This window comes from Mobula hypostoma, chromosome 10 (assembly GCF_963921235.1).
Source record: "Mobula hypostoma chromosome 10, sMobHyp1.1, whole genome shotgun sequence".
In the NCBI taxonomy this organism is placed as follows: domain Eukaryota; kingdom Metazoa; phylum Chordata; class Chondrichthyes; order Myliobatiformes; family Myliobatidae; genus Mobula; species Mobula hypostoma.
The window spans coordinates 66,069,692-67,223,124 of NC_086106.1; the positions used below are offsets into that span (position 1 = coordinate 66,069,692).

The 1,153,433-nt window shown below is 40.5% G+C and overlaps 1 protein-coding gene across 4 annotated transcripts; it reads right to left on the bottom strand.

The window, feature by feature from the left end:
- Positions 1 to 264,902: 264,902 nt before the first annotated feature.
- Positions 264,903 to 903,027, bottom strand: diaph2 (diaphanous-related formin 2). Of its 4 annotated transcripts, XM_063060625.1 has the most exons (29): positions 902,610 to 903,027; positions 855,472 to 855,504; positions 853,393 to 853,569; positions 827,302 to 827,406; positions 820,941 to 820,961; positions 737,010 to 737,149; positions 712,418 to 712,492; positions 711,006 to 711,075; positions 709,558 to 709,694; positions 705,976 to 706,084; positions 674,804 to 674,914; positions 673,803 to 673,921; positions 671,803 to 671,919; positions 669,779 to 669,897; positions 668,011 to 668,075; positions 663,239 to 663,343; positions 647,266 to 647,595; positions 629,600 to 629,714; positions 551,512 to 551,613; positions 550,526 to 550,620; positions 548,521 to 548,622; positions 529,388 to 529,627; positions 509,828 to 509,957; positions 468,813 to 468,937; positions 424,031 to 424,195; positions 396,030 to 396,165; positions 365,248 to 365,343; positions 364,012 to 364,059; positions 264,903 to 266,095 (listed from the first exon to the last, which is right to left on the bottom strand). In XM_063060625.1, exons 1-29 carry the CDS (start codon positions 902,718 to 902,720, stop codon positions 266,031 to 266,033), a joined length of 3,363 nt encoding a protein of 1,120 aa, XP_062916695.1. In that variant the 5' UTR covers positions 902,721 to 903,027; the 3' UTR covers positions 264,903 to 266,030. The 4 variants fall into 4 exon arrangements, with proteins under 4 accessions (XP_062916695.1, XP_062916697.1, XP_062916696.1 ...); XM_063060627.1 differs by lacking the exon at positions 855,472 to 855,504; XM_063060626.1 differs by lacking the exon at positions 820,941 to 820,961.
- Positions 903,028 to 1,153,433: the final 250,406 nt, after the last annotated feature.

The following is a 1,153,433-nucleotide window of genomic DNA, read 5'->3' on the forward strand; positions in this document are numbered from 1 at the left end:
GAAATGGTTTGGCATGGACGAGATGGATCAAAGGGCCTGTTTCTGTGCTGTACTTTCCCATGACTCTGTGAATTGCCACTACCAAGAGCAGGAGCTATGAATGGGAAACTCCATTAATTCTACCCATTTTTCAAAGAGTCTCTCTTTCAATTTACCAAATGAAACATATTATTTTTAGTTTAGGATTCAAAATTAAGTGTCTCAATTAGTTAGTTCTGCATAATGGATTGCCACATAGCAGCCTCCATTTTCAAATCCAATAATGTTGAGCATTTGCTAGTGCCAGGAGACATAGAGTCAATGTTTCTAAAAGAAAATACTGATGTGCTACCTCTCATTATTATTATTCAAGTTTATCTATCACATGTATATTGCAGCATACAGTGAAATATGTTATTTGTATTAATAACCCATACACCCAAAGGTGTACTTGGGGCAGCCTGCAAGTGTTGCTTACAGATTCCAGCTGTAACATTACATGCCCACGATGATTGGTAGAACAACATAGAACACACAAGCAACAAAAGAACAATGGCAATACAAGCCCCGATTTTCCTTCTACCCACAAACATACACAGTCCTCTAACCACAAGACAGGTTATCTTCTTTAGCCTCCAGCAGACTCCAATTCAGGCACACACACATCGGGCGTTCGACTACGCTAGCAGACTCGCAGAAATTCACAGATTCAGGGCTTCAGACATATGTGCTGTTTTGCAGAAGACACAAATTCTGGTATTGTTATTGAATGTGGAAAATCTGATTACAATTGTGTGATGGGATGGATCATTATCTTATAGGTGTAATATGTATAAACGTAGTTTTGTGCAATACTGCTTATTGAATTTAGGGCATGAAATAAATTGCACCATAGTGACCTTGTACAAGTCTTCAGTCACACCTCATCTAGAATTTGTGTCTGGTTCTAATTCACGCACATGGGGAGGGGTGGGCGGAAGTATAAAATAGTATCATTTCATTAAATACTTACTTATCATGTTTGTCTTGACATGCTGAATCATTTTTTATGTGAAAGTTCAAGTAATTTAATTGATGCTTTTATTCCAGAATGGGAACTCAGTTTTCCCATAGATTAATTATTTTAAATTGATAGCTTAGGGAGAACAAATATACAGAAAAAAATGGTGAAATCCTCGAAAAGGAACTGGACAAAATTGTGGAGAAAACTGATGAAAGAAGGTTTTATAGTATGTATTGAGGCACCTCTTAGAATAAACCCTGACGGATAAGATTAATTGAAGAATTTGGTGGTACTGAAAGCCGAAGAAAAACAGAATGTGATTATCTACACCCCAGAGTTTTGAAAGAGGTAGCTATAAGATTGTCATCTTTCAAAATCTTCTAGATTCTAGAAAAAAAATGAAGCACATCAAATAAGACTCCACTACTTCAGAAACCAAAGAGTAAAGAGAAAGATATTGGTCTATTGATATTGAGTCATTACTGATATATACAAGGGAAGTAATTTTCAATGAGTTTATTGGAGTTCTTTGAGCTTGTGACTAGTAGAGTAGCCAAGGGGAAACAAGTGGATGTGGTATATTTAGATTTTCAGGTAAGTTCCCCTTAGATCAACAAAGTTAGAACACATGAAACTGGGGATGATATATTGACATGAAATGAGAATTAGATAAACAAAGAGTGGGAATAAGCAGATCTTTCATGAGTTTACAGGCAATGAGGTGAGAAATTGATGCTACTACTCCAGCTGAGGAGACCATATGTAATTTTACTGATGACACAAAACCAGTTGAAATTCTGAATTGATGGAAGTATAGAAAGACGATTATAGGGGATATAGACAAGCAGAGTAAGAGGCCAAATACATGGAAGATGGAATATAATGTGCAAACATGTCAAAATGACTATATCAGTGCACAAAACAGAAAAGATGAGTAATTTTAAATAGTGAAAGGTTGGCAAGTGTTATGTTCAAAGAAACCCAATTGCCCTATTACAGAAGTGAATGAAGTTGACATGTACACAAGCAGGCACTTAGGAAGACAAAGGTGTTCACAATGCTCCTAGTGCAGTCTCATTATGGCTCTCTATTTGCAATAGGAGATAAAGTTAAGTATGCCTTTATGTCTTGTTCAAAAATACAGAGCCATGGTGAGTCTACAACAGGAGTAGTATGAACACTTTTGGTATCCCTGCTTAGAAAAGGGATATATTTGCCATTGAGGTAATGCAATGTAGATTCACCAGATTGGTTCATGTGATGTTAGGTTCTCACTCAGATTATACCATTCACCTACACACGAAACACAGTCAATGAACCAACTAACCTATGCATGTATGACACATAGGAAGAAACTGCGGCACCCAGAGAAACCCCACACTGTCACAGGGAGAAAATGCAAATTCCACACAGACAGCACCAAAGATTAGGATTGAACCCATTCACTTCAAAAACATGTACGACCACAGCTTTACTAGCTGTGCCACGTCACGTGTGAGGAAATGTTGACATGGATGTTCTATATTATATGTATTTGAGTTTTTATCACTAAAATATATTTTGGAATTCCCTTTATGATGGCAAGTCTCATATTGAACTTTGACAAAGAGACTGCATAGGATGAATGGTGCAAGCTGGAAGAAAAACTATTAAATTTATAACTGCACTCAGTGTAAATTCATTTCTATGTTCTGAAATTTCCTGCTTAAAACTTCCTGCTGCTCCTTCCATCAGGTAGCCCCTTGACACTCCTTAACATGTTTTGTCACATTAAACTTTCTGTTGAAGGTTAATTAACTCATTACATATATTTTTAACTGTTAGTGTGTAATGATTATTGTTTCATTGGTATTTATTTGCATATAAATTTCTGGTCCAGAACTAAAGTAATTTGCCAGTGTAATGATTGTTCTTAATATGTAACAGTTATTTATGCTCAGCAACCAAAGGTCAAGAGCCACTTCTGGATTGAAAGATCAAAGTTAATTTACAGGAGTTTCTGCTAGACATTTGAGAGAATATGATTTGAAAAATTCCAGGGCTGTTAACTCTCATAAATGAAATACTTTTTTACATCTGACATATCTGTGTGCATCCATCTTGGCCTGTGTGCTTCTCCATAAGTAAACCCACCACAGACATTCAATCTCTTCAAAATAAATATCAAGTATTTCACCACCCTCTTCAACCTCCTCCCTGACAAAAGTGAATTCCAGCCATCCACACAGCTATGCCTTTCCACTTTAATTTCTCTCTCTTGCAAGAGGAGAGGTAAAAAGGGAGATGCAGAGAGCCAGGCCTTCTACCCATTGGCCTAATAGCAACTGTATTGATATTCACTGTTCACTGCCAGGGGATCTTCCCTTTTACCAAGCTCAGCTTTCTAAAATAGCAGCTGAAACTTCTAGAGATCAAAGGTTGTTCTTGAGTAAGATAAAATTTCAACTAATATTCATTGTTTAGCTTCTTGTTGTAAACAGGAGCCAGTCTTCAATTCTTAATGGAAATGACAAACAATGATCGGATTGAAGTTAAAAGGTCAGATTTACAAACAAATACACTGTCTATACAACACAGGATTCTGGCCCACAGCATATGAGCTGGTTTCTCAAGGGGTGCAGTGTAAGACAATGGGGTTATTTAATTGGGTTTATTTCAAACCAGTCAACATGGCTAAGTTATTTAGTTCAAGGAAGCTTGCAGACCAGATTGATACTATCACTTACCACATCAAATACCTGATCTGTTAATAGTTGGAAAGTTTGTTTGCTCATAGAGTCAGCTTCACAGCATTAATCATAAATATCTGATAACCCTGTCTCTAGAAGCTTTTCGACCATTTGAAATAGTGTACCTGATAAAAAATAACATATACGTGTGAATTGCCCGAGAGGCAGAAAAACAGGATAATTGTAGAAAGCTAACTATAATCAGGCTAATAAGAATGGTCTAGGAACATCAACAAGAATGGTAAAAATATGGGGTGAACTAGAATTCATTGCCCTGCCTTCAGTTTCAATGGTGGACTGCAATTCATTAATATTGTCATGGTCCGGTCCGTGAGGTCCACATTCCGGTTCATGGTCCGGTCCATCGACCCTTGCTCCAAGTTTTCCTGTCTACCCTGTTGCTGTTCCCGCGGAGCACTAATTGAGGCAGCTGATTCTCGTTGGGGCTGGCTGCATAAATACCTCCAGAGACCAGGGCGTGGCTGCTGGATTGTTATTGTCCTTACTCCTTGTATCCCTTCCCCTGCCTTCTGTTTCCTCGCCTGAAGCCCTGCCTTGTCTTGCCGGTAACTCTCGCCTCGCCTGAAGTTCTCGTCTTGCCTTGCATTACCGGAAGCCTTGCCTTGTCTTGCCGGTAACTCTCGCCTCACCTCACTTGTAGTCTTGTCTTGGAGCCATCCTGTATCTATGTCCCTTCCTGTCCCTTGTCTCCGTCAGGTAAGTCAGGCCAGATTGCCGTTACCCTGTGGTTGGTTCTGTCCCTTCCTGTCCCTTGCCTCGGTTGGGTAAGCCAGGCCAGATTGCTGTTACCCTGCGGTGGGTTCTGTCCCTTTCTGTCTGTTGCTTCCATCGGGTGGAGATCCGCGCCCTGCCCAGGAGTACCACGCCCTGCCCAAGAGGAGCTTCAAGACCCCAAGCCTCGCTTCAAGTCTCTGGCCTCAGTCCTCGCCTCAAGTTTCTGGTCTCCTGCCTCGCCTCAAGTCTCAAGCCTGAAGACTCCAGCCTCATCCTGCCTGCCAGCCAAGTCACATCCTTGCCTTGTTCTGGGGTCCGAGCCAGAGGCAAAACCCAGGTTCTGGGTCCTTGCCCAGTCTCTGGCTCGGAGTCCAAGCCCTGGCTCCTCGCTCTCTTGTCCAGTCCTGTTCCTGGTTCCCGGTTTTCGTGTCCATGTCTTAGCCCTCACCCTGTATCCTAGTCCTGTCCGTAGTGCTTCAGTGTCTGTGTCTAGCACTTGGGTTCGTTCCCAGCCACCACAACATGGCAAATATATTGTCTTTTTAACTTATAAGAATTGTATCCGTGTTTTGGAAATCCTTTGTGTTTTAGAAATTGTCAGTAATTTGGAAATCTTTATTAAGATCGAAAACCTCTGTGAGTTTTAAATGTGTTTTAAGAATTTTGTCTGGATTTAAATGTGTATCACTAAAAGTAAATGAACTGTCTAAACTACTTTGTTAGCTGGAAATATCTCCTCCTTGGATGGGGTGGGGGGGTGGGAGACCCATCACTCAAATAGTGGGCATTAGTAGCTAAACCCGCCATGGAAGAGAAACAGGGAAGTGAAGTCGTCTTTAAGGAGTAGGAACTTACAGTGTAACTTCCCTTTAGTGAGGGTGCCTGTAGCTGTCTATACTCCCTTTCATCTGAGTTTAGAACTTTGCAGTTAGTAAACCCAATATCGTCACAGTTGGCACCTATCATGGTAACATTATACCAAAAGTATTATTTTAGAAAGATTTATTAGTTAGCAATGGTCCAATTCAGAGATCTCTTGACAAGTGCTACAACACCCCACCTAGTACTATAAAATGGCCAACACCCTGGTTAAAATAGTTGCACAGGCAAATGATCGTGTTAATGATAGAGCAGAGATATGGGATAATAACTCAGCTGCTCCGCAAATTTAACATAATTGATATTTCACTCTTCAAGTCAGAGACTAGAGTGATGAAGGGATAGAACATAGAGTAGGATGTAGATTAGACAGACCAAACAACCTGCTGGACTCAGACCATCACAATCTGGACCAGATCCCCACAACGTAGCAATAATTCATGCCTGGAGAAAACAAATTGGCCCTTTTTTAGATAGAATCCAAGCACCTGGGTTGGGACCACATGCATATGTGATAGACCTGTTGACCCATATCTTAATTCTGATGCATGGGGATATTGTGTTTTCCTTCCAGGCACACACGAGATAGTGTCCACACCAGCAAGCCCTAGAGTTACTAATGAAGCCTGGAGAACAGATACTTGGGAACATGCACTAGAATTACCAATGAGATTGACAATAGCCATTAAAAGAAGAATACAAGGACAGCTTCCTTTACAGGGAGCCACTTCAGCTTCCCCAGTACAAACTCCCTCTCACATATTTGGACCTGTGACTACTCAGAGTTTGCAGACAGTATGCTCCACACCTCCAGCTGATGCTGAAGGAATTCTGTAGTAGCTACTTCAGAACCCCAGGAATTTACAGGCCTTCTGGGCTAGTCACACTCCCCAACATATTCCGCAATTCTTATTAATTTTATTTCCCATAGCCTTGGTATCATCTTCACACAAGTATGGTAACCCATATCAGATGTATGTGTGAATTTTTAAACAGTGAATGGTGGAGATGTCTGTATAGGATTTAGTACTGTATTGAGTAAAATAGTCAAAAGCCAGGGCTTACAAACAGTTTACATGATCAGAGAACAAACAGCAAGGGCAGACTGGGACCTAGTTCATTCTATGAAGTTACTCCTAAATCCTGGTGACAACCTCCGCACCATGTGTGGAATTGGAATGGCCCTTAATCAGCACCTGATACATGAATGATTTCAGGTTGTTGGAAGGATCCTTCACTCCCGTATGGTGTTAGCAGGATTACTGCTCAATCCCACACAACGGCACTGAGCTGCTGGCACAGGATCCTACCCTTTTTCCTCGAAAGGGAATGTAAGGTTAGTAATAAAGTCATCAATCCAGCTTCGTCCCTCAGGTCAATCACATTCACAACATTCTTCTACGCCAGCCAACCAGCATGGAAAGATGTAATCATCAACCAAACAAGTTCCCTAGAGACCTCCTGTCTCAGGCAGAGATACTCATCCACAACCTAGACCGTTAGACACCAGGTATAGGTCACAACCTTTAGCTCCAGTCCTTTCTCTGCAGAAGAAAGTTTTAGACCAAGATGCTCCTTCTGGGACAGGTGAAACATTCAGGAACCCCACTGATATTATGGGGAACAGTATAAAACTGAACACATGGTGTAAGGCTTGTCTCATTGTTAACCCTCTGAACATACAAAGGACAGGACGCATCCCAGATGTCCAGTCCCCCCCCCCACCCCCGCAGCTCTGGGAAAACAAAATGTAAAGAAGGGGAAGGCCAATGTTAATGTAATAGAAACTATGCAGGAGGATTTCAGCAATATCTCAAATCTCAATGCTCCACCTGACAAGTAGGACGGAAGAATACCTAGTCTTGGCTTTCCATATGTCAAGGCTCATATTTTTTGGCAAACTTCGACCCTGCCATTTCAATAGAGGTGCAGATATTTCAATGCTAAACTCTGATATTGTTCAACGCAATAAACTAGGCGAGCTGACAGGGAAAATTAAAATTGTAGGCATAAAAGGAAATAAGGTGGAGTGCCCAACGTCACAAATAATCAGTTGAACAGCACATCCCATGGAAAGATGAGTCAACAAACATTTTTCACCCACCTATTTGGGTGCTATATATTTACTTTCTAACATGGGTTACATTTTATATAATATAGCTCTTAAGACTTTATATAATATAATTTGTTCATGATGGCATTATACTACCACGGTTTACACCATTGACTTTTATATTCAAACCATCTGTCTTACTATACCTTGTGCATTATGCTACACAATGGTAAAAGACCTACCAGGAGGAGAAAGATGGCTACTCTTGGGGAATGCTTTACTCCTGATAACTTTTTATCTATTCTGTTGTGATTTCTTCAGAAATTACTGTGAAATCCTAGGGGTTCCAAAGTCTACAAAGTTGCATATTGTCACAAAATAAATCTATCTGAATGTGTTTCACTTACTATTTGGGTATAGACATACAGTATATTGCAAATGTGGTATTCCGACAATGCAACAAGTAGGACAGCTAAGCCTACCAATACTGCCATTTGTGTTATACTTAATGCTACCAGAATAATCTGTATATTCAGTTAACAAAATTGCATGGTCTGACAGAACATGCTCAGTTAAAGTTTGCTGGGAAAACACTAAAGTTGGGAAGATGTGCCAATTCTCCTCAGTCAGGCCTAATCCTTAAACAAAGTAAAGTGGGATGACCCATCTTTACATCACCAGCAATAAACTCATGGCGCCAAAGACAGTGATCCAAATTTGCACCAAGAAAATGGTGAGAGCTGTTAGTGAAGATGAAAATCTTAAAGATGGACTCATATGGACATCAATGCATTGTTGTGCATCTATGGAAAAATTATAATGGTAACAATCATTTGAGGTTTCAGGAGTGTGTGCAGCTGAGATTAAGGAAGTGAACACTCTAATGAGAAAATCACAGAGAAGCCCTTACCTTGGGAATGAGCTCTTTGAGCATCAGATCAAAGAGAGCTCTTCTAGCACTGGTAAACTACCGGAACAGTTGATGGAGAGATAGTATTCTCCCAAGAGGGCACTTGATAGGAGTCTGATCTTGAAACTGACTTCTGTAAGGAGAAACTGGGTTAAAAATCCTCACCTAGCAAGAGGAGGGCCATTCACTGTCCAGAGTCGGTGGGGGGGGGGGCGCTTTCTTTTTGCCAAGCTTTGCTTTCTAACATAGTAACTGAACTTCTAGAGATCAAAGGGTTGTTTTTTGAGCAAGATAAATTTCCAACCAATATCCTTTGTTCTGTTCCTAGTCATGAATAGGAGCCAATCTTCATTCCTTATCGTAAATGGCAAGCAATAATCAGTTTGAAGTTTAAAGGACTGTTTTGCAAACAGATGCACTGTCTGTAGAACACAGGGTTCTTGCGTACAGCATCTGGGCTGATTCCTCAAGAGGTGCAGTGTAAGATGATGTGGTTATTTAAATGGGTTTATTTCAAATCAGAAAACGTGGTTAAGTTATTTAGTTCAAGGAAGCTTGCAGACCAGATTGATACTATCACTTAGCACATCAAATAGCTGATCTGTTAATAGTTGGAAGGTTTAAGTTCTTAGAGAGTCAACTTCACAGTATTAATTGTAGGAATCTGGGAACTGTGGCTTCAAACAATTTTAAACCATTTTTATAAAATTTATCTGAAAAACAAATATATATATGTGTGTAAACAACAGGAATTCTGCAGATGGTGGAAATTCAAGCAACATACATCAAAGTTGCTGGTGAACGCAGCAGGCCAAGCCAAGTCCTGACGAAGGGTCTCGGCCTGAAACGTCGACTGCGCCTCTTCCTATAGATGCTGATTGGCCTGCTGCGTTCACCAGCAACTTTGACATACATATATGTGTAGTCACCCAAGTGGCAGAAAAACAGGATAAATATAAAGAGCCATCAGGCTTATTAGGAATGGTCCAGGAACATCAAGAAGAATGATAGAAAGACTTCGGTCTAGGATCCATTTCTCAGCCTTAGATTACTATGACAGATGATTCATCTGTATGCAACTCATTGGTATGACTTTTTAACTCATAGGAATTGTCTCTGAGTTTTGGAAATCTTTTGTTGCTTAGAAGTGGTTTGTGATTTGGAAATCTTTTTTATGATAAATATCTTCTGTGAGTTTTAAATGTGTTATCAGAACTTTGCCTGGATTTAAATGTGTCTCACTAAAAATAAATTAACAGTATTTAAACCACTTTTATAGCTGTAGATATTTCCTCCTTGGTAGGAAAGGGGGGGACCCATCTCCCAAACAGTGGGTATTGGCTGCTAAAGTCGCCATGAAAAATAAACAGGGAAGTGATCTAGCCTTTGAAGAGTAGGTAGTTACAGTATAAACTCCCTCTAGTGAGAGCACATAGCTATCTATATCAGATAGGGCTTAAGATTTCCCTTTGAGTTTAGAACTTTACGTTCAGCAAAACCAACACCATCACAATTGAAAAATTGAAAGCAACCCTGCAAATAATATAATGAATTTCATAATAACTGCTCTATAGACCAGGTAGACAGGCTGGACAGTCAGCTAGTGACAATTTTCTATCCCATTCAGACCACTTGAATCCTTTATTCATTGGATAGAATATCATCAGTTGGTTAAAATCCATGGATATGTAGTTAAAACTTTAAATATCATTATCTTGAGAGATCAAGTTCAAGTTTTCAATCTTCCACAAAACCTTCTGTTGCCTGGAAAAACAAGCCATGGAGGATACGTCAACACCAGTCCCACAGACAGCATCACTCCATTGAAGATTCACAAGACTCATATCTTCCATCCAACAGCTCAGTTTTCATCTTTCAGAGGCGCTGTAAAGAGAATTTGTGATATGCATGACATTTCACACATCACAGCTGAGAAACAGATGGTGTGGACAGAGATAGAGCTAAAAAGTTAAAAGGAACTAAAAGCCCATACTTATGTCCCAGCACACTGCAAATTCCTGCAGAGGGACTGGAGATCATAAGCAGGCCTGATGTCACAGGGCTCTTCAGGAATGTCTATGAAAAGCATGACAACAAAGAGCACTGGGCACCACGGTAGCATTGTGGTTAGCGCAGCGCCATTATAGCTCAAAGCAACCGAGTTTGGTGTTCACTTCCAGCATCATCTGTAAGGAGCCTGTACATCCTCCCCATGGTTTCCCTGGGTGCTGCAGTTCCCTTTCATTAGGTTAATTGGTCATTGTAAATTGTCCTGTGATTAGGTTAGGGTTAAGTTGGGATTGTCAGGGGTTGAGGGGAGGTGCAGCTTGAAGGTCCAGAAGGGCCCACTCCGCAATGTCTCTTTAGATAAAATAATCAGAAATAACTTGGGGTAGCACGGTAGCACAGCAGTTAGCGTGATGCCATTACTCCTTGACCATTGGATTTTGAAATTGAATCCCGACGCTTTCTGGAAGGAGTTTGTACATCCTCCATACGGAATGTGTGGATTTCCTCCGGGTGCTACGTTTCCACCCCATTGTCTATCGGCGAACCAGCTTCTAGGTTAATTGGTCATTGTAAATTGCCCCAGGGATTGCTGGTGGTGCAGGGGTCGAAGGGCCAGAAGGGCCTATTCTGCTCTTTATCTCTAAAACCATCAAACTAACAGGCAGGAAGAATATTCCTCAACCAATTGCTGACCCGGAAGTGTAGGTGGCCCCTGAAAGAGCCATTTATAAAAGAAGCCACGGATGTGGGTGCTCTAATCAAGATATTCTCCTCCTTACCCACTGCCCAACATCTCAGTGGGAATCCTCAAACTCCACTGCAGATGCATCTTGGAGCTGTTTATGAAATCCTAACAAAAGCTACATTGGAATCAGAAGCCTGCTCTGTTCTGCAGTTGTTCATTAGCATTTTTGATTGTCCTGTCCTAACTTGGTGAAGTTTTTTGTTATATGCACAAGTACAGCGAGGTACAAACTCCCTTGCAGCAGCACTGCAGGCACCTCTGAGTGGTACCATATTTCTCATGAAAACCGATAAGTTTTGATACTAACAAGAGAAAATCTGCAGCTGCTGGAAATCCAAGCAACACACACAAAATGCTGGAGGAACTCAGTAGGCCAGGTAGCAACTATGGAAAAGAGTACAGTCGACCTTTCAGGACAAGACACTTCATGAGTCCTGATGAAGGGTCTTGGCCCAAAACGTTGACTGTACTCTTTCTATAGATGCCGTCTGGTTTGCTGAGTTCCTCCAGCAGTTTGTGAATCTTTAAATACTTGTGCAGTAAGCTCAAAGGCAAATCCCAAAGCTTAAATACTGAACAAAACACGTTTGATTTGATCCACTCACCTTTCTCCAGAATTTGCTAGTAAAGATCTAATACAATCTCACGGAATATCTTTAGTGTTTATGAGACTATGCTGTCAGTTCATACATCCAGTACTGGACTATGTTTATCAAAAACAAAAAAGATTCTGCAGATGTTAAAAATCCAGAGTAACACACACAAAAAGCTGAAGGAACTCAGCAGGTCAGACAGTATCTATGGAGAAAAATAAACAGGAGTGGAAAGAAAGCGGGAAGAAGCCAGAATAAGAAGGTAGGACAGGGAAAGGAGTACAATCTGGCAAAATGTAGATGAAACCGGGTGAGCGGAAGGTGGGTAGGTGAGGGAGAGCAGACGAAGTGAGATGCTGAGAGGTGATAGGTGGAGGAGGTAAAGGGTTGAAAAAGAAAGAATCTGATAAGAGAGGACAGTGGACCATGGGAGAAAGCAAAGGAGGAAAGACATCAGAGGCTGGTGATGAGCAGATGAGGAGAAGACAGGGGGTAAGAGGGGAACCGAATTGGGAAATGGAAAATGAGAGAATGGTGAGGTGAAGAAATTAATGGAAGTTTGAAAAATCAGGGTGGACGTAACTGTTCATTCTATTAGGTTGGAGGCTATTTAGATGGAATATGAGGTGTTGTTGATTGTGGCCTCATCATAGCAGTAGAAGAGACCATGGACTGACATGTCGGAATGGGAAGTCACACTGAAATGGCTGACCACCAGAAAAACCCGCCTTTTTTGTAAACGGAGTGAAGGTTCTTTTACCAAAGTTTTACTAACAAGTTACCAAAAAAAAGAACACTTTGGATTAAATTTGAAGGCTGTAGCTAAATTAGTTTGTGATAAGCAGTTAGCCTAGTTACCAAACCTCCCTTCACAATGGCTGCTTGATTCACACAGCTAAATCCAGAAATCATTGATTAGTATTAATCCCTTTCCCACAGCAAAGGACACCATCACATGGGGATTAAAATCTAGAAATGTACCCTCCCTACTATTGTTTTTATGTGAAGTATCCTCAAGTCACCATATTTGTACCTTTTCTGAATATTCTAGCTTCTGAAGTGCTCCATCTGCTCCATCAACTCCAACATTTCCTCTGTTCTGAGCTGCTCTTCTGCATTACCTTTAGGTTCCTGCTCTTATAGTCCCCTCAGACAAATTGCAGATGGAGAAAAATGGCATATCCCATCCATCTGGTAGGACTGTACTCAGATTCTGTGGGAGAAAGGGTAATGTTTTAAAACTGTGCATGTGTAGTCTTCTGCAAAGATGTGTTAAGCCTTACACCAAGAGAAAGAATTCAGTCCATAAGAAAATATACATTGGATATTCTTTAAGGTCTGCTGTATCTGGACTTGTTGTGTAAAAACAATGCCCTCTATTATGGTTCTACTGACAAAGGAATTGGAATATATTTATCTCTGAGATGGAGTGCAGCTGACATAAGAGATGCCTTGCAGTCTAAACTGTTGGATGAGCAGACTCTTTGAATGTCATCCATTCTGTTGTCAACCAGGCTGATGAAAATCTGGATGCTTTATGAAATCCTATAGTGTCTGATTGGAATCTATTAGACAAGATAAGTGCCCTTTGGTCAAAACTGTGCCCATGGTGTTTCAAATCCAACCAATACATCTTTCGAAGTGACAACAAAAGTCATTTTGTTTGCTGGTGACTTGGCAGAAATGCTTACTGTCTCCAAATCCCAGATATCCATGAGAATCAATGTTCCACCCTTCAAGTCAATTAAACATTTCTCAAAAGAGATGTACATGTATTTCTTTCAGCAGTAACTTGACTCAGGGGTAGCAAAACTGTCCAGCAAATGGAGCTGAAGCCACAAAAATGTGCTTGCAAGACTCACACCATTTTGTTAATTATTATACTCTGCATCTTTATGTTTCTTTTATTAATATTAATTTAAGGTAGGAAATGCAAATAATTAAATTTTTGGCATCCCTAAGTATCTTGCACTTGACAAAGACTTTTAATCTGACATTAAGGGTTTGAGATGACCCAAATTACAAGACAATGTTAATACCATAAGACCATGAAAGAAAGGAGGAGACATAGGAGAAGAATTAGGCCATTTGGCCCATTGAGTCTGCTCCACTGTTCAATCATGGCTGATTTATTTTCCCTCTCAACCCTATACTCCTGCCTTCCTCCTGTGATCTTTGACACCCTTCCTACTTAGAACCTATCAACCTCCACTTTAAATATACCTAATGACTTGGCCACCTCAGCCGTCTGTGGCAATGAATTCCATAGATTCATTACCCTCTAGCTAAAGAGATTCCTACAATCATCTAGTGTACACAAAACTGTTATAATGACAAGATCGATCCTAATGTTCAGGACTGGTGGAAGCATTGTATTTTCAGCCTCTCTCTCCTATCTTCCATACCCCTGCACACCACCTTTTTCTCCATATCTATTTTTATAATTCAATGGCCTAATTATGCATTTTAATGTCAGGAACATTAACTAGCCAATTACTAAGCACTTCTATATTCTTCTTTCTCAATAAGTAATTAATATTTTTTTGTCCTCGTTGTTATAATTTCCACACTTCTTTGAACATCAAGTCTATGCTTCTGTACTGAACTGCTGTGCTTAACCCTGCAAGACCCTTCTGCCGATCGGTTGCTTAAAGTTTAAATGTTGAATTAACTCATCAGCTTACAATCTTTCTTACAGCAGATGTGGCTGTGACTAGATTACTAGATTCATAGTCTCAGAGCACAAAGCAAGGTCTTCAGCCTACAAAATCCATGCTTGACATCTGCTCTAATCCCATTTACTGGCACTCAGTCCATTCCTTCTATGCCTAGTGAATAAGTATTTGTCTAGATACTTCTTAAATATAGTTAAGAGCACCCACCTCCACGATCTAGTGTGTTCCATATTCCAACCAGTACTGCGCTGAAAATTTTCCACCTATCCTACTCTAACTCTGTTTCTCATACTTCTATTCAGTCCTTACTTCATCAACCCCACTCCAAAGAAGCTATCCCAGCCAATTCAATTCTGCCTCATATCTAAAACGTTCCATCCTTGACATCTTCTTGGTTAATCTCCTTTGCACCGTCTCCACTGAGGTCATGTCCCAGTATTTCTCCGAATTCAGCTGCTTTCTGAATCCTAGACAGAGTCTACGTCAGGGGTGTAAACCCATAGACCTTCAACCTCCACATAATTAGTTTTCTTCTCTGCATTCGATTCTTCAAGATCTTCAATCCCACAGAAATATGTCCATCACTGTATTCTCGGAAAGTCAGCCCTTCAAATAATTTTTGGACTTTACTCACCTACTAAGTATTGCTGAGCTTTGACAACAGATTCAGAAACAGGGTGCAGAAACAGTACCCAGTGTTTTAGCCCACTACAACACCTTTGAATCCAAGTTTGAATTCCTTCCAACATTATTCTCTTTCTTCATATTCAGGTTTTGATGCAGCATTCCCACACAAAATGTCGACAACTCCTTTCCTCTTACTTATGCTGCTTGAACCGCTGAGTTCATCCAGCAGATTGTTTGTTGCAGAAGTTGAATGAAGTTTTCCTTCTATTTTGAGAATTAACCTTTACTCCGATATATACAGCTGTGTTTGAATAAATGATCTAATAATATATGGTAGTAATTAAACATATAAGAAATAATGGCACTGCAAAAGCAATTCAGAATGAAATTACAGCTGAACATTTGTGAAAAAGAGCAACTCTCAGTAGGATCCTACACCTATCCTCCACTGAGAGATCCATTCAAATTTTTGAGTAGCATATACTGAGGTTCTCCTCTATATGAAAAGGGTGACTATAGTTTCATACAACAGAGAAACAGGCTCTTAAATCCGTGATCCTTTGATGTCCATCATATGCAGATGAGGAGACCCATACTTCTAAAAAGGTGTCCAAGAGGGAATAAAAACAGAACGTTGAAAGCAAAAGTTGTATAACATTTACATTCACATAATTCCATATTTCTTGAGATTAAAAAAAATTAGCCAATGTAAAGAAAACATATAACAATGCTTAATGATTTTGAAAGTAACAAACACTTCACAGTAAAAAGTTAGCAACTCTATCATAGAAGATGTGGAGCAAATCAGTAGTGACAAGAGCGTTTGTTACCTTGATCCCAACCTTTCCACTTACAAAGGCAGTACAACAATCAAGGCAGAGCACAGCCAACAAAATCAATTGACTGCAGTCACAATCTGTAACAAAGTAGGAAAGTAAATATAGATTGATTGAAGACACAAACTAAAAACAGACAGCAATATACTTTCTGAAGCAAAGCCTGAAATGAAGAGAATCTTTCAACACTTCTGATTGTTCATCATCGCTTTATATGATTTTTGATGCCATTCTCATAACATTGGGTGCCGTATTTGTTGGAAGATGAAGCTTGTCTACATGCATGCTGGCGTTTGTGAGTTATTGACATTACTCAAGAGCAAGAAAGATATACAGTCCTTGGTGAGATAAGAGAAGAATACTACATAAAACTTGTAGAAAATAAGATTGTTTCTTTCTAATATCATAAATGATTTCCCAAATGAGAAGCAAATATCAAAATTATTGATCAATCCCAATATAAGTTGCAGTCAGAAGTTGAACAATGTTGCGAACTGTTCTAAATACCATATGAATCAAAAAATAAATTGCCCAGAGCATAATTCCATAAGTGTGCCTGATGAAATATTAGAGTAAACGCATTGTCCTTGTTATTAGGCTACTCAGCAATTCAAATCCTTAAACTAGCAACTGCAGATATGAGGAAAGACAAATGTCCACACCAAGTGGAATTTCATCTTCCAGCAGACACAACTTTGGTCAATATCAGCTGATGCTAACTATACACAGTTATAAACCATGATTCTGCATTCTGAAATTATGATTTCTCAAAGGCTCAAATTCCATTTATCTTCTGCACTGGGTCAATTTGCATATTTTCATCATATCTCCTTTTTACCACCACTAGAAGTTTAATTGTGTCAATTGAAGGCTAAGATAATGTATGCCAATCAACCTCCATTATACCTCTCAGGTCTGGCCTTGCCTCAGTTCATTGCTACTGAAATCCCAATCCATGCCTTTGGCACTTCTGGGTTCTAGTCTCTTGTAATTCCATTTTCTCTGAACTGGAGATCGGCTACCCTCACACCAAGTTCATCGATATATTCTGTGGCTGACCTTGAACTATCCACTAATGGGAAAAGTTACTCTACATTCCCGCCACTTAATCAATCCTGATTTCGTGCATGGGGATCATCTCTGAGCTTAGCTAAAGATGGCCCTTTGTCTTTCCTTGCAGCAGATCTTTGTCCTCCTAGTACAGGCCTGTTCTTGGGGACCCAATGTCCCTGTCATTTTTGCAGAACATATCAAATATATCAACCCTGCAAAATTGCAGCAGTGGCATCAGTTGACATCAATTCTGAATTCAGTGGATTTGTATGCAAGGACATCTCTCTCTCTGGCTCTCATACACACACACACACACACAATCAACACGATAGAAGTTACTGCAGATAGGTAGATCGATTTCAAAGGTTTTACCATGTAAGATCCCCGTACTACATAAATAACATGCCTCAGTTCAATTAAAATAATCACAATGTATATTTTCATTCATTAATACTGAAGATCACCTTGGCATATTTTAAATACCTTTCCACTGCACCCTTGTTCACAGATATCCACGCCTTTAGATGATATCTAAAATATCAGTTGTGCTTCATTACTCAATATCCCACCTCTTACCACATTCATTTCTAAGGCAGAATTTTTATTAACCATGTTGACTATTTCATTGAGGAAATCATTGCTCCTACATCCTCATCACAAAAGTTTACAGGCAGAGTATCACTGATCACGTTTTCCTACTGTGACACAAGAGGTTCTTCAGTAAATTAACCGCAGATTGTGCTGTGTTCAGACTGGGAATAAAATGCAAATCTGTTCCAACACAGATGTGTTCTACTTTTCTCAGTTGCATTGCTTCTGCTGATTTCCAACAATAATATTTTTTTTCTTCTTCAAGGATTTAAAGAAGTTTAGGTCTGTTTAGGTCTGCCTTCTTAAATGATCTGTATCTTTACTAAATCTTTCAGCATCCTTCTCATCAAATCATCTCCTGAATGTTGTTCTACACACATTGGCCACTTTATTAAGTACCTCCTGTACCTAAGAAAATGGCCATTGAGTGTATGCTTGTGGTCGTATGCTGCTGTAGCCCATCCACCTCAAGGTTCAAAATGCTGTGCATTCAGAGATGCACTTCAGAACTCCACTGTTGTAATGAATTGTTATTTGAATTACTGTTGCCTTCCTGTCAGCTTGAACCAGTCTGACCTCACCCATTAACAAGGCATCTTTATCCACAGAACTGCCACTCACTGGATTTTTTAAAAACTATTCTTTATGAACTCTAGAGACTGGTATGCATGAAAATCTCAGGAGATCAGCAGCTTCTAAGATTTGCAAACCACCCCATCTGGCACCAATAAATCATTTCATGATCAAAGTTGCTTAGATCATTTTTAATCCCCAGTCTGATATTTGTCTGAACAACTGAACCTCTTGAACATGTCTGCATAATTTAATGCATATGCCCGTAAGCTGCCAGGCCAGACAGCACCCCAGGCTGAATGCTCAGGGAGTGTGCATACCGAATCACTGAAGTCTTCATGAACATCTTCAACACATCACTCATCCAGGCTGCTGTCCCCACATGCCTCAAATCAGCCATCACCATCTCTAACCCAAAGAACTCTAATCTTCAAAACTAAAAGACTACTGCCCGGTGACACTGCCACAAATCATCATGAAGTGCTTTGAATAGTTGATAATGGAACATATCAAAAACTTATTCCTGTCACATTGGACACTCACCAATATGCTTACTGACAGAACCGCTATATGACAGATGCCACCTGTCAAACACCTGGCCCTGACACACCTAGAAAACAAGGACACTTTGCCAGAATGCTGTTTCTGGATTTCATTTTGGCATTCAACAGTATTGTCCCAAAGACCTTGGTTAACAAACTCCAGAAACAGTTTAAATGCTGTTCAGTCTTTACTCTTCAGTCTAAATAAACCACTGTGCAACTGGGTGGTGACAGGAAAAGACCTCTGACAGGCAGGATGCACAAAGGCTCCTCCCTCCCCATCATCCTCAACATGAGTCCCTCTCCAGGGCTGTGTACTGAGCCCATTGCTGTACACTCTGTTCACACATATCTGTATGGCAAAACACCCAGACAATCACATCATTAACTTTGCTAATAATGCAGCAGTGGTCTTGCTCATCACTAACAAAAATGAGATGGACTACAGAGGGTAGGTGGAGGAGCTCAAGGCCTGGTGGCAGGCACATAACATTTTCATTAATGTCAACAAGACAAAGGAGATGGTTGTTGACTTCAGGGGAACTCACAGCACTCACACCTCCCTTCCCCCCGACCTTTACATCGACAACACAGCAGTGGAAGCTGCAAGCAGTTTCAAATTCTAGAGAGTGCAGATGATTGGCTGATTAGATATTTGAATAATGACCAGGGGTATCACTGAGTGTAAATAGCTACGCAGCACCTAACAATCTTTCGGTCCATCTCATAAATGCTAGCTATCAAGTACCCATCTACACTATCTGTTTTTCCCTTTTCCCTTCACAATGAATTGCCCTCACTTCCCGTGACTGTCCTGCTACACACCTGCAGCCCAGATGCAACCTACCATTACCAACACATGCACCAGCCAACACATCTTTGGGATCTGGGTGGAAAGAAGAACACTCAGGGGAAACTAGCATAGTCACATAGAAAACATACAAATTCCACACAGGCATGCCAGATTGAACTCATATCCCTGGACTTGTAGTTCAGCTGTTGAAACCACCAGATCTTGTTTTTCTATCAATGATGACGTGGCCATTTCACACAGGATACTGTGAACATCTTTTCTGTTGTGAGCTTCATATCAGTGGGAACCGCTGTTTATGTCTTTTTATGGAAAGAAGTGAGCGGCATTTGTTTAAAAACAAACATGATCAATATCAGAAGAATTACAAAGGCTGAAAAGATGACACAACACTGATCCTTGAAAGTATTTATTGGAAAGAGAAGGCTATGGGACTCCTCAGTTGAAATGCTGCTACTCTGGGAAACTGTGATAATCCGCAGCCAAAACTACGTTTACCTGTAGCTCCAAGTAACACATAGCTGGATTGACATCTAGCTTGGCATCAAAGTGTCTGCTTAAATTAGTGCTGGAATCTGTAACTGCTGAGGCAAGATAAGTGCCAGTTGCATTACTTGTGATCAGACACCCTGGAGACACAGCTAATAATAGAAACACAATAGCTGAGCCAATACATGAGCCAAGAGCCCAGCTTTGCTCCTCCCATTGTGTATAGATGCACAGCATAGCTTGATCAGTACAGTGATGTTATAAATACATATAATTAATTCTATGAAATACCAGAATACAGGTTGAGTGGGCATTGACAACTTATGAGTGTTCTCAGGAATTCCTTTTGACAATCTAATATCTAGGATCTTTGTCCAAAGGGTAATTCAGTCAACTCAGTCTCTTGTGTTGAATCAAAAGATAAGTTTGATTCTTCAAAAGATGATATGGTAAATGAAAGTAGAAAAGGCAGCTGTCACAAGCCTACAAGTCTTACAGCTGAAAGGAACAAGGATTCAGTGACAGTTCTATAACGTGGTTGGTCATTCGAAATTAGGCTTCACTCAGCAAGTACTCAAAACATTACAGCAGAAGATCCGGCCAGGCTGTTCAGGCAAAATAAGCATTGGTCGTAAAAGGTATGAGAAACCAATTGAATGAAATACCAAATTCGACTTGAAGAGTTATAGCCTTTATTGAGGAAAGGCGATATGAACATCAGGACAGAGGATGACAAGATTTACAAAAAAGATGGCTAATGGCATGGAAGAAGTATTCTTAATAACTGATGAAATCACTTAATGACAAAGGAATAAGAGATAGTGAGCAATGAAGGCAGTGTGGTAGAATTAAGAAATTGCAATAGATATACAGGAGAATGTAAGATCCGAGTGAAAGTTAGTCCAGGTCCAGATGACAGTCGTGAAGTGGCAGAATGTGCAATAAAATGCAAAGAAAAGACAGTTTCCACTCCGTGGTTTGTGATGAAGAAGCAGTTTACTTTTTTTATTGACATACAAGGCGGAATAGACACTTCTGGCCTTTCGAGACACGCTGCCCAGCAATCACCCAATTTAATCCAATCCTAATCTCAGGACAATTTACGATGTCCAATTAACCTACCAACCAGTGTGTCTTTGATCTGTGGGGGTAAACTGGAGCACCCAGAGGAAACCCACACTGTCACAGGGAGAACGTACAAACTCCTTACAGGCAGTGAACCCAGGTCACCTGTGCTGTAAATCGTGGTGCTAACCACTACACTACTGTGCCAATGTTTATGACTCAAAAGAGCCAAGTTTTACTTGCCAAAATATAGAACTCTGGAAAATTACAAAGGTAAGAAACAATATAAAATTGAAAGAACTGATGAAAAGAATACACAGATATTATTTTTGGAGCATGCAACTAATTGCAAAAGATATCAGAACAAGATGTAAAAACTACAAACGGAGACATGAAAAGGAATTTACATGTTCTATAGCATAATTAGGAAAAGAAGTGAGGTCAGAAGTAATGTGGGCTCCTCAATATTGATAATGGAACAATGGGAGAAAAAGGATTAGTTTCGAGAGGGATGACAAATGAGGTGGGCTGAAAGAGACCATTTCTGTGCTGTATGCTGCTGTGATTCTATGATAATCATTGCATTGAAAAGCACAAAATTGTCAGTATGCTGTATCAGTATGGTGTACTTAGCACCAGGATTTATATAAAAAAGAGGATAGAATATCAGACATATTGAGGGAAGTAACACTGAATCAGGGACAAACGCTTGCCAAAATTAACACAAATAAAAAGATTTGCCAAACCATATTTGATCCATTCTAGCTCTCCACTCAACACCTGCATTAGTCCCAGCGGTCACACTTACCTTGTGTGCAGCTGCTAGTGATCTCGGGGCCTCAGTTCATAACTGTCTCACAAGCACAGCAAGCTATGGCTGGCAAAGAGGCTTTAATCTGCACATCCTGAGCCCCACCTTCAGGGCCATCTACAACTCCTGCTGTCACAGAACTGTTTATTGCTCCTAAGTGTGTGTAATATTCAGAGATATTTAACTGGTCTTGAATTGCAAGCTTGAAAATGGTTTCAAAACCAAAAATAAATAAATTTATTCATAAGAAGCTGAACTGGCAATTAATTAAAACATAAAAATCCAGAAAAGTAAACAAAATACTTGGTTAAATTTGACTTTATACTTTATTGTCGTCAAACAATAGATACAAGAACGTACAATCATCACAGCGATATTTGATTCTGCGCTTCCCGCTCCCTGGATTACAAATCAATAGTAATTATTAAAAATTTAAATAATAAATCACAAATAGAAAATAGAAAAATGGAAAGTAAGGTAGTGCAAAAAAACCGAGAGGCAGGTCTGGATATTTGGAGGGTATGGCACAGATCCGAGTCAGGATCCGTTCAGCAGTCTTATTACAAATGGAAAGAAGCTGTTCCCAAATCTGGCTGTACGAGTCTTCAAGCTCCTGACTTTTTAATTAATGCCAGAAATCCAACTCTACTGAATAAGGTCATGCAGGATGAACCATTAGTGGTTGGTGTAAAGCTAAGGGGCCAATATGAAGTTTATGTTGCCCTCAGATCGGGATATTATTGAATGCCCTCAGACTCAATAAGTCTAGAGATGGAGTGAAGGATCAGACATATAGCCACACAAGTCAAGAACAAGATATCCATACAGCAGCTTTCTAATATCTCCCTCATTATAGCCAGTTGTCATTCAAACACCAGTGGTATTGCAGTTAAGAATAGCAATGAAGAATGACAAATGCCCAGGGCATCCCAGGCTGTCATCCCAGGATTTGGTCAGAATAAGATAAATGCCCTCAGTGATATGCTAATGTTCTCCCACTGAAGGAATTGTTCCCTTGTACTGAAAATTGCATGCCAGTCCACTTCTTCAGAAAAGTGAGAGAAGAAATTCAGGGAATTATAAGCAGTTGACCTAATATCAGAAATTACTCAAGATCTTAAGTAAGGCTAGATTAAGTAAGAGGGTTGAAAATGTTCAGTTAATCACAGACAGGCAAAATAGATTTGTAAAGTGCAGGTCATTCTTGAAAACCTTGATAGAATTTTTTTGAGGCGGCGACTAAAGTAGTGGACAAGGAGAATGCCTGTTGATGTTATTTGCATGGATTTCCAAAGGGTACTTTTCTCACATGAGGCTGTTAGTTTAAGGATGAACTAATAGGATTTAAAACAAATTATTGACCTGGCTGGAAACTTTCTCAAATTGGCTAGATTGTGATAGGTAGTGACTTGGAAAGATCAATATCGAGCGACAATGATTTAAAGTACTTACAAATAAAGAGAAAAAAGTCACAAATCCAAGTTTACCTACAGTACACAATTAAATCATACATGAGGAATTCTGCAGATGCTGGAAATTCAAGCAACACACATCAAAGTTGCTGGTGAACGCAGCAGGCCAGGCAGCATCTCTAGGAAGAGGTACAGTCGACGTTTCGGGCCGAGACCCTTTGTCGGGACTAACTGAAGGAAGAGCTAGTAAGAGATTTGAAAGGGGGAGGGGGAGGGGGAGGGGGAGTTACAAAATGATAGGAGAAGACAGGAGGGGGAGGGATGGAGCCAAGAGCTGGACAGATGATTAGCAAAAGGGATATGAGAGGATCATGGGACAGGAAGCCTGGGGCCTCCCTTACCACCATTCAGGGCCCCAGATAGTCCTTCCAGGTGAGGCGACACTTCACCTGTAAGTCGGCTGGGGTGATATACTGCGTCCGGTGCTCCCGATGTGGCCTTCTATATATTGGCGAGACCTGACACAGACTGGGAGATCGTTTTGCTGAACACCTACGCTCTGTCCGCCAGAGAAAGCAGGATCTCCCAGTGGCCACACATTTTATTTCCACATTCCATTCCCATTCTGACATGTCTATCCACGGCCTCCTCTGCCATAAAGATGAAGCCACACTCAGGTTGGAGGAACAAAACCTTATATTCCATCTGGGTAGCCTCCAACCTGATGGCATGAACATTGACTTCTCTAACTTCCGCTAATGCCCCACCTCCCCCTCGTACCCCATCCGTTATTTATTTATATACACACATTCCTTCTCTCTCTCTCTCCTTTTTCTCCCTCTGTCCCTCTGACTATAACCCTTGCCCATCCTCTGGGTTCCCCCCCACCTTTTCCTTCTCCCTGGGCCTCCTGTCCCATGATCCTCTCGTATCCCTTTTGCCAATCACCTGTCCAGCTCTTGGCTCCATCCCTCCCCCTCCTGTCTTCTCCTATCATTTTGGATCTCCCCCTCCCCCTCCCACTTTCAAATCTCTTACTAGCTCTTTCTTCAGTTAGTCCTGACGAAGGGTTTCGGCCCGAAACGTCGACTGTACCTCTTCCTAGAGATGCTGCCTGGGCCTGCTGCGTTTACCAGCAATTTTGACAATTAATTCATGTTGTGTGTGGAAGCATTGGATAGGAAGGGATATTACTGGATTGATCAAACAAACAAAACCTTTGCTAATGAACTTTATTGTTTTGAAACAGCATTGAAAAGAGTGTTTCTGGAAAATGAAAGCAACAGAAGTTCAGAGATAAGTTCATTATAATGTCATGGATAGATGCAGAAAATATTCAGAAAAGCTAATGGAGTGTTAATCTTCACATCTGGAGCAATCAATTAAAGAAGCACTGCCTTAACTTTGTGAGTTGAATTTGAAGAATTATTACCCCAAATGGGGTGGTATTCCCAGGAGATTAGAAGATTGTAGGGTAATTTAATCAAAGATGTCAAAATATTAAGGGAACTGAAAGAGAAAATGATTCTGCTGGTTGGAGAACTAGCACTGGGGGCCAACTTCTCATAATTTCAACCGGGCCTTGTGAGAATGAAGTCCAAAAATATTTCTGCAGGCCGAGAGTGGTAGAAATTTGAAACTCTCTTCCAAATATGGCATTAATGTGGTCTAATTGTTAACTCTAACTCTAAGATGAATAGGCTTTTAATGACCCAAATATTCAGTCTGAAGGATTAAATGGCATTGGGACAGGATACCAACCTTCAGACTGAAATACTAACTCTGCTTCTCTTCCCACAGATTATGTCTGACTTGTTGAGTGCTTCCAGCACTTTCATATTGTATATTTTAGACATGGGTTTTTGTTTTACTTTTATTTTTCTTTATTCCCTTAATATCCAAAAATCTGTTTATCTGTCTTGAATATACTTATTGGCCAAGCTTCCACAACCCTCAAGAAGACTGTTCCAAAGATCTATTTCCCACAGGATGAAGAACTCTTTGCTTGTTGCGATCTAGACTGGCACATCTGGAATAGAACTCAAGAGGTAAAAGCCAATAAAAAATGTTCTACACAAATCCATGAAGTTAAATTAACCTGTAAATTAAAAAAGAAATATAAGTTATTTATTGAAAACAGTGTGATTGCCCAGATGATTCCTTCATCTGGTTTTGTTGATCATTGAGCCAACTGGTCTTCATTGTGCAATCTCAATATTCTAATACATAAAAAGCTTTATTCATAAATTAATTGGTTGAGATCTTACAGAATTCCCTGGATTCTGGAAATTTATTTATTTATCTATTGGGATACAGCACGGGATAGGCTCTTCCGGCCCTTTGAGCTATGCCACCCAGCAAACCCCTAACTTAGTCCTAGCAGAATCAAAGGACAACCTACAATGACTAATTAAGCTACCAACCGATACACCTTTGGACTGTGGGAAGAAACTGGAGCACCCGGAGGGAACGCACATTCACGAGAAGAACATACAAACTCTTTACAGGCTGTGGCGGGAATTGAACCCGAGTCACTGCTACTGTAAAGTGTTGTGCTAACTGCTACAAATGTCCTAGTGGATTACAAAACAATAAGTGTAATGCCCTTATTCAAAACTAAGCCTATCAAAGCTCAGTGCTATGGTCTAGTTATCATGAATCTGTCATTGGAAAATAGCTGGAAGTTAATAAGGAAGCAATGGCAGGATACTTAAAACAAGAACAAAGGGAAATATATTGACCTTAACTTTAGGGATGCTTGAGGATATGACGAACGAGCATTAAAGGACCACAAGCAGATGTGGTGTATTCGGATTTCACAAAGTCATTAGTAAATTGTCACATACGGTAAATGGTAGTCACAGAACAATAGCTCACAATATTGGGAGCATTGGGAGCTCTGTATAGGCATGAACGGAAAGCAGAGGATCGGAAAAATAGGTTATTTTCTGGTTGGCAAGTCAGAAATCACCATTTACACTTATCCTGCATTAGCCCATAGTCTATTTCTCCAAATTCTCAATAACTTTACCAATATCCTACCATTCACCTACACATTCATTTACAGCAGCTGATTAACTCACCAGCCCACATGTTTCAGGATGTGAGAGGGAACTGGAGCATCAGAGAGAACCATACAAAGGGAGAACCTGCATAGTCCACACAGGCGGCACTCAAGGTCACAACTAAACTCCAGTGTCTAGTGCTATGAGGTAGTGACTCTACTAGTTATAACATTTGACGCACTACAGGGATCCATGCTGGAGTTATATTCATGACTTTGCTGATGATATAAGTGGAAATCGACATTCTGAGGTGATTGCAATGTATCTGCAAGGAGATATGAATAGTTCAAGGAACAGACAAAAATGTGACATGTCAAATATAATGTGGGAAAATGTGAGGTTGTGCACTGGTAGGAATAATTAAAAGCAGAATAGCATTTTGGTGGAACAAGACTGCAGAATGCTATAGTTCTGAGAAATAGGAGCTTCCTTATACATAGAACACAAAATGAGCAAGGAGTTATGACAGTCATTAGGTAACTAAATGGAATGTTGGTCTTTATGTCAAAGAGAGTGAAATATAATCGCACTTCTGCAAAACTACACAAGGCATTGGAGAATGTGTACAGTTTAAGTCTCATTATTTAAGGAGGGATAAAATTGTATTGGGGAAGTTCAGTGAATATTCCTAAGAGAAAAAAAATTGACTTAAGAGTAACGATTGCAAAGATTGAGCGGGTATTAACACAATTTGCAAACTAAAAGGTGATCATGCCAAATGATTCTGAGCAAGGTTGATGTACTTGCAGGGGAATCAAGAACAAAGGAATAATTTCTGAATAAGGGATCCTTACTTAAGAGGAGCAATTCCTTCACTCAGAGGGCTGTAAATCTTTGGAATACTCTACCCCAGAGATATGAGATTAGCTGACTCATTGAATAAATTCAAAGGAGATTAGAAAGATTTGTGGTCTACTGGAAAGTAAAAAAATTATTCTGAACAGCCAAAAATGTGGTACAGAGGCCAAAATCAAATTAGCCATTATTGTATTGAATGATGGAGGAGACTCAAGAGTCCACATGGCTTATTCGAGCTCCCATTTCATATGTTGCATTTTTCCCTTATTAGGGAGAGAGAGAGAGCCTGTGCGATGTCGAATTACTGGGTGAACAAGAAGTCTTTGGGGTACTGCGTTTGTGTCTTTATTGATGCTTCGCTGCGCGCTTGAGTGCTCGGTGGGGTGCTGATGCTTTTTTTGCCGGTGGGGGAGGGGGGATTGTTACTTGTTGCCACTCACGCATGGGAGAGAGGGGAGCTGGGGGGGGGACGTTTGGGTTCTAATACTTAACTCTCATTCATTCTTTGGGGGCACTCCTCTGTTTTCATGGATGTTTGTAAAGAAAAAGAATTTCAGGACGTATATTGTATACATTTCTCTAACATTAAATGTACCTATTGAAACCTATTGAAAATCATAACTCTGAACAACTTAGTATTATTTCAAAAAATCTGAGAAAGCCATTACACCTATTTCCTAAATTGAGAGTCTGGCTCTTGTTGTAAGTACTGACGAGACTTTTATCCATAAATTAGAACAAAATTATCATGATAAAATAATTATAATTTACTGAATTGCACTGAAAATTTTGAAAATCAGAATTGACCAAATCATGAGTTTATTATGTGCATGGATTACATCTGCCCTGTCATTCTTTCTGCTCAATCCATTGAATGGAAAATCCTCCAAAAGTTAGTGGATTCAGCCCAGTAGATCACAGGTAAAGCCATCCCAAGCATTGAGCACAACTACAAAAAACAGTGTCACAGAAAAGCAGTATCCATCATCAGAGATCCTCTCCACCCAGGCCATGACCACCTAACACCTACGAAAACTTCCTGTACATTCCCAAACCAAAAGCCATGGATGAAACAGGAGGTTCGAAATCTGCTAACGACTAGATCTGTGGCATTTAAGTCTGGTGACCTAGGTCTGCACAAGAAAAGCAGGTATGACTTGCGGAGGGTTATTTAAGGTGTAACGAAACAATTCCAAGTGAAGTTGGAGGCAACATAGAATGCATATCAACTCTGGCGGGGTTTGCAGGACATTACTTCCAACAAAGCGAAATCCAATAGCATGAATGGCAGCCATGCTTCACTACCAGATGAGCTCAATGCCTTCTATGCCTTCTTTGAAAGGGAGAATATAACTACAGCTGTGAAGATCCCTGTTGCACCCGATGACCCTGTAATCCCTGTCTCAGAGACTAATATCAGCTTGTCCTTCAGGAAGGTGAAGGTGGCAGACCCCGGTGGAGTACCTGGTAAGACTCCTAAAACTTGTGCCAGCCAACTGGTGGGAGTATTCAAGTACATTTTCAACTTCAACCTCTCACAGCTATGGGTGGAAGTTCCCACCTGCTTCTAAAGGGCAGCCATTATACCAGTGCCCAAGAGGAGTAATGTGAGCTGCCTTAATGACTATCTTCTAGGAGCAGTTTCTTTTATGATGATGACATGCTTTTAGAGGTTGGTCATGGCTAGAATCAAATCCTGCATCAGCAAGGACCTGGACCCACTTGCCTATTGCCACAATAGGTCAACAGCAGATGCAATCTCAATGGCTCTTCATATGGCTTTAGATCACCCGGACAAAACAAACACCTATGTCGGGATGTGGTTCATTGACTATAGTTCAGGATTTAATGCCATCATTCCCACAGTCAAGATCGATAAGCTACAGAACCTGTATCTCTGTACCTCCCTCTGAAATTAGATCCTCAACTTCCTAACTGGAAGACCACAATCTGTGTGAATTGGTAATAATATCTCCTTCTCGCTGACGATCAACACTGGCGCACCTCAGGGATGTGTACTTAGCCCACTGCTCTACTTTGTCTATACCCATGACTGTGTGGCTAGGTATAGCTCAAATGCCATCTATAAATTTTCTGATGATAAACCATTATTGGCAAAATCTCAGATGGAGACAAGAGGGCATACAGGAATGAGATATACCAGCTAGTTGAATGGTGCTGCAGCAACAACCTTGCACTCAACATCAGTAAGACCAAAGAACTGATTGTGGAACTCAGGAAGGGTAAGATGAGGGAAAACTAGCCATTCCTCAAAGAGGAATCAGAAGTGGAGAGAGTGAGCTATTTCAAGTTCATGAGTGTCAAGACCATGGAGAACATTTTAACAGGTTGGTGGGGGGGGGGCTACCGCAAAGTATCATAAGAAGCTAGAGAAAGTTGTAAAATTAGTCAACTCCATCTTAGATACTCACCTCCATAGTATCCAAGACATCTTCAAGAACAAGTGCCTCAGAAATGCGGCATCCATTATTAAGGACCCACATCACCCAGAAGATGCCCTCTTCTCATTGTTACCATCAGGAAGGAGGTACAGAAGCCTAAAGACACAAATTCAGCAATTCAAAAAAAACTTGTTCTCCTCTGCCATCTGATTCCTTAATGACATTGAACCCATGAACACCGCTTCTTTAATATTATTTCTGTTTTTGCACTACTTTTAATTTAACTATTTAATATATGTCTATATACTTACTGTAATTGATCGACATTTATTTTTTTTTATATTATCATGTATTGTACTGCTGCCACTCTTAACAAATTTCACGACATATGCAGGTGATTTTAAACCTGATTCTGATTCTGATCCTGATACTCTTCTCTCACTGTTGCCATCAGGTAGAAGGTAAAAGAGCCCAGGACTGACACCACCAGGTTCAAGAACAGTTACTACCCCACAACCATCAAGCGCTCACTTGCCCATCCATTGAGATGTTCCCACAACTAAAGATTTCACTTAAAGGGCTCTTTATCTCATTATTTCATATTCTCATTATTTAGTGCTATTTAGTTATATTTACATTTGCACAGTTTTGTTGTCTTCTGCACTCTTTCATTGATCCTGTTATAGTTACTATTCTATAGATTTACTGAGTATGCCCGCAGGAAAATTAATCTCAAGGTTGTATATGTGACATATACTGCATGTACTTTGATATAGACGGGGCAAAATCTGATGCTGGAAATCCGAGCAACAAGCACACAATGCTGGAGGAACTCAGCAGGCCAGGCAACATCTTTGCCTGAAACGTCGACTGTACTTTTTTTCCATAAATGCTGCCTGGCTTGTTGAGTTCCTCCAGCATTTTGTATGTGGTACTTTGATATAAATTTACTTTGAACTTTGATCTTCAGCAATGATGATACTTGAACTTGTTACTCTGGTCTTTAACTCCTAGACAGTATGAAAGTTTTATGAAATGTCCCTTTTTTGAAAGCATCACCTAAGGCCTCTGATTTTATGTAACCTATAGAAGATACCTTCTTTAGAATGTCTTTTAATGGTCTATGAAATTATCATGTTCCTCATATCGTTAATTCTAAATATATGTAGTTATCTTTAAAACAGAACTTGCGCTCCTGCTTCTAAATATTATACCATTTTTGAGCTTTACATTTTATATAGGCAAAAAGAAACAATAAGCAAAAAAATTGTGGATGCCTAAATGACATTTGGTATTATTTCAACTTTACTCCAGCACAAACTTGCAAAGTTAAAATGTTTGCTTGAATCCATATTTTCCCTTTAACACAGTATTCTAAAATTAGCATCCATTCTTTCAAGCATCAAGTCTCCTTGTACATCCTTTGTCAGCTTTGTTCGCTTTATAACTAAGTTGTACAATACAGAAGTACCTCATGCTTACTTCTATTGTCAGAATTTTGTAATGAGCATATTATACAGTCATGCATTGTGAAAGCTCTATTCAGGTTCACTGCAGTGAACTACAGAAAAAAACATATTTGGATTATTGTGCATGTTGACAGCAACCTGTATTTAAGACTGAGAGAACACAACTATGATTAGTTCTGCACACCATGTTTTATGGCATTGAAATTACATGAGCCAGTATTTAAGCAAAAGAAACTTATAGCTGTGGAGGAATAAATATACTTGAAAGCTGAATTACCTTTGAATTCTCTTATATGTTTTTTTTTACTATGTGCTTAGCCCCCCGCTTGGCTTGCTTTACACTTATGACAGTGAGGCTAAGCGCAGCTCCAATGTCATATTTAAGTTTGCTGATGATACCATTGCCAATGGCCGAATTAATATATAGGAGGGAGATTGAAAATCTGGCTGACTGGTGCCGTAAAACAACCTCTCACTCAATGTCAACAAGACCAAGGACTGATTATTAACTTCAGGAGGAGAAGACCAGAGGTCTATGAGCCAGGCCATTTTGGAGGATCAGATGTGGAGCGCATTAGCAACTTTAAGTTCCTCAGCATTATCATTTCAGAGGATCTGTCCTGGGTCTAGCATGTAGGTGCCATTATGAAAAAAGCACAGCTGGACCTCTATTTTCTTAGAATTTTGGGAAGATTCGGCATATCATTGAAAACTTTAAGAAACGTCTATAGATGTGTGGTGGACAGTATGTTGACTGGTTACAATATAGTCTGGTATGGAAGCACCAATGCCCTTGAATGGAAAAGGCTACAAAAAAAGTAGTGAATATGGCCCAAACAGCATGGGTAAAGCCCTCCCCACCACTGAGCACATCTATGTGGAATGCTGTCGCAGGAAAGCTGCATCCATCATCAAGGACCCTGGCAATCCAGGCAATGCTCTCTTCTCACTGTTGCCAGCAAGAAGAAGATACTGAAGCCTCACGACCCACACCACCAGGTTCAGGAATAGTTATTATCGCTCAACCATTAGGCTCTTGAACCAGACAGGTTAACTTCACTTAACTTCGCTTGCCTCATCAATGAATTGATCCCATAATCTATAGACTCACTTTCAAGGAATCGTCATCTCATGTTTTCAATACTTATTGCTTAGTTATGTATTATTGTTACTATGTTTCCTTTGCTGTCTTTTTGCACATTGATTGTATTCTGTCCTGTTGGGCTGTAGTGTGCAATGTTTCCTTGAATCTATTGTGTTTCTTGTATTTGCTGTGAATGTCCACAAGAAAATGAATTACAGGTGACATATACTCTATGTACTTTGAAAATAAATTTACTTTGAACAGACAATATCAGCACCAAAGCTGGTAACTTGAAGTATTATACCATGTTAAATCTTGTTTTCATCTTCATATCCCTCTTGCTATTCCACCATGTCTTGGCCAATTTGAAATTCTGCCTATCTAAATGCATAAGAGTAGGGGAAGAGAAGAGATTCCTGTTAACAACACTTATGGGACATAAACCAGGATATTATGGGATGGGGAAGGTGGAAAGAAGGATATGAGAATAAAGATTAGGTGTGGGGATACTGTCTTCTTCCCTGTTTTCTGCTCTGTCATTGGCCACAGACTCAATAATAGCCAACAAAGGCACTTCTGCTCCCTGCTAGTTATTGCTACCAGCAACAAATTTGCCAAACTCGGTTTTACAATGGTCAAAAGGTGAGATGTTATCTATTATTTGATTAAAATTACACCATACTATCTGAATACTATGACTTAGCTGTGTGGCCTGCAGTAATGCCAAAGAATAATAGTTTGGTACTCGAAATACTGCATGTTTGGTACAGGTGCGAAATAATAGACAATGCTGATGGATGAATAGCCAGTGTATTTTGCACTATGATTTATTTGAGTCTAAGGTTCAATGTTCAAGTAGATTTTATTATCAAAATACATATATCTCAAAATATACTACCTTGAGATTCTTGCTACCTTGCTAGCGAGGGCAAGAGTAGTCGGATCAGGCAGATGAATGCGTGGCTGAGAGACTGGTGTAGGGGGCAGGGCTTCAGATTCTTGGATAATTGGGATCTCTTCTGGGGAAAGTATGACCTGTTCAAAAAGGACAGGTTACACCTGAACCCGAAGGGGACCAATATCCTGGTGGGAAAGTTTAATAGAGCTGTTAGGGAGGGTTTAAACTAACTTGGCAGGGGGATGGGAACCGGAATGATAGAGCGGAGGAAGGGGAAAGCAGAAATAAATCTAAGATACGGAGCAGTAAAGATGTCAGGAAAGACAGGCAGGTGATGGGGCAAATTTGTAGCCATTGGGATGAGTTGCAGTGCAATAAAGTTGCAGTGAAATCAAAGCAAAAAGTATCAAATACTGGTCTTAAGGTGTTGTACTTAAATGCACGCAGCATAAGGAATAAGGTGGATGATCTTGTTGTACAGCTACAGATTGGCAGGTATGATATTGTGGCCATCACTGAGACGTGGCTAAAGGATGCATGTCTCTGGGAGCTGAACGTCCAAGGATACACAGTGTATCGGAAGGATAGGAAGGTAGGCAAAGGGGGAGGCGTGGCTTTATTGGTAAGAAATGATATTAAATCATTAGAAAAAGGTGATATAGGATCGGAAGGTGCAGAATCTTTATGGGTTGAGCTAAGAAATAGCAGGGGTAAAAGGACCCTGATGGCAGTTATTTATAGGCCTCCAAACAGCTGCAGGGATGTGGACTACAAATTACAACAGGAAATAGAAAAGGCTTGTCAGAAGGGCAGTGTTATGATAATTGTGGGGGATTTTAACATGCGAATGGATTGGGAAAATCAGGTCGGCACTGGATCTCAGGAGAGAGAATTTGTAGAATGTCTGCGAGATGGCTTTTTAGAACAGCTTGTTGTTTAGCCCACTAGGGGATCGGCTGTACTGGATTGGGTATTGTGTAATGAACCAGAGGTGATTGGAGAGATTGAGGTGAAGGAACCCTTAGGAAGCAGTGATCATAACATGATTGAGTTCACTGTGAAATTAGAAAAAGAGAAGCCGAAATCTGATGTGTCGGTATTTCAGTGGAGTAAAGGAAATTACAGTGGCATGCGAGAGGAACTGGCCAAAGTTGACTGGAAAGAGACACTGGCGGGAAAGACAGCAGAGCAGCAGTGGCTGGAGTTTATGCGAGAAATGAGGAATGTGCAAGACCGGTATATTCCAAAAAAGAAGAAATTTTTGAGTGGAAAAATGATGCAACCGTGGTTGACAAGAAAAGTCAAAGCCAAAGTTAAAGCAAAAGAGAGGGCATGCAAGGAAGCGAAAATTAGTGGGAAGAGAGAGGATTGGGAAGTTTTTAAAACCTTACAAAAGGAAACCAAGAAGGTCGTTAAGAGAGAAAAGATTAACTATGAAAGGAAGCTAGCAAATAATATCCAAGAGGATACTAAAAGCTTTTTCAAGTATATAAAGAGTAAAAGACAGGTGAGAGTAGATATAGGACCGATAGAAAATGATGCTGGAGAAATTGTAATGGGAGATGAGGAGATGGCAGAGGAACTGAACAAGTATTTTGCATCAATCTTCACTGAGGAAGACATCAGCAGTATACCGGACACTCAAGGGTGGCAGGGAAGAGAAGTGTGCGCAGTCACAATTACGACAGAGAAAGTACTCAGGAAGCTGAATAGGCTAAAGGTAGATAAATCTCCTGGACCAGATGGAATGCACCCTCGTGTTCTGAAGGAAGTAGCTGTGGAGATTGCAGAGGCATTAGCGATGATCTTTCAAAAGTCAATAGATTCTGGCATGGTTCCGGAGGACTGGAAGATTGCAAATGTCACTCCGCTATTTAAGAAGGGGACAAGGAAGCAAAAAGGAAATTATAGACCCGTTAGCTTGACATCAGTGGTTGGGAAGTTGTTGGAGTCGATTGTCAAGGATGAGGTTACAGAGTACCTGGAGGCATATGACAAGATAGGCAGAACTCAACATGGATTCCTTAAAGGAAAATCCTGCCTGACAAACCTATTACAATTTTTTGAGGAAATTACTAGTAGGCTAGACAAGGGAGATGCAGTGGATGTTGTATATTTGGATTTTCAGAAGGCCTTTGACAAGGTGCCACACATGAGGCTACTTAACAAGATAAGAGCTCATGGAATTACGGGAAAGTTACATACGTGGATAGAGCATTGGCTGATTGGCAGGAAACAGAGAGTGGGAATAAAGGGATTCTATTCTGGTTGGCTGCTGGTTACCAGTGGTGTTCCGCAGGGATCAGTGTTGGGGCCGCTTCTTTTTACATTGTACATCAACGATTTGGATTATGGAATAGATGGCTTTGTGGCTAAGTTTGCTGACGATACAAAGATAGGTGGAAGGGCCGGTAGTGCTGAGGAAACGGAGCGTCTGCAGAGAGACTTTGATAGATTGGAAGAATGGGCAGAGAAGTGGCAAATGAAGTACAATGTTGGAAAGTATATGGTTATGCACTTTGGCAGAAAAAATAAACGTGCAGACTATTATTTAAATGGGGAAAGAATTCAAAGTTCTGAGATGCAATGGGACTTGGGAGTCCTCGTACAGGATACCCTTAAAGTTAACCTCCAGGTTGAGTCAGTAGTGAAGAAGGCGAATGCAATGTTGGCATTCATTTCTAGAGGAATAGAGTGTAGGAGCAGGGATGTGACGTTGAGGCTCTATAAGGTGCTGGTGAGATCTCACTTGGAGTACTGTGGGCAGTTTTGGTCTCCTTATTTAAGAAAGGATGTGCTGACGTTGGAGAGGGTACAGAGAAGATTCACTAGAATGATTCCGGGAATGAGAAGGTTAACATATGAGGAATGTTTGTCCGCTCTTGGACTGTATTCCTTGAAGTTTAGAAGAATGAGGGGAGACCTCATAGAAACATTTCAAATGTTAAAAGGCATGGACAGAGTGGATGTGGCAAAGTTGTTTCCCATGATGGGGGAGTCTAGTACGAGAGGGCATGACTTAAGGATTGAAGGGCGCCCTTTCAGAACAGAAATGCGAAGAAATTTTTTTAGTCAGAGGGTGGTGAATCTATGGAGTTTGTTGCCATGGGCAGCAGTGGAGGCCAAGTCATTGGGTGTATTTAAGGCAGAGATTGATAGGTATCTGAGTAGCCAGGGCATCAAAGGTTATGGTGAGAAGGCAGGGGAGTGGGACTAAATAGGAGAAAATGGATCAGCTCATGATAAAATGGTGGAGCAGACTCGATGGGCCGAATGGCCTACTTCTGCTCCTTTGTCTTATGGTCTTATGGTCTTATGGAGATTCATTTCTTGTGGGCATAACTCAGCAAATCTATAGAATAGTAATGACAACAGGATCAACGAAAGATCAACAAGAGTGCAAAAGACAACAAATAACTGCAGATATTTAGAATTAATGATATGGGGAACATGGTAATTTCCAAGACCATTAAAAGGCATTCTAAAGAAGGTATCTTGCACAGCTTACATGAAAACAGAGGCCTTATGTGATGCTTTAAAAAAAGGGAGATTTCATAAAACTTTCATACTGTCAAGGAGTTAGAGTCCAGAGTAGCAAGTTCTTCAACCCATCATGTCCATGTCCCATCAAGTCCTATCATTGCTGAAGATCAAAGTTCAAAGTAAACGTATATCAAAGTACAAACGTACATGCAGTATATGTCACCATATACAAACCTGAGATTCATTTTCTTGTGGGCATACTCAGTAAATCTATAGAATAGTAATTATAACAGGATCAACAAAAGATCAACCATAGTGCAGAAGACAACAAACTGTGCAAATGAAAATATAAATAAATAGCAATAAATAACAAGAACATAAGATAATGAGATAAAGAGTGCTTGAAGTGAGATCATTGGTTGAGGGAGTATTTCAAAGTTGGGCATGTGAAGTTGAGTGTAGTTATCCTCTTTTATTCTAAAAATGCATCTGATGACATGTCAGAATCAGAATCAGGTATTATTATCTCAGATATATGCCATTAAATTTATTGTACAGTACAGTAAAAAAACTGGAAATTATAATAAGAATCATATAAAAATAAATAAATTGTGGAGAAGGAGAGCAAGGTCATGAGGTGGTGTTCATAGGTTTATAGTCCATTCAGAAATCTGATGGCTGAGGGGGAGATGTTGTTCCTGAGCATCTTCAGGCTCCTGTACCTCCTCCCAGAGGAGAGTGTTAATACGAAGAGAGCATATCCTAGATGTTGAGGGTCCTTAATTATGGATGCCATCTTCTTGAAGCACCACCTTTTGGAGATGTCCTCAGTGGTAGGAGGCTAGTGCTCTTGAGGGAGTTGGTTGAGTCTACAACCTTCTGTAGCTTTTTTCAATCTGGTGCATTGAAGGCTCCATACCAGATGGAGGGGCAACCAGTCAGGATGTATGGTACATATGTATAAATATGGTGTTTTAAAGAGATTCTGTAAACTCAATCATGCATATGAGATATATGGAAATATTGCAATATCGTGCACAGGTTCTTGGCAATTAAATGCTAATCACCATGGTTTTTTCTCTCCACCACTGTTGTGCATGCATCAGAAGGAGCCCTAGGGATTCCTGCAGAAATAAGATATCTCTCCTCTTTTGCATCTTCTTCAACAAGACCTTCTGGACAGAGTATGAAACGAGAATATTTTTGAATGTCTTATAGGTTGGAAGGTTGGAATGTTACAATATATTAGGTTAGATCGTGCTCCAAAATATCTTGGACTACCTGCTTTAGGTAACTAGAAATTCATTTCCTCTTAAAACAGCAGATTGGTTATTGGTAGTGCAGGATAACTTTAAGTGGTGTAAGCCTCATATAAACTTGGGTCACAATGAGATGAGAAGCAAATTCGCAGCATGGTAGCCCTGGCCATACACCCCTGTCTAAGTAGATTGGCAGACAAACTCCATGTGCTCCTTCCATCAAAAGCTGTAGTGGCAGGTCAATAGTGCATTCCAACTCCTTTGCCTGTTCTTTAGAGTGTATCCAATTAACATTTCTAAGTTTCTGAAACACTAAAAGTTGATATTTGATCTGTTTTTAAGGCTGCTTATCTGAAAAACTTGGAAAAGTTAACATGAATTGGTGGATATTACATGAACTGTTCTGAAGGAACAATAAGAGTCTAACAACAAGATTATGTTAAAAGCTATACATGATGAAGGAATGATGTTTTGTGGTCGAGTAAACACCTTTTCAAATTCTGCTGTGAATTTCTACAAACGTTTGTAATATTTTCCATTCCCCCATTTGAAAAGAGTTTAAAAAATCATTAAAAAATCATCAGCTCATTTTAATTTCAAACCCATGTTGAATTTCAGTTAACCAAGAAAAAAATCCATCGCTAAGAAAACTGAAAAGGGAATGAAATCACTTGTGATTCAAGTAAGACCGTGCTTTACCAGGAAAGTTACAAAAAATCTATTTATTATGACTTCTATTTGCAGAACTTCTCTTGTTGGACAACAAAGCTAATTCATTTTTGTGAAAGTGTCAGTGGTATATAATTCAGAATTTACAGTACTGTTAATGTGCAACAACAATTCACTTTCAACGGTGCTGTTTCCAAGAAATGTACATCATGAATGATTACATGAGTTAAACGCTGGTAAACAAAGTAAATAGTGAAAATTGCCCCTCATCAATTTCACTTTGAAACTCATTTAGGAGAAGCTCCTTGAGATTACAACATTCTGAAATACTTAAATGGGAAAAAAAGATTGCAGAAAGGGCAAGTGGATAGCTAACCAAGAGCCTGACAAGAAGAAAAATAACAGGGCACAAATCAATGTCAAACAAAGAATGGCTTCAGAAAATCTTTGGCTTTATTCTTGTCTCAAGCCACAGCAATTGAGATGAAAATAGGTTTACACATGCATACAATTCACAATCTCCTTTTAGAGGGGAATCTAAGATGTTATTGATATGAAGATAAATTTGCAAGTTTCGGCTTGAAACTTTCAATGGGAAAAAAGGATGGGTGGTAAACATAATGCCCAGAAACTGATGTTCAACACTATTGAGAAACATCGATGTGGTTCAACTTCACCTGTTCAGATCTTGAGAATTAGTTTTCAATTTTCTACTGTAGAGTCTCAGACCAAACACTGGACAGGTGTCACACAGTAAATGATTCCACAAAACAACAGTCAAAACTTTCAAGACTGCCCCTAAAAGTCGAAAACCATTAAATAGGTACAGTAGTTTCAGAAACAATAATTTCAGGATGTATATTGTATACCCATTAAATATACCTATTGACCTATTGACCAATTGAATGTTTCTCTACACAAGCAGTGGAAAATACAAATTAACATAATTTAGTAGGATGTTTATGTTATGAGAGGGAAAACATGATATATTCATGCAAAGCTCAACTTTTGTACTTTTATATGGATTTGTGACATATGATCATGTTTTTCAAACATGGGTGACAGATAAGTTCCTTCTTAAAATAAATTTTCTTTAGTTTTAAGAATAATATTTAAAGAATAAATTAATATGTCGAAATTCATGATTACCAGTGAGTTCATTGCGTGGTCAGTCAATGCCTATTTTAATTATGGGCTGACTGAGGAGTCAGGGGGCAAACCAATGAGAGAGCATAATGATGAAGTTGGAGGATGGGGTAGAACAGGAGTGGATGAGGACATTTATGAGTGCAGGAAGGTTTGAGACATAACAAAGAGGAAGGTTCCAATTGATTTGGAAATAAGTAATGTGTTCCCAGCCCAAGTCATAGTCATAGTCATAGTCATACTTTATTGATCCCGAGGGAAATTGGTTTTCGTTACAGTTGCACCATAAATAATTAAATAGTAATAAAACCATAAATAATTAAATAGTAATATGTAAATTATGGCAGGAAATAAGTCCAGGACCAGCCTATTGGCTCAGGGTGTATGACCCTTCAAGGGAGGAGTTGTAAAGTTTGATGGCCACAGGCAGGAATGACTTCCTGTGACGCTCTGTGTTGCATCTCGGTGGAATGAGTCTCTGGCTGAATGTACTCCTGTGCCCAACCAGTCCATTATGTAGTGGATGGGAGACATTGTCCAAGATGGCATGCAACTTGGACAGCATCCTCTTTTCAGACACCACTGTCAAAGAGTCCAGTTCCATCCCTACAACATCACTGGCCTTACGAATGAGTTTGTTGATTCTGCTGGTGTCTGCTACCCTCAGCCTGCTGCCCCAGCACACAACAGCAAACATGATAGCAGTGGCCACCACAGACTCGTAGAACATCCTCAGCATCGTCTGGCAGATGTTAAAGGACCTCATTCTCCTCAGGAAATAGAGATGGCTCTGACCCTTCTTGTAGAAGCCTCAGTGTTCTTTGACCAGCCAAGTTTATTGTCAATTCGTATCCCCAGGTATCCCCATGTCCACACTGACTCCCTGGATGGAAACAGGGGTTACTGGTACCTTAGCTCTCCTCAGGTCTACCACCAGCTCTTCAGTCTTTTTCACATTAAGCTGCAAATAATTCTGCTCACACCATGTGACAAAGTTTCCTACCGTAGCCCTGTACTCAGCCTCATCTCCCTTGCTGATGCATCCAACTATGGCAGAGTCATCCGAAAACTTCTGAAGATGACAAGACTCTGTGCAGTTGTTGAAGTCCGAGGTGTAAATGGTGAAGAGAAAGGGAGACAAGACAAGAAGGTTGAGGCTTCTCAGGTAGCAGTGCTATTAAAAGGTGAATGTTTTTGGTGTGCCCAATAATGAATGACCTTATGAAGTCTGTACCTTAGTTTCCCTTTCAACAGGGTATTGCATCATTTTGTGTATAACTGCCTTGATGATGATGTCACTGGTTCAAGCAGAACTGAAGCTGCCAATCAAATTTCTGGAATGGTGCAATCTGATCCAGAGTTGTCCACCCATCAAATACATTAAGTCTTTCTAATTGCTGACTTACTCCCTATAGATCTGCGCTTCCATAGTTTGGAACCAAAGTCAGGTTATGGTTCAGAATGTGGCTGGAGCTGGAATTCAGTGTGTATAGAGATTTAGGGTTAGGATCAGAAACATCAAGGGTTAGGAACAAAGGCAGGTTTCCAGTAGAGCTGGGGTCCTGATTGTGGACTGAGTATATTGGTGATGGGGTTGATCACTGTGTGTCCTTGCAGCAACAGTGTCATTCCCAGTGGTCTTAGAAATAGCTGCATTCTTTTGTTAATGGCAAGAAGTCCATTGTCTCCATCCCTCACAGATAACCATGATTTAGGGTAAGTGATTTCCTATCAGCTCACACACAGTGTTGAACGAATCAGAATCTGATTTATTACCTCTGTGTTACACAATGTGAAATTTGGTGTTGTTGTGAAGCAGTACAGAGCAAAGACATAAAATACTATAAATTATAAACTAAATAAATACTTCAAAAAAAGAAATAATGAGGCAGTGTCAATGGATTCATGGACCATTTAAAAATCTGATGGCGGAGGGGAGGAAGCTGTTTCTAAATTGCTGAGTGTGGGTCTTCAGACTCCTATACCTTCTCCTTGATGGTACCTATGAGTGGAGAGCATGTCCCAGATGCTGAGGGTCCTTAATGATTGATGCTACCTTCTTGAGGATGTCCTCCAGGGTGGAAAGGGTTATGACCATAAAGGAGCTGACTGAACCTACAGCCCTCTGCAGCCTCTTGTGATCCTGTGCATTAGAGCCCCCGTACTAGGTGGTGATGCCACTCGACAGAATATTTTCCATTGTCCACTGCGGCACGTCAAGGTTCTAGACAATTGCATGTTTAGTCATGAGGTTGACAGGACAATGAAGGTGATATTTTTAACTGTTCTCCATCACTTACTCTAACCAATCTCATATTTTGAGTTTGCAATGCATTTTATGCATTATGTGGACTTTTTGGCCATTCATTCAGAAGGGTGGAGATTATTATGGCCATTGTATTGTCATGAGCTCTGTGGCTTTCTGTAGAGTGTTGAACTTCTAAAGTTCTTGAGCACCTGTATTTACTAACCTCTATCTTAAATAGAGCCGTTAAGCCCTTGTGCTTTTAGTTTAATCTTGTCAAGTTAATTGTGACTGGCACGTGTTTCCTGTATTCAATGATTATTTAAAGAGGACTCTCGTTTAGCATCTCAGTAGAATCATTATGTTGGAGAAAATGAATTGTCTTGTGGTGACATTCAGTTGTACCTCCGAGGCTCTGTTGGTATTTCTATGTCTAACTTCTTGATTCTGTCTCTTCATAGGAACTCTGTCATCCCTCCACTTCTGGGTTGAGTTGTGAGCCTGCCGTCAGCAGCTTCTGGGTTGATTCAGTGCCCGTGACAGAGAAAGCCTGCCGTTCCTCCACACTTGGGTCCAGTCCTCCAAGAGCACACCATGACATATATACCTTCAAATTTACATAGCATACTAACAGTATCATATCACCATGGAAGTATGTGTGAGAATCAATGAGACATTGCGGTATTTTCAACCCTGCCAATTAACCAGTGAAAATGTATTCCCACACTACTCTCATCAATCGTCTGAAAATTCACAAAGCAGAGTAGAAACAGATCATGCTCGCTTTGAAATGACTACCTGAGAAAAAGTAAGAATTGTACAGATGACATTAATTATGAACAGTGATTGAGAATGCCTTCTAGTAATCTTTATACATTGCTGTGGTGTTTATCTACATTTGTCTTCAGCAAAATCTTCCCTAACCATTTGTGAGTGTCCATCGCAGCTCAGAGTGCTGACAATGTTATCCCACTGCTTCAAATTAAAACCTACAGATACAAATGACTGATGTCAATCCTCCAAATATCTCTGATTACACGTGGCAATAACTTATATTGATTTATAAATGTGAGCTGTTTTGATACATGTTACTCTAAATAAACACATTAGCTCCTAGATGACTCACTGAATGTTTTACTGAACTATATAAGAGAGCAGAAGCTCACCTTTGATTCCTGCTTTCTGTTCAGTTTAGATAAAGTGCAGGCAGAACAATTCCTTAGACTGAGGCAAGAAATGCAAAAATGGTTACCATAGTTCCATTCCTGAAAATCTTACTGGAAATCAGAAGAAGGGATAAAAGTTAAGGATTAGTTTTAGTTCACTTTTGATGCCAAAGTATTCCCCAGTCATGTAATCTTCCAGTGTTCACAGCTTCACCTAACTCAGGAACATCGACCACATGGTGGAGAGAGTGGAGAAGATGGCAGACTCTTGAAAACTTTCTCAGTCTTAAGTGGATGAAATGGGGTTGAGAAGGCAATTAGAGCTAATTACAGAAGGAAATCAGAACTTCCTTTTTCCTCTGAGAACAAAGAGCATAACTTCTGCTTTAATAAAGGATACACTTCTTGTAGGACAAAATTTACTCTTGCATGACTACAAGAGATTTTGAAGGCAGGTGGGTGTTCATGAGGAAGGGAGGGGTGGTCACCATCTTACCATCAGCTAACAAAATTCAGGGCCCTGCAGAAAGGAGCTTAAGGTTTCTGCAGCTTGGAATATGACATTCTGCTTCATAAAACTAGTCTCAGCTATTAATCAGGGAACATTTGAATCTTTGAAAATTGGAACTGGATCTGCCTATTTTAAATGCCAAGGGCAGGCTCAGTGTTGACATCATGAATAGTCCAAGGAGTTACTGTTCATAAATGTCTTGCGGAATCCTGGGTGGAAACAATGACAAATATACTCAGGTTATTTGTGTTTTACCTCAATATGATGGTGTAGATGAGCATCCTTGATGTAGTTTTAGCTGATTACTGTAGAAAATCTGTTTCAAATTCATGGATGATATAGTACATAAAAAATAGAAACAGAACTATTCCATCCCTTGCAGTTGATCCACCATTCAACAACAACAAGGTTATTGGAATTGGAATTGGAATTGGAATCAGTTTATTATAAACATATGAGATCCTGTAGGTGCAGGAGATCCAGAACAATGCACACAAAATGCTAGAGAAACTCAGCAGATCAGGCAGCATTCATGGAAATGAATAAACAGTCGACGTTTTGGGCTGAGACCCTTCAACAGGACTGGAAAGGAAAAGGGAAGATGCAAGAATAAGAAGGTGGAGGAGGGGGAGGATGACAAGACAGAAGATGATAGTTGAAGCCAGATGGATGGGGAGGGGGATGAAGTAAAAAATTGGAGGTGATACGTGGAAAAGGCAAAGGGCTAAATGAGAAGGAACTAATAGGAGAGGAAAGAGGATCATGGGAGAAAAAGAAGAAGGGGGAGGTGATAGCAGGTGAGGAGAAGAGGTAAAGGGCCAGAGTGGGGAAACGAAGAAGAGGGAAAAGAAAAAACAAATTGCTGTTAGTTGGAGGAATTGATGTTTATGCCATCAGGTTGGAGGCTACCTAGTTGAAGCATCAAGTGTTGCTCCTCCAACCTGAGAGTGCCCTCATTGTGGCAGAAGATGAACAGGAATAGGGATAGGGATTGAAATGGTTGGCCACTAGAAAATTTTGTTCTTTGCAGATGGAGCTGAGGTGCTCAACAAAGCAGTCCCTTAGTCTACATTGGGTCTCACCAATATAGAGGTGGCCGCATTGGGAGCACCAGCTACAATAGATAACCCAAGCAGTTTCCCAGATGACATGTTGCCTCACCTGGAAGCACTTTTGGGACCCTGTATGAAGGTAATCAGTTTATCATTGTCATATGTACCAAGATACAGTGAAAAGCTGGTCTTAAATACTGCTCATACAGATTAAATCATTACGTAGTGCATTGAGATAGAACAATAACTTTACAGAATAAAAAGCAACAAATACAAAGAAAATACAGTGCAAGGAAACAATAAGCTGCAAGGTCATAACAAGGTAGATTATGAAGTCAAGAGTACATCTTATCATCCTCAGGAACTATTCAGTAGTTATATAACTGGTGGTACATACTATCAGGCTTTCGTATCTTCTGCCAGGTGGACGGGGAAGAAGAGAGAATATCTGAGGTGGGTCAGATATTTGATTCTACTGGCTGACTTATTGAGTATAGACAGAGGGGAGATATGTTCCCATGAGATGCTGAGCGATAAGCAAAACTCTACAGTTTCTTGTGGTTACAGGCAGAATGGTTACCATACCAACCTATGATGCATCTAAATAGAATCAAGAGAAAATCTGCAGATGCTGGAAATCCAAGCAACACACACAAAACCCTGGAGGAATTCAGCAGGGCAGGCGGCAGCTATGGAAAAGAGAACAGTTGACGTTTCGGGCTGAGACCCTTCATCGGGACTAGAGAAAAAAAGATGAGAGGTCAGAGTTAGTGGTGAGGGGAGGAAAGGAAGAGCCACACGGTGTTTGGTGAAACCAGGAGGAGGGGGGGGAGTGAAATAAAGAGCTGGGAACTTGATTTGAAAAAGAGATACAGAACTGGCGAAGGGAGAATCTAATAGGAGAGGACAGAAGGCCTGGAAGCAAACATCACATCGTCTGTAAAAAAGCTCAGGAAGAAAAGAGGATGGCTTCTACAACAGGATAATGATCACACACCTCAAAATTCACAATGGACTACCTCAAGAGGCGCAAACTGAAGGTTTTGCCATGGCCCTCACAGTCCCCCGCCTAAACATCATTGAAAATCTGTGGATAGACCTCAAAAGAGCAGTGCATGCAAGACAGCCCAAGAATCTCACAGAACTAGAAGCCTTTTGCAAGGAAGCATGGGAATGGTTGTTTGCGATTCAGCATTGGGCAGTGAGAAAAAGTTAAGTAATGACTTTATAGTTAAGGAAGAGTGACTATAATGTCATAGAATATTGAATTAAGATTGTAAGTAATTTAGTTCAATTAAAAATAAAGTAAATTTATGTAAAGCAACCAATGTATTTTGCATATACTAAATTGAGGAATTGCCTTAAACAGAATCAGAAGAAATAGCTAATGTTTTTAAGATCAATAATAGTTTACAACAAACCACTGTCTTTTTATGACATAAAACACAACAGAAAATTGGTTCAATTGTGGCTAACAGGAGAAGATAAAGATAGCATAAGATCAAAGTAAAAGGCTAATAATGTTTCCCAAAGGAAAAATTCAGAACTCAGCAGAGGACTAAAAGATTGGGAAGGAAAGAGGTAACAGATTGGTTTCCGTAGATTAGAAGGAAGCAGTTGTAAATCTGACGTCCAAGGAAAGAGGGAGAGAGAAAACGGGGAACTACAAGCAAGTTGGTCTGAGATTAGTAGTGGAGAAAATGCTCAAGTCTCTTACTAAACTTCAAAGTAAAATTATTATCAAGGTATGTACCTGTCACCAGATACATACCTTGAGATCTATTTTCTTGCAGGTATTCATAGTGGAAAGAGGAATACAATAGAATCAAAGAAAACTACACAGAAACAAAGACTGACAATCAATAAATGCGCAAAAGAAAGATTATAGATTCAAGATTGCTTACTGTCATTCTTCAGTACGTGTGTGTAATGGAAAACAAAATGATTGTTACTCTGCATCCAATGCAGCATAACAACATAATAAAGAAAGCAAAAAAAAACAAACATAAAAGAAACCCTATAAAATATAAAGTACAAGTAATTGTTATATACATGGACTAATTCTATGTCCATAAAATTACAAACTATGCAAATAAAAGTATAAATAAGTAATAAATAATACTGAGAACATGAGTCCTTGAAAGTTAGTCCATAGGTTGTGCAAGCAGTAATTGGCCACTGAGCAAATATAATAAGACTATGTCAAGAGTGCTTGGTTTTTAGAAGTAGAAATCAGGCCTGATAAATCTGTTTTTTTTTTATCATGTAACTAACAGGATGGATATTCGGAACTAATGGATATGTTTTCCTTGGACTTTCAGAAGGTCTTCACAAAGTGCCACAGAAAAACTTCTTTAAAAACTGGAGTAGATGGATTTTGGATCAATATACTGCAATGGAATGAAGACTGATTAATGGTCAGAAAACAGAGTGCAAGAATAAATGGTTTGGGATGATGTGTGAACTGTGGGTTCTACTGTGACTGCTGCAAGAGTTGTAGCTAATCGTGATCTATAACGATGGTTTGGATGAGGGGAGCAAGTATTCAAGTTTACTGATGATACAAACACCGGGTGAAAGTGTGTGTGGTGTAGAGATTGCTTTAAGGGATTTGAATAAGCTAAATGAATGGGCATATACCTGTCAAATGGATTGTAATGTAGAAAATGTGAGGTTAAAAAAGACAGAATATTTTTAAATAGTGAGAGGTTAAGTGTTAATGTTCAGAGTAACCTTGGTGTCCAAGTACATCAAATACTAAAAGTTAACAAGCAGCTATGGGAAAGAAATTAGGAAGTCAAATGTTAAATTGACCTTTATTGCAAGAGGATTTATTCCCAAGGCTATAAGCAATACTGCTTTGTGGTCTTTCCTCTAGCATTGTGCCCTAGGTAATTTCTTTTGTTCTTTCCAACTCAGACTGGCTCAGTCCAGTTCAACGAGGTCAGCCAAACACTGGGCCTAGACGGCCAGATCGCAGGCTGTTCCTTCTACAAGCCTGCAATTTTACAATCTAAAGAGCTTCTTATCTGAAAATTATCTCAAGATTAGCAGATCATCAACTGAAAACTCACTGTGGCCATGTTCTGTTCCTCTGATTCACAGACATCCCACCCTGCAAAAACTCATTTCAGGGAGATAGCACCATCAATTTGCAGGAGACTTCCGGGAGGGTTGGGATGTCTGCAATAGAGTAGCTCCTTAGCAGCTGGCCAGCTAGTTTAAATAACGTTAGCTATGCTAGTGAATGAATGACACCTGTTAAGCTCACCTCAACATGTCTTTTACAGTCTTAACCCACCATGGGCAATAGAAAAGTTATTGTTGCAAACAATGCAGCGAGCAACACTGTTATTATTTTGACCCCTATTAGGCAGGGGTACACTTTAGTGTAGTCTGGGGTGACGTACGTTTTATATTTTTTTGGAACACTCTGCCATGGCGCGCTCTCGCTCGCACTCTCTCTCTGTCTCGTGGTCGCTCGCACGCTCTCAAGCGTTCTCGCTTGCTTTCTCTCTCTCCCTCTCTCGCCCACGCGCTCGCTTGCTTTCACTCTCGCTCTCTCTCTCTCTCTTGCGCACGCTCTCTCTCGTGGTCGCTCTCGCATTCTCTCTTGCTTTTCTTTCGCTCGCTGTCAAAGAAATTGATTTCTGTGATATTGTATATAATTTGCGGGCATCAGGGAGCCACTATTAATATGCAGGAGACTGCCAGAACTTCCAGGAGAGGTGGGATGTCTGGATTCAGTTACTTCCAAGCAAGTACAAATTCACCAAACTGGTCACAAAATGGCAGCTGCAGGAGCAGTCTCAAAATGGCAGCCTCCATTCCTGTGACCACAATGCAAGAAAAAAATTTCATTTTCTTTGTATGTTTCTACTGCCCTTGCCTCATTTCTGTTCACTGATTTGTAGATTTTAGTCCTTTCTGGCCAACGTCTCCCTCCTCTTGATCCAATATACATTTATCTTATGATCATTATCCTCCTCTCATTCTGTTGATTGCCCATAGGACTGCCAATAAGTGTGCTACATTAACATTATATAGAAGTAAAAGTTACATTTACTTACTGAATTCACACACTTACACTGACAATTGACTCTTTTGTTTTAGAAGAACATTACCTTCCAAGTTCCACATCATGTCAGTCTTCCACTTTCTAAGTTGATATATATTGGGCATTACAATGTACATAAAGCAAATATTACAACAGGATGCAATACTATCCTCACCCACAGATGTAGTTTAGATCCACAATTCCAAGACTTATTCTGAGTTATGCAATATCTCATTTGCTCCCTCACGACCTTTCAGGGCCTTAAACAATCCTTCCAGATAAGGTGACACTTCACCTGTCCGGTGTGGCCTCCTGTATATTGGTGAGACCCAACTTAGATTGGGAGACCACTTATCCAGCTCCAACTGCCAGAAAAAGCAGGATGTCCCAGCGGCCACCCATTTTAATTACATTTCCCATTCTCATTCCAATATGTCCATCCATGGCCTCCTCCGCTGTCGTGATGAGGAACAACACTTTATTTTGCATTTGGGTAGCCTCCAACCTGATGGCATGAACATTAATTTCTCAAACTAACGGTAATGTCCCCCACCCCCCTCTTGTGTGTGTTGCTCGGATTTCCAGCATCTACAGATTTTCTCTTGTTTGTGATCTCATTTGCTTTATCAGTATTTGTTTTTATTCGTTAGTGCATTTAGTCCATTGATGGACATCTTCCTTGCCTCGTCCATAACACAGTCTGCCATCAAGTGAGGAATTGATTGCAACTCAGTAGCAATGTGGCCCCTCAAATATCAATCTATATCAGTGCATCAAATCATGAGGTTTTCCTTCATTACAAAGTCTACTGCTGATTGAGGCAAGGTCAATAGCCAGATCTAAAGTCAGGTTTCCAATGACAATATTGTGACCTTCCAAAAGGGATTGTTTTCACCTCTTGGTATAGCTTGTGGCTGATTTTGCTATATACCAGTGCCATTTGCACGGAAGACTGATTATTCACAGTCAAAATAGACAATGAACAATTTTCATTAGTATTGAAACCACAAGTACTTTCATGATACTTGCCCGCATTGTGAACCCTTTCACTCTGCTTTCTCCCTGTACAATGTCCTCCAATCTCTGGAAAATATTTGGATGTAATCACCCCAAAAGATAAGCGGCTTGTGTGAATCACTGCCCCTCTCAATATTCACATGACCGTGATCCCACAGAACTCTAATCTTACTATGGCCATCAATACCTGAAGGCTACTCAAAAATTGGACATAAAAACTGACTAATTATTATACCCTCTAGGATACTTGATATTGCCACCTCCGGAATTTTATATAAGAACAGCAACTTTGTAACCTCCAGGATACCTAAGGTTTTCTTTACTCACACCCTGGCTGTCTATGTGATATGTAAGCCTGGGCAGTGCGATATGGAGAGCAAGCTGTTGCCCATGCAGCAGGCTCCAACTCTCCATGCAGCTGATGGATCTGAAGGAGTGGCAGAGACCAATGAAGTTTGGCATCAGTGGCATTGCTGGAGTTGCCAGTCAGTGTTAAACTCAACATAGGACTGCCCTGGGGACTCTATCTCTACATTTTTATTTGGGGGTTTACTCCCGAAGCTTTACCCATGAGTGGGTATGGCTGCAACAGAGGTTTGAGATCAGAGTTTTCCTTCTCCTAGATGAGCCGTCAACCACTGCTGACAAGCCCCATCTGCCTGAAGTGACTGGTTTTAAGGCTCCAGTAACCCACCTTTGCCCCTTCTCCTGTCAGTAGAACTGGTTCTGCCAGGCTTAGGAGCGAAGCCACATGCGAAGGCAAGGAGCTGGACTTGGTTGTCAGAGGCTGTTTGAAATGCACACCATTGGCAGCATTTAATAGGTAGTGAGAGCTTATCCCCACTACTCCCTTGGCTATGACAAATTTTAGGAACCGGAACCATTTGCAAAATACAGATTTTTCTTTTATGCTCGTCTCTTTGTTCTTGGCTATTGCTTTATCTGGTCTCCATCCATCTCTCCCTTTATTGTTTTGACAGAAGTATTCCCTTGGGGTCATTTGTCATCATATCCTGACACCTATGTGGTTTTCCAGTACAATAAAGATTATCTGTGAGGAAGGTAGGAACTTTAGTACCCTTTACAACCACATGTCAAATCCGCATATCAGGGCAGATTGACCAAATCATCTTAATTCGTCCCTCCAACAGCAGCTGGATAAATATGTACTTTAAGATGGTGAGGGAATTAATGCTGAACTGTTGTTTGGACTAGCCCATATTTAAATTGGACTTACATTTGTAAATTACATGACAAACACTATGATTGCATCAGAACAAATTTCCAATGAAACTCAAACTTAAAATCAATATGTCAAGAGTCTTGAGCAACATCTTTTATGTCTGTTGAAAGAAAGCAGTTTTGTTTGCAAAAAAACAACTTTTAGGATTGCGCCCCAAATCTTCCAATCTTCCAAAATATCAATTACAAACTGAATAACTGTGTGGTCATCCACTAGGTTTCCCCGATCCTCCACGAATGGACAATAGACAATAGACAATAGGTGCATGACTAGGCCATTCGGCCCTTCGAGCCAGCACCGCCATTCACTGTAATCATGACTAATCATCCACAATCAGTATCCAGTTCCTGCCTTATCCCCATATCCCTTGACTCCACTATCTTTAAGAGCTCTATCCATCTCTTTCTTGAAAGCATCCAGAGGCTTGGCCTCCACTGCCTTCTAGGGCAGAGCATTCCACATATCCACCACTCTCTGGGTGAAAAAGTTTTTCCTCAACTCCATTCTAAATGGCCTACCCCTCATTCTTAAGCTGTGGCCTCTGGTTCTGGACTCACCCATCAGCAGGAACATGCTTCCTGCTTCCAGCATGTCCAATCCCTGAATAATCTTATATGTTTCAATCAGATCCCCTCTCATCCTTCTAAATTCCAGTGTATACAAGCCCAGTCGCTCCAATCTTTCGACATATGACAGTCCCGCCATCTCGGGAATTAACCTTGTGAACCTACGCTACACTCCCTCAATAGCAAGACTGTCCTTCCTCAAATTTGGAGACCAAAACTGCAGACTATACTCCAGGTGTGGTCTCACCAGGGCCCTGTACAGCTACAGAAGGACCTCTTTGCTCCTATACTCAATTCCTCTTGTTACGAAGGCCAGCATGCCATTAGCTTTCTTCACTGCCTGCTGTACCTGCATGCTTACTTTCAGTAACTGTATTTACAAGAACACCTAGATCTCGCTGTAGTTCCCCTTTTCCTAACGACTCCATTTAGATGATAATCTGCCTTCCCGTTCTTACCACCAAAGTGGATAACCTCACATTTATCCACATTAAACTGCATCTGCCATGCATCCGCCCACTCACCCAGCCTGTCCAAGTCACCCTGCATTCTCATAACATCCTCCTCACATTTCACACTGTCACCCAGCTTTGTATCATCTGCATATTTGCTAACGTTACTTTTAATCCCTTCATCTAAATCATTAATGTATATTGTAAACAGCTGCAGTCCCAGCACTGAACACTGTGGTACCCCACTGGTCACCGCCTGCCATTCCGAAAGGGACCCCTTAGTCGCTACTCTTTGTTTCCTATCAGCCAGCCAATTTTCAATCCATGTCAGTACTCTGCATCCAATACCATGTGCCCTAATTTTGCCCATTAATCTCCTATGTGGGACTTTATCAAAGGCTTTCTGAAAGTCCAGGTACACTACATCCACTGGCTGTCCCTTGTCCATTTTCATAGTTACATCCTCAAAAAATTCCAGATTAGTCAAGCACGATTTCCCCTTCGTAAATCCATGTTGACTCGGACCTTTTCTGTTACTGCTATCCAAATGTGCCATAATTTCATCTTTTATAATTGACTCCAGCATCTTTCCCACCACTGACATCAGGCTAACCGGTCTATAATTCCCTGTCTTCTCTCTCCCTCCTTTCTTGAAAGGTGGGACAACATACTTAGGAAAAGGAGCCTATGCTGGCCAGGTGTCCTTCTTGATCCTGATGTGGGCTCCACTTTTCCAATGTGAGGTCATCCACATCTGCAATGTTGGTCTCCACAGAGTTGTCACTGCCTATGCTCCCAAAACCCTCTATTCTTATTCTTTTCCTCATCAGATCAGCCTGTGATGTTTCAATATCGTTGGCTCAAGCTCATTGGACCAACCTGTATCATCTCATTAGACGAAGCTCAAGGCTACAAGCAGTATTGCTTTATGGCCCTCTCCTCCAGATTTTGGCCCAATGTAATTAATTTTGTTCTTTCCAATTCAGACTAGTTCAAACCAGTTCAACAAAGTCAGCCAAACACTGGGCCCAGATGACCAGATCACAGGCTGCTCCTCCTATGAGCCTGTGATTTTACAAAATAAAGAGCTTCTTATTGGAAAATAGTTTCAGGTTTAGCAGATCATCAGCTGAAAACTCAATGTGGCCAAGTTCTGTTGCTCTAATTAATTTATCCCTGAGCAAAAACCAGTTCATCAAACAGTTCACAAAATGTCGGCTGCAAAACAGTCTCACAAATTGGCAGCCTCCATTCCTGCAATCACATGGCAAGAAAAAAAGACATTTTATTAATCTGTTTCTACTACCTTGCCCCATTCTAATTTGCTGATTTGTAGATTTTAGTGCTTTCTGCCAACAACTTCCTGAGGCCAAAGAAATGTGGTATGTCCCCTCTGACCTTCACCAATTTTTATTGATGTATCATAGAAAGCATCCTATTTACATGCATCACACACAAAATGCTGGAGGAACTCAGCAGGCCAGGCAGAACTGTCCTGATGAAGGGTCTCAGCCTGAAACGTCAACCATACTTTTTTCACCTGTGGTAGTGCAACCTCCTGTATATCAATGAGAACCAACATAGATTGGGAGACTGCTTCATCAAGCACCTACACTCCATACACCAGAAAAAGTGGGATCTCCCTATGGCCACCCATTTTATTTTCAATTCCTATTCCCATTCCGACATGTCAGCCTAAGGCCTCCATTACTGACATGATGAGGCCACATTCAGGTTGGAGGAGCAACACCTTATATTCCATCTGGTTAGCTTCCAATCAAATGGGATTAATATCGATTTCTTGAATTTTGGGTAATGTCCCCCCCTTCACCATTCCCCATTCCCATTTTCCCTTCTCACCTTAATTTCCTTACCTGCCCATCACCTCCATCTGGTGCTTCTCCTCCTTTTCTTTCTTGCTTCCGAAATGCATCTGGGAAACAAGTCCTGTGGACTGATGAAGTTAAAATAGAACTTTTTGGCCGCAATGAGCAAAGGTATGTTTGGAGAGAAAAGGGTGCAGAATTTCATGAAAAGCACACCCCTCCAACTGTTAAGCACAGTGGGGGGGGGGCACGGGGTGGATCGATCATGCTTTGGGCTTGTGTTGCAGCCAGTGGCACGGGGAACATTTCACTGGTAGAGGGAAGAATGAATTCAATTAAATACCAGCAAATTCTGGAAGGAAACATCACACCATCTGCAGAAAAGCTAAAGATGTAAAGAGGATGGCTTCTAGAACAGGATAATGAAGCTAAACACACCTCAAAATCCACAATGGACTACCTCAAGAGGCGCAAGCTGAAGGTTTTGCCATGGTCCTCACAGTCCCCTGACCTAAACATTATCGAGAATCTGTGGACAGACCTCAAAAGACCAGTACATGCAAGACAGCCCAGGAATCTTACAGAATTAGAAGCCTTTTGCAAGTAAGAATGGGCAAAAATCCCCCAAACAAGAATTGAAAGACTCTCAGCTGGCTACAGAAAGCGTTTACAAGCTGTGATACTTGCCAAGGGGGGGTGTTACTAAATACTGACCATGCAGGGTGCCCAAACTTTTGCTTTGGGCCCTTTTCCTTTTTTGTTATTTTGAAGCTGTAAAAGGTGGAAATAAAAAAGTAATCTTGCTAAAAATATTAAAGAAATGTGTCATCTTTAACTTTATGCCTTTTGGAAATCAGGTCATCTTTTACTTGCTTAGCTATTCACAGTAACAGAAATTTTGACTGGGGTGCCCAAACGTTTGCATGTCACTGTACTTCTTAGAGGTGGATATTAACAGTTTTTCTTGGCTTCCACATGCTACTTCTGCAACATATCCCATATCCTCCTGTGGTTGGACTCATTTACTATTAAATAAGTAATTACATAATCAGTTGGATGTTTATACATCCTGATTAACATTCAATCTGGTTACTAATCTAGTTTCCAAATACCAGTTTTAGTTAAGTATAAACAGTGGGTTATAATTTAGAATAAACTCTGAGATTGTATCAAACTCATCTTCAAATTAATGCATTTAACCAAAAATAAACAAGGTAGATTTAATCAAATTGTGCTTTTTTAAGACAAACCTGCATCTTCGTTCTTGCCTCACGTGAAATTTCTGACTCATCAGACTCCATATTCCATTGACAACAGTTCACTGAAAGATTGATTTTTGTATTGCAGGAGGTAACAAAATTTTGCAAAACTATGGGAAAGACAAATTATCAGACAGGTAGTACATAAATTCTAGCAGTATATTTATGACTGTAGAATGGGCCGAAATATTAGATGATTGCATGACATCCATTGTGTAACACTGTTGATATTGAAAACTTCTATCATGAGATGTAACTAGTGTTTCATCTAACATGAAATGAAAACATTCAGTGATCACATGCCCCATGTTATTATGAGATGTGCTCTATGTACAATCAAAACTGGGACAAATTTCTAGGAGATTTATGATTACATGACAGGCTTACTACCAACAGGAGAATTATAAAATCTGTAACGAACATAAAATCTGTAACGAACATAAAATCTGCGTGACCTTTGGGGGAACATAGGTTTTTTTGTGAAGAAACTATACAAATGGATTCCAAATCATATATTTTCTAGAATATTTTAAAGACAATTGCATCTTCGGGTTTGGAATAAGGGAGTTAAACCAATCTCAACATTTTATATATTATGAGGATAAAAAAGTGGTTATAAATAATAATTGATGTCATTATTGACTATTTCAACTAAAATAACTCTGCATTTCTGCATCAAATGACCAAGGTTTAACTTTGGCTTTAAAAAGTTATATTGCTCAGTAAATGCAAGTTTGATTTACAAAGGTTCTTTTCTCCCCCCCCCCACCCACCCCCATGTAACTTGAGTAGGAATAAAATATCTCTTCAATGATTGCTATATTTCCTGAATTCTGTAACCTGATCAAATTAGTGATTAGAGTTTTCAGTCAGATCTGTCAATTTCTTTGTTGAATTTCCCATAATCACACCAGCCTGAGTAGCAGAATATAAGCCTCGGGCTGAATTTGTCGGAAGATACAGCTGGATGTGATTAAGATCAGCTGCTGCTCTTCCTTCTACTGTGGCAAGCATATTATTTGTGCAACCAACACTGACTGTATTGGAGCAGAATATCAATGGATGGAAATGAATTCTGTCACTCCTAGTGACTTCAAATCTTCAGTTTGCATTTTATTTTCAAATTTAACCTGCACTGACAATATATGCATTGTTCCATTACAATTCAATTTTTCATTTTGGGTAAGTGGGAATATCTCAAAAATTGATAGCCAATCATTTAACTGGTGAATTTGATCTGCAGTTCTGCAATCAAATTCTGCAATTCAGATCAAGAAGGCTGCAAGTGAATGGTTGTTTTCCAGAGCGAAGGCAGTTTTTTACTACTCAGGGTAAAAGAGAGGTGAGACTGCGCAGGCACGTGACGTCAGCCAGTAGAGCGTGAAAGGTTTAAAAAGGCAAGGAATTTTCAATGGTTTTTGATTCGGAGCAAGAAGGCTGCGAGTGAACGGCTGTTTTCCGGACCGAAGGCAGTTTTTTCTTCTTGGGGTAAAAGAGAGGCGACACTTCGGAGGTGCGTGACATCAGCCAGTAGAGTGGGCAGCGTTCAGAGCGGGCAGCAGAGTGATAGGGCTTTGGCTCAATGGGCTTAGGCGAGGTAGGTTTACCCGTGTTATTTCCGGAAAAGAGGAAGTATGTGTATGAGAACAACAGGAATTCTGCAGATGCTGGAAATTCAAGCAACATACATCAAAGTTGCTGGTGAACGCAGCAGGCCAAGCAGCATCTATAGGAAGAGGCGCAGTCGACGTTTCAGGCCGAGACCCTTCGTCAGGACAGTCCTGACGAAGGGTCTCGGCCTGAAACGTCGACTGCGCCTCTTCCTATAGATGCTGCTTGGCCTGCTGCGTTCACCAGCAACTTTGATGTATGTTGTTAGTATGTGTATGAGGCCAGTTTTCTGCTTTCAGTGTCAGATGTGGGAGATCCTGGAGTCTCCCAGCCTCCTGGCCGGCCATATCTGCACCAGGTGTGTTGAGCTGCAGCTCCTAAGGGACCGAGTTAGGGAACTGGAGATGCAGCTCAATAACCTTCGCCTAGTCAGGGAGAGCGATGAGGTGATAGAAAGGAGTTATAGGCAGGTGGTCACACCAGGGCCACGGGAGACAGACAAGTGGGTCACAGTCAGGAGAGGGAAGGGGAAGAGTCAGGTACTAGGGAGCACCCCTGTGGCTGTATCCTTTCACAATAAGTACTCCTGTTTGAGTACTGTTGGGTGGGGGACAGCACACCTGGGAGAAGCAACAGTGGCCGTGCCTCTGGCACAGAGTCTGGCCCTGTGGCTCAGAAGGGAAGGGAAAGGAAGAGGATCGCAGCAGTGATGGGGACTCTAGAGTTAGGGGGTCAGACAGGCGATTCTGTGGATGCAGGAAAGGAAATCGTATGGTAGTTTGCCTCCCAGGTGCCAGGGTCTGGGATGTTTCAGATTGTGTCCAAGATATCCTGAAGTGGGAGGAAGAACAGCCAAAGGTCGTGGTACATATTGGTACCAATGACGTAGGTAGGAAAAGGGAAGAGGTCCTGGAAAAAGACTACAGGGAGTTAAGAAGGAAGTTGAGAAGCAGGACCGCAAAGGTAGTAATTTTGGGATTGCTGCCTGTGCCACGCAACAGTGAGAACAGGAATAGAATGAGGTGGAGGATAAATGCGTGGCTGAAGGATTGGAGCAGGGGGCAGGGATTCAGTTTTCTGAATCCCAATGATTGGGACCTCTTTTGGGGCAGGTGTGACTTGTATAAAAATGACAGGTTGCACTTAAATCCCAGCGGGACCAATATCCTGGTGGGGAGGTTTGCTAAGGCTACTGGGCAGAGTTTAAACTAGAATTGTTGGGGGGTGGGAACCAAACTGCAGAGACTGGGGAAGAGGAGGTTGACTCACAAATAGAGAAAGTTTGTAGACAGTGCAAGAGGGGAGGATTAGGCAGGTGATAGAGAAGGGACGCGCTCAGACTGAAGGTTTGAGATGTGTCTATTTTAACGCAATATGTTGTGAACAAAGCGGATGAGCTTAGAGCGTGGATCAGTACTTGGAGATATGATGTGGTGGCCATTATAGAGACTTGGATGGCTCAGAGACAGGAATGGTTACTTGAAGTGTCTGGTTTTAGATGTTTCAGAAAGGACAGGGAGGGAGGCAAAAGAGGTGGGGGCATAGCATTGTTGATCAGAGATAGTGTCACAGCTGCAGAAAAGGTGGACACCATGGAGGGATTGTCTATGGAGTCTCTGTGGGTGGAGGTTAGGAACAGGAAGGGGTCAATAAATTTACTGTGTGTTTTTTATAGGCTGCCCAATAGTAACAGGGATATCGAGGAGCAGATAGGGAAACAGATCCTGGAAAGCTGTAATAATAACAGAGTTGTCGTGATGGGAGATTTTAATTTCCCAAATATCGATTCGCATCTCCCTAGAGCAAGGGGTTCAGATGGGGTGGAGTTTGTTAGGAATGCTCAGGAAGGTTCCTTGACACAATATATACCTAAGCCTACAAGAGGAGAGACTGTACTTGATTTGGTATTGAGAAACGAACCTGGTCAGGTGTCAGATCTCACAGTGGGAGAGCATTTTGGAGATAGTGATCATAATTCTATCTCCTTTACAATAGCATTGGAGAAAGATAGGAACAGACAAATTAGAGAAATATTTATTTGGAGTTAGGGGAATTATGAGGCTATCAGGTAGGAAACGGGACGCTTAAATTGGAAACAGACATTCTCAGGGAAAAGTACAGAAGAAATGTGGCAAATGTTCAGGGGATATTTGAGTGGAGTTCTGCACAGGTACGTTCCAATGAGACAGGGAAGTTATGGTAGGGTACAGGAACCGTGGTGTACAAAGGCTGTAACAAATCTAGTCAAGAAGAAAAGAAAGCTTACAAAAGGTTCAGAGAGCTAGGTAATGTTAGAGATCTAGAAGATTATAAGGCTAATAGGAAGGAGCTTAAGAAGGAAAGTAGGAGAGCCAGAAGGGGCCATGAGAAGGCCTTGGTGAGCAGGATTAAAGAAAATCCCAAGGCATTCTACAAGTATGTGAAGAGCAAGAGGATAAGACATGAAATAATAGGACCTATCAAGTGTGACAGTGGGAAAGTGTGTATGGAACCGAAGGAAATAACAGAGGTACTTAATGAATACTTTACTTCAGTATTCACTGTGGAAAAGGATCTTCAGGATTGTAGTGATGACTGGCAGCAGACTGAAAAGTTTGAGCATGTAGATATTAAGAAAGAGGATGTGTTGGAGATTTCAGAAAGCATCAAGTTGGATAAGTTGCTGGGACTGGATGAGATGTACCCCAGGCTACTGTGGGAGGCCAGGGAGGAGACTCCTGAGCCTCTGGTGATGATCCTTGCATCATTAATGTGGACGGGAGAGGTTCCGCAGGATTGGAGGGTTGCGGAAGTTGTTCCTTTATTCAGGAAAGGGAGTAGAGATAGCCCAAGAAATTATAGACCAGTGAGTCTTACCTCAGTGGTTGGTAATTTGATGGAGAAGAACATGAGAAGCAGGATTTACAAACATTTTGAGAGGTATAATATGATTAGGAGTAGTCAGCATGGCTTTGTCAAGGGCAGGTCGTGCCTTATGAGCCTGATTGAATTTTTTGAGGATGTGACTCAACGCATTGATAAAGGTAGAGCAGTAGATGTAGTGTATATGGATTTCAGCAAGGCATTTGATAAGGTACCCCATGCAAGGCTTATTGAGAAAGTAAGGAGGCATGGGATCCAAGGAGGCATTGCTTTGTGCATCTAAAACTGGCTTGCCCACAGAAGGCAAAGAGTAGTTGTAGATGGGTCATATTCTGCATGGAGGTCGGTCACCAGTGGAGTGCCTCAGGGATCTGTTCTGGGACCCTTACTCTTCGTGATTTTTATAAATGTCCTGGACGAGGAAGTGGAGGGATGGGTTAGTAAGTCTGCTGACGCCACAAAGGTTGGAGGTGTTGTGGATAGTGTGGAGGGCTGTCAGAAGTTACAGTGGGACATTGATTGGTTGCAAAACTGGGCTGAGAAGTGGCAGATGAAGTTCAACCCAGATAAGTGTGAAGTGGTTCATTTTGGTAGGTCAAATATGATGGCAGAATAGAGTATTAGTGGTAAGACTCTTGGCAGCATGGAGGATCAGAGGGATCTTGGGGTCTGAGTCCATAGGATGCTCAAAGCAGCTGCACAGGTTGACTGTGGTTAAGAAGACATATGGTGTATCAGCCTTCATCAATGGTGAAATTGAATTTAGGAGCCGAGAGGTAATGTTGCAGGGAGGAGGGAGGGGAAGGTGGTGATGTGACGCGACGCGACGCGACACGACGCAACGTGTGCGGCCCCTCCGATGAAATGATATTGTATTTGTTAAATAGGGGCCGTGCGCAATTCTGATTTGATGGAGACAGATGTGAGAGGAACATCTGGAAAAACTTCTGAAATGCCAAGTTCGCTGCCGCTGCTACTGTGCAATCGAGAATCTCTGGAGGGAAGGCCCCAAATCCTCGGCCTTTCCTGTTGCTGGCAGCCGGGGCTGGGGTTGAAGCGCTAAGCAGAGATGGTGCTCGGTGTCAGAGGGCTGGTCGGAGGCTCGAAGTTTTTGGACGACTCAGAGTCGGATTGTGGTCCAGTGCTTCCAGGATGCTGCATTGGCAAGTTTGCGGCGCTGGTAGCTCATGGCAGGAAGAGAGTTTTCTTCCTTCTCCCATCTGCATGAGATGATGGGACTTTCAAGAGAGTTTAAACTTTTTTTTTACCATGCCCATGGCCTGTTCGTCATCAAGTTACGGTATTGCTTGCACTGTTGTAACTATATGTTATAATTACGTGGTTTTTTTCAGTTTTTCAGTCTTTGTCAGTTTTTGTCAGGTCTGTCTTGTGTTTCTGTGATATCACACCGGAGGAACATTGTTTCATTTCTTAATGCATGCATTACTATATGACAATGAAAGAGGACTGCATGTCCTCATAATCTAAACCTAAAAAAAAATATAGGACCCTGGTCAGACCCCACTTGGAGTACTGTGCTCAGTTCTGGTCACTTCACTACAGGAAGGATGTGGAAGCCATAGAAAAGGTGCAGAGGAGATTTACAAGGATGTTGCCTGGATTGGGGAGCATGCCTTATGATAATAGATTGAGTGAACTCAGCCTTTTCTCCTTGGAGCGACGGAGGATGAGAGATGTCCTGATAGATGTGAATAATAGGGGTCGCCAACCCGTCGATTGCGATTGACTGGTCGATCTTTTAGACTTTCCCAGTAGATCCCGAAGAAAAATCAATAATAAATACACAAATACTGTTGTAATGTGAGCATATAAAAGTAAGTAATACTAATTAGGATAATGGTAATATAGCAATATTTTCACTAAAAAACTGTTTGTAAAGAGAGATTGTTTCAGGGTTGCGGGGGTTTAGTTCTGTTCTTTCTGCCCAGTGCACATGTGTGTAGTTCCCCCTCCATGCACTGCGCTTTCAGCGTAGCCTGTGCTGCATCAAAGTGACCAATTAGATTAGGTAACAGTACAGACTGCCGCAAACATCAATATACGACAGTGTCCCCAGCCTCCGGGCCGCGAAGCATGCAGGGGTGCAGCGGTAGTCGGGATGCACACAGCACATCTTTAAGAAAAAAAGCCGAAATAAACAAGCTAATTAATTAGGTGAATATCGGCTCAGATCAGAGGTGACGCAATCGGCACTCACTTGTGATATCCTGATAGCACGGCGGAGGCTCCACGAAAGAAGGCGAAAACTTACAAATTCCATCCAGAATGGGAAGAGGAATTTCTATTTACCTTGGTGAAAGTCTAGTGTGTATGTATGTTGTGCCACCAAACACAAGCACTGACTAAAAGAGGGAATCTGGAGCGGCACCACAACACCAACCACCAGAAACCTAAAGACACCTACCCCCCAAAGCTCGCAATTCGTGCTGGAAAGTTGAGGAGCTGAAATCGGGGTTGAAGGCCCAGCAATCATTTTTCACAAAACATGCTGCTCAAAATAAGGCTGCTATTGAAACATCATTTCATGTAAGTCACTTTTTGGCTAAACACAAGAAGCCTTTTACAGATGGCAATTTATTCAAGGAAGCAATGGTCATTACCACAGAGACTGTTTTTAATGACTTTAAAAACAAAAATGGCATCACAACCGCAATACATAGTATACCGCTTGGCCCTGCAATAGTGACAAGGAGGGTAGAGTCACCGTCAGAAGACGTGAATATTTTTCACTACAGTTTGATGAATCCTTGGATGTAATGCAAACAGCTCAGCTTGTTGTATTTGTCGGAATGGCTTTCCAGGATTTTACAACAAAGGAGGACTTCCTCACTCTTTTGCAATTAAAGGAAAGAACGAGAGGTGAGTATATTTACAATGAGTTTAAAAAATATGTCCGTGAAAATGACATCCCCATTCATAAACTGGTGGCAATTACTACTGATGGGGCCAAGCAATGCGCAGTGTGTGCGTTAGTTTTATAGCACTGAAAGTCAGTGCCTACTTCGGGTCAACTTATCTATGTGAAATTGCATTTTCCCAGGTGAAAATTATTAAATCTAAGTACAGGAGCTGATTTACTGACAGACACCTCACTAGGTTTACCAACTTTCTCACCCCCAAATAAGGGACAAAAGTAGCAGTCAAATTTCGGGACCTTTGTGTTTACCCCAAAAAGACCATGAAGCCTTGGGCAGGGACCTGTGTGCGCATGCGCGTACGTGCCAATTTTTTTACTCCACAAATCGGTTTTGGCTTAATTTTCATTATTTCTACTTTATACAGGCTCTGTATTTATGCTATCATTCCTGCTTTTACTATATGTTAGTGTTATTTTAGGTTTTATGTGTTATTTGGTATGATTTGGAAGGTTATTTTTTTGGGTCTGGGAACGCTTAAAATTTTTTCCATATAAATTAATGGTAATTGCTTCTTTGGCGTAAAGCATTTCGGCACAAAAGGTTTCATAGGAACGTTCTACCTTAGCAGGGGAAATACGGGACAGTTGGCAACCCTACACCTCACAGACTGTCTCAGACTGGCTGTCTGTAGTTATGAGCCAAATTTCAGGGAACTAGCAGAAAGTATTCAGCCCCAGTCATCACACTGAGTGCAACAGTCAATTGTTATTCATTTATTTTTCGTGCTGAAATAAAACTAAATACTGAAACTTCGAATTAAAGTTGTGAAGTATTGTAATATTCTTAAAGAAAGACAGCTACGGCCTGTTTGATATGCTAGTTACAGTGTTTTCTTGTTTGAATGAATTTGAAAGTTTGACAGAAGTATTTAGTGTAATTCAAATACAATTCGCCCAAATAAAAGGCCTCAAATTGGAAGTACAATCTGAGTTGTTTTTCTCTAAACGATTTAGTAAGTAGATCTTGCCTTTCACTGAGGTCGAGGTAGGGGATCTTGGGCTTAAAAAGGTGGGTGACCACTAGTGTATAAGATGATGAGAGGCATTGATCGTGTGGATAGTCAGAGGCTTTTTCCCAGGGCTGAAATGGTTGCCACAAGAGGACACAGATTTAAGCTGCTTGGGAGTAGGTACAGAGATGTCAGGGGTAAACTTTTTACTCAGAGAGTGGTGAGTGCGTGGAATGGGCTGCCGGTAACGGTGGTGGAGGTGGATAAGATAGGGTCTTTTAAAAGACTTTTGGATAGGTACATGGAGCTTAGAAAATAGAGGGCTATAGGTAAGCCTAGTAATTTCTAAGGTAGGGACATGTTCGGCACAACTTTGTGGGGCGAAGGGCCTATATTGTGCTGTAAGTTTTCTTTGTATCTATGTTTCTATGTTTCTGTGAGATGAACTCTGAAGACTGTTTTCATAGAATGCTGCCTCTCCTTCTGTGCTTCCCCTTAATGTACTGTAGCTTGCACTGATTCACTCCAGCAGCTCCCCTTATCAAAGACTCAAAGGTTCATTTTATTATCAATGTGTGTATGCAGAATACAACGCTGATTCATCTTCTCCAGATAGCCATAAAATACAGAAAACCATAGTAGTTGAAAGAAAGACATCAATCCCCCCACAAGAAAAGAAAATGAAACAAAAACTCGCAAACCCCAAAACCCCCCAACCCCTCCCTCACACAAAAACACCCAAATCACAGATCCCCAAAACCCTCAGCCGCCAATCAGCAACAAGAAAGAATGGGTGAGAACATGAAAAAAACATAGAACTGAGAAAGGCCAATAGGAACTTCAGTCCAATCCATCAATCTCAGGATTTGATAACATCTCCGTGATGATATCTGTTTGACACCTGCTTTAGTGAAGGTGAGTGTGTTAAGACATCAAACAAATCTGTAGCACATTCTGTGAAAGCATCAGTTTTCAGATAGGCAAAAAGAGTCGCTACTTCAATATTTCCTTAACAATGCATCTTCGCACGATCAAACAAAAATATTTCCAGGCCCTACAGGTGTAAGTTTTCAATTTCCCATGCCCTACTTGCAGTGTGAGGCTGTTAACTTAAACCATTTACAGCCATGTTGAGGCTTAGGTAGTTTCTGCAGTGATCGCCAGTCTACTGCACCTTCCAATTGTTTTTATCAAGAAACCTAATCACTGGGAAACCAAAACAGGTATTTGATCAATTCATATGGTCCATGTTCAAATCCAGGACAAAGTGGTGGAAGAAAGTGTGCCAATCATGCACAATGCTAATCATTGTACCATCCAAACTGCTGTGCTGTTCAGCAAGCACAAAGGATGGAAGAAATTAGGATAAAAATAACAACCTATTTGACTTTCTTGGGACAATTCACTTGTCTCACAGTTGACAGCCGCTATAAATTTATCATGATAACTTAATGAAGAGTTAAGAATTGTTTCTGCCCTGGTTTCAGGATGCAAAGGACTTGGTGCTTTTTTGAAAATGTTCCCCATCCCTGTTAGCTGGTGATGCTAAACCATTGTCTTGAACTGCAACAATCCTAGAGTTGAAGATGCTCTCACAGTGCTTGAGACAGGCCAATTCATGATTCCAACCAGCAATGATGAAGGGAAATTTGAATTTGGTAGTACTTCCATGTGGTGTGGGTCACAAGTTTAGGAGGTGCTAACAATGGTTCCTTGGCAAATTGCTTCTTTACTTCTTCTTCTTGGGTTGTCCCTTAGGATTAAGGATGATTTGCTTCTTCTCCCAGTTTGTGAATTCTGTGGTAGCTGAAGAAACCAATGTGGAAATTACACACTCTTTCATAATGGGGCAGGAGGTATTTGATAGGTCAGGTGGGTGGTTAGGTAGTGAAGAGGTTCACTCTTTCCAGCACTTATGCAGTGTTTCTCTGTGATGCATGGACACAAGGCACTTAATACAATCCTGAATATTTATTTTTCACTTTGACGAGTCATGGGTCAGAGAGTCCCAGAAGCATTCCAACTGTTTATCAGGAGGTTCTGAATACATCCTTGTATCTTTTCCTCTGAGCACAAGTTAATTTCTTCTTATAACAGAGTTTGCAATAAAGTGTTTGCTTCATGAGAATGCTATTTGGCAGGCAAGATAGACAGAAGCTAAATAATTATGACAGGCGTGTCACAGATGCGGTCATTGGCCTGGATGTTGACATGCTCCCAGAGAATTCAGAGAACTTTGCAGAGACAGCATTGGAAATGTCTTTCCAATGCCTTGAAATACCTGCTATAAGTTCTCAAGGTCTGTGAAGCGCAGAAGAACAGGGATCACCGTTGCCCAGTGACTATGGGAATCGTGTCAGGCCTGAGGTCTTGATCTTCAAATATTCTTCTCCTTAATGAACCTAAGGTTATGTAATTTTTCGAGCACTGATAAAGCACAAACTTATAATGCTGTGCTCAAAAGCAAACTTCATCTTAAATCTATTTCAGATATCACTCTGGGCTTGTAATCTGTCCTTAATATTCCTTAATATGAAAATTAGAGTGACAATTGTGCTAATTAGATTGCCTCAATAATTATATATTGCATTTTCTTTGAAAGCGATTATATTGGGAATCATATTCAGCAACATCATACAAAAATAAAGATTGGCCGGTTACACCAACAACAGATTTTGCCTTCATTTTCCATTGATAGTATTATTGCTTCCATTGGGATTTTATAAGTTGATTTCTACATACTTGAAATCACCAGATATATTTCTTATAATAGCAGAAGACATCTTCAGCTGCACACTTCTTTCTTCTCGTTAAGGAAAACATAAGTACTCAGCACATGTATCTCCATGAAATTATACTTTACTTTTTGGAACCTGTGACCTTTACTTCTTTTACCATTGGGAATGTACCAGCACAGTGATGTACTGTGTATCATAATATATGCTTGCTGTGGAAAAGTAGATACTTAGTGCTCATTGGCCATGATTTATTTGATGCTAAAGTAATTGCACCATTCTCTGTGAAAAATCAGAGTGCAATTTCTTTAAGCAACCATTGACATTGAGAAAAAGTGAATCCAGCATTTAACAAGATAATCAGTAACACCTATAATCTAATGAAAGGCATGGGCAGAAACTAGAATTGTAATAGGATATTGGTCAGCAGTAGCTTTAAGTGTTACTTGTTCTTCAGTTGTAAGAACATTGATTTTATTTAAAATCTTAACACATTAGGATGCTCAAATAAGATTAGAGACAGAAATGTAGAGCATCAATATGACCTCCATGAAAATGGAAGTAAATGAATGCAGAACACATATCTTAAGTGAATTTAGCAAATGGAAAGAGGCATAAATATATTTATAGATTATAATTAAAGAGAAGCAACTGCAAAATACTCACATAAATAAACTGGCTGTCAGAGAATAGGTTGAATCTTCTTGCATATGAAAAAGAAAAACATTCCTTAATGTGATTTGACAGGAATATTAAACCTAATGATAAGACTTGAAAAGCAACTCCTACAATGGCTAGGTTTTGCTGATGAATTATCACTTTATAATGATATATTGTATGAATTCAACAGCCTAACATTGAAATATCACGATGATACAATCAACAAATATTTTCTCTTGAAAATTAAGTGCTTGCAATGAGCAGACCATACCCTTAAAGTTCGTAAAATATCAGAAGGAACAATTACAGCTATACCCTAAACCTAGACAAAAAATCTAAATGCTATTGCATTGTTGGCAGCAGAATTGGTTAGGCAAAACATGACAATTGCGTGATTTGACCTTTTAGCAAGCCAACGGCTGAAAGAGACAAACTTTAATGGCCATATGTTTGGACACTGATGGAGGTTTATATTACAGTATTAATTATTATTGCTTGTATTAGCATTTATCTGTTGTCATATATTGAAATTAGAGTTCTTTGTCTTTTTAATGTCACTTTGAAACATTAGTGTGAAATAGTGAATGGAAATTTGACAACCGCACAGAATAGATTACTTTCTCCATTATTTTATGTATTCGGTACTGGGTGAGAAATTACATTGCCTTCACTTGCCACTGACATGAGAAAGAATTCTGAACTTCCCTTTGCCATTCCACACAGTGGGAATGCACAAGGGAAAGCCAGATCAAGACCATGTTGAGCGTGGGATCCACAGGCTCAAAAATAAGATCCAACCACAAAAAAAGGTAATTGATTTATTATTATCACATGTATCAAGGTACATCAAAAAGCTTTGCTTGTGTGCCATCCAGACAGATCATTCCATAAACAAGTACACTGATGTAGTACTAAAGGTGGAAAAAAAAACAATAGAATGCAGTATATAAGGCTACAGTTACAGAGTGAGTCCAGTGTAATTAGACTGATAAAGTGCAGGGTCATGGCATGTTAATTGAGTTATCAAGAATTCATCCTTGTCATACAAGAGATCCATTCACGAGTGTTATCAAAGTACAGGCTGTTATTTAGCAAGGTGATAGAACATTGACAGCTTACCAAACCACATCACCTCACCTAGCCAGAACTGTCAAAGCTAGATAGGTGAATGTTCAAATGATTTAAACATACAAAATTATTACAAAATTAAAACTTCAAAAAATTTTGGAAATTGACTAACAAAATTAAAAATACAGTAATTTACGAATACATAAAAACATACAAGAACATTTAAATTATTAAAGAAATATAAAATAATTTATTGTCAGGCCCACAGAGCCAGGCACCTACCAATCTCCACCCAGCTAATAGTAGTCACCTGCCACTCGTTTCCAACTCATCACCTGCAACCTATTTAAACCCAGATGTCATCCACAGTCCTAGTTCACCCATTGATGCAGCCAATCTCTACAAAGTTGCTCCTAGCATACAGTTACTTTGTTGCCCGTTGTGTTTCGTATCTGTTCTATTTTGATTTATGACCCCTCATAGTTTCTTAATTTGTAGTTTATTAGTAAAGTATCATTTACTGCTAAATTGTCTCTGCTGCCCTGCTTTTGAGTCAGGCCTCCTCTACATTTCCTGCCAGGATGGGTGAACCAGCAATTGACCCAGTAGTGTTTGTTTGTCTAAAGGAAGATGTCCATTGACATGAGCACACAATCCAGAAAAAGCAGGAAATCACTGACCACCTGCTCACCACTATCAACCAGCTTTTCCTCCTGATACAGCAACTCTGCATCACTCAACCCTCTCCCTCGGAACCCTGGATTCCAGAGCACAAATGTTTCGATGCATCTCCAACCTGATGCTGCAACTTACTGTCCCAGTGCATTTTACCCCTCAGGCTGCAGCCTTCTCCATATTTTACGAACCGCACCAAGATTGCTTTTTTCATCTTTCTCTTGACAGAGCAAGCTCTGACCTGGGACGCCACTAGCTGGGACAATAAGCCCTTATTTGCAACAGGTACGTGGATTTCACCGCTGAGGTGCGCCAGGTTTTTGTCCAACCAGGAAGTGGAGTGAAGCAGCCGAGCAGTTACTTTGCCTGCAGCAAAGGCTCATGCTCTGTGCTGGATAACACTGTGAAATTCAGGACCCTCGTTGTGCAGTGCGGCTGGAATGTGGCAGCACTGCTGGCCCACCACAATCACGAACTCTTGGAGTTTCAGAACGATGAGTTGTCCTCCTGGGAGGTCCCCACCAACCTCTAAAGCCTCAAAATTTTAGCTGACAGTATTGACAAGTGTTTTATGGAGCAACCCGACAGATCGTCAGCCAGAACCCCAGTTCCATTCCCAGAACCATTTTTGGGTGCAAGACCCTCATCATCAACTCCTCCTGATTCCCTGTAACTAGGGAGAGGTCTCATAATTCTCCCCAACCCCAACCCCCAAGAATATGAGCATTGGTGGATAAACAACTCATGCACTTATTGTGGAGCAGACAATCATACGTATCAAGTAACTAATACGTCCAGGAAACAGCACCACAAGATAGAGATGGGGGACTCCTATCTGGTTAGCTCGCTCCCCTCGGCCTTTAATTTTATCACCACACCCAATTTACTCTCTCTGTCCTCCTCCAAACTTGATGGTTCGATGCACACAGAAGGTTCTGGTGAATTCCGGAACAGCGGGTAACTTTCTGGACCTGACTCTGTGGATGCAGCTTGTATTCCCTAACAAGCCTATCCCTCACCTCTTCTGCATCACAGCCATTGACAGATGTCACTTGGGATTAGAGAAGGCCATAGCATGCACATGAGCATTGGAGAACGCAGTAAATCCATTCAATTCTTACTGAAAGACTCACCAAACACTCGTCTCATCTTGGGTTACCCCTAGCTCTCCACTCATGACCCCCACTTTGCCTGGTCAACCAGCTCACTGTTGAGTTGTGGATCCATCTGACAGACCTCCAGCCTGCAACCTCAGTTGACGTCACCTCTTAAATTCGTGGAGATGATGAAAACACTCGATCTCACCGAACTCCCACAAGAATGCCACGATTTAGCCATTACCTTCAGTAAGTGGGAGGTAGCATCCTGTTGCATCACAATCCACACAACTATGCAACCCACTTCTTCCCAGTACCACCCCTCACAGAGGTCGGCTGTTCTCCCTCTTCCCTCCTGAGACCCAGTCTATGAATGACTACATCCCTGAAATGCTAGAGCATGGCTTCATTTGACAGTCCCAGTCCTAGTTAGTGTAAGATACTTCTTTGTCAAAAAAAAATGATGGGGGTCCCCATCATTTAATTGATTACTACGAGCTCAACAAAATCACCATTAAGAGCCTCTACCCTCTCTCCTTGATGGATAAAGAATTCAAAACATTCCATGGGGCCCAGATGTTCACCAAACTGGATCTATGGAATGTATGCAAACCAATCTGCATTCTCCAGCAGATGAGTGGAAGAAGGCATTCAAAACATCCACCAGCCACTACAAATACTTGGTGATGCCTTTTCGACTTTCCAACAGTCCAGCAATTTTCCTTAACAAGATACTCGAAGACATGCTACACAGGTATGTGTTCACCTACCTCGAGGACATCCTCAACTTCTCCAAGGACCCCAAGGACCACATCTGTCATGTCCATTCAGTCCTTCTGCATCTCCTCAAAAACCAACTGTAGTGCAAAGTAGAGAAATGCCAGTTCCACAACTCAATTATTTCCTTCCTGGGTAACATCCTTTCAATCCAAGGCAAAACCATCAAATAGCTCCAGCATTTCTGGGCTTCTATCGTCATTTCATCCAAAACTACAGCCACTTCTCTCACCTCCCTCACCAAGTCACATACCTTGCGGGAATAATCTGGTTTGCTCCTGCAGACCACGCATTCAAGGAGCTTAAAAGATGCTTCACCATTGCTCTCATTTTCCACTATCGAACCCCTCCGAATCTTTTGTGGTAGATGTAGACGCATTGGATGTGGGCTATCCTCTCCCAGCGATGATCTGCTGGGAAGGCACACCTTTGTGCCTTCTTCTCACACATGATGGGCATAAAGGCTTTCATCTCCTAACGTTACTAGTAAATTACAAATAAGATTAGAGACCATGTGATGCAGAGATACCATGTGGTGGCATAGTTGTGTAGTAGTTAGCACAATGCTATCACGGGTCACAACCAGTTTCAATTCCACTGCTGTCTGTAAGACTCCATGATTGGGTAGGTTTCCTCTGGGTGCTCCAGTTTATTCCCACATTCCAAATTCGTACAAGTTAGTAGGCTAACTTGTCACATGGCTGTAATTGGGTGGCGCAGGTTAGTTGGGCCGGAAGTGCCTATTACTCTGCTGGAGCACTAAAATAAATAAATATATAACTCTAATTTAGAAACTGTTTTATATCATTCAAATTTCTTCTTAGATTTTCTCAGTAGTGAAGTCATGAGCAAAGTCCACATGTCTTGGAGCATTTACTCCCCTGACACTGAACATTTGTGTGGAAGTACCCACAGGTCTTAGAGAATCCAGTAAGTAATAAACAAGTCAATTGGGCGTTAGAGGATACTGATGGAAACAAATGTTTCGACCCATCAAACCTGTACTGACCATCAACCACCGATTGACACTCAACCTACATTAAGCCTGGGGTGTATGGGGTGTCAGGGAGGGGTAGCACCACTGGTGAGGGAACATGTCACGTCCTTTTCAGGGCAGTTAGTCCACCTTTGGTCCCCACCTGGCACTCAGCTCTCACCTGTGGCTCCCCGCAGCTGTTTGCACGCGACAGTGGCCACACCCCGGGCAATGGCTTCAACAGGCTGGCTAAACCAGGTGAGGGTAGCTGACGGGTCTCAAACCCTCGGTGAGATAGGGAGTTGTCTATCCCAGCATGTGAAGACAGACTCCGGCAGATTGAGCAGATGAGACCAATGAAAGGTCCAACGGTCAAGAAGGCAGTCTCTGCAAGCGTCGTGGAAGGTGTAGAGCAGGACAAGACACAGAAGATGTCCTGGTCATCCACTGTGCCTAGTCCCATCTCCAGCCGTCTCGACTCTGTCTTGCCACTGGACCCAGATGGGAATTGGGAAGAGAGAGTGAGGCTGACGCTGTGCAACTCTCCCTCACTTAAATCCAAATCACGCGCTAGTCTCGACACCATCATAATGGTGTCGAGGTCCTCATAGACGTTACACATAACATTAATCCTGACTTTTATTCGTGACAGATTTTTGTTAGCTCCCCTGTAATCTATTGCTCACTGCATATTAGGGACAAATTACAGTGGCCAAATAACCTACAACCTGCTCATCCTTTGCATATGAGAGCAAACTGAAGGATCTAGAGGAAGCTCACATTGTCTGTCATAAGAGAGTATTTAAACTCCATACAGACACTAACTGTACTTTAACTAATATTTCAATAATATTTGAGAAACATTGTAAAAATATTGTTAAATTAGGTGTATATATACACACAGTGCTGAAGTGTTTCGAGAGGCTGGTGTTGAAGCATATCAGCTCCTGTCAGAATGTTAACTTGGATCAGCTTCAATTCACCTAGCAAAACAACAGGTCTACAGCAGATGTTAACCTTGTTGGCTCTTCACACAGTGCTGGAACATCTGGACAGCAAAGATGCATACATCAGGATGTACATTCTCAATTACAGCTCTGCATTAAAATCATCATTCCCTCAAAACTAATCAGTAAACTTCAAGACCTGGGCTTCAATAACCCCCTTGTGCAATTGGATCCTGGATTTCCTCACCCATAAACCCCAGTCAGTTCAGGTTGGCAAAAACATCTCTACAATCTCCATCAGCACAGGAGTACCACAGGATGCGTACTTAGCCCCCTGCTCTACTTGCTTTACACCTATGGCCATATGGCTAAGTACTGCTCCAACACCTTTTACAAGTTTTCTGATGACACCACTGTTTTGGGCTGTATCAAAGGTGGGCGAGGGGTGGAGTGAATCAGCTTACAGGAGGAAGCTTGAAAACTTGGCTGAGTGGTGTAATAACAACAACTTCTCAATGTCAATCAGAGCAAGGAGCTGATTGTAGACTTCAGGAGAGGGAAACTAGAGGTCCATAAGCCAGTAATCATCAGAGGAGCAGAGGTGGAGAGGGTCAGTAACTATATATACCTGGATGTCACTATCTCAAAGGACGTGGACTGGACCAATTATATAAATATTATTGCGAAGAAAGCACGACAGCACCTCTACTTCCTCAGGAGTCTGTGGAGGGTAGGCATGTTCTGCAAACTTCTCTAGATATGTGGTGGAAGGTTTACTGACTGGCCGCATTACGGCCTGGTATGGGAACACCAATGCCTTTGAGCAGAAAATCCTATAAAAGTTAGAGAATTCAGCCCAGTACATCTCGGGTAAAACCCTCCCACATACTAAGCATATCTATATGGAATATTGCCACAGAAAAGCAGTCTCTATCATCAAAGATCCTCACCACCCAGGCCATGCTGTTTTCTCGCTTCTGCCATCAGGTAGAAGTACAAGTGCCTCAGGACTAGCACCAGCAGGTTCAAGACCAGTTACTACACCTCAACCATCAGGCTCTTGAACAAAGGAGGATAACTACACTCACTTAAAGAACCTATTATATTGTTATTTCATGGTCATTATTTATTACTATTTATTTATATCTGCATTTGTACAGTTTAACAGTCCTTACTGTTACAGTATACAGTTAGTGTTCTATAGATTTGCTAAGTTTGGCCACAGAAAGTGAATCTCAGGGTTGTATGTGGTAACATATATGCACTCCGATAATAAATTTAACTTTGAACTTTGATATATATGGATAGATAACACAGATATATATGTGTGTGTGTGTGTGTGTGTGTGTGTCTCACTAAAAATAAATTAAAACTAAGTAGACAAGTATCCAGGCTCCTGTGTTTCTATTTCAATTAGTTTTTGGAGTTACAATACATAACAGTGGTGACAAGGAAGTTTTAAAATGAACCAGAATGACTACCTACCTGTTGAAGTGTAGTATGTTTTTCTGCAGAAGGGGAGAGTGACGTTCGAGTTTAAAAAATTAGGCAGAAAAGGAATTAAATTAACAAGCAACGAGTATGGGCTTGCATTCATAAACAGTGAGTATGAGTGATAACAATAAATAATTTTAAGAAGTCACAAATGGCTGGCTACATTGGAAAGTTAGATGTATTCGATTGCACAACAGGTCCTAACTGAAGCACAACCTGACATTGAAAAGAGCAGTTGAAATCACGGTATCAATGGAAACAGCAGACAGACATGCAAATAAGTTGTAGTCAGGAATCAAAGTGAGCATAAGCAAAATGTCAGCATCTAAACAGAAACCTGCCTGGCTGAACACTTTATCATACATTTCCCAACATTGTATTCCATCTGCCACTTTTTTGCCCATTCTTCCAATTTATCTAAGTCCTGTTGCAATCACGTTGCTTCCTCAGCACTACCTACCCTTCTGCCTATCTTCATATCATCCACAAATTTTGCCACAAAGCCATCAACTCATTATCCAAATCATTGACAAACAATCTGAAAAGTAGTGGTCCCAATACTGACCCCTGAGGAACACCACTAGTCCAGGCAGCCAACCAGAAAAGGCCTACTTTATTCCAAATTGCTGCGTCCTGCCTGACAGCCATTCCTCTATCCATCCCAGTATCCTCCCTGTAACACCACAGGATTTTATCTTGTTAAGCAGCTTCGTGTGTGGCACTTTATCAAATGCCTTCTGAAAATCCAGGTAAATGACATTCACTGCCTGCCCTTTGACTACCCTGCTTGTTACTTCCTCGAAGAACTCTAACAGATTTGTCAGGCAAGATTTCCCTTGATAGAAACCATGCTGACTTTACTTATTTTATCATTCGTCTCCAAGTACCTCAAAACCTCATCTTTAATATTAGACTCCAACACTTTTCCAGCCACTGAGGTTAGGTGAACTGGCCTACAATTTCATTTCTTTTGCTTCCTCCCTTCTTAAGGAGTGGACTGACATTTGCAAACTTCCAGTCCTCCAGGACTATGCCAGAATCAAGTGATCTTTGAAAGATTATGACTAATGCATCTGTTATCTCTTCAGCAACCTCTCTCAGGATTCTGGGATATAGTCCATCTGGTCCAGGTGACTTATCCACCTTAAGACCTTTCACTTTGCCTAGCATTTTTTTTCCTTTATAGTAGCAATAACATTCACTCCTGCTCCCTGACACTCACAGACCTCTGGCACACTGCTAGTGTCTTCCACAGTGAAGAAAGATGTAAAGTACACATTAAGTTCATTTGCCATATCTTTGTCCCACATTACTACCTCACCAGCATCATTTTCCAATACTCCAATATCAACTCTCACCTCCCTCTTACTCTTTATATAACTGAAAAAACTTCTAGTATCCAGCTTTATATTATTTGTACACTTGCCCTCATATTTAATCTTTTTCCTTCATATAGGTTTTTTAGTTGCCTTTCGTTGGATTTTAAAAGCTTCCCATTCATCCATCTTCTCACTCAGTTTTACTACCTTATATGCCCTTTCCTTAGTCTTTATGCAGTCTTTAACTTCACTTGTCAGCCACATTTGCCTATCCCTGCCATTTAAGAACTTCGTTTTCTGTAGGACATATCTATCCTGCGCTTTGCAAACTATTCCTTGAAACTTCAACCATCTCTGTTCTGCCATCAACCCCACTAGTATCCTTCTCCAATCCACCTGGGCAAGGTCCTCTCTTATGCCTCTGTAATTCCCTTTATTCCATTGTGATACTGATACATGTGAATTATGCTTCTCCCTCTCAATTTGCAGTATGAATTAAATAATATGATTACTGCCTCCCAAGGGATCTTTGCATTAAGCTCCCTTATTAGATCTGGGTTATAGAAACATAGAAACATAGAAAATAGGTGCAGGAGTAGGCCATTCGGCCCTTCGAGCCTGCACCACCATTTATTATGATCATGGCTGATCATCCAACTCAGAACCCAGCCTTCCCTCCATACCCCCTGACCCCTGTAGCCACAAGGGCCATATCTAACTTCCTTTTAAACATAGCTAATGAACTGGCCTCAACAGTTTGCTGTGGCAGAGAATTCCACAGATTCACCACTCTCTGTGTGAAGAAGTTTTTCCTAACCTCGGTCCTAAAAGGCTTCCCCTCTATCCTCAAACTGTGACCCCTCGTTCTAGACCTCCCCAACATCGGGAACAATCTTCCCGCATCTAGCCTGTCCAATCCCTTTAGGATCTTATACGTTTCAATCAGATCCCCCCTCAATCTTCTAAATTCCAACGAGTACAAGCCCAGTTCATCCAGTCTTTCTTCATATGAAAGACCTGCCATCCCAGGAATCAATCTGGTGAACCTTCTTTGTACTCCCTCTATGGCAAAGATGTCTTTCCTCAGATTAGGGGACCAAAACTGCACACAATACTCCAGGTGTGGTCTCACCAAGGCCTTGTACAACTGGTAGTACCTCCCTGCTCCTGTACTCGAATCCTCTCGCTATAAATGCCAGCATACCGTTCGCCTTTTTCACCGCCTGCTGTACCTGCATGCCCACTTTCAATGACTGGTGTATAATGACACCCAGGTCTCGTTGCACCTCCCCTTTTCCTAATCGGCCACCATTCAGATAATAATCTGTTTTCCTATTTTTGCCACCAAAGTGGATAACTTCACATTTATCCACATTAAATTGCATCTGCCATGAGTTTGCCCACTCACCCAACCTATCCAAGTCACCCTGCATCCTCTTAGCATCCTCCTCACTGCTAACACTGCCACCCAGCTTTGTGTCATCCGCAAACTTGGAGATGCTGCATTTAATTCCCTCATCCAAGTCATTAATATATATTGTAAACAACTGGAGTCCCAGCACTGAGCCTTGCGGTACCCCACTAGTCACCGCCTGCCATTCTGAAAAGGTCCCGTTTATTCCCACTCTTTGCTTCCTGTCTGCTAACCAATTCTCCACCCACACCAATACCTTACCCCCAATACCGTGTGCTTTAAGTTTGCACACTAATCTCCTATGTGGGACCTTGTCAAAAGCCTTTTGAAAATCCAAATATACCACATCCACTGGTTCTCCCCTATCCACTCTACTAGTTACATCCTCAAAAAATTCTATGAGATTCGTCAGACATGATTTTCCTTTCACAAATCCATGCTGACTTTGTCCGATCATTTCACCGCTTTCCAAATGTGCTGTTATCACATCCTTGATAACTGACTCCAGCAGTTTCCCCACCACCGACGTTAGGCTAAGCGGCCTATAATTCCCCGGTTTCTCTCTCCCTCCTTTTTTAAAAAGTGGGGTTACATTAGCCACCCTCCAATCCTCAGGAACCAGTCCAGAATCTAACGAGTTTTGAAAAATTATCACCAATGCATCCACTATTTCTTGGGCCACTTCCTTAAGCACTCTGGGATGCAGACCATCTGGCCCTGGGGATTTATCTGCCTTCAATCCCTTCAATTTACCTAACACCACTTCCCTACTAACATGTATTTCGCTCAGTTCCTCCATCTCACTGGACCCTCTGTCCCTTACTATTTCTGGAAGATTATTTATGTCCTCCTTAGTGAAGACAGAACCAAAGTAATTATTCAATTGGTCTGCCATGTCCTTGCTCCCCATAATCAATTCACCTGTTTCTGTTTGCAGGGGACCTACATTTGTCTTTATCAGTCTTTTCCTTTTTACATATCTATAAAAGCTTTTACAGTCCGTTTTTATGTTCTCTGCCAGTTTTCTCTCATAATCTTTTTTCCCCTTCCTAATTAAGCCCTTTGTCCTCCTCTGCTGAACTCTGAATTTCTCCCAGTCCTCAGGTGAGCCACTTTCTCTGGCTAATTTGTATGCTACTTCTTTGGAATTGATACTATCCCTAATTTCTCTTGTCAGCCACGGGTGCACTACCTTCCTTGATTTATTCTTTTGCCAAACTGGGATGAACAATTGTTGTAGTTCATCCATGCAACCTTTAAATGCCTGCCATTGCATATCCACCGTCAATCCTTGAAGTGTCATTTGCCAGTCTATCTTAGCTAATTCATGTCTCATACCTTCAAAGTTACCCCTCTTTAAGTTCAGAACCTTTGTTTCTGAATTAACTACGTCACTCTCCATGTTAATGAAGAATTCCACCATATTATGGTCACTCTTCCCCAAGGGGCCTCTCACGACAAGATCGCTAATTAACCCTTCCTCATTGCTCAAAACCCAGTCCAGAATAGCCTGCTCTCTAGTCGGTTCCTCGACATGTTGGTTCAAAAAACCATCCCGCATACATTCCAAGAAATCCTCTTCCTCAGCACCTTTACCAATTTGGTTCACCCAGTCTACATGTAGATTGAAGTCACCCATTATAACTGCTGTTCCTTTATTGCACACATTTCTAATTTCCTGTTTAATACCATCTCCGACCTCACTACTACTGTTAGGTGGCCTGTACACAACTCCCACCAGCGTCTTCTGCCCCTTAGTGTTATGCAGCTCTACCCATATCGATTCCACATCTTCCCGGCTTATGTCCTTCCTTTCTATTGCGTTAATCTCTTTTTTAACCAGCAACGCCACCCCACCTCCCCTTCCTTCGTGTCTATCCCTCCTGAATATTGAATATCCCTGAACGTTGAGCTCCCATCCCTGGTCACCCTGGAGCCATGTCTCTGTGATCCCAACTATATCATAATCATTAATAACAATCTGCACTTTCAATTCATCCACCTTATTACGAATGCTCCTTGCATTGACACATAAAGCCTTCAGGCGCTCTTTTACAACTCTCTTAGCCCTTTTTAATGCTTGCCCTGGATTTGTCGGCCTGCCACTTTTACTTTTCCCCTTTGTACTTTTTGCTTCTACGCTCACTTTACACCCCTCTGTCTCTCTGCACTGGTTCCCATCCCTCTGTTGTGAACTAACCTCCTCACACCTAGCCGCTTTAATTTGATTCCCACCCCCCAACCATTCTAGTTTAAAGTCACCTCAGTAGCCCCCGCTAATCTCCCTGCCAAGATATTGGTCCCCCTAGGATTTAAGTGTAACCCGTCCTTTTTGTACAGGTCACACCTGCGCCAAAAGAGGTCCCAATGATCCAAAAACTTGAATCCCTGCCCCCTGCTCCAATCCCTCAGCCACGCATTTATCCTCCACCTCATCGCATTCCTACTCTCACTGTCGCGTGGCACAGGCAGTAATCCCGAGATTACTACCTTTGCGGTCCTTTTTCTCAACTCCCTTCCTAGCTCCCTATATTCTTCTTTCAGGACCTCATCCCTTTTCCTACCTATGTCATTGGTACCTATATGTACCAGGACCTCTGGCTCTTCACCCTCCCACTTCAGGATATCTTGGACACGATCAGAAATATCCCGGACCCTGGCACCAGGGAGGCAAACTACCATCCGAGTCTCTGGACTGCGTCCACAGAATCGCCTATCTGACCCCCTTACTATCGAGTCCCCTATCACAACTGCCCTCCTCTTCCTTGCCCTACCCTTCTGAGCTACAGGGCCAGACTCTGTGCCGGAGGCAGGGCCACTGTCGCTTCCCCCGGGTAAGCTGTCCCCCCCAACAGTACTCAAACAGGAGAACCTGTTGTTAAGGGGCACAGCCGCCGGGGTACTCCCCATCACCTTCCTTTTCCCCTTCCCCCTCCTAACCGTGACCCACTTGTCTGCCTCCCGTGGCCCCGGCGTGACCACCTGCCTTCCACTCCTCTCTATCACCTCCTCGCTCTCCCTGACCAGACGAAGGTCATCGAGCTGCAGCTCCAGTTCCGTAACGCGGTCCCTTAGGAGTGTTATAACACAACACTCAATTTAAGATAGCCTTTCCCTGAGTAGGCTCAAGAACAAGCTGCTCTAAAAGGCATTCAACAAATTCCCTCTTTTGCGATCCGAAAACAACCTGATTTTCCCAATCCCCTTGCATATTGAAGACCCCATTACCATTGTGACATTATCCTTATTACGTGCCTTTTCCAACTCCCATTGGAATCTCAACCCCACATCTTGGTTACTACTTGGAGGCCTATATGTGATTCCCAGAATGATTTTAGTAGCATCTGCGCCTGCATTTGGGCAGAAAACCATTGACCAGGTGCTGCAAGGCTGCCCATGCACTCAGTGTTGTCTACATGACATCATTTTTACCTGTGAAAATGACAAAGAACATCTGAAGACAATGCTAGAAAGATTAGATTATGGGCTTAGAGCATGACACAAGTGTGAATTCTTTAAACCAAACATCGCTTACTGTGGTTATCATTGATGCACAAGAATTACACAAGTGTGCTGATAAAATTCAAGCAGTGGTGGATGCCCCAAAGCCAAAGGATATGTCACAATTGCAGTCTTTTTTAGGATTTGTCAATTACTATAACAGGTTCCTGCCAAACCTGGCTACTGTGTTCCACCCCTTGAACTCATTACTACAGATTGGGAAGAAATGGCAATGGAAATGGAAATAGCAGTGTGAAGTGATTTTCCAAAAGGCAAATGAAATGGTGACATCAGACATTGTGATCCACATCGCCCGGTGAAACTCGCCTCACCTTATATTATAGGTGCAGTCATTTCACCTGTTATGAGTGATGAAAGTAAATGCCCCATATCTTCAAAGAGGCCCTAAAAACCTTTCAGGCAGTACCTGTATGAGAGAGATTTTACCTCATTACTAATCATCAGCCACTGGTGTCCCTTTTCAATCCACGGAAGGTTGTTCCACTAATAGCAGCAGCATGAATTCAGCGGTGGGCTCCATTTCTTGCAGGACACAATTACAAGATCAAATTCAAGAGGACAACTGATCATGGAAATGCTGATGGATTGTCCTATTTCCCCTTGGAACAGGAAACCCACGAAAAATTTATGAAAGAGGACACTCCTCTTTACATATTCTCTCCAATGCAAATTGCATATTAGAGTAGAGATGATCTAACAGGAAACCAGAAAAGACCCCACACTCTCTCAGGTCTACATGGTAATCCAAAATGGCTGGAATGTGCAGCAGAAATTCCAGTTAACTCATTTTACCAGCAATGGCTTACTGGCATTGCCTCAAAGTTTCGTCTGGTGGACTGAGATAGATCAGCAGATTGAGCAGCTTGCTATGCACTGTTCCGGATGCCAACACAACCAGAAGATGCCAAGAGCAGTGCCTCTCCATCCCTGGGAATAGTCTGTATCGCACTGGCAGAGAATTCATCCTGATTTTACTGGACCATTCGTAGGCTCAAGTTTCTTAGTAGTAGTGGATGCAGCTACAAAATGACCAAAAGTGTTCCCAATAGCCTCCACTACAGCCTCGCACACTGTTGATGTGTTGAGAAGCCTCTTATCAAGGACTGATGTTCCAGAACACTCAGTGACAATAGACCACAGTTTGTTGTGCAACAGTTTGTCATTCTGAAAATGAATGGAATAAGACATATTACATCACCCCACCACCCAGCTACAAGTGGCTTGGAGGAATAGTTTGTCCAGAGTCTAAGGAATGCACTGCCAGCAATGTCAGTAGAAGACACTACACTGAATCAGGAGCTTTCAATTTCCTCCTTGCATATCGCAATGCAGTACACTCCACAACCAACTTTCCTGGGTCATCCCTTGCACTCACACTTGCATCTCCTCACACCCTATCTCAGAAGGAGTTTGCAGGACAAATAACTGAGACCAGCTGACGGCTTCTCAAACAAGAAAGTTCGATGTTTCACTCCTAGACAAGCGGTCCTGTCAAGGTGATCAAAAGTGGGTGCTCGGAAAGATTAAGGTCAAAACGGGACCACTCTCCAACATGGTGGAGATTGCATCTGATATCGTCTGGAGATGACAGATAGGTCAAACACATCACAATATATATATAACACCCTGGTTAAGATTTTTACTGCTATGCTGTAGGTATTTCATTTTAGCAGTTCTGTACGATCAGTCTGTTCTGCGTTCAGCCTGTTTGAGTTTGAGCTGAGATAAGGGGCTTCGTTGTTCAATTTAGGAATGTGGTGTCAGCCAATCAGGATAGTGGAATTGGGAGAAGGTTCTCGAGAATGCTGGGTGGAGATTTTTTTCTGTGAGGTACATTGGTGTGGGTCGAGATCGTTTTTTGACGGGAGATGGGAGAGGACAGGAGGGAAGATGACTGAGGATGCCATCCCTGTTGCACAAGGTGCTTTGTGCGGTTGAATGGCTTCAAGGAGGAAGGTCCAATACTCCCGTGGAAGTGCCTGTATGTTCTAGATGGAATCTAAGCGACATTCAGAAGGTGCAGTGTGTACATCGAAAACGACAGTTTCTGGAAGATTTGAGCTCTACTGTGCACATGTGACTGTTTAATTATAATGGACCTTTTGTTTTGATTTCTTCCTTTAATAACTGGTTGCTTAAATTAATGTTCTTAAAAATAATTCTTTATAATTTTCTGCAGTGTGCAATCTGTTATTTCTTGCTAATGGGCAATTGCCTGGGCCAGTAAATCACACATGGATATATAGATTTCAGCAAGGCATTTGATAAGGTACCCCATGCAAGGCTTATTGAGAAAGTAAGGAGGCTTGGGATCCAAGGGGGCCTTGCTTTGTGGATCCAGAATTGACTTGCCCACAGAAGGCAAAGAATGGTTGTAGACGGGTCATATTGTGCATGGAGGTCGGTCACCAGTGGTGTGACTCAGGGATCTGTTCTGGGACCTCTTTTCTTCATGATTTTTATAAATGACCTGGATGAGGAAGTGGAGGGATGGGTTAGTAAATTTGCTGATGACACAAAAGCTGGAGGTGTGGATAATGTGGAGGGCTGTCAGGGGTTACAGTGGGACATTGATAGGTTGCAAAACTGGGCTGAGAAGTGGTAGACGAGTTCAATCCAGAAGGTGTGAGGAGGCTCATTTTGGTAGGTCAAATATGATGACAGAATATAGTATTAATGATAATTGGTAGTGTTCAGGATCAGAGGGACCATAGGACACTCAAAGCTGCTGCACAGGTTGACTGTGTGGTTAAGAAGGCATACGGAGTATTGGTCTTCATCAACAGTGGGATTGAGTTCGAGAGCCGAGAAATAATGTTACAGCTACATAGGACCCTAGTCAGACCCCACTTGGAGTACTGTGCTCAGTTCTGGTCACCTCACTACAGGAAGGATGTGCAAAGTATAGAAAGTGTGCAGAGGAGACTTACAAGGATTTTGCCTAGATTGGGGAGCATGCCTTATGAGAATAAGTTGAATGAACCCAGCCTTTCCTCCTTGGAGCGGCGGAAGGTGAGAGATGACCTGATAGAGGTGTATAAGATGATGAGAGGCATTGTTCGTGTGGATAGCCAGAGACTTTTTCCCAGGGCTGAAATGACGAACACAAAAGGGCACAGTTTTAAGGTGCTTGGAAGAAGGTACAGAGGAGATGTCAGGGGTAAGTTTTTTATGCAGAGAGTGGTGAGTGTGTAGAATGGGCTGCCGGCAATGGTCGTGGAGGCAGATACAATAGGGTCTCTTAAGAGACTTTTGGATAGGTACATGGAGCTTAGAAAAATAGAGGGATATGGGTAACCCTAGGTAATTTCTAATGCACAGCATTGTGGGCTGAAGGGCCTGCATTGTGCTGTAGGTTTTCTATTTTTCTATGTTTCTACACAACATTCACACAAGCTAGGTTCGGGTGGGAAAGACATCCCAACCTCACGGATTTGAGGGGACCAAAGTTGTATAAACCCTAGACAATCAACAACTAAGAATGACACCATTTGCTTCCCTTAAACTACTTACATATTATTTGCTGATAACTACCTTCACAGTTAATGTGAAGATTGTTAATAGGTGTTGATGGAGAAGACCACTGAGAAAAGACGATGAATTTATGACATTTTCAGGGATTAATTTTGTTTGAATATGGAGGAATTTATCTTCTATGATGGGCTTCCCTTCTTTATATCCTTTATAGGCAAGGCAATTTAGATGGTCTACTTCAAAACATGTTGAATTGAAGAATGAACAAAAGACCTTCTATTTATTTAGTGACTTTTGTAATCTCAGTTATCCAGAAACACCTTACTGGAGAAATAATTTTCAAGTGCATTTACGTTTGTAAAGTTGAAATCTTCACAACATGGCAAGCTCCATATCAGGCAATGTAACAACAACCTGATAATTCATTTTTAACAAAAAAGAAACAGTTCTGTTGAATGATATAAATTTATTAAGAACAATGAGAACTTACTTGATCAACAAAAAATATATAATCTTCTATATCCACCTGAAAAGATATATGGGAACTTACTGTCTCAAACAAAAAACAAGTTAAAAAGAATCTGATCTCCACTGAATTTCAACAGAAATTGATATGGACGCATATGAACTGAAATCCTGGAACACACATCAAAGTTGCTGGTGAACGCAGCAAGCCAGGCAGCATCTCTTGGAAGAGGTACAGTGGACATTTTGGGCCGAGACCCTTCGTCAAGATGAAATATCCTGGATATTTTTTTCAGGTAATAAATCCAGAGCTGAAAAATATATTTGAATAACTGATTTGTTACATATAATGTAATGATAAAATAACAACATTAAACTAATTCAGGTCCATACTCCCACAGCTTGCTTGGAAGGCTTGTTGGTGAGTAACCACTCATAAACAGAATCAGATTATAAGCTCCTTCAAAGTTCAAAAGTTCAAAGTAAATGTATATTAAAGTACATATACAATCCTGACATTCATTTTCTTGTGGGCATACTCAAGAAATCTATAAAATAATAACCATAACAGAATCAATGAAAGACTGCCCAATGGGGTGTTCAACCAGAGTGCAGAAGACAACTGTACAAATATAAAAAGAAACAAATAATAATAATAATAAATACATAAACACTAAATATTGAGAACATGTCCTTGAAAGTGAGTGCATTGGTTGCAGGTACATTTCAGTGATGGGGCAAATGAAGCTGAGTGAAGCAATCCTCTTTGGTTTAAGACCATGATGGTTGAGGGGTAGGGACTGATCCTCAACCTGGTGGTGTGAGTCCTGAGGTTCCTGTACCTTTTTCCTGATAGCATCAGCAAGAAGAGAGCATGTCCTGGGTGGTGAGGTGTAAATTACTTAACACTTTTAAGGTAAAGCTATTTGTACATAATTTGTTGAATATCTAATTAACAAGATCCTCTTAGAATTCTTCTAGTTTCTTGTACTAACATGAAGATGTGGAATGGTAATATTCCAGTAACAATATTCCTTTCACGCATAGCTGCAGTTACCATGGCAATTATTTTAACATACAAATGTAATCTTCAAAACAGTTTTCTTTCAACCTACTTCGCATAGTGAAACAATTCTCCAGTGAAGCAGATATCTTGCAAGAATAGTCTCACTTCTCCAGATTTACAAATGTGCAACTTTCTAATTGACACCAATGCCTGAGGAAGGGAAGTAACCTTGGTAAGAGCATATTTTTAAAATTATTTTATTTTGGTTGCATTCACTGAGGTGAAAATCAGGACAGCATTTTCGCATTTTTTTTTAATTTTCACATTGTTTATTCTGAACTTTCTCACTCAACCCACACCCTCCACATACACCACTCTCAAAACCCTTCCCACAATCAGACATATTCTACCCACTCCACACCCACAGAAAGCCTCCAGTCTTTAGATAATGAATAGGTGGTTTAATTATTTACATCTCCTCTACATAGGCCAAAATAGTACAGTATAGGAGACGGCCACCAGAACAGAAAGGAAACCATTTTAAATTCAATGCTTCACCAGGCTGGAGAAGACAATTCTCCTCCCCACTGGCAAAGATAACACCAAAACACAAACAACCTCTCAAACAAAATCTGGTGGATATACTCACTAACAACTTTGGAACAACACTCTCTTTGAATTAAGCTATGGTAGATATCTTCATTGTCAAATGTATTGCTATGAAAGTACTTTGTGCCACAGTCGATGTGTACGACTCTGTTTTTGCTTTGCAGGTATGAGGTAAGGTCCCATGTTAACCCCTTCACCAGCAAGCCAGAATATAGTGCAGAAGAACAAGAGGAGATGGAGAAAATGCAGCAAATAGCAGAGCATGAGGGAAAAGTGGAGAAAGAGGAAAAAGAGGGAAAACATTCAAAATGAGTGAAAATAACCACCAGATATTAATGTGCCTGAAACCCCACATCACTACCTCAGAGAATGGCAGAACGAAGAATGACCTAAGACCTAACATATATGCTTTGGGTAGAGTCAGGGAACACCAGCTTCCTTAAAGTGGACACAAGGTATTGGGAACCTTTTCCTACCTACCTGGCTTTACTTATCACCTTCTAGTGATTCTCCTACTTCTTCCCGCTCCCAACACTTTTTCTTTTATTCTGGTGCCTTCCCCCTTCCTTTCCAGTCCTGAAGAAGCGTCTTGGCCTGAAAAGTCAGCGGTTTATTCATCTCCAAAGATGCTGCCTGACCTGCTGAGCTTCTCATGTTTTTGAGCAATTTTCAGGATTGGAATGGTTTATAACCCTATATTGTCCCAGAGGATTCCGGTGAGGAATCTGAAAAGCTGTTACAACAAGATTCATGTGAAGGCACAGTGAAATGATTCCCACATTGGCAAGTCTGTGGGAGAAGACAAAGACCATTCTCTCATAGCAACAGGAGACCATGGCATCCACTCCAGAGAGCTCACATTCTTTACAAGGGCTTGGCACCTATTGGATCAACAACTGCAGATGAGGCTCGGACAGAGATTGTAGGATATTTTTCTGCTTCTAGACCCTCTCACCCTGTACAAGCACAGCTTCTGTACCATGCTACAAGTGAGCAGCTTGATATGCTTGTGAGTGGGGAGGTGCCAGTTATGAACAGATCAATGTGTGAGTTGAGCGACGACATGTGAGCAGATCAATATCCTGCTCATAGGGCAATATAACAGGGATGAAAATATCTGTCATCTCTGAGATATGACACTCCTACTCACACACCTCTGTATCAGTATCACAGATCTGGCAGAGAGCTGATCAAATATCCTTGACTCCAGTCTGTCAGGTCCGCAGATTGAACTGATACAAGCACAGTCTGGATGGCAGGCATCAGCTCACCATTATTCGCTCCCCCCCACCTTAGAGCTTTCCTGGTGTACAAGCTTAAGACATTGATATCTCCTCTTCTGCACAGTTCCACACATCCTCAATTCCCCAGTCTTTCAAATGCTTACTATCTCTATTTTAGATTCCTCAACCTTGCAGAGAAGAGAATTCCCGATATTCACCATCCACTGCAAGAAGATATTCCAAATCTCATAAAAACTTCATAAAAAGAAATTCCTCATTCAACACTTGCCTGCCAGTGGAAACATCTCAACAGCATCCTGTCAAGTCATTTAAGATGTTAGAGGTTTTAGTTGGATCACTCTATATTCTTCTAAACTCCAACAGATACAGATGTAGGTTTTTAGTCAATCGGGATAGGACAAGCTTCCCATATCGGGAAATAGTCTGGTGAATCTCTTCTGGACTGCTTCCAATGTCATCTGTACTGCCTTTCCTAAAAACCTAAAAAAAATGGAATGTTGTCAGCTGTATCACAGTTGAAGGACCCACTGAAATTGTTTGTTAGTTAATTGCTGCAAAAGCACTCTCCAGCTTAGTAGCACACTCTTTGGTGGTGTTGAGTAATCTGTGTTCAGGCTGAAGCTGCCCTCTGAAGTCTCCCACAATTAGTAGAGAGTCCCTAATGATAGATGCTGCTCTCCTGAGACAACACTTTGTGTAGCTGTGCTTAATAGTGGGAAGTGCTTTACCCGTGATGGCTGGGCTGTATCTATGACTTTTTGTATGAATGCAGCCTGCCTAAGTCAGCCAGTGGTGTAGTGGCATCCGCACCAGACTTCAAGGCAAGAGGTTCTGGGTTCGAATCTGGCTGGCTCCTTGCTGGGTTGAGCACTGAGCCAGCTACTCAATCTCGTAAATAAACAGACAAAATATAAAACAAACAGCAAGGTTGTTGACTGATGCACCGCAAAGCATGTAAAGGAATCACAATCAGAATCAGAATCATTTTTTTTTATCACCGGCATGTTTCTTAAAATTTGTTAACTCAGCAGCAGCAATTCAAAGCAATACATAATGGTTACTTAGAGTGCCAGGCTCTAGACGTTTCAAAAAGGACAAGGAGGGAGTCAAAAGAGGTGGGGGCGTGGCACTGCGGATCAGAGATAGTGTCATGGCTGCAGAAAAAGAGGAAGTCATGGACGGATTGTCTACTGAGTCTCTGTGGGTGGAAGTAAGACACAAGAAGGGATCAATAAATCTACTGGGTGCTTTTTATAGAGCAGCCAATAATAACAGGGATATCGAGGAGCAGATACAGAGACAGATTCTGGAAAGGTGTAATAATAACAGGGTTGACGTGGTGGGAGATTTTAATTTCCCAAATATCAATTGGCATCTCCCTAGGGCAAGGGGTTTTGATGGCGTGGAGTTTCTTAGGTGTGTTCAGGAAGGTTTCCTGTCACAACATGTAGATACAAGAGGAGAGACTGTACTTGATCTGGTATTGGGAAATACACCTGCTCAGGTGTCAGGTCTCTCAGTGGGACCTGCTCAGGTGTCAGGTCTCTCAGCGTTTTGGAGATAGTGATCACAATTCTATCTCCTTTACCATAGCATTGGAGAGGGATAGGAACAGACAAGTTAGGAAAGCGTCTAATTTGAGTAAGGGGAAATACGAAGCTATCAGGCAGGAACTTGGAAGCATAAATTACTCCCGGTGAGGAAGATAAAGAATGGTAGGGTGAAGGAACCATGGGTGACAAGTGAGGTGGAAAATCTAGTCAGGTGGAAGAAGGCAGTATACATGAGGTTTAGGAAGCAAGGATCAGATGGGTCTATTGAGGAATATAGGGTAACAGGAAAGGAGCTTAAGAAGGGGCTGAGAAGAGCAAGAAGGGGGCATAAGAAGGCTTTGGCAAGTGGGGTAATGGAAAACCCCAAGGCGTTCATCAATTATGTGAAGAGCAAAAGGATGACAGGAGTGAAGGTAGGACTGATTAGAGATAAAGATGGGAAGATGTGCTTGGAGGCTGTGGAAGTGAGCGAGGTCCTCAATGAATACTTCTCTTCGGTATTCACCAATGAGAGGGAACTTGATGATGGTGAGGACAATATGAGTGAGGTTGATGTTCTGGAGCATGTTGATATTAAGGGAGGGGAAGTGTTGGAGTTGTTAAAATACAGTAGGATGGATAAGTCCCCGGGGCCTGATGGAACATTCCCCAGGCTGCTCCACGAGGTGAGGGAAGAGATTGCTGAGCCTCTGGCTAGGATCTTTATGTCCTTGTTGTCCACGGGAATGATACCGGAGGATTGGAGGGAGGTGAATGTTGTCCCCTTGTTCAAAAAAGGTAGTTGGGATAGTCCGGGTAATTATAGACCAGTGAGCCTTACATCTGTGGTGGGAAAGCTGTTGGAAAAGATTCTTAGAGATAGGATCTATAGGCATTTAGAGAATCAGAGTCTGATCAGGGATAGTCAGCATGGCTTTGTGAAGGGCAGATCGTGTCTATCAAGCCTGATAGAGTTCTTTGAGGAGGTGACCAGGCATATAGATGAGGGTAGTGCAGTGGATGTGATCTACATGGATTTTAGTAAGGCATTTGACAAGGTTCCACTCGGTAAGCTTACTCAGAAAGCCAGAAGGCATGGGATCCAGGGAAGTTTGGCCAGGTGGATTCAGAATTGGCTTGCCTGCAGAAGGCAGAGGGTTGTGGTGGAGGGAGTACATTCAAATTGGAGGGTTGTGACTAGTGGTGTCCCACAAGGATCTGTTCTGGGACTTCTACTTTTCATGATTTTTATTAACGACCTGGATGTGTGGGTAGAAGGGGGGGGAGCGGTTGGCAAGTTTGCAGACGACACAAAGGTTGGTGGTGTTGCAGATAGTGTAGAGGATTGTCAATGATTGCAGAGAGACATTGATAGGATGCAGAAGTGGGCTGAGAAGTGGCAGATGGAGTTCAATCCGGAGAAGTGTGAGATGGTACACTTTGGAAGGACAAACTCCAAGGCAGAGTACAAAGTAAATGGCAGGATATTTGGTAGTGTGGAAGAGCAGAGGGATCTAGGGGTACATGTCCACAGATCCCTGAAAGTTGCCTCAGAGGTAGATAGGGTAGTTAAGAAAGCTTATGGGGTGTTAGCTTTCATAAGTGGAGGGATAGAGTTTAAGAGTCGCGAGGTAATGATGCAGCTCTATAAAACTCTGGTTAGGCCACACTTGGAGTACTGTGTCCAGTTCTGGTTGCCTCACTAAAGAAGAATGTGGAAGCATTGGAAAGGATACAGATGTCACAAAGGTGGGGCATTGGGAGCAAGGGAGGACCCAAATGCAAGACACATCTTGTGAGGTTACTTAGATTTAGTTTATTGTTGATACCAGGAGAGCAAGGCAGGAGCAGGAGAAGCGAACTGGACAAGGACTCAGGACTATGACTAGGCTGGGACCAAGGGTCTGGGCTACGACTCGGAATCGGCTCCCAGAACTAGAGGAGACATGAAGAGGCTAGGGTATGGACTCCGAGCCAGAGACTGGGCAAGGACCCAGTACCTGGGTCTTGCCTCGGGCTCGGACCCCAGAACCAGGCATGGACATGACATGGGCTAGGGAGAGGAGGAACATGGGAACACAGAGCCTCGGTCTCGGGGAGCAGGTACATGGAACCATGGACACATACACAGAACACAGAGTCGGGACCCCTCCTTGGGTACAGGACATAGGGCCGGGTCTTGCACACAGAACAGAGAGCCGGGACCCCTCCTTGGGTACAGGACATAGGGCCGGGACTCATGACCCTCTGCGGGGCTATAGCAAGACGGCCTGACACCCCATGGAGGCGAGGACAAGACAAGACAGAACATGACCCCCCCCATGGGGCAATGGCAAGACGGCCTGACCTACCCCATGGAGGCGAGGACAAGACAAGACAAGACATGACTCCCCACGGGGCAACGGCAAGACGGCCTGACTTACCCCACAGAGGCGAGGACAAGACAAGACAGAACATGAACCCCTGTGGGGCAATGGCAAGACACCCTGACTTACCCCACGGAGGCGAGGACGAAACAAGACAAGACCAACACGAATGAACACCAGACAGTACCTATCTAGCTCCGGCGATGGAACTAGACCGAAGTGCATGCGGGGCTGCAGACGAGGGCTAGAGGTGAGAGGGGCAGAGAAGGGATTCAGACAAGGGGGTAGGACAGGAATCACAGACCGCCAGGGCCAGGACCTGACTCAGAACTGGGAAGCCACCAGGGCCAGGACTTGACTTGTGCTTGAATGCCACCAGGGCCAGGACTTGACTTCGTGCTTGAATGCTGCCAGGGCCAGGACTTGACTTGGTGCTAGAATGCCACCAGGGCCAGGACTTGACTTGGTGCTAGAATGCCGCCAGGGCCAGGACTTGACTTGGAACTTGAATGCCGCCGGAGTCAGGACTTGACTTGGAGCCTTCGGGTAGTGGCGAGCTCTCAACTTGACCCGGGAGCAGTAGACAGCGGTTCTTGATTCCTTCCGGCGGGTTAACTGACGGACCCACCTTGATAAGGAAACTTTGCAGGCTCGCTTCGGCGAGGTAACTGGACAGGGTTGCTCCGATGAAGAAGGGCGAATTACCGGCACTCGCTTTGGCAGAGACTAGGCTTGCTCCAGCCAGATGACCTTGGCCTGCCGTGACTTTGCAGACTTTGCAGACGATCCCGCGCCGAACGGCTGAAAACCGGAGACAATAAACTATCGGTTCAGCCGAGCGTTAATTGCCTCTAATCACCAAAGTCGAGGGACACGGGAAAACAGGGAATCAACGGTCCGGATCGTAACATACAGAAGGTAAATTTAAAGGGACCCTGATTCGGACCTTGACAACAGAGGAGATTTACCAGGATGCTGCCCGGTTTAGATAGTATGAATAATGATCAGAGATTAAGGGAGCTAGGGCTTTACTCTTTGGAGAGAAGGAGGATGAGAGGAGACATGATAGAGGTGTACAAGATATCAAGAGGAATAGGTAGAGTGGATAGCCAGCGCCTCTTCCCCAGGGCACCACTGCTCAATACAAGAGGACGTGTAAGGGGTGGGAAGTTCAAGGGGATATTAGAGGAAAGTTTTTTACTCAGAGAGCGGAATGCACTGCCTGAGTCAGTGGTGGAGGCAGATACACTAGTGAAGTTTAAGAGATTACTAGACAGGTATATGGAGGAATTTAAGGTGGGGGGGTTATATGGGAGGCAGGGTTTGAGGGTCGGCACAACATTGTGGGCCGAAGGGCCTGTAATCTGCTGTACTATTCTATGTTCTATGTCTATAAATTGGGAACAGATGTTCTCAGGGAAATATATGGCAGAAATGAGGCAGATGCTCTGGGGATATTTGCGTGGCATTCTGCATAGGTACGTTCCAATAAGACATGGAAAGGATGGTAGGGTACAGGAACCGTGGTGTACAAGGGTTGTTGAAAATCTAGTCAAGAAGAAAAGAAAAGATTACGAAAAGTTCAAAAAACTAGGTAATGATAGAAATCTAGAAGATTATAAGGCTAGCAGGAAGGAGCTTACAAATGAAATTAGGAGAGCCAGAAGGGGCCATGAGAAGGCCTTTGCGAGCAAGATTAAGGAAAAACCCAAGGCATTCTACAAGTATGTGAAGAGCAAGAAGATAAGACGGGAGAGAATAGGACCAATAAAGTGTGACAGTGGAAAAGCGTGTATAGAACCGGAGGAGATAGGAGAGATACTTAATGAATACTTTGCTTCAGTATTCACTATGAGAAAAGATCTTGGCAATTGTAGGGATGACTTATAGTGGATTGAAAAGCTCGAGCATATAGACATTAAGAAAGTGGATGTACTAGAGCATTTGGAAAGCATCAAGTTGGATAAGTCTCCAAGACCATATGAGATGTACCCCAGACTACTTTGGAAGGCGAGGGAGGAGATTGCGGAGCCTTTGGCAATGATCTTTGCATCATCAATGGGGACAGGAGAAGTTCTGGAGGATTGGAGAGTTGCAGATGTTGTTCCTTTATTCAAGAAAGGGAGTAGAGATAGCCCAGGAAATTATAGACCCTTGAGTCTTACCTCAGTGGTTGGTAAGTTGATGGAAAAGATCCTGAGAGGCAGGATTTATGAACATTTGGAGAGGCTTAATATGATTGGGAATAGTCAGCATGGCTTTGTTAAAGGCAGGTCGTGCCTTACGAACCTGATTGAATTTTCTGAGGATGTGACTAAACACATTAATGAAGATAGAGCAGTAGATGTAGTGTATATGGATTTCAGCAAGGAATTTGACAAAGTACTCCATGCAAGGCTTATCGAGAAAGTAAGGAGGCATGGGATCCAAGAGGACATTGCTTTGTGGATCCAGAATTGGCTTGCCCACAGAAGGCAAAGAGTGGTTGTAGACGGGTCATATTCTGCATGGACCAGTAGTGTGCTTCAGGGATCTGTTCTGGGGTCCCTTCCCTTTGTGATTTTTATAAATGACCTGGATGAGGAAGTGGAGGGATGGGTTAGTAAACTTGCTGATGACACAAAGGTTGCGGGTGTTCTGGATAGTGTGGAGGGCTGTCAGAGTTTACGTGGGACCTCTGGATGCAAAACCGGACTGAGAAGTGACAGATGGAGTTCAACCCAGGTAAGTGTGAGGTAGTTCATTTTGTTAGGTCAAATATGATGACAGAATATAGTATTAATGGTAAGACTCTTGGTAGTGTGGAGGAACAGAGGGATCTTGGGGTCTGAGCCAATAGGACACTCAAAGCCGCTGCGCAGGTCGATTCTGTGGTTAAGAACGCATACGGTGCATTGGCCTTCATCAACCATGGGATTGAATTCAAGAGCCGAGAAGTAATGTTACAGCTATATAGAACCCTGGTCAGAACCCACTTGGAGAACTGTGCTCAGTTCTGGTCAACTCACTGCAGGAAGGTTGTGGAAACTATAGAAAGGGTGCAAATGAGACTTACAAGGATGTTGCCTGGATTGGGGGAGCATCCCTTATGAGAATAGGTTAAGTGAACTTGGCCTTTTCTCTTTGGAGCAGCGAAGGATGAGAGGTGACCTGATAGAGCTGTATAAGATGATGAGAGGCATTGATCATGTGAATAGTCAGAGGCTTTTTCTCAGGGCTGAAATGGCTAACACAAGAGGGCACAGTTTTAAAGTGTTCGGAAGAGGGTACGGAGGCAATGTCAGGGGTAAGTTTTTTACGCAACGAGTGGTGACTGCGTGGAATGGGCTGCCAGCAACAGTGGTGGAGGTAAATACCATAGGGTCCTTAAGAGACTCCTGGATAGGTACTTGGAGCTTAGAAAAATAGACGGCTGTGGGTAAGCCTGGGAATTTCAAAGTAAGTACATGTTTGGCACAGCATTTTGGGCCAAGAGACCTGTATTGTGCTGTAGGATTTCTACGTTTCTATGTCAGAATCAGAATCAGAATCAGGTTTATCATCACTGGCATGTGACGTGAAACTTGTTAGCTTAGCAGCAGCAGTTCAATACAATGTATAACCTAACAGAGAGAGAAAAAAAATAAATTAAATAAAAATAATAATAATAAAGAAGTACATCAATTACAGTATACACACAATGATTAGATTTTTTTTAATGTGCAGAAACAGAAATAATGTATATTAAAAAAAAAGTGAGGTAGTCTCCAAAGATTCAATGTCCGTTTAGGAATAGGATGGCAGAGGGGAAGAAGCTATTCCTGAATCGCTGAGTGTGTGTCTTCAGGCTTCTGTACCTCCTACCTGATGGTAACAGTGAGAAAAGGGCATGCCCTGGGTGGTGGAGGTATTTAATAATGGATGCTGCCTTTCTGAGACACCGCTCCCTGAAGATGTTCTGGGTACTTTGTAGGCTAGTACCCAAGATGGAGCTGATTAGATTTACAACCTTCTGCAGCTTCTTTCGGTCCAGTGCAGTAGCCCCTCCATTCTAGACAGTGACGCAGCCTGTTAGAAACTCTCCTCAGTACAACTATAGATGTTTTTGAGTGTACTTGTTGACATGCCAAATCTCTTCAAACTCCTAATAAAGGTTAATCATTGTCATGCCATCTTTATAACTACATCGATACGTTGGGACCAGGTTAGATCCTCTGAGATCTTGACAACCAGGAACTTGAAACTGCTCACTCTCTCCACTTCTGATCCCTCTATAAGGACTGGGATGTGTTCCTTCGTCTTATCCTTCCTGAAGTCCACAATCAGCTCTTTCATTTTACTGATGTTGAGTGCCAGGTTGTTGCTGTGGCACCATTCCACTGGTTGGCACATCTCACTCCTGTACGCCCTCTCGTCACCAGCTGAGATTCTACCAACAAAGGTTGTATCATTAGCAAATTTATAGATGGTATTTGAGCTATGCCTAGCCACACAGTTCTGTGTTTATAGAGAGTAGAGCAGTGGACTACACGCACACCCCTGAGATACGCCGGTGTTGATCGTCAGCGAGGAGGATATGTTGTCACCAATCCACACAGATGGTGGTCTTCCAGTTAGGAAGTCAAGGATCCAATTGTAGAGGGAGGTACAGAGGCCCAGGTTCTGCAACTTCTCAATCAGGATTGTGGGAATGATGGTATTAAATGCTGAGCTATAGTTGATGAACAGCGCCCTGGCTTAGGTGTTTGTGTTTTCTAGGTGGTCTAAAACCATGTGGAGAGCCATTGAGATTGTGTCTCCCATTGACCTATTATGTAATAGGCAAACTGCAAAGGGTCCAGGTCCTTGCTAAGGCAGGAGTTCAGTCTAGTCATGACCAACCTCTCAAAGCATTTCATCACTGTTGATGTGAGTGCTACCGGGTCAAAAAGGCAACAATTATACCATGTCTAAGAAGGATATGTGGGCTGCTTTCACTTTGTAGGAAGTAATGTCTTGCAGATCCTGTCAGAGTTGCCATGCATCCGATGTCACCCCCAACCTTGTTTGAAATTGTCTCTTCACCCTTGCAATAGCCCCCTGCAAATCATACCTTGTTTGCTGATGCAGGTCAGGATCCCCAGACTTGAATGCCACAGATCTAGCCTTCAGCAGACAACGAATCTCCTGGTTCATCCATGGCTTATGTTTCTATAATATAGAAGAAAAAAACAAAAAATAATAATAATAATAATAATAAATGAATAAATTACAGTGTACATATATTGAATAGATTAAAAATAGAGCAAAAAAACAGAAATAATATATATTTAAAAATTGAAATAGTGTCCAAGGGTTCAATTTCTATTTTGGATTTGGATGACAGAGGGGAAGAAGCTGTTCCTGAATCGCTGAGTGTGTGCCTTCAAGCTTCTGTACCTCCTGCCTGATGGTAACAGCGAGAAAAGGGCATGCCCTGGGTGCAGGAGGTCCTTAATAACGGATGCTGCCTTTCTGAGATGCCGCTCCTTGAAGGTGTACTGGGTACTTAGTAGACAATTTCACCCAGAAATGATGGATAATACATTTTACTCTGGGTAAGATCAATTTTGGGTCATATAACACTATGCAGTCCAATATATAGACACTAACATTTAAATTAAACTTGTAAGAAGCATTCATTATTTTTCTATTTTGACTTAAAACATTGAGAGTAAGGATTACACTAAATAAAGTTTATTTTCTTTCCAGCATATTTCCATAAACTGGCCAAAATAAAGGCAATACCTTTAAAAAAAGCATCCAAGGGAATGCAGCAGATAAACCTCATGGAAATGAAAGTGCTTAGTCTGTAAAGGTCTCTGTTCCCCAAACAGTGAAATGCAATTAACTACACCCAAGAAAATCTCTGTTGCAAATCAAGTGCATGCAACTCAATGTGCTTGCAGAACAATGTCGAAATTATGATACCATGCATAAACGCATTTCAGAAGCAATATTTACACTGACGTACTTTAATAAGAAAAAAGTCAAGCATAAATCTTTAATTTAAAACTATCAAAGATCATTTTGGTTGAGCAAATAAGTGATCTTCTGAAATAATAATGGAAAGTATACAGTGTATCAAATAGTTGTTTCAAGCATCATGTGCACTTCAAAAGATCTTGGATTCGAATGGAAGGCTAAAGAGAGCACTAATCATATTTATATTACAATCTCATATTCTAAAACAAAACTTGCAAACTAATCATCAGAACTTTATTGATCAATTTTATCTGTTTTAAAATGGAGACACAGCAACTTGTTTATAGAAACATTCATTTGTACCATAACTAAATGAACCCATACAAATTAATGGGATCTACTGGACACATAATACACATTGGTTATTTGAAAACCCTACCTTTGTAATAGGTGTCTTTCAAGAAGAACCATGAAACTAGCAAAGTTTCTAGAAAATGATTGCTGTTTCAATACCCTTAAAATAGCAGTCAGTTAGGAATAATTATCTTATAAATGATAGACTCAATTTTATTGAACCTTCCTATCACTCAGGAAGAGTGATGTCAAAACTGATTGTCAAGACACACATTCTAAATTAGGACATTAGATCGCTTAACATTCTTTCTTCCATGATGCAGTTATTTCCTAAACTGCCCTGTGTAACAAGGAAAATTTAAAATGTGCCACTCTTATTATCCTTCGTCTGTGCAAGGAGTGGTGCCCCACACAGCCTTTCGAACTGCGCCTTGTAAGGCATGAAAATGCCCTTCGTTGGCCTCTCAGGTCTGAGTCGACGTCGTCATCATCATCCTATTATCCTGCAGGAGCATGAAATTAGACTTCCTATTTGACCTGGTCAATACTCAACAAAAACTCAGTCACAAGGACATTATTTTAAATAAAACAAGTAATCTCTAAGATTAATGATCCTGCTAGCTGTAAACCTTGTTTCTCTTTACAGAATTGCTGACTGATCTGCTGAATGTCTCCAACATTTCTAGATTTTATTTGCAACACCACCGTCATTGCATTAACTTTGAAAAATTGGTTGTTTTAGAGCCACACACATAAAAGTTGCTGGTGAACGCAGCAGGCCAGGCAGCATTTCTAGGAAGAGGTACAGTTGACGTTTCAGGTCGAGACCCTTCATCAGGACTAACTGAAGGAAGAGCTAGTGAGAGATTTGAAAGTGGGAGGGGAGGGGGAGATCCAAAATGATAGGAGAAGACAGGAGGGGGAGGGATGGAGCCAAGAGCTGGACAGGTGATTGGCAAAAGGGATATGAGAGGATCATGAGACAGGAGGCCTAGGGAGAAAGAAAAGGGGGAGGGGGGAAGGCCAGAGGATGGGCAAGGGGTTTAGTGAGGGGGACAGGGAGAGAAAAAGAATGTGTGTATGTAAATAAATAATGGATGGGGTACGAGGGGGAGGTGGGGCATTAGCAGAAGATGGAGAAGTCAATGTTCATGCCATCAGGTTGGAGGCTACCCCTCATACCCCATCCATTATTTATTTATATACACACATTCTTTGTCTCTCTCTCCTTTTTCTCCCTCTGTCCCCCTCACTATACCCCTTGCCCATCCTCTGGGCTTTCCCCCCCTCCCCCTTTTCTTTTTCCCTAGGCCTCCTGTCCCATGATCCTCTCATATCCCTTTTGCCAATCACCTGTCCAGCTCTTGGCTCCATCCCTCCACCTCCTGTCTTCTCCTATCATTTTGGATCTCCCCCTTCCCCTCCCACTTTCAAATCTCTTACTAACTCTTCCTTCAGTTAGTCCTGACAAAGGGTCTCGGCCCAAAATGTCAACTGTACCTGTTCCTAGAGATGCTGCCTGGCCTGCTGCATTCACCAGCAATTTTTATGTGTGTTGCTTGAATTTCCAGCATCTGCAGATTTCCTCGTGTTTGCGTTGTTTTAGAGCCAAATGGTTTGAGGCTTCAGACTTCATTTGCACATAATCCTTTGGATGTTCTTAAAAATTGCATTTATAAAAAGACAGTTTATTCATGTAATAATCACTTCTTGAGCAAATTTGTAAACTCATCGGATTAAACAATTTTCCAAATTTTTGCTTGTGCAAAATCAGCACTCATAAAAAGCTGTTAACACCAAAGATTCCTGCTTTATTATTGAAAATTTGAAGCTAAATTGCAAATTATTTAGAAGCTGCTTGCATCTAAGATTGATATATAAGATAAAGAATTTCATTTTAAGTTATAGCTTGAGTGAATGAACCATTGTTTAATAAGTCTATAGCACAGATGGGTCTCTCATTCATCATGAGTACTGGCAGGGAAGCAAAACCAGATGCTACATCTACCAGATGTGGCATCAATTTTAATGCCACCTGTGAACTCATTCAGCATTTATCAAGAACAGGTCATATAAGTCAATTGCTCAAAAATTGGAACACAGAGTAGCAATGACAAAGCAAATTATTTAAACAATTTAGCAAGTAAATGGCTTCCCCTTTTCACACTGTTCTGTAAATGATTTTGTACAGTAACAGTCACCTAACAAAGAAGGAGGAAATCACATGCATTAGATAGGATAAGTAAAACACTTGTAAATCTACAAGAAATCCTTCTAAAAATAGTTTATGACAGCGCAATATAATTGTAAATGCTTCTCTGAGGAGCACTTCATCCTCTGGGACTGAGAGTAGACTAGAGCAAAACCTTTTAGGTTTACTACTAGTTTATTACACTTTATTTGACTACAAGGAGAAAGTGACAATAAAATAGTGTCACTAAATTTCCTAAAATCCTTTCAAAATATACTGAACCTGAACTGAATTAAATCGAGTATAATGATATTACTAGCAGCATATATATCTACAGTACATCCAAAATGTATACAGTATACTGTCATTAAAACAATTTTTAATAAATATTGGCTAAAACTGTTCAAACACATGCAGCATCCACAATATATATTTTGCAGTTTCTAGAAAAAGATCCTTTAAAAAGAAACAGAATCTCATTACCATTAGTCATAGTAAATTGCTGGTTATGCCTGTTCATAAGACAAAAATAAATCCCTTACCTTTAATGGGACTGATTCTGTGGATACTGTCATATTCCGGGGTAATCATCTTAATTTAATATAGTATTTGCAACCACATAGCTCCCTTACTCCTGCTGACATCTCTGGGGTGATTGTTCTTTGTGACAAAGGTGTCAGAAAGCAGCAATGAGATATCAGGCAGTGGAAACTTAAGCCCTGTTCATGGATAACCACGTCTTCCAAGAACTCATTTTCTGTGGAGCAAAACAATAATTTATATGATTCTGTAGTTAGAATGAGTGGGAATATATTTTCTCACCTGCTATAGAGGAGAGAGAGACGGGCTTGAGGTTGTGGTCCACACACTGTTTTTTCTATTATACAAAATATGGCATTTTATATACATTCTGGAGATGAGATACATTTCACCTACTTACAAGGGTTAGTTTTCACTTCTTAACCAATCCAAAGTAAGAGGGGCATTATTGGCTATTCTTGATCTCTCCTTCCCTTACTAGATGTCTTATAGAGGACTGTGCTCCTCGTTGGAGTTATGTAGTTGTACACCAAAGGTACTTCTAGTTTAATTAAGATCTTGGTAACCATGGTGATAGCACCAGGAGCGGAGAGTTTCTTTCAATCACTGTGGTCCTACAGAGACCTTCTGCTTCTTGTCTCTTATTACGTGAGTGCACTATCCTCATTGCCTCCCCATGTGCTGTTTATTTTACCTACGTCAATGGGTCTGTCTTAACTCAGGCCCTTGGTTACCATGGAGACGGTCAATTCTGGAACTATTCTCACTCACATAGATATGATCCTTGATCTAACTCCATTATCTGTCAGTACTTGCACACAAGGATTGCCCTGGCCTTTCAGTCTCCAAGGGTCATCTCTAAAAGAGCCTTCCAGTGAGTTGCTTGCTTCTGAGCTTATTAGTATAGTTTCACCAACCAGTGCTGGCAGGTCTGATGAAGCAGTGATATAGTTAATATGCATGTTAGCATAACAGGCTATGTCCCTTTGCATGAGTATGTCCAGCTTCAAGCTGCTTCTGACTCTCTCTGTTGATTAGATGCCTTCAGTAATATTTGGAAAATAAATATTATAAAATGTTTTATCATACAAAACTTTCAAAATATATTTTTCTACAACACTTTAACTGATAAATAGTAATCAAAATATTCATATCAATTACTGTGAATTAAAAGTAAAATTTTCATCTACTTTCTTAATGAAATGGCTGGCATAGAGCTGAGAGACTACGTATGAAATGCATCATATCCTTCAACATAATCTCTAAACTCAATGGTAAGTCTACATTTAGAGCAAGTGGTCAGAGGCTACAGTGCATGGATGCAGCAGCCCAGAGCATGCCAATACATGCATTACAACAACCAGGCGCTTGCTATTGGACCACCGACTAGTCATTAATGCAACTGGATATGTTGCCTAATTCAAAAGCCGAGGCAATAGGAAGCTAAAATACCTGAGCCATCTGGTGATCAGAGCTTGAAACTTAGCCTCTCTCTCAGGAAATAACAAGAACAGGAAATCCATTGCTTATGAATGACTTAAAATTCAACAAAGCAATTTCACCAATACATTACTAATGAATTTTTCAAACTACCAATAATAATAAAATTGTTCATGTTAACTGGATACAGTACATATTACATTAATTTAATTACAACTAGTTTTAGAGTGATTAGACAATCGAAGTATTATACATATAATTGCACATTGACATGATATGGGTTACTTTAGAAAACTGACATTTCTGGCTTTAGAAGAAATTGGTTTATGTACAGGCCTCATGACAGAACCTTTATGTAACTTGGAGACTGTCTGTGGTTTGAAGGACCATCAAAATAACTCATTCAATCAAAACTACTTTCTCATCTTAGCAACTCTGCCTTTACCTCTGGCTCCAAATAACTTGATTCTGTCAGTGTCGCTCCCCATTAATAATTTTAGATCTAGGACCAAGTCCCATGACCATCCTCCATCTCCCCAGCTTCCTTCTGAACCACGCCTCATCCAACATGTATGCATAAGCCATCTCCTGTTTTAATAAATTTGCCAAAAAAACTATGCAATCAGCACAAAGTGAAAGCAAACTATATATTACAAAATAACATCTTATAAATTGTGTGCTTATTGGTATCAATATTGATTTATTATTGTCACACATACCAAGATACAGTGAAGAGCTTGTCTTGCATACTGTTTATACAAATCAAATCATTACACAGTGCATTGAGGTAGAACAACATAAAACAATTTCAATGCAGAATAAATGTAAAAACTATTGAAAATCACAACAAAACAGATTGTAAGGCCAGGAGTCCATCTTATTGCTCAAGAGGTCAGTTCGGGAGTCCGATAACAGTGGAATATAAGCTGCCCTTGACTCCAGTGGTACATCCTTCCAGGCCTTTGTATCTTCTGCCCAATGGAAGAGAGAATGTCCAGGATGTGGACACTTTGATAATGTTAGCTGTTTTACTGAGGCAGTGAGGAGTACAGAGTCCATAGAGGGGAGGCTGGTTCCTGTGATGTACTGAGCTGCATCCACAACTCTGCCTTTCTTCTGGTCGATGTGCAGAGCAGTTGCCACTCCAAGCAGTTATGCTTTCTAAGGTGCAGCGACAAAATTGGTAAGAGTTGACGGGCACCTACCAAGTTTCTTTAGTGTCCTGAGGAAGTAGATGCATTGGTGAGATTTCTTGGCCATGACATCAATATAGTTGAACCAGGACAAGCTATTGGTGATTTTAACACCTAGGATCATGAAGCTCTCAACCTCTCAACTTCAACGTCGTTTTTGTAGACAGGAACATGTACATCACCACCCCCAACACGTACTGAAGTCAATGACCAGCTCTTCTGTTTTATGGCACTGAGGGAAGGCTGTTTTTATGATACCATGTCTCTAAGCTCTCTATCATGTTCCTTCATTACTCAACCAGTGTTCAGCATTACAAATCTCAGGCAAATATGTACTTAAACATAGTGACAATAAATGAAGGATGACAACCAAAGGCAAACTTTTCTGATGCATTCAAAAATATGGAAAGGTAACCTAAGCATTATAAACAGTAGTAGGGACCTTTTCCTTCAGATCTGCTTCACCATTCATAAAGAACATGGCAGATCTTCTTCCTCAGCTTTATTTGGATAAAAAAAAAGAACAGAGGTGAGCCATCTGGCCTTTGAGCCTGTTACACCATTCATCATGATCATTGCTGATCTTCTATCTCAACACCATTTTCCTGCACTATCCCCATTTCCCTCAAATCCCTTAAAATTCAGACATAATTTGTTCTCTGTTTACAAGAAACATTGACCTTCCACAGTTCTCTAAAGATTTATTGTCCTCTGCAAGAATAAATCCTCCTTATCTTAGATCTAAGTGGTCCACCCTCCTTCCGAAACTATGCTGTTGCTATGCTCACACTTGAGCGCTTGGTAGCGGGTGCCGATGGTTTTTTTTGCCAGTGAGGGAGGGAGGATTGTTGTTTACTCTCGCTTACACATGGGAGTAAGGGTGCTGGGTGGGGGGGGGACGTTGGTGTTCTAATATTCAACTGTCATTCATTCTCTGGGGGCACTCCTCTGTTTTTGTGGATGTTTGTGAAGAAAAAGCATTTCAGAAAGTATATTGTATACATTTCTCTGACAGTAAATGTACCTTTGAAACCTTTGAAACTATGAACCCTGGTTCTATACTCCTAGCCAGAGGAATCATCCACTCTGCATCAATGTGTCAAGCCTCAGAAGAATGTTGCAGATTTCTTTTCATTCTTCTAAGGTCTGGTGTATATAAATCAAGTTCACCAAAACGACTGTAGATATTCAATATGGTGGCTCAGCTCCACCTTCTCAAGGATTTGCCAGCAGTGCCCAGATCCAGTGACCTATCTAGGTCACTTATGTGATCAACTTTACTTCAGCATGCACATTTTATAAGATGCACTATTTCTGCATCAAAGCTGCACCTCCTCCCTACTGGGGATTCCACACATATTTGCATCATCAGGAAACTTGGAAATTTGACATTATGTATTATCAGCCAAATTGTTGGTATGGATTGTGAACTGCTGGAATTCAAATTATCTCTGTCATGGACAACCAATCACAGCCTGCAAATCTAAGAAAGATACATTTACTCCTAATCCTTGCTTTCTATTAGAATCAGTGATTGATTCTCCAAACTTGTGAGTGCATTATGTCTAATTCCATGTGATCCAACCTTGTGTATAGTATTATTAAAAGTTTCCTGAAATTCACAATATATCACATCTATTCTAAGAGCCACTTCTTTTTTTCATAAGTCCAGTCTGACTATGCTTAATTATTATTTTCAATCCTACTATTTCATCTTTCACTATAGATTTCTGCAACTTACCCACAGCTAACATTAGGCTAAACAGGGGGTGATTCAATTTCCGCTCTCCCTCTCTCCTGGGGCCTTATTTTCTACCCTCCAATCTATGAGAACAATTCAAGAATTTATTGAATTTTGTCAGATGATAAAAAAGCATTCATTATCTGTATCCACACCTCTCAATGCTCTAGAATCCAGATCACTTGCACCTTGGGATTTATTGGCAAAGAATTTCACTGACATCTCCAGTATTATTTTTACATGTTTCCTCTATCTTGCTGGCCCTTTGATTCCCTGATATTTTTGGATTTTGATATTTTCTTTCCCATTAGAAATATGTGTTTAGTAGTTTTCTTCTTTCGATTGTTCTTTCTTTCCTCTCCTTTCTGTAAGTGTATACCTCAGATATTATGTGGAGATTTGTGACAAATATGATTATATGATATATATGTACAGTATCTGAAATACATCTTATGGAAATGTTTGTTTGATGATGAAATTCAATAAAAAATAAATTACAAAAAAAGAAATACGTGTTTAGTTCATCTGCCACTCCTTATTCTCTATTATAAATTCTTTGTTTCTGTCTTATCAGGTAATCCATGTTTGCCTTCTGTAGTTTTTTTCCTTTTTACCTACATAAAGAAGCTCTTATTTTTTTATGCTTCTTCCAAGTTTACTCTCATATTCTATCTTCCCTTTCATTATAAGATTATTTGTCCTCTCTCTGAGTTCTAAAATGCCTCTAATCTTCAGGCTACTTCTGGCTGCATCGTGAGCCGCTTCTTTCTTATAAAATCTCCTGTCAGCTCGGTAGAAATCACTTTCCAGTTGGGTTTTGTGTTTGAATGAATATATTTTGTCTTTGCAAATCACGTATTATGTCTTTAAATGCTTGCCAATGCCTATCAACCATTATATCTTCCAGAGCAGTTAGTTCCCTTAGCAATCCATCCAAATGATATCTCATAACTTTCTAGTTTCTTTTCTTTGGATTTAAGACTCTGATTCAGAATGAATTACATCACTTTCAAACACAATGTAAAATCACATCATATCATGGTCACTCTTCCTCAAAGGTTCCTTTACAGTAAGATTATTGATTAAGCCTTTCTCATTGCACAATACTAGAACTAAAATAACATTTTCTCTAGTTCAAAATATTGATTTAGTAAACCATTCTGTGAAATTAACCACCAACTTATTACCACTAATTTAATTTGTCCTGTTTATAAGTAGATTAGTCTCTCATGCTATATTACCGCACTTGCTTGCAGCTCTAACTTCTTGAACACAAGAGTTTCTGCAGATGCTGAAAATCCAGAGCAACACACAAAATACTGGGAAAACTCAGCAGGTCAAGCAGCACCCATGCAACTAAATAAAGAGTTGATGTTTTAGGCCATGACCCTTCATCCAGGCTGGGAATGATGGGAAAAGATGCCAGAATAAAATGTTGGGGGAGGGAAAGAAAGGACAAGCAAGAAGATGATAGGTGAAGCCAGGTGGGTGGGTAAGTAAAGGGCTGGAGAAGGAATCTGATAGGGTAGGGGAGTGAACCATGGGAGAAATGGAAGAAAGAGCGGCACAAAGGGGAGGTGGTAAACAAGTGATGAGAAGATGTAAGAGACTGGAATGGGGAAAGGAGGGAGAGGGAATGAGAAGGGGAAAACAGAAACTATCTGATGGCTGACAAATAAATCCCAACAAAGGTTTCTGACCTTTGCTATTCCTTAGCTGCAAACAGATTGATTCTAATTCTGTATAAAGATCTCCCAATCCCAGTACTTTCCTCAACATGACATGAGTATTGTCTTTTGTTATTATGGTTACTTCTACGCCTTCCTTAGTGGAACTTGTAATGTATGGATCTATTTCTTTTAGAGCAACGGCATCCCCCGCCACCCCCCCCCCAGCACCACGTATTGATCTGTTGTCTGTGCATGCATTGTAATCTACCATACACCTTGCTCTCTCTCTCTCTCTCTCTCTCTCTTTCTCTCTCTCTCACTGCAATGTGAATACACCAGTTAAAGCTATGTCACATGCGTGTGCTTTTATTTAATTTATATATAGTTGTGCACAGACAAAACAAATTGGTAACAAGTACGAACCTGAATGTCAGAGAATATCACCAACTGCACTGAGACAAAACAAAACAACAAGAGTTAAAGAGCACGAGAAGTTCATCACAGACGCTAGCAAAGGAACGAGTGAGTAACAGTGAAAGATGTGCTGAATTTCAAGTGAAAATAACGTGGCGATGGCGTCAGTTAGGAAAGTTGATGAATTAGAAAGTGCAAATGAAGGCTGGGAGTTGTGTATTGAGAGGGTTGAACTGTATTATATACAATCAACGTGGTGGAGCAAATGAAAGACCCTACATTTCTTAGGTTAATGGGTACAAGGAGGTAGGGTGTCTTATACAATTTAGTAACCCCTCAAAGCCAGCAAGAAAACTGTTCAATGAAATTGATGAAATTTTACAAAATCACTTGAGCCCTAAACCGCTGGTAATAGTGGAGAGATTTAGATCTTACAAAAGGAACCAGTCAAAAGATGAAAGCAACACACAAACAATGCTGGAGGAACTCAACAGACCAGGCAGCCTTTATGGAAAAAGAGTATAGTTAACATTTCAGGCCAAGACCCTTCATCAGGATTGGAGAAAAAAAGATGAGGTGTCAGAGTTAGAAGGTAGGGAGAGGGAAGGAAGAACCACAAGGTGATAAATGAAACTGGGAGGGGGGAGGGATGAAGTACAGAGCTGGGAAATTGATTGGTGAAAGAGATACAGAGGTGGAGAAGGGGGAATCTGATAGGAGAGGACAGAAGGCCATGGAAGAAAGGAAAGGGGAAGGAGTACCAGAGTGAGGTGATAGGCAGGTAGAGGAGATAAAGTGAGAGAGAGAAAGAGGAATTGGGAATGGTGGCGGGGGGGGGGGGATTACCGGAAGTTTGAGAAATTGATGTTCATGCCATCAGTTTGAAGGCTAACCAGGTGGAATGTAAGGTGTTTCTCCCCCAACCTGAATGTGACCTCATCGCGACAGTTGTGGAGACCATGGACTGTCATGAAGAAATGGGAATGGGAAGTGGAATTAAAATGGGTGGCCACTGGGAGATCCTACTTTTACTGGCAGGCGGAGCGTAGGTGCTTGACAAAGCAGTTTCCCAATCTACATTAGGTCACATCAATATACAGGAGACCATAGCGGGAGCACTAGATACAATACAGCTAACCCCAACAGACTCACAGGTGAAGTTTTCCTCACCTGGACGGTCTGTTTGGGCCCCTGAATAGCAGTGAGGGAGGAGGTGTAACATGTGTTCCACTTGCAAGGAAAGGTGCCAGGAGGGAGATCAGTGAGGAAGGACAAATGGACTAGGTAGTCGCGTAGTGAGCAATCACTATGGAAGGCAGTATGTGGGGTGGAGGGAAAGATATGCTTGGTGGTAGGATCCCATTGGAGATGGCGGAAGTTGTGGAGAATTGGTGAACCAGCTGCCGGTAATAAATTCCAAAATACAAAAGGAAGCAAGGAATGACCCGACATTGTCAAAAGTCAATGAAATCACCATGCGAAGATGGCAAGCTCATGGTACCCCTATATTTCCAGATTTCTCAGCGAGACGAGACCAACTGTTGGTATGTCAAAGAACGCTGAAGTGTGAATCTCCTGACATGGTTCCCTCTAAACTGTGCCAGACAGTTAGAAAATCTGCATGAAGAACACCTGGCACCTGGATACAGTCAAGAGGAAGGCTCACCTGGAGCTACGTGTGGTGGTCGGGAATAGATAAACAGACCAAAGACCTGGCAAAAAGCTGTTCAGGATGCCAAAAATTTCAAAATGCAACCTCATAAGCCCTGTTACACTTGTGGGAGCGGCTGTCATCACCATGGTAAAGAGTACATATTGATGTTGCTGGGCCATTCATGGACTTCATGTTCCTGATTGCTGTGAATGCTCACTTGAAGTGGCCAGAGGTCAACCATCTCAGCAAAGACCATCTCTGCTTTGAGAACTATCTTCGCCAGAAATGGCTTACCAGAATAAATTGTGAGTGACAGTTGATGAAGAAAATGGCATCAGACATTTCAAGTCACCTCTTCACCACCCAGCAGTGAATGGGCTAGCTGAAAAGTTTATCCAAACATTCAAGAAGCCCATTAAAGTGATGGACAAGGAGGATATTTCTCTGCAGAAGGTAGATAATTTCCTTTTTGTGTATCGGAAGTCTGTTCGTGCGACGACACATCAAACACTTACAATGCTGCTCATGAACAGGAATCTGAGATCTTGCATAGACCTCCTGTAAACAGACCTCTGGAGGAAGGTACAGAATAAAAAGTTCAGCCAGATGCAAGAGAAGCAGCAAGGAGCTTTGAGATTGGACAGGAATTCCTAGCACATGACTACCAAGAAGACAAGTGGACACTCTATAGGATAGTAACAAGAACAGGCCCACTGATGTACACAGTGGATATTGGAGATCAGACATTAAGACATCCCATGGACTGGATACTGGATGCTTAACCAAAGAAAACACCTGAGTCAACTGCATTCAACAAGATGGACATATTGCAGTCAATGGACTTACCGCTCCGTGATGATGTCACTGACAGCAACGTGACACCGGAAACTGAGAAAGTTGTCTTAGACAGGACTCCTGCCAAACTTGATGCCACACCACAGGTCCAGAGGCGCTATCCTGGAAGAAACAGAATGCCACCCAAAAGACTGAATCTTTAGAACTGTGAAGTTAGTTATGGACGGTTATTGTGAAAGCAAGTTTATTTGGAATATGGGTTTATGAAAGGGAAATTAAATGTTTTGCACATATACGGTTTTATGATGCATGAATCTAAAGGGGGAGGAAGTGTAATGTAATGATCTATTTCTTTTAGAGCAATGACTCCCACTTAGCGCTATGTATGGATCTGTTCTCTACACATGCATATTGTTTTCTCTCTCTCTCTCTCTCTCTCACTCACACACACAAACTGCAATGTGAATAAACTAGTTGCAGTCATCTCCCACGTGTGTGCTTTTATTTAATTGATATGTAGTTGGTCACAGATACAGCAGAACTCATTTCCAGAGAGGGCAGTGGAGGCAAAGTCACTGGGTGTATTTAAGACAGGGATCGATAGGCTCTTGATTGGTAAAGGGGTTAATGGTTACACAAAGCAGGTCAGAGAATGGTTTTGAAAAAAATAATTGAACAGTGGAGGAGCAGACAATGAAACAAATGGCCAAATTCTGCTCCTATAGTTTATGGAAATTGGTACACTTAGTTCCCAGCTCTGGACTCTTAATAGCTATAAAGCCACAGCAATAATTAGATCAGACTCATTTACTTCTATTTGCATTGTTAAACCATGAAATTCATTAATGCTTGCATTTATTCGAGACTACCAGACAACCCCGACGCATTGCGTTTTGTCTACTGTTGAAACAGGTCTACACCAGATGCCATCTCCTTAGATCTGTACTCTTCTCTGGAGCATCTGGTCAGTAAAGCCAACTACATCAGACTATTGTCTATTGACTATACCTCCAACTTGAATACTATACTTGAAAGAAAACTCATCACCAATCTCTAGACCCCGGAATCAATGCCTCCTTCTGGAACTGGATCCTTGACTGCAAGACCAACATACAACAATCTGTAACACATCCGCCATGATTATTCTAATCACAGGTGCTCCGCAAGATCGCATCACCAGCCCCCTTTCCTACTTCCTGTGCACTCAGGATTGCAAGGCCAGATTCTGTTCTAATTCTATCTGGAAGTTTGTAGATGATACCACCATAGCAGGACATACACTCAGGGGCCCACTTTATTAAGTACCATCTGTAGCCCATGAACTTCAAGGTTCAACATATTGTGTATTCAGAGATTAACTTCTGCCCACCATTGTTGTGACACATGCAACAGTATTAGAGGAGACTTAGTATGTCAACAAAGACACTTGCAAATTTCTACAGATGTACCATGGAGAGCATTCTAACTGGTTGCATCACTGTCAGATATGAAAGGACCTTTACAGAGGATTGGAAAAAGCTGCAGAAAGTTGCAAACTCAGCTAACTCCATTATGGATACGAGCCTCCCCCAGCATCGAAGACACCTTTGAAAGGTGATGCCTCAAAAAGACAACATCCATCATTAAGGGTCCCCATCACCCAGGACATGACTTTATCTCATTGCTACCATCAAGGAGGAGGTCCGGTAGGCTGAAGACACACAGTCAATGTTTCAGGAACAGCTTCTTCCCCTCCACTATCAAATTTCTAAGTGGACAGTGAACCTATGAACACTACCTCACTATTTACTTTCCTTTTTTTTTGCTTTTTTTTGCCCTACTAATTTAAATACACTTTTAATATATTTTTCTTTATTATAATTTATAGTTTTTTAAAATTATTATGCCTTGCATTTTACCGCTACCGCAAAGCAACAAATTTCATGACTTATACCAGTGATATTAAACTTGATTCTAATTTGGGTGGTTATGAAACTAAATGTACCGACCTAAATCTACAGACCTCAGATTCTATAGATAAGACTATCTTGGCCCCACAATCTACCTCATTATGATCTTGCTTACCTTCACTGCACTTTCTCTGTTTCTGTTGCACCTTATTCTACATTGTTCTTGTTTTTTGTTCTACCTCAAAGCACCATAATAATTAGATCTGCATGAACAGTATGCAAGACAAGCTGTTCACTGTATCTCTGTACGTATGATAATAATAATTCCAATGGGTTATACTTTCAGATAGAGAGTCATAAGTCATCGAGTTACACAGCTCAGAAACAGGCCCTTCAGGCCACCGACCATACCAATAATCAAAATAACTGTTTACACAAATCCTACACTTTCTTATTCTCCCCATATTCTTATCAACTATGCCAAACCATAAACACACGGGGAAACCTCAAGGAATCAAAGCTCTACATTTCTTTCCGGGAAGGCCACAAGGCTCTCCGTATCTTTCCCAACACCAGACTCAACCAGTTCCCCTCCACCCAACTCTCCTCCATTTGGCGGACCTTGACCTAACTCTCAATCATTTCTCCTTTAGCTCCTCCCATTTCCTTCAAACAAAAGGTGTAGCCATGGGCACTTGCATGGGTCCCTACCATGCCTGCCTTTTTGTCGACTACGTAGGACCGTCTATGCTCCAAGGCTACACTGGTATCACTCCCCAACTTTTCCTATGCTACATCGACGACTGCATTGGTGCTGCTTTCTGCACCATGCAGAGCTCATCGACTTCATCAAATTTGCCTCCAACTTCCACCCTGCCCTCAAATTTACCTGGTCCATTTCTGATACCTCACTCCCCTTTCTCAATCTCTCTGTCTCTATCTCTGGGGACAGTTTATCTGCTGATGTCTATTACAAATCCACTGACTCTCACAGCTACCTGGACTATACCTCTTCCCACCCTGTTACTTGCAAAAATACCATCCCCTTCTCTCAATTCCTCTGCCTCCACCACATCCGCTCTCAGGATGGAGCTTTTCATTACAGAACTAAGGAGGTGTCATCCTTCTTCAAAGAAAGGGGCTTCCCTTTCTCCACCATCATCACTGCCCTCAACCCCGTCTCTTCTATTTTGCATACTTCTGCCCTCATTCCATCCTCCTGCCATCCCACCAGGGATAGGGTTCCCCTCGACCTCACCTACCACTTCACCAGTTTCTGTGTCCAGTACAAAATTGTCCATAACTTCCCCCAATTCCAGTGAGATCCCACCACCAAGCACATCTTTCTATCCCCCCACTTTCTGCTTTATGCAGGGGTTTCTCCCTATGTGACTCCCTCATCCATTCATCACTTACCACTGATCTCACTCCTGGCACTTATCCTTGCAAGCAGAACAAGTGCTACACCTGCCCCTACACTTCCTCCCTCACTAACATTCAGGACTCCAAACAGTAGTTCCAAGTGAATGTTTATCGGTGAGACCCAACGTAGATTGGGAGACTGCTTCATCAAGCACCTATGCTCCTTAAGCCAGAAAAAGCGGGATCTCCCTGTGGCCATCCATTTTAATTCCAATTCCCATTCCCATTCCGACATGTAAGTCCATGGTCTCCACGAATGACGTGATGAGGCCACACTCAAGTTGGAGGAGCAACAACTAATATTCTATCTGGGTAGCCTCCGATCAGATGGCATGAACATCGATTTCTCGAACTTCAAGTAATGCCCCCTCTTCGCCATTCCCATTTCCCCTTCTCACCTTAATCTCCTAACCTACCCATCACCTCCATCCGGTGCTCCTGGCCTAGTACGGAAACACCAATGCTCAAGTGCGGAAAAGCTACAAGGAGTGGCTGATACAGCCCAGCTCATCACAGAAGAAGCCCTCCTCACCATTGAGCACAACTCCAAAGAGCACTGCCACAAGAAAGCAGTATTCATCCACAAGGACCCCCACCATTCAAGCCATGCTCTCTCCTTGCTGTTACCATCGGAAATGAGGTACAGGAGCCTTACGTCCCATACCACCAGATTCAGGAACAGGTATTACTCTTCAACCATCAGGTTCTTGAACCAGCGCAGACAACTTCACTCAATTACACTGAACTGATCACTGAACACAATCTATGGACTTGGCATCAAGAATTCTACAACTCATGCTCTCAGTATTATTTTATTTTTTTGTATTTGCAAAGTTTGTCTTTCTGCTCCTTGATTGTTTGTCAGTCTACATGTGTAGTTTTTCATTGATTCTATTATATTTCTTTGTTCTACTGTGAATGCCTGCAAGAAAATGAATCTCAGAATCAGGTTTATCATGTGATGTGAAATTTGTTAACTTAGCAGCAGCAGTTCAATGCAGTACATAATCTAGCAGAGAGAGAAAAAAATAATTAATAAAATTTAAAAATAGTAATAAACATGTAAATCAATTATGTATATTGAATAGATTATTACAAAATGTGCAAATACAGAATACTGTATATTACAAAGAGTGAGGTAGTGTCCAAAGCTTCAAAATCCATTCAGGAATTGGATGGCAGAAGGGAAGAAGCTGTTCCTGAATCACTGAGTGTGTGGCTTCAGTCTTCTGTATCTCGTACCTGATGGTAACAGTGAGAAAAGGGCATGCCCTGGGTGCTGGAGATCTTTGATAATGGTCGCTGCCTTTCTGAAACAACACTCCCTAAAGATGTCCTGGGTCTTTTGTAGGCTAATACCCAAGATGGAGCTGACTAAATTTACAACCTTTTGCAGCTTCTTTCAGTCCTGTGCAGTAGCCCCTCCATACCAGACAATGATGCAGCCTGTCAGAATGCTCTCCACGGTACAACTACAGACATTTTTGAGTGTATTTGTTGATATACCAAATCTCTTCAAACTCGTAATAAAGTCTAGAGGCTGTCTTGCCTTCTTTATGACTACATCGATATGTTGGGACCAGGTTAGATCCTCAGAGATCTTGACACCCAGGAACTTGAAGCAGCTCACTCTCTCCACTTCTGATCCCTCTATGAGGATTGGTATGTGCTCCTTCGTCTTATCCTTTCTGAAGTCTACAATCAGCTCTTTCTCCTAATTGACATTGAGTACCAGGTTGTTGCTGCGGCACCACTCCACTGGTTGGCATATCTCACTCCTGTTCGTCCTGTTGTCACTATCTACAAACAATGGTTGTATCGTCTGCAAACTTGTAGATGGTATTTGAGCTATGCCTAGCCACACAGTCATGTGTATACAGAGAGTAGAGCAGTGGGCTAGGCACACACTCCTGAGGTGCACCAGTGTTGATCATCAGCGAAGAGGATATGTTATCACCAATCCACACAGACTTCTCAATCAGGATTGTGGGAATGATGGTATTAAATGCTGAGCTATAGTCAATGAACAACATCCTAACGAAGGTGTATGTGTTGTCTAGGTGGTCTAAAACCGTGTGGAGAGCCATTGAGATTGCGTCTGCCGTTGACCTATTGTGATGATAGGCAAATTGCAATGGGTCCAGGTCCTTGTTGAGACAGGAGTTCAGTCTAGTTATAACCTCTCAAAGCATTTCATCACTGTCAATGTGAGTGCTACCGGGCAATAGTCGTTAAGGCAGCCCACAGTAATATTCTTTGGCACTGGTATAATTGTTGCCATTTTAAAGCAAGTGGGAACTTCTGCCCGTAGCAGTGAAAGGTTGAAAAATGTCCTTGAATACTCCCACAAGTTGGTTGGCAAAGGTTTTCAGAGCCGTACCAGCTACTCCATTGGGACCTTCCGCCTCGTGAGGGTTTACTCTCTTTAAAGACAGTCTAACATCGGCTTCTGAGACAGAGAACACAGGGTCATAAGGTGCAACAGGGATTTTCACAGCTGTAGTTGTGTTCCCCCTTTCAAAGTGTGCATGGAAGGCATTGAGTTCATCTGGTAGTGAAGCATCACTGCCATTCGCTTTGTAATGTCTTGCAGTGCCTGTCAGAGTTGCCATGTATCTGATATCGCCTCCAACCTCGTTTGAAATTGTCTCCTCACCCTTGAAATAGCCCTTTGCAAATCATACCTGGTTTTCTGGTACAGGCCTGGGTTTCTACATGTCCAACCTACCATTGAAATCAGTGCATTGACAAGAATCTAAAACCCTCTGTCATGCACCATCCCTATTACCACATATTCATTCTGTTTTATCCTCCCATTGCTGTACTTATTATGATGTGGCACTGGGAAAATGACTGAGATTATTGCCTTTGAGGTCCTGCTTTTTAATCTTTTTACGAGCTTGCTTAAATCATTCTTTGTCATATCTCTCCTCTTCACACCAATGTGACTACAACATCTGGTTGCTCATTTCCTTTTAGGGTGCCCTGCAGTTGTTCAGTGACATCATTAACTCTAGCAACAAGGAGGCAAAATTCATTCACAAACATAGTACCTATCAATCAATAAATCAATGTGTTTGGTCACACCTATAGCCTCAGAAACACCAGTATACCCCTCAATATTAACCCCCCCTCCATTATTATCATTCTATTCAATGTTATTGTTATCAGTCTATTCAATCAAGTTTTCAATTGCAGATAACTTCAATCACCACTACTGCGAATTGATTCGACAATCTATTGATTCACTTTCAAGGACTTTTTACCACTCACATTTTCAGTTTTTTTCTCTGCTAGCGCAGTTTGACTTCTGTTACAAATTGGTAGTTTATTAGTCTTGGTCTGTTTATGCATAGCTTTTCATTAGTTCTGTTGTATTTCATTTTTTTCCTGTAAATGCCTGGAAGAAAATGAATCTCAGGGCAGTATATGGTAACATATACATACTTTGATAATAAATATACTTTGAACTTTTAAGTTTTCGCAGTACTGGCGCATGATTTAACAGGTTCGTTGTGTGCAGAGCTTGTTATGCATCTCTCGTTTCACCCGCCTAGGTGATGGCATGGAATGAAGTTCACATCACTTCCCACATTATGATCCATCTGGTGGTATCAATCCAAGTACAAACTTTGGTTTGGGGTTTACGTTCAGCAAAAAGGGTTCACTACTAATCACAGAATCAATGCCATTATTCCATAAGAGTTTAATAACGGTCTTGAATAATGAGAGACATTTGAACTGAATAATGTCTCCACATATGGTGTTTTCTTCATCGTAGAAGAAAGATGTCACTTTCTTCTGTCATAATTGCTTAAGGGAATGCAAGGTGCTCCAGTGCCACAAATAGTCTGGATATCTTCACTGAGCACTTCTTTGTAAACTATGTCTATCTTCTTCAACTCTTATCTACGCTACAGCTGGAAAATCTGTTAAATGCTACTGCCTAGAAACTCTCAGTAATGGCAACTAAATCATTTAGTACAGAAACCTGTGCACCCAGGGGCATGCAATATTAAAAAGTATTGCCACCGGCTTTCATTGAAGTGAAAATATCCATGTATTTGATCCTTACTTTTCCCAAATAGGGGTCAAAAACATCATACATTTGGTAAGTGTGGCACTAGAACATTTTTAGTGTCTGGGTTTCAATGCCAGAAACAAGAAACATGGTTCTGATTTCAAATTTCAGATAGACAAGATACACAAAAACCACTGCTGCCGGAAAGTGCTCTAATGATATAGTACTAAATTATTTCCAGTTTAGTGTCACATTAACTGAGTGTGGGTAGAAAAAAGGAAAATCCTTCCCCTGTGTTGTTTTGTGTATATGAACTCATATTTTCAAGAGAACTTACCATTGTATTATTAAGGTCTTTCCATCACCCAAACTATCCATATATTCTTAACCATGTATTCTGAATGAAAACATGACAGTGAACATTGGTTATGCATGATTTTAGGGCTAGTTGTTCTGCACACCACTGACTATTCAATATTGGGTTTGGGTAGCAAGGTGCCGGTTCAAAGCAAAATGGTGGATAGGGAGCCAACATTGATCTTAGCTTACACATCTGAAGTGAGATGAAGTATTATTGCTCACCTAGTTTGTCCGATGGCTTTTCTGTCATAATAACATCACACTTAATCAACTCTGATTTTGATTTACTGAAAATACAAATGAAAGATCATCAATAAAGGACTGGACAGTTTCTAGCAAAGATTTATGTAAAACTCATGATATAATGTGTTGCCTTTGAAGAAAATCCAAGGATGTTGCTTTTTGCTTTGGAATTTGCAAGACAGTGACTGTTCCCAGATTCTTGAAAAGATGATTCACACCATATCTGTGCTTTTCCTTCCAAAGAATTAGATTCATGAAAGAAGCCGAGTTTAGAGAAAAGCTTATCATGTTGATTCATTTGGATGATGAACTAGCACTCCTGGACAGACATGCCAAAAGACTCCTTTTCAAATGAAACACAAGAGACCCGTTGCAGATGGCACAAAAGTTGGTGGTGTTCTGGATAGCATAGAAGGTTATGTAGATTACAGCAGGACATTGATAGGCTGGAAAGTGGCAGATGAGGTGTGAAGTGATACACTTTCAAAGGTTGAACTTTAAGGCAAAATACAATGTTAATGACAGGATTATTAGCAGTGTGGAGGAACAGAGAGTTCTTGGGGTCCACGTCCATAGACCCCGCAAACTTGACCAACAGGTTGATAGGATAGTTAAGAAGGTATAAGATACATTGGCCTTCATTATTTGGGGGATTAGGTTCAAAACCATGAAGAAATGTTACAGCTCTATAACATTCCAGGTAAACCACACTTGGAGTATTCTGTTCCGTTCTGGTCACCTCATTATAGGAATGATGCAGAGGCTTTAGAGAGGATGTAGTGGAAATTTAACAGAATGTTACCTGGAGAGCAAGAATACAAGAGTACAAAATGTTCCTGGCAACTCACAGCAATGTTTTGCGGGCTACTCACAAAACTTCTAGATATACCTCTTCTGAACTACTATCATAGCAAACTGCAGGCTGTATTTGTCCTTTAAGTAATGTATTTTTAAACCATCTTCAAAAAACTACTGATTTTACAATATGCTAAAGGTCTCAACAGACTCAAATCTCAGAAATGCAGGTACAGCATCATTAAGTGGATGAATGTACATCACCATAGCTGGCAGAGAGGGAGGAGAGAAAGAATCCAAGCCAGACTAAAACAGTGGGGTGTAAAGCTTCCTCTATCCAGTATCTTGTTAGCAAAGGTACAGTCTCTGGAAAACAAGGTACAGGACTTAAGGGCAAGATTGCTGTATCGAGGGAAATAAGGAATTACTGCATTTCCTCTTTCACTGAAACATGGCTCACCTCAGCCACATTGGGTACTTCGATCAGACCTGAGGGCATCATACATCTCAATACTCGGGTGGGCAGGACTGCTGATTTGAAGAGAGAAAAAGGTTGGACAGTCTGTGTTTCATGATAAACTCTTCACGGTGTTCAGGCGCAGCGGTCCTGCTGTATTCTTTTTTAAGTGCCATCCGTTCTTACTTACCAAGCGAGTTCTTCTTTGTCTGTGACCCTGACCACAGTTTACATTCTGTCAAAGGCCAATATTAAGCAAGCACTTGAGGTATTGAGTGCCGCAATGAGCAAACATGAAATAGTCTATCCCAATGCCTTTTGAATCATTGCTCGCGATTTCAGTCAGACTTGCTTGAAGAAATCTCTAATAATTATTATCACCATATCACCTGCAGCACCAGGGGTCCCAACACACTCAACCACTGCTTTACAACCTCAAGGAATGCCTGCCTTTCCATCCCTATACTGCATTGCAGGAAATCTGGTCATCTGGTTCTCCTGTTACCTGCATGCAAGTAGAGGCTAAAGAGCAAGGCTCCAGAAGTAAGGACAACAAAGAGGTGGTTGCAGGAGGCAGGGGAGCAGCTTCAGAACTGCTTTGAGTCAGTGGACTGAGCAATGTTCAAGGACTCTTCAGAAGCCCTGAATGAAATGTCACTGTCGTCATGGACGTTCTGAAGTCAGTTGTAAATGTCCCCACAAAATCGTTTAGAGTCTTCCACATCCAAATGTCCTGGATGAACCGAGGAATATGTAATTTGCTGAGGGCCAAGTCAGTTGTGTTCAGGTCTGGCCATCAAGTAAAATGCAAGAGTTTCAGGCATGACCACCAGAAACCTATCACACATGCGAATTGAGAATTCAAAACCAAGCTGGAGTCATTGAAGAATGCTCGACAGCTGTACAGGGTTCCTACAAAGTAAAACCAAGCAACATATGTGACAACAAGGTTTTGCTCCTAAATGAGCTCAATGCCTTTTATGGTTACTTTGACCTACAAAACATGGAGGCACTGGATTAGCCTCCCACAGCTACTGATGACCCAGTGGTTTCAGTCTCTGAGGCCAATGTAAGAGCATCCATCGGGGGGTGAACCAAGGAAATCATCTGGCCTAGATGGAAAGTTCACTGATATCTTTAACCTCTTCCTTCAGCAGTCTAAGGTACCCACCAGCTTCAAACAGGCTTTGATTATACTGGTGCCCAAAAAGAACCTGGTAACTTGCCTCAATGACTCATGTCCAGTAGCACTTACGGTACATTCATTATGATAACACATCAAAGTTGCTGGTGAACACAGCAGGCCAGGCAGCATCTCTAGGAAGAGGTACAGTCGACGTTTCGGGCCGAGACCCTTCATCAGGACCCTTTGTTAGTCCTGACGAAGGGTCTCGTCCTGAAACATCGACTGTACCTCTTCCTAGAGATGCTGCCTGGCCTGCTGCGTTCACCAGCAACTTTGATGTGTGTTGCTTGAATTTCCAGCATCTGCAGAATTCCTCGTGTTTATGTTCATTGTGATGAAGTGCTTTGAGAGGTTGGTGATGAAATGTATCATCACTTGGCTGAGTAGGACTTGAATTCACTTCAATTTGCCTACTGTCTCAACAGATCAACAGCAGATGTCATTTCATTGGCTCTTCATTCAACCCTGGAACATGTAGACAGTGAAGATACACACATCAGGATGCTCGTTATTGACTAGAACTCGGCCTGCAATACTATCATCCCCTCAAAACTAATCAATAAGCTCCAAGACCTTGGCCTGAACACCTTCTTGTGCAATTAGATCCTCAATTTCCTCATTTGCAGACCCCAGTCAGTCCAGATTGGGAACAATATCTCCTCCACAATCTCCATCGGCACAGGAGCATGACAAAGCTACGTGTTTAGCCCCCTACTCTATTTGCTTTATACTTATGACTGAGGCTAAGCACAGCTCCAATGGTATATTTAAGTTTGCAGATGATACCACTGTCATTCACCTGAACAAAGATCATGATAAATCAGCAAAAAGGAGGGAGATTGAAAATCTGGCTGAGTGGTACCACAGCTTCAGCCTCTCATTCAATGTCAGCAAGACCAAGGTGCTGATTATTGACTTTAGGAGGAGGAATCTTCAGAGGATCAGAGGTGGAGGGGATCAGCAATGTTAAATACCTCAGAACACGCACAAATTGCTGGGGGAGCTCAGCAGGCAAGGTAGTGTCTAGGGAAAAGAGTACAGTTGATATTTCACCCAAGACCCTTGGGACTTGTGTGTGTGTTGATTGGATTTCCAACAGGTTTTCTCTTGTTTTAAATTTCTTGGCAATATCATTTTCGAGGAACTGTCCTAGCTCCAGCATGTAAGTGCCATTACAAAGAAAGTACAGCCTTGTGAAGGTTCGGCATATCATCTAAAACTTCTATAGATGTGCAGTGCAGAGAATACTGACTAGTTAGCCACAAAAAGTCATGGTTATGGTCCAGTCAATAATAGGTCAAGTCCTCCCCCCATTGAGCACATCTACAAGGAGCAATGTCACTGGAAAGCAATATCCATCATCAAGGACCTCCACCATCCAGGCCATGCTCTCTTCTCACTGCTGCCATCAGGAAGAATCTACAGGAGCCTCAGGACCCACACCATCAGGTTCTGGAACAGTTTTTACCCCTCAAGCATCAGGTTCTTGAACCGGAGGGGATTACTTCACTCACACCAACACTAAACTATTCTCACAACCTGAGGACTCATTTTCAAGAACTCTTCATTTCATGTTCTCAATATTTATTGCTTATTTAAGTATTATTATCATTATTATTGTTTCCTTTCTTTTTGTATTTGCACAATTTGTTTTCTTTTTGCATATTGACCATGGTCCTGAAAAACGTTGTCTCGTTTTTACCGTGTACTGTACCAGCAGTTATGGTCGAAATGACAATAAAAAGTGACTTGACTTGGTTTGTCCATCCTAATGGGTCTGGCTTTTCATTGATTCTATTGAGTTTCTTTGTATTTACTGTGAATGCCCACAAGAAAATGTATCACAGGATTGTATATGATGATATATATAAGTACTTTGATAATAAATTTACTCTAAGCTCTGAGCATGCCTTTTGAGGAAAGATTGCATGAGCAAGGACTTTTCACTTTGGAGTGAAGGAGAATGAGAGGTGACTTGCTACAGGTGAATAAGACACCAAGATGATAAGAGGCACAGATAGAGTGGACAACCAGAGTCTTTTTCCTAGTGTGGCAATAACAACTATGAGAGGGCCTAACTTTAAGGAGATTGAAGGAAATTATAGGAGTGATGTCAGAGGTAGATTTTTTACACAGTGAGTGGTAAATGCATAGTGCACACCATCAGAGGTGGTGGTAGATACATTAGAGACACTTTAGAGACTCTTAAATAAGCACTTGGAGGGTTATGTGGGAGTGAAGTGTTCGATTGATCTTCAGGTAGGTTAAAAGGTCAGCAAAATATCGTGGGCCAAAGGGCCTGTATTGTGCTATACTGCTATACGTTCGATGTACTGTACTTGACTCAAGGTGTGAAGTTTGTTGAAAAATAATAAAAACAATGCACAATTCTTTTAGTTATTGAGGAGATAAATTATATCATGATGGGAATGATATTGGCAGTTCAGTTGATGGAGTTATGCACAGACCAATAGTAACATGCAGGTGCTCCCGAAGTTTGACAGAGTTCCATCGCTGTGAAATGTTCATAATCCGAAGAACCCACAAGTCGGAAATGTGGCCGTGATCTGAATTCCCAGGAGGCAGCAAATCGATTTCACTGGTCTCCCAAGCACCATATGTATGGGGTGTACATAATTTGGGCATTCATTAGTTAGGGAGGACCTGTGGAAACAAATTTATTGTACTTATGGATTCTAATACTATATTTCATTGAAAAGTTAGACTTGTAGGTGTCTGTGTGATTAATTTTGTATCAGCTGGCTGTGGTTGTTAATGAATAATTGGTAAAATTACTAATTAATGCATTCCATCTGTCAAATTAATTACCAGTACAAACAAGAATTCTACTAAATATCATTCTCAATAGAAACTGTCAAATTTCATTCATAAAATGTTAGCAATTATTCTTGGATATGCCCGATTTTTGTAACATATTTTCAGTGAGCAGATTATAATGTGCATATCTGATTTTGTACATTTTGACTTGTGTTTTAAAAATGCATCAAGGCTTTATCTGGTCAAAATGGGAGCATGACTGTTCCTGCACTTTGATATTAATAATCATTTAGCCGACTCAGTGAACTAGATGTCGATTTGGTTCAATATTCCCTTTAATGTAATATGAAGAGTCTGGACTCTGTGGAATTTTGTGAGCATATTTGTGTTCATATTATTAGCCCTGCTTTCAGGAAAGTACATAGATATTATTTTTTCAGATCGTGGTTCATGATTACAGAACCAACATTGACTCTCATGAGCTGAATGAAAGTAAAATATGTCCATTATCTGGGGAAAATGTTTTCATAATAAAAATAATTTTCTGCAATATCAAGCATATACAAATCAATCATGGGCCATTCAAAGTGAACCTGGTAATATATATTCTTGCACTCTTTAAATAATTCTCACAGGGCATAAACTGAACCATCTGTGTTAATAAGTTTGAATGAAATGCTGGATGCATTGAATGAAATACATTCATGAAGCAGGCCATTGTGATGTTGGAAGTAATCTCAAAAGTATATATAATTAAGGAAACTCTTGCATATTCTACTTTGCACACAACTGAACAAAGCACCTCAAGTAATTATTTCTGCTCCTAAACAGTAACATCACAATCTGCCAGCAGTCAATGTAAATGGGCACCACTGAACCAAATGTTAACCCATATTCTCAACCGATAGTGTTTCATCCAGCTGAAAAGATGGGAAGAAAAACATATTAAATCAAAGAAACAATGTCCAATTTGGTCTTAAGGGTAAAGAAGGTTTTTTTCAAATTCCACTCTCAGGAATATAATTGTGCTATATTGCATTAGAAATGAGGACAGCTTCCTTCACTAGAATATTTAAATGCTGTTAAATCGAGCAGGCCTAAATGATGCAACATTATGCAGTTGAAAATATGTTTAACCTGAAGCAGTGCAAAATTATTTCCAATCCTTTGAATGCCTCACGTAAAATTCGATCCATCGTTTTCCAGCAATATTTTGGTTAGCACTTGAAATGTAGTTCCAGCATAAAATTACATCAATAATGCTACAAAAGCTATTTTTAGCCTTCCTGTGTTTTCAATGTTACCGTTCTGAAAACAACAGTTATTGCTTATTCGTATAACAAACAACTTTTACTTGCACTACTTCCCTAGACCCCGACGTGTTAATGCAGCAGAGTATACTCTACTTTCTCTAGAGACTGCAAACACTTTACGTTCGATTTCTTTACACCTACAACTATTTTAAAAACTACATCAAATGATTATTTGTCTGCTCTTAATAATCCTATTGTTGGATTATATAGAAATCAAAAACTGTTATCAGATGGGTAGCCAAGTGAACCATCTGGAAGAAAGCAAATGAGGACTCAACACCGAAAATTGGAGTTCAGACTTCAGTCCCAGTATATCCTCCCCATGGAATGTGTTGGTTTTCTCCAGGTCTTCTGGTTTCCACCCACAGTTCAAAGATATTCGGTGTAGCTTAATGGGTCACTGTAAACTGTCCCATGATTAGGTTAGGTTTAATTCGAGGTCATCGGGGGGTGCTTGGCGGTGCAGCTGGAAGGGTCAGAAGATCCTATTCCACACTGTATCTCTACATAAAATAAATAATATTTCCACCCCGGGCTTGCAGTGAATATGTCTCAAATCGAAATGTTTCTAAGGACTGAAGCTACACTTCACCAAGGCAGTCTTCATTGATACTCATATCCTCTTACAACATGAAATGCATATTTGCACATTTCTGCAACCTTCAACCATCACCTTTGAAAATAGAATAAAAACAAAAATATGCTTACTCAGTAGCTCAGTCATAGAGTCTTAGAGAGTCATTTTGTCATTCAGTACAAAACAGTTTTTTCAGCCCAACACATCCATGCCAACCAAGTTCCCTAAATGAGTAATCCTATTTGCCCACATTTGGCCCACATCCCTGCAAACCTTTCTAATCCATGTAACTGTCTGAATGCCTAATGGTTGTAATTAAACCCACTTCTCCCACATCCTCAGGCAGCTTGCTTCGTATACACACCGCCCTATGTGTGAAATGTTACTCTTCAGATCCCCTTTAAACTTTCCCCTCTCTCTTTAAACCTATGCCTTCTTGCTTTAAACTCCCCTACACTGGGGAAAAGACTTTGCCATTCACCTGTCTCTGGCTTTCATGACTTTATGGGACTCTATAAAGTCAGCCTCCTACCCTGCAAGGCAATAAATCCCAGCCTATCTAACTTCTCCTTATGACCCAAGCCCTTGAGTCCCAATAACATCTTCATAGATCTTTTTTGCGCCTTCTCCATGTAACAGGGTAACTGTATAGAATTCCCTAGATGTGGCCCTACTACATAGCCAAGATTTCAGGCTGAAAAGCCTTCATCAGAATGAGACAACAGAAGCTTGCTAAGCAGCATGAAAGGTGGTGAAGCCTTGGTGTCTAAAATAGGGCAAAGCTGAGGTAAGAACAGGGGTCACCTGAGTGGGAGCATTTCGGGAGCGAGAGCATAGACAAAAGAATGCAGAAGTTGCAAAGCAAAGAGCAGGAAGACATGACGCCAGGGCAAGTTAGTTATGTCTACTTCAAGAAGAAAAGAATTACATCTTTTTTGCTTTAAGGTGATAACCCCTCCCCAAAAAATGTATAATCAACTGACTTTAGCAAATTGGCACAATTAATAGAAGTAAATGTAGGTTGACTACCCCCTTATCCAAAATACTTGGGGTAGGTAGGGTTTCGGTTTTCAGATTTTGGAATATTTAATGAGGTAGCTTGGAGTCGCCAACATTCTGATTCTGAACTTATGTGATACCAGTAAGCAGTCTTTGCCTTACACATGTTCATCACACATATGTATTGATGCAGCCGTTCAGCGGGTTAGATTTTCGCCACTAACTCATCAATTAATTTCTCTGCTGCTTCATGATCAACAGATGTTCTATCACCACCATAAATCAGTAAAAAAAATAACACTATGCTTTTTCTTGCTGTACCTGCTGAATATTAACAATTACTTTCAATTTTCAATTTGTTGTGAGCAATCTTCGCTTGGGCATACTGTTAAGTGGTATATGTTCACTCCATTGCTGACGAATCCACTTTTTCAATACGCAATCAAGATGTTAATTCTTTGCTTTATGTGGTGTTGTTTCTATTTTTTAGTAACTGTGTTTCATTATGTATGTGAGGTCAATACTCAGATCTGTCACCTGGGGACCTCAGACCATAAGACCATAAGACATATGAGCAGAATTAGGCCATTCAGCCCATCAAGTCTGCTCCATCATTCCATCAAGGCTGATCCCGGATCCCACTCAAACCCCATACAATTGCCTTCTCACCCTATCTTCTGATGCCCTGACCAATCAGGAAACTATCAATTTCCACTTCAAATATATCCATAAGTTTGTCCTCCACCACAGCCTGTGGCAGAGCATTCCACAGATTCACTGCTCTCTGTCTAAAAAAAAATGGTTCTTACCTCTGTTCTAAAAGGCCGACCCTCAATTTTGAGGCTACGTCCTCCAGTTCTGGATGCTCTCACCATAGGAAATATCTTTTCCACGTCCACGTTATCTAGTCCCTTCAACATTTGGTAGGTTTCAATGAGACTCCCCGCATTCTTCTAAATTCCGGTGAGTACAGGCCCAAAGCTGCCAAATGCTCCTCATATCTTAACTCCTTCATTCCCAGAATCATCCTTGAAAACCTCCTCTGGATTCTCTCCAATGACAGCACATCCTTTCTGTGATATGGGACCCAAATCTGTTGACAATACTCCAGATGTGGCCTAACTAGTATCTTATAAAGGCTGAGCATTATCTCCTTGCTTTTGTAAAGGCAAGTCAAAAGGGCAATGTTATGATGGTCATGGGAGAGTTTAACATGCAAGTCAATTCGGAAAATTAGGTTGGTAATGGATCTCAAGAGAGTGAGTTTGTTGAATGCCTAAGAGATCGTTTTTAGAGCAGTTTGTTGTTGAGCCTACTAGGGGATCAGCTACACTGGATTGGGTGTTATGTAATGAACCGGGGCGATTAGGGAGCTTAAGATAAAAGAACCTTTAGGAACCAGTAATCATAATATGATTGTGTTCAACTTGAAATTTGATAGGGAGAAGGTAAAGTCTGATGTAGCAGTATTTCTGTGGAGTAAGAGAAATTACAGTGGTATGAGAGAGGAGTTAGCCAAAGTAAATTGGAAGGAGCTGTGGGTAGGGATTTCAACACAGCAGCATTAGCCTGCATTTCTGGGGAAAATGAGGAAGGTGCAGGACACGTGTATTCCAAAAATGAAGAAGTACTCAAATGGTAAAATACTACAACAGTGGCTGACAAGGGAAATCAAAGCTATTGTAAAAGCAAAAGAAAGGACATACAACAAAGCAAAAATTAGTGGAAAGATAGAGGATTTAGAAGTTTTTAAAAACATAAAGAGAGCAACTAAAAAATCATTAGAAGGGAGATGATGAACTATGAAAGCAAGCTAACAAATAATATCAAAGTGGATCGTAAAAGTTTTTTCAAGTATGTTAAAAATGAAAGAGAAATGAGAGTGGATATAGGACTGCTAGAAAATGAGGTAGGAGAAGTCATAACGGGGGACAAGGAGATAGCTGATGAACTAACTGAGTACTTTGCGTCAGTCTTCTCTGTGGAAGACATAGTAGTATGCTTAATGTTGCAGTGTGTGAAGGAAGAAAAGTGGATGCAGTTACTGTTACAAAAGAGAAGGTACTCAAAAAGCTGAAAGATCTAAAGGTACATAAGTCACCCAGACTAGAGGAACTGTGCCCTAGGGTTCTGAAAGAGGTAGTGTTAGAGATTGTGGTGGCATTAGAAATGATCTTTCAAAAATCATTGGACTCTGCATGGTGCCAGAGGACTAGAAAATTGCAGATATTACTCCACTCTTTAAGAAAGAAGGCATCAGAAAGGAAATTATAGACCAGTTAGCCTGACCTCAGTGGTTGGGAAGATGTTGGAGTCTGTGGTAAAGGATGAGGTGACTGAGTACTTGGTGACATAGGACAAGATAGTACAAAGTCAACATGGTTTCCTTCAGCGAGCATCCTGCCTGACGAACCTGTTAGAATTCTTTGAGGAGATTACAAGTAGGATAGATAAAGGGGATACAGTGGATGTTGTATATTTGGACTTTCAGAAGGCCTTTGACAAGTGCCACACATGAGGCTGCTTACCAAATTAAGAGCCCATGGTATTACAAGGAAGTTACTAACATGGTTAGAGCATTGGCTGATTGGTAGGAGGCAGCAAGTGGGAATAAAAGGATCCTTTTCTGGTTGGCTGCCAGTGACTAGTGGTGTTCTGCAGGGGTCGGTTTTGGGACCACTTCTTTTTATGCTGTACATAAATGATTTAGATGACGGATTAGATGGCTTTGTTGCCTAGTTTGCAGATGATACAAAGATTGGTGGAGGGGCAGGTAATGTTGAGGAAACAGATATGATGCAGAAGGACTTAGATTAAGAAAATGGGCAAGAAAGTAGCAAATGAAATACAATGTTGGAAAATGCATGGTCATGCACTTTGGTAGTAGAAATAAATGTATGGACAATTTTCTAAACAGAGAAAAAATCCAGGAATTTGAGATGCAGAGGGACCTGGGTGTCCTTGTGCAGAACACCCTGATGCCATGTTAGCATTCATTTCAAGAGTCAAGAATACAAGAACAAGGATGTATTGCTGAGGCTTTATAAGGCACTGGTGAGGCCTCACCTTGAGTATTGTGAACAGTTTTGGGCTCATCATTTTAGAAAAGATGTGCTGGCATTGGAGAGGGTCCAGAGGAGTTTCACAAGGATGATTCCAGGAATGAAAGGGTTATCATACGAGGAACGTTTGATGGCTCTGGGTCTGTACTCACTGGAATTCAGAGGAAGAGGGGGGATCTCATTGAAACCTTTCTAACGTTGAGAGGGCATAGCCTCAGGATAGAGGGCTGCCCTTTCAAAACAAAGATGCGGAGAAATTTCTTTAGCCAAAAGGTGGTGAATTTGTGGAAGTTGTTGCCACATGCAGCTGTGGAGGCCAGGTCATTGGGTGTATTTAAGGCAGAGATTGATAGGTTCTTGATTAGACATGGCATCAAAGGTTGCCGGGAGAAGGCCGGGAAATGGGGTTGAGGAGGAGACAGAAAAAAGGGATCAGTCATGATTGAATGGCAGAGCGGACTCGATGGGCCAGATGGCCTCATTCTGCTCCTATGTCTCATGGTCTTATGGTATTCTATTCTCCTTTAAATAAATTCCAACATTGCATTTGTCTTCTTTACCACAGACTCAACTTGTAAGTTAACCTTCATGGAGTCTTTTACAAGGACTCCTAATTCCCTTCCCAGCACCTTGTGAAATTTTCCTTTTATGACGACATGTCAGCACTCAAAAATATTTCAGAATTTCAAATAAGGGGTACTCCTCTTCTGCAATGTCATCATGATGCAGTTTTGATATATTGTAGAGAAATTCACAGAAACCCAGTAATCAGGTACAAATTGTGCATTTGATATTTGAAACATAGAACAACATAGATCATATACGAGATAAGGTAACACATACACAAAATGCTGTTTATTCATTTCCATTGATGCTGCCTGACTTACTGAGTTCCTCCAACATTTTGTGTGTGTTGCTCTGGAGTTCAAACATCTGCAGAATCTCTTGTGTTTGGGAACTAAGGTAATTAGTTTTCCAAAGCTCAACTGGAGCACTGATGGCAAAATTTAATCTTATTTTTACCTCAGGAAAAAAGTAGAGCAATCACAGAGATCTAGGTTTTCATAGTTGTTGTACTTCTTAATTGGTTACTAGATCCAAACTCAAATCTTTGTTTTGTTCTCCGCTCATTCCCCTCACACATTTTTCATGTTCTTTCCACCTTGGTAAACACATACGGATAACCTCTTGCAACTATGAAATGCAATGCTGGGGGAAAAGGATAATGGAAAAATTATTGGAGCAAAAAAATGCAAATGCTGGAAATGCAGAACAGAAGCAGAAAATGTTGAAAACACACAGCAGGTCAAGCAGCATCAGTGGAAAAAGAAATAAAATTGATCTTTTGGATCAAGGACCCTGCATCAGAACTGAAACATGAGATAATAATCATGTTTTATTATGGGGAAGAGTAGTATAGAGACAACAGATGGAGTATCTGTAATAGGACGGAGACAAAAGTTGTCAACAAACAATTACTTCAGTTGTCTATCATTGACAGAAAATGAAAATAGAAACAAACTGAAATTTACAGTCGTGTCTGTGAAGCAAAAAAAAGAGATCATTATATTCAAAGATTTGTTCCAAGGTTGCAAGCTTCCCAGAGAGAAGTTGAAGTGCATCATTTGAGCTTAGGTTGGGTATTGTTGATGTGTCGGAGGCCAGTGGTGGAGAAATGTGAATTTAACTATCTGGCAGCTAGAAGCTCATGGTCACCCTTGTGAACAGAGATGTCTGGCACTGCACTCACTCTTTGTGTGGTTTCTTCAATGCAGAGGAGACAATGTTGTGAGCTCTGACTGCAATAAACCAAATCTGAATATGAATCACTGCTTCACCGTGAGAACAGTTTGAAAGGAAAGGAAAAGGTAAAAATACAGGTATTGCATCTCATGTGGTCATACAAAAAATGTATTGAAAAGTGAAGTGGTTGGTGGACATGGAAGAGTGGGCCTAGATGTCATGAAGGGATAAATTTCTTTGGAATATTGAAAGGGAAGCAAAGGGTAAGATGTATCTGGTGGACAAAATCCGTTGTAGGAGGCAGAAATTATGGAGGATCATCCATTCAGTGTGGAGGCTGGTGGGGGTAGAAGGTGAGGATAAGGGGAAGTCTGTCCTTATTTTTTTTCTGGAACAAGAGCAGAAATGTGGGAAATAACAGATATGTTGTTGAGACACCTGTTAACTATGGTTGGAGGTGGTAACAGAGAAGCAAAAAGATAAAAGGCACCACTGTGCAAGTCTCATCACCAGAACATATACAATGGAGGCATAGAGACTGGGAAAATTAAATAATGGGGTCCCTTGCAGATGGAAGGAGGTGAGGTCAAGATAACCTAGGAGTAAGTGGGCTTATACTAGATAATGATATCTAAGCTGTCATCTCAGATGAAAATGGAAGTATCAAGAAGGGAAAGGGAAGGATCAGATAGGGAGCGTGTGAAAGTAAGGGCAAGGTGGAAATTGGGAGCAAAAATCATGAAATTGTCAACTTTTGTAAGAGAACAGATGAATACTTTTGGGGTCATGTAGAATCCTCGATGACGATAAGATTAAACATAAAAAACATAGAAACATAGAAAATAGGTGCAGGAGTAGGCCATTCAGCCCTTCGAGCCTGCACCGCCATTCAGTGCGATCATGGCTGATCATCCAACTCAGAACCCTGTACCTGCCTTCTCTCCATACCCCCTGATCCCTTTAGCCACAAGGGCCTTATCTAACTCCCTCTTAAATATAGCCAATAAACTGGTCTCAACTGTTTCCTGTGGCAGAGAATTCCACAGATTCAGAATACGTTCAAGTGAGAGCTCAGGAGTGCAGAGAGACTGCATGATATGAGATGACGCAGAATCAGATTCAGTATCAGGTTTAATATCACTGGCATATGTTGTGAAATATGTTGTTTTGTGGCAGTAGTACAGTGCAATACAGAATTAGAAACTATAGATTATAATAAGAAATATGTAACTAAATTAAATAAGCAGTGCAAGAGAGAAAAAAAAGGGGAAAAAATAGTTAAATAGTGTATGTGGGTTCATTGTCCATTCAGAAATCTGATGGTGGTGGGAAAGGAGCTGTTCCTGAAATATTGAGTGTGTGTCTTCAGGCTCCTGTACCTTCTCCTTGATGATAGCAATGAGAAGAGGGCATGTCCTGGGTGATGAGAGTCCTTAATGATGGATATCGCCTTTTTGAGGCATCATCTTTTGAAGGTGTCCTCAATGCAGTGGATGTTAGACCTCATGGAGCTGGCTAAGTTTCCAACTTCCTGCAACTTTTTCCAATTCTGTGCAGTGGTCCCTTCATAATAGTTGCTGATGCAACCAGTTAGAATGTTTTCCACAGTATTTCTGTAGAAAGTTGTGAGAGACAAACCAAGGCTCCTCAAATTCCAAATGAAATACAGCCACTATAGTCCCTTCTTTGCAACTGCATCAATATTTCTGGCCCAGGATTAATCTTCAGAAATGTTCACACCCAGGAACTTGAAACTGCTCACTATTTTCGTTGAAGATCCCTCAATGAGGACTGGTGTGTGTTCCCTCAACTTCTCCTTCTGAAGTTCACAATCAATTCCTTGATCTTACTGATGCTGAGTGCAAGATTGCTGTTACAACACCACTCAACCAGCTGATCTATCTCACTCCTATATGCCTCTTCCTCACCATCTAAAGTTCTGCCAGCAATAGTTGTGCTGTCGGAAAATTTACAGATGGTGCTTGAGCTGTGCCTAGTCACACAGTTAAGGGTGTAGAAAGAGCAGAGCAGGGGGCTAAGCATGCATCCTTGCCATGACTGTGGTCTCCTGCTGAGGAAGTCAAAGATCGAGTTTCAGAAGGAGGTACAGAGACCCAGGTTTTGGAGCTTGTTGATTAGTACTGACAGTATGATGGTGGCGAAGGCCAACAAAATAATAGTAAGGTTAACGAAAATCCCAAGTGGTTCTATAGCTATACTAAAAGTAAAGTTGGGGGAGAGGCCAGGGGCAGTGAGGGAGACAGTATGTCCCCTTAGAAATCAGCAGGCTATTTAGGTCTTGAGCCATGGGAAATGGGTAGGATTTTTAACAAATATTTCTCTTACTGGGGAGAAAATCTTGGTTGCTTAAGAGAAAAGGGAAAGAAGAGGAGATGTTTTGAAGGCTAGTCATATTCAATGGAAATTGTATTTGCTGTTCTGCAGTAAATTACAGTGGATAAATCCCCAGGGCTGAACTGAATTACTCCTTGTACTTAATGGGAAGATAAAGAGGACATTGCAGAAGACTTTGCAGATATTTGAACTTCATCATTAGCCATTGATGAAATTCAGATGAAGACTGGAAGGTGGCTAATCTTGTTCCACTGTTTAATAAAGGTAACAAGGACAGGCCAGAGAGCTATAGGCCAGTCAGCCTGTCATCAGTAATGGAGAAGTTAATAGAGGGATGGGGGTCTACCAACATTTGGATAGTTAGAGTCTGATTAGGAGGAGTCAGTAAGGCAGTGTGGATGGGAAGTCAAGCTTGATGAACCTTCTAGAGTTTTTTCAAGAAGTTACAAAAAAGGTAGATGAGGGTAGGGTGGTGGATATTGTCTACTTGGACTTTAGCAAGGTCTTCTACAAGATCCCAGGTGGCAGGCTGGTCTAGAAGGTGTTGCTGATAGTGGAAAGGTTATCTAGGTTACAGGGGGATCTTGATCAGTTAAAGAACTGGGCTGAGGCTGGCAAGTGAATTTCAATACAGATAATTGTGAGGTAATGCATTTTGGAACATAAAATCAGCGTAGGACTTAATGAATGGTAAGGCACTAGGGGATGTAATGGAACAGAGGGATCTAGTAGTATAAATTAGTTGAAAACAGCATCACAAGTAGGCAGGGCAGTGAGCACACTGGTCTTCAAAAGTCAGCGCATTGAGTATAATAGTTCAGATGTTATCTTGCAGAAGTAAAAGTTGTTGGTGAAGCTGCACTTTGTGTACTGTGAACAGTTTTGGTCAACCTGTTATAGAAAAGATAAAGTTAAACTAGAAAGAGTGCAGAAGTGATTTATGAGGATCTTGCCTGGACTAGAGAGCTAGAGGGAAAGGTTGGCCAGGCTATATCCTTATTCCTTGGAATGTAGGAGGATGAGGGGTGGCCTTAGAGAAAGTTCTAAAATTATGAGAGGCATAAGTAACAGTCTTTCCCCCCAGGGGAGTCCACAACTATGGGTCATAGATTTAGAATGAGAGGGGAAGATTTTTAAAGAGACCAGAGGGACAAATTCTTCATGCAGCTGATGGTTAGTATATGGAATGAGCTTCAAGAAGTAGCGATGGAAGCAGTTACAATAGTATCATTTAAGAAGTATTTGCATAGGAACATGTAGGGGCAGGATTGGAGGGACATGGGCCAAACACAGGAAATTTGGCTTACATGTATCATGGTTGGCATGAGATAATTGGGCCAAAGGATTTGTATCCATGCCATATTGCTCTCTGACTCTGAGTGCAGGAAATAGTGCTAAAACAGCCATCAATATAATGGAAAGAAATGAGGAAGTGGATCTGGATGGGCTTGAAATATGGACTGTTTCATGTCCCCTACTAAGAGATTGGTATACTTTGTCCATCCAGGGTCCCACAGCTACTCCTTTGATTTTGAAGAAGTGAGTGGATTGAAAGAGAAGTTAATCTCAGCTGGGTAATAGAGAGTGTTTGTGAGGAAGTCAGGTTGCATTCTGCACAAGGAAGAAGTGAAGGGCCCTCAGATCATCCTGGGATGAGATGGAGGTGCAGAGGAAATGGATATCCATGGCACAGGTAAGTTGGTAGGGAGAAGGAAACTGGAACCTGTCAAAGTGGCAGAAGGCATCAAAGGCATCATAAATATGATTGAGAATGCACTCGACAAGGGGAGAAAGAGAAGGGTCATGGGTGAAACAATCACTCTACAAGAAGGAACCTGTTTATGCTTCTTGTTAAGGACGAAGTAGTTTATAGTGCAGGACTGAAAAACTGAAGGGAACAGCTCCCACTAAATAAATTCAGTGACTCTATGTGAAGAAGTGACCTGTTATTCTATTTTTATATATAAAAATATATAACAATATGTTTGAGGGAATGGATCATTGTCCAGTTGACAAAATGAAGAGGTGACTAAGAACTGGCATTCAGATTCTGTGAGGTAAAGATCAATCACCAAACCACAATGGCACAGCCCTTCTCAGCAGATCTGATGACTATATTAAATCGATCCTTAGTGAGTACAGTGCTGCAGGCCCAAAGCGAGCACGAAGATATTAGAAACATTATATACAGCGGCAATTATATAGGGTCTTGGCAATACCATCCCTGAGAGTGTGCTGTTTTTGTCACCTTCTCTGAAGGTGAATGGTCCTGCTATAGAGGGAGGGCAACTAAGTTCAGCAGGCTGATTCCTTATGTGGCAGGACCAAAATATGAAAGGCATTGGCTTATATTCCAGAGGATTTGGAACAATTAAAGGGGATCTCTAATAGAACTGCACAGACAGGATGGAGGAAGGATGATCTTGATGGAAGGGAATCCAATGATCAGGATTCACAGGAGGAGCTAGATAGAGTTCCCGGAGCTAAAAGGATCAAGGGATACCGGGTGAGAGCAAGGGTATTGAATTGGAATGATGAGCAAACAGAGTGAGTGGGCAAGCGGGCTGAATGGCCCATTCTTGATACTAATTTCCATTTTAGAAGGAAGGAAAGGAAATTGCCTTTTAAACTCTCAAGAGAGCATAGGACATCAACTTTTTGCTGTTGATGTTTCTGCAGCAGGCAATTTCTTTTTTACGAGGTCGAGTTGCTAGCTTGACGCTTAGAAGAGAGAGAGCAAAAAACAGCAGATGCTAGAAATCCAAGTTCAAGTTCAAGTTTTTTGTCATTTCAACCATACACATGTGGCAATATATACATGCATACCACCAAACAATTCTCCTCCAGACTAAGGTGCACAACACAGTACATATGACTCACACACACAACACATAAAGTAACATTACCACAAATAAATGAAGAAATAATAAGGTGCATTTAATACACAAGTTAAAAAGTAAACAGTATAATGCTACAGATACTTCATACGTGGTGCGACCTGAGTGGTGAGAGGGAGTTCAGGAGTCTCACAGCCTGGGGGTAGGGGGAGGGAGAAGAAGCTATTGACCATCCTGACAATCCTGGTCCTAATATAACAGTACCTCCTGCCTGATACCAGGGGGTTAAAGATTTAAAGAGATGGATGGATGGATGGATGGGAGAGATCACTGACAATGCTAAGGGTCCTATGTAAGCAGCACTCTTGGTAAATATCATGGATGGGTGGAAGAGAGACCCCAAAGATCCTCTCAGTATTCTTTGCAATCCTTTGTCGGGCCTTGCCGTCAGATACTTCACAATTCCTGCACCAGATGGTGATGCAGCCAATCGGGACACTCTCAATGGTCCTCCTGTAAAAACTTGTTAGAATGCTGGGGGCGGGGGTGGGGATGACCTCGCTTGTCTCATTCTCCACAGGAAGTGGTGATGCTGCTGTGCTTTCTTGACTAAAGAAATGGTGCTGACAGACTAGGTGAGATCATCCATTATGTGCACTCCCAGAAACATAGTGCTCCTACTTCTCCCCGTGGAGGGATCATTTATGAGGAGTGAGGAGTGGTCAGCCTGCACCTTCCTGAAGTCCACAATCATCTCTTTAATCTTTCCCATGTTGAGACTGAAGTTGCTGTGCTTGTACCATTTTACCAGCTGCTCTACTTCCTCTCTGTACACCATTTCATCACTGTTACTAATGAGGCCAACCACTGTTGTGTTAACAGCGAACTTGATGATTTGGGGTTAGCAGTGCAAACAGCAGCCAGCTGAGCACGCAGTCCTGGGGATGGGGGGTGCTGATGCTCAGCGTAAGGGAGTTAGAGATGTTGTTGCCAACACAGACTGACAGTGTTCTTTGGGTCAAAAAGTCCAAGATTTTGTTCCAGAGAGAGGAAATAAGACCCAACAAGGACAGTTTACACACCATGTTCTAAAGGATGATTGAATTTAATGCTGAGCTGAAGTCAATAAGCAGCATCCTGGCATATGAGGCACCATTTTCCAGGTGGGACAGGATGGAGTGGAGGGCAGAGGCTATGACATCATCAGTGGACCGATTTAGGTGGTAAGCAAAGTGGAAAGAGTCCACTGAAGCAGGAAGATGGGATGTAATGCGATCCATAACCAGCCACTCAAAGCACTTCAAAAACAACCCAAAACAAAAACAGGGAATGCTGGAAGCACTCAGCAAGCCAGGCAACGTCAATGGGAAGGGGAGGGCATTCAATACTCTACATCACAGACGGAAAAGTGATGTAACAGGTCTGCTTTTCCTCTTTCTACAAAGTTCCTCCCGCATATTATTTGGCTCAGCGGGCGGCAACCTTCCCATTTCTTTAGCGTTTGTCTGTTTTTTGGAGGTCAAGTTGCTAGTTAGATGGAATCCAGCTCAATCCAGCTCAGATGGAAATCATGGAAGGAGCCACCGGATTCAAACCTGGGAGGGACCTCTCATTCCAAAGTCCAGGTGTGGATACCAGTACACCACTGTCACAAACAAGTCAGTGGTCAGACTTCTCTATATATATAAATGTCGCTGTATTTCTCTGTTAAAATTTGTTTATTTGCTTTTCTGTCAGTAAATACCAATTCTTAATGACATTAATACCCGAGAAGTTTTGGTCTGCACGTGATCAGACACAATCCCACAGTTCATTGTACCCACTAACCACCTCCCCCTGCACCCCCACTGCTCAAACTCTGCTTGTTTTTCTCACTCTCCTGAAAAAACAAATGAGCTTCCACTCATATACTGACAAAGCTCAGCTCTTGTTCGCCAGAACACATTGATTATAAGAAAGACATTACCTTCAGTCTGAGCATGAGCTCCATTTCAGAGGCCAGTAACCCCATCTCTTTCTCTGACAAATATACGAAGTTGAACGTAATTATTCACAACAGAATCAGCTTCAGTGACATGTTTATATATAAGTAAGTCAATCATTCACATGTGCTGGTGATGTAATGATATCATCATATGTATGACATAGACAACTTAGATATTAGATATTTTTTGTTAGTTTTCAGTGAAGAATTGTCTACTGTAGCATATTTATTGCAGCACACTCTGGTTCTACAATGATTGTACACAGATCACTTTTCAATACACTTCAACCAGTGACAAGAATAGTCAAGCAAAAGTAGCAATGTGTATCAGGGCCAGGATGTACAAAGAGAAGCACTTTCAAGAAGCTCTTTGTAGAGACTGTTGACGATCAATGACTGACAGCACTGAACATAGTAGACAAGAGAGTACAACTGGGAACTCGCAAATCAGAGGGCAATGAAAAGAGAACCAAGCAAACTTAATGCTCTGCATTTGGTGCAGAGAAGATGACTAGAACGTGGAAATTTTCAGCAGCTGTTAGTACACTACAGATCAGTTCACCAGAGTCAAGCAGCAAGCAGCAACTATCAAAAGATAGCAGTAGTCAGTCGTTGTGAGAAACAGAGAGACACCAAAACTAGAGAAAGCATGGGAGAATTAATGACAGGAAAATTGAATGCAGTGCAAAGAAACCTTGAATGCAGCAGTGTCACTGTTAAAACTGAAAAGAGAATAAACATGGACAGTATACTTACGCATCGTTACGTTGTACAATCAAACATGCAAATCCTTTGCAATATATATGGAGAAAATGGAAATATTCTCCACTACAATTACTTTTGGAAGTAAAGGATCATAATGAAAATGTGAGAACACCAAACACTGTCATAAGAGTATGAAAGGATTATAATAGACTACGGGGCAGTTTCTTTTCACAGGCCATTAGACTTCTGAATTCACATGTCTGTGTATTGCAACAGAGTCATAACACAAAGATTTTTACTCCCTCACATTGTGGGATGGATGTAAGATTTAAATAAATTCTAAAATTCCCTTGACAGAGCTTGGTCTGAGACCTATCACAGGTCAGTCGTCCACACAGAGCCAGGTATTTCATCCATTGAAATGGGAGGATTATTGCAATCCACAGGCATTTAAAATAGATTGACATGAGGAATCAAAGAACCGTCAGTGAATATAATATCATAATAAAGGATTTTTTGAAATGCAGCTCAGGTGATTCTTTAACTGTGCTCTGCAGAATAGATTTGTGTCGGCCTTAAACAAAAGGTGGATTCAGTAAAATTGTTCAGCACACAAAATCTTACATTTAAATTGACTTCCACAATTATAACCTTGATGGAAATGGCTTTAAAGGACGCAAATGCAGATTATAAATAGAAGGCATAACTGAACATTGAATTCTCAAAATGTCATCAGTAGTACAAATATTTGCTGCTTCTGTGATGACAATCAGTGCAAGCCTACTCCTAAAAGGGTGCAAAATCAGAAGAAGGGGCATATGGCCATTGTATATAAATGCAATCCCAAAACAGGAACTCAGGGCAGTGGCAGCATTGTCACACCTCAACAAAAAATAAATTTATCCAATAGGGAGAGGGAAATTCCAAAGCGAAGTTAATTAAAATCGGTCGAGAAGATTAAGTCACACGCGATCCACAGTGAGTTGGTAAGTTGATTCAAAATGGGCTTGATTATAGAAAACCATGAGTAGTGGGGTGGAGGGGTGTTTCTGTGACTGGTAGTTGTGACACTGGTGTTCAAAGGTTCTCTTATTATCAAAGTATGTATGCCATGTACAGCTTTGAGATTTGTCTTCTCCAGATAGCCATGAAACAAAGAAAACCATGGAACGCGTTCACAGAAGAACATCCACCCTCCTGCACCAATGGTAACAAGAGCATCAACACCCTTCCCATGCAGATAAACAAATTGGCGAACTGTGAGAACTTCAAACCTCAAACCTCCCCCACCCACAATTAAATCACTCAGACAGCAACAAGAACAAGAAAGAACAGGCAAAAACACAGAATATAAAAGGCATAAAACTAAAAAAGAGTCCAGTCCAGTCCAGTCCAAGACCACTCGAATGTGGTCAGACACAGACATCTTATCCAGCAGCATCAAGTGATAGGCAGTCGCGAACAGACACCTCATCTGGCACCGGTGAGCAATAGACCATCACCCACAGATACCTTATCTGACAGAAATCCAACCCAGCATGACAAGAAGGAGGTAGACAGCACTGAAGCCTCTCTCACCCTTGGAAATGGTGTAGCCTAGATACTGTACAGTATTCTTTCCTATCGGAGCCTTGTGTGGACTGACTTTAAGCCCTTCATCTTTCAGTATCTCTAAAGCACATGGCTATCAAACCTAAATGAATTGCTTCATCTTCTGAAGCGATTTATAGATCTGCATATCGTAAGATAGTCGGCCGGTAGGACGTTAGATTGAATTTTTCTGAAGTTTGCACCATGATCTAATGAAAAATGGCTGGGCTACTGTGGAGTCCCTGGGGGAGTCTTGTCCACGTATACTGCTGCCTACCCAGGGTGAAGGCAAATTGATCATGGGACTCAGGTGCTGAAGGGAGCCCCCAAAATCCATTAGTGATATCCAGGACCAAGAAAATTTTATGGTCTGGAGACAGGCCATCCAGGTGGGATGCGATCTCAGCATGGTCCTATTAAAGGCGGTACAGTCTATTGTTAACTGATATGATCCAGCTGGCTTCCTTACTGGCCATATAGACAAGGTAGGGGTTGACACAATCCCTCTTCATATCCCTTGGTGGTTTAGTTTCTTCACTATACACTGAAAGGCTATCAGGGCAATTACTTTTATAGGATACTGCTGATGGGGTTCATGCAGGTCCCCCTCTATCTTAACTGAGTTTATCTTCACTTGACCACAATCTTGCTTGTGCCTAGCCCACGTTGAAATCCACAGACACTATCTTGGCCCCAGTCCCTGATGACTGGAGTGACTGCAGCTATGTTGGCTACGTTGAGTAACTCTAGCAGTTGTACATGTTTGCTGCCCTGACTTGTCTGTATTACTTCTCCCTTTCTAGAATCAATAATGGACCTTGCCTCCCTTAGGACGTCTATTCCAAGGATCGTGCTTTCATTATTTGGACAGACCCAGAAGTCTACAGGAAGGTGCACCCCTCAATCTCTAGTACCTGGGACTGACTTCTCTCTGCCCTCATGGTTTCACCTCCTGCACTGGTAATGTAAATCACTTCTCCGGTCATGGGTAAGAGTAGACCAGTTATCAATATTGACGACCCCATGTCCACTAACATGTGACATTGTTGGCCCTCGAGTAAACCTTTTGTGTACATGCTCGGATGACCACTACTAACAATAGAGGTTGCCGTCAGTTGTTTGAGATCACCAGCTCTATAATCTGGTCAGCAGTCAGATCAGGAAGAGAGGGCGCTGCTGTGGATTCTGTCTGCACTGGTGAGTGTTTTTCACACTTTTCTCTCTTTTCAGGACACTGCCTTTACCCATGGTCTGAGAAGTCACAGCTGTAACATATTATCTTCTTCATCCTCCCACATCTGTTCCAGCAGCTCCTTGCCAGATACCCTTGGTTGCTGGCACACAAAGCAAGCCCTCTGTGACGTCACAGCAACTACTCTACGACTTCTCTTTCCCTTCCTTTGGTCTATCTCACTGGCCCATGATACTATTGTGGGATAGGTCAGTCCCACCACTCTTCCCAAGACTAAAACTTCCTGGTGGGCTGAGCTCAGGCTATCTATCTATCTGTATTTACATTCTGCATAATCTACCACTGGCTCATCAGTTCTCTGAATCACTGACATTCCCCAGTTACTCTCACCTCCCCGCAGTCACGGCCTCACATCCCCTTTAAAGAAGCGACATCTCTCTTCATTGCTGACATTCCTGTAGTTGCCCATGTACCGTTCTCCACACCCTAGGCCATACTGTCCGACATATTCCTCAGGCACTCTGCTTTTACCAGTACATGTATATCTTTGGAGTGTATGTGGAGAATTTTAACTACTTCCTTGTGTTTGCGCCAGAATTCTGAATTCCCACATGCCACTTTGAATGAGGGCAGCTCTGCTTCTCCCTGGTGGTGAAGGGTTTATGGGTGGTAGTAATCAAGGTCAAGGGCTGGCTCGGGTTGTCAGGGTTCTTGACCTGATGTTGCCTAGCCTCAATAGGCACCATCCCTACAGATACAGTGCCTATAAAAAGTATTCACCCCCCCCCGAAAGTTTTCATGTTTGATTGTATTTTAACATTGAACCAAAGGGGAGGGGGAGGGGGAGGAGAAAGAGAAGGAGAAGGAGAAGGACAGAGAGGTAGGAGGAAGGAGAGGAGGAGGGAGAGGGGAAGGGAGAGGGGAGGGAGTGGATAAGGGAGAGGGGAAGGGAGAGTGGGGGAAGGAGAGGGAGAGGGACAGCGGCAGGGACAGAGACAGGGAGAGGGAGAGACAGGGAGAAGGAGGGAGAGGGAGAGACAGGGAGAGGGAGAGAGAGGGAAAGGGGTGAGAGAGGGGGAGAGAAACTACAAAATTATGAGGTGCACAGATAGGGTAGATAGTCAGAGTCCAAACCAACTCTGATGCCTATCTACACTAATTCCATTTGCCTATAATTGGCCCATATCCTTCAAATCACACCCTGTCCATGTATCTATCCAAATGCCTATGATATATTGTAATTGCTACACTCAGATCTCCTTGAAATTTTGCCCTCTCACCCTAAACCTGTGCCTCTCTTTTGAGACTCTGCTACCCTGGAAAAATGATCTAACTATTCTATCAAAGCACTTCATGATTTTATAAACCTTTGTAACATAACTCCTCAGCCTCAGTGAAAGCAGTTGCAGACTGTCTATTCCTTCCTCGTAACTAAGGCCGTCCATTCCAGGCAAAATCCTGATGGGTTTCTTCTACACTCTTACTCATGCTATCACATCTCCCCTGTAGTGTGTTGTCCTGAACTGTTCTCAAAACTCCAAATGCAGCCTCACCAACCATTTGCAATACATTCCAACTCATAATAAAATGCCATAGCCTATAAAAGAAAGCATGTCAAATTTCCTATCCATGACTGTCCTACCTATCTCCATTAGACCATAAGATATGGTCTTCTCCGCCATTTCAATTTCCTGCCTTTTCCCCATATCCTTTCATGCCCTGACCAATCAAGAATCTATCAACCTCTGCCATAAATATATATAAAGACTCAGCCTCCACAGCTGCCTGTGGCAAACAATTCCACAGACTCACCACTCTCTGGCTAAATAAATTCCTTATCTTTGTTCTAAAAGAATACCCCTCTATTCTGAGGCTGTGTCCTCCGATCTGAGACTCTCCCACCATAGGAAACATCTTCTCCGCATCCACTCTATCAAGGCCTTTCATCACTCAATAAGTTTTCAATGAGGTTACCCCTCATTCTTCTGAATTCTAATGAATACAGGTCCAGAGCCATCAAGCGTTCTTCATATGACAAACCTGGAATCATTTTTCTGAACCTTCTTTCGTGAATCTCTGTCACCATTTTGAGGAACTATAATTAAAGCCCTTAATGTCTCTGCAATTCCATAATTCATCACCTCACACTTGTCTGGATTAATCTCCATCTCTACCACTTCATCCAATTTTCCAGATGACATATGTCCCTTTGTATCCTTAGACAACCATTTTTGATCTTAACATAACCATTTTTTGGTGAATTCAACAAACTTAATAATCAGACCACTTATATTCTCATCCAAGTATTAATGCCAAACCATAAAATTCACAGTCCTATCCCTGTGCTACACCACTGCTTACAGACTTCTATTCAGTAAAGTTACCCTCAGCTTTCTATGGTTTGACATTACATCATATTTCTGTCAGGCTTAGCAATGCTTACTCCACTGTAACAGCAGACTTATCAAGAATGAAGACATTAAATTGAAAGAGAATCAATACAGAGATATGACATTAACAAATAGAGCTTAGTAATGATTCCCTATCAAATATTCTGAGATTCTTTGAACATTAAACCTCACATGTGATGTCTCAGACTATGGTTACAACATGTATGTAGACCAAGAGTTGCTGACAGTGTTTGAGCTATCAGTTTTTAAATTATAATGGATAGAATTACTAAAAGAAAGGAAAATAAATACTAGGCATCATTTTTTGGAATGAAGACATTTGACCAGTTTCTATTAAATCTATTATTCTAGTCTCAGATCATAAACAACTAATAGCCACTCCTGGTCCAAATTTAGTGACTCCAAGAGTGTCAGCTTCCAGAAAGTGCTTCTGTTTTCACAACATGACTACTCACTGAATATTGTTCTTTCAATGCAATGCAAGGATGGCTGCTTTCTACAGACTACTACAGAAAGATTCTGATGGAGATAGAGAGAACACAATCTTCACTCCACAACTAGATAATGATTTTCCAGTCACACTACACGTATCACTGAGACAAGTCAATTTTATTTCTGAAACAGGTCTATTTGTGTACTCTCAGACATTCAGATAAAGATCCAAATGTGAATTATGTCACCTTTTACAACAGATGGTTTTGAAGTAATTATAATATTAATTGTCCTCTGCTCAGGTAGGTCTGCAATGAAGATGCAGAATAGTCATCCCCAATGTCCTGAGAAGATAAAGCTTAAATCAGTTATACACAGGAAACTTGGCATTATAAATAAGACTATAGCCAGAATTTTAATGCACAGGCCAGATGCTGATAAATCTGGAAGAATTAGTGTCAGCATGTACAGTTCACCCAGAATGCAGTGAAGTTTCAAAAGACCTGGAAGTGACTATCGTGACAACTTCAGAGAATCCATGTCAGAAAGGAAATTATAATTTTTTAAGTCTTTTGTTGGCATGCAGTCCAAATGGACTGAAGAACAAAGCCTGGGGCTGAATGCTAAACAGAATATCCAGTCGAGAAGGTAAGATCAATTTTAACAACTCATGGTAAACATGCAGATCTGGTGTCTACAAGGACTACATGTATTCTCAAATAAGCCTTAAAGAGACAAGCATTCAAAGTTGTTGTGCCTAATTATGAATGGCGTTTAACTAATTTCTTATTTATCGCCAACTCCACTGCATGAACTGTTGATGCATTACAGATTTCAAACAAACACACATGAGTTTACTTCAGCCTGACCTGGGAAAGAGACAGAGTGGCAGCAACTAAGCAGAAACAAAAACATGCTTCAGATTCAAATTGTTCATTGAAAAGAGAACACAAGAAGCTATTTGAGCAAAGGATAAAAGAGGGAGTTCTAAGACTGATAATAGTATCAGTCTTGCGATATTAGTATGTGCACAGAGGTGAAACATTGATGTGATAATATGGAGTACTGAACAATACATTGGTAGAATTGGAAGGAAAGTCAGAAGTGTTCATAAATGCAACAAGCGATGTAGCAAAACATACAGGAGGAATATGAAGAATGTAGAACATAGAATATGACAACACAGTACAGGCCCTTCAGCCCGCAATATTGTGCCGACCTTTTAACCTACTCTAAGATTAATCTAACCCTTCCCTCCTACATAACCCCCTGTCCATGTGCCTATCTAAGAGTTTCTTAAATGTCACTAATGTATCTGTCTCTCTCACTACCCCGGCTCCCCTGTGAGTTCCATACACACGCCACCCTCCATGTAAAGACCTTACCTTTGACATCCTCCCTATATCTTAAAATTATGCCCCCAGTCATTTCTGTCTTGGAAAAAAGTCTCTGGCTATCCACTCCATCGCTGCCTCTTATCATTTTGTACACCTCTATCAAGTCATCTCTCATCCTCATTCACTCCAAGGAGAAATGCCCTAGCTTGCTCAACCTATCTTCACAAGGCATTCCATCTAATCCAGGCAGCAACCTGGTAAATCTCTTCTGCATCCTCTCTAAAGCTTCCACAACCTTCCAATAATAAGGCAACCAGAACTGAACACAGTATTCCAAGTGTGGTCTATCCAGATTTTATAGAGCTACAACGTTACCATGTGGCACTTGAACTCAATCCCATGACTATTGAAGGTCAACGCATAATATGTCTTCTTAACAACCCTATCAACCTGTGTGGCAACTTTAAGGAATTTCTGGGCATGGACCCCAAGATCCGTATGTTCTTTCACTTTGCCAAGTATCCTGCCATTAACTTTGTATTCTGCCTTCAAACTTGACCTTCTGAAATGAATCACTTCTCACTTTTCCAGGTTCAACTCCTTCTGCCCAGCTCTGCATCCTGTCAATGTCCTGTTGCAACCCATAACAACCCTCCAAGTTATCCACAACTCCACCAAACTTTGTGGCACATGCAAACTTACTAACCGATCCTTCCACTTTGTCAACCAAGTCTTTTATGAAAATTACAGAGAGCAGAAGTCCCAGAACAAATCCCTGTGGAACACCACTGGTCACTGAACTGCAAGCAGAATTCCCTCCATCAATTACCACCCTTTGCTTTCTATGGGCAAGTCAATTCTATATCCACACAGCCAAGTTTCCCTGGATCCCATGTTTCCTGACTTTCTGAATGAGCCTACTACGGGGAACCTTATGAAGCTTCTTACTAAAATCCATATACACTGCATCCACTGCTCTGCCTTCATCGATGAGCGCTGTGATATCCTCAAAGAATTCAATCAGGCTCGTGAGTCATGACCTGATCCTCTCAAAGCCAAACTGACCATCCCTAATCAGACTATGCTTCCCTCAATACTCATAAATCCTGCCTCAAAGTATCCTTTTGAATGATCTCCCGATTCACTGGTCTATAATTCCCAAGGGTTATCCCTACTCCCTTTCTTGAACAAAGGAATAATATTTGCCATCTGCCAATCATCTGGTTCTACTCCTGTGGCCAGTGAAGATGTAAAGACCACCACCAAAGGTGCAGCAAACTCTTCGCTCATGTCCCATAGTAACCTAAGGTACATTCCATCTGGCATCGGGAACTTAACTATTCTAATATTTTTTCAAAAATTCTAGCACATCCTCTTTCTTAATGTCAAAATGTTTTAGCAAATCAGCCTGTTTTTGCTGTCCTCACAATTGTCAAGGACCCTCTCACTGGTGAATACTGAAGCAAAATATTCATTAAGGACCTCCCCAACCTCCTCCAATCTGACTCCTGACCTGGTTCATCACCTAGAGTCATATTCTGAGGCCTCTGTCCGTCAGAGTCGACCACAGATATTGTGTTCTCGCTGTCTAGATACACAAGTCTGGGCAGTACAATATGGAGGGCAAACTGTTGCCCATGTAGCAAGCTCCCTCTCTCCATGCATCTGATGAACCCAAAGGAACAGCTGAGACCGATATAGATCCAATGCAGTTTGGAAGCAACAGTGTTGCAGGAGTGGCTGGACAGCATTGGACACAATGTAAGACTGCTTTAGGGACTCCAGCTCCAGAGTTTTCCCTTGGGGTTTACTCTCGAAGCTTTCCCCATGAATGGGTATAGCCACAAGGCAGCGAAGGATGGAATTCTGACTTTTCCTTCTCCTAGATGAGCCCCCAACCACGGCTGACAAGCCCCATCTGCCCAAAGCATCTGATTTTAAGGTGCCAGTAACCCGCCTTTGACCCTTTTCCTGTCAGTAGAAACGGATCCACCGGAATTAGTAGCTAAGCCACACCTGAAGGCCAGCAGCAGGATTTGGTTGTCAGAGGCTATTTGTGGCACACGCCATTGGGAGCATTTAATGCAAAGTGGGAGCTTGTCCCTATTACCACCCCCAGATATAATAACCTTAAAGAATCAAATCCAATAAAGCCTCTCCTCTCATTGGTCGCTATATACACTGAGTCGGGATTCCTTCCTGAACATACCCAACAAATTCTACCCAATTCAAAAATTTTGCACTGAGGATGTGCTAATCAATATCAGGGAAGTCTCACCCTAACAACAACCTTGTTATTTTTGCATCTGCCCAAAATCTGCCCCCCAATTTGTTCTTCAGTGCCTCTTTTGCTGTCGGGGGGTGGGGGTCAATAGAATATTCCCAATAGAGTGTTTGCTCCCTTCCTGTTTCTGACTTCCACGCACACTGACCAAGAAGACACTCCCGACATGACATCCTCCCTTTCTGCAGCTGTGATACTATCCCTGATTAGCAATGCCACTCCTCCACCTCTTTTTTATGTATAACGAATTTATTCCAGAACTAAATACAAAAGCAACCATTGAATTAGAGGATTAAAGCAACAGTGAGTTGCATCAGGACTTCACAAATTCTATTGTTCAAGAATTAATGATAACTGCAGAGATCCAAACACAGTGAAGATCCAAGCAACACATACAAAATGCTGGAGGAACTCAGCAGGCCAGCCAGCATCTATAAAAAAGAATACAGTTGATGTTTCGGCCCGAAATGTTGACTGCACTCTTTTCCATAGATGCTGCCTGGCCTGCTGACTTCCTCCAGCATTTTGTGTGTATTACTTGGATTTCCAACATCTGCAGATTTTCCATTGTTTGTGACAGACATCATAGAGTTTTCTGAGAAAGTCAATCCATTGACTCAAGCTATAATTACCTTACACAAATGAAACATCTTAAAAGAGCAAAAGCATTGTATATGAAAATATGCATGTCATATGTCACATTAGATGCTCCTTATCTACATTGACAATATTTTAATCACTTTATTTAGATTATTGTTACAGTTTGTTTAATAATACCACTGTAAGTTTATACGTTTATATGTAAAATTCCAAGTCTTTTTAAATATAAAAATTACTTTGGTTAGTAAACGTAGAAAAGCTAGAAAATAATTATTAGATTTCCATTTTAACAAAAACATAACTTCTTTCAGCTCATGCTTCCTGCCTGGTGCTGCACATCTTTCAATCCAATGTAATTTATAACTATTTTTGCAACACACAGATTTTTTCAATACACAGCGATAACTTGGTGATTTATCCTTTCAAGTACAAATAGGTATCCAATAAATTTTGTGCACATTGAGATAAAAATCCTTTGATTTCTAAATTCCAATGGGTCATGCTGAGATCATACCCAACATTTCTCTTTGAAGAATGAAGAGTGTAGAGACTATGCCCCACTTGACTCCCGTTCGTCTAGGGTAAACTGGCGTTGACCCCGCCAACTCTGTAATCGCGTTGGTGTGAATACTGTGTGATTGCTCCCCAGTACAAGCCCACGACATAAAATATCAGACGGCACACAATCGAAAAGTAAATTATTACACTTCATAATTATTTCTCAGTGATGGGTTAGTAGAAACAAATAAAATAAAGGTGCCAAATCAGTAAATTTATCAGTTCTGAGCACAAATAGTTCGCTGGAGCTCTCGGAATTCGGTATCCTTCCCTCCCCTCGATCTCCTCCGAACTCCATCGACCCTCAACTGGGATCACTCCCGGTGATCTACCAGAGCGCTCCACTCACATCCCACCTCTTCTCTTCTGCTCCACCAAAAGTCCGTGCTTCTCCTCCGGTTCCCCCACGTACAGATAGAATAACATGACTTCCATTGGCTAGCAAATGAATACAAGTCCCATTATCACTAATTATAACCCAAACATGCTGCTACAGTGAACCCCTTACTCAGCAGTTAACAGAACAGAGAAGCCATTTTGTCAGCCTTAACAATTAACATTACGATGGATATTACTGAAAACCCTACATTCTCCCCCCACCAAATTTAGTCATGCCTTCATGATGTTCAAATAATCTGCCATCCCTTCCTGAAACACACAGAGCCCAATCCAAGTGCAGAAAGCAGTGACATAGCTCCCCAGAACAGTGGAGACCACACCCTGTTCCCCAGGTGCTACATAGGCCAACCTCTCTGGGGGGTCCCTACTCCTCTGAGACCTCTGTACTCCCTCTTCTAACTCTTCCACCTCAGACACTACAGGGGACACTTTGGAGCAACATGGCAAACCCTCCCACGAGCGGTCACTCAAACCCCTCTGCACCCCGGAACCATCTGTCTCTCGTTCAGGCCCCACACCCTCTCCTTCAGCACCCTGTGGTACCACCGACTGCTCATTACTAAACCCTCTTACCCCGTCAGACCCAGTGGGGGAATGGCCAGGAGTCTCTTCCTCCATCACGGGGGCATCAGTGAATGGCAACGGGTACCAATCGTCCAAATTATCATCCTCCGAATCACTTTCCCCCGCAAGGGTGGGCCCAGGCCCGTCTCTTCCAGGGTGGGCTTTTCCATCATCCCGCAGGTACGCAGAGTCCTTGTACTAGGTGCAGCCACCGCGTCAGGCTCCCGCTCTACCTGTACATCTTGCCCCAGGGGCAACAGGTGATTCCGAAGGAGAATCTTGACAGGTCCCTTTCCATCCTTGGGCCGCACCCGAAGAACTGGTAAATTTGGCATCTGACTCTCCACCACATAGGGCGTGGCTGCCCAGTGATCAGCCAATTTGTGCTTTCCAGGTAATCCCAGAGTCCTGATGAGGACTCGGTCTCCTGGAAGGAGTTGAGAGAATTTTACTTTCTGGTCGTACCTCCTCTTATTTCCCCGATTCTCCCAGATCAACTCATAAGCTCTTTTCAGTTCCTCCGTCATATCAGACACATACTTCAAGTAAGGCTTTGGCCATAACTCACCCGTGTCAGTCCGAAACAGAGGTCAATGGGCAACCCTGCCTCATACCCAAACATACTGAATGGCAGTGCAGGCTCAAAGGGCCGAATGGCCTACTCCTGCACCTGTTTTCTATGTTTCTATGTTTCTATAAAATAATAGGGTGAGTAACCAGTAGCTTTGTTGCGTATACAGTTATAACAGTGAACCAGATACCCAATATGTCAACTCCATCTGTTCTTTTTGCTGATCTTCAGGGTCCCGGGCACGTCTAGCAGTATCCGATTAAACCTCTCCAGCTGGGGATCGCCCTGCGGATGATAGGGCGTGGTCCTCGATTTCTCAACTCTCAGCATGCCCAGTAATTCATAGATGAGCTTACTCTCAAAGTCCCGTCCCTGGTCACTATGTATCTACCGAGGAAGGCCATAATGCACAAAATACTTCTTCCATAGCACTTTTGCCACTGTAGTCGCCCTTTGATCCTTGGTAGGAAAAGCTTGAGCATAGCTGGAGTAGTGGTCCATGATGACTAAGCCATTCGCCGTGTTGCTGGCATCAGGTTCTATGGCCAGGAAATCCACGCACACCAGGTCCAAAGGCCCCGCACTCTGCAAGTGTGACAAAGGAGCAGCCTGCCCAGGCACCGTCTTCTGCCATATGCAACAAATGCAGGACTTTCAGTACTCTTCGACCTCCGACCTCATTTGGGGCCAGTAAAACCAGTCTTGGAGCAATCCATAGGTCTTTTCCATCCCCAAATGTCCACAGCCATCATGGAGTGACTTCAACACAACCTTCCGATACTTCTCCGGCAGGACTAGCTGCTAACGCTGAGGTCGGTCTGGGGGTGACGTTACCCGGTATAACTTTCGGTTCCTCAACCCCAACCGAAGGCATTCTCTCAGTAACAGAGACACTGAAACGTGTTTTGCCTTCTCCGCCCGTGTCACATCCCCTCTTCAACTGTGTGCCAGACAGGGCTAATGTCCGAGTCATCTCGCTGCGCAGCGGCCACTTCCCCAGGGCTTAACTCCGGCAGCTGCGTGGTCTTCAGAGCAGTCAGGTCACAGTAAACTAGGGGTAGGGCATCATCGGACGTCCCCAATGGGTCCACTGTGCGATCTGGCCTCTCCTTTTCCTTGGCCTGCACGGTGATAGCAAATTGACACATGGTGTTCACCCTGGATGCAGGAACACTCTCCCACTCCTCGTCCCTCTCCAGTTCCTCATGCCTCCTTGGGACAGAGCATCCGCATCGACATTCCGGCTCCCCAGCCGGTACTTCAGGCTGAAATCATATACAGACAAGGCTACCAGCCACCAATGGCCTGTGGCATCCAGTTTCGCCGAGGTCAGGATGTAGGTGAGCGGGTTGTTGAACGTCCTCACCTCAAACTTGGCCCCGTAGAGATAGTCACTCAGCTTATCCACTACCGCCCATTTCAGTGCCAGGAATTCAAACTTGTGGGTGGGATAGTTTCTCTCAGAGGGTGACAAACTCCAGCTGACAAATGCTACGGGCCTCTGCCCAGAGCCCTGATCCTGATACAGGATGGCTCCTAAATCCTCTCAGCAGGCATCGGTGTGCAGCACATAGGGCAACTGGGGTCTGCAAAAGCGAGCATTGGAGCCTGAGTCAGCATCTCTTTCAGCGACCGAAAAGCCTGCTCACATTTGTCATCCCACCTCGGTCCGAAGGGCTCTGACAGGTTCAACTATACTCCAACCTCCCATCCTCTCCTCCCTTTCCCTTTCTTTCCCAGGGAAGGGTAGCCACGCAGAAGCTGGTTCAAGGGGTGGCTCACCTTGGCATAGCCCTTCACGAATCTCCGGTAATATCTAGAGAACCCCAAGAATGAGCGCAGAGAACTCACAGTCTGGGGCCTTGGCCAAGTTGTCACTGCTTCTATCTTAGCCGGGTCAGTAGCTACTCCAATCCACGAGATTATGTGTCCAACATAGCAAACAGACGTCTGGCAGAACTGACATTTGTCCAAGGAAACCCTCAGTTGGTTCAGCACCTTCATTAACCTCGCTTCATGTTCTTCCAAGGTGGATCCAAATACTATCAGCTCATCCAAATATATCAGCACTTCAAGCAAGTTCATATCCCCACCATCTTCTCCATGACCCTCTGAAAGGTGGCAGGGGCTTCTGATATGCCCTGGGGCATCCTTTCGAACTGAAAAAATCCTAGAGGGCATATGAATGCCGCCTTCTCTTTATCGGCCTCACTCATCGGAATCTGGTAATATCCACTCCTCAAGTCCAGTACGCTAACCCACTTGACCCCACTTAGACAGGCCAGTGTGTCTTCGACCCTTGGGACCGTATACTGGTCAGGGACGGTGTGCCTGTTCAGAGTCCACACACATACGAATCTTCTCATTTTTCTTCCAGGCCACTACTATTGGGGACGCATAAGGGCTTCGGGACTCCACAATGATCCCGGCTTCCTCCAACTTACATAAATGCTGACACATGTCTTCCATGTCACCGCGATTTCTCTTGAAACGGGGTGTCCTCAATCACCCGGATGGTGTGGCGAGTGCTCCTGGAACAACCTACATCAAACTCATCAAGGGAGAAAACATCTTTTAGCATCAACATCTTCTCCACCACCCTCCGCTTCCAACGCTCCAGCACAGGTGAGGCCCCAAAGTTAAAAGCCTCAGCTGTCAACTTATCCCTGTTTAACAATAGCTCTCTACCCTAGCGAGCCTCATGGGGGCACCATGCATCACCATCACCGGGAACAAACGTGCCAAGGGCATCCCTCGCTTAAAGGAGACCTCCCTTTCCGTAGTCTTCCTGATGATCACCACCATCCTGCGTGCCTGTACCACCAAGGGTTTCTGCAACTTGGGTCTCACCTGCACCCCAGCCGGAAATCTCGATTCCCCCGCGAGATCTTCTGGGGCGTCCACCAAAAGGACCTCACCCTTAGGCACCCCGGGGAATCTGGGGGTCCCCATCACTCCCGTTACTTCCCCAATCGTACCACCCTGGGCTTCGACTGGGCACACCACACCATTTCTCTTTTAAATTCCGTGTCCAGCTCAGTGCGGCCATGCACTTCGTTAAAAGCAGCTTGAAACACTGGGTGCACTGACACGGTCTCCAAAAAGTCCTCACCTGCCTGCTCCTTGCAGGCCCCCAGGAGCCTCCATACAGTAGGGTGTTGGTTCCCACCAGAATGGACAAACTCCCAGTCTCAACAGGGTATGGGCAAACCCGCACCGCGGCCTCAGGAGCTGCAGACACTCCCACCTCGGCCTCCAAGGACTCCAGCTTCACTGACAAATAACCATCGTATGGGTAATCACCAGAGCTGATACCCCAAATTTCCAGTGCATTGAAGGGTCTCGAGGGTAAATGCTGCAAATACTGATCGTAGAATGAACAATACAGTAACATGACCTGCGATCCAGTGTTGAGTATGGCTTTTGCATCTATCCCCTCTATCTGAATCGACACACTGGATCGGGGTCCCACCAATCCTTCTGGGATAGGGTCTTTTCCTCCCAGGGCTCCCGTGGCACATTGCTAGGAATGTGTTTTCCCAGAGACTCCAGGCCGTTCCCTCATTGGGTCTCCTCTAAGTTTCCCGACCCCTCTCCCTGCTGGGATACCCGTGGATTCGCGCTCCAAGGGGCTCCCTGCTGGACACATTCCCAACTGAAGTGCCCCTTTTCCCCACATTTGTAACATACGTTTCATCTTGTGGGACCCTGCCCTCCCACAAGTCAGTGTGCAGTCTATCCCATCGGGGGGGGGGGCCTCTCTGCTAGTCCCTTCAAGCGGAGGAACCCTTCCTGCCGCGATCCCCTTTACTATCTCCCAAGTGGAGCTGGCCCCAGTCACTTCACCACAAGGGGCTACTACTGGGAACTGCACCGTACTCACAGAGCCCTCTTCCAACTCCCATGTGTCCTCCTCCTCCCTCACCTCTCTGAGCAACCGAACGAAGGACGGGGGTGGGGGGAGAGCGCGTTCTATGGAACTGCCGGAGACCCATAGCAATCATGTCATGCCTCTGTGCACCCCTGGCTACCTGGTCTATCCTTATCTGATCCACCTCAGTCCCCGAAATGACCCCTCGGCGCCTCAAACAATTTAGCCGTCGCTCTATCTGGAAAAGATACTCAGAAAGCTTTTCCCCTTTCTCTTGACGTAGGTTCCGAAGCCCCCCTAAAAGCTCCACTGTGCTTCCCATCAGACCAAAAGCCTCCTCTAATGCTTTTAGATACTCAGTCAGAGAAGCATAAGGCTGATTAACTTTCACCCCTCTTACTTCTTCAGTCGCCACCCCGCTCAAACATTCAACCAATGGCCGTCTCTTTTCTTCCTCAGAACACTGCCACTCACCTAGCAGCTGAGATACATGCTCTATCCATGTCTCATAATCATCCTCCCCTTCAGGGGTGGGAGTCCTCCCTGAGAAATCTCTCAACTTCTGACAAGGACCTGCCACTTTGTTCACCAGGCAGTTAATGGGTGAGGCCAACTCGAACCCCTCACCCTTCCGTGGGGTATGGGGACTCATTAAATCTTCCAAATCTGGCCACTCCCTTCCTTCATCCCTCAGAAACAATTGGACCTGATCTCTAAAATCTCTGCCCCCAGCGTCAGGCAACTTCTCTGGTGTCCCATCAATCCGCCATTTTACCAAACTTTTTGGCTACGATTTCAACCTTACCTACAGCTTTTACCGTACTCAACCATCGAATTAACACTTCCTCTGAGGTACGCATATCCACCCCACTTAATACACAGGCATGATTAACCGGTACTTCCTCCATCTCACACTAGCGTTCAGTCTTACCCAGGTCCACCTACATTAATTTAAACTGGGCAAATTACACGGTATCTGTCAAAATTCAAATCCGGGACGAGCAACCCACAATGTAGTGACTATGCCCCACTTGACTGCCGTTCGTCTAGGGTAAACTGGTGTTGACCCCGCCAACTCTGTAATCGCATTGGTGTGGATACTGTGTGATTGCTCCCCGGTACAAGCCCACGACATAAAATATCAGACGGTACACGATAGGCAAGCAAATGATTACACTTTATAATTATTTCTCGGTGACAGGTTAGTAGAAACAAATAAAATAAAGGCACCAAATCAGTAAATTTATCAGTTCTGCACACAAATAGTTTGCTGGAGTTCACGAAATTCGGTATCCTTCCCTCCCCTCAATCTCCTCCGAACTCCGTCGACCCTTGGCTGGGATCACTCCTGGTGATCTACCAGAGTGCTCAACTCACGTCCGACCTCTTCTCTTCTGCTCCACCAAAAGCCCGTGCTTCTCCTCCGGTTCCCGCACATATAGATAGAATAATATGACTTCCATTGGCTAGCAAATGAGTACAAGTCCTGTCATCACTAATTATAACCCAAACATGCTGCTACAGAGAACCCCTTACTCAGCAGTTAACAGTACAGAGAAGCCATTTTGTCAGCCTTAACAATTAACATTACAATGAGTATTACCGAAAACCCTACAAGAGCATGGAGGTAATAGGACGATGGCTATTTGGCAATTAGCTGACATATTCCTTATGAATATCTGCCTTGTGTGCCCAGCAACATTAGCTTCAGTTCATTCTGGCAAGGGTTCAACACGCTAGTCTGTCCTTAAAAGACAAAGTCAAGGTCGAGTTCATTGTCATATGCACAAGTATATGTATGCCCAGTTGCAATGAAAAACTAACTCTCAACTGCTTCATAATCACATAGCATTTTATAAGCATTATTCAGAAGAAAACCATAAATTAAACAAATTGTACACATTTTTTTACAAGAAGCAATACAATTACAGCAAAAGAAAACTGTTAAATTTAATCCAAAGTGATAGGTGATTATATGTTGCTAAACCATAGTGATTAGTGTTATGCCTGTTAAGTTAGGAACACCTGGTTGAAGGAAAGTAACTATTCTTGACTACTTGCTGTTAACCTTATTGATATTCCAACTTTTTCTTTTCTCTCGTAGATAGGCATTATATAGTTCTCAGAAGCAAGCACATCCAAAAGCAAGAATTTCACACACTGTGCCTTCAACTGCGACCTGCGATGTACTGTCCAGGGAATGGAGAAGATGACCATACAAAGCAGAGGACAAATGAGGCTGCGATAGTTTGCCACTGTGCTGGGAGGAGGTTGGTTGGGTAGTTGATTGGTTGCCTGTCTACTGTGCAAATATATGCTATGAACCAATGAAGCACTCGTGGGTTTACATGGACTCGGCTTTAGATGGCTTAAATCAAAGTTACATTTCAAAAAGCTGTACCATATTACCGCGGCAATCTTTAGAAACATTGCAAAAGGCAATTCATGTTCTTGTACTAACAATCTGGAGCATATTCTCACACTTCTCAGACAAACTCCTACTGCAATCATCGAAATGAGGTAAGGCATTCAGAATGACTCTGCAGTGTGGGTCAAAGAGGTATGTATTTCCAAAATGCCTGAAGTGTGGATTGAAGTAGATTTAAATTAATCTCTTTGATTTGTTTTACAATTATCTTGTAACATGAAGTCATTATTTAGTGTTAAACTTGCGCAGCACAATACACCACTGGGAACATGTTGTAGGAAAATAAACATCTAAAATAGCCTAGAATAAATGACATCCCTTCGCTTATTTTGAATCAGTTATTTTTCTTCCTATAGTACAAGATCAAGATGTGAGAAAAGCTTCAACGTCTCAGTTGGTAGGTGATAAAATTGTGCCTGACTTTCAGGAATCACCTGCATTTCAGCAGGATATCTCTCCAATTAGAATAGTGTCAATACTTGATACCATGCTAATCAAACTTTAGACACTTTTGATACCAGCCAGTACATTCAACTTGGCTTCATTATATTTCAGAAGGAAAGCTAACACTAATTCAGCTGCGTTCTGCATTTGTGGGTGACTGACAAGATAAGGACAAAGTTACCTGAAAACTGACAGTTGTTTATGTGAATAATGTGCTTTAAAATGCAGACAGCATACTAATGGCCATAAGAATGCAAATAGCTTTGTGATGTACTGCCAATTGCCTGCAATTCTTTTTCTTGATAGATGACTTGATTTTTGCCACAATGCAAATATCAAATGGTCCTTCCTTTGATCCTAAAGATGGTGAACAAGGAAGATACAATTCAAAAGTTGCCATTAATGTATGAATGAATTAGCAGGACAAGGTACAATGACCAAAATCTAAACAACAAAACACAAAATTTAGCTAGGTGACTGGATATTGCTGATAAATGTTGATGGTTCTAAATGACAGTTGGTTATTTACATGGAAACAAGTCTGGATGTCTGTGCCATTGCTACAAATGTAAGAAGTCTGCAATGCTAAACCTGGTGTATTTGGCCTTCATCAATCGGATGGAATTGAATTTAGGAACCGAGAGGTAATGTTGCAGTTATATAGGACCTGGTCAGACCACACTTGGAGTACTGTGCTCAGTTCTGGTCGCCTCACTACAGGAAGGATGTGGAAGCCATAGAAAGGGTGCAGAGGAGATTTACAAGGATGTTGCCTGGATTGGGGAGCATGCCTTGTGAGAATAGGTTGAGTGAACTCAGCCTTTTCTCCTTGGAGCAAAGGAGGATGAGCGGTGACCTGATAGAGGTGTATAAGATGATGAGAGGCATTGATCGTGTGGATAGTCAGAGGCTTTTTCCCAGGGCTGAAATCGTTGCCAAAAGAGAACACAGGTTTAAGGTGCTGGGGAGTAGGTGCAGAGAAGAAGTCAGGGGTAAGTTTTTTACTCAGAGAGTGGTGAGTGCGTGGAATGGGCTGCCGGCGGTGGTGGTGGAAGCAGATACGACAGGGTCTTTTCAGAGGCTTTTAGATAGGTACATGGAGCTTAGTAAAATAGAGGGCTATGGGTAAGCCTAGTAATTTCTAAGGTGGGGATATGTTCGGCACAATTTTGTGGGCCGAAGGGCCTGTATTGTGCTGTAGGTTTTCTATGTTTCTGTATGTTCTGTGTTGTCTGAATATATGCCTGTGATGTTGTTGCAAGCAAATTTTCATTCTATCTATAGCTCACTGTATTTGCGCATTTGACAATAAACTTGATCTGACTTAAATTTTTTACCAATTTCCTGAACGTAATTTTTAGATAGGTTTAACACATATTATATCCATATGTTAAAAAAGGAGTCTCATACAATAAGTGTTTAAGATGCTAAAGCATTGTCTTTGATATTGCTTGACATTACCTCCCCACAAACTGTGCATAAGTAGTAATGTTTTTGTTTAGATCAGTAAACAACAGCACATACATTTTGTTAGTGACTGGGCCCATGTGCTTAATAGGATATCTGACAGACCTTCACTTTCAGTTGGGAAATAGTAAAAGATGAAACCCAAATGGGGTAAAAATAGATAACGTAGCAGCTGTATTTTGCATGATACAAGATCCTTAAAATTTTCACAGTGGTATCCAAGACCGATGTGCAGAACTCTGAGGGGAGAAGCTGCCAGAAAGCACACCACTATACGAGTTGGACTGCAATCCTCTGTCTGCAGAAACAACAGGAAGATGATGAAATCAATCAAGGTGCAACATTGATCTTACTCATTTGGGAGATCTGTGCCTCCGCATAAATTGCTACCTGCCTTCCACAACTGAATATGCGTTGCACAGCATCAAGATCTATGATGCTAGACATAGAACAGTGAAGAGGACAGCACACGAACAGGCCCTTTGGCCCACGAAATCAGCATTAGACATGATGCCAGATTAAGCTAAACCTCTTCTGTCTGAAATTGATCCGTATCCCTCCATTTCCTTCTTATAAATATTACAAGTTTCCTAGGGAAAGAAAGACACCAATTAGCATACTACCCTCTATTGCTATGCCATAGTGTTTGCAATTGTAATACTGCCAAGATGGAGGAAGACTCATCTTTAGTTTGTAAGTCGGTCAAAGTCAGTCTATACAATAGCTCACCAAGAAATCAAAGAATGCAACAAGGTGCACACTAACAGAAGTAAGAACGAACTACAGGCGTTAGAATAATCCAAATTAGTGTCAACAAAGTCAGCATTCTATGTCAACTTCAAACGTAATCTCCTTAGAGCAATAATTTGTTATTGAGAAACAGTGTGTTCATTGTTTCTAGGAGAACAAGAATGTACGATGAATCTTTTAGGATTCATCTGCTTGAATGGGATACTGATTGCTGTGTGAATATTGGATAGGCTCCGTTGGGGTAGTATGTGGTAGATGGATGCCTGAGTGACTGAAAATGCCAGACTTGGATGTCTTTAATTAGATAGTGCATCACTATCCTGCATTTTAGAAGATAAATTTGTGGATTAATTGCCTGTTATGTGTGAGCATTGTGATTATTGTCAGAATGACTTAGATTGTTTCCCATGGCATTATGACTCTATAAAGCCACATCAGTGTCTCAATATTGAGGCATACAGCTTAATAAATAAGCAGAATCAATGAAAGGAGAAATTATACTCAAAGATGCTTTGGATCTGATTGATCACTAAGGCAGAGAGCTCCACCAACCAACTGGACTACAAGTGAGATGCTAAAAGAGGTACTCAAAACCTTTTGGAATTACTGCAATCATCCACTAAATGAAAGGGTGGATAGATTCAAGTTTTTCAGAGTATCAGGTGAATAGGGAAACATTTGACAAAAACTTGACTGAAGTTGCTGTCTGCAAATTCTAACTTCGGATACCTGAGGGACTCATTGATCCATGACAGGATTGTATGTGAAATTCAAGATTTAGCAAGCGTGTGTTAGGGGAAATGGACTCGAACTTGGTGAAATGCATTCAATCCTAGTGGGCCTGAGAGCTGTCCAAAGCCGGAACTGATGAGCCGGATAATGGGCAACACAATTCCGTCCATTCAGTCAAACTGATGCACAGCAGGGAAAAACAGAAGTATTGTGGCAAACAACATAAATAGCAGGAGGGGAAATGGGGAGTTATACAACCAATATAAACAGATGAATCATATTTCATCCTCTGCTTCATCCAAGCAGTGTGGTACAGGAGTTAGGCCTCCAGCAACCTCAGGTGCTGTGTCAATGTGCGTGTTCTCCCAGTGACCACATGGTTTCCTCCATGATCTCCCACATCCCAGAAAGCATGAAGACTAGTTGATTATTTGGCTGCTACAAGTTAAAGCTAAGCAGGTGGGTAGATGAAATGGAAGCAGTTTGATGCACATTTGAAAGAGAAAGAATTACAGCCAAATGACAGGGCAGCAATGTTGCTGCTTTACCAAAGTCAGCCTAGACCCCATGGGCTGATTCATCTTCTATGTCAAAAGAAAATATGAAAAAATATATTAAAATATAAGAAAGAGAACTAGTAGGAAGCAGGTGTATACCAACAAAGGAATAAGTTCACTTCACAGTGTCAGACAATCTCACTGCAGACCACGTGTGATATTCAAGAGAGAATATGAAATTAAAATCATGGCCTTGAGAACAGGCAAAGAGGAAATGTACAAGCAAGCAAAAGGAGAAGCAAAGTCCAACACAAATATTTGCTACTATGGTAATAAAGTTAGACAGTGGAACAATACATAATGTCATGTATAAAATATTAAGAGAAGTAATAAAGTTTGAAGAAATAAAATACATGTTGAGAACGAAAGTTATACAAGTAATAGCTGAAAAGTAAAATCCAGAGAAAGAAATGAAATTTGTTTTACTTAAAGAACAAGGCAGCTGTGCAGAACAATAAATGAAACTGTTAACAATCCAGATAAAGAACCTGAAGAGACCCTAGTCTACTACAGATACCAGATCAAGATCTAAAGGAAACCGATGTTGGTACTTGAGGATTTATGTGATGAACTGGAAGGGAATAAACATCTAGAACAGGGGTTCCCAACTTTTTTAATACCATGGACCAATACAATTAAGCAAGGGTTCCATGGACCCCAGATTGGGAACCCCTGATCTAGAGTGAGTTGAGAGTAAATAGCCAGAAGTAAATTCTTCAAAACTTGTTCCAATCACAGAAGGAGAAAAATTGAAAGGTGAGCTTACAAGACAGCTGGAGGCAAATATTACCACACAGGTAAATAACCCCACCTCTTGGGAGGTAAGCTATATGTATAAGTCAAACAAGCTAAGGATCTGTTTGAACGGATCTCATGGAATAATCAAAACCAACTGATGTGGGCATGATCCTAGGATATGTATTTTCTTAATCAAATTCCTTCACTGTTTGAGAAAGGTGAGAAACTGCAGAGAAATGAAAAGGATGGACATTAGTTCATCACTGAGTTCAGTGACTCAGTCGAGCTATTTCATTGATGCTACAAGCAGATGCTTCGAAAGGGAAAAGGGGTCTTGGGTCAACTAAGGTCCAAAACTGTTGGTCTCCAGCACATACAAGCAGATCTCTAACAATTGTTGAGACTGACTATGCTCAAATTGGAATGAAATTGACAGTGATACTTGAGTGCGAGAGGTTCCATCAGCACAGAAGTGGGAGATATATCCATGTGCTGTCTGATCACACAGCTCTTGAAGTGTTTCTGAAGCAGAGAATACATCCAGCCCCAAAAAGACTACAACTATTCTATGCTTATAGAAGTACAATGTGCAGGTTGTCTACATTCAGAAATTAGAATCAGAATCAGGTTTAATATCATCGGCATATGTCATGAAATTTGTTAACTTTGTGCCAGTGGTACAATGCAATGCATGATAATATAGAAAAACACCGTGAATTACAGAATATATATATATATACACACACACATACATACACACACACACACACACACACACACACACACACACACACACACATATATATATATATATATATATATATATATATATATATATATATATATTTAGTCGCACTAAAGCAATGTTACTAACTATACAGACCTTAGATATTGTATTGGTTCTCAGCTGTAGCAATGGGATAATTTGATGGTATCCATCAGAGCTGCTGGCAGGAGTCGCCTTTTCAATGGCGCCTTGGAAGTAGAATATACATCACAGACACATTGAGCCATCCAGCTGAAAAGACAGAGATGATAAAGTGAAATTGCTGATGGATTTGTCCATGTTAAAGCCATTGATGAAGCTAAACCAAATCATATCATTTGATTCAAGTATCGCAAACAGTTGCTAAGAGAGGACGAACAGAGAAGCTGTCAGAGCTTCTGAACTGTTGTGTCCCATACTTCCATGTTTAAGGTGAGCTCTGCATTTATGAAGGTTTGCCCTTCAGAAGTGGCGGAGTAATGGCACTGAAATCTGTGAAGAGAGTGCATGCTCACCTCACATGCTGTGTGTGAGAGAAAAATATTTTGAAGGGAACTGGTGAATCACAAAACAGACCAGGAATGAATACAAAAACAAATATTTGACATGCAGATCGAGAGAGGCAAGGCAGCAGAAGGAGCATATTTTTAAATTTGAGATGTTGGAGAGACCTTGAGAAATTATAGTAGATCATTTTTACAAATGATGACATAAACTACCTGGTGATAGTCAATAATTTTTCCAAATTCCTGGAAATAGATGGTCTTAATTGAACCATAGCTTCAGTTGTCATTCACAAGCTGTGGGCTCAGCATTCTAACTACAAATAAAGTTGTAAGAGAAAATGACCCATGATTTAATGTGGATAAATAGAGAATGTAGCACAGTACAGCACAGGAATAGATTCTTCATCTCACAATGCCTGTGCCAACTATGACGCCAAATTAAACTAAACCTACTTAAATGCACATTATCCATTTTCCTGCCCTCCCTGCGTGTTCATGTACCAGCCTAAATGCCTCTTAGATCCTAGTATTGTGTCTGCTTCCACTACCTCCACATGTTCCAAACAACTGCTAAAAGAACTTACCCCACACATCCCCTCTAATCTTTCCCCTTCTCACCTTGAATCTCTGCACTCTAGTATTTGACATTTCTACCCTAAGGAAAAGACCCTGCCTAAAAATACTAACTACGCCTCTCATAATTTCGTAAACTCCTGTCTGGTCCTCCCACAGCATTCAAAGCACCAAATCAAGGTTTGTTTGCAAATTTTTTAGGAGCTCATTCACAAAACTCTGATTATCTAACTATTCCCAATCCAAGGGAAAGATGGAGAATGCTGCAAAATAGACAGGCCAATGCTGAGAAATGTAAAAAAAAAGTATCCACAAATGTATTCCTGCCTCTGGGCATACAGCAATATTCCAACCCCACTCGGGTATATTTCTATCCCAAATCAGAGACTGAATTGCAACATTGGAATCATGAGAGCAAAATCTGTGTGAGAGCAGGAATCATTAAAATTAATTTCACTTGAGCCAGTAAACAGAAGTGACGTTTAAGGCAGCAGCACACATCAAAGTTGCTGGTGAACACAGCAGGCCAGGCAGCATCCCTAGGAAGAGGTGCAGTCGACATTTCAGGCCGAGACCCTTCGTCAGGACTAACTGAAGGAAGAGTGAGGAAGGGATTTGAAAGCTGGAGGGGGAGGGGGAGATCCAAAATGATAGGAGAAGACAGGAGGGGGAGGGATGGAGCCAAGAGCTGGACAGGTGATTGGCAAAGGGGATACGAGAGGATCATGGGACAGGAGGTCTGGGAAGAAAGACAACGGTGGGGGGACCCAGAGGATGGGCAAAAGGTATATTCAGCGGGACAGAGGGAGAAAAAGGAGAGTGAGAGAAAGAATGTGTGTATAAAAATAAGTAACAGATGGGGTACGAGGGGGAGGTGGGGCCTTAGCGGAAGTTAGAGAAGTCGATGTTCATGCCATCAGGTTGGAGGCTACCCAGACGGAATATAAGGTGATGTTCCTCCAACCTGAGTGTGGCTTCATCTTTACAGTAGAGGAGGCCGTGGATAGACATGTCAGAATGGGAATGGGATGTGGAATTAAAATGTGTGGCCACTGGGAGATCCTGCTTTCTCTGGCGGACAGAGCGTAGATGTTCAGCAAAGCGGTCTCCCAGTCTGCGTCGGGTCTCGCCAATATATAAAAGGCCACATCGGGAGCACCAGACGCAGTATATCACCCTAGTCGACTCACAGGTGAAGTGTTGCCTCACCTGGAAGGACTGTTTGGGGCCCTGAATGGTGGTAAGGGAGGAAGTGTAAGGGCATGTGTAGCACTTGTTCCGCTTACACGGATAAGTGCCAGGAGGGAGATCAGTGGGGAGGGATGGGGGGGACGAATGGACAAGGGAGTTGTGTAGGGAGCGATCCCTGCGGAATGCAGAGGGGGGGGGAGGGAAAGTTGTGCTTAGTGGTGGGATCCCGTTGGAGGTGGCGGAAGTTATGGAGAATAATATGTTGGACCTGGAGGCTGGTGGGGTGGTAGGTGAGGACCAGGGGAACCCTATTCCTAGTGGGGTGGCGGGAGGATGGAGTGAGAGCAGATGTACGTGAAATGGGGGAGATGCGTTTAAGAGCAGAGTTGATAGTGGAGGAAGGGAAGCCCCTTTCTTTAAAAAAGGAAGACATCTCCCTCGTCCTAGAATGAAAAGCCTCATCCTGAGAGCAGATGCCTTGGGGGAGTTTATGGTTCAGCAAACCACTCAGAGGAGGGAGGAGAAGAGAAATGCAACTGTAATTGGGAATCGTACAGTCAGGGGAATAGACACAATCCTATTGCAAGGAACAAGAACACAGAAGGCTATGTAGTCTTCTTGGTGCCTGAGTTCAGGACATCTCAACTGATCTGCAGGCATCAGGAATTTGGAGAGGGAGAGGAAAGATCCTGTTGCTGTGGTCCATGTGACATAGGAAGAACAAGGAAGGAAGTTCTGCTGAGGGATTTTGAGCAGCTAGGAAGTAAATTAAAACACAGAACCAAGAAGGGAATAATCCATGAATTTTTACCTTAGCCACATGCAAAATGGCCCGGGGTTAATAAAATCAGAGAACTGAATGTGTGGCTCAAAGTTTGGTATGGGAGTAGTAGGGTTAAAATCATGGGACAGTGGCACCATTATTGGGAAGGGAGGGAGCTGCTTGGACGGGACAAACTTATGAACCATGCTGGTACCAGGCCCTAGTGAATCACATAACTAGGGTTGTGAATATGGCTTTAAGCTAAATAGCAGGGGAGTGTTCTCAACAGTTTGGAAAAGTGAGGATCAAGTAAAAGGGAAAGAGTGCGCAGGAGGGGTTTGTGAAGTCTCCAGAGGAAAAAAGGACAATAAGTTTAAAAAAGGATAAGAATTTAACTTCAGGCAACGTGGAGGCAAAGTTGAAAAATGTGATAAATATGGGAGTGAATGTTTTATATTTGAATGCACACAATATACAAAGTAAGGTAGATGATTGTGTAGTGCAGTTATAAGTTGACAAATATGACATTGTGGGTAGCGTTAAGTCACAGTTGGAAGGTTAATATCCAAGGATATACATTGCATTAAAAGGACAGGCAGGTGGACGGAGGGAGTGGGATTGGTCTGTTAGTAAAAGCTGAAATCAAATTCTTCGAAAAAAAAGATAATTACGGAAGATGTAGAATCCTTGTATGTAGAGTTAAGAAACTGCAAGGGTAAAAAGACCCTGATGGAAGTTATATACAAATCTCCAAACTGTAGCCAGGATATAGAAACATAGAAACATAGAAAATAGGTGCAGGAGTAGGCCATTTGGCCCTTGGAGCCTGCACTGCCATTTAGCACGATCATGGCTGATCATCCAACTCAGAACCCTGTACCTGCCTTCTCTCCATACCCACTGATCCCTTTAGCCACAAGGGCCTTATCTAACTCCCTCTTAAATATAGCCAATAAACTGGCCTCAACTGTTTCCTGTGGCAGAGATTTCCACAGATTCACCACTCTCTGTGTGAAGAAGTTTTTCCTCATCTCGGTCCTAAAAGGCTTCCCCTTTATCTTCAAACTGTGACCCCTCGTTCTGGACTTTCCCAACATCGGGAACAATCTTCCTGCATCTAGCCTGTCCAGTCCCTTTAGAATTTTATATGTTTCAATCAGATCCCCCCTCAATCTTCTAAATTCCAGACAGTATAAGCCTAGTCGATCCAGTCTTTCATCATATGAAAGTCCTACCATCCCAGGAATCAATCTGGTGAACCTTCTTTGTACTCCCTCTATGGCAAGAATGTCTTTCCTCAGATTAGGGGACCAAAACTGCACACAATACTCATTAAGAATGAAGGGTGGCAAAAGGCAGGAAGTTATAGGCCGGTTAACCTGACTTCAGTGACCGGCAAGATGTTAGAGGCCATTATTTAAGGAGGAGGTTTCAGTGCACTTGGAGGCATATGATAAAATAGGCCAAAGTCAGCATGGTTTCCTTAAGAGAGGATCTTGCCTGACAAATCTGTTGGAATTCTTTGAGGAAGTAACAAGCAGGACAGAGAAAGGAGATTCAGTGATGCTGTTTGCTTGGATTTTCAGAAGGCCTTTGACAAGGTGCTGCCCATAAAGCTTCTAAAATTGATTTGAGCCCATGGTATTATAGAAAGATACTAGCATGGACAGATGATTGGTTGACCAGCAGAAGACAATGAGTGGGAATAAAGGAAGCCTTTTCTGGTTGGCTGCCAGTCACTTGTGGTGTTCCACAGGGGTCAATATTAGGACCACTTTGTTTCATGGTATATGTCAGTGATCTAGGTGACAGAATTGATGACTTTGTGGCCAAGGCTGCAAATAATAATATAAAGATAGGTGAAAGGTCAGGAAGTATTGAGGAAGCAGGAGACTGCAGAAGGACTGGAACAGAGTAGGAGAATGGGCAAAGAAGTGGCAGATTGAATGAGGTTTTGGGAAAAAGTTCAAAAGTTCAAAGTAAAATTTATTATCAGAGTACTTACATGCCACTATATAAAACTTGAGATTATTTTTCCTGTGAACATACTCAGAAAATCTGTAGAATAGAACTTTAAACGGGATTCATGAAAGAGCAAGAGCATAGAAGACAATAAACTGTTGAAATACAACTATAAATAAATAACAATGAATATCGAGAGCATGAAATAACAAGGTAAAGAGTCCTTAAAGTGAGATCATTGGTCGTGGAAACATCTCAATAGATGAGTGTAATTATCCTTTTTTGTTCCAGTACCTGATGGTTACGGGTAGTAACTGCTCTTGAACCTGGTGGTGCTAGTCCTGAGGCACTTGTACCTTCTGCCTGATGGCAGCAGCGAGAAAAGAGCATGGCCTGGTGGTGAGGATCTTTCATGATAGATGCTGCATCCTTACAACAGTGTTTCATGTAGATGTGCTCATTGGTTGGGAGGGCTTTACCCATTATGTACCGGGCTGAATCCAGTACCTTTTCTAAGATTTTCTGTTCAAAGGTATCGATGTTCCCATACACTTCACACTACACTTCCATAGTGTAGGGAAGTTATGGTCTTGTACTTTGGTAGACAGAATAAAGGCATAGACTGTTTTCTAAATGGGAAGTAAATTCAGAAATCGGAGGTGCAAAGGGAGTTGGGAGTCCTCATGCAGGACTCCCTGAAGGTTAACTTGCAGGTTGAGTCAGTAGTGGGAAAAGCAAATGCAACATTAGCATTAATTTCAAGAAGAATGTAATAAGACATTAGTCAGACTGCATTTAGAGTATTGTGAGCAGTTTTGGGCTCCTTATCCAGAAAGGATGCCCTGGCATTGGAGATGGAACAGGGGGGTTCATGAGAATGGTTCTGGGAATGAAAGAGTTAATACATGAGGAGTGTTTGATAGCTCTGTATCTGCATTTGCTGGAGTTTAGAAGATCTCATTGAAACCTATAGAATATTGAAAGGCCTAGAAGATTGAAGGTGCAGAGGATATTTTCAATAGCAGGAGAGTCGAGGACCACCTCAAAATACAAGGACGTCCCTTTAGAACAGAGATGAGGAGGAATTTCTTTAGCCAGCGAGTGATGAGTCAGTGGAATTCATTGCCATAGATGGTTGTTGAAAGCAGAACTTGATAGGATCATGATTAGTAAGGGTGTCAAAGGTTACTGGGAGAAGGCAGGAGAGGGTCCAAAAAAATCATTAATGATTGAATGATGGAGCAGACTCGATAGGCTGAATGGCCTAATTCTGCTCTAGAGTAGGTTGCATGGTCGGCACAACATTGTGGGCTGAAGGGCCTGTAATGTACTGTAAATTTATATGTTCTATGTATATCTTATGGCCTTATGGTCTACCATTGTTCATGGAAATTTGTGCCGTTAGTATTAGAGGTCCAGGGGCCTGGGATTGACCCCGGACCTCAACTGTCTTTGTGGAGTTTGCATCTTCTCTTTGTGCCACAAGATTTCAGCAACTGTTCCAATTACCTTCCATATCCTAAAAACATGCAGGTGAATCAACTGACTACTGTCATTTATTGTAGTCTTACCCCTTTGTGTAGGTAAATGGTAAAAGTTTGGTGGGCATGTAAAAGAAACAAAAAACTGTGGGGCTACAGGGAAATAAGGAGAAGGAAATCAATCTTATGGAATTGCTCATTGACCTGATGGACTGAGAGCAGTGTATTAAGTAAAATGCTGAACCAGAATAATACTAGCAACAGCTGCATTGTTGCTGATATCTGAAGTCTGAATAAGGAGGTAGAGGAAGAGAGAGAAGGAAAAGCAATCTTCTTACTCCAACAGGATAGATAAGATTATTATTAACTCTAAAGTTCAACATATGATCACATGCTCTTTCTGCAAATGGCAGAACTAGTTTCCTCTCTTCCCATTTTAATAATTATTCTTTCTTACCTGTCTTATATTCTTTTGAGTCCAACAATTACAGTACTGTGGAGGAATAGTTACAGTATTGTGTTTTTGTGTATTTTCTGACATATGGATAAAATTGACTTAAGTGTATATGTAAAAACACAACCTTTTCATTACCTGGGGACAACCTGTACCTTAATGTCACTTTTAGATCTATTCTAATGCTTTATTCATCTTGTGTAAAAACTTCCTTTAAATCTCAAATTACAGTCATTCATTTGAGAATTTGTTCTTATCCTCTGTGCACAATCTACATCCGCAGACAACAGATTGGTATGCAGCATCTAAATGCCTTGTGAAGATGTTTGATGTACCAAAGAAAAAAGCCTTAAGTGAAGATGGAGTTCCACAAGTCTGAACAATACCTTTAATTTTTAAACACAGCCATATTGCTTCTGATGTCTGCATGAGCACTTTAATCCCCAAATCAGAGATTATGCTGTCAAATTACACCCCGGAGACCTAAGCCGAGAATCCATGTTGACAATCTCATGCTGAAAGTTTGCCATTGCTGAATGTGCACATCTTTAGCTAAATAATAAGTGAGACAAGGTCTACACTCTCAGTTAGGTGTAAAAACATCTCAGCATTTCAGGCAGTATCCGTGGAAAAGAACAGTCAACGTTTTGGGCCGAGACCCTTCGTCAGGACTGAAGAGGGAGAGGGCAGGGGCCCTATAAAGAAGGTGGGGGGAGGGTGGGGAGGAGATGGCTGGAGTATGCCAGGTGAAAAACCAGTAAGGGGAAAGATTGGTGGGGAGAAGGGGAAGCAGGGAGGGGATAGGCAGGACAGGTGAGATCCACATTCCCATTCTGATATGTCCATACATGGCCTCCTCTACTGCCACGATAAGGCCAAACACAGGTTGGAGGAGCAAAACCTCATATACCATCTGGGTAGTCTCCAGCCCCTTGGCATGAATATTGAATTCTCCAATTTCCTGTAATTCCTTCCCCCTCCCTTCCCCCATCCCAGTTTCACCCTGCCCCCTCCTCCAGCTGCCTATCACCTCATTCTACTACCCTATTCCTTCTTCACCTTTCCTGCCTATCCCCTCCCTGCTTCCCCTCCCCCACCCCTTGATCTTTCCCCTTACTGGTTTTTCACCTGGCACCTACCAGCTTTCTCCTTCCCACCCTCCCCCCACCTTCTTTATAGGGCCCCTGCCCCTTCCCCCTACCTCTTCAGTCCTGACGAAGGGTCTCAGCCCAAAACGTTGACTGTTCATTTCCATGGATGCTGCCCAACCTGCTGAGTTCCTCCAACGTTTTTGCGTGTTGCTTTGACCCCAGCATCTGCAGAGTATTTTGTGTTAACATCTCAATATTACTACTTTAAAGGATAACAGTGTAGCTCTCTTCAATACTCTGGCCAATATTTATTCCTTAACGAGTTTCACTGAAAAAAGTGTCATTAACACACTTCTTTATAGGATTTTTCTTTGCATGCATTGGCTGCTATATTTGCTAGATTACCTAAATCCCAATATTGTAATTGTGCTTTATTGGTTTGAACATGCTCTTGGATATCCTGAAAGTTTTTATTTTAACAAAAGTCTTTATTTTCCTTCATACAAGAGAAACCAGTCCTCCAGATGCCCATCAGCAAGGTGCTCAGAACCATCGTACCCATGCATATAAAATGTCAAAAGATCATTTTATGTTTCCTCAGATCCTGCATCACAGTTAATCAAGAGTGGAGATAAATAAACCTGAGTTTATAGTTAGGAAGTTGTTGACTCTGACTAAGGTAACACCTTTGAAAATGTTTCTTCTTCCTACTTATCTAGGAGGAAACACTTGGCCTTTTTTTCAAATTTTACTACAGTCACACTAAGAGACTCATTATATGGAGGATCACAGCACAAACCCCTAGGCTATCAGTCAGTGGTACAGTGAAGTTTCAAGGAATAGTTATTACTCAGCATAGAGGAGTGTTATAAATAATTAATGCTTTTATTTTCTTATCTGCAGAAACAAATATCAAAGCAAGCACAGTCAGAGAAAAAAGTTTGTAGAAACAGAATCAGATTCAGTTAGGAGTGACAGTAGACTAACATTCTATTCCTATTTGATACAGCAATTTGCATTTCTAAAACACCTCTAATATAGTATTGTCGTAAGGCTCTTTTTGAAGGCAAAATGCATGCCAACCAGTAGCTGGAAGAGAGTGTGGGTATATGAATAAAGACATGGATAAGAAACAGTTTGGATTATGCGTTTGAAGGTGAGGAATAAGATAATGAGGTAGAGGGATTTCATGGAGAAAATTCAAAGCGTAGAATCCATACAGTAGAAGACTGACAGACTTGCTGAATAGTGGGATAATTGCAATGAAGATTAGACAAGTGGATGGTGACGATGAACTTTAAGTACAGAAGGATTTAGAAGTGAGATGAAGTGAGGTCATTGACAGACCAATAATTCAAGATGGAGATTTTAAATGAATGCATTCAGGAAACAAAAGCAATGGGGCTTGGTGAAGATAATAGCGTATCAGAGGAACAAAACATATTATGGCAGAGGGGATGAATCCCAGAGCTCACACTCAATAGAAACATGAAATATGAGTAAATGAATGTTTGATGTCCAGAGCTCAAGAGGACATAGATGAGGACTTGTGCAAGTGTGACTAAGATTCATATTATGGCGGAGAATGGAATCTTGATTATGGATCGTACAAAGGATTTAAACTCCACACAGTCAAGCAGCACCCAAAGTTTGTCACAGATCTCATTATATCAGATCTCCCCTCCACTGCTTCCAACCTGATGGTGCCCAGCCCTACACTTCATGCGTCTATCTCTTACCTAGGATCCACAAAGAGGACTGTCCCAATAGGCCATTATTTCTGCCTGCTCTTGTACTACTTAATGAATTTCTTCATACCTGGAATCCACCCTGTCTCCCTATGCCCAGACCTTTCCTTCTAATATTTGGAGCACCTCATATTCTCTCCATCAATTTAACAAGCTATGATTCACTGGTTCCCCAGCGCCCCATCTTAGCCTATCGTGTTATTTAGAGATAACACACAGTAATAGGCCCTTCCAGCCCAACAAGCCCACGGTCCAAAATTACATCCATGTTACCAATTAACCAACAAACCCTTGGCCTTTGGACTGTGGGAGGAAACTGGAAAATGCAGATGAAACCCATGTGGTCACATAGAGAATGTACAAGCACCTTACAGACAGCTGCAGAATTGAACACAGATCACTGGTGCCCTAATACACCATTGTAACGTGCATTACGCCTTCACGACAAATGGCATCTCTTTATACACTTCTACAACACCTACCCCAACGGAAAGCTCTTAAAGCCCTTTATTTCCTTCTGTAGCAAATATCTAACCAGTACTATTTGTCCATAACTCCCTGATCCATTCATTTCTCCCCATCCATCCATCCCTGTATCGAGGCATTTTCTGTGCAACTTTTGCTCCTACCATTCCTCCTCCCTCACCAACAATTAGTGAAAAATAATGTAAAAGGAAGTGGTCCCAACACACACCCCTGTGGAACACCACTAGTCAGCGGCAGCCAACCAATAAAGGCTCCCTTTATTCCCACTCTTTGCCTCCTGCTGAACAGTCAATGCTCTATCCATGCTTATATCTTTCCTGTAATACCATGGGCTCTTAACTTGTTAAGCAGCCTTATGTGTGGCACCTTGTCAAATGGATGGTGATGATAATGTTTAAGTACAGAAGGTTTTAGAAATGAGATGAAATGAGGTCACTTCTTCTGCGCCCTGACACCCATGAACTTCCAAAAGACCGTAAGGTATAGCAGCAGAATTAAATCATTTGTCCCATTGCGTCTGCTCTGCCATTTCATCATGGCTGATCTATTTCCCACTCAGCCCCAATTTCCTGTCTTCTCCCCATATTCTTTCATGCCCTGACCAATCAAGAATTTATCGACCTCTACCTTAAACATAAATAAAGACTTGGCCTTCAGAGCTGCTTGTGGCAAAGAATTCCACAGATTCACCACTCTCTGGCTAAAGAAATTCCTCTTCATCAATGTTCTAAAAGGACACCCCTCTATTTTGAGCCTGTGTCCTCTGGTCTTAGACCCTCCCAAAACAGGAAACATCCTCTCCACATCCACTCCATCAAGGCCTTTCATGTTTGATAGCTTTCAATGAGGTCATCACAGCTTCTTCTGAATTCCTGTGAATACAGGCCCAGGGCCAACAAACGCTCTTCATATGATGAGCCATTGAATCCAGGAAAAATTGTCGTGAAACTTCTTTGAACCCACTCCAGTTTCAGCACATTCTTTTGAAGAAAAGGGGCCCAAACCTGTTCACAATATTCCAAATGAGGCCTCACCAGTGCTTTATAAAGTTCAACATTACCTACTTGCTTTTATATTCTAGTCCTCTTGAAATGATCACTAACATTGCATTTGCCTTCCTCACCACAGACTCAACCTGCAAACCAACTTTAAGGAATCCTGAACAAGGACTCCCAAGTCCCTTTGCACCTCAGTTCTTTTGTACTTTCTCCCCATTTAGAAAATAGCCAAACCTTTCATTTGTTCGAACAAAGTGCATGACCATACATTTCCCAACACTGTATTCCATTTGCCATTTATTTGCCTATTCTACTAATCTGTCTAAATCCTTCTGTAGGCCTCTCTACTTCCTCAGAACTAGCTGCCCCTCCACCTATCTTCATATCATTTGCAAATTTTGCAACAAAGCCATCAACTCCATCATCCCAATCACTGACATATAACGTAAAAAGAATTAGTCCCAACAATGACCCCTGCGGAACACCAGTAGTCACCGGCAGCCAACCAGAAAAGGCTCTCTTCATTCCCAGTCTTTGCCTTCTGTCTATCAGCCACTGCTTTATCCCTACTCGTGTCATTCCTATAATACAATGGGCTCTTAGCTTGTTAAGCAGCCTCATGTGTTGCATCTTTTCAAAAGCCTTCTGAAAATCCAGGTGCACAATATCAAGAGATTCTCCTTTTTCTGTTCTGCTTGTTATTTCTTCAAAAAATTCCAACAGATTTGTCAGGTAAGATTTTCTCTTAAGGAAACCATGCTAACTTCTACCTATTTTATCATGTGGGTCCAAGTACGCTGAGACATCCTTAATAATTGACTCCAACATCTTTCCAACCACTGAGATCAGACTAGCTGGCCTTTCTTCTGCCTCTCTCCCTTCTTGAAGAGTGAAGTGACATTTGCAATTTTCTAGTCTTCCAGAACCTTTCCAGAGTCTAGCAATTCTTGAAAAATCATTACTAATGCCTCCACAGACCCTTCAGCCACCTCTTTCAGAACCCTGAGGTGTACACTATCTGGTGCAAGCGACTTATCTACCTTCAGACCTTTCAGATTTCCAAGAAACTTTTCCCTTGTAATGGCAATTTCACACACTTCTAACCCCTGATATCCTGAAGCTTCCAGCATACTGCTAATGTCTTCCACAGTGAAGTCTGATGCAAAATACTTATTTCCTTATCCCCCATTTCTATTCTCCAGTGTCGTTTGCCAGCATCCAATATCCAACCTTGACTCTCTTTTATGTCTCTATAGAAACTTTTAGTATCCTCTTCAATATTATTGACTAGCTTACCTTTGTATTCCAGCTTTTTCTTCTTTATGACATTTTTAGTTGCCTTATGCTGGTTTTTAAAAGCTTCCCTATCCTCTAACTTTCAACTATTTTTGCTCTGTTATACGCTCTCTCTTTGGCTTTTATGTTGACTTTGCTTCTTGTCAGCCACAATTGCATTATTCTTCCTTGGAATGTATCTATCCTGCACCTTCTGAATTGCTCCTAGAAACTCCAGCCCTTGCTGCATTGTCACGATAACTGCCAGTGTTCTTTTCCAATCAATTCTGGCCAGTTCCTCTCTCATTCCTCTGTAATTTCCTTTACTCCACTGCAATACTGATACATCTGACTTTGGCTTCCCCTTCTCAAATTGCAGGGTGAATCCTCTCACGTCATGACCACTGACTCCTCAGTGTTCCTTTACCTTAAGCTCTCTAGTCAATTCCAGTTCATTGCACAACACCCAATCCAGAATAGCTGATCCCCAAGTGGGATCAACCACAGGCTGTTCTAAAAATTCATTTTGTAAGCATTCTACAAATTCCCCCTCTTGGGAACCAACACCAGCCTGATTTTCCCAATCTACCAGCATATTGAAATCCCCCATGACTATCATTAACATTGCCCGTTTGACATGCATTTTCTATCTCTCATTGTAATTTATAGACCACATCTTTGCTACTGTGTGGAAGTCTGTCTATAATTCCCATCAGGGTCTTTTTATCCTTGCAGTTTCTTCGCTCTACCCACCACACGTCTACACCTTTGACCATATGTCACCTCTTTCTAATGACTTGATTTCATTTTTTAACAAAAGAGCAACACCATCCCCTCTGCCTCCCTGCTTGTCCTTTCAATTCAATGTGAATCCTTAGATGTTAAGCTCCCAGCTATAATCTTCTTTCTGCCATGACTCAATGATGCACACAATGTCCTACATGCCAATCTGTAACTGTGATGGAAGTTATCTACCTTATTTCGTATGCTGTGTGCATTCAAATATAAAATCTTCAGTCTTGTATTCATCACCCTTTTACATTGCAAATCATCCCGTTGAGTGCAATTTTGCCCTATTATCAGCCTCTCCTTGCTAACAGTCTCACTATACACAGCTTCCATTTGTAAACCAACTACCTCATCCACAGCACCATCACTCTAGCTCCCGTACCCCTGCTGAATTAGTTTAACTCTCATGAACTGTTCTGGCAAATCTATCCACAAGGATATCGGTTCCCCCTCGGGTTCAGGTGCTGTACCTTCCCCAAAAGAGATCCCAATGATCCAGAAACTTGAACCCCTGCCCCTGGCATCAGTTCCTCAGCCACGCATTTATCCTTACCTCACTGGCACATGGCACAGATAGCAATCCAAAGATTACTACCCTGGTGGCCCTGCTTTTCAGCGTTCTACCTTGCTCCCTACAATCTCTTTTCAGGATCTCCTCGCCTTTCCTGTCTATGGTCACTGGGGACAATATGTACCAAGTTCTGGCTGCTCACCCTTCCCCTTTAGAATGCTGTGGACCCAGTCTGAGACATCTCTGACCAGGCACTTGGGAGGCAACATACCATCCAGTGTTTCTATCGTGCCCACAGAATCTCGTCTCTTTCCTCTAACTACAGAATATCCTTTCGTTATTGCAGTCCTCTTCACCTCTCTTCTTTTCCGACCCACTTACCACACTCAGTGCCAGAGACCCAGTCACTGCAGCTCCCCCCAGCAGGTCGTCCCCCTCAACAGTATCTGAAGTGGCATACTTATTACTGAAGGGAACAGCCACAGGGGTACTCTGAACTGGCTGTTCATTTCACTTATTTCTCCTGACAGTCACCAGTTACCTGCCTCCTGCGACCTCGGGGTGACTGCCTTACTGTAGCTCCTATCTATTATTTCCTCAGCCTCCCATATGAGCCAAGGGTCATCAAGCTGCACCTCTAGTTCCTTATCACATTCTCTGAGGAGTTTCAGCTTGGTGCACTTGGTACAGATGTGGTTATCCGGGAGGCTGGAGGTCTCCCAGAATTCAAATCCCACACACAGAACAAAACACAGCTCCTGGAACCTCTCACTGCCCTAACTCTGCCCTAACTGATAAGAAATGAAGAATAGGGAAGAAATAAAGAAAGAAAGAAAGAGAGAAACTTACCAGATACTTACCACACCCAAGCCTGATCTCGCCTAAGCCTGATGAGCCAAAACCACTCCAACACTGGCCCACTCACACAATGGCTGCTCCAATGATGGGTCCTCTGTTTCACCCTGCCTTACTTTTATTTGCCCTTTCTAATGAATCCCATTCACTGATTGGGCACCGGCCACCTCCTAAAATTGCTGTTCCTTTACATTTTCAGCCACGCCAGCTAAGTGAAATTGTTGCTTCTTCTCGTGCTCCTGCTCACTGATTGGGCACAGTCCAATTCCCAATCTCATCTAACGCATTTGGTGGTCCCATTGTTGCCTTCTCTACGTCAGCAAAACCAAGAACAAACAAAATATTTGTTTTGTAGAGCACCTCACTCTGTCCACAATGGCCATCCTGAGTTTCCTGATTCATGCCATTTCGTCTCCCTCCTATTCTGACATAGACCTTACTGCCCCTGACCTTCTCCATGGCCAGGCTGAGGCCAAATGCATACTGGAAGAACACCCCTTTATATTCTCTCTGAGCAACCTGGAAACCAATGGAATAACATAGAATTTTCCAAATTCAGGTAACCCTTAGTTCCTACATTCTCCTCTTCTTTCTGATTGACCACCCTTTTCTGTTCCCTTTCGCATACCCTGCCTCCTCTACAGCCAACTCAATGCTCATTTTTAATCCCCTCCGCCCTCCTGGTTCTATCCATCAAATGCCTTCACACCACACGTCTGTTCTTTATCGCCGCGTTAATGTTTTCCATTATAACCCTCCTTATTTATCAGATTCTAGTCAAAACCCTCCAGCAGCTAGCTCCAACTTTCCACTTCCCTCCCTGAACCTGGTTCCATCTAACTCTTTTGTTCTCACTTGTCTGCTTCTATTACCCAGCAGTCTCTGTCTCCCAGCTTCAACACTTTCCTTCCTCACTTAGCTGTATCTGTCCATCATCTTTCATCCCTCCTCAGTCTATTTATCACCTAACAGCCTGTCTTACAATCCCACCACTCCCCTTGAAACTGGTTACCTTCCCTCCCTACTCGCAGTCCTAATGCAGGGTCTCAACACAAAATATTGACAACTCCACCCCCCAACCCCCACATTTGCAGCTTGACCTGCTATGCTTTCAGCAGGTCATTTTCAACTCCCCTTAGGATTTATTGGTTTATTTCAGAGTTCCCAAATTCACTTGATCAGAGAGAGGATGGTATTGGAATCTAAAGGTTGGCATCTTGTTCTTTGTCTTGCTTATGTTAATTTGGGGATGGTTCCAGATTACTAATGGTTTGATGTAAAACAAAACATTCAAGCCGTACAGTTGTATGAAGAGGTAATCCTATATTCGAATAATCCTAATCATTTAAATTTTATACACCATTCCTGAAAAAATTCATGCTAAAATGGGACCTGAATATAATACTTTTAACTATCTGAAAAAATTACAATCTGTTTATTTTTATTATTGTAGAAAACACACATTGCAAATGAAACCAGCCTGTATCGCAGCAGTCAGTCTCTCATCCTCTGCAGTGACAGCATGTAGGATACAACAAGAACAGCAGACTACCACAATGCCTCCAATTATATTACAGACATCAAATATGCTGGGGATTTCTAGCGCAATTAGTGAAAATGATAGCTGATTAGTTCAAAAAGCAGAATGTTCAGAATGAAGACCATCTGAAAGCAGTATTAGCTTCATTATAATGACTACACTATATCATGTGTCTTCTTACAAATATTGTTCCTACTCCAACACACAGGGTAAGAGCAAACATTTTTGTTTTTCATTGTTAATGATCTATATTGCACAAACCTTTTGACAAAAAAGGTTGGGTACGTATGTGCACCCCAAAATGCAAAAATCAACACTAACTTGACAAACAATTTCTAATGGCATTTTTGAAATTGGGGAAAGTCATTATCTTTAGAGAATTTACCAGCAGATATTAATAAAATCAGCTTACGTTTCACAAGATGGTTTGTTGTACTGAAAAAGCAAAAATGTCAATTGATCTGTGCCTTCACTGTTATAAGTTCAATCTCTAGCAGTCTGCTCAAACCATAAAGTTCACCCGTGTTAATTGGTAAAATATGAGCTCTGGCATATAAGTAAATTAATTCTCTGAAGTTCATGTGTCACAGATGCACCTCACAGTGTCTGATAAGGTTGTTACAAGCACGATTTTTTTGGTTATGGATACCTCATGCATGCCTTTTTCTGGTGGAACATGAAATTGAATACAGCAGCACATTAACATGAAATGAAGACAAAAGCACAAGGAAGAATAAATCTTTTTCAATAAGTTAATAACAATGCAGCTGGAGCATTCAGTGTTCTGCCTCAAATAAAATCTTTTGCCTGCATTGTAGATCAACTGTCCATTATAATAGATAAAAATTTATCAGATCAAAGACTTCTATGTTCTTGATTAAATATTGTTCACTGGTCCTGCTGTTTCTCTTTTCTCCTTAAATGTGTACAAAACATTCCTTTTCTTTTGAAATTGTCTTCGAAAATTGGCCCTACTCTAATTTTCTTTCCATTGCTCCTAACTGCAACAGACAAAATATTCAATGTTGTCTCTTTTGCTTCCAAGGTTGTAGAATTTTCCCTTTAGAATTATAAGCAAACAATACAAAGGCAAACTGATTGAAAAGGTTGATGACGGCAAAAAAAAAGCAAAACATATGTAATGGGAAAACTACCAACATACTTTGCCAAGTTCCCAGAAACCAGCCACATATACTGTACTATTTGGCAACAGTCACACAAACTGCTGGAGGAACTCAAGTCAGGCAGCATCCGTGGGACAGAACAGTCGACCTTTCGGCCCAAGACTCCTCTTCAGGACTGGAAAGGAAGGGAGAAGACAGCGGAATAAAAAGGTAGGGGCAGGGGAAGAAGGATAGCTGGCAGGTTATAGGTAAAGCCAGGTGGATGGGAAAGGTAAAGGGCCTGGGGTGGAAGGAATTCCATAGAACAGGAGAGTGAACTATAGGAGAAAGGGAAGGGGGAGAGGCAACAGGAGGAGGTGATAGGCAGCTGAGAAGAGGTAAGAGGCCCAAGTGGGGAATAGAAGAAGAGGGGAGCACGAGGATTTTTTTTACTAGAAGAAGAAATTGATATTTATGCCATCAGGTTGGAGTCTACCTAGAAGAATACAAGGTGTTGCTCCTCCACCCTGAGGGTGGTTTTATCTTGGCACAAGAGGATGCCATGGACTGACATGTCGGAATGGAAATGGGAATCAGAATTAAAATGTTTGGTCACAACGAATTTCCACTTTAGGCGGACAGAGTGGTGGGCTCTGGCTACATAGACTCCAACCTGATGTCATGAATATCGATTTCTCCTTCCAGTAATAAATATCCTCATGCTCCCCTCTTCTTCTATTCCCCATTCAGGCCTCTTAGCTCTTCTCACTTGCCTATCACCTATTTATGATGGCTCTCACCAATGGGGAGGAGGTCGCATTGGGAGCCCTGGATACAATAGACGACCCCAGCAGATTCCAGGTGTTGCCTCACCTGGAAGAGCTGTTTGGGGCCTTGAATGGAAGTGAGGGAGGAGTTGAATGGCCAGGTGTGGCACTTTGTCTGCTTGCAGGAATAAGTGCAGGAAGGAAGATTAGTGAGAAGGGATGAATGGACAAAGGAATCACAGAGGGAGTGATCACTGTGGAAAACAGAGAGAGGAAAGGAGTTGAAGATATGTTTGCTGGTAGGATCCTTTTGCAGATGGCAGAAGTGGTAGAGATTGTTGTGTTGGATGTGGAGGGCCTTAGGGAGAAAGGTGAGAACAAGAAGAAATCTTTCACTGTGTCAATAGGATGGTGGGGTGTGCACAGATGTCCAGGATATGGAGGAAATATTGGTGAGGACATCATCAGTGGTGGAGGAAGAGAAACTGTAATGTTCTGGAATAGAAAGCCTTATTCTGGGAGTGTATGGAGTGGTGACTAAGGAACTGAGAAAAAGGAATAGCATTTTTACAGGAGACAGGGTGGAAAGAGATGTAGTGAAGATAGCCATGGAAAATGGTTCTACATATTTTTTTTAATGTTGGATTGTATAACTTGTGATTTAACCAGAGGACGAAGCAGAAGAAGTAAGGAGATATAAAATAAAATTCGAGGAAGTGTAAGGAACTGCTTCCCCACTTGGGGTCTTATTTTCTTGCAAGCTATTTGTTGATACATCCACCCACCACATAATGAAATGTGCTGCATTATGTCACCTAACCATAGCTTTCAACCTACGTGAATTATGAGCAGTGAGATTTCATAAGCAGAAGTGTGAGACAGATTGCAAAGTCACTAAAAAATGTGAACCTTGAGTCGTTTTCAAGGAGCGTGACATACAAAATAAGTTTTATTTATTGTGTAAAGTGACTGAATCTCAAGACAAGCCGCAGAACTTTCATAAAGTGATACTGCTAATATACTACAATATAAGATCAAGTTTAAGTTCAAGTTTGTCATTCAATCATACACATGAATACACCCAAACCCGGGGCCAAGGTGCAAAACACAAAACCAACAGGCACACACTGCACATATAATTACGATAGCAGAAAAAAAGTGACAAAAAATATATATTAAAAATGTAATAATATAGCCCAAGTCCTAGAATGTCATGGGCTGTAGATTGATGGTGCGTGGATGTTGACTGGAACCACGTTTCTGCAAAAACAAACCCGCAGCAGTTCCTCATATCATGCACTGCAGCCGCAGACTAACATAATCCAGCTTGTCTTCCACCGAGCGAACACTGGAGGGCAGCACTGATGAGCAGGTCCAGCCCCCAACCCAGTACTAAATCCAGTGGGACACAGCCAGCTCTGGTGCTTCTTTCCCCAGTGTCTGCACCAGGCAACCCCGGACATGAGGGCCTAGACCGCACCACTATCAAGGCCACACAGCTCCCCCACAGTTGGTCTCGCCATTGAACTAGTGAATTGAACTTATGGTATTCTACATCACCAATGTGCAACAAGGTCTTGCGATCGCAATATAAAGATCCATGCCAATCAATTCCGCTATTTGTTGGATCGCACACCACCTGTGCCAACCGCCTCTGATGCCATCTTCTCTGGGTCGCTGAAGCAATCTTCAAAACAGTGTGTGGCAAGGCCAGCTCCACTGTTATCGAGCAACTTGCTAGTGGGATAAACCTGCATTAGTTGACATTCTTGATAACCAGCAGTGCCTTCCGATTGTAAAGGACAAACAATTGCATCTTTGGTTGGACACTTAATAGTGCATTTTATTGAAAACCTGGAAAGGGAATACATTTGAAATATCCTAAGCTCTTTCTGTTGTGTAATGCATGCATTGAATTAAATAGGTCTTAGACCATAAGACATAAGAGCAGAATTAGGCTATTCAGCCCATCGAGTTTAATGTGCCATTCCGTCATTTATTATCCTTCTTAACCCCATTATGGATCTTTGTTCCATAATCACCAGACAAGCTGAATGATGCAGGCCACCACAAGAAAAATGTTGAGCTTAACTTGGATGGGAGCTTGTTCCAGACAGTGATGAAAGGAAATGGTAAATTGGGCAAATGGCAACAACATTTAGTATTGGCACTATTCATACAGTAAAGCATAAAGGCTTTTCTTGAGCTTGATGGTATGTGCGTTCAGGTTTTTGTATCTTCTATCCGATGGGATGGGGAAGAAGAGACCAATGCCAAGAATGGGCGAGGACTGTTTTACCGAGGCAGCAAGAAGTGTTGACAAAGTTCGTGGAAGGGAGGCTGCTTTCTGTGAAGTGCTAAGTTGTGTCCACAACTCTCTGCAGCTTCTCACGATCATGGGCAGAGTAGTTGCCATATCAAGCCGTGATGTATCTGAAGATGGTGTTTTTTGTGGTGCATCGATAAAAATTGGTGAGGATCGAAGAGGACAGGAGGCATTTTTTTAGCCTCCTGAGGAAGCAGAGACACTGGTGAGCTTTCTTTCATTGGCTAGACCAGCACAGGCTCTTGGTAATGTTCATTTCTCGGAACCAGAAACTCTCAACTCTCTCAACTTCAGCAATGTTGATACAACCAGGAGCATGTGCATTGCCACCACCACCCCTTCGAAATTAAGGACCAGTTGTTTTGTATTGCTGACATTGAAGGAATGGTTGTTGTCTTGACACCAAGCCATTAGCTCCTCTATCACCATTCTCTACTCCAACTCGTCACTCTTTGAGATTTGGCCCACCACGGTGGTATCATTCTGCAAACTGGTAAATGGATTCACAGCAGAATCTGGTCACACAGCTCTGAGCGTATAGGGAGAAGAGTAGTGAGCTGAGGTCACAGCCTTGTGAGGCACCAGTGTAGAGGATAATCGTGGCAGAGGTGTGGTTACTATCCTTCCTGATTGTGGTCTGTTGGTCAGTAAGTCAAGGATCCAGTTGCAAAGGGTGGTGTTAGGTCCCAGGTCTAGAAGGTTGAAGATGTTTGCTTGGAATTACAGTATTAGAGTCAGAGCTATGGCCAATAAACAATAGCCTAATGTAGGTAGGTGTCTTTATTGTCTAGCTGCTTCAAAGGTGAGTGCAGAGCCAAAGAGATGGTGTCGTCCTTCAACCCGTTTTGGCAGTAGGTGAATTGCAGTGGGTTGAGTTACCTGAGAGTCAGGAGTTAATGTGTTCCAGGACCAATTTCTCGAAGCACTTCAAGATGGTGGATGTTAAAGCCATGGGGTGTAGTCATTAAGGCATAATACCTTGTTTTTTTTAGACACCTGGACGATAATGGTCTTTTTAAAGTAGGTGTGAAGCAGAGAGTGGATAAATTGTCTCTAAATTATGCCTCCTCCTCCCCCCCACCCCACAGTTAATCTCCACAGGATCCAGGCCAGGGATCCACCTGGTGGGCCATTTGCTCTCTATGGATTCACTCTCCAGAAGACAATGTCCGTTCTTTTCAGAACAAGGAAGTATCAGCTGCATAGTTACTAAAGAGTAGGTAATTTATAATCAACTCACATCCAAATCAAGGAAGGCCATAATTAAGCATCACCTTCTGTTATAACTGGTACAATTTTGGGTTGTTGAAAGATGGAACGTTCACTTCTCTCCCACCTTCACACTTATCCTGCTCATCACTCCTTTCTTTTGTCGAGCTTCTGATTTCCCTTGCTCAATGTTTTGCTCAGTACTATTGCAGCAGTTCTTTTTTCTGATTCTCACCATGTGTAACAGCGCTGGTGATGAGAAACAATCATGCAACTGATAACTTAGATAAATCAACATGCAGCAGCATAAAATTTCCCCAAAAGTCTTTGAAATCCCTGAAGTTTCTCAGACTGCACCCTCCTTCAAATTTCAAACAACACACATCAAAGTTGCTGGTGAACGCAGCAGGCCAGGCAGCATCTCTAGGAAGAGGTACAGTCAACGTTTCAGGCCGAGACCCTTCGTCAGGACTAACTGAAGGAAGAGTTTTCAAACCTCTTACTAACTCTTCCTTCAGTTAGTCCTGACGAAGGGTCTCGGCCTGAAACGTCGACTGTACCTCTTCCTAGAGATGCTGCCTGGCCTGCTGCGTTCACCAGCAACTTTGATGTGTGTTGCTTGAATTTCCAGCATCTGCAGAATTCCTGTTGTTTGCGTTTTTCAAATTTCAAACCCAGCTTTTTTAGTCTTACTAGCTCTTTGTCCCATCAACATGCTCACCACACAATCCCTATGTCCATTCTGTTTGCTTCTAACATGCTTACTCAAGTTTCTGTGCTGCTGCACCTTCTTGCCTATGAACACATGGGCATAAGTAAACGTTGGGCGTTGAATGTTGATTTAGCTCTATTCCTAGCTGTTGGATTCTTTCTCATTACCGGTGTTCTCTACATCCTTCTCGGTTAGTGGCTCACACCTGTCTCAATTGTCATCATAGGAACTTGCTCGGTAATTGACCCCCCAGAAATCATAGTTTTGCAATATCCATCAGACTGCATCTCCTTCACTGATTTGGTTTTGGCTCAATCTGGCTTCAGTCACTTCTTGTAATCAACTAGCCCATGAACAAAACTTCTTTTATGTATTTATTAATCACGAGCATATCAAACATACAGTGAAATGCATTGTTTACGTTAACAACTGACACAATCTGAGCACTTGATGGAAGCAGCCTGTAGTGTTACCATACATTCAGGTGCCAATGTAGTGTGCCCACAATGTTCAGCAGACCAACATGCAACCAACATGCAACAAAACCTCAATTCTCATGTTTTCAGCACTAGTTGTTCCCTCCCACCTTTCCTGATCACGGACTTCAGCTTTCTATTATGATATAACTCTGCCTCCTCCACTGATTCCATTTCTACAAAGACCAGAATGTCAACGTCAATGATCTTTACTCCACTGAGACCTTCCTGTGCAGCTTCTAGTCTTCAATGAAATTCTTCTCGTGTTCTCTCGATTCCAAACAGCAAATATTGATTTATGTGTTAAGAATGTTTAAATATGAACACTGCTCATTGAGTTCTTCTCATCTGTTGCAAACAACTTCTAGCAGCTTCATAGGGTCATGGTTCCACTGAACATCTCCACTAAGATCTCTTGGGTCTAAGAAAATGTTTAACTGTTGGTTGATTTCTTCACGAAACACAGACTGAATTTACAGGATTAACAGGGGTTCAATATATACATCAGCACAGTCAAGTATCAGCACCATGATCTACAGTGCAGCTGGAAAATCGATCACTGCAGTCTGTAAGGACTCTGTACGTTCTCTCCATGACCATGTGGGATTCCTCTGGGTGCTCTGGTTTCCTTCCATGTTCCAAAAAGACATGCAGGTTTGGGTTAGTAAGTCTTGAGCAGGCTGTGATACCACCTGAAGCATGGCAGCCTTTGAGGGCTATCCGCAGCTGTGTTGGTCATTGACACAAATGATGCATTTTTCTGCATGCTTTGATGTTTCAATATACATGTGACAAATAAAGGTGATCTTTAATCTTTGTGATCATTAAGTAGATCTCTCATCTCTATCCTAGTCAGTCTCTCCAACTCAGTTTCAACTTTCTCCTGGAAAGTCATAGAGGATCAACTATCTGATTTTAATCACACAACTCACTGTTTCTCAGCACATATCCAACAGGGAAGAACTGTGACCATATTCAAGATCCACAGCATCTAAATTCCATCAAATTGGAAGCCTTTTGCAAGGAAGAATGGGCGAAAATCCCCCAAACAAGAATTGGAAGACTCTTAGCTGGCTACAAAAAGCATTTACAAGCTCTGATGCTTACCATTCTGAAAGGGACCCATTATTCCCTACTCTTTGTTTCCTGTCTGCCAACTAATTTTCTATCCATGTCAGTACCCTACCCCCAAAACCATGTGCTCTAATTTTGCCCACTAATCTCCTATGTGGAACCTTATCAAAGGCTTTCTGAAAGCCCAGGTACACTACATCCACTGGCTCTCCCTTGTCTATTTTCATAGTTACATCCTCAAAAAATTCCAGAAGATTAGTCAAGCGTGATTTCCCTTTCGTAAATCCATGCTGACTCGGACCGACCTTGTTACTGCTATCCAGATGTGCCGCTATTTCATCTTTTATAATTGACTCCAGCATCTTCCCCACCACTGATGTCAGGCTAACTAACCTATAATTAATTCCACATCCCATTCCCATTCTAATGTGTCTATCCACGGGCTCCTTTTCTGTCAAGATGAAGCCGCACTCAGGTTGGAGGAACAACACCTTATATTCTGTCTGGGTAGCCTCCAACCTGATGGCATGAACATTGACTTCTCTAACTTCCGTTAATGCCCCACCTCCCCTTCATACCTCATCCCTTATTTATTTATTTATTCCCCCCGCCCTTTTTCCTCTTTTTTTCTCCCTCTGTCCCTCTCACTATAACTCCTTGCCCATCCTCTGGGTTCTTTCTCCCTAGGCCTCCCGTCCCATGGTCCTCTCATATCCCTTTTGCCAATCAACTTTCCAGCTCTTAGCACCTTCCCTCCCCCTCCTGTCTTCTCCTATCATTTTGGATCTCCCCCTCCCCGCCACTTCCAAATCTCTTACTAGCTCTTCTTTCAGTTAGTCCTGACGAAGGGTCTCGGCCCAAAACGTCGACTGTACCTCTTCCTATAGATGCTGCCTGGCCTGCTGCGTTCACCAGCATTTTGTGTGTGTGTGTTGCTTGGTCTATAATTCCCTGTTTTCTCTCTCCCTCCTTCCTTAAAAAGTGGGATAACATTAGCTACCCTCCAATCCGCAGGAACTGATCCTGAATCTATAGAACACTGGAAAATGATACCAATGAGTCCATGATTTCCAGAGCCACCTCCTTAAGTACCCTGGGATGCAGACCATCAGGCCCTGGGGATTTATCAGCTTTCAGTCCCATCAGTCTACCCAACACCATTTCTGCCTAATGTGAATTTCCTTCAGTTCCTCCGTTGCCCTAGGTCCTCTGGTCACTATTATGTATGGGAGATTGTTTGTGTCTTCCCTAGTAAAGACAGATCTAAAGTACCTGTTCAACTCGTCTGCTATTTCCTTGTTCCCCATAATAATTTCACCGGTTTCTGTCTTCAAGGGCCCATCTTCGGTTTTAACTAATTTTTTCCTCTTCACGTACCTAAAGAAGCTTTTACTATCCCCCTTTATATTCTTGGCTAGCTTACCTTTGTACCTCATCTTTTCTCCCCATATTGACTTTTTAGTTATCTTCTGTTGCTTTTTTCTTGCTTAAGATATTAAAGAAATGTGTAATCTTTAACTTTATACCTTTTCTGTTCATCTTTTACTTGCTTAGCTATTCACAGTAACAGAAATTTTGACGGGGGTGCCCAAACTTTTGCATACCACTGTATATTAAACAACTTTACTATGCATTGACTGTAGAATTTGTGTATTCATTTGCCTTCTTATGATTATAATAGACTGCCAAAAGAATTAACACTAGCTGTGAAGATGTCTTTGCGAGACATATTTAAAAAATATCCAAAAATTAATCCCTTATGTGTGGTGAATTATAAATACCAATCAAATGAGGCTTGACTTGCAGTGACTGACCAGGTTACATTTCTTGACTTCAGTAGCCTTCCAGGAAGAGTGACTAAGTGCTGCTAGATTATTATGATTGGGCAGGCAGCTGTACAAGAGGTAGTTAAACAAAGTTAATACGTTCAAGAACATAAATAAGTCATATTTGAAAAAAAAAGAGCTGTGCTGAGCATCTCTTCCCCTCCAAGTCTCACCTATTACCTGATGTTTCTCTCTCCCCTCCCGCCACCATTCGCATCTACTCCTCAGCTGTTTTTCTCCAGTCCTGCCAAAGGGTTTCCACCCGAAACGTCGACTGTACTTTTTTCCCCATAGATGCTGCCTGGCCTGCTGAGTTCCTCCAGCATTTTGTGCGTGTTGGTTGGATTTCCAGCAACTGCAGATTTTCTCATGTTTATGAGCTGTGTTGAATTATTTGATGTGAGGGAGGATGTTAAAGAAGGTTGCCCTAAACAAGGCATGTGGAACAACATTGAAATGTGGGCATGTTGAACAATGTTTCTGTGAATGAGTGATGCGTTGATGGATAGTGATATGAGTGAGGTATGGTTGCAATCTGGTGATAGGTGAGCATTGCTAGAATCATAGGCTCTTTGGCCCAACTCATCAATGGAGCCCACCAAGCTAGTTACATTCGGCTGACATCCCTCTCAACTCCTGCTATCCATGTGCTTACCAAAATGTCTTTTATGTGAAGCTTTTTTTTAGTAGCTGAGGCAAGAACAATAACAAGAGAGGTACAATAACGACAAATGGTGATCTGAATGAGGTTGATTAAATATTGCTGATATGAGGGCAATGGTAAGCAATGTTGATATAATTGAATTATGTTGAACAATGTTGATCTGACTAAGGCTAATGGAATATTGTTGACATGCGTGAGGCATGTTGAACATTAAGGAATGCTAAGCAAATTTGATATTATCAAAAAACTTCGAATGATGCTGCAGCACAAAGTGTCAGGTGGATAACATACAGTCATATCACTCAAACTTACTTTAAAATATTGAATCCTATTACAGGTGTCAAGGCGAATATGAAATCTGAGCAGAAAGAATAGCAGTGAACTCTGGTGGAAGCTGGGTTGCTAGATAAGGTACTGCGGCATTGTTGCCTTGGATAATTGTAATGATGCACAAAGAAATGCATGAGTTTAAACAAAGGCTGAAATGGAAATTATCTTACATTTGGAAAATAACTGCTAGATTTAAGATTAGACCATCTGTGGGAAAACATTAGATTGTTTAACTAGGCAATTTTTCAGATAATGTGTAGATATTGTCATCTTTCCAACTTCTGGTGGATTTCAAGAACGTTCAAATGAAATGTGAATGTTTGCCTTTCTACTCCATTGTCTTTAATCTGTTTTGATTGACAGCCCTGTATCTCGGGGTCTCTAGAGTTGAAAGGAATATAAAAATTTCTACAATTTTATTGTTCACTTAGACCAACATATTGACAGGTCCTGCAGTGTGTTTGAACTTGTAACAATAAAAACATTTTAAAAAACTGATGTAAAGAACTCTGAAAAAAGCTCAATAGACTAGAACTGAAAATTTTAAAAAAAAGAGTTGATAGAAATATGAAATAAAAGCAGAAAAATCTTGAAAATTTTCAGATCAGGAAGCAATATGGAAAGAGAAGTAATTAATGCTTCAGATCTGCAACTCTTCATCATTAGAACACATCATCTCACACACTGCATATTTCAACTTATGCATTAAACACTAAATTATATCTGTTTTTTCTATGAAAATAAATTCACCAAAAAGTTTAAAGACATCCTTAACTATTTGGAACATTTCACTATTGTTCTGCTTCTACATTGTTTTGATTCAAACACAGAAAAAGTAATTTCCTGTGTTAGAATCAGTAATAAGATAAATTGTAATAAAGAATTCCAGGCATAAAACGTTAACTTTTTTTCCACAGATGCTGCCTGACCTAATGTGTTCTACCAGCATTTTCTGTTCTTATTATCATTGAATCACACAATGATTTCTTTTGCTGGAATTAGGAACAAGCTAAATGTAATGCAGTAATGAAGTGAGTTCATAAACTAATGATATCTTAAACAACTAATTTAACATTTTTTGTTATGTCATGGTACAGTACAGAACCAGGCCCATTGTCCTACTTTGCCCTGTTGACATCAATCTTGTCTGTTGACATCAATCTTGTCTGTTGACATCAATCTTATCTGATCGCATTAAAACCATATCCTTCTCTGCCCTGACAATTCAAGTGCCTGTCTAAGATACAGCAATCAAATCTGATTGCACCACCCTCCACTGCAATGGGCTCTAGATATCAAACTCCCTCTGTGTAAAAAACTTTCCTGTCAAATCCCCTTTAATAGGGGACAAACTCCTTTAAACTTCTGGGGCGGTAATGACATCATCACTGGACTTCAAGGCGGATGATCCCGAGTTTGAATCTGGCTGGGTCCCAATCTGGGCAACACCAGTATTTGCGCAGAAGGCAGGCCTGGCAATCTACTTCCGTATCTCACCATGAAAACGCTATGAACAACTATACTATTCATAGGGCCGCCATGAGTCGACGATGACTTGACGGCACTCAACAACAACGACAATGATCATAAGACATAGGAGCAGAATGAGGCCGTTCAGCCCATCGAGTCGCTCCACCATTCAAGCATGGCTATTCCTTTTTTCTCCTCCTCAACCCCAGTTCCTGGCCTTCTCCCAATGTCCAATCAAGACCTATCAATCTCTGCCTTAAATACACCAAATGACCTGGCCTCCACAGCTGCATGTGGCAACAAATTCCACAAATTTGGCTAAAGAAATTTCTCCGCATCTCTGTTTTGAAAGGCCACCCCTCTATCCTGAGGCTGTGCCCTCTTGTCCTAGACTCTCTCACCCTGAGAAACATCCTTTCCACATCTACTCTGTCTAGGCCTTGCAACATTCGAAAGGCTTCACTGAGATCCCCCCCATCCTTCTGAATTTCAGTGAGTACAGACCCAGAACCATCAAACATTCCTCATATGATAACCCTTTCATTCCTGGAATTATCCTTGTGAAACTCCTCTGCACCCTTTCCAATGCCAGCACATCTTTTCTAAGATGAGGGGCTCAAAACTGTTCACAATACTCAAGGTGAGGCCTCACCAGTGCCTTATAAAGCCTCAGCATCACATCCTTGCTCTTGTATTCTAGATCTCTTGAAATGAATGATAACATGGCATTTGCCTTCCTCACCACTGACTCGACCTGCAAGTTAACCTTTAGGGTGTTCTGCACAAGGACTCCCAAGTCCCCTGCATCTCAGATTCCTGGATTTTCTCACCGTTTAGAAAACAGTCCGTACATTTATTTCTACTACCAAAGTGCATGACCAAGCATTTTCCAACATTGTATTTCATTTACCACTTTCTTGCCCATTCTACTAATCTGTTTAAGTCCTTCTGCATCCGACCTGTTTCCTCAACATGACCTGACCCTCCACCAATCTTCGTATCATCTGCAAACTAGGCAACAAAGCTATCTATTCCATCATCTAAATCATTCATGTACAGCATAAAAAGAAGTGGTCCCATCACCACCCCCTGCAGAACACCACAAGTCACTGGCAGCCAACCAGAAAAGGATCCATTTATCTCCACTCTCTGCCTCCTACCAATCAGCCAATGCTCTAACCATTTTAGTAACTTTCCTGTAATACCATGGGCTCTTAGCTGGGTAAGCAGCCTCATGTGTGGCACCTTGTCAAAGGCCCTCTGAAAGTCCAAATATACAACATCCACTATATCCCCTTTATCTATCTTACTTGTAATCTCCTCAAAGAATTCCAATAGGTTTGTCAGGCAGGATTTTCTCCGAAGGAAACCATGCTGACTTTGTACTATATTGTCCTGTGTTACCAAGTACTCCATCACCTCATCCTTAACAATTGACTCTAACATCTTCCCAACCACTGAGGTCCGGCTAACTGGTCTATAATTTTCTTTCTGCTGCCTTCCTCCTCCTTTCTTAAAGGCTGGAGGAAGGCAGCATCATTTCATAATGATGAGCAAACAATTTTGTCCTATTTATGCCTTTTGGTATTTTATATACTTCCACCAAGTTATCCTCAGCTACCTTCATACCAGACAGAACAAGCCCAGCCTATCCATTCCCTCTCCACAGCTAAAGTCCTCCATCCCAGGCAACACCTTGGTGAGATTTCTCTCTACTTTTTCCAGTATAACTACATCCTTCCAGAACTGCATACAATAGTCCAGGTGCAATCTACCCAGTATTTTGTAAAATTGGAATCTAAGGTCTCAACTTTTTTATATATATATATATATATATATATATATGCATCCGTTAGTCTCATCAGACCATGGATTTGTGCCTTGGAAGGCTTCCAGGGCGCAGGCCTGGGCAAGTTTGTATGGAAGACCGGTAGTTGCCCATACTGCAAGTCTCCCCTCTCCACGCCACCGATGTTGTCCAAGGGAAGGGACTAGGGCCGATACAGCTTGGCACCGGTGTCATCACAGAGCAATGTGTGGTTAAGTGCCTTGCTCAAGGACACAACATGCTGCCTCAGCTGAGGCTCGAACTAGCGACCTTCAGATCACTAGACCGACGCCTTAACCAATTGGCCACGCGCCAACAGTATATTCTATATTCTACCCCACATTCTGTAAAGGGAAGTATTTCCTATACCTTATTCACTACTCCGTCTACACATGCTCCCACTTTCAGGCAACTATAGACTTGAACCCAGGACTTCTTTGTTCGAAAACATATGTAACCTCTCTTCCATTTACTCTTCTTCTCAAACAATTTGTAGCTTAACGTTTAATGCAATGGCTTTAGATACTCAAAGCATGTGCCTTAATGCTTCTACGCTTTAGATCACAGATACAGGCCTGTTTATCCATGGTGTGATTTTCACAGAGTGTAACTAGTGTTGGAGAGAAGATCAATCAATATTATCCATAGAGTGTTAGAATGCAGTTTTATAGCTGTCAACTGGATGTCAGGTTTGTTAGATGAGAAGAACAAAGCATCTTTCCATAGGCAAGTGATTCCTTGCATTCAGGTTTGATAAGACCAGAAAATTTGGTTTCATGATGCACCTTTGAGCATTCTAGATGTACAGCTCCAAATGCATTCTGATTGGTTACTAGTTCTGCTGACTTCTTCCAAAATCTATAACTGAAAAGTTTTTTTTCATGTCTCAGCAGGGTACATGACTGATTGTTTACACCACGACATGCAAGCATAAATATGAACATGGTTGTTATAGTGACCACCACCAGTGGATGTGAGTTCTATTGACAGATCTAGCAATTATATAAAACAGGGTATAGATACCTTAGGTGGTGCTCTTACCTTCTGAAGCCAAGGTAATATTCAGTAAATCAAAGGAACACTGTGTCCTTGTTTGGTCAGCTGGAGCCCAAGCAATTTTTTGTCAACTTTGATGTGAATCCTTACCAGGCAGTAGACAAGAAGCATTCTCTTTGGATTAGTCAGGCCACTGTCCCTTCACATTCATTGCTGATCAAGTATCAGATTAAGAAACATAGAAAATAGAAGCATAATTGGATCGTTTATCATTTATTGGGAAACACTTGTGATAAACAGGAAATATAGAAGGGTGTATGGTACCGGAGGTTTTATTATTTTCTGCAGCCAACTTCACCATAAAAAGTATTCCAGTTTAATCAGCACTTGTTAGGTGTCTCACTCAAGCCATTTACAAATGTTACAACTTGTGGGTATCATACACTTCTGACTGCAAATGAGTTTGCTTGAGGTATGTGCTAAATGGAATCTGACTGTGAGAAAAGATTAATTAGATTAAGCAACTGCATTTAAATTACTGACTGGATTTTCTAATCAAAGTAATTTCTTGAAAGTAAATTTTGAAGTGCAAGGTTATTTTATCCATTTGCAAGATTTAGAAACACACTTAAACTACACAGCAGTAATCTTGAGAATCTTCTCAATTACCTATAATTGAAGGTAACATCAAACGATTTTGAAAGTCACAGATCAGAAATTCTACCCGAGTTCCATGACACTCCCTTGATGCCTAAAAACCATTGTATGAGCAAAACACAAGTAAAGAGCTTGACTCTTCAAAAGCTATGGTGACTGACCAGAGATTATTAGTAGGTGGAAATAGTTTTGAGTATTGTTCCCTGCTACAGAGTTAAAAATAAACTTTGCCCCATTCCTCCATGAAGGTGTTAATCTGAGGAAATGTGTTTCCATGGGCACCACACATCTAGTTAAGCCCATTTTTTGATGTGGCAGCTTTTACAGCCAGGCCAAGTCTCAAACCTGCTGGCATGAATCTATTTCGATTTCAAGGGCACAGGCATCTTTACCGTGAAGACTGGCAAGATAAGGAGCGTAATTGGGTGGTCCATTGTTTGCCACGACCAATAGCAGGTGGCCACAGACCAAGGTTGTTGGCAGAAAACGGGGTGCAGAGATGGAAATGAGAAGCTACGACCGGTTGCAGCTGTTCTTTATTATTCTTGCGTTGCTTGAACTCAAGTCATTTTAATATTTATCTTTTGAGGTTTCCCAATGCACAGATATTTTATTGAACAGACATTCAATGCCAGGCGCTCAATCCAGCAAGCCATTAAAACTGTAATCATACAGTACATGTGGTAACAATTGATAAAATTTCCATTTAACAAGTTTGAACACTTCTCCTCTGCCAGTGATTGTCACATTGGTGTGGTGGAGAGGCCTGTGTATTCTTGAGATCCTGGGGGTGCTACCGTCTGCAGTTTAGCCATCTAGTGTTTAGCTCCTGGTAGGATCTCTCATGGTAATAAGGTCAAAGGGGAGGCTCCTGACAAAGAATGATCCAGCCTAGGCCTCAAACTGGCAGAAGACGATGAAGCATCACAACAGCAGTGATGGTGTAAGAATTCAATTGACTTTATTTCTTACATCCTTCACATACATGAGGTGTAAAAATCTTTACGTTACGTCTCCATCTAAATGTGCAATGTGCAATCATAGTAATTTATAATAATTTATAATAAATGGAACAATCAATATCACCTAGAAATACACTCAAATCAGCGTGAGTTAATCAGTCTGATGGCCTGGTGGAAGAAGCTGCCCTGGCTTTTATGCTGCGGTACCATTTCCCAGATGGTAGCAGCCGGAATAGGGTGGTTGGGGTGACTCAGGTCCCCAATGATCCTTCGGCCCTTTTTCCACACCTGTCTTTGTAAGTGTCCTGAAACATGGGACGTTCGCAACTACAGATGCGCTGGCCTGTCCACCACTCTCTGTAGAACCCTGCAATGAAGGGAGGTACAGTTCCCATACCAGGTAGTAAAGGATGCAGCAGAGAAGGATCCCTAGGCGTCTTGCATTCCCTGACCCTGATCTGTCAAGGACCATTTGGTGGTTGTCCATGCATCTGCCTCCCCATGTTAAACAAAGTCACACACAAATGTCCTCCATTAAGGGAATCCACCCATTCTCCATACCAGTGATAGACGTCATGAAATAATGGCAGTGAAGAAACAACATAGCACCTTTATTTCAAATCTAATCTGACAGAGGGAAGTAGGGGATTTAAATCACCCCTTATACAACAACAGTCTACTTAAGTATAGGGGCACAAAGGTCTCAGTAAACGTGTACTCACCTACGTATAATCCAGCAGGTTTCACTGTCAAGTGAACAAGTGTGGGTAAATTCAACAAAATACTGCAAGTACTCAACTTTTCAGGCAGTTTCTATGGAAGAATGATCCTGCTACATAGCAGCAAATTTCACAGCACAGTGATATTAAACCTCATTCTGAAGAATGAAAAACACGGTTTTGTATTTGTGCCCATTAGGTTTTGTTTTGATTCATCTTTTATGAAATGACTGAACACGTGCTATCAGGCAAACTTTGCCACTAGGCGAAAGGAACTTGTATATTTGGCCAGATGACCCTGATGCCTGGTCAAATGATTTGGCTTTGGGCTGTCAGAGAAAGGTGGAAATCTGCAAGGAGAGATTTTCTGACCTTCTTACCTTGACAACGGAAGCTATGGTTGCCTATAATGCAAAAGCTAGAGGCTCTGAGTCAAGCTTTATCATTATTCCACCACAATGCCCCAGATCAACAAACCTGATGCAAAATGGGCCTTGAGCCAAGGACCTCATGGCTTTATGAACCATTTATACCCTGTTTGTTGTATCTCACAATGTCATCGTATAATTAAGCCTCAGGCATTTACATCAGTTTAGCAAAATCCCCAGAACAATTTGCAACAAAAGATAAAAAATAACTATCATGAAGGTTTGCAGAAAGTATTGTTGCAATAAACAGGTTAAGAAAATAAATAAGAATTGTAATTTGAAGTTGATTTTCTTTTTTAAAATGATCAAGACGAGTAGAGAAATGATAGTTAAAGATTGACCATTTTTGATGAGAGTATAAATTTGAAATGTTTGAAATACTCAGCAGGCCGGGCTGGAGAGGGAAATATTAATATATTGATTCCAATATTTTGTGGGATTTTTCTGATTTTCATCATTGGTCCTTTACTTGCGTTTCTTATTTTGGCAGCAAACCCTTGGAAAATAGTGAGTGACCACAAAAAGTTCTGATTACGCTTGTAAAAAAAAATTGATAGAGCAATTGCCTGTAAATTTCCTTGGTAAAAGATATTCAATTGATCCCTTTGTCCTTATCTTTCCCCACAATTCCTCTTATCATATAAAAACATTGTTTTTCTTCTTCAAGTATGATTTTAAATTTCTTTCGAATATTGCAAGTGAGTTTGTTTTCAACACCCTTTCAGGCGGTGCAACCAAAATCAGTTATTCATTGTGTAAAACTGGTTTTCCTCTTGTTATCTCTGATTATTTTACCAATTACACAAAATCTATGCCACCTGGTTATACTGAATACATTTCAGTGAAGCTTCACCAGACTCATACCTGGAACAGCAGCCTGTTTTGAAACGTTGAACTGCACCTGCTGGAGTACAGCAAACTGAAAACTGACTTGATGGAAACATGCAAGATCCCAAGCATTGGTGGGGTAGACTGGAGAGGATGTGTTCACTCATGGGAGAATGTCGAACATGAGGTAATTTATAAAAGTAAGGACTGACCCATTTAAGTCAGAAATAAGGTGACTATTTTACTCTCCAATGCTCGGCATTTCTTGGAACTGATCTCACAATGGCAATGCAAGGACCATCATTAGCTAAGATGTCTTCAAAGGGTGACTTCTTTGAGCGCATCTGTGAAACAGCTTAAATTCTTCTCTTAAGTGTCTCTTTTTGCCTTTACAAGGCAAATGGGGTCCTGTGGGAATCTGTGATCTACAGCGGCACTCAAATTGCGGTTCTATACGGTGGTGAGTTCCCACTGCCTAGCATTTTAGATATCTCCAGGAGTTGCCTGGAAGTCATGCAACTTTGGGACCTTCATGGTGCAGCCTTGTGTGGCCCTGCGGACAACTTGATTCCTCACTGGTGTCACCAACTGGAACGTTGTGGAAATCGGAACATCGAGTCAGTGCATGTGGCTGTCGGAGGCCTCTGCGCACTCGGGTGATCATTCTCTCTCACTTTCTCTCCCTCTCTCTCTCTCTCTCTCTCTCTGAGGGGAGAGTCTGCTGCTTCTCGAGTCGGATGAGTATGACTAAGTATCGCTTAGATTGTAGCACGGAATCAACGATCTGTTGGCCTCTCCCTCTTGCTGTGGAAAGGGTTGCACCTCTCTGTCCCTTGGTAGTGAGGGAGAAATGTTGAAGTGCTGGGTTATGGACTGCAGTTTTGTTGAACTGCGAATCATAGGCTTTTTGGAGATTTTGCTTTTGCTTGCTTGGTGAGTGGTAGGTGCTGACGTTTCCTACAGAAACAGTGGGGATCAGGGGAGGATTGATGCTTTGCTGCTGCTGGTGCGTGGGAAGAGGGTGGGGGGACTTTGGGGTTCTAATGTTTTTTCTGCCTTTCATTCCTTGGGGTTTTCTTCTGTTTCATGGATGTCTGTGAAGAGTACGAATTTCAGGTTGTATACTGCGTACATTCTCTGATATTGAATGGGACCACTGAATCTTTATAATTACGTAAGAGTAAGCTGGACAGGACAGAAGGGAAGCAACAAAGGAAGTCAGTTGCAACAATACAAGGGCATTTACATGTTAACAAAATCTGACATTATGACATTCAGCACTATAAGCTATCCAGAAAAATAGTGTGTATGGTTCTAACAGAAACACCCCATGTTGCCAGGAGTTGAGTCATTATAACAAATGAGCAAAAAGCAATGTGAAACTTCCAGTCACACAGGAAATGTTCACCAGGTTTTTCATTCTCACTACATTTACAATTGCTTTTAATCAAGCAATCAAATAACAAAATTAAATAGCTATAATTAATCTTACAAAGTTTTTAAACTCAGCTAATCTAGGTTTTATTTGTACATAATTGTGGAACTTACAGCATCCATCTTTATCATGCTTGTTTTATTTTTGATGCTCTTGTCATTATGCAACAGCATATAAGCAGTCATACCAATTTTCCTCACCAAATTACTGCTGATGTATCAGTAGGAAGTAGATTTGAGCTGACGTTCAATATTGACATGGTTGGACAGAAGGGCAAAGTCTTGTGGCTTGAAGCTTGGACACTGACCAGCCACCAGTCCAAAGATTCAAAGTACATTTATTATCAAAGTATGTATGCAATTTATAACCCTGAGATTCATCCTCCATAGATAGTCACAAAACAAAGAATATCATGGAATCTATTCAAAGAAAAGCATCAAATCTCACCAGTGTGCAAAAAAATCTCACAAACATCAAAAAAAATTATACACATAATATAAAACGCCAACCCACAAAGTCATCAAAGAAGTCTAGGTATATTCGGTTCAGTTCAATCTGGTGCTGTTTTGTTCATTATCTGCAGGTTACCCTGATCAAAATTGCACAAAATAACAACAACAAAAGGAGCAACCAGAAACCAGGAAGACAACATAACGTGAACCACAGAGTCCAATCCACAAACCGCAATGATTAAACCTTCCCCAAGACCCAGGACTCCAGCACCATCTTCTGACAGCATCAAGGGAGAGAGAGGCCATTCGAACACAGGGATCTTCCTTGGAGGCCAGTGAGTGAGAGGGAAAGGGGGACCATCACACACAGACATGAGCCAGAGGCTTGTAGATGGCACTGAACACTTGCTCACCTCAATGCCTCGATGATGTCAATCTTCCTTGATGCTTTAATCAGCAAGACCAGCAAGAAATGGTGTCGATCACGGGCTTCGCTTGAAGCCTCACTGAACACCCTCGGAGACTGCAAAGCGCCAGATTGCTCAGTCAGCCTGAAAACACATGACCAAAATATAGATCACAGGCTCCAACAGTAGCAGAACCACATTTGAAAGAAAAGAAGTGAAAGTCTCATGATCCGTCTGAAGGACGTTGCCTTTGGTGGTGTTGTTTGCTGGTACCATCTTCATCCGTTTCAGTAAGCTGATGAAGGATATGGACTTGGGCTGTGACAGAAGTGGACAGGGTCAAACTCAAGTGAGGAGTGGACAGCTTATGTTAGGCAGGATGTTCAGACAGTGGCTTGTGTGGTGGTCAGGAGGCAGCACTGTGTCTGACAGGCTGCTGAAGCTCACTGCATTTGTTCAGACTATATTAAGAGGGAAAATAGATTTATTCTCTTTAGATGGTACTGTTGTAGTGTGGATGAAATCACTGGAGAGACAGAGTCACTGGTAGTTACGAAGCAGCTTTGCAAAAGAATGGTAGGGTGAAGGAAGCATAGGTGACAAGTGAGGTGGAAAATCTAGTCAGGAAGAAGAAGGCAGCATACATGAGGTTTAGGAAGCAAGGATCAGATGGGTCTATTGAGGAATATAGGGAAGCAAGAAAGGAGCTTAAGAAGGGGCTGAGAAGAGCAAGAAGGGGGCATGAGGAGGCCTTGGCGAGTAGGGTAAAGGAAAACCCCAAGGCATTCTTCAATTATGTGAAGAAAAAAAGGATGACAGGAGTGAAGGTAGGACCGATTAGAGATAAAGGTGGGAAGATGTGCCTGGAGGCTGTGGAAGTGAGCGAGGTCCTCAATGAATACTTCTCTTCGGTATTCACCAATGAGAGGGAACTTGATGATGGTGAGGACAATATGAGTGAGGTTGACGTTCTGGAGCATGCTGATACTAAGGGAGAGGAGGTATTGGAGTTGTTAAAATACATTAGGACAGATAAGTCCCCGGGGCCTGACGGAATATTCCCCAGGCTGCTCCACGAGGCGAGAGAAGAGATTGCTGAGCCTCTGGCTAGGATCTTTATGTCCTCGTTGTCCACGGGAATGGTACCGGAGGAATGGAGGGAGGCGAATGTTGTTCCCTTGTTCAAAAAAGGTAGTAGGGATAGTCCGGGTAATTATAGACCAGTGAGCCTTATGTCTGTGGTGGGAAAGTTGTTGGAAAAGATTCTTAGAGATAGGATCTATATACATTTAGAGAATCATGGTCTGATCAGGGACAGTCAGCATGGCTTTGTGAAGGGCAGATCGTGTCTAACAAGCCTGATAGAGTTCTTTGAGGAGGTGACCAGGCATATAGATGAGGGTAGTGCAGTGGATGTGATCTATATGGATTTTAGTAAGGCATTTGACAAGGTTCCACAAGGTAGGCTTATTAAGAAAGTTAGAAGGCATGGGATCCAGGGAAGTTTGGCCAGGTGGATTCAGAATTGGCTTGCCTGCAGAAGGCAGAGGGTGGTGGTGGAGGGAGTACATTCAGATTGGAGGATGGTGACTAGTGGTGTCCCACAAAGATCTGTTCTGGGACCTCTACTTTTCGTGATTTTTATTAACGACCTGGATGTAGGGGTAGAAGGGTGGGTTGGCAAGTTTGCAGATGACACAAAGGTTGGTGGTGTTGTAGATAGTGTAGAGGATTGTCGAAGATTGCAGAGAGGCATTGATAGGATGCAGAAGTGGGCTGAGAAGTGGCAGATGGAGTCCAACCCGGAGGAGTGTGACGTGGTACACTTTGGAAGGAGAAATCCAAGCAGAGTACAAAGTAAATGGCATGATACTTGGTAGTGTGGAGGAGCAGAGGGATGTCAGGGTACATGTCCGCAGATCCCTGAAAGTTGCCTCACAGGTGGATAGGGCAGTTAAGAAAGCTTATGGGGTGTTAGCTTTCATAAGTCGAGGGATAGAGTTTAAGAGTCACGATGTAATGATGCAGCTCTATAAAACTCTGGTTAGGCCACACTTGGAGTATTGTGTCCAGTTCTGGTCACCTCACTATAGGAAGGATGTGGAAGCATTGGAAAGGGTACAGAGGAGATTTACCAGGATGCTGCCTGGTTTAGAAAGTATGCATTATGATCAGAGATTAAGGGAGCTAGGACTTTACTCTTTGGAGAGAAGGAGGATGAGAGGAGACATGATAGAGGTGTACAAGATAATAAGAGGAATAGATAGAGTGGATAGCCAGCGCCTCTTCCCCAGGGCACCACTGCTCAATACAAGAGGACATCGCTTTAAGGTAAGGGGTGGGAAGTTCAAGGAGGATATTAGAGGAAGGTTTTTTACTCAGAGAGTGGTTGGTGCATGGAATGCACTGCCTGAGTCAGTGGTGGAGGCAGATACACTCGTGAAGTTTAAGAGACTACTAGACAGGTATATGGAGGAATCTAAGGTGGGGGCTTATATGGGAGGCAGGTTTTGAGGGTCAGCACAACATTGTGGGCCGAAGGGCCTGTACTGTCCTGTACTATTCTATAAGAAGGTAGAGCAGGCATCTATGGACGGAGACACTTCGGTAGAAAGGTCTGCTGGCCCAATGTGGGCTCAATATTTATATGCAACACTCATTTATATGCTAAACACAAAGGCAATCGCTATTTAAAAAGTTATAGACAATGCTTCCTTTTGAAGCTACGTACAAAACAACACACCTCCTAACTTCATCCTTTCCTTCTGACGCCAACATGCCTGGGTTGGTATCCACAGCCTTTAGGAATGCAAGTTAAATCCACAATACATTTATTTGGCATTTTACGTGCTAACATAGAAGACAATTAATATTTATGAAGTACAGATAATACCGTCTTCGAAACTACAGCATCTGGTCAAACTACGGCGGCAGAAGCATCTGGTATTCACACCTTTTTAGGAAGCGCATTGTTGTGGACTCAATCCACAGTCAAATAGAAGTCTGGAGGCCAAAGTCATTTAAGTGTAAACGAATCATCTACTCAAAAAACTCATTCTAACAGTACACTCGGGGCATTTTGGAATGGGGAGGGAACTTGGAGCATGGGTGAGCTGTGCGGGCAGGATACACAGTGGAATGTTTTGGGTGAACTCATAGCCTTCAGGATTGGTACTGACAGGTTATTTAAGGTGGGATGCTTGGTCATTGACAGCAGTAATGGTCTAAGAGTTGGATATAAGGACCTAAACACTGTTGTGTGACCAAGGCTGCAGTGGTTCTAGTGAGGGAACTCTTCTGTGTTTTGTAAGGCAGTTGTAAGTGAAGTAAGTAGAAAAACCTGGTGATCCTTTCCTGTGTGATGGAAGTTTCACATTGCTTGAGTTATGATTGACATGGAATCTTTCAGGAAGTCCCAGTGTAGCATTAAACATGGACTTGGGCTGTGTCAGGGTAGTACTTGTACCTCATCTGCATTGGTAGTGAGTGGACAAAGAGTGCTCGAGGGCCATGGATTTTGCAGTGCCAGGTGTTGCACCTGAGAGAGATTTCAAATTGACTCCCCGCTGCGTACTTCATTTCTGCTGCACTGAAAATATTGCTCACAATATTTGTGTCCTACCTTAACGGTGAATCAGCACAGAGTAAATTACCAAGGGCAGCACACACAAAAAGCTGGAGGTTCTCAGAGAATCAGGCAGCATCTATGGAGGGGAATAAACAGTCAGTAGTTACCAAAGGCATCAGCATCAAACCTCCAGCTTGTCTTTGACTTCTGAAATACCAATGTACAGTTACAGAAGTCAGGAATGGCTTTGAATGTTGGAAATATTTTAAAACTCTTAACATTTGTTGACTTTGACAGAAGCAAAACTCTGTCCTTAGCCTTGCCTTTCATCAAAGCCTACTGGGGGACTCCAGTAGTGGGGGTTCAACACTTCATCAGCAACAGCCTAATCCCAGTGGAAACCTTGCCACCCAGCTGAGGGGTATGGCGGGCCATTAAGTATTTATGCCCAAACCAGAAGTGTGTAGGCATATGAGATCATGTACGGTGACTTTATACAGCAGGCCAGGACCATCTAGATCCAGCCCAAGTACCTGGCACCACCACTTGGCTGCTTACTTGACATCAACCCCTCTCCTCTCAAACCACCACTATGCTCTCCTTTGTCTGTTGTAATTCTTTTCCCAGAAAATTGTGGTGAGAAATAATACAGAAAATGCTGAAAGTACTCAGGAAAATCAGAAAACACCAGTAGACAGAGAAATGGAGTTAACATTTCAAGCAGATGACCTTTCAGTAAGTCTTGGAATGAACCGTTCTCCGAGTTCAACTTCCAAATTTCAGCATAGGTATTGCAATTGCAGCAAATTCCAGTGAAGTTCGTGCAGGCAAGCTCTTTAAAAAAATGAAACTCCATTCCAAACATGAATTTGCTTTACGATGCATATGGATAGCTTTGTAACAAACAGAATGCATGTTATTTTGTGGTTGATGATTAGTATATAGATTTCAGAAAAATTCAATAGTATTGATGCTCGAAATAAACATTCAGCTTTTCTGTTTTTTCCCCACTTGACAGCAGATTGTGGTGTAGTACATATTTTGTGCAATGACAGCATTGTTTTCCTTTGTATAATTGACACAATCTTTTACAAGTAACCACAAGGACCTCCTGAGAGTATTTCAATATTCACAGTGAGTGTCCACAGAGAAGTATGTGAAACCACTTACATATAACCAAGTATTGAATGAAGTTTATTGGAGATCAGTGCTGGATATTTTAAAGGAAACATGCCTTCATGGTTGAAAAGGCATCAAAGTAATAAGGCAAAGATTGAGGAATAGCACAATTTTACACAAAATATTTACAACAATCCTTTCTGTAATGAAGCAAATCTCTACTTTGCAAAGGGCAGTGTCAGGCAGTAAGTGTATTTAGAACAGCTTTGAGCATCTTAACCACAAAATTAAAGTTGATGTACTATATATTAGCCGTTGGTCCCACTACTCTCCACCCATTGCTTTGGTCATTGTAGCAAGACAGCTGTTGGATAGGATAACACAATGGTCTAATTCATTGTGTTTGTCACTAATATTTCAACTGCGGTAAGTTCAAAACTAATGGAGCACTGGGACAACTTAAGTGCCAATGTAAATATTCTTATATTATACGACAGCATAAGAATTGATAGGAAAAAGAATTACACAGCAAATGATACATCAGAGATCTGATTTTAGGAAGGACTTTTCCACTGAATGAAAGGACAGAGTGGCTGGGATTTTTTAAAAAACTGAAGAAAATTGAACTTCATTTATACAGAACATTTTTTAGATCAAGTCTGGAGTGTTGTGCTTAGTTCCAGACACCAAACCTAAGAATGTCTATGTAGCACTAGAAAAGGCACACAGTGCAGATTTACCAGAAGCCCAGCAGCTTTAAATTATGAGCATTTTCACAAAAGCTTAGCTTGCCTTCTCTTTTAGTTTGTAAGGCTGAAGTGTGATTAAATCAAAGGCTCTAAAATTATAAACACAAGAGATTCTGCAGATGCTAGAAATCCAGAATAACATATTCAAAATTGGGAGGTACACAGCAGTTCAGGCAGCATCTATGAAAAGTTCTCAGCCTGAAACATCAACTGTTTATTCTTTTCTATGGATGCTGTTCTTCGAGCATTTTGTATGTGCTTCTCTAAAATCATAAAAGGAATACCTAATGTGAATACAAGTAAACAATTAACTTTGGCGAAGGGATCCAGAGAAAGGAACATGCCTTTTGAATGAGATCATCAAAAGGATCACATTTTCATCTCTTCTCCAAAGTCTTGGGGGAGATGTAATAAACAGATAAAATATTCAAGAACATGTAGGAGGAATGATCAATGAGTTTGTAGATGGCAGATAGAATTTAATACTAAGAATGTGACGTGATGCATTGAAATCACATTTGGACATACACAGACAATGGTATGTCACAAAGGAATGCAGATGACCTTGGGTTTCAGGTCCAAGGAGGAGAAGATGGCGGCCTGACGCAGCACGCGCGTCCTCTCCGGTGAATGATATCTGTAATCTGTCAAGCAGGGGACCGTGCACAATTTTGATTTGATGGAGACAGACGTGAGACTACAGAGGAACATCTGGAGAAACTTCTGAAATGCCCGCTTCGCTGCCGCTGCTACTGTGTGCTAACCGGAATCTCCGGAGCAGAATCCTCAGCTTTGCTTGTTTCGGTGGCCGGGGCTAGGTCGAAGGCGCTCGGTAGAGGATGACGCTTAGGAGGGGCTGGTCGGAGGCTCGAAGTTTTCGGACAGACGGACTCAGTGTCGGCTGGGATCAGCTGCTTGCAAGGCATTGACAGTTGGCGGTGCCTGGAGGTTTATGGCAGGGAGTTTCTTCCTTTTGCCGCCTGCTATCGGGGACTCGGGAGTTGATCGGGACTTGAGACTTTTTTTTTATCAAATTATGGTATTGCTTTTCACTGCTGTAACTATATGTTATAATTATGTGGTTCTGTCAGTGTTAAGTCTTTGGTTTGTCCTGTTTTCTGTGATATCACTCAAGAGGAACATTGTATCATTTCATAATGCATGCATTTCTAAATGACAATAAAAGAGGACTGAGTGTTCCCATAATCTAATCTAATCTAATACTTCCTTGAAGGTGGAAAAACAGGTCAGTAGGGTGGTGAAGAAAGCATATGGCATGCTTGACTTCAAAAGGTGGGACAAAGAATATTAAAAACAGGACTTTGTGTTTCGACATAGCAAAACTATGGTGACCAAGAGAAAACGTGCAGATGCTGAAAACCCATGCAACACACACAAAATGCTGAAGGAACTCAGTAGGCCAGGCAACATCTATGGAAGAAGAGTACACGCGACATTTCGAGCTGAGATCTTTCATCAGGACTAAAAAAAAGATGAGGATTCAGAATTAGAAGTTGGGGGGAGGGGAGGAAGAAACACAAGGTGGTAGGTGAAACTGGGAGGGGGAGGGATGAAGTAAAGAGCTGGGAAATTAATTGGTGAAAGAGATACAGGGCTGAAGAAGGGGGAATCTGATAGGAGAGGGACAAAAGGCCATGGAAGAAAGGGAAAGGGGAGGAGCACCAGAGGGTGTTGTTTGACAAAGCTTATTGAATTTTTTGATGAGGTTACTAAGAAATTTGACCAGTGTAAAGTGGTGGATGTTGTCTATATGGACTTCAGTAAGGCCTTTGACAAGGTTCCACATGGAAGGTTAGTTAGGAAGGTTCAATCGTTAGGTATTAATATGGAAGTAGTAAAATGGATCCAGCAGTGGCTAGATGGGAGACGCCAGAGAGTAGTGGTGGATAACTGTTTGTCAGATTGGAGGATGGTATGTAGCGGTGTGCCTCAGGGATCTGTACTGGGTCCAATGTTGTTTGTCATATATAGTAATAATCTGGATGATGGGGTGGTAAATTGGATTAGTAAGTATGCAGATGATACTAAGATAGGTGGCGTTGTGGATGATGAGGTAGGTTTTCAAAGCTTGCAGAGAGATTTAGGACAGTTAGAAGAGTGGGCTGAAAGATGGCAGATGGAGTTTAATGCTGAAAAATGTGAGGTGCTACATTTTGGTAGGACTAATCAAAATAGGACATACATGGTAAATGGTAGGGCACTGAAGAATGCTGTAGAACAGAGGGATCCAGGAATAATGCTGCATAGTTCCCTGAAGGTGGAATCTCATGTGGATAGGGTGGTGAAGAAAGCTTTTGGTATGCTGGCCTTTATTAATCAGAGCATTGAGGATAGGAATTGGTGTCATGGTTCCGTCTGGCAATCCCCGCTTTGCCATTTGCCTCAAAATTTGGGCCTCGATCACCTCATTTGGATTCCAATCATTCCCAGGTATCACTAACTACACACACCTGCTTCCCATCAAATGGCAGGATAAAAACCCTGTGACCACAGCAAGAAGCTGCTAGTTCATTGGTCGACTCTTGTGAAAGTAAACCTTGTTTCCTATTCCTGAGAACTGTTAGTTCCAAGCTTTGCATCGTCTCCTGGATATCGGCTCCCCGTTCGCGAAGGTGCTACATCTAACGACTCTGCCTCAGCATCTGTGTCCTGCACTTGGGTTCGTCCCCAGCCACGTCTTTGCAACAGAACGAACTGGCCAACGTGAACCCAGCGGACACGAATCCTCTGCAACAAGCCCTCGCCAGCCCTATTGGGCTTGCATGATCGGCTGCTCCGGGAAGTCATGGAAAACCTCCGTTCCCAGTCAGTAGACGTAAGTAAGGTCAGCGAACAGGTCGACCGAGTATCCACCCATCTTACCCCGTCGACTCCGGGAACTCCGTCTGACCAGCCCAGACAGTCTGTGGTGGCGATGCCCGAGGCGTCAACAACACGTCCGCTAAGAGAGCCGCGCGTCACTGAACCAGAACCCTACGCCGGAGATCTGGGGAAGTGCCGGGCTTTTCTGCTACAATGCTCCCTGGTGTTCGAGCAGCAGCCATCCACTTACGCCACGGACAGATCTAAAATAGCTTACATTATGGGGTTGTTACGAGGAAATGCTTAGCATGGGCCACCGCGATTTGGGGTAATCAGCCAGAGACCTGCTCTTCCTTCCCCACCTTCATCTCAAAAATAAGGAAGATTTTTGACCATCCCGTCCGTGGTAAAGATGCCACTAAGCGGCTACTCACCCTCCATCAAGGCTCACGTAGTGTTGCAGAATACTCCGTGGAGTTCCGGGCGCTAGCGGCCGACTCGGGCTGGAATGATGAGGCACTCCAGGAGGTATTCCGGCAAGGCCTCTGTGACAAGGTAAAGGACGAGTTGGCGGCTAGGGATGACACCAACAGCCTGGATTTATTGATCTCCCTAGCCACCAGGCTGGACAACCAACTCCGAGAACAACAGAGGGAGAGAACCAGTCGTCCTTTGGCCACCCCACGGCACATTTTACCATCTACTCCCAGTCCTAACCTCTCTCCTCCTCCCACTCCTAGAATGGCATCCGGCCCGGCTGTTTCCACCACCACGGGAGAGGAACCAATGTAGCTGGGACGGAGCCGTCTTTCTCCCTCAAAGCGACTCCGGAGATTAAGAGCAGGGGATTGTTTCTATTGCGGTCAGTCTGGCCATTTTCGTGACACCTGTCCCTTCGGCCAGAACGGGAGGGCTCACCAGTAGAAAGGGGGACCCTGGTGAGTCAGACCACATTCCCTTCTGTCCCCCAATCCCGGATGCAAGTCCAAGCCACTGTAAGCTACAACCAACAGTCCCTGTCCTTGTCTGCCTTGATAGACTCCGGTGCTGAGGGGAATCTGTTGGATGAAGATATAGCAACCCAGACCGGAATTCCTCGAGAGCCGTTGACTACCCCTCTGGAAGCCCAGGCACTGAACGGAAGACTTCTGGCCCGAATCACTCACTGTACACCACCACTGTCTTTGATTCTCTCGAGGAACCATCGGAAACGGGTACAATTTAACTTGATCTCCTCCCCTCAAGCCCCAATCGTTCTTGGGTACCCATGGTTGAGCCACCAGAACCCTTGCATTGATTGATCCACCGGGAGGATAGCCAGCTGGAGTCCGTTTTGTCACGCCACCTGTCTGCAGTTGGCCCTTTCCCCCGTGAAAACCATCTCGACCTCACCTGCAGTTGAACCCCCTGACTTGTCCAGGGTTCCAGCGGAGTACCGCAACCTGGGACAACACACCCTTTCCCTGCCTCCACACCAACCGTACAATTGTGCTATCGACCTTCTCCCCAAAGCTCCTCTGCCCACCAGTCGGCTGTATAACTTGTCCCGGCCAGAGAGGGAAGCAATGGAGGGTTACATCAGTGAATCTCTCGCGGCGGGCATCATCCGACCCTCATCCTCCCCGGTGGGCGCAGGGTTCTTCTTCGTGGGGAAGAAGGATGGTTCTCTACGTCCCTGCATCGACTACCAAGGCCTAAATCATATAACCATAAAGAACAAGTACCCACTGCCTCTGATAAGTTCTGTGTTCGAACCACTTCACGGAGCCACCATCTTCTCGAAGTTGGACCTACAAAGCGCCTACGGTCTGGTCCGAATAAGGGAGAGGGACGAGTGGAAGATGGCATTCAATACCCCTTTAGGCCACTTTGAGTACTTGGTCATGCCTTTTGGCCTCACCAATGCTCCTGCAGTCTTTCAAGCCTTGATTCACAATGTACTAAGAGACTTTATTAACCGTTTTGTGTTTGTCTATCTGGATGACATCCTAATCTTTTCCAGCAGTCCCCAGCAACACCTTCTTCATGTCTGTCAAGTCCTGCAGAGACTGGGGGAGAATAAATCATTCGTAAAGGTGGAGAAGTGCGAATTCCACGTCCTCTCGGTCAGCTTCCTAGGTTACATCATCGAGAGCGGACAGGTGAGAGCTGATCCCGAGAAGATCCGAGAAGAGGGCGGTGACGGAGGGGCCCAAACCCACGGACCGCAAGCAACTCTAACGGTTCCTGGGGTTTGTGAACTTCTATCGCCGGTTCATCAGAAACTACAGTCAGGTGGCGGCTCCTCTGACCCGACTTACCTCACCTGCCACACCTTTCCTTTGGAACTCCGAGGCGGACTCAGCATTCGCGGAACTAAAGAGGCGCTTCACGTCTGCTCCCGTTCTGATTCAACCGGACCCCTCCTGTCAATTCATTGTAGAGGTTGACGCCTCCGACTCCGGGGTAGGAGCGGTATTGTCCCAACGTTCGGGCCCAGATCAGAAACTACATCCCTGTGCCTTCTTCTCTCACCGACTGTCTCCCACTGAACGAAATTACGACGTGGGGAACTGGGAGCTACTGGCGGTCAAACTGGCGTTGGAAGAATGGAGACACTGGTTGGAGGGGGCGGAACACCCGTTCATCACTTGGACAGACCATAAGAACCTTGAATATATCCAGACCGCCAAATGCCTGAATTCTCGCCAGGCCCGTTGGACATTATTCTTTGGCCGGTTCAGGTTTACCCTCACGTACCGTCCAGGATCCAAGAATGGGAAGCCGGACGCCCTGTCCCGCCAGCGTGACTCCAAGGATGACACCTCCAGTCCCGAGACTATCCTCCCACCTTCCTGCGTGGTTGCCACCCTCACTTGGGAGATCGAGGCTAAGGTAAAGGAAGCCCAGCGGGACGACTCCGACCCGGGCAATGGACCCGGCGATCGCCTGTATGTGCCCGCCTCCGTCAGGTCCCAGGTTCTCCAATGGGGGCACACATCCTGTTCACCTGCCATCCCGGGAGTGATCGGACCCTGGCTCTCCTGAGGAAGCACTTTTGGTGGCCGTCTGTGGAGGGGGACACCCGTTCTTATGTCTCAGCTTGTTCCATCTGTGCCCAGGGAAAAGTCTCTCATCGACACCTGCGGGGCTACTTCGTCCTCTACCTGTCCCTGGTCGCCCCTGGTCACACGTCGCCTTAGACTTCGTCACCGGTCTACCCCCTTCCCACAGAAACACCACAGTCCTCACCATGGTAGACTGATTCTCTAAGGCGGTGCACTTTGTGGCCCTCCCTGAACCTCCTTCCTCTCAGGAAACCGCAGATCTTCTCGTCCGCCACGTCTTCCGCCTCCACGGAATCCCCGCGGACATCGTCTCCGATCAAGGTCCCCAGTTTGTCTCACAAGTATGGAAGGCGTTCTGCCAAGCCTTGGGCGCATCGGTCAGCCTGTCATCCAGCTTCCACCCCCAGACGAACGGGCAGACGGAACGGGCAAACCAAGACCTGGAGGTGACGCTATGTTGTGTAACGGCAAACAACCCATCGACCTGGAGCAACCACCTCCCGTGGGTTGAGTACACCCACAACTCTCTGGTGAGCTCTGCCATTGGGAGGTCTCCATTCGAGTGCTCCCTTGGGTACCAACCCCCGCTGTTCCCCGCGCAAGAAGAAGAGATTGCAGTACTGTCGGTTCAGGACCATATTAATCGGTGCCTTAAGATTTGGGAGGAGATGCGCACGGCCCTACTCAAATCAATAAATCAAAATAAGAAGACAGCCGACCGACATCACATCCCGGCGCCGGAGTACCAGCCTGGGCAGATGGTATGGCTGGCCTCCAAGGACATCCCGCTCAAGAACAAACATAGAAAACTCGCCCCTCGCTTCCTGGGACCATTCAAGGTTGAAAGGGTAATCAATCCCACAGTGGTCCACCTAAAGCTGCCTAGATCTGTGCGCATCCACCCAACCTTCCATGTGTCTCAGTTAAAGCCAGTTTCCATCAGCCCGCTGTGTCCCTCAGCTGAGACTCCCCCACCTGCCCGTATCATCGACAACCATCCGGCATACACCATCCGACGACTACTAAATGTGCGCCGTCGGGGTAGGGGTCTCCAATATCTGGTAGACTGGGAAGAGTACGGTCCAGAAGAGCGTTCCTGGGTCCCTCGCTCCTTCATCCTAGACCCTTCCCTCATCCAGGATTTTCATCGGGACCATCCAGACAGGCCGGGAAGATCGCCTGGAGGCTCCCATTGGGGGGTGGGGGGGGCGGTACTGTCATGGTCCCGTCTGGCAATCCCCCACCTTGTCATTTGTCTCAAGATTTGGGCCTCGATCTCCTCATTTAGATTCCAATCATTCCCAGGTATCACTAACTACATGCACCTGCTTCCCATCAAACGGCAGGATAAAAACCCGGTGACCACAGCAAGAAGCCGCCAGTTCGTTGGTCGACTCTTGTGAGAGTAAACCGTGTTTCCTATTCCTGAGAACTGTTAGTTCTAAGCTTCGCATTTTTTCCTGGATATCGGCTGCCCGTTTGCGGAGGTGCTACGCCTAACGGCTCTGCCTCAGCATCTGTGTCCTGCACTTGGGTTCGTACCCAGCCACGTCCTTGTAACAGTTGGGATGTAATGTTGAAATTGTATAGGGCATTGGTAAGGTCAAATTTGCAGTATTGTGTACAGTTCTGGTCACCGAATTATAGGAAAGATGTCAATAAAATTGAGAGAGAGCAGAGGAGGTTTACTAAAATGTTGCCTGGGTTTCATCTCCTAAATTACAGAGAAAGGTTGAACAAATTAGATCTTTATTCTTTGGAGCGTAGAAGGTTGAGGAGGGACTTGATAGAGGTGTTTAAAATTAAGAGGGGGATTGATAGAGTTGACGTGGATAGGCTTTTTCCATTGAGAGTGGGGAAGATTCAAACAAGAGGACATGAGTTGAGAGTTAAAGGACAAGAGTTTAGGGGTAACATGAGGGGGAACTTCTTTACTCAGAGAGTGGTAGCTGTGTGGAACGAGCTTCTAGCAGAAGTGGTTGAGGGAGGTTCGATGTTGTTGTTTAAAGTTAAATTGGATAGCTATATGTATAGGAAAGGAATGGAGGGTTATGGGCTGAGTGCAGGTTGGTGGGACTAGGTGAGAGTAAGAGTTCGGCACGGACTAGAAGGGCTGAGATGGCCTGTTTCCGTGCTGTAATTGTTATATGGAGGTGATGGGCAGGTAAGGAGGTAAAGTGAGGTGGGGAAATGGGAATGTGGAATGGTGCAGGACAAGTGGGGGTGGTAATTACCAGAAGTTCAAGAAATCAATGTTCATACCATTAGGTTGGAGGCTACCCAGACGGACATATAATGTTGTTCTTCCAACCTGAGTGTGGCCTCATCACAACAGTTGAAGAGGTCATGATCTGACATGTCAGAATAGGAATGGGAAGTGGAATTAAAATGTGAGACTACTGGGAGATAACACTTTTACAGGTGGGTGGAGCATAAGTGCTCAGCAAAGCAGTCTCCCAATCTACGGCGGGTCTCACCGATACACAGGAGGCCACATCGGGAACACCGGATATGGTATGTGACCCCAATGGACTCGCAGGTGAAGTGTCACATTGCCTGGAAGGACTGTTTAGGGCCTTGAATGGTAGTGAGGGAGGAGGTGTAGGGAGGTGCTACTAGCGTAGCATTTGTTTCGCTTACAAGGATAAGCGCCAGGAGATTGATCAGTGGGGAGGGACGATGGGACAAGGGAGTCACGTAGGGAGTGATTCCTATGGAAAACAAAAAGAGGGGTGGAGAGAAAGATGTGCTTAGTGATGGGATCCTGTTGGAGATGGCGGAAGTTACAGAGAATTAAGTGCTGGACGCAGAGGCTGGTGTGGTGGTAGGTGAAGACAAGAGGAACCCCTTCCTTGGTGGGGTGGTGGGAGGATGGGGTGAGGGCAGATGTGCATGAAATGGAAGCAATGCAATTGAGGGCAGCATTAATGGTGGAGGAAAGGAAGCACCTCTCTTTGAAGGAGGACATCTCCTTTGTTCTGGAATGAAAAGCTTCATCTTGAGAGCAGATGTGGCAGAGATAGAGAAATTGAGAGAAGGGGATGGCATTTTTACAAGTAGCAGGGTAGGAAAAAGTATTGTCCAGGTGGCTGTGAGAGTCTGTGAGCTTATTCATCAGTGGATAAGCTGTCCAGAGACAGAGAGATCAAGAAAGGGGAGGGAGGTGTCGAAAAATAACCAAGGAAATTTGAGGGAAACAATGGTGAGACAACGTATGGAATATTGTATGCAATTCTGGTTGACAGACTTTAAGATATAGTTTGCTGAAGAGAATTGAGTAGAGATTTGGCAGGAGGTTGTCTTAAATGCAATACTTTAGTTATGGAAGTAGATTGGATAAGCTGATTTGCTTTTCCTACAGCACCAGAGACTGAAGGTTGATCCAACATAGAAAAAGAAAATCCCAAGAAGCACAGGTAGGGTGGATTGTCAGAATCTTATTCCCATGGTTAGGATATTGAAAACAAAGTGAGAGTAAGGTGAATTGAGGGGATATATATTTTCACAGAGAGAATGATTGATGTCTGGAACTTGCTGCCAGAAGAGATGGTGGTATCAGATACCATCTCTTGAAAAGGCAAGCCATAGAAGAATACAGACCTAATGTGGGCAAATGGAACTCATGTAGATAAACAAAAACGGTCAGTGGGGAAAATGAGGTGGGCGGGGGGGGAAGGAGGTTGGTGGCCAGCCTCTGTGCTGAGTGTCTCTCTGACTCTAATTCTGTGACACTGTGATAGACTGATTTTTATTGAGTGAGTGTATGGAACAAAGGTGGATATATGGAGTCGAGATGCTAACCAATCATGTTTCAGTGGGAGTGCAAGGCAGGCTTGACTGTACGTTCTACTTTTTGCCTAATACAGAGGTAGCTTCCTAGCTAGCATCTGGACTGAAATAGATGTCACAGCTTATAGGAAATCATTTTTAATTCTTCTAATCAGCTTTTTTTTAAAATAGGATTTTGAAAATATTTAATGGAAGAAAATTCAGCTCTTATATCAAAATACGCAAGCCATTTTTCACAATGTCAAAAGATTTCTAATGGGAATACCCAGCTGTTTCAAACCATTTTGCCAGGCAGATACAGTTTGGTGATGTTGCACAGGAGCAAATGATTTGAAGGGTCCAGTTATTAACATTTCTGTTGCCACTGGGATTTCTGGAATATTGTATTGCACAAGGAAATTACTAAAATGCAAGCAGAGAATGCTGTGTTTGATATAGACCCCAGCACCACTTACCATATCACCCGAGCATCACTGCATAGTCCTGTCAAGGGAATTGAGTGACTGAAGAATGACAAGGCCCAGGTTTGTTTCAAGCACCAAAGGATTATTATACTACTTTAATGAGATCCCCCAGCATTTTGTGCGTGTTGCTTGGATTTCCAGCATCTGCAGATTTTCCCTTGTTTGTGGAAGGAGCAAAGCAGGCTTAGTCTTCCTAAAGTTCATCATCATCTCCTTTGTCTTACTGATGTTAAGCTACAGATGATACAGCTTGCACCATCCGACAAAGTCCTCCACCAGGATCTTATATTCATCCTCTGGTCCTCCCTTCATACACTTAACTATTGCGGAGTCATCAGGGAATTTGAGCAGATGAGATGACTCAGTGTTGTATCTAAAGGCTGAGATATACAGAATAGACAGGAAGGGAGCCAATACAGTCCCCTGTGGGGTAGTGCTGCTTATAGCAACACTCACAACATGCTGGAGGAACTCAGCAGGTCGGGCAGCATCTGTGGAAATGATCAGTCAACGTTTCGGGCCGGAACCCTTCGTCAGGACTGAAGAGGGAAGGGGCAGGGGACCTATAAAGAAGGTGGGGGGAGGGTGGGAAGGAGAAGGCTGGTAGGTTCCAGGTGAAAAACCAGTAAGGGGAAAGATAAAGGGGTGGGGGAGGGGAAGCAGGGAGATGATAGGCAGGAAAGGTGAAGAAGGAATAGGGGAAAATGGGTAGTAGAAGGAGGTGGAACCATGAGGGAGGTGGTAGGCAGCTAGGGGAGGGGGCAGAGTGACATAGGGATAGGGGAAGGGAAGGGGAGGGAATTACCGGAAGTTGGAGAATTGTATGTTCATCCCAAGGGGCTGGAGACTACCTAGACGGTATATGAGGTGTTGCTCCTCCAACCTGAGTTTAGCCTCATCATGGCAGTAGAGGAGGCCATATATGGACATATCTGAATGGGAGTGGGAAGCAGAGTTGAATTGGGTGGCTACTGGGAGATCCTGTCTGTTGTGGCAGATGGAGCGGAGGTGCTTGACAAAGCGGTCCCCCAATCTGCGTCGGGTTTCACCGAAGTAGAGGAGGCCGCACCGGGAGCACCGGATGCTATACATGACCCCAACAGACTCACAAGTGAAGTATTGCCTCACTTGGAAGGACTGTTTGGGGCCCTGAATGGTGGCAAGAGAGGAGGTGTAGGGACAGGTGTAGCACTTATACTTACAGGGATACACAGCTGACACACAGCTCTGAAGCCGCACAAAACTGTGGTCTGCCAGTCAGGTAGTCTAGTATCCAGGATACAATAGAAATGCCAACCTGCATTGAATGGAGCTTTCCCCCAGCAATCAGGGCTGTATGGTATTGAAGGCACTTGAGAAATCAAAAAACATGATCTTCACAGTACAGCCCTGCTTATCCAAATGGGGGTAGGCTCTGCATGGGATAGCTCTGAAAGCCAGCATATACTTAATAATGGCCTCCTCTATAGTAAGAAAATATAAAATATTGCTGAGAAAATTTGATAAAAAGTTTGCTGTGTTCAGTGACTGTTGTACCGACCTTTTTATTTAAGTTGTTTCAGTCTGAGTTTCTTGCAGCTATTAATGAAGAGTGAAAGAGAGTAAATGTATTCATCAGCTGAGGTTCAACAACCTATGTGTTGCAAGTGATGATGAGTAAAAGTTGCTTAGATAGTTTGTTTTATTTCCATTTGTGCCTGTTTGGCATTTTGTCACTTGTGTGGCTTGCCATTCTTACTGGTGGAGATGAGAGCGATGCTGAGGAGTTTGCACTTTGAACATCTGAATAATTGCCACAATTTGTTTTGAGAGGATTGTTAGAGGTGGCCAAGGTGAAAGCAGCGTCACAGAATTAGACCAGTAGAAATGAATAAATAGACATATTTGAGATGGAGAATATTCACACAGTTCATTAGCAAATGGAGAACTAACTAAGTATTGTGGGTCTTGCCAATATTCCATTTCTGAGATCTCAAAGACAGAACTAATCAGTTGGACCTCCCTATCAAAACTGGGTCAACTTGAGCTGGTTAGACAAGTCATAGGGTACATGGACCTTGTTCAGAGATAGTGAACATGGAGTCAAGTAATCATCATGGGATGGGACGGAGATGTCTATCATCTGTCCAAAAACCATCCCCTTAAATCTTTTTAGACATCTGGTTGGGTGTTCATGTGATGCATGTAATCAGTTGTTATTGTGAATGGGCTATAGCCAGCAGGGTACGAACTGGGTGAAGGGTAGAAGAGATGTTTTCCTGTGTACTGTGCAGAAGTCACCTGGAACATATAACAGATCTGCCAAAGGGTCTCAGCCTAAAACTCTGACTGTACTCTTCTCTATCGATGCTGCCAGGCCTGTTGAGTCCCCCAGTACTTTGTGTGTTTGCTTACACTGCTTCCTGTTACTATTGATGGGAGGATATGGATGTGGCGAGGACTTACAAGTACCTGGGGGTGCACCTGGAGGACAGATTTGAGTGGAGCATCAACACAGAGGCCGTGTACAAGAAGAGCCAAAGTCACCTCTACTTCCTGAGGAGACTGAGGTCCTTTTTAAGTATGCGGCTCTCTCCTTCACATGTTCCACCAGTCTGTTGTCGCCAGTACAGTCTTCTATGCTGTGGTGTGCTGGAGCAATGGCATCAATGTGGGTGATGCCAATAAGCCCAATAAACCGATTAGAAAGGCTGGCTGTGTTATAGGAGTCAGACTGGACACACTGGAGGCTGCAATAGAACAAAATACCAAACAGAAAATCCTGGCAATTCTGGACAATGTTTCTCACCCTCTGCATGCCACCTTGGGTGAACAGAGGAGCACTTTTCGTAATAGACTAAGACAACTGTGCTGCTCCAAAGAGCGCTACGTGAGGCCATTCTTACCCTCAGCCAGTAGGCTCTATAATGAGTCAACCTAGAGCTGGGGAAGTGATGACCCCCTTCTGTTAGACTGATTGAGGTAACTTATAACTTACTCATTCTTACTTCTCTTCTAATATTTGCATATTTGTATATCTGTGCACTTGTAATGCTACTGTGACACTGTAATTTCCTTTGGGATCAATAAAGTATCTTCTATCTCTCTAAATCTCATTCCCTCACAGATTTTCCTGTAACTATTGACTCATCAACTCCCTTTCCTCTCCTTCAACCAACTTGCCCTGAGGTAACTTATAATAAGCATTTAGCTTACCACCACGGCACCAGAGCTCCTACAAATCCTTGAGTGGAGCAAATCACACACTCAGTGATTCAGGAACAGCTTCTTCCCCTCTGCCATCCAATTCCTAGACGAACATTGAATCCTTGGACAATACCTCACTTTTTTAACATACAGTATTTCTTTTCATTGCACGTTTTTAATCTATTCAATATACGTATACTGTAATTGATTTACTTGTTTATTTATTATTTTTTCTCTCTTCTAAATTATGCAATGCATTGAACTGCTGCTGCTAAGTTAACAAATTTCATGTCACATGCCGGTGAAAATAAATCTGATTCAGAAGAAATGGCATTTGTTCAATCTGTGACGACCACATTTCAGAACTAATATTACTCAAACTTCAAATTTCTCCAAACCACCATCAGCTCATTCAGTGAAGTATACATGCAGTGGGCCACCCACATGATGAAAATCTCTCACCAACCTGCCTCTGTTGTGTGATGTTGCCCTCCCACAATAAAGGTTCAAATTATATACAACATAATATAGACTGTCTCTTAAGTCTCAGAAGCTACCTCTTAGCAGAGGTAAACATTGATAATGAAATTCACCATCAGATTCAATAGGCCAGTATTGCCCTTTGTCAAATGAGGAAGTGGATTGTCTGAAGATCAAGACCTCTGATCTGCCACAAGTCTTGTTCTTTCTGGCTGCACTGACTTCTGCCCTTCTTTATAAAGAGGTGGCATACCCAGAGCATGCACAAAAATTTTCTTGGCACATAGCATGCATTGACGCCCCTTGTTTCTTTAAGAAGAAATATAACAATTATCTTTACTGCCAAATGAAGCAGTGAATGATATTTTACAACCCAAGAGCAGTGAGATGTTTTCGCAGGAAACATCTCACGCCAGCTTGGCACAGCTGGGTATTTGTGAGATGTTGGATGATATGTTTTGAATTGCTCACAGACCTGGTGTACACAGTAGTATACGGCTAGTAAACAGTTGGGCCAGTTTGCATTGGCCTCGCTCTATTTATTTAGGTTCTTTAGTCGTTTGTGAGTGAACACTAGCTAGTCAGTGATAATGAAGGTAAATACTGAATATAGTATAGTGCCTCCATGCTTTTATTTTTGCAATAAACCTTTAATTTATATTAGTAAAACAATGTTATTTAAGTTTATCAGTAAGATCGTTTTAAAGTTTGTTTACCCTTTCAGCTTGTTTAGAATACTGTATTCCAAAGTCCAATAACAATACTATTTAGAAATGGTGTTATTTTTCAATTGACTTTTTAAAAGATTAATATTAATCATTTTGGATCTAGTTTGCAAAAATGCTTTATTGATTTCAATCTGTCTCTGCTACACTTTTATTACTAGTGAAACAATAAATTAGCAAACAGGGCTCTGTTAGGGTGTTTTTGGGTGTCTTCTCCATTTGTGCTGCATTGTTAACATTTAGTGTTTGCTTCTGTGACTTCAAAATAAGGCACTAGACTTCAGCAAGTCAATTGTGAAATTACAGTGAAGCTCAGATCCGTTTGGAAGAATAACTGTGAAACTTCAGTACAAACTCTCAGAGTACATTATTGAATTCTAAAGACAACTAAAACTTCTATGCACTCCTGGGACTTAATAACTGCAGGGATCTAACTATGAATCATTTAGTACACACAGCATGCCGATGACATGGTGAGACAAAATAAAACACGTTTTGTGAATAAATGCCAAGATGCCTTTCAATGATAAGAAATCCTCAAATTTCATTTGTAACATTCACATAACTTCATTAACCCTTCCAGTTCTATAGCTTTCTAGGTATTAAAAATTGAAAGGGAAAGAAAGTTTTCAAAACCAGAACAATGAGTGTATCTATGTTCATGAAAGAAGCTTTGAATTTCACAATTTAGACTTCCTTTCTTTAAAACGAAACAGAATTGAGGTCAAATTATGGATTTCATGGTCAGCATGAAAGCAAATGCCTCCTGGAGTAATTGCAGAGCTAGCTAACATGGTATCAAATCCTGCAAAAGAAGCACTCAAACAGTGATTACAAGAGGTCATAAGAGTGAAACTGAGATGAAAACTAAGATTTAATGGCCTGAGAAGAATGCAATTCAGACATAAGAACCATATACATGAAAGATTCAATCACAGTGTCAGTGGGCACATCATCAGATGGTCGAAGAGCACTGCTTCGTCAGCTACCAGCTAATAAGCACCAATATATATGGATCAAAAACCTTCAGTCCGATAGAGATAACCACATAACCTTCAGTATGATACAGTGAGTAATATAAAGAAAGAAGTACCTCGTGGTGTTTTATTAATATCATTGCATATGATAAATGACTTGAGACAGATCAATGTGATCTATCTAGTCAGACCTACCTTCTTGATTGAAATATGATCACTATATGAAATGTGTTAGCCAATCAATGAGTGAAAAGGAAAAGGTGAAGGGTAAACAGCAATTGTAAAAAGGAATGAAAAAAACAGGACTACCGGAACAATTTACTCACCTGTTCATAATGAATAACTTAAAATAAAAAATACAGGTTGTACTGATTGTGAACAGTATACGAATTGAATACAGTATTGATACGAATCTTTTTATTCGTTTTTTGTGAAACAGACAGGATAGGCAAGGCCATCTTTTTCACCCCGTGTATGTTGAGGTTTGATGGTTAGACACTTTCGTGTTGGTGTTGGTTATTGCCTGGCACTGAGAGCAAGTCTTGCCACTCATCAGCTCATTGCATGATGTTGTCTAGACCTTGCTGCATGCAGATATAGGCTGCTTCGTTTATATACTTAAGAGCTGAGAATGGAATTGAACGATCATCAGTGAGCATCTCCACCTCTGACATTAAGACGGAAGAAGGTCATTGATGAAGCAACTGATGGTCAGTCATACAAATGGCCCTGAGAAGACCCTCAAAGTTGTCTTAAGACTTGAATTATTGCTATTCAATACTCTATAACCACCTCTAAAGTACATATTATAACTCTGATAACTATGATTTTCGCCCTCCCCCGCATATCCAGTAACTTCAGAATCAGAATCAGGTTTAATATAACCAACATATGTCATGGAATTTGTTGTTTTGTGGCAGCAATACAGTTCAATTTTACCAGGGTGCCATGATGTCAACCTCAGCCGAATATTGCCCTGATATCAGATACAGGCATTCTTACATCACTCCTGGAATTCAGATCTTTGAAACCCAAGCTGGGATTAGTAAGTAGGTCAATATAAAGCTTGGTAACTATATTAGCTCTTTGCTCGTGACTGTGAGTAAGCTACGAGGGATGACTGATAAGTTCGTGGTCTAAGGTAGAAGGAGTCAATTTTAGAAAACCTAGCACATTTATTTTTCCCACATGTACACACTTAGTCCAGTGGTTGTGGAGCATACAGATCCCTTCTTTGTAGAAATCGGCGTCTTGGACCTCCAGACATGGTCCATAGCAGGGGTGATTGATAAGTTTGTGGCCTAGGGTAGAAGGAGATGAGTTATACAGTTCTCGTTACATGCACGTACAGTTCAACTCTTTGAGTGAAAATGCAGAAAGTTTGAAGTTAATAACTCATCTCCTTCTACCTTAGGCCATCAACTTATCAATCACCCCTCATAATTGGGCAGCTGTCAATTGAATTGAATTTATCCTGTTTTTTCCAAGCAGAACAATCCTGGCCCATTTTGCACAATATTGGTTAGATGCTTGTGATATTGTAAAGGAACAGCTTGTCTAGAGGCTCGGGTCTTCAGTGCTGTAGCCAGGATATTGTCTGGAATACCTCTGTCTCAGGATACTGACGGAATTTTACCACTGTACCATTGAGGACATACTCACCAACTGCATCTCAGTGTGGTATGGCAATTGTCCCGTACCGGACCGCAAAGCACTCCAGCCTGTGATGAAAACTGCCCAGCGGATTATCAGCACCCAATTGCCCACCATTGAGAACATCTACCATAAGCGCTGCCTGGGCAGGGCAAAAAGCATTATCAAGGATGCATCTCACCCTAACCATGGACGTTATACTCTCCTCCCATCCAGTAGGCGCTACAGGAGCCTCCGCTCCCACACCAGCAGGCTCAGGAAGAGCTTCTTCCCTGACCTGCTGAAGCTCACATCACAACACTAAGCAATATTGCACCCATATTGCACTGTCTCAGTACTTTTATATTTGTGTGCTGTAGCACTTACTTTTTATTCACAGTTATTTTGTAAATAACACTATTCTTTGCATTTCTGGTTAGATGCTAAGTGCATTTCATTGGCTTTGTATCTGTACTCGGCACAATGACAATAACAATAAAATTGAATCTAATCTAATCTAATATAAACTGTGCTGTATTCCATGGTCTCAGCAGCTTCTATATATTATAGGAAATGAATTGAAATTGCTGAAGAATGGTTTCTGTAATGGTGGAGGTCTCAGGAGGAAGTTCAAATGGATCATTTAGTTAGTGCTATAGGCTAAATACAGTTGTGAATGCTTCAGGCTGCCTTTCCTGAGGACCTTTCTATCTGATAGTTGCTTGCTTGTTCACCACCATTTACAGCTAGTTATGGTAAGATTGCAGAGCATTGATCTCACCCACTGTTTGTGGGATCACTTAAGGCCTTGTTGTATGCTGTTCTTGTCATTTTAAGAGTACAACCTGTCATCTGCATAAAGCAGGCAAAACTAGACACAGTTAAAAGTCAGGAAGAAAATGTAAGAGATCTTGATGTATTTGTCACCCAGTTCTGATATGCCCCAAGTGAGGAGTGACAGACACTGTAGTGGGTCGATAGTTCACAGACTTCAATGTGAACAGTGTTGAAGGGAAAAGAAAACAATAAACGCTCAGACAAACAGGGCCACTAACTAAAACTCTCAAATGGAAAACGAAGCCTACATGGCAGCTGAAAAGAACATCTAAATATAAGCTGAATGCCACTAGTCCCAATCAGTTGGCTAACAGTCCAATTTCTCAGGCAAGGCCGAATGCAAACAGGCAGCAAAGTGTTGCTGTGCTGTGTGCAAGTCTCAACAAGCACTACAATGAAAAGAATGGAATTAAATACTCTCACAATGAAATAATAATTAGCTGGGTGGATCTTCAGTGATGCTGGTAGACGTAATCTATATGACACCTTGTTGACAGCAGTTTCCACTACAAACGGTCCCATGCAGTGCGGTGCCAATTTTCGGCTCTCAACTTTCAGGGGAAGATCCCTTGATGCCAACCAGACCTCCTCTCCTGGCTTGAATGGTCTTACCTGTCGACAGAGCCAATCAGCCTGTCGGGAATGTTGTTTCTGGGCACAGGGCAGAGAAGCCCTGGCTCGTCTCCAGGTGCACTTGTAGCACTGGATCAGCTGTTCAGCAGCAGGAACTTCTACATCAATCTCCTGATCAGGGAAGAGCAGGGGCTGAAATCCCTTCTGGCATTCAAAGGGAGACATACCAGTGGAGGACGACTGGAGGTTATTGTGGGCCATCTCTGCCCAACCTATTGGGAGCTCCAGAATATTGGGTTGGAAAAGGCAAGGCAGCTCAGGGCTGCCTCTAAATCCTGGTTCACTCTTTCAGTCTGGCCATTAGATTGGGGGTGGAAGCCAGACGAGAGGCTGGCTGTGGCTCCTACAACAGAGCAGAAAGCCTTCCAAATGTGGGAAGTGAACTGTAGTCCACGATCAGACATTGTGTCTTGAGGAAAGTCAGGGAGACTGAACACATGTTGAACCATGAGTGTGGCAGCCTCACGAGCTGACAGAAACCTAGGGAGGGCAATGAAGTGGGCAGCCTTGGAAAATCAATCCACAATGACCAAAATGGTGGTGTTTCCATTAGACGGGGACAGACTAGTGATGAAATTTACTGAGAGGTGGGACCAGGGGCAGTGGGGCACAGGCAGTGGACATAACAGACCCCCAGGATGCTGTCATGATGTCTTGTTTCAAGCGCAGGTGGGACAGTCAGATACAAAGTCATGGACATCCTAGGACATAGATGGCCACCAAAATAGTCTCTTTATAAACTCCTGAGTCCGTTGAATTCCCGTATGTCCAGCCAGACAGGAGGAGTGACCCCATTGCAACACTCTGGAACACACCATAACAGGGACAAACAGCCGGTTGGGAGGTCCCCCATCCAGGCCTGGATCTGATTGTTGGGCAGCCCTTACCTCTGCCTTTATTCCCCAGATCACCAGAGCAGCGATACACGAGCGAGGAAGAATGGGCTCTGGATTGGCATTGTCTTCAGATCTGTCGAACTGCCCGGAGAGAGCGTCAGCCTTTGTATTCTTGCTGCCGGGACAATAAGTGAGGATGAAATTGAACCGTGTGAAGAAGAGAGCCCACTGGGCTTGATGAAAGTTGAGTCTCTTTGCATCCTGAATGTAAGAGAGGTTGTTGTGATCCGTTCAAACCAAGAATAGATGCTCTGCCCCTTCCAGCCAGTGTCGCCATTCCTCCAGGGCCTCCTTGACAGCCAGAAGTTCCGATTCCCAACATCATAATTCCTCTCGGCCGGAGTGAAACAACGGGAAAGAAAGGCACAAGGGTGCAGCCGGCTATCCGCATACGCACGCTGAGACAGGACAGTTCCAACGCCTACATCGGATGCATCCATCTCGACAATGAATGGCTGAGATGGGTCTGGGTGTTGCAGCAGCGAGGCAGTGGTGAAACGTCGCTTTAGCTCGAAAAATGCTTGGTCGGCATCGCCATCCAATGGAATCCTGCTGAGGTCTCCTTGGTGAGTGCATTCATTGGAGCCGCAATAAAGCCAAAATTCCAGATGAAGCAGCGATAAAAGTTCGCAAACCCCATGAAGCGCCATACCTGTTTGACTGTAGATAGTTTGGGCCATTCTGCAACTGCCTGAACTTTACTAGGGTCCATCTGAACATGGGATGGGGTAAGTATAGAGCCCAAAAACAACACCTGGTCTTTATGGAATTCAAATTTTTGGGGCTTGATGTACGGGTTATTTTCAAGAAAACATCTGAGAATTCTCCAGACATGCTGGACATGCTCCTTATAAGAGCGGGAATAGATAAGGATGTCATCTAAATACACAAACTGGTTCAATTTGTCCCTGAGCCCATTGTTAACCTAGGCCAGAAATACAGCGGGGGTGTTGGCCAAACCAAAAGGCATCACCAGGTATTCATAGTGGCTGTTAGAGGTGTTGAATGCCATTTTCCACTCATCCCCTTCTCTTATGCGAATCAGATTGTAATCATTGCACAGATCAATTTTGGAAAATAAGTTTGCTTCCTGGAGATGTTCAAACGCAGACACCAGCAGAGGAAGAGGGTAGCGGTTCTTCACAGTGATGTTATTCAGGGGCCGATAATCGATGCAGGGATGGAGCTTGCCATCTTTCTTGCTCACAAAAAAGAAGCCCGCTCCTGCCAGCGAGGTTGACGGACGGATAAACCCCATGGCCAACTCCTCCTTTATGTATTCCTCCATGACCACCGTTTCAGGACGAGAAAGGGAAAAAAAGCGGCCCCAAAAAGGACTAGTGCCAGTTAGATCTATGGCACAGTCATATGGCCGGTGTGGGGGCAGGGTGGTGGTCTTTCTTTTACTGAAAACCTCAAGGAGATCAGCATATTCAGCCGGAATCCCAGACAGGTCCACATCCTTAGCTGACACAGGAGGGGATTCATGGAACGGAGCTTGAGCTGGACCCAGACAGGTAGACAGGCATGCCAGTCCCCACTCTTGGAGTACCTTCAGAGACCAAACGATCCATGGGTTATGTCAGGATAACTAGGGGAGACCAAGTACCAGTGGCAGTTCATGTGAATTAACCAGATAGATATTTTTTCATGATGGTCGCCTTCAAGCCCAGTTGAAGAGGTTGGGTGGAAAGGTGAATCTCGCCGGTTCCCAGAGGTCGACCATCCAGTGCCTTGACGTTAATCTTTTCTCTTAATTCCCGAGTTGGAACTCCCCATCTTTGAGCGAGAGAGATGTCCATAAGATTCCCTGCTGCACCATAGACGATAAACACCTTAAGTTCATAGGTCTGAGACCTCCACGACAAGGAAGCTGTGAGCATTACAGAATTAGGAGAAGCTAACTGAAGAGAGAACTGACCCGTCAGGGTTCCCCTCCCTGCTGACGGGTATTCTCTTTTAGTGGACGCTCGGAACATGCCACCTTGAAGTGCCTTGGATCACCACAGTAGAAGGCAGGAACCTGTTCTCCGGCACCGCGCTCGTTCCCCTGAGACAGGCGCATGTGCCCCAATTGCATAGACTCCTCTGTGGGCTGGGTGGTGAGGGAAGGGAAGGGGAGAGGGCAAGGAGAGACGGTGATCAGGTGGCACGTAGGAAGTTTGAAACATTCTTTACCTGCACTTCGTCAGGACTAACTGTTAGTCCTGACGAAGGGTCTCGGCCTGAAACGTCGACTGCGCCTCTTCCTATAGATGCTGCTTGGCCTGCTGCGTTCACCAGCAACTTTGATGTGTGTTGCTTGAATTTCCAGCATCTGCAGAATTCCTGTTGTTTACCTGCACTTCTCGGTCATCCGGTCGTTAACTCAATAAAGCTAGATTAATCAGGTCATCCAGACTATCCTGCTCATTCCAGACAGCAATCTCATGCAGAACCCTTGTGTTCAGTCCACACTGGAAAGCAGTGATGAGAGATCTCTCATTCCAACCCGTCTCTACTGCAAGGGTACGGAATTTAACCGCATAGGCTCTCACCCTTCCTCTGCCTTGGCGCAGGTCCGAATGTTCGCGGGTAGCCTCTTGACCCTGTACTGGAAGATCAAAAGCCCTCCTTGACTCTGCCACAAAATATCAGAACCACTGGGCTGCGGGGTTTCCTTGCCCCCGTAAAGTGTTGAATAGGCTGAGTGGAGATCTGACAAGTAGATAGACCATGTATTCCAATTTTCGCATATCATCACCAAAATGACTAGGCTGGGCTTGGAATGTCAGCTCGCATTGGCTAATAAAATTCCTGCAACCATCGGGATTACCAGAATATCTACCTGGTGGTGGAATACTTGATTCCGTACGGACATGGGAGTTAGCTCTGGTCAGGGCACGGGAGCGGAAACATTAATAGCAGAGATTGTTGAGGCATCAGACAAGGAGGACCTGCGAGCTATGTTCCCTCTAAACTGTGCACATGTGCGCACGCACACGATTTTCAACCAGAGCACAAAGGAAATTAATGTACGCACAAAAGGTAAGTTACCTAAAATAATGTAGTAATTAATAATTATACTTACTGAAAATAATCTTTTAGCTAAATGTTTCTGTTAACTAGTTAGTTGGTTTTTCAAATACCACAATGCACATCACTAATTTACGTTACCTCACTTTTCCTGTTCCGGTTTGTAAAGCTGCATCACGGCGGCAGCCATTTTTGGCGGACAGTGTTCATATCGTAAAGTTTACAAAGATCTGTTTCAAATCCTGTGGATAGCTTACTAAGTTTTTATTGAAAAAAATATTGATTCACTATGTCGAATTCAAAAGAAGCGAAGGGCATGAAGCGCAAAAGAACTGCAAATTTGTTTAAAGTTGTATGGCTTAACAAAATAGTAGAAACTGCTACACCAAAAGCTCATGAGAAATATTTATGTATGATTTGGAAACTGGAGTTATCTGCTTGTATTGTCGTGATGCGAAAGTTGCTGGAGAATTTGCTAGTGGAAAGAAGTGGGATGATATTTGGAAACTTGACTTTTTGAAGCGTCATTTGGCAAGTAAATCATATTTGGACGGTGTACAAAAGCTCAAGCAACAGAACCCGTCATTACCCGTTACAGGAGCGCTATGCATGTTACGGTTGAGTGCAGATGGGCAAGAGCGAAAACGATCAAATCCAGAGGAGATCAAAGTTCTTATGGACAGTGTGTTGTTAGCTGTTAAAATGAATAACTCTTTACATTCAGTTCAACACATTAATAAACATATGGAAAAGTATGTTCAACTCCCAGACAGCTGGCAAAGCAAAAATGATGCGTTCGAATTTCTGGAGACTATCAACTATATTGTTCAGAAAGACATGTTTGAAGAAATGAAGTCAGATGGTTATCTAGACACTTCGCATTGCAGGCAATAATAAAAAATTATGAGGCACTGATCACATACTTTGAAGTAGATCAGTCAAATTACCCTGTGGCTAAATACTGTCACAAGAAATTGATAAACATCACATACAAAGTAGCTTTACAGGTTTTAAGTGATGTCTTTGATGAACTGGCTGCATTGTGCAAGATTCTGCAAAAGAGTGGCCTGACACTGATTGATTCATTTCATTTTGCGCAAGGCAAATTAACAAGATAAGAAAGCAGTATCTGGGAGACAATGTTTCATGGAGTGACAAAGTTAAAGTTTTGCTAAGCCAGCAACGTGAAGAAAATATCACAGTAGATACAAGTTCGCTGTTGACTTTTATAGTCTTTGTGTTCATTTATAAAAAAAGGTTGCCTGAAGATGAGGTACAAGAATGGTCAGCTTTTGATTTCTCCGCAATTTCAGATTGTGACTTCACAATTGGCGAAGAACAAGTTAAAGCCTTATGTCTAAATTATCATGATTGTCTAGCTGAAATTACTGTAATAGTTAGACAGTTTAATGATTTCAAACTTTCTGTGCAAGAAAAAATTAAATCCAAACTGATTTCAAACTTTGCTCAAATGGTGGTATCTGTACTTCAAAATGAACAGTTTTGCGACCTTGCACAGTTGATGGACATTGGGGGAACCTTTCTTGCGTCTAGTATGGACTGTGAGCGAGGTTTTGGCCTCATGAATCAACTCAAAATCAAGCTGAGAAACCGTTTAGGTGAATGTCATTCGGATATGTTAATGAGAATCAAAAGCTATTAATTGAATGGAAGTTCTATTAGTCTAGATAGAGTTTACAAAGAATGGGTAAATGCCCAAAGACAGTAGAGAGAAAAAATAACTGAGTGACTCAAATATGTATGTATGTGTGCACTCAATGCAGACATACTTTTGTCACGGGAGAAAAATTTGACCAACATAAGATTTTTGCGCACACTGACTACTAAGAATTAGAGGGAACATTGCCTGCGAGATGCTGGGAGTGGGACTAAGGCGACCTGATGCTGCTGAATTGCATTGGCGAGAATGTTAATGGCTGTCAGCTGATGCTGTTTGTTCACAGTAAGTTTGTGGATAGCGGCCGTGAAGTGGGGAGATCACAGACATCTGAGTCCGATTGTCTACGGTGATCTGTTCAACTGTTGCAGCTAGGGATGATACCTGTTCCTCCAGATGAGACTGGTCTTGTCAGCACGAGATTATCTGCCTCATTGCCTTCGTAACTTAACTGAGAACAGATTCCATTGCCTGTAGCCTGTCCTACCTGACCAGTGAATCTTAGGGCTATGGCCAGCTGCTCTCTCTGCAGTCGAGACTTGCTGTCACCCGGTTCGGATATAGCCTAAGTGCCGAGTGAGAGACGCTGAAGCGGGTCCATAGTTCACACATTTTAATACGGACAGTATCAAAGGGGAAAGAAAACAATAAATGCTAGGCCAAACAGGGCCGTTAACAAAAACTCTCAAATGGAAAACGAAGCCTACACTGCGGCTGAAAAGAACCACTAAATATAAAAGGAATACCGCTAGTCCACAGAGTCAGTTAACTCAACAGTCCAATTTCTCAGTCAAGGCCGAATGCAAGCAGGTAGCAAAGTGTTGCTGTGCTGTGTCCAAGGCATGACGTGCACTACGACGAAAAGGATGGAGTTAATTACTATCACAATGAATTGATAATTAGCTGACAAGTGCATATTCACGAGCACAATTGCCGTATCTGCTGCACTGCTGAATCCATGGTTGTGACAATATTGGCTGCATCAATATTTCTGAAAATAAAAATATACATCCTGTACACAACCAAGAGGAAGAAAATATTAAGTTTAGTTTAGAAAAATTATACAATAAGGGAATCTTGTATTTATACAGTGCTTCTTGCAAACTCATGATATTTCAAGATACTCACAACTAATGAATCAGTTCTGAATCATAACCACAAATGTATGCAATCAAATTACAAAATCAAACTCATCATGTTAACAGTGGCCACTGGAACTCTATAGAGTACAGTAATTTGCAATGTTGTTGATTATGGCAACAGAACAAAGTGATTGGCTTGTTACTACAGTATTTATTATCAAAATCCAGCAAAGGTTTTCTTCTACATCATAATTTTAATTTCAAATTTAAAATTATAGTTTAATTACATGGATTTAGAACATAAGAACATAAGAAATAGGGGCAGGAGTAGGCCGTCTGGCCGTAAGTTCATCTCCACCTACCTGCCTTTTCCCCATAACCCTTAATTCCCCTACTATGCAAAAATCCGAATCCGAATCAGAATCAGGTTTATTATCGTCAACATGTGACGTGAAATTTGTTTACTTAGCAGCAGCAGTTCAATGCAATACATAATAAATATAGAAGAAAAAAGCAAAATAAAATAATAATAATTAATTAATAATCAATTGCCCTATACTTACATTGCATAGATTAAAAATCATGCAAAAAACAGAAATAATATATATTTAAAAAGTGAGGTAGTGTCCAAGGGTTCAATTTCTACTTAGGAATCAGATGGCAGAGGGGAAGAAGTTGTTCCTGAATTGCTGAGTGTGTGTCTTCAGGCTTCTGTATCTCCTACCTGATGAGAAAAGTGAGAAAAGGGCATGCCCTGGGTGCTGGAGGTCTTTAATAATGGACGCTGCCTTTCTGAGACACCACTCCTTGAAGATGTCCTGGGTACTTTGTAGGCTTCTACCCAAGATGGAGCTGACTAGATTTACAACCCTCTGCAGCTTCTTTCGGTCCTGTGCAGTAGTCCTTCCATACCAGACAGTGATGCAGCCTGTCAGAATGCTCTCCACAGTACAACTATAGAAGTTTTTGAGTGTATTTGTTGACATACCAAATCTCTTCAAACTCCTAATGAAGTATAGCCACTGTCTTGCCTTCTTTATAACTGCATCAATATGTTGGAACCAGTTTAGGTCCTCAGAGAACTTGACACCCAGGAACTTGAAACTGCTCAGTCTCTCCACTTCTGATCCCTCTATGAGGATTGGTATGTGCTCCTTCGTACTACCCTTCCAGAAGTCCACAATCAGCTCTTTCGTCTTACTGATGTTGTGTGCCAGGTTGTTGCTGCGGCACTACTCCACTAGTTGGCATATCTCACTCCTGTATGCCCTTTCGTCACCTGCTGAGATCCTACCATCAATCAGAAAATTTATAGATGGTATTTGAGCTATGCCTAGCCACACAGTCATAGGTATATAGGGAGTAGAGCAGTGGGATAAGCACACACACCTGAGGTGCACCAGTGTTGATTGTTATCGAAGAGGAGATGTTATCAGCAATCCACAAAGATTGTGGTCTTCTGGTTAGGAAGTTGAGGATCCAATTGCAGAGGGAGGTACAGAGGCCCAGGTTCTGCAGCTTCTCAATCAGGATTATGGGAATGATGGTATTAAATGCTGAGCTATAGTCGATGAACAGCATCCTGACATAAGTGCTTGTGTTGTCCAGGTGGTCTAAAGCCGTGTGGTGAGCCGTGTGAGGCAGCATCTACCGTTGACCTATTGTGGCGATAGGCAAATTGCATTGGGTCCAGGTCCTTGCTGAGGCAGGAGTTCGGTCTAGTCACGACCAACCTCTCAAAGCATTTCATCACTGTCAATGTGAGTGTTGCCGGGCGATAGTCATTAAGGCAGCCCACATTATTCTTCTTAGGCACTGATATAATTGTTGCCTTATGGTAAGATAAGCACAGTCTATCCAAATGGTAAAAATCTATCCAACCTTGTTTTAAATATATTTACTGAGGTAGTCTCTACTGCTTCATTGGGCAGAGAAATGTACAGAGAAAATGGAAAACGTCTTTTAAAAATAATCTGTGGAAAGGAACTAGTGGGAACAGGGAAATAATCACAAATAATCATGAGGAGAAGAGGTAAGTGGCCAGAATGGGAAATAGAAGCAGGGAAGAGGAAAGGGAAAATATTACCAGAAGGAGAAATCACTGTTCATGCCATCAGGTCAGAGGATACCTTGTCGAATGTGAGGCATTGCTCCTCCACCCTGAGAGTGGCCTCATCGTGGCAAAAGAGGCCATATGTCAACATGTTTGAATGGGAATGTCGATAGGAATTAAAGTGGTTGCCCATCAAGAAATTCTGCTTGTTGCAAATGGAGCGGAGGTGTTCAACAAACAGTCCTCCAATTCACATTGAGCCTTAGTTTCATTCACTTGCAAGTTCAACGCACAAGCAGAATATCCAATGGGGAATTTAGGGCTATCTTGTGACCTTAAGTGAAGCAAGGCATTGCCCAATCTGGTATTCCATTTTATTTTAAGAAAGCACTCCAATGGTTTTGGATTTCATCCTAAAATATATCATAAGTTTTGTAAAACTTGTAATAATATGTAACATACTAATTAACACCAGTTTAGAACTGCAATTACCACTCTGAGTGGCTTCAAAGATGTCATAATATGATTAAGTATTATGTAAGCAGTAAAGCACAATTTTCTTCAATCTGTAACAAACTGAATACATCCTTTCTTAGGTGTGCTAAACATGCTCTGCAAGGTTAACCACTCTGCGTGTTTGTGCAAGTGCAGCTGAGACAAAGAAATCAGTTACAGCCTTGTTCAAAAGGGTATTTGCTGTTTAAGTGTCAACACTTCTTTTAGCTTGTTACTGCATGGTTAATGAAATATCCTGCACTACGGACCCACTTGTGCTAATTGGCATGAGTGTTGCAGCCATGAAGAGTGCTGCTCAGTGTGTCCGTAGAGTCTTCAATGGAAGTAGATGCAAGGGTAATTATTCAACATGGGGAAGAGCAGAACATTTCTTCAGCACAAACTCCTGGACGTGGGTAGTTAAAAGTTTGTTTGTTATGCGTGAGTGTCAGTCGCTACTCCAGAACAGAAGCTAAATGTAGGTAAGAGGAGGTGACCATAGAGATCACCGGCAGGAATGAATTTCCCTTGACCTGAGAACTATGGGGAAAGAAGTGGCAACATCTCATTCGATTTCTCCAGCTGAATGCTCTGACCTCTCTAAATCTAATTAGCAAATGCAATTTTGGAATAGAAGCATGCTGCAGCACAGGATTCAGACACCAAACATTCAACACATAAGTAAGAATACTGTCTCTCACACACACACACACACAACATACCACTCACATCCAGACACAAGTACACGCAGCCTTCCCTCTATTGTAGCCACAATAATGGCTTCCAAAATACATCCATTATTCGCTCAGCACTTATTCAAAACTCACACAGCTTAAACACAGCTGCAGTAAATGGAGCACAAAGAATACCTTGTTCCTGGTGATTGCCCCATGATGATTCAAAGCAGGAAAGGTGACCCATTTCAGCTGCTAATGCGACAAATATATCGTGCATGTCCTGGCTGCCAAACGACTCATGTGCATCAGTGCATTCTGCAACCTGCACATTATGTCGATGTTTCTGCCGTTCACAGATGGAAGTTAAATTGCAAAGTGAATTGAAATTCCATGCAACACTTAGAGAGGGTGCAGAGAAGATTTTCCTGGATACTGCCTGGATTAGAGAGCGTGTCTTAGGAGGATAGGTTGATTGAGCTAGAGCTTTTCTCTTTGAAGTAAAGGCAACTTGATAGAGGTATATAAGGTGATAAGAAAGATAGATCGAGTGGATAGCCAGAGACTATTTCACAGGGTAGAAATAGATAATATGAGGGTTTATAATTTTAAGGTAATTGGAGGAAAATATAGGGGCATGTCAGAGGGAGGTTATTTTTACAGGGAGTGGTGAGTGTGTGGAATGCCCTGATGCAGGAGGTGGTAGAGGAAGGTACACTAGGAACATGTAAGAAATTCTTATATAGGCATATAGACGATCAAAAACTGTAGGGCAACGTAGGAGGGAAGGGTTAGTTTAATTTTTGAGCAGGTTAAAAGGTTGGCATAACATCATGGGCCAAAGGGCCTGTAGTATTCTTTGTTCTATTAATGAGGATCAGGACCGATGCTTTTCAAAATTGGTGGTGGACTCCAAGTCTGAGTTTTATCTTTTGAGACAAATTATTCTTTAAAAAAATTGTGCAGAAAGGACTGAGTTGCGAACAAGCAAGTAAAAGATGGCCTGCATAAAGCACAAGAAGAGTACAGTATTGCATCCATTGGCAGTGCAGTGGCACTTTATCAGAGCCTATCTATTGAGTCACAGCCTAAGACTAATAATGAATTAATAATGAAATTTAAATCCAGTTCCAATGAAACAGAAAATCTATTGCAGAGAAATGACTTGGACAGCAATGGTTGGCTGTGCAATTTGAAACTGTACTGATCAGCATTATGGCATTTAGAGATTGCAGTTCACTGGAAGGTTTTGCAATAAGAGTAGTGTTTCCAACAAGTTCTTGTTTTGTGGCAATTATTGCTGTAAGTGATTTTCAAAGTTTAAAGATGAAAGTCATAATTATTATCAAAATCTATATCTGTCACCATATACAACACTGAGAATCATTTTCTTAGTCCCTAAGTCCAGAAAGTGTGAGAGCAGAATTAGACCATTTGGCCCATCGAGTCTGTTCTGCTATTTCATCATGGCTGTTACATTAGCCCTCTCAGCCCCAGTCTCCTGCCTTCTCACCATATCCCTTCATGCCCTGACCAATCAAGAATCTATCAACTTCTGCCTTAAATATACTCAATGACTTGGCCTCCACAGTTGCCTGTGGCATCAAATTCCACAGATTCATGACTCTCTGGCTAAAGAAATACTTCCTCATCTCCATCCTAAAAGGACACCCCTCTATTCTGAGGCAGTGTCCTCTAGTCTTAGACTCCCCACCACAGGAAACATCCCCTTCACATACACTCTATCAAGACCTTTCACTATTCGATAGGTTTCAAAGAGGTCACTCCTCATTCTTCTGAATTCCAGTGAGTAGAAGCCCAAGGCCATCAAATGCTCCTCATATAACAGGCCTTTCAATCCTGGAATCATTTTCGTGAAACTCCTTTGAACCATCTCCAACTTCAGCACATCCTTTCTTAGTTAAGTGGCCCAAAACTGCTCACAATACTCCAAGCGATGCCTCACTGATGCTTCATAAATTCTCTATTCTAGTCCTCTCAAAATGAATGCTAACATCCCATTTGCCTTCATTACCACAGACTCAACCTGCAAATTTACATTTATGGAATCCTGCTCAAAGACTCCAAAGTGCCTTTGCACCTCAGATTTTTGAATTTTCTCTCCATTTTGAAAATAGTCTATGCTTTTATTCCTTCCAATAAAGTGCATGACCACCCACTTCCCGACGCTGTATTCCATCTGCCACTTCTTTGCTCATTCTCCAAATCTCCAGTTCTTCTGTAGCTTCTCTACTTCCTCAAAACTACCTGTCTTCGTATCATCTGCAAACTTGGCCACAAATCACTGACATATAACGTAAACAGGCCTTCTGAAAATCCAATTACACAACATCCATTGACTCTCCTTTGTCTATCCTACTTGCTATTTCCGCAAAGAATTCCAACAAATTAGTCATGCAAGATTTTCCCTTAAGAAAACTATGCAAACTACGGCCTACATATCTCGTGCCTTGAAGTAACCTGAAACCATAACCTTAGCAAACAACTTGAAAGTCTTCCCAACTACTGAGGTCAGATTATTTCTTTTCTTCTGTCTCTCTCCCTTCATGAAGATTGGAGTGACATTTGCAATTTTCCATTCCTCTGGAACCATGTCAGAATCAATTGATTCTTGAAAGATCATTACTAGCTCCTCTACAATCTCTTTAGCCACCTCTTTCAGAATGCTGGTGTGTACACTATCTGGTCCAGGTGACTTATCTACCTTCAGACTTTTCAGTTTCCCAAGCACCTTCTGCCTAATAATGGCAACTTCACTCATTTCTGTCCCCTGAGACTCTTGAACTTCAGGCGTACTGCTAGAGTCCTCCACAGTGAAGACTGAGGCAAAATATTTACTCAGTTCATCTGCCATTTTCTTCTCCCCCATTGCTACCTTTCCAACTTCATTTTCCAACAATTCTATATCTACACCCATTTCTTTTTCGTACTTTACATATCTGAGGAAGCTTTGGGTATCATCTTTAATATTATTGGCTTGCTTACTTTTGTATTCCATCTTTTTCTTTTTTGTGACTTTTTTATTTGCCTTCTGTTATTATGAGTGTTTAATAAAGAACTTCATTTCCCAGTGTGCATTGCAGGCGGTTCACAGGGAACTGGAAGTGACGTTGATGAACTGGGAGCCCGCACTAAAGTGTGGAGCAAGAAGCCATGATTGCTAATAAATGTGCTGGCATTTGAACACCCATGCAAAGCTTGTCTTTTACCAAGAACAAACATAACATGGTGTCAGAAGTCGGCGTAAGGTCTAAATACGAAACATAACTGAATATCGTGAGCATCTAAGAAAGAGACACTAGATCTTGATAGAAAGAAGCAGCTGGCCAGAAAGCACGCTGTCTCAAAAGTTCATCAAGAAATTGAGATAAGAACCTAAAAATCTCCTCAATGGATAAGCTAACTCCTCCAGCACCTATGCAGTTTACCAGCAACCCAAATGATAACTGGAAATGCTTCAAACAGTGATTCACTATATACTTTTCAGTGAGCAGAGCCAGAGGTGTGGACGAAAAATTGAAAGCGTCTATCTTTCCACATGTAATTGGCAAAGATGCTTTGGACATCTACAACAGCATTCAATTTGATGAGAGAGACCTTAAATTGGACACTCTGACGACAAAATTTGAGGAGTATTTTGTCTCAATAAAAAGCATCACATTTGGGAGATGCAAGTTCTCCTGTGAGCAGAAACGGAGTGTCAGCTTTGACCAATACTTAGCTGAGCTTCACATACTGAGTAAGTCCCCTAAGTTTGGAGATGTTACAGACTCACTAGTCAGAGACAAAATAGTTTGTGGAATCCCAGTTAATGGGTTCAGAGAACGACTGCTCCATGAAAAAGATGAGATGCTAGAAAGGCTGTGAATATGTGTAAGTCAGCAGAGACCACACAACCACAAGTCCTGGAGCTGCAAAGAACAGAAACAACATGCGGTGAAAACAGAGGGGCAGAGCACAAGGCGTTTCCCAAAGCAACAGCATGGCAAAGAGGTAGGCTCAAATAGTAAAAGCAGCAAATGTGGAGGTAGGCACATGCCAAAGACATGCCCTGCTTATACAAAGTCCTGCAATAATCGTGGGAGGAGTCATTTTGCAATGGGCTGCAAAGCTGGAACTACCAAGAAAAAGGTGCACACAATTACTGAGGAAATGGAGGAAGTCTTTGTAGATTCTTTGCAGACTGCTGGTGCTTGTAAAACAGAATGGATCATACCAGTGGACGTGAAACAGACAGTAAGTCCATTGAAGTTTGACTGCGGATCCCAGGTAAATCTGTTATCCATGGCAGATTGCAAGACTCTCAAAGTAAAGAGCAAGATTTACCCAGTGAATTTAAAAATGACAGGCTATAATGGAGGGAACATTCCAATAAAAGGAGTCTGTATAGCGACCTTCAAGCACAAGGGACAACCCCTATAGGCACAGTTACTGTTTGTTGAAAAGCGAGTACAGCCAATATTAGGTCTGACTGCATGCAGAAGTCTCAACCTGGTGAAAAGAGTTTTTGTTGTGGCTTCTCAAACCAAAGGTGACCAGGCAACACTCAATAAAGTACAGAAACCTTTGAAGGCCTTGGATGCTTACCTGATGTAACTTGAGCAACTTGTAACAGCATCCATGAGAGATCCAGAGAGGTTATGCAAGAGAAGCACAAGGACTCCATCTTCCATATGCATCTAGACCAGCTACACCAGCATGACAGTCAGGACGCCAGAGCTGATCAGAGTGATCATGATGAAGAGGTGGCCAGTCTTGCTTCCACATCATGCAGCTTTAGTTCAAAATCTGTCTCTCATCAAGTTCCAGTTAAAGACTGGAAATCAAAAATATCTCTAAGATCCTCTCCGGTGTTGCAACAGAAAAATAAAAAGGAAGGTGGGGAGACCACGCAGTCCCCAAGCTTAGAAAGGCAGCACCAGTTCAACACAAGCTAACAGGAGGAGCTGCTATCTATGATACACAGCCAACAGAAGGAGCTCTGTGAACTGAGACAGAAGCAGCTGGAACTTGTGCAGACTCATTGATCACATGGATTTAGACCAGGGCTCCATTATGAGGTACATGGAGTGAATTACGGTCACACAGCAGGAACAAGAACAGAGATGAACAGATCGGATCTTGGCAGAAGGATGCGAAAGAAATGAACACGTACATCAGATTTCTCAAAAGGACACTGATATTAACGCAGCAAGTGAAAGCAAGACCCAGTTCTGATGAAAGATCTCAGCCTGAAATGTTGACTGTTGACTCTTTTCCATAGCTGCTGCCTGGCCTGCTGAGTTCCTCCTGCATCTTGTGTATGTTGCTGAAGTGAAAGTAAGACATCTGTGCAAACAAGTAGCAATCCAAAAGGGACTGATTGAGAGTTGCAAGGTGAACAAGGGACTGTATTTGTTCATTACAATTGAAGTTAATGTGAAGTTAATGTAATGTCTTTGTTGGAAAGCATTATTGCATCTTGCAGGTTTAGGGAGATATGGTACTGTGATTGTATTTTTTTTTAAAGGGAACAGTATGTTATTATGTATGTACATAATAAAGAACATCAGTTCCCAGTGTGCAATGTAGGTGGTTCATGTGGAACCGGAAGTGACAATGGCGAATTGGGAAGCCATGATTGTTAATAAAGGATCCAATTGCCCAAAAAGGTATTGAGGATAAGGTCTTGAAGCTTATTTATTAGTTCTGAGGGGATGATAGTATTGAATGCCAAGCTGGATTCGCTAAAGAGTGTCCTGATGTATGCATCTTTGCTGTTCCATGGTTGAGTGAAGAGCTAATAATAACCTTTGGGTTTACAATTATGAACATTTAGTTTCATGAGCAAACTGGCATAAGGGGACGTTGGGAGCGGACCCAAATGCAAGACACAGACACTGCAGTTCCAGGAACAGGACTAGGTTTGGCAAGAAAGCAAGGGGAGTCAGGAAGAAATGATGCTGGACATAGACACAGGCCCTGGATGACACAAGGGCACAGGGACTAAGATGAAGAAAGCGGGACCAGAACAAGGAAATTGGAACTAGGAGCCTGGGCTAGGACTCCGAGCCAGAGACTGAACAGGGACCCTGAACCTGGGTCTTGACTCAGGCTCGGACCCCGGATCTAGGCAAGGACAAGATGTGGCTACAGAATTGGATGTGGCTAGGCTACAGGACTGGACGTGGAACTCCTGTACAGGATGATGCACATGGACAGAATGAGAACACAAAGCCTTGACTTGGACAGGACGAGGTTCTTGGACTTGGCTTGGACTAGACAAGGGAACTCCAGCACAGGAAAAGGGAACTCCAGCACCGGGCTGGGCGAGGTACTCCTGAGCTGGGCGAGACACATGGACAGGACGAGAACACAAAGCCTTAACTTGGTCTTGGGAGACAGGAACCACGGAGCCTTGGAGTCGTAACTCAGGAACATGGAACACAGAGCCGGGACCCCTCCTTGGGAGCAGGACGTAGGGCCAGGACTCGTACACAGCACACAGAACCATGACCCCCTCCTTGAGAACAGGACCAAGGGCCGGGGCTCTTTCTATACACAGTACACTGAACATGAAGAGACAGTTCTCCACTCAGGGTAATGGCAAACAGCTGGACCTGCCCAGCGGAGGCGAGGTCACAGAGAAGGTTCTCAACTCAAGGTAGTGGCAAACGGCCAGACCTACCTAGCAAAGGTGAGGACACAAAGAGACAACTCCAAACAACAACAAACTGTTCCTCATCTTGACACAGCAAGGCCAAGGTCTTGCTCTGGCGGTTGAACCTGACGGCATTACAGGTGAGGATGCAGGCGAAGGTCACAGGCGAGGCTTCAGAAGGAAGGGGAAGGGAAGGGAACAGTCCAGCAAACAACCCCTCGTTTGCAGAGGTATTTATGTGCCAGACTGAAATGAGAATCAGGTGCCTCAATTAAAGCACCCAACAGAACAAGGGAGAAAACAGGAAAACTCGGAACAAGGATCGATGGACCAGACTGTGAACTGGAATGCGGACTTCACGGACCGGACCATGACAGTACACCCCCTCTATGGGAGCCTCCTGGCGACCAAGAAGGCTTTCATAGCCTATGGACAACAAGGGTGGGTGGACAGGTATTCAACAGGAGGGAGCTCAAGATGGCGAGAGTTAAACGACAGTGTCTGTGTCACTGGGTCCATATTTGGCCGGACTGTTCTGTCATAAGGGGACGTTGGGAGTGGACCAAAATGCAAAACACAGACACTGCAGTTCTAGGAACAGGATCAGGTTTGGCAAGAAAGCAAGGGGAGTCAGGAAGAAATGATGCTGGACATAGACACAGGCCCTAAATGAGACAAGGACACTGTGCCTGGGCTAGGACTAAGACGAAGAAAGCGGAACCAGGACAAGGAACTTAGAACTGGGAGCCTGAGCTAGGACTCCAAGCCAGAGACTGGACAGGGACCCAGAACCTGGGCCTTGACTTGGGCTCGGACCACAGATCTAGGCAAGGACAAGACATGGCTACAGGACTGGACGTGACTAGGCTACAGGACTGGACGTGGCTAGGCTACAGGACTGGGCGTGGCTAGGCTACAGGACTGGGCATGGAACTCCTGCGCAGGGTGAGGTACAGGGACAGGACGAGAACACAAAGCCTTGACTTGGACAGGACGAGGTTCTTGGACTCAGCTTGAACTAGACGAGGGAACTCCAGCACAGGATGAGGGAACTCCAGCAGCTGGCTGGGCGAGACATATGGACAGGATGAGAATACAAAGCCTTGACTCGGTCTTGGGAAACAGGAACCTTGAAGCCTTGGACTTGGAACTCAGGAACATGGAAAACAGAGCCGGGACCCCTCCTTGGGAGTAGGACACAGGGCCGGGACTTGTACACAGCACACAGAGCCAGGACCCCCTCCTTGGGAACAGGACCAAGGGCCGGGGCTCTTTCTGTACACAGTACACTGACCACGAAGAGACAGTTCTCCACTCAGGGTAGCAGCAAACGTCCGGACCTACCTAGCAAAGGCAAGAATACTAAGACAGTTCCCAACTCAAGGTAGCGGCAAACGGCCGGACCTACCTAGCAAAGGCGAGGACACAGACAGACAATTCCAAACAATGACAAACTGTTCCTTATTTTCACACAGCAAGGCCAAGGTCTTGATCTGGCGGTTGAACCTGATGGCGTTACAGGCGAGGACGCAGGCAAGGCTTCAGGCGAAGTTTGCAGGTGAGCCTTCAGGCAAGGCTTCAGAAGGAAGGGGAAGGGAAGGGAAAGGAAGGGAACAGTCGAGCAAACAATCCCTGGTTTTCAGAGGTGTTTGTGTGCCAGACCAAAATGAGAATCAGGTGCCTCAATTAAAGCACATATATGTAGTACTTCAGTCTGAGCTTCATTTTGAAAATCTTTTCTATCCTTACACAGAAAGCAAAAGACACATACATGATTTTAAAAAATCTCCTGTCCACTGTATCATCAAGAACGTTTAGAAATTTGAAGATTCTTCAGTTTCCTTTTTATATTATCAATCTTGTGGATAATCCCAACAAAGTGTATTTACTCCTCATCCTTGAATGTCAGAGTTGAATTGTTAGTTCAAAGGAAACCAACTCTGTATTTTGTAAATCTCAGTTTTGCTGCCTTTAATTTCATTTCCTCTGACAGGTACAAGTGTGCATAACGCTAATCGAATTCTGTCTTTAAGCATCTAATTTCCCCATAGATCAATGATCCATTACTTAAGTAAAAACTCCTTTCCTTATCCTCCACAGACACTCTGACCAAGTAATTTCAGATATCGGAGACCTCTTCTTTAGTGCGGCTTCCTCATTTGTTTCATTGTGTGAGTTTACATCAGTCATAATTAACATAACTTCAGTTGACATTGAAAAATCCTGTCACATTTTTTGAATCATGAGCAGTAACTATGATTTATGGACACAAGGATCATGGACGTATGATTCATGACAGTAAATGAACTGTTCTGTATCCGAGACGACTATGGACACAGCACATGACAGGGCCAGCACACAGCAAGGGCCACATCTTTCACCTACTCATTTTCAAAGGTCATAACGCTTTTGAGGCTGTGGTAACTGATGTTGCTCTTTCAGATTATTTTTGTGTTTTCTTTAAAACTACTATGCTTCTATTCACTAGCACTCACTGAAAACACCAAGTATTATTCACACAGGCCTTTTCTCCCACACATGCCTTCTCTCCGGCCTCTTTTAATGATCATCTCAATTCTAAAATTCTAGATGTCAATAATACAATCACCCTACAAAAATATAAATTAGTTTCTGGGAAGAAAAGAGCAGTATTGAGAAATACCTCACTGATTAAAGTCCAAAAAGAGAATGACGAAAAACTGAACGCAGCTGGTGGAAAACAAAACTCCAGATCCATTACGACATTTATATAGAAGCTCTTTGCATCTATATGAACCCCCACTTTATTGGTCGTCTCTGGAAATGCAGTCGGTAGCTCCTTGCTAATGGCCACAGCATTCTGCTGTGAGAAACCCACCTTTCTCAGGCTTCGTATGTCTAGGGTGTATATGATTTTGGTCCCCCCCAAATCTGTGGGGTTGGGATGTCTCACCCATCCAAACCCCAGTTTGTGTGAATGCTGTGTGATTTACTGCCCTGCAATAGTTCATTGGCACAAAATAACAGATCGCACTGTCTTCAGAGGATTGACTTTAAAATATTACTATTGGTTTATAAAGCACTGAATGGTCTCGGGCCAAAATACATTTCCAATCTCTTGCTGCATTATGAACCTTCCCCGAGCTCTCAGGTCATCTCGGGCAGGTCTACCTACAGTCCCCAGGGTCAAAGCTAAACATGGTGAAGCTACTTTTAGTTACTATGCTCCACTTATCCGGAATAACCTTCCAGAGGACCTGGAGTCTGCCCCCACTTTAAGCTCTTCTAAATCAAAGCTTAAAACTTTTCTTTTTACTGTAGCTTTTAATTAGAATGTCCTACTCTGTAACTTCTATTTACCGTATCTATTTTTCATGTGATTTTATTCTCTTATATATTGTCTGAAACTTAATGTTTGATTTTTTTATCTGCTTCCCTGTAAAGCACTTTGAACTGTATTGTGCTTGAAACATGCCACACAAATAAACTTACTTGATAACAAGAACTCAGGGGCTGATAGAACTATCAAATGTTCTTCATTGTTCAGTATTGTCAATGACAACCATCTCAAAGTAAAAGCTGTCAATGAACTCTTTTTTCCTGCCTTAACGTTTACCAGAAAATGTGTTAATAGTATCTAGCTACCTTTTAAGGAATTTCACACAGTTGATTTATGCTTCTAGTGGATGCACTCACATTTTAAAGGTTAGCTTTATGTGTCACGTGCACAAAGAAAAGTTGAAACATCCAGTACAATGCTTCATTTACATCAACAACTAACACAGTCTGAGGACGTGCTGGGGGCAGTCTGCAAGTGTTGGCATACTTCCAGTGCTAACAAAGCATGCCCACAATTTACTCACCCTAACCAATATTTCTTTGGAATGTTTGAGGGAACCAGAGCGCCCAGAAGGAACCCAAATGGGGAACATACTTACAGCTAGTGGCAGGAATTAAACCCTGATCGCTGTCACGTAAAGCACTGCACTAGCCACTATGCTACCATGCCGCCTATTTTCTCAACTCTTCAGAAATAATTCCAATTCAGTTAACTCTTGTTAGATAAAATTCAGTTTCCTTGTGTAATTTTCCTATTTTTATCACATTCTTAAATATTTCATCTCATTCAAATTCAAGTTTAACCATCATTTAACCATACATAAATATAGCCAATAAAAAAGTGTTCCTCGAAGGCTAAGGTGCAAAACATACTACCAACAGCAACAGCACATGTAGTTACGATTTCAGAAAAACATACAATCACAAAAAAAATAGCCTGAGTGGCATGACTGTAGATTGATGATAAGTCCAGCTTGTTCTTCCACCGAGCAAACACTGGAGGGCAGCACTGAGCAAACGCTGGAGGGCAGCACCAAGTGAACACCGGAGCACAGCAGCAAGCAAACACCAGAAAGCAGCAACAAATGAACAGAGCAGAGCAGCATAGAAAGGAGGGGCCAGCCCCCAACTCATACAAGATTCCATACTGCCTCAGTGTCTTCTCCAACTCCCCCCCCCCCCCAGGCGACTGAAACAGGCAACCCTGTGGCCTAGTCCTCGCCACAACCAAGGCAACACAGATCCCCTGCGATTGGTTTTGCAAATGAACCGGTGAACCATAATTACAGTATTCTACATTACCAATGTGCCACAGGGTCTTGCAATCACAATAAAAATATCCAAGGCAATCCCTCGCACCTTTTTTGGACCGTGCATCATCCAATGGTACACAATTCCAAATGACAACACCACAACGTTATGCAATAAGTCCAGATCTGTTGCTATCGAGCAACTTGTTGATGGGATAGTCCTGCAGTAATTGATGTTCTTAGTTTCGAGCACTGACTTGTTACTGTGACAAAGATATACAAGACAAACAAATACATCTTTGACTGGACCCTGAATGGACACCATCTTACTGGAAGCCTAATTTTGCCCAATAATTAGTATTTCATCTCATTCATGATCCTGGAGAACTACATTATTTAAAATACGGTCAGAATTTCTTCAAAATGTAGACCAAAAGGCAAACATTACTGAGCTATTAACGAATTCTGTTTCTTTTTTTTTATTTACTTGAACTTCTATTTAGACCTTTCGGTTTCACTATAGAAACCAATTATTCTATGCCTGTGTTAATTATACAATTTTAAAATGATGCTGAATTCAAACAACAGCACTGTTGGACTAGCAGTACTCACCAACAGTCTATTTTGTTGTTCTCGATTTTCTTTCTTAAAGGACAGAAATCCCGATTCTGATTCTGATTTTAAGTATTGTGTGCAGTTCTGATCACTGCATTACAGGAAAGTTGTGGAGGAATTGGAGTGGGTACAGTGGAGGTTGCCAGTATTCTAGCTATAAGGAGCTTGAACCAATTTGGATAATTTTTTCTGGAGTATTAGAGACAGAAATATATAAAATTACAAGAGGCATAAATAGGGTAGCTACCCAGGGTGGAAATGTCAAATACAAGAGAAAAACTCTGAGGTGAGAGGGTGAAAGTTTAAGAGAGATTTATGTTTTTTTTTCTCCACAGAGAACGATAGGTGCCTGGAAAAAGATGGCCAGAGGAATGGTGGAAGCAAGTACAATATCAATGTTTAACGGGTATTTTGACAGGCACATGATCTAGCAGAAAACAAAGATGCCAACAACTTGTGCAAGCAGGTGGGATCAGTTTGGATTGGCTTCATGGTCGGAACTGACATTGTGGGCTGAAGGGCCTGCGCATGTGCTGTACTGTTCTATGATCAGTTTACAGTATTTGCAATCTCATGGGTGATAGTAGAGCTTGACACTGTTCATATTTATCCCATATCTCTGAGAAGTCAATGGGCTGAGCCATGGTGACGGTGGCTAGCTGTCCCAAAGAGAAGCAGTGGTATTCTGCTATTCCAATGGAAGTGAAGACACAAGATTACCCTGACCTGCTGTGAGATGGGACCAAGTATCAGGTGATCTATCATCAATCACAGTGATCCACTGACTCCACTTGCAGCTGAATGATAGAGCTCAGTCAGAATTTGAAACCCTATTCATTTTAATGGTTTTTCTTTGGGCGTGTAAAAGAAATTGTAAGTTGTCTTTTTAACAATTTTAATTTAGATTAATGGTTTTAATTATGTGCTTCTCATTTACCTCATTAAAATATTTGTAAATAGCTTGTACATAGTGACTGGTATCTGGAGTGCACTGCCTGCAGATGTGCTGGAGGCAAAATCCCCTGTGGCCCCCAAAATCCCCTGTGGCCCCCCAAAATCCCCTGTGGCCCCCAAAAACGAAATGGATAAATACATTGTGTGGAAAATTTTACAAGGCTACAGAGAAAGGGCCATGAGTTGGAACTATTGAGTAGAAAGCAAGCATGGATATAATTGATGGGAATCAAATGCTGTGACTTAGACAGATTTTTAAACTCATAGGGATGGGTTTGGGGACAGTAAAGAGTGCTAAGTGCCAAGTTATGGTTTAGGAACATGGACATGGAGGAGTTCAAGGTCAGATTAGGGTTTGGGGGCAGGTTTGTGGAGGAGTTTGAGGTCAGTCCTCCACTTCACACTCTACATTACAAGTCCAGCAATGTGGATGTGGGACAAAAGACATCTGGAGCCCAGTCATCTACCTCGTACTTGAAGGAAAGCAATGTGGTCATGGGGACAAAGGACATCTGGAGTCCAAACCTCTGCTCAATGCTGAAAAGACCAGGAATGTGAACATGGGGACGAAGGACATCCGGAGTCCAGACCTCTGCTCCACTCTGAAAAGACCAGGGATGTAAATATTCAGAGTCCAGACCTCTTCTCCATGCTGAAAAGGCCAGAGATGTGAACATGGGGATGAAGGACATCCAGAGTGTAGACCTCTGCTCCACGCTGGAAGACCAGTGATGGTGAAATGGGATGAACGATATCTGTAGACCAATGATGTGGACATGAGGACATCTGAATTTGCATAACAATATACCCGTGAAACTCTTTCAAAAAGAATCCACTGTGGCTCTTGAGAGCTCATTGGGTTACATTTTCAACTTGTTAACTCCTTTGCAATTTTATAAAGAGGATATTGCAAGACACATCCACAGTTGCACAAAACTTATAAACAAGCACTGTCAAAAGAAATGCAATCAAAGTCAATTCTCTCCTCACACTACATGGAGTAGACAATGCTGGCTCTCCACTGGCAATGCACTAAAACAAATCTGTAACTTACCCAGGAACTGAAAATCGTCAAGTTTTACAGTAACACACATAAAATTGCTGGAGGAATTCAGAAGGTCAGAGTGTGTAATGTTTGCACTTTGAGCAGAAGATGTGAACTGCTGGCTTTTAAAAAAAAGTCATTGTTCTAAATGTCTGGAATGTCCCCTTTGGACCTGAATGTACACTTTGAGAAGTGCAGTGATTTTTAAAAAGATGGCGAGTTACTGAATGTGTGGTAGGTATTGTCTGCTTTCTACTTTCTTTTCTTTTATTTTAAACATCATACACTTTTAGAAGCAACACACAAGGTGCTGGAAGAATTCTGTGGGTCAGGCATCATCTACAAAGGGAAATAAACAGCTGACGTTTCAGAATCTCCGGGATGAAGTGTCTCAGCCATTTCCCTCCTTAGATGCTGCCTGACTGCTGGGTCATTATTATCAGTGTTGCTCCAGATTCCAGAATTGCAATCTTTTGTGCCTCTATACATTTGTAGGAGATAGCTTAGTCCTTTGGCCCTATAGTTCTTCTGGAATCTTTGATTTTGCCAAACCCTTGTATCTCTTTTTGTTGCACAGAACATTGGGAACCATACTTCCAAAACAGGATTCTGACTGGTGAGGAACGATGGAACACAAAACTTTCCTGCCAAAAACAGCCAACCATAACACTCAAAAATGTTTTGACAATTTAGCCATTTGCTCAGCATGTCACTAACATTCACCGGCATTCAAAACTGATGATAAACTATTTAAAATAAACATGTCATTGAAAAGGTAGAAAACATTGAAAATTTTAAAAACAATGCTTTTGAATAAGAAAATACTATGAAAAGATCTTATAGAAAAGAAATCGTATACATATACACTAAATCACTTAATTTTAAAAAAAGGAACATAAGCTACCTCAAGCAGGTTCCTTGGAGCTTTGTAATCTCTATTAGTATCAATGGAGTTCTAGACCAGGCCTTGTCAGGACTTAGGGACTTTCCCAACTGGATTGTCAATATATCCCTTCCCACACACAAAAAAATGTCTTTGTGGCGCTAGTTTCAGAGAAGTCCAAACCACTCAATTTAATAACTCATCATTTGATCAGCATTATTCAATTACAAGACAAGATTCTTTATTTTCTGAGTGAAAAACTTCCCTGACTAGAACCAATCAAAAAATCCATGCAAGGTGCCAGTTCATTACAATACAACCATGATGGTTAAATAATCAGAAATAACCTAATATGACCCATAATTTTCCATTTCATATCATTAAATATTTAACAAATTCAGAAGCGTCATGCGTTCAGACTTAGAGACTGACATATAATTTACAATGGCCAGAATTCGTTACGGCCACAATGAAAGCCGAGTTTTTCAATTTGACAGACCAGTTAACCTCAAGAAATCAAGTTTAATAGAGGAATATTTTATTTATTAAGCACAATACAGAACAGATAAAATTATCAAAAGATCACAGGGTTACAAACCTCAATAAATTACATCACCATTCTTTTCTTTCTTTCTTTCTTCAGGCATTTTCATCAAGTTACTGCACAGATATCAAACTTTTGCTGAAGAAGAACAAACTACAGCATAACTAAATCTGTGTAATATTCTCACACAATAAAAACTTAAGCAAGCAGTGGTAGAGAAATAGGCTTATTAAAGATAGTGTTTTGGAAACTAAGACCTGTGCAGGCGGGCAGGAGCAGTCTTCCCTTTCTGTTTTTTTAGTCCATTTTAAATGCCAATTTCTGATCAAAAATTGAAAAACTGAAACGAAGGGAAAAAATGCTAGAAACACTCAGCAGATCAGGCAGCATCTGTGGATGGAGGAACAGAGTTGTGATTTCAGGATCAATGTCAATTCTGTTTCCCTTTCCACTGCTGCCTAACTTGCAGTATGTTTCCAGCAATTTCAGCTGTTATTCCAATTTCTGATGATTGCTGCCAACCTCATTTTGAAAAAGGAGTCAATTCTGAGCAAGGTGCAGTGGGCTACCACTTGAAACAAGTCAATGTACAAATTTCTCTCATCATTCTGGTATCCAAGAGAAGCAAGTTCCCAATGGAGTGCATCGTCTTAGATGACTGTAGTACAACTCAATGACTATGACAGAACATAAGCTATGCTATTTGCTTCTGTAGACACTCACTTTCAAAATCTATCTGGGTATTGAACCTTTCTTCCTGAACCTGATGCAAGATCGACAATGAAAAGATCCAGAGGAAAGGTTCCATGATTCCAACACCTCTAGGGGAATCTCAAACCTTTTGACTGGCTGAGCAGTGTGGCTTCTATTGGTCCATGAATTGATTTTAGAAGCAGTACCCAAAAAAACAACACTTTGAAATGCTGAAATTGATTCATGCAGCTTTAATTTAAACCACATTTCAGTTGAAATCAAGTTGATCCATCATTTGATTCCACAGCATTTTCGAGAGATGTCTACAAGGCTGAATCTTGCTTTTGTTTAAAAGATCAAAGTTCTGCTGCTTCTCATTGCTCACTCAACAAAACAAATCCTCACTTGTGTCACTAACTTAAAATGTAAACAATAAAGATATCCACAGTTCTAATCACAAAATCAATATTCTCAAGAATTCTATTTATTAGATTATTAGATTATGAGGACACTCAGTCCTCGTTTATTGTCATTTAGAAACACATGCATTAAGAAATGATAAAATGTTCCTCCAGAGTGATATCACAAAAAGAACTGGACAAATCAAAGACAAATACTGACAAGGCCACATAATTATAACATATAGTTACAGCAGTGCAAAGCAATATCATAACTTGATAAAGAGCAGACCATGGGCACGGTAAAAAAAAGTCCCAAATTTCCAATCGACTCCCGAAGTCCCTGATAGCAGGCGGCAAAAGGGAGAAACTCTCCCTGCCATAAACCTCCAGGCGCTGACAACTGCCGATGCAGCACCTTGGAAGCACCCGACCACAGCTGACTCTGAGTCCGTCCGAAAACTTCAAGCCTTCGACCAACCCTCCGACACCGAGCACCGAGCACTGAGCACTATCTCTGCCGAGCGCCTCGACCCCACCCCAGCCGCCGAGCAACAAGCAAAGCTGAGGAGTTGGGGTCTTCTCCTCCGGAGACTCTGGATCACACAGTAGAAGTGGCAGTTTAAAAGGCATTTCAGAAGTTTCTCCAGATGTTCCTCCATTCTCTCACATCTGTCTCCATCAAATCAGGATTGTGCAAGGCACCCTACTTGACAGATTACAGATATCATTCACCGGAGTGGCTGGTGCACGCTGTGTCGCGTTGCCATCTTCTCCTCCGTGAAGTGTAAAAATATTGATCTTTTCAATGTGTTATAGTGAAAACATCAAATATCCATAATATTCTCTGATCACAATCTAGGGGACTATTCATAGATCAGTTCAGATCTACAAATATGACCCAAAGCATCTCAGAATGGTATATATTTATACATAACTAGATCAAATCAAAGGCAAGTCTACATAGCATTGAACTGCTTATAATTGTTAACCATGCAATGACTAGTAAACTTGTCCACCTTCACTTTCATTAAATACAGGGGCACTCTTGGACTGTAAGACAACGTTTTATCACTGTTCACCACAGTGTATGCCTTTAACATACATATGCGGATTTCCACCACTGACTGGGAGCTTGGCATGTTGTCAGTAATGGCTGGATCAGGTCTCTGATTGTACCTCGGTTGTGTATATGCCAGCTAACAACATTGGCTGTTTCTCGAGCATTCATTGTGATTTTCTGTTAGCACATTGTTATGATACACAGCTTAACTTATGTATCGTAAGTGAGTATAAAATTTTATTTCGCTTTGTGCTTTACTTCAGATTCTGTATTTTCCTGAGCAGTGTGTATGGTTTGTCAGGTCTTCAACATTATGCTGGCTTCCTTGTTTGAGTACCTCCCTGAGGGCACTGGTTGCATTTTTCACCTTTTGTTTCAATCCCTTAAAACACCCTGCAATTTTGCTCAACTTTACATGCTCCTAATCTTTAGGGCTTGCCTGTCTCCTCTACTTAAATTGTCATACTTCTATTGTTGATCCAACTAGGTCTGAAACGTTTTGAAACAATCGCCACCTGCTGCTAATTATTTCTTTGACTTTATGACCTGGTGATCATCCAGAGTACAACATTAGCATTTCAATTTTGTTTTTGTTAAGACTTTGATTATTCTTTTAAATAACTTCCTTAATCTGTCATTGTAAACTCAGCTAAAAATTGCAAGTGTGTACAGTATATTTTAACTTGCTGCACATATGGAAAGGAAGTACAGTCGATTAACAGTGATCAAGCCTTCTAATTATACAAATCATTTGAAAGATGTCAATCATAATGTTGAAGGAAGAAGTCAATCTTCTTCCTTTGATACCATCCAGTCCAACATAGGAAACGCCCTTCCCCATTCACCTATGAGGAACGCTGCCACAAGAAAGCAGCAATTATCATCAAGGAACCCTACCACCTAGGCCATGCTTTCTTGTGCTGCTGCCATTGGTAAGGAGGTACAAGAGCCTTAGGATCCACACCACCAGGTTCAGGAACACTTATCAATCAACAGTTCAATCATCAAGCTCCTGAACCAGCATGGATAACTTCACTCAACTCTGAAATGATGACACAACCTGGGGACTCACTTTCAGGATTTCTATTACTCATCTTCTGAGTATTATCTATTTTTTTAAAAAATTATTTTCTTTTTTTTGTATTTACACACTTTGTCTTTTGCACATTGATTATTGGTCAGTCTCTGTGTGTTGTTTTTCATTGATTTTGTTCATTTCTTCATTCTGCTGTGAATGCCTGCAATAAAATGGATCTCAGGGTAGTATATGGAGACATATATGAACTTCTATAAAAATATTTGCTTTGAACTTTGAACCAATGCAACTTTATTTTTCCCCTGGAGTGCAAGAGCCTGGGGTGAATGGGTGCCAATTAAAATCATGAAGGGTATAGATAGGGAGAGTGACCACCATCTTTTTCCCAGGGTAGGGGAGTTTAAAATTAGAGGGCATAGGTTTAAGGTGAGAGAGGAATGATTTAAAAGGTACCTAAGATACATAATTTTAGGTATTTTTGTGCCTGTCTATGTTTCCAATACAGTTCATCAAAGACATGGAAAAACTGCCCATCAGATCTAGTGAGGAGTCATAGGTCTAGGAGGTAGTGATATCTGTATCACCTCTCAAAGCCAGCTCATCTTATATTTTTAAAAAACACAGGCTTACAGTTGTACCATTTAAAAAACATAACTGGTAGAACAAAATAATTTCAAAGCACATACAAGGAAATTTTCTAAATTTATATAACAGTCTTCAAATAAAAATGAAAAGTACATCAGTTAGTAAACCTTTACTAACCAAGCAAATCATACTAGTCTCCTGAGGGCAGATTCACATTCAAACTAATCTTACATGGTGAAATGCATTTTATTAGTGTATTATCTATAGAGAGCACAAATCCATCATCTGAATTCATCTAAATGAATAAGTGACTTCACTGTATGTTTCCAAGAGATTTGCAACATTACTTCCAATCTTTGCAAATAAATAAATGTTGATGAAAGTTGCAATGAATGTATTAAAGATCATATCTCTTTAATGTTCTGCATGTTAAATTTAACATTTTAAATGATAACCATGTCAGAAATGCCATCACTGCCTTTAAAACTACACATTAGTCAAAATCTTTAGGTTACACCCAGTGCCCCTTTAACTGTTGATAAATGTAACCTTGGAAAATATAGGTCTATTTAAAAACTATAAAGTGATACAAGCAGCTCATAAGCAGTCCAGGCTATTAACATATGAAGCTTCCAGGCAGGCATTTGCAACATTAAAAGTCCGATCACATAACTTGGATTTGGAACAAATCTAAAAGAGCCTTTCAGGTGAAATTCAGCTTGCTTTTAAAAATTTGCAAATAATTTTGTTTTAATAAGACTGAACCTTAGGACTATCAAGTGGCTCAGGTTTGAGCTTCAATACCTGCTAAAACTGAAGAGGCAATTGGTTAAGCATGTGAGTGAGAAAGGGAAAAAAAGGAATGATAATGAATCCTGCCTATCACCTCCCTCGCTGCTCCTTCCATTCCTCCCATAATCCAACTCTCCTTTCCCATCAGATTCCTTCTTCAGCACTCTACCTGTTCCACCTACAGTATCTTCTCTCAGCTTCTCACTTCATCACTCCTCCCCAACCCACCTACCTACCCCCTCACTTGGCTTCACCTATCATCTTCTAGTCGATACTCCTCCGCCTTCTTATTTTGGCTTCTTCACCTTCCTTTCCAGTCGTCATGGATGGTCTTGCTGCGGAACATCAACTCTTCATTCCTTTCCATAGATGCTGCCTGACCTGTTGAGTCCCTCCTGCAGTTTGTGTGTATTGCTCTGAATTTCCAGCACCTGCAAAATCTATAAGCTATATGCAATAAAAATCAAATGAACTCCGACAACATGTCATCACAGCAACTTGAAAGTAACTTTCGATTCCAGATACCAGGCTGAAGCTCTTGGCAGCAACAAATAAATCCAAGGCTCACCAGCCATCCTCTGATTGATGTGTCACGTTGTCTTGGCATGGCAGAGAAATTCCTGCAACTTTACCATTCACCCTCCTTTCCTAACAGTGGAAGTCCTGGTCACTTATCACGCGACATAACTCCATGCATTCACTCTTACTAGATTCTTTCTTTTGCCTTCACCAATGTCAAGTCTCATGAGATTCCAGCTACTTGTTCCCTACCACACGAGAAATATTTCTCTATAGATCTAGGCATCTGATCTCTGAGCATCACTAGAGTTTTCGAGTGCCCTAATCAGAGATTTGCTTTATATTACTTTGGCGGGGACTGCCGTTCTGCCAACTAGGACCAGGCTGGAGTTCTGCGGTGGCAGAAAGCCAGTACCATTAGAAAGCAGACTTCCGATCAGAAACAGTTGATTGTTGGATTTGCTACCTGGAGGCACTGACTGCGGGTGTATGACCTGTGGCACGGCAGATACAAAGTGAGGTGTGTGTTCAACCCGGACCTGGTGAGTTACATTCAAGGCAGGAGGGCTGCTGTCTTCCAGAATCTTACCATCATGCCTCTCACACTATTTCTTGGATGAAGCACAGGCAGCTTCTTAATTATATTTACTTCAATCGACAAAAGTCATCTATTGTCCAGTCAAATGAAAGGAAGCAGTCTTCCATCAATCTGGCCACAGCTACTATGCTAGTATCCATCAAAGTAATTCAGTCAATAAGTTAAAGAAAGATCACAGAGAAGAAACACAAGGGGGATTAGTTATTATCAATGGGGGGGTGTTTAGCAGATTTTTCCCCCTTCTGCCTTCTTCCATTCCCTACTCAGACTTATCCCTTCTCCTCACCTGCCTATCAGCTCCCCAAAGTGCGCCTCCTCCTTCCCTTTCTCCTAAGATCCACTCTCTTCTCCTATCAGATTCCTTTTCTCCAGCCCTTCCCTCTCCCACCCACCTGGCTTCATTTATCACCTTCTTGCTAGTCCTCCTTCCCATTCCCTCACCGTTTTATTCTGGCATCTTCCCCCTTCCTTTCCGGTGCCAATGAAGGGTCATGGCCCAAAAAAAATCAACTGTTCATTCACTTCCATTGATGCTGCCTGGCCTACTGAGTTCCACCAGCATCTTGTGTGCATTGCTCTTGATTTTCAGCATCTGCAGAATCTCTTGTGTTTATGTTAGTAGTAAAAGTTGTATTGATTCAAATATAATGTCTAAATTATTCTGGCATCAAGATTTACTTTGAATGTAAAGACAGAGAACTTCAAAGGCTTCTGAAAGATGCTGCAACAAGGTTGATCTCATATTATCAATGGCAGATTCATAAGAAGCATGTGTTATACACTTTCCCCTAGCATTGATACAGTTGTCAGTCTTTTCTAGAGAGTCTCATGCAGAAAATAATAATGTATTGAAATTGAGAGATGAAAGTATTCTGAAGACGAGATAAAGCAACCATAACTCTAAGAGAGTATATCTCCAAGTATTTGTTTATATTGGCCTGTGTTGTGCTGAGCATAATTCTTAACATGCCCTGACCTGTTAAAGGCCAACTATCAGTTGGCTGGAGGTGTAGTGGCATCTACACTGGTCTTCGAGACAAGTTGTCCCTGGGTTTGAATCCAGCCAGCTCCTTGCACGCTTTCCATCCGTGCAGGGTTCAGCACCGAGCTAGTAACTTGGCCTCGCAAAACACTCAAAAACGCTAAAGAAGTGACGCCTGATGTGCCACAAGGTGCGGAAAGAAACAACAACAATTCATATTATTGCCATTTCTCTTCTAGAGGAAGACACAATTCACTGGGAAGGTAATTTTATTCATTGTTTACCTCTGGGTCATTAGATCCGTCACATATTGAGACAGAACACATTAGGACACTGCATTTGGGAAGTAATCTGCAATTTAGAGGAGTGCATCCAATGGTATGCCGTGCTCTGTATTGCCAATGCTACCACTACCCACAGTTTGTGTCATGGTGCTCAATATGGCATCAAATATTTTCCAAAGATCCATAAGTAGCACAAAGCTTCACACCTCGCTAGTCTTGAATAAAACGTTCTTTTCAGCTCAGCGCTGACCCGATAACCATAATTGGACATAAGCCCTTATGCTCCTCAAGATGAGACTGTAACATCTACATCCACTTCAGGCTACCATCGTTCCAACTTCATCATCTACCTCTCTCACAATCTCATATTGGAAGCATACTATCTCAGGATGAGTACTGGAGAATTGCTGCAATTTACCACTTTTCTGATGGACTCCAGGAGGCCAAATAATTGAGCGCAATCAGAAAAGACTTGTAGAAATCAGCCAGCAATTCAATACTTCCACATAAGCACTTGGTAGCATTTAGCATGAGAAAATGCCATCAGATACCGTGGAATTGTCCAAAATTCCTGGTAAAATCTGGCACATCACTTTTTGTAGGCAAGACAAAAGACTCCCACTGAAAACTACCTTCTGTAACAAAGTTAAAGATCACCACACACAAATCCACACACATTTCAGCAGCTGGTACCTGCGATATCTCTAAAATCAATAACAAATAAAATGATAAAATCATTAAACAATTTAATATCTATGTAATGGATACATAGAGTCAAAGAGTTATAAAAAGTACAGCACAGAAACAGGCCCTTCATGCCGAAACCACTCAAACTGCCTACTCCCATCAACCTGCACCGGGACCATATTGCTCCATACCCCTACCATCCATGTACCTGTTCAAACCTCTCTTATGTGTTAAAATTGAGCTTGCATGCACTACATGCACTGGCACACTCTTACTACCCTCTGAGTGAAAAAGTGTCCCTTCATGTTCCCCTTAAATTTTTCATCATTCACCCCTAACCCATGACCTCTAGTTGTAGTCCACCCAACCTCAGTGGAAAATGCCTGCTGCATTTACCCTATCTATACCCCTCATAACTTTGTATACCTCTATAAAATCTCCCCTCGAACTTCTATGTTCCAGGGAATAAAGTCCTAAGCTATTCAATCTTTCCTTATAACTGAGGTCCTCCAGTCCCGGCAATATCCTTGTAAATTTTCTCTGTACTCTTTCAATCTTATTTACATCTTTTCTGTAGGTTGGTGACCAGAACTGCTCACAATACACCAAATTACGCCTCATTAATGTCACCACCCTCAATAAAAAATGGACCTGTATTCCCAGATCCCTTTGTTCTACTGCACTCCTCAGTGCCTTACTGTTCACTGTGTAAGACCTACCCTGGTGGGTCTTACTGAAGTGCGACACTTTGCACTCATCTGAATTAAATTCCATCTGCCATTTTTCCAGCTGGTCCAGATCCCGCTGCAATCTCTGATAGTCTTCCATGCTGTTGACCACACCCCCAATCTTGGTGTATTCCACAAATTTGCTGATCCAGTTGTTATCCAGATCATCCAGGTCATTGGTATAGATGACAAACAACAACAGACCCAGTGCTGATCCCTGTGGCACTCCAGTAGTCAAAGGCTTCCAGTCAGAGAAGCAAACATTTACTACAATTCTTGAGCTTCTCCCATAAAGCCAATGTCTAATCCAATTTGCTACCTCATCTTGAATGCCAAGTGACTGAATCATTTTGCCTCAACCTCCCATGTGAGACCTTGTCCAATTCCTTGCTGAAATCCATGTACACAACATTCACCGCCTTGCCTTCATCAGCTATCGTGGTAACTTCCTGAAAAACTAAATAAGATTGGTTAGACATGATCTACTATGCACAAATCCATGTTGAATATCGCTAATCAATCCACGTCTACCCAAATACTCATATATCCGCTATCTGAGAATATCTTCCAATAACTTTTGCACTACTATCAGGCTCACCAGCCTATAATTTCTGGTTTATTTTTAGTGCCTTTCTTAAACAGCAGAACAGCATTAGCTATCCTCTAATCCTCTGGTACCTCACCTGTTGTTAATCATGATTTAAATATTTCTGCTAGAGCCCCTGCAGTTTCGGCAATTGCCTCTTGCAGGGTCCAAGTGAACACCTTGTCAAGTCCTGGAGATTTACCCACCCTGATTCGCTCCAAGACAGCAAGCACCTCCTCCTCCGTAAACTGTATACGGTCCATGAAGTTGATGCCATTTAGCCTTACTTCTATAGACTTTGTGTCCATCTATTGAGTAAACATTGATGCAAAAAATCTACTTAAGATCTCCCCCATCTCTTTTGGCTCCATGCATAGATTGCCGTTTTGATCTTCCAGAGGACCGATTTTGTCACTTGCTGTTCTTTTGTTCTTAACATATCTGTAGAATCTCTTAGGAATCTCCTTTACCTTGTCTGCTAGGGCAACCTTATGCCTTCTTTTAGTCCTCCTGATTTCTTTCTTAAGTGTTCTCTTGCATTCCTTACACACCATAAGTGCCTCATTTGTTCCTACCCACCTACACCTGCTATGCACCCCCATTTTTCTTCACCATAACCTCAATATCTTTTGAAAATCAAGATTCCCTAAACTTATTATCTTTACCTTATACTGTGACTCTTCTCCATGGATTGTCACCTTGTCGTGGTGGAGAAGCTTGTGTGGTCCTGTGATCCCGAGAGCAATGCTGTCTGGAGCTATGCTCCTGGTAGGGTCACCCATGGCGGTAAGGTCGAAGGTGAGGTCCCTGACAAAGAATAATCCAACCAAGACCTCAACGGTGGAACAGGCGGATGAAGTTACTTCGAACTCAACGGCTGTGAAGGCGGATGAAGGCTGCAACAAATCCATCAGCTCCAATCATCGTGGTTTCCATGCCATTGGAATCAGTTGGTTGATTTGCGAAGTATCGTGTGCTTCTTGGAGTGGAACATCAAGTACACATTAAACAAATACACGCATAGGCGTCTTCACTCTGTGGGCCACTTCTTCAGAACGAAGACCATCATCCTCAACCTCGAGGGATAGCCACGATGACGATGATATTCTGACAGGCACATACAAGCTTTGCACTCTCAAAATTTCACTTTTCAGGTCCTCCCATTTACCAAGCCTGTCTCAATCCACACTTGTCAGATCCTTTCTGATATCATCAAAATTGGCCTTTCTCCAATTCAGAATCTCAACCTGTGGAGATTCCAGGTTAGAAAATAGTTTGAAACTACTAGCATTATGATCACTAGATGCAAAGTATTCCCCTACACAAACTTCTGTCACCTGCCCTGACTCATTCCCTGATAGCAGATCAAGTATCGCACACAGTCTCTTTGGAATTTCTATGTACTGATTAAGGACACTTCCCTGAACATATCTTATAAACTCTATGCCATCTAGTCCTTTTACAATATGGGAGTCCCAATCAATATTTGGAAAGTTAAAATCACCTACCACAACAACCTTATGTTTCTTGTAATAGTCTGTGATCTCTAGAAATTTCTTCCTTTAAATTCCACAGACTGTTGGGTGATCTATAATATAGCCTCATTAATGTGGTCATACCTTTCTTATTCCTCAGTTGCACCCATAAAGCTGAGTTCTCCAGTCTGTCCTGACTGAGCACTGTCATGACATTTCCCCTGACCACCTGTCCCCCTTTAAACTCTCCCACTCTGCCGGGTCTAAAACAACAGAACCCCGGAATACTGAGCTGCCAGTCCTGCTCCTCCTGCAACAAAGTCTCACTAATGCTGAAGTATTATAATTCCATGCCCTGAGCTCATTTGCCTTTCCTACAATACGTCTTGCATTGAAATAATGCGCAGCTCAGAACATTAGTTGCACCATGCTCAACCTTTTGATTGGGCAGACTTGTCCCAGAAATAGAAATGACCTGCTGTTTTGTTTAAGTGCTCACATTTGAGAATGACAATGACAAACACTAGTGATTTTATAGCCCTGGCAGTTCCAAGCACAAACCTGGCTTGCAAAGGGGGGGAAAAAAACAAGGCAATAAAACCACTCCATTAATCCTTCAGAATATCCTGAAGTTGTTAAAAGTACCTCAAACCTTTTTTCTTCCATTAAATTAAAACAATCCAATATGTTGTACTACACTAATTAGTCAGTATGTAGCTATGCTAAAATCAACTGGCGTGCAACAGAAGTAAAACTTGCAAAGCGAAGAACATTCAAAAATGAAACCACTTCGATCTGTCATTCAGCTGGCAGTTTATTCCTGAATTGATGGCAAAGCAAAAGGTTTAAGGTGAGCCTATTGATTGCAGAATTGTTTTAAAAATTTGCACAACAAATGGATAAAGTTCAGAAAATAAAAGTCACATTCCTTTATGAGGTGCTTGTGTTTTTCAGGGTAAAAGTTTCTCCACATTACTTCCCCAGGCTTTTTGGTGCAATACATTTTAGGGATGTTTGCTAACCCCGAACATTTGCCTTTCCGGAAGAATATGTAGGTTTTATTCCCAAGGACTTGAGGGCTTGAAGAAGATGGTGCCAGTGAACAACACAACCAAGGGCAACGGCCGTCAGATAGTTGACAAAACTACTTTATTTGCTTCTTCTTCTTCTTTCAGATATGATTCTGCTACTATCAGCACCTATGACGGTGTGTTTTTGGGCTGATTGAGTGATCTGGTGCTTTTTTGTCTCTGAGGGAGTTTGGTGAGGTTGAGTGGAGTGTGGCTGTCTGTGGGAAGATGAATCGCAGGGTTGTATACTGCATACATACTTTGAATTAAATGTGCTTTGAGCTATAAGGAGGGACAAGTTAAATGGGGATTGTTTTCCTTGGAATGTAGGCTGCTGAGGGTTGACCTTATAGGGCAATAAAAAAATGTGAGGGGCATGGTTAAGCTGAATGGTCAGTTTTTTTCCCAGGACAGGGGAGTCTTAAATGAGATGACATAGTCTTAAGTTTGGAGGGAAAAGATCTAAAGGGAATATGAAGGGCAATTTCTTTCCAAGGGGTGGTGGGTATATGGAATGAGCTGCCAGAGGAAGTGGCAGCTGTGGATACAACCACATCATTTAAAAAAAACTTTGGGAAAGGTCCAGATAGCAAAGGTTTAGAGGAATATGAGCCCCACACAAGCAAATGATTCTAGCTTAGACTGACATCACGGTCAGCTCCTTCGTATTGAGCCTGTTCTGTGCTGTAACAGCCTTTGTCTGAATTTCAACCTCATCTGACAGAATTTCACATCTTAGTAATGGAATAAATCAGAAGTACAATGGTTGCAAAGGACAGTCTACTGGAAGCGGAAGAAAGGTGGAGGAGTTGGGCTTTCAATAGGAGGACATAGTAGCCACAAGTGCTCCGAGGGGAATTGTCATACTGAACCTCAGCAGGGTCAATCTGCAAGAAACCCACGCTTCAGTCCGCAAGACCTGCTACCTGATCCAATCATCACAGCCACTTCAGTGGATTGTATGGGCCATCTGCAAACATGACCATGGATAGAGAAATTCTACGTAACATGATGGTGGTACTCAGCAGACCAAGCAGCATCAGCCCAGGAGGAAACAGGAAGGAAGTTTTCAGGTTGATCGCCCCAATCTCCGAGAAGTCACTGGCCTTATGAAAGATCATGGAATTAGCCATTTTGTTTCATTGATAATAGATGAAGTATGGCCAATTAGGAATTAAATCTAGTTTGAATAGTTTGATTAACAGCTCTGGTCAATTGCCTGAATGAGTGAAAATAAGAATAAGAAATAGTCTAGTATAACAAAGAAAGGGTTGTAATTACTACAGTTATTTAATTAAGTCTATCATTAAGGACCCCAACACCTAGGACATGCCTTCTGCTCATTACTACCATCATGAAGGAGGTACGGAAGCCTGAAGGCACACTCTCAAAGCTTCAGGAACAGCTTCTTCCCTTCCACCATCAGATTTCTGAGCAATCCATGAACCCATGAACACTACCCCGCTATCTTACCCCTTTTTGCACAGTTTGTTTATTTTTTATATTTCTTCTTGACGGTGTGTTTTTGCTTCCTATAGCAATTTTTATGAATTGCACTTCATTGCTACCACACAGCATACTTCACATGTTAGTGATAATAAATCTAATTCTGATTCTATTTAGTGCACAAAGACAGCATTAAAGCAGAAATACAAAAACTGAAGATGCTGCAAATCTGGTTTAAAAACAGAAAATGCAGGGAACACTCAACACAGTTCTTATTAAAAGCCTCAGACTTTTCATCAGAACTGTGTACAGCTGTTTTTCCTTCCACAGTTACTGTCTGAACTCCTGAGTATTCAAGTGGAAGTGAGAGGAATGATGGGAAGTGAATGGCTATGTCTGTATGTTAGAATACTGACATAAGAACTTCAGGTTTTGATTACAAATTTATTATGACACATTGCCTCCAATAAGATGTAGGATTTACGTCCATGTTATAAAATAATGAAGCATGCATCCACAGTATCTCCCTCCTTAACAAGAGAAAATCTGCAGACACTGGAAATCCAGGCCAAAACACACAAAGTGCTGGAGGAACTCAGCAGGTCAGGCAGCATCTATGGAAATGAATAAACAGCTGACATTTCGGGCTGAGACCCTTCAAAAGGTCATTTACAAAGACAGGTGTGTAAAATGGGTCTGAAGCATCATTGGAGAACCGAGTCACCCCAACCACAAACTGTTCCAGCTGCTACCATCTGGGAAACGGTACCGCATTGTAAAAGCCAGGACCAACAGGCTCCGGGACAGCTTCATCCACTGGACCATCAGACTGATTAATTTATGCCGACACTACTGTATTCCTATGTTATATTGACTATCATGTTGTACATGATATTTATTATAAATGACTAAAATTGCACAATTGAATGGAGATGTAACACAAAGATTTTTACTCTTCATGTATTTGAAAGATGTAAGTAATAGTTAATTCAATTCAAGGCCTGCCGAGTTCCTCCAGCATTTTGTGTGTTTTACCTTGTATCTCCCTCCTTAACAACATTGGCAAATTCTTTCTTGTCTTCAGTAGACTCGACATCCTTTGAGTTTACTGTACATCACAGTGGATCTTTTGAACAGAGTGGTTGTGATCTTCACCAAGACGCAACTGCAGTGGAAATACAGTCACTGAATATTGCCTCTATAGTCCTCTCTATGGCTTATGAGATGTACATGCACAGAGAGGGCAACCTATAATAAATAAAATAGAGGGATATATGCCCAAAATATCTATAATCACAGCACAACAGAATTAGGTATTTACAGGTGGTTGAAGGAAAATATAATTCAAATGGGGCCGTCACTCTTTACTCCTCACATATGGACTATGAACTATTATCTATGTGTCATTGCATAAGGGAGATTACCAAAATTTGCTATTCCTTTTTTTTATTCTTATTTGCCAGAAAGCATCAATAGTTCGAGCATGTTCTATCTGAAGTTCAGTGTCTTCTTCATAGTGCAGAGAAATTGAATGCATGCCTGTCACCTCAACCTCAACTCTCCTGCAACTGATCAACTCCCAATGGCCAACTACACTTTGATCATAGGCATCAGGTAGGTAAATACACTGAATCCTGACAGCAATTTTGAGCTGTGCAGATAACTACTATGCCTTCTGTATTTGAACAAGGATTGTACACCAAAGAGTGACAATTGCATTACGTGTGGAGAGTGGTGGTCTAGTGGAGATGAGGTGAGACCAGTCAACATACTTTTAAGAAGGGTTTCACTGCAGCTAATGATACAGCAAGTCATGGTGCAGTAGTGTAATGATGCTTTCTCTGCCTGAACTGTCCTGCAGTAGCCTCTACCATTTGATAGAGTAGGTGTCAACTTCCATAGGAATCCCTGTTTGCTAAACAGTGTACCATTGTGAGCCCTTGGCACCAGCAACAATGGGAATCAATGTGGAACAGGATTTGGAGATAAACAGGGAGATATAAGTACATAACACTCCAGGTGCAGTCTCAATGTTACCTTGCAAAGTTGCATAAAAAATTCTTACCTTTATTTTCCAATCCTCTTCCTTCAGAGCTGGATAACATTATATCTTCCCACATTATATTCCACCTGCTGCCTTCTTAACCACTCATTTAATCTATTTCTATCTCTTTGCAGATACTTGGTCTCATGTATCATTCATTTCAATGTTTTTTGGAAGTCCAATTGTTCCTTTTGTTTGCCCTGCCTGTTAATCCTCAATGAACTCTAGCAAGTTTGCCAAACTTGATTTTACTTACTTAAAAATCACCCACTGATGCCGTTTCATGACCAAATGATTTTCAGAATGTCTTACCATATTAATGGATACCAGCTCACCGCCAATGACAGATACAAAACTAATTGGCCCACCTTCTTCTCACAAACACGAGGAAATCTGCAGATGCTGGAAATTCAAGCAACACACATAAAAAATGCTGGTGAACGCAGCAGGCCAGGCAGCATCTATAGGAAGAGGTACAGTCGACGTTTCGGGCCGAGACCCTTCATCAGGACTAACTGAAAGAATAGATAGTAAGAGATTTGAAAGTGGGAGGGGGAGATCTGAAATGATGGGAGAAGACAGGAGGGGGAGGGATGGAGCTAAGAGCTGGAAAGTTGATCGGCAAAAGGGATACGAGGCTGGAGAAGGGAGAGGATTATGGGATGGGAGGCCTAGGGAGAAAGAAAGGGGGAGGGGGAGGGAAGCCCAGAGGATGGGCAAGGAATATAGTGAGAAGGACAGAGGGAGAAAAAAGAGAGAAAAATTATATAATAAAAGATAATGGATGGGGTACGAAGGAGAGGTGGGGCATTAACAGAAGTTAGAGAAGTCAATGTTAAACAAATTCCACAGATTTACCACCTACTGACTAAAGTAATCTCTTTGCATCTCAGTTCTAAAAGGACGTCCTTCAATCCTGAAGTCGTACCCTCTTGTCTTAGAATCCCCTACCATGTTCCAATATTTAACATTGACTTCTCTAACTTCCATTAATGCCCCGCCTCCCCTTCGTACCCCATCCGTTATTTATTTATTTAACAAAATGTTAAAAGGCCTGAACAGATTAGATATTGCAAAGTTATTTCCCATGGTAGGGGATTCTAGGACAAGACCGCATGACTTCAGGATTGAAGGACGTCCTTTTAGAACTGAGATGCGGAGAAATTACTTTAGTCAGTAGGTGGTAAATCTGTGGAATTTTTTGCCACAAGCAGCTGTGGAGGCCAAGTCATTGGGTGCACTAAAGGCAGCGATAGATAGTTTCTTGATTAGCCAGGGCATTAAAGGGTATGGGATGAAAGCAGGGGATTGGGAATGACTGGACGAATCGGATCAGTCTATGATTGAATGGTGGAGCAGACTCGACGGGCCGAATGGCCTGCTTCTGCTCCTATATCTTATGGTCTTACATTTTAGAACATATTCCATTTCTCCATTTCAGTAGTTTCCCTAGTCTCATCCTTTAAGTGATCAATATCAGCTTTTCTCTTCTTCTTACTGTCTGTTTATATGTTTACTATTAGCTAACTCTATGCCTCTTTCCCTTTACAGGTTGTTTAGTGAACTTTAGCTCGTTTCCAAATCTTTCTCAATCCTCCTGTCTACCACTAATCTAACTATGTAGTGTGCCTTCACTTTCAATATGAAACCATTCTATATTTCTTGAGCAAACTGGGATAACACCCACAAGCTTCCTCACTGGAGTATATCCTTGCTGAATTTTTTAAAATTTCTTTTTATTTGGGAAGTCCTTTATTATGTGAACAAGCATTCAAAACTCTTAAACTGTCACAGAATGCAGCAGTGGGAAATTCAATCCACCAGCTACTTTATGTTTCTACCAAAAGAACGATCAGTGAGATGGTTAAAATGGCAAAAAGTTGCCTTAAGATTCGTAATACTAAGCAAGAGCTCCTGAAATTTAAGGTCACAATCTTGGTCCAGATCTAAATCTTCAAATATTGTAACAAATCTCACTCAATACATTTTAATTGAAATGTAGCATCACACTACTTTTTTCACTCCATTTTCAATTTGGTATTACCGAATAATTCAGTGATATAAAATTCTAGGTCTTAACCATCCAGATTTAATTGCCATACGTCCCTCTCTCCCAACAAACCTGCACTGTGTTGTATATTTCTTCCTTTCTTATTAAAGTTACAGAAGAATATAATATCATCTTCCAGTATCAAGACTTCTCTGCAACCTTTGTCTTCGGCTAATTTTTTGGCAGATTTGCGGGGTAATTCCAGCTGAACTTTTGTTACAGGCAAGTTTTGTTTCAGTAAGTGGACAAACAATTATACATTCTCTCACTATCATTTGTTCAGCTGTCACCAAGGTTGTAATTCTAGAAGAGCATATTTTCCTTTTAGCCTTTTGGAACCACATTGCACACATTTTTCTTGATGGTGCGTATAAAGTGAAGAACACACATGATGTAGCCACTGGACAAAGGACTCTGGGGGCAAACAGCTGCAGCAGGCTGCTGGAAAGTCATATTGCTCTTGTAATTTTGAGATGATTAGCCGAAGGGAAAACTAAATACAACTATCGATGCTTCTTTAAAAAGTGGAGAACACTTCAGCAAGTGGCTAAAACAAAAGGGCTCAAGACTGTGAATCACCATTATGGTTGTTTGTCCTAGGGAATAGTATTGTCAGAAAGTTAAACATCATTCTAAACAACACACAGACAACATCTGTGGTAGGAAGTAGACCAGTCTCAGGCATAATTAGAATATGAATTGAGTATTTCCAGGAACAAAGGGGCATGTCTAGCCTAGTGGACTGCAAACAAAAAAAGCGACAAGGTCAATCAGAAACAATGGGGACACTCAGGATGAAGATTTGTTCTGATAGTCTGAGACAACTTTCTTCACACTACCAAACTGTCTTGTAATTTTTAAAAAAGAAATTTGAATTAGAAAGCAGGTGCTGTATGTGTACTATTAATGACAACAATTCCAATAACATTGATTTTATTTTAAACAGTAAAGACACTGTGCTGATATACACTCTATAAGTAACTCTTTTATATAAGTAACTCTGTGTTAAGTATTTGCAAATTCATTTACAACACACCCCTGGTTTTACTATATAGTTTGATGGATTTCGACGCTACGTACTATCTATAATTGTCATGTTCCACTGAAGGTAATTGCTGATTGCAGAGGTTTAAATGAGTATTTTGTTGATCTGATCATTTAAATACATTGTTGAGATGTGTAAATAACTGCTGAAATATGTCTAAAATACCTTTTTAAAAATGCTTGAATAGAATACATTTTAAGAACTAATTTTCAAAAGTGTAATTACTATAAAACAAGCATGGGTATTACAGTTTTGTTATTGCACAATGTCAATATTAACAAGCTCCCAATACAGGGGAACTAACTGTGCAATAACTACATGATTCTAAAACCACTTTGAAATGAATGAACATATTCTGCATGTGACTTAAGAAATGCAGTCTTATTGCTTTGTAACAGGCAGTGACAAAATAAGAAAGCTGCATTTGTTTATTTTCCTGGCAATATGCATATAAAGTACAAACAAGTGCATAATTATAAAATATTTTTGCTCAAGAAAAATACTCCTTCTGGGACAGAGGTGAAACCAAAAATAATCCATCCAAAAGAGAGAAAACAAAGCACAATTTTGCCGTTGTTGATAAGATTGATGAGTCAACCTTGGTTGTTTCAAAGCCTCAGAGTAGTTATTTTAAGTTTGAGTAACACACAAATTCTAAATTAAAATCAGAAAACTAAAGTGATTCATGAAAGTAAATCGCCAGATTGGGACCCCAAACTTTTGCTTTCTTTCTCTCTTTTTTTATTGGCAATACAAATACAAAATGAATTTTGCAACATCAGGGATGAAGTTCATCTTCTTCCAATTGTAGGTCAGTTAACAGGTATACAAAAGTTAAGAACTTATTATGGGCCAGCAGAGAGCACTCCGTAATATCTCACAGCATTTTCACAATTCCTTTTCTGGCCCTTGCAGTTTATCGTCTGCAGTACCATTAAGAGGTTTCTGATATCCAAGGACTGTTGGAAAATAATCTTCAAACCCCAGTTCTTTGGCACACTGGGATCACGCAAGTATCATATTTCCATTGTGACGGGAACGTGACCTCTCCAAAGCAACACGTCTATTTTCTGTGACAAGGCAAATAAAAGATTTTTAATTATTTGAGTAAATCTTTCAAAGTTGTAAAATACAAAAGTAAAAAATATGAAATACAAAATTAATATTTGAACAGAAACATAAAATTAGCATATACAGATCATGCTGATACTGAAATACACTTGAAGATCTATAATAAATTGCTTTTTAGATCATATGAGAAAAGTGATAAAAGCATTAAAAGAAAACAGACACATTCCCATGGACAGTTATGAAGCAGAAATTCTAACTGAAATTGTCTCCGCACAAGAATCTATCTAGGTGAACATGAAGTGCACTTCAGATGCCTTTGGGGATCGAATCATAGAGTGTTAAAAATGCACAGTGACTGTTAAAAGCAGGAGAAGCAGAGCTACAAAGATTGAGATGGTAAAAACTCAAGGCAAGGTCTGTCACTTCTCTTTCATGTAGAATGTCCGTGACAGACAACATTGTGCCATCAGTGACCTGTTAACAGTAACTGTTTCACATTCAGCCTTTCAGGCGATTTAATATTATGCAGTGGTTTCTAGTGAGAACATTTTTGTAGGCTGCAAAAGTAACTCATATCATCTTGAAATCTCCAAATCTGAGAAGTAAAAAAAATATTGCAGCAAATATCTTATCAATAACCTTAAGAAAAATAGCTTAGACCGAATTCTCAAAGTCTCATTTCTATTGAGGCTACACTGAGTTATAGTCATGTATCATTGGGCTGTGATTCATACATTGAAAAAGACCTTATTGAATTAGCAAAATGAAATTGAATAACACGGCCATTTCCAGCAATTATACATTAGGATCAATGTAACTTGCAGAGCAGACTTGATGGGCTGATTGGCCTAATTCTGCTCCTATGCCTTATGGTCTTATTACAGTATAGCAAAGAACTGATAGAAAACCTGTAGAATATAAATATAGGAGGAACTTAGGAGGAGACAGTGGCGCCTAACGGTGACTCATTTGCTTGCATCTTTGGAAACAGCTCTTTTTCAATCTTTAATATCTCTATTTTTCCCTTTCAGGGTTTGTTTGAAGACCCTGACCTGGACCTACACACTGACTTTGGTTCTTTGCAGGAATGGGACTTGCTCTCGGTGTTTCATGACTGGCCATTATTTGATATGCCAAGAGATTAGCTCGCCTTTGGAGTTCCAGGATCTTGTGGCTCTGGGGACGGGCGGACCGATGGTCGGTGTCCTGGCAGGAAATCGGTGTGTCGTGGGAGATGGAAGATCTGGGGCTGTGCGCCCAGAGACCCGAGATCTTTGGGCACAGACTTCGGAAAAAGTGATGCAACGGACTTTTAACAGCATAAATCAGCAAGTTGTTTGTTATGTCTCCACTCTCGCTGTGAAACGAAGACACCTCTTTCTCCCTTATTAGGGAGACAGAGAGAGAGCCTGTGGTATGTTGAATACCAGGTGAACGAGTAGTCTTTGGGGTACTGCAAGTCTGTGTGTTTGCCGTTGCTTTGCTACATGCTTCAGTGCTCGGTGCCAATACTTTTTTTTGCTGGTGGGGGAGGAGGATTGTTGCTTTGCTGCTGCTTACGCGTGGGGAGTGGGAGCTGGGGGGACTTTGGGGTTCTAACATTTAATTGTCATTTATTCTTTGGAGGCACTCCTCTGTTTTTGTGGATGGTTGCAAAGAAAAAGCACTTTCAGGATGTATATTGTATACATTTCTCTGGCATTAAATGTACCATTGAAACCTTTAATATAGTAAATTCATAAACTATATCAAAGCACTTAAGTAACTTTAATTTCAAAACAACTGTGAATAAACATTGAAAAAAAATTAAAACTAATGTGATGCACTGCTAAGTATGAAATTAAATATGTTTTTTTTAGCTTAAGTTTTACCTCCAGGACTTCTGCTTTGATAATGGGAAGGTAGCAAAGGATTGGAAAATAGCAGACGTTGTACCCTTGTTCAAGACTGTTCCTGGTAGTGAGGGGCAGTCTGTTTAACATCAGCTATGGCTATGGGTTTTCGGAACAATAATCAGCTAAAAGAAAACTGACAGACACTTGGACAACTTTGAGTTAATTAAGAGTCAACGTGGATTTGGAAAGGGAAGGTTTTGTTTGACTAACAATTGAATGTTTTGATGAACTAACAGGGAAGGTTGATGAAGTGAATCGTGTCAATATCAGTTCATTTCTAAAGTGGAGAGAATCACTCCCGGGGAACGCTCACAGCGTGTCATGAAGGGTTAAATCATATTCAAGCAATTTAGGAAGATAATTCACAAAAATAAAGAAAAGACAAGCTGCACGCTTGCTATATATTTATGGGTATATATGAAAAGCCTCTATTTCTTAAAAGGAACAGTCCATGAAATTTTCAGAGCTTCACTGTGGGTGTGATATGCTATATAGAGTAGGGATATGTTGAGCTGTGGGAAAAATTTGGAAATCACGGGGTTGCGTGGAAAAGTGTTAATAGTGGTATTGAATACAAAATTAGGAGAGTTATGCTTAGGTATAAAAGTCTGGCCAGACCACATTGTGTTCTTCAGTAAAGATGTGAACATCCTTGAGTAAATACAGAGATGATTTACCAGAATGCTTCATAAAGTGAGATATTTTAACGGGACAAGGAGTCCTTTTTCTGTGTTATATGTGCTTTGTAATATGTGGAACAGAAGAGTTAGAGGGGATATGTATGTTAAATTAAATAAGTAGTGTTAAAAGAGTGGTGAGGTAGTGTTTACGGTTTCAAATGTCCATTCAGAAATCTGATAGCAGAGGGCAAGAAGCTGTTCCTGAATCATTGTGTGCCTCAACGATGTTATACCATTTTTCCATGCTGTAAGTTTACTGGACAGTATCTCATTTACAATAACAATATGTCTTACAAAAACCTGGTTGTATCTGTTAGTAGAAAGGATTAATTTTTTTCACCCTATGTGATGATCTGTAGGAGGACACTCCCACACACAGCTGAAATGCTGAATAAAATCCATAAAGGATAGACTGAGCAAAAATCAAAGACTGAATGATATGCTTACTAGGAATTTGATAATGACAGCTGATTTTCAGTTAATCAGATTTGCAATGTAACCAGTAAGATGAAAACCACATTGGTTTTATTAAACTGATACTAAAATTTTTATTAAGCTGATGTTAAACCAAGAATGCTAGGGACATAGATCATGAATCAGAGATTATTCAAACTGGTCATGCGTGGTTGTATTAAAATTATGGCAAACTTTCTCACATATCCAATTCATACTCAGAAATTCTGTTTTTTTCTCACTAAACAAGTAATAAAGAATAATTTACTAGACAATTATTGTTGATGTCATAATAATCATCTTAACACCCATTTTAAATTTACATTTTTGCTAATGTGCAGGTTCCAAACAACCCTTCACCCACCTCCCCATTGCCATCTCCTCCCCACCGCATGTCTTCAATGTATTAGCATGGTGTTGGAAAGGTTTTGTTGTGAAAATTATTATTGCTCTGTGTTTCCCTTTGCTCTGCAAATGTTAGGAGCACAGAGACTGGGTAGCTGAAAGCAGCTGAGATTCTTCATCCTTCAACGTTTTGGGAGGCAAGCAGTAAATACATGATATGGAGACAGTGGTCATTTTAATCTCTTTCCAAAATACAGTTCCATGGTTAATACAAGTACAGATTGGAAGCACAGTAAAGTGTACATTTGTTCTTATAATACAAGCAGCTCAGGATGCTTGTAAATCATAGAGTTCACTCCACATGACTAAACAGCAATTCAGAATGTACAGAGTTAAACTAAAAGTCTATGTGCCACCAGATATTAAGGGGTCACACTTACTCCTATACTATTAAATGTATATTATTTCTTAAGAAAAAGTACTCATATAAACCTGCAGGATATATGAAACGAAGGAAAAAGTCTATTCATTCCATGCTTCACCCTCTGGCATCTCAATCTTTTTTTAGTTAGTCTTTCTACCGCAATCAGAATCAGGTTTATTATCACTGGCATGTGACATGAAATTTATTAACTTAGCGGCAGCAGTTCAATGCAATACATAATCTAGCAGAGAGAAAAAATAAATAAATAAAATAAAGCATAATAATAAATAATCAAGTAAATCAATTACGTATATGGAATAGATTTTTTTTAATGTGCAAAAATGATTGGTTGATTAAAAAAAAAGTGAGGTAGTGTCCAAAGCTCGATGTCCATTTAAGAATTGGGTGGCAGAAGGGAAGAAGCTGTTCCTGAATCACTGAGCGTGTGCCTTCAGGCTTCTGTATCTCCTACCTGATGGTAACAGTGAGAAAAGGGCATGCCCTGGGTGCTGGACATCCCTGATAATGGATGCTGCCTTTCTGAGACCATTCTTTAACTTGTAGCAAGTTGTCAAAGTTAACATTCACAGCATTGGCTCAGTACTTACTTCTTAAATTGATAGCTAAAACTTTTAAGTATTATACCTTTTGCTGAACTCAGCTATTGTGGCTAAAAGCCCTATTTACAAACCTTTCTATGTAAATAGCAGCTTTTGCAAATAAATCCCACTAGTAACACCAAATGAAAAGCAGAGAAAAAATATTTATTTATTAATTGAGGCCCTTCTGGCCCTTCGAGCCATGCCACCAAGCAATCTCCTAATTTAATCCTAGCCGAACATGGGACAATTTACAATTACTAATTAACTTACCAAACTGTATGTCTTTGGACTGTGCAAGGAAACCAGAGCACCTGGAGCAGACCCATGACTTTACGGAGAGCAGGTACAAACTCCTTACAGACAGCAGCTGGAATTGAACTCAGGTTGCCTGTACTGTAGAGCGTTGTGCTAACCACTACACTACCATGCCACCTATTACTCAAGTTCTATCCCTATATACCTGCTATAAAAATTGAACTTGCCCTGAATCTGATGGACTCTAACCTCTTATACCAGTCTCCTGTGGGATCCTGTCAAAGGTTTTACTGAAATCCATGTACATTACATCAATCACACTGTCCTCATTAATACCTTTTGCATGCTCTTGGTATTTTATTCAGCTGGTTCAATTTGTGTGTTCAGTGTTCAAAAGCAGAAGTTATAGACCAAAGCATCAAATAAGTTTCTTTCTCCATATCCACTGTATCTCTTACTTGGTATTTCAAGCACTTTCTGTTTGGGTACTCAAGCAAAATTATCATGGCTTCATCAAGTGGAAGCCAGACAAAATTATTTGAACTTTTTGAGCAAGTATAGACTTAGTGGACACTTTATTAGGTACAGGAGTGGAAGCTGGTGTAATTATCCACTTCAAGGTTCCATGCGTTGTGCATTCAGAGATACTTTTCTGCACATCACTGTTGTAATGCGTGGTTATCTGAGTTACTGTCGCTTCTTGTCAACTTGAACCAGTCTGGCCATTCTCCGCTGACCTCTCTCATTAACAAGGCATTTATACCCACAGACCTGCCACTCACAAGATGTTTTTTTGTTTATCACACTATTCTCTGTAAATTCTTAAGACTGTTGAGTGCAAACATCCCAGGAGATCAGTAGGTTCTGAGATACTCAAACCACCCCGTCTGGCACTAACAATCATTCTACGGTCAAAGTCACTCAGATCCCACTTGTTCCCCATTCTGATATTTGGTCTGAAGAACAACTGAACTCTTGAGCATGTCTGCATGCTTTTATGACTGGCTGATTATATATTTGTATTAATGAACCACCGTACCTAATAAAATGGCCACTGAGCATATAAACAGAGGATAAAACAGATATTATATTTTTTGAATTTTCAGAAGGCTTTTAACAATGTGCCTGGCAAAATGTTACTTAAAAAGGAGGATTTGGTATCTTGGTGGGTTTAAAGGTAGGTAAAATGAGGTATGTACTGTATATACCAGGGTGCTATGGAAAGTCATTCAGTAATTTTTAAACTTTTACAGGCCATTTGGTGAGGTAGCTGATGACTGGAAGACAGCAAACGTGATATTAAACAAGGTCAGCAAGGATAAGACTTTGATTCTCACATCTGCGGTAAATAAATTAGGAATTGGAAATATTTCTGAGGTTCAGGATTAATCTACACTTGTAAAGACAATCATTAATTAAGTATATTCAGTATGTTTCCTTAGGGGCAGATCCTGTCTGACCAAATTGATTTAATTTTTCAAAGAGGAAACAATTATGTATTGATGAGGGCAGTCCAATTGAAATTCTTTACAATCTTCAACAAGGTCCCAATGGAATCATCATCGTTATGTGCCATGTCATATGATGTGGGCGATTATGGTCTTCTATCTGTCTTTAATCTGAGAAGTTATGAAGATGCTGTCCAAGTTGCAGGCCATCTTGGACAATGTCTCCCATCCACTACATAATGTACTGGTTGGGCACAGGAGTACATTCAGCCAGAGACTCATTCCACCGAGATGCAACACAGAGCGTCATAGGAAGTCATTCCTGCATGTGGCCATCAAACTTTACAACTCCTCCCTTGGAGGGTCAGACACCCTGAGCCAATAGGCTGGTCCTGGACTTACTTCTTGGCATAATTTACATTTACTATTTAACTATTTATGGTTTTATTACTATTTATTATCTATGGTGCAACTGTAACAAAAACCAATTTACCCCGGGATCAATAAAGTATGACTACGACTATGATAATAATCTCTTCAAAACTTTTGCCTGTCCATCCCTTGATGTAAATCATGAATGTTATGTGCTGTGGACTGCAGCTTTTTCTTCCATCAGATTTTCCCATCACTGCAAGATGTTTGAACTTCTCTTTCCTCAGTACATGTCCCAGAAATTCCATCTGTTATTTCCTGATCGATGATATCAGCTTTCTTTCTTATTCCGGCTTTTCACAGCACTTTCCATGATATTTTTATCATTCTTCTCAAAAGCCACATTTCTGCAGCTTCGAGGCTTCCGTCATCTTTGTATTGTCCAACATTTGGTTCCATATGTTATTGTGTGGAATGAATGTAGCACCACAACACTCTGAGTGTCTTACCCACAGAAATTATGCTTTTCTTTAGTATCTTGCTCAAATGATTTGAGAGCATGCCACAGAGCTCCAGAAAAACCTATACCTATGGTTTATTGATTATACCAAAGCCTCTGATAAGGTCAGACATGAAGAGCTTATAAAAATCCTTCAGCACTTGGACACTGATGGGAAAGGTATGTGAATCATCAGAAATTTGTCTTGGGAACAAAAAGCAGGAATGACATTTGAAAATGAGACTAAATTTTGTCCAGATTAAGAGGGGCGCCAAACAGGGTTGTGCTCTCTTATCCAACCTATTCAATCTTTAATAGCCAGCTGATTCCAAGATAAATTAGTAGTATTCCAGGCATGATAATTGGTGGGTACAATTTGAACAACCTACAAGACGCAGAGGACAAAGTGCCGATAGCTACTTCTAAAGAGATGCTCCAAGAAATACTAGCAAGGAAAGTGCAAAGACAGGATTGATCATCAATTGCAAAAAGACCAAATGCATAGTTGTCACAAAAAAGAAATACAGAAATGCAAACTGAAAGTGGATGATGAAACAATTAAGTAAACATTGAAGTTCAACTACTTTGAGAACATGATAACATCTGACAGTAGGGCGGATGTTGAAATTAGAAGGATTGGCATTGCCTCAGAAGGTAGTGGAAGCAACCACTCTTATGATATTTAAGAAGCATTCAGACAAGCACCTGAAATGCCAAGTGCATAGGTTATGAAGTAAGTGTAAGTAAATGGGATTAGTGGGTAACATGGATGAGGTGGGCGGCAGGGCCAGGCTCTGTGCGGGAACTGATGTAACATTCACGTCATTGGAACACTATATCTTCATAGTATCCATCGTTTAAAGTTATTATATAATCTTACCAGATAGTTACTGAAATTCACAATAACTTTCATTTTGAAGTCTTTCTTTAGTAGTGAAGTTTTATGAATGCACAAATGATACCTTTATAACTATCCCAAGCCACATTTGTTTTAAAAAGAATAAAACCCTGATTTTTTTTAACCACTTTGCACTGAAAAGCTTTGAATACTGAGCTAATTACTTCCTTTTAACAAGACCAAGATAAGAATTTTGTAAGGTCAGCATGAACAAATCACTAACATTCTTACTGTTTAAAGAGAACCCAAAATAAAACTCCTGACTGAGGATGCCGTGGAGATGTTCATTTTAAATTATTTCATCTGCAAATGTTCAGCAAATAACATTTGGTGCTTAAACTACTTTCATTTTCTTGTTCAACTAACATAAGGGTTTAGCTTTTATTATGATTCTGTTTATTGTGATTGAAACATGTTAAGTCAGGGCAGCTGCTTATAAGTCCAGACGTTAATCCGCAGAAAAATGGATGTAGCTTCAGGGATAAGAATTTTGGGAGGTAGTTATATCACACAATACCTTCCCAAATATAATACAAACTAATAGCAACTTTTCTGGTAAGGAAGCGATTGTTCAAATTCATCTGGTTTATTCAGTTCTGAGTTGGATCAGACTGTGAGGAAGGCACCAAGGGAATGAGGGATATATTAAAATGGAAGGTGGAGAATTAGAAGAATGATGAGATGTACAGCAGCAGAGGTAGTTTGGAATAGAAAGCTCTAAAATAACTCTACTATTTCTTGGTATATCAACTGAACGAAATTCAATGACTGAAATAATGTGATGATACAATTTAGAATATGTACAACAATTGCAAAAGGGTCTCAAAAATAACTTATTTATTATCTCCAAGTTATGAAGTTTAAGGCTTTTGATTGTGATGTTTTTTCAGGAGGCTAAGATTATCAATAATAAAACTGGTAAAATGAGATAAGCCCGTATTCATTAACACAGAGTCCAATTTTTTGCATCTTGGGTGAATACGTTTCCAATAATTAACTATCCGTTGCAAACTACCACAATTAGTTGCTTTAACAGCGCATAATCAATTACTATATTCTGTAATTTTTACCAGTTATGCATTTAATGTTGCTTCAGAACAAAACTGAGATTACAGCTTTATTCTAATAAATTATTCATACCCTTTTAGAAGCATCATTATAAATTTGACTAAATTTAAATACTTCCCAACTGAAAGCCATGAATGTAGATCTTAGGGCCAGATAGACAAGGCTTTAGATGGTCAGAGAAAAGTCTGAGATATCGGTAATCCCTGGAGAAAAAAGGTCACCAGTACCACAGAGAAGCAATACAACATCACTGACAATTGAATGTTAAAATTCACACCTTCAAAGATTAGAATGGAATTAGTTTCTTTTTGTGCAATTTCTGCATGAAAATGCTCATCTAAATTGAAAGGTGTTCATTGTAGAGGTGTGAGCTGTCAGAAGCTCGCAAAGAGCATAGGGATTCTGAGAATCTAGGTGAATAAGGCAGATGCGATAAAATGTGGAATTATCTTAGGTTGAAAATACAGAAAAGCAGAGTATTTTTCACCATAATCACGATTATTATCAGTGTCTTATATTGTGTGGAATTTGTTATTTTGCAGCAGTACAGTACATAAAAATATTATACATTACAACAGGGGTCCCCAACCTTTTTTTGCACCGTGGACCTGTTTAATATTGACAATATTCTTGCAGACCGGCCGACCCCGGGGGTGGGGGGGAGATGTTCAAGTAGGGTTAAATTCACCTCACCTCAACATGTCTTTTACAGTTAGGGTTGCCAACTTTCTCACTCCCAAATAAGGGACAAAAGTAGCAGTCAAATCCCGGAACACTTTACCCCAGAAAGACTACCATGACCATAAAGCCTTGCGCAGACACCTATGTGCACATGCGCCTACCTGCCGATTTTTCCCCTACAAATCGGTTTTGTCTTCCTCTTCCCAACTATACTATACATTAATTCTATTTTATATAGGCCGTGTAGTTATCATATCATTCCTGCTTTTACTATATGTTAGTGTTATTTACTTTCGGTTTTATGTGTTATTTAGTATGATTTGTAAGGTTATTTTTTGGGTCTGTGAACGCTCTAAAATTTTTCCCATATAAATTAATGGTAGTTGCTTCTTCACTTCACGCCATTTCAGCACGAAAGGTTTCATAGGAATGCTCTACTTTAGCAGGGGAAATACGGGACAAACCAATTTAGCCCAATATACGGGATGTCCCGGCAAATACGGGACAGTTGGCAACCCTATGTTCAAGTTCAACAGTGCGTGACAGGGAATGAGGAAAGGTGCAGCTGACTCATATTGTCTCCTCACAGCCCGGTAGCATATGCTTTGTGGCCCGGTGGTTGGGGGACCGCTGCATTACAAAATAAATAAATAGTACAAAAGGAGGAACAATAAGACAGAATTCACAGACTGTTCAGAAATTTGATGGTTGAGGAGAACAAGCTGCTTCTCAATCAAGCTCCTTCCTGATGGTAATAAAAAATAAAAGGGCAGATCTCAGTTAATGACGGTGCTTAGTGGTGGAGGTTGCCTTCTTGAGGCACAGCATTTTGAAGATGTCCTCAATGGTGGGGAGCTGCCCATGACAGAGCTTGCTTGGTCGGCAACACTCTGGAGCCTCTTTCAATCTTGTGCATTGGAGACTCCATACCAGTCAGAATGCTTTTCACTGTACATCTCAGAAATCTGCAGCATACCAAGTCTCAAATTCCTAATATAGTAGAGATACTGGCATGCCTCCTTTGTGATTGCAACAATGTGCTGGATCCAGGCCAGATTCCTCGAAATGTTGACACCAAGGAACTTGAAGCTACTCACTCTTTCCGCTGCTGACCTCTCAATGAGGCCAGTGCATGTTCTGTCAAGTTCCCCTTCCTGAAGTCCACAATAAATTCCTGGTATTACTGATGTTGAGTGTGCGGTTGTTATTGTGACACCACTTAAACAAATGTTCTATCTCACTCCTGTACACCTTCTCATTATATCAGAGGTTTTATAAACATTCAGAGTTGCTGACATTCTGAAGGACTTGGATATCCTTGCTTGTAAATTGCATGCACATGTACATACAATTGGCCTTTATTGCAATAGAGTTAGAATCTAATGCAGTATAGATTGTACTACACTTTTACAAGACCCTGGTGAGACCACAGCTACATTACTTCTTGCCTTCTGAACTAGAAGGAGATATTTACAATAGACGGAGAGGAAGAATGGAGAAGGAAGATGGCAGGTATAAAGAGGAGGGGTGGTATTGAGACGGGGCCAGTAGGCAATTAGTGGAGTAAAGACGGATGAAGGATAATGGACTGATGAAGCCAAGTGGGGGTTGTGGGGATGAAGAATAAGTGAAGGAGGACACAGTTACTGAAGGGTGATGGGTAGGAACACAAAGGCTACCAGTGCTGGAATATGATAAGGAGGTGATAACAGGAACCATTGGGAGAGAGGTAAGCAAATGAAACTAGATAGATGAGGGTGGATCTGGTGGGTAACAAAGTGGGTAGAAGGTGGACAGAACCAGGAGGATGTAAGGGGGTCAAAAGAGGGGTGATTGGGTGGGTCAGGGGTCTTGGCTGGACAGTAGGTATGGAAAGGAGACAAGAATGGAAGCACCAGAGGTGGATTGGAAGGGCAGGGGGTATCACATCAATCACCTGTTTTTGTACTCTTCTCATTCCTCTCTTCAAGGGCTAGAATCATGCCAACTTGCTTTTGGAGAATCAGAAAGCTCTTTTGTCAGTGGAGTCATCAAAGTGAGTTCAAAACTGATCCTTTTCATAAAATCATGTTTTAACATATCCGGAAAACTACTTTAATGGCTGATGCTAAAAATACTGAAAACCAATAGTCCAAAAGACTGAATAATGTTATGCAGGAATTTCAATAAGCATATGTAGAAAAACATCGTAGAAAACAACAGTGTTGAAGCAGTTACTATACTGTATAAAGTGTATTAACTGACAATGGTGAGAATGAGTTGGAAGGAAAGTGGGCCAAGGAATGGCAGATGGATTTTAACTTGGGTAGGTGCGAAATGTTGCATTTTGGAATGTTAAACCAGAGTTACACAGTAAATGATTGGAAGAACAGAGAGACCCAAGGATACAAATACTTAGTTTTCTGAAAGTGGAGATACAGATACACAGAGTGCCGAAGAAGGTGTTTGGCATGTTTGATTTCATCAGTTGGCATTGAGCGCAAAAGTAGGGATATCATGTTATATAGCTGCACAAGGCATTGATGAGACTGCACTTGGAGTATTGTATGCAGTTCTGGTTTTTCCGCTATCTATTTTTAAGCTGGAAGAGGTTCAGAAGAGATCTTCCAGGATGTTGCTAGAACTGGAGGGATTGAGTTATAAGGAGAGATTGGATAGGCTGGGGCTGTACTCACTGTAGGAGGATGAGGGGTGATTTTACAGAGGTATATAAAATCATAATGAGCATAGATATGGTGAATAGACACAGTCTGTTTTTTGGAGATTTAAAGTCCACCTGAAAGGCAAGATTTTTCCCCCACACAGAAGATGGTAAGTACATATATGAAAAAACTGCCAGAGAAAGCTGTAGAGGCAAGTACAGTTACAACTTTCAAAGGATGTTTAGAGATGCATATGGATAGGAAGGATTTAGAAGGAGATGGGCCAAATACAGGCAGACTAGCTCATGCAGTTGGCAAGAACAAATTAGGCTGAGGGTCCTGTTTCCATTTTGGATAACTCTATGATTCTAAAGGAGAATGCAACATGCATACAAAATACACGGGATGAAAAAAATGAGAGAAGCAAAAAAGTGATTCAGAGAGATCAGTAAAAAGTTTTGACAAAATGTCAAGAAGGCTACAAGGGGATATAGGTAGGTTAAGTGAGTAAGATCTCTAAATTCAGGATATTTGGTAAAATGTGAAACTGTCCACAATAATAAAAATACATCATATAAATGGTGAGAAACTGCAAAGCCCTGAGATACCAGGAGACACGGGTGTCATGTAGACAACTAGGATGCAGGTACAGCAAGTAATGAGGAAAGCTGAGAAACTGTTCCACTTCACAACAATCTTCCATGCCTTGTTCCATCTCCACAAATTCATTACTTCACCCTGTTCTGGATTGAATTCCACATTTCTGTCCACATGACCAAAACCACCAGAACCACCAGTATCTTCCTGCATTCTAAAACTTTTCCCCTCACTAAGTCAATTTTTCTATCACTGTCAAACTTAGCGTGCTCCTTCCATTTTAATCTTGATTATTCATATAAACTAAAAACACAAGAGGCTGAGTACCAACCCCTGTGGAATCACAGTGATAGCAGTCTTCCTGTCACAAAGACACCCAGCTGCTGAAATGAGTTTGGATCCAATTTGCCATCATCCCATGGATTCCATGGTTTTCTTGATGAACATACCATATGGGACCTTTTCACAGGCTTGCTAAAATCCCAAACCCTCCTTGTTATCTCTTCAAAAAATTCCAACTAGGCCTGACCTTTCTTTTATGAACTCTCCCCAAAGTGTCAGCACTTCTCTTCATGAGTTCAACTAACTAATCTGAAATAATCGTTTATTTCTTCCTCTCCTTTTAAGTAATGATGCAACTTTAATAGTATTAAAGTCTGTTCCACAAGCTGTGAGCAGAGAGGATTGAAAAAACCCCTTATTCCTTTCAGCATTCTGGGATATACTTTTTCTAGGCCTGGTAATTTATCCATTACTTCCCTGGGAAATTGCAATACTTTGGTTTCAATAATTTAATCACAAAATCAGAAGTCTTAAGTTCAAAAAAGTAAGAGAAAACTATGAATGGGGCATTTGGTTTACAAATTGTCTAAAATAAGTCACTGGGCCCAATCATGCCAAGCCCATCTTACCATCTGAACTCACTGCCACCTCCCTCAGTCAGATGCAGTTGGGCAGCCTCACTCTTGGAAGTCAGACAGTGGGATTTTTTTAAAAATACTTTATTTTCAAAATTTTCAAAAAAAAGTGAAATCAACAAAAATGTACCAGCTCAGACATGTATAAAAATGAAATAAGTAAAAAAAAAAGACATAACATTAGAGGGATGCCTATTGCACAAAGTGCTCAAAAATACTAAACATTAAATCTCAAATGAGGGCCATGAGAAATCAGCTGGGGAGAAATTGCTCATCTGCCCCCGGCCTCGTCTAGGTAGGCAAGAAATGGATCCCAGATGGCCAAAATTTTTTTAATTGAATTGGTTCTCACAAACCTAAGTTTCTCTATCTGTATGACTGAGATCATATCAGCCATCCATCTCCGAAAGGAAGGGGGAGAAGGTGATTTCCATTCCCTCAAGATAAGTCTTTTGGTAACAATCATCCCCAGCATCGGAGACTGTTGTATGGCTGCAAGGAAACAAATAGTAGATTGCGAGCAGCCAAATATAGCGAGATCAGCTTCCAAGGTGAAGGATCTTATATAGGCCTTTGAGTTTTGGACCAAAATCTAGTCAGTAATGGCCAAAACTAAAAGGTGCGTGACAATGTGGCTTCCGTCCCTTGGTATCTATCACACATTGGCGAGACAGAAGGGTAAATCTTGTGCAATCTAAGTTTAGAGTAATAGAGATGGTGGACAACTTTAAACTGGATCAGTTGGTGCCTGCTGTTAACAGAGCAAGACTATATCATAAACAAACACTTATACCAGGCAGCTTCAGACAATTCAATGCCCAACTCCTCTCTCCAGGCAACTCTAATCTTCACAGTAAACACTACAGTGCAATTATCAAACAAACATACAAACTTAGAAACGAGAAGCCTGGAGTCAGGAAGGTTCTTTAATATATCAAAAAACATATGTTTCCTTGGAAGGACAGTGGGATTAAGTACACTCGGAGCATTTACCCCTGGAAAGCCCTCACCGCCTTCGACAAGAGGCAAAGGTGAAGTGGTTTTTACCTGAGAGGCTTACTTTTAAAATTTGTAAATGTCTCTAATTAAAGCACTTTCATTAGAACTCTTGAAAATCAACAGAAACATTAAAATAATGTGAAAGTAATTATGCCAATCCATTGGGGAATGCTGGGGAATTCTAGGAAAATGGTTTAGTAGGAATAGCAGAATGTTAGGAGTTCTCAGTATAACTTGGCTTCTTTTAAGGAGGTGGTCAGAAGAGGAAAAAAAATATGAAAGGGGAACAACCAGAATTTTTTACTGTACAACAAAGGTAGTTCTTTGATTCCATGTTATCTAGAGAAGGTTGGACTCTCAAAAACCAGTCAGACAAAAAAAAACAACTGAAGACTCCATGACCTGAAACTTCAATTGTCTATTTCCCTCTATAGGTGTTGCTTGATAGATTGAATTTCTACAACTCTTTTGTGTGTTGCTGTTGAATATTCCAGTACAAATGACCCAAGGGAATGGAACAAAGTCCTTACAGCAGGTGGGGTGGGATGAAGAGTAGAGGAAATAACTTGGTAAATTGGAAATTTTAAACCCTAAGGCATAGGAGCAGAAATATGTCTTATGGGTCCTCTAACTCCCTTGATGAAATTATTTTGTATTGCTGCCTCCAATATATCTTTCTTCCATTGTGACCATGGCTTCCTCTCTACCATTGTTGGAAACACCCCCTGACTACATCTCATCCATTTCTTGAACCTCTATTCCCACTTCCTGTACTTCAGGTTTGAACAAGGCAAGAGCTCTCCGTCCAACAGTCTCTGCATTTCATAAATCATTCTCCAAAACTGCTACCGCCTTCAAAGGAGACTCTACCAGCACCTTATCCCCTTCTCCTCTTGCTTCAGTATTTCACTGGGATAGTCCTCTTCATGACTCCATGGTCCACTCTCTCATTCCCTCCAACAAACTCCATTTTAAAGTACTTTCTGTGGCAACACAAAGTCTTTTAAGGTGAGGCAGTAACTCATTTGTACTTCTTCCAGACTAGAATCCTGCATTTGGTGTTCACAATGTAGTCTCTTCTATACCGGAGAAATCAAAAACAGATTGAGTGATCACTCTACAGAGCATCTGTGTTAAGTTTGCGAGGGCCATCCCAAGCTCCTCATTGTTTGCAACTCTGAGTCTTTATCCCACTACAACTCTGATCAATTGGTCTGTGACCTCCTGTACCATTACAAAGAGGTCATTACAAGCTTGAGGAACAGCACCTGATCTTCTGTCTTGGCATGTTGCAGCCTTCCTGATTTAATATTAAATTCTATAACATCCAGTAACTTCAGGTCTGAATCAATCACACATCTGTGATATTAGCTCAGCTTGTTTTATTTTTGTTTCTTTCTTTTCCCTTTTTTTCCACCCCCCCCCATCTCTTTGAGTGGAGGACAACTCAGGCAAGTCATCCTGCTCTGCATTTTGCAACTCCTACATTCTTTTGTTTAATGTTCCCATTCTCTAACTGCTCTCATTCATTCACTGACCAGATAATCTTATTGATAGCTTATCTCCATAGTCACCCTGGTCTGAGACATCCCATAAATCCTGAGGAAGGACCTTAGCCTGAAACGTCAATTCTTTATGCAGACCTGCAGAGTTCCTCCAGCACTTTGGGTGTGTTACTGTGGATTTCCAGCATCTGCAGTCTTCTTCTCAATTCTGACAGTTTTTTTTACATGAAACCTAGCATTAATCTGCCTCTCTTTCCATAGGCACAGCCAGAGCGGTTTATTATTTCCAACATGTTCTATTTTTATTTGAGATTTCCAGCATCTATAGGCAGTTTAACTTTCAGCTACAGACTCTACAGGCCTCCAGTCAGCATTGAATATTTAATTCACTTTTGGAGAGAAAAAAATCACACTCAGGTAGACTAGAGTACTGTAAATCATTAAATAATTGTAGAGCAGCAGCATCTAAAAACATTGCCCTCACTGTGAGGGTACAATTGAGAACATACAGCTCAGTATGCAAACTGTGCTACATTTTTGTTTTCAGTAAAACAGATACTTAGTAAAGCACATTGTTTTCACTAGATTATGAATGAGTTATTCTCTGTGCTCACAGGCAGGATGAAATTTGAAATTTTCGTGCTGTGCAATTATTCTCTTGGTCTAAAATATTCTGTTAATTTCTACTGTGTTTATGGAAATCTTTCTAATATTGACTTTGAAATCTAGGCTACCACAGGTAAAATAAAACAAACAATGACTCAGATTTTCGAATTGCAGCAGGGTGTAGGAATTGGACTTGGAAGTGTTCAGAGAGTGAAATTTTAAGTTCTAGCACTGTAAGACTCCCTTGTGTCAAGAGTTTACCAAAATCCTTTGCACAATCAACATTTAAATATCAATACACAATAAATTAAGCTCTGTAGGCCATTAAGCTTTTAACGTTTATTTCAAGCTTGGTTCTTCATTGCTGTAACCCATCAAGTTCTTAAAAATTCTCAATGCCTTTCATGTCCATTAGTTGATGTTGATAATATTTTTTTGGTGAAAGATAACCCAAATTCCATTCCCTTTATAGATAGAACAATCATTTGCGAACAAATTTACAGCTTTTTAGTAATGGTAATAATATTAATCTGAAAAAGATTTTATGTTTTACAAATCTAAATTTCAACTAATGTCGAACTACATCAGAGGTCTACATATTTGACTTAAAAAGAAAAGGTTTACGGGGACAGGGTTGGAGAGTGATGCTGAGGACAAGACTGGATTATCTGTGATCTTACTGAATAGTAGGGCATAAGAACTGGGAAGCTCCAGGCACTCAGCATTAAAAGTCAGGAATGAACCTGGGTCACTGGAACAATGAGGCAGCAGTTCTCCGTTAGTTATTTTAGGTCTACAGTCTATTGACCTAAATACTATATGACTTTAGCATTTTAGGATATACATAACAGTGGCAGAAACTGAGTGCTTAATTTGCTACTGGTTGAGATTAATCCTTTGCTCCAAGTTTCTTAAAAAATTCATCATTTTAAGTGTGGTGCCAGAAGTAGAGGTGAACGGAGATCCTGGATGTTTGTTTGGCCGGAGATGGTACCACAGACCAGAAAATGGGAAGTGGAATGAAATTTTAGCAGGCTTAAAAAATTCAAGGGTGAGAATCTTGAAGTCCATCCATTACTTAAGTCAGAGTTAGCATGGGTTAAATAGGTTTCTATGATATGAATAGGTTTGCAGTCTGATAAAGAGGAGGTTTGCGAGGATGTAAATGAGTTGTTGAGGGCATATATGCCTGTTATACTCCTTTCCTGAAGGGAAGTAAGCTGTAGGAATTCACACAGAAGGTGATGAGCATATGGAACGAGCTGCCAGAGGAGGTGGGTATAATTAAATTTTCAAGACACTTGAAAAACTATGGATAAGAAACACTTCGAGAAAAATGAGCCAAAGGTACTTTGGTTGACATGGGCCAGTTGGACCAAAGGGCATGTTTCCATGCTGTATACCTAAATGACTGTGAAATTACTTGGAGGGTTTCTTACTCTGTCCAAACAGAATATCCAATGTGAATAAATAAAAATGTAACACTTGGTGAAAGGTGTTCAAGTACATTTAACGTATTAACAAGAAGAAGCTGTTCTACCGTGAACCAGCAAGACGATCTACTAGATTAAGGGAAATACATTTTACTTCTGAGTTAATACTGGTTTTACTGTAGTTGACAAATGGTTTAATGATATTAATAAATTCTAAATTTAAATTCCTTCTATGTGGTATAAGAACAGATATTCCCTACATAAATTCATGGATTAGTAATTTATTTGGAATTGTAAATTTTGACATTTTCTTTTCCTAAACTATACAAATAACATTGTCAAGAAATTTCATATTCTTGATTTTTTTTTCCTTTCTAAATTTCAGTTTGAATTCCTTAACACACAGCTCAAACTGCAATGATAAATCACAAACTAACAAAAAAGAATTCTAAACAGAATAACAAATTAAAAACATCTATCAAAAATTTGAATATTGAAGAAATACAAGTTTTCTTAGATTATGGATGGGCAGCTGAGACCTTCCTGTGACAAGTGGGATCTTCAAGACATTTTATGTGAATTATGGAATCACGTAATTACAAGTGCAGCTGAATATTCAAGCTCAAGCTTAATGTACCTGATCTAGAAGGAGAGTGGGAAACACTACAGCATTGTGTCCCCAGGATTGTACATCCCATGATGTGCTTTATTATACTAGCACTTCATCAGCATAGTGAGTTCTGGGTGATGTGCGGATAGCCATTCAGAAGGAAAGGGAGAGAAGGGTGAAGTACAGGAATTTTCAGATAATATGCTGCCCACACACAGGAACTCGGCATTAGAGACATGGGCTTGGTGATTCCTTGTGGGATTGGAGTGAAAGAACGAGGCACCATGAGGAAAAAGAAGTTCAAAAGGAAAGAACAACAAAAGTAGGAGCCCAGTGGTCAAAAAGGCTAGGCAACCATTTTTGCAATCGTCAACACAAGTCTCATATGGGGTTTGTGACTGCTGTCATGCCATGCTGAAATACACCAGGGAGAGGGTGTACACATTATTTTGGGGGCAGAGTACATATCAGAAACTATGGCACACACCAGAATCAACAGTAGTAAGAGTTCAGTGCCTACATTCAAATATGCAGGAAAAAAACAACAAAGTTTAAAACTAGATTTTCAAAATTAAAATTCTGCATCACTTCTGGTGCCACATACAAGCAGGATATAAAACAGGTAGATAAGACAGATTAGTGTATGGCAAGAAACACAGTGCAGAAAATGATTTCAGATTATTTGGATATTGGATCAGAGAAGGTACAAGAAAAATCTGTTCAAAATGGAGAGGTTGCAACTCAACAGGATGTTGACAAAGTGTTTGTGAGAAGGTTCGCTAGTGTGATAGCAAAGTATAGTTGAACCTCCTCAGTACGTTGCAATTTGCTGCTGTTGATCCTTGTAAATGAGATGAGGAGATAGTCCTACAGTAGGAAATATCAATACGTTAGATAAGAACACGAAAAAAAACGATAAAAAATAAAGGCAAGTTTAGAATACCTGAATGGAAATGCATAAAATATGTTGATGAGCCATTCAACAAAGTTGTGTAGTAATATGATAAAGCAGCATCAACTGAAATATATTTTGAAAAATAAAATAGCCAAGACTGGTCACTTAATAATCCAGGACATAAGGTGTACAGAAACGATGAGGAACCAGAAATCGGTAGAGTGGCAGAGTGCAGGAAGTTACTGATATTCTTCAGAGGATGCCCTTGAGTGTCTATGAAACATTCCATTTGGATAGAGTTAAACAGCAAGAAGCCAGCCATCAAATTACTGGTACTCTAAGTAGCGTGTAGTGAGGGGGAGATCTGCAGGAAAATTATAGAGAAATTCTCAAATAACAGTGTTTATCTACGTGCTATTCAATTGCCTTCACATTAGGAAAGAAAGAGGAGGAATATTTGAAACCAATTCAATACTAAGCTTTTAGTGTAATGAAGAAGGAACTATTGCTACATCTGATTCTATGGAATGAAGAGAATGACTGAACTAAATGTCAGTTGGAGAATACTTGAGGGTGCATAGATCTTTGTATCATGAAGCGTAGACTAGAATGAATAAGGGAAAGAAGGAATCCTGAAGTACAAATGTTAAGAGTGGTGTAAGGTTAACATTAATTGGCTGAGAGGAGTTCTGAGCAGGTAGTAGTAAAACTGCAAGTGATCTTTAATGCAATGTTAATGGTGCAGGTTGGATAAGTAGAAGAACCAAAGCTGAACTCCCCAGCTGATAAGGATAGAGAATGAGATGAAACTGATATCAAGTTAATAATTCCATGGGAACAAAATTAATTATAGTAAATAAAGGAAGGGAGCAAACTGAGGGAAGATAACTTGGTGAGTTGCAGGGGAAGATATAAGGAATGGTAACGGCCTGATGGTTACACGGTAGCGTAACACTATTACAGTGCCATTGACCTGGAGTTAATCCCACCATTGTCTATAAGGAGTCTGTATGTTCTCCCCATGACTGTATGGGTTTTCTCCAGTGTTCTCTGGTTCCCCCCACATTCCAAAGATGTGCGGGTTGTTAGATTAATTGGTCACATGCGTGTAAGCCAGTTACCATGTTGCATCTCTGAATAAGTATATAAATTCTGAGATTTGTCAAGTTTTGTTTCAGTACAAGAAATCAATGCCACAACTGTTCTTAGAAGTTCCAAGATATTAGCCTCATGATATCCTCTTACTTGGGAAAAATGCTATAACAAATACTGCTTTCACAAGACAATCTCCTCAAATTAGTAAAGTTAGAAATTAGATTTTAAACACTTACTTCACAGTTCTGTGAAGCTGGAAGGATGTCCCTGTCATATGGTATTTATTGGATTAGTTTTTGAAGGATCTTTATTGTAGCAACAATGCAGGCAGTAAAAAATTAAAATACTGCAAATTAGCTTTTTCATTTTCGTATGTTGGTAATTCGTATCAGTATGAAATTCTGAAATAACTTGACAATGCACCTGTTTGTAAATTATTACATGAGCAAATGATACTAATCAGAGCTATGAAACTAATTGTGATAATGATATTCTGCAAGGAGCATGGGGATGTTAAATATTTGAAGGAAAGCAAAATTATCAAGATTTTTTTTTCCTAAGGAAAGAAGCTGATGTTGCAGAAGTCCCCTTGCCCCATGCATCTTTTCGGTAATGATATATAACGGCTGTGAGTTCACAATAAGCATGTATGTGTCCAGTCAGATTCTCATCATTCTGCAAAACTGGACTGAGTTCCTAAAAAACAGTCACAGGAGACCAGAACCTGCTGAGCCTTGAAGGCATTTTTTGACATCAGCTTTCACTTTGCACTTAAAATGAAAATACTGGATTTGACACAACATACACCAAGTCATACGAGAAACATTTTCACTCTCCTATCAAAAAAGAAATCTCTGACAGGAGTCAATACCAATCCTGAGATGCAGGCACAGAATCATCAAAACCTTGAAAAGAAAGTCTGAAGAATTTGCTTTTTAGAAATTCCTTAAAATATTTTATTAATCATGGAGCATGCATTCAAAACAGGAAGCTTAATTTCTGTACCTGTCACATATCATTTAAATAGCTGGGAGAATTTTAAAAGCAATCTATCTGCAGCACACAATGGAAAAACCATTATAATGAGAAGGGGTTTGAATTTACTAATTCAAGGAATAAGTTCACCTTCGTGCTATTAGAAGTGTTGTACCTAAGCATTTCTCAGATTTGTTCCCTTGTTTTAAAACTAACCAACCAGCAAAGCACCAACTCAAGAAATAAAAGTTAAATTTCACAGGTAAACTAAATAGTTGGCTCACAGAAAAAGATATTATTAGAACCACTGCTTCTGTTCTGTACATCCCACTAGTACAGATGATTCAAAAACCAAAAAACTGATTTGAATCTTGCATGAACTGAGACTGCTGGATCCCAAGGAATTTTTTGTTTTTTAATGAGGTCATATCAATGCCAACAGAGATAAGCAAAAATAATAATGTGCCACTAGTTCAATGCAATAAAAGTTGCTGGAGAAGTCAAAGAGTAGTTGAGGACTACAAATAGAATCAAGGTCATTGGTGTAATGGGTAGCATTCCAGCAGAAGCTAGTAATGCAGGAAACAGTTCTTTAGGTTTATATTTGAGATTTCATTATGAATCTGAATATTATTTTTTTATATCTTATTATCGATTTATTATCAATGTAATGATATTGATGGAGAACAGGCAATCCATGCAAATTGATATACAACTAAACTGACATATTTCAGTATACTGACAATACAAAGCCTACTGGCAAAGAAAGCAGTGAGAAGGCAATTGTATGGAAATGCTTATAAGCAGGTTAAGTAGCTGAGCAAGAATTTGACAGGAGAACAGTGTGGGGAAGTATTAAATTATTCATATTTGAATGTAGAACAGAAAAGCAGAATTTGTTAAAAGACAATGGAGCACTAAATGTTGGTATACACAGAAAGATATATATTTTGTATACAAATCATAGAAAGCTAACATATAAGCCAAACGGGCCATTAGGAAAGCAAATCATCCATTAACATTTAGTGCAAGGGGTATGAAGTGTCAAGGGTATGAAATATGAGTATGAAAGACTTGCTGCAAAATCTTTAATGAGAAGCACCTGGATTAATGTTTACAGCATTGCTATTGTCCTTACAAGAGAACATAATATTCTTAGTAAGGAAATGATGAAAAATCACTATATTAATTTCTGCTCTGATAATGAGATTAAAGTCCGTCACGAGCCTTTGTGGTCCATCAGGCCGGTGCTTATGCTGGTTTCCGTGGTGTTAAGTGACTGAGAGTACGAGACTCCCCCCCGGATAGGACGCCAGTCTATCGCGAAGTTAACCCCCAGCATTTTTGCCGGTACCCATTCTCAGCTGGGTAGACTGGAGCATTGTGTGGTTAAGTGCCTTGCTCAAGGACACACACGCTGCCTCGGCCAAGGCTTGAACCCACGACCTTCAGATCACTAGTCCAATACCCTAACCACTTGGTCATGTGCCACACCTGATAATGAAAGATATAGAGAAATTAATTGGATTAACAAAAGAGGTTGGCTTAACTTGTCATATTTATATCCAAATGTGTTGCTTATGTTAAATCAAATCACTGAAGATTGTACTGGGCAGCCTGCTAGCATCGCTATGTCTCTGGTGCCAGTACAGCATGCCCACAATTCACTAACCCTAACCCATGTCTTTGGAATGTGGGAGGACCATAACTCTTCTGAACATGCACAGCACAGACATTTTAAAAACAAAAGTGATGGAGGATGAGAGCTGACCTGATAGAGGCGCATGGGATGATGAGAGGCATTGATCGCGTGGATAGTCAAGAGGCTTTTTCCCAGGCTGAATTGGCTAACACGAGAGGGCACAGTTTTAAGATGCTTGGAAGTAGGTACAGAGGAGATGTCAGAGTAAGTTTTTTTTACACAGAGTGGTGAGAGCATGGAATGGGATGTTGGCAACGGTGGTGGAGGTGGAAACAATAGGGTCTTTTAAAGAGACTCCTGGATAGCTACATGGAGCTTAGAAAAGTAGAGGGCTATGGGTAAGCCTAGGTCGTTCTAAGGTAAGGACATGTTTGGCACAGATTTGTAGGCCGAAGGACCTGTATCGTGCTGTACGTTTTCTATGTTTCTATGAAACTGGAGCACCCGGAGGAAACCCACACTGTCACAGTACAAACTCTGTATGGACAGCGGTGGGTATTGAACCCCAATCTTACAGCTGGCATACTGTAAATCATTGGACTAACTGTGACTTTACTGTGCTGCCTAAAATTGGACCTGTACTGAGTTTGAAGAATGAGCAGTAATTTCTTTGAAGAACATACTATTTCAAGGGCTAGTTTAGAGAGATAATGAGAATCTGCTTTCTTTGGTTGAAGTCTAGATGTTGGGGATCATACTTCCAGTATTCAGACCACAGAAATCTTTTCACACCATTCAGCCTATTCCATCTATGACAATGGAAAAAGAATACACAACTGAACTGGATTTTGCAGCACATTGTCTCTGGCTCTGTGGGGCAATCTCTCTTCACGTACACAGCCAAGTACTGTTTAAATGTGATGAAAGTCTCTGCTTTTTCCACTATTTCAGGCAGTGAGTTCCAAACTTCTACCACCCTCTGAGTGAAGAACTATCTCCTCATTTTCCCTCTTATTCTTCTACCAATTATGTTCAATCTACTATCTCTAGTTTTGCCTCTCCAGCTAAAGGAAAGACGTCCTTTACATTTACTCTATCTCAGCCCACCCCCATCATTTTGTACATCGCAGCTATTCTTATCTTGGCATCCTGTTGTAAAGAAAATTGTTCAAGTCTATTTAATCAAACCTTGTTGTTGCAATTTTCCAGTCTTGACAACAAGGCAAGACAGCGGCTATACTTTATTAGGAGTTTGAAGCAATTGGCATGTCAACAAATACGCTCAAAAACTTCTATAGTTGTATCGTGGAGAGCATTCTGATAGGCTGCATCACTGTCTGGTACGGAAGGGCTACTGAACAGGACCAAAAGAAGCTGCAGAAGGTTGTAAATCTAGTCAGCTCCATTGTGGGCACTAGCCTACAAAGTACCCAGGACATCTTTAGGAAGCAGTGTCTCAGAAAGGCAGCGTCCATTATTAAAGACTTGCAGCATCCAGGGCATGCACTTCTCTCACTGTTACCATCAGGTAGGAGATACAGAAGCCTGAAGGCACACACTCAGTGATTCAGGAACAGCTTCTTCCCCTCTGCCATCTGATTCCTAAATGGACTTTGAAGCTTTGGACACTACTTCACTTTTTTAATATACAGTATTTCTGTTTTTGCATATTTTGTAATAATCTATTCAATATACGTAATTGATTTACTTGTTTATTTATTATAGTTTATTTTATTTATTATTATTTATTTATCTCTCTGCTAGATTATGTATTGCATTGAACTGCTGCTGCTAAGTTAACCAATTTCACGTCACATGCCGGTGATAATAAACCTGATTCTGATTCTAAAATCGCCACTGTGCTCTCTCCAGAGCATTCACAATTTCTATGCATCATGGTGAGCAAAACTGTGCACATCTCTAACTGTAGCTTACCTGTGTTGTGCATAGTTCCAGAATAATCTCCATACTCCTTTATTCTATGCTAATAAAGCAACCTGATCATTTTAGTCACCTTAATGATAACAAGTTGCCTTGAAAAATCTAAATTCAAAACCTCTCTGTTCACACCACTGATATCGACCCCTTCTTTAAATATATCCCTTTGATTTGTTGGCAATTTTATCAATGAATTACTTCACATTTCCTTGAGTTAAATTCCATTTGCCACTTTTCTGCCCACTAACTACATCAATTCTCCTGTCAATCACACAGTCAATTTGTGTATCTGCAAACTTCTCTTTCACTTGCCCCTAAGCTTGTGCCTAAATCATTAATATATACTTCAAAAGATAAAGATCTAGTTACAAGGATGAATAGAAATTACTTTGCTCACTGTGTTCTGAGTAGATGATATCATCAATCTGAGTAGTAAGTATGCTCATTCATTATATTTAAGACAGAGATAAATAAATTTTGGGAGCTTATTATCTCTGTAAATAACCAATTAGCTTTGGTCAATGGTGTGGCTTTCTCCTACACCTATTTTATTTTGAATATCTTTGGGTACCATTTTCTGATATTAACTAACCACCATTCAAGTCAACAATTTGTATTACTGGTATTAAAGATTGCACAATGAAATTTAAAGAAAATATTTCAGATAACACTTACAGAGTTGAAATAATTACCAAAGAGAAGCTATTAATCAACTCTTAAAAGACAGGACATTTTTCCCTAGAGATGAATAGATAATCACATTAATGCATAGGAAAATGCATATTTTACCTCCCTCAATGAGCAATTTTGCTAACTTTTTTCATAATGTGCATTACACATTTTTTTTTCTTCAGCTACTTCACAATCCCCAGTGCATTACATTTAGCTTATTAAGTATCATTATATATTCCTGGCTTCGCCAGCCCCATTTTTCTGCCTCATACACTTGTCTCTATACACTGCCTTTAATTTTTGATTACCTTATGAGAGTTCATTGCTCTCATAACAGTTCATTACAGTTAACTCCAAGATAGGACAGCAGTAGAGGTATGATGTCGGCTTTAGTATCATCAATTTCATTGAATAGTACAAAATTATGGAGTTGACTCTTACAGCTTGGGAGTGTAAGAATCAGGCATCACATTTACAAAATTAGGGGTTGATTATTCAGGACTGAGATGAGGAAAAAAAATTTTCTTCACCCAGAAATTCCTTAAAAGTGGTGTCACAGGTAGATTGGTTGTAAAGAGACCTTTTGGCACATTGGCCTTCATAAATCAAAGTACTGAATATAGGAGTTGGTATGTTATGTTGAAGTTGTATAAGACATTGGTGTGGCCAGATTTGGAGTATTTGGAGTGCAGTTCTGGTCACCTACCTAAAGGAAAGGTACCAATAACAGTATAGAGAAAATTTACAGGGATGTTGCCAGGATTTAAAGACCTGAGTGAAAGGGAAAGATTGAATAAGTTAGGACTTCATTCCCTGGAGTTGAGCAGATTTGAAAGAGGTATACAACGTTATTGGAGATGTAGAGAGGGTAAATATGCAAGCAGAGCTTTTTCTCATTGTGGTTGGGTGAGACTTCAACTAGAGGTCATAGTGTAAGGGTGAAAGTTACAGTATTTAAGGGGAACCTGATGGGGAACTTCTTCATTCAGAAGACAGTATGATTGTGGAAATAGCTGCCAGCGGAAGAGGTGAATGAGGGTTCAATTGCAACATTTAAGAGAAATTCAGATAAGTATATGGATGGGAAGGGTATGGCAGGCTGTGTTTCACGTGTGGACAAATGGGACTTGGCAAATAGCAGTTTGGTATGGACTAGATGGACTGAAGGGTCCGGTTGCATGCTGTGGAGCTCTATGACTCGCTATAGAGGTAAAAAGTTTGAAGGGAGCAGAAGTAAATTATTGTCAAGTGACTGGAAGAAGATTTTCTCTTTCTTTTGATACTGAAATGTTTAATTTTTTCTCTTTATGCTCTTCACTTCCACCATTCTCCATTACAGTATTTCACTGTGATAGCAAGTGGCCACCATCCACGCATTATAGAATTTCACTTTCACATGGAGCTATTTTAATGAGACGAATAAATGCAACAAAGGTTGGGCATCTGCTTATGGTCATTTAAAAATGAACAGAGTTTCAATTCAGAGACTTCCGGTAGCGCTCATGGAGTGAAGTCGCGTTCTTGACTCGCTCCATTACCTCTGAGTTTTTTCTCTCTATGGTCAGCTATACTTTAATTAACTATTAAGGCATCAATTTTTACAATACTTTGAATTAAACTGAATTCTCTGACAATTGGATGATACTGAGATCGGCTATGTCTAAGAACGGGAAAGACGGCAAGGATGGTAAACCTCCGGTTAAACCGAAAGCTACGGATCTCCCTCCGACTGAATCACCGGTGACTTTGAAAGCGATATCGGAGTTAATTCAGAGGGAAATTTCAACCTCTGTTAGGGAGATGATTCGTACAGAAATTATGGGCTTTGTTAAAGACCTGATTCATACGGAAATCTCAACTAAGTTCCAGAAAATTGCCGATTTAATTGATAAGATGCAAACATGTATTGCGGAACATCAGTCGGCTATATCTGATCTTCAAAAATCCGCGCAACAAAGTGAGCTTAAGATGGGGAAAGTCGAAGAAACAATTAATGTAATGAAGAAGAAACTTGACTTTTTGACTTTTAAAAACTCTGACTTGGAATCTAGAATGCGACGGCAGAATTTACGAATGATTGGCGTCAGGGAAGCCGTGGAAGCTAACAACCCTATGAAATATTTCTCCCAACTTTTAAAAGATGCATTCCCTACTGTATTTCCTGACCAACCACCGCTACTGGATCGTGTTCACAGAATCCCATCATACTCGTCTAGGTCAGATAGACCGAGGCATGTTATCTTACGTTTTCATTACTTTCAAGACAAGGAGAGACTGTTTCGATTCGCTCGATCTAAAGGTTTCATTGATTTTTCGGATCTTAAGTTCAGAGTTTCAATTCAACAAATCTAAAGCCACAAAATCAAGGCAATTAATCCAGATAAAAGATCAAAACAGAAAACACTCACTCAACTAAACAACAGAGCTTGAAATTATTTCACAATCAGAAGATGAAAGTGATCAAGTATTTTACAGAAAACGATGTTTCTGTACTAGTTTTTGAATTTTAGCAAATGAACTAAGCTACTATTCAAGATTGTTTAATGTTATTTCCATTACACAAATATAAAGAACAACAAAATTATTACTCCAGATCTGATGCAGCACAAAAAGAAACATAATAAGATAAATAACAATAATTAAAAAACAACAAATATAAATACGAGATGGCTTATATGCACAGACTGATTATATGTCCGTAAAGTGACTCTAGGCATAGGTGCACCTGTATATGATGTGACTCTGACAGGAAATGATAAAGTATTGACAGTGGGGTGTGTGGAGGGTGGAGGTGTTGATCAGCCTTATGCTTGGAGAAAATAACTGCTTTTGAGCCTGGTAATCCTGACATGGAAGCTATGTTGCCTCTTCCCTAATGGGAAAGGGACAAACAGTCCATTGGCAGGGTGGGTGGGATCCTACATGATTTTACTGCCCTTTCTGCATATATGTCTATGTTACTAAGGCTCCATTTTATTAGCAAAATAGAATAAATGCTACAGAATTACTTACTGTACAGAATGAATGCCCACTCTAATCACTCTCGCATTTATTTATTGTTTCAAATAACTGATACATCATGTTTCACTGGTGGCCTCTGCCTCAAAATGCAAATATGTAGGGTCACCAGAATCACAGTTCATGAATGAAAATAAAATCTTGATTGAACACCCGTTGAAAATAGTTACAACTTCTTGAGTAGGGTATATTTTTTTCCTGGAAGGTTCTTGGAGAAAAGGCTGATAGAGAAACATATACATGAAAATACTCAATGCAGATTCTAAGACTTAAATTTATTAATTTGAAGGACATTCTTAAATTTATATTTATTTCATGACTAGAGTAGAAAAAGGTTATATATTATTGTATTTTGTTAAGTATCAGGAAGCTTCAGGGGATGACAGTTATTCAATTATTAAATAAAAATTTAATTTTCCCTACACATTCCTATGGAGCACATAAAAATTTTGGCATCCAATTTGAAAGCTGCATTTAATAGTAGATTACAATGTCCTTTTGAAACTTAAATCCATTTAGAATGGTAGATTAATAATTTCTTTTGACAGAAAATCAACATTTAATGAACAACTGCCACCCTTAAGCAATAACTAGTTATATATAGTATCATTTCCCTGAAATTCTGAAAGCTCCCCGCCAGATAACTACTGGAAGAATAAAGGAGACATCGAGCCTACCCACCAATGGTGCAACATTTCACTGATAGAAAACAAATAGTTTGTCAGCTTGTTTAAATATGTATATATATTTTAAACAGATTAAAATTTGATAACTTGCAACATGATGCTCTCATGTGTTTCATTGGTACACCACTTGAAGGTCAAATTCAGACTGAAAATACATTTTTCCTTGTTTCCCATATAAATTATCTATAATCAATAATATAGATCATTTACAATATTTTAAAGGCTTTATCAACCTGTATGCATTGAGGATGCAGTTATCCTGTAACTTCAGCAGTGGTGTGAAGTGTCTTACTTTTGTATTGAATTTAAGCTTGTGCAAAGTAAATCTGGCTCAGGTACAGGATGGAGCAAGTGAGCTCATCTCTCATTGCTCTGATATCAAAGCTGACTATTCCTCTGGATATATAACGGTTAACAACTGTTGTCTAACTGGACCAAAAATATGAGTAATTTGAAAATTTTAAACAGTGCTTTAATTTTAAAAGGAAATGGAACAAAAATCACCAAAAAAATCAATATAAAATACTCAGTGTGCCATAATATATTTCTGTCAACACTAATATTTCCATTCTACTTTGGCTGCCATCTGGATGACCTTACCTGTTCAAATGAGGCTCAAGAAAGCACAGCTCATCTTCAGATCAGGTGCATTCCAGCCTTGAAGATGTGACAGTGTTAGACAATTTCAGAAGTGGATTCTGCTACTACCATTTACACCTCTTCCAGACCCATCTGCCATTTCTTTCCTTGTCCAGTTATCAGTCCCTTGTGCATTGCACTACCATACCTTTTAGCATTGCTCCTGTCTACACCACATCATAAACTTCTCCTTTTGACAGTTTTGCCCTTATTCTGTACATTCAAGTTTGTTTTATTTCTAACTTCTCTCAAGTTAGATCACTGATCTGAGTCTACCATTGCTTCACTCTGCACCAACATTGCCTGACCCACTATTTACAGCATTCAATGTTTTGAACTTGAGCAAACTTATAAAATAATTATCTTGGAGAAACTGTTCAATTATAAGATCACATATATTTGCTTATCAACAACCACCAAAAGAGTCCATTCTATTCAGTCAGCCTGTGCTGCCTTTTTGCACAAGCCATCAAATTAGTCTCATTCTTCCGCTGCTTCCTCAAATCCCTGCACATTTCTCCCAACAAATTCCCTTGTTAAAAAATATTAATGAATCCCCTTCCCATAATCCAGACCATAATAATGGTGTGTTATGTTTTCTCCCTCGTCTTCTTTTTCTTATGTCCATTACCTCAAATCTACACCTTTCCATTATTCCACCATCCAACTGGCATTTAGCTTTGTTGCTATTCTTCAACAGCAGTGTAACCATCCATAATCCTCCCACCAATTCTTTCTTTGTTTAACCTGATCCTATTCATATAACTTTACACTGTAATATCAAAACATAATTATTCCTTAATTGATTACATTATCAGTGAATTATTATATGTAACCAGGTGACCGTTGAATATCATTTTTTATTGTTAAAGTGCACTTATGTATTCATCTTGGTAATGCTAAAATAGCTGCCTGTGCCTTTAAGAGAAAATGGTGATGTCATTTTGCATGGGTGGAGTAGAATGAAGAGTTGCCATGTTCTAGAAAGGACAATGTTCAAATGCTTTTCCCAGGTTTGGTGAGGAAAGATGAATAATATTTGATAATATCCATGTAAATTAATTTATATTTGTTTGTAAATCTAGAGTATCAGTAACTTGATGTGTTTCGCATGTGGATGCATTAGATTTTTGTGAGTAAATTGATCAGCACTGGATACCCTGAATGAGAAGTTCCATAATTGGCCTACTAGGTTAGTCTTCTTAGTAATTCAACTACAAGACAATATATTGGAAAAGTTTGCCTTTTTTTATTGTTTCATGAAGGAATGTAACAGAGTAATGTGAATGTGTTGATCTCTGTTCACGTTGTTTGAGCAAGGCGAACTCATTTCAAGGTCTCGCCTACATGTGTTTGCAAGCTAAGCACGTGTGTGCCAAATGTGACTATATCTCTTAGTTAAGATGAGATATTTTATTTATTCATATTTTTGACGTTGTGTATCAGGTACAGGGTTGGTGGGATTCTAATGTTGTTTGTATTTTTTTAGAATTACCACTATCGTATTGGTTTTGTACATTTTGTTTTAGTTATTTTCATGCTGCATATGTAACAAAGGTGTGGTCTGAAGTTAAACTAAGATTATAATGGCAGGAACTGTTTTTTAAATTTATTTTGTCATTTTTATTTCAATACCCTCTTTTTGCAATAAAACATTTAAAACAGGTAAAAGAATTTAAGACCCGAAAAAGTATTTGCTGTCTTGCATGTGTATTGTTCCCCAGGCTACAAAATATAGATACCAAAACTGGATATTAATCTTTCAAAAGAAATATGAAGCGCTTGATCTGAACATTTAATATGATCATCAGATACCACTTTATTTGGTCAAAACACCTCAAACTTATCATTTTAAGTCCTCTGAAGGTGTAATGGTTCAACACTCCTTCATTTTGCAGTGATTATTAAATAACCAAGAGTTTTAATTAACATTAAAGTGTTGCAGAATGAGACTCCATTGAAGGCCTCTTGTGTGACTACTTCAGGCAGCTGAAGCAATGTTAGATTTACACTATACAAGCTAAGTGACAATATAAAAACAAAACTTGAAACTAATAACTATATCCTAGATGTGTTAATGGTCTATGAAATTGTTGTACTGATAACAGAGCAATTTCAGTGATTTTTCCTCGTTATTTCAGTTTTGGTTCATCTTTCGCTAGTACAGTAACATTTTATCAATATAGCAGTGACATTTGAAGATATAAATTGTATTTTTCCTACTTTGGCTTGATCTTCTGATTCAGAAAAAATAACCTTTTGTCATCTTCAAATTGATGGCACCAGGACATGCTAGTTGCCAGTGTACTGACAATTACCATTTTTAACTGCATTCTGGGCTAAGCTTGATATTGTTTGCTGAAAACAGTGGCTCCATGGCTTTTCATGCTTAAGATCCAAGTCTCAGCACTGCACATAATTTCCCTGCAGGCATCAGTTACACTTTTTATCAGGTAAAATCGTAGCTTGGTTCCCTGCAGTTCTGCTGAGAGCAAATAAAAATAGTAAATTTTATTGATGAAGCAATGAAATTGTGCAGAACGAGCGCTAAAAACCAAGTGGTATTTATCTTTCCTCCTCAGCTCCAAAGGTATATTAATACTAGTGTTTCCTTAAGCAGATGAAGCTCTCCTCTGACTGAAGCTAAAACCTCATCAATCTCTGAACACCCTGACATATTTTTAACTTCTTATCAGAGTAGTTATCACAGGATAATTGGTCCACCATAATGAAAAGAGAATTTTCAGACTGCCAATCAATTTTTGAACCACCTAATCTTCATATGCTTAGAGCCACTGAGCTATGCTTTGTTGTCTATTTCTGTTAGGCATCTGGACAATATAATGTCAGTGAGAGCTGGTTATTACAATAGTCAGGACTCCAGCAACCCACTCAACCCTTTGCACCTCCTGCCAGCTAACCCAATTTCTAGTGCAGTAGGACACCTTATATCACATGGCCTCACCCAGTAGTTAATACTACCCCTTTAGAGAATAGCTCAAATAGTTTGTTGGTTTTGTTTTTGAGATGCAGGCTTTGCTGAGAAGGACAGCATTTGTTAGCCTTAGAAAGGCAGTTCTGAGCCTGAGATTTGGCAATACTGTACTGAATTGGGGGTCCTACAGTTTGAGTGATTTGGTGGTATGACAAGCGCGGATGTAGCGTCCAGGGCACTTCATGGTCTGTTAGTTCTTAAAGGATGAACGAATACTTCAGCAGTATATTGGAACAGAATGTGGGGTGAGCTCATGATGAGGAGCTAGACTTGGGTATTTACATGAGAGTCAGGGGTAAACATCTGCCTGTAGAGAGACTTGGGCTGAGTCAGTTACAGATTGCAAACGTGTTGAGGAAACCCGATTGACTGATCAGATACAGGAATTAGCATGAATTAGCAGAGACCTTCTGTTGAAGTTACTTCTGCATGCTATGATGAATTTTGAAGATTTAGATTGTGATGACAAAAGAACAGTGACAGATTTCCATCTCATATGGTGTCTAATTTGGAGTGGAACCTGCAGGTAGTCGTGTTCCTGTGAGACTTATGACCCTGTTGTTCTTAGTTGCAGAAACTGCTCATGTGGAAGGGGCTGTCAGAAGAGTCTGCGGGAGTAACTGCTGTGCATTTTGTAGATGGTGCACACTACAGCCACAAGTGAAGGCATGAAGAAAATGAAGAGTTGGAGAGGTGGCTGAAATATTTATTGAGCCTCTTCAGTGTCTTCCAGGCAAGTAGAGGTATTCCTTCATGTTTTTCACCTGCCTCGTAGATGGCAGAGATCTTGGAGGTGCAGGAAGTGCATTGCTTGCTTCAGGACAGCCTGTATCTGATCAGTCAATCGGGTTTCCTCAACACGTTTGCAATCTGTAACTGACTCAGCCCAAGTCTCTCTACAGGCAGATGTTTACCCCTGACTCTCATGTAAATACCCAAGTCTAGCTCCTCATCATGAGCTCACCCCACATTCTGTTCCAATATACTGCTGAAGTATTCGTTCATCCTTTAAGAACTAACAGACCATGAAGTGCCCTGGACGCCACATCCGCGCTTGTCATAACACCAAATCACTCAAACTGTAGGACCCCCAATTCAGTACAGTATTGCCAAATCTCAGGGTATTGCCCTCAGCACTCAAAACATTACAACACTCCAGTACTTATCTCACAGAATGCTACAAAGGCTTCACATTTGGAAAGTCTATGGAGCAAAAGATTAATTAGATGGATAAAAGTATATTTAAAATAAATATAACCCATGTAGGAATATCAATCAATTGAACTAAATTACAGTTGTCTTAGAACGTTGAAGGATAAAGGAATTCAAACATTAAAGCAGCACAATTTTTAGATGACCATTCAGTAAAAACTGAATCAGAAAGTAAATCCCAATCAGAAAGTAAATTGGTGTGTCCTCAATTCACTGTTGATATGGAAATTTCCAGATTTGTCTGCCACAGTCAGAAACTCAAATTAATATTAATACATCATTGATATTACAACTATAACAGAGACATTTCCTGATCACTTAATGTTCACAACACTATATCCCTGTCTTAAATCTTGCTAAACTCCTAAAGTTAGTCATTGTTAAAAAGAGTTAAAATACTTATCACCTTTAGAATTTTTGAGGAACAATCAACCTCTCATTGTTGTTAGGATGTCTTTTTATCTTAACAGTGCACACCAGATGGAATACAACCAAATTATGGTAGCATTGGCCATTTCTGCTATACTGTTCTTCATTCTATAAAACTGCATATCTTCCACTGTAATATACACAACATAATGGACTTTTAATTTGTCCATGCATCATCATGAGTATGTTATTTAATAATTTAGGCTGTTCTCCACTATTTTATGATGACAAAATTATTAATCATTACAGAATACCAAGAAAGATTAACATGATATTTTGACCAAGAATGGTCCAAAAGTCATGTTTCTGGTGTAAAAATACTCCAGCAGGCTGTAATGTAATTCTGGACTACAGGTAATATCCACAAACTACTCAGGTAATGTTATCATTAGATGTAAGATCAAATTAACCCCAGCGGTATAACAAATTATGATAGATCATTCCCAAATTTCTTAACTTCAGACAGTCAAAAAGAAAGCAGTTTTATGTCTTTGGATGGTGTGGTCAAAAGGTAATGTGAAGGAGGGAAAATGTTCAAAAATTATCAATAGGATCCTTTGAAATATCATCTCTAAGTTCCGAGAACAATGCCATTCTGTCTATGAAAAGGTACAAAGACGACTATTCTTGTGTAAAAATGATGGGTGCAGTATTAACTTACAGTACATGGTCTTGTGAAAGCTCATAAAATCTTTTGAGTTGCTCCACATATAGGGGTTGCAAAAGATAGTTCTCAAAATTGGCTGCCTCCAAAAATTAATCTTCATTTATGATTGCAAAATATTATTAATTAACAGGTCCATATCTGACCCCTTGGTGAAGACTGAAGTCAAGCAAAGCTTTGTTATCACTCTAACCCTCTTCTCCATCATCCTTACTGCATTATTGCATCTTATTTTCAACATGCTCACTGCTTGAGTGGATCTCATCTACAGGATACTTGGGAAATTATTCAAACTTTGTAACATCCATTCTAGCCACAGTTAAATATTAATATAACAGCATAATGTAATCACTAGTAATAGCACTGTTTCATACAAATATGTTCCACATTTTATGACCAGAATGCCATCAAAAGTTAGACAGACCACAACACTTCCTTTCAGAATTATCATCCCCCAGAGATACTGTTTTTTTTCACAGAATGACTATCCATTTATATCACTGGTGTAGGGTTAAAGTTAAAGACAAACTTTTGTCTGATTTAGCAAAATACTTATAACAAAAACTAACTATAAGCAACTGAGAATACTTCCATTAATAACATTTAACACAAGTTGACTTGGGGTAGAGTAACATTCGCATTTGACTGCTAACATGGGTTGACAGGAGGTTCACTTATCTCTGCAAGATACAGAACTTTGAAAGTATATACAGATTTTATTTGATTTTTATAAATACATATCTATATATATTCACTAAATGGATGACCGCCCTTGATTCAACTCTTGGTACTACGGCATTGTTAACATTAAAGAATATTTACAAATACTTACTGCAGGAAGGAAAGACATATGCAGAGCAAATAATTAGAAAAAGATTGGTGCCTGTAATTGTCAATGTTTGAAAGAATATTTTTATATGAAAGAACTACCTTTATAACTGGAGTGGAAACGGAATGTAAAAGTCAGAACAAAGTTGTTTTTTTAAAACTATTTTTATACTTAAATTTAAGTGGAAGAAAAACTATACAAAAGTTTTATTTTGTACTGTCACCGTTGACAAAGTTGCTTGGTATTTTTTACAATGGGGGTTGTCATACAGAAAATTCCTTTTAAGGGTTCATCAATAGATCAACAAGCTTATCAAAGAATAAATGAAAAATAAAAATTTGTAAGATCCCACCATTATGTTTGATATCTTTTCACTGATAACCGCAGAGGCATCAACATTTGCCTTTAAACCAGGGTGAGACACAGGATAAAATATGAATGATTGCCCTTGAAACAACTTCCAGGAATTATCACATTACCAGCACTGAGAGATATGTACTAGAATCCTTGCTTCTGCATTGTTCTAGGCAGTAATATGGTGTGGGCTTTGTAGGTGGGTTGTGTCAGACATACTAAATTTCACTTGGTTAGAAAGATGGACAGCACTATAGTTTACTCTTAACTTGTTAACTGATTTTAAACTAAGAGCTTAAAACAATAGCTACAAATTTATTTTTGAGTGTGCTATCAAACCTAACACTATCTATTTTACTTTAGAAGAGATGGACTGAGAAGGCACATACTACGGCAAAACATTGCTGCATAAGTGCCAGTGCAAATTGGACAGCATATGTAAAATATGTAGTATCAGCCACAAACACAGGAAAATATCCATTCCACCGTCAAAGATGATTTGCATCCTTGTTATGTTGAAAGTAAAGCATTTCAATGAATCCTCCATAGCCATGGTTAGTACTCCATAAAGGCTGTATGGGTCAGGCACTGAAAATTAATAGCGTTGTACGAATATTTTCAGCTTTACGCTTAGCAAAGTCTATTTCTTTTCACAGAAAAGAATGTATTACAATGATTTTAAAGCCAGATTGTATCACTCTGGAAATTTGACTGGGCAGTTTTGGCTGTAAACTGTGCCCGATATCAATAGCCATGCAACACTAATTTATAGCATTGTTGGGAGAAATTAGCCAGTCTTTGGGCAAGCACAATCCAACTTTATTTAAATAGCACTACTTTCTCTACAGCATTATGATTCAAAGGGTCTCCCAGAGCAGTTCAATCCTATTGCTCTTAATTAATTCACTTATCCTACACAAAGCCTAATAACTATGTATATCGACTGACTCCTCAATCCTCAAGCCCCATTTTCTTAATCTCTATGATGTGATCTTCAGGCACAGATCTCCTAGTCAGCAGTTCCCTGGACTTGCCAGGCGTCCGACTCAGCAATTCCTCCCTCAACAGCACATTGATCCCCAGTGTTCATGCCTAACCAATGATTGGACGTTAATTAGCTATGCCCCTTCCCCAACCCCCACTCAGCCAAATCAACCTGCCACTAATAGTGACTATAAACCACCATCTAATCACTAGCAGTCAACTCTAATCTCAACTTCTCCTCTTCTGATCCTACACCATCATTTCCTCCTACCTTCTCTCCCCCTTAGCACCTAAACTTGTCTGTTTCCCCTTGAGCAGTCTTAAACTGGCACACGGCTTGAGTGAAAGGCCTTATCCTCATGAAGTCTTCATATCTTTTGGAAAATTTCAGTTGCAATCCTATGCGAGAAATGGTTGTGAATGCATCACACAATGACAGATAGATGTGTCTCTGTGGGTGACAGTACAGAATTATAAAGTAACTAATTGGCACTCATTTGCTTTCTGTGTGTTTGTTTTTAAAACAACAGCTACAAATTCATTTTTGAGTGTGCTATCAAACCTAACACTATCTATTTTACTTGAGAAGAGAGGGACTGAGAAGGCAAATCACAAATGAGTTAAAACTCAATTAGAAATCCATTATGCATATTACAGTCATCTGGGACAAGAGCCCTAAACACTTTTTTTTGCCGCAGAAAAAGATTTTAAAGTTTTTTTTTTGAAAGGCATATTTCAGTAGTGAAAAAAGACATGAGAATCATTGATGAGTAAAAGATGGCCAGATCTACAATGCATAAATATGATTTGTGGTATTTCAAGCAAAAGGAATTATTTGTGTGTTTATCGTAGAATTCATTGAGAAATCATGAATATTGGAAAGAAAAACAAACTTTCTTAACTAAACATATGAAAAGCTTAGTCAAAGAGAGGATGGTGACAATAAAGGGTGAATAAAAGAGATCGTGTGTTGGCAATTGAAATGGTTTTTGGTGCTAAGTGAATACTTTGCATCTGTTATCATTAAAGAAGAGAATCATAGGATGTTGCCAGTGTTGTTCTAAGAAAGGTAACAGTGCAGAATGCAAATGAGAAAATAGATTACTATAGATGAGGAAGAAGTATTATAAGATTGGCAGCATTGAAAGAAGAAAAATAAATCTAATTCTGAAATAATGTATCTTAGGTTGCTAAGGGAAATAATCATGGAAAGTGCACCGGCTTTGGCTTCCAATTTCGAACCTTCCTTGGAAAATGCAGAAGCAGCAAAGCTTGGCCACTCCACACTGGTTAGCTTGATGATGGGCAGAGAATACAGTCCAGGTCAAAATTTACAGTCATTTAAATAAAAGCAGATTAATAAGTCACAACCATCATGGAATAGTTAAGAGTCTGACTAATATACTGTATTCTTTGATTAATAGACAATGATATGTATATCCATTAGGCAACAGTTAAAAGTTCCATGTAATAGAATTACTAAAGACAGAGGCTGATTGCACATAAAAAGAGGCTAGATTTTTTTTTAAAAACAGACATCAGTCATTTAAACCTTTGTAGAGGTGGATATTAATGTCTCTCCAAGTTGAGACTTGGACTGGATCTGCATACTTTGAATTCCAGAAAAGAATTCTTAGTCAGGTTGCCTAAAAGATGACAGACGAGACATCATGACATCCACTGCCATGATGAAGCTGAACTCAGGTAAGAGAAACAACACCTCATATTCCGTCTAGATTGTCTCCAACTTGATAGCATGAACATTAATTACTCTAACTTCTGATAATTTCTCCTTACTCTTTCCCCTATTCCCCTCCAACTTCTTATACTGGCTTCCGTCCCCTTCCTTTCCAGTTCCAATGAAGGGTCTTGGCCCAAAACATTGACTGTTTATTCCCCTCCACAGATGATGCCTGAGTTGCTGAGTTCCTCCAGCATTTTGTGTGTGTTGTAAATAGATGTAATGTACTTTGATTCAGTTACATGGACAAAATAGAAAAGAAGGAATTGATTGATAGGAACAGAGAAGGTTAAGAGGACATTTGACAGAGATAGTCACAAATATTAAGGTTTTGGTTTGACTAAGTAAGGAGAATCTGTACCCTATGTCAAAGGTGTCAATATCATTAGTGTTGGACTGAAGATGACTGGTCAATTAATCAGACTTAAAAGGAAGGAAAACAAAAAAAATGCAATGAAATCTTTATGACCTGGAATTAATCACACGGAAGCGTGACAGAAACAGACTCAATAAAACAGTAAGAAGAAAGAAGATGCAAACGCTCTTATAAATCCTCATAAAAGGTTTTTCTTACATCTCAGAAAAAATTAACTAATCTAAATCTTTAAGTAAAAGTGAATTTACAAGGTGAGCAAATTGACTGGCACTTTGAGATCATGAGAAGTTGATCAAAAAGGCGCCACAGTAGAATAGCAGTTAGTGTGACACTATTATAGCTTGGGGCATTAGAGTTTGAAATTAAATTCTGGTGCTGCCTGTAAGAAGTTTGTACGTTCTCCCCATGACTGCATGGGTTTTCTCCAGGTGTTCTGGTTTCCTCACACAGTCCAAAGACATACTAATTAGTAGGCTAATTGGATATTGTAAGTTTTCTTGTGATTAGGCAAGTGTTAAATAGGTGGATTACTGGGTAGCACGGCTTGTTGGGCTGGAAAGGCCAGTTTCACACTGTATTGCTAAATAAAATTTTTAAAAACAGGTGCAAAATCAAGATAAAGAGAATTTGTTGCAAATGCTTTCTTCACTGGGTAAGACTGTTTATATTTCATTGAGTTTTTAAATGTCAGGCTGAGACAAATATCAGGAGTTTATTTTTCCTGGGGTTCCTCCTAAGTAACTAAGGTGCAGTAAATTGGTAATATTCATTCCATATACTGTTTATATTGGTAAATATCATTCCAAAAAGGATCAGGTTATTTTGAACATGTGTTGCCTTTAGTTTAAGAGTTACAAATTATTACTTTGCAATGTTGACATTTAATGATTGTGAAAACAGAAATGTTCTAAGAAAATTCGTGTACATACGTAAATGTGTAATTGAGACTATAAAGACCTAAGGAACAAGATATCGAGTAAGGCATATGGTCATGTGCAACTGCTCTGCTGAATAGCTGACATGATCTTTGTCTTCAACTTCTCTTTTGTGTTCAGTCGCAGAACCATTGATTGCCCTTTTGTAAAAAAAATCTATCTCCGTATTGAATACACTTAATGATTCAGCATCCACATTTCTCTGGGATGGAGGCCAAAGATAACCTTCTATAAATAATCAAAGCTGTACATTCCTGTTATAGTCTACCCAAAGGTTGTGCAGATGTAACAGGATTTCTCTGTTTAGTACAATTATTTGCCTTCTTAATTACTATCTGTACTTGCAAGGTAATTTCCTGTGTCTCTCATGTAATGTCACTTTGATTGCTCAACATGTTATAGTCTCACATCTTTATTCTTGATTCGCTGACTATCTTCACATTTTACCACATTATATTTCTTTGGCAATCATTTTACTTAGTCACTTTTTTTTCTTCTATCACTTCACAGTTTTTTTCTTTATATCTATGCACCATCAGCAAGTTTAGCTATATTCTATCAATTCCTCTAAATCAAATCATCAATATTGGTTAGAAATAACCCACTTTCTTTCTAAGTGTTTTGTCTGTTAACCAATCTTCTCTGAGAGCCACAAAATTACCTTTAACTCAATGGGGCTTTATCTTGAGCAGAATTTTGATGCGGATCTTCAAGTGCTTTTTTTGATAAAAACATTTACATTAACCTCCTTTCTGGTTGCTCTCTGAATGACATCTCCAAACAACTTTTATCAGACCATCTTGTTAACATTGCCCAACCAAATTACATAATGCCCATTTCCAAAAAAAAAATTCTTCTCTTCTATGTGCTCATTAATAGATGGCAAGTGAAATGGCCTGCTGTTACACACTTTAACCTTCCCTTTCTGAAAAGCAGTTTTACACTTTGTTCTCTAAACAATTGTGACCTGCATGAATTTACAGTATTTTGGTAATGAACTTCCAGTATACCCTCTATCTCTAAAGCATGGCCTCAGGACCAAGGTACAGGATATTCCCCAGGTTATGAATGACTAACTAATAGACATATCTATCTATTAGGAAGTTCAAAAGCCAGATTTCCTCACATTAACTCTAACTTTCTAGACAACTTCAACCCACTGCGATATGCCTATTGCTGAAATAAGCATGAGGTGAATGCTAGCTACCTGGCCCAACACTCATCCATGGAGCATCTGGAAAGTAAAGACACTTACAGTATGTTAGACTCTTGTTTACTGACTACAGTTCTGCCTTCAGTACTAATATTCTAAGCAAACCCATCACTAAACTCCAGACCCTGGGAATCAATGTCTCCTCCTGCAACTGGATCCTTTACTTCCTGATCAACAGACCACAATCAGTAAAATACGCATTAATACCTTTGCCACAATTATTCTAAACACTGGTGTTCCACAACATTGTGTCTTCCGCCCCCTACTCTAGTCCCTGTAAGTTTATGACTACATGAGCAGAATCTGCTCTAACTCCATCTAGAAATTTGGAGCTGATATCACTGTAGTGGTCCTCATCTCAAATAATGGTGAGTTGGAATACAGGATGGAAATAGAGAGCTTAGTGACATTCAGCCCAGTTTTTCACGGGTAAAGCCCTCCCCACCACTGAGCGTTGTTCAAAGTATACAGTATACAACCTTTAGACTCATCTTCATGTAAGCAGCCACAAAGCAAAGAAACACAATAGAATTGGTTCAGAGAAAAATCCCATACAACAATACAATCAAACATGCAAAAAAAGAGAACAATTCACACAAACAAAAAGCGAGCAAATAACGCACAGAACATTGACTTCAAACTGCCGAGACCCCAAAAGTGAGCCCACAGACACGAGTCCCTGAGGTAAGGGAAGCCGGTCTGAGAGTTGATGGCCATGGCCATAGCCACTGAGCCACTTAGTTCAGCACTGTGGCGATGGCTGCAGGCCACAGCCGTAGATTCTGTTCTGTGCTGAAGTGCCTTGATCAGATCGCGCAAATAATAAAGCACGTTCAGCACCGAGGATATTAAACATCAAATCGCAACCAAAGGTAAGTCCACATCCATGAACCGCTGAGGAAATTGAGTCTTGCAGCACGGGACCAAAGACTCCTACACCTTTCACTGGCAGTAACAAGATGGAGACTAATCAAACGTTGGCAGACAGCACAGAATACCCGTTCATTTTCTGCTCTTGTCCTCGTCGATTTTAATCTTGCTCAATGCTTCAAATGGTGTGGAGCAATGGAGCTGATTACGGATTCATGTTCCTCCATCAGGAATCGATGCAGCCACCCCCAGGAATGGTCATAGTTGCGCTCCAAGCTGAATCCCCCATGAGATTGCAAAAGTGCCAGATCGTTCAGTTGGCTACAAAATACATGCTTATAAGAGAAATTACAGGCTGTAATTGATCAAAGTTTAGAAAAAGAAGTAGTATATCTAGAAGAAAGAGAGTATTCAGTGGTTATGTAAGCTATCTGCAAGATGTCACCGTTGGTCACTAGTACCAGCTCGCATGAAAGCAGCATTGATCGTCAGGGACTCCCACCACCTAGGTCATGCTCTCTTCTAGCCGATGCCACCATCACTTGCCTTATCACTGAACTGTTCCCACAACCTACGGACTCACTCTTCATCTCATGTTCTTGACGATCATCACTTATTTATTGATTTTTTTCTCTTTCTTTTTGTATTTGCACAGTTTATTGTCTTTTGCACACTTGTTGGTGTGGTGTTTCATTGGTTCTATAATGGTTGTTGGATTGATTGAGTATGCCCACAAGAAGATGTATGGTTGTATGTGGTGATATATATGTACTTTGATAATAAATTTACTTGGAAATTGGTCAACTGCTCTGCAGGTGATTGCAAAAAACTGCAAAGAGTTGTGCACACAGCTCAGTACATCACGGGAACCAGCCTTCCCTCAGTAAAATTACCAGCATAATGGAAGACCCTCACCCTTCCTGAACATTCTCTATTCTCTCCTCTCCCATCAGGCAGAACATACAAATGCTAGAAAGCACGAATCACCAGGCTCAAGGACAACATCTATCTTACTGTTATCAGACTCTTGAACAAAACTCTCGTACAATAAGATGGACTCTTAACTTCACAATCTACTTCATCATTTACTTGCAATTTATCATTTACCTGCACTGGTCCTTTTTTAGTAGCTTATGAACTTTTATTCTGCATTTTTAAAAAATTTATTCTCGGTCAGCACTGCATGTATGATTTGATTTGCAAGAACAGTATGCAGGTCAAGCTTTTCTCTGTGTCTTGGTACACGTGACAATAATAAACCGATACCAATGATTACATGTGTTTGTTCACATGAATAGCAGGACTAGTTTTCTCTCTATCTCCACTTCTAGTAATTGTTATTTCCTATCAGTCTTGTGTGTTTTGGATACCATTTATTGCAATCCTATGGAATTCTGGTTATATTGAGTGATTGTTGCTATTTTCCCACTTATGAACAGCTGTAAAAATGGAGTCCATTCATTACCTTGCAGCCTTTAGTCCCATATTCCCTATTTCAATAATGATATTCTTTTAAGCTCTTTAGTCTTTTCCTATCCTACTTTTCTTTTTTAAAGTAGAGTAGAAGTTTTAAAGTACGGATAGAAGCTAGCACTCTAGTTTATCAAATTTTTAGATATCTTTTGTTAGTTTCTAATATTCTCCCAATCTTCAGACCTACGATCCTTCACAAGCATAAACCTTTCCTTTTGATTTCCTTTCCCTTGAAGTTTTTACTTCTCTATAGCATGTATATTCACAGAGAATTAAGTATTTCTTTAAATATCTGACAGTGCATAATCAACCATTATATTTTTAATCTAATTTCTCAGCCTACTTCAGCCAACTCTCACTGCATATTTATGCCATTATCTTTATTTAACTTTAATACTGAAGTTTTGACCTCAATTTGTCACTCGACCTTAAAATTAAAAAAAAAATTCTGTGATATCATGATCAGTCTTCTCTAGAGGATTTTCATCATGAGGCCTCTGATTAATTGTATCTCATTCTGCATACTCACACCTACAAAGCACAAAGCCTGCTCTCTGATTAAGTTCATGCCATGTTGTTTTAGGAAACTTTCACAATCAACATTATCTTTGGCAACACTACTTCTCCAAAATATAGTAAGATTTTAGATCCACTACAAACTCCCATCCATTCTTGCTTTTCAATGTTCATCGTGTTTTAGCACCTTACTGTTCCAAATGTCCTATCAACTTGATTCTATATCTCGATCTTCAGATCCAAGTTCCTTTCTCAACTGTGGGCATTGCTTTCTCTCATAGCTTTTCCAATTGGCTTAGCTTTTGTCATAGCTTTTCAAAATGCCTAGCTTTTGAATTATCAAGTACTTTTGAATGCTCATTTCCCTGTCTTGGTCACCCTACAAACATGTCTCTGTAACATTTAGTACATTAATCAATCCTTTGTTATTTATACTACTATTTCCTCTATCTTGTTACAAATGTTTGGTTTGTTCAGGTAATAAACCTTTAATTTTGCCTTTCAAGTTTTCATTTTGTCCCTATTTAATGCATCACATGGCTGATTCTTTCTGTCACATTATAATTATAATTACTCAAGGCTTATATATTATTTGTCTTTGATTTTTAAAACCTTCCCTCAATCCCTGATAATTCTCTTTATTGTTGCTCTGTTATGCACAAGGTGAAGGAGGGCAGGATACATTACATTGTGGGTTTCCAATTTAATTCTTCTGACCTTAAAGCACAGGCTAAATCCATACTATATTTTAATCTAAGTTAAGGTTGTCATTTAGAACAAAATATGTGGCCGACTTTCTCTTCCCCTGTCGTATTACATTATCTGCAGTTCTGATTTCAACTCATCAACTCTACTAAAGCACCTGAAGCAGTTGCAGACACTTTCTTCAGACATGTTACTTGGAGACATTCTCCAGCACCTATCGTATGTTGCAACTACATTTGTATACCAACACTCTCTCACTATTTAGTGTACCCGAATGTTGCTTTGCTTTGTTTTCAATCTTATTAATAATTGCATTAAGTTATTAAATTTAGTCATATAGTTCTTAATCATTTCTGGGTCTCAGCCCACAGTCTGGTCCCAGAAAAAGAAAGATGTAATACACAGCAATTAATACTACTCCTAAACTCAGCCCATAGCCTCACTGTTTCAAGCATCTCGCCTCCCTTGCGACTTCTGTACTGTTCTAAGCTTTAAACCCATTTCCTTGCTGCTTTAAACTCTGGATCTAGCTTCATACTATTTTAAACATATGGGTTGCTCACATCAAGCATTATAATCTTGTACTTTACTCACTTAAAACTGGTCTTCCTCATTCAGACTCCCAAACTCACATGTCTTTGGGCTGGATCTTGGTTATCAACTCAGGCTTTGTTTGTCCAGAAATTGCAGGAGTGAGCAAAGCCAAATCAATTTGATAGGTAGATTGCTACACCTGCAATGTGTAGCAGTGTACTGAAAATTAGGGTGTGTTATTTGCAAAAATGGTGTAATTAAAGATAATAAGTATAAGACTCTGGCTCTGAGGACTTTGAACCTCAAGTCCTTTTACTGGCATCTTCTACTGAAGCCAGCATTATCAAGTTCGACTGGGGCAAAGTAATGTCTGGGCTAAAATCTCTCTCTAGTTGATTAAGTTGGACATATGCTAAAATCATAGCTATTTTCCTCAAATTATTTGCCTACAAATAAAATGACAGAAGCTGCAGAGTGCTAATTCATTTGATTTTGTTTGTACTTTGACTTCTTAGGCAGTGAAGCCTTCAATATGAAGTCGCAATGCACTTTCCATACTATAAACACAAGTGACTGCAGTAAGTCCCATGGAACTTGACAAGAGTAAATACTTCCAATGTAGGATGTGAGAAGGCTGATTCACATGGCTCACCCAACCCTAATTCCCTATACTCAAGAGTGTACAGAGGCTTTTTAATACAAAGCACAATTGTTAAATTCTTTTAAATATACAACACAACTTGAGATAATCCCAATAACTGTACAATGGCTAGAATTTTCTCATTTATTATGAGTGGACTATATATAAATTCAAACCATGCATCATTGAATGATCTCTACTAACAATATTCATAATGATTAATTAAAATAGGCATTTAGAAACATCACAATATGGACAGATACAGCTATGATACAGCTAAAAAAATAATTAGTTCTTCTGGGATTTAGCAATATACTTCCAGCAGTTCCTCGGTATCCACATCACCGAGGACCTCACGTGGTCTGTAGTGGTGAAACAGCCCCTCTTTCACCTCAGATGGTTGAGGAAGTTTGGTATGGAACCCCAAATCCTAAGAATTTTCTACAGAGGCACAATAGGGAGCATCCTGACTGGCTGCATCACTGCCTGGTATGGAAACTGTACCTACCTTAATTGCAGAGCTCTGCAGAGGGTGGTGCGGACAGCCCAGCACATCTGTAGTTGTGAACTCCCATGATTCAGGACATTTACAAAGGCAGGTGTGAGAAAAGCCAGGACCAACAGGTTCCGGGACAGCTTCTTCCACCAGGCCATCATACTGATTAACTCATGCTGATTTGAGTGTATTTCTAAACACAAACGAGGAATTCTGCAGATGCTGGAAATACCAGCAACTTTGATGTGTGTTGAGTGTATTTCTATGTTACATTGACTGTTCTATTCATTATGAATTATTATAAATGACTATGATGCACATTGCATATTTAGATGGAGACGTAATGTAAAGATTTTTACTCATGTATGTGCAGGATGTAAGAAATAAAGTCAATTCATGTTCAATTCATTCACTGTACACAACTTTCCCAGTGACCCTTTCTAACTCTAGCAGTTTCTCAGGTGCTCTGTTTTTATGTACCAAGCCTAGAATACTTAATTTTAGATGGAATTGCTAAGTATGAAGAACACATACTCTCAAGCTCAAAAATACCACATTAAAGTAATTTAATTTCCAGGCATTCATTAAAACATAATTTAAGCAGAGATGTATAGCTCTTTCAATAATAGACTAGTTCAAGACACCAGGATATTGAGGAACAGATATGTAATCAGATTAAGGAAATGTGTAAAAATGTTGTTGTCATGAAGGATTTCAACATTCCTAATATAAAATGGTACCTTCTTAGTGCAAGGGGTTTGGATGGGGCAAAATTTGTTAAGTGTACCTAGGAGGGTTTCTTAAATCAATCAATGAGGGGAGGGGCTGCACTAGACCTGACATTGGGTAATGAGCCTGGCCGGGTGACTGACCTTTCAGAGAGTGAACAGTTAGCAAACGGTGATCACAACTCCTTAACTTTCACAATAGCTATAGATAAGGAAAGGTATTATCCTTGCAGGAGAATTTCAAATTGGAGAAGGGCAAATTATGAGGGCATCAGGCAGGAACTAAGAAGAGTTAACTGGGAACGCCTTTTTTCTGACAAGTCCACATCAAACATGTACAGGAAAGGAGTGTTCCTGTTGGAAGGAAGGATAACGATGGAAAGGTAAGAGAACCTGGGATATCCAGAGAAGTGATGAATTTAGTCAGGAAGAAAAAGGAAACGTATATAAAGCTTCAGAAGTTAGGATCAAATGTAGCACGAGTATAAAGGAGCCAATAAAAAAAAACTAAAAAGAGGAATTGGGACAGCCAGGAAGGGCCATGTAAAGTCCTTGGCAAATGGGATTAAAATGAATCCCAAGGCATTCTATACATACGTCAAGAGCAAGAGGATAACTAGGGAGAGGGTAAGACCACTCAAGGATAAAGGGGGGCACATTTGCTTGGATGCAGAGAATGAGACTCAGGTACTTAATAAGTACTTTACTTCAGTATTTACCAAGGAAAAGAACAAGGAGGACCAGGAGAGCAGTGCTGTGTGTTTAAGTATATTAGGGCATTTAGAGGTCAGAGGAAGAAGTGTTGGGCCTCCTAATGAGTATTAAGCATGAGGGTTAGCGTTAGGGTTAACTCTAACGCCTAAATAAGTCCTCAGGCTTGATGGGATTTACCCCAGGTTATCAAAGGAGACAAAAGATGAGATTGCTGGGCCCTTGTCCAGCATCTTTGTATCCTCTCTAGCCACAGGTGGGGTTCCAGAGAACTAGCGAGCAGCTATTGTTGTACCTCTATTTAAGAAAGGAACAAGGGGAAGTCCTGGGAACTATAGATCGGTGAGTCACTTGACAGTTGTAGAGCAATTGCTGGAGAAAATTCTTAGGGATAGAATATATGAGCATTTGGAAACCCATGGGATTATGAGGGAGTGCCAGCATGGCTGTGTGGAGCAGGTCCTGTCTTATCATCTTGATTGAGTTTTTTGACAAGGTGACCAGAGAGCTTTATGAAGGAAGAGCAGTAGATGTTATCTACCTGGATTTTAGTACAGCATTTGACAAAGTCCCTCATGGGAGTCTAATCGAGAAGGTTAAGATGCATAGGGGGTCCGCAGCGAATTGGCTGTTTGGATTCAGAGTGACTTCTGCTGCTAGAAGACAGAGGGTAGTGGTTGAAGGGACTTATTTCATGTGGAGGTTTGTAATTAGTAGTATTCCGCAGGGATCTGTGCTTGGACTTCAGCTATTTGTGATTGATAAAAATATAGATGAAAACATAGATGAGTGGGTTGGTAAGTTTGTGCATGGTATCAAGATTGGTGGAGTTGTGGACAGTGTAGAAGACTGGCAAAGAATACAGCACAATATGGAACAGTTGCAGATATGGGCAGAGAAATGACAGATGGAGTTCACCCCAGATAAATGTGAGTGAGGCGTTGCACCTCAGCAGGGCAATTGCAAGGAGAAAGTACAATGTAGGGACAAGATCCTTAATAGTGTTGCTGAACAGAGAGATCTTGGGATCCAAAATCATAACTCCTTGAAAGTGGCTACACAAGTCAACAGGGTGGTTAAGACAACTTATGGAATACTTGCTTTTATTAGTCGGGGCACTGAGTCCAAAAGTCAAGAGGTTATGTTGCAACTTCATAAAACTCTGGTTAGGCCACTTTTGGAGTACTGCATATAGTTCTGGTTACCTCACTATAGGAAGGATGTTGAGGCTTTGGAGGGTGTAGAAGAGGGTTACCAGGATGCTGCCAGGTTTAGAGGGCATGTGCTATCATGAGAGGTTGGACAAACTTGGGTTGTTTTCTCCAAAGCGATGCAGGCTGAGGGGAGATCTAACGGGTTTATAGGATTGTGAAAGGCATAGATAGAGCAGAGCATTAAAGGTGAAAGGGGGTAGGTTCAACGGGGATGTGTGAGGTAAGGTTTTTACTCAGAAAGTGGTGGATGCCTGGTATGGTGGAAGAGGCAAATACATTAGAGGATCTTAAGAGATATTTATATAGGTACATGAATGTGTAGGTAGGAGGAATTTGTTTTTGGGTGTTTTTAGTTTACACTTAGCTGGTTCAGCACAATATTGTGGGCCGAATTGTTTCTGTGCTGTATTCTTCTCTGTTCTATGTTTGAAGACAATAAATTTGATTTCAGTGAGGTCCTGAGTAAAACTCTCCTTGTATTTGTAATGCTTGCACTGTAGAAACAAGCGAAACAGTGAAGCAATTTCACTAACACTAATCATCTATTTAGATTTGAAAGGCCAAGTGAAGATTTAAAACATTTGCAAAACACTTAAATCTCATTTTATATGTCTAGTGCAGTTACAATCTGATGCATTATTGTTCATATAACCAAAGGAGAATTAAAAACAATCTTAAGTGATAAAGACTGAGAACTCAAGTTACCATCTTAAGTGACAATTCATCTCCATTTGGCCTCTAGTTAATTTAAATTTCTTTGTAGGAGAGTAAACAATTAAACAGACAAATGCTGCATACTCATGAGCGCGCAAGTTGATTCTAAGCTGGGTATACATGGATAAACCCTATCTTCACACATTTACATTTCAACCATTATCCTGTTCCAAAAGCAAATTTTTATAGGATAGAACTGGGTAGTTTATGTTTTCTTTCAAACAGTGAAATCAGCACAATAACACTTTACAAGACAAGATCAGCAGAACTGACAGCTGGGATGAAGAGGTCACATGTTTTGAACTTCCTCTTTAGGTCCTCAATGAACCTACATTAGTCTCTTTGGGTTATTCATTTTACAGAAAACATGGAGGTGAAAATAAGCACACTGCTAGAATAGGGGGCGGGGAGTAATACAGAAGATTCTTTATTGTACTGTGATATCCAACACGCATCAAACAAACAAGCTCTGGTCTGTCAGACAATATATTGCCTTTCACTGTAATTTATTGTTTTTTTTGAAACATCAATTCAACTTTCAAAGACTAAAAAAATTCAAAACCTCTTTAAAAGCAGGCACTTTTGTTCACAGACAAAAGAATTTCCAAAAGGTACTCTACTGGATGGAGGCTGTACAGAATCAGATTAATTCCACAGCATACTTCTTTTATACACCTGCCAGTTCAAAATGTACCCTGCATTATGTCCCTGTGAATACCCATTTTTCTCTGGCTGCTGCTGTATGGTCAGCCTTGTAGTTAATGTGACAAAAAAGTATGTTTTCTGGGGGAAAAAAAACTGGGCCACATGCCTCGGAGAAAAAGGCTTACATTATTTCATTCCCACCTTTTCTTCTTTTTTTGGCATCTCTGAGGCAGATTATGCCCAGAAGTGCTTCAGTCAGACTGGACCATCAAATCAATTATCACAGCAGTCTGCTTTCCAAATATGAATAGCAATGAATGACAAAGGCTGTGGTAACTTTCAGCTTAGATCCATCAGCAGTCAGGCATCTTTTGTTTCATCAGAGCCTGTTGGAACCTAGCAATTCATCTGAAGCTCACACTGCCTGCTGCATATGCCATGTTGGAACACCAAGTAGTGCAAAAAGAGTGCTTTACCTAGCTAAGTTGATATAAATGCACAAAGGAACATTAGTGCTTTCAAGTTACTGATTTTTGAAAGCTTTCGGGAATGCAACTTTATCAACTATTTATTTTTAACTGAGCTCTGAGTAGCTACTATGAAGAATGATTTAAAAGAATACATATAGAAAGACAACAGAGCACTCTGTTACTAGCATCCATTGAAGGAACAGGAAAAGCTTTACGCAGGAACAGGGCTGTATTATGAAGCTTCTACGTGGAACACAGTTATCAATGAAGGGTCAAGAAGCAATTCTCCAATTATAGTTGTTATTTATGCTAAATTCATCAATTACAACAATTTTAAAGCAATTTTAAAAAGTGGAAGAACTCAGAGGGTCAAACAGCATCTGTAGGTGGAAAGGAATTGTTAAGGTTTCACACTGAAACCTTGCATTAGGACTGAGCATGGAGAAGTGAGATGGTCAATATAAAGAGGAAATAGGGAATGGTGAGAAAGGATTGTGAACCCATTGGTGATTGGGGGTGGGGGGGAAGTAACAGATGGGTAGGGGAGGTGAGAGGTGGGAAGGGGAGTTGAAATACAATGGCAGATGAATGATGGGTGGTGGCAAAGAGAGAAAAAGGGAGAAAAGAACAGATGGAAAGGGGGGAGTGGGAGGGGTGTAAAGATGGGAGACAAATGTTGGAGAGAGATAAGCAGGAACACAAAGTACTACCAGAGCTAGATTCTGATCAAGATTCAAGATTTTAGATTTTTTATTGTCATTAGTTAGGGAAGAGGTGATCAGCATTTGGAACAGATTTGATATTGAAGGTGGGGAAAGGTAGTTTGGGAACCTGTGTGCAAAGCAGGAGGGGAAGGGTGATGACAAGAGGTGAAGGCGGGGCTAGCCTGTGTGGGAAAGATGACAAAAATGGCAGGACTGCAGCAGGATTGGGGACGGAAGAAAGGGGAAAAACTAGGTTATATGAAATTGGAAAACTTAACATTCATACTATTGGCATCTTGACTAGCTAGGTAGAAATTATGGCAATGCTCCTCCACTTTGTATTAAGCTTCCTTTTGGCAGCAGAAAAAAGCCAAGGATGGAGCAGTCAGTGTGGGAATGGGTTTCAAAATGGATGACATCTGGGAGCACCATCTGTTTTTCTTCTTCCAACTCCACCTCCCACATCTCCTACTTGGCATTACCTGCTTGGCCCACAGAGTTCCTCCAGCATATTGCCTGTTGCTCCTGATTCCAGCATAAGCAATCATTTAAGGAACTTCTTAAAGCAGCTTTAAAAGAAAACTTGATTGTAGAACAAGACTGTTCTTTAAAATGACTGAATCAACATTAGAAACTGAATCATATTAAAATATGCCATCATATTTCTGAACGGTCCATGAACTGATCAATACTACCTCACTATTTTACTCACTTTTTGCACTGTTTACTTATTTATAATTTTGCATTGTAACCAACTGCTGAAAACAATAAATCAGTGACAATAAACCTGATTCTGATATGTTGTGGATGTGATCAGCACATTTAAAATAAAATGAAAATACAAAAGAGTAAGACTCCAGAATAGTGTTAAAACATAGGTATTGTCTCAAATAAAAGAAAGGCAAAGAAAAACATTTACACTATTAATGCATATCAGAAACATTCAAAAGGGAACATACATTACAAAGATTGAACTTAGTTTGCTAAGTTGTTAAAACAGAAGAGGGAGCTTAATATGTGTCCACTGTAGATATGCGTCCATCTGCACTTGGTAGACATATCCTTCTCCTATGCCCAAAAATACTTTTCTTACTTCCAAATAATATACTAATTATCATTGTGAAGTAAAAGCCAAGGATATGACACTTGTGGAAAATGGCCTCATTCAGACCACATTTAGATGAGAATACACAGTATGTGCAGCTACCTTTAAGTTTTGAAAAGCTCAGTCAGTATCAGAGAAAGGCCTTGTCATCCTGTCAACAGATACTCATTAAACTTCTAGCTCTTCCTGTTACATGAATAAAACTAGATAGAATTAATCTTGTAGCCATAACAGTTGAACACTGATATGAAATATGAATAGCAGGGGGAAGAAAATGTCAATACTATTTTATACAAATTGAAATATGTTTTGTACTGTGTAAAACAGTGGGTATGCAATAATTTTCTACTATCCTGTTCCAATCATCTTTAGATATTAAAAAATAACTCAAGCTTCTTCAAAACTAGACAACAAGACTAATATCCAAATTAATATATGGAGGGAGATTTATAATCTTAAAGGTATATTACTTCTTAGCAAAACCTCTTACTTGCAAAGAATACCTTGTATATCTATCATTATACTGTTGTAACATCAATCTTTTCTTTATGATTATCTGATGACCCACAACACAATAAATTCAGCTTTGTCAGTCAGTTACACACATCCCAAAATAGATAAATAAGTGGTCCTAAAAGATAACTAATCAGAGCTTAAAGCTCTAGTACCAATTTTCAAAGTTCAAAGTACATATATGTCAACATATAATACTTTGAGATACATTTTCTTGCAGGCACTTACATTAAGAATACAATACAATGAAAAACTACGTAAAAACAGACAAATACTGTCAAAGAACCAATGTGCAAAAGAAGACAACCTGTTCAAATTAAAATAATATTGAGAATATGAGCTATATATAAATAATCCGTGAAGTCTGTATGTCATAGAGTCAATGCAGAGAGGTGTTGAATGAAGTTATTCACACCAGTTCAAGAGCTTGATGGTTGTAGAGTAATAACTGTTCCTGAACCTGATGGTGTGTGGGACCCAAGGTTTTTGTACCTTCTGCCTGTTGGTAGTAGAGAAAAGAGGGTGTGGCCTGGATGGTGGGGGTCTTTGATGATAGATGATGCTTCCTTATGACAATGCTTCATGTAAATGTACTCATGGTGTGTGGGTTTTGCTACGATGGACTGAGAGGCATCCACAGTTTTCTGTAGGCTTTTTTATTCCTGGGCACTGGTGTTTTCATGCCAAGCCACGATGTACATCTCTTGAAGTTAGTCAAAATTTCTGGTGGTATGCTGAATCTACCTGATAACACTCATTTGCTCATCCCAGAAAAGGTTCTGATATGTTCACACAAAGGAATTTGAAGCTACTAACCCTTTCCACCTCTGTTCTCTTAAGGAAGATAGGGTCATGCACCTCTGGCTTCTTCTTCCTGTAGTTGACACTTAGCTGTTTGGTTTTGCTGATCTTGAGTGAGAGATTATCATTGTGTCAGATTTGAAGTCTTACTCCTCAAATAATTTTTTTCCTCAATTGACATGAGGTTGTGGTGGTGCACAAGACAGTGGTTTCTGTTTTGACTGAGGTGATATGTAAAGTGGTCCACATTTCCTAGCGTGTCATCATAGATCTTTTTTCAGGCAGTGGTATTTAGTAGAGGGCCAGAATGGCAGCTTCCATCTGTAGGGTTACTTAAGGAACATTCTCTCATACACTTCAATGAACATGTTAATGAATACTTGGATCTCTGTCCAAATATGCACATAAACAAGTGTGATATCTGTACTAAGTGGAGGCAACAAAGGTTAATGATTTTTCCATTTTACCTACAAATTAGCTCCACTCATACAGAAGCTTCTTGGAGGGAAGTTGTGTCATTAAAGTGAGAAAGACTGACGGAATGGGTGCTATGACATGCCCGTGCTTGACCACAGCCTGCAGTGGGACTGGATCTGTGGTGGATCATTAGGCTAAGATTATAACTTGCGTACCACAATTCAGTAGAGGTAGTATGGTGACGAATTTCTGAGGACAGCCAAATTTGAGAAAAATTCTCCAGTTTGTTTCAACTAAGAGGTAAAGTCTTTCTACGAGACCAGAAAGGCTATGTATTGTGGTTGATGCTTCTACCTGCAGTTTTCTTAGAGCTGGTGAAAGTCATGTTCACTGTACGTCTAGTTGGATGGAATTCACATTGATTGGGAAAGCTGCTCTTAATCTGACAGAAGGGTGAGAAGGACCTAGCAGTAATCTCTCCTGTGTCTGAGAGCAGAGAAACCTCTCTGTAGTTTCTGCAACTCAATTTGCTTCTCTTTTTAAAGGATGATCAGAGTTATGTTCAGCGTCACGAAGATTCCTCCTTCCTCATGGATGTGGCCTCATTTTTTTTATTAGTTTTATTTGTCACATGTACATTGAAACATACGGAAAAATATGTTGTTTGCATCAAATCAATGTGCTGGGGTTAGACAGTGCCAACATAGCATGCTCACAGTTAACAAACCCTAACCGTAAGTCTTTGGAATGTGGAGAAAACCAGAGCACCCAGAGGAAACCTACATGATTATGGGGGAATGTGCAAACTCCTTACAGACAGGCAGGAATCGAACACTGATCAGAGGATTGTGCTAACCGCCATATTACTATGTTGCCCTATGAACTTAGGTTTGATGCTTCTCTCCAGCAAGTCTTAAAAACCTCAGAGGTGGTTGCTTCAGGTGTCTTGTTGTTTTCCAGTTGTCAAATGCCCTTTTCATTTCCTTGTCAGCCCAGATTAGTGTCCAAATTTGAATATGGTGGTAAGAAGTGGCAGAGAGGAAAGTTATGTTTCAAATAGCAGGAAGATTAAAAAAGATTAAGGGCAGAGAGGGAAATGATGACTCAGAGGATGGTAAGTGTCTGGAACTCACTGCTTCCAAGGATGTGGAGGCAGGAACTCACATCACATTCAAATAGCACTTGAATAACTGCAGGACTTAGAAACAAGTGCCAGAATATGGGATTTGTTTAGATAGCTCTTTTGCCATTAGCCTAATATGCTGGGACAAATAACACCCTTCTGTTGCATAATAAAAGCAGGGCTATAAGCAGGCAGTTCACCACCACCTTCTCACTGACAATTATGGATGCAGAGTAAATGCTGACCTTTCCATCAATACTCACATCCGACAACACAATGAAAAAAAAGTACTCTTGCTTTTTAATGAAATAATTCATTCCAAAATACTCTGCTTCAGGTTGAAGACTGGCATCACAAAATTAAATATAGCAAATGCTGAAACTACACAGCAGGCTAACAACACCTGTGCGGAGAGAGAAAGAGGGGCAGGTTGATGACCTTCCAGTCTTTTCACTAAAAGCCATTGTCCTGAAACATGAGCCCGATTTCTCTTTACATAGATATTACCTGATCAGCAGAGTATTTTCAACAAGTTCCAATTTGTTGAAAGATTAATGTTGTTAACCCAGGGTTATTTGTTTAGGCAATCAGAGTTTCATAGCTGGAGCACTAAACTTGTGATTAAATTAAAAAACCTATTACTGGTATTTTAATTGTAAATGGACTACAAAACAATTAGATTTATATATATGTTGCTGTCTTCAGGGTTTTGTAACAATGAAGCACATCTGTGACGAGAAAGGTCCCATAATGAAACTTGCTTCATAATAGCTAACATGGAGTGGTTATATTAGATACGTACATGATAAATTCTCAGTTACACCAAATACAGGAATCTAAAGAAAAGCATTTTTAATTGCTTCACATAAAACTGCATATGATTGAAAGAAATGTGGTAGGTTAAAAACACCTTAATTTCATGAAAGTTTAAATAGAACTTAAATATGCTTAAAACATTATAATAAAAAATAAAGCTTCCACTCCCATGGTGTTGATTTGTTTCAGGTAGTTCATATAATTCTTCTTTGAAGCGGCATAGCACTGTTAGGTAGGCATACCTGGAAATATTTCCAAGTCTACCAAGTATATGAAATTGAATTCCCTTAGATAATTGTTAATTTTGATATTATATACTGCATATCTTTTCCACATTAGTAACAGCACAGCAAATGAAATACATCAGTGCCGTAGAAGTATTAGATGAAGGGTAACTGACAGTGCCATAAATAAATGGTAGCATCACAATTTTCTCCATAGCAGATTTGGGAATATATTGAGTATCTTGTTACTTTTTCAAAGTAATGCAAAATTCTCATGTATCTCTATAGTGATAACACAATAAACACATCTTCCTTGCATGCAACATGCTCTACTGAATAAATTTAAGCCTTGTAGTGATTGTCACTCAGTTCCCTTCCTGCAGAAATAATGCAACATTGCTCAGAAGCCAAGTAGTGTTAGTGAAAGGTTAATGTAGTCGGTCCCAGTGTGGGACCATTTCTTCCACCACTTTCAATGAATGGAGTCCCTCACTGCTCCCTCTGACTGACAGCGCACAGGCATTGACCTAATGAATCTTTCAGGATTAGAGTTGATGGACCTCCCTAGATATGCAATGAGCTAAAATCTAACCCTCCATACTCTCGCTTGTGTACCCCTGTGCTGACGAGCATAACCAAGGTCTAAGAAGCCATTGTAAAGATTTTATGAAGGACAGTCTGCAGAAGTATTGTCAAAAAGACTTCTTTCCTCTCACTTTACTTTTAAAGAACTCTTCATACGCACTTCAATGATTAAGCATAATTTTAACAGCTGCAAGATAACATGTGTATCAGTACTTCCCTCCCTAATATTTACTTCTCTTTATACTTAATTATGAGAAATAATAGGCAAAACCATGTCCAACCCTGTAAGCAATTGGGTTGGTGGACAATCTGGTTTTGTACAACTTCTAGGAGCAGTCCAGTTTCCTGTGCCTCCACTGAAGTTTCCTTTGACCGCTGGAAGACTGCTAACACTGCTCAGTTTTGCTTCAAAATAGCACAAGGGTTTGTATTGTCCAAGGGATGCTGATTTGCACACAAAAAGGATCTTCACAAGTATTCTAGCTGTCCAATGGGAAACTCAGGAAGGATAGCCATGGCTACCGGAATAATGACAACAGTAATATGACAATTTTACGATTCTTGCTTCTTTTTTTTTACAGTGTAGGAAATATCAAGATTTTCTCCAGAAACAATTTGCAAACAGAACATAGTCTTTGCAACTAACCACATGGGTATCACCTACCTAATTTACCTCAATTTATATCCAGCATGATTTCACAAGGCTTGAATGGCTTCACAAAATCTTTCTTTAAACTCGTGACAATCAATAAAATGACTTAATACCTTTCAAATATTTTGAACAGCTCCTTTGTTTAAACACCTTAATAACCGAAGATCTTATTCTACTTTGCAGAGAACAATGCACAGAGTATGGTTGAACTTTCCCTGTTTATTTTTCATTTCTATCATATGTGTAGATATCTTTTTATATCTATGTCACATTCAGAAGGCAATTTTGATTGAATCACTTAAGCATCATCTCAAACTGCACTTCAGTGGAATACAATGCCAGTTTGCTGGTTAATTTAAAATGCTTTGCAAAGTGATATGCTTACAATATTTTATTTTGAATGATGGTACATCACATCCTCAACTAAACTATTTGGCCCATCTTCAACTTGATACAAGAGAATGTGGTCTACAAGTAAGTTCTGTGCTTTTACTACTATTTTACAACCATGAAACAAATCGGGCACACAGGTAGTCAGTACCATGCTGCTCATCATGCCTGCTCACTTTCATTTTCAATTGAACATGGTTAACAATGGATAGAAATTAATCCTTGGCTTAATGTACTAAAACTGCAGTGGAATGACTGTGCTGTGTTGTCTCCTGAGACTTGCCAGTGATTTCATATCTACAATACGATGAGTGGCCAAGACAGAATTTCTTCTTCAAATCCATGACCATTTGGAAGCAATTTAAATAAAACCATACAATAAATGGTGGCAACAAAATTCAACACCATGATGCGCTTTCCAGATGCTACAATAGTTTAATTATGCAGGACACCTTGCAGGGCACTGGTTGTCCTCAAACATATGTTAGAAGTATAGAGAGCAAGCAAATCATAATGCGTAAAATGCCTATGCTCCTAAATCGGAGCTTAATACTCTGGCTAACACTGTCTGCCTAATCTTCCAGAGCTGAACAAGTGTTCATCAGCAGGAAGGACCTCCTACGGATGCTATTTAACGAGATTACCAACTGTAGCCTTGTTCATTGATTGATCTCCACTCATTGCTGCCATAATTGACCGGACCTTGATGCTTTGTAAAATACTTCAAAGATGCTTTACAAAAAGTAGTGTTAGGGAGGATTTAAATGGAATTGGCAGGGGAATGGGCAACAGCATGTAGAATAATGAAAAGCCAATAATAAAAACACCAATAAAAAAGGAATAAGTACACAGAGGACTGAAGGAAGTAGTACAGTGTTGAATAGCACCATACCATGAGATTTAAAAAAAAGCCTGGATTTATCGAAAGTTCCACACCTTTCCTTTCTTGTTGACCATCACAGTTGAACAGCTAATACAAAATATATAAACAAGAGAAAATTTCCAGATGCTGGAAATATATATGTGAACCAAATTTACAAATTGAAGCAACATTTGATACAAGTGTCAATCCTACATTCCTATATTGCCAAGATCTTGTGTACTTTTCCTTGTTCTAATGCCCAAAGCAGCACTACACCATGGTGCTAACATTCTGTGGGGAGGCTGGATGGCCTTGCAGGACCACCTTGTGTAGCCCTAATTAGGCAAGGCTCACTTTCACACTGCACCTTTATTAGCATTAGTAGTAGCAGTCTCAGCTAGACTTCAGCAGGGCACAACTGAAGTAGCAGCACAGGATCACAAATGGTACTACCCTGAGAGAGTACAGCAGATTCGTTTTCCACAGAGTGACCATACCAGGGAAGTTCCTTCCAGAAATCTGGTGTAGGGTAGAACGTTTGTCACCTTAACCATGGCATCAAAGGTTACGGGGAGAAGACCAGGAAATAGGGCTGAGGAGGAGGGAAAAAAAAGGATCAGCCATGATTGAATGAATGGTGGAGCAGACGCGATAGGCCAAATGGCCTAATTCTGCTCCTGTGTCTTATGGGCCATCCAATTACCAATATCCACCAAGATAACAACTACTTGAGTTTGCATGAAGCAAGCAGACCTTAGCTAACAGAGTCAAGAGATTCCAATGCAGCACCAAGATGTTAGATAGCTTTTATTGTGCTGAAATAGAAGTCAAGATCTCATCTATTAGATGCTTCAACAAGTATGGGTGTTACAAGTGTGCTAATGCTGTTGCTCATCACTTCCATACTGAGCAGGAAGGTATAAATTTAAACAAAGCTTTGAGTAAGGACAACACTGGACATTGTATGCAGGCTTTCTAGCAGGGCAAGTGTTTAACTGTGCATATCCATCAGCCTCTTCTGAAGTCTTCCTCACCGATTCTGTCATCTGCTCCCCTGTAGCAGGATTCATGTGCAATTTCCACTGGTGAACTCACACCTGAGCTTTCTTTCCCTCCTGCAACATCATATATTTAATAATTTACCCCATGTAGATCCTGTCTATATACTATTCCTAAATTATCTACTGTTTCAGGATAGAAGTTAGTAGCCTTCAGTTTTGATTTAAGTGACAGTGTTTATTCACTTTCTTCTACACCTTCACCAACTAGGCAGAATACATTTCTTAGTTCTCTGAAACAAAACACATTTGATAGCATGTGCACAAGATAAGTTCTGAGCAAAATAGTAGTTTGTGTTATTTCTCCTTGACCACTGGCCACAGATTACATGATGCCTGCTTCAATGACAGTAAGTACAGTGTCTTCCAAGGCTTGATAACTCATTCCCAGCCCTGCCACATAGCTATATTTTTCCTGCAATGATCTGTCAATGTTTTCTACAAGGGAAATGCATTAGTGTCACACATTCTTGGTAACACGTCCATGCAAATTATGAAAGATAGATGTGAGGCATCTAGCAATGTAAAGTGTATTAAATATGTATGATTTTAAGGAGTTCTGACTGACAGCAATCATTGATAGATAAGTAATAGGGGTTGATGCATTGAGTTCCATTGAAGTCTAGATTGGTAGATCCAGCATTTGAGAATGCATTTAATAATATTGATCATGGATACTAACTCTCTGAACTTCTTGCAGCTCAATATGCAGATTCTTGGCACTTGACTTCTAATTTTGATATCCACATCTATCCCTTCCCAATGTCTTCAATGGAGAGTCATCTTTCTAGTGGAAAGACATCTTTCCTTCTCTCCCGATGTGCAGCACTGAAAAACATTAGCAGCCACTTTCTCATGCATTAGAGTCTTAGACGACAATAGCACAGAAACAGCCATCTAGTCCATGCCAAATAGTTTTCAGCCTGGTCCCACCAACATGTACTTGGACCATAGAACTCCTTAACCCTCAATTCCATGTACTCATCCAAACTTCTCTTAAGTGTTGCAATTGAACGCACATCCACTACTTCTTCTGGCAGCTCGTTCTACAATCACACCACCCTCTGAGTGAAGAAGTTCCCTCAGGTTCCCTTCAAGTATTTCACCTTAACTTATGACGTCAAGTTCTAGCCTCACCCAACTTCAGCGGAAAAAAAGCCTGCTTGTGCTTAACCTATTATTACCCCTCAGAACTGTGTATACCTCTATCAAATCTCCCCTCATTCTCTTATGCTCCGGGTAATAAAGTCAAGCCTATTCAACCTTTCCCTGTAACTCAGATCCTCAAGTCACAGTAAGCTCCTTGTAAATTTTCTCTGTACTTTTTCCAATCTTATCTACAGCTTTCCTGTAGGTACGTGACCAGAACTGCACACAATATCACAAATTTGGCCTCACCAATGTCTTAAGCGATTTCAATAACATCCCAATTTCTGTACTCAATACTCTGGTTAATGAAAGCCAATACGCCAAAAGCTGTCTTTACTGTAGTATCCACCTGTGATTCTACTTTCAAGGAATTATGTATTCACAGATTTCTTTGTTCTACTGCACTCAGTGTCCTACCATTCACTCTGTAAATCCTACCTTGCTTTGTCCTCCTAAGGTGCAACATCTCAGCCTTTACTGTATTACATTCCAATTGCCATTTGTCAGCCCATTTTTCCAGCTGGACCAGATCCTACTATAATGTTTGGTAGCATTCTTTGCTGTCCACTACCACCCACGTATCTTGATGTCATCTGCAAATTTGCTGATCCAGTACCACATTATCATCCAAATCATTAATATGGATGACAATCAATAATGGACTCTGCAACAGACCACTAATTACAGCCCTCCCATCAGAAGCAACCACCTACTACTATTCTCTGGCTTCTCAAGCTAAGCCAATGTTGAATTTAATTTACTAATTCATCCTGAATGCCAGCATCCTATGTGGAACTTTGCCAAAATCGTTGCTGATGTCTATGTATACAACATCTGCTGCCTTTCCTTCGTCAATTTTCTATCAGATTGATTAGACACACCTATCATGCACAAAGCCATTTTGACTAACCAATATCAGGCCCTGTCAATCCAAATACTTACATATCCTGTCCCTCAGAATACCTTACAATAATTTACCCACCACAGACGTCAGGCTCACTGTTCTTTAATTTCCTGGTTTATTCTTATTTGCTATCCTCCAGTCTTCTGGCACCAGACCTGTGTCTAAGGATGTTTACAGTACCGTTGCCAAGACCTCTACAAGTTCTGCACTAGCCTCCCACAGGTCCAAGGGGACACATTGCCATGTCCTAACCTAACCACATTATCCAACCTAATTTGCCTCAAAACAGCTAGCATTGCTTCTTCTGTAATCTGTATACAGTTCATAACCTCACTACTATTATGCCTCAGTTCTATAGACTCTTTGTCCGTCTCCCAAGGAAAAAGATCCATTTAAGATCATAAGACATAGCAGCAGAATTAGGGCACTTGATCCATCGAGTTTGCACTGCCATTCCATCATGGCTGATTTATTATCCCTTTCAATGCTATTCTCTTGCCTTCTCCCCATAACCTTTGATGGCTTGACCAACCAAGAACCTATCAACCTCTGCTTTAAATATACTCAATGACTTGGCCTCCGCAGCCATCCTTGGCAATGAATTCCACAGATTAACCACTCTCTGGCTAAAGAAATTCCTTCTTATTTCTGCTCCAAATGAATGTCTCTCTATTCTGAGGATATGCCTTCAGGTACTAGACTCACCTACTACCTGTATATGAAACATCAGCAAACTTGGCCACAAAGCCGTCAATTCCATCATCCAAATTGTTGACATATAACATGAAAAGAAGTAGTCTGAATACTGCCTTCTGTGGAGCACCACTAGTCATTAGCAGACAATTAAAATAGGCCCTCTTAGTTCAGACCCTTTGCCTCCTGCCAGTCAACCAATCTTCTATCCATGCAAGTAACTTTCCTGTAATACCATTGGCTCTTATCTTGTTCAGTGGCCTCACATGTGGCACCTTATTAAAGGCCTTATGAAAACCCAAGTAAACAACATGCACTGACTCTGTCTTTCCTGCCTGTTATTTCCTCAAAGAATTCTAACAGCTTTGTCAGGCAAGATTTCCCCTTAAGGAAACCATCCTCACTTTGGCCTGCTTTATCATGCACCTCTAAGTACTCCAAAGCCTCATACTTAATAATGGACTCCAACATATTTCCAGCCACTGAAATCAGGCTAACTGGCCAACAGGTTCCTCTCTTCTGCCTCCCTCCCTTTTAAAGAATGGAGTGACATTTGCAATTTTCCAGTTCTCCAGAACCATTCTAGAATCTAGTGATTCTTGAAAAATCATTATTAATGCCTCTACAGTCTCTCCAGCTACCTCTTCAGGGCCCTGGGGTGTAGTCCATCTGGTCCAGATGACTTATTACCATCAAACCTTTCAGCTTCCCAAGCACCTTCTCCTTAGTAATCACAACTACACACACTTCTGCCCCCTGATGCTCTTGAATTTCTGGCATACTGCTAGTATCTTCCACAGTGAAGACTGATGCAACATACTTATAAATTCAGTCACCATTTCTTTGTCCCCATTGTTACCTCTCTAGCACCATTTTCCGGTGGTCCAATATCCACTGTCATCTCTCTTTTACTTTTTATATATCTGATAAACTTTTAGCATCCTCTTTGATATTACTGGCTATCTTATCTTCATATTTCATCCTTTCTCTCCTTATGGTTTTTATTAGTTGCCTTGTGTTGTTTTTAAGAACTTCCTAATCCTCTAACTTCCCACTAACATCTGCAATATTATATGCCCTCTCTTTTGCTTTCTTGCTGTCTTTGACTTTCTTTGTCAGCCATGCCTCATCCTCCCTTTAGAATACTTCCTCTTTGGGATGTATCTATCCTGTGCCCTCTGAATTGCCCCAGAAACGCAAGCCATTGCTGGTCTGCCATCATTCCTGCTAGTATAGCCTTCCAATCAACTTTGGCCAGCTCCACTCTCATTCCTCTGTAATTTCCTTTACTTCCCTATAATACAGATACATCTGGCTTTAAATTCTGTCACTCAAATTGCAGGGTGAATTCTGTCATATTATGATCACCGCCTCCTAGGGATTCCTTTACCTTAAGCTCTCTAATCAAATCTTGTTCATTACACAACAGCCAATCCAGAATTGCCTTTCCCTGGTGGGTTCAACCACAAGTTGCTCTAAAAAGCCATCTTGTAGGTATTCTACAAATTCCCACTCTACGGAATCCAGCATCAACCTGATTTTCCCAATCCTCTATGACTTTTGTAACATTGCCCTTATTACATGCCTTTTCTTTTTCCCTTTGAAATTTGTATCCCATACCCTGTCTACAGTTTGGACCTCTCCCATCTGTTTCAGCTCCATACATAGATGGCCACAGTGATCCAATTTTGCCCCTTGTTATCCTTTTGCTCAGTAGAAACCCCTGTGGATTCTGCTTCACCTTGTCTGCTGGAGCAACTTCATACCTTCTTTCAGCCCTCCTGGTTTCCCTCTTAAGTGTTCTCTTGTATTTCCTATACTCCTCAAGCACCTTATTTTTTTCCCTCCTTGCTGCCTTCACCTACTATGTGTCTCCTTTTTCTTCTTAACCAGGATCTCAATATCTCTCGAAAACCAAGGCTCCCCAAACCTGTTACCTTTGCCTTTAATGCTGACAGGAACATACAAATTCTGTACTCACAGTATTCACTTCTGAAGGCCTCCCACATACAATGCATCCTTTTGCCAGAAAACAACCTATCTGAATCCACACCTGCCAGATCTTTTCTGATGCCATCAAAAGCGATCTTCCTCCAATTTCAGAATCCTAACTCATGGACCAATCATATCCTTCTCCATATTTATATATTTATTTTTACTTTATTTAGAGATACAGCATGGTAACAGGCCCCTCCAGCCCAATGAACCCACACTGGCTATTTACATCCATGTGACCAATCAACTTACTAACCCCTTTGGAATATGGGAGGAAACTGGAGCAACTGGAGGAAATCCACTCGATCACAGGGAGAATGTACAGACAGTGGTGGGAAATGAACTCAAGTCATTGAGCTGTAAAAGCGTTACGTTAACCACTATGCTACCGTGCCACCTATTATAGTAAAACTAATGGAATTACAACCTTAATGCCATTAACGTCAGTTTCTGTTGCAGTACATTCACCTAATACAGGTACATAACACTAAATGATCTGACTGATTTAAAATAATAATGGCTAACTACAGTTGGCACCAACTACTCAAGAAACGGGCACTTTGCAAAGGCAGTATGTGAAAGTAAGTACTGCAAGCAATGATCATATGACTGAGCAGGCAGCACAGTGTAGTATGCTCCCTGTAATGAAAACAACTGTTGCAGGTTAATGTTGCAGTGTGATTCTTTTGTGCATTTTCAGAGGATATCTAAACTAACACCACCATTCTAAAATTATTCGATTTAAATGGGTCATTTAAAAAAAGATTAGTTTTATTTGTCACATGTACATTGACACATTCCATTGCATATTTCAATGTTTTGATGTACATATGGCAAATAAAGCTAATCTTTTTAATTTTTTTTAGAATGCAAATTGCCATTCAGATTATTAAGATAAAATGAAAACAATGAATACTGCATCTTTTTCTTTGCAAGACATTTTTCAAATTAAATCTTTTCCTAGTTTTCAAACATTACAGTTGTTTAACATTAGAAAAATAACTGACTTCATTTTTTAAAATCAAACGCACATGCAGAGGCAGAAAGAAAAATTATTTGGATTCCCATGAAAGATATTGTATTAAAGCAACATACATCAAAGTTGCTGGTGAACGCAGCAGGCCAGGCAGCATCTATAGGAAGAGGCGCAGTCAACGTTTCAGGCCGAGACCCTTCGTCAGGACTAACTGAAGGAAGAGTGAGTAAGGGATTTGAAAGCTGGAGGGGGAGGGGGAGATACAAAATGATAGGAGAAGACAGGAGGGGGAGGGATGGAGCCGAGAGCTGGACAGGTGATAGGCAGAAGGGGATACGAGAGGATCATGGGACAGGAGGTCCGGGAAGAAAGACGGGGGGGGGGGTGACCCAGAGGATGGGCAAGAGGTATATTCAGAGGGACAGAGGGAGAAAAAGGAGAGTGAGAGAAAGAATGTGTGCATTAAAAAGAGTAACAGATGGGGTACGAGGGGGAGGTGGGGCCTAGCGGAAGTTAGAGAAGTCAATGTTCATGCCATCAGGTTGGAGGCTACCCAGACGGAATATAAGGTGTTGTTCCTCCAACCTGAGTGTGGCTTCATCTTTACAGTAGAGGAGGCCGTGGATAGACATGTCAGAATGGGAATGGGATGTGGAATTAAAATGTGTGGCCACTGGGAGATCCTGCTTTCTCTGGCGGACAGAGCGTAGATGTTCAGCAAAGCGGTCTCCCAGTCTGCGTCGGGTCTCACCAATATATAAAAGGCCACATCGGGAGCACCGGACGCGGTATATCACCCCAGTCGACTCACAGGTGAAGTGATGCCTCACCTGGAAGGACTGTTTGAGGCCCTGAATGGTGGTAAGGGAGGAAGTGTAAGGGCATGTGTAGCACTTGTTCCGCTTACACGGATAAGTGCCAGCAGGGAGATCAGTGGGGAGGGATGGGGGGGACGAATGGACAAGGGAGTTGTGTAGGGAGCGATCCCTGCGGAATGCAGAGAGAGGCGGGGAGGGAAAGATATGCTTAGTGGTGGGATCCCGTTGGAGGTGGCGGAAGTTACGGAGAATAATATGTTGGACCCGGAGGCTGGTGGGGTGGTAGGTGAGGACCAGGGGAACCCTATTCCTAGTGGGGTGGTGGGAGGATGGAGTGAGAGCAGATGTACGTGAAATGGGGGAGATGCGTTTAAGAGCAGAGATGATAGTGGAGGAAGGGAAGCCCCTTTCTTTAAAAAATGAAGACATCTCCCTCGTCCTAGAATGAAAAGATATTGTATTTCTACTTTCACACTCAGGGACTGTCACAATAAATGGAAGAACTTTTTTTCATTTATTAATGCAACAATTTTTATTTTTTATCTTCTAATTTCTTATCAACTGATGTGAAGATTAAAGAATAAAACTTTAAAAGTGCAGAAAACTAAGTAGTGTGGATTAATTCTAAGTGTGGAATTCTGGAATCCTTAAAATGTCTTTAACCTTCAAGTCATCTAAGTTATTACAAACTAGTTATTTTGTCCTCTTAAAACATTCTGGCAGAATTACTGCCTCAGATTTTTAAAAAAATACAGGAATTGATCTATTTTCAAGTTGTAGTCTTTGTAGAATATATTCTCGTCCTATTTTTCTCCCCAAAACATGTGCGTTCTATGTACTTGCACAGTGTATTTTTTAACAGTGGGAAACATATTAGGCAGCCTGAAGACTCTGCATGGTACATTTGGGTAGTCACAAGCAGCAGCAGACTTAGTTTAGAGATCTGTGTTTACACACTGAGTGGAACGGTGCTGTTTGCACAGCTGCTTCTCAGTGCAGATCTCTCCATTAGATTTTTTTTGTTGCTTCTATTTGTGCAAGTGCACATTCATCTGTGTGATGCACAAACAAAATATCTTTTTTTCATCTTAATTGATGTACCAAACTAAGCAGAGATGGCTGAATCTGGAAGAGATGCTCATCAAGTACTATACTGGCTCACAGTTTTAGCAGAGTTACATATTGGAAGGAAGAATTTTTGGTTTACATTAAAAGTCATATTTAGACTAATGTAAATCAATATTCAAATATGTTGGCAGCCCAATAACAAGTAATAGCAGGTGCGACACAGATATCAAATACAGAATAGCAATGGCGAAAGAAGCTTTCCAAAAAATGAAGACCATATTAACAGACAGAAAGATGAGCATGTACACTAAAAACAGAATACTGCAGTGCTACATTTATTCTATCCTGACTTATGGAAGTGAATGCTGGACCATTTCTCCAGCAACGGAAAAGGACTAGAAGCAGCTGAATTATGGTTCGACAGGAGGAAGTTAAAAATATCATGGACCACACACACATCAAATGAAGAAGTTCCCAGAAGAGCCCAAGCAGTTCAATCACTCATACCAACAATAAGAGAAAGACAGCTCAGATTCCTCAGACACATCATGCGGAAAGATGAACTAGAAAAACTCATACTCCCCGGAAAGATTGAAGGGAGTAAACCTAGAGGAAGACCTTGGCTTATGTACATCAAAAGCAAAGCCAGGTGGCTACACATCGAGGAAATGGAAGTTATCCAAAAAACAAAGGATAGATCTATATGGAAAACCATGGTCACCAAAGTCCACATCGGATATGGTACCTAGACAGACAGAAATCAATAACAGCAGATGTTGGAAATCGGAAATAAAACAGAAAATGCTGGAAAAAAAGTAAGTTGTAGTAGTACTGGAAAGAGAAAGAACACTGATGTTTCAGAGTGTAGATCCTTCCTCTACTTTTGATGATGCATCTTTGACTTGAAATGTTAAATTCATTTCTCTTTTTATAGATGTTGCCTTAATGTTCAGTGTTTCCAGCATTTTACGTTTCCTCCAACACCCATCCCACTCTCAACTCCCAAGATGACATTAAACACAGGGGACTCAATTACATGGACTAAAATTACCAATACACCCGGAGAACTTGGTGGATGGGTATGGGGTTAGATATGTATTAAACCTCTGGGTGGATGGGTATGGGGTTAGATATGTATTAAAACTACATTGAATTTGACATGGGGTGCTTGATGGTCATTAAAACTATCACTCTGCTCACAATCAGGTCCAGATACAGTCTTTATAAACTCAATATATTGTGTGATACAAGCTTTCAATTTGAATTCTGACAATTTTGTGGCATTTGAACATGTCTCCATGCACTATTCCTGTAGTTGTATTAAATGGTAGAGGTAACTAGAAAATTAAGCTTCAAAATACTTCCAGGAAGTACTGCCAGAAAGAGTACCTCTAGTGTTGAGAGGAATAATGTGCACTAGTGCCAGTACCATCCCATATACTTCACGACAGTGTTTGTGCTGCTGAAAATTGCATTCAGGAGAGTTTCAGCACAGCAAATGGGCCTGAAGTGCACTGGGCTTCATATGGCAGGATAAATTGGCAGAACCCTGTTGTTTTAAAATTAACAAACAGAAAAGACAAAACGTCATCCCAAGTCCACGAGGGAATAATACCACCCTCACCAGCTAAGAACTAAGCATTGGTGGAGGAAATGTTAAGAATGATAATCAGGATGCAGTAATTGCATGCACACTTTACAGCATATTCTTTGCTTCTCCTCAATGAAAAGAATTACTGATAGTAATCCATCCTACTAATTTTACTTTCATTAGTAATGCTCATTGACAGTATTGTTGATGAAAGATTTTGAGGATCAGATGTTAAGGCAGATGCACCAGCGTATTGAAGGCGGCCAACATGAACATCCACCACAATAAAGCAACACCAGCTCTGATGGATATGTCATGTCATCTAGATATCCAACTCACATCTTCCTAAACATATCCTTTACTCCCAGTTGAAGGAAGGTCAGCGAACCTCTGGTGGGCAAAAGAAATGCTTCAAAGAAAACATCAAATCAGCCTGAAGGAATTCAACATTACCTCTAAAAACTGGGAAGACATTGCACTCAATTAATACACCCGGAGGAAATCTGTTCAAGAGGGAGCTGCGCTACATGCGAGTGAGCTCTGCTGTGCCACAGAGAACAAATGGCAGCTGCTAAAGGAGAGACTGAACAACCAAAGGCCCAACCACTAACCTGAGCCACCACTTAGTCTTGCCTGCACTACACCAGAATATGTAGATCCCAGACCAACCTCCACAGCTACTTGAGTTCACAACAATATACAACATTCTTAACATCAAGTGATTGCACTACCTCTATTTTCATTAGTCTGCTGAAGTAATCTCAGCATCCATTTGATAAAGATGAGGAAGTACCTTATTTTATCAAGATGGCCCCATTTATTTTGAAAATAGCAGTAAATTGTATGCAGACTGAAAACTTAATCTATTTGCATAGTGTGATAATTTTCTTTTTCCATTTCTCTTGCTCCTTCCTAAAAGCTTGTTGTTGATCTTCTGAATTAATTGTTAAAGGAGGCAAAAAAAGCAACATAAAACCTTTAAAGTTTTCAAAATCCAGCTAATGAAAACTTTTACTCACATTTTCTGTAAAAGCTACTATTTGAAATCATACTCTAAATGTCAGAGATTTCTGAACAATTTGTACCGTAACATGAAAATAAGAGATATCTTGTGCGGGCAAGTGAGCTGAAGCATCCACTATATCGTTCAGCTAGTGAAAGTGACAGAACCAGTAAAAGCCTGGAACATCTATTAGTGGTTGGCATTGTCTGAAAGGAGCAGTGAGTGTTGGCTGAGAGTAAATCATCTAAAGCCAAAAGGACAGAGACTGCAGGCCTGGAGCATCAATCACTGGCCTCAATATCCACTGAGGAATAAACTAGATATAATCACCAAGCAAAATGGCCAAAATTACTTCAGGCCCAAGTGAACATTAGAGGCAGTGGCATCTTGATTGTCTGCTGCAGAGAAGTTATCACCATTGCCTAAACCTGAAGCATTATTTCACGATAGCTGCATCAATTATAACCTGGAGCAAATAAACTAAAATCTATCAGTAGAGTCAAAGTAAAAACACATCTGAAACATGGAGATGCAAACTTCATGACCTGGGATGAAAAACTTAATTACACTTTGAATACCACCATGAGATCATGAACTATGACTGAATGCAAGACTAGGTAGTCCTAATCAAACCATAAATTTAAGCTATTACTACTTTACATAAGACAAGTAATAGGCTGAAACGTTCTGGGAAATGCCTAGAGTTCTGTAGCAAACTGCCAGCTTTTACTTGTGTAATAGTCAGTAATTTCAGGATTCCCATGCTAACATGAGAGCCCAAAATCAAATTTCTTTTGAAGACAGTGGTTTTATCTGTTGCCTGTTGGAAGTCTAGTAGTACAGTACAAATCTGTTGCAATTCCCCAGCTTTTACACTCAGGAATCTGCCACTAAACCTGTCCCTCTATCATAGCAATAAAGAGACCATTAATTTCAATTGAAGGAAATAGTTGCTCAGGAGAATAATTTAAAGACATTGTCTTGAAACTATTCAATTTACTAAAATTCTTTCAATTGTTTTTAAACTGTCATATTTTTATATTTTTAAATGTTTCATTTAAAAAAATAATTTTTTATGTCTTGATTTTTTGTGAATAACAAGGGCCTTCAGAAACAAACATTCCTCAGGTTCGACAACAGACAAATCTTGGGATAGGTCTTTGCCAGCTTCTCATCTGAAGTCTTTCTTTAACCACTGTTTTCAATGCTGTTCTGGCCCATTCATTTGGCCTCATTGCTTTGCACTTATGAATGGGGAGGCTTTTGGGCAAGAAGTCATCATTGACACGTCTTAAGCTTGTCCTCATTTCACGCCAAGATCAAGTTGATTATCATTCAACCATATACATGTACTATATACCGCCAAAGGAACCAATGTTCCTCCCGACCAAGGTGCACAACACAATACATATAACTCACAAACACATAAAGATTAACAAATTTAAAAAACACATTTCAGAAGATTAACATTAGCATAACTTGTATTTTTGACAAGTTAAAAAGTAAACAGTATAACACAGCCAGCACTTCATAAGTGTTGAGACCTGGGTGGTGGCAGGGAGTTCAGTAGTCTCACAGCCTGGGGGAAGAAGCTGTTTCACATTCTGACAAGTGGGAGGGCAGAAAGAAACCTCTCTCACCTCAGTCTCCTCAGGAAATGGAGACACTGCTGTGCTTTCTTGACTAATGAGGGCGTGCTGAGGAACCAGGTGAGATTACCCATTATGTGCACTCCCAGAAACTTGATGCTTCTAACTCTCTGTATGGAGGAGCTGTTTATGTGCAGTGAAGAGTGGGCAGCCTGCATCTTCCTAAAGTCCACAATTATCTCTGTAATCTTGTCCACATTGAGGCTTAAGTTGTTGTACTTGCACCATTCGACAAGCCACTTTACCTTCTCTCTGTATGCCATTTCATTGTCGTTGATGAGCCCAACTACTGTTGCATTATCTGGAAGAGGTATAGGAGCGAGACACAGTCTGCCAACTAGTGGAGTGCTGTCGCAGCAACAACCCTGCACTCAATGTCAGCAAGATGAAAGAGCTGATTGTGGACTTCAGGGAGGGTAAGACAAAGGAACACATACCAATCCTCATAGAGGGATCAGAAGTAGAGAGAGTGAGCAGTTTCAAGTTTCTGGGTGTCAGAATCTCTGAGGACCAAACCTGGACCAACATATCGATTCAGTTATAAAGAACTAGGAGTTTGAAGAGACTTGGTACGTCAACAAAAACACTCAAAAGCTTCTACAGATGTACCATGGAGAGCATTCTGACAGGCTGCATCACTGGCTGGTATGCGGGGGGCGGGGGAGCTACTGCACAGGATCGAAAGAAGCTGCAGAGGTCATAAAATTAGTTGGCTCCATCTTGGGTACTAGCCTACAAAGTACCCAGGACATCTTCAAGGAGCGGTGTCTCAGAAAAGCAGCGTCCATTATTAAGGACCTCCAGCATCCAGGCCATGCCCTTTTCTCACTGTTACCATCAGGTAGGAGGTACAGAAGCTTGAAGGCACACACTCAGTGATTCAGGAACAACTTCTTCCCCTCTGCCATCCGACTCCCAAATGGACACTACCTCACTTTTTCAATATATATTATTTCTGTTTTTTGCATGATTTTTAATCCATTCAATATAAGTATACCGTAATTGATTTACTTATTTTTTATTACTATTATTTTATTTTTTTCTTCTATATTATGTATTGCATTGAACTGCTGCTGCTAAGTTAACAAATTTCATGACACATGCTGATGTTAATAAACCTGATGGTTTTATTTGATCTGGTTTTTTTGATCTGGATTTAGCAGTACAATCATGCATCAACAGCAGGCTGAGCACACACCCGGGGGGGGGGGGGGGGTGTACGGCTGCAGACACACCCAGCCCTGAGAATCCAGGCAAGGTCATTTGATTCCAAATAATTGGGTTATTGATCATTACAGAATGTCTCTCTGATTATTCCTGCTCCCTCCCCTTTTTCCCAACCATGCTTCCCCTCTCCCTGCGTGCTTCGCACTCCCAACCCACAATAGAGACCCATATCAGAATTAGCTTTATCATCAGTCATGTCATCGAATTTGTTTTTTTAATGCAACAGCAGTACAGTGCTAGATATATAAAATTACTAACAGTGCTATAGAAGTGTCTTAGGCATCCTAGCTATATATGTGCCTAAGACTTTTGCACAGTACAGTAAATCTTAACAGTTGTTGTTGGTACCCAAGGACAGAAGTAGATTTGAGGATTCCATGGTGGCATAGTTATAATAATGCTACTACAGCTCAGGGCAATCCAGAGTCCGGTAATCGATCCTGGGACCTTTCTGTAAGGGGTCCATGGAATGTGTGGGTTTTCCCCGGGTGCTCTGATTACCACCCACAGTTGAAAGACATACCATTTGTCATTGTAAATTGTTCCATGATTAGGTCAGGGTAAAACCAGTTTTGTGTGTTTGCTGGGGCGGTGTGGCTCAAAGGGCCAGAAGGGCATACTCTGCACTATAATCACTAAATAAATAAATAAGTGAACTGGAAAGGATCTGATAGAGCAGGAAGATGGGATTTTATGCAGTCCATAACCAGCTGCTTAAAGCACTTCATCATTGTTGAAGTTAGTGCCACCGGATAGTAATCCAGTGGGCTTGGGCTAGCACATTTCTAACAGCATGGTCCAAAGAACCACATTTCTGTTTCGTTGTCTACAAGAAAAGAAACTTATTAACACACAGAAAGTAGAGGATTGTGCAAAATACTGTGAATATATTACCAAGCTGTCTTTCTGGACAGAAACAAAATTGTATTACAAAACATTAAGTCATGTTAGATTTATTTCTATATGAAACCAAGTGGGCGAGAACAAAACTGAAATTTTAGACGTGTGAATATAAAATAATTTACGATGGTAACAGACGAGACTTATCCCATTCTGACAATAATTCACATATATGAAAATCCTTTTTTTATGCTGCTTTGCTTTGTTTGTTTCTTAAACTTAATAATTTACGTCTATTGTAGCAAGTGTTTTTAATAACACATTTAAAACACACAAATAAAATGTATCCAATATTGTCTAAACCCTGTGGCATTTAAACAAAAAGTCAATGAAAGAATAATTTGTTTGTATTACGGATCACTATAGAGGCCACATTTAATATAGACGCCTGAAAGTCAGTAATTTTAAAACCACTCCGTGGGTGTACAGCCAGCAACTAGATTAGGAAAGTTGGTTGCTGCACATCTAACATTCAAATATTTAAGAGGTATTACAAAATCCTTGCCCTGATATTAGAATGTAAATATTTAACTAGCATAAAATTGGCAGAATCCCATCACAGAAAATTACACCCAAAATATGGGAATGTTCAGTACAATGTAGTTAATAGATTTCAATTTTGAAGACAACTTTGTTGTGCAAAACAGTGCATATTAAATGAATTCAGTGAGTGTGTTCTTATTGTATCACTGCTATGATATGAAATACTCTAGATCCACTGCCTTGCGGCCATACCCACCCATGGAAAAGGCTTTGGGAGAAATCTGAAACCGGGGTCCCTAAGGCAGTTTGATGTTGTTTACAACTTCACTCTGACAACCTCTGCGATGACACTAGTGCCAAGCTATATCAGCACTTGCCCTTCCCTTGGACTACATCAGTGACGTTGAGAGGGGGAACCCACTGCATGGGCAACAGCTGGTTCTTCAAATCTTCCCACCCAGATTTGCACCCTGGAGAGGACACAGTCCACGAGAGGTGCAAACCCATGATCCCCTGGGATCAACGGCTGCCTACTAAGTTAAGTATTTCAGATCCAACTTGGCACATTCACCTGTGTCAGAAAAGCATAGCTCCAAATTCTAACCTGACCTAATTCTTGCAGTAACTGGCTAGTGTTCACTATCACTTGAAGATCAATTTAAAATGAAGATGCACTTGGTCTAACATACACTATTGACAAGACAGGCGATGATAAAAACTTGGGTATGGTTCATCTAACATACTAAGCAAATAATATGTTACAACACTTTATACAGCACCTCAGGATAAGAAAACAACATAAAAATATTTCATGTACAATTTTTTTTTCTAAATGAATCATCTCAACTGAATGAAAGAAGGGAGAAAGTCGGAATAAAGTGGGCCTCTTCTGATTGGCTGCCAATGACTAGTGGAGTTCCACAGGGGTCAGTATTAGGTCCACTACTTCCCAGATTATTTGTCAATAATCTGTACAATAGAATTGATGGCTTTGTGGCAATGTTTGTGGATGATACAAAGACAACTGGATGGTCAGGCAGTGTTGAGGAAACAGAGGTCTGTAAAAGGATTTGGAGAGATTAAGAGAATGGGAAAAGAAGTGGCAGATAGAATATAGTGTAAGGAAGTGAATGGTAGTTCCCTTTCGTAAAAGGAATAAAAGTGCAGACTATTTTCAAAGTGGTGAGCGAATTCAGAAATCGGAGGTGCAAAGGGACTTGGGAGTCCTCATGCCAATTCCCTAAACGTTAACTTTTTGGTTGACTTGGTGATAAGGAATGCAAATAAAATTCAAATTTCAAGAGGACTAGAGTATAAAAGGATGTAATACTGAAGCTTTATACGGTATTGGTCAGACCGCATTTGGAGTACAGGGAGGTTTGGGCCCCTTATGTCAGAAAGGATACACTGGTATTGGAGACAGGACAGAAGCTCATGAGAATGATCCCAGGAATGAAAAGATTATGAGGAGCATTTGATGGCTCTGGACTTGTACTTGCTGAAATTTAGAAGAATGAAGGGGGATCTCATTGAAACATACTAAATATTGAAAGGCCTAGATAGAGTGGATGTGGAGAGGATGTGTCCACTGTGGGACAGTCTAGGATTAGACACATTCTCAGAATTGAAGGACGTCCCTTTAAAACAGAGTTAAGGAGGAAATTCTTCAGCCAGACGATGTTGAATATGTGGAATTCATTGCCAAAGATGGCATTGGAGCCCAAGTCATTTGGTATATTTAAAGCAGAAGTTTAGAGGATCTTGATTGGTAAGAGTGTTGAAGGTTATGGAGAGAAGGCAGTAAAATGGAGTTGAGATGTAAACCAAAATCAGCCACGATCAAATGATGGATAAAGTTCAAAGTAAATTATCTTTCTTTTTAAATCTTTTTATTGAGTAAGTATACAAAAAAGGTAAGCCATATAAACATTAATACAATGTTAAAGTATAATAAAATTCCAAAAGATAACAATACCAAAAAGAAAATACTACAAACAATGTAATTTAAGCATAAGAAACCAAGATAACATAATAGTATACTAGATTTTATATATATCAATGGAAAAAAAGAAAAAAAAACCCCAAAAAAAAACCCACCGTGCAACTAACTAAAAGCAAAGCAAAGCAATGGGCTAACTTGAAACCAAACAGAGTTAAACTTAAAATCACGTCCTCAATCCCGACCTCCATTAAAACAGTGAAGAGAAAACAAGAAGGGTAAATATTACATTAAATGAAAATATCGAATAAAAGGTCCCCAAATCTGTTCAAATTTAAATGAAGAATCATAAAGGTTACTTCTAATTTTCTCCAGATTCAAACATAAAATCGTCTGAGAAAACCAAAAAAAGGTAGTTGGAGCATTAAGCTCTTTCCAATGTTGTAAAATACATCTTTTCGCCATTAAAGTAAGAAATGCAATCATTCTACGGGCTGAAGGGGAAAGATTACTAGAAATTTTAGGTAGTCCAAAGATAGCAGTAATAGGGTGAGGAGAGATATCTATATTTAATACCTTAGAAATAATATTGAAAATATCTCTCCAAAAAGTTTCCAAAGTAGGGCAAGACCAAAACATATGAGTTAAAGAGGCTATCTGCCCCGAACATCTATCACAGAAAGGATTAATATGCGAGTAAAAACGCGCTAACTTATCTTTGGACATATGTGCTCTATGAACCACTTTAAATTGAATTAGGGAATGTTTAGCACAAATAGAGGAAGTATTAACTAATTGTAAAATCTGCCCCCAATCATCCACAGAAATGGTAAGCCCCAATTCCTGTTCCCAATCTACCCTAATCTTATCAAATGGAGCTTTCCTAAGTTTCATAATAATATTATAAATCATAGCCGATGCACCTTTCTGACATGGATTAAGGTTAATTATCGAATCTAAAATATATATAGGAGGAAGCATTGGAAAGGAAGTAAGTATAGTACTTAGGAAATTTCTAACTTGTAAATATCTAAAAAAATGTATTCTTGATAAGTTATATTTGTTAGATAATTGTTCAAAAGACATAAGGGAACCATCTAAAAATAAATCCAAAAACCGTAAAATACCCTTAGTCTTCCAAGTTTGAAAAGCGCGATCCGTAAAAGAGGGAGGAAAAAATATGTTACCTAAAATAGGAATCGCTAACCCGAATTGATTAAGATCAAAAAATTTTCTGAATTGAAACCAAATGCGCAAAGCATATTTAACTATCGGGTTAGAGACCTGCTTAAGACGTTTCGAATCAAAAGGAAGAGAGGAACCTAAAATAGAACCAAGTGTATAACCCTGAACAGATTGTAATTCCAATGCTACCCATTTAGGAATAAATAGTATGTCCCGATCAAGTAACCAAAATTTCATATGTCGAATATTAATAGCCCAATAATAAAATCTAAAGTTAGGTAATGCTAAACCTCCATCTCTCTTAGCTTTCTGTAAATGTATTTTACCCAGTCTCGGATTCTTGTTCTGCCAAATAAATGAAGAAATTTTAGAGTCAACTTTATCAAAAAAAGATTTAGGAACGAAAATTGGTAATGCCTGAAACACATATAAAAATTTTGGCAAAAAAAACATCTTAACTGCATTAATACGACCAATCAAAGTTAAATATAAGGGAAACCATTTAGATGAAAGTTGAGTAATATGGTCTATTAATGGTAAAAAGTTAGTCTTAAATAAATCTTTATGTTTACAAGTAATTTTAATCCCAAGATATGAAAAGTAATTATTAATCAATTTAAATGGAAATTTATAATATAAGGGAAGATGTTTATTAATCGGAAAAAGTTCACTCTTACTAAGATTTAATTTATAACCTGAGAAAAGACCAAATTGTGCTAATAACTCTAAAACAGCAGGAATGGATCTCTCAGGATTAGAAATATATAAAAGTAAATCATCAGCATAGAGTGATAATTTATGGGACTTTAATCCCCGAGTTATCCCAGTAATATTTAAAGATTCTCGAATAGCAATTGCAAGAGGTTCTAATGCAATATCAAATAATAGGGGACTAAGAGGACAGCCTTGTCGAGTACCACGAAAGAGAGGAAAAAAAGGTGAGTTTAAGGAGTTAGTACGAACCGAGGCTACAGGGGAGTAATATAACAGTTTAATCCAGGATATAAATTTCAAGCTAAAATTAAACATTTCAAGCACCTTAAATAAATAAGGCCATTCTACTCTATCAAAAGCTTTCTCGGCATCTAAAGAAATAACACACTCAGGAACATTTTGTGAGGGAGTATAAACGATATTTAACAATGTACGAATATTATAAAAAGAGTAACGACCTTTAATAAAACCCGTTTGGTCTTCCGAAATAATAGAAGGAAGTACTTTTTCTAGTCTATTTGCTAATAACTTAGAAAAAACTTTAGAATCAACATTTAATAAAGATATTGGTCTATAAGATGCACATTGAGCAGGGTCTTTATCCTTCTTTAGTATTAAAGAAATTGATGCTCTATTAAAAGATTCCGGAAGTTTACCAAGTTTCAAAGAAGCCTCAAAAACCTTATAGAGCCAAGGAATCAATAAAGAAGCAAAACATTTATAAAATTCAACGGTAAACCCATCAGGGCCAGGAGCTTTCCCCAGATTCATAGAAAAAATAACATTCTTAATCTCATCCATTGTAATGGAAGTATCTAATAAAGAAGACATATCCTGTGAAATCAGAGGGAAGTCTAACTTATCTAAAAAATCATTCATATATTTAGAATCTCGAGGAGACTCTGATTGGTATAAAGAAGAATAAAAATCACAAAAGGTTTGATTAATCCCCACATGATCCAATATCAATCGATCATTTTGGTTATAAATCTGATTGATTTGAGATTTAACATAATTAGATTTCAATTGATTAGCCAGCAGCTTGCCAATTTTATCACTGTGAACATAAAAATCACTTCTTGTTTTCTTTAATTGGTTTACAATCGAGGACGAGAGTAGTAAACTGTGTTCCATTTGAAGTTCAGTTCTTTGTTTGTATAGCTCCTCAGAAGGAGCCATAACATATTTCTTATCAATTTCTTTAATCTTGTCCACAATTACCATCTCCTCCTGCTTCTGTTTCTTCCTCAAAGCAACGGAATACGAAATAATCTGACCCCGAATATAGGCTTTAAAAGTGTCCCAAAGAGTGTTAACCGAAATATCTTCTGTATGGTTAATTGTAAAAAAAAGCTCAATCTGTTCATTCATAAAATTAACAAAGTCCGAGTCCTGAAGCAACAGCGAATTAAAACGCCATTGTCTATTGTTTGGTATATTGGCCATAATTTTAATAGAAAGCTTAAGTGGAGCATGATCCGAAATGGTTATAGAATCATAATCACATTTAATCACTGAAGAAATGAGACGAGAATCAATGAAAAAATAATCAATTCTTGAATAGGAATGATGAACATGTGAAAAGAAGGAAAAATCTTTTTCCTGAGGATGCAGAAAACGCCAAATGTCCGTCGACCCAGAATCAGAAAGGAAAAAATTAATCAAATTTGCAGATTTATTAGGTAAAGTCCGTAAAGGAGCCGAACGGTCCAAAGCTGGAGATAAACAGGTATTAAGATCTCCGCCCCAAATCAATGAAAACTCGTTCAAATTCGGAAACTGATCAAACAATGATTTATAAAATTCCGGACAATCCATATTAGGAGCATAAACATTAACCAAAACTACTTTTTTATTAAATAATAAACCACTAACCAATAAAAATCTACCATTCGGATCAGAGATAATATCCTGTTGTATAAAAGTAACTGAGGAGTCTATAAAGATAGAGACGCCTCGAATCTTAGCATTGGAGTTCGAATGAAATTGTTGTCCCTTCCAAAATTTGAAAAAACGTAGTCTGTCCCCCCTCCGTACATGGGTCTCTTGTAAAAATAAAATTTGTGCTTTAAGTCTCCGGAACACTTTAAAAACTTTTTTCCTTTTAATAGGATGATTAAGACCATTAGTATTCCAGGAGACAAAATTAATAATAGACTCCATAAATCCTAAAGTCAACCCATAACAAAGAGGATTGACAATAGGCGCGACCCACAGACCCGGAGAGGAAACAGAACATACAAAAGATACCGGGGAAAAGGACGTAACCAATACTTCAATAATGTATATAGCCCAAAGAGAAACAAACTAAAACGTGAAGCCCCTCCCACCGCCCCCCACCCCAGGACCCCAAGGCGAAATCTAAAGCAGACCCGCCAGAAAGAAGCAAGCGCTAAAACTACCCCCATGACTTCCGGTATACGCTCCCTAAAAAAAAGGTATAAATATGAAAAGGATCAGCTAATTGTAAAACAGTAAAAAAAATAAGTAAAAAAAAGTTAACTCAATTAAAATACACACAGAACAGAACAAAAGCCGGAAAGTATATATTAAAAAAAACCACAATAAACCTCAAACTCATGAATAGACACAGCAACAAAAAAAATAGGATTATTAACATAAAATGATTATAAAAAGCAAAACAGAATAAAATTTAAAAAAAACTACAAAATTTAAGGCCGCACAGGAAATACGTAAAATGACAAAAGGGAAGTAACCACCCAGAATCCCCTGGGAAAAGAAAGAAATGACGCAGTTAAAAAGAAAGTTTAGCAGCCATATTAAGAAATCGAAAGTAAACTTTTCTGCCCAAATAGGGCACAGAAAAGTTAAAACCAACCAATTCACAGCCTCCGATCAACGGAGAAAATTAAAAAAAGGCAATTAAGATGTTGAAGATGAAAGTTGATCCAGATAGCTCTGGGCATCCGATGGAGAATCAAAAAAACGAAGAGCTCCATCTAACATGCGAATCCTTAGACGTGCAGGGTACAGCAGCGCTGGTCTTAAATCCATCTTATAGAATTCCGACATCACGGATCTGTAACGGACCCGTTGGTCCCAGATTGGTTTACTGAAATCTTCCACGAATCGGAACTTAAGATCCGAAAAATCAATGAAACCTTTAGATCGAGCGAATCGAAACAGTCTCTCCTTATCTTGAAAGTAATGAAAACGTAAGATAACATGCCTAGGTCTATCTGACCTAGACGAGTATGATGGGATTCTGTGAACACGATCCAGTAGCGGTGGTTGGTCAGGAAATACAGTAGGGAATGCATCTTTTAAAAGTTGGGAGAAATATTTCATAGGGTTGTTAGCTTCCACGGCTTCCCTGACGCCAATCATTCGTAAATTCTGCCGTCGCATTCTAGATTCCAAGTCAGAGTTTTTAAAAGTCAAAAAGTCAAGTTTCTTCTTCATTACATTAATTGTTTCTTCGACTTTCCCCATCTTAAGCTCACTTTGTTGCGCGGATTTTTGAAGACCAGATATAGCCGACTGATGTTCCGCAATACATGTTTGCATCTTATCAATTAAATCGGCAATTTTCTGGAACTTAGTTGAGATTTCCGTATGAATCAGGTCTTTAACAAAGCCCATAATTTCTGTACGAATCATCTCCCTAACAGAGGTTGAAATTTCCCTCTGAATTAACTCCGATATAGCTTCCAAAGTCACCGGTGATTCAGTCGGAGGGAGATCCGTAGCTTTCGGTTTAACCGGAGGTTTACCATCCTTGCCGTCTTTCCCGTTCTTAGACATAGCAGATCTAAGTTCCATCCAATTGTCAGAGAATTCAGTTTAATTCAAAGTATTGTAAAAATTGATGCCTTAATAGTTAATTAAAGTATAGCTGACCATAGAGAGAAAAAACTCAGAGGTAATGGAGCGAGTCAAGAACGCGACTTCACTCCATGAGCGCTACCGGAAGTCTCCCCAAAGTAAATTATCAAAGTATGTATATGTCACCATATACAACCTTGAGATTCATTTCCTTGCGAGCACACTCAATAAATCCATAATAGAAAGCAATATGTCATCAACAGCCATTGGTGTGACAAGTTCAAATATAATTCCGCATCTCTGAACAAGTGCAGAGAAACCTTCAAACATGAACAAAATGAAAGCTCACACCCAACGATCAGGCAGGCGTATCTCGGATTGTCATCTCACTCCTGGAATTTTTAATTCATTTGAAAAAATAAATGAGAACAAAGATGTGTGCAGTGGGCCTTAGACCACCTGAGGTGGGATTTGTCTTGGGATCTTAAAGAGTGTTGGGGCGGTCAGCAGGTCAGGACCTGGGGATGGTCAGAGGAGCATGACCTTAGGAGATAGGAGAGATTGAGGTTCATTAGGTGTGAGCACGTACCAGAAGGATGCAGCACAAGTGTCCTGTCAGACAGGGATCGCAATTCATCACCTAATAGTTAAATAACAGGAGTCATCTCTGGCTATGGAAAGGGGGAAGTGTGAATAGAGGAATTAGTATTCTTATTCAGGAAGGACAGTTGAGATACGCTAGGTCATTACAGGCTAGTGAATGTAAAATCAGTATTAGGGAAATTATTGGCAGAGATTGATCAAGGAATAATCAGCATATCTTTGTTGGGGGCGGGGCGACCCTCTGCGATTAGCTTGACAGAATTTTGTGTGTCGGTGTAGCTTACAAGAACATCAATAAGGTCTTTGAGCCAATTTCTCCTGGGTGACTGGTTCAAAAGGTAAAATCGCAGAGGACCTGAACAAGTTTACAAAATGAATCCAAGCTTGGCTTGATCATAGACGGCAGAGGGTGCTGGTTGAAGTAGCTTTGCAGTTCGAAGCTTGAGGTAATGGCGTTGGGACCCTTACTGTTTGTTATCCACATTAATAATCTAGACATGCATGTAGGAGGTAGGATACGTACATTGTTAGATGACAAAGGTTGGAGCTGGTTTTTGCAGCAAAGGCCATCTTCGGCATTGAATCAGTAACAAATTTAATGAGCGGGGAAAAAGTCAGAGAAATGGAATGTAAATGTGAAAAGTCTGATATGTCAGATTCAGGTTTATCACTGACATACAGTAATGGCACGAAATCTATTGTTTTGTGGCAGCAATGGGAAGCAATGAAAAACAGAGGGACTTTGGAGTACACATACAAGGCTCCAAGAAATCAGAAGTACATAAAGTGGTTAGGAAGCCAAATTGATTGATTACCATCATTAACCAGGGCAGAGAATGTAAAAATAAGGTACAGAACAATTACGCAAATTACTAGCTAAGCCACAGTGGGAGTGCTGTATCACACATTATATGAAGGATTTGATTACAATAAAGATTCTCCAGGATACTAACATGGATGGAGGTTTTAGCTATGAGGGAAGAGTTTGGGCAAGTTGTTTCCTTTGGAGCAGAGGAGGCTGAAGGGGGACTTTATTGACGTATACAAATTTATAACAGTAGATCACAAAAAATATGTGCCCTTAGCATGGTTGTCTAAGACCAAATGCCATAAAGAGTTGGAGATTTAGTAGAAATTTGCAAAACTATCTTCTCAGACAGAGGGTGGTTAAAATCTGGAACATGCTACCCAAAGGAATGGTAGAGGTAGGAGCTCTCACAACTTTTAAAAGTAGTTAGATGGGTACTTGAAAATCTTGGAATGGAATGGACCAAGTGTTGGATTTTTGAAGGCCAGCACAGACACGATGATCTGAAGAGCCTGTTTCCATAAGACCATAAGATACAGGAGGCTATTCAGCCCATCAAGTCTGCTCCGCCATTCAATCATGGGCTGATCCAATTCTTCTAGTCATCCCACACCCCGCCTTCTCCCCATATCCTTTGATGCCCTGGCTAATCAAGAACATATCTATCTCTGCTTTAAATGCACCCAATGACTTGGCCTCCACAGCTGCTTGTGGCATCAAATTCATCACCCTATGACTAAAGCAATTTCTCTGCATCTCTGTTCTAAATGGACATCCTTCAATCCTGAAGTCGTGCCCTCTTGTCCTAGAATCCCCCACCATGGGAAATAACTTTGCCATATCTAATCTGTTCAGGCCTTTTAACATTCGGAATGTTTCTATGAGATCCCCCCTCATTCTCCTGAACTCCAGGGAATACAGCCCAAGAGCTACCAGATGTTCCAAATATGGTAACCCTTTCATTCCTGGAATCATTCTCATCATTTCCATGCTGTATGTCTCTATGATTGCCTGAGATTAGTTGATCCTGAGACAATATAGTCCAATTTCCCCCCCCCCCCCGAATCCTTGAAAGGTGAATGTTACGAGAAGAATGGCATTATCCTGTGCAGTAATGATACAAGTGTATAAGGGCCTAGTCAAATTGACAAAGTCATGCAGAATGACCTGAATAAACAGCATTCTGCATTTGAACTTCAATCTCTGGAATTGCTGAAAAGTATTGTTTAGAGATTTCAAAACTAAAGCATCTCCTCCCACCAGAAAATCACTGGTAAATTAAAGCAGCAATTTGAATAGTGAGTTCTTTCCATTGATTAAGTTTGATAAATTATCCATGAACTTTATCTGATGAGATCTGAAACATGTATTCTGGAGAAACAGACATGAATACTGTTATTTTTATGGCCTTAACGATAGAACAAAATGAATTTATCACTGTAATACATTTTTCAGAAAGAAAGTGAGTCAGGCATTTGTTTATGGATTGCTGGGCATATACACAATGGCTTTCATTTTAATCAGTTATTTAATTTTATAATACAGCCCTTGGGCTGAGTCACTATTTATAATCTCACAAGTGACATTATTTCAGTTCTGAAAATACAAAAGGTGGGATTTCATTTCAGGCAGGGGCATGAACAGTTCTGTTGAGTTATGCAGAAGAAGTAGGTGCTACCTTTTTTCATGCCTGTTCTTGAATTGACATCAAATTTGAGTGATTTTAGGTGATTAATCCAATGCTGTGTACTTCCTATCACCAAATCAAATTTCTATTCAATGCACAGAGTGTTGTGTGCATTAGTTTGAGGTTGGGGGAGGGGGTGATAAATTGTCAAATAAAACAAATTAGGAAACACAGGAACATTTACTTGGGAAAATAAAGCTAACTAGCAATTACCACACAAGTTTTAAGTATCCCTCATTATTCTCAAATAAATTTGTTCCAAAACTACTTTTTGGTTGGTTCATTTTCTTCCAGGCAGACTCAATAAATCTAATAACCATAAGTGAATCATTGAAAGACCACACCAGCAGGGCGTCAACCAGTGTGCAAAAGGCAACAAACTGTGGAAATACAAAAAAAGAGAAAAAAAAATAAACAGCAATAAACATTGAGAATATGAGATGAAAAGTCATTGAAAGTGAGTCCAAGGTTGTGGGAACAGTTCAGAGATGGGGCAATAAAGTTGAGTGAGACTAACCGCTCAGGTTCAAGAACCTGACGTTTGAGGGGTAATAACTATTCCTGAACCTGGTGGTGTGAGTCCTGAGGCTCCTGTATCTTTTTCTGGTGGCAGCAGTGAGAAGAGTGCATGACCTGGGTGGCAGGGGTCCCTGTTGGTGGACGATGCACCTTGTAGATGCGTTTAATGGTGTGGAGGGCTTTATCTGTGATGGACTGGGCCATAGCCACTACCTCTTGTTGGATTTTCCCTTCAAGGGCCTTAGTGTTTCCATACCAGGCTGTATTACAGCCAGTCAATATACTTTCCACTACACATCCATAGAAATTTGTCAAAGTTTTAGATGTCATGCCAAATCTTCAAACTTTTAAGGAAGTAAAGGTGCTGCTATACTTTCTTTAGAATTGTCCTAACTGGGCTAGGCCCAGGATAGGTCCTCTGAAATTATAACTCCAAGCAGTTTAAAGTTGCTGACCCTCTCTACAAGGAGGAGAAGCCCGTTCAGCTGCAGGGAGGATGGGAGAGTGAGGATGTCTCTGATATGGTAAAAGCAGGGTGACCATAAGGATAAGCTGTAAATAAGGTCATCTGGCCAATGAGTGAATGCGAACAGGTAATGTAAGAATTATGCACAAAAGACCCTGAACCAAAGAAAGTGGGAGTAACAATAATGCAGAGTGGGAAGAAAGGCTGGCACAGATAGGCTCACTTCTGTGGTATATAACCTGACGACTTTTATGGATAAACCTCGTCCTCTGTCCTCCCTGCAGCTTTACGAGAGTGTCTCTCCTTTGCAGTTCTGATGCAAGGACTTCAATCAGAAACATTAATAATTTTCCTCTTCTAGATTCATCGCACTTGCTGAATATTTCCAGCATTTCCTGTTCTTATTAAAAATCTACTTAAGCTCATCCCTTTTTCACATCTTGGATCTAAAGCTCTGCAGAAAATTGCTCTTCAAATGAGGTTTGCTATTTCTATCTCCATTTCAATGAGCAAGATATTGACTCAGCCATGCTCAGGATGAATCTGTTTCTCTTCACCTCCTCTCTCAGTCTCCCAACTAATTATTTCAGTCTTTGATCTTTTGGTTTTTGGCCATGTATGATAGCACTTGTTTCTATCCATTCATTCACTCTGAAGTCTTCATAATTTCACCTTACTTAATTATGTCTCTCAAGTGTCCACCTTGATTTAAATGGGAATCCTAACTTGTACGTCTCTATCCTCATAACTACAATTTTCCATTCCTGATATCTTTCATAATCTCAGCATCCACACCTTCACTTCACTGTAACATCTTTCTAACAATATGCTGATCCAAACTGCCAGTTGTGCTCAAGCTGTGGTTAACCAGTACTGGAGTCCAGTGATATTACCACAGAGCTCTTCATTGCCTGTCTTTTTGCATCTCTTCAGATGGATTATTTCACATTTCTCTGAATTAATTTCCACTGGATCTCTTCTGCTGAACTGATTCATCTTCTTGCATCCTAAAATTTCCCCCTCATGGTTAATTTTAGTAACACCTACAAACCTCTTTATCGTGCTCTTCTACAGTTAGGTCTAATTCATCAGTATACATTACAAACAAAATTAGGATGTCATACTTGGCCCTGCAGAACCTTAGGGAAAAGAGTTTTCCAGTCACAAAAACACTTCCTTCTCATTACCAAAGCAACTTTGGATCTAATTTGCCACTTATCTTTGGACCTCACCAACCTTTTGTGTTAAACAAGTCTGTCATATGAGAGTTAACAGCCCTGCTCAAATTCACAAACTATTTCAAACCCACTGCCTTTTCAAAAGATTCAGCCAGCCACAACCTTTCCTTGACAAATCTTCAATAACTTTGTTTTTCCTAATGAAGGCATATATTGTTCATTGGAATGGATTTCATTAATTTGCCCACTGTTGAAATCAAGTTGATTGGTAATTGTTTGGCTTATTCATGCCTTCCTTTCTGAACAAATAGAGGCTGAGAAGGAAATCTGTACTGCAGTGGAAAGATAGAAGATGCACCCAAGGCTCTGCAGCTAAAGCTATTAGCTGAAAAGATCTGTATATGATTAAGGTGATTTTAAAATCCATTGCTAAAAATGCATTCTGGGTGAATTAGAAAGCAAGTACCAAAATTCCAGAGGAGGAAGAAATAGGGAGGAGACAATTGAAAATACTATTTGATTTGAGTGGGACAGCAGATGCAGATTGCTTTAGGAGGTTTGAAAAGTGCTGTTTAAGTAATGGGTTGGAAATGGAGATTGAAGCTCGTTTGGTGATCTAACAGGAGATAGATTGTGTAACCTTGTGATTAATTTCAGCGTCTAAACATGCCAAGGCTGCAAGGAACAGGATAGTTTTGATTTGCAGACAGAGTAATTTCTGCCTTGACACTGTAGCGTTGCATAAAATTCCTTTTTTAAAATTCATTCAAAAGTTGTTTGTTTCATAAACCAAGCCAGCATTCAACTGTCCATCCCTAAATGCCCTTTTCAAATTGGTAGTGAATTGCTTTCTTTAACTGCTGCGTCAGTATAGCCACAATGATATGAGGGAGATTTCCAGGATTTTGACCCAGCGATGGTGAAGTACGAGTAATATCTTTGCAAGTCAGGGTGGTTTATTAATGTCACATGTACTGAGGTAGAGTGAGAAACTTTGTTTTGCATGCCATCCTGCAAAAAGTAACTGCGATGCACGCCAATTACCTTCCCCAAGCAGTAAGGCCGATCAACACCTTCACCCCTCCCTAACCCATTAACCCACCCCACCAACACCACAATACTTTATCATTTCCTGTTAATTACTTTATGTACAGAGACTGTGCCTAGCGTCACTTTATGGACATACAATCAATGTATACAAGCCATCTTACATATTTTTTTTATTATTGTGTTACTTATCTTACTGTCACAACTTGTTCTCCATATATTGCCCTGGCTTGCATATTACAGTCAGCTGGGACACAACATCCTTGGTTGACCCTGACCAATAGAGGGCCTGATCTCTTTTTTTTTGTGCATTGGATCTGAGTAACAATTATTTTGTTCTCCTTTACACTTATGTACTGGAAATGACATTAAACAATTTTGAATCTTGATAATGATCCTTACAGATCATTTCATTACATCAGTAAATCAAGTTAGATATGTGTTTATCAGGCTGACAGAGCAATTTTGCCATTGTCGTTTCAAGTGCCTATATCGATTCTGGGTGCACCACTTTTCATTGTTTCATTGTGGCTTTTAGCGGTTTATTACTGTATACCTGAATGGCTTGTTGGTCCTCTTCCGAGGAAGCTAAGAGTCAACCACTTTGCTGTGGGCCTGAAGTGACTTGTAGGCGAGACCAATTCAAGATGGAAGATTTCCTTCCCCAAGTACCTTAGTGAACAAGGTAAGCCTTTACTGCAATTGACTATAATTTACATGGTCACTATTATATTATTTAATTCCAGAATATGAATTTATCACCATCATTATGGGATTTGAACCCAGGTCACCAGGACTTTAGTTGGGTAGGGGAGGGGAGGGTACTTATATTATTAATCCAGTGATAATACCACAGAACCATCACCTCCCCCATATAGTTCATTGAAAAGAGGAAACCAGAAACCACGAATGTAGTATGAACAATTGCCAAGAGATAAAGCTGTATTCTATTTGCATACAATGAAATATGTCCTCATGCTTGCAGGCAGTGTTGGTTCAGTAAATGGGAGTGGGGAGGAGATCTGTACATGAAGCATAAGAAAGTGCAATCAATATCACTCTGAGCAGTCCAAAGGCATTACAATGAAGATTTGCAAAATCAATCATATTTATCTTCATTACAGTATAATAAATTATATTTTTATATTTTTTATATATACCCAGAACAACATACTTAAGTATTCCCCTTGGGCAACAAAGTATAAAGTCGTGCAGAGTTCAGATCTGAAAAGAAAGTCTTTGAAAGGGCTTTCCAAGTTCAGCTCAAATCATTAAAATAACTACCAACCTCTTTTCACTTTTGAAATTCAGATGGAAAGCCTGAGCAATTTCAAAGAAGTCTACTTGAAAATCTCAGTTAAATTGCCACTAGATTTTATTCTTCTGATTTAATAAACATGAATGATGCTCAGAAACTTAACACTTTAATGATGATGATATGACCAATAAAAATAATGCATCTTTATTTCTGTAATGCTGCTTTTGAAAGAGTATAACACCTATTTTGTTTGTACATACAGATATTAATAATGTTTACTTGCTGCTCCTTCCTCCGTCTTTTATCATAAATTCCCTTCTGAACAACTTTAATGGAAACTCTTGCTAAAACAGCTTATTCTGTCATTCCTTTTTATCCTATGTGAGATATTCTTGTGCCATTAAAAACATTTGACTGCGCTAACTAACACACAATTAAAGCTTCATTATCTTGAACATTGGCAACAAGAATGCTTCATTAACTGGTGTTTCAGAGGGTGAGGCCAGGCTAATGAGCAGATGGCACAGGCAAGCAACCCACTGAGGAGTGTATAGGTTGAGTAAGGGATGACACCGAGGAACACCCAAACTGATGCAGCGATGGTACCATGGGAGTGCCTGGACTGATGTAGAGATGATGATGAGGGAGTGACTGTGCCAATGTGGAGAAGGTTATGAGGGGAGCACACGTGTCAGCAGAGCAGAGTAATAGGAAGCAGGCATTTATTGCACAAGGACATTTTTATTTAATTTGCAACGAAGAGCAATGAATGACATGAAAACAACTGGCACACATTCACCTCACAGAGCATTAGAGTTGTGCATGAAAACATCAGAAAATTAAATCTGCTATTAATTTTAAGCTACTTTGCACCGTACCCCATCAGAAACTTCACACATTCTCAGACTTATATTTTACCTACCATTCATTTACCATCTCTCCTTGACTGTAACAGAGCACTTGGTACAAAATGACAAATGTTAGTACTATATTCAAACCTCACAACTGCTTCACTGGAGCAAACACACAAAATGCTGCAGGAACTCAGGTCAGGCAGCATCTATGGAAGAAAATAAATAGTTGATGTTTTGAGCCAAGACCCTTCATCAGGACAAAAGGAAGAGGACAGAAGCCAGACAAGATGGGAAGAGTGTAGTCAAGGTAACTGTTGGAGTCAGTAGGTTTGTTAAAAAAAACAAACTTCAAACTTCCACGGGTGTAGTCAAAGTAACCCACAGTCACATGGACAATACCTGATTCCACCCTGTCATTGTTAAGGTTGCTATTCCTTTCTCTCAATTCCTCTGTCTCGCTCCATCAGTTCTTAAGATAAGATTTTCCATTCCAGGACATCAGATTTTTTTTAGATAATGGGATTTCTTTTCTACTGCTATCAATACAGCCATCACGCCATCCCCCCCCCAAACAAAATAATAAGGATAGGTATCCCCTTGTCCTTACCTACAAACCCAGAAGCTTCCACATCCAACATATCATTCTCTGCAACTTTCACCATCTTTAATGGGATCCAACCACCTTTTTCCCTCTCTTCCCCTCTCCTCTTTCCACAGGGATCACCCTCTCTGTGACCGTCTTGTCAGCTCATCCCTCCCCACCAATCCGCCTCCAGGGATTTACCTCTGTAACCATGCTATGTATTAAACTTGCTCCAACACTTCCACTGTTACCACCATTCGGGGCCCAAACAGTCTTTCCAAAATGAGGTACCATTTTATTAGGCTCATTTATTGTATCCTGTGTTCCCAGAGTGGCTCCATCTACAACTGTAAGACCCACTGCATTGCTTCCTTGGGCACCTTTGCTGTTAACTTAGCTGCTTGAACCAAAGGAGATAACTTCATTCGACTTAACTTGCCTCATCATAGAAATGTTGCTACAACCCACAGATTCACTTTAGGGGCTCTTCATTGCATGTTCTTGATATTTATTTATTAATTTACTAGTAATTTACTTATTAGGCAGGAGGAGAAGATGGCAGCACGATGCAGCTTGCAGCCGCCACTCTGGTGGTGATATCTGTTATCTGTCAAGTAGGGTGCCGTGCACAATCCTGATTTGATGGAGAAAGACGTGAGAGCACGGAGGAACATCTGGTGAAACTTCTTAAATGCCTGCTTTGCTGCCGCTGCTACTGGGTGATCCAGAATCTCCAGAGGGGAAGGCCCTGAGTCCTCGGCTTTGCCTGTTGTTTGGCGGCCGAGGCGGGGTCGAAGCTCTCGCCGGAGATGGTGCTTGGTGTCGGAGGCTCGAAGTTTTACTCAAGAGTTGGCTGCGGTCGGGTGCTTCCAATGCATCGGCAAGTTTGCGGCGCTTGGAGTTCGTGGCAGGGAGAGTTTCTCCCTTCTACCGTCTGCATGAGATGATGGGGCTATCGGGTCTTGAGACTTTTTTTTACCATGCCCATGGTCTGCTCTTTATCAAATTATGGTACGGGTGTCCCCCGCTTTTCGAACGTTCGCTTTACGAAACCTCACTGTTACGAAAGACCTACCTTAGTACCCTGTTTTTGCTAACAGAAGGTGTTTTCACTGTTAGGAAGAAAGGCAGCGTGCGAAAAAAAGCAGCGCGCACCCCGAGCAGCCGCTCTCCCCCGGATTCTGAACTGCATTCCCGCCAGCATTGCTTAAACACGTGCCTGTGAGCAGCCGTTCGCAAGATGAGTTCTATGGTACTGGAAAAGCCTGAAAGAGCTTGTAAGAGTGTTACACTTAGTGTAAAACTAGACATAATTAAGCGTTTTGATCGTGGTGAACGAAGTAAGGACAAAGTGAGTTTGGCTTGTGGGAGCTGACGAAGATGATGTTGAAGAGGTTTTGACCAAGAACTGATAGATGAAGAGCTGATGCAAATGGAAGACGCAAGGATAACAATCGAAACCTAATGAGTAATGATAAAGTACGACTTTAATTTTGAAAGGGTACGTCGGTTCAGGGGATACTTGCAGGATGGTTTAAGTGCTTACAAAGAACTGTATGATAGAAAAATGCGCGAGGCTCAGCAGTCAAGCAAGTCTTCCACATCAGCCACAGCAGACGACGAACCTCGACCTTCGACATCGAGGCGGCCAGTCATAGGAGAAGATGAGCTGCCTGCTCTGATGGAAACAGACAACAAGATGACACCCCAGTATCCCACCACCCCTACACCCAGGCCGCGGACAGATACCGATTCGCGGAGAATGCAGCGGTAGCCAGAAGGCACATGGCACATCTTTAAGAAAAAAGCCAAAATAAACATTCTAATTAATTAGGTGCCGCCTAACACGTAATTGTCGGCCCAGATCACTGGTGATGCAATCGGCAATGGGCACTGATCTGGGCCGACAATTACGTGTCCGGCGGCACCTAATTAATTAGCATGTTTATTTCGGCTTTTTTCTTAAAGGTGTCCTGTGTGCCTCCCGGCTACCACTGCATGCTTCGCGGCAATGCATCGGTCGGCGGCCTGGAGGGTGGGGGCCACTGCACCACCCAAACTCCGACTCAGCCTAACACACCACCATCCGTGTGCTCCGCGCTTACCCAATTCCGGTAGGTGATACTACACTGTACATACATTATTTCTACTTTATATAGGCTGTGTATTTTTACGTGTTATTTGGTATGATTTGGCAGCTTCACAGCTTAAAGGTTACTGGAGAGCACTTGCGCGTGTTTTTGCTGACGGCGCTTGTGTGAGATTTTCGCTACGGAGAACAGTTCAGGCAATGATTGTGGAAAAGTATTTCTACTTTATATAAGCTGTATATCTGTATTTATCATATCATTCCTGCTTTTACTATATGTTACTGTTATTTTAGGTTTTATGTGTTATTTGGCATGATTTGGTTATTTTTGGGTCTACGAACGCTCACAAATTCTTCCCATATAAATAAATGGTAATTGCTTCTTCGCTTTACGACATTTCGGCTTATGAACCATTTCATAGGAACGCTCTACCTTCGGACGGCGGGGGAAACCTGTATTGCTTTGCACTGTTGTAACTCTATGTTATAATTATGCGGTTTTGTCAGTTTTAGTCTAGGTTTGTCCTGTGTTTCTGTGATATCTTTCTGGAGGAACATTGTATCATTTTTTAATGCATGCATTTCTAAATGACAATAAACGAGGACTGAGTGTCCTCATAATCTAATCTAATTATTTCTTTCTTTTTGTATTTGCTGTTTGTTGTCTTTTGCACACTGGTTGAATGCCCAAATTGGTGCAGTCTTTCAATTATTCTATTATGGATTTATTGAGTAGACCCACAAGAAAATGAATCCAGGGCTGTATATTGTGACATATACTGTATGCACGTTGAACTTTAATACCATTTTCCATTCTCACATTGATTTTTCTGTTCACAGCCTCCTCAACTGCCATTTTGAGGCCAGATGAATATTAGAGGAGCATCACCTCATATCCTAACTTGGCAGACTGCAACTTGACGGCATTAACATCTACTTCCCTAATTTATGGTAACCACTCCCCTCTATTCACCCTACTGCCCTTGTTTTTCAATATGCCTCTGGCTCCTTTACCCTTTTTCTTTCCTCTTCTCTGCTGTCATGATCTGCCTATCACCTGGATCTTCCTCCCTCTGGTTACTCACCATCTTTCCTTTATTCTATGTTCTATTGTCCTCTCCTATCCCATTCCTTCTCCTTCAACCCTTTGCCTATTCAACCTATCCATCTCCCAGCTTCTCACATCATTTCTACCTTTTCTCCTCCCCCCATGTTGTCCCTCTCACCAGGATTTACTTATCACCAGTTAGTTTATGCTCCTCCCACTCTCCTCACACTTTTATTCTGGCGTCTGCACTCTTTCTTTCCAAGACCCTAATCAAGGGTCTTAGCCTGAGATGTTGACTGTTGATTTTCCTTAATAGAAGCTGTCTGACCAGCTGAGTTCCTCCAGCATTGTTTGCATGCTGCTCCAGATTTCCAGCATCTGCATTCTCTCATGTCTGTACAATGCTTGACAGCCTGTGTTGCCTCTTGACTCTGCGGTTCTGTTCACACACACACACACACACACACACACACAGATACATATAATGACATGCTCTCCATTACTTTTTTTGGTCTTTTGCTGAACTCAGATTACTACTTTACCCCTGTGAATGCCCCTACAAAGAGCTAATGGCATACCAAACACACTACCATCATTGCATATTGTCACAGCATAATTAGTTTCTGCTCTTCCTAGTGTCTACTTCTGCATACCGACCCACCATTGTTGCTCCTATTTTTTGTTTCACTTTTGACATCTTGCTCCATGAGAGATTTTTAGCTTGTCATGTTTCTCATCATTCAGCTGTGTAAACAATTGCAACATTCCAAGGGTGTTGCAGCTATTTCACCCAGAATCCATGAAAATCCTTACCTTCAAAATTTCTATCAATGGATATCCACCTCATTTGAACAAACCCATTCTTTCCCCAAAATGGAACTAATTGTCCAGATGTAACCCAAAGTGCTCACTAATGAGCAAAACAAGCACAGTAAACTTTGCTTAATAGCACCGTCAAAAACACCTTCATTTTGCTGATGTCTGAGAGTAGACTGATTAGGTAATAATGTGCTGGATTGGATTTGTTTTGGCTTATATACACAGGACACACCTGGAAAATTCTGTTGGGAGCAAAGATTTTATAACTCTCTTGCAGATCTTCTTTGAAGATTTGCTCAAAGTGGAGGATTGCAGATTTATCAGTCAAAGAGAAACACTGAGAGGAAATCAGGGAGAGGTCCTTGACAACATTCGACCCTACTTAATGAGCACCCTGTGGTCTAAAGTTGTTATTGAGGATGCCTTGGGATACAATGTGTCACTATCTTCAGTTGGTCATTCTTGCCAGTAGGGATAGGACATACTCAGGGCGTGCCATTGAAGAGAGTAGTCAAGATATGATAATGTCAAGTGTTGCTTCACCAATTTGCAGATTAGCTATGCTAATTCACACACCAGTTCCCAAATTCTTGTGAAAAGCCCTTTGCAAGGTTGACTGCACTGCAAGTGGCTTTGCTTTGTCCAAGTCAAACAGAAAAATAACAAAAACATAGCATGAACAACTCATTACTGTTCTTATCTCCATGGTTACTGCAACTACCTCAGTGCATTGAGATATAGCTGAAATTCTGTCATTTGGTCTTGGTACTTCACATAATCCTGATATATTGATATATTTCAAGATAATTTCATTATACTGGAGCTCTGTTTTACCAGACTTCCTTTACTGCTATCAGTATTGATTTTGCAATGGCCAATTTTTCTTTTCACAAGAGCCGTGAACTGTACTTATATGCCACACATATGAAGTCAATGAATTGCGGCTGATTTCCAGACAGCCAGTGCAATCAATTCAAATTAGGTATTAAAATGTGGAACTTCTGAAAAAGGTAAAGCTTGTTTTATAACGCCAAAAATACTTACAAAGTATCTACAACTGTTAATGATGCAGCAAATAGATATAGAAACTTAATCAAGAAGCAGAAATATATTTAATTGGCTTATGAAAATACGCCTGAGGTCTTGGAGAACTATGCTGCAACTTAATGTTATATGGGTCATGATTCCTGAGAAAATGGTTCAAAAAACGGAATTGAAAGAAGTTAATATTCCATTGCAACATTCTAAGAGACAAACCTATTAAAGTAATAATAACACACACATCTTTAAAGCTGTTATTTCCTGTGGCAAAAACACTGATACAACATAACATTGTGGATAAATTTCTCAAGCACAAAGTACAGGAAAAGGCCAGAATCTATTAGAAAAGTTTGGACTAAGTGCAATACTTGACATTTTGAGTTTAATGCCAAAGCACTGTTAGAGCAGCTGCTGGGTGTGAAATTAATACAGCAGTGCGAGGAGATCTGAAATAGAGATTTCTTCAGAACTAGCATTAAGGGAATACTTGCCATCATCATATTGTCCCCAACAAGACTTTTGCCTCAGGCACAAAATAAAGGTTACAGCCAATTATCTATCTAGAGCATTTTAAGGAGCTTTAAGCTGAATTGGAAAGTGAGATAGATGGAAGGAAAGTAGAAGCACTTTAATTTTATTTTCCTTTACCATTTTCAACAGGCCATCGGGATGTTGGACTAGCTGGACCTTGTTCACCTGCAACAACCAGGAAGCAAGCTATCAAAAAATGACTCTAATTAAGTGACAGCTGCATTTACATTGAAGGAACCCTCTACAGTGTAAAAACTGCAGAGAATAAATTAGTCATAATGATCTGTTAAGCAACTGTGGACTCAGAGAACCAACCATATGCTAATAACTAAACTTTTCTTCTTAATAAAATAACAATGGATAAGCACATCTTAATATATGAGGTAAGCATTGTGTACATCCACCCGACTCCCCAAAATTGCTTTCTTAATTTTCTCAATGGCACAATTTTAATTTTTTTTCTCCCAAATATTTTGCTCGATCATTAATTTAAAATATTTATGAAACAGGCTTAAGTTTGCACTTTCATTACTGAAACTGCTATAAGTTTCAATGCATGCACTGAAGGTTTTGACTGCCACATTTTCATTTGCAGTATTGACCTAATTGCACTGGAATACGCACTCACAGGGCCAGACTGCACAGAAACAGGCCCTTTAGGCCACTGTTTCCATGTTGACCATCAAATACTCATTTACGTTAAGCCTATTTTATACTCTCCAATTTCCCATCATTGTTCCCTAGGTTCTACTACTCACCTATAGACTGGCGGTAATTTAAAGTGGTTAACCTACCAATGTGGTATGTGCGAGGAAACTCCAGCAGATGGAGAAAACCCAGGTTATTATAGGAAGAACCTGTAAACTCCACAAAGCTATAAAGCAGCAATTCTACGAACTGTGTCATTATTTGCAGCATTCCAGTCAGATGAGTCATTAATAACTATTAAAACGTTTGTAACATTTTATCCACATGTTCTGTTCTCACATTTAAAAGTCTCTGCATAAAAGCAATAACATTATAGGCTCAAAATGCTATCAGGGTTGAATTAAATATCAAAGAGTGTCATGCTTTGTACTTTTTCAATCTACTGACCTGTCAGCAACTTTGATAAAGCTTGTATCAGAATCAAAGCAGCTCACCTGATTTTTGATTGCATGATGAAAATGGACATTAATTTTTTTGTGCCATTCTGAGATGCATAATTAATATTTGAAAAGGTATAATCCCTTTGGTAAGAAATATTTTTATATAATCTTAAAGATTTATTATAATATGTCAGTAGCAATGAGAATGCATTTTGTGCCAGACTTTCATTCTCTTATTCTACATCACTCAGCGTTTGTCACTTACCAAGACTCCTTGGTGTACGTTTCCTGCGATCCCTGAACGCAGCACCTGACTGCAAGGCTTCCATCAGGCTGTCCATCACTCCTGTTTCATTACCCTCTGCAGAAGTAAAAGAAGAAAACCATCTTTATAAACTGTATTACTTGTTATGAACACTTCATTCTATACACCCTCAAATCCCAAGAATGAGAATCATTGCTCAAGTCCAATATTACCTAGTGCTAGGCCAAATCATATTAGACAAATAGGATGTAAATGTTTGCACCTGTGAATCAGTACTGTATTTTCTGCATTAAAAAATTGACACGTGTCAGAAAAATAATTGTGCACCTTAGCTCATATGTGGCAAAAAGCATAATGAGATGAGTGGACATTATGGCTGTCCAAGAATTTCAGCTGCTGCAAGATTCCAAGATCTATGCCTCCTGCATCGTCTTCACCATATAGCCCTACCCAGTCTTCCATCAGTATTGAGAGGAAAGACAAAAAAGGCATTGTAAGAAGATTGGTTAACAAGTAGTATCAGCACATAATGTATAAGACAGGTGATCCATGCAAAATACTTATTCTGTGTAGGATACAGAGGAGCTGCTAAAGAATCTAGAAGGAGCTCACTCAGCTTATCACACCCAAAATCTTCTCAATTCCTGGTCCACTGCCCTTCAGGCTGTGCTTCTTCAAATTCTCATGTCGTAGATGTCGTAGAAACAGTAAACAATGCAAACTCTCAGCAAACAAGATAGCGAGTTCCACACCTCACTAATTTTTTTCATTCACTAAATTTTTTATTCAACTTTCCTCAAATTCTTCTGTCATATCGAAAATCTATGATCCTTTGTTATAGATCCCCCTGTTGAGGCAAATGGTTCTTTCTGTGTACTTTTCCAAATACTTCTCAGAATCTGATGCATTTCAATCAAATCTCTACACAATTCCCTTAGATCCCAGTGAAAACAAGCCCAAAATAGATTCTCTCTACTCATATCTACAAGTCACCTGCTCTGGCAACACTCGCATAAATCCCTTCCCTCTCTTCTACTTTTCTATGGGTACTGCTCCTTCAGGGAATCCTTCAATTCAACTTCAGTTCTTGAATCCGGTTATGTACCTACCATGTACTTCCTTGATCTGTCACCATATCTAAATATATTACCTCATGCTTCTCCAGATTGAGTGTGATTTTTGCCATTTTTGTGCCCACTTCCTTTCTCACTATCAAGCACATTTTTGGTTTTACGACTTTGTCAGCATGTCTTTGCTGACAACTGGAAAGTGCAAAGTAATACACATTGACACACCAATTCTAATACTAAGGTCAGCCATTTGGCTGGCAGTGGCTCTGGTGCTTCAAGGGAAGCCTTTAATACCAAACAATTTCTAAAAGTATACACACAAGAAATTTTGCAGATCTTGAAGACCAAAGCAACACTTACAAAATGCTGGAGCATATCAGCAGGTCAGATAGCATCTACGTTTCGGGCTGAGACCTTCTTTAGGACTGGAAAGGAAGGGGGAAGATGCCAGAATAAAAAAGGTGGGGGGGAGGGGAAGGAGGATAGGTGAAGTCAAGAGGGTAGGAAAGGTACAGGGCTGGAGAGGGAGGAATCTGATAGGAGAGAATGGACCATAGGAGAAAGGTAAGGAGGAGGGGATCCAAGCAGAGGTGATAGGCAGGTGAGAAGAGGTAAGTGACCAGAGTGGGGAATAAAAGACGAGGGGAGGGCGAGGGAATTTTTAACCGGAAGGAGAATTTCATATTTATACCATCAGATTGAGGGTACCCAGATGGAATACAAGTTGTTGCTCCTCCACCCTGAGGGAGGCCTCATCACGGCGTAAGAGGAGGCCATAGACTGACGTAGAAAGGGAATTGGAATTAAAATGTTTGGCCACTGGGAAGTTCTACTTTTGGTGGATGGAGTGGAGGTGCTCAATGAAACGGTCCCTCAATTTACAATAGGACTCATCAATGTAGAGGCCACATAGTAGTTACTTCCTGAAATACAGAACTTCGTATTTTTGATGTGCATTTTGAGATAGGCAGATACTTTATTGACCCCAAAGCAAATTACAGAGTCACAGTAGCATTACAAGTGCACAGATATAAATATTAGAAAAAGTAGAAAGAATAAAAAATAAGTTACCACAAAGAGTCTAACAGGAGAGGGGCATCACTTCCTCAGCTATAGATTGTCTCAGTATAAAGCTTAATAGCCAAGGGTAAGAACGACCTCAGACAGTGCTCTTTGGAGCAGCGCAGTTGTCGTAGTCTATAACTAAAAGCGCTCCTCTGTTTAGCCAAGGTGGCATGCAGAGAGTGAAAAACATTTACTGTTTGTAAACTGCTACATCAGTCATGTAAATTTAGTAAGTCTCAACAATTTCTCTATTAATTACACACTATTAAGTTTTGAATAATAAAAATACATTGTTTTTCAGCTATCCTGTTTAAATTTGTACAAGTATCTACAGAATAGTATATATGTATAAATACTTATCAAATACAATACATTTATTAATCTAAGAGTTGAAAGTAATGTTTTGAAGTTTCACTTTAAATTGCTAAATTAATGTGGATCAAAACATTAAGAAAAATGATCTTATAATTATGTCAGCTCCATGAGCATGCAAGGTAAGCATACTTGAAATATTTTACTTGTAAACTACAATTTTTAAATATTTAATTTTGCTAATTTAAAAGTACAGGAAAGAAGGATCTTGCAAAAATAAAATGATCTTTCAACTACGAGGGGTGATTGATAATTTCGTGACCTAAGATAGAAGGAGTCAATAACGCATTTATTTTTCAACATAGTCCCCTCCTACATTTACACACTTAGTCCAGCAGTCGTGGAGCATACGGATTCCTTCTTTGTAGAAGTTGGCACCTTGGACCTCCAGAAAGTGGTCCACAGCAGGGGTGATTGATAAGTTTGTGGCCTTGGGTAGAAGGAGATGAGTTACATGCACGTGCAGTTCAACTCTTTGAGTGATTATGCAGAAAGTTTTAAGTTAATAACTCATCTCCTTCTACTTTAGGCCACAAACTTATCAATCACCCCTGCTGTGGACCACCTTATGGAGTCCAAGACACCGACTCCTACAAATAAGGGATCCGTATGCTCCATGACTGCTGGACTAAGTGTGTAAATGTAGGAGGGGCCTATGACATAAATAAATGTGCTAGGTTTTCTAAAATTGACTCCTTCTACCTTAGGCCATGAACTTATCAATCACCCCTCTCTTTCCTTCTTGTTTTAATTAGTTCAATGAATAAACTCTCCTATCAATTTGCATCAATTCTATTGAAAAGTTCCGTGTGAATTGCTCCCTTACATTTTCAGACATTAATATATTACACTACTCCAGCATTTTAATGTGCTTTGTACATGAACAGTGCAATTGTTTGACAAATGACACAGTAAAGGCATGTGTGAACAAATCATTAAATGGCAGGGTAGGTACAGAAAATGTTTAATTGTGTATAAACAGAAGATTCTACCAATGTTAGGAATCTTCAAAATGCTGGAGGAACTCAGCAGTTCCATCAGCATCTATGAAAATGGATAAACTGTCAACTTTTGAGGCTGACCTCCAAGAGGACCACAACCTTGTCATGGTTTGGAGGCTTGCATGTGTCAATGACCCAGAGACAGAGCTATGTTGGCTAGAGTCATGGCTTTATGCTTTGACTCTTAGCATGGTCTCTCATGCCCTACAGGTCAAAGGGTAGAGGACAGAGTAAGAGTGGTCCACTGGTCCTTCAGGTTCAGGGCTTCAGCTCGGGGCTAATAACCCTGACTGGGAAAATAAAATTGTTAGAGAAACAGCAATGAAGAATCCTTTTATATCTGAACGGAAGGTATCTCTGAGTCTCCACCTGCGACTTGCATGGCTGACAGTAGTGGAAATCAAGAGGAAGCTTCTGACGTGACGATGGAGGCCCTGACTACCTCCAAAGATGGAGTGCCTTCAATCTAATCGCCAGAAGTGTAGTGGGCAGTAAAAATAAATTAGATCAAGACCCTTTACCATGACTCTTGTGTATGTCTTATTACAAAGATTAACCCTCAATATCAATGTTCAGTTAGGCACAGGGAGATTCTGTATTTACTGACAAGTACCTTTATTGGCTCAGTTTACAAACACATGAATGAACACAACTAAATACTTGTGTGCACACCCATTAGGTTTCCCCAACCCTCCATGAACAATCCAATAAGAAAAAAGGTAATAGCCAGGAAAAGAAATCTACGCTGGCCAGGAATTCTCCTTGATCCCAATGTAATCTCCACATTTCCTACGTGGGGTCATCCACTTCCAAGATGGTTGGTCTCCACAGAGTTGTCGCCAATTTGCATTCAAAGCCCCTCATTCTTATATTCTTTCCTTATCAATTCAAATGTTATGCATCGATCTATTTGGCTCATGTATGTTAGCTTCCTTTTGGCTCTGGTCTAAGCCAGCAAGTTCTCAAAAGTAACAATTGGTAATTAATGTCTTTTATTGTAAATAAGAGCAGACCAGCCAGCTGCTGGCTCAGGTTACTCAGGTCAGACAAAGGCTACACTATTCATAAATCTGCATGTTCTATTTTATAAAGAACACCTCACAAATAACTTCTTGTTTGGAAATTGTATTTAGTTCCGCAGGTTATCAGGAGCATCACTGTGCCCTCTTAAAGCATTTTGATACTGCTATTCCTGAGCAAAACAAGTTCACAAGCAAGCTTATAAAATGGAGTTTACAGAACAGCTTCACGATATAGCAGTTTTTATTTCTTCAACCGCACAGAACGAACAAAGACAATTGGTTTGTGCACTTCCACCAGCCTTGCATCATTCCTCTTCACTGATTTGTAGATTTTAGTTCATTCTGGCCAATAGCCTGATTTGAGCTTTATTAATGAAAGACATAGAGTATATGATCAGGGAGCTCATGTTGAATATTCATAAGAAGATTATGCCTCAACGGTAGTATTGTTTCAGTTTTGGTCACCTGATTATAGGAATGAAGTAACATAAGAGAGGTTTTAGAAATCGAATGTTTTCTGGGATGAGGACATACAATGGTAGATTAGATTAAGTAGCCTTTGAATATTTGAGGATGCGGAGACTGTGGAATGATACTTAAAAAGTGGATAAAATTATGAGTGGTCAATGCAGAGTGAATTGTGGGAGACTTTTTTTTGGTAGATACATAGAAACATAGAAAACCTACAGCACAATACAGGTCCTTCGGCCCACAAAGTTATGGCCGAACATGTTCCTACCTTAGAAATTACTAGGCTAAATAGAGGGCTAGAGAAATAGCCCTCTATTTTTCTAAGCTCCATGTATCTATCCAAAAGTCTCTTAAAAGACCCTATCGTATCCACCTCCACCACTGTTGCCGGCAGCCCATTCCACGCACTCACCACTCTAAGTAAAAAAACTTACCCCTGACATCTCCTCTGTACCTACTCCCCAGCTCCTTAAACCTGTGTCCTCTTGTGGTAACCATTTCAGCCCTGGGAAAAAGCCTCTGACTATCCACACAATCAATGCCTCTCATTATCTTATACACCTCTATCAGTTTACCTCTCATCCTCTGTCGATTCAAGGAGAAAAGGCCGAGTCCACTCAACCTATTCTCATAAGGCATGCTCCCCAATCTAGGCTACATCCTTGTAAATCTCCTCTGCACCATTTTTATGACTTACACATATTTCCTGTAGTGAGGTGACCAGAACTGAGCACAGTACTCCAAGTGGGGTCTGAACAGGGTCCTATATAGCTGCAACATTACCTCTCGGCTCCTAAATTCAATTCCATGATTGATGAAGGCCAATACACCGTAACCACAGAGTCAACCTGCGCAGCTGCTTTGAGCGTCCCATGGACTCGGACCCCAAGATCCCTCTGATCCTCCACACTGCCAGGAGTCTTACCATTAATACTATACTCTGCCATCATAATTGACCTACCAAAATTAGACACTTCACACTTATCTGGGTTGAACTCCATCTGCCACTTCTCAGCCCAGTTTTGCATCCTAACAATGTCCCGCTGTAACCTCTGACAGCCCTCCACACTATCCACAACACCTACAACCTTTGTGTTATCAGCAAACTGACTAACCCATCCCTCCACTTCCTCATCCAGGTCATTTATAAAAATCACGAAGAGTAAGGGTCCCAAACCAGATCCCTGAGGCACACCACTGGTGACCAACCTCCAAGCAGAATATGACCCATCTACAACCACTCTTTGCCTTCATGGGCAAGCCAGTTCTGCATCCACAAAGCAATGTCCCCTTGGATCCCATGCCTCCTTACTTACTCAATAAGCCTTGCATGGGGTACCTTATCAAATGCCTTGCTGAAATCAATATACACTACATCTACTGCTCTTCCTTCATCAATGTGCTCAGCCACATCCTCAAAAAATTCAATCAGGCTCGTAAGGCACAACCTGTCCTTGACAAAGCCATGCTGACTATTCCTAATCATATTATACCTCTCAAAATGTTCATAAGTCCTGCCTCTCAGGATCTTCTCCATCAACCTACCAACCACTGAGGTAAGACTCACGGGTCTATAATTTCCTGGGTTATCTCTACTCCCTTTCTTGAATAAAGGAACAACTTCCACAACTCTCCAATCCTCCTGAATCTCTCCTGTCCCCTTTGATGATGCAAAGATCATCACCAGAGGCTCAGCCATCTCCTTCCTCACCTCCCACAGTAGCCTGGGGTACATGTCATCCGGTCCTGGTGTCTTATCTAACTTGATGCTTTCCAAAAGCTCAGCACATCCTCTTTCTTAATATCTACATGCTCAAGCTTTTCAGTCTGCTGTAAGTCAGCACTACAATCACCAAGATCCTTTTCCACAGAGAATACTGAAGTAAAGTATTCATTAAATACCTCTGCTGTTTCCTCCGGTTTCATACATACTTTCCACTGTCACACTTGATAGGTCCTATTCTTTCATGTCTTATCCTCTTCCTCTTCACATACTTGTAGAATACCTTGGGGTTTTCCTTAATCCTGCTTGCCAAGGCCTTCTCATGGCCCCTTCTGGCTCTCCTATTTTCCTCCTTAAGCTCCTTCCTATTAGCTTTAATCTTCTAGATCTCTAACATTACCTAGCTCTCTGAACCTTTTGTAAGCTTTTCTTTTCATCTCGACTAGATTTATAACAGCCTTTGTACACCACGGCTCCTGTACCCTACCATAACTTCCCTGTCTCATTGGAACGTACCTATGCAGAACTCCACACTAATATCCCCTGAACATTTGCCACATTGCTTCCGTACTTTTCCCTAAGAATATCTGTTTCCAATTTAGATTAGATTAGACTAGATTCAACTTTATTGTCATTGTGCCAAGTACAGATACAAAGCCAATGAAATGCAGTTAGCATCTGACCAGAAGTGCAAAGTATAGTGTTATTTACAAAATAACTGCGAATTTAAAAAAGTGCTACAGCACACAAATATAAAAGTACTGAGACAGTACAATATGGATGCAATACTGCTTAGCGATGTGATGAGAGGTTCAGCAGTGTCACAGCCTCAGGGAGGAAGCTCTTCCTGTGCCTGCTGGTGCGGAAGCGGAGGCTCCTGTAGCGCCTACCGGATGGGAGGAGAGTAAAAAGTCCATGGTTAGGGTGAGATGCATCCCTGATAATGTTTTTCGCTCTGCCCAGGCAGCATTTATGGTAGGTGTTCTCAATGGCGGGCAATTCGGTGCCGATAATCCGCTGGGCAGTTTTCACCACACGCTGGAGTGCTTTGCGGTCCGATACGGGACAATTGCCATACCACACTGAGATGCAGTTGGTGAGTATGCTCTCAATGGTACAGTGGTAAAAGTCCGTCAGTATCCTGGGACAGAGGTGAGCTTTATTCATGCTCCGCAGGAAATAAAGGCGCTGTTGTGCCTTTTTGATCAGGATGGAGGAGTTCAGGGACCAGGTGAGATCCTTGGAAATGTGGACACCAAGGAATCTGAAGCTCGATACATGCTCCACTACAGTTCTGTTGATGTAGATGGGGACGTGAGTGTGACCCCCCGGCATGCCTGAAGTCCACAATGATCTCCTTGGTCTTCTGGGTGTTAAGGGCCAGATTGTTGTCGGCACACCACGCAGCCAGGTGCTGAACCTCGTTCCTGTAGGCCGTCTCGTCACCTCCTCTGATCAGATCAACCACCGTGGTGTCATCTGTGAACTTGATTATGGAGTTAGATCCATGTACAGGAACGCAGTCATAGGTGAAAAGGGAGTACAGAAGAGGGCTCAGCACACAGCCTTGAGGCACACCGATGTTCAGGGTGAGAGTGGAGGAGGAGAGGTTGTCTAACTTAACTGATTGGGGTCTGTTCGTTAGAAAGTCCAAGGTCCAATTGCAGAGGGATACACTGATACCAAGCTGGCGAAGTTTGGTGATCAGCTTGGAGGGGATCATAGTATTGAATGCCGAACTAAAGTCAATGAACAGCATTCTGACGTAAGAGTTGAGGTTGTCCAGGTGGGTCAGGGCAGAGTGAAGTGCCGTGGAGATGGCATCCTCTGTTGACCTGTTGGTGCGATAGGCAAATTGATGGGGGTCCAGGGTAGAGGGCAGACAGGATTTCAGATGTGATAGAACCAGACTCTCAAAGCACTTTGCAATGATGGGGGTGAATGCAACCAGACGGAAGTCATTCAGGCTCGTGGCAGTGGAATGCTTCGGCACTGGCACGATGGTGGTGATCTTGAAGCTTGTGGGGACAACTGCTTGGGCCAGGGACAGATTAAAAATGTCCGTGAAGACCCTGGCCAACTGCCCTGCACAGACTCTGGGCACATGGCCAGGTATTCCATCCGGACCAGCTACCTTTCGTACATTCACCCTGCTCAGGGTGGCGTAAACATCGGAGGTGGAAAGTGAGAGGAGCAGTTCACCAGGTGGGAGATCCGCTTTGAGGGTAACCTCCTTGTTCTCTCAGTCAAAGTGAGCGTAGCAGTAATTGAGCTCATCAGGGAGGGAAGCAGAGCTGGAAGGAGGCACAGTACTAGGAGGTTTGAAGTCTGTAATGACCTGTATGCCATGCCACATGTGCCGGGGGTCCGAGGAGTTGAAATTGGAATTTAAACTTCCAATTTCCTGCCTGATAGCCTCATAATTCCCCTTACTCCAACTAAACGCTTTTCTAACTTGTCTGTTCCTATCTCTCTCCAATGCTATTGTAAAGGAGATAGAATTATGATCACTACCTCCAAAATGCTTTCCTACTGAGAGATCTGACACCTGACCAGGTTCATTTCCCAATACCAAATCAAGTACAGCCTCTCCTCTTGTAGGCTTATCTACATATTGTATCAAGAAATCTTCCTTAACCCACCTAACAAACTCTACCCCATCTCAACCCCTTGCTCTAGGGAGATGCCAATCGATATTTGGGAAATTAAAATCTCCCATCACGACAACTCTGTTATTATTACACCTTTCCAGGATCTGTTTCCCTATCTGCTCTTCGATATCCCTGTTGGTATTGGGCAGCCTATAAAAAACATCCAGTTAATTTATTGACCACTTCCTGTTCCTGACCTCCACCCACAGAGACTCCGTGGACAATCCCTCCATGGCGTCCACCTTTTCTGCAGCCGTGACACTATCACTGATCAACAGTGCCATGCCCCCACCTCTTTTGTCTCCCTCCCTGTCCTTTCTAAAACATCTAAAACCCGGCACGTGAAGTAACCATTCCTGTCCCTTAGCCATCCAAGTCTCTGTAATGGACACCACATCATATCTCCAAGTACTGGTCCACGCTCTAAGCTCATCTGCTTTGTTCACAACACTCCTTGCGTTAAAATAGACACATCTCAAACCTTCGGTATGAGCGCATCCCTTCTCTATCACCTGCTTATCCTCCCTCTCACATTGTCTACAAGCTTTCTCTATTTGTGAGCCAACCTCCTCTTTCCCAGTTCGGTTCCCACCCCCCCAACAATTCTAGTTTAAACTCTCCCCAGTGAACTTAGCATGGACATTGGACCTAAATGGACATTGAAGCTTTGGACACTACCTCACTTTTCCTGTTTTTGTATGTTTTATTAAACATCTATTCAACATGCGTAATTGATTTACTTGTTTATTTGTTATTATTTTTATTTTGTGTATTATTATTATTATTATTTGTTTTTCTCTGCTACATTATGTATCGCATTGAACTGCTGCTGCTAAGTTAACAAATTTCATGTCACATGCCGGTGATAATAAACCCGATTCTGATTCTGAAAAGTTTGCTTTGGAAAATTTGAAACAATGCAAAAAAAGAAAAACAGATTATTCCATACATTACACTAAATATTTCAATTTTTAATTTTAGTTCACTTCAGCAGGATTTGCTCATTTATCTTTAATAACCTTTAGTAAAATCTGGTATTGCTGGTTACCTAAGATTGCAGACACATTTCAATTTATAGTTTCTGTAATAAATTGGTTACATTGGTAATGAAATAATAATATGTGTATTCAAAGTCATCTCTTACTCTTACTGTTTGTTTCCTCTGTATCAACAAACCCTTCCCCCCAAATTATTCACTTCTCTGAGTAGTATATCCTAACACACACAAAAGTGTTGGTCTGGGATCAAAAGACAACATTCAAGTTTGGAAAACTGTAGTAAAGTAAAATACACAGTTGACATTGTTAAAATTGGTGTTTCATGTGTAAAAAATGTATATTTTCTTGTATTTTCCACCGAGGTTATTAGTTAACCTGCAATATTTAAGTCCTATGTGAACTCAACATAATTTTTACAGGTCAGCAATGCCTCAAACAGTTAAAAATCCTTGTAGCAAGTACCATAGCCACAGCAGAAGTTTTTCCACAGCATTAAAGCTCATGTAAAGTAAGTGTGTAAGACTATTACTAACCCTCACACCCTTCATCCCAAAATATCTAACTTTAGTACTTGCTGAAAATAATATTTTACTGCTCCACTTGCACTAATAGATTTGTATATTAAATCTTATACGAATACGGAACTAATTGAAACACAAAGCAACAAATATAGTGCCATATTTTTGTACAAGCACTTGTTATTATGTGCAAATCATTCTCCATGAGGAAGAGAACTACATATTTTTTATAAGTTGCTGGATACTTTGCAAAGCTCTACATTTAACCTTGCAGTTCATTGTTATCCACTCTTCATTGTATTAATCATGCAGCCCTGAATTTTACTGAATGTGAAATCATCATCCTGCCACCAGAATGCACAACTTTGTGACTATCTGAATACAAAAGAAACCTGCAGGTTCAAATTTACAAGGCACTGTTTAGCATAAAGGTACTTTATGGACAAACTAGTTTGTATAGGTGGATCAGAACAATCCCTGCTCACAAAGCCACTGAGAAACCCTCACACTTTAGTGCCAGTACTACCTCACACTGCCTGCAGTTTACATGCAAAACTATTCTGAACTGAACGATAAGAGAAAATGCCCAACTAAGAAGTCACGCCATAAAACGCCCTGATTTTGAAAAACCCAGGCCATTATTTCATTTTTTGTACCCTGTAAATAAAGTTTGTGGCTAAACCGAATATCCAAACAGAAACAATGTGAAGGTCAAGGTGACGTTCTTGTCCTTTTCCTTCAAGACAAATGCACATGTTGTTCTCATTTCCCACATGATCAAAGAGTTATGAATGCTGGAGCCTTTTCGTGTAAATAATTGACCAAGGAAGAATGTGTGCACAACTTTTCAGATGGTTTTCCCAAATTAACCATATATAACATGAATATATAAATTGAAGCACAGTTCAAAGTACATTTATTATCAAAGTATGTATATATTATACAACCTTGAGATCTGTCTCCTAAGACAGCCACGAAACAAAGAAACCCAAAAGACCCCATAAAAAAGACCTCCTAACACCCCAATGTACAGAAGAAAAAAACAAATCATGCAAACAACAAACAAGCAAATAGTGTTCTAAGCTGATGGTGCGCCCCAGACTCTTAGTTCAGCACAGAGCAGAGCAGGGAGCCGAACCAGCCTGCCCCTCACCTCGGGCCCCAACACACTGACCTTTTCAATCATAGGTACTGTAATTGAATCCAGATAAATAGTTTGACCTTTAATACTTGAAAGCCAAAACCAACAAAGTGACTGTTACTACCTTAAAATGCTGACCAGGGCACAGAGCTGCAGATGTACAAATTCTAGCTGACTTTTGTACTGAAGCTGCATGATTGACCATCACCTAAAGTAAACTGAAATAATGATCTACTTCAGTTACACGTCAGATTAATGACAGTGAACTTCAAAACATGTTTAGTACCCAGGAAGTATTCTGCATTTTCATGTTAGAACTGACAGTAACATTAATAAACACGTGATTCTATAGATACTGGAAATCCAGGACAACACACAGAAAATGCTGGAGAAACTCAGCAGGTCAGGCAGCATTCATGGAAAGGAATAAATAGTTTAAATCAAAACTTTGACTATTTATCCCTTTCCATGGATGCTTCCTGACCTGCTGATTTCTTCCCCATTTTGTGTATGCTGGCCAGTGATACTAATTCTCACTTTTCCAAAACCATTGGTTATTTGACAAAGTGACCATGGGTTGGGTGTGGTATAGTTTTGGGGACCGAGGCTGCGGCATAGTCCATGATTTAGCACTGGTTATACTGTTGTATGGCTGTGAGAATTGGACTAGCTATTGCCACACATTCTGAAATATGTCGACATAAATCTTCGCTCTCTTTGAAAAACAGAACTTTTAGTGCAGCCAGACAGGACTGCACACATTGCTACTCTTGAGATGAGTAACGTCATATGCTTCAAAGTGGTGTTTATTTCAGCACAGCTTTGCTGGAATGACCGTAAGAAATGTAAACGTGCTTCATGCATTCCAAGATTTTACTTAACAACTACACAAGAACAGTGATACAAGGACATAATCAGAAATAAATCAAAGGCCTGCAGTATTTACACACACGGGAAATAACTGCAAAGGACAGAGGTATATGACGATCAAGCTAAAAACTATAGACCCTAGATCGCTGACTGTAAATTATCAAAGAAATAAGGAATTAGTATAAGGTCTGTATCGTCTGCGAACATTCTAAACCACAAGTGTGATATGTTCTGCTGAATTCCTGGTTTGGCCTTCCATAACACAATAGGGACTGCAAAGGAAAGAGATCTGTCTTGTTGAATATTCCAACACATGACAAAACTGAAAACAAGCAAAAATGCATAAAGAATGGATCAGGATTAATATTTCTGATCCTTTATTTTCAAAGTATTAATCTCAGCTTCAACATGTGGGGCAAGGAAGACAATAAAATCAAATTAGCGCTTTTTTTTTCAGGAGAAAAGATTATCTTCTAAATTATTACTGAATAGAAAGTATGGATGTAAAGCCCCACTGTTGAAAGGAACTGGATGTTCTACAAACACCATTAATGTAATCCAATGTGAAATGCCATTATGCTTCATTTTATTTTTAAGTGCTTTTCATAAGGAGATAGTGTAATTTTTTAATGAGATTTCCAACCATAGCGTACAACTGATATTCAGACTTGATGGCCCTGGAAGTCTGCTTTCTTTTTATTTCACTGTACAATGCATCTATGTGAATATTGAAAAGATTGTTTAATTAACTGATAATGAATGAGAAGATGTGCATGACTGGTAATAATCACAGTAAGAACTAGTTTCGACAAAGTCTTCACTTCAGATTACTGAAAACAAAGACAGTGATTTTGTGGTCAAAATGAAAGCCAAAGTTTTGGTGTACACTACACCAGAAAATTTGCAGCAACTTAATGATTTTCACACAGGCATAGTTTAACACTAAAATCCTAAAGTCTTTGTTAGTCATCCAGCTTACCTTCACAGGCATGTATCTTCAGCGTTCACCAACAAAATCAAGAGAAACCAATTGAACTTAAATAAATTAATGTACTTATAAAAGTAGCTCCACCATAGAATATCCTGTAAATCTTGTGCTTAATTATGTGAGGCATAAGCCATAATAACTGCTTAATATACCATCTGCCCCTTAGAAACTAGTTTTATAGATATGGATGATAATTTCCTTCAAAGAATCATACAAAATGTAGGATTTTATTTAACCACTTCATGGCATTTAATTATATGAGTGTATTTCAATCTTTATTAAGTAGTCTGCATTATGTTTATAAAGTTATTAAAAATGACTTCCTGTTAGGCTGGCTGTGAGAACTCATTATAATGATTGTCTGCTCAGCAAGCTTGATGCATCACAGCTGCTAACAGACAGCTGACAGCTGCAGACATTGGTAAAGGGATTGCCACTCTATGTAAATCCCTTATTTAGAATTGCAAAGGGAAGTCCAATCTATCGAAATCCCATTTTCAGGTATCCGCAAAAGAAAGGCCACAATATGGAAAACACTGTATCAGGCATCATCAGAGTATATTTCATGTAGTCGAAATAGCAAGAGGTAAATCTTTGTTGTCATATGCATATTTGGCAGCAAGGTGGTTTACCAAATGAAAATGTTGCAAAGCAATGAAGGATTAAGTACAATTCTGACATCTATGCACACCTGTCTTATATATAGAAACATTTAACCTATATCAGTTTAGTAATTAGACTTAGCCTACATTATTATAAAACAAAGACACCATATTTAAATATTCCTGTGTAAAATAAGTTAAATGCTCATTGAAACATAAATAACCGTAATTTATATTTAACAAGTTCTTGACTTTTGAGTCTACATAGTTTAGAAATCCTTTCAGATGGTTTCAACTGCAAATCATTGGCACAGTTATCCATGTAAAAGAGTTTACAAGTTTCTCAACAAAGTCTGATGCATTTTCTTGTATTCTATTATTTATTCCCTAGATTCAATTCCTATGCAACCAACACTCTGTTAGTACTGGTCAGGCTTCACTTGGAATGCTGTACAGTTCTGGTTGCAGCATTATAGGCAAAATGTGGTAACACTAGCGAGGATGCAAAAGAGACTCAACAGGATATTGCCTGGAATATTTATTCATCAGATTCAATTTCAATGGAATCAACACTCTGTTAATGGTTAACTTTTACTATTTTATGATGTAATTTTTTGCTTCTTTGTAAACTTTTATAGTTATTGTTTGCTGTTTTTTTCACATTGCGTCCAATTTTCTGCCACCTATCTTTATATAATTGCATTCAAGTTTTTTTATTGCTTTCTTTCCCATTGAAATACATTCTATGTGTTCTGAAAGATCTCCTTTAAAGTTTGTTACACTATCTCAATTAACCAGTCCCTTCAAATCATTTGCTAGTTCTGCCGACTTTACTTTCATGGCCTTTATTTTTGCCCTCACATAAATTACTAGTCCTGGGCTCATTCTTCTATCAAACCTAATTGAAAATCCTAAAACACTCCTAATCCTCAGTCTTGTTCAGTTTTTGGGCAATTTTAATTTTCCTTGGATTTAACAGTATATATTGTGGCTTTATGTTGTATCTGGGAAGAATAATCCATAACATGCTGAAGACACACAGAAAGTGTTGGAGGAACTCATTTACTCATTGATGGTCTATTCATTACCACTGATGCTGCCTGACCTGCTGAGTTCCTCCAGCATCTTGTGTGTGTTGCTCTGGATTTCCAACATCTGCAGAATCTCTCGTGTTCATGACATGCTGAAGATATTTAAGTCTACCTTATTAATACTATATGGTTTGAACATCTCAGATTGACTAAATCAGATTGCCTATGTGGCATTGTTATTGGTGAGTGGTTTCCAATTGGTAGTTCAAAGTACCAGGAAATAAAAATGGGAGCATGTCAGAAGTGTAATACTCTTGTTTTTTATTCTCTTACACGATTTTTAGTATTAAATCTAAGAAAAATTAAAAATTGAAAACTAAACAAGACTGAGGATTGGGAGTGTTTTAGAGTTCAAAGGAATTGAAGAAATTGATAAAAGAGAAAAAGGAATATGAGAGTTAACTAATGAAAAACAAAAAAAAAACAAATTCAGGAGTTCCTAATAGCTACTTTGAAAAGGCCAGGAAAGCAAATATTGGATCTTACAGACAGATGGGAGAATTTATAATGGGGCAGGAGGAAGTGCCAAAGGATTTAAACAAAGAGGAAGTGTTTGCCTTCAAGGAAGAAGGCACAAACAAACCAAGATATAATGCAAAAAAAGAGATCCTGTGCAAATTGGTGTTGTAAGAAAACAGTAATATTGAATAAATACCACTAGAGAAGTTAATGAGCCTGAAAACCAAAGGACCTAGATCATTATCCAGAGTTTTGAAACTGGTTGCCACAGAGATAGTGCATGCACAAGCTATTATCTTGCCAAATACTGTAGATTCTGAATGATTCCCATAGATTGGACAGTAGCAAATGTGATGCTACATTGTTAAAAAAAAATGAACTGCAAGCCTAGTGCTCTCACATTGACAGTAGGTAAAATGCTGAAATTCCTAATGAGGATGTGATATCAAGATGTTTGGATCATACAGCAGAACCAACATGGATCTATGAAAAATAAATTTTGCTTGACTTAATCTATGGGTGTTCTTTGAGGTCTGGATGGGGGTAACAGTTGATGTTATGTATATGGATTTGTAAAAAAAATCCCACCAGTAGGCTGATGGACAAAATTCAAACACATGAAATTGGCAGTGATATATACTAGTTTGGATTATTTACACCTAAAAGAAGTTGGCCATCTTTGAGGAACAACAGGGGTTGGCGTCTGGCCTCAACTATTTACAATTTATATCACATTTTCCAGTTTTCTGCTGATCGGTGATCATGAGTAGGAATAAGGATGCAAAAATATTTAAGAGGAAACACACACAAGCTGAGTGCAACAATGCTACAATTTAGAAAAACATGAGTCATTCACATGAGTAAAACAAAAATAATCATTATCTTTTAAATGATGAGAGACCAGAAGATGGTGGTATTCCAAAGCAGCCTGGGTGCCATTGTGCAGAATTCATTTAAAGCTAACATGCAGATGCAGCCAGTGGGAAGGTAAAGCATGCTGACCTTCATTACCAGAAATATAAGAGCAAGAAAGTCTTACCATCACTTTACAGACCCGTAGTGAGCCCTACTTAGAATGCCATGTACAGTTTTGGTACTTTTACCTAAAAGTGAGAATCTAGACTGGTCCATATAAACAGAAATCAAGTAGTCTAGGCTTCTTTCCTCTAAATATCAGAAGGATGAGATATGATCTCATTCAGATATACAAAATTCTCTGAGATAAAGTTTTCTCCTGACGGAGGAAACTAGAACCAGGCATCACTGTCTCAAAGTAAGAGGCTGATCATTTATAACAAAAATGAAAACAAATTTCAAAGCATGGAAGAATCTTTGGAATTCTCTACTTGTGTGGCGAGGAGGCCGAGTCACAGGTTGCATTCGGAAGTGAGACATGGATTTCTGAATATTAGAAGTATCAAGGGATATGTGGATAGTGCAGGAGAAAGGTATTTCTATAGAAGGTTGGCCATAACCTTATTAAATGAATGAAGGGCAAATTCTCCTGCTATATTGAATATTCTTACATAATTTGTACAGAAATAGAAGCAAAGGAGTGGCTTTTCCATTGGAATTAAAGGGAGATAGGTTTCTTTTGGAGAACTTCCGGAAGAGCTAGCTTTTCCTTAGCAAATAAATGCATAGCAAATTACTTACTTATTGAAAAATGCAGCATAACATGGAATATTGTAAAGTTCGAATTATTTGGGGTCCTTAAATTCATCTTCATAGCAAGAAAGAATCACTTGACATGATGACCCAATTTAACGAGGTTTACACTCCTGCTGCACATGGGAATATGCTCCAGCCTTGCAGCCATTTCATTTCAAAATCTGACACTTAAATGACACAAGTAATTTACTGTAATATTAGAGTTCAGTGACAAGTTTTACCTTCAGGTGCCAGTTACAAAATTATGAAACAAATGGATTTTAATGAAACTGAACACGTCAAAATTCAAATCCCCATTGCTCTACTGTTGCATCTGACATGCCTGGACTAAAACTGAAACTAGACTCATCAATCCAGTACACTGATGTGGAGAGAGAACAGGGCTTTAAATGATTATTTTCAATTATGTGTAATATGATAAATCAATATTACTTTCTGAGATAAAAGAACAAGCTGATTATGATGAGGTTTGTATGCTCGAATGAAGCAAATATATTTCTACATATTTCCCACAGGAATTCAGAAGAAACAACAATAAAGCTAACATGGAAGCAACACACCTCTGCACATGTGCAACAAGATGCCAATGTTTAAGAGATAAGTATACATTACACAATCAATCATTTCATAAGACCATTAAACAGAGGCCATTCAATCCATTAAGTCTGCTCTGCAATTTCATCATGGCTGATTTATGACCCCTCTTAACTCCATTCTCCTGCATTCTGCCTGTAACCTTTGACACCCTTAATAATCAAGAATCTAGCAAACTCTAATTTAAATATCACACCTATGTCAGGATGCTGTTCATCGACTACAGCTCAGCATTTAATACCATCATTCCCACAATCCTGATCGAGAAGTTGCAGAACCTGGGCCTCTGTACCTCCCTCTGCAATTGGATCCTCGACTTCCTAACCGGAAGACCACAGTCTGTGCGGATTGGTGATAACATATCCTCCTTGCTGACGATCAACACTGGTGCACCTCAGGGGTATGTGCTTAGCCCACTGCTCTACTCTCTGTATACACATGACTCTGTGGCTAGGAATAGCTCAAATACCATCTACAAATTTGCTGATGATACAACTATTGTTGGTAGAATCTCAGGTGGTGACAAAAGGGCTACAGGAGTGAGGTATGCCATGCAACTAGTGGAATGGTGCTGCAGCAACAACCTGGCACTCAACATCAGTAAGATGAAAGAGCTGATTACGGACTTCAGGAAGGGTAAGACGAAGGAACACATACCAATCCTCATAGAGGGATCAGAAGTGGAGAGAGTGAGCAGTTTCAAGTTCCTTGGTGTCAAGATCTCTGAGGATCTAACCTGGTCCTAACATATCGATGCAGTTACAAAGAAGGCAAGAAAGCTGCTATACTTTATTAGGAGCTTGAAGAAACTTGGCATGTCAACAAATACACTCAAAAACTTATATAGTTGTACTGTGGAGAGCATTCTGACAGGCTGCATCACTGTCTGGTATGGAGGGGCTACTGCACAAGACTGAAAGAAGCTGCTGAAGGTTGTAAATCTAGTCATCTCCATCTTGGGTACTAGCCTACAAAGTACCATACTAGCCTACAAAGTACCAGGTTATTTTTAGGGAGCGGTGTCTCAGAAAGACAGCGTCCATTACTAAGGACCTCCAGCACCCAGGGTATGCCCTTTTCTCACTGTTACCATCAGGTAGGAGATACAGAAGCCTGAAGGCACACACTCAGCGATTCAGGAACAGCTTCTTCCCCTCTGCCACTCGATTCCTAAATGGACATTGAAGCTTTGGACACTACCTCACTTTTTTAAAAATATACAGTATTTCTGTTTTTGCATATTTTAAAAAATCTATTCCATATACACAATTGATTTACTTGTTTATTTATCACTATGTCTTATTTTATTTTTTTTTTTCTCTCTCTCTACTAGATTATGTATTGCTGCTAGTAAAGAAGAGAAGATGGTGGCGCGACACAGCGCGCAGCAGCCACTCCGGTGATGAATATCTGTTATCTGTCAAGTAACCTCCTGATTTGATGGAGGCAGACGTGAGAGCACGGAGGAACATCTGGTGAAACTTCTGAAATGTCTGTTTCACTGCTGCTGCTACTGTGTGATCCAGAATCTCCGGAGGGGAAGGCCCCGAGTCCTCGGCTTTGCTTGTTGCTCGGCGGCCAGGGCAGGGTCGAAGCATTCAGCAGAGATGGTGCTCGGTGCTCGGTGTTGGAGGGCTGGTCGGAGGCTCGAAGTTTTCGGATGGACTCTGAGTCGGCTGTGGTCGGGTGCTTCCAGGGTACTGTATCAGCAAGTCTGCGGCACTGGAGGTTCATGACAGGGAGAGTTTCTCCCTTCTACCATCTGCGTGAGATGATGGGCTATCGGGACTTTGAGACTTTTTTTTACCGTGCCCATGGTCTGCTCTTTGTCAAATTACGGTATTGTTTTGCACTGTTGTATCTATACGTTATAATTATGTGGTTTTTGTCAGTTTTAGTCTTGGTCTGCCCTGTGTTTCTGTGATATCATACTGGAGGAACATTGTACCATTTCTTAATGCATACATTTCTAAATGACAATAAACGAGGACTGAGTGTCCTCATAATCTAATCTAATCTAATCTAATCTAAATTAACAAATTTCACGTCACATGCCAGTGATAATAAACCTGGTTCTGATTCTGAATCTTCTATGGCAATGAATTCCACAGATTAACCACCCTAGAACATCCTAAGACTATGCCCTCTGGTCCTAGATTCCCCCACTATAGGAATTTCAATATATGGTAAAATAAACTTTTTAGAACTAAGAGGCAAACTGGACAACAGCTTCTAACAGCCATCACCACCATGTTGGCAGAAAGCATGTATTAGTAAGACACCATTTCCTTTCATTTCAAAAACAACTGGAACATGCTCTAAGTGAAAATGATTACTTGTTATTTTTCTTGCTGCACAGACTCCAGATGCTTTATGTCTGGAGAAAAAAATTAAAGACAATAATGATCTGAATAATAATTCTTAGAAGAGTGTTTATACTCCTTTTCAGATTATGTCACAGAAATCACTCAAAGTAATCCAAAATTTCACTTCTCTCCATCATGTGCTCACAGGTGTTACTATGTACATTGAGAAAAGTACTCAGATTGTTTAAAAATGGTTTATACATATTCCATGTCACTACATAAATGCATATTTTGCTATAAGATTTATTTCTGTTGAAATGCAATTTAGTGAAAAAAATGCAAAAATCAAATGGTTATTAGAAAATAAAGTTTACTAATTAAATAGATTCAATCAGATGAATGTATAATTGGAGGAAAATATCATGTTGTTTCACCACATTTACAACAAAGGACTTGGATTAATTTGAACTTCAAATAAATGATATTTTTAGTGAAGCTTTAAAAAAGTGTTTGAATATTTCCTGTTTGGATACATAATGGAGCCTGTTTAGGGTGAGCCCAAAACTGTTGATGGTTGCCCACCAATGTAAAATTCAATAGCACAAAGCCCAATTGTGTGCCACTGAACACGCTGAAAGCAATGGAAAGCATTTCCTTTGTCAGCACTGCCATTTCAGGTTGGGTTGAGGTCAAAGGGAGAAGAACTATGGTGGCTATTGATAGGAGGAAAGGAAAGGGTGAAGTGGGATTGAATTGGGAAATTGACTACTGGGTATCAATCATGAGGTTACTGCAAGGAATCAGTTAAAAGGTTGGGTCAGGTGATCCACTGGCAGAGAAGGGTGGGAAATTGCATCACGTGTTGGGCTGTACTTTGGTAGTTCAGAGGTCAAATTAAAAGTTGGTGTGAGGAATGAGTAGAACTGGGAGGAGAGCAGAATGGGTGGTTAAATGGTGATTGAGGTTAGGGAGAGGGTGAGGCAATAGTGGTACATGCAGGGAGTTGATTGGTCAGGTTATCTAGGCTTGTGGGGATGGAGGCTGATAACAATGCAAGAATGTGGTGGGGAAGGGTTAAGTGAAACTTACAAACTGGGGTCCACAGTAACAGCTGCCACAAGAGACTCCACAAGAGTTGTGACTGCCTATTTCTGCACGTGGTCTGTGCAATGACTGACATTTGAGAGTGGGTTGGAGATCACTGGACATGCCAACCTTCCTAACCGTAATAGTGGGTCAGATGCAAGGATGTGGAAAAACGCAGCAGACTTCGAAGCAGCAAGTTCACTATTTTCTTTTACAATTGATTACTCACTGAAACTGAACAACAAAAAGGAGGTGCATTACTGGACAAGTGTTATTGATTGTTTCATAACATATCACGCAAAAATGTTTGCAAATCAGAACATCCTCAACCATACCATTTTGCAAGCTTTATATGGGAGGCAGATAATCATTCCAAAAACCATGACTAATTTTCTCATTACAATTAAACTGTGAATACTACAGAGAATTGTGAAGGGAAAAAAGGATTTAGTGCTCATTGGTTTGAGCTCTGCCTTGTCTGTTTACATGGAGCCACCCTCAGGCAACCTGCATTAAAACACTCAGTGGTTCTGTTTTAGTCAGCTTTCTTTCCGTGCTGCAAACTCACTCAGCACTGCACCTCCTGGTTTCAAACACTGAAATACTAAAACAATAGTCCAGAAGATTGACAATAGACATATAGGTTGCTCTTCTACTATAGAGAAAACAATGAAGGCACTTCACAGAGGCAAAACCAATGATCATATAATAAACAATCTGGTCAGATGTTTAAAAGGAGAGAAAAAAAAGTTTGCAATTTTTGGAGGTACATGGAATTACCTTCATTTGTCTACCTGCACTTCTCTTTCTCCATATCCATAACATTATATTCTACATTCTGTTTTATTTTCCTTTTGTGTATTACCTAGATGTACTTATGTATGGAATGATCCACCTGGATGGCAGGCAAAGAAAAGCATCTCATTGCATGTAACAAAAATAAACCAAATATCAAAATTTTCTTTTAGAGATACATCACAGAATTGGCTCTTCCAGCCCAACAAGCTGCACCAGCCAGTAATCCACCTATTAAACCCAAGCCTAATCACAGGACAATTTAGAATGGCCAATTAGCCTATGATGTTATGGACGAAATGGGAGGTGAGGACCTCGATAAAATCACTGACAGTAAAGAGAAAGTAATGAGCAAACTAGAGGGTCTTAAGGTGGCTAAGTCCCCTGGTCCTGATGGGATGCATCCCAGGGTGCTCAGGGAATTGGTGGAGGTTATAGTAGATAAATTGGTAATCATTTACCAAAACTCTTTAGGCTCTGGGCAGGTCCCGGCAGATTAGAAGACAGCAAATGTCACGCCACTTTTTAAAAAAGGATGTAGGCAAAAGACGGGCAACTATAGGCCAGATAGCTTAACATCTGTAGGCAGGAAAATGCTTGAAGCTGTCATTAAGGAAGAAATAGCGAAACATTTAGAAAGGAGTGGTTCCATTAGACAGACAGAGCATGGATTCAGAAAGAGCAGGTCCTGTTTGACAAACTTACTGGAGTTCTTTGAGGACATAATGAGTGCAGTGGATAAAGTGGAACAAGTGGATGTTGTATACTAGGATTTCCAGAAGGCGTTCGATAAGGTGCCTCACAACAGACTTATAAATAAGATACTGATGCATGGAGTCAGAGGAAGTGCACTGGCATGGTTAGTGGATTGGTTAACCAATAGAAGGCAGAGTTGGTATAAATGGGTGTTCCTCTGGTTGGGCAATCAGTGGTGAGTGGGGTGCCGCAAGAGTCGGTGCTGGGCCCGCAGCTGTTTACCATTTACAGTGATGACTTGGAAGAGGGGACTGAGTGTAGCGTAGCAAAATTTGCTGATGACAATAAACTGAGTGGAAAAGCAAATTGTACAGAGGATGTGGAGAGTCTGCAGAGGGATATAGATAGGTTAAGTGAGTAGGCCAAGGTCTGGCAGATGGAATACAACATTGGTTAATGCGAGATCATCCACTTTGGAAGGAATAACATAAGAGCAGATTATTAATTAAATGGTGAAAGACTGCAGCATGCTGTTGTGCAGAGGGACTTGGAAGTGCTTGTGCATGAATCACAAAAAGTTGGCTTGCAGGTACAACAGGTTATTAAGAAGGCAAACGGAATGTTGGTCTTCATTGCTAGAGGGACTGAATTCAAGAGCAGGGAGGTCATGCTGCAACTATACAGGGTGCTAATGAGAATGCGATGAGCCGGATGGCCTACTCCTGCTCCTATTTCTTATGTTCTTATGAACTGGTACATATTTGGAGTGTGGGAGGAAACCAGAGCGCCTGGGTGAAACCCACACGGTCAAGGGGAGAATATACAAACTCTTAACAGACGGCATCGGAATTGAACTTCGAACTTGAAGCCCCAAGCTGTAATAGCCTCTTCAAAAGAAAAGCTCAAAATGCAATGGGGAATGCACAAGAAGTCAGAAATGAGTTGCCTTTTATGATCTTCTTCAGCTCGTCAATAATTCTCTTGACCAAGTTTAAGTCCTGGGGATATATTGTCTACTTTAAAGGACAAGATTGATTGCGGATCAATGTTATCTTTGAGGGGTACACAGTGAATGAAAGGAACATATCTTGAATTATCAAGGCTGCTGACTGGGAAGGAATCTCTGTTATCAACAAAGTAAATGACAACTTAATTCCAATTAGTAATAACAGTGAAGTAAAAGTAAATTATTTCAACTTAATGAGGTACAATCTAGATTTTCTTCAATGCACTGTAACCAACATCCAACGTGTTATAACTCTATAGCACGGTCCGAAGTTCATATTATTACTGAAAAATAACTGATAATGGCAAAAAGTGAAGTACCATTTAAACCTTTTATTGGGACTCAGTAGAATTGTTAGAAAATGTATTCTGCAATACTTGTTATAGTAGGTTAACTTCTGAAAAACAGTTCTAGTTTGTAATCTTGCAATCGATTTTCATAGCATTTAAACCAATGTTTAAACTCATTATTGTAGACTGATAAGATGGGATGGGTGCTCCTCACACTGCCACAGGCATCCTTCACAGGTAATATAACCCAAGAAAGTACAAAAGATGGAAAGGCAATTAATAAAACCAAATGAATGAAAACAGCTTTCAGTGCTTGTGACCTTTATGTTAATTGGCATAGGGGGCTATAAAAGTGTGCACTACAGTTAATTTTTACTTATGCCTGGTTTACTTCAGATTTTTCAGTTTTCCTGAATGACTAAGACTTTCTACATCTGAAACTTAAATGCTCTCTATATAATAATAAACATAGCAATTTAGGTCAAATTGGTTACTATCAATGAGTGTTGAAGAGGGAATCCTTCAGCTGCCAAGGATATAAAGTAGCTATTTATCTTATGTTGGTCACATCAACATGAAGTCAGAGAATTATAGAATCATACAGCATGGAAACAAGCCATTCAGCCCACCTCGTCCACATGAACATGTAGGCATCCTTCCATTTTAATCCTATCGCCCAACATCTTGTCCAAAGCACCAAGATATGACAACTCTTTGCAAGCTACTCTCTGCAGAATTACTTATTTACCTAGTGATTCAAGTGCTGGCCTTGAAACTTCTTAAAAGTTGTCAGGGAACCTAACTTCAACCACTTTCACAGTACTGTCCAGTTACTAACCACTGTCTGGGTGAAGAAGGTGCCCCTCTAAATCTTGCTCCCTTTTAAAAACATGGTATCTAGTTTTGTCAGTTTCCGATAAGGGGAAATGTTTCCTGCAGGCTAGCTATCTATACACCTTCATTTTATATACCTCAGTCATGCCTCCCCTGAACTTCCTCCACCTCAATAGAACAGAGCAAGTTTTTTCAGTCTCTATTCATAACTGAACTGCTCCATCCCAGGCAACATTCTGGTGAATCTCCTCTGCACCCTCAGTGATGATAAAAGTATAAGTCTCTATTGTGGACTGAAAGTGGAAATGGGGCAAGGAGAGGAGACAGAGTGGGAAGCACCAGAGAAACGTTCTGTAATGGTCAATAAACCAATTGTTCGGAATCAAATTACTTTTCCTGTGTCTCAAGGCTAGATGTAGTTGCACCCGCATCACCATCCTGAACCTGGCACTCTTCCTCTGCCACTTGTCCCACACCCCTCCCATGGCACTCCACCCTCTCCATCCCCAACATCCTTTATTCCCGTCAGAATTACAAACTTGTGCTTCACTCCACATTGACAAATATAGTACTGTGCAAAAGTCTTAGTCACCTTAAGACTTTGTGCACTATAGTTTTTTTTTACACTATTAACAATGTATTTTGAACTATGAAGACTAAATTCATAAATAGTTTTCCATTTTAGTTATTTGACACCTTCTTCCAAACTGTTAATAACAGAAGACTTTTGTTTTATTGGTTTCATTGCACTTATGACCAAAAACCTGCAACAATTAGTAAAATTGGTGTATTGATCATTCAATAATGTACTTCAAAAAAACAACTTTTAAAAGTTCAGCAATGATTTTTTTTATGAAATTGAGAAACTTTCTTTCATTTTTCAAATGTGTTACGGTGAATATTGAATCATTTCTCACAAACTTGAATGGGTATTTTAAAAGCACAAAAGAAAACTAGAGTTCTTAAATAAGCTGCAACTATAGATCTGAAATCCTAATATTTTTTAATGTCTGAATAAACCTGAAAGCAAGCTTTAATTAGAACATTGAAATGTGCAGGGAAATCAAAATATAGAATGAGAAAGAAAGCTGAAAAGTAGATTTTGAACAATAGAACATTTGAACAATAGATTTGAAACAACAGAAAGTTTAATTCTAAAGGGAGTTCAGAATGCAATCTGAGGAAAAAAGCTTAAATGTAGTTTTTTCCCAAAAGTAGGTTCAGAACAAGAAGTGTGACTATTATGCCAGTCTTCTTCCATAAGTAGTTTTTAATTAGGCAACTTACAGCTTCTCTCCTTAGACCTTTAATGCACCACTCAATATTATGGCCTCACACTTTAAATTATCAATAGGCTGCCATCCATTTTGCAGTATTAAATCATCACAACAGGAAAAGCAGTGAAACAATGTGATAGGGACAAAGCATAATTTCAGTCTTACTATTTATATCTTTATGCTGAAGATATATCTTGATTTGGAATACAAAGAGATAGACAAATGAAGTCATCAAATAGTACTTTTACTACAGGGGATAAAATCAACCTAAAGTAATAAGGTCTTAATGTGCTCTAAAGTCACACTATAGCGTAGCCACACTTCCTAACTGGAATTTCAGCTATCTCTGGTGTATGTGTCAGTGCATTCTGACATTCACAGCTTCACAACGTGACATGGAATGCAATGATTGCCAGAGCCCAGGATATTTCTAAAGAATGCCAAATAGAGGGGTAGGATATACTAAGAATCTAGCCCCTGCTGGAGGCCCACTAAAACCAAGGCAACCATGAAGCCTAATCACTTGAATATGGTTGTCAATCTAACTGACAAAGTTAAGTGAAGCTTATTTTCTTCTCAGTGTTCCATTTTAAATATCAATGTTATTAATATTTTCACTTAAAACATGCTTTTAAATGACTATCTTTTCATTCTAAAATATATTTTGATTAAGTGCATTTCAACAGTTACTAAATGACTATATTCCTAACACAAGTCAATTTTAATCAAAAATTGTCTGAATGAATAATCCATAAGTAGTTGGTCTTCTATCCATTACATCTTACTGGAAATTTAGTTTGTATTGTAGATCTCGTCATCTCAGTGAACAGCCATGGTAGTGAGGCCTCCAGGGTGCTGGCAGTGGGAGTGTGACTATGAGATTCCAGCAAGGCTAGGATACGAAAAGCAAAGTCTATCTGGGTTGAGCACTAACCAAACCAATGGAACAGGAATCAGCATCATAATAGAGATAAGCTAGGGCTCAAGGCTCTTCAATAACTATTCACAGCAAAACAGCTGACAAACTCTGGGACTTAAACATAAAAGAAATATTTACTGGAAAATATCCACAAAGGTTACCAGAATTCATATAATGAGTCATAACTGTAGGAGAAAGGAAACACCAACTATAAGGAAAGGAATTTGTTTCTAAAGTTCAGTAAAAACAGTAATCAATTTGATTGAAATGCATGGGATTATGTGACTACAACATTAACTTCTTTTAAACTAGTATAGAATACAATCTTGGCATTTTGTTACATTGACATTTCTTTGATCAATGTACTTAAGAGGTGAGTAGGACATAAAGAGGAACCTCTTCATTCAGAGGTTTCTAAATTGTTTGAATTCTCAATCCACTGAGCTAAAATGCTGTCAATGAATATATTTAGAACTAATACAGCCACATTTTCATATTACGTGGGATTAAGGGTTATGAAAAACAGAAAGGAGTGTCTAGGTCAAGAACAATTAGCCACAATCACATTAAATGCTAAAACAGATTTGAGGGGTCATATAGCCCACACTTGCTCCAGTTTCTTATGTTTTTTGGTTACTTACACAGCAACTCAATGACATTTTCATTGAAGACTGTAATGGCTAATGACCATCAAGATGTCTAAGTACAGAATATGAATCAACTGGGTACTTAAGTAGAAATAAAATATATTTAGAACATTTACAGGCTAATAAGCTATAACATGCCAATTTTAAGAAAGAGGACGTGCTTAAACTTTTGAAAAACATTTGGATAAATAAGTCCCCAGGGCCAGATGGATGTACTCCAGGATACTAAGGGAAGAGAGGGAGGAGATTGTTGTGCCTTTGGCGATAATCTTTATGTCCTCACTGGACACAGAATATTGGAGGGTAGCAAATGTTACTCCTTTGTTCAAAAAATAGAGTAGGAATAACCCAGGCAACACAGACAAGATTGCTGGAGGAACTCAGCAGGACAGGCAGCATCTATGGAAAAGAGTATAGTTGACGTTTCAGGCCAAGACCCTTCAGCAGGACCAACTGAGTTGTCGTAGGTTATAAAAGGACATTGACAAGATGCAGAGCTGGACTAAGAAGCGGCAGGTGGAGTTAAACCCGGGAAAATGTGAAGCCATTCACTTTGGAAGGTCAAATTTGAAGGCAGAATACAGGATTCTTACTGTAGAGGAACAGAGGGTTCATTGGACCCATTTAGCAAAAACCATGTGTGATCAAAAATGGCATTACGCAAATAACTATTTCCTATTTTGTTTAAAGCAATATAGTCAGTAATGTGAATGTAAGACACATGGAGTTCAGTATTTGCTTCTACTACATTGATGTAAGGTCCGATGTTAAGAACATAGTGAAAGAATAGAACTGTAGCCAAGAGCGAGAACGAAGAATGCTGTTTTCATAGTCTGTCAATAAACTGAGTGAAATTATATGCTGCATCAACATATTCTGTGATGCCTCCAACTTCCACCTTGCCTTTAAATTCACTTAGACCATTTCTGATACTTCTGTCTCCTTTCTCAATCTCTCTGGCAGCAAACCGCCTACCAATATCTTTTATAGACCCATTAATTCCCCCCGCTATCTTGACTATTCCTCTTCATTCCCTGTCTTCTCTAAAAATGCCATTCCATTTTCTCAGTTCCTATGTCTCCACTGCATCTATTTCCAGAATGAGGCTTCCTTTTCCAGGGCATCAGAGGTGTCCTCCTCCTTCAAAGAATGCTGTTTCCCTTCCTTCGCCATTGAAGCTGTGCTCATCTACAGCTCCTCTGTTTCTCGGACAACAGCACACAGCCCATCTTCATGATGCCTTAAAAGGGATAGATTTTCTCATCTACCACCCCATAAGCCTCTACATCCAACACATCATTCTCTGCAACTTCCGCTATCTTCAACAGGAGCCGACCACCAAACACATCTTTACTTACCCCATGCCCCTGCATGTCCATTCGTCCTTTCTGAACTAATCTCTCTCCTGGCACTTACCCCTCGAGAAGCTGAAGTGCCTCCCTCACTTCTATTTGGGGCCCCAAATAGTCCTTCCAGGAGAAGCAACACTTTGCCTGTGAATATGTTGGGATCATCTTCTGTACCTAGTGCTCCTGATGTTGCCTCTTCTACAACAGTGATACCCAACATAGATTGGGGAACCAGTTTGTTGAGCACCTCCACTCCATCTGCAAAAAGTAGAATTTCTGGTGGACAACTATATTAACTTCGATCCCCATTCCAACATGTTGGTCTATGGACTCTTCTTCAGCCACGATGAGGCCACTCTCAGGTTGGAGGAGTAACACCTCATATTTTGTTTAGGTAACCTCCAACCTGAGGACCTGAACATCAACTTCTCCAACTTTTGTTAATTTTTCCCCCTTCCTCATACTTCTATTTCCCAGTCTCGTCACCTCTTCTCCTCACCCACCTATCACCTCCTCTGATGTCTGTTCTGTTTCTCTTTCGCCCATGGTCCACTCTCCTCTCCTATCAGATTCCTTCTTCTCCAGTCCTTTGCCTTTTCCACCTATCATCTTCTAGTTTCTTATTTCATCCCCATCTCCCACTCATCTGGCTTCATCTATCACCTTCTAGTCTGTCTTCTTTCCCTTTCCCCTCCACCCACCTTCTTATTCTGGCATGTTCTCCCCTTTCCATTCCTGATGAAGACTTTCCTAAACATCAACTGTTTATTCATTTCCATAGATGGTGCCTGACCTGCTGAGTTCCTTCAGCATTTTGTGTGTGCCACTCTGAATTTCCAGCATCTGCAGAATCTCTTGTGTTTATATACTATAAGTCCAGACTTATCACGTAACAAGATGTGATGCAACAATTGTGCAATTCTTTTTTTTTTAAAAGTCAGAAACTGAAAAGAAATGCTAAATTTTGGTCACAAGCTCCAACTCATCTGTAGATGTACTCTATTATAACTAAAGATTTGAGCACAGCCTGTTAGTGAACACATCTCAGAAGCTCAAGATGCAGCAACCATGCCCCAGTGGCAGACAAGGAATCAGTTCTGTCATGTTTAGTGAAGTGATAATGGCTGACTAGGTACATAAAGTGGAAAATTCCAGGATTCGGTGATGCAAGCATAATAGGCTATGACCAATGGGACATCAGCAACTTCTGCTATTTTCTGCTCCAAATATAGTGGGCTAATAGAGATCATTATTATCACTAAAGAAATACCTTTGTTCATATCAATTAATTGTTTCTTCTTCTGCTGCCTTTCCAACTTCTCTCTCTCTGCTTTCTCCTTAGCCAGCTTTGCTCGCTTGATCTTTTCTTCTGTTTCCCTCTTCTTAATGTTTTCTTTCAATGCTTCCTTTTTAGAAAGAAGAATAAAGAGAAATCTGTTACTAATAATGTATGAGAAAAGAAACACAGTTGTTGATTCATCAGTTTAACAAATAGGGATGGTCATAAGTTATATGGTGTACCCAATGATGAAGGTAGCAATGCAGGCTCTTAGAGAGAGAGAGAGACTTTGATATCAGAAAGCTCTAGAATGTACCATCACTATCTTGGGCCAGTCTCAAGCGAGTCAATGATATGTATCACATGAAAATGCAATCAAAACAAACTATCATATCTAAATATCAAATGTATGATGTTCAGAAGTAGAGAGAGTGAGCAGCTTCAAGTTCCTCGGTGTCAAGATCTCTGAGGGCATTGATGCAGTCATAAAGGTGGCAAGACAGTGGCTATACTTTGTTAGGAGTTTGAAGCGATTTGGCGTGTCAAGAAATACACTCAAAAACTTCTATAGTTGTACCGTGGAGAGCATTCTGACAGGCTGCATCACTATCTGGTTTGGAGGGGCTACTGCACAGGACCAAAAGAAGCTGCAGAAGGTTGTAAATCTAGTCAGCTCCATCTTGGGAGCCTACAAAGTACCCAGGACATCTTTAGGGTGCGGTGAATCAGAAAGGCAGCGTCCATTATTAAAGACCTCTAGCGCCCAGGGCATGCACTTTTCTCACTGTTACCATCGGGTAGGAGATACAGAAGCCTGAAGGCACACACTCAGTAATTCAGGAACAGCTTCTTCCCCTCTGCCATCCGATTCCTAAATGGACTCTGAAGCTTTGGACACTACCTCACTTTTTAAAATATACAGTATTTCTGTTTTTGCACATTTTTTAATAATCTATTTATATATGTAATTGATTTACTTGTTTATTTATTATTATGTTTTATTTTATTTATTTTTTTCTCTCTCTCTGCTAGATTATGTATTGCATTGAACTGCTGCTGCTAAGTTAACAAATTTCACGTCACATGCCAGTGATAATAAACTTGATTCTCATTCTGATTTTCAAGCAAAACAGACTTTGTAGTATAAATAGTTTCTTAAATCAGTTACAGCGAAGCACTAAGATATAACCACAGCCAAATTTTGAAGTGTTATGAACATAAATCTTACACTCCACAGCAGTTGCAAGTAACTACTTAAAATGTATCGTAAGAAGATGCATCAAATCCAGAAGAGGTGTTATCTCACATACTCTTCAGTGTAAAAGAATGTCAAAATTGGGGAGGACAATTCATTAACAACCAGTGGAATTGAAAAGCTGTTGACATATAAAAGACATACTTCAGAACTGTGAATACCAAGTGGTGTCTGAACATATCTGCATTAATTTAAACTGGTTTCATACAATTCAACTATATTTAGAAGTTTAAATAATTATTTAACTTCAACATTGAAAATCTTTAAGCCTTGCCCAAAACTTCAGGAAAAGTGATGCAAAATGTGAAGCACAGTTTGTAACTGACTTTAAAAAACAGGATATCTGAGTCAAAGTGACTGAATAAATTCAAAAATTCAGTAGATGGCAACATTGATATAAATCACGAAAACAAAGATGTGGCAAAATGCAGAGTGAAAAACAGCCCAAGACACAATGCTCTTCATTCAGCGCCTTTTTTACAGTGCTGGCACCGAGATGAGGAGGATTGTTCGAAGTTGCTTCCTTGGAAGATTTCAGGAGGAATTGAGACACCAGTGACACTAGCAGAAAGAGTTAAATTTGCTAAATAAAAATAAAAATAATAAAAAATATTCAAATTATTACATTAAAATACATCCTGACATCACACAGCTTTTCCAACACAGAAGACATAAGACAGAAGCATAATGGTGGAATTTATGCCACTTGCCTAGATGAGTACGGCTCCAACAATTCTCATGAAATATAACATTATCTAGAGTGAACAAAATAGACTGCTTCACTGACACCTACGCATTTCTCCAAGTATTTCTTCCTTACTACACTGGTGAAAAATAGATGACCTTCCACATGAATTAAATAAAGGTTGTCAACTTGAAACATTAACCAAATTTTACATTCCACAGGTGTTGCTTGACCTGTTGAGCATTTCTAGCTTTTTGATTTTTATTGCATCTTTCAAAAATACTCAAGTTTTTCTTTGCAGTTAAGGTAGCCTTTCAATCACTGGAATCTATTATTTTATTGTCTTGCTCTTTATAATTTGAAATAATTCTCTGGACTTTCCTCTTAAGGTTACCTCTTAAATTTCCTTTCAGAATGCAAGATGTCAAGGTTTTCATTGGGAACAGCTTCTTTCCAACTGTGGTAAGACTGCTGAACGGATCCTGACCCGGATCTGAGCTGTACCCTCCAAATATCCGGACTTGCCTCCGGTTTTTTTGCACTACCTTACTTTCCCTTTTCTATTTTCTATTTATGATTTATAATTTATATTTTTAATATTTACTATCGATTTGTACTCTAGGGAGCGCGAAGTGCAGAATCAAATATCGCTGTGGTGATTGTACGCTCTAGTATCAATTGTTTGGCCACAATAAGGTAAAGTATTACGGTAATCTACATAGTTTAGCTTTACATTCTGCAAATTAAACATGCATGCCTGGGTCAACGTGTCATAATGCTGGCTTTATAAGAACATATAAATACAATGTATAGATAATGCAGACTCCCTACCCTACTCTATAAGGTCATGGCTGATTTAATCTATGGTTTCAACACTTTCCTTCTTGCTGCCATTTCAATTGCTGCATATCCATTTTTTATAAAACACTGAGTTTAGGAATCAATGATATTATCTACTGGAGCTTCATTATCCATGACATTTCAATCATCCACAGACAGCACAATTTTCCTTCTTTTTGTTGCCAATTTTCCTTCTTATATTCTTTAAACAATGTCTGTTTTAACTTTCCTCCACCTATCTTTACACATTCTGTAAGATCTTTATACAAATTCTACTAATCTTCCTAGTTTTTTAAAAACTATTTGCAGACTTCACTATTTTATTGTCTACACTCCTTGTAAATTCAGGTCATTTATATCAACCAGAACCTACAGCAGTAATCCTGATACTGAAGTATAGGGCAAATCAAATTGTTTTGACCAATCAGGTAATTTGGTAATGCACACAAAAGTCCTAAAACCTAATGGTGAAGAGCATTAGACACAAAATCACACCTTCCTCATACTCACCTGGGAAGAGCAGGATATTGCAGAGGACATTATAGATTGGCATAGAGAAGACAACCAGTATATTTTCCTCAGGGTTGAAATATCTAAGCACAAACAAGAGAAAATCTGCAGTTGCTGGAAATCCAAGCAACACACACAAAACAACACACATCAAAAGTTGCTGGTGAACGCAGCAGGCCAGGCAGCATCTCTAGGAAGAGGTGCAGTCGACGTTTCAGGCCAAGGCCCTTCGTCAGGCCTGAAACGTCGACTGCACCTCTTCCTAGTGATGCTGCCCGGCCTGCTGCGTTCACCAGCAACTTTGATGTGTGTTGCTTGAATTTCCAGCATCTGCAGAATTCCTGTTGTTTGCGTTTTTAAACACACACAAAATGCTGGAAGAACTCCCAGGTAGCATCAGTGGAAAAAACTATTGTCTGTCTAATACCAGAAGGCATGCTTTTTAAGGTGAGCAGGCTAAGGTCAGAGAAAATGGATGGAACAAGTTTTTTTCACAGATAGTATGGAAAGTGCCAGAAGACCTTGCCAGGTGTGGTACACTGAAGGAAAATACTATAGAGATATTCAAGAGGGTCTTAGATAGTCACATGATTATGCAGAGAATGGATTTTCTATAGGTAGAAAGGATTAGTTTAGTTAGGTATTTAATTACTAGCTCAGTTCGTTAGGCATAACACCATGGGCCAAGCGGCCTATTTCTGTGCTGCACTGTTTGACGATAGAATCATGACTACCTTCAAGTAAACAAATAAATCCAACTGTGATGACTATAGGGCAGACTCCTAGCTACTTGCCATAGGGAAAATGAGTGCCACAGTCCTCCTAAATACCTCATCCCTGTTCTTAAAGAGCTGCTACCAGAATCACAGCAAGAAGTCTTTCTAGAGGCACACAGTATTCAACAAAAATGGAGTGAGTGGCATTGTTTCTTGACATAAACAAAACTTTTGGCTCCACTAACTAGCAGGAGCAATGGCATGGCTCCTCAAATTCAGGTCCTACAGAAATTTTCTCCCTTTTATATGTTTCCTCTTATCACAATAGTAACTCTTGCAGTGAAGACCACTGACAGACATTGCCTGAGTGCTTTTAGCAATCCCTTGCTACAACATTGCGTGCCTCTGTAATTAACTTCTCGGTGGGAATAAAGCTAATCCTTAGAGCCAAAAAGAATTGTTAAACCTGTATTAAATACATTCCAGAATCAAGGTTACTCAAACTTCAGCAGAATGCATACAAAGGAAAGGCATCATGATGCTGAAAGTCCTCTGAAATACATAATGTCTTAGATCTGTAATTTTAAAAAAGATTTCAGGCACTTGCAGACCTTTATTAATGTAAATAATTATTAATTTTTTAGCTTCACATTTTGGATCAACATACAAGCATATGAATTAGTCAGGCTGGGCAAGTCCTCCAACACCAAATAAACTAAAGTTGGCTCAGCTTCTTTGCTGTTTTTGTTTCATCTGCCTAATCTGCTGGCCATGTCTTCCTGCTCTGCAAATAGAACTCCTGCATCCTTTTGTCTTTGTTTTCACACTCTATCTGTTCTCATTCACTCATTGATCAGATAAGCGTATTTACAAGGTTACTCCAGTTTTACTCTAGCAGAGAAATTGCTTCCTCACCACCACACTTAATGCAGTTTAACAAGTTTCTTTTGTTCCTGAAGATCTGTGACCTGAGAAGTTAGCTCTGTTTGTCTTTGCACAGAGGTGACCTGGCCTGCTGAATATTTCCAGTATTTTCTGTTTTGAATTCATACTTCCACCATCTCTTTCTCATTTTCCTGGACAATCAAGGGTTACATTTAGCTGAATATTAAAGAAAATGTTTTGGCCTGCTAAAATTAAAGTTAGAACTTGCTGCAGACTGGTACCAAACCTGACAGCTGCATGAGATAAGGGAGAATACCCCCACTGTAACATCCTCTCAGTTTCACTGAGGAACAGCAATAAATTGGAAAACTAACTTGCTGTACTAAGACCCACAGTCTCTACAGTAATAAATTGGCAGTAGCTGAGACAGGCCCAGCTGGCTGTAGTGTGATAAGAAACAATGGATCCATTCTAAGACATCTTCAACTGCACTTAACGCCTCAGCAGAGGGCAAAAGTGTCAGCTTAACAGCAGTAACACTGATAACACAAAATGAGGTTCATACCAGAAATACCTGAGAGATGAGATCTGGTCATAGGATCCCATGGAACCAGGCAGGGGGTATAGAGCGTACTGCTGTGAGGGACAGAGCATCACCATTCATGCCCTCTCTGCATTGATTGGTTGAGATATTTAGACCATAAAGATATAGGAGCAAAATTAGGCCATTTGGCCCATTGTTTGCTCCGTTATTTCATTATGGCTGATCCATTTTCTCTCTTAGCCCCAATCTCCTGTCTTCCTTTCTTTTTCGATCTTTTTATTGATATCAAAATGTTAAACATAACATAATATTAATACAAAGCTATTGGGATTACATTAATAATTAGCATATAAAAATATAAACTCAGTTAACACACTGATATTAACCTCCCAAAGTCTTGCAAAATACGAATACAAATGTAAGTTAAAAAAATGTAAAAATAGCATAGAAAAAAAATAAAATACCCCCCAAAAAACTAAACTAAACAATACTAAGCAACTAAACTAATAAAAGAAAAAAAACATGGGCTGTTATGTTACGTCAAATAGGACCATTAGCGTCATTAACTCCGCTCCTCTCTCCATATATTTGAAACTAATAGAATAGGTTTGGAAAACGTCAAATTACATCATAAGGAAGCATTGAATAAATGGCCTCCAAGTCTTTTTGAATTTAATAGAAGGATCATAAATGACACTTCTAATTTTTTCTAAATTTAAACACAACATAATTTGAGAGAACCAATGAAATGCAGTGGGAGGATTAATCTCTTTCCAATTCAGCAAAATGGATCTTCCAGCCATTAATGTAACAAATGCAATCATCCAACGAGCTGAAGAGGTTAGATGAATTGGTTCTATCATTGGTAAACCAAAAACTGCCGTAATAGGGTGAGGTTCTAAATCAATACTCAAAACAGTTGAAATAATATCAAAGATATCTTTCCAATATTTTTTTTCAAAAAAGGACATGACCAAAACATATGAGTTAAAGAAGCTATTGCAGAGTGACATCTATCACATACAGGATTTATATGAGAGTAATAATGAGCTAATTTATCCTTAGACATATGGGCCCTATGTACTACTTTAAACTGTATCAGCACATGTTTAGCACACATAGAGGATGAGTTAACTAACTGAAGAATTTGGTCCCATTTTTCAATAGGTAAAGTAAGCTTAAGTTCCCTTTCCCAATCATTCTTAATTTTATTAGTTAAGTCTGGATGTATTTTCATAATTATATTATAAATGGTTGCTATTGCACCTTTCTGAAAAGGATTTAAATGTAAAATTTTTTCCAAAATATCTGTTTGATATAGATTCTGAAAGGTAGGAAGAACAGTATTTAAAAAGTTTCTAATCTGTAAATATCTGAAGAAATGGGATCTAGGCAAATTATATTTATTAGATAATTGTTCAAAGGACATAGAACAGTTATACAAAAATAGATCAGAAAAACTTAATATACCTTTGGTTTTCCAAACCAAATAGGCTTGATCCATAATAGAGGGTTGAAAAAAAATTAGATGTAATAAGACTTACTAAAACAAATTGATTCAACACAAAAAATTTTTGAAATTGAAACCATATTCGTAAAGTATATTTAACTATTGAATTATCCAGTTGTTTATGCAATTTAGAAAGAGCAAAGGGAAGCAAAGTCCCTGAAATAGAACCCAGTGAAAACTCATTTGGCCCATTGTCTGCTCCGCTATTTCATTATGGCTGACCCATTTTCCCTCTCAGCCCCAATCTCCTGTCTTCCTACATCTATTCATGCCCTAACCAATCAAGAGTCTTTTAACCTCTGCCTTAAATATACATAGAGGCTTTGCCTCAACAGCTGCCAGTGGCAACAACTTCCACTTATTCACCACTCTCTGGCTAAAGAAATCCCTCCACACTTCTGTTTTAAAAGGACACCCCTCTATTTTGAGGCTGTATCTTCCAGTCTTAGACACTTCCACTATAGGAAACGTCATCTCCATTTCCACAGTATCAAGACCTTTCACCATTTAAAAGATTTCAATTAGGTCACACCTTATTCTTCTAAATTCCAGTGAATACAGACCCAGAACCATCAAACACTCTTCATATGACAAGCCTTTAAATCCTGGAATCATGTTTTGTGAACCTCCTTTGAACCATATCCAGTTTCAGCACATCCTTTCTAAGATAAGGGGCCCAAAACTGCACATAATACTCCAAGTGAGGCCTCACCAGTGCTTTATAAAGTCTCAAAATTACAACCTTGCTTTTATATTCTAGTCCTCTTGAAATGAATGCTAACATTGCATTTGCCTTCCTTACCACAGACTCAACCTGCAAATTAACCTTTAGGGAATCCTGTATCAGATCTCCCAAATCACTTTGCACCTCAGATTTTTGTACTTTCTCTGCATTTAGAAAATAATCAATCCTTTTGATACTGCATTCCATCGGCTATTTCTTTGCCCATTCTTTTAATCTAAGTCCTTCTATAGCCTCTCTACTTCCTCAAAAATACCTGTTCCTCCACCTAGTTTTGTATCATCTGCAAACTTTGTAACAAAGCCATCAATTCCATCATCCCAATCATTGACATTTAACATAAAAAAAATCAGTCCTAACACAGACCCCTGTGGAACACTAGTCACCACAGCCAACCAGAAAAAGCTCCTTTTATTCCCTCTCTTTAACTCCTGCCAATCAGCCAAAACTCTATCCATGCGAGTAACTTTCCTGTAATACTGTGGGTTCTTAACTTGTTAAGCAGACTCATGTGTTGCACCTTGTCAAATGCTTTCTGAAAATCCAAGTACACAACATACATTGATTCTCCTTTGTCTATCCTGCTTGCTATTTCTTCAAAGAATTCCAACAAATTAATCATGCAAGATTTTCCCTTAAGAAAATCATGCTGACTACGGCCTATTTATCATGTGCCTTGAAGTAACCTGAAACCATATCGTGAACAATTGACTCCAACATCTTTCCAACCACTTAAGTCAGACCAACTGGCATCTAATTTCCTTTCTTCTGCCTCTCGTCCTTCTTGAAGGGTAGGGTGACATCTGCAATTTTCCAGTCTTCTGGAACCATTCCAGAATCTAGTGATTCTTGAAAGATCATTACTAATGCCTCCACCATCTCTTCAGCCACCTCTTTCAGAACCGTGGTATGTATACCACCTGGTACAGGTTACTTATCTACCTTCAGACCTTTCAATTTCGCAAGAACCTTCTCTAGCAATGGTAATTTCACACAATTCATGACCCCTGACAGCTTCCACCATTCTGCTAGTGTCCTCCACAGTGAAGACTGATGCAAAATATCTATTCAGTTCAGCAGCCATTTCCTTGTCCCCATTACTATCTCCCCAGCATTGCTTTCCAGTGGTCCAATAACTACTCTCACCTCTCTTTTACACTTTATGTATCTGAAGAAACATTTGGTATTCTCTTTAATATTATTGGCTAGATTACTTTCCTATTCCAGTTTTACCTTAATTACTTTTTATTTGCTTTTTGGTGGTATTTAAAAGCTTCATAATTCTGTAACTTCCCACTAATTTTTGCTCTATTATAGGCTCTCTCTTTGGGTCTTATGTTGGCTTTAACTTCCTGTGTTAGCTATGATTATGTCACCTTGCCTGTAGAGTACCTCTTCCTCTCTGGGATGTATATATCCTGTGTTTTCTGAGTTGCTTCCAGAAATTCTAGCCATTGCTGTTCTGCCATTATCCCTGCCAGTGTTCTTTACCATCAGTTTTGGCCAAATCCTCTCTCATGCCTCTGTACTTCCCTTTAGACATAGACATAGAATAGTACAGCACAGTACAGGCCCTTCAGCCCACAATGTTGTGCCGACCATCAAACCCTGCCTCCCATATGAGCCCCCACCTTGAATTCCTCCATATACCTGCCCAGTAGTCTCTTAAACTTCACCAGTGTATCTGCCTCCACCACTGACTCAGGCAGTGCATTCCATGCACCAACTACTCTCTGAGTAAAAAACCTTCCTCTAATATCCCCCTTGAACTTCCCACGCCTTGTCTTAAAGCCATGTCCTCTTGTATTGAGCAGTGGTGCCCTGGGGAAGAGGTGCTGGCTATCCACTCTATCTATTCCTCTTATTATCTTGTACACCTCTATCATGTCTGCTCTCATCCTCCTTCTCTCCAAAGAGTAAAGCCCCAGCTCCCTTAATCTCTGATCATATTCTGGTAAATCTCCTCTGTGCCCTTTCCAATGCTTCCGCATCCTTCCTATAGTGAGGCGACCAAAACTGGACACAGTACTCCAAGTGTGGTCTAACCAGAGTTTTATAGAGCTGCATCATTACATCGCGACTCTTAAACTCTATCCCTCGATTTATGAAAGCTAACACCCCATAAGCTTTCTTAACTACCCTACCCACCTGTGAGGCAACTTTCAGGGATCTGTGGACATGTACCCTGAGATCCCTCTGCTTCTCCACACTACCAAGTATCCTGCCATTTACTTTGTACTCTGCTTTGGAGTTTGTCCTTCCAAAGTGTACCACCTCTCACTTCTCTGAGTTGAACTCCATCTGCCACTTTTCAGCCCACTTCTGCATCCTATCAATGTCTCTCTGCAATCTTTGACAATCCTCTACACCATCTACAACACCACCAACCTTTGTGTCATCTGCAAACTTGCCAACCCACCCTTCTACCCCTACATCCAGGTCGTTAATAAAAATCACGAAAAGTAGAGGTCCCAGAACAGATCCTTGTGGGACACCACTAGTCACAATCCTCCAATCTGAATGTACTCCCTCCACCACGACCCCCTGCCTTCTGCAGGCAAGCCAATTCTGAATCCACCTGGCCAAACTTCCCTGGATCCCATGCCTTCTGACTTTCTGAATAAGCCTACCGAGTGGAACCTTGTCAAATGCCTTACTAAAATCCATATAGATCACATCCACTGCACTACCCTCATCTATATGCCTGGTCACCTCCTCAAAGAACTCTATCAGGCTTGTTAGACACGATCTGCCCTTCACAAAGCCATGCTGACTGTCCCTGATCAGACCATGATTCTCTAAATGCCCAAAGATCCTATCTCTAAGAATCTTTTCCAACAGCTTTCCCACCACAGACATAAGGCTCACTGGTCTATAATTACCCGGACTATCCCTACTACCTTTTTTGAACAAGGGGACAATATTTGCCTCCCTCCAATCCTCCGGCACCATTCCCGTGGACAACGAGGACATAAAAATCCTAGCCAGAGTCTCAGCAATCTCCTCCCTCACCTCGTGGAGCAGCCTGGGGAATATTCCGTCAGGCCCCGGGGACTTCTCCATCCTAATGCATTTTAACAACTCCAACACATCCTCTCCCTTAATATCAACATGCTCCAGAACATCAACCTCACTCATATTGTCCTCACCATCATCAAGTTCCCTCTCATTGGTGAATACCAAAGAGAAGTATTCACTGAGGATCTCAATCACTTCCACAGCCTCCAGGCACATCTTCCCACATTTATCTCTACCTTCACTCCTGTCATCTTTTTTTTCTTCACATAATTGAAGAATGCCTTGGGGTTTTCCTTTACCCTACTTGCCAAGGCCTTCTCATGCCCCCTTCTTGCTCTTCTCAGCCACTTCTTAAGCTCCTTTCCTGCTTCCCTATATTCCTCAATAGACCCATCTGATCCTTACTTCCTAAACCTCATGTATGCTGCCTTCTTCCACCTGACTAGATTTTCCACCTCACTTGTCACCCATGGTTCCTTCACCCTACCATCGTTTATCTTCCTCACCGTAACAAATTTATCCCTAACATCCTGCAAGAGATCTCGAAATATCGACCACATGTCCATAGTACATTTCCCTGCAAAAACATCATCCCAACTCACACCCGCAAGTTCTAGCCTTATAGCCTCATAAGTTGCCCTTCCCCAATTAAAAATTTTCCTGTCCTCTTTGATTCTATCCTTTTCCATGATAATACTAAAGGCCAGGGAGTGGTGGTCACTGTCCCCCAGATGCTCACCCACTGAGAGATCTGTGACCTGACCCGGTTCATTACCTAGTACTAGATCTAGTATGGCATTCCCCCTAGTCGGCCTGTCCACATACTATGACAGGAATTCGTCCTGGACACACTTAACAACTCTGCCCCATCTGAACCCTTGGAACTAATCAGGTGCCAATCAATATTAGGGAAGTTAAAGTCACCCATGATAACAACCCTGTTATTTTTGCACCTTTACAAAATCTGCCTCCTGATCTGCTCCTCTGTATCTCTGCTGCTACCAGGGGGCCTATAGAATACCCTCAATAGAGTAACTGCTCCCTTCCTGTTCCTGACTTCCACCCTTACTGAATCAAAGGAGGATCCTGCTACATTATCCACCCTATCTGTAGCTGTAACAGTATCCCTGACCAGTAATGCCACCCCTCCTCCTCTTTTTCCGCCCTCTCTATCCCTTTTAAAGCACTGAAATCCAGGAATATTGAGAATCCATTCCTGCCCTGGTGCCAGCCAAGTCTCTGTAATGGCCACTACATCTTAATTCCATGTATGTATCCAAGCTCTCAGTTCATCACCTTTGTTCCTGATGCTTCTTGCATTGAGGTACACACACTTCAGCCCTTCTACCTTATTGTCTTTACACCGTTTATTCTGCTTCTCTTTCCTCAAAGCCTCTCTATATGTTAGATCTGGCTTTACTCCATGCACTTCTTTCACTGCTCTATCACTCTGGGTCCCATCCCCCTTGCAAATTAGTTTAAACCCTCCCGAACCATGCTAGCAAACCTACCTGCAAGGATATTGCTCCCCCTCGAGTTCAGGTGCAACCCATTCCATCTGTACAGGTCCCACCTTCCCCAGAAGAGATCCCAATGATCCAAATATCTAAAACCCTGCTCCGTGCACCAACTCCTCAGCCACGCATTCAACTGTGATCTCCTCCAATTCTTACCATCACTGTCACTTAGCACTGGCAACAATCCTGATAACGCCACCCTTGAGGTCCTGTTCTTCAGCCTTCTGCCTAGTTCCCGAAACTCACACTTCAGGACCTCATCCCTCTTCCTGCCTATGTCGTTGGTCCCAACATGTATCACGATTTCTGGTTGCTTTCCCTCTCGTACCAGGATGTCGTACACCCGGACGGAGACATCCCGGACCCTGGCACCCGGGAGACAACAAACCATGCAGGTGTCCTTCTCACGTCTACAAAATCTCCTGTCTGCTCTCCTGACTATAGAGTCTCCAATGACGACAGCTCTCCTCTTCTCTGTCCCACCCTTCTGTACCACTGGGTCAGACTCAGTGCCGGAGGCCCTGCCACCGTGGCTCACACCTGGTCGGTCATCCCCGCCAACAGTATCCAGGACGGTAAACTTATCATTCAGGGGAATGGCTACAGGGGTGCTCTGCACTACCTGTCTACTCACCTTTGCTTTCCCCCCTGACTGTCACCCAACGACCTGTTTCTGACAGCCTCGGTGTGACTACCTCCCTGTACCTCTCATCTATGACTGCCTCATTCTCCCTTATGAGTCGAAGGTCATCCAGCTGCTGCTCCAGATTCCTTACATGGTCTTCCAGATCACCCAGTCGTATGCACTTCTGGCAGATGTGACTCTGCGGGAGAGGGGAGCTCCACTGTAATACCGATATATCTGATTTTAGCTTCTCCTTCTCAAATTTCAGGGTGAATTCAATCATATTATGATCATTTTCTCCTAATGGTTCTTTTACCTTAAGCTCTCTAATCAATTCCAGTTCATTGCACAACACCCAGCCCAAAATAGCTGACTCTAGTGGGCTAACCACAAGCTGCTCTAAGAAGCCATCTTGTAGGCATTCTAGAAATTCCCCCTTAGAATCCCGCACCAACCTGATTTTCCCAATCTACATGTATATTGAAATCCCTCTTGACTATTTGTAACATTGCCCTCTTGGCATGCATTTTCTACCTCCTGTTGTAACTTGTAGATCAGATCCTTACTACTGTTTGGGGGTCTATATATAGAACTCTCATCAGGGCCTTTTTACACTTGCAATTCCTTCGCTCTACCCACAATGATTCAACACCATGCAATCTTATATCAACTCATTCGAATGAAATAATTTCTTTTTTTTTACCAACAGAGCCACACCATCCCCTCTGCCTTCCTGCCTATCCTTGCACATTTAGCTCTCAGCTATATGTTTCTTTCAGCGATCACGTTGTGGTCATTTGAAGAAAAAAGTTACGTATTGTGCTTTCCCTCTCACCATTGAAAAGAGGGTTTCAGTGGGCACAGGTAGCCACAGGCTCTATTCTTCCATGTACATGTTAAATAAACTTGCTACATGGACCTCATCAGTGATGGATTATTTAAGCATTCTTAATGTTATCTGCAAACAGGAAATTTTACACTTTCTCTCAATTATACTCCTTGCCAAATCTTTGCACATTCACTTAACCTATCCATATCCCTTTGCAGTTTTCTTATGTACTCCTACTTTTGCGTCATCAGTGAATTTAAAGACCATACTTTCATTGTTTTCATTTGTCATCGACTTGAATTGCAAAACAGTATTCCTGCTGTTGAGTAATGAAGCATTTCCTGTTTAGCTTTGTTCTGGAGCTCTGCTTTATCGAGGTTTCAGTTCCATCCTTTTATTATCCTGTATGAGTCTATTACAAAAGTGCATATTCATTCTGGCAGATTGCTTTCCTCTACTGGATTTTTAGAATCAATATTTCACTTTCATTTGAAATTCATTAATTTATGGCAAATTGTGGTGTTAATATGTTTTACCATGCATGCATGACAATATGTTTTAAGGATGACTCATTTATCCTCGCCGATGTACAGTTATTCCAAATCAAATTCTTAAAGTGTGTCCTTTTTATTTTTACCCTTGTTTTTGGTATTTCTAAATCCTGAAACACACTAAAAATCATTCTGTGTATATTGTCCTTCTTCACTGCCATGAATTTGATTATATATTGCCTTGGAGATTAACAACTGGCAGGTTAAAATGAGCCACTGTGACTTCCTTGATTCCCAATTGTAAGGACAGATACATCACATTGATGAATTCTGACATCAAATGACTGCGTTCTTCCAATTTACTTTGATTGATTAGATGCTATTTGAAATATCTCACAAACAAAATATTACCATAAACACAAAGTAACTTTGCTTTTGCAAATTTAACTTTCAGTTTGTATTGCTTTACATTAAAAAAATATTTAAACAGCTATATCCTGGATTTTATTGCGAAGTGGATGCAAATTCAGTACTTGTTTTTGTGAGGGCATGAACATGGAAGTTCTAAGCTTGCTCATGGAGTGCATAATTGTGCAATAGACACACACAAGTTGCACCAAGTTAAACCTAGCACAAGACAGCACTGCTCATCATTTGGATAAAGAGAAGTAGCAGTAAAGGGAACAACAAGTTGATATATTTTTTAAAATATTTGGAATCATAGAAAATGAACAACATAGGTGGCCTTCCAGTCCATCATGTCCACACTGGTCACTGAAAATGAATTCAGCCAAATCACACATTTCAGCAATGGGTCTACGTGCATTCAAGTACACATACAAACACTGGTTAAATGTACAGTATTGGGATTTCTGCCTCTATCGTCTTTTCAATGAGTTCTAAGTCCTTACTTACCATACACTGAGTGAAAAATATTTTTCTCATTTTCTCTCTTGTGGTTTTATCAATTATCCTACTGCAGTTACCCTAGAGTTTAGTTAATTATTTTAATGTGCTATTATTCAGATATTTAAGTGTTTGTTTTATTTAACTTTTTATTGTTATTTAAATTATTGTATGTTTCTGAATGTCACAGACAAAAGAAAAAATTCAAAGGGAACATTCAGCTCTGATCATGGGTCTCAGCTATCAACTCTTCATTCCCCTCCATAGATGCTGTCTGACTTTCCGATTTTCTCCAGTACTTTGTGGGTGTTGCTCAAGGTTTCCAACATTTACAGAATCTCTTGTATTTATAGTTCAAAAACTCTGTGACAGTTTTGGTAACTCAATAAGCCAGGGGAGAAAGGAGGGTATAGCTTAGACTGCTGTTAATAATTTTCTTAAGTCCTGTGGTTACATAGTGACTTGTCAAAGAATAGAAGGACAGTTTAACTTTGGAAATGATCAATGGCGGATTTGTTCATGAGCAGCCTCAAAAATGGCAGGAAGGTATGGACAATTGTGCACTTTTCCACAACTTTATCCAGACAATTTAAACATATATAGCTTATTTTTGTGTCTTTTCTGACTAATCTATGCTTGATCGTTTAGTCCATTTTCATTGAAGTTTCTGATCTTATTTTACTTCAAGAGGCTTCACCAATAGTTCTAAAACTATTTTAAATCCATAACCCTTTTGACTTAACTGCAAACATGGCCCCTTCTATCTTCCTTTTCATAGTCTCCAGTTATGTATGATGCCCACTTGCTGGAACAATTGTTTTAATCCATCTCTAATCCCCCAGGAAAAAAGAAAGCAGATTATAAAGAAATCACTTGTGTTGTATTTTTTTTTACCATTTATTGACAGATATACTATTTCAGACATTATTACAGAGAGATATGGCTGGCATTAGGAAGTATGGCTGTGTACAACAGTAGGAAAGAGAAGTTAATCTAATATAAAGTCAAGAGATTGAACAAAAGTAAATGATCTATTCTGAATCTGTGACTATAAGAGTAGAAATTCTTAAGCCTTTCAAGTATAAAGAAAACGAAATAATTTACTGCCTGCAAAGGGTGCTTAAATGGAAAGAAAATGTGTATACTTGTGAGATTAAAATTTCTGCACTTGAGAGGTTATTTAAGATTTAACAATAATAAAAAGCTTAAGTATTAAGGCAGTTTTTAAAAAAAAATCCCCATAATTAACATCTTTTTTCCTTTCCGTGGAAATTAGTCTGCATTTGCTAGTAATGTAATTGATAAAGGAACTTGTTTTGGTTGCACTTCGACTATCTTGCATGAAGAAAAATATAAATTAAGACCCATCCCCTCACAAAGGTAATGATTTACATATATTTTTAATCTAATATTCCATTTGCTGCATGTGGTAAGGATTTCTCTGCACATGAAGCTAATTATAAAACACAGAACAATACAGCACAAAACAGACCTTTTTGGCCAAACTTGATCCAGGAGCCTGTCAAAAAAAAACTTGCCTTGCAAACCTTCTTTAAACTTTTCCCCTCTCACCCTAAAACTATGAATTCTTCTATTTGACATTTCCCTTCTGGGAAAAGGACCATCTACCTTGGCAAATATAAAACTTATTTTTATATATTTCTATCAGGTCACAGACACTCCAGAGAAAACAATGCCAATTTGTTCAGTGGTACTTTACAGATAATACTCTCCAGTTCAGGAAACATTAGTCCTGAAGAATGGTCTCAGCCCAAAACATTGACTGTTTACCCTTTCCACAGATGCTGTCTGACCTGCTGAGTTACTCCAGTATTTTGTGAGCGTTGCTTTGGATTTCCAGCATTTGCATCCTGGTGAATTTATTCTGTGATGATGTGATCTGGGAGCCAAATTCTGTCACTGCATGATTAGAGTATGGGAATTATACTCACTAACACTGTACTACAGCAGTGAACAGCAATATTGCATAGGCTAGGCCTGGAAATGACATGATTTTTTCAGTCCCGATTTCTCGTGATATGCCAAGTACAGAGGTGTCACATTGCTTTTCAACAACCATAACACTTTAAGAGCAAAGTTTAACAGAACACTGGGTTAGTGGGAAGTGAGGTGATTATGTTATCCCTGTAATCAATTATGAGGCACTGGGGATCAAACGCTTATAATAAGTAATTCATTTCTTAAATTAAGACTGAATTCCCTCAACTTCCTCCCTTGCGATCAACTGCCCTCCCCCCTCACCACCCGCCTTTATCTTTATTGCCCCTTTAGAAATTCCCACTGCCCCCAGGGGTGATATTGTCCACTTTGGGAACCACCGTCCTAGAGAATATTTTGGGCTCAGGCAACTGAAGGCAGAACAATAAAAGGTTCGGCCAAAGAGAGTGGTGTATAGCAGCTTTATCTGAAGAAAGCAGAGATCGTGAAAGATTCTGTAACTGAAGAGATGAGGAGGGATTAAATCATTAAAGGATTTGAAATACAGAATTTTGATTTAAAAGCGTTGGTTAAGAGCTTGAGGAAGACAGGGCTGATAGGATGATAAATGACAGAAGTGATGTAACAAAACTACAGGTGGAAGAGTGCAAAACAAGTGACAAGCTTACATCGATGATTAAATGTGCATATAATCATTAGCAATGTTGACAACCAGAAAAACCTTTTTTTTAAAAATATAATTATATAAATTAACTCAGGGATTTTGTGAAATATTTAAGACTGTGGAGATTACTTTGTTCTACAAATCTGAAACTTGACGCTCGAGATATATGCTTTCTGTCAGTTCAAGGAGGGCTCTATTATTTCATGTGCACAAATTAGGTTTTCATGACATATGAAAAACAATTAAATAATCAATGGAATTATTTCTATTCTCTTCCTATTTTCCATATAGAAACACACATGCATTATTGCAAATGGAACAAAATTGCAGTAGTTTATTTACACTGTTCCAGAGGTCCCTTGGATGTGTCTCTGTAAAAGCACTGCACAAGATCCATAAAATGCCAGTCTCTTTGTGTAGCACATTTTACTTCAAGTTCTCCTTGCAACAGGGAGAAAATAGTCAAGAGGAATTATACACTTGCAAATATTATCCTATACAAAAGTCAGTAATAACTCGGATTGGCCACCCAGGCTGCTGTTTCAAACTAGGATCCCATCAGTCCAATCAAATTTTTGGAACTGACTTGGGAACACGTTCTCCAACAGGATCTTTTTATGGTTTGGAGGCTTGGGTGATTCAATGACCCGTTGAGCTATGCTGGCTAGAGTCAGGGTTTTATGCTTTAGCTCCTTGTAGGATCCCCCATGCCAAGCAGGTCAAAGAGTAGAGGCCAGACTAACAGTGACCCACTGGTCCTTCTGGTTTGGGGGTTAAGTTCAGGGCTAACAACCCTGACTAATCAAACAAAAATGTTAAAGAAACAGCAATGAAGAATCTTTCTATATCTGTGTGCAACAGTATTGCTGAGTTTCCACTCAGGACTTACATCTGACAGTAGTGAAAAGTCAGAGGATGCTACTGGCATGATGAAGGAAGTCCTGAACACCGCCAAGACTAAGACCAAGACCAAAATTGGCCAAGGACAGCCAGAGATGGAGGACCTTAATTGCTGCCCTAAACTCCAGCAGTGTAACGGACAGTAAGTACAATGGGAACACGTTAAGTTTCTTTAGGTATCAGAACTGTAACAGCTATCTTGCCAAATTATACTAGCTTGCTTCTGTACATGGAAACTGGATCAGCAGTAGGAGGTGATGCTAATGGAATTTAACTTGTAGCCAAAAGAAAGAAATACTAAAATTAACACAGCAGACAGTAACAGCATATTTCAATTTATTTTTCCTGTAATAATAATTATAATAACCAACGGAAGAGCATGACCCTCAATGAAAGACATCTCTACAATCTGAGCATACTAGATATATACAAGGAAGCGTTGAATGCCTGGCTTCAAGTTGGAGACCTCTTCCCAGAATCAGAGCAGTTCCTCGTGACAGTATAGGACCAGGTGGTTAACACAAAAATGATCAAAAATACATAATAAAAGACTAACAATTTAAGATGATAAATGCAGAAAATGGCAAGAGAATCCAGAAACAATCCAACCCATTACAAGATCCAGCAGCAGTTTAACTCAATCTTATTACTTATGCATGCACGATCCAGTGGCAAACATCATTCACCAAAACCTTACTCTAAAATACGAACTCATAAAAGACATCATACTTTCCTATAAATTCAAACCTGACCCAGTTTTAGAGCCTAGAGTCGGACAAATTATATGACAGCTGATTCATTATTTCAGATAGGACAATCCATAATAACTGAACAGATGTAATATTACAGGATAAACAAGCAATAACAGCTTACTTAATAGATATAGCCATTCCAAACACACACCATGCACAGAAGTTACAGAAGTTAATAAGTGAAAAACACCAAGAATAAGCTGAGTTAAAAGACTATGGAACATGAGCAGGGTATACATTGTCCAAATAGTAATATTGGTATCATCCCAAAGTCACTATAAAAAAGCATTAAACAATTAAGCCTACACAGCAACATTTATGTAAATCTTCAGAAAGCCACAATACCAAACACCATTAGAAAAGTGTGAAAGTTTCTATGAAATGAGAAATGAGTATGCTTAGCTATGCCTCAACCTAAGTCTTACCAGCTGAGCCAGACTAAATAAATATCTCCTTTACCATAGCATTGAAGAGGAATAGGAACAGACAAGTTAGGGAAATGTTTAATTGAAGTAAGGGGAACTATAAGGCTATCAGGCAGGAACTTGGAAGCATAAATTGGAAACAGATGTTTTCAATATGTACTGAAGAAATGTGGCAAATGTTCAGGGGATATTTGCGTGGGCTTCTGAGTAGGTACGTTCCAATGAGACATGGAAAGGATAGTAGGGTACAAGATCCGTGGTGTACAAAGGCTGTCGTAAATTTAGTCAAGAAGAAAAGAACAGCTTACTAAAGGTTCAAAAACCTAGGTAATGATATGAATCCAGAAGATTATAAGGCTAGCAGGAAGGAGTTTAAGAATGAAATTAGGAGAGCCAGAAGGGGCCATGAGAAGGCCTTGGCGGACAGGATTAAGGAAAACCCCAAGGCATTCTAAAAGTATGTGAAGAGCAAGAGTAAAAGACATGAGAGAATAGGACCAATCAAGTGTGACAATGGAAAAGTGTGTATGGAACCAGAGGAAATAGCGGAGGTACTTAATGAATACCTTGCTTCAGTATTCACTACGGAAAAGGATCTTGGCGATTGTAGGGCTGACTTGCAGTGGACTGAAAAGCTTGAGAATATAGATATTAAGAAAGAGGATGTACTGGAGCTTTTGGAAAGCATCAAGTTAGATAAGTCACCAGGATCGGACGGGAAGTACCCCAGGCTTATGTGGGAAGCAAGGGAGGAGATTGCTGAGCCTCTGGCAATAATCTTTACATCATCAAGGATGGGAGAGGTTCCTGAAGACTGAAGGGTTTTGGATGTTGTTTCCTTATACTAGAAAGGAAATAGGGATAGCCCAGGAAATTATAGTCCAGTGAGTCTTACTTCAGTGGTTGGTAAGCTGACGGAGAAGATCCTGAGAGGCAGGATTTATGAACATTTGCAGAGGCGTAATATGATTAGGAATAGTCAGCATGGCTTTGTCAAAGGCAGGTCGTACCTTATGAGCCTGATTGAATTTTTTGAGGATATGACTAAGCACATTGTTGAAGGAAGAGCCATAGATGTAGTGTACATGGATTTTAGCAAGGCATTTGATAAGGTACCCCATGCAAGGCTTATTGAGAAAGTAAGGAGGCGTGGGATTCAAGGGGACATTACTTTGTGGATCCAGAACTGGCTTGCCCACAGAAGGCAAAGAGTAGTTGTAGACAGGTTATATTCTGTATGGAGGCCGGTGACCAGTGGTGTGACTCAGGGATCTGTTCTGGGACCCCGACTCTTTGTGATTTTTATAAATGATCTGAGTGAGGAAGTAGAGGGATGGGTCAGTAAATTTGCTGATGACACAAAGGTTGGGGGTGTTGTAGATAGTGTGGAGGGTTGTCAAAGGTTACAACAGGACATTGATAGGATGCAAAACTGGGCTGAGAAGTGGCAAATGGAATTCAACCCAGATAAGTGTAAGGTGGTTCATTTTGATAAGTCAAATATGATGGCAGAATATAGTATTAATGGTAAGACTCTTGGCAGTGTGGAGGATCAGAGGGATCTTGGGGTCCGAGCCTATAGGACGCTCAAAGCTGCTACGCAGGTTGACTGTGGTTAAGAAGGTATACGGTGCATTGGCCTTCATCAATCGTGGGATTGAGCTTAAGAGCCAAGAGGTAATGTTGCAGCTATATAGGACCCTGGTCAGATCACACTTGGAGTACCGTGCTCAATTCTGGTCGCCTCACTACAGGAAGGACGTGGAAACCATAGAAAGGGTGCAGAGGAGATTTACAAGGATATTGCCTGGATTGGGGAGCATGCCTTATGAGAATCGGTTGAGCGAACTCGGCCTTTTCTTCTTGGAGTGACAGAGGATGAGAGGTGACCTGATAGAGGTGTACAAGATAATGAGAGGCATTGATCATGTGATAGTCAAAGGCTTTTTCCCAGGGCTGAAATGGCTAGCACAAGAGGGCATAGTTTTAAGGTGTTTGGAAGTAGGTACAGGGGAGATGTCAGGGGTAAGTTTTTTATACGGAGAGTGGTGAGTGCATGGAATAGGTGGCTGGCGGTGGTGGTGAGGTGGAAACGATAGGGTCTTTTAAGAGACTCCTGGATGGCTACATGGAGCTTAGAAAAATAGAGGGCTATGGGTAAAGCCTAGGTAGTTCTAAGGTAGAGATGTGTCCGGTGCAGCTTTATGGGCCGAAGGGCCTGTATTGTGCTGTATGTTTTCTATGTTTCTATAAATAAACAAACAAATAAATGGAAAGAAAGAAATCAGGCAAGTTGAAACTGAGTCTCAGTTTTTATATACCTGGAATATATTTTTTCTGTTATAAACAAATTACACTGCCCTCCATAAAACGTTGTGGGTAAGTGTACCAAATGATTTGAAAGCACCATGCCAGAGGTGGTAGAACAGTCATTTTAATTACATTTTACTTCCATATTAATGAAATAGATAGGTATTTGAAATGTTGCTCAGCAAAGGAAATTAACATAATTAATTTTAGAACCATGAACATTGAAGCCATAGAAATCATTTAAGGGGAAAGAAAGCTGAGGAAGTTACTTTATGATCAAAGCATTAATCCATGTTAGATAAAAAAATCCCTTTCTGGATGTTTGAGCAGAAAGATGAAAATTCTTGGCATCATGGATAGCAAAATACAGCAGATCCTCGAAACAAGAAATCCAAATCAAAATGATTATTTCCAGCCAAGAAAGAAATGTCCACAAAGAAAATGATAAAATAAATATTCTGGAATGCCCTGTAATATTAACTTAGTTTCTGGCTTCACAAAGGTTAATTAACTTCCAACATTTTCTGTTTTCAGTTTCTTCCCTAATTAACTGGATTACTGAATCTGGTAGTGAAATTAATGCCTCAATTAAATTAATTTGTACTGATTATGATGTACTCTAAACAAAATGTAATATAATTACTAGATTTCTCTTTTGCAACTATTTGTTTTTAAGACCTTTTTAAAATGGCTACAGTAGTACACTATGCTGCAAAGATTAACTGCAGTGTACAATTTTTATGGCCTAATTTTGAAACTACTCCCAATCCCAAAAGTGGACAATGAACTATCTACAGTATATACACTTACAAAATATTCACAAATTTGCCAGAAGTTTGTATTAATTATTTACTTTATAATTTTACCTGTTTGCTTGTTGTTGCTAATTAGTTGAGAGCATCTGATACTAATATGTGAACTGTCAGAGGAAGTGGTAGAGGCAAGAACAATTACAATGCTTAAAAAGCATCTGGACAGGTTCATGAACAGCAAACAAAAGATCATCGATTTATCAAACTTCCGGTAATTGCTCCCCTCCACCACCATTTCCTTCTCTCATCTCATCTCCTTACCTGCCCATCACCTCCTCCTGGCACTCCTCCCCCTTCCCTTTCTTCCATGGACTTCTGCTCTCTCCCATCAGACTTCTCCTTCTCCAGCCCTTTATCTCTTTCACCAATCAACTTCCACCCCAGCTTTTTACTTCACCCTTCCCTTCTACCAATTTCACCTATCACCTACCACATTGTACTTATTCCTCCTGTCTCCCACTTTCTTACTCTGACTTCTCATCTCTCCTTTTCAGTCCTGAAGAAGGGCCTCAGCCCAAAACATCGACTGTTTACTCTTTTCTACAAATGCTGCTGTGCCTGCTGAGTTCCTCCAGCATTTTGTGTATTACTAGGTTAATGAATAGGAAAGATTCAGCGGGATATGGGCCAAACTAATGTGAATGGATCTAGCTCAGGAAGACTCCTTGGTTGAAATGGACAAATTGGTTCGAGGGGACTGTATCGATGCTTGTGAAAGAGGATAACATTTTGATGATCAGGAAGATATAAATCACCTATAGACAATATTTAATATGCTGATTTGCAATGTAATTTATCACATGAAGGTTTGCATTTACCAGACACTCGCTCCATCCCACACCTTACATTCGCACAATGTGTGACAAAAAGAATCATGGAGTCTAACGGCACACAAACAGGCATTTCGACCCAATATCCATGCTGAGCATTGCACTTGTCTATACTAGTCCCATTTACCAGTGTAAGATCCGTAGCCTTCTGTCTTGGCAATTCAAGTGCTTGTTGAGATACTACAGTACTGAAATGTCTTCAGCACCTCCACAGATCACATATTCCAGATTCCAAGCATTGTGAAAAAATTTTCCTTCAGATTCCTTCGAAATCATCTACCTCTCACCTTATACTTGTGCTCTACTGTTATAGAAATTTCTACTATTCGTTAACTAATATCTAGAAGTTAGTTTTACTTAATACTATACTTTCCCTTAAATGTAATGGAGCTGGCTTTGACATTTTTCTGAGTTTTGAAGTATCAAAGATAACCTGTTTCACCGATACTCGTAACCTGTAACTCATTCTCTTAATAGCAGACCAGGCTGAAAATGCTACATCAGCATGGTGCTATCATGGTTCTTTAATATACTTTGTTAGATGACTGTCATCGGAACAAAAACCTCCTGGCAAATATTTTTCAAATGCAAATTTCTTCAGGGTCAGAAGCAAATTCTGAATGCTGTTTAAAATCTTTGCTGTTTTCAGTGACTCTTTTTCTTCATAAAAATGTTTTACTGATGCGAAGAAAGCATATTATAATGAAGACATTTTTGTCCTGAAGGGACTTGCATTTGAATTGCATTGTACTCAGAACCCATTTGGTTGAATGACAAGAACTTGTAACTTTTTACGAAAAATAATCAATGTCATAAGCAAGCCAAACTTTTGTGGAATAAAAATCAAAGCATTTGGAAAACTGAAAAAGTGTTTGATCTCATTGGTCTCATGCTGTCAATCACAAATGATTTTTCAAGAATACACACCTTCAGAGCAGTCCATTTAAGCTCCTGCAGAAAAGAAATGCCAGAGGCAACTTTTGACAACAACTGAGCTTGGCAGCCTATACTTTGACAGGAGTAACTGAAAAGACATTAACTATTACTGTATAGTGACTTAAACCCAATTAAATATAAACACAATCAACAAAGCCAAAGCCTATTTTAAATGCATTCCAATGACCAAAAGGTAACAGTGACACAAGAATACTAAAAAAGAACTTGGATGTCATAACAATTTTTGCTTAATAGATTTTCATAATTTTGAAAAGGTTCTCTCCTCATTACTCATGAACTTCTGGAGAAAGTAATTTTATCCTTTAAAATATTATGAATAAAAATAACAAACATACTCAAAATAACTCCAACTGATCAGAGGTGAACAATGCCAAAATAAGAATGCAAACTAAATAGAACACAACTACAATGCAACCATTCAGAAATCAGGTTGATTTGTTAACAAGTTTTTGAGTTGAAATATTCTGTAAACTATGGGCAAATTTGGCTCAGCTTTAATTAAAATGGAGCTCCAAATGAAGATTGTTTTGGATTACTCCACATTTGCCACGAGGCAGAACATTTCACAAGGGAAAATTCTGGGATACTAATATGCTTTTTTGTTGTGCAATGGAACATCATTTGTCACTACAGCACCTCGTGTGCTTTAGTATACTGTTATACAATTAGTCTAAGAAAAATGTTTCCAGAACGAGTATGTGTAAGGAGAAGCAGGGATCTGCATGTACAATTCTTTGAAAAAACTAAGTTTTTTACTAAACATGCGATTCTGCAGATGTAAGAACACACGAAGTGTTGGAGGAACTCAGCAAGTCAGGCATCATCTAAGGATGGGGATAAACATTGACGTTTAGGGCTTATATACTTTATCAGGACTGGAAAGTAAGGGGGCAGAAGCCAGAATAAGATGGGAGAGGAAAAGGTGTATAAAACCAGGTGAAAGCGGAACTCCCACACACCAGTATCTCCTCCATTTCTCGTACATCTACCCACACCCTATCCTCCCGCCACCCTAAAAGGGACTAGGTTCTTCTTGTTCTTACCTACCACCTCATGAGCTTTTGTATTCAGCACATCATTCTCCGTAAATTCAGCCATCTACACCAGGATCCTACCACTAAGCACATCTTTCCCTCCCATCCCACAGGGATTGTTCTCTATGTGACTCCTTTGTTCACTCATCCACCCTGCATTGATCTACCTTCTGACACTTGCCTTTGCAAGCAAGACAAATGATACACCTGCATCTACAGCTCCTCCCTCACCACCATTCAGGGCTCCAAACAGTCCGTCCAGTTGAGGCAACACTTTACCTGTAGCTTATCAGGGTCAGCTACTGTACCTGGTGCAACCTGCTGTCCATCAGGGAGACCTGACATAGATTGGGGGGATTCCTTTGCCGAGCACCTTCACTCCATCAATCACAAGAAGTGGGATTTCCCTATGGCCACCAATTTCAATTTGACATCCGATTTCTATTCTGACATGTTGGTCCATGGCCTCCTCTACTGCTACAATGAGGCTGCACTTGGGTTGGGTTAGCAAACAACAGACAATAGGTGCAGGAGTAGGCCATTCAGCCCGTTGAGCCAGCACCACCATTCACTGTGATCATGGCTGATCATCCACCATCAGTATCCAGTTCCTGCCTTATCCCCATAATCTGTGATTCCACTATCTTTAAGAGCTGTATCCATCTCTTTTTCGAAAGCATCCAGAGACTTGGCCTCCACAGCCTTCTGGGGCAGAGCATTCCATATATCCACTACTCTCTGGGTGAAAAAGTTCTTCCTCAACTCCGTTCTAAATGGCCTACCCCTAATTCTTAAACTGTGGCCTCTGGTTCTGGATTCACCCATCAGTGGGAACATGCTTCCTGCCTCCAGCGTGTCCAATCTCTTAATAATCTTATATGTTTCAATAAGATCCCCTCTCAGCCTTCTAAGTTCCAGAGTATACAAGCCCAGTCGCTCCAATCTTTCGACATATGACAGTCCTGCCATCCCGGGAATTAACCTTGTGAACCTACGCTGCACTCCCTCAATAGTAAGAATGTCCTTCCTCAAATTTGGAGACCAAAACTGCACACAGTACTCCAGGTCATATTCTCATATTCTGTCTGGGAAGTCTCCAATCTGATGGCGTTGACATGAATTTCTCAAATTTCTGGTTGTTTCTTCCCTCTCTTTTCCCATTCTCCATTCTGGAACCCTTCTCTTCTCCTTAGCTGTCCATCAACTCCCTCTGGTACTCCTCCTCCATCCCTTTCTTCCATGGTCCACAGCCCCACTGCCCCCTCTTACCAGAGTCCTTCTTTTTCAGCCCTTTACCTATTCCATTTAAGATAGAGAGAAAGAGGAATTTCTTCTCTCTTGTGAATCTTTGGAATTCTCCACACAAGAGACCTCTACTGGATAAAGGCTAATCAAAGGTTAAGGGATCAGATAGAAAAGTAGAGTTGAGGCTAAGGTTTGTTCAGTTACGATTATTTTGAATATTGGAACAGGTTTTGGGGACCACGTCTATCCCTCTTCTATTTTATGTTCTCTTATCTGGCTATGAGAAAACTTAAAATGTCAACAAGTGAAAACATGGATCTTTGCTAATTAATCGTATAGATTATTGATTCTTCCCTTTTAATTATAACATAGTGCAATTTAATTATTTAGAACTTTTTGAGGACATTATTGTTAGTATTGTTTTCAGTCCAGCTCATTAAGTGCTTTATTACAACAGCTGTACTGAATAATCCTTTACCATACCAAAGTGGAATGTTAGGAGTGAACATGGAACCATTATTTATCCAATACCATGTTTATAGGAAATTTCAAATCTTATTTTGTGTAGTTCTATTACGTTTAAATATTGCTAAGACTGTACAAACATAACTAAAATATTTAAAATTGAATAGGTTAAATAGGTTAAACAAAGGATAATGCTGATTTTTACTGCTGAATCAAAACCAAATGATGGGTAATCTGAGGACAGCTTTTTAAAAACCTCAATGATAATATTTGCCCTTTTTGTAAGTGAAAACTGAGATAATTAAAAATATGTTTATATGGTATCAGATAAACACCACAGCACATGCACGATAATTCATTTATGTACTAAAATGAGTACAAATTTTAAAGTGGATTTTGAATCATTGCAGAAACGAACGACAATTTTTCTCTTTCTAATACATCTGTGCCAATTCTATTTTAACTATTCACAAAACAATAAAGATAAATAAATAAATACCATTTCATACTGTATTGCACATGATTGTTAAACTGCTGCAAAAATACTCATGGCCTGTTGTACTCACCAGGAACATGAACCTGAAGTTTTTCAGATCAGTGAAGAATTCTTCTATGCTGACAGCTTTGGAATCAAAGACAAAATATTCTCCCAGTCCTTTGTACAACTTCATCATATTTCCATGCATGTTGGAAAGTTTTTCATACTGTTCCCTCGCGTGCTTGGCAAAACCGTGAAATCTGGTTAAGGAATTAATAACCGCATGGAAATAACTGGCCATACTAAAATAAAAGGGTCTCCTCAGGAATCATTCCACTGACAATTCCTTGGGAGAAAAAACGGTCAACTTTCCTCAAGTATTTCTTTGAGATGATAACAATATGATTTTCTATCAAAACAAATTGATTTTTATCTTCTCATTCAGTAAAACAGAAACCATCAACTTCATAAAATATGCGACTGCAATTATATTTTTGCTCATTTTTGTATATTTTTTTCTATATCATTCACACTTAAAGTTTAACTTTATTCAAACAAAAGTAAATTTAACATGCTTGAGAAAATGTTACAATAACTCAAGGTAGTATCAAAGAACATAATCAAAATTCAGTTGTGAAAATGGATAGGGAAAATCATAATTTTCAGAAATTGAAGATTACCACATACTTTGGAATCTCTGAAAAGAGATGAAATACAAACTTATTTGCAAAAGTGGAATCCAGTTTTAAATGTTTTTGCACTCTGGGGAATGAGCATTATCGTGGCATCTTACTGTACACCAGAGTCCATTGGTTCAATGGACATCATAAACCAAATAAAGTAAACCATTTGGAAATTAGTTGTAGGAGACAATGCATTGATGGGCCAAGCTCTTGTGCCAATAATGCTTTGCTGTATTTTACTTTATCTGCTCATTAAATTCTAATAGACATGATCATCAGCAGTAGCTTTTTGTGGAAGTAACAGGCGTGTCCACTTTGCTTTATGAACCAGTTATGTGGCTTGAATAATTTTTATTTAGAGTATGCACAATTTACTGGCAACTGTCCAAAGTGTTTGGTCAGACATCTTTGTGTCCTTTAATTGACACCAGGAAAGTGACATTGATTAACCTGCCCCCAAGTGTTAAGTAAATTCTTAAATATTCCATTGTGTATCACATAATCAGTGGGTTGCAAATCATGCAGAAAATATCAATAATTTCCATGCAACTGAATGTTACAAAGATTGTTCAGCTACAAATTCAATTTAATTCTCAGAAAAGGGCAGTGCCCTAGCACAATCAGTGGAGAGGCAGGCTTGCAGCACTAGCAACACAAATTTAATCCTGACTGTCTGTGTGGCTTCTGTATATATTTCCTCCAATTACACGGATTTCCTTTGGTTGCACCAGTTTCCTCTCACAAAGTAAAGACATGTTGGGGGATAGATTAGCTGACCACTGTGTACTATTACTAGTCTGAATGGGGTGCTAAAATCTTGAGAGAGTTAATGAAAAAATTTGGGGAGAGTAAAATGGAATCAGGCAACACACGTAAAAATTGCTGGTGAACGCAGCAGGCCAGGCAGCATCTATAGGAAGAGGTACAGTCGGCGTTTCGGGCTGAGACCCTTCGTCAGGAGTAATGATGTGTGTTGCTTGAAATTCCAGCATCTGCAGATTTCCTCGTGTTTGCGTTTTAAAATGAAATCAGTGTAGGTTTGCTGCAAATGGGAGATTGATAGTCAGTGTGGACTCCTTGGATAAAGGGCTCTTTTCCATGATTTTATAATTTTGACTGAATACTTTAGAACACCGTTCCAAACATTACTGCAATCTCACAGCTCCCGTTTCATTTCTATCACTTTATATTACATACCAGTTTCAAATGACAGAATATGACTTTCAAAAGTGAGAGGACCTTCAGACACTAAGTTTCAGGGCAAAATCTAAATGATCCATAAATTACAAGAAATATGTCAGCAAGCAAGATCTGTGAAGTTCCAAAGATATTGAGTTGTCTAAAGGATAAATTGCTTCCACAAATTGGCATAATTTACTCAGCAATATTGATATTTATAATTGATTCCCAGTCCTGCTAAAATAGATATTATCTGCTAATCATAATCATGCAGATTGTTCCAATAGTTAAATCAATATCGAACAATTAATATAAGTGGTGTTATATTCTGTAAATGGTTTGATAGTTCTACCTCAACAAGAGTTAGTTGGGACAGAGGCTCTTAGCCTCACTATGAGATCAATGATGTGCTGCTAGGTCTTCCTCTTCCTAAGCTGGAGTCTGGAGATTTGTCATGCAGTCAGGTACCTTTGAGAAACACTTAGCCTATGATGAACCAAAACTTAACTAAATTTCCAAAATACTGCAAGGAATTCAGGATGTCAGCAATGAACATTTCAAACAGGATGCAAGGTGGACAAGATCCTGAAGCACTTCTTATACCAACATTAGCTCATCTTCTGTTTCAATGCTAAATGGCAACATGTTATCTGAAGTTAAGATCAATGCATAAAACAAGACAGTCCATCTTCTCTTGTCCCCAGTCTTAGTAGCACTAAACAACAGAATTATCACAGGGTGAAAGCCATTGACCAATCTCTCAAAATGTTGATAGATTCAAAATAATTTTTTCATCAAAGCACTTTAATTGGGTGCACCTGTACAGGTCTTCATTAATGTAAATATCTAATCAGCCAATCATGTGGCAGCAACTCAATGCATAAAAGCTTGCAGACATGGTCAAGAAGTTCAGTTGTTGTTCATAGCAAACATTAGAATAGGGAAGAAATGTGATCTAAGTGACTTTGACCATGGAATGATTGTTGGTGCTACACTGTTTGAGTATCTCAGAAACTGCAGATTACCCGAGACTTTCATGCAGAATAGTCTCTAGAATTTACAGAGAATGATGCAAAAAATCCACTGAGTGGCCATTCTGTGGGCAAAATCGCTTTCTTAATGAGAGGGGTCCAAGTAGAATGGCCAAACTGGTTCAAGCTGACAGGAAAGTGACAGTAACCCAAATAACCAAGTTTTACGACAGTGGTGTGCAGAAGAGTATCTTTGAATGTACAATACATTGAACCGTGAAGTGGCTGGGCTACAGCAGCAGAAGACCACAAACATACACTCAATGATCACTTTATTAAATACAGGAGCTACCTAAAAATTAGGAAGGCCTGCTCTAGGCAGATTTACAGCTGTGCCACATTCTTTCCATTTCTTGATGTTTGACTTAACTGTATTCCAAGGGATAGTCAGCAACTTGGAAATTTCCTTGTATCCATCTCCCCCCTTGTGCTTTTCAATAATCTTATTGCAGAGGTGCTGGGAGTGTTCTTTTGTCTTCATGGTGTAATTTTTGCAGGATACTGACTCACCAACAGTTGGACCTTCCAGATACAGGTATATTTTTACTGCAATCAACTGAAAACCTGACTGTACACAGATGATCTCCATTTAACTAATTACAGTACATGACTTGTAAAACAAATTGGCTGCACCAGTGATAATTTGTTGTGTCATATTAAAGGGGGTGAATACTTAAGCAATCAATTATTTTGTGTTTTGTATTTGTAAATAATTTAGATCACTTTGTAGAGATGTTTTTCCCTTTGACATGAAAGTGTCTATTTCTGTTGATCCCTGTAAAAAAAAGTCAAATTAAATCCAGTGATACAATGTTGTAAAACAATAAAACATTAAAACTTCTTGGTGGTGAATACTTTTTATTGGCACTGTATATCTTGAGAAATAGGAACAGAAGTAGGTCATTTAGCCCATCGAGTCTGCTCCACCATTAAATCATACGCTGATCCAATACTTCCAGTCATCCCCACTCCCCTGCCTTCTCCCCATACCCTTTGATGCCCTGGCTAATCAAGAATCTATCTATCTTTGCCTTAAATACGCCAAACGACTTGCCCTCCACAGCCTCTTGTGGCAACAAAATCCATACATTTACCACCCTGTGACTAAAGTAATTTCTCCGCATCTCTGTTCTAAATAGACATCCTTCAATCCTGAAGCCGTACCCTTTTGTCCTAGACTCCCCTACCATAGGAAATAACTTTGCCAAATCTAATCTGTTTAGGCCTTTTAACATTCAGAATGTTTCTATGAGATCCTTCCTCAATCTCCTGAACTCCAGGGAATACAGCCCAAGAGCTGCCAGACATTCCACATACGGTAACCCTTTCATTCCTGGAATCATTCCTGTGAATCTTTTCTGAAGCCTCTCCAATGTCAGTATATCCTTTCTAAACTGAGCTCAAAACTTCACACGATACTCCAAAAGTGTGGTCTCACAAGTACTTTATAGAGCCTCAACACCACATCCTTGCTCTTGTATTCTATAACTCTAGAAATTAATGCCAAAATTGCATTAGCCTTCTTCACCACCGACTCAACCTGGAGGTTAATCTTGAGGGTATCCTGCACAAGGACTCCCAAGTTCCTTTGCATCTCTGCATTTTGAATTCTCTCCCCATCTAAATAATAGTCTGCCCATTTATTTCTTCCACCAAAGTGCATGACCATACACTTTCCAGCATTGTATTTCATTTGCCACTTCTTGACCATTCCCCTAAACTATCTAAGTTTCTCTGCAAGCTCTCTGTTTCCTCAACACTACCCACTCCACCACCTATCTTTGTATCATCAGCAAATTTAACCATAAATCCATTAACCCCATAGTCCAAATATTTGACATACATCGTTAAAAAGCAGCGATCCCAACACTGATCCCTGTGGAACTCCACTGGTAACCAGCAGCCAGCCAGAATAGCATCCCTGTATTCCCACTCTGTTTTCTGCCATTGAGTCAATGCTCCACCCACGCTAGTACTTCCCTGTAATTCCATGGGCTCTTATCTTGCTAAGCAGTCGCATGTGCGGCACCTTGTCAAAGGCCTTCTGAAAATCCAAGTACTACTTGAAAACCACATCTACTACATCCCCTTTGTCTACCCTGGTTATATATTCCTCAAAAAAATTGTAGTAGGTTTGTCAAGCATGATTTTCCTTTCAGGAAACCATGCTGGCTTTGGCCTACCTTGTCATGTGCCTCCAGGTACTCAGTAATCTCATCCCTTAACAATTGATCCCAACAACTTCCCAACCACTGATATCAGGCTAACCGGTCTACAGTTTCCTTTCTGCTGCCTCCCACCCTTCATAAATAGCAGAGTAACATTTGCAATTCTCCAGTCATCCGGTAAAATGCCAGAATCTATTGATTCTTGAAAGATCATTGTTAATACCTCCGCAATCGCAATCTCTCCAACTACTTCCTTCAGAACTCGAGAGTGTATTCCATCCAGTCCAGGAAATTTATCCACCCTCAGACCATTAAGTTTGCTGAGCACCTTCTCAGTCATAATTTTCACTGCACATACTTCACTTCCCTGACACTCTTGAATGTCCAGTAAACTGCAGATGTCTTCCACTGTGAAGACTGATGCAAAATACGCATTCAGTTCTTCTGCCATCTCTGCATCTCTCATTACAATATCTCCAGCGTCTTTTTATATTGGTCCTATGTCTACTCTCAACTCTCTTTTACCCTTTATATACTTAAAAAAGCTTTTAGTATCTTCTTTGATATTAGTTGCCAGCTTCCTTTCATAATTCATCTTTTCGTTCCTAATGATCTTCTTAAGTTTCCTTTTGCAAGTTTTTAAAAAGCATCCCAATCCTCTGTCTTCCCACTCGCTTTGGCTTTCTTGTATGCCCTCATTGGCTTTTACTTCCGCTCTGACTTCACTTGTCAGCCCCAGTAGTGTTCTTTCTTTCGAAAATTTCTTATCTGGGATATATCTGTCTCGCACTTCCCTCATCTGTATATACAGTATATCCATATAATACACAGTACTATATACAGTTATATTATTGTAGTTTATTAAAAGTAAATGAATGCCCAAACTATTTCAAAATGCTCTGAGTTGTACTGCTTAATGAGCTGTCTAGTTTTGTTGCAACTTGAAAGGTTCTGGTTGAACTAAGAGGATTCTGCAAGGGAAAACTATCTGGCTCGCAGCTATGATGGCTGACAAAAAGGTGGTCCAGCCTTTGATTCCATACTTACTGGCAGCTTTCCAAAATAGTCTAGGGAGGGGCGAAAAAGCATAGGAGGGGCACCACTATCAAGATAGTGGTGATCGGAGGGACTATTGTTTGTGGGAGGGAAGGAAGGGACCAGAGACACATGTTAAGGGTAGAAACAGCAGAGATTGTGTTAACAATTGGGAATCACAGTGTGGAAGGAGATCAGGCTAGTGTTTTCTAGTTGAGGCATTGCAGGTAGCTCGAGAATCAAAGAGGAGAATGGGGAGGGAGGGGCAGTAAAGTTGGGGATAGTGCTGGTTTGGTGGGGAAAACATTAGAGATTAAGAAGGCAGCCTGGAGGTGGGGGAGAGTGTACTATGAAAGGTTATGAGTTTATGATGCGGATTGATGGTCTGAGAATTTGGCCAATTAGTTCAATTCTTTATTTTACCAGTAAGTGTCAAGTTTAAGTTTCAAGTTTAATTATTATTCAACCATACATGAATATCGCCAAAAAAAAGTGTTCCTCTGGGGCCGAAGTGCAAAACATCATCAACAGCACATAGTACAAATAGCACATATGATTACAATTTCAGAAAACATAGAGTCGCAAAGAGAAAAAAAAATACATAGCCCAAGTCCCTAAGTTGTCCTGGTACAGCTTGTTCTTCCACCAAGCGAACAATGAAGAGCAGAAGTGAGGGGAAGGGCCAGCACCCAACCCAGTACAAAATGCAGCGGCACACAGCCAGCTCTGGTATCTCCTTCAATGGTGACTGCCAACAGGTGACTCCAAGGCATATGGAGCAACACACACAAAATGCTGGTAGAACACAGCAGGCCAGGCAGCATTTATAGGAAGAGGTACAGTCGACGTTTCAGGCCGAGATCCTTCGTCAGGACTCGCCTGTATTCCTGACAAAGGGTCTCGGCCTGAAACGTCCACTGTACCTCTTCCTATAGATGCTGCCTGTCCTGCTGCGTTCACCAGCATTTTGTGTGTGTTGCTTGAATTTCCAGCATCTGCAGATTTTCTCGGCCAAGGCATTTGGACCTTGTTCGCACAACAACCAAGGAAGCACAGCTCCTCCGCCAATGAAAAAGTGAACTAGGCTTACAATATTCTGTTACCAATGTCTGACAGGGACTTGTGATCACAATGAAACTGTCCAAGACAATCACTCGCACCTTTTTTTTTGGACCGTGCACCATCTCAGCACAGACCACCAAATCCAGGCGACAACACCACAACGGTATGCAATAGTCCAGCTCTGTCGCTATCACTGATGGGATCGTCCTGCAGTACCTGATATTCTTAGTATCTGGTAATGACTTTCGATCATAAAAGACGCACAGGACAAACAAGTACACCTTTGATTGGACCTGGAGTGGTGCTGCGACCATTTTACCAGAAGTCTAAATCAGTATTGGGATTATTGCAACATGAATCTCCAGGATGATATGGTGTACATCTGGCACTAGGGACTTCAGTTTTTTGGAACCTTCTACAAGGAATACCATGATAACCTGAAAGCTGTCACTGCCTATATTCAAGGAAGCAGTCAATATTTTTTTTAATATCAAGGGAGTTAAGGGATATAGGGTAAATGCAAGAGAGTGGCGCTGAGGCAAAAGAACAACCTTGATCTTACTGAATGGCAGAGCAAGCATGTTGGGCCAAATAGCCCACTTATCTTTGCTCATTTTATGTTCTTGAAAGAAGGATTCACAGCAGAAAGTACAATAATTTTACTCCAAAGAACTGATTGTGTAATCAATGTTCATATCCCACTTCTAAAGGAAAACTGTATAACTGAAGGTGCCATCTTTCATATGAGTGATTAAACAGCAGCATTGTTTGCCTTTTCATGTGACAAGAAATCCTACAATTTAGTTTTCTTCAGGGCCCTTTGATTCGTTTCTTAAATACCATCACTAAAGCATTCTACCTGAGCATTGCTATAATTCTGCTCATAATACTGTAGTGACAATGAAAATTTCAAACATATTTAATCACTGCAATTTCACCACTCCCAATTTCTGTCCTAACCTATCCTCCAAGAACACATTCTTCGCTGAACTACTGGCATCTTCAGTGAACAAAATATTTTAGCACAGCCTGAGGTCCATTATTTAGGATGCACACTAAGTACATATCCAGGTCTGGACCAGAAAAAAACCCCGATAATTTTTTACATTAAGCATATTTAATGGATTTGCATGCTTTAAAAAAAACTGGTGAGGTAGTGGTTCATCATTCCAGATAAACAATAATATACGCAAAGAAGAGCAGAGCCCCGAAAATAAGAAACAAAGTTGAAATTGAATTTGTAAAACATTCATTACAAAATCGTTTAATTAGTAATTACACTAGCTAGCACTTCTCACCCCATTCACTGGCCATTTATTCACACTATTCACCCCCATTCGTTCCATTTAATTACAAATATTTCAACTAATTAAGCAACAGAAACGTGCAAAATTCTTCTTGTTCCTTTTGTTGTGCATTTTTGCTCCTCCCTCTGAAAACTTCTCCCCTCAGACCCCATTTTAAGATGTAATGGGAAGCCACAGAGCAACTGAAAAGCCTGCTAATGCTGCCATTTTCTGTATGAAGACGTGCCACCATGTCAGTGCTGCACACTAGCTAATTCTCTTTCCATTATGGAAATACTTTGATTAATTTAATTTCATTCAGAATACAAGTTCCAGGATGATATTGTCCTCAGGACAGAAACCACACGATCACACTGGCGCCTTGCCACAGAATGGAGCGCTTGGGCTTTGTTCAACTATGATGAAACACTATACTAAACTGGTAACCTGTATACCCATTAACAATTGATTTACTATGCTTTTCCAGCACTTTGTTTTTATACTTAACACCTCCATACTTGAACTTATTTTTAAAACAAAGCTTCCTTTGTGCAAACTTTCGAAGTAAAACTTCATGAATATTTGAGATTAACAGTTTAGTTATTAATGTTCAATTTAATGTTCCTGGAGGAAAGCTATGTACAAGCAAAAGTTAGAATTTGTATATGGTAATTATATCACAGGGTTCTTAATATTCACACTAAGTTTGTTGAAAAGAAATCTTTTTAACATTACTTAAATGTTTTTGTTGATTAAATAGGGCATCTGTTGTGCCGAATTCCAACAACCCTCACTAAAAAAAACATCTAACTGAATGACAATACAATTTATGCAAGAAAGCATTTGTATTTATATTGCATCTTCCATGATCTCACATCCTAAGCACTTCACAGTTGATGAAGTACTTTCAAAATCAGAAAATACTGGAAATTTGTATGAAGTCAGGCACAATTACTTTTTAAGAGAGAAAAAGGGTTAACACATTAAGTGCATGATTTTTCATCATGAATTTTGAAGTGTCTGGCAAGTAGGCATGGCTAGAAGTGCCATACATAACAATAGGACAAATACTGTTTGTTCTTTTCCATAGATGCAGCCTGGCCTACTGAGTTACTCCAGCATTTTCTGTGTGTAGCTTTGGATTTTCAGCAACTGCGATTTTCTTGTGTTTGTGACCTAAGCAATCTATTATGTTTAGTTGTGAAGCAGAGATGGTCAGAATACAGGGAAAGTTTTGTTCTTTTTAAGAGTATCTTTCAAATTTATTTTGAAAAAGCAGTTGAAATATCATCATAAAAATTTGATTTTAATGGTTAGAACATATAAATACCTCATTCACAACTCCTAGGTTCTTATAATTAAGGGAATACCTCAACATGTTATTGCAGTTTATTTAAATGCATGACATCATTTATAAGGCATTATGGGTCCTGAAGGATGTTGTATGGTGGAGGGGAGGGCGAGGAGGATAGTGGGGATACACTCCCACTCCCAATGGTGTGCATCTCAAATACAATCAAGTCCAGTTCCAGGCCTTCTAGTGTAGTTTAGCTATTAAGCCCAGTGGAACCTTTTCTACTGACAGGAAAAGGGATAAAGGTAGGAAACTGCCGCCTTAAAACCAATCACTCCAGGCAGACGGGGCTTGTCAGCTGAGAGAAGGAAAACTCTGATCTCAAACCTCCACTGTTTTGTGGCTATTCTCGCTCATGGAGAAGGCTTCAGGAGTAAATCCCAAGGAAAAATCCAGAGCCCCTAAGGCAGTCCTCTGTTTAGTTCAATACTGATTGACAGCTCCTGTGATGCTGCTGGTGCCAAACTGCAATGGGTTTCATTCTCCCTTTCCTTTGGATTCATCAGCTGCATTGGAAACAGATTGCTCGCAATATCATATTGCCCTGACTTGTGTACTGGTTTATGTATTCTGTAGGCAGCCAGGATGCAACATCCTCAGTCGACCTCGACTGATGAAGAGCCTCCAGATGGTCACTTATATATAACTGCACAGATGTAGTTTGGGTAGAAATTTTGTGAAAAACTAGAGACAGGTTGCTTGAGCTTTCTGTATCACCTGAAATAGCTATATATATTCCCTGTCCGTGATGGACTCACCAAATACCCAGAGCTTGTCACCCTGTATTAGATTCTCACATCTTTCCTTCATTGCTCATTTCAGATGAGTTAGACAAATCAGAATCTTTAACAATGAGAGACTTGAAGTTGTGAATGAGAAAAATGGGTATCAGGCACCTGTGTAGAAAAGTGGAAGCATTTCTGGCATTTAACAATGAGCTCACATTAGAACAATGAAAAATCACTCTCTTGTTTCTTGTGGCTAACTGTCACAAAGGTATAAACACAGAATTAATTTAGAGACCTACAACAAAAATTTGTGGGATTGAAGTAACTTATAAAGTATTTGTTTTTAGGAAGTAAAAAATAAACTTCCATTTGAAACAACAGTTTATTACATTCACTATTTTGACATGAAATGGAAAACTGGTCCAATTATGGAGTAATTAAAAATACAAGTCTTCACTACGCAACATTGAAGACTGCTTGAGTCATTCATACGGTATCTGCATTAAAAAAAATCAGCATTTCAATTTAATAATGAATTCTTTGTCCCTTGTCAACACGAACAATACAATGCAGAAGAAATCCATTTGCACAGCTCCTCATCACATGCTCTGAAAATGAAAAAAAACTTCACAGCCAGGGGACTACTTTTCAAATAATTATTATTGTCACACAGGCAGACACACAACTAATCACACACAATCTGAAGGATGATTTTTGGTGGCAATTGAGAAATTCTGCTTCAGGGCACAAGAAAAGCTTCAAGTAGTGCACAGGGGTCTTACGTTTCACCCTGAACTGAAAGGTGGAGATGATTTAACTTTGATTTGAAAGACAGCATCTTTGACAATACAGTAGTGACTAAATATTACACTGCTCTCAGAAAGATCACGTACTCCAAAGTTCACTTGTATCTACAACACTGAATTACTGGTGAGAATTTATAAACCACAAACCAAGCAGACAAATCATACTGTACATGACATAAACAGCAACAATATACTTAAAGGTGAAGAGCAACATCATTCAAGGTGGAGTGCATGATACATATTCATAATCATTTAAACATATTGAAGATGTTGATATTAACTTAGCTTTTTAGAACTTTTGTGATTAATGTACAAAAACTATACTGATGACACATTTTCTCCTATTTATCATGATTTCAGAATTCAGAACATCAAGCATTACTCATCAGATGGTTAAAATATCCAGAAGTACAATGCAGAAACAGCATTCACCTCAACATTTTAACCCACAATTTTCTTTCTGTCATCCCCTTCCTATTGCAAGTGGTTACATCTCATGCTGGGACATAGTTCTATAGAAGCTAGCTAAGCTTGGATATAATAAATGAGGTATACCTTAAATGACAGCATCACCTTGATACAGCATTGATTAATGCAGTTCCTAGCAGGGGTCAGTAGACAAGAACCAAGAGGATTCTTTTCCCTCTCTGTTCAAGGGATAGCAAAGCTCATTTAAGTATTCCTTTCAGCACTTGCCCAAGTTCAATGAACTCAGCACAAACCAAGTCTATTCATTCTATGCAATCAAACACCGATTTAAACTCACAGCATGTCCCTCTGAAAAGGCACTTACATGTTGAGCATCCAGACAATGACCATATCCCTGATATATTTAGAAAACGTTTTAATAATGATTAAAAAAGGTAGTTGAAATGATGCAAGATTTTTTTTCAAAAATGAGAAATTACAACATTATATTCCACACAGTAAAAATGTCTTCACAATTGTACCTGGCAGCCTGAATATGAATAAACTGACAATGGTCAATGTGCTTATGTAGCACCAATATATTAGTGACCAGTGTCTGCTGTTAAATACATTTTATAAAATTCTTTCATGGAATGGAAGCTTCATTGGGAAAACCAACACCTAGTGCCTATCTTCAGAAAGGTCTCTTTGTATGTATGTATGTATTTATTGAGGTATAATGCAAAATAGGCTCTTCGAGTCACAATGCCCAGCAATACCCCGATCTGATCCTAGTTTAATCATTGGGCAATTTACAATGATTAATTAACCTACACACTGGTACATCTTTGGACTTCGGAAGGAAACTGGAGCACCCGGAGGAAATACACGCAGTCATGGGAAGAACATACAAGCAGCGACAGGAACTGAACCCACATTGGTTATACAGTAAAGTGTTGTGCTAATCACTACACCATCATGCCACCCCATAGCTGTTGTTATCGTGACAAAGACAGAGATGGAGCTGATAGATATGAAGTGAGTGGATTCTGACTGAATTCAAGACAAAAGATTACAGGTCCTCGCTAGTTTTCTGCAGGGTTTCATTCCTGCAAATTGTTCTTAACCCAGTTCACAAGCCCTGCAGCAGCCAGTAAATCAATCCCACTCATCTCCCAATGCTCGCTTGTATGTAAGGGCTGTACGTAAATTGAGTGTTTAAAACTGGGAGGACAAGGCCAAAATGGTGTGTCTTGAAGTGGAAGTTAAAAGTACTCTGAAGCAGTCCCAGCCCTTGTTTTTTGTAGCTTTAAGAGTTGCTGTGAAGCTGTTTCAATACATTCTGTTGAGGCATGCAATGCAACCATAATGCACCAGTGAACAGCAGAGATATCTTAATTGGAGAATAACTGAATTACTTTACCTTGAATGGAGTGGTAATTTTTGGCTTGAATTTTCCATGGGCAGATTTAAGAGTCTTTTCTTCACAATCCCGTCTACTCAACCCATTCAGGTAGCAAACTGCCTCAGGCAAGGTGACCAGCAAAGCTCAGAGCAAACTTTGGGACTGAAGAGTGACCACAACACGTCACTTTTCAGGCTATGCCTGCACAGTGTCCAGGTACAGTCTGTTCACCATAAGTCAAATTAAATTTAACTTTTAAATTTTCATCAGCAAACAGGGAAAAGCCACTGATAAAGCCAGTGAAGATTGCTGAAGGGTTACAGTCCAAAACATCTATGTAATCTTTTCCATAGATGCTGCCCTAGCCTGCTGAGTTCCTCCAGCATTTTGTGTGCGTAACTTGGATTTCCAGCATCTGCAGATTTTCTCATTTGTGACTGGATTATTTTAATTAGCTGACTAATTGTGCATCACCATTAAATTCAGGATGTGACAGAAGCATAGTATATTTATATAATCTGTTGATAGTAGGACTGATTACTATTTATTGTCCCTTGTAATTTCATAAGATTATCATATTACAGGACAGGCATAGTACTGATTCTGGTGTATCCTTTCACAATCTCCATTGAATAAGTGTTGGGCCTCTGGTTTGATTTGCAAGATATGCTGAGAAAGAAAAGAATACAGTCTACTGCTGCTAATGGTCAACAATTAGTCAGTTTTAAAACTGTATTATCTATGGAACTTCATTAACATGTTCCAACCTGTTAATTTTGTTGTTCTCTAGGTTGCCAAGTACTTCCATCTGCGCTTGCTTTCATCTAGGAAAGGAGTGATTAAAATAATTTTTTCTGGAAGATCCTTTAAATTCCAAATGAATATTTAAAACTTCAACTGATACAATAGAAACTAATTTTAAATGTAATGCAAAAGGTTGAAGAATGAAATTATGCTTTCACTTTTTCCTCTCACCAATCTTAATCATCCCCTTAAGTCCAAATACAAACAGTAATCAAAGTCTTAAAACAATTGAAATTATTTAAACTTTGGAGTATTATAGAATGTGAATACAAAGCTTAAGTTTGTATATACTGTATCACCTAAAGAATCCCAAGAATAATTAGATTCCAAATTACAATCCTTTGAGAGCAATTATGAAAGGTTCTTGTTGGATGTAACAAAAACAAATATCAAAAGAACAAAGGTGTCTCGGTATCATAAGTAAATCAAATATTTATAAGTTGGGAACTTCTTGCTCATTGCATCATCTATTTTCTAAATCATGTGGGACAGAACTAAAATAACTTTCATGGAGCCAGTAAATTTCCTACACAACTTAATTCAAACAAAGAAGAACAACTTATAAAACCACTTCTACTCTGTTTTAAGCAGGTATACACTGCCACACACATTGGATAAACATATGAGAAAGCACCATTTCATATTTAAACTGGTCCAAGGAATGATATTTAATTCAGTATTCAAAATGTAAAGTTTTCTCTTTTTAAGATGCCTCAGATGCTGGTCAATTAAAATATTCAAAACATACAGTTGATAGTCTTGTTATCTTGAAGTACCATGGGATCTTGCAGCAAAGGCGGATCAATGGAGGTGAAGCACAAAATCAAGCATGCTTTAGTTGGACAACATAATGTGTGTGAAAACTTCAAGAATACGAAGCTAAATGATGCAAGCCCCAGAAAGGACAAGCATTGCTTCTGATGATGACAATACATCAACTTTGTATGATGTGCTTATTTACATGATTGGTGCACAGGCCTAAATTCCCAAGAGGATAGCAATACAAAGTTAGAAAACACCACTTACACCTGTCTGCAGCACAAATAGGAGGCAAACCGTGACTACAGCTGGTCTGATTCAGCTTCTCAAACTGATTTTATGCCAGGGGAAATCAAAAATGACTTTATAAGGGAGTGTATGGTTATCATTTTCCAGAACTACATTCCAATGGACATTTTCACCTCAGCATTTAATGTCTTCATAAGACAAAAGACATAAGAGCACAATTAGGTGATTCACCTTCATATTACGCTATCAGTTCCAGACCCTCCTGTTTGAAATTCAAAGTAAAGTTTTTGTCAAAGTATGTATATGTTACCATATACTACCATGAGCTATATTTTCTTGCAGACATTTACAGGAAAGAAAAATAAATCATAATCATTTTATTGCCAGTATGTGAAACATACCAGAATTGATTGTGGCCCGGTGTCAAGCATAAAAAGCAGGACACTATCATAACAGACATCACACCAATTTACAAGACAATACTGAGAATTTCATGAGTAAAAGTAATCCTCAAATTCAATGAAAAACACATTTAGCCACACAATATAAACAAGAATGGGAGCACCTAAAACTAATACAATATATTAGAATGAAAAACTATATATAAACAAAGACAATGTCATGAATCTTAAGTGCACTTTGAGCAGGGCTTGGAACTCATTCTTCCGCACAGACAGCTCCCTGCCACAAAATCTCAGGTTCACTGTCATTCCCCAGTCCTCAATCTTCCAATAATTAATTATTCTCATGTAATTCCTCTCATGTAATTTTCTGCTTCCTTTTTATATCACGCATTTTTTTTCTCTTCCATAATCTCTGAATACCCAATATTAATTCCACAATTTATTGCTTCTACACAATACTGTCAAACTAGTGTTAAGATGGAAGCAAGGTATTAGAAAACACAAGTCAAGGGTGATTGCTGAGATAATATACAGTATGTATACACATGTTATCCTCAACTAGTAAATAACCAAAGGTACAGTTATAGAATCACAGTCATAAAGGATAGTTTACAACGTTTGAGTTGTATTGTGAAGCCACTCTTGCAATTCTCCTCCTCCTGCAGTTATAACCAAAAAAACAGATGCCCAAGTTCTCAGTGCTCAAGGAAAAAATGAAACAATTCTCTTCATATTCTCATAGATAGAAATATCTACAACACAGATATAACATAGTGGCCATGCCCATTCATCCCAAGCACAGTAATTGGGAAAATAATTGATGAAGGAATAGGAGACTTGCTTAAGAAATTAAAGGCAGACAAAAATAGAATTTTCTAGAAAACAAATCATGTTTTCAGTTAGGACAGCTATAAGCAGCAGCTGTAAATGTGACTCATTATGGGAGAAAATAAAGGTGGCATTCAGCGGACGCTATAAATGTACTATCTTAATCACAGATAGTTGGTGTACATACTCTCCACTAAGCACAGCAGTCAAAGATATTAGTGCAGCATTGAGAGTGTCACTGAAATTCAGACCTATACTGAGCAACAAAATGTACTACAATAGCCAATTCTATCAGATTAAGTCACAAAGAGAGAGCTGCCATTTCTCAAAGAAACAACTTACAATTAAAAAATATACCAAAAGTCAATTTCCTCATGCTTCTCACCTTTTCTCTCCTTCATTTGTGCCCATTTCAGATTCTACATTATCTGAATCTATTCTCTCCTACCTACCTTCCACAATTTCCAATTTATATTTGCCTTTTCCTTATCCCCTAATAATGGTCCTCCGTCATCTCTCATTCACAGTTTCAATCTCCCACTTAATGCTTTCCCTTGTTGACTACCTCATATAGAAATGTTATAGATGCTATGGGAGCTATCACTAAACAGGTAGTGCTGAGCAAACTTGCGGGCCTAAAGATGGACAAGTTCCCTGGTGCTGATGGGAGTGCATCCCAGGGTATTGAAAGAAATGGCAGAGGTTCTCTGGACTCTAGGCAGGTCCCGGCAGATTGGAAGAAGGTGAATGTCACACCACTGTTCAGAAAAGGATGTAGGCAAAAAGCAGGTAACTATAGGCCAGTTAGTTTAACATCTTTATACAGGTTTCCCCCGCCATCCGAAGGTAGAGCGTTCCTATGAAACGGTTCGTAAGCCGAAATGTCATAAAATGAAATAGCAATTACCATTTATTTAAATGGGAAAATTTTGTGAGCGTTCACAGACCCAAAAATAATCTACCAAATCATGTCAAATAACACATAAAACCTAAAATAACTGTATAGTAAAAGCAGGAATAATATGATAAACACACAGCCTATATAAAGTAGAAATACTTTTCCACAATCATTACTGCACTGTTCTCCGTAGCGAAAATCTCACGCAAGCGCCGTCGGCAGAAAATCTCACGCAGGCGCTGTTGGCAAAAACTCTCTCCAGTAACCTTTAAGCTATGAAGCTTCCAAATCATACCAAAGAACACGTAAAAATACACAGCCCATATAAAGTAGAAATAATGTATGTACAGTGTAGTATCACTTAGCAGAACTGGTTCAGCGCCGAACACCCTGATGATGGTGTGTTAGGCTGAGTCGTTGCAGGTTGGGTGGTGCAGTGGCCCCCACCTCCAGGCCGCCAAGCGATACATTGCCGCGAAGCATGCAGGGGTACAGCGGTAGCCAGGACGCATCCAGCACATCTTTAAGAAAAAAGCCCTAATAAACAAGCTAATTAATTAGGTGCCGCCCGGCACATAATTGTCAGCTCAGACCACTGCTGATTTCCGATTGCGTCGTCTCTGATCTGGGCCGACAATTACGTGTCGGGCGGCACCTAATTAATTAGCATGTTTATTTCGGCTTTTCTCTTAAAGATGTGCTGGGTGCCTCCCGGCTACTGTTGCATTCTCCACGAATCGGTATCTGTCTGCGGCCTGGGTGTTGGGGTGGTGGGACACTGGGGTGTCATCTCGTCGTCCGTTTCCATTAGAGCAGGCAGCTCATCTTCTCCTATGACTGCCCGCCTCGCTGTCGAAGGTCGAGGTTCGTCGTCTGCTATGGCTGATGTGGAAGGCTTGCTTGACTGCCGAGCCGCGCGCATTTTTCTATCATACAGTTCTTTGTAAGCACTCAAACCATCCTGCAAATATCCCCTAAACCGATGTACCCTTTCAAAATTAAAGTCATACTTTATCATTACAGCAAAAATCTCACGCAGTTGCTACACGTTCAGTTCGCTACTGCATTCGGTTTCGACTGTTATCCTTTCTTCTTCCAATTGCATCAGCTCTTCATCTATCAGTTCTTGGTCATGGGATGCCAAAACCTCTTCAACATCATGTTCGTCAGCTTCCACAAGCCAAACTCACTTTGTCCATGCTTTGTTCACCACGATCGAAACGCTTAATTATGTCTAGTTTTACGCTAAGTGTAACACCCTTACAAGCTCTTTTAGGCTTTTCCGATACCATAGAACTCATCTTGCAAACAGCTGCTCACAGACACGTGTTTAAGCAACGCCGGCGAGAATGCAGTTCCGAATCTGGGGGAGAGCGGCTGCTTGGGGCGCGCGCTGCCTTTTATCGCGTGTTGCTTTTTTTTCGTAACAGTGAAAACACCTTCTGAAAGCGAAAACAGGGTAGTAATGTAGGTCTTTCATAACAGTGAGGTTTTGTAAAGCGAACATTCGAAAAGCGGGGGACACCTGTATTTTATATTTTATTGTCGCCAAACAATTGATACTAGAACGTACAATCATTACAGCGATATTTGATATCTGTAGTTGGGAAAATTCTTGAAGCCATCATTAAAGAAGAAATAGCGAGGCATCTGGAAATAGATGGATCCATCAGGCAGACGCAGTATGGATTCATCACAGGCAGGTCCTGTTTGACAAACTTACAGGAGCTCTTCGAGGATATGTCAAGCACAGTGGATAGAGCAGAACAGATGGAGGTTATTTACAGTAGTTGGATTTCCAGAATGCGTTCAATAAGGTGCCACATAAAAGACTTATCCATAAGGTAAGGATACATGGAGTTGGGGGTGTTGTATTAGCATGGATAGAGGACTGGTTAACCAACAGGAAGCATCGAGTTGGGGTACAGCCACTTTATTAGATACATCTGTACACCTGTTCACTGGTGGAGTGAGTGGAGTTAAGTTATCCCCTCTGGTTCAAGATCCTGATGGTTGAAGGGTAATAACTATACCTAACGGTGACAGTCCAGTGGGGCATTGATAGGATGCAGAACTAGCTGAGAAGTGGCAGATGGAGTTCAACCCAGATAAGTATGAAGTGGTGCATTTCGGTAGGACAAGTTTGAAGACAAAATATAATATTAATGGTAAAACTCTTGGCAATGTGGAGGATCAGCAAGATCCTGGGGTCCATGTCCATAGGAACCTAAAAGCTGCTGTGCAGGTTGACAGTGTTGTTAAGAAGGCATATGGTGTGTTGGCCTTCATCAACTGTGGAACTGAGCTTAAGAGCCGTGAGGTAATGTTACAGCTATACAAGACCTTAGTTAGACCCCACTTGGAGTACTGTGTTCATTTCTGGTCACCTCATTACAGTAAGGATGTGGATACTACAGAGAGAGTGCAGAGGAGATTTATAAGGATGTTGCCTGGATTGTAGAGTATGCCTATGAGAATAGGTTGCATGTATTTGGCCTTTCCTCCTTGGAGCTACGGAGGTTAGGAAGTGACCTGATGGAGGTGTGCAAGATGATGAGAGGCGTTGATTGTGTGGATAGCAAGAGGCTTTTTCCCAGGGATGAAATGGCTAATACGAGGGAATTTTTCAGACAGAGAGTGGTGGGTGCATGGAATGCACTGCCAGTGACAGTGGTAGAGAGGGATACAATAGGGTCTTTTAAGAAACTCTTAGATAGGTACATGGAGCTTAGAAAAATAGAGGTTTATGCAGTAGGGAAATTCTAGGCAGTTTCTAGAGTAGGTTTCATGTTCAGCACAATATTGTGGGCCAAAGGGCCTGTAATGTGCTTCAGATTTCTATGTCACATGGGTGCTTTCTCTGGTTGACAATCAGTGGTGAGCGATGTGCCACAGGGGTCAGTGTTGAGCCCACAACTGTTCACGATATATGTTAATCATCTGGAATGGAAGAGGGGACCGAGTGTAGTGTATCTAAGTTTGCTGATGACACAAAATTGAGTGGAAAAGCAATTTGTGCAGAGGATATGGAGCGTCTGCAGAGAGATATAGATAGGTTAAGTGAGTGGGCAAGGGTCTGGCAGATGGAGTGCAATGTTGGTAAATGAGAGGGTGTTCACCTTGGAAAAATGGAAGATCAGATTATTTAAATGGTGAAAGATTGCAGCATGCTGCTGTGGAGGAGGATTTGGGAGTACTTGTGCATGAATTGCAAAAGGTTGGTTTGCAGGTGCAGCAGGCTATCAAGAAGGCAAATGGAATGTTGGCCTTCATTGCTAGAGGGATTGAATTTAAGAACAGGGAGGTTATGCTTGCAACCGTATAGGGTACTGGTGAGGCTGCATCTGGAGTACTGCGTGCAGTTCTGGTCTCCTTACTTGAGGAAGAATATACTGGCTTTGGAGGTAGTATAGAGGAGGATCACCAGGTTGATTCCAGAGATGAGGGGGTTAGACAATGAGGACAGATTGAGTCGCTTGGGACTGTACTTGCTGGAATTCAGAAGGATGAGAGAAGATCTTATAGAAACATAAAATTATGAATGGAATAGACAAAATAGAGCAGGAAAGTTATTTCCACTCGTAGGTGAGACTAGAACTAGTGGACATAGCCTCAAGATTTGGGGGAGTAAATTTAGAATGGAGATGAGAAGAAATTGTTTTTCCCAAAGAGTGGTGAATCTGTGGAATTGTCTCCCAATGAAGCAGTGGAGACTACCTCAGTAAATATATTTAAGTCAAGGTTGGATAGATTTTTGCAAGGTAGGGGAATTACAGGTTATGGGGAAAAGGCACAGGTAAGTGGAGATGAGTCCATAGTCAGATCAGCCATGATCTTATTGAATGGCAGAGCAGGCTTGACAGGACAGATAGCCTACTCCTGCTCCTATTTCTTAAGTTTCTTATTCATTTCTCCATTTATTGGTGCTTCTCCCTCTCCTAAATTCTTAGCTTGATTTTCTCCAATGATTCAGATTGTACATGTAATTTTTGATGTGACTTGTAAAATTCAAGGTCCCAGTATCATTTTCTATTATGGTCTACCATTTGTAAACCTGAGGTTTATTGAGATCCTAACCAGTACCAAATCTCTTTTACAAATTGCTTGTATTTGCCAATCTGCATCAGCTCCCCCAAAAGCAATGCCCCAGTTTCAGGTTTTTTAACTTTGTCCCAAATGCCTCCACATCTCTGCAATCTCTTCTAGCAATTAGCCTCATTCATATCTAAACTATTTAGATATTCTTAAACATCCAAGGTTAATCATTTGACCAATGGTTCTTGTGTTCTAGGCTCTAAGTACTAGAACTTTCTTCACAATGACTCTACATCTCACTATTCACGTTTAATACACTGCTTGAAACATTACTTTGATCATGATTTCTCAAAGGCTCTCTTTTTGGGTACAAACTATAATCTCGGTTGAACAGTCACAAAAATAACTAGCAACGCATGGCACTGAGATTGCCATTGAGGGAGTAAATTATTTTCAGCATGCAACAACTGCCAGACCAAGTTTTCAATGCTCACTGTATTGGAAACCTCATCACTGGTTGTTTTATCAATGATTGCAGCCTTATCCTACTGCTTGAAAGAGTGACATAGCACAATCTTTGCTTCATTGATTCTGCCACACCTCTCAGTGGTGCAGGACTCTTGTGACAATCATCTAAGGGATGCTCTCACACAGTTCTCCTTATATCAAGTGTCCAGCATCTTTCTTTACCTCCATGGCAGTCTTGTATGCATTTGTTGTGTCTGACACAAAAATAATTCCTACAGGTCTGACGTCCTTTGTCAGTGCACAAAAAACTTGGCAACTGAGAAATTTTCATGATGGCCCTTGTCAGGAATCACAAATGTCTTATTTTAGCTCTTTTCTAGGTATAAACTAGCATTGCTTATAAAGTAAATTTGGCTAATTTCATTATATTTTATGAAGGATGCTATAAACACTTGTATTTAAACCCAGCAAAAAAAGTCAAAACTGAGTTTCCAGGCAATAGTCTTTCAAATAATAAACCACTGCAGTTCACAATTACAACCTGCTCATGGGCAATCTTGATCTGAGCAGTAACTGACCGCAGTTCTTGAACTGTTATTAAAATTGTAATAAGGAATTTAAGAGTACAATACTTAAAGGACTTCCACCTGGCCCCTAGTAGACACTAAGATACTAACTACCTTAGCTGCTGCATCAGTTCTACATATCCAAAGCTTAGTTGTGAAAGTAACTTTGATCATCATACATACCCTCCCTCTTGTGCTTAGCAATGGTTATTGATTCAGTTTATGTCTTGTTCCTGGCTGCACTGTTATATGCCTCTGGCCTAAAACTAATTTTCCAGGATTATTGGGATCTTAAGAGCACTTTATAAAAACTTTTTTGTTACCCTGCAACCAATCCTGCACAGCACCCATGAAAATACCTCTATAGGGTTGCCTATTCCAAACGGGAGCAGTATCAGTGTTCCAAGCTAAGTAAAATTTACTCTGCCTTAATAAAGTTTGCAGTGAATAATTACACTGCCAATACATTCTTGATGGGACTTTGGCTGAGTTCTGTTGACATTTTCTGCCAACATGATGCTTCTGACTACTTTTCATTTGTTATGTCAAAACTGTCAATTCAGCAGCCAAGTTGCCCCTATCATCAAATTACACTTGGAAATGCTTCTTTGTTTCTCTAGCACTTTCTTTTTCTTTGCTTGCTTGAATTTTCTTGATTCTCTGGCAAAATGCTCTATAGTATTGTAAACCCAACCACACCAGAAAATCAAAATTCAAAATAAATCCATTATCAAAATATAAAAAGTATATATCACCATACATAACCCTGCGATTCATCCACAGTAAATACAAGAAACACAATAGAATCAATGAAAGACAGCCCAACAGGATGTACAAACAATCAAATGCAAAAGACAACAAACTGGGAAAATATAAAAAGAAAAATAAATAAACAAACAAATAAATAAATAATATCGAGAACAAGAGATGAAGAGTCCTCAGAAGTGGGAACAGTTCAATGATGGGACAAGTGAAGTTATCCCTTCTGGTTCAAGAACCCAAAGGTTGAGGGGGTAACAACACTTTGTGAACTTGGTGGTATGTGTCCTGAAGCTCTTGCACCTTCTTTCTTGATGGCAGCAACGAGCAGAGAGCATGGCCTGGATGGCAGGTGTCCTTGATGATGGATGCTGCTTTCCTGCAACAGTGCTCTAAGTAGATGTGCTCAATGGTAGGTAGGGTTTTACCTTTACCTGAACCATATCCACTACTTTCTGTAGGCTTTTCCGTACAAGTGCAATGATGTTTCCAGACCAGGCTGTGATGCAACTAGTCGATATACTCTCCACCATGCATCTACAGACGTTTGTCGAAGTTTAGATGACATGCCGAATCTTCGCAAACTTCTAAGAAAGTAGAGGTGATGCCTTGCCACCTTTGTGATGGATTTTGGACAGATCCTCTGAAATTAGAACACTGAGAAACTTAAAGTTGCTGACCCTTTCCACCTCTGATCCCCTGATGAGAAATGGCTCATGGAACTCGGGCTTCCTCAGCCTATAGTCAATAATCAGCTCCTTGGTCTTGCTGATGTTGAGTAAGAGGTTGTTGTAGTGAACAGACTGGGGTCTGTATGTAAGGAAATCAAGGATCCAGTCACACATGGAGGGATTGAAGCTTATTGATTAGTTTTGAAGGGATGATAGCATTGAATGCTGAGCTGTAGTCAATGAAAAGCATCCTGATGTATGCACCTTTGCTGCTTAAAGTAGGTGGGTACCTCAGTCTGTCAAAGCAAGAGGCTAAAGATATCTGTAAACACTCCAGCCAGTTGATCAGCACAGCTCTCTAGTATTCGGCCAGGTACCCCATCGGGAGGTGGGGGTGGAGGGTGGGATGCTTTCTCTGTGTTCACTTTCATGAATGATGCTCTCATGTTGGCTTCAGATACTGAAATCATAAGGTCATCAGGGGCTGTGGGAGTTCGTAAAGGTGCCTCCATGTTTTGCTGGTCAAAGTGAGCATAAAAGGTATTGAACTCATCAGGAAACAAATGTCACCTCTGTCGTTTGGTTTCATTTTGTAGGACGTGATAGCATTCAAACCCTGCCACAGCTGTCAAACATCCTTCAGTGAGTCAAGTTTGGTCCAGAATTGCCAATTCGCATGGGAGGTGGCATTCCACAGATTATACCTGGACCTCTTGTATATTACTTGGTTGCCAGACATGAATGTCACTGATCTGGCCTTCAGCAGATTACGGATCTCATGGTTCATCTCCAAGGCTTGTGGTTGGGGAAGACTCTGAATGATATTGTGGGACACACTCATTGATGACTGTTCTTATAAAATCCATAACAATCATGATGTATTGGTTCAGATCCACTGATGAGTTTTTGAACAGGGCCCAGTCCACCAACCTCAAGCAACCCGGTAGCCACTCCTCTGCTTCCCACAATCACCTCTTTGTTGTCTCAGGAACCTTGCTCTTTAGTCTATAGCTATATGCAGATAGGAGGACGACAATCAAGTGATCAGATTGACGTATTCCTAATTGCAGTGGTCAGTGTATTGGGACCACTGGTGCTGCAGTTGATATGTGGATGATAATTTAGCCACGATTTCTTCAAACAAGTGTGACTGAAGTCCCCAACAATGAGTTGAAAGGCGTTGGGGTAAGCCGTTACTTGTCTGCTGATAGCGACATTCAATACTTTCAGTGCCTGTTTAACACTGGCCTTTGACAATTTGTAAACTGTGGTCAGGATCATAGAGGAGATCTCTCTTGGAAAGTAAAACAGTTGGTACTTAATCATTAGATGTTCCAGGTCAGAGGAACAAGAGTGCAACAAGACTGTGCTTCTCGGCACCACAAGAAATTTATTATGAAAGACAGACCACCCCCTCCTCCACCTTTTACCTTCTCTGAATCAGAGCAGTATGATCCATTGTGGATCTTACCATTGTTTCTGGCATGTCCCGAGTAAGCCATGTCTTCGTGACACAGAGAACACAGCAATTCCTCATTTCAAGTTAAGTCAAGTCTTTTTATTGTCATTTCGACCATAACTACTGGTACAGTACATGAGACAATGTTTTTCAGGACCATGGTGCTACATGAAACAATACAAAAACTACACTGAACTATGTAAAAACAACACGAAAACTACACTAGACTACAGACCTACCCAGGACTGCATTAAGTGCACAAAACAGTGCAGGCATTACAATAAACAATAAACAAGACAATAGGCACAGCACTGGCGCCAAGCTTCATGGGTCCTAATGCCCTTCCCTTGGACAACATTGGTGTCGTGGAGAGGGGAGACTTGTAGCATGGGCAACTGCTGGTCTTCCATACAACCTTGCCCAGGCCTGCGCCCTGGAGAGTGAAGACCTTCCAGGTGCAGATCCGTGGTCTCGCAAGACTAACAGATGCCTTTTTAGGCACAGTAGAGGGCAGTAGGTTGGTGTCAGTCCAGGCTCTGGGTTTTGAGGAGCTTGATAGCTTGGGGGAAGAAACTGTTACATAGTCTGGTCGTGAGAGCCCGGGGCGAATGCTTCGATGCCTTTTGCCAGACAGCAGGAGGAAGAAGAGTTTGTATGAGGGGTGCATGGGGTCCTTCATAATGCTGTTTGCTTTACTGATGCAGCGTGCGGTGTAACTGTCTGTAATGGCGGGAAGAGAGACCCCCAGTGATCTTCCCAGCTGACCTCACTATCCGCTGTAGGGTCTTGTAATCCAAGATGGTGCAATTTACAATATACCCTGTTAAGAATAAAGAAGAAGAATCTGTACTCTGAGCAATTTAATGAGATCCTTAGATGGGCCAAGAAAGAGACCAGAAAATGATAAACTGACATCAATAACAGAGGATGAGAGCCTCTGTTGTCAATCTGATAATAGTAAAAATAAGAATCAATAAAAAACAATTCAAAAATTTAAGATTAAAATTAATGAGAGAGATTTAGCAGTAGGAAGGTCAGTTAAATCCTAAATCATTATATACATATAACAGAAGCTGACATGGAAAAGACCTGAGACGAGGCGCGGGGTGATGAATGACTCCATCTTGAAGTGGCGAGGAAGGCTGAAGCAGCGAGGTGAATGCAGAGGGGTCAGCAATGGCTCCCAATGGAGGCAGTCAGCAGCTGGATCGTCGGCGCTTGGACATGGGTCAGCGGCATTCAGTCCGGGGTCGGCAGTCATTCTTTATGGAAGGACTGAGTTTGTGGGGCTGCTCTCCTTGTATGCAAATGAAATGACGCTTCCCATATTCTGAAATTCATTGGGCTGTCCTTTATATGGTTTTCTTTCAGTTTTTCGGTGTAGCTGGTAGGTAATCTGATCATTTTTGTGTGTAAGGTGGGGGTTGGGGATTTGGTACTTCTGTCACTTGTTTTCTGTGAGTAAGTAGTTGGGGATTGTTATTCTTGCTGTTCTTTCGCAAGTGAGGGATGTCGGTGATTGTTATTGTGGCTGTTTTTTGCTGCGGGGAAGGAGGTTTTGGAGTTTGTAAGTTTTGTTTCTTTTTTTTCATGCAGGAGGGGGGAGTAGATATCTTTTCTTTCATCAACACCCACGGCCTTTCTGTACTTAATGGCTATCTGGAGTAGACAAATATCAGAGTTGTGCTGTAGATGCATACTTTGACAATAAAACGAATACCAGAACCTTTGAGGAACAGAGCTTCAATTTGAAATTTGAAATAGCTGGAAAAATATCAGAAAGTAATTGGAAGAAATATCTCACTTGGTAAAATGCAACAGCTATTTTAGCAAAGGATTTGAGAAATAATGTTTCACGATAGTAAGTATTTCCAAGGTGCTAAATGCAATGTAGTGCAAGAGTGATCATAGCAAAAGTGAAGAGAGAAAAGGAGTAGGATTCCTCAAAGAGAAAAAAATAGTGGAGTGATGCCGTGCATCACTTTAAGCAGCTTTTTAAAACTAATGCAAAGAACATGTAGGTTGTTTGATGCATTGTTTGAAATGACTATAAAACATACTGCTAGATGTTTAAGGTCGGGTATTTCAAAAATCAGTAATCTAATCTTAGGTATCACTTAATATCTGATACTAATAATTTCACAGAACTGACAATGCTTGTTATAACATACAGAATGAAAATAGGCAGATTTCAGAATGAAAAGTACAAACCCTAAATAAATACTAATAAACTCAAAAACAGGAGAGTGGTATAATTTAGCAGAGTTACAAAGTCAACCAACACAGGCTTATGAGTGTAAATATTAAAGCAAATTATTTACAATATAGACTGTGCAGCCATTTTGCCAAATGATTTATGTCAAGTCCTATCCTGGAGGGAGAAGAAGAAATTAAAGGAAGTACAAATTCAGAGGGAAAAAAAATCTAAAGTCTTCACCCAATGGACTTCCACACATCTCTAAAAGTATTTTTGTACTAATATAAAGGCAGAACAGGAGAGCAGTGCTGAAGCAGAGACACTGCAGTGAAATGCCTTCAACATTTTTAGAATTTACTAATGCACAGCAAGAAACTTTGGGGCTGCTTTTTTTCCCACCAACAGTCCCTTTTGGGATCTATTGCAAGTGATGTGCTTTGGGGGTGTTCCAGAGATATAATGAAGTGCTCATAATAAACTCAACTGCTCTCTGTCACATAAAGCTTGGTCACAAAAGCCCGAGAGTGTGTAAACAATCAGGTGCTTCTTGTCACTTATATAACCAATTGCACATGAACCACATAAAACACTTCAATGGACAACTTATTTCTTGCACTACCAGAATCCTGGGACCTATTGCTCATTTGTTTTCTGCATTGAAGAGCATAATTACATCTGGAGAGCAAGCAAAGAGAGGTCTGTAATTAATCCAAGAACCACTTAAATCTCTTTGATTATCAGAGACATTTGCGATTGAAGTGAGAGATGTACATCAGATTATGGTTATTCACTCTAAACCCTTTATGCCACCGTCAAGTATTCTTTAAACCTTCCGGCAAGTTTACTGGATCCTCTCTAAGGCATCACAGAACTAGACAAAACATTCCAGCCATTCATAACCTTCCTATTTTTGTAATCCACAAAAGCACACGATCAAATGCATTTTCTCTGCCAGTTTCCTGAATCGTAATCACCTTCAAAAATGCCTACACTTTTGCTGTTAGTTGTCTCTGTTCATGCACCCTGCGAAAATTGTATCCCATACATCATACTGCATCTTCTTGTTCACTCTACCAAGTTACTTAGTACCTTCATGTGATGAGCAGTATCTGTTACATTCCCATCAATACACCTAGTTGTCTATATTTTCTTTAAGTTAACCGGTCTCCTCTTTACTACATTTCCAAGTTTTGTGTCCTGAGCAGCTTTTAAAATTATGTCCTGACTTCCCAAGTACGAGTCCCTTACATCAAGAATAATCATGGTACTGGCACCAGTCCTGGGAAAACTACTAAATATTCTGTTGCAGACTGAAAAAATTGCTCCTCTTACTGTTTCCCAATCAAGGTCAATTTTACCTTTATGTTATCAATGATTTTCATTTTGTTGACAAACTTATGTAATATTTAGTCAAATATTTTGTGAAAGATGTTATTTTTTTCAAGGATCTTAAACACTAACCTTTAAATTCAGAGGACAACATGGCACTATGTAGGTAGGTTTTTAAATGACCATTGTTTTGTGGGTTCTTCATGCAAGATCCATCACAAAACATGTTTCAGGGCAGGGGTTTCCACCCTGGGATTCATGGACCCCTCAGTTAATGGTGAAGCTGCACGACATAAAAAAGGTTGGGGAATCCCTGTGTCAATAAATGAGTCCACAATGAGTTAAAGCTTCCAACATCTGAACAGTGTATCACAGTTCAATTACCTAAATTGGAGTAAGATTGGCTCCGGAGTAGAGGCTCAGTGTATTGGTTAATTGCCACTTTTGTCCTGCCAATATGCTTCACTCCAGAATAAAGTTTATTAGAAGTGAGGAACAGTACTGTGGTGACAAATTCTGAGAAAAATATCGAGGCAATGACATGGCCTCTCTCACCATCATCTGCTCAATGACTGGGCGAAATTATTGCCTGTTGCACTTCATTAGTTTTTGTTTCAATTTCAGATTTCATCACATTTAATTCATTAACTAAAAATTCAATCATGTAACAGTGTTATTTCAATCAACATTACTCTATTCAAACACACATTTCCTATTATGAAATATGATGACAAACATTTCCTGGTGATTTTGCTTCACTAGGAAACTAAAACTGGCACTTTAAATTGTGCATGTGCATTTTGCTTCAGACGGACATCAAGGGCCATTATTCAATCCCTTTTGGGCATTGCAAGGGATATTAGACTACATTGTTCTACAAGCAACTTCAATGGTTAGTTCCGAAACAACAAGGCTACAACCGAGCTTCAGTGGACTAGGACACCATGCTTATTAGCATGCTTCTGTAGTTAACTGCTCAAATTGTGTCCATTGCTAAAATCTGCGCTTCTTTCTCAAGGCATTAATAGCAAAACGATCCTATGCCAGATTTTGATCAACCTCTGAACATCAATATCCCTTCTGCACTGATACAATCACTGTTCCTGAGACAGCATGTTCCATTATGCCCTAGTTTAATGTCCCCCTCTTGTACAGAGCTTTAAGAAAAAATAGCATCCATCTATACCTGAGGCATCAGAGATACTAATGTTTGTTATGTGGTGGTGGAGGAGGGGAAATGACATTACAAATAAACAATTTATGATTCACAACCATAAATACTGTAATCTAGATATGAGCTATTATGGATATATATCATGCTCATAAGAAACAACTTCAAACATATAGAAACTTAGTCACGTTAAATGACAATATAAATAGGAAACAGTTACGGAATTTTACATAACATCGAAAAGAGACTATAAATTGTTGGCATGAAAGAAGTTTGTTGTCTGTACAGTGTGATGTTTGTAGCCAGGACTGAAAGTAGTACTCTTGACAATTCAACTATGAGGTCATTTTTCAGAACTGTCTGATAATATCAGCTTAAACTAAATGTGAGATCTCTGACAACATTTTAGGAAGCAAAACACTTGTACACATGTACAATAGCTTAAAAACAAAAACAAAACAAGATTAATGGTTACATTTAATCCCTAACATCTGAAGCAATAAACCATTTTCAGGTAGCTCTATTTTGCAACTGACAAGAATACTTATTTGTCCTCAACAGTAACAATTTAGTACAATCCAACATAAATGGCCAAAGCAAACAAGTTAGATAGAATTTTATTCACATTGATACCACTAATACAATCCAAAATCTAAGTATCTATTAAGTTTCCTCTATCTGAGGGCAGAATGACTACACAAAGAAGCTTGAGAAATTTCATGGTTAGATGATTAATGGGACCCTACCACCAACCACTTCTTTAATTCCCCTCCACCCACGTTCCGCCTTCTGAAGGGATCGTTCCCTATGTCATGATTTCCTTGTCCGTTCGTCCCTCCCCACTAATCTCTTTCCTGGCACCTATCCCTGCTGGTGGCGAAGTACTGCATCTGCCCATTCACTGCCTCACTCACATCTATTCTGGGCTTCCAGGTCAGACAACACTTCACACGTGAGTCTGTTGGGGTCGTCTCCTGTATCCGGTGCTCCAGGTCTGACCTCCTCCACATTGGTGAGTTCCAGTGCAGATTGGGAGCCCTCTTTGTTGAGCACCTCAGCTCCATCCACAAACAGCAGAATTTCCTAGTGATCAATCATTTCAATTCCTGTCCCTATTCCCATTCTGACAAGTCAGTCCATAGTCTCCTTTCCTGCGACAATGAGGGCACTCTCAGGTTGGAGGAGCCTCACTTTATATTCTGTTCACGTAGCCTCCAACATGACGGCATTAACATTGATTTCGTTAGTAAGTTTTTCTCCTCCCCCTTTCCGTTTCTTCATTTCCCCAAACTGACCTCTTACCTCTTCTCCTCACCTGCCTATCACCTTCCTGTGGTGCCCCTCCTTCTTCCTGCTTTTCCATGATCCACTCTCCTCTCCGGTCAGATTCCTTCTTCTCCAGCCCTTTGCTTTTCTACTTTTCACCTTCTAGCTGCTTACTTCATTCCCCTCCCTTATGCACCTTGCTTCACCTATCACCTTCTAGCTTGTCCTCCTCCCTCCTCACATTCTTATTCTGGTTCTTCCTCCCTCCTTTCCAGTCCTGATGAAAGTCTCAGCCTGAAATGTTGACTGTTTATTCATCTCCAATGATGCCGCATGACCCACTGAGTTTTGCCAGCATTTTGTGTGTGTTGTTCTGGATTTCCAGCACCTGTAGGTTCTGTTGTGCTTAAGATGATCAATGTATCCATATCATATATAAGGCACTGACTAAAGTTTAAAAAAAAAATTCTTTGAGATATAAAGCTTTTGTAACTTGCAGTTAACTGGTTCTTACCTTCAACTACTGGTCGAAGCACGATCGTGTGATTTTAGACACGAGGTTTTCTTATGTTCTGATGACATAGATGGAGGACTATTCCAGCACTTATAGCAATCTTTTCAATTCCACTCATTGACTTAGTCCTCATAATATACTGTGCCTCATGCCTACCAACTCTTGATCCTCTTATCATGTAAAGTTCCAACGGTAACAAGGGTAATTAATCAATTAACCTACCAACCAGCGGATTTTGTGATGGGGAAAAAAAGATGCTAGAAAACATCCAGATAGAACACGCACACATCACACAACTTTTAAAGCTATAAATAATAGATACAGGTGTAAAATGCATTGAAAGTACTTGCAATTATATTCTAATGCTTATTCTACAATATGCTCTCTTTTCTGAGGAAAATGAAACAAAAGAGTTTAACGTAACATGCAATAGTGAACAGACGGATCAAGCAATGTAGCTAAATTTCAAACTGTATAAATACATTTGACATAGTTGAAAAAAACTAAAAAAATAAAACTTTAAAAATCCATTCAAAAACAAAACCCAATATCCTTTACACTGGATTCGTGTTCACTTTGAGGAAGCCAGGTCCTGCTGTGAACTATTTTTATTTAAAAGAACTTATAATCACTTACCTGATAATTGTGTCCTTTCTACAGATAATCAAAATCGTGCACATGCTGAAAACAGATGCTACTAAATTACTCAACAGGTCAGACTGCATCTTCAGATGGAAAATTAGAGATGCCAGGTTAATGATATCTCATCAAGACTAAGAAAACCTGCTCATAAGATGATCATCTCCAAACAACAAACCCTAAATACTGTTCAGGTGAATATGCCTGCCTGTGAGTGTGATCTAATTTACAGTTAGCTGTACTTCAATTTTGACCTCACTCCCACTTAGAATTTGTGCCCTTTAGCCTCCTACACAGTTTGAATTAAATTCAGACATAATTTCAAGGAAAAACACCTCTTTTGACGAGGGATGTGATAATTTCCTCTGTTTTTAACAAAATATAACAATTTCAGATAATCAGCATTTCCACCATTCACATATCCAGCATTGCTCATCCCTGTTCTCATAAAATTAATCAGCTTTTCTCCTGATTACACATTTTCTGCACTGACATTTTGTAATATTATATCTCTAGAAAACTACACCATTTCTGTGGTCAAATTTGTCTGTCTACTTGCGTTTAATTTTGGAATTTGTCTTTAAAGAGAAAATACAACAATATTCTTATTTTACTCACCAAATGTATGCTTAATATACAAGGAAAATCCATTTATAAGTATGTAGAGTATAGTGACCACATTTACACTGCAACGGATTCTGCTGCTCTTTCTGTCAAGAATGATTTATGCTCTGAATTCTCATGAGTACAAGACTGACATAGTTCACACGTTCAGATCGTTCTCCAATCAATTCTGTAAAAATATCTCTTCTGCATTAAAAGCAAACATATCTATGACAAATGATTAAAATACAAAGTTGCGCTGTAATTATGAGAAACTGAAAACCATAGTGCTGTTGTTCTTCTCCGTACGTTGTGGTGCACCTGGCAGCAATCGTTGCTGTTTCTTTAGCATTTGCCTGTTTTTTTTTTACGAGGCCAAGTTGCTAGCTTGACACTCAACTCAGCACAGATGGAAAGTGAGTTTGAACCCAGGACCACTCATCTCAAAGTCCAGTGCAGATGCCACTACACCACCAGCCTGTTTATAAGCTATGGTGCAATAATGTATATATTGTCCTGAGGATTCACTAGGTTTTAAGTATTAGAAAACTGTGACCAAAAATTCTCAGGTCATAATCATTTAAACTGACTTTAAACACATGGTGTTTAAATTGAGTTTATGTTCCTCATTTATTCTAAATGTGTCAATATATTAAAATGCTAACTGCAAGTTCATTGAAGCTCATCATAGAGTCCACCTGCGTTAATTACAAGGTTTAAGAAAAAGGAAAGGCGGGGAGAAGAGTACTTCTCGAGGGTCAAACGTTGCTGAAGAGCAAGAGATAAGACACAAGAGATTCCTCTGATGCTGGAAATCTTGTACAAAATTCAGAAGGAACTCAGCAATTCAAGCAGCATCTATGGAGAGGAATAAACAGTTGACGTTTCAGGCTGTGGCCTTTCCCGATGATAGAAACATAGAAAACCTACAGCAGAACACAGGTCCTTCAACCCTCAAAGTTGTGCCGAACACTGTCCCTACTTTATAAATTACTAGGCTTACCCATAGCCCTCTATTTTTCTAAGCTCCATGTAGCTATCCAAAAGTCTTTTAAAAGACCCTATCGTATCTGCTTCCACCACTGTTGGCGGCAGCCCATTCCATGTACTCACCATGCTCTGTGTAAAACACTTACCCCTGACATTTCCTCTGTACCTACTCCCCAGCACCTTAAACCTGTGTCCTCTTGTGGCAACCATTTCAGCCCTGGGAAAAAGCCTCTGACTATCCACACGATCAATGCCTCTCATCATCTTATACACCTCTATCAGGTCACCTCTCATCCTCCATGGAGAAAAGGTCGCGTTCACCCAACTTGTTTTCATAAGGCATGCTCTCCAATCCAGGCAACATCCTCGTAGATCTCCTCTGCACCCTTTTCTATGGTTTCCACATCCTTCCTGTAGTGAGGCGATCAGAACTGAGCACAGTACTCCAAGTGGGGTCTGACCATGGGCCTATATAACTGCAACATCACCTCTCGGCTCCTAAATTCAATTCCACGATTGATGAAAGCCATTACACTATAACCACAGAGTCAACCTGCGCAGCTGCTTTGAGCGTACTATGGACGCAGACCCCAAGATCCCTCTGATCCTCCACACTGCCAAGAGTCTTACCATTAATACTATATTCTGACATCATATTTGACCTACCAAAATGAACCATCTCACACTTACGTGGGTTGAACTCCATCTGCCACTCCTCAGCCCAGTTTTGCATCCTATCAATGTCCCGCTGTAAACTCTGACAGCCCTCCACACTATACACAACAATTCCAACCCTTGTGTCATCAATAAACTTGCTAACCCATCCCTCCACTTCCTCATCCAGGTCATTTATAAAAATCACGAAGAGTAAGAGTCCCAGAACAGATCCCTGAGACACACCACTGGTCACTGGCCTTCATGCAGAATATGACCCGTCTACAACCACTCCTTGCCTTCGTGGGCAAGCCAGTTCTGGATCGACAAAGCAATGTCCCCTTTGATCCCATGCCTCCTTACTTTCTCAATCTTGCATGAGGTAACTTATCAAATGCCTTGCTGAAATCCATATACACTGTATCTACTGCTCTTCCTTCATCAACGTGTTTAGTCACATCCTCGAAAAATTCAATCAGGCTCGTAAGGCACGACCTGGCCTTGACAAAGCCATGCTGACTATTCCTAATCATATTATACAAATGTTCTTCAAATGTTCATAAATCCTGCCTCTCAGGATCTTCTCCATCAACTTACCAACCACTGAAGTAAGACTCACTGGTTTATAATTTCCTGGCCTATCTCTACTCCCTTTCTTGAATAAAGGAACAACATCCGCAACCCTCCAATCCTCCAGAACCTTTCCCGTCCCTACTGATGATGGAAAGATCATCGCCAGAGGCTCAGCAATCTCCTCCCTCGCCTCCCACAGTAGCCTGTGGTATATCTCATCCAGCCCCAGCGACTTATCCAACTTGATGCTTTCCAAAAGCTCCAGCACATCCTCTTTCTTAATATCTACATTTTCAAGCTTTTCAGTCTGCTGCTAGTCATCACTACAATCACCAATGTCATTTTCCATAGTGAATACTGAAGTAAAGTATTCATTAAGCACCTCTGCTAGTCCCTCCGATTCTATACACACTTTCCCACTGTCACACTTGATAGGTCCTATTCTTTCACGTCTTATCCTCTTGCTCTTCACATATTTGTAGAATGACTTGGGGTTTTCTTTAATCCTGCCCGCCAAGGCCTTCTCATGGCCCCTTCTGGCTCTCCTAATTTCCTTCTTAAGCTCCTTCCTATTAGCCTTATAATCTTCTGGATCTCTAACATTTCCTAGCTCTCTGAACCTTTTGTAAGCTTTTTTTTTTCTTCTTGACTAGATTTCTTACAGCCTTTGTACACCACGGTTCCTGTCCCCTACCATAACTTCCCTGTCTCACTGGAACCTACCTATGTAGAACTCCACACAAATATCCCCTGAACATTTGCCACATTTCTTCCGTACTTTTCTCTGAGAACATCTATTCCCAATTTCAGCTTCTAATTTCCTGCCTGATAGCCTCATAATTCCCCTAACTCCAATTAAACTCACTTCTAACTTGTTTGTTCCTATCTCTCTCCAATGCTATTGTAAAGGAGATAGAATTAAGATCACTGTCTCCACTGAGAGATCTGTCACCTGACCAGGTTCATTTCCCAATACCAAATCAAGTACAGTCTCTCCTCTTGTAGGCGTAACTACATATTGTGTCAGGAAACATTCCTGAACACACCTAACAAACTCTACCCCATCCAAACCCCTTGCTCTAGGAAGATGCCAATTGATATTTGGGAAATTAAAATCTCCCATCACGACAACTCTGTTAATTATTACACCTTTCCAGGATCTGTTTCCCTATCTGCTCCTCGATATCCGTTACTGTTGGGCGGCCTATAAAAAACACAGTAAAGTTATTTACCCCTTCCTGTTCCTAACCTCCACCCACAGAGACTCCGTAGACAATCCCTCGATGACGTCCACCTTTTTTGCAGCTGTGACACTATCTCTGATCAACAGTGCTACGCCCCCATCTCTTTTGCCTCCCTCCCTGTCCTTTCTGAAACATCTAAAACCCGGCACTGGAAGTAACCATTCCTGTCCCTGAACCATCCAAGTCTCTGTAATGGCCACCACATCATAGTTCCAAGTACGGATTAACGCTCTAAGCTCATCCGCTTTGTTCACAATACTCCTTGCGTCAAAATAGACACATCTCAAACCTTCGGTCTGAGCACGTCCCTTCTCTATCACATGCCTATCCTCCCTTTTGCACTGTCTCCAAGCGTTCTCTATTTGTGAGCCAACCACCTCTTCCTCAGTCTCTGCAGTTTGGTTCCCACCCCCCAACAATTCTACTTTAAACTCTCCCTAGCGAACTTAGCAAACCACCCCGCCAGGATATTGGTCCCCCTGGGATTCAAGTGCAACCCGTCCTTTTTGTACAGGTCACACCTGCCTCAAAAGAGGTTCCAATGATTCAGAAATCTGAATCCCTACTCCCTGCTCCAATCCCTCACCCACGCATTTATCCTCCACCTCATTCTATTCCTATACTCACTGTCACGTGGTACAGGCAGTAATCCTGAGATTACTAGCTTTGCGGTCCTGTTTCTCAATTTCCTTCCTAACTCCCTGTAATCTGTTTTCAGGACCTCTTCCCTTTTCTTACATATATCATTGGTACCAGTATGTACCACGACCTCTGGCTGTTCTCCCTCCCACTGCAGGACATCGTGGACGCGATCTGAAACATCCCGGACCCTGGCACCTGGGAGGCGAACTACCATCCAAGTTTCTTTCCTGCGTCCACAGAATTGCCTGTCTGACCCCCTAACTATAGAGTCCCCTATCACTATTGCCTTTCTCTTCCTTTCCCTACCCTTCTGGGACACAGGGCCAGACTCTGTGCCAGAGGCACGGCCACTGTTGCTTCCCCCAGGTAGGCTGTCCCCTCCAACCGTACTCAAACAGGAGTACTTATTGTCAAGGGGTAAAGCCACAGAGGTACTCTCTAGTACTTGACTCTTCCCCTTCCCTCTCTTGACTGTTAGCCACTTGTCTGTCTCTCGTGGCACCGGTGTGACCACCTGCCTATAACTCCTTTCTATCACCTCCTCGCTGTCCCTGACCAGACAAAGGTCATCGAGTTGCAACTCCAGTTCCCTAACATGGTCTCTTAGGAGCTGTAGCTTGACACACCGGGTGCAGATATGACCATCCTGGAGACTGGGAGACTCCAGGACTTCCCACATCTGACACCGAGCCCAGAAAACCAGCTTCACACATATTCTTCCTTTCCGCAATTAACACAGGTAACCTACCTCATCCTGTCACCGCCTAAGCCCATTGAGCCAAAGCCCTACCATTCTGCTGCCTGCTGTATATGGCGGTCTTCTTTTTAAACTTTTCCCGCTCTACCGGTTGATGTTACGTGCCTGTGCAGTTTTGCCTCTCTTTACCCCGAGTAGTAAAATGCCTCCTCTCCGAAAATCCTTCACCGTTCCACTCGCAGCCTTCTTGCTCCGAATCTAAAACCACTGAAGATTCCTTGCCTTTTAAAACTTTTCCTGCTCTACTGACTGACGTCACGCGCCTACGCAGTCTTGCCTCTTTTTACCCCGAGTAGTAAAATGCCTCCTCTCCGAAAATCCTTAGCTGTTCCACTCGCAGCCTTCTTGCTCCGAAGCTGACAGTGCAAGAGATCAAGATTCAATCTGGAATTTGCATGCTGTTTACTTGACCATGTGCATTTCTTACAGGTACTTCACTTTTCTCTTCATTCCGAAGACATGCAGGTTGGTAGGTTCATTGGCCACTGTGATTTGCTCCTCATGTCTAGGGGAGTGGTTGTTGTTCAGCATAGACTCAATTAGCTGAATAACCTGTTTCCATGGTGTGCTTCTCTTTGACTCCAATACCAGGATTATCAATTCAGACAGATTTATGCTCACAAGATTCTCCCAGTTTATTTTAGTTCTATTCTATTTGTTCATCCCTAAAGGCAAACATGTATCTGGTAATTGTGTTTTCACTCTTTACCTAAATTTAAATCAATTTTTCTAAGGTAAATTTTGGGGGGGGGGGCGGGGGAGACAAACAAAAAGAGTATAGTTTTTTCCCCAACAGTATTAAAGATCGTGTTCTGTTTAAGCAACATTTGCTTCAGATCATCCCGTGAACTTCAGATATATAACAAATCTCACAGGCAACATAGGTGACAACAGGTGTCAGCTTCTAGATGAGCTCAAAGCATTTGCTTTAACTGTCAAAACGTGGAGAGACCTTCATGAACTCCCACAGAGCCCGACGACCCTATGATTTCAGTCTCTGAGATTGATATGAGAGTATCCTTCGGGGGGGGGGAGCCACAAAATGCACCCAGCCCAGATGGGAAACCTGGCCAAGTACTGAAGATCTGTGCTAATCAACTAGCTGTAGTGTTGACCAATATTTTTCACCTCTCACTTTGGTAGTCTGAGGTACCCATTTGCTTCAAGCAGGCTTCAATTATACCTGTGCCCAAGAAGAACATGGTAACCTGTCTCAATGTCTATCACCCAGTAGCACTTACATTCACTCTGATAGTGTTTAGAGAGGTTGTTGATGAAACATAGCAACTCCTGTTTGAAAAGCAATTAGGATCCATTCCAATTAGCCTACCAATACAACAGGTCCACTGCAGATGCCATTTCATTGACTTTTACTCAGCCCTGGAGCAGCTGACAACAAAGATGCATACATCAGGATGTTCTTTTTCGATGACAGCTCAGTATTCAATACCATCATTTTCTCAAAAATAACCAATAAGCTTCAAGACATTGGCCCCAATAACTCCTTGTGCAAATGGATCCTCGATTTCACCACAAGCAAACCCAAGTCCATTCAAATAGGCAACAACATCTCTTCCACAATCGCCATCAATACAGATGTACCACAAGGCTGTATGCTTAGCCCCCTACTCTCCTCGCTTTACACTTATGACTGAGGCTAAGCACAGTTCCACTGCCATAGTTAAGTTTACTTTCATTGGCCAAATCAAAAAGGTGGTGGCGAATCAGTATATAGGAGGGAGATTGAAAATCTGGCTGAGTGGTGCCACAACAACCACTTCTCACTCAATGTCAGCAAGAACAAGGAGCTGACTATTGACTTCAGGAGCAGGAAACCACAGGACCTTGTGCCAGTCCTCATCAGGGAATCAGAGGTGGAGAGGTTCAGCAATTTTAAATTCCTTGATGTTATTATTTCAGAGGATCTGTCCTGGACTCAGCACGTGCGATTACGAAGAAAGCCCAACAGCGCCTCTACTTCTTTAGAATTTTGTGAAGATTCGGCATGATATCTAAAACACTGACAAACTTCTATACATGTGTTATGGAGAGTATACTGACTGGTGGCATCATGGCCTAGTATGGAAACACCAATGCCCTTAAAGGGAAAATCCTACAAAAAACTAGTGGATATGGCCCAGTCCATCACAGGTGAAGCCATCCCCATCATTGATCATATCTACTGTTGCAGGAAAGCAGCATTCATCATCAAGGACCCTCACTACCAGTTCATCCTCTCTTCTCACTGTTGCCATCAAGAAAATGGTACAAGAGCCTCAACACCCAGATCACCAGGCTCAGGAACAGTTATTATACCTCAACCGTCAGGCTCTTGAACCAGAGGGAATAACTTCACCTAATTTCACTTGTCCCATCACTGAACTGTTCCCACAACCCATGGACTCACTTTCAAGGACTTTTCATCTCATGTTCTCAATATTGTTTTTTTAATTTCTTTTTTCTTTTGTGTTTGCACAGTCTGTTGTCTTTTGCACACTGGTTGCTTGTCCACCTTGTTGGTGGCATCTTTTAATCATTGTATTGCGTTTCTTGGAATTACTAAGTATGCCTGCAAGAAAATAAACCTCAGGGTTTTATATGTTGTACTTTGATGATAAATTGACTTTGAACTTCATGTGACCACTAGAGTGGAAATTTAAAACAAAGGCACTGCATGAAAAAAATTATCTGTCATTGCAAAGATAGAAACTTTACAGTGATTGTCTTCATTGCCGGGAGCATAGAATGCAGGAGACAGGAAGTCATGACGTGGTTGCATAAACTATTGGCGAGGCTGTACATGGAGTATTTTGTGCAGCATCAGCTGTTCCATTACAGGAAGGATGTGGAGGCTCTGGATAAGATGTGGAAAAAGTTTACCAGAATACTGCCTAGAATAGAAAGCACTAGATGCAAGGAGAGTTTAAACAAACGTCGGTTGTTTTCTCTAGAGAGTCGGAGACTGAGGTGAGACCTGACTGAAGCCTTTTAAATTGGATAGATAGTCAGAATGTTTTCCCCAGTTAGAAATGCCAAATGGTTGAGATCATAGCTTTATGTTGAAAGAAGAGGGAAGTTTAAAGAGAATGTGCAAGAAAAGTTTTTTTCCTTACACAGAGGGTGGTTGGTGCCTGGAACATACTGCCAAGTGCAGTAGTGGAATCAGATATGGTAGTGGCATTTAAGAGGCTTTTGGAAAGGCACACGAATGAGTGGCATGGAGACGGCAGTCTAAAGGGCCTGTTTCTGTGCTGTATGACTCTATGATTAATGTGGTTATAGTCAAATCAACTGTGGTGTTAGTTATCAGCTAGCATTGGTCAGGATACTAGGGAGAGTTCCCTACTCTTTACAGTTAATAAAAACTATATTACATCCAATGAAAAGAGAGATAGAAACTCGGTTAAAAATCTCACTCCAAAAGCAGCAACTCTAGCAGTGTATCAGTTAATCCTTAATTACAACACACTTTTAAGTTCAATGCCTGAATAGCAACATTTAATGACTTCAGTTTTACTTTTTTTTTTGTTTTAGTAGATTCCTTTTCTTTCCGCATTTTTCTGTTTACTTTTCCAGTCTAAAGATGGAATTAAGATTGATGCCAAGGGAAGGTGGGCAAAATTGGTCTTTGCCCAAGCAAACCAAAACTTAGGCCATTAGGTCATGAAGCAGGGATCATAATCAAGTCTTAATTTATACAGTAATGAAATTTACATTTAAACATAGATTATTAATCATTGAGTTGGAGCAAATTTTGGCCTCCAACATATTTTACTAAGGCAGCATCCAATCTATCCTTGCGTTTAATAGTTTACTATAGACAGTAAGATCATGCCCTTTTTGCATTGGGATGCTCACAATGATACTGGGACTTACTCAGGGACATCATTTTTACAAGTGGGACAAGTGGCACACAGGCCCCTAAACCTCCTCCCTCACCAATATTCAGGACCCCAAACAGGCCTTCCAGGTGAAACGACACTTCTACAAGACTGGCAGAGTCATCTACTGTATCTGGTGTTCCCAGTGTGGCTTTCTCTACGTTTGTGAGACCTGACGCACATTGGGGGAATTGCTTCATCGATCACTTTTACTCCACTCCTACGAAAGGCAGTTTTATTTTGGTGGCCAGCAATTTTAATTCCATTTCCTATTCCCATTTCGACATGTTGGTCTGATGAGGTCACTCTAAGGTTGGAGGAATAACACCTGACAATAAACCCGACTCTGATATTCCATCTGTTTGCTTAGCCTCCAACATGACAACATGAGCATCAATTTCTCTAACTTTTGGTATTTCTCCGCCCTACTCCTCCTCTCATTTTCCATTCTGACTCCCCTCTTATCCCCTCTCTTCTCCTTACTTGGTTATCACTTCCCTCCAGTTCCCTTCCTCCTTCCCTTTTTCCCATGGTCACTCTCCTGTCCTAGAAGATTGCTTCTTCTTCAGCCATTTACCTCTTTCACATCACCTGCCAGCTTCTCACTTCATCGCCCTTTCCTCCCACCTTCCCCCCACACCTGGTTTTACCTATCACCTACCAGCCTGTACCACTGTCCCTCTCCCCCACTTTCTTATTGCCTTCTTTCCCCTTCCTTTCCAATACCAATAAAGGGCCTTAGCCCAAAATGTCGACTGTTTATTCTCCCCGTAAATGCTGCCTCACTTGCAAATGGCACCTATACTTAAATTAAAGATGTGAAGTCATTCTCCTTAAACACATACTCTGAGCATGTTGAATGCACCTTTTGCTACAAGACTAGGAGTGCCATCTTGCAGGACATCAAGGGTGCACATGCCTGCTCAAGTGAACAGGAAGGATTCTATGTACTCTTTTGAAGACCAGAAAGATTTTGCCTTTACTCTGACAATATTCAAACAGCAATTGTCATCAGTAAAGTAGATCATCTTGACATTACCACACATTGATATTTATGAAAATTAGCAAGACGATAGGTGGGATCCTTCTGGTGTGATTCCTGTATAACGCAAGTGGCCACACTCGAAAGTGCTTGATTAGCTCTCAGTGCCTTGGGTCAATGATGCTATATAAAGACAACTACTTTCTTTCACACCCCTAGCCTGGGGAATCAGTACATTTAAGCCTATATGTCAACAGAAATCATTTGTAACAGTTTATATCGGGAATTAAACCTGAAACTTCCTCATAAAAATTGCTGAGAAGGCACTCAATCCATAATCCAAGAAGTTACAGTGACATTGAGAAAGAGGAGGAATGTTCCTTCATCTTTTTGCTTTTAAAACAACTTGTATTTGTTGTTTTACATTACCATTTACTTCAAATTCTAATACGTCGGCATGTGTAAGACCGTTACCAGTGGTAGAGCGGGCTTGCTTATTTTTCTGTTCAATTTATATTCTGTTTCATTTCATCGACCACTTCCCTACGTTTTAACATGTAAAATCTGCTTTTCATTTTCTTCTCTGGAATGATGAAGAACTTGAAGTTAATCCTATTTTATCTACCCAAGTTTAATATTTTATAAACATAGACCTTATTTTATATGATTTGACTGTCATAGCATGGCTATGCAACTTCATAACTAAAATTGCAGTTTGTAACAATGAATGCACGAACAGTTCAGCGGTCCCCAACCACTGGGCCGCAAAGCATGTGCTACCGGGCCGCGAGGGAACGATACGCGTTAGCTGCACCTCTCCTCATTCCCTGTCACACACTGTTGAACTTGAACATAGGGTTGCCAACTGTCCCGTATTTGCCGGGACATCCCGTATATTGGGCTAAATTGGTTTGTCCTGTATTTCCCCCACTAAAGTAAAGCATTCCTATGAAAACGTTCGTGCCGAAATGGCGTGAAGCGAAGAAGCAATTACCATTAATTTATATGGGAAAAATTTTTGAGCGTTCACAGACCCAAAAAATAACCTAACAAATCATACCAAATAACACATAAAACCGAAAATAAACACTCACATATAGTAAAAGCAGGAATGATATGATAAATACACAGCCTATATAAAGTTGTAATAATGTACAGTATAGTCAGGAAGATGAAGGCAAAATCGATTTGTGGGAAAAAAAATCGGCACGTACGCGCGTGCGCACATCACGCATGCACACACGGGTGCCCACGCAAGGCTTCATGGTCATGGTAGTCTTTCCTGGGGTAAAGTGTCCCAGGATTTGATTGCTACTTTTGTCCCTTATTTGGGAGTGAGAAAGTTGGCAACCCTAACTGTAAAAGACATGCTGAGATGAGTTTAACCCTATTTGAACACCTCCCCCCACCCCTACCAACCCCTGGTCATCCGGTCCACAAGAATACTGTCAATATTAAACCGGTCAGCGGTGCAAAAAGGGTTGGGGACCCCTGAACTAACTTAAGTAATTTTAAGATGGATGAACAAATTTAAAGTATTTTGCTTTCGGTGCTTCTAAACATTAAGTCATGGGAGACCGGCATTGATGTTTCTGTAAACAGTTCTAGAAGATTTATGGTCGCCTTTTAACAGGTCTGCAAGGCTTTTAGAGTAAAAGTACCAGGACAATCCACATTATGGGATATATCTGTCAATGACCACATTTTCTATTGGCTGAATTGATCTAATGTGGAAATACATTATTACCGAAACCTTAAGCTTTTATTCCACTTTGATAGATTCTGGTAGAATAGATTTTCTGAGCCTTTATAATGACGTATCACTAAGAGAAACCTCTTTTACCCCCTGGTCGAACAATGCATCACGATTCAACAATTTATTGTTCATTGCTAACACCAGAATTGCTAGCACCTAATTCAAAGATTGGCAACAGCTCCAGAGCTAACTTCCCAGGATCACGAGCATTAGCTGGGAATGTTGGTCTCCTGGATTCCCAACATAAACAGGCCATTGTCTTAAACCTGCTGCCCTGTTGTGCCCCGGTTCACTTAGCTACTATTGCACCTTGTGTTTGCTTTTGAACCACTGGATCATAATGCACCTCAATACACTACAACAATATATTTGCTAAATACATTTAAATAGCCATCAGGAATATTCTGATTACAACTAAAGATCTTTCAAAGTTGTCAGCCCTGTAATAGCCAGATGATTTATGCAAGTTTACAGGCAGCAGCAGTAAACTCATACAGATGCTGGTGCTGTCAAATGGGCTGCAGCCTCATAGAGCTAATTTTAATAATTAAGTGACTATTCATAATCACCGGTGATTAAGAAAACATTGCATCTTATTTTTTCATGTTATGTCTGAAAAAAGGATATGGACATTTTTTCCACAAACTTATCATGCTCATCATCTGTTTTAGGAAACTTCTTGATGTCATTTTCAAGACGCTTAATTTGCCGCTCCATAGCTTCCATACTGCTCTTGAGGTTTTGGTCTGAAACTGAACACGGAAAAGATTCAAATTAAAAAAAACAATAACTCTGCAAAGAAAATCAATCATTTTTTGTAATACAGCTTAATACTGAAAGTCAGTAAAATTATTTTAAGGCTTATGTTCCTTGATAGAGAGATGTCATAATTTCAGTCACTCAGTTATGGCTCTCATTTCATTAAATTAAATCAACGTTTAATAATACTTATATTAAAATATATGTACTGAGTTATAATTAAATTCAAAAAGAATTCTTGAATATAGAAATATTCTTGAATATAGAAATCACCTGATGCCCAAATTCTGGTTTATGAATAAATGTCAACAAATCCTGACATAATTAAACTGTTTAAAAGCAAAATGAGATTTACCATGTCTAACATGTGCTTTAAAAAATATTACATCTTAATATTTACTGCTACTTAGTACCCTTTGTAACTTTAAAAAAATTATTAATAATGGTGAATGTCCATTTAAATATGTTATGCTGCAATTTATTTCCTGTGAAGTGCCCAGTGTTCTATTTCTGAACAACTTAGTCACAAATTAAAATTTCACTTCAATGAGGTCAGGTTACAAAACTGTCACAATATTATTTCTAACAATTAACAGCTCAAGATATTAATATTATGTTTATTATTATATGAAAGGGAAGACTGCAGTTTCAACAATCTCCACATCATAGTCCATGGTTCACTATGTCCAAGATCTGACTTCAGGTATCATTTCATTTGTGCAATCAGTGAAAATAACTTGTGTATATTTACAGTCAAGTCCCTTGCATACATCATACCCCAGATGATATTTACAAATCTTGAGGTGACATCACCTATTTCCAAGAAAAGAAGCCTGGCAGCTTTCAAAATAATCAAAATTAATTAATTCCGAATGAATCCATGACCTTAAAGGAAGAGAGGATGTAAACATTGTAAATATCTTTCCACCACAGATCAAGTCAGTAAGTCATGGGAAATCATCTAGTACATTAATAAATGCACAGCTAGAAACAGGCAGTAATTACACCTTCCATGTTATTTATACTGCTCACATGATTCATGCCCTCTATATAAGTGGCCAGACTAAGTTTCTTTCTCTATAGGCATGAAACAAAATAACACTGAAAACACAACATGAAAAAAATTGAACTGTATATTGCAACATCTTTGAAATGTTTCTGTGCATCATATCTAATATGTAACTGCAGAATAATGATCACAGACAGAAGTGGTTCCCAATCTGAATTGGTTGAGTGAAAGCTCATTTCTCATTACATCTATAAATGTAGAAAGCACATGACAATGAGAGAAGTTGTGAGAGTGATTTTTGCTAGAAATTTTTGTACATCAAATAAGAACAGAACAGCAGAATTTTGACAACTAGGTCTGTTAATGACAAACTTCATTGTGACTGACTAGCTGCTGTGTAGTTTAAACTTCTGAAATATTCCTCCAAATGCACAGCTTCGGGGCTAGATTTATTCAGTCTTGTACTGTGGATCAGTGGGCTTGAGGGGAGAGAGGAGAAAAGAGTACACTAATGGTGGTGTTCAGATGGTGAAATGGTGGTGAGTGAGGGTGATGTGGTACGCTTGTAATGACACGTGGTTGAAAGTGGATGCCAGGAGATGAGGATAACAGGGTCATGGATGACCAATAACTCAGAAAAGCAGCAGATTAGGGATTTGGTGACATGAAGGCAAGGAATTGTGAAATGGTGGATTCAGGTGTAATGCTATCCTTGGCTGGTGCCCTGGCTGCCAGTATACCGGGAAGCTTCTTAGCTGCAATGTAAGATGCTTGTAGGACGAGTTTCCTAGCAACATTACCAATTGCATGGGAAATGACAATGTCCATTGCAACCCTGCATCACCAGCTACAGAAGTATCCAGTCAGATTTCTAGAGTAATCAAAACAATGATGGGTTTAAAGACCAGCGAATCCTGTGTGTGTGGCAAAAAGGTGCAGGACATTGAACAGGTTCTGCGCAACTGCCCATTCTCACCTGATTTAGCTGACACGGACCTGCTCAACATCAACCAAACAACACTAGAGTGACTGGCTGTCTGGTGTGACAAGCTATGAATGAACACCATATTTTTGATTACATATCAATGAAAAGCTGTATTATGAAATTGGATTTGTAAGCTGATATCTGCAGCAAATTTTCTAAATTGCTGTTTCATCTCATCTTCAACATTAGATTAAACCTTTGACCAAAATGAACTGACTTACTACATTAAAAAAAGAGTACTGATACTGGATATAAAAAAAATAAGTAATGCTCGGAACACTCAGCAGGTCAAGCTACATCCCATCTCCGTGGATATCTTAACATCTGACATGCATGGATCCTTGGTCAAAATTAGAGGGTCACTGGTTCAGCAGATTTTGCACTGGAAATAGACCAAAGTGGAGAAGAGTACTCCAAAGAGAAAAAAAAAATTACCAGGCTAATGACTCCATTCTACATTTTGCAAATGTCACTCCACTCTTTAAGGAAGGAGGAAGGGAAAAGAAAGGGAATCATAGGGCCTTTAGCCTAACCTCAGCGGCTGGGGGAAGTTTGGGAGTCTATCAGCAAGGATGAGGTTTTGGGGTACTTGGTAAAATAAGTCAAAGTCAGCATGGTTTCTGTAAAGGGAGATCTTGCCTGACAAATCTGTTCGGGTTCTTTGAGGAAGTAACAAGTAGAGTGGACAAAGGAGAGGCAGTGGATGTCATTTACATGGACTTTCAGAAGGCATTTGATAAGGTGCTACACATGAGGCTGCTTAACAAGATAAAATCCTATGCATTACATGAAAGATACCGGCATGAATAGCAGAATGGCTGACAGGCAGGAGGCAGCAAGTGGAAATAAAAGGGGCCTTTTCTGGCTGGCTGCCAATGACTAGTGGTGTTCCTCAGGGGTCAGTATTGGGACCGTTACTTTTCACATTGCTTGTCAATGATTTAGATCGTGGAATTGATGATTCCGTGGCAAAGTTTGTAGACGATACATAGATAGGTAGTGTTGAGGAAATAATGCGATTACAGCAGGGCTTATCCAAATTGGAAGAATGGGCAAAAAAAGTGGCAGTTGGAATACAGTGTTGGAAAATGTATGATAATGGGGAGAAGGTTCAAACAGCAGAGGTACAGAAGAACTTAGGAATCCTCGTGCAAGACTCCCAGAAGGTTAATTAACAGGTTGAGTCTGTGGTAAAGAAAACAAACGCAATGTGGCACTTATTTGAAATGGAATAGAATAGCAAGGAGATAACGCTGAGCCTTTATAAGACACTAGTCAGGCCACACTTGGAGTATTGTCAACAGTTTTAGGGCCCCATATCTCAGAAAGGATGTGTTGTTATTGGAGAGAGTCCAGAGGATGTTCACGAGGACGATTCCAGGAATAAAGGGGTTAGCATATGAGGAGCATTTGGCAGCTTTGGGCGTGTACTCACTGGAATTTAGAAGAATGCGTGAGGATCTCATTGAAATCAACCAAATGTTGAAAGGACTACATAGGGTGGATGTGGAGAGGATGTTTCCTATGGTGGGGGTATCCAGAACTAGAGGGCCCAGCCTCAAAACTAAGGGGCGACTTTTTAGAACAGAGGTAAGGAGGAATTTTTTTTTTAGCCAGAAAGTAGTGAATCTGTGGAATGCTCTACCACAGATTGTGGTGGAGGCCAAGTCCATGGGTATATTTATGGCAGAAGTTGATATTTTCCTAATTGGTCAGGGCATCAAAGGATATGGCAAGAAGGCAGATGTATGAGGTTGAGTGGGATCTGGGATCAGCCACGATGGAATTGCGGAGCAGACTCGTTGGGCTGAATGGCCTACTTCTGCTCCTATGTATTATGGTCTAATGACAGAGTGATAAATAAATAAAATTAGCTAAAAGGGCTAATGAGAGAAAGCAAAGACAACAAACTCCAATAGATCAGCAGCGAGGGAGGTAAAATTCACAAGTTTAGTGCTACTACATGTACTCTCTTTCACAATTCACAGTATTGCTGGCACTCCATTAGAAATAAAGATCTACAGTCAAAGCTTCATCTTGTTGAGGTCAATTATTAAAGCTCTAAGGCTGCAAAGAGGGTTTCAAAAGCAAGCCAGTACTTTTCAAAGCTAGGCAGCCTTTCTCAAAACCCAGATTGGTAGTAAATGCAGTATGCATGTTCATGCCTGTTTTGTCACACGTGGATTAAGACCCAAATGGATGACGTAACATGGCCGGCATCTGGATCAATAATTTCAATCACAATGAGAGATACCCTGGGTAAATTTTACCCCATGTTTAATTCTAGTCACCATATCGCACTGTTTTATTCAAAACACCACATTTTACTGCATCTGTAGTGAAGGCAGACCCAAAGATGATTCAAAAGGCAGAGATTTAAGTATTTAAAAAAAAGATTTGCACGGCCAGGAGGAAGTTAACTGATCCGCTATTTCAATGAGCAGCATGATTTGGCTTGGTTTATTGTTGTCTTGCGTACTGAGATATAATGAGTAACTTGCATTTATGTACCATCCAGGCAGATCATGCCAAATATCAGTGTGTCGAAGTAGTAAAAGGAAATAATGCAGAATATAATGTAGCAGTGACAGAAGAAATGCAGGGCATGTAAACAAATATAGTGCAGAGACCACAGCGAAGTAGATTGGGGGGATTAAGCGTTCATCTTTAGCATATGAGAGGTTTGCTCAAGCATCTGATAACTGTGAGATAGAAGATATCCTTGAGTCTGGTGTTATGTGCTTTCAAGCTTTTGTACTTCTGTCCGATGGGCTCTCCCGAGTCCGCGGGAAGTGTAGTGTCAACTGAACAGGGGTCAGTTTGTGTAATGGACTGGATGCATTCAGAACTCTGCAATTTCGTGTGGTATTGGACAGATCAGTTGTCATACCAAGCATTGACAAATCCAGATAGAATACCTCCTGAGGTGCATCCATAAAAACTGGCAAAAGTCATCAAAGACCTGTTTAATTTCCTTAGCCTCCTCATGAAAGAGAGGCACTGGTGTGCTTTCTTGGTCATAGTGTCCACGTGGCTGGACAAGAATAAATTATTTGTGATTTTTGCACTGAGCAGCTTAAAGCTCTGAACTATTTGTATCTCAGCAACACTAATAGAGATAAGGGTGTGCAATGCACTCCACTTCTTGACGTCAATAAAGAGTGCCTTTTGTTTTGATGACTGAGGGAAAGGTCATGGTCTTGTCACCATGCTACTAGACACTCTATTTAAGTGAACCAGATGATAACTAATTTTTAGTTATACAGCTTAACCTGAGATTCTGTGAATTTCTAATAATAAACATTTTTTAAGTCTTCTTGAAATATAGAGTCATGAAATTTTGGCTTGGTATTCAATCTCATGTGCATGTTAAATCTTTAATATTCTACACAATATTTTAACAAACAGCTGGAAAGTTGTTTTTTTCTATTCTGGATTTATATAGCTGAGATGCTAACGTGGTTGGCTGCTCAACCAGTTTAACAGTGTGATGCTGCTGCTTGCCTGGATCCCACAATTTAAGCACTTGACAAACATTGCAACAAAAAGAGGGAAAACTCTACTCCACTGAGATCATCAGAACTTCATGGTCACATTCAGTCAACATCAAAGGCAAGCACTGTTGTTTCACTGCCTGACAACTAGGATGTCACTGCTCACAGTGAATGTCTATGACTGAATTTTAAGCCAGTTGTCAGGTGATGCAGGGTGCTACAGATGAAAGATACTCCAACATGGAACAAGGCCTGATCAAGTCCTTCAGAACTCTGCAGGAGTCTTGTCTCACATTGGCTACTCAGCATAATTTGTCATCAACACATTCTTACATATCAGAAGACCTTTCCTTATGTTGTCCTGATTTCAGTAAAATTTTATTCAATAGAGGATGGGCATCAAGGCTGGGAATTTAAATGGTACTCCAATTATTTTGTTAAAAAAGTTACACTGGAGGAAGGGTCTTGAACTTCTTGGATTAAGAATGTGTCCCAAACAACATCCAGTGACTTTTGGTGCTACTATATAAGCATGGGTGGGAGATGAGGAAGAAATGAGGTCTGATTGTGGTTGATCAGCCTGTGGCACCACCATCAACAATAAATAAGATGGTGTGAAATTATATTCCCCCTGGCCTGAAATGCTTTTACTTTTGAAACTGACAAAACCAAGATTCTTGAAATAACATCATTTAACCAACACATCTGAAGACAAACTGAATAAAGTAGTGCATTATTGCAAGGAGTCAATATCTTAAAGAGGTAAAAGTTGAAAATCATTGTCTCAAAGTGAAAGGTAAATCTGCACAGAAACAAAATACCTCTTGTTGCTTTTAGATGTGAGATTTACATGCTGAATGATTCATCCTGGGTTAAATGTATCTTTTTGGAAGTTGGCATTTCACATACTTCCACCTCCTCTTTCTCTCAAAATATAATCTTGGTGGTAGAGGCAAAACAAAATGCTCATACACATCATGGAAAGAGGGCATCAACCTTAATATACATCAACTTCAATGCCTGTGCAATGTGCCACCTTGGGGCTTGGTCTGGGATTTCCTTGTTCTGAAAAGAAATTTCAGTGTATTGTAACAATATGAAGTGATACATAATTATTTACCAACAGAACTCTTCCGCCCAATAGATCCTCTGAGGAGGCAGGTGCAGAATACAAGTTGTTGCCAGGACTCCACCTTGATATTTGCTGCAAACTGAGTAAAGACTCTGAAATGGTGCCATGACGAGGTTATTTAATATGATGCATTATACCAATAATGGCATACGCATGTAAAGCTGACCAAACACTTGGGACAGCATATTTCGAAACTGTTTTTTTTCTTTTGTTTTTAGAGAAAATTCATTGCTTTTATATCAGAAATGAACAAGCCAAATGATCACCTGTTTCATTATGCCTATATGTTTAGATCATGACAAATCCTGCAAAAGGAAGAACACACAATTCACTCTTGAAAACTCAGGGAGAAGTTGAATTCTAGGTGAGTGTCCTGTCAAGTATGATAGCTGAGAAAAGTGGTGTGACGATCTGAAGTTGGGTTTTAGCTTTTGACATACATTTTGTCAAGAGGTAATTTGTCCTCTGCCTTTCACTGGTGAAATTCAACATTTGAGACCTATTTGTAGCACTGCAATGTTCATTTGCTGCAATATCTCTGGAATCAGAAATATTTATCCACATACTGCACAAATAATTTTTAAGCACAAAGTGAAAAGTATTCAAATTAAAGATATTTGCCATTATTATGAACTGCAGTGGATTTATGTCAATAATTGTATGAAATTAGCATTAAAACAATGCAAGCTGAAATTGCAGGCAACTTTCAATGTTAATGGATGAAAATGCCATGAATACAAAACTAAAAATTTCCTTATGTAAAAGCCCTGTTATCAGGAATTGCCAAATGCAGTCATGGAGTCCTTATTGTAATTTCAATGTGCTCGTCTGAAATTTTATGAACACTGGCCATTTCAGTAAACAGAATCTTGTATCTTCTGGAGTGCCACAAGTTACTTATCTAAAGCTGTAATTAAGTTAAAACTGAAACTGATGTTGTGACTGAATTATTCATTATCCTCTAAGCAAAAGATTGTTTGTATGGTTTCTCACAAGTGACTGTCTTATTCAAATGTGGTTATTTTGTTTCCTACATGATGATGGCTCCTAGGGCTTCGAGTGTTTACCATGGCTTGGTACTAAGAGTTAGCATCATGTACTCTGGTGTTCTGAAATACTGTCACTTCGCAATACTTCTACAGAACATACTCAGAAAAATAAAAAGAAAATTAAAAATAATTCTCTGAAGTTCTCTATACATCTTCACAGATTTTTTTAAAAACCCTTCAAAAGTGGTGTTATATAAAGAAACAAGTCCACAACATTTTTTCCAGGCATCTCAGGAACATTTGGTACTAAAGGGTTAATAAAATGTCTAATTTGAAGATAACTAAAGAAATGAGTATTAGGTAGGTTAATCTTTGCAGACAGTTGTTCTAAAGTTGCAAAACAATTGTCTATGAAAAGATCTTCAAAACACCTGATGCCCTTTCTGTACCAATCATGAAATGTTAAGTCTTGCATGGAAGGTCGGAAAAGATGATTGTGAAAGATAGGACTAGAGAGGGAGAAACCATAAAGACCAAATGTTTTTTGAACTGAGCCCATATTCTCAAGCCTATGTCTAATGAGAGGATTAACAATTAGTTTAGGCAAATGACAAGGAAGTACGGATCCAAGGAGTGTGGAAATGAAGAAATCCTTATGGGAGTTCAACTCCACTGCCACCCATTTTGGGCAGTCAGTCTGATTATGAAAGAAAGACCAATAAGTAAGGCAGCGAATATTGGCTGCCCAGTAATAAAAACGAAAATTGGGCAAGGCCATACCACCTTTCCTTTTGGGTTTTTGAAGGTGAACTTTATTAAGTTGTATAAACCCACTGGGTAAAAGTCTAATATCTACTATTTGTGATAAGTTAGCAACCTTGAGGTGTGCACCCTTTGATAAAATTAGAACTGCCTAGGAGCATGATTTAAATATTTCTCTGTGCGACGAGGTTTGTGATTCAATTCTTAAGTCAGTTAACTCAACCTCTTTATGTGCTCGCCACTGCCTTTTGCAGTTCAACGTTGTACATAGGGCTCATATGTCTAAAGCCAAATTATCGCGGTTCTAATGTGATATTAGTCTCTTTTGTGACAAGTGTATAGTGGGCAAGGCTTCTCTTATCCACATGTATTGGGCTTGTCCCAGTTTGAAGAGATGTCTTTTTAACTTATCCTTAATTGCCATTTAAAACGTAACCCTTTGATTGCTCTTTTTGGCATTTTGAATGAAGTTGACACGCGTTTGAATCCGACTAAACGGCGAACATTGTCTTTTGCCTCTCTTTTGGCTAGACGTTTAATTCTTCTTAGGTGGAGAGATGTTGCCCCACCCACTCATGCTCAATGGCATAGAAACATTATGTCCTGCTTAGACCTTGAAAAGATTCATTATTCAGTTCTTAATTCAGACATAAAGTTCCATAAGGTATGGGGACCTTCTCTTGATTATTTTCATAACTCCTCTTTAGATTAAAGGTTTGTCTTCTTTTTTCTTTCAGTGATTTAGTCCCTTACATCCAGCTTTCTTTTCTGGTTAACTTTTATGGGTTTTTTTTTGATTATGTGAAATATATTATAGTTTAGGTAGTAGGCAATACACTTTTTTTATATTCACAGCTCTGTGGCAACAAAAGCTCTGATTAACTTTTCTTTATATTGTAATGGTTGGCTTGGAGTGTGTAGTAGGAGGGTGGGGTGGAAACTGACTTTATATGATTTTATTTTGGGTGCTTTTTCTTTACTGTTATCAATTGTACATCAGACACATTGGTTTGGCACTGTATAAATCTCCTTTTTGTTGTTTTTTTTGTTCCAATGTAGAAATTCATTAAAAAATTAATTAAAAAGAAGTGGTGTTATATCACAATCTAGCAATATTTCAACAACATCTGAAGTCTGCTGGAACAAAAAGAGAGTAGCATTCTGAGTTCCTCCAGCATTTTGTGTGTGTAGCTTTCTGTATTCACTTTACCAATGATAGCTTAGTAATGAATTAATAATTCATTGACACCAGTCTGAATCCTACCATAGCAGATGGAAATTTAAAATAAATTCGTTAAATAATTATGGAATCAAAGTGTCATACCTGTAATTATTTTCTGGATAGTTATAAATACCCATAAGGTTAACATCCTTCAGGACAGGTAATGTCAACCCTAACTAGTTTACATCTAGCTTACAACTTCCAGCGCGCAAATAACATTGACTCCCAACTGCTTTCTTAAATAGCTTGGCAACTTTGCTCAGGAGAAATTTGGAAACAAATACTACAACAGATGTCCATGACTAGTGAACAGAGAAAAACAATGGGCAGAACTATTTATCTTAGAGAAACAGCTTTGTAGTTTTTGTATTGTCTGAGACTAAGTGAGTGCTGTCGTTCTCCAACATGACTTTTTTAAAATATCAGAATGAATTATTTTGTACATAGAGTTTGAAAATAAATTGTTGAAATATTAAGAATGACAACCTAAATGTTTATTTTTAGCTAAAGAAACATAATAAATATTTTGTCTCTGACTTGCTGAGCTCCTCCAGATTTTGGGTGCTCAAGATTCCTAGGATCTGCAAAATCTCCTGTTTTTATATATTCTTTGAATAATATTTTCAGAGTAACTGGGTGCAAATGAACATGTTAATTCATAACCAGCTTATTTAAGTAGTCAGACTTCATCCACTTTGAGTTATTCAAGATCATATAACATCTTGGAGGTGCTGCAGAAAGAATTGATCCTCAAGCCCAGTTACTCCAGTACAGCTACAACAGTGGCATCTATGTGATAAGGTGGAATAGCGACCAGCTATGTCCTATCCAATTCAAATCCAGCTTGATACTGCACCCAACAGTTTACCCATGATTAATAGCAAAGGAATGCAAGTTTTCTTTGACAGCATCATCAAGTGACATTACCAATGAACTCATCTGGCCACTCACTTTTATACCCTCATCTTGCAAGTCCAGTTATTTGAACAGGATCACCAATTTTAAAAAAAGTTAGTTTGTTTTGGTTTAGGTCACTGTACATTTATTTCTAGTTAAACAATAGCTTAGTACTTTAAATACACTAATGCTTATTTGTTGTCATAACACTATTTGTTGTCAATTAGTCTTTAATTGTTGGGACAATGTAGTTAATTGGGGATTGGAGGAGGATAGGCAGGGTGTGGGTCGGGTGAATCAGATCGTTTATATAAACAAAAGGAATACAAAACATTACCTGCATATGCCTTTTCAATTTAGATAATCTATGCCTGCCTTAAACTGGTGAGATGCATATATCCCCTCAGCTCAATACGACTTGCTGAGTTCCTCCAGCATTGTGTGTGTGTGTGTGTGTGTGTGTGTGTGTGTGTGTGTGAGAGTGTGTGTGTGTGTGTAGCTCAATATGTCTGCTGTCCAACCCTCTACACAGATATACAGTCAGGAATGTGCTGATGATTACACTGTAGCTAGTCAGCAGAAATATTGCTGAGGTTTCCCCACAATAAATATGAAATAACGTTATCCACAGTGAATTGAAATCACACACAATAAACCTTGTATAATATTATTTTGCTGAAAACATTGAGTATCACAAATTCAAAGACCTGTTTTCATGAGGCAAATTACGACTGTGATGAAAGCATCACAATATACTTTTGCTGAAGGTCATGCTCATTGGTTCAGTTGCACCTGTTATAGTTAAGAATGATTAAACATGATAAGTGATTGACTGAGTTTCCATGCCTTTCTCTTGTGAATCATCAATTATACTATTTACAGGTCAAAGATGTAGATTTCATATACTAATGACTCCCTTCAGGATCAAATCTTCTGAAAAAATGAATGCACATTCTCTGGGGAAGAGCATTTTCTGTTGTTTGGCAACGTATCATCTCACCAAATTCATTTCCCTCCAGTGGAGGATTAAAAATCAGCACACAACACAGAAGCGTTAAGCTTCAGGGTGATTTTTGTAAACTGAAATTTATGATGTTAATTATGTCATTTAAGGCAATTCTCTTCAGCTTTAATAGCACAGTTTCTTGGTTCCTTCACAGTCGAGAGCGCTGCTCAATGACACCTTTCAAATCTTGTATGAATAGGCCACTCAAAATATATGTAATCTCTCGAACACCTTCTTCTGTAATTGTAATTTTTGGGTTTTTGAGTTAACTAACTTCAGATTACAGAGGATCAAATACTGACAGCAGTTATCTATGCAAGTTCCAACATTATTTTTCTTAAGGTAAAGTAGAATAATTTTGGGATAATGTTTTTGAGTTCTGTTTTAAAATTTTATTATTTAAAAAAAAATTTCAAACAATGGGTAGCAGCTAGCCTTGAAATCTCACCCTCTGCTGTACTGCTGGGCAAGCCTCAGCCCAGTATCTTGTTGTACAAAACATTAAACACAGGTTATCCCTTCTAATGGCCACCTTGAAACATAGAGAATTTTGCTTCTCTGTCCGACATATGCTCTTTCTGTGAGTCCAGAAGTTGAGGAAAAAAGATAAAAAAGGGACGAGAAAAACAATTTAAATAATTTTTTTGTTATTTAAAAACAATGAATACAGAAGTACTGACACATCGCAACCAACACATTAGAGTCTTAGCGATGAGGTTAAATATTTTAATTCTTTGCATCAAAATTCTGTACATTTAAATTAAAATATATAAATAAGTGGATTTCAATTTCCTGTAATTTGAAGCTGTATATAAATAACAAAATAAATAAATTTTATTTTGGATTTATTCATTTTTTCATTAGAAATATCAGAACAAAATCAAAACCTACTGAAAATTATTTTGCAATGTCTAATATGAAATTAAGAGGACATATCAGAATGGGAATGGGATGTGGAATTAAAATGTGTGGCCACTGGGAGATCCTGCTTTCTCTGGTGGACAGAGCGTAGGTGTTCAGCGAAACGATCTCGCAGTCTGCGTCGGGTCTCACCAATATATAAAAGGCCACATTGGGAGCACCGGACACGGTATATCACCCCAGCCAACTCACAGGTGAAGTGTCGCCTCACCTGGAAGGACTGTCTGGGGCCCTGAATGCTGGTGAGGGAGGAAGTGTAAGGGCATATGTAGCACTTGTTCTGCTTACAAGGATAAGTGCCGGGAGGGAGATCAGTGGGGAGGGATGGGGGGGACGAATGGACAAGGGAGTCGCGTAGGGGGCGATTCCTGCGGAAAGCAGAGAGAGGGGGGAGGGAAAGATGTGCTTAGTGGTAGGATCCCGTTGGAAGTGGCGGAAGTTACGGAGAATTATATGTTGGACCCGGAGGCTGGTGGGGTGGTAGGTGAGGACCAGGGGAACCCTATTCCTAGTGGGGTGGCGGGAGGATGGAGTGAGAGCAGATGTGCGTGAAATGGGAGAGATGTGTTTGAGAGCAGAGTTGATGGTGGAGGAAGGGAAGCCCCTTTAAAAAAGGAGGACATCGCCTTCATCCCGAGAGCAGAAGAGCCTCATCCTGAAACCAATCTTGGTCCTCCCTTTACTACTCAGCGCATACACAGCAGCTGTAGAGGAGGAGGAATTGGAATCGAGCAAGACAATGAAAAAGAGCACAGAGCTCATATTGTCACTAAAGATCAAAGGTAATTTACAGATTCCTGCCTGAAATAGACTTGGAATTCCAATACAATCCATGGACATTATGAAAATTAGACAATTAAATTTTATAATCATGGAAAAGAAATAATTACCAAACCTATTAGTAGTAATGTAAGGGAGAATAATGGTTGAAAATGAGTTGTAGTTTCCTAGCTTGGAGACACAATGAGATACCAGATTCAATTTTCCAACAATGGAAAAGTTAGACAGAATACACGTGAAATTTTGTTCTATAAAAACCTACCTATATGAAAGCATTAAGGAATAAAGATATCATTTTATACAAGAAAAGACGTCAAAGGAAATAAATCACTGAGCATAACTGCAACAGAGCAGGAATTATGTACTGTACACAATGTGAAACAATGAACTGCAGTTTACCTTAATTAAGGGACTCAACTTTTTTTGTTGTCAGAATTAAAACAGTAATTTCTTAAAAGTAAATTTGGACTGTTTATGTATGCTAAATTTTAAGGTGATGTACAAATGCAATTCTGAATAAAATGGATATTGCCTTTGGCTTGTGCATGGAATCGCTGTGAGCTGGGAGTTTTGAATAGTCAGTGGATGTTACTCATGATGAACAACTGTTTATCTATCATTGCAGATTTTTCATATTCACTCAGACCAGCTGGAAAGAAAAAAACATTTTTTATGTCAGATTTTCCTTGCAACTAGCCTCCTTAAACTTCTATCTGTCAGATGCCAAATTTGTGGATGAAGTGGTATCAGATTTGCCAAAAAGGCAGATCAGGCAGCATCTATGGAATGAGCAAGCAATCCATATTTCGGGCCAAGCCTGTTCTTCAGGACTGGGAAGGAAGGGGGAAGACGCCCGAATAAAACGGGTGGGGGAAGATGAAGAAGGATAGCTAGAAGCTGATAGATGAAGTCAGGTGTGTGGGAAAGGTAAAGGGCCAGAGATGAAGGAATCTGATAGGAAAGGAGAGCGGACAATAGGAGAAAGGGAAGGAGGAGAGGCACCAGGGGAAGGTGAAAGGCAGATGAGAAGAGGTAAGAGACTAGACAAAGAGGGGAGTGGATTGGAGAATTTTTTTTTAACCAGAAGGAGAAATTGATACCCAAGCCATCAGTTTGGAAGCTACCCAGACAGAGTATAAGGTATTGCTCCTCCACCCTGAAGGTGGCCTCATCGTCGCATAAGGGAGGGCCGTTGACCAACGTGTCAGAATGGGAATTGGAGTTAAAATATCGGGTCACCAGGAACTTTCACTTTTGGTAGAGGTACACAATGAAGCAGTCCCCAAATTATAGCCAATGCAGAGGAGGCCACATCAGGAGGATTGGATTCAAAGATACAAAGCAAAGCACATTTATAAAAAAAGAATGTATAGATTATACACTTTGAAATTTGTCTGCCTACAGGTAGCCACAAAGCAAGAAACCCAAATAACCCAATTAAAAAAAGATGAAAAACCACAACACAGGGAAAGAGAGAGAGGAAAAAAAACTACACACACACATCATGCAAACAATAGAAACAAGTCAACAGCACCCCAAACTAGACTGAGTCCCAGATCCACTCTCAGAGCAACTGGACTAGGCCCAAGCCTTAATCCCTTGTTCAACACACCAGCGGGGCAGAAACGCAGAGCACCCGGATCAGTTCACTGTCTCGGCACCGCCGAGAAAGCAATAAACATTCGTGGGAGAGTGAGCTAAATCAGCCCAACCCTCACCTCCCTACCTAACACACAGGCTTTGTCTATCTAACCCAGTATTTAAATTGTCCAAGCATCGGATAGTGCCACGTTCCAGAACCTGGATCTAGGCACCCCGATACGCCTGATAGGTCCTGCCTGAAACTGCTCTCAATCTCCCCAAATTGGCTCGGGGCTTGGAGTGATCCAACCTTGCACCCAGGTTCTGTGACGTGCATTGAAACTCTTCCACATCAACTCCTCTCCAAATCGCTCACTCTATCTCTGACAGCAATATGAATTCCATCTGCAACACCAGCTCGAACAAGTTGTGATCAGCATGGTTCAGCCCCCGAACCAGCCTCGCCTCTGCCTGCCTCCTCACTGTCTTTGGCAATAGTTCACCACAATTTTCTTCAGAAAAGATGTTGCATTTTTGTTGAATCTCTTGCCTCATGATCTCCCAGTAAGTGTCGCACATCCTTGGTAGCACAGTCTCAAAATGGATTCAATAGATGACTCCAGCAGATACACAGGTTAAGTGTTGACTCACCTGAAAGGACTGTTTGGGGCCCTGAATAGAGGTGAGGGAGGAGGTAAATGGGCAGGTGTAGCACTTTGGCCACTTGCAGGGATAAGTGCCGGGTGGGAGATTGGTGTTGAGGGACGAATGGACAAGGGAATCATGGAGGGAGCGATTAGTGTGGAAAGTGGAAAGTGGAGGGGGGTCAGGGGGAGGAGGTAAAGATGTGTTTAGTTGTAGGATCCCTGTGGAGATAGCAGAATTTGCGGAGAATGATGTTTTGGATATGGAGGCTCATGGGATGGTAAGTATGGCCAAGAGGAAATCTGTCGCTGTTAATGCGGTGGAAAGATGGGTTGAGTGCAGATATCTAGGAAATGGAGGAGATGCAGGGGAGGGTAGCATCAATGGTGGAGAAAGGGAAACACCGTTCTTTGAAAATCAGACACCTCTGATGTCCTGGAAAGGAAAACCTCCTCCTGGGAACAAATGTGGCAGAGACAAAGGAACTGAGAAAAGGGAATAGCATTTTTACAGGAGACAGGGTGGGAGTGGGTATGGTCAAGATAACCATGGGAATTGGTAAGCTTATAAAAGATGTCAGTCAACAGTTTATCTTCAGAGGAACAACGATTTATATTACATCTGGGTAGCCTCCAATCTAATGGCATGAATATTGATTTTTCCTTCCCGTTAAAAAAAATAATCTCCCCCCCTCATTCCCTCTTCTTTTATTCCCCACTCTGGCCTCTTACCTCTTCTCACCTGCTTATCACCTCCTTCTGTGCCCCTCCTCCTTCCCTTTCTCCTATGGTCCACTCTCCTCTCCTCTGAGATGCTTTCATTCTCAGCCCTTTACCTGTTCCAGCACCTGGCTTCATCTATTAGCTTCAAGCTATCTTTCTTCCCCTCCCCCTCCTTTTTATTCCAGCAGCTTCCCCGGACTTTTCCAGTCCTGAAGAAGGGTCTCGGTCTGAAACGTCGACTGTTTATTCATTCCAGAAGTGCTACCTGACCTGCCCAGTTCCTCCACCATTTTGTGCGTATTGCTTTGGATTTCCAGCATGTACAGAATTTCTTGTGTTACAGATATAAGTGATGTGGATTCAGGAAACTACAACCAGCACACAGCTCAGAGATACAACAATAGCCTATCCAGAATCAAAGGACAGGGTTCAAAGATCTCATTCTTCTACACCAAGTAGCATAATATCAATGAAGACTGCTCAATGTGTACACCTCCTCACTGGATGGAAGATAGAACATACTCTGCTCCCTGCATCTTCTGTGGGTTTTAACCTGGGTGTCAGGTTTTTATGCAAAATGGAATTTGAGGGCAGGTTTCTCTCAGCCATCTGTGGGAATGCTGAATTCTTTTGTGACCTGGCTACTCCACTGGAGTTTTGGCCTTCCTCTGCTCTATGGTGTTTTCTAAAATGGCCATAGCCTTTAGCAGGTGCAAGGTATGCAAAGCCTGTTAGAGCCCAGAATAATCCGCAGGTTCTAGGAGTATCTCAGGATCTTGGTGACTCTAAACTTCCAACAATCAACTTAACTGGATTTTCATTTTCTGTGCAACTCTATAACCATGGGTCAACCAAATGAGTTCATGACAGGTTACTGTGTAATAGGTATATATTGATTTGGAGTTGAGGATAGAAAACAGGAACAGAATAAGGGAAAAGAAGCAAGTTTCTGGGAGGAAGCAAGTCTCTGAACACATTTCTGTCATCTACAGTATATTAGTGAACAGACTGCACTGGACCTCAAAGCATAAGGCAAGCCATTCACTGTACATTTCCCTAGTAAAAAAAAATCACAAGCAGACAAAACGCATTTGAATTCTTGCTAATTATGCCTAGTAGAAGCTGACAATAACACATTGGTATGGAGATCTGTACTTCAACTTAAAATTATCTATCAGGAACAGCACCAGAGCCATTCAAGTCCTCAAACATCAACATCCTAACCTGTAAAAATCAGCAATCTTCGAGCTGGCGTTACATCCCAGACTTTGTAATCTTGTGAAATAAATACACCAGTCCAACAAATGACCTATACATAATTGAGATGTACCTGAGGAGCATGGTACCAGGAAGCAGTAAAGTTAAACAGGAAATACTGACATGGACAGTGCACCAAAAGTTCTCCAGCTACAAACAGTATACATGAAAACTTCGACATTTTTCTTCTGGAGATAAGAGATGTGCTGAAAATATGCAGCAGGTCAAGCAACATTGCCAAAATGAGAAACAGACTTAATTTTACAGGTCTGTGATGTCATTGTAGCCGTAAGCTTGATGTTGTTGTATTCTTGCATTCAAGATGTTGATTTGCTTTGCTCATTTCATGTCATGCTAAGATTTTAATATTGCAAGATTTGTTTAATCACCAATGAATCAGTGAATAGCCTGCTAGTTATGTTGGATAAAAGGCAAGGAATGAGCAGTTGAACTAACAAGATCAAGGTGCCTCCAGAAAGTACTGTTGCAGTGATGTCCTGGGATAACCATAAGACACAGGAGGAGAATTAGGCCATTCAGCCCATCAAGTCTGCTCTACCATTCCATCGTGGCTGATTTATTTTTCCTCTCAACTCCATTCTTCTTCCTTCTCCCCGTAAACTTTGACGCCCTGAGTAATCAGGAATACATCAACTTCCACTTTAAATATATCCAATGACTTGTTCTAAAAAGGTTCAAAGGATTCCAGTCAAGATTACGCCAGTGAACAATGATTCCAGGTAGCCAATTTATTCAATTATTTCACTTTTTCTACTCCTTCTGTTCACTCTTTTTGTCTTGCTTGTGTTACGGAAACTGTTGGAGCCTGTGATGAGCTGTTTGGAACTTGATTGAATGATCTAGTGCTGTGCTGTCTCATGGAGAAGATCAGTGATAGGGACCCGAAAAGGACCAAGAATAAGAGCTAACTCATAGAAAAGGCCAGAGACAGGTAGCAGGGTCATGAATGACTCCATCTCAAAGCAACAAGCAAGGAAGATTGAAGCATTGAGGTAAACGTGAAGGTAGAGCACAGTAAGCGTTCTTGATGGTGGTATAGGAAAGTTCAAAGTAAATTTATTATCAAAGTACATGTATATCACCATATGCAACCCTGAGATTCACTTTATTGTGGGTAATCAACAGTAAATAAAAGAAACTAATAGAATCAATAAAAGATCGCACCCAATGGGATGGACAACAACCAATGTGCAAAGAAACCAAAACTGCAAATACAAGAAAGTAGTAATAAAAATAAATAAGTAATAAAAATAAATAAATAATAAATATCAAGAATATGAGATGAAAAGTCCTTAAAAGTGAGTCCATTGCTTGTGGAACAGTTCAGTGATGGGGCAAGTGAATTTGCGTGAAGTTATCTCCTTTGGTTCAAGAGTCTGACAGTTGAGGGGTAATAGCTTTTCCTGAACCTGGTGGTGCAGGTCCTGAGGCTCCTATTCCTGCTTCCTGATGGCAGCAACAAGAACAGAGCATGGCCTGGATGGTGGGGATCCTTGCTGCAGGATGCTGCTTTTCTGTGACAGAGATCCGTATGCGCTCAGTGGTGAGGAAGGCTTTACCTGTGATGGACTGGGCCGTATCCACTACTTTTTGGAGGCTTTTCCATGCAAGGGCACTGGTGTTTCCATACTATGCCATGATGCAACCAGTCAATATACTCTCCAGCACACGTTTATAAAAGTTTGTCAAAAGTTTTAAATAACAAAAAAAATGGTCAAGTGTGTTGACTCCTGTGGTTGCACAGGTGATATGTTGATGGTAGTTAGTCAGAGACTTTATCAAGCTAGCCTGGTTGAAATCTATTGCAATTATAGGGAAGGTATCGTGCTTACTTGTTCAGCTCCTCCAATGCTTGCCTGATGTTGGCTTGAGGTTGTCTATACTTTCAGATTGAAGTAAAATGGTATAATATTTAGAATCCTTCTTTTGATCCTAAATAATGTTCTTTTGCCATGTCACATATTTTCCATCACCTATAACTAAAATGTACCAATTCTATTCTCCTAAGAAACAGCAATAACCAAATACTGCTTTGTGTAACCAGTATCGTAATTTAAAATTTCACCAACGTATTCAAAGAACTTCAAGATTTAACTTCTCCACCTCTGCAAATCTTCTCCAGAAATAAAAAAAAACTCATTTAAAAATTTCCATTCTTTTGTTTCTCCCCTCATGCAATGAGCCATTAACATATGCAGGTGGCCCCCGTCTTCCAAACATTCACTTTACGACAGCTCCCTGTTATGAAAGACCTACATTAGTTACCTGTTTTCGCTAACTGAAGAGTGTTTTCGCTTTTACGAAAAAAGGCAGCGCGCGCCCCAAGTAGCCAAGCTCCTCCCCTGGAACTGCATTCTAGCTGTCGCAGCTTAAACACATGTCTGTGAGCATCTGTGCTTTATCTCGATTTATTTTGTGTATCCATTAGCAAGATGAGTTCTAAGGTATTGAAGAAGCCTAAGAGAGCTCGTAAGGGTGTTATGCTTAGCGTAAAACTGGACGTAATTAAGCGTTTTGATCCTGGTCAATGAAGTAAGGACATTGTCCGCGCGTTGAACTTGCCTGTGTCCACCATTCGCACTATTTACATGCAGAGAGAAAGAATCTTGAAAGCTGCTGATGTTACAATTGGCTCTGCTCGTAGCAAAGTGGTCTCTTTTAGTCGGCATCCAATAATGGATAAAATGGAAAGTCTATTGCTTGAGAGGATTGATGGGTGTACAAAGCGTGGTGTTCTGTTAAGTTATCTTATACTTAAGGAGAAATCAGTCAGTTTTTTTAATAAGCTGAAACAGAAAGCACTGGACGATGGTGATGAAAGTGTTGCAGAAGTGCAATTGAAAGGTAGCCATGGGTGGTTTGATCAGTTTCTGAGGCGAGGGCAGCTTCATAGTTTAACGTTTACTGGAGAGAATGCTTCGGCTGATACTGAAGCAGCTGAAAAGTTCCCAGCAGAACTGAAGAAAATAATTACAGAAGGTGGTTTTTCATATAAGCAGGTGTCTAACTGTGACGAAACTGCAATTTATTGGAAAAAATTGCCGAGGAAGACATTTATTTCGATAGAAGAAAAGCAGGCTAATGGACACAATGCATTGAAGGACAGGTTTACCCTAATGCCTATTATTAACGCCACTGGAGATGCTGTCCTTAAGCCTCTACTAGTGTACCATTCAGAAAATCCGAGGGCACTTAAAGGCATTGATAAGAATACACTTCCTGTTGTGTTCCGTTCACATCCAAGCGGTTGGAATATCCAAGGGATTTTTTCTGAATACATGACTGGATATGTTAGTCCTTTTGTTGAAAAATACTGTAGAGAAAATAACCTCAATAATAGGTGTCTTGTGATTGTCAATAATTGTGCTGCTCATCCACCTGGCATTACCGAGTATGGCGGTAACATTCGTGGTGCGTTCTTACCGCCGAAAAAGACATCGTTGCTGCAGCCGTGCTACCAAGGCCTAATAGCCACAATTAAGGCTTACTATACACAAAATATGATGCGTTTTATTGCAAGTACCATTGACAGAGAGGGCAACTCCAAAGTGTCTTTGCGAGAGATCTGGAAAGAACACAATATAAAATTGGCAATCGCCAACCTTGTAGATGCTCTCGATAGGCTAACAGTCTCGATGAGAAAAGGTGTTTGGAGAGAACTATGTCCCAAAGCATTGAACGATTTTAAAGGCTTCGAACAATCAACAATAAATATGGCAATAGTGATTTTGGCTAAGGAGGCTGGGTTTGTGGAAGTTGACAAAGATGATGTTGAAGAGGTTTTGGCATCCCATGACCAAAAACTGACAGATGAAGAGCTGATGCAATTGCAAGAGGGAAGGATACGAGTTGAAACCGAATGCAGTAGCGAACGGCCCGAAGGTGAAATCGTCTAGGAACTGAACATGAAGCACTTGCGTGAAATTTTCGCTGCGAATGACAGCGCCACAATGATTGCAGAAAAGTATGACTTTAATTTTGAAAGGACACGTAGGTTTAGGGCATATTTGCAGGATGGTTTGAGTGCTTACGAAGAACTGCATGATAGAAAAATGCGTGAGGCTAAGCAGTCAAGCATACTGTCGTTTTTCAAGCCTTCCACATCTGCCACAGCAGACAACGAACCTCGGCCTTCAACATCAAGGCAGGCAGACTTCGAAGCTGTTAGTGACCAGTTTCCTGTACCTCCCACCACCACAACCTCAGCCGAACACACCATCATCAGTGTGCTCGCTGTCTTCCCAATTCTGGTAAGTGAAACTACACTGTACATACATTATTTCTACGTTATGTAGGCTGTGTATTTTTATGTGTTATTTGATATGATTTGGTAGGTTACTTTTCGGGTCTGGGAACACGCAAAAATTTTTCCAATATAAATGAAAGACATTTTCGCGAAAGTGGAATTTAAAGGTAGTCATGGGTGGTTTGATCGGTTTTTGAGGCAACGGCAGCTTCATAGCTTAAAGGTTACAGGAGAGAGTGCTTGCGTGAGATTTTCACTGCACTTGACAGTGCTGCAATGATTGCAGAAAAGTATTACTACTTTATATAGGCTGTGTATTTATCATATCATTCCTGCTTTTACTATATGTTACCGTTATTTTAGGTTTTATGTGCTACTTGGTACGATTTGGTAGTTTTTTTTGGGTCTGGGAACTCTCAAAAATTTTTCCCATAAAAATTAATGGTAATTCCTTCTTCGCTTTACACCATTTCGGCTTAGGAACAGTTTCATAGGAACGCTCTACCTTTGGATAGCAGGAGAAACCTATAATGCTCTAACCAGCAGAATCCATTCACAAGCTCCATGCCCTCCCCCTACTTTTTTTAAAACCTATGTTTAAAACCTACTTTTTTGACTAGCATGTAGTGACACCAGGAAATATTGCTTGACTTCAATTTTGTCAGATTACACTTCCATGTAATGACTTTTACATTAGACATGATAAATGTGATCAGTTATCATTGTCAACCTGGAACACTGCAAAATAGCAAGATGTGACATTTATAAGCATTCTTCTTGCAATGATTAAATCAGTTTGCAAGATAGTATATTGACAGATGTATATGAACTGAAGTTCCAGTGAACATCCCCTGGTATGTTAGTTCAAACCTAAGACAAGTATCTGCAGTAAATTATTCAGAATCACCCTTCTCAGATTTGCTTAAATACACTTAATTCAAATACTTACATTGAATTATCATTTATTTCCAAGTTGTTATTCTGCTTCATATAAGGTGCATTTGTTAATTTCATTGCTGAAGTGGCATAAAGAATGATGGCTACTTGACATTAAAGTTCCCAAACATTCTGAGGAATAAAATTCAGAATCTGTGCCAAGACCAACTTTTCTCTGGAACTAACAGGAGCAAATGTAGATTCACTGCATCAAGAATTGAAGCTGTGTCTTTGATCATGAAATACAAGAAAAGAAACTAGTATTCAGTAAGCAGTCTTCAGTAGTTCAGGAGCCCAAAACACTTCACAATTGATGAAATACTTTCAAAGTGAAGCTACTGTTCTAACGTACAAAAATGTTGTTCAGTTCACCAGGAAAATTCATCTTCACTTAGTGTCATGGGAGCTTTTATGTCAACATAAAAGATGAGTCTCAGTATAACAGCTCATTGAAAAGACTTTGTTATTGCAGTTTTTGAGGGAGTACTGTTACAGAGGTTGAACTGGAGCAAGGCCCTGAATGAACTCTATGTAATAATCTAGTTATACTAAATTTCATCAATGATCTTGGAAGTTGAAAATCTTTATTGGAACGGGACTTGTTGAATTGTGTACCTTTAATTATGAGGCTCTGAAATCTCAGCTACTGTCAGATTATTGTAAGGGTGACATCCTATCAGTGCAAAACATTGTACATGACAGATCCACGAAACCCTGATCTTGCATACAGTTGAAGTCAGAAGTTTACCTACACCTTAGCCAAAAACATTTAAACTCAGTTTTTCACAATTCCTGACATCTAATCCTAGAAAACATTCCTTGTCTTAGGTCAGTCAGGATCACTACTTTATTTTAAGAATGTGAAATGTCAGAATAATAGTAGAGAGAATGATTTATTTCAGCTTTTATTTCTTTCATCACTTTCCCAGTGGGTCAGAAGTTTACATACACTTTGTTAGTATTTGGTAGCTTTGCCTTTAAACTGTTTAACTTGGGTCAAACGTTTTGGGTTGACTTCCACAAGCTTCTCACAGCAAGTTGCTGGAATTTTGTTCCATTTCTCCAGACAGAACTGGTGTAACTGAGTCAGGTTTGTAGGCCTCCTTGCTTGCACAAGCTTTCTTCTAAGAAGTTTCAGTTTCTGTCTGGCATTGGTTCCAAAGGGCTGCCAGCAATTGTAATATCATCAAACTGGTTGAGCAGTTAACAAAATTAGAACGTTCCCACAAAACAAATAAAAGAAAACAATGAATAATTTTGTTCAATCCCAGACATTTACTCAAAAAGTGATTCTGGGAAAGAAATATTAAATATGTGCCGCGTGTTGAGTTTGTGGCATACTTTCTGCAACAGTTGTCATTCAAAATGTTAGTGAATACAAGATCCAAGGCACAATCTGCAAAAAGAATGCCCATACGTGTATAATATGCTCTAAGGATTTTTTTTCCATTTGATTGACAGAAATAAACAAGTAGACTTCAGGTCCAAAGGTGCTTGGGAGTTGATCAAAGAGGAAAAATGGAGATCAGCGACCCTGTGGATCATTGGGATATTGGGGAAAGGGGTCACAATTGATGCTGGGGTTGTGATCTGGTAAGGTGCTTCTCTGGAAGAATTAGAGTGAGAGTTAAGGTCTTAATTTAAGAGGCACCTATCTTTAATAAGTTAAAAAAAACAAATCTGAATACCAACCTCTATTATAATTCAAATAGCAACTTAAACACAGACCAGAGTTTCCAAATCTATAAAGCCAAAGTACTGTATATAATCAGGTCTTCACCACTATAAACTTGTTGGACTACATGTATTATCAAAATTAGATTTTACAACTTCCATAAAGTCATTTTTCATAATAGTTTTATATCTGTGAATCAAAGTTCTGAATTTTAAGGATCAATCTAGAAGAATAATATTAGCATCACCAGGCAGCTAGAAATTATTGATTGCCATGATCTACATACCAATTTCAAGTCCATGCTGTGCTGTGGATTTTACATCTAGGTAATTACCACCTTCAGTATGATTAGCAGGAAAGATTGGCGGTTTTAATTCAGGTGGTCAATTTTTTTCATTGCTAGCCTCAACGTACCTGAACTTCATTCCTCCACCATGGTGACCCTAAGCCAAGCTCTGGAGATCCCTCAGAAACCTCTCCTTCCTCCTTTAATATGCTCCTTGATCAAGTGTCTTATCATCTTCATTTGCACCTCCTTGCTTTTCTTGGCATTCATGTTTTTATTTTAAAACTGCCTATGAAGAGCTCTGTGACGTCATTGCCAATAAATTGGAAGTGAACATCGTTCAATTATTTCCCAAAGATCTGAATTTGCTGACCATTTGTCAATCAGTCCATGGTTGATCACAGCTTAAGTGATCAGCGTATGCTAGACTGACCTCACCAAATTCACATGGGCAATGAATGAAATTTGAATGAAATTTAAGAAATATTGAACAAGCATGCATAGGAAGAAATAATATCATCAACATAAAATATATTTGCTTCTGTTTAAAGAAAAACAGGTAATGTTTAAAACAGAATAATAAAGTCCAAAAAATACTTCAGATTGAAGGTGAAGACAATAATAGTGCGGAAACTTACAGTCCTAGGTTTATGGTATTTTCTAGCGCATATGTGATTCTTTGGTCAAAAAGACACATGAAGAGAAGTCATTAGAGACATCAACTGGCTGAAAGAGCAGCCACTGTGTAAATTTTAACAACTTGTAGTTAATTCTATCATCAAAATCCTGGCAATCATGTGCAAAAGCTGTACTTAGATCTGAAATATAAGTGTTACTTCTCTTTTGTTACCAAGGTCATGAAACTAAATTATGAGATTATATCCATTGTGCAGGCTTTGGCTTTTTCGTCATAACAATTTAAGATGGCTATTTAGTTCATTAGCCCTTTTGGCAAAATTTCAAAAGATGCTACTAGTTATATCAAAAGAAAATTAGGAAAGAAATAAGAGGCAATTCAGCCCATGCCAACTCTCAGGACAATCCTGATTTCCCTATAATTTAATCATTAACTCCATCCTGATTTTTCTACCACCCAGCTACACAAGGAAAAGTATACAGCTATCCCAATTAATGCATCAACCACCACAGCTTGAAGATGCAAAGCAAATGGAAAATCCAGGAGAAATCTATGCAGACATAGGGAAATGATATAAATTGCACACTGTCAACAACAGAGACCAGAATTGAACATGTCTTGCGAGAACTGTGGAGAAGCACTCATCCTACAGAAGTTAAAGTTATTGAGAATTTGTTATTGAAGGAAAGACTAATACATCCAGGCTTCAGAGAGAAATTCCACATTAGCTTTAATGTACCACCTTTATACACAGGACACAGATTCAGAACTTTGTCTTTTAATTGAATATCTTTTCTCACTTTCTCAGCAATAATAGGCCCCCATTTCCTCTTTTAGCGAACCTCCCTACAGTTCATTTTAGTTACATATCATATTATGTGCAAAGAATGCATTGGCTCTTTGAATTTTCATTAGAGCAAAACATACCATAAAATGTGAAAAAAATGGTTAAAGCATGCTAGTAAAATCCTTAAGGAGAAAATATAAACTGCTCTAGGAACTAGGAAATAATTTGCTGGTTATAGGACCTGCTCATGTTCCAATAAGTGCGACTTGATTGCAAATTCAAACTAGATGAAAAAGACGTAATCAAACAGGCCAAGTAAAAGGTAAATCAATTTTAAAGCAGTTAAATGATTCACAATACCAATCACACTTATAAGGGATGACTGCATACCAAACAACTAGAGCTAAATGTTTGGCAAAGAGCTAATTCCATATGTCCTGCTTTATGGCATTAAATGCACACTGGTTGTTTGACAGGTCTTCATACCATATTAAATCACTGTACAGATAAGCAATCCAGAAGTGTCAGCAACATCATGTGCTACCTCTGTGCAACATCATGTGGACTCTCTGATGGTGGTGTCTGAAAACAGGATGCTGTCCAAGTTGCATGCCATCTTGGACAATGTCTCCCATCCACTACATAATGTACTGGTTGGGCACAGGAGTACATTCAGCCAGAGACTCATTCCACCGAGATGCAGCACAGAGTGTCACAGGAAGTCATTCCTGCCTGTGGCCATCAAACTTCACAACTCCTCCCTTGGAGGGTCAGACACCCTGAGCCAATTGGCTGGTCCTGGACTTATTTCCTGGCATAAATTACATATTACTATTTAACTATTTATGGTTTTATTACTATTTATTATTTATGGTGCAACTGTAACGAAAACCAATTTCCCCCGGGATCAATAAAGTATGACTATGACTACCTGATGACTTTTTCCCTTTTTTTTTAGCAGACTAGTGTTCTTTTAAGTCTTTTAAGTTCTTTCTAGGTTAGGGTTAGAATTGAGTAACGTTAGATATAACATCAAGAAGTAGTTACCCAAGAGTCTGCAAGTTTCACAGCAGTGGAAGTTTGCAGCCAAGCATGTAAAGGACATGAAAATTAACGTCCTTAAGTGAAGTTGGTAAAGGTATTATCTACTGTGACATTAAATAATTTAGGAGAAATGTTTCGGGATTAATCACTGGCTTATATCAAGTTATCTTGTCCAACAAATATCTATAATTTTCTCAATGGAAAAAGGTCATCAATGTTTAATATCAACTTGATTTTTCTTTCCACAGCTGCTGCCTGAACTTTTGGGTATTTTCATCATGCTCGCTGACTTATTTCTAACAGACTTGCAGCACCTTCATTTATTTCCTGTATTTGCACTTTCTCCAGACAAATAAGCTGCAATGAACAAACTTACATCACCCTCCCTCAACTAGCACAATAGTTGCATCATTTATCTTGATCTGCATCCCAACACATTTTTTGTTCTTTCCATTTCTTGTGCTTCTTTGCAACTTTAAACTTGCTTGATTTCTGACTTCCAGTTTGAAGTTAATTCTGTTTCACTCTCCACAGCTGTCCTGCACTCACCCCATCTCCCTGCAGATTTAACAGTGATAGAGACTGTCTTAAACGTGCCTATTGCTCCATGAGCCTCCACATCCAAGACATCATTCTCCACAACCTCTGCCATCTCCGAAGGGATCCTACCACAAAACATATCTTTACCTTCCTTCCACTCTCCACAGTGATTGCTCCCTCCATGATTCTCTTGTCCATTCGACCCTCTCCACTAATCTTCCTTCTAATGCTTATCCTTGCAAGCAGCATAAGTGCTACACTTACCCATACACCTCCTCTGTCACCTCCATTTAGCGCCCCAAACAGTCCTTCCAGGTGAGGCAACACTTCATCTGTGAATTTACAATGTTTGTCTATTGTATCCGGTGTTCCTGATGCCTTATCTACAAACCCCATTTCCAGAAACGTTGCGATATTTTCCAAAATGCAATAAAAACAAAAATCTGTGATATGTTAATTCACGTGAACCTTTATTTAACTGACAAAAGTACAAAGAAAAGATTTTCAATAGTTTTACTGACCAACTTAATTGTATTTTGTAAATATACACAAATTTAGAATTTGATGGCTGCAACACACTCAACAAAAGTTGGGACAGAGTTAAAATAAGATTGAAAAGTGCACAGAATGTTCAAGTAACACCGGTTTGGAAGACTCCACATTAAGCAGGCTAATTGGTAACAGGTGAGGTATCATGACTGGGTATAAAAGTAGTGTCCATCAAAGGCTCAGTCTTTGCAAGCAAGGATGGGTCGTGGCTCACCCCTTTGTGCCAAAATTCGTGAGAGAATTGTTAGTCAGTTCAAAAGGAACATTTTTCAATGCAAGATTGCAGAGAATTTAGGTCTTTCAACATCTACAGTACATAATATTGTGAAAAGATTCAGAGAATTCAGAGACATCTCAGTGTGTAAAGGGCAAGGTCGGAAACCACTGTTGAATGCGCGTAATCTTCGACCCCTCAGGCGGCACTGCCTAAGAAACTGTCATGCTACTGTGACAATTATAGCCACCTGGGCTCAGGAGTACTTCGGAAAACCATTGTCACTCAACACAGTCCATCACTGCATCCAGAAATGCAACTTGAAACTGTATTATGCAAGGAGGAAGCCATATATCAACTCTATGCAGAAATACCAGCGAGTTCTCTGGGCCCAAGCTCATCTCAGATGGACTGAAAGACTGTGGAACCGTGTGCTGTGGTCAGATGAGACCACATTTCAGCTAGTTTTCGGAAAAAACGGGCGTCGAGTTCTCTGTGCCAAAGATGAAAACAACCATCCAGATTGTTATCAGCGAAAGGTGCAAAAGCCAGCATCTGTGATGGTATGGGGGTGCATCAGTGCCCACGGCATGTGAGTTGCATGTATGTGAAGGTACCATTGACTCTGAGGCATATATTAGGATTTTAGAGAGACATATGTTGCCATCAAGGTGACGTCTCTTCCCGGGACCTCCATGCTTATTTCAGCAGGATAATGCCAGACCACATTCTGCACGGGCTACAACAGCGTGGCTTTGTAGACACAGAGAGCATGTGCTTGACTGGCCTGCTGCCAGTCTAGATCTATCTCCTATTGAAAATGTATGGCGCATCATGAAGAGGAGAATCAGACAATGGAGACCACAGACTGTTGAGCAGCTGAAGTCTTATATCAAGCAAGAATGGACAAAATTTCCAATTGCAAATCTACCACAACTAGTATCCGCAGTTCCAGAACGATTAATAAGTGTTACTAAAAGGAAAGGTGATGTACACAATGGTAAACATGCCTCTGTCCCAACTTTTGTTGTGTGTTGCAGCCATTAAGTTCTAAATTTGTGTATGTTTACAAAATACAATTAAGTTGGTCAGTAAAACTATTGAAAATCTTTTCTCTGTACTTTTGTCAGTTAAATAAAGGTTCACGTGAATTAACATATCACAGATTTTTGTTTTCATTGCATTTTGGAAAATATCCCAACTTTTCTGGAAATGGGGTTTGTACATTAGTGAGACTTGGCATAAATTGTGGGACTACTTCATCAAGCACCTCTGCTCCATCCAGCAAAAGTGGAGCTTCCCAGTGGCCAAATATTTTAATCCTGATGCCCATTCCCATTCCAACATGTCGATCCATGGTCTCCTCTTGTGCCACAATGAGGTCACCTTCAAGGTGCAGAAGCAACAACTTATATTCTGTGTGCCTCCAACCATAAGGCTGGCTTATCAGCACTGTCCTTCTTAAATAAAGGAACAAGAAATTTTATCTTCTGCTCCAATAAAAACAATTCCATTCTATCCAATCCATGCAAACGATTAAAGATTCCAGTCCCAGTAACAGACTTGCAACTTTTGTCAGCACCCTCTGCAGTACAATCACATCCTCCCTGCAGTGCAGTGAACAGAACTATATGCTGTATTCAAGCTGAGTCCTAAATGGTTCTCCATAAAGTTCTGGCATTAGCCAACTGCTTGAATATTCACACTTCATCTACCGAGGACAGCACCATGGATGCTATTAGCTGATCAACCTCGAAGAATACATGGCCAAAAACTCCAAAGTCCTCTTCTTCCATAACTCTCTGTATCCTTCCACTTATCTTGTTGTGTTACATTCCTCTACACATCACTGATAATTCAAAATGCTTCCTTCAAATAAGAGTTAACAGTTTAGGATAAAGGCTTTTCATCAAAGTTTCATGACAGGTGCTTGACCCAAAACATTATCTATTCCATCTCTCTCTCTCCCTCACTCTCCAAATATGATATGCTATGATTTGCTGAGGACTTGCTGTTTCTATTTCAAATTTCCAACATCTCCAGCATCTTGCTTTTGTATGACTAAAATTAGACAGGAATATGAAAGAGCCCTTATTTATGATTTCAGTAAGGCAATGGCAAAAAAACAAAATTCATTTTAATGCTGATATATCATTGATAGAGCATGTGACAGCAAGTGGAGGGGGGAACAGTTGTGGTTAGAGTTACACCATCCACCCCACTGTTATATTGGCCAGATGGATCTGACTTTGTCAGAAATGCACAAGAAAACTCCATAACACTGTGCCCATTAATTCAAAAGTGCTTTGCATTTTTTACATCCTTGGGGGATAGGATGTTCAGTGAACTAGAGAAAAGAATCTATAGCTCACTGAATTTTGATCAGGCTGTTTGAGAAAATGAGTATACATTGTTATATGTCTCTGTCCGCCAGAGAAAGCAGGATCTCCCAGTGGCCACAAATTTTAATTCCACATCCCATTCCCATTCTGATATGTCTATCCACGGCGGCCTCTACTACAAAGATGACGCCACACTCAGGTTGGAGGAACAACACCTTACATTCCGTCTATATACACACATTCTTTCTCTCTCTCTCTCCTTTTTCTCCCTCTGTTCCTCTCACTATACCCCTTGCCCATCCTCTGGGTTTTTCCCCCCCTCCCCCTTCTCCTTCTCCCCGGACCTCCTGTCCCATGATCCTCTCATATCCCTTTTGCCAATCACCTGTCCAGCTCTTGGCTCCATCCCTCCCCCTCCTGTCTTCTCCTATCATTTTGGACCTCCCCCTCCCCTCCCACTTTCAAATCTCTCACTAGCTCTTCCTTCAGTTAGTCCTGACGAAGGGTCTCGGCCCGAAACGTCGACTGTACCGCTTCCTAGAGATGCTGCCTGGCCTGCTGTGTTCACCAGCAACTTTGATGTGTGTTGCTTGAATTTCCAGCATCTGCAGAATTCGTGTATACATTGTTATAATTGATTCCGCAAAAACTGAACTGCACTACAACTGTTTAATAACACTTCAGTTAATAGCATCTTAGTAAATAGTTGCATACCTCCATTTTTTTGAAGACACCACACCAATTTCCAAAGACCACATTAATATTTTTAACATTTCATAAGAAATAAGGGCTGGTTTGAATTTGTCCAATGAAAATTAAATCTGCTTGTTCACTTTTTCATAGCACAAGAGTAATTGTGAAATGAGCTATTTTGCACTTCAATATCTAATTTATCATTTTTAACGAGGTCTCTGATCATCCAAAGAACACAAAATGGCAATGGTTTTACAGCACCTGCAGCAAATCACGTGCTCTGAGAAGTGGATGTTTGGTTACAGTATATAACATTCTTATGCCAATTCGATGTGAATCAATAATTGGAAACTCCAGTAAACAATGCTACAATTTAGATAAGTAAGGATATATGACCAGTTTGCATATTCCAAAAGGATTATGTTAGTCCATATTACTTAACTGTTGCTCTTTTGGAATATCATGAGTCCTAAATTCAGCTACTGTTGTTCTTAAACTTTTATTTTCCAAGACTGACATCAACCACTTCAGGAATACAGGACATCAGTATGCATGGTGGTTACAAAGACAGACCCAATGTGATTGTACTTCCTTTCTCTCTCTCTTAAATCCTTCAAATCAGCTTAAGTCATTTTCTTCGGCAGCTGAATGGGGCACGACTGCGCAAGCACGTGTAAGTCAGACCGTAAGGCAGCAGGAGTACTAAAAGAGAGCAGATTAACGGAGCGGGCAACAGAGTAGAGGGAGACAAAGTAGGAAGGCTTTGGCTCCTGAGGCTTCGGCGAGCAGAGGCTGAGGAAGAGCTTCACTCCAAGTGAGGTAAGGCCGGTTAAGTTCCTTTAATAAATCTAATTACCTTAAGAGTAGGTAATGGAGGCAGCAGTTAGGGCAGTTGAGTGCTCCATTTGCAGAATGTGGGAAGTCAGGGCGAGCACAATCGTCCCCAATAACTACACCTGTGAAAGGTGCATCCAGCTGCAGCTCCTGACAAACCAAGTTAGGAAACTGGAGCTGGAGCTGGATGATCTTTGGATCATTCGGGAGGCAGAGGCAGAAATAGAGAGGAGTTACAGGGAGATAGTCACCCCTAAGAGTCAGGAGACAGGTAGCTGGGTGAATGTCAGGAGAGGGAAGGGGAATAAATAGAATGAGCAGAGCACCCCTGTGGCCGTTCCCACCAATAATAAGTATATCATTTTGGATACTGTTGACGGGGACGACTGACTAGGGACAAGTTGCACTGGTTGCATCTCTGGCACCGAGATGGGACCCTCAACTCAGAAGGGAAGGAGGGAAAAGAGGAGAGCAGTACTGATCGGGGATTCGATAGTTAGAGGGACAGATAAGAGGTTCTGTGGAAGAGATCAAGATTCCCGGATGGTCTGTTGCCTCCCTGGTGCTCAGGTCCACGATATCCCGGATCGAGTTCTCGGTATTCTCAAGAGGGAGGGTGAGCAGCCGGATGTCGTGGTCCATGTAGGGACCAATGACGTGGGTAGGAAGAGTGAGGAGGTCCTGAAAGGTGAGTTTAGGGAGTTAGGCGCCAAGTTAAAAGGCAGGACCTCCAGGATAGCAATCTCAGGATTGCTACCAGTGCCACGTGCAGGCAGATTTAGAAATAGTAAGATAGCACAGATCAACATGTGGCTGAAGACATGGTGCAGGAAGGAAGGCTTCAGATTTATAAATAATTGGGCAGTTTTCCAGGGAAGGTGGGATCTGTTCCAGCAGGACGGTCTACATCTGAACTGGAGGGGGACAAATATTCTTGCAGGTAGATTTGCTAGAGAGACTCCGGTGGATTTAAACTAGATACGAGGGGGGAGGGGAACCAGAGTGTAGGAACAGATGTAGGGAAGAAGGAAGAAAAAGAAAATAGTAAATTTGTTTGCACCGTTAGTGATAAACAGAGAGAAAGAGGTGGACAATTTCTTGAATGCATTTACTTTAATGCTAGGAGCATTATAAGAAAGGTGGATGAGCTTAAAGCATGGATTGATATTTGGAAGTATGATGTGGTAGCTATTAGTGAAAAACGGTTACAGGAGGGGTGTGATTGACAACTAAATATTCCTGGATTTAATTGCTTCAGGTGTGATAGAATCAGAGGGACAAGAGGGGGAGGTGTTGCATTGCTTGTCAGAGAAAATATTACAGCAGTGCTCTGGCAGGATAGATTAGAGGGCTTGGCTAGGGAGGCTATTTGTGTGGAATTGAGGAATGGGAAAGGTGTAGTAACTCTTATGGGGGTGTATTATAGACCACCAAATGGGGAGCGAGAATTGGAGGTGCAAATTTGTAAGGAAAGAGCAGATATTCGTAGAAAGCACAAGGTTGTGATTGTGGGAGATTTTAATTTTCCACACATAGACTGGGAAGCCCATACTGTAAAAAGGCTGGATGGTTTGGAGTTTGTAAAATGTGTGTAAGATAGTTTTTTGCAGCAATACATAGATGTACCAACTAGAGAAGGGACAGTGTTGGATCTCCTGTTAGGGAATGAGATAGGTCAGGTGACGGAGGTTTGTGTTGGGGAGCACTTTGGGTCCAGTGATCACAATGCTATTAGTTTCAATATAATTATGGAGAAGGATAGGTCTGGACCCAGGGTTGAGATTTTTGATTGAGAAAGGCTAACTTTGAGGAGATGCAAAAGGATTTAGAAGGAGTGGATTGGGACAATTTGTTTTATGGGAAGCATGTAATAGAGAAATGGAGGTCATTTAAAGGCGAAATTTTGAGGGTACAGAATCTTTATGTTCCTGTTAGGTTGAAAGGAAAGGTTAAAAGTTTGAGAGAGCCATGGTTTTCAAGGGATATAGAAAACTTGGTTTGGAAAAAGAGAGAGGTATCTACAATAAATATAGGCAACATGGAGTAAATGAGGTGCTCGAGAAATATAAAGAATTTAAGAAGAATTTTAAGAAAGAAATTAGAAAAGCTAAAAGAAGATAAGAGGTTGCTTTGGCAAGTAAGGTGAAAATAAATCTCAAGGGTTTCTACCATTATATTAATAGCAAAAGGATAGTGAGGAATAAAACTAGTCCCTTAGAGAATCAGAGTGGACAGCTGTGTGTGGAGCCAAAAGAGACGGGGGAAATTCTGAACAATTTCTTTTCTTCAGTATTCACTAAGGAGAAGGATATTGAATTGTGTAAGATAAGGGAAACAGGTAGGGAAGTTATGGAAACTATGATGATTAAAGAAGAGGAAGCACTGGCACTTGTAAGGAATATAAAAGTGGATAAGTCTCCGGGTCCAGACAGGATATTTCCTAGGACCTTGAGGGAAGTTAGCATGGAAATAGCAGGGGCTCTGACAGGAATATTTCAAATGTCATTAGAAACAGGGATGGTGCCAGAGGATTGGTGTATTGCTCATGTTGTTCCATTGTTTAAAAAGGGAATGATCGGCCTGTGAGTTTGACGTCAGTAGTGGGTAAATTGATGGAAGGTATTCTTAGAGATGGTATATATAATTATCTGGATAGACAGGGTCTGATTAGGAACAGTCAACATGGATTTGTGCGTGGAAGGTCATGTTTGACAAATCTTATTGGATTTTTTGATGAGGTTACTATGAAAGTTGACGAGGGTAAAGCAGTGGATGTTGTCTATATGGACTTCAGTAAGGCCTTTGACAAGGTCCTATACGGAAGGTTGGTATGGAAGGTTCAATCGTTAGGTATTAATATTGAAGTAGTAAAATGGATTCAGCAGTGGCTGGATGGGAGACACCAGAGAGTGGTGGTGGATAACTTTTTGTCAGGTTGGAGGCCAGTGACTGGTGGTGTGCCTCAGGAATCTGTACTGGGTCCAATGTTATTTGTCATATACATTAATGATCTGGATGATGGGGTGGTAAATTGGATGAGTAAGTATGCAGATGATACTAAGATAGGTGGAGTTTTGGATAATGAAGTAGGTTTTCAAAGCTTGCAGAGAGATTTAGGCCAGTTAGAAGAGTGGGCTGAAGGGTGGCAGATGCAGTTTAATGCTGATAAATGTGAGGTGCTACACTTTGGCAGGACTAATCAAAGTAGGACATACATGGTAAATGGTAGGGCACTGAAGAATGCAGTAGAACAGAGGGATCTAGGAATAATGGTGCATAGTTCCCTGAAGGTGGAATCTCATGTGGATAGGGTGGTGAAGAAAGCTTTTGGTATGCTGGCCTTTATAAATCAGAGCACTGAGTATAGGAGTTGGGATGTAATGTTGAAATTGTACAAGGCATTGGTGAGGCCAAATTTGGAGTATTGTGTACAGTTCTGGTCACCGAATTATAGGAAAGATGTCAACAAAATAGAGAGAGTACAGAGAAGATTTACTAGAACGTTACCTGGGTTTCATCACCTAAGTTACAGAGAAAGGTTAAACAAGTTGGGTCTCTATTCTTTTGAATGTAGAAAGTTGAAGGGGGACTTGATAGAGGTATTTAAAATTATGAGGGGGATAGACAGAGTTGACGTGGATAGGCTTTTTCTATTGAGAGTGGGGGAGGTTCAAACAAGAAGACATGAGTTGAGAGTTAAAGCGCAAAAGTTTAGGGGTAACATGAAGGGGAACTTCTTTACTCAGAGAGTAGTAGCTGTGTGGAACGAGTTTCCAGCAGAAGTGGTTAAGGCAGGTTCGATGTTGTCGTTTAAAGTTAAATTGGACAGCTATATGGACCGGAAAGGAATGGAGGGTTATGGGCTGAGTGCAGGTCGGTGGGACTAGGTGAGAGTAAGAGTTCGGCATGGACTATAATTGTTTCCATGCTGTAATTGTTGTATGGTTATATGGTTAAGTCAATAACAATAAACTGTATGGTTGCCAGTTTAAACTAGGGTAAGTTCACAGAATTACCCACGATAATTATTGTTGATATCCTCCTCTACTTTCCCCAAATTAGATGAGTAAAACTGAAAGAAACCTATTTTGCTAAACAATACGTCAAATTTTCTCATGTTTGACTGGTCCATCTGTACAACAGAAATTGACTTTTGCACTGAAGCAAAAGAGGAATCCCTGTTTCCACCCTCTACCTCCAGTTTACTCCTTCCGTTTGCTTTTGGTAATGTACTGAATCCACACATTCTACTATTATTCTGTCTGAGATATGTGTGATTTATGAATTATATATTCATATTTCATGTAATATCATTGATGTCTTTTAGAATTATGAATAAATTAAATCTACTTCATTGTCCTCGTCTACTCTACCCATTAACTATTCAGGACGGCCTGTCAAGGTTCAGCCACAAAGTTTAGTGAAGAATGTAGAGAATGGTGGTTAAGCCGAACATTTCAAGGAAGGATTATAGAGCGTAAGCGGCGGAAGATGTAGAGATGTTGAATTAGAAATCTGGGACTTTTGGAGGATGGGAGAGTCAGGCCTGGGTCACAAGCAATGCTGGGTAGGAGGTATCTGAGGTAGTTGTGAGGGCCCTGAAGGACCAAACAAGTCTATCATTAATGAGGGCGGCTTGTTGTAGGATTACCTGGCTGAATTCCACAAGTTTAGGCCAATCTCCTTTAAGTAAAACTGAAGCAAGCCAGAAACATTATGAAGATATGCTTTAGCATGACCAGTTTAAGAAGGGGCTGGGAAGAACTGCAAAAATGAAAATTGTGGGTGACATCCAGAAGTCCATTTCATATCATTTGATACCTATGCACATCTCCACTCTGCTGAAACATATGGGGAACACAAGGAAAAATCATGATCTTCATTCAACTCACAGCACCCAACTCTTATTTATTTTGTAATTGTGTAGCTAGTACTTAAAGATTGATTCCATGCAATCTAATTTACAGGGATAGGCATGCAGTTAGTTTTTGTTTTCTTTTTTGCATGAACTCAATTGTCTTTTACTTTATTCATATATAAGTGACTGCTCTATACTTCACTGGACATATTCTCCATCCTTTCTGAAATACAAGTGTAATGTTAGTTACCTACTGATCCTTTGTTGCAAAGTCTTTCAAGATTCCGGAGGCCATTTTGGAGAAGCCACTGTGTGAGTGGGCCAGTGTAGGAGTCTGAGGCTTCAGCAAGGAGGCACAGGTGGGTAGCATGTATGAATAGGCAAGGTATTTTTTTTATATAAGTAACTAAAAAAAATACCCAACTACTAGAAAATAAATAGAGATGCAGGATCTGGTGATGTGTAGTAGCTGCACGTTGCAGGAGCTGGTGGACCCCATTGTGGTTCCTGGTGACCATATGTGCAAAAAGCATTGGTTTCTCTAGGAACTCAGGCTGAAAGTTAATGATATGGAATCTGAGCTTCAAACACTATGATGCACAGGGAGGGGGAAAGAGTTACCTGGGCATTGGATTTGAGGAGACGGTCACACTCATTAGATTAAACCACTTGAAATTCTGTCCGTGGCCAGAGACTCGAGGGTGTGATTGCAAGTGAGGCAGATGGGGGGAATCTAAGAGGTAGTGCTACTTCAAATTCTGTCCGTGGCCAGAGACTCGAGGGTGTGACTGCAAGTGAGGCAGTTGGGGGGAATTTAAAACGTAGTGCTAGAGAAACCCCAGCCTTTGAGCTTGCCTCACACGTCTGAGATTGTTTCTGCCTGTGAGGATGAGAGTGGGGGTTACAGGAAGAATGAACAACCAAACCACGGCACTGTGAATCAGGGAGCAACTCAGGGGTGGGGCGGGGGGGAGGAGAGAAAAGAAATGTAGTTGTAGTTGGGGATAATATAGTCAGGAGAATAGACACAATCCTGTCGCAAGGATTGAGAATCTTGAAGTCTGTGTTGTCTACACGGTGCCCAAGTTTGGGACATCTTAGGACTTATACAATACAGCAAAAGTTAATGGGAAGCTAGAGGACTGGAAGTGTTTAAAAAGCAACAAAGGCAAATTTAAAAAAAAATAAAGAGAGAAAAAATTAAATATGGAAGTAAGCCAACCAATAATATAAATGGAAAAGACTATAGGTTTTCCCTGTGGAAGACATCAGCCGCATGCCAGAAATTTGAATGTTGGGGAGAGGGGGGTGCAAAAGTTAGTATAGTTGCTATTACTAAGGAGAAGATGTCCGAGAAGCTGAAAGATCTGCAGGCAGAAAGTCACTAGGATCAGACAGACTACACCCTAGGTAGCTGAAGAGATTCTGGAAGTAGTAATGATTTTTGAAGAAGCATTGGAATCTGGAAAATCATAAATGTCACTACACCCTTTAAGTGAGGGAGGACAGGAAAAAGACAGGAAATTATGGTCCAGTTAGCCTGACTTCAGTGGTTGGCAATGTTGAGGTTTCAGTATATTTGGGGGCACACGATAAAAGAGGCCAAAGTCAGCATGATTTCCTTCAGGGAGATTTTGCCAGATAAATCAATTGGAATTCTTCAAGGAAGTAACAGGCAGGATAGACAAAGGAGAGTCAGTGCAGATTGTTAACTTGGACTTCAGAAGGCCTTTGACAAGGTGCCATACAGAAAGCTAATTAACAAAATAAGAGGTCAGAATATTACAGGAAAGCTACTAACATGAATAGAACTTTGGCTGACTGGCAGGAGGCAATGAGTGGGAATAAAGGGGGCCTTCTTGGTTGGCTGCTGGTGACTAGTGGTGTTCTATAGGGGTCAGAGTTGGGTCCACTATTTTTCACAATATGTCAATGATCTCAATGATGGAACTGATGGCTTTATTGCCAGGTCTGCAGATGATACAAAGATAGGCAGAGGGACAGGTAGTGTTGAGGAAGCAAGAAGACTGCAGAAAGACTTGGATAGATTAGAAAAATGGGCTAAGAAAGTGACAGATGGGAAGTATATGGTCATACACTTTGGTAGAAGGAATAAAGATATAAACTATTTTCTAAATGGGGAGCAAATTCAGAAATCAAAGATGCATAGAGATTTGGGAGTCCTTGAGCAGGGTTCCCTGAAGGCTAAGTTGCAGATTGAGTTGGTGGTAAGAAAGACAACTGTAATATTAGCATTCATTTCCAGAGGACTGGAAAATAAAAGTAAGGATGTTATTGCTGAGGCTTTAAGGCATTGGTCAGACCACATTTTGAGGCCTTGTATCTAAGAAAGAATGTGCTGGCACTGGAGAAGGTTGAGAGCAGGCTTACAAAAAGCTGTGAAGGAAAGGGCTAAAAAAAAAAAAAAATGAGGGGCATTTAATGGCACTGGGCCTGTACTCCCTGGAATTAAGAATGAGGAGAGAGGTCTCATAGAAAGATATTTAATAGTAAAAGGTCTAGATAGCATAAACATGGAGAAGATGCTTCCAAGATTAGGGCAAGTCTAGTGGTGAATATACAGAATTCATTGCCACAGACAACTGTGGAGGCCAAGTCATTAGGTATATATAAAGCAGAGGCTGTTAGGTTCTTGATTAGTAAAGGTGTCAAAGCTTTCAAGAAGAAGGCAGGAAAATGAAAAAAATCAGCCATGATCGAATGACAAAGCAGACTTAATATGGAGCATGGCCTAATTCTGCTTCTATGTCTTACGGTCTTAGTAATGCTTCTTCTATTTTACCTCTACCTCCTTAGAATACCCATATGGGGATCACACCTGTTTCTAACTCCGCTGGATCTCCATGTAATTGATTTTTATTGGAACAATAAATTGGATGGAATGTAACATGAATAGCAATGATTAGGTTAAAAAGTAGGGGTGCATTTACTAGCTGAAGAAAGCAAAACGAAGTTTCTTTATAAAAAGCTATGTCCATTCAGTAACTTACTCAAACATTTATAATGAAGGCAAGACTGATAAATCTGTGAGTATGCAGTGGTTATGTTTAATGGATAAGGAATGGGGAAAAGTGAAGAGAGAAGGGGAGAAAGAGAAAATACAGTTTCAAAAGGTTATGACTTCTTAACAAACTACATACAGAAACATTATCACACATACTGAAGAAACTGCTTAGAACCAGCAGGCAAATGAGTACCACATCTTAAAATGAATCTAACTTGTGAATCAATTGTGGCTGCATGACCTATGAGCTATGGTTTAGTAGTAATGTGCTCTAAAGAACTTCAGTCAAATAAGAAACAAAAAATAATATTGTACAATAATGCAAAGTACAATACTTCTATACAATGGTAAAGGTTAAAAATACAAGTACTGAGTATCACAGAGGATAATTCAGTATAGAAACAGTAAAGTTTAAAGCAAAGATACTTCTGTTTAATGTTTCCAAGATACATAAAATATATAAAACATTGACGTATTTTCTGCCCAAGTATGTCTACGGTTACATATCTACTTTGTTTCAGTGCTGCTCTGGCGAAGTGAGCAAAGCAACCAAGTTAACTACACACTTGAGAAACTCACTTACTGTAGCAGAGCCATTTAGGTTGAGTGTTCATATAGTTCATCTATAGATGTCTATGTTAAGCTCCAGCATAATGTGGTGCGTAACAAGATTTTATGGTTAGACTGTTCAGGGAAAGCTTTACTTTAACACTTACCACTAAAATGCTTTTAAAAGCTCTTCTCTGAATTCCATCATTATAATGTAACAAGCACCATTCCAGTCATAGACGTACCTTTGCTTGCACTTTCTGTGTGGATTATTTCATCTGTGAATTTCAAGATGTCTGGATACTTCTCTTCTGTAATCTCTGCTAAAAAGTGCATCAATGTTGCCTTCTGGTCGACTGACTTAGTGTCTTTAAGCTGTACAAGAAAACAATAAGATATTCTCCATTAAACTCTCACCTCCATCTACATACAGTATTTATACAAATTTTTCTTAAAAGTTGCAATTGAAACCACATCTACTATTTCCACCAGCAGTTCATTCTGCACTTGCACCACTTGTTTCCCTTTAGATTTTCCTTTAATATTTCACCTTTCAACCTTAGTTCATGATCTCTAGTTCTAGTGTCACCCAACTGCAGTGGAAAAAGACTACTTGCGTTTACCCTTTCTATAACCCTCATTATTTTGTATACTTCTTTGTATACCTCTACCAAATCTCCCCTCAATCTCTTATGCTCCTGGGAAAGGAAGTCCTAACCCATTCAACCTTTCCCTGTAACTCAAGTCCTGATCACATCCTTGTAAATTCTCTCAGAACTGTTTCAATCTTATTCATATCTTTCCTGCAGGGAGAAGACTCCAAATTTAGCCTCACCATCTTTTACAAATTCAACACAACATCCCAACTCATATTTTGCCTGGGTATCTTCCAGCCTGATGGCATTAACATTGATTTCTCTAACTTACATGAATTTCTTTCCCCTTCCCCTTCTCTCTTTTTCCATTCCCTATTCTGGCTCCCTCTTATGTCTTCACACTTGCCCATTACCTCCCTTCTGGTGCTTCTCCTCCTCCTTCCCTCACTCCCATAGTTCACTCTCCTCCCTATCAGATTCCTTCTCCAGCCCTTCTCTTTTCCCACCCCCATCTTCATATTCTGGCTTCATCCCCCTTCTTTTCCAATCCTGATGAAGGCTCAGTCCGAAATGTCGAGTGTTTATTCCTCTCCGTAGATGCTACCTGATTTGCTGAGTTCCTCCAGCATTTTGTGGGTGTTACTTTTGTACAGAATATTCTGAGTTATGTAGGCCAATATACCAAAACCTCCCTTTATTGCCCTATCTAACCGTTGACAGCACATTCAAGGAATTAGGGATCTGCATTCTCGGATCCTTTTGTTCTACCGCACTTCTCAGTGCCCTACCATTCAATATGCAAGTCCTACCCTGATTTGAATTGAGATTCAAAAATAAATTGCTGCCAAATTTGAAATTAAGTTCAAGTAATATTCCACCCACAGTTCCTTCATGAATAATTGAACTTTCCTCACAGTTCATTCCACACTTACACCACCCTTTGAGTGAAATTGCTTCCCACCCGCCCCCCCCACCTAGGCTGCCTTAAATATTTCACCCTTAACCTATGATCTCTAGTAGTCTCACCCAACCTCCATAGAAAATGTCAGCATTTACCCTATTTAACCCCTCATGCTTAGATCTTTCTGAGAATTTCTCTAAAAGAATTCTCTTTTTTTTGTTTTGTATGATAAATCCAACCATAGACTTAGCAATTTGTAGAAAGCAGTATGTCACTTGTCAATTACGTTCTGAAAATCCAGATAATCTTTAGGTTCAACATAATGAATGTGTTATCATATTGGGCATTCACGGTGGGGGGGAGTGATTAGGAAATGCGGTTCTATTATGCAACACACACAAAATGCTTGAAGAACAGCAGGCAAGGCAGAATCTATGGAAAAGAGTACAGTTGATGTTTCGGACCGAGACCCTTCGGCAGGACTTCCAGCATCTACAGATTTTCTCTTGTCTGTGAGGGGCTCTCTTCTGAATTAGTTTGTGGAGGTCAGCCAGTTCCACAAGGTTTGTTTTTCACTAAAATGAAAGATGGGGGGGGGGGCGGGAGGCAGCAGTAGTTACTGACCTTCGCTCCCAATGTCCAATCTAGAGTAAAGCCATTGTTTGGAGTAGGCAAATGTAATTTGTAAATTTATCCCTAAATGCAAAATCTTCTAATACGATCATAGCTTCCTCAAGAGGCATGATCTCTGCTCCCACAACCAGAATTATTCCTTAAGATTTCTGTAGTTTCTATCAATGAATATTCAAAATATCTTTTTCATTATGAATTGCTTTTTGCAGTATTTCCTGTTCATATATTTTTGAAACAGTTTTTTTTATGCATCTTATTCAGCTGTATTTATTTTCACATTATGATAAAATTCCAAATCCAGGAAGTTGCATATTAATTCCCTCAATTTAGGACTGCTAAAATTCTTCTTCTCCCTCAATAATACATTGCGTTGACCTTTGTGGGTGTCTTCAACTCAGACTATGCTTTATATTCTCATGCGTCACCGCCATGTCTGGCAGCATAAAGGATAATATTTTTACCTGTACTGATCATACACACTTCTCCTTATTGATTTATATGAGATTTGACATGGTGTATTATACTTTGTTGAGATCAATATATCTTTGAAATTATGTTTAATTATTCAGATCTTATTCCCATGATTCCCATATAACAAGCATAATCTACATTCATGTATTGTTTCCATTACAAAATCATAATACATTTCATTAACTTGTTATATCATATCTTTGTAAATCAGCTACTACGGACTGCAACAAAATCCCAACTGTGCAAAAATGTAGTTACATAAATTGGTATGTCACTAATTTATTTACCTGTTATTTTAAAGATGGTGTTATAGATTGTTTGATGCCTACAGAAATCCAGTTTGGCATCTAACATATAAATGTATTCCTTAGTCATTTGTTCCTATCAAGCTAGGGTTCAAGTTGCTTATTAATACAGAAGCATTGAAATGAACAGTCAAGGAACATGTAGCTCTTGCTTTAAATGCTATCATAATGTGCAGTGTGGCTTTCAGAAGGTGATATTCTTCTCCTTACAGTACAAAGGTTTCAGATTAAAATGCTACAAATAAAATGAACTGCTCATCCTGTACAAGTAACCCCTGCACTATGGCTATTTGGCTTCTGGAAATTCATCTTTACAGAATTCACAAATTTGATATATGGAATAAAAAATATGCTCACAGAATATATGTGGAGAAAAAAGTAAATAAAGAAACAGAATATTTTATTCAGCCTGTGTTCAAAGGTTTAAAGGTTCATTTATCATCAAAGCCTGTATCCTTATAGACCACAAAACAAAGAAAAAACACTAAATTCATTTAGAGAGATACATCAACCCCACCCCCTCTCCTGCACAAAAAAGAATGGCATCCCAATTATTAATCTCCAAAATCCCACTTCCACCCCACACAAAATGGAACAGCAACTTGAACCCCAAAAAACAACCCCTCTTTGCACAAAAAAACTATCAGAACACAGCAGAGCATCAACTGCCAAGCACTCTCCCCTCGCACAACAAAACAGAAGAGGAACGAGTGATAAAAAACACAGAACATAAAAAGTCTAAGTCTGAAAAAGTCCACAGTCCATAAGCGCAATAATCCAATCCATAAACGCAGAACCATGACACCATCCTACGGTATCATTGACATCCATCGAAAGACAGGGACACAACAAAAGGCCTACCTGTCTGCCACATTGATGAATGTATAGATGACATAGTTTTGCATTATAGAAAATAATGATCATGCTTTCTAGGAATGCAACTACCCCTGTAATGTCAGAGTCATATTCAGTATAGTCCACTACTGACGACTGGAGGAGGATGACATGTATGGTGAATGCACAGTTCTCTTTCTCTCTCTCTCTCTCTGTCTCAAATCCAGAGTCAAAAATAAATTGTTGCCAAATTTGAGGTCAAATACATCAGACTCACTAAGAATCGTCAACATGGCTTTTTACGAGGGAAGGTCTTGTTTCACAAAATTGATTGGAGTTTTTTGAGGAAGTTAATAGTAAAGGTTAATTAGGTCCATGCAGGCAGTGGATTTTGCCTTCATGGACTTTAGTAAAACATTTGACAATGTCCTTCATGATGGGGCTGGCCCAAAAGATTAAGTCACGTGGGATCCATGGTACACTGATAAATTGGATGCAAAACTGGACTGGTAATAGAAGACACAGGGTAGTGGTAGAGAGGTGTTTGTTTCTGATTGTAAGGCTGTGACGTGGTGTAAAGATCAACTGCGAGGATCAGTGCTCTGACCTAAGTGTTTCTGCTAAGTATACATATAACACCAAAGGACCATGAGACACAGGAGCAGAATGTAGCCATTCAACCCATCGAGTCTGCTCCACCATTTCATCCTGGCTGGTTTATGATCCCTCTCAACCTCATTCTCCTGCCTTCATCCCTTAGCATTTGACACCCTTACTAATCAAGAACATATCTACCTCTGCTTTAAATATACCCAATAACATTGCCTCCACAGCCATCTGTGGCAATGAATTCTACATATTCATCACACTTCGGCTTACGAAATTCACCTCTGTTCTAAAGGGACATCCTTATATTCTGAAACTGTGCCCTCTGGTCCTGGACCAGATGAATAGGATATTGTGATGAATAGGAAACATCCTCTCCATGTCCACTCTATCAAGGCCTTTCAATATTCAATAAGTTTCAATGAGATTCTCCCCCCCCATCCTTCAAAATTCCAGCGAGTACAGGCCCATAGCCATCAAACACTCCTCATACGTTAACACTTTCATTCCCAGGATATTTCTCATGAACTAACCTCTGGACCCTCTTAATCCCACTACATCCTTTCTTAGATAAGGGTCCCAAAGATGCATACAATACTCTGACCAATGCCTTTTAAAGCTTCAGCTTTACATTCCTGCTTTCATATTCTAGTCCTCTCGAAATGAACGCTAACATTGCATCTGCCTTCCATGCTCGTGCACGCATGTGCATGCATTTTTGTTAGTTATACACTCAGTGGTCACTTTTTAGGTACACCTACACACTTACTCGTTAATCTACTCAGCCAATCATGTAGCAGCAACTTAATGATTAAAAGCATGCAGACATGGTCACAAGGTTCAGTTGTTCTTCAGATCAAACATCAGAATTGGGAAGAAATGTGGTCTGAGTGACTGACCATGGAATGATTGTTGACAGGATGGTTTGAGCATCTTTGAAACTACTGACCTCCTGGGAATTTCACAAACAATCTCAAGTTTAGACTGAATGGTGTGAAAAAAAATTCAGTGAAAGGCCATTCTGTGGGTAAAGGCACCTTGTTAATGAGAGGAGAAGTCAGAGGCGGGTTCAAGCTGACAGGAATCGACAATAGCTCAAATAACCACGCATTACAATAGTGTGTTGAGCAGAAGAACATCTCTGAACCCATAACACATCAAACCTTGAAATGGATGGGATGCAGTAGCAGAAGACCATGAACATACATTCAATGTTCACTCTATTAGGTGCAGGACATACCTAATAAAGTGGCCACTGAGTGCATATATATTTTCATCCATAGAACTGGTGTTCACTGGATGTTTTTATTGTTTTTCACACCATTCCCTGTAAACTCTTCAGAGATTGTTGTGTGTGAAAATACTAGGAGATCAGCAGTTTCAGACTTAAGGAACATTGATGTACAGATCTTTGGACTGAAGTCCATAACTCACTGAAAGTATCAGCACAAGTAGATAGGGTGATTAAGGCAGCATTTGACATGCCTACCTTCACAGGCAGAACTGAGTTAAAGAGTCAGGAAATTTGCATTTGGAATGCTGTGCACAGTTCTGGTTCCCATTACGTGAAGGATGTGGAGGCTTTGGAAATGGTACAGAAAGAAAGATGTCTGACTTAGAGAGCATAAGCTGGAAGAGGTTGTATAAACTCTAATGATTTTCTCTGGAGCATCAGAGGCTGACCTTATAAAATAAAATTATAAAAGTATAAGCAATCCTCTCACTGGGCTTGTATATAAACTTGGCTCGTTAGCTAGCTCTGCTAATGGCCACGTAACTCAGCAGTAAAGCCACCTTTCATAAGCAATTATGTCTAGGGTCTGTATAATTTGGGGTTCAACCAAACAGGAAAGTTGGGACGTTCTGGGGAGAAATATGAATTGTAGTGATTGCTGTATAAATACTGCTTCATGCAAAGTTATCATTCACAAGGAAATTAACAGATCATACATCAGCATAAAATTACTAAAGAAATATATTTACTAAACTTTCAAATTTAACAAACAGTTACAGAAAAAGAAGAAAACTGGAAGGGCCCATTACAGTTAAAACAATCTAAATGTACACATAAACACTGGAGCTCATTTCTGGAGTAGTCGGGTGTATCGATTTCCTCACATGCTGAACCGCCAGAGTCCGCGTGATAGCACCCGCCATAGTCCAAAGACCATCTCGAACAAACTGGCTCTCTCAGCAGTAATGGCCCTTTCTCTTCAGAGCCATTCATCTGCACAAAGCAATTCTTACAACAGGGACTCTTTTTGATCGGCATCTTTCCTTGTCCCCCACTCTGCAGCTCCTGCTAAAAAACCCAAACTAGACTACTGTCCTTCAGAAATCTGCTCCCACCCAGCACTCTTGGATATTCCACTGGGCAGAAAGTTACAACACATACTAAGACAATCCTGAATGGCAGACACAACATTCCTAAGTTGGACAACATGACTCCTTATCTTTAGCTGAAGCCAAAACGCTCTTACTGGTAGGATACTATAGCAGCAGAAATCTTAACTAGGGCGTTACATACATAAAATTATGAAAAGCTTAAATAAGAGAGATAATCGTGCATCTTTAGCCACATAGGGGGAAAATGTCAAATACTGAAGGGCATAGGTTAAAGGTAAAAGGGAGAAAGTTTAAAGGAGATGTGTGAGGCAAGTGTTTTTTTTATATACACAGAATATGGTAGGCGCCTGGAATGCGCTGCCAGGAGAGGTGGTAAAAACAGAACTGTAACAGCATTGAAGGGGCATTTAAATAAGACTCGTGAACAGGTAGGGAATTAAGGGATACAAACCTAGTACTGACAGATGGGATTAGTTTAGATTGGTATCATGGTCAATACAGCTGGTGAGAAGATGGGCCTATTCCTGCACTGCACTTTTCTATAAATTTCAAGATGAAATGATGGTGCCAAAATATAAGACATGAATTGGAGGAAGAACAATCCTATTTTTGTAAGATAGGCCATGGCAATGTTAAACTGCCAGCAGCTAATTGCAGATAAATCTACACCTGAGAAATTGGAGTCATCAAAAGTGGAATGATATGAGCTCAGTTCCATCCTGGTCCTGCAACAGTGAAAGTTAAGAATAGCAGTCCCTGATGTCAAGGAAAATCGAGGACTGAATTTATAAAAGAAAGCTTACAGAGGGTATAGATGACTGAAATCTGGAAAGGGCCTTCAGTGCAAAAGTTGCATGAGGATCCTTTAAAAAAAGAAATTAGGAGGGTTTAGTACCATCATTCCCACAATCCTGATTGAGAAGTTGCAGAACCTGGGCCTCTGTACTTCGCTCTGCAATCGGATCCTCCACCTCCTAAGCAGACGACGACAATCTGTGCGAATTGGTGATAACGTCTCCTCCCCGCTGTTGGTCAGCACTGGTGCACCTCAGGGGTGTGTGCTTAGCCCACTGCTTTACTCTCTGTATGTCCATGACTGTGTGGCCAGGCATAGCTCTAATACCATCTATAACTTTGCTGATGAAACAACCATTGTTGGTAGAATCTCAGATGGTGACGAGAGGGCGTACAGGAGAGAGATATGCCAACTAGTAGAGTGGTGTTGCAGCAACAACCTGGCATTAAACGTCAGTAGGACGAAAGAGCTGATTGTGGACTTCAGGAAGGGTAAGACGAAGGAACATATGCTAATACTCATACAGGGATCAATAGTGGAGAGAATGAACAATTTCGAGTTCCTGAGTGTCAAGATCTCTGAGATCTAACCTAGTCCCAACATATCGTTGCAGTTATAAAGAAGGCAAGACAGTGACTATACTTCATTAGGAGTTTGAAGAGATTTGACATGTCAACAAATACATTCAAAATCTTCTATAGTTGTACTGTGGCGAGCATTTTGACAGGCTGCATCACTGTTTGGTACGGGGGGGACTACTGCACAGGACTGAAATAAGCTGCAGAGGGTTGTAAATCTAGTCAGCTCCATCTTGGGTACTAGCCTACAAAACACCAGGACAGCTTCAAGAAGCATTGTCTCAGAAAGGCAGCATCAATCATTAAGGACCTCCAGCACCCAGGGCATGCCCTTTTCTCACTGTTACCATCAAGTTGGAGGTACAAAACCCTAAAGGCCCACACTCAGCGATTCAGGAACAGCTTCTTTCCCTCTGCCATCCGATTCCTAAATGGACTTTGAACCCTTGGACACTACCTCACTTTTTTAATATATTATTTCTGTTTTTGCACGATTTTTAATCTATTCAATATACTATACTGTAATTGATTTACATATTTATGATTATGTTATTGTTTTTTTAATCTTCTGTATCATGTATTGCATTGAACTGCTGCTGCTAAGTTAGCAAATTTCATGACACATGCCAGTGATAATAAACCTGATTCTGATCCTGAAGTTGAGTGCATGAAATATCACTGACAAACAAGATCAAGGAAAATCCTAAGTCATTTTATAAGTATACTTCTTACTTGCATTCATTAAGGAGAAGGATGTTGTATTGGAAAACTCAGGGAGAAGGATGGGGAGATCCGAAACCATGATTTCATTGGCTATCTTACAGTCTGAAGGTGGATAATTCCCTTAGGCTTGACCAAATGTTTCCAAGTTATCATGACATGTAAAGGCAATTTCTGTGAACTAATAAATTACTGGAGAGCAGCAAATATGTTACCTTTTTTCAAGGATAGCAAGTTTAAAGCATGCAATTAAGGTCTTTCTAATTGGGGAAAATATCAGAGAGATAGGTATTAATTTACATTTAATAAGTTGGTACTATCCCTCAGACTTTTCCCCAATTAGGAGGGGCAGGGGTTAATAAAAGAAAGTATATATGCCTTTATTGGTGGAGAACCTGCCTGAATAATTTTGTTGAATTCTTTGAAAAGACGACAAAATAATTTAACGAGCATGGTGCAGTTGATGTGGTTTAAATGGACTTCAGTAATGCCTTTGACAACATTCAACATGGAACACTGATTTAAAATGTTGATGCTTTTTCGCTTTAAACCAGCTGTGGGAGGATCTGATTGAGGTATCATAAAACATTGGGGAGGGGGAGGGTGGAATAGATAGCATATTTTTCTTGATAGTTGCAGGGTCTAAAACTATGCGGATTAGGCTAAAATGTGAGAGGTTTAGTTGGGAATCTGAGCAGGAAGTTTATTTACCAACAGGATGCCTGGATTCTGGAATATATTGTCTGGAAGGGTGGAGGTGTGCTTTATAGACAGATAGGCTCAAAACTAAAGCATCTTATCAAGCACTTAAATAAGACCATAAAACCAGAAGATACAAGAGCAGAAATAGGCCATTTGGCCCTTCCATTCTGCCTTTCTATTTCATCATGGCTGATCTATGTCCCTCGGCTTTCTCCCCGTAACCCTTCATGCCCTGCCTAATCAAGAATCTAACAACCTCTGCCTTAAATATACCCAATGACTTGGCCTTCTCAGCCATCTGATTCACCCACTCTGGCTGAAATCACCACAGCATTGAAGGCTACAGGACAAGAATTGGTGAAATAGATTAATACAGAGGGGTCCTTATAGAACAACCTAGCTGCCTTAGTAATTAATAACTACAGGACTATGTCAAAATTATCACATTTAAGTAAAATCATTGAAAGGTTGCTTATCAGCAACTTAATAGCTTTTTTGCACTAAGCAACTGTATTGATGTCTTCCAGTCTGGACTTCGACAGCACCATAGCACTGAGACTGTTCTAGTCAAGATTTTAAATGACATCCACTTACACCATGATGATGATGATAAAATTTCACTTTTGGTTTTACTGGATCTTAGGTCTGCATTTGACACAGTTGACCAGGGCATATTACTTGGGCAGACTGGAAAACTGGGTGGGACATTCCAGTACAGTCCTAAAGTGGTTTAATTCATATTTACAAGACAGGGACTATTTTCTACCGATTGGCATATCCGACCAAATTAAAATGATATAGAGAGTGCCTCAAGGGTCCATTCTGGGGGCTCTTCTGTTTAACATATACACGCTTCCTCTTGTTCAAATCATATAGCAAGCAACAAAATATAGGTGACACACAGATTTATTTAACAGTGTCATCATGTAACAATGGTCCCAAACAATCACTAAAAACTGTATTGAACAAATCACTGATTGGATGAACTAAAATTTCCTCGAGTTAAACAAAGAGAAAACTGAAATAATCGTTTTTGGTGCCAAAAAAGAGCGATTAAAAGTCAGTGCTCACTTAGAATCCCTGTCATTAGAGACCACAAACCAAGCCTGAAACCTCGGTGTTGTGATGGACTCCAATTTAAATTTTAACTGCCACTTTAAGACGACTACAAAGTCAGCCAACTACCGTCTTAAAAATACAGCGAGAGTTAAAGGGCTTATATCTCAGCAAGATCTAGAAAAACTGCTCCATGCATTTGTTTTCAGTAGGCTTGACTACTTTAATAGCGTTTTCACAGGTCTCTGTCAAAAATCCCTCAGACACCTGCAGCTCATTAAGAACATTGCTGCTAGAGTCCTCACTATATGTAACTATATGTTATAATTATGTGGTTTTTGTCAGTTTTTCAGTCTTGGTCTGTCTTGTGTTTCTGTTATATCACACCGGAGGAACATTGTATTATTTCTTAATGCATGCATTACTAAATGACAATAAACGAGGACTGCGCGTCCTCATAATCTAATCTAATCTAATCTAAGACCAGGAAAGTAGAACATATCACTCCAGTTCTCAGATCACTACACTGGCTTCCTGTCCATCAGAGGATTAACTTCAAAATATTACTACTGGTTTATAAGCACTGAATGGTCTAGGGCCAAAATACATTTCCAATCTTTTGCTGAATTATGAACCTTCCCGAGCTCTAAGGTCATCTGGGCAGGTTTGCTTACGGTCCCCAAGGTCAAAACTAAACATGGTGAAGCAGCTTTTAATTACTATGCTCCACATATCTGGAATAACCTTCCAGAGGATCTGAAGTCCGCCCCAACTTTAAGCTCTTTTAAATTCAGGATTAAAACTTTCCTTTTTGCTGCAGCTTTTAATTAGAAACTCTTGCATTGTAATTTCTATCTACCATATCCATTTTTGGTGTGATTTTACTCTCTTATATATTGTCTGAAATTTGATGTTTGGTTTTTGTATTTTGTTCAAGGTAAATCACTTTGAACTGCCGTGTTTGAAAAGTGCTATACGAATAAACTTGCTTGCATAATAATCAGGACGAACACGGTGTACAAAGAACCTATTTTGTACAGTATGGCCCTATAGTTTAAAGAGGAAATAGTCTTTTCTTGTGCTGCTTTAATCATTCTATATCTCCCAAATTATCTCCTTAAGGAGCCTTTAAAACAGGGATTCCCAACCCGGGTTCCATGGACCCCTCCGAAAATGTTAGGAATAGAAACATAAGAACATAGAAAACCTACAGCACAATACAGGCCCTTTGGCCCACAAAGCTGTGCCAAATATGTCCTTAACTTATAATTACCTAGGCTTACCCATAGCCCTCTATTTTTCTAAGCTCCATGTATCCAACCAGGGGTCTCTTAAAAGACCCTATCGTTTCCACCTCCACCACGGCCGCTGGCAGCCCATTCCACACACTCACCACTCTCTGCATAAAAAACTTACCCCTGACATCTCCTCTATACCTACTTCCAAGCCCTCTCGCGCTAGCCATTTCAGCCCTGGGAAAAAGCCTCTGACTATCCACATGATCAATTCCTCTCATTACCTTGCACACATCTTTATCACGTCACCTCTCATCCTCCGTCACTCCAAGGAGAAAAGGCAGAGTTCACTCAACCTATTCTCATAAGGCATGATCCCCAATCCAGGCAACATCCTTGTAAATCTCCACTGCATCCTTTCTATGGTTTCCATGTCCTTCCTGTAGTCAGGCTACCAGAATTGAGCACAGTACTCCAAGTGGGGTCTGACCAGGGTCCTATACAGCTGCAACATTACCTCTCGGCTCTTGAACTCAATCCCACGACTGATGAAGACCAATACACTGTATGCCTTCTTCACCACGGAGTCAACCTGCGCAGCAGCTTTGAGTGTCCTATGGACTTGGACCCCAAGATCCCTCTGATCCTCCACAATGCCAAGAGTCTTGCCATTAATTCTGCCATAATATTTGACCTACCAAAATGAACCACCTCACACTTATCTGGGTTGAACTTCATCTGCCACTTCTCAGCCCAGTTTTGCGTCCTATCAATGTCCCACTGTAACCTCTGACAGCCCTCCACACTATCCACAAAATCCCCAACCTTTGAGTCATCAGCAAATTCACCAACCCATCCCTCCACTTCCTCATCCAGGTCATTTATAAAATCCACAAAGAGTAGGGGTCCCAGAACAGAGCCCTGAAGCACACCATTGGTCACTGGTCTCCATGCAGAATATGACCCATCTACAACCACACTTTGCCTTCTGTGGGCAAGCCAGTCCTGGATCCACAAAGGCACGTCCCCTTGGATGCCATGCCTCCTTACTTTCTCAATAAACCTTGCATGGGGTACCGTATCAAACGCCAGAGGCTCAGCAATCTCTTCCCTTGCTTCCCACAGTAGCCTGAGGTACATCCCGTCTGGTCCCCATGACCTATCCAACTTGATGCTTTCCAAAAGCTCCAGCACATCCTCTTAATATCTACATGCTCAAGTTTTTCAGTCTGTTGCAAGTCATCCCTACAATTGCCAAGATCCTTTTCCGTAGTGTATACTGAAGCAAAGTATTCGTTAAGTACCTCTGCCATCTCCTCCGGTTCCATACACACTTTTCCACTGTGACACTTGATTGGTCCTAATCTCACATGTCTTATCCTTTTGCTTTTCACATACTTGTAGAATGCCTTGGGGTTTTCCTTAATCCTATCCACCAAGGCCTTCTCATGGCCCCTTCTGGCTCTCCTAATTTCATTCTTAAAGCTCCTTCCTGCTAGCCTTATAATCTTCCAGATCTCTACCATTACCTAGTTTTTTTGAACCTTTCATAAGCTCTTCTTTTCTTCTGGCATAAAAAAGGTTGGGAACCCCTGCTTTAAAAGATTCCTGGTCCATGCATTTGATTTTATTGAACTGATTCACCCAATCTTAAAAAGATACTTTGAAATTTGAAACTTATTCCAAATTCAAACAATATTTAGGAAGTACACAATTTCAGCTTTAAAAATTAATATTTTCATCAATGATGATGTTTTTCTGATAAATATATTGAAACTGCTCTGTGCATCAAGGTTTTTCCCAAACACTCAATACTTAAATCAATGATCACTTGCAATTTACCAGTTGTGATCCACAGTACTGCCGTTACAATCTCTCCACAATCTTTCCACCCATTGGTAGAAGGAGTTTATTAAATTGTTATAAAGAGTCCACAATTTGAAGCCTGTTATTGATTTAAAATCTTTTGGAACATTACAAGGAATATAATAAGAATGTCTGTATTTGATAAACGTTTATCCATCTTCTACATGACCTAAGTAATTTGTTCTCAATTAGAATTACTCATAATTTAAAAATTAATTTACATAGTGTTCTTGTTTCTTTCCTCGACCTTTCCTGGAGCTAGTAGTTTTACGCAAGAAGATGGTTTCATTCATGTTGACACATCTTACATCTCACTCAAGTACCTACTTTTTATGAGCGCTTACACAACATTTACACTCTCAATTATTTCTGCACATGCTGAGTTTCAGGTATTATGAGGGACGAAAATGTGACCAATTTTTGTTTCTCCTTCCTAACTTAAAATTTGTAAGGTCAATTCGTATGCTTAAACTAAAATAAGCTTGATTTGAAATTACAGTTTTCCCTGATCTGACACTCTCCCTGATGAATAATTACCCAAAGAGCCTTTGAGAGAAAACAAGCTCAATTCACACCATCTTGTCAAAACACTCTAAAAGTATAATTGGAAGACGATTGCCAGAAAAGAGGTTGAAATCATGAATAATGCAGTACAATACAAAGCAATTCTTGGAAGCTTCCAAAGATAGGAAAAAGCAGAAAATATTAAATAGTCTACTGTCACTCCACCCACAATGAGAAATACCTCTGTTATTAAATGCCAAAATTAATACAGTGTTGTACATGAAACGTGCAGCCAATTTGCACACAGCAATCTGACTGAGCAGAAATACCTCAGAAATCGTATTGACATGATTTGTGCTTCATATAAAAGAAGCAGATCAGACTGAAAACCTCCAGGTATATTCATCTTGTGGACCAGAAACAATTATACTTTGGGGTAAACTATTTCTGAGATATCTAAACTCCTCTAATTCTAGCCTTGATGCTTTAATCACTCCAACATTTATGATTATAACCTCCTTCAAATTGTTCAAGAAATGCTCTAAGAATAAGCCAGGAAATTCTGGTAAGATTGCAGGGTGTTCAAATACAGTGGCCTCTTGGGGGCCAACTAAAGGTGTTTTTTGTCTTTGTTAAATGTCCTTGCAATGATCACAAGTAAATACTGGAGTCTCCCACATATTAATAGTGGCTCCCTGATGCCCGCAAATTATATACAATATCAAGGAAATCAATTTTTTTGAGAGCAAGCGAGAAAGCAAGCCAGAGCGCGTGAGCAAGAAAGCGAGAGCGCTTGAGAGCGCGTGTGCAACCACGAGAGAGAGTGCGCGCCATTGCAGAATGTTCCAAAAAAAAAACGTACGTCACCCCAGACTACACTAAAGTGTACCCCAGCCTAATAGGGGTCAAAATAATGACAGTGTTGCTCGCTGCACTGTTTGCAACAGTGACTTTTCTATTGCCCATGGTGGGTTAAGACTGTAAAAGACATGTTGAGGTGAGTTTAACAGGTGTCATTCATTCATTAGCGTAGCTAACGTTATTTAAACTAGCTGGCCAGCTGCTAAGGAGCTACTCTATTGCAGACATCCCAACCCTCCCGGAAGACTCCCACAAATTGATGGTGCTATCTCCCTGAAATGAGTTTTTGCAGGGTGGGATGTCTGTGTAGTGAGGACCAGGCCTCAAGCCACAGGCCTGCCTGCTACTGCAGACCAGGAAAGGAGAGGCCAGAAGCCATATTGTGTGACTCCATGCTCAGTTGGGGGCTGGCCTTTCCCATCAGTGCTGCCCTCCAGTGTTCAATTGGTGAAATGATAGGCTGGATTGCAGAGACTGTGCACCGCTGACAACTGCACCATCAATCTGCAGGACATGTCACTCAGGGACTTGGGCTAAGTATACATTTTTTGAATGACTTTTTTTTTGCTTGCTATTTTGATTCATGTGCTGTGTATGTTTAGTCATAGTCATACTTTATTGATCCCGGGAGAAATTGATTTTCGTTACAGTTGCACCATAAATAATAAATGGTAATAAAACCATAAATAATTAAATAGTAATATGTAAATTATGCCAGAAAATAAATCCAGGACCAGCCTATTGGCTCAGGGTGTCTGACCCTCCAAGGGAGGAGTTGTAAAGTTTGATGACCACAGGCAGGAATGACTTCCTATGACGCTCTGTGTTGCATCTCAGTGGAATGAGTGTCTAGCTGAATGTATTCCTGTGCCCACCCAGTACATTATGTAGTGGATAGGAGACATTGTCCAAGATGGCATGCAACTTAGACAGCATCCTCTTTTCAGACACCATCGTCAGAGAGTCCAGTTCCATTCCCACAACATCACTGGCCTTACGAATGAGTTTGTTGATTCTGTTGGTGTCTGCTGCCCCAGCACACAACAGCAAACATGATAGCACTGGCCACCACAGACTCGTAGAACATCCTCAGCTTCGTCCAGCAGATGTAAAATGACCTCAGTCTCCTCAGGAAATGCACCTTTGCTCCAGAGGAACGCTGTTTTGTTCAGCTATATTCATGTATGGTTGAATGATTTTTAAATTGATTTTGATTTGATTTGACTTATAGGCCGATGATCTCAACTTTAGTTGTGGGTAAATTATTGGAAGGTATTCCAAGGAACAGGATATTTGAGTATCTAGATAGATAGCACCCGATTAGGGACAGTCAACACGCGTTTGCATGTTATAGATTGTGTCTTGAACAAACAAAATGCCTAACCACATCCACCACTTCTACTCTTGCTCACAGTGCACCAGAATATGTGGATCCCAAATTGGCCTCAACAGCCACCCCCCTCAGAACAGTTTTTCAAGAAAGGCACCAGCCAGGTTGATGAAGGAAAGACAGTGGATATTGTCTACATGGACTTTAGTAAAGACTTGGACAAAGTCCTGCATTGGTGCTCGGTCCAGAACTTTGAGTCTCTCAACATTCAGGATTAAAGATTGGATTTAACATTGGTTTAGTGGAGGAAGCCAGAGAGGTTGCAAATATAAACAGGCTTTTCCCATTGAGTTCAGAGAAATTAGAACTAGCAGTCACAAGTTAAGGTGAATGGTGAGATATTTAAGGAAAACCTTAGGGAGAATTTCTTCACAGAATGGTGTGAGTGTGAAACAAGCTGCTAATGGAACTGGTGGATGTGAGTTTGATTGCAACATTGAAGACAAGACAGAATAAATAATTTAGCATGGGCTAGATGGGCTGAAGGGTCTGTTTCTGTGCTGTAGTGCTCCATTACTAGCTTAAACCTCTACCTTTCATTTGCTAAATCTCCCAGCTGAACATTTGCTTAGTTACTCCAACAAAATACCTCAGTTTTAAATATCTCTTTTAAACTTTGCATTAACTTTCTCTGAGGAGACTAACACCTATTTACTAATTGATGCCTTGTATTGCTGCCAACATCATGGCCAATCATTCTGCATTACCTGGAAGGCTTGGGCATTCTTCTCCCTAGTTGTGATGTCCATTATTGGATATGGTACTTCGCAGCACTCTATAGCTTTTTTGACAAAAGCACGGATGCGACATGTTCTCCCTTATCCCTACCAGCTTTCTGAATGTGTTTGTTCTTGAGTCTCTCTACAATCTATTTACAGTGGAGACTGGATTAGCATAACAGGGAGAAGGGAATAATGGTTCAGATTGACATATATGAGAGAAAAACACTAGCATGGACCGGTTCTTTGGAATGGTATGTTTCTGCACTTTATGTCCAATGTAATCCTGTTCAAATATTACATCAATTAAGATTTAATGAATGCCAGCAAATGGCTGACCCACAGTTTGTGATTAAGTTGGTAATCTTAAGCAGGAAAACACTGATTTACGATAAAAACAGAAAATGCTGGAAACACTCAGCAAATGGCACTGATTCAGACACACTGCATTACCCTGTATTTTAAAGTCCTGAATCAAATGCACAGAGACTTATTATTCTATATACAAAGATACATCTGACAATCCATGTTCAAAATGCCAATTTAGAAGAAACAGGCCAAAAACACTTGAAAGCTACACTGAATAAACAAAGCCACACTAACAAAGAAGGAAAATTCAAGCTCAGCAGTGCATGTTCTATGCTCTGAAACAAAGGTGAAAAAAAACAAGGTTGATAAGGAAGGCGCTGTTTGACAGTGATTAAATATCAAAACCCAAACTGTGCAATACTAGATGGAGAAAAGTTTGTCAAACATGCCTGATCAGTTGAGGCTTCTTCCTTGGCACATTCAATTTGATACTCAACATGCAGTCATAACAGTGTATCTTGGCATTCTAATTAATCATTAATTATGAAATCAAATGCACTTCATAAAGTTAATGCCATTTTTAAACAGTGGAACGATATACTAATGTGACAGATTTTCTAGACAAATTTCTCCATATATTTTTGTTCCAGTGTCACTTCTCGGAGATGTCAAGTGGAACTTGGGCACTGAATTCAGAGAAAAATGAAAGAATGCAAAATAATAGATGGAATCTTCAACCACAGACTCTTACAGCTACCTGGACTATACCTCTTCCCACTCTGTTACTTGCTTATAACAGTGGTCCCCAACCTCTGGGCCGCGAACCGATATAATGCCGCGAAGAATGCAGCGGTAGCCAGAATGCACCCAGCACATCTTTAAGAAAAAAGTCGGAATAAACAAGCTAATTAATAAAGTGCCGCCCGGCACATAATCAATTAGCTTGTTTATTTCGGCTCTTTTCTTAAAGATATGCTGGGTGCGTTCCGACTACTGCTGCACCACTGCATTCTTCATGGCAATGCAATGGTCCGCGGCCCGGAGGTTGGAGACCACTGGTTTATAATACCACACCTTTCTCTCAATTCCTCCGCATCTGCTCTCAAAATGAGGATTTTCATTTCAGAACGAAGATGTCCTCCTCCTTCAAAGACAGGGGCTGCCCTTCCTCCACCATCAATGCTACTCTCAACCACATCCCTTCCATTTTGTGCATGTCTGCTCTCACCCCATCCACCTGCCTCCCTACCAGGCATAGAGTTCCGCTTCTCCTCACCTACCACCCAACCAGCCTCTGCGTCCAACACAAAATCCTCCAGAACTTCCACCATTTCCAAGGGGATCCTGCCACCAAGCACATCTTTCCCTCTACCCCCACTTTCTGCTTTTCGCAGGGATTGCTCCCTATGCAACTCCCTTGACCATTCATCCCTCCCCACTGATCTCCCTCCTGGTAATTATCCTTGCAAGCGGAACAAGTGCTACACCCGCCTCTAAGCCTCCTTCCTCACTATCATTTAGGGCCCCAAACAGTTCTTCCAGGTGAGGCGACACTTCACCTGTGGGTCTTTTGGGGTCATACACTGTGCTCCTGGCGTGGCCTCCTGTATATCCGTGAGACCTAAAGTAGATTAGGAAACCACTTCATCAAGCAACTATACTCCCTCTGCCAGAAAAAGCAGGATCTCCCAGTAGCCACCATTTTAATTCCACTTCCCATTCTGACTTGGTCAATCCACGGCCTCGTCTACTGTCATAATGAGGCCACACACAGCTTGGAGGAACAACACCTTATGTAGCCTCCAATCTGATAGCATGAGCATAGATTTCTCGAACTTCTGGTATTGGCCACCCCCCTCCTCCACCTTTCCCCATCCCCTTTTCTCTCTCTCACCTCATCCCCTTGCCTATCCGTAACCTCCTTCTGGTGCTCCTCTCCCTTTTTTTGTACATGTCCTTCTGTCTTCTCCTATTAGATTCCCCCCTCCCCTTCTCCAGCCCTTTATCGCTTTCACCAATCAACTTCCCAGCTATTTACTTCACCCCTCTCCCTCTTGGTTTCAGCTATCACCTTGTGCTTTTCTCTCTCCCCTCACCTTCCAACTCTGACTCCTGATCTGTTTTTTCTCCAGTCCTGCTAAAGGGTCTTGGCCTGAAACATAGACAGTCCTCTTTTCCATAGATGCTGCCTGGCCTGCTGAGTTCCTCCAGCATTTTGTGTGTGTTAGATGGAATTATCAGTCATTGCTTATGTGCTTTTGGTGGTCACTTCAAAACCATTTAGTCAGCAGTGAAGGGAACATGGAAAATTACAATTATCCAAAAATGGGAGGAGAGCAACTATTCTTTATGCAACTTTAAGTCTTTGAATCCTTACCTTGCATAGATAGCTGATGTTGAATCCAAATGTTTGTGCATTCCTGGATCCAGCATTCATATAGTTTCCCACCAGGAGGACCAATTCCAAAATTTTACTGAAGTTCTCACTCTTCTTTAACTCCTCACAAGCAATTGTTACATTCATTATGTCAGGCTTGATGTTATTCACATACTCCTCAAATTGAAGCTTAAAGAGAATATTGTTCAAGCGTGGCTGTAACAACTTCACGGTGCTCATCTGCAAAAATAAGATGACATTTGTTGCTTGATTCATATATTCAGACTTAAAAAGGGACAAGTCACTGTCTATGCACTAAGACTACTGAATTAGTTCCGACTCATTCAGGTACATTTTTAAAATGTGGTTAATAACAATCTTATGAAAGGCTAGGAATAGGATGGACTAAATAATTTTTAGCATCTTCACAACAGGCAGAGCAAGTCTTTCCCAATCTCTGCTCAGATATTGTTGAACTATAGGTAGCAAGTTGGCAGTGATACCCGAAATAGTGATATTATCACTGGTACTTAATGCCTCCAAATCAGATGATTAAAAGGCTTACTTTGAAGTACCAAACTCCTATTACCATGGAACAAGCCCCAAGTATGAGATTGTTTTTCCAGTTGATGGAATGCAAAATTAATACATTTTCTCTTTGAAATTCATTGAGGTAATTTTTTATATTACTAAATGAGGCTTCAAATTTTATTCCAAGGCAAGATCATTTTTGCCAAATAATCAAATGGACTGAAACATGTACTCCTGAGTTCGAATGGATTTTGTTAGAATTTAATGAAGGAAATAATGCTGCTCAGTAAAGCAGAATTTGAAAGTCTCCAAAATATTAGGTTTAGTACTAGACAACCACAATCAATTCTTTGACCATAAGTACACAACATACACTCAGTGGCCACTTTATTTGGCACCTAATAAAGTGGCATCTGAGTTATGCTCATGGTGTTTTGCTGCTGTAGCCCATCCACTTCAACGTTCGATTTGTTGAGCATTCAGGGATGGTCTTTTGCACATCACTGCTGTAACACATGGCTAGTTGAGTGACTGTCACCTTCCTGTCAGCTTGAACCAGTCTGGCCATTCTACTCTCTCATTAACAATGCATTTTTGCCCACAGAACTGCTGTTCATTGGATAGTTTTTGTTTTTTGCACCATTCTCTGTAAACTCTATGTTCATTTGTGAATGAAAATCTCAGGAGATCAGCTGTTTCTGAAATACTCAAACCACCTTGTCTGGCATCAACGACTATTCCATCATCAAAGTCACATTTCTTTCCCATTCTGATGTTCTGTCTGAACAACAGCTGAACCTCTTGACCATGTGTGCATGTTTTTATGTATGAGCATTATTATCACATGATAAGACTGATTAGATATTTGCATTAACAAGCAAGTGTGCAGGCATATCTAATAAAGTGGCCACTAAGTATACAGATGATAAGCACCTGAACATCCCATACTGAAGGGCACCCAGCTATATACTTCCCTTTTTAATTTTACATTTGTTGCTTTAATTCCAATCTATGCCAAATGTGAAACATAAATTCTTACTTTAATTTAGAGCTGCTAATTTAACAAATTATATTTGAGCTGATATTAAATGCAGTCCCAAAGTGTTTATGTAGCAAATGCATGCTATCAGAAGAAGGTGTTAACTTGGCTTAACACAATGCTTGCTCAACACAGATTGGAGAAAACACATGCAAAAAATAATTATTAAATTTACTTTTTCTGCAGAGAGAATTTTTATGAGAGGGGGAGGGGGAGGGGAAGAGGGGTTGGAGAAGGGAAGGAAGGAAGAAAAAAAAAATTGGGAGACCTGCAAAGGTACGTTACTTGGTTTCACAATGTAGTTGTGGCTCTGGTATTTCGAAAATTGTCATGTTTTGTGCCCCAAAAAATTAAAGAGGATCCACTTGAGCCATGTTCCCAGAACAAGTGCTGCTATTACATTCCAGTTGGGTTGGGTTGGGAGTGCCCAACAAGCATACACTATTTTTTTCAGTGACACTCTGTTCTGTACATGGAAAGATAATGTCATTTGTGCAATAATAGTGAAATATCACTGACCTGACAAGGAATCAGTCCTGGTTGAATTTCCAGAGTGGAGTAATTTGACTAGAAAACTATGATATCAAATATTGAATGCTCTGTTGATTCAATGTCATGTGAATGATATTTCTCCGTGCAGTTAACAAGACAAAGTTTATAAAATAGTCTTTCACTTGAACAGGATCCTTCCTTACAGATTTTTTTTCTTTGATTTTATAGTTTATTATTCGTTTTACTATAAACATGAAGTTAAAAGTTTTATTCAGTATATGGCATTAATACATTTAAAGCAAACAGAACTTCTGCAAACAGTGGGGGGAAATGAAATGATCAAACATCATATGACAATCATAAGAACAGTGATACATTTTGAATGCTTTGCAATTAAATGTGACATGATCATATTTCCACGAAGAGATCAGCAGGCTTGTGCCTGAGTACCACTGAGTTAAGCAGTATTCTCAGCAGAGGCCAATAAACATACAGGTCATAACTGTCACAAATGGCATCTCAGTTTTTTTTGTCATTTCAGGTGATAAACAAAAACCAAGAACAATCCATACTGTCCGTTTAACAACTAAACCTGCATACAATCACTTCCATGTTTTTCCTTTTAACTAATAATGAAAAGGAAGTAAATGGTATCAGCCGCAAAGATGGCCACAAAAAGATTTCAATTCTGTAAATATCTGCAAAGCTAGCTTTTTAAAATTACTTCCGACTACCTCTAAACATAGATGCAGTCTTCAATTACTGAAGTTTTCAGCTTATATCCTTCTGGGCTTTGAAACTCCACAAAAATCTAATTAAAACATGTCCATATCTCATTTTCTCTGCAATTCTCTGCAACTGAAGTGAAGACAACGGTCACAAACAATTCCTAGAATCACCATATGGCCCATGGTTAAGCCAGGCTCTTTCTTCCATTTTGTCTGTTAAGAACCTGGTTCTCTGCAGTTCAGAATAGCCAAGTGTGGCAATAGGTACTTGTCTCCACACACGTACCTTATAGAACTCTCAAAGCAGTTTTGACTGACTGACCCCATCCTCACTGTCACTGCTATCTGTGTCACTGAATATCAAACATGAAGTGATAGTTAATTTATTGAATACATTTAACATTACAAAATTTACTGAAATGTTTAATGACATGGAATAGAATAAATAAATCCTAAACTAACTCTACTTGCCCTTTTCCAGGTGTCCCACATTCCCATTCATTTAAAACAGGGCTGTTCAGCTTGCACCTGCTGTAGACTTCCCAACTAAAATGGGATAGAGACCTAATCTTCAATGGGAAAATCCTCTAATTCTCATTATTTGCACTGACAAGGTAATATAAATTTGCAGCTAATGTCAATTATTAGAATTCTTGACAACTCAACCTCTGTGGTACCCATGGCTTGCTTGTTTTACAAATGGTCACAAAGCTACTGACTTCTAAAAGAGTGCAACTTTCCTGACCATTTCCTCCCTGTGAACCTCATGCAGGATCTATTTGTGCTGTTACCAGCAGGGAATAATTCCATATTTGTTCCCAGGGTAAGAAAGTCATGGAGGAGTCACAGTCTCCATTTGCCACAGGCAACTACAAGCATTGCTACTATTATTCAGGGCATGGAGCAGCAACATAAATTTCAAACTCAAGTTTCCTTCATAAGTTGAGGAGCATACAAGAATTCAAGTAACAAAAGAAACAGTGAAGTATCTACGCTTCAAACCCAAGCTACCAATATTCACCCCATGCAAAACAGTAAAGCAATTTTATGCAAAACAAAAATCAGAGCGCTCCCTGCAGCATGAATAAAATCACCCAAGAAATGTGAACCTTCTGCAAGAATGATTGATGGGTTCACCAACAAACAAATTTCCAGGAGATGCTCAATGTCCATGCACATGATAGTCATAGTCATAGTCATACTTTATTGATCCCGAGGGAAATTGGATAAAATTTGAACTCTGGTGTAGGACACACTTAAAGCAAAATTTTGAAGTGTCTGTGAGACTCAGCTCACAGTATGAAATCTATGAAACAACATGAAATCAAGATGGATACAATTTTAAGAAGAAAAATCTCTTGGATAAGTTTTCCTCATTATCACTACTTTCATTCCCATTTGTTTACGAGTGGAATGGCCCAGAAGAACATCAAGTCAACAAACTTAAACTACACAGGTCCATAACTATATTTAAAAATATTTAATAATTAAAAATGGAAGTAAATTAAAACATTCAGATGGCTTTTCAAAACAAAAATGATTTAAAAAAAAAAGAACATTTAGTAGGTAAAACTAAGCTTAATGGCAAACAACAATTTTAAAAATAAAAATCTTGGGCTAAGTTCTCACAAAGTGCTTGACCAAAATTAATCCAGTTCCTCAAGGTTTGATAAATGATTTTAAATATCTGAAAACAGACATTAATTTATGTTTCTCATTAATACTGATGCAGTAAATTGGGAAAAATTTCTTCAATTTCACCAAATGCGTTCAAACTTGACAAAATTTTGCAGGTAGAGTGCAAACACTCAAAACTCAAATTCATAATGAGCTAGAGGCAGTTTGCCTTTTTAAATTATTACTGACATTCCAGCGGATTTTAATATTATCTACTCTGACAGTCATCAGTTACATTTATCATATAATTGACATATCAATTTATCTTTAGATAGGTGTCATCAAAATAAAATCCTTTTCATTTTGATCAACAAAATAATAAAAAAGTTACTTTATCTATTGTAGTGACTTCACAATTTACCTGACAATCTGAAAATGGTTCTCCTTATAAATGATACTAGCTGCTTTATTGCAAACTACTTTAGGGAACAACTAGTTTATTAAATTATCTACAAGTAAGAACAATGAATGACCACTTAAAAGAAATCAAATGAAATCAACATATTTGCATTATTTAGTTTTAAATTATTATTGACTGAACATTTATTTTTACTCATTTACCAATTTCTTTAACCCACCAAAAAATAAAAACCTTATCTCTCAAATGTGTCTTGCAGAACGTGATTGCAATATTTTAGAAAGCGACATACAATCCTGACGGCAGATAGGTTTAATCATTTTAAAATACAAACGTTTGTAGAAGAAGAAGAAGAAGAATAGAATAGTACAGGACAGTACAGGCCCTTCGGCCCACATTGCTGTGCCGACCCTCCAACCCGGCCTCCCATATAACCCCCTACCTTAAATTCCTCCATATACAAATGTTGAAATATTCACCGGGTGCTTTTACTGCTTTCACATTTTGGCTAGGTATTTAATTCCAAGCCCTGTGATTATTAAATGGCAATTTTTTGCATGAAGGAATGAGGATTTTCTAGCAGATAATTATCTGTCAAAAATCATTAAAGCAAATTCAAAGTTCAAAGTTCAAAGTAAATTCATTATCAGAGTATGTGTATATCACCATATATGAACCTGAGACTTATTTTCTTATGGGCATTCACAGTAAATACAAGAAACACAATAGAATCAATGAAAGACTGCCCCTAACTGGCTGGACAAACAACCAATGTGCAAATACAAAAAGAAAATAAAAAAACAAAATAATAAATACGTAAAAAAATTAGATTATTATTGAGCAAAAGGGTTTTTTACTTTGTTAAAGTACTAACAGCAGTTGTCTGCTGCTTCTTTGCATGCATCCTTCAGATTGTAACAAAAGTACACATAGACTAAGATGTTAACTGTCCTGCGCTATCACCAGTTGATCTGCCACCTGTCTTCAGGAGACAGAGATAAGTAAGACAATGGAGCAGCATTTGGAAATGTTAATGAGGAGACGAGAGAGTTTAACAGAAGGAGACACTGGTCTGAGTATTGTCAAGACCGGCTGTTTGAACCCTGAACTGTTTGAAGTCTGATGGACAGGCGATACCCCAACAGGGGGGATAAAAAGGGACAGGTTCTCTAAGGCAACAGACACCACATACGACACCACGAGGTAACGAGACCCTGGAAGCGGTGTGCCCCCACAAGTCGGTGGGAGTTTTTGGAGGACTGGTCGCGGGACAAGCCATAGATGCACAGGGTGGAAAGATACGGTCGGCAGGAACCTGGTGTGTGTGTCCACCCTTGCCTGGGTGCCGGGTTCACCGCAGAGGAACGATCGTATCTGAAACGGAGGGGTCACAGTCGGTGACCTCAGAAGACATTACAAAGGGCTCGCCCGAAAGCTAACTGCGAGGAATATCAAAGGTCTGTTGAATCCGATTTGAATATCAGCACTCTCTCTCTCTCCCCAACGGCACAACGGCGATTACTGCGAACTGAACTGAACTGAACTCTGTCACTTGTGATTGAACATTTTACCCCTAGACTGCGATAGAGCTGATTGACCCTATTATCCTAGTTCTGTATACATGTGTGTTTATTCATTGCTAACCTGTTGCATTTATATCCTTTCTATTAGAGCACTGCGTTGCTTATTTCTTTAATAAAACTTTCTTAGTTCCAGTAATCCAGATTCTAACTGAGTGGTCCATTTCTGCTGGTTTGGCAACCCTGTTACAGGGTACGTAACAAGATGTACTAGGAGAACGAGTTCGATGATACTATCTTAACCCTGTGGATCAAGCAAGGTGGCTCTGATGGTTCAAATACTTCAACAACAGTAAAAAGAGAGTCAAAGAAAGGCTGGGAGAGGTATCCTTTGGGGATTTTCTGATGCCAGAGATAGAATGCAGGTAGAAGAAAAACAACTGAGGTTCTAAACCTGGCCTCTGTTCTCAGATTAGGAGTAAACTTGCAAAGATTCAAGTTAAAAATTGTTCTGCAACTTGCAAGTACCACAAGAGTAAAGCATGTCAACAAGACTTAAACTATTGAATAGTTTTTGATCACTTTTTTTGATCTAGTGATTCCTTATATAAAAATGTACAATGACTTCCAAACATGAAATCTTAGTAGTCAGTCCCTTTTGGAAAGGAGAAAGGAAACTGAAGAAATTATCTCAGAGGAGTGAAGGGCGGTGTCTCAATATCTTGTTACACACCCAGGTATGACATTGAACAATTTGAAACTGAACACACTCAAGGTTTGATCTCTGGTCTCTGTTTATCCAGATGTGAGGTTCCACTATTGTCTTATTCAGCTGGCCTTTGTCTTCTGCAGAGAAGACTGACAAAAATCTGTACTTCTGATTAGCTTGTGGTATATTTACCCAGGTTAGGGTGCAGCTGAACTAAGCTACGCAGCACAAATCTATAGTTCAGGATTAGAGTACAGCAAGAAGAAAATTGGTGAAGCATAATGACAACATCCCTTTTCTAAATCATTACTAATAGCCACAATTGAGCCTGTAGGATTAATGAAACTTTTCACCAAATTCTAGAAGTTGGCAGTTCAACTGCATCAAGATTTTATAGGTTTTATAAATAGCAATATGGCAGTAATTGAGATGACACCAATCACAAGTTTCTAGAACAACGGCATGTAACTGCAAGAATGAAAAAGCAGAAAGAGCCATCAAAACTGACATTCTTAAAACAATGTGAAACATTGACAATAATACAGTATGTGGCCAACCCTAAACATTGATTAACTACTTGACATTGAACTGGACTAATTGTCTGCAACACAACTCTCCAAATATTCACGTCCACTTCACGCTTGCTCCTCAAGTCTTCTCTGACTTTTGTACCTGAGTGTTGAAATGCAAAAACTGGAGAAGAGCTGGGGATCAGTTATCAGTGCACCCAACCTTCTGCTCTGCCACTAAATTCAGCAATGAAATTGCAAGTTCAGCAATGAAGGCAGACCCAAGGTGGTCGAATATAACTGAATTTATATGAATAGGACCTCCCATCCCAAATATAAAAAGAACAAATGTAAGTGACTTACATTTTCTTTATGTTTTGCTTTCATGTTTTTAATTAATTTCTATCACTTTAGGGTGTCTGAATTAAATTTGATTTACTTTTATTTAGAAATATAGTATTTTTAAATTATGTTGCTATTTGAATCAAAGACACTTAAAAACTAGGCAGCGCTTCAGAATATACTACTCATAGTCACATCATTGTTCCTTGCCCACACTGCTTTGCAGTGTGACTCTTGGATACCAAAGTTCAGCTCAGCAGGCTCTTCATTTCCAAAGCAATTTAGATCATGTAGATAGGTATCACTAGAGGTAGGACAATCTTAAAGAGCAGCACGTTATAATAATAATAATAGGCATCCATGAGTCTCGTGAGACCATCGATTTGTGTCTTGGAAGGCTTCCAGGGCAGACCTGGGCAAGGTTGTATGGAAGACCAGCAGTTGCCCATGCTGCAAGTCTCCCCTCTCCATGCCACCAATGTTGTCCAAGGGAAGGGCACTGGGGCCGATACAGCTTGGCACCGGTGTCGTCGCAGAGCAATGTGTGGTTAAGTGCCTTGCTCAAGGACACAACACGCTGCCTCAGGTGAGACTCAAACTAGTGACCTTCAGATCACTAGACCGACGCCTTAACCTCTTGGCTACGCGCCAAAACCAGCAGCATGTTATACAGCATGAAAACAGGTCTTCAGCCCAAGTCTGCACTGATATTTCCTCTGCTCATTTACTTTATATTCTCTGTGCACCTCTACTAACTCTCCCTGACTCTACCACCTACACACTAGGGGATATTTATAATGGCCAATTAACAAACAACCTATCCATGTCGCAAGAAGGTGCCAGCGACCAATGGTGACATTTTGCAGACAGCTCACAAAACTACCACATACTTGAGTAAATATACTTCTGAACTGTGAGCACTGCAGTCTTCATCCTGTAATTTCCCCTTCAACGATGTACTTTTGAATCACTTAACGTTCTGACACTTTTGTTATCTCCTGGGGGTTTAGTGAACTAGGCTCTCGAGAATGCAGGTATGGCTGGGGCATCTATCGCTGGGGGTGGACGCTATATTGAGGCTTGACAGTGGAAGACAAACCCATGGTTGGTGCCATTACCTCCTCGCCAATTAAAGTGTCAAGCAAGATTAAAATCATCGAGGACGAGAGCAGAAAACCATAGTCATACTTTATTGATCCCGCGGGAAATTGGTTTTCATTACAGTTGCACCATAAATAACAAATAGTAATAGAACCATAAATAGTTAAATAGTAATATGTAAATTATGCCAGTAAATTATGAAATAAGTCCAGGACCAGCCTATTGGCTCAAGGTGTCTGACCCTCCAAGGGAGGAGTTGTAAAGTATGATGGCCACAGGCAGGAATGGCTTCCTATGACGCTCTGTGTTGCATCTCAGTGAAATGAGTCTCTGGCTGAATGTACTCCTGTGCCCACCCAGTACATTATGTAGTGGATGGGAGACATTGACCAAGATGGCATGCAACTTAGACAGCATCCTCTTTTTAGACACCACCGTCAGAGAGTCCAGTTCCATCCCCACAACATCACTGGCCTTACGAATGAGTTTGTTGATTCTGTTGGTGTCTACTACCCTCAGCCTGCTGCCCCAGCACATAACAGCAAACATGATAGCACTGGCCACCACAGACTCATAGAACATCCTCAGCATCGTCCGGCAGACATTAAAGGACCTCAGTCTCCTCAGGAAATAGAGACGGCTCTGACCCTTCTTGTAGACAGCTTCAGTGTCCTTTGACCAGTCCAGTTTATTGTCAATTTGTATCCCCAAGTATTTGTAATCCTCCACCAGGTCCACACCGACCCCCTCGATGGAAACAGGGGTCACCGGTACCTTAGCTTTCCTCAGGTCTACTACCAGCTCCTTAGTCTTTTTCACATTAAGCTGCAGATAATTCTGCTCACACCATGTGACAAAGTTTCCTACCGTAGCCCTGTACTCAGCCTCATCTCCCTTGCTGATGCATCCAACTATGGCAGAGTCATCCAAAACTTCTGAAGATGACAAGACTCTGTGCAGTAGTTGAAGTCCGAGGTGTAAATGGTGAAGAGAAAGGGAGACAAGACAGTCCCATGGAGCCCCAGTGCTGCTGATCACTCTGTCAGACACACAGTGTTGCAAGCACATGTACTGTGGTCTGCCAGTCAGGTAATCAAGAATCCATGATACCAGGGAAGCATCCACCTGCATCGCTGTCAGCTTCTCCCCCAGCAGAGCAGGGCGGATGGTGTTGAACGCACTGGAGAAGTCAAAAAACATGACCCTCACAGTGCTCACTGGCTTGTCCAGGTGGGCGTAGACACGGTTCAGCAGGTAGACGATGGCATCCTCAACTCCTAGTCGGGGCTGATAGGCGAACTGGAGGGGATCTAAGTGTGGCCTGACCATAGGCCGAAGCAGCTCCAGAGCAAGTCTCTCCAGGGTCTTCATGATGTGGGAGGTCAGTGCCACCGGTCTGTAGTCATTGAGGCCGCTGGGGCGCAGCGTCTTCGGCACAGGGACGAGGCAGGACGTCTTCCACAGTACAGGAACCCTCCAGAGCCTCAGGCTCAGGTTGAATACATGGCGAAGTACTTCACATAGCTGAGGGGCACAGGCTTTGAGCACCCTGGTACTGACACCATCCGGACCTGCAGCCTTGCTTGGGTTGAGATGTTTCAGCTGTCTTCTCACCTGTTCAGCTGTGAAGCCCACCGTGGTGGTTTCATGTGGGGAGGGGTATAGTCATGAGAGCAGGGTGGGGGACTGTGAGGAGGGGTAGGAGGGGAGAGTGGAATGTGTGTTGGTTGGGGGCCGACAACAGATGGCTCATGTGGGGTATGGGCAGGGGTCACAATGTCAAATCTGTTAAAGAACAGGTTAAGTTCATTGGCCCTGTCCACACTGCCTTCCGCTCCTCTGTTGCTAGTTTGACGGAACCCAGTAATGGTCCTGATCCCCCTCCAGACCTCTCATGTTGTTCTGCTGGAGTAGAAACGAATAGATGTTCAGCGATGTCTGCCTACGTTCAGTCAGTCTCCCTCTGTTCTCACTACTACCATCTGGTAGAAGCTGCAGGAGTCTGAGTTCCATGCCACCAGGTTGAGGAGTAGTTGTTGCCCTGTAGCCATCGGGCTCCTGGACAGGCATCACTCACCTCAGCCCTGAACTGGCTCTGCAGCTGTGCACTCACTTTCCATGTTTTTGTTTACTTTTTAAAAAAAAATTATTTGTGCTATTTGTCTTCTTTTGCAAATTGGATATGTGGCAGTCTTGTAAGTGATTTTTAGTGAATTCTATTGTGTTTCTTTGTTTTTGTGAGTGTCTGCAAGAAAATGAATCTCAAGGTTGTACATGATAGACATACTTCAATAATAAATTTGAACTTTGAATGTGTCTTCAGGATGCAGAATACACATGGTCACAGGACAAACATGCAAATTCTATACAACACTGGAGGTCTGGTTTGAACCCAGGTCAGTGGAGACATAAAGACACAGCTCCAAGCTCCACAAAACCAATGTGCTGCCCCAAGTGCAGCCAAAATATCAATGCTTATACAGCTGGAAAAATAGATGCATGAAAACCTGAATAGCAGTGTGGTATATTCTCAGGAAGGCTATGTATTCTGAAATCCTGAACTTCAGCAAATTTAATTTGGAACAGGTCCTGACATTTGAATGTCCACCGTCATTCTGCAGTACTTTATCTGAATTGACAGGACATATACAGATGAACACTTAGAACCAAGTTGCTGTTTTTTAAACAATTAAAACTGGCAGCTGATTTTCAGTGTAAACATAGATAGTTGCCCTCTTCTAATTTAAAAATGCACCTGCAAGGAAGGTCATAATTTGTCAGGCCAGAATCTGAGATATTTCAAAGAAATTAGTAGCCCTGTAAACAGACAGGTTTCTGAAAAGGAAACATGACTCACTTTTACAGAATTTATTTTGCTATTATAAAAACTGTCAGAACAATCCATTAAAAGTGAACAATGGCATCTAAGTGCCTGAAGTTGGAAACTATGTTTAATTTGATCTGAAGCACAGAGAATTGGGCACAGGGATGAAGCACAATGGGAGGCAGTTACACAAGTGCTATATTCTGACACGAGACTCAATCTTGTATTTAACCCCCACCCCTCAACAATCCCTGACTCTTGGAATTCTAATGCCATCAAAAGATGACTAATTTGAAAACCAAATTTCTTCGTCTCTTTCTTGTTGTCTTAACCACCAAGAGCAACCAATCCAGCTTAGTGTGCAGCAGTTAGGGTGACACTATTACAGCTCAGGGTGTTAGAATTTGGAGCTCAATCCCAGCATCCTCTGTAAGGAATTTGTATATCCTTCCAATGGAATGCCTGGGTTTCCTCTGGGTGATCCGGTTTCCTCCCACAGTCAAAAGACATACCAGTTAGTAGGTTAATTGGTCATTGTAAATTGTCCTGTGATTCTGATCAAGATAGCACTTGCATACAACATGCCCTCAGTTGACATCTTCTGGCTAGACCACAAGACTATTTATTTCTCTTCCTTTAAACTGATCCTGAATATGGCTTTGGAACTGTTGGAATCTGTGATTTGAAGTTTGGAGATCATTTGGGTGATTCAGGGCTTTGCTGTCTCCAAGAGTCTGGAAGGCTGCAAGCGCAAGCCTTGTGGCAAGGAGGCTGTGGGAGGCATGAGTCCATTTCATCGATTAAAGCTTTCGTTGTTCACTGATTAAAGCGACAAGGGAGATTGAAACATTGAGGCAAATGCGGATGGTGAGTGTCAGCTGCCTGCCTTCTGATCGTTGGTGGGATCGCTCGGCTGCCGGAGAGGGGAGCCTGTGTGGCCTGCTGCTGTGCCAGGAGGATGTTACCAAGGTTTATCTGTGTTTATGGATAAGGATATAGATTTGGAATGTGGACTTTTTTTTCCAGTCTTACGGTTTTTGATATTCTATGTTCTGACCCATTCTTTTTTTGGTGTGTGGTAAGAGGTTTCGGGGGATGATGTTCTTGTTGTGATTTTTTTGTTAGTTACTTAGTGTGTAGAGAGAAGGATTTGGAGGCTGATGTTCATTTTGTGTTTTGTGTGGGAGGATGGGGATTGGGGGTTGATGTTCTTGTTGCGTTTTTGGGCAAGAAGAAGGGTATCTGGGGGCCTGTGTTCTTCCAGTGTTTTGAGTGAGGGAGGGGAGTTTGGGGATTAATGATGGCGTTGCCGTTCTCTGAGAAAAATCTCAGAGCCGTATACTTTCATAATAAATAAACCTTTTGGCCTTTGATCAGGCTAGGGTTAAATCAAGGGTTGCTGGTGGCGTGGATTGAAGGGCTGCAAAAACCTATTCCACTCAGTGTCTCCAAATAAAATAAAATTTTATTTAAACTCTCCCTCACTTTGTGTATATTGATCTTAACTCTAGGGGAAAAGAAAAACACAACACAGAAAATGAAAAGTGCATCAAATTAACGTTTTAAATAGTCGCCATAACAAAGATAAAATAGGAAACTGAAAGAAAAAAATACCAGAGCACAACATTGGATGGATTAGGAAACATGCCAATGATGTCTAATAATTAATACAGATGCTAGAAACCTGAAGTAAAAATAGAAAATGCTAAAGATAGTCAGCAGGTCAGGCAGCATCTATGGAGAGCAAAATAGAGTGAAAACTGATATAGCTGTCCTTTCTTCAGAACTGGGGAAATTTACAAAACAGGTATGTTTGAAATTGTATACATGAAAAAAAATAAATGGGACTATCTGTAGTAGGGTTAGGATCATAAAACAAATTGAGACAAATTGGTGTGAACTTAGAGGGGTTACTGAGGGCTTATAAATTGCCTTAGAAGGCATAAATAGGAGAAAAACACTGCTGGACATGAAATGCAGATAATCAGCAAATACTATGTTCTGAAATAAAGGTGAATGCTGAGAACAAGCAACATCTGTGAAGAGTGAAAAACTGAGTCACATCAGAATTGGTTAGGAACTGAAAACTGAAATATCAGAGCTATTGGAATTTTAAGAGAAAATCTAAAATAATGGAAACCGGTAAAGAGAAAAACAGAACCAAAGCCCCAGATTGATAACTTTCAGCACTATGATAGGTCATCAATGCACTTTGCCAACTCTGCTTCTCAAGTCCCATAGATGCTGCCAAGGCAATCTCGCACCCCAAGCATTCCCTGCTCTTACATCAGTGCAAACAAATCCTGATGCAAAACAGAAAGAAAGGGCTGACAATTTGCAATTGCTGAATTCAACATTCAGCTCAGAGGTTTAGTGTGCAATAAAGCAATAGGGGGAGGACAATGGGGAAGGAGTTGGGAATGAAGGGTAGGGGAGTGGACGGGAAGAGGGAGAGCGAGATAGCGAGATGCAGAGATAACAGAGTGGATGTGGGAGCAGGATGGAGAATTGAAGCAGCAGCCTACTTTAACCTCAAGGTCACCCTCACAGACTTGAAAGAGGTCACATAATGCAGTACATCAATGTGCAGATTTCCAAGTGAGTGATTTGAAAGAAGTATATTTGGGTCTTCGTATAAATCAAAGGGAAGAAATTATTTTTTTTTAAGAGTTTTGCGCTTTGAAGAGATCATAAGGAGGAAATGGGTATTCTTGGAGAAAAAGGAAAGATGCAGGGAGTCACAGAAGAAACTGCCTCTTGAAAGGGGAAGATGCATCTGATGGTGGCTCTGACCTTTCCCACTTTCCTCCTACAGCATTCTTCTTCATTTCAGATTTCTAGTAAATGCTATATATGGCATTTCCATGCTAAAAATGTAAATACACTGTATATTAAAGAGAAGTGGGAGAAAGAAGTGGGGTTGGTACTTTCAGAGGAGGCTTGGGGGAAAATCTGCAGCTTTCAATGGTCCTCGACTAATTCTTTGACTTGGAGAGAACATTGTTGGAAAAACATTATAAGATACTTCAAGACCCCATATCAGGAAAAATATAAAGATACAAATGTGATGTGTTGGAGAAGGTGCGGGTCCAAGGAGGCAAATCATTTTCATATTTTCTGGGATTGCCCTAAATTAAGTCTATTTTGGGAAGGTATTCATAGAACATTAGTTAAGGTACTCAGGTCCCAGATACCTCTGAACTTTGAGACGCTCTATTTGGGGCATGTATTGTTCCTTGAACAGAAGGAAGATATAAAGTTGCTGCAGGCCCTCTTAGCGGCAAGTAAGAAATCAATCACTAGAAAATGGCTAAATCCAATACCACCTACATTAGAAGATTGGTACGAAATTATCTTGGAAATATTTAAAATGGAAAAGTTGACCTACTCCCTGAGAACTCAAAAAGAAACATTTTATCAAATCTGGAATAAATGGATTGAATATATAACCCCAATGCGAGCAGACTTTAGATGACTCTCCTAATGATTTATATTGCTCTTCTCATCAACACAGTAATATTGCTAACGTAAGCACCCCTAGTCTAAATGTTTCTTGTTTTTTTTTGGAAAATAGAGAATTAACACAAGTAAAGGGAAAGATTTGGGAAAGGGATAAAAAAAAAAGAAAAAATTAAGTAAATAAGTACATAGGGATTGGATAATTATGTCTGCGGGCAGGAACAAGCACGAACAAATTGGGATATAAACACCTACAATGGTTGGTATATAGGCTTGTATGCAACATTTTGGACCAGTGGAAATGGTCCAGAAGGGTTGTATGGAAACTATTATTACCATTTTTCTTAACAACTAATTTCATTACTTAGCCTAATAGGTTAGATTTACCACAGTACATAATTATCTATTTAAATGTTTATTTTGCTTTTATATCATCTCAATGTGTACTTAAGAATGTATAAATAATTGTAGTTTTATACATATAAAAAAATGGAAAAGGTTATATGTGTGAAAAAAGTACATGATAATTGTGAACTTCTTATCCAAATAAAAATAAAATTAAAAAAAAAGAAAAATCACATACATCAAAGACAAACAACCAACGCGCAGAAGACAACAAACTGCAAATACAAAAGAAAAAAATAACAATAAATAAACAATAAAGGTCAAGAACACAAGCTGTGGAGTCCTTAAAGGTGAGACATAAGTTGTGGAAACAGTTCAGTGATTGGGTGAGTGAGGTTATTCCCTCTGGTTCAAGAGACTGATAGTTGAAGGGTAATAACTGTTCCTGAATCTGGTGAAGTGGGACATGAGGCTCCTATACCTTCTTCCGGATGGCAACAGCAAGAAGAGAGCATAGCGCCTTGATGGCTGGGTTTCCTGATGATGGATACAGCTGTGCTGAATGGTGGGGAGGACTTTATTTGTGATGGACTGGGCTGTATCCACTACTTTCTGTAGTTTTTTTTCCATTCGAAGGCATTGTTATTTCCTTACTAGGCTGTGATGCAACCAGTCAGGATACTCTCCACGGTGCACCTATAGAAGTTTTTCAAAGTTTCAGATGATGGCTTGAATCTGTGCAAATTTCTAAGAAAGTTGAGGCACACTGCTGTGCCTTCTTTGTACTGGCACTTACGTGCTAGACCCAGGACAGATCCTTTAAAATGATAATGCCGAGGAATTTAAAGTTGCTAACCTTCTCTACTTCTGATCTTGAAGAGTATTAACTCCCATTTCCTTCCCCTGAAGTCAATAATCAGCAATCTGGTTTTGCTGTAAGAGGTTGTTGTGGCACCATTCAGCCAGATTTTCAATTTCTTTTCTGTATACTAATTCATCACCACTTTTAATTCAGCCAACAGCAGTAGTGTTGTCTGCAAACTTAAATATGGCATTGGAGCTGTACTTAGCCTCACAGTTAAAAATATAAAGAGAGCAGAGCAGCGGGCTAAGCATACAGCCTAATGGTGCACCTACGCTGATGGTGATAGTGGAGATGGTATTGGCTGCCATTAACAAACTCTTAGCATCCTTTCTCAGTTGGCATCAATCTGTGTTAACTTCTCTTGATGTTCATCCTATCACTAATATTCTGCCTGTTCCCTCCATCCCAACCCCTTAAATTCACCTGCTTTCTATATTTTTGCTACAATAGGATTTTGAAGGATAAGGAAATAAAGACTTAGATGGATCAAACAAGTATAACTGTCATGATTTTGCAATGCTGCTTTCAAAATATAACGGAGAAATATATTAGATTTTATTTTTTCATTCAGAGTAAAGTATGCCAATAAAATCTATTTAACATATATTACACACTGCAATAGATCTATAAGCCATTTTAAAGTTTAACTGGTCATTTAAAAAAATAACCTTTTGATCTGCAAGAGTAAAACCACAATGTGCTGTGCTGCAAGGTACAGTGGTATGCAAAAGTTTGGGCACCCTAGTCAAAATTTCTGTTACAGTGAATAGTTAAGTGAGTAGAAGATGAACTGATCTCCAAAAGTCATAAAGTTAAAGATGAAACATTCTTTTCAACATTTTAAGCAAAATTAGTGTATTATTTTTGTTTTGTACAATTTCAGAGTGAAAAAAAGGAAAGGAGCACCATGCAAAAATTTGGGCACCCAAAGAGATTTGAGCTCTCCATATAACCATATAACAATTACAGCACGGAAACAGGCCATCTCAGCCCTCCTAGTCCGTGCCGAACTCTTACTCTCACTGAGTCCCACCCACCTGCACTCAGCCTATAACCCTCCATTCCTTTCCTGTCCATATATCTATCCAATTTAACTTTAAATGACAACATCGAACCTGCCTCAACCACTTCCGCTGGAAGCTCTCAGATAACTTTTACCAAGGTCTCAGACCTTAATTAGCTTGTTAGGGCTATGGGTTGATCACAGTCATTAGAAAAGGCCAAATGATGCAAATTTCAAAGCTTAATAAATACCCTGACTTCTCAAACCTTGTCCCAACAATCAGCAGCCATGGCCTCCTCTAAGCAGCTGCCTAGCACTCTGAAAATTAAAACATATGATGTCCACAAAGCAGGGGAATGCTATAAGAAGATAACAAAGCATTTTCAGATAGCCGTTTCCTCAGTTCGTAATGTAATTAAGAAGTTAACAGTTAACAGGAACAGTGGAGGTCAAATTGAGGTCTGGAAGACCAAGAAAACTTTCCGAGAGAACTGCTCATAGGATTGCAAGAAAGGCAAATCAAAACCCCCATTTGACTGCAAAAGACCTTCAGGAAGATCCTGCAGACTCTGGAGTGGTGGTGCACTGTTCTACTGTGCAGCAACACCTGCACAAATATGACCTTCATGAAAGAGCCATCAGGAGAAAACCTTTCCTGCGTCCTCACCACAAAATTCAGCATCAGAAGTTTGCAAAGGAACATCTAAACAAGCCTGTTGCATTTTGGAAACAAGTCCTGTGGACTGATGAAGTTAAAATAGAACATTTTGGCCGCAATGAGCAAAGGTATGTTTGGAGAAAAAAGGATGCAGAATTTCATGAAAAGAACACCTCTCCAACTGTTAAGCACAGGGGTGGATCGATCATGTTTTGGGCTTGTGTTGCAGCCAGCGGCACAGGGAACATTTCACTGGTAGAGGGAAGAATGAATTCAATTAAATACCAGCAAATTCAGGAAGCAAAGATCGCACCATCTGTAAAAAAGCTAAAGGTGAAAGGAGGATGGCTTCTACAACAGGATAATGATCTTAAACACACCTCAAAATCCATAAAGGACTTCCTTAAGAGGCACAAGCTGAAGGTTTTGCCATGGCCCTCATAGTCCCCTGAACTAAACATCATCAAAAATCTGTGGATAGACCTCAAAGGACCAGTGCATGCAAGATAACTCAAGAATCACACAGAACTAGAAGACTTTTGCAAGGAAGAATGAGCGAAAATCCCCCAAACAAGAATTGAAAGACTCTTAGCTGGCTACAGAAAGCTGTGATACTTGCCAAAGGGGGTGTTACTAAGTACTGACCATGCAGGGTGCCTCAACTTTTGCTTTGGGCCCTTTTCCTTTTTTGTTATTTTGAAACTGTAAAAGATGGAAATAAAAGTAATCTTGCTGAAAATATTAAAGAAATGTGTCATCTTTAACTTTATGCCTTTTGGAAATCAAGTCATCTTTTACTTGCTTAACTATTCACAGTAACATAAATTTTGACCAGGGTGCCCAAACTTTTGCATGCCACTGTATGTTAACACTGTCAGGGAAAAAAAAATCAATACAATATCAAAATGCATTCACAGTTCCTTGCTCTACACTATTGGTATGTTTCACGGGTGTCCTTTTTGAAACCACTTACCACTACTCCAAACTGCTCTGATTCACAAAGGTCATCATATTCATCTTTAAACTGGGATAATGTATTGAGTTCATTCTGCTCTGGTAAAAACCTCACCAAGTTCTGTAAGTGAAATAACAAAACAGAAAATGCATTTGGTTCAACATAGCTTTTTATTTGATCTTAGCAGTATGAAAATGTCAGGTCTAAACTCCACAGTTAATCAGTGCCACTTTCCCATATGGTATGGTTTTCTTTAACCTTCTATAAACATAGTTGACACCAAATATGTGAGAATGTTTCAGAAATCTTCTGGGGTGAGAATGTTCTATATATCTTATTCCAGAGGAAGTACTACCATACTTAAAAGTTATATGCAAGTCTGTGTGCTTAACCATGTTAGATCCTAAGTAAACCAAAATACAATTTCTCTACTCTGACATTAAGGGAAATTCTGTCACTCCGTTCTTCCAACATCCTTTCTCACTTTTCTCCCTAAGTGGTGTTACGTCCTACTTGCATTAGTTACAGAGGGCTAATTAAAAAAAACTAATTACAAAGGGATGATAATGGTTGATTCAACACACTTTCTGTGCTAACGCTGATAATGGCAGGTTGCAAGAAAGTTGTCATCGAACCGGACAAAATAGTAGTTAATGTGGTTGGTGAGCTCATGGGTGACACCAAAATTGGTGGTATGGAGGACAGTGAAGAAGGATGTCTTAATGCCGCAACAGGATCTGAATCAACTGGAAAGGTGGGCCAGGGAACAGTAGATGGTATTTAACTCAGACCAGTGTTAAATATTGCATTTGGTAAGTTAAATGATGTATGGGACATGCACAGTAAATGGCAGGGCTTTGGAGAGTGGTATAGAACAGAGACCGAAGGGTTGGTACACAGTTCCCTTACACAGATAGACAGAGCACTGAAGAAAGCATTTGGCACATTTGCCTTCATTAGTCAGGACACAAGTTGAGATATCATCTGACAACTGCACAAGATGTTGGTTCGACCACATTATTAAACCAGGTAATTGGACTTCAGGGCAGCATCACTGCTGTATCACAGTGCCACATTCCATGCATTTTTCATCTGGATTAATGTAAAAACCTGCAGTTCTTTATTCTTCCTACTTTCTTTACAGACATTTTATGAATAATTTTAAAAACTCACTGCATTCCAGTGAGATTTCAACTTTACACGAGCAATTAGAGCACCCCTTCAATCCTGTATCTACCCAAAAATACTAGAAAGTACTTTTCATTACCAATCCTTAAAAGATACAGATCTGTTTGCTCTAAAAATTGGGGATAACAATATATACTTCTTGTTTTCAAATTTTTGTAAACAAATTCTTCAGAAAAAGAAAATCTGAAAATGTAATAATTAAGTAAATATCAATTCTAGTGATAAAATCCATGATGATATTAAGAAACTATGTTGCTCAGTTACTATCTTTCCAATTGCAGAGACTACCTTAATTATCTAGAAAGATTAAGGGAATAAAAGACAGTGATAGTTTTAAAACTGTATTTCTATCATTAAGGACATAATGAAGAGGAAAATGAAAACAATGTTTTAAATGAATGAATAAATCAAGATTACTATGTATTTTTGGATCAATTTGTTCAGGATTTTTGTCATTCATGATACTAATTATCACAAAATGTTTCAGATTTAAAAGAAAATTCTTAACCTGACTCTCTCTGTATAATAAAAGCAATACCAGTGTTCTGCATATAGTAAAATATAAGTGATTGTGAATAGTCTGTTTTAAATGAGCACAACTGAAGCAATGCCATTTAGTGATAAATAATCAACAATTCCAAAAATCGATTTTTAAATTGTTGAGGCACAGAGGTCTGGGACTGTTTCACGTAGAAATGGTGAACTGGAATTTACAGTTATTAGAAATGAGTTCTGACGCAGTGCCCTCCACAGGGGAAAAGTGAGCAGTACCAACTGTAATATTACCTTAACCATATTGATACACCATGAAGTACACACATTGTCCGGTCTCTACCTGAATCATGGACTCGCTGAGCTTTCCTTCATCCACTTCTAAAATGATACATTTGATTTCTTCATAAGGTATACGATATGAACCCAGGAAGATCGCTAAACAAAGAAGTATAATGTTATTCAACAACAAATTGCTTTTTGGGATTTAAAATGATGACACATTTAAAGAGTAGATCAGCATACAATTTTAAAAAATGCAACTATGAAAAGTATTAGCTTCTAGTGACTGATTATTACGCTGGAATTATTTTTCGAATTTTAAAAACTCAACAACATGCAAAATTATCTTTATCAATCACACCATTCCCGCTAGTACATGAATGGCTGCGAGTCTTGAGTATAGAGGGATGTCCCTTTCTGACAGAGATGAGGTGGAATTTTTTTAGCCAGGGGGTGGAGAAGCTGTGGAATTCATTGTCATTGACGGCTGTGGATGCCAAGTCACTGGGTATAACTGAAGTGGAGGTTGATAGGTTCTTGATCAGTCAAGGCGTCAAAGGTTAAGGGGAGAAGGCAAGTGAATGAGGTTAAGAGGGATAATAAATCAGCCATGATGAAATGGCAGAGCAGATTCAATGGGCCGAATGGCCTAATTCTGCTCCTATATCTTATGGTCTTAAAATTAGCACGGAGAACATGAGTCTGTAGGTTATGGAATCAGTTCAAAGGTGACTGAAGTTAACACACTGGTTCAGGAGTCTGATAGTTGAAGGATAAAATTGTTCTTGAAATTGGTGGTCTGGGATCTAAGAAGTGCATCTTTGCCAAGGCTTCCTCAAGTGGTAGTAAAAGTTGAGTCTGAATATTTTCAAGGCATAAATGATAAGGGGGCACAAGGGAATAAAGTTAATGCTACAATCAACTCAGCTATGATCTCATAAAAAAAATTAAGTTTGAAGCCCATTCCTGCTCCTGATTTGTGTGTTCATTTGTAAAATAGATAGCATGCAATGCAGTAATCCCCTAAATTACATATAAAGGACTTACATAAATTTTGAGCTGTTTTGGCATCTAAAATCTTTAATTCTTTCACTTTTTTTTTGGCAGGCACTACTTTTTTCTCCTCGGCTTGATCTACATCCTTCTTCACTGCAATTAAAAATTAACATTATTAGCAACTTACACGATAACAAATTGCAAAGACTCTGCTCAAATATTTAATAGTTTTAAGATGTCCTTTAAGATATACAAATTCAGCTGACTTAACAAAATTGGCTTTGAAGTATTTGGGAATCATGATAACAGCATCAGTGACACCAAGCACTTCAATATTTATAGCAAGAATGGGACATAAGGACATTTCTATTTCAACAGTCTTCCCTTGTTTAAGTACACCATTTTTGAAATACCGTTGTAATATTCCAAGGTTCCATGATCTGCCATGTGATAAAACAAAATCTGCTTTATATAATTAAGGGGTGCAAATGAGCCAGAATCTCCTCATTGTCCTTAAAGCAGTCTTCAAGATTTTCTCAAACCACTTGTAATAGCAAAGTGGTCTTAGTTCGTCAAAAAGCAGGCATCTCTGATATTAGAGCACTTAAATGGCTTTCTGAAATTGAATGAACTTTTAAGAAGCTGTTAAGATTAATTTACTTTGTTTGTTATTGTGAAGGAAATATTCATTTTAAACTGTGGCATATAGAGACTGAACATTAAACAACAACTTCAAAGGCTTCAGCCCAACTGCTATTGAAACCTTTGTCCACTCTATTAATAGCCCTGCCTCACTTCCTACCTTGTATTCTGTGCAAACTTCAACTCATCTGAGACACTTCTCCTTATATTCAAAATGGTGCCAAGTCATATTCATCCATCAAAGCTGTTCTTACCAAACCGCAATGGCAAGGACCATACCCCTTACACATTTAAAAATTCTCATCTTAGATTTCAAATTCAATTCAAGCCTCGCTTTCCCCCAGCAAACCTGCAGCCCTTGAGGACTGCTGTATGCACCTGATCAGAACCACTATTTGCAGTCTTTAAGTGCAATGATCTTTAGCATTCTTTATCACCCCCTTGCTTCTGATGGAAGATCTTGGAGCTCTAACGTTTACTGTGGTTTCTTTTTCCACAGATGGTACACGACCTGCTGAGTTTCTCCCCACTTATCCCCTTCCGTTTCCTATAGATTATTTTGCCAGAAAACTGTTCCTGCAGTAAAATCTCACAGAAAATATTACTATGTTATAGATGCCATATAAATGCAAACACCTGTAACAGAGATGGAAATATTCACTTTTACCCATGAATTATACAGGAAACTGGCAGCACAATTACATATGAAGAAGCAATAGAAGGCAAATGACCACAGTGATACTTCATGATTTTTTGGACAGAACAATGGAGAAAGTGTAATGGTACTGATCAAAGATATCATAGAAAAGCATTATGAAAAGGCATAAATGTGCAAGCATGGTGAAAATGTTATGCCAAATGAATCAATAATTTTCATTTTTTCATGACTTATGAATGTGATATAGTTTAACTGCAAAATAAATAAAAAGTTCAAATTAACAGTCTCTGCTTCTGTCAGGTGAACCAACTGCTCTCTCTTCTTTCATTTATATCTATTACAAATGTCCACAGAGTAAATTAAGTGAACCAACTAGGTTCAGATGTAATTTGAAAAGATAAGCTTTTGTAAATGCTCAATTAGTCAGCTTATCTTTATAAACAAGTTGTACATTGTACATGCATTCAAGATATAATTGCCCATACAATCCACAGTTTTGTGTCTCCAAAACTTTTAAACCCATCATAAAGAAAAATGGAAAGGGAAGCAGGTGAAAAGAAGGCTTTAATTCCAAAACAATGACATGTCCATCAATATAGTAATTCAGTACTATTTGTAAGGTACCCTTCAGGTCAGTTAAAACTTTTCACAGGTCCAGTTCATAGGTACAAACCACCTCAATGAAGATTCCATAATTTAAATTTTAATTTTCTTGTGACTTATTTCAAAGCTCAGTTAATCTTTGAGGTAATAATCACAAAATAAAATGTTGACAAACATTAGAGATCCACCATTTAGATCCAGTAAAATAATCATTTAATTACAACAGTGTATGACTCCAAAATCCCCTTCTTATAATCATAACATCATTAAAAGGTAAAAGTCATTATTCATTTCAATGCCTTCTATTCAGATCAGTTCTACTCCTAATTAAATATCACGACAAGAGCATTTCACAGACTGGGTAGCCTATGGGAATTGTTTCACCTCCTGACAACACAAAATCTTTCCACCATCTACAAGGCATCAGTCAAATGTGCGGTGCTATATTCACCATTTTACTAGATAAGTGCCACTCAGACACAAGTTTAACACCATTCAAGGTTAGTACTCAGGGTCACCATTCAAGGTTAGTACTTGGGGTCCACCATCCTAAACATTCATCCCACAAACTTGTGCACCACATTTCTCCAACAATCTCTCCCAAACTGTACTACTAAGATGGGAAAAAACTTTGTGTGCACAGAATGCCAATGAAATTTCAAAAATAAAAAGTGATCTTTAAAACTCAAAGTCGGCTCAGCAAGAGGTTATCTCCCCTTTGACAGAGAAACGGGGAACATGGTTTCAAAATAAGAAATGAAAAGAAAATTTATTCTATCAGAGGGAAGTAAGTCTTTGAAATTCTCTACCCCAGAAAGCTGCAAAGTCGGAATGACTTTAATATAGTTAAGGATGACTAACTCAGTAGTTAGGTCTGTAAATGAAGTCCAGCATTTTCTGGAGCAGGCAGGAATGTGGAGCTGACAATCAGTTTACCTTATTGAATGGTGGAGATGGATCAAGGAACCACATGGTCAGCTGCTCCTATTTCTAAGTCTTACTTTAATCCATTTCGGAAAGAGAGCATTGCTGGAACCCAATCATTACATTTTTACTCAAAGTAGTTAAATTTATGCATTTCTTCACATGGGAAATTAGGGTTCATGTACTAACAGTACAGAAGAAGTATCTTCAAGTATAACCATGTATGCAATTTATTTATGAGTACATTGGGAGGACAATCTATGTAACACATGCTGACAATGCTGATATACAAGAAAATGGAAGACATTACCATAGCATTTTGGAATTTTTCTAAGAAACTAACAAAGATTATCTTCTTGAGGAAAAACTGAGTTTACTGAAAGCTCTTGAAGACAGCATCTGGCCCATGTAATATTCCATAAATACAGTTTTAAATGTGATGAACATTTCAGTGATTTTAACCTTAGAATTTTGTTGTGGTGTAAATTAAAACTGGCAGTAGTTTGCAAGTAAATAATAGCTTGCCGTATTTTTGCAAATGAAAATAATTATTAAACACAGACAATCACAAACATTAGTCCTTATATTTGAACAGTAAACTGTAAAAAGATTTAAAGGTAAGGAATGCATACAACTGAACATATATGTCTAATCAATAAACAGTGGTGTCTTTTTTGACTGATGTGTGTCAGCACATGCCTCAGAAATATTTCTATTACTTAATCACTTAAGACTAGCTGAAAAGAATCATTCTAATAATGATATACACCCTATTCTCGTTAGATGTGTCTTCAGCCTATGCGGATTCACAGTTATGTGAGGAATCTATTTTCATCAATATCTCGTTACATGCGACCAAAATTCACAGTTATGCAAGCAGCACTGCCTTCCCGCCAATACAAGTCACGTGCGCACGCTTCACAGTCTCACTGTTGGGATGAGAAGCACCGCTTTCCCGCCAATACAAGTCAGGTGCGCACGCCTCACAATTTCATTCCCGCCACTCTCGCATTTGTTTTGGCAAGGTGTGGATGCGCGATCTTAAACTTCTGTTGGTTTTACCTATGGTGCAGTGATTTTGTGCTTGAAATATTCAACTATACCTCCTAAGCATCCAATGTCATGTCCTGGGCCATCAGCTGAGCGGCAGAGAACCGCTTTAACACTTGAAAAAAAGTTGGAAATTATAAACAGCGAGGCATCAGCTGAAGGTAACACAGCTCTGGGACGCTACTGCCGGGAACAGAATCTTGCTTTTAAAGTTCTTTTGTTGCTTGACAATGCACCAGCCCGTCCCAAACATTTGGACAGCATTCATCCTAACATAACAGTGCATTTCCTGCCGCCTAACACAAAATCGCTGATTCAACCACTTGACCGGTGTGATCCACATTCAAGGCGTACGTATTTTTTTACGGCGAACTATCTCTCAGATGCTGCAAGCAACAGACGATTTTGAAAATCCCAGGAGTTTACCAATGGTGAAGGAATGGTGGAAGTCGGAACACTTGGCATAAATGCGATGGACATGGACCCAAGTTTAGAACGGAGTCAGCATTTCAGTCATTCCCTGCCGTCAACCCTTCTTCCCTACAAGCAAATTTATGCAGAAAAACAAAATGCTGCCAAGCAAACAACCCTCACCACTGTATTCAAATCACTGTAATCTTCTGCTGCAGGCGGTTCTAAGAGTTCTGTGAGTTTTTCTTCACCCCTTGCTACGCTTGATATGATCCTGACGACCACAACCATCCACCTTATCCATGTAAAGCTGCCCGACACCACAACAACCACTCATCTCCCGGAGCGAACGCACCTGCCACTGTTGGTGAGTACTGTACACCAGAGGATGTTAACTTTCTATGAATTATTACAATGAATATTACCTTAAATTGATTAAATATAATACAAATGTTGTCTTATAGTACTGCTTTTGTGTCGTATTGGTATGAAAATCTGAATAAATTACAGATAAAGCATATTTAGGAAGCCATCTGGAACACATCCCTATTTTCTCCATTTAAATAATTATTCACATTATGCGATTTCACATTATGCGTCAACTTCGAGGAATGTATCCCTCGCATATAACGAGGATAGGGTGTAAGTTTGAGTGCAATACCAATTTATCAAACTTAGCATTTTGAAACAGAGAATAATGTCCTTGATAATATTCTTATAAACAAAATTTTAAAAAGTTATTGGATAAATATTGAATCAAGGGAAGACATCATGCTTTGTGGGCAACACTCATCAAATTCAGAAAGAGGGGAAACTAACATTTTCAAAATTTCAACAATGCTTTTGGCATAATGCCATACAATATCAATTTACATTAATATGACACTTCTAAGATTAGTAAAGATTCATCCTTATTCCCATTTGCCACTACCTTACTCCACATCTCTCAGCGAATGAAGATTTGGCTCAGTTTTCACATGTATACTGATGAAGCACAGTTCAACTTTACCACAACATCCATTTCCTGAAAACGGACTGCTTCTTGGATATTTGGTAATAGTTGATCAGAAAACTTCACCGATACATTGGACAGACAAATGTATTGCCCTCAATCCCCATCATAAACTCCATTATTCAGACATTTATCTGAACCTATACCAGACTGTCAGCAACAGTTCAGTTCAGAAATTGAGATGAGCATCTAATCATGTTTCCACCCCAACACCAAGACCACCTGTTCCCATTTCTAAAGTCACTTGATCATGTTTCTGATTCAGCTCACAACCTAATGTAAGTGCCATCCGTAGTTTTAGTAGCTTCTAAACTTGAACGTTCCACCTATTTTTGGCTGATATCCCATCTTTGACACTTAATTCATCCAAAACTCTATTGTCATATCACTCCAGTGCATCTTCTTCTTCCTCTCATAATGTTTAATGATGGTTTGCAGACCAATGCAAGATGCATTACTGCCACCTACTGAGCTGGAGTGTGGAGCGAGAGTCAGGAAGTATAGCCACTTTAAATCCTACTCCCCAAAAAAACTTAAAATATCAAGAAGTCTTCAGAAAGTCAAATAAATAAATAAATAAACACAAACACACACACACACAGTACAATGGCAGTGATATCCCAACAAACTTTCAATGTTAAACTGTGTCTGTCCCAAAGATCTCAATTTAGCAAATAGATGTTTCCTTTGCACCACATAGGCTCACTATTCACACAATATATGCTGCACCATTTTTTGACACGTGCCCTCTCTACAAATACCGCATCCTGCATGTTAGTTCTGAACAAGGAATCATTCAACCTAGTATGTCCAATATGTAAACATGTAACTTCTTCCTTCCTGTTATACCCCTCATCCAACTGAGGTCCCACCATTCTCTCAATTTTATTTGAAATTTATTTTCTTTTCCTTATCCTAACTTTGTAGCCAGAGTGATCAAATGGACTTTTCAAATTATGGCCTTCTTCACCCTTTCATGCAAAGGAACCACTACATTTAAATCCTTAATGTTTGGTGATTGCTTAGCTAGAAGGTCTGCCACTTTGTTTCCTTCAACCTCAAAAGGGCAGGGATTCATAAGAAATGGACACATAAGCCTAGACCCTGCAGTCCCAACAGATGTCTGATCTCTAGAAGAATATCGAGCCTACAATTTGAAGTTCTTGTTTTCATAGATGTCAAAACCAGTAACAAATCAGAGCAGAGCAGTACATAACCAAGGTGTACTTCTTCGACCCCTTCCAAGACTAAAATGATAGCAACAATCTCAGATATGAAAACTGATACTTTGTCTGATAATCTTTTCTTAATAATCGTCTGCAACTTTGGAACATAAACAAAAACAGATAAATGACCTTTCACTGGATTTTGGAACCATCTGCATAGATATGTTACCAGTGCTTATTGATTTAGCCAGCACATAATTAACCAATGCTTCTATGCGTAGTGGGCACTTATAGGCTACATCTGTACACCTGTTTGTTAATACAAATATCTAATCAGCCAATCATGTGACAGGAACTCAATGCATAAAATATGCAGACATGGTCAAGGAGTTCAGTTGTTGCTCAGACTAAATATCAGAATAAGGAAGAAATGTGATCTCAGTGACTATGGAATGACTTAGTAAAAAATGGGTGGTTTTATTATCTCAAAAACTGCTGATCTCCTAGGATCGTCACTGACAACAGTCTCCAGAGTTTACAGGGAATTGTGTGAAAAACATCCAGTGAGCAGCAACATCTCTGGGTGAAAATGTCTTGTTAATGGCAGAAACGTGGAAATCTAAAAAAATCTCCCGAACTTGCTTCAAAAATTTTGTGCAGACGATATCTATAATGCCAATGAAACAGATTTCTTTAAAAAAAATTGTGCCATGCTGGAAGATTGCCTTGGCTACAAACATGCAACATTTTCAGGTTCAACAAAAGCAATGGATAGCATAATGGATCGATTATCTGTACCAAGTGTCTGCACTGATTTTGTTCATTTACAGTTAATCAAAAGAACATGACAGCATACACAGCTTTATCATTTCAGAAGATCTGTCTTGGGTCCAGCTTGTAAGTGCCATTACAAAGAAGACACTGCAGCATCTCTTTTTTTTACAAGTTTGTGAAGATTCAGCAAACTTGTCATCTAAAACTCTGACAGGCTTCTATAGATGTATGGTGGAGAGTATACTGGCTTGTTGCAACACGGCCTGGTATGGAAACACCAATACCCTTAAACATAACAGCCTACAAGAAGTACTTGATAGAGCCCTGCTTGTCACACGTAAAGCCCCATCACTGAATACATCTACAAGGAGTGTTGTCGTAGGAAAGCAGCATTGAAATGACTCCACAACCTATGGACTCACTGTCAAGAACTCTACAACTCATGTTCTCAATATTTATGACTTATTTATGTATTGTTATTATTTTTTTGTTTTATATTTGCACAATTTGTTGTCTTTTGCATATTGCTATTTTGTCCATCTTTAATACTATGCAGGTTTCATTGATTCTATTGTTTCTTTCTATTTACTGTGTATACTTGCAAGAAAATGAATTGCAGGGTTGTATATGGTGAAATAAATGTACTTTGAAAATAAATTTACTTTCAACTTTGATTGCAACACTAATGACCTAAAGTTCTAGCCATTTCAATGATTTTAATACTGAGGCCTTGGCAGAGTGGGATCCCTACTAGAGATCTCTCCGCACAGCCATTATGCCAGTTTCTACTCCCACCCCCCGCCCCCTTCCATCAGTGCTTGAGATGCTTCACACATTCCTGGGCTGTCTGCATTTTCCTCACTTGCAAGATACTTCTGTTCCACGTCTATATGGAATGTGAGAAGTTGCAGCCCCTATTTGGTATTTTAAGGAGCTGCTCAAGTTGTAGCTGCCATTCAGCCCCTCTCTTCTGAACTTTTGGCATCAGATATAGAGGGGATGAATTAGATGGGGGACCTCCTGATCAGTCTGCTCCTGGTTATGGCCAAAGAGACCATTCACAGGTCGAAGTTGTGGGCCGTTGAGCCTTTAGCCCAAGTCAAATGCTTGCACTGCTTCTGAGGATATGTCCATGCCTGGATATCCCTGGAGCAGGAGTACACTATGTCCAGTGGCTCTCTGGGGACCTTCTGGGTCCTATATATAGGAATAGGGTGAGATGAATATATGGCTAAAGAGATAGTGTGGAAAGGAGAGATTGAGAGTTTTGGATCATTAGGAATGTTTCCACTACTCCCCAAGCCCGGAATTCTCAGGCTTCCCCATCACCTCTTGGGTCCTTGAAGCCTCTATCTTCCTCACACTTTACCTTCCCTGATCACCCCAAACCTCTCTCTCCTCTAATGCTACCAACTCTCTTCTTCCCTCTGATCCCAGCTCTAATCCCTGCCATGTCTTCACCATCCCTTCTGACCTTCCCCCGCAGTTTCATGCATCTCCTTACCATGGTGGTCTGTACCACCAGGTGGCCAGAGGTTGTTCCTCTAGCATCGACGACAGCTTTGGATGTGGCTGGCTTCATCAACACCTGGGTTGCTCTGTTTGGCACTCTACCTGATATTTCTTCTGACCACAGTCCCCAATTCATGTCAGACCTCTGGGCACACCATGATGTATCACCCGCAGTCCAACAGTCTGGACAAGCAGTTTCACCACTGCTTAAAGACTGCTGAGGGTCTCCCTGGTGGACGAGCGTTAGCACGATCATCTCCCATATGTCCTGCTGGGGCTCAAAGCAGCACCAAAAGAAGGCCGGTAGTCGTCTGGAGCTGAGTTGGTGTATGGGCAACTGCTATATCTTCATAGGTCGCCCTAGCCTCATAGTGCTTGCAAACTGGAGGAATACTGTCTTTAACTCCATTTACAGCCTCTTGCATCCAGAGTTTGGGGGGGAGGGGAAGCTTCACAGAAACCGTGTGCTTTAGAGCACATCTTCCCAACCTTTTTTATACCATTAAGCAAGGGGTCCATGGACCACAGGTCAGAAGCCCCTGCTTTAAAGTTTGTGTCTCACGGCCTTAGGAAGGTGTCTGGAGTGCAGTCTGTGTTGTGTGTCAGTGTGTAAAAATTAACTGCCTCCAACCAACTATTCATGCACGGTAAACACAGCATAGTCTGAAAAGTCAGGACTGATGACGAGAGGTGTGTTGGGGACCGGATGTGCCAGTAAGGTTGCATTCAAATGAGCATGTTTGGTGTCATCAAGTGCTCCAGTCATGTATGCTGATCACTCATGCAATTAGGAGCACTACACTTAAAGGCAGAATACAAGGGGAGCACAAGTTCAGCAGCTCGTGGGATGAAATGGTGACAGAAATTCACCATACTGAAAAACGCTTGCAGTGCTTTGGTAGTGCAGGGCAGTGGAAGGTCTATAATAGCAGTGACTTCTGATGGCAGGAGTGTTGCACCTTATGCGGATTTGTAGTGGCTGAGAAAGTCAATAGCAGACAATCTGAAATGGCATTCAGTAATCAGCCCATCTTGGCTTAAGCACTTGAAAAGTGTGCAGATAAGTGTAAAAAGAAAATCTAAGTCTTTTAACATGGAGTATTAGTTGTTGGAAAGTCTGTACTGCATTTTTCAGCCCAAATGGCACAGAAATTCAAATAGATCAAACAGAGTTACAACAGTAGTTTGGGGAATATCTTCAGCACACACAGGCACTTGATGGTAGCTCCAGACTAAGTCCACTTAAGGAAAAATTATCTTTCTGCTAAACATGCCAAATAGTCTTGAATATGTGGGACTGGGTAACAATCAGGTTTCGTGGTCTCATTAAGACAGCAGCAATCATTGCGTGGATGGCAACAACCCTCGGGCTTAGGGACTATGTGGAGGGGTTAAGCCCAAGGGCTATTCAACCTGCACACAATGCCAACCATTTCGATGTTAGCCAACTCAGCCTTTGCAGTTGCCAGCTTTTCTGAGTCCAGTCTATGTGCATGGGCATGGACCATCAAGCCAGTTGTGGAAATATGGTGCTCAACCCCATGCTTTGTGACTGTAGTTGAAAATGTGGGCTTGGTGAGGCTTGAGAATTCTCTCAGCAGGCACATGTGAATTCACAAGCGGTAGGTCATTCGCTAAGGCAGTGTCGTTGTGGGGAACTGAGGTACAGGGTAACGACCCAAAGTCCTTCATGTATACAAGCCGACAATTCTTAAAATCTACTAACAGTTCTCTGGCACACAGAAAACCCGCGCTGAGCAGTTGTCCAGCGACTTTAGCCAAGGCAAAGTCCCATGTATAACATCGTCCACTGAAACAGAGCGTCATGTATTTTGTCCAATAAACCTGAACCCACTGCTATCAGGGGCCTCTACCTTATAATCAATGAGTGATGCTGGCAGCGCACTCACTTGAGCTCCCACATCACACAGAAAGCACTGCCCTGAAGGGTGTCTGGAGTTACCCCGGCAGCAGGAACCCATGGGGTTCACTGACCTCCGATATCCCAATGCATTAGCACTGTCAAAGCTGCATGGCAGTCAGCACTTCTTGCCGTTCGTGCCAAAGTGTGCATGGTGAAAACATAGACTTGGCCTTGTCTGATTCGAAGCTGTGGGTGTGAGTCTGTTGGAGACTCTGCTGACAGGGCTTATTGAAACAGGGAAAGGAGGAGGAACGATGCACTCCTTTCTGGCTTAGTGTAGACTATCAGCCATTTTATCAAGCTCCCTGTGGCCCTTCACAGATGTATTAACAAGGGCTACATGAATGTGATCAGGCATACGTTGCACGAAGAGTTCTTCAAAAATAAAATAAGGATGGTGATTGCACGGGCAAGATAGCATGTGGTTCATTAGTTCTGAAGGTCCAGCATCATCCAGGCTGGTTTGGCGAGCTCACACTCAGGCAGTCGAAAAGTCTGTAGTCGGTGAGTTTTCAGAGTGACTTTTTATCATGTGCGGGTGGGTCTTCTAGTAGACTCATCACTGGCTGCAGTGGAATTACTTAACAAAGCTACAACGTAGTAAAATTTGGTGCTGTCCACGCTGATCTTTTGCAGCACAGACTGCGTTTCTGCATCTGCAAACCATGCACAGTGTGCTGCTCCCAAATTTCCGGCAGCTTCAAAGCAACTGCATTCGTCATGATGTCTTTAAGTAAATCTGGAGTTGTCTGAGAGCATTGGGGTCACCAACATAGGATTTTGTAATAATACATACGAGAGTTGCTTTATGTACTTCACAAAAGCCGCAGCCCTTTACTTTCATTACCAATAACCAAAAGCAGTCACTTACATTGACATCATTATGTCAGACACTATCTCTTAAAGTGAACACAACTCAACAATAGTTTCAATTACATAGAACAGTCTATTATGAACAATATGTGTCATCTGTCATCCGTCACATTACACTACAAAGAGTACAGAATTAAGGGGGAAATCATTCTTTGAGATGGGCAACACTCTGCTATTCCTTGCATCTTCTGCTTCTACTCTTAAGTACTACAGACTACAGAATGTTCTTCAATCTGATAGCATGCATATTTCATGCTGTAGCTATCAGACTTCCAAGTCCACCCCAGACTCTACACTAAATTCAGTGGCAACATTCAGTCATGCTGAGCCATCCAGTTGGACATGATTCAAATGCAGCCTTTCAGCCTTATGCCAGCTATATAATTTGAAAGTGTCACCCACACAATGAAGAAGACAAGTGAATGTAAATAGTTTCCTTTCCTTAATTAATGTTGTTTTAAGTAATCATATCATTTGTGTGTTTTCAATGTTTCTATTAAATGATAGTTTATTTTTAAAGTATTTAAACCAATCTTTGATTATGAGACACATTTCAAAATAGCTGAAGACTCCACAGACTGTCAAAAGGCTTTCAAAATGGTCCAGAGACAGGGTCAATACCTTAGCAGTAAACCAGAAAGGACTGGAAATAGATGCCCAAACTCCCTGCTGGATTCTCCCTTACTTCTCTTAACAGCTTAGAGATTTATCTGCATTCTAGACATGTGAACTCATTACTTCCTTCCACATTACACTTCTACCACCCAATATACACAAACTCCTGCTTTCTTCAAGGCAAATTCAAGACATTAATTAAAAACCAAAACTTTGCCATCCCTTAAATACAAAATATCATTTAGATTACCAATAGGACCCATTCTTATATTAAGTATCACGTTTTCTTTTAAAATCATTATTGGATTTGCTTTGATTTTACTTGCCAATACAGTTGGCCCTCCTTATCCGCGGGTTCTGCATTCGCGGATTCAAGCAACCACAGATCAGGAAAACCCGGAAGTTCTCTCTCCAGCACTCATTGTTTTGAGCATGTACACACTTTTTTTTACTTGTCGTTATTCCCTAAACAATACAGCATAACAACTATTTATATAGCATTTACATTGTATTAGGTATTATAAGTAATCTAGAGATGATTTGAAGTACAGGCAGTACCCGGGTTACGAACGAGTTCCGTTCCTGAGTCCGTCTTTAAATCAAATTTGTACATAAGTCGGAACAGGTACATCCAGTATTATTTAGCGTCAATTAGTCAAACACTTGTCTTAGTATATATTTTACCTTTCTATGCATATAAAACACTTAACAAACATATGTATTTCAATAATTAAACCACTGCGTTGCTTATTAATAATTGTAGCTTTCATCGGGGCAGGGGCTTTCACATGCTCCATTATTCTCACTTTACCTTTCAAAGTGTTCCGATCGTTGACCGACTGCAGCCTAACGTTTTTCCAATGGCGTTTCACCTCTTTCCGATCGCTTTATTATTTCCACTTTATTTTCAATTGTGATCGTTTTCTGTCAACGGAACAGAAACACTGCGGATTCAGCAGCAGCCGCGGGCGGCGGGTCCTGAGCTCCCCGGGTCCACACTGAGACAGGTTAAATAAGTGACTTGAGCATCCGCGTTTTTTTGGTATCTGCGGGGGGTCCCAGAACCAATCCCCCGCGGATACGGAGGGCCGACAGTATTTCAGCTTTACATACCGTCAAAAGCCAACTTTAATGAGGCACTCGAGTTAGTGAATGCTGCCATCACCAAACAGGAAATAGCCGACCCTGGCACATTTCAAATCATAGTCGGGGACTTCAATTAGGCTTGTTTGAAGAAATTTCTGCCCAATTATCATCAGCATATAATGTGCAGCACCATAAGTCTCAAAACACTCAACCACTGCTATACTACAATAAGGAATGCCTACCATTCCATGGCTAGACTGCATTTCAGAAAATCTGATCACATGGTTGTCCTCCGGCCTGTGTAAAGGCAAAGGCTACAGAGCAAGGCTCCAGAGATAAGCTCAACAAAGAGGTGATCACAGGAGGCAGAGGAGCAGCTATGTGATTGCTTCAAGTCAGTGAACTGCATCATGTTTAAGGACTCCGAAGATTTGAAAGAAAACACCACGGTTGTTACAAAAACAATCGTAGATTAATGCATCTCCAGAAAATCATTCAGTCTTTCCCAACCAAAAGCTCTGGATGAACCATGAGATCCACAATTTGTTGAGGGCCAGTTCAGTGGCATTCAGGTGTGGTGACCAAGTAAGATTCAAGAGATACAGGTACAATCTCCAGAACAAACTTGAATCACCGAAGGAAGCTCAACACCTGTGTCACGGCTCGAATGCTATCACCTCTTACAAAGTGAAACCAGGAGACACAAATGACAAAAAGGCTTCGCTCTCAGATGAGCTCAATGCCTCCGATATTCGTTTTGACCGTCAAAACATGGAGGAAACTTCATGAACTCACTCAGCCCCTGATGACCCTGTAATGTCGCAAAAACAAAGGAGCTGGTTGTGGATTACAGGAGGAATGGAGACGGGTGAACCCCTACAAATATCAATGGATCTGGGATTGAGAGGGTAAACAGCTTTAATTTCCTCAACATCCACATCACCGAGGACATCACGTGGTTTGTACACACCAGTTGTGTGGTGAGAAAGGCACAACAGCGCCTCTTTCACCTCATACAGTTGAGGAAGTTGGGAATGGGCCCCCAAATCCTCAGAACTTTCTACAGGGGCACAACTGAGAGTATCCTGACTGACTGCATCACTGCCTGGTATGGGAAATGTACCCCCTTCAATCGCAGGACTCTGCAGAGAGTGGTGTAGTCGTGAACTTCCCATGATTCAGGACATTTACAAGGACAGGTGTGTAAAAACAGCCCGTAGGATAATTGGGGCCCCGACTCACCCCAACCACAATCTATTCCAGCTGCTACCATCCGGGAAATAGTACTGCAGCATAAAAGCCAGGACCAACAGGCTCCAGGACAGCTTCTTCCACCAGGCCATCAGACTGATTAACTCACGCTGATCTGAGTATACTCTATATTACATTGACTGTTCTATTTATTATAAATTATGTATCATTATGATTGCATATTGCACATTTAGATGGAGACGTAACGTAAAGATTTTTACCCCTCATGTATGTGAAGGATGTAAGAAATAAAAGTCAATTCAATTCATTTCAATTTGATTTCATTCTCCGAGGCCGACATGAGTGCACCCTTCAGGATGGTGAACCCACAAGAAAGCATCCAACCCAATGGGGTACCTGGCCGAATAATGAAGACCTGTGCTGATCAACTGGCTGGATTGTTTACTGAGATCTTTGTCCTCTCGCTTCAGCAGTCAGAGGTACATGGTAACCGGACTCAATGACTACATTCCAGTAGCACTTACATCCATTATGAAAAAGTATTTTGAGAGGTTGTTGACGAGACGTATCAACATCCACTGAGAAGCAATTCGGATCCACTCTAATTTGCCTACCAGCAGAGCAAGTCCATAGTAGATGCCATTTCATTTCACTTGCTCTTCACTCACCCTGGCACATCTGGCCAGCAAAGATGCATACATTAGTATGTTCATTACTGACTTCAGCTCATGATTCAATACCATCATACCTTCAAAACTAAACAATAAGCTTCAGCACAAGTATACCACAAGGCTACATGTTTAGCCCCCTGCTCTACTCATTTTATACTTGTGATTGTGAGGCTAAGCACAGCTCAAATGCCACATTTAAGTTTGCTGATGACACCACTGTTGTTGGCCGAATCAAAGGTAGTGATGAATCAGCATATTGACGGAGACTGAAAACCTGGCTGAGTGGTGTCACAACAGCAACCTCTCACTCAATGTCACCAAGAGCAAGGAAATGCTTATTGACTTCAGGGGGAGGAAACTGGAGGTCCATGAGCCAGTCCTTATCGGAGGATCAAAGGTGAAGAGGGTCAGCAACTACAAATTCTTCGGTGTTATCATTTCAGAGAATCTGTCCTGGGCCCAACATGCAAGTGCAATTACAAAGAAAGCATGACAGTGCCATCAAAAACTTTGATAAACTTATATAGATGTATGGTGGAGACTGTATTGACTGGTTGCATCACAGCTGGTATGGAAACACCAATGCCCTTGAACAGAAAATCCTGCAAAAAGTAGTGGATATGGTCCAGTCTATCATGGGTAAAGCCCTCCCCATCATTGAGCACACCTACACAGAGCGCTGTTGCAGGAAGGTAGCATCCACCCAAGACCCCCACCACCCAGGCCGTGTTCCTTTCTCACTGTTGCAATCAGAAAGGTGGTACAGGAGTCTCAGGACCCACACCACCAGGGTTCAGAAACAGTTATTACCCGTCAACCACTTTTGAACCACTGGGGATAACTTCATTCACCCCATCACGGAACTGTTCCCACAACCTATGGACTCACTTTCAAGGACTCTGCATCTCATGCTCTCAATATTTATTGCTTATTTATTAATAATTATTTCTTGTTTATCTTTTGTATTTACTCTGTTTGTTTGCTTTTGCTGTTCGTGGTTTTTCATTGATTCCATTATGTTTCTTAGATTTACTGTGCATGCCCACAAGAAAACGAATCTCAAGAGATGTATGTGGTGACATATATGTACTTTGAACTTTATAATTTCCCAGTGTTCTGCATTACTGAGCTCAGAATTGTGTTGCATAAACTTCAGCCACAAATCATTTCACTCAAAACTAATGTATTAGATCCAACAAACTAAACATACAGTACATTTCCTGGTGCAGAACAATTTTTCGCTTGTGTGGAAGTGTATTTAGAAATCCATAATCACTATCCCGAATATTATGAATAACGTAATCTGATGTGCTCTAGAAAGTACTTCATTTTAGCTTCCAAATTCAGTAGACTTTGAAAGGTCAAGGAACAAACATGAAATACTCATTGTGGATAATATTATTGTTCATCTGTACCATTTGCAGAATAACTTGCACAGATTTTGGGAATGATGCAAGGTATTTGTGCTTTGCTACAGGAATGGAATAGTAGGTAGCTTCCGTTTTCCAAATATTTAATGTAGGGTTCACATATGCTTCAGTGAAGATATCTTTCCTCCCACAGTCCAAAGATGTACTAGTTAGCAGAATAATTAGTCATTGTAAACTGTTCCGTGAATGCATACGTACATATGCAAGCAATATCTCGGTACTGACCGAGTTTCAGATGGTTCAGCAGTGTAGTCAGTAAAACGTGCATCATTCTTCCTGTAGATTATTTCTACTGCAGCAAGAATCTTGTCAAAGGTGATGTCAGCATTGCAGCAATAAAAATCACCAAAAAAACTGCTTGTTTACTGCATTATCACCTCACATACAGTAACTGCTGTCTCAAATTTGTTGCACATTTTGTCTGACTATCAGTGAAGAACGTGTGGACACCAGAGTAGCGTAGCAGTTAGTGTGACACTACTACAGTTCCAGGGGTCAGAGTTCAATTCCCACATCTGTTTGTCCTCTCCATGCAATGCATGGGTATCCTCTGAGTGCTCCAGCTTCCTCCCACAGTCCAAATATGTACTAGTTAGCAATATAATTATTTATTGTAAACTGTTCTGTGATTCAGCTAGGGTTAAATCTGGGGTTGTTGGATGGCAGGGCTCGAAGAACAGGAAGGCCCTATTCCACGTTGTATCTCTAAACAAAACAAATTTATGTTTAAAACTTGATGAATCAGATATCCAGAGTAGCGTACACAGTGACAAACCTCTTTCACTGACTAGTATTAGACTAACTTTATTCACTGACTAGTTGTGCTGTTGGCAAAAGCGGAGTTGCCATTATGGTGGCATTAATTATTTGTATTGCAATTTATGTTATGTGCAGTCTCTGGAGCCACCTGCAGAATCTACTTTTGTGGTCATGTGTAAAAATCTCCATGCAATAGCTTTATTCCTTTATTTAACCAACAAAATGTGTTTCTATGTTTGGTAAGCCTACTTCTGATAAGATGGAGGTGTGTTGAATCAGTGTTATTGTCCTTAACCTTTTTTGTTAATAATCACATACTTCAGGTCTACCCCATCAGCGAGTTGCTCACTGGCGAAGAAAGTGAAGGAGCTGTACTTGCTGCAGATCACGTTGCTGCTTATGTTAGAGAGGTGTCGGACGAGTCAGTGCACAAAGGCACTGTGCAGTCTAACAGCGAGTGATAGCCTTAGTTGCTTTTCTAATGATCGCAAGACCCTGTCAAAATTGTTAAGGTGGAATGCTGCAAGTCGGATTCAGTGATTTTTTGGAAGACGGCGGGGGAGCTCTGTGGCCTCGGTCATAGCAAGGAATAGGCCTCAAGCCACGGTGTCACCTGCTTACATCTCCCATCAGAGTTGGTGCACTCCACCACAGGTGGTGTGGCACGGCATCCAAGCTGGAGTCAGTGCTGCCCCCCAGTGTACACTTAAGAGAAGACAAGCTGTACTGTGTTTGACTGCAGACTCCTGCAACATTCATGGACTCAGGGTCTTGGACTATTTTTTTGTGTGACTATATTTTACTAATATGTTGCTATCTAATATCTATTATATGTGCCTTGTGTTGCATGTGACTGTTGGTACTGTATTTTGTACTTCGGCCCTGGAGAAACTGCATTGTTTAGCTGTATTCGTGGATATTCATGTATGGTTGAATGACAATTAAACTTGAACTTTTAAAATGCTCATTTCTCTTCAAAAACAGTTAAAATATGTAGAAAGAAAAGGCATTTGAATATCCTATGCTCTTATATGCCACAATCTTGCAAATAAAATACAACTTCTTTTGCCTTTCCTTCCAGAATTACCAATTAAAACTATATATTTATCACCAATCTTTACTCTGTATGTTCCTCTACACACTCAGGCAGTATAATTTCCTCTTTAAAACCTCTAGACATTAAGGCAAACCTATTCAACCTATAATGTTAGTTGTAGTCTTTGAAACTGCACTTAAAAACTTAACGATTGATATTCCTCCCAACAATTATATTAAATTTAGTAAGATTACCACAAAAGCGATAGCAAGATCTCAAGATGATATAGACAAGCTGGAAGAAGAGATGCAAGCAGATAATATTTTGCGCAGAAACATGTGCAATGTTACATAGAAAGAATGATCAGAAGCAATACAAACTGGAGGGAACCATTGTAATGGTGGTACAAAATCAGAGGTATCAGTGGTAATTGGTTTATTGTTATATGTACCAAGATACAGTGAAAAGTTTTTACTTGCTTACCATCCAGATAATTCCATACACAAAGTGATCTGAAGTAACTGCACACTGAAAGTGGCAATGTTGCTTTAAAAACGTTACAGAATCCTGCACTGTACAGATAAAATCAAGTACAAGAGCATGGAAGTCATGCTGAGTCTTTATAAACCATTGCTTCAGCCACAACTAGATATAGTGTCCAGTTCAAGACTCCATATCTTAGTAAAGATTTAAGAGACCTAGGAAGGGTGTAGAAGGGATATAACAGAATTAGTCCACTGATGGGTGACTTTAGTTACATGTATACAGGAGACAGAGATAATCTGTTATTTATAATTAAGTAGGACCTAAAGAGAGTACACAATGAGTGATTTGGGTTAAAATACACTGAAAATGGGAGTAGTGAAGGCAGATTTAATTATAGCATTGAAAGGGAGCAGGATATGTATTGGAAGGGAAAGAGGTTGTAGGATTATAAGGAGAAAACAGTGGAATGAAATTATCTGTAATGCTCCTGCAAGAGCTGACAGGTATTGTTTCCTTCCAACCAAGGATTGATTCCATGCTTTTCCCATGTTATAAGACATCATGTATGAAATAATACAGAAAGAAATTAAGAAAATTAAAATGAATTTATGACACTGGTAGATCATCTTCCACACTGCTCCTCGAGAACTAAGCAACTGGCCTTGTTTGAGGTAGATTGGTTTGACATCAGATTTAATCCATTTAGGTGCCTCATACATAGAAATTTCTGTATGGGCATCATTGATTACCTCATTGTCCAACACTGTTTTCAAACATAACAGCAACATTGCCTTATGAATGTTGAATATGATTTTCCAAACTGATTTTTAATCAACACTTCCCTAATAGAGCAGAATGTTTGTTAGTCTTTCCCAATTACTGGTAACTTGAGAAACTGGCCCTTGTAGATTAAGTCTCAAGATCAACTGCACTCCTGAGTAAAACAGGTATCTTCTCTATAACAAACAATGAAACAACCTGAAACTGAGTTAAACAGCCACGTCAGCAAAAGGATCTTACGTTCTGTGCCATCTCTGCAGTCGCAAATGTTAAGCCGAGTTATATATACATGCTCTATGTTAGTACTAGACTGGAAACAGTCCTCTTGTCTGTTACTTTGCATTTAGATACACTGGCTGCTGTTATGTATCCTATCTAAAGGAACAATGCACTGTCATATTAAATTTGGAGTATAATGCCAGCAATATAATACCATGTTAGAGATCGAAATAAAAAATGCAAACACTATTTTGAAACAATCCTGTACAAAATAGTTAACTTGTTCATTAATGCTGACTCACCATTATGAATTCAGCATTAATCTTTTATTTCTGAAGTAATCTACTAGTTGGAAATGCATTGAGAGGGCATAAGTTTTACATGATCTTGCACTGCCTTCTAATTAGCAAATTTGTTAATTGCTGGGTTGTCATGTGCAAGATAATTCCCAGTTCACGGCATTAACTTTCACAGCACAGCATTCACAATGTCTTTTCCTTTAGAGAAAATGTAAAGCCTAAATCAGCAATTTATGAGCAAATCATAACAAGCAATGTTTATCTAAAGACATTTTTACAGTGCGTCTGAAAAATTGCCTGCCTACAAAGAATGCAGTATTCATGCTAACACAAGGTCCAGATGTAACCTGATAAAGGACAACAGCCGATAAACTGGACCAATATTTACAAGGGTCTCTCCCTTGTTGCTGCCTTTGGTTTATTGAAGCGTCACTGGAATGCACCCTTTATGCAGTTCTTTTGTGTAAGGATGAATGGAATGGCTACTGAAGCTCAGCAAAAAAAAAGCCTCCCATGCTCTCTAAATAGAAGCAGGTGCTATCAGAAGCTACTGTTTGCACAGTGGCTCCCTTGACAAAAAAAATTTGCACCAAAACAACATACATATAAATCCCATTCCACATACTCACTGTCTCATGGACAATAGCCCAGCTGCATTTTATCCACATGTGTCATTCTTAAGGTCAAAGCAGTTTGACTACTGTCCTCTTTCAAGACTGCAATGTAATTTATGAAGCATGAATAAGGCATCATGACTCTAATTTCTTTAACTTGGTGAACATGTATAGCACATTTATTCTTCTTTAGCTTTATTTTCTTCTAAAATACCAATAATTCTTCTTTAACATTATTTGCTTATAAAATACCATTGACTATAATAAAAGTAGCATGCGCTCGGTTTGCAATGATTTCTGAAGTTTTCCCTAAAATAGATATACACAATTTGCCATTCTCATATTCAATACTTTTCTTGACCACGTGCAAATATACTTCTAATATCATGATTGAAGAAAGAGAATGCTCCTTCTAAATTTAGCTATTAAAACCAACATAAAAGCAGCACTGAAACTTTGAGCCTATAGTTCAATTGCATGCTGGAGTTTTTAAATTAAGAGGTGCTGTAGAATAAATCAAGTGAAAGAGCTATTGGTTATAATACAAATAGACAAACAGGTTATATATCCTGCAATTCTAAAGAAAAGGGTTTTACATGGACACTGGGCTATTTAAGTATGAATGTAAAATTGTTTGTTTCTGCCCATCACCAATGTAAACTTTAAATGTGAAGATTAAAAAAAATCAATTAATGAATCTACAACTTTGAACCAGCAAAATAGAAAAATAAATGAAAATAAATAGATAGATGACAGTTGCTCATGAATTCTGATTATTACAATGTAGGGTCAAATATTCTCAGCATCCAATGATAAAAAAGTGAAAGTTACAGATGAAAGGTGTATGCTTATTTCATCAGTGTGTCTCCAGTAGTGCATATCAAATCACTGAAAGTTCAATTACATCTATTCCACCTTAACCCCACATGACTGGGGACAACAAAACTGTTGCGATGATATTATCTACCGGAACTCCTGCATTTTCAACCACTCTAGTCTGAATAAAAGTAACCTGCAGTTTGAATTTCACCTTACCTCAGCACTGAATCGATTCCATCACCCGTAAACTCACTAGCAAGGACTCCAGAACCCACATTCTTAGTTAACGTTAGCACCTGCTGCATCCCACAAGCACTTTATGTGTGTTTCCACAATTTATCTTTTTTTCCTCACAGTGGTTGTTTGTCAGTTTTTATTTATGTATAGCTTTTAATAAATTAAATTGTATCTCTTTATTTTCCTGTAAATGCCTGCAAGAAAATGAATTTCAAGGTAACATATATACTTGGATAATAAATTTACTTTGACACTACAGATTTGAATGTTGATGACTGGGAAGCTTAGAAAGTGTCAATGATACTAATCACCTTATATTGGTTATACTCAGAGGAAATAAATACTCTTGTAAAAATGCTACTTTAAAACTTGCATTGTCTGTTCTTTAAAGAAAATTTCAACCAAAGCGAAGCACCCTATTTTTCTCCCCTGTAATACTATAGACACCCTACCAAAATATGACTATTCTCCTTACTTGGATTTAAGATGAGGTCCATGAGGTTCCTGAATGAGCTATTTAACTTCCAAGGATACAAGAATCTTCAAGCTCCTAAATGAAGATGCTGTTACCAAACAAGGGTGGAACACATTACAGTATAATACCAGACAGACTATTTGGTCCACGATGTGCCAGTCACAAAGCCAATTTATACTGAACGTTCTCCTCATGTTTACCATCTACATTTCTCCATTCCCTTCAAATTCATGTGCCTATCTAAAAGCCTCATAAACGCCATCAAATTGCCTGATTCTATTACTATCCCTAGTAACCCATTCCAGGAACTTAATTTGCTATGTGTAAAATCGTGCTCGTCATGTCTCCTCTAAACATCTCCCTTTCAACCTTAAAAGCATATCCTCTAGTGTCTTGCGTAACTACCTTGCAGAACAAATTCTGACTGTCTACCTTATGTATGCCTCTCAATTTAAAAAAAATCTCCATCAGATCTCTCCTTGTTTTCATGAAAACAACCCACGTCCAACCTGTCCTTACAGTTCATACCCTCTAATGCAGGTAGCATCTAGGAAACATCTGCACCTATTCTACAATCTCCACATCTATCCTATAATAGGGTGACCAGAACTGCCCAATACTCCAAGTGTGGTCTGACTAAAGTTTTATATAGCGACAGCATGACTTCTTTAATCTTATAGTCAACACTCGTACAAATGAAGACAACCATTCCATGGATTTCCTTTACCACACATACATTTGTGCAGCCATTTTCAGTGAGCTACGGGCCTGGACACAGATCCCAAGTTGCTCTGCACCTCAGTGTTATTGGGGTGGATTTACCATTAACTGTATACTTTCTCCTTCCATTTCACCTCCCAAAGAGCAACACCTCACACTTACCTGATTGCCACTTTTCTGCCTATACCTGTAACTGATCTGTATCCTGCTGTATTCTTTAATAGCACTTTACAATGTCTCAACACAAATTTGGTGTCATTTGCAAATTTGCTAATCTACCCATTTACATTTCCATCCAAATCACTGATATATATCAAAAATAACAGAGGTCCCAGCATTGATCTTTGCGGAACATCTCTGTTCATGCAATTCCAGCCAGAAAAACAGCCTTCCACCCCTACACTCTATGTTGAATGGGCACACCAATTCCACATCCAAACTTGCAATTTACCCAAGTTCACATACACCTTTATCATCTGAGTCAACCTGCCATGAGGGTTCTCATCAAATACCTTTCTGAAATCTATGTCGATAATGTCCACCACCTTACCCTCATCAAGTACCTTCTGTTATTTCTTCAAGAAACTCAATAAGTTTGTAAGACAAGATCTGAGCCACACAAAGCCATGTTGACTGTCCCTAAGCAGTCCATGACTTTCCAAAGCTGCACTTCATCTATTCAAAATAACATTTAATTTGCTTAAGTTACCTGAGCAAGGCAAATTAACAATGATATATTAACCACTGGGGCCTTATTACAACTCAGAAGATTCATTTCCATTGCACTAATGAAGTTCAAAGTAAATTTATTATCAAAGTACATACAAGTACTTTGAGATTCATGATGTTGCAGGCATTTAGAGGAAAAATTAAGTAGAATTTACAGAAAACGATACATAAACAAAGACTGACAAACAACCAACGTGCAACAGATGACAGAATGTGCAAATTTAAAAAATTACTAGAACATGAGTCGTAAAGAGTCTTTAAAAGCGAGTCTTGTTGGTCAGAGAATCATTTCAGAGTAGTGGTGAATGAATTTATCTGTACCAGTTCAGGAACCTGATGATTGTAAGGTAATAACTGTTCTGAACCTGGCAGTATGGAACCAGATGATGGTAGTAAACAGAAGAGGGCATGGACGGGTAGAAGGGCTCTTTGATGATGGATGCCACTTTCTTCAGGCAGTGCTCCAAGTAAATGTACTCAATTTGCCTGTTATGGACTGGGCCGTGTCCAACACTTTCTGTAGCCTTTACTGCTCCTGGGCATTGATGCTTCCAAACTAGGTTGTGATGCAATCAATTAGTTGTCAGTACCACAATCAATTATGACAATGGTGTATTTTTATAATTCATTAGCAATTCTAAACCCAGAAGATAAATATATCACCTGTATCATTTATCATTTTTGAAAACATTAAAATTATTTTTAATTTAAATTTTATCAAGACTACTTAATTGGAAATAAATTCTTATAAATTCTGTAATCACTTTGACATATATTGCTAGCTTTCAGTGGAACTGTATACATACTTAAAAAAATGCATCAATCTTAACCAGCCAAGCCTCAAAGTACTGTAATTGAACAAAGTTAATAGGATTCCCAGTTCTGAAGACTCAAACTTTTAGTTACTTTAAGTTACAAGCATTCAACTTTTACATTGATCCAAGTCAATCAAAAATAGTCTTTCAATAAAGAAGATCATTCACCAAGGAAAACTTTATTCAATCATCTAAATCTGTTTTGAAAGCTAGCTAGTTAACTGATACCCTTCTCGAACATACATGGCATAATAAGTTTGACTAATGATTAAAGACAACGTGAGCAACAAACATCCATGGCACAAGCCACTGGACAATGCCCAATGTTAACAAATTAAAATACAATTTACATTGCTCAGTTCCCCAGATATGGAACTTACTTGAAACCCAAGGATATTAGGTATGAATCAAGACCTTTTACTCCTAAGTTCACCAAATATTTCTCAGCATGGTACACTTTAAATTATTTATTATACTTAACCTCAAAGAAGCAATTGCAGACCAAATTATTTGTAGAACAAGTACATCAGAGCCAATTGCACAAGTTACTTCCAAAGTGTGAAGAAATACAGTACTATGCAAAAGTCTCAGGCAGCTTAGATTTTTATATGGTCTCAGATGATATGGCTTCCACAAAGCCCTGATCTCAACATTATTGAGGCTGTCTGGGATTATCTGGAGAGACAGAAGCAAGCGAGACAGCCAAAGTCTGCAGAACTGTGGCAAGATCTCCAAGGTGCTTGGAACAAACTACCAGCTGAATTCCTTATAAAACTACACCACAGTGTACATAAGAGAATTGATGCATTTTTAAAGGCAAAGAGTAGTCAGTCCAAATATTGATTTGATTTAGTTTTTGAAACTGGTTACTGCTCTTTTATAGTAATTTTTTGATAACTAAAAACTTTTCACTTCTTTTGAAAGCATCTTCGCTTATCAGAATTTTTTTTACATGTGCCTGAGACTTCTGCACAGTACTGAACATGGAGTTTTATTTTTTAATTATTTAAAATATGTGCATTGGATAAAGTGTTGTTTATTTCAGTTTTACATGCATTCATTGCTAAAACTGATCAGTCAAGGCAGCTTACTCAGAAGTATAAGTCAATGTTGGCTTTACTTTAGAGAAACAGAAATGTCTAATTTGGATTTAAAATTGTTGCCAATCCAAAGACACCTTTCTACCTCCAAAGTTGGCATGAAAGAACAGACACAATAGGAAGCTCCTATTCATGGAGCAACTTAATCCAAATGAAAGCTAACAGTGAAACAACGAAACCACACTAAGCCCTATGGCCACTGACACAAAGGTTAACAAATTATTAATCTAGACCTGATTACGATCTAGATATGCCATTTCAAATTCCAACATGGCAACTATACAATTTTAAAACCAGCTCATGCTTCACACGCCTCCTTTGCAATTGCAATCAATTTCAGAAAATAATCCCTGATCCAGTGAGGCAAAAAGGAGGCTATGCCAAGAGCAGTGCCAGGATTACTTAAAAATGAGCTAAACTTGCAAAGTGGCGACACATAATATATGCAGAAAAAAACAGCAAAGATCACAGTGAATGAGTCAAGCTTTGTGAGACCACAGCCGACAGACTGGATTAAAATTCTTCAGTCTGGATACAGCAAGTTATGAATAGTGGTGCATAATTAAATGCCTAATATGAAGTGGTGGCCTCAATAATATCCAATGTTGTCAACGAAAGCAGGGCCCAACATGTAGGTGCAAGGAAAAGGGCATCTGCAACCACATTAGCAAAAATACCTAGTGCTAATTCAGGTTGCTTTCCCACTAAGATACTAACATCATAGAAGATAGCCTGCCACCAACTCATGTAACATAATGGTTAGCGTGCATTTTTACAGCTTGGAACATTCTGCAGTTCAACTCTGGCACTATGGGTTTTTCCCTGGGTGCTCCGGTTTCCTCCCACAGTCTAAAGATGCACTGGGTAGGTTAACTGCTAGTGTTAATCGGGCTTGTAGTGTTGCTGGGGTGGCATTGCTCAAAAGGCCGGAAGGGCCAATCTCTGTATTGCTAAATGGGGCACGATGGTAGAGTAGCAGTGAGTGTGACACTAGTAGAGCTCAGGACATTCCGGAGGTCTCAGTTCATTTTCAGTGCCTTTCTGTAAGGTGTTGTACATCCTCCTCGTGGAATGTGTGGGTTTTCCCGCAGCGTTCTGTTTCCTCCCACCATCCAAAGACATACTGTCGTAGTCATACTTTACTGATCCCAGGGGGAAATTGGTTTTCATTACAGTTGCACCAGAAATAATAAATGGTAATAGAACCATAAATAGTTAAATAGTAGTATGTAAATTATGCCAGTAAATTATGAAATAAGTCCAGGGCCAGCCTATCGGCACAGGGTGTCTGACCCTCCAACGGAGGAGTTGTAAAGTTTGATGGCCACAGGCAGGAATGACTTCCTATGACGCTCAGTGCTGCATCTTGGAGAAATGAGTCTCTGGCTGAATGTACTCCTGTGCCCACCCAGTACATTATGTAGTGGATGGGAGACATTGACCAAGATGGCATGCAACTTAAGACAGCATCCTCTTTTCAGACACCGCCATGAGAGAGTCCAATTCCATCCCCACAACAGCACTGGCCTTTCGAATAAGTTTGTTGATTCTGTTGGTGTCTGCCACCCTCAGCCTGCTGCCCCAGCACACAACAGCAAACATGATAGCACTGGCCACCACAGACGCGTAGAACATCCTCAGCATCATCCGGCAGATGTTAAAGGACCTCAGTCTCCTCAGGAAATAGAGACGGCTCTGACTCTTCTTGTAGACAGCCTCAGTGTTCTTTGACCAGTCCAGTTTATTGTCAATACGTATCCCCAGGTATTTGTAATCCTCCACCATGTCCACACTGACCCCCTGGATGAAAACAGGGGTCACTAGTACCTTAGCTCTCCTCAGGTCTACCACCAGCTCCTTAGTCTTTTTCACATTAAGCTGCAGATAATTCTGCTCACACCATGTGACAAAGTTTCCTAGAGTAGCCCTGTACTCGACCTCATCTCCCTTGCTGATACATCCAACTATGGCAGAGTCATCCGAAAACTTCTGAAGATGACAAGACTCTGTGCAGTAGTTGAAGTCCGAGGTGTAAATAGTGAAGAGAAAGGGAGACAAGGCAGTCCCCTGTGGAGCCCCAGTGCTGCTGATCACTCTGTCGGACACACAGTGTTGCAAGCACACGTACTGTGGTCTGCCAGTCAGGTAATCAAGAATCCATGTTACCAGGGAAGCATCCACCTGCATCGTTGTCAGCTTCTCCCCCAGCAGAGCAGGGCGGATGGTGTTGAACGCACTGGAGAAGTCAAAAAACATGACCCTCACAGTGCTCGCGTAAGTTAATTAATGATTGTGAATTGTCTAATGATTAGGTTAGGCTTAATCGGGGTTGTGGGGCTACTGGGGCAGCGTGGCTCAAAGTGCTGGAAGGGCCTACTCCGTGCTGTATCGCTAAATAAATTTTTTTTTTAAACTGAAAACATCAGGTATGGTACTGAAGATCTGTGCTGTAGTCCTAGTGAAAATTCAGCCAGAGCTTGGAAACAATATGACTTACTGATTTTCCTCCAAGTTACACACATTCTAGCTTGGAAACAAGTTACTGGTTTTGCTATCAATGATCTAATCCTGCCTACTTAATAGCACTGAGGGAACTACTTCATGAGAAAAATTGCAACGTTTCAAGAAAATGGCTTGCCACTTAAGATACAGCTTAGTCGGAAAGTTGGCTTCAAGAACATGTTAATCATAAGGAGCAGCCTTTACTCCATGTCACTTTGTTATCAAAATGCTGCAAGTGTAATTTAATTGACAAGAATTATGAATGTAACAAGGCATGAAGGAATATTTGACCTTAAGGGTGAAGGGACGCTAGATGGATGTGATGGGAACCATAAATTTCAAAAAATATTTGATCAGCCATGATCTTACTGAATGGCACAGCAGGCTCGATGGGCTGGATGGCCAACTCTTGCTTCTATTTCTTCTGTTCCTATGAGATCTTGGTGTTGTGGGAGGTGATCAAAATCTCCTGTCTTACTTCCATGCAGGGTGTTGAGCATATCATGGAAGACAATGGGAATAGACTAAAGTGGTCACCTGTTTAATAATCACCATATGTGGCGACATTACCTTCTACCAGTTGTGAGTCATTATGTCTCAAATGCTCAGTTAAAATCATTACACCCTGATGACTGGTGAGGTTCCACCTGCATGCTTACAATAATCAAATAAAGACTGCTATATGTTCTAGCTCTAGACCTCAAACAGTATTTGGTTCACATCAAACACAATTAAGAATGGGAAATAAATTGTGACTTTGGTAGTGAATCCACATCAGAAAACATGAATATAAAAAAGTAGATAATACCACTGGTCACTGAAGCATTTTTTCTGATAAATTCTATGTTTAACAATCCAAAGGCAGATTGGGATTCCATACAAATGCCACAACAATCTATAACATATTCTTGGCACAACTAAATTTTCGAATGCTTACCCAATAATTTAGTCAAAATTCCTACATAGACATTTAAAATCATAAGCCGCCCTTCTCCCTTCATAGAAAATAAATGACTTCACTGTAATTAGTATTTCTTGATAATTGTTTTGCTGTTCTACTATTTATTGACAACCCACTATATTCACCTTTAAGAATATTCAGAACATTGAAAAGCAACAATATGCAGTCATGATGTAATACTAAAAAGAAATAAAATGTGAAAACTGAAAATATTCAGCAACTGATGTTTCTATTACTACGGATTTTTCTTGCAATGCTTAATCCTATATGGAACTTCAAAAAAATTATGGTCAGCTTGATACTATCAAGAAAGTTAAAATTACCCCAGGCACTCTGTTGCCCCATTGCTAAAATGCAGCCAGTATGATCAATTGATTGCCACTCCTGCATGTGCTTCTCTCTTAGTTTTGTCTGCTAAAGCCATAAATGTGCCTTTTATGGTTTATTCCTGAACTTAAGCCATCCTGCATGCTGAACCAAGATGAGACATTTCTTCAATGGATGGCAGAAAGCCGAATGAACAAGGAATTTAAAAAGGCCCAGAGACAAGTTTTGTTCTCCTACACCAAACTTATCATGTTGATGAGAAAAACAATTATACCATGAAATCAGATGAAATAAATCAGCTCCACTTTATTCATTGTTAAATTTATCACAGGTAGTACTGATTAACACATTTACAGGCAGCAAATAGCTTTTTGTTATTTTGGAAGCCAAGTGGCCAAGACAACAGAATTTGCAGTCACAAAACACAGCAGATGCTGGAATTTGGAGCAACAGAGGTATTACTGAAAGGACTAAGTGTATTAAGAAGTATCTGCGGAGGGAAAAGGACAATTAATGTGTTGGATCAAAGGGGCAGCTTGGGCAGTGATAAGAATCTGTAATTAACTTGACTTAATTACCAAATTTACAGGGAAAACAAACCAGTTAAATATGTAATAGCAGCATGGACTAAGGTGCTTTTATTTTGTTCCAGATAGAAGATCAAATAGGATCTGTATTGAAATTGTTGTCATTGTCATTTAGTTTAAGGTAAAATATGAAGCAACTAAATCTGAAAGTGATTTCAATAATAGTGACAATTAATGGTTGATTGTGTTGGTGCATGGCCAAGTGGTTAAGGCGTTTGTCTAGTGATTTGAAGGTCGCTGGTTCGAGACTTGGCTGAGGCAGCGTGTGTGTCCTTGAACAAGGCACTTAACCACACATTGCTCTGTGACAACACCGGTGCCAAGCTTTATGGGTCCTAATGCCCTTCCCTTGGACAACACTGGTGGCATGGAGAGGGGAGACTTGCAGCATGGGCAATTGCTGGTCTTCCATACAACCTCGCCCAGGCCTGCGCCCTGGAAACCTTCCAAAGCGTAAATCCATGGTCTCATGAGACTAATGGATGCCTATGAATGGTTAATCTCTGTAGTGTGATTTGTATTTTTTTCACCTCAAAACTTAAGTATAAGGTAGGTCTATTTTTATGGTGCTGTTTCTGAGTACGTCTAAATGGTTTTATTTTTAATAGTCTTGATCATCACAAAAAAAGTTGGAGTGAAGTATTCCATTTACAGTATTACACATATTCTTAAATTTCTTCCCTCAAAATTATATATAGGAACCTGCACTAACTTTTTAAACCAGATCACCAGGTGAAAGATTGGAGTTATTCATTTCAAGAATTACTGAATAAAGAAGAAAAACAATTTGTCAGTTTTTTTCCTTCCTGCACCATGAAAAGAGTTACAAAGAAATGATTTAATAATCAATAATACTCTTATATTTAAAAAGGATCAGAGATATTTACTATGCATTATTAAGTCCAGTGACATTAAGAAAGATTACAAGGATAACACATCAATGGCCATATTGGTATTAGACCCTGTACTTTAAACTTCAATAGCCTCAGGCATTACTGAACAGCAGTAACAGCATTAAAATTAAAAATAAATAGCATCAATTATCCAACCTGGAACCAGAGAGTCAGATAAAACAGAGAGCCTGTGGATATGGATAGAAGAAGGGTAGAACCAGAGATGAATACTTTTGATGTTGATGGTTGAGGTAGTGGGAAGAATGCACTGAAGAAAGTGAAATCAAAACCTCTGTCAGTGAGTCAACATCAGGGCAGCAGGATCACTCTCTCGAACAATCCTATGAAAATCCAGTTGTCCTGCTTATGTTTAATGAGGGATTCTCCTCAGTCAACACTAACAACATCAGGAAGGGGGTTGAGGAGTCTGAAGACCCACACTTATTAATTTAGGAATAGTTTCTTCCCATCTGCCTCCCAGATTTCTGAATGGTCCATGAACATTACCTCATTACTCTGTTTTGGCATCTTTGCAATTTGTAGATTTTTAAGTCCTTACTGCCGCCACGAAACAAATTTCATGCAATATGTCAATGATAATCAATTTGATACTCATTCATTTGATGTGCATCTGGCACAAAAATTGTAAGGTGACCTTGTGCCCAAGTTTAATTTCCAGAAAACTAGAAATCTTATGCCATTCTGGAAATAAAAATATTAAGATCTCTAGCATTGAGAAATAAGTGTAGCACGTGTTCTTTTCTGTGACCTTGTAATTTGTTTTATTTCCTCTGCATGAGGATATGATAACAATTCCTTACAAAACCAGGCTATTCTCTCTCTCACCCAAAATCACAAAAATAATAATCTAAATGAAATTCATAGCAGTCCAAGCCACGTCTGCCTTTTTATTTATTATGTGTAATATTCCTTGTGTCAGTTTAATTAGTTAGACTCTTATCCAGAACACAAACTTCAATCTATCAGTCACCATCATATGGCCCATCACCAAGTCTCCACTACTCCCTCTCTTCTTCAAAATTATAAAATCATTTCTAGGGCTCGAAATTTCTAGGGTTATCAACCAATTTTGGCACCGAGCTGCAGTCTTAGTCATGGCTCAGATTTGGTTGTTTTTTCAGGTTCTTTGGGATGGTTCCTTGACAGGGGAGTTAGAGGTGATGTCAGGGTTTAGGAACCGTGATGTGGTAGAGTTAGCAAGTCATCAGTGGATTCCGGGATTGGAGTTCCATGCGGGCAGGTGGCACGAAGGTCAATGATCCCCTATGTATGCGAGTTGGCAAGACGAGACTTTCAGTGTTTAGAGCCCAGTCACTGGAGAGTATGAAATTCAAAGCCTGGAATTTAGGAACCTTATTCACCGTGATCAGCAAGTCCTGGGTTGATACTGATAACTGAAGTCAATCAGAAGCTCGGAAGTCAAGATCTGATGGATGGAGCCCTGTTCTGCCAGCCAAATGGGGTAGTTGAACACCCAATGTCAGCATGTTCACTGGAGGCTGGATACAGCCTGTCCTGGATTTAGAGGACTGCTGCTGCTGTTTGTTTGTTCTGTGAATATGGTGGGCATGCAGATGACAGCAAGAACAGAGGCCTAGTGGACAGCAGGAAAGGCTATCAAAGCTTGCAGTGAGATCTGGACCAGCCTTGGGAGGTTGCTCACGAGGTACACCAACTCCTGTCTGAGGGGTGACTTGGATCTACTCTAATTTGCCTACCATTGCAACTGTACAACAGCAGATGCCATTTCATTCGCTCTCTACTCAGCTCTAGAATATCTGGACAGTGAAGATACATATATAAGGGTGTGCTTCATTGACTACAGCTCGGCATTTTACACCTCCCACCCCCCCAAAACTAATCAATAAGCTCCAAGACCTGGGCCTCGATACCTCTCTATGCAACTGGATCTTCAATTTCCTCACTTGCAGATAAGTCATTTTGGATTGGCAACAACATCTCCTCCACTATCTCCAGCAGCACAGATGCATCACAAGTCCGTGTGCTTAGCTCCCTGCTCTATTCACTTTACACTTATGACTGTGAGGCTAAGTACTGCTCCAATGCCATATTTAAGTTTGCTATTAAACCACTGTTGTTGACCGAATCAAAGGTGGTGATAAATCTGCATATAGGAGGGAGATTGAAGATCTAGTTGAGTGGTGTCACAACCACCTCTCACTCAACATTAGCAAAACCAAAGATTATTGACGACAGGAGGAAGAAATTGGGGGCCCATGAGCCAGTGCTCATTGGACGATCGGAGGTGGAGATGGTCAGTAATTTTAAATTGCCGGGTGTTATCATACACAAGGATCTGTCCTGGGATCAGCACATAAATGCCATTTCAAAGAAAGCACAGCAAAGCCTCTATTTTCTTAGAAGCTTGCGCAGATTCAGCGTGTCACCTAAAACTTTGACAAACTTCTGTGGATACACAGTAGAGTATCCTGACTGGTTACATCACAGCCTGGTATGGAAACACCAATGCCCAAAAATGGACAAGCCAACAAAATGTGGTGGATATAGCCCAGTTCATTACAGGAAAAATCCTCCCCACCATTGAACACATCTACAAAGAGTGCTGCCACAAGAATGTGGCATCCATCATTAATATCTGAATTTTCAATGGATATCTGAAATCTACCCAAAATATTATTTAGTCTAAACCACATCAATATTATTCGCAAGCAAAGGTAATGTTAAGACAGAAAAAAAAACAGGAATGCCTGCTAATCCAACTACTTTAAATAAAATTAGGTTAACAATACACGAAGGGTCTCGGCCTGAAACGTCAACTGTGCTTCTTCCTATGGATGTTGTCTGGCCTGCTGTGTCCCACCAGCATTTTGTGTGTGTTGCTTTAACAATACACTTGGCTACTTATCTTATTATTGTGGCACCTTAAAGAGCTACTGAAAAGTGGGATTAGTTTTGAGATTTTAATTCTGATCTTGTGCCGTCAGCACTTAGTACAAAGGTCCAAGAGTTCAACTGTACAAATGTGTAATATCAGTTTTACCATTAATTGCTGAAAATCGATGAGAACTTTTTTTTTACTTTTAAAGTTCACCGAAGGTACCAGATACAGTTGCAGAAACAGAAGATGTCAAGAGCTCATAAATTTAAAGTCTAAAAGAGAAAATGGACTCAAGAATGCTTTGGTTGTCTCCATGAGTGACACATTTATCATCATCCTTTAACAAAACTGCTGTTTTCAGATACATTAGAAAATGAGGTCTCAAACTAACAGGTAGAAAGCATTTAACTGCTGATGCAGTATCTAGCAACAGAAATCAGCATAACTGTAACACCACTTAATCAGTGTTTCAAAGTAATACCTTATCACCTTTATTCCCAAGTTAATATAGTCATTATCAGGTGCAAACTAAGTGGAATACATTTATGTCAGAGTATGCGCTCCATCAGGGCCATTACAGGTTCATACTGAATCTTAATCTTAGCCATTTATCTATGCAAATTAATCCTAAAAGAACGAGACCCCACGACAACTATAAAAAAAATCAAACACTAGAATTAGTGTACTAATTCAACAGTTTAAAAGCCTCCATTATAAAGGTATTGCAAGCTTTTGAAATATGTTACAGAGGGCACTGTAAGTAAAATACATAAGATTAACATTTTTGTAAATGGAACTAGAAGTCCTTCAAAATTCTTCAGAAAATGCAGTGATGGTACTGAGGAATAGCTCAAAGACATTCACCATACTGGACAAAAAAATCATTATTAGCTCATCTACTGCAAAACAATTAAAATATTTTGTTGTGATTTTCTTGGAATCAACTGTACTTTTTATATCAGAAATGCAGACTCTTCAATCCACAATTCATGTGTTGATTCCACAGCAGGGCCATCCACTTCAGAGTTTTTCTAGATAATTATATTCAAATATTTATCTAACCAACTTTTAATGCCATGTTTACCACAGCATTCATAGAAACCCATAGCACTGCAGACAATATTCTAAAACTTTTCTTTCTGCAAACGCAGTAGTACTTTAATATTTTATCCAGAATATTAATGTAAAAGTCAAAATTTCTCTGCCTAGGGAAAGAATTTTCCCCAGTTTTATCACCATAAACTTTTAAAAACCTCTTCATCACACTATTATTGCTCAGATGAGTCCTGTTTTTGGCTCCAAATCAATATTCTTTTCCCCACTATTATTCTCACATACCTACTTTGGAAACTGGCTTTCTTCAACTTCTCTCTAAAAGAAGGTGTTAATTTTGAAAGAGTATTCCAATTATTTCATCCTCGTACCTATAGCAGCAGTTTACAGAAATCAGAAACACATTTGTTGCTCATATTTCCATCACCAGCCTTGCTCAAGATTACCAAACTCATCTCTTGTCACTTCCTCTCCTAAATTTTACCTTCCAGTCACCTCTATAGTTGCCAAAAGAAACAAATGACTCAACTGTTTCTTTACAATAATTTCAGGTGTTAATTATTTTCTTAAAATACTCCAATACACCAACTTCCATGTCAATACACCAACTTCCAAGCGAGATTGGACTTCACATCCTTTTAATTATTGATACATATCCCCAAATTATTGGTGCAGCACACAAAAGGTACTATTCTCAATTCATTGGTGCAGCAAACTGTGCTTCTGAGATTGAGTAATGATTACAAAATTCAGTCATCCATCCTCTAAGACAACTATTTTACTCAGGAGTAAACTCACCATTGTGAATGTAAGATAGTGAAGCCCTGACATTACCAGAGAAGACCTACAGTACACTTTGGCATTCTAGTAAATCTCAGTGAAGGAACTAGATTATTTTGTTTTTTTAAAATTTCTGGACACTAGCTCAGGAGTTCCCAACATTTTTTTGCACGGCAGACTGGTTTAATATTGACAATATTCTTGCGGACCAGCCAACCCGCAGGCGGTGGGGGGGGGGCAGAGTTGCCAACGGACAAGAGTAGCAGTCAAATACATTGTGTTTACCCAGAGAAAGACTGCAATGACTATGAAGCCTTGCGTGGGCACCAGTGCACATGCATGCGCCTGCCGATTTTTTTCTGCAGATCGTTTTTCCCAACTCTGTTCGGGGGGGGGTGTTAATCATGCCCGGAATATAGATGATAAGTGGCTAATACACTCAATTTCGTTTCTAAAAGGGTTTATCAAACGAATTTAATATTAAACACACAGCGCATATTTTCCTCGCATGAATACAGTGATAAGTCAATTATCGGGGGAGGACAGGGGAGCTTGAAGTAAGTATTGAACGAACTTGCAGCAGAAGTGGCAGAAGCAGGTTTGATATTATCATTTAAAGAAAAATTGGATAGGTATATGGACAGGAAAGGAATGGAGGGTTATGGGCTGAGTGCAGGTCAGTGGGACTAGGTGAGAGTAGCGTTCGGCACGGACTAGAAGGGTCGAGATCGCCTGTTTCTGTGCTGTAATTGTTATATGGTTATATAAGTAACTCAATAGCACCATAACATTTTAAGTAACGTTTGGATATTAAACACATAGCACATATTTTCCTCGTACTAACATATAAAATCATTGCAACACACCAATATCGCTGAATCAGTGGGAGCCCTGGGCTTGTTTCCCTGCAACAACATGTCCCATCGAGGGGTGATGGGAGACAGCGATACTTGAAGGGGGTTCCTTATGTCCAGTCTATTCCGCAATTTAGTTTTCATTGCATTCATTGCAGAAAACTCCGCTTCGCAGAAATATGTTGGAAGCAACGTTTTCAGTGCTTTTGTGGCTATCTCAGGATACTTAGCCTCGACTTTGATCCAGAATGCCGGCAGAGATGTTACGTCAAACATACTTTTCAGCCCGCCGTCATTTGCAAGCTCGAGGAATTGTTCTTCCCGCACTGACATGGATGACGCGCAGTTAATAACCTTGCATGCATAATGGCTCAACAGTGCGTGACAGGGAATGAGGAAAGGTGCAGCTGACTCATATCGCCAAATCATTTCGTTTCCTCGCAGCCCGGTAGCGCATGCTTTGTGGCCCGGTGGTTGGGGACCACTACACTTGCTGATCAACATACATTCTGCTGCCTAAGAGCAGTAAAAACACTTAAAAAATGTATGACAATTCATCACTATTCCTTACAGTAACTTTTAGTAGTGTTCTACTGAGGCCAAGTTCAATGAGTCATAATTAACTATGCAATTTGTTTTGAAAAATGGCCTAGTATTCACAATTTTCAAGCACTCTGATAGGATTGCTGTTTCTAAAACAAAGTAACATGATAACTGCAGACACTTTCATTTTTTGACCAAAAAACGCATTATCAAATTCCAAGAGGAAATTCCAAATCTCTGATGCTTATAGGATCAATCCCTGCTATGTTAAAACTTAACCACTTCCACCATTGTCAGCAGTGGTCCTCATGGAAGAGTGTTTTCTGCTGCTGCTGTATTTAACATTGTATGACAAAAAAAATGCAGATTCAAACAGCTGATCTATCCAGCTGTGATAACCAAGTCAAGAAGAGGCAAAGAAACAAGACATTGAAGCAAAGAACCAGTTAAGTGAGAGCTTGCCTGGAGCTAAGCCAATCTCTTCTGGAGCCTCCAAAAGCTAATATCAAGGCTGCATGGGAATGAGAAAACCACTCAGGTTTGTTTGCTCATGGTAAAAATTAATAAACTAGAGTGCTGTTGGAGTATTAAACAGTTCTCTGGTGCTGTACAGTTATTGAACAGCTTAAGTTTTCTTTGAAATAGTTCACGAAAAAAAAACCTCTGAAGAACAATGGAATCTTCCAAGTGTACATCAAAGAACCACAATGAATAGATTAACACAACTCAATAACTGGTCATTTATTATAGAATGCAATCATCCTCAATAATAGTTCCTGAATTAATCCAAGTACAGTGGATTCAGGTTAATTGGTCCATCGGTTAACTGGGGCAGCTGCTCATTAGGGACACCTCTTAAAGAAAAGAAACGAATCAAGAAGATAGCCAGGATTCCTTTCAATTATTTGGGACACTATGCAGCTTAATGTAGCTATGAATGAGCTGTTCTTTCTGCATTTGTCTTAGTAAACTCTCCATGGCATAACAAATGACATTTCCACAAGATAAATATTATACATCAATATATTTCAAAAATGATGCTCCTGTCCTTAAGTTCAAATGAAAATTCTGTTGCACTTCAGTCATCAGTGGATTGCTACAATGAAATGTTTGCTTTGTTTTCAATATCTGAGGAACTTGGGAGTCCTTGTGCAGAATACCCTAAAGATTAATTTACAGGTCAAGTCAGTGGTGAGGAAGGCAAATGCAATGTTAGCATCATATCAAGAGGACTAGAATACAAGAGCAGGGATGTGATGCTGAGGCTTCAAAAGGCACTGGTGAAGCCTCACTTTGAGTATTGTGTACAGTTTTGGTCTCCTCATCTTACAAGAGATGTGCAAGCATTGGAGAGGGTCCAGAGGAGCTTCACAAGGATGATTCTAGGAATGAAAGGGTTATTACATGAGGAACATTTGATGGGTCTGGGTCTGTACTCGCTTGAATTTAGAAGTTTGAGGGGGGATCTTATTGAAACCTTTTGACTGTTGAAAGGCTTAGACAGAGTAGATGTGGAAGGGATATTTCCCATGGTGGGAAAGTCTAGGACAAGAGGGCACAGCCTCAGGATAGAGGGGCATCCATTCAAAACAGAGATGTAGAGAAATTCCTTTAGCCAAAGGATGGTGAAATTGTGGAATTTGTTGCCATGCGCCGCTGTGGAGGCCAGGTCATTGGGTGTATTTAAGGCAGAGATTGATAGGTTCTTGATTGCACATGGCATCAAAGGCTTTGGGGAGAAGGCCAGGAAATGGGGTTGAGGATGAGAAAAAAATAGATCAGCCATGATTGAATGGTGGCGCAGACTCGATAGGCCAAATGACCTAATTCCGCTCCTATGTCTTATGGCCTTAATTGGGAGAGGAGACTTATGCCAAACAGTTTCAAAGTAGCATCAGTTGCGTGAACTTGTGTGGCTGTTAAGACAATACACCATGCTTTGAGCCAACAGCTTTAAAATAACAACATTCGCATGTTGGAGAAGCAACAACTTGTATTCTGTCTGGGAGCCTCCAACCTTGATGAACATCAATTTCTTGAACTTCTGGTAACTGCCCTTCCCCCTTCACCATGACCCATTCCTGCTTTCCTCTCTCACGTTATCTCCTTATCTTCCATCACCTTCCTCTTGGCACTTCTCCTCCTTCCCTTTATTCCTTTTTTTTTCCATGGTTAAATGCTTTTATTAGTAAGAATATAATTTCCTTTTTAAAAGTATTTACAAATGGTTACTATGAATGTTAATATGAACAATGCCAAGTCATTGCAAGGCACTTGATAAATTCTTAATTTCTTCACTGATGTTGCTCACAGTGTGTCCTTTCAGTCTTTAAATTTTGTTCTTCACAGAGGCACCTGGTAAAGCCTCTTCACCATTCTCGTCACCTTGACTCGATGCACATAACGTCGGAGAAGCTTACCAGCTGTTGCTTTTCAAAGTAAACACTCTCCAATGAATTGGGTAGTGGATTTTGAGTGGAGTGGTACTGTTCAGTACCTGTACGATCACATCTCAGAACCTGCGATCCATCCTCGACACAGGTGTATGGGCTGCGATTCTCTATTCCAAAAAATTGATGAAGGTCTGGGAGAACACAGATTATCTTCTGCACCATCATGAACACCAACCAACCTGGAACTCTCATGGTGTTGATTTCTAGCACTCAGGAGTGATATTGCTGTCCTCTCCTACTAGATTCTAGCCCACTCCCCTTCTCCAGGCCTTTATCTCTTTCACCAATGAACTTCCCAGCTTTTTACTTCATCCCTTCCCCCTCTGCCAGTTTCACCTATCACCTGCCACCTTGTACTTCTTTCTCTCCTCCCACCCCCAGCCTTCTTTGTCTGACTCACTCCTTCTTCCTTTCCAGTCCTGCTGAAGGGTCTCGGCCTGAAAGTTCGACCATTCACTTTTTTCCATATATGCTGCATGTTGAATTACTTTAGCATTTTGTGTGTGTTGCTTTGGATTTCCAGTATCTGCAGATTTTCTTGTTTGTCATTTGCATGTGTTCGTGTTCAAAAAGCAGTAAATTTGTCACTGTTAGCAAGAAATAAGCATTAAGACAATTTAGAATTGTTTTGCTCACTGCAGTTTCAAGCATTCAGGCTTGGAGATGCCAAAAATGGTCAGGAGTGAAAATGAAATGATTTCACTATTTCAGCAAGTTAGGACCTACGAAGAATTTTGAATATTGCAATGAATATGAACATTTAGGGGATGCAATTGTCAAAAGCATTGTATGAAGGCAGTCCATCATCTGCACTTGGTGTCTGCACTAATTTTGTTCATTTACAATCAAAAGAACACAGCAGCATGTTGGTTGTCTATCGTATCAGACGATGATAGTGAAACCTGTGCAGGAGAGTTTTTAAAGTGGAAACCCATTGCACTGGGATAGTTCCACCTCAACCTCGAAAATCAGGGTCCAGTGGTATGAGTAGGACATCACAAACTGGGGTCGTCTTTGATTGTAGTGGATAACCATGACTTATCCTGTGTCCTGCCATGCCCTTTGCTCTCCAGAAAGCATTACAGAACTGCCTTCTTGGCCATCTCACCATTGATCTTATCTGCCCATGAGATAACTTCACATGCTAAGACATGCATGAACTTATTTCACTAGGATCAGAGGATCACTGGCTGCCCTCACCTGGTTTAGCCAGCTGGTTGAAGCGGTGTTCTGAGCTATGACCGTTGTCAGATGCAAACAGTTACTTGGAGCCACAAGTGAGAGTTAAGTGCCTGGTGGGGACTAAAGGTGAGTAACCTGCCCCAGAATGGACATAACAAGCCCTTCCCCAAAGGTCACTCCAAAATCCACTCCATGGACAGCCCATACATGGCAGCATACACTGGAAGAACGCTCTGTCGATAACTCTTAGGAACTAATACAGTTTTATAATACTGTAGTAGCATTGGCAATGTTCTAATTTGTTTTGTATTTCATTTAAAAACATAATGTTACTCATTTGGTCTTTTTTACAGCTTTTTAACGATTCCAATGAAACTCCAGCTAACTGGATCAGCTACTTAACTGGGTCAAAATGTACTGGTCCTGAATTGTCCCAAATAACCAGAATTCACTGTATTTGATTCTCATTACAAGTCCTGATATTGATCAAAAATAGTTCAATTAGTTTCATTCTACTCCTTAGCAAACTGCTGACCAACTATTTTCCTTACCTTAAAATATAGTAAAGTCTTTCACAGCTCTCATCATCCATACCTCATTTGTCAATGCAAACTATCTCAACTCCAATACTCTTTCTTTCTACAGCTTATGACTTAATTTGTTTTGATTCTCTTTCCAAACAACACTGAATATATAAATTACTTCTGTGACCATGAGACTGTGGTGATTTGTCCCACCGCAGTATTATACCTCTGAGATAACTGGGATTTTATTTAATTTAACATTTATTAGAAAATACACGTGTCATGGAAAACAAATTTGGTTTCTTACTGCTTCAGTTGCCACTTTTATAAGTTTCGTGTTCAACTATAAAATTGTTTCATCTTCCTAATTACATATTTAAACAAAATGATCAAAATTGCTTTATTGATCAAGTAATTTTGTGCACACCTTCAAAAATTTCCTTCTAAATTGCTCAGAATATCACCCAGTCTCCAAGCAAGAGAAGGACAACTTTGAAATGATTCCTCTGTGCTGCGTACACAAGCCCCTCGGCATGCTTCCCAGAACATTTGCAGTTTCCGAGTGAATATCGCCTCATTTTTTTTTGCTGTTTTTCATGCAATTGAGTTATATCCAATGATCAGGTTTCTTTTTCATACAACTGTCAAATAGTCCCAGTGAACTAAAGAGCAGTAAGGTGCCACATGCTCAAACTCATGAGCAGACCTTACTGGCATGTTGCGTCTCTCAGCAACAGACCTTACTGGCACGTTACGTCCCTCGGGAGCAGACCTTACTGGCATGTTGCTTCTCTAGGGAGCAGACCTCACTGGTATGTTACGTCTCTCGCAAACAGACCTTACTGGCATGTTCCTTCTCTAGGGAGCAGACCTCACTGGCATATTACATCTCTCGCAAACAGACCTTACTGGCATGTTGCTTCTCTAGGGAGCGGACCTTACTGGCATGTTGCATCTCTCGAGAACAGACATTACTGGCATGTTACGTCTCTCGGGAGCAGACCTTACTGGCATGTTATGTCTCTCGGGAACAGACTTTACTGGCATGTTATGTCTCTCGGGAACAGACTTTACTGGCATCTTAAGTCTCTCAGCAGCAGATCTTATTGCCATGCTGTCTCTCTCCTGGAATTCAACACGATTTGCCTAACTGCTCTGTTTCAGAACTATTGTTGCCAATTTTGCAAAACAAACAAAATCAAGAATACGCACCACATTTTTTCCATTTTCTTGTGAAAATTAGTAAAATTTTTATCTGTTCATTAAAAAAAACAGTTTATGACTGCATGCAGCAGAGATCATCTATCGCTCCGGCAGGTGCTGAATAGTGGCAAGAAACATTTGCACCATACAAGTGCTGGGAAATGACCAATATCAGCAAGAGTGAATTCGATCACCTACTCTTGTCATTCAATGATATCAACCTGACTTGCTTTTCACTGTCAATATTGTTAGGCTACTACTAAACAGAAACTCAACCAAACATCTGTGTATTACGGCCACAAGAGCAAGTTTAATGAGTTGGTAGAACTGAGAGTAAAATGGGATTTAATCATGAAAAAAAATGTAAGGCAGTATACCTCAAAGGTTTAATAAGCTTAGAACACACATGATGAATGGTAGGAAGCCAAGAACAGAGACACCTTGGTGTTGAGACTGATCTCTGAAGTTAGAAGGACAGGTAAATGGCATCATTAAGACAATCAGATACTTGGTGTCATCAGCTGCCCACAGAAATAAAAAGGCAGCGAGATTATGCTACATCTGTGTAACCCTCTCACTGGACCGGGTATACAAACTTGACTCGTTAGCTAACTCTGCTAACAGCCACCTGACTCAGTGGTGGGGAAGCCACCCTTCAGAAACAATATATGTATAGGGTTGGTTTGGTTTCCGGTTCAACCAAACAGGAATATTAGGAATTCCAATTAAAGGAACTTCGATTTGAGCAAATGCCGTATAAATACTGACCATGCACAGTTATCAGTCACCAAGAAATAACAAATCATACACCAGCATAAAATTATAAAGAAAATATATTTACCAATTTCAGCTTTATCAGTTAATAGAAAAAAAAGGGCCCATTACAATTAAACCAGTCTAAATGTGAAGATAAACGTTGGAGCTCATGTCTGTAGTGGTTGATTCTATTGCTTTACTCATGGTGCTGAAATCACAAGTTGAACTTCCCTTCTTGGATTCCTTTGTCTCACGAGCGTTCCTTGCATTAAAGTCTTCCCTTCAGATAGGATCATCCAGGCATCTTCCCTCGTCATCTCTGCATCTCTCACCAAAAGATCACAAACCCAACTATTATCCATCATAAATCTCTCTTCCCCTAGTTCCCTCTTGAACTCCTCTCCATCCCACCATCCTGACTGGCTGACACAATATTCCTACATTGAACAACATGGCTCCTTATCTTTAGCCAAAACCGAAAAAAAACTGTACACAAGATGGGAAAGCGGAAACCTGATTGGATGAGGACTAACCAATCAGGAAGGATGGTCTACAGGGGTAGAGATATCACTAGACAAGACATATGCAGGCATCATCCCTGAAGATCAAAACGTTGGTTATAATTGATACCTGTACCCAGCTGGAAGCTCAAGAAGAGTTTATTCGAAACTAAAACACTCTACCAGCAGGATGCACTGCTTTTATAGCAAATTGCTAGAATAAACTACCTCACAGCATAGCAGTAGAGGTCTTAACCAGGGCATTACATCTGGATAAAAAGAGAGTTAGGCAACAGTTAAAATACTTTGTGCAATTTTGGTCATCACATTAAAGGATGGATATCATTGCATTCTAGAGAGTACAGAGGAGATTTACCATAATGTTGCCTGGGAGTGAGTGCGTTTCAGCTTTGAAGAGAGACTGGAAAGACTAGATTTGATTTCTCTGGAGGCCAAGGGGAACCTTACTGAGATATACTAAATATCCAGAGGACAGACAGTGAGAAACATTTCCCCTCATCAGCAGTGTCCATACACAGAAGGCCTAGGTTCATGTTAAGGGTTAGGATATTTAGAAGGGGTCTGGATTTTTTTTTAAACCGAAGAGTGGTTTAAATATGGAATACACTTCCAAAAGGAATACGCTTCCAGAGATAAGTATTCTCATAGATGTAAATGTAGACAATGATGATATATAATTTCTTTACCAGCAATCTTGAAATAGCAGAAAAAATGGATTTTCATTTTAATAGATTTATAGCTACTGTTACCTGTTGGGTTATTCCAATAGTAGCTCCCAAGCTCCGGTCATCTACCACTAATGTAGCAGTTTAACACAACCTGCATGCATTTTCCAAGTCACACATAACCTGACGTGAAAATATATCACTGCTTTTTTTGTCCAGTGTCCAAATCTCAGAATTTACAAACAAGTGGAGTGGCAGGAACAGGGTTCCCCTTGCCCTCATCTACCACCCCACCAGCCTCCGGGTCCACCATATAATTCTCCGTAACTTCTGCCACCTCTAACGGGATCCCACCACTAAGCACATCTTTCCATCCCCCCTCTCTCTGCTTTCCAAAAGGATCGCTCCCTACGCGACTCCCTTGTCCATTCATCACCCCCATCCCTTCCCACTGATCTCCCTCCCGGCACTTATCCTTGTAAGCAGAACAAGTGTTACACATGCCCTTACACTTCCTCTCTCACCACCATTCAGGGCCCCAGAAAGTCCTTCCAGGTGAGGCAACACTTCACCTGTGAGTCGGCTGGGGTGATATACTGCGTCCGGTGCTCCCGATGCGGCCTCCAATATAGTGGCGAGACCCGACGCAGGCTGGGAGACTGTTTCGTTGAACACCTATGCTCTGTCCGCCAGAGAAAGCAGGATCTCCCAGTGGCTACACATTTTAATTCCACGCCCCATTCCCATTCTGATATGTCTATCCATGGCCTCCTCTACTGTCAAGATGAAGCCACACTCAGGTAGGAGGAACAACACCTTATATTCCGTCTGGGTAGCCTCCAACCTGATCCTTTGCATTTCTGGTCAGATGCTAATATATTTCATTGGCTTTGTATCTGTACTTGGCACAATGACCATAAAGTTGAATCTAATCTAATCTAATCTAATCTAATGAGCATTGACTTCTTTAACCGTTAATGCCCCACCTCCCCTTTGTACCCCATCCCTTATTTATTTATTTTTTTCTTTTCCCTTTTTTCCCCCTCTCTTTTTTCTTCCTCTGTCCCTCTCCCTATAACTCTTTGCTCATCTTCTGGGCTCCCCCACACCCTTCCTTCTCCCTAGGCCTCCCGTCCCATGATCCTCTCCCTTCTCCAGCCTGGTATCCCTTTTGCCAATCAACTTTCCAGCTCTTAGCTCCATCCCTCCCCCTCCTGTCTTCTCCTATCATTTTGGATCTCCCCCTCCCCCTCCCACTTTCAAATCTCTTACTCGCTCTTCTTTCAGTTAGTCCTGACGAAGGGTCTCGGCCCGAAACGTCGACTGTACCTCTTCCTATAGAAGCTGCCTGGCCTGCTGGGTTCACCAGCATTTTTTGTGTGTGTTGCTTGAATTTCCAGCATCTGCAGATTTCCTCGTGTTTGCGTTTAAAAAAAACATACTTTCCTTCAACTTTTGCTGACTCTTAGCTCTTTCACAATCTATTTTTCTTGTTACTTTTTTTCCTTCTCAGTTGCACTTTCCATAAATTGTTTCATGTTTTAATTCATACTTCCAGTGCAGGCACATGCAAGGATTTTTCATTTTGAATAGATAAAAAGGTAATACCGTTTCCTTGATGTCAGGTACCACAGATCTACACAGAGTACACTGTGCTGAAAAGCATCTTAAAGAATTTCAAATCAATCATGCCGAATTGTGCTACATAATTCAATAAATCTGGCATCACACGATGATCATGGAAACTATTCACTACTGTTAATATTAATCAATTTTTCATGATCTATAATTTACAATTCTTTCCACTTTTTCTGCCTAATGATTATTCAACCGGCAACTGACATTGAATTTCATCAACAAAAACTGAAAAGCAAGTTTGCTACAATACTATTCTTCCTGTACTAAATTGACAATCCTGCACAATAAATGTAACTGCCTGTTAACTATTACACACCCAACACTGCAGCTCAAGAAAGCTGGAAAACAGTGGAAATAAGGAGGCTTAATACAAAATGCACTAAATAATTAAACTTACATGATACTTTAAATACATTCTGATATCAAATTGCATAAATCAACTTAGATATAATTACAAACGAATATTTTTCTGGCTTTCACTCACTTTTTAGAAATTGAGTCAGAGTTATAGATTAATACAGCACAGAAGTACACCCTTCAGCCAAGTTGTTCATCTAAGCACTTTGTTTGTTTGGCCCACATCCCCCAGGGGTTCCCAACTGGGGTCCTATTTTAGACATGTCTATTTTTTTGGGACACCCTCTTCTCCCTTCTAAACAACTTAAAATATGTCTGATCATTAACATTTCAATTTGCATGAAAAACAGTGCTAACATTTATCTGTCAACAGAAACTCATTGAGAATTACCAACATTTTCTGTTTTTATTTCAGATTCTAAGCTTTTTGTGCTTTTCAATTAACAGCTTCATTGATGATATCCTTCCAAATATGACCTTTACAAATATGATCTGGAGAGAGGTAGGAGCAGACGGCATGGGAAAGTCCTTAACTGGGGTAGGGTGAGTTATGATGCTATTAGACAGGAACTTGGGAACATAAATTGGGCAGATACACTCAGGGAAATGCACCACAGGAATATGAAGGTTGCTTTGGGGGCACTTGCATGGAGTTCTGGATAGATTTGTCTCATCGAGGCAGGGAAAGGATGGTAGTGTCAGGGAAGCATGGTTGAAAGAGATGTGGAACATATAGTCAAAAGGAAGAAAGAAGCACACTCAAGGTTTCTGAAGCAAGGATCAGACAGGGCTGTAGACATTTACAAGATACCCAGGAAAGTAAGAGCTAAAGAATAGACTTAGAAGAGCTAAAAGGGAACATGAGAAAGCCTTGACAAGTATGATTAAGGGCAACTCCAAGGTGTTATACACATGTGAAAAACAGGAGGATGACTAACTTGAGGCTAGGACTGATCGGGGATAAAAAAGGAAATACAAGTCTGGAGTCAGAGAAGGCAATGGAGGTCCTTAATGAATACTTTACTTCAGTATTCACCGGTCAGCCAGACCTTGACAACTGTGAGGATTGCGTAGAACAAGCTAATATGTTAGAAAATATTGACATTCAGAAAGGTGACATGCCGGAACTTTTGAAAAACATTAGGACTGAAAACACCCCATGACAGGATATACACCAGGTTACTACGAGACACGAGGAAAGATATTGCTGTACTCTTGGTGCTGATATTCGTGTCCTCACTTGCCACAGGAGTAGTACCATTAGATTATAGGGTGGTAAACCTTATGGAGAGGATTCTTAAAGACTGGACATAGAAGCACTTGGAAATGCACAGTCTGATCAAGTATATTCAGCATGGTTTTGTGAGGGACAGGTCGCACGTCAAGAGCCCAACTGAATTGTTTAAGGAAGTGACAAAACAAGTTGATGAAGGTCATTTTTATAAATGACTTGGATGTGGAAGTGGACGGGTGGGTAGGTTAGTAAGTTTTCAGATGACATGAAGGTTGGTGGTGTAGTGGATTGTGTAGAAGGCTATCATAGATTACGGAGGGACATTGATAAGATGCAGAACTGGGCTGAAAAGTGGCAGATGGAGTTCAATCTGGAAAAGTATGAAAAGTTAGAAAGTCATACTTAAAGGTAGAAATTAGAGTGAATGGCAGGATTCTTATCAGTGGGGGGGGGGGGGAACTGAGGAATCTTGAGGTCTACATCCATAAAATAAAAATCTCAAAGTTGCTGTGCAACTTGATAGGGTGATTAAGGCATATAGTATGTTGGCCTTTATTAGCCAGGGAATTGGGTCCAACAGACAAGAGATAATGCTCATGCTCTATAAAATTCTGGTTAGACCACACGAGGCAATGCATGCAGTTCTGTTTGCCTCACTATAGGAAGCTTTAGTGAAGGGGCAGAGGAGATTTACCAGAATGCGGCTGAATTCGAGAGCATATCTTATCAGGACAGTCTGAGCAATCTAGGGAAATTTTCTTTGGATTGAAAGAGGATGAGGGATGACTTGATAGAGGTTTACAAGATGATTAGAGGTACAGAAAGAGTGGACAGGCAGAGACTTTGTTCCACAAGGCAGAACTTACTAATACAAGGGGGCATAATTTTAAGGTGATTGAAGGAAATTATAAGGGGATGACAGGGGTATGGTGTTGTTTTTACACAAAATGGTGGGCGCACTGAATACACTGCCAGGGTGATGGTGGAGGCAGATACATTAGGGACTTTTAACAGACTTCTACATAGGCACATGGGTGAAAGAAATGGAGGGCAATGAGACAAGTCTTAGAGCAGGTTAAAAGGTTGGCACAACATCGTGGCTTGAAGGGCCTATATTGTGCTGTATTATTCTGTGTTCTAATAATTACAGTACATACATAAATACCTTTCCATTGGAGGGAGAAATGTAAGATGGCACAAATTTGAGTTAATCGCAAGAAGATTAAAAGGATTAGAAAACACATGAGGATTTTTGGCTGTAACAAATTGTGATGAAATTCTCAGCCATAATTGCTGAAGCAAAGTTGCTGAATGCCTGTTAAAGACATTAGGTTGCTGAATAAAGAATCACGCGAAGCGAGTAGGAGCTGGATTAAACTAAGCAGCTTTGTGGAAAAATGCACCATCACACAAATGATGGGTCTGTTTATGTGCTATAATATTCACTGATTCAGTGATGGAGCATTTCAGTACTAAGTCCAAAAGTACTTGCACATTCAATGGTCGATTTGGTCATGACTGGAACTAGTTCAGTTATAAATAAAATGCAATTTCTTAACTGAACTAACTGATTCTTCAATATTTTTGAGAGCACATTGACATCATTCACCTTTTTTAAAGCAAAAGCTATTGAGATAGAAATTCTTTTCTGATGCACACTATGGCAATTGCCTGGTACATAAAATTTTTAAAAATCTGCAAATTAACAATCAAAGATGGCAGATGTTTCCAGTCAAATGGAAGGATGTACAAGATATTCTGACCCCAGATATTTCAATATTTTCTTTTAATTTAGAAACATTTACTGAACAATTTAGAGCACCGAAAGATAATTTGCATCATAGTAATATTTAACTAAACCACATTACAAAGAAAACTTAACCATTTGTACCGGGAAAAACATGAAAAACATTTGGCTTTTCTATGACTGATGCTAATTATTTGCATCTTTGATACAACTGGTGTTTCACATCCTTAAAAATAAAAAAAAAGAAATTTATGCAAAGCAAGATCTTTTATACATCGGAAAAAACAATAGTGGTGAATTTCTCCATGAATCATTAAACTTTTGCCACGCATGTTATGGCAGTAAGCAGTAAATTGGGCACACGAGTTATTAAAGAGGAAGGGCAACTGTTCATGACAAGCTTCACATCAGACCTCCACTACCTTCTTCAAATTAATTCATTTTTTAGGATATAGTCATCATTGACAAGGCCTGCAGTTATTGCTTGCCCTTAATTATCCTTGAAAAGGCTGTGTTGAGCCCGTTTTTGAATTACTGCACTCCTAGTGAAGATGCTTACACAAAGCAGTAAAGTATCGAGTTCTTGGACAAAGTCCCCAAGATGACAAAGAAATGGTAATATACTGTATTTCCAAGTCATAAACCTGAGTAAGGCCATGAAAGAAGACAGGAAAATGGTAAAGTAGGAGCAGAAGCTGCAATGGTTAAAGACAATGTTCCATCTAAGGTTTGTGCGTGCACACATCTTTTGCTACTAGTGCACAAATGAATTTAACCTGCGCACAAAAGGTTGTCACCCTCTACCTCGTTGGCATGTTAAGTATATTTCATGGTCATACATAATCACATTTCCTTATCTGGTTTCTGATACTGACGTTGTTGACAATGTGCAGTTTATGATTTGTCTGCAGATTTTGAAACTGACTTATTTATACTGTTTTTCAAAGGTTCAAAGGTCCAATCTAATGTCAGAGAAATGTATACAATATCCACCCTGAAATGCTTTCTCTTCGCAACAATCCACGAAAACAGAGGAGTGCCCCAAAGAATGAATGACAGTTAAATGTTAGAACCCTGAAGTCCACCCCCCAGCTCCCCTCCCTCCAATGTGTAAGCGGCGGCAAGCAACAATTCCGCTCCGCCCCCCCCCCACACAGCAAAAAAAGCATCGGCACCCACCACCAAGCACTCAAGTGTGAGCAAAGCAATAGCAAAGACACAGACTTGCAGTTACCCCAAAGACTTCGCGTTTACAACATACCACAGAGCCACAGAGTCAGTCAGTCTCTCTCCCTCCCTCCCCCTAATAAGGGAGAAGGAGGTGTTTCCGTTTTCCCAGCGAGCGGGGAGACATAACAAACAACTCACTGGTTACACTGGTTTAATGAAGAAATTATTGATTCACTGTGTCAAATTCTGAAGAGGCAAAGGGCATGAAGCACAAAAGAACTGCTAGTTCCTTTAAAATAGAATGGCTTAATGAAACAGTAGAAGCTGCTATATCAACAGCTCATGAAGCCTGTCTACACATTTTGTCTCACCAATGTAGAAAAGGCCATATCACAAGCATCAAAGACAATGGACCACAATGGAGGAGCTGCATGTGAATGTCTACCTCAGATGGCACGGCTGCTAAATGGTGATGAGGAAGGAGGTTGGGTGGGGAGAAGGGAGGGAAAATGTGTCTAGTGGTGGGATTCATTTACAGCCGCAAGGGATGAATATCTGGATGTGGAAGCCAGTAGATTGAAAATTGAAGACCGAAGGAAATCTCTGTTCTGTCTTGGGGGAAGGGGTGTAAGCAAGAGCAGATGGGCACAAAATGGAGGAAATGCTTTTGAAGGCTCCATCAACTATGGCAGAAGAGAAATCATATTTTCAGAAGGCAAAGGATATTTTACAAGCCCAACAGCAGTAAACCTCACTTTAATAACAGAATTACCAGGGACAGAGGGTGACAAAAAGGAATGATATACACACAGGAGACAGGGCAGGAAGTGGTGCGAACCTACCTAATTCCATTTACCCATCAACCCTCCCTAATTTAGTGCCATCTGTCACATACCAGTTTCTGTCTCATCATTCCCTCTCACTTCTATCTTTTGGCTTCTTGTCTCTATATTCTCAGCTCTGATGCAGGTTCTCTTCTAGAATTGGCAGCCATCCCTTGCTTCACTGATGTTGCTCAACTTGATGAGTTCCTCCAGCAGTTTATTTTTGATTCCATTTTCCAGCATCTGCTGCCCCATGTCTCTAAAGATGCACTTAACTTGATATTGATAGTGCATTCTAGTTAAGAAAGCTTAACTCAAATATTGCTACATCCCTGGTGTATTTATAGTGTAACAGAAAAGGCCAAGACTATGTTTTTGGAATTTTCAAGTGAAAGGCATTCTGAAAAATGGATCATTTACAAACTTAGTTATAACTGAATAGATTAATAATTATTCAACATTGCATAGAAAGCAGACATCATTGTGTAGGAAACTAGATGGTTAAAAAGAACCTTATTAATAAATTAAATATGTCAATCATGGAAAACATGCTTCAAAACAAAACTGAATAAAACACTGTTGACATCAATTTTATTCATGACGGATTTATAAATATCACCAACACACTGGACAAATATCTGCACTAATAGAATAAGAAAATATTAACCATTCATTTTTTTCAAACTTGTGCTGATTTCCCTTCATGAGCAAGCTATTTAGGTCCAACTTAAATATTAGCTTCCCATTTCCATCAAATACCTATTTTTTTTTCAAAGAATGTCATAATTTATAATCTTTGACTCAATAATAGTTGCAACCAAGAATCTGCATTCATTCTCCACATTATATTTTAGTGTCATGCAGGGAGATAAAGAGCCAAAGACAAAAGACAAATACAAGCATCATGAATTTCATAAAGAGTCCAATATATTGAAGGATTATCTATAAAATTCCAAAATATTCAGATTCTGCTGTTACAGAGATTATAACAGTACAATTCAAGACTGTAACAGATAATTCAATTTGAACACAGCCATTATAATTAAGATAATCTCAAAGTTTATCTCAACATGATAAATTGGCTCATAATTTAAAACAATTGGAAAATTCATAAAATATATTGAAATGGTGATGGAAGATATTTTTCTATTGTAACCATGACTATTTTATGACACCGAACAAATACACAGAGTTCAAGTTTAAATCTCCTTTAAACTTCCCCCCTTAAATCTGTGCCCCATCATATTTGACTTTTTTGGGAAAAAGAAAGGCTGCAACTACCCAATTTATGCCTCTTCTAATTTTATATACTTTTATTAGGTGACCTGTCAACCTTCAGATCTTCATAGAAAACAACCCAATTTGTCTAAGCCTTCCTTATAGCTAAAACTCTCTAAACCAAGCAATGTCCTGACAAACTTCTTCTAAACCCTCTTCAAAGTCTCTACATCCTTCCTGTAATACAGCAACAAGAATTGCACACTTCCTCTAATTGCAGCATATCAAAAGATTTATACAGCTGTAACATGATTTCCAGGATTTTATACTCAATACCCTAACCAATGAGGGCAAGTATGCTACTAACTTCTTTTATCACCCTATCTATTTGCATTGCCACTTCCAGGAAGCTATAGACTTGCACTCCAAATTACCTCTGTACATCTATACTCTCAAGTGTACCACCATTTAACTCTGTGTAACACCTCACATTCATCTGAATTAAACTCCATCTGCCATTACTCTGTCCATATGTCCAGGTGATTTACATCTTGCTGAATCCTTTCACAACATGTCACAACTACACCATTTTTTGTTTCATCTGCAAACTTACTAATCAACCACCTACATTTTCGTCCAAATCACTCTGCGCTTTAATAGTGACATGTTCATTTATTGCCCCACTGAACATTCTAAGTTCATCTTGATTGAGAGACCAAAGAACCATTAACAGCTTTTTGTTAACTGCAACCAACTATAGTACCTGGAAAGAATGCTGAGATAAACAAGATTCCAAAGATGCTGGAAATCCTGAGCAACACACACAAAATGCTGGAGGAACTCAGGTCAGGCAGCAGCTTGGAGAGGAATAAACAATCAACATTTTGGGTTGAGACTTTATTCAGGATTGGAAAAGAAGAAGGAAGAAGCCAGAATAAGAAGGTGAGGGCGTAGTAGGAGTACACATTGGCAGGTGATAGTAAAAGCAGGTGAGCTGGAAGGTGGGAGGATGGGGAACAGAGATGAAGTGAGAAGCTGGGAAGTGATAGGTGGAAGAGGTAAAGGGCTGAAGGAGAAACTAGATAAGAGAGGATGGTAGATCATGGGAAGGAAGAGGAGGGGCACCAGAGGGAGGTGATAGGCAGGAGAGGAGAGTAGTAAGAGAAGAGCAAGAATGGGGAATAAGAGAGAAGAGAGAAGGGTGAGAAATAACCAGAAGTTGGAGAAATCAAACTTCATGCCATCAAGTTGCAGGCTAACCAGACAGAATATGAGGTGCTGTGTCTCCGACCTGAGCGTGGCCTTACCATGACCATATAGGCGGCCACGGACAAACATGTTGGAATGGGAATGGGAAGTAGAATTAAAATTGGTGGCACAAGGAAATCCCACCATTTGTGGCAGACAAAGAGAAACTGTTCAGTGAAGTGGATCCCAATCTATGCGGGTCTCGTTGATGTAGAGGATGCCACACTGGGAGTACTGGACACAGTTGATAACCTCAACAAAATGGTAGGTAAAGTATCGCATCACCTGGAAGGACTGTTTGGGGCCCTGAGTGGTCGTGAGGGAGGTGGTGTAGGAGCAGATGGAGCACTTGTCCTGTTTGCAGGGATAAATACCAGGATTAAGATCAGTAGGGAGGAATGAGTGGATAAGGGAGTCATGGAACGAGCAATGATGGCATCTTCCCTTCCATAAAACTCCTTATTTCTCTTCAGCCCCAACAGAATCTCCATCTAAATCAGAGCCTGCACTTGCACTTCTATTGTTTTCTTTTTAAATCATGATTCTATGAATTTTCTGTTTGACAAGTGAATGTCATTGGGTAAAGCATACTGAGCTTCTAAACTGGGAGTTGCAGTAAGGAGAATCCCAAAACCTATTCCGCAAGAATGGAAAAAAGTCATGCCCCTGCCAGCTGTCAAAAACCTTTCTCTCATTGGCATCAAACACAAAAGAGCCAGCCGTCAGTTTTATTTTGCGAAGTTGCTGTTCTAAAGGTGCTAGCTGGATGTCACAGCATGTGTGTAAAGGTAGGAACAGCAAGAATCTTAAGGGGATTAACTGATTATTTCAGTGTTTTGTATTGTGTTTTGCAGTCATAATTAAATAAACCTTTCTCCTCTACATATTTTTCTAAAGGCAATGATTCATTCTGAGATAAACCACACATCTCACTTACATAAATATTGCACATAACTTTCTACAGATGTACAGTATAGAATATTTTGACAGGTTGCTTCACTGCTTGGTATAGAGGTCCCCATGTGCAGGATTAAGGGACTCTAGAGCAGGGGTTCCCAATCTTTTTTATGCCGTGGACCAATACCATTAAGCATTGTATCCGTGGACCCCAGGTTGTGAACTCCTGCTCAAGAGGGTTGTAAACTGATCTAGCTCCATCACAAGCAGACCGCTCCATACTATCAATGACAGTCTCAAAAGGCAGTGTCTCAAGAAAGCAGCATCCATCATTAAGGACAATCGCCAGCCTGGACATGCCTTCTTCTCATTACTACCATTGAGGTGGCAGCACAGGAGCCTGAAGACCCACACTCAATGTTTTTGGAACAGCTTCCTCCCCTCAGCTATCATATTTCTGAACAGTCCAATGACACTACTTCACTATTTATCTTTTGCACTTTTTACTATTTATAGTAATTTTATGTCTTAAACTATGGTGCTGCCACAAAACAAAATTCACAACATGGCAGTGATAACAAACCCAATTCTGATTTTGAATCATATACTTCAATCTTAACCCTAATATGAATTAGCTAAGTAGGAACCTCAGATGAATCTTTCATCTCAATAACTCAATGATTATTGACTCTCGATTAATTCTACTTGTTATTGACTGCAAATATGACTCCATTGCTGTCTCCGATCATGCGCCGTTGAAACTATCTATTAAGTCAATGGATACATCTTCCAGTACTGGACAATGGCGATTTAATACCACTTTGCTTCAGGATTCAGACTTTGTTAATTTTATTGAGGAACAGATTAATTTTTTTCTTTACAACAAATTTTACGGAGGGAATTTCCAGCGGGGTACTATGGGATACTTTTAAAGCATATATTCCTGGACAAATTATTTCATATTCTGCTGGATTAAAAAAGTGAACTAACAATGAAATACTTAAACTGATTGACAAGATCAAAGAAATTGACAAGAAATATTCTATTGCTCCTAATCAGGAGCTTTACAAAGAGAGTTGAACTTCAAGTGGAACATAGTCTATTACTATCATCTTCGATTGAAAGCCAGTTAATTAAAACTAAGAGTCAATTCTATATACATGGTGATAAAACTGGGAAACTACTGGCTAATCCATTGAAATTGGCTTCGGTTAAACGCCAGATTAAGATTCGTAAAAAAGATGGTACTCTGACGGTTGATCATGATGAGATAAATAAATCCTTTCAAGTATTTTATACCTCCCTATACCAATCAGAATCTCCTGATGACTCCACTATAATGCATGAATTTCTAAAGAAATTGAATATTCCAAAATTATCATCCAATGAACGCTTAAAACTAGATGTACCTATTACGGTAGAAGAAATAAAAAATGCTATTTCTTGGATGAACTCAGGTAAAGCACCTGGCCCAGATGGATATACAGTAGAATTTTTTAAATTTTTCTCTACTATACTGTCTCCTTGGCTATGTAGAATTTTTAGGGATGCAGTATCTATAGGTAAAGTACCACTATCTTTTTACTGAGCTTCTATTTCCCTAATTCTCAAAAAAGATAAGGATCCTACTGAATGTGCATCTTATAGGCCTATATCTTTGCTGAATGTGGATTCTAAGATTTTTTCTAAAACATTGGCAACGAGATTGGAGAATGTATTACCTCAAATTATTTCTGCTGATCAGACTAGATTTATTAAAAATGTTACTCTTTCTTTAATATTAGGAGATTAATGAATATTGTTTATGCTCCTTCACCTAGAACTCCAGAATGCGTCATTTCATTGAATGCTGAGAAAGCCTTTGATAGAGTCGAATGGACATATTTGTTTAATACGCTTGAGAAATTTAATTTTAGTCTGATATTCATATCTTGGATTAAATTGATATATCTTACTCCTTTGACTTTGGTATTTACTAATAATCAAAGATCTCCCTTTTTCCAATTATTCCATGGTACTAGGCAGGGTTGCCCTCTTAGTCCACTATTATTCGACATTGCCCTGGAACCGTTAGCTATTGCTATTCGTGACTCTCCTAACATATTTGGTACTACCGGTGGAAATGAGATATATAAATTATCACTAGATGCAGATGATCTACTTTTATATATTTCTAACCCTGAGAAATCCATTCCAGCAGTATTAACTCTGCTTGCTCAGTTCAGTAGTTTTGCTGGTTACAAATTGAATCTTGGTAAGAGAGAACTTTTTCTATTAAATATGCATTTTCCCATGTATAAATGTTCACCATTCAGAGTGGTTACTGACAATTTTACTTATTTGAGAGTTAAAATTGTTAAGAGACATAAGGACTTATTCAAGCTCAATCTTTTACTGTTAATTAGTCAGGTTAAACAACAGAGTACTAAGTGTTCCCCATTGTCTCTATCACTGAGTAGCCAAATTAATGCTATTAAAATGATTATTCTACCTAAACTTCTATCTACTCCAAGCGATACCAATTTTTATTCCCAAGTCTTTTTTTGATACTATTGATTCTAAAATTTCCTCCTATATATGGCAGAATAAAAACCCCAGGTTAAGTAAAAAATATTTACAGAAGTCCAAGAAAGATGGTGGTTTAGCATTGCCAAATCTAAGATTCTGAATTATTGGGCAATTATTATTCGATATGTAATATTTTGGACACAAGATTGGAATATTATTCCAAGTCCACAATGGGTAAACCTTGAAGGTTACTCTGTATAAGGGCTCTCTTTGGCTTCCATTTTAGGAACTTTACTTCCTTTCGTATTAACTAAATTGAATAAACAAATGGTTAATCCAATAATTAAACATACATTGCGAATATGGTTTCAATTTCGTAAATTTTTTGGTTCGAACAAATTTATATTATCAAGCCCTATTATATGTAATTTTTTTTCAGCCCTCGGTTATGGATCAAGCCTTTTTGATATGGAAAATGAAAGGTATAACATGTTTTTGTGACTTATTTCTGAATAACTGTTTCATATCTTTTGAACAGTTATCTTATAAGTTTAATTTGTCCAGATCCCCTTTTTTTTTTTAGATATCTACAAATAAACTTTTTAAATACCACACTGCCTACCTTCCCGATTTCACACCCAACTGATATCATCGATAAAATTTTAGGTTTAAATCCCTTTCAGAAAAGATTAATAGCAACTATTTCTGATATAATTATGAAATTACAGCCAGATATATCTGATAAAATTAAAAATGAAAGGGAAAGGGAACTTCAACTTTGCTTACCTATAGAGAAATGGGATAAAATTTTTCAATTAGTTAGTTCTTCCTCTATATGTGCCAAACATACGCTAATACAATTTAAAGTAGTGCATAGGGCCCATATGTCTAAAGATAAACTAGCTTATTTTTATTCCCATATAAACCCTATTTGTGACAGATGTCACTCTGAGGTGGCTTCCTTGACTCATATGTTTTGGTCCTGCCCTCTCTTGGAAAAATTCTGGGAAGATATTTTTGATATTATTTCAACAGTTTTGCGTTTTGACTTACAACCCCATCCTATTACAGCAATTTTTGGTTTGCCAATGATGGAATATAGATTTTTATCCTCTTCAGCCTGTCGGATGATCGCATTTGTTACCTTAATGGCCAGAAGATCCATTTTATTGAACTGGAAGGAGGCCAGCCCTCCTACCGCATTTCACTGGTTTTCCCAAACTATATCATGTTTCAATTTAGAAAAAATTAAAGTGACATTTTTGATTAAATTTGAAGAGACTTGGAAACCATTTATTCAACATTTTCATATGATGTAATTTGACCTTTTCCGAATCCTTCTTATTAACTTAAAATATATGAATAGAGGAGCGGAGTTGATGACATTATTGAATGTATTCGATTTAAGATCTTGGTCTAGCCTTGTTTTGTTCCATTTGCTTTCTTTTTGGGTTTTGTGTTTTTATGGGGGTGTTTTCTTTCTATTATTTATTTTTTTCTCTATGGCTAACTATATTAAGAGTTTGGAAGTCTATTACACCTGTATTATTTGAAGTCTTTGTACATGTTTATCAACAATAAGATTATTCCAATCTCTCTGCATCAATATTGTTATTCTATTTATAATTTTGGAAAATTAATAAAAAGATTTAAAAAGAAAGAATAACTCAATGACACATTCCTGTCATCAATTAATCTACAGGAATTTCTAAAAATTTGTAAACTACTATAGTTTCCTCAGAACTGGGCATAACCAGCAATAATTCTTATAAATTGTTTCTGGTAGAGCAAAGTTTTGATTTTTCTGCGTACAATAAATTGACAGCAAATACCATTGGTTCTGAACATTCTATTGCTCTTTTTTCTTTCAACCGAATGAGCACTAAATGAGCACAGTAAATCATGAACCTAGCTACATTAATATTTATTCTGGCAACAGGTGTGTTGAACAGGTAATGCATTTGGCAAAACCTCACAATCCCCTTTCTCTCCTTCCCAGAACTTTCTCTAAGCCCATCATCTTTCACCCTACTTAGGATACTGCCCTCCCTAATTTTTGTTATCTGAAGAATAATATCAATGTCAAACACATTTCATTCCTTTTCTTCTCAGCATACTGGAAGGAGCATTTCATAACCCCAAATACTATTTCTTTGCCCCAAACAATTATCTATGCAAATTTCATGACATACGAGTGATGACACAGCTGATTCTGATATGAGCATCTATTGTGCACTGACAACGGGAAGGGGGAAGGAGGCAGGGAGAGGGGAATGATGGTTGGGAAAAGAAGAGGGAAGGGAGCGGGAAGCACCAGAGAGGCATTCTGTTACGGTCAATAAACCAATTGTTTGGAATCAAATAACCTTGCTTGGTATCTCAGGTCAGTATCTGCGTCACCACCCCCCCCCCCACCCCTGTACTCCTCCTTTGCCACTGGTCCCACACGCCTTCTGCGGCACTCCACCCTCACTGTTCCCAACATTCTTTGCTCCTGCCAGATTTACAAACCAGCTCTCCATTCCACTTTGACAAATACAGTACTGTGTAGTCCAGGCACCCCAGATCTATATGTAAATCTGTCAACCACCATCAATCTGATTTGTCTGTCCTTTCCTATGGTATTCCAATGAAGCACCTCACTTTTTTTTGTATTTTATATGAATAGCTACAAGTCATTCTTGATAACAACTATTTTAATTTTTTTTTTGTAGGAAATAATGAAGCTTATAATAACCTTGTTGCCTATCTCAGCTCTTCCCTTATCACAATACCAATCCCTTTTGCTTATATCATCTTCTTTGTATTAATAGCATTTTCATACAACCAAAATAAATCTTTGCTTTTGTTCTTTTCTCCCTCCCTTTGTGCCTTTCTACTAGCTTTAAAGATCTCCCTTATTTCTTAGCTGTTATTACAAATGGTAATCTTGTTTCCAGTTGCTGAATTACAATGTAAGGATCGTGCAGGAAATGCCAAGGAAATAGAGCAACCACGAGATCATTGAAAAATCAGTGCAGGTACAAGGAATCAAATGACCTGTTCCTTCCTCTGTCTTTCATGTTAATCCCTACTGCCACCCCACATCACCAATGCTGCCTGCTTGCAAAGTTCTTAAGTTACTTAAAAATTCACCAAGGTTATGTATCATGTACAGATCGAAGCCCTGAATTTGCACGCCCAGCTTTGTTGGTTTGCTGACTGTCCTCTGAAACTGAATTTCACACGGGGAACATTAAAAGAACACAACCTTGTTGAATTATCCAGTTCTTACATTACAGAAACTGCTCACTGAAAATGCATCAGGTTATATCTAGTGAAGGGACGGACAATGAGCCCAAATACTTAACCGCAGTAGTAGAAGGTATAAATTAACTATTTAAAATATTTGCCTTTACATTTTTAATAATTCAAAGGTGTTTTCAAGTGATTTTTAAATAGTCCATTCATTTTTTAATAGTTTTACATATTTCTAAATGTCAGGGTCTTGAAGAAGTGATAATCTGGTAGCTTCATCATTTAAGCGCATAGCTTTGGTGGTCAAGTTTTTTTTTTGTCTGTCATTCCGTAGGCAGTGCATATACTGACCAGATCTCAGAACTGCATTGTACCTTTCAAGGCCAATCTTGGATCCAGGGCTTATCTTTAACAAGTTAACAACGTACACCCTGCAAAAGCTTGCAGTTTCTCCATACAACAGTGCTAAGCTCAGTCAGCTCATTTTTGTCAGATCTTTCTAGCCCATTGGCATTTTATATTCAAGATTACAAAATAAGATTTACTGAACAATGGAGAAATAAAGATTTAGTAGGATTTGTGTATCTATATTTAATGCATGCACAGACATTAATAGAAATGTGGATAAACAGTCAAATGTAGAATCCAATATTTTAAAAAAAATTGTTATAGGAACTGCTTATGGGTAAACTTCTAAAGTTTAGAACATGGATTTAAATCAATGAACAATGGAAAAAAAATTGAACTTCTCAGGAATAGATTTGTGAAGGGCAGCTTTTGCACAGTTGGGCACATTTTGTGGTAGTATGTTGATTTCAGGTGGTGTTTATTAAGATGTCCCTTAAGGGGTCATTACAAGAGGTGGAGCATGAATTAAGATAGATAGGATGGAGGCATCCTTCACTTTAACCCATGGATGTACAAAAGTTCTGTCAGCATATTGAATGTCCAGTAGGCAATCAACTGATGAGGAACTTGTACAGCACACGTAACAAAGAATAACTAACTGATTACTAATTTAATTAGCTACCACTCTAAAATAGAGAGTCATAATCCATTAAAATCAAGATTATTAGCAGAAAGAGCAACTTTTTTAAAAAAAACTATCAAACCATTTCAAATATTAAAATAGAAAACAATATTAGAGAAACAATACATCACTATTGTCAAACAACAGGAATTCTGCAGATGCTGGAAATTCAAGCAACACACATCAAAGTTGCTGGTGAACGCAGCAGGCCAGGCAGCATCTGTAGGAAGAAGTGCAGTCAACGTTTCAGGCCGAAACCCTTCATCAGGACTAACTGAAAGAGGAGATAGTAAGAGAATTTAAAGTGGGAGGGGAGGGGGTGATCCGAAATGATAGGAGAAGACGAGAGGGGAAGGGATGGAGCTAAGAGCTGGAAAGTTGATGGCAAAAGGGATACGAGGCTGGAGAAAGGAGAGGATCATGGGTGTGTTGCTTGAATTTCCAGCTTCTGCAGATTTCATGATCATTTTATGAACGATTGTTTACTTCATGATCATGTTAAATCATGATCACTTTTTTGGCTTCTAAAAGAACAGGTTTGTGCCTCTTTTTTGGCTTCTAAAAGAAACAATTGTTCATAAAATGATTATGAAGTAACAGGTTTGTGCCTCTTTTTTGGCTTCTAAAAGAACTTTGAATTAAAACATCAGAATCCAACAAGCTCTACATCAAAAACGCAAACACAAGGAAATCTGCAGATGCTGGAAATTGAAGCAACACACCCATGATCCCGTCCCATGATCCTCTCCCTTCTCTAGCCTCGTATCCCTTTTGCCAATCAACTTTCCAGCTCTTAGCTCCATCCCTTCCCCTCCTGTCTTCTCCTATCATTTCGGATCACCCCCTCCCCTCCCACTTTCAAATCTCTTACTATCTCCTCTTTCAGTTAGTCCTGATGAAGGGTCTCGGCCCAAAACGTTGACTGCACCTCTTCCTACCGATGCTGCCTGGCCTGCTGCGTACACCAGCAACTTTGATGTGTGTTACATCACTATTGTCAGTGCTTATGAGATTGTGGTGCTCCTTAATAGAAAGCAGGAATTAATGTAAAGAGTTAATAGTGCTCTACTAGATTGTCATCTTAACTAGATGATAAATTCCATAGAAAAATCGGATCCTGTGCATTGACCTAATTAATGTGATACAATTCTATCTGTAAAATAACTGGAAAGATGTTGAAATGTTCCTTTAGTAAACATGCTGACTATTGAGATGCACCAATAAACTATGTGATTCAGTTGCTGGGATTTCAATTACAATTAAGAAACAATCTTCCAATCAGTTCAAATGTCAGCTAACCGAAATCCTGCAATTGAAGATTAAAAAGATTAAAAATTAGCTTTATTTCTCACATGTACATTGAAACATAGTGAAATGGCTCGTTTGTCTCAAATCAGAACAGCAAGAATTGTGCTGGGCAGCTAACAAGTGTAGCCATGCTTCCAACACCAAAATAGAATGCCCACAACTTACTAACCCTAACCACACATTCTTTGTAATGTGTGTGGAAACAAGAGCACTCAAAGGAAACCCATACAATTACGGGGAGAATGTGTGAACTCCTTACAGACAGCAGCGAATTGAACCACTGTAAAGTTAGGTGCTAACCACTATGCTACCATGCTGCCCAGTAAAATCCTACGTAATTGAGTAATATCCTAATAGTATAAATAAACCTTGAAAACTGGGATAATTATTTCAACTAATTTTACTGTGGGCACGTGGCCAAGTGGTTAAGGCATTTGACTAGCGACCTGAAGGTTGTGAGTTCGAGCCCCAGCCGAGGCAGCGTGTTGTGTCCTTGAGCAAGGCACTTAACCACACAGTGCTCTGCGACGACACTGGTGCAAAGCTGTATCGGGCCTTGCCCTTCCCTTGGACAACATCAGTGTCGTGGAAAGGGGAGACTTGCAGCATAGGCAACTGTTGGTCTTCCATACAACCTTGCCCATTCCTGCGCCCTGGAGAGTGAAGACTTTCCAGGCACAGATCCATGGTCTCACAAGACCAACAGATGCCTTTTTAAATTTTACCGCACCATTTTCATAATCAGGTGATACTAATGTACAGGCAGACTTGCTTCCAAATAATCACTGATCTATGATGTGAATAAAAGCATCTAGTCTTTCAAATGCAAACTATTTGAATTTGAAAGAGCGTTTGGGTGTTAGGTATGTTTTAATGTAATCTGGGCTTGCTTGGTATATTAGTGACAACCATAAGTAGTAAATATATTTCAAAATCCAGAATTGTAATGATAGATTCAACAACAAACTACCTTGGTTGTTGCTATAGATTGTATATATTGTGACGTTCCGGGTGAGGGCGTGGTCAATAGTCCACCTCTGCATTTCTAATGACCAGTACTGTTCATTGTTCTTGTGTTAAAATGCTTTTATGGAATTATAGTGGGAAGTTCCAGTTCGTTTATTGTTACATTTTAGCTTGGGTTATACAGTTATTTGCTGCGTATTTATGGGTCACCCTAACTGTAACCAGTGAGTGTGATGGTCACCTCCCCCGTCGGTGTGAGACTGGTTGGGTTCACTCTCCGAGTCGTGGTATCTGGTCTGTTCGTGTCTATCACAATAAAACTGTTACATGAGGAAATCTGCAGGTGCAGGAATTTCAAGCAACACACATAAAAGTTGCTGGTGAATGCAGCAGGCCAGGCAGCATAAAACTGTTGTTGAGTTAAAGAGCTTCCTCGTCTGTCATTATGGACCAAATGCTCGCCACAATATAATATTAAGTCCAAAACCTGCTAAAGGTTGGAAAAATAGCTGTGTTTTAAAAAGGGAAGCAGCACTTAGGTTCAATTTCCTTGATAGCATTACTAAGAACCTCGATTACTTTTTCAACAAAAAAAAATCAATTCTTCTTTTGTGATCCAAAATAAAATAGCAGGTAAACTGAACAAATGCCATCAGGGGATTCTTCGCAAACAAACCTAAGGATCATGATGTACATGTCTCTTCCAAGCTCTGATTTCACCATACACACAAAAAATTGTTTTTCGGTTTTGTGCCACACAAAGAAAATCACATTATAATGCATCTTCCATGTTCTTGCCAATTCAATTATCTAAACAGTATCTTTTTAAAAGCTTCTTTGCATCCTCCTCTCAACACATTCACAACTACCTTTGAATCAGCAGCAAACTTTTAAACCTGACATTTGATCGTCACTGGAACACCCATTGGAATACTGCCCAACAGTGCATGCAATCTGTGTAATTGAATATTATCGACAAATCTGTATGGGACCTTATAACCCTTCTGTAATTCTAAATACACCACATTCACTGGTTTCCCTTCTGAATTTCACTACTTACATCCTCAAAGAATCCAAGAGATTAGTCACATTCTCTGGTACTTAAACAATTTCAAATAATTTGTTCTCCACAATCTTCAAATCTAAATTCATGTTAATATTACATAATTTCTTATTGGAATCCCTCTAATTACGTTTTCACCTTTGCCATATCACTAATATGTCTCCTGCCTAAAAGGATTGAGTGGAAGCTATACAAATTAAAAATTCATCTATCCCTTTGCTTTTCTCAGCTCATGTGCAGCTCTTGGATTAAACAACCTCACTGCCTTTTCCAAATGTCACCAAACTTGGTTTTGGTACATAGAGAAAAAAATAGCGCCCTCCCCACACCAGGGAGGTCGAAGTGAAAGTTTAAGGTGAGGGGAGAAATTTAAAGGAGATCTGAGGGGGTAAATTTTCCCCACACAGAGGATGCTGCTTATCTGAATAGGCTGCAAGAGGAGCTAGTAATGACAACAGATACAATTGCAGCATTTAAAAGGCATTTGGACAGGTATTTAGGAAAGGCATTGAGGAAGAGGTTTAGTGTAAATACATATGACGGTTGGCAAGATGAGACGGAACAAAAAGACATTTTAGTGCTGTATGATTCTATAAATTTTTGTACATTCATTCGTAGTCGGAGACACTAACAACAATTTTATTCCATGTCAGCATGAAAACATCCAATGTCAATCAATGATCAACACATACAAAAATGCTGGAGCAACTCAGCTGGATAGGTAACATCCCTGGAGGGAAATCAACAGTTCACGTTGTGGGCAAAGACATTTCATCAGGACTAGAAAGGAAGAAGTCAGAATTAAAAAAATCGGGGTAAGGGGTGCAGGACAAGCTGGCAAGTAGTAGATGAGTCCAGGCAAAGTAGGTGGGTGGAGGGGGAATAAAGAGAATGACATGAGAAGCTGGGAGGTGATAGGTAGAAGAGGCAAAAGGCTGAAGGAATCTAATAGGAGAGGACAGTAGACCATGAACAAGGAGAACCAGTGGGAGGTCATGAAGGCAGTTTAAAAAGAGAGGGGATAGGGGAGCTATGGGAATAAGGCAAGTGGAGGGGGGTAGGAGAAAAAAAGGAAAAAAAAGGAAGGAAAGGGTCCCGGAAATTAGAATTATCGACATTGATGCTACCAACACAGAATATGAGGGAACATAGCCTCAAGATTCAGGGGGAAGCAGATGTTTAGGACGGAGATGAGGAGGAACTACTTGTCCCAGAGAGTGGTGAATCCGTCGAATTCTCTGACCAATGAAGCAGTTGAGGCTACCTCAGTAAATATATTTAAGATAAGGTTGGATTGATTTTTGCATAGTAGGGGAATTGAAGGTTATGGGGGAAAAGGTAGCTAAGTGGAGATGAATTCATGGCCAGATCAGCCATGATCTTATTGAATGGCGGAGCAGCTTGATGGGCCAGATGGACTACTCCTTTTCCTATTTCTTTTGTTCCTATGTTGCTCCTCCAACCTGGGTTTGGCCTCATCAGGGCAGTAGAGGAGGCCAATAACAGACATATCAATGTGAGAATCATAAGTGGAACTGAAATGGGTAGCCACTGATAGACCCTGGCTTTTATGGTGAGTGGAATGAACACGCTTAACCAAGTTGCTCCCCAATCTGCATCGGATATAACCAATGTGGAGGAGGCTGCACTGGGAGCACCAAATGCAATAAATGACACCAATAAAATTGCAGGTGAAGCACTGCCCCAAGTTGAAGGACTGTTTATATCCTGAATGGTGGTAAGTTCCCTCTTTTTTCCACCCCTAATCTATATCCTCCAAAAAAATACTGCTCTGATTTCTATATACACACTGATGCTTTACCTCATCATCATCTCTCCTGATTCACTCATTATCATGAATTTGTCAAATTTTTTTATCCACCTTCAGCACATGACAAACATAACCTTCCTCCATGAACTGGAAAAAAAATCTTCAAAGCCTTTTCACCCTAACAATGGTCTAAAACTACAAAAGATGTTTTGTGCTATTAATCTATGGACCTCTTTCCACCTCGTAAATAAGATCCTACTAAAAGGTCATTCACCCATTACTCCATTATGTCAAGACTTGCTACTCCAATGCATTCCTGCTGGGTCTTTCTGAGTTTGTGCTCTGCAAACCAGCTTTTTAGCCATCAGCCTAACCTATCCATAATCTCCATTCTACCATCTATCATTCAATTTCAGTTAGTCTATACCAGCTCTTGGTGAAGGAAAATGTCATGGTTTTTATGTTTATTTTCAAATTTTATCATGGCCTCGTGACTGGCTAATCTTCTTTAGTCCTCTAGCCATCCAAGATAGCCTGCCTGTATCTGAATTTATATCACTCAGTCATTGGATACTATATACCCAAATGCCTAAGTTCTAAGCTCTGAAATCACTCATTGTGCATTTCTTATTTTCATTATCTTTGAAACTCTCTTTAAATCTAACCACTTGGGTTATATTTTACCTATAAGCCCTGATTTCTTGTTATTGGCTCAGATTCAATTATTTTCTATGTAACAGTGCCTCATGATGTTTATGCTATATTAAAAGGTGCTGTATAAATGCAAGCTTCTGTCCTTTAAGCTACCAAAGGTACTGCTGGTAAGCAAACATCAACACTGAAAAGTAAATTTACCACATAAATCTGGGCTACTTAAACAATATCACAAGGGATTACAGCTTGAGATGTACTGCTTTCAAATTAAATATGACGAAATCTATGAGCACACAAACCACAGAACTGACTGAAATTGCAGGTAAGGAAGAAAAGCCTTGATATCCGTGTGGAAGAAAGCTACTCTCCCAGTTAATCTCCCATATAACCCTACACATGTTGTATTACCTATACCAGAAAGAAAGAGGAAGATATTGATATGGCAGAGATAATTAGCTGCTGGTACTTTATGTTAAGATGCAAGAAATGTTCCTGTCCTTCAATTTTAAGGTCAGAAACAGAACAGAATGCTCCCCAGTTAGAGAAAACCATGATTAATCATTAGATGCAAAAATCCTCCAAAACATCTTGAAGAGTGAACAGGAAAAAATAATCTTGGTAACAAACCTGAAAACCAGAATGTATGGAACTTCAATTTAGACAGAACATAACTGAACTGTAATATGCCTAACATTTCCAATTGATAAGTATCTGATTATTTGATATGACTATCTCTCTGTTAACTCCTACTTATCAACTCCTCATTCTTCTGAATGATCCATACGTCATCCAGCTCCATAATATTCTGTTAAGAACCAGATGCACTTCTCACAGAAATAGTATCACGGACACTGATTTCCCAGATGTACCATATTGCACAAGAGAAGCACACCACTAACCTGTGTTCTACTGATGCAATAAAGAGAAATTTGACAGAAACCTCAACCTAGCTACCACTTCTCAACTAAATCTCTTGAGCCAAAGCCTTAATTCCTCACACTATCCCTGTCCAATCACACTATGCCTGCTGTGCTTAAACACATCTTCATTTTATTGGTTCTTACAAATTGCATAATAATCCAATCAGTCTAAAAGTGAACAGAAGATCAAGATATTGATAAGTTCGTGGCTCAAGGTAGAAGGAGATGAGTTATTAACTTCAAACTTGCTGCATAATCACTCAAAGAGTTGAACTGCATGCAACGAGAGCTATATAAACTCATGTCCTTCGACCTTAGGCCATGAACTTATCAATCACCCCTGCTGTGGACACTTTCTGGAGGTCCAAGATCCGTATGCTCCACAATTGCTGGACTAAGTGTGTAAATATAGGAGGGGACTATGTTGAAAAATAAATGTGCTAGGTTTTCAAAAATTGACTCCTTCTACCTTAGGCAGCGAACTTATCAATCACCCCTCGTACAACTTGGGGCAGATTTCAATTCCGGTGTCATCTGTAAGGAGTCTCTGTATGCCCTCCCTATGGAATGCATGGATTTTCCCTGGGTGCTTTGCTTTCCTCCCATCGTCCAAAGACATCCTGGATGGGTTAACAAGACATCATAAGTTGTTTCGCAACTAGGTTAAGGTTAAATTGGGATCGTTGGGTGTTGCTGGGGTGGTGTGGCTCGAAGGGCTGCATCACAAAATAAGTCCAATGTGGGAATTTTTTTTTGCACTATTTACAGTGTTAACAATAGCATCAGGAACCTAGCAGCAGAAAGACTAGTATCCCCTAATTTGGCGGGAGGAGAAGATGGCGATATGACGCAGCGCGCGCGGTCTCTCCGGTGAAGAGTATCTGTTATTTGTCAAGTAGGAGGCCATGCACAATTCTGATTTGATGGAAGCATTTGTGAGAGCACGGAGGAACATCTGGTGAAACTTCTGAAATGCTTGCTTCGCTGCTGCCGCTACTGTGTGAACCAAAATCTCCGGAGGGGAAGGCCCTGAATCCTCAGCTTTGCTTGCTGCTTGGCGGCCAGAGTTGAAGCACTCGGCAGAGATGGTGCTCGGTGTTCGGTGTTGGAGGGCTGGTCGGAGGCTCGAAGTTTTCAGACGGACACAGAGTCGGACTGTGGTTGGGTGCTTCCAGGATGCTGCATCGGCAAGCTTGTGGCGCTGGAAGCTCATGGCAGGAGTGTTTCTCCCTTCTACCGTCTGCGTGAGATGATGGGCTATCGGGACTTTGAGACTTTTTTTTTACCGTGCCCATGGTCTGCTCTTATCAAATTATGGTATTGTTTTGCACTGTTGTAACTATATGTTATAATTATGTGGTTTTTGTCAGTTTTAGTCTTGGTCTGTCTTGTGTTTCTGTGATATCATACCGGAGGAACATTGTATCATTTTTTAATGCATGCATTACTAAATGACAATAAACGAGGACTGAGTGTCCTCATAATCTAAAATCTAATCTAAAATCTAACCCGAAATGGGCTACATATGCAGAGATTCAATAAAACTCAAAGTCAAAATCTATTGCTGATCCATCTACTTCTTTGGGCAGGGTAATTTACAAGCATTTCCTATTCTGGAGATTGTTATCTTTGGTGCAATGGTCCTTCTTATAAATTGGATTCCATAAAGTGACAAAATGTTCTGTCCTGACCTTGAGAGGCGCAATTTATTTTGTATGAGCAAAAATTACTCCCTAGTTGTTTTTTAACGTATAATTTCATACACAGGTTAGTTTTTATTCTGAGAAGCACACAGTGGAAAGACTTGCATCTCCATCCACTCTTTATTTGCCTTTGAAACAGCAATATCGGAGTCTTAAGTTTTTGATAATATGGGTAAACATTTAGTGGATATAGTTTGAAAAAAGTATTATGCTTAAGTTTATCTTTGTTCCACGAGTTTACTCTTGTTTACACTGCATTACTATGTAGTGCTGCATATGTGAACTACTTTGGTTAACACCAGTTGTGAGTATAATTGACAGTGCTAGTATGTTCAGGCTCAGGCACATGATGATTCTATACTGAACTTAATACCTATTTTACTTAACTTTGCAGTTTTGCAGAAAAGAGATCTCATTAAATACCCCAAAGAAAGCTTCCATCTTGGATAATTTTTGAGAAATTGTTTAGCTCGCTACACAGCTGTGTCCTTACACACAGTAAGGGCAGTAGATTCTCATTAAAGCTACTTCCTTGGAAAAGTTATCAAACTTAATTTTCCCACAAGCATGATCTCCATTCATTATACGAACAATTCCCTAGTGATTTTAGTAAGCTTCTATGCGCCAACTTGGAAGTGGATGTGGAGAGGATGTTTCCTATGGTGGGAGAGTCCAAGATGAAAATACACAGCCTCAGAATAGAGTGTCCTTTAGAAAAGAGATGAGGAGAAATTACTTTAGCCAGAGAATGGTGGATCTGCTAAATACTTTGTCACAGGCAGCTGTGAAGGCCAAGCGAGAGGTTGATAGACCTTTCATTAGTCAACGGCATGAAGGGATATGGGGAGAAGGCAATTGGAGCTGAGAGGAAAATTGGATCTGCCATGATGTCATTGATACAATAGACTGCAATTTCCATTTTAAAGTTTAAAGAAACATTTAACAAGATTAACCACAAATTATTTCATAAACTGAATAACTGTGATTAAAGTTGCATTCTTAGTGGACACAAATTCAGCAGCAAATAAATTTCCAAAGTTCAAAAGTAAATTTATTATCAAAGTACATATATGTCACAATATACAACCCTGAGATTCATATTCTTTCTGGCACACTCAGTAAATCTATAATAGAGTAATAATCATTATAGAGTCAATGAAAGACCACACCAACTTGTGCATTAAATGGAATAATAATAAAAAATAAATAAGCAAAGGAAATGGAGAACATGAGATGACAAGTCCTTGAAAGTGAGTTCATTGGTTGTGGGAACATTTCAATGATAGGGCAAGTGAATTTGAGTTGTTATCCCTTTTGGTTCAAGAGTTTGATGGCTGAGGGGTCATAACTGTTCCTGAACCTGATGGTGAGAGTCCTGAGGCTCCTGTACATTCTTCCTGATGGCAGCAACTAGAAGTGCATGATCCGGGTGGTGAGGATCTGTGATGAAGAATGCTGCTTTCCTCCAACAACGCTCCATGTTGATGTGCTCAAAGGTGGGGAGGCATTTATCCATGTTGGACTGGGCGATTTCCATTACTTTTTGTATGATTTTCCGTTCAAGGGCACTGGTGTTTTCATCCCAGACTGTGATGCAACCAGTCAATATATTCTCCACTACATATCTATAGAGGTTTGTCAAAGTCCTAGGTGTCATGCCAAATTCTTCACAAACTCCTAAGTAGAAGCTGTGCCATGCTATCTTTTTAATGACACTTACATGTTGGGCCCAAGATGGATCCTCAAAAATGCTAACACTGAGGAATTTAAAGTTGTTGACCCTCCGAAAAGGATGGCTCATAGACCTCCAGTTTCCTCTTCCTGAAGTCAATATTCAGTTCTTTGGTCTAGCTGACATTGAGTAAGAGATTATTTTTGTGGCATCACTAAACTAGATTTTCATTCTCTCTCCCATATGCTGATTCATCACTACTTTTGATTTGGCCTATATCAGCGGTATCAACAGCAAACCTGAATATAGCAATGGAACTGCGCTTAGCTACATTCATAAGTGTAAAGTGAGTAGAGGGTAAAGCAAGCAACAGTTAAAGACTAATGAAGGTAACTTCAAACTTGTTAAATTTCACTCGTATGTACATCAAATGGTGATACTGTACTATTTAGATTTCCAGATGTAGTTTATGATTTCCATTGAAAGCATTGACGAGAGACTTCCGGTAGCGCTCATGGAGTGAAGTCGCGTTCTTGACTCGCTCCATTACCTCTGAGTTTTTTTTCTCTATGGTCAGCTATACTTTAATTAACCATTAAGGCATCAACTCTTACAATACTTTGAATTAAACTGAATTCTCCGACAACTGGATGGAACTTAGATCTGCTATGTCTAAGAACGAGAAAGACGGCAAGGATGGTAAACCTCCGGTTAAACCGAAAGCTACGGATCTCCCCCAGACTGAATCACCGGTGACTTTGAAAGCGATATCGGAGTTAATTCAGAGGGAAATTTCAACCTCTGTTAGGGAGATGATTCGTACGGAAATTGCAGGCCCTGTTAAAGACCTGATTCATACGGAAATCTCAACTAATTTCCAGAAAATTGCCGGTTTAATTGATAAGATGCAAACATGTATTGCGGAACATCAGTCGGCTATATCTGATCTTCAAAAATTCGCGCAACAAAGTGAGCTTAAGATGGGGAAAATCGAAGAAACAATTAATGTAATGAAGAAGAAACTTGACTTTTTGACTTTTAAAAACTCTGACTTGGAATCTAGAATGCGACGGCAGAATTTACGAATGATTGGCGTGAGGGAAGCCACTGAAGGTAACAACCCCATGAAATATTTCTCCCAACTTTTAAAAGATGCATTCCCTACTGTATTTCCTGACCAACCACCGCTACTGGATCGTGTTCACAGAATCCCATCATACTCGTCTAGGTCAGATAGACCTAGGCATGTTATTTTACGTTTTCATTACTTTCAAGACAAGGAGAGACTGTTTCGATTTGCTCGATCTAAAGGTTTCATTGATTTTTCGGATCTTAAGTTCCGATTCGTGGAAGATTTCAGTAAACCAATCTGGGACCAACGGGTCCGTTACAGATCCGTGATGTCGGAATTCTATAAGAGGGATTTAAGACCAGCGCTGCTGTACCCTGCACGTCTAAGGATTCGCATGTCAGATGGAGCCCTTCGTTTTTTTGATTCTCCATCGGATGCCCAGAGTTATCTGGATCAACTTTCATCTCCAACATCTTAATTGCTTTCTTTTTAATTTTCTCCGTCGATCGGAGGCTGTGAATTGGTTGGTTTTAACTTTTCTGTGCCCTATTTGGGCAGAAAAGTTTACTTTCGATTTCTTAATATGGCTACTAAACTTTCTTTTTAACTGCGTCATTTCTTTCTTTTCCCAGGGGATTCTGGGTGGTTACTTCCCTTTTGTCATCTTACGTATTTCCTGTGCGGCCTTAAATTTTGTAGTTTTTGTTTAAATTTTATTCTGTTTTGCTTTTTATAATCACTTTATGTTAATAATCCTATTTTTTTTGTTGCTGTGTCTATTCATGAGTTTGAGGTTTATTGTGGTTTTTTTTTAATATATATTTTCCGGCTTTTGTTCTGTTCTGTGTGTATTCTAATTGAGCTAACTTTTTTTTACTTTTTTTTTTACTGTTTTACAATTAGCTGATCCTTTTCATATTTATACCTTTTTTTTAGGGAGCGTATACCGGAAGTCATGGGGGTAGTTTTAGCGCTTGCTTCTTTCTGGCGGGTCTGCTTTAGATTTTGCCTTGGGGTCTTGGGCTGGGGGGGGGCGGGAGGGGCTTCACGTTTTAGTTTGTTTTTCTTTGGGCTATATACATTATTGAAGTACTGGTTGCGTCCTTTTCCCCGGTATCTTTTGTATGTTCTGTTCCCTCTCCGGGTTTGTGGGTCGCGCCTATTGTCAATCCTCCCTGTTGTGGGTTGACTTTAGGATTTATGGAGTCTATTATTAATTTTGTCTCCTGGAATACTAATGGTCTTAATCATCCTATTAAAAGAAAAAAAGTTTTTAAAGTGTTCCGGAGACTTAAAGCACAAATTTTATTTTTACAAGAGACCCATGTACGGAGGGGGGACAGACTACGTTTTTTCAAATTCTGGAAGGGACAACAATTTCATTCGAACTCCAATGCTAAGATTCGAGGCGTCTCTATTTTTATAGATTCCTCAGTTACTTTTATACAACAGGATATTATCTCTGATCCGAATGGTAGATTTTTATTGGTTAGTGGTTTACTATTTAATAAAAAAGTAGTTTTGGTTAATGTTTATGCTCCTAATATGGATTGTCCGGAATTTTATAAATCATTGTTTGATCAGTTTCCAAATTTGAACGAGTTTTCATTGATTTGGGGCGGAGATCTTAATACCTGTTTATCTCCAGCTTTGGACCGTTCAGCTCCTTTACGGACTTTACCTAATAAATCTGCAAATTTGATTAATTTTTTCCTTACTGATTCTGGGTCGACGGATATTTGGCGTTTTCTGCATCCTCAGGAAAAAGATTTTTCCTTTTTTTCACATGTTCATCATTCCTATTCAAGAATTGATTATTTTTTTATTGATTCTCATCTCATTCCTTCAGTGATTAAATGTGATTATGATTCTATAACCATTTCGGATCATGCTCCACTTAAGCTTTCTATTAAAATTATGGCCAATATACCAAACAATAGACAATGGCGTTTTAATTCGCTGTTGCTTCAGGACTCGGACTTTGTTAATTTTATGAATGAACAGATTGAGCTTTTTTTTATAATTAACCATACAGAAGATATTTCGGTTAACACTCTTTGGGACACTTTTAAAGCCTATATTCGGGGTCAGATTATTTCGTATTCCGTTGCTTTGAGGAAGAAACAGAAGCAGGAGGAGATGGCAATTGTGGACAAGATTAAAGAAATTGATAAGAAATATGTTATGGCTCCTTCTGAGGAGCTATACAAACAAAGAACTGAACTTCAAATGGAACACAGTTTACTACTCTCGTCCTCGATTGTAAACCAATTAAAGAAAACAAGAAGTGATTTTTATGTTCACAGTGATAAAATTGGCAAGCTGCTGGCTAATCAATTGAAATCTAATTATGTTAAATCTCAAATCAATCAGATTTATAACCAAAATGATCGATTGATATTGGATCATGTGGGGATTAATCAAACCTTTTGTGATTTTTATTCTTCTTTATATCAATCAGAGTCTCCTCGAGATTCTAAATATATGAATGATTTTCTAGATAAGTTAGACTTTCCTCAGATTTCACAGGATATGTCTTCTTTATTAGATACTTCCATTACAATGGATGAGATTAAGAATGTTATTTTTTCTATGAATCTGGGGAAAGCTCCTGGCCCTGATGGGTTTACCGTTGAATTTTATAAATGTTTTGCTTCCTTATTGATTCCCTGGCTCTATAAGGTTTTTGAGGCTTCTTTGAAACTTGGTAAACTTCCGGAATCTTTTAATAGAGCATCAATTTCTTTAATACTAAAGAAGGATAAAGACCCTGCTCAATGTGCATCTTATAGACCAATATCTTTATTAAATGTTGATTCTAAAGTCTTTTCTAAGTTATTAGCAAATAGACTAGAAAAAGTACTTCCTTCTATTATTTCGGAAGACCAAACGGGTTTTATTAAAGGTCGTTACTCTTTTTATAATATTCGTACATTGTTAAATATCGTTTATACTCCCTCACAAAATGTTCCTGAGTGTGTTATTTCTTTAGATGCCGAGAAAGCTTTTGATAGAGTAGAATGGCCTTATTTATTTAAGGTGCTTGAAATGTTTAATTTTAGCCTGAAATTTATATCCTGGATTAAACTGTTATATCACTCCCCTGTAGCCTCGGTTCGTACTAACTCTTTAAACTCACCTTTTTTTCCTCTCTTTCGTGGTACTCGACAAGGCTGTCCTCTTAGTCCCCTATTATTTGATATTGCATTAGAACCTCTTGCAATTGCTATTCGAGAATCTTCAAATATTACTGGGATAACTCGGGGATTAAAGTCCCATAAATTATCACTCTATGCTGATGATTTACTTTTATATATTTCTAATCCTGAGAGATCTATTCCTGCTGTTTTAGAGTTATTAGCACAATTTGGTCTTTTCTCAGGTTATAAATTAAATCTTAGTAAGAGTGAACTTTTTCCGATTAATAAACATCTTCCCTTATATTATAAATTTCCATTTAAATTGATTAATAATTACCTTTCATATCTTGGGATTAAAATTACTTGTAAACATAAAGATTTATTTAAGACTAACTTTTTACCATTAATAGACCATATTACTCAACTTTCATCTAAATGGTTTCCTTTATATTTAACTTTGATTGGTCGTATTAATGCAGTTAAGATGTTTTTTTTGCCAAAATTTTTATATGTGTTTCAGGCATTACCAATTTTCGTTCCTAAATCTTTTTTTGATAAAGTCGACTCTAAAATTTCTTCATTTATTTGGCAGAATAAGAATCCGAGACTGGGTAAAATACATTTACAGAAAGCTAAGAGAGATGGAGGTTTAGCATTACCTAACTTTAGATTTTATTATTGGGCTATTAATATTCGACATATGAAATTTTGGTTACTTGACCGGGATATACTATCTATTCCTAAATGGGTAGCATTGGAATTACAATCTGTTCAGGGTTATACACTTGGTTCTATTTTAGGTTCATCTCTTCCTTTTGATTCGAAACGCCTTAAGCAGGTCTCTAACCCGATCGTTAAATATGCTTTGCGTATTTGGTTTCAATTCAGAAAATTTTTTGATCTTAATCAATTCGGGTTAGCGATTCCTATTTTAGGTAACATATTTTTTCCTCCCTCTTTTATGGATCGCGCTTTTCAAACTTGGAAGACTAAGGGTATTTTACGGTTTTTGGATTTATTTTTAGATGGTTCCCTTATGTCTTTTGAACAATTATCTAATAAATATAACCTATCAAGAATACATTTTTTTAGATATTTACAAGTTAGAAATTTTCTAAGTACTATACTTCCTTCCTTTCCAATGCTTCCTCCTATATATATTTTAGATTCGATAATTAACCTTAATCCATGTCAGAAAGGTGCATCGGCTATGATTTATAATATTATTATGAAACTCAGGAAAGCTCCATTTGATAAGATTAGGGTAGATTGGGAACAGGAATTGGGGCTTACCATTTCTGTGGATGATTGGGGGCAGATTTTACAATTAGTTAATACTTCCTCTATTTGTGCTAAACATTCCCTAATTCAATTTAAAGTGGTGCATAGAGCACATATGTCCAAAGATAAGTTAGCGCGTTTTTACTCGCATATTAATCCTTTCTGTGATAGATGTTCGGGGCAGATAGCCTCTTTAACTCATATGTTTTGGTCTTGCCCTACTTTGGAAACTTTTTGGAGAGATATTTTCAATATTATTTCTAAGGTATTAAATATAGATATCTCTCCTCACCCTATTACTGCTATCTTTGGACTACCTAAAATTTCTAGTAATCTTTCCCCTTCAGCCCGTAGAATGATTGCATTTCTTACTTTAATGGCGAAAAGATGTATTTTACAACATTGGAAAGAGCTTAATGCTCCAACTACCTTTTTTTGGTTTTCACAGACGATTTTATGTTTGAATCTGGAGAAAATTAGAAGTAACCTTCATGATTCTTCATTTAAATTTGAACAGATTTGGGGACCTTTTATTCGATATTTTCATTTAATGTAATATTTACCCTTCTTGTTTTTTTTTTCACTGTTTTAATGGAGGTCGGGATTGAGGACGTGATTTTAAGTTTAACTCTGTTTGATTTCAAGTTAGCCCATTGCTTTGCTTTGCTTTTAGTTAGTTGCACGGTGGGTTTTTTTTGGGGGGTTTTTTTTTTCTTTTTTTCTATTGATATATATAAAATCTAGTATACTATTATGTTATTTTGGTTTCTTATGCTTAAATTACATTGTTTGTAGTATTTTCTTTTTGGTATTGTTATCTTTTGGAATTTTATTATACTTTAACATTGTATTAATGTTTATATAGCTTACCTTTTTTGTATACTTACTCAATAAAAAGATTTAAAAAGAAAGAAAGAAAGCATTGATTCTGTACCTTAGAAACATACTATAAAAATGTGCATTTCAGTTTTTCCCCCACTCCTGAGGTTATGCATGCATTCTTTCATGTTTATCAAACTCAAGTCAAAATTCGTGCTACACGATTTTCAATTCGAGAAGATTGTTACTCAATCTAACAGTGCATTTTAAATACATAAAAATAATCAAAAAACATTGCAAGTAGTTTCAGGATACAGAACTGTTACCTTTTGCTTGCTTGGCAAAACTGAGCATCAGTTTAGAGAAAAGATCAGGACTTTCAAATTTGTCCTCTTTCGCCTTGACCCAGAAACACGTCTCTGTCATTTCCCGGGGTCCAATCTGGAATGAAAAATATGAACTTAATAAATTTAAAGATCTCATTTCTGTTTCACAGCTATGATAATAAACTGTTATCCATTAAGAGATCACAATTATTACCACTCAATTTCATTTCAGGCAACTGTCCATAACCTTTTTTTGACTAAGACTAACAAGGTAAACATTCTTCATACCATGCTGCACAAATAGGCATGTTTGTTAATTTTTTAAAAATGTTGCATTCAAAATTATACTTCTATTTAAGAACACCAGGTTTATAATTTATAATTTCTTGCTATTCAATAATATCAGGTTGTTACATTTCAAAACAACTTTTCCAAATAGTTCAGTCTTAAATCAAATAGACATTGTCGGAAAACAAAATAATACTTCTTTTCTCATTATAGAAGGCACCATAAATCACGTTTTGTCTCAGATGTTGATTCACTATTCCTTTCATAGACCATTAATTTTAATTCAATAATACAAATGACTGCCCATTCACAACAGCTCGGCACCTAAGATATTTCACTAATGCATGCAATCTGAAGCTTACCTTCTACTAAGTTCTTAGTATGAGATCTACAACACCCTATAATTCAAAGATTACTATTTGCTTTCTTTTATATTTTTCTTATTCCCCACAAATTCAAAGACCTTTTACAGTTACCAAATGTACAAAACCAGTAAGAACAAAAAGTGTCTACTTCTTACTATAAACCATTAATTTATCATGTGGCCCAATCGGAAGTACAGAATGAACATTCTGAAGCTCAGGCAAATATATCACCATCTTTATGTTAAAATTGGAACTAGCTGTGTTATCATAAAAGTGGTGGAATTATGGTTGTGGCCCTTATCTGAAAATAAACCAAAACAATCTGAGACACTAAGTGAGGGTTCTCAACACTCTACGACGCACTTCCAAATAATGAATTTCCAGTTCCAAAAATGTACATTTGGTCCTTTATTACAAAACAAGCAAAGATGAACAATCTTCTGGCGATAAAAAAACTAATGAAGTTAAGTTAGCGACATACTGGTATAATTAGCTAACTGCATTATTAGCATAACTGAGCTAGCAAAATAACAAAGTTAGCGATCTAGTTAGCACTCCAATAACATCCCAATTAGTGAAGTTAGTGTATTTAAGCAATCTAATAACGTTCCAAATAACATTTCATTCCCCGTGGCTTACTCAGTCTCTACTTGACTAAACAACTATACTCATTTGCTTCTATCAACCCCTACCCATGAGACAGATTACTATAATAAATGCGCCACACGATACAATACAGAAAATATATACATGGCTCCAACAGACAGAAAGTAAATACGTGATTCCTAAAATGGTGATGATGGGTTCTACCAAGATTTGCTGGACTCATCGAATATCTAATCCATAAAGTGTCAGCTATAAACTGAAATTTGTCAAGTCAGTTTGTTCAAGCATCAAGAATGAATCATTTGATGGATTTGGGAAATCCTTCATGAACACAGAGCTATAGAAGATCAATCTGACATTTGCAGAATTGTGAGGCAGACATAAATTGCGATGATTAAACAGATTGAGAATCATTTGTTTATCACGCACATTGAAACAGTGAAATGCACCATTTTCTTTAACAACCAGCACATCCTAAGGGTGTGCTGTGGCCAGCCCACAAGTATCGCCACACATTTGAACGGCAACATAGCATGCCTACAATGTTAACCAGAACAACACGGAAAACTAAAAGCTAAAGAAAGGCCTTGCGTCCCTCCAACCCACACAGACAGTCCTCTAACCCCAGAACAGGCTTCTAGGCCTCCTGCAGATTCACTGACAATAGGCCTTTGACTCCCCCAGTGGACTTCAAACCAGCATTCCCTGGATTTCGACTTCCAATTGATCATGGTCAGGCACTGACCTGGTGTTCCCTGCTCCCATGGAGATCTGATCCTAAGGGCTACTGATCTGGGGGGGATTCTCTGACCTAGTGGATCACCAGCCCTCAACCTCGCTGGTCCTTAACCAGAGTGCTTACCAGTCCTGCATCTATGGATATCTTTTGTCCCATGCTTACATCACTGGCCTTTGAGCACAGAGTGGCAACCTTGACTCCGGATGTCCTTAGTCAACCATCCACCTTGCTGGTCTGCAAAATGCAGAGGGCAAGGCTCCAATCTAACTTATAATTCTCTCACATTCCTATCCCAAACCCTTAACCTGACTCGTAACTCCCACCTCTATCCCCAAAATCATCCCCAAGAACTTCAAAAACACCTACTTAGGAGCAACATTCTCAATGAAGACTGCAGTTCAATGCCATTTTGACCAGAAGATCAACTGAGATGAAAGTTTTATCATAAATGTAATTGGCATTTATCATGAAGAAAAATCTAAAACTGAAGATTGTAAGCTTTGAATTCAACAAGCAAATCAGAACATTATTTCCTTATACAAAACAATCTTTGCTTGAAACATAAAGATTTGAAAGGGATAGATAAGATAGAAGTAGGAAAGTTTCCATTGGTAGGTGAGACTAGAACTAGGGACATTGCCTCAAGATTCAGGGGAGAAGATTTAGGACGGAGATGAGGAGAAACTGTTTTTCCCAGAGAGTGGTGAATCTGTGGAATTCTCTGCCCAGGGAAGCAGTTGAGGCTTCTTCACTAAATATATTTAAGAAACAGTTAGACAGATTTTTACATAGTAAGGGAATTATGCGTTATGGGGAAAAGGCAGGTAGATGGAGCTGAGTTTACAGACAGAGACAATTGAAGTCTGGTATCAAATAAAAACAACTTCTATTATTGTAACCTGATCTGAATAGAGAATTCTAGAGCACAGTTTAATCAATGGATCATTTCCAAAGTTAGGAAATGTGACAGTCAACTTGTGCAAAGCAAGCTCAAATAAATAGCCAGAAATTAGATGTTTTGGACGTTGGCTGGATAAAAATGTTAGCCAGAACACCAGGAGAATTTCAAAACTATGAGGTATAGTGCTGTTACTTCCTATAAAGTGAAACCTAACCGCATAAATACCAATGATTCTTCACTCCCCCATGTCAACACCTTTTATGCATGCTTTGAAAGGGAGAATAACACTACACCTATGCAAATTCCAGTGTCAGCTAATCCTGCAATCTGCCTATGTGATGTCAGAACATCCTTCATAAGGGTGAATACTCGCAATGCATCAGGAGCTGATAGTATATATGACAGAGTGGTGAAAACATGTACCAACCAACTGGATGGAATGTCCAAGAGATCTTCAACCTTGCATTGCTGCAGAATGAAGTTCTCATCTGCTTCAGTAATCAGACTGGTGTACAAGAAGAATAGGGTGAGCTGCCTCTATGTATATTGACCAGAAGCAATCATATCTATCTGAATGAAATGCATCAATAGTTGATTATGGCTATTTGAGCAAGGACCTAGATCTGCTGCATTTCACCTACCACCACAATATATTGACAGCAGACTCAATCTCACTGGCTTTCCACTTTGCTTTGGAGCAGCCAGACAGCAGCAACACATGTCAGGCTGCTGCTTATTAATTACAGCGTGGTGTTCAATATCATCATCCTCTCAGCATTAACCATTAAGCTTCTAAAGCTGGGCCTCCATAGCTCCCTCTGTAACTGGATCCACAACTTTCTCCTCAAGAGACTACAGTTAGTACGGATTGGTGATAACATGTGCTCGTTGCTGACAATCAACTCAAAAGCACCTCAAAGATGCATGCTTAGCCCATTGCTTTATTCTCTCTACACTCACAACACAGCACAAATGCAATTTATAAATTTGCTGATGACACCACTGTTATCAATAAAATCTCAGATGGCAATGAGAAAGTGTACAAGACTGATACAGGACTGCGAAAGAACGGGTGGGTGAGTAGCATCACAACAACCACCTCACATCGCAAAGAACTGATTGTGGGCTTTTAGGAAGAGACAACAGGTGCCAGTCTTCATTTAAGGGCCAGTGGTGGAAAGAGTGAGCAGCTTCAAGTTCCTAGATGTCAAAATCTTAGACGGTCTGCCCGAGGCCTAGATGGGATTCAATGCAGACAACTATGAGGCACTGCACTTTGGGAGGACAAATCATGGGACAACTTACACAGTGAGCAGTTGGGCACTGAGAACAGAGGGATCGGGGAATATAGATCCGTGGTCCATAATTCCTTAAAAGTGGCATCACACCTAGATAAGGTCATAATGAAAGCTTTTTAGCACTTCGGCCTTCATAAATCAATGTATTGAGTACAGGTGCTAGGATGTTATACTGAAGTTGTATAAAACTTTGGTTTGAACTAATTTGGAGTATTGTTGCAATTTTGGTCACCAACCTACAGGAAAGATGGAGTGCAGAGAAAATTTACAACAATGCTTTAGGGAAAGGTTGAATAGGTTTGCCTTTATTCTCTCGAGCAGGAGTTCCCAACTTGGGGTTCAGGAACCCCTCAGTTAATGGTAGGGACCCATGGTATAAAAAAGGTTGGGTTCTAGAGCACAGAAGAAAGAGGGGAGATTTGATAGAGGTATACAAAATTATGAGGGGTATTGAAGTGAATGCAGAAGTGAACTGTGCACACATCCTTGAGATGCAACTGTCTTAACTATAAGCAATGAGATCTTTTTTACTAATCAATAATGATCTCCTGATGAGGAAGTCAAAGATCTAGTTGCAGAGGAAGGTACCGAGTCCAGGTTTTGGAGCTTGTTAATTAGTACTGAAGGAATGATAGTGATGAACATTAAGCTGTAATCAATAAACAGCAGCCTGATGTATGTATTGCTGCTGTCAAGGCACTAGCAGCTCTACTTCATTCAAAATTTGAGGAGATTTGATCCATCACCAAACACACTGGGAAATTACGATCAATGTATGGCGGTGAGCATTCTGATTGCTCAGGATTACAAGAAGCTGAAGACAGTTGTAGACTCAGCCAGCATCATTAAGGACACAACCCACCCTATCATTGAGGGCATCTTCAAAAGCTAATGCCTCAAGAAGGCAACATCCATCATCACCATCTAGGCCATGGCTTCTTCGTGTTACTACTATCGGGACAGAGGTACAGAACATCCACACTCACTGATTCAGAACATTTCCTCCTCCCCCATCACCAGATTTCTAAGCAGTCAATATACTCATGAACCATCTCATTATTCTATTTTTTTTTGGCAGAATTTAATCTATAGTTTATCATACTGGTATATCTTTCCATTAAGACCATGGAATTGATTCTGGACTTCAAGTGAGGAAGTCAAGGGGACACACACCAGTCCTCATCAAGGGATCAGCAGTGGAAAGGGTAAGCAGCTTCAAGTTCCTAGGATTCAGTATCTCTGAAGATCTATCCTGGGCCCAACATACTGATATGCAAAGCCCTGGTTCATATTTTTACTGTTATGCTGTATGTATTTCATTTAGTAGTTCTGTAAGAGCAGTCTGTTCTGTTTTCAACTTTTTTGGGTTATTGTTGAAGATAAGGGATGAGGAGAAATGTGTGCCATCCAATTGGGATGGTAGAGCTGAGAGGTGCAGAACACTAAAGTTGGGTTTGGGGCTTTTTTTTGGGAGAAGAAGAGAGAAGACGCTGGAGAGGTCGTAGGATTCAACCCGGAGGGGTCCATGATTTGACGAAGCCAGGGGTGAGATCAACCGAGGATCGGTGAATATGTGAAAAATATGAGCTCCAACTTGTGCACATCTGACTGTTTAATTAAAATGAGCCCTTTTCTTTTTGTTTTTCTTTACTAACCCTTTAGTTAACATTCATAAATATAATTCCTTGAATCATATGCGGTGCACTGTCTGTTATTTTGTGGCACTATTTTGTAACAGGGTAGTAAATTACACGACATCCACACAAACTGGGGTTTGGGGTGGGAGAGCCATCTCAATCTCATGAGTTTGGCGGGACTGGAGAGTGTCTTCCCTAGACTTATGCAGCCAAAGAAACCGGGGTTTTCAGATACAATTACAAAGGCGGCACAACAGCAGCTATATTTCAAAGGGAATTTCAGAAGATTTGGTATGTCACCAAAGCTCCAGCAATTTTTTTTTTAACTACAGATGTACCGTGGAGAGCGTTCTTTATATATTGACTGCACTGCAGCTGCAAAACAACAAATTCCACAACATATGCTAGTAACATTAAACCTAATTCTGGTTCTAATTTGCCTTATCTGCTGCTGCAAAACAACTAATTTCATGTCATATAAAACAGTGATAATAAACCTGATTCTAATTCTGACTCAAATAGCCATCTAGAATTTCAATAACCATCTGGAATGTAATGATACACAATATCATCAGATCTGTTCTTTGAACAAATTACTCGACGGTACCATGTTTGATTAAAGAATGCAACAAAAATCCTCCAGGCATAAGATCTTCTAGTTTACACTACATAAAATGATCATTACATATTTTATGCTGCTTTATTCCCTTGGGCACAGACTAAGCAGTCACTTACCTTTGCTAAATCTCTTACTTTGCCCTTATCAGTGAGCTCCTGTAACTGTCAGATAAATTGCAGTATTATTATGCCCTCAAGCCACATTTTGAGTGTAGCCAGCAAGAAAACAGTCCTATGTTTATTTCATATTTTGCTAGTTAATCTTCCCAAATTTCCATGAATGAAATCAAATAGCAAAAGACTATTTTGGTCAAATCATACATTTTTGTAAACAAAATGAGCAAAAAAATAAACTTTGATCCATCTTAAAGTACTGACTTTCAACATAGCAATACAATTTTCAGTATATTACTAAGCAACATATTAAGTACTGAGGAAACATCAAAGCACTTGCTATAAATTTTATTTTCCCAAACCTCTTCCAAGTTTTTAATTTCCCGTATCCGATGACATGGCTTGATGTTCCTAGAATAGATATTTTGACAGAAGCTGGAAATACAATCTAACTGCATTTGATGCTAGTTAAAATTTATTAGCTATTCTTATATTTGATGGACCCTTAGTAGGTATTTTTGCAAAAATATATGGATCTGCCCAGATGAAAAACAGTCACATAAATTGTCAGGTTAAATTTTCAATAATTCATTTTATTATGTACGATTTGTTAACAGCAAATTAGAAATGGTATTTTGAAGATGAGCTTTAGAAAGATAAATGGAAACAATGAGCTGAATCTTGCTCGTAACTGCCGGCAGAATTATCATGAATGGTCAGCATTTATCCCAAAACATACAGGAGTATTCATATCTTCAGGTCTTAAGTATTCAAATAGATTTCTAATAAGTTAAAAAAATGAATAATTTATTCCTTCTTAATAGTTTTTGAGGTGATGCATTTCAGTGATAGGCATGTTCAGAAACAGCCCAAAGTTTGACCATTTTGATGCACAGGAAGTCAATACTGGTGGGTGGGGGGCAAACTTCAGTCTCTTGGCAAAAATTACTTTGTATATTGTATGGACAAGGTTTCTATCAGCCCCCTCATGAGAAACAATTAAATTGTCTGAGTACCTGACTACTGCGCTGTATCCAGCATTTTCTAAGCCAAAAGATTTAACCTTCTGAATATGAACCAAGATATTGCAGAAAAAAGAGGAACCTAAGGGAGAACAGTGGGCAGTACTTTCCTATTCAGCCAAGATAACTGACGATCTTCAACCAGTTCACTTCAAATCAGACTCAGGAGTAAACAGCTGTTGATGTTGTCATCAATACTCTAAAAAGCAACATATCAGTAATTTCTTGTAATGTACAGGGTGACCACGATCACACAAGGGTCCTATTCCTGAGAACTGTTTGTAAGCTGAATATGTCATATATCAGAAATGAATGATATAAATGAAGATGAACTAAACATGTATTTATTGTTTTTCCTATGTAGTTTTAATGTACAGAACCAGGAAGTCCCACATGCAATGGCTAGGTTCAGTAGCCTTAAGGTATCGAGGAATGTTACATTGTTTGATGAAACATTTTACAAGCATCAATAGAAGAGACTGCCTTGTTGGTTTCTAAAGCTACTAAAGCTAACCACTTAAATTTTCTCCTACTGATAAGCAGCAGTCTGAGTTTTTAACAGACAATCGTACCCATTTAATTAGTACAGGGAGGTTACATGTAAGCAGTTTATGAAGACTGGTTGCCTTTCAAATTAACAAGCTGATACTTCTTCACAACTGATTTTTGCACTTCTGCAACTAACTTTCCCATCTTTAAAAAAATCATTACAAATTTATAGGAAATTTGCATTGTAGGGTTTCCCCAGGTCAGGTCCTCTATGCAGTCCTTTGGTATTATCCATAAATCCACTTCACTTGCTGTCAAAAATACATCCTCAGATTACGTGGCATTCCTCATCATTCTCTAGACTCTGATATCCTACATCCTTATAAACCCATCTACCTCAGGGATCGATACATGGTCAATCCAACAGCCAAAGGTTGCAACCTCCAGCAGCATAATAAAATCCCATTTAATTTTGATCTGTGCCTGTCCATCCCGCCAGGCATTGACCACTAACTTTTCATGTTCTCCACTACCACATTCTCCTCCTTGCAGAACAACATCAACAGAAGTTCATTCATGTCACTGTGAACAGCCAGTGTTGGCTGATGCTGTAAACATGCACTCAGTTGCTCTGCACATACAATCAGTGTTGGTTGAAACCAGATCTTGGAACTTCAAAATTTCAAGTACGTCATCAATTCAAACAGATGTGTATTGATTATACAACACTCCTTTAAACAAACAGACCACCTTCCAGGTCAGTCACTCCTAGTCACCTTTGGACAAGAAACTAATTTTGCTGGAAGAAATCCAGAGGCAATGTTGGTAATACTTTCACAAAAGAGAGCAAGAGAAGGATCGAAATATACAGTAAAAAAGATGTTCAGGTAGTCAGTGGTTCACACTTGTACCAGCTGGCAGCTCAAAGTTGATCTACTTTTCTTAATAACAGGAAGAGTTACAACTTAAAATGATAATTGGGTTTATAGCTCACATGCTAATATTCATTTTGGTAAAACCTTCTAGTAGGCATTGTCTTAATCAAGCTTCACATGCTAACTAAGTTCCAATCTAACGTAGTGATGTCACTATGTCAGTACAAAAAATTCCTTATTCTTGCAATTATGATTTTATAAACATTCTTTTACAGAACAGTTATAACATTTCAAAATAACAGTAAGTGCAGGAAAGACTCAGCAAATCAGGCAGCATTTGTACAAAGAAATATTCAAGATTTCAGGTCTGGGTTCCTTTTAATGAACTGGCTCCATTTCACTGCTGCCGCATTTCTATTTTTATCTCAGAATAACCAGTACCTGCATTATTTTTTGATTGCACATAGCAATTCATATCCAAATGATTCTTTTGTTAGATCACAGTAAGACTAGAAGACATAGTCGCAGAATTAGGTAACTTGGTCCATCAAGTACACTCTGTAATTAGATCATGGCTGATTTTTTTCCCCTCTCAATCCCATTCTCCTATCTTCTCCTTGTAACCAATGATGGCCTTGCTAATCAAGAACCGATCAACCTTTGGTTTAAATGGATGCAATACCTTGACTTCCACAGATTCACTATACTCTGATGAAAGAAATGCCTATTATCTGTTTGAAAGGGACATCCTTTAATTCTGTGTCTTCTGGTCCAAGACTCTCCAATTATTGGAAATATCTTCTCCATACCCACACTATCCAGGCATTTCAATATTTCATAGTTTCAAAGATTCCACTGAGTAGATGCCCAGAGCCATTAAATACCTCTCCCACATTCAGCCTTTCTTCTCCAGGATGTAAACCTCCCTGGATCCTATCCATTGCCAGTACATACTTTTTTAGATAAGGGACCCAAAACTGCTCAAAATACTCCAGATGTGGTTTGACCAACACATTATAAAGCCTCAGCATTACATCCTTACTTTATCTTCTAGTCCTCTTGAAATGAATGTTAACATTATAATTGCCTTTCTTACTACTGACTCAGCCTCATGCAGAGGCTAAAGAGCAAGGGTCAAGAGATTAGGATAACAAAGAGGTGGTCACAGAAAGCAGAGGAGTGGTTATGAGATTGGTTCAAGTTGGTGGACTGGACTGTGTTCATGGACTCATATGTGGATCAGAATTAATACACCATGGTTGTTATGGACTTCATAAAAACAGTTTTAGATGAGTGTGCCCCACAAAATCATTCAAAATATTCCCCAACCAGAAGCCCTGGATGAACCATGAGATCCACAATCTGCTGAGGGCCAGATCAAAGGAATTCAAAGGTTCCAAGAGGTCCAGATATGATCTTTGGATAACCATCTCACGGGTGAAGTGGCAAACTTGAATCAATGAAAGATGCACAACAGTTGTGATAGGGCTTAAACGCTATCTCTTACAAAGTGAAATCAAGCAATATAGGTGGCAACCTGACTTTGCTTCCAGATGAGCTCAATGCCTTCTATGCTCGCATTGACCATCAAAACAATGAAGAACCATCACAAACTTTGATTTTAGACTCTGAGGCTGACACGCAAACAGCCTTAAGGAAGGCGAACCTAGGGAAAGCATCCAGCCAAATGGGGTAACTGGCCAAGTACTAAAGACCTGTGCTGATCAACTGGCTGCAGTGTTCACCGAGATCTTTAACCTCTCACTTTGGCAGACTGAGGTACCCACCTGCTTCAAGCAGGCTTCAATTATACAAATACCTAAGTAGTACATCCATAGTGATGAAATGTTTTAAGAAGTTGGTGATGAAACATATTAATTTCTGGCTGAGAAGAGACTTGGATCCACTCCAATTTGTCTACTGGGGCAACAAGCCCACAGCAGATGCAATTGCACTGGCTCTTCACTGGAACAGCCAGACAGCATTCCATCCTATCATCCCCTCAAAACTACCTTGGCTTCAATATCTCCTTGGGCAATTGGATCCTCGATTACCTCACTCGCAGATCAGTCAGTTCAGATTGGCAACATCTCCTCCACAATCTCCATCAGCACAGGTGTACCAAAAGACTCTGTACTTAGGGCCCTGCCACTTTACACTCATAACTATGTGGCTAAGCACTGCTTCAATGCCACATTTAAGTTTGCTGACGATACCAATGCAAAAGGTGGTGACAAATGTGCATATAGGGGGAAGATTCAAAATCTGGCTGCGTGGTGCCACATCAACAATCTCTCATTCCAAGTCAGCAAGAGCAAGGAGCTGATTATTGACTTCAGGAGGAAGAAACCAAAGTGCCATGAGGCAGCCCTCATTGGTTGGGGGGGAGGGTTCAGCAACTTTAAATTACACCAGAGGAGGTGCCCTGGACCCACCCAGCACACAAGTACAATAACAAAGAAAGCACGGCAGCACTCTCCTTCCTGTGGAGTTTGCAAAGATTTGGCATGACATCAAAAACTTTGACAAACTTCTATAGATGTATGGTGGAGAGTATATTGATTAGCTGCATATGGAAACACCAATGCCCTTGAATGGAAAATCCGACAAAAAGTAGGGCATATGGCTCAGTCCATCACGAGTAAAACCCTCCCCACCATTGACTACATCTACACACAGTGTTGTTGCAGGAAAGCAGCATCCATCATCAGTGACCCCCCACCACCATGCTTTCTTCTCACTGCTGTCATCAGGAAGTAGGTACAGGAACCAAAAAGGATAACTTCACTCAATTTCACTTGGCCCATCACCGAGCTGTTCCCACAACCTATGGACTCATTTTCAACTCTTCATGTCATTTTCTCAATATTTATTACTCTTATTTTCTTTCTATTTTGTATTTGCACAGTTCGTTGTCTTTTACATCATTGTTGTTTGCCCTATTGGCGTAGTCTTTCATTGATTCAATTATAGTGTAGCTACTGGATATATTGAGTATGCCCACAAGAAAATGAATCTCAGGGTTGTATATGGTGACATATATACTTAGATAATAAATTTACTTAGAACCTGCAAGGTAACCTTTGGAAAATACTGTACCAGTACTGACCACTTCCTTTGCACGTCCAATTTCTGAAGTCTCTCCTTCTTTAGAAAAGTCTGTGCCTTTACTCCCTCTACCAAAGTACATGATCTTACACTTCCTTACACCGTATTCCATCTGCCACTTGTTGCCCATTCTCCCAACCTGTCCAAGCCCTTTTGCAGACTCCCTGCTTCTCAAGCTACCTTTGTATCATTCACAAACTTGGCCACAAAGTCATTAATTTTGTCATCCAAATCACGAACATACAATGTGAAAAGTAACAGAACTAACAACCCTTGCAGAACACGACTAGTTACCAGCAACCAACCAGAAAAGGTGCTGTTTATTTCCACTATTTGCATTCTGCTAGAGAGCCAATCTTTTGTTGTCTATGCTCGTATCTTTTCAGAAAAACCATGAGCTCCTATCTTCTTTGGCAGCTCACGTGCAGCACCTTATCAAAGGTCTAATGAAAATCCAATAAAATAATATCCACTGATTCCCTGCCTAACCCTGCACATTACTTCTTCAAAGAATTCAAAGAGTTTTGTTAGGCACAATCTCCTCTTAAGGAACCCATGCCGACTTTGCCCTTTGTAAGACTGTTGACCTCAGAATCAGAATCAGGTATTTTTTTTTAAACCATGCACTGATATGAAATTTGTTGTTTTGCAGCAATATTATAGTGTAAGGGCATGCTGTACAATTACTATTTCAAAATTTCAAAATAAATAAATTTTGAGTAGGATTAAGGTGGTACATTCATGGGTTCCGGATCATTTAGAAATCTGACGACAGAGGGGAAGGACCTGTTTCTGAATCATTGAGTATGGGTCTTTAGGAGCTCTGCCTTAATGGTAGTAAAAAGAAAAGAGCATTTTTCAAATGATGATAGTCTTTAAATGCTGGATGCTGCCTTATTGAGGCAATGCCTCTAAGCCATTCTCGATGGTGGGGAGGGCTGTTCCCATGGTGGAACTAGCTCAGTCCACAACCCTCTAAAGCTTCTTGCATTGGATACCCAACTGTGATGCAATGATTCAGAATGCTCCCACTGCACACCTATAGAAATTTGCAAGAGTCTTTGGTGATATACCAAATCTCCTCAAACTCTAAATGAAGTAGAGCTGCTGGCATGTCTTCATGATTGCATCAGTGAACAGATCTTGTGAGATGCTGACATTTATTGAAGCTGCTCAGCCTTTCCTCCACTGACCCCTCACTGAGGACAGACACGTGTTCTTCTGACTTACACTTTGAAAACTCCACGAACAATTTCTCGGTCTTGTTGACATTGAGTGTGAGGTCGTTGCTGTGACACCACTCAACCAGTTCAATGTTTCTCTGACTACAGGTACTGAGCATTTTGAGCATTATCTGACTATATTTTAATACCATGTAATATTACTCCCTTGAGAAGCAGAATGACTAAACAAACTCAATACCACTGAGATTCTAAGTATCCAAATTATTACAGAATTGCAAACAAATCTAGGGGGAAACGCTTAAATACTACGAATTTCTGCTGCCAATAATTATTCATGTGCTGCCAATAATTATTCATCAAACACCTTCCACAGTGAAATTAGGAGAATATCAAGAAGAAAGGTGGCTGTTTTGAGGAGAGCACAGTAGTCACTAGTTAATGCTGCTGCTTCAGAATTTCAGGGAGTCAGTGCTGATCCAGACTTCAGCTGCAACGTTTGTGGAAGTGGCACATTCTTCTTGTGGCTACATTAGTGTTTACCGGGTGCTCCAGTTTTCTCCCACTTCACAAAGGTGTACTACAATTTATCATTAGTGTTGATAAGCCGTACAAAATGAAGGACAGTCAAGGGACCTGTGAGAGATCAGCTTCTTCTGGGCAGCTGGTAAATAAGGAAGGGGAATGTAATGAGATTGCTCTACAGAGAACCGTGTGGGCTCAATGAGCTGAATCTTCTCCTTCTGCACCAGAAGTAAGAAAAGTTAAACAAATGGTCAGTCCATGCACATCACATGCTTTGCATAATTTTCATATTTACTGCAGTAAAAGTTTCTAGATAACAATTGGTTCCCAGAATACTGTGAACTATCTTGAACAATAAACTCAAAGTGACAGAGCCAGCCTCCCTCACCCCCTCACTTCTCTATGCTAGTCACCTCCCTTCTAGATTTTCAATAGGGTCTTGACAGGAAATGTCACCATCCCTCTGCCTCAATAGATATGGTTGACCCACTGAGTTCCTCCAGTTTATTCTTCACTCCAGAAAACAGCACCTGCAATTGCTGGTCTTTCTGACTTTAGTGTTGCTTGAATTAGTCATCTGCTCACATGCAGCATGGCCATACAGTTTTCATGGATAGAGTGTATTTAAATAATGTAAAGTTTAAAACTTGCATTTTAAGAGTTTGGTTTCTTAAGGCTGTCATAGCCAGGGGCAAGTAGTGTGTTTAAGCTGCCACTGCCTATTACATGCTCCCAATGGCATGCTTCCCAAATAGCCTCTGACAAACAAGTCCAGTTCCTGGCCTCGTGTGGCTTAGCTACTAAGCCTGGTGGGACCTTTTCTACTAACAGGAGAAGAGGCAAAACTGGGTTTCAGGTGCCTTAAAACTTTGGGCAGATGGGATCAGCTGTGGTGGGCAGCTGATCTAGAAGGAAAACTCTGATCTCAAACCTCCGCTACCTTGCAGCTGTACCTACACAAGGGAGGCTTTGCGAGTAAATCCCGAGGAAAGATCCAGAGCAGGAATCTCTAAGACAGTCCTATGTTTAGTTCAAAGTTGACAGGCAGCTCCTGTGACACCACTGGTGCCAAATTGTATTGGTCTCTGCCGTTTCTTTGGATTCATCAGCTTGCTCTCCATATCGTACTGCCCTGGCTTGAATGAAGAGGGGACAACATAGACGCAAGGAGGTTGAAAGGGTAACAGATAAGAAAATCTATTAATAATTCTCAATTGCCGTTCTAAGTGAGTACCCATTAGAAGAAATATAATTAAATTTTTGAAGGAAGCAAAGGTATCAAAAGTGGAGGTGCAAGATTGTGAAAGGATAAGGTGATGAGGTAGGACAAAGTCAGCATGGTTTCCTTCAGGGAAAATCCTGCCTGACAAACCTGTTGGAATTATTTGAGGAGATTACAAGTAGAATAGATAAAGGGGATGCAACGGATGTTGTACATTTGGACTTCCAGAAAACCTTTGACAAGGAGCCACACACAAGGCTGCTTACCAAGTTAAGAGCAAGTATTACAGGAAAGTTACTAACTTGGTTAGAGCATTGGCTGATTGGTGGGAGGCAGCAAGTGGGAATAAAAGGATCATTTTCTGGTTGGCTGCCAGTGACTAGTGGTGTTCCACAGGGGTCGCTGTTGGGACCACTTCTTTTTATGTTGTATATAAATGATTTAGTGGCCGGCTGGTGGCATAGTGGCATCAGTGGCGGACTTCGGAGCGAAGGCTCCCAAGTTCAAATCCAGCTGGCTCCCTTGTACGCTTTCCACCCGTGCTGGGTTGAGCATCGAGCTAGCAACTTGGCCTCATAAAAATAAGAAAGCCGGCTGAAACAACGCCGTCATGATGGCATCCCGATGACTCCACTCGGAGTTAAGGGCTTTCTTCTTCTTCTTCTTAAATAATTTAGATGGCTTTGTTGCAAAGTTCGCAGATGATACGAAGATTGGTGGAGGGGCAAATAGTATCGAGGAAACAGGTAGGATGGAGAAGGACTCAGACGGATTGGGAAAATGGGCAAGAAAATGGCAAATGAAATACAATGTTGAAAAATGCATGGTCATGCACTTTGGTTGTAGAAATAAATGTGCGGGTTATTTTCTGAACAGAGAGAAAATCCAGGAATCTGAGATACAGAAGGACTTGGGAGTCCTTATGCAGAACACCTTGAAGGTTAACTTGCAGGCTGAGTCGGTGGTGAGGAAGGCAAATGCAATGTTAGCATTCATTTCAAGAGGTCAAGAACACAAGAGCAAGGATGTGATGCTGAGGCTTTATAAGGAACTGGTGAGATCTCACCTTGAATATTGTGAACAGTTTTGGGCCACTCATCTGAGAAAAGATATGCTGGCATTGGAGAATTTCTAAAGGAGGTTCACAAGGATGATTCCAGGAATGAAAGGGTTATCATACCAGGAACGTTTGATGGCTCTGGGTCTGTACTCACTGGAATTCAGAAGGATTCTGGTGGGGAGGGGAATCTCATTGAGACCTTTCGAACATTGAAAGGCCTAAAGGAGGTTCCCCATGGTGGGAGAGTATAGGACAAGAGGGCACAGCCTCAGGATAGAGGGGCGCCCTTTCAAAACAGAGATGAGAGAATTTTTTTTAGCCAAAGCGTGGTGAATTTGTGGAAGTTGTTGCCACATGCAGCTGTGAAGGCCAGGTCATTGGGTGTATATATGGCAGAGATTGATGGGTTCTTGATTGGACATGGCATCAAAGGTTACGGGAAGAAGGCTGGGAACTAGGGTTGAAGAGGAGATAGGAAAAAAAAGGATCAGTCATGATTGAATGGTGGAGCAGACTCGATGAGCCAGATGGCCTAATGTGTTATGGTCTAAAACTTTATTTAAAGTGATTCATCTACGATAGACAGGAGAATCAAAAGGCAAAGAAGCAGTGATAGTTTCAAGCAACACAAATCAAAGTTGCTGGTGAACACAGCAGGCCAGGCAGCATCTCTAGGAAGAGGTACAGTCGACGTTTCAGGCCGAGACCCTTCGTCAGGACTAACTGAAGGAAGAGTTGGTAAGAGATTTGAAAGTGGGAGGGGGAGGGGTGATCCAAAATGATAGGAGAAGACAGGAGGGGGAGGGATGGAGCTAAAAGCTGGACAGGTAATTGGCAAAGGGGATATGAGAGGATCATGGGACAGGAGGCCCAGGGAGAAAGACGGGGGGGGGGAACCCAGAGGATGGGCAAGGGGTATAGTCAGAGGGACAGAGGGAGAAAAAGGAGAGTGAGAGAAAGAATGTGTGTATAAAAATAAATAACAGATGGGGTATGAGGGGGAGGTGGGGCATTAGCGGAAGTTACAGAAGTCGATGTTCATGCCATCAGGTTGGAGGCTACCCAGACAGAATATAAGGTGTTGTTCCTCCAACCTGAGTGTGGCTTCATCTTTACAGTAGAGGAGGCCGTGGATAGACATGTCAGAATGGGAATGGGATGTGGAATTAAAATGTGTGGCCACTGGGCGATCCTGCTTTCTCTGGCAGACAGAGCGTAGGTGTTCAGCAAAGTGGTCTCCCAGTCTGCGTTGGGTCTCGCCAATATATAGAAGGCCACATCGGAAGCACCGGACGTAGTATATCACCCCAGCCGACTCACAGGTGAAGTGTCGCCAGTTTCAAGCAGGGATTAATAAGTATAAAATATGAGAGTTAATGGAAGGCAACTAGCTCAACAATAAATAGAGGGGTCAATTTGAACATAGTGCAAATATCAAAGCTTTTATTATTCATAACAATTTTCTTCCTTATTCATGCTGTATTTCAGTTACTTTGGACATGAGCTGTCAGGAAGTGTTAATCAAATACTAATCTGTCAGATTGTTTGGCTAACCTAAAAAATCTGAAGTATCTGAAGTATCCTTGACAAAATACAACTTCATCTATCAAATGCTTACCTTCGACCAGTTGGCTCTTCGCATTGCAGTTTCTGGTTTGTACTGCTTTTTAGGCTGTAATCCATATGGAAGCGTTTCAGTGACTTCAGAGTAATTGGGTCCACTCCCAAAACATGGTGGAGCTGGCAGTTTTCCAAATGGAGGTGGTGGTGGTATTCCTGGGCCACCCGGAAGTGGAGGTGGAGGTGGTGGTGGTGCACCACCTGGAAAGGGTGGAGGTGGGGGTGGTGGAGGAGGAGGAGGAGGAGCAAGCCCTCCAGGGAGGGGTGGTGGCGGCGGAGGGGGTGGTGGAGGTGGGGGTCCGGATGAAGCTACTGGTGCTGTTGGCTCCTGTAAAATAATTCAAAAACAAGCACTGTCATAAAATCATACTAAAGATGCATAACTATGACAATAACATTATAGCCTAAGTTAATGGCTGTAAAATAAATATGGAGTGAATAGATAGATCACAATCAAAAGTCCAGTCAAACACAACATGAGCATGCAAAAATGCTAACTTCAACAGATGTTAAACACTATATACAAATCATTAGGTAAACTTTCAGTGTGGATGAAAGTCAAGTAGTTACTATTTATTCCTTTGTTGCTTTTAATTGAGCTTAAAAGAAATCAAAAAAGTTGGAAAATTCAGGACAATACTATGTTTCTTGTTGCATTTTCATTCATCCACTTTGCACATTCAATACAAATGATCCAGGCATCTCCTAGTTATGCACTTGCTCAAAATCACTAAATACAATTTCTTACACCTTACTTGAAATTAAAATAAGCCAGAAGGCACTGCTACTTTGCTGGAAGGCAGAAAGAGAGTAATGCATATTTATTTTTAAATAATAGTTAACAATATAGCTTAATTTTTTTATATCTATGCTTCCAGTTTTCTCCAAAATCCATCATCAAAGGCATCTGGAAACAGGTGATGGCGTGATGGCATTCCAACAAGTCATCATGGAATGGTCCATGGGTGAGGCTTTACATCCAGCAGACAGCTGTGGCAAACAGTCCACTCCACCTTTCAGGAGATATGTGGCAGGAATGCCAACAATACTTTAGTGGCCACAAAGTTAGAAAAATTTAGTGAGCCACATGGTCAGTAGAGATGGCAAACGTAAGGCATTACAGTATGTATTTTTTGTGCTTTTCCAATGGTTCATTTCTTATAAATGAGCATCAAATCTAGGAAGACCAATGATGTGATTGCTAGTCAGTGTAGTGTTTGTGTATCTCAGACTGCAAAGGGTCATTACATTTGATCTTCGTATCTCTAATCAAGCTACATGACAGTCTGCTGACATTCCAGGGCCCCAAATCAATACAGGGTGCTGATAAAAATCCATGTGGGCTTTGGAAAGCGGAACGAGACAGAACTACAGCTGAAAATATAACTGGATTCATCTACAACCTTTGAAGCAGTCGAATATCATAAAAATTCTCAATTTCCAGGTAACCATTGACTACTGAGAAGTTAAAATGACAGGCTTTGTGAAAAGTTTCTGACAGCAATTTCAAATCATCACCACTGTTTCAGTTTCTAACAGGAATGTGCAAACAATTTCTTCACAGATTTAATATTATTCCTAGCTAATAATCAATAGTAAACAAAACCCTTAAAGTAGTTATTGCTATTCTACTAGATCTGTCAAATCAAAAAACAGAATGTCATTGTGAGAACTTAAGAGGAGAATTATGTTCCATCTATTACACCACAAAACTCAGTAATGATGTTGCTCAGTTTGACTTCCTCTTTTTTGGATTCCATTAGCAGATGGGAAAAAAAAACCCGTGACACCTGATTGTTCTTCAGGTAACTACATTTAAAAGTGGAGCCCAAGATGTAGGAAATTAGCATGCTATTTAGCATTTTCATTTTGCTGCCTTGTTATGTTATGTTTTGTTGTGTAAAATGTTATGTTTTGTAAAACACTAAAACATAAAGCTAATTGAATGAAAAACACAAACACAGAGCTGGGAGATAATGCATGTCCACTACGTCACTGATGTAGTCCAAAGGAAGGGCAAGTGCCGATATAGCTTGGCACCAGTGTCTTCGCAAAGGTTGCCAGAGTGAAGTTGTAAACAACATCAAACTGCCTTAAGGACCCCAGCTCTGGATTTCTTCCTCAGTGTTTACATCCAACTCTACACAGACATATATATATATATATATATATATATATATATATATATATATGTGTGTGTATGTGTGTGTGTGTGTGTGTATACATACATATATATATATACACACATACACACACACACACACATATATATATATGCATATACATACACACAGACACACATATATATATATTTGTCTTCCTCATTTTATATTTTCAAGCATTCATTTTCCAAAAACATTAAATTTTACAGAGAATTTTTATTATTTCATTAAAGAAAGTACCATATTAAGTAATAGACCACTTTTTCAAACAAAAGTGTGATTACTTTATATCACTTGATTACTTTGTAGGTATATATACCCAGTGCATGATGAAACAAAGATAACTAAACTGATTAACTGAATCAAAAATGGGTGTGGAAGGAATCAAACTGGGCAAAGGACACGCAAATTAAAAGATGAGAGTGTGGAAGATTTGACAGCTTAACCTTCAAATCATCAATTCTTACACCATGGTAAGAGTGAGCATAGCAATAAGACACAACAAGGTCATCCTGCATCAGCAAGGTCTCTCCCAAACTGAAATTTCACAGCAAACAGCAGCTTCAAGATATGCTATCCAAGCTCTTCTGAAGGTTGAAGCCCAGAAATGCAGTGCTCGGCCACAGAAACTGAGTGATGCAGATGAGAGATACATCAAACTGATTTTGATTCTGAATCAGAAGAAATTCAGCACTGTTATCAGCACTGAACTCAGAAACCACTGGAACCCAAGTATACTCCTCTGCAGAAAAGTCTTGTCAGAAGCCAGAGCTCTGTACTGATGAGACAAAATTAGAAATTTTTGACTCAAAGAAGAGGCAGTCTGTCTGTAGAACAGCTGGAGAACATGACATGGATGAATGCCTGCAGTCAACATTGAAGCATGGCGAAGCTTCCCTGCAGGTTTGAGGCTGCATTTCTGTAAATGAAGTTGGCGATCTGGTCAGAATTAATAGAATCCTCAATGCTGAAGAGTATAAACAGATTCTTATCCATCAAGCCATCAGAGAGGTGTCTGATCAGTTCCAGTTTCATTCTGCACAACAATGACCCCAAACACACGGCCAAGGTCATAAAGTACTATCTTCAGCAAAAAAAAACAATGAGTTCTGCAACAGATAGTATGGCCTCCACAAAGACCTGATCTCAACATTATCAAGGCTGTCTGGGATTACCTGGAGAGACTGCAGCAAATAAGACAGCCAAAGTCTACAGAGGAAGCTCTCCAAGATTCTTGGAACAACCGGAATAACCCAAGAGCCAATTTTCTGAGAAACTGCATGGTACCTTTCCTAAGACAATAGACACAGACAGCATAATAAATTGTCCCATTCAGGCCTAAGATGTAATCGCTGTGGAGGATTTCTGACTCTTGTGGGATAACATCTTTCCTGATGCAGGTGGGGGGGGGGTGTCACTTTGCAGTGTAGGTGAGACATGGCTATGAAACAATCTCAGATTCTGAGGCCTCCACAATGGTAATTGTAGGAGTTGCCTCTAGGACTGCAGGAAGTGACTTTGACAGCTCTGGACACCTTTTGTCTCCTTTCTTCTCCAAGATGCTTAGCATTTTCTGAACATGTTGGTATCCCGAACAGTGGATGGTAAGCTGTTAATCAATCCTAGCCTATCAGACAAAGCTTCAAACCATTGCTTTCATTTTCACCAGGCCTAAATGACCAGCATGCAGCTCCTTCAACACTTCAGCTCTCTGCCTGAATGGTACAACTACTCTCAATCTCCACATTAGGCAAACTCAGACAAGGGCAAGTTCATCCTGCTGCTGGTAAAAATGGGGAACTACGACTTTCTGTTGAACATTCTAGCCATTTTCAGTAGCCATGTAGACCTGAAACAGTGTGGTGTCTTTTCTAGTTTCTCTTTGGATTATCTCTTTCTGTAATAGGGAGATCTTCAATTTGTATTAGGGAAAATATGTCAAAAGGTGTGTCCCCCTTTTGTAATTTTTTCAGGTAGTTCCTTTTCCAAGGGTAAACTGGACAAGCTATCAGTATTTCCATGATTAGTTGTCCTCATGAATTTGATCTTGTTAATTGTTATTACCAAGAAACAGATCCCATCCCTGCATTCATGCTGCTGTTGTAAGTGAAACACTCTTCTGTGGATTGAAAATGGACACAGAGGTTGCTGAACACTACTGAGGATAAACTGCCTCTATTATTAGTACTTTTCAAAGCAGACTCAAGGTCTCTTTGTGAACCTGTGCACATTTTTTCTCAGCAGCAGTAAGAGAATGAGATGCAAAGTCTATGGGTCGTTCACTTCTATCACTTATAGCAGATGATATGACTGCACCTATACCATAAGGTAAGCTTCACAGGCAAGCTTCTCTAGATGGCGCGGATCATAACTGAGTATGGTGTCCAACATCATCATTTCCTTTATTTTTTTTGAAAGCTACTTCACACTGCTTTATCCATTGCCATTTCTTCTCAAACTGTAGTAAAGAGTTCAAGGGCTGCACTGCACATTAGCCCAGGTTTGGCAGGAACCTGTCATAGAAATTGTCAAATCCTAAACAGGACAACAACTGTGACACACCCTTTGGTCTTGGGGCATCCACCACTGCTTGAGTTTTCTTAGCATATTTGTGTAATCCTTGTGCGTCAATGGTGTGAGCACAGTAAGTGATGCATGGTTTGAAGAATTCACATTTGATATGATCCGCTCTTAGCCCATAATTTTTTGAATTCTTGAACAATGCCTTGGGATTTTGAGTTGTTCCTCATCATCCTTATCGGTAACAACATCATCATCCCGGTAACACTGAGTGCCTGGGCAGCCTTGCAGCACAGTCCATAGTTTTCTGCCAAAGTGCAGGTACAGGTGCAGATGCTACTCTGGAAAAAAAAAGCTATTATAGTGATAAAGCTGTTATGGTGAGGAACACTCTGCACTCTTTTTCCATCTCTATCTGTAGGTAGGCATCAGCTAAGTCCACATTGCTGAAGCGTTTTCCTCCAGAAAGGTTTGCAAAGATATCCTCTTTCCTGGGCAGTAAGTATTAACCTACAAAGTACTTTCAGTTCAAAGTTGATAGTAACCTTATAACAGACCCATTCTTCTTGACTACTGGGATCATGGATTTTGCAAGTGGGCTCCACTCAACACTGGAAAGAATTCCTTCAGCCTCCATGAGATCTAGGTTACTGTCTACTTTGTCATGGGTAGTATAAGGAACCAGGTGGGCTTTGTAAAACTTGGGTTTGGCATTGTCATTTAACATTATTTTACTCTTGATATGTTCAAGTTTCCCAATGCTATCCCTGAACAATGCTGTGACATCATCCAGTATCTTTCTCAACTTGCTTTCAATTGACTCTGCTGTAGGGGTCATTGCATGCAAATAGTGAATGGATCTCCAAGTTGTAGTTGTCTCAACCAGTCACGACTCAGCAATGCTACCCCTCCTGTTTTTACCACATACAAGCCCAATGTGGCTTGTTGATAGGTGTGTTTCATTGTTACGAATGTCATTTCCCCAGGAATTCTCTTTTCTCCTATACAAGTTCTTAGCTGGACATCTGCAGGCTTCAGTTCAGTATCTTTGAATTGCCATTCAAACTCATTTTGTGAAATGACTGATAAAGTGGAGCAAGTGTCCAAATCCATTTTGATTAATTTGCCATTCTCTAAGCTATATTATTTGTTAATTGTTATTTTTCACATTTTAAATCTCAAGGCTACACAGTCCTCTGTCACCATCATTACCATCAATTTTTCATCAACAGTATGCAGATTAATGCTGTGTTTGAAATTGCAACTTGACTTTTTGTCTGTTTCTCTTCCCTGTGCAGCCCATTTACTTTTGTCTTCCCAATTTGCTCTTTGTAGGCATCCTAACCTTGTTGCATTTTCTGTAAGTTTCACCTTTAAACCTGCATTGGTCTGGTGTATGAGAGCCACTGCACTATTTAGTCAACAAGGCAGGTTTCTGTTTAAGACATTGCCATTTTATTCATGCACACTTTCATTCCTGACTGCAACTCAAATGTGTCTCTAACTTTTCCACTGATACAGCAATTTCCACTGCTCTTTTAAATATGCATTGCGTTTCTCTTAGGAGCTGTATTTGAAAGCTTTCTTGTGAGAATCCAAAACCTAAACTACCTCTCAGTGCATCACTAAGCCCATCATTGAACTGACAATGCTGAGACAATCTCCTTAATTTACCCATGTAAGCTGAAATGGACTCCCTTTTCTTTTGATTTTCTTTATGAAACCTGAAGCACTCTGTAATCAACAACGGTTTCAGTTTTAAGTGTTCCTGTATTACTTTCGTAGTATCAGCAAATCTCACTTTGGCTGGTTTGGTTAGAGTCATTAAACTCCTCAGTAAACTGTATGCTTTTCTACCCAATGCACTCACTTTTCATTGGCTATTTCATTTGCTTAAAAATACTGTTCAATTTGTTCAATTTATCCAGTTATATTTTGTGCACTTCAAGACTTCATTTTCCATTGTAGCTTATCATTTATGCTCTTTTTATTTATGATTATCACTGTTTATGAACCCATGTATTCATACATTTTCTGCCATTTTTTTAAAAACCTGACCATCTTTCTATTTCACTTGCTAAGAAACAAACAAGTTGTGCAATCTTTTTAAAAAATATATACTTGAATGTCTCATTGCACTTTATAAAAAAATTTAAATGTCTCATGGCATTTTTTTAAAAACTTGAACATCTCTCTGTACCTTTTTTAAAAACTTGATTATCTCACGACACTTAAACAGGTAGGTAGTCATCTCAGGATTGTTTAAAACTGCCTCAACACCACTGTTGTTTTATAACTCTAAATCATAAAACAAATTAAAAGAAAAGCACGGAACCAGGAGATATTGCATGTCTACACCATTTTAACATTAGTGAGGCATGCACATATGGCATGGCAGCGAATTGGCATATGACAATCATGTACTTTTATATATAAAACCCATAATGAATTATTTAAACAAAAATACTGTATCAAACATACTTAAAATATTGCTCAAATATTACTGAAATATTAAATACATGACACTACTTCCTTTCACACAGAATGCATATCACCTCTCTCAAGTACAAGGCAAAGATTTTGGTTTTGAGCAACTGAATGAATAGTGAAAGGATTTTTAAATAAAATGTTTTAAAGAATTTCCCTGGAACAGTGAACTTTGAAATACTGTATATGTCAGTTCAGGTACAACAGAACAATGTATTAAAATCCATGCCCAGACATTGAATGATTGCATGCAGGGTCAAAACTGGTGCATGTCAATCTTGATTTACAATTTTTTAATAAGTATTCTGCTGGTAACACTTCGAAACAGAATCAGGTTTAATATCACTGGCATATATCATGAAATCACCACATATTCTGTCTTTTTGCAATTGATAGATAGACCTATTTTGCACTTTCTTCAACAATCAATTAAGCTTTGTAGTTCTTCCTCTGAACTTGCAATTAACACAGTGTCATCTGCATATCTGAAATTATTGATGTTTTCACCACTAACTTTGATTCCCAAGATGTCTCTTATTTTTTGTAATATCCATAAAAAAGGAGAATCCTATCCGCAGGCTGAAAATAAACAGGGAAGACATAAAACAAGTACAGAACTTTTGCTATTTAGGAAGCTGGGTGACATCAGATGGCAGGTGCAACATGGGCATCAAAAGAAGAATAGGGATGGCAAAAGACACCTTTACGAGAATGAAGAGCATCCTGACCAATACTAAACTAGGCATGACAACCTGCCTCAGAGTACTGAAAATGTTACATTTATCCAGTTATATGGCTCAGAATGTTGGACAATATCGAGTAACATGAGGAAACGAATTGAAGCAGCAGAGATGTGGGTTTTGAGGAGGATGCAAAGAATATCATGGACAAAACGAATATCTAACAAGGATGTCATGAACATAGCAAACACAAAAAGAGAAATAATGTATGAGATCATGAAAAGGCAACGTAACTTCATTGGACATATGATTAGGAAAGACGAGTTAGAATGCGCGGTAATTACGGGAAAGATTGAAGGGAAGAAAGCAAGAGGAAGACAAAGATAAATGATGATGGAGACAGCAGCCAGAGAACTGGAAGTGAATACCAATGAATTGATCCACTTGATGCGAAACAGGAGTGTGTGGGCCATGGCAGTCAAACCTCAAGCTGGGCACGGCACCTGATGATGATGATGATGTTGTGAAATATGTTAACTTTGCAGCAGCAGTACAATGCAATACATAATAATAGAGAAAAACCTTAATTACCATTAATATAAATATACTAAATAGTTAATTAAGCAGTGCGAAAATAAAAGTACACAATTGAGAAAAGAACTGAATTACAGTATATATATTAAATAGGTAAATTAAATAAGCAGTGTGAAAATAGAAATTAAAAAGTAGGAGGTACTGTTCCTGGGTTCATGTCCATTCAGAAATTGGATGGCAGAGGGGAAACATGTTCTGTAATCACTGAGTACGCGCCTTCTCACTTCTATACCAGCAATGAGAGGAGAGCATGTCCAGGGTGATGGTGGTCATTAATGATGGATGCCACCTTTCTGAGGCACCATTCCTTGAAGATGTCCAGGGTACTACGGAGGCTAATGCCTATTATACAGCTGACTAATTTTACAACTTTCTGCAGCTTACTTCAATACTGTGCAGTAGCCCTCTATACCAGACAGTGAAGCAGCCAGTCAGAATGCTCTCCATGGTATACAGTGGCACGCAAAAATTTGGGCACCCCTGGTCAAAATTTCTATTACTGTGAATAGCTAAGTGAGTAAAAGATGACCTGATTTCCAAAAGGCAAAGTTAAAGATGACACATTTCTTTAATATTTTAAGATTACTTGTTTATTTCTATCGTTTACAGTTTCAAAATAACAAAAAAGGAAAAGGGCCCAAAGCAAAAGTTTGGGCACTCTGTATGGTCAGTACTTAGTAACACCCCCTTTGGCAAGTATCACAGCTTGTAAATGCTTTCTGTAGCCAGCTAAAAGTCTTTCAATTTTTGTTTGGGGGATTTTCGCCCATTCTTCCTGGCAAAAAGCTTCTAGTTCTGTGATATTCTTGGGCCATCTTGCAAGCACTGCTTTTTTGAGGTCTATCCACAGATTTTCGATGATGCTTAGGTTGGGGCTGTGAGGGCCGTGGCAAAACCTTCAGCTTGTGCCTCTTGAGGTAGTCCATTATGGATCTTGAGGTGTGTTTAGGATCATTATCCTGTTGTAGAAGCCATCCTCTTTTCATCTTCAGCTTTTTTAAAGATGGTGTGATGTTTGATTCCACAATTTGCTGGTATTTAATTGAATTTATTCTTCCCTTTACCAGTGAAATGTTCCCCATGCCACTGGCTGCAACACAAGCCCAAAGCATGATTGATCCACCCCTGTGCTTAACAGTTGGAGAGGTGTTCTCTTCATGAAATTCAGCACCCTTTTTTCTCCAAACATACCTTTGCTCATTGCAGCCAAAATGTTATATTTTAACTTCATCAGTCCACAGGACTTGTTTCCAAAATGCATCAGCCTTGTTTAGATGTTCCTTTGCAAACTTCTGATGCTGAATTTTGTGGTGAGGAAGTAGGAAAGGTTTTCTTCTGATGACTGTTCCTGAAGGTCATATTTGTGCCGTTGTCGCTGCACAGTAGAACAGTGCACCACCACTCCAGATTCTGCTAAATCTTCCTGAAGGTCCTTTGCAGTCAAACGGAGGTTTTAATTTGCCTTTCTAGCAATCCTACGAGTAATTCTCTCCGAAAGTTTCCTTGGTCTTCCAGACCTCAACTTGACCTCCACTGTTCCTGTTAACTGCCATTACTTAATTACATTACAAACTGAGGAAACGGCTACCTGAAAATGCTTTGCTATCTCCTTATAGCCTTCTCCTGCTTTGTGGGCATCACTTATTTTAATTTTCAGAATGCTAGGCAGCTGCTTAGAGGAGCCCATGGCTGCTGATTGTTGGGACAAGGTTTGAGGAGTCAGAGTATTTATAAAGCTTTGAAATTTGCATCACCTGGCCTTTCCTAACGATGACTATGAACAAGCCATAGCCCTAACAAGCTAAGGTCTGAGACCTTGGTAAAAGTTATCTGAGAGCTCAAATCTCTTGGGGGTGCCCAAACTTTTGCATGGTGCTCCTTTCCTTTTTTTCCCCACACTAAAATTGTATGAAACAAAAATAATACACTAATCTTGCTTAAAGTGTTCAAAAGAATGTTTCATCTTTAACTTTATGACTTTGGGAGATCAGTTCATCTTCTACTCACTTAACTATTCACAATAACAGAAATTTTGACCAGCGGTGCCCAAACTTTTGCATGCCACTGTATCTATAGAAAGTTGCAAGTGTCTTTGATGACAAACCAAATCTCCTCAAACTCCAAACAAAAATATAGCCGCTGTCATACCTTCTTTATAGCTGCATCGATATGCTGGGTCCAGGTTAGGACCTTAGAGATATTGACACCCAGGAATTTGAAATTACTCATTCTTTCCACTTCTGATCCCTCTGAGGACTGGTGTGTATTCCCTCATCTTACCCTTTCTGAAGTCCAAAATCAATTCTTTGGTCTTAATGATGCTGTGTTAACTCTTGGTTGAGTTTCACATCTCTTATTATCCCTATCTCACCAAATTGTAGTTCATTCTTAAAACTTTAGCTTCAGATTTCCCTCAACTTTTGTGTAAGACTGCTTCATATTTTCATTCTTGAAAAGCCTGGTTTTAATTTGATGCCTTCTTACTTGATAAGTTCTTCATATTTACGCCATCAAATCCACTGAACACTCAAAACACATCTTCCAAACTCACGAAAATACGAGCCAAATTTATTGAAAATAAGAAATGAAAATGTTGGAAATTTGCAGCTCCATCAAAAAGCATCTGCAGCAATAGAAAAAGCCATGAATTTTCAGCAGAACCTATTTCCCCGGTTCTGGTGGAACTTCAAAGAGTATTAAAGAACATTAAATCACTTTCTCTCTTCTGCTATTGCCTAAAGCTGTTGTGATTTTTTTTTGCAGCTTTGTTTCAATTTCATATCTGCAACATCCACAGCATTTTGCTTTCAGATCCATGTTTTTTCAATCCTTAGTAAGTTAAGGCCTTGAAGTACATGGTCAAAAAATATCCAGAGGTGCCCTGTAGGTGAGGTGCAAGATACCCTTTTGCAAATGAAATTTGACCTCTGCCCAGTTGTATTCTTCTTTCCTTAAAATAAACATCAATTATCCACCAGCCCTTAGGATATTTAAAAACCTTTTTTAAAAAAATTGTAAACCAGAACAAGTTTAAGCTCTTCTATATTCCTTTCTTTTTTGTTATATAAGTAATACTCTAGCAAATTTAGTCCTTTCCCAATAAGTGCCAAATATAGTTGTATTCATTGTTCTTCTCAATTACAAATATGAATTTTCTTCAGAAACAAACATAGTCTTCTGATAATACAATGGGAATTCAATTGCCTCATCATTATTTAACATTCCTGACTGTCAAATCGTTGCACATCGAAAGTGCTTTTGTCACTTCAGTGACATGTAGTTGGACTTGAGCACATCCAGTATCCTTTCCACGGTGGCTCTCCAAATAATATTTCATCAGCACGTTGCATGATTCTTACACTGACACTTCCTTTATCCTTTAATGGCTCTTAGATTCCTGAATTGTTTTGTTCAATTGAGCTCACCTGCACGCATTCTCATTCAGATCATATTTCTACCTGTTATAATCATCAAATTGCACAGATTCATATCAAAATAATTTTGAATACTCTTACCTGCAGCTCAATTCAACTACTTTATTTCTCCTTTTGCTTCACAATACACTCTACCTTATATTGGTTAAGTATAGTACTAATTTTCAACTCTGGATTATTTTTGTGCAACTGGGAGCTAAAACCCAAGTACTCCAAGAACATGGACTGTTCTGTATAATAGCCAGATGTCTCCTTCAATAGCTTGATTTCCTAATAGTTTTCTAAGCAGGCCATAATTTATCTATATTCTGTGTGTATTTACCTCAACCACTCTAAAAATCCCTTTGGTGTTTCAATGAAAAATACCATTAGGTTAATTACACATGACCTATCTTTCACAAGAAAAGTTTCACTCCATAATCCCTTTTGTTTTCTCCAACAACACTTGTGCTATTTATTTATTTAGAGATACAGTGCAGAACAGGCCCTCTGGCCCAAACAGCCACTTATAGAACCCAGCAACCCACTTATTTAACCCTAGCCTAATCACAGAATAATTTACAATGGCCAATTAATCTACTAAAAAAGATGTCTTTGGACTGTCGGAGGAAACCACAGCATCAGGAAGAAACCCATGTGGTCATGGGGAGGACATACAAACTCCTCGCAGACTGTGGTGAGAATATATATAGTAATTTTGGTATCTGTATTTATGAAGATACATTCTCTCCATATTTGGCATTCAGGTTGTTAATCTGCAAATGCTTAATTTAAATGTTTCTCCTTTTTTCATTTACAGTGCCAACCAAAAATTATTCAACTCACTTTCTTAGCATAATCTAAACTTACTCTGGATCTTGAATTTATAAGCTATCCAGTTCTGCTTCTCTCACAATGAGACTTTTTTTTTAAATAAAGTGCAGAAGCTGGAAATCTGAAGTAAAAACAGGAAATGCTGGAAAAATATTCTGAGAGTCTGGTGGCATCTGTGGAAAAGGAAACTACAGTTTCAGGTAAGTGACCCACTGTCAGCATTTTCTCTCTCCTGTCACCACACCTACCTATTATACCATTCTGCTTCTTCAGGATTTCAAGTATCTTGGAACAGTTAATTTCAACCTTGGCCACTCTGTGACGATATCGCCACACTGAATTTTATATAAAACCAGTCTTTTGCCATTTGGTGCAATACTGAACAAATTTGGATAAGGTGTACTCGACTGCAACATTTTCATCCACTATTCCTTGATAGCTCCCTGGCTCTTCTTTATCTCGTGTGCTTACTGCTTCCACAACTCTGCAACACTGGATAGCTCCTTTATAGGTTTAAGACTCTATCCTCATCATCAAGGATTCGATTTGCAAGACAATGGTCCCAGCATTGTTATAGTGAAGTTGGTATTGATGGGAGTGGGATCTCCTTTCCCAGGCACATCCAAGTACCCCTTGAATCACAATCCCATGTCTTACATTCAACTTTTTGTCTGTCAGTAGTTATAGCTTTTTACTGTGAAAACATGGTCAGATGCCTAGGCAGTAAAATACCTGCATCTCTTAGTGAGAGGCATAGCTTGAGGGATATCTAGCAGTGCACCTGAAATTCCCTTACCATTTGATTCAATTATACCTTCCTGTCCTTACCTACAAATCACATTTGCACAACAGTGGTACTTGAAGAAACACAGTCACTTCCATGAAAGCATTTTCTTCACTGATGTCTTGGAATATTTAAACTTCATACATACCAGATAAACAGCCCAGAACATATTTCTCAAGACGTTAACACTAACTGTAGGTAAAGCTCGTCTTAAACCATATTCAGTACTTTCCAGTTTCAGACCAGAACTTGGGTTGGTATCTCTATCTAATCTTACTTAATTGTTTAATAAAATTTCATGGGTTAGAAATTAATCCTCTTCTTTGCACAAATATGTTAGTAAATCAGACAGGTATTGAACTAAGTGTCATTTACACTGAAGGGAATACGACTGAATTTCAGAATTCAATTTCAAATTGTATATAATATTACATCAATTATCAACTAATGCCATAACGTTAAATGTTAGACCACATTTAGAGTACAGTCCTGATCACTGAATTATGAAAAACAAATAGCAGCAAGGTAGAACTGCTGAGAAGATTCACCAGAAATGGAAGGATCATCAGGGAATGATGGTCAGACTGAGTTTTACTTCAATTGAAAACCACTGTACAAACTTGACCTATTACTTAGCATTTTAGAAGACTTGGTGTAGAATGACCTCCAAGAGGACCACAATCTTGTGTTTTGGAGGATTGCAAGCCTCAATGACACAGAGAGCTGGTTACTGTCAGGGTCTGGTGCTTTGGCTCTCAGTAGGGTCACCCATGCCAAACAGCTCAATGGGTAAAGGGGACTAAAAGCAGACCACCAGTCCTCCAGGTTCAGTGGTTCAGCTCAGGGCTAGCAACTGTGACTAGTCAAACAAAACTGTGACAGAAACGGCAGTGAAGAATCCCTCTAAAACTGTGTGCACCAGTACAGTTTGACAGCGCGCACAGAAGCAGAAATGAGGTCTCTGCAGCACACAGAGAAGATGGCCAAGGACGGAGGTGGAGGACCTTCATTGCTGCCCTATATGCCAGCAGCACAGTGGATAGTTACATAACGGTGTAGAATGAATATTTCGACTTATCAGGAATAGGGGAAAGATAGGCCATCAAGATAACATAACCACCCAGCAACCGTTTAGATAATTCAAAAGTAACTTCCTTATCGAACGAGAACACACGCCAACACAAGGAGTAGAAGAAGCAAAAATGCAGAGTCACTTGTACAGAAGAAGCAACTTTCTTGCTAACACATCTAAATTCTCAAGATCCACTACCCAAAACCCTCCATACAATTTCACCTTTTTTTGGACTACTGAGAATATGATCTTAAGCTGCCTGTCCAAAGGGCCTGAAAATGCCAACACAAAACATGCATCTTACTCAAATGTTTTTGAACTTCTTTCTACACAAAAATTTATTACAAAATTTTACACCTTTGTTCATTAAATTTATGCATTTTCTACACTAAATTTCTCATTTGTTCCCAATTTTTTAAAAATATTAAACCTTCAGTGTAAAATTATACATATATAGACTCCGATTACATCTCACTACTTTCTGATGTAATTGATCAAGTTGGGGAAAGTCAAGAGTGCAGTCTACACCGTTCCCTTTCCATGTTATTTTGCAGGGGTCCCCAACCTTTTCTGCACCACATTTTATTACTGACAATATTCTTGCAGACCGGCCGACCGGGGGGGGGGGGGGGTTTTAAGTGGGGTTAAACTCACCTCAACATGTCTTTTACAGTTAGGGTTGCCAACTTTCTCACTCCCAAATAAGGGACAAAATTAGCAGTCAAATCCCGGGACACTCTACCCCAGGAAAGACTACCATGACCATGAAGCCTTGCGCGGGCACCTGTGTGCGCATACGTGCCAATTTTTTTTCCCCACAAATCGGTTTTGCCTTCCTCTTCCCAACTATACTGCACATACGTTATTTCTACTTTATATAGGCTGTGTATTTATCATATCATTCCTGCTTTCACTATATGTTAGTGTTATTTTCGGTTTTATGTGTTGTTTGGTATGATTTGGTAGGTTATTTTTTGGGTCTGGGAACGCTCAAAAATTTTTCCCATATAAATTAATGGTAATTGCTTCTTAGCTTCACGCCATTTCGGCACAAAAGGTTTCATAGGAACGCTCTACTTTAGTGGGGGAAATACGGGACAAACCAATTTAGCCCAATATACGGGATGTCCCAGCAAATACGGGACAGTTGGCAACCCTATGTTCAAGTTCAACAGTGCGTGACAGGGAATGAGGAAAGGTGCAGCTGACTCATATCATTTCCTCGTGGCCCAGCAGCACATGCTTTGCGGCCCGGTGGTTGGGGACCGCTGTTATTTTGGATAAAAGTTAGAACGTAGTCAATGCAACATACAATGTATATAATAACATGGAATATGCTAAAATCCAGTCTTATTGGCTATTTTTCTATTAACGGTTAGCCTTTTGATCACATTGATGAAATAAAACAAATATATTTTATAGTACCTTTGTTTCCAGCTGAAGGACTTTTGCTTCAAGCTCTTTTATCCTTTCATCTTTCTTCTGACTTTCAGCCTGAGCTTCTTGTCGAGCTGAAAATTCTTCATCAAACTGAAACAAACATATTAAACTTTATGTATATACAATTTAATCAATGTGTACTTTACATAATATGGTACCATTGTTTGATAAGAATAAACTATTTATTACACTAGGAAATTCTCCTCATTTAATTAATAAAGGAATTCCTTGTAGAACTTTTGCTAGGTACTCATCCAATATTTCTTTATTCATATGTTAATATTATCAAGCAAAATGCCATCTGGAACTGGATGCTTGTGGAATATAATTGTCTTGAAGTAACATCCTCCTTGCGCAATTGGATCCTGGACTACCTCACTTCCAGACCCCAGTCAGTTTGGATTGGCAACAACATCTCCTCCACAATCTCCATAAGCACAGGTGCACCACAAGGCTGTGAGCTTTCTCCTTGCTCTACTCACTTTACACTTGTGACTGCAAGGCTAAGCACATGTCCAATGTCATATTTAAGTTTGCTAATGACATCATTGTTGTTAGCTGAATCAAAGATGGTGATAAATCAGCATGTAGGAGGGAGATTGAAAATCTGGTTGAGTGGTGTCACAATAGCAACCTCTCACTCAATGTCAACAAGACCAAGCAGGTGATTATCGACTTCAGGGAGTGGGACCGGAGGTCCATGAGCCAGTCTTCATCAGGGGAATCAGAGCTGGAAAGGGCCCGCAACTTTAAATTCCTCAGTGTTATCACTTTAGAAGATTTGTCCTGGACCAAGCATGAAAGTGCCATTACAAAGCTTAGGAGGACTAATAGCACCTAACGGCAACTCCTTTGCTTGCATCTTCGGACACAGCTCTATTTCCATCTTTAATATCATTATTTTTCCCTTTCAGGGTTCTTTTGAAGACCCGTACCTGGAGATACACACTGACTACGGTTCTTTGTGGGATCGGGGTTTCATGAATGGCCATTGTTCAGCACACCAAGGGCTCAACCTAAGAGCTCAGCTTGCCTTCGTAGGCCCGAGATCTCGTGGCTCTGGAGACCGGCGGATTGAAGGTCGGTGTCACGGCAGAAGATTGGTGTGTCATCGGGGGAGATGGAAGCTCTACAGCTGTGTGCCCAGAGACCCGGGATCTTTGGGCACAGAGCTTGGAAAAAGCGACACAACGAATTTTTAACATCATAAACCAGCGAGTTCTTTGTTATGTCTCCCCCTTGCTGTGAAACAGAGACACCTCTTTCTCCTTTATTAGAGATGGTGGGGAGATGGGGGGGAGAAAGAAGGGGGGGAAGAAGGGGGGAAGAAAGGGGGGGAAGAAGGGGGGGAAGAAGGGGGGAAGAAGGGGGGGAAGAAGGGGGGGAAGAAGGGGGGGAAGAAGGGGGGGAAGAAGGGGGGGAAGAAGGGGGGGAAGAAGGGGGGAAGAAGGGGGGAAGAAGGGGGAGAAGAAGGGGGGAAGAAGGGGGGAAGAAGGGGGGAAGAAGGGGGGAAGAAGGGGGGGAAGAGGGGGGAGAAGAAGGGGGATAAAGGAAGAAAGAAACACACAGAGACACACACACTGTGGTATGTTGAATACCAGGTGAACAAGTAGTCTTTGGGGTAACTGCAAGTCTGTGTCTTTGTTGCTGCTTTACTCACGCTTGAGTGCTCAGTGGCGGGTGCTGATGCTTTTTTTTGCCAGTGGAGGGAGAGGGGATTTTTGCTTGCTACCACTTATGCGCAGGAGGGAGGGGAGTTGGGGGGGACTTTGGGGTTCTTACATTTAACTGTCATTCATTGTTTGGGGGCACTCCTCTGTTTTCCTGGATGGTTGTAAAGTAAAAGCACTTCAGGATGTATATTACATACATTAGTACCTTTGAAACAAAGAAAAACACTGCAGCACCTCTACTTCCTTAAAAGTTTGTGAAGATTCAGCATGACATCTAAAATTTTGACAAACTCCTTTCAATGTGTGGTGGAGAGAATATTGACTGGTTGCATCACAGCCTGTTATGGAAATACCAATGCCCTTTTGGGAAAATCCTACAACAAGTAGTGGTTATGGTCCAGACAATCGAGGGTAAAGCCCTCCCCACTACTGAGCCCATCCACAAGGAATGCTGTTACAGAAAAGCAGCATCCACTGTCAAGGACTCCATGCTCTCCTTTCACTGCTACCATCAGGAAGAAGGAACATGAGCCCCAGAAACAGGAACAGGACCTGGTTCAGGAACAGTTATTACCACTCAACTATCAGGCTTTGGAACCAGATGGGATAAGTTTACTTGCCACATCACTGAACTGTTCCCACAACCAATGGACTCACTTTCAAGGACTCTTTATCTCATGGTCTTGATATTTATTGTTTGCTGGTTTATTTATTTACTTACTTTCAGATTTGCAGTTTGTTGTCTTTTGCACACTGGTTGCTTGTCCATCTTTCATTAACTCTATTGTGTTTCTTTGATTTAATCCACATAACTTCAAGAAAATGAAACTCAAGGTTGTGCATGGTGACATACATATATTTTGATAATAAATTTATTTTGAACTTAGAACATCAAATCCATCACAAATAAGAATTAGCTATGGTAAATCGTCATATTTGGCTTATCTGCAAAGGCTTGAAAAAAAATGACTGTACCAAGTAAATGGTAACCCATAAAGCTTTGAATAGGGTCTATCATTGTGACTTTGCAAATAATGTACACTGGTTTAGTCACGACAACATTTTCTGTGCCCCACAAAGTGACCAAGTCAGCTCTCCAAATTGCACTGCAAACCAGTTAAAGTATGCTTACTGCTAAATGCCCCAAATAACGTCATCAAGCATTAGAATATGCAAAGCTAAATTAGGAATTCTTCAGGAATTTTAAGATGGTACACTTTTTTTTAAATTTCTCATAAGAAACGCTGCCTGGGCAAGGCAAAAAGCATTATCAGGGATGCATCCCACCCTAACCATGGACTTTTTACTCTCCTCCCATCTGTTAGGCGCTACAGAAGCCTCCGCTCCCGCACCAGTAGGCACAGGAAGAGCTTCTTCCCTGAGGCTGTGACACTGCTGAACCTCTCATCACAGCACTAAGCAGTATTGCATCCGTATTGTACTGTCTCAGTACTTTTATATTTGTGCGCTCTAGCACTTTTTTTATTCACAGTTATTTTGTAAGTAACACTATTCTTTGCATTTCTGGTCACATGCTAAATACATTTCATTGGCTTTGTATCTGTACTCGGCACAATGACAGTTGAATCTAATCTAAATGCAAGGCTCCACAGTTTTGTTTGTAATTACCTTTGAGGACAGCTTAACATTTTCACAAAATAGAACACTGAGACAGAACTCTTCAACCAGGCAAAGAAAGTCTACTTAAAATCAAAGTGTATTGACTTGAGGAACTACACCCCTTATACTCATTACTTACAGTATAACGCATGACTTAATCATACTATTTCTCAGTCCAGTTTGCTTTACATCTAGATATTAGAATTTTTAAGTTCGCAATCTTACAATACTCAGCTAATAAAACTCAGGACAAGTGCAACAAACTGTTTAAGTTTGAGCAGACATATTTTAAAGTGATTGAAGAAAAATATAAGGAGGATGTCAGAGTTAAGTCCCCCCTCCCACAGAAAGAGTGGTGAGTGTGTGGAACACCCTGCCAGGGATGGTGGTCGAGGCAGGTGCATTAGGAACATTTAAGAAACTCTAAGGCACATGGACAATACAAAAATGGAGGGTTATGTCAGAGGGAAGGGTTAGATTGATCTTACATTAGGTTAAAAGGTCAGCACAACGTTATGGGATGAAGGTCACGTACTGTGCTATAGTATTCTATGTTCTTAAGTGACAAGTTAATGAAAAAAAGAATCATGCCAGTCTTTGGTGCACTATTAAGTATACAGTATGAACGTCACAAAGAACAAGAGAGGAGGACAGCGACGCATTACAAATGACATTCCCCATTACTTTAGCAAGGAGTTATAACAGATAATTAACCAAGTGGATACCTTCAGTGCTCTAAGTATCTGTGCTTCTATTTCTTAATTTAGCACTTAGTTTTTGTATTCTTTTAACTTTGGGATTCCCGGGTTTTAATACTGTATTTTATTAAAACTAAGATGCTACTCAATCTATATCCGTTCAGTTCCTGTTGACTGTATCATGTAATTCTTGGATTCAGCTTTGTAATTCAGATTATTCCCAAAAACCTTGGCAACAAGCCAACAGCACACCACTACAGTAACCAAAAATATGCTTTTGAATAAAGAACATAGTTATGGCAATAGGGGGAGAGAATACAATTCTGGCTAGTGCCTTTGGTTGGCGCAAATGTGACAGGGCAAATACTTGCTACTGCAAAATAAAACCGTACATTTCAGCAGAAGGCTGTCATGTTCACAAATAAATTACATGATGAAAAATAAAACAATTCACTTGCATATCACTAAAGATTCATAAGTTATTCATAATATTCTTTCATAATACATGATGTAATGCTGATGGTCTTAAGAACATTACTCGGCTTGTGTTGATGATACTGAATCTTTCCACAGTGAATCCTGTTGATGTATCTAATAAAAACCTCATTAATTAGTGAATATTCAATTAGTGAAGCTGAAACTGTCCACTGCATCAGTACAAACACCTCACAAATGGTTCACTTTTCTTCGCCCATTCAACACACAGAAAAAAAAATAATAATCAATTTAATAATTTTTGCTTTAAATTGTTTTCTTGCAGACTTGCCTTCTTAGAAAATTCCAATGCCTTCTGTTCACTCTCTTCGACTTTTTCTTTATCAACACATTGATCTGTTGAGACATTAAGTGATTATGTGCTTGTTGATTTAACTGCTTTTACAATAAAAATATTTAAGCTGAATTTTAATACAATGACAACATTTGATTGAAATTCAAGATTATAAATCTTCAGTCTACCAACAGCAAACCACAGTAATGTTTCAAGAAACATTATATCATCAAGAATGATACACAAAAAAAGGCTGAAGGAACTCAGCAGCTCAGACAGCATTTATGAGGGAAATGAACAATGTTTTGGCCTGAGACCCTTCATGAGGGCTGGAGAGAAAGAGGACAGAAGCCAGAATAAAAATGGGGCGGGGGGAGAGGGGGGAGAAACAAGCTGGTTGGTAATAGGTGAATCCAGGTGAAGGAGAAGACAAAATGGGCAAGATGGGTTTGGGGGGATTGCTGCGTGTTGTGGGAATGATGTAAGAAGCTGAAAGGCAATAGGTGGCAGAGGCAAAGAGCAGAAGAAGATGGAATCTCATGAGAGGACAGTGAACCATGGAATACAGAGGCAGGTGTAGGTGATGGGCAGGTCATAAGGTGAAAGAGAGGAAAGAGAAGGGGTAATGGTGCCAAAAGGGTTAGAGGAAACAAAGAGGGCTGGATGGGACAGTAGGACAGGAGAAGGTAGTGACAATAGGACAATCTGGCAGTTAAGTTTGTAGATTATGAGTAAAAGGTAGAAACAAGCATTGTGGGTGGTGGAACAATGAGGCTGGAGGCTGTAGAGGGGTATCTCTGGAGGTAAAGAGGTCAGGTACAGTCCAGAGGACTTTGGCCTCATGATGCTCAGTAAGGTCCCAGAGCTTCTGCCTGCCCTCAGTAAGATAGAGGGTAAACGGCATACTACAACAGCACTATCCTTGTGCATTGAGTTGATTATAAGGTTGGAATTAGTGCGGAGAGAAGAGAGAGCAGTGCATTCAGCGTGGGTTAGCTTGGGATTGGAGAGATAAGTGGTAAAGTCAATACAGTTAATATGTTGGCTGTTAGCGATGAAAAGATCCAGAGCAGGGAGAAGACCAGAATAGGATGTAAAAGAAGCAGGCAATTATCAAAAAAGGTTTTGAAAAAAATACTATATTCTAATGAAATCTAACATATGGTATTGAAATTCTGCAAATGTTCAAGTCTGTGGTACAATCTGCCATCCATCAAAGTGAATAAACTGCAGAAGTTCTGCATTGCACCACTGGCCAGAGATGAAGACTTAATTATGTAATATAATGGTTCTCCATCCAAATTATGATAATTTCCCTAAATTTATACATTTTAGCTTAAAATAGCAATGCATTGCATACAACAGTCAGTAATCAGAACAAATTCCAAGCTATTTGGATTAATTTGTGTTTCATCAATTATGTTCAAATGTACAGCTGTGTAAAGAATATGAAGTTGCTTCATATACTTTGTTATTGCATAAGCAGCAGTGTCCTTTCATCATGGGGATTTAATTAATTTATGTGAAATTGCTCTGTTGTGTCCATACTGACTAGATTAGTAATGACCAACTTAGTTAACTTTGTTTGAATATTTTTTAAAATTAACAGATGGACTTAAATGGAAAGTAAAATGTATTATTTTATAACAGTGTGCGACCTCTAGAAAATCATTGCAGAGGAACAATGCAATGAAAAATATATTGTGGAAATCTCCAAAAGAGCCATTGCTACTAGTTAACTACATGAACCCATATTCAGACGTACCTACAAGATGACTAAAATCCACATCTAGTCGTTTACGATATTCAAAGTCAGGATCTGTTCCATTTCGATGTAAGACTATCTGTGAAATGCATTCTTCAATTATCTTGTAATACTGAGGTCTAGAAGAAATAATAAAAGTAGGTTATTTTTGAAGTGAGAAATAGCATTGCCAAATACCATTACTGATGTACTATAAACATTTTATTTAATGAACTGACCAAAAGGAGCTCGCCATACCAACTCTTATTCACTTGTTATGTTTACATAATAAACCTTTCTCAAGACTACATTTGGTACAATAAAGCCAAAGGCCAAACAGAGAAAGCAAATTATTTTACATTTACAAATAATTTAAGTCAAATGCACAATAGTTACTGGATACCCTATTAGAACAGCAAAACAGAAAGTGGCAATTCATATCCTAAATTGGGATAATTTAATAATTGACAAGGTTTGTAATCTCTAGCAATAAACAAGTTCACAGATATTGGGCCAGACTTCTTTTTAAAATGGAGCACACCACCTATACTTAATACTAAAGCTGACTGAGTGAAGTCCAAACCCACACCTTTGCTGACTGCTAAAGTTATCAAGGTACGCCACTGGCTCTGAACAGATTACGTTTAAAAACTAAACTAAATTTAATAAGCAATTAAAATATTTCTAAATGGTTGAAGGTTTAAAAGTAAATAAAATAACCTAAAACTATCAGGTGCAGAATTTGAATAAAGATTCCTCAACATAAGAATGTAAAATTCTAGCAAGCTCCTGCATAATCATCAGTTCAAATGGAGGGTCCAGCATACTTTCACATTCACACAAGAGCCTTTGTAAACCTGTAGCAAAACCCTCACAAAGATCACAAACTTGCAATTTTGTTGATAAATTCTGAAAGCGCTGTTAAAAATAGTAGATGGGAAATGAAGTCAACAATATTTGATGCTTCAGAGAAAAACAATACATTAACATGGGTTCTCATTGTTTAAAATCTTAATTCACTGATGGGAGAAAACATTATTCGGACACTATTTGACTCACTGCACATTTAAAACTTGCTTAAAATATAAAGGTACTAAATTTTTTCAATAAATTGAGATTTAGTAGAAGTATGTGAACAATTGAGAATAGATAATTGCTTTGACCTTCACTATGCATTAGCCAGGGAAAGTTTTAATAGTAATTCATCATGAAACAAATAACTGGAGTTCTAGCAAATATCACTCTTGTTTAATAAAGATTTAGAAAGCACATAAAATTACTAGGCCTTTTGATTTCATCATACTTCGTATACAATTTTAAAATGTGGTCAGAAAATTCCCCTTTAAATAGTCTTTTCATTAATTTTAAAAGAAAGTAAACCATTTTCATAACCGGAACCATCTAGCGTTCATGGGTCTTACAGGTTCAAGACCTATGCTAGAGACTTGATCATAAAATCTTAGCTGACACTCCAAAGCAGAAAAGAACGAGTTGCACTGTGTTAAATATGCCACCTTTTAGAAGGATGACCAAGGGAAATATTCCCAATACCCTAATCAATATTTAGCCCTCAATTAACATTTCTAAAACAGATTTATCTTATTTACATAAGGCTTCATGTGGAAGCTTGCTATACACAGACTGGCTGCTACATTTCCTCCATTACCATCTAGATCACACATTCAAAGTATTTTCTTAGCTCTAGAACGGTCATGGAAAATCAGAATGGAATAGAAACAGTTTAAAAAGACGTACTTACACTTCTGATAACAATGAGAAATACAACTTGATGTCTCAAATTAATATGACAATAAATTTTCCACAAGTTATAATTTAACAAAACTAATTTTGCAGTATCTTTCCAAGTATGCAAAAATAAGTGGTATACTACTATTGTTTAAACAATGTAATCTAAACATCTTGTGTACTATTAATAATTTGCAATTCCATAATTGGATATTATTGCTAGAATCATATTTATTGACAACTTCTTCGCATGACTCTTGCTTCACATTCAAAATTACAAAGTACTTGTGACCTCTCACCTGATATAATAATCATTCCTGATGAGTAATAAATGTTGCAGAATCGAGAGAAAATAATTTTCTGCAGAAGTGTCCTTCACCATATTGGATAGCAGATGATAGACCTCATTCATGTCAGTGAAAATGAAGTTAAGAAGAAAAATGTGCTACATTACATTTACAAATCTTAGCATTATCATACATGGAACTGAGTATTGGGGAAAAAAAGGCATCTGTATAACTAAATTATCTGAATAAAATACAAAACTTCACATTCAAGAAAGTGCAAAACAAGAGCCTATTTTCTAATATGTACAGTATTTCTCCCCAATAAGAGCTTTTGCCAATATTCTTGCAATACTGTGGCTACTTACCTCCGATAACATCCCTCAACTCAGCTCAATTCATGGGACACAAAGTCTTTGTAACCTGTTGACCACTGACTATCAAATACAGGTCGACCTTCACTAATCCGACTACCTGTAATCCGGTTCCTTCGATAATCCGGCACTGATTATGCTTAATGTGATCCTTCTGTAATTCCGCATTTTCACTAATCCGGCACTCCTCAGGTCCCAATGATGCCGGATTAGTGAAGGTCGGCCTGTACATCTAAGTCTACACACAGGCAAATTTCTACCTGCTGTATGTGCTCTAAACTACGTTCTACTTACTCAACATTCTTGTGCACATTAAATGCAACACTAAGTTTAAAAAATAAATCATCTCCAAATCTCAAAACCTTATCTTCCCATTTTCTGAAGTGTCCCACCACTACAGCCTTCCAAGTCCTGCAGTTACAGCTTCTTGGGCTCTCCCAGTTTTAATTGTGGAAGGCATCCATGCTATCTACTGTCTAGATGTTTTGGAACTTTCTCTTTAAACCACTTGCTGCCTTCTCCTGAATGATCCTTAGAACTTACTTTAATCATGCATTTGGTCATTTGTGATTGATGTAAAATTTTGTGATATTGCTCACATGTGCCAATTTGGAAAGTTTTAATATAGTAAATATAAATAGGTATTCCTGAAACTTACGGTGCATAGTTAAAGTAAATGAAATAATTTTATGAAGATAATTCAGAGTCATCCTTACTGATTTTTTTTAAAATAAACCAATTATGATTGAATTGTAATGTCACTGGAAATAGTCAACACCTGGAAAAAAGGTGGTATGAAAAGGACAGATGTCCTGAAATTTATCCCAGCTAATGATATTAAATGTTCTATGCCATTTATAAAATTTGGTTCCACTGAAACCAAACCTGAAACTATAATGAGTTTGTACATTCTCCCCATAACTGCACAGGTTTCCTCTGGGGGATTTGGTTTCCTCCCACAGTCTCACAGGTGGTAGGGTTAATTGGTCATTGTAAATTGTCCCATGAATAGGCTAGGCTTAAATCGAGAGATAGCTGCTGGCATGGTTTGAAGGACTGGAAGGGCCTACACACATTGTATCTCAATAAATAAAATTTTAAAAAAACAATTTTGTCTGTTAATCAAAATGTCTTACCAAATATTATTATTTTTTGAACAGCAACCGAAGCAACACTAATTTTCTGCTGCACTCATTTTTACACGCACAACTAAAAATAAATTATTGAAAGACATGTTATCCACTGCTGATAAAAATCAGCCTTGCCAACGTAACTAAACACAAAAACCCAGACTGCACAGGTACGTCATGCAGGAAAGCACAATGACTAGAGGGAATATATGATGAATGGCTTTGTTCATTATGTGGAATGTGATTTTAGGGAAACATGACTAAGATCCACTGCATAACTGAAGATGGGGTTGACAAGAATATTAGTCCAATCACTTTAATTAGATCAAAAATACAAACTTACTTATCTCATAAGTAAATGTTTAATAACAATACTCATTCTGCATTTAGTGAGCTTCCAGTGAGGAATATGGAGTCTCATTTAAGGTATCACTGCTTTTTCATTATAATTTGTTGACACAAATTAGCATAAAGAAAGCACAAAATGAATACAATGATGTGATAAGGATATTCCATTTCAGATCGAATGTCTTCCAGTCGATGTGATATTTCAATGTAGTCTTCCTCCTTATTTTCATCAAACACTTTTAGTTGAATATCTAGTTCTTCATTTTCTTTCTCTTTCAGTACCTGATAAATCCAACAATACAATTTAAACCTGCGAACAATGTGTGATTCTCAGGAGAGAGAAAGAAAGCTTCAACACATACTATGGCACAAAACTCAATTTAACAATCAGTTTTTTTTTGTTTGCAATGTTCAGTATCTGAACAATAATTTTGTTAAGCTTTTAACATATCTATCCTGTTAATACTTAAATTATGAGACAGAATGAACTCGAATTTGCAATGCAAATCTATTAAAAATTCAGGTAAAAAATAATTTACCAAGTACTAATATTCATGGACAATGCAACTGTCAGTTAAGCAAAAAAATTAACATGGCAAAACTTCCCTTCAGAGGAGAATCATACTGAAAATTAACTTGTTTTACTGAAAATGAACCACACAAGCAACATGAAAAACAGAGCACATTAGTACCAAACTTGATTCTATCATTGACAATTCTAGGTATTTTCATTTTTCTTAATTAACTATCCTAAGAGGGTCCTTTTTAAAAAAATCTGATGCTTCATCGTTTTCTTCAAAATCATGAATCTGCAAGACTCCTTATATAATTAATACATTTTTCTTATACTAAATTAAAATGTTTGTATTGGTTCATAAAAACTTTGGATTACGTTAATGTCTGGCTTAATGTTTACATTACATTTACCATTTCTCAAAAAACATCTGTGATGAGGCCTCATGTTAAAAATTATTCTATCTTAATGCAATTGTCAAAGCCATATTTTAAGCCATGGAACTAGAATATTAGTGATTAAAATGTTTTAATTAATTCTTTTGTGCCTCTTTTGACACATTTGCATCACCAAAAAATAAGTTGTGGCAGTGACCTATTCTAAAGCCTTTTTCAAAAGTCGTGACAGAATATACTCTTAATCCTTCTTACAGGTAGTATTTTTTTCAATCCACAACGCAAGAATTCATTTCTCAAGTGTATCCTGAAATCCAGATCATCTGGAGATGTGACGAGAGCATTAATTAATTGCATACAGGCGACCTAAAAAAAAATAAATGCCAATATTAGCTACAATACCAATGTGAGCAACATATTTCAAATGTGGATTCTATCAATCACACAAAGAATCTTAAAATACAACATAACATGATGTGCTAAACCAGGCACATATTTCTGCTCAGTCCAGCATTTCATTTTAGATTCAAACATATCAATTAGTTAGTCATGAAGAAGTAAGGAGCTGTAAACAGGTGCATCTGTGCCCCACGTTAATTCTAACATGGATTTTCCATGGGTTAAACTCTTCATGAGGCGAACAATTATCTGCACTCAAAAGCTAGGTTTTAAAAAGACACAAAAAACCTCCACTATAAAAGGATAAATGAAGGACAATGCTATGGATATCACTGCAGTGAACTTTAATGGATATGCACAGTCCAAAGAGAATGCATATAATAATTAATGGCACAGATGCAAATGAGCATTAATTAGTTACACAGCAATTGAGTAGAAGTGCCAAAAGCTAATTCAATACAATATTACTTGCATATGAATTGTAATCGACGAGCTATCTTCAAATTACAAGTAGGAAAAGATTAAAAGGGTGCGTGGTGTTTATGCACAGATATGTAAGGGAATACTATAATAAACCAGAACCAACATTAATCAAGCCAAAAATTATAATTCCTACATGGACCTTCAGAAACAAAGCTCCAACCAACTTTCTTAAAGGTTATTTCCTCCCTGCTGTTTAGAATATTAATAAGGTATTTAAGTAATTCCCCGAACCATTGAATCTTGCTTCCATAAATAAGTAAATCAGAATACTTTCCGTTTTAGTGCTAAAGAAAGTCTTAAAACAATGCAAATAATTTTCTTAAAATTCACCAAGTTTAAAAAAAACATTTGGATTAACTCACATTTTCAATACCCACTCCAACACTAAATTCCTTCAAATAGGAAATTCAGGTTGTCTTTGGGTTATAAACACCTGACTTATGGACCACCTTACATATGATCAAGCTCTCATTGTTAATAATCACAAAAGTCCAACAAACATACAGTACATTCCCACAAATCTCCACCATCTTTTTACTATTAGTTCTAGTCTCATCAGTCTTTATGTACTTTTGATGCCATTCACTCTGAAGCTATGGAAATATGGGGGGTTATTATATCAAGTAACCTTTGTGTATTTTCCAGCTCACAGACCACATCAATTAATGGATATATTTGTAAAAACAGCATCCATTTGTTTTCCAAAGATGGCCTGTAATCAAGGACAGAACTCATACAGAATCTGAATAGATTCCTAACAGACACGTTGACAAGATTTAGAATTATCCTCAATGAGTTCCTTATTGAATAGCAACTTGCAGAGGAAACATAGCAAAGTATGTGTTCAGAATTACTTTGAGCTTCATTCAGATGTTACAGTAATGAATTATTTTCAAATGTACCACTTCCGTCCGTGGACTCACTTTACACCGCACGCTGTCGGAGCAGTGCTGCCAGGATAATCAAGGACACGACCCACACAGCCAACACACTTTTCATCCCTCTTCCCTCCGGGAGAAGGCTCAGGAGCTTGAAGACTCGTACGGCCAGATTTGGGAACAGCTTCTTTCCAACTGTGATAAGACTGCTGAACGGATCCTGACCCGGATCTGGGCCATACCTTCCAAATAGCTGGACCTGCCTCTCGGTTTTTTTTTTGCACTACTTTACTTCCCATTTTTCTATTTTCTATGATTTATAATTTAAATTTTTAATATTTACTAACTTCAACTATTTTCAATTTTTTTTAATTTAATATTTGTAATCCAGGGAGTGGGAAGCGCAGAATCAAATATCGCTGTGATGATTGCACGTTCTAGTACCAATTGTTTGGCAACAATAAAGTATAAAGTATAGAGTGCCACAGTAGCATACTTACCTATGTACACTACCTCTGACATCTCCCCTAAACTTTCCTCCACTCACCTTTAAAATAACCTTCTCTGGTATTAGACATTGCCATCCAGGGTGAAAGGCATTGGCTGCTCTCTATCTGCAGTACTGTGCAAAAGTCTTAGGCACTCATAAATATAGGTAGGGTGGCCAAGACTTTTACACAATACTGTATTTGTCACTGTGGAAAGGAGAGTGAGCTTGTAAATCTGGCGGGAACAAAGTATGTTGAGAATGGTGAGTGTGGAGTGTCACAGGAGGGGTGTGGGACAGGTGGCAGAGGAGGAGTGCCAGGGTGGAGGTGGTGCAGTTGAAGTTATACCCAGCCCTGAGACACCAAGCACAGTAATTTGATTCCAAACAATTGATTTATTGATCATTAGAGAATGCCCCTCTCATGCTTCCCACTTCCTCCCTCTTCTCTCAATTATGATTCCCCTTTCCCTGCCCCCTTTCTACCCTCAGTCCAAAATAGACACCCACATCAGAATCAGTTTCATCAGTTCCTGTCACTTAAGAGAACAGTCCCAGCTCACGCAACTTTTCCACATACCACACGTACTCTAATTTAGGCAGCATCCTGGTAAATTTCCTCTCCATAGCTTCTGTATCTCTCCTCTATGAGACAACCAGATCTGAACATGATATACCAAATTATTTTCAGATATTCCATTAATTTTGACCAGTGAATCTCACATAAGTGGTAGGGAAGTTACTGGAAAGAATTCTTAGTGATAGGATTTATGAGATTTTGGAAAACCATGGCCTAACTAGGGAGACGTGTCTTACTAACTTGACTGAGTTTTTTTGAACAGGTGATGAGGATGATTGATGAAGGTAGAGCTGTGGATGTTGCCTACATGGATTTTTCTAAGGCAGTCGACAAGATCTCTCATGGAAGGTTCATCCAGAAGATTAAGATGCATGAGATCCATGGTGAATTGGTCATTTGGATCTAGAACTGATATGCATATGGAAGACAAAAGGTAGTGGTCAAAAGGACTTATTCTAGCTGGAGATCTGTGATTAGTGGAGTTCTGTAGGGATCTGTACTGGGACTTCTGCTGTTTGTGATGCATATGAACAACCTGGATGAAAGTGTAGATGGGGGGGTTTGAAAGTTGGCAGATGATGCAAAGATTGGTGATGTTGTGGATACTGAGAAGAGTGGCAAAAGGATACAGCAGATGTAGTTTAATTTAGTAAAATATGAAGTGTTGCAACTTGGCAGGTAAAATGTAGAGACAGTATACTGTTCAGGGCAAGACCCTTAAGGGTTGATGAGCAAAGGGATCTTGCGATCCAAGTTCATATATCCCTGAAAATGGCTATAAAGCTTAATAGGGTGACTAAGAAGCATATGGCATGATTGTCTTTATTAATCCAGGCATTGAGTTCCAAAGTCAGAAAGTTATGTTGCAGATTTATAAAACTCTTATTAGGCTGCTTCTGGAGTATTGCATACAATTCTGGTTGCCCAATTATAGGAAGGATATTGAGGCTTTGGAGAAGTCGCAGAAAAGGCTTACCAGGAAGCTGCCTGGATTACATAGAAACATAGAAAACATAGAAAATAGGTGCAGGAGTAGGCCATTCCGCCCTTCGAGCCTGCACCGCCATTCAGTATGATCATGGCTGATCATCTAACTCAGAACCCTGTACCAGCCTTCCCTCCATACCCCCTGATCCCTTTAGCCACAAGGGCCATATCTAACTCCCTCTTAAATATAGCCAATGAACTGGCCTCAACTGTTTCCTGTGGCAGAGAATTCCACAGATTCACCACTCTCTGTGTGAAGAAGTTTTTCCTAATCTCGGTCCTAAAAGGCTTCCCCTTTATCCTCAAACTATGACCCCTCATTCTGGACTTCCCCATCATCGGGAACAATCTTCCTGCATCTAGCCTGTCCAATCCCTTTAGGATTTTATATGTTTCAATAAGATCCCCCCTCAATCTTCTAAATTCCAATGAGTATAAGCCTAGTCGATCCAGTCTTTCATCATATGAAAGTCCTGCCATCCCAGAAATCAACCTGGTGAACCTTCTTTGTACTCCCTCTATGGCAAGAATGTCTTTCCTCAGATCAGGGGACCAAAACTGCACAATACTCCAGGTGTGGTCTCACCAAGGCCTTGTACAACTGCAGTAGTACCTCCCTGTTCCTGTACTCGAATCCTCTTGCTATGAATGCCAGCATACCATTCGCCTTTTTCACTGCCTGCTGTACCTGCATGCCCACTTTCAATGACTGGTGTATAGTGACACCTGGGTCTTGTTGCACCTCCCCTTTTCTTAATCGGCCACCATTCAGATAATAATCTGTTTTCCTGTTTTTGCCACCAAAGTGGATAACCTCACATTTATCCACATTAAATTGCATCTGCCATGAATTTGCCCACTCACCCAACCTATCCAAGTCACCCTGCATCCTCTCAGCATCCTCCTCACAGCTAACACTGCCGTCCAGCTTCTTGTCATCTCGCAAACTTGGAGATGCTGCATTTAATTCCCTCATCTAAGTCATTAATATATATTGTAAACAACTGGGGTCCCAGCTCTGAGCCTTGCGATACCCCACTAGTCACTGCCTGCCATTCTGAAAAGGTCCCATTTATTCCCACTCTTTGCTTCCTGTCTACCAACCAATTCTCTATCCACATCAATACCATACACCCAATACCATGTGCTTTAAGTTTGCATACTAATCTCCTGTGCAGGACCTTGTCAAAAGCCTTTTGAAAATCCAAATATACCACATCCACTGGTTCTCCCCTATCCACTCTACTAGATTAGAGGGCATGTGCTCCAACAAAAGGCTGGACAAACTTGGGTAATTTTGAAGGTAATTTTGAAGGTAGACAAGTCACTTGGACCAGATGGACTACAATCATCTGAAATAAATAGCTGATGAGATTGTGGAGGAACTAGTAGTGATATTTTAGTCACTGGGAGGGAGGCTAAAGACATGAAATAGTAACTCAGTCAACCTAATTTCAGTGGCTGGCAAGATATTAGAGTCCATTATTTCGGAATAATTGGAGACGCATGATAAAATAGGCCAAAGTCAGCATGGTTTCCTTCAGGGGAAATCTTGCCTGGCAAATCTGTTGGAACTCTTTGAGGAAGTAACAGGCAGGATAAACTAAGGAGAGTCAGTGCATATTGTTAACAGATTATTAGAAGGCCTTTGACAAGGTGCCGTACATTAGGCTGCTGAGCAAGAGCACACGGTATTACAGGAAAGGTAATGACATGGACAGGAGATTGGCTCACTGGCAGGAGGCAAAGAGTGGGAATAAAGAGGTCATTTCTGGTTGGCTCCAATGACTACTGATGTTCCACAGGGTTTGGAGTTGGAACAACTACTTTTCATGTTATATGTTAATGATTTGGATAATGGAATTGATGGCTTCGTGGCTAAGTTTGTGAACTGTATAAAGACAGATGGAGGGGCAGGCCTTACAGCACAAGTGTGGTCGAACTAGAGTTTCACACAGCTGCAACATTACCTCAAGGTTCTTGAACTGATTCCCTAACTACTTAAGGCCAGTACACTATACATCTTCTTAAACACCCTGTCAAATTGTGTAGCAACTTTGAGGGAACCATAGATGTGGATACCAAGATCCCTCTGTTCCTCCACACTGCTAAGAATCCGGTCTTAACCTAACACTCCACTTTCAAGTTCAATTTTCTAAAGTGTATTACTTCACACTTTTCTGAATTGAACTCCTCCTACCACTTCTCCACTCAACTCTGCATCCTGTTAATATTTCTTTGTAACCAATGACAACCTTCTACATTATCCACAGTACCTCCAACCTTCATGTCATCTGTACACTTATGAACCCATCCTTCCATTTTCTCATCCAAGTTATTTACAAAATTCACTAACAGCAGAGTTCACAGAACAAATCCACGCAGAGCACCACTTCTGTAATCCTGCAGCCAAGTTCCCATGACTTTCTAGATGAGTCTTTCCAGCCACTTATTACTTTAATTGGTAGAACAGAAGACAAACTGCATGAAGAACTTAGTGAGACAGACAGCAGCTATGGGGGGCGGGGAGGGTGAAGAAATGAATTATCAACATTTCAAATCGAGACACTGCATCAGAATTGAGTATGGAGAGGGAAGATAGCCAATAAAAGACAGAGGAATGGAGAGACAGGACAAAAGATGAACTGAAGTGTTGATCAATGCTGGCAGATTGTCAGGAAGGAGGGAGAGGGGTGAAGTTGAGAGAGGGATCTAGTGATAGGTGGAATTAGACAGGAAAAAAATGGCAGATGGAGCCAGTGGGTGGATGGGGAGGAAAGAATGCTGTTGAAAGGTGGTGAGCAGAGACAAAGAGGCTGTCAGTGCTGGAGTCTGATAAGTAAAGGAGGAGATAATAGGAACCATTAAGGGAGAGATGACGGGCAGATAGAACCATGTAACCATTTAAAGAGCAGGACCCGAAGGCTATAAAAGCTATCTGGATTGCATCTAGTACGAACAGAAGAGTCAGATGAATGCATGAGGAATTTCTGGGAAATTCTCTACCTCTATAAAGCAGGATGAGTTGCAACTAACCAAAGTGAGAACAATATCCTTGATGGGAGGTTTACTACCATTATTGAGGAAGGCATAAAGTGAGTTGGCAAGAGGAGTCTCAGAGTAGCTGTTCAGATGGGAAGAAACAATCATCGAGAGGAAAAATAGTTTGTAAGTACAGGAGACAGAATAAATGAATAATGCACATCAAGGAAACTCAAAATTAAATTGAATCTATTTTAATGCAAGGAACATAACTAGTAAAGCAGATGAACACAACATTGTAGTTATTGTTGACATCACCGCAAAAGGTTGAAGGATGCGAAAGACCGGCAACTCAATGCTCCAGGGTGCAGAATTTTCAGTTAAGACAGAGGGGGAAACAAAAGAGACATGCAGTTGGTTGAAGGCTACATTAGTTCAGTATTCAGGAAATACATCCTAGATGGCTTCTCAAACAGGGCCATATGGATAGAGATGAAGAATAAAGAAAGGTGTGTAGGTGTGGTGGAGGGATGGGATTGGGAGGTGGGTGAGTATATTACAGTCATTGATCATGTGGAGAGTAGTCAGAGGGCTTTTCCCAGGGCTGAAATGGTTAACATGAGAGGCCACAGTTTTAAGGTGCTTGGAAGAAGGCACAGAGGAGATGTCACGGGGTAAGTTTTTTTTTTACACAGAGTGGTGAGTGCATGCAACGGGCTGCTGGTGACAGTGGTGGCGGCAGATACGATAGGGTCTTTTAAGAAACTCCTAGTTAGGTACATGGAACTGAGAAAAATAGAGGGCTATTGGCAATGTTTCCTCTAATTTTTAGTAGTCAGTGCGCGCAAAAATCTTATGTTATGCAAATTTTTTCCTGTGACAAAAGTATGTGAGCACTGAATGCACACATGGCACAGTGTATGCAGGTTTACAAAATATTTGACATAAAACTGCACAGAATAACAAAATAACACATATTTAAGTCATTCAGTTATTTTTTCTCTCTCCTGTCTTTGGCATTTACCCATCCTTTGTAAACCCTATCTAGACTAATAGAACTTCCATCCCATTGATAGTTCTTGATTCTCATTGACATATCCAAATGACATTCACCTAAATGATTTCTCAGCTTGTTTTTGAGTTGATTCATTAGGCTAAAACCTTGCTCACAGTCCATACTAGACGCAAGAAAGGTTCCCCCAATGTCCATCAACTGTGCAAGGTCACAAAACTGTTCATTTTGAGGTACAAATGCCACCATTTGAGCAAAGTTTGAAATCAGTTTGGATTTAATGCTTTTCTTGCACAGAAAATTTGAAATCATTAAACTGTCTATTACAGTATTTTCAGCTAGAAACTCATGATATTTTAGACAGAAGGCTTTAACTCGTTCATCGCCAAATCTGAAGTCACAATCCGCAACTACGATGAAATCAAAAGCTGACCATTCTTGTACCTCATCTTCAGGAAACCTTTCTTATAAATGAACACAACGACTATTTATAAAAGTCAACAGCGAACTTGTATCTACCGTGATGTTTTCTTCACGTTGTTGGCTTAGCAAAACTTTTAACTTTGTCACTCCACGAAACATTGTCTCCCAGATACTGCTTTCTTATCTTGTTAATTTTGCCTCGCGCAAAATGAAGTGAATCAATCGGTGTCAGGCCACTCTTTTGCAGAATCTTGCACAGTGCAGCCAGTTCAAAGACATAACTTAAAACCTGTAAAGCTACTTCAAAGTGATGTTCATCAAAGACATCACTTAAAACCTGTAACGTTCTTTTGCGCTTCACGCCCTTCACTTCTTTTGAATTCAACATAGTGAATCAATGTTGTTTTCAATAAAAACTTAGTAAGCTCTCTACAGGACTTGAAAGAGATCTTTGTAAACTTTACAATATGAACACTGTCCGCCAAAGATGGCTGCCGCCGTGATGCAGCTGTACAAACTGGAACAGGTAAAGTGAGGTGACATAAATTAGTGACGTGCATTGTGGTATTTGAAAAACCGACTAACTAGTTAACAGTAACATTTAGCTAAAAGATTATTTTCAATAAATATAATTGTTAATTACATTATTTTAGGTAATTAACCTTTTGTGCGCACATTAATTTCTTTTGTGCACTGGTTGAAAAAAGTGTGCGCGCACACACACACGCACAGCTTAAGGCTGATTTATACTTCTGCATCAAATCGATGCTGTACTTACAGCGTCGCCACGAACCCTACGCAGATCCCTACACTGTAGCATGACGCGCACCTCTCCCAAAATGTAACTACGCATTGCAGCAACGCAGACCGTAACAACTGTGATTGGTCTGCTTGCTAGCATCGCATTTCCTCCTACGCTGCAATAGCTTCCTATTGGTCGACTGAAGGGCAGGGAAGGAACTCTGGCTGCAATGCTTTCCATAAAGCTTTACAGACCTCCGAAATTATGGAGGTCACATTTCGCTTTTACAAAAAAAGACGCTCGCTTTAAACTTGTTTACCCCAAGAAAGACTACCACGACCATGAAGCCTTCCATGGGCAGGTGTGTGCGTATGCGCGATGTACCTGAATTGCACAGCGATGTAGACACACCAATGCACAAGTATAAATGCTCACAATGCATGTAGGCCACTTGCGTAGGCTACGGCGTCCATTTGACGCACAAGTATAAATCAGCCTTTAGAAGGAACCTAGGCTATGGGTAACCCTAGGCAAGTTCTAAAGTAAGTACATGCTCGGCACAGCATTGTGGGCCAAAGGGCCTGTATTATGCTGTAGGTTTTCAATGTTTCTTCTATGTTTCTATATGATTGGTGTAAGGGACGAATAATGGGGGACACCTGTCAAGAATCTAAGTACAGGGTGGTGCTTAAAAAAGAAATCAGGAAGGCCAAGATGGATCACAATAAATCAGTGGCAGGGAGAATGAGGGCAAAACCAAAAGTATTCCATAACCATATTAAGGGGAATGATAATAACTAGAGAAAATGTAGAACCCACTAAGGATAACAGTGGCAGTCAGTGTGTAGAGCCAAAAAAAGATACAGGTGAGATGCCCATATCTTTTCAATGGTATTCACAAAGAAATTAGATTTGGAGAATTCAGTGAAGGGGTCACTGAAAAAATGTTGGTCTCCATAAATAAAGAGGAATTATTTGATTCCTCAGCAGGCTTCAAAGCAGATATAGTGTCTTGTATTCATCCCCTAAACATTTGTTCACATAAATGAGCACTGCAAAAGGGATTTTGATCAATTTAACTGGATTTTTAAAATTTGTGAATTACATGCTCTTTTTTTGACAGTACAAACCAAAAAAAAAACAGGGAAAATTGTAAAGGATGAAAAAAATGAAAAAATCAAAAACTGTTGTGTCAGCAGTTCAAAAGTATTCACCCCACTTTACTCTATACTTAGTTGAAACACTTCTTGTAGCAGATAACAGCCAATAGACTTTTTGAATAAGTCTCTATTAGCCTTGTAGCATATGATGGAGCAAGATTTGCCCATTCCTTCTTGTAAATTTGTCTAAGCAGTGTAAGGTTAGTTGGGGAGTTACAGTGGACAGTGAGCTTGAGTTCTTGCCACAGATGTTTGGTCAAGTTCAGGACTCTGACTGGGCCACTCAAGGACATCAATTTTCTTCATTTGAAGCCACTCCATGGTTCCTCTGGCAGTATGCTTTGAGTGGTTGTCCTGCTGAAAGATGAACTTCCTCCACAGTTTAAGCTTTCTGACAGAGGTCAGCAGGTTTTTATCCAGGATCTCTGAATAGCAGCATTCATCTCCTTATCAATACTGACCAGAATTCCAGTCTCAGGATGGTGGCTAATGCACAGTATTAGACTTAGGCCACACGTGCTGCTTAGCTTGGAGGTCAAAAGTTCCACTTTAATCTTATGCAACACAACACCTTCTTCCAAATCTTTACAGTATCTTCTAAGTGACACTTTTCTAAGCAGGCAAGGATATGTTTTTTTTAAACTCAGGACTTCTTCTTTGCCACTCTTCATTTCTTCAGTTGAAATGACTCCATGGTTGTTCTGGCAGTGTGCTTTGCGTCATTGTCCTGCTGAAAGATGAACTTCCTCCACAGTCTATAAATACCCTTTTTGAGCAAGGCCTTAGAGATCGTAGAGCTATGAACTTCATCTCCATTTGCAGCCACTGACTTCTGTAGCTCAGAGTGACTGTTGGCATCACAGTAGCCTCTCTTACAAGTGCTATTCTTCTTCGGCAACTAAGCTTAGAGGGGCAGCGTGACTGCAGCTTCCTATTTTTCCCACTTTTTTACAACAGACTGCACTGAGCTCTGAGGTATATTCAGTGCCTTTGAGATGATGTTGTACCCTTCCCATATTTCTGCTATCACCTGACTTGACTTGAATGCTCTTTGTCTTCATTTTGGTATGCTCTGTTGAAAATCTACCATCCTGTTGGACCTTAGAGGGAGAGGGAACATTTATTCCCAAGAATTCATTGAAAACAGGTGATCCTCAATTTTCCAATGCACTTCCAACAAATTGGGTGAATTGGTAAGTTAATATACTCTACTGCCCCAGAGAAAAGTTAGCGTAGTAATTACAGAGGGAATAAATTCTTCTTCAGCCTCAATTTTGGTTTTTACTTTTTTAGTAACTTGTTGACAGGTTTTGGAATTTTTTTTCTTTAGATTTAACATGATACACAATGTTTTATAGATTAGCACAAAAATCCTTCTTTTATATATTTTACAGTTAGAAAACAAAACAGTAAAATGAAAATAGTTGTGGGAGCTGAATATTTTTCAAAGTACTGTAAATCCTCATCAGAGGATGGGATTTAATTTGGCTGCTAAAGGTGGCAATCTGGCAGATTTTTAAAACTTTGCAGGCTCAAATGAGGTACCAGATGACTGAAAGACAGCAAGCATGATTGCCCTTTCCAAGAAAGTAACAGGTTAAATCCAAGTAACCATGCATCTGTGAACATAATATTAATGGAAGGGAAGATAGTGGAAAAAAAATCTAAAAGAAGGATTTATAATCATTTGAAAAGGCAGGGACTCAGTCAACATAGCTTTGTCATGTGCACATACTGTCAGACTTATTTGAAGTGGACACAAAGTGTGCCGACAAGAGCAGGACAGTAGATAGGATTTATAGGGACTTTAGTACAACATTTGACCGGCTCCCACACGGGACAAGTGCTCCAAAGGTTTTCACCCATAGAATCTCGGTTAAGCTGACAAAGTGAATCCTAAAATTGGCTTGGCATTAAAAGATAGAGTTAATAGTTGAGGGTCATTGTCTTGTGATTGGTTGTCTAGTAGTAGTGTCCCACAAGGATTGATGCTGCAACTGTTGTGCTTATGATTAATCTGAATGACTTGAAACTGAATTTGGGAGGCATAAATCAGTAAGTTTGTGGATAACACGAAGACTGTTAAGAGTTGATAGCGTAGAAGGTCGTCTTAGGCTGCAAAGATATGTTGAGATATTAGTGAAATGGGCTGATAAATCACAGATGGATTTTAATCCACACAAATTTGAGGTGATATATTTTGTAAGTACCAATAAGGCTGTGACATACACCATGAATGGACAGACCTAAGGAATTATTGAGGAATATAGAGATCTTGTAGTACAAGTACCTTAATGGTGGCAGTAAAGGCAGTTAACGTGGCTAAGAAAGCATCTGGATACAGGTCTCTATTATCTGCGCAGCAAATTCAGGAATAGGAAAGTTATGCTCCAACATTATAAAACCTTGATCTGACCTCAGCTGGAGTACGGCGTTCAGTTCTGGTCACCATGCTACCAAGGGTGTGATAGTCCTGGAGAGGGTGCAGAGGAGATTCAGCAGGATCTTGCCTGGGATGCAGCAGTTATGAGAAGTTATGACTCATTAAGTAATGACCTCAGAGTCAGGATGCACAACTGCTCCTCCCTCCCATCATCCTCAACATAGGTCCTCTCTTCCCCCCCCCGCCCCCCCACACCAGGGCTGTGCACTGAGCCCACTGTTGTACAATCTGCACACACACAACTGCATGGCTAAACACCTGAATAATCACATTGTCAAGTTTGCTGATGACACGACACTGGTAAGGCTCATCACTAACAACCAGATGGACTACAGAGGGGTAGAAGAGCTCAAGGCCTGGTGCCCGGTAAATAACCTCTTCCTCAATGTCAACAAGACAAAGGAGATGGTTATCAACTTGAGGAAAATTTGAACCACTCATACTCATCTTTACATTGGCAGCACAGCAGTGGAAACTGCAAACAGTTTCAAACTTCTTAGAGTTTACATCTCACACAACTTCATGTCCCAGAACACATCCTACACAATCAAGAAAAGTCACCATTGCCTCTACTTTCTGAGGAAGCTGAAAAGAGCCAGACTATGCACATCAATACTCAAGACCTTGCAAGAAGCACAGCACAGAGCAGCATGATACTGAAATTTCACTGTGGTAGACAGGAAGTCTCTACAATAGGTAGTCAAAACTGTCCAACACATCACTGGCATCAGCCTACCTGCCGTCAAGGACATACTTACAGAACTGGAAAAAGGCCAGCAATCTCACCTACCCTACTCATGGAAGGATTCCACCCACCTGCTCACGTACTCTTTGTCCAGGACCCTTCATGGAGCAGGCTACGTAGCATTCACACCAGAACCACGAGATTTCCCCAAGTATTAAGGCTGAGCAACACCTCCAACCACTAACCCATCCCTCCGTCCCACCACCACTACATTGCCTGTCAGAGCCACCTTATGTATAGACACTCTTTGGCCTAGCATCACTTTACTGATATACATCAATATATATAAGCTACCTTAGGTATTTATATTTATTTTTTTTAGTATCATTGTGTTCATTATCTTTTTGCTTCATCAGATCTGGGATAAAATTATTTTGTTCTCCTTTACACTTGTGTATTAGAAATGACATTAAACAATTGCGAATCTTGACAGTCTGAAGCAGACAGGTCTGTTCTCCCTGGAGAGGTGGTGGTGAAGAGGGGAGATGACAAAGGTCCATAAAATTCTGGAGAGGAATAGATGGGGGAGGCAGCAGGAAACCTTTGCCCATATCGGAGGTTGATTAAACTAAGGGACATACTGTAGCTTTAGGGTAAAGGAGAAGAGATATAGAGGGGCACCATCTTCACCCAACTATGGAAAGTAACTGACTGCACTACCTGAGAGAGTGGTTGACATGGACAGGTCACAACATAAGTATCTAGACAAGCAATTGAGTTAATAATTGTATTAATATGGAAGTATGTCCACCCTTTCCTGTGGACAAGTTGAGTCAAATGGCCTGATTACATGCAGTTTGATTCTATGACATCTGAGTTTTCAGCTGGACATGGTACAGCCTTCCAGACTCATTACCAAGTTCAGTAAACTGGGACTGCAATACTATTACCTGTACTTCTTCTGGACTTGTGTTTCTTCATTCATCACCAGCGACATGTCTTTTTGCTGCATATGTATGTTAATTTTTTTCTCCCCCTCCCAAATCATCATCTATCCCCACTTTTGCATTTCAGCCCCCTCCACACTTTCTCTGCAGATTAATTAGTCATGCTGTTTAGTTTAGAGATATTAGGTTTGTTCTCCAAAACTGTCTCTCCTGTATATTGAAGTTTTTATTATGCATTTCAAAATTTATACTTCAATTTGGGTAATTATCTAATTATAATAAAACACATGTGAAATTTAAATATTTTCATCTGTATTCTGAAAATCAATATAAACACATTGACACAAGAAGCATCTCTGAAATCTAAATAAAAGGCTCACAAAAATTGTTTCAGACTTTAGCTCAGTGCAATTTAGAGGAAAAATGGTTCTGACCTTTTCATGGAGGCTACTTCTTTGTTCATGGTATTTAAACTTCAAAAGAGGAATTTAAACGTGACATTTTCTTGAAAAAGATTGGTATATGATGAACCCTGATTTATCAAGAAAAAATGAAATTCTATACTCCTTACCTCAGTTAATGATTTTAACAAAACAGAAGTAAAATTTAACAGTTTACATTTGACTGCAACACATCTTAATACACAGGATATAATAGATCTGTTTGAAGTTATTTTCTATTTATTACACAACTTAATTATAGCAGAAGTTGGTTCCTATGCTGAGACAACCAATGGTAACCTACACCAAACTTTAGTTCATGTAATCTAGATGATAAATTTTAGTAAGCTGTTTCATTATGAGATCACAAAGTTCATATCTCAGCTACAGTCTATCCTCAACTGATCTACGCATTCACCTGTTATTTGTAATTACTGAATGTTGCCTACAGTGTACATCTTATTTTTTGTTTCCTCTATCTCAATCTGAGAATCACTGACAACAGCTGTAGCTATCACCAGCTGTGGCACTAAAACCAGCTAATTCATTTCAGAATTGGGATCTTCCAATTTGGGAAATAACAGACAAGAAAAAGCAATTACATACACTACCAACAGTTTACATTGCAGTAAATGTCAATAAATACATCTAACACCAGCTTCAATTAGAAAACCTGCCTTCAGTATTAGTGCAAATGGTTAAAAAAAATCTGGCAATTGATCACTTTGTTACCTGTTGTTTCTGACTCTATATCTTTAAGCAATTTGGTATCATATGCTATGCAAAATAATGTAAATGTTAAAAACCTGAAATAAATAAAGGAAACATTGAACAAATCAGGCAGCATCTGTGAAGAGAGTTTCAGGATGTAACTTGTCATCCTGCCATGCAAGAACAAATTCAGAGCCAGGCAACAGTGTTTGTGGAACAAAAATGTGGTTTCATGGAGCAATTTCGTAAAGCATGCTGCTTCTTGAGGAATAACATCTTACTCCTCTCGAAGCAAAATGGTAAAAGAAATGAAACCCAATGCTGAAGAGTGGTTGCTTCACATTTGATAAAATGAAGGGCTTTTGAAAAGGTTACTTTGACACATTGGCTGTTCTTTATGGAAACAAAATTGCTAGCTACGTTAGTTGGAAATGGACTGCTGTTTAACCTTTTCATTGAACATGTAATAAATTATACAATTCCTTCTCTACTCATGCAAAAGCAGTGTAGACATCCCATTTCTCATCAAATGTTGATTTTTAAAATAAAGAGTGTAATCTGAATATAATGAATATCTTGGGCAATCACTCCCAGTTGGAGTACAATGAATTTATACTTCTGTTAAAGTAAAAGGTTTCTTGAAAAAGCCAGAAGTATGCAATGATGAATGCAACTTACAACTTCTCTCTTCCACATTTTCTGAGGGTGGTGTGGTCCACTGGGTTCTTCAAAGGGCTAACATAGGATTGCAAACACTGCAGTAGTTGGATGGGTAGTACTTGACAGTGAGGACAGGCATTCAGAAAAAGAGAAAACATTCTTTTCCTGCTATTTTTGCTGGACTTCTGTATACTCACAAGGAGATGCAAATTTCCAGTCCCATCCAGGATGCTCCTCCTCCATTGTGATTGGATACAAGTTAAGGATTCCCAGCAGTCAATAAAGATTTTTCCCCCTGCCTAGAAAGCTTTCATAACATTCTTGAAACTTTTCTCTTCCTATAGTATTCACTTGCCATGATGATGCTTGTTTTTGAAAGACAAGTATTAAGCCAGCTGAGTACTATGAGAGCCATCAGGGCAATTCGTCTAAACAGGGCTTGTGGCCCCAAAGAGGCAGATTCACTTTTCCTAATAGTGGATATGGAGAATTTTGTCAGAGAAAACATCCATGATGAATAAATGTCTTAAGTAGATAGTTTAGTCCTCCAACTATACAAAACAGGAGCATACCATCCAGCCCCGCTAGTGCCCTCCATTAATTCATAAGATCATGGCTGATCTATTGGCAATCTCAGTTCCACATTCCAGTATATCCTTGGTAATCTAGCACCCCATGTCAGCTACTATATCTACTTCCACAAGAATATATTCAAACACTGTTCTTACTATCCTTTTGAGGAAAAGTTCCAAAGAATAAGTGTGACAAAGAAAATAGGCTCATGTGTCTGAAATGGGTTAACTCTCAGGTTTAAACAGTGAACCAATCCCAGTTCTAGATTCTTCAACAAGAGGAAATATTCTATCCACATCCACTTGTCAAAACCACTCAGGTTCCAATATGTTTCAATCATGTTCCCTCTCACTCTTTCAAACTACAGTTGATGCAAGCTTAACCTGTCCAATATTTCCCAAAAAGCAATCGGACCCTTTCACTGTAAACCTCCTATAAACTGCTTGTAAACATTACCATCAAGATCCTTCCACATCTCAAGTTATGCAAGCATAGAGAAAGGTGGGGCGGGGGGGGGAATCATCACTACCTAGTAGAACATGATAGGCACTGGATTGAGATCTCATCTTCAAATATTCTTTTCATCAGATGGCTAAAAGCTGTGTTGGCACGGTGGCAAAGAAGATGAATTCTACCCTTTTTACCTACTCTTTTCACAGGAAGCTCCAGATCAACAAAAGTGGACTACATTTACAGTCTAGTTTGCAATGAACTTTGTATTAACACTGTTCGATTAAAACTTGGGTATTATATGAAATCCTGATCACTACACTTTAAGGATAGTGTGAAAAGTGAAGGAAACATTCACCAGAATGGCTGACCAGGACAAGGGACTTCATGAACATGTAACAGGGAATCTAGGTAGGTCACCTTAGAATTGTGTTCAGCAAAATCTCAAGAACAAAGCATCCGGAGCATCAGTTCTATAGGTCAAATTAAACTGAAAAGGAGATAACAAATATGAGGAATGCTATCACAAAAATGTAGTTAACACAAAATCTTATAGTAATCTCAGTAATATTGGGCGCTACAGCAGGGTAGTGGTTAGCACAACGCTATACAGTTCAAGGTATTTGAGTTCAGTTCAAACCCAGCATCCTGTGTAAGGAGCCTTTGTACATCCTCCCCATGGAATGTGTGGGTCTTCTCTGGGTTATCCGGTTTCTTCCCACAGTCCAAAGGCATACTAGGTAGGCTAATTGGTTATTTCAAATTGTCCTGTAATTAGGTTCAAGTAAAATCGGGGTTGTCGGGGATTGCTGGGCAGTGTGGCTCAAGGGACTGAAAGGGCCTATTCCATGCTGTATCACTAAGTAAAATGAAATAACAAAAAAGTCTTGGGCTAACAATAAAATTAAATGACAATAAAGCCAAAGAATCCTCAAAATGCTCACAAAAGTCTGGAAAACGATAATTTTATTCAGGTTGGCGTTAACTTTAACACTGATCAATGAACCGATGTTTGACTGATTTAAGTGCTGGGCCAGATTCGAAAGGTCAGGTATGGGCTGAATCAAAGTGATGGGAACTCAGCCCGAGAGCATATTGAAGCAGCAATGCCTGGGTCCAAAAGTGAGGAAAGACCCGAAGTTGGCTGATTTAACCACTGGGTCAGTTTGAGAAGGTCAGGGTGTCAAGGCTGAAGGTCAGGGACAGGTCGGTATTTAGCTCACTGCTCGGCAAGGTTTACTCATCTTTGCTCTGAACTGTGGTTGTGGCCTGCAACTAACGGGCTCCTGGATCAGCAATGACTGGCTTTGTGGCTGTAAACTCAATTTTGTGAACTTCAGCTCTAAATTTTATTTGCTTACTTTTTATTGTTTAAACAATATGCTTTTTTTTTGCACATTGGGTGTTCAACGGTCTTTTAATATGTTCTATTGGGTTTCTTTGTTTTGTGGCTGCCTCCAAGGAGATGCATCTCGAAGTTGTATTTAGCATACATACTTTGATAATAAATGTACTTTGAACTTTGACCTGTATCTCTTGCTATTTTGCATGTTTCCTATTCTTAAAGGATTTTGCATTTAAAATGTTGCCAGCATAAATTATGTAGTCATTAAAAAAAAACTTTCACATCTGGCCTATTATGAAAACTTGCACCTTATAGAAATCTCAATGTTCTGAAACATATTGATTCATAAATTGTGACAGGCTTTGCTATTCATCAAATGTAATGCAGAGGCAAAGACTTGAAAATGGAGGCTACATTCTACCTAGATCAATTAACAGGACTAGATCAATTTTCAGATGTTCCCCACTTAGTTTTAATTTCCCACTATACTTAATCATGTCCCCTTAGGTAAATTAATTGAGCTGAAATGTCGAGAAGAAAAAAAAAACAAATGAACAAATAGGCCAGAGCACATGTAAAATAAGCTGAGAGTGAGGCTTGGGCCTACTCCGAGTTGCTCCGGGTTTCAGATCTAAGGATCCATTTTGGTTCAGGCTGTTGTTGTTTGATTTGGGGGTTTCCCCCTTTTCTCTTTGCATCGAGTGTTGGTCTTTATTTTTTTTTTAATTGGTTTCTTTTGGGTTTTTTGCTTTATGGCTGCCTGTAAGCAAACAAATCTCAAGGTTGTAGAATTTACACATTCTTACATAATAAATATACTTTGAACAATGTGTGGAAAAAATTATAGAAGCATTCTACTTAATGAGAAAGAATTTCTATCATTGGTTCCACAAAGGTACACAAAAAATACCCAAGAACAACAGCAACTAATTGGACTCATAAGAAAGATCCATGCAGTAAAACTTAATAATGCCTAAAGCAAATTAACATTACTTAAGCTTCCACACTCAGGTTAAGCTTTGCATTTTAATATACACTCTTGGGCATTCTCTTCATGTATGTATAATGAATGAGATGTTAGTCACAACCAAGGATCAATGTCAGGTGCAGTAATTTTCACTCTTCCCATGCACTTTAAGTTGCCAGCAGATCTCCTGCTGGTTTAGAACAGCCTTTAATTGAACATCTGTGCTCCCTAATTGTTTTATTAAAATATGTACAAGCAAAAATAAAAATGTGGAAGATCCTGATGCACATTCACTGACTTAAAAATGTCACTCATGAAAATCTTGGTATAAATAAAACTGTTAATTGCTATTTCTAAAGTAGTATTATGTTCAAGGAAAAATGACACAACAGATGTGAATATATTGTATTCATTCCTATTGTTACACCCAGTTATCAGCTTGCTCTTAACCCTTTCTGTACAAGCAATTTGCCTTCTGCACCAATTTACAAAATACTAATTTTAGCTTATGAAATTAAATATCAATCTCACTGTTTTAAGTTTTACAAATAGCACAATTTTGAAATTAATTTTTCATGAAGCATTCAATTTTCCTACACACATGCAAAACTAAACAAGTCCTTCATTGTCAGAAGTGCTATCTTCTGAATGATACAAAAAAACACGGCAAAATTTGCTCTTTTCCTTGGCTCTGTTTGAAAAATGAACCAGGTACAGTACCTATCTCCAATATTTATTTCTCAATTAACATCTCTAGACATATTCCCTGCCATTATTTAATTCTTTTTGAGAGCTGTCATTTTTTTATACATGCATATATAGCATTTGAGGACAAGCTGAAAAAGAAAGCATGGAAAGAAGCAATAAAAGTATTTACCTCACAACAAATTGCTCAAGTTGCATCAACAATTATAACATGAAAGGACAAAAATACAGGTATCAGAAGAAAAAAAAAAGCTTTTTTACAATACCTATACTAGACTGAAACAAGTGTAAAATTCAGATTTTACATTTCTCCCATCCATAGTAATTTGCTTAGCTGGCTGTTCTAAAAAAGATGCTGTACAAAATACCAAACTCCTCAAAAATAGCTTTAAAAATTAAAAATAATTAAACTTAAACTTAAAAAGTAAACTTCATTAAGTAAACTTAATTAATTCAAAAACATGTAATTAATTTACTTAACCTATGTCCCACATGACCATTTATTACTAAAGAAATGGATAAAGGTCACTATTCCTGTGAATTTGATGAGAATACAAACTAATGGAAGTTCTACAGGGATCTGTTGTGTGGCTCCTGCTATTACTATTTCAGAAAACACACTTTCATACCATACCACAAAAATGATTTATGATATAGAGCTAATAGTACAAGAGGAATCTGATACCAGTCTAAGGATACAGATTGTTTAAATTAGTAGGGGCTAAGGAACAGCAGATGGACTTTAATTTGGATAAGCACAAGGTAATTCACTTTGTAATGAAGAATGAAAAACATGCGCATACTGTAAATTAACATTAATAATCAAGATTAAAAGAATTTGGATGTGATTATTGACCATTCATTGTAACCTCCTCCCCCCATGAAGCTTATTACACAAAATCATTAACTGTTGAAATCTCTCAAAGGCATTTAATTATCTCAAAACAAGGCAGTCAATTTTGAAAGTTGAGGTGACCATGTCCAGAATACCAAATGCAAATGTGATACTCATTTCAAAAATAATACTGCTGTTTTACACTCGTTCAAGATATTGAAGAGATGCTGGAAATCAGAGAAAACCAAAATTAACTAAAAGAGTCAGGTTTGGTAGCATCTACAAGGAATGAAACTGAAGATTTAATTACTTATAAATCTCCGTATGATTTCAAGAGCTGAAACTTTTGTAACCCTCAGGTTCAGCTAGCAGCTTAATCTAGGTGAAGACAGCCTCCAGCCCGGCCAAACTTGAGAAATCTTGTTTGGAGGCAGATGCTGCGTGATGTGTTCCCCCGTTACAAATCAATATCACTAAATAATAAACACTACACAATATGAAATTAAACGATTGAGCTTTATAATTCTTAATTTGACTATAGGTTAGTAAAGAAACAAAGAAAGAAAAAGGCAATACACATAAAAGTTGCTGGTGAACGCAGCAGGCCAGGCAGCATCTTTAGGAAGAGGTGCAGACGACGTTTCAGGCCGAGACCCCCCTGAAACGTCGACTGTACCTCTTCCTAGAGATGCTGCCTGGCCTGCTGCGTTCACCAGCAATTTTGATGTGTGTTGCTTGAATTTCCAGCATCTGCAGAATTCCTGTTGTTTGCGAAAGAAAAAGGGCCCACTCTCTTGAAACAGTCTAATGTGCACGTTGGAGCTCACGTTTCCATCCATTCGCTCCCCATCGACCTCCTCCAAGCGTCGCGGGCCCTCGCTCCAAATCCACTCCGTCCAGCGGTCTTCCAACTCTCTCCCCTCACGTCTTCTCTCTTCATCTCTTACCCACAAAAGACCGCAAAATCCCTTCTCTCAGACCCACATGCCTCTCATTGGATGGCGCACATTCCAAAGGCCTCGTTATCTCTAATCATAACCCAAACATTGCTGCTGCAGAGAAACCATTACATTAGCAATAAAACCTTACAGTGCATTACACTCTCCCCCACCAAAGTTAGTCATGTCCTCATGATGTTGAGATAATTCGCCAATCCTTCCTGCAAAACACAAAGTCCAATCCGGGTGTAAAAGGCACTGACATAGCTCCCCAAAAGGGTAGGGGTCACACTCTGTTGCCCCAGTGCTACGTAGGCCAGCCTATCTGGTGGTCTCCTAATCCTGAAACCTCTGTTCCCCCTCACCTAACTCTTCAGGTTCAGACACTACTGGGAATATTTCTCGTTTACCTGGCAAGGCCTCCCATGGCCTATCACTTGTACCAACCTGCAACTTGGACCCCTCTGTCCCGTAGCCAAGCCCCACTTCATCCCTTGCAGAGTCCCGCTGCAACCCAGGCTGTCCACAGATAGGCCCCCCTGATAAAGTATGTGAAGGGTTAACATGGTCAGTTAAACATAGCAGGCTGTTTTCTCTGAAATAAACCACTGATGATCTACAGATGTGCTAAGCCATGCTGAGTCATATTTCTTCTCAGAGTCAGACAGTGTTTCAAGATCCTTGTTTCTTTGTGCAGTCAAGCACAGAAATAAGACCATTCCAGCCTGTTTGTGTATGAGGCCATTATACCTATTCTGTAATTTGTCTCTTGTTACTGTCAAGCAATAGATAAGTCTGATTCCAGCTTGGTATGTGTTGGGGGTATTTGAACGACCATATCCATTTTGTAAGGGGAATTGTGAGTTAATTGGTGGACTGGGCAGGAACAGCCACAGACTGTTCTTGTTTCAGCGACTAACTAAGCCCTGGGTGCTTTGAATAAAGAGTTTGTGCTTACACCGTCTCTGAGTGAGCTTATCGGGATTCCACTTCCACACCCCCCCCCCCAACCCTACTTTACCTGACTCAGCAGGAGGAGGTCTGGAAGTCTCTTCCTCAATCAATGGGGAGTTAGCATATACCACACATCCAGGTCCTCATCCTCCGAATCAGAATCCCTTTCAGAGTGGGGTCCAGCTTAAACACTCCTGCAATCGCCCACATTTCCACACAGTCCTCTTATTAGGTGTAGGCTCCAGGTCAGGCTCTGGGTCAACCTGCACCTCTTGTCCTGGGGGCAGCAGGTAGTTCTGATGGAGAATTTTGAAAGGTCCATTCCTATCCTCTAGTTTCACCCAGAAAACTGGGAGGTTTGGCATCTGACTCTCCACCACATAGGCATAGCCGCCCAGCAGTCAGCCAACTTATGTTTCCCAGGTAGCACTATATGCCTTCGGAAGACTCGGTCTCCCAGCAGGAGTCGGGAGAACCTAACTTTTTGATCATACCTCCTCTTATTTCCTTGATTCTGCTTGGCAGCCACGACCCCAGCTAATTGACAAGCCCTTTTCAGCTCTCTTCTCATATCAGACACATACTTAAGATAAGTCTTCGGTGGTAAGTCACCCTCGTCAGTCCCAAAACAAAGGTCAATGGGCAAACTTGCCTCGTGCCCAAACATCACATAGTATGGTGAGTACCCAGTCGCTTCAGTTCGGGTACAGTTGTAACTGTTGACTGCACTTGCTCTCCAATATGTTGACTCCACCTGCTCTTCTTGCTGATTTCCAGGGTCCTGAGCATGTCAAGAAAGATCCAATTACACCTCTCGGGCTAGGGATCACCCTATGGATGACAGGGCATGGTCCTCGACTTCTCAATCCCAAGCATTCCCAGTAACTCATGGATGAGTCTGCTCTCAAAATCCCGTCTCTGATCACTATGTATCCACCTGAGACACCCTCTGGTCCTTGTAGGAAAAGCCTATCTGGTGTAGTGGTCAGTGATGACTAAGACATTCACTGTGTTGCCAGCATCGGGTTCTATTGACAGGAAATTTATGCATACCAGGTCAAGGGGCCCCACACTCTGAAAGTGAGACACAGGAGCTGCCCACACAGGCAGTGTCTTCCTCCGTATGCATTGAATGCATGACTTGCAGTATTCTTCGACCTCCACCTTCATTCAGGGCCAGTAAAACCGGTCTCTGAGCAATCCATTAGTCTTTTCAACTACCAAAATGCCCAGAATCATCATGAAGTGACTACAACGCAATCCTCCGATACTTCTCGGGCAGAACCAGCTGGCAACGCCAAGGTCGGTCCAGGGGTGACAAGACCCCCCCGGTATAGGATCTGGTTCTGCAACTCCAACCGAGGCCATTCTCTCAGTAATGGAGGGACGGCCACGTGTTTCGTCTTCTCTGACTGAGCCTGTCTCCATTTTCGACTGCTGACCAAATGATACCGATGCCCGGCTCATCTCACTGAGCAGCTGCCACTTCCCCAGAACTCAATTTGGGCAGTTGATTTGTCTTCAGAGCAGTCAGGTTATAGTAAACTTGGGGAATAGCGTCATCAGAAGCTCCCAATTGATCCACCGCTCGATCCTGGCCCTCCTTTCCCTCTGCCTTCATGGTGACGGCAAATTGAGACATGGCCTTCACCCCTGGGGCAGGAACACTCTCCCACTCCTTGTTCCTGTCCAGTCCCTCATGTGCTCGTTGGGACAAAGCATCAGTATCAATGTTCCTGATCCCGGCCGGTACTTCAGGCTGAAATCATAGGCAGACAATGCCGCCAGCCACCGATGGCCTGTGGTAACCAGTTTCGCCAAGGTCAGGATATGAGTTAGGGGGCTGTTGTCCGTCCTCACCTCAAATCTGGCCCCAGAGAGGTAGTCACTCAGATTATTCACAACCACACATTTCAATTTCAGAAATTCCAGCTTGTGCGTGGGATAGTTTGTCTCAAAGGGCGACAGACTCTGGCTGACAAATGCAACAGGGTCTCAACCCGGTGCCCTGATCCTGATACAGGACACCCCCTAAGCCCTCTCGGCTGGCATCGATGTGCAGTACATACAGCAAGCAGGGGTCCGCAAAAGCCAGCACCGACGCCTGGGTCACAGCTCCTTCAGCGACTGAAAGGCCTCCTCACATTTTGCATCCCACCTCGCTCCAAAAGGCCCCGAAGGGTGAAGATACTCTTCACCCTCCTCTCCTTTTCTCCCCCTCCCTTTCTTCCCCAAGGGAGGGTAACCACACAGAAGCTGGTTCAACAGGTGATTCACTTTGGTGTAGCACTTCACGAACCTCCGATAGTAACCACAGAACCCCAAGGAACGAGCGCAAAGCGCTCACACTCTGGGGTCTTGGGCAAGTGATCACCGCCTCTGTCTTAGCTGGGTCTGTATCTACCCCATCCATGTGAGACTATGTGCCCAACATAGCTAACAGACGTCTTGCAGAGCTGGCCCTTGTCCAGGGAATGTTGAACCCTTCAGCTTTCAGGCAGCCCAGCACCTTCAGTAGCCTCGTTTCATGTTCTTCCAAGGTGGATCCAAACACGAGGTCATCCAGATACACCAAAACCTCAGGCTAGTTCATATTGCCCACCGTCTTCTCCATGACCCGCTTGAAGGTTGAAGGGGCTCTCGATATGCCCTGGGGCATCCTTTCAAACTGGAAAAACCCCAGGGGACATATAAATGCCGTCTTCTCTTTGTCATCCTCACTCTTGGGGATTTGGTAATATCCACTCATGTCCAGCACACTGAACCACTTCATGCCACTCAGACAAGCCAGCACATCTTTGATCCTCGGGACTGTATACTGTTCAAGGACGGTGCACCTGTTCAGAGTCCAATAGTCCACACACATCCGCACCTTCCCATTCTTCTTTTGGGCCACTACTATTGGGGACACATAGGGGCTTCGGGTCTCGGTGATGATTCCAGCTTCCTTTAACTTACACAAATGCTGCCGAAAGTCTTCTACCTCTGCAGGGGCCAGACTCTGCGACCTCTTTCTAAATGGGGTGTCCTCGCTCACCAGATAGCGTGACGAGTGCTCTTGGAACAACCCACATCAAATTTGTCAGTGGGAAAGACACCTTCCAGCTACACCATCTTTTCTGCTAACCTCCTTTTACAACCTGCAGGAACCGGGGAGTCTCCGAAGTTGAATGACTCAGCGGTCAATTTTCCCCCTTTTTTCAATAGTTTCTCCCTGGCTTGACCCACAGGGACACTAGACATTACCATCACCAGGAACAGATGCACCAGGGGCATCCCCCGCTTGAAGGTGACCTCCCTCTTCATAGTATTCCTGTCAACCACTGCCATCCTGCTCACCTCTACAACCGAGGGCTTCTGCAATTCAGGCCTCACCAGTAGCCCAGCAGGAAATCCCGACTCCCGCTCGTGGTCTTCCAGAGCGTCCACAAAGAGGGCCTCGCCCTCAGGCACTCCATGAAATTTGGGGGTCCCCATCACTCTCGCTACTTCCCCGGCCATACCAGCATTGGCTTTGACAGGGTGAACCACACAGTCCCTCGTCTAAATTTGGTATCCGGCACAATGTAGCCACGCACTTCCTCAAAAGCAGCTCAAAACAACGCGTGCACGGACATGTTTCCAGAAAGCTCTCTCCAGCCTTCTTGCAGGCCCCCATAAGCCTCCTCTCATGAGGGCTGCTGGTCCCCACCAGTATTGAAACGCCGCCCTTCTCAACGTGGTCTGGACAAACCAGCACTAATGTATCAAGGACCTCAGACACTCTCACATCAGCCTCCAAGAACTCCAACTTCACTGACAAATAACTGTTGTACGGATAATCACTAGCACTAAGCCTCAAGGTCTTCAGTGCCCTGAATGGGGTCAATGGTAAATGCTTCAGATACCCGTTGTAAAATGAATGGTACAACAACATGAGCTGTGACCCAGTGTTGAGTATGGTTTTAACATAAATACCCTCTATCCGTAGCAACACACTGGAGCATGGTCCCACTAAGCCTTCAGGAATAGGGCCTTTCATTTGCAGGGGTTCCTTGGTATATTGCTGGGAACATGTTCCCTCAGTGGGTCGCCTCTAAGTTTTCCCAACATCTCTCTCTGCTTAGGTACCCGGGACTCATGCTCCTTCTCGTGTGACACCTGCTGCCAGCAGTTCTCCGCATTGTTCGTCCCCTTAGGTGATCCGACCCCCATCAGCTTCATTATATGGGGAGGGGGGTGTCACACCTGCTGATAACAGCAAAGACATCTCAGTTCACATCTCTACCACAATCTCCTCTACCTCTCCTCGGGGTAGGCTATCCGTGGTCACTTCACTGCAGGGGACCACTACTGAGGACTGTACCCTGCTGACGGAGGCCTCCCATGCCTGCGACGTGTTCTCCTCTTCCCATACCTCTCTGATCAGCTCAACAAAAGAGGGAGGGGGGCACGTCTATGAGACTGTCAGAGACCTCAAACAATCAGGTCTGGGGACTGGGCACCTTTGGCTATCTGGCCCACTCTTAATTGATCCACCTCAGCCACCTGAATGACCCCGCTGCGCTGCAAGCAATTTAGCTGCCTCTCTAGCCGAAAAATATAAGCAGAAAGCTTCTCCCCCTGCTCCTGATGCATGTTCTGAAACCCCACCATGAGCTCCATCGGGCTTCCTGTCATACCAAAAGCATCCTCCAATGCTCACATGTAAACACTCATAGTTGCTTGGGGAAACCGCAACCTGACAGCTCTCACAATGTCAGCAGCCCACCCACTCAAACTCTCAACCAATCTCTGTCACTTTACGTCATCAGAGTATTGCCACTCATCTAACAACTGAGGGGTCTGCTCCGCCCAAGTCTCGTACTCTTCCCCTTTAGGGGTGAGCATTATTCCTGGGAATAGGTGGAGCCTACCCTAGCTGGGACTTTGAACATGGGCATTTTTCCACTTATCCGCCAGAGAGGTAAGGACAGATACTAACTCAGAATTCTCACTCTTCCCTGGGGGACGGGGACTAATTAGACATTCTAAGTCCGACCACTCCTTCCCCTCACTCCTCAGAAATGACAGAACCCTGTCTTTGAAATCTCCGCCCGCCCCCCCCCCCCAACTACAGGAAACTCAACTTGTGATTTGGTCCGCTACGTCAGTGCTGGTCTGTATTAAAACGAGAGCTGTGCCCGCCATTTTATCAAACTTCCGTGCCGCAATCACAACTTTAACAGTACTTAACAGGCAAATTAACAATTCATCGGGAGTACAAATATCTACCCCACTGGTTCAATGCTCAGGGTAATCAAACAGCATCCCATGAAATCAATCCTGAAACGATACCCCCACAATTGTAACCCTCAGGTTCAGCTAGCGGCTTAATCTGGGTGAAGACAGCCTGCGGCCTGGCCAAACTTGAGAAATCTTGTTTGGGTGGGTGCCGCGTGATGTGTTCCCCCGTTACAAATCAGTACCACGAAATACACTGTACACAATATGCAATTAAACAATTGAGCTTTATAATTCTTAATTTGACTATAGGTTAGTAAAGAAACAAAAAAGAAAAAGGGCCCATTCTCATAAAACAGTCTAATGCACACGTTGGAGCTCACATTTCCGTCCACTTGTTCCCCATCGACCTCCTCTGAGCGTCATGGACCCTCAGACCCTTGCTCCAAGTCCACTCCATCCGACAGCCTACCAACTCTCCCCATCACAGCTTCTCTCTTCTTCTCTTGTCAACAAAAGACTGCAAAATCCCTTCTCTCAGACCCACAAGAAACAACATCATGGCGCACATTCCAAAGGCCCTGTTATCTCCAGTCATAACCCAAACATTGCTACTACAGAAAATCCACTATATTAGCAGTGAAACCTTACAGCACGTTACACTTTAAATAACAGAGTGGTACAAATAGCACAATTTCTCATATTATACGAAGAAAAACAAAAGTATGTTCAAGATGAGGGAACTATGTAACAAAATATAGTGATAAAGCCAGAATATACAAAAATAAATTAGAAAGATGAAAGATTAAGTAAGCCTCAGAAAAGGAATAACTTCTTTTAAGCAAAAATAACTAATTTTAAAAATTACAACAGGCATGTACAAAATACTTCATAAAACATAATGAATCCCTTCCTGTTAGGATGATACACAAACCATCTCTGGAATTGATAGAGCTAACTGTGAGGATGATAAAATAAGATTAATGTCTTGGAGTTGTGATTAATTATCCAGCATGATCCAAGAGAGGATTTTTGCATTTCTTAAGGCTTCCTGATTTAAATTGATTGGATGGATTTCATAAAATATAAAACGGAATCAGAGTATTTAATATGTGAAATGTCTCTTTCTAATTACATGCCTGTTTGCATTCCTTGGTGACTATCTCAGGATTCACTCTCCTAAACAACTTGAAAAATCTTAACACACGAAAAACCTGAGATAAAGCAAAAATATAGTCTTCTCATATTAGAACTCTGATAAGCAATTTATTCTGACAGGAAAACAAAGTTTATTCAAAGATGGCTGACAATATCATAGTAATATTTTTCATCAACGCAAAGTATATTTGAACAAAATAGATTTTGAACACTGACATATAAACAAATACCGTACTAAAATCAACTCTTCATGTTGATGAATATAGAATGACTTTTTACATGATAAACACTTGGCCAGGTATTTTCTTGTCTCCAAAAGAACATACTTTTCTCATCCAAAGGCAACAAAATATATTTAAATGCTTTTATGAATGCCAGATTTAATTCAAATATTCTTATACTGTTTCACGAGTTCACAGTCAAATTCAAGCAAATTACATTATTGTTTGTAAGATTCCACAATTTTTTTTAAAGTCGCATTAGGGATCCAAGGAATGAATAAGCGATTTGCATGCATTTCTGTCGAATTAAAAATAGCAACCTTTTTCATAGGTGTATTAGATTTATCAATATCAGCTGGCATATTACATAACTTCCTTTTCGAAATGAGGCAGAACATCACACTTCATTTCAAGCTCTTTGTGCAGTGAATCCTATCAAGTAAAATTTATTATGGAAAATGTTGAAGACCCTGCACAACACCAAGGGGAATGGATTTACTCAGGATAAATGTTAGGTAAATTAGATGGCAAATAGCAGTTCTCTCCGTTACTACCAGGAATGTCAGAACCCCTGCACAGAATGTGCAAGAGCTTAAGTACTGAACTCCAGAGAGGTGGGTAAGGAAAATTTCTCCAGCAGGGGGAGCCCTAAATGTCAACACTCCTAAATGTACAGCAGATCAGAACACATCTGTAAAAAGATGTTTAATGTTCAGATTAATAACCATCAGAATACGTCTATCCTCAAATTCTAACACAGGTTTTCAATCTGAAAGAATTACCATCTTTACTTCTCTAAACACGTGGCCTAATTTGCTGAAATGTTCTGAATGAGCAATGAATCAAACCATGAACGCTATCTCACTGTTTTTGCCGATACTTATTTAATTTTATATAGGTATAGATATATATTTCTTATTCTAATTTATAGGTTTTTTATCTGTTGCGCTGTGGCAAAACAGCTATTTCACGATGTACCTTAGTGATAATAAACCTGATTCTGATCTCCAGGACTATGCAAGTTTATTAGTCATTAGTTTTCTTAGCACAGGTGGCAACAACAGAGAATATACATGATTTGGCAATTTTCCCCTATGATACTGGCTTCTTTCGAGTTTTAAAATAATACTGGAGACCAAACTGTCATATCAGACAAGACACTTTGCTACATCCTCCATAAAAGGATAACATTCTGTCAGTAACCGACTAGAAATCATACTGCTCTTCATTCAAATCTATAACATACAGTAAACAACAATTCCCTTACCCAAATGGTCACAAAAATCAATTCTGGATTAAAAGCAAGTCAATCAGTATGCCAAGTTAAGGATCAGTAATCAATGACCAGTTTTATATTAGATGTGAGAAAAAAATCTCAGGTTATTTGGAGATGATAAATACAGTGAATGGATATGTAAAAGTCTAATGCCAGTCTCTATAAATAAAGTAGAGGCACCCAATGCTTTGATAGGTTTAAAGGTAGATAAATCCCCAAAACTAGAAAGGATTTATCCAAGCTATTATGAAAAGAGACTGCTGGGGCTCTACCAGAGATTTTAAATCGTCGTTGGACACTAGCAAGATGTCAGGTAATTGGAAAATAGTAAATGTGGTCTCCCTTTACAACATTAAATTGAATTACCTCAAGAAGTAACAAAACATATGAGGGCTGGGCATGAGATGGGATTTAATGGACTTTAGTTAAGCTTTTGACAAGGTCTCACATAGTTCCAAACAATTAAAGGCCACGGAATCCAGTGCAAGTGGCAAATTGCAAACAAAATTTGCTTGGCAATAGGAGACAGAGGACAATACCAATGAAAGAAACTCTTAATGTATGATTGCTTCATATCCCTGTGGAGCTGAACCCACCCCAGCATACCCAGAATATAGAATTTGAAGACTCAGCTAGGATTTCACAGACATTTATTATCTAGATAATAGGCACTAATTCAATGAATCACCACAAACCAAGTGAATAATGATGTCATAAGACCACATTTACCTCCATTTGACACCAGTTTAGTGAAGACAAACTAAATGGCGCTATAGAAATTCACCTGTAGCTGAAGTGCTTCATGATTGTCCAGTCCTTCTACAATGGGTGCAAATCTTTCTCTGTTATTCTGTTCAGCAGCTGTGGTTATAGCTTCCAAGATTTTATCAAGGCTAAGGGATTATAGAATATGTTATTAGGATCATGCAAATAAAGCCACTTTCCAATTTAACTCTTCTTAACTGCAAATTTTCAAAGTAATTAATTATTGCATTTACGGCATCCAAATTCATTATCATCTAGAAAATCTGCTTCAAGAGTAACCTGGGACATTGTGGAAATATAGAGAACAAATTCTTGCAGACTTTGCAAAGATATTTGTATCATGTAATGGGTGAGGTAGTGAAAGGAGGAATATAGTGCTTTCATTAAAGAAGGAATGACGGTCATATCAGAGAACTACAGAGTGGTAAGCCTAACATCAATGGTGGGTAGGTTACGATCGACCTGCATTTAGAAATACTGATAAGGGATAATCAGTTCAGTCACTCAAGGACCCATCCCGAGACAGCCAAAAACAGTTAAACTTGTCAAGGGAAGAGGCAGCACTTAATACTACTAGACAAAGTATTTCAAAATTCACCTTAACCTTAACTTGGTCCTTTATGTACATGCCATTGACACCATTTCAAAGTAAATTATTCAGTCCAACCTCACTGCAGCCCCTAGTCAATAAAAGCAAAAAGACAATATGGCAATTGTAAAACAATACAACCCTAGGAACATGCTGAAGTCCTAAAACTTGAAAGAGAAGAACCTCAAGAACAAAACCATTACTTAATCTCTCATTTCTTGGATGAGGAAAATATGCTAGGAGACCTCAGTGATGCAATAACCATGACCAGATCCAAGAATGAATGCAGCAACTAAAGACAAGAATCCTTGTAGTTCACCCTGTGTTCTCTTTAATCATGATCTAATCTCTCAATTTGTAGTATAGTTTCCATCCATCCAGAAGCACTATTACACATGACCTTCATAATTAACAACAGAAGAAATGCAGGAAACAGCATCAGCTACTAAATTATGGCCTGCTTTGACATCATGAAAGCCAATGACTCCAGCAACTTGGAGAGAGCACGTGGAATGATTTCACATCAATTCTTCTGCTGCCTGCAAAAATTTGCCTCCATGTTATGTCCAATACTTGCAGACATGCATGTTATGATCATAACCAATGGTTCCAGACCAGACCCTAATTCAGTGCAAACTAGCGTTAGGTAACGCTGACTCATCACCGCATCACTTTCTCAATCTTGCTGCACGCCATCTCCAAATAAGCTTCCATTGTGGTGAAACAGATAGATCTGTTGAACAGGAAACTCGATATTGCTTGGTCAAACCAACTTTAGTACTCACAAGATGCAGTATGCAAATGGCATTTGTTACACTCACATTCTGAATCCAAGCTACATGACTTACTGGCTTGAACACTGAAGCATGCCAGAGAAGAGTCCTTGCATTGAACAGCCACAGAAAAGAAATTCCATAACAATCTCTCTCCACATTATAACACTGTCCAGAATGGACACCTAAAATGTGTGGATTGCTTTCCACTTCTCAGCAACCATCTCTCAACAAAGGCAGACATCATGATGACATCTACCATCACCTTCAGTGCACCATCACAGATTTTGGCTGTTTAAGAGAAAATGTGCTTCACGATTAAGAACTCAAATCCAACACAAACTCTTTTCTTCTGGAAACTAGTGATCCCTGCAGTTTGATATACTTTGAGATCTACAGCAGACACTTCAAAGCAGCAGAGAAATATCGCCAATGCTGCCTCTGCAAAATCGGTCAACCACAATGGGGTACTTTCTGTTGTAGGCCCATCACCAAACTAATGAAATGAACATTTAAGTTTGAGCTTCATTAACAACAAAATCTTAACAGGTGTAGAGTGGATGCATTTGACCTTATCTTCTGAGACTCCTTAAAAGAGTCTAACAGCCTTCCTAATACATAGGAATGCACAATGAAAAGGTAAATTAGTGTCATGTGAATTGGTGCCTGATGGTCAGCAGAGACTTGGTGAGCCACAAGGGCTTGCTTCAACACTGTACAGCTCCATGGTACATTACAGCCATATGGCACATTAGCCACACGATAGCTTACAAAACAGGACTGGAAACAAGCCATCCTCAATTCTGTGAGCATGAGGAATTCTGCAGATGCTGGAAATTCAAGCAACACACATCAAAGTTGCTGGTGAACGCAGCAGGCCAGGCAGCATCTCTAGGAAGAGGTACAGTCGACGTTTCGGGCCGAGACCCTTCATCAGGACTAACTGAAGGAACAGCCAGTAAGAGATTTGAAAGTGGGAAGGGGAGGGGGAGATCCAAAATGATAGGAGAAGACAGAAGGGGGAGGGATGGAGCCAAGAGTTGGACAGGTGATTGGCAAAAGGGATATGAGAGGATCATGGGACAGGAGGCCCAAGGAGAAGGAAAAGGGGGAGGGGGGGAAAAAAACCCAGAGGATGGGCAAGGGGTATAGTCGGAGGGACAGAGGGAGAAAAAGCAGAGAGAGAGAAAGAATGTGTGTATATAAATAAATAACGGATGGGGCACGAGGGGGAGGTGGGGCATTAGCGGAAGTTAGAGAAGTCTACGTTCATGCCATCAGGTTGGAGGCTACCCAGACGGAATACAAGGTTTGTGGCCTTCTATATATTGGTGAGACCCGACGCAGACTGGGAGATCGTTTTGCGGAACACCTACGCTCTGTCTGCCAGAGAAAGCAGGATTTCCCAGTAGCCACACATTTTAATTCCACATCCCATTCCCATTCTGATATGTCTATCCAGGGCCTCCTTTACTGTAAAGATGAAGCCACACTCAGGTTGGAGGAACACCACATTATATTCCGTCTGGGTAGCCTCCAACCTGACTAAACAAAAAAAACCCAAAGACTTGGTAACCCGAGGCTTATAACTGCTAAGCCCCGCCCCTAGACCAACCAAAAGCTAATTAACTCAATTATCTTCCATTTCACACAATCTGAAACTCTACTGCCAGTTCTCACAATAAACACATATACCTCGTTATAGAATTCACCATTTCCCGGTTAAATAACTTAAATAAGCCCCAAACCTTTACCACAAGATGAGTAATTAGGTAATATAACCCTTGACCCAATTAAAGATGATATCCTCCACCATCAGCACACCTGTGCAGGTTGCTGCTGCCTCTATATAAGACTGCTCTGTGCAGCAGCTCTGTTTCAGACCCAGTGACTGTGGAGGAGAGAAATGTCAGATTATCATGACATTTCAGCAAAACACTTATTGGAAAGATGAATATGAATAAATTGACCTGAGATAATTAAACTGTGACACAGTGTGTTTCTTTTTTTAATACCCATTACTGCTGGGGATCAGTGTAAAATTGTGACTGTTGATTTATTGTGATGCGTGCACTCACCACAATAACAGAGGGAATAAAGTGTGTGGATGACCCTTTGAGTGTTTTACTGACTGTGCCATGTGCCCTCCATAATCAGTGACAGGCCTTCCTCACAATCACAATTAAAATTTCAAAAGAATAATACATAGATTTCAAAATATAAATACATTTTAACTTACATGTTTTCTTCTCCAACGATGCAGACTGCAGAAAGAATTTTGACAATTTCTATCATCATGTTTGTTTGCTTTGGATCAATTGCTCTTGCCAGTAACAGCAGACTCCTTTCATCACCTAATATTCTTTGAAGCCCAAACTAAATGGAAAGACAAAAAAAAGATTTTAGTTTGCAAGATAATTCTGATAGTCTTACTGTCATGCTTCATTGAACATCTAATCATAATTGTCATATAGGGAACTTTAATTCAATGTGAGTGTATCAACACTAAATTTTCCTGAGCTACTGAACATTATATTTATCATTATGCCCTTCTGTTCCCCCCAAACAATTTGCTGCAGCTTGTAACATAATAATGTTGCAGCAGCTTCGAAATGTTTGCCCGCCAACAGATTCCATTAAGTATGATCTGAAGATGCGCGCTTGATTTGTAAAGGTAAATTATCCTGCAGTCATAATCCCTGCCAAAAATGATTAGACTTCTCGAGTACCTCTCGCCTTCTCCTCACCCAGACACCAAAAAAGTCCTTTCAAGTGAAGCAGCAATGCACTTGCACTTGTTTCCAACTCGTGTAGGCGCATATAGTGTTCACAATATGGCTTTCTCTACACTAAATAAACCACATTCAGGTTAAGAAGCTATTTTGCACAACACGTCCATTCAGTTCACAAGGGTAACAGTTTCCAGATATTTTTCACTTTTTCTCAATCCTACTACCACTATGACATTTCTGTCATTGCCCTCCTATACTGTTCCAATGAAGCCTCATACAAGTTTGAGGAATAGCAGCATATCTTCTGCCTAGGGTTATTGAAGCTCCTGGAATTCAATGTTAGATTCACCAATTTCAGTTAAGCAGCTTTTTTTTTTAATGCAGTTTTTCATTAATTCTTTTAAGGTAATTATTCTATTTGGATTTATTGAGCATACCCGCAAGAAAATGAATCTCAGGGTTGTATATGGTGACATACATCTACTTTCATAATATATTTACTCTGAATTTTTAAAATAATTTAAAGTAATTTGTGTCAGAGCTAGCTACTGATACTGATCATCTCTCATTGATATTTCTGTATTCCCTTATTCCAGCAATTGCTGCATTGTCATTGTTATTCCACCTGCTCACCCCAAAACACTCTCCTCAGACATCCATTATATAGCAATTTTTTTCATCTAAATAACCTTGGATCCCAGCCTTTATTGTCTTCACACCTTCCCCACCACATCTTAAATCACGTTTCAACACTACTTGCTAAATGGTGAAGTATCATTCACTTACAAAGTTAATTCTGTTTCACTCTCCACAACTGTTGGCTGAACTACTGAGTAGCTCCAACATCAATGTGGTCATTTGTGATTTAGTTGACTTTTAAAAAAACACGAAGAATTCTCCAACATAAAATAATCATGTTGTATGCGTTTCGGTACACAGTGAACCATAGCAATACCTTGTTATTCATAAATGCTTTCAGACACTGGATGAGCTTATGCTGGTTTTTTTTATCAATCATTTCTTGTCTAGGAGAAAACAAATATCAAATGCATAATTACCTCAAAGTTTTTCACTTCTTGTTAACACAGGCATTAAACTATATTATACCCAAATAGAATCTATATACAAATCTAAATAACAGTTTATTGTCCCCAAGACTGCACATACAAATGCAAGAATAGGGACAATATTGCATCTTGTAAGACTAAAAGATCGGAGATAAAAAGAAGCAAAATTTGAATGAGAGCTTAACATTTATCATAAAAGGAGTATATGGAAAGGCTATTGTATCAGCACCATATATTCAAAGACAAAAACTCTTGGTGCAAGTTGGGTGGTTGGAAATGGTATTACTAAAGCCACACAGACATAGCAAAATGAGCAATGTCCACCCTGTATGTGGTAATGGTTCATCATGGTCACATATACAGAGGTATAGTGGAAAAACTTTGCTTTTGCACGCCATTTGTACAATCATTTCATTACAACAGTGCACTGAGCATAAGGGAATAAGGGAAATATAGGGAAGTATAAGGGAAAAGCAGAAATTAGAATGCAGAATAAAGTATTACAGTTACAGAGAAAGTGCAGTACAATAAGATTCAAGAACAAAACAAGGTAGATTGAGATCGAGACTCCATTTCAGTGTACTAAGGTACTGCTCACTAGTTTTAAAACAGTGGATTAGAAGCTGTCCTTGAACTTGGTGGTACATACTTTCAGGGTTTTTAATCTTTTGCCCAGCGGGAGGAGGTATAAAAAAGGATGTCCAAAGTGGGAGGGGTCTTTGATTACGTGGGCTGCTTTACTAAGGCAACAAAAAGTGTAGAGAGAGTCCATGGAGGGGAGTGTGGTTTCCATGATGTGCAATTGTAACTACAAAGGGTTGACAGTTTTTTAAAAAATATATAGTATCATCTCATTTATATTCCTATAAAATATATGTATAATTTCTTTATGGTTACAATCTATAAATATCTTACCAAGAGCAAAAAAGAGCAAGAACTCACAGCAAATAAAAGAAATATTGGAAAACAACAATGAAAAGGGTGAGGCAGAAAGGGTGAAAGAGAAAGGGAGATTGTACAAGAGGAAAGAGGAGATAATCGGCCAGGCTGCCTCACATGATGGACGGCCAAAAGAATGGGAAACTGAAACTGAGCACCAGCACAAGCAAGCTTTCCCAGACAAAAGTGATAGTTATAAATAAACATTTTTAAAAACAGTAATATTAGTTGCCTAGAGCATAGTAAATATTAGTCCCTAAATTTAATATAGACATATCTAAATGTCTTGATGCAACATAATTTCGTTAACAAATTTTCCACCTCTTCTGTTTTCACATTTTGCAACATGCTTATTGCTTACTGTTTTTTGTCCAGTAGCTTTTCCAAAGCATCAAGCATGAGACCAAGTCCTTCATGGCCGAAATTATTAACCCAGCTGAAAAACAAAACACATTAATTTATGAGATTTTAAGGACACATGAATATAAATATCAATCATTTCAGAATATAATGATGCACAAAAATTCTGGCAAATTCTTCAAATCACACTGGCTTAAATTTTGTAGATGATATTGGAAACAGTCAATGATTTAAAAATGAAAGTGGTAAGTCTAAGACTAATGTTAATGATTTTATTTTAGACAAACTCATTCCAATGGTAAAATTTCAATAGTTTGTTTAGAAAGTTACATATTTCAGTTAAAGAAAATGGTAGATAAATGAATTAGAAATATTCCTTTGAGTAATTTAATTGGTTTACATTCGCTATTCTATTCTTCATAGATTAAACAGAATCACATGCCAAAAAACAGACCTTTTAGCCTGATGGATCCTTGTTGACCATCAAGCATGCATCCACCTGTATTAATCCTGCACTTGTTTTATCACCACCTACTCCCATCAACTTCCGGAATTCAATGCTGTTCTATTAAATTCATTAACTTACACAAGAAGAAATTTACAGTGGCCAATTAACCCAATCAACCACACATCTTTGGACTGTGGAACCCCTAGCATCATGGTGGTGCAGCTGGTCAAACTGCTGCCTAATCTCACTAACAACCTGGTGACAATTCTGACTTCGGGGACTGTCTATGTGACATTTGTAAAGATGAGGATTTCCTCTGTGGGTGTTCAAGCTCTCAAATCCCAAATACATGTGTATTTACTCATTATAGCAAAAAAAATTACACAGAGAAAATAATCTGCACATTTAGATAAATGGAATCACTCTAAATCAATTCATGAACTTAAGTTGAAAACTTCTATGCAGATACTTTTAAATAAAAATATAGATAAAAGTGCTCTCTTGATCTTTGGTAAACAGTGAGATGCTGAAATATATGCTTCTGACTAAAATACTTACTGCAAATTGATCTGTGTTAAATCCTTGCATTGTCTCCCCTAAAATATTATACCTCAGATTTCTCATCTTGTGAAACATCAAAAATAAACCATTCTTTCAGAGGTAAACAATCAAAATACTCATCAAGGGATAACAACCTGCAACAATGTTTCCTGAGAAAAAATGTTGCTACTATTTTGCTTTCATACTAGTTTATCATTATAAATTCACCTGTGTGGCAATTTCATCTTTTTTTGTAATTTATTTTTTATTGACGTTCATCATCAAATAAATATTTCCATAAAATGTATTTCAGATATTGTACATATATACTATAATTGTACAAAAGGCTGCTCCTCATGATCTTCAAGGTGGAAACTAAATAAATGATCGCAAACTTCTGACATCACTTCAAAGGCAGAACAGTCTCTCCAGACTAGAAAACTGGAGAGAACAAACAGTACTTAACCATCTTAACTGTTTACTCAGGCACATTTCTTGTGACTGAACTTTCAATGTAGACTTGTTCCACAATACAATAGGTTTTTAACCAAAAAAGCGTGCCATTTCATGAGAGGGAGATCTACACAGACAATTGTAATGCAGACTTAGCGAAACTACATGAAAAATCGAGATAATACAAAATTATTTTCCATCTAATTTCTTTTTCCCAGTTGCTAACTAAAAATGGCAGTTTCATAAACACTTCCTGTCTTCCAAACATCTTTCAAATTGTCATTCTTCAAACGAGATCCCCGAACTGCCAGGTTTTCCCATCAAGGTGGTGTATACAAAGTCTAATAAGCCCACACACATAAAATTTCCTTTCCAAAGAACTACTTTTCCAAATCCAATGACACACTGGCACACTAGCTAAGATTTGAAAACCCAGATCAAAAACTGAATATAGGACCTTGAAGTCCTTTTCTCCATATGACAATTCACAATTCATTACCCACTACCAGTGAACAAAACCTTTGTTTGCACTACCTCAACCTATTACAAAATAGCTTGGTATTTATCACTGAACTATTATTCTGTGCATTATCTCATTTTAGCTGGAATGTCAGCTATTTTACAATGCTTAAGTGATGAAAACACTTTATTGGAAGTGCTCTGAGGGGCCTTGAAGCCAAGGAAGAGGCTTTGCAAAGTGTATTGTTTATTTAACAGAGGGTCACATTCAGTTTTGGGCTTGAATTTTGAGGATATTTCCTTTCTTTTGTCTTCTGAATATTGTAAGTTTCCAAGTCTGCTTTATTATTTTTTCATGGACAGAATTCTTCAAGATTAACTTTTTACCTAAGATCGCCTTCTAAGATTTTGCATTAAGTTTGTATTTTTCCAAAGAAAAAATGATGAGATGAAAAGGGTAATAGGGGTGGGAGGAAACCAAAATATTTAACGCCAGAAAAAATGCTACACTATTATAGATACTTCAAAGTCATTCCCTGCTAAATAAATTTGAAGACAATTGTTTACCTTAGAAACATAGCAAAAAATGTTAAAGTCTCACTGTTGTTCCTACTGCTTGATGATAGCAGCCTTCATTTTAATACTTCAAAACACAAAAAAAATTTGCGTCAATAAAATTACCTTTCGTCCACTGATGAGTTCTGCAATGGCTCTGAAATGGGCCCTCCAGTCCAATTAGTCTGTGTCTACTAAGATACCACACAAAGCTAGTCATATTTGCCTGCATTTGCCCCATATTCTTCTCAACCTTTCCTATCTACGTACATTTTAAATGGTTTTCATGTACTTGCCTCACCATTTTCCCTGATAGCTCATTCCATATACTGACAGGTCACTGTGTAGAAAAGTTGCCCTTCAGGTTCTTATTAAATCATTCCTCTTTCACCATAAACTTATGCCCCCTAGTTGTCAATTCCCAAAACAATGAAAAAAGACTGTACATTCACCCTACTTTTACCCATCAATTTTATACACCTCTCCTACATACCAATGAAAATAGTCTCAACCTGCTCAATCTCTCTTCATAATTCAGTCCTTCAAGTCCTGGCAACATCCTTGCGAACCTCCTCTGCACTGGTTCAAGTTTAATAGCATAGTTCCTATATGAGAGTGACCAAAATGGAATAGAATATTCCAAATACGGCCTCAACCAGAAGAATTCTACATCCTGGTTCAAGAGAGATTCAGTCAGAGACCATAAGACATAGGAACAGAATTAGGCCACCTGCCCATGGAGTCTGCTCCGCCAATCATGGCTGATCCTTTTTTTCTATCTCCTCCTCAACCCCAGTTCCCGACCTTCTCCCTGCAACCTTTGATGCCATGTCTAATCAAGAACCTATCAATCTCTGCCTTAAATACACCCAACGACCTGGCCTCTACAGCTACACAAATTCATCACCCGTTGGCTAAAGAAATTTCTCCGCACCTCTGTTTTGAAAGGGCGTCCCTCTATACTGAGGCTATTTCCTCTTGTCTGTGAGTCGCCCACCACGGGAAACATCCAGTTGGTAGAATCTTAATTGGATAATGGCAAGTATTAAGTATATTGGGCAAAGTGTTCTCTCTGTCATTCAGTTGTAAAGAGGCTTGGCATAACCCATCTGGAGTACTGTATTCAGTATTAGATTCTGAATCCCAAAGTGGATATTTCAGTTTTTTTTAAAAAAGAGGTAGCCTTCACATTCATCAGAATGATGCAAGGCATTAGAAGGCTTAATAGATATTATTGGAGGTTCAGTAAGCAATTTTTCCCCACCCAAAAGGTTCCATAATCTGAGCAACTTTTTTCACCAAACATACAATCTGTCTATAATACAAAAAAAACTAAATCAGGAATTTTTTTTTCTAAAATCCATGACAGTTGGAATTTTCATCCAGTTTAATTAGCAAATTGCAAGGCTGATATTGTGGTGCTTGTGAAAACTCCATGAATTGATTTCTGTAATTTGACAGATCACATGTTTAATCAGTTTACTATCTCTGATTAAATATTGCTTTCTACACCCATCATTTGATAACATCTCAGGTATTTTAAGAAAAGCTGCAAGTTCAGCCATTGCAGAACATCCTATAAAGATGTTAAATGCAAAAAGCAGAAAACATTTAGCCAAAATTCTGGAACACATGAGTATTTCCTGTCAGTCTGTATATCTTTTTGTCAGTATCTATTTTAAAATGGAAGAAATTAATACTACGAAGCAGCATGGCAAGGTAGCATAGCAGTTGCTCAAGGCATCAGAGTTCATAACACTATTACAGCTTAGGGCATCAGAGTTCATTTCCAGTGGCATCTGTAAGGAGTCTCTGTACATCCTCCTATGGAATGTGTGGGTTTTCCCCCGATGCTCCGGTTTCCTCCCACAGTCCAAAGACAGACCAGGTAGGTTAAAAACTCATTGTAAATTGTCCCATGATTAGGTTATGGCTAAATTGGGGTTCTTGGAGGTTGCAGGGGCACAGCGGCTTAAAGGACCAGTAGAGCCTACTCCGCATTGTATTGCTAAATAAATAATTTCTTAAGTTTATTTTGATTTGTTATTAACACACACTGACTCCCTCAGAAATATTTCCAAAATTTAACTTATTTCAGTAGTGAAACAAAACCAGAAAATGTCAGAAATACTCAGTAGATCCCTCAGCTGAAACATTACCCCAGTTTCTCTTTCCTCAGTTATTGGCAGACTTACTGAGTGCTCCCAATTTTTTTTTAAATACTGTACATATTACAGATTTCCAGTACTGATAATTATTAGGCTATTTTTAAGTTAGATGTTAGAATATTAATCAAAAACGTTTAACAAAATCTAATAGATGTTCAGCTTTTTCAACTGTAAGGTAGACGTATGAGGGGTGATTGATAAGTTTGTCACCTAAAGTAGAAGGAGTCAATTTTAGAAAACCTAGCACATTTATTTTTCAACATAGTCCCCTCCTACATCTACACACTTAGTCCAGCGGTCGTGGAGCATACGGATCTTGGACCTCCAGAAAGTGTCCACAGCAGGGGTGATTAACAAGTTCATGGCCTAAGGTAGAAGGAGATGAGTTATACAGCTCTCGTTACATGCACATGCAGGACCACTCTGAGTGATTATGCATAAAGTTTGAAGTTAATAACTCATCTCCTTCTACCTTAGGCCACGAACATATCAATCACCCCTGATGAGTTATTAACTGATGAACTCTTGAATGTCAAGAGGCAAATGGTAAACACCATCTGTTTAGAGCTAGGCACAGGCTGGTGCCTGCATGGTACAAGTATTGCTTTCTATCTATCAACCTGTGCCTGAAAGTTATCATGAACTTGCTGCATGCAGGCATGTTCTGCTTCATTGTCTGAGTTCTAAGCAACATCTTCAGCACCCTCACTTCTCACTTAGTGATAAAAGAAAGGTCATGAAAAGGTCTGAGCCACTTGATGACCGTCTTCTGTTACATACCTCATGGATATCTTGTGACTGTCTTATGAGGATGATGTAATGGGCTTGTGGAGGTCACATGATGTAAATTTTCCCGCCGATGTGAGGTCACCTGATGACCTGTTCTCAACAGGTATATATACGGGTAGACCACTGGTGACGTAGTCAGTTTTCCCAGTTGAATTTTAAGTTTAGTTCATCAGTTACTCCATATTGCTGCGTATTTTTTTTATGACGCAGTTTCATTTTAAAACAGAGTTTTACTTTCTATTGTAAGGTACAGAAGTGTTGAGCCAGTAGTTTCACCAATCGCTGCCAGGATTGTTGATGTATCTTTTCAGTAGTATTGGAGAGTGAAGACAGGAACCTGAAGGAGTCGTTCGGTGGTTTTGGAGAGGATCGACCATTATTGAACTTGTTCAAATAAGTGTGATCTGCATGAGATAACCTCTGCTAAAAGCAGCAGAAAAGGTTGTGCAGTATCTAGTCTACGGAGGAAAAAGGTCAGTTGCCTTTAAACCGTTTTATTTCCGTCGTCGTGAGTCCTGCGGACAAGGCAGGTTCCGGCTGGGTTCGGCAGTAACGTCGAGTCTTCGAAGAATTCTTTACTTCAGGAAAGTCTCTAATTGACTGTATAAATCTCTTGGACTTTCAGAATTACCATTCTAAGAAATGTGTTCTAATTTACCACTTTAAGACTGTGTTCGCATTTACCGCTTTTAAGAACTAGTACAGGTTTCCCCCGCCATCCGAAGGTAGAGCGTTCCTATGAAACGGTTCATAAGTTGAAATGTCCTAAAACGAAGAAGCAATTACCATTTATTTATATAGGAAAATTTTGTGAGCGTTCGCAGACCCAAAAATAACCTACTAAATCATGCCAAATAACACATAAAACCTAAAATAGCAGTAACATATAGTAAAGGCAGGAATGATATGATAAATATACAGCCTATATAAAGTAGAAATACTTTTCCACAATGATTACTGCACTGTTCTCCGGAGCAAAAACTTCACGCAAGCGCCGTCGGCAGAAAATCTCATGCAAGCGCTGTTGGCAAAAACACGCGCAAGCGCTCTCCAGTAATCTTTAAGCTATGAAGCTGCCAAATCATACCAAATAACACGCAAAAATACACAGCCTATATAAAGTAGAAATAATGTATGTACAGTGTAGTATCACTTAACGGAATCGGGAAAACAGCTTGCCGAGCACACGGATGATGGTGTGTTAGACTGAGCCATCGGAGTTTGGGTGGTGCAGTGGCCCCCACCCTCCAGGCCTCTGAGCGATACATTGCCATGAAGAACGCAGAGGTCCAGCAGTAGCTGGGAGGTACACAGCACATCTTTAAGAAAATAGCCAAAACAAACATGCTAATTAATTAGGTGCCGCCCGTAATTGTCAGCCCAGATCAGTGTCAATTTCTGATTGCGTCATCTCTGATCTGGGCCGACAATTACGTGTCGGCGGCACCTAATTAATTAGCATGTTTATTTCAGCTTTTTTCTTAAAGATGTGCTGTGTGCCTCCCGGCTACCTTTACATTCTCCGCGAATCGGTAACTGTCCGTGGCCTGGGGGTTGGGGTGGTGGGTCACTGGGGTGTCATCTCGTCGCCTGTTTCCATCAGAGCAGGCAGCTCATCTTCTCCTATGACTGCCCGCCTCGATGTCGAAGGTCGAGGTTCGTCATCTGCTGAGGCTGATGTGGAAGGCTTGCTTGACTGCCGAGCCTCGCGCATTTGTCTATCACACAGTTCTTTAATAAGGACTCAAACCATCCTGCAAACATCCCCTGAACCGACATACCCTTTCAAAATTAAAGTTGTACTTTATCATTACTCATTCGGTTTCGATTGTTATCCTTTTTCCTTCCAATTGCATGAGCTCTTCATCTGTCAGTTCTTGGTGATGAGATGCCAAAACCTCTTCAACATCATCTTTGTCAACTTCCACAAGCCAAACTCACGTTGTCTTAACTTCATCCACCACAATCAAAACACTTAATTATGTCTAGTTTTACCATAAGTGTAACACCCTTACGAGCTCTTTCAGGCTTTTCCGATACCATAGAACTCATCTTGCAAACGGCTGCTCACAGGCACGTGTTAAAGCAATGCCGGCAAGAATCCGGGGGAGAGCGGCTACTCGGGGTGCGCTGATTTTTTTGCACACTGATTTTTTATCACGCACTTAATTTTTTTTCGTAACAGTGAAAACACCTTCTGAAAGCGAAAATAGGGTACTAATGTAGGTATTTTGTAACAGTGAGGTTTCGTAAAGCAAACGTTCGAAAAGCGGGGGATACCTGCACTGAGTTTGACGGGTTGTTAAACGGCCGCACAGCATTACTTCCGGTTAACGTTTTTGTTTGTTTATCTTATTACTAATTTTGAGCAGAGTTTAATAAATGTTTATTTGTTTATAAAACCTTTTATTTCTATATTCATTGTTGCCGGTCATGTGACACTTCCTGTACTGAAGCCACCAGAGACATGGAATCTAGAGGAGGCAGATGAAGATGCCATGATGTACAAGCCAAGAATGGAAAACAACACTGATACTAATACAGATTTTGAACTCTTTATACTGAGTGACCATCACCTGATAACTCAATCTGAGTTAAATGAGCTGGTCAGACAATTGGGTTTGAAAAAGGGAAAAGCAGAATTATTAGGTTCAAGACTACAAGGATGGAATCTGCTGTTACCAGGCACAAACATTTTTGTGAAGGATTTCAATACTTGCGACAAATGTTCCCAGAATAACTGCTGCCAAGATTAAGGAGTCATTTTTGTTGGTCCACAAATCTAACAGGTCATCAATGATAGACAATTCTAAGAACTTCTAGTAGGACCAGAGAAAATCACATGGAAGACATTCAAGGCTGTTGTTGAAAATTTTCTTGGTAATTACAGAGCACCAAAGTACAAGCAGCATGTCACTAGTAATTCATTTTCTGCATTCCCATATAGACTTCTTCCCTGCAAATCTTGACACTGTCAGTGATGAGCATGGTGAAAGATTTCACTGGAACATTGCAGTCATGGAGAAATTATATCAGGGCAACTGGAATATTGTTGGACACAGACGAGAAGGCTCAGAAACCGAGTACAAACAAAAATAATCAAAGTATTTTTAGCTCAGTTGTACTATTGCAAAGCATCAGCACTGTTATGTAATTAAATGCATTATATTCAATAAAAGTTAATTCCTTGTTACTCCAAATTCCTATGTGATACAAGTAGTCTGAAATTATATTTATATTCAGCTTCAAGCGGTCTATCATAACCAAAGAAAAAAATCTGAGGAAGCAACCCTTCTGGAAAAATTTGCTGTCTAGTGTAACCAGTCTTCCATACTTTTGTCAGGACTGGCCAGTGCTGATATTTGGTTTTTAGTCTATAACTACAAGTTCAGGTTAACATCCAGGAAGAGAGAAAACCTAACCTGTTGAGTTTTTCCTGTATGCCCTTTTATTTCAAAATTCAGCAATCAATGTGTCTGTAACTCAGTTCCAATATTGTTTTCATTCTTTTTCCTGTTCTTCTATTAACACATTCTTCATAGAGATCAACTGAAATTATTGGGCTATCCTAAGTTGACAGCAACATGCATTGTCTGTGTTGTCCTAGTCTCCACTCTACAATTGATATTGCCTTTGTTCCTCCACTCCTCACTTTTTATACAACATGCATGTCTTACAACTTTTCTGAGATGTTAAAAATAAACTGCCTAAGAAGCTAAGCAGGCATCCTTGAGGTGTACCTGTGTTGATTATGAAGACCCTCCATCAGCAGGTTTTCAGTACCCTACTAGGTTGATCTCTGGGGCCTGACACCTTGTGAGGGTACACCCTCTTGAAGGATGTTCTGACCTCGGCCTCAGAGACAGAGCTCACAGGGTTGCCAGATGCTGTGTGGGTTCGCACAAAAGCTATATGAGTATTGGAAGTTGATTCAAAGGTGCTAATGGGGACTATTTAAGGGGAGAGAGGAAGGGCAGATGGTTGGTAAATCTGTTACTTATTGCCACATGTACTGAGATACAGTGGAAAAACTTGCTCTCCAGCACATCCATGCACATCAATTCATTGAATCAAAGTTCAAAAAAGTTCAAAGTAAAAATTCATTATCAAAGTACATACATGTCACCACATACAACCTGAGATTCTTTTTCTGCAGGTAAATTTAGCCAATTTATAGAACAGTAACTGTAAACAGGAGCAATGAACAAACTACAAATACAAATATAAATAAATACTAATAAATAACAAGCATGAAATAATAAGACAAAGAGTCCTTAAAGCGAGACTACCAGTGTGGGAACACAAGTAGAGTGAGTGCAGTTATCCCCTTTCATTCAAGAGCTTTATGGCTGAGGGATAGTAACTGTTTTTAAACTTGGTGGTGAGAGTCCTGAGGCTCCTGTACCTTCTACCTGATGGTAGCAGTAAGAGGAGAGCATGGCCTGGGTGGCAGGGGATCTCTAATGATGGATGCTGCTTTCCTATGACGGCACTTCATGAAGGTGTGCTCACTGATTGGGAGAGCTTTACCTATCATGTACTAGGCTGAATTTTTCATTTAAATGCATTGGTGCTTCCATACCAGGCTGTGATGTAGCCAGTCAATATGCTCTTCACTACACATCTATAGAAGTCTGTCAAAGTTTTATATTTCATGCAGAATCTCTGCAGACTCCTAAGTAGAGGCGCTGCCATGCTTTCTCCACAACTGCACGCCCTCTGAAATAGCAACACCCAGGAATTTAAAGTTTCTAATCCTCACCGCCTCTGATCCTCAAATGAGAACTGGCTCATGGAGCTCCGGTTTCCCTCTCCTTAAGTCTATAATCTGTCCCTTAGTCTTGCTGACATTGAATGAGAGGTTGTTGTTATGACACCACTCAGTCCAATGTTCATCACTACCTTTGATACAACCCACTACAGTGCTATCATCAACAAACTGGAATATGGCATCGGAGCTATGCTTAGCCACACAGTCATAGGTGTAAAGCAAGTAGAGCAGGGGCTACACACACAGCCTTGTGGTTCACCGAAAATCATGGAGGAGATTTTGTTGCCAATCCAAACAAACTGACTGGAGTTTACAAGTAAGGAAATCCAGGATCCAACTACACGAGGAGGTACTGAGGCTGAGGTCTTGGAGCTTATTAATTAGTTTTGAGGGGATAATGGTATTGAATGATGAGCTCTGGTTGATAAAGGGTACCCTGATGCTGTCTTTACCATCTTTGCTGTCCAGATGTCCCAGGAGAGAAAAGCCAATGAGATGGCATTTACTGTGAACCTATTCAGGCAAATTGGAGCGGATGCAAGTTGACTCTCAGACAGGAGCTGATATGCTTTATCACCAACCAAAACACTTAATCACTGTGGATGCAAATTTAACTGGGCAATAATCATTGAGCAGGTCACCATTCTCTTATTGTGCATCAGTATAAATGAAGCCTACTTGAAGCAAGAGGCTGAAGATCTCAGTTGTTCAGCATGGCAGCCAGCTGATCAATACTGGTCTTCAGTACTTGGCCAGGTACCCCATCCAGTTCAGATGCTCTCCGTTGAGGTTTTCCTGAAGGCAGCCCGCACATCAGCTTCAGAAAGTGAGATCATAGGATCATTGGGGATGTGGGGGGTTCACAATGATTTCTCCATGTTCTGACGGTCAAAGTGAGCATAGAAGGCATTAAGTTCATCTGCAAGCAAAGCCCTGCTGACTCCCATGTCACTTGATTTAATTTCGTAGAAGGTAAGAGCATTCAAGCCCAGCCAAAGCTGTCGTGTATACATGGTTGATTCAAGTTATCAAGTCATTGGAATATGTTGTGAAATTTGTTGTTATGCAGCAATATATTGCAACACAAAATAAAAATTGTAAATTATAGTATATATGTATTTTCTAGTTAAATTAAATGTGCAAAAAGAGAATAAAAAGTAGTGAGGTTCTTGGGTTCAACGTCCATTCAGAAATCTTATGGTAGATGGGAGGAAGCTATTCCTGAATCATTGAGTGTGTGCCTTCAGGCTCCTGTACCTCCTCCTTGATGGTAGCAATGAGGAGAGAACATGTCCTGGATGATGGGGCCTGTTGATGATGGGTGCTGCCTTTTGAGACATTGCTCCTTGCAGATGTCCTGGATGCTAGGGAGGCTCGCGCCCACCACAGAGCTGACTGAATTTACAATTTTCGGCAGCTTATTTCAATCCTGTGCAGTGCCCCCCCCCCACCCTAAGTATCAGACGGTGATGCACCCAATTAGAATGCTCTCCATGGTACATCTGTACAAATTTGCAAGCGTCTTTGGTAACATACCAAATCTCCTCAAGCTCCTAATGAAATATAGTTGCTGTCCTGCCTTCTTTGTAACTGCATTGATGTGTTGGGCCCAGGATAGATCCTCTCAGATGTTGATGCCCCGGAACTTGAAATTGCTCACCCCTTCCACTTCTGATCCCTCAACAAGGACTGATGTGTGTTCCCTTATCTTCCCCTTTCTGAAGGCCATAATCAATTCTTTGGTCTTACTGACACTGAATGCAAGGTTGTTGCTAGTTGTGTCAATTAACTGATCTATCTCACTCCAGTATGCATTCTCATCATCTGAAATTCTGTTAACAATAGTTGCGTTGTCAGAAAATTTATAGATAGCATTTGAGCTGTGCCAAGCCACAGTCATGAGTTTAGATTAGATTAGATTATGAGAACACTCAGTCCTCTTTTGTCATTTAGAAATGCATACATGCATTAAGAAATGATACAATGTTTCTCCAGAGTGATATCACAGAAAACAGGACAAACCAAAGACTAACACTGACAGAACCACATAATTATAACATATAGTTACAGAAGTGCAAAGCAATACCATAATTTGATAAAGAACAGACCATGGGCACAGTAAAAAAAAAGTCTCAAAGTCCCGTGTCAATCGACTCCCGAGTCCCCGATAGCAGGCGGCAAAAGGGAGAAACTCCTTGCCATAAACCTCCAGGCACCGTCAACTTACCGATACCTTGGAAGCAGCCGACCCCAACCGACACTGAGTCCACCTGTCCAAAAACTTCGAGCTTCTGACCAGCCACTCCGATACAGCCTCCCGAGCGCCATCAACCTCGCCTCGGCCGCTGAAACACGCAAAGCTGAAGATTTCGGGGCCTTCAGTTCCGGAGATTACAGTTACCACACAGCAGCAGTGGCAGCGAAGCGGGCATTTCAAAAGTTTTCCAGATGTTCCTCTGTGCTCTCACGTCTGTCTCCATCAAATCAGAATTGTGCACGGTCCCCTACTTGACAGATATTCATCACCGAAGTGGCCGCACGCTGCTGTCGTGCCGCCATCTTCTCCCCCCTCCTGGGAGGATCTCCAGGGAGTTGACACAGAGCATTGAATAGTACAAGGTAAAACAACCGAAAGCATAGTGTAGTGTTACAATACAGACTAAGTGCAGTGTAAGTTGCAGTAAGGTGCAAGCTCATAACGAAGTAGATGAGGTGAACAGTCCATTTTATCAAACAAGGGAACCGTTCAATAGTCTTAGTACAGTGGGATAGAAGCCGTCCTCAAGCCTGGTGGAAGTGCAAGGGCAGTAAGTGGACAGCACCAGAAGGCAGAAGAGAATGAAAATAGATGCTGGAGAGTAGGAGGAGAGGGTGGAAAGGAGGGAAGAAGAAAGAAAGAGGAGAACGGGAAAGGGAACAATAATGGGAAGACCAAAGATGGATTCCAGAATGGCCTATATTGTGAAATTGGTTGATTTAAGGACAAAATTTTCTGACATTTATCAAATAGTTGAAAGAAATCAAAATGCAAATGATCAATGCTTTAAAAGGCCATCAGGCCAACATGTGCAATATTATTATTCATGCTCAACATAAAGATCGTATCTGGGTCTACTGGAAGAGTAAACAGTTTACTTCAACTTTCATAATTTTACTTTATTATGCAAAGATAGGAAGATTACAGGGCAAAAACAGGAAAGCTTGATGTTAAAACTATTACAAGTTATTTGGCAATTACACCTGAACTAGCATTTCCAAAGAGCTGTCCAATTAATTTCACCACCCTCCTCTTTTTGGATAGCATTACAAATGTAAGGTGGTGTTCTGCTTTCACCAGTCACACAGGGCTTCTGTGTGCTTCCTATGCATGGACTTAGGATTTACCATACCATCCAGAAAGTTTTTTTCTCCACTTCGAGCATTTATAGATGAGGAAATCCCACAAGTCAGTAGACAAGTTACACTTTATCAAGGAGGCTTTGAAACCTTTAATATCTTCCTCTGTATACTTGGCAATCATTTCCTATGACAAAGCACTGAACAAAGGTAAACTTCGTACATCTGATGCCAGACATATGCATGATATAGCCTGCCCAATATAGCACAGGGCTTTTGGCTGGGAGAGCACACTGAGCAGCTTCTCTTATTCAGCTTGCTGAATTTTGCAGAGATACCTGTAGTGATACCTTTCCAGTGTCCCAAGCCATTGGCTATTGGTAGTCGAGGATCAAGTAGTCAGGTAGGGATTATATCTGCCTAGTAACCAAATGTTTTATGCTGGCCCTGAGGTCCTGATCTCTAATACCCTTTTCTACAATCACAGACCATGATGAAGCATTTAAAGTCATGTTGAATTTCATCCCATCTTAGGAGAGGCAGCTCCGAAGATGTTCACACGAGGAAATCTGCAGATGCTATTAATTCAAGCAACCCACACAAAATGCTGGTGGAACGCAGCAGGCCAGGGAGCATCCATAGGAAGAAGCACAGTCAACGTTTCAGGCTGAGACCTGACGAAGGGTCCTAAGACGTTAAAAATGGTTCTCATTTTCCAGGATCAGGCCATGAATATTTATTGCTGGAGGGCAAAGATGCACAGCAGAGGCAGGTTGAGAGAGGACCTTTGATTTGCAAATGTTGCAGGTAAGGCCCATTCTCTATGTGTAGGAAGAATCTGCAATGACTTGCAAAAATAATCATCATCTGCATATTTCTGACTGCTGAGATTCAGATGACTTTGGATCCAAAGTGCAGGTGATAGAGGTTAAACAGTTTTCTCAAAAGTTCTGAAGATCAATTACACTCACTTCGGATGCTCAATTGTGACATACAGCACCGCAGGAAGAAAGTTGAGAAAAGTTAAGTGTCAGGGCAAATACACACTGGTCATCACTGAGAATGGGGTTTTGTCATAGACCTGTTGCTTGGAATCTGGGTTGTAAACCATCATGAAGCAAACTCAAGATGGAGATGTAATTCTTTGGGTAGCTGAATCTGAAGAGAGTTCCTTTATCCCTCCTGGTTTAGAGTCAGACTTTAAGGTCAAAGGCAAAGGACAGTGCTTGGTGCTATAATTCTCGTAGAGCTGTTATACAGTAAAGATCATGCCTGCTCTGCCTCCAGGTCAATGTGATCCACATTATAAGCAGCTTATACAGTCTCCTGGAGAGAGTTGCTCCATGAAAAGACTTTTTTCAGTGGCAGACAGCAAAGGGACCCTTCTACAACTACCACAGTTTGACTGGTTACTTTTCTTGAAGATACTCAATTACAGTATTTCTGAAATCCTCTGGTTCATCCACCCTTTCCGAGACAGGAATAATGTAATAGTGAATTAGGTCACTGAATTTCTTCACTGTCAAGAATTTCTAACAGATTTATCCACTTCCCACCACCTTCATACACTGATCTGCAATCTATTTAAAACAGCAAATTACTTTCATATTGTTCTTCCCAAAACACACCACTTCACATTTCTCTTAAAATATATTAAACGGCTGGCTTTCTTATTGCATCTCAGTATTGGTTTCAATGTGCACACATTACTTTGAACAAGCAACTTACCTACAGTACTCAATCTCTCAACTTTGTCCTTACAGACAAAACTGGAACAGACTAATTGGAATTGTGGATAAAAAATAGATATAGGTAAGATGAGATCATGTGACACTGATGACATACATGGATACTGACTTCCCAAAAACTGAAAAGCTCTGATTTATCACTGTTGAAATGAGCCGTGCATTTTGATTTTGGCCTAATTTGTGGCCTCATTAGACTACCTTTGTGTGATAAATTAATACCAAAGATAACTCTTCCATGTCTCAATTGAGAACCCTTCATTACACAAGATTAACAATAAAACAGCACTTCAATGGAAACAATGGAGCAGAATTTAATCAGTAAGCAATTGTATACTGAAGAAAATAATATTTGTGAAAATTAAGCTTGCTTTAAAACCTATTGCACATTCCCACTGTTTTCAATATGTAATTAAGCTGAGATCGTAATTTCCAACTCTAAACATTTCTGCAACACACGAGACACTGGAGGAACTCAGAGGTCAGGCAGTACCTATGAAAGGAATTGGAGAGCTTACACCTCATGTCAAGACTTTACCTAGACTTTTGGAATTGAGTCCAGGTCAAGGGTCTCAATCCAAAGCATCAACCATTCATTTCCCTCCATAGATGCTGCCTGACATGCTTCAGTCTTTTTCTGTGTTGCTCCAGATTCCAGCATCTGCAGACTCTTTATGTCTCTAAATACTTACGGCTAATCTTCATCCTCAGTATCTTACAGAACTATGCACTGAAAAGGTTCAAACATTAATCCAATAACTCAGAAAGTGAAAGGCCATACTAATGATTTTCTGGCTGTTAAAGATTGCCCTTTCCATTACATTCAACCAGCAGGAATTCTTCATGTGTTTTAAGTAGAAAAACAGTACTACAGATGTGCCAGCAGGGGCAACATAGTATAGCACAAAACATTTTAGCAGCAGTCTTCATAGATCTGCTATCTATATTCACCATTGCTGACAATATACATTAATTTATTTAAGACTTTCTTCATGACAAGAAATAACTATTTTCTGTGAGAATGTTCCTCTACAGTTTAACAATTACACAGACTTGTCAGGTGGGTATTAAAATTTCCTCCAAAACTCAGCATCATTATACAAGTACATAACTTACACTGATAAATGACACAATGCCATAGACAATGCTCCAAACTTTGATTAATGATGCTGAATAGGTGTATGGTGTCATTATTATCCAGCTTAAGATAGAGAAGGCTGGAGCAGCATACCTTCAACATTATTTTTCCCCCTTACCACAGTTGTTGCTTAACCTGCTGAACAATCCCAGCAATTTTATTTTTATATCTCATTTCTACCATCTGCTGTCCTTTGATTTTCATTATCTAATACCTAAATAACATACAAAAGTTAAAATAAATATTAGGCATAAGAAACCTACTCAATGTAATCTCGCACAACCAAAATTGCTTTCTGGACAAACTACTGAGACACGAAAGCAAATTATCACACTTTGAAGAAGCACATATAACTCTTTATGTCAAACAAATTACAGCATTTGAATTCTGCAGAAACAACTTCCCATTCTATAATTGGTCCTCTTTTCAAATAATCCACCAAAATACTTGTATTCCATTCAGATTACAATGCCAGATAGTGGTAGGATTGTGGTTCTTATAGTTTCTAGGGTTTAAGATGAACTATAGTAGTCATATGCAGGAATCACAAATGCAAAATTAATTTTTCAGAGTAAAAATAGTTCATTCATAAAGTAAAAAAATCCTTTCTGATCAGTAAGGTCACAAAAAGTATACTGTCAACAATAGTAACTATTTCTAGCAAATTCAGAACATATACAGTTCCCTGCTATACTGTGTTACCTCTGCCAGTACATTTTAACTTTTCCACTTATCCATTTAGAGCAAAGGAAGAATTCCTGTTCAGTAATACACGATAGAAAGGATCTAAAATGCATCAATTTTGATCCATCTGGTAGAAAGTTTTGGTATGGCCATAATCTGTGCAATATCGAGAATGAAGATTAATCACAAGATTGTTTATTGCTGTTTATCTTGTGATGCACCATACCAAAACAGAACTTGCTGCCAAAATCTCTAGACTAAGTAAATTTAACTTGTAAAGACTCCTACAATTACTGTTGTTGATTCATTCAAGGATAATCAACTCAGATTTAATTGAAACAAGAAAGATTGAAGGGCATGGAACAAAGCAGCAAGTAACAAGGAATAAAAACTAAGGCATCCTTACAGACATACAGGTGTAAATGGTTCCTTTGGTCCACCAAATTTATCCCAATCATGAAGCACCTTTTCACACTTCCCCAACATCAACACTATTTTCTTATTCTAACATGCCAATCAAGTGCCACAATCTATCACTCATCTACACATTCAGGGCAATTTACAATGGCCTTTTAACCTACGAAGCCACGTGTCTTTCGCCTGTTGGAGGAAATCCACACAACTAGAGACAGAATGAACAAACTCAGAGGGCAAAAGTCAAGACTGAGCCCCGGTGGCTGGAACTGTGAGGAGGCACTTCGACAAGCCAGTAGTCCCCAAACTTTTTTGGGTTCCCACCTCCTTGGATCCCAGAGAACATCCGCAGAAACCACCCACCCTTCCCTTTCCGGTCATTACATACAAACTATAAAGAATTTTAATTTATAATGCACGCTGAAAGGAAATTCAAAGCAGTGATAAACAATTTCCAAAATTATCCATATCTATTTAAAGCTACAAATAAATTTATTAAACTACAGTGAAAACAATTTTCAATGTTAAAGCATGCATTAGTAATCAACTTTCATGACTTCATTGCTTTATCATTCAATGAGATGAATGGGCTTGGCTCAGTGATATTAGCTTCTCAACATCAGGCTGAATGTCACTCAGGAGTCTCACACCAAGCTCAGTAACTTGCACCCTGTTTTGTTGCTTTGAAAAGAAGTTGGGTGATTGCCCTGATACCCCGCTCCACTAAGCAATGTTGGAAAGGCAATAAAGAACATCTTGACCTTTTGCACAGTGCAGGATAGATAGAGATTTATTTCTGCAACCGAAAGTCTTGGTATAATTTCATGAACCCCTGCTTCAGGTCAAAGTAATTTTGTAGTGAAATGAGTTTTTTCTCCATTCTTCCTGTTAATTCATCATTATAAGTACTCAAATGGATTTATTACCCTATCTGTAATTTGGATCAAGAGAAGATCCTAAAATCTCTTTAACAAGTCTTTATACAACTCACCCAGGTGGGCATAGCATACTTAGATAATCATCAACTGCTATTCTTTCTTTCTCTTCCCTTCCAATTCAGAGGGGCTCTGAAACTGGATAAAGTCAACAGCCAATGTTGCATTTAAATAGGGTTAACTTGGACAGAAATGTGGAGACGACTGATTTGACTTTGCTCAGATTCATATAATTTCCTTGTAATTGTGGGCTGATTTCATTGGACTTTGAATAATTCTGACAAATAAGCAATGTCATGCTTAATAGTCTTGAGGTGATTACTGAATGAAGCATTTGAGTCTCCAAAGAATTATATCACCATTTCAAAAAGCTCATAAAACCATGTGACTTCTGTGTGCAGCAGCAAATATTCAATCTGTTCATTATTCTCAATACAAAGCTCCAAAATAGTTGACAATCAAGAGCTTGGGGCTTGATTATATTTACCTCTGTGATAATAGAACTTAATGATTTGTGCAGCCGATCACTTAGGTTTTTTGCAACAAGATATTATCTGTGAATTACACAGCAAATGGTAAGTGTTAGGTACAGCTTATTTTAAGAAAGTAATAACCCCATGGTGGCGTCCTGTCATTATAGTGCCTCATCTGTTGCGCAAGCAAGAATGCTATCGAGCAGAATGTCCTTCTCCTTGAAAAATTGCTCAACCTGAAAAATTGACTCCCATTTCATATCTGTTTCCAGTCTCCTTGCAATAACAACTCTTCAACCATGCTTTCATCTTTTAATAAGCAAACAAAACTAAGTAAAAATTTGTTGCCTGGCAAAGCAGGGCAAATCCTGTTGTCCTATATATGTTCCACAATGTGCTTTCCACATTCTCAGACATCTCATCTATTCATCTTTGAACAAAGCTGTCGCTGAACAGAATCACAAGTTCTTTGGTCTGGTGACTCATGCAAAACCACTCAGAACCTCCCTTACTGCTGGCAAAATCAGTTTTTCTCCAATTTAGCAATGTGCAAGGTAATGTCGTATGAAGCAGAGTTACCGTCACTATTTTGTTGTGAAGTACTGACACGCATGTTTTGAAGTGTTTTCTGCTTTAGAATATTTCCACAAAGTGACTGAAAGTAAGCCACGTTGTTGTTTGTTTTATTAGAATGTATTTTCTTCAAATGTTCAAGAAGCCTGGATGGTTTCATTGCCCCATTTGAAAAAAAACATTAGCTGCTGTTGGTGGCTTGGTGCCAGTATAAACCCACATTTCAGATACTTGACTCTATGCTGTCTACACTTCTTTTTCACTTGGTTTGCTTCTGCCATTTTCATTATGGATTACAACCATAGTCAATACCTATTGTTTAAGTCCAACCTCAAGTGCTGCGATAAATAAAGGGGTAAATTATGACATCATCAAAGCTCAGGGCAAAACCTGAGTCTCTGCCTGAAGGCATGTAAAGTGGGGCACCCCCAGTTGGGCTGTGGGCTAGAGAAATGTGGGCACAACTATTCAAAAGGGTAGATTCTGAACTTTACCCCATTGACCATTATACCTAATTCACAAGAATTGCATCACTGTGTGATTAGTGTATGGAAATCGTACTAGCTAACACAGGACAATAGTAGTGATCAGCAATAGTGCGTGAGACGGGCCTGTAAATAATACAAGTTCTTCAGTCCAGATTTCTAATGATATGCCCAATGTCACATTGTTTTTCAATAGCTATAACACACTTCAAGCAAAGTCTAAGAGAACGTTATGTTAGCAAAAGATGAGGTGATTACATGATCATTGTAATCTATATTGAGGTACTGATGATCAAATTCTTACAATAAGTAATTCATTTCTTAAATTAAGCTTGTAATCCTTCAGAAGCCCCCCTTTCCACCAAGCACCCCATACCATCCCCTTCAGTTCTATCGTCCCCTTGGAAGCTCCCACTACCATCAGAGGGATGATATCGCTGACTTTGGGAACCACTATAATAATCTGTGACCCCCACGTTCTTCTCAACTTGACATAATTTCAGGATGAACTAACAGAAAGCCAATGAGAAAGTGGACTTCCAAAAGGCAATTGTCAAAGCACTTCAGGATGTTCTGAAGCCAAGGTATCAGCTGTATGCCATCTGAGGCCTCACTGGCATTAAGACCTTTCAGCCTGTCTCCAGGGCAGAGGACTTCAAATTTTCCCTGTGCCTATAACTCACTTAAGTTCAAACAACTGGCAAGGAGTCCAAGAAGATGAAATAAAGAAGGTTAGTATGCAAGTGCTAAAAGTAGTTAAGGTTAATGGAGTAATCTATATCGCAAGCATACAGAGCAAAAAAGAAGTTGCAATATAAATTTACTGGATACTGGTGAAATTGCATTTGGAATATTAATTATGTACAGCACTTGTATTTCTAAGGTTTGAAATTTCTGAGGATTGAAATTTCTCAGAATAAGAGACGATCTCATTGAAACAACAGTCTGAAAGAGATTCATCATCTGCAAAGAGCATATTTCCTTGAGAGGGATTATATAGATAAAACGAGCAGCCATTGCTACAGACCAATGGAGCTTAACAGGTGTTTAAACAACTAATGAGTAAAGGTGTAGGTGGAAATCGCTAAAAGGTGGATAAAGAAAAAATTAGATCACTCACAATCCAGTTGAAAATTATAGTAGGCACAAAGGGCTGATTGGCCTACACCTCTATTTCTTACGTTCTTACATCCATTTGTTTCCTCAAAGTAATTCAGAACCATTGCAAAAGAGATGTAGTCTGAATCTAACACTTCATTCAAAGAAGTCACCTTCAGTGGAACAGCACCCAACAATAATGCAGAAGGCTTCTCAGCCTAGTATTTGTGCACACCTCTGATGTGAGACTTCAGTCCATGACCTTGACCCACATGCCAGAAATGCTTCTTATCAGAATGACAGCTGGTAAGAGCTCACATTTACAGTTAATTTTAAAGTGTTCTGCTGGCAAATGCAAGCTTATGGCACATCATACCTTTCGAAAATAAGGAGCTTTGATCAACCATTAATGGTCCATATGTGAAGAGCCATCATGTAACCAACTGAATTTTGGTTTGCATATTCTTTTGGCAAGATGCAGGCATTGCTGGCAAGTCCGGCTTTACAGCTCATTACCAAATGTTTTTGAAAAGTCACATTCTTGACCTGGTGCAGAAAATACTGCCAAATGTTCCTGGTTATTGACTACCAGAACTTAGACTCAAGGACTTATTTCCAAATCCTGATTGTATGTGACTGCCCTTAATATTGAAGCAGCATTTTTTGTCTTAATATAACATCAATAGTGCAAAAAAAATGGAATACAGTGGACATCATTGGGAAAACCTTAATGAGCACAATATCAATGTATTTAACCCATCCTCATAATATAATGCCTTCACACAAACGGACCAAAGCATATTGCCCACAAAACACATTTTTCAATTCACTTTCAGGACCGGACAACACTAGCTAGGCACAATTTATCATCTAACCCTAAATTACCCTGGAAAACATGGCGGTGAGCCACTACTTGACCTATTACAATCCTTCTGCCTAAGTGCTATCTGATAGAGAACTTCAGGATTTTGCTACAGTGACAATCAAGGACTGGTGATACATTTCCAAGTCAGAATGCCGTGCGACCTGGAGGAAACTCGCAGGTGACGGTACCCCATGCACCTGCTTCTCTTGCTCTGCTTGGCGGTTATGTTTACAAATCGGAAGGTCAAGAAACTGCAATCAATTACATATCGTGTGCTGTTGGTAGAAGAAATTAGTCAAGCAGGCGGCTGTGCCAATGACAAGCTTCTTGAAAGTCGCTGTCTCTACACTCATCAAGCAATAGGGAAGAATTCCATCATGCTTCCTTACTGTAGATGACCGAAAGTCTCTGATACATTGGCAAGTAAGCACCTGCCTCAAGATAGCCAGCTTCTGTCTGACCCTGTATTTTGAGCGACATGCACAAAATTCTAGATGAACTCACCAGTCAAGCAGCATCTATGGAGGGGAGTAAACAGTCCCGTATCAGGCCAAGGCCCTTCATCAGGCTTGGAAAGGAAGGGGCAGGGAAGGAGTACAAGCTGGCAGGAGTACAGAGGCCAGGTGAGGGAGATGGTGGGTGGGGCAGGGGTGATGAAGTAAGAAGCTGGGAAGTGATAGGTGGTGGAGGCAAGGGCTATAAAGAAGGAATCTAATAAAAGACAGAGGACACGGAAGGAAAGGAAGGAGCACTGGCGCCAGAGGGAGTTGATAGGCAGGTGAAGAGAAGGGGTAAGAGGAAACCAGAATGGGGAATGGAAGAAGAGAGAAGGGAGAGGGAGGAGAAATTACCAGAAGTTAGAGAAATCAATGTTCATGCCATCAGATTGGAGGTTACCCAGTCACAATATGAGGCTGCATGATAGCGTAGCAGTTAACGCATTACTTTGCAGCGCCAACTTTCACTGATTGGGGTTCAATTCCCACCACTGCTTGTAAGGAGCTTGTGCATTCTCCCCGTGACCACATGGATTTCCTCTGAGTGCTCCAGTGTTTTCCCACATTCTAAAGATGTGCAAACAGGGTTCGTGAGTTGTGGGCATGCTATGTTGGAGCTGGAAGTGTGGTGTTGGTTGTGGGCTGCCCAGCACAATTCTTGCTGATTTGGTATGCCACAAACAACGCATTTGACTGTATGTTCCTGTTTACCAGATTCAATAGCAAACTTCACAACTGATTTTCCACATACTTTGATGTCACCTTTTGTACATTAATTGCAACATCACTTTGTTATTTCTGGAGTATTCTCCAAAAGCTCACTCAGTGCCCCAAGTGTAATCAGTTTAAAGATTTTTGTGAAAGCCAAGCCATACTTCCCAATTCAAACCCCTTGTCTTCGATGTTCCAATCAGTGCCTTCACTGAGCAAAATAATAGCCATGGATGCACAGATCTTAAATTTGATAGTTAATATATGTAATTATTTAGTTTACCCTGGATCCTGACAGAACCACAGAAGTCTAAAGTATTTTAAATGAACTGAACTCTGGGCTCCAGATAACCATGGCTAGAATTACAAAAACAACAGGAATTCTGCAGATGCTGGAAATTCAAGCAACATACATCAAAGTTGCTGGTGAACGCAGCAGGCCAAGCAGCATCTATAGGAAGAGGCGCAGTCGACGTTTCAGGCTGAGACCCTTCGTCCTGACGAAGGGTCTCGGCCTGAAACGTCGACTGCGCCTCTTCCTATAGATGCTGCTTGGCCTGCTGCGTTCACCAGCAACTTTGATGTATGTTGCTAGAATTACAAATTTGAATGTTAGAGAAAAGTTCACTGTTTTTGCTGATCACTTGCACTAGCTTTCAATTACATACACGCTTCAATTCAATGCTTCTCCTTTTCGAATTTCCACTCATGTTCCAGCCCACCAACAATTCTTTTTCAAGTACTCAAACCTGAACCTAACAGTTTCTGTTCACTGCCGTTTAGTTTCAGAGTTGGCTGACCTGTAAACACTATTTTAGTTGCTACTATTTATCTTCAATGTTTGTTTACATCATTTTTATTTCCTCCATATCTCAATTTTCTGATGCTTTAATTTTGTCTGTGCAATCCCAAGAATTCATTTTGCAAAATACTTCCGCTCTATTTATACTACAAAATTAAGTCAATTCCTAAACCTTTAAGTTCACAAAGGAATCTACAGAATCCAGCACCTGAAAGTTCCTTACAAGTCCTTCTTTGTCATCAAGTGAAAATTCCAGAATTCCTCACCCAAATACATTGCAGGATTATAAACATGTTGCAGAAGGCAGTGTTTAAAGAAACCAGCAAACCCATATTCCGTGGGGGGAGAAAGACAAAATCAGACAATTATTTCTATGTACATTACATAAATAAAAACTTAACCAAAAATGCAGCTTAAGTTTTTCTAAGCAGGTTAATCATATTGTAATTTTTCATGGCAGCAATTATAATTTTTCTATCTGCTTCTCTTTAAGAGATGTTAAAAGTCAACAAAGCTCTTTTGCTACAAAATCTATTCCATGTCGCTGTTAATGGGTAGCTATACTGAGTCAGCTGTGTAATGCCTTCCATGAATCTCTCAAGCTGTGCAGAGCACGGATTTAAATTTAACTCCAAACACAGAAGCTCTACTCACCTAACAGGATTGCTGGTCAAAGAAACTCTTAGCGATTCTAGGCAGTTAAGTAGCTTATCATCGGTAATTCCCGAACGTAATTCATGAACATATTCTTGGGATGACAGAGTACTTTCATGCTTGCTGTTCTTCAGTCCACCCTGTATTAAGGATTAGGAAACAAATGTTCACCATGTACAGAAAATAGCTACAAAGAAAACAGTACATAAAAATTTAGTGTGGACCTCAATTACACAAATATAAAGAACTATCAAACAGTATATATAAATGCTGTAAATCAGAGATACCAAAGTGAGATCTGAAGGAGTAATTGTACAATAAAAATATTAAATCGTTGATATATTCAGCAGGTCAGCATTATCTGCTTGAGCAAATCAAAGTTAAATTCCCAGATATTGTTGAAAATTCAATCATTTGAAATGGTAACTGTTTTTCTCTCTCTGATGCTCGCAGCATTTTGTCATTTCAGATTTGTACCATCTGCTGTTTTTGCTTCACTTTGAAGAATAACCATGGATTAGTGCAATATAATGCAAGATTATGGGTACTCAGAGCAGACTGAACTGTTGCTCAGAATCCAACCAGTCTAGCAGCAACTGCTGTTCATTGCTCTTAGTATCAGGACTAATTTTTAACTTGAGGCATAGTATTGGATGGTGGATAGTTACTGGCAAAACCAGAAACTGACTAACATGCTCTGAGCCGTGGAGAGTCGACAAAACCAAGGTGAACAGGGCAGGGCAGACTAAGGATCTGAAAGGACAGAGGGCTAGCTTTTTCCTTGTACTTGCTGCTCACCACCACCTCAGACGGCCCATAAAAGACAGTCACTATATAAAGCAAGAGCGTGAGGAGTGTGATTAACAACAACCAATAAAAAGCAGCCAGTGGGCCAGTGTAAGATTGGGGAGCTGAGGCTTCAGTGTGAAGAGCCAAAGTGGCTGAGGTTCTGGGAATGAGAAAAGCTCTAAAATTAAAAGGTTTCAGTGAGAAGGCTCAGGTAAGAACAGGCAAGGTTTTATTTTGTTGCTGATCATTAGTCCTTGACTCAATGTAGGTAGAATGCACCTCTTGCAAAATGTATATAGTCTTGCAATCTCCCTGATGACTACATCTGTGGGAAGTGCAACCAGCTGCAGCTTTTGGCAGACCGGATCAAGGAAATGGAGGTACAGAGGGATGAACTTAGGATTATCCAGGAGCTGAGGAGAACATAGATGGGAGTTTTACTGAGGTAGTCACCCGAGGTATAGGCTTAAGATAGACAGGTGGCCATCGGGAAAAGGAAGGGCTGTAGGCAGTCAGTGCAGTGCTCCCACGTGGCCATTTGTCTCGTAAGCAGGTGCATCTCCTTGGATAAAATTGAGGCGGATGTTCTTTCAGGGGCTAGTAGCAGTAGTCAGGCATCAGGCACTGTGACTACCTCAGAGGCCCAGAGGGAAAAAACAGTCAAACAGGACAATAATTATCAGAGTTTCAATAGTAAGGGGTCAGACAGAAGATTCTGTGGTCACTGAAAGGATGCTGGGATCAAAGGATGTGTCTGAATGAATGCAGAAAATTCCTCAAATGGGAGGACAAACAGCCAGAGGTCATTGTGTATGTTGGTACATACAGCACAGGCAAAACAAGGGATGAGGTCCAACAGAGAGCACAGAGTTAGGTAAGAAATTAAAATGCAGGATCGAGGCTAGCGAGCTCCTGATTACCTCCACTGCCACATGCTAGTGAGTCCAGAAATAGCAAGGTTAGCCAGAAGAATGCATGGCTGAAGAACTAGAGCAGGGGAAGGATTCAGGTTTTTCAATCACTAGGATCTCTTCTGGAGTAGAGGTTACATATACAGAAGCAGATTGCACTTAAACCAGAGGGGATCAATATCCTTGTGGGGAAATTTATTTTTGGCACCAGGAGAGTTGAAACTAGAGTGGTAGGGCAGGGTGTGAGACGTGAGAGAGCAAAGTCAATAAGACTGGGTTACGTGCAGAAAGCAAAGCATGTAGGCCTAGCAATCAGAATGGCCGTGTTTAAAATAAATGGACAGATAGAGCCATGACTTTAAATTGTATCTATTTTAATGCACATAACCTTATAAGTAAAGTTGTAGAACTGAGGATGTGGATTGCCTCTAAGACCTGGGATATTGTGGCGATAACAGAAACATGGCTGAGGCACAGCAAGACTAGCACCTCAATGTTCTGAGCTAACAATGCTTTAGGTGTGAAAGAGCAAGAGGTAGGAGTGGAGGGACTGCTGCATTTTTGAGAAGGGAGGGGTCATCTACCAAGGCCAGAAAAATTATCCACCATCAAGTCTGCCTGGAATCATTATTGCATCATATGCTTTCATAAAATCCCCCCTCAGTCCTTTAAAGAAAACAATCACAGCCTCTCCAATCTAGCCTTCTAAGGTGTCATTCCCTCATCTCAGGGACCATTCTCAAAAATTTCTCCTCAAACCCTTGACAATGACTCCACCTTTTTCCTCATAATGAAGTGACCAATACTGGAGACAAAGTCAGAGAATTAATCAGCACAACTCCTCCATGTTCACTTGAGTTAGTCTGACTTGCCAGTGTTTGGACCATCTCCCTCTAACATTTCCTATCCAAGTACCTGTCTAAATGCCTTATCAATGTTATAACTACATTACTCAAATTGAGATCAAACTATTTGTTTTTATATAATGGTTCAGCGTAACTTCTCTAATTTTATTCTCTTTCCCACTTAATAACCCCTAAATTGTGCATTACTTTCAATGACAAAAATCGAATGCTGGAAAAACTCAACAAATCAATTAGTCCTGCTGAAAGGTCGCGGCCCAAAATGTCAACTGTACGCCTTTCCATAGATGCTGCCTGGCCTTCTGAGTTCCTCCAGCATTTTGTGTCTGTTATTTGGATTTCCAGCATCTGCAGATTTTCTCTTGTTTGTGATTAGATCAATCAGTACATTCGGAAGCAAAACAAGAGATTTCAAGTCAGCACCCAGAAATCTCTTCCCATCACTTCCAATGATTTCCGCAACCATACTCCCAGTTGCTTTTACTACAATATCCTTTACTTGATTTTGATTCTCATTTTCCTACCAAATGCCTCAACATTTCTCCACGTAAATCTACAGGTGCAAGATATCACTATCCTCTTCGCACTTCGCACTTCCTTCTGCCAATTTCTGTTACTCAGAAATTTAGAAATTATGGCTTATATTCATAATACCTGGCAGAGTCAGCAACATTTGCCCTGTGAATCATCACATTGCTGAGTCAAATTTGTTCATTTTTGATATTGTCAATCACACACAACTAAAAATACTTTCAAGAGGAAAAAAATAAAATAAATAGTGATGTACGTTATTCACCTACTCTGATGATGAGAAATGTTAATGTATGTATTAATCATGTCTAGAGCTCAATTTCCGACACAATGAACAATGCTGTAGGAGATGTGAAATGCTCAACTAAACCAAGTACAGAGTAAACAAAAATGTTTTCCTATATGTTAAATATGTTAAAGGACTGAGAAAAATGAAATGTTACCTAGCATCAAATCTGACAGAAAGATCAATAGAGAAAATATTTAAAATATTTATGGAATTCCAGAAGTAAATTATTTCTGCGAAAAAGTTGAAGAATTAATGTTGCAATGAATAAACAATTTCAGCAGAATATGCAAAGATATACTAATATTTTTCATGTCTACTATATACAATAGAACACAGAAATCTACAGCACATTACAGGCCCTTTGGCCCACAATATTGTGCCAACCACGCAACCTACTCCCTAGCACATAGCCATCTATTTTTCTAAGCTCCATGTACCTATCTAAGAGGCTCTTAAAAGACCCTATTGTATCTGTTTCTACCACCGCCACCTACACAGTGCATTCCACCCAGCTACCACTGTGTGTGTGAAAAACTTATCCCTGACATCCCCTTGGTACCTATTTTCAAGCACCTTAAAACTATGCTCCCTCAAGTTAGTCATTTCAGCCTGGGAAAAAGCCTCTGGCATCCACATGATCAATATCCCTCATCATCTTATACACTTCTATCAGGTCACCTCTCATCCTCTGTCACTCCAAGGAGAAAAGGCCAAGTTCCCTCAACTGATTCTCATAAAGTACGCCCTCCAATCCAGGCAACATCCTTGTAAATATCCTCAGTCCTCTCTCTGTAGTATCCACATCCCTCCTGTAATGAGGTGACCAGAAATGAACACAGTACTCCAAGTGGGGTCGAATTTAGGTCTGATATAGCTGTAACATTACCTCATGGCTCTTGAACTTAATCCCACCATTGATGAATGCCAACACACCATACGCTTTCTTAACAACACTGTCAACCTGTGCAGCAGCTTTGAGTGTCTGATGGACACAGACCCCAAGATCTCTCACATCCTCCACACTGCCAAGAGTCTTACCATTAATACTATATTCTACCATCAATCTTGACCTACCAAAATGAACCCCCTCACACTTATTTGGCTTGAACTCCATCTGCCATTGCTCAGCCCAGTTTTGCATCCTACTGATGTCCCGCTGTAACCTCTGACAGCCTTCCACACTATCCACAACACCCCCAACCTTTGTGGCATCAGCAAATTTACTAAGCCACCCTTCTACTTCTTCATCCAGGTCATTTATAAAAATCACAAAGAGGAGGGGTCCCAGAACAGTTCCCTGGGGAACACCACTGGTTACCGACCTCCAGGCAGAATACGATCTACAACCACCCTTTGTCTTCCGTAGGCAAGCTAATTCTAGATTCACAGAGCAAGGTCTCCTTGGATCCCATGCCTCCTTACTTTCTGAAGGAGCCTTACAGAGGGAACCTTATCAAATGCCTTACTGAAATCCATATACACTACATCCACTGCTCTACCTTCTCAACATGTTTTGTTACTTCCTCAAAGAACTCAATCAGCCTCGTAAGGCATGACCTGCCCTTGACAAAGCCATGCTGACTATCCCTAATCAGGTTATGTCTCTCTAAATGCTCATATATCCTGCCTCTCAGGATCTTCAACAACTTGCCCACCACTGAAGTCATACTCTTTCTTTTTTTATTAATCTTTTTATTGATTTTAAAAAAGCATAAATACAATCAAGAGGAGAATTAGTTCATATATATATATATATATATATATATATATATATATATATATATATATCAGTAACAATATAAACCAAGATTAAGATAGACAAATTAAATGAAAATATTGGATAAAAGGTCACCATATTTGCTCAAATTTAAAGGATGTATCAAATGTCCTACTTCTTATTTTCTCTAAACTTAAACAGGGCATAATGGAGGAGAGCCAATAAAAGACCGCAGGTGGATCAGAATCCTTCCACTTCAATAAAATGGCTCTCCTAGCCAGTAAGGTCGAAAAGGTTATCATACGTTGAGCGGAAAGAGGAATATTTCCTGCTTCCGATGGGATAATCCCAAAAATTGCCGTAAGCAAATTAGGTTGTAGATCCAGATCCAAAACTTTGATAGTGTTTTAAAAACACCTCTCCAAAAGTTATCTAGCTTTATACAAGACCAATACATATGAATTAAAGTGGCCAGCTCAGTATTACATCTGTCACAAATAGGATTAATATTGGAGAAAATACGCGCTAGTTTATCCTTTGACATATGGGCCCGATGCACTACCTTGAACTGTATCAAGGGATGACGGGCACAAATAGATGAGTTGTTAACCGAATGAAAAAAATCAATTTTGGATAAGGCCTTTTTAATTTGGAAAACCAAGGGAATAATAACTTTTTCAGATTTGTTTTTAGGGGAATGTTTAATGTCTTTTTCTCAGTTAGTGGATAAATATGATTTATCTAATGCACACTTTTTTTAGATATTTACAAACTAGGAATATTTTTTACGTGGTTTGTTACCAAATTACCCTTCTGCTTATCCATGTAATATGACAGATGTTCTCTTTCAGCTTTAACCATTTCAAAAAGGGTTGATAGCTATAATCTATAAACAGTTATTGAGTTCCGAATGATATCTAATGATAAAATTAAACGCGCTTGGGAATCAGAACTTCAAGAGTCATTTTCAGATAATCAATGCAGTAAAATTCTTCATTTGGTAAAGGTATACTCACTGGTCTAATAATTAACTGGGTTATCTCTACTCCCTTTCTTGAATAAAGTAACAACATTTGCAACCCTCCAATCCTCCATACTTCACCTGTCCCTATTGGTGATGCAAAGATCATCGCAAGAGACTCAGCAATCTCCTCCCTCACTTCCCACAGTAGCCTGGGGTATACCTCATCCAGTCCCAGTGATTTATCTAACTTAATGTTTTTCAAAAGCTCCAGCACATCCTCTTCCTTAATGTCTATATGCTCAAGCGTTTCGGTCCACGGTAAGTCATCCCCACAATTGTCAAGGTCTTTTTTCCCTGGTGAATACTGAAGCAAAGTAATAAGTACCTCTGCTACCACCTCTGACTCCATACACATGTATCCACTATCATATCTGATTGGTCCTATTCTCACACTTGCTCTTCACAAACTTGTAGAATGCATTGGGGTTTTCCTTAATCCTGTTCACCAAGGCCTTCTCATGGCCCCTTCTGGCTTTAAGCTCCTTCCAAGCAACCTTGTAATTTTCTAGAGCTCTAATAGTAACTAGTTTCTTGAAACTTTAAGCTTTTCTTTTCTTAACTAGATTTTCTACATCCTTTGTACACCATGGTTCTCTAACCCTACCATCCTTCCTCTGCTTCAATGGAATATACCTATGCAGAACTCCATGCAAATGTTCCCACATTCCTGCCGTGCATTTCCCTGAGAACATCTACTCCCAAGTTCCTGCCCAATAGCATTATATTTCTCCCTACCCTAATTAAATGTTTTCCCAAATTGTCCGCTCCTATCCCTCTCCAGCACTATGGTGAAGGAGATAGAGTTGTGATAATCACCTCCAAAATGCTCTCCCGCCGAGAGATCTGATACCTAACCAGGTTCATTCCCCAATACCAGATGAAGTACAGGCTCTCCTCTAGTTGGCTGATCTACACATTGTGTCAGGAAACCTTCCTGAACACCCCTAACAAACCCCACCCCATCTAAACCCCTTGTGCTAAGGAGATGCCAATCAATATTAGGAAAGTTAAAATCTCCCATCACAACAACTATATTGTTTTAACTTTAATAGTGTAATTAGAACTCAATTTATTTAGTGTATTCATTTCTGAAGCAGTCCAAATTAATGCACTTTTGATTAATTCACTTATTGAGCAGTCAGTGAGTCATTTTTATATTAATTTTAAAACTCTTTTGGGCAAATTCAAGGAAACTGTTCAACCATTTCCCAGAAATATGTTACTATTTCTTCCACATATTTAAGTTATTTACATTTGAGCACTCAAATCACTTAATTACAACAATTCAGTTTGCACAAGTAGTTTACAATTAAGCTAATTATATATAAACACTGGCAGAATAAATTTGAGCTTTGCATATTGAAGAGCAAGTGGTTAGAAAGACAAGGAAACATGATAGCAGATAGGAGCCAGAGAACAGAGTAGATAGAGGTGAGTGCGGAAGTTAGAAGAGAAAATAGAGATGGAAAGACACAGCCTCTCCAACAGCAAGCCTCATGTGTTGCCTCCTCGCTGGTGACACATGGCAAATGAACTCCTTTCGGACTCAGGCTGAACTACAGAGGCCAGGGAGGAGGACCAGCCCCTGCACACGTAGCACACAGGCCCACCGGTGCGTGGACACACCCTGGTGCGAATGAACCAGATCTGTAGCTAGGAGTAAGTAGTCCCACTGCCTTGTGGGCAGCCTTGTGAGAAGCCTTGTAAGAGACAGAGGCTATTTAAGTGCACCCAGACAGAAAATCTTGAGTGGAGACCCTAAGGCAGCTGGATGTCACTGAACAGCTCCTGCAGACAAGTGGGTGTCAAAAATATTACTTCCCTTTCCTTTGGACTACACTGTTGAGGCCAAGGGGGGAGCTTGATGACTGGACGTCCCAGGATTTCCATACCTTGTGCCTTGGAGAGGTCACTCCAGGACCGCTATCCATTGTTCTTAGAGACAAGCAGATGCCATCATCATCTGACAGATTTGATAGATTTAATTCCCCAGGGAGGAAATGCAAAATACTGATAGGCATAACATTAAGGTGAGAGGGGGAAAATGTTTCAAAGAGAATTATGGGGCAGGTCTTTTATTCCCACCCACAAAAAGCACCAGGCGCCTAGATCATGCTGCCAGTGGAGGAGGCATAAGCAGATAAAATAGCAAAGCTGAAGTAGCATTCAGAAAAGAACATGTACAAGGAAGGAATGGAGGGATAAAGACCACAAGGAGGCAGATGGGAATAGCTTAATTTGGCATCATAACTGGCACAGACAGTGTGAGCCGAAGAGCATGATCCTGTGCTGTACCACTCTACATTCTTTGAAAGCAGTGAAAAATCTGAATAGGACAAAACAAGAATTATTAAGAAAAAGGAAGAAATCAGGGAGAAGCGAAAATGGTTGGAGATGAAAATGAAAAAGGACAGATAATTTCTTGCATCACAAGTGTATGATTTCGTTTAAAACAAGGTCAAATTGAAGTTTGTGAACACTGCTTGTTATTACAGATATTCAAATGTAATGAAACAGCAATGGCCTGATAAACCATTTCTGTAAATGTTTTAGAAATTAATGCTATTCATATTAGATTTTCTCAAACTATATTTCATTTTGAGTCCAAAAGCAGGAAGCTGATAAAAGTCACAATACCAGAATGTTGATGGCACAATTACAATTTGTACTGTTCTATTATTCACTTGTCCCAAATATCACAGAGCTCAGAAACACCCAATTGTGCAAACAATTAAAAAGATTAGATTATTGCTTTTGCACACCAAGAGTTAACCAAAAGCCACAATCATCAAATGTTAATTTGCATGTGCTTGATAGATTAAAGATTTTATTTGATCAATTCAAGGATGATACTAATCAAAATAGGACAATAGATCTCCAAGCCACACAATAAATTACAAAATTAGAGACAAAATAGAAAAAAATAATTGTAGGCAATATGTTACTTGCTCAATGTAAATGACTGCATACAAAATTTCTAAAAAGGCTAAGTTCTTAGTTAATGGTATTCATTGTTATCAAAAGGCACAAGTGTTTTAATGATTGAATGCTTAACTTTCTTTCATAAATTACAGTAGTGTTGAGCCACACAAAATAAAAGGGCTAAACAGAATCACTAAATTAGTAGACTTCAAACTTTAAATACAGGAAATACCTCATATGCTATTGCTCTATCATGCTATTTTGGGAGGCATTCTGTAATGACTTTCCCACAGAATAAATAGCAATCTATTAACTTGCTGTAATTTCTATAAATTAACTAAACCCAAATGGCTCTGTTCGGTAGACAGCAAACATACGATCAATTAGGCACTCAAAGGCCAAGAAAAGGAAGGTATAAGCAGAGCAACTGTTCTAGGAGTGGCCATAATGTGTGCTGGACAGCGTTAGAGTGGTCAGGCTTTGGCTCAACACACTTCAGCAAGACCAGGCTGAGGCTCCAAGTTTCTAGTTAAATTTTCTCCCCCCCACTTTCTTTGCCTATTAATATACAGTTGGTGCAGTGAGACTGGGCCCAGGACTGGTGACATATTCTTCATGTGAGATGTGGAAACTCTGGGAAATCTCCAATCTCCCTGATAACTATATCTGCATGAAGTGCAGCAAGCTGAAGCTCCTTAGAGACTGTGTTAAGGAACTAGAGTTGCAGATGAATAACCTTTAGCTCATACAGAAGAATGAGGAGATGATAGGTAGGAGCTACAGGGAGGCAGTCAACCCTAAAGTACCCAAATAACTGTCAAGACAGGAAACAAGAACAGGCAGCCAATGCAGAGTAACCCTGTGGCCATTCGCTTCAATATACAAGTATACTGCTTTGGATATTATTGGGGTGGAGGGACCTACTGGGAGGAAGCCACAGTGACTGGGTTTCTGGCACGGTATCTGGCTGCGTGGATCAGAAGGAAAGGTTGGAGAAGTAGAGTGCAATAACGAAAGGGAATTCCATAGTTAGAGAAGCAAACACGTGGTTTCTGAGGACGTGAAAAAGACACCCAGATGGTATCTTGCCTCATGTGCTGGGTCACAAATGTCTCAGATTACCTCCACAGCATTCTGGGAAGGGTGACCAGAGGGCACAGACTGAATAGAGAGACGTCTATTCAGAACAGAGATAAAGAGAAATTTCTTCAGCTAGAGGGTGGTAAATCTATGAAAATCATTGCCACAGATGGTTGTGGAGTCCAAATCATTGAGTATATTTAAAGGCCAAGGTTGATAGGCTCTTAATTATTCAGGGTATCAAAGGTTACAGGGAGAAGGCAGGACAATGGGGTTGAGAGGGCTACATGTTCGGCACAGAATTGTGGGCCGAAGGGCCTGTATTATGCTGTAGGTTTTCTATGTTTCTAAATCAGCCGTGATGGAATAGCAGAGCAGACTAGATGGGCTGGATGATCTAATCTATTCCTACCTTATGATCTTATAGAAGTGGCATTGTAAATTTTGCACATGTGAACTTGTCAAAACAGTAGACAGCACTGAGAATAACAAACTTCAGAATCACAGGTAAAAATATTGGCAGATGCGTTTCAAGTTGAAGAACTAAGTGGTGATAAATTTTAAGAATCTTAAGTGAAATAATTTTGTTAAAGAGCAGAAATCTTGGTGTTCATGTGCACATGTTATTGAAAGAAATAAATCAATTTGAATAACACAAGCGATTCTGAAGATGCTGGAAATCCAGAGCAACGAACACAAAATGCTGGAGGAACTCAGCAGGTGAGGCAGCATCTAAGAGGAGTAAACAGAATGTTTCAGGCCAAGACCATTCATTAGGACTAGAAAGGAAGGGCGAAGAAGCCAGAATAAGATGGCTGGGGATGGGGAGGGGAAGACTGTAAGGTGGCAGTTGCTAAGTGACGCCAGATGAGGGGAAAGATGGGTTGGTGGTGAGAGTATGAAGTGAGAAGCTGGGAGGTGGAGTTCTCTTTGGGGCACTAGATGGAGTAAGTCACATTTTGGCTTTGCTCCGTTCATTTTTCAGTCTTTTTACCACCTTTTTATTATCTATATTAAAGTATTTATAACACTTTTATATGCTTAAACTTTGATTTTGAATTGCTGGAAATGAGTACCAGAGGGAAAAAGGCATTAGCCGAAGGCAAGGAAACTGGTAATGGAAATGAAAGGAAAGAAGGTGACTCTCAACAGCCTACGTCACAATTCACTCTGGAGGCTATGTCGAAGCTCCTGGATGATAAATTTGATACAAGATTTTCTAATTTGGAAGTATTGTTAAAGGAGATCGAAAGTAGACCGGGAGCACTTAAGCGGGAGTGTGAAAAACAACAACGGCAAATTTCCAAACTCGATGAAGCTGGTAGACAGAGAGACTACAAGCTAGATTTGTTGGAAAAGAAATTAACTTCGACCACTCAAACACTAGAACAATATAAAGCTAAGATTATCAACCTGGAAAACCACAGTCGTAGACAGAATTTGCGAATAATAGGACTCCGTGAAGACATTGAGAGTGGTGACCTTACCAGAGTTTTTTCTCAATTTTCAATGGGCATGTTCGGTTCTGAAGTTTTTTCTACTTCCCCTATACTTGATCGTGCCCACTGGGCTTTAAGAGCAAAACCCCCTAAAGGAATGAAGCCTCAACCTGTCATACTCCGATTCCACTATGTGCATAGCAAGGAGCATTTAATACAAATTGCCCATCGGAAAGAGGTTGTTGAATATCGAGACCTCAAGTTTCGTTTGGTCGAAGATTACAGTCCTGAAGTAATGCGAGAAAGATTGCTTTTTAAACCGGTGATGTCCGAACTCTATCAAAGAAAGTTCCAACCAGCTCTGATATTTCCAGCTCGCCTCAGGGTTGTTCTGCCTGATAAATCACGTAAATGATTTAGATTATGAAGACACACAGTCCTCTTTTATTGTCATTTAGTAATGCATGCATTAAGAAAGAAATGATACAATATTTCCTCCGGTGTGATATTACAAAACACAGGACAGACCAAGAATGAAAAAACTAACAAAATCACATAATTATAACATATAGTTACAACAGTGCAACAATACCACAACTTGATGAAGAAGTCCATGAGCACAGTAAAAGTTCAAAGTCTCACAAACGTCCCACATCTCACACAGACGGGAGAAGGAAGAAAAACTCTCCCTGCCATACCCAACCACGGTCCGACTCTGAGTCATCCGAAAACTTTGAGCTCTGATCAGCTCTCCGACACCGAGTACTGAGCGCCATCTCTATCCAAACGATTCGACCTCCACCTCGGTTGCAAAGCCGGGGATTTTGAGGCCTACCCTCCGAAAGATTCCTGCCTGCGCAGTAACGACAGCAGCGAACGAGTGTTTCAGAAATTTTTCCAGATGTTCCTCTGTGCTTTCGTGTCCACCTCCATCAAATCAGAATTGTCCACGGCCCCTATTTAACGGATACGATAGCATTTTTCACCGAAGGGCTGCGCACGTGCGGCGTGCTGCTTCTCTCTCCTCCCGCTACTGTTAAATCCACGGACGAAGCTCATCAATTCCTTGAGGATCAACATTCGATCTTAGCCGTCTAATAAATTTACTGTTTTTTCATTTGGTTTATAAGTTAATAACCAATTCATAGATTTGGACTTTAAAAGTTTGAAGAATTTTGCCCTTGGTTTGATAATGCTTGTACTTTGTTTTGGAGTATGGATATTTATCATGCTTTTATGTTAGAGTTCCTTTTTTCTCCCTTTATTATTTTCAATTGTTTGTTTTTGAAAATAATTAAGAATCTGATTTGGTGATCGATTTTTTTTTTCTTGAAATATTAATAAGATTGTATTCTGTTTCACTTTCCAAGATCTTGCCTTTCAAAATGTCTTGCAAACGGCTGTTTTTTTTAAACATTTGTTTGTTTTTTTTATGGCATTCTCTTCTGAATGTTTTGACTGTGGGTGATGTTTTGAATTCTTTTCAATTTTGGAGACTTGCCTACAGGAGAGATGGGGATAGGGAAATGTCTGGATAGCTTTCTGGCTGTCTATTGGCCAGTTTTTGGGCTTCTGTGGGTGGGGGTGGGGCTATTTTTAGTTTAGATTTTTCCATCTGGGCTGATCTGAAACTATAAATATGTCTGAATTGTCATGACTTCCAATTCCTCTTTAAACCTTTTTCCCTCTTCCTCATTCATGAGTTTTCTATGCAGTAAGGTTAACTGTTTACACACCATATGGCTTATTCAAGTACAATGGATATTATTATTCACTTTGCTTCATGGAATACGAATAGTTTGAATCATCTGATTAAACAGAAGATGATTTTTAAAGTTTTTCATAGATTGAATGCTCAGATTATCTTTGCCCAGGAGACTCATGTAAGAAAGGAGGGTAATCAGCATTTTTTTTTTAGGTTTTGGAAAGATCAACAATTTCACTCCAATTCACAGTCTAAGGTGAAAGGCGCCTCTATTTTCATAGATTCCTTGATTTCATTTGTTCACTATGAAACAATTTCAGACCCAAATAGTAGATTTCTGTTAATTACTGGTTTACTTTATAACCAAAAAGTTGTTACGGTTAATATCTATGCACCAAATACTGATTATCCTGAATTCTTTAAGCATTTATTTGCATCTCTTCCTAATTTAAATGAATATACGTTGATAATGGGCAGAGATTTTAATTGTTGCCTGAATCCCTCAATGGACAGGTCTGAGCCCAGTAAGGTACTTCCAAACAAATCTGCTATTTTTATTAATTCCTTTTTTAGTTGATTCTGGAATTTTAGAAGCTTGGAGGTTTTTACATTCTGCCTGGGGAGCCTCCAACCTGATGGCATGAACATTGACTTCTCTAACTTCCGTTAATGCTCCACCTCTCCTTTGTACCCCATCCCTTATTTATTATTATTATTTTTTTCCTTTTCCTTTTTTTCTCCCTCTGTCCCTCACACTATAACTCTTCGCCCATCCTCTGGGCTTCCCCCCCCCCGCCACCTTTCTTTCTCTCTAGGCCTCCCGTCCCATGATCCTCTCCCTTCTCCAGCCTCGTATCCCTTTTGCCAATCAACTTTCCAGCTCCTAGCTCCATCCCTCCACCTCCTGTCTTCTCCTATCATTTTGGATCTCCCCCTCCCAAATCTCTTACTATCTTTTCTTTCAGTTAGTCCTGACGAAGGGTTTCGGCCCGAAACATCGACTGTACCTCTTCCTATAGATGTTGCCTGGCCTGCTGTGTTCACCAGCATTTTTTGTGTGTGTTGCTTGAACTTCCAGCATCTGCAGATTTCCTCGTGTTTGCATACTTAAAACTAAGAGTCATTTTTATGTACATGGTGATAAATCGGGTAAATTACTGGCCAACCATCTGAAAGCTGCTTCGGCTAAACTTCAGATTAATATTTAACAATAATAAGTTCGTAAATGGGATGGTACTTTGATGGTTGACCATGATGAAATTACTAAATCTTTTCAAGAATTCTATACCCCTTTATACCAATCAGAATTTCCTGACGATTCCACCACAATGCATGAATTTTTAAGAAAACTGAATATTCCGAAATTACCACTTAATGAATGTTTAACACTAGATGCACCCATTACGGAAGAAGAAATAAAGAAAGCAATTTCCTCGATGAATTCTGGTAAAGCACCCGGCCTGGATGGGTATACACTAGAATTTTTTAAATCTTTTTCGTCTAATTTCTCTTGGTTATGTAGAATTTTTAAGGATGCCTTATTTTTAAGTAAATTACCACAATCTTTTTATGAAGCATCTATTTCTTTAATTCCTAAAAAAAGATAAAGACCCCACTGAATGTGCATCATATCGACCTATATCCTTGTTAAATGTGGACTCCAAAATTTTTTTCCAAAATATTAGCAATTAGATTGGAAAATGTATTGCCACAAATTGTCTCTGACGACCAGACAGGATTTATTAAAAATCATTATTTGTATTTTAATGTTAGGAGGTCAATAAACATTGTATATACTTCTTCATCTAAAACTCCAGAATGTGTTATTTTGCTTGTTGCCCAGAAGGCATTTGATAGAGTTGAATGGGAATATTTATTTAACATCCTTGAGAAATTCAATTTTAGCCCAAAATTTATATCTTGGATTAAAATGATATAACATATACTTCTGGTTTCTGTACTTACTAATAATCAGAGATCCCTCTTTTTCGAGGTACTAGACAGGGCTGTCCTTTAAGCCCTTTACTATTTGATATTGCCTTGGAGCCCTTGGCAATCGCTCTTTGTGATTCACCCAATATATTTGGCATTATTCATGGAATGAGACACATAAGGTATCATTAGATGCGGATGACCTGTTACTATATATCTCTAATCCAGAAAAATCCATCCCTGCAGTAATATTACTACTTGCTCAGTTTAGTAGTTTTTCTGGTTATAAATTGAATCTTAATAGGAGTAAGCTTTTCCATTAAATATGCAAGTTCCAATCTACAGACAATCACCATTTAGACTGGTAACTGATTATTTTACTTACTTGGGTGTTAAAATTACTAAGAAGCATAAGGATCTATTTAAAGTTAACTTTTCGCTCTTAATTGATCAAGTTAAACAACTGCTTACTAAATGGTCCCCATTGTCCCTATCATTGATTGGTCGAATCAATGCTATTAAGATGATTATTTTACCTAAAGTTCTGTATCTATTTCGGGCAGTACCAACTTTCATCTCTAAATCCTTTTTTGATATTATTGATTCTAAAATTTCTTCATATATATGGCAGAATAAAAATCCTAGATTAAGTAAGAAATATTTACAGAAATCAAAAAAGGATAGCGGTTTGGCATTGCCGAACTTTAGATTCTATTATTGGGCAATTACTATTCGATATCTAACGTTCTGGACACAAGATTTGGATGAAATTCAAAGTCCACGATGGGTGAACCTGAGTGTGAGTCCGTACAGGGGTTCTCATTGGTTTCTATTTTAGGGGCTTCGCTTCCCTTTGCACTTACTAAACTGATTAAACAAACGATTAATCCAATAATTAAACATACAATACGAATATGGTTTCAATTTCGTAAATTTTTTGGATTGAATAGATTTATCCTATCAAGTCCTATTATATCCAATTTTTTCTTCCAACCATCCAGAACTCATCAAGCCTTTCTTTTATGGAAAATGAAGGGAATAATATGTTTTTGTAATTTATTCATGGATAATTGTCTCAAATCCTTTGAACAGTTGTCTAATAAATATAATTTGTCCAGATCACATTTTTTCAGACATTGACAGATTAGAAATTTTTTGAAGGTTATTTTACCTACTTTTCCGATATCACATCAAACTGAAATTACAGAAAATATTTTAGGTTTAAACCCCTATCAGAAGAGTTTAATAGCAATTGTTTATGATTTAATTACGAAAATATGTTTAGGCATGTCTGATAAAATTAAGAATGAATGGAAAAGAGAACTTCAGATATCCTTACCCATACAGAAACGGGAAAAAATTCTCCAACTAGTTAACACTTTTTCAGTGTGTGCTAGACACGCTTTGATACAATTTAAGGTAGTTCATCGGGCCCTTATGTCTAAGCATAAGTTAGCTCGTTTTTATGGTCATATAAATCCTGTCTATGACAGATGTAATTCTGAGGTAGGTTCCTTGACACATGTTCTGGACTTGCCTTCTTTTGGAAAAATATTGCAAAGACATTTTTGATGTTATTTCAGTAGTTTTGCGTATTGATTTACAATCTCATCCTATTACTGCAATTTTTGGACTACCAATGATAAACTTTAGTCATTTATCCCCTTCAGCTTGTCGTTTGATTGTATTTGTTACATTAATAGCCAGAAGACCCATTTTATTTAAATGGAAAGATTCTAATCCCGCTACTATATTTCAATGGTTTTCCCAAACTTTAACATGTTTAAACTTGGAAAAAAATTAGGAGTGGTGCCACTGATCCTTCGGTTAAATTTGAAAAAACATAGAGGCCATTTATTCAACATTTTCATGTGATGTAAGCTGACCTTTTGCGAATCCTTTTTAATAACTTTTTGTTTGTGTATAGAAGAGTGGAGTTAATGACAAATAATGATCTTAACCGATGAGTGTAGGGGGTAAAAACACTTTTTTGAATCTTTTTCATGTTCAGTTATTCAGAGATTGGGAGGCTTAAATTAAATGTGTTACTTGGAGTCTGTGTCTGTATACATTAACTGTTATTAATGTAATCCCGATCTCTTAGTATTATTATCGTTGTTATGTTTATCAATTTGAAACTCAATAAAAAAAATTGAAAAAGAAAGAGAAGCTGGGAGGTGATAGGTGGAAAAGGTAAAAGGTTGAACAAGGATGAAACTGATAGGAGAGGAGAGTGGACCCTGGGAAAAAGGGGAAGGGGGGAACCAGGGGGAGATGATCAGTAGGTGATGTGAAGACAAGGGATAAGAGAGGAGCCAGAATAGGGAATTGAAAAAGAGAGAAAAGGGAGTGGGGAGAAAATAACCGAAGTTAGAGAAATCAATGATCATGTATCAGGCTGGAAGGTACCCAGACAGAATGAGGTGTTGCTTCCTGAGAATGGCCCCGTAATAGCAGTAGAGGAGATCGTGGGCTGACATGTCAGAATGGGAAAAGGAAGTAGGATTAAAATGGTTGGCCACCAGGAAATGCCGCCTGTTTAGGGAGACAGAGCGAAGTCTCACTACATAGAGGAGGGCACACTAGGAGTTTCAGATACAGTAGATGACCCCAACAGACTTGCAGGTGAAGTGGTGCTTCACCTCAAAGGACTGTTTGCAGCACTGAATGGTGGTCAAAACGGTAAATAGGCAGGTGTAGCACTTTTCACACTTGCAGGGATAAGTGCCAGGAGGGAGCTAGCAGGAGAGATACATGTCTAAGGAAGTCACTGAGAGTACAACCCCTGCAGAAAGTAGAGTGTGGGGAGGCAGGAAGGAAGTGCTTAATGGTGGTACCCCATGGAAGCTGGTAGATAAAGCGAATAATGATGACCTAGATGCAGAGAATCATAGAGTGGTAGGCAAGGTCAAGGGGAACTCTAAATTCGTAATGGTGATGGGAAAATGGGGTGAGGATAGATTTCCAGAAAATAGAGATGTGGGTGACAGCAACATCAGTGGTTGAGTTAGGGAAGCCCGTTCTTTGAAGTAGTAGGACATCTCAGATCTCTGGAATAGAAAGTTTCATCCTGAGAATGGATACAGTAGAGTTGGAGGAACTAAGAAAAGAGAACAGCATTTTTACAGGACAGGAGGAGGGATAGTCAAGATAGCTGTGAGAGTCAGTAGGTTTATAAAAGAGCATCTGTCCCCAAAGATGGAGACAAAGAGCTCAAGAGAGAAGAAAGGTGTTAGAGATAGACCAAGTAAATTTGAGGGTTGGGCAGAAGTTGGAGGAAAATTGGATGAAATTGACATGCTCAGAAAGCAGCACCAATGTAGTCACTGATGCAGCGCAGAAAGAGTTAAGGAGTCTTACCAGTGTAAGCTTGAAATATAGACTGTTCAGCTCACTACTCTGAGGTTTACCTGCCTTAGTGCTCGACGGAATCTGCAGCTATGGCCTACAACCACTGGCACTCACCTCAGTCCTGAACTGGCTCTGTGGCTACAGGCAGCAGCCAAGCAGCTCCTGGACCAGCTGCAACGCTGAACTGGCTTCGTGGCTATGGACTCACTTTCAGGGACTCTGCAGCAAGCGGGGAATAAGGCGCAAGGCCAAAACAAGGTTGTGAGGTCAACAGTCCATCTTATGGAACCATTTGGTGAAGAGCAGATTGATAAATGCAGAAACTGAAGATCAGTAAATAGATGTTGAAGGTGAAATGATATAAACCAGGATCTTAACTGGAAGAAGGAATAGAATGAGATAAGAATATGAAATCAAAGTGATTGGCTGCTGGTGATTATTTCTGTACATGAAGGTTACACAAAGCAATTAGGAAGATTTGGGAAATGAGAAGCCCAGACAAATGTGCGAGAAGACAAATATTAAGAAACTTGGTTTTATTTCAGAGTTAATGTCAAAAAGGTCCGACAAGTTGTCCAAGCGTTGGGAAAAGTGTTAGCACAAAGACATGTCCTTTCACAATAAACTAATTGGCCTTCTTCAAAGTTGGATGTCATGCATATATTACATATATAGTCACAAAGAAGTCAAGGATTCAGCCTCTGAACACCTTGATAATGTTAAATGGGATAAAATTCAAGGTAGTTGAAGAGAAATACTGATTATGCTAGTGCAGACTGAAGTGTAATAAGAAAACAAAGATTCAGAGATAAACAACTGTTTAAATTAATTTTCAAGGTGTGGCATCACTAGCAAAGTAGACGTTCATTGTACATCCCAAAATACCTTTAATGAGGTAGTGATGAACCAGCTTGTTGAACAACTGCAGCTCCTCTGCTTACAATATTTATAAAACGTGACTGGGAAGATTCAAAATATTGAGAACAATACAGTACTTGGTCTGGATGTATACTGGAGAATGGTGTTGTCCCCACATGCCACCTACAGAGCACAATAAACTGCAGAGTTGTGCACACTGCTCAGCATATTACAGAAACCAGCCTCCCCTCTATGGACTCTGTCTATACTTCCCATAGACTCAGTAAAGCAGCCAGTACAATCAAAGAAACTCACACAAAATGCTGGCGGAACTCAGCAGGCCAGACAGCATCTATGGAGAAGAGTACAGTCGACGTTTCCAGGCCAAGACCTTTCAGCTGGACTGGTGAACTGAACTCTCCAAGCCTGCTGAAGGGTCTTGGCCCGAAACATCGATTGTAGTCTTTTTCCATAGATGTTGCCTGGTCTGCTGAGTTCCTCTAGCATTTTGTGTGTGTTGCTTCCATTTCCAGCATCTGCAGATTTTCTCTTGTTTGTAAGCATAATCCAAGACCCCAGCCACCCTGAACATTCTCAGTTCTTTACCCCCTCCATTGGGCAAAAGATTCAAAAGCTTGACAGTACACACAACCAGTCTCAAGGATAGCTTCTACCCTGCTGCTATAGGACTACTGAATCACTCCTGATGAACTCTTGCCTCACAGCCTACCTTGTTATGGCCTTGTACCTTATTCTCTACACTTTCTCGATAACTGTAACACTTCATATTTGCATTATTAATATCCCTTATACCACCTTAATGCATTAATATGAAGTAATGATCTATATGTATGCAAATTAAGGTTTTTCCACTGTACCTTGCTACATATGATAATAATAAACCAATGTACTCATACCCTACTTAGAGTCTTCTTCAACCACCAGCTACTTCATTGCTCACCACAACTCCTGACTCGATATGACATGATCCCAGGACTTCGATTTGATCCATCAGTTCTGGGACTGTTCAGATCTATCATTTTCATGTTGTTTTTGATACTCAACATTTGAATAATTATTGCTGAAAATTAACAGACATTAAAACAGCATGCATGAACATTAAAGAATTATTTCTAAGTACAGCCAATGTATCATACAGCAATTTCTTGATGGGAAAATGAAAATTGAACCTGGATGGTCCAAAAACAACTTGTTTGGGTTGTGGGAGGGGAGGGAAAGGGTGTTTGTCGTGCTTGACAGAAGAAATGGTAACAAAAAAGGGTATAACTCAATAATATATTAATATTGCAGTTGTACCCATGACAAAATGGCTTTCCATTTGATTAGTCCCTCCATTCAGTAACTGTTGGCACAACCACAAAAGTAAATGCCACTGACAGCCACAGAGGAGTTCTGGAGCCATCTGTTGCACCTACCCACTGAAGGAATTATGCATGAAGGTGTGCAACTCTGACTAACGAAATTTGAAGATTGTGTAATAAATAATGTAAAGCACTGGGACAGAATAAAATATATACCAAAACATTTCCATTCCGTAGTTCAAGCTGCACAAAGTAAAATTGTTTTAACTTTTAAATAAAGAGTACATGAGGGGTGATTGATAGGTTCGTGGCCTAAGGTAGAAGAAGATGAGTTATACAGCTGTCATTACATGCACATGCAGTTCAACTCTGAGTGATTATGCAGAAAGTTTGAAGTTAATAACTCATCAGTTAATAACTCATCAGGGGTGATTGATAAGTTCGTGGCCTAAGGTAGAAGGAGATGAGTTATTAACTTCAAACCTTCTGCATAATCACTCAAAGAGTTGAACTGCATGTGCATGTAAGAAGAGCTGTATAACTCATCTCCTTCTACCTTAGGACATGAACCTATCAATCACCCCTGCTGTGGACACTTTCTGGAGGTCCAAGATCCATATGCTCCACGACTGCTGGACAAAGTGTGTAAATGTAGGAGGGGACTATGTTGAAAAATCAATGTGCTAGGTTTTCTAAAACTGACTCCTTCTACATTAGGCCACAAACTTATCAATCACCCCTCGTAGGTTACAAACTACAACAATTAAAGTTATTCACAAGTTAAGCCAAATGCTACGATACATAAAGGTACCTCATACACCAAAACGCTTTACAATGTCTTTTTCTAAATAATTATATGAATTGGTCAAACTTTAAAACTTCTGTTAACATATTACAATGATTTTTCTGTGAGATTTCAACTACAGACTAATTCAGCACCACCCAGTGATAGCATACTCAACTCAGTCAAGATTAAGTGGAGTCACACTCCTTTCTTGAACTACATACAAATAAAATTATTCCTGCTGCAATGCATAATTGAAAACTGTCACGCAAGAAAAACATCACACTGAGACATCACTTGCCTTTTTATGTGGATCCAAGAGATTCCAGGCAGTTACTTTGAAAGAAAGAAAATTTGCTGGCTTTTAAACTTTACCCGACATTCATTAAATTCCTATTCTCTAGTCATTTATTTTTATAGCCGTTTCTGAAATCTGAGAAAGTGTTGCAACCCAGAGAATGTAAACATCACGAGTTTCTCTGCAAAACCTTTTAGGAAATTATGAAAAAAGAGAGATGCTCCAAAGCCTCGGGGGGGGGGGGGTGAATAAGGCAAACAGTGAATGTATTCGTGGGGGTGGGAGGTTGGAGTGGGAATACCTGTGGACAAATGCTTGCATCACCCTAGTTTTCCAAACAGCTGCAAAATAGCCATGCAGGGCAATAAACAATTCACTTCAATCAAATTTCAATACCTGACCTTAACATTCAGCCATAAGGTTACTGAGGTTTCTGGCTGAGCCTTTGGAGTATATTCAGCTGGCCTTCCTCACTTCCCAAGTCTTCCTCCCAATTAAATCAGAACAAAAAACCCACAATCTATGCTCAGCCAGTGCTTATATCAATGCACTTGGTCTCCAATGCAGAAAACATGATTACTGGTAGAAGTTTACTAATATAATTTCTGCTGGGATTTTTCTAAAGCGTATCTTATGATTTTAGAACTGCATTGCTTTCTACATACTTAGTTATGCTCTGAAAGGCACATTTGGAGGGATTACTTTCTGCATGAAAAAGAGATAACCGATTGTATTAAATTATAAACCCATTTTTACATAGACTTACATAAATTATATATACAGTAAAATTATAAATACATAATTTCTATTGCACAACTTTCAAATGAACTGAACAGCCAGAACTGCTTTCATTGCATCTTGCCTAATTTTTCCAATAAGTTCTTAATATACATACATTCTACTAAATGAAGGTTGATACTGCATCTCAATCACCTTGGAATCTTGGAAGACTGTCTGATTTGGGAGTCAGGTAAATGAGCAATGTGGCTTGCACATCCAGCAGACCAAATGGTAAATAGTGCATGGCTCAGAAGAGCTCACTGCTGCCTGGCAGATCATAGGATGTGTGAGGAAACAGAAGCATTCAGTGGAAATCGACTCAGTTATAGAGAGACTTTACAAACTCCATACAGACACAAACAAAGATCAAGATAAAACCTGGGTCCCTGCTGCTGTGAAGTAGCTTATGTAATTGCAGTACCATGATCTTTACCGTCGTCTTGATTGAGAGAGAGCTCCCAAGACACAGGAAGAAATTCACTCTTTCCAAAGTTTTGTCATGGACCTTTATCCTATTACATAGCAGCAGCAGTTCAGCAGAAGATATTTTCTTTTCAGATGTTACATAAAGCCCATGTTCATTATCAACCAAAAATGAGATCTTAGCCTCCAAATAGTTTATCCAAAGATGTCATCTGCATTGTGTAGTTTAATGACTGAATTTGGGTTGACCTTAGTTCAATGGACAAAGGTGACAGAGGCTGAACTGCCTCCAACTTATCCCGTACAGAAACTACACTCCAGTGAGTAGCCTGATGGAGACTAGGTGCATCATGTTATAACAATGATTGAGCCTTGCGCCAATCTAAAATGAGGTTCTGTCTGTTGTGTCCCCATAGCAGGACCCTACGAAGCAAATAAAAGATGGGAAGTGTATCTGCAAACAAACATATTTGAGAAGGATACACCACATTCTGTCATGAATGACATGGTGCAAGGTGAACAAAGATCATACAGGTGTCCCCCACTTTTCTAACGTTCGCTTTACGAAACCTCACTGTTACGAAAGACCTACATTAGTACCCTGTATTCGCTTTCAGAAGGTGTTTTCACTGTTAAGAAGAAAGGCAGCGCACGATAAAAGGTAGCATGCGCCCTGAGCAGCCGCTCTGCCCTGGATTCGGAACAGCATTGCTTTAACACGTTGCATTGAACAGCCATTAGCAAGCCGAGTTCTAAGGTGATGGAAAAGCCTGAAAGAGTAAGGATGTTACACTTAGCGTAAAACTCGACATAATTAAGCGTTTCGATCGTGGTGAACGAAGCAAGGACAAAGTGAGTTTGGCTTGTAGAAGTTGACGAAGATGATGTTGAAGAGGTTTTGGCATCCCATGACCAAGAACTGATAGATGGAGAGCTGATGCAATTGGAAGAGGAAAGGATTAACAATGGAAACCAAATGCAGGAAGTGAAGCAACTGCGTGAGATTTTCGCTGCAATGATAAAGTACGACTTTAATTTTGAAAGGGTACATAGGTTTAGGAGATACTTGCAGGATGGTTTGAGTGCTTACAAACAACTATATGATAGAAAAATGCATGAGGCTCAGCAGTTAAGCAAGCCTTCCACATCAGCCACAGCAGACGACGAACCTCGACCTTCGACATCGAGACGGGCAGTCATAGGAGAAGATGAGCTGCCTGCCCTGATCGACGATGAGATGACACCCACGTGTCCCACCACCCCAACACCCGGGCCCCGGACAGATACTGTACCAATTCGCGAAGAATGCAGAAGTAGCTGGGAGGCACCCAGCACATCTTTAAGAAAAAAGCCGCAATAAACATGCTAATTAATTAGGTGCTGCCTAGCACGTAATTGTCGGCCCAGATCGGAGGCTGGTGGGGTGGTAGGTGAGGACAAGGGGAACCCTATTCCTCGTGGGGTGGCGAGAGGATGGAGTGAGAGTAGGTGTGTGTGAAATGGGGGAGATATGTTTGATAGCAGAGTTGATGGTGGAGGAAGGGAAGCCCCTTTCTTCAAAAAAGGAGGACATCTCCCTCGTCCTAGAATGAAAAGCCTCATCCTGAGAGCAGATGCGGCGGAGACGGAGGAATTGCGAGAAGGGGATAGCATTTTTGCAAGAGACAGGATGAGAAGAGGAATAGTCCAGATAGCTATGAGAGTCAGTAGGCTTATAGTAGACATCAGTAGACAAGCTGTCTCCAGAGTTAGAGACAGAAAGATCTAGAAAGGGGAGGGAGGTGTCGGAAATGGTCTAGAAAGGGAAGGGAGGGAGCTCAGGCTTTGGCTTATTTAGATTTCAGTGAGGAGAACAGAAGATTGTACATAATTTTTTTTCATTTAGTTTTTCTTTCTTATTGCACAGTTAATGTAGTGTTGATGCCAGGTAGAATAGTGGAATGCTCCCCTTGCAGGATGTGGGAAGGCAGGGAGACCTCCAGTGTCCTTGCGACTACACCTGCAAATGTATCCAGCTGCAGCTTCTTTCAGACTGCGTAAAGGAATTGGAGCTGGAACTTCATGAACTCCAGGTCATTTAGGAGGCGAGGAGTTGCTTGACAGGACATACACAGAGGTAGTTACACCCAAGGTGCAGGACACAGGCAACCATCAAGAGGGAGAAAGGGGATAGGCAGGCAGTGCACCATATCCCTGTAGTCAATCCCCTCAACAAGTATACTGTTTTGCAGAGGAAAGCTAACATAGTCAGGTCTCTGGCAGCGAATGTGGCTCAGAAAGGGAGCAGGGAGGAGTGCAGTAGTGATTGGGGACTGCATAGTTGAAGCAGCAGAGAAGCAATTCTGTGGACATGACAGAGACACCCGGATGGTATGTTATTCCCCAGTGCCAGGATGAGGGATGTCTCCCATTGGGTCCATAGCATTTTAAAAGGGAAAGAGTAAGCAGCTCAAAGTCATAGTACCAACAACACAAGTAGGGAAAAGGAAGAGGTCCTAAAGAGACAATAGAGAAAGAATTAAGTAGAAAGCTGAAAGCAGGACCTCCAGGGTAGTAATCTCTGGATCACTGGAATCTCTTCTGGGGAAAATATGATCTGTACAAAAAGGACAGGTTACAATTTTGTTCTACTATGAATGCCTGCAAGAAAATGAATCTCAGGGCAGTACAAGATGACAAATATATATTTGATAATAAATTTGCTTTGAGCATTGAGGGGGTCAGCAAATTATCATGACCCGAAGTGGCTGTACCATTCTATGTTCTAAGACTGCACCTGCAAGATCCAGAAATCATTCTGTTCAGCTGCAGCATGATGAGCCAGTAAAATTGATCCTTTCGATCCAGACTACTTAGAGGCAGCATGTGGAGATCAGACAATGATTCCAGTGAAGTAAAATCTGACTCAAGATTTTCTAGAGATGCTTTCTGTCATGGATTGATTTACTCAAGGTGATTCAAATCTTCTATTTTAATCTATAATTATAAATATTATGCATCCTCATGCCCATTGTTCAACACACCCATAAATTAGTATGAAACATTAGCAGTGATTGCCACTTGGAAGGGATTATATGATCATAACCATGAATCATTGCCAAATACTACAGTAAGGGCAATTTCACCAGTGGTACTGGAAGCCTTCCAAATGGGCGAGGGAAAACTATAGTATTGATCATAGAAGAGAAATTGATCAGGAGGATTGGTACGGTAGCCATGACCTCACATATGCAAGACCTTGCTGGTGTTGAGGAACATCTTTTGGCCAGAATGGGAAGAAACAGTTGACAGAGTGGAACCATATATTCTAAGGACAGAAGAGAATATACAAGAGCTTGCAGCCAATAATACAGAACCATAAGGTTAATAAATGAGGGATTATTATCCAAGCCATATGCAAACAGGCACTAATTTGAATGCATTAGTATTCAGTGAGACTTGCAAGTGATCTGCAGAAAGGGGTTTCAATTCACAGTAACAATACCAGCACACAGAGAAGAAAGCTCATCCATTGGGAAGCATTTTAATTAAACTAAGCTGAGACCACAGCCCTGGTGAAGCAGATGCGAGAAAATGTGCCTAAAACAAAGGAATAAAAACCTTTCTAAATAGTAGCTGAACTTCAAAAAATACTGTGGCTGTTACTGATGAAACAAAATTACAAAAAAAAACAATATTTACTTTCATTAATTACAGCATTCACATAAGCATGTTTGTTTCTAGGGGAAAATTATATAATCACTTTTTAAAACATTTAAATTTTGCCATAAAATAATGTCTATGAATGTTTTACTTTGTTAATTACTAATTGTGAAACTACAATTGCACTGCAGTTCACCAACATTAAATATTGATTCCACTCCTCTATCCACAGACGCTACCCTGCCTGCCAAGCCTATCCAACATGTGCCAGATTTAACTTTGACCAAAATACTGCAGGCACAAGGTGCTTAGAGAGATGAAATTGAAAGGAAAGATATGGGTTTTAATAAATGAACTAGAAATAAAGAATATTCACAGCTTCATCACTTAAAAGTTCAGAGCTATGATTTCTACTCAAACTGGATGCCTCACACTGCAAATAAAATAGTATTTTTTGGGATCAGTAATTACTATTCTATTTCTATTCTTCATTGCTAAAAAAATCATTGGTGCTTCATAGGTATGTATGTGTTGGGCTGAAGGACCCACCCATGCTGTATATCCTTATAACTTGCACTAGATAGTTTCCTAGATGGTTCAGTAGATGATTAATATTATTTACCTTGCTCCAACATTCAGCATTATTAATTTGTGACAAGCAGAGATGCCTGTCAGAAAATATTTAGACTAGATTTCGTTTGGAGATGGACAAAATTCAACAGAGGGATAACAAAAAGGTAATAAGCATGAAGGCTTTGCAGGAAATAATAGCACAGGCGTTCAATTTTCTGATTCTGTGATCCAAGTCCAAAAACATCAATTCTTTATTTCTATACTGTTCACTAAGATATTATAAATATTAAGAAAGTGATTGACATTCGTAGGAAGTGTTTCTTTTTTGTGGACAGGAAATACATCATGAAAACATTAATTCAGACTTCTGCCCCAAGCAAGAGAACTACATTTAACCCCTCTAAAATAAGTATACTTCATGTCACAACAATGATTTTTTTCCTCTGTCATAAGAGGAGAGAAATTTAGAAGTAAATTAAGTAGTTTAGCCTGTTGCACATTTTGTCCAGTCATCTGCAGTTTAGACCATGAAGAATATTTATGATCCAACAGTGCAGCTCTAGAATTTGATACAGCATTTCCCACAATAATTAACTGAATCGGTCTGGATCTGGATGATATGATAAAATGGATCAGCAAATTTGCAGATATCACCAATACTGAGGGCCCAGTGGACAGCAAGGAAGGCTATCAAAGTTTGCAGCAGGATCTGCACCAGCTGGAAAAATGGGCTGAAAAATAGATAGAATTCAATGTAGACAAGTGAGGTGTTGCACTTTTGGAGGACAGACCAGGATAGGACTTGCACAGTAAATAATAGGGCACTGAGGAGTGCAGTAGAACAAAGAGATCTGGGAATGTAGATCCATAATTCCTTGAAAGTGGTGTCACCAGTACATACGGTCATAAAGAGCACTTTTGGCATATTGGCCTTCACAAATCACAGAACAGGTGTCCCCCACTTTTCGGACATTCGCTTTACGAAACCTCACTGTTGCGAAAGACCTACATTAGTTACCTGTTTTCCCTAACAGAAGGTGTTTTCACCGTTATGAAAAAAAGCAGCGCGCGAAAAAAAGGCAGCGCGCATCCCAAGCAGCCGCTCTCCCCCGGATTCGGAATGGCATTCTCTCTGGCATTACTTAAACACGTGCCTGTGAGCAGCTGATAGCAAGCTGAGTTCTAAGGTATCGGGAAAGCCTGAAAGAGCTCATAAGGGGGTTACACATAAGCGTGTCGATCGTGGTGAACGAAGTAAGGACAAAGTGAGTTTCGCTTGCGCAAGTTGACGAAAATGATGTTGAAGAGGTTTTGGCATCTCATAACCAAGAACTGATAGATGAAGAGCTGATGCAATTGCAAGAGGAAAGGATAGCAATCAAAACCAAATGCAGAAGCGAACGGACTGAAAGTGAAGTCATCCAGGAACTGAACGTGAAGCAACTGCATGAGATTTTCGCTGCAATGATAAAGCACGACTTTAATTTTGAAAGGGTAAGTCAGTTTAAGGCATATTTGTAGGATGGCTTGAGTGCTTACAAAGAACTGTATGATCTAAAAATGCGCGAGGCTAAGCAGTCAAGCAAGCCTTCCACATCAACCACAGCAGACGACGATCCTCGACCTTCGACATCGAGGCAGGCATAGAAGATGACCTGTCTGCCCTGACTGACGATGAGATGACACACCAGTGTCCCACTACCCCAAACCCCAGGCCGCGGACAGATACCGATCCGTGACGAATGCAGCGGTAGCTGGGAGGCACCCAACACATCTTTAAGAAAAAAGCCGAAATAAACAAGCTAATTAATTAGGTGCCGCCCGGCACGTAAATGTCAGCCCAGATCAGAGACGATTGCCGATTGCGTCGCCTCTGTTCTGGGCTGACATTTACATGCCGGGCGGCACCTAATTAATTAGCTTGTTTATTTTGGCTTTTTTCTTAAAGACGTGCACACGTGCTGTGCGCGTACCGGCTACCATTATACCCTTGCACTCTTCGCGGATCAGTATCGGTTCACTGCCCGGAGGGTGGGGGCCACTGCACCCCGCCCAACCTCCGACGACTCAGCCTAACACACCATCATCAGTGTGCTCAGCGCTGTCCCAATTCTGGTAAGTGATACTACACTGTACATACATTATTTCTACTTTATATTGGCTGTGTATTTTTATGTGTCATTTGGTATGATTTGGCAGCTTCATAGCTTAAAGGTTACTGGAGAGCGCTTGCGCCATGTTTTTGCCGAGAGCGCTTGCGTGAGATTTTGGCTACCGAGAACAGTGCAGGCAATTATTGTGGAAAACTATTTCTACTTTATATAGGCTGTGTATTCATCATATCATTCCTGCTTTTACTATATGTTACTGTTATTTTAGGTTTTATGTGTTATTTGGCATGATTTGGCAAGTTATTTTTGAGTCTGCGCACACTCACAAATTTTTCCCATACAAATAAATGGTAATTGCTTCTTCGCTTTACGACATTCCGGCTTACAAACCTTTTCATAGGAATGCTCTACCTTCGGATGGCGGGGGAAACCTGTATTCAGTATAGGAGTTGGGATGTTATGCTGAACTTGTTTCAGATGTTGGTGAAGCCAAATTTGGAGTACTGTGTGCAGTTCTGATCACATACCGACAAGAAAGATATCAACAAGATTAAAAGAGTACAGAGAAAAATACAAGGATGTTTCTGGGACTTGAGGACCTGAGTATGGGGAAAGGTTAGGACTTTATTCCCTGGAGCACTGGAGAATGAAGGGAGATTTGATGGTGGCATACTACATTATGAATGCAAGCAGGCTTTTTCCACTGAGGTTGGGTGAGACTAGAAATGGAAGTCACGGGTTAAGGGTGGAAGGTGAAATATTTAAGGGGAACCCCTTCACTCAGAGGGTGGTGAGAGTGTGAACAAGCTGCCAGCAGAACTGGTAGATGCAGGCTTGACTGCAAAATTTAAGAAATGGTTGGATAAGTACACAGATGGAAGGGATATGAAGGGCTATGGTCTCGGTGCAGGTCGATGGAATAGGCAGTTTAAATGGCTCCGCACGGACTAAATGGGCTGAAGGGCCTGGTTCTGTGCTGTACTTTTCTATAACTATGACTAGGTATAGGGGTGGGAGCGGTATGATGGGCTATAATCCAGGTGCAGGTCAATGGGACAAGTTAGATTAACAATTTGACATGGGCTAAATGGGCCGCAAGGCATTTCCTTGCTATAGTGCTCTGGCAGTGACTCCCATGTCGCCATTAAATCATTGATTTTTACAACCCATCCAACAATCAATCTACATTTCAACAACAATAAGAGATAGAGAGGGAGAATTGGAAGGGCAGAGGCATGTGAGGGGTCAGGAATTAGAAGGTACAACAGCTACAATTTATAGGTGCAAACTCAGCAGTTCAAAAATCGTCAGCATCAATACATTTTCTGCACACCATCTATCCCACTTTTAACTAAAAACATCCAGTAGTGCATAATTAATAGGAATACATTCAAAACTGTTAGAAAATTGTTGGGAGAAATTTATCGTTCTCTAACAGATTTTTCTGCATTCTTCTGAAAGCATATGGCAGTCATAATGGGTGACTTCAATCTACATATAGATTGGGTGAACCAAATTGGTAAGGGTGCTGAGGAAGAGAATTTCTTGGCATGTATAGTTTTCTGAAGCAACATGTCGAGGAACCAACTAGAGAGCAGGCTATTCTAGACTGGGCACTGAGCAATGAGGAAGGGTTAGTTAGCAATCTTACTGTGCGAGGCCCCTTGGGTAAGAGTGACCATAATATGGTGGAATTCTTCATTAAGATGGAGAGTGATATAGTTAATTCAGTAGCAAAGGTTCTGAACTTAAAGAAGGGTAACTTTGAAGGTATGAGATGTGAATTAGCTAGGATAGACTGGCCTAATGATACTTACAGGGTTGATGGTGAATATGCAATGGCAAGCATTTAAAGATCACATGGATGAACTACAACAACTGTTCATCCCAGTTTGGCAAAAGAATAAACCAGGGAAGGTAGTGCACCCATGGCTGACAAGGGAAATTAGAGATAGTATCAATTCCAAAGAAGAAACATACAAATTAACCAGAAAAAGCGGCACACCTGAGGACTGGGAGAAATTCAGAGTCCAGCAGAGGAGGACAAAGGGCTTAATTAGGAAAGAGAAAAAAGATTATGAGAGAAAGCTGGCAGGGAACATAAAAACTGACTGTGAAAGGTTTTATAGATATGTGAAAAGAAAAAGATTGGTTAAGACAAATGTCGGTCCCCTACAGACAGAAACAGGTGAATTGATCATGGGGAACAAGGACATGGCAGACCAACTGAATAACTACTTTGGTTCTGCCTTCACTAAGGAGGACATAAATAATCTTCCGGAAATAGTAGGGGAGCGAGGGTCTAGTGAGATGGAGGAACTGAGGGAAATACATGTTAGTAGGGAAGTGGTGTTAGGTAAATTGAAGGGATTAAAGGCAGATAAATTCCCAGGGGCAGATGGTCTGCATCCCAGAGTGCTTAATGAAGTAGCCCAAGAAATAGTGGATGCATTAGTGATAATTTTTCAAAACTCTTTAGATTCTGGATTAGTTCCTGAGGATTGGAGGGTGGCTAATGTAACCCCACTTTTTAAACAAGGAGGGAGAGAGAAACCGAGGAATTATAGACCGGTACGTCTGACATCGGTGGTGGGGAAAATGCTAGAGTCAGTTATCAAAGATGTGATAACAGCACATTTGGAAAGCGGTGAAATCATCGGACAAAGTCAGCATGGATTTGTGAAAGGAAAATGAGCCTGACGAATCTCATAGAATTTTTTGAGGATGTAACGAGTAGAGTGGATAGGGGAGAACCAGTGGATGTGGTATATTTGGATTTTCAAAAGGCCTTTGACAAGGTCCCGCACAGGAGATTAGTGTGCAAACTTAAAGCACACGGTATTGGGGGTATGGTATTGATGTGGATAGAGAATTGGTTGGCAGACAGGAAGCAAAGAGTGGGAATAAACGGGACCTTTTCAGAATGGCAGGCAATGACTAGTGGGGTACCGCAAGGCTCAGTGTTGGGACCCCAGTTGTTTACAATATATATTAATGACTTAGACGAGGGAATTAAATGCAGCATATCTCCAAGTTTGCGGATGACACGAAGCTGGGCAGCAGTGTTAGCTGTGAGGAGGATGCTAAGAGTATGCAGGGTGACTTGGATAGGTTAGGTGAGTGGGTAAATTCATGGCAGATGCAATTTAATATGGATAAATGTGAGGTTATCCACTTTGGTGGCAAGAACAGGGAAACAGATTATTATCTGAATGGTGGTCGATTAGGAAAAGGGGAGGTGAAACGAGACCTGGGTGTCATTGTACACCAGTCATTGAAAGTGGGCATGCAGGTACAGCAGGCGGTGAAAAAGGCGAATGGTATGCTGGCATTCATCATAAGAGGATTCGAGTACAGGAGCAGGGAGGTACTACTGCAGTTCTACAAGGCCTTGGTGAGACCACACTTGGAGTATTGTGTGCAGTTTTGGTTCCCTAATCTGAGGAAAGACATTCTTGCCATAGAAGGAGTAAAAAGAAAGTTCACCAGATTGATTCCTGGGATGGCAGGACTTTCATATAATGAAAGACTGGATCGACTAGGCTTATACTCTGGAATTTAGAAGATTGAAGGGGGGATCTTATTGAAACATAAAATTCTAAAGGGATTGGACAGGGTAGATGTAGGAAGATTGTTCCCGATGTTGGGGAAGTCCAGAATGAGGGGTCACAGTTTGAGGATAAAGAGGAAGCCTTTTAGGACTGAGATGAGGAAAAACTTCTTCACACAGAGAGTGGTGAATCTGTGGAATTCTCTGCCACAGGAAACAGTTGAGGCCAGTTCATTGGCTATATTTAAGAGGGAGTTAATATGGCCCTTGTGGCTAAAGGGATCAGGGGGTATGGAGAGAAGGCAGGTACAGGGTTCTGAGTCAGATGATCAGCCATGATCATACTGAATGGCGGTGCAGGCTCGAAGGGCCAAATGGCCTACTCCTGTACCTAATTTCAATGTTTCTATGTTTCTATAATGGTAAAATACACAATAAATCAAATGAGTCAAAGCACATCTAATACCATAAAATCTCTAATAGTCTGTTTTGCAAAACATAGAAATACAATTATGACAGCACAGAAATGACAAGGGTAGCATCCACCCGTCAAAATTTTTAGCACAGACAGATGATTACAAAATCCATATTTTCAAAACTTCAACAACAATCAGTAATTATTTGAGGGACCTCTCAATAAAGATTCATTGATCGTAATTACACAGCCCCCCCCATGATTAAAACAATAGATGGGTGAATAATCTGAAGTGGCATGCTCCTTCCCCCACTAATGTTGGGCTTCTGTGTACTTTATTTAATATCCTTAAAAGCCTCAATACTGTCCCAAATGCTCCATCTCCATTTTAAGGAGTCAAGAGACAGAGGTTCTCAGGAATCAATGGGAATGTAAAACTTCAAAAAAAACCTTGAACCTTAGACCAGCATTCAGATCAATCCCATTACCCCCACTTATTTCCTGGTAACTTATTTTTTGTCACATGGGCGCCACAGTAACATAGCTGTTAGTGCATAGCTTTACAGCACCAATGACCTAGGTTCAATTCCTACCACTCGCTGTCAGGAATTTGTACATTCTTCCCATGACCGCATGGGCTTCCTCCAGATGCTCTGGTTTCCTCCCACCTTTCAAAGACTTGAATTAGTAGGTCACATGAGTTGAGCGGCCCAGGCTTATTGGGCCAGAGAGGCCTGTTACTGGGTTATACCTCTAAATAAAAATAAACATCCACACACCTTTGACTTACTTGCCAGCTACCTACAGCAGCGGTGATTTAAATTTGACAATTAACCAAACAACCAACACATCTTTGGGATATGGTTTAAAAAAAAAAGTGCCAGAATACTGAGAAACACGTAGTGGCCACAAGAACAAGCAAACTTCACACAGAGCACCCAAGATCAGGGTGAAACCTGGTATTTAGTTTGGAATTAATACAGCCATCAAAAATAAACCATGAGGACAATAAAATTAGAGACACAAGAACTGTACGAAACTGATTCAAAAAAATAAAAGCACAACCTCGAAAACCATTGCAAGGGTATGATCAGGTTGGACATCTTTAAAAACTACTGAGGGATGACCTAATAAAAAAAAATCAGTGTTCCTTGATTTATGGGGAAAGGCACATTTGGAAACTAGCAATATATGAGCGCACGCAAGAATCAAATTGCTAAGTAAGCTATATCTGAAAGCTTTCTGAACCTCAAGAATTAGCAATGAGTGAAAATAATTTGTAACAATATTAGAAGGAAGCCGGAGAAGTAGATGGGGAAGGTATTAATATAGCACTATGCTGAGAGTCAGATAAAAAGATGATGACTCAAGTGCAGCACAGGTACTAGCATAGGCCTATTCTCAGGTTGTATTCTCAAACATCACTCAATATCTCAAGCTGCCCCAAAAAATAAATGATGTAAATCTCTGAAAATAATTCAATAAGAAAATAGTACTGATGTCGAATTATAATTTTACCAGTAAAACACAAAAAAGTTACATTAGCAGTTAAGTACATGCAGAAATCTTTATCTTTGTTTCCTATTAAACAAAACTGCATCGTTAGTTTGCTTCTGAGGTTGTTGCTGAACTATCCAGAACTCAAGTGATGGTATGAAGTTCAATTCACAAAGCAGTTTGAAAATTTAAAATCAATTCAAAAATTGGGAATGCTGAAGCAGCCATTGAACTATAGTTATCATTAAAACAAACTTAGCATTTTCAGTACTGCACCCTGTAATTGCTTTGCAGATTAACAATCCCATATTTGGGTAAGTGCCCTGACAAGACTTTGCAGTCCACTACCAACAATGTACATTTGGATCAAGATCTATAATGTACAATCTTATAACAAATGTTGCAAAGAAAACTGCTAAATTAGAACTTTAGAGATCATTACCAACAATTTTCATTCATCATGCTGCGTATCTTCCTCATTCCCTTAAAAATCATGACAATGCCAGTTACTGTCCCACAATCAGGTACCATCCTGTATTTGGCCCACACAACAACCTTCCAATAAATACTAAATTCAATTTTTTAATCTCAGTGTTTAATAATATTTTAAGCAGCACAAACACTTTCACATTTTTAGTGATGAGAAATACTGTATGATACCTCACTCCATTCAGTCATGATGTGTTTCCAAACGTTTTCAGCTTCATTTAGCAAATGAAATATGCAAGACAACTCAAGCGTTGATTTAATGGGCATAAGATGGGATTTAGATAACCACATATTGACATTAAAAATATAATTTTACACTGCAATCTCTGATCAGTTCCTTAAATCAACTTTTTTGCTAAAAATAAAAACACATGCCTGATACTCTGTTCCACTTTTGAAGAAAAGCTGAAATTAACCATTAGAATTTCCAAACATGTAATTCTCATTCAAATACCAAAATTGTAGTGATACTATTTTGATCAAAGTTTTGTATAGGCTGTTGAATACGGCTGGCACCTACATCCATCAGATAACAGGGATCACGAAACACAGCACTGTGCATATATCCGAAGGCATAAAAAGGATTTCTCTTGTATTTCAGCTGAAATTGTTTTATTTTATCAATTACTATTATAATAGCACCAATTAAACACCTCAGTTTCATTCTTTAGCAAGACCTATTACCATTTATGTCAGTTTTCAATAGATATGTGGACAGTAAGGGAATAAAAGACTACGGTTTTTTCACAGGAAGGTGAAAAATGATCAATCCCATGATCTTATTGAGCAAGCGCATGAGCTGAATAACTGCTTTTATTTTGTATTTTAGCAACACCATCCTCAAGTAATCTGCTGGAGAGGAAGGTGGGAGATGAGCTTGCAGCATTGATGGTTTGCTTAACAGGAGCCAACAAGGCTACCTTTGTACACCAAGAGAAAATTCTGCAAGTAGCCTATAGCTATCAGTGTAACTAATAATTTTATCATTAGATTTAGGAAAGCTATAAAGAAATATGCCATCATTTTGGGATAAAATTGATAATCTGGAGTAGAGGTTTGTTCGCGATTTGATGAAATGGCATCTGACAAGGGTAAATTGAAACTTTAGATGGCAAGGAATTCATGGTTCAGGTAGAGCCTGGATGCATTCCCATGAAGGAGCAAAGCAGGACTGAAGTGATGGGGGTAAATCAGAAACAATTTTTAAGTCGCATCATTTGCGTACACCTGCATTCAAAAAGCAGTGAAGTGTGTCTCTGATAGTTGGTGAGAAATAAGCATTAAGACAACTAAGAACTGCTTTGCTCACTGTGGTTTCAAGCATTCAAACTTAGAGATGCCAGAAATGGTCGGGAGTGAAAATGAAATGATTTCACTACTTCAACAAGTAGGAACTACAAAGAATTTGAAGGTATTGACAACCATTGTGAATGCAATGAAAATGAAGATTTGACAGACAAAATCATCAAGAGCATTGTAGACATTTTGCCAGTGAACAAACTGACCAATGGTGATGACTTGCTGACAGATCAAGAAAGTGTTTCTTCTTTCAAATGCAATTTTACTACTAAGCAGCATGTGATTGGAACGTGTGATTTACATTTTGATGGTGTGTTTTGGGGCTAATTGAACGATCTGGTACTCTGATGTCTCTAAGGAAATTCCATGAGGTTTGGAGCAGAATGTGTAGCTGCAAGCCCATGATGGACTCCCATTGCTTCTCTCTGAATGAGATGTATGTCGAGTAAGGAAGAAGTCTGTGAGGACGAGAGTGGAGGATAGGCAGGTGTTCCATCTCTTCCTCTCCCTCTCAGAGGGTGATAAGATTCTGGAACAATATGCCAGCAGAAGTGGTAGATGCCATTTCAATTCCAACGTTCAAGAGAAAACTGGACAGGTAAATGGATGAAAAGAGTACGGAGCACCATGGTCTGGGTGCAGGTGGGTGGTACTCGGCAAAGTAATAGTTCGGCATGGACTAGATGGGTCAAGGTGCTTGTTTCTGTGCTACAGTGTTCTATGACAACAACGCCTTTAACCTATGACCTTATAATGACACCTGGCACTCCAAGGTATCTGAATTCTTCCCCAGTTGTTGCTCCATATTGCGGATGATACAAAGATAGATGGAAGGGTAGGTAGCCTTGGGGAAGCAGGGAGTCTACAGAAAGATATAGACAGATTAGGAGAATGGAAGAAGAAGTGGCAGATGGAATACAGGGTATGTCATGCACTTTGGTAGAGTGAATAAAGGAGAAGATTATTTTCTAATAGGGAGAAAATTCAGAAATCAGAGGTACAAAGGGGCTTGGGAGTCCTCACTCACGATTCTTTAATGTTATTTGCAGGCTGAGTTGGTAGCAAGGAAGGCAAATACAATGGTAGTCGAGACACTTCCCACAACATCGCCTGTTTATTCCTTTCCATAGATGCTACCTGACGTGCTGAGTTACTCCAAAATTCTGGGGACATTGCTCAGGATTTCCACCATTTTCAGAACCTCTTGTGTTTACAGTGTTAGCATTACAAAAGAATGTAATGTTAAGGCTTTACAGGTATTGGTCAGACTGCACTTGGAGAATTGTGAGCAGTTTTGGGCCTCTTAGCTAATGAAGCATGTGTTAGCGTTGGAGAGGGCCCACAGAAAATTCACAAGAATGATCCCAAGAAAGAAATGGTTAATGTATGAGGAGCTTCTGACGGCTCTAGGCCTGCACTAGCTGGAGTTAAGAATGACGGGGGATCTCATTGAAACCTATTGAATATTGAAAGGCCTAAATAGAGTGGATGTGGAGAGGAACAGAAAAAGTTTAAGCACCTGTCAGCAGATGGGAGCATCTTGTTTACTTGCAGGGGTGGCTCAACCATATTTGGTCAGCGGGGCATTGGCTAGACTCCAAACTGACAACCTAGGTTCATTATATTGGGCTTTCATCATTCTTTATTTAAGAGCAGTAAATTCTTTCTTTCACTAACCCTTGCCCCTCTCTGCCACACAGAAGACATCTTACATTAAAATTTCCGACCCAAAATTTGTACTTCTTATCCAAAGCCAGTAACTGGTAACTGTTCCACTGTTCACCACTCAAGGTGCTTCAGTGTCAATGAAGTATTCATGATGCTTATTTTCAACACATGAATATGGTACAGAACTAATTAAAACTGTTGTGAACTGGATATTGGAATTCTTCAGATTAAGGGTGTGTACTATGCGGAAACTGCAGCCCATGGTTACACCAGAAACATTGACAGCTTTGAGGTAAGTGCTTAGTTGATCACGTGTAATGGAATTAAAATTAAGAGAAATGCATGGATTTAGAGTATATTCAAAAGAAGGAACCTGAGTAAGGGCAGTGTTTGTAAAAGAAGAAATTTGTGTCATGACATAATGATGCCTCTCCCCACCCCCTATCATGTCTCAAATAAAACATGGGGAAAAACTGAGAAGCATCAGATAATCTACTGTATGTCTAAGATGGAAAAATACTATTGTTCAAGACAAGGAAATAAGTACAATTTGTACTGAAAGTTGCAGTGCCAAAGGAATTCAATAATAAGGCAATTAAATATCAAGCATTTCAGTTTCAATCAATTTACCGGACAACTGGCAAACAAAATGCAAATCTTGGGTGCACAATTGTTTCCAGAGGATACAAAAAGGAAAACAAACGGTCAAGGTAAAGTTCAAAACTATTTTCTAAGATGACCTTGTGAATTGTTGCACATTAACATGGGAATAATTACGTCCTATGCAACTTTTCAAAAACATTATAAATTCTATGGCTCACTCTTTCTTTTACTACTGGTATTGTCTGACCCGCTGGGCTTACCCCAAAAGCCTTGCTATTAACAACAGGTTACAGAGACAAAGCATAATGTGATTCTCACTGAGATTTATGATTTGTCTATGACAAATGGAAATGAGGGGTCAAAAGGTGTACATTCCTGTTTGATCAAATATTCCCTAAATATAAGAAATACACTGATAATAATCCAGATTCACAAACTGCTACCTTCTCAAATAACGATAAAACCTCAGGTCCCTTTCAAGTCTGCCCTCTCTCACATAAACTTATGCCCCAAGACAGGTCTGGAGCTCAGTGATGCTGCTGGAACCTAAACTGAATCAGTGAGCAGGTTGTTGGTGAGTGAAGCACAGTCCAGGACACGTTCTATCATCTTACCGATACAGAAAATAGACTAATTAGTAATTAGCCAAATGGAGCTATCCAGCTTTCCGTGAACTAAATTCAAAATCAGTGTTTACAGTTGTCAGACTGTTTACGAACACACATTCTGTACTGAAATATTTTACTTATTTTGCTTTCATCCTTTCAACTTAATTTTGAGGAACTGACCTGACAAATTTACATCATTTTATTTCTCTAAGGAAAACCTTTTCTGTTTCACATAATTAGCTATTAGTACTATTAAGCACTGGCAAGAAACAGAGCTTTTGTATACCCACCTTTGAACAAATTATATCATTAACACAAGGTAATTAGTTCAAAGCTGGGCTTGCAAAGCATCTGCAATCTCTACCAGTGCTCTCATATAAGTCTCCCCAAGGCAGCAAACAAAATTATTTATAATTTAATCAGTCTGGTGGAATATTAACAAAGATAAACAAACTTCATGTTTTCTAAATTGTTCTAACCCATACCTTTTACATACATTTAAAAGATAGTTGAAATACAGTTCTAACACAGCATTCACTCAGGCCAAAATATTTGCAGCCTCTGATTCAGAAATCATACACATTAGAACTGTATTACATAATGCACAACTAAACCAGAAATAAGAATTTTTTTTTTCATTTCTGCTATTTCAATTATCAATAATTATTTCTTCCCAATTTCCAAAATTGATAAAAAGCAAGAGTAATCTTCCTATAAATATTTATGTATTTTTATTAATCTTAGTTCATCTTGTACAAACTATAATACAATAAGCATATCAAGGATGTAATTCATTTACAATCAATATTTAAGCTAACTATTCATAAAATATTTTTATCAGGTAAAGAACATTGTCCACCAAAATCACCATTTTGTGAAAAATAAATTCCAGCATTTAAATAGTATAGAACTTTAAATATAATTAAACATTTTAAAACCTGTAAAATACTCAGCTATGGGATTGCATCACAGCCCGATATGGAAACACCAATGCCCTTGAATGGAAAATCCCACAAAAAGTAGTGGATATGGCCAAACCATCATAATAAAGCCCTCTCCCCAGTGATCACATCTGCACTGAGTGCTTTCACAGGAAAGTAGCATCCATATCCATCATCAAGGACTCCCGCTACCAAGGTCATGCTGCCAACAGGAAGCTACAGGACCATCAGGTTCAGTTATTACCCCTCAACCATCAGGCTCTTGAACCAAAGGGGATGACTTTGCAAAACTTCAACTGCCCTATCACTGCACTGTATCCAGAACTTATGGAGTCACTTTCAAGGACTCTTCATCTCATTCTCAATGTTTATTGCTTACTTATTATTTTTCTTCTTTGACAATAAATTTACTTTGAACTTTGAAAGATACATGGATAATTAACATTTCAATAACCTTTCTTAAAACTTTAGGACGAATTAATTATCAGCCACACAGATTTTATTTAATATTAGAAAGGAGCAATTCAAAGTTCATAATCCTTCAAAGTTCAAAGTACATTTACTATCATAGTTCTTCTTCATGTGCCTTGCGCGTTACACGAACGATCCCTCACAGTGTCAATGATATCTCACACACTTAGATCTGTTAGTTCTTTCACAGTGTCGATATATTTTGTTCTTTGCCTTCCTCTACCACGTTTCCCAGGCATATGGCCTTGTAATGTAAGGCATTCTATTTCTCCCCTTCTGACGACATGGCCCAGGAATTTAAGTTTCCTCTCATTTAATTTTCTCATTAAAGATCTTTTTGTATTGGCACGTTGGAGTACTGTCTCATTAGTTACCCTATCTCTATATAATATTTTCAGCATTCTTCTAAGAAACCACATTTCTGTTGCTTTAAGTTTCTTTGGAGTTCTGGTGTTATAGTCCATGTTTCGGAAGCATACAGCAAGATTGACCAGATGTAACATTTTAGTAGCCTAAGCCTTGTTGTGATAGAAATGTGTCTGTTAACAAAATTCGGTTTCATTTTTTTGGAAGTTTGTTTTGGCAATGGCAATTCTTCTTTTTACTTTACTTCTAGCATCTTGTGATATAAAACTACCAAGGTAATTAAAGCTGGTCTTTTGTTCAACCTCTTGGTTACCGATGTACAATTGGCAGTTGGGAGTATCCTGCTGTTTTGATATTACCATACATTTGTGTTTTTTTTTTACAGTTGATGGTTAAAATCTGCAAAATCTGCACTTGTTTATACTACTTTAGAGGAGGATTTGTAGGTCTCCTGCAGCACTTGCTATATGGGTGGTATCGTCCGCATATCTTATATTGCTGATGTCAACACCTCCAATTTTTATCCCATCTAGGTCTTCTATTTCTCTGAGAATCATTTCACTATAGATATTAAATAATTCCAGTGAGGCAACGCATCCCTGTCTAATTTCTCTTTGAATTTTAGTCCAACTGCTTATATTATCAATTTTTACTGCCGCTGTTTGATTCCAATATAAATTTTGAAGCAGTTGTTGGTCCCTTCAGTCAATGTTTAGTTTAGCGAGAATTTCAAAATAGTTTTTCATGTTGCACTTGGTCGAATGCTTTAGTGAAATCAATAAAACATAACAGGACATTTTGATATTTAATTGCCCTTTCTGAAAGCATTCATAGTATGAAAATTGCGTTCGTACTTTCTCTATCCTCAATAAACCCATATTGCAGTTTAGAAGTTTCTGGTCTAACTTGTTTTTAAATTCGACTCAGAACAATTCTCAACAAAATCTTTATTATGTTATTCATAAGACTAACTGTTCTATAATTTTCACAGTCAATAGTTCCAGGAATTTTTGGCAGAGTTGTTATAAATACTGATTATCATAGTATGTTTACCAAAGACAACCTAGAGACTTAATTCCTTACACGCAGCCACAAAACAAAGAAAGCAGAGCACCTACAGTACTGCTTTCAATCGGTGGATTCGACTGTATTCAGGGATTCATCTTCGAATCTGGATGAGTATGCTGCAGTTGTAATTGACTTCATTAAAACTTGCGTGGATGAGTGTGTGCCCACAAAGACTTACTGTACATTCCCAAATCAAAAGCCATGGATGAACCAGGAGGTACGTCATCTGCTAAAGACTAGATCTGTGACATTCAAGTCTGGCAACCCAGGACTGCACCAGAAAACCAGGTATGATTTCGGAGCGTTATTTCAAGGGCAAGGAGACAATTTCAAACGAGGTTGGAGGTGACATCGGATGCATGGCAACTCTGGCAGGGTCTGCAAAACATGACTTCCTACAAAGCGAAACCCAATAGTATGAATGGCAGTGATGCTTCACTACCAGATGAACTCAACGCCTTCTATGCACGCTTTGAAAGGGAGAACACAAGTACAGCTGTGAAGATCCTTGCTGCACCTAATAACCCTGTGAACTCCGTCTCAGAGGCCGATGTTAGACTGCCTTTAAAGAGAGTGAACCCTCGCAAGGTGGAAGGTCCCGATGGAGTACCTGGTAAGGCTCTGAAAACCTCTGCCAACCAACTAGGAGTATGCAAGGACATTTTCAATCTCTCACTACTACAGGCGGAAGTTCCCACTTGCTTCAAAAAGGCAGCAATTATACCAGTGCCCAAGAAGAATAATGCGGCTGCCTTAACGACTATCGCATGGTAGCACTAACATCGACAGTGATGAAATGCTGAGAGGTTGGTCATGACTAGACTGAACTCCTGCCTCAGCAAGGACCTGGACCCCCTACAATTTGCCTATCGCCACAATAGATCAACGGCAGTTTCAATTTCAATGGCTCTCCACACAGCTTTAGGCCATCTGGACAACACAAACACCTATGTCAGGGTGCTGTTCATCGACTATAGCTCAACATTTAATACCATCATTTCCGCAGTCCAAGGTTGCAGAACCTGGGCCTCTGTACCTCCCTCTGTAATTGGATCCTCTACTTCCTAACCAGAAGACCACAATCTGTGCGGATTGTTGATAGCATATTCTCCTCGCTGATGATCAACACTGGTGCACCTCAGGGATGTGTGCTTAGCCCACAGCTCTATTCTCTATATACACATGACTATGTATGGGTAGGCATAGCTCAAATACCATCTATAAATTTGCTGACAATAAAACCATTGTTGGTAGAATCTCAGGTGGTGATGAGAGGACATACAGGAGAGAGATATGCCAACTAGTGGAGTGGTGCTGTAGCAACAACCTGGCACTCAATGTCAGTAAGATGAAAGAGCTGAGTGTGGACTTCAGGAAGGATAAGATGAAGGAACACATACCAATCTTCATAGAGGGATCAGAAGTGGAGATAGAGAACAGCTTCAAGTTCCTGGGTGTCAAGATCTCTGAGGATCTAACCTGGTCCCAACCTATCGTTGTAGTTATAAAGAAAGCAAGACAGCAGCTATACTTTATTAGGAGTTTGAAGAGATTTGGCATGTCAACAAATACACTCAAAATCTTCTATAGTTGTACCATGGAGAGCATTCTGACAGGCTGCATCACTGTCTGGTATGGACGGGCTACTGCACAGGACCAAAAGAAGCTGCAGAAGCTTGTAAATCTAGTCAGCTCCATCTTGAGTAGTAGCCTACAAAACACCCAGGACATCTTTAGGGAGCGGTGTCTTAGAAAGGCAGTGTCCATTATTAAGGACCTCCAGCTCTCAGGGCATGCCCTTTTCTCACTGTTACCATCAGGCAGAAGATACAGAAGCCTGAAAGCACACACTCAGCAATTCAGGAACAGCTTCTTCCCATCTGCCATCCGATTCCTAAATGGACATTGAATCTTTGGACACTACTTCACTTCTTTTAAAAAAAAATACAGTATTTCTGTTTATGCACATTTTTAAAAAATCTATTCAATATACGTAATTGTTTTTTTACTATTTTTAATTTTTATTATTTTTTTTTCTCTGCTAGATTATGCATTGCATTGAACTGCTGCTGCTAAGTTAACAAATTTCCATCGCATGCCGGTGATAACAAACCTGATTCTGAAACCCAGTGGAACCCATTTAAAAAAAGACCATGAAATACCCAACATACAGGGGATAAATCAAATCTTGAACACAATAAATGTAAGCCAATAACATTCAGAACTGAAGTTTACTAAAGTGAGTGCACAGACATGAAGCCAGTCATCACTGAAGCCTTTTCATTCCATACACTGCACCAAAGCTGGGCTCTGAGGAAATCCAACTGATTTTTAATGCAGGGTCTTAAAGTAGTTTGTCCACAAAGATTGCATCTCCAAAATCTGTAGCAAGTAAATATATTTTGATCAATTGCTGCAATTACTTGCTGGTAGTCATTTGGGCAAAGATGATGTTTACATTAATAATAAATCCGGAACATGTTTAATGTGCGTGTGATTCAACAGGAAATGCAAGCTTCTATCAACTTGCTTTCAAACTTCAGTAATAATGCCTTCCAAATTAAGTGCTGAATCACAAACATTACTGTAATGCTTTTTATAATCCTACTGAGGAAGCTATGTGAATATATCACAGGCACAACCCTCTCCACTACTGAGGACATCTTTGAAAGACAGTGCCTCAAGAGGCAGCTTCATTAAGGACCCTCACCCATCCAGGGTTTCTCCTCTTCTCATTACTACAAATAGGGAGGTGTGCAGGACCCTGAAGATCCACACTCAACTTTTGAGGAATAGCTTCTTCCCCTACACCATATTTCTGAGCAGTCCGTGAACACTACCTTAATATTCTGCTTTTGCACTACTTTTTGTAACTTCCTGTGCCTTGCACTTTACTGCTACCACAAAAGAACAAATTTCACATTTGTGATAATTATGATTATGATATGAACCTGATTATGATAACAAAGAAGCTTCAAGTTTCAATGGCATCACCAAACATGATGCTGCACATTGCACTTCAAATTGTGGTAGCTAAATAGAACAATATTATGTTTGCAATTATTTTAAAAAGGCGCCATTATTCATCCACAAGCTCCTTGGGTAAATTTCAGGTTTAAATTGCTGTTATTTATCCTTATCCATTCTGCAATTCGAAGATATAGACAATGAATATGCTGGGCTAACGATGTTCAAAATAGCACTATAGTCCATTATGGTAAGACAGTCGTTCCAAAGATTCTGCATTTATTATAATTTAAATATGTTCCCAACAATAAAAACAAGGAATTTCTCATTGATGAGCTCATAAAGCTCAAAAATGCTTTAGGTTCTTATTGAGCAAGTTGCGTTAAATTTACTTATTTTTTTAAATAGCATAGGCAACTGGTAAATATGTTATGAAATTCTACCTAATAATCCTGACTAAACTTTTCAACAAACATGTAATGAACAGACCTGAATGAAATACTTGCAAAATGTCATTGCATGTTTTACGTGCCTGGGTTATCATACATTTTTCATTCATTTTTCACAACCTTGCACCAAATCCCTTAATTCTCTATTCAAAAATAGCAACCTCGGCCTTGAATTTACTCAAGTGACTAATCCTCTCCTATAAAGAGATGAGGCTTTTATGAGCCTCTACATAAAGAAATGTTATGGTCTAAGAAATCTCCTCACCCCATTGAAACATTTATCACTTAGTACAAAAACTAGGCCTCAGTTGTAAGTCTCCATTTGGGGAAAAAAGTGCATATTAAACATTCACTATTTCAAGCCCTCTTGGAATCTTCTGTGACTCAATTATACCATCCACATTTCCTTTAACCGTAAACTATAATCATGTGAAACCAATTTGTTTTATTTATCCTTATACCACAACCCCTTAATCACAGAGAGCAACATGCTCATTATGAACTGAATCTGAAACTGCACACCACTCAAGGCATGCAGCAAGATTTTTTATTTGGCTCCTTCAACCTCTGCGCAAGGACAACATGCCATTTACCTCCGAACCTGCTTGCTGCCTGTTTTGCCTCATGCAACACAAAATATTCTCCTCAACAACAGTTACTAGTTTTTCAAGAATTAAAAAAGCTTTCTTCATCCACTAGAAATTATATTTGACCACATTCTCTTCCACTTTACCACTAGCATTCAATTTACATTCTGACTGCTCTGCTTGCAACTCACTTTTCAGGCCAACTTTATATGAGCAGCAAACCTGAATACGTCATTTCTCTGTCATTAACATCTATTGAGACTACCTCAAAAACCCAGTGTAATTATGACACTCTGAGAAAGTCATTTTTCTTCTGTTTGTTACAAACCCCATGCATTATCCCTTACTTAATTTATTAGAGATGTAACTAACAGTAAAATCAGCTTTTCTGTCCACCCCTCCAAACCCTTGCAAAAGTAGTGATGAGTCAGCTGCCACATTCCTACTGATGATAATATTCCCACAATGTGGTGGAAAGGGGATCCCAGGATTGAAACCAAGCAACAAACAAGAGACAACAACATACTTCCAAGTTAAAACTTGAAGAGAAGCTTCAGGAAGTGTTATCTTCTGTACTTGCTAGTCAATGTGTTAGCCAGAAAGAACTACAAGCTACAAATCAAGGGCAGGGCAGCAACAAGGCAAGGGCAGTGGAACCAGACGAAGCAAAAGTCTTTGTTCTTGCCATGTGGCTGCAGGAATGGAGGTGGCCATTTTGCGAGACTGCTCTTACAGCCACAATTTTGTGAATTATTTGCTGAATTGGTACTTGTTCAGGGATAACTTACTCAAAGTGGACACAAAGAGTTTCTGCTGATGATCTGCTAAATCTGAGACCAGTGGCAGGCATGTAGAAGGAACTGTCTGTGATCTGGTCTTCTGGGTCCAGTGTTTGGTTGACCAGGTGAGACTAGTTTGAACCCATCTGAGTTGGACAGAACAAAAGATATTACCTAGGTCACAAGGCTGGAGAAAACATCCATAAAGCAGTACTGCTTGTAGCCTTGGCCACTTCCAATGAGAAGCTGACATAGGTCAGTCTGATGAACTTGGACCAACAAATTGAAACATCAGAGATTGATCTAGTAAGAGAAAAAATAAAGGATTTCAAGAGCACAACAAGTGACAACTCTGTGGAGACCAACTATCACATTAGTGAATGACACCATGTTGGAAACATGGAAACTACATCAGGATCATTAAGAATTCCTGGTCAACTCCCAACCCTATCAATGCTCTTCATAATTTTAACAACATCCATAGAGTTACCACATAGCCTCCTGCACTTGTAAAAACAATCCCAGCCAATCCAATCTCTCATAGTAACTGATGTCCTCCATTCCTGGTCAATCTCTTCTGCACACTTTCAACACACCCTTTCAACAGTGTGGTGACCAGAACTCTATACAATATTCCAAGTGAGGGCCCCCAATGTATTGGGCTCTGTTGCAGCTATACATCTCAAGGTTCCTCTATATATCACTTCTTCGAAGGTCCCTGCCATTTATTGTCTGGCCAATATTAACAGCTAAAAAACATTACCTTACACTTGCCCAGATTAAATTCCTGCTATTACCACTCTGCCAACTGTCCAGTTGATCAGGAAACCATACTCACAATCTACACCGTATCAATTTCCAGGTCATTAACAAAACTACTTAACAGGCGACAGACATTCTCACTTAAGTAATTCACATCATGACAAACCACAACCGTTTCAGTGCCGATCCCTGTGTTATACCACTGGTTACAATACTTCAACAAGGAAATAACAACCCTCCACTGCTATCCTCTGTTTCCCATCACTAAGCCAAATTTGGATCCAGCTTGTCAAAGATGACATGGTGGCTAAACAAAACTACAGTAGCCAAAAAAAAATGAAAAAGTAATGCCACCAAAATTTGATAAAACTGTAGGAATTCTTGACATGCATTTTACAGTTTTCAAAGAGGTAGCTATGAAGGTGTTGGAGAAATTATCATCTTCCAAGGTTCCTACACATAAACAGATGTAACCACATTATTTAATAAAGGGAGATAGAAAACAGGAAGCTACAAGGTGGAATTGTTGAGAGTTGACTGATAAGTCCAAGATGATGAATTGAGGAACATTATTCCAGATTGGCTGTAGTTTGATGACTTGTGAACACAGATATTGAATTGTAAACAAAAATACAAGGTGAATGCAAAGTAAAACAATTTTAAACAGTGGTTATGATCTATTATTAACTATGTATAAGGATGGTAGAACCAGAATAAGTGCTTAGAGAAGAGAATTGGTCAGGTTTGTAAGAAAAAACTTCAGAGAACTAGCTTCTTCTACTAAGAAATTGATGGACTAAACCAAGCAATGGTATGAATTTTATGACAAAAGAAAACACCTGTTCTTGCAGATTGCCAGATCATAAATAATGCAATTTGAACAAAATTTAGCAGAAATATATGCATTACTGGATTAAATTAAATATACTACACTGAAATTACATGCCAGTTTAAACATGGATGATAATTTGTCCCACAGGACAGTGATGGCCAATGTATTATCAACTTAGCACATTTACCTAACGGGGATGCCAGATATAAATAATTGCATTCCTGGAGAATAAAAGTCACAAAAATTGTTGCGCATGAAGTCTCCAGTTCACATATTATACTGTTTGTTAGTAAAACATGAAACCATGAAGGAAATGTATGAGTAATTTTAATTTTGACAGATATTCTAATGAATATCTACCTCCATTCAGTGAATTAAGCAACTGTGTGCTAACTGTATTAACTATATATATATATATGGTATATAGCTGAGGAAATGACTTTTCAAAGGGTACTGTACACAAAATACTTGAGCTACCTTGTGACATATCCTTGGGGTCTGAAGGATTTCATTTCAGGATCTTAAAGGTGGTTAATGAATTAACTGATACACAAGCTTAAATTTTCCAAAATTCCCCAGATTTGTGGAAGGTTCAATTAGATTGGAAAATGGGAAAGTAAAGGCCAGTGAGCTAAATGTCATTATGGAATGACACTAAGAAAAATACAAAGCATTCAGACAAAGCCCCTATGATTTTACAGAAGCAGAACATGCTTGACAAAATCCTTAGAGTTTGTTGAAGAAGAAACACATGCTGAGGATGTATGTACTATTGTCAGATTTCCAGAAGACATTAAATAAAGTTTCATATCAAAGGTATTTGCAAAAAAAATAGCTCAGTGTTGGAGGCAGTACAGTGGCATGGATGGAAGACTGCTAATGGACAAAATAAGTAGAGATAAATGTGTTTTGTTTTCCTGGTTGGCATGATGCAATGAATGGTTGAAACTAAGGGATTGAAACTTGGGCTTCAATTTTTGCTGTTTATATAAATGACTTAGAAGAGAATATTGAATACATGATAAATAAATTTGCTGATGACACTGAGACAGAATCCTGAATTACCCCTATGAACTGTGCTCGTTTACCCCTATTAACTGTGCTTTTGAAAAGAGAGAGAGAGTTATTTAACAACAACAACTTGTTTTTAAAAGAGAGAGAGAGATGAAGACTGCTCACTGGTTGTTTATACTTTCTCCAAGGACATGGCATGCTAGTGTATTTCTTACACAGACAAAGGAAGGAGGAGCTATTTGAATGACAGCTGATGTTCAGCACAAGAAGATTAAATAGGAGGTCAGATGATAGACCTCAGACACATGTTTTGGACACTGAATGAGCATGGTTGCGCCCGCAGAAAAAGTGGGGTTCCAAGGATCGATCAAGCAGTTCGATCCATTGCTCTTGCAGTGAAAAGGAAAATGGGTTGACTGGTGGGGAGTTGTCCATGTGTCCACCCTTGCCTGGGGTATAGCTCCACCACAGAAAACCGATCCCCTTTGTTAAAGTCACAGTCGGTGACTTTTAAAGGATTTCGAAGGACAACGAGAAGATCAACAGCGTCAGCTCACCTGAAGACTCAAATCTCTCCCTCTCTCTCCATCACTACTCAACTCAATACCATGAACTGAACTGAACTTTACTCATCATTGTAAGACTATCTTTTTACCCCTAGACTTAAAGAAGCTTGTTTTTTATACATATATTTCCACACTTACTGATATACTTACATATTATATATATATAAAATATGTAAGTATATCAGTAATAGATATATAATATGTAAATATATATATAAAATCATTGCTAACCTGTTTGATTTATCTACATTTATATTACTATATTGCGTAGTTACTACTAAATATTATTAGTGTATAGCAATACTGGACTCCAAAGTGTTTTCCGTCACAGGGTACGTGACAACACAGAGATAAGCAGGAAAGTAAGTGGTGAACACAACATTAGAGGGCATAAAAAGAGTACAGATAGGTTAAGTACATAGGAAAGTGGCAAATGTAATATGACAGATAAAATATAAAATTCACCTTCCTGCTAGGAAAATAGACAAGCAGATTATCTAGAGATCTGGGTGTCCCAGTGTATAACTAGCACAAAGCTAGAATGCAATTAAAGCAGGTACCTGGGTAACACATGCTAAAGTTGCATTAGACCTTAATGAAGCCTCATTTGAAGTATAGTGTGCAGTTCCAGTTACCTGCTGACAGGAAAGATATTAATATGATTGAGAGAGTATAGGGAAAATTTACAAGAATGTTCCTTACACTTGGGGACCTGAGTAAAGGTTTAATAGATTAGGACTCTATATAGATCTGGAGCATAAGAGAATGAGGAGCAATTTGACAGTTATATAAAATTATGAGTGGTATAGACAAGTCTGGGTGAGACTAGAACTAGAGGTCATCATCCTCTTCACTCAGAAAGTAGTGAGAGTGTGGAACCAGTTGCCAGTGAAAGTGATAGATACAGATTCAATTTCAATGTTTAAGAGAAATTTGGATACGTACATGGATGGGAGGGGTATGAAAGGTTATGGTCTGGGTGGGACTAGGTTGTATAATAATTCAGCATGGTCTAGATAGGCTGAAGGAGCTGATTCTGCACTATAGGGCTCTTCGGCTAACAGAAAATTGTTTGGTGCTACAGGAACTAAATATGTTGCTTTAAAAAAGGATCACCTACTGAAAAGAGTGACGAAGCAATCTTACTCCTCTCAGAGTGTTGAGCATCTTTGGAACTCTATCAAAGGATGCTTAAAAAGCATTTTTAAATACTTTAACAGCAGAGGATGAAAGGTTAAAGGTAACAGTTGTATGTGCAGAGTTAAAGCTACATCAAATTAGCAACAATCTTATCAAGTAGCAAACAGTCTTGAGGGGCCAACTCCTTTCTGCTTATGATTAAGATACTTTATTAAAATAACCTGCTGATTATAAAAAAGGAGTCCTTATTTTTATAGATTGCAAATGGTGGAGTGCAAGAAGGTTCAATGCTTTGGCTTCAACTATTTACAACCAGCATCAAAAACAAATGCACTGTAATGAAGCACACTGCTAATTACAAAACTAGCTAAGAAAGTCAGCAACAAGAAAAAGGTTTACAATATATTACTCTGAGTGGATATCAATATTCAAGATCATTTTTGTTCTTCAGTAAATGACTGCGTCTCTGGATCCCATGCAGTACAAAAAACACAATAAGCATACAGAACAATAAAAAAAACAATATAAATTAAAAGCAATCCTATAAAACACAATGTACAAGTAACATATACATAGATTGAATGCGCATAAAGTGACAGTAGTTGATGCATATGTAGTGGTGGTAGTTAATGGGTGAAATGAAGTAACTGTTTTTGATTCTAGTGGTACTGGTGTGGATGCTTAATACCTTCTTCCTTGATGGAAGTGGGACAAACAATCCATAAGCAGGGTGGATGGGATCCTTCATGATATTGCAGGCCTTTTTCTGGCACCTTTCTGTATATATGCCCTGAATGGTAGGTCGGCCGGTTCCGGTGATGCATTGGACGGCTTAACAACACATTATAGGGCCTACTCTCTGCTGCAGTGTAGTTTCCATACAATGTATCATGAACCATGATAAATTTCACATCATGAAGGCAATATAAATTTTAATGCACAGAACAGCATAGAAGTTCCTTAGTACTTAACTCGGCTCATTTTGAAGGTAGAAGGATGGATTTGGAGATCTCTGTAAATGAATCAGTGAACTTAACAAGGGTTAGAAAGTAAACTATATGCAACTGTTATTGCATGAATTTGGGAATACAAACAAAAGACAGTCTCAGGCAAGTTGAGAAGGCACACCTGGAGCACTGTATACAAGTTTGAATTCCATACTTCCCCAATGGAATTGGGCAATATTCTCTGAAGTGTAAAGAATCAAAGGATTTCACTGAAACGTTTAAAATAATTTGAAAGTCTGACAGGATAGATGCTGAAAGGATGCTCAAGGTTAGGGATCAGCTATCTAATAGTGAGATAAAATCTTCACACAGATGGTTCTTAATTTTTCAAATCTGCTATCCCATAAGGCTATAAATAGTTAGTCTGCGTATTTTCAATGTTAATACCAAATGATTTTTAGACTTTATGGAAACAGGGAACTTGAAATATATTTTCCCCAATAAGGTTTTGTCAAAGAAATGAATTGATTTGTGAATATGAAACAGGTTCATGAATACAACAAATCTAACCCAGACACCCAAAGTAGTAGAAACCAATTTCCACTATTAAGCAATGCAGTCTCCCCTTCCATTGTTTTTTTGTGCTGCATCAAGTCAGTAGGACAGTTACTAAATAACTGTTAGGTAAAACTTAAAAGCTTATAAGTCCTCTAAATATACATGCATAACCTGACAATTTTAAACTAAGTGTCTTTTAGAAATGTTCATTAAAAGACAGTTTCATGTGTATGTTCAGAAGTTCATGAAATATCTCAAAACCTGGCAATTCACTACCCTTGAATGTACCTACACAGGAAAGTATGTAGCCCACATAAATGGATGGACATTGGGTGGACTTGAAGGAAAACTCAGTTAACAACAACTTTAAACACAAAATACTACTACAACTGTAGGTTTGGCTAACAATCTCACTGTCACTTCAGATATGGCTACAAACCCCATTCTGGGAAACCAATAATATAAGGAATAGATTAACTCATCGTCTTGTAGTCACTGAAATTCTCAGAGCTTCCCCTGAACAAGTTGCATTGTCATCAGCTCATGATGAACCTTCATCTGTAGGAAATAAATTGTCCACTTATCCAGTATCTTCCTTTCATGGGTAAACTTGGAACTTGCACTGTTGGCAATACCCAAACAAGCTGACTCAAATTTCAAACCTTGATTTTAAAACCAAGCAGTTTCACCTGGTTGATAACATTTCTCAATCAATTGAACACCCATGGTGCTTTCATGAAGAATCAAAATCTTGCAGTTTAAAAACTACGTCCTAAAAACATAATTTCCAAAGAAACATTCAATTTTGCACTAAGTGATACATACTGAAAAGGTTCAATTTTTCTGGTGGCAATTCTAAGATTTCTAAGATTCTCAATATTCTTGATAGACTCGAAATCAATGAAGCAACAGCACCAAAACATGTGAGAGCAAAACTAGATTTACATTATAAAGAACTTCTCATAAATTCAGACAAAGCAAACTATTGTCTTCCTTAACCTGCTATCACACAACCTGTATCTTATCCTCTCTGACTGATAACATATGCTTTATCTGTTTATATCAAAACCAGCAAGGTGCTTTGAAATCAGACCCAGAGACAATTTTACTCTTTCAAAACCAGATAAGCAAGGATTGCATATAATTCAGAAACATCAATTAATAAATGCAATTGACATTTCAGCTGTAGTCTAATGAACAACTACTTGCAGAATTTTATTCGTAACAGCATCTGCACCTGCCAGAATTTGCATTATGGATCAACAAGGAGCTTGTTTTAAGGATGCATTTTTCAGAGGCGCCAGCTGCTTAAGACAGCAAATAAATTTCCCAGATTAAAAAACAGGAAAATCACATTACAAAATGCATCTCGTCCTTCTATTTCATTCGCATACATTCTCATTTTAAGGTGGTCTCTCTCTTTTAGACTAATTTGTAGAAAAATGACTGCGTATTAGGAGTGCACATACTTGAATTATTAATAACCATTTTGGAAAAAGCTTGATAGGCCGTACAGCCTAGCTCTGCTCTATGTCTTATAAAAATACATGTGTCCCCCGCTTTTCGAATGTTCGCTTTACGAAACCTCACTGTTACAAAGGACCTACATTAGTACCCTATTTTCGCTTTCAGAAGGTGTTTTCACTATTACAAAAAAGAATTCAGCGCGCAATAAAAGGCAGCACGCCCCGAGCAGCTACTCTCCCCCGGATTCTCGCTGGCATTGCTTAAGCACGAGCCTGTGAGCAGCCGTTTGCAAGGTGAGTTCTATGGTATCGGAGAAGCCTGAAAGAGCTCGTAAGGGTGTTACACTTACGGTAAAACTAGACATAATTAAGCGTTTTGATCGTGGTGAACAAAGTAAGGACAACGTGAGTTTGGCTTGTGGAAGTTGACGAAGATGATGTTGAAGAGGTTTTGGCATCTCATCACCAAGAACTGACAGATGAAGAACTGATGCAATTGGAAGAAAAAAGGATAACAATCGAAACCAAATGAGTAATGATAAAGTACAACTTTAATTTTGAAAGGGTACGTCGGTTTAGGGGATATTTGCAGGATGGTTTGAGTCCTTATTAAAGAACTGTGTGATAGAAGAATACGCAAGGCTCAGCAGTCAAGCAAGCCTTCCACATCAGCCACAGCATACGACGAACCTCGACCTTCGACATCGAGGCGGGCAATCATAGGAGAAGATGAGCTGCCTGCTCTGATGGAAACAGGCGACGAGATGACACCCCAGTGACCCACCACCCCAACCCCCAGGCCACGGACAGATACTGATTCGCGGAGAATGCAAAGGTAGCCGGGAGACACACAGCACATCTTTAAGAAAAAAGCCGAAATAAACATGCTAATTAATTAGGTGCCGCTGACATGTAATTGTCGGCCCAGATCAGAGACAACGCAATCGGAAATCCACACTGATCTGGGCTGACAATTACAGGCGGCACCTAATTAATTAGCATGTTTGTTTCGGCTTTCTTCTTAAAGATGTGCTGTGTACCTCCCGGCTACCGCTGGACCCCTGCGTTCTTCGCGGCAATGTATCGCTCAGCGGCCCGGAGGGTTGGGAGGCCACTGCACCACCCAAACTCCGACAGCTCAGTCTAACACACCATCATCAGTGCGCTCGGCGCTGAACCAATTCCGTTAAGTGATACTACACTGTACGTACATTATTTCTACTTTATATAGGCTTTGTATTTTTACGTGTTACTTGGTATGATTTGGCAGCTTCATAGCTTAAAGGTTACTGGAGAGCGCTTGCACGTGTTTTTACCAACAGTGCTTGCGTGAGATTTTCTGCCGACGGCGCTTGCGTGAGATTTTTGCTCCGGAGAACAGTTCAGTATTGATTGTGGAAAAGTATTTCTACTTTATAGAGGCAGTATATTTATCATATCATTCCTGCTTTTACTATACGTTACTGTTATTTTAGGTTTTATGTGTTATTTGGCATGATTTGGTAGGTTATTTTTGGGTCTGCGAACGCTCACAAAATTTTTCCATATAAATAAATGATAATTGCTTCTTCGCTTTACGACATTTCAGCTTATGAACCGTTTCATAGGAACGTTCTACCTTCGGATGGCGGGGGAAACCTGTATCGACAATGCGGTGAGATTTTTTTAATGTTTTAATCTATATTTAATGTGATAAAAAATTAAACAGAAAATGGAAATGCAATGACAGGTACTACACTAGATTTCATTCTTACTGATTCAAGAACCTGATTCAAGTTTGAATGTTAACTATCAAACTGAATTTAATCTCCAGAATGGTCAGTTAAATCACTGATTTTAAAAGTCAGTGGTTCATGCTCCAAGAGGAGAAATCACCATTTGTACACAGCAGCCAGTAGTGATTCAACATGATTCTAGGATGTAACATCTATAATTCTAAAAAAAGTAGAAGAGCAAGATGAAACAGAATCACAAAATTAAGGTACGAAGATCAGGTTGACGGCAGATGGACTATTCACAATATTCACAGAGAAGTCTATTTGGATTTCATTGGATGCCATAGTAATATCAGACTATGTGGATGAAGAAAGAAAAAATGGTAGTACAAATTTATGAAAAACTGAGAGGAGATTTTGTAAAGAAAATGAGACCAGTGTCTGTTGATTATCGTGATCAAGTAACAGTAAGATGGGGAAAAGATAGGACTACTGGGATGATGATGGAAAGTCATTTTTTTGGGGCCTTTCTTGCTTCAGGAAAAAAAGAGCTTACAACAAACACAACTTCATTGTGAACGTAATGGTACTATTGATATAGGCATAATTCAGAAATGAAATAATGGGTTAGTGTGTGCCCCAAGCAACTCCAACCCAATTGCTCTGGAACCCCAAATTCTTCTGTATATACCTTACCCCCACGGTGGAGTTGACAACAACTGATACCACAACCAATGCTATGCCAGCTGTTACTGGTCTTTGTTGTGTAATGAGGTTCAGACAAATACAAAAGGAGTAGGACTTGTAATAGAAGAAACAAAAGAACAAGTTATTCTAGTACCAGGATATAGACGTATGCAAGTGTTGGTCAACTTGACATTACTCCAAATTCCTAGCTAGTGTGGAATAAGCTTCCAGAAGCTTTTCTATTATTTATTATTTGAACAATTTGATATATAATGTCAGGAAATATTGAGGAGTCTGGATTTCACTTACTAATCCACCTACTTGTGTTACTAAATGACAAGGATGTACAAAGGGAGTAAATATGGCCTCCTGTCATCATAAAGGAGAACATCAGGTTTGTCCAGAGGATTTAGTTAAGAATGTGTTAACGGATTATGAGTTTATTTCATATAGTTGTTCTCTATCTATTTTGTTGTCAATAACTGATGTTTCTAAAATTTGCTTTGGTGAATGATACTTATTACATTGCTACTTCAAGCACACATTACAAGAAGGGATCTTTAGGTTGCAGTTTGATTTACTCTAATGTTGTGGTTTCCAATGTTTCAAAGGACTGAGTTTCAGCTGGACAAGTATTATCCAGACCAGTTGTAAACCCACCTATTTCAACTGAATGTTTCTATCAATGATTTAGTTGAGAGCTTACACAGATATGTACCAACTGTTCTTCCACCTAGCCCTCATTTTATTGTGCAGTGGGATAGTGTGCCATTAACAATAATAAAGCTATTATTAGACAATGGGATGAATTATCCAATACTATTGAAGATCGTGTAGATTTAGCTAATGGTGCTCTGCAGAAGCCATCCTTTTAGAGTACAGTTTGGAACTGGGGTCTGAATGTTAATGTACATCCTTGGATTCATATGATTTCACATAATTATTGTTCTGTGTTTCATTCTCATAATTATCCAGTGTATTTTCCTAGGTGTTTTTGATGGCAACTTAAACAACTTAAGTGCTTCTGTGCTTAATACCATTCCAAATCTCTTTTTGGTGATTTTGTCTGACTTTATACCATGATGTTGTCTCTGAGTATTATGTACTTCTATCTCATTACATTTTATTCATTGCTGTTAAAAGCCCTAATATATAGTATGGAATTAGAGACATTTTTATTGTGTTTCTTTTATATACCTTTGTGCTAATAATTTTTTTTTAAAGTATACTAGTGTTTTAGTACTACTTTATCTTTGTTTTACAGTCTATAATATTTTGGAAGCATAATCAAGGATGTATCTCACCCTAACCATGGACTTTTTACTCTCTTCCCATCCAGTAGGCACTACAGGAGCCTCCACTCCCACACCAGCAGGCACAGGAAGAGCTTCTTCCTTGAGGCTGTGACCCTGAACCCCACATCAGTGTTAAGCAGTATTGCACCCATATTGTACTGTCTCAGTACTTTTATATTTGTGTGCTGTAGCACTTACTTTTATTCACAATTATTTTGTAAATAACACTATTCTTTGCACTTCTAGTTAGATGCTAACTGCATTTCATTGGCTTTGTATCTGTACTTGGCACAATGACAATAAAGTTGAATCTAATCTAATCTAATCTATCAGTATTATTCAATGCAGTCATGAATGCTGCTGTTCCTTTTCTCCTGTATTCACTCAGACATATAAACAGTAGTGTGATTTCCAGAATTTTCTGTGGATCAAAAGGGGAAGCCATGAAGGAATTAAAATATGGAAGAAAATATCAAACTCGCATGAGTCAAAGACAGTGGAAGTAGCCAAATTAGATGTCTTTGTTTTTTTTGCCACGTGTTTGAAGGAATGCAGGCTGCCATTTTGTGAAGCTGCTATGTGACCTCCATTTTTCCATTTTGCGAACTATTTGATGAACTGATTTTTGCTGTGGGACAACTTAATCAGAGCAATTGAACGTGGATACATAGTTTCTGCTATTGATCTGCTAAACCTGAGATCCTTCTCAGATAAGCCATTATTGTGTTCAATGGCATGTTTGCAGAGGTAATCTCATCATCTCAGCCCAGTGCCTTGGTGACCCGATTTGACTGGTCTAAACCAGAGTCCAATTGAACAAAAGGAGTCACCCAAACCATGAAGTTGTACAGCTCTTGGCTACATCCAATGGGAATCTGCCAGAGATCAGTCAGGTGAACTCAAGCCAATGAGTTTGAAATGCAACATTTTAACTCAAGTTTTTTGATCAGGTTGATTCTATTATTTCATCTTTTGTTTGGAATAATAAAAGACCAAGAATTGGAAAACATCATTTACAAACATTAAAAAAGGATGGAGGTCTTGCCCTGCCTAATTTAAAAATATACTATTGGGCTGTTAATATACGTTATATGTGTTCTTGTTTATATTGGGCTGATAAAAATGAATGACCACTTTGGGCTGATTTGGAATTGAAAGCTGTGAAACAGTTTTACTTAACTTCGTTATTAGGAGCTTCTTTACCTGTACAAATGGCCAAAATTTCTAATCTAAATTGATATCCTATGATTAAGCAGTCATTACGAATTTGGTACCAGTTTCATAATATTTTTTAATCTCAAAAAGTTTAACCTTCTTAGTTTAATTTATCAAAATTATTTATTTAAACCTTCATTAAGTGATGCTACCTTTCTTCTTTGGAGGAATAAAGCAGTCTATTCCTTTATGGATCTGTTCCAAGAAGGCTGATTGATGACTTTTGAGAAATTAGTAACTAAATATTCTCTCTCGTACTCACATTTCTTGCAATATCTTCAGGTCAGACATTTCTTACAAGAATATTTAAGTAATTTTCCATATATACAGGATTCTGACCTGTTGGGCATTATTTTAAAAATGAACTCTTTAGTGAAAGGTTTTATTGGAAAATTTATAATTTACTATTACAACAGTACAATTACTCTTCACTTATGATTAAGCAAGATTTGGAAAGAGAGCTTAACATGACCTTGATAACAGAGGATTGGTTGCGAATTTTGAAGTTGGTTAACTCTTCTTTGATTTGTGCCAGTCACTCTTTAATTCAATTTAAAATTGTACATCATTACTATTTGACAAAGGAGAGACTGTCTAAAATGTTTCCTAATGTTGATAGTCAGTGTGATAGATGTTATATCGAGACAGCTACATTAACACATATGTTTTGGCCATATACTGTATTGAAACATTTTTGGAAATCTATTTTCTCTACAATTTCTAAAGCTTTAAAAATTAATTTACAACCTAATAAATTGACAGTTTTGTTCAGTATAATCCCTCAATATATTCATGGTATTTCTATATCAGACCAACATGTAATTGCATTTGTTACATTATTGGCCAGAAGGGCTATTTTATTGAAATGGAAAGATGCCTCTGCTCCCACTTTGATACAATGGTTTTCTCAGGTGATGTTATATCCTAGTTTGGAGAAAATCAGAAGTCGAACTTTTGATCCTCGATTTGACTTTGAGGAAAGGTGAGGTTCATTTGCCCGCTACTATCATCTGATTTGAGTTAATTAAGATGGTTTCCTTCTGATTCTTGTTTAAATGGATCTGAGTTGGCAGACTGATGTTTTTCTTTTATGGAAGCTTGTATGGCGTATAGCTCTGGGGTTGTGCTCCCAATGTTTTTTTTTTCGTTTTTGTTTTAGTTAGTAGGGGTTCTTTTTTTCCCCTTTTTTTCCCTTAAAAAATATTCTTAACACGTTATTTTTTCTTCTTATTATTGATATATTGTTTAGCTTTGTTAATCAGTTAGGGGACAAGCTCTCCTCTACAATCACTCTGAGCACCGGTGCCCCAGAAGGCTGTGTACTCAGCCCCCTGCTGTATTCACTGTACACTCAAGAGTTTGAAGACTCGTACGGCCAGATTTGGGAACAGCTTCTTTCCAACTGTGATAAGACTGCTGAACGGATCCTGACCCAGATCTGGGCTGTACCCTCCAAATATCAGGACCTGCCTCTTGGTTTTTTTTGCACTACCTTACTTTCCTTTTTCTAGTCACTGTTTATGATTTATAATTAAAATTTTTAATATTTACTGTCAATTTGTACTCCAGAGAGCGCGAAGCGCAGAATCAAATATCACTGTGATGATTGTACGCTCTAGTATCAATTGTTTGGCGACAATAAAGTATAAAGTTATTTGGTAATTTAATTCCTCATTGTACATATTGACATGTTGACCTGATTACTTTAATGTTTTTTTGTTTATCTTCAATAATAATTAATAAAAAAGATTTTAAAAATGAAAATGAAATGCAACATTTAACTGATGAGGAAAGGCTACAAGATTGGGAGCTTCAAATGTAAAGTGGCAAGGCCTCTGGAATTCAACTATCACTAGGAAGAACCCCATGCCTGGGGCTTGGGGGTGGGGGGGGGGAGAATCAATTGTCTCTATTTTGGTGTTATGAATCTGTCTGAGCATTGGGACAGAGGGAACGGCAGAATTCATGTTTTAAGTTGTTGGCATGCTGTCAACAGTTATGTTGTTTGTGCACAGATAAAAAAGTGCAAGCTTTGAGTAATTAAGGGTTGAGTAGTGAATTGCCCAACCTAGATCTGTTAATGAATAGTCAACAAGATTATGTTGGCTGGATGAAGAATGTTCGCTTGAAGTATGACAGTTTCACAAAGAAAGTTTGAACTCTTTCAACTCAGTCCATGGAAGTCTAACCATAAGAGAAAATGTGCTTAATTTGGCATTACGGCAGAATTCGGACACAGAAAATTTTCAAGATAACTAGCTTGAAAACAAAAAGGTTGCACAATTGCAGTACAATGTGCCCTTTTGAGATTTATTAATCTGATTGCACCAATGTGCATCACTGGGGAAAGATATTTGTTCTATATCAGTCTTTATGCAACACCCAGAAATGCTTGTTACTGCCTTGGGTAATTTTAAATTCACTAGTAAATATTAAAAACATTAGGACATAACTGCAGAAAGTGAATTTAAAGCAAAATATAAGAATCTAACAACTGACATAATTGAATTGCACATGTCCTGATTGAAGAAATCCTTAAAAATAAAGGCAAGATTTAAAAAGGCAACTTCAGAAATATACAGGTTTCCCCCGCCATCCGAAGGCAGAGCATTCCTATGAAATAGTTCGTAAGTCAGAATGAGGTAAAGCGAAGAAGCAATTACCATTTATTTATATGGGAAAAATTTGTGAGCGTTCGCAGACCCAAAATTAACCTACTAAATCATGCCAAATAACACATAAAACCTAAAATAACAGTAACATATAGTAAAAGCAGGAATGATATGATAAATACATAGCCTATATAAAGTAGAAATACTTCTCTACAATCATTGCCGCACTGTTCTCCATAGCGAAAATCTCACGCAAGCGCTCTCGGCAAAAACTCTCTCCAGTAACCTTTAAGCTATGAAGCTGCCAAATCATACCAAATAACGCATAAAAATACACAGCCTATATAAAGTAGAAATAATGTATGTACAGTGTAGTATCACTTACGGGAGTCGGGAAGACATCGAACACACTGATGATGGTGTGTTAGGCTGAGTCGTTGGAGGTTGGGGTGGTGCAGTGGTCCCCACCCTCCAGGCCACCGACCGATACCAATCTGCGAAGCATGCAGGGGTGCAGCAGTGGCCAGGACGCACCCAGCACATCTTTGAGACAAAAGTCGAAATAAACAAGCTAATTAATTAGGTGCCACCCAGCACATAAATGTCGGCCCAGATCAGAGGCGACGCAATCAGCAATCGCCTCTGATCTGGGCCAACATTTACGTGCCGGGCTGCACCTAATTAATTAGTTTGTTTATTTCGGCTTTTTTCTTAAAGATGTGCTGGGTGCGTCCCAGCTACCACTGCATTCTCCGCGACCCGGCTACCGCTGCATTCTCCGCGACCCGGCTACTGCTGCATTCTCCGCGACCCGGCTACTGCTGCATTCTCCGCGACCCGGCTACTGCTGCATTCTCCGCAACCCGGCTACTGCTGCATTCTCCGCAACCCGGCTACCGCTGCATTCTCCGCGGATCGGTATCTTTCCGCGGCCCGGGGGTTGGGGTGGTGGGACACTGAAGTGTTGTCTGTTTCCATCAGGTAGGCAGATCATCTTCTATGTCTGCCTGCCTCGATGTCGAAGGTCGAGGTTCGTCGGCTGATGTGGAAGGCTTGCTTGACTGCTTAGCCTCGCACATTTTTCTATCATACAGTTCTTTGTAAGCACTCAAACCATCTTGCAAATATGCCCTAAACCGACATACCCTTTCAAAATTAAAATCGTACTTTATCATTGCAGCGAAAATCTCACGCAGTTGCTTCACGTTCAGTTCCTGGACGACTTCACTTTCAGTCCGTCCGCTACTGCATTTGGTTTCGATTGTTATCCTTTTCTCTTCCAATTGCATCAGCTCTTCATCCATCAGTTCTTGGTCATGGGATGCCAAAACCTCTTCAACATCATCTTCGTCAACTTCCACAAGCCAAACTCACTTTGTCCTTACTTCGTTCACCACAATCGAAACACTTAATTATGTCTGGTTTTACGCTAAGTGTAACACCCTTACGAGCTCTTTCAGGCTTTTCCGATACCTTAGAACTCATCTTGCTAACGGCTACTCACAGGCACGCGTTTAAGCAATACCGCGAGAATGCAGTTCCGAATCCGGGGGAGGTGCACGCTGCTTTTTTTCGTGCGCTTCCTTTTATCGCGCGCTGCTTTTTTTCATAACAGTGAAAACACCTTCTGTTAGCGAAAACAGGTAACTAATGTAGGTCTTTCATAACAGTGAGATGTCATAAAGCGAATGTTCAAAAAGTGGGGGACACCTGTATCATAAGATCCAAAATATCCAAAATACAGTAAGCATCTCATATACAGGATTTTTGACTGCAATAGTTTTCACTTCAATGATAAGCAACATATTGCACTGCAAAATAATGATTCTTAATACTCCGATACTATGGTATAAGCTTTGAACTTTGGATATCGGAAATTCTATTCTATTCTATTTTCTCCAAACCTTGACAGCGATTAAGCAAATCAATACAGACAGATAGAGCAATTCTGTACATTTTTGCAGGAATCCAAACCTTAGGCAAGTGTTTCAAAATTATGTTGTACCTACCAAGTTTAGAAGTGATACTAATTTTCGTTTAAAACATACTCTTAAACCAAATATCCTGTTCAATTTCCCAAGGAATTAACATGTTGAGCTCCCATTGGGTTATTTTGCATTAGAAAGATTGAACCCAATTTCTAAAAACAAAACCAGTTTTTAGGACTTCAAGACAAAAGCTCTGGAATCTCATGGGTATTTAGCTCACCCATACACAGAAACAATCAGCAAAGCAATAAAAAGTCTGTTTCATATTTAAGAAATGTATTTGCTCAGTTTTAAGGCATTTGCATTGTAAAATCTCCAAATAAATGCTTAATTGTTAGGATGGTGGAAATTAAATTCAGTTTTAAATTGTTTATTTTTTTCTTTTCCCACACTGGGCAACATCAGGTTTGTTCTCAGGTTTAGCAAGTAAGCTGACCCTATTAAGATGCAGCAACAATTCTGCCACTCATTGAGGGTACACTGATCAATTTCTAATTTAAAAATGGTTCACTGATATACACATTCAAATTGTTCACTGATAGCACAACTAAACAATACCATTTGAACACAATTGTAATTAGTTTATGTTTGAAGTTAAATTGCTTTTAACAAGTAAAACCGAATTTCATTACTCTGTGCAGAACAAACAAATGAGCCCACCAAGTCACCTTTTACATCCACAACAATATTAATTCCTGAGAAGCATTATTTTTCCATCCCTTGGATCGTTTCAATAAAATTACCTACTTTACTTGCACAAATAACATGATCGTCACTAACTCTGGTAGCACATTACACAGCCTCTAGTCATCACCTGGAAGTATTTTTCCCTGCCATAAATCAATAGGATGGTATACCCTTTTTCTCACCCTTGAACCATGAAGTAGGTTTTCCTCCTATCTATTCCTTACTATTTACTTCATTACAAATATCTCCATCAAATTACCCATTACTTTCCCTCTGAAAATCCTATCAGTTTCAAGTCTTCCATTGTATTACACTCCTCAACATCTGGTCACGTAATGGCAAATCTGTACTGACCCCAACTTGTCGTCTTTAAAGACCTTGTCAAAATGATTTTGCTGCAGCATTTCATCACTTAAACAAAAATACCATGATTGGACCATTGTTTAGAATCATTGATACCATAGGGAGTAAATATCCTCTCAATGTCGCAGCATTCACTATTATGCAGATTGCTTGTAAGCTACAAGGGATGAGGTAGTTTAGGCAGATAGATATTAATGCATGTTCAAATACTATACAGCACATACCTTAGAACTTAAATTTGCAAAATCATGTCGATACTGAATGAAACATATGATCAAGTGCTTTTTAATGACAATTTAGTGATTAAATCTCACAAACTGCAGATAGAAATGTTTATAAGCCATGATAACAAGCCTTAGAAGAAAATAAAGTAGTATCTCACTTAAAAAATGAATTATTAATGTGCTTGATGCTAGAGAATGAATGCTTAATATTGGTAGAATAATTCATAAAATGCTGACAATATCAAAGAACACAAAGTATGACACCTGAAGGGCTGTTACAATAACATGGACTGGAAAATATGGAAAGGCTCCGAGCCATAAGGATTATTGTGCAACTTGCAATATGCCTCTTTAGAATGATAGTCTTTCAAGTAAAAGCAAGAAGTTTGTATTATGATTGAATAAACAAGGTGAAAGTTCTTAACCCAGTTTTAGAACATTAGAAAGTTTTTGACAAGAACTGGCCATTCAGTCCAACAAAGCTTGACAAATTCCTATTCATAGTGTTGAAATAACTATCAATTTTAGATTTGAAAGCCTTTAATATAATACTCTCAACTACACTAGGTAGTTTGCTCCATGTGTCCACAACTCACTGTGTAAAGAAATGCTTCCTGGTGGTAGTCTGAAATCTCCCTTTAACCAGTCTCCACCTATGACCCTGTATCCTTGTTGATGGATTAATTCTGAAGAAGCCGTTGGTATCCACCTTACTTATACCCTTAATGGTTTTAAACACTTCTATCATGTCTCCTCTCATTCTATATCTACTTAGGCTAAAAAGATTTAATTCCTTCAATCTTTCTTCCTAGCTCCTACCCTGCAGACCTGGAATGAGTCTCGTCGCCCTTCTCTGAACTCTCTCCACTACCTTCACATCCCTCACAAAAAAATGCAGACCAAAATTGTACACGAAGTGTGGCTTCACAGGCACATTAAACAACTCAAAGAGAACGTCTCTAGACTTGGACTCCACTGAACACATTATATAGCCCAAGATTCTATTAGCCCTCTGTGCATTGTCTAGATGTTGATAGTGATGAGTCTACCAAGGTGCCCAAATCTTTCTCATACAGTACACTTTCAACTCAACACCCCCCCACTGTATATTCATATTGAGTATTTCTACTTCCAATGTATATTACACTAACTTACATTACATTTCATCTGCCATTTATCTGCCCACATCCAAATTTTGTTTACACCTAACTTTGATTCTGCTGCCTGAATGTAATTAACCCATCCCCCTAATTTTGTTTCATCTGCAAACTTTATTAGTTTGTTATGTGCTTATCCAAATCATTAATGTAAATTAAAAACAGCAGCTGCCCCAAAACTGATCCCTGTGGAACCCCACTTTTAGCACTACTTATGGTAGGTTCCAGTATTTTAAGGTACTTTCCAAATTTGTGTAACATCAAAGTTGCATTTGACGTGGCTTGGATTAATATTGAAGCAACCAAAAGAAAAAAACACACTTCAATATGAAAAGCTAACAAGGTAACTATAAACAGAAGTGAACTTTTAACCTTGAGACAGTGTCAGTGGAAATCATGCTTCAAGGATAAAATGTCTGAGCCAGGGTTTAGACCTGGCAATGATCCCTCAATGTTTTTGCTTGTTGGGAACACTGCAGATTTCCAATTTAAGTTCTAAGTAGCGTACCATTCAGAGACGTGATAGGTTTTGAAAGGTAGTTGCAAAGAGAAAGAAAACCCATACAATGAAAACTTATTGGAAAACTTCTTTCTCAATATGCTGTCACTGTTTGATAGGAATAATATGCCAAGATAAACATTGAGATCACATATTGCATTATTTTAGGCAGCGTTGAGTTAACCTGGATAACCTATCAAAAAGCCTTGGCCCAAAATGTTGACTGTACTCTTTTCCATAGATACTGTCTGGCCTCCTGAGTTCCTCAAGCATTTAATGTGTTGCTTGGATTTCTAGCATCTGCAGATTTTCTCATTTGTGGAAAAAGTAATAAGGTTGCTTCCCTGCCACCCAACACAACATTCTTGCTCCCAGCCACTGGATGAAGGTGCAATAGAATTGTTTAAGATTTACTACTTATATTGAATATACCATAAGTCAATAAAGGTGATGGCAAGTTAGCAATCAGGGAATTTTAGTTTAACAGTAAGTCTTCAGGAACAAGACAAATATTGCTGATTCTTGGGATGAACTTGTATCAGAATGTAAAACTGTTTGCAGTTCAAAGTGCAGCTTGATTCTGTAAATGACTTCAAAAGAACTGATAACATTCTACCCCAACATGATACAAAGTCGTAACTTTCAAGATTTTGGAGAAGACTACGGTGGCAGAACATGCATACTTGCTCAAAACCTGTCAAGAAAAATGTGGAACAGAGATTTAATACTTTTAGAAATATGACAAGCTGAAGAAAAGCAGATAGTTGAAATGCAGCCTCTCAAGTGTTAGCAACAAAATGATGGCCAAAAGCTTTTCAACTTATTGAAGAAGCAGTGGGAGTCTTCAAAAGGATAATCCAAACAGGGGAAAAAATATCAAGAAAAGGGCAATCAATGATTATATTAAGGTACTTTTCCAATAGATGGAAAAAAGGTATACAACATTGATTTTTTCAGGCTGAGTTAAAGACAGGTTAAAAGGATACAACTACATCATTGAATGAAGGTTCTGCTCCGTTATTAACTCATTCATTCCTTAATCCCATCCCAACCTACAAATAAGCTCCAAATCTACACAAGTGCCCTCTTAATGTTACTTAGAAATGTGTATGCTATGTTCAGTATTTAAACCCTCGTTCATGTTCTCTGACAAGAAATCTCAAAAAGAACACAGCTCCAGTTTTTTTAAATCAATTCTTATGGAAAGATTGGATTTCCTTAATATTGTTTCTCCTTAAAGATGCACATTTCAAAAATGAAACTGCAATGCTCATTAACAATTATGCATTTAATTATCATTCTAGTTATGATTCTATTCAAACAGAATAGATTCCATCAACTTTAACTATACATCCAACCCCTTTCAATGCCTCAAAGCAGAACCCCGCTTTCACAACTTTCAGCTTCTCAGAATCAAAATTGTTATCAGACTTAAATGACATGAAACTTGCATAGTGCAAAGGCAAAATTACTATAAATTACAAAAAATATGAATTTATGCTAAATATGCTGTGCAGGTTGACTGTGTGGTTTAAGAAGGCATATGGTGCATTGGCAGAGGATAGTCAGAGGCTTTTTGCCAGGGCTGAAATGGCAAACACAATAGCGCACAGTTTTCAGGTGCTTGTAAGTAGGTACAGAGGAGATGTTGGGGTAAGCTTTTTACGCGGAGTGGTAAGTGCATGGAATGGGCTGCCGGCAACGGTAGTGGAGGCGAATACGATAGGATCTTTTAAGAGACTCCTGGATAGGTACATGGAGCCTAGAAAAATAGAAGGCTAATGGTAACCCTAGGTAATTTCTAAAGGAAGTACATGTTCAACACAGCATTGTGGGCCGAAGGGCTTGTAATGTGCTGTAGGTTTTCTATATTCTATATTCCAAATGACACCGACCGCTACCGGCCTCATATTTACTGTTCTGCTGTAATATCAATATCAGGATTACTTATAATGCTCCCTCATTCAGGAATGTCAGCATGTCTGGCCACCACTTTTAGTACCTCTTTAACTAAACAATTAATATGCATGGTGAACAGAAAACTATGAACAGACACCATGCCAGGATACAATTTAAAATTCAGATGCTTTCACACATTTCCTACCACCAGTTGACAAAAGTGAAACCCTGCATCAATTAATAACGTTACACACTTCATTCTTGATTCGTTTTGTATTTCAACAAGAACAGAATTGATGCCTCCTTCCTCCCATGGCAGATGTTGTGTGGACTTAAAGATACAGCATCAGAAATCCGTGAATGTTAGATTATGATTTAATTAGTGCGAGTTTACAGTGCCTTGAAAAAGTATTCAGCCTGCACAACCATTTTCATATTTTATTGTCTCAATTTCTAACTTTCCTTAGCTGCTATATACTGCATTGACTTACCAATTCATCCAATTTGTTATGTATAATAAAAAGTTGGAGGATCACCTATTTTCAATCAATTCTGTAAGGTTCAACAGCATGGTAAATTTTCAAGAGGCCAAACAAAAATGAAGACAAAAGAGCATTCAAGGCAGGGCAGGGAAATGATAGTGAAGCACAACTACAGGGAAGCATACAAGACCATCTCAAAGACACTGAACATATCCCACTGCAGTCCATCGTGAAAAAGTGGAAAAAAATATAGAACCATAGTCACACTGCCTAGGTCAGGCCACCCCTCTAAATTTAGTCGCCAGAGAAGAAATGGCACCTGTAAGACAGGCTACTGTGATGCCAACAGTCACTCTGAGTGAGCTGCAAAAGTCTATAGCTGCAAATGGAGATGAAGTTCATGGCTCCACAATCTCCAAGGCCTGGCACAGAAAGGGTACTTATGGAAGAGTGCAAAGGAAGAAGCACTGGCTAAAAAAAAAGCATATCCTTGACCATAAAGACTTTTCAAAACATCACTTAAAAGATACTGTAAAGATGTGGTTGGATGTGAATCAAGTGGAACTTTTGGCCTCAACGCTAAGCAATACATGTGGCATAAATCTAATATCATGTACCACCATCCCTTCTACAGAGTATGGTGGAGGAAGCATCTTGCTGTGGGAATGCCTTTCAGCCACAGGGACTAGAAAGCTGGTCAACATTGATGGAAGTTAAATGCTGCTGTTCATAGATCCTGGATAAAAACCTGCTAACCTCTGCCAGAAAGCTTTAACTGGGAAGGAAGTTTGTCTTTAAGGACAACATCCTTAACATCACGGATACGATAGGGTCTTTTAAGAGACTCCTGGATAGATACATGGAGCTTAGAAAATGAGGGCTAGGTAATTTCTAAGGTAAGGACATGTTCGGCACAGCTTTGTGGGCCAAAGGGCCTGTATTGTGCTGTAGGGTTTCTATGTTTATACCCCAAAGCACTCTGCCACAGCAACCATGGAGTGGCATCAAATTAAGAAAATTGATGTCCATCAGTGGCCCAGTCAGAGTCCTGACCTTAACCCAATCGAACATTTGTGGCAAGGTCTCAAGATTGCGGTCCACTGCTGCTCCCCAACTAACCTGGTAGAGCTTGTGCAATTTTATAAGGAAGAACAGGCAAATCTTCCTCCATCACATTATGCAAAGTTAATAGAGACTTGTCAAAAAAAGAGACTACTGACTGCGAGAGATGGTTCAACTAACTACTGAAGAAAGGGGGATGAATACTTTTAAACTGTTGGCTTTTCAATTTTTACTGATTTTCAGGCTCGACTGTGAAAAAAATGAGCATGTGATTCAACAATAAAAATTCTCAGTTAAATTGATCAAAATCTTTGGTTGCAATACTCATTTATGTGAACAAAGGGCTGGAGGATGAATACTTTTTACAAGGACTGCAGCTAGTATTCAGTGCACAAAATTATTAATAAAATAAAAAAATAACAGCAAGATCATGTGATCAAAAGAAAAAGAAAGGAAGTTGTTGACACTTTTTTTAAAATTTAAGTTTTCATATACTGTGTCTTAAACAGATCAAGAGGGCAGTTTGTGGCCTGGGTACCTGGCCAAGGACAGGTCATATTTCATCAGGAGAAACAAGATTTTATTCCGATTTTCATACAACACAGGATACCAATTGGTTCATCATGATGTAACAATTCTTAAAGAAATGTATAGTAATTCCCTTTATTTTACCCTGATTTTCCAATCAAAGTCCGATGCCAGGGGCACCTAGTAATCACCAATTTACCAACTAAATGGCATGGTTATAGAATGTGGGGATAAGCTGACACACTTGGTTAAAATCATGTAGTCAAAGAGAATATTCAAACTCAATAATGACAAACAAAAGAAAATCTGCAAATGCTGGAAATCCAAACAAAATGCTGAAGGAACTGGGCAGGCAAGGCAGCATCTAAGGAAAAGAGTACAGTACAGTGGGTGGCCACTGGGAGATCCTGCTTTTTCTGGCAGACAGAGCACAAGTGCTTTTCATTGCAGAATGAAGGAGATATCCTCCTCCTTCAAAGAAAGGGGCTTCCCTTCCTCCACCATCAATGTGCCCCCAGCCACATTTTCATTTCATGCACGTCCACCCTCATCCCATCCTCCCACCACCCCACCAGGGATAAGGTTCCTTTTGTCCTCACCTATCACCCCACCAGCCTCCTCATCTAGCACCTAATTCTCCGTAACTTCCACGTTCTTCAACGGGATCCTACCAAACACATCTTTCCCTCTTCCCCACTTTGTTTTCCACAGGGATCACTCCCCACGCAACTTCTTTGTCCATTCATCCTTCCCCACTGATCTCCCTCCCAGCACATCCTTGTAAGTGGAACAATGCCACACCTGCCCCGACACCTCCTCATTTCTTGGCTATACAACTCTATTCACCACTTACACTCTTCTTTACATCAACAGTACATCAGTGGAAGCTCTAAGCAGTTTCAAACTCCTGGGAGTGCACATCACTACCTAAACAGTCCTTCCAGGTGAAGCGACACTTCACCTGTGAGTCTGTTGGGGTCATGTACTGTATCCAATGCTCCCGGTGTGGCCTCCTGTATATCAGTGAGACCCAATGTAGATTAGGAAACCACTCCGTTGAGCACCTACACTGTCCAACAGAAAGAGGGGGATCTGTTGGCACCCATTTTAATTCTACTTCCCATTCTGACATGTCAGTCCATGGCTTCCTCTACTGTCGCAATGAAGCAACATTCAGGATAGAAAGATAGAAAATCTACAGCACAATACAGGCCCTTCGGCCCACAAGGTTACATTGAACATGTCCTTACCTTAGAAATTACTAGGCTTACCTATAGCCCTCTATTTTTCTAAGCTACATGTACCTATCCAAAAGTCTCTTAAAAGACCCTATTGTATCCACCTTCACCACAATTGCCAGCAGCCCATTCCACGCACTCACCACTCTCTGAGTAAAAAACTTACCCCTGACATCTCTGTACCTACTCCCCAGCACCTTAAACCTGTGTCCTCTTGTAGCAACCATTTCAGCCCTGGGAAAAAGTCTCTGACTATCCACACGATCAATGCCTCTCATCATCTTATCTCATCAGGATGGAGGAGCAACAGCTTATATTCCATCTGGGTAGCCTCCAACCTGAAGGCATGAACACCGATTTCTTAAACTTCCAGTAATACCCACCACACCATTCCCTTTTCCCTCTCTCACCTTTTCTATGCAGCTGCCTATTACCTTCCTCTGGTGCTCCTCCTCCTTTCTCTTTCTTTCATGGCCTTTTCTCCACTCCTATCAGGAACCCCCTTCTCAAGCCCTGTATCTCTTCTACAAATCAGCATCTCGGCTCTTTACTTCACCCCTCCCCCACTTCCCTCTTTCACCTATCACCTTGTTTCTTCCTCCCCTCCCCCCACCCTCTAACTCTGACATCCTTTTTCTCTAGTCCTGATGAAGTGTCTTGGCCCAAAATCTCGACTATACTCTTTCCAATAAAGGCAACATTAGGGTGGAGACATTGGAGTGTGAGAAAGCAGCACAACCTACTGCGTAGCTGTACCCCCAAGACAGGGAAGAGATCAGATCGGCTGAGCTTGCTTTCCCTGAAGCAGAGGCGGTTGAAGACTGACCCAACAAAAACATCCCAAATTGAGAGGTGCAGGTGGAGTAGTCAAATCTTTTTCCCATGGCAGGAGTATCAAAAACCTAATTTAAGATAGAGGAAGGGGCCTTAAAAGAGAATCAGAAAGGTTAGATCTTATGTGGATAATGTCTGGAACTTGGAACCCGAGGCGATGATGGCATCAGATATAATTACTACATTTAAAAGGCATTTTTGAAAAACAAATAAGCAAGATACAAGAGGATATAGACTAGTGTACATATGCGAAAAGATCATCATGATTATGATAAGCCAAAGTGCTCATTTCTTGGCTATACAACTCTATTCACCACTTACACCCCTCTTTACATGGCGACACATTAGTGGAAGCTCCAAGCAGTTTCAAACTCCCAGGAGTGCACATCTCGTACAAACTCTCATCCCAGAACATATTCTACACAATCAGGAAAGCTCATCAATGTTTCTACTAGCTGAGGTTAAAGAGCGCTGCACTATTCTCACATCCTTCTACAGATGTGCAGTAGGGAACATGCCTCATCACTGCATGGTACAGAGACTCCACTGCACTGGGCAGGAAAGCTCTACAATAGGCAGTCAAATCTACTTTTCGCACCAGCCTACTCACCATTATATATATATCCATATATCCAGAAAGGTGCTAGAAAAAGACCAGTGACATCATGAAGGATCCCAACCAACTTGTTCATGGACTGTTTGTCCCACTCCAATCATGAAGAAGGCCATCTCCTACTGTCAATTCCACGTCCCATTCCCGCTCTAATATATCCATCCATCTACTGTCAAGATGAAGCCACACTCAGGTTGGAAGAACAACACCTTATATTCTGTCTGGATAGCCTCCAACCTGATGGCATGAACACTGTATCACTGACTTCTCTAATTTCCGTTAATGCCCCTCCTCCCCTTCTTACCCCATCCCTTCTTTATTCATTTACGTATTTTTTTTTTACTTTTTCCCCTTTCTTTCTCTCTTTTTTCTCCCTCTGTCTCTCCCCTCCCCCTTTCTTTCTCCCTCGACCTCCTGTCCCATGATCCTCTCCCTTCTCCAGCCTGGTAACCCTTTTGCCAATCAACTTTTCAGCTCTTAGCTCCATCCTTCCCCTTCCTGTCTTCTCCTATCATTTCGAATCTCCCCCTCCCCCTCTCAAATCTCTTACTAGCTCTTCTTTCAGTTAGTCCCAACAAAGGGTCTCGGCTCGAAATGTCAGCTGTACCTCTTCCTATAGATGTTGCCTGGCCTGCTGCATTCCACCAGCATTTTTTGTGAGACTATTATTATTATTGCTTTATTTACCTCATTGCATTATTTGTGCTACATCAGATCCAGAGTAACAATTACCTTGTTCTCCTAGCACAAACAACAGAAAATCTGCAGATTTTGGGAATCCAAGCAACACACACAAAATGATGCAGGAACTCAGCAGGCTAGGCAGCATCTATGGTAAAGTCCATTGCCGATGTTTTGGGCCGAACCATTGACAATACTCTTTCCCAAAGATGCTGCCCGGCCGACTCAGTTCTTCCAGCATTTTGCGTGCTTTGTTCTCTTTTACACTTGTATACTGGAAATAACATTAAACCATCTTGAATCTATCATTGTATAGATACAACATCCTATCTGAAAGGCATTTGCGGGAAAAGGAGACCCTGATACTGGTACTTTGAGGCAGTTAAGACAATGGAGTCAATTAAGGTGCTGTAAATACTGTCTGACCACATTAGTAATCAGCAAAGTGTATCATAATCACATTACCCCGTCAAGGAGGAACTGTGCAGTAACCATCAGACATTATAGTGTGTGTGTGTGTGTGTGTGTGTGTGTGTGTGTGTGTGCGCGCGCGCCCTTAACACCTGGTGGAGTCGTCGGAGCGCCGTCATGACAAGCTTTTTGGTATGCTCATCATATGGCGTGTCTTGGGCATCTGAAACCTGGCGGAGCCCATCCCTCTCCAGGTGTTTTCTTTTACGAGGTCGAGTCGTTAGCTTGACACTCAACTCAGGCATGGATGAAGAGCGTGCAAAGGAGCTGGCTAGATTCAAACTCGAACTCGGGACCTCTCGCCCTGAAGTACAGCATTGATGCCACTATGCCACCAGCCAGCTGGTGGCGTATAATTGGGTAATAAGAATAGTGACAATAGTAATAGTGATAGGAATGGTAATGCCTCATGCACTGAGTTGCATTTTGTGTCGCTCCAGATTTCCAGTACATGCAGTTTTTTTTCTTGTTGTCTGGTACTTATATGGAGCTTTAAATAACATCACACCATCCTAAAATGCCTTACAGCCAATCAAGAACTGACAGCAAGCAATTAGCTCAAACAATCCATTTGTAAACAATGATACAACTTTCAGGATTAAACTTTAACCTACTTTGGATCTTAGTTTTCCTTATGAAAATGATTTTTTTTTCAAAAAACCATCTTATTATTCATCTTTTACACTATTTTTATTTCTAATAATTCTTATGTCTGGCACTGTACTGGTGTGGTAAAACAATATTTCACAACATAGGTCAGTAATAATAAATCTGATTCTGAAAAGAACTGTAATTTCTGTCACTTTGGATGGCAGAATAAGTGTCAAAGATTTTGAGCCCTCTTCAGCATCACAGGTCACAATTCAAAGTAACAGTTAGATAAAGATAGGAATTTCTTTTATGTGAAGGCAGAGAAAAGAAACGAAAATTCTCATTTAATATTTACCACAATATTAAGTTAAATATACAGATGGTATTTCCAGATCTATTACTAGGCCTTATTTCGCAAGCTGTTCAAAATGTCCAATGAAAATGGAATGAACCAACATATGCAAGATAAAACAGTAAAACAAATTAGAAATGTATCCATTTTCTATAAACTTTCTGGAAACCTATTTGAATAATCCAACCCAATTCCTCAGCCTGCTGCAAACAAGAGAAAATCTGCAGATGCTGGAATTCCAAGCAACACACACAAAATGCTGGAGGAACTCAGCAGGCCAGGTGCCATCTGAAAAAAAGTACAGTCGACATTTCAGGCCAAAACTCTTCAAGACTCATCAGAACTTGAACAATGATTTGGCTTTCTCAGAACAATGCTGCCTGGCTTACAAAGTTCCTCCAGCATTTGGTGTGTGTTCCTCAGCCTGCTGAAAACTTCTTGTTAGTATTTTTTTTAAGCGTAAAATCCTAAAATGATGCACTTTACATTCAGACATTGGCTTATGCAGAACAAAGGGATGCAACAGGCACAATCTCAAAGTGTATGCTGCAGATAATGGACAATGGAGATGGAAAAAAATTCCAACCTCATTGCACAACTCAACTCACTCTTCCGAATGCTCCACCTATCAATTCATACTGTATTACAATATCAAGATAATCCAAATGTGCAATAACTGCAGCCCCAACACAATCTCTGCAGTACAATAAATGCTCCCTGCACACCTGAAAAAGTCCCATTCACTCCAACTTTCTGTTCACTAATCCACCCTCAATCCATGCCGATATAATGGCCCTGATACTACACTCTCATCAAATGTCATAAGCTGTATTCCCTAGTGTAAAATGTCTGAATTGTACTGTAGCATCATTGATGTAGATAGTTTCTGATATGCGTCAGTAGTTATTAAACAAGTTTGACACAATATTGTGAAAAATCAGAATAAAGAATTTCTCTCAACCAAATTGGCCTAGTAAGGGCATCAAATGTTACAGGGAGAAGACAGGAAAATGGGGTTAAAAGGAAAAATAAATCAGCCATGATTGAATGGCAAATCAGACTCAACAGGTTGAATAGGCCATGTCTCATGATTTTATAGCCTCTTCTTTCACCATTAATGTACTCAATATATTTTATGTACAATTAATGCATGCTGCTCAAAGGTTTTTTTTGAAGGAACATTCTGTGGTGTTCTATTTAGCTAGATTCTTAAGATTCAGTGGAATAATGTGGCCATTGTATGAATTTCTGACAAATTAGCTCAAATATTAATATTTAATTCAAAGACAAAAATTCTTAAGCTATTAACAATACACAAAATACTACCTTGTTGCTGTACAGCAAAACAACTGAAAATTACGTCAGAAGCAAAATTGTTGCCCTTTTTGTATACACTACAACCAAATGTTGCCAATGCAGTTAAGGCCTTTCTTGGTAGGAAATTACAGCCCCAGTGACAACAATCTGACATCTTCTGTGATTTTTGAATATTTAAGGAGTTTTGAACAATTTAACTTCTGCAGCCATTAACTGCACAAGTTATTTCACAGGCAGAAGTAATAAAGATTTTTCAAGAATATATTCCTACAGTAAGAAATAAAATACCAACAATATTGCTTACCAGAATAATTTACAATCACATCACTGCTATGCTCGTTAATGTGCAGATTCAGTTTGCTAAAGACCTATACCAAGCCTACTTTATTTTTAATCAATAAAATCTAGATCTGATACATCAGAAAAGTTGAGAACAAACTAAGACCTTTCTATTCAAATAATTCATAAATCTATATATTTCAATATCATAATTCAAAGTTTAACATAACCAACAATACAGTGAACACCAAATTAAAATATCTGACTCTACTTGTGTCCATTGTATTGTCACTACCTACATAGTTTCTGAAAGCTTCCAATTAATTATTTTTTAATCAAAATTGCAATATACTAAACACTGGCTTTGCTTGTGTTTAATCTGGGCCAGAATTTGTTGCCAAAAACTTGTCATCCACATAAATGATACATATTTATTTTTGTGATAACCTTATGCTGACCTCCGGGTGAGCACTGTGCTGACCCAAAATAGCAAGATCATGGCAATATGATCTTGTATAACTTAATTTCATTAGACATGTGGATGTACTGAAAAGCCTGACAAGAAACTTCAGAAAGCACTGACAACTGGCTAAACTTTTCCTCACAGCTTTGCACCAAGTCAGTAGGTCGCTGCTAGATTCCATGTGTCAGGAGTCCCAACTCCCTGGCACAAGTTGTGGAAGAAAAAGTTGTGGCTTTGTGCTGGCGTTTTCCAGTATGTTCTAGCCAACTATCTTAATAGCTGTTTCTTATGTATTATCATAATCAAGAATTAAACCTCATGATCATTAAACATACAAACCATTTTTTAAAGCTTGGCACTAATGACACACCACTAAAAGTGAATCTACAGCAAAAACTATATTAAAATGTTTACAGGAATGATTTTACTGGCATTTTCAAGAACATACTACCCTCGACAGGACAATAAAACAATACCTCTTGCTTAAGGCTTTCTTACTATATTGCCCAAGAGCTTGCTACTCACTGGACCATATCCCGAAAATCTGGAATCCTCTGGGTAACCATTGGCACTAGGCACATGACATCTGAATCAGGCCAATTCAAGCACAAGGATTCCCAACTAACAAGGTCTGACCCAGTTTCTGATTATTTAACACTGGTGTGCACATGAACAATAAAAATGCCTATTGAGTGCAACTTCAGGAGACACCATGCTAGACATTCTTGGTTTTGTTGCAAGTGGAATAAAGATAATCATTTTCACATTCGATGCTGTTTTAGGAGTCCACTTGAATCCTGCCTCTCCCCAAAACATTCAGGCTAACTGGACTGTTTTCCTTGTCATATTATGCTTTGTTTGAGGAGAGAGGAAAACTGAGCATTATGGATATAAAACATTATTTCTCTACATAGATACAGCCCAACTTGCGGAGAATTTTCAGGATTGAGTTTGTATTGAAGCTACATTACTTATATTTCCAATTCCACTTGTTTTTTTTAAAATTTATTCTAATCTTAAGTTATTTTTAGATAGATAGATATACTTTATTGATCCTGAGGGAAATTGGGTTTCGTTACAGCTGCACCAACCAAGAATAGAGCACAACTATAGCAATACAAAACCACAAACAATCAAACAACAATATGCAAACTATGCTAGATGGAAATAAGTCCAGGACCAGTCTATTGGCTCAGGGTGTCTGACCCTCCACGGGAGGAGCTGCAAAGTTCTATGGCCACAGGCAGGAACAACCTCCCATGACACCCAGTATTGCATCTCGGTGGAATATGGCCGGAGTCCAACAGCAAAAAGTTCAATATCCGGGCTACAAACACGTTCCTTGATCGTAATATGACCAGGATTGCACCATCCGTTGTTAACTAGAACAGCAAGCCCCCCTCCTTTGCGCTTACCGCTCTCAGTGCACTTCCGGTCAGCCCGATATAATGCTGATATAATGAGATTCTGAATGGGATGAGTGCTACAAGGAGGTCTCTGCATAGTTGAGAGTGGAGGGAGGGGGGAGGTTGGTGACAGGGTCAAAACAACAGGATAAGGATATTTCAGTTAAGACTGAGACCAGAAAGACTTTCTTCCTGGAGAACTAGAATCTTTGGAAGTCAACAAACCACCCAAATGTTCAAAGGGATCACAAGGTGATGTATACAATTACTGCACTTCTAGCTCCACAGTTTTCTAAAAATATAAAACCATCTACAACTACATAAAATCAAGTATATTCCACCAGCACTTATTATCAAATCTTCATCATTAGATGAAAGCTAAATAGCCAGAAGCCAACATTAAGTTTCAAAGTAGGTGCAAATGCAACATAAGATTCTCTTTCCAAAACACTGGCAAAGAAGTAAAATAGAAATGCTCAAGCTCATCTTTATATTCCAACTTTGAAATGAAATTGTTGAAAAATTGCATACTTTCACTAACCAGAGTAATCAGTCAACTCAAATCAGAACACAGCTACAATAGCAATATTAAAGATCACTCCATTTTTCAAAAATCTAATACACACAAATATATGCCCATTGACAATGGTCAACTTAAATCTATCCGCTTCCAAAATGATACAACCAGAAAAAAGATAGCACAATGGAAAACTACTGTGCATGACTGAGATGTTTGGATCTAGGGTACATTAAGGGGGAAAGTAATGCAAAAAGTACTGATTCTAACCCTACTTTACACCTGATCTGAAAGTGCTCAAAACAAACTGCAACCAAACAGTGAAAATATTCAACTCAACATCCTTTTGAATGTCTGACCTCCACAAACACCCCTAACACCATAGTATATCAAATACTAAAACGTGTGACAACACTCAATCCCGCATTACCTTAATAGGTAATCAGAACTTGAAAGGAAGAATTAACTTGTATTTATGGGTAGCAGTAGAGAGAATCTGTTGTCAAATGAGGACCTAAATTTTCCAAACCAGGCCCCACTGCCCACACTCACTCACCAGTTACATGCCCATTTCCCCATTATTTACCTTCTCCAGGTCTCCAAGTCACGCATATCCCAAAGCAATAGCAACAAAATGCCACAACTGTTGAACTGATGGCTTGTGTTGCAACAAGTGCCCACCTTACATGTTCATTGAAAGTGACTCTCCCGTGCTAAGCTAGGGATTGCCTGTTTAAGGAGTGTGGCAGCCCCTCCCACTAGCTGCCATATAACTGATAATGTCACAGCGACGGCAGAGTACAAATCTAGTGCGTTGAAAGCACATGATCATGTTTGCTCTCTGGGTCACCGTGGGGCAGGTCGTGGATGGTGCCACGGAAACAGTGGAAGTATGCTGCACTAAGAGGGAACTTGGGAACACATTTTAGATATGTTTTTGTAACTGAGTTTAACTCAGATGGTTTACTGAATGTTTATCGTTTGGCTCGACCTTTAAATAAATAGATAATTACTAGTAGCAAGTGTCTTCTGTTCCCACTCACCGAACCTGCACACATGATTTCACACAATTGGCACTAAGAGTAGGGTTTTGTGATTTGACAGGAGATTAACATATATAAAGGTTAAAAAAAAAATAAGAGTGAACCCCTCATGTGAGAAGTGTCGATTACTGGGGTGAACCAACAACGGTGCATGATTTGGATGTCTCATGAACCTACTGGTGGGCAACAGGATGCCAGTAGGCTGGTCAGACTAGGTGGACCTCCGTGGGGTGAAAGTGGGAAAACCACAGTGTCTGCACTTGATAAGGAAGAGTCAAGCAAAGGGTATCTCCTTCCCAACTCACCCAGAGGGATCATTCGTACTGCACCCTTCCCCCCATAAAAGTGTGAATGGTTTGAGGCTGAGGTGTGTAGTGTGAGGTGTGGACATTCATGTGTTCACTTGAGAGTGCGAGAGGGAGAATATGCATGAGTGAGTGGATGCTAAGTCTGTCATGTGTTTGTTAAAAATGCATTGCAGTGTGTTTCAACTAACCCAGAGGAAGAGTGCGTTACTTACTGTGAAATGAATTTGCAGGCTGTCATCAGAGGCAGTTTCTTCAAGAAGCTGTATGAATGTGAGAGTGTGGAGACCACATTCATCCATCTTTTCTTTTTCTCTGTTCTTTAGAACGTGTTTAATGTGTGTTAACTGTATGTTCCAAGTATTTTTCAGTTCACTGAAGCTTCAGAGGGAAGAAAAGTGCATGCACTGACTTTTATTTTGTCTTATCTATGTTTTGTGTATATTTATTTCTTTGCTTTGAAATGGGTTTGGAGAGGGAGAAACCCAGATTCCATATAGGCCATGTGAAATCCAGGTTAAGATGATGGAAATACAAGAGTCTCTATTCCAGATACAGGATTCCCACATTTCAGAAAGAAATTGGCATTTTGGGAAATTGGGGAAGTTGAGATATAGTCATGGCATCTCATGGCATGTGTCTCGTAAAATGCAAATGAGACGGACCAGGATTCAGGTCATTCCCACCTCCAAGAACACAAATGTACAATGTGCTTCAAGTAGAGGATGTGTCAGGTAAAATGAGAGTTCACCACTGCTGACCACAGAGAACCAGAGGGAGAAGGAAGACCAAGTGAGTCAGCCCACTAACAATCTCGCTGCAAGAAATTTAAATAACAACTATCAACCTCTTGATTGAAGACCTGCGAATGAAAAGGAATGGAAAAGTGAACGCAGAAGGCAGAGTATGACAGCAAGCTGTGACTAACGTGATAAAACATAACGGGAATGGCACTTAGTAATGAATGCTGGCTCTGGAAGGTAGATGATTAGCTATACAGATCAGAATAGAAAGATATTGGGAAAACAGATGGGAGGGATCAGAGTTATGGCAGGTTCAGCCCCTCGTCATTCTACAACTTCGATGGCAAGATAGACTGATAGAGAAAAAAAATGCATACAGTATCTAAAGGCAGCCACCCTTGCCAGAATAGGGAGTGAACACAAATGAGCTGGGGCCTTTTTGTGATTAGGTCAGCAATTGAAAGGATAGTCTGTGAGGGTGTGCTACCTGAGCAAGGTTCTTGCAGCTATTCAAATAGAAGCCAGCCCAAACCTTCCTGTATGTAGATCGATCAAAGAGACTGGTTGTCAGATTATTCTGACAATCTCCCATCATGGCATGGAATGTGAACTGTTGCCTATGAACCTGAAACAAAGTTGCCTTGCTATGACGCTGCTGCAGAATAACTACTGATATCGATTATTGATAGTTTCAGCTATCAGAGACTGAAGGGGCGAAGGATGTGATCAAAGTGTAACGTGCCAGTCGGGATGGAGAAAACAATGATACAAATGGCACAACTGCAGTTTAAAGACCAGTTGAAATCGAGAAGACAGATATGTCCAAAAAAAAAGGATGTTATTAAATTTCTAGAAAGTTTTATTGCCATCTCTGTATTGTCTTGTAGATAGCCAATATGGGATTTTCCACAGTGCAGATGCAGGTACACATGGGGAATTAATAGGTTAGTGATTAAGGAAGGGATAAGTAGTGAAGGGTATTTTTGCTGCCCTACATACTTAGATCAAAGTTTTGCATATAAGATCAAAATCTATCAAAGCTTTCCGACCTTATGTGCAAAACACAAGTTATTTTCAAATACAGCAAGCAACTCCTCAAACTCGTTCCTCCATTCAACAACATCATAGATAAACTGATCTATGAAGTCAATTCAATTTTCATCACCTATCCCTATAACTGTTCATATACTTATCGCCAAAAATCAAACTACTCAGTATCCTCAGGACCCTGTAACAAAGAATTTAACTGATTCCAACTACAGCTGAAAAGGAAAAACTTACCGCCATTATCCAGTTACTTTGATCTTTCAAATTACCCCACATGGAAACCTCATTACATTTACATTGTCAAGTCCACTAACACTTTGGAGCTTTCAAATCATGAAATAAAATAATGAAATCATACACACTTTTGAAAACATAAGATCAAATAATGGAAATAACTTATTCTTAAGTACAAATAGGTCTGTAGCTGCTGGACATCCTCAACAAGTCAGGGTAGTTTTGTGGAACCAGAAATACAGCTAATATTTTACTGAAAGACCATTCCATGACAAAACATTAACTCGTGACTTTCTATAGATGCTCCAACACATCCTGAGGATTTCCACAATTTTCTGCGTTTATGTCCACAAGAACATTGCAAAGCTCATTCCATTGAATGGTCTTCTGAACCCTACAGTAGATGTAACCTGGCACAGGATATAACAGCGGACTCCCAATAGCTTTAAGACTGAAGCTTTCAGATTTGCACATTTCCTACAATTGTATTAAGAAATGCCAGCAACATCTGGACAAAAAAAAACTTTAATTTACAAAGGAAAAAAGATCGCACTGTTTCTCTCATCCCATACCTGCAGGATCATGGTTTGTTTAAACTGAATTAATGAAGACAATGAATTACCTCAGAAATGAATGAGACTAAACAATGATGAAAGAAATTATGAAGATGTTCCTTAAAATACATAAACATAAAAGAAGTTTAAAATACAGTTTTGATGAACTTTTCAATCGCAGCTGCAAAATGATAAACATCGGCAATAAATGATGCCTTACAATTTTATTATAATCCAAATGCACATTCCCTTAATAAAATTTCCAATGCACCAGGACCAATTATTTCCAAGTGAATCTCAAACACTAACAATAGGTCAAATACATCCAATTATTTATTGTTTATTGAATAACGAGTGTATTTGAATAAATTCCAACTAATATTTAATCAATAAGCCTGTAACAGGCTGTTCCATGAATAAATGAAACTAGTTAACAGTACTCACCGACACTTTGCTTCCGGTTATCTGAATGCAGTGGTTAATGCAGTGTAAATTAATATTGTTGGGAGGGGCAAAAAAATTAACAAAACAGCAACATTATTAGTGAGCACAGCTTTTCGATGCTTAATTACAATGCAGTTTAGTTGCAGCATTAGTAATACTGAACAAGGAACTAATCATGCTGATCTGATTTAGAAAATATTACAGATTGACTATTTTCTATTTTAATTTCAGCAGGTTTCACAGTAAAATGTTACCAATTTTCATGCATATATGTGGTGATTTGATGGTTTAAAATTTTAATCCAAAAAAAAACACTACATATAACCTCAATATTGAGATCATGCGACAATCTCATATGTATCCTCCATGTCAACTTTCATTGAACCCAATTTAGAATAATTGTTTATTTATATGACTGATGCAGTACTTCCAGAAAAAAAGCTGTTTCCTATTCAACAAAGTGTTCACCAAACCCAAAAGAAATTCAGTTTTCGAATGACCCATAAAATGAATCCGAAATTGAGAGTATATTTAAAATATCAACTAGTACAGCCAATTTCAAATCTTGATTTTTTCAATTGTGATACTGTCTTTCCACATGTACATTATGCAAACACTTTATTGAATCAAAAAAAAAATCAAATATGTTAATTAAGCCCTTTTTTGCTGCTCATTATTGCTAATCTGACATCAGTAAGAGGAGTTCATCATGAACAAATCAACTTAGCTTGTTTACTTTATAAAGTTTACTTTATGGAAGCTTTAAATGTGACATGAAAGTCAAAAATAGCTTGAGCTATGAGAAACAAAACTGGATGCTATCTGAAATGCTTAGCAAACCTAAGTCCAATACTATATATCATTGGTGAAGTGGAACATACTGATAGCTAATCTGCAATTCTTTGGAGAACTGGCTAACTCTACTAAATGCATCAGTGTTCTGCACCACCATGGTCATGCATGGTTGTACAAAAATATGACATTCTAATTGATCTTAATTTCATTTTAATACGTTATTAATTAAAAGTTTTAAATGAATTTGAATAAGTGCTTAATCTGGACCGTTTTTTGTTTGTATTATTCTAAATCAATTAATTTTATTAATTTTATTTATATTTATTTTATTAATTTTATTAATATTTATTTTAATGAAACTACACTGAGTAGGCCTTTCCGCCCTTTCGAGCCACACTCCCCAACAAACCTGATCAACCCTAACCTAACAATGGGACAATTTACAATGACCAATTAAATTACCATTGGACTGCGAGAGGAAACCAGAGCCCCTGGGAAAAACCCGTGTATTCCAAGGGAGAATACTCAGAGACCCCTTACGGAACAGCACCAGAATTGAACTCAGACTCCAGAACACCCTAAACTGTAATAGCGTCACACTACTATGCTATCGTGGCATCTCAAAGGACCCATTCCATCCCTTTGGCAGAAGAGAGGACAATGCTATGAGGAGCGACAGAATAAAGATATTAATATGGAAGAGCACAGGAAGTGGATCAGACAGAACACGTTCTGGCTCTTTACTTTGCAAAACAATGTATAACCTATCTCTACTGGTCTAGCCCATGATTAAACCATGACTTCCAGAGATAAATTGAATGACTTTACCTTTACTGCCAAGTATTGAAAATGGCACTATTCCTAAGGATAAGAGGGAGACTGGATGTGCTGCCTTTATTATAAAACATGCCAAAGGTGGAAAACCAATGGCTCAATAGCTTAACTTCAGTCCAAGTTATCATAAAGGATCAAAAGCAACAGCTATCAGAAACTCCTACTGGCTTCATGAAAGAAAGGCACCAAAGTAATTTAAATTTTGAGTTGCAACAAAACTTATGAATCATGAAAGCCAAGTTGAATTCTTCACTAAAGGCTTACAATTAAAGTCAAGTCCAAACTGCTAACAGGTTAAGACAAAGAACTGCTTAATTGCAGAGATGGAGAGTATTCTTACTGGTTGTATTACAGTCTGGTATGCAGCCTTCAATTCATAGGACCACAGTAGGCTGTAAAGATCATAAACTCTGCCAGCTTGATCACAAGCACAACACTCCTTACCATCAAGGACATCTCAAAGAAGCTGTTCCTCAAGATGGCATCCATCATTAAGAACCATCACCAGAGGAATGTCCTTTTATTTCTACCATTGGGAAGGTGGTACAGGAGCCTGAAGACCCACACTCAACTATTTAGGAACAGCTTCTTCCCCTCCACCACCAGATTTCCAAACGGTCCATGAACTTATGAACACCATCTCTCTTTTGGTTTGCACTATTTTTGTAATTTATGTATTTTCAAATCTTTGCTCCACTGTTGCCTCAAAATAATATATTTCACTTCATATCACCGATAATAAATCTGATTTTGTAACATTTGAAATTCTATTTCATCCCCTTTGGAATGAACTGAGAAATATTTTTACTATTTTTTAATAGCAAAATTAACTGGTATAAGGCAAGAATATCAATCAGTCAATTATATTGACATGGATGCCTACAAATAATCTCACACACAGTGCAAGGTGGGTACAGCTATTGCATTAGTGATCATATTATTCCACATTAGCCAAGCCCTAGTTGAGAAGGAACAGCCAGAGGGGTAACTCATTATTTTCCTAATAAATTAATGTCAGAATTAAAATGTGTGCACTTATAATACAAAATGTGTCGGATTTCACAAAATGAATGAACATTATTATACTATTAATCGCTCTACTTCCAAAGTTTGAAAAAAAATCAATGTTGAGCTCAGCTGACAACTTGGTAACATTTTACAAAAAAACTGCCAAACTGTGTTTATTGCTATAATTAATATGACTATTCAGATATATTTTACCTATGTCAAAATGCATGAGTGATCATCAATACACTACTGTATATTGCTGTTTATCAGATACCATGTATTCCCTGAAATTGCATTTTTCAAATTATATATTCAGATATTTTCACAAAGATCTCTGAGCTATCTGTGCTTTTTACACGGTTAATTCATATTTCTTTATTAGACAATAACATTAATTCACTGAATAACAGTTCACTGAAACACAAATCACTCAAAAATGAAATTGAATTTTAAATTCAATTTACCTCAACCTATACAAGTTGCAGTGTATGTCTGCTTGGTATTAAAATGATAAGATTAACCCCAAACCAGACAGATTTCTTTCCAATCATGCTTTTTTGACATTTTACTAATGCATTACAGCAAAGGCAGCACAGATAACTTAGGATAATAAAATCACAAAACATCAAGAAAGCAAGCAAAGAAAGCAAAATCTGACCAATGGAGAAAGAAGTATAATGTTTCAAAAAGTAGGTTTAAGAATTTGAAGCCATCTGAGACAGCTGATAAAAAAAATCCCAATATCAGCCTGTTTCAATAAAGCAAGCAACATTCAGCATACAATCAAAAACTAAGTGAGAAAGGATGAGGGGAGGGCAAGTGCTCATTTATTATAGACCTTTGAGGCTATTGCAAATTTGTGATAGGTTTCACTTAACAATTGAATAGAAAGCTATTATATTTTAATAACAAAACCAACTTCATACTGATGTAGCCACTTAGTTCAGTATCCACATCCATCAACATCACTTTCCTGTCTCTCTCCTAAATTAGGGTAATAGAGTGGTCAATTTAACTACCAATTAGCACACCTTTGGGATGTGGGAAGAAATCCAAGTGATCAGAGCTCTGAAGCTATCCGAGTGAAGTTTGTACATCCTCTCTGCAATCCTACACCAGTGAAATTTAATGGAATCTCTCAATAGTATTTAACTGGTTAGATCCTCTGGGCTGAAGGAAAATCAAGTAATATTTTTAACTCAAATGTAAAAATCATGCATTATTTAAAATTGTAACTGAAGAACAATTCTACATTGCTTCTTTCTAATGAACACTGTTTTCTCTTTGATTTTTAACTCAAGACTTTTTTTTAAAAAAAGGACTTCAAAATTGCAATATTGGCATTGAGCTATCATGATTTTATTGAATACTGATGTAAAATGCACAAACAGCTTAAATGATTCCATATAAATGCATCTACCCATTTCAACAAATATGTGGTCCATCAACAGCAATATGCACAGGTCACAAGCCCATTGGAGCATGAATCTAATTGCCTCTGCCATAACAAAGGATTTCAAAAGTATGTTGACAATGGCAAATAGGTAAATCTGAGAAACAGTGTGACAATAAACTGATATTCCTATACTGTATGCAGTAATGAGGATTGATTAAAAATATTCTTGAGAGAAGGATGAGAGGAGACATAATAGAGGTGTACAAGATAATAAGAGGAATAGATAGAGTGGATAGCCAGCGCCTCTTCCCCAGGGCACCACTGCTCAATACAAAAGGACATGGCTTTAAGGTAAGGGGTGGGAAGTTCAAGGGAGGTATTAGAGGAAGGTTTTTTTATTCAGAGAGTGGTTAGTGCATGGAGTGCACTGCCTGAGTCAGTGGTGGAGGGAGACACAGTAGTGAAGTTTAAGAGACTATTGGACAGGTATATGGAGGAACTTAAGGTGGGGTGTTATACGGGAGGCAGGGTTTGAGGGTCAGCACAACATTGTGGGCTGAAGGGCCTGTACTGTGCTGTACTATTCTATGGTCTATGTATTTACCATAGGCACAGATTAGGAACTCTTCTCAGCAATATAGACAGTAGCATTAATTCTGCCATTTTAGTAAAGCAAAAGTGCATGCAATATTGAAGTACTTTAAATCAGCTGAAGAGCAAAGCAGATCCAAATGAATATGAAAATACAAAATTAATTATGAACTGAAACCACTTTTTTCTGAGCAAATAGTATTCAAAAATTCCACATTAATGCCTCCAGCTGGCATGCCACTTAGTTCTGTTGCATGGGTTAGCTGCGTCTCTGGGAAGTTGAGCATGTTTTAATATTTTTAAAAATCTCAATTTGAGGAGTTGCTTTAAAAAGTTAGTAAACATTAGCTAGTTATTTATATATAAAAAAGAATGAGAATGTTTCTCATTGTAGTAATTGAAATGTGCACTTACGTATAAGGTGGATGGGTAAAATAACTATCAGTATCCCACCCCCAGCACATGCTTTGGTTGCTTGGAAAATTATAAACCAAGGAACAACTGCATTGCTCCCAAAGCATTTGGTTACCCAATTGAATTCAAATGAAAAATAGAAAAATATCAGAATACACCTCATGCTCAATGTGAATGTTCACACTTGCAGCAACTTTCGTTATCCCTTGCAATATATTTCTGTTCTTGGATACCAAGAACAACTGTTACGATTTATTTTACTTCAGCAACATTCCACATTTAAAGTAATACACCACAGAAACAGGCCCAACAACTTACTGATACATCAAGTGTCTATAAATATATAAAATCTACACTCATCTCATTTCATTTTCCCCACATTGCCATCAACTTCTCAATGTGAGACCACTCACTATATCCCTACAGTGGCCAATAAGTCTGGCAATTCACACCTAGTTAGGATATGGGAGGAAATCCTAAAATTCAGAAGAAAACCACATGGCCGTGAGGAACATAAAAATTCCACAAGCCAGCTAAAAACTGGGTAGATGGAGCTGTGAGGCAGCAGTTCCACCAGTGGCACCACAGTCTCGTTCTATCTGCATATTAGGAAAACTGATACTACGCTCAGCTTCTTTCAAAACAAAAATCATTAAAATGTTTAATGCAAATACTGTTTGAAAATACTTCAATTTTGTTTTGGGTGGTGCTTAATTATTATGCTGTATGAATTTTGTGTTGTGTAATTCATGCCACTAAAGTGTCAACAACAGTAAACATTTACTGGGTTGTAAGATAAGCATTTTCAAAAAAAAACAGGAATAATTATTGGGTAAAACTCAGATCCACTTCGCTCAATAATTTCACAGTAACTCACTTCAATGTGCAATTGCCTGGTTTTAACAAAAATGACCATTAAATTCATCAACTGAAATTACATTTTGCATGTGGAAAGTGCAACTGGACTTAATGGCCAACTGGAAGCATAAAACACACAACCCAAGATTCGAAAATCACTTGGATTATCGCCAAGGCAGAAGATGCGAGGGATGCAAGTTATTGGTAGGAGTAAAAGTATCACATTTCAGATTATGTTGAGTGATGGACACCAAATCCTCATCATCAATTTATTCATGGTAGAAGACATTTCTAAAACTACATGATCAGGCAGCAGGCTTAAGCATGAAAGAGGACAGATTCAGGCAGCAACCATGGATTGCAGTTCATCAAAAGCAAGCAGATCAATTAAGCTAACATCTAACTGCAAACTGCCACTATCATGTTGTCCAAAAAGTGACAAATTTAGTTTTAAGAAGGTCTTACCGATTTGGCAGTTGCAGATATATACTGAACAACCATTTCTCTTTTTGTTGTCAGATCTTTCCCTCTGAGTGGAACTTTACGATCCTCATTGAGATTCATGTCTTCCTGTTAACAGAATAGAGGAAGGGAACAAATTAAACACAATGTTCATTCTCAAAGCATCCTGACACAAGCCAACATTATTCTCAAAAACATAACTAAAAATAAATTTCACCTTGAACATAATGCATTACATTAGCAGTAGTCACTTCATCCAAGTGAACTAACTATACCAAATACAAGCTGAAGCAAACACCAAGTCTAACAATTTTTACTCGATCAATATTCTCATCATCCTCAACATCACTATATTTATCTTAGTCAACAGTGAGTTAATCAGCCACAACCAAGGCATAGCTTTAAACTTTCCTTTCAAGTTGGAAAATATTCCTGCAATCTAAAGGTGGCTGTGGGTAATGATGGGTAGAACTTTAGAAAAGATGAAAAATGACTGGAAAATGGATATGCTGGAAGGCCAAAGAAAAGCAGCACAGTGGAAAGCACTTCTGTTCCTTCTGACACACAAAGTGCATGAATGGTATAGGTTGAAATGATCAGAAATTCCAAAATCCAAAAGCTACCAAAATCTGTTTTTTTTTAAAGTGCTGACATACTGTCGCAAATGGAAAATTCCACAAGACACTGGGAGGTTCCCAGATGATGTGCACCACAGACAGCTCTGAGAAGTAACCTTACATATACATAATGGGCAAAAATTAATGAAAAATAGAAAAACATGATATAAAGCAAAAAGTGAAGTTCTCGATCATGTATCGTCAGTGGAGTGAACATATGCTACTTAACGATATGCTGATCATTAAACAAGCAAAGATCTATCACAACCAACTGAAAATTGAAGGTAATTGTAAATATTCAGCAGGCTGGGTTGAATAAATTTAAAAAGTAAGGCATTAAATTCTTAAAGAATCTGCTTATCAGGAAAGTCTAACAACGGGCCACATCTACAAAGTGGATTGTTTTTATATCTTACAAAAAACCTAGAAGGAGTGGACTGCAACTTTTTATCCACAAGACAGCATCATAGGTGGAAACTAAAAGCCTACCGTTTGTTGTTCAACAGTTGATTCAGGTATTCACCCAAAGCTGCCGTGCGGCTTTTGTTACTCTGCACACATTATAATTTCATCTTTTTAAAGACGTAATAATTTTTACTGTCAAATACGTGTGATGAAGAATTGTAAAACAAAGACTGCTTACTGGGACAACAAATTCAGAGTCGGAAATGATGGCAATCCCAAGCTACCTCATATATTCCAAGATCTAAAAAAAAATCGAAAATCGAGAACACTTCCAGCCCCAAGCATTTCAGATAATGGGTACTTAACCTGTAATCTTTTGCCAGATCAGGCATTTTCACTTTCCTTCGAAAACTGCATTCATTAGGTTCTAAAAAAGCCTGGCCCATGGTCATTAGATTTAAATGGTTAACAACATATCAAAAATACAATCTCCTTGATTTCACAAACTCATTTCCCCAAAATAAGTGAGTCAAACATAAATTTACCCAATTAATTTAGATGCAAGTGCACCCATAATAAATTGGAATTTCACTTCTCCAATATGGATTTTCCATTCTACCTTAATTCTTTTTCATCCATGGTGGGAAGGAAAAAGTATTCTCCCCATAAGCCCCCAAAAAAATTAACAAATAGGGGTAATGGGTAATACATACACACACACACACACACACAATCTAAATGTCTACCATACTGTGTCATTGGTATGGCATATCTTTGATAAATCTATATTTGAAGAATGATTGACCTCAATTTTGTATATAAGTGTCATTAATTCATACCTGTGACATTATACCTAAAACTTCAAGAGTTTTAATTTAAACTCTGAAGACTGCAAGTTACAAATCTTTTTACTTCCAGCTAAATTTTGCTTTGTTGTATGCCCTCTTTTTTGCTTTTACATTAGCTTTGACTTCCCTTGACAGACATGGTTGTACTATTTTGCCATTTAAGTATTTCACTTTTTAAGAATACATCTATCCTGTATCTTCCTCATTTTCCCCCAGAAACTCACACCATTGCTGCTCTACTGTCATCCCTGCCAGCTGCTCCTTCCAATATACACTACTCCTCTCTCATCCCACTAATTTCTTTTATTCCACTGAAATACTGCTACGTCAGACTTTATTTTCTCCCTATCAAATTTCAAGTTGAACTCAATCATACTGTGATCACTGCCTCCTAAGGGTTTTTACCTTAAGCTCCCTAATTGCCTCCAGTTCATTACATAACACCCAATCCAGTATAGCTGATCCCCTAGTAGGCTCAACGACAAACTATTCTAAAAAGCCATCTCATAGGCATTTGTTACGTACCCCGTAACTGGGTTGCCAAACCAGTAGAAATGGACCACTTAGTTGGAGTCTGGATTACTGGAACTAAGAAAGTTTTATTAAAGAAATACGTAACACAGTACTCTAATCATAAGGATATAAATGCAACAGGTTAGCAATGATAAAACACACGTGTACACAGGACTAGGATAATAGGAATCAATCAAGCCCTATCGCAGTCTAGGGATAAAATGATCAGTCTCAAGTGACGCAGAGTTTAGTTCAGCTTAGTACAGTTCGCAGCAATCGCTGTTGTGCCGTTGGAGAGAGAATATGCAAATCGGATTCAGACAGACCTTTGATCTTCGCAGTTAGCTTTCGGCGCAAGCCCTTTTAATATCTTCTGAGGTCACCGACTGTGACCCCTCCGTTCCAGATACGATTGTTCTTCTGCGGTGAACCCGGCACCCAGGCAAGGGCGGACACACACACCAGGTTCCCGCTGATCGTACCCTTTTCACCCTGTGCGTCAATGGTCGGTTCCGCGACCAGACCTCCAAAACTCCCACCAACTTGTGGGGGGGGGGGGGCACACCGCACTTCCAGGGTCTCGTTATCTCGTGGTGTCGTGGTGTGTCCCGTGCCTTAGTGAACCTGTTCCTTTTATCCCCCTGCTGGGGTATCGCCTGTCCATCAAACTTCAAACAGTTCAGGTTCAAAGCAACCGGTCTGACAATACTCGGAACTGTGTCTCTTTTCGTTAAACTCTTTCCTCTCTCTCTTATTAGCATTTTGAATGTTTCCCCATTGTCTCTCTTATCTCTCTTATCGGCATCAATCTTCTGATAACTTGGTCTTTTGTCACACATGCAATAAAACTCATTTCGAGATCTATTACCAACCTGATTTCCCCAAATGGCCTGCATGTTAAAATCTCCCATTACTATCATAACATTGCCCTTTTGACACACCTTTTATACTTCCTGTTGTAAAATGTAGTCCACATCGCATCTACTGTTGGGAGGCCTGTATATAACTGCTATCAGGGTCCTTTTACCTTGCAGTTTCTTAACTCAACCCACAAGGATTCAAAATCTTCTGATCCTATGCCACATCTTTCTACTGATTTGATGCCATCCTTCACCAGCAAAGCTATGCCACCCCTCTTCCCCATCTTCCTATCCCTCCAATATAACATGTAATATTGGACATACAACCAACCATCCTTCAGCCACAATTACACTGCATATCTGACAATCTGTAATAGTACAACAAGATCATCCACCTCATTTCTTGTACTACATGCACTGAGATATAACACTTCTGGGTACAGTATTTGCTACACTTTTTGATTCTGCATCCTTAATGCACTGATACTTACCCTGCTGGCTACAATTTTGCCCTTTCATCTGCTAGCCCTTCCTGACGGCCTGACTGTAAACAATCTTTGCTTTTTTTTTTAAATAAAACCATCGGTCCTATCCTGAGTCTCTTCAATCCAGTTCCCAAGCCCCACCAAATTAGTTTAAACCCTCCCCAACTTTTCTAATAAACCTGACTGCGGGAATATTGGTCCCCCTCAGGTTCAGGTGCAACCAGTCACTTTTGTACAGGTCATACCTCCCCCAGAATGATCCAAGATCCTGAAGCCCTGCCCCCTGCACTAGCTTCTCAGCCATGTATTTATCTGCCAAATCATCCTGTTTCTTCCCTCACTAGCACAGGGCACTGATAGCAATCCAGAAATTACTACACTGGAGGTCCTGCTTCTCAGCTTTCTGCCTTGCTCTCTAAATTCTCTCTTCAAGACCTCTTTGCTTTTCCTTATGTACTAAGACATCTGGCTGCTCTCCCTCCCCCTCCAAAACGCTGTGGATGTGATCCAAGACATCCCTGACCCTGGCACTTGGGAGGTAACATACCATCTGGGTGTCCTGTGCACATCCACAGAACCTCCTGACTGTTCCTCTGACTATTGAATACCTTTTCACTACCACTCCCCTCTTCCCCTCCTGCACCACAGACCCATGCTCAGTGCTAGTAACCTGGTGCCAATGACATTCCCCTGGGAGGTCAACCCCCTCAACAATATCCAAAACAGAATACTTATTGAGGGGAAAGGCTACAGGGATGCTCTGCGCCAACTGCCTATTCACATTTCCGTTTCTCCTGACAGTCACCCAGCTACTCACCTCCTGCAACTCTGGGGTGACTACTTCCCTGTAACTCTGATCGATGATCTCCTCACTCTCCCGTACAAGCCAAAGGTCATCCAGCTGCTGCTCCAGATTTCTAACATGGTCTTCAAGGAGCTGCAGCTAGATGCACTTCAAATAGATGTAGTTCCCTGGGAGATTTCTTTTGAGCCGCATCTACAAGGAGTGCTGCCACAAAAACCAGCATCCATTGAGGAACCTCACTATCGAGACGATGCTCTTTACTTACTGCTGCTACCGGGAAGGGGGTACAGGGGCCTTAGGTCCCACACAAGTTCAGGAACAGTTATTACGCTTCAACCATCAGGGTCCTGAACCAACATGGATAACTCACCTCAACACTGAACTGATTCCACAATCTATGGACTCATTTTCAATACTCTACTGCTCATGTTCTCAGTATTATTTCTGAAATGTTATTTGCTTTTCATATTAGCAATTTGCCTTTTACCCATTGCACTGTACTGACAAATTATTCTGGTTAATTTGGCCATCAGTTAATCAGGGCAGCTACTTATTTGGGACAACTCAAAGGACAAAAACAAATCGAGAAAATAGCTGGGATTCCCTTCGTTTATTTGGACACTATGCCATTTAATTGGGACAAGAGACTGTTGTTGAACAGTTTCTAACTAGCATTACTTGCAAGCACTTGTGTGGCCATTAGACAGTACACCCTGCTTAGAGTGACTGCTTTTAAATCGCGTCACTTGCATGTTTGTGTTCAAAAAGCATTGAATTTTCTCACTGATCGCTGGCGAGTAAAAAACAGTAAGATAACTCAGAACAGCTGAAAGCACCGTTTGAAGATAGTCCACTATCTGCACTAGCTGTCTATGCTGAATATGTTCATATACAGTCACTCAAAAGAACATGTCAGCATACACAGGCTGAATTCCTCCATCGATAACTAATAGGAACTAATATAGTTTTACAATACTGTAGTAGTTTTGCTAGTGTTCTAACTTATTTTGTATTTCATTTTAATACATAATTTGTTACTTAGTTAGACTGTAGTTTGTCTTTTTGTATGTTTTTTAACTATTTCAATGAAACTTCAGCTAAGGCAATTACTTAATTGAACCTAAATGTACTAGCCCTGATGGGTCCAAATTAACTGGAAACCACAGTTTGTGCATAACTTTTCATTGATTCTATTATATCTACTGTGAGTGCCTGCTAGAAAATCAATCTCTTGGTAGTATATGGTGACAGAACACTTTAATAATAAATTTATCTTGAACTCTGTATGCTAGCTGAATTTATTTTTGAGTCCTTTAAAGTTCTCAGTTTTGTTTTAAATTTCATAATTTCCTCATAAATTATTAAAATTAATATTTTCTTCTGAGTGTCAGAAACATTCTTTTTCCTCTGGCAGCAAGTGAAAGCCATTGTTTTGCCTATTGCTGAAGACTATTTTATGTATTTTATGAACAGGGCAAAACATACGTCACAGAAGGCCTCATACGTCAACAGCACCCCTCCCCCCATCAAAGAAAAGGAGGCTATGTTTCTCTTCATGAATTCAGTTTGTCCAACTTCATACTTTCTAATCCAGGCAACACCCTGGTAAACTTCTCTTGCACCTTTTCCACAATCTCCACATCCTTCCTATAACAGTGCGACCACAACTGTATGCAATACTCTAAGTTGGTCTGTTTAATATTGACTTCCTTTTAACTTCCAAAACCCCTACTAATAAAGTCAAGCATTCCATGCACCTTCTTTACCAACTTATCCACTTGCACCACTACTTTCAGTGAACTATGGTCTCTTCCACCCATCCAAAACATTTAACAGGAGCGTTGCACATGCAGGGCCCTTAACATTGTTAACAATCCCTCACATCCATCCAGCAATCTCCTTGATCCACTACCATCAGGCCAAAGGTACAGTTGGGATGGGAAACGGCTTCCTTCCACAGGCTGTGATGCTACTGAACTCCCTGCTCTCACCCAAGTCTCATCATGTATGAGCGCAAGTAGCGTACACTGTTTACTTTCTGACTTGTATTGTAAATGCATCTTATTATTTGTTAATTTATTTGTGGTAATATTACTTTATGCATTGTGTGACTTAAATGTATTGCGCTGTACACCTTGGTCAAGAACATTGTTTCATTCCACAGTATACATGTATATGGTTGAATGACAATAAACTTGAACCCTAAGAACCCTCTGTACTTCAATGCTATTAAGGAGGTTCGTCATTAACTGGACATTTTCTCCTTTCATTTGACCACCTATAATACAACACCTCAATAGCCACTTCTCTACTCATATCTATAATGATTCTATATCCTGTTGTATTCTTTGATAGTCCTTTACAATGTCTAGAACTCCACTGAACCTGGTGTCATCCACAAACTTGCTAACCTACCCATCTAAGCTTTCATCCAAATCATGAATATACAGTACATCAGAGGTCCCAGGACCACTCCTTACAGAATATCACTGGTGATGAATCTCCAGCCAGCACAGCCTTCCAGCCAGAATAACAGCCTTCCAACACCACTTTTTCTTGTATAGTAAGGCAGTTCTGAATCCAAACTTTCAATTTGCCCTAGATCCTATGCATCCTTATTTTCTAAATTAATCTTCCATGAGTGATTTTATCAAATGCAAAACTGAAGTCTATGTAGATACTGTCTACACCTTACCCTAATCGAGCACTATTGAGATGACAGAACTTGTCAGTACAACATCATAGGCCAAATGGCCTGTACAGTACTGTAATGTCCTATGTTATATGTTCAAGTAAGTCAGGCATGATGTCCCCTGTACAAAGCCCTCCTGACTGTTTCAAAGGAGGCCTCGCCTTTCCAAATGTACACAATCCTTTCCTTCAATTTCCTGTCTAGCAGCTTCCTCGATTGCCGATTGCGTCACCTCTGATCTGGGCCGACATTTACGTGTCGGGCGGCACTTAATTAATTAGCTTGTTTATTTCGGCTTTTTTCTTAAAGGTGTGTTGGGTGCATCCCAGCTACAGCTGCACCCCTGCATGCTTCGTGGCAATGTATCGGTCCGCGGCCCAGAGGTTGTGGACCACCGTCTTAGCACCCACCTTATCCCATCATTAGAAGCCCTCCCCCAGTTTAGTATCCTCCCAGAAGATCCAACTTTATCCTTACACATAACTTTCTCAAAGCATGAATTATGGTCATGATTCCCAAAATATTCACCATCAGGTCTGTAACTTGGCCGAGCTCATCTCACAAAAAGTAGGTCCAAAAAAATTCTCTCCTACGATTGGATTCTTCAAGAACCTCTCTAGCTCTCCTACAGTTGTTCTGTCAGCTGAGTTGTTTTCCTTAGAGTGGGGTGGGGGAAAATACCTGATAGAAGTTTTTTTTAAATTAAGAGAGGCATCAATAGGATATACAGTCAGAATCTTTTCCCTTGGGTAGAAATGTCAAACACCAGAGGACATGTATTTAAGGTTAGATGGGAGGAGTTTAAAGACAATGTGAGGGGCAAGATTTTTCATGCACTATGAGAGGTGCCTGGAATGATGGTACTGGAATCAGGCAGTTTGGTGAAGTTTGAGGTTTTTGGATGGATGTAAAGACATGAAGGGACTGGAGAGATATGAAAGATAAACAGGAGGATATTTAGTATAAACTGGCATTAAGATCAGCACCACATTGGGTGCTGAGAGGTATGTCCAGACTTACACTGTTCAATGTTCTTAAGTTTCTATGGGGTGGGGGGGGGGGGAACTGAGCACATTTTTAAGTCTCCATTACACTTCAGTAAAATAAATTTTTGGTCTTGCCATATTTATAACTAAAATATTTACTCGTTTAGAATTATTTATCTAGGCTAGATGCAATCGATAAACTTCATAACATCCTGAAATATTAAAAGAATGGGAGCAAAGTTAAATGAGAGAGTCAACAAACTTACAGGATGACAAAACTATGGAAATCAGCAAACATCATAACTTTATTCATGAAACAGCAATAAAAATATGCCTGACAATTAAAGGCCATTATATATAATAATTGGTAATATTATACTAATCATGGGTTAAGTAAAAAGGAATAAAAGCTAAATGAAATTCAGTTGATAACTGGCAGACAACTTAGCTTCAGAGGGGAGACAGTGACAAATTCAACTCAAAGTAACATTTTAAATTGATAGCACATAGCCCTACCACAGTAGGTGTGAACTTACAAAAGTATTTGCAGTACAAGATACTCTAAATCAGGTGTCACCAACATTTTTTGCACCACGGACCAGTTTAATATTGACAATATTCTTGCGGACCGGCCGACCACAGTAAGTGTTAATCATGACCGGAATATAGGTGATAAGTCAACTATAAGTCACTTATCAGTAGCTAAAACACTCAATTTTGTTTCTAAAAGGGGTTTACCTGACGAATTTAATATTAAACACACAGCGCATATTTTCCTCACATGAATATAGTGATAAGTCAATTATAAACACAGAGCATCATAGGAAGTCATTCCTGCCTGTCGCCATCAAACTTTACAACTCCTCCCTTGGAGGGTCAGACACCCTGAGCCAAGAGGCTGGTCCTGGAGTTATTTCATAATTTACTGGCATAATTTACATATTACTATTTAACTATTTATGGTTCTATTACTATTTATTATTTATGGTGCAACTGTAATGAAAACCAATTTCCCCCGGGATCAATAAAATATGACTATGACTATAAGCCACAAGGGGGTTCCTTATGTCCAGTTTATTCCGCAATTTAGTTATCGTGGCATTCATTGCAGAAAACTCCGCTTCACAGAGATATAATGTTGGAAATGGAAGCAACGTTTTCAGTGCTCTCGTGGCTATCTCAGGATATTCAGCCTTGACTTTGATCCAGAATGTCAGCAGAGATGTTATGTCAAACATACTTCTCAGCCCACCATCACTTGCAAGCTCGAGGAGTTGATCTTCTTCCCGCGCTGACATGGATGATTCACTGGGGACATTCACAAATGGATCACAGACCTATTCCTTTGCACGACTTGGGTCATCTGCAGTTGGGAAGTAATGCTCGAATTCTGTCGACAGCGAAAATAGGTGTTCGCGCACCAGCAAAGAGCCTCAGTCTCTCCCAAATTCCCAGCTAATGTTGGGAACATGTCAAATATGCCCCTATCCACTCGTCGTCCCCACAGTTCCAGTTTGGCTGTGAAAGCAGACACTTTATCTGCCAACTTGAAGACAGTTGTCATTCTCCCCTGAAGGGACAAATTGAGTTCATTAATCAGGTTGAAGATGTCACACAGATAAGCGAGTTTTGATATCCACCCCTCGTCACTGAAGTATGCTGCCATTGGTAACTTTTTTCCTGAAAAAAATCTCCATAGCTGCTCTCTTAACTCAAAAACCCTGGCCAGCGCTCTTCCCCTTGACAGCCACCTGACTTCAGTGTGTAAGAGAAGGTGTTTGTGCTCTGCATCCATTTCCTCGCAAAGCTGCTCAAACAGATGTGAGTTAAGGGCTTTTGCTTTGATGTGATTGATAACTTTAACAACATCACTCAATACGCTGTTTTTCGGCTAGCCAGCATTTCCCTGTGTGTGACACAGTGTGTAGACTGGCATTCAGGAGCAACCTCTGACTCGGGTAGTGAAACCAGACTCGTTAAGCCGTTCCAACAGCTGTGCTTCAATGTCCTCTGCTATGTCATCAATTCTCCTTGAAACTGTGGTAGCTGAAAGAGAAACTTGTGCTATCTTGTTAGCTGCAGCTTCTCCCAACAGTTCACGGCACATGTCCTTGGCAGCAGGCAGAATCAATGTTTCACCAACAGTGAAAGCAACATGGCTAGCCACTAAGTACGACGCTCTCAGAGCAGCAGTATTTGTGGAGGTGGTGGCTCTCAGCACTTGCTTCTGTCCCACTTGACCACGTTTTTTTTCTGCTCAAAAGACTCAACAGGTTTGTCTTTAAGTGCAAGGTGCTTGGACTCAAAGTGCCGAAGCAGTTTTGAGGGCTTCATTGCCTCATTAGACAGCTTGTCTCCACATATCACACACAGGGGGCTTGGAGCGTGCAAGTCACCGGTCGCAATAAAGCCATATTTTATGTACGACTCGTCGTATTTTCTGTTGAAGGAAGCTTTCTTTTTTTTTACAGTCTCAGCCTCAGCTGTCTTGGCGTTATCATCATCGTTAGGCCTTTTATGCCCCCTCCCGTCTCTTCCAAAGAAACTCTCAAGCAATGTTTGTATTTTACTCATTGAGTAGTTGCAGGTTAATGACCGACTGATGTCCTCGTGTGGGTAATGACCTCACGTGTGTTCAAGTTCAACAGTGGACGTAACAGGGAATGAGGAAAGGTGCAGTTGACTCATATCGTTTCCTCACGGCCCGGTAGCACATGCTTTGCGGCCCAGTGGTTGGGGACCACTGCTCTAGATGCTGCCTGGCCTGCTGAGTTCCTCCAGCATTTTGTGTGTGTTGCTTAGATTTCAAGCATCTGCTGATTTTCCCTTGTTTGTGACATAATATACTGAGAATCCATTTTAAAGCTTGGCTATAATTTAGTAGAAGGCTCAAGAGGAGGAAGTAATACACGCTCCCAGGAGTCCCTTGACTAAGCTGCTAGAATGCTGAGTCAGTACTCCAAGGTTGAGAGTGAGATCCTGCTTTTTACCTATACATACAAATTATTTAGAATTCTGGTCCACAAAGCAACGTAGTTAAGTTTAGAGAACACGAAGCCAGGGACACTGAAAGCACTGGAAAAGCTGTAAAAAAACTGCCAAAGATGGTGAAAGCAAGTTATACCTGGGAGAATAAAACACACATCAAGCTCAACTGAATCAATGCAAAATGCCCAAAAGAAAAACACCTGGAAGGCACTTGTATTCTATGGGATAGAACTTGCCATGAAACTTATAGGAAGAAATCTGAGCAGACTTCTCATTCACTATGCTTAAAGTTATAAAGCCAATAGAAGATAGACTTAGTTGCTATATCAACCACATTCCCATCTCAAGAGCCAAGTTGAAGCTCGAATTCACTGGGTGCAGATATATCATGGATATGGCTTGTAAATAAAATTGTACTTGAACAGAACCACTGCCATTTACCCATCATAATGGAGTGATCACAGTCTCTAAGCATATGAAATTTAATCTTGCAATATTAACAATCTCTTCAAAATCCACACAGAAAAAAAACTCAATCTAGATGTATAAAGCTGGATACACCTATGACAGTATATTTGCAGGAAGCAACTGAGGCAGGCCCAAGTGATGACTTTCCTCTTTTTTTTGAAGTTGATCACATGGACAGGCTCAGAGATGCTGGCAAACTTCAGATTCATTACCAGAATTGATGTGCTTTCCTCTTCCAAGATGTTAAAGTCCTGGGAAGAGATGAAGTACACCAAATTTCAGAACTTCAGGCATATTAACAGTTTCAAGGCCAATTTGTTTTTTGTTGACTTGTGTCGTTTTCAACCTTGAGAAAACCTAGCCTGTAGTGCATGTCAAATGGATTTTCCTGGGCAAATTCAGCACCAAGGACATAAGATAGACACTTCAGGAAAAGCATGGATGGCAACAGCAAGTAGAATAAGCTAACAAAAAAAAATTTCTCTTGACAAAATGCTCAGAGCACAGCTTTATCATAATCACTCTGCCTCACTGGAAAAACAAGCACAACACCTTATAGCAAAAAAAATCCAAGCAGAATATGTCATGACCAAGCAATAAATCCAAAATTTCTTCCATCACCTGTGCTATGACAGGTATCCATTACAGTTGGAGTGATTACCATCTAATCAGTAATTATTTCCATCTATAGAAATCACATTGCAGTTCTGAAGGCCACAAAAGACCTCACAAAGCAACTCCAGATGGTTGCTGAGACAATCGCTGATTGCACTGAAAACATAATCCTTCTCAGTGCTACACAAACAACCTGAACGTCCCAAACAAGCGTAAAAGAGATTCCACAATGTGTTAACTGTCACAAACTCCACTGCAATTAGTATCTGTGAAGAATTTTCCCATAGATTCAGGGATATGGGTAAATATGCTGCAGCCACAGCACATTAGATCTATGCACACAGCAAGTCATAGACAACAGAATAGAACAGGAGAAGCCAATCAACCTGTCATTAATAAGACTGCAGCTGATTACACCTCAAACACTACTCAAGCTAATTTATCTCTTCATCCCTTTTTTAATCCAGGAATACCAGTTATGTTTTCAATCTAATCAATAGTCACCACAGCCCTTTTGAGGTTGCTAATTTTAAAGATTTAATAACATCAGTATCAAAAATATATGCATTTCTTAGGCACCTTGAATTTTGTAAGCTTCTAGATTGGATTTACACTTGGCCCACACATTTCTGTAAAGACAGATCCCAGGAACCAGTCTGGTCATGTCCACAGCAGCTTCTTATAGAATATTATTTTGGGAAAAAGACAGAATTTGTACCCAATACTCCAGATATACAACAATCTCATAAAAAAGCCCTTTATAACTGTTGTAAGACATTTTTATTACTGTTCTCAAATCTTACTGGAATAAGGGCAAACACACCATTTCCTTCCTGCTCAATGACTGAGTATCAACATTTCACAATCTATTGCTATTTAAAAAAAACCTCTATTTCATTTTCCAGGGTGGATATTCTCACATTTTTCAACATCATACTCCATCTGCATATTATTATCACTGATGTACGAGGTAAAATTTGCTTTATGACAGTACAGTGCAAGGATAAAATAACTATAAATTCCAAAAAGAAATAAATAGCTCTAAAAAGAAACAGAATTCATAAGGTAGCACTCATTGGTTCATGAACCATTTGGAAGTCTGATGGGAAGGGAAGAAGCTGTATCTAAATAATACAGTGTGGGTTTTTCAGGCTCCTGTACCTCCTTCCCAATTGTAGTAACATGATGAGGGCATGCCCAAACTCCTAATAAAGTGGAGCTGCTGGCATGGCCTCATCATCACTGCTTCAATGCATTTGGCCCAGGATAGACCCTCAGAGATGTTCTCACACAGGAATTTGAAACAGCTCACCCTCTGAGATGCTGTCATTCAGGAACATCACTAACCTCCTCAAAAAGGACTGGTGTTTATTCTCTCCTCTTCCCCCTTCCTGAATTCCACGATCTGTAATCTGGACTTTCTAACTTTACGTTCGACATTATTTTGACACATCTAAGATTCTGCTAACAAGCCTTTGACAAATTTATAGATCATGTCTGAGCTGCGTTTTGCACAGTGATGACTGTAGAGAGTAGAGCAGTGGCTAAGCATGCATGCTTGTGGTGTGCCCGTGTTGCTCTTGTGAACACACTCCCTTTCTCAAACTTTAGTTCCGAATCGTATTTGCTTACTTTTTATTGCTTACACATTGGGTATTTGACTGTCTTTAAGGGGTTCTGTTGGGCTTCTTTGTTTTGTGGCTGCCTGTTGACTGTTAATTGATGAATCTCAAGGTTACATATAGTATACATACTTGGCAAATAAATGTATTTTGAGCTTTCTTGATAAACACACACAGGCTCAGATTTGGAAGTTTGGTTATTAGTACTCAGGAAACTGTGTTTAATGCCAAGCTGCAATCACAAACAGTAGCCTGACGTATGTTTTGTAGTTATTTCCATGTTCCAAAGCAGTGTGTAAAGCTAGTGAGATTTTATCCATAGAAGTCCTGCTGAAGGGCTCACACATATTGAAGTCTCTTTGCATCCTCACAACTCACATTCCACCTTTGCTTTTTGTCTTCAGCAAACATCATAATGCATAACTTTTTAAGATTTTAGCTATAATCATTCACACGAATTAATATGACCCAAGCATCAACTCCTGCAGTACCCAACAAGGCAAGGCCTCCAACCTGCTTACAAATAAGTGAACGACCATTTACGACAAATAAGACTCATTATCAGAGGGTATTGTGTTTTTGGAACTCTCTTCCTCAACAATGAAAGCAGTTTCTTTGACTAACTACATGGACGCACATTTATGTGCCGATCAATAAACACATACTCAGGCAGCCTTGACTACAGATGCTTCTTTGTGTCCCTATACCCAGCTTCCTGCTCAGCTCTTTTGGCCCTCCATGTTCTATCCCCAAAAATGCATTCCTTCAGTGTCATACTAGCTCTACAATCCTCTCTCCCTTGTAAGGTAACCGCCTCTCCATCCTTCCCTACTTTATGTACACCTCCCTTTCTTATTCATTAGTATTCACTCTCCCTGGCTCAATTTTCTTTCTACACCAAACACTGAGCCAACCCCATTTTCCTTGTATGTGATTAAAAGTTTCAGCTTGCTGCCAGAGACTGAAAGTACATTGCTCCGGTTGCTGTCCAAGTGGTGAACTATTCATGTCCTGAGGTCTCTTTATGATCACTTTTATTCAGATATCCTGGTAAGAGTGTCATCAATTGTTCAACACTGCCCAAGACTAGTAAGGTGCAGCCTCCTGGTGCTTTGTAAATATTGGTTCTTGAAGATCCTTCAACTTGTCAATTGAAAAGGGTTTATCATTACTTAGGGAGAGCCATAATTGGTACACATTACACAAATATTCAATCTCCAGTTTTGACAAAACATCTATAAAATCAATAACAGTGCATTCCACGTAGTAATACAACTCCAGATTTAGTTACCAGAATGCTAGTTATATGTCCCATATTTAGTGCCATGTTTGAATTCAGTGGACAATACTGGAGTAAACTTAACACTAGAGAGCATGATTTTATTCAGTTCTCATTCAGGTTCCACATCCATAAATCACACTTTTACGGATGTAGAACCCGAATGAGAACTGCAAGCTTCATCTCCAATTGCAATGTGTACAAGAGTACAAACCTATCCCATTCATAGAACTGTGATTGATAGTGCAGGGTTAATTCACCAAAAGGGCCTAAGTTTTATCATGGACCAAAGTACAAGGCCTGATTGCAAATTCAAAGAAAGGTGCACACAAAGAATGGGACATATAAATGGGATTAAGATGTTTTAATTTTTTTTTAATTCACTATGTTTCAAATCATTCAAGAATTTGCCATTGACACCCTTAAGCTTTTCTTCATAATCAGGTTGACTATTACTGGCATATGTTGTGCAATTTATTGTTTTGCAGAAGCAGCACAGTGCAATATATTATAATAAACTTAAATTACAAGAAATATTTAATTTAGTTTATACCCACACAACACACAAAATACACACCCCAATACATGGGATCTGAGTGTGGAAGGTGTGTATTGTGTGCAGGTCTAAATTTAATATTTCTGATTGTAATTTCTAGTTTTTTATTATCTAACGCACCGTACTGCTCATCACGTGCGCAACCCACACACATAACACACACACACTTTCTTCTCATTGCTGCCATCAGAAAGGAGTTACAAGGGCCTCAGGTCCCACACCACCAAGTTCAGGAACAGTTATTACCCCTCAACCATCAGGGTCGTGCCCATCACTGAACTGTTCCTAACTTTTGGACTCACCTTCAAGGACTCAACTCATGTTCTTGACATATACTGCTTACTTGTTTTTTTTTGCATTTGCAACATTGTCTTTTGCACATTGGTTGTTTATCCGCCTTTGTAGTATGCGGTTTTTCATTAGCACTTTGTACTTATTGTGAATGCCCACAAGAAAATGAATCTCAGGGTAGTATATGGTAACATACATGTACTTTGATTAAAAAAAATTACTTTAAATATTGAACTTCCAACATGTGATATCATCATAATCTCTTGTATTCAACTCCACTTGTTAAAAGAAAGGCTAAAATACTATTTGTCTTCCTAAATGCCTGCACTTTAAACAAGCAATTTTTGAGTAAGGCATTCAGATCCTTGTAAACACTAATATCTTTCAAACTACTTAAAATATCTTTTTTAATTTCACCTCCACCCCCAAAAGGGAACTACACCCTATCCTTGTTATATGCGTCTTCAGACAATGCGGATTCACAGTTATGCGAAGAACCTATTTCTACCAACTTCTCATTATATGCATCCAAAACTCAGTTACGCGAGGAACACTGCTTTCCCGTCAATACAAGTCACATGCACACGCCTCACAGTCTCACTCCCGCCAGTCTCGCATTGGTTTTGACAACGTATGGACGTGCAATCTTGCACTTTTGTGCTTTTGTGCTTTTACCTATGGTGCAGTGATTTTGTGCTTGAAATATTTAACTATGCCTCCTAAACATCCAATGTCAAGTCCTGAGCCATCAGCCAAGCGGCAGAGAACCGCTTTAACACTTGGACTAAAAGTTGGAAATTATAAACAGGGCGGCGTCAGGTGAAGGTAACACAGCTCTGGGACACTACCCTGTGCAGTTGCAGGTTATGATAGCTGAGTTAGGCATCACACCAAAGCAGGTGCTTAAGGCAGATGAGACCGGGCTTTTTTGGAAGCGTATGCCGAAACACACTTACATAAGTAAGAGTGAAAAAACTGTGTCAGGTTTCAAGGCAGAAAAGGATAAATTGACTTTGCTTATATGTTCCAATGCCGAAGGAGACTGTAAGATGAAGCCTCTCTTAGTTTACCATTCACTAAACTCCCGTGCTCTTAAGGGTTTGAGTAAGAATATGCTTCCTGTCCACTGGGCAGCTAACAAGAAAGCATGGGTCACTGGTCAAATCTTTGAAGATTGGTTTGCTAATCATTTTGCTGTTGAGACTGAACACCACTGCCAGGAACAGAATCTTGCCTTTAAAGTTCTTTTGTTGCTTGACAATGCGCCATCCCATCCTAAACATTTAGACAGCATTCATCCTAACATAACAGTGCGTTTCCTGCCGCCTAACACAACATCACTGATTCAACCACTCGACCAAGGTGTGATATCCACATTCATGGTGTATTTTTTACGGCGAACTGTCTCTCAGATGCTGCAAGCAACAGCCAATTTTGAAAATCCCGGGAGCTTACCAATGGTGAGGGCATGGTGGAAGTCCTTCAACATCAGACATGCCATCAACAACATTGATGAATCCTGGAAAGAGGTCAGGTCTTCCACTCTGAAGCAACTGGCAGAATTTTTTAAAGCTACGGAACACTTGGCACAAATGGCGATGGACATGGACCCAAGTTTAGAACGGAGTCAGCATTTCAGTTATACCTAACAGTCAAGGTTCTTCCCTGCCTGCAAATTTATGCTGAAAAACAAAATGCTGCCAAGCAAACAATCCTCACCACTTTCTTCAAACTTGTGTCATCTCCTGCTGCCAGCAGTACTGAGAATTTTTTAAGTCTTCCTTCACCCCTTGCTGTCCTTAATGATCCTGACGACACCCAACCATCCACCTCATCCATGTAAAGCTGCCCGACACCACAACAATCACTCATCTCCCGGAGCAAACACACCTGCCACTGTTGGTGAGTACTGCACACCCTAGTATGTTAACTTTCTATGATTTATTACAGTGAATATTACCTTAAATTGATGAAATATAATACGAATGTTGCCTTGTGGTCCTGACGAAGGGTCTCGGCCTGAAACGTCGACTATACCTCTTCCTAGAGATGCTACCTGGCTTGCTGCGTTCACCAGCAACTTTTGTGTGTGTTCCTTGTGGTACTGCTTTTGTGTCATATTGGTATGAAAATGTGAATAAATCACAGATAAAACATATTTAGGAAGCCCTCAACAACGCATCCCTATTTTCTCCATTTAAATAATTATTCACATTATGCGTTGACTTCAAGGAACACATCCCCCGGATATAACAAGCATAGGGTGTATGTCACATTTTTATACATTATATTCCCGCTGTTACATCCAGTGTCTATACTCCACTTAATTCATTCTGCATCTGCTTACACCCATATTGTCACACAGCTTTATATCAGCAACAATCTTAATCCCTTCATCTTCTCAATTGATACAGATTGTGAGCAGCTGGGATCCCAGCTCTATTCCCTTTGGCACACCACTAGTTACAATTCATGAAGCAAAAAATAACCAGTTTTTTTTCTTCACTCCTTTAACCAATCCTTAAACTACACTATTATGTTACTTCAATTCAAAGCTATATTTTTAAAAATAATTGCTCGAAGGCTTTTTTTTTGCAAGCCTAAATACAAAGAGTAATTTGCATTTACCTATACCACTAAACAGAACAAGATTTCAACAGAATGCAATGCTCAAGTGACTTCCTTATAAAGTCAGACATTAGATACTGTTTTTTTTTCCTGACCCTTTCCATTTCCTTAATAGAATTTATGAAGCACTAAGAAGGTTGGATACCACCTGATGACATCTGCTACTGGCCAAAGGCTACAGTTAGCACATCAGGAAAGACTAGATGGCAACCGAGAAAGGTTGGTGACATTGGAAAGACAGATGACCTCGAGGAAAGACTGGCACGGGCAAACAAGGTTAGTAACCTTGTGTGCAGCACTCGCAAGAGAGCACCATACAAGGTATGGATGAACTAAATAGGCAATACCCCCAGAATCTCCCCTGGCGGGGGGTTAGAAGGTGCAAGACTCAATAGGACAGACATAACAGCAATAGCCAGGACTGGAAATATGATAACGAAAAGGCTTAAGCAAACACTGACAACGGAAGCATTCAATACAAAACAGCACTACAGCAAAAATCTGCAAAAACATCAAAGGCGACTCAAGTGTAATGCACAGTCTCAACATTCAGTGAGACAATGGAGAACTCTAGTCATGAAGCACTCAACAGAGCTGAAAATCCCTCAGCACCTGAGTCACCCTAGTGCCAAAAAGGCCAAATGAGTGCCCCCTGACACCCAATCTATTCCAGGAAAGAGGATCAGATGGTCTAGATAATCAAACATGTATCTTGGAAGCAGTTCGAAGACAACCTAGATTGCATCTTGGAAGTTACACTGACAGGACCTGTCTACAGGAAAATCGGCTCCCTTACAAACATTGTGTTCAACTTTGCTGAAGTGTGATTCGGCCCAGTGGAGAAGAAAGGGGATCTTAAACCATCCTATCAACCAAACAGGAAGGAAAGGGAGATTTGTCACCTGATATGCGAGATAAAGACCCTGAACATACAATTCAAAACCAGTTTACTTTTCGGAAAAGAATACGACAAAGATCTAACCAGCAACCTGCAAGAACAGATGCACAAGCTCAAGAAGGTGGAGAGCTGCAAAAGCAAAGGGAGGAAGAGAGGAGGACAGCGCAGTTTATTGAAAATTCATTCAGGTTCACCAGGGCTCTTCTCAACCAGTGAAAAGTTGGCACCCTAAACAGCTCAAAGCATGAGGTGGAAGAATATCTGGGGGAAATCACACAACTTTACCCATAGGAATCAACGACTAGAATTCAATCCAAAGGTTCCCTAACCAAGAATCACAGCAACTGAGCTGAACATGGCACAGCCCACGTGGCAGGAGGTGCAGAATATCATCAAGAGAGCAAAGTCACCTGCCACCCCAGGACCAAGTAGAATACTGTACAAGGTATATAAGAAAAGCCCAAAACTCCTCCGGAGGTTGTGGAAGATAATGAGGAAGACCTAGACCAAAGGCTCTATCCCACCAAGGTGGAAAATGGCTGAACGATGCCTTGTTCCTTAGGAAGAAGATTCCTCTATAATCACCTAGTTCAGGACAATCTCCCTCCTTGGCATTTAGTGCAAGATATTCTTCTTGGTGCTTGCAAGAAGGCTGACCTCTTACTTAATGGAGAACTACTATATCAATGCATCAATCCAGAAAAGTGGCATACACACCTCAATAATCTGCTAATTGATCCGTTAGGCCAGGCAGAAGAAAAGTCACCTGGTTAGATGTAGCCAAGGCCTGCAGGTCAATTCCACACATCCTCGTCCAGAGTGGCCTGGACCACTACAATATCCTGCCAGTAACGCAAGACATGATCACCAGCTACCTAGGAGGATTTATGCTATGCTTCACTTCAGCTCACTTTACAATCAGGTGGCAAGACGCTCAAAAAGGGATTCCAACCAGCTGTAACATCTCCTTCATCTTGTTTGTCATGGGTATCAACCTCCCCACATCAGCAACTTTCTACAGGGACACAATTGAGAGTATCCTGACAGGCTGCATCACTGCCTGGTATAGGAACTGTACCTTCCTTAATCGCAGGACTCTGTGGATAGAGGTGCAGACAGCCCAGTGCATCTGTAGTTATGAACTTCCCATGATTCAGGACATTTACCAAGGTAGGTGTGTAGGATCATTGGGGACACAAGTCAGCTCAACCACAAACTGTTCCAGCTGCTACCATCCGCAGCGTGAAAGCCAGAACCAACAGGCTCAGGGACAGCTTCTTCCACTAGGCCATCGGACTGATTAACTCACGCTGATTTGAGTGTATTCTATGTTACATTGATTGTTCTATTAATTATAATTATAAATTACTGTGATCGCACATTGCACATTTAGACGGAGACGTAACATAAAGATTTTTACTCCTCATGTATGCGGAGGATGTAAGAAATAAGGTCAATTCAATTCATTTCAATAATCCGAGGCCCAGTGTTGGATCCAAGCATCCGACAACCTAAGATACAGGGTTCATAGATGACATCACAGTAGCCACTGTAACCCACATTCAAACAAGGTGAGTATTGGAAACCTCAGACAATGCAGCTACCTGAGCTAGGATGACCTTCAAGGCCAGGAAGCCCAGATGCATGGTGATCAAAAAGGGCAAGGTTACTAGCAAGTTCAGTATTCAAGTACAGGGAGAAGTCATTCCATCCATAGAGGACAACCCAGTAAAGTGTCTTAATGCAGCAATGACAGTGCCAACATCATTGACACTGTGAAGACTGAAGAATGGCTGAAGAAGATTAACAAAACTGGACTCCCTGGTACATGGCTGTACCAATATGGTCTTCTACCAAGGCTGGAGGAGTTCAAGGTGGCAAAGTGTACAGTTCTGTTAACACTGAGTGGCTCTGATGACAAGCTAATAAACCAAGCAGAAGTCACAACAAGATCGGGCCGAAAGTGGGCTGCCAACTTGGCCATAGACCAGGCAGTGAACTCCCCGCAACTGAGAGACATCATCAGCAACCCATGCCTGGGACGGTTAGGCCTTGGCTCAGCAGACTTCCAACAAAGGGGGAATGCAAGTGCAAGAGGTAGGCGCATCATGGTCCAGACAGAGGTATGGAACCGTGAGGACAAAAGGTAGGTGGAATAGAGTTAGTGTCACAGGGTGCCTGGACAAAATGGGATCTTCCCAGGCGCATGACCACTTGAGCAGAGCTTGAAGATGGGAGCTTTTCTATATTTCTTTCCTCCTGCGATCCATGCATGACTCTCCCTACACCATTACAGCAGCACACATGGGGGCTGACAGGGGACATTAAATGCAAGTTTTGTGGTCAGCAGGGTTCAGTGGCACACATGCTGTCGGGTTGCAAAACAGCTTTAGCACAAGGATGGTATAAGTGGCAACATGACAAGGTCCTGCTCTGCTTTGCTGACACACTGGAATAAGAAAGGTGTAAAAAGAGACCAGCTAACAGGGCAGTCATCTTCATCAAGGAGAGGGCCATGCCAGTCATATCAAGTCCAAAATCCAATCTGCTGCAAATTGCCAAATCATGGGAGATGAGGGTCAACGTGGGGAGGAAGCAGCAGTTCATAAAGGTGGTGCAAACCACAGTTCAAACAGACATCATACTGTGGTCCTGAAAATCATCCTGGTGGAGCTCATTGTACCATGGAGGAAGGATTTGAATTTGAATTGACTATTACTTACATCCTTCACATACATGAGGAGTAAAATCTCTACATTACATCTCCATCTAAATGTGCAATTTATATTAATTTGTAATAAGTAGTATGTACAACAGGACAGTCAATATAACATAGAAATGCAATTGTATCAGCATGAATTAATCAGTCTGAAGGCCTGGTGGAAGAAGCTGTCTCAGAGCCTGTTGGTCCTGGCTATTATGCTGCTGTACTGTTTTCCGGATGGTAGCAGCTAGAACAGTTTGTGGTTGGGGTGATGTGACTCTCCCTTCTTACACACCTGTCTTTGTAAATGTCCTGAATAGCAGGAAGTTCACATCTACAGATACGAAGAGCCCCATGAGAGGAAGGCCCTGAAGTACCCATCCTTGGTCCAGGAGTTTAGGGACAAAGGATGGCAGACATGGCATTTCCCCAGGGAAATCTACTGCGGAGGGTTCCCAGCAAGTTCAGCATGGAGGTTGCTGTCTGTGCTGGGCAAGAACCAAGCAGCTCGCAGGATGGGGGAGAAAGCAGAAAGAGTGTCTTGCTGGATATGGAGCAGGCGAGAGAGGAGTTGAGCTGAAAGTCAGGATCAGGTGGGCAGTAACTTGGCCATTGCTGCTGACCAGCCAACAGGAAAGCGTAGTAATTAAGGGTTGAAACACTATGAAGGTTGGACACTACCTGATGACATCTGCTACTGCCAAAGGCTACAGGTAACTGTAGAGGGGACTCCAGTGTATGATGCAAGCTAGCACTTACCTTAACAATCTCACACCTCACCCATTCTGTTACATTTCAACTGCAGGTTCCAACTCTCTGATTCAGAATTTTGTCGTCAGATATATTTGAATCTGCAGTACAGCTCCATAATAATTGTAAGATTTAATTGAGATTCAAAGTTCACCAAGATTTTATTAATCTGTATTTTAACCTAACAGCGCAACTTTTGCAATCTCAGCCAGTGTTTTTACTTAAGGACACTTCAAGCTAATAAGTTCTCAAAACTCATGCCCTGGGAGTATCTCTACTTAGAAAGAATAGTTTTCCTTCTCAGAGGAAGATGACTGGAGAGTTTCAAGCTGTCTTTTCTCAAGCTAGTGCAGCTGATAACCCATTTCTCAAATTTACCATTTTATGAATCATTTCTACTCACATAACCAACCTTTGGGTATACCTACATTCTCCACCATTTTAAACGTGTACTCTGGGGGACTTTTAATTCATATCCAAGAATGATTCCCAAACATCCAACAAGTGTTTAGTATATACTAAAATACATTCCGCATATAATTGAACTGCCATCATTTTTAAGTTTCTATGAAAATATATTACATGGTAAACTTTATCCAATACTATGACTGGTATAATACTGTGTATCAATACTATTCTTAGATAGAAACTAGCCACTTTCCCAATCCTCTCAAGTAATTGTTCTCCATGGATTCATCTGTTAACTTTTGCCTAAAAAAATGTATATCTGATTCAAAGAAAAATAAATACAGCAGTGTTCAAAACTGCACAAATAGTTTACTTTAAAATTGATTTATGGGATGTGAATCTCTCCAGTATTTATTGCCCATGCCTTTCTACCTTTGTGGAGATGGTACTGAAATAATTGACAGCTCAGTTCTGACTGAAGTGCCAATGAAGAAATTAAATATTTCCTACGGCAGGATGGTGTACAACTTTAACCAAAGCCACTGTTGGTGAGATTCCCGACGGTTTCGCCAAGGTAACAGGAATCATGGGTTTGGAAAGGGGTTTTAAATTTGGGTAATTATATAGCCAATAAGGTGCATTCGAAGAATAAGGCATTAGAATTGGACAATTTTTCTCCCCAAATTGTTGAAAATGAAAGAAATGCTTCCCAATTTCAGCAAGATGAATAATTACCCAAAATATTAATAAACTGAAACAAGAGAAAAAATGAGCTCATTATTTAGCAAGGCAAGATACTTGAGGCACAGAAAACACAACTGAAAGGCAACAGATTAATTAAATCTTATTACTATCATGGCAAGCAGAAGGTAAGATGCAAGGAATGATCAGATGTTTCACAAATAAAAATAAACTTCTGCCTCTTCAAACTGAAATTAAAATTATTTGCTCACCAGCACAATAGGATTACGTATTAAATATTTTATTTCCTAGGACTGTTCTTTTTAAAAAAAACCATAGTTGATTCATAACATTATTAATGCCCACTGGGTGCATGTCATTGACTATAGGATTTCTCAACTTAACTCATCCAGTACTATGGATCTTAGTTTTAACACAATGTCAACCACATTAATCATGTGGAATCAAACGCATCTGCCACTAATTTGCAATTGCATCCACGTTTCCATCTCGAAGTAGCCCATTAACATGCCAATCTTTATACCCCACACATGCTCTCAATTTTATACCCATAAATGGTTTCCTTTTATACCCATAAATGATTTCCATTTATAAATAATTGCACTCCTTTGACCTAGTACAATTTGCCAACAATTTAAATGGAATTTTGAATTTCTATTTTTGCCATTGTTCTATCAGTGGCATTTTATCCAGCAATAACTATCATTAAAAATTCTAAATTTCTTACAGTATTTGCCACGTATTTCTGACCTATTTCACCTTTATAGATGGCTTGGACTCAATTCAGATAAAATTTCATTCAGTATAAATTATAGAATGACAATTCTTCCCCTGATAATTCTTTACATGGCCATGAATTAATTGTGTCAATGCATGTGACTACACTAGATCTAAATGGCCCCATTTCCACTTGGATGCTTGAAAATTAATTCCCAAGTATATTCCATGCCAATTTCATTTAACCTGTATACTTAAGGATTGAAGTGTCAAATGATTACTGCCTACAACACACTCCTTTCCAGATTCCGGTTCTGATGTCTAAGCTAGCTACAAAGGATTCACGTTATTGTTTGGTACCCATTTCTTATCTCAGCAATATCAATTTTTTAAAAACAAAAATCTCTTTTCTGCCTTTCAGGACTATGGCACATGCCTTTGGCATTTCGTTATCTCTTCGAAAAGTCTAGTGCACTACAACATAAAGCTTCCAACATCAGTCATTATGTAAACAAATCTCAATCACGTCGAGCAGGCCTTGAGCAGCTAGCATTACTTATGTCATGAACTCATCTCATTTTGTAAGCTTGAAATATTCAAGAAATGGTTTACCGTCCAACTTGCCTGCTTCTCGGGCTAAATTTTGTTAAGTTATGAGACACATGCATCATCACAAGGTCATCATTTACAGCTCATCCAAAGTGTACACATAATATTTGTATATGTTTATCTATGCACTTGTAATGCTACTGCGACACTAATTTCCTTTGGGATCAATATTGTATCTTTCTACATGCATAATGAATATTTCCAGAAGTAGCTGTTAGTGATGTCTCCAGAGGGTGTGGCACTTTGCAGAATACTCCAGCATAACTAAGGAAGATCTGACCAGAACTAAGCATAATGAAATATTAACTGTTTCCTTTAAAATATGTTTATTTCAGAGAAAATAAGTATTGTCTTTGGTAAAACTACTGAACATACTAAGAATATTCTATAAGACGTCGTATACACAGCAAGTTTAAAAACTGAAATTCAAAAACTTAAAAGAAAAACAATCCTATGCTCTCATTAATAAGAAACATTGTGCAGTGTATTATCAATTTCCTTAAGCACAAAGGGCATAAACATTTTAACCACTTTATTCCTTCACTTGGACTGAGAAATGCCCAAAAACATTTGAACTGTTAAACCTCAGAAATAAATGGAATTTTTTTTGGAGCCAATCTTTTTTATAAACTAAGTCTCAATACCTACCATCATTTTCTCGAACAGATCCAAAATTTCCTTCTCCGAAAGATTCATGAAACATTCTTCAAATACTGGTTGTGCTAATGGCAAATCACACATAACTGCTTGGGAATCAGTAGGATGTTGAATGTGAGGTTTCTCCTTCTTCGCAGTTGACTTCCGAAAACTGGTTAATCTGTCACGCTGTCAAAATAATAAAAACATTCAAAATTTAATTCCACGTGTTGCTCTCTATCCATGGTTCCTTAAATATATTCCATTATAAATACTGTACTTTATTGGCCAACACCACACAAGCTCCATCCATTAACAAAGCAGCAAATTGTCAATATCAATTTGAAGTGTCCATTTTCAGAAAAATTAAGGAGCAAACCTGACTTTAAACAAAGAAACAATGAACACAATTTTCTAAAGCTCGTAAGTAACTATACTGTAACTGTTGAGGAACTTTAAGTTTATATTCCATGATCGACTCCAGTACTTGTGATATAGTTGATTAATTGTTAAAGCAGGTCTATTCTTAAATGTTTGTTGGAGATCAGCTTTAGACAACTTAACCGTATGATCAATTACTACCCAATCAAAGTCATTAATACAAACATAAACATAGGCAAGTTGCCTTACTGTTCTTTAAAAATGTCCTCAGGAAGAAAAGCACGCATCAAAATAGGCCAGAAATCAAGTTTAAAATACTCAGCTAGCTTTCAATTCTAAACATTCCAAAACATTTTTAGCTAAGTTATTCATAAACATGCATTAAAATATAGTGCACCATGTGACAACACTGCAAATATTTTCAAGATTTAAGTGCTCTGTGTCAGTTTGCATGCAGTTAGAACAGAGTGCAAGTTAGTTAAGGGAATCTCATTAACATATTTACAACATGGGACATTACTATTTGGTCCAACAAGTCAATGCCAACTCCCAGAGAGAACTCAGCAGATACATTCCCCATCATAGAGCAACCGATTTTCTCACATCTACCGAATCCCTCTGATTCTTTTACCACTCATCTAGGACAATTTACAGTAACCAATTAATCACAGAATCTGGGAGGTGAAAGAAAACAAACCACATGTTGTCACAGGGAGAACAGGTAAACTCCACACAGACAGCACAAAATCTTATCAAACTTGGTTCTTTGCAGCTACAAGGCAGCAGTATTAACTCTTCCACTGTCATGATTATTTTTAACTGAATTTATGATCAGTTTCAACATGTCTGTAAGGAGAGTTTCTGTTCAATAATTCAGGTCAATACAAAATGTCTTCATTAGAAAAACACAACTGGAAAATCCATTAAGAAGAGCACTTCTAACATCCACAATAGAACAATCCAACCTCAGTTTCTTAAAGCCTCGTGTTACTATTTTTGATAGATAAATGATCACTAGAGAATCAATTACTGACCACAAGAAAAATGCCCATCATTTATTGAACAGTTGACATTTCTAAGTGCTTTCCTATTTAAACACAATCTGTTTTAATTTGCCCACTTATTACCACTTCTGCAACTGTTTATAATAAACTTTTAAAAGATGAATTAACAGTTTTTTTTATGAAAACTAAAAATTGGTCAAGCTATCCAGCAACCACTACACTGAAGTAGGGAAAGGGAAAAAAATACAACTCAACAGATCACCGCAAATCAACCTAAACAATAAATTCAAACAGCAAAATTTTCTGAAAAATGTTTCATGGATTGCAAACAATTAAATTGAAAAACTTAGGGCAGGAATTTAAGACAAAGGTTTATGCAATTTTTAAATCTGATTTTGGGATCATTATTTGATTCTACATTCACAGCAATATCAATTCAGAATTTCCAAAAACAAACTACTTAAAAGTTGTAACATTCTAGTTCTTAAATGTTAATTAAGTTTTTGCAACATGCCAAGAACTAATTTATAGCACTGGAAATAATTGTAAGGTAATGCACTAACTTATTAGCAACAAACCACTTCTGAAGCAGAAATAATATCATTGCATTAAAATTGAGAAGGGATGTTAAAACCTATATTTTGTTTGCATGCATGATTTAGTAATTAAGGCATATATAGAGCAGTACATTCCAGAACAGGCTTACCACATCATCCGCCAAAGTTTTTATGTTAAGGTTCTGTAGAAGGCAGAAGAAGAAAAACACATCACCCACAGCTGTAAAATGTAACCAATTACTAGATCAAGCTGTTATAGTGGAGACATACTCATAAAAAGGGTTTGGAATTCAGACCTAGAAAATTAAAAACCAAGTCAATCATGATTCACCAAAGCTTGTGTTTCATTATTATCCTCTCAAAGTACATGTCAGAAAGTTTTGTGCCAAATTGAAGCATTTTCTGCTCATAAAATCAAATGCCAGTGATATTACACAAGCAATCTTGAAACATGCCTAATGTAGGAGAATTATTTAAGGTCCTTAATTGCCTTCCACTCTACAAAAATGTAATGCTGGAGCAGAACTACACAAACACTTTACTCTGAGTATATAAGTGAAAGCATCAGAAGTGCTGGACCACTTCAACCATTATTCCCACTGCACAGGACAAGGGTGCAGCAATTAAGATACAAGATAATAGGCCAATAGTATGGATAAATTCAGCTCATACCAGAGCAGGAGACAAGCCTTCAATAATCTGGATTTTATTTAATCTAACTGTGGCAACAACAAAACTTCTGGATCATAATCAGGTCAACAGATGCCCTTCAGGAAGTAAACTGCTTTCCATTCCTAACCTGGATATATTTAATTGCAGACCAATGATATGGGGCAGATGCAGCTGTCCTTGGAAATGGTTCTCCCCCTTGTCCCATAACCACTACACTGAAGCAAAAGAGGACAAATGAACAGAGCAGTTCAAATCAAACTAGGCAACAAATTCGAACAGTGTAATTACTCACATGGATGACCTTCAGAAGTATTCTGCACATGCAGCTGGGAGACTTTGTATACAACAACCTACCGCAATGCTACCTAACTTAATTGTCTTACGATTCCATCACATTTACAAAATACATCTCCCATACCACTGTAGGAAAGAACCATCTAAAAAGCCAATAAAACCATACACAGAGAAAAGAAACAGATTTTCCAAAATTGATGCCAATGAGGTATCATAGGATCAAGTCAGACATCATTAATAAAACCGCCTCATGATTACCACCTACCATCCTCCCTCAAGTCAATAAATTAGTGCTCCTCCACACTGAACATCACTGGAAAGAATGAAACAAATGCACAGAATATATTCAGGAACAGGGCTTAGGGGAACTTCAACATTGATTCAGAGCAGCCTGCGAAAATGTCAATCCCCAATGACCACATCCTGAAGGTCAGCTGACAGTGCAGGTAATAAGTGAATAATGCATGAACCAACTTGATCTTGCTCTCAGTCAACCTACCACAGATGTATTTGTCATGACTACACTGTGGAAGTGATCACTGTAGGTCCTCATGGTTTGAAAGTTGGTATACCCCACTCTCCCCTGCCCGATTCTTTTTGAAGAATCCCCATTCCCTCACTGTTCTGCAAAATACTACAGCCTGATCCAACAGCTCAAAACTAGGCATTTAAGAGGCCCAGCAGACCATCAAATGCAGCAGCAACATGCATATCCACAAGCTCACCAAACGCATATCCCTCACACTCAAATTACCATCAAGCAAAGGATCAATCCTGATTCAAAGTGCAGAAGCCCATGTTTGATGCAACACTCTGCGAGAAGCACAGAGTGGACATCACAGAAAACAAGTTTCAGATAATTCTATACATTCATAGTACCAGAAAATAACTGACAGCACCAAATATAATAAAGAATGAGCCCAGACAACATTCTAACTGTAGTATGCATTGCTTCAGAGCAGCCACACTTCAAGTATCTCAGTACAGTTACGACTTTTTACTAATTATTCTATGCTTGCATACAACCAGCTCTGTACAAGGTTACTTATACAATTCCCTTCCTGCCCATTACAGGAGCAGTAATATTGAGTCATGCCCCACCAAAAGCTGGATGTGTAGCAGCAATCAACAAATGTATTAATTTTCAGCTGAAATTTCCTGTCAGAAACCAGAGAGTATCATCTGTTCAAGACTGCCAACTAGTTTCTTAGGCGAAAATATTACTGTTTATTGACCTTATTTAAAAATATCACATTCTGAGAGCATAGCTATGCTTTCAACAGCATTGCAATTTGCTACTTGTTTCACTCCTATCCAGCTTGCTTCTTAAAGGTAAATAAGGCTAAAGCACAAGGACTGTAAAATGGCAAAAACAAAAAAGCTGATTCGTACTGAAATATAAAATATGGGATCATGCTATGCCAGTGTGTATGGTTATTAGCTGTTAAAATTATTACAGCTATAATATTAAACTGATATCAGCCTTAAACCTGATTAAGATGTTTACCCATTGTTTAAATCATGGAGCTAATAAGAGCATAAAGTTTTTTCCAGGGAGCATGAAGAATCAAGTTTTACAATTTGTCACACGTAATTGGGGGCTGGTTGGGTGGGAAGGGCCTGTTACTACATGGTATAAAAGTGAGCTTTTAACTAACAGTATCTTCAACTCATTTGCTATAAAGTTATATCTGTTTTACCAAGAATATTTGCTTTCCCATCGCTTATTGGCCCCACCTTATCACTAAAAATATTTTTCCTGTTCACACGCCCAGTGATTATTTTTGAACACACTATTATGAGACTAGTCTGCCTCATTTCCTTTTCTACTTCCAGTTTAAACCAGTAAGAATTCCTAATTCTGCTCGTGGCAGCAAATGCCAGATTGTCATGCTTAATATTTGTTCACTTGTTTTTGCTTTTGATCATTGCCTGCGAAATTCATGTCTTTAAACTGAATCGTGACTAATGCTCAGACTTGAGCAAAATAAGGCAAAAGATTTTACAGAACTGTAGACTATTGCACTCAGTAGGTGGCAACGAAGGCAGAAGTTCAGAAAGGCGGGCATAAAACTCTACAATCAAAGCAAAACTTACTTCCAGAATACAGTTTTTTTTCTTGGGAATTTGGTTTCACAAAGATACAAATTTGTCTTTCAGAAAACAAATATGGATTAAGAGTTGGATGAGTAGTCTGCAACTATACTTGCTGTATTGCCAAGAAGCCCAAACAAATAGCACCGAAATTCCACAAATGATAACTTGCTGAGTACAGGCCAATGCCACAACTCCACTAACGATCCTCCTATCAAAGGCTAGATAGGATGGCAGATCCACTGCTAATCTCAATGAGAGTTTTGCCTCTTATTATTCTTGAATTTATTAGCAACTATCATGGCTACTAGTTTAGTATTCCATCACATTAAACATTTTAAATCACTATTACCTAATAATATTAATCAGGTCACATCCTGAAACAGGAAATGTATTGGCTATTCACCTGTTCCCAATAGCTGTAATCTCCCACTTCAATACTGCTCCTGTGAATCACGCATGTCCTTCGGTACAATGGAGATCAACTCTAGTTATAGTACAACCAAAACAGGGACACAAACTTAATTACTTTTCAATTATATAACCCATAAAAACAATTACAATTCTAGATACTTCAATTTACTTTCTAAGAATAGTGTTTGGTTCTACCTGTCTCCAATGAATACGCCACATTACTTGCAAGTCTAGTATCAAACTTGCAAACCAGGCAATCCAATCTTCCTTGAGATGACCAGATAGGCTCACAACTGCACAAAGTAGAAATGGCACAGAGAGCCCCAAATTTCCACCTTTGGAGAAAGACTATTCACTAATCCAATTAAGCATGATCAGTCCAAGATTCTCATGAATCAACATTGGTGTCATGACCACCTCAAAACCCAAAAAATAGAGTGGAAGGAAATAATCTCTAATACTGTTCAAATCTTTAAGATTGTGCATGTATATTATGTAATTATCTCATAACGTACAGCAAAGAACTATATACAAGTAAACATGTAATAAAACATTTATCATTAATTTTAACAGTTCAGATTTTGCACAAGAAAACTTTTAATACTGTGTGATGTTAAAATCAAAATTGCTTAGTAAAATAACACTCAAGTCTTCTAAGAAACGAGAAAATCTGAAGATGCTGGAAACCCAAGCAACATACACAAAATACTGGAGGAACTCAGCAGACCAGGCAATATCTCTGGAAATAAGTACAGTCATTGTTTCAGGCCGAAACGTTGACAGTACTTTTTTCCATAGATGCTGCCTGGCCTGCTGAGTTCCTCCAGCATTTTGTGTCTTAGTTTTGGAAGACTAGGATGATGTGATATGGCACATCTGAAATATAAACTGTCTGCGTCTAAATTGGAGAGATCTGTGGAAATAGAAACAGATAATATCCAAGGTGAATGCATTTTCATTAATTATAGACCACTACACCACAGAAACAGGCCCTTTCACCAACCTATCAATGCTGAATTGTTATTTTGCCTGGTCCCATCAACTCGCACCCTGGACCGCAGCCTTCCATACCCCTCCCATCCACGTAGCTATTGAAATTCCTTTTCAACACTGAGATCAAATCTGCATCCACCATTTTCCACTGATAGCTTGTTCCACACTCTCACAACCCTGTGTGAAGAAGTTTCCCTTCATTTCCCCTTAAATATTTCACTCATCACCCTTAACCTATGATCTCTAGTTCTAGTCTCACCCAACCTCAGTGGAAAAAAACCTGCTTGCATCTACCTTGTCTATATTACTCAATTTCATATACCTCAATCAAATGTCCCCTCATACTTCTAAGCTCTAAGGAATAAAGTCTAACCTATTCAACCTTTCCCTATAACTTAGGTCCTCAAGTCCTGGTAACATCCTTAATTTTTCTCTACACTCTTCCAATCTTATTGGCATCTTTTCTGTAGGTAGGTGACCAGAACCACATACAATACTCCAAATTAGGTCTCACCAACATCTTGTACACTTCAACATAACATCCCAACTCCTCAAATACACAAAACACTGGAGGAACTCAGCAGGCCAGCAGCATTAATAGAAAAGAGTAATATTGACTTTTTGGGCTGAGACCCTTCATCAGGACAGGATAAAAAAAGATGAGGAGTCAGAATTAGAAGGTTGGGGGTGTGGGTAAGGGGTAAAGTAAAAAGCTCAACAGTTGATTGATAAAAGAGATACAGAGCTGGAGAAGGGGGTATCTGAATGACAGAAGGTCAAAGAAGAAAGAGAAGGGGAAGGAGCACCAGAGAAATGAATGTTCATGCCATCAGGTTGGAAGCTATCCAGTTGGAATACAAGGTGTTGCTCCTCCAACCTGTGAGTGACCTCATTGCAATATTAGAGGAGGCCATGGACTGACATGTCTGAATGGGAATGGGAAGTGGAATTAAAATGGGTGGCCACTGGGAGATCCCACTTTTTCTGGCGGACGGAGTATAGGTACTCGGCGAAGCAGACTCCCAACCTAAATCAGGTCTCACCAATATACAAGAGGCTGCACCAGGAGCACTGGTTATAGTAGATGACTTTAACAGATTCACAGGTGAAGTGTTGCCTCACTTGGAACGACTGTTTGTGCCCCTGAATAGTAGTGAGGGAGGAGGTAGACGAGCAGGAGGGAAATCAGTGGGGTGGGACAAATGGACAAGAGAGTCGCGTATGGAGCAATCTCTGCGAAAAGCAGAAAGTGGGGGAGAGGGAAAGGTGCTTGGTGGTGGGATCCCGTTGGAGGTGGTGTAAGTTATGGGGAATCATGTACTGGACACAGAGGGTGGCGGAATGATAGGTGAAGCCAAGAGAAACCCTATCCCTGGCGGGTGGATGGGGTGAAGGCAGGTGTGAATAAAATGGAAGAGATGCAGTTGAGTGCAGTGTTGATGGTGGAGGATCCTATACTCAACACTCTGATTTATGATGGCAAATATCCCAAAAGTTCACTTTACAACCTTATCTACCTGTGATGCCGCTTTCAAACAAATATGGATCCCTGTTCTACCACACTCCACAGTGCTCTACCGTCAACTGTGCAAGTCCTAAAGTCCTAAAAAGGAGTACCTCACACTTGTCTGCATTAAATTTCATCTGCCATTTTCAGCCTATTTTTCCAACTAGTCCAGACCCCACTGTAAGCTTTGATAGCCTTTCTCACTGTCTGCTACATCTCCAATCTTAGTGTCATCCACAAACTTGCTGATCAGTTTACCACATTATCATCCAGATTGTTGCTATAGATGACAAATAATGAACCCAGCACTGATCCCTGCAGACACATGAATCATAGGCCTCTAGTCAAAGGCAACCATCTACTAGTCTCTGGCTTCTCCCACAAAACCAATGTCAAATCCAACCTACTATCTCATCCTGAATGTCAAGCTACTGAACATTCTTAACCAGCCTTCCATATGGGGCTTGAAAGATTTTGTGAAAGTCCAAGTAGGCATCACTATCTTCCCTCCATCAACTTCCCAGGAAACTTCTTCAAAAAACTAAGATTGGTTGCTATGACCTACCACGCACAAAGCCTCTTACTAGCTCTTCTTTCAGTTAGTCCTGACGAAGGGTCTCGGCCCGAAACATCGACTGTACCTCTTCCTATAGATGCTGCCTGGCCTGCTGCGTTCACCAGCAACTTTTAAGTATGTTGCTTGACTATCCTTAGTCAGTCCCTGTCTATCCAAACACTTGTATATCTAGTCCCTTAGAATACCTTCCAATAACGTACCCATCAGGCTCATCAGCCTATAATTTCCAGGCCTATTTGTTACAGCTTTTTTGAACATTTGCTATCCTCCAATCCTCCTGCACTTTCCATGGACATTTTAAATACCTCTGCCAGGGTCCCTGTAGTTTCTACAGTAGCCACCCACAAGATCCGAGGGGACACCTCATCAGGCCCTGGAGACTTATCCACCCTGATGTGCCTCAGGACACCAAGAACCTCCTCTTCTGTAATCTGCATATGGTCCATGACATCACTGTTATTTTGCTTTCGTTCTATTTATTCTGAGTCCATTGCCCGATTAAATACAGATGCAAAAAATCCATTTAAGATCTCCCCCATCTCTTTTGGCTCCATAGATAAATAACCATGATGACTTTCAGGTGGACCAATTTTGTCCCTTGCTATCCTTTTGCTCTTAATATAACTGTAGAAACCCTTGAGCTGGGTGTTTAGCCCACTGCTCTACCTTCTCTACACCTACAACTGTCTGGCTAGGCATAACTCAAATGACATCTATTTATTTGCTGATGATGCTACCATTGTTGACAGAATTTCAGATGGTGATGACAAGACATATAGGAGCGAGATATACCAGTTAATTGAGCAGTTGCGCAGCAACAATCTTGCACAGTCAGCAAGACCAAAGAGCTGATTTTGGACTTCAGGAAGGGTAAGGCGAGGGAACACAAACCAATCCCTCAGAGGAATCGGAAGTGGCGAGAGTGAGCAATTCAAGTTCCTGGGTGTCAAGATATGAGGACCCAACTTGGACGCAACATATCAATGTAGCTATATAAAAAAAAAGGTAAGACTATGGCTATATTTCTGACTGGTGAGACTGGGGGACCTGTCCTGGTCCCAGCATACAAATGCAATTACCAAGGACAGCAACATCTATACTTCCTTAGGAGTTTGCGAAGATTCTGTATGACATCTAAAGCTTTGACAAATTTCTATACATGTGTGGTCAAAAGTAAATTGACTGGCTGCATTACAGTCTGGTGTGGAAACGCCAATGCCCTTTAACAGAAAAATCCTACGAAAAGTAGTGGATACGGCCCAGTCCACCACAGGTCAAGCCCTCACCACCACTGAACACATGCAGCATTGTCACGACAAAGCAGCATCCATCATCAGGGACCCCCATCACTGAGGTCATGCTATCTTGCTGCTGCCATTAGGAAGGCAGCACAGGAGCCTCAGGGCTCACACCACCAGATTCAGGAACCTTACTTTTCTTGTAACTGTCTGCTATGTGGGGGAATTAAAGGTCAGGCCGGTGTACAACCTTACATTCCACATTAAAAGGCCAGCGACACAAATGTGGGAAGACTGCGCTGTTTAAACCTAGCTTTCTATTGGCTCTTGCCAAGTGCCCAATTACCCACTGATCTCAAGCCAGTGAATGTCCCAACTGGTCTCATTTGCATTTTATATCTCATGCTCATTCACTACAAGTAATGGCCTATGGGATCAAGTCCGCTGAATGTCCCAATCAGCTTCAAACATAATGACCGGGAAATGAGGAAATTAAAGAACAATAAGTTGTCAAGAGGATGAGATAGCAAACAAAGTTTGCAAAACTATGGGGGCAAAGATGAATAATACAAAAGATGGTGGCCTAGAGAGTATGGTGAAAAATCACACACTGGCAAGGACAGCATGAAAAAGTTAGGACAGGGATGAGCAGTGGGCACACAACATATGGAGAGGGGGTGGAGAGGGAATTGGAAAAATCAGCAGCAGGGATACTATCTTAGAAAAAATTATAGAATGAGTCTGAGTAATACCTTAGTGGGAAATATCCAAAGGCCTCCAAATAGTAACATCATTGGTCTTAGCATCAAACGGGAAACTAGGAATGCTTCTAACAAGGGTAGTACAGAAATCATGAGTGATTTTCGGCTATGCAGATTGGTCAAACCAAATAAATAATACTGTATAGATACCTATATCACTAATTTGAAAAGGAAGAGTTTAAAAAGAGAACTATGGACCAGTTAGCACAACATCATTCATTCAGAAAATTCTGGAAGTATTGTTGCAACAATTTATTATGAAGTACGTGATAAAAGGTTGCTTAGAAAATTTCAATGGGATTAGACAAAGTCAACAAGTCTACTTGTGAAAACAACAGTGGTTATTTGAGAATTTAACCAGTAGAATAGATAAGGGAGAACTAGCATATGTATTGGATTTTCAGAAGACATTTGATAAAGCCATAACAAAAAGAACAGTGTGGAAAATTAAAGCTCAAAGGATTGGGAGTAATATGCTGATATGGATTGAAAACTGGTTGCCTATAGGAGAGAGGAATTAATACGTATTTTTCCTGAGTGACAGGAGAACTAACTTGTGCTGTACTTCCGTGACCAATGTTTGTGCGCCAGCTGCTCACAACTTATATCTATGATTATTTGAAGCAACCAACTACTACAGTGAATTCCAGTTAGTTAGTCAATCAGTTAATTGTGGCAGATACATATTTGGGACAATTCTTAAAGAATAAAAATCAATTGAGAAAATGTGGGGGGGGGGGAGATACCTTTCATTTATTTGGAACATTATGCTACTTAATTGGGAAAGCAGACTGTTACTGAACAGTTTCTAACTAGCATCAGTCAAGTGTACTTGTGCGGTTGTTGGACACAACACAGTCCTTAGAGTGAACAGTTTTTAAATAGCACCAGTTGTGTCCACCTGTGTTCAAAATAGTGATTTTCGTCACTGAAAGTTGGCGAGAAATAAGCAGTAAGACAATTCAGAACTGTGCTGCACACTGAAGTTTCAAGCATTCAAGTTTGGGGATGCAAGAAACAGCCAAGAGTGAAAATGGAGATTTCACTACTTCAGCAAGTTAGGATCCATGAAGAATTTGAAGGCATCAGTAATCATCTTGACAATTAGAATGAAAATGAAGATTTGGAGGCTGCAATCGTTGAAAGCATTGTATGAAGCCTGTACATTTTCTGCACTAGGTGTCGGCACTGATTTTCTTCTTTTACAGTCAAAAGAACACAGCAGTGTACACTGGATGAATTCCACCATCAATGACCACTAGGAATTAATAGTTTTACAGTACTGTAGTATTGCTAATATTCTAATTTGTTTTTATTACTTGACATAACTTGTTACTCAGTTATAATTAGTCTGTCTTATTTTATACCTTTTTAACAATTTCCTGAAACTTAGGGCAGCTGCTTAATTGGACCAGAATACACTGGTTCCGATGTGTCCCAACTAAATGGAATAAACTATAGCTTTAAACTAAAATAGATGCAAATACAAGGTGAGGAGGATACAGTGAGGCATGAAGATAATTTAAACTTGAATGAAATGCATGGCCATTAAAGAATAACATGAATAAGTGCAATTAGAGGCCTAAAAGAAATCGCTTCAATTTAAAGATTACCTTCATCACAGGTACATTGAAACATCAATGATCTATGCAGTCCAAGGATGTGCTGGGGGCAGCCTGCAAGTATCACAATGCTTCCAGCACCAACACAGAACGCCCACATCTTAGTAACCCTAACCTGCGCATCCTTGGAAACTGCAGCACCCGGAGGAAACTCACACAGTTACAAGGAAAAATGCACAAATTGCTCATGCAGTGGCAGGAATTGAATCCAGATCATTGACTCTGTAAAGTGTTACATTAACTGCTAGGCTACTGGTGCTTCAGCTTTTTTCAAAAGCATTTCCAAATATAAAAAAAGATTAGTCTTACTTAAAAACTTTTGTTATGCATTTGCACACTTTCTTCAAAATTCTACACTTTAACCATAACACAAGTAATTTAGAAAATACCTTAAATTTAAAAACACTTTTCTTTCATGACAACATGTTATTAACAAGATACCCTACCCCATCAACTATGCAGGTTTATTTTTCCAGGATGCTGGTATAAAATATTGCCCTGGGATCCATGCACAAATTGAACCAGTTAATGAAATTTTGAAAAAAGTTCTATTTGGAAATAATTGAGGAAATCACGAGCAGTTCCTAGAGGCAAAGCAAAGAAACAGAAAATTGAAAAACTGGAATTTTTTTAAAAAAAGCTCAAAATGCTCATCATTTAGCAAAGAATCAATTAGTTTCAAGTTAATGACATTGTTTCCCTCTCAACAGATGATGCTTGACCTGCTGAGTATTTTCATCATTGTTTTTTTTAAACTTCAATTAATAAGCAGAATCCAACCAAATAAACCCCAATCAAATGCAAAACTGGTATTAAATTGACAGGTTTAGTAAGTCTGAGCAACTGAACTATTAACCAAAACTCAGTGCTAAAGAAAACTGTGGTTTTGAAAGCCAGTAAAACTGTATATCCTCAAATTGCTCCTGTGAATTACAGGGTCAATTGTGACCCCTGCCCCCCCCCCGCAAATTTAATAGAGAATGGAGAGGGAAAACTATCAACCTGTTGGCCTCACATTAATGCAAGGGAAAATGCTGGAATCTGTAAAGAAGGATGCAAGAATGGAACATCTTGAAAAGAATAAGTGGATTAACATGGACTTAAGGAGTTAAAAATCACATTTGACTATTCTATTAATCTGTTGAGAATCTTTGAGGATGTGACTCGGAACATTAAGGGGATCAGTAGATGTCGTTTGATTTCCAGCAGCTTTCAATAAATTCTTCCACAGGAGGATAGATAACAAGATTGGGTCACATTCAATTGGGAGTTGACTAATGACATGGATTAGGAACTGATTTAATAACATGAGTGGAAACAAACAGATCCTTCTTAAACTGACTGGTTGTAACTAGTAGGGCACTGCAAGGCTATATGCTTGAGCTTCACCTCATCATGATTTATATGAATAATTTAGTTGAGGGGTGAACTGCCATACTTTCAAGACAGCTGATGTTACAAAATTAGATGCAATTGCAAGTAGGGAAGGGGATGTAAACCAGCTTCAAATGTATTGATTGTGTGGGTAAGAACATGACGGATGCAAATGTATATAATTTGGAAAATTGAGGTCATCCACTTTGGTCTACAATGGTGGAAACAGGGTGGTATAGATGTACAAAGGGATCTAGTGGTACAGTGGATTGTGGTTAATTGAGCTATCAGTTAATCAGGGCAGCTTCTTATTTGGGACAACCCTTAAAGAACAAAAACAAATTGAGAAAATAGCCAGGGTTCTTTTCATTTATTTGGGACACCATGCCACTTAATTTGGATGGAGAATTTTGCTAAACAGCTTCTAACTAGCATCAGTTGCTTACACTTGTGGAACCATTACATATTACACCATACTTAGAGTGAACAATTTTTTTAAAATAGCGTCAGTTGTGTGTGCTTGTGATGTTATCCATTTGGATCAATGAATGCCAATTCAAAAAGCAGTGATTGTTGATCATTTTTTTAATTTGACTAAAAAAAATTCAGACCCTTGCCAAGATATGACGAAAAGATTTAACACTAGCCAAAAAATTATCCTACCAGAACAAAATAAATGCCATCCACCTAACACCATTCATTGTTAACCGGCAGAGACAACTGGAGTGCCAAAATCTACAACTCCACACTTAATACATCTACAAGATAAATTGAGAAGAATAGGCATTATGCAAGGTCATCTCAAAATCAAAAGCGTGAAGGATCCAAATTTTGAAAACGTTTTCCACTGTAATTGAATGAGGTGTGCATGTCAGTGGACCAATGTTTTAAAAAAAAACAAAGTGAGCTAAGAAGCTGGGGCACAAAGATTTTAAAGCAACAGATGGTTTTGTTTGTTTCGATTGAAATGTTGGTACCACATTAAATTCAAGGAAGCACATGGCGTGAAAGATAGTGTTGTTGCTGTAAGTGCAGAAACATGGAAATCTACAAAACTCCAACTTGCTTCAAAAGTTTTTTGTATATGGTATCTACAATGCAGATGAAAAAAAAGACCTCTTTTATACAATCATGCCACGCTGAATGATTTCCAAGGCTACAAACTCACAACACTTTCAGGTTCAAAGAAAGGAATGGATCATGTAATAGATCGATTATCTGTACTAAGCGTCTGCACTGACTGGCTGAATTTCTTGATCGATAAATTTTAGGAATATATTCGTGGTTTTATCAACCTGTGGTAATATTGCTTTTGTTCTAATTTTTTCTATATTTCATTTAAACACTTAATTTGTTAATTAAACAGTAGTGCCTTTTTTTAAAATATATTTTTAACTATTTCCATGAAAATGGCTAATTGGGGCAGCTGCTTAACTGGACCAAAATGTACTGGTCCAGATGTGTCTAAATTAACTGAAATCCACTGTATTTTGCCCTAAGTCACTGGAGGTCAATGTGATTAAGGGCAAACAGTACATTATTGGAGAGGATTTGATTACAGATCTATTGGGCCTGGTGACAAAGCATCTGGAGCACTGTGTTTAGTTTTGATCTCTTAACTATACTTTCCGAAAGTGAGTGCAACAAAGTTTCACTTGTCCAGCTCCGAAAGACAGAAGATTTCCCATGTGGAAATCTTAAGTACACTGGACGGCATTCTTCAGAATTTAGGAGAGGCAATCCCACTGAAACTTTCAAAATTGTTATTTTCCCTGAATGGGTACAGGAATTGGGGTTTACAGTCTCCCAACGATGCGAGGTTAAGGGTTCACTTGAGAAGATTTCCACTCAGCATGATGAACGATTGGACAGCTGTGGAAGTTCAATTATGTGTACTAAAAATTTGAGCAATAGTTTTCCAGCATTGACATAAGTAAGTGATAAAGAGAAAAGTGCTGGAAATTGGATCTGAAGTAAAATGTCTTCGTGATCTTGAATGGAGAGACAAGTTCAGGGGGATATTGGGCCTATTACTATTTCTTGCTTTTATAATAACTGAGAAAATCATTAATTATACACTGCTGTACTAAAAACTTTACATACAATATTCAGTTACCAAAATACGACCAAGTTATATAACCTCAATTTCTACTTCCACTACAGAAATAAAATGTACTTTAAAATCAGCTGCTGTCCACTAACATTTTGTTTTTGCTTTTCTTTAAATTTATTTCTATTCAATGTAAAGTTAAACTTAAAGCAACAAAAACTCAGGACCTAGGCACTAGACTAGAAAATTTTCTGCACTGATGTATTGCATAATATTCTCTCGTTACTGAAAGTGTTTCGTGTTTTCAATCTATGGATTTGAACTTTGATTTTAAGTAGGTTATGCCAGATTAAAACTTAGTTTCTTTCCTGTTGCAACAAATCATTTTACTACAGTCTTTTGTTTCCATAATATGTTTAATAATCCAAGCTTTTTTCTTGAGGAAAGTGGTAGACAGATTAAAAATGGCAGTAGATTTGTTAAATTAACTAAAAGTTATGTTCTGATCCTTTTACTGATACTAAAAGTTATGCCATTGCAATAAAAAGTTACTAAGGTGTCTTTAATGTTATGTTCAATTTATGCTTCTGCACATTGTTTGATAAGCACTGACTTCTGGTGGTAAATGATAGATGCTACAGTAATGTTGTAAAATACTGCTTTGTATAATCTCCATTGGTGATTTGGATCCGAAAATAAATTTATGTTGCTTTTAAGTTTTTGTCTACTTCAACCAAAGCAAGACAGACTTTTGATGGCTTGTAGAGTAACAGGGGATTTAAAGAGATTAAGCATATGATTTCAGGATTTCACGGATGTACTGAGATAGAGTTGAACTCCTATAGTGAGACCTGACTGTTCTGAAATCCCAATGGTTCAGCTTCGGGCTCACCAGATGATTGCCATACTCTGAGGCTCCATTTACTGCCCTTCCTTTAAGCTTAGCTGGTTCACTGGAAAATTTATTCTACTGTGTAATGTCCTTCAAAATCAAGTGCATTAGAAGGCCAATATACAAGCCTATTTATCTGTGATGCTACTTACAAGGAATTATGGATCTGTATTCCTAGATTCCTCTGTTCTAGCACACTCCTCAGTACTGCTCACTGTGTAAGACCTACCCTCGTAGCACCTCCCAAATTCAATACCTCACATTTGTTTGCAATAAATTTTATTTGCTATTTTTCCAGCTGGTCCAGATCCTGCTTCAAGTTTTCATAAGCTTCCTCACGTCCACTACACCCCAATTCTTGGTGTCATCCACAAATTTTCGGATCCCATTTACCACATCATCCATATCATTGATATAGATGACACACAACAACAGACCCAGCACACCACTAGTCACAGACCTCCAGTCAGATGCAACCATCTACTAACACTCTCTGGCCTCTCCTGCGAGCCAATGTCTAATCCTATTTACTACCTCATTTTGAATGCCAAGCAACTAAACTTTCTTGACCAACCTCCCATGTGGGGCCTTGTGAAAGGCCTTGCTGAAGTCCTTGCATTCAACTTTCCTGGTAACTTTTTTGAAAAGATCTTTAAGGCATGACCTACCACACATAAATTCATACTGACTATCCCTAATCAGTCCCTGTCTATCCAAATACTCATATCTGGTCCCTTGATAATACTTTCCGATAACTTACTCACTGATGTCAGGCTCAACAGCTTATTATTTCATAGTTTTTTTCTTGAGACTTTCCTAAATAAAACATTAGCCATCCACCAAAGCTCCGGCACCCCACTTGTGGCTGAAGGTGTTTTAAGTATCTCTTCTAGGGCCCCTGAAATTTCTTCACCAACTTCCCACAGGGTCTAAGGGAACACCTTGACAGACCCTGGGGATTTATCCATCCTAATTTGCCACAAGACAACATACACCTCCATCTCTGTAATCTGTATAGGGCCCGTGACCTCACTGTTGCGTCTATAGACTGTCTGCACTTCTATCGACTCTGTCTCCCGAGTAAATAGAGCTGCAAAAATGCATTTAAGTTCTTCCATGCATAGGTGACCACTCTGATCTTCCAGAGAATTAATTTGGTCTTTTGCCATCCTGTTGCTCTTAATTTAGCTGTAGAAGCCCTTAGGATTCTCATTCACCTCATCTGCTTGAGCAACCTCATGTCTTCTGTTGTCTCCCCCCTACCCCCGCCCCCCCAGCTTCCTTGCCTTTTATTCTGACAAAAACATACAACCAAACTGCACTACCAAAATTTCACTTTTAAAGGCCTCCCACTTACTCACATTTGCCAAAAAACCTATGCCAATCCACACTTGCCAGATCCTTTCTAATGCCATCAAAATTTGCCTTTCTCCAAGTTAGAATCTCAATCCGAGGACCGGGCACGTCTTTTTCCATTATTACCTCAAACTAATAGCATTATGATTGCTAGTTACATAGTATTCCCCTACAAACTTCTGCCCTGTCTCATTCACAAATAGCAGATCCAGTATTGCACATTCTCTCTACTTGCAAATTTTATGTCTAAGGAAACTTTCCTGAACACATTTGACAAACTTTCTCATCCAGCCCTATTACAGTTCAGGAGTCCCAGTCCCCTCCAGTTTGCCTACCAGCCCCGACTAGGAGTTGAGGATGCCATCGTCTTCCTGCTGAACCGTGTCTACACCCACCTGGACAAACCAGCGAGCACTGTGAGGGTCATGTTTTTTGACTTCTCCAGTGCGTTCAACACCATCCGCCCTGCTCTGCTGGGGGAGAAGCTGACAGCGATGCAGGTAGATGCTTCCCTGGTATCATGGATTCTTGATTACCTGACTGGCAGACCACAGTACGTGTGCTTGCAACACTGTGTGTCCGACAGAGTGATCAGCAGCACTGGGGCTCCACAGGGGACTGTCTTGTCTCCCTTTCTCTTCACCATTTACACCTCGGACTTCAACTACTGCACAGAATCTTGTCATCTTCAGAAGTTTTTGGATGACTCTGCCATAGTTGGATGCATCAGCAAGGGAGATGAGGCTGAATACAGGGCTACGGTAGGAAACTTTGTCATATGGTGTGAGCAGAATTATCTGCAGCTTAATGTGAAAAAGACTAAGGAGCTGGTGGTAGACCTGAGGAGAGCTAAGGTACCGGTGACCCCTGTTTCCATCGAGGGGGTCGGTGTGGACCTGGTGGAGGATTACAAATACCTGGGGATACGAATTGACAATAAACTGGACTGGTCAAAGAACACTGAGGCTGTCTACAAGAAGAATCAGAGCCGTCTCTATTTCCTGAGGAGACTGAGGTCTTTTAACATCTGCCGGACGATGCTGAGGATGTTCTACGAGTCTGTGGTGGCCAGTGCTATCATGTTTGCTGTTGTGTGCTGGGGCAGCAGGCTGAGGGTGGCAGACACCAACAGAATCAACAAACTCATTCGTAGGGCCAGTGATGTTGTGGGGATGGAACTGGGCTCTCTGACGGTGGTGTCTGAAAAGAGGATGCTGTCTAAGTTGCATGCCATCTTGATCAATGTCTCCCATCCACTACGTAATGTACTTGGTGGGCACAGGAGTACATGCAGCCAGAGACTCATTCCTCCGAGATGCAGCACAGAGCGTCATAGGAAGTCATTCCTGCCTGCGGCCATCAAACTTTACAACTCCTCCCTTGGAGGGTCAGACACCCTGAGCCGATAGGCTGGTCCTGGACTTATTTCATAATTTACTGGCATGATTTACATATTACTATTTAACTATTTATGGTTCTATTACTATTTATAATTTATGGAGCAACTGTAATGAAAACCAATTTCCCTTGGGATTAATAAAGTATGACTATGACTACTACTATATATGGAAAGTTAAAATCACCTATAGTTATGTTACATTTCTTGCAACAGTCTGCAATCTCTTTACAAATTTCCTTCTCTATATTCCGCGGACCGTTGTATGGTCTATCATATAATCCAATTAATATGGTCATCCCTTTTTTATTCCTTAATTCTCCCCACAGAGCCTCACCAGACCACCTTTCTAGGCTGTCCAGGTTGAGCACTACAAGGACATTTTCCCTGGCTAGTAAAGTCACACCTCCCAATGGCCCTTTGTATACAGTGGAACCCTTTTATACAATTAGTGGCATCCACGCAGAGTCACAAACTAAAGTGCCACAAATCAGAGTCAGATATGTTACCTAAACTTGCTAACTGTCAGCAAGATGAAGCAGGGCACCAAACATCCTTTATTACTAGACAGTAAAGCAGTCATCTTGGGCTTCACAATTCTTGATGTACTCAACAGATCAGCTTCATGCAGTTAACCATTCCTCCAGCAAAACACACAGCACTCATACAAGACTGCAGAAAAATCAACCCAGTTATTTCTCACACTTTGGTAAAAATAGCCAATAGATTGTGTGGGAGGGTAAATGGAAGGCAGTAGGTGCACTGGTATTATACTACAAAATCCATGTCATAATGTTTTGCAACAAACTGACTCTATAAAGCAAAAGACTGGAACATTCATACAGGCTCAGTTGCAACATCACTAGCTATGTTTGACAAACCTATGGAGACAAACTGGGAAAAAGTAAAGCATTAACCTACTTGACATCTCATTAACTTGCTACCAGATGCCAAGTCTGTCAGTACTGTTGTGAGTGACCACAGCACAGTTAAAACAGAAACAAGACCTCATCAATACAATTAATTGAATACTATCACACTGACATCATGCTATTATGAAATACATATATATTTAACCAAGGTTTCTTCAACAGTAGAGTATCTCCTAAACATTTGGCACATAAAATTTAGAAGGCAAGATGGTCTTCACCAAAATGACTGCAGAGGTTGAAGACAGTAGCTCATCCCATGGTATGCTGGCTTTAAGGAGTCATCAGATGTGTAATAAATACAAACCAGACGAACAATATGTCAGCCAGAAAGACCCAAGATAGACAATCAACAGGCACATTATGTGAGCTCACTGAGACAAAGATGAATTTCATATAAACAAATGCATACATAGAAACATAGATTGAACCTGGCCAGCAATGACAGCTGGATGCTCTTAGGTACCAAGTTTTCAGATGAAATACCGAGCGCTTTCCATCCCTGCTGGGTTGAGTGTCAAGCTCACAACTCAACCTCAAAGAACAGACAAACGCTAAAGAAATGAAAATGTTGCTGCCCGATGCACCAGGAGGCATGGAAAGGAGCAACAGCTGAGGGGTAAAGCAGAATGGGACTAAGGAAACAACTACAGCTGTGAATGGGCTGATATAACAGAAAATCAAAAAAGATTACGTTGTGAATATAATGAGAATAAGAACAAAAATACATGCCAAGGGTTCATAAGCCCTTGAGTGAAGAAATAATGTCAAATAAACAGATGTGTCCAAGTAATACAAAAAATGGCATGGCATCTTAATAGCATTAATGTACAGTGGGCACAGAAGAAGCAAGAATAGAAAAGATGCAAAATCATTCAAATTCCTCTGAATATTTGTCAATAAGTACATTTTCAAAAATATTTATTACTCAGCTTGTTTTAGCTTATGCTAAGAACAATGTTTGTAGCAGATTGTAAAATTTAGGCCAGTTGACTGCAAAAAGTGTCCAGTGTTTCAAACATAAAGGACATTAATCACTGTCTTTCAAAGTCACTTTTGACCATTAGGACAGAATAAACATCTTGCAAACAAAAACATTGAAGAAATGTTTTCAATTGCAGCACAAGTTAAGGAATTAGGTTTGCATTTGCAATCCATAGATGTATGACATAGGGAATTAATTTCTGCAGTATTATAGCTGGTGTGCTGTCCTTATGTGCCTTCACATAATGTACCTTACATGCCCCCAAGATTAAAGGTTCACAACTAGACCCTAGTATGCATGAATCATTTCTCATACACTATAAGCAGATATCAATGACAAAGTTCATCATTACTATCAATGTTCTAGCAGTTCCATTAGTCAACTGAGGAAAATACTTGAAAAGGAAGACAAATTAGTCTACCAAATAGCAATGATGCCTGCTTGCCAAGATCTGGATTGATAGAATATTGACCGAGGAAAAGCATCACTAATGTTGCTGGGGTTCTCCAAAATTCACTGGAACAAAACGTAAACTGGCACCAACACCTTCATCCAGGCTAATAACCCCAACACTAAGGCCCTAGTTACACCAGTCCTCCACATCATATGCCAAATGCAAAGTGTATGCTTCAGGGCAATGACAAAATTTCAAGTTGATGTCCACAAACCATATTGCTTTGAGCTCCTGTTCAAGGTGGGTGTCAGAAATATGCATATGCAAAATATCCAGAGTTGGAGACAAAACTCCACCAAACCTCCACATAATGAAAGCCAAGTTGCTTTTTTTAAATATACAAATCTTGTGATTTACTTAGCAACACTTCTCCTGGCACTTCACTATCGAGATCATTCAACATCTAGGTGCCACTTTCATTTTCTACCAGAAACCAATGTTTCTGGAAAGGATTGTGGAAAGGACCACAATCTAGGATCCTGCAACTGGACATTGAGGGACGGAATCAGATGGGGGATCCTTTCAAACAATGAAAAAATATTTCATCCCAAGGGCCCACAGGAGCAGCGTTGGTGTTAAATTTTCAAAAACTGCTAACACTACTGTATGCATTGACCAATTAACACAAATGTTAGAAGTTTCTGCACAATTTTCATTTTGTACATATTTTATATCAATAAAGTTTAGATTATAAAGACACTCAGTCCTCGTTTATTGTCATTTAGAAATGCATGCATTAAAAAATGATACAATGTTCCTCCAGTATATCACAGAAACACAAGCCAGACCAAGACTAAAACTGACAAAAACCACATAATTATAACATATAGTTACAACAGTGCAAAGCAATACCGTAATTTGATAAGAGCAGACCATGGGCCGCAAACTTGCTGATGCAGCATCCTGGAAGCACCCGACCACAGTCCGACTCTGAGTCCATCTGAAAACTTCAAGCCTCCGACCAGCTCTCCGACACTGAGCACCATCTCTGCCGAGCGCTGCGACCCCGTCCCAGGCTGCCAAGCAACAGGCAAAGCCAAGGATTCGGGGCCTTCCCCTCTGGAGATTTCGGATCACACAGTAGCAGCGACAGCGAAACAGGCATTTCAGAAGTTTCACCAGATGTTTTTCCGTGCTCTCACGTCTGCCTCCATCAAATCAGAATTGTGCATGGATCCTACTTGACAGATTACAGATATCATCACCGGAGAGGCCGCACGCACTGCGTCGCGCCACCATCTTCTCCTCCTGGAGTTTATTTTTGAAAAAAAGTTTTAAACATAAATTTGGAGTATAAAGTGAAACATCTGTGTTTGGGACAGCACTCAAAGAAGCAGCAACACGCCACCAGAGAAGAATGAGGGGCGAGGTCCTGCATAACAGCCACACAATGCTTCACAGGTGTATTGATTAAAGAGCAAATGAGTGACACTGGTGCCCTGGAAGACTATGTATTGTTTCCATGTTCCATGCCTTGTATATTGATTTGATGGCAAAATGAATGCAAGGAAAGACATGCTGATAGTGTTGCTTTTTAGTGGAAAGTATTTTTGTTTGACATTTTAAAAAACCTCAGCATTCAGGCTACAACCTGCCTATCCTGTTAGTCACCTCTGATCCCACAAAATGCCAGTAGTACTAAGTCACCCTCGGGCCTCATGGCATTCTGAAACTGACCTGGTTATTTTGCCCATTCTCAGTTCAAAGCTTCAGAAGATGTCTTAGAGATTGACAACATTTTACCAATTGTCATAAACTCTCTACTTATTGCCACACCCAACATCCTCAATTGATTATCATAATCTCTAACATAGCAGTTAAGAGAATAGTTGAAATTTGTTTCATTCAAATTTGCTTAACCTGCATTTCTGAAAATATTCTATTATGATAGATAATACAGTAAAAAAAGTATCTTCTGCATCCAAATTACATTTGGCCTTTATTTGAGGATTAATAAACTATCCACTATTACATGTGTTTCAGTGTAAATGTTTTGCTCTGCAGTTACCGAAGTAAGTGTTAATTGGTTATCAGTAGCAGAAAATTAGATTTTGAATGTCAGTTTATCTAAAGAGTAACATTTTCTGAACTATATTAAAAGAACATCTTGTTCAAACATAAGAAACAGCATTTTGTTTTCATTTCAGTTTGGATCACAATGGTAAATACAAAGACCTTGTAGAAGTAACATTTGCTCTCCAATTTTTTTTAAAAAACAAGGGGACATGTTGAGTACTCAAACTAGGCAGATGGATAATGTCAGCTTTGACTTCTGTAGCTTTCCATGGTTAACTTTATAAAGATAAAGATTAAAGATTAGCTTTTTCACATGAACATCTAAATGACGGAATACGTCATTTTGCGTCAACGACCAACACAGTCCCAAGTATTGTGCTGTGGGAAGCCCATAAGTGTCACCACACTTCTGGTGCCAACATAGGATGCCCAAACTCAGTAACCCTTACCATATGTCTTTGGAACGTGAATGGAAACCTATGCAGTCACAAAGAGAATGCACAAAATCATTACAAACAGTGGCAGGGACTGAACCTCGATTGGTGATCACTAGTCTTATAAAGTATTAACCATTTTGCTATTGTGACAATTGGATTCTAAAGTTTCAACAATTTAATTAAACATGCAAATAATACCAAATTGTGAAGGAAAATCAAATGTGACCAAATAGCTCAAGGACCTCAATGTCCAACATCTTTGAATTTTATTGATCAATGTATCTATATATGGATGTGGCAGGTTATGGAAAGGACCTTTAATAGGGCCACACAACAGATAATTTGTCCAAAGGTTAGAAGCCAGGTATCGAAGACAAACATGATCCAGAATCGGCCAGTCAGAACATTTGGTGAACTTGAGATTATGCGAGCTGTTACTTGCGGCAAGTGAGCACACAAATTGAAAAGAGTGGGGTTAGTTGGGAAATCTGCCACGCTTGAAATCGTTGGGTATCTAGGCAGCAATTAAGGGCCAAAAAGTTAGATTTAAGCAGAACTGCCATTGCTGGAACAGTCATTGGGCGAGTGGACAAGGTTGGAGTGAAAAGCTTGAGGCTTTGCAAGGGAAGCAGGGGCTAAAGTAAATTTTTGTCTCATTGCAAAGTAGAGTAGTGAGAATGCCAGGCAAAAAAGTGGAATGATCCTCTTTCAGGACAGGGAGACCTCCAGTGTCCCTGGTGACCACACCAACAGCTTTATACATATCACTTCAGGGAAATTCAGACAGCTCACAAAAATTTTGAAGTTAAAGCAGGATTCCAGGTTCAATGCTCCCAGTCAAAAATCAACAGCATCAAATGTAATCAGTCAATGCATTGCTTAGATGTATATTCAAATTAATTTCTTTAAGTAGCACATACCTCATAACTAGCTCTACCCTGAAATTAAATGTCAGTGGCAACTTCAGGCCAGGCTATATTTTAAAATCCTTCCTAAGTATATTAATATTAGAAGTGCAATGAAACATCCGAACTTGGGAGTCCAAAATCTATTTCATCTGCTCCCTGTGGCCAAGCACAGAGGCCACATTCATTCCAATATAGCTGCCAATTCCAATGAAATATGATTGGAAAGGTCAATGCTATAGATCTCACGAAGACCTCAAACCCAATTTCAAAACATGCATGAAAATAAGTTAAGATTTCATAAATAGTTACAGACCTCCAAGAGAGAGCCAAGAGGTGTATGGCTGAAAGGGTACCCGATGGCAATCTTGCCACAGGGTTTGGAGGCTTACTCACCTCAATGATCTAGACAGCTATGTTGGCTGGAGTCAGGCCCTTGTGCTTTCACTCTTGGGAGGGTCACCACGCCAAAGAGATCAAATATTAGAGGCCAAAAGATGAGTAGTTCACCAGAACTCTGGGTTTGGGGGTTTTAACACAGGGCTAACAACTCTGGTTTAAAAAAAATGGTTACGGAAACAGCAATGAAGAATCCTCTGTATCTGTGTACGACTGTATGGTCAGACAGAATTGGAGAACCTTCATTACTGCCCTAAACACTAGTGGCATAACGGGCAGTAAGATAAGAAATAGCTACACAGTTATGCGACAAAAGGACAGGATGCAAGTCATGATTTTTTTTAAGACAAACTGAGTGGGCTGCAGAGGGAAAACCACCAAAAAAGCTAGATATACCACTTCCATACTCCAAATTTGCACAAATCTGAACTGAATAATCAAAATATGATCATGTATCCCTTTCAAAAACATTCAAACACCAGAAGACACAAAATGCTAGAGGAACTCAGCAGGCCAGGCAGCATCTACAGAAAAGCGTATAGTCGAAGTTTCAGACCAGGACCCTTCAGCAGTTCCTCCAGCATTTTCTGAGTGTTGCTTAGATTTCCAACATTTGCAGTCCTGACGAAGGGTCTCGGCCTGAAACGTCGACTGCGCCTCTTCCTATAGATGCTGCTTGGCCTGCTGCGTTCACCAGCAACTTTGATGTATGTTGCTTGAATTTCCAGCATCTGCAGAATTCCTGTTATTTGCAGATTTTCTCTTGTTTGGATTACTAACACCAGAAGACATGCTTTCAAGATTAGAGGGGGTGGGGGTGTTTAAAGGCGATGTGAGGGGCAAGTATTTGGTCAGCACACTAGTACAGTGATAAATATAATGCTCTTACAGCGCCAACAACAAGTTCAATTCCACTGCTGTCTGTAAAGGAGTTTGTACATTCTCCCCGTCACTGTGTGCATTTCCTCCAAGCGCTCCAGTTTTCTCCCACATTCTCCTACAAGCTGGATGGGCCTGTTACTGTGCTATATCTCTAAAATATACATTAAAAAATTACAGACTCATGCTACAGGGACTAGTTCTGGTTAGCAATATCAACTCTTTCTCTACAGTGATTCTGCCCAACATTTCCAGTTTTCCTTTCAGATTATAATCACCTTTGGATAGTTCGAATAGGAAACAAATCTGTTTTAGAAGTGTTAGAAATTTGACAAATTCCATTTCATGAAGCCAAAATGAATAAAGTTAAGTAATCAAAATCTATTCTTAAGGAATATTTTAAACACATTAAAGATACATTCACAATAACTTATAAAGATGATTCAATATTTTTTTTTATTTATTTAGAGATACAGCTCAGAGCAGGCCCTTTGAGCCACGTCACCCCAGCTACCCCGATAAACCCAATTAACCCCACCTAATTATAAGACAATTTACCATGTCCAATTAACCGTTGTCTTAAGTCGGAAGTGGTGGTGCATGTTGGCACAAATGACGTTGGGAGGAAGAGGAAAGAAATTCTGCAGCATGACTTCGGAGAACTCAGAAGGCGGCTGAAAAGCGGGACCTCCAGGGTGGTCATCTCTGGTTTGCTTCCAGTTCCTCGTGCTGGTGAGGGCAGGAACAGGGAGATAGGGGACCTGAATGTGTGGCTGAGGTGCTGCTGCGGGAGACAGGGATTTAGATCCTTGGACTACTGGGATCTGTTTTGGGGTAAGGATGAATTGTACAGAAGGGACGAGTTGCATCTTAACAGACGGGGGACCAGCATTCTGGCAGGCAGGTTTGCCACTGTGACATGGGTGGGGGGGGGAGGGGATGTACTGGAAGTATAAGGATGGAGTTAAAGGGAAAGAGAATAAGAAAAGTTAAGAAGGACAACAGAACTAACGAAGCAGAAAGCTCAGGAAGGGATCGGAAAGTATGGCCAAGTGCAATAGGAATCGATGTGAAAGGTGCGGGGAGTAAAAGTATTACTTTAAATGGATTAAGAGTATTATATATGAATGCACGGAGTATAAGAAATAAAGTGGATAAGCTTGAAGCTCAGTTGGAAATTGGCAAGTATGATGTTGTGGGATTAACAGAGACATGGCTGCAAGAGGACCAGGGCTGGGAAATGAATATTCAGGGTTATACATCCTATCAAAAGGACAGACAGGTTGGCAGAAAGGGTGGGGTGGCTCTGTTGGTGAGGAATGAAATTCAGTCACTTACGAGGGGGGACACAGAATCAGGAGATGTAGAGTCAGTATGGATAGAACTGAGGAACTGTTAAGGCAAAAAGATCCTAATGGGAGTTATCTACAGGTCCCCCAAACAGTAGCCTGGATATAGGGTGAAAGTTAAATCAAGAATTAAAATTTGCATGTCGTAAAGGTAATACTATGGTTGTTATGGGGGCTTTCAATATGCAGGTAGACTGGGAAAATCAGGTTGGTACTGGACCCCAAGAAAGGGAGTTTGTGGAATGCCTCAGAGATGGATTCTTAGAGCAGCTTATATTAGAGCCTACCAGGGAGAAAGCAATTCTGGATTTAGTCTTGTGTAATGAGCCAGATTTGATAAGGGAACTCGAGGTAAAGGAGCCATTAGGAAGTAGTTACCATAATATGATAAGTTTTAATCTACAATTTGTGAGGGAGAAGGGAAAATCGGAAGTGTCAGTACTACAGTTGAACAAAGGGGACTGTGGACCCATGAGAGAAGAGCTTGCCAAAATTGACTGAAAAACTACTCTGGCAGGGATGACAGTGGAAAAACAATAGCAGATATTTCTGGGAATAATACAGAAGGTGCAGGATCAGTTCATTCCAAAGAGGAAGAAAGATTCTAAGGGGAGTAAGGGGCGACCATGGATGACAAGGGAAGTCAAGGACAGCATAAAAATAAACGAGAAGTATAACATAGCAAGGATGAGCGGGAAGCCAGAGGATTGGGAGACTTTTAAGAAGCAACAGAAGATAACTAAAAAGGCAATGCGGGGGGAAAAGATGAGGTACGAAGGTAAGCCAGCCAAAAATATAAAGGACGATGGTAAAAGCTTCTTTAGGTATGTGAAGAGGAAAAAATTAGTTAAGACCAACGCTGGGCCCTTGAAGAGAGAAACAGGTGAAATTATTATGGGGAACAAGGAAATGGCAGACGAGCTGAACAAGTACTTTGGATCTGTCTTCACTAGGGAAGACACAAACAATCTCCCAGATGTAATAGTGACCAGAGGAACTAGGGTAACGGAGGAACTTAAGGAAATTCGCATTAGGCAGAAAATGGTGTTGGGTAAACTGATAGGACTGAAGGCTGATAGATCCCCAGGGCCTGATGGTCTGCATCCCAGGGTACTTAAGGAGGTAGCTCTAGAAATCGTGGACGCATTGGTAATCATTTTCCAATGTTCTATAGATTCAGGATCAGGTCCTGCGGATTAGAGGGTAACTAATGTTATCCCACTTTTTAAGAAAGGAGGGAGAGAGAAAACAGGCAATCATAGACCAGTTAGTCTAACATCAATGGTGGGGAAGATGCTGGAGTCAATTATAAAAGATGAAATAGCGGCATATTTGGATAGCAGTAACAGGATCGGTCTGAGTCAGCATAGATTTACGAAGGGGAAATCATGCTTGACTAATCTTCTGGAATTTTTTGAGGATATAACTGTGAAAATGGACATGGGAGAGCCAGTGGATGTAGTGGACCTGGACTTTCAGAAAGCCTTTGATAAGGTCCCACATAGGAGGTCAGTGAGCAAAATTAGAGCACATGGTATTGGGGATAGGGTACTGACATGGATAGAAAATTGATTGGCAGACAGGAAACAGAGGAGGGATTAACGGGTCCTTTTCAGAATGGCAGGCAGTGACTAGTGGGGTACCACAAGGCTCAGTGCTGGGACCACAGCTATTTACAATGTACATTAACGATTTAGATGAAGGGATTAAAAGTAACATTAGCAAATTTGCAAATGACACAAAGCTGGGTGACAGTGTGAAATGTGAGGAGGATATTATGAGAATGCAGAGTGACTGGGACAGGTTGGGTGAGTGGGTAGATGCATGGCAGATGCAGTTTAATGTGGATAAATGTGAGGTTATCCACTTTGGTGGCAAGAACAGGAAGGCAGATTACTATCTGAATAGTGTCAAGTTAGGAAAAGGGGAAATACAATGAGATCTGGGTGTCCTTGTTCATCAGTCACTGAAAGTAAGCAGACAGGTACAGCAGGCAGTGAAGAAAGCTAATGGCATGTTGGCCTTCGTAACAAGGGGAGTTGAGTATAGGAGCAAAGAGGTCCTTCTGCAGTTGTACAAGACCCTGGTGAGACCACACCTGGAGTAGTGTGTGCAGTTTTGGTTTCCAAATTTGAGGAAGGACATTCTTGCTATGGAGGGAGTGCAGCATAGGTTAACTGGGTTAATTCCCGGGATGGCGGGACTGTCATATGTTGAAAGATTGGAGTGACTGGGCTTGTATACACTGGAATTTAGAAGGATGAGAGGGGATCTGATTGAAACATAAAAGATTATTAAGGGATTGGACACGCTAGAGGCAGGAAACATGATCCCGATGTTGGGGGAGTCCAGAACTAGAGGCCACAATATAAGAATAAAGGGTAGACCATTTAGAACAGAGTTGATGAAAAATTTTTTCAACCAGAGAGTTGTGGATCTGTGGAATGCTCTGCCTCAGAAGGCAGTGGAGGCCAATTCTCTGGATTCTTTCAAGAAAGAATTAGATAGTGCTCATGAAGATAGTGGAGTCAAGGGATATGGGGAGAAGGCAGGAACAGGGTACTGATTGTGGATGATCAGCCATGATCACAGTGAATGGCGGTGCTGGCTCGAAGGGCCGAATGGCCTACTCCTACACCTATTGTCTATGGATTGTGGGAGGAAAACAGATCTCGGGGAAAACTCACGTATTCCACGAAGAGAATGTGCAAACTTCTTACAGAATGGTGCCAGAATTGAACTCCAAAGCGCCTGAGCTGTAATGGTATCACGCCAATTGCTACACTACTATGGTGACTGCAGTAGGTAATAAAGAATCTATCAGAAAAACTGCTCACCAATAAACCTATCATTTCTGGTTTCTTTTGACTTCATTAATATCTTGTTTTCTTTTGTGTAGAGAGAATAATGCACTGATTAACCTTGGAGAGCATATACTGACATCAATGCATGTTTCAAACTTCTCTCCAAAATAATTTTCTGAATGAGAATGTTGTACATACATGATTCTCAAACAATGTTTGGTTAAAAATGCTATATTAAAGGTCAATTATGAAGCAAGCAAAGATGCTGCTCTTGGAAGTCACTTTTATTTAAAACAGACACCACCAGTTGGATTAAAATCAAATCAGATCTGCATCCAAATTTAAAAGTCTTTAACCAACAAAGCAGTAACTGACCAGTTAAAATCACAATACTCATTTATAATTGATATCCAAGCAACTTTCCCTGAATCCTTGTTTTAGAATTCATTTGTGTTCCATCGTTTTAATTAACTGCTGCAAACAGCCAAAAGGATTAATACTGCAAAGATTCTACTGAAGAAATAAAAACATTACTTTGATAGAACAGGGATCAACTTTCCTACAAATTAATTCGCACACACGCCAATGTTCCATCACCCAACTCATCCATATTTATGAGAATGTATACTCAGCAAAACAAATTAAGTCCAGCTGGTACATGCAAGTATTTACACTGCACACAAGCCTCCTGCCATGCTTTTTCTACTATTAAGATGTCTTCAACTTCTCTGCTACACACCTATATTTGTACAACTTTCATTTTAAAGAATCCTACTTAATTCAAATTAATCTTGAGGTAATAAATTCCACATTCTAACCACTGTTCATGTTTACAACCAATTTCTTAATATATTGATCATACTTCCTTCCTAAAAGAGCTGAAGAAAACAGGCCATTTCCTCTGCCAAAAGGAAAACTAAATTTGCAAGGAATGCCTTTGAAGATTACAGAGCACTTAACTAAAACTAAAGGTAAGGTTAGAAAATTCATATTTACCACTTAACAATCTTGCAAGAAAACTTTGTTTTATGTAGTTTAAATTGAAAAATGGCAATTTCTCTCAAACAGTGCAGCTAACCCTTCCGACACCACAAACTGATGCATTATGCCATTGTGGCAGGTTAATATCCCAACAAATCCATTAAATTATCAATTATACCATTAATAGGGCAGTTACATAACATTTCTCCATTAGTCATTACTAGAATTTCAGCAGAAACCACAAAACTTGTTAATACAAGAACAAAGCTTTTTATCCCCCTAGTTGGGCCATATATATTGGCCAGATGTTAGTCATCCTACCAATTTTTGTTTTTCCATTTTCCAACATAGTAAAAGTACTTACAAGGATTGCAATATCTGTTCAGACCCAACGTTGGGCTAGATCGTGCGGCCACTAGCAAACTACCAAGGTCTTACAAGTTCAACTTGCCTCTTCAAAATCTGCCAAAACATCCTAATCTAAAAAGGTTGAGGCCCAGCAGAGTAAAGTGCTGCATGTTGCAATAACATATGGCAGTTCAGAGTAAACCCTGAAATAAGCTAACTCAGCAGGTCAGGCAGCATCCAAGAGGAACAAACAGTTGATGCCTTACGCCGAGACCTTTCATCAAGACTGGAAAGGGCAAAGGTGACAGAAAAAGGTGGGGGAGGGTGAAGGTGGTTGATGGAAGGGCTTCTTGCTTTATCCCCTTCCCACATCCACATTCTCCCTTACCCGGGACTTGGTGCAAAACAATTACTATTCCTCCTCACAGACGCTGCCTTACCTGTTGAGTTTCTCTAGAACTGCGTGATGCTCTGGATTTCCAGCATCTGCAGAATCTCAGGTTTATGAAATAAGCTAAACTTTGACTAAGCCACACCTTAAGCTTAGCATATTCTCAAACCAGTTATGGAAGTTAATATTTATTACCAATTCAGCTATTCAAATACCCAAAATCACTTCTATTTTAAAACATTGACACTTAATTCAGTAATTTCCTTCGCCTTGCAGGCATCCCTCTTCACTCAAATGCAGTCTCTAATCAGGTACAGGTCAGGCATGCAGATACCCCAGCATTGCTGTGTGGATCACATTTGTGATCCTTCCCTGAATTCATGTGGTCAAAATTTATGGCACAAAATGCGGTAATTGCTAAACAAAAGCATTTACAAGTTCACAATATCAGATTCAGCAGGATTTCTGTCAATTCTGAACACGGTTTTAAGTCTGATATCTCAAATAGAGAAAACAGCATAATTTACCACAACTAGAAAGTTCCAGATTTACAAATGAACCAGAAGGCACACCTAATTTTCAACTGACTTAATATGCAAGTGGTGTATATAGAAAAATCTATCAAAAATAGGAATAATTTTGCCCACAGTTAGATCTCTATTTACAAGACAAAAATACCTCATTGGACAATATTAATTGTAGTGGCAACTAAATTAACAAATTCTGGGTGATACCTGCCCATTTTTGGACTCAGATTTGTAAGATCAAGTCAAATGTAAGTCTAATTATGTATAATAATGTCAATCCTCCTAATTGTTGCACCCACAGACAAGAACATCTAAGCCCAGTTTCTCACCACTTAACAACTTTTCCTTTATAAACAACAAAATGGTCTACAATATACTCTATCTGTCATGTTCTCACCCACTCAGTTTTTCCATATTACCTTTAATTCTTTTCATTGTGCACACAATCCCACCTAGTTTAATGTCATTAACATATTTGCAAATAGGATATTTTACCCTTCTTCCAAAACTGTTGTTTGTGACAGAATCTCCACAGAAGCAGAATACTCACTTTTACAGCAATGAGCTTTCATGTTATTCTATTTCAACTGTACATATCAAACACAAAATGATCTCAACAGTCCCTGCATTTTTCATTGGTATGCTGGCATATGAAAAATAGATACATCTAATCAAACCACAGCCAATATATTTGCTCGCTGATAAAGTACAAAAACAAAAAAATTCCACTGATTGATTTTACATCATTAGCAAAAGCAGACTTCAAGAGAATGTAGAATATACAGGAAAAGCTCGTCTTAACATTACGAGGGGAGACATGACCATTCAACACAGGAAGGACTGATGGTCAGTCCTGAAAAACATTTAATTGGTCCCACTCATCTTGTCACAAAAACACGAATTTGGCAGGCCCTCAGCTGCTTATATCCAATATTACAAGCCATAAAGCAAGAAACAGCACCCACAAAAGCTCATGCATGTTTATTTTATAACCAGCATCTAACCCCAAATTGCCTATTTAAGCTTCAAACTTATGTGGCTAACTAAATTTGGACTATCAAAGGTTGATTTATAATTTGAATTCCAACATTCTGATCTAATAGCTAATATTGGTTCAAATGAAGTTTTACCAAGTAAAAAATTTGCCCATTTGTGATTAGTCATTACTGAGCATGGCAGATAAGTCAGAACTGACAGCCACTGGTATTTTGAAGAAAACAAATCCTAATTCCATCACAGCAAGACTCAACAGAAACACACACAAAATGCTGGAGGAACCACAGCGACAACTCGCCGATATCTCCTTATTTACCCCTCGATCGTGACCCCACTAAGGAGCACCAGGCCATTGTCTCCCACACCATCACCGACTTTATCCGCTCAGGGGATCTCCCATCCACTGCTACCAACCTTATAGTTCCCACACCCCACACTTCCCGTTTCTACCTCCTACCCAAGATCCACAAACCTGCCTGTCCTGGCCGACCTACAGTCTCAGCTTGCTCCCGCCCCACCGAACTCATTTCTGCATACCTCGACACTGTTTTATCACCCCTTGTTCAAACCCTTCCGACCTATGTTCGTGACACTTCCCAAGATGATTTTAAGTTCCCTGGCCCCCACCGCTTTATTTTCACCATGGATGTCCAGTCCTTATATACTTCCATCCCCCATCAGGAAGGTCTCAAAGCTCTAAGCTTCTTTTCGGATTCCAGACCTAATCAGTTCCCCTCTACCACCACTCTGCTCCGTCAAGCGGAATTAGTCCTTACTCTTAATAATTTCTCCTTTGGCTCCTCCCACTTCCTCCAAACTAAAGGTGTAGCTATGGGCACCCGTATGGGTCCTAGCTATGCCTGCCTTTTTGTTGGGTTTGTGGAACAATCTATGTTCCGTGCCTATTCTGGTATCTGTCCCCCACTTTTCCTTCGCTACATCGACGACTGCATTGGCGCTGCTTCCTGCACGCATGCAGAACTCGCTGACTTTATTAACATTGCCTCCAACTTTCACCCTGCCCTCAAGTTTACCTGGTCCATTTCCGACACCTCCCTCCTCTTTCTAGATCTTTCTGTCTCTGTCTCCGGAGACAGCTTATCCACTGATGTCTACTATAAGCCTACTGACTCTCACAGCTATCTGGACTATTCCTCTTCTCACCCTGTCTCTTGCAAAAACGCCATCCCCTTCTCGCAATTCCTCCGTCTCCGCCGCATCTGCTCTCAGGATGAGGCTTTTCATTCTAGAACGAGGGAGATGTCTTGCTTTTTTAAAGAAAGGGACTTCCCTTCCTCCACTATCAACTCTGCTCTTAAACGCATCTCCCCCATTTCACGTACATCTGCTCTCACTCCATCCTCCCGCCACCCCACTAGGAATAGGGTTCCCCTGGTCCTCACCTACTACCCCACCAGCCTCCGGGTCCAACATATTATTCTCCGTAACTTCCGCCACCTCCAACGGGATCCCACCACTAAGCACATCTTTCCCTCCCCCCTTCTCTCTGCATTCCGCAGGGATCGCTCCCTACACAACTCCTTTGTCCATTCGTCCCCCCCATCCCTCCCCACTGATCTCCCTCCTGGCACTTATCCGTGTAAGCGGAATAAGTGCTACACATGCCCTTACACTTCCTCCCTTACCACCATTCAGGGCCCCAAACAGTCCTTCCAGGTGAGGCAACACTTCACCTGTGAGTCGACTGGGGTGATATACTGCGTCCGGTGCTCCCGATGTGGCCTTTTATATATTGGCGAGACCCGACGCAGACTGGGAGACCGCTTTGCTGAACATCTACGCTCTGTCCGCCAGAGAAAGCAGGATCTCCCAGTGGCCACAAATTTTAATTCCACATCCCATTCCCATTCTGACATGTCTATCTACGGCCTCCTCTACTGTAAAGATGAAGCCACACTCAGGTTGGAGGAACAACACCTTATATTCCGTCTGGGTAGCCTCCAACCTGATGGCATGAACATCGACTTCTCTAACTTCCGCTAAGGCCCCACCTCCCCCTCGTACCCCATCTGTTACTTATTTTTATGCACACATTCTTTCTCTCACTCTCCTTTTTCTCCCTCTGTCCCTCTGAATATACCTCTTGCCCATCCTCTGGGTCCCCCCCCCCCGCCTTGTCTTTGTTCCCGGACCTCCTGTCCCACGATCCTCTCGTATCCCCTTTTGCCTATCACCTGTCCAGCTCTTAGCTCTATCCCTCCCCCTCCTGTCTTCTCCTACCATTTTGGATCTCCCCCTCCCCCTCCAACTTTCAAATCCCTTACTCACTCTTCCTTCAGTTAGTCCTGACGAAGGGTCTCGGCCTGAAACGTCGACTGCACCTCTTCCTACAGATGCTGCTTGGCCTGCTGCGTTCACCAGCAACTTTGATGTGTGTTGCTTGAATTTCCAGCATCTGCAGAATTCCTGTTGTTTGCTGGAGCTCAGCAGGTTAGACATTTCTGTCTGAGAACCTTCTTCAGGAATGGAAAGGAAGGAGGAGGACATCACAATAAAATGATGGGAGGAGGGGAAGGAGGATACCTAGGTGATAGATGAATCCAAGTGGGTAGGAAAGGTAAAGGGCTGGAGAGGAAGGAATCCAATAGGAGAGGAGAGTGGATAGTTGGAAAAAGGGAAGGAGGAGCACGAGGGAGAGCTGATAGGCTGGTAAGATGAGATGGGAGGCTAGAGTGGGGGATAGAAGAGAGAAGGGGAAGGGAATTTTTTTTACTGCAAGAAATTGATATTCATGTCATCAGGTTGAAGTGCTACCTAGAGGGTACATAAAGCGTTGCTCCTCCACCGAGGGTGGCCCCATCATGACACAAGAGGCGGTCACAGACCGACATACCATAACGGGAATCAAAATTAAAATATTTGGCCACTGGAAAGTTCCATTTTTTGCAGATAGAGTTGACTTGCTTAACAAAGTGTTGTCATAATTTATGACAGGTCTCACCAATGTAGAGGAGCCATATCAGGAGCACCAGACCCAACAGACAACCTCAGAAGATTTGTAGGCGAACTGTTGCCCAACCTGGAAGGGCTATTTGGAGCCATGATTGGAGGTGAGGGAGGAGGCAAATGGGCAGAAAAAGCACTTTGGCTGCTTGCAGAGATAAATTCCGTGAGACTCAAAAGGTACAATAATCATTATTCAAACATACTAATGCAAGCCTACTTCCTTTAGTCATCTTGGAGCCTTGTAATCTGCATGAAGAGCGGAAAATCAGTTTTCCATGACACCGTGCAGATTGCTATTCTGCAGAATGCCGATAAATTACAGCATTCTTGCCCAATTTAATAAAAACAGCCACATTCTTGTTTGCCAGTGAATGTTTATCACTGACAATAAAACAGCCAAAATAATGTACATAATTCAATTCCTATGATTGTCAGTTAGGCCATGAGAAGTGTTTGGCTGTTTATTTTGATCCTCATTATCTTTGATTTTTTTAAATTGACAAATTTAGAGTATTAGAACATTAGAAAATTTTTGACACAAACTAGCCATTTGGCCCAACAAAGCTAGCCAAATTCCTGTTCATATAGTGTTGAAATAACTATCTATTTTAGATCTGAAAGTCTTTAATATAATACTCTCAACTACACAACTAGGTGCTTTGTTCCATGTGTCCACAACTTGCTGTATAAAGAAAGGCTTCATGATGTTAGTCTGAAATCTTCCTTTAACCAGTCTCCACTTATGGCCCTGTGTCCTTGTTGATGGATTAATTTTGACGCCATTGGTATCCACCTTACTTGTACCCTTAATGATTTTAAACGCTTCTATCATGTCTCCTCATATTCTATGTCTACTTAGGCTAAAAAGATTTAATTCCTTCAATCTTTCTTCCTAGCTCCTACCCTGCAGACCTGGAATGAGTCTCGTCGCCCTTCTCTGAACTCTCTCCACTACCTTCACATCCCTCACAAAAAAAACGCAGACCAAAATTGTACACAAAGTGTGGCCTCACAAGCGCATTATACAACTTAAGGAGAACTTCTCGACTTGGACTCCACTGAGCACATTATATAGCCCAAGATTCTATTAGCCCTCTGTGCATTGTCTAGATGTTGATAGCGATGAGTTTACCAGGATGCCCAAATCCTTCTCATACAGTACACTTTCAACTCAACACCCCCCCCCACTGTATATTCATATTGAGTATTTCAACTTCCAATGTATTATATTACATTTACTTACATTAAATTTCATCTGCCATTTATCTGCCCACATCCAAATTTTGTTTACACCTAACTTTATTTACACCTATTCTGCTGCCTGAATGTTATCAACCCATCCCCCTAATTTTATGTCATCTGCAAACTTTACTAGTTTATTTTTCTTCCCTCCCCTTTCTCAAACCATTTCTGACACCTCACTTCCCTTTCTTGATCTCACTGTCTCCATCTCCAGAGACAACTTATCCACTGACATCAACTACAAACCCACGGACTCTCACAGCTATTTAGACTACACCTCGTCCCACCCTACTACTTGTAAAAACGCTATCCCCTTTCCTCAATTCTTCCGTCTGCACCGTATCTGCTCTCAGGATAAAGCTTGTCATTCTAGAACGAAGCAGATGTCCTCCTTTTTCAAAGAAAAGGGCTTCCCTTACTCAACCATCAAAGCTGGCCTCAACCGCATCTCTTCCATTTCAGCATGTCTGCTCTTACCCCATCCTCCCACTACCCTACCAGGGACAGGGTTCCTTCTCCTCACCTACCACTCCACCCGCCTCCGCGTCCGGCACATAATTCTCCATAACTTCCGCCACCTCCAACAGGATCCCACCACCAAGCACATCTTTCCCTCCCACCCCCCACTTTCTGCAGGGATTGCTCCCTACACGACTTCCTTGTCGATTCGTCCCTCCCCACTGATCTCCCTCCTGGCACTTAACCTTTCAAGTGGAACAAGTGCTACACCTGCCCCTATACCTCCTCCCTCACTACCTAAACTGTCCTTCCAGGTGAGGTGACACTTCACTTGAGAATCTGTTGGGGTCATTTACTATGTTCAGTGCTCCCAGTGTGGCCTCCTGCACATCGGTAAGACCCAACGTAGATTGGGAGACGGCTTTGCCAAGCATCAACACACTGCACGCCAGATCAAGTGGGATCTCCCAGTAGCCACCCATTCTAATTCCACTTCCCATTCCAATATATCCATCCACAGCCTCCTCCACTGTCGTGATGAGGCCACACTTGGGTTAGAGGAACAATACTTTATGTTCTGTTTGGATAGCCTCCAACCTGATGGCATGAACATCTGATTTCTCAAACTTCAAGTAATAATCCCCAACCCCGCTTCTCCATTTCCTTTTCCCTCCCTTACCTCATCTCCCTGCCTGTCCATCACCTCCCTCTGGTACTTCTTCCCACTTTTTCTTTCTTCCATGGCCTCCTATCTCTCACCAATCAAGCTCCCAGCTGTTCACTTCATCCCTCCCCCCTGCAGGTTTTATCTATCACCTGGTGTTTCTCTTTCCCCTCCCCCCAGCTTTAAAATCTCTTCCTCAGTTTTATTTCTCCAGTCCTGCCAAAGAGTTTTGGCCCGAAACGTCGACTGTACTTTTTATCATAGACGTTACCTGGCCTGCTGAGATCCTCCAGCATTTTGTGTGTGTTGCTCAGATTTCCAGCATCTGCAGATTTTCTCATTTGTAGTTTTTCATTATTCGCATATCCAAATCATTAATGCAAATTTAAAAAGCAGCAGCCCCAAAACTGATCCCTGCAGAGCCCCACTTTTACAATCTTCTCTGTGTGAAAATGATCCTCACACCACAACTCCTTTTCAGTTCTTGAGCCAATTCTGCTTCCATTCACACACCTTACCCTGAATCCCTACCTCCTGCAATTTGATTACTAACCTTATCAAAAGCCTTCTGAAAGTCCAAGTAGCTATCAACCGCTCCATTGTTATCATAAATTTTAGTTGCTTCTTCTTAGAATTCCAGCATGTTAGTAAAACATGACTTCCTCTTTCTGAGCCCATGCTGGCTTTCTGCTAACATGTGGGCTCTTATCAGTTGCTTTTCCATCTCATTCTTTATTAACGTTTCCATTACCTTACCTATGACACATGTTTATACTGGGACAACATTAGCCCACTTCCAGTCCTTACGGATTTCACCAGTCTCCACAGACCTTTAAACAAATACCTGTCAGATATTTGACAATATTAATCTGACAATAAACTGGACCACTGACAATAAACTGGACTGGTCAAAGAACACAGAGGTTGTCTACAAGAAGGGTCAGGGCCGTCTCTATTTCCTGAGGAGACTGAGGTCCTTTTAACATCTGCCGGACAATGCTGAGGATGTTCTACGAGTCTGCGGTAGCCAGTGCCATCATGTTTGCTGTTGTGCTGTTGTGCTCATGTTTGCAGCAGGCTGAGGGTAGCAGACACCAACAGAATCAACAAACTCATCCGTAAGGCCAGTGATGTTGTGGGGATGGAACTGGACTCTCTGACGGTGGTGTCTGAAAAGAGGATGCTGTCTAAGTTGAATGCCATCTTGGTCAATGTTTCCCATCCACTACATAATGTACTGGGTGGGCACAGGAGTACATTCAGCCAGAGACTCATTCCACCAAGATGCAGCACAGAGCGTCATAGGAAGTCATTCCTGCCTGTGGCCATCAAACTTTACAACTCCTCCCTTGGAGGGTCAGACACCCTCAGCCAATAGGCTGGTCCTGGACTTATTTCATAATTTACTGGCATAAGTTACATATTACTACTTAACTATTTATGGTTCTATTACTATTTATTATTTATGGTGCAACTGCAACGAAAACCAATTTCCCCCAGGATCAATAAAGTATGACTATGACTATGTATACAATCACAGAACTCTAAATACCCTTGGATATATGTGGTCTGGCCCTGGAGATTTATTGACGTTCAGCCTTTTCAACTGAAACAGGACCTCACTTTCTAAAATTCCCAAGTCACTTAAAAAAAACCTCATTTTTCTCATAGTGGCATATTGCTAACATCTTCACAGGTGAATACTTTTAGCAAAATGTCAGTTAAGAGTATCCACTAAGACCTCCTTTGCATTATTTATCACTCCGCCATTATTCCTAATACACTTAACTTCCTTGTTGACTTTTCTTTTACTCCTGAAGTACTGAAAAAGTCTCATGGGGTCAATCTCAGCATTATCAGCAATATCCTTCTCAACCTGCCTTTTGGCAAACCGAATTTCTTTCTCGACTATTCCGCTCATTTGTATATGCCTTACAGTTAACATCATTACTATTTTTTTCTGTATCCTTATATAGCTACACGGAATCCAGGCGTGAACTCCGGAAAGCCATTAAGGGTGCCAAGAGGAAATATCGAGCCAAGTTGGATGCCCAGGCTAATCAGAGGGATGCCAGTAGGCTATGGCAGGGTCCAAACGAGATCACTGGGTGCAAAGAAAAGGCTCGGAATATCAATAACTATGGCGCTTCTCTTCCTGATGAACTTAACGTATTCTACGCAAGATTCGAACAGAAGAGGAGCGTTCTGCTCCCTCCAGATGAACTGGACTTGGTGGCATCGAGATTCATCGTCACCGAGGAAAACGTTAGAAGGGCCTTCCTGAAGATAAATCCAAGGAAGGCGACGGGCCCAGATGGCGTCCCGGGACGGGTTCTTCAGGCCTGTGCAAGCAAGCTAGCTGGAGTGTTTGCTGACATCTTCAACTGTTCCTTGCTTCAGTCTAAGATCTCCTCATGTTTTAAGAAGGCAACAATAATCCCAGTGCTGAAGAAAAGCAAGGTGGCATGCCTGAATGACTATCGACCTGTGGCTCTGACATCAATTGCTATGAAGTACTTTGAACGATTGGTTATGGCACACATCAACCACAGCCTTCCGGTCAACCTCGATGCTTCGCAATTCACCTATCGGAGCAACAGGTCAACAGCAGATGCCATCTCTCTGGCCCTACATTCCTCCTTAGAACACCTGGAGAATAAAGACGCATATGTAAGGCTCCTTTTCATTGACTACAGCTCTGCCTTGAATACCATCATTCCAAATAAACTGATTCCTAAGATCTGGAAGCTGGACCTCAGCACTCAGATCTGCAGCTGGATCTTCAACTTCCTCACAGACAGGAACCAGGCTGTAAAAATAGGGAACAAGCTCTCCTCTACAATCACTCTGAGCACCGGTGCCCCACAAGGCTGTGTACTCAGCCCCTGCTGTACTTACTGTACACCCATGATTGTGTAGCCAAGTTTCCATCAAACTCAATATATACAAAGTTGTAAGTTTGTTGATGACACCACAGTTGTAGGCCATATCTTGGGTAATGATGAGTTTGAGTACAGAGAGGAAATTAAGAACCCAATGGCATGGTGCGAAGACAATAACCTCAACGTCAGCAAGACGAAGGAATTGGTTGTTGACTTCAGGAGTAGCAGCGGACCGCACGACCCCATTTACATCGGTGGTGCGCAAGTGGAACAGGTCAAAAGCTTTAAGTTCCTCGGGGTCAATATCACAAATGACCTGACTTGGTCCAACTAAGCAGAGTCCACTGCCAAGAAGGCCCACCAGCGCCTTTACTTCCTGAGGGAGCTAAAGAAATTTGGCCTGTCCCCTAAAACCCTCACTAATTTTTATAGATGCACCGTCAAAAGAATTCTTCTAGGGTGCATCACAACCTGGTATGGAAGTTGTCCTGTCCAAGACCGGAAGAAGTTGCAGAAGATCGTGAACACAGCCCAGCACATCACACAATCCAATCTTCCATCCTTGGACTCACTTTACACCACACGCTGTCGGAGCAGTGCTGCCAGGATAATCATGGACACGACTCACCCAGCCAACACACTTTTCATCCCTCTTCCCTCCGGGAGAAGGCTCAGGAGCTTGAAGACTCATAATGCCAGATTTGGGAACGCTTCTTTCCAACTGGGATAAGACTGCTGAATGGATCCTGACCCGGATCTGGGCCGTACCTTCCAAATATCCGGACCTGCCTCTCAGTGTTTTTGCACTACCTTACTTTCCCTTTTCTATTTTCTATTTATGATTAATAATTTAAATTTTTAATATTTACTATCGATTTGTACTCCACCGAGCGCGAAGTGCAGAATCAAATATCACTGTGATGATTGTACGCTCTAGTATCAATTGTTTGGCGACAATAAAGTATATAAAGTAATGAAGTATACAGCTGTCTTTTCTTCATTAATTTTATTTGTACACCTTTATTCGTCCATAATCTATTGTTCTTATTTGCTTCTCCCGAACTTGGGGATGAAATTTGCTCCACTGCGTGTACTACCTCTATAACAGCTTAATTAACAAGCTGATTCTTTTAAGAAATCAACCACTGCAAAACTTTATTATGAAATCTACACTAAAACCATGTTATAACAATGACCCAAATTGAAAGCATGGGTCCTCAACTTTAATCCAAGTTACAAATTAACACGAGATATTTTTCCCCCTTAAAAGGTAGAATTACAACCCGATCCATCTTCTCCAAGATCAGCTGATCACACCACCTGCCGCCTCACTTCTACTTTTTGTCTGAGTTTGAGCTAATCTGCACTGAAGAAGTCTCACTAAATGAGAACTTTTTAAATGAATATTGCAATATCCTATTTATTATTCATTAGAAAGATAATGCTCTCAACAATACATATCAACGCAGTAATAAAAATGGCACAATGATCCATTTTAGAGCTGATTTAATTAGTATGCATTCCCAGAAATGCATTCCAAGTGAATTATCATTGTACTGGATGCACTAGACAGTTCAGACATCATCATTACTGAGAGGACAAGTAACTCACTGAAAGGCTACAGTAGTAGCGATGGAATGCAGAACTCATCTGGTTGATAAGAAAGTCAGAATTTTTGCCAATTACAACTAAAATATTGTTAACTAGAGCATTTCACCTTTTTTTAAATATTTGAATGGAACCATGTAGAGCAAGTTTTTAAAACTTGAATTTGAGTAATCTTGATATAACGCACATATTGGGGCAACTTTAGAAGTGCAAAAAGTAAAACATACTACAAACTGTAAATTGAGTGTGCACACACAACACCCACTAACAGTACAAATATCCCTGTTTATCACCATTCTCATAGACATATCCCCTAGCCACAACATGCAGATCAAAACCCACTGGATGGTCAAACAGTTTTCAGAAACTACTGTTCTCTTTTCAGTACTGCTACTGTCAGGGGGACATTCACAAAGATCCGTTACATTCTGCCAAGAGCATTAAATCCATGAAATGTACACTGAATCTCCACAGGAGATGATCGCACCTGCAGCTAACCTGCAGTACAATTCTACAAATATTGATTCTCACTACGATATTACACAGCACACCAAAATAAGTGGAACACGACCCATTGTATTATTTTTCCATGATCTGTGATCCATTGAAGCTGGTGAGATCACATCCGGAAAATTATGTGCACTTTTGATCATTATAATGCAGGAAGGAAGTGATTAAGTTGTGAGAGGCTAGAAAAGAAATGCGACAGTCATGGATCAGATATTTATATCATGATGGGTGAGGTGCCAGAAGGCTGGAGGGGAGCAAATGTTGTGCCTTTATCTAAGGGCAGCAAAGAAAAATCTGGAAACTGCAGTCCATCTGGAAAAACAGGTTTAGGGGGTAGTCAGCAAGGAGTTGTGCATGAAAGATCATGTCTTACAAATCAGATTTGAGTTTTTTGATGCTCTAACCCTAACCAAGAAAGATGCTGATAGCAAAGTAGACATAATATATGGACCTCAGTAAGATCTTTGATAAGGTTCCACGTAGTAGGCTGTTCTGGAATGTTAGACTGCTAACAGGGAGAGCTGGCTTAATTGGGTACACAATTAACTTCATGGTAAAAAGCAGAGGGTAAAAGGTGGAAGTTCAAAGTAGATTTATTATCAAAGTACATATATGTCATTTTCAATTCATTTTCTTGCAGGCATACTCAATAAATCCATCGAATAATAACCATAACAGAATCAATGAAAGACCACACCAACTTGGGCATTCAACCAGTCTGCAAAAGACAAACTGTGTAAATAAAAATAGAAAGAAAAATAATAAATAAGCAGTAAATATCAAGAACATGAGATGAAGAATACGTGAAAGTGAGTCCATCAATTGTAGAAACATTTCAATGATGGGACAAGTGAAGGCGAGTGAAGTTATCCCTTTTGATTTAAGAGCCTGATGGCTGAGGTGTAGTAACTGTTCCTGAGCCTGGTGGTGTGACTCCTGAGGTTCCTGGACCATTTTCATCATGGCAGCAGCGAGAAGAGAGCATGTCCTGATCTTTGCTGTCCAGAAATTCCAAGGTTGAGTGAAGAGCAAATGATGGCGTGCGCTGTGGACCTGTTGCTCCAGTAGGTTGCTTCTCAGGCAGGAGTGGATATGTTTCTTCACCAACTGCTCAAAACACTTTAGCACTGTGGATGCAAATGCTACTGGATAATAGTCATTGAGGCAGGTCACCAAGTTCTTCTTAGGCACCAGTAGAATTGAAGCAGGTAGGTACTCAGACTGAAGTAAGAGGTTAAAGATCTCAGTGAACACTCCAGCCAGTTGATCAGCACAGGTCTTTAGTACTTAGACAAGTACTCCATCTGGGTCTGATGCTATTCGTCGACCGATCCTCCTGAAGGCTACTAGCACATCTGCTTCACAGACTGAAATCATGGAAACAACAGGGGCTGTGGGAGTTTGTGATGGATCTTCCATATTTTGACAGTCAAGATGAGCATAGAAGGCACTGAGTTCACCTGGAAGTAAAGCCCTGCTGTCACATGCTTGATTTAACTTTATATGTCGTCTATCAGACTGGAGACGCATGACTAATGGTGTGTATACGGCACTGGGCGGACCTTGTGAAACTTTGGCTAGCAGTTCTCCTTAGACTTGAACTTAGATGCCGGACTCTTTGGTCTAGACCCAAAGCATCAGCTTGGAAAACCGCTAGAGAATTCAATGTGGGGTTCCCCCCAATACAGTTGATGCAGGACAGCACTTATTAATCCAATGAATCAAGCTGTTGGCCTCCCCGACCACATGCAAAGGAAAGTGAAACAGGTTCACCCCCACCCACACCCCTCCCCAACACCAGTGAACCACTTCTGCCATAAAGACACCACACACTTCCACATTATCTCCAGTGTAGCTGCGGAATACTGAATAGCCCAAGTTTTACGGGCCGGCTGTCCACTGTGAGCGTAACCTAGCAAGGAGGCTGGTTTCAGTGGACCCTGTCATGGATTTGGAAAATACTGCACACTTCTTTGCTCTGTCATCTCCTTGCGTGCGGTTGACAGTTGAATTCTGATGTTTTCTCATGGCATGTTGCTTAAGCAAAGCACAGCTTTTCAAGGTACCCTACCTTCTGACAGAACCAGCAGACTACTTTTCGACGCATATAATTGGACCATTAGGCACGACTTTCCCCACAGCAAGGGCATCTCTGTGGAGGCTTATGTAATCTCTGTGGAGACTGCCGGCTGAGAGTTGGTATCCACTGGCAAACAGTGACATTTCTGAGAGGCAGCTGAATCTGCATTGGCCTCTTTTGACTGCCTTGGTGGCAACCTGTGGAACATGATTGTCCAAGGACAAATTGTGCTTTTCAGACGCAAGGCTGTCCTATGTCCAGTCATCTTGGACTTCAACAACCAACACTTGGGGAAGTATTGTTTTTTCAAATTTGCTTGGGGGAAAATCTTTGAACTTCCATTCCTGCACCGTTAGGATCTGTTTTATGATAAAATCATCTACATTCTTGTCGGGGGTCTGCCGCTGAATCCTGCTGTAAAGACATTTTCCTGCGCTTCACTCAAACATTGTCCAAAGCCACTAACATGTCTGTCAGTTCAGATTTGTTCTGCAGGTACAGAGCATCAAAGTATTTCTGTCCAAGTCCTCCCAAGTGCTCTAGTTTCAGTGCTTCCTCCAGCTTTATTGCTGGTGTTAAAACTGGTAGGAGTCCTATATAGTCCAGGAAGGCTTTCTTCCATCACAGCCAGGCTCCCGCGGTTGGTTTTGCCATAGCTGTGATCCAAAATGGACTGGATACTTGGAGTACAGCAGTCATTCTTGTATTGATGCTCATCACCAAAATGCACAGAACAAGAACTACAACATGGTTGGCATGGTCCAATTGAGCTGAAGGGATTGTTTCCATGCTGCATGTTCATGGATCTCAGACACCATTGAGGACTGCCGAATAATTGGACTGAAAATGGCAGGTACTTATTCTGTAGTGATCTACCATTGTAAACCACTAATTCTCATGATAGCTGGGAAGATTATACACAAACTGAGGCAATGGGTGTGGAAGTTCATCTGAAGTAGCAAATCCCACGATGTAGCCCTTACACTTCAAAAGAAAGTACAGTGGCAACAAAGGTGGATCAACCAATTAGATATAGGTGGGACAGGACATAAAATTTAGCAAATATTCTATTGAAAGCAAATCAAGTATGAACAACAATGAACAGGCTTTCTGACCCATCTAATCCATGCTAGTCCTTATGTCTCACATAAGTCTTTCATCTTTCCTCATCTATAATCAGTAACAGTTCAGTAGATTACACCTTCTCGCCACTCTGATTAATGACATTTCTTTTTTGGATTTCTCTTACACCAATGCTCTTCCCCACAAGTAAAAACATTCTCTCTGTAACTATTATATAAAAACCATTCGTAATTTTAAATAGGATAAAATCTGCAGATGCTGAAAATCAAAGCAATATGCACAAAATGCTGGAGGAACTCAGCAGGCCAGGCAGTATCTATGGAAAAAGAGAAAAGAACCAAGAACCTTCATCAAGACAAAAATTTCAAAGGTTTTATTAGATCACTGAGCAGTATTCTATTATAACGGTGGCACCAGTTGGTTGGATCAGTTAGGTTTGTTGACAATGCACTCACTGATATACAAATATGTTATATAATTATCCACCACCCACCAACTCTTTTTTTGGATTTAAGTCCCAGTTTATACACCTTCCCTGCTTCTTTTCTTATATCATCCCTGTAAGTCTTCTCAGCACTCACCAGCAAATCCTTATTTAAATACCATACTTCATGCAGACCTCAAATTGTGGAATAACAGCAGTAAACAGAGGCTTAGCAAAATCAACCAACTTTACTATCCTGTCCCTCTAGTAATAATTCCTTGTGTTTTTTAAATGACCACATTAAAACAGCACTTTTCAATAAATCGCAAAATCCTAACTAGATTCTTAACTTGCTATTGATCATCCAACTTCCCTTATCTCAAAAAAATCAATAAATTAACTGTTTTCAGAGTAACAGAGGAAAATTTGCTTCAACTTCCAAACATTGTATCCAAAAAATGAGTGCGTGGAGGCTATTTAATCCATAAATTATTTTCACAATTTGCATACAAGTGCAGTCAAAACCTTCATCTGCGGGAAAAGAATGTCAACATTTCAGGCCTGAGACCCTTTGCCCGAATTGAAAGCTAGACTACACCAGCTTAGAAAACTGAAGGTGATGGTAGGATGGGATATCCAAGTCTTCCGTTCTACACTTTGCAAGCTTGGGCAGCGGGATATGTCTGAGAGTAAAAGTGGGATGAGCATGGGGATAAGTGGTAACCAGACTGATATACTCAACGAGAACATGGGAATTGCAAAATACAGAGCAGGAAGAGTTTGGGGAGGTACCCCCCCCCAACACACACACACCCCCCCACCCGTGTAGTGTTGCAAGCTTATTTTGTCTCCTTTTGGGTTATGATGAAGGATCTCCAACCTGAAATGTAGCCTGTTTCTCGTTCCAAATGCAGCTTCACCAGCATTGTTTTCCTTTCAGATTTTATCTAGATTTTTTTCCCCCCCTCACTGGTGATCAAAAAGTTTGACTGATCCAATCATCTCCACTCTGGCTGGAGGCAGCTTACAAAAAAAAACACCAAGATTTGACAAGCCATAAAAGGAGATTTCAAAATGACCTAAACATTTCATTAAATACATTCGTATTAGTACCCTGGTGGAGCAAAGAGGGTTGAAAAGGCAAAGCGACTAAGATTGCAAGTTTAAGATGCAGGCCTTGGCAGCATGATTATCTCAACTGTCAATGTTGGAACAATTAAATTTGGGTATGAACGAAACGACAATGTAGGAAAAACGATGGCATGTGCCCAGAAAAGAACACCACAAAGGAAAAAACTGAAAATTGCTGCTACCCTCTTATTTATAAATATCAAGCTTAGAAAATACATACAAGTTACATAAGTTACACTCTATCAAGTCAAAGTGCAAGAAGAAGAGGAAGATTGGGATGTGCAATTGAGAAGTACAATTTGTTCCTCATTGGACATCGTGAGTATTAGGAAACACCATATGCAACTGTTTGCCAAGCCAGTGTTAAGTACAGCTACGCCTTTCATTGCAGTCATTAATTAAAAACGGAAGGTTTGGAAGCGCTTGAAGAGCAACAGATGTCACTGGCGTACTTGAGATACGTCAAAAAGGCCGTGGAGCTGCACATCGTGCTAATCTGATTTTACTGGAACCAGGTTGTTATTTAATCCTAACACCAATAACGTAACCAGGGGATGAAAAATAACCTAAACCACACGGACCGTTCGCAGCACTCACCAGTTTGGTTTTGTTTCTCGGGTCATCTTCAGGAGGTTTCTTCTTTGAGGATGGCCTGTCCCGGCTGCGGGGCGGCGAGTCGCTTCCTGCCGGCGGCTGTTGACCGTCCATATTGAGCGCTGGTGCCGAGTGTGCTATCCCAGGCAGGATCTGCGCGTCCGGGAGGCTCTACCTACGGGTGTCCGTAATGGGTGACAGCGACCCGGCCCACCATTTCACTCCCTCACCCAAACGTTACTTCACCACTCCACTTTTCCCTTATCTTACTAGGGGGAAGCAACACACACACAATGCTTCAAAATACGGCAGCTGTCGAGCCTGAAGTTCACTGCTCCCAGCCTGTAACCCGGGCCACAGACCCCACCTCCGCCCGGTGTCACTACTTCCGAGCTCAACCCACACCGCCACCTCCCGCCGACATCAGCGCAAGCGCGCACTGCAAGACCAGGCCACGCCTATCGCGTTGGCGTGCTGAGGTCAAACCCACCCGACATGACCTTCTTCCGATTGGTTCAGAGAGACGTCGATCAATGCTCATTGGCACATTACTATTTGGGGGCTGGCGTCATTGGAAAGAATGACATGTGGCTGTCTGCTGAATCGCTGGGCGGCGAAGAGCATCGCGTCTCACTGGAAAATGTTGTTCTCATGTTAGTGGTATAAACTGTCCCAAGCATTCGGAAGAATACTTTCTCCCAATTTATTCTGGTAGTGAATTTCTCAGGGTCCTTCAAAACATTTGGTGGAAACGATCCAACCTCGCGGTAAACAACAGGAATTCTGCAGATGCTGGAAATTCAAGCAACACACATCAAAGTTGCTGATGAAGGGTCTCGTCCTGAAACGTCGACTGAACCTCTTCCTAGAGATTCTGCCTGGCCTGCTGCGTTCACCAGCAACTTTGATGTGTGTTGCGTAACCTCATGAGGTAATGTGCACAGGGAAATTGAGCATGTGTTTGAAATCTAGAAATTTGCCATACTAGGTACTTTCCAACAGTACTCACACTGATGTTTCAGATTTTCATTGATGCATATAGGATTGGAAGTGGATACACTAAATATGCAGTCTGTGTGGTCTTGTGTACAGGATTCAATACCAGTAGAAACATGATAAACTAAGTGGCATTCTGCTTTGCTATATTCTTTTATTCTATAGTGAGCATCTGTATATGTACATAACAACTTGTTTTTCTTATGTCTGCATGCACAAAATTTACAAAAAGTTGGTCAACTTATCCCATATTTTTGGATGAATCACTTGTTACGAACAAGCTGCAATTTTTTCCATCTGGATTTTGAATCAGCAAATATTCAAAAGTTGAAAGCTTTGAGTAACTTGGACTCAGAGTGGCTAAAAGATATTTTGTATTCCAACCCAAATAAGAGCTTAAGAAATGGGAAAAATAGATGATAAAAACATGGTTCACCATTTTTCAAGACTGTGGTTATTTTGGGCGCCACGGTTAGCATGATGCAACTTGGGGTGTTCTGAAGTTAAGAGTTCAATTCCCATGCCATCTGTAAGGAATTTGTACATTCTCCCTGTGAACGTGTAGGTTTCCTCCAGGTGCTCCTCCACCCCAAGTCCAAAGACACACCGGCTAGTAGGTTAATAGGGCATTGTAAATTGTCCTGTGATGTTTGGCCTTCGTCGGTCGTGGTCAACCATGGGTACTGCGCCTCTGGTAGTCACTGGTTTGTCGAGCAGCATCGACTGTGGCTATTGAGGCCGATCCTGGAACAGCAGGCTCTGCCACAGTTGCTGCATGCGTAGGGCATCGTGGAATTGTCCACTGTCCGCTGTGCTCTCCGTTTAGCTCTCCGCTCCTCAAACTGACTCAGGATCACTCTTTCACCTGGCTCGAGGTGTTGCTGAAGAGTACCTCGCCATTTGTTGTGGTCCTCTGCTGTATCCTCCCACACTCTGTTGATTTTTAAGGCTTTCATGTCACGCTTGCAGAGGTCCTTGAAGCGAAGCTGGGGTCTACCGACGTTCCTCTTGCCTGTTGCTAGTTCTCCATAGAGGATGGCCTTTGGCTGTCTACCATCCTTCATATGACAGACATGGCCCAGCCAGCGCAGTCTGCGTTGTCTTAAAAGCGTAAACATTGTGAGAAATCCAGTGGGGGAGAGGACCTCAGAGTTTGGGACTTTGTCTCTCCAGGTGATGTCGAGGATGCGGCAAAGGCTGCGCAGGTGAAAACTATTGAGTTTCCTCTCCTGCTTAAGTAGATGGTCCAAGTCCTGCTACCATACAGTAGGGTGTTGATGACGCATGCATTATACACAGCAGTCTTGGTCTTTGTGGCGAGTTTCGGATTCTCCCAGCCCTGCGAGGAGAGTCGAGCAAGGATTGATGCTGCTTTGCCGATACACCTATTGATTTCAGCATCGAGAGAAAGAGTGGCGCTAATGGTCGAACCAAAGTATGTGAACTCGTGGACCATTTCTAGATCGTAATTGTCGGTGGTAATGACTGGTGTCTCCACTACGTTCTGGGCAAGGACATTTGTTTTCTTTAGGCTGATGGTAAGCCCGAAGTTCATGCATGCCACTGGCATTACCCATGGGCTTAAAATCACCACACATCCAGACAGACTCACTCTTGGTCCACAAGTTCACTTACTTCAGGTCGACCATTAGTGACAGATCCAGACCAGAAGCAGTTCATGAGAGTTTGTAGTTGCTGTTTGGTGTGCAAGGTTATAGCAGCGCCATCAGCAAAGAGCATGTCATGTATTAAGATCTTTTGCACCTTTGTTCTTGCTCTTAGGCGTGCAGGGTTAAACAGCCGCCCATCAGACCTGGTGTGCATGTAGATGCCTTCTGTCCTGTGATAAGGCTGGTGTTAACTAGGTGGGTTGCTGGAATGTGTGCCTCATTGGGCTGGAAGGGTCTGTTCTGTGCTGTATCTCTAAAATCTCAAATAATTTCTTCTTCAGCACCTTCATCCCTGGATTCTGTTAGTTCCTGGATATCTATTAAATTCCAGTTTTGAAATAATACGAAATCTAAACTGCCATTCAGCTAAATAATTCAACGCATACATTCTCTGAGTCAAGAAGTGTCTCCTCATCTCAGTCCTGTACTCCCTGGTCATAGGTTCCCCAGTCAGGTGAAAAATTCTCCTTCCTTCTAACCTATGAAGCCCTTAAAGAATTATGCATATTTCATTAAAATCTGCTCACATTCTTCTCAATTCAAAAGACACACTTCATATCTACTCATTCTCCTTCATCCAGACAAACCCTGGAACCACTCCAGTGAATTTTCACTCACTGCTTCTATGACATCCCTCCAAGGTTAGCAGACAAAAGCTGTAGACAATACTTCAGCTGCTTTCTCACAAAGGCTCAACTTAACAAGTGCAACAAGACTTCCTTCCTCTTGTAATGAAATCCTCTCTTAATTGATATTTACATACGATCTATTTCAATACTACACAGTCCCCTCCTTCAACTCCTTTTTGCTAGTACTTCGTCAACAACATATTTATAGACTTGTAAATTTCACTATGGTGTTGCCAATTTCTGTTGTGTATTTAATATTTCAATAATACATGAGTACATGTATCTTAGATACATATATACTGTATACAGGTTGGTTAAGCATTCTTGCTCATTTAAATAATTTATGGGTTATATGTGGACATCACTTAAAGTAAACATGAAGTTGGGCTCTTATTTTGGACTTCCATGTCTTTTTTGAATTAGTTTGATGTTTTGAAGTTACAAAACATAACAGTGGCACCAAGGTGTTTTTAAAATGAACCCAACATGGCTATCAACCTATTGAAGCACACTGAGGAACAGTAAGTAAAAACACAGCACACCATACATTCTTCAGAAGGGAAGACATGATTGAGTTTGAAAAAAGAGCAGAAAAAAGATTAATTCGTGGGTGCATAAACAGTGAGTACTAAGTGATAATAATCATTAAAAGAAGAGCAGAAATGGCTGGTGACATCAGAAAGACTAATGCATTTAATTACATAACAGATCACTGGATGTTACATACTGAGCAAATTGAGCAAAATAGCCAATGAGAAATAAGTACCAATTTTGCTGAGTGCATTGCTTTTAAAGGCATACAGTTTGCTTCAAAGTTTAACTGCTCTAACTAAACCAGCAGAAATGAGCTGTGCTGATATTGTGAAAGTAATGCAGGAACATTTGGAACCAAACCCATTGTTGATTGCAGAAAGCTTTAGGATTCATAAGCAGAATCAAAAGGAAGGGGAGTCCATTTCAACATACCTGGCTGAATTGGAAGAGATTATCTGAGCATTGTCACTTCAATGATGGACTTAATGATGCACTGAGAGATCATTTAGTTTACGGAATCTTACCAGAAGGCATTCAAAAATTGCTCCTAACTGAAGCGCAACTTACATTTAAAAAAACAATTGAAATCGATGTATCAATGGAAACAACAGACAGAGATGCAATTGAGTTGCGGTCAGGAATGAAAGTGAGTGTGCACAAAATTGCAATGTTTAAACAGAAACCGGCCAGGCTGAACAAATTGTGTTACCATTGTGGCAGGATCTCATACACCAGACCAATGCAGATGTAAAAAGGAAACTTGCAGAATAAACAACAAAGTAGGACAATACAAAGAGCACATCAGGCAGACAAAAATAAGTGGATTGTACAAGAAAGAGATGATAAAAAGTCATGTTGCATTTTCAAAAAGACCACTAATCTGCATGCTGTTGTGAAAATTCTGATAATGACAAGAGTGACACAGGACCATGTACTCTTGAGATGCACAATACGAAAATTAATGATAGACAAGCAATATGGCTTATGCCAGAATAGAATGGCAAATTAATTAAAATAACATTGGACACTGGCTTAGCTGCTTCAGATATTGCACAAAATATGTTTGAACAGCATTTCAAAGATACAAAATTGAAGTCTGCAGATATCCAACTAAAAACTTATATTGGATAAAAGGTAACTCCTATGAGAATGACATTCATAACAGTGAACTACAACAACCAACAATCCGCAGTGAGCTTTTATGTGGTAAAAACAGAAGGACCAGCATTGTGGGTGTGTGATTGGCTGAGATAATTACAACTTGAATGACATTTAAATGCCACACTACCTATAATGAAGCCAACTGAAAGCAAATTAAGAAAGGTACTGGATGACGCTACAGCAGTGTTCAAGGATAGCATTTGAAAACTCAAATATATCGAAGGTAAAATAGTGTTAAATGAAAATGTGGTTCCCAAGATTTACAAAGCTCACCTGGTTCCTTATACCATCCATGATAAAGTAGCTATTGAGCTAGATCTCATGGAGGATGGAGGCTGAGTGGAGCCATGGGTAATGCCAGCGGTCCCTGTAACCAAGAAGAGTGAGTCTGTCTGGATCTGTGGTGATCTTAAGCTCATGGGTAATGCCAGTGGTCCTCGGATACAAGAAGGGTGAGTCTGTCTGGATCTGTGGTGATTTTAAGCCCATGGGTAATGCCAGTGGTCCCCGTATCCAAGAAGGGTGAGTCTGTCTGGATCTGTGGTGATCTTAAGCTCATGGGTAATGCCAGTGGTCCCCGTATCCAAGAAGAGTGAGTCTGTCTGGATCTGTGGTGATCGTAAGCTCACGGGTAATGCCAATGGTCCCCGGATACAAGAAGGGTGAGTCTGTCTGGATCTGTGGTGATTTTAAGCCCATGGGTAATGCCAGTGGTCCCCGTATCCAAGAAGAGTGAGTCTACCTGGATCTTGTGATTTTAAGATTACTTTCGATCCATTACAGTTGGCCCTCCTTATCCAGGAGGGATTGGTACCGGGATCCCCACCCCCACCCTGTGGGTACCAAAAAACATGAATGCGCAAGTCCATTATATAAAATGGCGTAGTGTTTGCATATAACCTACGCACATCCTCCCATATACTTTAAATCATCTCTAGATTACTTATCATACCTAATACAATGTAAATGCTATGTAAACAGTTGTTATACTGTATTGTTTAGGGAATAATGACAAGAAAAAATGCTCAAGCGACGAGTGCTGGAGAGAGAACTTACGGGTTTTCCCGATCCGCAGTTGGTTGAATCTGCAGATAAGGAGGGCTGACTGTACTACAAGTCGATCAGTACCTTCTGTCCAGGATAGAGGATATCTTTGTATATCTTTCTAGTGGAAAACACTTCAGGAAAGTGGACTTAGCTGAGACCTACCTGGAAATGGAAGAAGAGCCAAAGTGTTTCTCACCATAAGCACCCACAAAGGGCTTTATCACTATAGTAGGCTTATTTTTGGAGAACCATCTGCACCTACACTCTGACAGAAAGGTATGAACCGGGTGCTGCAAAACTGCCCAGGCACTCACTGCTACCTGGATGATACTGGGAAAGATGACAAGGAACATCTTCAAAACCTCAAGACAATATTATAAAGATTAGAAGATTATGGGTTCAGAGCACCATATGCTAAGTGTGAATTCTTTAAACCAAGCATTATTTACTATAATCACGTTATTATCACACAAGAATTACACAGCTGAGCTGGGAGAATTCAATCTGTGGTAGCTGCCCTAAGGCCAAAGGACATTTCACAGTTGCAATCCTTTTTAGGATTTGTCAACTACTATAACAGGTTCCTGGCAAACCTGGCTAATGTGTTCCACCCCTTGAACTCATTACTGCAGATCGGGAAGAAATGGCAATGGACAAAGCTGTGCTTTCAGAAGGTTAAAGGAAATGATGATGTTATTCATTGTAACCTCCTAGTTGCAGCTCCTAAGGAACCATGTTAGGGAACTGGAGCTGCAGCTCGATGACCTTTGTCTGGTCAGGGAGAGTGAGGAGATGATAGAGAGGAGTTACAGGCAGGTGGTCACACCGGGTTCACGAGAGGCAGACAAGTGGGTCACGGTAAGGAGGGGGAAGGGGAGGTTTCAGGTACTAGAGAGTACCCCAGTGGCTGTGCCCCTTGACAATAAGTACTCCTTTTTGAGTACTGTTGGGGGGGGGGGACAGCTTACCTGGGGGAAGCAACAGTGGCCGTGCCTCCGGCCCAGAGTCTGGCCCTGTTGCTCAGAAGGGTAGGGAAAGGAAGAGGAGGGCAGTAGTAACAGGGGACTCGATAGTTAGGGGGTCAGATAGGCGATTCTGTGGACGCAGTCAGGAGACCCGGATGGTAGTTTGCCTCCCTGGTGCCAGGGTCTGGGATGTTTCTGATCGCGTCCAAGATATCCTGAAGTGGGAGGGTGAGGAGCCAGAGGTCATGGTACATATAGGTACCAATAACATAGGTAGGAAAAGGGAAGAGGTCCTGAAAGGAGAATATAGGGAGTTGAGAAGAATGACCGCAAAGATAGTAATCTCGGGATTACTGCCTGTGCCACGCGACAGTGAGAGTAGGAATGGAATGAGGTGGAGGATAAATGCGTGGCTGAGGGATTGGATCAGGGGGTAGGGATTCAAGTTTTTGGATCATTGGGACCTCTTTTGCGGCAGGTGTGCCCAGTACAAAAAGAATGGGTTGCACTTGAATGCTAGGGGTCCAATATCCTGGTGGGGAGATTTGCGAAGGTTACTGGGGAGACTTTAAACTAGAGTGGTTGGGGGGTGGGAATCAAATTGAAGAGACTAGGAGAGAGGTGGTTAGTTTGCAAATAGAGAAAGCTAGTAGACAGTGTGTGAGGGAGGGTAGGCAGAGGACAGAGAACGGGAGCACTCAGACCAAAGATGTAGGGGAGAAGGAAGAAAAAGATAACAAAGTTGTCTGCACCATTAGGGATAAACAGAGAGTAAGAGGTGGAGAGTTTCTTAAATGCATCTATTTTAATGCTAGGAGCATTGTAAGAAAGGTGGATGAGCTTAGAGCATGGATTGATACCTGGAAATATGATGTTGTAGCTATTAGTGAGACATGGTTGCAGGAGGGGTGTGATTGGCAACTAAATATTCCTGGATTTTGTTGCTTCAGGTGTGATAGAATCAGAGGGGCAAGAGGGGGAGGTGTTGCATTGCTTGTCAGAGAAAATATTACAGCGGTCCTTTGGCAGGATAGATTAGAGGGCTCGTCAAGGGAGGGTTTTTGGGTGGAATTGAGGAATGGGAAAGGTGTAGTAACACTTATAGGGGTGTATTATAGACCACCTAATGGGGAGCCAGGATTGGAGGAGCAAATTTGTAAGGAGATAGCAGATATTTGTAGTAAGCACAAGGTTGTGATTGTGGGAGATTTTAATTTTCCACACATAGACTGGAAAGCCCATTCTATAAAAGGGCTGGATGGCTTGGAGTTTGTAAAATGTGTGCAAGATAGTTTTTTGCAGCAATATATAGATGTACCAAATAGAGAAGGGGCAGTGTTGGATCTCTTGTTAGGGAATGAGATAGGTCAGGTGACAGAGGTATGCGTTAGGGAGCACTTCGGATCCAGTGATCACAATGCCATTAGTTTCAATATAATTATGGAGAAGGATAGGACTGGTCCCAGGGTTGAGATTTTTGATTGGAGAAAGGCTAACTTTGAGGAGATGTGAAAGGATTTAGAAGGAGTGGATTGGGACAATTTGTTTTATGGGAAGGATGTAATAGAGAAATGGAGGTCATTTAAAGGTGAAATTTTGAAGGTACAGAATCTTTATTTTCCTGTTAGGTTGAAAGGAAAGGTTAAAAGTTTGAGAGAGCCATGGTTTTCAAGGGATATTGGAAACTTGGTTCGGAAAAAGAGAGAGATCTACAATAAATATAGGCAGCTTGGAGTAAATGAAGTGCTCGAGGAATATAAAGAATGTAAAAAGAATCTTAAGAAAGAAATTAGAAAAGCTAAAAGAAGATATGAGGTTGCTTTGGCAAATAAGGTGAAAATAAATCCAAAGGGTTTCTACAGTTATATTAATGGCAAAAGGATAGTGAGGGATAAAATTGGTCCCTTAGTGAATCAGAGTGGATAGCTATGTGTGGAGCCAAAAGAGATGGAGGAGATTTTGAACATTTCTTTTCTTCGGTATTCACTAAGGAGAAGGATATTGAATTGTGTAAGGTAAGGGAAACAAGTAGGGTAGTTATGGAAACTATGATGATTAAAGAAGAGGAAGTACTGGCGCTTTTAAGGAATATAAAAGTGGATAAGTCTCCGGGTCCTGACAGGATATTCCCTAGGACCTTGAGGGAAGTTAGTGTGGAAATAGCAGGGGTTCTGACAGAAATATTTCAAATGTCATTAGAAACAGGGATGGTGCCGGAGGATTGGCGTATTGCTCATGTTGTTCCATTGTTTAAAAAGGGTTCTAAGAATAAACTTAGCAATTATCAGCCTATGAGTTTGACGTCAGTGGTGGGTAAATTGATGGAAAGTATTCCTAGAGATGGAATATATAATTATCTGGATAGACAGGGTCTGATTAGGAACAGTCAACATGGATTTGTGCGTGGAAGGTCATGTTTGACAAATTTTTTTGAATTTTTTGAAGAGGTTACTAGGAAAGCTGACGAGGGTAACGCGGTGGATGTTGTCTATATGGACTTCAGTAAGGCCTTTGACAAGGTTCCACATGGAAGGTTAGTTAGGAACGTTCAATCATTAGGTATTAATATCGAAGTAGTAAGATGGATTCAGCAGTGGCTGGATGAGAGACACTAGAGAGGAGTGGTGGATAACTGTTTGTCAGATTGGAGGCCGGTGAATAGTGGTGTGCCTCAGGGATCTGTACTGGGTCTGGTTGTTTGTCATATATATTAATGATCTGGATGATGGGGTGGTAAATTGGATTAGTAAATATGCAGATGATACTAAGATAGGTGGCGTTGTGGATAATGAAGTAAATTTTCAAAGCTTGCAGAGAGATTTAGGCCAGTTAGAAGAGTGGGCTAAAAGATGGCAGATGGACTTTAATGCTGATAAGTGTGAGATGCTACATTTTGGTAATCAAAATAGGACATACATGGTAAATGGTAGGGCATTGAATGCAGTAGCACAGAGGGATCTGGGAATAATGATGCATAGTTCCCTGAAGGTGGAATCTCATGTGGATAGGGTGGTGAAGAAAGCTTTTGGTGTGCTGGCCTTTATAAATCAGAGCATTGAGTATAGGAGTTGGAATGTAATGTTGAAATTGTACAAGGCATTAGTAAGGCCAAATTTGGAATATTGTGTACAGTTCTGGTCACCGAATTATAGGAAAGATGTCAACAAAGTTGAGAGAGTACAGAGAAGATTTACTGGAATGTTACCTTGGTTTCATCTCCTAAGTTAAAGAGAAAGGTTGAACAAGTTGGGTCTTTATTCTTTGGAGCGTAGAAGGTTGAGGGGGGATAGATAGATTTGACGTGGATAGGCTTTTTCCATTGAGAGTAGGGGAGATTCAAACAAGAGGACATGAGTTGAGAGTTAAAGGGCAAAAGTTTAGGGGTAATATGAGGGGGAACTTCTTTACTCAGAGTGCTAGATGTGTGGATAGAGCTTTCAGCAGAAGTGGTTGAGGCAGGTTCGATGTTGTCATTTAAAGTTAAATTGGATAGTTATATGGACAGGAGAGGAATGGATGGTTATGGGCTGAGTGCGGGTCGATGGGACTAGGTGAGAATAAGAGTTCGGCACGGACTAGAAGGACCGAGATGGCCTGTTTCCGTGCTGTAATTGTTATATGGCTATATAGTTATATTGTACTCACACATTATGATCTGTATCATCCTGTGAAGCTTGCCTGTGACGTTTCTCCTTCTGGTATAGATGCAATTATGTCGCATGTTATGAGTGAAGGAAGTGAACACTGTATAACCTTTCCATCACGTTCCCTTACCATGGCAGAGAAAAATTATGCATAGATTGACAGAGAGGCCTTGAGTCTGGTTTGTGGTGTAAAACATTTCAACTAGTACCTGTGTGGTCGGGAGTTTACCCTCGTTATAGATCATCAACCACTAGTGTTCATTTTGAATCTAGAGAAGGGTGCTTTACTAACTGCGGCAACACAAATGGAGAGATAGGCTCTGTTCTTGGAGAACACAATTACAAGATTGAATTCAAGAGGGCAACTAATAATGGAAATGCTGATGGATTATCCTATTTACCCTTGGAAAAGAAAATACTGGAAAAATTTACAAATAAAACACCCCTCTTGACATATTCTCCCTAATGCTAATCAAAAGTCTCCCTATTATGGCAGAGATGATCCAAAAAGAAATCAGAAAAATCTCAGGTCTACATGGCCACCCAATGAGGCTGGAATATGCTGCAGAAATCCCAGTTCCCACATTTTTACCAACGCCAAGATGAACTTGCCTTTGACAGAGGTTGCCTTGTGTGGCTGTGGGGATTGAGAGTAGTTGTAGCATCCAAGCTGAGAGCTGAAGTATTGGAGGATCTACATGCCCGTCATCTAGGCTTGGTTAAAATGAAAACATTAGCTCGAAGCTTTGTCTGGTGGCCTGGGAGAGATCAACAGATGGAGCAACTCACCATGCAATGATCAGGATGCCAACATGTCCAGAAGATGCCAAGAGCAGCACCTCTCCATCTCTGGCCTGCATTATCTTTGCAGAGGATTCAAGTGGATTTTGCCAGACCATTCATGGGTACATATTTCTTGGTGGTAGTGGCTGCAGCCACAAAATGGCCAGAAGTATTCCCAATAGCTTCCACTACAGCCTCGCACACTGTTGATGTGTTGAGAAGCCTCTTATCAAGAACTGGTGTTCCAGAACACTTCATCAGTGACCTTACCCAGTGACAAATGGCTTAGCGGAAAGGTTTGTCCAGGGTCCAAAGAACACTCCACGAGCAAAGTCAGAAGAACACACTACACTAACAATGAATCAGAAGTGTGCCAATTTCCTCCTTGCATATTGCAATGCAGCACAATCCACAACCAACAATTCACCAGATATGCCGATCCTGAGTCGTCCCTTGCATTCATACTTAGATCTCCTCAAACCCAGTCTCAGAATCTCAGAAGGAGTATGCAAGATAAACGGTTGAGACAAATAGAAAGTTCTTCAAACAACGAAAAGTTCTTCAAACAATGCAATTCTATGTTTCACTCCTGGGCAAGCAGTCCTGGCAAGGGACTACAGAGTGATCAAAAATGGGTACTTGGACAGATTGAGGACAGAACTGGACTACTCTCCTCCACAGTGGAGACTGCATCTGATATCATTGGAAGGCAACACATCAATCAGTTGAGGACAGCAGTATCAATCTTTGGAGTAGAAAGGGGGCTACCACTGTCAGAACCACTTTCTGCAGTCTCATAGTCAACAGCTACAACCATGACGGAGGAGACCTCAGAACTTGTGATTGTTTCACAGCCACAGGTCTCACCTGCCAAGCAGAGTGATCCTCCTTGTCAGGAATGACATTATCCCACAAGAGTAAGAAATCCTGCACAGCAATTAAATCTTTAGGCCTGAATGGGACTCTGCTGTGATTGTCTGCATAGTATCATATAGTAGACTGCGTATATAGTTGAGATGCTCTCTCTGTTGAGCCCTCTGTTGAGTTGGAGTTTATAGCTAAGGAGGGAGGAATGTTGTATATTTAATATTTCACTAATGGTTGAGTAACCTTGCTACAGGTTGATTATTGTTTGTTTAAATAATTCATTATGGATTATATATATAAATATGTGAATTGCATACACTAATCACACTACCATGTGATAAGTGCGCACCTCACTTGATGTAAACACAAAGTTGGACTCACATGAAGGACTCCCATGTCTTCCTTTGAATTAGTTTAATGTTTTGAAGTTGCAAAACTTAACTGTTTCCATCTCTTCTTATTTTTCACATGGTTTGTTTGACATTCTTCCCTTTACTTTCTGGATTTCTCTGCCTCTGAGAATAGCTAGGCAATGAACATCTGTTATCTACCCACAGACTCTTACTGTAACATCCTCCCATACTTCCTTTCATCCTATTTCCTGTGAGGATTCCATTCCTTTTAAGGTGAAAGTAAATTTATTATCGAAGTGTATATATGTCACCATATACTACCCCGAGATTCACTTGTAGCCATTTACAGTAGAACAAAAAAATACAATAGGATCAATGAAAAACTTTTGAGCTCCTCCTCATCTGTTGTATCTACTCTGATCTGTGCATGTCCAGCATTATCCTTTGGTTTCAAGCTTCATCAATGGCTCTGGTCTATTTTTCACAATTTTAACAAATCCCTTTGTTTTCAGTCTCTCCAACTGTCCTCTCTAATCAATAAGCCAAACTGCTACATAAACATTAAAATTAACCTTGACCTCACCAGACAGGAGCAGTTTGGTTAACAGCAGGGAGCAGTTGGAAAGGACGTCCTATCCATTACTCTGAACTGTTGCCCATTCAACTAAACAAGTTTCTCAGTTCTGACAGAGGGTCTTTTTTCGGAGATGTTAGGTCTGGATCTCCTTTCACAGATTCTGCCTGACTAGCTAAATGTTTCTGGGATTTTCTGCTTTTATTTTAAATAATCTTTTATTGAACTGTCATAGGGTTTAAAATTATATCACATGTCCAAGATGACAAAATTGAGCAAAATTACAGATAGGATAGCTGTGTGTCTGATAACGCTTAGTCAAACAACAAGCAAAATTGCAAGATCCCTTGCTAGTAATACCAGCTGAAGCACAGGGGTATAAGCAAAAAATATCATCTTCATGTGTTTCTGCAAGATGGTCTTTGAATTCTGTCTTTAACTCTAAGGTTACTGTTAGAAGAAAATATAAAATAAATAAGAAAAATCAGCTGATTGATAGTTATGGGATCTGGTACAGAAGAGGAGTTGCGGTCTGGGGCAGATCACATGATCCTTTCAAGCTTGAGGCGTGAATTGTCCTACTCCTGCTCTAATTTTCTTGTGTCCTTGTGCAAGAGTAAAATTGTCTTGCTACAATTACGAAGACCTTTTGTAAAATCACACCTCGAGTTTTGTGTACAATTTTGGTTCCTTCATTGGAAGCAGGAAATACTAGAAAAAAGATTCAGCAGACAAGTTGCTGTGATAGTGCCAGTTAAGGAGAAAATGAATAGGTTCGGTCTCTATGCTCTAAATTTCAGGACAGTGAAATGTACCAAATCTTTTTGAGCATCACATCATGGCATAGAGGCGCCAATGCACAGGATTGCAAGGCTCAGCTACCTCCGTTATGGGCAAATCCTTCCCACTATTAAGGACATTTGCAAGAAGGCAGCTTCCATCATGAAGGACGCTTACTATGTGGAACTTGCCCTCTTCTCGTTACGACAATCAGGTAGTAGGCCCACATTCAATGATTCAGAAATAGCTTTATCCTCTCTGTCATTAGATTGCTAAATGGTCCATGAGCGCCAACTGTTTTTTCCTTTTTTTTTGGCACTATTTTTCTATTTTGTGTTTTATAAAATTTTATATCTTTGCATTGTACTGTTGCAGCCAAACAAATTAGAGAGCAATAATAAACCTGATTCTGATTCTGAATTGCAGAGCTGTCATGTGTGACTGAATGGCATATGGCTGCTCCTATTTTTAAGGATCTGATGTAAGTAATTTAGTGTAACATACTGAGCTGCTAATAAACTGCATCTCAATGGTTAAAGTAAATTACTAACAATATTACCTCAGTCAAAAAAGTAGCTTATGTTTAATTTTAGTTCCAATCTGTGGAAGGATGTACTTAGAATGTTTTGGTTATTTTGAAAAGCATTGTTTATTGTGAATTCTTTTCCACAGAGCTTTGTCATATAATGACTCTTCCAGGTGAATATGACATCTGCCAAATTGTATAGTCAATAACAAGTTGTCTGTGGTTCCATTCAGTAAAAGGAAATGGAGCAGCCTAAATTCAGTGGATCTTGGATTGATTGGTTGATTGAGATACAGCACAGAGCAGGCCATTTGATCCATGCCGCTCAACAACACCCAGTTTAATCCTAGCCTAGCCTAAACACAGGACAATTGACAATGACCATCTAAGCTACCAACCAGTACATCTTAGGACATCTTTGGAAACTGGAGCACCTGGAGGAAATCCGCACAGTCATGGGGAGAACGTACAAATTGCTTGCAGGAATGGCATGAATTGAACCTGGGTCACTAGTACTGTAAAGCATTACGCTAACCACTATGCTACTGTGCCCACCCACCCCCCTCAAATGACAAGTGCAATTAAAAGTAAGACAATGTAGATTGAAAAATGTCTCTATATTTTTCTAATAATTTTCAAAAAATATGCAAAGTTGTAAACAATAATTTGTTCTCAGATTATCCATCCTTGATATGCAGAAGACTTCACATCAGCTTCTTGTCTTCCTGTCAAAACTGGATGTATGAAAATTGAACATATAAACTGCAGTCTGCACGTCTTGCTGCAACGTATCAATGCACAATTATGATAGAAATCCTATATACGTAAAGTGCTTGTTGACCCCACAAAATACTGTTTTTCCTTTAAAACATTCTTGTCACATTTACTAATGAAATAGGTTAAATACTGAAGTCTGGCCCAAAATATCCACCATTCATTTCACTCCGCTGATGCCCTCTGACCTACTGAGTTTCTCCAGTATTTTGTGTGTTGCTGCAGTTTCTTTTGTGTCTGAGTCTGAAACATAGTTCAACAAAATGTTTCTTCAGAAATATCATTAATGTTGTAATGTAAATTATAGTATACATTCAACAAATGCAACCTGTGCTCAGGTGCCAATATTTCCTTTTATGCCATTTGCTGCAAGTTTAGGCTTCATTGACTCATAAAACTGACAATTCTTTAATGGCATTAGAACCATAGATATATACTACATTGGGATGTAAACGGAAACGAAAAATGAAGTTAGTCTTTGTGGAGTGCATTATCGCTTCTGTGCTTATTTTAAAAAGTTGCTTTAGTGGTGCAATTTTGATAAATGGGCTGGTTAAGATACTTCAATACACTCTGCAGAGTTGAACTAAAAACTACCTGAGAAAGGTGTATCTTATTTTTATTGCCTTCCTCCCCAGACTGTTAATTTTGCTTTGGACTAGCTAGGCAATAAGCAAACTGAAGTCATATGCTTCTTCAACAAGGAAATAGGTAAGCAAGTCACCACCAGGTGTTTTAAACTTATTTTATTGCTAACAGAAAGAAAATAACAAAGCTTCACTCTGCCAAAGTGAAAAATGCCAAGCCTTTAGCTATATATGTCTTTTCAGCCCATATTCACAAATCCTTAGAAATTAAGATGACCTACTTTCTACCAGATTCTGGAAAGCACACCCATGGTTTTAAAATCATGTCCCTCAATATTCTCATGTCCAGCCAGCTTTCCCTCAGCATCCCTAACCTTACAATTATCCATATACCACCGCACTAAACATATGCCTCAAAGTTTTGGCACATGTTTTAGTTCCTTTTGTCTCTAATATATACATGTAGGAATTCAGCAGATGTATTATTTCTAGGGAAGGGAAGGTCTACTTAGAGTGTTGACTAGAAAACTGTCTTATATCACGACCTACAAATGAAACATTTCACTTTCGACAACTCCTAAAAAGCACATTACCTTCAATCTTCCTTTAAGTGATTTTGGCTCTAATGGTCTAGTCAAAAAAGTTTTACTTATTGTGAGTACCTCACCTTTTCCCAGGAAATTTGTTCAAGTTTTTTTTTTCATTTATTTTAATGCATTAAAGTTATCACTGGGGTAACTTGTGTTTGGTATGATCACTCATTCCATAATTGTTGACTCCAGTATTTTATGCTCAAACCTCCCTGGGGCAGATGATTCTACAAAGCTGGCAGCCTGCATCCTGCAGTACAGCAGCATAGTTTCAGCTTTTGGAAGGGGCAGTCAGCTCATGTCTTCCAAAATACTCCTGATTGTGTTTTTCAGCCAGTAAAATTGACAATGCTTTATCAAATACAGAAGTTGTAATTAAAAAGCTTTGAGGATATACATATATTGTATACATTTCTCCGACATCAAATATACCTATTGAAATCTATTAATTTGAATAATTTTTAAATCCCACTTAAGTAGAAGTAATTCATAAAGAAGTGAATGATGCTTTTTAAAAGTAAAATCACTTTAAATAGTTGAATAAAGCCAAAAGCAAAATAATCTTATAGAAAAACTTTACCTTGAAATTCTTACCATACAAGTCAATGGATTCTAACTTGGTAAGTGATCCAAACAACAAGCGGAATTGAGCTCCATTATTGTGCTCCATGTGGAGTCCAGCAGTGAATAAATTTGCATATCTGGTGCTGCAAACCTGTTAGTAAGTCCAGGATCTCTGCCTATCAGAGTGTACAGTGATGTTTGGGATCTACTTTAGCTTCAGTCACTTTCTGATTAAAGCTGCTGGCAAAATGTTGGTATGATTCAGCACCAAATGTCATTGCTTAATTAGACTTATCTGAAAACCTATTCTTATAACTTACATTTGTTTAAGTTTATCTTTCCTGCTGTTGTGTGAGACTCATAGAATCATAGAAAGTTACAGTGTGGAAGAAGATCACTCAATCCTTTCTGACTGTTTTGGTTTTGAATGAATTTCAATTTAGTTCCATACCTCATACCATTTGTATTATACAGCCTTTCCACTTAGAACCATAGAACCATAGAACATTACAACACAGAAACAGGCCTTTTGGCCCTTCTTGGCTGTGCCGAACCATTTTTCTGCCTAGTCCCACTGACCTGCACCTGGACTATATCCCTCCATACACCTCTCATCCATGTACCTGTCCAAGTTTTTTTTAAATGTTAAAAGTGAGCCCGCATTTACCACTTCATCTGGCAGCTCATTCCACACTCCCACCACTCTCTGTGTGAAGAAGCCCCTCCTAATGTTCCCTTTAAACTTTTCCCCCTTCACCCTTAACCCATGTCCTCTGTTTTTTTTCTCCCCTAGCCTCAGTGGAAAAAGTCTGCTTGCATTTACTCTATCTATACCCATCATAGTTTTATATACCTCTATCAAATCTCCCCTCATTCTTCTACGCTCCAGGGAATAAAGTCTTAACCTATTCAGCCTTTCTCTGTAACTCAGTTTCCCAAGTCCTGGCAAAATCCTTGTAAATCTTCTCTGCACTCTTTCAACCTTATTAATATCCTTGTCTCCTGAGGTGCAATGCTTATACTTCACATTTATTTATGTTAAATTGCATCTTACCAGTTAAATTGTCTTCTTGTATCTTCTTGAAGGTGCTGCCACAAGAAAGCAGCATCCATTATCAAGGATCTTCACCATCCAGCCATGTTCTCTTCATGCTACTGCCATCAGGAAGGAGGTACAGGAGGAGCCTTGGATCCCACACCACCAGATTCAGGAATGTTATTGCCTTTCAATGATTAAGCTCCTGATCCAGAGTGGATAACTTCAGTCACCGCAACACTGAACTGATTGCACAACCAATGGACTTACTTTCAGGGACTCGACAACTCATGGTCACAATATTTTTTTTTGTTTTCCACAGTGTGTCTTTTGCACATTGGTTGTTATGGTCTCTTTTTTGTGTGTAGTTTTTCATTGATACTATTGTATTTCTTCATGTCCACTGTGAATACCCACAAAAATGTATCTCAGATTAGTAGATTAGATTAGATTAGATTCAACTTTATGGTCATTGTACAGATACAAAGCCAACAAAATGCAGTTAGCATCTGACCAGAAATGCAAAGAATAGTGTTGTTTACAAAATAACTGCGAATAAAAAGTAAGTGCTACAGCACACAACTATAAAAGCATTGAGACAGTACAATATGGATGCAATACTGCTTAGCGCTGTGATATGAGGTTCAGCAGGGTCACAGCCTCAGGGAAGAAGCTCTTCCTGTGCCTGCTGGTGCGGGAGCAGAGGCTCCTGTAGCGCCTACTGGATGGAAGGAGAGTAAAAAGTCCATGGTTAGGGTGAGATGCATCCTTGATAATGATTTTCACCCTGCCCAGTCAGCATTTATGGTAGATGTTCTCAATGGTGGGCAATTGGGTGCCGATAGTCCGCTGGGCAGTTTTCACCACACGCTGAAGTGCTTTGTGGTCTGATATGGGACAATTGCCATACTACACTGAGATGCAGTTGATGAGTATGCTCTCAGTGGTACAGTGGTAAAAGTCTGTCAGTATCCTGGGACAGAGGTGAGCTTTCTTGATGCTCCACAGGAAATAAAGGCACTGTTGCGCCTTTTTGATCAGGATGGAGGATTTCAGGGACCAGGTGAGATCCTCGGAAATGTGGACACCAAGGAATTTGAAGCTTGATACATGCTCCACTATAGCTCCGTTGATGTAGATGGGGACGTGAGTGTGGCTCCTAGCGTGCCTGAAGTCCACAATGATCTCCTTGGTCTTCTGGGTGTTAAAGGCCAGGTTGTTGTCAGCACACCACGTGGCCAGGTGCTGAACCTCGTCCCTGTAGGCCATCTTGTCATCCCCTCTGATCAGGCCAACCACCATGGTGTCGTCTGCGAACTTGATTATGGAGTTAGAACCATGTACAGGAACGCAGTCATAGGTAAAAAAGGGAGTACAGAAGAGGGCTCAGCACACAGCTTTGAGGCACGCCAGTGTTCAGGGTGAGAGTGAAGGAGGAGAAGTTGTCTAACTTAGCTGATTGGGGTCTGTTAGTCAGAAAGTCCAAGGTCCAATTGCAGAGGGATGAGCTGATACTAAGCTGGCGAAGTTTGGCAATCAGCTTGGAGGGGATCACAGTACTGAATGCCGAACTAAAGTCAATGAACAGCATTCTGATGTAAGAGTTGGGGCTGTCCAGGTGGGTCAGGGCAGAGTGAAGTGCCATGGAGATGGCGACCTTTGTTGACCTGTTGGTGCGATAAGCAAATTGATGGTGGTCCAGGGTAGTGGGCAGACAGGGTTTCAGATGTGATAGAACCAGTCTCTCAAAGCACTTTGCAATGATGGGGGTGAGTGCAACTGGGCAGAAGTCATTCAGGCCCATGGCAGTGGAATGCTTCGGCACTGGCACGATGGTAACTTCAATCATAAATTTGCTTTAAACTTCAAAATAAAAGAAGTGTTGAAGTAGGGATACCATGTGGAGGGGAAAAGCCACAAATCTTACAACTTTGTATTTATTCATATTCAGAGCCACTTTATTAGGCACACCTGTACACCCGTTCATTACCGCAGACATGTAATCAGACAATCATGTGGCAACAACTCCATTCATAAAATCACGCAGAGATGATTCAGACTCAGTTGTTGTTCAGATCAAACATCAGGATGGGGAAGAAATATAATCTAAGTGACTTTGACCCTGGAATGGTCATAGGCGCCAGACAGGTTGGTTTGAATATCTCAGAAACTGCAGATCTCCTGAGATTTTCATGCACAACAAGCTCTAGAGTTCACAGAGAAGGATGCCAAAAACAAAAACCATCCAGCAAGCAGCAGTTCTGTGAGTAAAAATGTCTTGTTAATGAGAGAGGTCAGTGTAGAATGGCCAGATTGATTCAAACTGACAGGAAGGTGACGTTAACTCAAATAACTAAGTGTTACAACAGTGGTGTTAGCTGGCTGGTGGTGTAGTGGCATCAGCACTGGACTTAAAGGTGAATCATCCCGAGTGTGAATCCAGATGGATCCTTGCATGCTTCCCATCTATACTGGTTTAAGTGTCAATCTAGCAACTCAGCCTCGTAAATAAAACAGTCAAATGCTATGAAACGGCAAAAATGCCACCTGATACACCACAAGGCACAAAAAGGAACAACAACAGTGGTGTGAAGAAGAACTTCTCTGAATGCACCACATATTGAACCTAGAAGTGGATGGGCTATGGCAGCAGAAGACCATGAACATACAGGAGGTACCTAATAAAGTGGCCACTGTGAGTATTTAGCTTTTCTTTCCTATTTCATCCCATCTAATATTCTTACTTTTGTTATTGTGACTATCAATAATAACTTCTTTTGTAAAGACAGATGTAATGTGCCAATTTATATTCTAATTCATAAAATTTACATGAAAAGGATTAGTTACTTTCTTTGAACGCATTTCCATCTGCCTTTTCTTTAAATCTTCATCTGCTTTGTATATGTTTCTTAAATAGATGTTCTATCTGATGTTAATTACCTTTCTGCATACTCATTTTTTTCATTTTGCACTTCTAGCTGGCTTTCTATTATATCCAGACCCTAACATTTTTCATAAACCTTTTTAACTTTTATTTTAATTTCCATTCCCTTCATTACCAAGGATTTTTAGCTCAGTTGTTCTATCTTTCTCTGGTAATGCATTTAATTTCTTTCCAATATATAACTGCTTTGAGAACCTCCATTGTTCTTTAACTGCATGCCTAGCCAGTTGGCTCCAGCTCCACCTATGCTAGATAAATCATGCGTTAAAAATTTGCTGGAAAAATAAATCTAACAACTATTTTTAAGCCTGGATGGTAAAATTATATCTGTCTTTTGTGTATCAAACGTAGAGAAGGAATAGCATTGTTATTTCCAAGGTATTTTTTAGATTTTTTTTTCCTGTGTTGGCATTTTAAGTATTCACCCGAAGCTCAGCTTCAAAGTCACTTGCAGAAGTGAGCCATTGCTGGCTGCTTGTTTAAATGTGTCTGAGTAGGCACAAAATCTATTGATGTAGCATTATTCAAGTTGGAAGACTACTGCAATAAGCTCAGTGAAAATGCAATGAGCCCTTTTATGTTTGTCTGGTCATGGGTAACGGAAGAATAATTATTCTGTCAGATTGTGCAGCTCAGGTTACAACCTACCAATTAAGTTTATTAAAATAAAAGATTAAATGGAACAGGGGATCAACACAACAAGTCCAAGTAGATAACATTTAATTTACAGTGCTTCAGGTCATATACTAATAATAAAAGATGAGATGCTTCACTAACCCTCCAAATTATACCAAATATAAATGAGTATCAATGAGATTAAAATTTATAAATGAAGTTAAAGTGAGACCAAGGAATGACTTGTACATTGAAGGAACAAAGAAAGCATTGACCACCAGATCATATTTTCCACAAATATTTCCTGCCATGACTTGGAGCTGTCAATTATCTATTTCTTTCAAAGCATTCTGTGAGTTATATCTTGCTGAGAACTATTTATGTTTAAATCACTCATATGCTTGAGATTGCTGCTCAATAAATAGTTCAAGTGGTTGTCCCAAAAAGAGCCAGTGATCTTATCTGATGGTTTTTGGCTGCTTAGGGATACATGTCCTTCCTATATACTCCATATAACCATATAACAATTACAGCAAGGAAACAGGCCATCTCGGCCCTTCTAGTCCGTGCCGAACTCTTACCATCTAGGTCTCTCATAATATTATATACTACAATTAAATTTTCTTTCTACTTCCTCTGCTCAAAATAAAGAAAAACAACCTATCCAATCTTTCCTCATGGCATTTTTTCATATGATAGGCTTTATAACAATAGGCTAATAATCTTATATGTAATATGGGAACCAAAATTGCACATAATAGTTAAGCTGTGATCTAAACAAAATCTTATGCAATTCTAGTGTTTCCTTTCTGTTCTTGTATTACTTATTTCACTGACAAACGAAATAATTTTATATGCCTTTCAATCACCTGTTCAATTGCTACCTGCGAAGATATGTGGACGTATACCTCAAGATCTCTATGTTTCACCACATACCTCATACTTCTGTTTATTGTATACGCTCTTTCTTAGTTGCAATTTTCTGAATGTATTGCTTCAAATTTTTACAGAAAGAATTCTATTGAACTTCTTTTTCATGTGGCTGACCCTCAAGATAGATTTGTTAAAAGTAAATTATGTCTAACTTTACATAATTTTTTGAGCATGTAACTTGAGTCAGTTGTGGAGAGCATTTGATGAATAAGTTTTTGCAATACTTTTAACAAAGTCTCTCACTGCTATCCCTCTGGAGTTCAAAACTTTTCCATTCACTGTCAATCAATCATCTGGCCAATTTTTTTATTAACTGAGCAACACACGTAAAATGCTGGAGGAACTCAGCAGGCCAGCCAGCATCTATAGAAAAGAATAAACACTTCGGGCCTACACCCTTCATCAGGACCTCCAGTATTTTGCGTGTGTTGCTTGGATTTCCAGCATGTGCAGATTTTCTCTTATTCGTATAAACTGAAACTTTTTAATATCATGTCCCTAAATACAAGTTTAAATTATGAATATATACTATATATAGTAAGGAATCAAGTACTGAAATAAGGAACCACACAGAAAGCATCTTTAAATTGTAAAAGCATATGTTAGTAACTAATCATTGCTTCCTGCCAATTTTGGATCCAATTTGCCATTTTTTTTTCTGATCAGCTTGCCATGAGAGACTTTGTTGAAAGTCTTGCAAAAATTTATCTCTCCGGCACTGTCCCCAATTAACCAAAGTTACATACTGAAAAATTTCTGTAAAGTTAGACACAATCTTCCTTGAACAAATCCATTCTGACTGTTCTTGATTAATTAATGCTTCATTAAATGAAGATTTACACACTACCTCAGAATTAAATCTCATTATTCACCCAATACTGTAGTTAAACTAACTGGCCTGTAGTTTATTGTTTTTTTGTAATGCATTGAAAATCATGAGTGTCTGGTGGGAGCTCGGGGGAGTCCAATGAAAGTAACAGAAGAAGAACTTCACCTTCCATACCATGTACCTACTCATCATATCAAACACCTTCTGCACCTCCTCTGGCAGAACATGTGGATCCTGCATTAACTGCATTAGCATCTTCAGATCCCACAAAAGTGGAGTGGAATGGAGTTATCCTAAGTCCAAAGGGACTGCCTATAGTTGTACATCTATAAAATCGTAAGGGAGTGCATTTTATCCGTTATTAATTATTTATGGTTTACATGACCTGTAGAGTACTTGTGATATTTAACTGCAAACTTGTTTGTCCATTTAACATCACTCTCATATTCCATGCTACTCTTGACCAATTTCCAAAAACGAAGCCTATCAGCTAATTACTAAAGCTGTGAGCATATCAGGTAGTCAGTATAATCGAATATCTTTAGAAATAATTAACAATCATGTGAATCCTTTCACAACCTCAGAACAGTCAATGCACTTTACACTCAATTAATTATTTCTCACCATATTCACTAATGCACGGAAGGAACATTCTATAGACACAAGGTTTTTAATAGCAGTGATGAATGGGTAATAACTATTGATCTGACACATAGTACTGTCCAAGAAAGCAATTGACTCCTAATTTTGGTAATTGTGCAAACTCTTTATAAAATGGTTTATATTCTTTTCCTCCAAAAGTAAGATAAAAGCACCAAAAGAAAATGGATTTGTCCACAAAAGCAATTTGTGAACATTATAAATATCTGTTGAAAAGAATTAATTGAATGTTCCTGGAGCATTTATCTGACCAGTGGCTTATATACAGTAGACTTTCGAACATGATCCAAGATACATAGGTCAAACTGTTAATCCTCAGTTTGCATAGATATATTTGGGAATGCAGAAACATGTGGAATTTGAAAGAAATCATCATATTTCTTATTGCTGGATGAGATGAATTGGCATTTAAGTGCAGTCTGCAAGATTTGTACAATGTATTGTGGTTGTAAAATATTAATGATCATTCCTTGCTGAACTCAATTTACAAAATTCTTATGTCAGAGTCAGATGATTATTGACTGCATATACACTCCTAACTTTAATACAAACTGTTGGATGTAATGTCCTTGAGATGAGACATTGAACTGAGGACACACTTACAGTATATTTTATAGCATTAATTTTCCCCTGAGATATTGCTGTGACCAAACTTTTTTTTTGTGTAGGTCACTAAAAATAGGCGCCACAATAGTGTAACACGATGCCATTACCGCTGGGGGTGTTTTGTAGTTTGGAGTTCAATTCTGGCCCTTTGCTGTAAGGAGCCTTTGTACGTTCTCTCCGTGGAATCCATGAGTTTTCTCTGAGTCCTCCAGTTTCTTCCTACAGTCCAAAGACATTCTAAGCAGGTTAATTGGTCATTGTAAATTGTTCTGTGATGAGGTTATGGTTAATTGGTCTGTTGTGGGTTGCTGGGGCGGCGCTGGGAAGGGCTAGAAGGGTCTACTCCATGCTGTATCACTAGGTAAGTAAATAAATAAAACACAGATGAAATTCAAATTCAAGTTTAATTGTCATTCCATCATACACATGAATGCGTTCCTTTGGGGCCAAAATGCAAAAACACAGAACTAACAGTCACACATGGCACACAGCACATATAACACATATAATTATGATAGCAGATAAAAACACAGAAACAGAATCAGTATCAGGCTTAATATCGCCAGCAGGTGTCGTGAAATTTGTTAACTTTAGGGCAGCAGTACATGATAAATATAGAGAAAAAACTGGAGACTACAGTAAGTATATACATGTCTATTGAATACTTAAAACAAGTTGTGCACAAAAATAAAATGTAGTGAGGTAGTGTTCATGGGTTCAATGTACATTTAGAAATCAGATGGCAGAGAGGAAGAAGCTGTTCCTGAATTGCTGAGTGTGTGCCTTCAAACGTTTGTACCTTCTTTCCGACGGTAACCATGAGAAGAGGGCATGTCCTGGGTGGTGAGAATCTGTAATGATTGCCACCGCCATCCTAAGGCACCGCTCCTTGAAGATATCTTGGATACTACGGAGGCTAGTACCAATGGTGGAGCTGACTAATTTTTACAAGTTTCTGCAATTTACTTTGATCTTGTGCAGTGCCTCCCCCCATCCCCACATACCAGACGGTGATGCAGCCAGTCAGACTATCTCCACGATACACTTGTAGAAGTTTTTGAGTGTTTCAGTTGACAAAGCAAATCTCCTCAGACTCCTAATGAAATATAGCCCCTGTCCTGACTTCTTTAAAGCTGCATCAATATATTGCATCTCAGAGATAATGACACCCAGGAACTTGAAATTGCTCACTCTCTCCACTCTGGTCCGTCTCTGAGGATTGGTTTGTGTTCTATCGTCTTACCCTTTCTAAAATCTACAATCAGTGATATATCTTGCCCCTGTATGCCCTATCATCACCAGCTGAATATAACAATAGTTGTACCATCAGCAAATTTATAGATGGCATTACAAATTAAAATAATAAAATAGTAATAATATAGCCCACGTCCAAGTGTCATAGCCTGTAGATTGATGGCGCATAGATGTTGTCCTGTAGCCACATTTCTGCAACAAAAAGCCTGCAGCACCTCCTGATATCATGCAGTGCAACCGCAGACAAAGGCAATCCAGCTTCTCTTCCCAGAAGCAAACTCTGGAGGACAAGCCTCCATCCGAGTGCAGAATCCAGCAGCACAGAGCCATATGTATATCCTTGCTGGGTAGTAATGATCAAGTAGAGTGCATACTGTAGCATGCAAAGATTTATATACCTGTGTTAAATATATTTTATTATAATCAGCTTTTAGAAAGCAAGGAAGAATGCCACTGAAAGTCCATTTCAAAAACTACATTTATGCATTACTTCTTAATTTGCTTGATTCTGATTTAAATGCATAGCTACCAGGGCTCTTAAAATACTAATCCTTGATTCTCTGACACTACCAAAATTAGAAACATATGTTATAACATATCTTGCACTCAATAGCACTTGGACAGAAACCTAGACCTACAGAACTGTCATAAATAAAACTTATTGCCTGAGTATTTGAGATTGTTTTTTTCAGTCCAGATGAAAAGTTTCAACCCATTTCTTTCTACAGATGGTGCCTGATGAATGAGTTACCCCACTCGTCAGACCTTGCTGGTTTAGTCTGCCGGCTTGGAATTGCTGATCAGTGCATGTTTATCAGATTCAGATGTAGAAGGCCTTTCTGAATAACCTAAAACGTACTAGACCAGTGATGTGGGGTGGTTGGCTTAGAAAACACTGGCATCCTGTAAAACTCTGGTGGGTGTCCAAAATGAGTTCTTGTCCTAGAAGCATTCGTTGGCTACTGCTGCATACTGCCATTCACAGCTGAGGTATGGAATTGTTGGCTGTATGTCGAAAGGTTAAAAGCCATGGAGAACAGCAGGGTCCCTATCAGCTGTGATCCAGATCACAGATCTGTCATCACAAGATGCAGATCTGGAGCTGAGGACCACATCCTATAAAATAGTTATCTGCCCCTTGATTGCCAAATATTCTCTCTGCATTCAGATTGCTGCTCTGTTTAAAAAAAAACTACCTGCTCATCACAGAGCCCAATATATTATCAGGTGGCATCACTCTGTTTTGGTAAGTGTGAGAAACTCACTCATGATATTGTTTAGTTATTGGAGAGCCATAATCCTTTTAAAGATGGCTACTATCGGTTCTCTTTCAGTAGCAGCCTGCTCCAGCTAGACGCTTGCCAGGAGTTTAATTAGATTTTCTGAGTCCCCAGGAAAAGATACCCTTTGGATGGTCTTCCACCCCTGTGTCTGTGAGGCTGAAACACAGGCCTTCAGCCACTGTGTAACACAATTATTGCTGGACCTTGGTGCAGAAAATTAGCTCACTATCAGAGTGCAAACAATGCTTTCTTGTTCCACACCATTTTTGTAATGGGATGGAGCTTAACATTTGGAAAACGTTTGGCACTTCGTGGATCTGGTTAGCCACACTGGACAGTAGGTCAACCACTTGCGTTTCCATCAGCACCAACCTTCTTGTGAATGCCATCTTTTCATAATCCTGTTCCCAGTCCACCAGGCAGCTCTTCTGTGTGGACTCCAGGTCCAGTGAGCACCTTTCTCCCCGCCTCCCTTTACATCACACCTAATTGTATCCCTCTGATTTATTGTGTTTTGCCCTTGTAGTGACAATACCTAAATTAGTGTTTGGGTGCACATGGCATAATGATGCATGTGTCATTCCTCCATCCACAGCCTCTGGTTCCTGCTTTTGACCCTCCTCTGCTCATTGCAAAGTGGGGATTGTGTACCTGTAGTATAACCTGATATGGTAAATACAAGAAGGCAGCTGTAAACTGATGTATGCTTCATTAAGAAAAAAAGTAGACAATATTTTTACAGATCAAGATAGTCAGAATAGTGAATTTAATAAGGGATAGAGGAAGAACTAGGGGACACAAGTACATGCTTTCCAAACGGACCAAAGGTTTTTTTGTTGTACCCTTAGCATGAGCCCATGTAGTCTCATTCACATGAGGATGAACATTGTTGTCTCCTGCAATCTGTCTCTAGGGCCATAAGGCCCACCCCCCTGCCTATGATTCTAACAGAAAGACACAAGAGATATTTATTAGTGGTCGAATAATAACATTCTTATAGCACATATATTGGGATGAGCATGTATGTGCCCAGTTGTTTGGGTGTCAGCCTGAATTACATCATGTATTTCGCTGTGTGCTTGAGTTTGCCTGAACATGTGGTTGTGTGCTTGATCGTGACAGTGTGTTGTAATGAGAGCCAGAATATGACAATGCATGTAGAAATGTAGAGATGCAGGTTGTGGGCACATGGCTGTGTTTGGCACTCTTTAGCTGTGTGTGCCTAAAGATACTTGAGCACACAAGCTGAAGTCAGGAAACTTAAAGACAAAACTAAAATTTTAGAACACTTTCTCTATGAAGTTGCTTCATACTTCTCAAAGTGTCACTTCTGGAAGAAAGATCAGCTACCATGTCCAATGTACATGACTTCATTATTGGTTACCTCAACTCCCAGCACAGAGCGCTAACCTCCTGTAATTTTATTGACTGGGTTCTCTAGGTCACACCTAGTGTTGACTTATTTCCTCTCCTGTCTCTAGCTCATCTTTAACAACCAATAGCTCCTGAGATCATCTGCGTTCTTCAACGGAAAGTATCCCTTGCAGTACAGTACTATGAATTATCAGTTCCATCACTTTCATGAAGATCATTAAAGAAGTACTGGAACACACATTGCCTCACTAATATGAATGTGGTTTCACAAAACAAAAGGTGTCTGCAGTGTTCCATCAGCATTGGGATCCTAATGCAATGAGCTGATTCAGCACAGGTGCACTACGCAACTGTACATCTACTGTAGTCAGTTTCTTGCCATGGTAGAATTTCAATTATGAAGCCATTTGCTAGACTGGCTTATGTCTGAAGGTACTGTTTGCAATGGACTGGACCTTGGGGAGTAGGTGCAGAGTTTCTTTTCCCTGAGCATTTGATATGATACAAGGTTGAGGTGGATTTAGCTTTCTGTCAAAATGTCCACCCACTCTGGACATATAACCATATAAACCATATAACAATTACAGCACAGAAACAGGCCATCTCGGCCCTTCTAGTCCGTGCCGAACTCTTACCCTATCCTAGTCCCACCGACCTGCACTCAGCCCATAACCTTCCATTCCTTTCCTGTCCATACATCTATCCAATTTAACTTTAAACGACAACATAGAACCTGCCTCAACCACTTCTGCTGGAAGCTCATTCCACACAGCTACCACTCTCTGAGTAAAGAAGTTCCCCCTCATCTTACCCCTAAATTTCTGTCCTCTAATTCTCAACCCATTCTCTCTTCTCTTTCCTCCCTTTAGGCAGAATTCACAAAAACCTGAAAGGACTTAACATCAGGCTCAAGGATATCTTCTATCTCGTGTTACAAGATTCTTGAACAGTCCTGTAGTACAATAAGATAGACTTTTGACCTCACAGGCTACCTAATCATAGCCTTGCAATGTATTATCTGCCTGCACTGCACTTTCTCTTTTACTGTTCCAGTTTATTCTACATTCTGTTATTGTTTTCCCTTGTTCTTTCTCAATGCACATCAAAGTTTTATACTGCGCCTTGGTATATGTGACAATAATAAAGCAATTCCAAATCCAACTTTTTAGAAAATGGTCATTAAATATGTTCTAGAATCATAGTCATAGAATACTACAGCACATCAACAGGCCATTTGGCCCATCTAGCTATGCTAATCTATTAATCTGCTGAGAGCCATCAACATGCACCCTGACCGTAGCCTCCATACCCCTCTGATTCAAGTACCTATCAAAATTCTCTTACATGTTGACATACACCACGTACTGACAGCTCTTTCCACACTCTCAACACCCTCTGAGTGAGGAAGTTTCTCCTCATACACCCCTTAAACATTTCACCTTTCACCCTTAATTCATGACCTCTAGTTGTAGACTCACCCAAGCTCAGTGGAAAAGGCTTGCTTGCATTTATTCTTATAGACCCCTCATAGTTTTGTACACCTCTATCAAGTCTCCCCTCAATATTCAACATTTCAGGCAATAAAGTCCTAACCTATTCATCCTCTGCCTATGACTCAGGTCCTGAAGTCCTGGCAACATCCTTGTAAATTTTCAATGCACTCTTTCAGTCTTAATTTTTACATCTTTCCTGTAGGCTATGGTGACCAAAACTGCACACAATACTCCAAACTAGGCTCACCAATTTCAACATAACATCCCAATTACTGTACTGAATACATTAATTTATGAAGGCAAATGTGCCAAAAGCTTTCTTTATGACTCTATCTACCTGTGACATTACTTTCAAAGATTTTTGGGTCTGTATTCCCAGATCTCTCTATTCTACCACACCTGTCACTGTGTAAGACTTATCCTGGTTGGTCCTCCCAAAGTGCAACACTTCACACTTGTCTGCATTTAAATTCCATCTGTCATTTTTCAGCTCATTTTACCAGCTGGTCCAGATACCGCTGCAAACTTTGATAGTCTTCCTCACTATCCACTACACTCCAATCTTGGTGTCGTCCACAAATTTGCTGATCTAGTTTACCACATTATCATCCAGATTGTTAATATAGATAACAAACAACAATGGATCCTGCACTGATCCCTGTGGTACACCTCAAGTCACAGGCTTCCAGTCAGAGAGGCAACCATCTACGACCATTCTCTGCCTTCCTCTGCGAAACCAATGTCAAATCCAATTTACTATCTCATCTTGAATGCCTGGTGACTGAACCTTCTTGAACAACTTCCCATGTGGGATCTTATCAAGGGTCTCACTAAAATCCATGCAGACCACATTCACCACCTTGCCTTCATCAGCTTTCCTTATAACTTCCTCGAAAAGCTCTGTAAGATTCGTTAGGCACAACTTACCACGCACAAAGCCATGTTGACTATCCCTGTCTATCCAAATATTTTTGCACCACTGATGTCAGGCTCACCAGCCTATAATTTCCTGGCTTATTTTTAGAGCCTTTCTTAAACAACAGAACAACATTAGCTATCCTCCAATCCTCCAGCACCTCACCCATGGCTAACGATGTTTAAAATATTTCTACTAGGGACCCTGCAATTTCTGCACTAGCTTGCCACAGAGTCTGAAGGAACACCTGGGGGATTAATCCAGCCTAATTTTCCCCAGGACAGCAAACATCTCCATCTTTGTAATCTGTATATGGCCCATGACATCACTGCTGCGTTTGCTCACATCTATAGACTCAGTATCTGTATCCCGAATAAATGCGGATGCAAAAAATCCATCTAAGATCTACCCATCTCTTTCGGCCCCATGCATAGATTACCACTCTGATACTCCAGAGGACCACTCTTGTCCCTTGCTATCATTTTGCTCTTAATATACCTGTAGAAGCCTTTTTTAAAAATTACTAATTTTTTATTGCAACACTAACAAATTACATCCAATACAACCAATTGCCGGTTACATTTTGACTGTTTAACCCAGTCACTCCCCAACCTTCATCATCATCCCCCCCTCCACCCCTCTCTTCCCCCTATCCCTCTCCCCTCCACCAACCAACTGAATAGTAGTGTATACGCAAACAAAGCATTCCTGTTTTAACAAAAGATCTTTTAAGTTAGATATCAAATTTGTCCACATTAAGATTATGTTTGGTCATGAATCATTTACTCTTGCTGATGAAAGTTCCAGGTAAGAAATGTCCAAAAAGCTCCGAAGCCAGTGAGTATTTGAAATGCTCGGTCGACGTTCCGGGTCGGAACGTCGACCGATCTTTTCCACGGATGCTGCCCGACCTGCTGAGTTCCTCCAGCGTGTTGTGAGTGTTGCTTTGACCCCAGCATCTGCAGATTATTTTGTGTTGAGTATTTGAAATATCATGGGGAGGTTTCCAACGCTGGACTACAATCTTCTTAGCTGCAGTCAGGCCTGCCAGCCAGACTTTGCGTGTCCATAAGGGAAAGAGCTGTAGAAGCCTTTATGATTCTTCAACTTGTCTGCTGGAGCAACCTCATGTCTTCTTTTTGCCCTCCTGATTTTCTTCTTAAGTGTTTTCTTGCATTTCTTATATTCATCAAGTGCCTCATTTGTTTTGGTCTGCCTAACCTGCTATGCATCACCTTCTTTTTCTGAATTCAAAATCTCTCAAAAGCCAAGGCTGCATAAACCTATTATCCTCGCCTTTTATTCTAACAGGAACATACAAACTCTGTACTTTCAGAATTTCAGTTTTGAAGGCCTCCTACTTACCAAGTACACCTTTGCTAGAAAACAACCTATCCCAGTTCATACTTGCCAGATACTTTCTGATATAACCATTTAACAATTACAGCACGGAAACAGGCCATCTCGGCCCTTCTAGTCCATGCCGAACTCTTACTCTCACCTAGTCTCACCGACCTGCACTCAGCCCATAACCATCCATTCCTTTCCTGTCCATATAGCTGTCCAGTTTAACTTTAAATGACAACATCGAACCTGCCTCAACCACTTCTGCTGGAAGCTCGATCCACACAGCTAGCACTCTGAGTAAAGAAGTTCCCCCTCATATTACCCCTAAACTTTTGCCCTTTAACTCTCAACTCATGTCCTCTTGTTTGAATCTCCCCTACTCTCAATGGAAAAAGCCTATCCACGTCAACTCTATCTATCCCCCCTCAACCTTCTACGCTCCAAAGAATAAAGACCCAACTTGTTCAACCTTTCTCTTTAACTTAGGAGATGAAACCAAGGTAACATTCCAGTAAATCTTCTCTGTACTCTCTCAACTTTGTTGACATCTTTCCTATAATTCGGTGACCAGAACTGTACACAATATTCCAAATTTGGCCTTACTAATGCCTTGTACAATTTCAACATTACATTCCAACTCCTATACTCAATGCTCTGATTTATAAAGGCCAGCACACCAAAAGCTTTCTTCACCACCCTATCCACATGAGATTCCACCTTCAGGGAACTATGCATCATTATTCCTAGATCCCTCTGTTCTACTGCATTCAATGCCCTACCATTTACCATGTATGTCCTATTTTGATTACCAAAATGTAGCAACTCACACTTATCAGCATTAAAGTCCATCTGCCATCTTTCAGCCCACTCTTCTAACTGGCCTAAATCTCTCAGCAAGCTTTGAAAACCTACTTCATTATCCACAACTCCACCTATCTTAGTATCATCTGCATACTTACTAATCCAATTTACCACCCCATCAACCAGATCATTAATGTATATGACAGATAACATTGGACCCAGTACAGATCCCTGAGGCACACCACTAGTCACCGGCCTCCAATCTGACAAACAGTTTTCCACCACCACTCTCTGGCATCTCCCATCCAGCCACTGTTGAATCCATTTTACTACTTCAATATTAATACCTAATGACTGAACCTTCCTAACCAACCTTCAGTGTGGGACCTTGCCAAAGATCATCAAAATTGGTCTTTCTCCAAGTTGGAATCTTAACCCAAGGACTAGACCTATTGTTTTCTGTAATTACCTTGATATAATGGCATTATTATCACTAGATGCAAAGTGTTTCCCTACACAAACTTCTCTTACCTGCCTGGTCCCATTTCCTAAAAGGAGATCTAGTCTTGCACTCTCTTTACTTGGGACTTCCATGTACTTATTAAAGAAACTTTCCTGAACACGTTTGATAAACTCTTTCTCATCCAGTGTTTTTATAGTATGGAAGTCCCAGTCAATATTTGGAAAGTTAAAATCACCTTATGTTTTTTGCAACTGTCTGAGATCTCTCTATAAATTTGCTCCTCTAAATCTCATGGACTTTTAGGTGGTCTATAATGTAATCCCATTACTGGTAATACCTTTTATACCTTATTCCTCAGTTCTACCCTTAAAGCCTCATTAGATGAGCTCTCCGGTCTGTCCTGACTAAGCACAGCCATGACATTTTCACTGACTCGTAATGCCACCTCTCCTCCTTTAATTCCTCTGGCTCGGTCAATCTAAAACAATGGAACCCCAGAACATTAAACTGCCAATTCTACCCCTCCTGCAACCAAGACTCACGATGTCATAATATCAAATGCTGATCAATGCCCTAAACTTATCCTCCTTTTTTATAATACTCGTTGCATTGAAATATATGCAGCACAGTATATGCAGCTCTGTTCTGTGTGTGAGTCCCGGCCCTATGTCCTGTACCCAAGGAGGGGTCCCAGCTCTCTGTTCTGTGTGCGAGTCCCGGTCCTATATCCTGTGCCCAAGGAGGGGTCCTGACTCTGTGTTCTGTGTATGTGTCCATGGTTCCATGTACCTGCTCTCCCGAGACCGAGGCTCTGTGTTCCCATGTTCCTCCTCTCTCTAGCCCATGTCATGTCCATGCCTAGTTTTGGAGTCCGAGCCCGAGGCAAGGTCCAGCTACTGGGTCCTCGCCCAGTCTTGGGCTCAGAGTCCATACCCTAGCCTCTTCATGTCTCCTCTAGTTCTGGGAGCCGATTCCGAGTCCTAGCCCAGACCCTTGGTCCCAGCCTGGTTGTAGTCCTCAGTCCTTGTCCAGTTCACTACTCCTGCTCCTGCCTAGCTCTCATGGTATCGAACAATAAACTAAATCTAAGTAACCTCACAAGATGTGTCTTGCATTTGGGTCCATCCTTGCTCCCAATGCCCCGCCATTGTGACAGAACGCTCTCGCCAAACATGGACCCAGCAGACACAAACTGTTTTTCCAAACTCTTGTCAGCCTGAAAGTCAAGGTGTTGTTCTGTTTTGCCTGCCGGCCAAATCCCCCCCACCCACCCGGGTCATCGATAATACAGGCAAATCTGTTGGTCGCCTGGAGGCTCCCATTGGGAGGGGGGTACTGTCATGGTCTGGATCGGGGTGCCTTTAAATTTAGCTTGTTTATGTTACGATCTGGACTGTTGATTCCCTGTTTTCCCGTGTCCCTCGACTTTGGTGATTAGAGGCAATTAACACTCGGCTGAACCGGTAGTTTATAGTCTCCGGCTTTCAGTCGTTCGGGGCGGGAGCGTCTGCAAAGTCACGGCGTGCCAATGTCATCTGGCCGGAGCAAGCCTTGTCTCCGCCCAAAGCGAGTGCCGGTAATTTGCCCTTCCTCACCGGAGCAACCCTGTCCAGTTACCTCGCCGAAGTGAGCCTGCAAAGTTTCCTCATCAAGGTGGGTCCGTCAAGTTGACCCGCCGGAGAGAATCAAGAGCCGCTGTCTACTGTTCCCGGGCCGAGTCGAGAGCTGGACACTACCCAGAGGTCCCAAGCACCACGTCCTGGCTCCGGCGGCATCCAAGTACCACGTCCACATCCTGGCTCTGGCGGCATCCAAGTACCACGTCCACATCCTGGCTCCGGTGGCATCCAAGTACCATGTCCAAGTCCTGGCCCTGGCGGCATCCAAGTACCACATCCATGTCCTGGCCCTGGCGGCATTCAAGTACCACGTCCAAGTCCTGGCCCTGGTGGCATTCAAGTACCACGTCCAAGTCCTGGCCCTGGCGGCATCCAAGTACCACGTCCAAGTCCTGGCCCTGGCGGCATTCAAGTACCACGTCCAAGTCCTGGCCCTGGCGGCATTCAAGTACCATGTCAAGTCCTGGTCCTGGCGGCATTCAAGTACCATATCAAGTCCTGGCCCTGGCGGTCTGTGATTCCTGTCCTAGCCCCTTGTCTGAATCCCTTCTCTGCCCCCCTCGCCTCTAGCCCTCGTCTGCAGCCCCTGCCTGCACTTCGGTCTAGTTCCATCACCGGAGCTAGATAGGTACTGTCTGGTGTTCATTCGTGTTGGTCTTGTCTTGTCTTGTCCTTGCCTCCATGGGGTAAGTCTGGCCGTCTTGCCATTGCCCAGCGGGGGGTCATGTCTTGTCGTGTCTTGTCCTCGCCTCCATAGGGTAAGTCAGGCCTTCTTGCCGTTGCCCCGCAGAGTGTCATGAGTCCCGGCCAATGTCCTGTACCCAAGGAGGGGTCCCGGTTCTCTGTTCTGTGTGCGAGTCCCGGCCCTATGTCCCGTACTCAAGGAGGGGTCCTGGCTCTCTGTTCTGTGTATGTGTCCATGGTTCCATGTACCTGCTCTCCCGAGACCGAGGCTCTGTGTTTCCATGTTCCTCCTCTCCCTAGCCCATGTCATGTCCATGCCTGGTTTTGGGGTCCGAGCCCGAGGCAAGACCCAGGTACTGGGTCCTCGCCCAGTCTCGGGCTCAGAGTCCGTACCCTAGCCTCTTCATGTCTCCTCTAGTTCTGGGAGCCGATTCTGAGTCTAGCCCAGACCCTTGGTCCCAGTCTGGTCGTAGTCCTCAGTCCTTGTCCAGTTCGCTATTCCTGCTCCTGCCTAGCTCTCATGGTATCGAACAATGAACTAAATTTAAGTAATCTCACAAGACGTGTCTTGCATTTGGGTCCACCCTTGCTCCGAATGCCCCCGCCATTGTGACAGCTAGCACGTGGCACAGGTTGCAATCCTGAGATCACAATCCTGGAGGTCCTGCGACTTAACTTATCACCAAACTCCTTGAACGCACTTGCAGAACTCAGCACCCATTCTACCCATGTCATTGGTACTGACATGGAATACGATTCCTGGCTGCTCACCCTCCCACCTAAAAATGTTGTACACTGATCCAAGATGTCCCTAACCCTAGCACGCAGGAGGCAACAAATTTCTTTCTTGTTCTTAGCCACAGAAAATTAGGGTGACAGTGCAAGTTCCTGAGTGGACCCCAGATTAATTGATCTTCCAATTGTCTCAAAATCAACTTCATTTTTTGGCATAGTCGGATTTGACTCCCATGACAGCATTATCCATATTTATACATTGGATGTAAAGCCAGAAATTAACATCCATTCATAAATGCTCTTGAGTAGATGGTAGGAGTCACTTTATGAACTGCTACAGTTTTTTTTGATGAAGGTATCTCACATATTGTGAAACAAGGGTTTTCCAGAATTTTACTCCATTAATGGAAAATGAACACCAAAAGAACATGGTAGTCCATCAAACTCTGGGCAATTTGAAGATGATGGCCTCAAGATAAAACTTGCCACCACGTTGTCGGATGTCATAGCCTTTAATGAATCTATTTCATGATTTCCTCAGGAAGGAATGGAAGTGGCTAAAGAATGGCATTTGCAGTGGTAGTGATGAGATCTGGAGAATGTTGTGATGGTGAAGATGGTTGCAAACAAGTACAAGTACTGTAAGGTTAATGATCCTAGTTACATATTTTTCAGATGAGTTATGAGGAGTTGAGAAAAGGGGTGGGTGGCAGGAATGATTAAGGAAATTCACAGCCCAGGGAGGGGATGTTGGATTAGGAAGATCATCGCGTGGCAATAAGGATTGACTTAAAGGACAAAAGAGGGACCAAATAGAATATAGGAAATGTACCGCAGACTCCAACTATGTTGAAGGAGGTACACAAAGTAATCAGGCAGTGGATTGTGGGTAATTACACCTACCCAAACATCAAGTCTGTAGAATCAATGTAAAGGAATTGGAGGGCAGAGAATTCCTAAACTGCATTCAGAAGAACTTTTTTCTTGCCCATAATATAGAAAGCCTGAGAAAAATTGGGTGACATGTTGAATATCTGTTAAGGAAGGAATATTAGAATCAGAATCAGGTTTATTCTCACCAGCATGTGATATGAAATTTGTTAACTTAGCAGCAGCAGTTCAATGCAATACATAATCTAGCAGAGAGAGAAAAAAAATAAAATAAAACATAATAAATAAACATAGAAACATAGAAACATAGAAAATAGGTGCAGGAGTAGGCCATTCGGCCCTTCGAGCCTGCACCGCCATTTATTATGATCATGGCTGATCATCCAACTCAGAACCCAGCCTTCCCTCCATACCCCCTGACCCCTGTAGCCACAAGGGCCATATCTAACTTCCTTTTAAACATAGCTAATGAACTGGCCTCAACAGTTTGCTGTGGCAGAGAATTCCACAGATTCACCACTCTCTGTGTGAAGAAGTTTTTCCTAACCTCGGTCCTAAAAGGCTTCCCCTCTATCCTCAAACTGTGACCCCTCGTTCTAGACCTCCCCAACATCGGGAACAATCTTCCCGCATCTAGCCTGTCCAATCCCTTTAGGATCTTATACGTTTCAATCAGATCCCCCCTCAATCTTCTAAATTCCAACGAGTACAAGCCCAATTCATCCAGTCTTTCTTCATATGAAAGACCTGCCATCCCAGGAATCAATCTGGTGAACCTTCTTTGTACTCCCTCTATGGCAAAGATGTCTTTCCTCAGATTAGGGGACCAAAACTGCACACAATACTCCAGGTGTGGTCTCACCAAGGCCTTGTACAACTGCAGTAGTACCTCCCTGCTCCTGTACTCGAATCCTCTCGCTATAAATGCCAGCATACCGTTCGCCTTTTTCACCGCCTGCTGTACCTGCATGCCCACTTTCAATGACTGGTGTATAATGACACCCAGGTCTCGTTGCACCTCCCCTTTTCCTAATCGGCCACCATTCAGATAATAATCTGTTTTCCTATTTTTGCCACCAAAGTGGATAACTTCACATTTATCCACATTAAATTGCATCTGCCATGAGTTTGCCCACTCACCCAACCTATCCAAGTCACCCTGCATCCTCTTAGCATCCTCCTCACTGCTAACACTGCCACCCAGCTTCGTGTCATCCGCAAACTTGGAGATGCTGCATTTAATTCCCTCATCCAAGTCATTAATATATATTGTAAACAACTGGGGTCCCAGCACTGAGCCTTGCGGTACCCCACTAGTCACCGCCTGCCATTCTGAAAAGGTCCCGTTTATTCCCACTCTTTGCTTCCTGTCTGCTAACCAATTCTCCACCCACACCAATACCTTACCCCCAATACCGTGTGCTTTAAGTTTGCACACTAATCTCCTGTGTGGGACCTTGTCAAAAGCCTTTTGAAAATCCAAATATACCACATCCACTGGTTCTCCCCTATCCACTCTACTAGTTACATCCTCAAAAAATTCTATGAGATTCGTCAGACATGATTTTCCTTTCACAAATCCATGCTGACTTTGTCCGATCATTTCACCGCTTTCCAAATGTGCTGTTATCACATCCTTGATAACTGACTCCAGCAGTTTCCCCACCACCGACGTTAGGCTAACCGGCCTATAATTCCCCGGTTTCTCTCTCCCTCCTTTTTTAAAAAGTGGGGTTACATTAGCCACCCTCCAATCCTCAGGAACTAGTCCAGAATCTAACGAGTTTTGAAAAATTATCACTAATGCATCCACTATTTCTTGGGCCACTTCCTTAAGCACTCTGGGATGCAGACCATCTGGCCCTGGGGATTTATCTGCCTTCAATCCCTTCAATTTACCTAACACCACTTCCCTACTAACATGTATTTCGCTCAGTTCCTCCATCTCACTGGACCCTCTGTCCCTTACTATTTCTGGAAGATTATTTATGTCCTCCTTAGTGAAGACAGAACCAAAGTAATTATTCAATTGGTCTGCCATGTCCTTGCTCCCCATAATCAATTCACCTGTTTCTGTTTGCAGGGGACCTACATTTGTCTTTATCAGTCTTTTCCTTTTTACATATCTATAAAAGCTTTTACAGTCCGTTTTTATGTTCTCTGCCAGTTTTCTCTCATAATCTTTTTTCCCCTTCCTAATTAAGCCCTTTGTCCTCCTCTGCTGAACTCTGAATTTCTCCCAGTCCTCAGGTGAGCCACTTTCTCTGGCTAATTTGTATGCTACTTCTTTGGAATTGATACTATCCCTAATTTCTCTTGTCAGCCACGGGTGCACTACCTTCCTTGATTTATTCTTTTGCCAAACTGGGATGAACAATTGTTGTAGTTCATCCATGCAACCTTTAAATGCCTGCCATTGCATATCCACCGTCAATCCTTGAAGTGTCATTTGCCAGTCTATCTTAGCTAATTCACGTCTCATACCTTCAAAGTTACCCCTCTTTAAGTTCAGAACCTTTGTTTCTGAATTAACTACGTCACTCTCCATGTTAATGAAGAATTCCACCATATTATGGTCACTCTTACCCAAGGGGCCTCTCACGACAAGATCGCTAATTAACCCTTCCTCATTGCTCAAAACCCAGTCCAGAATAGCCTGCTCTCTAGTCGGTTCCTCGACATGTTGGTTCAAAAAACCATCCCGCATACATTCCAAGAAATCCTCTTCCTCAGCACCTTTACCAATTTGGTTCACCCAGTCTACATGTAGATTGAAGTCACCCATTATAACTGCTATTCCTTTATTGCACACATTTCTAATTTCCTGTTTAATACCATCTCCGACCTCACTACTACTGTTAGGTGGCCTGTACACAACTCCACCAGCGTCTTCTGCCCCTTAGTGTTACGCAGCTCTACCCATATCGATTCCACATCTTCCCGGCTTATGTCCTTCCTTTCTATTGCGTTAATCTCTTTTTTAACCAGCAACGCCACCCCACCTCCCCTTCCTTCATGTCTATCCCTCCTGAATATTGAATATCCCTGAACGTTGAGCTCCCATCCCTGGTCACCCTGGAGCCATGTCTCTGTGATCCCAACTATATCATAATCATTAATAACAATCTGCACTTTCAATTCATCCACCTTATTACGAATGCTCCTTGCATTGACACATAAAGCCTTCAGGCGCTCTTTTACAACTCTCTTAGCCCTTTTTAATGCTTGCCCTGGATTTGTCGGCCTGCCACTTTTACTTTTCCCCTTTGTACTTTTTGCTTCTACGCTCACTTTACACCCCTCTGTCTCTCTGCACTGGTTCCCATCCCTCTGTTGTGAACTAACCTCCTCACACCTAGCCACTTTAATTTGATTCCCACCCCCCAACCATTCTAGTTTAAAGTCACCTCAGTAGCCCCCGCTAATCTCCCTGCCAGGATATTGGTCCCCCTAGGATTTAAGTGTAACCCGTCCTTTTTGTACAGGTCACACCTGCGCCAAAAGAGGTCCCAATGATCCAAAAACTTGAATCCCTGCCCCCTGCTCCAATCCCTCAGCCACGCATTTATCCTCCACCTCATCGCATTCCTACTCTCACTGTCGCGTGGCACAGGCAGTAATCCCGAGATTACTACCTTTGCGGTCCTTTTTCTCAACTCCCTTCCTAGCTCCCTATATTCTTCTTTCAGGACCTCATCCCTTTTCCTACCTATGTCATTGGTACCTATATGTACCAGGACCTCTGGCTCTTCACCCTCCCACTTCAGGATATCTTGGACACGATCAGAAATATCCCGGACCCTGGCACCAGGGAGGCAAACTACCATCCGAGTCTCTGGACTGCGTCCACAGAATCGCCTATCTGACCCCCTTACTATCGAGTCCCCTATCACAACTGCCCTCCTCTTCCTTGCCCTACCCTTCTGAGCTACAGGGCCAGACTCTGTGCCGGAGGCAGGGCCACTGTCGCTTCCCCCGGGTAAGCTGTCCCCCCCAACAGTACTCAAACAGGAGTACCTGTTGTTAAGGGGCACAGCCGCCGGGGTACTCCCCATCACCTGCCTTTTCCCCTTCCCCCTCCTAACCGTGACCCACTTGTCTGCCTCCCGTGGCCCCGGCGTGACCACCTGCCTTCCACTCCTCTCTATCACCTCCTCGCTCTCCCTGACCAGACGAAGGTCATCGAGCTGCAGCTCCAGTTCTGTAACGCGGTCCCTTAGGAGCTGCATCTCGATGCACTTGGCGCAGATGTAGACGTCCGGGAGGCTTGGAGACTCCAGGGCCTCCCACATCCGACACCGAGAACAGCAAACTGCCCTCACAGTCATAATGCCCCTCTCCTCAAATAGCAACAGAAAATGAATGTCAAACCTTCCTCACTTCGCCCGCTTCCGCCTAAGCCCGGTGAGCCGAAGCCCTTAAGTCTTCACTCTGCTCCCGGATCACTCCGCTGCCCGCAAACTACGCTGCCCGCTCTCTGAGGCTCTGTTCCTTTTAAATCTGCCGCGCTGCACTGCCCGACGTCACACGCCTGCGCAGTCCCGCCTCTCAGAAAGCCGTTGGAGAAATAAAAACGAAAAATTCAAAAATCTCTTTCTCGGCTCTCCCACTCAGACTCTCAGACTCCTTCTTCGAATCAAATCCGAAGCGGGATGTCTGCCCTTTTAAATCTGCCGCGCTGCACTGCCCGACGTCACAAGTAAATCAATTACATATATTGAATAGATCATTAAAAATGTGCAAAAACAGAAGTACTGTCTATTAAAAAAGTGAGCTAGTGTCCAAAGCTTTAAAGCCCATTTAGGAATCAAATGGCAGAGGGGAAGAAGCTGTTCCTGAATCGCTGAGTGTGTGCCTTCAGGCTTCTGTATCTCCTACCTGATGGTAACAGTGAGAAAAGTGCATGCCCTGGGTGCTGGAGGTCTTTATTAATGGACGCTGCCTTTCTGAGACACCGCTTCTTAAAGATGTCCTGGATACTTTGTAGGCTAGTACCCAAGATGGAGCTGACTAGATTTACAACCTTCTGCAGCTTCTTTCAGTCTTCTGCAGTAGCCCCTCCATACCAGACAGTGATGCAGCCTATCAGAATGCTCTCCACAGTACAACTATAGAAGTTTTTGAGACATTTTGTTGGCATGCCAAATTGTTTCAAACTCCTTCTAAAGTATAGTCGCTGTCTTGCCTCCTTTATGACTACATCAATATGTTGGGACCAGGTTAGATCCTCAGAGATCTTGACACCCAGGAACTTGAAGCTGCTCACTCTCTCCATTTCTGATCCCTCTATGAGGATTGGTATGTGCTCCTTCATCTTACCTTTCCTGAAGTCCGCAATCAGCTCTTTCATCTTACTGACATTGAGTGCCAGGTTGTCGCTGCAGCACCATTCCACTAGTTGGCATATCTTAATCTTAATATCTTAATCCTAAACGCCCTCTCGTCACCATCTGAGATTCTACCAACAATGGTTGTATCGCCAGCAAATTTGTAGATGGTGTTTGAGCTATGCCTAGCCACACAGTCATGTGTGTACAGAGAGTAGAACAGTGGGCTAAGCACATACCCATGAGGTGCGCCAGTGTTGATTGTCAGTGAAGAGGATATGTTATCACCAATCCACACAGACTATGGTCTTCTGGTTAGGAAGTCGAGGATCCAATTGCAGAGGGAGGTACAGAGGCCCAGGTTCTGCAATTTCTCACTTAGGATTGTGGGAGTGATGGTATTAAATGTTGAGGTATAGTCGATGAACAGCATCCTGACATATGTGTTTGTGTTGTCTAGGTGTCTAAAGCCGTGTGAAGAGCCATGGCGATTGCGTCTGCTGTTGACCTATTGTGACGACAGGCAAAATGCAATGGGGCCAGGTACTTGCTGAGGCAGGAGTTTAGTCAAAGAATTTCATCACTGTCAATGTGAGTTCAACCGGGCGATAGTCATTAAGGCAGCTCACATTATTCTTCTTTGGCACTGGTATAATTGTTGCCTTTTTAAAGTAAGTGGGAACTTGCTTTATATCATAGCAAGGGTGGTTTTGCTGCAGTAGTCATAATGTAACTAGATTTAGTATTGCTATAGAAAAGGACTAGGAGTGAAGGTGAATACTGTAAGTATAAGTAGTTTGGAAATAGCTGCTTGAGAGTAAATCAGTCTTAGACCAATGCAAAGCTGTTAAAAAGGAAATTCAACCTCTACAAGTTTTGAACCCACTTGGCACTGTACAAGACCTCATTCTGTGAAGCTTCTACACAAAGTGCTGGCAATATACAGCAAGTCCAGTAAAAACAGGAGTCAAAGTTTCAGGTCAATTTCCTTTCCATCACAACTGCAAAAGTACCTTTTAAATTTCACGAAAAGTAGAGAGGGACAGAGAGGATGTTGGTGATAAGGTGGGTGCCAGGACTAATTGAACAGTACAAGTGATGGTTAGCAGATACTATGTACCCTGATTAACATGAAATTTTTGGCTGTGTGTGCTTTGCTTTTCCAGTGTATACTTACAATTTCAACAATATTATATATTTTTCTCTTTTCCTCTGTCTTCATTCATCTTATTCTATCTTTTATGTCTTCAAAACAAATTCTCTTCAGTGAACAAGTCATCACTTCTCTTTCATACCACTTCAGGCTCTTCCAGACCAAACCTTATCACAGGCATTCCATTTGTTCTCCATTCGTTTCTCTTTAATGTATCTCAAAAGATGCTAATGTCTATGTTTTGTTAGTTCTAATCTAATAAAAAGTCATTGATCTGAAATATAGATGCTGTTTCTTGCTACATAGGTGTTGACTTACCTGCTCAGGATTTCGAATATTTTCTGCTTTTGTTACAGAGGCCTAATGTTCGCTTCACAGCGGCATTCTCTCAGAGCACAATAAGTGTGTTGAGGCCTGAGTATCACCCTCCCAATGTAAGATATTGTTAGCCAGAGTGGAAATGATTGAGCAATTTCACCTTCAGTTTAGCATACCTAAAGCGTGGCTTATTGCTGGATTTAATTTTATGCCAAAAATTTGAAATATTAATTTTATTTGCTTTCTTGAAAAGTAACCTTTTATTTAGAGAAATTGTTAAGTTCTCTTTCCTCTTTAAATGGATTGCTTTTTGTACTGTTTTAAATGGGGGTCCAACCAGAAACACAATGAAGTTACGTATGTTTCTGCAAGGTGTTTATGAAGAAACATGGTGAAGCTGGCTGAGACATTTACTGTATAAGACATAGGAGCAGAATTGGGCCACTCGGCCCATCGTGTGCTTTGCCATTTGATCATGCTGATCCATTTTCTCTCAACCTCACTTTCCTGCCTTCTCCCCATAACCCTTCATGCCCTGACTTATCAAGAATCTATCAACCTCCACTTTAAATACACTCTGTGACCTGGCCTCCTCAGCCACCCGTTGCAACAAATTCCACAGATTCACCATGCTCTAGCTAAAGAAATTCCTCCTCATCTCCATTCTAAATGGACGTCCCTGTATTTTGAGGTTGTGACCCTCTGGTCTGAGATTTCCCTCACTGTAGGAAACATCTTCTCCACATCCACTCTATTGAGGCCTTTCAACATTCCATAGATTTCAGTGAGATCCCTCCTCAGTCATCTAAGTTCCAGTGAGTACAGGTCCAGAGTCATCAAGCACTCCTCACATGATACACCTTTTATTCCCAGGATCATTTTCATGAACCTCATTGATTTTAAAGCAATGGAGATGAAGAATCACATCAATTTTCCCTGTCTTTAGACCAGATACTAAGGCCAATTGCTGACTTCATTCTGAGCCAGCTGATAAACAGAGATTAAATTTAGGAACATTCTGACTTCTGTGGTGCATGGTGAGGTGGATTTCTCACTTGGAATCAACAAGCAGTAAAGAAGATGGGCCAATTATAAAACCACATGACTTCTTTATGTTAATTTTGGTAACATTGATACTTAGCAGCATTATAATGTGCAGCCAGTCAGCAGGAACAGCTACTATTGAGAACCTGCAGGTAAAGCTAACGTTATGGTATTTATTTTATTTATTTATTGAGATAAATCACGGAATAGGCCCTTCTAGCCCTTCAAGCCCCGACGTCCAGCATCCCCCAGTATAATCCTAGCCTAATCACGGGATAATTTCCAATGACCAATTAACCTACCAACCAGTATTTCTTTGGACGGTGGGAGGAAACGGAAGCACCCAGAGGAAATCCACGCGTCCCCAGGGAGACTGTACAAACTCCTTACAGACAGCTTGAGAAATGAACCCGGATGGCTGGTGTTATAAAGTGTTGTGCTAATCACTGTGCTACCATGCCACTACGTTGGTAAAATGTCAATTTTAGGGTGAACATTGTTTTGATGACAACATGTAGGTATGCTGCTATTATTCTTTCATATGTATCTACTTATTTTCACTGTGGCATTATGCAACAGCTCTGACTGAAATGAAAGATGGCAGTATTCCTCCCTAGCTTCTGCCTCTGCCGTGTGTAGGAGAGACAAAAGAATAACTATCTCTGATGATTTTATTCTTTGAAGTCCATTGCAAATGGTTCAACACGATCCCATGACTTACAGTTCCGCTTTTCAACATCTCATGACTTTCAGTTAGTCATGTAATATCCTAAATGTTCCTAAATTTGTAATATCCACATGTTAGGTGACATTTACTGTATTTTCCTTAGTTAAAATTATACAGTATTTGGTTTGAGTCCAGTTTCCACATGATAATTGTTATAACCTCCAGTAACTCATAAATAATTAATCATTGTAAATGACTGACTTAAAAATAAGCTGATGTAGTCATCCAGAACGGCATCACAATCAACTGAAATTTACATAATTTATTCATAATACTGATTTCTTAAGGAAGTTGGTACCTGATGCTACTGATTGTGCGTATATTTCCAAAAAATCCTTTCTGTATGTTATGAACACAAAGAATGCTACATGAAACCTACTTCTCATGTTACATTCGGCTGTGTGCAAGCTCATGTAAATGAGTCTGCACTGACAAATATATCTCTGGAGACCTTCTAATAGTGGCTAATGGGAGAAAAGGCAAGATTGACTGACATAGCAGAGGAATGCTCTTTAGTGCTCTCTAATAAAAGTTCATGCATCTGAAATGTTAACCCTGTTTTATTTCCCTAAGATTCTACCCAACCTGCCTTATATTTGTAGAATTTTCTGCCTTTGCTTTAGATTTCTAGAACAACAGTTTGTTCCCTTTTGTTCTTGTCCATTGGGTGTGAACTGAGATTTAGTTAGGTTTTAAGTAAGAGAAAGTGGATAAAATAACTTCTTGCTTCAATGCGGTAGCCTTTGCTAATTCTCACATTAGTGGGGCATCTTACCAATTTGGATTAGATACATAACATTTTACTTTGTATACCAAAGTGCCAGCAGCCCTGTAACCTTCTGCAGCTTTGGTCCTGATAATATAGCAATCCCTGAAATTACACAGTAAATAAAAACAATATTTTGGATTATTTTATGCAGATGCTGCTAACTTGCTGAGTTTTTCTAGCATTTCCTGTTATTATACATTGTGATCAATGGCACTCAGTATTGAATTCCCATCAGACAACTAAATTTTTTCTCTGTTTGTATCAGGAATTGCCATTTTTGCCTGAAATCTTCTCTTCTTTCCTTTCTCTTTTATTTGTATGTTCTATTTTCCTGGGTATGTCCCTTTAGGCCAAACTCTCTAATATTACATAGCCTTTATAATACTACTAACAGATTATATAGATTATTTAGCCAGCTGGTGGCGTGGTGGCATCAGCACTGGACTTCGGGGCGTGAGGTCCCGAGTTCGAATCCGGCCAGCTCCCTTGCACGCTCTCCATCTGTGCCTGGGTTGAGTGCCAAGCTAACAACTTGACCTCATATAAAAAAAAACCTGGAGAGGGATGGGCTCCGCCAGGTTTCAGATGCCCAAGACATGCCATATGATGAGCATACCAAAAAGCTTGTCATGACGGCGCCCCGATGACTCCACTAGGAGTTAAGGGTGCGCACACGTGCACACACACACACACACACACACACACATGCACACAGACAGACATATCAACAAAAGCGTTTAATTTCCTCTTTACAGCTACATTATTTAACCCTATCAGAGAAATTGATTTTATTCCATCCATTACTTTCTGGAATTGGAATTGGAATTGGTTTGTTAATGCCATGCCTACTAAGATACAATGAAACACTTCTGTTTGAGTGCTATCCAGGTAGTAAAAAGAAAACAATTTAGAATTATGATGTAGCAGTTACAGAGAAAATGTAAACAGATAAAGTGCAGAGGTTGTGATAGGGTAGACTGGGAGATCAAGAATTCCCTTTTAGTGTATGAGAAGATTGTTAAAGAGAATCAAGGCCGGATGGTCAAATCGGAAATCCAGAAGTCCAGATTGTATGGAGTCGAGTCTGCTGGGGAGGTCAAAGCTAGATGTCTGCAGGCCTGAGACCACTGGAGGCTGGAGACTGCCTGGGGCTAAAGGATTGTGTACAAGTATGGCTAGGAGGGCAGAACAAAGTTTATTTTGCTGTTGTTTTGTTGCTTTTTATGTTCTGTGTTGTTCTGCCAACCATTGTGGGTATGCTACATTCAGTGGTCACTTTATTAGGTACCTCAGTGAGTGTATGTCCGTAGTTTTCTGCTGTAGCTCATCTGCTTCAAGGTTCAATGCGTTGTGCATTCCAAACTGCTCTTCTACACACTGCTGTTTTAGCGTGTGATTATTTGAGTCACTGTCACTTTCCTGTCAGCTTGAACCAGTCTGGCCATTTTCCTCTGACTTCTGTCACTAACAAGGCAGCCTCACCCACAGAACTGCTACTCACTGAATGAATTTTGTTTTTTGCACCATTCTCTGTAAACTCTTGTGCATGAAAATTACAGGAGATTTACAGTTTCTGGGATACACAAACCACCCCTTTAGGCACCAACAAACATTCCACAGTCAAATCACTTAGATCATGCATCTCCCCCATCCTGTTTTTGGTCTGAACAACACTGAATCTCTTGACCATCTCTGCATGCTTTTTTATTCATTGAGTTTCTACCACATGATTGGCTGTTTAGATATTTGCATTAGCGAACAGGCGTACCTAATAAAGTGGCCACTGAGTATACATTAGCACCAGAACATATGATGACACTTTTCGTGAATTGTGTCATTGCATTAACAACTACCACACACTTCCGCTGTGTTGGTTGTTAATGCACCAACACATTTCACTGTATGTTTTCATGCACTTGTGACAAATAACTTGAATTGTAAATCTTGTACTTTGAGTTAACAGAAGCTGTCATAGAGTTGGGTGGCATGTGCTTTCAGATATTTGTATCTTCTGCCCAGTGGTGAAAGATAAGGGGTAATGATTGGGGTAGGAGAGATCCTTGATTATGCTGATTGCTTTCCGGAGGCAGGAGGAAGTACTGACAAAGTCGAGACAATAGAGGGAAACTGGTTTACAGGATGTACTGGAATGCATTTACATTTCTCTGCAGTTTGTTGTGGACTTGGGCAGAGCAGTTTCCATCCCAAGCTGTGATGTGTCCAAATACAGTGCTTTTTCTGGGGCAACTATAACAATTGGTCAGAGTCAATGGGGGCAGAAGACTCCCTCTCCTGTTACCTGGACTAACTTGTTTATTTCTTTCCAAGTTCTGATGAGGAATTCGATACTGTAGCTATCACGAAAGAGGTAGTGCTGAGCAAACTTGCTGGCCTTAAGATAGACCCTTGGTCGTGATGGAGTGCATCCCAGGGTACTGAAAGACGTGGCAGAAGTTACAGTAGATGCTTTGGTGATAACTTCCCAAAATTCTCTGGATGGGTCCTGGCGGATTGGAAGATGACAAATGTCACACCAAATGTTCAAAAAGGATGTAGGCAAAAGGCAGGCAACTATAGGCCGGTTAGTTTAACATCTGTAGTTGGGAAAATGCTTGAAACTATCATTAAAGAAGAAATAGTGAGGCACCTGGAAAGAACTAGATGCACCAGGCAGATACAGCAAGGATTCCGCAAAGCCAGGTCCTGTTTGACAAACTTACTGGAGCTCTTTGAGGATATAACATGCGCAGTGGGTAGAGGGGAACAGATGGATGTTATTTACTTGGATTTCCAGAGGATTTCCAGAGGCAGAGTGCTACATAAAAGACTTATCCATAAGATAAGGATGCATGGAGTTGGGGGAAATATATTAGCGTGGATAGAACATTGGTTAACTAGAAAGCAGGGAGTTGGGATACATGAGTGTTACTCCGGTTGGCAATCAGTGGTTAGTGCTGTGCTGTGGGGGTTGGTGCTGGACCCACAACTATTCACGATATATGTTAACGAACTGGAAGTGGGGACTGAATGTAGTGTATCTAAGTTTGCTGACGATACTAAATTGAGTGGAAAAACAAATTGTGCAGATGATACAGAGAGTCTGCAGAGAACTATAGATAGGTTAAGTGAGTGGGCAAGGGTCTGGCAGATGGAGTATAATATTGGTAAATGCGAGGTCATCCATTTTGGAAGGAAAAATGGAAGAGCAGATTATTACTTAAATGGTAAAAAATTGCAGCATGCTGCAGTGCAGAAGGACTTGGGAGGGCTTGTGCATGAATCACTAAAGATTGGTTTGCAGGTGCAGCAGGCTATCAAGAAGGCAAATGGCAAATGGTTGGCCTTCATTGCTAGAGGGATTGAATTTAAGAGCAGGGAGTTCATGCTGCAACTGTACAGGGTACCGGTGAGGCTGCATCTGGAGTACTGCATACAGTTCTGGTCTCCTTACTTGAAGCAGGATATAATGGCTTTGGGGGTGGTGCAGAAAAGGTTCACCAGGTTGATTCCAGAGATGAGGGGGTTAGACTATGAAGAGAGATAGAGTCGCTGGGGACTGTACTCACTAGAATTCAGTCCTGAATAGCGTGCTTTGCTAAGAGGCAGTGAACTGTCAGACAGAATTAAAACACCTTGCAACTTTAGCCAAATGGACTTCAGTACAAGTTTGCTTGCACTGAATATAGACCTCATTGGATAAAATTTACACAGATGCCAACCTATGCCCTGTCATTGACAACGTTGTATTATCTACCTACCTCACTAGCGGGTTGCAGAGTAGCTGCCAGCACAGGCTTATTGCATATTGTATCATCGCCTGCTACAGCCACCTGAGAGGAAGAAGGTGTTGCAAGCACTGTGCGGTCCAACTAACAGTGTAAATGTTTGTCTTAAAAGCTTTTCTTGTGATCACAAGACCCTATTGGACAGCAGTAATATAAAGTACTGCAAGTCCAGATTATTGGTTCATTGGCATACATGACAATAGGGGAACAGTATTACGTGGACCAGGCCCTCATGCCGTGGCATTGCCTTTTACAGCCACACAGGGGAGGAAGCACCAGAAGTGGTATGGGAGAGAACAGAGGCATGGCAGGCAAGTTGAAATAAGTGCTGGGTTTGGGCTGGCCATTCCCTTCAATGCTGCTCTCCAGTGTTTGCTCTCAGAATTTAAGCTGGATTGCCTTCATCTGAAGCAGAACAAGCATGAGATGAAGAACTGCTCTGTGCTTGTTCTTGCAGAAATGTGGCTCAAGAACAGCATCCCATGCACCATCAATCTAAAGAGCATGCCACTCACAGATGTGGGTTAATATTATTTTTTGTGACTGTATGTGCCATTGTAACTACATGTGCTATGTGCTGTTTGTGATTCTGCGAACTATTCTTAACACCTTGGCCCTGGAGAAACACTGTGTCATTTAATTGAATACATGTCTACAGTTGAATGACAAATAAATTTGAAATTGAACTTGAACTATGAACCATACTGTAAGTGCCTTTCGCATCAACATTGTAACTGGAATTGCAGCTAAGAGTTCAAGATTTGATGGTTACCAACTGTTTTGAACTTTGAATCAGATTGCAAAATTTAATAAAGAGGAATTGAGAAAATCTCAGGACTCTTGATTTCTTTGCACCTGCATAGAATAACAGATGCTATGAAATCTCACTTTCAACAACAGAGTTTAACTTTCACCATACCGATGTTAACTTTAACATGATATATTATAAATAAAGACTCACATGTACTGGGAGTGATGCAGGTTGGGGGGGGGCAGGGACTGCAATGAGAAAGAATATCTTCATTAGTTTGATTTGTCCTTGCCTGTTAGGAATAAAATCATAATTATCATTAAATCATAGGGACATAGCAAAAAAAGTTTGTTCAGCCGAATGTCCATTGTAAATCTTTGGAAAAATAATTAAGCTTCTTCCACATTTTTCCTTGTTGTCTAGAAACCTGAAGTGTTTTAATTCACAAACACTTGATTACTCCCCTTTTAAATTTATTTATTAAGTCAACTTCTATTACCATTCTATCGATCCTGCCAACACTCTGTACCTCACCATTTAATCTTTTCTGAATTATTTTGAATGTGTTGCTAATCCAGTTAATGGAGGGAATCATTTTTCTCCAACTTTTTCAATCTAAACCTTTAATCCTTCAAAGAATCTCCATTATGTTATCCCTTAATGAGAATATTCACGACTTTTCCTGGTTTTGCTCATAACTATCCATTTTAAAACTGCTAGAACTTCAATGTATTTAACTAGTAAGACACTTCAAAGTAAGTTTCATTGAATTAAACAATACTAGTCACATGACATTTACCTAGCTCTTTTATGACAATCCTTTACCACTGAAATGAGTTACTTGGTGTTCCTACTTCAGGACTAATCTAGTACAAGTTCGGTGGATTCAGCCCTAGCTTAATTGCATTTTTGTTTAATAGTTCCACCACTGGTAGGTCTTTTACTTTCTTTGCAGATGCTGATTGTCTCCTGAACATTTCCAGCATATTTGTAATTTTATTTTAGATTTCCATCAGCTGCATTAGTTGGCATCTTCATGGTTATGTGGTCTTAACAGAGGATAGAAGTCAGTCACATCTTTTACAAATATTTTAAAACTTAGTATTACAACATCTCCCAGTCCTCAGTTACTTTCCATTTCCTATTCGCTAACATAGCACAGCTCAGAATTTGCCACAGTGTCATTATTTCATTGTTTGTTTGCCATCAGAGGTAATTAACTTTACAAGCAGTTGGACAGACACCATTTTATTTCTGTTTTAATTGTTGCACTGTAAATTGAAATATAATTCAAAGGTTATGAATTGACCAATAATGGTCTTGTTGCCTTAATACTCACTATATTCAGTTGTAACAATCTTGAGCCAAGGCAGATACAAGCAGATGCTCTGCAGATCTTGACAGCCCTGCAGACACTTACCTGGATAATCCAGTAAACCCAGCAAACCCCTGCTGCCACCCCAATTCCTGAGCCTCCAGCCAACACAGAGCATCACCAGCTTGTCCTGTTCTGATTTTCATGGTGATACTCCAAACTCACTGGCGCCTGAGCAATTTGATAGTATCCTAGGGATATGTAGAGAGTTTCTTACCCAGTGTTGTCTGGCTTTCAAGCTGCAAGCCACCAGGTTTCTCTTTGACCACTGCAAAGTGGCCTATATCATCTCTCTCCTCTCTGGCAAAGCTCTTGCCTGGGCTATGGAGCTCTGGGAAAATAATTCTCCAATTTATACAAAGATATCCCTCTTCACCAAGGAGATGAAGAGGGTCTTTGACCACCTAGTCAGCAGACAAGGGGCAGCCGACCAACCCCTCGACTTCATTAGGGTACACGTGTACTACGCAATTAAGTTCTGCACCTTTGTGATAGAGTGACTGGAACACTGAAGCCATTATAGCCGTGTTCCACTGGGGGTTGTTGGGTGAAGTTAAAGATGAATCGGCAGCCAGAGGCCCAGTTGAAGATCTCGAGACTTTCATTGATACCTCCATCTGGGTTGATAATTGTCTCCAGGAAAGTAGAGAGCGCCGCAGAGGATCCTTTAGGGTTGCCAATCTCCAAACCCATCCAGCCTCATCATCCTCGGTGTGGTCATCCACACACCCCCAGTTATCCTCCTCCTCCAGAGGAGCCGATGCAACTGGGGAAAACCTGACTTTCTCCAGCTGAGCAGGACCAGAGAATGAAAGGTAAGTGCTGTGTCTACTCTGGTGAGCTGGGCAATTTCTGTTCTGCCTGTCTCAAGTTGTCAGGAAAACATCCAGACCCATTCAAGGAAGGGAAGTCTGTGATGGGTTTCAGCATTTCCCTCATGTCTGACACATTCTGAGTCTCTCCCGAGTATACTGCTAGAGGTTTTAAATAAGGAAAGTGCCACAGTAGCCCTGCCTCATTGAACCTATGACTGCACAATTGAATAGCTGCCTGGATCCTGTCTACCCTTAGGAAAATTACTGCCTGTCAGCTCCGGAAAGGGTGGCTATGAGGAGCACATCTATGATACCCTAGTGTCCGGTTTCAGCCACTCTGCTGGTGTGGGCTTCTTCTTTGTGGCAAAAAAAGGATGGTAGACTCTGACCATATATACATTATTGAGGTCTCAATAAGATCACAATGAAGAACTGGGGCCCTTTGCCACTGATGACCATGGCTTCTGAGCTGCTGCAAGGGGCAACCAGCTTTACTAAACTGGACTTCCAAACTGCATACAACCTGGTCAGCATTTGGGTGGGTAATGAATGGAAGACCACTTTTAACAACCCTACCGGGCAGTATGAGTATCTTGTGATGCTGTTCAGTGTAGACAATGCCCTCACGGTCTTCTACCGCCATTATCAACAGTGTTCTCTGAGAGATGCAAAATCATTTTGCCTTCATGTACCAGGATAATAGACTCATCTTCTCGAAGACCTACCACAAACATGTTCAACAGGTCATTCAATGCCTACTCCAGAACCAATTATTTGCCATGCTGGAGAAGAGTGAGTTCCATATCTGTACAATCTACTTTCTTGAGTTTATTACTTCAGCCTGTAGGTGGACCCTAGCAAGACCCAGACATCAGGAATTGGCTGCAACCCACCATGATCAAGCAGATCCAGTGGTTTCTGGGGTTTGCAAATTTTTACCAGAGGTCCATCTACAACTTCAGTTCCATCACAGTACCCCTTACAGCTCTGACTGAAGGAGCTTCTGACCCATTTCGCTGAACCCAGAAGCCAAGGTGGCTTTTAAGGATGTTCTCTCTGACCCAGAGCTGCCATTCATTATCAAAGCAGACGCTTCAGATATTGGGGTTGGAGCTGTTCTCTAGGGCCACCCTGTTTGTCAGACCAGAAACTCTATTCCAGTGCACCCTTCTCTCCTGGCTGCTCTCTCTTGCGGAGGAGAGCTATGACATAGGGAATAGAGAGCACTAGTCGAGTGGAGACATTAGCTGGAGAGGGCTAAACATCCATTTGTGGACAAGAACCTGGCCTAGATTCTAAAGACAGAAGAGTTAAATTCACACCAAGCTCAGTGGTCTCCCTATTTTTTAACTGTTTTGATTTTTTTCACAATCTGCCATCCAGGCAGGTTGAATCACCAGACCTGCTTGCCATCCCAGAACCCATCCATTCAGGCTGGTGGCACTGCTCTGACGGGAGTTTGAGACCATCGACAGGAGACCAGAGCAGTAGGAGGCAGACTTAGGTAATCACCCACCAGGTTACCTTTTCATCCCTAACTCTTCTCTGTTCAGGTGTGGTACAGTGGGGATATGCATCACATATCACAGGACACTCAGGACTGATTGAATGTTGGAGTTCATCAAGAGGCAGTTCTGGTGGCCGGGCATGGACGGAGATGTCAAATCACACATAGCAGCCTGTCACATCAGTGTTCAGAGGAAGGAATCCAAATGATGTCTGCAGGGGCAGCAGGACACACGACCTATTCCTTTCCATTCTTGGTCGCATATTTCCATGGACTTCATTACTGGTCTGCCACCAAAGTAAGGTAACACCATGATTACGAAGGAGGTGGACTAGTTCTCCAAGGCCTGCCACTTTGTGCCCTACCCAAGCTTCCCTCAGCTTGGGAGATGGCTAGCCTCGTGCTGCAAACTATACTGAGAGTACACAGCTTACCCCAGGACATGTTTCTGACCAAACATTTACTAAAAATTAAGTCCAACCAATGGCAATGTGTAACTAAGCCATGGCATCTAACTTAGCCATTCAAATATTGGCACTAAAGGCAACAGTACAGTTAGATAAGATGGTGAAAAAGGCAACTTAAGAAAACTTTGATTAAGTCACTGCTGGACTGTTCTGTACATTTTTGATTGCCGCTCAATAGAAAGGACATGGCAGAACTGGAAAGGGCGCAGAGGACATTGACTGGAATGTTGCCCAGGACGGATCACTTCAGTATAGGTCCCCCTTACAGTTGCAAATTTATGTTCGAACGTACATGTGAAAGTTTCTGAGAGGTGTGTGGGGCAGTTTACTATGGGATGATATCTTAGTCAGAGCTTGCTTATGTTTTTAATGAGCTATATCAAAAACTGCTCCAGTGTTTCCAGACAGCTGCTATGCCCCAGATATTATCTTTGCGGATGATTATCTGACAACATTCTTCTTGATTTTAAAACTGGAAAACAAACACGGTAAAACTCTGATTATGTGGAACTTCTGGTTCAGCAATTGCTTCACTTATTAGTTTGGAATGTGAGCTGGAGTCCAGAGTTTAATGACCTGGATTGCAGGCAGGGACAAGTTTTGGATCATGAACCAGTTGTATAGTTGAAACCAGGATTTGTGACTGGTACTAAGATTTAGAGTGCTTGTATATTTCAAATACTCAGAAGTACATTTATTATCAGAGAATGTATAAATTATACAACCTTGAGATTAGTGGAGCAAATCACCTCGAAGCTCACAGACATGAAGCACAGCAGCCGGAGCAATCTCACAACCTCAGTGTCATGGAGAGAGGAGTAAACATCCTATGAGAGTGAGCAGAGTCAGCCCAACTCTCACTTTTAGTCCCGACACCTTGCCTTTCCAGTCTATCTGGGCCAGCGTTTAAATTGTCCAAATAGCGGATTGTGCCTTGCATTAGGACCCAGTCCCACCGCAGCAAAATGTTTTTGGCCTAGACCACGCTGCCCAGCCTGAACCCCTCCGAATTGGCTCAGCCCCTAGAGTGATCCAACCTCGCTCCCAGATTAGTTGGACGGGTATCGAAACTCTTCTGCTTTGACTCCCCTCCGAATTGCTCACTCCAAGTGCGTATGTGTCAATTTTGCAATGCATCAGTATGGCTCATCCCTGAAATTCACTTCGCCTTTGCTCACCTCTTCAATGTTTTGCGGTGATAGTTTACCACAATTTCCTGCTGAAATAAGAGTTTGAGTATTCTTAAGAGTAACTTCTGGTAGTCTGGGAAACCTGCTACTTCAGCACTACCTAGATCCCAAGTGCACTGGATTATTTGAGTTTACTTGTGGCTTGGTTACCTTTGAATTCCTACCTTTTTCTTATTCCCTCATACTTCAATTCCCACTCTTTACATAATTTGCTATTGAAGCTGGCTGGACCTTTCGCTTCATCATAACACTTATATGTTAGACTGTACTTTTTATTTTTTTTAAATCAATTGATGGTCTGGGTGATGGTGTCAGTGTTAGCCTGAATAGCAGATTTATTAGCTGTCTGCACCCGATTATAATGTGTTGGTTATACATGACGAAGAACAGTACAAATTAGTTATTAAAATGTTCCAGATGGACAGCAGGTGTGCTATAATAGTGGAACACTTGAGATACCTCTAAGTATCACATGGAACAAATTTTTCTTCTTTACCCCGGAGTCATTTTTGGGAAGCTTTCTTCTGGAGACCTTCCTTCTTCAGTAAGTCTTGATAGTTCTTCCTGTCCAGCTGCGAAGGAGTAATCTGTTCTTTGCAGCTTTTGGACCATTGTTTTGTAATCAATTTTTCTTTACCTCATCACATTGGTTTATCCCCTCTGTCATGAGAGGGTCAGCAGATCCCTAGTGCAAGTTTAAGATCATATTTTGATTAACTTTAGCTAGGAAAACATAACAGTCAATCTCTATGTACACCTTTTTTGTTCCCAGAACACAATGGTCTGAACATATAAATTATCAAATGTCTTCTTTCCCCACATCTGCAATTCTATTGAGGCAAAGATTTATATTAAGCATGAGTAAAAGTCAAAACGATCCAGCAAATCTGACATTATTGCAAGAATAGAAGATTATTTATGCATGATTATTCACTATTCATTTTCTAACACTCCCTATCATGAAGGAGATATCAACCTCCCCAGGAAGTACTTTCTAAATCAAGTTTGTGTCAATGTCATTTGTTTGATGTTTTAGCTTCCTTGCTGGACATGAATCATTGTAAATGTAACCCAGGTTAATTAAACCCAAAGATGTAATGTTAGAAAGCTCCACTTGTGGAGGGATGAAGACGAGGTTTACCAATTTTTTTTTAAAAGAGAGAACCTGGGAAAAGGAAAGCAATCTGAGAATGAGGCATAGCTGATGCAGGCATGGACAAGTGAGAGAAATGCAGCAAACTATTAGAAACTAAAGATATAAACCGTTAAAAGTGGAATTAGTAGTGAGTATCTCTACCCTACTTACCTGAAAACCTCAGGGTGAGACCCCTGGAGGAGAGACGATAATGATAAAAGATTTATTGAAGCTATGGCTATAAAAAGCAGCAGCTATAATGAGACAGTATCGGAAGAGACAAATGTCCAAGGTCTCTACCATGTAACCGGGAATTAGTTCTGTTAAATCATACCAAGGGATCTGGTGAGTTAAACTTTTACTGTTCCAAGTACATAAATCTGTGTGTAAATATGTTCAGTAGTGTTGTAACTGAGAAATTTTTGGAAATGCCAATGTGATAGTGAGTTATTTTGAAATAGAAATTAGAATGTGTAAAAAAAAGCTTACAGATTATAATCTTGTGGTATACAAGTCAGTTTTTTTTTGTCTAACTTTGTGAATTGACTTTTCATGCATGATCAACTATCTTATCCAACGAACCAAGAAACAAAATGGCAAGCCACCCAAGATCAAAGAACCAGCGTGAGAACGAAATGTTGAATGATGTAGAGGATTTAATAGGGTAGGATGTATAAGTTTATTTTCATTCAAAGGATCTGAATTTGATTTGATTTTCTGCAAGAACTGATTATTTTTGCAAAGACTTTGATAAGTTACTGAACGAGATTTAATTTGTTTAAAAGTTGTTATGTTGGTGAATTGTCATGAAAGGGTTTAAGCTGTATATGCATAATTTTTGAATTTGAATTTGAAATTGTCGACATACTGGCTGGAACTGAAACTGAAGTTCACCATAATACTTAAGAATAGGAATTCAATTAGTTTTCTAACTAACTAGTGTTAAGTAAAAACAAAAGGTTAGATTGTAAACCTTTAAAAAAGTGAATAACACTAGATCTAGTTAGTTAGAAAAATTGGAGTAATAAAGGTTATTCTAATGAATTTCACTGATTCTAACTAAAAAGAAATTTGGTTTATTTGGTTGATATCTGAGATTTGGAACCTAAGCAGTATGTTGGGATTTTGAATTGTTTTTACTCATGTAAATTTTTTGTATATATTGCTTTTTTATAAACAAAACATACCTCCAGAAGTGTGTGTTTTCTAAACAGTGCCTCCTTCCATAACTAGACCTTCTGATGGCCTACTAGCATCTAGTGTTATACTATGTAATTTGATTTTCTTATAAAGCATGCCACAACCAGTCACACGAGATAACACCAATGTGATACAGGTGTTACATAAAACATAAATTTTAATCCCACAATCAAGATCAAATAAGAACATAAGACATAGGAGCAGAATTAGGCCATTCAGCCCTTCGAGTCTGTTCCACCATTCCATCATGGCTGATCCCAGATCCCATACAACTCCATACACCTATCTTCTCACCATGTCCTTAGGTGCCCTGACCAATCAGGAAAAGATCACCCTCCACCTTAGATATACCCACAGACTTGGCCACTACCACAGTCTGTGGCAGGGCATCCAACAATTCACTATTCTCTAGCTAAATATATTCCTCATTATCCCTGCTCTAAAAGTTCACTCCTCAATTTTGAGGTTATCTCCTCTAGTTCTGGATATCTCCACCATAAGAACCACTCTCTCCACCATGCACCCTATCTAGTCCTTTCAACATTCGGTATGTTTCAATGAGATCCCCATGCATTCTTCTAACTTCAATCTAAGGTCCCTTTTATTCCCACTCGCTGCCTCCTGCCTGTCAGCCATTCTGCTATCCATGCCAGTATCTTTCCAGTTACACCATAGGATTTTATCTTGTCAAGCAGCCTCATGTAAATCTAAATAAAATGACACCCACTGTCTCTCCTTTCTCCACCTTGCTTGTTACTTCCTTGAAGAACTTTTAACAGATTTGTTGGGCAAGATTTCCCTTCACAGAAACCATGCTAACTTTGACTTATTTTATCATTAGTCTCCAAGTACATCAAAACCTCATGCTTGATAATAGACTCCACCTCTTTCCCAACCATTGATGTTAGGCTAACTGACCTATAAATTCTTTTCTTTTGCCTTCCTCCCTTCTTAAATTGTGGGGTGACATTTGCAATCTCCCAGTCCACTGGGACCATGCCAGAATCAAGTGATTCTTGAAAGATCATGACTAATGCATCTGTTATCTCTTCAGTAACCTCTCTCAGAACTCTAGGACGTAGTCCATCTGGTCCAAGTAACTTATCCACCTTCAGACCTTTGAGTTTGCCTAGCACTTTTTTCTTTTGTAATAGCAATGGCATTCACTCCTGCTCCCTGACACTCACAGACATCTGGCACACTGCTAGTGTCTTCCACAGTGAAGACAGATGAAAAGTACCCATTATGTTCACCTGCCATTTTTTGTCCCCCATTATTACCTCACCAGCATCATTTTACAGTGGTCCAATATCAACTTTCACCTCCCTTTTACTCTTTATATACCTGAAAAAAAACTTTTTATATTATTGGCCAGATTGCCCTCATTTCTTACAGCTTTTTAGTACCTTTTGTTGGATTTTAAAAGCTTCCCAATCATCCAAACTTCCCACTCACTTTTGTGACCTTATATGCCCTTTTCTTGGCTTTTATGCAATCCCTAACTTTCCTTGTCAGCCACAGTTGCCTAGCTCTGCTATTTGAGGACCTCTTCTGTGGGACATATCTATCCTGCACCTTGTGAGCTATTCCCAGAAACTTCAGCCAGCTCTGCTCTGCCATCATCCCCGTCAGTATCCTCCTCCAGTCCACCTGGGCAAGTTCCTCTCTCATGCTTCTGTAATTCCCTTTATTCCATTGCAATACTGATACGTGTGACTTCTCCCTCTTCAAATTGTGGTTATGAATTCAATCATATTCTGATCACTGTCTCCTAAGGGTTCCTTTATGTTAAGCTCCCTAATAAAATCTGGGTTATTACACAACACCCTATCTAAGACAGCCTCCCCCGCCCCCGAGTAGGCTCAAGCACAAGCTGCTTTAAAAAGCCATTATAGCCCCCCTGGCAAGCCTCAGGGTCACTCAGCTCACTGTCATCTAGGGAAGCAGCCCTTGGCCCCGCCAAACTTGGTAGTAAAGTTTGTGTGGATGCTGTGTGAGGTACCCCACCCTGCCAAATAATAGACAATACACCAGATACGATTAAACGAATTACAGTTTATAGATATTACTAGAACTATATAATTAATAGAGATAAAATATGAAAGGAAGATAAAAGGCGCCACACTTATCAAAGTTCAATCTCTTCGTGCACAAACAGTTGGAGCTCGGGGCCTTCCTTCTTCACCCTGCGATCCCCTCAGAGCACCTCGACCTGACGCCTGGGACCAACAATGGTGGTTGACCAGACGCTCCACACGTGTCCGTCTCCGTCTCCTCTCCTTGCCGAACACTCTGGACCTTGGACTCCTGCTCGGGGTCCAACCTTGTAAGCTGACTCACAGCACCTTGTCTAGCCTCTCTCTCTCTCTCTCTCTCGTGCCTTCTGCCTCAAAACCCATGCATCACAATAACTTACAGACACAGTAGAAAGAATAACATCTATCCCAATTGGTTCATTCGCTCTCTTATCAATAACATAATCCAAACAAACTGCTAGCGGAAGGACTTTCTCAGCAGTTAACATAACAAAGAAGCCATTTTAATTAGCCTACGCAGTAACATAAAAGAAGAAACCCCTTACACCATCTTGTAGGCCTTCAATAAATTCCCTCTCTTGCAATCCAACAACAACCTGATTTTCCCAATCCCCTTGCATATAGAAGTCCTCATTACTCTTATTACATGTCTTTTCCAGCTCCCTTTGCAATCTCATCCCCATATCTTGGCTACTATTTGGAGGCCTATATATGATTCCCATTATGTTTTTTTTTTACCCTTGCTGTTTCTTAACTCCACCCACGAAGATTCAACATTCTGTGGCCCTATGTCATCTCTTTCTGAAGATTTAATTCCATCTCTTACCAACAGAGCTACACCACTATCTATGCCTTCCTGCCTGTCCTTTCAATACAAAGTATATCCTTTGATGTTAAGCTCCAACCAGGCCTTCTTTAAGCCATGACTCAATGATGCCCGCAACGTCATACCAACCAATCTCTAATTGCGCCATGAGTTCGTCCACCTTATTCTGACTGCTACACACATCTAAATATAGCACCTTCAGTCCTGCATTCTTTGCGCTTTTGAATTCTGCCTCTGTGGTACAATTTAACTCTTTCCTTTGACTTCATTTGTACACAATCATTGGCTTGTCCTTCCTTACATTCATGTTACATCTATCATCTCCTTGTAAAGCTGCTGGCTCATCCTCAGCTCTATCATACTGGTTCCCATCCCCCTACCATAATAGTCTAAACCACTCCCAACAGATATAGTAAACCTGCCCACAAGGATATTGGGCCCCCTCAGATTCAAGTGCAACCCATCCCTTTTGTACCGGTCACACCTGCCCCAAAAGAAGTTCCAATTATCCAGAAATCTAAATCCCTGTCCCCAGATCCAATTCTTCAGCTACATGTTGATCTGCTACCTCATTCTATTCCTATCCTCACTGTCATGTGACACAGGCAGCAATCTCGAGATTACCACCCTTGAGGTCCTGCTTCTCAGCTTTCTTCCTAGCACGTTGTACTCTTTTTTCAGCACTTCCTCCCTTTTTCTACCTTTGCTGTTGGTACCAATATGTACCATGACTTCTGGCTGCTCACCCTCCCTTTACAGGATGTTATGGACGCGTTCAGAAACATTGCGAACCCTGGCACCTGGGAGGCAAACTATCATCCGTATTTCTTTATTGCGTCCATAGAATTGCCTATTTGTCCCCCTAACTACAGATTCCCCTATTACTTCTGCCATCCTCTTTAATTCCCTACCCTTCTGAGCCACAGGGCCAGACTCAGTGTCAGAGGGATGGCCGCAGTTGCTTCCCCCAGACTCGCCGTCACCCCCAACATTACACAAAAGGGAATACTTATTGTTGAGCAGAGTGGCTCCTGGGGCACTCTCCACTATCTGATGTACTCCCTTCCCTCTCCAGTCACCCACTTATCTGTCTCCTGTAGCCTTGGGGTGACTACCTGTCTATCTCTACTTCACTTTCCTGAACAAGCCAAAGGTCATCGGACTGCATTTCCCTAACACGGCCTCTGAGGAGCTGCATCTCAGTGCACCTGGTGCAGATGTGGCCATTGGTGAGGCTGGAGTTCACCTGGAAGTTCCACATCTGACACCCAGTACAGAACACTGGCTCTGTAAACATACCCCATATTCTCTCAAGATTTAAATACGAAATAGGGTATGAACTTAACTACTTACCTTGCCTCTGCCAGGTTCTTGCCAAAGCCCTGTTGAACCAAAGCCTTGCTACTCTGATGACAATCGCTCCCATGATGACCACTCTACTAGGCGGTACCCCTCTCTTATAGACACTTGGGTTTTAAAGCTCTTCGCTGGACCTGCACAGGAACGCTTCTGTTGCATATGCGCAGTACTCCAATCAATTACTCCCATCAAAAAACTCCTTGCTTTTTAAAGTTCTTCACTGGACCTGTGCAGGAATGCTTCAGTTGTGCCTGTGCAGTACTCCAAATGGGCCCTGATTAATCCATAGGCTAACAATCCCAATGAGTGGATTTGGCTGATTGGGTCCCATGTCATTTTCTACTTCCTATCTATACTATGCCTTCTAGCATGTTGCTTCATGGCTACTGGTTGGTTTTCTGAGATGCCCACTGTCTAGATCAAGGGCTAATGAGGATACTACTTGTTCAAGTGATGCAATGGATTTTAGAGCTTTTTATTTAATTGTGGCATTATTATATGTATATGACCAGGCACTCAAATGTGTATGACAATGACTATTGTTTTCTTTGGGTTAAAGCAACAATTGGTGGAGGCTCGTATTTGTTAGAGAATGGCTATAGTTGTACAGAACATGCTCTTTCCTGTATATATAATCATTAAACTCTATGGCCTCCCTATTCTTTGATGAGTATTAGGGTGAACCCAGATATTACAACCCTTGGGTTTGGATCATCACATGCTCACACATATTCTAAAAGTAAGTTAGGTAGTTCTAGGTATGTCCTCACTAGGGGAAACATGGTAGGTATAGAATTAAAGCAACCAGCTTCATAGAAGATGGCTTTTAGTTCAGTCCATATGATGCACGGAAGTTTTTCAGCTCAGCTCATACCCACGTGCAGTTTACAAAGCATTTGGGACAAGAATTAGTATCACCCACATTTTGTGATATTGTTCATCTGCCCATAGCTGCTTTGAGATCCACATTTTGGCAAAACTATTTGTGTCTCCTATGTGAATGAGACTCTCAAAGTTAGTTGGTTATGTTGTGGTCACTGAAAATTTCCAGACTCTGATTATTCTTGGACACATTGTGCAAGACTCCCATCATTAGCAGCATCTCACCACAATTAGTGTTAGTGCTGTAATTGATGAGTTCAAGCAGCATTTACTTTAGTAATGTGATTATTATGACTTCAAGCTTGACAGATGTACTTAGCTGTTATACCTACTGGTGCAAGAATTGATGTCTTTAGAATGGTGAAATTGCATCCCAGGTGGGTCCTGCCTGTTGTGTTACTGCACTGATGTTAGAATTGGGCCTCTTTGATTTTCCCAAATGTATTCAGTGATATTCCATCTGTTTCCAGTGTATAGAAACGGTGAATGTCAAACTCCAAGCGCCTCAGTTTCAATGTTAACTTCTGTGGCTGCTTTTGGAACCAAGATGCACAGCTCATTGCCGTATCAAAATCAACATTACACCTTGAAGTCAATCAGGAGAGGGCCAAATTAATTCTTAATTTTCATCATAAGCTACTTGACGATGGGCATTGAGACATGAATTTTCTTTATTAATCTTACAAAAACATATATTTACCATTTTATGTATATTTTACAAATATTTTTGTCTAGCTTATGGTCTTGGGTTCAGAAGTTCAATTCTTACAGTAGTGCAATAAAACAATAAGTCATTGGTAGAGAAACATGACCTAGATTACTCATGATGCCAAAAAACAACTGAGCATTTCTTGTCATCTCAGTGGTAATTATTTCCAAAACAGAGCAGAGCTAACTGTAAATGTTTGTGATGGGAGAAATTGTGTGTTTGTGTACTCTTTATGATGGTCTACTAACTTAAAATAATAGCTTATAAATCTGAGAAAAAATATTGAAACACAATATTAAAATTCTCCTGTTACAGAACTATATTAGTTCAGTGCAACATCGTAGGTCAAAGGGCCTGTTCCTGGGATGTACTGTTCTGTGTTCCACATACCTTTGCATAAGACCTTACTTATTATATAGGCTCAAAGAGGAAATTGTCTTTGTTTGTACATGGGTTTATTCTGAGTAAAATTTATGGGCACCATTCTTTGTTCTGCTCTCTAATAACATTGTCTTCAGAGGCTTTAATGAGAACAGCCATAGAAATTAGGAGGGCAGTCAATCATGCACCTACAGTAGCCATATAAAAAGAGAACAGGCTATTCAGTCTCTCAAGCTATCAAGAAGATGATTATTGATTCATGTTCCTTGTATTATTATTAAAACATTCACCTGCAAAAGCTATTTATCTTAACACTAAAAATGTCGGTAGGCCTGGCCTCAATGGTTTTCTGTTGTGGAGCTGAGACATGGGATGGGGTTGAATTTATAGGGTATGGCTAGGAGTAGGATCAGGGTAAGAATGGAGAGAATTGCGAAATTCTTTTGACCTTTATGCAGAGATATTCTTCCGAGTAGAATCATCCTGGCTTTGGATTCTTCACTGAAAAACAAAACTATGTATCTTCTCTACTCCCCCAATTTTTAAGCACTTCGGCTGTATTTACTATACTCTGAGGAGCACTACCCTTGCATTTTGAATGGGTCTATCTAATCCATTGATCACTGTGGTGAGTGAGTGATGTTGTTTCTACCAGTATATAGTTTTTACCCAGTGAACTGTAAGACCTAGGCCTCGATAGCCCCTTGTGTATTTGGAAACTCGATTTCCTCATTTGCTGATCCCACCAGTCAGTTTAGATTGGCAAAAACATCTGCTCCAAAGTATCCATCAGCACAATTGCAGCACAGAGCTGTGTGCTTAGCTCCCTGGTCTAATCGCTTTGCACCTATGACTGTGTGGTTAAGTCCAGCTCCAACACCATATACAAGTTTTCTGATGACACCTCTGTTGTGTGCCGTATCAAAGGTGGCAATGAATCAGCGTACAGGAGGGCGATTGAAAATTTGGCTGAACTCCACCATAAAAACAACCTCTCACTCAATGCCAGCAAGACCAAGTAACTGATTGTAGACTTCAGGAGATGAAAATGAAAGGTTCATGAGCCAGTCCTCATCGGAGGGTCAGAGATGGAGAGGGTTAGTAACTTTAAACTCCTGGGTGTTACTATCTCAGAGGGCTTGTCCTGAACCCATCATATAAATGTAATTACAAAGAAAGCACGACAGTGCCTCTACTTCCTTATGAGTCTGTGGAGATTCAGCACGATATCAAAAACCTTGACAACCCTCTATAGATGTGTGGTGGGAAGTGTATTGACTGGCTCCATGATGGCCTGCTATGGGAACATAAATGCCTTTGAGCAGAAATCCTACAAAAGGTAGTGGATTCGGCCCAGTACACCACAGGTGAAGCCCTCCCAATCACTGGGCACACCTACATGAAACACTGTCGTAGGAAAGCAGCATCCATTAGCTGTGGGCTGGAGGGGGAGGGGTGAATCTCATTAAATCTATCAAATATTGATACTCCTAGAGTGGATATGGAGAAAATGTTTCCAATAGTGGGAGAGTCTAGGACCAGAGGGCACACCCTCAGAATAGAAGGATGCCCCTTTAGAACAGAGATGAGGAGGAATTTCTTTGGTCAGAGGGTGGTGTATCTGTGGAATTCCTTGCCACAGATGGCTGTGGAGGCCAAGTCATTGGGTATATTTTAATCTGAGGTTGATAGATTTTTGATTAGAAAGGGCATCAAAGTTATGTGGAGAAGGCAGGAGAATGGGGTTAAGAGGGAAAATAAATCAGCCATAATCAAATGGTGGAGCAGACTCAATGGGTTGAATAGACTAAATTCTCCTCCTATGCCTTATGGAGTTATGATCCTCAACATAACAACCAACATTTCCTTCGAAACGTAACTATTTTTTTCGAAGTCCAATTTATCATCATATGTACAAGTACGGCTATGCACAAGTGCAATGTAAAACTCACTTGTAACAGCAGCATCACTTTGCTGATTTCTGCAGACTCCACCTATCTTTTTTTTGTTTCTCCAGCCTTCAATTTTTCACTATTTGGACAGTATTCTTGACTCTATATTTGTATCCCAGATAAAAGACCTCACATCAGTCTCCATCTGGAAAGTTTTTTGCGCACACTTGCACACTCATTAGATGGGATTTTCTGCTTCAATCCAACCTACTTACTGAGACACCTGGGTGTAATCAGCAAATTCACTATTTAGTTCTCTGTTTGTGGATCTGCCATTTTTATATTAACTATAAAGTAGAACTTTGAATGCGCTTCTTGGATGGGTATTGTGGTTGGTATGGGCCAGTTAGATGTAGGGCTTATTTGCGTGCTCTGACTCTAAACCCCAGTGTAAATCCTCAGGTCACACCCCACCATTGGAATTATGCTCACTAATTAAACTCTCTGTCTTCTAGCTACAAAATTAATTTACATACTCATATCGATAGATAGTAAGTTAAGTAGTTTGATCTGCTATCATTTTCTGCTAACTTTCTTATGTAATTCTAAGGGATATGATATACAGTACATGCATTTGGAATGATAGGGGTTGATCAGGAATAGTCAGCATGATTTTGTGTGTGGGTGATCAGGATTCATGAACTGATTTGAATTTTTTGAAGAAGTAGACATTAAGGGCAATAGGGACAAGGTGGTAGATGTAACCTACGAGGAGTTCAGTTAGGGTTTTCAAGTTCCACCTGGTCGACTGCAATGCAAGGTTTGATCACCTGGGATCCCAGAGCAGCTGGCTAATTGGGTACACAATTGGTTTGATGCTAGGCAGCAGAGGGTGATGGTTGTTTTTCAAACTGCAGGCCCGTGGTGACTGCAAGGCTATTGCTAGTGCAGCAGGTGGTTAGCACGATGTTTTACAGTGCAGGCAGTCACTGATCGAGGTTCAATTCCCACCACTGTCTGTAAGGAGTTTGTATGTTTTCTGCATGATCATGTGAGTTTCCTCTGAGTGCTCTGCTACAAAGACGTACGTGTTAGGGTTTGTGGGTTGTGGGCATGCTATGTTGGCACCAGAAACATACTGACACTTTCAGGCTACCCTTAGTGCATCCTTGGACTGTGTTGGCCATCGATGCTTTTTCACTGTATGTTTCGATGTTTCACTGTACAGTACATATGACAAATACAGCTAATCTAAGCTTTAATCTATATCAGTGATTTAGATGTGAATGTACAAGGCACGGTTAGTAATCTTGCACTAAAATAGGTGTAGACAACGAAGATGGTTATCAAGATTTGCAGACGGACCTTGATCAATTGAGTAAGTGGGCCGAAGGCAAATAGAGACGCAAGAGACTGCAGATTCTGAAATCTGTAGCAACAATCTGCTTGAGGAACTCAGCACGTTTAACACCATCGGGGGTGGGGGGGAACTAAATTGAGGACATTTGAGGTTAAAACCCTACACCAGGACAGATAATAGATAGGCAATATAGCTAGCAAAAAGTGGTGAAGGGAAGTGACAAGATAAAGTATTGTGTATAGGAGTAAAGTATTGAGTATAGGAGTTGGGTTGATATGGGGAGGTTGTATAAGACATTTGTGAGGCCAAATTTGGAGTATTGTGTACAGTTCTGGTCAACTAACTATAGGAAGGATATCAGTAAGATTGAAAGAGTGCAGAGAAGATTTACTAGGATGTTTCCGGGTCTTCAGGAGTTGAGTTACAGGGAAAGATTGAACAGGTTAGGACTTTATTCCTTGGTGCGTAGAAGAATGAGGGGAGATTTGATGGAGGTTTACAAAATTATGAGGGGTATAGCCAGAGTAGATGTGAATAGGCTCTTTCCACTTAGATTAGGAGAGATAAATACGAGAGGACATGGCTTTAGGGTGAAAAGGGAAAGGTTTAGGGGGAACATTAGGGGGAAATTCTTCACTTAGAGAGTGGTGGGAGTGTAGCCCTGATGCAAGCTTTTGACACATAACCAATGCTGTTCAACCTGCGGAGTTTCTCCAGATTGTTGGAATGCCAAATGTAAATGTATTTCTCTCCCTTTGTTCATCCTTCCTATTCCCAGTCCCACCCCAAACCTCGCTGCAACCATCTGCATCCCCTTTCCATCTGGTTCCACAAACCATTTGCCAGCCTCTATTCTCTCTCCCACTTTGTACTCCCATATACTGGCAGTTCTTCTTACTCCCCCTTAGTCCTGATTCAGAATCTTGACCTGAAACTTTATACAACGCCTTTTGCCTCCACAGATGCTGCTTGAACCAATGAGATCTTTTCTAACATTTTGCTATGTTTTGTCTCCAGCAGGAAAATGGGCAGTAAGAGATATAAAAGGTCTGCAAAAGGCTATAGATAGCTTAACTGAGTGAGTAGAAAGGTGACAGATGAGCTACAATTTGTAAAATAGTAAGGTTTTGTAGTAAAACTAAGTGGGAATGTGAGCTGCAGAGAACAGATGTTGCAAGTCATCAAATTGTACATTGCAAGCTGTGCTTCCTGAAACATGTCCATACTTTGACTGCTATAGACATTGATGACCTACTGTAGTAAAAATCCGTGTAAGTTTGATATTGCCTACAATAATCTCTAGTCCTTTATTTTTTATGTATTGATCAAACTAGACTAATTTGCTGCACTTAAATGTATCAATGATTTTTAAAATATTATTAATGCAAGATAAAGAAATTTAAAGACATATGCAAAATCTCTTATAATTGTGGTACAGTATTATGTAGAGAATTTTATTTTTTATTATTAAGCATGTAAGTTTGATTAGAAAATTTAACTTTAACTTAATTTTGGAAAATCAAAATGAGTGCAGTTTACCCCTTGATTGCAAATTGTGCCAAAATGGAAATGCCAGGTTTATTACTATTGTTGACAGATATATCACACTATGTTCTCGTTTCTAGCAATGTGTTGTGACTCAAGTTTAGAGACCTCATTATCTTGATACTGTTTGCAATTGAATAGTAAAATATTCAGCAATTTGGGGAGAACCTACATAATATTACCTGGACAAGGAGTCAAGAGTACAATTGACAGTGAATATTTACATTTGTTTCACAACAGCACAGTCTCATTATAAATGGGGGCAGAAGAAGGTAACATAAAAATAAAGGTAGGAGAAAGCATGTTGTAGGAAAGGATTATATGTACATGGAGGACTTTCAATACAATATGTAATGTGTGACTTTGATGTCTAAGTTGAGTGTTTTGTGTTCATCCATCGTCAAAGTCGATGAGGACCTCAACACCATTATGATGGTGTCGAGACTAGCGTGTGATTTGGATTTAAGTGAGGGAGAGTTGCGCAGTGTCAGCCTCACTCTCTCTTCCCAATTCCCATCTATATCCAATGGCAAGACAGAGTCGAGACGGCTGGAGATGTGACTAGGCGCAGTGGATGACCAGGACATCTTCTGTGTCTTGTCCTGCTCTACATGCTCCACAACGCTTGCAGAGACTGCCTTCTTGACCGTTGGACCTTCCATTGGTCTTGTCTGCTCAATCCGCCGCAGTCTGTCTTCACATGCTGGGATGTCTAAGTTGACTGTGGCATGAATATCTTTAACTATGTATTTATTCCAGCAGTGCATAAAGTTCAGCACAGAGAACTAAGTGAGAACCATTCAACAAAATACCAGATAGTTAATGCATTAATTCATGATTTTTATTTCTACAGTGCTGTGTAATCGGGAAATAGCCATAAAGAACAATTCAGCACCTGTGAATGTGTGAACAATTTGGCCAGATTTGAAGAGGTCTTATCACTATTGACCTTGAGAAAATTATACACAAAGATTTAGAGGGCTTTGGAGTGTGGATTTCCATTATTCTGAAGTGACCTTAGTCTGTTGCTATTTGTAAGGGATCTGTGGAATGCTGGGAGCATTCGTGTGTGGAGAACTGGAATATTGAGGTCATTGTGCAGATGGAACAATCAGTCACATTGGAACATCCTCATAAATTCCAATCCAGAAGATAAAAAGCAGAGAACATAATTTATCTCTCAATCATTTGAATAGAAAGCAAACCAAGGACTGCATAAACAAAAGTTGGAAGCTGAAATACCATTAGGAAACTTTAAAAACAGTTTATTTATTATTTGAAAGTTTATGAACCAAAATTTTCTGTACAAATTTTGTTATGTTTTGTAACTGTAAAACATAAAACTAATTGAAAGCAAAAATACAGAGCTGGGAAGATGTGTCCTAGTTTCATTTACACTTTTCAATTTAAGTGGTGGAGTGATGACATATGTATGCCATTCATGTACTTTTTTATATAACCCATAATGAATTATATAAATGAGCAAGGATGCTTAATCAAACACTATACTGTATTTATAATATTACAGAAATATTAAATACACAACAATCCTCTCTGCTTAGTTATAAACTCCAACTCAATGTAGAATGCATTTCAACATGTATATTATAAAAATACAGTATACTATATAATGCAACTACTATATAGACATCCACAGCATAGTAAATATTAAATTGTCTCATTCAGGACTAAAGATTTAATCATTGTGAAACAATCTTAGATTCTGGGGTCTCCTTTGTGGTGGCTGTAGGAGTTGACTCTGGGACCGTAGGAAGTGGTTCTGACAGCTCTGAATACCTTTCTTCGGAAGGTGTTGGCACCCTAAGCAGTTCATGGCAAACTGCTCGATCTGCTGATTTATCCCAAGCCACCAAACAAAGCTTCGTGCCAACGCTATCATTTTGACCATGCCAGGATGACTAGCATGTCGCTCCTCCAATGGTTTAGCTCTCAGCTTGGATGGTACAAAACCTGTCAATCCACACATATGGCAACCTGGGTCATGGGAAATTTCATGCCAGTGCCAGTAACAGTGAGGGAACTTGGATTTCTGCAGCAAATTCCAGCCAATTTGAGTGGATACGTAGACCTGAGACAGTGTAGGATTTTACTGTTTTTCCCTTTTGATCATTTCTGCCATAATAAGGAGACTTCCAATTTACGTTACAGAGAATGTGTTAACAGGAATGTCCTCTTTTGAATATTTTTCAGGTATTTCCTTTTCCAAGGGTAAACAGGACAATCCATCAGTATTACTGTGATCAGTCGTTCTCTTGAATTCAACCTGCAATTATGTCCTCCAAGAAAAAGGGTCCAAATGGACACTAATAGTTGAGGACCAGTAACAGGGGTAAACTCTCTCCCACACAAGTAGTGGTTGAAACTATTGATACCCCAAAACAGACTCAAGGCCTCTGTAAACCTCTGTGTATTTTTTCTCTGCTGTGGTAAGGAAACGTGATGTGAAGGCTATGTTCACTTCCATCTGGTGGTTGTATCTCCAATCAAATTGTAGTTGTCACAGCCACTCACGCCTCCACAGTATTGACCATCCTATTTTTTAAGCATATACAAGCCCAATTTGGTTTGATGGTTGTTATATTTCAGTGTTACAAATGCCATTTCCACATAAGTTGTCTTTTCTCCAGTATAGGTTCTTATCTGATATCTGCAGGCTTCAGTTCAGTATCTTTGAAATGCTATTCAAACGTATTTTATGTAATGACTGAAAAGGCTCAGCTAGTGTCCAATTCCATTTCAATTATTTTGCTATTCTCATCTGGTGTGAGACATATTGCTCGTCTTGTTAGTTTTCACATTGTAAATCTCAATGCTACTCAGCCTTGTGTCACTCTCGTGAACAGATTTTTCATCAATAGCATGCAGATTAGTGCTCTTCTTGAAAGTGCAACTTCACCTTTTATCTTTTTCTCTTACCTGTGCAGTCCACTAATTTTTTTCTGTCCAGTGTGATCTCTGTATATGACCTATTTTGTTGCATTTTCTTCAAGTTTCATCTTGCATTGGTCTGCTGTATGTGAGCCCCTGCCACAATGGTTACAGAGTTTCTTTGACCAGGCAGGCCTCTGTTTAGTCGTTGCAATTTCATTCACAATCACTTTCATTCCTGGCTGCAACTTAATTGCATCTTTGTCTGCTGTTTCCATCAATATAGTAATTTCAACTGTTCTTTTACATGTTTGAATACTTTCTGGGAAGATTTCACAAACTAGATGATCTCTCAGTGCATCATTAAGCCCATCACTGAACAGGCAATGTCCAGACAACTTAAATTCAGCCATGTATGCTGAAATGGACTCCCCTTCTTTTTGATTCTGCTTATGAAATCTAAAGCATTCTGCAAACAACAATGTATTTGGTTCTAAATGCTCCTGCATTACTTTCACGATATCAGCAAAGCCCATTTCAGCTTGCTTATTTTGAGCATTTAAACTTCTAAACAAACTGTATGCCTTTAAACCTAATGCACTCAGTAAAACTGGCACTCGCTTCTCATTGGCTATTTTATTTGCTTCAAAATGCTACTCAATTCACGCAGTATAAAATGTCCAGTTATCCCTTGTGAAATTGAACACATCTATCTTTCTGATTTAGCCAGCCATTTCTATTATTTTTTTATTTATGATTGCTGTCACCTGGTACTCATTGTTTATGATCCTGTGAATTTGTCTGTTTTCTGCCTTTTTCTTTATCATCTCCCTTTCATTCCCAACGAAGCACGTGCTGCATTGTTTTTTTTTAAACTAGTGTTTCTCACAGCGCTTCTTTTTACTCTAATGTCTTACAGTCTTTTTTAAAGCTCAAGTATCTCACTGCGCTTCAACAAGTAGGTAGTTGTCTTGTCGCCACCATTTGTAACTCCAAAACATAAAACTAGTTAAATGCACGCACACCAAGCTGAGAATAATCTCTTGGTTTTGTTTTTAGTTCTAGCGAGGTGCGCATTTATGATGTGGTGGTTTGACAACATATGCCATTCACATACTTTTACCTATAACCCATTATGAATTATTTTAAACAAACAAGAATGCTTAATCAAAAAATATACTGTACTTACAATATTACTCAAATATTATTGAAATATTAAATACGCAACAAATTCTGGCAATTCTGCATGGTACTACCTTCCCTAGCTGAGCACATGTTCTTGTTTCCTGGGAAAATGCGGAAGTTCCAGCACCTCTCATTGCCAGGATTCCCGAATTCTGCCGAGTTCAGTGAGGTTTCCCTGATGACATCAAATACTAAATTCTTCATGGAGTTGACTGGTGGCCACAAGCTTCTGCAAGTTTCTCAGCTGTCTACTGGGTATTGGGACAGGAAGCCCATTCATTTCAAAATGGAAGAATAAATGTGAACAGAAAGGTAAATATACATTTAATACCTTTTTGATTTAATCATGTATTTATTTTTACATTTCTCTCATGTTTTAAGTGTTTTTAGTTTTTTTAAGGAATGTAATAACTTTCAATAGTGTATTTAATTTTTCAACATTTTTAATATATTGAATATTTGTGACCTGTTGAACATTTTAACAAATCTTCAACTCCTACAGCTTAACTGCTATTTACAATTGGAAAAGCTGTGCAGAGTGCAGGGCCTCAGCAATCTGTTCAGAGTTACTTATCTGAAGAAGTTCATGGCAGGGCACCTGTATGAGGTCTGAGCGGGTTTATGGGCAGGTGGTTCACAAGCAGAGGCAGAGGGTAGTTCAAGTTATGGACTCTTGATTTTACAATAGAGAGAGTGTCATCATTTTTGGTGGTTGTGTGAAAGAGAATATGTGCAAAGCATTTGAAATTCATGTCCAAACCTAGTTTCTGTATTGATTGCATCTCTGAAGAACATAACAACATGATACATGGAGGAAAGTGTGCAATGCTTTGCCACTTCTGGTTAATTGTGTTTGACTTTATTTAGTAATGAGGGGAAATGCTCTTGGTTTTGCTGTTGCTTCATCTGTAACACCCAAGCCATTATTTTGTCGAGAATTGCCAAAGCATTGCAGATTTCAAGATGGCGCAGATCTCCACTGAATCGCAGCTCATACTTAGTTTTTTTTAATTGTTTAATTGTTTGATTTTTAATTTTTTTTAATGTTCATAAGCATGGTATTGGATTCAGAAGGGAGTTAGGGGTCTATTTAGGAGCACGGACATGGGGGAACTTGAGGTCAGGCTGGAGGTTAAGTCTCCACTCTGCATTTGAAAACTAGTGATGCAGATGTGGGACATCCATAGTCGGATGTTGGACCAGCAACAAGTGGATGGGAGGAGGAGCCCCACAGTTTGGTGAGTTGTCAACAGGTTCTAGAATTGGTGTTCCGTGCATGGAGAAGGAATGAGTTCCAATGACCTCTATGAGTTTGTGTTTTGGTGAGACCCGAGTTTGAGATCCAGTGTTCGAGATCAGTGTGTGCAGGGATTGATGATGAAGATCAAGGCCTAGGGGTTGATTTGGAAGTCTAGAGGTTGAGGCCCATTGGCTGGAGCAGGAACTGTGAGTCTACTGGGGAGATTGAAGCCTGGTGTCTGCAGGCCCGAGTCCATGTTCACTGGGGGCTGGATGATGGATGCCTGTCCTGGGATTAAAGGACTATGCATGTACATAGGTGTGAGGGAGGAATGGAACTTGTTTTTCTTGTTGTTATTCTACTCTTGTTGTGTTCTGCGTTCTGCCGGGCACTGAGGGAGTACTATGTTGGTGCGAAATGTGTGGCGATGTTTCTGAGCTGGCTCCAGCACTGTTTTGTTTAGATGTTAACACAAGTGATGCACTTCACTGTATGATTCGATGTACACATGACAAATAAACCTGAATCTTGACAGGAAACAGTTATCTTGCATACTATATCTGGGGACATTGGAGGCACCAGAGAAATTAAAAAAAAACTCGTGCTGGGAGCTTATTATTACCATGAGCTGAAAATGCAGTGGAACAATGTAATTTCTTTTGCTCAACCTAGTTTCTGGCTGGTTGGGTACATAATATGTAGATTTTCAAATTAAATACTGCAGCAATTGACATGAACATTTACATCAAATTGAGAAACATGGGAGATTTCTGATAATCCTTTTCCTGAAAGGGTCCAGTAGGAAATCAAAACGCAATTTCTTAAATATAAGTAGAAAGTAATTACACCCCGATGAGCTACAAAGATTGTTCTAAATGTATTCCACTGATGAATCTAGGAGGAAATGCATTTTTCATGTGGCACAGATATTCAATACTGAGCATTAGCTTCAAATATTAAATTATCTAAGGATCCCACACAGTAGCAAATGAAGAAATTTTTTAAAAATAGCTTAGGACCTGCTGTTATTTAATCCTACAGGAGAAAATAATGACCCAGAAATTCATTTTGAGCATGAACAGGTGCCAAAGTGGTGCTGCTCAGATGACCAATGCCACCTTGTTCCTGTGTGATAAGGGGGCACAAAGCACAATGATTTCTCTTCCTATTACGCGCAAGTAATTTCAGGAATCTTTTGCAGCATCTGAAATTAACCACCAGCAATTCATATCTGGATTTTTATGTGATCATTTCAAACTAAAGGCTAATCAGGAGCTCCTAAATTGTAGGAGAGCAGTGAAGTGTTAGCATTAAAATATCATAAAGATGGTTTTCATCCTGAGAGATGTGTCACTTGCTGGGTTACCTGTACAGGTCACAGTTGGCATGATTTTGCTACTAGCCTTAGGAAGTCAATCACAGCTTTAAAGAATACTCTCCATGTCAGTCACAGGGCAGCAGCATAACACATCACCATGACAGGAGGGACTAGGTTGGAATGGGGCTCACTCCCTTGGTGAATTTTCAGATTGAGTCCCATGCTGTGAGGGGTCTCAAGCCAATGCAAAGAATGGTCTCATCTCTGTCAAGATTGCAGCCTGTATCACTGCTGTGACTGGTCATAATAAATGCTGAGAGACTTGGCAATAGTCTGTAAAATATTTAGAGCAATGAGAAGTCAGGGAGGTAATTAGAAGCCATCGGATTCAGATTAATTTATTTATCACATATACATTGAAACATACAGTGAAATGCATAGTCTGTGTTGACAACTAACACAACAGAATGATGTTATGGGGGCAGCCCACAAGTATCGCCACACATTCTGGCACCAACACAGCATACCCTTTAATTCAGATCTCCTTGCTAACCAACAGTGGGGTTTACCATTTGTTTTACTGGGAGTTAACAACAAAGGTTGTAGCTGACATATATTTCTCAAATTTTAGTTCACAAGGCAAAGAAGTAACATGGTGCACAATAGTGCTGGAAAACATCAGCCATACTTTGAAAGGTCTCCCTCAGCTAGAAATACCATCCAGTTTTTCAATGGTTAGGACTGTATTGTAGGTCAATATTCCATGCAGTTCAGAAGAATGAGGGGTGACCACATTCAAACGCATGATTTCTTCAGTAGGATTGATAGAGTCGATGCTGAGATGTTTTCACTGGAGGGAGAGTCACAATAAGGGGATGAAAAAAACAGAGGATAACAACAGTGTGGCAGACTTTAATCAGTCAAAGGCTGATGAACATAAGCATACAGAGGCTTGGGAAATGATGATGCTGCCTGAAACCCTGTGCGTGATATTTAGAATCACTGAGGAATCGAAGCTCAAACAGGGATTCTGTGGAAGTAACAGCTTAGCCCTTCCAGTTAAGTGATGACCAGATGCACTTTGAAGCTAATTGACTGAATCAAGATGCTGCATCTGGCAGTAGTCTCCATTGGAGCAGTGGCAACATCCTGCATTTAATGTTTGCTGAAATGGAAACTTTGAGTTTCCAAGAGTGTTACATCACTCCAACAATTTGTCCTGCATTAGATTGTTAGATCTGGTTGATAATCTGTCCCAGGAGAGTGGCTGAAGCCTTATGCAATATGAATTGGCTATCATTTCTCAGGATCTTTGTTACAGCATGATCTAGCAATTTCCACACATCTGCATTGCACTTTGCTCAAAGCTGAATCCCTTTACCCAGCCAGAGTGTAAATGGTTCCCAAGCTACATGGATGAGATGAGCTACAAAGACAAAGTTGTAATATTATTCAGCATTAATATTTGGTGAAGTTATTTAGGTTGAAAGTGATCTTTATCCCTACAGGCAGAACATTCACTGCTATGAGCTTGGAGCCCTGTCATCACTGTCTTGGAAAACCTTGGCTCCTGGATACATTGCCCTTCAGGCAGGTGGAGCTACAAGAGTTGTTTCTGGAAGATTATTGAGAAATGGTTGCCTAATCAGAACTCATTTCATTCCTTATGACTCCTTTTCAAGAAGGACTTTGTCTTTTATCCCTCTTTCTTCGCTCCGACTGAAGATGGAAGCCCAGTGGCTCCACACAAAAGCTTCCATATTTTACATAGTTCAGCTAGGATTCAACAAAAATTTCTCCCCAGGTTTTCACAAAGTCTACGGGCATTTTCAATGCAAGTGACTCAGCTTCAATTACTTCCCAGCAGCTGGCAAATAAAATTATAAGGTAAATATAGGGCTATTATGGTAGTGTAGTAGTTAGCTTTACAGCACCAGCGCTCACTGATAGGGATTCAATTCCTGACCCAGCCTGACAGGAGTTTGTACCTTCTCCCCCACGATCACATTGGTTTCCTCCAGGTGCTCTGGTTTCCTCCCACATCCCAAAGCATACAGGTTAGAGTTAGTGAGTTGTGGGAATACTATGTCAGCAACGGAAGTGTAGCAGCACAATCCTCTCTGCTTTGACTTGACACAAGCAATGTGTTTTGTTGTATGTATGTATGACAGATAAACATAATCTTTAATCTTTAATCTCTCCCTTGGTTCATGGTTTTTAATTTCATGCACATTGCTCATAGTGATGTCATTTGTACACGAAAAAATCAGTTTTACAGAACATAATGGTTAAGTCTCTGGGATGCATTATACACTCGATGCACTGATCATGTTGGATATTCATTTTGTGCTAACAACATCGTGCATTAAGATTGTGATAATTTTTCTCAGGCTGATTAATTTTCCAGACCAATGTGGTCTTTTGACATTAATTTATTTTTCAACATTACTTTAATATACAGAACTTCTTTTGAATGATTTAAAGCCTATAACAAGACATTTGCATATTGTTGCAGAGCACCTGAAGCCTATTATTTTGAAGAACAGTAATTTCAGTGCTAATATTTTTTGAAAGCAAGTGTGAATTTTCCTTCAGAAAAAAAGAGAGAACAATCCAGACAAATTTACCGTGTTAGAAGAGAAACAGAAGTTTTATTTCCAATTTGAACTTAGAAGTGACTTTTTACCTTTACGTTGGACAATACTGGGAAATTACCACAGTGCTGTTAATCTTTGTAACTGAATATACATCTTGTTTGATTCATTCGTTCAGAAGAATGGATTAATCTTTAACTTGGCCTCCAACATTGCCTTTGATAATACTCTGTATTTAATTATCTGGCAAGGATCTGGTTCAAAAAAAGTCCATCTCTGGCTCACAGCAAGTATAAATGTATTTTAATTTCAAGTAATTGGGTAAATAACTGAGCTAGGGCAATTATAATGAGCCAGAGAACTAATCATGGGCTATTAGCATGGCCACATGCTAGAACTGATAAGCTATTTATATGTGTTTCATATCTCCAGTAGTTAAAAAGCAGGGAAATGGAAATTTAAATTAATTCCACAGCAAGATAGTGAAATAAAGCCAGAAATCTGGTTGCAGGTAATGTCATGGCAGAGTAGTATTTTTTGTGCTAAAGATATATGTTTAAAAGCGCAGTTGTTGTGAGGTTTGTGGCTTGTTCCGTCCACATGTTGCTCTCAGTTCCACACTTGGTTAAGCTACTCACCTTCGGACAAAATCAATCCACATCCTGGCATCTAGTGGCGTAGTTCCAACAGTTTCAGTCAGATGGCATAGAGGCACCACTACTGAAATGCTCCAGTAACAGAGGATTTTCACCCCAGTGGTCATCTAGAGTAAAGAAGCTAGTGAAAAGACTATCTCTGATTTAATAGACAGAGCCAAATAGTTTTAATCTACTGAAACTAGATGTTAGCTTGGAAAGCCGCATTCATTCTCATCTCCTCATGGAGTTTAACAGTGAAATAAACTGATAAGATTCCACCTTTCCAATCTGTTAACAGATTCTAGACTTCATGTTTGACAGGGAATGTGCAGAATATTGGAACTTTATGTAAGTTCAAGTGCTGGATGATAGTGGTTTTGTCACAGTCCCGACTGTTAATTCCCCATTTTCTCCTAATTCTCTTTGATTGTGCCACGGTTCTGACCGTTAATTCTCCATTTTCTCCCTCGTCTGCATCCTAACTCAATCTCCGTGCCTGTGTCCTGCGTTTGGGTTTGCCTCGTTTGTCGCAACAGATTTTAATAAAGAATTACTAGCAAAACCAAGCATGATATGGCTCAACAACTTTTGTTCTGTGAAAGCTATATGTAGTCTCAGGTCCACTAGTACTGTATTAATTTAGTACAGTGATTACAAATATGTCATAGTGCTGCAATGGGTTCAGTAGTCATCTAGAGTAAAGAAGCTAGTGAAAAGACTATCTGTGAAGCAAACTATAATTTTCAATTAGAAGTCTTAGTTGGTGCTACTTATTATGATTGGGTCAATAATGAGTATGACTATAACAATAACTAAACATGTACTGCTTCATTAACTGAGGAATTGTGAATGGAACATAAGACTGAGCAATCATTATCCCTCTAGCTGACACCATGATTAGACTGAAAGTGGTTATGCTAAGGAACTTGCCCTGAAGGAGACCTACAGCAATGTAAATCTGAGATGACATGTCTTTAAACCCATAATCATCTTCCTTTAAGCTAGATGGAACTTCATCTGGTGGAGTGCCTTATCGCTTTCTGATTTCTACATGGAAACCAAAATATTATGTGCTCTAGAATCAGCCATCTGTGTTTCACATGCTAAAAGGTCTTTATTCAACACAACCTACATTCTGTCATTGCTTAGTAAAACTGTGATGGGCTAGGTTGATCAGACCCAATATTTTAGTATCCAGAAGATGTGGTAATAAGTGTACAAGCACAACAGAGTAACTTAAACCTCATTAATTACAAGCATGAAGAAACCACACAAAATATTACATAGCAAGTCACAAAGATTTCAGGGCTCATGATTCTTAGTCATTGCTGTTGGACTGTAGGAAGAGGTTCTAGAACATAGAATACTACAGCACAGTACAGGCCCTTCGGCCCACAATGTTGTGCTGACCCTCAAACCCTGCCTCCCATATAATCCCCCACCTTAAATTCCTCCATATACCTGTCTAGTAGTCTCTTAAATTTCACTAGTGTATCTGCCTCCACCACTGACTCAGGCAGTGCATTCCACGCACCAACCACTCTCTGAGTAAAAAACCTTCCTCTAATATCCCCCTTGAACTTCCCACCCCTTACCTTAAAGCCATGTCCTCTTGTATTGAGCAGTGGTGCCCTGGGGAAGAGGCATTGGCTGTCCACTCTATCTATTCTCTTAAAATCTTGTATACCTCTATCATGTCTCCTCTCATCCTTCTTCTCTCCAAAGAGTAAAGCACTAGCTCCCTTAATCTCTGATCATAATGCATACTCTCTAAACCAGGCAGCATCCTGGTAAGTCTCCTCTGTATCCTTTCCAGTGATTCCACATCCTTCCTATAGTGAGGTGACCAGAACGGGACACAGTACTCCAAGTGTGGCCTAACCAGAGTTTTATAGAGCTGATCATTACCTCGTGACTCTTAAACTCTATCCCTCAACTTATGAAAGCTAACACCCCATAAGCTTTCTTAACTACCCTATCTACCTGTGAAGCAACTTTCAGAGATCTGTGGACATGTACCCCGAGATCCCTCTGCTCCTCCAAACTACCAAGTATCCTGCCATGTACTTTGTACTCTGCCTTGGAGTTTGTCCTTCCAAAGTGTACCACCTCACACTTCTCCAGGTTGAACTCCATCTGCCACTTCTCAGCCCACTTCTGCATCCTATCAATGTCTCTCTGAAATCTTCAACAATCCTCTACACTATCTACAACACCACCAACCTTTGTGTCGTCTGAAAACTTGCCAAACCATCCTTCTACCCCCACATCCAGGTTGTTAATAAAAATCATGAAAAGTAGAGGTCCCAGAACAGATCCTTGTGGGACACCACTAGTCACAATCCTCCAATCCAAATGTACTCCCTCCACCACGACCCTCTGCCTTCTGCAGGCAAGCCAATTCTGAATCCACCTGGCCAAACTTCCCTGGATCCCATGCCTTCTGACTTTCTGAATAAGCCTACCATGTGGAACCTTGTCAACTGCCTTACTAAAATCCATGTAGATCACATCCACTGCACTATCCTCATCTATATGCCTGGTCACCTCCTCAAAGAACTCTATCAGGCTTGTTAGACACGATCTGCCCTTCACAAAGCCATGCTGACTGTCCCTGATCAGACCATGATTTTCTAAATGGCCATAGATCTTACCTCTAAGAATCTTTTCCAACAGCTTTCCCACCACAGGTGTAAGGCTCACTGGTCTATAATTACCCGGACTATCCCTACTACCTTTTTGTAACAAGGGGACAACATTCACCTCCCTCCAATCCTCCGGTACCATTCCCATGGACAATGAGGACATAAAGATCCTAGCCAGTGGCTCAGCAATCTCTTCTCTTCCCTTCCAGGTTCTGACAGCTTTCTTCTGGATATGCTGACATCCCAAACAATGCATGGCAGGCTGTTCAATCTGCTATCTATCCTAGGCCACCAGATAAAGCTTTGAGTCAAAGCTTTCATTTTGACCAGGCCTAGATGACTGTCATGTAGCCTATCCAGCACATTAGCTCTTAGCTTGGAAGGTACAACAACTTTGAATACCCCACATAAGGCAACACCCATTAAGGGCAAGTTACTAGTAACTTGGCAAGTTACCTGTGCTGGTAAAAATGGGGGAACTGGGATTTCTGCTGCATATTCCAAACACTTTGTCAACAATGTAGACTTGAGACAGTGCTGGGTCTTTTCTGGTTTCCCTTTGGATCATCTCTACTGTAATAAGGAGACTTCCAATTTGCATTAGGGGGAATATGTAAAGGGGAGTGTCCTCTTTTGTAAATTTTTCAGCTATTTCCTTTTCCGAGGGTCAGTGGGACAATCCATCTGCATTTATGTGATTAGTCATCCTCTTGAATTCGATCTTGTAATTGTGTCCTCTAAGAAACAGAGCCCACCTCTGCATTCGTGCTGCTTCTGTGGATTGAAAATGGACACTCGTGGTTTACGATCAATAATGAGGGTAAACTCTTCCCCATACAAGGAATGTTTTACACCCCAAACCAGTCTCAAGGCCTCTCTGTCAATCTCTGTATAATAGTTCTCTGCAGTGGTAAGGGAACATGACATGAATACAATGGGGTATCACTCATGTTGCGTGACTACACTATACCATAAAGCAAAGCATCACAGGCAAGCTTCATTGTACTCACATGTTGTGATTCATCCAGTGTCTGACATCACCATTTCCTTTCTCTTTTAAAAAGCCACTTCACATTGCTTTGTCCATTGCCATTACTTCCTGGATCTGTAGTAAAGCATTCAAAAGGTGGAGCACAGTAGCCAGGTTTGGCAGGAACCTTTTATAGTAGTTGTCACATCCTAAAAAGGACCACAACTCTGGCATATACGTTGGGCTTGGGGCATCCACCACTGCTTGAATTTTCTCAGTAGACTTGTGTAATGATTATGCATCAATGGTGTGACCACAGTAGTGATGCATGGTTTAAAGAATTCAAGCTTGCCACATCATGCTCTGAGCCAATAATCCTCTAATATTGTTTACCTTCTTTTGAGATTTTGGAGATGTTCCTTGTTATTCTTATTGGTAAGAATGATATCATCCAGGTAACACTGAGTGCCTGGGTGGCCTTCCTGCACCTGGTCCCTAGTTTTCTGCCGGAGTGCAGGTGCAGAAGCTACTCAAAAAATAACGATAAAGCCCTTTGTGAATATTTATGGTGAGAACCACTTTGGACTTTTCTTCCATCTCCCTCTGTAGGTAGGCCTCAGCTAAGTCCATTTTGCTGAAGTGTTTCCCTCCAGAAAACTTTGCAAAGGTGTTTTCTATCCTGGGCAGAGGGTATTGATTTACTTTCAGTACTGGGTTGATGGTGACCTTAGAATTGCCGCAGATCATGACAGACCCATCCTTGGCTCCTGGGAACACTGGTGTTGCCCATGGGCTGCACTCAAACTGGCAAAAAATTCTTTCAGCCTCCATGCGATCTAGCTCAGTGTCTACTTTATCATGGATGGCATAAGGAACGGGATGGGCTTTGTAAAACTTGGCTGTGATACTTTCACTGCATTCTACGTGCCATGCTTTCCACCAAGAGGAGGTATCTGGTGTCCCTATCCCAGTCACTTCCACAACTCTGGGATTCTCTCTCCGCCACCAGATGCACATTTTCAATCACCGGTTCTCTGACCTTCTCATGTCCTGCAAGGATTGGAAGATTGCCTGTCTACAGATCAGCAGGCCCAGACATTTCCGGACTGTGATCCCTGCTGTGACCTCAATAATGGCTCTAACCATCCAGAGCAGATTCAAAATCTGGACTCCACTGTCATCAATGTGGGTTCCTACGACCTGAGACAGCTCCAAAGTGCCGATTGCTCAACCTCCAACTCTGACTCTAGCCTTGACCTCCAGGCCGGGTCTTCATATGCTACCGCTGGAACCCCTATCTCCCCTTCGCCCGCCACCATTTTGCAATCCCCTCTCTCTCAGGTCCCACTGCTAGCTCTAAGATCCTCAGAAACTCTAACTTCCTCTCACTCCACCATCCCTGAACACCCCAAATCTTCCTTCTCCTCAGACACAACCAACCCTCTTCTCCCCTCTGTTCCTAGCTCTTACCCATGCTGGATTTTCACCATCTGCTCTGACCTTCCCCATCTGAGGCAGAACGCTCTGTCCTCAATAAGGGCCTCACCTTTGTGCCCCCTGTGCCCACATCTCAGTGGGTTCCTCGTTGCCACTGTTATGTTTTATAAGTAAAGAAGGAATCAAAAGAAAAACATGGGAACCCAAGATAACATGTGTACTTTGTTTTACTTTAGTGAGGCATGCTTATATGATGTGGTGGCAAAATAACGTATGCTGTTCATATACTTTTACATGTAACCCAGAATGAATTACATGAACAACAAAGAATGCTTAATCAAACAACTTACTTACAATATTACTGAAATATACTGCAACTGAATTTTAAATACACAAGAGAACCTATTATATAATTGACAAATCCTGAAACGGACTGCATTTGTGATACATCCTTTGACCTTGAGGCATCCCCCCACTGCTTGAATTTTCTCAGGACACTTGTGTAATTCTTGTGTGTCAGTAGTCTGACCACAATGAATGATGCTTGGTTTAAAGAATTCACACTTATTGTTTCATGCTCTAATCTTTTCACCACTGTCTTGAGATTTTGCAGATGTTCCTTGTTATCCTCACTGGTAACGATGATGGCATCCAGGTAACACTGAGTGCCTGGGCAGCTTTGCAGCACTTGATCAAGAGTATTCTGCCAGAGTGCAGGTACAGATGCCACTCCAGAAATAAGCCTATTATAGTGATAAAGCTCTTTATGAGTGTTTATGGTTAAAAAAAACTCTTCAGGCTCTTCTTCCATCTCTTTCGACAGGTAGGCGTCAGTTAATTCCACTTAGCTGAAATATTATCCTCCAGTAAGGTTTGTAAAGATATCTTCTATCCTAGGCAGAGGGTATTGATTTTCTTTTGGTACTTGGTTGATGGTGACCTTAAAATCACTGAAGATACTGAGAGATCCATTCTTTGGCATTGTCAATAGTCTCCACTGAATCAGGAAAAGAATTCCTTCAGCCTCCATGTGATTGAATTCACTAACTGCTTTATAAGGAACTGGGCAGGCTTTATAAAACTTGGATGTGGCATTTTCATTTAACACTATTTTACCCTTGATGGGTTTGAGTTTTTCATTGCCATCCTTAAACATTGCTGTGACATCATCCAGTACCTTTCTTAATTTGATCGGCCAGGCAGATTTCTGTTTAGACGTTGCAATTTTGTTCAATTGCATTTCTGGCTGCTGTTTCCATTGATATGGTGATTCGAACTGCTCTTTCAAATATGAGCTGTGCTTCAGTGAGGAGCAGTTTAGAATGTTCTCTTGGAAGATTCCCCAAACTGAATAATCTCCCACGGCATCATTAAGTCCACTACTGAACGGGCAGTGCTTAGACAGTTTTCTTCAATTCAGTCACATAGCCTGAAATGGTCTTCCCTTCCTTTTGATTCCACTTATGAAATGTAAAGTGTTCTGCAATCAACAATGCTTTTGGTTCTAAACGCTCTTGCATTATTTTCATGATATGCTTATTTTGGCTTATTTTGGCTGGTTTGGTCGGAGCAGTCAAACGTCTATACAAAATGTATGCTTTTCCACCTAATATCCTCAGTAAACCTGGCCCTTGCTTTGCATTGGCTATTTCATTTGCTTTAAAATACTGCTCAATTCGTTCAGTATCTGTCATCCAGTCAGCTATTGTCAAATTAACTGTGTCTATCTTTATGATGTAGCCAGCCATTTTTGTTATTTTAAATTTATTTTTATTATTATTGCTGGGTACTAACTGTTATCAACCTGTGAATTTTGTCCATTTTCTGACTTTTCTAACTTGATTGTTTCTCACCTCCTTCCAAAGAAATGCATGCTGTGCTTTTTTAAAAAACTTGAATGAATCTTTCCGCTTCTGAAGAGGAAACGTGCTGTGCTTCAATAGGTATTGTAGGTTGTCATCTCAGGTTCATCTTAACACTTACTCATCGCCACTGTTATGTTTTGTATCATGAGCAATTAATCAAAGGAAAAACATGGGAGCTGGGAAATACTTTAGCAAGGCAGTCAATTTGTGACATGGTGGCGTAAAGATGATTATCTTTTACACACTTCTTCCATATAACCCATGATAAAATATGTAGACAAAGAATGCTTAATCAAACTATACATATTCAATATTATTCAAATATTATTGAAATATTAAATACACTACAGTACTTAGATCCCTTTGCAAATTCAACAGAACAGATTGTACACATATATTGTAAAGGTTGGCCTTTGCAAGAGTGCCCTGCGCTGTCCACAAGCATATACATCAGAGAAATGACTTCCAGGCTTTGTTCAACACTGATATCTTATCAGGGTTGGCATATGCTTTTGATAACAATTGCTTCAAAAAAATATTCGTTGGTAAATTTAGACTGGTAACCAAATACAGTTTGACAATTATTGTTGAAAAACCTGTATATATATATTTTTTACTTTCCTTTAAGACTTTACCTGAGAACGGATATTAATAGTGAAAGTGCAGTGAGGATACATTAAAGTAATACTTGGGATGGAGGACCGTGGGATGAGGAAATATTCTATTTAGTAGCTTTCTATCCATTCAAATTGAGAATAATGCAAAAGTAATTTTATTTAAATAGATAAACTTATGACAGGGTCGGACAGACTGAATTGCTCCACTGCTTATTCAGTAAGTCATGGAGAGGATGTGCCAGATTGTCCATAATGGATAACAGTCTGTTTAGTGACCTCCTCAAAAGAGTCCAGGTTGTAGCCAAGGACGGATCCAGCCTTGTTGATGAATCAGCCATAATCAGGTTGAATGGTCAAGTTGCTCAAGGGAACAAATGGTTTACTCTTGCTCCTATTTTCTGTACTTCTATGACCTGTCTTCAATAGCGAGGGTCATCTCATTGGATTGGCTTTGAACCAATTATTTGTTTTCAGGGTCTTCTCTCCAAAGGTAGGCTGTGCTGCAGATGGCACTCTGTAAAAGTTCCCATTTCTCTGTGACAGAGTTTCCAGGTTGCTAGGTGCTCATTTTCTTTCTCAAAGAACTTAACAAACTTCATCAGGTCTGGGTGAAACATCTTGCTAACATCAATGTGAGGGCTCCTTTCTTGCTTAGCACAATGGAATTTATTTAACTGCATTCTAATCTTGCAACATAGCAATGAGTGGTCTGTATCACAGTCTACACTATAGTAGGAACGTGTAAAAAGCACGCTGCCAAGGAATGACTGTCTGACCAAGATCAAGTCCAGCTAGCGGCAGTGTCTGGAATGAGGGTACCTCCAGGAAACCCTGTGTTGAAACTTGGTCTGGAAGTATGAATTGGTGATATATTGATCATGACATGTGCAGAATCCCAGTAATCGCTGTCTGCTCTATTAATATTGTTATTGAATTATTATTATTTTTATTATTATTATTGGTTATTGAAGCCAAATGTGTTGCCCTAGCTGAAGGTAGGCATTCACCAACTGAGAGAAACCCATAAATCCTCAAGGTTGCTAGAAATAAAGTTCACTAGTCTGCCAGGCGTTGCACCAATGAGTACTGGCTATATCAGAGGTGTGTATGATGGCATCAAGGAAACACTCAAACCCTCTGAGAGCAAGAAGGCTCTCCTCAAGTCCATCAATGGGGAAGTAATCAAAGACAGGGGCAAACAGAAGAAGAGATGGATCAAACATTACTCTGACCTCTACTCCAGAGTGAACGCTGTCACCATCTCAGTTGTGGCGCCACTGGGTGCCTGCAAACAATGGAAGAACTGGATGCAAAGCTGACTTGGAGAAGTTCAGCAAGGCCATCGGCAGCTTGGCTTCAGGGAAGGCACCAGACCCTGATGGGATTCACTCAGATATGATCAAGCACTGCATGACTACTCTACTGCATCCTCTCAGTGCTGGCAGGAAGGACCTCTACCACAGTGTGTGAGGGACACCAAGATCATTGCCCCTTACAAAAATGGTGAGAAAAGCGACTGGAACAAGTACAGATGCATCTCCCTCGTGTATGTTGTTGGTAATGTCTTTGCCTGAGGCTTCTTTGTCTGCCCATGGAAGTTGGCTTCTGTGCTGGAAGATCAACTCTGGACATGATTTTCTCTCTCTGACAACTCCAGGAAAAGAAGCCTCTCTATATCGCATGAATTGATCTCAACAAGACATTTGACTTCACCATCAGAGATGGACTCTTTCAGATCCTCTCCAATGTAAGCTCCTTGCCAAGACTACAAAGTATGATCAAATCCGTCCACAGCAACATGAAGGAAGGGAACTGTGCAGTATAACGACAGTTCTTCAGAGCCCTTTGACATAAGTAGCAGCATTAAGCAAGGCTGTGTTCTCGTCCCAATCCACTTTGGGACCTTCTTTGCCTTTCTCCTGGGACACACATGTGACACTGCAACAGAGGGGATCAACCTTCACACTAGATCAGATGGCAGGCTTTTCAACTTTGCATGCCTATGAGCCATGACCACAGTGCACAAGGCTATAATCAGAGACATGTTATTTGCTGATGATGCAGCAGTCACAACCCACACTCTGCAGCACCTCCAAAGCTTGATGGATCACTTCTCCCAGGCCTGGAAGGAAGTTGGTCTGACTACCAGCCTGAAAAAGACAAATGTCTTGGAACAAGACATGAAGGCACCACCAGTTATTACCATAGATAACTACAAACTGGACGTGCATCAGTTGATATACTTGGGGTCCATCATTGGTGACAATCTCTCCTTGAATGTAGAAATTGACAAGCTCATTGGGAAGGCTGCAACAACTCTTGCCTGCCTCATCACACAAGTCTGGTAGAACTCCAAACTTTCAGTCAAAACAAAGATGGCAGTGTACAACACTTGTGTCACCAGCACGTCGCTGTATAGCAGTGAGACCTGGAGAGCATATGCTAAGCAGGAGAGAAAGCTCAACACCTTTCATTTAAAGTACCTTCAGTGCATTTCCTGGAGAGACAGAGTACCGAGTGCCAAAGTTATCTCTCGTGCATTCCCCCCCACCCCCCACAAATTGTGTACACCCTACTCAGGAAGTGTTGTCTGTGTTTGCTGGGCTATGTCTACTGTGCATGCAGGCTGGCCATGTCCAAAAAGACATTCTCTAAGGTGAGCTGGATTCAGGCAAGAGAACCACTGACTTCCCGCAACTGTGCTTCAAGGCTGTCTGCAAACAGGACATAAAGGTGCTGGATGTCAACAGTAAGTCCTGGGAGGAACTTGCAGCTGACTGCACCGGATAGAGAAGCACCCTGAAACTGCACCTTAGGTCAGGCAAGGAGAAATTCCTGAAAGTAGCAGAAGACAAATGGGCCCGTAGAAAGGAACACTGCATCTCCAGCACAGCTGAGGCCACTTACAGATACAACCTTTGCCAGCTCGCATTGATCGCGTCGGCCACAGATGGCGCTGCACCAACAACATAGGCAGCTAGAATGTAATATTCATGGTCAACCTCAACCAATGGAGGATCACACATGACCTGTAAAATGAACACTATCTACACTTGATCTTAGCCAAAAGGCCGAGAAGTGATAAATGAACACTATCTGTAGCAACTCCCAATAAGGGATCTAATTCATCCCCAGTGACTGTGAAGAAGGTTGGGGATGAGGCCAACGTCTTGTGTTGTACTTCTTAAATTGGTGAGCTAGCACAGAAGATCATAAACCTTGGAGTTGCAATGAAGACGAACTAGCGCTTTAAATTCCATTCTTTTGCTTTATTTACTCCAGTTTTGAATGAATTGCACTGCCAAAGCCAGTGGGAACGAACAGAAATTCTAGGCCAGCTGATTTAAAATGTTGTCCTTTATTATATGAAGCCAGAGTAATTACTTTAGAAAACAATCACAAATTTGAATACAGCTGTTTGTTCCTAAAATTTAATCTAACCTATACACTGCCAGAACTGTCTGTTTCAAGAATCGACTTGACAGTCCATCAAACACATTTGTATTGAAAAATGCCTGAACACTTTCTAATGTGAGTCAAATGCATTTATCTCTTGAGCTCCCCCTGCATGCCAAAACTGGCATATAGCTCTTCACTATAAAAAAATCTCAAGTCTTCATCGTCCAAGTAGAAGTTAAATCCACTGAGTTATGTGAACCTGTATTAAAATGTTCGACATGCATCGCTATTTACAATGAAATGCATTGCTATTATATCCAGCTATTTAATAGCGTGCAGTGCACAATCAACCATTCCTTTTTTTCTAAAGCTATAAACTCTGTTCAGGGTTCTTATCAATCCCTTGCAGCTTTGCAAACGCTTTGTTTCTTCCTTCACTGATAAGTTTGAAGTTTTTAAAAACTGTGCAATCTAGAAATGGTGGGAAATCATCAGGATCTATTTTAAGTAGCAGGAAAATATTAACGTGAATTGATTTTTTCATCCCTTTGTGTTATTGCTGTGTCAGATGTTCCATGGGTTCAACAACCCTACAACGCTAGCAAAGGAAGTAAACAACTTTAAATTTGGCAGGAGATCCTGAACAAATTTTCTCCTGCGCATTCTGGAACGTACTGATGCCATATTTAAGTTACAGCCAAAATTTGGAGAAACAGGATAATTACCATCAGTCTCTATTCTTCTCCCATTTACTGCTAAAGACCATAACTGGTGCATTCTGAGTGCTAGAAAGAGAAAACAGAATGATACAATTTTAAAGGAGATGCAGGAACATTGGAATGTAAGGTTGTCTGTATACAAGTTTTTGGGTAGGGCAGGACAACTTGATAAATACTTCAAAAATAAACTGTTTAGGAAAAAACAGGATTCTTGGCTGTGCATTTGAGCTGAGCTGAAACTTTCAATGCCACCTCTTGAGCTTTAGCTGGAGTAGTGTCCAAATATGGGCACTGTGCTCTAGGAAGGATATCAAGTACTTGGTAAAAGGCCAGGTTAGTTCCCACTGTATACAGGGAGTAGAGGAGTGCAGTTCTAAAATTGTTCTTGTTATGGCAGAAAGGTTGCAAAGAGATTTGATAGAGGAGTTCAAAGATGTGAAGAGTTTGACAGGGAGGAATCGTTTCCATTATCAAGGCGGCTGGTAGTCAATGGACACAGATTTATGGTCAATGATAAAAGAATAAAGATACAGCAGTGCCAGCAAGCCCCCATTCCATGAATGAAACAAAGATTTTATTATGTTTGCATTCACTAGAGAAGTGGTTCTAAAGTGAATATCCATGAGGTTAACATTGATACTTCTCACCAGTTGCACTGTTTGTGACACATATGTTTTCCTTGTCTGTTCAATGCAGAGCAGGCCATTAGCAATTTGTTCTTTCTGCTCAGCAGTCAATGCTAACCCATTGTTCATCAGCAAAGTGTCTTCCAGAGAATACCAGAATAACAATGATTTCTTTGGATGCTTTCTTAGTCTACGTCCACATTAGACTGGATAATTTTGAAAACACCGGTTTCGCGTAAAAATGACAGGTGTCCACACTAGGCGTTTTTAAAAATAACTCAGTCCACATTAAAATGGATATTTGGGCGAATCTCCTCCTACTGGGCATGCACAGGACACACAGAAAACAAGCGAAGAGGAAACGATATACTTGGTGCACATTTGACTAGAAAAACTTAAAAGGAAATTGCCAAACGAAAGACTTGGTGCGCGTTTGTCCAGAAACATTTCCTACAGTCATAGTCTCTTCACTGATGAAAGGGACGACAGCTAAAACTAGATGCAATAAGGCTTGTTACTGGGCAAAAGTGGAATTTGCTGTTATCTCATTTGTTTGCCTTTACTTTTGCCATGTCTTTGTGTATTATTTTGCTGTATCTAACATGTGCAATCAATCGAGTTACTGTGCAAGATTGACAATTGCATCTGTTGAATGTTTGCACAAGCAATACATTAATAAAGCACCTTGTTAAATGTATAAAACATGTCTGCATCAGCGTTATCTTGTATTTCCATACAATGTTACAATAGGCTGTTACACATCTATTGTCAGATATTGTTGTTGTGGTGTTGGAGGCTGCGTTCAAGAAAACAATGAAATGCTGCGCTGTGGCCACCATTTGTTCCGGCACGTCATGACAGTAGTTTTAACAATAGCCGGTTACCCCATACACACTACGCCAGATATTAGGCGTTTTCAGATTTACTCACTCTGGAGAGCGTTTCTGAAAATCTCCGTTTGCGGGGGATGAAAACACTGTTTCAGTGTGGATGGAGGGTCAAAACGAAGAGACAAACCTTCGTTTACGGATTTATCTGGTCTAGTGTGGATGTAGCCTTAGAATGTGGCTTTGGTGACTGTTCTGTTTTGTAAATTCAAAACATAAAACTTATCAAAATAAAAGAAAGGGAGCCTCAGGGATGTGTAACACACATAAAAGTTGCTGGTGAACGCAGCAGGCCAGGCAGCATCTCTAGGAAGAGGTACAGTCGACGTTTCAGGTCGAGACCCTTCGTCCTGAAATTCCAGCATGTGCAGATTTCCTTGTGTTTGCGTCTTAGGGATGTGTCTCTTGTTTCGCTTTTACTTTTAGCGAGCCATGCATGTAAATATGGTGCCACATAATTCTTATTGTATTTGTATTTTATTTACAGATTCAGCACGGAATAACGGCCAATGGGAGTTTGGAGTGGAAAAGTAAAGGTGACTTCACCCAGGTCAAGCAGAGAGCAAAAAAAAAAAGTTTTGTAGCTGACTTTTCGGAGCTTGAACAGGAGCTTGTATATAACTGCCATCAGGGCTATGTTAGTCATGGTGGATTTTCAATATGCAGATAGATTTGGAAAATCAAGTTAATGCTGGATCCCAAGACAGGGAATTTGTGGAATGCCTCTAAGACGGCTTTTTGGAGCAGCTTGTGACTGAGCTCATTTGGGAACCAGCAGTTCTGGACTGGATACAATTAGGTAGCTAACCTTGGTCACAATAATGATTCCATTTACCCTGCAGTTTGAGAGGGAGAAGCTAAAGTTAGATGTATCAGTACTACAGTGGAGTAAAGGAATTACAGAGGCATGAGAAAGGAGGAGTTATATTCTTGAGGAGGAGTTGTAGAAAGGATCTCCTGTGGACATGAGTTGAGAGTTAAAGAGGACATGAGTTGAGAGTTAAAGTGCAAAAGTTTTGGGCTAACATGAGAAGGAAATTCTTTACTCAGAGAGTGGTAGCTGTGTGGAACGAGCTTCCAGCAGAAGTGGTTGAGGCAGGTTCGATATTGTCATTTAAAGTTAAATTGGATAGCTATATGGACAGGAAAGGAACGGAGGGTTATGGGCAGAGTGCAGATCGGTGGGACTAGGTGAGAGTAAACGTTCAGCATGGACTAGAAGGGCCAAGATGGCCTGTTTTTGTGCTGTAATTGTTATATGGTTTATATGGTTATATGGTGTTCAGTGGTGCACCTTGGTGGAATCAGTTTGGCAGTTGTGGACTGTATCACACTGGGTCAAGAGACTGAGTGCAGAAGAGTGGTGGACAAATTTGTTGAGTAGTGTGCAGTTCAACATCGCTAAGACAAAGGAATTGGTGGTGGTCTTCTGGAAGGTGAAACACCCTGCATTCCCATCTCCACCAAGGGAGCAGATGTGGAAGTCGTCTGGGACTATAGATACCTGGGAACTCACTTGGACAATAAACTGGACTGGGCTAAATATACAGGGGCTCCATACAAGAAGAGACAGAGCCAACTGTACTTCTTGAGAAGGCTCCGGCCAGTCAACATCTGCAGCACTATTCTGCAGATGTTCTACAGTCGGTGGTGGCTAACATTCGATTCTACACTGTTGTCTGCTGGAGTAGCAGGGTGAGAGCAGCCTTCGCCAAGAAGATTGATAAGCTCGTGAGGAAGGCTGGTTCTGTTCTGGGGGTGGAACTGGATTCCCTGGTGGAGGCTCAATACTCCATCCTGCTTAGCGATAAACTCCAAATCAATATTGAATGCATTATATATATATATATATATAGATAGATATATATAGTATACATACAGTATGCCATATATTACAACTACTATATTATCACCACAGCATAATAGATTTTAAACTGTCCCATTCAAGCTTAAAGATTTAATTGCTGTGGAGGATTTCTTACTCTTAATCTTGTGGGATAACTTTTTCCTTACAATGGGGTATCACTCTGCTTGGTTTGAGACAGTGAAACAATCTCAGTTTCTGGTGTCTCTTCCATGGTGGTTGTAAGAGTTGGCTTTGGGACTGCAGGAAGTGATTCTGATAGCTCTGGATACCTTTCTTCTGGACGTGTTGGCAGCAGAAATAATGCATGGCAAGCTGCTCAATCTTCTGATCTAAAGCAGGCCACCAGACAAAGCTTCGAGCCAGTGCTTTCATTTTGACTACACCTAGATGACTGGCATGTAGCTCCTGCAACACTTTTGCACTCATGTTGGATGGTAGAATAACTCTCAATCCTTACACAAGGCAACCCCAGTCAAAGGCAAGTTTATCCTGGCACCGGTAAAAATTGGAGAACTAGGTTTCCTGCTGCACACTCCAGCCATTTTGGGTGGCCATGTAGAACTGAGACATGGTTCTGGTTTTGCTTTGGATCATCTCTGCCATAATAGGGAGATTTTTGATTTGATTTAGAGAGAATACATCAAGTAGAGTGTCCTGTTTTGTAAAATTTTCAGCTATTTCCCATTCCAAGGGTAAATAGGGCAGTTCATTAGCATTTCCATGATTGGTTGTCCTCTTGAAATCGATCTTGTAATAGTGTCATCTGAGAACCAGAGCCCATCCCTGCATTTGTGCTGCTGCTGTTGGTGGAACATTTTTCTGTGGATTGAAAATGGACACTAGTGGTTGATAATAAGTAACAAGGGTAAACTTTCTCTCATACAAGAATTGGTTGAAATGTTTTACACCCCAAACCAGACTCAAAGCCTCTCTGTCAATATGTGTATAAGTTTTCTCAGCAGTGGTAAGGTAATGTGATACATAGGCTATGGGACATTCACTTCCTTCACTCACAACATGTGACATGAGTGCACCTATACCATAACGCAAGGGGTTTCAGGCAAGCTTCACTGGACAATGTGCGAGTTAAGTGTTTGATGTAACCCTTTCTTTTACCTTTTTGAAAGCTACCTCACACTGCCATTTCATCCTGATCAGTAGTAATGAGTTCAAGGGGTGGAGCACAGTAGCCAGGTTTGGCAGGAACTTGTTATAGTAATTGAAAAATCGTAAAAAGGAATATAGATGTGAAATGCCCTTTGGCATTGGGGCATCCTCCACTGGTTGAATTTGTACACTTGTATACAGTAATTATTGTGCATCAATGGTGTGACCACAGTAAGTGACGCTTGTTTTAGAGCAGGGGTTCCCAACCTTTTTAAGGCCATGGATCCCTACCATTTACTGAGGTGTCCATGGACCCCAGGTTGGAACTCCCTAGTTTAAATAATTCACTCTTGTTGCATTGTGCTCTGAAGCCATAATCTTCTAATCTTTTTAACTTTGTCTTGAGGTTTTGTAGATGCTCCTTGCCATCCTTACTGGAAATAATGATGTCATCCAGGTAATAGTGAGTATCCAGGATCCTTGCATCACCTGGTCGATAGCTTTCTGCCAGAGTGCAATTGTAGATGCGACTCCAGAAATAAGCTTATTATTGTGATAATGCCCTTTATGAATGCCTATAGTGAGAAACCCTTGGACTCTTCTTCCATCTTGATCTGGCCTAAGCTAAGTCCATTTTGCTGAAGTGTTTCCCTCCAGAAAGGTTTATAAAGATATCCTCTATCCTGGGCAGAGGATATTGATCTAATTTCAGAACTGCGCTGATGGAAATCTTAAAATCACCACAGATCTTGGTTGACCTATTCTTCTAAGCTACTGGGACCATTGGCATTGTTCATGGGCTCCATTCAACCTCGGAAAGAATTCCTTCTGCTTTCCTCAATCTAGTTCACTGGCTACTTTATTACGGATGGTATAAGGATCCAGATGGGCTTTGTCAAACATGGGTGTTGCATTTTCATTTAGCATTATTTTACCCTTCATATGTTTGAGTTTTCCAGTACCATATTTGAACACTGATGTCGCATCATCCAGTACCTTCCTTAATTCACTTTCAGCTGACTCTTTTGTAGGTCATTTGGCATGCAAATGGTGGATGGATCTCCAGTCAAGTTGTAGTTGTCTCAGCCAATCATGTCCTCACAATGCTAGCCATCCTTTTGGTTTCAGCCACATCCAAGCCCAATGTACCTTGTTGGTTGTTGTGTTATTTACAAATGTTATTCCCAAAAGAGTTATTTTCTCCTGTAAAATACTTAGGTGATACCTGCAAGCCTCAGTTCAGTATCTTTGAAATGGCATTCAAATGAATATTGTGTAATGACAGAAACAGCCAAGCCAGTGTCCAATTCTATTTTAATTAATTTGCTGTTCTGTTCTGGTGGAAGCCATATTCCTTGTCTATTGTTAGTTTTCACGAAATCTCAAGACTACCCAGACCTTGTCACTCTTATCATTATCAGATTTTTCATCAACAACATGCATATTAGTGCTCTTTTTGAAACTGCATCTTGACTTTTTATCTATTTCTCTTCCCTGTCCAGACCATTTATTTTTGTCTGCCTGACGAACTGTTTGTATGTGTCCTACTTTGATGCATCTTCTGCAAGTTTCACCTTTAAATCTGCATTGGTTTGGTGTACTGTATGTGAGCCCCTACCACAATGGTAACACAATTTCTTCAGCTCGGCCAGTTTCTGTTTAGATGTTGCAATTGTGTTCATGCTCATTTTCATTCCTGACTGCAATTCAACTGCGTCTCTATCTGCTGTTTCCATTCGTACAGCTTTTTCAACTGCTTTTTTAAATGTACGTTGAGCTTCAGTTAGGAGCAATTTTTGAATGCTCTCCTATATCATTCCACAAATTTTGACAGGGTACCACACAGGAGGCTGCTTAATAAGCTACAACCCCATGGTATTACAGGAAAGGTTCCAAAATGGATAAAGGAGTGGTTGATTGGCAGAAGGCAAAAAGTGGGAATAAAGGGAGCCTTTTCTGGCTGGCTGCCGGGGACTAGTGGTGTTCCTCAGGGGTCTGTGTTAGGACCAACTCTTTTTATGTTATGTGTCAATGATTTGGATGATGGAAATGATGGCCTGTTGCAAAGTTTGCAGATGATATTAAGATAGGTGGAGGGGCAGGTAGTTTTGAGGAAGTAAAGAGGTTACAGTTGGACTTAGGAGAATGGGCAAAGAAATGGCAGATGGAATACAGTGTCAGGAAGTGTATGCACTTTGGTAGAAGAAATGAAATGGTTGACTATTCTTTAAATGGAGAGAAAATACAAAAAAACTGAGGTGCAAAGGGACTTGGGAGTCCTTGTGCAGGATTCCCTAAAGGTTAATTTGCAGATTGAGTCTGTGGCGTGGAAGGGAAATGCAATGGTGGCATTCATTTCAAGAGGACTAGAATATAAAAGCAAGGATGTAATGCTGAAGCTTAATAAAGCAGTGCTGAGGTCTCATTTGGCATATTGTGAGCAGTTTGGGGCCCCTTATCTTAGAAAGGATGTGCTAAAACTGAAGTAGCTTCAAAGAAGGTTTGCAAAAATAATTCTAGGATTGAATGGCTTGTCATATAAAGAGTGTTTGTTGGCTCTGGGTTTTTATTTGCTGGAATTCAGAAGAATGAGGGGTAACCTCACTGAAAGCTATTGAATGATGAAAGGCCTTGATATCGTGGATGTGGAGAGGATGTTTCCTGTGATGGGGAAGTCTAAGACCAGAGGACACAGCCTCAAAATGGAAGGTGTCCTTTTAGAATGGAGATCAGGAGGGATTTCTTTAACCAGAAAATGGTTTATCTGTGGAATTCTTTGCCACACACAGCTGAGGAGGCAAAGTCTTCATGTATGTTTAAGGCAGACGTTGATAGATTCTTGATCGATCAGGACATAAAGGACATGGAGAGAAGACAGGAGATTGGAGCTGAGAGGAAAATTGGATCAGCCATGATGAAATGGTGAAGCAGACTCAATGACCCAAATGGTCTAATTCTGCTCCTATGTCTTATGGTCTAAGTGATCTCTCATTGCATCTTTAAGCCCATCACTGAACTGACAATGCTTTAATTCAGCCATGTGCTCTGAAGTGGACTCCCCTTTGATTCTGCTTATGAAAACTAAACCATTCTGCAATCAACAGTGGTTTCAATTTTAAATGCTCTTGCATTACTTTCATGATATCAGCAAGTGCCTTTAATCCAATGCACTTGCTTTGCATTGACTATTTCATTTACTACAAAATACTGCTCAATTCACTCTGAAAACAACATCCAATTATCTCTTGTGTAATCAAACACATCTGTTGTTCTGATGTAGACAATCATTTCTGCCTTTTCTCTATGATTATTATCACCCAGTGCTCACTGTTTATGAATCTATGAATTCCATCCATTTTCTGCCTCATTTTAAGTCAAGTTTTTCTTCTCTTGCGAAGAAAGAAAAAAAGGTGCTGCAATTTTTTTTTTAATTACTTGAATGTATTGCTGCACTTTTTAATTGGAACATCTCACTGTGCTTCAACAGGTAGATAGTCATCTTGGAATCTTTTAAAATTTCCTTGTCGCCATTTCAAGACATAAAACTAATCAAAGTAAAAACAAAGGACCCTGACAGATGCGTATCTAGTTTCGTTTTTACTTTGGCGAGGTGTGCATATGATGTGCTGGTGTCCTGACACATCCCATTCATGTACTTTTACGTATAACTCATAGTGAATTATTTAAACAAAAAAAGAGTGTTTGATTCAACATTATATTTACAAAATTACTCCAATAGTACTGAAATATTAAATACACAACAGAGATGAATCCATCAGTATCTTTCCTTCATCGTCACACAGCCTGCCCTTTTTCCAGCCATGCATGCAGAGGCAGTGTAACCTGAAACTGAGCCTTCTTGGCTTAAGAATGCTCAAGCTAATGCAAGATCATCAGCAGTCAACAATCCAAAGTTAACTGCCTCACTGCAGTCATGTTGCTGCTATTGTTGAAGCGTCTCAGAGGGGCAACAGGTTGCACAAATAAATATCATGAAATGGAATCATTATTACAATACCGTATGAATATAAGTGCTTTAATTTTTGTTTAAATATTTAAGACCCTTCAATTACGCTTTTTCATATTTGAGGGAATGCAAGGGTGGACAATATTATTGAAATAGAAGGCAAGGAGTAAGCTGTTCAGAATGAGGATATAAGGACTTAAAATCTATAAATTATAAACAATAAATAAATACTGTAAATAAAAAAGAATAATGATGTAATCTTTATGGATCATTCAGAAATCTGATGGTGGAGAGGAAAAAGCTGTTTATAAGTAATTAAATGTGGATCTTCATGCTCCTGAATTTCCTGCCTGATGATAGTAATGAGAAAGGGATATGTCTTGGTTGCTGAGGGTTCTTATTGATGGATGCTGTAGCACCACTTCTTGAAAATGTCCTTGATGGTGGAGAAGCTTGTGCCCATGATGGTGCTGACTGAGTCTGAAACCCTATATGGCTCTTGCAATCCTGTGCACTGCAGGCTCCACACCTGATCGTGCTGCAAACAACCAGAATGATCTCCATGGTACATCTATGAAAATTTTTATGTGTATTTGGTGACATTCAAAATCTCCTCAAGCTCTTAACATGATGGAGCCATAGCTGTATTTTCTTCCTGATTGCATCCATGTGTTGGGCCTAGAACAGATCCTCTGAGATGTTGGTATCCGGGAACTTGCAGCTGCTCTCTCTTTTCACAGTTGACCCCTTAATGAAGATCGGTGTGAATTCTCCCAACTTCCCCTTCCTGAAGTCCACAGTCATTTCCCTGGTTTTGCTGATATTGAGTACAAGGTTGTTATTGCAATACCACTCATCCAGTTGATTTATCACACTCCTGTAAGCCTCCTCGTTCTTAAAGATATTATGAAAATTGATGTCCCGTTTAACAAAGTAATTGAGAAGTTGCAAAATCATCTTAATGCAACTCCCTCAGCGGTAGCGGTAGATTACAATTTTATAACTTACAAGTTCTAAGAGGACAAGAATGAAAATCAGAAACCATTTTGTTCCTTTGAAAGACCTTTCATAGCATTACAGCTTTGACAAGTTTCATGATTGTGCAACTGTATGGATTAATGGATGAGAATATCCAGTCCATGTAATTTAATGTTCAAGAATTTACATAAAACAGGCCTCTGATCTCTTAAAATGTGAAGGAATTTTGGCGTGACAGAACATTAGTATAAACGTGGACTATTAAGGCAGGAGCAATGTTAGGAGCGCAGATATCGTATCTGGGTTACATTACCATGAATGAAGCAGAAAGGAAATGGAAACTTTGCTGCCATTGCAATGGGAATCATTCAGAGATGTGAATCAGTTCAGAGCATCATGATATTTCAGTTGTAGAAAGCAAAGACATATAATCTCATGTATGAGGGCGAAACAGAATGTAGGAAGCCTAAGCTGTGATGTTCAAATAGTATCTAAATACAAGGGGAAAGTTTATGTGGAGGTTTGTATAAGCATTTTTCATATATTACATAAATTATTAGTGAGGATGAAGATGCTATTCCAATGTTACAGAATAATAATCGAAACATTATTGTGAATATTGAAACAGTTGCAGATTGCTCCATCATGGTGTAGGACAGGTTTAGTGAGGTGCATTAGTAAGCCTAATGAGTACACATTCTTCATATAACTCAAACTTACTGTTGCATATATTTGGTACCTTTACAAGGTAGCAGTGCAATGAGTGTGACAAGTAAGTGCTTTTGAGATATTGTCTCCAGAGGTCAAGTAAATAGTATAACTTAGCTATTATGAATAGCAATTTTATTCTCCCTCCCTTGTGGTGACAGTCATCTGGTTGGAGTCTGGACCACATCCAATACTTAATCTTTCTGGGAACACAGAAAAAAATGCTAAATTTAATAACTATTTTTCTGAAGTAATTTTCCCAGATCACTTGTGCTTTTTTGTCTGCATACTTCCTGCAGATGGGTGGGGCCCTGGAAACAACAACAATTTTTGCTTGCTTTACCAATGAAAACAAATGGAGTTCGTTATTTTGGCATTAATTTTACTATCAGCAAAAAATATATTAATGATTAACTTTCATATAATATTTATGTAATAAATTTAATGTACAAAATTTACAGTATGTAGTAGACAGCTGTCAATCCCAGGGGATCATGGGTTTGTGCCTTTGGAGCAGCAGTCCCCAACCACCGGGCTGCGGACCGGTACCGCGCCGCAGAGCATGCTCTACTGGGCTGCAAGGAAACAATATGATTTGGCGATATGAGTCAGCTGCACCTTTCCTCATGCCCTGTGACGGCCACTGTTGAGCCATTACGCATGCGAGGTTATTACCTGCGCATCATCCACTTCAGCGTGGGAAGAAGATCAACTCCTCGAGCTTGCAAATGACAGTGGGCTGAAAAGTATTTTTGACATAACATCTCTGCCGGCATTATGGATCAAAGTCAAGGCTAAATATCCTGAGATAGCCACAAAAGCACTGAAAACGTTGCTTCCATTTCTAACGTATCTCTGCAATGAATGCAACGAAAACTAAATTGCGGAATAGACTGGACATTAGGAACCCCGTTGGAGTATCGCTGTCTCTCGTCACCCTTCGATAGGACTGTCTTGTTGCAGGGAAACAAGCCCAGGGCTCCCACTGATTCAGCGATATTGGTGTGTTGCAATGATTTTATATTTTCATACGGGGAAAACATGTGCTGCGTGTTTAATATCCTAACGATACTTAAAATGTTATGATTCTATTGACTTGTATAACTATATAACAATTACAGCAAGGAACAGGCCATCTCTGCCCTTCTAATCCATGCTGAATGCTACTCTCACCTAGCCCCACCCACCTGCACTCAGCCCATAACCCTCCATTCCTTTCCTGTCCATATACGTATCAAATTTTTCTTTAATATCAAACCTGCCTCTCCCACTTCTACTGGAAGTTTGTTCAAGACTTACTTCAAGCTCCCCTGTCCTCCCCTGATAATTGACTTATCACTATATTCATGCGAGGAAAATATGCGCTGTGTGTTTAATATTGAATTCGTTAGATAAACCCTTTTAGAAACGAAATTGAGTGTATTAGCTAATTATCATCTATATTCCGATTGTGATTAACACCCCCCCGAACAAAATCGCCAAAAACGATTTGTAGAAAAAAAATCGTACACGCATGCACAAGTTACGCATGTGCACTGGTGTCCGCACAAGGCTTCGTGGTCATTGTAGTCTTTTCGGGGAAAACCCAGCGTATTTGACTGTTACTCTTGTCCGTTGACAACCCTATCCCCCCCACCCCCGGTCGGCCGGTCCACAAGAATATTTTCAATATGAAACCCGTCCGCAGTGCGAGAAAGATTGGGGACCCCTGCTTTGGAGGACTGTGTCTTCTCCAGGGCGTGAAGGTTTGAAAAACCAGCTGTTGTCCATACAGTGGGATCCCCCTCTCCACATCACTGATGTAGTCCAAGGGAAGGGCAAGTGCCGATACAGTTTGGTACCAGTGTTGTCACAGAGGTTGCCAGAGTGAAGTTGTAAACAACATCAAGCTGCCTTAGGGACCCCGGCTCCTGATTTCTTCCTCAGGGTTTACAACTCCCGAAGTCTTTCCCATGAGTGGGCAGGGCTGCAAGGCAGCGGAGGTTTAAAATCAGAGTTTTCCTTCTCCTAGGTGGGCTGCTGACCAAGGTTGACGAGCCCACCTGCCCAAAGCAACTGGTTTAGAGGCACCAGTAGTCCACCTTAGCCCCTTTCCTTGTCAGTGACAAAGTTCCACCGAGCCTAGTAGCCAAGCCACACATGAAGGCCAAGAATTGGGACTTGACTGTCAGAGGCTGTTAGAGATGCACATCATTTGGAGCACTTTATAGGTAATGGGAGCTTATTCCTACCACCACCCCCGGCTATGACAACCTGAGGAATGTAGTAATGTAAACATAATACATTTTTGCAATATAATTACAGTTGATGAAGACTGAATTAAACAGTACAAGACTAACTCTATACTTAAAAGTAATTCTGAACATACAGTAGTTAGGTATTAGAGCCAGCTTTGGTGCCCATTTTTGGAACTGGTGGAAGTTGAGTATATTGAATTAATCCTGACGAGACAGTAAAAACAATGCTGATGCCAGACTTGGGAAAGGTAAATCCAGGAGGAACCAAGGGAATGCTCAAGATCGTATTTACATAATTGTGCAGCAGACATTTGATGGACAAAATGAACAGACTTAAGCTTAAGTTTATTTTTGCAGGATGTGTTTATTATTGGTGGTTACTTAATTGTGTTTGAGAAAATAAGGTTTATGTTCTATATCCTCAGTAACTAAAACATAGTCCAATTCCTTTAAATCATACCAATTAACATTCTTGAGCCAACAGAATTTTGGAATCCTCCTCAGAGGATTGCAGATATGTGGAATTAGCAGTAATTAATTCATTGTGGAGCAAAACCTCTTTTACAAATGAGACCCGTATCAAGTTAAATGCTGTATTTTTTAAACTAGTGAAAGTATTTCAATTTATGATTGAACCTGTATTATTCTGGGTCAGTTATGCTGATGCTGTAGAGATGTAGTTTTAAAACTAGTGTAATCAGCCAAAATGCAAAATCATTGAGTCCAAACACGGGTTAATTTGGAGAGAATGGTTGAAAATCTGTACTCAGAATTGAATTCTCCAATTTAAGGATTTCATCTATGACTTTGGCTCAGTTTTCTCATACTCCATTAGCACAGACTGACCTGCTGGGTATGTGCTGTAATCTTGTTATTAGCAACAAATAAGACTGGCAAAGAAGCATAACTGGCTGTTTACATGTTACACAAAGAGCCGAAGCATTCAAACCTTTCGAGGTAAAGAAGTTGGCAAAAACTGTGTGCCTGAACTATCCAGGCAAATCCAACAATTTATTGTCATAGAGAACTACAGTGCAAAAACAGGCTCTTGGCCTGCTTAGTCCATGTTCAACTATTATTCTGCACAGTCCCATCAACCTGCACCTACACCATAGCCCCCATACCTCTTCCATCCATGTACCTTTCCAAACTTCTCTTAAATGTTGAAATTGAACCCGCATTCACCATCTCCGCTGGTAGCTTGTTTCATGCTCCCACTGCCTTCTGAGTGAAAAAGATACCCCTCATGTTCCCCTTAAATATTTTGCCTTTTACCTTTAACATACAGAGAGGCTTTGAGGAAAGAGAAGCAGAATAAACGGTGTAAAGGTAGTAAGGCAGAAGGGTTGAAGTGTGTGTACCTCAATGCAAGAAGCATCAGGAACAAAGGTGATGAACTGACAGCTTGGATACATACATGGAATTATGATGTAGTGGCCATTACAGAGACTTGACTGGCACCAGGACAGGAATAGATTCTCAATATTCCTGAATTTCAGTGCTTTAAAAGGGATAGAGAGGGCGGAAAAAGGGGAGGAGGGGTGGCATTACTGGTCAGGGATACTATTACAGCTACAGAAAGTGTGGATAATGTAGCAGGATCCTCTTTTGCGTCAGTATGGGTGGAAGTCAAGAACAGGAAGGGAGCAGTTACTTTAGTGGGGGTATTCTATAGGCCCCCTGGTAGCAGCAGAGATGCAGAGGAGTGAAGCACCTTCAATAACTCCAAAAGACTGAGGTTGTGTAAAATACTGAAAGGCTTTTATTCGCTGTACAATACGACCTCCATGCGAGGTGTCTGCCCCTGGACTGAGGGGGAGGGGCAAGACAAAATCACCTTTATTCAGGACTCTGTGGGAGGAGCCACAGGGGCAGTCAGCAGAGGGGGGTGTCCAGACAGTTAACCTAGTTACAACATATATATGGTTTACCACATTCACCCCTCCTTTTTTTAAAAAGAGTCCCACGGGATGAAGTGACTGACAATATTTAAAACAAGTATATTTACAGGTCAAGTCTATCAGGCGGTCGAGTCCGTCGCTGTGATCTACGTAGCACCGCTGGTGATTGCATCGGCGACATTGGTTGTGCTGGCTCCGGCCTGACTTGAGGTGCCAGCATGTTAGACGTTGGTAATCCCTCGTGCGTGTGCGTTGCACCCGGTATGGGAGTGTCGTGTGGTGTCTGTATAGGGCTTGGAATGCGCGGTGTCTTGTGGGTACATACATCAGTGGCTATGGGGTCAATAGTCACCACGGAGTGTTCAGGGTAGGGGCCCGCTGCTCCTGTGGGTGCCCGGTCGCGGATGGAGACCGTGTCCTCCCGCCTATCAGGTAAAACCACATAGGCATACTGGGGGTTCGCATGAAGTAAGTGAACCCTCTCGACCATCGGGGAGTATTTACTGCTCCTCGCATGTTTCTGAAGCAGCACTGGCCCCGGGGACGTCAGCCAAGTTGGTAAGGTGGTTCCAGTGGTCGATTTTCTGGGAAAAGAAAAGAGCCGCTCATGAGGGGTGGCATTGGTGGCCGTGCATAACTGGGAGCGGATGGAGTGGAGTGCCTCGGGAAGGACCTCCTGCCAGAGACAGACGGGCAGTCCCTTTGACCTGAGGGCTAAGAGTGTGGCTTTCCACTCCGTGGCATTCTCCTTCTCCACCTGTCCATTTCGCCGGGGATTATAGCTCCTGGTCCTACTGGTTGCAATTCGCCTAGCCAGTAGATATTGGCGCAGCTCATCACTCATAAACGAGGACCCTCTGTCACTGTGGATATAGCATGGCTATCCGAACAGAGTGAAGAGCTTGCGTAGGGCTTTTATAACTGACGTGGTAGTGGTGTCGGGGCAGGGGATGGCGAAGGGGAACCGCGAGTACTCGTCAATTACGTTAAGAAAGTACACATTGTGGTCGGTGGAGGGAAGGGGACCCTTAAAGTCAATACTCAGTCGCTCAAAGGGGCGGGTGGCCTTGATGAGTGGTGCCTTTTCGGGTCGGTAGGAGTGCAGTTTGCACTCTGCGCAGACTTGGCAGTCCCTGGTCATCGTCCTGATCTCCTCAAGGGAGTAGGGCAGGTTCCGGGCTTTCACGAAGTGGAAAAGCTGGGTGACTCCCGGGTGGCAAAGGTCTACATGTAGGGCGTATAGCCGGTCGATCTACGCGCTGGCACATGTTCCCCGGGATAGGGCATCGGAAGGCTCGTTGAGCTTCCCAGGTCTGTACATGATGTCATAGTTGTAGGTGGAGAGTTCGATTCGCCACCTCAGAATTTTATCATTTTTGATTTTGCCCCGCTGTTGGTTATTAAACATGAATGCGACTGAGCGCTGGTCAGTTAGCAGGGTGAACCTTTTGCTGGCAAGATAGTGCCTCCAGTGCCTAATACCTTCCACTATGGCCTGGGCCTCTTTCTCCACCGCAGAGTGCCGAAATTCAGGGCCTTGAAGAGTACGGGAGGAGAACACCACCGGTCTTCGCCCTGGTTGAGGGTAGCAGCCAGTGTGAAGTCAGAGGTGTCACTCTCTACTTGGAAGGGAATGGCCTCATCCACCACATGCATTGCTGCTTTGGCAATGTCCCCTTTTATGCAGCTGAAGGCCGTGTGGGCCTCGGCTGAGAGGGGGAATGTGATGGACTTGACCGGGGGCGGGCCTTGTCTGCGTAGTTAGAGACCCATTGGGCGTAATATAAAAAGAAGCCCAGGCACCTTTTGAGGGCTCTGAGGGTGTTGGGAAGAGGGAGTTCCAACAGGGGGCGAGTACGGTCGGGGTCAGGGCCAATGACTCCATTCTCCATGACACACCCAAGGATAGCAAGTCGGGTGGTCCCGAATACACACTTGTGCTTGCTATAGGTGAGGTTGAAGGTTTTGGCCGCTTGGAGAAATTTTTGGAGGTTGTTGTCGTGATCCTGCCAGTGGTGACCGCAGATGGTGATGTTATCCAGATATGGGAACTTGGCCTTCAGTTAGCACTGGTCCACCATCCGATCCATCGCCCTCTGGAAGACAGATACACCATTCGTGACACCGAAGGGGATGTGCAGGAATTGATAAAGCCTGCCGTCCGCCTCGAAGGCGGTGTAAGGGCGGTCCTCCCAGCGGATGGGGAGCTGATGGTAAGCGGATTTTAGGTCTATGGTCGAGTACACCTTGTACTGTGCTATTTAAATGACCATATCCGCGATGCGGGGCAGAGGGTACACGTCGAGCTGCGTGAACCTATTGATGGTCTGGCTATAGTCCACGACCATCCTAATCTTCTCCCTGTTCTGAACAACGACACCTGCACCCTCCAAGGACTTGTGCTTGCCTCAGTGACCACCCTCCCTAAGCAGCCGCTGCACCTCCGACTTAATGAAAGCTCTGTCCCCCGCGCTGTATCTCCTGCTTTTAGTTGCCACAGGTTTACAGTCAGGGGTCAGGTTGGCGAACAGCGATGGGGAAGGGATCCTGAGGGTGGAGAGGCTGCAAGTGGCGTCGGTAGTGTGGCAGTGGGCATGGTGTTGGGTGGGATGTGCGGGTCGGTGTGTGTGTGTGGTCAGGAGCGGGGTATGTGACGTATCCCTACAAAACTGGGGATTTATGACAGTAATTGGTGGGAGGGGCCTGTCACACTTCATTGTCACACTTTTCAGGTGGCTCTGGAAGTCGAGCCCCAACAGCACAGGGGCACACAGTTGAGGCAAGACCAGTAACTTAAAGTCTCGATATTCTGTGCCCTGCACCACTAGTGTCACTACACAACCCCCCCCGGATGGGTGTTGTATGCAACCCGGAAGCCATGGTGACCCTCTGACTTAGCGGCCGTATCACGAGTCCGCAATGCTGCACCGTGTCCGGGTGGATAAAACTCTCCGTGCTGCCTGTGTCAAACAGGCAGCTTGTCCTGTGCCCCTCCACCAGGATGTCCATCATTGACCTTGCGAGCTGGTGAGGAGTGCTTTGGTCGAGAGTCACGGAAGCCAGGGTTGAGTCGCTGTCTTGGTCCGGCGTGGTGGGGTGCCCAGTGAGCAGCCGTTGGTCGTAGGCGGTGGGAGGTGACGCCGGTCAAGATGGCCACCCCATGTCTCGCACGTGGTGGCGGCATGCAAGCAAGATGGCGACCCCCATGTTTCGCACGCAGCGCTGCTCGATCCCGCTCGCGGTTTGGACTTACAGACCTTGGCAAAGTGGCCCTTCTTTCCGCAGCTGGAGCAGGTAGCTTCTCGGGCTGGGCAGCGTTTCTGGGGATGCTTCTCCAGTCCGCAGAAGTAGCACTTCGCGGACTCGCGACTGGCGGCAGCCGATGTTGATTCGCCTGTGGGTTGTGGGGTCTGCGGCGCCCACGAGGCCGTCGGGGGATCATGTGCCTAGAGAGCCTCAGAGTTGTGCAGAGCAGCCTCCAGCGTGCCGACCAGTTCGATCGCCGAACTTAAGGTAAGATCGGCTTTTTCCAACAGCTGCTGGCGCACATACACTGACCTGGTCCCCGTGATGAAGGCGTCTCTCATTAGGAGTTCTGCATGCTGCGCCGCCGTCAGCTCCTGGCAATTGCAGGCTCGCACGAGTGTCCACAGGGCCTGGACGAACTCAGCACTTGATTTCCCGGGCCGTTGTTGCCGTGTCGCTAAGCGATGTCGTGCGTAGACGCTGTTTATCGGCCGCAGGTATTGTCCTTTGTGTGCGCTCATTGTGCCGTCGTAGCTCGGCTGGTCTCTAATCAGTGAATAGACCCGTGGACTGACCCTGGAGAGTAGAACTCTGTGCTTCGCTACGGGGTCGGTCGCTTTAATCTCCTCTAGGTATGCTTCGAAGCAGGCCAGCCAGAGTTCAAAAGCGTTTGCAGCTTCAGGCGTTTGTGGATCGAGTTCTAACTTGTCGGGTCTCAGAGCATGTTCCATGCTTTAAAATGTACAGCGAAAAAAATTGAAGCACCTTCAATAACTCCAAAAGACTGAGGTTGGGTAAAATACTGAAAGGCTTTTATTTGCTGTACAATACGACCTCCATGCTGAGTGTCTGCCTGGACTGGAGTGTCTCCCTGGACTGAGGGGGAGGGGCAAGGCGAAACACCTTTATACAGGACTCTGTGGGAGGAGCCACAGGGGCAGTCAGCAGAGGGCCGTGTCCAGACGGGTAACCCAGTTACAACATATATATGGTTTACCACAAGGAGTAGATTGGGAGGCAAATTTTGGAAAGGTGCAAAAATAACAGGGTTGTTATCATGGGTGACTTTAACTTCCCTAATATTGATTGGCACCTGATTAGTTCCAAGGGTTTAGATGGGGCAGAGTTTGTTAAGTGCGTCCAGGATGGATTCCTGTCACAGTATGTGGACAGGCCAACTCGGGGGAATGCCGTACTAGATCTAGTACTAGGTAATGAACCGGGTCAGGTCACAGATCTCTCAGTGGGTGAGCATCTGGGGGACAGTGACCACCGCTCCCTGGCCTTTAGCATTATCATGGAAAAGGATAGAATCAGAGAGGACAAGAAGATTTTTAATTGGGAAAGGGCAAATTATGAGGCTATAAGGCTAGAACTTGTGGGTGTGAATAGGATGATGTTTTTGCAGGGAAATGCACTATGGACATGTGGTCGATGTTTAAAGATCTCTTGCAGGATGTTAGGGATAAATTTGTCTCGGTGAGGAAGATAAAGAATCGTAGGGTGAAGGGACCATGGGTGACAATTGAGGTGGAAAATCTAGTCAGCTGGAAGAAGGCAGCATACATGAGGTTTAGGAAGCAAGGATCAGATGGGTCTATTGAGGAATATAGGGAAGCAAGAAAGGAGCTCAAGAAGGGGCTGAGAAGAGCAAGAAGGGGGCATGAGAAACATAGAAAACATAGAAACATAGAAAATAGGTGCAGGAGTAGGCTATTCGGCCCTTCGAGCCTGCACCGCCATTCAGTATGATCATGGCTGATCATCCAACTCAGAACCCTGTACCAACCTACCCTCCATACCCCCTGATCCCTTCAGCCACAAGGGCCATATCTAACTCCCTCTTGAATATAGCCAATGAACTGGCCTCAACTGTTTCCTGTGGCAGAGAATTCCACAGATTCACCACTCTCTGTGTGAAGAAGTTTTTCCTAATCTCGGTCCTAAAAGGCTCCCCTTTATCCTCAAACTGTGACCCCTCGTTCTGGACTTCCTCAACATCGGGAACAATGTTCCTGCATCTAGCCTGTCCAATCCCTTTAGGATTTTATGCGTTCCAATCAGATCCCCCCTCAATCTTCTAAATTCCAACGAGTATAAGCCTAGTCCATCCAGTCTTTCATCATATAATTCCTGCCATCCCAGAAATCAATCTGGTGAACCTTCTTTGTACTCCCTCTATGGCAAGGATGTCTTTCCTCAGATTAGGGGAGCAAAACTGCACACAATACTCCAGGTGTGGTCTCACCAAGGCCTTGCACAACTGCAGTAGTACCTCCCTGCTCCTGTACTCGAATCCTCTTGCTATAAATGCCAGCATACCATTTGCCTTTTTCACCGCCTACTGTACCTGCATGCCCACTTTCAATGACTGGTGTATAATGACACCCAGGTCTCGTTGCACCTCCTCTTTTCCTAATCAGCCACCATTCAGATAATAATCTGTTTTCCTGTTTTTGCCACCAAAGTGGATAACTTCACATTTATCCACAGTAAATTGCATCTACCATGAATTTGCCCACTCACCTAACCTATCCAAGTCACCCTGCATCCTCTTAGCATCCTCCTCACTGCTAACACTGCTGCCCAGCTTCGTGTCATCTGCAAACTTGGAGATGCTGCATTTAATTCCCTCATCCAAGTCATTAATATATATTGTAAACAACTGGGGTCCCAGCACTGAGCCTTGCGGTACCCCACTAGTCACTGCCTGCCATTCTGAAAAGGTCCCGTTTATTCCCACTCTTTGCTTCCTGTCTGCCAACCAATTCTCTATCCACATCAATACCTTACCCCCAATACCGTGTGCTTTAAGTTTGCACACTAATCTCCTGTGTGGGACCTTGTCAAAAGCCTTTTGAAAATCCAAATATACCACATCCACTGGTTCTCCCCTATCCACTCTACTCGTTACATCCTCAAAAAATTCTATGAGATTCGTCAGACATGATTTTCCTTTCACAAATCTATGCTGACTTTGTCTGATGATTTCACCGCTTTCCAAATGTGCTGTTATCACATCTTTGAAAACCGGCTCTAGCAGTTTCCCCACCACCGATGTTAGGCTAACCGGTCTATAATTCCCTGGTTTCTCTCTCCCTCCTTTTTTAAAAAGTGGGGTTACATTAGCCACCCTCCAATCCTCAGGAACTAGTCCAGAACCTAAAGAGTTTTGGAAAATTATCACTAATGCATCCACTATTTCTTGGGCTACTTCCTTAAGCACTCTGGGATGCAGACCATCTGGCCCTGTGGATTTATCTGCCTTTAATCCCTTCAATTTACCTAACACCACTTCCGTACTAACATGTATTTCCCTCAGTTCCTCCATCTCACTGGACCCTCTGTCCCCTACTATTTCCGGAAGATTATTTATGTCCTTATTGAAGACAGAACCAAAGTAATTATTCAATTGGTTTGCCATGTCCTTGCTCCCCATAATCAATTCACCTGTTTCTGTCTGTAGGGGACCTACATTTGTCTTAACCAATCTTTTTCTTTTCACATATCTATAAAAGCTTTTACAGTCAGTTTTTATGTTCCCTGCCAGTTATCTCTCATAATCTTTTTTCCCCTTCCTAATTAAGCCCTTTGTTCTCCTCTGCTGAACTCTGAATTTCTCCCAGTCCTCAGGTGAGCCACTTTCTCTGGCTAATTTGTATGCTTCTTCTTTGGAATTGATACTATCCCTAATTTCCCTTGTGCACTACCTTCCTTGATTTATTCTTTTGCCAAACTGGGATGAACAATTGTTGTAGTTCATCCATGCGATCTTTAAATGCTTGCCATTGCATATCCACCGTCAACCCTTTAAGTGTCATTTGCCAGTCTATCTTAGGTAATTCACGTCTCATACCTTCAAAGTTACCCTTCTTTAAGTTCAGAACCTTTGTTTCTGAATTAACTATGTCACTCTCCATCTTAATGAAGAATTCCACCATATTATGGTCACTCTTACTCAAGGGGCCTCTCACGACAAGATTGTTAATTAACCCTTCCTCATTGCTCAATATCCAGTCTAGAATAGCCTGCTCTCTAGTTGGTTCCTCGACATGTTGGTTCAAAAAACCATCTAGCATACATTCCAAGAAATCCTCTTCCTCAGCACCCTTACCAATTTGGTTCACCCAATCTACACGTAGATTGAAGTCACCCATTATAACTGCTGTTCCTTTATTGCACACATTTCTAATTTCCTGTTTAATACCATTCCCAACCTCACTACTACTGTTAAGTGGCCGGTACACAACTCCCACCAGTGTTTTCTGTCCCTTAGTGTTATGCAGCTCTACCCATATCGATTCCACGTCCTCCCGGCTTATGTCCTTCCTTTCTATTGCGTTAATCTCCTCTCTAACCAGCAATGCCACCCCACCTCCTTTTCTTTCATGTCTATCCCTCCTGAATATTGAATATCCCTGAATGTTGAGCTCCCATCCTTGGTCACCCTGGAGCCATGTCTCTGTTATCCCAACTATATCATATTCATTAATAACAATATGCACTTTTAATTCATCCACCTTGTTACGAATGCTCCCTGCATTGACACACAAAGCCTTCAGGCGCGCTTTTACAACTCTCTTAGCCCTTATAAAATCATGTTGAAAAGTGGCCCTTTTTGATGCTTGCCCTGGATTTGTCGGCCTGCCACTTTTACTTTTCAGCTTACTACTTTTTGCTTCTACCCTCATTTTACACCCCTTTGTCTCTCTACACTGGTTCCTATCCCCCTGTTGTGAACTAACCTCCTCTCTCCTCGTCTCTTTAATTTGATTCCCACCCCCCAACCATTTTAGTTTAAAGTCACCTCAGTAGCCCTCGCAAATCTCCCTGCCAGGATATTGGTCCCCCTAGGATTCAAGTGTAACCTGTCCCTTTTGTACAGGTCACGCCTGCGCCAAAAGAGGTCCCAATGATCCAAAAACTTGAATCCCTGCCCCCTGCTCCAATCCCTCAGCCACGCATTTATCCTCCACCTCATTGCATTCCTACTCTCACTGTCGTGTGGCACAGGCAGTAATCCCGAGATTACTACCTTTGAGGTCCTTTTTCTCAACTCCCTTCCTAGCTCCCTATATTCTCCTTTCAGGACCTCTTCCCTTTTCCTACCTATGTCATTGGTACCTGTATGTACCACGACCTCTGGCTCCTCACCCTCCCTCTTCAGGATATCTTGGACACCATCAGACATATCCCGGACCCTGGCACCAGGGAGGCAAACTACCATCCGGGTCTCTGGACTGCGTACACAGAATCGCCTATCTGACCCCCTTAATATCGAGTCCCTTATCACAACTGCCCTCCTCTTCCTTTCCCTACCCTTCTGAGCTACAGGGCTGTACTCTGTGCCGGAGGCACAACCACTGTCGCTTCCCCCAGGTAAGCTGTCCCAGCCAACAGTACTCAAACAGGAGTACCTATTGTCATGGGGTACAGCCACCGGGGTACTCTCTATTACCTGACTCTTCCCCTTCCCGCTCCTAACCGTGACCCACTGGGCTGCCTCCCATGGCCCCGGTGTGACCACCTGCCTGTAACTCCTCTCTATCAACTCCACTCTCCCTGACCAGACGAAGGCCATCGACACTTAAAGAAGGCCTTGGCGAGTAGGGTAAAGGAAAACCCCAAGGCATTCTTCAATTATGTAAAGAATAAAAGGATGACAGGAGTGAAGGTAGGACTGATTAGAGATAAAGGTGGAAAGATGTGCCTGGAGGCTGTGGAAGTGAGCAAGGTCCTCAATGAATACTTCTCTTCGGTATTCACCAATGAGAGGGAACTTGATGATGCTGAGGACAAGATCAATGAGGCTGATGTTCTGGAGCATGTTGATATTAAGGGAGAGGAGGTGTTGGAGTTGTTAAAATACATTAGGACAGGTAAGTCCCCGGGGCCTGACGGAATATTCCGCAGGCTGCTCCATGAGGTGAAGGAAGAGATTGCTGAGCCTCTGGCTAGGATCTTTATGTCCTCGTTGTCCACAGGAATGGTACTGGAGGATTGGTGGGAGGCGAATGTTGTCCCCTTGTTCAAAAAAGGTAGTAGGGATAGTCCAGGTAATTATAGACCAATGAGCCTTACGTCTGTGGTGGGAAAGCTGTTGGAAAAGATTCTTAGAGATAGGATCTATAGGCATTTAGAGAATCATGGTCTGATCAGGGACAGTCAGCATAGCTTTGTGAAGGGCAGATCGTGTCTAACAAGCCTGATAGAGTTCTTTGAGGAGGTGACCAGGGATATAGATGAGGGTAGTGCAGTGGATGTGATCTATATGGATTTTATTAAGGCATTTGACAAGGTTCCATACGGTAGGCTTATTCAGAAAGTCAGAAGGCATGGGATCCAGGGAAGTTTGGCCAGGTGGATTCAGAATTGGCTTGCCTGCAGAAGGCAAAGGGTGGTGGTGGAGGGAGTACATTCAGATTGGAGGATTGTGACTAGTGGTGTCCCACAAGGATCTGTTCTGGGACCTCTACTTTTCATGATTTTTATTAACAATCTGGATGTGGGGGTAGAGGGGTAGGTTGGCAAGTTTGCAGGTGACACAAAGGTTGGTTGTGTTGTAGATAGTGTAGAGGATTGTCGAAGATTGCAGAGAGACATTGATAGGATGCAAAAGTGGGCTGAGAAGTGGCAGATGGAGTTCAACCTGGAGAAGTGTGAGGTGGTACACTTTGGAAGAACAAACTCCAAGGCAGAGTACAAAGTAAATGGCAGGATACTTGGTAGTGTGGAGGAGCAGAGGGATCTTGGGGTACATGTCCACAGATCCCTGAAAGTTGCCTCACAGGTAAGTAGGGCAGTTAAGAAAGCTTATGGGGTGTTAGCTTTCATAAGTCGAGGGATAGAGTTTAAGAGTTGCGATGTAATGATGCAGCTTTATAAAACTCTGGTTAGGCCACGCTTGGAGTACTGTGTCCAGTTCTGGTCGCCTCACGATAGGAAGGATGCAGAAGCATTGGCGAGGGTACAGAGGAGATTTACCAGGATGCTGCCTGGTTTAGAGAGTATGGATTATGATCAGAGATTAAGGGAGCTAGGGCTTTACTCTTTGGAGAGAAGGAGGATGAGAGGAGACATGATAGAGGTGTTCAAGATAATAAGAGGTATAGATAGAGTGGATAGCTAGCACCTCTTCCCCAGGGCACCACTGCTCAATACAAGAGGACATGGCTTTAAGGTAAGGGGTGGGAAGTTCAAGGGGGATATTAGAGGAAGGATTTTTACTCAGGGAGTGGTTGGTGTGTGGAATGCACTGCCTGAGTCAGTGGCGGAGGCAGATACACTCGTGAAGTTTAAGAGACTACTAGACAGGTATATGGAGGAATTTGGGGGGGGGGCGGTTATATAGGAGGCAGGGTTTGAGGGTCGGCACAACGTGGGACGAAGGGCCTGTAATGTGCTGTACTATTCTATGTTCTATGTTTATCCCACGACCTCTAGTTCAAGATTCACACAACCTCTGTGGCCTGCTTACATTTATCCTACTATACCCCTTATAATTTTGTTCACCTCAATCAAATCTCCCCACATTCTCCTATGCTCCAGGAAATAAAAATCTACCTATTCACCGTTTTTATCTATAACTCAGCTCCTTAAGGTGTAAATTATACAAAGTTCAAAGTACATTTATTGTTAAAGTGTGTATACAACCCTGAGATTTGTCTCCAGGCAGCTGCAAAACAAAGAAACCCAAAAGAACCCATTGAAAAATGAAGACCATCAAACATCCAAAATGCAGAGAGAGGAAAAGACAAATCACAAATCACAAACAATAAACACAAGCAGGTAGTGTTCTGAACTGAAGTCCACAAAGAGTGTCCGTTCACAGACCCTTAAAAGTGAAGCTGTGAGCTGAACTGGCCTGTCCCTCGCCTCGGGCCCCAATGCCCTGTCATTTTCAATCTGGCCCAGTTTTCTAAATCGTCCTCCAAACATTGGGTTAATTCACTTCAGTACACTCTGGAGCCAGGACCTTGCCTCCTTGATTCGGCCTGTACCCAATCTTTCAAATTCAGACCAGTGCTTAAATCAATGGAACCTTGGGTCTTCCTTGCTCTTGGAAAGAGGCCCTGTTGTCTCACCTCACCTTGGTTCTGCCACATCAAATTGCCTCCAGTCCAAAAGAAAGCTACAGGTCATTGTTTGTGATGATCATTTACCAGATAAAAAGCAATTAGCAAATCATTTAGTTGTTTTCCTTGTTTCACTGACCACCAGCCAGAAGTTGCTGAGATTCACCAGCGCCTTCTTAAACCAGAAACAGGGAAAAAGATTTAGTATAGTTACCTAAATAAAGCAATGTGTGAAGTAATATGTTAAATATATCTCCCTTGATGCTTCGAATAAGTTAAATGTTGGGAATCTGAGCAGAAGGAAAACATATTAGCAAGTAACTACTACTTAAATTGAGGAAACCAAAAGCCCCCAGGAACAGACTTGGCAAGAGCATTGTTCAGAATTCTTCCTCCAACAATCAGTAATTCTAGAATATTCGAAGAATCTGAGGAATAAGTGCACAGAATGGCAGATATCTGTGGAGTAAAGGAGAAATTGCTGGAAATTTAGAGAGAGATCAGAAATGCTCACTGCTCCACTGGTCATTGCAGAGAGAGATTGGTGGGCACTGGCTATACATGTCTGAGAGAATGGCAGTTGGAAAGTCACTGGATAGAGAAGGAGGTTTTGGCTGATGGTCCAGGTAACTGCATTCCTCAGGGACAACTTAAATTCCCAACAGCACTAGAGCTGCAGATTATCTTGTCTCTGCGTGCAATTGTGAATGACATAATTGTAGATTGTTTTCGCATTTTACCTAAAATATGCACATCTGTACTTTGCAGATAGACTACAACTTTGAATTGCAGTTGATTCATCTCTGCTTTTTCCCTATTTATGTGTTTGGTGAGAATATTCAATAATATATTTCCATCAATAAAGCACTTCTTAGAAATGATTCCATCTTTGGTGGATAAAGAGGTTGATATTAGTTGTTTATAAGAACAATGAAAAAAAGAGGAGAGCACAGCCCCAGCATTCCTGGTTCTAACCTGACATAAGGGTGGTATTTTTTAGAGTTCTTCTTATAACTTTGTAGGGTTCCTCCAGGTCCTTTGGTTTACCACCCACCACCCCGCATCTGTAAAGTGTGTGTGTTGCAAGATTAATCGATCACTCTAAATTGTTCTTCATTTGTAGGTGATTGGTAGAATCTTGAATGAGTTGAAGGGACTGGGAGGAAAATTAAATGGGATTAGTGTGGGATTAATGTAAAGTGGGTGTTTGATGGCCTGTATATATCTGATGGGCCAAAGGGCCTGTTTGCATGATGTGTACATCTATGACTTTAAGATGTTCTGAGTTGGTTTTCCCGAATTCTGTAAAACAATCTGGAAAGGATTATTGCATTTCACTCTGCGGTGAGTAGGTTTTCATTGCTATTCAGAGTTCATTGTATTGGGAATAATATACTGGCACGGACAGAGTATTAGTCAACAGGTAGAAAACAGAGAGCAGAATAAAGAAGTCATTTTTGGATTGGAAGGCTGTACCAGAAGGTGTTGCAGAGATTAGCGCTGTGGTGCCTGCTGCTTACAGTGGAGATTGATATATCCACGTTTCCTTATAGGTAGCAGAATGGATTTTGACGTGGATGTGGAGCAGCTTTAGGTCCTATTGCAATATGACTTGTACTGGAGACACCTTGCTCCAATTATATAGAACCCTGGTGAGGCTGCAACTGGAATATTATGTATACTTCTGATTGAGCGGGTGCTGAGACAGTTCACCAGATTGAGTCCAGGCATGGTGGGTTTGTTGCTTGTAAAGTTATTAAGCAGACAACTCTGTAGAGCTACGAGGAATGAGAGCTGATCTTATTAGGTTTTTGCAGGCTTGATGGAATAAATGTGGAGTGGATGTTTCCTCTGTTTGGGATGTCTAGAACTAATTATTCAATCATTCAGTATAGGGTTGAGAAGAACATTTTTTGACTGAACGAGCAGCAAATCTTTGGAATTCTCTGTTCAAGAGGGAATTTATTTGTCAAGTATAGAGGTCCTCCTCAGTTTATGAATACATGACTTGTGTACAAACTGGACATGCATATGAGCATTTAGGAGACTGGTGTTATAGATTTGCCAGCTGCTGGGGGGCTGCAGGCATCTTTGACCATGTTGCAACATGGATTGTGGCCACATTTCTGACTTGCGAACTGTTTGAATTATGAACAGAATCCTGCCATAATCTGGGAACAGCTTGTATTAAATACAGAGGTTAATGTATCTTTTGCTATTGATGGAATTGTATGATGCATAGTTTATGAAAGAAAGTGGTACTGAGGTAAAATGTCAGACATGTTTTCATTGAATGGTGGAGCTGAAAAGCATACTCCCATGATTTCTGTTGTTCCTATTATCAATCTCCGTATTTTCAAAAATAGCAGAAGCATTTTTGTGGGCTAGACTGACATCTGTTTAATTACTTCTGAAAGCCACACCCATGAACCATGTTTAATTTTAGTTATACATAACTATTCACTGAAATTTCACATCAGATAGGAAGACAAAATTACTAGGGTTTAATAGCAGCATGGCTTCCTTACTTAACATGCAGGGAATTATGACAGGCATTTATCTGTGGACAGCATAATTTGCTTCAATCATTTTAAAATCTCTTTTCAATTTAGAAACTCAGTACCAGACTTTTTGTTTAATCTATCCAACCTGCATCTTATCACTGATTTTTTTAAAAAAAACTGTGTTTTGTAGATTTAATTAAATGTTAAATAATTAAACGAGGCAATTTTACCAATTTGTTTTGTAAAAATACAATTACAATCTTGCATCATCATGACTGCAAATGTCAGAAGTTAAATGAGGTTCTATGATTTGTTTTTACCAATATAATAATTTTCAGTCTTATGATTAAAATCACAGTTCAACTTGATTCACATTCCATGTGTCCAGATCAGACCACAGCGTTAGAGATTCAGAGCAACCGTTCATGTACTGTCTGGGTAGCTTCCAACCTGATGGCATAAACATTGATTTCTCTATGTTACTCCCACCTCCCCACTTATCTCTCTTTTCATTACCCATTCTAGTTACCCTCTCACTTCTTCTCTTCTACTCACCTGTCGTTGACATCATTCTGTTTCCCTTCCTCTTTCTCTTTATTCCATGGCCCATTGCCTTCTCATGTTAGGTTCCTCCTTCGTTAGCCCTTTATCTTCCCTGACATACCGAGCTTTCCCTTCACTAGGTCTCACCTATCACCTGCCAGATTGTACTCCTTCTCCCTCCTCCGTCTTCTTATTCTGGCTCCTGCCCCTTCCTTCCCTTTCCAGTCCTGATGAAGGGTCTCAGCCCAAAACAACAGCTGTTTATTTCCCGCCATAGATGCTGCCTGATCTGCTGAGTTACTCCAGCATTTTGTGTGTTGGTCAAACCATGGTGGTATGAATATTTGAATATAGTTTGAAAAATACTGAAAAAAAATGGAATCAGTTATCATGGCAATGAAGCTCTAAGATTCTTGTGAAATCTCAACTGATCGTTCATATCTTCTGTGGGAGGAAACCTCCCATACTTACACGTGCCTCTTGGTCCTCTACGATGACCAGAAACCCACTGGATTTTACTGAATACCTGAATGAAGTGCAGTGATCCAGATTATATGAAATGCAATAAAGAAATATCTGAAGGTATGATTAGTACTAGCAGCTTAGAGATTTGAATGATGAAATATCTCAGTCATTAATCAGTTAAACAAATGTAGAGTTTTTGGAAGGTTGCTAGACTTGTGATGGTTATAGCAAGTTGTAAATTACTCTTGAGCTGCCAAATATTAAGGAGAAAAGGCATGGGGATGGCCATGAGTATAAACTACAATCAATTTGAATGTCTTTCATTGACCATCGCTTCACAATTTGAAGCATTAAACTCTTAGAAATGATTGTGATGTCTTTCAAATGTAGGCCACACATTGAAGTGGTTGCTTACTGAGACATGAGAGAGGAGTGAATGTGAATCATGTTGCTAGCCACACCTTTTCATAGAATACCACACGGAAGAAGGGCATTGAGAATGTAGAGTCAAACTTGCTCAATGCAAGAGCAGCATTGTTAGTCGCACTTTCCTGCCTTCTCCCCATAGTCCAATGCATTATTTCCTTTTAGAAACTTATTCATCTACTTTTGAACATTACAAATGAATCTCATTATGCCACAACCTTTGGCAGTGCATTCCAGGCAGACATGTTCTGTGTATAATAGTATTTCCTCATGTCATTTATTGTACTTTTGCCAATTAGCTCCATTATATCTTCCCTAGTTCTTGACCCTATTATTAATGGGAACAGTTCCCCTCCATCTACTCTGTCTGTGTTCTTCATGATTTTAAATTCCTTCCCCATTCTCCATTTGTCCTTATAACTAAAGTCCACCCACAACCCTCCACAGTCATTAATGTTCTCTTGCACTCTCTCAGAAGGGATTACGCCCTATCTAAACTGTGGCCAGAAGAAGTGGACACACTTTTTCAGTTTTAACTGATAAGATATTTTATAACTGTTCCTCCTGACTTTCTTGTTTGTGTACTCTATCCCCACATTTTAGAGCCCAGCATCCCATGTGCTCTTTTAACTAGTTTCTTTATGTGCTCTTTGAATAAATTTTCTACATATCCCCAAGATCTTTTTGTTCTCATCTCCTTGGATAATTACTCCGACCTTGTTTATGTTTCTGCTATTCATTCTTCCAATTAAAATATAATACTTTGCATTTTATAGTATCAAATTTCATCTGTACATTTCACCTGCCTGTCTATATCCTCTTGAAATCTTTTACCAGCTAGTCCACAGTTCAGGACACTTCCAAATGTTATGTTCACTACAGATTTGGAATTTGTGTCTCGGACAACCAATTCCAACTCATTAATAAATATTTTAAAAGGTGTGGTCCTATCACCGTCTGCTTAGGAAATCCATTTTACAAGTAAGTGAAAATTCCAACTGAAAATCTGCAGATGCAGGAAATCTGAAATAAAAATAGAAAACACTAGAGATATTCAAGAGGCAGTCAGGCTTGTAATGTATGACCAGCTTTCGACAAAGCCATGCTGACTATTCCCAATCACGTTATGCCTCTCCAAATGTTCATAAGTCCTGCCTGTCAGGGTCTTCTCCATCAACTTACCAACCACTGAGGTAAGACTCACTGGTCTATAATTTCCAGGGCTATATCTTTTCCCTTTCTTGAATAAGGGAACAACATCTGCAACCCTCCAGTCCTCCGGAATCTCCCCCGTACCCATTGATGATGCAAAGATAATTGACAGAGGCTCAGCAATCTGCTCCCTCGCCTCCCACAGTAACCTGGGGTATATCTCATCCAGTCCTGGTGACTTATCTAACTTGATACTTTCCAAAAGCTCCAGCGCACCCTCCTTCTTAATGTCTATATGCTCAAGCTTTTCAGTCCGCAGTAAGTCATCCCTACAATTGCCAAGGTCCTTTTCCATTGTGAATACTGAAGTAAAGTATTCATTAAGGAACTCTGCTACTTCCTCCGGTTCCATACACACTTTTCCACTGACACACTTGATTGGTCGTATTCACTTACATCTTATCCTCTTGCTCTTCACATACTTGTAGAATGCCTTGGGGTTTTCCTTAACCCTGCTCGCCAAGGCCTTCTCAAGGCCCCTTCTGGCTCTCCTAATTTCATTCTTATGCTCCTTCCTTCTAGCCTTATAATTTTCTAGATTTCTATAATTACCCAGTTTTTTAACCTTTCGTAAGCTCTTCTTTTCTTCTTGACTAGATTTTCAACAGCCTTTGTATACCACGGTTCCAGTACCCCACCATCCTTTCCCTGTCTTATTTGAACATACCTATGCAGAACACCATGCAAATATCCCCTGAACATTTGACACATTTCTGCTGTACATTTCCCTGAGAACATCTACTCCCAGTTTATACTTCTAAATTCCTGCCTGAGAGCTTCACATTTCCCCTTACTCCAATTAAACGATTTTCTAACTTGTCCGCTCCTATCCCTCTCCAATGCTATGGCAAAGGAGATAGAATTATGATCACTATCTCCAAAATGCTCTCCCATTGAAAGACCTGACACCTGACCAAGTTCATTTCCCAATGCGAGATCAAGTACAGCCTCTCCTCTTGTAGGCTTATCTACATATTGTATCAGGAAACTTCCTGAACACACCTAACTAAACCCCTTGCTCTAGGGAGATGCCAATCAATATTGGGGAAATTAAAATCTCCCATCACGCCAACCCTGTTATTATTGCACCGTTCCAGAATCTGTCTCTCTATCTGCTCCTTGATGTCCCCGTTACTATTGGTGGTCTATAAAAAAGACCCAGTAGGGTTATTGACCCCTTCCTGTTTCTTTTTTTTTCTAATTTATTTTTTATTGAATTTCATCATCAAACAAACATTTCCATAAGATGTATTTCAGATACTGTACATATCTATCATACAATCATATTTGTCACAAGTCTCCACATAATATTTATCTGAGGTATACTCTTATAGAAAGGAGAGGAAACAAAGAACAATCGAAAGAAGAAAACTATGTACAGAGTAGGGAGTGATCTTTTTTTACAACATATTCATTGACTTGTGAGAATAAAATCAGGCCTATGAGGTGTGATGTAGTTAAACTATTTTTCCCAGTATGAATAAAATTGTTCCAACTTATGATTAACAGATGCTGTTATCTTCTCCATTTTGTAAATGTCCATTGTACTTTCCAACCATACATTTAAAGTTGGGCTCTCCTGTGATAACCATTTCCTGGTAAGGGTCTTTTTACCAGCCACCAGCAGTATATTCATTGATTATTTATCTCTTTTCAGCCATTCATGAGGCATATATCCAAAATATATGGTCTTACTCTCTAAGGGTATTTCACATTTAAAGATGTCTTGTAGGGCATTATGTATCCCAGTCCAATAGTCTTTGATAACGGGGCATTCCCAGAAAATATGATAATGGTTTGCATTTTGATTTCCACAATTTCTCCAGCAAACAGGAGGTTACTATCATAATGGGATTTCTGAGAGGGTGTAATAAAATATCTTATCAAGTTTTTCCACTCGAACTCCCTCCATTTCTGTGAACTGGTATACTTCCATTGATACCTCCATATTATCGTCCAGTCTTCCTCGGATATTATTATCCCTCCTTCCTTCTCCTATTTTGTTTTAATGTATGAAGTCGAATGTGTTTTAAGATTTGACAAACACTTATACACGCTTGAAATTATTCTACTACCGTTGTCTGAATTACTGTATATGCTTTTCTAAATAGCTCTATCAGACATGTACTTGCCTTGGTTACATTTTTAACCATCCTTTTAACATACTGTTGCATCTGTAAATACCGGTAAAAGTCTGGTTTTTCTAATAAGTGTTTCTCTTTAAGCATTTCAAAACTGAACAGTGTTCCTTCTTTCATTATATTGCAAATAGCTGTTATTCCTTCAGTTGTCCAGTCCTTAAATCTAGCATTCAGTTTATTCGGTGTAAAATCCATGTCATATACACACCATTTAAGAATTACAATGTCTCTCTCTAGTTTATATTCTTTTATAATAGTTTTTCATATTTTAAGAGTCCATTTCACCCATGGGTTGTCAATACTATTTATGTAACTTTGTAGGTTGTTATCAGCCAAAATTGCCTGTATAGGGATGGAAAGTATCCTCTCCTCAATGTTTTTCCATTGAGTGTCATATGATGGGTTGCACCAGCATATCATGGCTCCCCTTCCTGTTTCTAACTTCCACACACAGAGACTCAGTAGACAATCCCCCCATGGCTTCCTCCTTTTCTGCAGCCGTGACATTATCTCTGATCAGTAGTGCCACGCCTCCACCTCTTTTGCCCCCTTCCCTATCCTTTCTGAAACACCTGAAGCCTCACACTCAGCAGCCATTCCTGTCCGTGAGCCATCCAAGTCTCTGTAATGGCCACAACATCACATCTCCAAGTACTGATCCACACTCTAAGCTCATCCACTTTGTTCATGATACTCCTTGCATTAAAATAGACACATCTCAAACCATCAGTCTGAGAGCATCCCTTCTATATCGGCTTTCTTTTGGATCGGGACTACAGAGCAGTGTGGGAGCTGAATTCTGAAGGAAGGCAGTTTTTTAAAAAACTTCTTCAAGTGCAAGAAGGACGAGATTGCGCAGGCGCGTGACGTAACAGGTCAGTGTGGAGAGTTTAAAAAGGAGACCAACCTATACAGCAGGCAGTGGTTGGAGCAGGCAGCGGAGTGAGTGGTAGCAGAGTGTAGGGCTTTGGTGGTAAACGGGAAGAGGTGAGAACGAAGCATCAACTCTTTTTTTTTCTTCCCCCCCTTGTGAATCGGCCGGGACAGACAGGAACAGCGGGGCTCTCACAGCTAACGGTACGAGCTAACGGTTTAAAAAGTTCATCTGTTTGGCGAGGTAAGTGGGTGAGTAGACTTAGTTTTCCTGTTTCATTTCTGCAGAATTAGATAGCATGCCTGCAGGGTTAGTGCTTTGTTCAGGGTGTCAGATGTGGGAATCCTGGGAGACCTCCAGCCTCCCTGACGGCCACATCTGCGTCAGGTGCACCGAGTTGCAGCTCCTCAGAGACCGTGTTAGGGATCTGGAGCTGCAGCTTGATGACCTACTGCTTATCAGGGAAAGTGAAGAGGTGATAGACAGGAGCTAGAGGGAGGTAGTCATCCCTAGGCTACAGGAGTCAGAAAACTGGGTCACTGTCAAGAGAGGGAAGGGAAATGCCCGGATAGTGGAGGGCACACCTGTGGCTGTTCCCCTAAGCAACAAATATCTTGTTCTAGATGCTGTTGAGGGGATGACCTGACAGGGGGTGCCCACGGTGACTGGGTCTCTGGCACTGAGCCTGGCGCTGTTGTGCAGGAGGGCAGGAGGGAGAAGAGGAATGCAATAGTTTTAGGGGATTCCATAGTCAGGGGAACGGACAGGAGACTCTGTGAGCCTGACAGAGATACCGGCATGGTATGTTGCCTCCCAGGTGCCAGGGTACAGGATGTCTTGGATTGGGTCCAGAATATTCTGAAGGGGGAGGGTGAGCAGCCAGTTGTCTTGGTACATGTTGGTACCAATGACCTAGATAGGACAAAGGAGGAGGTCCTGAATAGAGATTTCCAGGAGTTAGGAAGGAAGCTGAGAAGCAGGACCTCCAGGGTAGTAATCTCGGGATTGCTACCTGTGCCACATGCTAGCGAGGGCAAGAATAGTAGGATCAGGTAGATGAATGCGTGGCTGAGAGACTGGTGCAGGGGGCAGGGCTTCAGATTCTTGGATCATTGGGATCTCTTCTGGGAGAAGTATGACCTGTTCAAAATGGACAGGTTTCACCTGAACCCGAAGGGGACCAATATCCTGGCAGGAAAGTTTAATAGAGCTGTTAGGGAGGGTTTAAACTAATTTGGCAGGGGGATGGGAACCGGAATGATAGAGCAGAGGAAGGAGAAACAGAAATAAATCTAAGATAGGGAGCAGTAAAGATGTCAGGAAAGACAGGCAGGTGATGGGGCAAATTTGTAGCCATTGGGATGAGTTGCAGTGCAGTAAAGCGGCAGTGAAATCAGAATGAAAAGTACCAAATACTGGTCTTAAGGTGTTATACTTAAATGCACACAGCATAAGGAATGAGGTGGATGATCATGTTGTACAGCTACAGATTGGCAGGTATGATATTGTGGCCATCACTGAGACGTGGCTAAAGGATGCATGTCTCTGGGAGATGAACGTCCAAGGATACACGGTGTATTGGAAGGACAGGAAGGTAGGCAGAGAGGGAAGCGTGGCTTTATTGGTAAGAAGTGATATTAAATCATTAGAAAGAGGTGATATAGGATCAGAAGGTGCAGAATCTTTCTGGGTTGAGCTAAGAAATCGCAGGGGTAAAAAGACGCTGATGGCAGTTATTTATAGGCCTCCAAACAGCTGCAGGGATGCGGACTACAAATTACAACAGGAAATAGAAAAGGTTTGTCAGAAGGGCAGTGTTATGATAATTGTGGGGGATTTTAACATGCGGGTGGATTGGGAAAATTAGGTCGGCACTGGATCTCAAGAGAGAGAATTTGTAGAATGTCTGCGAGATGGCTTTTTAGAACAGCTTGTTGTTTAGCCTACTAGGGGATCGGCTGTTCTGGATTGGATATTGTGTAATGAACCGGAGGTGATTAGAGAGATTGGGGTGAAGGAACCCTTAGGAGACAGTGATCATAACATGATTGAGTTCACTGTGAAATTTGAAAAAGAGAAGCCAAAATCTGATGTGTCGGTATTTCAGTGGAGTAAAGGAAATTACAGTGGCATGAGAGACTGACCAAAGTTGACTGGAAAGTGACACTGGCGGGAAAGACAGCAGAGCAGCAGTGGCTGGAGTTTATGCGAGAAGTGAGGAAGGTGCAAGACAAGTATAGTCCAAAAAAGAAGAAATTTTCGAATGGAAATAGGATGCAACCGTGGTCGACAAGAGAAGTCGAACCCAAGGTTAAAGCAAAGGAGAGGGCATACAAAGAAGTAAAAATTAATGGGAAGACAGAGGATTGGGAAGTTTTTAAAAGCTTACAAAAGGAAACTGAGAAGGTCATTAAGAGCGAAAAGATTAACTATGAAAGGAAGCTAGCAAATAATATCAAAGAGGATACTAAAAGCTTTTCCTAGTATATAAAGAGTAAAAGACAGGTGAGAGTAGATATAGGACTGATAGAAAATGATGCTGGAGAAATTGTAATGGGAGATAAGGAGATGGTGGAGGATCTGAACGAGTATTTTGTATCAGTATTCATTGAGGAAGACATCAGCAGTATACCGGACACTCAAGGGTGGCAGGGAAGAGAAGTGTGCGCAGTCACAATTATGACAGCTATTTAAGAAATGTGCAAGGAAGCAAAAAGGAAATTATAGACCTGTTAGCTTGACATCGGTGGTTGGGAAGTTGTTGGAGTTGATTGTCAAGGATGAGGTTACAGAGTACCTGGAGGCATATGACAAGATAGGCGGAACTCAGCATGGATTCCTTAAAGGAAAATCCTGCCTGACAAACCTATTGCAATTTTTTGAGGAAATTACAAGTAGGCTAAACAAGGGAGATACAGTGGATGTTGTACATTTGGATTTTCAGAAGGCCTTTGACAAGGTGCCACACATGAGGCTACCTAACAAGATAAGAGCCCATGGAATTACAGGAAAGTTACATACGTGGATAGAGCGTTGGCTGATTGGCAGGAAGCAGAGAGTGGAAATAAAGGGATCCTATTCTGGTTGGCTGCCGGTTACTTGTGGTGTTCCACAGGGGTCCGTGTTGGGGCCGCTTCTTTTTACATTGTACATCAAGGATTTGGATTATGGAATAGATGACTTTGTGGCTAAGTTTGCTGATGATACGAAGATAGGTGGAGGGGCCGGTAGTGCTGAGGAAACAGAGAGTCTACAGACAGACTTGCATAGGTTGGAAGAATGGGCAAAGAAGTGGCAAATGAAATACAATGTTGGAAAGTGTATGGTTATACACTTTGGCAGAAGAAATAAATGGGCAGACTATTATTTAAATGGGGAGAGAATTCTAAGTTCTGAGATGCAACGGGACTTGGGAGTCCTCGTGCAGGATACCCTTAAGGTTAACCTCCAAGTTGAGTCAGTAGTGAAGAAGGCGAATGCAATGTTGGCATTCATTTCTAGAGGAATAGAGTATAGGAGCAGGGATTGATGTTGAGGCTCTATAAGGCGCTGGTGAGACCTCACTTGGAGTACTGTGGGCAGTTTTGGTCTCCTTATTTAAGAAAGCATGTGCTGATGTTGGAGAAGGTACAGAGAAGATTCACTAGAATGATTCCGGGAATGAGAGGGTTAACATATGAGGAATGTTTGTCCGCTCTTGGACTGTATTCCTTGGAGTTTAGAAGAATGAGGGGAGACCTCATAGAAACATTTTGGATGTTGAAAGGCATGGAAAGAGTGGATGTGGCAAAGTTGTTTCCCATGATGGGGGAGTGTAGTACTAGAGGGCATGACTTAAGGATTGAAGGGCGCCCATTCAGAACAGAAATGTGAAGACATTTTTTTAGTCAGAGGGTGGTGAATCTATGGAATTTGTTGCCACGGGCAGCAGTGGAGGCCAAGTCATTGGATGTATTTAAGGCAGAGATTGATAGATATCTGAGTAGCTAGGGCATCAAAGGTTATGGTGAGAAGGTGGGGGAGTGGGACTAAATGGGAGAATGAATCAGCTCATGATAAAATGGCGGAGCAGACTCGATGGGCCGAATGGCCGACTTCTGCTCCTTTGTCTTTTAGTCTTATAGTCTTATATCACCTGCTTATCCATCCTCCCTCTCATGCTGCCTGCTAGCTTTCTCTATTTGTGAGCCAACCACCCCTTCCTCCATCTCTTCAGTTCGGTTCCCTGCCCCCAGCAATTCTAGTTTAAACTCTCCCCAGTAGCCTTAGCAAACCTTACTGTCAGGATATTGGTCCCCCTTGGATTCAAGTGCACCCCCTATCTTTATTGTATAGGTCTCGCCTATCCCAAAAGAGGTCCCAATGATCCAGAAATCTGAATCCCTGTGCCCTGCTCCCATCTGTCACCCACACACTTATCCTCCACCTCACTCTACTCCTATACTCACTGTCGCGTGGCATAGGCAGTAATCCCAAAATTACTACCTTTGAGATCGTGCTTCTCAGCTTCTTACCTAACTCCCTGTAGTCTGTTTTCAGGACCTCTTCCCTTTTCCTACCAATGTTCCAGGTACCAATATGTACCATGACCTCTGGCTGTTCACCTTCCCACTTAAGGATATCGTGGATGCAATCAGAAACATCCTGGACCCTGGCACCTGGGAGGCAAACAACAATCCGCGTTTCTTTCCTGTGTCCATAGAATCGCCTGTCTGACCCCCTAACTATAGAGTCCCCTATCACTACTGCCATCCTTTTCCTTTCTCTACCTTTCTGAGCCACAGGACCAGATTCTGTGCCAGAGGTGTGGCCACTGTTGCTTCCCCCAGGTAGGTCCCCCCACCCCACAACAGTACTCAAACAGGAGTACGTATTGTTAAGGGGAAAAGCTACAGGGGTACTCTCTGGTAACTGACTCTTGCCCTTCCCTCTCCTGACTGTTAGCCATTTATCTGTCTCCTGAGGCCCTGGTTTGACTACTTGCCTATAGCTCCTATCTATCACTTCCTCACTTTCCCTGAGGTCATCGAGCTGCATCTCCAGTTCTCTAAACCAGTCTCTAAGGAACGGCAGCTCGATGCACCTGGCACAGACGTGGCTGTCCGCGAGGCTGGGAGTCTCCCGGACATCCCAGATCTGACACCCAGTAAAGAACACCGGCCTCACAGACATACTTCCTATTCTTATTCTTCACATGTAATTCACCTTGCCTCGACCTGTTGTAGCTGAAGCCCCATTGAGCCAAAGCCCCCCTACTCTGACTCCCTCTACTCTGGTGCCCATTCGATAAAGCTGACTTCTGTTTGAATTTTTCCTGCCAGTCTAACTCGCTGACATCCACGTGCCTGCTCAGTCACGCCTCAAACAAACCACTGAAGAAGAAATGCTCTCCTTTTAAATTCTTCCCGCTGGTTTAACTTGCTGATGTCCACCTGCCTATGTGTTTATCGCGGGGTCCTTGTTTTGAGAGTGATTTGTCTCGCGGTGCCACTTGGTCGAACCACCTGTATTCTATTAGAATTCCTATGTATACAGTCTTGTTTCCATCTCTATGTGGGAGTCTGTCGTTGCTCCACACCTGGGTTCCAGCGCCCACCATGACAGAGATATGTGCCACTTTGTTAAATACCTTTTAGGAGTCCATATGTTCCACCGCAATAATATTTTCCTCATTTGCCTTTTTTTAAACTTTATCAAACACTCAACCAAGTTTATCTTTAACCAAGTCATATTGGAGCTTTCTCTAATCAGTCCATAGATGTTCAACTATTAACTCTGTCCCTGATTACCCTTTCTTGATATTTCCCACAGATTTATGGAAGTGACTTGTCTGTAGCAGTCTACCTGACATAGAGCAATCTCAGATATGTGGAAAGTTCTATCAAACACCTTGTTTCTGAGGTTATATATACAGCCTGAGTGTATGCTGTATCACCCATTGCCCAGCTACTTTAGTGTGCCCCCACCCTTTTGACCAGCTACCTAGTTATGTTTTTCTTGATTTTTTTTTAGGGAAATAAATTAATTCTTTGCCACACATACACCTTTTTTCCATGGTCTTCTACCCTCTCCTTTCAGATTCCCCCTCCTCTAGCCTTTATCTCATTGACCAATCAACTTCCCAGCTCTTTAGTTCACCCCCCCATCTCCTGGTTTCACCTATCACTTGCCACCTTGTACTTCTTCCTCTCCTCCCCACACCTTCTTACTCTGACTTCTCCCCTTCCTCTCCAGTCGTGAAGTAGGGTCTCAGCCTGCAACATAGACTGTATACTCTATTCCATTGATGCTGCCTGAACTGCCAAGTTCCTCCAGTGTTGTGTGCGTTGCTTTGGATTTTCAGAATCTGCAGATTTTCTCATGAAAGTAATTCTTTCTTAAAATGCCAAATCATAGGTCGTGGATGTTCTATTTTATTTTCATTAGCCAAAATAAACAATAAGAAATGTATGGGCCATAACAGACTTTAAATCAATTTGAGCTCCCTGCAATTGCTGAATTCTAATTTTTTCATGTTCCTCTTCCTATCACATTTTGTCTAGTTAACCCTTTAAAGTTTGATACCATTTTCTGTGTATAGAGAGTGAAAATTTCAGTTTTAATACTGTCTGCATTTTTTGGTGATCATGAGTGTCTCTTGAGATATCAGATGTTATTTGCAAAACACAGGTATTCTTGTGAGGTGAACCATGTTAAATTCACATGGTTGTGTGTGTGCAGGGACATCTGCTGGGAGATTGAAGTCTGCTGGAGCTAAGTTGAACACCTTTCTCAAATTCCAAAATAAAATATATTAACATAGTCAATTCTTGCTCTATGTTAAAGTTATCCTTCATTAACCCTATGTCTTTGCCTGAGTTAAACATCCTCCCTGACATCACTTAACAGGCTTTGGGATGAATCTGAAAGTTTGCTGCTTTGTAGTTCAGAAGACTACAATTGAACTCAAGGGTAACCAAATGAAGTTCTGATCCGAGAAGGTCCATCTGTTGTATGCACCATCTCGGCATAGGTAGCAAAAGTCCAGGTGGATGATGGGCTGCAGCAATAACAGAACTGGCAGATTGGCTGGAGTGAGAGTAAGATGTCTTCCAGAGGGACAACAGTCGGTTTGCATACCAACAGGTCATTGAATGTCTTAAATCACTGCATCTTCAGGACATGACTGAGCATCAGTCTTTTGAATGACTGTCTGCGTGGTCCAGGACACCGCACCTACTTTCAGTGTCCTTCACCAGTGCCTCCAGATCAAGGTCTAAACACTATGGAGCCTGTTCTGTGTTCTGTTATTCTTCAGCATTTTCCATTTGTAGTATGTCTGCAATACTGACTCCAACCAGAGTCTTCTCCTTCATCTGAAAGAGATGCAATTTCCCTCTAAAATTAGTAGGCTGGCTTTACTGATACATCCAACTAATCAACAGATGGCCAGAGCTGGCTGCATGATAAAATGATACTCATAAGTATGCTGCATGAAATTGCTTTCATTGCAATTTCTTAGCTCAGCCTTTGTCAGGGGATTATCATCTGTAGTCCTCAGATTTGCCTTTCTTCCTCTAATGTTTAACAGATGAACGTACACATTCAAATGGTCATTTCAGTGATGGACTGTATATCACTTTGATCATTGGCTTGCCGCTGCAAGACCTTAGATTTCTGTTCCTGAAGGTGTGTTAAACTCTTCTGCAGTGGGAAAAATATTGTTGGTTTGGTGGAACAGAAAGGACAAGGGGATTGGTTGAGGATTTTGCATATTCTCTCTTCACTGTGTAGGTTCCCCAGGGGTACTCCTGTTTTTTTTTCCTTATACGCAAAGACATGCTGGTTGCTCAGATTAATTGATTGTTGTCATTTATCCTTTGGCTGGTATGAGAATCATGGAGGTAATCAGGTATATGAGGCAGAATTGGGAGATAATTGGGCAGTGGTATTGATGAGATCGGCTGAAAGCCGACATTGTCTCTTAGGGTTAATTGGCTGCTTTCTGGCTTGTGGAGAAATACAGAGTAAGAGATATATTAAATTAGGGCCTATGCATGGGAGGGGCAAGTAAGGTAATTAGAGAGGGTGGGTAGGAGTGGAAAAGATGATCAGCAGAAGGATTAGCAACAGCTTGACAGAAGAATTTGGGATCTTGAAAGTTGGGACCAATATGAATAGAGATCCAAGGTAGCAATAGTCACTTCGGAGTACATTGCATGATACATATTTCAGTAGCTGCAGTCCTCTGTGTCTCCAGTGATCATTTTAAGCCTGGATCTCAGGGAGTTTAGAGGTGATGTCATTGAAGAATGGGGTGGGAGGCTGTGTAATGTTAAAGAGTGCCCTCAGGACCAAAGATTAGGATGCAATTTACGTTACCTAGTTTTCCACTATGCTGGTAAAACATGGCTCTTCCCAGGATGACTATTAATGTTTCAACATCCCATAATGGACCAATACACATGGAATGATGACAATCTGTGCGTGGCTAATGCAAAAAAATGCCGGAAGCATGCCTGGATGATTACTCCGCAGTGTGCTGAGGATGACAACCCCGCCTGAGAATATCAATATAAATCTTCTTTGTTAATTTATCACTTGAGAAACATTGGCTTTATTGCCAGAGGGAATTGTAATGACCGAGTTCCAGGATAAATTGCATTCATATCAAGGCGACAAGTAGTGTTGAGTCAGCTTTTATACTTTACATATAGTGTAAGGATAGTTTCATTCAGTAATTCAGCATTACCAGATCAAACTAAAGTGTATTACTGGCATTTGTTTTGTGTTAAATCATTGGTGTGTGACAGTATATGTAATGCCAGGGGCCACTGTAAAAATCAGTGGCATCATCCACTTCTGACCAAGCCTCACACATTAAAAGTTTTGCTTACTGTACTCTGCCAGTGCAGAATGTGCATAAGAATTAAACCAAGTTCATTGAGTTGAAGGGAAGGAGTGCAGTTGATGGACAAGTAATACTGAGGGTGGGTCTTGGGGTAATGGTAGGGCAGTTATTGAGCCAAGGTTGAAAGAGGGGTAGTCAAGCCAAGATTGGAAGAGCGGTTTCAGGACATGAAGTTTGTAGAGAGCTAATGACATCAGGTAGGCAAATGGTCAAAACTGTGGCTTAGTGGAGCAATTAGGATGAAGCTTAGTGGCCAACCACTTACTGGGATGCTTGGTTTTGGAAGCCGAGGGGCTTAGTGTGTTTAAGGTAGGGAGATAGAGTAGGGTGTAAGGTCACAAAAATGATGGTTGAGCGGGAAGGGCTATTGGTAACGGAGCCGATGGGTGAATTGGGGAAGGGTTGAACCAAAGTGGGACTAGCTTGTTTCTGTGATAGTCAAGGATGGGAGAATGGCGATTGGGCACTTTAGAGAAGTACTGACTGAAAACATTAAATAGTATCTGAGGTTATACAACTTATTTAACCTACTATGCAATGGGCTTCAGATATCTTCAGTTTTCCTTAATATTCATCGTTCATGGGTATCAAATCACATGATGAGTCAAAACATAGCACTATCTGACTCAGTCCCTGGATGTATCCTTCTCTTTGTATCCAATACCAGCACAGTAACAGTATTGACTTTAGTGCCACGTCAATTTTCACAGTGGAAACTGGAAATTGACAAACAGTTTTTTTCCCCCATCTTGTTCATTGACCATGGAACAAAAGGGAGGAGAGTTATTTCATCATTACACTTGTTAAGACTGACTTAGTGAGTGTATTGCCTGCATGCTTTTTTCAAAGGAAATGTATGGAAAACGTATGACACATGGGTGACTGTCCCCTCCAAATTCTGATGCTTAATCAAATGCTTGTTTCATGTGACATTAACATGAGAGAAAATTCAAATTCGGGATTGGCTATGATTTTAGCTTTGCATGCCTGAAAATATTCTGAATATTTAGCCTTCAAAGCTGTTTTTAATAATTGTGATTAAAAAGTGAGCTTTGTTCTCTAATCTTACAGAAGAACTAAGCAAGTAAAATTCAGAGTCTTGCAAAACCCTCCCAAACCGTTATATACCTATTGACCCTTTCTATTTACAATCTCTGGAGAGCATTATCGCACTCCAGAATAAGCCACTAGGGTATGAACAAATCCGATCTGGAGTCATCAAGACAGCTCCGCCGATCTCAGTACAGAGGATACTGATCTGAAAGCATCAGAAATAGCAGTTTGGTCCTAAAATGACTTTGGACCTCAAATATTGTGAGTCATAAATGTAACTAGCAGCTGCTCTTTGACTTGGATTTATCAATCATTATAGATTGGAGGATTCCATCAAAGCTTGGATGATGGATAATGTACAGTGCCTATAAAAATATTTACCCCCCTTGGAAGTTTTCATGTTTTATTCATTTACAACATTAAACCACAGTGGATTTAATTTGGCTTTTTAGACATTGATCAACAAGAAGACTCTTTTATGTCAACTTGAAAACAAATTTCTACAAATTAGTCTAAATTAATTACAATCGTTAAACACAAAATAATTGATTGCATAATTACTCACCCCTTCAAGTCCATATTTAGTAGTTGCACCTTTGGCAGCAATTACAGCCTTGAGGTCTGTGTGGATAGATCTCTATCAGATTTGCACATATAGGCACTGCAATTTTTCCCCATTTTTCTTTACAAAACTGCTCAAACTCTGTCAGATTGCATGGGGATTGTGAGTGAACACCCCTTTTCAAGTCCAGTCACAAATTCTCAATTGGTCTGAGGTTTGGACTCTGACTTGGCAATCCGGGGCACTAACTTTGCTATTTTTAAGCCAATCCTGTGTAGATTTGGCTTTATGCTTGGGGTCATTGTCTTGACGCAAAACAAATCTTCTCCCATGTTGCAGTTTTCTTGCAGACTGCATTAGGTTTTCCTGCAGGATTTCCCTGTATTTTGCTGCACTCATTTATGTTTTTGATGATGTGCTGAGTTTGGCTTATGCCAAATGTAGTGTTTAGTCTGATGGCCAAAAAGATCAAGTTTGGTTTCATCAGACCATAGAACCTTCTTCCAGCTGACTTTAGAGTCTCCCACATACCTTCTGGCAAACTCCAGCTGACATTTCATGTGAGTTTTTTTCAATAGTGGCTTTCTCTTTGCCACTCTCCTATAAAGCTGAACTGGTGAAGCACCTGGGCAACAGTTGTTCTACGCACACTCTTTCCCATCTCAGCCACTGAGGCTTCTAACTCCTCCAGTGTTGTCATAGGTCTCTTGGTGGCCCTCCTCACTAGTCTTCTTCTTGCACAGTCACTGAGTTTTTAAGGATGGGTTGCTGTAGGCAGATTTACAGTTGTACTATATTCTTTCCATTTCTTGATGATTGGCTTAACTGTGCTCCAAGGGATATTCAGTAACTTGGAATTTTTCTTGTAGCCATCTTCTGACTTGTATGGTTTACCAGCAGTTGGTCCTTCCAGATACAGGTGTATTTTTACTACAAACAATTGAAACATCTTGACTGCACACAGGTCTCCAAAACCAGATTTCCATTTAACTAATTATGTGACTTCTAAAACCAATTGGCTGTACCAGTGATGATTTGGTGTGTCATATTAAAGGGGTGAATACTTCTACAGACAATTATTTTGTGTTTATATTTGTAATTAATTTAGATCACTTGTAGAGATCTGTTTTCAGTTTAGCATAAAAGAATATTTTTTTAAATGCCAAATTAAATCTACTGTGATTCACTGTGGTAAAACAATAACAAATAACACATGAAAGCTTCCAAGGGGGTGGGGGATGGGTTGAATACTTTTAATAGGCACTGTAATTTCCAAGGGAAAAAAAGTCTTGTCAGTACCTCCAGTTGAACTCTTTTTGTGTGTTTTCCTCCTAGCCGCCAGTCTGTGGTTTTGTATTGCCACATGCTCTTGTTTGTTTTCATACCCCATGTGCTCTTGTCCCTGCTCCTGCTCTACTCCGGCCCCTGTATTACTGAGTACTCCACTTCTCACCTGTTTCTCGTTATTACCTGTTTTGCTGCCACTTCTGTCTCATTGTGCTCCACCTATCATCTGCCTCTCTGTTTATTGCTCAGTGTATTTTAGTCCTGTGTTTTCACCTGTTTGTTGTCAGATTGTGCTAGTGAGTTTTCCTAAGCCTTTCCAGGATTTGTATCTGTCCGTCTGAATATTGACTCTGCCTGATTCTGGTTTTTGGATTTCTCTGGAATTTTTGGTCTCTGCCTGAACTTTGATGCCGACTTTGTTGCCCCACTGGATTTGCTACTCAGTAAATATCACCGTGCGCACAGTACTTGGTCTGTGATTGGGTCCCTGCTTCAGCATCCTGACAATACTTCACAATTCACTAAGATTATAAACAGCAGAAAGTTAAGATTAGGCATAATCTATTTAGGAATAGAAGTAATCTGTTGGCAATTTAATAAAACAAATAACAGAGATGGAGTTACCAATAAAGCATCATTTTCCAAAAGGAGTAAACTCTTGATCAGCAGCCCTGTATAACAATGTGTCAAAAGCTATGTCACATGGAATGCTCATTCCTTAAATATACACTTAATCTTATACAAATTACACTGTCTCCCCTTTAAAAATAATGCACTCATAAAACAGCTGTTTACATGCATAAAATTATACATTCTGCATCACCAAAAATATTCTCATCAGACTCAAATAATTCCTGTGGATACTTCTCCAAAAAGACTTTGTACACATCTGGTCTTACATTTTGTTCTACGAATGCCATAATTGCCTTTGTGACAATTAACACATTATACTAAGTTTTCTAAACACCAGTAGTTCACTTAAAATTTAACATAGGGCTAATAATTCCTCAATTGTGATGACAGTAATGCATGGTTTATAGTAGAGCATGAGATACCGTAAACACAATTACAGCAATCTACAATTCCAGCATCTGCACAAATGACAGCAGATGCTGAAATCTGTAACAGCAAACAATCTGCTGGAGGAGCTCAGTTGGTCATGTGTGTGAGTGTGTGTGTGTGTGTGTGTGTGTGTGTGTGTGTGTGTGTGTGTGTGTGTGTGAAGGGGGAGGGAATTGTCAACATTATCTAACATTGTTTCTTCTTAAGGCTTACCGTTGTAATAAAAATAATAATAATAAGTACTTTATTGATCCCAAGTGGGAAATTCTTTCGTTATAACAACATTTAAAAACACACTTAGCAGTATGCAGACTTTACTAATAATAAAGTACAGAATAATCATATATATAATAATAATTTACCATTGTGCAGTAATGTGCAATGATAATGTACGAAATAATAAAACGGGGACTATTGTACTATGGTGTGTGTTCTCCTGTCGCACAGAGATGAACTGTTGTATATGCTTATTGCAATTGGTAGGAAAGATTTTCTGTAACAATCCTTGTGACAGCAGAACTGAATGAGTCTGTTCGAAAGGGTGCTCCACTGCTTATTCAGTAGGTCATGGAGAGGATGTGCCAGATTGTCTATAAATGATAACAGTTTGTTTAGTGACGTCCTCTCCACCACTAACTCAGAAGAGTCCAGGTTGTAGCCAAGGACGGATCCAGCCTTTTTGGTGAGCTTATTTAGTCTTCTTGCATCACCAGCACCGATGCTGCTCCCCCAACATAACACAGTCTTGAACCTGATTCCTGTTCTGACACCCTGTCTTTCCCATTTACTGCTGTACCTTTGGAAATCACAAGGCTCTTTTCCTTTATAGGTCATCTCTAAGGCTCTTAATTCTAATGTGAATATTTGCCTGTTGATCTCTGTGCTCTGTGTTTTGCTGACATTATCAAATCCATTCACTGTAGTGACATCCCTTCATGAAACCTCACACATTACACATTACATCTTTAGATGCACCCCATTCATTTGGCACTTGATTCAAACCATTCTGGAAACTCTTCCTCAGAACTCCTGGAGTCTCATCATCTCAATCACAATCTGTGCCAGACTCACTTGACATTACTTCAACATCAAATTCTGATCACTTTGCTTTTAACTTTGTTTTTTAAAATTGTTATAACGGCTTAACAATTGTTCCCGAACTCCAATAAATTGTTTCTCTTATACTGTTCAAACAGAGGACAGACTCTTATTTGTTGTGCGAGAAGGTCACATTGTTCTGCGAAAGCCAAATCACTGTCCAAGTCCTGATGAGTCCTGAAGAAGGGTCTCGACTGCATTCTTTTCTATAGATGCTACCTGGCCTGCTGAGTTCCTCCAGCATTTTGTATGTGTTGCTTGGATTTACAGCATCTGCAGATTTTCTCATCACTGTCCAAGTCATGTTTTTGATTAAGGTGACCCCTTGTGATAACTGTCCTTAGCTCCGGGACATTTCATCCCACCATTCTCTAGTTGAATTGTTACTTTACTTCACACATCACAAAATTAAGGATTAGTTACATCATGGAAGGACAACTTTTAGTCCATTAGTTTCATGCTGGCTCTACATAAGGGTAATCAAGCTAGCACTCAACTGCCCTCTCCTGATGACCATGTAATTTCTTTCCTTTTTGATACCTATCCAGCTTCCTTTCAAAAACTGTAATCAAATCAACCTCATGTACTGCCCTCAGCAGCATATTAGAGACCCCAGCATCTGCTGTGTAAAAATGCTACTCTTGGGTCTTTTGCCAATTACCTTTGTTCAAAATTACAAGTTCAATGTTACTAGTTCTTCAACCTTCCAACAATGAAAACAGTTTCTTCTGACCATATGCAAACATTTCATGATCTTAACAACTTTTGTCAGATCTCATTACTCTTCCTCTATGCCAAGGAGAACAATTCCAGCTTTACCTGGAGAGTCTCCAGTCTATCTACATAAAGCAAGTCCCTCTGGCCAAGAATCATTGTTGGAAATCTCTTCTGCATCTTCTCTAAAGCCTTTACCAAGTGTAGGAACCAAGTATCTATTTTCTATCAGTCTATATTGTATTTCGTGTTGCATGTTTCATTATGGGTTATGGTAATTTGTCACGTGGGTTGGGTTGTGGTAGAAGCAAATGAGTATAGTCACGTATTCACCCTTTGTTTTGTTAGTTTAGTTTAGTTAGAGATAGGGACTGTGCAGGGATTGGATAGTTTTTGCTGAATACTCACTTCACTCATTACACTAATTCTGTTCTCCCTAATAATGCTAATAGTTCCTGAGGTTGTCATAGCCGGGGTGGTACGGGGGGTGGTAGTGGGGATAAACTCCCACTACCTATAAAGTGCTCCAAATGGCGCATGTCTCTAACAGCCTCTGACAACCAAGTCCAACTCTTGGCCTTCATGTGTGGCTTAGCTACTAGGCCTGGTGGAACTGTTTCTGCTGACAAGAAAAGGGGCAAAGGCAGACCACTGGTGTCTCAAAACCAGTTGCTTTGGGCAGGTGGGATATATCGGCCTTGGATGGCAGCCTGTCTAGGGAAGGAAAACTCTGATTTTAAACTTACGCAGTCTTGCAGCCATATATGCCCATGGGAAAGGCTTCGGATGTCAACCCCAAGGAAGAAATCTGGAGCCAGCTTCCTAAGGCAGTTTCGTGGTGTTTACAACTTCACCCTGGAAACCTCTGCGACAACACTGGTGCCAAGCTATATCGGCACTCGCCCTTCCCTTGGACTACATCAGTGACGTGGAGAGGGGGATCCCACTGTATGGGCAACAGCTGGTTCTTCAAACCTTCCCGCTCAGGCTTGCACCTTAGAGAGGACACAGTTCACCAGAGGTGCAAGCCCATGATCCCCTGGGATCAATGGCTGCCTCCTACTAATCATTACGCTAGTTTCATTAGTTTTTTATTATTGAATTGTCAGTACTTTTATATTTGTGTGCTGTATCACTTACTTTATATTTGTAGTTATTTTGTAAATAACACTATACTTTGCATTTCTGGTCAGATGCTAAGTGCATTTCATTGGCTTTGTATCTGTACTCGGCACAATGACAATAAAGTTGAATCTAATCTAATCAAATCTAATTTCTTACATTCTTCACATACATGAGCAATAAAAATCTTTATGTTATGTCTCCATCTAAATGTTCAATGTGTACTCATAGTAATTTATAATAAATAGAACAATCAATGTAACATAAAGTACATTCAAATCAGCGTGAGTTAATCAGTCTGATGGCCCGGTGGAAGAAGCTGTCCCGGCTTTTATGCTGCGGTACCATTTCCTGGATGGTAGTTGCTGGAATAGATTGTGATTAGGTGACTCACATCTCCAATGATCCTACGGGCCTTTTAAAAAACCTGTCCTTGTAAATGTCCTGAATCATGGGAAGATCACAACCACAGATGCGCTGGGCTGTCCGCACCACTCTCTGCATAATCCTGCGATTAAGGGAGGTACAGTTCCTATACCAGGCAGTGATGCAGCCAGTAAGGATGCTCTCAATTGTGCCCCTGTAGAAAGTTCTTAGGATCTGGGGGCTCATACCAAACTTTCTGAACCGTCTGAAGTGAAAGAGGTGCTGTTGTGCCTTTTTTACCACATAGTTGGTGTGTATTACTATACAAGATGGTTAGTCTTTGATGGTTTTGTAATGAAGAATCGAATATACCCTTTTTTGACCTAGAACTCAGTTATCTGGAAGCATGTTGTACAGTATCAATTCTCTCACTCAGTCTCTCAGCAGTTTTGGTTTGTTTTTCAAGAAAACACTCCACTTAGAATATAGTGCTTGGAAATAGACACAGTACTCCAGCAGTGGAGTATTCCAGGAGGGAGTACCTGAACCATGCCTAATGTATGTACATATGCCCTTCTTACTCTTATATCTTATGCTACTGTTTATAAAGTCCTGGATTCCATTTGTTTTTTAAACACTTTCTTGGATTCTTCTGCAACTTTCAATAGACTGTATAAATACCTATGCATCAATGTTCTTGTCCCTTGTGCCTTAGTTTGTATTAGTTTTTGTCCCTTGTGCCTTAGTTTGTATTAGTTTTTGTCTTTCCTCCCACCAAAATGTAACATCTTGCATTTCTCAGCATTAAATTTTATCCGTCACTTACCTGCCCACTTGACCAACCTATCTAAATCGCCTTGAGATTTATATCTATATTTCCATTTGTTTTGATATGCCCATCTGCTTGGCAACCCCAGGCGTAGTACTTTCACTTTGACAGGGAATGTGATCCTAACGCAGAGCAGTGGAGATGATATAGCTGTAAGATATAACTTTAATAACAAACTGCAAAATAACAAGCCACGAGGGGCCACAAAACAAGAGAGAAAGGATACTTAACGTGACAAGGCAACGAGGTAGCTGAAGGCCAAGATCGGCTGGTTGAGGCTGGTGTGGTTCGATGCGTAAAAAAAGGACAGTGGATGACAGTTGGGTCAAGTAGCCTGCAGGGGATGAGTTGGAAGCAAGTGGCTGGTGACGTCTTTTAACTGGGTAGAGACTAAGAAGTGCCTGCTTGTGCAGGCCTGACAGGACTCACCCCCTTCACCATCTCCAGACAACTCCCAACGGCCCAGGACAATTCAGATAGGACTCTTGATGAACAATGGATCCAAGGTGAAACTGCTTGGCATCCACTTTTCTTCCGGGACATACCCTTCCCAGTCAACCAAGTACTGCACATTGCATCCACGATGATGTGAGTCCAGCAACCAGTGCGCTGTGTACAATGGACCAGCTTGACGATCGTTGATTCTGGAGATACAGGCTCCGGTGGGTTGAGCAGTCTATGGACAATGGGATTGGAGCAGGACACGTGGAAGGTAGGTGTGATCCTAAGGGGACAGTAGCAGCTGGAGATGGCAAGTGACTGTGTTGCCGTGATAGGTAATCTTAAAGAGACTAATGAACAGGGTGAGAGCTTCTGGGAGTTGGTGCACAGGGACAGATCTTGGGTGGACAGCCAGACGTGGTGCCCAAACTGTATTAGTCTGGCTGGGTGCTGATGGCGGTTAGCCTGGCGGCAGTAGGCATGGTTGGCAGCTAGGATGGCCCTTTGAGCCTTCTTCCAAGTATTCTGGCATTGATGAACCAAGGACCTGGCAGATGGGAACTTTACTGTGGGCTTCTCTGTGGGGAACAATGGGGGGATTGTTCTATGAATCATTTCAAATGATGACGTATCTGTGGCAGAAGAAGCAGCGTGCAGATTGTGGGACCGTTCGACCCAGAGCAGTTACTTCTTCCAGCTGGAAGGGTTGGAGAAGCACCACAGGAGCTTCTCCACTTGCTGATTGGCTCTTCCTGATTGACCATTGGTCTGCAGATGATAGCCAACAGACAAACTCACTGAGGTGTAGAGGAGGGAACAAAAGGCTTTCCAGAAGTGGGAGATGAATTGTGGGCCCCAGTCCAGTACAATGTCCTGAGGAAAACCATGGAGGCATTGGAGAACTAGATCCTCCAATTTACTGGCTGACGGAAATTTGGGGAGGATAATGGTGTGGGCCGTCTTGGAGCATTGGCCCACCACTGTCATGATCACTGTGGCTCCATCTGAAGGTGACAAACCCGTGATGAAATCCAAGGCCATGTGAGATGATAGGCATCAGGGGACAGTAGGGTCTGCAGGAGCTCAGAGGGCCGCTGGTTGGAGGAATTGAACTTGGCACATTGAGGGCAGCCAGCAACCAGAACTGGCGTTGTAGAAAATCAAAAGTCTGTCATATGCCTGGACGACTGGAGAGGGGTGAGGAGTAGGCCCTCTGAGGTGCCCTAAAGCACACGACCACTGTCACGTACATGCAGTGGTCAGTTGTGTCAGTTGAAACAAGGCTGTGCCGAAGGGCCTGTTGGATCTGGTTCTTCAGATCCCAGTTTGATCAGGGCGAGTATCTGTGAGGATGGAATGATGGGCTGAGGGTCAATCTCGGTTTCAGTAGTGTCAAACTGTCATGTCAGGACATCTTTCTTAGTATTCTTAGAGATGGGTTGCTAGGAGATGAAGTTGAATTGCTCAAAGCAGAGGACCCAGCGAGCCTGATGTGGGTTGAGTTGGTAGGTCTGTGTATAGATATGAGGTTCTGGTGACCAGTCCAGATCAGGAAGTCCTCAGTGTTTCCCATCAGTCAATATCTCAATTCCTCCAAGGTCTATTTAATGGTGAGTAGTTCCTGTCTCCTACTCCATCTCCAAGGATTTATGGGGCGATGTCAACTGAGGTTGCGGGCAAGTGGTCCGGCAGATGGGATCCCAACTTAGCAGAGGACCAGATGACCAGGCGAAGTGAGGGTCCTGAACGGAGAGCCAGAGATAACCCAAGATGAGCAGAGATCTGGGTGAGTTGACACAAGAAAATGGATGGACTTGTGATGCTTTTGATGCTCATGCTCACAGGAGATGTGCAAGCTCTGACTATCCCACAACCCAAAGAAAGTCCATCAATGGCCATGATGCAGAAGGGGAGAGATAAGCTTGGTAGGGGGTCCAAGGTGCAAACACTGTATCTGGTCAAGAAAGTTGCCTGCTGTGCTGGAATCCAACAAAGCCTCCGGTGTGCATAGAGCCATCGGGATAGGTAGGAGGACAGAGAGAGCAAGAGAGAGCCGGGTTATGGTCATCATTATAGCTTGTCACACCAGACAGCCAGCCACTCTAGTATTGTTTGGTTGATGTTGAGCAGGTCAGTGTCAACTAAATCAGGTGAGAGTGGGCAGTTGCGCAGAACGTGTTCAATGTTCTGCACCCTTTCGCCACACTCACAGGATTCACTGGTCTTTAAACCGCACTTCACCATATTGTCTCCCATCCTACAAACTCCCGCTCTCGCTCTATTGAGAGTGCACCACTTCCGTCTGTCAAGCAGTGCCCCGTCTGGTAACATTTCTGTGGGGTCTTGCTCTGTATTGTTTGGTGGGGTTCTGGCTTCTGTTTGTTGCTAGAGGTCAATCCTGTATGTTTGGGGGGATGTTCCGTGTGGTAGTTCCCCCACTGTAGCAAAGCTTTTCCTCGATTGTAGGCGGTTGGAAATTGGCACATGATGATGTAGTGGGTGACGTGGATCCGATTTCTGTTTACCTTTTTCAATTTTTGTTGTAGTGTGTCTTTGGATCTCTGGGGGAGCAATGCCTGCAAGTCTGTAAGTGATGTTAGTGGGTGTGGGGTGCAGTGTGCCTGTGATTATTTGGCAGGCTTCGTTAAACAACGGGTCTATTTTCTTCGCAAGGGCTGATCTGCCCCACACAGGTGCACAGTATTCTGTAGGTGCATAGCAGAGTGCTAGGGCAGTTGATCTAAGTGTGTAAGCATTAGCTCCCCATTTCGTGCCTGCTAATTTTTTCAAGAGAGAATTACAAGAGCCAACTTTCCCTCAGAGTTTTTGGATGTGGGTGGCAAATGCGAGTGTCCTATCCAGTGTCACGCCCAGGTAAATTGGAGTCGGATGGTGTTCGAGCTCCTTCCCACACCAGAAGATCTTGAGTTTCCGAGCTGCTTCTCGATTCCTCAGGTGGAATGCACGCACTTAAGTTTTTGATGGATTTGGGTTCAGAGACCATTTTTCATCATACTGCTTCATTGCTTTGAGGACTACTGTAAGTCGTACTTCACCTTCTTGGAAGGAGTTAGCTTGTGTTGCTATGCATAGGTCGTCTGCATAGATAAACCTGCGTGTGTTAGGAAAGGTTGGTTGGTTGTTTGTGTAAACATTAAATAGTAGAGGCGCCAGGACTGATCCCTGTGGTAGTCCATTCTTTTGTGGACACCACCTACTCTTAATTCTATTCATTTCTACATAAAATCTGTGATTTTCTAGGAGATTTCTTATTACTTTGACTGTGGTTTCATTCTTTAACATTTCTGATAATTTCGGTAGAAGGTCTCTGTGATTCACAGTGTCGTATGCTGTTGTTAAGTCAACGAATAGTGCCCCTGTAATTTGTCACATTTCGAAGCCATCCTCAGTTTACTGGGTTAAGTTCAGGACTTGACCTCAGCCAGAGCGGCCTGGCCTGAACCCGGCTTGGTCTGGTGTTAGAAGATCTTCGACTAAGGGGAATATTCTTTTCAGTATGAGTCTCTCGTAGAGTTTACAGAGGGTGCAGAGCAAGGAAATCAGTCTGTAATCTTTAGGAATGTTGGGGTCTTTATTCGGTTTTAGGAGAGCAACAACTTTGGCTCTTCTCCACTTTTTAGTTATTTTCAATGATCTTAGGCAACAGTTAAAAAGGGACAGAAGCCAGTGTAGTGCTTTAGACCCAAGATGTTTAAGGAAGTCATTAAGAATCCCATCTATGCCAGCAGCTTTGTTGGATCTTAGCTGTGATACTTCATTCTTTAGTTCTTCTAGGGTGAGAGGTGGGAACTTGTTATTCCCATTTGAGAGAGCTGACTCCATCTCCTGATGTTGCTTTTTCCTTTGCCTCCATTCCTTGTTATTTGGTCAACCATTTAGTATCAGTTGGTGGGCAACCTGACTGGGTGTTATGGCAGCAATTCTCTGTGGTGGTCTATTGTCTGAGTTGAGTTTCAGAACAGTTGCCCATGGCTTCTTACTGTTCTTGGTCACGTCTATGTTTTCTATCAGTTCCTGCCAACACTGTTGTCTCTCTTGGCTCAGTAGGGACAGAACTGACTCTCCCATTTCAGTTGTGACTTCACCAAATGGGTCTTGGTCATATAAGTTGATATACTCATCATAACTTTGCTTGAAAGTTATCAGGAGGCTACGGTCCTGGGATGAGAGGCTGGGGGGAGTTTATCAGATAGAAGGCCCCTCATCTCTTCACTCAGGGGATGGCTTTAACTGATGTATTCACATTGGGGGGAGAGAGAGCGAGAGAGAGAGATATCAGTACATAGTGCTATTGGGAGGAGGGGTCATTGCTCTAAAAGAATTAGATCCATACATTACCCTCCCCCTTTAGATTAGAAATATAGAAAAAATTCAGCACAATACAGGCCCTTCTACCGCAAAGCTGTGCCGTGCATGTCCCTACCTTAGAGCTACCTAGGCTTTACCCATAGCCCTCCATTTTTCTAAAAGCTCCACGTCGTCTCTTAAAAGACCCTATCGTTTCCCCCTCCTCCACTGCCGCCAGCAGCCCATTCCACGCGCTATAATAGATGAATGCAATATAAAACTGTATAGGTACAAAACATTCAATTTCCCTTTCATAAACCCATATTTCAAATAAACATGCTTTCATAATAATTCTTCATAACTAACTTCACAGTTCTAAAGATTCAGTCTTTTGGGTGGCACTCTGTTTCTTTCAGGATAACGCCTCTGGACCTGTGGAGTGGTGTCAAGCTTGGTGGGTGTCTTGTCTAAGACACTGCTCTCGGTTTATGGTGTCACGTTGCTGTCAGTGACATCATCACTGAGAGGCAATTCCATTGACTGTAAAGTGTCTGTTCTGTTGGATGCAGTCGACTCAGTGTGCTCTTTAGTTCAGCATCCAGTATCTGGTCCACATGACGTCTCAATGTCTATCTCCAACATCCACCATATACATCAGTAGTCCAGTGTTTGTAGCTATCCTACCGGGTATCTACTTGTCTTCTTGGTAATCACACACTAGGACTTCCTGTCCAATCTTGAAGCTCCTTGCTGCTTCACTTGGCAACTGGCTGAACTGTTTATTGTGCACTTCCCTCCGGAGGTCTAGTTTCAGGACAATAGACAATAGGTGCAGGAGTAGGCCATTCGGCCCTTCGAGCCAGCACCACCATTCACTGTGATCATGGCTGATCATCCACTATCAGTATCCAGTTCCTGCCTTATCCCCATAACCTTTGATTCTGCTATCTTTAAGAGCTCTATCCATCTCTTTTTTGAAGGCATCCAGAGACTTGGCCTCCACAGCCTTCTGGGGCAGAGCATTCCATATATCCACCACTCTCTGGGTGAAAAAGTTTTTCCTCAACTCCCTTCTAAATGGCCTACCCCTAATTCTTAAACTGTGGCCTCTGGTTCTGGACTCACCCATCAGCGGGGACATGCTTCCTGCCTGCAGCGTGTCCAATCCCTTAATAATCTTATATGTTTCAATAAGATCCCCTCTCAGGTGTGAGATCTCAGATTCCTGTTCATGAACAGCATTGCAGGTGCTTCATTTGTCATCACACGAACAGAGTTCCAATACACAAAAAGAAGTTGTCCACCTTATGCTGTCGAGAAATGTCCTTCTTGTCCATCACTTTAATGGACTTCTTGAAGGTTTGGATAAACCTTTCAGCGAATGCAGTCATTGCTGGGTGATGAGGAGCTGACTTGAAATGTCTGATGCCATTTTTCTTCATGAACAGTCAGAATTTTTCTGATATGCATTGTGGTCCATTGTTACTCACAATTTGTTTGGTAAGCTGTTTCTGGCAAAGATAGTCTTTGCTGAGGTGGTTGACTTCATTGGTATAACCTTCGACCACCTTGAATGGGTATTCACAACAATCAGAAGCATGGAGTCCATGAATGACCCAGCAAAGTAAATATGTACTCTTTGTCTTGGTGACGATGGCAACTCCCATGGGCGCAATGGTGTCTGTGGGGGTGCATTTGAACATTTTGTCATCCGGAACAGGTTTTGGCCTATCTGTATATCTACTCCCTTCTCAGACACCTTCTCATTAGCATTAAGCAGCTGTGCCAGTCTCTGGTTTGTGCTACCATTAGGGCTGCCAATGCCTGTTGATGCCACACTGAGAGCTTTGATTGAGTGCCAGTCTAGTTGGATTTTCCTCAACAATTCACTCTGAAAATTGCTGGGCCTGCACTTTTCATCACAACTGCTGTAATTGGCCTCCATTTGTCACATTTATTTTTGGTTTGCCCTTGGAAGACCTATTTTTGCCTGTGTAGGTCTTTAGCATCACTGAGGTCTTCTCTAATGGTGTCTTAGGTAACAGTCTGTTGAAGTCAGCCACTGGAATTATGCACAAAGCTGATCCTGTATCCAGCTTTATTTTCAGTTTCACACCAGGCGCATCTATTGTGATCCAGATGACTTTGTGATCTGCTTCAGTTTTACTGTGCAGTTCTAGGCATGACAGTTCATCTTTGTCAGACTCTATGTTGTTGATTCTGTTTATGGAGGTCTATGTGAGATCTCAAATTCCTGTTCTTTATGTATTTTCTTAGATTTGTGTTTGGGACTTTTCACTCACTTGTACTTGTTGTCTGCCTTTCACATTGTGACCTTGTCTGTGACACTTTCTACAGACAATTTCTTTGAACCAACAGTCATTTGCATCATGGGAGAATTTGTCATGTTACTAACATCTTTGGCTTTTTGCACCATTCAGGGACATTTTGTGCATTTCACATTCTAACCTTTTGTTTAGTTCTGCTGCATCCTTCGCTGCAGTCTCTTACGATATTGTAATGGTTAAGGCCCGTTCTGAGGTTAGGTCTCCTCTCTGTCAGTAGCCTCATTTGATTCCTTTGACCATGCATGCCACATACAAGCCTGTCCCTTTATGCATCAGAAAGTCCAGCTCTAAACTCACAGTACTGGAAAGTTTGTGCAGTTCAGCAATGTATTCAGAGATGCTTTAAACTTTTGACTGGTCCCTTTTGTAAGATCTAAATCTCTCAGCCAACAGTTTAGGACTCAAATGATTTTGTAAAATTGTAACAATTTCATTAATGCCTTACTTGCTGGTTTTGTAGGGATTACAATGTTGTGTAGAGACCGTATGTCTTGGGCCTATTACGCTAAGTGTATGGGCTTTCTTTTTCTCCTCCATGTTATTTGCATTACAGTATAGTTCCACCCTCTTGATATATGACTCCCAGCCTTCATTAGTGCTATCAAGTTCATCAACTTTCCAACTGAAGCCATTTTCACTTTAAATTCAGCGCGTCTTTCATTGTTTCCTTGCACTGTACTCACGCGTTTGTTAGCATCTGTGACAGCTTTCTCATGCTGTTTAACTCTCGCTGTTTCATCCCGTTACTGTTGGTGCAGTCCGTTATATTTTCTGACATTCAGGTTTGTCCTCATCGCCAATTTGTTGTGTCTGCGCACAATTACATATATATTAAATAAAAGCACACATGCGGAAGATGGCTTTAACATTGCAATGAGGGAGAACAATTTGCGTGCATAGACAACAGATCAATATGTAGTGCTGGGGGGCAGGAGTCATTGCTGTAATAGAAATAGATCCGTACATTACCAGGCTGGCTGGCTGGCTGGTTCGATGGGTGATCAAGGGACGGTGGATGACAGCTGGCTCTAAACAGTCTGCAGGTGACGAGCTGGAAATGAGTGGCAGGTGACTGTTAGCTGGGTGGAGACTCCGAGGTTCCTGCCTGTGCAGGCCTGACCCAGCTGCTCACCAGCAGGTCCTTGTGTAATCATGTATTTCTGCATAAAAACTCATTTTCATGAACCGAAAGATGGTAAAATCCATTCCACTTGGCAATATATGTAGGACTGTAAGACCAGCACCTACAACTCTAATGCTCTCCACCATTATCTGCCAAAAAAATGTCAACTTGGAAGAAAAATGTTAGCTTAGGTCTTAACTATGTTAGTAAGGCCAGGTATTAATCTTCTTAGCATTTCAGAATCACGGATGAGTCACTTCACTCTGGTTCCGTGGGTTCTGCAGTGAGTGATGAGGTTGATGTGGGAATTGCGGACTCCTTCATGGATGAGGCAAGTGGTGCCTGACTCAGTGGGGGGGGGGGGGCGGTGCAGTATACTATAAAGTGGTGTGTTTCTTTAGCTATTATGCTGTGCTTCTGATTTATGACCTTGTGTTTTTCAGTGTAAATCCAAGAGACCTTTTTCCATTTTGATCAGTCATGGCCCAGAATTGGCAGGAGTGTGGAGATGTTGCATGTATCTTGGGGGAAGTAAAGCATCCTTCATACTCAAGTCTTCAAAGAAGCTACCTGTTCTGGTTTTGCAAATGTATTTATCAGTGTTCACACCCACTTGGTGTTTGTTTACTATCATTGTGTATCTTCAACACTCTTCCAATTTTTACTGCTAATTAAGTGTGGGGAGGTTTTGAGAGCATGCTTGAAACATTTCCTCTCTCTGCCTGATGATCTCTTAATGTATCAGGATTTGAAAATAGAGTTGGTTTTATGAGCCAGATATGAAGCATGGAAACAACATGGCCAATTGAGTGAAATGTTGAACTGCAACAGCACACTGATATTAGTTTGTTCTTTGAGGAAACAATGTTGCTAGAGTATTTCCAGGCTATCAAGATTCCTCCAGTTGATTGTCCAGGTCTCAGCTGCACAGAAGAAAGATCTCTGCTGCCAGGTCTGAGATTTTGATCTCTTGTTATAATATGGACCATCCTGGCAAGGTGGGATAGGTCGACCAACTCTCTGCCACCCTCCAATATTTTATTGTAACCGTACTTATAATAATTCATAAAGAGGCCATGCAGCTGTCAGGGAAATAATACTTTTTATTTTCTTAGATCCCTGCGACCTGTTTTCTCATACATGCCCATCAACTCTCTTGATTCCTTTTGCCATTAACCTACATTGAAAGCAATTTATATCAGCCATTTAGCTTATCAGCACACCTTTGGGATATTGCAGCAAATATGAGCTTCCAACTCATACGTACAAACACTGCACAGACAGCATCCAAGGTCTAAATCAAAATTCAGGTCCCTGGAGATGTGAAGCAACAGGACTAAACAATGAGCCACCATGCAGCTCAAAACTGCAGCATTTACCTGTAAAATTTCAAAAAGTGTTTAAGGTAAAGTGATCACAATGACAGTAAATGACACCAAGTGGATGTGAACAGTGATAAACAAATTTGCTAAGCTGGAGTAGGTAGGTTCTCTGAAGGCTTGGGAGTGAAGGATGTTTTACTTCCCCCGAGATATATCACTGATTGCACCACCGTCTGACCACAGCACAAGATCGGAAAAAGTTGCAGAAAGTTGTGAACTCAGCCAGCTCTATCATGGGCACCTTCAAAGGGCGATGCCTCTAAAAGGTGACATCCATCATTCAGGACTCCTCATCAGCCAGGACATACCCTCTTCTCATTGCTATCATCAGGAAGGAGGTACAGGAGCTTGAAGTCACACATTCAAAGTTTCAGAAACAGCTTCTTCCCCTCTGCCATCAGATTTCTGAATTGGTAATGAACCCATGAACACTACCTTAGTATGTTTATATCCCCGTCTCTTTGCACTACTTCTAAAATTTAATTTCCTTTTTTATATATATAGTACTTCTTAATATATAGTTTTTGTTATTATGTATTTTAATGTACTGCTGCCGCAAAACAAATTTCATGACGTATTTCAGTGATACTAAACCTGATTCTGATATATTGTGGAGATAAACGGAATTGGCTTTCATTAGGAATAAGTCCGGCTGTATGTCAAGAGTTTTACAAAGGAGCTCAGTGAGTACAGTATTGAATATTATGGGCTAAAGAAAAAGATTAGATACTCAGTGGAGTTCTGTGGTTTCTCAGCTATCCAGGTCATAAGAGCTTCAGTTCTGAAGTACAGTGGTTTTGGCTTTAATATGTGAATCATGATGCTGAGTTCATATTCTGCAGGAAATTAAATTATTTAGCCAGAGCTCATGATAGTTTATTTTGTGTATGATCTAGTAGAAGATTTACTGGTCCTAATTTGTAGATCTGTTTTTTTTTCCAGCCATTGAATTTTTTTTGTAAAATTAGTTAACTAATGGCTGTTTAATTTTAAACATTAATGTATTATCAAGTAATTTGTTTACACATTGAAATTGGTCTTGTGGATTAAAAAAGATTATTCTTGGCACCATGGTAGCATAACGATTAGCACAACGTCATTACAGATTGGGACATTGAATTTTGGGGTTCAATCTCGGAGTCCTCTGTAAGGAGTTTGTACGTCCTCCCCATGAAATGAGTGGGTTTCTTCTGGGTGTTCCAGGTTCCTCCCATAACCTAAAGCTGTACCGGTTAGTAGGTTAATTGGTCATTGTAAATTGTCCCGTGATTAGGCGAGGGGTAAATCCAGTGGGTTGCTGGCAGAGCGGCTCAAAAGGCCAGCGCTGTATCTCTAAATAAATAAATAAATAAGGACATGATTTGGTCAAATTTGTCTGCAAAAGGAAGAGTGACTCACCCTTCCACTCCAAATGCATCGCCCTCAGTGCATGGCTCTCTAAATCCATATCAAAGTATTGTTTAGATATGGCAACATTCCTAACTCAACCTTTTTAAAGAAACAAGTCTAAGACCCCTTCCAGGACTTCCTCTCCTCCCCTTCTTTCCCCCCTCCCCTACAAATTCTCTACAGGTCACAATAGCACAAGTAAATAGGAGTATTAGCAGCCTGACCATTGTTTAATATGCTGATGGACGAACTATTGTGACCTTAACATTGATTCTGTGCTATTATTTATTTATCTGTCTTATCTATCAAATATTCATTGACAGCTACATTAAATATTTCTAATAATCCATCTTCTGCCACCAGCAGAGAATTCCAGACGTTCACGGCCCTCTGAAAGAAAAAAATTTCTGCACAACTCAGTTTTAAATGGCTGCCTCCTTATCTTGTAATTATGTCCCCATCTCAAACAAGTAGTATCTCTTGATAGGGACAATCTTCTCACCCCTAGGAATTAACCTGCCGAATCTCCTTTGTACTGTCGCCGACATTACTATTCTTTGTTTGGGTAAACAGACCAAAAATGTGCATAGTGGTTCAGGTGAAGCCTTACCAACATTCTGTAGAATTGCAACAAAAAATTGTTTTTAAACTCCAACCCCTTTTCAATGAAGGACAATGTACTATTTGCTTCCTTAACTATTTGTTGGAACTGCCTGCTCACGTTTTTGATTCACGCATTCAGTCTCCTAGATACCACTGTACTTCAATTACTTTTAGTTTTTCTCCATTGGACGACAATGCATGTTTTGAATTCTCTTACCAAAATGCAAGACCTCACACTTCCCAGCATTAAGTTGTGTTAGCCATTCTTATGTCCACTCAATCTATCCCTGTTCCTATATTCAATAACCTTCCATTAACTGAATATTCCCTTGCTGTGTTGCACTTGCTCAGATGCATTATCCCACACTTCTCTGGATTAAATTCAAATTTTCCGCTTGGCTGATCAGAGCATTTTTTAAATATCTCCCTGCAGTCCAAATCTTTCATCTTTCTGTTGTTTTTTATATCATCAGCAAACTTCTTAACTATGTTCAATTGAAATCACTATAATATTTATCACAAAATTTAAGTGACCAAGTATTGATTCCACTCTTTCAAACATGTAAAGTCAGCCATTACCCATTACTTCCTGCCACTAAACTAGCTTTAGATCCAATTTGTCACTCTACCTTGAACTTTTTGACCAGACTGCCATGAGGAGTCATGTTAAAACCCACGTAGATAATGTGAAACACACTTCCTTAAACAATCCTCTTTGTTATCAAATCAAAAGGTTTAAGCAAGTTACCCAGTCACAACCATTCACAAGCAAATCCATGTTGATTAATCTGTCTTTCTGCTGGGGCAGTACTTGCAAGATTTGATTCCACTAGATATATGTTCAAGAGGCCTTTGCTATATTCGTGGGTGTGTCAGCTAATGAAAAAAGAAACAAACGGACTCTGTGATTAACACGCAGTATATTGAAACTTAACAGCAAATTCTCTGCAATAATTTGAAAGCCCAGCATTCAAGCCATTGTAGTAAATCCGCAGATGAAATTTAATTAATCCACCAAGAGTTTGGGGAGGGGTCTGTGTGAGAATGAGATTTGTTCATTCATCCAAGTTTGATTTTTATCAGCTTTTAAGCATATTACATATTAAATACTATGTTTTATTAATGAAGGCATGATAGCAAATCCTATTGAAAATTCTGTGAAAATTGAAGGCTAATACATTAGTTTCTCTTGAGAGTCAAGAGAATTATCTTATTTTTGTTTTATGAGATTAAGAATATCAGAAAATATTAATTTGCTTTGAAGACAAACTGATTGAGAATGGACCATCGTGATTAAAGAATTGGGACTACTTCTAATTCAGTGTGGTTTCATTAGCTTTGACATGACTGGCTCAGAGATGCTTGTTTGTAGATGGCGGGCACTGCCTTTGATCCTCTTGTGTGTGATGCTTATTGCTTTTTGCCTTCAAGGCATCAGAATTTCCAGTGAAGGAAGATTTAATTCTTTCTTCAACCTGTGAGTTATGAGAGAACCAGTTTTATTGGTTAGAGAAGGTTATGTCAATCATTTACTTCTTCACCAATTGACCTTGAAAAATGTTAGGGAAACTAAGTTGGAATTTGCCTTCAGTATAAAGTAAAGCTGCAATCCAACTATCTGCTTAAACTGAAGCAGATTTAATTGAGAAATACAACCACATCAAGTTTCTTATTATTTTAGATCACATTTTTTTCCATTCTGAAGCACGTGGGTGAAGTGATTTATGCCACATTTATATTGTACCTTTGTTGCATCATATTTTGGCAAGCATGCATTATAATTTTGTTTATTTGAGTCAGCTGTGGGTTGGAAAGATTATCTTGATAATGAGATAACTTGGAAGTCTGGATGGTTGCTGAGCTTGACAATAACTTATTATTTACTAATGAGATACCTTATTGTGCCCCTGAATTTGTTTTACATTGAAGTTGGGAAGCATTAAATTTATAAGAGAGGTTTCAAAATAAACAGTATAGAAAAAGAGAAACAGACCCTTCACTGCTGTCAAGACTAACTACAGCCCAAATATTCCAAAGACCCCTATGGAAGTCTCCACTTATTTTGAAAACTGCTTTCAGATTGCTATGGTATTGATAATTTCTAATTATTGGAAAGAATTGATTTTCTAATAATATCCTATCAAAAAAGAAGATCAGCCATGATTAAATGGAGGAGCAGATTCGATGGGCCAAGTGGCCAAGTTCTACTCCTACATCTTATGGTCTAATATCACCAATAGTTAGAACCTGCTACTCAGGAGACAGTGTGCCTTGCAGTGATGCCAAATTTGATTCACTGCATGATCAGTGAGTATAGAGATGGACTATTTCCTAATCAGCCAAAATCTCCAGTTGTTGCAAGTTTGGGATGTCTCCCAACTGTTCTGGTGCTTCTGATCTGGAACCCACCCCAAAAGTGACAATGCCTCATTCTTTGTTAGACAGATATACAGCTGCTTCTACTTCTATACAATCAATCCCAAGTTCCAAAACATGGAATTCCCTTGAGAAATATTGCTTTAAGAACCTCTGCTCTGCAGAAGATCCCAACTGTAAATGAGACCATAAGGAAATAGTGCAGGTCCCCAGCACAGTTCCAAGTATGCATTATTACAGAAATAAGTTCTTCTCTTAAAACCCACCTTTTAAGCATACATTTGAATATCTTTATAAAGCATACATCTTTATGGTAATGTAAAGACATATACTGTATAATTAATATTTTCAATTTATATTAATTCTACAGCCACTTCTATTAATATAATGCATACTATTAGAGTCTAATGATCTCTGAAATGAGCTTAGGAAGAATTATAAATTATGTAAAATTGTGGATGGACCTGTGGAATTACAAGGCAACTACATGCATTTGAAAATTCTGATGTTCTAAACTGGGAAATGAATGAATTCGATTAGTGCCTTTTAACTTACCCAATTAGCCCAGCAAGGATTTAAGAAAGTTTTAAAGAATTATTTTGAATTATTATTGCTGTTGACTGTTATATTGGTTAATATATCAAATCATATTTATGATATTTTAGCAACTGTTAAGAAAGTAATGAGCTTTCATGTATAAATTAGCTTCTGTGCAACACTTAGGAAGTATGCAAAACAGCCTGTCACACTGCCCTGGTACAAAACAACCCACAGGCAGCTGTGGGTGATATAACACAGGAAAGAGAGATGGGGGTGAGATATGTTGGTTTTGATGATCATTATAATCTCCAGTAATATGCTATAATTATTTAATACATTTGACGGTAGTGGCTTGGCATGTGGTTTAACTGATTAGGAGTTTGAAAATATTTTATTCATCGATGGAAAGTGAAAAGGTGTGAACAGCAACAGATCACTTCCTACAGTCTCACATTGGTCTCAGTTCAACCACTTGTCATAATCACAAATAATATAGCAACTCAGCATGATGCATTGTTTTATTGCTTTATGTTCTGCAAATTTTATTTTTTAAAATTGTTGCATTATGTAGATCTGATTTGCATTTTAAATATACTACTTTTAAATGGTTCATTTTGCTGATTTATCCAGAAACACATTCTTTGTCAAGTGTTTAGAAACAACTGTGGGTATATTTTGGAAAATTACAGCCTTTAACATTGTACTTAAGGGATAGCTTTGCTTTTTCATACTGTGAAGACTAGAAATGTGCCATTATGGCTTCATGCAGTCTTTAATTTTGCTTTGAAACCTTATATGTAATTATGGTTTGCAGAGAGCACATTCTACATAAAAAGCTGAATAAAATTAACACTGTATTCATTGTAATTGCAAATGAGGACTGAGTGTCAATAATTAAGTTTCCTTCTTTTTATAGAACTTTCAGAAGATGTTATTCAATTTTTAGTCGATCTTATTGGAAGCTTAGTTATAAATAGGAATTATAACTTATTTCATAGCTGAATTATGAATCACCAGTATGGTTGAACATCAAACACTCCAAACAAATGCTGGAATTATTTGATGATTTTTTTTTTAGTTTGACATAGATTGGCTGTCTTTTTAAGGGTCATATTGTTTAAAGACAGCTTAGATTATCTTGGGCAAGACTATGGGGTGATCTGACTGGGGTGTGTAAAATATTAAAACTCTGTGATAAGCTATAAACAGACAATCAACATGGGGAATCAAACTGATGTACAGGCAGTCCTTGGTTTCTATCATTGTTCTGTTCCTCAGGAATGTACATTAGCCAATTTCACTGTAAAGCAGAAATGTTTATTTTCTATAACTTCCAATATCATATCATTCCAGATGCCATAGTTCTTAACTCTTACACTACCCATAATTAAACGAACAGAATTTTATGGAAAAGAGTACAGTTGACGTTTCAGGCTGAGACCCTCCTTCAGGACTGGAGAGAAAAAGAAGGAAAGAATACAGTTCTTAACAAACACCACAGTGCATATTATTATGATTATGATTATTATTAATTTGAAAGGTGCTAAAATGTATGGGAGTATTTAAATCAAATTTGACTTTCATAAATCAGGTCACCTGCAGCCTGGAGAGTCTCTATATAAACAAAGCTGGTCTGTTGAAATCCAGAAGTTTTTTTTCATTCAAAATCTGAGTAGATATTTGTATTCACTTTGTCAAAAGTGGTCAGCAAGGATATTAAGAATCTTGGTGAAAAGAGCATCAAGGTAGATATATACATACTATATAAATAAGGGAAGTCTGCCTTGGGTTTGAATAACATACTCCTGTTTTGTATTCTCCAGATCATGACGTACGACTGACACAACAACCTGGTTGATGAGGAAGATATGCCTTGCTGTGGGAGGAGTCCGATACTGTAGAGCTGCAGATGATCAGGATGGGTTTAGGAAGAGCAATGTTGTCTGTATTGGTAGATCATGTAACGTTCAGGGGATATGGTTTTTAGACATAGGAGGGATATGAGGAAAAGATTTTCTTACACAGTATGGTTATAATTTGGAACTTACTGCCAGTAAGGAAGGTTTCAAAAGGGAATTGGACAGGTGCTTCAGTCACAGGTTTCAAAAGGGAATTGGACAGGTGCTTCAGAAAAAAAAAGTAATTTGCAGGACTATGGGGAAAGGTATTGATTACAGACAGCATGGATGTAATGGGCCATGTGGCTTCCGATATCATAAACATTCTGTGAAGTTATCAATGATTCCTGATTCATTACAGCAACCCACTCAGGTTGGTCTATGGTTCTGATTGTTTCTGTATAAACACGTTTTGTTCATTGCTCTCAGTTTATTTTATTTCTTCTATTGATTACCTTGTGATTTTGACCTTTTGACTAGCAGTACATCAGAATATTTGGATTCACAGATGAGTGAGCTAGGATAACACAAGGGTATGACTTTCATGAGGGTATCTCATGGCTGTGAGAAGCACAAAAAAGGGGGCTGAGCTCCTCAGGGTTGACCACAGTGGCATCCTGAGATGAGAAGGTTTTAAAGGGGTTAGAGTAAAACTCAGTTAATATGAAATATTTGGGACTTCAGTGGTTCTGGATTAGCTGATGTTCCAGAGTATCGGATCTTATTAATATTCAAACAGCCTTTTTAATTCACTTCATATTGAATATTATGTAGTAAAATCAGGTGAGTTTTTGTTGGTGTTTGGGAACCAAGGGTCTGGTGAGAGGGAACCCGGGAGTTTGGGCCTTGGTGAGAGGAGGGGAAACGCGGGAATTGGAGTCTGTTGAGCAGACGGAAACAGCAAACAAAAGCTGCTGACCCTGATTCCCAACCATTCGGAGCTCTGAGTAGTCAGATAGCAGCTTATTGCTGTCTGACACTTAATTTAGTCAGTTTAAGTATGATAATTTGCTGGACTAACCAATAACTCAAAACATTGGAGTTGAATTTCCAAACTTTATACGAGTTACACCAGTGCATTCTGGAGGACTGAACAAAATGAGCAAAAGTTATCAGAAGATTTCAAACATAAGTGATCTATATCTAGAGTATACTGTATCAAAAATTTACATAACCGCTTTCTGTGATATGTAATGCAGCTTCAAGATTCAAAATAAGGCCCTGCACATAAAATTGTCTATGGCATCAGGAAGGAGCTATGAGTGGATACTAGCTTGATGCTGGCTATTAGTAATGTAGATCTCCTATACGACTGATGAACTTCAGACAACCTACCCATCACTGCTGCCCCACCAACCTAATACCCACCCAAGCTTGAAACTATTGACTTTCACCTACTCATCCATCAATATCCTAATTCAGTTCCACCTCCACCTATTTACTGATCACCTGACAAGCAACAACAGCCTCTACTCTTCGATTGCCTCTTTGCTCTAGACCAGTGATTCGTCAAGTTCAAGCTTAATTGCCATTGAACCATCATAAAAACCCACAAATACAGCCAAATGTAGCAGAGTTACTCTAGGGCCAAGGTGAAAAACACACCACCAGCAGTCATACACAGCACAAAGCACATACTGTATAAGTTAACAGTAAAATACACTCATACAAAAAATATAGCTGAAGTCCCTAAGTTCAAGAGTGTTGAAGCAGTCTGCAGTAGAACACAATACATCTTGTTTTCTGCTGAGCAACCACTGGGTGCAGCACCAACTGTAGCATGAATGCTGTGCCACACTGCCTGTGGAGCGCCCAACTCTGGTACCTCCCCCTGATGGCTGCATTCAGGTGACACTGTGGTTGTGGCTTAGTCTTCATGGACCAAGGCCAGGCAGCTAACCCACCATCCACCCTGGCTGTTCTCCAATAAAACAATGAATTGGACTTTCAGCACTCTGCAACACCAATGCTCAATATAGTCTTGCATTCACAAGAAAAGTGACCAAGATGATCACTCGCCATTACAATGCACAGCTGCTTTGTGCACCCACCCTGATGTCCCTCTGATGCCGACATGCATCAGGGTCCAGACCAAGTCCAGCTCCTTCAGTTTCTCTACCAATGAGCAAATCGCTGATGGGGTAAACCAGCAGTACTTAAAATTCTTAATGCCCTGCAGTGTCTTGCAATGATGAGAATTATATTTAAAAAAGAGAATAACACCTTTAGATGACCCCGTATAAGCCATTGCGTCCAAGCACACTGCCACTTCACTAGAAAATTGCAGATTAATCCATCCCAATCCCACCCCACTGGCATCCAGCACTCATGTCTCTTTCTAATGCTTTCTCATTACTCCCCTGTCTCTTTGGGAACCACAGTTCTAAATTCTGCCTCTAAGGCTAATTGTGTAGTTCACTTGGCCTTGCGCAAGAGCACTACAGAAGTGACAAGTGGGGAAAATGAGGCACCAGTGTGATGTATACTCAGTGGCCACTATATTAGGTACACCCATACCCCTGCTCATGAATGCACATACTGTATCTAATCGGCCAATCACATGGCAGCAACTCGATGCATAAAAGCATGCAGATCAAACATTGGAATGGGTAAGAAATGTGGCCTAAGTGATCTTGACAGTGGATTGATTGTTGGTGCCAGGTGTGGAGGTTTGAGTATTTCAGAACCTGCTGATCTCCTGGGATTTTCACACAGAACAGTCTCTAGGGTTTACGGTGTGCTACAGCAACATAGTGGTTATTGCGATGCTGTTACAGCTTGGGGCGTTGGAGTTCACAGTTCAGTTCTGGTGTCCTCTGTAAGGAATTTGTATGCCCTCCCTGTGAGCATGTGCGTTTCCTCCATGTGCCCTGGTTTCCATCCATAGTCTTTAAGATGTACCAGTTAGTAAGTTAATTGGTCAGTGTAAATTGTGCTGTGATTAGGTTAGGGCGAATGGGTGATTTGCTGGGTGTGTGGCGTGTTGGGCTAAAAGAGTCTAGTTCTGTGCTGTGTCTCTAAACAAATAAAATACAGAGAAGAGTGTGAAAAACAAAGGAACATCTAGTGAATGGCTGTCTGTGGGCAAGAACACTTTGTTAATGAGAGAGGCCAGTTCACGTTGATCAGAAGGGGCTTGTCTGTTGTGGTTGGCAGCTCATCTAGGAGAATGAAAACTCTGATCTCAAACCTCTGCTGCCTTGCAGCAAAACCCACTCATGGTGATGGTTTTAGGACTAAACCACATGGAGAAACCTGAAGCTGGAGTCTAACATTGAATTCAACATTAACTGGCTACTCCTGTGACACCTCTGGGGCCAAACTGCTTCGGTCTCTGCCGTTCCTTTGGATTCATCAGCTGCGTGGAGAGGGGGAGCCTGCTGCGTGGGCAAAGGCTTGCTCTCAATATCATACTGTCCTGGCTTGCAAATCACGTAGAGAGCTAGGACGCAATATCAACGGTTGACCCCCAACCAATTAAGGGCCTCACATAGAGCCCTGAGATTTCATTAGTTTTGGTTACTTTGGCTAAGAAAGTAAGTACATAACATAAAGCTGTTTAAAATATACTCCACATATTCCATAGGTGGAAGGTTTACAATTGAGGAGAGAATGAGTAAACTGGGATTGTACTCGCCAGAGTTTATAAGAATGAAAGTAGATATCTTTGTAATGTACAAAATTTTCTTTTAATGATTTAACAAATCACATGTATGGTCAAATATTTCCACTAGCCAAGGTATCTAGGGCCAAGGGATAGGAGATGTGCTCAGTCAAAGCAGATAGTAATACATTTCTAGACATTAAGAGAGTCAAGGGATATTGGGATTGTGCTGAAGAATTGAGCTGAGGTAGAAGATCAATCATGATTATGATGAATAGCAAGTGGGTTGAGGGGCTGGATGCTCTAGTTTTGCTCCTGTTTCTTATGCTTTCATGTATTTATAAACTGGAAAGAAGCATCCTCGAGACTATAATAATAATTTAACCTTTATATGTGATATAGTAATCCTCAAAAGTGAAATGGATGTTATTAATATTCAGAGAAATATTGCACTCTTAAGGATGTAGCTTCACAGGATGCTTATTACAAATGCTGTATTTGAAACATGGTAGTTCATTATTAATAATTGCTTTGTTATTATTGAACCTCATGACTTTGTCCCACTTATACTTTATAATTGGATGCAGTTCACTGCAGTCACCAGTAAAATTACTTATTTCTTGTGAAAAGTACTTACACTTACAATGTTATTTTTGTTTTAGAACGATGGTTCCCAACCTGGGTTCATGGACCCCTCAGTAAATGGTAGGGGTCCATGGCATAAAAATGTTGGGAATCTGGTCAAAAAAATTGAGTTTTCTATATTTTGGTTCTATAAACAGAATCTCTGTGTAACACTTAAATACTTTGCAAAAATAAAACAAACTGGAGAAATTTGTGAAAAACCTAGTGAAAAAAAGTTAGAATGTTTTCATCTTGAATCATGTGCAAAGACTTCATCTGCACAGCTCTTAATAATAGTTCTCTGCAGAGATTTTAATGCCACAGTATAGGGACTCCAGTGATCCGAAGCTGGCTAGAGCAGGGATTCAAGTAAGTACTGGCAGGAAGTGGAGGGCAGAGGAAGCTGTTCAGGAGGCAGAGGTGAGGCTGCATCACAGGAGGCTGGTGGGAGTGGTTACACAAGGCCGAGCTGGACTAGGATCCTTTCCAACTCCTCAAATGGACACCAGAGGGAAGGAAAGGCGTCGTCTAGTTCAGGAGGGGGTGAGAGCAGTAGTGGAGGAGATGAGAGCCTGCAAGGCGGTGGGAATGAAGCAACAGGGAGCTTGGACAAGATGGGAGAATGCAGTTGAGAGGAAAGTGACCTGGGCTGATTTTTGGAAAGCCGAACCACACCGCATCCAATTTCTCATCCAGGCAGTGTATGATGTGCTTCCAAGCCCATCAAACCTGCACACATGGGGCAAGGCAGAGTCATTTGCATGCCCACTGTGCTCCAAGCGAGGAACCCTGGAGCACATCCTCAGCAGCTGTGCAAGGGCACTTGGTGAGGGACGGTACAGGTGGAGGCATGATCAGGTCCCGAAGACCATCGCTGAAGCCGTCAGTGCAGGAGTTGAGTGGGCGAAGCGGTCCCGACCCTTCAAGCAGACCATTGCCTTTGTCAGAGCTGGGGAGCAGCCAATACCTGCCAAAAGAACATCTGCAGGCATTCTGACCTCTGCAAGGGACTGGCAGCTGTTGGTGGACCTCGAAGGTCAGCTGAAGTTCCCCAACCATATCGCAGCCACCACCCTGCGACCAGACATTGTCCTAGTGTCTGAGTCTACCAAGCAAGTGGTGCTGCTGGAGCTGACAGTCCCATGGGAAGATAGCTTGGGGGAGGCCTTAGAAAGGAAGCTCTCCAAGTACGCAGGACTGGTCAACAACTGTCAGCAGGCTGGATGGAGAGTGAGGTGTCTGCCAGTGGAGGTTGGTTGTAGGGGATTCGTAGCCCGTTCTTTAGTTAGAGCCTTCAGCATTTTGGGCATCGAGGGAGAGAGGAAGAGGAGAGTCATCCGCAGTACCACCGATGTGGCAGAGAGGGCCTCAAGATGGCTGTGGCTCAAAAGAGGGGAGCCATGGAGTCATAAGTAGCTAGCCATCTGGGCACAAGCTGGGGTCTGATCAGCCCCGGCTGGGTCACCTGGAGGAGGTTGTATGATGTTGAAAGACCCAAAACACCCGATGATTCCAGGAACATCACTGAAGATGTGTCCAGAAGCATCAATAGATGTATGTACACAGAATCACCTCATCATTGTTGTGTTAGCCATTAGAAAATATCACGGGAATTGCAATGAAACAGCACCTAGGACAGGGGCACAGCACTCTCCTTTGTTTCTGGGCAATCTCCCTCATGATTATCCAGCCTGATGAGCTTGCAATGCCACTGGCCCAAGCCAAGGGCTAATCAAGGGCTTATTTTTTGTGGCATTGTATACAAAGGATAAACTATATTGAGATGGTACAATCATTCCTAGTGAAAAAAATTCCATTGGTCAATGTAGAATTGTCTTGTACACACAGAATGTTACTGGATCTGCTGCTAGGCATGCAAAGGTGAATTATTTCTGATTGTTGGTAATCATCCAGAAATGACTTCCAGTGCATTTAACATCAGCAAATGCCTTTTCTGCTTAAATTGCTCACAAAAACATATGCTAATGTGTCTAATTTCTATACAATTTGACTGAGATGGAAGTGTGTAATTTGAAGAATTAGTTTGTTCTATGCCTAGTGTGATTAGAATCTCCAGTTCTATTTTTGGAGGAGTCACTGACAAGATATTCTGTTGGTTTATAGTGAAACACTAATGCAATAGAATATGACAGACTCAACTAATTTTGTTTGCAACTGTGTAACCTGTACTTTCTGAGAATTTATTTTTAAAGTTTACTTAGGATTAGAAAATCTATCTTCTTTTCTCTGGTCAATTTTATTCATGTGCTCCAAAGCCTTGTAATATTAATTATCCCTAGGCTTTTACAGATATTAATATTATCATCTGGCTGTCCTATTCTGGATGTTGCTACTGTGTTTGACTGAATTCTATTCTAGGAAATTTTTGTCCAGAAGGAGCCCTGGATCATGAGGGATAGGTTGGACAGAATTTTGAAGCAATGCAAATTGAACTGCAGCTGTTAGCCCATATGTGTTTTTAATCCATTAATAATTGTGTCTATTATTTAACGTCTGTGCACCTCAGCATAAGCCCTTGACTATATCTTGAACAACAAACAGGAAATTAAAATCTCTAACATATCTTTATCATAATAACTTGGATCATTATTTGATACAGTAAAAATACTTGCGGGATTGGAGCAGGCAGAGAATTTATGCCAATTTATTCATAGGATCTAAGGATGATTCATTCTAATCCAGAGACCTGATTTAGCAACTGAACTAATGTAGCTACTTAAGCTGGTTGTTGGCATTGTGGCTGCTGAAGGTGCCTGTGTGATGGATATAAACAGCCATTATTTCTTTATTGTGTGCATGGAATTCAAGCAATATGACTCTATTATCTGAATTCATCTCAGTGTAACTGCACTCTACTCTGTACCTATATATTTATATATATATATATGTATTTCACATCAGTAGAGCCCTTTGAACTGAAAGATTTTCACTATAAATGAGGAATCAAGGGATATGGGATTAATGTCGGGAAGTGGCGCTGAGGTAAAAGATTAGCTGTGATTTAATTGAATGGTCAAGTCGATATAAAGGGTCACATGGCTTCCTGCTACTTCCATTTCTAAAGTACTTAGTGAATGATTACCCACTCACATTCAATTGCAAATAAATTGATGTGTTTAGAAATTGGATTTCACTTATTTTGGTTCATTTGTTGGTTGTTACATCGACTATTAACGTAACAACCAACATTTGGGTCCAATGAAAAAATCCTGAAGTTGGTCTGAAAGATTTTTGAAACACATTTGTCTCCCTTACATTGCAGATATATGTATTAGGGAACCATTCTGTTGGGGCCGCACTCAGCACAGCACAGCTGCAGACACTTTGCTATGTACATTTAAGAGTAGGTAAACAACCTTTAAAGACACATTCCCCACAGCAGACTGACAGCAGCTTCTCACTTTATGTTTGCGATAGAGCAGAAAGAGGTATCAATGAATAGAAAGGCTTCAGGGATCTGTTAAAAAGCACCAGAGTTCAAATCAATGTCACCCTGAATTTCTGAAGAGGGAGATAGTGATGGAGACTGAGAAATAGACAGATGGTCGTGTGTGCCAAGGGAGCAGGATCCCTAACAGAGTTGTCAATAGAGGGGCCTTTGATCTGAAACACACCACCGATGAACTACTCATGGGTATTACCTCATTCAATGCTCTCTACAAACCAAATGCTTTCATACACCACTGTCCAACACATCCCTCCACTAATATTCTACCCCTGCACTGCTGCTGGAGAGATTGAGCTTCTAAAGGAATGCTAAAGAAAAGATTAATCAATGCCTTTCATCATTCGTGAGGAATAGGAGAGGCCTCAGGTTTGGGAAGGGAACTTCCTGTGGTGCCTGATACCAACTGAGGAGACCATCCTTTTCATATGGGCTGAGTAATCATTCAGGCTCAAACAATAGTAAAAGGAAGGGGGTTCACTATCTGCCTTCTGTCTTGTAATATTTCATAGAACATACAACTGTGCTGCAAAAGAACAGGCCCTTCTGCTCACTATGTCTACAGCAAACTTGATGCCAAATTAAACTAAATTACTTCTTCCTGTACACATCCTTCCATTCCCTTCATCTTCATGTGTCTATCTTAAAGCCTCTAAAGTCCCACTATTGTATTTGCTTCCACCACCATCCCTGCTAGCCCATTCCAGGAGCCAACCACTCTGTGTAAAAATCTTCCAGCACATCTCCATTAAACTTTCTCCCTCTCACCTTAACTACACATCAGCTAGTAGATGATATTTTGCGTTTTCATATTGAAAACTCCTTCCTGTTTGATTTGATCTATGGAGGGTACAAAATTGATGCAGCAGAATGCTGCCAATATTAGAGGGTATATGCTAAGAGGGGTTGGAAAAAACAATTTTGTTTTCTCTGAAGTGGCAGCAGTTGTGGGGAGACCGGACAGATGTTTATAAAATGATGAGTGGCAGAGATGATCTTTTTCCCAGGGTTGAAATGTCTATTATTAGAGAGCATGAATTTAAATTGAGAAGGGGAAGTTCAATGTGAAAAAAAAGTGGGACAAGATTTCTTGGCACAGAGTGTCATGGTCCGGTCCGGGTCAAGATTTCTTGGCACAGAGTGTCATGGTCAGGACTCCGGGTTTTCTAGCTGTCCCTTGTTTTGATTGAGTTAATCATAGGCGCCTGATTCCCATCTTGGGGCTTGCAATATAAGTAGCCTTGGGGTTGAGTATGGGCTGCTGGTTTGTCTTGTCAAGATCCTCTGGGAGCAACCTGCCGGTGGAAGGCTAGAGTGGCCACTTGCCATCTTTAAGCCGCGTTGGAGAACTATCGCTTCATGGAGCCTTGCTGTCAGTAGTCGGAGTGTCATTGCGGTATGGATTCGGCTGTTTCCTGGCCAGCTGAGTGGCTGCCAGCCACTCCGAGCTAGGTAGGGATCTGGCTGTTTCTGTAGCCAGCTGAAGTTGCTGGCTGTAACTGTGACTCGGAGCTACCTCGAAGTAGAGATGGAATTGTCTGTTGTTCTTTGGTGTTTGTCTCTTCTTGTCCTTGCCTCCATGGGGTAAGTCAGGCCATTTTGCCGTTGCCTTGCAGGGGGAATCTGTCTTGCCTTGTCCTCACCTCCGTGAGGTAAGTCAGGCTATTCTGCCGTTGCCCTATGGGGGGACCTGTCTTGTCTTGTCTTTGCCTCTGTTGGGTAAGTCTAGCTGTTCTGCTGTTACCTGACGGATGGTCCTGTCCCACCTTGGTGTGGAGAAGTTGAGTCCCGGCTTGTCTAAGTATAAGTCCCGGCTCTATGTATATGTACTGTCCTGTCTCATGTTGGTGTGGTGTTAAAGATGAGTCCCGGCTTTTCGAAGGATAAGTCCCGGCTCTATGTTGATGTACAGTCCTCAGTCTGTCTCCAAATTCCAGCCTCTGAGTTATCAGCCTCCACTTCTCTGGAGTCAAGACCCCAGCCTGCCTCCAAGCTCGAGCCTCAAGACCCCAGCCTGCCTCCAAACTCGAGCCTCAAGACCCCAGCCTGCCTCCAAGCTCGAGCCTCAAGACCCCAGCCTACCTGCAAGAACTCGAGCCTCAAGACCCCGGCCTGCCTGCAAGAACTCGAGCCTCAAGACCCCAGCCTGCCTGCAAGAACTCGAGCCTCAAGACCCCAGCCTGCCTGCAAGAACTCGAGCCTCAAGACCCCAGCCTGCCTGCAAGAACTCGAGCCTCAAGACACCAGCCTGCCTGCAAGAACTCGAGCCTCAAGACCCCAGCCTGCCTGCAAGAACTCGAGCCTCAAGACCCCAGCCTGCCTCCAAGCTCGAGCCTCAAGACCCCAGCCTGCCTGCAAGAACTCGAGCCTCAAGACCCCAGCCTGCCTGCAAGAACTCGAGCCTCAAGACCCCAGCCTGCCTGCAAGAACTCGAGCCTCAAGACCCCAGCCTGCCTGCAAGAACTCGAGCCTCAAGACCCCAGCCTGCCTCCAAGCTCGAGCCTCAAGACCCCAGCCTGCCTCTAAGCTCGAGCCTCAAGACCCCAGCCTGCCTGCAAGAACTCGAGCCTCAAGACCCCAACCTACCTGCAAGAACTCGAGCCTCAAGACCCCAGCCTGCCTGCAAGAACTCGAGCCTCAAGACCCCAGCCTGCCTGCAAGAACTCGAGCCTCAAGACCCCAGCCTGCCTGCAAGAACTCGAGCCTCAAGACCCCAGCCTGCCTGCAAGAACTCGAGCCTCAAGACCACAGCCTGCCTGCAAGAACTCGAGCCTCAAGACCCCAGCCTGCCAGCAAGAACTCGAGCCTCAAGACCCCAGCCTGCCTGCAAGAACTCGAGCCTCAAGACCCCAGCCTGCCTGCAAGAACTCGAGCCTCAAGACACCAGCCTGCCTGCAAGAACTCGAGCCTCAAGACCCCAGCCTGCCTGCAAGAACTCGAGCCTCAAGACCCCAGCCTGCCTCCAAGCTTGAGCCTCAAGACCCCAGCCTGCCTCTAAGCTCGAGCCTCAAGACCCCAGCCTGCCTGCAAGAACTCGAGCCTCAAGACACCAGCCTGCCTGCAAGAACTCGAGCCTCGACCCCAGCCTGCCTGCAAGAACTCGAGCCTCAAGACCCCAGCCTGCCTCCAAGCTCGAGCCTCAAGACCCCAGCCTGCCTCTAAGCTCGAGCCTCAAGACCCCAGCCTGCCTGCAAGAACTCGAGCCTCAAGACCCCAGCCTGCCTGCAAGAACTCGAGCCTCAAGACCCCAGCCTGCCTGCAAGAACTCGAGCCTCAAGACCCCAGCCTGCCTGCAAGAACTCGAGCCTCAAGAACCCAGCCTGCCTGCAAGAACTCGAGCCTCAAGACCCCAGCCTGCCTGCAAGAACTCGAGCCTCAAGACCACAGCCTGCCTGCAAGAACTCGAGCCTCAAGACCCCAGCCTGCCTCCAAGCTCGAGCCTCAAGACCCCAGCCTGCCTCTAAGCTCGAGCCTCAAGACCCCAGCCTGCCTGCAAGAACTCGAGCCTCAAGACCCCAGCCTGCCTGCAAGAACTCGAGCCTCAAGACCCCAGCCTGCCTGCAAGAACTCGAGCCTCAAGACCCCAGCCTGCCTGCAAGAACTCGAGCCTCAAGACCCCAGCCTGCCTCCAAGCTCGAGCCTCAAGACCCCAGCCTGCCTCTAAGCTCGAGCCTCAAGACCCCAGCCTGCCTGCAAGAACTCGAGCCTCAAGACCCCAGCCTGCCTGCAAGAACTCGAGCCTCAAGACCCCAGCCTGCCTGCAAGAACTCGAGCCTCAAGACCCCAGCCTGCCTGCAAGAACTCGAGCCTCAAGACCCCAGCCTGCCTGCAAGAACTCGAGCCTCAAGACCCCAGCCTGCCTCCAAGCTCGAGCCTCAAGACCCCAGCCTGCCTCTAAGCTCGAGCCTCAAGACCCCAGCCTGCCTGCAAGAACTCGAGCCTCAAGACCCCAGCCTGCCTGCAAGAACTCGAGCCTCAAGACCCCAGACTGCCTGCAAGAACTCGAGCCTCAAGACCCCAGCCTGCCTGCAAGAACTCGAGCCTCAAGAACCCAGCCTGCCTGCAAGAACTCGAGCCTCAAGACCCCAGCCTGCCTGCAAGAACTCGAGCCTCAAGACCCCAGCCTGCCTGCAAGAACTCGAGCCTCAAGACACCAGCCTGCCTGCAAGAACTCGAGCCTCAAGACCCCAGCCTGCCTGCAAGAACTCGAGCCTCAAGACCCCAGCCTGCCTGCAAGCTTGAGCCTCAAGACCCCAGCCTGCCTCTAAGCTCGAGCCTCAAGACCCCAGCCTGCCTGCAAGAACTCGAGCCTCAAGACCCCAGCCTGCCTGCAAGAACTCGAGCCTCAAGACCCCAGCCTGCCTGCAAGAACTCGAGCCTCAAGACCCCAGCCTGCCTCCAAGCTCGAGCCTCAAGACCCCAGCCTGCCTGCAACAGCTCGAGCCTCAAGACCCCAGCCTGCCTGCAAGAACTCGAGCCTCAAGACCCCAGCCTGCCTGCAAGAACTCGAGCCTCAAGAACCCAGCCTGCCTGCAAGAACTCGAGCCTCAAGAACCCAACCTGCCTGCAAGAACTCGAGCCTCAAGACCCCAGCCTGCCTGCAAGAACTCGAGCCTCAAGACCACAGCCTGCCTGCAAGAACTCGAGCCTCAAGACCCCAGCCTGCCTGCAAGAACTCGAGCCTCAAGACCCCAGCCTGCCTGCAAGAACTCGAGCCTCAAGACCCCAGCCTGCCTGCAAGAACTCGAGCCTCAAGAACCCAACCTGCCTGCAAGAACTCGAGCCTCAAGACCCCAGCCTGCCTGCAAGAACTCGAGCCTCAAGACCACAGCCTGCCTGCAAGAACTCGAGGCTCAAGACCCCAGCCTCCAAGCTCGAGCCTCAAGACCCCAGCCTGCCTCTAAGCTCGAGCCTCAAGACCCCAGCCTGCCTGCAAGAACTCGAGCCTCAAGACCCCAGCCTGCCTGCAAGAACTCGAGCCTCAAGACCCCAGCCTGCCTGCAAGAACTCGAGCCTCAAGACCCCAGCCTGCCTCCGAGCTCGAGCCTCAAGACCCCAGCCTGCCTCTAAGCTCGAGCCTCAAGACCCCAGCCTGCCTGCAAGAACTCGAGCCTCAAGACCCCAGCCTGCCTGCAAGAACTCGAGCCTCAAGACCCCAGCCTGCCTGCAAGAACTCGAGCCTCAAGACCCCAGCCTGCCTGCAAGAACTCGAGCCTCAAGAACCCAGCCTGCCTGCAAGAACTCGAGCCTCAAGACCCCAGCCTGCCTGCAAGAACTTGAGCCTCAAGACCCCAGCCTGCCTGCAAGAACTCGAGCCTCAAGACCCCAGCCTGTCTGCAAGAACTCGAGCCTCAAGACCCCAGCCTGCCAGCAAGAACTCGAGCCTCAAGAACCCAGCCTGCCAGCAAGAACTCGAGCCTCAAGACCCCAGCCTGCCAGAAAGAACTCGAGCCTCAAGACCCCAGCCTGCCAGCAAGAACTCGAGCCTCAAGACCCCAGCCTGCCAGCAAGAACTCGAGCCTCGACCCCAGCCTGCCTCCAAGAACTCGAGCCTCAAGACTCTTGCCTGCCTCCAAGAACTCAAGCCTCAAGCTCCTACCTGCCTCCAAGAACTCAAGACTCCTGCCTGCCTCCAAGAACTCAAGCCTCAACACCCCAGCCTGCCTCCAAGACCCAAGCCTCAAGACCCCACCCTGCCTCCAAGCTCGAGCCTCAAGACCCCAGCCTGCCTCCAAGCTCGAGCCTCAAGACCCCAGCCTGCCTGCAAGAACTCGAGCCTCAAGTCCCCAGCCTGCCTGCAAGAACTCGAGCCTCAAGACCCCAGCCTGCCAGCAAGAACTCGAGCCTCAAGACCCCAGCCTGCCAGCAAGAACTCGAGCCTCAAGAACCCAGCCTGCCAGCAAGAACTCGAGCCTCAAGACCCCAGCCTGCCTGCAAGAACTCGAGCCTCAAGACCCCAGCCTGCCTGCAAGAACTCGAGCCTCAAGACCCCAGCCTGCCTGCAAGAACTCGAGCCTCAAGAACCCAGCCTGCCTGCAAGAACTCGAGCCTCAAGACCCCAGCCTGCCTGCAAGAACTCGAGCCTCAAGACCCCAGCCTGCCTGCAAGAACTCGAGCCTCAAGACCCCAGCCTGCCTGCAAGAACTCGAGCCTCAAGACCCCAGCCTGCCTGCAAGAACTCGAGCCTCAAGAACCCAACCTGCCTGCAAGAACTCGAGCCTCAAGACCCCAGCCTGCCTGCAAGAACTCGAGCCTCAAGACCACAGCCTGCCTGCAAGAACTCGAGCCTCAAGACCCCAGCCTGCCTGCAAGAACTCGAGCCTCAAGACCCCAGCCTGCCTGCAAGAACTCGAGCCTCAAGACCCCAGCCTGCCTGCAAGAACTCGAGCCTCAAGAACCCAACCTGCCTGCAAGAACTCGAGCCTCAAGACCCCAGCCTGCCTGCAAGAACTCGAGCCTCAAGACCACAGCCTGCCTGCAAGAACTCGAGGCTCAAGACCCCAGCCTGCCTCCAAGCTCGAGCCTCAAGACCCCAGCCTGCCTCTAAGCTCGAGCCTCAAGACCCCAGCCTGCCTGCAAGAACTCGAGCCTCAAGACCCCAGCCTGCCTGCAAGAACTCGAGCCTCAAGACCCCAGCCTGCCTGCAAGAACTCGAGCCTCAAGACCCCAGCCTGCCTGCAAGAACTCGAGCCTCAAGACCCCAGCCTGCCTGCAAGAACTCGAGCCTCAAGACCCCAGCCTGCCTCCGAGCTCGAGCCTCAAGACCCCAGCCTGCCTCTAAGCTCGAGCCTCAAGACCCCAGCCTGCCTGCAAGAACTCGAGCCTCAAGACCCCAGCCTGCCTGCAAGAACTCGAGCCTCAAGACCCCAGCCTGCCTGCAAGAACTCGAGCCTCAAGACCCCAGCCTGCCTGCAAGAACTCGAGCCTCAAGACCCCAGCCTGCCTGCAAGAACTCGAGCCTCAAGAACCCAGCCTGCCTGCAAGAACTCGAGCCTCAAGACCCCAGCCTGCCTGCAAGAACTTGAGCCTCAAGACCCCAGCCTGCCTGCAAGAACTCGAGCCTCAAGACCCCAGCCTGTCTGCAAGAACTCGAGCCTCAAGACCCCAGCCTGCCAGCAAGAACTCGAGCCTCAAGAACCCAGCCTGCCAGCAAGAACTCGAGCCTCAAGACCCCAGCCTGCCAGAAAGAACTCGAGCCTCAAGACCCCAGCCTGCCAGCAAGAACTCGAGCCTCAAGACCCCAGCCTGCCAGCAAGAACTCGAGCCTCGACCCCAGCCTGCCTCCAAGAACTCGAGCCTCAAGACTCTTGCCTGCCTCCAAGAACTCAAGCCTCAAGCTCCTACCTGCCTCCAAGAACTCAAGACTCCTGCCTGCCTCCAAGAACTCAAGCCTCAACACCCCAGCCTGCCTCCAAGACCCAAGCCTCAAGACCCCACCCTGCCTCCAAGCTCGAGCCTCAAGACCCCAGCCTGCCTCCAAGCTCGAGCCTCAAGACCCCAGCCTGCCTGCAAGAACTCGAGCCTCAAGTCCCCAGCCTGCCTGCAAGAACTCGAGCCTCAAGACCCCAGCCTGCCTGCAAGAACTCGAGCCTCAAGACCCCAGCCTGCCAGCAAGAACTCGAGCCTCAAGACCCCAGCCTGCCAGCAAGAACTCGAGCCTCAAGAACCCAGCCTGCCAGCAAGAACTCGAGCCTCAAGACCCCAGCCTGCCTGCAAGAACTCGAGCCTCGACCCCAGCCTGCCTGCAAGAACTCGAGCCTCAAGACCCCAGCCTGCCAGCAAGAACTCGAGCCTCAAGACCCCAGCCTGCCTGCAAGAACTCGAGCCTCAAGACCCCAGCCTGCCTGCAAGAACTCGAGCCTCAAGACCCCAGCCTGCCAGCAAGAACTCGAGCCTCAAGACCCCAGCCTGCCAGCAAGAACTCGAGCCTCAAGACCCCAGCCTGCCAGCAAGAACTCGAGCCTCAAGACCCTAGCCTGTCAGCAAGAACTCGAGCCTCAAGACCCCAGCCTGCCAGCAAGAACTCGAGCCTCAAGACCCCAGCCTGCCAGCAAGAACTTGAGCCTCAAGAACCCAGCCTGCCAGCAAGAACTCGAGCCTCAAGACCCCAGCCTGCCTCCAAGAACTCGAGCCTCAAGACTCTTGCCTGCCTCAAGAACTCAAGCCTCAAGCTCCTACCTGCCTCCAAGAACTCAAGACTCCTGCCTGCCTCCAAGAACTCAAGCCTCCTGCCTGCCTCCAAGAACTCAAGCCTCAAGACCCCAGCCTGCCTCCAAGAACTCAAGCCTCAAGACCCCAAGCCTGTCTCCAATCTCAAGCCTCAAGACCAAGACCCCAGCCTGCAGCCAAAAGCCTGTAGACCCCAGCCACGTCCTGTCCCGTAGTCATGTCATGTCCTTGCCTAGTTCTGGGGCCCGAGCCCAAGGCAAGACCCAGGTTCTGGGTCCTTGTCCAGTCTCTGGCTCAGAGCCCAAGCCCAGGCTCCTAGTGCATAGTTCCTTGTCCGGGTTCCCTGTCTTGTCCATGTCCTAGCCCAAGTCTGCGATCTTGTCATTGATCCTTGTCTGTATCCTGTCACATCCCTACTCTAGTCAAATTCTGTTCCTCGTACTTCAGTGTCTGTGTCTTGCATTTGGGCCCGTTCCCAGCGCCCCCATTGTGACACAGATGAGTGGTGCGTGGTATGTACTGCCACAGGTGGCAAAGCAGATATGAAATGAGGCATTTAAAAGGCTCTTAGATTGGCACATGGATATGCAGAGAATGGAGTGATATGAACTATGTGTGGGCAGAAAGGAAGAGTTTAAGAAAGGATTGTTACTCACCTGAATTACTTTGCACTGTACTGGGGGCCAAAGGGACTGTTCCTGGGTTGTACTTGTGTATTTAATACTTCAGTAATATTTGAGCAATATTGTAAATATATTGTATGATTAATAATTCCTTGGTTACATAATTAATTATGGGTTACAGTGTGTGTAAAAGTATGTGAATGGTGTACATCATTATGTCACCACATCATAAGTGCATGTCTCTCTGAAGGAAGAATAAAGCAGGCATGTTATTCCCGGCTCCATGGTTTTCTTTAAATAAGTATTATGTTTTGGAGTTACAAAACATAACAGTGGCAGTGAGAAAGTTTCAAATGAGCCAGAGACGACTATCTATCTGTTCAAATGCAGCAAGACATTATCCCACACGAGTAAGAAATCCTCTGCAGCAATTAAAACTATAGGACTATATATATATTCTATATTGAGTTTATAGCCAAGCAGGGAGGAGTATTGTGTATTTAATATTTTAGTAATATTGTAAATATTTTGTATGATTAAGTATTCTTTGTTATGTATAGAATTCATCATGGGCTGCAACTTTCTTATTCACCAAGCCTCTGTTTTATCTTCATCATTACTGGCCTTCGTTGGACAGGTTCAACCATGGATGTTGCACCCTGGCTGCCTAGACACACAAGCCAGGGCAATACAATATGGAGAACAAGCTGATGCCCTTGTAACAAGCTCTTTATCGTTCCTACCCATCTGACTTCACCTATCACCTTCTAGCATTCCTCCTTCCCTCTCCTCACATTTTTATTCTGGCATCTTCCCCCTTCCTTTCAAGTCCTGAAAAAAGGTTTTAGACCAAAATGTTGACTGTTCATTTCCATGAATGCTGTCTGACTTGCTGAGTTCCTTCAGCGTTTTGTGTGTGTTTGCTCTGTTTTTGGCTTTGCAGGTTCTGGGTAAAGAAAAGTGTCCTCCCCCTTTTCCCCGTTTAGCACACTGCTCTACTCACATTAAACTTACAACTGTATGGCACAGAGCCAGTGCCATATTTAAGTTTGCCAACAGCACCACTGTTGTTGGCTACATCAAAGGTGGTGATGAATCAGCATATGGCAGTGAGATTGAAAATCTGGCTGAGTGATGCTACAACAACAACCACTCGCTCAGTGTCAGCAAAACCAAGGAGCTAATTAATGACTTCAGGAGGAGGAACCAGTCTTCATCGGGGGAATCAGAGCTGGAGGAAGTCAGCAACTTTAAATTCCTCAGTGTTATAATTTCAAAGGACCTGTCTTGGGTCCAGCACATGTGCATTTACAAGGAAAGCATGGTGCAGAGTTTCTATTTCCTTAGAGGCTTATGAAGATTTGGCATGACAACTAAAGCTTTGACAAACGTCTATAGATGTATGCGGAGAGTATATTGATTGGTTGCATCACAGCCTGGTATAGAAACACCAATGCCTTTGAATGGAAATATTAGGGCATATTTTGGAGATGCAGTATAGCACATATTAATTTGACTTTGACAGCAACCAGCCTTCAGACCTCAATATGGATTTTTGATTAAATTCAAAATGCGGATTGGAACAGTAAATTGCAGAACAGGAGATATCCAATTGACTGAGATGTCTGCATCTGCATGAATGCAATTAGCACCCCATTGCATGTATGTAACTCAGAGACCACAGTAACTAACATTCATTTGTGCACATTGGTGGGAAGACCCAGGAGTTTGAAGCTACTTGTAACTCAAAAGAAGCATTATGAGGACATTGCAATATTGAAATTGTCCTTCTACTTTTGTTCTATAACATATTAAAATGTGCTGTAATGTTGGATTGGGGTACCAGTCTCTTGAGTGACTCCAATGGGGGTCAGTTTGTGTGTGTGTCCCAAAAAAAAACCTACTTTATATCTACCAGTTACATCTCTCTGTGACTTTTTTCATGTTATACCAGAAAATCCTTCCAATAATTGTGGATATAGCCCAGTCCATCATGTGAGCACATCCACATGAACCGCTGTCACAAGAAAGCAGCATCCATCATCGGGGATCTCCACCACCAAGGTCATGCTCTCTTCTCATTGCTGTCATCAGGAAGAAGGTACAGGAGCCTCAGGACTCAGATGACCTGGTTCAGGATCAGCTATTATCAGGCTTTTGAAACAGTGGGGATAACTTCACTCAAATTCATTTGCCCCATCACTGAACTGTCCCTCAACCTATGTCTCACCTTCAAGCACTCTTTATCTCTTGTTCTCGATCGTTATTGCTTATTTATTTATTTATTGTATTTGCTCTTTGATTGTTGTATTTTGCATGTTTGTTGTTTGTTCGCCCTGTTGGGTGCGATCTTCTATCGATTCTATTTTTTGGAGTTTGAACTCCTCCCCTTCCCTACTGAAGAAGAGTTGATAGAGCAGGAGAATCTGAAGGAAGCCTGCAGAGTCAGGTGGAGGAAGGGGAAATGGTGACGATGATGAAGAGCACAGTGCATAACATGTCTGACAGCCTATAATACCAACATAGTAAATACTATCAAGACATGAGCAGATTAGGTTAGTGCAGAGGTTTCACAGAACATTGTTGGAACAGTGCAAAAGACAGAGCAGTCAGGGTGGGAATGGGATGGAGAATAGAACATAGAATAGTACAGCACAGTACAGACCCTTTGGCCCACAATGTTGTGTTGACCCTCAAACCCTGCCTCACATATAACCCCCCTCCTTAAAATCCTCCATATACCTGTCTAGTAGTGTCTTAAATTTCACTAGTGTATTTGCCTCCACCACTGTCTCAGGCAGTATATTCCACGCACCAACCACTCTCTGAGTAAAAAACCTTCATCTAATATCCCCCTTGAACTTCCCACCTCTTACCTTAAAGCCACGTCCTTTTGAATTGAGCAGTGGTGTCCTGGGGAAGAGGCGCTGGCTGTCCACTCTATCTGTTCCTCTTAATATCTTGTACACCTCTATCATGTCTCCTCTCATCCTCCTCCTCTCCAGAGAGTAAAGCCCTAGCTCCCTTAATCTCCGATCATAATGCGTACCCTCTAAACCAGGCAACATCCTGGTAAATCTCCTCTGTACCCTTTCCAATGCTTCCACATCCTTCCTATAATGAGGCGACCAGAACTGGACACAGTACTCCAAGTGTGGCCTAACCAGAGTCTTATAGGGCTGCATCATTACCCCGTGACTTTTAAACTCTATCCCACGACTTATGAAAGCTAACACTCCATAAACTTTCTTAACTACCTGTGAGGCAATTTTTAGGGATCTGTGGACATATACCCCCAGATCCCTCTGCTCCTCCAAACTACCAAGTATCCTGCCATGTACTTTGTACTCTGCCTTGGAGTTTGTCCTTCCAAAGTGTATGATCTTACACTTCTCTGGGTTGAACTCCATCTGCCACTTCTCAGCCCACTTCTGCATCCTATCAATGTCTCTCTGCAATCTTCGACAATCCTCTACACTATCCACAACACCACCAACCTTTGTGTTGTCTGCAAACTTGCCAACCCACCCTTCTACCCCCACGTCCAGGTGGTTAATAAAAATCACGAAAAGTAGAGGTCCCAGAACTGATCCTTGTGGGACACCACTGGTCTCAACCCTCAAATCTGAATGTACTCCGTCCACCTCGACCCTCTGCTTTCTGCAGGCAAGCCAATTCTGAATCCACCTGGCCAAACTTCCCTGGATCAAAGTGACATGCAACAAATCAGGTTCATTGTTGGGGATTGAACAGAAGTACTCTCCCAAGCAGGTACCCATTCTTCCTTTGGTTTCCACATTGTGTAGGAAACCATATTCTGAGCACTGAAAATCAGACTAAATGTAAATAACTCGTTGCTTTATTTGGAAGGACTGTTGTGTTTCTGGATGATGGGAAGCAAAGTGGTAAAAGAATTCAGCACTCAATATTAAATTCAATTATTTCCAGTGACCATATGATTTTACTGGTTTAATTTTCAAATTATTCCCTTGTTTCTTTTTAATTCTTTCTCTCATTGCAATGTTTTAAGACAATCGTTACCTTTTCAACTTTGGTCTTCATCTATCCCATTATTCTCTAAGCTCTCTCTAGCCTTCCCCCTCTTTGCAATTTAAGCCACACTTCTCTCATTTTTTTTCCACTTCTGATGAAGGTACCTTGAAATGAAGGACTGAGTGTTTTTCTGTCGTCAGAGACGATGCCTAGCATTAATTCAGAATCTCCCAGGTAGCTTAGCTCTGGGTTTGGAGGGTGAAGCAATGGTGGTCCTGTCTGTGATTATTTTACTATTGTCTAAGCAGTCACCCAGGTGGCTGTATGGTTCAGCATTTTGCAGTCCACAGTCCTGACAATGTCAAGTCAACTCCCCCCTTTCAGCTTTCAGGCAGTATGCTTGCGCAGACCTCTCGATCATGCATTCCACACTGCTCCTTCAGTTAGTTCTGGACCATGGGTTAAAGACTAAAGCAAGATGTTCTCTTGAGAACATTCTCATTTTTGAAACATCTGTGTGAAATCAAAGAGAAAAGGGTCAGTCAGACACTAGACACAAATGGGAGGCACAACTTAGCTTTTGGGCATGAAAGCCCATATAAAAGGCAGTGAAGAGCAAAAGATTTTATTTTGGAGATATGGCCTGGAGCCTGCCCTTCCAGTCCTTCGAGCCGTGCTACCAGCACCCCACTAATTTAACACTGGCCTAATCACGGGAGAATTTACAATGACCAATTAACCTACTAACTGGTACGTCTTGGGACTAGTTAGTCGGTTAACTGGAGCATCTGGAAGAAACCCATGATTTCACAGGGACGATGTACAAATTCCTTCCAGATGATGTTGGAACCGAGCTGTAATAGTGTTGCGCTCACTGCTGCATGACTGAGGTTAGTTGTGATTTTTATTTCATTTGTTTTCTTTTCTTAAAACAATTTTGATCTTCCTAGTACTTGAGGAAAACTGTGTCTTTCATTCTGCAGAAATAAGTGGGATAGCTGCTGGCAATATAGAATACAATATTGTATCATACTTATTATGATGTGGAAAGAGGCCATTCACTTTTCAGTTCATGCCAGATCTAGTTAGATCAATCTCAACATTCCAGTTCCTTTTGTCTTCTTTTCCTGCAGCCCTGAAACTTAATCTCTTTCACATATGCACCAACTTCACTTTAAGAATGGCTTTGGCAATCTGCATCTCGCGGGCTAATGGAGTGTTGCCAGCAGTGTCACCACTGAGCTGTGTATCTGATTAGCCAAATGCTGAGGAAAGCACACTCTGTTCATTTGAGCAAATCCCTCTGGATCTTGTGAGATGATTGAAGAGCCTGCAGTGAGGTCTAATGCTGTCCAGTCAGGATTCACAATACCATCAGTGGTCCCTTTAATTAACACTGAAAGTGACAAAGTAGTGAGATGTTCCCTGACTTCTTCTGCAACTGATCCACAAAATTGTGATTTTGTATTTACATTGGTAAGGGAGGCAATGGGCTTTACTTGTCTTCATGTGCACACATACAAACCCAGAACCATTCAGGTGTACAAAAGTGTCCAGTCCATTTTCCTCACGAATGCATTTTCTCCAGAAGATGAATGCTGGCACTATCCACACTACTTAAATCAATTTTTGCACAATGTATAGGTAAAAAAAAATCAAAGATTCATCAAGTCATGGAGCTATATGTTCCCCCCGTGACTGCTTGGGTTTCTTCTGGATGCTCCAGTTTCACCCCACATTCCAAGGACGTATGGGTTAGTGGCTTAATTAGTTGCATGTACCGAATCGGGCGGCATGTGCTTATTGGGTCGGAAGGGCCTGCTGACCTGGGCCCATGGACCCGTGGACCCAGACCTGGACAAATTACCCCCCTTCATCGCAATTTGTCTATGCGGACCAAAATGCTTATCTAAGCTAATACTATTTGACTCATATTCTTTGAAATCGTTCCCATCAAACCTGGCAAAAGTATGTAGTTGTACCCACCTCTAACATTTCCTCTGGCTGCTCCCCTGTGTCAGAAACTTGCCCCTCAGATCCCGTTTAAACGTACCCCCTCACAACTTAAATTATTAGGTCTATTAGGTAACCTCTCAGCCTATTCACTCCAAAGAAAACATTTCCAGCCTGTCCAATTTCTCCCTATAACTCAAAAATATGTCTATTAGATGTCTAGTGAATAAAACAGGCAGCACCACTTGAAGATGAAGATTCTTCTTTTAAAAGTTCATGTGAAATATTTACAAGAGGTCTAAATTCCTTTAAATAAACTTTATGGGAAGAATTTGCTGAAAACATGTGGTTCAGAATAAAAACAGGAACAGATGTTGATATTACTCCAGGCTGCCAGGTTTTTGTTGGGGAATTTTCCTTTCCAGTGGGTTCATAATAAAGTCATTGCACATAAGGAGTGCAATGCATGTGAAATATGATGAATTATTGCTAACAGATTTGATGTAACTCAACTTCACAACCCAGTGCTTTCTGTGAGTTTGAAAATAACTAAAATTCAAATGTTAGCACTGAAATCATAGAGATTTTATGTTCCATAGCATTGTACCAGACACCACACGTAAATGGCTGTTTGCTTTTCAAGTTGTCTTGGGCCACACACCACTCCCTCAGCAATTGTTTTCAAAAGGGTGAAGCTTGTACATTCTTTGACAATTAGTGATGCAAATTGGTTCCTAATTGTTGAAAACTTTAAAAAAAAAGATTTCTGCGGTTGAAAACAAATGATCAATGTCAGTTCAGTATCTCCAGACAAATGGATAATTTAATCAAACTTTCCACAATGCTTGGCAATGTAGCCACCACAGAGTTTATTAATTCATTTCATAAATGTTTTGTTGTATTATGTTTCCAATAGAAATACCATCACTTTCAATTGAAATGCCATTTTGGAGGCAACGAATGAAAAATAATAAAGCCAGATTAATTCCTGCACCTAGTAGTTTAAGATATCAATTGTTGACATATAAATGAGTGATCTGAGCATTACTGTCCTTGAAACATGCAGCAGTTAGCTTCTGCCTGGATCCTGCTTATTTGTTTTGGGAGAATAGATGCAGAACCATGGCTGTCATTACAAATGAGCCCAGCTGTGTTGATTTGCATATTTATTTGAATAAGTGAGAACTGAAATTATATTCAGTTTTTATTTGAAGTTGATAAATCAGGCATTCCTGGAGCGAAGTGAGCAAGAGGATAAGACGTGAGCGATTAGGACCAATCGAGTGTGACAGTGGAAAAGTGTGTATGGAACTGGAGGAGGTGGCAGAGGTATTTAATGAATACTTTGCTTCAGTATTCACAACAGAAAAGGATCTTGGCGATTGTAGGGATGACTTTCAGCGGACTGAAAAGCTTGTGTATGTAAATATTAAAGAAAAGGATGTGCTGGAGCTTTTGGAAAGCATCAAGTTGGATAAGTCACCAGGACCGGATGAGATATACCCCAGGCGTCTGTGGGAAGCGAGGGAGGAAATTGCTGGGCCTCTGGCGATGATCTTTGCATCATCAATGAGGACGGGAGAGGTTCCAGAGGATTGGAGGGTTGTGGATGTTGTTCTTTTATTCAGGAAAGGGAGTAGAGATAGCCCAGGAAATTATAGACCAGTTAGTCTTACTTCAGTGGTTGTTAAGTTGATGGAGAAGATCCTGAGAGGCAGGATTTATGAACATTTGAAGAGGCATAATATGATTAGGAATAGTCAGCATGGCTTTGTCAAAGGCAAGTCCTGCCTTACGAGCCTGGTTGAATTTTTTGAGGATGTGACTAAACACATTAATGAGGGTAGAGCCGTAGATGTAGTATATATGGATTTCGGAAGGCATTTGATAAGGTACCCCATGCAAGGCTTATTGAGAAAGTAAGGTGGCGTGGGATCCAAGGGGACATTGCTTTGTCGATCCAGAACTAGCTTGCCCACGAAGGCAAAGAGTGGTTGTAGACGGGTCATATTCTGCAGGAAGGCCAGTGACCAATGGTGTGTCTCAGGGATCTGTTCTGGGACCCTTACTCTTCGTGATTTTTATAAATGACCTGGATGAGGAAGTGGAGAGATGGGTTAGTAAATTTTCTGATGACACAATGATTGGAGGTGTTGTGGATTGTGTGGGGGGCTGTCAGAGGTTACAGCAGGACATTGATAGGATGCAAAACTGGGCTGAAAAGTGGCAGATGGAGTTCAACCCAGGTTAGTGTGAAGTGGTTCATTTTGGGAGGTCAAATATGATGGCAGAATATAGCATTATTGGCAAGACTTTTGGCAGTGTGGAGGATCAGAGGGATCTTGGGGTCCGAGTCCATAGGACACTCAAAGCTGCTATGCAGGTTGACTCTGTGGTTAAGAAGGCTTATGGTGCATTGGCCTTCATCAATCGTGGGATTGAGTTTAAGAGCTGAGAGGTAATGTTGCAGCTATATAGGACCCTGGTCAGACCCCACTTGGAGTACTGTGCTCAATTCTGGTCGCTTCACTACAGGAAGGACGTGGAAACCATAGAAAGGGTGCAGAGGAGATTTACAAGGATGTTGCCTGGATTGGGGAGCATGCCTTATGAGAATAGGTTGAGTGAACTCGGCCTTTTCTCCTAGGAGTGACAGAGGATGAGAGGTGACGTGATAGAGGTGTACAAGAGAATGAGAGGCATTGATCGTGTGCATAGTCAGAGGCTTTTTCCCAGGGCTGAGATGGCTAGCACGAGAGGGCATAGTTTTAAGGTGCTTGGAAACAGGTACAGAGGAGATGTCAGGGGTAAGTTTTTTATGCAGAGAGTGGTGAGTGCGTGGAATGGGCTGCCGACGGTGGTGGTGGAGGCAGAAATCATAGGCTCTTTTAAGAGACTCCTGGATGGATACATGGAGCTTAGAAAAATAGAGGGCTATGGGTAAGCCTACACGCACAACATGCTGGAGGAACTCAGCAGGTCGGGCAGCATCCGTGGAAACGATCAGTCAACGTTGACTGGCCCGAAACGTTGACTGATCATTTCCACGGATGCTGCCCGGCCTGCTGACTTCCTCCAGCATGTTGTGCATGTTGCTTTGACCCCAGCATCTGCAGAGTACTTTGTGTTTATGGGTAAGTCTAGGTAGTTCTAAGGTAAGGACATGTTCGGCACAGCTTTGTGGGCCAAAGGGCCTGAATTGTGCTGTAGGTTTTCTAGGTTTCTATGATTCTAATACATAATCACTTAAAAAAGGAAAACTATTCATTGACCAATTTCTTCAAGCTGAATTTAAGGTGAACTTTCTCAACACAATACTGCTCCAGCACTTTACTTTAACAGAGGCCAGACAAAGATATCTTTCACTCTACTTATCTGGAAACTCAAAGCAAAATGAACAGTGAAAGGCTCAAGGATATTATTGCTGCATACATTTATGGTTCCTGCTACTTGCTCCAGCTGTGGCTCAGCTTCCGTGTTTATTTTTGCGGCCTGTACTGTGAGTGAAGCAACGTTCCCCCCCCCCCACTACATGGTGGTGACTTTAGGTGTCCACTCAGTCTCCCCACCAAATGCATATGGGCTAAACACTGTATTGCCAATAGAATGAACTGAAATGGTGATGTGGGACACAGACTGATGTCCAATTGGTCTTGTACGAACTGGTTGGTGGCTTTCATGCTAATACCTCAGTAGGTGAGTATGTACATTTAAAATGTGACCTTCTGATCTCCCCAGTAATATGCATTAAACACAGGGAATTTCACGAGAATCTCACACCGGTTAATCAGTACCAGGTTACACGAAGGCTGTACTCCTAAAGGGGAGTTGCTGACAGAACGTAATCATTGGTCAAGTCATTGGCTTGTTTGTCAACTACGGCAGAATGTTATGGCTACCCAGAAGAAGGTAGATTATCGTTTTAATGACGCTGTCCTAGACATCCATATTGAAGAAGTCAATCACATCAAGGAATCCCTGTGCACCAAAGATCTCATGTCCTCCGCAGCTGTGATGACATGGCAATGGAAAGAGGTGGCAAAGAAATCAAACACAGGCAAAAGGTTGTCTGGAGCTGTTGCCAGTGTCAAAAGAAGATCAATAACTTCAAGTCAATCCTAATTGCCTGCATAAGTTTGACAGTCATCACACTGAGGCAACTGCATGCACATTCTCCACTGTTCGATCATGGAAGCCATTTTATTCACTCACAATGCCTATAATGATGTTCAGTTCAACTATTAGTAGGAGCTGTACAATTCTAAATGCAGTTGTGTGATCTGCTCTCCTGCTGTCAGTAAGTCCATGTGATGCGCTGGTCCAGAGCGCTGTCAATGGAGGTATACCGCTCGTTTCCCATTTCTGCTCTCAGCATGCTAGGATTCATTGTTCTACTGCTCCCTCCCCAATGGTATTTTGTTGACAGCACCTAGTCAGCTAACTTGGATGCTGTTGGTCACCCCTTATAGCCAACAGTTGTTTCCTTCTCCTTCTCAAGGGAACAACATTAACTTTCTTGGATGAAGTCACAAGTCTGAAGGCAACTCTGTTTATAATTAGTGAAGCAGCCAAAGCACTTTGGAGACAGACACAAATGGTACACTAAAGGGTGACAAGGGAATGTGTGTACTGTAATGTTATTGAGTTCTCATATAATGCTGCTGTTAACATATTGTGTAACTATAATGCTGTTGTTGCCAGTGGTTCTGCCTTTCTTACTCCTTGCTGGATGAGAACAGTCATTTGGCATAGTGAAGCCAACAGGAGAACTGAGGCAGTGAAGGGATTTATGCCTCTCTTCATTTGTGGACAAAGTAAGGTATTGCCATTGCTGGGCAGCCAGTGATTTATCTGATTGGCTAATTTATTTGACAAGGATGTTCTTTCCAGGACTGTTGTAATGTTTGCCTTGAGGGATCTCATTCTTTTGTTGTTTTGGGGACAACTGCAGCAAAAATGTGAAGGAGCCCACAGAGGAGAGACGTATTTCCAGGTTTGGAAACTGAGTAATGAGGTGCTCTGGTGGCAGCAGACGTGGCCCAGTGAAGGAAAAGAGGTGATGATATTAGCAGTGTGTTGGGAAGGGAAATTTCTCCGGCTTTTGGATAAGTATATTTGACCATGAAAACTTTTGTGTTGAAGATTACACCTCATAAAAGTTCAGGGATTGATAATCTTTGTGGCTCATTAGGAGCTCTGGGTTAAGAAGCAGTGCTTGAAGCACCACCTGAAAACAATCTATCAACCCCTAAATCAACAGGCAGCCAAGAATTTGAACATCTCTTGTCCCCTCAAGGAGAAGGTAATTCCCTGTCTCTGTCTTGAGTGTAGAGCATCCATGATGAACATAGGTATAGGGTATGCACACATTGCACAACATGCAATGCAATGAATGGAGGGTAAGTAGTTCAAGATGATAATAATTTCTAATCTACAGGAAACTCATTTCCTTCACTTGCAACCTTTACCACCAACACCAGCAAATAAACTTTGGTCTTCTTGCTAAAAACATAGAGCGAGTGCAACAAAGATTCATAAACAGGTTTAAAGAATGGTGGGAGAGATTGAGTAAAATAGGCCTGTATTCTCTAGAGAGGAGATTTCATTGAACTTTTACAGCATTCTTATAGGCCTCAGCAGATGGATGCAGGGCAGATGCTTCCCCAGGCTGAAGTGTCTGGAATCAGGCACCATAGTCTTTGAATGACAATAGTGAATATTTGAAATGTTCTGCTCTGAAGGGCTGGGAGGACACAGTGACTGAGTTCATTCAAAGAAGAGATCAATATATTTCTGGGTATTAAGGAAATCAATGCAAGGGTGGATAGTTCAGGAAAATAACATTGAGGGTGGAGATAGGTGGTGATCTTGACGATCAACAGAGCTGGCTCGAGAGACCAGACCAGTTCTTCCTGCACCTATTTCCTCCATTCATATATTCTTAAGAAGGAAAAGGGCAGGCTGTGCATGATAACTCCACTATTTGCAGCTTCTCCTCCAAGTCACACATTACTCTGACTTGGAAATAACCTAATGTTCCTTAGTCTTTATTAGGAACTTCATACCCAACAGCACTGCGTGATTACCTTCTCCAAAAATAACTATAGTGATTTATTTTTATTTATTTAGAAACCCAGCACAGTATCAGGACCTACTGCCCAATGAGCCTCTGCCATCCAATTACACCCATGTGACCAATTAATCTGTTAACCAATTAATCTAATGTGGGAGAAAACCAAAACACCCAGAGGAAACCCATGTGGTCATGGGAAGAATGTACAAATTGCTCACAGAGGGTGGTAGGAACTGAACTAGGTTTGGTGGTGCTGTAACAGTGTTATGCTTTTAGCTATGCTACTGTTAGATGAAACTATATAATTATTATTTCTTTGCAGTTTAACTTTGTATGTCTGCTTATATTTTATATAATTACCTACAGTATATACATGTAATTGTGTAGTGTGTTACCAAATGGTTATGGATCTGTCTCTTTCTGGATGCTTCTTTGGTATCGCATTATTTGAATAGCCGCTAGCTGATTGGTTAACTCTTATCTACAAATTGAATGGAGTGTCTCTTATCTATGGTATAAGAAGGGCGGAGCATGTTGGCCTGCTATCATTGTTTCTACTTTTCCTTCATCTCCTAGACTCCTACTACTGTCTGTTTCCAATTCCTTTGTTTTCTTAGCGCTTACTAAAATGATCTGTTTTATGCTTCTTTCTTGACTTCTGAAAAAAGCTTGGATCCAAAACATCAGAATTCAACAATTTCACGTGGTCGGCAAGAGTAGTTGTGAAGATTTAAGAACACAGAAGAATCCCAGATGAAGTGTAAATTTTAGTGTGAAACGAAGGCTGTAAGAACTTCCTCTAATTCCAGGTCATCGGAAAAAAAACAAGTTCTGCTTCAATACATCTTCCAGTGGGAATATAAGAGTGAGGAAACTTGTATTCTGTATGTTACTATTTGGAGAAAATCAAATCTTTAAAAACAGACAAGCAGTGAAATTAATATCGTGTTCAGATTAAATTCTTACAAGCTGGTGGGGTACGGAGAAATACTTTGGTTGCAATCTAATAATATTTCAGATCATGGTCAAAGTGATAAAAAGCATGTATAAATCAAGCGTTACACTAGATTGAATTAAGATAATGGCCAAGGTTGTGAAACTAAGCTGTTACCTGAATAAAACATATCAGTCTGATAAGATTAATGAAAAAATCCAGATGAAAAATACCATCAATGTTAAGATTATTAAGAAGGCCTGTGATAAGATGCAGAGAATGCCTGAGGGAAAGGAAAAAAATGTGAGTTAAATATACAAGCAAGTGGTCAGTTTGTTTGAATGTATGAGCAAGTGAAAAAGTTAATGTATTGAACTGAGTTGAATTGACTTTATTACTTACATCCTTCATATACGAGGAATGTTTACGTTACATCTTTATGTTATGTCTCCGTCTAAATGTGCAATTTATAGTAATTTATAATAAGTTGTATGTACAACAGGACAGTCAATATAACATAGAAATACAGTTATGTCACATGAATTAATCAGTCTGATGGCCTGGTGGAAGAAGCTGTCCTGGAGCCTGTTGGTCCTGGCTTTAATGCTGTGGTACCATTTCCCGGATGGTAGCGGCTGGAACAGTTTGTGGTTGGGGTGACTGGGTCCCCAATAATCCTTTGAGCCCTTTTTACATACCTGTCTTTGTAAATGTCCTGAGTAGTGGGAAATTCATATCTACAGATGTGCTCCGTTGTCTATACCACTCTCTGCAGAGTACTACGATTAAGGAAGGTACAGTTCCTATACCAGGCAGTGATGCACCCAGTCAGGATGCTATCAATTGTGCCCCTGTAGAAAATTCTTAGGATCTGGGGGCCTATACCCAACTTCTCCAACCATCTGAGGTAAAAGAGGTGCTGTTGTGTCCTTTTCACCACATAGCTGGTATGTACAGACCACATGAGATACTTGGTGATGTTTATGCTGAGGAACTTAAAGCTGTTCACCTTCTCAACCTCAGATCCATTGCAAGCAAGTAAAGAAGTTAATTAAATAATTGGGAAAGAAAAGTGGAACATGTGATAAACTACAAAAACAGTGTGATCAAGGTAGTAAAAATATAAAGAACAAATTTTTGCAGTAACAAAATGAGCAAGATAATAACATGGTAAGTATAATTGAATCAAAGTGCATTGTATGGAGCCTAAGAAGCAAACTGAAGCAATATCAAAAAGCTGAGCAGGGCCTTCAAGTGGGCTTTCCTATCAGTGATGTTTCTCCTGAGGGAGCACTGCCAACATCAGACAGTCTTCCAATTCAGTGACACCATCCAAATGCTGAGGAATTACAGTTTACATTGGGCAGTCCTCGGAGACAGGGACACCATCTGAACCCTGAGGAATTACAGGATTAGCATGACATGGACTCTACAGTGACACCTAGTGACTCAAGTGAGGAAACAAAAGAGAAGACACGCAGAACTGAACAGGGAACCTATGAAAGGACGCTGATGGTGGATCACCGGGTTGCTAATCAATGTATTGACAAGCAGATCCATCAATTATTTTCAATGCCCTGAAGCAATCACAAAAGTAGTTTATAGTTACTGATATGGCCAATGGATTCTGACCCATAGAATTGGCTTCTGAATGTCAACTATGGTTGTTTTTCACAGTTGATGGTCAACAATACCAGTGGACAAAGTTACTACAAGTGTTCCGCAACAGACTGACTGTATATCACATGGCTTTGAGACAACACCTGAGGGAGCCACCAGCCATTAATTCAACCATTATACAATATGTGGATGATAAGACTAGAACACTATTAGACATGGCAGCAGAATTAGGCCATTTGGCCCAACGAGTCTGCTCCGTCATTCACTCATGACTGATTCTTTCTCCCCCTCCTAAGCACCACTCCACTGCCTTCTCCCTGTAATGTTTGATGCCGTGTCCAATTAAGAACCTATCAATCTCTGCCTCAAATACTCCCAACAACCTGGCCTCCATAGCTGCCTGTGGTAACAAATTCCATAAATTCTTCACCTTCTGGCTAAAGAAATTTCTCTGCACTTCTGTTTTAAATGGATGCCCAATCGAACCCGAGGCAGTGCCCTTTTGTTGTAGACTTCCCCACCATGGGAATCATCCTTTCCACATCGACTCTGTCTAGGTCTTTCAACAATCAAAACGTTTCAATGAGGTCCCCCTCATCCTTCTAACTTCCAGTGAGTGCAGACATGGAGCTATCAAATGTTCCTTGTATGATAACCCTTCCATTCCCGGAATCATCCTTGTGAACCTCCTCTGAACCCTCTCTAATGCCAGCACACCTTTCCTCAGATAAGGAGCCCAGAATGGTTCACAATAGTCAAGGTGATGCCTCACCACTGCCTTATAAAGACTCAGCATCACATCCCTGCTCTTGTATTCTAGACCTCTTGAAATTATTGCCACCATTGTATTTCCTTCTTCACCACTGACTCAACCTGCAAGTTAACCTTTTGGAGTGTTCTGCGCAATGACTCCCAAGACATTTTGCATCTCAGATTTTTGGATTTTCTCCCTGTTTAGAAAGTAGTTTGCACATTTATTTCTACTACCAAAGTGCATGACCATGCATTTTGCAACATTGTATTTCATTTGCCACTTTCTTGCCCATTCTCCTAAACTGCCTTAGTCCCTCTGCATCCTACCTGCTTCCTCAACACTGCCTGCCCTTCCACCAATCTTTGTATCATCTGAAAAAATTGACAACAAAGCCATTCCATCATCTAAATTATTGACATACGGCACAAAAAGTAGAGGTCCCTACACCATCCCCTGCGGAACACCACTGGTCACTCTCAGCCAACCAGTAAGGATCTTTTTATTCCCATTCAGGTCCTGAATCTATCAGCCAATGCTCTAACCATGCCAGTAACTTTCCTGTAATACCATGGGCTCTTAATTTTGTAAGCGGCCTCATGTGTGGCACCTTGTCAAAGGCTTTCTGAAAGTCCAAATATACAACATCTACTGCATCCCCTTTATCCCCTCAAAGAATTCCAGCAGGTTCATCAGGTAAGCTTTTCCCTTAAGAAACCATGCTGACTTTCACCTATCCTGTCCTGCTTCGCTAAGTACTCCATAACTTCATCCTTAAGAATTGATTCCAACATCTTCCCAACCACTGAGGTCAGGCTAACTGGTCTATAATTTCTTTTCTGCTACCTTCCTCCTTTGTTGAAGAGTGGAGTGACATATGCAACTTTTCAGTCCTCTGGCACCATGTCAGAGTCCAATAGTTTTTGAAAGATCATTACTAATGCCTCCACAATCTCTACTGCTACCTCTTTCAGAACCCTTGGGTGCAGTTCATCTGGTCTGGGTGACTTATGTACCCTTACGTCTTTCAGATTTTTGAACACCTTCTCCCTTGTAAAATTGACTGCACTCTCTTCTCTTCCCTCACACCCTTCAACACCTGGTACACTGCTAGTGTCATCCACAGTGAAGACTGATGCAAAATACTCATTTAGTTCACCTACCATCTCCTTGTTCCCTTTTATTATTTCTCTGACCTCGTTTTCTAGCAGTCCTATATCCACTCTCATCTCTATTATTTTTTACATACTTGAAAAAACTTCCTCTATCCACTTTGTTATGTTTACTGTCTTGCTTTTATATTTCATCTTTCCCCTCCTAATGATTCCTTTAGTTGCTCTCTGTAGGTTTTTAAATACTTCCCAATTCTCTAGTTTCACAATAATTTTTGCTTTGTTGCATGCCCTCTCTTTTGCTTTTACAATAGCTTTGACTTACCTTGTCAGCCACCGTTGTACCATTTTGCCATTTGAATATTTCTTCATTTTTGTAATACGCTTATCCTGCACCTTTCTCATTTTTTCCAGAAACTCAAGCCATTGCTGCTGTGCTGTCATCCCTGCCAGTATCTCATTCCAATTAATTTTGGCCAACTCCTCTCTCATAGCACTGTAATTTCCGTTACTCCACTGAAATACTTCACTGTCAGACTTTACTTTCTCTCTATCAAATTTCAAGTTGAACCCAAATCACATTGTGATTACTGCCTCTGAAGAGTTTTTTTTAACCTTAACCTCCCTAATTGTCTCCAGTTCATTTCATAACACCCAATCCAGTAAAGCTGATACCCTAGTATGCTCAATGACAAACTGCTCTATAAAGCCATCTCGTAGGCATTCAGCAAACTCACTCTCTTGAGATCCATTACCAACCTGATTTTCCTAATCAATGTGCATGTTGGAATCTCCGATGATTATCATAATATTGCCCTTTTGACACACCTTTTCTATTTCCCATTGTATTGCTACCTTTTTTTGATTCTGCATCCTAATGCCATTGATACTCACCCTGCTGACTGCAATTTTGTCCTATCATCTGCCGGCCCTTCCTGACAGTCTGACTGCATGCTATCTTTTTTTTTACCATCCACCCTATCCTGAGTCCACTCACTCTGCTTCCCACCCTCCTGCCAAATTAGATTAAACCCTCGCTAATAGCTTAAACAATCCTGCCCACAAGAATATTGGTCCCCCTTAGGTTTTGGTGCAACCCATCTCTTTTGTACAGGTCACACCTCCCCAAGAAGAGATCCCAATGATCCAAGAACCTGAAGCCCTGCTCTCTGCACCAGCTTCTCAGCCATGCATTAATCTACCGAATCATCCTGTTTACCCTCACTGGCACATGGCAATCCAGAGATTACTACCTGGAAGTCCGGCTTCTCAGCTTTCTGCCTAGCTCTCTAAATTCTCTTTTCAGGACCTCTTTTCTTTTGCTTCCATGTCATTGTTACCAACATGTGCCAAGACATCTGGTAGCTCTCCCTCCCCCTCCAAAATACTGTGGACAGGATCCGAGAAGTCCCTGACCCTGGCACCTGGGTGGCAGCATACCATTTAGGTTTCCACTTCCGTCCAGAGAATCTCCTGTCTGTTCCAGTGACTAATGAGTCCCCTATCACTACCACTCCCCCCTTCTCCCTCTTTCCCTTCTGCACCATGGACCCATAAGTAGTACCAGTAACCCGGTCTCTGTGACATTTCCCTGGGAGGTCATCCCCTACAACAGTATCCAAAACGGTATACTTATTTTTGAGGGGAATGACTTTATTTGCTAAATTATTTATCCTCAAAAATGTCACAAAGCAAATTTAGTGAAGGCAACAAGGAGAAGTAATTTACTTGGGAAAGGAAATTTCCCAAGGTCAGCCAGAAATCACTGAGGATCATGCAAAAGTTGTTCAGTCAGCAAAGGCACCTACAACAGTCCAGCAACTCCGATCATTTCTGAGTTTGTGTAACTACAATGGAGCATGGGTCGATTCATATGCTGAAGCTGCCCAACCACTCAACAATCTACTGAAGGTCAGTAGGCACTCAGGTGACCCTGTGACTCTTAGTGAAGTACAATGGAAAGAATTTCAGACTTTAAGGAAACATTGTGTACTGCACCTGCATAAGGAAACCCTGATACGGATAAACCCTTTACCCTGCATGTCAATGAGAAACACATGAAAGCAGCATTAACTCAAGACCAGGGAGACCGACAGCATCCTTTTGGTTATTACTCTCCTAAAGATCAGATTCTCTATACCGATGGCTCTTGAATAATTGAGAGAGGAATTTGAATGACTGGATGGACCGTTGTTTCTGAAACTGAAGTGCTAGAATCAGGGATCATAGCTCCTGGTACCTCTGCACAACAGGCATAACTGAAAGCTCTGATTGAAACCTGAAAGGAGTTGTTCATGATTTTGGACACTTACGGAAACAGAGAGGATATCTTACAGCTGCAGAAACTCCAATCAAGAATAGCCAGCTAGTACAAGAGCACATGAATGTCATACAACTGCCATCAGAAGTTGCTGTATTAAAATATAAAAGCCACTCCAAAATGACGACAATGGGAAGCTGCGGAAATGCATTCAAGGATGAAATTGTGAAAAAAGCAGCATGGGAAGGAGTAAAAGAATTAAAAGAAATACCGAGAACATATGCAATAAATACGTTAACTGAAATTATGGAAAAGATGTTGGACTCTGTATTACAGATGAACATACAATGTATTCAGGAGATGCAACTCAATGGCTTAAAAAGGGTGAGTGGCTCTGGATGGAGGTTAAGCAGTGACAGAATATAGAGATATAGCACTAGTATTAGACTAGTAGCTCCAACTACATTGCTTTCTTATCTAGCACAGTAGATACTCTCCCTAGGACACACTGAAATGCAAAAACCGATTGATAGATTATCCCAGCAGTGGCAGAATCCAAAGTTCAGGACACAAGCCTGAAAAACATTTGAAAGATTCACGACATGCCCAGAGCAGCAGAGTGGTGGGTGTGAGGAATGCACTGCCACCAATGGTGGTGGAGGCAGATACAATAGGGACTCTTAGATAGGTACACGGAGCTTAGAAAAATAGAGGGCTATACATGGGGAAATTCTAGGCAGTTTCCAGAGTAGGTTACATGGTCGGCACAACATTGTGGGCCTGTGATGTGCTGTAGATTTCTATGTTTCTATCACAACTGTGTGTTCTTGCCCCACCATTTTTACACTTAGAAGTAGACTACATTACTTTGACAAAGCGTCACGGATACTCAGGCTTACTTGTAACTGTGGACAAGTTTTCAAGATGGATGGAAGCTATTTCAGTAAGGAAAACTACTGTCATTCACTCAGCAAAAACTCTGATTAAGGACTATATTCCTCATTGGGGATTGCCATTAGACATTGACTCTGACAAAGGAACACATGTCACTGGGAGTGTTTGTGAGGAATTATGTCGACTGATGAGCATTAAATGTATTTTTCATTGTCCACATCACCCGGGGTCATCAGGACAAATGAAGGGCATGAGTGGAACCATTAAAGGAGACATACTATGACCTATGGCTCTCCCTCTGGTTTTATGCAGTAGCAGAGCAACCCCAAACAAAAAAAAACTAAACTAAGTCTATTCAAGGTGGTAACAGGTCATCTTATATCGCTGCTGAGAGCTCTTGATCTGAGAGGCTGATATACACATTCTGGCAGACTTTTCAATAACTATTGCATGAAATAAACCCAAACTGTACAGTCTGCTTCTCAACTGGTTTCTGCCACTTTGAGTGATCCAACAGAGGAAGGACACATCTGATTCTTGATGAGTGGGTCCTGATTAAGAAGCCGCGTAAGGAACCATATGATGGCAAGGTCCTTATCAAGTGAAGTTAGTTGTAAACTTGGCAGTGAAAGTAGGAGGTAAAAGTGAGTGGATACGTACTGGCTAAAGTGGTATCTGATGAGGACAACAAGCACTCTGGTTAATGTGCTCGTCACCTCTGATCAGTGCCTACACTGCTGAGCTACAGTGAGCAAGTCACTTACTCGCCAGAATGGTCAACAACTATTGGACATTATCAAATTTATTCTAATGTTTTTATTTGTTGTTACATCCTTGCCAATCTTCTCTACTCCTAATGTGCCAATTGAGGTCACACATATTGTATACTTGCGAGTATCACATGAATTTGCTGATGCTGTCAATGCCTCCAGCTGTTCAGTACATATCAATATACACCACACATTGAGAAATAGTCACCATGCATAAGATGGTTCTTCAAAATCATATGTATTAGATCTTCTCTTTACATCTTTTTACTTGTATAAAGTTATCATTAATAGAGTAGTTCAAACTCACATTAAGTGTGTCTACTAATCTAACTAGCAATGACATAATCCTATAAATACCCTTTGAAATTTCCATAGCTTAAGCAGCTTTTGATTATTTTATACTTAATGTAGATACTCCAAATTTTTCTGCCTCTGAATTTTCAGATGTAATGATTCTAAATATGTGATTTAGAGTCAAAGGGGGGAAAGTTAGATTAAGCTCTATAATTGCCATTTCTTTGCAGTTTTTATACCAGCTTGTATTTTCTACAATATATTATATATATATATATCACAATTTTTCAGTGTGTCCCCTACTAGTTACAGCTCTGTCTCTTTCTGAAGCTTCTTTGGTATCACATTATTTGAATAGAGGCTACCTAATTAGTTAGCTCTGATCTACACATTTGAATGGAATGTCTCTTATCTCTGGTATAAGAAAGGCAGATCACGTTTGCCCATCATCTTTGCTTCTTCTTTTCTTTCCCTAAAGACTCCTGCTACTGTCCATTTCCAATTTCCATTGTCTTCTTAGTGCTTAATAAAATGATTGTGAAGCAACAAGTTTTATGCCTCTTTTTTGTCTTCCAGAAGAATCGTGGATCAAAACATTAGAAACTGACACTACTGCATCACAATTTATGAAAATGTCTCACTGCTGCCTTCTTGAGGGCAATTGGAGTTGATGGACCACCTCATGAAAAATAAATAAAAAAAAAAATCACGATAAGCTTTCGCAGCAGATTCACTAACTGAGCATTGCAGCAGCTTTGATATGATCCAGGCATTCTCAATGAACTCAGTGGCATTATTCTCATTCGCAGTTCATGAACAATTATTTGATCAAAATCAATAACTTAAGTGTCATGTACAGTTATTCAATTTCTTGGTCATGATCTCTGAGTTAGAAAGCACACTGTTCTTGGAAAAATCATAGTGAACTTAAAGGGAAATATCATTGCATCCAATAATTTACTTCATTATTTGTGTGTACTCCATACAATATCTCAAGCTGAGTAATTTAAAGGAAGAATAACAGCTGGCAAGTTGCTGTTTATAAAAGGTAGTGGACAGGGCCCAGTCCATCATGGGTAAGGCCCTCCCCAACCATTGAACACATTTACACAAGATATTGTCACAGAAAAGCAGCATCCATCATTAGGGACCCACATCACCTTTGTCATGTTCCCTCCTAGCTGCTGCCTTCAGGAAGAAGGTACCGCCTTAGGACTCACACCTCTGGATTCAGGAATAGTTACCACCCCTCAACCATCAGGCTCTTGAACCAAAGGGTACAAGTTCATGTAACTTCACTTGCCCCATAATTGAGATGTTCCCACAAGCTAAGGACTCACTTTCAAGGTCTCTTTATCTCATGTTCTTGATATTTGTTGGTTATTGATTTATTATTATTATTATTACGGTGCCTATAAAAATATTCACCACCCCTACCCCCCAGAAGTTTTCATGTCTTATTGTTTTACAACGTTGAATCACAATGAATTTAATTTGGCTTTTTTGATGCTGATCAAAAAAAAACTCTTTCATGTCAAAGTGAAAACAGATCTCTACAAAAGTGATCAAAAATATAAAACACAAGAACATTGATTGCACAAGTATTCACCCCTTCAAGTCAGTATTTAGAAGATGAACCTTTGACAGCAATTATAGCTTTGTATCTGTGTGGATAGGTCTTCATCAGCTTTGCACATCTGGACACTAAATTTTCCACATTCTTCCTTATAAAACTGTTCAAGTTCTGTCAGATTGCATGGGAATTATGAGGGAACAGCCCTTTTTAGGTCCAGCCACAAACTCTCAATTGGATTGAGGTCCAGACTTTGACTTAGCCACTCCAGGACATTAACTTTGTTTTTTTTAAGCCATTCCTTTGTAGCTTTGGCTTTATGCTTGGGGTCATTGTCTTGCTGGAAAACAAATCTTCACCCAAGTTGCAGTTCTCTTGCAGACGGCATTAGGTTTTCATCCAGGATATCCCTGTATTTTGATGCATTCATTTTACCCTCTAACTTCACAAATCTTTCAGTGCCTGCTGCAATGAGGCAGCCGCCATCATACTTCATGGTATGGATGGTGTGATTTTGATGATATACGGTGTTTGGCTTACACCAAACATAACGTTTAGTATGATAGCCAAAAAGCTGAATTTTGGTTTAATTAGACCATAGAACCTTCTTGCAGCTGACTTCAGAGTCTTCTCACATGCCTTCTGGCAAACTATAGCCAAGATTTCATGTGAGGTTTTTTCAACAGTGGCTTTCCCTTTGTCACTGTCCCTTGAAGCTGTGACTGGTGAATCAGTGGTATGCACAGTCTCTCCCATCTCTGCCACCGAAGCCTGTAACTCCTCAAGAGTTGTCATGGATCTCAGTAGCCTTCCTCACTAGTCTCCTTCTTGCATGGTCACTCAGTTTTTGAGGACGGCCTGCTCTAGCTACATTTATAGCTGTGCCATATTCTTTCCATTTCTTGATGATTGACTTAACTGTACTCCAAGGCTATTCAGTGACTTGGAAATTTTCTTGTATCCATCCCTTGACTTGTGCTTTTCAATAACCTTTTCACTGAGTTGCTTGGTGTGTTATTTTGTCATCTCGGTGTATTTTTTTTGCCAGGATACTGACTCACTAGCAGTTGGATCTTCTTCTTCTTGTTTTGTGGCGGTTGGCAAACAGTTTTCAGTGCATTACCACCACCTACTAGGCTTCTTGTGTTCCAACCAAATATGTCCTGGAGTTCTGTACTTTAGACAATCAAGTTCAGCCTGCAGTTCTCTATTAGCATCATTCTGTAATTGCAATTCCTCATGACTGCTTAATGCGCTTATTAGATAATGCCGCAAACTGCTATTCTTCCCTAATTTTGTTACATGTTTTCGTGTAGTTGCATTTCCTCAATTACATTGATTCCATCTACATCACTTGTAAGACTAAAATTGTCTTGTTAAAGAATCGTAATTATCGCACGTTATACTTTTAAAATTGCTGTTTTTCCAAGTCTATCTGCTTTTTCAGGTTTTCCTTTTCTTGGATCGTAGCCTGCAGTTGTTTACTGAGACCTCGGAGTTCTTCTTCATTTGTTTCCATGTTTTCATTTTATAATCTGAATATAGATAATTCACTTTGCAACAAATTCCTTTTCCTTTTGTATCCTTGTAATAATTTCCTCCATTTTCCAAGCTCTTTCCAACTCACCGTTGTTCTTGTCGGGCATTTCTATTTGTTGTTGGAATTCTGCACATTTACCCTGGGCTTCAACCATAAAATCCGAGGATTTTCCTTAAGTTCTGAAACATTTCTTATATCCTTGACCATTTGCGATAAATATACTGCCATTAAGATTCTATTTCCCCCACCTGTGAACTGTTGGATCCTCCGTTCAGCGTTTCTTTGACGTCTTCCCACCTAATCCCTTCAATACCAAGATACTTTTCTGCAGACTTGACGACAATTTTAATTTTCTCAGTTCTTTTGCTTGTTTGCGCTAAACAATTAATTGCATCCACCATAAAAAGCACAAAATCCTTTCTACTCATTAATAGTGTATCCTTATTTTTCATATTACAGCTCTCACAATTCATCAGTTTATTATTCCCTATATTTGCTTGACAGCCTTTTTTTCATCAAATTTTTTCACTGCCTCTGCATAACTGATTCCTTGAGTTATTTTTACATATTGTATCAGCTGCCTTCTTGCTGTAAATGCACCCTCGATAAGTTGCGCTGTGTTCCTCGCCACAATTGTAGCATTTCAGCCTAGCTCCCGCTTCACATTTTCCATATTCATGTTCGCCAGTGCATCTCCCACATCTTTGTTTTCCTCTGAAGCCCGCTGCAATGTGCCCGAATTTCTGACATTTATAGCATCTTAAAGGCGGTGGTATATATATTCTAACTGCACAACACATATACCCTAAGTAAACGTTAGTCGGTGATCTCTCTTCATCAAAGTTAATCATTGCCGATAAACTATCACACTTTTTCCTGTTTCTTGTAACTTTCAAATGTTTGGCCTCAATAATTTTTGCTCCTTTTATGTTCTGTTTAATCTCATCCATAGCAACTTTTGTTGGTATCCCCGAAATAACTCCTCTAGTCCACTTTCTATTGTTGGGTATTGAGCATTGTACTTTTTAGCCGTCTATTTTACACAATCTTATCACTTTGCCTTGCTGAGCACTATCCGGACAAGTCACTAATAGCGATCCATTTCATAAAATCTTGGTTCCTTTAATCTCGCCTAAGATTTCGTTGAGCATCTTCATCAAACGAATCGGGTTCCAATCTCCAAAAGACGCCCCGTCTTCACTTAGTTTTATAATTGCTTTAATCTCATCTTCTTTCCATTGTTTTGCTGTCCTGTTTTGATCACCCGCTGACTCCTCAGAGTTTGATATCCCATACCTCTGCTTTCTTTTCTTCCTCTTTCCCGCCGACCTCCATCTCTCATTCACTTCCACTCTCGCCAAAAGCTTCCTTCAACAGCTTGGCTCTTTCCTTGATGTTCTCTCTCTCTGCCATTTTCCAGTCACAACTCGACTCCGCTCTCAGCCTATCTTCCCACTCACAACATCAGCCAGCAGATGGACTTTCCAGATACAGGTGTTTTTTACTACAATCAATCGAAACACCTTGACTGCACACAGGTGATCTCAATTTAACCAATTATGTGATTTCTGAAACCAATTGGCTGCACCAGTGATAATTTAGTGTGTCATATTAAAGTGGGTGAATACTTATGCAATCAATTATTTTGTGTTTTATATTGTAATTAATTTAGATCACTTTGTAGAGATCTGTTTTCACTTTGACATAAAAGAGTTTTTTTCTGCTGATCAGTGTCAAAAAAGACAAATTAAATTCATTGTGATTCAATGTTGTAAAACAATAAAACTTGAAAATTTGCAAGGTGGGGGGGTGGAGTGCGGTGAATTTTTTATACAGGAAGTGTATTTCTTTCTTTTTGTATTTGCTCAGTTTGTTGTCTCTTACACTCCAGTTGAATGCTCAAGTTGGTGTGGTCTTCCATTGATGGCTATTATTCTGTTATGTATTTATTGAGGATGCCTGTATGGAAATGAATCTCAGGGTTGTGTATGGTGACGTATATGCACTTTGATAATAAATTTACTTTGAACTTTTTCAACACATTAAATGTACATATATTTACTGTCCTTGGACTTCACCATATCAAATTTCATGGCGTATTGTTACAAGACAAGAAGTCCTTGATCATCAGAATTGTAAGCCCCAAAAAGGGTAAAAAAGAAACAATTTAAAACAATTGCTATCAGTTCCAAATTTATTGGCTGTTTAATTCCATACTGTTCACTTGTTTATATGATATACGCTTTCATTACCCAGAGTGGCTATGAATTTAAATTAAAATTTATGAAAACCACATTCATTTTGGTATACACTTTTATGTCAATACAGTATCAGCAATTATTTTAAATCACTGTCGGTCAGCCCACAGAATTAGAGTCAAAATGTGCTCAATACAGTGGAAAGGAACACAAACAAAAGCAGAAAATGCTTGAATAACTCCAGAGGTCAGGCAACATAAGAGGAAAGGAAAAGGTTAATGTTCTAGGCCAATAAGATGGCATCAGAACTGTGATGACTTAAAAATCAAGCATCATTTAAGTTTTAGAGAAGTGGCACCCATAGACATATAAACAGGATAGTGTGGTAAACTGAGGATTAATAAAATCTGCATAATACAAATGGTGGCGCTGCAGGAGAGAGGCTGGTAAAAGCATGTTAATGTCATTTAATCTGTGTGGAGGGGTTGTGAAAAGCAGCATCAAGGGTGAGGAAAACAGATCATCATCTCAGGTCGATAACCTCACCTGTCACTGCCAGACCTGGTGCAAACCAAAAAAAAAAGTGGTTATCCTGATGTTGTGTAATTCACTATTAAGTCTTGAAAGTAGGTGATATACCATCAAAACAATTAGATGTTTCCCTTAGCTTTATTGGGGCAGTCTAATGGGCCTCTGATAGGAGAATGAGGATGGGATGGAGAACTAAAGTGACTGGTAGCTATATCATGGATTAAATTGTAGTGTTTTGCAAAACACTCACCCACTCTGGATTTGGTTTCTAATGTAGGCTAAATTGGAAGCACTGAATACTGAAATGCTGAACAGGAAAAGGAAAAGTGAATCACCACTGCAGGAATACTAGTCCAATAACTTGAACACCTGTCTAAAAATTTGAAAGCAAATGCAAATTTGTACACAATAACTTTTATTGAAAGATCTAGTACAGATTTTTCTTCTGGAATCAGATCAGCATGCTGGCAAAACGTTATATTGATATTTACAGAATCTGAGTATCTCACATATTTCAGCTGTGGTTAGTATGGTGTTGTTTGATAATATTTGTTTCTCATGTCTCTGAACAGTGAGTGAACTTCCTTGCAGCTATTGAGTTATTTTTTCAGTTCACTCCAATGCATGTGTGCCTATGAACACATTAAGTTCAAGGAGCCAAGGTTGCAGAACGAAAAATAACATTGACTGCTCGTGAGAAGTTTTCTCAACCTGGGGTCCACACACCCCTTGTTTAATGGTATTGGTCCACGGTATAATGATGTTTGGGAACCCCTGTATAAGAATGAAAACAGCTCAAGGAGAGGCCACTCAACCTACTGTATCTGTGATGGGAATTTCCAGTTTTTCTTTCTATAGACATGTGTTTTTCTTCCTCAGCTTCTTACCGAACAACTATTGGAGGAGAGTACTGTTATCAAGACAGGCACAGATAGATACTTCATTGATCCCAAAGGAATTTATAGTGTCATAGTGGCATTACAAGTTCACAGATATACAATATAAGAAAAGAAGTAAGAAGAGAAAATAAAAAAATTAAATTACCTCAATCAGTCTAACAGGAGGGGGTCATCACTTCCCCGGCTGTAGCTTGACTCATTACAGAGCCTTATGGCCGATGGTAAGAATGACCTTATATAGCGCTCTTTGGAACAGCGCAGTTGTTTTAGTCTATTACTGAAAGTGGTCCTCTGTTCAGCCAAGGTGGCATGCAGAGGGTGAGAAACATTGTCCAGAATTGCCAGGATTTTCTGTCAGGTCCTTTGTTCTACCACAGCCTCCAGTGTGTCTGGTTTGTACAGGCAACAACAGACTGGTACAACATGTGAATGAGAGTTTTGCATGCTCCAAAGGACCTCAGTCTCCTCAGGAAGTTGAGGTGACTCTGGCCCTTCTTGTACAAAGACTCCATGTTGATGCTTCACTCAAGTCTGTTGTCCAGGAGCAACCCCAGGTACTTGTAGGTCCTCGCCACATCCACATCATCACCATCAATAGTAACAGGGAGCAGTGCAGGCTTAGTCTTCCTAAACTCCAACACCGTCTCCTCCATCTTACTGATATTGAGCTGCAGATGATTCAGCTTGCAGCAGCTTGCAGCCTCACTAGGACCATCGTGATGTGTGAAGTCAGGGCCACTGGGCTGCAGTCATTCAAGACTTTTGGTCAGCCCTTCTTGGGTACTGGGACCATACATGATGTTTTCCACATGGTGGGATCCTTTCCAGGCTGAGGCTCATGTAATGTATGGATCAATTTCATTCAGAGAAATGACCCGCTTCGCCTCACCCCTTAGCACCCGTGCATACTTTTATCTAATATATATACGTAGTTGTGCACAGACATAACAAACTGGCGACAAGTATGTACCTCAATGTCAGAAAATATCATGAACTGCACAAAGGTTATGGCACAATTACAGGACAAAACAGTGAGAATTAAACAGCACAAGATCGTCACATATGCTAACAAACATGTGAGTACAGTACATAGTAACAGCGAATTTAGAGTGAAAATAACGTGGCAATGGCTTCAGTTGGGAAGGTTGATGAATTTGATAGTGCTGACAAAGGCTGGGAGTTGTATATTGAGAGGGTTGAACTGTATTGTAACACGAACAATGTGGACGAACAAAAGAGAGTTCCTATGCTTGTTAGCTTAATGGGCCCAAGAACATACAGTCTCTTACACAACTTAGTAACCCCTGCAAAGCCAGCAAGCAAGACATTCGATGAAATTGTTACAATTTTACAAAACCGGTTGAGCCCTAAACTGCTGATAATAGCAGAGATTTTACAAAAAGTACCAGTCAAAAGATGAAAGTCTTTCTGAATACATTGCAGAACTGCGCAAACTTCCCTACTATCGTGACTTTAGACCTGGACTTTATGATGCATTTAAGGATAGGCTTGTATGTGGCATGCATGGTCAAAGCACTCAAGTGAGGCTACTGGCAGAAAGAGACCTAACCTCAGAACGGGCAATGGCCATTGCAATATCATTAGAGACTGCAGCAAAAGATGCAGCAGAGCTACAAAAAAGGAGGTTGGAATGTGAAATGCACAAAATGTCCCTGAATGGTGCAAAAAGCCAAAAAAGCCAAAAATGTCATCGATGTGGCAAATCCTCCCATGCTGCAAATGACTGTTGGTTTAAAGAAAGAGTCTCTGCAGAGAGTGTCCCAGACAAGGGAGAAGGTGTGCGAGGCAGACAAAAAGCACAACCGAGTGAAAAGTCTCAAACACAAAACTGAACAAATGCAATAAGTTAGTGAATGTAACTAGGGGCATTGAAAACTTGATAGTACACTGCAGTTTCCAAGAATGAGAATCTTTATGAGGTATAGTATATGTGTAGAAAGATGTAAAGAACTGGTACTTGGTGAGTCAGTTTTCTTGGAAGTATATAATCTCTGTGGTTAACCTACCTCAAGGCTTCTCCTCACTGTGCATAATACTAACGTTAGGGAAATGTTATCCGCATCTTACTTCACTCATTCAAAATGCCTTTTACTTTCTGGAAGCAGAATGCACTTGCTGTGATGTTTTGCAGAATGCAGCAAATTGAAATCATTGAAGCTCCTGCAAGGCAGTATTGCGGATGGTCCTCAGAATATTTTCTCAGCACTTAAAAGGAGACAAAATTTCAAAGATCTGTTTAGTGACATTTCTTTTTCTAGTACAGGATTCATTATTTGTAGTCTCCCTCTAAGTGCTGAAATTTTTACCAGGATCATAAGCCTAAACCACACAATAACATTTGAACAAGTGAAACAAGTCTCTGAATCAAAACAGCTGACAATTCTTTCCCTATTTCCAATTGGTGCAGCCCAGGGTTTTTTTTATTTACTTTGTTTCACTTTTAAAGGTCTTATCAAGGACCACATATTCTTCATTCAATCCTATTGCTTTGGGTGTTTATTTATTCTGAAACATTATCATTATTTCTTCAAATTTCTTGTTTGGTGCTGCTGTTCATTGGTCTCCCCTTATAAGTTAGTTTGAGCTGTCTTGTAATTACATCATTATCTTTTTCTTATGGTTGTCTACCTTTCCTTGGAAATTAGTTTCATAGTTCTGGTTTTCAAATCAGCATAATTGTATTGAAAATCAATTGGACTCTGTAAATTGCATTTGTGACTATTTCTGATTAAATTATAGAATTGTGAAGTTCAATCTGTTTTGAGTCATCTTAGCATTCCTGATGTAACTTTCTGTCAAGTGTGGATGGGATGATGTCCCCTGTATATTGCACATTATGTATAGTGTCCCATTTGGAGGGTTGTCCATGATAACCTGATCTGCACACCAACTTCCTGCATACAATCAGAGCAATTTTCGCTGTTGAGATCCCCAGCATTATCAACATCTCAGGCCTTCTTCTGGTCCCCATGCTAGAGCATGCTGTCCTTTCATCCCAAATGCAAGACTCTCCTCCCAAATGCCAGAATCTCTCTCCATCCCAACCATAAGTGATGTCACTACCTGACCATTACCAGTGTCTCTATTGCCTTCCCTCCTTACAACAGGATGGGTCATTTGAACGTTCACTCCCTTCTAATAATTTCCTCACTTTCCCCACCACCTGCACAAGAGGAAAAATCTGGAGTACCGTCAAGACAGTAGGCCCCTGATTCAGGAGCCTTGTTTGGCCAAATAATTAATTGACTCAGGCTAATTGCTTGAGCTTAAAGTTGGGATAGGAGATTTGGGCAACATGAAGGGTCTCAACCTAGAATGCTGACAATCCATTTCCCTTCATAGATGCTGCCAGAGCTGCTGAACTCCTCCAGCTGTTTGTGTGTTGCAACATTTTCAAAAACATTCTCAAGCCTCGGTTGCAAGTAAATTTAGATTTAGTGAAGAAATACAAAAACAAGTCATTTCTCTTCCAGTGAACACTTCAGGAATGCACAGGAATTTTTAAGAACCCTCATTGTATATATTTCGGATCTTGAGATTGTATGGCTTCTCTCTCTCAGGTTTTCCAGGTATTTTATTTCTTGGACATGTTCTCTTTATTAAGAATATCAGACAAACACTAATATTACTTCTCAAGGCCACATTGATATACTTTGTCAAGAGGTAATGTTGCATGATATTATGATGTAAACTTATGCAGTAGGTTTCCTGTTTGTTCATTTACGTTGTTTGGTTTAGAAAATAAAAATTGCATTTACAGTATATAAGACCCTACATAACTTCATGGCACTCCAGACAATTTGGTTCTCCAGCAGAATCTGGCCCTGAAAGCTTAAATGATTGTCTATTGATATGTCATTCTTTCTTCTCATCTTTAATTAAGAGTAGCTCCTCATTCCATTCATGCCAGATAATTTCCCCACTTTATAAAAGTCTCATTATTAATACCACATTTACACAGTAACCCCTTCAGTTCTTTTGTGAACTCCAATCCATAGCAGAGACTAGAAACTTACTGGAGACCATTTCTCTGCATTGTTTTCAATTTGAATTTCAACTGACCTTCAGGTATATCAATTTTGGAATGCCTGTCTTATTTCTATGAAGCTTACTCTAAAGTGTACAGTACTCCTGGGCCTCCACTCTTCCTTTCACTGTTGCATTTAACCTTCTTTTAATGTATTATATTGTTTATTTTATCAGGTAAACATATCATCTTTCCACTTGTAATGTACTTATGGAATACACGACTATACTTCCCAGAGCAAAGAATTGCCTGCAGCTGGAATCTTTTTGTGACCTGCCTCTAGGTTGATTTACTACCATTTCTATCAGGATCTCATTACTACCAGTATTCTTGGACAGTGGTGTGTGTTCATTTATATAACCTCTTCGGTAGCTGGTTGCATTCCTGTGAACAAGGCAAGTAATTCCCAGCCATCAGTCAAACCTACAATGCTCCACTGAGTGATCATTTACCTTCCCATTCACTCAGATCATTAACAAGGAATCAAATCGACATGTCAACTCATGGTTTCCCATTACTTACCATGCAGTCCTAAACTAAGTTACTAGGATTTTTTTAAAGAATTATGAAGAAGAGGCGATCAATAAAGTGAATTTTACTGATTGTATTGATTTTAAATGAAGTACCAGTTTGGCGGCAGCATTATCCATTGTAGTAGATTAAACAGCTCTAAAGTCAAGGCAAAAGAAGCACAGGAGCAACCAATATAACTGTTTTGATAATGTACTTAAAGCTCAAAGACAGCCATAGAACCACAGCATCAGGTCAGTCAGGCAATACCACCTATACTGGCTCTTTGAAAGAACCTACCAATTTGTCCAAGAATATTTTAATTACATACAGTGCCTATAAAAAGTAGTCACCCTCCTTGTAAGTTCCATGTTTTATTGTTTTACAACATTGAATCACAGAAGATTTAATTTGGCTTTTTTTTGACACTGATCAACAGAAAAAGATTGTTTTGGGTCAAAGTTTAAACAGATCTCTACAAAGTGATCTAAATTAGCTTTGGCTTTATGATTGCGACCAGTGTCTTGCTGGAAAACAAATCTTCTCTCAAGTCACAATTCTTCTGCAGGCTGCATTAGGTTTTCCTCCAGGATTTTCCTGCATTCATTTTACCCTCTATCTTCACATGGCCTGCTGCAGTGAGGCAATCCCACAGCATGATGCAGCCGCTTCACAGTGCGGTGGCTGGCATACACCAAATATAGTGTTTAATCTGATGGCCAGGAAGCCTAACTTTGGTTTCATCAGATCATAGAACCTTCTTCCAGCTGACTTCAGAGTCTCCCACATGGGTTCTGGCAAACTATAGTGGTGATTTAATGTGAGTTTTTTTCAACAGTGGCTTTCTCTTTACAAGTCTCCCATAAATCTGTGACTGGTGATGCACTCAGGCAACAGTTGTTGTATGCAGTCTCTCCCATCTCAGTTACTGAAGCCGGTAACTCCTCTAGAGTTGTCATAGGCTTTTAGGTGGCCTTCCTCACTAGATCCCTTCTTGCACGTTCACTCAGTTTTTGAGGATGGCCTGCTCTCGGCAGATTTGTAACTATACCATATTCTTTCCATTTCTTGATGATTGACTTAACTGTACTCCAAGGGATATTCAGTGAGTTGAAAATTTTCTTGTATCCATCTCCTGACTTGAACTTTTCAATAACTTTTTTGCTGAGTTGTTTGGAGTGTTCTTTTGTCTTCATGGTTTAGATCTTGCTAGAATACTGACTCACCAGCAATTAGACTTTCCAGATTTAAGTGTATTTTTATTGCAATTAATTGAATTGAATTGATTTTATTGCTTACGTCCTTCACATACACGAGGAGTAAAGATCTTTATGTTATGTCTCCATCTAAATGTGCAATGTACAATCATAGTAATTTATAATAATTTATAATAAATAGAACAGTCAATGTAATATAGAGTACAATCAAATCGGCCTGAGTTCATCAGTCTGATGGCCTGGTGGAAGAAGCTGTCCTGGAGCCTGTTGGTTCTGTTCTTAAGCTGCGGTACCACTTTCTGAATGGTAGCAGCTGGAGTAGATTGTGGTTGTGGTGACTTGTGTCCCCAATGATCCTACGGGCCCTTTTTACACAACTGTCCCTGTAATTGTCCTGAATCATGGGAAGTTCACAACTACAGATGCACTGGGCTGTCCGCACCACTCTCCGCAGAGTCCTGTGATTAAGGGGAACTCCTTGACTGCACACAGTGATCTCCATTTAACTTATTATGTGGTTTCTAAAACCATTTGCCTGCACCAGTGATAATTTGGTGTGTCATATTAATAAAGCTAAAGACAGTACTTAGGCAATCAATTATTTTATGTTTTATAGTTGTAATTAATTGAGACCACTTTGTAGAGGTAATTTTTCATTTTAGCATGAAAGAGTCTTTTTCTGTTGATCAGTGTAAAAAAAAACAAATTAAATTCTCTGTGATTCAATGTTATAAGTCAATAAAACATGAAAACTTAGAAGTGGAGTGAATATTTTTTATAGGCACTGTATGTAAGTATGTTTTGGACATCCCTATGGAATTTGCTTCCACCCTTTTTTCTTGGTGAAAATAACTCTTTCCATTTCTCCTCAAACTAGTTTTCTATCTTCCTTAGATCCATGATATTTGGCGTACAGTATTTGCTTGATCAAACCACCCATAATGTTGAATATTTCCATAAGATTTCCTCTCAATCTTTTTTGCTTTAAAGAAATCTGTCTTAGCTTCTACATTCACTCAATATTACTGCTGTTCATCACCATCCCTGGTACAATTCGAGTTCTCATCTTCTGTATCCTTTCCAAAGCCTGTCACCCTTCCTACAGTGTCATGCACAAAAGTACACACAGCATTGCAGCTGAAGCCCATTGTCAGATACAGAAGGCTTCACGTGATTTTTTAAAACATTCTCTACAATCAGTTCTATTTACAAGTTTAGGTTTTCCATGAGTTCCCTTTTCTGTCTTATCCACTTGCCTGGCTAGCTTCACGAATTTATGAAAACATACATCTTTGTTGCAGTGTTCTTACACGCATCTTAATATAGTACAATTTAGGTTATGTATTTCTTTCCATGTTGCTCTCTCAAGTGAATCATTTCACAGTTTCATCTGCGGATCTGAATGAATACATCATGTTTGTCACAGGCTTTATTAAAACAGTTGTACATGAGTGTGTCCCCAAAAAATCATTCAGAGTCTTCCTCATCCAGAAGCCCGGATGAGCCATGAGAACTACAATATGCTGAGGGCCAGATCAGAGGCATTCAGGTCTGGTGATCAAGTAAGTTACAAGAGGTCCAGGTTACAATCTCTGGAAAGCCTTCTTATGGGTTTTGGCAGTTTTGGACTAAACTTGAATTAACGAATGATGTTCGACCGTGCTAGCAGGGCATGGATACCATCACCTCTTATATAGTTAAATCAAGCGACATAGACGACTACAGGGCTTTGCTTCCTGGTGAGCTCAGTGCCTTCTATGCTCGCCTTTGCTGTCAAAACTTGGAGGAACCATCACGAACTCCCATAGCCTCAGCTGACCCTGTGATTTTTGTCTCTAAGGCCGACGTGCGAGCAGCCTTCAGGAGGGTGAACTCACACAAAAGCATCCGGCACAGACGAGAGTACCTGGCCAAGTACTAAAGATCTGTGCTGATCAGCTGGCTGGAGTGTTAATGAGATCTTTAACCTTTCACTTCGGCAGTCTGCGTTATACATTTGCTTCAATTATACCAATGCCTAGGAAGCTCATGGGGGTGAGCTTCCTCCATGACTATCATCCAGTGGCATTTAATCCACAGTGATGAAGTGTTTAGAGAACTGACTTGGATCTGCTCCAATTAGCCTCGCGGAGCAACAGGTCCACACCAGATGCCACCTCATTGGCTCTTCACTCAACTCTGGAACATTTGGACGGCAAAGGTGCATACATCCAGATGCTCTTTATCGACTACAGTTCAGTATTCACTACCATCAATCCTTTAGAACCAATCAATAAGCTCCTAGACCTTGGCCTCAATACCTCCTTGTGCAATTGGATCATAGATTTCCTCACTTGCAGAACTCAGTCACTTCAAATTGGCAGCAACATCTCCTCCATGATCTCTATCAGCACGGGTGTACCACAAGGCAATGTGCTTAGCCCCCTTCTCTGCTTGCTTTACTCTTATGACTGTGTGGCTAAGCACAGCTCCAATGCTACATTCAGATTTGCTGATGATACCACTATTGTAGGCTGAACCACAGGTGGTAACAAATCAGCATATAGGAGGGAGACTGAAAATATGGATGAGTGGTGCCATAACAACCTCTCACTCAATGTCAGCAAGACCAGATAGCTGATTATTGACTTCAGGAGAAGGAAACCAAAAGTCCATGAGCCAGTCTTCATGGGAAGATCAGAGGTAGAGAGGGCCAGCAACTTTAAATTCCTTGGTGTTATTATTCTGGAGAGCTAGTCCTGAGCCCAGCACATAAATGCAATTATGAAGAAAGCACAGCAGCGTGTCTACTTCCTTTCGAGTTTGCGAAGATTTGGCATGACATATAAAACTTTGACAAACTTGTATATATGCATAGTGGAGAATATATTGACTGGTTGCATCACAGCCAGGTGTGGAAGCACCAACGCTCTTGAATAGAAAATCCAACAAGAAGTAGTGGTTACAGCCCAGCTCATCACAGGTAAAGCACTCCCCACCATTGAGCACATCTAAATGAAGCGTTGTCATAGGAGAGCAATATCCATCATCAGGGACCCAGGTCATGCTCTCTTCTCGAAGAAGGCTACAAGAACCTCAGGACTCACACCGCCAGATTCAGGAAAAGTTATTACCCCTCAACCATCAGGCTTTTGAACCAAAGGGTAAAAGTTCACTTAACTTCACTTGCCCCATCATTGAAATGTTCCCACAAACTATGGATTCATTTTCAAGGTCTCTTCATCTCCTGTTCTTATTTATTTATTGTTATTATAATAGGAGGAGAAGATGCCGCAGTGATCAGCAGCCACTCCAGTGATGAATATCTGTTATCTGTGAAGTAGGGTGCCGTGCACAATCCTGATTTAATGGAGACAGGTGTGAGAGCACAGAGCAACATTGGTGAAACTTCTGAAATGCCTGCTCCACTGCCACTGCTACTGTGTGATCCTGAATCTCAGGAGGGGAAGGCCCCAAATCCTCAGCTTTGCTTATTGCTCGGCGACCGGGGCGGTGTCGAAGTGCTCGGTAGAGATGGTGCTCGGGACTTGGTTTCGGAGGGCTGGTCGGAGGCTCGAAGTGTTTGGACGGACTCAGAGTCGGCTGTGCTCGGGTGCTTCAGGGTGCTGCATTGGCAAGTTTGCAGCGCTGAAGGTTCATGGCAAGGAGAGTTTTTCCCTTCTACCATCTGCGTGAGATGATGGGCTATTGGGACTTTGAGACTTTTTTTTACCGTGCCCATGGTCTGCTCTTTACCAAATTACGGTATTGCTTTGCACTGTTGTAACTATACATTATAATTATGTGGTTTTTGTCAATTTTAGTCTTGGTTTGTCCTGTGTTTCTGTGATATCACACTGGAAGAACATTGTATCATTTATTAATGCATGCATTTCTAAATGACAATAAACGAGGACTGAGTGTCCTCATAATCTAATCCAATTATTTCTTTCTTTTAGTATTTGTACAGTTTATTATCTTTTGCACAATGGTTCAATGCACAAGTTGGTGTAGTCTTTCCAATAAGTTAACAAATTTCAGAACATCTGCTGGTGATTGTAATATTGATGTGACTCGGACACCGCTGTAGATTGAACAACCCCGGTTATTCAGCAGAGTTCCATTTTTACTTCTCTACGTCCTGACATCATATGCACTCTGACGCTCTGACGTTACGAATACTCACACAATACATTACTTCCCCCTTCTCAAGATTTTTTTTCTTTTTACAACACTGTGAATTACCAAAACAATGCCTCTAGGTATGCCCTTCTTACAGTGCAACAACCATGACATAAACAAAAAAAATCTTAACTTCTAGTACTGTATTCTGCATTGTGTCTTACCATACTAACAGCAGTGTATTTTCTTTTACTAACATAGACTAATAAACCTTTTATTTCACACCTTGGAACTTATAACATGTGTAACTTTGCCTCAAACTGTGAGACTGTATGTATGTCTAGTCTCTGTATCTAGCTGGAAGTTTGACTTGTCTCCCAGACCGTGTGTGATACAACTGTGACTGTGCTTGTCCTTCATCAGTGTCAGTCTCTCGAGTGGCCTCTGTGTCTTTGCGGTCTGCATCACTCTTGGTGTCATTTGTTTCCATGTCTGTATATGTGGAAATGTCCTGTGCATCTGTACGTGGAAACTCCCTCTCGCCTGTCTTCAGCAGATGCTTCCTGTTCCTCCTGTAGACTCTTCCATCCAGTGTGCGAACTATGAAGGATCTTGGTTGCTGATGTTTGTTCACAACCATTGCTGATTGCCAAGTGTCTCCTCTCTGTATTCTGACATTTTCACCTGTATGCAGACTTGACAACTGTCTTGTATGACTGTTAAAGTAGCTCTTTTGCTTTATTTGCTTGTACTTTTGCTTGTCATGTACTTGAGCATTACCTTCAGGAGTCAGTAGAGTTATGGATGTTGGCAGTTTGGACTTCAGACTGTGTCCCATCAACAGCTGTGCAGGAGAGAACCCCACACCCTCAATTGGTGTGTTGCGGTATTCAAGCAGAGCAATGTAAGGGTCACCGTTGCTGCTATGTGTCTTCTTGAGCATGTTCCTGACAGTTTGTACAGTTCTCTCTGCTTGTCCATTAGATTGAGCGTGCCCTGGACTGGAAGTAACATGTTGAAATTCCCAGCTTTCCGAGCACCCTCTGAACTCACCACTGGCATATTGTGGACCATTGTCACTAACGACAATATCTGGAATACCATGTCAACTTCATTGCGGTAATGACACCTCGACTGGACGTGTCACTTAACTTGGTGATCTCTGGATATTTTGACTAGTAGTCCACACAAAGCAGATAATCTGCACCATTGTAGTGAATGAGATCTGTGCCAATCTTCTCCCATGGTCTTCCTGGTAGTGGGTGCGGAAGTACAGGCTCTCTTGGATTACTGTTTTTGTTTTCATTACAGACAGCACACTGAGACACACTGTCCTCTGTCTGAGTTGACGTGCCTGGCCAATAGAGAACGTCTCTTGCTCTTTCTTTACATTTCACTATCCCCAGGTGTGACTCATGAATTCTGTTGAGCATTTCCTGTCTCATTTGATTTGGTACGATGAGTTTTGCCATTTTGAACATTAGTCCTGATGCATAGCTGATTTCCTCCTTAAATGTCCAGTATTTCTGCATTTCCTTTGGAACATCTTTTCTTTCTGTTGGCCATCCATTCATTGTAATGTCTCTTCGCATTTGCATTTCAGGATCATCTGCATTCGCTTTCCTGAACATGTTCAACTTCTCCTCAGAGATGGGTAGCTGAGGTGTAACCCAGTTGACCTCCAGCTCTCCTCCTATTGCTTTTTGAGGTAAGCATGGCTCAAAGCATCAGCAAAGTACAGTTCTTTTCCTGGCTTATAGGTGACTGTGGGAGTGTACCTCTGTAGCCTGAGAAGCATCCTTTGCAGCCTTATAGGAGCTTGGTGGAGTAGCTTTTTGAAGATGCTCTCAAGTGGTTTATGATCACTCTCAACCTGGATTTCTTTGCCATATACAGATTGGTGGAACTTCTCACACCCATAAACTATGGTGAGTAATTCCTTCTCGATTTGAGCATATCGGCGTTGACAGTCCGTAAGTGCTCGTGATACATACACCACAGGCCTCCCATCCTGCAGTATAACAGCTCCTATTCCCTCTGAACTGGCATCCACAGACATCGTCACTGGTTTATTGACATCACAGAACTCGAGTGCTGGTGCATTGGTAACCAACTGCTTCAATGTGTCAAAACTTTTCTTTTGTTCCTGTTCCCAGTGCCATTCAGTGTTGCTCTCTCATAGCTTTCGGAGTGGAGCGCTGACCTCTGATAAGTTGGGAATGAATTTGGCAAGATACTGTATCATGCCCAGGAACCTCAATAGTTCTTGCTTGTCTTCGGGTGGTGGTAGCTATACCACAGCTGTGCCCTTTTCATCATCTGGTTCTAGACCATCAGCATTGAGTACATGACCTAGGTATTTGATCTCTGTAGTTCTGATCTTACATTTACTTTGGTTCAGTTTTAGGTTGTTCTCACGTGCTCTCTCCAGGAGCTTCCTCAGTCTCTGATCATGTTCCTCAATTGTGTCACCACATATCAGCAAATCATCAGTGATGTTGACCACCCCGTCCAATCATTTGTGCCACGGATCTCTGGAATACCTCTGATGCAGTAGAAATCCCAAAGGGTAGATGCAGGAAATGATATCTCCCTATGGGCGTGTTGAAAGTGCATAATTTGGAACTTCCCTCATCCAGCTTGATCTGCCAGAAACCTTGATTTGTGTCTAATACTGAAAAATATTTCGCGTTAGGCATGCAGGAGACAACCTCTTCATCTGTGAGCAGTGGATAGTGCTCTCTTTTGATGGCTTAGTTGAGATCTTGTGGATCCACGCAATTCCTCGTCTTTTTTTCTGTGACCACTGTCACCATACTATTCACCCAGTCGGTTGGTTCTATCTGTCTTGTTATGACTCCCATCTGTTCCATTCTGTGTAGCTCCTCCACTACTTGATCCCTGAGAGCTACTGGAATCTTTCTCGGGGCATGCACGACTGGTGCAATAGTTGGATCAATCTTGATATGGTGTTTCCCTGGTAAACATCCTAATCCAGAAAACAAGCCATCAAAGTCTTTGAGAATGTCATTTTCTTTTTCAACACCAGGCCTAGCTTTGTGCATGTTGCTTTGCCCAGTATTGCTGGAACATTTTGCTGTACTATTTTAAACTCTATCTTGTGTTTTTGTCCTTTGTACACACAGGTGAGTGCTTTTTTGCCCAGTGGCGCCGTGTTGTGGCCGAAATAGGCAACAAGCTTGCAGGTGGATTTTCTCAGTCGTCCTCTGATGTCCAGTGAGTTGAATGTTTCTACTGACATTACATTGCACTTTGCCCCAGTGTCAAGCTTAAATCTCACATTCCTCCTGTTTATTATCAGATCTTGAGTCAAATCTTCTTCATCCTCCATCTCTGCATTGTCAATATTCTTGATGCATACCTCCTGTTCCACTTCAACTGTGCCAATGAACATGTCACGGTTGCCCTCACTCTGTTCCACAGCATGCACTTTCCTTGCAGGCTCTTTCGATTTGCACATCTTTGCAAAGTGATTTCTTTTCTGGAATAACTTGCATGTCTGACCAAAGGCCGGACATTTTCTGTATCCATGTAACCACATTTGTTGCAGTTAACTTCCTTTTGATGATCCTGTGGAGCTGGCTTTGTCCTACTCTTGTCAGTTTTCACAGTTTTTATTTTGTGCACTTCAATATTTTCATTGAGCACTTTAACCTGACTTGATGTGACCTTGCTGGCACGACAAACATCAATTGTCTTTTCTAATGTAAGATCCAACTCTCTCAATAGCCTGCCTCTCACTTGATCATCTCGTATGCTGCATACAATCCTGTCACGTATTAAAGAGTCATGCAGTTGTCCGAACTCACAGTCTTTTGCTTTGTTCTTCAAATCTGTTACATAGGTGTCTATGGTCTCTATTGGTCCTTGAGCCCTTGTGAAAAACATATGTCGGATGTATGGTAAGTTTTTTCTCGGTTTGCAGTAATCTTGAAGCTTTTTCTTCAACACTTCAATTTTATCTTGCTCATCATCTTGGAAGACAAACGTGTTGCAAACCTTTATTGCCTCCTCTCCTGCCACATGCAGAAACGTAGCACATTGCACTTTCTCCGTCTTTTCAGCTACGCCGCTAGCGGTGAAAAGCTGCTCAAACTTCTGGATCCATATTTTCCAGTTCTCAGCAAGATCACCTTGTAGGCTTAAACTTGACGGAGGCTGTAACTGTGACATCTTTTACGTGTCTTCTCTTCCTTTTTTCTTTCTTCGTGATCTCTTCTGACACCATGTAATATCGATGTGACTCGGGCACCGCTGTAGATTGAACAACCACGTTTATTCAACAGACTTCCATTTTTACTTCTCTATGTCCTGACGTCATATGCACTCTGATGCTATGAATACTCACACAATACATTACAGTGATTTTAAACCTGATTCTGATTATGGTTATTATTCAATGGATTTACTGAGAATCCCCACAAGAAAATTAATCTCAGGGATATATAAGGTGACATATATGTACTTTGATAATAAGTTTTACTTTGAACTTTGAACTTTCATTATCAACCGCCATCTGCCATGTGTCCAGCTATTTCAACAGTTGTCTTAGCCCTCCAGAAATATTTATTGCTTCTCAACTTTTGTATCATCTTCAGACTTTAAATTTCACCTGCCCGTTTCTGTATCACTAAGAAAAACAAAGGGTCTGATACTAACTTGTGAGAAAATTCACTAACAGATATCAAAAGAACTCTCTACACCTCTACCCCTTTCTTATCCCACAATCAGTACCCACCTAAGAACTATCTTACCTTTAATCAGAAAATTTAAACTACACTTAAATCAAGTGTTACTTGAACATAAAAATATTATAATCACTAACAAATTCCACAGTTAATTCGGGAAAATCTTTTCCAAATGATTTTTATCATGGTGTATGTCTAGAATATGGATCTTGCTACCACCTGGAGTAGTTTAAGTGTACAGCAACTATTTATTTCAGTGAAAGCTGGATACAGTAGGGAAAAAAGGAAATGATGGATTTGCTGACAAGGTGAGATGGAGAGTGGTGAAAGGAGGTTTGTGTAAATCATAAACATGATCACAGACCAATTTGGTTAAAAGATTCAGTGCTGTTAATTCTATGAAAAACAAATCTTTCTGCTTTGATTAACATTAGTATTGCTGATTGGTAAAGAAATTCAAGAAATAATTATTTTTAAATGAAACCCTGTGCAATTTCCAATGCATCACTGGACTGTGGAATAACATAGTCTGTTGTGCTGCATCTGAAAAAGAAAATCAATGATAACAAAAGCATTTGTGCAGCTGGACAAAATCTTACAACACACAGAACTTGCTTACGGTCATTTTAAAAAGCAATGGCAAAGATACACTTACAGTGGATTGCATATGTATCTCAAGGGAAAGGTTCAATGGTCCAGAATTACTGGAAATGTTGGGATTGGAAATGTGCATCATAAATTTCTCAGTCTAGTTTTTTTTTGTTGAAAAGTTACCCCAATTTTTTTTTCTCAATTAGTATACGCTGTAGCAAGAGCAATGCCCATGCAGTAACTGGACGAACGTCTCTCATGCTGCACAAACAGCAATTAATCATTTGTGCACTGGTCAGTAAAAGCAGCATAATGACCATACTGTACATTTTGTGGGACAGTAACTGATTAACCCTCATCGACTGTTCAAATGCTAACATTGATTACTGCTCGAAATACTCATGATTCATTTGTCTCTGTTACTTTGGTCTGCCTGTGGAATGCAATTTCTCAGTATGAAGCTGCTATGGGAAGTAACACTGAAATCCAGACCTGTTCCTATTGGCATCATTCATCTTGCCTTCAGTTGGGTTGCCAGCTTGGTTTGAACAGAACAGGCGTAAACATCACATTATTGGAACTAGCTGTCACGAAGTGGTTCTGAATGGGAAGCTGGAAGTAGAATTTAACATCAGATAATATGTCAACTGACTCCCTGCTAGGATTCCATAGTGCACAGTTTTTTAAACCTTTTTCTTCTACTATATATAGCCCACAAATGGCAACTAAATTAGTTTGCCCTGAAAGTCGGCATGGAGATGGGGATTAGCCTGCATCTGTTAATTTTATTTCGTGCAGCATGACAGTTTTGTTTCAGCAGGGGACCAATATGGTTGATTAACTGGCAAACAGTCAAAGCTGGTCTAAATTACTGAATATCATTCTGTACCTTGTAAGATAATTGCTTTGTAGCTGAAGTAAGTAATAGTACATTCAGGAATTTATTCTGAATGGGAAAATATTGATGAATATGCACAAGAGACTGGGCACAAAGTCTTTAACTCTGTTGTGCAGGACAAGGTAGTGGAGAGGAGGTATGCTCAATGCACACAGGACTAGGAATTCTTCTGACAAACTCTGGGATGGCACGGGGACAGGGAGACACCAATGGTGCCTTGAGGATCCTGATGCTGTGTTGAAACTCAGTGGCCTGATGCAAGTTGCCAGGATCGGTGTCTTCAAATGCAATAGCATATCCTGTCAACTCCACCACTGGCCTCAGATACTGCCCAATGCACAGCAATGCCTCCACTCTGTGTCAAACAACGTGAACCAATCAGAGCTCACCATTGATTTAGCGTGTGATGACATCTGTGTAAGTTATTCAACCTTGACAGGTACAGCAACAAAGCACATGGCATACAGACACGGTGTCTTCTTCCATGATCAAGCAACCAAATGGAGCAGGGGACAGGCACAGTTGCACTGGCTTACCCCTGCATCATAGTTAGTGTTAGCAACCATTGCAAGGGGAAACAACAGAAGGCCATGCTATCCCTACAATTAGCCTATCTTCCCACTTACCACTTGTACTTTATCCCAATTTTATTTCTTATTTAGAAGCTGTGGACAGAATAAAGAAACAGCTGATGCTTTACCACCCCCCCCCCACCCCCCAGCTAATGTGCCTGGATTCTTTCAGCTAGCCAAGGGCACTAATTGGTCAGGTAGTGCTGGAAGAATGCTGCACTAACATTGGTAACAAAACAAAGTCACTGAATTCAATTTCAATCTCATATGCAGCAGCTTGGTAGATGAGTTTTACTTTGAGGAGAGATTTGTGTGTGATGACATATCAGGCATGATAACCCTGTAGCTGCTGAAGGGATCAATAACAGGAAAGATCATATGTACAAGGAATCAGATAAGTATTCTGATGATGTACGGTGCAAAGGCAGCCTAATAGATATGAATGCAATGGCACTTGCTGACCGCCTTGCTTACTTGCTTACTCCTGCATGTGTTAAGAAGCGTTCTGGGTATTAGTGGAGAACAGATGAAAATAGTTAAATCATGGTCTGCCCATGAAATGGCAGAAAAGGACTTTGACAGCTGTCTAACATGCCCCTGGCTTAACTGACTCTCAAACCTGCTAATATTTTGAACTTTGTAAATATCCCTGAAATTCAAAAAAATAAAAAATTTGAAAACTATCAGAACTTTTAAAAATTAACACTAAATACTTCTTAACTAAAGAATGGAAGTGACTTTATATTTTCCATCATCTCCAGCAGCTGCTTCTGTTTCCGCAAAAACTAGGTTCTGCTTTTGGGGCGATTCCTCTTGTGGAATACAAAGCCAGAGTGCCTTCTGGAAGAGACTGGTGAAGAACAAGTTCAGGACTTTGTGGTCCCAAACACAAATCAGAGAATCCTAAGCCTGGTCATATTTAACTAGGGAAATGCTGCCAGTTCCACAAGCTGAAGAAAATAAAGCCAAGATAATTTGTTTATTTTTACCTCACGATATATTGCTCATGGAAAAACAAACCTGCTTTTGCTGTAGCAGCTTGAAATCATTGTAAAGATAAATGAACCATAAACACGCATGAAAGTGAACAGAACAACACTTGGCTTATCGGGACCATCTCAAATTGGAGACAAAGGGAAAATAAATACCTTGCACAACTCTGATAAAACAGTCAGCATTTAATTGAGACCATATGACCACCATCAGATACAGAACCAGAATTAGGCTATTTGGCCCATCAAGTCTGCTCTGCCATTTCATCTTGGTTGTCCCATTTTTCCTCTCAGCCCCAATCTCCTGCCTTCTCCCTGTATCCCCTGACCATGCCCTGGCCAATATATCAACCTCTGCCTTAAAGATACCCAATGACTTGGCCTTCACAGCCACCTGTAGCAACAAATTCCACAGATTCATCATTCTCTGGCTAAAGAAATCCCTTCTCATCTGTGTTCTAAAAGGATGCTCCTCTATTCTGAGGCTGTGTCCTCTGGTCCCAGACTCTGCCACCATCCTCTCCATATCTACTCTAGTCTATCAAGGCCTTTCAATTAGGTAACACTTCATTCTTCTGAATTCAGTGAATTCAGACCAGAGCCATCGAACACTGTTCATATGACAAGGCGTTCAACGCTGGAATCATTTTTATGAACCTCCTTTGAACCCTCTCCAATGTCAGCACATACTTTTTAAGATAAGCAAAACTGCACACACTACTCTAAGTAAAGCCTCCCCAGTGTTTTATATAGTCTCAGCATTAATTCCTTGCTTTTATATTCTGGTACTCTTGAAATGATTGCTGACATCACATTTACTTTCCCCATCACTGACTCAAAGTGCAAATTAACTTTTATGGAATAACGCACAAGGACTCCCAAGTCCATTTGCACCTCAGTTTTTTGTATTTTCTCTCCATTTAAAAAAAGTAGTTAACACTTTTATTTCTTCTACCAAAGTGTATGCCCATACACTTCCTTACATTATACTCCATCTGCCACTTCTTTGCTCATACTCCTAATCTGTCTAAGTCCTTCTGCAGACACTCTATTTCTCAAAATTACCTGTCCCTCCACAATGGGAGACAATGACCCTAAACATAAAAGCCAAAGCTACACTGAAATCGCTTAAAAACAATAAAGTTAATGTCCTGGAGTGGTCAAGTCAAAGTCCAGACCTCAATCCAATGGAGAATTTGTGGCTGGACTTGAAAAGGGCGGTTCCCTCATGATCCCCATGCAATCTGACAGAGCTTGAGCAGTTTTGTAAAGAAGAATGGGGAAAAATTGCAGTGTCCAGATGTGCAAAGCTGATAGAGGCATATCCACACAGACTCAAGGCTCAAGCCTGCATCTAGTAAATGCTGACTTGATCAATTATTTTATGGCTTATATTTGTAATTAATTTAGATCATTTTGTCGAGATCTGTTTTCACTTTGACACAAAAGGTTCTTTTTTCTGTTGATCAGTGTTTAAAAAAACAAATTAAATTTACTGTGATTCATTGTTGTAAAACAACAAAATATGAAAGCTTCCTAAGGTGCGGGGTGGGGGTGCATGAATACTTTTTATAGGCACTGTAACGTAAAAAAGATCATTCCCAATACAGATCCCTATGGAACAACACCAGTCATCAGTTGCAAATCAGAAAAAGGCTACCTTTACTCCCATACTTTACCTTCTGCCAATCAGCCACCATGGGCTCATAGCTTGTTACGCAGCCTCATGTGTGGCATCTTGCCAAAGGCCGTCTGAAAATCCAAGTACACAACATCCACTGATTTATCTTTACCATCCTGCTTGTGCTTTCTTCAAAGAGTTCCAATTGTCAGATAAGATGTTTCCTTGATGAAACCATGCTGACTGCAACCTATTTTATCATGTGCCTCCAAGTATCCCGAAACCACATTGACTCCGACATCTTCCCAACCACTAAGGTCAGACTAACTGGCTTGTAATTTCCTTCCTTCTGCCCCATTCCTTTCTTGAAGAGTGGAGTGACATTTGCAATTTTCCATTTTCATTCTTCTGGAAGCATTTCAGAATCCAGTGATTCTTGAAAGATCATTACTAATGCCTCCACAATCTTTTCCCAGCCACCTATTTCAGAACCTCGGGGTGTAGTTCATCTGGTCCAGGTGACTTACCCACATTCAGACTTTCAGTTTCACAAGAACCTTCTCCCTTGTAATGGCAACTTCACACACTTCAGAGCTCTGCCACTCTCAAACTTACAGCATACTGCTAGTGTCTTCCACAGTGAAGACTGATGCAAAATACTTTTTCAGTGCATCTGCCATTTCCTTGTCCCCCATTACTACCTCTCCAGCATCATTTTCCAGTGGTCAGATATCTACTCTTGGCTCTCTTTTACACGTTATGTATCTGACGAAACATTTGATACTGATTTACTGTTGTCCACCTTGATTCCTTTTGAAGGAATATGATTTGAATTTTCAAAACCAGTTAGTCAAACACCATTTAGAGCTACCAGTCCTCAAGAAAACATGCTCTGTTGTTGGTCTTTGTAACTGTTTTATATATTCAAGGAATAATTAAATGGCTGTAAAGGGAAGATAAAAACAATTAACTATGTTTATTTTTTCTCTAGACTGCATTATCTTTTCTCTTGTTCTTAATTCCAACTTTATCCCTTAAACAAATCTTTGCAGTGGCAGACATTATTCCGTTACAATCTTATTTCTGCAAATTATATCTGGCTCTTCAGTACAGCACAACTGTTGTCCACCAGAAAATCCGGACTTTCAGTGTGTATCTGACTTGTCTACCATTGAACAGGCACAGCATCTGGGCTGAGATGACTCATGAAGAGGGTGTTGCTAACAATTTTCTGAGAGTGCCAGACACAGGTAGGCAACTTATGTCTTTACGTGCCATTGTGGCTGGAAGTCAGCTATCAATTCAGTCAGTTGCCTGATTAAAACAGAATCAAGCCACAGAAAGGACAAATGCAAAATACTGCAGAAACTTTATTCTTTGGGTCTTTACTCTTTGGAACGTAGAAGGTTGAGGGGGGACTTGATAGAGGTATTTAAAATTATGAGGGGGATAGATAGAGTTGACGTGGATAGGCTTTTTCCATTGACAGTGGGGGAGATTCAAACAAGAGGACATGAGTTGAGAGTTAAAGGGCAAAAGTTTAGGGGTAACATGAGGGGGAACTTCTTTACTTAGAGAGTGGTAGCTGTGTGGAACGAGCTTCCAGCAGAAGTGGTTGAGGCAGGTTCGATGTTGTCGTTTAAAGTTAAATTGGACAGATATATGGACAGGAAAGGAATGAAGGGTTATGGGCTGGGTGCAGATTGGTGGGACTAGGTGAGAGTAAGAGTTCGGGATGGCCTATTTCCGTGCTGTAATTGTTATATGGTTATATGGTTATAGCTAGAGAACTGATATAAAAATATAACAGTAGATCACAAAAAGCTGATTGACCTAAAATGTCTGATTTTTTTGCTCTCCACAGAAGTTGCATTTCCAACTTTCTGTTTTTATTAATAAAAAAGAGAAATAATGAGAACTTCAGTTATTTCAGAACTATGTAAGAGCATTTCTTTCAAAACATGCTAGGAGAAAAAAAGACTTAGAAAGTTTAGATGCTAGGTCAAGATGTTTGAAGAAAAACAATATTGAGCAACTAATCTCTCTGCTGTCAGTCAGAATGCTATTTTTCCAACCAATATGACAACGGTGTGAAGATCGGTAGAAATGCTGCCTCCTTAACTTATGTTCTGTTCATTGGACAGAGTTAAAGGGCAAAAGTTTAGGGGTGACATGAGGGGGAACTTCTTTACTCAGAGAGTGGTAGCTGTGTGGAACGAGCTTCCAGCAGAAGCAGTTGAGGCAGGTTCGATGTTGTTGTTTAAAGTTAAATTGGACAGCTATATGGACAGGAAAGGAATGGACGGTCCTGTTCAATTCCCATTAACCAATACAGGCCCTCAAGAAAAGACTGGACAACAAGAATCTTGCAAAGTTGTCATATGGTTTCTTAGTCGAGCTTAGGGAATCGCTCAAGAGGTGCTTAATGGCAGCAAGTTTGAGGAGTTTCTTCTGCACAACGCACTTTTAAACTTTGGATTCCCTGATCTAAGTCAATACAGCTCATTTGTACACTATTCAGCAATTGCTGCATTTCCAATACTTTCACTGCAATTCATTGCAAGGATAAACAATCCCTGTGGTATTTAATTAGATGAGAACAGCGGAAAACACCAGTAGAATCAGTAATACGACAAACAAACCTCAATTAGCTGTAACAAGCTTCAAACAAGTATAAAAATATGTAAGATTTGGAGCTGAGGGAGCTCTTCTATCTCACACAGTTGTTGTCTGTGTCAGTAAGTACATGGATAATAACCCAGCAGAGAAATAGGCCCAGATTTATTTTTCTATGCACAGTTTGCCCTTGCCCTGGGCTAATGTACAGAACGAGGCCAAAAGAAGCATGACAGTAAGGTGGAATTGTCTCACACAATACAAAAGTATATCACAGAATATTAATGCTTTAAAGAGTCATATGCATTCATTTATATGAACTGTAATGTGTCATAGCAGATGGCTGATTTTGAAACAGGTGCATAACATAGGCTATAAAAGATCAATATTTGGGCAGAAGGTATGGCATTGGTAGATTTAATTATGCTAATTTCCCCTCCAGTTTTTATTGCATACATAAAAATAATTTGTTTTATTGAAGCATGTAGTATTGCAAGTTTGTATTAATTCCTGAATTAAAACTGATAATCTGCTAAGTGATTACTTGGAAATGCTGATGGTGGTTACCTTCAAATGTTTCCTGACTTATCATCAAACCTACCACAGCCTTTTTCCCCAAGTTTCCTGAAAGTCACTGGTGCCTGATTCTTGAAACGCAATGGTGCTCCGTTTCCTGCACTCTCTTGAAATTAATCTGCTTCTGTATCTGTGCTTCATTTAATCTTACTGGGTTTGTTAAAAATGTATCACATTATGTACATTAGAAATGTGGTGGGATATTAATAGGAATAACATCCAAATACATCACACTCTGACTGAGTGGCACACAAACGCACAGGACTTGCAGGATGAGCAGTTTTACTATGTTTTATGGTCTGTGGGCAACAATATGCTCAAACCAAGAACTTTTTGTACAGTTTTGTCAATGAAGTTGTATCTTAAAACAATGGTTAGACATTTTTGAAGGAAATGTGTGGAGATAGTATTAGGAGTCTTTGAGGGACAGTGAGAGGGGAAACAAGGAGATGATGGGAGTGTTTAGCTGGCAATGAATTGCTGTGGAATTGTGTGACTCTCGCAACAAGAAAGATGGGCCTTAGTTTTAAGTCCAGGACTTGCAAATTCGAAGATACTTCTGACACTAACATGCATCCTTACATACAATCGCAAAAGTAGGTGGAAATCTAGTGTCTTGCATCTCTGGACATTTTCTTGACCAGATTTGTTTTATGCTTATTATATAGGAATCTCATTTTTAAAAAAATCATTAGTCCTTTTGATCCCAGACAATGACTGCATGATTACTATTGTGTATTGGGAATAAGGAGAAGCTGGAGTTTCAGATGATGAATCTCTGCTGAAATGACATAACATTGTAACAAGTAATAGGAGAAAATACTGATAAAGCGCAGCAGGCTGGCAGCATCTGTGGAGGGAGAAACAGTTAACATTTCAGTTTGATAACTTACCTGAGAACTGAGAAAATTTAAATGGCAGGCATGTTTAAACTTGACTGAAGAGTGCAAGTAAGATTGAGAATTGCCAAATACTGCTGACTCATTCCTTCCTGGAAGCAGCAATTGAACTGGCTGCTGGTGGGTACTATATGCCGGGGAACCTCAGAGATGGCATAAACAAGACTTTCTTCAAGGATGGAGACAAAATTTAATTGCATAACAACTGGCAGTCTCCCTGTTCTCTGTGTGGGGAAAGGCATTGCATGGATCTTCCTCAATTGGCACTGCCTCGAAATGCAGATTCCACATATCTGGAGGCAGAGTGTGCATGACCTTCGACAATGATATTGTAAGGGAAATAAAGAGAGCATCATTAACCACTATCCTTCAACCTCATCCCAACCCCAAACCTTTTCTCACCTCATATAAGCCTTTGACTCTGTCATCCAAGAAGGAAGATGGAGCACCCTTCTCAGACTTAGGGGCTTGCAACAAAATTGTTCCCAGGCTTCAAACTGTAATCTCATACACAATGGACCCAATCTGAATGTATTCCATTATTAGTCGAGGCTATGTAATTGTTGCAACAGACTGGAAAGGAAAGGATGTAGGTATTGATCGTGGTTGTATCATTTCCCATATATTCATATACTGTGGAATATGCAAATCTTCCTTCATTAGAGTTATTAAATGAGAAAATTAGATCTTGTCCTAATTCAGGATAACCTCTGTTCTAACACTATGTTGGTTCTAAAACACTCCTTCCATGTAAAACACCTGCACTTTTCCATCTTGTATTTGGTGCCATGATGTAGTTTCCTCTGCTACGGATAAATTAAGTACTTATTGATTGACTGCTTTGATGACTTAAGTGAAGTCCTCAAGGGTGACCCTGAGCCTTTTACTTCAATTCTCAATCTTATTTGCACTCTTCAGTCAAGCTTAAACATGCCTGCCATTTAAATTTTCTCAGTTCTCAGGTAAGTCATCAAACTGAAAGGTTAACCGTTCCTCCCTCCACAGATGCTGCCAGCCTACTGAGTTTTCTCAGTATTTTCTGCTACTACTTGTTACAATGTCATGTCATTTCAGCAAAGTTTCATCATCTGAAACTCCCCCTTCTTCTTATTCCCAATGCACAATAGTAGTCAAGCAATCATTGTCTGGGATCAAAAAGACAAATGATTTTTAAAAATAAGATTCCTATATAATAAGCATAAAACAAATCTGGTCAAGAAAAAGTCCAGAGATGCAAGACACTAGATTTCCACCTACTTATGCAATTGTATGTAAGGATGCACGTTAGTGTCAGAAGTATATTCGAGTTTGCAAGTCTTGGACTTAAAACTAGGGCCCATCCTTCTTTTTGTGAGAGTCACACAATTCCACAGCAATTCATTGCCAGCTAAACACTCCCATCATCTCCTTGGTTCCCCCCTCACTGTCCCTCAAAGACTCCTAAATCTACCACTTACAGAAGCACATTTATAGAGATCCTTTACTTCGTATTGCAACACTTGGACATTTTAGAGAAATTTCCCTTCTTTTATTAGTACAGACTATCCCTGGATAATAAACAAGTTCTGCTTTTAAAGACACTAAGAAGTTGAATTTGTCTGTAAGTCGGAAAATACACAAAAATCTCTTGATATTATAACCATACTCTCACTGTATTGTAATGAGTAGCATCAAAAGCAGATACAGCTGTTAATTTATTTCGTTTTATTTAGAGATACAGCACATTAACAAGGTCTTCTGGTCTAATGGGCCCACCCTGCTCAATTACACTCATGAGACCAATTAACCTACTGAACCATACGTCTTGGAATGAGGGAGGAAACCGGAGCACCTGGAGGAAACCCACGTGGTCACGGGGAAAACGTACAACCTCTTTACAAGCAATGGCAGAATTGAAATTGGGTCGCATTAATTGAATTTGATGTAATTGCATTACCACTAAAGAACAATTACTGAATAAATGGAGAGAGGGCGGGAAGTAGTTCTGTCATTCGTAGGAAGGAGCATACACCAAGTTTTGTGTTTAATAATATTATGGGAGCTTTGTTGGACTTAAGTCAGGAGCTCTTGGTGCAGGTTCAGTCTAGAAGCCAAGAGGGCAACGTCAAGGGTTGTAATTTGTTTTCTATACTAGGCATCCAGCAGTTTGGTTCAAGGGCTGGGCCAGAACCAGAAGGGAATCACAGAATGATAATGCACAGAAGGAGGCCGTTCTACCCAGTGTCCCTTTATCAGTTCTTTGGAAGAGTGAATCAATGGCTTCTTCAGCATTACAAGTTTTTCAAAGCCCAGTATGTTTTCTCGTTTTAATTATTGATTCAATTCTCTTTCAAAGTTATTATCAAATCCTTTTTCATTACTGTTTTGGGCAAGGCACATCAAGTCATGTTAACTCAAATTGTGTACTTTATTTTTCTCATATTACCTTTGGTTCTTTTGCAAAATTTTCTAAGCTTTTCTAAAATTTTCTAAGCTTCAGGTTATTGATCGAAAAAAAATCACCATATCTGAAGTAGAGGAAAATGAAAATATTGGGAACACTCACCATGTGAGGTAGCGTCTGCGGGATGAAGAAAGAAGTTGATGTTTTGGGCTGAACTCTTTTCTTCAGAACTGGGGAAGAGAGGATACAAGTTAGTTTTAATTTGCGGAGAGATTGGAGGAGCAGTAACAGAACAATGGAGATACATCTGATAGGGCGAGACCAGGTATGCTGTTGGGATAAGTTGTTGTGGTTAATTAGCTGATGATTTAACAGGTGTGGTTAGAGAAGGAGATAATGTATAAAAGCTATGAAATGAAGGGTACTAGATGGTAAGAACACAAACATAAAAGTGCAAAATCTATGATGTGCAAGATTAAGGAACATTTCAGGCAGGTTAGGATGTGGTGACAGAGAAGAACTGAGCCAATATCAAAATGATTGCAGTAGAAATAGTTGGATCTGACACATTCAGAGAAAGTAAGATATCTGAAGTTATAGAATTTGATATGCAGATCAGAGGGCTGCAATGTACCTAGATGGAAGATAAGGTGCTGTTCCTCAGGCTTGCATTGGGTCTTGTTGTAACAGTGCAGGAGTCAACAAACAGAAATATCAGAGTGCAAATGGGATGAAGAGTGTGTGTGAGAGGCAATAGAGAGCCAGGGTTGCCTCCAACTATAATAGTTTGCCTAGTAGTCACCTAATCACCAAATCTTTGTTTGGTTTCTCCAAAGTAGAGGAGACCACATTGTTGATACTAGATAGAGTACACTAGACTGGAAGCAGTGCAAGTGAATCACAGCCTTATTAAGAAGGACTTTTTTGACCTTGCAAGGTGGGAAGGGATGTTGCTTCAAGGCCTTGAACCACATGTCTTCAGAAATTTGCCTGTCCTGGGAGAGCAGCCCCAAGATTAGCGAATGAGAATAATACAGGTCCCAACGTAAATGCGATTTGAAGTCTAATTGGAAAGTCTGGAAAACTTCCCCACTTCACCATTTGCACAGTGGCTACAGCAGGACTAGTTTTCATAAGTTTTAGCAGCACACACAGATTTTCTCCTGTTCATTATTTTTACTTTGGTTTGTTCAACTCTGATCATAACCACAAAAAAATTTACAAAACTAATGCAAGTTTAACAACCTAAGTCAGTTTTCTTCAGTTCTATTTTGTTAAACATGACTAATGTGAAAGCATTAAAATGCAATTTACACCTCAATTAAATCTTGCAAGTGTATAAAACATGTTGACAGACATGATTCAAGGTGGTAGAAATTCATTTTAGTGTGTGAACAACGCAAGTGTGGAAACATATTAACCAAGCCTGTTTTTGCACTGAATCTGCCAGCCGAATCATTATGTACAGCCTTGTTAAACATAGAAACATAGAAAATAGGTGCAGGAGTAGGCCATTCGGCCCTTCGAGCCTGAACCGCCATTTATTATGATCATGGCTGATCATCCAACTCAGAACCCCGCCCCAGCCTTCCCTCTATACCCCCTGATCCCCGTAGCCACAAGGGCCATATCTAACTCCCTCTTAAACATAGCCAATGAACTGGCCTCAACAGTTTCCTGTGGCAGAGAATTCCACAGATTCACCACTCTCTGTGTGAAGAAGTTTTTCCTAATCTCGGTCCTAAAAGGCTTCCCCTCTATCCTCAAACTGTGACCCCTCGTTCTGGACTTCCCCAACATCGGGAACAATCTTCCTGCATCTAGCCTGTCCAATCCCTTTAGGATCTTATACGTTTCAATCAGATCCCCCCTCAATCTTCTAAATTCCAACGAGTACAAGCCCAGTTCATCCAGTCTTTCTTCATATGAAAGTCCTGCCATCCCAGGAATCAATCTGGTGAATCTTCTTTGTACTCCCTCTATGGCAAAGATGTCTTTCCTCAGATTAGGGGACCAAAACTGCACACAATACTCCAGGTGTGGTCTCACCAAGGCCTTGTACAACTGCAGTAGTACCTCCCTGCTCCTGTACTCGAATCCTCTCGCTATAAATGCCAGCATACCATTCGCTTTTTTCACCGCCTGTTGTACCTGCATGCCCACTTTCAATGACTGGTGTATAATGACACCCAGGTCTCGTTGCACCTCCCCTTTTCCTAATCGGCCACCATTCAGATAATAATCTGTTTTCCTATTTTTGCCACCAAAGTGGATAACTTCACATTTATCCACATTAAATTGCATCTGCCATGAGTTTGCCCACTCACCCAACCTATCCAAGTCACCCTGCATCCTCTTAGCATCCTCCTCACTGCTAACACTGCCACCCAGCTTCGTGTCATCCGCAAACTTGGAGATGCTGCATTTAATTCCCTCATCCAAGTCATTAATATATATTGTAAACAACTGAGCCTTGCGGTACCCCACTAGTCACCGCCTGCCATTCTGAAAAGGTCCCGTTTATTCCCACTCTTTGCTTCCTGTCTGCTAACCAATTCTCCACCCACACCAATACCTTACCCCCAATACCGTGTGCTTTAAGTTTGCACACTAATCTCCTGTGTGGGACCTTGTCAAAAGCCTTTTGAAAATCCAAATATACCACATCCACTGGTTCTCCCCTATCCACTCTACTAGTTACATCCTCAAAAAATTCTATGAGATTCGTCAGACATGATTTTCCTTTCACAAATCCATGCTGACTTTGTCCGATCATTTCACCGCTTTCCAAATGTGCTGTTGTCACATCCTTGATAACTGACTCCAGCAGTTTCCCCACCACTGACGTTAGGCTAACTGGTCTATAATTCCCCGGTTCCTCTCTCCCTCCTTTTTTAAAAAGTGGGGTTACATTAGCCACCCTCCAATCCTCAGGAACTAGTCCAGAATCTAACGAGTTTTGAAAAATTATCACTAATGCATCCGCTATTTCTTGGGCTACTTCCTTAAGCACTCTAGGATGCAGACCATCTGGCCCTGGGGATTTATCTGCCTTCAATCCCTTCAATTTACCTAACACCACTTCCCTACTAACATGTATTTCACTCAGTTCCTCCATCTCACTGGACCCTCTGTTCCTTACTATTTCTGGAAGATTATTTATGTCCTCCTTAGTGAAGACAGAACCAAAGTAATTATTCAATTGGTCTGCCATGTCCTTGCTCCCCATAATCAATTCACCTGTTTCTGTCTGCAGGGGACCTACATTTGTCTTTACCAGTCTTTTCCTTTTTACATATCTATAAAAGTTTTTACAGTCCGTTTTTATGTTCCCCACCAGTTTTCTCTCATAATCTTTTTTCCCCTTCCTAATTAAGCCCTTTGTCCTCCTCTGCTGAACTCTGAATTTCTCCCAGTCCTCAGGTGAGCCACTTTCTCTGGCTAATTTGTATGCTACTTCTTTGGAATTGATACTATCCCTAATTTCTCTTGTCAGCCACGGGTGCACTACCTTCCTTGATTTATTCTTTTGCCAAACTGGGATGAACAATTGTTGTAGTTCATCCATGCAACCTTTAAATGCTTGCCATTGCATATCCACCGTCAATCCTTTAAGTGTCATTTGCCAGTCTATCTTAGGTAATTCACGTCTCATACCTTCAAAGTTACCCCTCTTTAAGTTCAGAACCTTTGTTTCTGAATTAACTATGTCACTCTCCATATTAATGAAGAATTCCACCATATTATGGTCACTCTTACCCAAGGGGCCTCTCACGACAAGATCGCTAACTAACCCTTCCTCATTGCTCAAAACCCAGTCCAGGATAACCTGCTCTCTAGTTGGTTCCTCGACATGTTGGTTCAAAAAACCATCCCGCATACATTCCAAGAAATCCTCTTCCTCAGCATCTTTACCAATTTGGTTCACCCAGTCTGCATGTAGATTGAAGTCACCCATTATAACTGCTGTTCCTTTATTGCACACATTTCTAATTTCCTGTTTAATACCATCTCCGACCTCACTACTACTGTTAGGTGGCCTGTACACAACTTCCACCAGCGTCTTCTGCCCCTTAGTGTTACGCAGCTCTACCCATATCGATTCCACATCTTCCCGGCTTATGTCCTTCCTTTCTATTGCGTTAATCTCTTCTTTAACCAGCAACGCCACCCCACCTCCCCTTCCTTCATGTCTATCCCTCCTGAATATTGAATATCCCTGAACGTTGAGCTCCCATCCCTGGTCACCCTGGAGCCATGTCTCTGTGATCCCAACTATATCATAATCATTAATAACAATCTGCACTTTCAATTCATCCACCTTATTACGAATGCTCCTTGCATTGACACATAAAGCCTTCAATGTTGTGACAAATGCACTTAAGTAAGATTCATACAACCAAATAAACCAATGCCTTCATCAATGGACAACAATAGCCTGTTAAGAAATTAAAACCAATAACTTTGGTATTCTTTAGAACATGACTTATAGCAAAATAGAGAAATGGGATAAGATTTTTCAATTAGTTAGTACTTCTTCTATATGTGCAAAACATACATTAATACAATTTAAAGTAGTACGTAGAGCCCATATGTCCAAAGATAAATTAGCCCATTTTTATTCCCATATAAACCCTATTTGTGATAGATGTCACTCTGAGGTGGCTTCTTTAACTCATATGTTTTGGTCTTGTCCTCTTTTGGAAAAATATTGGAAAGATATTTTTGATATTATTTCAACAGTTCTATGTTTTGATTTAAAACCCCATCCTATTACGGCAATTTTTGGATTGCCAATGGTAGAACATAGATCTTTGTCTTCTTCAGCCTGTCAGATGATAGCATTTGTTACTTTAATGTCTAGAAGATGTATTTTGTTGAATTGGAAGGAAACCAATCCTCCTACTATATTCCAATGGTTTTCTCAAACTATATTAAGCTTAAATTTAGAAAAAATCAGAAGTGGTATTTTTGATCCTTTGGTTAAATTTGAAGAAACTTGGAAACCTTTTATGCAACATTTTTAAATGATGTAATTTGACCTTTCCGAATCTTTTTTTATTAACTTAAATTATATGAATAGAGGAGCGGAGCTGACGACAATACTGAACATGTCTGATTCAAGATATTGGTCTAGCCCTGTTTAGTTCTGTTTCTTTTTGGGTTTTTTTTTTCTTTTTCTTTTGGGGGGTTTTCTTTGTTTATATATATATATATATATTTCTTTTTATTTCTTTTTTTCTATATGACTAATTTCATTATGAGTTTGGAAGTCTATCATACCTATGTTACTTAAAATCCTTTTTGTATATGCTTTTTAAGGTTATTCCAATCTCTTTGTATCAACTTTGTTACTGTGTTTATAATCTTGAAAATTAATAAAAAGATTTAAAAAGAAAAAGATTTATAGCAAAATGCTGGTGAGAATTTTTGGTAAGTGCAGGGAGGAGGAACCCTTGGTGGCAAACTCTGAGTATCAAAAGGGCATAAGACAATCAAAACAAGCATCCCTCCCAAGGGCAAGGAAACTTGGAGCTACTTAAGTTATGGCATAAAGATGAGTTGTGAGATCTTCATAAGAAAAGTGAGAACAGAAATTAAAACAAATTAAAAGATTTATAAATTCAATGTGAGTTTAAATTATGAGAGTCTAAAATGTTAAAAAAAATCTTGAGGAAGTCTGCAGAAGCTGGAAATTCAGAGCAATGCACACAAAATGCTGATGGAACTCAGCTGGCCAAACAGTATCCATGGAAATAAATGAACAGTAAATATTTTTGAAGAGTGAAACTCTTCTGGATCCAGTTAAAAATCTATAAATACTTCTGTACATATCATTATCTTCAATTAAAACTGAGGGTAAAGATTAGTTACTTCTTAAACTTGGTATGGAATGCTTTGGTGTTTGGAGCTTAACTATCGAGCCCCTCGACCAAGTTCATATTCTCACAATGAACTTCAGAGGAAACCTATTTGCTCTCCAGCAGAGTCAGCTTACAGCAACTTCCATTTTTCCAGAATTTCAGGTCCATGGGTGGAAAAGCGAAAGTTGCTATCCTTTTTGCAGTGGAATATGAGAAAGCTTGACAGCTGTCTCCGCTAGAGCTGGAATATCTTGTCTATGATTTCTGTTGTTTAGAAAAGATATCAGGTAACATCATTCTTACAGATGCTTAAATAGATAAAATACTAACATACAAATTAGGACAGCGTTCAGGCCATTTAGTCCTCAAACCAGCTCTACCACTTAATTAGATTATTGCGGATCTGATTATTTCTACTCCTGTAACCTTTTACCTCTTTCCTTATCTTCCTTCTCTACCTTTACCTTAAAAATACTTAAAGACTCTGCTTCCACTGCCAAACAAAAGAATTGCTTCTCTGAGGGGTGGTTAGCTCACTGCATTTCATGAATAGAAAATGATGGTGTTTATAACTTGTTGGATTTGACCCAACAAGACTCATGAGATTAACTACTGTATAAGTAAGGAATTGGAATGGTGATTTTCCTACTAGTTCCACTAGTGAGAACTCTAACATCCCAAACCAAATGTCCAAAGACTAGTGGAATGCCTTATTTATTTGTTCATGTAATGGTATTTATTGGCAATCCTCAACTGGCCTTCAACTGAAGAGGCACACATTCATTGAATGATGTGATAGTAAAGTCTCTTCAGCCCATTGAGTCCATGCCAACAATCAACCATCCATTGACACCAATCCTTCTTGTTCCCTTTTCATGTCTATCAACTCCCCCCATATTCCACCAGGCATGTCAATATGATAGATATGAGGGGTCATTTATAGCACCAGTAATTTACAGCACCCAAAGGTATTACCTGCACATCTTTGGTATATGGGAGGAAACTGAAGCACATGGAAGAAACCCATGCTGCCAAAGAGAGAACATGCAAATTCCATGGAGACAGAACCAGCGTTCATGACTGAACGTGATTCAATGCATTAGTTAGGCAGAAGCTCTGATAGCTGCATTCAAGAGCCAACCAAATTGATATGTCTAGAGTCAAACACTGGCTAGATCAGGTGATGATAGTGAATTTATTCCTTGGAGAACATTAATGGAGCAGATGGGTTTTTATGGTATTTGATTGTTTCTTGATAACTTCAGCTTTTTACTTCCTGATTTATTTGAGCTTTGAACTTAAATTCACTGGCTGATATGAAATTATTTGAACTATTTTCTCCACAGTCTCAGATTCCAACCTTAGAACTTAGTCATAAAGTTCCTGGGCCCAGCACGTAAGTGCAATTGAGAAGAAAGCATTGCAGCGCCTCTGCTTCCTTAAGACTCTGCAGAGATCTGGCATGACATTTAAAACTTTGACAGACTTCTATAGATGTGTAGTGGAGAGTGTACTTTGATAACAAATTTACCTTGAACTTTGATGAACTTTATAGTTCCTGTCCCTTTGGTCTTTAAACTGTAGTCAGAGGTATGGTATTGAAGGAAGACATTGATCACTTGCCTTGCTTGCAGCAATCTCCAGGTAAATACCAGAAAGGGGGTAGTGGAGGTGCTAAATGGGGAATGGAAGAAAGGGCACTGGAGTTAATGTCAATGCTCCACGCTCCAACAAAAGGATTTAAAAACATGATTCTGAAATTTAGCTTTCACTGTATACAGGTATTCTCTTCAACGTTGACAAATTCCACTACAGCATCCCTGACCTTTGATTAATATCCTCAGTCAGCTTTGCTGCTCTGTCTATCATTCCACTGCTAAATAAATGTTCTTTGCTGCTATTTTATGACTAAAAATTGAGCACAATACTTACCTGTCACTACTATTAGCAACAAGAATCCAAGTTTGCAGGCAGTGATAATTAAGGGATTCTCAAATGTTGTGACAGCTTGTGGCTGAACATTTTTTAAAAAAAGGCTTAAATGTATGTGAAACAGAGTAAGGGCAGATGTCTGTGTCTCACGTCAGTGCTAGTGAAGTGATATTATTGCGTATGTTTGTGCTGCTGGTATTTATTGCTGTTCAAACCAAGTCGGCCCCTTGATGGCAGCATAAGATATTGCTCCGGCAGTTGCTAAATTCTCCAGGGAGCAACCACCAAAGGGCAGCATGCCAGCAGAATCTTAATTAGCCACTGCAGTCAGCAACAACACTTCACCCTTTTATTAGGTTTTCAGTTGGAGGCAGAAGACAATGCACTAGCAAGAGGATAGCATTCTGGCTCATCACTGTACATACATTGTCCACACAGAGAATAAAATCGTTTGATGTTGCTATTACTTGGCAAGTCATCAATTAGTATGCAAACAGCCCAGGGAAGAAAACAGTAAGACCATGTTTATAGATGGCATACCAACATAGAGGGGAAGGATGCTTAAGTGAATGAGGCTTATGGAGGCACGTTTTGAAATGAGTAATTTATTAAACTAACTGACCTCCCTCACTGCATCTTTGGAACAGTTATTTATGCACATCTTCACCTTCCTCTTCTCTTTGTGATTGCTCCCATCTCAAATCCCAGATAGCGGTTTTTTTACAGACAAGGCTTTGCAACTGATTGCTATTCTGTGAATCAATCTCAGGTGTGCTGCAAAACCCTGGAATTCTCTAAATGTTAAATACATCATTACACAATGTCAAGCCAGCCCGCTTGTATACCTTGGCTGTATTTCAATACTTCTCAACAGAATGGCGATGTCGGTCACTGGCCCAAGTCACATCAGATCGGTGATTTGGAATCACATGGTCATGGCAATTAGGTGCGACATTTATACTCTTCTGCATGTCATTTGGATTGGTATGGCAATCTGGCAGTTCCATGGTCACCAACAATGATAGCACTGTTTTTTCTTATTCAAGATTTAATAGTAACATTCTGTGCTGAGAGCTATGGATTTATTTATTTATCTGGAGATACAGCAAGGTAACAGATTCTTCTGGCCCAACATGCTCATGCCGTCCAATTACACCCATGTGACCAAGTAACCAACTAACCCATATGTCTTTGGAATGTTGGGGAAACTGGAGCACCCGGAGGAAACTCGCGCATTCATGCGAAGAAGATAGAAATACCTTACAAAGAGTGGCAGAATCGAACGTGGGTCACTGCCACTGTAATAGCTTTGTGCTAAGCACTACGATATTATGCTGCTTACAAATATTGCTAAGGATGCTGTAATTAACACATAATCTGAGAAGTTATTCTTGCAGCCTGTTGCCTCCATAAAAGTATTATGACCCATTGTTTTGCCTTAAGATGTGGGCATTCTGGGTGAATTATTTTCTGTGAGGGAGTTCAGGAAATATTAAGTTTCAAAGGTTCATTTATTATCAAAGTATACAACTCTGAAATTCTTCTCCAGATCGTCACGAAACCAAGAAAAAAAAGAATGGCAGCACGATCATCAATCCCCAAATCCCTCCTCCCAGCACAAAAAATGAGCAAAAATGGAACAGGCACATCGTAATTATGTCAGCATATGTATATTGTTATTGATTAAATTGCAACCTATGCACTTTTAAGTGTTTCTGCTATTAAGAAGACTCCAGGAATGTGCAATACTTCCCAACAGAAGATGTATAACATTGTCATAAAAAGCCCTCTGTCTTTGATTTAAGGCAAGCAGTAGCAAAGGGAGAGATAGAAGATTAAGTTCTGTGCCGATTGTAATATATGTATTCCTGTCAAGATATTATTTATAAAGATCTAGTTTTCAGCTAATTATATATACATTTTATTGAGTATTCTTTGTCTTGCTTGCTCTTCCTCTTGATTGAATTTGAAACATTATTGATGTTTTAAATGATAGAAGCACTTGATTGACTTTTTGATGCGATCCCAATACAGCATTGTAGGCTTCTTTGTGAAGCCTGCATGGCAGAACTAAGTATGGTTGTGGATGCAGATTGGCTCTTCACACCTACCGCTGATGTCTCATTGCATTACAGTCCTGCTTGCTAATGGATTTGCTCATAATATGGCAACAAGAGATTGCAACTTCCAAAGCAGCTGATATGATGCAGCTAAATCACTGCTGCACCAGCTTCTCATGTAGATGGAGCAGTTACTCATGTAACTTTTGATCAGTACGAAGCACCAAAATACAGAATAATTTAAATGATACACTAAATTCAAAGAGGCCTTAATAATTTATTCTTTTAAATAGTAATGAAACTATTTAAATAACTTTTCTTCAGGAAAATGAATGACACCTTGGGACTCCCAAGCGAAGCCAACATGGTATTTCTGAAAAGAATAAGGGCACCAGACAAAATTTTGTGTTCATATAACAATAGTGCCTGAATAAACTATTTGATAACGTTAGTACCAGAGTCACTGCATTGAGTTTTTATTTTAATGGAAATCAATTGTATTCTTACAATTTCAAAATAAAGATAGACAATTTGTAGTAACCATGTACAGTAGCTGGTATTGCAGTACACGAAAGTGCCATATTTCAACTTGCTATGTAAATATTCCAGTAATAGTTTCAATGATGTAAAATGGTATACTAATTCTCAGTGGATGTAATTTCCCTTCAGTGTAACAACTATGCTCCAGAATAGCATTGGCTTTTGGTAACTGTTCCAGTATGGTTACAACAGTGGCTTCTGCTGACGAGATGGAAATTTGTCCAATTTGTCCTATCTATAAAAAGCAGGACAAATCTAATTTGGCTAATTATTGTCAAATTAGTCAACTTTCAGTCAAAATCAAAATTAAAGAAAGTGTTGTCAACACTGCTATTAAGCAGCTCTTGCTCACCAATAACCCAGTCATTAATGAGCAATTTAGGTTATGCCTGGACGACTCAGCTCCAGACCTCATCACAGTCTGGGTCCAAGCATGACACAAAGAGATGAATTCCTGAGGTGAGTTGAAAGTAACTATCCTTGAAATCAACTGCAAACTATGTTTTTCTTGTCTAGTAGCTTCTTTGTACTCGTCCCTGAGTGTCAAGATTCAATATTTGTTCATAGCTTCTACACTTGTACCAACATATTATACCTGTTTTTTCACACACTTTTGGGATTGTTCTTCACTGGCGATATTGGCTATCAGGTACTGCACTTCAGAAAATGATAGTGAGAAGCCTTTTTGACATACTGCAGTCTTTCTGGTTGAGTAGATGAATCTATGATTTAGATCTGATGATATTGATGGACCAGCAATATATTTCCAAGTTAGGATAATGTGTTACTTAGAAGAAAATCTATAGTCGGCGGTATTCCCATGAACACACTGTCATTGCCCTTCCAGGGAACAGTGGTTTTGGGTTTGTGAGATGGTGTTAGGGTCGTTTACACAAGAAACTGCAGCATTTTGGATGAATGGTATACACTTCAGCTGCTGTGCACTGGAGGAGAGATTGACTATTACATTTAGGGTTATTAATGGAATGCTTATAAAGTGACTTGTTTTGTCCAAGTATGGCATAAAAGTGTCCTGATAAAACTGTAGTCAACAATCTTCAATGGAAAACGTTCCCGTGGTTGGAGTCATAATTTGCAAAAGGAGAGATGGTTGCCATTGTTAGAAGTCAGTCATCTCCGGCTCAGGAGACAAACAGGGCAGAATTTACATAGTAAATATTAGGAACCTGGCAGAGGTTGTAAAGAAGAGAGGCCGATGTATACAGATACAAAGTCCAAGGAAATGGAGACAGGGTGGTGAAGAAGATGTTTACATTCACTGGTCAGAAGTTGGGACTTGTATTTCAACTATACAAGTTATTGTTAAGACCTCATATTACAGAAACCAACTCCTCTCTATGCACTCTGTCTCTATTTCTCACTGCCTCAGTACAACAGCCAGCATAATCAAAGACCCCACCCAGCCCAGCCATTCTCTCTTCCCTCCTCTCCCATTGGGCAGGAAGTATAAAAGCCTTAAAGCACATACCACCAGGCTCAAGGACAGCTTCTGTCCTATCAGACTCTTGAATAGACCTCTTGTATGATACAATGAACTCCTGGCTTCACAATCTACTTTACTGCACTTTTTTGGTAATTTTTATAGTTTACTCTGTATTGTTTGTGTTCTATCTCATTTTAGCTCAATGCACTGCATAATTATTGGATGTGTATAAAGCAAGCTTTTCACTATATCTTGGTGCATGTGACAATAATAAACTAACACAAGTATCAACACATAGAGTATTGTGTGCAGTTCTGGTCACCCAGCTCGAGAAAGGATGAAAAGCATACAAGAGAGACCCAAACAGCTGCTACCAGAATTGGAGGGGTTGAGCTATTAGGAGAAGCTGGGAACATGGGAGACTGGGGAGTGACCTTATAGAGGCATATAAAATGATGAAGGGCGTAGATAACCTGAATAACCTCATTTTTTCACAGGGTAGGGGGTGTCTAAGACTAATGGATGGAGATACATGGTGACTGGAGATAGATTTAAATGGGAGTTGAGGAGCAACGTTCTTACTCAGATGTTGGTAGATATTTGGAGCATATTGCCTGACATGAGTACAATTACAACATTTAAAATCACTTAGATAGGTATATGGATAGGAAAAGTTAAGAGGAATATAGTCCAAACATGGGCAAATTGGACAAGTTGGGCCAAAGAGCCTGCTTCCATGCTGTGAGCTCTTTGATGTCACTGCACGATTTCCTCGGTGCAGTACCTTTAGCTCAACAACCCTCAGCTGTGTCATACCTGACCTTTCACCCTATGATAATCCAAATGTGAGGATGATGTTGGTGATTGCACAATTTTCTACTTTGCATTTCTGAGAGCTTGGCGAGTGTAACAGCCAATGCCTGTATGCAGCAAGACCTAGGCCACATTTGGGAATGCACTGATAACTGTCCTGTAATATTCATGCCACAGAAGTGCCAGACAATTACTTTCTTTAACAAGATAGATCCTAACCAGCTACTGTTCATTTTCCTCCATAGACGTTGCCTTATCCGCCGAGCTCCTCCAGCATTTTGTGTTGCACAAGGTTTCCAGCATCTGCAAATCTTTTGTGTCTCCCAAGCACCAACCCTTGACCTTCAGTGGCATTACCATTGTTGAATTCTCCATTATTAATGCCTTGGAGGATCACCATTGACCAGAAGCTCAGTGGGGTTTGACACATAAACACTGTGGTGACCCGGTGAGAGGCTGAGTAGCCACTCGTTAGTGACTTGTCTCTTCCTAACCTCAGCCCTACGAAGCATGAGTAGTCAAGAGTGCGAGGGAATACCTTCCACTTGTCTGGGTGAATGCAGCTCCGAAGATCCTTGTGAAGCTCATTATCATGTAGGACAAAACAAGTCACTTGATTGGCATCCCATCAGTAATTCTGCACTTTCGATTGTGCTATTTAGTGCATTGCAGCTTCTTGAGTAAGCTGCTCTAACAGGCCAAACATGGAACCTCTGCCTCCAAGAAAGTCAAGGGCAGTGGATTCATGGGAATGCCACTACCTACATATTTCCTTCCAAGTCACACACCATCTAGACTTGGAAATATATTGTTGGTCCTTTATCATCATTGCATTTAAATCCCTCAGTAAGCATCTCAACAGCACTTTGAAAGCACTTCATCATAAAGACCACAGAGGCTCAAGCAGTCCGCTCGCCATGATTTTCTCAAGGGCAATTAGGGATGTTCAATACCACGGGCATTGCCTGTGATGCCTGTATCCCCAAGAGAACGAAAAACACATATAATGTGTTGCCACTGGTGCAGGAACATTGAACCTTGACGCACTGGGCCTATCAAAGAAACTAGACGAGGAAAACTTATTTTTCTGCTTATTTCTCAATACTGGCAATAGCCTTTTTCAAGTGTGCCATTCTCAAAATTATCTTGAATATGTCTTTACTCTCCTTTCCTAAGACTTAAATGTCAGGATGTTTCTTGCAGCCTAATAGCAAAACCATTGAGAACAAATACCAGTCTTTACACCCTGGGAAACTCTAGATACACTATGTATCATATATTCTTCCACCTGGGAGAAAATCTATCCTTTGGTTATCACTGCTTCTTCTCAGCTGGCGACTATCCTGGTCATGAATTGCTGAATAACACCTGAAGTTTCAATAGAACTGTGTTCTATAGATCTCTGTGAGTGAGGACACACTGCCAAATAATTCATTCCAAGAGATCCTGGAAAGGCTTCAATTCCAACAGAGGCAATTAACTTTTTCAATTTTGGAGGATAGGCTTTTATTACATTGGACTTGACACAGCGAGGATATGTGCAAATCCTGTTTTTGCCAGGACTATCTCTTCTAGTTCATGCTTGCTACATTAAACTCAGTGATCTTTATAATGAGAAACCAATTTAGAAAAAGGTCATAAATGTCCTAAATTGTTCTGAAAAGTAGCATTATAATTTCTTGAGAAATTCTCTGCTTAATAAAACTCATTAAAAGGAAGATCAGACATAAAATAGAAAGTTAAAATTTGTCACATTTTGTTAAATTATGTGATAGAGGAAGTGGTTCACTGGGTTCACTGAGAGTGCTGCAGCACAATATGACAATTAACTTTAAGTAGAGTCGCTGGTTAAATTGACAATGAAGGCATTTTTCTGCATGCAACTGTGTGAAAAATGATTTAATTAGCATATCTTTACCATCTGATAATACAAGTGAATTTGTCAGCAAAGGTTATTAATACAAGTTCTTCATTTTGCATCATTAGTTGCAGACATGATAATTATTTTCCAGAGCTAAATTCATTTTGATGTGTTGTTTTTTTCTCCCCAAGTAAGGGTAGGAAATTGCTTCATAAAAACCTGTTTCCCATATACTGTATAAAGTATGGAGAATATTACAAATCAAAATCATTGCAAATTATATTCTGGCCATTCATGAGCAAATAGGAATGACTGACAGTCCTTGCCAGTTGTTTTTGACAGCTGACATTTCTTTTAATACAACATTTCTAAAGCTCTAAAATGAGAATTAGATTGTTTAAAAGAGGCATTAACTCTGTTTTATGCTACATTTTTACTTGTAACTATAAATTCTAAAAAACAACAGTAAGTCTAAAACGTATAATGTAGTCTGTATAATAAAGTCTGTTGGTTCTATTGTCAGTATTGCAGACACATTCTTTAAATTCCTGATTTAAATGTCTGTCATTGTAATTTTTCTGCACTGAGAATTGTGGCTCACAGAATATGCAAAAACAGAATTAACTACATGTTCATGGCATTCTTTAAATGAATGCAGAATATTGGTATGTTTAATGGGACTCCATTTACATCTCCTTTACCAATCTTCATCAGGCTTTCAACCCTGATTCTCAGGTAACTCTTATTAACAACTTGGAAGTAGCAGAAGTATTTAGCTGAACCTTGCACTTTATCCAGCTCTAAGATTCATGTGGTGTAGGTGCTACCATGCATGCTATTTCTCTTGAAAAGGGTGCAGAATAAAATTATCTGCTGGAGGAAATCAATTGGACATTTGTTGAGCAAAAAATAAACTCCTCTAGAAGTTTTTGCTCCAGGTTCGAGCATCTGCTGTAACGTGTCTGGAGTATCAATGGACATATTCAAACTCTCAGTTTTGTGGTCTGAGGTCCACATATGATTCAGAAAGGTTTCTATTGTACTGGAGCCCAAGAACAACAGGGTGACCTGCCTCAATGACTACTATCCATTAGCACTTACATCAACTACAATGATGTGCTTCAAGAGGTCAGCTGCATCCTCTGCAATTCACCTACTGCCACAACAGCTGGGGTGCTTTCTCTGGCCCTTCACTCTGCTCTGGACAATAGGAACTCATACAACAGGCTGCTGTTCATTGACTGTAGCTTGGTGTTCAACACAATCATCCTGTCTAAACTTATCATCCAGCTTCAAGTCCTGGGCCTCTGTACCCCCTCTGGAAATGGACTCTGGATTTCCTCACAGCCAGATCTCAATCAGTGAGGACTGGTATCAGCATTTCCTCCTCACTGATCATGAACGACTCAAGACTGCATGCTTAACCCCCTGTTCTACTCTCTATAGGCTATGTAGCTAAGCACAGGTCCAATTCCATCTTCCAATTCATCAATGGCATGACTGTTGTTGGAGAATCACAGGTAATGATGGGTCAGCTTACCAGAGTGAGGATAGGATACCTGGTCGAGTGATGCCTCAGCAACAAACTGATACTCAATGCCAGTAAAACTAAAGGGCTGATAGTTGACTTCAGGAAGGGGGAGGAGGGAAGACATGAACCTGTTTACATTGGGGGATCGGTAGAGGAGAGAATCAGCTGCTTTACATTCTTGGGTGTTGACATATCAGTGGACTTGTCTGAGATCCTACACATAAGTTTTATCACAAACAAGGTGGACCAGCATCTTTATTTTCAAAGGAGATTAGGGGGTTTGGCTTTTCTGGAAACACTGACACATTTTAAAACATATATTGTTCAAAGTATCCTGACTCGTTGCATTATGGTCTGTTACAACAATCCAAATATCCAGAAATGTAAGAAACTGCAGAGAGTAGTGGATCCAATCAACTATCTCACCAGAACATCCTGTAGTATCTACAGGAAGGACTGTCTCAAGAAGGTAACATCCATCGTCAAAGATCCCCACCATCCGAGCCATGCCGTTTTCTTGCGGCTGCCATGTGGGAGGAGGTACAGGAGCCTGAGGACTCACACCACTAGAAGCCTGAAACCCCATGCCACCACCAGCACTGGGGCATGGTAGCGTAGTGGTGAGTACAACATCTAACAGTGCAGGGGACCAGAGTTCCATTCCTGCCACTGCCTGTAAGGAGTTTGTACGTTCTCCCCGTAACTGCTAGGGTTTCCTCTGGGTGCTCCGGTTTCCTCCCACAGTTCAAAGATGTACCAGCTGGTAGGTTAATTGGTCATTGCAAACTGTTCTATGATTAGGCTAGGATTAACATCTGGGGATTGCTGGGTGGCATGACCCGAAGGACCTATTCTGCTCTGTATTTCAATAAACAGGTAAAAGATTCAAGATCGGCTACTTCCCCTCAGCCACAGACAAGAGAAGATCTGCAGATGCTGGAAATCCAAGCAACACACACAAAATGCTGGAGGAACCCAGCAGGCCAGGCAGCATCTATGGAAAACAGTACAGTTGATGTTTTGGGCCGAGACCCTTCAGCAGGACTGGAAAAAACGATGAGGGGTCGTTCAGTTGTTCAGCTCCTGAACCAATTAGTACAATCCTAATCATTATAATTTAGCAACACTGTGATTACTTTGCACTAACATGGACTTTGCTTTTTTAATTGAATCAGAATCAGATTTCATATCACTGTCTTCTATGAAATCTGTTGTTTTGAGGCAGAAGTACAATGCAAAGATTTAAAATCACCATAAATTGAAAAATCAATAAATAGTAATAATGAGGTAGTGTTGATGGTTTCATGGACTTTCTGAAATCTGATGGCAGAGGGGACAAAGCTGTTTCTGAATCGTTGAGTGTAGATCTTCAGACTCCTGTACCTGCTCCCTGTTGGTCGTGATGAGAAGAGGACATGTCTCAGATGGTAAGGATCCTTAAAGTCAAATGCCAGTGTCGTGAGGCACCGCCTCTTGAAGATGTCCTCGATGGTGAGGGGGATTGTGCCTGTGATGGAGCTAGTTGAGCCTATAATCTTCTGCAGTCTGTTGTGGTCCTGTGCATTGGAGTCTCCCTGGCAAACTGCGATGCAAGTCAGAGAGCTCTCCATCGTACATCTATAGAAATTTGCAACAGTCTTTGGCGACATACCAGATCTCCTCAAACTCTAAATGAAGCAGAGCTGTTGGCGTGCCTTCTTTGTGACTGCATTGGTGTGTTTGGCCTTGGATAGATCCTCTGGGATGCTGACACAAAGGCTCACTCTTTGTACAACTGTCCCTTCAGTGAGGACTGGCACATGTTCTCTCAACTCCCCCTTCCTGAAATCCATCATTAGTTAATTCCTCTGTCTTGAAGATATTGGTTTCTAGGTTATTGTGACATCACTCAATCTAGTCACTCCTGTACTCCTGTAGTCACTCCTTCTTGTAGAAATAGTGCATAATTTATGTTTTTCTTGTGAATGCCACTGGTAGGATGCTATGTGCTTGTGATGCTACCACAGGTAAATTTTTAATTGCTCCTGTGCATATATGAACTTGCGCAGATGTCAAAAAATTGGACTTAGTCTCTATTTTACTCATGCTCCATGATGATTTGGGTATCAGAAAGAATGAGTTACAAGCATACTACATTGATTGGCCTTATCTCAAACAATAATGAGGTGGCCTACAGGAAGAAGTTATCTCTCTGACACAGTGGTGTCAAGAAAATAGTCTCTCCCTCAATGTTGCAAAAACAAAGGAGCTGGTTGTGGATTACAGGAGGAAAGGAGATGGGCTAAACCCTATTGTCATCAATGGATCTGAGGTTGAGAGGGTAAACAGCTTCAAGTTCCTCGGCATCCACATCCTGAGGACCTCAAGTGGTCTGTGCACACCAGCTGTGTGAGAAAAAGGCACCTCTTTCACCCCAGATGGTTCAGGAAGTTTGGTATGGGCCCTCAAATCCTAAGAACTTTCTACAGGGGCACAATTGAGAGCTTCCTGACTGGCTGCATCGCTGCCTGGTATGGGAACTGTACCTCCCTTAATCGCAAGACTCTGCAGAGAGTGGTGCGAACAGCCCAGCACATCTGTAGTTGCGAACTTCCCACGATTCAGGACATTTACAAGAACAGGTGTGTAAAAAGGGCCCGTAGGATCTTTGGGGATCCAAGCCATCCCAACTGCAATCTATTCCAGCTGCTACATCTGGGAAGTGGTACCACAGCATAAAAGCCAGGACCAACAGGCTCCAGGCCATCAGACTGATGAACTCACACTGATTTGAGTTAACTCTATACTACATTGACTGTTCTGTTTATTATAAATTACTATGATTGCACATTGCACATTTAGATGGAGATGTAACGTAAAGAGTTTTACTCCTCATGTATGTGAAGGATGTAAGAAATAAAGTCAATTCAATTCAATTCAGATCTGTTCCAGGAATTCTCTGGTGCTGCAGATGACCTTAGGCAGCGAGCACTTCTCCTGAGGGTATCCTTGTTATCGCAAAGAGAAAGAATTAATAGTGGATAGCTTTAATCACAGCTTTAATCTGCTTGAAGGCATCTAAAGGGAGTGCCCAGAAATTTCAAGTTTTAGCCTTGTCAGTCAGTACCAGAGACAGAATGGATACCAGCTGGTCATTGCCACAGATAGGAGACGTACAGATCTTCAGTCCACTGCAACTGAAACCAAGCCCTTAGCCAACTGAATTTGTGCCAACCATTAAATGTCCATTTACCCCAATTCTATAGTTGCCCCATTTTAAAAAAATTCTCCCCACATTCTTAAAAAACTCCCTATAGATTCTCTCACTTGCCTCCTCACGGGGGAAATTTACAGTGACCAACCAACACTGCATGTCTTTAGGATACTTGTTTATTTAGAGATACGGATACGGTGCGGAAAAGTCCCTTCTGGCCCCTTGAGCCGCTGTCAACCCCTATTTCACCCTTTGGACTTTGGAGGAAACTGGAGGACCTGGAGAACACCCCTGAGTGGCAGAGAGGACATACGGAGAGTCCTTGCAGAGGACACGGGATTGAAATCTGAACTCTCAGCTGGAATAGCATCGCACGAACTGCAACGCAAACGTGGCACCCCATGTTGGACGAAATTGGAGCGCCAGGTAGAAACACATGTGTTGCAGAGAGAATATTTAAGCTCCACACATGCTCTACCAAAGATAAAGATTGATTCTGCATCTCTGACTCTGTGAGGCAGCATTTCATTGGAATGAATACAGTTTCCCAACTATCTTTACTGGGGGTGGGGGAGGGGAGGAGGGTGGGTTTCTTGCTAATTGGAAACTGACTGGAGAGACAGCTTTCTAATAATTGGACTGAAACCAGAAAGCCAATAACTGCATTTACAGGAGATTAGAGTGAAAAGCTGAAAGTGTTAGATTTACTCAGCAGGTACACCAGCACATATGGAGAGAAAAACAGTTAATGTTTTAAAATATTTCAACTGGATTTTTTGTTAACTATCTCAGGAGGATTTCAATTAGGCAGATCATTATACATAAGCCCTGCAAGAGTTATGGGCAAAAATGGCAAGTTATGTGTTTCGTCATGCTAAACTGTTCATCATAGAAATTATTGGAAACCTTTTGGCTTTAGAAAGTTATCATCTAGAGATTTAGTAAATTAACGCATTGGGGTTTAGCATCCATATGATCTGGTTACATAAGAACCAGAAGCAATGAATAAAACTACCATCCAGTATGAAGTAATAGAATTCCTACACTGAATACACACTGTTCATCTTGTTTTTTTGAGCAGGGTCCCTGACCCGTTCTCTACGCGGCTTTGGCTAAAATGTGTGCTTGACAGGAAGAAATGGTGACAAGTAGTTGTTAAAATGGACAATAGCAGTATAACTGTTGAACTCTGTATTATCGCTGTAGCAAAATTTGCGGCCTTGTGTATGATTCAAATTTGTTTGGTACAGTATGGTTCAGTTTGGGTGCCAATATAATTCTGTTCCCACAGATTCCCAGGGCCTGGAAAAAAATTAAATTGAAACTAATTTTGTTGCTAATTAGAAGTAAGGAAACATTGTTAAAGGAGCTCAATGTTAGACATTGGTTGAAGATACTGTGACACTTAGCTGGAATGCCGACCAGTTTGATTTTAATTTACAGGGGATGGGGTCCAGTAGCAAAGCAGGCATTTATTGTCCATCTTAACAAAATAACTTGGGAGGGCATTGTGGCATTTATGGCTGTGAATATAAGTTTAGCACTGTGTGAACTGCCAAGTGAATGCTTCATCTCTTTTACTCAATAAGATGAGAACTTCATTTTAAGCATTTATTAGATTAATTGAGTTTTATAGCTAGATTTTATTAACCAAGCCTTCATACTTAGTGGCGAGCCAGCAGTAAAAGTAATAGGCAATTAGCCTGGCAAACTCCTCGAATTTGATAACTGAAGTTACTGATAAACTTTTGAAAATAGTCCATAAGATATCATTAGACCATTTGGTCTGTTGGGTAACGTAATTGGGAGAAATGTACATAATTCACAAACACCAACATTGAGTTGGGGTTTCGCTTTAAGAGGCTGGTCTGACATGATGACGTATTTATGTAAAGATTTTTAGCACATTTTTGTTGTGTAGGTTTTGAAGTTCAATGAAATAGGTTACGGGTGTTGTTAAACATAAAACACCTCACTTCGTTTTATTTGCAAAATCCTACATTGATGACCCTGATGCTCCAGGATGATTCCGGAGTTATTGAACATGTCTGCCAATGTAGTTGCTTTGAAAGTGCTGGCACTTTGGGAGCAAAATACCGTTGCTTGTTTCGTACAAGTGGAGGCCCAGTTCGCTCTGTGAGAAATGTCCACCGAGAACAGCAAAATTTATTACGTGGCAACGTCGCTCAGCAACTCCACTTCTGCAAGAGTAGTGAGTTTGCTTGAACACCCATCTGAAAAGTCATCTTTTATAGACTTTGGGACTATTGAAGACTGAGTGCACCAACAGTTGCTCTCCTTTCCAAGTCTCGGTGATGGTAAGCCTTCAGAGTTAACGGACCACATGCTGTCTCAATAAGCCCGGTCAGCAAGGCTCCCCACATAAAGCCACCCGTAGCTGCGAGACAGATATCAGGCCTGTGGTTTTATCACGTACATTTTGGTATGAATGCTAGAATGTGCCGACCACCTTGCAGCTTCCACAGTGCCAGCACATATGGGACATCGGAGGCCTGTAAACATCATGGGTTCCTGCTGCCAAGGTCATCTATTATTCACGATGGACACCCTTTCGGGGCGACACTTCCTGTGTGACACAGGTGCTCGAGGGAGTATGCTGCCAGCCTTGCCTATTAATGAGAAGGCAGAGCGATGAAACCTCAATGGAAGCTGCGAATCCAAGCAGGATTCAGACCTACGGGACACGACAGGTGACGCTCTGCTTCTGTGGGCGACGTTACGCATGGAACTTTGTTCTGGCTAAAGTGGATAGGCCTCTGCTTGGCGCAGGTTTCCTATGTGCCCGAGGAATGTTAGTTGATCTTAAGAACTGCTAGCTTGTGGATGTTACGGACTTTGGGTCGTTACCCTGGTCCCCCTGTAAGTTCCCCATGACTCTGTCAAGCACATGCACCACCGCATGTGAGCTTACTTAACTGGTGGGTGAATTCCCAGACCTCATCAAGCCCACATTCTCCACTACAGTCACAAAACATGGGGTCGAAAACCACATTCACACATCTGGCCCACCAACCATTCCTGTGCACGCAGACTGGACCCAGAAAAGCTGACAACAATGCAGATTGAGTTTGCCAACATGGAAAGACTAGGAGCTGTATGCTGGTCAGATAGCCCCGGGGCTCCACCCCTCCATATGGTCCCTAAGTCCAAAGGTGTTTGTCGCCCACGTGATGATTGTCAATGCCTTAAAGAGGCTACCATGC

Excerpts from the sequence above, each read along its gene's own strand:
- diaph2 (XM_063060625.1), bottom strand. The coding sequence starts at position 902,720 with ATGGACGGTCAACAGCCGCCGGCAGGAAGCGACTCGCCGCCCCGCAGC. Across the intron at positions 737,150-820,940 it reads TAACCGGAAGCAAAGTGTCG|GGTGGACTGAAGAACAGCAA; the intron begins GTGAGTACTGTT and ends TCCTTAATACAG. Across the intron at positions 364,060-365,247 it reads ACGTACACCAAGGAGTCTTG|GTGAACAAGGTCCAGCTAGT; the intron begins GTAAGTGACAAA and ends TGGTTGTTGCAG.